The sequence below is a fragment of the Saccopteryx leptura genome, chromosome 5, assembly GCF_036850995.1.
Source record: "Saccopteryx leptura isolate mSacLep1 chromosome 5, mSacLep1_pri_phased_curated, whole genome shotgun sequence".
Classification (NCBI taxonomy): Eukaryota; Metazoa; Chordata; class Mammalia; order Chiroptera; family Emballonuridae; genus Saccopteryx; species Saccopteryx leptura.
In genome coordinates this window covers 36720821-37843300 of record NC_089507.1, presented here as the reverse complement: position 1 = coordinate 37843300, position 1122480 = coordinate 36720821, and the positions used below count along the sequence as shown (strand labels likewise).

General features: G+C 42.4%; 5 protein-coding genes, 3 long non-coding RNA genes, 1 other non-coding gene and 2 pseudogenes across 23 annotated transcripts; 7 read left to right on the top strand and 4 right to left on the bottom strand.

Moving 5' to 3' along the window:
• The first annotated feature begins 291334 nt into the window (after window positions 1-291334).
• Window positions 291335-291925, top strand: LOC136406462 (large ribosomal subunit protein uL6 pseudogene; annotated as a pseudogene).
• Window positions 291926-325811: 33886 nt separating this feature from the next.
• Window positions 325812-496436, top strand: LNX1 (ligand of numb-protein X 1). 3 transcript variants are annotated; one of them, XM_066387195.1, is made up of 12 exons: window positions 325812-325996; window positions 386276-386407; window positions 403196-403681; window positions 463669-463910; window positions 464446-464598; window positions 467512-467714; window positions 470027-470398; window positions 482944-483078; window positions 488989-489166; window positions 490834-491068; window positions 495293-495451; window positions 495848-496436. In XM_066387195.1, the coding sequence occupies exons 3-12, from the start codon at window positions 403290-403292 to the stop codon at window positions 495981-495983; spliced, it is 2205 nt and encodes a 734-aa protein (XP_066243292.1). In that variant the 5' UTR covers window positions 325812-325996; window positions 386276-386407; window positions 403196-403289; the 3' UTR covers window positions 495984-496436. The 3 variants fall into 3 exon arrangements, with proteins under 3 accessions (XP_066243292.1, XP_066243293.1, XP_066243294.1); XM_066387196.1 differs by lacking the exon at window positions 325812-325996 and having other exon boundaries at window positions 386256-386407; XM_066387197.1 differs by lacking the exons at window positions 325812-325996; window positions 386276-386407; window positions 403196-403681 and adding an exon at window positions 412466-412819.
• On the bottom strand, window positions 496153-580845 carry FIP1L1 (factor interacting with PAPOLA and CPSF1). Of its 8 annotated transcripts, XM_066387198.1 has the most exons (19): window positions 580563-580845; window positions 579335-579379; window positions 579196-579235; window positions 575563-575623; window positions 574072-574175; window positions 567305-567369; window positions 565569-565676; window positions 565015-565145; window positions 564650-564718; window positions 553698-553807; window positions 542993-543100; window positions 527026-527119; window positions 526408-526564; window positions 516718-516744; window positions 514645-514699; window positions 513138-513193; window positions 505791-506004; window positions 498233-498370; window positions 496153-497514 (listed from the first exon to the last, which is right to left on the bottom strand). In XM_066387198.1, the coding sequence occupies exons 1-19, from the start codon at window positions 580645-580647 to the stop codon at window positions 497367-497369; spliced, it is 1815 nt and encodes a 604-aa protein (XP_066243295.1). In that variant the 5' UTR covers window positions 580648-580845; the 3' UTR covers window positions 496153-497366. The 8 variants fall into 8 exon arrangements, with proteins under 8 accessions (XP_066243295.1, XP_066243296.1, XP_066243298.1 ...); XM_066387199.1 differs by lacking the exon at window positions 516718-516744; XM_066387201.1 differs by lacking the exon at window positions 564650-564718.
• Window positions 580846-588797: 7952 nt separating this feature from the next.
• Window positions 588798-989608, top strand: SCFD2 (sec1 family domain containing 2). Its single transcript, XM_066385304.1, has 9 exons — window positions 588798-589755; window positions 592023-592191; window positions 623842-623969; window positions 636402-636577; window positions 718557-718806; window positions 946598-946743; window positions 962494-962628; window positions 976955-977074; window positions 988570-989608. The coding sequence occupies exons 1-9, from the start codon at window positions 588918-588920 to the stop codon at window positions 988660-988662; spliced, it is 2055 nt and encodes a 684-aa protein (XP_066241401.1). The 5' UTR covers window positions 588798-588917; the 3' UTR covers window positions 988663-989608.
• Window positions 917758-918860, bottom strand: LOC136406778 (uncharacterized). Its single transcript, XR_010751700.1, has 3 exons — window positions 918784-918860; window positions 918070-918551; window positions 917758-917894 (listed from the first exon to the last, which is right to left on the bottom strand). It is a non-coding gene; the product is annotated as an uncharacterized lncRNA (long non-coding RNA).
• An 8679-nt stretch (window positions 989609-998287) lies between the features above and the next one.
• RASL11B (RAS like family 11 member B) lies at window positions 998288-1002775 on the bottom strand. The gene is made up of 4 exons (XM_066385978.1): window positions 1002466-1002775; window positions 1001813-1001869; window positions 1000504-1000580; window positions 998288-999732 (listed from the first exon to the last, which is right to left on the bottom strand). Exons 1-4 carry the CDS (start codon window positions 1002605-1002607, stop codon window positions 999262-999264), a joined length of 747 nt encoding a protein of 248 aa, XP_066242075.1. The 5' UTR covers window positions 1002608-1002775; the 3' UTR covers window positions 998288-999261.
• An 834-nt stretch (window positions 1002776-1003609) lies between these two features.
• On the top strand, window positions 1003610-1025736 carry LOC136406831 (uncharacterized). The gene is made up of 3 exons (XR_010751717.1): window positions 1003610-1003765; window positions 1024044-1024165; window positions 1025582-1025736. It is a non-coding gene; the product is annotated as an uncharacterized lncRNA (long non-coding RNA).
• A 48975-nt stretch (window positions 1025737-1074711) lies between these two features.
• Window positions 1074712-1094770, top strand: LOC136406823 (uncharacterized). The gene is made up of 5 exons (XR_010751714.1): window positions 1074712-1074977; window positions 1075437-1075523; window positions 1076675-1076859; window positions 1087524-1087597; window positions 1089953-1094770. It is a non-coding gene; the product is annotated as an uncharacterized lncRNA (long non-coding RNA).
• A 1973-nt stretch (window positions 1094771-1096743) lies between these two features.
• LOC136406461 (forkhead box protein N3 pseudogene) lies at window positions 1096744-1098602 on the bottom strand (annotated as a pseudogene).
• Window positions 1098603-1099730: 1128 nt separating this feature from the next.
• On the top strand, window positions 1099731-1116718 carry LOC136405409 (tigger transposable element-derived protein 1-like). Of its 6 annotated transcripts, XM_066384793.1 has the most exons (8): window positions 1099731-1099904; window positions 1099990-1100076; window positions 1111524-1111717; window positions 1112010-1112154; window positions 1112992-1113026; window positions 1113161-1114341; window positions 1114723-1114907; window positions 1116133-1116718. In XM_066384793.1, exons 2-6 carry the CDS (start codon window positions 1099996-1099998, stop codon window positions 1113381-1113383), a joined length of 678 nt encoding a protein of 225 aa, XP_066240890.1. In that variant the 5' UTR covers window positions 1099731-1099904; window positions 1099990-1099995; the 3' UTR covers window positions 1113384-1114341; window positions 1114723-1114907; window positions 1116133-1116718. The 6 variants fall into 6 exon arrangements, 5 of the variants coding, with proteins under 5 accessions (XP_066240890.1, XP_066240892.1, XP_066240891.1 ...); XM_066384795.1 differs by lacking the exons at window positions 1112992-1113026; window positions 1113161-1114341; window positions 1114723-1114907 and having other exon boundaries at window positions 1099731-1100076; XM_066384794.1 differs by lacking the exons at window positions 1112992-1113026; window positions 1114723-1114907; window positions 1116133-1116718 and having other exon boundaries at window positions 1099731-1100076; window positions 1113161-1113291.
• On the top strand, window positions 1112411-1112533 carry LOC136407420 (small nucleolar RNA SNORA26). Its single transcript, XR_010751954.1, has one exon. It is a non-coding gene; the product is annotated as a small nucleolar RNA SNORA26 (small nucleolar RNA).
• Window positions 1116719-1122480: the final 5762 nt, after the last annotated feature.

The window sequence follows — 1122480 nt, the reverse complement described above, 5'->3', positions numbered from 1 at the left end:
TAGTGAGTTTGTCACTTGTCTAAGCTCATAGGTTATTGGTGGCAGTGCCAGGACTAAAACTCCAGGCATGTCATAGTCCACAAATGTGGGCTCTTTCCTGCAATAAGTAGTATAAATAGAATTTTCCCTTTTGCAAATTTAACAACTTAAAAAAATCCTAAGTTATCATTTGAAATCCAGGAAGTATTAATCAAAATTGATAGGCCTAGAACACCTAAAGACAAATTGTCTCCACAACTGATAAAATGTTAGCTCTGTGTACTGCCCAGCCTGACAACTGTGACAGATCTTAAATGTTTATTGCGGGCCCGTGTTAAAACAGAATGGCTAGCAGCCCACAGCCCCGGAGTTAAACATTCTGCAGCCTAACTACACTGCTGGGTAGCCAACTTCACATCAGATTAAACACATTCTCTTCATGATGAAAAGCTTGGAACCCAAAAACTTGATCCTGTTACCAAAAAATTCAAGGGGTGTGTTGTTTTGTAAATTTAAATTATGTTTTACTGACATCATCTGATTGTGATCGTCAAATGTATTTCTTTTGGTAATGGTGAGATGGAAGAGAAATAGAAGGCCAGGGGCTTTTGGTACTCAAAATAAAAAAAGGACTCCCACAAGGTCAGACACAGTTCAGCTTAAAGATGAACATTCATGAGTTTTGTATTGAAAATACATTTCATTAATGTTTTAAACTACAAATGCAGATCTACAAACACTGATTTGTGCATGTATGTTCTCATTGCATTTTCCAAACATTTAATGTAATGCTAACTATATTCTGTTTCCTCACCAATGATTTCTCTTTTTAAGTATAAGCTATCTGAAATGTAGAGTAACATTAATCTTAGTAAGCTCTACTTTATCTATAGATCCATGCACATACACTTCATGTAATGTTCCCTTATATAATAAATTCTTTGGGATAATGAAGGGTACTCTGATCACCATTGCTTAGTTATGTAGTAAACCAGTTCTCCACAGACTTGCTATTTGAGTTCTCTATCCACAGGGATAGAAATTAACCATCTTGATACTGAGTGAGAACATAAAAATGTAATATTTGGTGATTAACATTGAACTGAGATTAAGATATAACTATTCAATTCCAGCTAGCCATTCTTTCAAACATGAAGTTCTGTGAAGTTACAAAACTTGAAAGGGTTGTTGAGGACATAGTGGCTGACTAATGTAAAGAACTGAAATGTTGGAACTAAGAAGTTATGCTCAAGGGAGCTGGCTGTCCAACAGCTACCAGTTGAAGGTAACTGACATGCAGGTGCCTGAGAAATGACAGAGATGGCCCTAGTTTTGGTTACTGCCATCAGTAATAATGACATAACTTTAGCCTATAATTGAATATGTTTTCTGGGAATAAAATCCTGTATCCTATAAATTTAAAGTGTGTTAACTATTTAGTTGCAGAAAGTTATGTCCAAAATTGTTTTTACTGACTGAAAGCCTTTTGACCAGAATATCTTATTTAAGAACTTGGAATGTGTCTCCTATGGAGGGGAAGTGCCAGTCAGGTTCACAGGGAAGTTTGGGGGAATGGCCCCTGCCTCAAAGCCACACAGCTCAGTCACTGACACCTGGAGTGAAGCTGCCCAGACCTCTGTAACCAGCCAAAGCCGCTGACTCCTCAGCAGGATGGAAGCTCTGCAGGGTGAAATGAGAGGGAGCCCAGAGGGTGGGGCTACTGCTTTCCCTCAGGCTGATGCTTTACAGAGGGGAATGCTCCACCCAGGAAAGATGGTATCTGAGGTATTAGATCGGCACAGGGGTCCTGGGGGCTGTCCCTTCAGCTCTTTTCCCAAAGCCACAAACCCCAGACTCTCCACACTGGAGCCCAAGGTAGTAAAGGCTTTTATTGTTTTGAACCCTGATAGCAAGTCACATGACTAAGAATGACTAAAAATAAGGTGACCAACTTTTTTACAATGGAAAGGAGGACAAAAATAAATGGAATAAAACAATATAAATAAAAGAAACATTTTATATATTGCAACAATAATACACTATAATATAAATGCATGATAAAAACATTGTAATATTTTATATTTTAATTATGCTTACATGCCTATTAATTTTTAATAATAATTGTAAAACAAATTACTCATTTAGATACAAATACGTCACATTACATGCAGTGGATCAACCGCATTGATTGAATACAGACATTTACAGATTAGTCTTCCAATATCAAAAAGGAGGATATGTAAGAGGACACTTTTTTTCCCCAAAATTTTAAAGAGACAGAGTCAGAGAGAGGGATAGACAAGGACAGACAGACAGGAGCAGAGAGATGAGAAGCATCAGTCATTAGTTTTTCATTGTGCATTGCAACACCTTAATTGTTCATTGATTGCCTTCTCATATGTGCCTTGACCGCGGGCCTTCAGCAGACCGAGTAACTCCTTGCTCGAGCCAGCAACAATTGGGCTCAAGCTGGTGAGCTTTTGCTCAAACCAGATGAGCCCTCGCTCAAGCTGGTGACCTCGAGGTCTTGAACCTGGGTCTTCCGCATCCCAGTCCGACGCTCTATCCACTGCGCCACCGCCCGGTCAGGCAGAGGACACTTTTTGAAGGAGGATGTAACTTACAAAAGAAAGGACTATCCACCCTAAAGGAGGATGATTGGTCACCTTACTAAAAAGAAATTAGAACCACATAAAATAACCTACAGCACCTTATAAATATCCCAGTAAGAAGCAGAAAAAGTGTTTGACAAAATCCAACCTAAAATTCATATGAAAATGGAAGGAGCCCAGAATAGCCAAAAAATATCTTTGAGAAGGAACAAAGTTAGAGAACTTATATTCCATGGTCTCAAAACTTAGTACAAAGTTACAGTAATGAAGAACGTGTGGTACTGGCGAAAGTATGGATATATGTAGGTCAAAGGCTAATATAAGAAGTACTGGATAGCCACATGCAAAAGAATGAATTTAGATCCTTATATCATACACAACAATGAAAAATGAATTATAGACACAAAACTTAAAACTTAGAAGTAAATTTTTATGACCTTAGGATCGGACTTTCTCAAAATAAAGACTTAGAGGATACCATTAGGAAAATGAAAGACAAGGCTCTGGCTGGTTGGCTCAGTAATAGAGCATTAGCCTGGCATGTGGAAGTCCTGGGTTCAATTCCCAGTCAGGGCACACAGGAGAAGAGACCATCTGCTTCTCCACCTCCCCCCCCACCTCCTCCTGCAGACAGGGCTTGATTGTTTTGAGCGCGTTGGCCCCAGGTGCTGAGGGTGGCCCTGGAGAGCCTCTGCCTCAAGTGCTAAAACTAGTTCAGATGTAAGCATGGCCCCAGATGGGCAGAACTTTGGCCCCAGGTGGGGGTTGCCAGGTGGATTCTGGTTGGGGCACATGTGGGAGTCTATCTCCCCTCCTCTCACTTGGAAGAGAAGAAAAAAACCCAAAGACAAGCATCGACTGGGAGAATATTTCCAAATCACATATCTAATAAAGGGATCTAAATAAATAAATTTTATAATAGAGTAATAAAGTACTCTTGCAACTCAATAATAAAAATAATTTTAAAAAGTCCAAATTTAAAAATGAGCAATGGGTCTGAATATATAGTTCTCCAAAGTAATTTTACAAGTGGCCAATGAGCACATGGAAAACTCATCTTAATAATAAATGATGAAAAATATCATTAGCTATCAGAGAAACAACCCAAATGTTTATCACCTGTTGAATGGATAAGCCAAAAGTGGTATATCCATACAATAGAGTACTATAGAGTGATTAAAAGGAATGAATTATTATTTCTTCATGCTTCAATGTGACTGAGCTTCAAAATGTTATACTGAATAATGGACCCCATATTGTATGATTCCACTTATGTGAAATGTCCAGAATAGGTAAATCCATAGAGACAGAAAGTAGATTAGTGGTTGCCAGGTGATGGGGTGGGTTGGACTGGGAAGTGGGGAATGAGGACTAATTAGTACAGTATAAGGTTTCTTTTGGGGATAATGAAACGTTCCAGAATGAGGTAGTAGTGATGGCTGTAACAACTTTGTAAATTTACTAAAAACTATTGAATTGTACATGAAAAATAAGTGAATTTTATATTTTTAAAATTATACCTCAATGAAGTTAAAAATAAAAACCCTTGTATAGGAACTCACAATGTTGAAAACTAGATACTTAAATAGTGTGTTAAAATCTGTTTAAAATGTGCTTTTCGGTGATGTTTAAAATTAATTGTATAATAGTTAAATCGCTTAAAACAAGAATAAAAGAAAAATTATTTTTGTTATTAAAAATGCAAAGTGTTGACAAGAGATAGAAAGTTAGTAGCAGTCCTGCCACGGAATAGCATTTAGGTTTCAGAATTTGAGTTTATTTTTGTTTGTTTTGACAAAATGGTTGTTTTCCTTTCTTCAACAAGAGAAGGTTTAAGGCTTTAAACTTTTGAATCTGCTAGATATAATTGTTAAAGGTTTAAAAACAAATCCCATAGAAATAAAGAGAACATCAAATATAATTTAAACAACATAGACTTTGCTATAGCAAATCTGTTTAATTACAAAATTGCCTCTCAAAGATAGCTCTTTCTCAAAAACAAAAAGGGAAAACATTCGAAAAATTTATTATTTAAAAAAAAATTATCATTTTAATGCCATTGTAAACATGTGTTTTCTTTGATCTGTTTTATTCTTAACAGTTTTAAAATAAGTGACTAGCTAATTCCTTTCCCTGAAACAAAAAGGAATCCAGTTCAATTTAAAAAAATTTTAAAAGCAGCCCTGTTAATAATATACTTTTATTCATAGGATTGTCTATTACATTTAAGTAGATAAAAGAAGTTGCCTCTTAATTATCTCACGCTATATGGCTTTATTTCTGTTATTTCTAACAACTACATTTTTAGCTTTAAAGAATACTTTCATTGATTTCTTTTTTGCATCTATTCAAAATTCAGAAGGCACAAAAGGGAGTAGTTGCTAATTTCCAAATGTATCTACAGAGTAATCATTCTATTGTGTTTTGCTTTATTTATTAGTATTTATTTTTCTACTAGTTACCAAGGAGATTTATTGTTACACTGTGCCTTCAAATCAGGTAAACAGTTGTTTGGAGTAACAGATGAAGACTTTCTCAAAAAAAAAAAAAAAAAAAATAGTTCCAAGAAATGACTGCTGTAACCCAAAGACTCTTTGAACTTTTATTCCTGGGTGAAAAAAAAAAATCCAGTTAATAAATTATCTTCCAATCTACAATTTTAGAAAATTCATCTGAAAACCAGTTGTCCACCATCCTGGCTAATGCCGTTCACTAAGTGATTAATATAGATGTGAGTGCAGGTAACAGAGCTAGAAGTATGTTACCAATGAAATTGGAGGTGTTTGAATTGTTCTGCTTAATAGTCATACTTCAAATTGGTTTCATGAAGGAAGAGTTCAAAGAATGTGTGTTAAACTTGACTCATTCCCAGGCCTTGTGCCAAGTGCACAGGATATCAGGGAAATAACATCTCTCTTCTGAAGAGCTGAGACTGGAGGAATAAGCATGTAACATGGTCTGATAAGTGCTAACAATCAAGGGAATTTCCTGGTGTAGTGGGGCTGCAAAGGAGCAATAACTTTTGTATTGAATGGAAAGGTCAGTGATTGGGTTGAAGGATCAGTTGACACAACGGACGTGTGCAAAAGCAGAGTATAAATATGTTGCATTCAAAAATGGGTTCTTCGTGACTGAAAAATAGGGCAAGATTGTCTGGTACTTAGTCATTAACGGTTAAATTAATGAATTATGACAGAGCATAAAGATACAAAGCCAGAAAAGGGGGAAGGGACATGTGTATCGTGCTGACATTTTAGCTCTAACCTGAAGTTATTAAAGAATTTTTAGATGATGAGTGGCCTTTTGTCATTGATAAAGCTTATTCTAAACCTGAAAAAAGTGAAATCAATAAACCCCCATGTTAATCTGTTTTAATCTGTAAAATTTACAAGTCATAATTCCTTTTTAAAGAATCCACGATTTTAGCAATAAGACCAAATAATAAGTAAGATGGAAGGGATGGAGGTGTAGAAAAATGGTTCTGACCTTTGTTTAACTGAACTGAAAGACTAGCCTTCTAACAATCCTGGATAATAAGTATCTGAGACATTAACGAGGAATTTCTGGAGTCAAACCTGTTATCTAATTCTGGCTTTGCCATTTTCTACTGTGTAACCTTGGAATTGTTACTTAACTGCTTTGTGCCTGTTTTGTTATTTGTAAAATAGATTTATAATAGCAGCTGTTTCAAGAAGTAGCTGTGTGGGTTAAATGACATAATGCATATATTCTGGCCACACAAGCAGAGACCACTAAGAACACATTAGGAGTTGAACAAAATTGGGTTTATTGCTTGTTGAAATTAGAGCGCACACAATGGGGAATGAGTGAGGGGTATTTACATCAGAAAAAAGCCTTTCTATAGGATTTGGGCTCACATTAGGTGATTTGGAAGAATTCAAGGAAGCAAGAGTTTGCTCTGGATTTAGATTCTCTCGGGAAGTAGGGTAATTTTATGATCTCAATGGAGCTTGTCTAGAAGATGGGCAGAACGAAGCAAAGTGGAAGACGATGTGTCTGGGAAAGCGGGCGGCAGTTACTGACTATGTAGTGTCAGGTGGCAGAGGGGCATGTTTGATTTTTTGTGCTTTGTGCTGTGACTTTGTTTTTGTCTGTCCTTAGACACAGTCATGAAGAGGACTGGTCTATTTGTCTCCTTTCATAATGGCCACAGAGTGACCTTGCCTGAGGATGGTGTTCTGTGAGATTTAAGTTTTTGTTCAACAGGAGAACACTGTGGTCTAGCTTATTATGGTAACGAGCCAGCTTAAGGATGCCTGGGGCTGTTTTTCTTTTTCTCATCACTTAACACAATGCCTGGCACGAAGTTAAAACTTAAGAAATATTTCCTAAGGAATTGTGATATGGAACCCAATTCTCAAGTGCATTCTAACTTAGCATATCAGACACTTTGGTATATTTTTTAGATTAATGTAACAGTGCTGCTCTAACCTTATTGGCCAGCATCTTCTCACTCCTTTTCTATGTGTATAGATTTTTCTTATTGTTTAGACTTTTGCTTTGAGTATTTTTATACTCAAAAAGGGGTAAATTGGAATGTTATACTTCTAACAAATTCTTTGAAAATTTTTACAAAAATATAACTAAAAGGCGATTTAAAAAATCTAATTATTCCAACATCTTCATTTGAGTTCAGAGTAACACTGTTCAACATTTATAATATGACTGAACTTAAATATTTATTGTGTGTAGTTACTTATGTCATGTCTGTTCCCTGCTACACCATGAAAGTCAGGTCCCTGATAGCCTTGCTGTTTTATCCTTAGCACTTACAGCCTGGCAAAGACTAAGTATTAAAGGAATGGATGTTGAATAACTAAAGGAGGAAGAGAAAATAAATTGTGCTTGGAAAGTGGAACTGAAACTAACATTATATCAAGTGGTCACTCAATGCCAGGAACTGTCTCTGGCACATTACAAAGGTTATAACGAAATCCTGGATGGAAGGGGTAGTATGTCTATTCCTGCAAGGGAAGCTTTGACATTAGTTAAGTAATTTGCTCTTCTAGGAAACGATAAAGCTTGTTCCCAGGTCTGTGTCGTACATCAACATTTAATAAACACTCAGCTTGTATAGCAGTGGGAATTCAACTTATCAAAGCCTGTCATTAACACTTGATACTTGGTAATTTCATCAGCTCCTTCATCTACTCTCCCTCTGTCATAGTCACTTGGGAGCCGCAAGTTTTAAACACAGCTGCCCCCTACTCTGTGCTTACACCTCACAGCTGAGTGGAGTTAAAGAAGAACCTACAACCAGTGCTAATTTCAGTTTTAGTTCATTACCACCTGTTGTCAAATAGGTCCTATCCAAAGTCCTTAACTATGCATATATACTCCACAAATATGTTTGTTCTTTTACTCTCCAAAATTGCTTTGTCGTACCTTCACTTCTCTCTTAACATTTCCAGCATCTTTTCTCACTACTGGATCTCTCTGTTAGCATACAAACATTCTCTTTTCTCCCATCTTTAAACAAAATAAAATCCTCCTTGATCCTCGCATCCCCATCTGCTACACCTTACGCCTCACAGAAAGCTGCTCAGAGTCGTCTTCACGCTCCAGCTTGCCTCCACTGACCCCGCCTCAGCTTTGGTTATCCCCTCCCTGAAACTGCTCACGTCAAGGTTACTGGACACCTCCACTTTGCCAGATCAGTAGGCACTTTCTGTGTTGCTCCAAAGCATTTACTCAGATGACCATTTGTCTTCACGTATTTCTTTTCTTGGCTTCTCCAACAGCAGGCTCCTCTAGTTTCTTCCTCCTTCTTCCCCGTAATCTGAGATGTTAGAGTTCTCCAGGGCTCAAGTCTAGGGCTCCAGCTCTTCTCCTTTTCTACCCAATTTCATCTAATCCGTGGTTCAGATACTGTCTATATGCAGATTTGTATTGTCAGTTTGGACCTTTCCATTGAGCAATAAGTTTAGATATCTCGATGCCAATTGATCACTTCTCTACCTGAGTAACCAATAGGCATTTCACACTTAAAGTGGTCAAAGCAGGCTGCTTGGTTTGCTCCCTGTGAAAACTGTCTTTTTATTTTTATTTATTTATTTATTTATTTATTTATTTATTTATTTATTTATTTATTTATTTTGAGAGAGAGGTAGGGACAGACACACAGGAAGGGAGAAGATGAGAAGCATCAGTTCTTTATTGTGGCACCTTAGTTGTTCATTGATTGCTTTCTCATACGTGCTTTGACCAAGGGGCTACAGCTGAGCCAGTGACCCCTTCAAGTCAGTGACCTTGGGCTCAAGCCAGATATCATGGGTCATGTCTATGATCCCACACTCAAGCCGGCAACCTTGCACTCAAACTGGTGAGTCCGCGCTCAAGCTGACTGTGGGGTTTTGAACCTGGGTCCTCTGCACGTCCCAGGCCCATGCTCTATCAGCTGTGCCACCTCCTGGTCAGGCAACTGTCCTTTCTCATCTCAGCATATTCTAAACAAAAGAAACAGGAGTCGTCATTTTCCCTTTTCCCTGAACTCTACTTCAGAAATATATCCTCAGTACATTAATTTCTCTCCATATCCTTGCTTTCACTTTTGTCTAAACTTGCATTATCTTCTGTCAGTTCTTACATCATTTCCTACCCCCCAGCACCCAGTGTCACCCACTCCAGTCTGGCTGCATGGTCTTTCCTGGTTACTCAAAAGGGTCAAGTTTCATTCTTCTATGGCAGGGGTCTCAAACTTGCAGCCCGCAGGCTGCATGTGGCCCGCCAAACAATTTTGTGCGGCCCGCAGACTAATCCACGAAGTTCAAAATATTTTGGATAAAATTAAGTAAGACTAGGGGCCTACTTGTGTTTTTCATTTCTCTAGCATCCTAGCTAGATATTAGCTTAGTTAACAGCAGTTGTGATGCGAACTACAGTTTCTGGTCATTTTGTGACACTGAGTAAACTGCATGTACGATTGTGCTTGTTGTACTGATTTTTTTTTGTTTTCAACTGCAGTGAGAAAAGTGTTGCATAACAATTGCCTTTTGTAGACCTAGTGCGGCCCACCAAATGGCTGTGATCTTGCTCTGCGGCCCACATGCTGAGTTGAGTTTGAGACCCCTGTTCTATGGGGTCTCCCATTCATTGTTGCTTCTACTAGAATGACTAACTCCTCTTGTCATTCAGGTCTCGGCACAAATGTCCCTTCATCAGTGAAGCCTTTTCCAACCACCCAATCCGAACCCCTCTGTCCAGGCAGTATCTTACTTTATTTTCTTGATTCTTTTTGCTGTTTGCCTTTATCCTTACTTTTGTCATTTGACATATCTTCTATTGGAATGTCAGCCCCATGAAATTGGGGACCTTGTCTAGTCATTTTAATTCCCAACACCAAGGACATTGCCTGCCACATGATAAATGTTCAATAAATGTTTGTTGAATTGATGAGTTTTGTAGCCATACTTGTTTTACTATGATACTGGTTCAGCCCACAACTGTGACCCTCGGGAAATGTGCCTTGTTTTCCTCATGGCTCTGTGTGTCCGTGGCTTTGTTACCTCAGTCCTTCCTTTGAGTTTCCTACTCCTTTCACCTACACTAGCCACTGTTAAAAATTTATAGTCTCCAAAAGCGCCCTCAGAATATAAAGAAAGATGAGAGCATCTTTGAATAAACATCAGTGAGGAAGCTCATCTGTAAATTGTCAATACAGGCAAAACCAAAAATACACTTTCATAAAAACCTCCCGCACGCTTGAGTATTTGGGTTGACCCTTGATTTATAAAGTGCACCTCCCTGATGCAACTTACAGAAGGTAATGCAGTATTATGTGATGTGAAGAAAAGTGAGACAAAGGCTTGAGTTGACTTTGAAAATATGTAAATCTCTGATAGGTCATGATTTTAGACCACACAGACCACACACAGACTGTCCTGTGAAGAAAACCACAGGGAAGAAGAGCAACATAAACACTTCTACCCTTTTTGTGTTTGTCCAAAATAGAGTTTAAAAGATATGAGGAGAGCAATACTCTTTTTTTCTAACTACAGAATAATGTTTCTGAAATCGTATAAGGGGTTTTTTCAAGTGAGTGAAACAATGAAGCTTAATCCAAATCTATCCCCTAATGTAAGAATATGTGTGTGCACTGAGTACACTTAACTACACATTTAAAAGTGAAAAGTAGAGAATGTTCACTATTCTTATTGACCTCACTGTTTTTCCTTTATTCAAAATTTCTTTTCAAATGTGGAAACTCATCTGTATCCTAAGATAGTTAATCTTAGGAAACGGGTCACTCACAGGCTAAATGAAAGTTTAGCAGTTCCTGAGTTAAGGGTTGTCTCAATCTAATCTGTTACCATGCTCACTTGGCTGTTAATTTTTACTGGATCTCTGCTTCTTCCTTGCCCGTAAAATGGGATAGCGTTCTCGTCAATATTGCTAGGGTACAAAACAAAGTGATACTGAGGAAGATTAAAAAAACTTTTAAAAATTATCATTTGCAGTTGATTTGCCCACTTGATATCTATAAAATAATGTTGAAAAGATTTGGAATTTTACTGTGTGTTCAAAACAATGAAATAGTTTTTGCCAAATAGGTTGGGAATGAGGTCATTCCAGAAAAAATAAAAGAAGAAGAAATAGACATGAAGAATTAGTCACGAGATTTTAATTACAACTGAACTATTTTAAAAGTACTGTGGAAAATAAAATAAACTCACTTTCCTTCTTTTCTCTATTACTTGCCTATTATTAATGAATTAGATATACTAAAAGTAAAATAATCCTGTGTTATTACTGCCTATCATTTTAGTTCAAGAATAGTAAAGCTACCCGTTATGCTGAAAATCAAGTCCTACTTGCTAACTAATAACTGGATAGAGCTGGATGAGACTTTGTTTTTAGATTTTATTTATTGATTTTTAGAGAGAGAGAAAGAAAGAGAGGGAGCAGGGGAGAAGAAGCGGGAAGCATCAACTCATAGTAGTCGCTTCCTGTATGTGTCTTGACCCAGCAAGCACCAGGGTTTTGAACCTGTGACCTCGGCATTCCAGGTTGACGTTTATCCACTGCGCCACCACCGGTCAGGCAAGCTGGATGAGATTTGATTGGCCTGTGGCCAGGGCTTTAGCCATCTATTCCAATATCAGTTGTGTACTATTATTCTATGAAGCTAATTTTAGAAGCTCTTATTTTTGTCTCATTCCAGCAAATCCAGCCCCTGTGCTACCTAATACTGTCACAATCAGTCTACGCTAGTGACGGCCTTTAGGGCTCTCTGCTGTGCGCCACGTCCACGGGCACTGGGAGAGCCACCAAAGAACAGAGGCCATTGACGGCTCTGCTGAGGGTAAATCCGACTCAGAGGGACTGCTCAGGGAAGAGAGCCGAGCACGGCACAGGAAGGCTTGAAACCTTTTCTCCTTTACTTATAATGAAAATATTTGCAGTTTCAAGGCTTTCACAAAAAGGAGCGATGCCCCCTGAAAGATAACACACAGCTCTCAAGAGCGAATGGAGGACAGAGGGACTCTTCTGCTGCCGCCCTCCTCTTCCCCGTGACGAGGCTGCAGTGCGAGGCCGGCAGTGAGGAGCAGGCGCCAGTCTGCGGAGGGGGACCGGGGCGGACCCGAAGTCCGCGCACTGCAGTTTAGAAAAGGACAGACAGAACGGAACAAATGAGCCAGATCAAATTATTAAAAAAAAATAATAACCTGAAGTTCTTGAAAACAAAGAAACATTGAGAGATAATAGAAAGGTGGTGACCCCTATTTCTGTAGGGCAACAACCAGGGCCACGGAGGATGGGACCTTTTTTCCTGGGAGTGCAGGACTTGCAGGACGAGGCAGAATGACCCAGGCTCCGCAAGTGAAATGCGAGATGTGCCTGAGTTTGGGTGTCCGCAAAGCAGTAGGGAGCGTTTATGTCGATTCCGGACGTTTGCCTCTCATCTCCCAGGCTCTGCACCCCTCTCCTCTGTAAAGCCCCTGCCCTGTGTGTGCGGAGAGAGCAAACGGAGCAGGACAGGGGCCCGGAGGGAGGGCCTGCTTAAATACGTGGTGGTGGCATTGTCCTCCGCTCCCGAAGAGAACTCTGCACAATGTGACGCCTGTTGGAAATTAGAACAAGTGCCTATTGTTTAGGCTTAAACAGCTCTTAAGTGTTTCTTCTAGAGATAATTAATTTAATTAAAATGGTCCCCGAAGCCAAACTGAGCTACTATTGAGCACTGCACACATTCCTTCTGAATTCCAGCACAAGGCTATTCAGAACTAGCAGGCCATCAGACGTGCGGCCCAGCAGGCGCACTGGGCCTGGCCCCGAGGACTTGCTGTTTACTCTTCTTGGATCCGAGGCCCCAGAATGGGTTGGACAGGAGGCTCTTCCTAGAATGGCTGCAGAGAGTGCCATTCTTTCAGATGACGTCAGAAAAGAGATCATCTTTAATCTGTTGATTTAGGCCCAAAAATGATGGGGGCATTTTCCCCTTCCTGGTGACTTACGGAAGAAATTTGGTTTACCAACTACATCCAGATGAACAGTCCTCGGATAGCCTCAGTCTTGTGGTGCTCAGTAAATATGCATTGAATACATGAGTGGATAGCTAAATGAAAGCCAATCCTTTAGGTTGGATTTTTGGCCTGTTGTCTTGTGGAGTAAGGGTGTAAACTGAGTAGCCTGCAAACTTAGATCAGAACTACCTGTGTCATGTGCCCCAAGGGGACATCATAAGACTCAATGGCATTGAATAGTGGTTGTTTCATGGGGGATATAATTCAGCTTGTTTATTCTAAACCCTGTGAGGCAGGCACAATGGAAGAGGCCACATGATATGGCTATTTAGCAAGAAGACTATGGAGTCAGAAAGACAGGGTTTCTAGTCGTTCCTGTTTCTTGTGATACTACCATGGGCACATTTTTAAACCACTCTCTGCCTCATTTCTTCATGTATAAAATAGGGATAACACAATCTGACTCACAAGGTTACTGTGAAGTTTGAATAAAATTGTTCCTTCAGCATTAACTAAATGTCTACTATGTGCCAGGTGTTGCTGTACTTGTTTGGGATACAGCAGTGAACAGAAGGAAGATCCTCGTCTATGACCCTTGTAGTCTAGAGAGGGTGAGGGGATGGGAGGCAAACAGAAAACCATACACATCATAAGATAAACAGATGTCCGTAGTTTCCTGTGCTAAGAGAAGTAGTGTGGGGTGAGAGTTCCGAAGGCAGAGCGGGTGCGATGGGAGGGCGGGAGGGGATGCAGTGTCACGCAGGGTAGACAAAGGTAGACGAGGGTAGAGAGTGCGGGCCGCCTCGAGACGGTGATGCCCGCGCCAAGATGTGAAGTTGGTGAAGGAGTAAGACAGAATGTTCTAGGCAAAGGGAATAGCCAGTACAAAGGCCAGAGAGCAGGAGTAGGCCACGCATGTTTGAGCAAAGAAGGTGGTGTGTCTGGGGGGGGGGGGGGGGAAGCAATGGCGGAACAGGTTGTGTAGCACCTTAAGGCTGTTGTCAGAACCAGAGTGAAACTGAACCGGGAAGCCTGTCTGACCAGCTCGCTGGTGGCGGTGGGGGAGCAGGGGTGACCAAGGGAGAAACACTAGCCGGTTTGTGTGCTGATTATCCAGTGGAGTGAATGATGCAGCTGAGCAACTTCTGATGATGCAAGAAAGAGGAGGACAAGTTGCTAGAGGGATGTGCTTGAGCAGGTGAGGGGGTCGGTTCCAGGAGGACTCACAGGGAGTCCTGTGGCAGCGCAGAACGGCACGGGGTACGGGTGGGTCGCAGACAGGTGGGTAGGTGTGGTTGTGGATGTTTTCATCTGGCTCTCTCAAATTTCTTAGAGAAGTGGGAAGCCCATTGCTCAGCCAAGAGGAAGGGGGAGGAGGAGATATGAGCTTGTGACCCAGGAGAATGAGGGGGTAAGTGCGCCGCCGGAGGAACTTCCTATACTGTACATGCTAGGCAGCGACAAAGGCCCACTTCTGGGTCAGCGACCGTGAACTCAGAACGAGGCCAGTCAATACAGTTGTTTTTCACCAGACATATCAACTTTCTGGTACAAAGAGTAGGTAGGGTTTTTGCCAAGGCTGTGGTTTTGCTAAGCAAATGTGAGCAAAACAAAGGGGCAAGGGATTTCAGGGGTTCTGAAGTGAGTAATTACATGATAATTTAAGCCTGGTAAGGAGAGAAGATGGGACTAGAGGTAAGAAGGAGAAAGGACCAATGGCTTGGAGGAGTTGGGCACTACACTGAAGAGACAGGAGGTGGGGTCAGAGTGGAATGTGCCCAATTAAGATTATGAAAATAGATCTAAAATCTTAGGGCAGTATCTGGTGAAAGTAAATAATAATTAGTAGCTATTGTTAGGGGTTTATAATACCTTTCCAAAAGCTTTGAGACCAGTCATGTTTTATAATCCGGAATTCTTCAGAGTGTAGAGGCTATATGGTGCATTTATATCTCCTAAGTTCCTGGAAAACATTCCATAATCAAACACAGTGGTATTTCTTCAGCAAAATCTATGAGTATTCGTGTGAAGTGGGAGACATAGCTTCATGTAGGCTTAGGCCAGGTTTTGTTTGGCACTAAACTTAAAACAAAACAAAACTGAGAGCTTTGTTTTTAAGAGCCTTTGTGATTTCAGATTGGCAGACAAAAGAAGGTGAACCTCAACTGATATTTTGACTAAGAGTTGTGAATTTAGGGGAAGTCTCTTCATTTCTCTATTTCAGTATATATATTTTTTTCAGTATAAAAAGAGGGCGTTGAATAAGAAAAATTTCTGAGCTACTTTCAAGCTCAACATTTTGGGCTTCCTCAATACTCTTTCCTGGACATTAAAAACATTTATTTTGTTTTTCTAATAAATTCTCCATAAGACAATTAGGTAAAGAGGCTGGGCCTAAATTTTGTGTTAATAAATGAGCTTATTTTGATTGATTGTGATAGTCCTGCTTAAACATAATATCAGAAGAATTTAGAAACTTTTCATATGCAAGGCTAAGAAAAATATAGGTCAATTACAGGCAGTGGAGCATCTATCAAATTTGGTGCAACCTCTCAGGTCAGATAAGTAAGGAGGTCAGCTTGAATTCATACAAAGTTTTGATGAAAGTACTTATGAAACACTGTGTTGTGTAATTAAATTCAAGTTTATTATTATAATGGCTGTTTCTCAGGAGATGTTAAGTCACAACTTACTTTGATGACTGCGTGAGGCTGATTTTTAATGCAAAATGCATAACATCATTTACGTATAATGTACTTTCAAAACAGTGAAAAAAACATTGTGTCCTTGAAGTAGATTAAGAACATTCCCTGTTTCGGTTGCTCTACTCATTATCTTAGCAAATCCTTTCTTTGTAGATAAATGTCAGCCTAGCTTTGTCCAATTATCACATATTCCTCAGGGACGCTTTCCAATGTGGAATTCACTTTCTAGAACTGAGCACAGTTGTAAAGAATGGAGCAGAACAATACACAGGAAGAGAATGTTTTGCATTCTACTTCTTTTCTAGCAGTAATGATAAGATATACCTATTTAAACTACAAAGGCCCTAGGGATGTCCTCAGACCCAGTGGTCCCCAACCCTTTCTTGGGCCATGGACCGGTTTAATGTCAGAAAATATTTTCACGGACTGGCCTTTAGTGTGGGACAGATAAATGTATCACATGACCGAGACAAGCGTCAAGAGTGAGTCTTAGACAGATATAACAGAAGGAATCTGGTCATCTTTTAAAAATAAAACATCGTTCAGACTTAAATATAAATAAAATGGAAATAATGTAAGTTATTTATTCTTTCTCTGCGGACCGGTACCAAATGGCCCACTGACCGGTACTGGTCCGCAGCCCGGGGGTTGGGGACCACTGCTCAAACCCACCTCTAGCCCAGGTCACTCCAGGTCACTCTGCTTCACCCCACCTCCAGCCCAGGTCACTCCACAGACCCAACTGCACCACCACTGGGATTGACTTTGATTCAACAATTTGTTCCAACTTCTTTTACACAATGGCTTTTGTGCTTCAGGATGCTCTTACTATCCTCCCTTCCTTTTTGGTTAGCTCAGTGCTACTCCTTCTTTAATATGCAGCTTTGGTGACAACTTCTCAAAGAAGCCTTTGGTCCCCACCACCATCCTCATTCTGAAGACTAGGGTGGGTGTCCTTCCTCAGTGCTTTTTTGATAATGCTATACATTCCCTACTGTCGTGTGTAGCTCTTTAGTGCCCTGGTACCTGTCTCGATCTCTCTCTCACTCGGCCATCAAGAGCAGAGGGGTGGTCTGTCTTCCACCCCATTGCTTCTTCAGGGCCCACCTGGGTTGGGCTAACTGAAGGCTATAGTTCCAGAGGAAGGCCTTGGCACTGCAAACTCGGGAAGGGATAAAACAAAGCGAGCTCTCATCCCACACTGCTCTTCCCGAGGCCTAGAGGAAAGAACAGGGGTAGATCCTGGCTGCAGAGCAAAGCTGAGGATCCTAGTCCCTCACCTCTCCAGACACGGCCACGTATGTTGACATCAGTGTGTTAAAGCACCTGCTTTGTCCCGAGTGAAACCAGGTCCTTTATCTAGTCAGGGGAGAGATGGCACTTGTCTTAGGAGGCCTCAGCAGGTAAAAGAGGAAAAGGGTTAAAAGACAAAGATTCCATTTTCAAGGCATTTATTTTATAACACAACAAATTCTTTCCAAGTGCCATGCCAAGCAGCAGCATGGGGCATGTCTATATAGGGAGCCCCAGGGCATGCCCTTTGGGGGCCTTGGCTCCCCACATAAATACACAGAGGCTCGGATCAAATGAGACACCTCTCTGGCCTTGTTTATGGGGTCACCTTTGTGCATCCCTGATTCTTATTAAGGTAGGGATTGGTCCGGCCAGGCACACACTTTTGAAGACATGACATTCCTCTACATCAGAGGTCGGGAACCTTTTTGGCTGAGAGAGCCATGAACGCCACATATTTTAAAATGTAATTCCATGAGAGCCATACAACGACCTGTGTACATTACACATTATCCAATAAAAATTTGGTGTTGTCCCGGAGGACAGCTGTGATTGGCTCTAGCCACCCGCAACCATGAACATGAGCGGTAGGAAATGAATGGATTGTAATACACAAGAATGCTTTATATTTTTAACATTATTTTTTTTTATTAAAGATTTATCTGCGAGCCAGATGCAGCCAACAAAAGAGCCACATCTGGCTCATGAACCATAGATTCCCGACCCCTGCTTTACATAATAAACGCTAAATAACCACATCCTTACATTTCCAACATAGCATTGGCTCCTAAACTCAAATTGCTGTATTACAATCAAATTACATCAGACAGCATTGTATTTAAAGCTCACAGGCTTCAACTAACTCAGGGGGACTGTCCTATGGTATGTATTTGGTTAGGGGGGTCCAGGCCGCCCAAAGAGGATGTCCCAGGGTTCCCCACCTAAAGACTACCACAGACCGTTCAGCATAAGTGCTCAGGCAATACTTGTTGTATTAGCGAATAAATGTCTTGGAAACGGAAGGTTTAACGTTTATCCTGGCCTTTCTTTTACATTGTTTCTTAGGCTAAGTTTGATGAGTTCATAGCAGCACGGGACTTCAGATTTCTCTGTGTAGGAGTGAAATCATTGATAAGCAACCGCTGAGGCTCCCTATGCGGCTGAGGAGCCCAGCCGTGACCTCCCCTCAGCCATGATCGTTATGTATGTGAATGGGGAGCAGGGGTAGGTGCTTCACAGCGAGCCTAGAGAAGCGGGATTCCTGGCTACTGAGAGCGGGATTCCTGGCCGCTGGCGGGACCAGCGCCTGGGAGTTTATTTGAAATGCAGAATTTCAGGTGCTACTCCAGAGCACCTAGAGAAGACTCTGCATTTTAACAAAATCCTCCGGTTTTAAGCACATCAAACTTTAGGAAACACTGTCCTAGAAAGTCAAAGGAGGACCAGAACTTGAACCTGACGTAAAGATGACTAGGGAGATAGCTCCAAGGAGAGCAGAAATGGCGGTGTGATGCCGGTGGCCGAGGCCGGGCAGGTCCATGTTGGATTCTGGGCAGACAGTAGAAAAACAGTGGAGCCAAAAAGGGTTGGGCCATTCATTCCGTTTAATAAAGTCTCACAGCAGTGAACAAGCACACAGGCAGGGGAAACTGCCCCTCAGGCAAACAAACTGCAAAATGGCTCCTCACAGTGGCGGGCAGGCAATCCGCAATCCCCTGAGTGCAAACACCCATAGCCTTACGTAGACCGTACACACGTGGTGCTGCCACCTGCTCACGCACTAATCAGGCAAAGTGCTTGCAGCTGGTAACCCCGTGAGCAAGCCTAACACAGCTGCCCCACAGTCAGTCTTAAAGGGGAACCAGGACCCAGAGAAGAAGCAGGTAAGGCCGTCAGTCCAAGGGTCAGAGCAGGGCAGTGGAAAGTCAGAAGAGACATGTGGGCTATACCAGGCACAGAGCAGTACCAACACCAGTAATGGAATATCAAATTAGGGTTTAGTGGGTCCTGGCTTTGGGCTCAGAAAAGGTTTACAAGCAGATATCCTTGCTTGGCTCAGATATTTATTGCTGTATAACAAACCATCCCATGTTTTGTGGTTTAAAACAGTAATTATTTATTTACTCATGATTCTATGTGTTGGCGGTACAGTCGGGGTTCAGCTGGGACGGCCCAGCTCTGCCTACGTGGTGTTGGCTGGGCTCGCTGATGCAGATCAGCTGGGGGTGGCTGGTCCCAGATGGCCTCCCTGGCCTCATTTGTCTGGTTTGGCTGGAAAAGCTGGGCTAACTGGGTCTCTCATGAAGTCTCAAGTTGGCAGTGTTCCAGAAAGACTGAAGCAGAGGCTGGAAGAACATTTTGAGATCAAAGCTTGAAAGTCAATTCTACATTCTATCAAAGTCACGGACCAGTTTGGTGGGATGAACTTCAAAGAATATCTGACCAGTTACCACTTTATCGCATGCTAGTTCTTTGACCTACTTAGAGCCTTCCTGATACTTAGCCTTTCTGAGCCTCAGTTTTCCCTCCCTTTAAAATGTAAATAATGATAGCCTTTCCATAGGATATTATATGAGACATAAGTCTCTTGTGAGTGGCATGTAATTAGCTCACAATCAATGGTAACAATTATTATTAATAGCTACAGCTGAAATGTGTGTCCTCTCTCTACGTAGCCTTCAACTCTGCATAGAGAGTGCCTTTAAAATGACTAAAACATTAGAGTCTCACTGACGACTCAAAAACGGGTAGAGAAAAAAAGACGGTGTGTGGGGGTGAGGGAAGGGAAGAGAGAGCTGAGGACCATGATGTATAAATGAGACAGAAGGACTTTAGTGAGGGAAAACTAGCATTTGCTGTTCATAATTTATAGAAATTAGGGGTCAGATGGACCCTAAAGCTCAAGTTCCATCAACTAGTCAAACTTTCTGTTCACATGGTCCGAGGAGTGACAGCATCTGCATCAGCGGAAGTTGTTAGTAATGAAGAGTTGTGGTCCTTGGCCCAGACCCACTGCATCCGAATCGGCCCAGACCCACTGCATCCGAATCGGCCCAGACCCACTGCATCCGAATCGGCACCAGAATGAAATCCCAGGAGACTCAGATGCACATTGGAGTTTGAGAGGCAATGTTGTCTTTTTTTTTTTTTAATTTTTTATTTTTTTATAGGGACAGAGAGAGAGTCAGATAGAGGGATAGACAGGGACAGACAGACAGGAATGGAGAGAGATGAGAAGCATCAATCATCAGTTTTTCATTGCGACACCATAGTTGTTCATTGATTGCTTTCTCATATGTGCCATGACCGCGGGTCTTCAGCAGACTGAGTAACTCCCCCCACCCCCCCGCTTGAGCCAGTGACCTTGGGTCCAAGCTGGTGAGCTTTTTGCTCAAACCAGATGAGCCCGCGCTCAAGCTGGCAACCTTGGGGTCTCGAACCTGGGTCCTTCCGCATCCCAGTCTGACGCTCTATCCACTGCGCCACCGCCTGGTCAGGCGGCAATGTTGTCTTAAAGAGAGCAGTCTCCACGCACTTGGGTCACTGTGTCTGAACTCGGATGGAGCTTTCTGGGACAAACAAAACTTTTTATACTTGAAGTGGACCTGACGGGAAAAGGGAGGAACACGTGTCAGTCTTCCCTCACCTTTAGAGATGAGGTAGGCCACTTGAAGGGTGTAATGCTGGGGGCCGAGGCCAGGCAGGTCCACAATGGATTCGGGTGGACGGTAGAGAAACTGCAGAGCCGGAAAGCACTGGGCCATTTGTGTAATAAAGTCTTACAATGGCAGACGAGTACACAGCAGGGGAAAAACCTCTTCTCTGGCAGACAAGCAGCAAAAATGGCCCCTCACAGTGGAGGGCAGACGACCCTCAATCCGCCATTCATAATACCCCTGAGCGCTAGCACCCACAGCTTTGCATAGTCTATGCACATGTGCCTCTGCCAGGTGCTTACCCACTAAGCAGGCAAAAGGATTGCAGCCGGTAAACCAGTGAGCAAGCCTAACACAGCTGCCCAACAAAGGGGAACAGTCTGATGTGAGACATCACTCTGATCAAGTGTTAGGCAAAGCCCAACAAAGGGAAGGGAGATATGCAGAATTTTATAGGATGTCATTTAGATATTTATGAGGGCTGTGGCCCAGTCAGACTGGAAGAATAGGAAAGCCATTCAGATAAAACCAGGCGTATGTAAATGATTCTAGCCATTAAAGTGTTAAACCAACAGGTGGGACCCGGATTGTAGCTCTCCCAGGTAATGACATAGTTTAAAACTGGGAGAGAACAACACCCTTGAAAGAAGTCACGATGTTGCTGGTCATGGTCAGAGGAGAATAAAAATGCCTTGCCCCGAAACCTCTGACTGATATGAACGCTCATTACACTACAGTGGTGACCTCCACTTGTTTGGGATGATGTAACCGTTCTCTTGATTTTTAATCCCGTTAAGATTTAAAGTTGAATAGAGCGGTGGTGGAGTAACTCAGATCCACAGGGTTAGCATTTCTGTGTAAGTTCCGGAAGAGATTTTTATAATCTTGAGGATGATGTATGTTGTGTGGTATTTCAAATATTTGTAATGGAGGATTGGACCTGTTAGAGAATTGTGATCTCAGTTTAAAGAGTGTAATTTGTAAGTTTTGGTTGAAACATAAAAGACACCTTTAAACACCCTTTGACTAAGGTTCTAAACCATTTTTGGAATGCTTAAGAGGACTTGAGATTTAATATAGTTACATTTTGCTAGTCATATAAGTACTTGAGAATTTTTGCTAGTTAGAAGCATTTGAAATGCTAAAAAGATTCAAAGATTAAATATGTAATGCAGCTTGGAATTTTTAATGGAATTTAATTGAGTATGCAAATGAGGCTGTTTGGGAGAATTTAGTTCATGCAGCTTTAGTTGACAAACTTTAATCTCTGTAACTGATGGTAAAAATTTGCTCAATTTATAAATAGAATAATTTATATTATAATAAAAATTATATGTTGAACTTTAAGGTTTAAGGAAATTAGGTTTTAGAATTAGTTAAAACTTGTTCCTCTAATAAATTTTCTATTAATTTAAAAACATTCGCAAATAGCTTTCACTATGCTCTAAAACATTCATTAAGATGCCAAAAATTCATGTTGACATAAATAATTCAAATAATCTCCAGTATCTGCTAAGTTTAAAGCCAAGGACATATTTTGTTGTTCTTGCACTAAGACGTTCAAAGGCATAACCTTCAGGCTCCCTGCTGAGATGCTTCCATGTATACCGTCTGTAGATAACTGGCCAGCAGACCACACAAGTGGCCTCTAGGATGGTTCTCCAAGCCATTGCCATCACCGAGCATTTGTAAAGTCCCCTCTGCATCCCACCCAGAAACCCATGACAGGCAGAGGAGGAAAGCCACGCAATGAACCAAAAGGCTGACGTTCTTTAACGATGTCTGCTGGTCTGTTCCACTGATTAGGACCACACAGTTTGCTCACTTAAAAGCTCAGAGCTCAAGTCTGTATTGCAAACTGCAAATGGTTTGTAAAATTCTGTCTTAAAATGATGCCTGGCATTCTGAGGGGTGACCTTGCTCTGTGGCACAGCTCTGTCCCCGCTGGCGGTGACGTCCAGGAGCCGGCAGGACGCCGGATCTAAGGAAGACTTGGGCTTCCACACATTGCCCCAAAATGCCTCTCTTTCAGATTTGGATTCTATTGGCTTTTCTGATGACTTTAAAGAAAAATAAAAAGAATTTACTATCAACTTTTCTGTAGAAATCACTCTGCCACCAAAGGCTGCTAAATCTTGCTGGCTTAATAATGGGAGCCATCTTGAAACTAGTCCACCAGACCCTCACTGGGTTCTTGATGTTGACAAGTCTTGGGGCTCTCACCTTTGAGAAGATTTTGAGCTAAGGAGAGAAGGAAGCTCATAGGAACAGTGTGTTTTTCTTAATCCAATATGGTGAAAGGCAAGATCTTAGTGCTTTTGCTTCTAAGTGGATGCCCATTGCAGAATGCTTTGTTACTGATGTTGTCTTCTCTGCTTCCTTCTTCCTGAAGCCTTGCCAAGTTTCTCCTTCAATACTTGCTTTTATCACATAATATTGTAATTCCCGTATACTTATTTTTTTACCTCCACCCCAGAAAACCTCAGACCAAAGCTCGTGTTTTATTCATTCTTTATTTCCCTGTGACTCTGTCCCCAGCAATCTGCACATCTGAAGAACTCAAAATCTATTTGTGTCCTGAACAAATGAATAAGCTAAATACATCACATTAGAGAATTTTACAGAAAGATATATGGGAGAGTCATTTTCTCAGTTTTCTTTAAATTCTGACATTTTTTTCTACTTTAAATGTTAAGTATAGGATTAACTCTAGTTTCATGGATATAGTGTTTTATTAAATGTGTGCATATTTTATAGGTAGGTCTACTCCTAGTTACCTGTACTAGTATAGGAAGAATCACATAACTTCACCAGAATAGGTCTCCAAGATAATCTAGTTGGATGATAGTACTAACATGTTACTTATTAAACATTTACTATATGCAAGTTTTCTGCTAAGCACTGTATGTACTTTATCTCATTTAAGATCGAAACAACTCTAAAAAAGTAGATATAATTATTATTCCCACTGTAATGATCAAGAAAACGTACTCCAGCCTGACCAGGCAGGGGCGCAGTGGATAGAGCGTTGGACTGGGATGCAGAGGACCCAGGTTCGAGACCCTGAGGTCGCCAGCTTGAGTGCAGACTCATCTGGTTTGAGCAAAAGCCCACCAACTTGAACCCAAGGTCGCTGGCTCCAGAAAGGGGTTACTAAGTCTGCTGAAGGCCTGCAGTCAAGGCATGTATGAGAAAGCAATCAATGAACAACTAAGGTGTTGCAATGCGCAATGAAAAACTAATGATTGATGCTTCTCATCTCTCTGTTCCTGTCTGTCTGTCCCTGTCTATCCCTCTCTCTGACTCACTCTCTGTCTCTGTAAACAAAACAAAACAAAACAAAAAAAAGAAAAAGAAAAAAGAGATTACATAACTTGTTCTTGGTGACAAAGGTCATTCAAATATTTTTATATCTGACTTTGCTCACAGTAGATTTATATTTCCAGTGCACTTTTTTCAAGCTAAAATGAGAGTCCTCTTATATTTTTAGAAAATAGACATTGATGATGGTAAGAAGTGGATCAGAAGTAGGTGAAGCCAACAGGAGATTGAAATTAGTTTCAGGTGATGCATTTGTTCTTTTACAGAGTATTATTGAATGCCTAGTGCGTGTGACACACTGTTCCGGACCTGTAGGTTGATGTGGGAAGCACAGAAGTGGTTCAGGATGTGACTCCTCCCCTGAAAGGGCTAACTAGCTGACAGCGGGGACATCCCGGTGCCAGATAACAGCAATGCAAGGTTGAATGCGTTGGCCCGGGAGAACAGAACAGATGAAATGCCAAGGTTCTGATATGGGAAACCTTGTTTGCAGTGGAGGGTTCAGGGGAACTTTGGAGAAAGGGGCACTTAAGTGAAGGCAGGAAATATGCAGCTTCTTCTTTGGATTTGGTGTCTGGTGAGAGCCTGCTTCCTGGCTCACAGACACCCCCTTCTCATTGCGTGCTCTTTTATAAGGGTACCAGTCCCATTTATGATGGGTCCAACCTCGTGACCTAATCCCCTTCCAAAGATCTTACTTCTTAATACCTTTGCATTCGAGGTTAAGATTTCAACATGTGAATTTGAGGGGACACAAACAGTCTGTAATAAGTGGGGTTCTTCAACTTTGGTTTTTAGCCTGCATTTTAGTTCATTACACACCATCCCTGTATGATTTTATTGAAACCGGTGGTTTCAACCACTGTCTCTATTCACATAAATATACAATAGCTCTACAGATAACTATTTCATCTATACCTCCTGAACCCCATTTGAGCACCAGATCGCTGGTGCTTATACTCTCCACTGACAGACATCTCCACATGAAGAGCCCACAGTACCTTGAACTTGGCATGCCCAGATGGTGCCAGTCAACTCTTCCCTCATTCCCTAATCCATCCTTCTTTTCTTTTTTTCTTCTTCTACTAAATTTCTAATCTTTATTAATGGCACCATCTTTCACCCACATGCCCTAGAAGGCACTCTAGCTTCTCTTCGCTATGGCCGATTGGAGTCTTGTCAAAGCCATGCCCTGAAGCTCTCTGGGACCAGTTTCTTTTCCACTCTCACAGCTACGCAGACTCAGCATTTCCGGCCTGGACCATCCTCAGAGTCTACCAAGTCTTCCCCGCTACAGCCTCTGTGCCTGCAGTCCATGCTGCAGGAGTCATTTCCCAGACGTCACCAATGCTGTATCACTCTTCTTCATCATGTGGAGGACAGAGACCATAACCCTGCGAGGGCATTCGAGGCCTTTTACCCTCTGGCTCCAGCGTCTCTCCTTTCACTCAGTAGCCACACCGAGTCCTAGTCTCGCCAGACTTCTGGCCTGTTGTGTGCCCTTTTGTGATCCCCTCCATCTGGAATGCCCTGACTCCTGCCCCGTGGAGAAGTAACACCCCCTTAAGAACCTAAACATGCCCAAGGCCTCCAGGTGCCTGGGGCTCTCAGATGGTGAGGAGCTCCTAGAGTGTCCGGCTTGGTCTCAGTCTCCTTTAATTTGAAGGTTGGCACAGAGAGACCATTGGAGATGCCCAAAGAGAAGGGAAGAGTTAAGTTTCTACTCTAATGCTTGAAGCAATAAGGCTTCACGAGGAGTTTGCTTTCTTATAAATTCAAAGACTTGTACGAATGGTTAGTTTTCACAAGATCTAAAACTCACTTTGTCCTCTTACTGGATTCTTCTCAGGGCCTTGGCATGAGGGAAGTAAACTCACTCTCAGTGGGAACAAGGCAGCCATTTGGGGCCACCTGGGGTCCTTCCGCAGCCCCTCGGGCTGGGTTCAGGGTCCGGGCGATGCTCTCAGCTCCAGGAGCTGGCTCCCAGACCCCACCTCTCTGGCATTAGAAAATGAAGCTGAGAAGCAAATAGCTGACTTTCTTTAAAACGCCACTCGGAAGGTGATCTGCCATCTTGCAAAGAGATCACTGTGGCTACACATCGTGAGTGATAGCAGCCCTTCTGGAGGGGTGCACTGCTATCGATCTTTCATTTTTAAGAACACTTTCGATTTGCAACATAGCATAGTAAATTTCCAACGTAACAGGAACCAAATAAATGAAAGATTAGTGTGATTAAAGAAAAAACACCACCAATTAATTTAATCTAAAAACTGCAAAATGGTTACTAATACTTATCATAATTACAATGACATTAAGGCACCTTTTTGGGTTGTTTTGTTTCTTTGTAAATGGGATTTAAGTAACACACCCTACAAAGATGATAAATCTAACTGCGTGACTACCAGGTGCAAGAATTCTATTTGTGTGGCATGAACAGAGCTGCTTAATCCCTCACTCGTTCTTTTCTGTTTGGCAGCTAACCATTTCCTGGTGTGCCCTGTAATAACAGGCAGCTGTCCCGTCAGCCGCGCTGAAAAATGAGATAATAAGGCAGGCAAATGATGTTCTGTATGTCCTGAATCGACCACTTCCTGCAGTTTTCCTCTCAGATGCTTTACGTAACAAGGATCTGTGTAATTTCCACAGTTTTTTCTTTAGAAAGTTTGTCCCAATTCTTGGTGAATGTCATTTCCCTTTGGGACATTTGGTGGAAAAAGAGGCAGCCTGCTTCATTGCACCAGGACAGAAGAGTGGCTCTGAATGGGGTTTGTGAATGGATAGCCCCCCTCAAAAGCCAGCGAGGTGGTCAGAGCTGTAGCTAGTGTCTGAAGGGGCTGGGGCTGGCTCCCCTAGGAGTTAACTGCTCGGGACCTTTCTGTTGTGCCTCTGGGGTAACTGGCCCTTTTAGAAGCTGTAGCAAGAGCAGTGGTACTGCGGTACTGCGTGGCCTCCTGGCTGGGGTAGGAGCCCAGGGCTGTACATTGTCTGACCTGTGAGGGACCCTGGAGGTCCTCTGTATCTGTCCCACATTTTACCAAAAAGGAAGCTGAGGCTCTATGGCCAGCAGGGACAGTTGGAACTTGAACCCAGGTGTCCTTATTGCCAGTCTGGGGGTGATGCCTTTTGCTAAGATGAAGATGCATTTTTTTGGCATTTGTTACAATCCATGCTGATCCAAGACCAGTAAATAACCTTGAATCGTCCTGATTTCAATTCTGTTCATAATGCAGAAGAAGGTTAATGCGCAGAGAACATATTTTATAGTATGAGTTTTCAGGGACTCACTAAATTATCACTCATTCCTTCATTCACTCGTAAATCACTCACTAGGCGAGGATAAGAGAAACGAATGGGTCACTGATCTTGCTGCCTGCAGAAGTGTTTCAATAACCAGAGAAACACATTCCAAACATTCTGGACACGGGGTTGAGTGTGCAGGAGGGAAGGGGTAACTGAGTGAATCTGTAAACTCCTTTTAAACCGCCCGAGAGAAAAATGCTTGCTTCGTTTCAGCAAATTATTCCAACTCTGCAGACGGTTGTTCCAGTGGAAGAAGGATCCCACTTCAGTGACAAAGTTAGATTCTTCCTTCCTGTTCTTTACTGAAATCCGCCTTCAAACAGCCACAGGTCGGTGACTGTCCTGGGGCTGGGCACCTGTGCCTGTAGTTTGCCCTCTGGCCCAGAGCGGCCACCTGGGCTCACAGGCAGAGGCTGCCCCTCAGTTCTTGAGCAGGGTTTCTCCTGGCTGGCCCCAGGCAGGTTTCACCCGGGGCCAGGGTTGTGAGCCGCCCTCCGGAGAGGTGCCCTCTGGGGAAAGGAAGAATTCAGCAAAGGAGGAAGGAGTTCACTTTTCCCCCCTCCCCCACATCCAAGCAGGATCCAGAGGCTGTTGACATTTGTTAGGTCTGTTGACCCACCTTTCCTGAGAGGATAAAGCACCCTTCACTTAATGGCTTCTCTTGTTAGTCTCCTCCCCTCCCCATGATATTTTCCACCTTCCATTCCTATTTTTAGGAAATTATTATATAGCTAATATTTATCGACCACTATGTGCTCAAGCAGTGGTTCAACTGCACTGCAGGTATTAATCACTGAGTCCTCACGACAACACAGTGAGGCGTGGCTGTTATTCTCATTTTACAGATGAGCAAACAGGCTCAGAAGGGTTGAGTGACTTTTCCCAAGTCACTGGTTAGTGGAAGGAATGGTGGTCCAAATCCAGAAAGTCTGGCTTCAAAGTGTCTTATTTATAACTCTTTGAGGAACAGGTGATGGATTCATTCCAAGTTTTCTAGAAATGTGTTGTCCAATGCAGTAGCCACTAGCTACACCTAGCCATTTAAACTGGCACCTAAATGAACTTAAACATTCATTTTCTCAGTAGCACTAGTCCCATTTCAAGAGCCCCATAGCCTCACACGGCTAGTGGTGCAGACATAGACCATTTCCATCGTCGGAGAGTGTAAGGCCAGAAGCCACGGCCAGGGCCACCATCATAGCCGCCCGGCCCATGCAGGTTCACATGCAGGTTCGCATTGGATTCGGACAGTCGGTAAAGAAACAACGGAGCCAAGAACTGATGGGCCTTCATCTTTAATCCTAGCTTGCACCCAGGGGGCAAGTAAAAACACACACTGGGCTCCAAAACCCAATCACATTCAGTGCTCACAAAGCTACTGATTTATCCGAGTTTCCTAGAATCAAAGGTTTCTAGCTCACCAGACTTATTCACCTCAGTTCTCCATCTCCTTCCTTCTCCAGCGTCAAACTGCACAAACTGGCATCTCACTCAGCAGTCCGCCATCTTGGCTGCTTCTCCTGGCCACATGGCCTCTTTCTGCTCTCTGCTCTGCTCCCTCTGCTCTCTCATGCTAGTCATCCCAGGAACCAAGAGGGCAAGCTCCCGCTCCGTCCCCATTTTATAGTGTAGAAATCCAAACCCTTAATCCAATATACAAAATAGGGAAGTCTCTAATACAAAGTCACTTCTCTGAGGCATGATTGGATTGTACCACCCCACATCAAAACGGGTGGGAGAGGCTTACTCCCAAAACCAAGCCCCAGGCTACAAGGATTCTGCCTGCCCACAGAGACACACATTAATATCACCTGGGCGACGGCATCTTTAACAAAGTGAGCATAATACATTTTATCCGCCCAACAGAGAGAGTGATGCCGGGCGGCTCTGCCCTACCAGATCCCCGACTTCCTGACATTTCTCTGTCTCCTAAAGGCCAAAGACACTAGCAAAAATGAAGGGGATCTGTGGAATGTATAGCACATGAAATGTAACTTTTGAAGATTTTTCATGTATTTTTTGAAAAATTTTCAAAGGCTAAAAAACATATTTCTGCCTGGAAAAATGTTTCTAATGCAGTGCGTGAAAAAAAAAAAATCAAATTGAAGTATGTAAAGTTGAATGCAATTTTTTTTTCAGACACAGACATATGTACACACATGACATATACATGTGTCCCCATAGAGAAGCACAGGGACCTGGAAGGACACACCGCGTGTGGTGAACGTGGTTCTACTTCCTGCGGAGTAGATGGGAAAGGAATGGTGTGTGCGTAGGGGTAGATTTCTTTTTACAGTTTTATTTTATTAAAAAACCTTTTTTTTTACAATATTTATGACTTGCTTCAATAATAGAAACACTTCTAAAAAAATAGTTTGTTGAATGAAAAAAAATAGAAAAAGTGCTTTGTGAAATATTCTGATGTGATGTTTGAATGAGATGATCGCCATAATCACAATTTTGAAAGTGCTATCTCATCCCAAGGGCGTTGCGTTTTGCAAAAAGACAAACTCTTAAGTTCAAAGGCAGGAGCTGTGAGGAGAGAACTTCAGGTGCCAGGAACCAAGCAGGACCTGAGAGAGAACCAGGGTCCTTTTCTCACACCAGGGACCCCACCACATGGCTCCCTTCTCTCTTCTCTGTCATCCAGCCACACCTGGTAATCCCCTCGACCATCCAGAACAACCAGTGGTCACTGGCTCCTTCACCTTGCCCTGGGAAGGACAAGGGACAGACAGCTGTGAGGGCAAGGGCAAGTTGGGGAGAGCCCATGGAGAGACTGAGGTGCAGGGAGGGGGTGGGGAGGCCCCTGAGATGGTGCTTCAGTGACAGAGCTGGTGAGGCACGCTCAGACTCTGATCTGTCCCTTTGTCACCCAACCCTTTGTGGCCAGAGCTGATCAGGGGTAGGCTGTATTGGAGGGCAGGTTCTGCCCTCACCTGCTCAGCTGAGCACCTGGCCTCACTCGCACCTCCACTTCTGAGTTGTTGTCAGGCTTTTTGCTTTTCCAAAATAAAGAAAACCCAAACTGGAGCGCATGCGCAAACAACCCCTCCCTCCGCCCCTTACATTTTAACACTTACTAAAACATTTGCAAAAACAATTTGAAACGAAAGAAAGAAGGAAGGAAATGTGGCCGGGATAATTTTTCTCGAATCTCTACCGGTTGTCTCTGGGGTCACCAGTCACCCAGAGCTGTCCCTGCTCTCCTTTCGCCCCATGGAGCAGTAGCTGGGTGTGCTGGTCTCCCAGCATCAGGTTTCTTAGAGGATTTGTTAAACAAGCCGCCATCCGGCCATCCGCAAACACGAGGAAAGCCTGCTGGGGACGCAAGCTGGAGCTGATTTGGTCCTGATGGCTCCCTGGGGGCGGAGGGCCGTCCCCTCTTCTTTCCCCACCCGTGTGGGCAGACCGCCCAAGCGGCCCGCTGGGGAAAAGACCAAAGTGCTGGTCACTTGCACGTCCTTTCAACATGTAGCACATTTGTGGTTTATAGCTTCTGTTGAGGGATTGAAAGGTCTGAGGTTCAAACTCTGAGGGCCTCGAGGGAAAAGAAAGGGACTTGTAGTAAGAAAACATTCCTAGCAGCTCATCTCCAAGGACGCATTTATGAGGCCCCAACTCTTGACCCCTGTGTGAGAAAGCGTGTCACTAAGTAGAAAACCGGAAGGCATATGACCCTAGTCCCCAGTTACAAATTCCTCCCCGGACTCCGCCACACAGACAGCTCTGCTCGGCCGAGGCAGGCAGCCTGTGAGGCCCTGAAGGAGGCCAGGCAAGCGCGCTGCGGTCCGCCAGGCACACCAAGAGGCCGTTCCCTTTTCTGTGACAAATGTGTCTGGGACATGGAGCTCGGAAAATGTGGCCTTTAAGAGTCTGGGAGCAGCGAATACTGGGGAAGAAAGCCTACTCCTTATCCCATGAATGTACCGTATGTCCCCATGTATAAGACTCACCCTGTTTCAAAAAATTTGGGGTCTAAAACCTGGGTGTGTCTTATACAGCGGTTGCGGTGTTTCATGTGCCATAGATGGAACTGAGGACGAGGCAATATATGAAGACAGTGATTCGTCATCAGACACAGATGAGGACAAGCTAATGGATCGGAGTTTTGACAGTGATGAGGAGTTGTATGAATTTTATGATGAATAAAACTAGAGTTCAATAACTTTATGTAATACACACATTTTTTTCAAATTTCAGGGCCCCAAATTAAGGTACGTCTTATACATGGGAGCATCTTGTACATGGGGAAATACGGTAAATGCAAAGAAAAGAAATTCACCACAACCTTGAGAAAGGAGGGTCCATGTCACCTTGAAATGCCTTTCCTTCCTAGAAAGCAAAACTTTCAGCTAACATTTGAGCTCCTCAGAGCCTCACAATATATTTAATTCTGGGGCAGAGAATTGCCTCATACCGCCGCTTGGAAACAAACCCGGGACCCTGGTCTTGGCGATCTGCTCTAGGGATGAAGGAGCGCCGTGGCCAGGCCTGGTGTCAGCAGTGGTCTCCTGGCGTCATTGCATTCATTGTTGCCGGAGTGTTTTTAGGCTCCAGTTCCAGTCAGGATAATTCTGGCAGGGCCAGAAACAGTTCAGACTAAGTGCCAAAGTCCCCCCTGTTGGTGACTAAATCAGATCCTCTACCATCTTCCTGGGTGAGGCATATAAGGAATCCCCTGTGAACCTCTGCCCACCTGTCTCTGCCCTTTCTGCTTAGGAAGAGTCTCCATGTAGGAACTCTGTGTGAATACTTTTCAGTGAAATTACTCATCCCTTCGGAGCCCTTCTCAAGACTTTTACATTCACATTACAAATCTACTGGGGGAGAAGGGGAACTGTAGGACAGTTTAAAAAACAAATTCAGGGCCCTGGCCGGTTGGCTCAGTGGTAGAGCGTTGGCCTGGCGTGCAGAAGTCCCGGGTTCGATTCCTGGCCAGGGCACATAGGAGAAGCGTGCATTTGCTTCTCCACCCCCCCCCCCTTCTTCTCTGTCTCTCTCTTCCCCTCCCGCAGCCAAGGCTCCATTGGAGCAAAGATGGCCTGGGCTAGAGTGGCTCTGGTCGCGGCAGAGCGATGCCCCGGAGGGGCAGAGCATCGCCCCCTGGTGGGCAGAGCCTCGCCCCTGGTGGGCGTGCCGGGTGGATCCAGGTTGGGCGCAAGCGGGAGTCTGACTGACTGTCTCTCCCCGTTTCCAGCTTCAGAAAGATACAAAAAAAAAAAAACCAAAACAAAAAAACAAACAAACAACAACAACAAAAAAACAAATTCCGGCAGAATTACTGCAGAGCTGCTTTTTATCTCAGTTTCTGGATATTCTAAGTTTGCTCATCCAGTCTGAAATGGGCCGCACATTGATGGCTTGTCAACAAGAATTTTAGGCCAGGCCTGTAAAAAGGTTAAGCAATCAATGGAACAACTAAAGTGATGCAACTTCGAGTGGGAGCTTCTCATTTCTCTCCCTGTCTCTCCCTCTCTCTCTCAAGAAAATAAAATGAAATAAAATAAAATGGTTAATAGGTAAAGGTCTTGAAAAATGTATCCAAATATTTTTATTGTAATTGCTTGCAACAATCATGCAGAAAGCCCCTGTAAGCATTTCCTAGGCATAGTGGTAGCAGAAGGAAGTGTTTGGAGACAGATCCAGTATAGTCCATTCTTGTCACTTATGGTAGTGACATTCTATAAAGTCACTGTGAACAATGAATTAGCAAATACTGAAAAAATGCTCCTGGGGAAATAAAGAGATAGCTTCCTTTGAGGCTCTGGTCGCAACATGTTCATCAGTCAGTCAACACATAACCTTGTTTCCTGTGTATTTCCATTTAGAGCCACCTTCTTTAATATAGATAGTTGATTTATGGTCAATGGCACTATAACTCGGACCTGAAGGAAGCTTATGTAACACACGTGTCTTCTCCTGAAGGCACGCCACAGCTTCCGTGTGCTTGGGAGCCTTAGATAGCACTTCAGCTCGTGTTTGGGGGACATTAAACAGCGAAATCACCAACAGAAAGAACTCAAGCGAGAAGAACATGGAACAAGTGTGAAAAGGACACTTGTTTACAGAGTAGCAGCTGAAACAAGAAAGCAGAATGTCACCCGTTCAACCTCAGCTGGACTGTGTGGGACTCAAATTTCTCACCAATCTGCGCAAGCCTGTGAATGACCACATCCTCGCCACTGATTGATTAGGGGGTTACAAATGAATTTGTGTGTGTAGGCGGACCCACAAATACAGAATCCATGAATAATGAAGACTGACTGTTATCCTTCAGGGTAAGATTTTGTTTACCTGGTTCCTGTCCCACAATATGTTCCTGATATTCTAAGGTTGTCATTGTTAGTTTGCTTATAAAAAGGCAACAACCTCTGGGAAAGAATACACATTATATTATTTTGGTCATTTGTATCTTATGATTTTTTTTTTTTTGACAGAGACAGAGAGAGAGTCAGAAGAGAGGGGTAGATAGAGACAGACAGACAGGAAGGGAGAGAGATGAGAAGCATCAATCATCAGTTTTTTGTTGCGGCACTTTAGTTGTTCATTGATTGCTTTCTCATATGTGCCTTGACTGTGGGGCTATAGCAGACAAAGTAACCCCTTGCTCAAGCCAGCGACCTTGGGCTCAAGCTGGTGACCTCGGGGTTTCAAACCTGGGTCCTCTGCATTCCAGTCCGACGCTCTATCCACTGCACCACCTGGTTAAGCTGTATCTTATGAATTTATCAGCTTCCTTGCTGAGAGCAGATTTCGAAAGGAATGTATATAGAGAGTTGGTATGGGTTAGAGGGGATGAAAAGGAACTACACTACTCACAAAAATTAGGGGATATTTCAAAATGAATATGAAGCAATAAATATCCCCTAATTTTTGGAGCTAGCAAACCATTAAGGCACACTCTGATGTTAGAGTTTGTCTTCACTGTCCCTGAAAGATTCTGGGACACTAGAAGTCCAGCCCATGCATCTTCCTTCCCCTCTTCCCAACCTCTGAACAATTGCCTAGAATTCAACTGCACTTCAATATTTTGTCCTCTGTCAGCCAGAACTGTCCTTCTCCAATGCAGCTTGCCTGGCTTACTTATGAAAACACTTCCTGCTTATCAGAGGGGCTGGAAACATCTGTTCCAAGACTTGGTTTACTCTGTATGACTCCTGAGGTCTCCATTCATTCAAGTCAATCTGATGTAACAACCATTTCTGAACTTCCACTGTGGGCAAGGCGCTGAGTGGTTGAATCTAACAGGCACGTGGAGGGCGGAGGCAGACCCCCCATCATACCTCGCAGCCTGGACTCTGAATTCTTTGTCCTCCCTGGTGAGGCTTGATGGCCTGTCCTCCTCCCTGTCTCCTTGTTTGGACCACAGCTTTAGGAGCTGTCGACTCCTTGGCCTCAGGCTAGACTTCCTGGCTTCCATCCTTGCTGGACTGACCTCTGCCCTCAGAATTCTCCATGGTCCTGTCCTGATTTTCCAGTCTCCTGACCTTTTGCTTGGCTTGATCTCTCGCAGCCATAGGCTTTGTAACCCTCAGCTTGCCTGCTCAGCAGCTTCCTAATGAAGCTAAGGCTGCGGGTGTGACACCTTCCCCACCTCCCGCGGGGCGCGCCCATGGTTCAAGGCCCTCTCTGGGAGGGGTCTGGGTCCCAGGCCCACCACAGAGCATTCTGTCAGGAGAGTTAAAGCAAGAAAGACAAGGCTTGGGACATCGCCTTGCGAGTTTCAGGTCTGTAAGTGGCTCATTGGGAACTGCTGAGCAGACAATCTGCATCATGGGGTTTCATATTCTTCTGGGAATCATGGAATGTTAGAGCCAGAAGTGACTCTATATTCCCTCATGTCAAAGATTTTAAAAAAGAAAAGAAAAATAAAGAACTGAGACCAGAAGATTAAAGGAAATTGTCCAGACTCATGCAGCTGTTAAATAACAGGGGTGGGACTAGAACCCAGGTCACCTGCTCCAAATCCAGCGCTTGGTCCCTTATGCGATATGGATCCTTCTATTAGCTGAAGAGGGCACGTGAGAAAAAGGAAGATTACACTGCTTATAATGATGTGAGCATAAGTGCAGATAATGGAAACCACTTTAGTTGTTTAAGCAGAAAGCGATTTAATAAGGAAACCAGGTGCTTACAACACCTCTTTGAGGGCTGGCAAGAGACTGACCTCTCAGAATGGCTTCCAGAGGGCACCGCAGAACTGGACGGTGGAGGGAAGTGACTTCTCCACTTCTCTCTGACTCTTCAGGACAGGAAGGTGCTGTCTGAACCACTGGGTCCGGGACTCCGTGCCTTAACTGTACCTGAGGATCAGGAAGCCACCCCCAGAACTGTAGGCATGAGAGCCTCACATGCCTACAAGGATCTGTGAAACAGAGCTGGCATCTTGCCTCTTCCTGCCCACCTTCACCTGAAAATTAGGTCTCTGGCCAGTGCCGCTGACTGATGGGGCCTGAAGCTCGTCTGGAATCTTTTCTGTAAAGGAGTCTGGGAAATGTGCATTTTCATTTTTCAGGCTACAGAATACCAGAAGGAAACTGCTATGGGCATTGAGTGAGCTAATCTATAGAGTTCCCACTCCACTATGCCTCAGTTTCCTCATCTTCAAAACAGGAATAATGATTTCACCTGCTCCATAGAGTTGTTATAAACAATAGCCTAGTTGTTACTAGGCTATTTTGTTAACTAAAGCACTATTCCTGGCATGTAGTGAATACTCAGTAAGTAGTTATTGTTTTTTAAATTTTAGCTATGAACTTTGTGCAGGTTTCAGTCTGTTTATCTTGAATTGTTTTCAGTTTGGTTTGCTATGTACTCAATCTGTTTTTAATCTTCTCCAGCCTGTCAATTTATTAGGTGTGACTAACTTTGTAAAATTGTTTGAAAAAATTATTAAAATAGAATATGAGGCTGAAATTATTAGCAAATCAAAGTAAATTTTAGAAATAATCTTGGTCCTGGCTGGTTGGCTCAATGGTAGAGCATTGGCCTGGCATGTGGATGTCCTGGGTTCCATTCCTGGTGAGGGCACACAGGAGAAGCAACCATCTGCTCCTCCTCCTCTCCCCTACCTCTCTCTTTCTCTTTCTCTCCCACAGCTATGGCTCAATTGGTTCCAGCAAGTTGGCCTCAGGCACTGATGATGGCTCTGTGGAGTCTCTGCCCCAGGTGCTAAAAATAGCTCAGTTGCTGAGCAATGGCCCTAGGTGGGCAGAGCATTTTCCAGTAGGGGGCTTGCTGACTGGATCCCACTCAGGGTGCATACGAAGTCTGTCTCTCTGTCTCCCTTCCTCTCACTTAAAAAAAAATGCTATCCCACCTCATTTTACAGGGAGGAAACTGAGGCCCAGGGAAGTGAGAGGACCTGCACAAAATAGAACTGGTAACTAGTTTCAGAGCCTGAACCAGAACCAGCCCAACACCTGTCCAATACAAATAACCAAAGAATGCTGATAAGGGTTGAATCTTCAATTTTGCAAAATATTACCAAAAAGTGTAGTGTGCTTCAATTTTTTAAACCACTTTGCTTTATAAATATATACAGGTTGGGAAAAACCCTGTAATTAATTTTTAAAGGAAAAAAGTATGATAAGGGCTGTCTCAACCGTCAACACTCTGTAAAGAAAGTGCAATATTGGAGGCACTTCTGTTAAGATTAGGAAAGAGATGAGGATGCCTGCTATCACCACTATAATTTAACATTGTTCTGGAGGTCCAAGCTAATTTGGTGAGATAAGAAAAAAAACTGGAGAAAGATTGTCAGTAAGAAATATGCCAAATTGTTATTTGCATATTTCTAGTATTATATATAATGTAAAATTGTCCACTAAGAAAATACATCAGAATCTACTGAAAAACTATAGTATTAGTTGTAGTAAGAATTTAGTGACATGGCCAGTTACAAAATAAGTATTTAAAAGATTAACTTCTTTCTTTTATATTAATAAGAATGAATTCACAATTATAATACAAAAAGAAATTTTTATTCTCAACATCAATATAAATTATAAATTACTTGGAAATCTCAAGAAATGTGCTGGACCTACAAGAAGAAAATAACAATATGTTACACAGGGACATATGGAGACTTGATTAAATGAAAAACATACTTTATCCCTAGAGGAAAAAACTAATAATGTGAAGATGTCAATTCTCTCCAAAATAATATATCCCTTTAATGCCTCTACAATAAAAATTCAAAAAAAGGAGTCTACAGGGATTTTGACAAGATGATTTAAAAATTCACCTGAAAGAATGAATAAGTGAACATTCACAAAACAACATAGCATTTTATTTATGATGTTAAAGTTTTAAAACACAGACAGGAAGATTCCATATCAAAATTCATGCTGGTGGTTACCACTCGGGTGAGAGGAAAGGACTTGGCCAGAGGCTTTAAATCAATGAGGTATTTTATACTTTTTCCTAAGACACAGGCCTGCAGCAACTATTTTAAAACATTAACAATATGTGGCAGGTGGTATTAAATTTTTCTTTTCAATTTTCTATTTTTATTTTCTTTTTCCCAAAAGAGAAGACTGGGGACTATGTAGACTCTGCATTCCAAGATATTTTGAATTCTTAATAATTAGAAGAATACAGTTTTTGCACACAAATAAATCAACGACACTGAAAAGCAAGCTAGAAATGTATTCAAGGGGAGAATGGATTTCAAATCACTGGGGAAACTAATAGAGGTTCATAATGATGTTCACACCATCATGCATCACGGTTCTTTCCTGAGAGGTTAAGGTAAAAATGAAGCCACAAAAGAGCAAGAAGAAAATACTGTTGCCTATTTTTCTGATTTTAGGGTAGAGAAGATCAAAATCTTCTGCTCATAAGATCTTCTCCTACCCCACCGGCCTCTGCACAGGCTGTTCCCCGTGCCTGGAAACCTCCTTTCCCTCCTCTTCACTCCTGCATAGGTCCCCCGGGAAGCCTTCCCTGCCCTCCCTCATGGATTGAAACCCTGATACTCTGTCCTTCTGAGCACTGCGCACCTCTTCTTTGTGTCATTTTTGCAGTTTTGCATTTGTGTGTGTGATTTCTTTTTTGACTAATAATCTGTCTCCTCATAGGAAATAAGCTCCATGCAGACAGACCTTGCCAGGTTTACTTGTTCAGAAGGAAAGTGCTTAGCTTACAGGGTGTGACACGTTGAATGGGTCTGATAGAGTTTGTTGAATGAATGAATGAGTAGTGGCCCAAAAGAGCTGTTTTTTCCTCCTGGTTTTCATGCATGTTATACATATGAGGATCTCTGTAATTTACAACTTTGGGATCCACACCTTTTACATGTTTGGACACCAGTGGTCTTTCCCACTTACATGGCTACAGGTGGAGGACGTTGGGTAGATGATTAGCCTCCCTTTATAGAAATCAGGGTTTTTAAGCAACTCTCTCCAGAGCTACTGACAAGCCCCATGTGGGACTGTGAACTTGCTGCGGGTTTGTCTTCCTTTCTCCTAGTGGGGGGTGTTGTCCCTGGGAGAGGTGGGATTCAAGTCTCACAGGCCCAGAGAACCACAGTCTCTCTCCAGATGGGCCTCCCTGGGCTTTGGGACCATGGCCAGAATCACAGTGCTGATCACTCAGTCTCATTTCCTGTGGAAATGACCAGATGTCCAGTTCTCCAACTTATGTTTGTGTGTGGTCTTCTTAGGTTTTTTTATCTTTCTGGCAAATATATTCAGAAATATAGTTTGAAGAATGAAATAATAATTTATGGTCACATATTCATACTGGAGCATATAAAATCCTGAGTGAATGACTGGTGTCATGGACGGGCAGCCCCTCTAAAGGAGGGGCGTGCTGGGTCAGCACACACCTGCTTGAACTTAACAAGATAGTGTCTTCATCCCACTGGACCTCAGACCCCTGGATAGCCCTGGAATGAAGACTGTGAGGTCTTGAGCCCAGATGTCTACGAGCATTGTCTCTGGACTGAATAAAGGCCCTGTCTCCCACATCTCCTGCCCTACTATTCAAGATGGACCTCTATCTTGCTGAGGCCAATAAAATACATTTAAAGCACGACTGAATTTAGATAAGGCTTCTTGGTTTCATGTTTTTTTTTTTTCAGTGTAGGATTTAAAAATACATAATTGTTATCATGTTTGAGGGGGAGTCTCACATTTTTTTTGAGGTACATAAAGGCAATTGCTCTCACCAAAAAGTACAAGGGATCATTGATCTAGAAGCCAGATTCAAACGATAAACCTTCCTTCCCACCCTCTATGATGATGAATGGGTCTGAGGAACTTTCACCCTGCAGATGAGGGCACCAACCCTTCTTGAGGTTTAATGACAAACAATACGCACCACTCACTGAATGCTTACCAGGTATCAGGCCCTGCGCTTTACGTAAATGATCCTATTTCATCTTCACAACAATGCTCAAGACTCAGGGAGAACTGATATTTCAGTTTGAGTCCAAAGACAGGAGAAAAGTCAATGTCCTGGTTTGACAGCAGGCAGGCAGGGAGAATTGTCCCTTACTAGGGTGAGGGTCAGCTTTTCTGTTCTAGTCAGGCCTTCAACTGATTCAATGAGGTCCTCCTGCATTAGGAAGGGCAATCTGATTTACTCAATCTACTGATTCAGATGGAAATTTCATCAAAACCACCTTCACCGACACACCCAGCATAATGTTTTTGTTTTTGGTTTTTTTTGTATTTTTTTCTGAAGATGAAACAGGGAGAGACAGTCAGACAGACTCCCGCATGCGCCCGACCGGGATCCACCCTGCACGCCCACCAGAGGTGACGCTCTGCCCACCAGGGGGCGATGCTCTGCCCCTCCGGGGCGTCGCTCTGCCGCGACCAGAGCCACTCTAGCGCCTGGGGCAGAGGCCAAGGAGCCATCCCCAGCGCCCGGGCCATCTTTGCTCCAATGGAGCCTTGGCTGCGGGAGGGGAAGAGAGAGACAGAGAGGAAGGAGGGAGGGTGGAGAAGCAAATGGGCGCTTCTCCCATGTGTCCTGGTCAAGAATCGAACCCGGGTCCCCCGCACACCATCCTGATGCTCTACCGCTGAACCAACCGGCCAGGGCCCCAGCATAATGTTTGATTACACAGCTGGGCGCTCTGTGGGCCTGTTGAATTGACACATAAAATCAGCCATCACACCTTCATGCCATCCATCCATCCATCCATCCATCCATCCATCCATCCATCCATCCAGCATATTTGTGTTCAATACTATCTACAAAGTACTGCTACTCCATGGCACTTGCTTGTGATAGTCTGGATCCTCTGAGAGGCAGACACCAGGCCAGAGTTAAACCTGCCAAGATTTTATGAGGGGAAATGTCTGTGTTAGAGAACATGGGGCGGGAGCCTGCAGGAGGCTGATGAGCCCCCTGACTGCAATGCACAGCTGACCCCAGGGCGGGGGACACAGAAGCAGGCTGCTGGATGCTTCCTAGACTGCAGTGCAGTCTAAGAAGGGTTTGGTAAGGCCCCTGGGGAGTCTTGGAGCCACAGTCAGTTGTCAGGAAAGGCTTGCATTTTCCAGGACTGGTCCTGCCTTAGTATTCCACTGGGTCTAGTCATTGGCTGGAAGCCTCCTGTGGGAAGTGTGGCCTCCGTGCAAGCCTGGTCTTCGATTTCTGGGAGCAGCAGTAGCAGGGACCCTTCGCTGGTTATACTCTCTGTCGTTAGAGGTCTGCCAGGCGCAATCCTCATGGCCACACAGTTCACTCCTTGTGCTACACAGACCTTACTTACTGTGGAGATAATCCTTACTGATGATGAATGAGATTGGAGTATAAATACTCTGCCTGTCTCACCTTTGGTGGAATACCTCTACGTTCCTGCAGTTACCAGTGTGACCAACCTCCTGCTGCCCACAAGGGTATCTTTCTCACTAATGGACTCACACTGGCTGTATTCTCTCTCATGACTCATTTTCCTATTCCCCTACCTGGCTTCCCGGGATTTCCTCTCAAACTGACCACTGGCATGCTTCCTGTCTCAGAATGAGTTCCTTCCAGATGGTTCCTCTGGGAGGGACTCAGGCTATGATACCAAGGAAACCTTTAATAAAGCAGTTTGGGAAATATTTACTTTTCTCTAAGGAAACACTTGGGGCTTTCATTTCACTATTCAGTGAGGATAGCTCTTTATACAAAGTATCATACATCTTATCCAATAGGTCATCTGAGAGGCTACTTCATTTATCCAATTTCTTTTGGATCTCACCGTCCAGTTGCCAAAGCTCTGTAAAAGATCACTCCATGTATGTGATGAGGTCTCCATCTGTGAACAGGAGGCAGTACTTAGTACAGTAATTCAGTCCTGATACAGATGTTTCAAAATGCTAAGAGATTTTACATTAAGTAGCATAAATTTGAAGTCAACTTTGGATAGGTGAAGGGAAAGTATTGTTAATTATCTACATGCCTCTGAGCTTTAGCAGTATTTATAATTTTTAGAAACACCCTTGTAATTTGCAAGTATGTTACTTAGTTGAAATGAATTAAAGTTACAGATCATACGGTGTCAGTGAGTCCCGGGCTGACTAATCCCTAGGAGAGCTGTGGACCATGGGAGCAGAGGGAAGAGTGGAGACTACAAGGGGAAGTGGGGATGAGGAGAGTGGAGGATTCTCCCAGAATGCAAGAGGCTCTCTTGAACCTTTGGACTTGTAATGAAATCCTCCTTTTGATCTTATATTAGTACTTAATAGGGCTGATCACCAGATATGCTGTTTTTGCCTTTTGAGCAGATTGTAATTCTTGACCCCTTCCCATCACTTGGGGTTGGTTGGGGCCATGTGACTAGTTCAAGATTAAATTAAACATTTTTTTTTTAATTTTAAAATTATAGTTGACATACAGTATTATCTTAGTTTCAGGTCTACAACATAGTAATTAGACATGATATGCCTTATGAAGTGATCACTAGTCTAAGTCTTACCCATCTGAAACCATACATAGTCATTACAACTTTATTGACTATATTCCCTAATTCCTGCATGAAATCCCTCAGGATTAAACTTCTAACTGCTGATTTGAGACCCTCCAGAGCTCTGTTACCATTCTAGATAGTGGGTGCTCCATCACTCTGGCTTCCAAGATAACTCATGACAGACATAGAGTCTTGTAATGAACATGTCGTATAAGCAAGAAACAGCCGTCTGCCATTTTTCTGCCATTGAAATTTGGGGGTTTATTTGTTATTGCAAAGTAACACTGACTACCCTCACTAACGCACACTTTTTGGAGAGGGGGTCTAGCTGCTTTCCAGAAAGCCCTCTTGCCCAGAGGAGAGAGCCATTGTTCTTGTGCAAGACCTCCCTCTCCTTGCCCCATTCCATGTCATTTTCTGGGCGCACTTATGAAGACCGTATATTTCATTCTTCCTGTCTTTAAATGGCCATTCCAAGTCAGAATCTTGCAAACCAAGCTTCAAGCCACATCAAATTTTAATGACCAAGTTTCATAAAATATTTAATATTGTTCTGGAAAATCCGACCTCACCTAATACAGAATGACATTTACTCACATGGCTGCTGCACTATTTAACAAAGAGAGAGAGAGAGAGAGAGAGAGAGAGAGAGAGAAAGAGAGAGAGAGAGAGAGAAAGAGAGAGAGAGAAAAACACATTGAATCATGAAACATGGCTGAACAGTTTTATATAGTATCTAGTCTCTAATGGCAAATTCATTTTCATTTAATAACAAGTTGTTGTGGAGTGTAATGAAAAATAGAGTGGCATGCAAAATAAGCTGGCCCCTGTTGTCATTGACATTGTGCCAGTTTCTTGGGTGCAGCATTACAATACGATCCGTCTTCATAAAGCCCTCCTCGGAAGGCATTATTAAACAGCGGGAAGGAGTGGTGGATGACAGCTTCATTAGTCATGACGAGGTAATCCTGGCCAATTTCTCCTGGGAATTATTAACACATTCCTAAACACCTCTTGGTTGATGGCATCCAAAAAAGAAGAGGAGGAGATCAGTTTGTTGTAAGAGTTTGGACATTATCCAAGCCTGGCTACAAGTGGCCTAAAGAAGGTCGTGGCGCAGTGCTCTTTCCCAGAGGTCTCTGGGGTGCTTCTGGGAAATGGGACCTTCCAAGCCAGTATGGACAAGACCTCAAAACTCTTGCCCAAGGCCCTGGCCGGTTGGCTCAGCGGTAGAGCGTCAGCCTAGCGTGCGGAGGACCCGGGTTCGATTCCCGGCCAGGGCACACAGGAGAAGCGCCCATTTGCTTCTCCACCCCTCCGCCGCGCTTTCCTCTCTGTCTCTCTCTTCCCCTCCTGCAGCCAAGGCTCCATTGGAGCAAAGATGGCCCGGGCGCTGGGGATGGCTCTGTGGCCTCTGCCCCAGGCGCTAGAGTGGTTCTGGTCGCAACATGGCGACGCCCAGGATGGGCAGAGTATCGCCCCCTGGTGAGCGTGCCGGGTGGATCCTGGTCCGGCGCATGCGGGAGTCTGTCTGACTGTCTCGCCCTGTTTCCAGCTTCAGAAAAATGAAAAAAAAAAAAAACAAAAAAACTCTTGCCCATTGCTGAATACCTAATGCAGAGAAAAAATCAGAACAGTGTCAGCCTGGTAGACAAATTTAGGCTGTATTTTCCAGTAATTGGATGGATTAGCCCCAGGTCGCGCTTTTCTCTGGTTGGGAAATAGGTGCTAGCTCCAGCAGGGCATCTGTGGGAGACCCTAAATGTATAGTGAACACCACAGTCTGATAGGTGGTTGTGAATCCTGGCAAACAGAGACCCAAAGTTCGCCCAAGATTATCTAATCCCCCACAGTTCGGTCACTTAGCCTGGAGGCTTGAAGGACAAGGTGGCTGGTGCCAGTCAAGATCTCCCATGTTTCTGTGACCTTTCCTGGCGATGCTGGTTTTTCTTGTTGTTGTTGTTGTTTTTTTTCAGTTTCTTGGTGAGTCAGCTGCGTGGGCTTTTGAGGGAACTTGCAGGGAAATGATTTATTCTGTAGGTCAACAGAGTTTTAACTGTGTTTTTAAAGTTTTAACTGTCTAGCACAAGGGCTGAAGAATTGGAGTGAGACTTAAGCTCAAAGCTTTGCTCAACCACTGACTAGCTGAGGGACCTTGAGTTAATTAACCCTGTTCAGCCTTAGTTTCCTCATCTGCAAAATAGGGACAATTATATCAATCTTACAGGGTTTTATGAGGGTTAATTGATATAAATAGGTAAATTATTTGGCAGAGTGCCTTATAAATATTTCTTCTATTATATGTGTTTATGTAAGCTATGTCCTACTTAAAAAAAAAAGCAATAATCAGATTTATAAAAAAAGAAAAATCAGTATGAGTTGTTTATGTTAAATCCTGCCTACCACCCCCAATTAAATTGTAAGCTCTTGTTTTCATTTACTTTTAAAAGAAGAGCAGTGATGGCCAAAAAATAATGACTAACATTTGTAAGTCACCAGAGCTTTGTTTAATTTTTACATCAACGATATTGTTTTCCACAGTTTCCAGCGGAGGGAACTGAGGTACAGAGAAGAAGCTGCCTCAGGTCACCCAGGCAGTGAATTCTGGAGCTGGGATTGGAAACTAGAGAGTCTGCCTGCAGACTCTGTGTCCTCACCCTCTGCCTGTAAATCTTTGCTGGACTGGACGGAATCTGGTAGAGAACGCCTATTTAAACAGCAAGCTCCCTGAGGGCATTTAAATGCTTACAAATTGCCGCACTCCGATGTCTTTTCCTGTAGCCATGCCCGAGTTCTGGACCCCTTGGCAAGTCTCCCTGCGTCCACTCCTGCTCTCCCGATTGCCCGAGCCTCAGCCTTTCCGCCACCCACCCAGAAAATCTGAATCATTCATTAATGGCTCCCTGGAAGACGGGCGAGAGCGACCGCTGAAGAGGATGCCAGAGGGAGAGACAGGCAGAGGGAACAGCAAGCCGAAAAGGGGAAGAGCAGGAGAGAGCAAAGGACAAGACAGGAAAGAACTAAAGAGTGGTTACAATCTCAAGGTGATTTTATGTTTAAATGATCCATATAATAAAGTCGGACTCTTTACTGTCTGAATGTTTTCTTTTTAATTCCCTGCTGCCTCTGGCTAATGGGAAACAGTGATGTATTGTGCACTCTAGCCAGCATGTGGAAGACTCGTGGTTTTAGTGATTCCTGACGACTGAATATGTGGTAATGGGAATTGTAAAACCATTCTAAATGTCTATTTTATTGACTTTAGAAAGAGAGAGAGAAAGAGAGACAGGAACATCTATCTGTTCCTGTATGTGCTCAGACTGGGGATCGAACCGGTGACCTCTACGCTTCAGGGCGATGCTACCAACTGAGCTATGCGGCCAGGGTGATAATTGTAAAATTTTTAAAAAATATATATTTTTATATTTTCTTTGAAATCAAGTTGTGAGTATCCTTTTTTTTGGTTTGATAGGATATGGAAGCTATTTCAATTATTTATTTTTTTGTAAAAAATGATAAAAATTTTAATTCCAACTGGATTTTAGTACTAATTATGATCCATTTGGAGAATGTTTATGTTCTTACTACATGTCTGGCACTGTGCCAAGCCCTGGCATGCGAGAATAACACAGATCTCCTGTGCTTTGGGGGAGCGTCTAGTCTAGCGAGGGCCCTCCGACCAGGGGTCGTCGGCATCCCGGGAGCTGCGAGCAGTCTGCCTGCCCAGACCCCCTCCTGCACAGCCGACTCAGCAGGGGATCCTGACACATCCCAGCTTTCAAGACACTGTGGTTGAGGGCAGATACTGCTTGCAGCAATCACAGCTTTAGGGACAGTTATCCAAGACTCTGAAGGCTCGGGAGACAGACACCTCTGCTACCCTCCATCTGCACGGAGCTCCTCAAAGTCCAGGCAGCCTCCACCCAGGGGCAGGCATGGGTGGGCAGACTGGGTTAGACCATGGCCGGTGAAGAACCCAGTAGTCTTGGTAAAAGCTCTGGAGGCTCAGAAATTAACCTTGGAACATAGGGAAACATCTCAAATTTAGAATCTTTTAAATTAAAAAAAATCTGACTGGAAAAAAGAATGTTTGCATGTATGAGGTGTGTGTGTATGTGTGTGTGTGTGTGTGTGTGTGTGTTAGTCTCTCTTGCTTCTTGATCTGCACAAAGATGAGAGAAACGTCTTCTTATATCAAACTTCTACATCTCTGAAAGTGTCAAATATAATAAGTTTATAAATGATCTGATAATACAGAATACATTCCTGTGCTTCTAAACCAGTAAAGTGCCAATCTGAAAAAAAAAGAACAAGATTATGAAGTAGATGTGTGTGTGTGTGTGTGTGTGTGTGTGTGTGTGTATGTGTTGGGGAACTGGAACAATTTCAATAGATAGTGAGTAGTTTATAAAGAAGCTAGCTGGTGATCCTTTACATTGTATTTGAACTTACTATTTCAACAAGCCATTTTGAGCACAGGCTGGGAGCACTTCATTTATTTCAGGGGCATACATATTGTTTTCCTGTGCAGAATGCAAGCTCCTCAAGGGAGGGCAGAGATGATGTTGTTTTCTTATCTCTCCCCCCAAAGGGGGGCAAGGCATGTGGTGATAGGTAGGGGGAAGAGGATGGGGTTTTGGAAAAAAGAATCTAGCTCCTCAGGTTAAAACAGTGGGATTTTCAGGCTGATAAAGATGTAGTCTTGTGAAACTGGCTAGTTATCTGGACATGGAGCTATAGATATATAATAACTAAAGAATTATGTGAGCATCACAAAGGGAAAGCAAGAATTATTCAGTAAGCAGTTTTGCATTTTTTTATTTAATGATGGGATAGAGAGAGAGAGAGAAACATCAATCTGTTGTTCCAGTCATTTTTACATTCGTTGATTGATTCCTGTATGTGCCCTGACCAGGGATCAAACCTACAACTTTGGTGTATCGGGATAATACTCTAACCAACTGAGCTACCAGTTCAGGACTCAATAGATTTTGTACACAAAACTTAAATTCAGGGAAAAAGCACTTTAGATTCGCACTTTAAACCATATCCTGAAATAAATTTAATCTGGGACTTTCTAGTTGTTCCGGAAGTGTCTCTCTTTCCATGTGCCTGTGTTAGTATCCACTAAAGCGCACACTGAACTAGCTGCTCAGCAGTGTGGCTGACCTGGGACTAACCCAGCTGAATTCTAGAGCAGATGCAGTAGTTGGGTAAAAGACATAATGCAAATTTACTAGACATCGACTTATGGGAAACTAAAAGAGGGTAATTGCATTTATGATCTGGAAGAAAAAGGGGAAATTTGGAAACCCAAATCTTCTCCATTACTCTAGCCTCTAAGAGATTACCTGGCATGCAGTAGATGCTGAACAAATGTGTGTGGACTAAATGGCATCTGTGTCCAGGGGCTTTATTGAGTACTCAGGGCCAGTGGTGTGGCTATTGTCTGAACCCAGAGAGCCTTAAAGCATGAAGAGTCTTGCACTCAAGGCCCTCCTGGGAGCATTTCTCTGATATTCCAGAGTAGAATCCTGGATCAAGAAGAGCAAAACTGAGAACTTAATGCAGTGTGTTAAAGACTCAGCCAAAAGACCATGGCCAAGATCAACTTCCAGGCTTCCAAATGGCTGGCTGGCTGGCCACGCCTCTGGCAAGAAACACTGCCCTTTCCCCAGGGTTGTCATGGCACAGCAGATGTTGAAAAGAAAGGAAAAGAGTTGGGCATGGACCTTCCTTCCTCACACTGGATGAGCAGGCATTCACCAGGCTCTGCTTCCTGAGTCTACCCAGGAAACCACCTCTGGCCAGTTCCCCTGCCCTCCCTTCCCCTTTGCCTGGAGTGTAAGCCCAGTGTCCTTGCATCCATGTGTTGGAACAACTAGGTGGTGGACACATGTGTGCCAAATGCCTGCAGCTTGGTAGATCCCAGCTTGGGAGTGATTATTTGCTGGTTGAGATGGGGAGAGGGGGCTGGGAAGAAAGCTCAATTCTCATTCTTTAGTGATATGTAAATGTATTGCCATTGGCTCTTACAAGGTAGCTCTAAGCCAGTGATGGAAAAATGTTTTCCTTGGCAGGAGAACACATTTTGCGTCCACATATATGCATGTCTGCTTCTTGGCAGACTGCAGACACTTGTGGCTCAGGTCTCTCCCACTCCTCTGTCTACTGAATCCTACTAATGGCCCAAGGCCTAGCTCAGTGCCTGCCTCCTATATGAAGTTTGCCTTGACAACTCCAGTCCACACTGATTTATCCATGATCTCAGCTCTTATTGCAATTATCATCTTCACCACCGTCAGGGAAGATTCACTGCAAAGCAAAAGAAGGTTAAACTTGAGGACTTGTTCATTGTAAGGGTGAAGTCCAATAATGTTCTTCTTTTATGGGTTCACGTGGTCATATGCTTTTGGTAAAATTGCAAAAGTAAGATATTTTCATTGCAATAAGCTGAACATATGTTCTCTTCCTACTCAACTTCCCCGGCATCACTTTTCTCTTGAGGAGCTTTGTGGCCATGGAGAGGCCCTGAGCACTTTGGAGACTCCAACTGGGAATAAGTTGAGTTGGAGGTTTAATTTTTGGGGTGCAATGGATCTATTCATGCGATTCATGCTTCCTTCCATGCTAGCTACTCTAGGTTGGGAATGGCACCAAGGAATAGTCCTGGTGTCCCGGGTACACACTCATCCTGGCATCCTGCTTCCTATTGCAATACACATGTGCCCTGCTATGGCTGACCCTGGAGCGTGTGGGCGGAGAAGTCAAAATGTACAGAAACAGAAGTTAGTCTGTGGAATGTTCTTTTAGCCACCAGATGTATAAAATTAGAAGTGGAATATTTGGTTTTCATTGATGTCTTGTCAAGACAGATACTACCTTCAGGAAAATACTCCATAATGCAGTATACCCAATTATAGGGCACAGTACTACCATTTCTTAAAATGAGAATCAGTGCAAAATAGAATTGACCAGAGTTCTTGTGTTCATAAGGCACAAAACTATAGGAATGCTATAATGGCAAAGCAGCATTTTTATGCCTTTTCTTTTTTAAAGAATTAATTTTCTTTTTTTCAAAGAGTTTTTATTTATTCATTTTAGTGAGGAGAGAGAGAGAGAGAGAGAGAGAGAAGGGGAGAGGAGCAGGAAGCATTAACTCTCATATGTGCCTTGACCAGGCAACCCCGGGGCCCTGAACCAGAGACCTCAGCGTTCCAGGTCGACACTCCACCCACTGCACCACCACAGGTCAGGCTTTTATGCTTTTAGATGTTGGATCAGTCTTAGCATATCTGAAGACATCTTGTCCTGCAATTCCAGAAAAAGAAAGATATTCAAAAACACGAAAGTCACAGTAGAGCATCCTAACTGGTCTTGTGACAAAATTCCCATGCATATTCATCCATAAGTTATTGTGCATTGTTTAAGGGTGATTTGATTAAACAATTGTGTAGCTCAATCTAATATAATAGCATTTTAAAATGCATTTGAACGCCTTTTTCTTTTTTCTATGAAAATGATATTACAGAATTGTCATATGAAGAGATGATCATACAAAGGGTATGCAACAAAAAAATAAGAAAAAGAATATTGAAAAGGTAGAGTATGCAATTTTTCATGGTTTTGTTATGTTTATGGTATTTGTCACCTTTTAAAAAATCTGTAATTTTTTGTGATTTCTTTTTTCCAATCTAAATACCTATTTGTTTTCATACCTAATTTTGTATTCCAGTTTTGAATTCTTTTTCTTAAAGAGTCCCCTCCATTATAAACTTCAAGACTCACACAACCTTAATCTGTCCTTGACCACAGTTAAACGATTTCTTATACTCTTTTGTACTGTTCTTATAAAAATTATTGAATTCAAAAGTAACCCTAATAGTTTGTGTATGAGGAAATAATTTTGAATACAGAGTTTCATGTAGAAAGTAAATAATGTGGTTCCCCAATAACTCCTTGCTGCCTGGAGCGAACCACTGTTAATCTGATGTCATTCTTAGCATTTTTCTTGAGCCAGTTAGTTCCTGGTGCTTAAACGTGGGCTTTGGAGCATGTCGTCTGGGTTTGACTTCCGCCTCTGCCCCTGTGACCTTGGGCAAGTTACTAGGTCTCTCAGTGCCTCATCTGAAATGGGAGGATTGAATTGCACCTACCTGTCTCTTAGGGGTGCTGGGAGAAAGAGTTCCAGGCTTAGGATAGCATCTGGCAGGCTGTAGTCATTGTATGCTAATTTTATTTGGAAAACAAATAGATTACAATTTCTTTTCAGTTATTTCATGTTTCCAAGTATATTGCTCTCCCTTCCCCTGAGACACAAGCAGCTTAAATTGGGGTGCTAATGGGAAACATCAGTCACACCTTCCTAATGGCTCAGAAATGTGTGGATGTGAGCGCCATCTAGCTGCATTGCCTGTGACCCCACGGACCACCAGGCACAGTTCATCTGATCTGGCTGTTCTGGCTCAAAAAATAGTAGATTGTCAGAAATGGGGTGTGTGTGTGTGGGTGTGTGTGTGTGCTATGTGACAGCAATCCAGAACCAACGTATCTGGGGGTGCGCCAAGAAGCTAGAGATCCGTCGGACACAAAGGGTCTCTCTGAAGTGTGAGGAGCTGACGTCCGTGGGAGAAGAGGACAGTGTTGGATCTATACAAAGCTTCGAGGAGCACAGAATAGAATCCCTGCCTTCTGTTGAAACAGCACCCAGAAGTGCCACTAACATGGTCTTCGAGGAAGTCCTGGTGCTCACGGGGAAAAGGAGTGGGTCTTCCCAAGATCCACAGACCCACAATTATTTACCAGAGGGGCTGAAAGAAGAAAAGAAGACACAATGACAAGAGATCAAAGGACAAAGAGATTTCTAAAAAAAGACAGACAGATTGTTTGGGTGTCTTCCTTATCTTAAAAGATCCTCCTTAGGAAATAAATGCTGATAGATGAATCAATTACAGGCTGTATAATGGAGCACACAATACTCAGCCCTCCCCCCAAATTCACAATCTGACACTGAGTAAAAAAAAACCCAAAAAACCCCATTCCAGAAAGGTCTGAACCCAATTTTGTTAAAGAAAAATTTATAAGTGCACAAGGCTAGAAAAAATACAAAAAGGAACATAGTAAAATATAAAATAGTTACAGAGGGAACGTAATTACTGGGGAAGTGTTGGTTCCTTGTGCTATTGTGAAATCCCTCCCCCCAATTATAATAAACATGTATTACTTCGTGCAATAGAATGTATTACTTCATAGCAATTAGAAAAATGCTGTTTAAAGACAATTCATTAGATGTGCCCTTTTAATTTAATGTAGTTCTTCGCAGTCTCATTTTTATAACAATTCTTTTGCAGATTTGTGGATATTTTATCTGTCATCTATCAGTTCATGTAACATGTCTTAAAAATGTCTCAAAGAATAGTCAAACTCTTACTAATAGCTGTGGGTGGGAAGGGATACTGAGCACTTCTATTTTCTTTGAAGTTTTTACAAATATATGCTACTTTTGTAATTAAGAAAAACATGCTTTCACATAAAAAAAAAGGAAGGAACTCCTGCACCAGACCCTGCAAAGCTTTTGAGTAAGCTCTTTTGCTCATCAGAATATTCATCGGACATATCAAATGTCTTTGAGCTCCTCACCTGGAGCAGAGTGGCCTTTTCCTGGTCTGTTTCAGCTTGGACTTATGGGGTGGAACGACTTGTATCTGAACCTGGCTTCGAGAGTCACAGCAGCTGTGTGACCATGGAGCTGCAGCCTTCACTCCTGAGTGTGACAATGACCCCTGTCTCACTACTGCCAACTAGCGAGTCTCTCCTTTCTGTCCCTTCTTCTCCCTTGCCACAGCAGGGCCCCTGAGGGGTGGGGCCCAGATCCACGCACAACCCTGCCCTCGGAGCTCTCAATTCCAGAATTTGATAACTGCCACAGGGTCATCAAGTGAAGGCGCTTTTCAGCTGGGGGTGGGGGCTCACTGGGGAGGGCTCCGTGGAGGGCTGTGGGCTCGGGAGAGCGTGAGACAGGAGGTCGCTCTGGCACAGGTCGGGGCTGCTCAAGGACACGGCAGGCAGGGCTGCCGTGCTGGTTTGGACCCTTGGGCTCCCATCCCAGGACATCGGGTCTCAACGGAGGCTGCCCTGCGCAAAGGCTGCTCCGCCCCACTGCCGTACAGGTCACAACTTCCTGCACCTACGTCAGGCATGGCAGGCTTCGTGTTGTTTTCCTAACTGGTTGTTTGTTCATTCGTTTGGTTGTCATTTCTTAGAAAAAAACTGGTTGGAGACTCAGAAACCTGCACTCTTCTGAAATGACTAACTCCCAGCCAGTGCCTGACCCCCAGCTGGTTCTGTTCCTAGCCTTGGGTCTTGGATAGGTCAGGCAGCCACTCAGCGTCTGTGCTCTCCTCTGACGGTAGTGGTGGTGGTGATGATTGTGTAGATTGGGCTTCCTAGAAACCGAGTTCAGGACAGGAATTCTTGTGTAAGCGACTTCTTGGGGGATGTGCTCAGGAGAAGGGGGAGAGGAAGCAGGAGGGGGAGGGGAACCTGCTAAATTGGACCCTAGCTCAATCTGCTCTTGCAGGGAGCTCTGGAGCACGGATTAGATCTGGAAGTCTATCCTCCATGGGGGTAGGGGCCGGCCTTCGTGCCCTGTGTCAGTCAGCCAGTGACTGAGGTGCAGAGAGGCAGCTCTGGTGTAGGGTACCCATAGGGTCACCACCTGGGTGGGGCTGCTCCCTTTGGCTGAGGGCAAGTCTCCAAAGAAAGGGTACAGGTCTGGCCATTGGCAGCCAACCCTCAGGCAGTGGGGACAGTGTGGGGGTGGGGTGAGACAGGTGCACCTCTGGGACGGGCATTCATGATGTCACTGCAATGGCAGTGATAGATTCTGACATCCACTGAGTATGCGCTGTATGCAAGGTCCCATTCTACTACCTTATATACACTAATATTTGGTGTTTCTGGCCACCCTATGAAATAGACGTGTCCTTCTAGTATCTGAATTTTACAGATTAAGACTCTGAGGCACAGAGAGGTTAAGTAACTCACCCAAGGATACACAGCTAGTAAGAACTGGGTTAGGAAAAATGATCTCTAAAGTCTTTCTATGATCCTATTGAAGAGTGACTTCAGTTAGCAATTTGAGACTATTCAGTCAGGTATCCATTCATTCCACATTTACTGAGGGCCTCCCATGTAGCAGACCCTACAAAAATCCATCCAGCCTGTCTGCAGCCTCCAGGAGCTCACTCTGGTGGGAGAAGCGCTGTGTGCACACAGATAACCGAGGACCGTGCTCTGAGTGGCCCGCGAGAGGGAACGACAGACACTGAGGGGAGTCCCCCCTCCGCCCCGGGGCATAGGAAAGGGGCGGGGAGAAGACCGGGCTCCCATTTGGTGTGGGAAGCTCAGTGGTTATTAACATGTGAAGGAAGGACAGGGTTTCTCTGGCAGAGGGAGCGATGTGGGCACGGCGGGGAGGGAGGAGGGGAGGGTTGGGGGCAGGGGGCAGCGTGCATAGGATGCAGAGTGGCGAGTGTGGCCACAGGCTGGGTGGCTGCAGGCTGTGAGAGGCCTGGATGCTTCACTAAGATGACTTAGAGCAGGAGGCCCTGTAGCATCCATCAAACCACCTGGCCTCCTGGGTCAGCCTGGGGTGGGTTTTCAACCTGCACAAGCTGGTTCAGTGGAAGTGGCAAAGGGTCTCCGTCCCCAGACCCTCTTGTGAAGGTGGTATGGACCAGGAGAGATGTGCCCCCTGCTCTCTGTTCAGCCTGAGGCCAGCCATCTTCTCGGCCAGATGTAGGATGAGAAACTTCTGCGGAGCAAGGTTCATAGGCAGATCGGGGTTAAATTCCAGAGGTGATGGTCCCAGGGGAACCTTTGGAGTTGGCTGGATAAGAAAACGAAATTTTACAATCAAAAAGGAATTATGGTGGCCACACTATCTTGGGTATTTCTTTTTTTAAAAGCAAAACAAGAAGCACAATGCGTTGCTCTTATCGGTCTACTCATCCTGTCCGAATCTAATTGTGGTCCTCCGCAGGTCTAGCGCACACTCCCCCTTTATCAGAGCGTCTGCCCTGCTAGATAACCAGCTGGGGGGGGGGGGGGAGGTGTGGCGGGGCCACGCCAGGTGGAGTCCACACTCCCAGCTGACTGGGCTTAGTCATGATTCAGCTCTATGTTATAACCAGGGCCGAGGAAAACACTGCCGAAAACTAGGGCACCTTTGTTTTATCATTAAAGGGGCGATACAATTAGTTAAATTTTCAGAGGGGTGTTGTGACCCTACACTGACTAAGATCCACTAAGAAAGCAGGAGTTTAAAAGTCACCATGGAGTCTTCAGTGCCTTGCACAGCACCTGGCAAACCGTAAATATTTATTACTCCTTTTGAAAATAGGAGCTTTGTTTTTTTCCCCATGTCTCTTTCTAATGACTGTATACAACCTTTAGATGAATCCCAGTATCTCAGGGTGTTATAAGGTCACCTAAGATTTTTCAGGTCAACCATAGACTTAGGCCATAATAGTTAATATTTATTGAGTGTCTATTATGTGCCAAACTTTATGCTAAAAGCTGTAACAATAATAACAATTATAAAATTATGCAAAATACTTGTATAAAGTAAAATTAAAAGTACTTTACATTTCATAGCTCTCTAAATCCTCTTAAGAACCCTCTGAAGTAGGTATTTCTTATTTACCAATGAAAAAAATAAGGCACATAGGCGTTCTGTTGCCTAAGGTAACTTAACCCAGGATTCTAACCCATGACCTCAGAGCTACAGAGTTGAAGAAAAATGTTTGGGCCCGTCCACAACCCCAGTCACTCCCCCGAAACCTGAATAGCTGTCTGCACTTTTTGGGTTCTCAGAGAGCACCCCCCTTAGCCATTTGGTTCTACTGGAACCATTATTCTGGGCCAGGAAGGTAGAATTGTGCCTTCAGTTTTTTCCCGGGGTGGCCTATCTAATGGCCTCAAGTCTGTTTGTATATCATTTTGGGGGTGGCCACTTGAAAAACTAAGTGGGTTTCTGGGAGCAGCTCAGGCCCAGGGATGAGGCGTCGGATGAAACTGCTCCCTGTCTTTCTCAGGAGAAGGAAAGCAGACTCGCTGAAGCACGTGGCCTCCTTTTAGTGGCTGGACGTCTGTGGCCGTCCAGGGGCTTTTCTGTGGGTCTGGACAAGGTGGCACTCCGGGAGAAGAGAGGGTCTTCTTGGAGGTCCATGGTAGGCAGCGCTCAACTGGATTTAGGATTTCTGGGAGTTTGTTTAAATCAGGGGTCCCCAAACTTTTTACACAGGGGGCCAGTTCACTGTCCCTCAGACCGTTGGAGGGCCGGACTATAAAAAAACCTATGAACAAATCCCTATGCACACTGCACATATCTTATTTTAAAGTAAAAAAACAAAACGAGAACAAATACAATATTTAAAATAAAGAACAAGTAAATTTAAATCAACAAACTGACCAGTATTTCAATGGGAACTATGGGCCTGCTTTTGGCTAATGAGATGGTCAATGTCTGGTTCCATATTTGTCACTGCTAGCCGTAACAAGTGATATGACGCGCTTCCGGAGCCGTGACGCGTGCGTCCCGCGTCACTGGAAGTAGTACTGTGCGTGAGCGACACCGTGCTTTGTGGTGCCACCACATACAGTACTCCTGTGCTCCTCTCACTGACCACCAATGAAAGAGGTGCCTCTTCTGGAAGTGCGGCAGGGGCCGCATGTGGCCCACGGGCTGTAGTTTGGGGACCCCTGGTTTAAATAATCTCTCTTCCATAGGTGGGACATAAAAATGAGACTCAGGAACATGGACAAGAGTGTGGTGGTTACGGGGAGGGGGTGGAGAAAGAGAGGGAGAGGGTGGGGGGAAGAGCACAAAGAAAACCAGACAGAAGGTGACAGAAGACAGTTTGACTTTGGGTGATGGGTACGCAACATAATCAAATGTCAAAATAACCTGGAGATGTTTTCTCTGAACCTATGTATCCTGATAGATTATGTCACCCCATTAAAATTAATAATAATAAAAAATAAATAAATAAAAGCAGGAAACTTTAAAAATAAAAAAAATCTCTCTTCTCCTTACACATTCTGCTCCGTATAGACTCTAAGCACCACGAAGACAAGGATCAGGCGGGCTCGGACACCCCACCACCACGGGGCTCACGGGACCGTCTGCCACAGAGCCCTGCCTCGAATCTCCTTTGGTTGGCTTTCTTTCTACTCTGGGCCAGTCAAGATTTGTTTTAGCTTTAAACTTCTCTTCATCTGGAATTTTGCAAAATCTTTTAAACACCTTTAAGTGAATTGCCCATTAGTGTTAAACTGTATTTGTGTGAAAGCTTGCAAAGGTAGGAAGGAAGCTTTACGGGTTCTAGTGAGAACACATGTAGTTGGTGGGCTCTCGGTGGTGTCCCTGTAACCATTTGTGGGTTGAATGATAGATACTGTAATTAATTGATTGAACCCTGGGGGAGGTTGGGGGTTGAAATATGAGTCATATACCACAGAATTAATTCTGTTTTCTAGTGACAGCTAAAATTTATGTAAAAATAAGAAAGGTTAGAAAAAGGGACAAAACAAGGCAAGCTCTTGGGTTTGGGGTCTGAACAACTTTGAACGGTGGTGCTTTGTACAGAGAACGGGCAGACCGAGGACTAATGGATCCGAGGCGCGGAACCCGGGGGTTCTGTCTCAGGGTGTCTCCGCCGCAGGCTTCTGGGCCAGATAATTCTTCATTGTGGGGGTTTCCCTGTGTGTTGGAGGATGTCTAACAGCCTCTCGGGCCTCTGCCCACTAGATACTTGTGGCACATCTTCTCCCCTAGTTGTGACTTCAGAAATATCTTTAGATGGGGATACTTGTCCCCAAGTGAACACCCTATGAGATCACCATGGGTGGACGGGTGTCGGAAACACCGGGAGAGGCCTGAAAGAGGCATGAACTATAGAGGATGAGATTGACAGTGGATATGGAGAAGAACTTTCTGGAAGATATGATCCTGAAATGTATCACTCTTGGTCACAGATGGGGCAGGGAAAAGGACCAAGAGGTGGTTGGATACCGTGAGGACTGGAAGGAATGCTGACTCTGGAGCCAGATGGGTCTGGCTGGAGCCAGATTCAGGCAGTTTGTGGCACTTAGGAGCTCTGAGCCCATTTCCTCACCCGTCCAATGGGGCCAATAGCATCTGCCTCCGGCAGCTGATAAGAAGCTGGGAGTTCTGCATAGAGATGTGTATAGCAGGCGCCTAGCACAGTGCCTGGCGGAAAGTAGGGCCTGGAAGATGAGAGTAATCCTGGTATTGTTGTTATGATCAGGCTTTATGTTGGTGCCTTCCTTGGGGCTCAGGAACTAACAGTTGGCCACCTAAATCTTTTTTTGAATCTATCATCCTAACTGAAATTTGTCCTGCTTTTCTGTGGCAGTATTTTCAACAACAACAAAAAATGCAATTGTCTAGAAAGCGATTACCATCTAAACTGTCAAGGAAAAGGTCAGGACAACACCCCAGATGTTTGTATTTTTCAGCCGCAATGTATTATATATATTTGAAGTGGTAGCCTCTTCTGGCGGGGGATGGTAACTATGCCTTTAACAGCTGAAAGGACCCACTTAGATAGGTACTTTAGGCCTTGGCTGGGGGTGAGGGAGGGGGACACAACCTTTCTATGCTGAAAATCTTCATTTATATATTTTTAAAACAATGGAAAAGTAACATGCAGCCCTTTGTTGGCTGCATACCGGACCAGCCACTGTTCACGTGCGTGGTGTACATATTGCCTTCGAAGCCACTGGTTAGGTACAGAGTGGTATTGTCCCCTTTTCACGGAGGAGAAAAGTGAGACACAGAGAGGCTGGGTGCTTGTCCAAAGTCACACAGCTAATAAGTGTCAGGTTAGGGACCCGAACCTAGACATTCTGCCTCCAAAGCCTGAACTTTTAACCACTACGCTGTACAGGTCACGTGAAGATGGAGGGAAGGCCGCTGGAGACAGACACCTCCAGAGAGCCACTTCCTCATTCATTACCCACTCGTCCACATTCCCCATTTTATTTCCTTCCACACACACATCTGTTGGCATTCCATTTAATTTCAATTCTTTTCATCTCTTTTTTTTTCAAGAAATATTTTACTGTTATAATTTTAATACTATATTTAAAACATCAGGCACAAGAGAACCCTTTCAAAAGAAAAAGCACAGAAGATGTCTGAGGAAAATGCTTATACAATGGTCTTTATCTCATACAGCTGAATATAATTCCCCCCAGATGTGACTTTAGTAACTTATTAAATTAATGCTCGGTGTTTCAAAACCAATAGAAACCCCACGATGATCTGAGCTAGCTGAGAGGCCCCGAAAACCTGGGCCGCTGATAAATCTGCTAACAGTCCCTTTGGCCTGTTTGATCTCCATCAGCCACCACGTTAATTAGGGTTAATTAGGCCTGTTGATGACAAGACAGTTGGATCCTTTGCGTATGCAAATCTTCCAGCCTCCTCTTTCGTGGTGTGAATGAGGGGGGGCAACTGGGGTGACCTTAACCAACTCAGCCAGAAATAGCAGGTTGGTCCTTTCCTGGGGCCCACAGGGAGGCTGAGTCAACACTGATGGTCCCCGGATGGTGGCACTTGACTTAGTCTCCATCCAGAGCTCAGAAGGAAGTCGGTACTCTTTGGGCATTGTTGCTTTGGAATGCTTGGATTATAAATGGAGGAGGCACTTGACTTCCTGGACGGTCCTTAACCTACATTGTTGTGGACCAGAGCTTTGTGATGTTTTGAACGGCAAAGCCACTTACTAGACAGGCTCCCAGGAGACGAATCTGCTAGTCTCATGATGGGAGGCTCCTCCACCCAGGAGGTGGTGTGGATTGCGTCCTCGCTGGTCTCCAGTCATACTTTGGCTCTTGGTGAATTCATGACAGTCAGCAATACTTACTTCTGTTCTACACCTTGATCTTCTGTTTTTTAAAGGGATCTCAGGGGAGGCTAAGACGGAGGGCTTTCATTAGGGTGTCAGTAAAGGGTCTGCAGGAGTTGTTGGCAGCCTTCTCTGCCCTCCCCGCCCCCACCTCTATAAACAAACTCACACTGAAGAGTGGAGAGCCCTCGCACCAGCTGGGGGGTCGGCCCCCTGCAGTCAGGCCTCATCACTATTCTTAGATGGCCAGCGTCTTCAAAACAGGAGGTGCTAACAAGCTTTGAAGAGGAAACAAACAGGAGAAGCTGGGAGAAGTGCAGAAACTGTCGAAGTGCCTTTTGAAAAGCCTCCCGCTGGAGCTTGTCTCTAGCGTTCACTGAGAGCTGTGAAGCTTTTCAAATGTTGAAATCATTAGCCCTGTTACTGTGTCATTCTGCCACATTCACTCCATCCTGCCACCTCTGCACACCCGCCAGCCACGCCCACCCCCTGACACACTGAATCGCACCATCATCAAATCTTCCGAGAGGAAGCTCCCTAGAATATGCTCTTCTTTCAAAATATGTTTACATTGAAGTCACTCGAGCGCTGTGTTGCTGAGTCAAAGACTTAAGACATTGTAAAGAAGAAGGATAGAGATATTGGATATCAGGGCTTTGGTCTGGTGTTCTGTGGCATCCTTCTAATTCTCTGCCCCACCCTTGGGCCTCCCCATATCACCCCTTATCCATGGCTCTTATCTGGCCCCTGATGCAAAGAGTCACGAGGAACACAGAGCAAAGCTGGGGAGCTCAGTCACATGAGCGGACAAAAGCGCCAGGACCCAAACAGTTTAAGACTCTGGGCTTTGCTGGTCCTAAGCTGCGGTCTTGAAGACACCCAGGCCTTCTGCTCTGACCCTCCTCTGCCCAGTTTCCTCTCCTGTAGCGCTCCCCAGCGAGCCCTCGTTTCTCCGGGTCCACACGTGACTCTGAGGGCTGAGTGGCTGGTGGGTCCAAAGCTTCAAGCCTAGTATTTGTGCAAATTTGACCAGGTTCCTTAGCTGTTCTCATGGGAATAATAGAATTAGTATGTGATTTATAGAGTTTCTGTGAGGACACCTTGAACAAATTGAAGCATGTGCTTTTAAAAACAAACAAAAAAATAAGATGAAATTTACATAGTATAAAATTAACTATTTTAAAGAGAACAATTCAGTGCATTGAGCACATTCACATGTTGTGCAACCAGCATGCTATTTCTAACCATTTTTCTCGTGTCCAAATAAGACCCTATCCTCACTAAGCATTCGCTGCTCCCAGCCCCTGGCCACCACCAACCTGCTTTCTGTCTCTGTGGATTTATGGACATTTTCTGTAAGTGGAATCATACAACATGTGACCTTTTGTGTCTGGCTGCTTTCACTCAGCATGATGTTTTCAAAGCTCATGCATGTTGAGGGATGTATCATGCTTTCCTTCTGCTTTATGGTTGAATAATATTCCACTGCGTGTATGTACCACAATTTGGTTTTCCATTCACCCATTGATGGCCGCTTGGGTTGTTTCTACCATTTAGCTATTGTGAGTAGTGCAGCTGTGACTATTCCTGAGTGTGCATTTTTTTTTTAAAAGAATACAGTACATGCTTACTGTCAGAGAGGCAAGCCAAAGTGCAAGGGCCTGTACTGATGAGAAGACTCCTTGTCTCTACAGAATGCCACAGAGATTACGCACAGCTTTATTTTTCATGGTGACAAGGCTTTTCAAATCTGTGCTCACACAAGATCTGGTCCCCATGCACTACCACATGACGCATGGGTGTGCGTGCGAGGAAACATGCTGGGGCCTGCTCAGATAAGACTTGTTTGTCTGGGTGACCTAACCAGGCCAGTGCAACTGTGGATTTTTAATGCGCTAGGACTGTTAGAACCTCACGAAATCTCACTAAGCTATAGAATGTCACTAAGCCTCAGTTCTCTCAACTGTAAGATGGGATGATAGTAGGAACAACCAACTGTCCTGGTTGACCTGGGGCATTAGTTCTCACCCCAGGATAGGACTTTGAACACTGATCTCCACACTGCTATGTGGCCAATAGCTCAGAGAGCAACAGCAGGATGTGGCTGTTGAGTCATTTTAATGCCCACCAAACACCTACTCTGTGCCAAGGTTTCCTGGGGGCTCTCTTGGCCAGAGGTCCAGCTTCTCTGCTGTTGGTGCCTCTCTGGGAGACGCCAGCCTCATGCTTGAATCTGGAGAGACAGCAGATTGCATCCCTCATGTATCCACAGCAGTAATCCCCTGGGCATGTTTTGGTACCCAAGGAAAAAGCTGGCACTTCCGGGGCAGGACCCAGGGTTTCCGTGGCTCTTGGGCTCATCCTCATGACCACTTATTTACCCGATACTGAGTTTTTACTGTGTGCCAGGCACTGGAAACAGCAGTAAATGAACAGCTCTAAAAATTCTCTGTCTTTGTGCAACTTACATTCCAGTGGGGTGAGACAGACAATAAAATAAGGAAATAAAACATAACATAATATTCTCGAAAGTGATGTTGCAATTTCAAATGCAGGGGTGGATGAAGACCTCACTGAAAGAGGGTGCTGAGCAGGGCCTGGAAGGAAGTGAGAGAACAGGTGGAGAACGTCTAGGGGACGAGACTCCCAGACAGAGGGGACAGTAAGTGAAAAGAGTGCCTGGCTATTCAAAGCACTTCACGCGCAGTTGGATCAGAGAGGGGGAAATGGGTGACAGGAGGTGAAGTGAGGGGTGACGTGGCCACACACAGGACTGTAAGCGGCACTGCAGGGCTATTGTGCAGGTCGCTCACTGCACACGGATGCCTGAACTCACCACGCTCTGCCCCGACGCAAGACTGCTGATGCATGTCTGCCTGGAGGCAGGACCATGTTTCTGCATCAACAACAACCTTCCTTTTTAAATAACGATGGCTTGGTCCATGAGAGAGAGATACCGACTGTAAGATTTCAGCAGAGGAACGGCATTATCTGACTTATTCTTTGGAGACTGTATTAAGAGTAGACAATGGGTGGGCAAAGATAGAAGCAGGGAGATTGGATGCTTTTGAGAATGACAGTGACTTGGCCACTTAATGACATTAACATCCAGGTACCAACCAATGTGGCGGTAGACTGCTGGGTCTACCACCTCGTAGTCGCAAAGCCTGGCTCAGACCTCTCCGGAACCCTGCCGACTGCAGCCTCCTTTATCAGCACAGTCTGTGAAACCTTGGCCCGTAGGCACACCCCTCCCCTCCCCTCCCCCGGAAGAGAGCTGCCTTTTCCCAGTTATAACACTGTAAGTTTCCATTTGTTATCCGTCACCTGTGATAACACTGTAAGTCACCATGCGTCAAACCCTACGATACGCATTTTGCCGCTCATCTCCTGCACCTCACGTGAGGACTCTCGTAAGAAAGTCATGCCCGGAGCTCAGTGACTTGCTCACGATTGCACAATTGCACGACTGCACAGTGAGGAGGCCGCAGAGCTGGGACGCAAAGCTCACTGATCTCCCCAAGCCTGGGCTCTTCACGCTTGTGATGCGGCACCTTCCCCAGGAAGCTCCGCAGAGGAGGACGGGACTCCACTCTGAGCCGCTGTGTTAGTCAAATTGCAAAGATTTGATATGAATTTCTCCTAGGCCTTTGCTCTCTTTAATTTTTTTTTTAAATTTTATTTATTTATTTATTTATTTATTTTTTACAGAGACAGAGAGTGAGTGAGAGAGAGGGATAGACAGGGACAGACAGACAGGAACGGAGAGAGATGAGAAGCATCAATCATTAGTTTTTTGTTGTGCGTTGCGACACCTTAGTTGTTCATTGATTGCTTTCTCATATGTGCCTTGACCGCGGGCCTTCAGCAGACCGAGTAACCCCTTGCTGGAGCCAGCGACCTTGGGTTCAAGCTGGTGGGCTTTTCCTCAAACCAGATGAGCCCGCACTCAAGCTGGCGACCTCGGGGTCTCGAACCCAGGTCCTCTGCATCCCAGTCTGATGCTCTATCCACTGCGCCACCGCCTGGTCAGGCTAGGCCTTTGCTCTCTTGTCCTTTGGGTAGATTATCCAAACAGGCAGCTGGTTAATAAACTATCCTGTTTTTACAGAGAATCCCCTCTGTAAGCTCAGTTGCTTCTGGGCAACAATGATTCTACTAGCTGTCTCCCAGTGGGATAGGACCAGCTCTTTCATCTGGTGCCTAATAGGATGCTGACTCAATTAGTATTTGCTAAACAGATGAATGAAAATAATGAGGTTATCAGAGAATTCGATTACAGGTGAGTGAGCCCCACAGAATGGACTGGCTCAGAGTGAGGGGGCGGCAAACCTTAGACTGACCCCAATACACAACTTTCCTGTAAAACCCGACCTTTAACCTCTTCGGGGCAGAAGGAAGGAAAGGAGAGGAATGAGTGGGACAGAGGAGCTCCAACAGGGACAGTCTTCATAAAAGAGAAGAAATAAAGAGGCCTTTATGTTGCTTTCTCTTGATCAAATTATGTGTGGTTGTGTTTACTGAGAGTTCTTGGTTTAAGCTCCATCCAGCTTGTCACTTCGAGCGTGTACTCTTGAGCTGAGGACACGGTTTTGAGCCTCACTTTCCCTCGTCGGGAGAGTGTGGATAATGAAGCCCTTGTAGAGAGCTTGCTGTGTGGCGGACACCGCGGTAGGAGCTCTCACAGACGGCCGTATTGTCTGCCCTGAGCTCCGTGGTAACTCATGCGTGGTAGATCCCTCTGTTAGCTCTATTTTGCAGAGGAGGCCTGAGGCTCAGGGATGACGTGACCGTCCAGGGTGACACAGCTAGGCAGCAGTGGGGCAGGGATGGGAATCCACTCGGTCTGTGCTCTTCACCGCCTCATTGTGGGGGTCAAAGAAAACATGGTTCATGACAGCACTTGTCACCAGGGACCCAGGATAGTGCTATATGCACATTGTAAATGCTTCATAATAATTCATGATTTTGAGGACTGTCTGGGTCTTTCCTGGAGTCCCAGAGAAGAAGGAGCCAGGAAGGGTGCCTTTGTCTGGTCCTGGACTGCTAGGGGGAAAAGCTCTGCTGCCTTGTGCCGTTCTGATCTCCTGAAGGTAATGCCTCTGGCTCAGGCCTGATGGGATTGTCCTCTACTGAAGGGTGGGACTTGCACTTCTGAATGTCCAGACGTGTTATTCATTAAAAACAAACAAACAAACAAACAAACAAACAAACAAACAAAAAACCACCTACAAGAGAGCAAAGCTTTGAAAATAGAATCATGGCCCAGGAAGGAAGGTGTGCCCCACGTAACCCCACAAAGATGGGATGAAGGCAAAGGGAAGGAGACAAAGGGAGACACTTATTTTGGGACAAGAGCTGTTTCAAACTGGACCACCGCCAAGAAGCCTGAGCTTTTGATTAAGCAGCTGCTCTGGGCCAGGGATTGTGCAATGCAAACTCACGTGAATTACTTACGCAACACAATAACTTTGGGCAGAACAGTGTATTATTTTCTTGTTGTATTTGTGCTCGCTCATTAGGCAGATCTAAACCTGATTCCAGATCTTTCTATTGTACCACATTGCCTCCTAATGTTTTATATTCATTTCTAATAATATTGTTTTAATTTCCTCCAAGAATGAAGCGGCAAATCTGCCTCAAACATTGGGTATACTTCACTTTTTCATGGAAGTTTGCCTAGAAAGCTCTGTTTAAATTGATTATATGTAGAAGCCAGAGCATACAGTATTTTAAAAGTGTATTCAGAATCCTTTAATGGGATTCAAAGATAAATCTTTTTCTACATGAATAAATCCATTTGCAAAGCAAATAAGAATTCTCTTCCCTATTTCCAGGACTGATTTATGTTTTACAGTTAATCCCGTGTTTTATAAGCCGGGCTTTCTTCGGACATGGACATTGTATAACAATATTAAGACAAGTAGACACCAAACGAGAGCCAAGAAGAAAACACCGCCAAGTCCACAGCACCTCGAGAGAGGCCCGCAGACATGGTGTGGAGGGTCATGACGCAGAGTCCTCCAGAGTGGCCGTCTCCAGGTATAACTGAGGGCTACTGTAATTTGGAATGTGCCCTTCTTGTGACCTGTCTCTGAGCCCCAGTCTTGGTTTTTAGTGATCCCTCAGACATCTCTACATTGATATTTTGTAGGAGTTTCCAAACCAACACACCCAAGCGCAAACTCTGGTCTTCTTCCCGCACACCGGGTCTCAGCCTTCCCTTTGTGCTTGTATCCATGACACTTCCACTCCAGACTCACTCCGTCCCACTGCCTGCTGCCCTACCCTCACCTTCCCACAGTTACTTTGTTGCCAGACCATAAAGACCACTGTGCCTCTTGTATCCGCCCCCTCCTTCCTTTTTGTGCTGACCGCCACAAAATGTCATCCTACTGGTTTTTGCAATAATAGTGCCTCAACTGGTCTCTTTACTTTCTGCTTTGTCCCCTCGAATCTGCTCTGCTTGTCCATGTCAGACTATCTTTTCCTGAAATTAGCTTTATCCGTGGTCCTGCTGGCCTTTCCGGTGGTTTCCTATTGTGTCCTTCTGGAATTGGGTCCACTGGGCTGATGGTGAAGCTCTCCACAGTGGGGCTCAGACTAGCGTCTCTGGCCCTTTCTGTGTATCTCCTTCCTCAGCAAATAAGAGCAGTGGCCAGTGGGCTGCTCAGGAGCCGGCCCCACTCTCTCCACATCTGTGCTTTGCCCAGGCCTGGGGTCCTCTCCTCCACCCACCCGCCTGCCTTGGGGGCCTGTTCTTCAGGACCCAAGCAAAGGCTCTCTCCTTTACGAGGCGTCGCCTCAACTATCCACTCCAGATGAACGCAAGCTCTTCTTTAGCTATTTGCTCACATTTTCTTCTAAGCGAATTCCATTCTGCCTTAGATGATGTTATTTATGAACTGCTCTGATTCTTTAGACGTTTGTGCGTCTAATGTGGAGCCTTCTCCCCATCAGAGGCTCAAAGCTGTGTGTAGAAAGGAGGGAATTAGTTGGAAATTAAAGACTACTTCCCCTATCAGAAGAGAAGACGGTAGACACATCTATCTAAGAATAGGTAGATATGTTGGCAAAATGTATATATTTGAGTGCTCAGGTTGCAACCCTGATTGGGTAAAATGACATGTCTGTGGAAACTCTTCCCAAAGAATGTGAACGAAGTCCAACCCACTATGATGCCATCCAGGGCAGGCGCAGGCGACAGGAATACTCTGGTCAGGACCCAAATTTCTCCCACACAGGGCACACCCGGGTCTTATGGGGAAATGACTGAAGATCCTCTAAAGTACTTTCAGGAGGAAAATCTGAGTCCCCTTCCCCACATGCTGACCATAAGATTTGAGCCCACTGAGAAGGAAACAATAAATGTATAAACCGCGTGCTTTTCTGCAAAACAAAGAGTTTGGACACCATGAACTTGATGAGACAGTACTGTTGGAAAAAATTACATCCTCCTTTATTTTCTTTGAGAGGTTTGGTCAATCCGACTGAAAAACAAACTCAAATACTGTCCATTGGACAGGCTTTCGTGGAGAGGAAAAAAAGTGACTTTCACAAACGCACTGCTTATTTTGTGGTGACTGCAGAGCTCAGTATCTAATCTACTTCCCCACTTCCTGTGTTATGAAATGCTGGGCATAGTTTTCTCTTGGCTCTGCCGGCCCTCCGATAAAGAGCAAAGGACTGGAGTGGAAGCGGCAGTGAACACTGCCCTCTACCGGCCGCCCTGGGTTCTTGCGATTCTCCCCGGGAGCGCGTGTCAGGCACACAAGAGTTAAAGCCACGCTCAGTAACCTTGGCATGCAATTCCACTCCAGTTGTTCTCTGCGTGACTCCGTGGTTTAAGCAGCGTGGAACATCTTTATTTTGGTGTCACAAACATTTTAGCTTGCCCAAGGCCGCTGCTTTGCGCCAGAAACCATCTAATGATGGTTGCTCCGTGCTGACTAGAAAAAGTGGGTGTAAAACAGAAAGAGGCTCTATTGTTTCAGGTTCTCCGCTCCGTTTGGATTACCAGAGAGCTAAAGATAAACCCCCAGCAGAAAGCGACGGGTCAGCAGGAGCAGAGCAAGAGTCCCTCGCGCTGGCTTCCCCCTCATTTGGAAGAGGTGGCTTTTGTTTTAGCGGCTTGGGAAGTTCTCAAATGAATCGGTTCTGACAATTTTTTGTGAGACCCGAAGGAAGGAACTTTGTGAACTGAATACGTCGCCGTAAGTGCCGCTCTGTTCAAGCCATCCTGGCCAGGGAGGGCATTTCTGTTTGTGGAACAACTCATACATTTTTTATAGTCATATCTAGAAATAAAAAATTAACATGACCTCCTCCTTTCTTGGTTGACCCGAGTCACGCTTTATGGGTCTTTCTTTCTTGGGAAAGTGTGTATTTGGAGGGGCTGCAGGGATGAGAGGTAGCGAGAGTGAGGAGTCCAGTTACTTGGGGATACAGTTTAGAGTCTTCTTGGCTCTGTGCCCAAATGTAAATTATTTAATTTGGTTTGAAAGCTTTAAAAGTCACATTGGTGAGAATTCAGCTTGTCAATAAATCATCCACCATGTTTGTGCATCTGCTGGGTCTCGGCCAGGCTTCAAGGTGCACAGCAGAGTAGCCAAGATATGTTACAACTGGAAAGGGAAGGTTTAACTGCTGATTCGAATTCAAGGAAACAGAGTGTGGAGTCTGTATCACATACTTTTGTCAGGGGTCCCCAAACTTTTTACACAGGGGGCCAGTTCACTGTCCCTCAGACCGTTGGAGGGCCGGACTATAAAAAAAACTATGAACAAATCCCTATGCACACTGCACATATCTTATTTTAAAGTAAAAAAACAAAACGGGAACAAATACAATATTTAAAATAAAGAACAAGTAAATTTAAATCAACAAACTGACCAGTATTTCAATGGGAACTATGCTCCTCTCACTGACCACCAATGAAAGAGGTGCCCCTTCTGGAAGTGTGGTGGGGGCCGGATAAATGGCCTCAGGGGGCCGCATGCGGCCCGTGGGCCGTAGTTTGGGGACCCCTGCTTTTGTTCTTAAATTGTAGCCCTCCTCGCAGCAACTTTGGGCCCTTTATTTCCCAGGACAGACAGCTCCGGGGACATTCAGCTCCATCCTGCTTCTAAGGAAACTTGTACTTGTCGGACCACATGCTTTGATCGGTGGTTTGGAAAACATGGTTCCATAAAGTCATAATCAGCGCAAAGGGAACAGTCAGGGAAGGGGACCCAGGGAACTTTTTCCGTTCTCATTACTCTTTGAAAAGCCCCACAAACATGCTGCTGCAAACTCCTATCTCATCAGCCAGGGATGCCACCTTCACAGGAGGAACGTTGGGACTCTTCCAATCCATGCTGTCTCTCACCAGCAGATCTCGAAATGACCAGAGGTAAGTATATTTTAGAGTAAGAAAATATCCATCAAAGACCAAAGTCAGGAAACAGATCTAGTTAGTTGTTTTCTTTTCGCTAGGTGCCTTTGATGAAGCATTTGCATTGGCTTATGCCCCATGTGGGTAGAATCAGCCCCAGAGAAAAGGGGGGAAATTTCAGCCAAAATGCCTCGTCTGTGTGAGGGCTCCCATTCACACAGAGCCGAAATCTACAACTCAGGGCTTTGCCCTGCGTTTAGTAACTTCAATCTTGTGGAGCGTCACGGCAGCCTGGTGACTGTGCTGAAATATTTTCAAAATACTGACACCATAGCTTTTATTTGGAGAAATTATTATCCAATGAGAAAAATGAAAAGGAACAGATTACGGAATAGTCTCTAGTCCCTGGGGGATTGATTATAGAGCATATCAGTGGAATGACAGCTCTTCAAGAGAAAAGCAGTGCAGGCCGGGTTCATGCTTTTTACGTAGGAAATACAGAATTTTAGTTCTTGGGTCCAATCCAGTCAGAGGAGAGTGAAGAAAACTTGTGAGTACTGACAAGAAAATGCACATTTGCTTCAAAAGCTAACAGGATGCTATTTTCATAATGTCCTTGTAAGTATCTTTATTTGAAATGTGAATCAACAACTGAGGACTAATTTTCTGCATTTCTGTAGTACTCTACTTGACAAAGATCTTTCTCATCGATCAGATCATTTGTCAGGAGAGGTGAGTGGTGGGGGTGAGATTAGGGGAAAAGCCCATTTACAGTGTTAATTTGTGAAGCAAACTGGAAAGAGAAACTAAAGCATGTTATTCTGCCTCATTTGAGTAACAGGCTAATGTTGGACAAATTGTCCCGGAAGATAGTCAGGGGAAGGGCAGACATCATGATTGAAGACTTCTTTCTCTCCTTTTCTTCCCCACACATCTTCTCTGGCAGCACTTGGAACACATTTCCATCACCAGCAGCCCCAGCAGGGGAAGGCGGCCACATGCGTGCTAACAGTGTCCCAAATGTGGCAGCCGAGGGGCTCCTCCCAGAAGTGCTGTTGTAGACGTGAGTTTACTGTATTCCCCCTGCAATGGTCGCCCTAAACATGGGTGAGCAGATGTACCACACTTCTAGGCCCTGCTGCTGGGTACGTCCAAAATACATATATATATTAACAGGCAAGCAGGCATCTATAGAGTGTAACGACTATTTAGTTGGCCTTTCTGTGGGGATAGGAAACTGAGTCCATGGGGACTCAGCTGATATAGAGCTAGTCTAGGCATCCCATCTAGCCCTGAGGTCCCACTGTTCAAGGCCATTTTTCACAGACAGGCTTAAGCCATTACAACATTAAATAAATAAATGAAAGCACAAAGCTGTTAACGTCTCTGGAAGACAGCAGGTCTCTGTGTGCAGTGGGCGCATGCAGTGAACTATGCGTGGAACCTCTCTGAACCATTAGCAGTGAGTGTCCCATCTGACAAAACAGATTTGCTCGTTTGACTTTGAACTTAAGTCAACAAAGACAGAAAATGTGTGGGAAGTGCAGTCAGTTAAAGGGAGGGCCCAGTGACTATTGTGCTAATTGAGGAAGGCTCTTCACAAGCGTATCAGTAGGTTACTTTTCAGAGCCTTTCTATAAGACATTGCATGTGAAAGTATTTTGTAAACCGTTGAGTCCTTCCTCAGTGGCAATTCCTATGTGGATACAGTTCTAAACGCATCGGAGCGAAAATCCTAGAAAACAGGTTAAGAGTAGACAGAAGCGCAAAAGAGACATTGCCAAGTACAGACAGTGTGTTCATTTTCAGAGATCTTATTGAGGAGGGTGAGGAAGCTGGAATCATTTAGGACACAATTCTTACCCTGGCAGAAGCCGCTGCAAAATAATAGACGATAAAAGAGCAGACCTTAATGTTTTAAACATTTTCCATACAGTTCTCATTACTCAGTAAGTCCTCTCTTCCCTTCGTCAGACCAACAACTCTATGCAATGGGAAAAAATAGTCTTGCTCGGCCAAGAGGAACCGGGCAGCTGCCCTTGGATGTTACTGTCCAGGCTCTTCGATGTTTTCAGATTTGTTCACTTGGGTTCGAGAAGCTGGCCGAGCAAGGGTGACCCATCACAGTTCGGGGGACAGCGAAGCTGTGGTATGCACAGCTGTCCCCCTACTTACTAGTCATTAAGCATGTCACCAGCGGCTGACATCTAAAGCTGAAAAGAGGGGTGTTATTGCACAATAAAATGTAGCCACTAACCCCCTGCTCGGTGATTGGCCTTGTTCTTCCGTACCCTGCCTGTCTGCAGCCCGCGTTTACACGGGGCTCGTGGCCGGCCTCCGCTCCCAAAGCTCATCCACAACAGTCCCAGACACAGCCTTGTCCCGTAGCAGCCCCTGTCTTCTCCTAGGCAAGAAGATCAAAAAGGAAACCAATAATAACAACAACAATAACAATACTACAATTTGAAACGGAACGTTTACTGCAACACCTTTCTCTGGGGAGACCCAGTCAGAGTGAGTTGGGAGCTGGTGCCCAGGGGAGTACTTTGTGTTGGCATCGCTGTTGCCGGGGAAACAATGCTGAGGAGTGTCTGGGTGCCCGTGTTATGTCTGTTTATCTCTGGGAACCCGAGCCCCACATGGAGGGCACACAGGACTTGGATGGGGCAGTTTGGCAGGCATGTGAGCCAGTCCCTGGCCTTTCTGTGGAACGGTCCACGTTCCTGGCTCAGGAAGAGGCTGCTCTGGACTGGGTCTCCATTTCCAGGAGGAGAGAGACTGTGCTGTGTACTGTGGCACATGAGAGTCCATAGAGAACTCCTACCTGGTCCTCAACACCTCCTCTCAAGGTGGCTGTTTCCCTTATTAGCCACAAGTGTGACTTCAAATCTTAAAGCCTTGGTTCTTGCCCCAACCCTAACATTTTGTAGAGATCTATAATCCTGAGCACAGCACAGGAGAAAAAAACAAGGCTCCAGAAGGTTAGGTGACGTGCTTCATCCAAGCAGAAGAGACAGCACATGCAAAGGTCCTGAGGTAGGAATAGTTATGGTCTGTTGGTCCCTGTTCTATGAATGAATCACTGAAGGTGCCCTGATGTCAGATTTCTCCTGGCTGCTGTCTTCTCTTTGTTTAAGTCTCCTTAGTGAGGAGTTTTCTGATCCTATGTCACATCGCTGTCTCATTCTTCTGACTTAGTTTTTTCAAAACACTTGTCTCCCTCAGAAATTGTCTTATTGATTGCTTTCTTCTTATTGCTTGGCTAGATGGAATGTCAACTCCATGAGAGCAAGGACCTTGGTTTAATTCCAGCACCTGCAACAGTGTCTGATACACATCCAGACAACAACTCCCAAACCCCTTCTCTGAAGCCCGTGGGGTCCAAGGTTTCAGCAATTCAGACGTTTTGTATTTTAGAAAGGTCATGTGGTACATATCATTAAGTTCTGTGATGCCTCAGAGAGTCTGGGGCAGCATCCTATAATCAGACACATCTGCATATCTGTGGCAGAACACGGAGGATATATGAATATTCATATTAAGGGAGATCAAAAAAGACTCTCAGGAGCCTCATGTCTGTTCATGTCAGGAGTCTCTTCAAATGAGCTTGCTGTCAACTTCCAGAATATCTTCTTGTTTTCAGAGAGTTTTGGAGTTTGGAATTGCAATAAAGGATTGTCAATCCTGCATTCAACTAATATCTACTGAATGCATAAATTAACAAATGTGATTGCATGCTTCCTATTTGCCCTGGTACTGTGTCAGGGCTGACTCTACAGCAATGAAATCAAACAGATATGACCCCTTCCAGCTCAGACCTGCAGAGAAAACAGGCAGTTAGACAATGAATTACCATTTCAAATGAGAGGCTCTTCCTAAGGAGAGTAGATCTATAGATTTTACAGTCATCAAAGAGAGGAGTTTATTAACCACTCCTCTCCTCCAACACATTGATCCCATTTCAGATGCAAGCAAAGTAAGTCTGTCATAGACTCGAGTCTGATCTTACAACGTATTCCTTAGTGACACTGGGACCAGAGGCGGGAGAAAGACAGGGAGTCTTCAGCCCAGATTTCAGTGCTTCTCTGTCCTCCCCATTAGCTCAGAGCCTCCCCAGCAGGGAGGATGTCAACCCATCCAGGGGCTGGCTCTCCTCTAGACCACAAATGCCAGGCAGACATGCGGATGTGCTGAGAGGGATGGCGGAATGGGTCCCTGTCCGAAAGGCATTTTGGGCTCTCTGGGGTGTCAGCAGCATTTGCAAGACAGCAGCTGATTCTCTGGTTCCATGTTGCCAAGCTCATCCACCTCACCAGGAGAAGGACTGGTGGCCTTTCTTTCTCTGATGTTCTTCTGAGAAGCCCACTTTCCCTTCCTCCCCTCCTTTTCTCCCTTTCTCCCTCCTTCACTTTCTCCCTCCCTTTCTCCTTCCCTTTCTTCCTCCCTTTCAACCTCCCACCTAACTGACAGGTATTTATTGAACACCTGCTCTGTGTCGGACCCTGTCCTCAATGTAATGGCTATCTGGCTGAAATTAGAGTATGTAGATTGTAGAAAAAGAGCATCATTGATTTCACTGCTCCTCCTAAAAAAGAAAACGCTTGTTAAACGACTTTGTCTTATGGAGACTAAAATGTACAATTGGATGACTTTGGTGCCAGACAGAACTGTAATCAAACCTCTTACTAGTAAATTTTTAAACTTGAGGTTACTAAGCCTCGGTTTTCTGGTCTATAAAATGTGGATTAAGAAACAGTTTTATAGGACCATTGTGATGATTAGATGAGAGAGATCATGAATAGGAACATGACACGCACAGTGTCAGGCACATAGCGGACACATGTCCATCCATTCGTTGAGAGTCTGCCATGTGCTAAGCTCTGCGCTGGATGCTGAGGCTGCAGAAATGAGTGAGACACAATCCCCATGGACCAGAACTCATGGAAACCTACACTAATTAGATTTCTTAAGTAATTAAAATGGAGTTTGATTCAGGCAGGCTACTATTTTCTTTTTTTTACATCAACATTGTTATTACAAACAAAATTTATGCGTACTAAAGAAAAATTGTAAGAGAAAATCAAAGCAGAAAGGTACAATGGTTGTTCATTCATGTTCAATTCACTTAACAAATATTTGCTGAGCACCTACTATGTGCCAGCACTGTTCCAGGCTCTGGGGAGACTGCAGTGAAAAGCCAGACAAGACTGATTCATGGTGTTTACATTGTAGTGGGAAGAGAGACAACAAATAAATACTTTCTGATAGTGGTGAACGCTATAAAGAAAGAGGGTGATGATGTTTAAGAGGAGGGTGTGGGGCTGGATGTTAGGGAAAGACACTCTGAGGAGGTGGCAATAGAGCTGAGACTACAACGACAAGGGGTCAACTGTGTGAAGGTCTGGGGGAGCTGTTGTTAACCAATGTTTTTTCCAGTGGTTTTTCTATGCAAAGATCCAGCTGTTTCTCATCTAGTCCCAAAGGAAAATGACGTAGAGAAAGCTGTGTTTTGCCAGAGATTTATAATTTAACCTTTCTGATTCTAGAGCCAATTCTTCCACTAGCAGAGAAATATTCTTAACTCTTTCATTCCCTCTGTTCTTTGAATTTGAAGATTCCCTTAAGAGAGGATCGGATGGGTTTGGGCTCTCTACTGAAATGGAGACGATAATTTATATTAATAAAAACATGACACAAAAGCCTCAGGAAATGATCCTTCTCTGGACTTGGCATCTGCGAGGCCCCATTCCAAAGGTTATGTTCATGGCTCCTTCCTGGGCCACGTCCAGCAGACTGTGGCCACGCTAAAGATAAAGTTGAAGGATGTCCTCAATATAAGATTTGTGAAAAGGATGATACTGAGTGCTTCCGCAGACAAGAGAATGTACACTCTGTGGAAGATTTGCCCAGACAGATGGTCACCCTTTATCTTGGCTGTTCAGGCCTAGTCCTAATTTTATGTAATTTAATTCTTTTCAATAAAAGTAATTTACTTATTAAGTATGTATAAGTAGTATGGTTTAACTTCTTTGCCATTTTGTAAGAGTTTTCAAAAATCCTTTGTTATATAAAGTGTCTCCATGTTAGATTCTAAAAAAGATGGTTACTATAGTCAAGGGGAAGCATTCTCAGGTGAATTAAACTTTGGACTACAATACTTAAGGCAGTTATTTGATACTCATAAGTAGAAGTGGTTATAAAAAATAGGATAGGAAAACACACCCCTTTGCCTTAATGGGCGAGATGTAGCTCTGCCTTCAAGTAAGGAGACTTAGAGATTATTGCTACCCCTCCAGCATTAATTTATAACAAAAGCAACATAAGAAATAAAACTCCCAGGCTATGGCTAGTTGGCTCAGTAGTAGAGCGTTGGCCTGGCGTGTGGATGGCTTGGGTTCTATTTCCTGCCAGGGCACACAGGAGAGGCACCCATCTTCTTCTCCACCCTTCCCCCTCTCCTTCCTCTCTGTCTCTCTCTTCTCTTCTCACAGCCAAGGCTCTATTAGAGCAAAGTTGGCCCGAGCGCTGAGGATGGCTCCATGGCCTCTGGCTCAGGTGCCAGAATGGCTCCTGTTGCAATGGGGAAATGCCCCATTGGCAGAGCATCGCCCCCTGGTGGGCATGCCGGGTGGATCCAGTTGGATGCATGCGGGAGTCTGTCTGACTGCCTCCCTGCTTCTAACTTTGGAAAACACACACACACACACACACACACACACACACACACACACACAAAGAAATAAAAATCAGACAAGGTTGCTGGCCGTGTTTCCAAAGTGTCTTCTATCATGTATATCTTTATGCATTTAATATGCACATCATGAAAATAATATTATAGATAGAATTAAAAAGTAACAGAAAAATAATATACACCTATATGCCAGGCTCGGTCCTAGGCCCTTTAAATACATCAATGCATTTGATTCTTATAATAATCTTCTGAGACAGGTATTATTTCAATACCTACTTTACACATGAGGAAATTAAGGGAATAGTTTTGATTAGCTAGCCTATATTGTGACTTTAGAGTATAACATTTTTCTCAAATTTTCATTTCATCTAGTCTTTTTCTTCCCTTATTTCCCTCTCCCTCCCCAGCTCATACTATGTCTATTTTTCTGTATCTTGTTTTTCTCATCTAATAAGTACATTGCGGAGATTTCTTTAGATCAGTAGATGTAAGTCTAACTTGTTCTTTTTACATTGCTCCTTAATATTCTATAGTATAGGTATTACACACACACACACAGTGTGTGTGTGTATATATATATATACTGTGTATGTTTAGTTCTAGAGGCTATATTTCCAAAAGTGAAAATGCAGGAGAAAAGAAACAGTATGTTACTAATTTTAAAAGATACCACCAGATTCATTTTCAAAATAGCGCAACAGTGTGAGCTCCTGCCAATGATATAGGCATGCTGGGTTCAAACCCCAGCTTTGTCTTTTCTTGCATGATTTTGATGTTATTTAGCTTCCATGTGCCTCAGTTTTTGCCTCTGTAAATGGAAATAATAGTAGAATTTTGCATGATTGGGAAAATAATAGTAGAATTTTGCATGATTGGGATGATAATTAAATGAATTAATTTTGTAAAGTGCTTAGAATGTGCCTTAAAATTAATATATGTTCATAGTATAATAAATAACATTTTTGATAGTGATTTAATCTTTTGCCCAATAATAAAAATCAATTATTAATAACATAGTATATCCAGACAAATAATCTTAAAACTAAATTCTGTAGGGAGTTACAGAATTAAAAATTCCTTTAGCATAGTTTGGTGGTTAAAATGTGGGTGGTTTGGGTTCGATTCCTGGCCAGGGCACACAGGAGAAGCGCCCATTTGCTTCTCCACCCCTCCGCCGCGCCTTCCTCTCTGTCTCTCTCTTCCCCTCCCGCAGCCAGGGCTCCATTGGAGCAAAGATGGCCCGGGCGCTGGGGATGGCTCCTTGGCCTCTGCCCCAGGCGCTAGAGTGGCTCTGGTCGCAACATGGCGACACCCAGGATGGGCAGAGCATCGCCCCCTGGTGGGCAGAGCGTCGCCCCTTGGTGGGCGTGCCGGGTGGATCCCGGTCGGGCGCATGCGGGAGTCTGTCTGACTGTCTCTCCCTGTTTCCAGCTTCAGAAAAATGCAAAAAAATAAAAAAAATAAATAAATAAATAAAAAAAAATAAAAATGTGGGTGGTCAAAATATGGGTCACAGAGGTATGGATTCAAATTCCAGATTTTTCACTTATTAGCTGAGTGACCTTGAGCAAAATTACTTAATCTTTTCAAGACCTCAGTTTTTCAAATAGGATTGATAATTCAATTCTACCTCATTGAATTGTTTCAGAAATCAGATAATGTATGGACAGGCCGTGGCACAAAGTAAAAACCTGAATAGATGGAAGCTCAAATTATTTGGTTTTGTTCAATTTGGCGTATGAGTTCAGACAATCACTGTCAGGTGAAGTGCATCTGAGTATAGCGACTGTAACTATCACTGAAGAGTTAAGTATTTTTAAAATACTTTTTCAATTACAGTTTATATTCAGTACTATTTTGTATTAGTTTCAGGTTTACAGCATAGTGTTTAGACAACTCCAAACGTTCTCCCAGATATTTCCAGTACCCAGCTGGCACCGTACACAGTTATTACAATATTGTTGACTATATTCCCTAGGCTGTACTTTACACCCTGGGACTATTTTGTAACCACCGATTTATATTTCCCAATCCCTTCATGTTTCCCCAGCCCCCAAACCCACCTCCCCTCTGGAAACCACTGGTCTGTATCTTATGAGTTTGTTTCACTTTGTTTATTTTTAATTACACCAATCTTAGATTCCACCAACAAGTGAAATTATATGGTGTTTTTCTTTCTGTAACTTATTTTATTGAGCATAAGACCCTCTAAGTTTATCCATGCTGCCAAAAATGGTAAGATTTCATTCTTTTTATATGACTGATTAATATTCCCTTGTATAAATGTACCACCACTTTTTATCCACTCATCTACTAATAGACACTTGGGCTGCTTCCAAATCTTGGCTATTGTAAATGAAGCTGCAGTGAACATATATTCTTTTGAATTAGTGTTCTGGGTTTCTCCAGAGATAGTCCCAGGAGTGGGATGGCTGGGTCATGAAGCAGTTTGATTTTTAATTTTTTTTTATTTATTTATTCATTTTAGAGAAGAGAGGGAGAGACAGAGAGAGAAGGGGGAGGGGCTGGAAGCATCCACTCCCATATGTGCCCTGACCAGGCAAGCCCAGGGTTTTGAACCGGTGACCTCAGCGTTTCCAGGTCGACACTCTATCCACTGCGCCACCACAGGTCAGGCTCTGATTTTTAATTTTTTGAGGAATCTCCATACTGTTTTCCACAGTGGCTGCACCAGTCTGCATTCCCACCAGCAGTGCAGGAGGGTTCCCTTTTCTCCACATCCTCGCCAGCATTTGTTGTTTGTTGATTTATTGATGATACCACTCTGATAGGTGTGAGGTGATATCCCACTGCGATTTTAATTTGCATTTCTCTGATGACTAGCAACATTGAGCACTGAAGGGGTTTTTAATGCCAGCACTTTATGAAGCTGACAGAAGCTTTGTTGAAAATCATTGAGATTGAAAGGGTGCCGCAGCTTCACTTGCCTCTCACTAGGAAAACAATTTTCCTTCAAAATACTGGTTCTGGGACAGTCTGGATAATCACGTGGTTAGTTTGGGGGACACATGAGTAGATCCCATTTTGTCTCGGACCGTATAGTAGTAGCACTAGGATGTCTTCATCTAATGGCAGGTTTTAAATACTTACTGTAGAAAGTTCTTAGACTTTGACTGTACATTTGTTGGCAATACAGGCCTCAAGAACTCATTCTAATCCATGTTTTATTTGGAAGCCGCGGTTCCCCTTGCCGTGTTTGGCCCAACGCCGTCTCCTCGCCTTCGCAGTTGAGTGGAAACGGCCATGTTACCACAGCTGCCTCTCGGCCCCGCTGACTCCTTCTGTGTCTTCGCATTCCTAGGCCACTCACCTCTGCCAAGACCATTTGAAAATAGCATTTTTAGTGTGCTTAAGTTATGGGGTGGGCATGTAAATCTCTTTTGGGTGGAAAAATCCACTTTTTGAGGGAGTCAGAAGCCAAAATAGCCCCTCCCCCTTGGCTGGCCCATTATACTTTCCGGAAATACAAATAAACATCCATTCTAACTTTTCCCCTCTCCTATGGTTCAGGTTGTTTCTGCTACATTACTTTCTGTTTAATTTCCAATATCGTGTAAGCTCTTCATTCTACTGTAGGAAAGTTGAAAAATGCAGGAAAGATAGAGATGAAAAAAAAACCATTCCCCAAAGACAACTCCTGTCACATTTCAGTGAATTATTTTCCAGTCCTTTAGAGTTATTTCCCTTTACTATTATTTTAAAAATATGAAATAGAGAGCATACTTAAAAAAAAAACCAACCTCTTCACTGATTCTTTTTGCTGGACGTTATAATAAACATTCGTTCATGATTTGTGAAATTCTCTGTAGATATAACCAAAAAGAACTTTATTGAGTTTTTATTTATTTTAAGAGTAAAACACATTATTTATTAAAAGTGAATAAGCTCAGATAACAAACCTATTAAAACCATTCATAGTTCTAACGCTCAGAAACTTATACAATTCTACAAATGTTTGTATGGGAGTTCGTTGTATGGATGATTGTTCTCATTCAAACAGTTCTTTCCTGTTGGATGCTAACCTTTTATATTGTTGGACTTAATTTTAAATTACTGCCTGATAGCCCAGTGTATCTTGCTGGTACCTGCTGCCTTTTCCTTGTCTCTTCCATGAACTTTAGGTGGCTGGAGGTTGGGGAGAATTCCTGTCACGTTAGTCTCTAGTCTGCAGGACCCAGCCCATGGTCAACACTATAAATGTTGGCTGGATAAATGAATGCCTACTGAGCTCAGGTAACCTGGGAGACACTGCACCTGACAGTATAGAGTTCATGAGTACAGAATGGAAAGGTCTGCTGACCCTGGGAAGCTATAGCCCTTGGGTTGAGACTAAGTTCCTTCTCTACCCCTATATGAATTTCCATTAGTACCATGTTGTTTAGAACATGTTTATTCTTTAATGGTAGACTATGAGGTGTTGCACTTTTTTAAAGATGAGAACCATAGTTATTCTCATTATTTGGGGAAATTGTTTTAGAAGAGGACGTAAGGCCCCATAGTGGAAAACATTCTGAATTTGAAAGCTAAGACCTAGGCTCGATTCCTTGCTCAGCCACTCAGCTTTGGAAGCGTAGGAAATTCTCACAGTCTTGCAGGCTTAAGTGCCCTCCTTTATCAAGTGGGAAAATAAGAATACACTTTCTTCGTCTGCATACTGGATTATTGTGAAGAGCAACCATCCTACAGACGTGAGCCGGGCTGGGCAGGGTGGAGGATGGGGTGCAGCACGGGGCTGGGCAGGGTGGAGGATGGGGTGCAGCGTGGGGCTGGGCAGGGTGGAGGATGGGGTGCAGTGTGGGGCTGGGCAGGGTGGAGGATGGGGTGCAGCACGGGGCTGGGCAGGGTGGAGGATGGGGTGCAGCACGGGGCTGGGCAGGGTGGAGGATGGGGTGCAGCGTGGGGCTGGGCAGGGTGGAGGATGGGGTGCAGTGTGGGGCTGGGCAGGGTGGAGGATGGGGTGCAGCACGGGGCTGGGCAGGGTGGAGGATGGGGTGCAGCACGGGGCTGGGCAGGGTGGAGGATGGGGTGCAGCGTGGGGCTGGGCAGGGTGGAGGATGGGGTGCAGTGTGGGGCTGGGCAGGGTGGAGGATGGGGTGCAGCACGGGGCTGGGCAGGGTGGAGGATGGGGTGCAGCACGGGGCTGGGCAGGGTGGAGGATGGGGTGCAGCGTGGGGCTGGGCAGGGTGGAGGATGGGGTGCAGTGTGGGGCTGGGCAGGGTGGAGGATGGGGTGCAGCACGGGGCTGGGCAGGGTGGAGGATGGGGTGCAGCACGGGGCTGGGCAGGGTGGAGGATGGGGTGCAGCGTGGGGCTGGGCAGGGTGGAGGACGGGGTGCAGCGTGGGGCTGGGCAGGGTGGAGGATGGGGTGCAGCGTGGGGCTGGGCAGGGTGGAGGACGGGGTGCAGCGTGGGGCTGGGCAGGGTGGAGGACGGGGTGCAGTGTGGGGCTGGGCAGGGTGGAGGACGGGGTGCAGCGTGGGGCTGGGCAGGGTGGAGGACGGGGTGCAGCGTGGGGCTGGGCGGGTGGAGGACGGGGTGCAGCGTGGGGCTGGGCGGGTGGAGGACGGGGTGCAGCGTGGGGCTGGGCAGGGTGGAGGACGGGGTGCAGCGTGGGGCTGGGCAGGGTGGAGGATGGGGTGCAGCGTGGGGCTGGGCAGGGTGGAGGACGGGGTGCAGCGTGGGGCTGGGCAGGGTGGAGGACGGGGTGCAGCGTGGGGCTGGGCAGGGTGGAGGACGGGGTGCAGTGTGGGGCTGGGCAGGGTGGAGGACGGGGTGCAGCGTGGGGCTGGGCAGGGTGGAGGATGGGGTGCAGCGTGGGGCTGGGCAGGGTGGAGGACGGGGTGCAGCGTGGGGCTGGGCAGGGTGGAGGATGGGGTGCAGCGTGGGGCTGGGCAGGGTGGAGGACGGGGTGCAGCACGGGGCTGGGCAGGGTGGAGGATGGGGTGCAGCACGGGGCTGGGCAGGGTGGAGGATGGGGTGCAGCACGGGGCTGGGCAGGGTGGAGGATGGGGTGCAGCACGGGGCTGGGCAGGGTGGAGGATGGGGTGCAGCGTGGGGCTGGGCAGGGTGGAGGATGGGGTGCAGCGTGGGGCTGGGCAGGGTGGAGGATGGGGTGCAGCGTGGGGCTGGGCAGGGTGGAGGATGGGGTGCAGCACGGGGCTGGGCAGGGTGGAGGATGGGGTGCAGCACGGGGCTGGGCAGGGTGGAGGACGGGGTGCAGTGTGGGGCTGGGCAGGGTGGAGGATGGGGTGCAGCGTGGGGCTGGGCAGGGTGGAGGATGGGGTGCAGCACGGGGCTGGGCAGGGTGGAGGATGGGGTGCAGCACGGGGCTGGGCAGGGTGGAGGATGGGGTGCAGCACGGGGCTGGGCAGGGTGGAGGATGGGGTGCAGCGTGGGGCTGGGCAGGGTGGAGGATGGGGTGCAGCACGGGGCTGGGCAGGGTGGAGGATGGGGTGCAGCACGGGGCTGGGCAGGGTGGAGGATGGGGTGCAGCGTGGGGCTGGGCAGGGTGGAGGATGGGGTGCAGTGTGGGGCTGGGCAGGGTGGAGGATGGGGTGCAGCACGGGGCTGGGCAGGGTGGAGGATGGGGTGCAGCACGGGGCTGGGCAGGGTGGAGGATGGGGTGCAGCGTGGGGCTGGGCAGGGTGGAGGATGGGGTGCAGCGTGGGGCTGGGCAGGGTGGAGGATGGGGTGCAGCGTGGGGCTGGGCAGGGTGGAGGACGGGGTGCAGTGTGGGGCTGGGCAGGGTGGAGGACGGGGTGCAGTGTGGGGCTGGGCAGGGTGGAGGACGGGGTGCAGTGTGGGGCTGGGCAGGGTGGAGGACGGGGTGCAGTGTGGGGCTGGGCAGGGTGGAGGACGGGGTGCAGTGTGGGGCTGGGCAGGGTGGAGGATGGGGTGCAGTGTGGGGCTGGGCAGGGTGGAGGACGGGGTGCAGTGTGGGGCTGGGCAGGGTGGAGGATGGGGTGCAGCGTGGGGCTGGGCAGGGTGGAGGACGGGGTGCAGTGTGGGGCCAAGGAAGCCCTTTTGCCCCACATTCACCAATTGTCTCAAATTTAGATTTTTAAGGACTGCACACCTACAAATACGTTCACATACTGCAGTTGTATCTCCAGCGAGATACATCGCATTTATGTGTGTTAAAAGTAATAATTTGCACAGTGAAAATGTTTTAACTGATTCTGTAATTTTTGTAACTTTTTTTCCTTTCGTTTTGAGTGTGCTGTCAGCCTCAGTCAAAGGAAGTGGCCTAGGTCTCCTGACTTGTGGGAAACCTCGCTTGCCAAAGCACCTCGTAAACTACACTCCACTCTGAAAATGTGGAAACAGAACGGGGAGGGAAGAATAGCGTTGTTCTTCGGTGGGAGTGGGGGTGACAATGGAGAAAACGGAGCATGCGCAGGAAATCGCAGGGAACAGGCTCTACCGTGGGCTATTCCAAATGGAAGCAGAGTTGGTGAAGTAATAGCAATAGAGGAAAATTCATTTTTAATGTTGCCTTTCTTTCCCCAGAAAGACTGTTTTTTATTTATTTTTTTCCCAGTCTTTAGTGGAACCAGGAATGTTCAGAGTCAGAGTTTTGGTGCAAATCGTCCCCTTTCCGCTAAAGGCCGTGAAATACTGCTCTCAGGAAGCCATTGAGGTCCCTTGAAGGTGCTAACTGGAATGGAAACAAATGACTGCGGATGACCTTGTTTCGGGCAGTGATCTGCAGCGGACCAAGGTCAGCAGCATTCCTCTGACCTTCTCTCCTGAACCCATGTTATGCCATTTTATTACAAGGAACATTTCGTAGCACAAAACTCATAAAATTGCTGCAGCTCCAAGTTTCATCACACAGTCAGAAAGTTACCTCACAATTTAATAAGGTGAAAATGAGCGTTTTATCATTATCTCCCGTTTTATAATTGGCCAGAGTGAACTGTTCCTCCCTCTCGCTTTAGGAAAGTGGGCCTCAGTTGTCTCAGTTGGAATTTTCCAGGGCAGCCCTGATTTTGAATCCATTTTAGTGGTGTCTCTCTTATGGACGTTGGTTTCCGTTGGGCCTTCACATCCTGGTTTCTGGTTCTGGAAACTTGAGAGTGGTGGCTGTGCCCCTGTTCACGTGGGAAGCTGAGGCCGGCTCACCGAGCCTCTCCCCTCGGGCAGCTGTCTGTTCTCCCAACACGTCACTGTTCCAAGGTCCTCAAACTTCGCCTCAAAGGAGGAGCTCCAGAACCTATTACCATCTTGGCGGAACATTTGTCAGAAGGTGCTACTCTAGTTTATGCCATAACTGGAGTTGAAAATGCTTTTCGTGATGGTAAACACGGCCTTCACGTGCAAGTTTTTTTTTTTTTCATTTTTCCGAAGCTGGAAACGGGGAGGCAGTCAGACAGACTCCCGCATGCGCCCGACCGGGATCCACCTGGCACGCCCACCAGGGGGCGATGCTCTGCCCCTCTGGGGGCGTCGCTCTGTTGCGTCCAGAGCCATTCTAGCGCCTGAGGCAGAGGCCACAGAGCCATCCCCAGCGCCCGGGCCATCTTTGCTCCAATGGAGCCTTGGCTGCGGGAGGGGAAGAGAGAGACAGAGAGGAAGGAGAGGGGGAGGGGTGGAGAAGCAGATGGGCGCCTCTCCTGTGTGCCCTGGCCGGGAATCGAACCTGGGACTCCTGCATGCCAGGCCGACGCTCTACCGCTGAGCCAACCGGCCAGGGCCACGTGCAAGTTTTAATCTAAAAAAAAATTGCATATGCATGGCTGTCATACCATATTAATGCACGTGGTTGGAAGCTCTGGACTAACTCTTTTCAGGGTCATGCAGGGTCTCTTCGCTGGCCATTTCTTCAAGCTAAGCTTCCCTAAGCTGATAATGAACAGCAGTTGGCCCAGGGGTACCTTTCTCCCTGATGCACTGCCTTTCCGTGGCCCCCAGGACACCGCCCCCTGCCTCACTGCTGCCCCGTGCTGTGCTCGGAGAGTCCGCCTCCATAGCAGACGTGGGAAGGCAGTGGCCTGGGAAGCAGTGGCCTCTTTTCCTGAATGCATCTCTTTCCTGGCCCCTTATCCCTCCCTCCCCTCCTTGGGGCTCTACAGAAAAGCAAAACAAAGCAAAACACACAGGAGATGGTCCAAGCAATCATCTCTGGCTCTGTAGGCAGAGTGGTTCCAGGTGGGTCTGGTTCTTGTCTCCATTAAGTCACAACTGCTCCGACCCTCAGCCTCCTGACTTATAAAAAGGGAATAACATCATTCCAACCTCACCCCTTTATTGTGAATATTTAGTGATTCTTAGTGGGATGATTTTGCCCCCCGCCGGCAGATATTTGGCAATATCTGGAGACATTTTTGGGGTCACAACACAAGTGTGTGTGGGGGGTGGGGTGGAGGGGAAGCCACAGGCATCTAGGGGCGGGAGGCCAGGGGTGCAGTGGCATGTCCCCTGACAAGGGATGACCTGGCCCAGAGCATCGCTAGTGCTGAGGGTGAGAAATTCCGCTCTAAGGTGTGACAAGTGCGTAGCCCAATTCATAAGAAATGTCAGTCATTATCACTGCCACTATTCTGATATGCAACTGCTCCTCGTCAGAGCAACAAATGTTCGTTTCTGTTACTTTTAGAAAGAAAATGTATTATAGCCTTTTGATCTGTGATGTGAGAATGCTACTCGAATGCATGCACTTTGATGGGAAGCTGTGCACGTACATTTAACAACGAGGCGAGCAGAACAAGAAAAGGAAGGTTGTCTCCTTATCTCATTTAAACACGAAGGAAAGTGATGTATAATCAAACAGCTACATGTTTTACTTGTTATCCCAATTCCCCCTAAAACTTAGGTGTCTTATGCGCCCCTGAGAGAAGAGAAAGCCGAGGTTCACAGAGTGCGTGACTTTTCCCAGTCAGTGACAGAGCTGGGCCACGAGCCGAGGTACTTTGACCCGTGAGATTTCTCCCAGAATGCTCCCCTGCCTTCCCCTCCCCCAGAGCTAACCGGGCCTGCCTGTGTGCTGGGACAGGACCAGATCGAGCATATCTAGGGAAAATGTGTAACAAAGTGAATAGGACGCAAGGACATCAAAAGAGTTGCTACCTTAAGGGGGTGAGTTGATTAGTGTTTACTTGAAAAATTGTATTTTTATAAAAGTTCAATGTTGATGTAATCAAAACAAACAAAAAAAATCTCCCCATCGCCTCTCTGCCTACCCCCCCCCCAACACACATGCCACACACACGCGCACACATACACACCCACCCACACGGATGTCTTCACAGTTTTTCCTTCCTCCAATTTCTATTTACTCGGTTACCTCTCTCGCTTCCCTCTCCTCTGAGACAGGTTAACATCTTAATGGAGAGCAAATGGTCCCAGCAATGCCATTAGGAAAAAGACTCCTGACTGGGTAGGGTCAGTGAGGAGAGAGTTTAGCGAGGAAAAAAGCCACAACTCTGAAATAAACTAGCGTTTTACATCAAAAACAGCCCTTTTATTTTTTGGAAGAGAACAGAGAGTCATGAATTACAGACAAGTGCCTCAGAGGCTGGGTACTCGCGGTGTTTTTCTGAGCAAAGAGCCATGTGAGCAGGACCATCTGGATGGGGTGAAGCCCACTTTGAAATCCGAATACACAATACCACTGCTTATTTAAACATCGTTTGTGTTTGAATAATGGCAAGAGTTAGAGCGCTGAGGGCCTTTGTTTTTCAGGCTTTTGGAAGTGAGCATAGAGGACTTCTGACAAGTTGGGGTCATTTGGAGCGGAGGGTGGGGCTTTCTCGGCACATGAGGCAACAGGGAGTTGGAGCAACTTATTTGCAGTCATCTTGGTCCTGTTTAAATGTCTCTTTCTTTCTGCATTCAGCAGCTTTAAAGTATAAAATCCCTAAGAAAGGAGAGAGACTGACCAGCGGGGTGTCAGTGCTTGTGTGAGGATTTGTGGCTCTCTGCTTTGGAGGCTGAGGATGAGAAGCCTGTGTGACCAGCTCTGTGTGGCCCATCCGCTGCAGCAGGCACCGGCCATGGCGGCTGCAGCTGTCTTGTTCGTGAGGGGAGCCTTTCTGGAGCTCGTGCATTGCCAGGGCTCAGGGAGAAGCCTCAGGCTTGCCTCAGTGTTCCTGGAGGGGTTAAGGGCCTGGGAAGTCCAAGACCCTCTGCTTTCTCTCCCCCAGTGCTGCACACATGTCCCCCTCTTAGGTGACCAGATGTCTTGGTCCAAAGAGCCACCCCAAATGCCCTTGAGGACATCCCCAGACCTCCTGCCCACACATACCCGCATGCAATTGGCCACTTGTTTTTGCGTTTCTCCTACCGATTCTGGAGTCAGACCGGGCTTCCCTGCTCATTAGCTCTGTGACCATGGGCAGGTCACTTAACTTCTCTGGTGCTATGGACTGAATGTTCATATGTTGAAACCCAACCCCCAGTGTGATAGTATTAGGAAGTGGGCCTTTAGGAGTGTATTAGGTCATGAGGGTGGAGCCCTCATGAATAGAATTGGTGCCCTTATAGAAGAGGTTCCAGAGAGCTCCCTCACCCCTTCCACTATGTGAGGACACAGCGAGAAGCCACTTACATCTATGAAGCACAAAGTGGGCCCTTGCTAGACACCACACCTGCCTGTGCCTCAATCTTAGCTTCCCAGACTATAGAACTGTGAGAAATAGTTTTCTGTTATTTATTTATTTATTCTTAAATTTTTTTTTGTGTGTGTGACAGAGAGAGAGAGAGAGAGAGAGAGAGAGAGAGAGAGATAAGGACAGACAAGCAGGAAAGGGGAGAGATGAGAAGCATCAACTCTTTGTTGTGACTCCTTAGTCTACTTAGTTGTTCACTGATTGCTTTCTCATGTGTGCCTTGACTGGGGGAAGAGGGGGCTCCAGCAGAGCAAGCGACCCCTTGCTCAAGCCAGCGACCCTGGGCTCAAGCCAGCAACCATGGGGTCGTGTCTATGATCCCATGCTCAAGCCAGCGACCCCACACTCAAGCTGGTGAGCCCCCACTCAAGCCAGATGAGCCTGCACTCAAGCCAGCGACCTCGAGGTTTCGAACCTGGGTCCTCCGTGTTCCAGTCCAATTCTCTACCCACTGCACCACCACCTGGTCAGGCAATTTTCTGTTATTTTTAAGCCACTTGGTCAGTTATAGCAGCCTGAACTGACCAAGACACCTAGACTTCAACTTCAATCTGGGTCAGGTACATAGTTGGCTGATGTTTAAAGAAGTAATTTTTTTTAAGTGAGTGAGAGAGAGAGACAGACAGAAACAGGAAGGGAGAGAGATGAGAAATATCAATTCTTTGTTGCAGCACTTTAGTTGTTCATTGATTACTTCTCATATGTGCCTTGACCAGGGGGCTCAAGCTGAATCAGTGACCCCTTGCTCAAGTCAGTGACCTTCGGATTAAAGCCAGTGACCTTTGGCTCAAACTAGTGACCTTGGGATCATGTTGGTTTTTCACTCAAGCCAGAGACCCTATGCTCAAGCTGGTGACTTTGGGGACTCAAACCTGGGGCCCCAGTGTCCCAGGTTAATGCTCTATCTACTGCACCACCACTAGTCAGGTGACAGGCTGAATGAATTTCTATCTCTCAGAATCATTGAGATAATTTCATAAAATAATGTAAAACACCAGCTCGGTGCCGGTACATTGTCAAACTTTCATAGCAGAATATGTAATTACATAATATATATTATACTATTAAATATTAGTATATAGTATACTATTAGTATGTTAGTATATATAATGGTAGTATATTTTATATGTTATCTATATTACACTACTATTACATAATAACACAATGTATAATGACATACAATATAATAAATATGACAGAATATTTGCCTGTATAACAATATCCTATACATATACAGTGTGTCCGTAAAGTCATGGTGCACTTTTGACCGGTCACAGAAAAGCAACAAAAGACGATAGAAATGTGAAATCTGCACCAAATAAAAGGAAAACTCTCCCAGTTTCATACCTATTCAGTGCAGTTCGATGTGGTCTCACGCACAGATTTTTTAGGGCTCCTTAGGTAGCTATCCCGTAAAGCCTGTACGGACTCATCACTGACTGATGGCCTACCAGAACGGGGTTTCTCCACCAAACTGCCGGTTTCCTTCAACTGCTTATCCCACCGAGTAATGTTATTCCTTTGTGGTGGCGCTTCGTTATAAACGCACCAATATTCACATTGCACTTTGGTCATGGATTCAAATTTAGTGAGCCACAGAACACACTGAACTTTCCTCTGTACCGTCCACATCTTGACTGGCATGGCCGTGGGCTGCTCCCCTGTATACACAGTGTTACATCATCATCTGTGCATGTGCACATGCTGCCACATCATCCTACAGAAACTGATATTTAGTATATTCACAAAGTGTACAACTGCCACTGTCTTTTAATTCCCGAAAGGCCTAATCACCCCACAAAGAAATCTTGTATCCACTGGCAGGCACTCCCCAAGGCCCCTCCCTCAAGTCTCTAACAAACCCTAAACTGCTATGGACTTGATTGTTCCACACATTTTCTAAGTTGAATAGTCCAGTAGGCTGCCTTTTGTGTCAGGCTCCTTCGCTGAGCATAGTGTTGCAGGCTCATGCATACTGTGGCGTGTGTCAGTACTTTTTGCCTTTGATGCCTGATTACATTGCATGGATAGATCACAGTTTGTTTATCCATCAAATGATAAACAAATGGCTTGTTTTTACTTTTTGGCTATTATGAATAATGCTGATATGTATCTTTGTTTACAAGTTTTTGTGAGGACATGTGTTCTCAATTCTGGTGGAATATACCTAGGAGTGAAATTGCTGGGTCACGTGGTAACTATGTTTACCTTTTTTAGAGGAACTCCTAAGCCGACTCTGAAAGCGGCTGCACCGTTTTACATTCCCACCAGCAGTGTGGGCGGGTTCTAGCTTCTTCACATCCTTCACAACCTGCGATTGATTTTTTTAAATTATAGCCATCCTAGTGGGTGTGAAATAGTATTTCATTTTGTGATTTCAGTTTGCATTTTCCCAATGATTAATGATGTTGAGTATCTTTTTATGTGCTTACTTGGCCATTTATATGTATCTTCTTTGGAGAAATGTCTATTTAAATCCTTTGCACATTTTGAAAATAGGTTGTCTTTTTATTGTTGAGTTGTAAGTGTTTTTTATATATTTTGGATACTGGATCCCTATCAGATATATGATTTACAAATATTTTCTCTAATATTTGAGACTGTATTTCTGCATTCTTTTTCTAAAATTTCTTTTTCAGCTATAGTCAACGTACAATATTAGTGTCAGCTGTACAACACAGTGATTAGGTATTTATATAACTTATGAAGTGGTCTCCCCAATAAGTCTGATACCCACCTGACACCATACAGACTTAATAATGTTCCCTTATTCTATTTTTTTCTTTTGTAGCTTGTTTTTTTTGTGGTGGTATAGCTAAGAAATCATCGCCTAATCCAAGGTCACAAAGAATCTTTATTTCTAAAAATTCTCGGGTAATGCTGATGCTGCTGGTTCAAGAGCTACAGTCCGGGTGACAAGATGCTGCAACATTTTGTTCTTCCTTTTCAGTGCCCTGATGGAATAGCAACTGCTGCCCTCCTTGGAGGCCTTAGCAATCGACTCTGATCAGCCCGAATTAAACTGGAGTTTTTCTTCGCTGGCCAGGGCTCCCCCACAGCGAGCGTTCCAGGTCAGGGCGGAGGATAACCGCAGGCTGTTTTCCCTTTTCGTTGGAGCTCTGAACTTAAGAGCTTGGAACAGTTCAAATCCAGTACTATAAACTCTAGGTAAATAATGCTTTCACCATAGAGGAATTTAGTTGTTGAAAGTGTAACTTGTCCGTAGCCCGACTGTAGAAAAGCTTGCACGCCAGCAACATGTGCTGTCATGAGATTTGCGGCAGCGCGGCAGGGCGCTGCATCCAGAACAAGCCTCAGAGAACAAGCCTCAGAGCACACCAGCACCGCGGTCTGCGGCTCTCAGGCAGGGCCTGGTTTCAGAGTGGGATACTCCCGCAACTGATGAGCTTAGTAGCAGAAAGTTTAGTCTGGATTCCTCTGCTTTAGTTTATTTGTTTTATTATTATTTTTTTCTTTGAATTTATTTGGTGCTTTAATGAAACCTCCACTTTCAGAACCAGAGGTCAAAGAATAATCCTGGAGCACTGATGTCTCTCTCCGGGTGATGGTCTTTCTTCTTCTGGGCCATTTATTCTCACAGATTAAGTGCTGGTGACCCCACTGCTTACTAGACTCCATAGAGCCCTCCTCCACGGGGAGACTTTTGGCCAAGGGCTCAGCCAGGCTGGCCACCGAACAGGAAACCCTGGCTGTGGACACTCTCTGGAGGGGAAGTGAGAGCTAGTGGGTGGCACTTTCCTGGCAAAGTCAGAGTGTGTCCAGCTGTAGCGGCTGCAGAGAGGAAGAGACTACAGCCGGTGGGGCTTCTCAGGCTGGCCCCCCACTGACCTGGCCCGTCTGTGCCTCTGCCGGAGCCGTCTCACAGGGGTCCTCTCCAGGGCTGCGTCTCCCTGGAACAGCCGTCTCACAGGGGTCCTCTCCAGGGCTGCGTCTCCCTGGAACAGCCGTCTCACAGGGGTCCTCTCCAGGGCTGCGTCTCCCGCCGCCTCTCCCTGGAACAGCCGTCTCACAGGGGTCCTCTCCAGGGCTGCGTCTCCCTGGAACAGCCGTCTCACAGGGGTCCTCTCCAGGGCTGCGTCTCCCGGCCGCTTCTCCCTGGAACACTTGCAGTCTCCCTGCAGTTTAATGAGGAGTGTGTGTGGGCTTCATGAGCTCATCAGTCGTCCTTTTGTTCCTTCTCACCTATTTATTGAGCCTCTACTGTGTGCAGAACCCTGCGCTTGTCCCCGGAGGGTTTACAGAGATTGTCTTTGCCCACACAAGGTTGACAGCGTGTAGGAGATAGCCATTCTAATTTATTAGTTTAGTAAATATTCACTGGATGCATACAATGTAACGGGCACAGCTTGTGGTTAAATCTGTGACACGAACAGGCCAGGTCACTGCCCTCATGGCACTTACAAGTGCAGCTAATAGTTAGGTTTAACACAGGGCAGTTCCATTCAAAAAAAGCATGAACTACAAGTCTGCTGTCTTCATTTATTTCCTCACTCATTTGTTTCAGAAGCAGTTCCTACCCTCCCACTCTACACCAGCCACCCTATTAAATTGTGGAGAGCAAACAAACAAGCAAAAACCAAGCAGGTCCTTTCTCTCTTGGTACTTACAGTCTGGTGGGGGGATTCAGCCATAAGTTAAGTAATCATACTGATAAATCTATAATTACAAACTGCGGTAAATTGAGGAAGACCTAAAGCAAAGCCATCATTGCCCTGCACAGGTCTCTGGGACCTTCCTCATTTAGTGGACTCCAGGTTACTTCCAGCTGTCAGCATCTGCACCTCCTCCCCTGACGCCCCCCTCCCCCCACTGCCCCAACCTTTATCTGGATGTTCAGGGCTCTGGGCACGACAATTGTTACTTAACTCGGTAGGGTCGGAGATTCTGTTCCACATAATGGCTTTTCCAGGTACGTACATAGGTGATCTCACTGTGCCGAAGCTTCACAGCTTGCCCTTCCCTTTTTCATCATTTAAACCATTTTAAACATATTAAATTTATTGGGATAACATTGGCTAATAACATATAAATGTCAGGTGTACAACTCTATAACTTGACATCTGTGTACTCTGCTGTGTGCTCACCACCTGAAGCCCAGCCTCCTGTCACCGTAAACTGGACCCCCTTTCCCTTCTTCACTCCCCTTTGTCCCACCCCTCTGGCGCCTGCCTTTCTCTTATCTGCATCTATGAGTTTATTTGTTTCGCTTCTTTATGCAATCACCTGTCAAAAGACATTTTTAAACCATTTTGATAGAGCCCTTCCTGAAGCAATATATACTTTCTTTGCTGTTAAAAACAGTACGTGTTGTAGGGTATAATCTGATTTTATTTTGATCTAATATTTATAAAGCTGCTTTCACTTAACATTTTGGCATCCACAGTTCTTCCTTATCTGAATCCATTATTAAACTGAGAGTTGATAAATAGCGTTTTTCTGATTTCATCATTCCTGCTACATTGGTTGGCCAGCATGTGTTTGTAAGGAAGCGCACCTGTCACATTCACTTCCTTCTCCCTTTCTTCTTCCTTTTTGGTGTCACTGTAGACTCATGGATTTTTTTTCCCTTATCCATTGCCATTATTTCTCTTCATGCACGAATTGTCCCAAATTTGGCCAGGTACAGTCTATTTTAAGTAAACACTCATATTATTTTTTTTAAAAAGTAGTTCTATTAAGCCCTGGCTGGATAGCTTGGTTGGTTGGAGCATTATCCTGAAGCACAGAGGTTGCTGGTTTGATCCCATCAGGGCACTTTTAGAAACAGATAGATGTTCCTCTCTCTCTCTCTCTCTCTCTCTCTCTCTCTCTCTCAAATCAATAAAAATAAACATGAAAAAATAAAATAGTTTTATTAAAGTATGACTGGAATATAGTGCATATTTAATGCATACAACTTGGTAAGTTATCACATGTGTATGTACCTATAAAATCATCATTACAATCAAGATAGCAAATATATCCATCACCCCCTAAAGTTTCCCTGTGCTCCTTTTCAGTCTCTCCCTCCTATCTCTCTCTCCTCCTGCAGGTTCCCCATACTACCAGGTCCTCACAGAAACATAGATATATTTTGCTTTGTTTTGTTTTTAACAAAAGAGAGTTTTTATATTATTGAATACAATATAAATGAAATCATATTTTGACTGGTTTCTTTCACTGAGCGTAATTATTTTGATATCCATTCAAGTTGTAGTGTATTCACAGTTTATTCCTTTTAGTTGAGTAGTATTTGTTTGCATGGCTAAATATAAGTTGTTTATTTAGTTGTTGATAAACATTTCAGAGATTCCCATTTTGGGGTTACTACAAATAAAAGTGCTATGAACATCCATGTATAGTGATATATATGCCCTCAATCATTTCTCTAGGTTAATTATTTACAAGTGGAATGGCTAGATCATATGGTAGATATATGGTTAACTGTTTACTTTTTTTTGTGAAAGAAACAGAGAGAAAGAGAGAGGGATAGATAGGGACAGACAGACAGGAAGGGAGAGAGATGAGAAGCATCCATTCTTTGTTGCAGCACCTTAGTTGTTCATTGATTGCTTTCTCATATGTGCCTTGACTGGGGGGCTACAGCAGAGCTAGTGACCCCTGAGTTCAAACCAGCAACCTTAGGCTTCAAGCCAGCAACATTTGGGATCAAGCCAGTGACCATGGAGTCATTTCTATGACCTCACGCTCAATCTAATGAGCCTGTGTTCAAGCCTGAGAGTTTTGAACCTGGGTCCTCTGCATCCTAGTCTGATGCTCTTTCTACTGCACCACAACCTGGTCAGGCTACGGTTAGCTTTTTAAGAAATTGCCAAACTGTTTTACAAAGTAGTTGTACTGTTTTACATTCTCCCCAGCAGTGCATGAGAACTTCGTTCTTTTACATGCTCACCAACACTTGATATGGTTTCTTTTTTTAAAAAATGTTAGCTATTTGAATAGGTATGTGATGGCATCTTATCACAGTTTTAATTTATTTTTCCCTAATAAATAATGATGTTGAGCACATTCTAATCTACCTATTTACCATTCTGATACAGATGTTAGAATGAACATATATGAATATTAAAATAGTAATTATAACTTTGAACATATGTTCAAGAGTCAAGTAGAGATTTGGATAGTAAAGGAAGACCCAAAAAGAATAGAGATGAAAACTTCAATGTATGATGAAAATATACTGGATTAACAATAAATTAGATGTTGCAGAAGGAAATAGCTGTGAACTTGAAGACAAAGCAGTAGAAACTATCCATAATGAAACACCAAAAAATAAAATAATTTTAAAAATAAACTAAGCAACAATGATCTGTTGGGATATAACAAAGAGTCTAATGTAAGTACAATTAAAATCCTCCCTGAAAGAATGGGAAGATAAAAGATATGTGAATAAGTAATGGCTGAAATTTTTGCAAATTTGATGAAAACTATCAATTCAGAGATCCAAGAAGCTCAATTAACCCCAAGCACAAAAAACATGAAGAAAACTATATTAGGTGACATCATAATCAAATTATTAAAAACTAATGTTAAAGAAAAAATGTTAAGAATGGTCAGAGGAAAAGAAACATTATGAACTGAGGAGTAAAGGTAAAAATGACAGCAGATGTCTTGTTAGAAACAATGCCTTTAAGAAAATAATAGAGCAATATCTTTAAATTACTGAAAGTAAAAATCCCCTGCCAACCCAGAATTCTATACCCAGAAAATATTTTTTAAAGACAAAGTTGGAATACAGACTTTCTAAATATTACAGAAGCTGAAAGAATTCATCATCAGCCCTGGTTTGTAGTCCATTGGATAGAGCACTGCCCCAAAGCACTGAGGTTGCTAGCTCAAGCCTGGGGTCACAGGCTCAATACCACGGTCACCAACTCAATCCCTGAGGTTACTATTATAGTTTGAGTCTCAGTTAGGGCACATATTAGAAGCAATCAATGGTACAACTGGGTGGAACAACAAGTTGATACTTCTCTGTTTCTCTCCCTCTCTCTCTCTCTCTCTCTCTCTCTCTCTCTCTCTCTCACACACACACACACACACACACACACACACACTCACACTATTATCAGCAGAACTGGTACTACAAGAAATGTTTAAAAAGGTCCCCAGGCAAGAAGAAAATGGTACCAGATTGAAAAAGGATATACACAAAGGAATGAAGAACACTGGAAATGATAACTATATAGGTAAATATACAGAAACCTTTTTTCCTATTTAAATCTCTTTAAAAGACTATGAATTATTTTAAAAATATAATGCAATGTGAGGGTTATAATATAAGTATAAAGTTTGGGAGAGGACAACACAGTATAAAGTTAGGGAGAGGAGAAATGGAAGTATAGTATCACAAGGTTTTTATACTATATGTAAAATGGAACAATACCACTTGAAGGTGGAATGTGATATATTAAATATATATACTAAAACTTGTAGTGCAACAATTACAATAACAACTAATTGTTATAGATAAAAAGATAAAATGGAATCAATTCAAGAGAGGTAAAAAAATAGGAGCAAAAATGAACCAAAGAATAGATAGAATGATAGATTTAAATCCAACCATATCAATAATCACATTAAGTGTAAATGGTTTAAATATTCTAATTAGAGGCAGAGGGAAATAAGACTCAACTAAATGCAATTTAAATATGAAGCACAAATAAATGAAAAGTAAAAAAGATGGAAAAATGTATATACCATGTTAACACTAATCAAAAGAAAGCTGGGATAGTCATATTAATAGTAGACTTCAGAACCAAAAATATTATTAGTGAAAAAAAATGTCACTTCATAATTATGAAAGACTCAGTTCATCAAAAAAAATTATAAGAATTCTAAATGTTAATTCACCTAATAATATAGTCTTAAAATACATAAAGCAGGAAGCTGAAGGGGAATTTTGAAATCATTTACCCAATTCAACTGCTTTTTCTATTTCCCTCCCTCTGTCCCTTCCTCCCTCTCTTTCTTCCTATTTATTTCTTTTCTTTATTCTTCTTCTTCCTTTCCTTCTTCTTTTTTTTTTCAGAGACAGAGAGAGAGTCAGAGAGAGGGACAGATAGGGACAGACAGACAGGAACAGAGAGAGATGAGAAGCATCAATCATCAGTTTTTTGTTGCGACACCTTAGTTGTTCATTGATTGTTTTCTCATATGTGCCTTGACTGTGGGCCTTCAGCAGACTGAGTAACCCCTTGCTCAAACCAGCGATCTTGGGTCCAAGCTAGTGAGCTTTGCTCAAACCAGATGAGCCCGCGCTCAAGCTGGCGACTTGGGGTCTTGAACCTGTGTCCTCCGCATCCCAGTTTGATGCTCTATCCACTGCGCCACTGCCTAATCAGGCCTTTTTCTTCTCTAACAAATAAATAAACTGAGGCCAAAGGTACACATCTAGCGAGAAGCAGAGCTGGGTCCAAGACCTAGGCCTTCAAACTTCTTATCTAGACCCTTCCTTTTTCACTACACTTTCTGAGCTTGAACATTGTCTTGATACACTAACAACTCTTAAAGTGAAGGTATTAATGATGCACAAATAAACACACCACTAAATGGAAAACAAATACAAGGCACTATACCTCATTTCTTGACAGTTGGTTGGCATCAGCTGGCACAGAAGCCAAACAAAACATGGGGAAGGAAATTGGGAAACTTATTCTGTTGCTAGGAAATTGCTCATTGAATTCCTATTTTCAGAAGTCTGGGAACTTTGGGATACCAATCATTAGTAATCATCATACCTTTCTAGCATAGGGTGGGCAGGGTCCCTTAAGTACAGGACTTTATTTGAAGTGATTCTTCTGGTGGACCTACTCTAAAATGCTGGCTGCCATGGGCTACCTTCTGCCTGGGCTGCCAATGTGTGTGATGGCCGAATTCTGCCAACTGGCCCATGAAGTCACATGGAAATCAATTACCAGTTGAGTAAGAGCGATTGGGAATCTCTGAGTGCTGACCCATGCGCAGGGATGAAGGCAATCAACATGAGTTCATCTGGGGTCAAGCCCATGGCTTTGCATAGCCATTTGTCACTTAGAATTGGGCAGGGAACCATAAACACAAGGGACAGTGAGTGAAGTTAACTAATTATACACAACTGAGACCATAACCTGGTCCAGTCAGACAGGGAAAGGCAGAGGCTGTTAGAATGCACCAGTATGATTAAAAACATAGCCTTCCCCAACTAGAAATGGTACAGTCAGTGCTGGAAAGACATGCGTAGGAGATAGAGCAGCCCTGTCTTCAATTTGGAGGCCACAAAACAGGCTCTAGAGAAGAGAAGAGGGTAATTTCAAGGCTTCCTGACAATTAAACCAATGAGAGCTGAGAGCTGCCTTATGTCAACCTGTGGTAACTACTATGATGGTCTAAGACTTACTCTAAGTAAAAAACAGAAGCCTATGAAAAATGCTTCTGCACCAACTAGTGACCCTGGGGTAATGTTATCCACCATTCCATGGGAGAGAGGTTGGCTGCTGGACAATCAGGTGGGCTTAGCCATCTCATTTGTTGTTATAAATGAAGGCTAATAATAATAATAATAATAATAATAATAATAATAATAATAATAATAATGGGGTACCAAAAGGGAAGGCATGAAGACTGGAATTAAAGAGATAGCGGTTGGCTGACCTGTGGTGGCACCGTGGGTAAAAACGTCGACCTGGAACGCTGAGGTCACCGGTTAGAAACCCCCGGCTTGCCTGGTCAAGGCACATATGGGAGTTGATGCTTCCTGCTTCTCCCTCCTTCTCTCTCTCTCTCCTCTCTAAAATAAATAAAATCTTAAAAAAAAAAGATAAGGATTCAAGTCTCATCTTATACACTAGAAATTGTGTGATTAGGATCAAATTAGTCCATTTTTCTGAGCCTCAACCCTGAGAAGAAAATGATGACATGTGCCTCACGGAGTTATTGTGGAGATTAGAAACAGTACATGGGTACATGCAGCTCCAGTGCCTCTTGTTCATCGCCGTCATCATCATGTGGATGACCTGGCCATTTTTTTTTATGGCTTTCTAGTCACTGCCCCTGGTTGAAGAACAGGGACATTTTATCTGCTACCAGCACAAAACCTTGGGTCTATGAGAGTCTCAAAGGCCAATAATGAAAGTGTTTTACTTTTGAAAAAAAATTCTTGTTGTAAACTATAAAAAGAAAGCTGCGAAATTACAATAAAAAATGTTTAATTATCTTTTATCTGTAAGAAGTGATCATATGTCAACTTGTCAACTGCAACTGAGTTCACCTGTGATTACATGGAACTTACATTTGGTGACAGATGTGGTTACGGTTTTGGATGTCTGCTTCGATGTGGGATGGAGCCTCCAGAAGTAAGAACGCTTAAGGTCTATGATGGTCTCAGAGTAACAAAGACGGGTATATGCATTGTCCAGGATTAGAAAGCAAATGCAAGGCATTTTGAGTGAGAAGTATGGAGGGATTGAAGATTGACCAGGGGTACAGGCCATGGCCAGTGGGGCTCACGAGTGTCAGGAAATGGGGTTGTCCTTAAGACACAGTGTGGATGGGGGCGGGGGGAATGGAAGCCCTCTGTTGGTCCTACTGCCAGCCCCCCCCCTTTTCAGCATCTAAGTCAGTGGGGAGACAGGTTCTCTGCCTGAGCCTTTTTCAGCAAGTGGGACAAGGAAAACCATCTGAGGGAGAAGCAAGAAGTAGCTACTGACAGCCGGAACCAGAAATACTTCTAGCCAAACAGGAAGAGTTAAGTTGGAGCTGATTGCCAAGGGCAAGTCTAGCTTTAGTGTTTCACTTGATCCCCTCTCAGAGCTCCGTGATAGTCCCCTTTCTTATTCCTTTTCTCTGGCTCTGGTACCACAATCCATCTTCAGTGAGCAGAGGGCTGGAATATGCCAACAAAAAACAAACTGAGCTGGCAGGGACTTTCCACTGTTGGGTGATGATCGCAGTCGGGGTCCCTTGGGGAAGGAGGTGACCCTGAGCCGGGGTGATATCCAGCAGTGGGGCAGCTGGGGGCAGCTCTGCACGTTGCACCTGTGTGCCCATCTCTAAGGGAAACCAGTGAGGCCAGAAGTGAGTGGCTGAGATGGCAAAGAGTGAGAAGGATGTCACCCTCTGGGCATGCTTGACTACCAAATGACACAAAAAATGATGAACAGACTGTGTCCCCAAACCTGAGTGGGTGAGGCCATCCACTGTATTTTAAGAGAATTTGTCATTGCATGGGCCGCTAGACCAGTGCCTCATCATATTTGGGGGAGCCTTAGCCTCCTCTTCTGAGACAAAATAAATAAGGGGCAATTGGTGTAACTGTAACTGACCCCGAAGGACCGTGACTCAAGGGTCCTGTTTGCTGATTTCCTTTGATCCTTTTCTCACTGTCAAATGGCAAGTGTTTAGCTTTGCAAAGTTCATATTTTTATTGAGAGGTTTTCTTGTATTTTTTGAAAGAGTTACTCTCTGGGCCAAGCCACCTCCAGTTCCCAACCCTTTCTTAGGAGAACCATTATTTATTATTATTTATTATAACAAACCCATATACAGCTCTTGCTGTGTGCCAAGCATGATTGTCAACACATTATAAATATCAAATTATTTTTTCCTCATAATAACTCTAGGAGATAGGCACCTGTGTTATTGTCACTTACATTTTACAGAAGGGGGGGGGGAGTGGAATAGAGAGGTTAAGTGACTTTTCCAAGGTCACACTGCTTCTAAGTAGTAGATGAGGCTTAGCAGTTCCTTAGCTACACACCATACTCTCTCATTTCTTTCAGTGCGGTTTTTTTTCAGACTCTCTTTGTAGCATCCACCGGGTAAGAGAACAAACATCAGAGACTTTCAGGAGTTAAGATGTTACTTTATTGGCCAGTTTAACCTGTGCAGGGGCGAACTCCCGAGATGTCCGGAGACACCGTGCCCACAAGGAGCTGCAAATGGGAGCCGCGCCTGGAGCTTACAGCCAGGCCCTTATATATCCTAAGTGAGCAAGTATAGGACAGAAGCAGATGTGGCAGTTTAGCTATTGGCTAGGGAGGTCACACGCAGCATAGCAACAGGGGCCGGCATAGCAACAGGGGCCGGTTTTAGCTTAGTGGCGAATTTCAAACCTAAACTTCTGATAAGGGTCTCTGACCTTCTTTGTTCCCAGCCTCACAGGAGCCATATCAGCGCTTACTGTTCCTTCAATAGTTACACTCTTTGGCAGACCCAGTACTCCCTGAATCTAACACTCTTAAGGTTGTGGAATATAAAATTAGTTGTGACATTGTGAAGATAATTTGGCCCGCACTACTAGACAAGAGGGAGGGTCTTTGTGGAGCCCCATCTTGTATTCTGGTAACAGCTTTGCTTTAAGGCCTGGACTCACTCTGGTCCCTGTCTTTCCCATACCTTCCTGTTCAGAAGCCCAATGGTCTTCTCAGACTGTGTCGGAAAACTCACAGGACCAAGCAGGGTAGGACAGCATGAGGAGAAAGTCAACACCGCCAAGGGCAACACGTGTGTAAGACACGCATCCCTGTCTCTGAACCTAGATCTGAGGTAGAGGCTTTGAGCATTTGCACTTACTTATATGCCGCAGAAGTGGACTCTGATTATCTGGTTAACTAAAGAGGAAGGAAGGAAGGAAGGAAGGAAGGAAGGAAGGAAGGAAGGAAGGAAGGAAGGAAGGGAGGGAGGGAGGGAGGGAGGGAGGGAGGGAGGGAGGGAGGGAGGGAGGGAGGAAGGAAGGAAGGAAGGAAGGAAGGGGAGAAAGAGAGAGAGAAAGAGAGAGAGAAATGAAGGGAAGAAGGAAGGAAGGAAGGAAGGAAGGAAGGAAGGAAGGAAGGAAGGAAGGAAGGAAGGAAGGAAGGAAGGAAGGAGAGAAAGAGAGAAAGAAAGAAAGAAAATAAAGGGAGGAAGGTACTGGAAGAATCCTGAGTGGCTCATGGACTCAAGAAAGGGTCGACTGATTTGACCAGGCCTCAGAAAATACTGTAACCAGGCGGCCTTGGAGATTTGGGTCGTAGGACTCATGAATGGTTTTTGAAGGTACCTCTAAGGAATATATTTGCTCCAAATATTTCCCCTCTAGGGGAGATTTCTGTTCCCAGGAGAGAGGATAGGTCCGGACTAGGTGCGGTCACAGCCAGCAGCTGTCCGCTCAACGCGCCTGGCCCCTGGGTCGCTCCTGGGCCCCGCGGTGGACGCCTACCCTCGGCTTGGTCACAGAGCCTGCGTGCGAGGGCCTTGCGCAGAGCTTTCTTCTCTTCCTGTATTTGTGTCTAATGATCATTGTTATTTTTATTCTGTAATCATGAACATTTGAATGACATTTTTCACTTATGTCATCTCATTTAATCTTCTCAAAACCCCTAGGAAGTGGGCAGAGCGGGTATTATTTCCCTCATCTCAGAGATGAGCGAACTGCGTTTTAGACAGACTGGTTTAATTACTCAGTCAAGGTCAGTAAGGAGCGGGCTATGTACTAAGATCTAGGATTTGCAATTCTGTGATTCCGGGTTGCTTTCCACTTGGTTCACAATTGTTATGGTTTCCAGGTCCCGTAATCTTTGATCAATGAAATTGGAGGTTTTGATTAATTTAACAAACATCTTTTTTTATCTTTTCTTTTTATTTTTCCTTTCTTTTTTTTTTTTTTTTTGAGAAAGAGAAAAGAGTGAGCGAGAAAATGGCGAAGGGCGGGAGGCAGCCGACTGCTGAACGTTTCTTACAGTAAAACAACGGTGATATGTGTCCGCTGCAGGGTTTGCGGAGAGCTGCGTGGTCTCCTTCCCGGGTGTTCCTTTCTCCGGTCCCTTGAAACGTAACGGTCACACATCACTCAGCGGGTGGATAGGATCCAGCTCTCGCAGGCCGCTCCTCAGCTGACACCCACAGCTACGTGTATTTCCTTCAGCCCTCGGAGGAAAGTCCCCCTGCCATTGAGACCTCTGTCAACACCCGTGGAAAGCTAAGCACAAAGTGACAAATAGGTTGTTATTTTCAGTCTTGTCAAACCTCAGTCCCCATTGAGTTTTTTCACATGTGCTGATTTTCCAAAACTAGTTTAGCAGAGTCTGCAGCGGGAAGCCGGCAGCCTGGCCGGAATGGGTGTTTGGTGATCCTGTGTGCTAACCTGGGGGGCTTCTTGGAGGCGGCGCCAGCACCAGAGCCCTCGGGGGAGTGACCCCCTCCAGGCTGCCTCTTACATGAAGTTACTAAGGGAAACATCCATGAGTTCATATGTTCATTCAAAATATATTTATTAAAGGCCAGCTTTGTGCCAGATGCAGTTCAGAGGGCTAGGTTGAACAATTTTTATTTCCTGCTCTCATTTAATAATCAGGTGCCTATGTATGTGTGTGTATGTACATGTGTGGGAAGGGTTTTCAATATCTTTTGTTTATTTTTAATTACAGTTGACATGCAACATTATATTAGTTTCAGATGTACATCACAGTGATTAGGCATTTACATACCTTACAAAGTGATCACCCAATCAGTCTAATACCCATCTGACATCATACATAGTTATTATAATACTATTGACTATTTCCTATGCTGTACTTTACATCCCTGGGACTATTTCTATAACTGGCAATTTGTACTTCTTAATCCCTTTTTCTTTCTTCACCCTTCCCCCCCCCCTCCCATCTGGCAGCTGTCAGTTTGTCTCTGTGTCCGTGGGGCTGTTTCGGTTTTGTTAGGGCAGGAGTCACCATCTCAAATGCTTTCATAATCCAGGAGTCAAGGTGAAGGAGTGAGGCCGAGTGTGCCATCCGTTAGCATAACAAACAAAACACCTCAATATTCTGAGGCTTTAAATAACAATTTTTTAAAAGTAGAATTTGAGTTGGGCTCAGTGGACGTTTTTCTGTGGTCTCACCTGGGTCCATTCATGTGACCGCAGTCAGTGCCGCTCAGCTGGGGGTGGAGAGTCCCAAGTGGCCTCACTGTCTGGGTAATTCTGAGTTGCGTGCCAGTGCTTTGGTTCTCCCCAGACCTGTCCAGCAGGCTAGTATGGTTTGTTCATGTGGCGCCTTTAGGGTTCTCAGTAGCCAGAGAAGACAAGCCCCCAAGTGCCAGCAACTTTCAGGCTTCTGCTTGTGTTTCTATATATTTGATATTGTTTACTGACCCTTTGACCAAAGTGAGGCACCCTGGGAAGCCCAGAGTCCTGGGAGTGTGGAAGATAGAAACAAAGGGCACAGATACAGCCCTGGCAGGTTGGCTCAGTGGTAGAGTGTTGGCCTGGCGTGCAGGAGTCCTGGATTCGATTCCCGGCCAGGGCACACAGGAGAAGCGCCCATCTGCTTCTCCATCCCTCCCCCTCTCCTTCCTCTCTGTCTCTCTCTTCCTGTCCCGCAGCCGAGGCTCCATTGGAGCAAAATTGGCCCCGGGCGCTGAGGATGGCTCTGTGGCCTCTGCCTCAGGCGCTAGAATGGCTCTGGTTGCAACAGAGCAACACCCCAGATGGGCAGAGCATCGCCCCCTGGTGGGCATGCCGGGTAGATCCTGGTCGGGCACATGCAGAAGTCTGTCTGACTGCCTTCCCGTTTCCAACTTCAGAAAAATACAAAAAAAAGAAAGGGCACAGATACAAAGAGTCATGGACACACTGGGGCCATTGCTGCAGCGATCTACCCCGCTATCACGTGGTAGAAGGGGCAGAGAGCGTGGTCAGCTGGACAGCGGCTCTCCAACAGGAAGCAGCCCTGCCCTGCTCCACCCTCTATGAGGGCGTACTGGACCAGGGCAACCAGACCTCCAGAATTTTATTTGTTTTCCCAGCTTTACTGAGAAATTATTGACATAAAACCATGTAAGTTTAAGGTGTATGACATGTGCCTTGATGCATAAATATGTTGCGAAATGCTTCTTAAAATAAGGTTTGTTAACACATCCATCTCTTCACATGTTTACAATTTTATTTTGTGGTGAGAATATATAGAAGCTGTTCTCTTAGCACCTTTCAAATATATACTACAATATTGTTTTTATTATGGTGTAAGTTTGGTTTAATGATGATAGCATATAATTTTTAAACATATAATATGATTTAAAATTTTTTTCAATTACTGTTGACATACAATATTACTTTATATTAGTTACAGATGTATAGTGTAGTGGTTGGACAGTTATATAATTGATGAAGTGATTCCCCCAATAATACTAGGACCCATCTGGCACAATACATAGTTGTTATAATATATGGTGGGGCAAAAAGAAGTTTACAGTTGTGAGTACGTGAAACAGTTTGTTCTTGTATTATTTATTAATTATTGTATTATTTTCCATACAAACACTGTAATCATATTTTTGTCCCACCCTGTTATTTTTTACTATATTCCCCATGCTGTACTTTACATTCCTGGGACTATTTTGTAACTACCATTCTGTACTTAATCCCGTCACCGTTTTTACCCAGCCCCAAGCCCCCCCCACCCCCACCATATGGCAACCATCAGTTTGTTCTCTGTCTCTATGAGTCCGTTTCTGCTTTGTTACCTTCATTGGATTCCACGAATTAGTGAAATCATATGATATTTATCTTTCTCTGTCTGACTTATTTCACTTAGCATACTACCTTTTAAGCCCACTCACATTGTTGCAAATGGTAAGATTTCATTATTTTTTTATGGCCAAGTAATATTGCATTTTATATATGTACCACCACCTTTTTATCCACTCATCTATTAGGGCACTTAGGTTGCTTCCATATCTTGGCTATTATAAATTAAGCTGCAATGAACATAGACGTGCATACATCTTTTCAAATTAGTGTTTTGGACTTCTTTGAATATATACACAGAAGTGGATTGCTGGGTCATAAGTCAGCTCCATTTTTAATCTTTTTTTTTTTTTTTAAGTGACAGAGAGTCAGAGAGAGGGATAAATAGGAATAGAGAGAGATGAGAAGCATCATCATTAGTTTTTTGTTGCCACACCTTAGTTGTTCATTGATTGCTTTCTCATATGTGCCTTGGCCGTGGGGGGCTACAGCAGACCGAGTAACCCCTTGCTTGAGCCAGCAACCTTAGGTCCAAGCTGGTGAATTTTGCTCAAACCAGATGAGCCTGAGCTCAAGCTGGCAACCTCAGGGTCTTGAACCTGGGTCCTCCGCGTTACAGTCCAATGCTCTATCCACTGCGCCACCACCTGGTCAGGCTCCATTTTTAATCTTTTGAGGAAACTCCAAAATGTTTTCTGTAGTGGCTGCACCAATTTGTAATCCCACCAACAGGGCCTGAGAGTTCCCTTTTCTCTACATCCTCATCAACACTTGCTTGTTAATTAATTATTTTACTTATTTATTCATTTTTTTGTGACAGGGACAGAGAGCAAGGCAGAGAGAGGGACAGATAGGAACAGACAGACAGGAAAGAGAGAGATGAGAAGCATCAGTTCTTCGTTGTGGCATCTTAGTTGTTAATTGATTGCTTTTATCACATGTGCCTTGAGAGGGGGCTATAGCAGAGTGAGTGACCCCTTGCTCAAGCCAGCAACCTTGGGCTAAAGCCAGTGACCATAGGGTCATGTCTATGATCCCATGCTCAAGCCAGCAACCCCTTGTTCAAGCTGGTGAGCCTGCGCTCAAGCCGATAACCTCGGGGTTTCAAACCTGGGTCCTCTGTGTCCCAGTCCAACACTCTATCCACTCTGCCACCGCCTGTTCAGGCTGCTTGTTAATTCATTGATGATAAACATTCTGATTGGGGTGAGGTGGTATCTCATTGTGGTTTTAATTTGTACTACTCTGATGATTAGTGAGGAGCAGCTTTTCATATGTCTATTGGCCATCTATATAAACAGTATTGTTAATTACAATCAGCTTGCTGAATATGAAGTCCTCAGAACTTATCCGTCTTGTACCTGAAAGTTTGTATTCTTTGACCAATGTCTCTTATTTTCTGACAACCACCATTCTACTCTGTTTCTCTGAAATTTTTTTTTTCAGATTCCACACATAAGTGAATCATATACTGTAGTATTTATCTTTCTCTGCCCCACTGATTTCACCTAGTCTACTGCTCTCACGGTCAGTCCATGTTTTCCATAAATGGCAGGGTTTCCTTCTTTGATCTTCTGAATTTGAAAGGGAAGCCAGTAATCCAGAATTGTATGTAAATTCTCCTACTTAAAGTATTGTCAGTTAAAATTTTACAATTCTTTGTGACCCAACCACAATCCCCCACAGTCCTTTCCAATTCTCTGTGGGCTGAAATCGACTGGGGAGCCTCCCAGCTGTGACTTTGTGAGTGGGAGTGGGACACCCCAGGGTAAGAGCATCGATTCTCAAACATTTGGAGTTTTCAAATAGTAAAACTACAAAAGAGTTCAACCTGACCAGGAGGTGGTGCAGTGGATAGAGCATCGAACTGGGATGCGGAAGACCCAAGTTTGAGACCCTGAGGTTGCCAGCTAGAGCCCAGCTCATCTGGTTTGAGCAAAAGCTCACCAGCTTGAGCCCAAGGTCACTGGCTCGAGCAAGGGGTTACTCGGTCTGCTGAAGGCCCGTGGTCAAGGCACATATGAGAAAGCAATCAATGAACAACTAAGGTGTTGCAACGCACAACGAAAAACTAATGCTTGATGCTTTTCATCTCTCTGTTCCTGTCTGTCTGTCCTTGTCTATCCCTCTCTCTGACTCTCTCTCTGTCTCTGTAAAAAAAAAAAAAAAAAAAGAAAAAGAAAAAAAAAGTTAAAAAAAAGAGTTCAGAGAAGACTATTTATTGGTTTTTAATTTTGCCAACTAAGAATTTTTCAAATAAACTTTAATCCTCTGATTTTAGAAAAGAGTTAAATTAGGAATGACATGAACTCAGAATAAACACACAGTTCTTAAGTTATGCTAGAACTCACACCAAACATGTTCTTTCTTCAGTTCTAAGGCTCTTTATCATATAGTAACAATTTAGAAATCACCAGATATCGTATTGTCTTTAATCGACATGTACACTTGCCATAGTGTTATTTTCTCTCCTGATATATCATTAAACAATCATTTGTTTTATAAAAGGAGATGTAGATTAAGGAAATTGTGATGTTGGCCTTCTTTTCCGTATTCTGTTGTGAATTGGTACCAGCTGTGTCAGGTGTGCGGCTGGTGTCAGGGAACCGCAGGTTAGTACAGAGAGTGCTAGATGTGGAGTCTGATGGTCTGAGCTTTAAACCTGGCTTCATTCTTTGATACTTGGGACAATTTTCTTCACTTCTTTGAGCCTCAGTTTCCTTATTTGTAAAGTAGAAATAAAGATAATATGCACTTATGTATTAGGATAACCTAAACTGCCTTGCAATGCCAGGTACATAATAAACACTCAGTACATGTAGCTCTTGTCTATTCAAGGGGTTAGGGTGGTCAGTACCTTTATTTCTGTGTAATGTGAGTGAATACTGAAGGTCAGTGCTGGCTGTGTCATCCAGTGGCAGCAAGTTCAGGGGGAAGCCGAGTGGAATTCCGCAGCAGGGAGAGCAAGGTCATGGCACATGGGCGTTGCTGCCACGACCGTGGCCTCTGCAGACATGGCTGAGTGAACATACCAGGTTGGCTGCCAGGACTCGACAATTTTTCAGAGCTTTTCTCAGAAGCTGTTCCCATGGATTGGGGCTTGGACAGGGGGAGTTTATTTGCTATTTCTCTTTTTGGATATTTTGGGCAAGGTCAGCCCAGGCCAGCATTGCTTTACAAGATTATTTATCATATGCAATTTAAATTCACATTCTCTACCTTTGAGCAAGACATCATGCCCAATGCCCATGGTGATCCAAACTCCCTGTGTGGAACATGCCATTTTCCCACACTTTGCTTACTCTCTGTTGAAGCACACAGAGCTCTGGGGGGTCACGTGGCGTTAGGGTGGCACCAAGTCTGGGCATACTCAGAGGTGTACAGCCAAGTACACCTCTTACACGGCAGGATGTTTAAAGGCTCCCCACTCATCTTTCTGTTGGTGACCTCCTTACCTGGACCGGTGTATGTGAGCAGGGTTGCTATCCTCACCTGCTCTGCTCTTGACCCCAGGTGTTCCTGCTCTTCACTTGACAACTGGACTGACTTTTCCAGGCTCCTAACTATGGCGTGAGAATCTTAACCTGATTTGAACCCCTTATACTCCTGATTTCACTCTCCTCTTCCCCGTAGGAAGAAGGGAGAACAGTAGAAAAGATACAGACTTGAAGGTTAGACAGATTGGGTCCCCATGCTGTGCGCTAGCTGTGTGGCATTGCAGAAGGTAGTGAGCTTTTCTGAGCCTCGTTTTCCTCCTGTGTACAATGAGCATGACAATGCCGGCCACAGACCATTGTGGGCAGGATTAAATGGATGCCATATTATTGTGGAAAGAACCCCCAATGGGGCTCTTGGCGCAGAGTAGACATGAACCTAATAAATTCAACAAGTGTCGATTAAGCTTTTGTTCTGTGCCAGGTGGCATTTTAGCAATGGGGATGCCACAGGGAACACAGTACACGGCGTCCTGCTCGGGTCAAGCTTTCCTTCTGGAGAGAGGGAAGCACAGAACGTACAAGTAAACCAATGAAGGAACACAAGGTGTCAGATTGTAAAGTGCTCTGAAGAAATATGATGGGGAGGGACTGGGAAGACGGAGGAGGCTACTTCGGGAAGGAGGCTCAGCAAAGGCCCCGCAGAGGGGGAGACAGCTGAGCCAAGACCTAACTAACGAGAAGGAGTCAGGCATGCGAGGATGTGACAGAGGCACTTTCTGAGCTGAGGAATCAGCCAATGTGAAGTCCCCACGGACAAGCCTGAGCCCGGCCGAGTGTTGGCAGGAGGCCAGTTTGGCTGCAGCGAGGAGGAGCCGGTGTAGGAGATGAGGCCAGCAGACAGGCAGCGCTTCGGAGGCGAGGGTCAGGCGTTTGGAATTTATTTGAAGCATAATATTATTTCTTTTTCTGCCCTCCGGCTGGTACCTTGTTATCTCCCATCTGACGGTTCAGTTTCGAGATCCCAGCCTTGGACCAGATCCTGATTCCAGTTTCCAGTGGCTGCGTGGGAAGGACCGAAGGCTCTTGCCCCCAGTACAGCCCAGAGGCGCAATTTATTCCCGACTGCTAGGACTCATCTTCTCCGAGATGCCTGTCCTACTTGACTCGAGCTCGCCCCATCGCTGCCTGTTTCCTGTAGCTCAGCCTGCAGGTTTCCAGGTTTGTGTGTAGGTTGGGCATATTCAAAATTTCTTTTGGACTCTTACATACTTATCTGTCCAGCTGAACATAAGGTCCTTCAAACAGACACATCAGTCCTTCCATTTCTTTGGTGACCCCTGGGGCCGGTACCAGGTCTGGTTGCTGAGTAAATGAAAGCTCCCATCTTCCCACTCAAACTAAAATAGCCACTACTCCATCACTGTTGACACCCCCTTCCTGTTTTAGGTTCTTCAGCACTCTACCATTCTCTAAATTTATCTGGTTGTGTTTATTGGCTGCCTAACTCAACAAGGATGTAATTGCCAGGAGAGCAAGGACCTCACCTTTCTTTTCTCTGGTCTAGCACAGTGCCTGCCCAATGGAGAAGGTCAGTGAATGAATAAAACTCCATCCAAGGCTTGGCTTCCAGCAGGCAGTGATGGCCAAGTTAGAACCGCAGGTCAAGTGGTCCTAACTTATCATACAGAGGAAAAACTCTGTTTTGGAAAGGAATTTCATACCTTTTCCCTGGTCTCTAATTCTTGGAACTCAGATCATGGGGATCCACCAAAAGCGTATTGCTTTGGGTCAGTGGCCAAATCATGACTGTCCCGTTGTGTCGCTGTGGCCCTCATCTTGGTAGTTGATCTAGAGGTAGAGTGGTGGGAGCCGCCATGTTGGAAGCAGCAGACCCCTGAAGCTGTGACTTCATTTGTTTAATCCATTTCAACCATCTCCCTTTTAATTGACCATTTACAATCTGCTGGGACTAGGACAGTGACCTGTGGGGTTAAGAGGAAAATAATGATGTGTCAATGAGGGAGCCTGCTCTCTGAGCTCTGACACCCCATGCTGCCTCCCCCATTGGCTCAGGGAAGATGTGGTTTATATTAGTGACCTGGAGAAAGTTCATGCCCTCTGGGAAAAGTATGTCCATGAAATGGCAGAGTGATTAATGGTTTATTTACAGCACTGACATCCCGCCTGTCAGGGCCCTTCAGTGGCCTTTGATGTAAAACACACCGAGAGGCCTTGGGTCGTCCTTATCTCCGCAGAGGGGAGAAATCAGAAAAGAAGAATAGTGGGCTGAGGCCCTGAACATGGGGCTCCAGGGCTCTGAATGGTGAAAACAGACGGCCAGGCGTGGGGGTGGGTGGCACTCGGCAGGGTGCCTGGGCCGTCTTTCTCTGGGCACTTGATTTTCCTTGTATCTTCTTTTTACCTTGGGCATCCCCATGTCTGCTCAGGTCCCAGAATTCACAAGGGTAATGTTTTCACAAGTGACGCATCAATGTTCCTGGGAGGAATGTCATGGATATTTGTATTTCTAAGGAAGGCTGGGTGGGCAGTGGCTACGTCTCAGTATTGACCCGTTAACGATAATTTAAAGCTCTCTGGCTTCTGGTTGAAGGAGCCATGTTTCTTTAAGAGAATAAAAGGCACCCCCAGTGGTTCCCCACTGCCCAGGACAGAGGACAGAGTTTGCAAACAGGCAGCTTGCAAGCCGAATCCATCTCACAGCTGTATTGTGTTTGGCTGCAGGGAGCTGAAAAATTGTTTAATACCTGCCAACATTTAACACAAAGATTTCGGTTTCACATAAAAACTTGGATTTCTGCTTTCTCTTGCAAGACCGAAGATCTGGAAACGCTGGGCCTGTGTTCCCCCGCAGCAGGAGGGGCTGAAGCTGAGGGGGTCGCCCCTCAGCCGAGGCCCGGTCTCATCCCTGTCCCCCCCGAACGGCACCGGCGACCTTGCCAGTCACTCACCGCCGTGCTCCAGCGTCTGTTTCATTCGCCACTAGTCCACTTCTGCATGTTTTGGTGTTATTTAATACTATCCTTTGAATTTCAGTGTTTTCATCAGTAAAATGGGGACACTAGAATCACCCTAAGAGAGTCATTTTGATGTTTACAAGAGCTATTACAAGTAAAGAGCTTAGCATAGTGCCCAGCATATATATATATATATACAAAAAGCTAAGCAAACAGTAGATGTGAATTTAGGTCTTCCACTCAGTAAAATCCCTCTGGAAGTCCCTGGTTGGTTTTTGAAGCTAAATTATTCAAAATAGTGCTTTAGAAACATGTTCTGCCTTGCTCTTTCTGTGGAGATCACTCAGAGGTCAGTAATATTACAAAGCAGCCTGGATTAGAGCGTTTAAAAGAACAGTTTAAGAACACTGATTATAAATATTCCACCTTCTGAAGTGAGAATTTAGGAAGCCCCTGCACCTTATCACTCAGGTAGATGGGTGATGAGCTGACCGGAAATGCTTCTGGCTGTGAACAAAAGGATACAAGAGAAGAAAGACACATCCTGTTAAGAAAGGGTGAGAAATCCTCGCCAGCAGCGCTTGGCTGCTGTTTCTCCAGCCTCCCGTGGAAGAAATGAGGCAGGCAGAGAGCAGTTGGTCTAATGTCATGGCCCATAACGAGACACATGTGGCCTCAGTCACTTGACTTCTAGCAGACATTATGTTTACCCTCTGTATTTTGTAATTCTTCCTGTGGTTCTTCCCAGGCCATTACCTACAACCTGGGAATCTGGAGGCAGTGAGGATTGGTACAATTTGATGTACAGTCACAAGTAATCCTGTCTATAGCTAAGAAACATCACTTGGATGCAAAGGTTGGGCCGGTTCGTTTGGAATTAGGTCCACACTAAGGAAATCACCAACTCTTAACTATGTTCCCCACATTATTTCCTGACTAGAAAGAGCTTTGTATTTCTGCCTCTGTGCCCCCAACATATTATATTTCATCGTGGCTGCTGTGGTGTGCTTAAATTTGCATGAGTTAGAAAGCTTTTGGCTGCAAGTAACAAACAGAAAAAGGTATTCTGTTACCTCACTCATCCAGAAGTGTACTATGGATTCAGCTCTTTCCTACCAACAAGGCTCATGTTTTGGCCGACAGTTCAGCTATGTTTTCCAGTGGCACTCATAAAACTTCAGGAATTGGGGGGAAAAACCCACTCTAACACTAAAGCTCTGTTCTGTGTCACTGATAAAATCCTATGTTGAGAAGTAGCTAGCTGATAGTTCATGAACGAACTCCATTGGGGCCTCATTTAAACATTTTTTTCCTGCCACTGGTGGTAGAAGAAAAACGATGTTGAGAGTTTATTGACACCCATTAGACAAAGGAGAGGAGTATCCGTGAGTTGTGTGGTGAGGCAGATATCATGTGAGATTTTGGTGGTAATGGCAGTGGGATGGCAACTGGATGAGCAAGGAATGAGGTAATATGCTCTATTATCAGGTCGTCCAAAGCTCTGCTATCTGGAGCAGTATCTGGCACATGGCGTCAGACCCCTTCCTGGGGAGGGCTCCTGGGGGTGGTGTCAGAGGTGCCCGGGCAGCCAGAACAGCATCTACATTCACAGCAACAATTATAGAAGGTGCAAAGTAAATTCTCGGATAGAGATGGTACCATGAGGGAATAATAGACAAGGATCTGGTTGTTCTACCTTCGCTCCTCATTGTGTAGAGTGTGTGTGTGTGTGTGTGTGTGTGTGTGTGTAGAGAAAGAGAGAGAGAGAGAGAGAGAGAGAGAGAGAGAGAGAAATTTAGTTCACAGGAGATTGGACCACAAGAAACCACATCTGGATGTGATCAATAGAGAAGAGTCTGCGTCCCCTGGAGGTCCTGGACTTGAAGCAATTAGATAGGACTTGAGGACTTTGAGTTGTCTTCCTTGGATAGGGAGAAAGTTTGTTGTTGATGTGGAGGACAAGTAAAATGGATATTTGGTGATCAAAGTGTTGAACAGTGCCTGGCAATAGTATGTGTGCATCCAAACCTGTTTCCTCTCCTTGCTGAGCCACAGCCAGACCCCTTTCCCAGCTTCCCTTGCAGTTACAGGGGGCTAAGTGCCTGAGTTCTGTGGGTGGAAGTGCTTTATCCCACTTCCGGTCCTGGCCCACAGAAACCTCCCACATGACCTTCCATGTTCTAGCTTTATTCATAGAGCAACTGAATGTCAATGCCAGAGTGAGTTAGGTCTCTAATTGCATGGAGTCTCCCTATAATCCCACCCACAACCAACTGGCCTTTATAAATGTAAGGTCGGTGGATAATGGGGAAAGGTCAGGCCCGGGAACTTTGGCTAGGACCGCCCACAACTAAGCAGGCCAAAAGAAACTTCCCAGGAGCCCTTTGGAAAAGAGCGACACCTCCGTCAGCCAGTGAGATTTCACCATCTCATATTAGCTCAACCACCCTAGGACCCTTTAAATATCTCCCACGTGGGTCACTCCTTGCAACTTCTCTGAGCCCTGCCCCCAGGGACCAGAGAACCTCATTGGGCAGGAAGCGCTCTGTACTCAATAAAGCCTTTTATTATTCCACACTTTGTGGCTCTGGCCCCCTTCCTTCCTTCCTTCTCGGTGGGGGAAAAATACCTTACAATAAACTTCCACTGTATTAAGTTACCGAGATCTTGGAGTTTGTCTGCATCAGCAGCTAATATCATCTAAATTAATATACCCTCATTCCCTATAAGGCATTGCCTGCATTCTTTGACACACTTTAACTTATATCACACATGAAGGGTACAGAGAGCAAGGAATGAGCTTTAACAACTGAGCAACCAATAGAACAGAAAAAAGTCAATAACCATGCCGGGATTGGACAACCCAGAGAATTGAAAAGAATAAACTACATGGTCGTGGGTCACTATAGCCATTGGGTAGAGAGTCATTTTGCACTCTCATTCCTGAGTCCCCCCCCCCCCCATCCCAACTGCCTGCTGTAAAACTCTTTCCACAACTGCAGCCACTGAGGTGGTGGCAGGGGTTGTGGCAAAAGCCTTCCGTAATACTACTACTCAAAAGCTTTATTCTGAAGGAACATGCTTACAACACGTCCCTCTTAGAGCTGTTCTCTGCAATAGGGTCAACATGTTTTTCCAAAAGGCCCAAATCCTGGAAATGTCTGACTAACTCTAGCATCATGTCTTAAGGGGGCGAAATCGTTTTGCTATCTGGCCCCAGGAATGTAGGCCTCGTAATTTCAAGTAATTCATCTCCTAAGGGTGTTTTTGTGTTTGTCTTGGTCAACTATACAGTCATCTCATTCTGTAGCCAGGAGTAATTTGTTTCTCTGAAAGTATCCAGCTTAAGAGGTTTACTTTCCAACCCGGAAGGGCGTTGTGGTGAACTGTCCTGTCTGACACGAACTGATTCATTGTTGCGTTAGGGAAATAGTTTCTTGTCATCCTATTAGAATATGAATTTGGCAGCTGGGTCAGATTTCAGTTCAGCTCGTAAAAGAAAAGTGGGGAATCAGGGTGCTGTTGAGCCCATGTGTGACTATGGCTTTTCTTATGCAATGAGACTAAGAAATAAAGTGAGATTCTCAGGGCTCTAGAACATGCATGGTTTGTCAGGAAAACAGGAAGTAGGTTTTCTGGCAAGGCTGAGGATAGGCTCAAATAAATGGTTTTCAACCTAGTTTAGATATAAAGTCTGATGAAGTGGAAGCATAACTCTCAGTGGTTCACTCTCTCAAACACAGAAGAGCAGGTAACGTGACTTTATTTTTGTCACTTAGAGGAAATCCCCACCTCCACCAACACACACTTTCTAAATGTCTAAAGAAGGTACCTTTCGACAGACCATGCAGTTGGATTGTGTTAATGCCATTCGGCTGGAAGATTGGGAATGAGATTCTGAGATTTGGGAATCTGGTGATAGAATTTTAGTGTGTTACTTTGAAAGAAGGCTAAGCGTGACCCACTGACTGACTGATTCATCCATTCAGCCCATGCTTAGTGAACAGCTGCCATGTTAGAGGCGCTGAGCTGGGCCTAGGGGATACAGTGGTGAGCAATAGAGCGAGATTCTACCTCTGTGGAGCGTACAGTCTAATGGGGTTACAAGTCAGTAAACAGACTCAATTAGAGTGAAGTGTAGGGAATGCTAGGAAATGGGTATATAGTTGCTAAGGGAGGCCAGAGAAGGGTCAGCCAACTCAGCTTTGTGGAAGGGTCACAGAAGGCTTCTTGGAAGAAATGATGTCTAGACTGTGACATAAAAAATAAAAAAGGAGGGGAAATCAGCGAGGCAGAGGGCTGTGGTCAGGGTCAGGGTCAGGGAGAATTTGGTGAGAGATGGGAATGGGCTAGAGAGTTTTAAGCAGGAGATATCACAGAAAGCACAGTGTGGAAAGTAGGAGATTATGACAAATGACTGGATTCTAACAGAGGAAGCAGGAAAACCTGGAATCTGAGTGAAGGCAGGAGTCGGATATTGCTGAGCCTTTTTTTTTTTTTTTTTTAAAAGGCTGGACTTTATTTCAAGAGCAATGGGAGCAATTGAACAGACCTAAAATTGGCTTGATTTTTATTTTTAAAGTTTGAATTGTGTGTGTGTGTGTGTGTGTGTGTGTGTGTGTGACAGAGACAGAGAGAGGGACAGAAAGATAGGAAGGGAGAGAGGTGAGAAACATCAATTCTTTGTTGTGGCACCTTAGTTGTTCATTGATTGCTTTCTCATATGTGCCTTGACGGTGGGGGGCTACAGCAGAGCGAGTGACCCCTTGCTCAAGCCAGAGACCTTGGGCTAAGCCAGAGAACTTGGGCTTCAAGCCAGTGACCATGGGGTTATGTCTACAATCCCACACTCAAGCCAGTGACCCAGCGCTCAAGCTTATGAGCCCGTGCTCAGGCTGGCGACCTCAGGGTCTCGAACCTGGGTCCTCTGAGTCCAGATCCTATTCTCTATCCACTGTGCCACCACCTGTTCAGGCAAAGCTTGAATTTTTAATTAGTCTTATTGCTGCAGAAGAAAATGAAAGAGAGAAAAAGCACAAGCTAGGAAGCCTTGCCAAATCCACGCATGGGAACCTTAGAGTAGCAGTTTCAGGAGAGCCTCAGGACTTACTCATCCTCATGATGGTTTTCTGGTGTCTGTCTTCAAACCTCTGCCATACGCCATTTTTAAAAAATTTTCCCACAGATATTTTCCCCAGGTATATAACTCATTCTGGATCACATGTACTTGCCAGGTGGAGATGAGGAGTAAATATTCAAACATGATAGATAATCCTAGATTACCCATTTGATTTTAGAATGTGACCACATACACAGGCAAATGCAAGAGGGTGTACACCAGGGGTCCCCAAACTTTTTACACAGGGGGCCAGTTCATTGTCCCTCAGACCATTAGAGGGCCGGACTATAAAAAAAACTATGAACAAATCCCTATGCACACTGCACATATCTTATTTTAAAGTAAAAAAACAAAACGGGAACAAATACAATATTTAAAATAAAAAACAAGTAAATTTAAATCAAGAAACTGACCAGTATTTCAATGGGAACTATGGGCCTGCTTTTGGCTAATGAGATGGTCAATGTGCTCCTCTCACTGACCACCAATGAAAGAGGTGCCCCTTCCGGAAGTGCAGCGGGGGCCGGATAAATGACCTCAGGGGGCCGCATGTGGCCCACGGGCCGTAGTTTGGGGACCCCTGGTGTACACACATGTTTACTCATGCTCACTTGCATATGTACATTTTTTTTAAAAAATGGCTTTATTGAGGCATAATTGATATCCAAGTAATTGTACATATTTACTGTATACCATTTGATAAGTTTGGTCATATGCATACACCTGTGAAACTGTCACCATATTCAAGATACTAGACATCCCTCATCTCTAAGAGTTCTCTGTGCTTCTTTGTTATTTTTGTTTGCTTGTTTTGTTGTTACAAGAGAACGTAACGTGAGATTTACTCTCTTAACAATTTTGAAGTGCCTAATACAGCACTGTTGGCTATAGATATGCACCCCAGATCTCTAGAATTTATTCATCTGGCTTAAGCAAAACTTGATGTGCATTGAACAGCAACTCTTCATTTCTCTCTCTGCAGCTCCTGGCACACCCCATTCTAACCTCTGCTTCAATGAGTCTGGCTATTTGAGACAGCTTATACAGAAGGAATGATGCAGTATTTGTCCTTCTGTAACTGCTTATTTCACTTAGCCTAGTATCTTCTAGGTTTCTTCTGCATTGTCACAAATGACAGGATTTCATCCTTTTTTAAGGGTGCGTAATATTCCATTGTCACATCCTTATATTCCTAAGCCGTGAAGGCACAATGCTTCAAGAGGTAGCACTCTCCATGCCAATGCCAGGGAGTTGAGAGGGGTTCTAACAGAGATGGGAAAATGGGCACAATAAGCCATTTCCTGGCACATTCACCTGGCATTAGCTGAATTCTGGAGCCATAGGATTCTCGAGAGCTTGTTTGGAGGCTCTAGCCAGGAAGCTCTGCTACTCATATATCCTTGACCGAAGAATGGTCCTCTCCTCTATCGGGGAAAGTCATCCTTTTCAACCAAGCACGCAGCTCCTGGAGGGACACGCATGGAGTGGTGAAGGAGGAAGGGGACACCCACCTAGCCAGCCAGACCAGCTGAATCAACCCTGACAATCAAGGGGGTGACAGATGTCACAGCCAGATTGCCCCTACATCCATGGAGCCACAGGATTCTTTAATGTATAAGATTATTTCCCATGGTATCTTCCGTGGTAACCCAAGTTCCCAGGCTCCAGGTTAAACAGTTCTAGGTAGCATGAGGTGAAGTCAATTTCTTTGCTAAGAAACTGATGGCAAGTTGCCCTGGCCGGTTGGCTCAGCGGTAGAGCATCGGCCTGGCGTGCGGGGGACCCGGGTTCGATTCCCGGCCAGGGCATATAGGAGAAGCGCCCATTTGCTTCTCCACCCCGCCCCCTTCCTTCCTCTCTGTCTCTCTCTTCCCCTCCCGCAGCCAAGGCTCCATTGGAGCAAAGATGGCCCGGGCGTTGGGGATGGCTCCTTGGCCTCTGCCCCAGGCGCTAGAGTGGCTCTGGTCGCGGCAGAGTGACGCCCCGGAGGGGCAGAGCATCGCCCCCTGGTGGGCAGAGCGTCGCCCCTGGTGGGCAGAGCGTCTCCCCTGGTGGGCGTACCGGGTGGATCCCGGTCGGGCGCATGCAGGAGTCTGTCTGTCTCTCCCCGTTTCTAGCTTCAGAAAAATACCAAAAAAAAAAAAAGAAACTGAAGGCAAGTTTAATATGCTAATGTGCACTGTGACTGAGAAGGAGCATCACAAGCTTTTCCTGAATAGCTCTGAGCCTGCTTGACCATAGAGTCCTTCCTATTTGTTGTGGGGCATCACATGGCACAGGGCTGATTGTGAGGCATTTGGAGAGAGGACATCTGTCTCTGTTGCTGAGAGCACCTCCAGGGAAGGGGTGGGGTGCCTGTGCATCTGTGACAGATGTGGTGGACACACGAACAGCTACTGGAGTCTCCTCTCCAGGAGAGGCAGTTTGCCGGTTTGGTGAATTCTCCTGGGAAACATTCAGAGTATAGTAACAGGACCAGGGAAGCCGCTATTCCTTTTAAAAACAAGCACAGGAGCTCCTCCGTCAGCAAACCCCACTGAGAGAGACTTGCATAATGTTTTAAATCGATCTATAGATTTTAAGGGAGGATTTGGGGCCTTAAACTTGACATTGGGAAAGAAAAAATAATGTGTTAAGAAAGGACATGTGAGACAAACATCGGGCAGCTGAAAATCGTGAATAATTTTTAAACATTTTAGTTTTATTTTTAACTGAAAAAAAGAAAGATATATTAAACTATCTTTAAAAAGCTCACCTTCCCCCCTCCTCCCACCAAAAAGAAAAAATCCTGTTGAAAAAGGCAAGCAGCTCTGGGTCACATCTGCCTAATGGTGTGGAGTCCTGAAAACGGCAAACGTATAGAGAGTTTCTAGGACATATTTGTTGAAAGAGCGTAAGGAATAACAAACCAGGTCTGGAGAATGTTCCTGAAATGTACTTTCTCTTCATACTCTTACCAATTTTTGTAATTTTCACCAGCTCTGTAGATCTCACCGGTATCATTAAAAGGATGATTCAGATTAAGTGAACAGATAGACAGATCATTAAAAAAATTAGGAATAATAACAACACCCAAAGAATAGAAAGTTTCAACTGTTTGCATTGGGAGACTACCCTCGAATCTACTATGAATCATTGAGCCAGGCTTTGAAAAATTGTAAGTGAACCAGTTGAAAATGCAGGGAGGTGAAAGCAAAAAGATAAAGCCTAGATCTTATCAAGAAGAGATTTTTTTTCCCCACCAGACTTTATGCCAAGTACTTTCCATATAACTTTTATTAATTTCACAGCAGCCCTGAGAGGTTTAATTCCCAATTTACTAATAAATAAATTGAGTTCAGAGAAGTGAAACTTTCTCAAGTCTTGATTAGTTTTCGAGCGTTGAGTTCATATTTTAACACAGGTCTATATTGCAGTGAATGCATGGTCTCTGTTCCATGCTGCTGCTTCCAACAGCAAGGTTGTTCCCACCTCAATACACTTAACTTGAAAGTCAAAGATAAAACATCACGGATAAGCAAGAAAACGTCTACTGTTTTTAAATCAAACCAAATCCCTGGAGGAAAACAGGTAGGACCGGAGATGAAATTGTTTCTGCAAATCTATTCATTTTATAAGCACTTTGCAAATGTGGATCCATCTAACAACCATAGGAGGTAGATACAATGAGCACCTTCCTTTTACACAAAAACAAACAGAGAGAGGTTAAGTGATTTGCCCAAAGTTACTCAGCTAATATGGGATAGAGCAGTGTCCAAATCCAGGCAGTTAGGCTCCAAAGCCTATGTTTTTAACTTCTCTGGTAAATTGCTTCTTTGACTGGACTGCTTGAGGTCTAAGGAAATGCCACGTTAAGGGGCAGTGTCAGGTGTTCAGGTTTAAAGTGAGTTTACTGGCCTAGGGTCAGATGCACTTTAGGCAAAAGCAGATTTCTAAAACTTCCTTGAATACTAACTACCATGTCCAGGAATACAAGGCCTGGACGTCTGTATCTGATGAGGATCCCTTGACCCTGAACAATGTGCATGTGCTCTTCTCAGGGGTGGTCTAATTTCACTGGACATGGTGAATCAAATCCCCACCGGCTTCCCATTTTAGCTGACCATGGGTGGGGGTCTGTCTCGCCCGCAGCGTCAGGCCTGTCCTACTGGCACAGAGTCGCCAGTGCTACTTCATCATTTAGAGTGCTCAGCCACAACATGCACTAAGATGTCCCAGAACCGCGTCCCCCACTCTCTCTCTCTCTCTCTGTCTCACGTACACACACACACACACACACACACACACACACACACACACAGCCGAGTCAGGATCCATAGGAACAAACACCAGTGCAGAGGTGTAATGAAGCAGTGTATGCTTGGGATGAGGGCTGTTTAGCAGAGTTGAGATGGCGACTCACCCTATAAATAATGATGACGTTGAAAAATACGGACGGGGGAATATAACACAGCACGTTTGCATAACAGTTTACGGATCAACAAAGCATTTCGTGATGCTAAAATATTTCAAGCAATTCCCTTTCCTCTATCTAGGTCAAGGCATAAATAAACAATGTTTTTTTTCCTCTACAGAAGGGCACATTGTACAAACTATGAAGGAAAACATAGGAAAAATATAGATACAATTCTCTTTAAATCATAAAGTACAGACTTTTGTTTTCTTTAGCTGGTTATTTTCTTTTATGTAAGATAAAATGATAAAAACTTTCTTTAATTTACTTCTTCTTTAATTTACTTTCCATTGGTCTTCTAATTTTACAAAAATTTCCATTTGTTTCTTTTTAGCATCTTCTCAGAAAAGTCAAAGTCACGGGATTTCAATTGCCAAGTTCTTAAGAGACAAGTTCTTAAGGGCCTTTGAAGAAAAAAAAAATTATATGGTGTATTTAATCTGGGAGTATTATTAAAATATGTCTTCTTATGGCCAGGACCTAACAGGTTGCAGGTCTACACAGGTCTGAATTTTTCCACTCAAAAACACTGGAACATTTAACCTTGTGGCCTGAACATCTAAATCTATTCCGTTTTCGGAAAGTCCATTGCTGGAGAGAAGAACGCTTGCCTGCGGGGTGTGTTGACATTTTGCTCAAGAAGAGAATGACCACAATGCTAAGAATCATAACTGACCGTCAGCATTTCCAGATGTGGAACCAGGTGTCAGCATAAATTTCCCCAGATCTGTTTCGAGTCTGGGCTTGGCCCGCACTACTGCCCAGAACACACGTGGAGAAAGCGCTGAGGTGGTGGCCGCCGGCCATGGGAAAGAGCTTTACATGTGTCCCATCCAGCATATAGCTTACGTGGGAGCCAGCTTGCAGACAAGGCAGAGCCATCGTGGTGGCTACTGTGGGAGATGCTAACTACCCAGTACCGGAGTAAGAAATACCAAGACACTGAGAAGCACAATGGCCCCAAAGAGAAGTCCATCTGTCACCCATGCATTGTAAACTTTGTTTTAAGACACAGAAATCTTTAGCTTTCTTCACTGACATTGTATACTACACAGTGGCCATGTGTATGTAGATAAGTTATATAATCTTCAAAAAAATTAAAATTTTTTCACCTGACCTGTGGGGGCACAGTGGGATAAAGCGTCGACCTGGAACACTGAGGTCACCAGTTTGAAACCCTGGGGCTTGCCTGGTCAAGGCACATATGGGAGTTGATGCTTCCTGCTCCTCCCCCCTTCTCTCTCTCTCTCATTCTCTCTGAAAATTGAATAAATAAAATCTTTACAAAATTAAAAAAATTTTCAATTACAGTTGACATACAATGTTATATTAGTTTCAGGTCTACAACATAAGTGGTTAGACATTTATATATCCTACAAAGTGATCAATCACCCCGGTAAGTCTAGCACCCACCTGGCACCATACAAGTCATTACAATATCATTGACTATATTCCCTAAGCTGCACTTTACAACTGCATGATTGTTTTCATAACTGCAATTTGTATTTCTTAATCCCTTCACCTTTTTTATTCATCCTCCCAACTTCAAACCATCAATTTGGTCTCTAGATTTATGAGTTTGTTTTTGATTTGTTTGTTAATTTATTTTGTTTTTTAGATCCCACATATTATTGAAATAATATGGTATTTGTCTCTTTCTTTCTGACATATTTCATTTAGCATAATACCCTGTACATTCATCTATGTTGTTGCCAATGTCAAGATTTCATTCTTTTTTATGGCCAAGTAATATTTCATTATATGTATATGTGTGTGTCACATCTTTATCCACTCCTCTCTTGATGAACATTTAGGTTGCTTTTATACTTTGGTTACCATAAATAAAGCTGCAATGAACGCATAGGAGTACAGATATCTTTTTGAATTAGTGTTTTGGGTTTCTTCGGATAAATACCCAGGAGAGAAATAGCTGGGTCATAAGGCAGTTCTGTTTTCAATTTTTTGAGGAACCTCCAGGCTGTTCTCCACAGTGGCTGCACCAATCTGCATTCTCACCAACAGTGCACCGGGGTGCCCTTTACTTCACAGCCTCACCAACACATGTTGATTTATAGGTGATAGCCATTCCGACAAGTGTGAGGTGATAGCTCATAGTGGTTTTAATTTGCACTTCTCTGGTGATTAGTGATGTTGAAAATCTTTTTTTTTAAATTTATTTTTTAACTTGTTGGGCTGACATGGTTCACCAAACTATACAAGTTTCAAGTGTACAACTCAATATAACACCATCTACACAGTACATCATGCCCCTGAGAATCTCTTCATTATGGTTACATAATCTTTATAATCATAATTTATTTTCTATGTGACTTTTTAAAATTGAATTTATTGGGGTGATATTAATAAAATTATATAGGCTTTAGGTGTACAATTCTATAATATATCATCTGTATATCATATTGTGTGTGCACCACTCCAAGTCAAGTCTCCTTATAATCATAATTTAAATTATTGATAATATTTCCTTTAGTGGCTAGCTTATAATTTAATTCATCACACCCTGTTATTGGGAGTTTGGCACCTTCCAATTGTTTAACATAAGAAATAATCTGTAATAGAATTTCCATGGATCTGATTGCCTTCAGACTCTTTTGTGGTATTTTCTATTTTTTTTTTTTTTTGGAGAATTTTTTCCAACTGGATTTTTGTGAATCATTGGTGTACATACCCCTTCAGTTCTTTAGTCAGACCAGCACTTGGAAATCCATTAATAAACAAGCACCCCACCCCAAATAATCTGAGAAATTATCTATTCAGTGAAATCTGAATGTAAATCTGTAGTGAGATCTATGCAATAATCCTTTAAAAATCAAAATAATTTTATATTAAAAAATGGAGAAAATAGACAAAATTTCCCACAATCTTAACCATTCAAATACACTAATTCCACAACCACATATGACCTGCATAATACGACTGCGTTATTTCTGTTCAGTCCTTTTGCATTTGGAGGAAAAAAGCAGCACAGCAAACCCTTGTATGAAGTGTTGACTCTGTACCAGGTGGTTCAGTAAGAGTTTTACATGATATAGTATCTCATTTAATCCTTAAAAATAACCTATGATGAAGCATCTATTATTTTTTTCTATTTTATAAATGCAAGAATTAAGCATCAGAGAGGTCTAAGTAAGCTGCCCAAGATTATAGCTGGTAGGAGGCAGGGTTGCAATATAAACCCAGGCAGTTTTGCTCTGGAATCTATGCTCTTAATCATTATACTTAACCTTCCAGAATGCACGTGTAAGTCTGTATTTGGCTTTCTTCAGTAATATGACATCATATACATACATCCATATGTATATGTGGTTATACAGACTTCATAACAACCAATTTTAAGTATTGTATAATATTTCCCTAAAATTATCATAATAATTCAAGAAACCATTTCCCCACTATTAGAAATTGGATTGTTCTGTTTAAAATTATAAATAATCTGTAATAAATTATTTCATGGCCATGATTGTTTCCAAGCCATTTGCAGAATTTCTTTGGCATAGACTCCTATAAATGGTATTTGGAGATCAAAGGGTAAACATTTTTATGACTCCTGATACCTATTTCAAGAATAGTTTAGAAAAGATTTTTTCCAATTCATATCACTAACCTAGCCAAAACTGGACATTATCAGTTATATTTCTAAATTTATTAGGTTAAAAATGACCCCTGTCATGTTAATTTTCATTTATTTGATTAATGGTCATATGAAACATGTTCTAATTGTCCTTATTAAAACAAGTTTATTGAGGAATAACTTATATACAGTGAAATTAATTATTTCTAGACATACGGATTTGGCAAACATAACCACAACCATGGCCAAGATGTAAAATATTTCTTTTACCCCTCCCCCAAAAGTTCTCTATGTCCCTTTGTAGTGAATCTCCTCCCTAGGCCCCCAGGCCCTTGCCTCCTCTAATCAGGTTTCTGTTCCTATCATTTCTTTTCCCAAAATGTCATATAAATGGAATCATATGGAATGTATGATTCTTTTGTGTCTGGCTTCTATCACTTAGCATAACGATTCGGAGATTCAGCCACGTGGTTGCATATATATATTATGTCACTTATTTCTTTTTCTAGCAGAGTGGCTCTAGCAGAGTGGTTCTGTTGTATGAATGGGCCACAATTTGTTTATCCATTCGCCAGCTGATGGATATTTAGGCTGTTTCCTCTTTGGGCAATTACCAACGAAGTGGCTAAAAATATTTACAAACGCATTTTTATGGGAATTCTTATCATCTTTTGGGAATTTTTGTCCAAGTAATTTTGTTTACTGGTATTTTAGGGGTTTTATTACCTGTTTTTATCATCTCCATATTGAAAATATTTTGCCTCTTTCTCAAACATATTTTTAACACATAGTTTATCCTAGCCTTTAAAATTATTGTTAACTTGAGCTCTAAAGTTTAAAACATAGTGAAACCAGTCAGCTCGTTTTAAAAATTATTTATTGTGTTATTTCTGTTTATAAAAATATTCCTATTTTAGAATTTTGATAAATACTACATTTTCTTTATTGGATAGGTAGTTTGAGGTTTTTTTCATTGAATTTCTATTCACTTGGGATTGATTTTGGTTCATGGTATAATGGTCTTAATGTTTAAATATTATATGATACTATTTGCAAATATCATCCTATCACAGAAATCCATAAAGGCTAGTAAGTAAAGAAATGCAAAGGACATTTTAACACTCATTGGATTACTCGAGGTCATAAAGAGATAGAATTAGTATGTATATGATGTAGCTTTTTCTCTTGAATAGCTTTTAGAGGAATTAAAGATCAGATGGTATAGTATTCAGGGTTCCCAGAGAACTAGAACCAATAGAAGAATATATGTATGCATACATATATGGCATTTATTGTAAGAAATTGGCTTACACAATTATGGAGGCTGGGAGTCCTTAGATTTGCTGTGTACAAGATGGAGACTCAGGAAACCTGGTGGTGTAGTTTCAGTCCAAGTACAAAGACCTGAGAAGCAGCAATAAGTCCCAGGGCAGCAGAAGACCAGCTCAAGGAGTAGACAGTGAATACCCACTCCTTCTACCTTTTGTTCTATTCAGGCCATCAAAGGATCGATGATGCCCACCCATATCAGGAAGGGCAACCTGCTTTACTCAGTGAGCTGATTCAAATATTAATCTTATCCAGAGACACCTTCACAGACACATACAGAAGTAATGTTTAACCAAATATCTGGGCACCCTGTAAGCCACTCAAATTGACACATAAAATTGACTATCACAGATGGGTAGTTAAGGTAGAAAGATAAATCAGGATAAATATTTCTGTTTGTATCAGGAATTATTGTCTCTGCAGTCCTAGCATCTATGGCATAACCAGGAGGGCTAGAATGTAAATTGGAATTTTAAATCTTAATAAAGAATCATGTACTAATTGGACTGAATGCCCATCAACCTGAATCAGAAATAACCAGAGCAAACCCGCCATCGATAGACTTTGCCTGATCTTCTGAACATGATCACAGTCAAACTAAAAGGCACTTTAGGAAAGATCTCTGTCTCATCTTACACCTTCAGCCAGTCACATCCTTTCTGCCCTCTGCTCGCACCACAGGGTACGGAAGGCAAGAGGGGCGGAGTAGACTCTAGCTATGAGCCCACTTAAGTGCTGGCAGGGAGAAAGCAGGAGCAAGAGGGTGAGTGAAAAATGGCACACCAGCCATGCCTGCTGGCCAGGGTCCAGATCGATGTCTGGTTGCTCATCAGTCATGTTAGTAGGGACGTTCTCCTTGCTTTGGAGGAAGGATAGGAAGGAAGTGAGTAGGGTGGTCGGGAGGTGTGATTGGCACTTGAGGATTCTGAACATACCACCCTTCTGGTTTGGTTAGCGCTCTTCCTAAGTGTCTCCCTGTGGCTTTGGAGACAGACACAGGTTCAAATCCTAGCTCTGCCACCTACGAGTATGATTGCAGCTTTGTAAATATATTTCCATGTATACATATATATTTACAGGGAAAAAACTAAAAACACTAAATAATTAAAGCAGGGAGAATTATCATTCTGCTGAGAATTAATTAGAGGTAGTATTAAAAATAGTGAGCACACCCAAACCCTAAGAAGAAGATGGTGCTATCATTATGTCAGCTGACATCCAACTTGTCTCATGCTGACATCACATGCACTCTTTTTTTTTAAATTGAATTTATTGGCATGACACTGGTTAATAAAATCATATAGGTCTCAGGTGCACAATTCTACAACATACCGTATTTCCTCATGTATAAGATGCTCTTATGTATAGGATGCACCTTAATTTTGGGGCCTGAAATTTGAAAAAAAAATGTATTACATAAAGTTATTGAACTCAAGTTTTATTCATCGTAAAATTCATACAACTCCTCATCACTGTCAAAGCTCCCATTTATTAGCTTGTCCTCATCTGTGTCTGATGACAGATCACTGTCTTCAACAATGAGCACAAAAACAAGTGCAAAAAAACGGGAAACGCAAGTAAAAATATCTACAGTCACTGTATAAGACACACCCAGTTATTAGACCCCAAATTTTTTGAAAAAGGTGCATCTTATACATGGAGAAATACGGTATCATCTGTACACTTATTGTGAATTCACCCCCCAAGTCAAGGCTGCGCCCAGCACCGTGAGCGCTCTGTATGCGCTCCAGCTCGGGACCTCCTCACTCAGCTCTGTCAGGGAGGGATTAATAAAGTTGAAGTTCAAGGGACTTAGAAAATTTCTCTAATAACCTCACACAGCTCTGAGGTAAAGAAATTGGGTCTGAATCTAAATCTGTCAGATTCTAGAACATGATTGCTAAGCTTCACACTGTCCCTAGCAGCACTAGTGGGGCCAGTAGACCATTTCACCTTCCACTCCCGGGGCTTCTGCTGCTAGTGCTGAACACTGGGGGGTTTTCACTTTGTTTTAATAAGGGGGGTGGTTCCCTAACAACTTCTGAATCCACACTAGCATGCAACTTCTCTTTATAGGTCTAGAAATACTTATTTCCCTCTCTTTCTTTTAGTCATGTAATGTGTTATTTTTCACTCACTTGTTCATAAAAGAAATCTGTCTGGGGCAAGGTGAAAAGGGCTTTCTCAGGAGTAACCCTCACGTGGTTGCAAGACAGGCCACTGTGGATGGTTCCACGGCCCCCTCTTGAGCCCAGTGTTACAGCTGGGATCTCTCCTGTGACCTTGGATCTCACGCTCAAGAAACTTTCTTTCCTGATTTGATTATAGACAAAGTGAAGGGCAGATCACCTTCCCTACAAAGCCTGGTGATTTTCCCTTGCCGAGGGCTGACCTGACCATGCGGAGAGCGATTTTAAGTGGGGTGCTACAAAAGTAACCTGGGTGAAAGGAATGGAAGGCATTTGACACCTTCTGTCTCTGGTCTGCTTGGGGCAATAAGAAGTGAGATAGAGCTACCATCAAAGAGGAGAAACTTAAATGGGTGGTTGGAGAAGATTAGGATGTTTGCGTAGGTTACTTGAGGGGAGAGCGTTGTCTGGACCTCTCAGGTGTCATTTGGTAATTTAATGTTGGCTGTGGAATCCACTGGCCATCAATCTCCATGAGCTGCCCTGGCCGTTGAGGTCACGTCTAAGCTCCCTGACCAGCATTCTTCATTTGCTCTCTGTGCATAAAGCCAGGCAGCCTGTTGGTTTTATTGTTTTTCTTGTCCCTGCTCCTGCCTGCCCAACCACTCCCTTCTACTTGAGGAATAAAGATTCTAAGGCAGACAGGGGTCTGAGGCTGCTGGTTTATATCAGCATTTGGTGTCTGAATTGAGTGACCTATGGCTATCAGCTCCCAGGAGAAATGTACTAGATTTAAGAATATGTGGAAATATACTCATCTTTACATCTTTGCTATGTTTGCCTTACTTTTTAGGGGACAGATCATTTGAGCCAAAAGATGACTAGATTTGGAACATGTAGATTTTCTATTTACATCCATGTGACAGACATATTAGCTTCTCTGTGCCTTGGTTTTCACTAAAGTAAAAAAGGAACTTAGTTAGTTCCATAGGAACCAGTTGTGTGAAGTTCTGCGCAGGCCCTTGGAAAAAGTCTCTGTGAGCTCTGGTTACTGGTTGACCTGACTTTATAGACTCTGAGAATAGGTATGTTTACCACACTTAGAAATTCACAACTTCAGTGATTCTTCTAGTAATTCCGCTGGTTAAGTCAATGGATTTTACCTTTGATTATTTCATATACAGCAGTGGTCCCCAACCCCCAGGCCGCGGACTGGTACTGGTCCATGGGCCATTTGGTACCTGTCCACAGAGAAAGAATAAATAACTTACATTATTTCTGTTTTATTTATATTTAAGTCTGAACGATGTTTTATTTTTAAAAAATGACCAGATTTCCTCTGTTACATCCATCTAAGACTCACTCTTGATGCTTGTCTCGGTCACATGATACATTTATTCGTCCCACCCTAAAGGCCGATCCGTGAAAATATTTTCTGACATTAAACCGGTCCGTGGCCCAAAAAAAGTTGGGGACCACTAACAGTATACATATAAATAAATTTTTAGCTGATGATCTTATTTCAAATGAGAAACTGTTGGTCAACTAGGCAATTCTCTTCTTCCCTGAGTATTCTTGAACAATACACCACTAGACATGAGCCTCCCACATTTACGTCTTTCATAACTAGTCTCCCACATTGAGCTTTGGGATAACTTCTTTCACCATATCCAGGGAAAATAGGAAAGGTGTCTCCAGAAAGGAGGGTTGAGATCTGCATCCCTTTCAAGCTATTGCCATGACAACCAGCATCACCTTTGCTCTGTGGTCGAGCATATACTGACATCTAATGCAGTGTGAGAGAGCATATTGAGTGCTGGGTGATATTCAGTGACAGGATGAGCCTTCAGGAAACCTGGGCCAGAGAGAGACCAAAAACAGAAGACCACAGTAGCCAAGGTGTGTTGACTGCAGCTGTCAAATTCGTGAGTCTGAAGAAAAACCCCTTTAAAGACTCCCACAATGAACTGAGGGGACTTTTAAGGGGCGAGGACTATTGCCCCAAAAATAAACCGGTGTTTGAGAACTCCTCCTAGTGGGGCACTAAGTTGCTGAAGCCCATAACATTCTGACCTCCTTCTCAATTTCCTTCCAATGAGCAGCCTCTGGCTGCCCTGGTGTTGGGTGCTCATGCTTCCCCGCTCCCCTTCCACCTGCTGGGACCATGGTCAGCCTTTCCTCTCAGCCGCTTAGGTCCTTGAGAAAAACATTATCCTCAACCCGGGCTCCAAGCCAGCACCTCAGCAAAATTGCCCTCCTTGCAGTATTTTATCCAACAACCCTGTCGGAATCCTCTGGAGTCCAACTCTGGAGGCATTGTAGTTTTTAATTTAGTTTTAAAAATCAGAGTTATACTGTACATTACTTAAAGCAGGGGTCAGGAAACTTTTTGGCTGAGAGATTCATAAATGCCACATATTTTAAAATGTAATTCCATGAGAGCCATACAACAACCTGTGTATGTTAGGCATTATCCAATAAAAATTTGGTGTTGTCCCAGAGGACAGCTGTGATTGGCTCCAGCCACCCGCGACCATGAACATGAGAAGTAGGAAATGAATGGATTGTAATACATGAGAATGTTTTATATTTTTAACGTTATTATTATTATTTTTATTAAAGATTTGTCTGCGAGCCAGATGCAGCCATCAAAAGAGCCACATCTGGCTCACGAGCCATAGGTTCCCGACCCCTGACTTAAAGAATTAAATACATCTGCAGGGCTTTCAGAAAATACAGCAGCCTATCCCTACCTGTTTATCACTCTTCCAAAGCCCCTACTCTTGACCAACTCGCCCTTTTCTTCGGGTCTTTACCCTCACGTCTTAACTTAGTTCCACAGCAACTCCTTGACTTTTCAGTGTGAAGCATTTCCTATTGTGTTCTGACTGTGGAAGATGAGGATTTTCCCTTTCTCATCCCCCACCCAACTCTGCCACACAGACATCTTTGTCTCCTGTCTTCCTAATATATCCTAATTTTGGTTAGGTTGATATGTAGCACTTATGACTTGGAGAATTCTATTTATGCCTGAGTCATGGGTGATTACTTTCCCAGTAAAAAATTTTGTTGTCCTTCAAATTAACCATAGTTTTGTTTTTACACTTGCTTAGTTATCGGTGTAATTCCTGTGTCACTACTAAATTTCTAAACTGTTCCCTGGTTGTGCAACTTCCTCAGTATCTTCATATTATATACATTAGATATTCTATCAGTTTCTTATGCTCTGAAGAGGCGTCTCCTGGAGTCTGACCTGTAGGCCTGCTCACCGCTGTCACGTTGGGATCTCTGTAGTTCTCCTGAAGATTTCTTTCACCTTTCCCTCTCATTGGGTCTCCTATTTTCTGCTTTCTCTGTCTGCCATTTCTTTGGTTTATGTTTTTGTTTTGGTGAAGTATCTCTGTGAAAGAATGAATGAGAAACAGATTTTTTTGTTGTTGAGATCTTTGATTATGAAGATCTTTGGTTTTGGTCTTCCCTTCATTTATCTCGGGTTCAACACCGAACCATACGTTGGAAATGATTTTCCTTCGGCTCCCAGGGCTGAGAAAGCTGATGGCACTCTGATTCTCGATCCTTTCTGTAAGGCCTTCTTGTTTTCTCTCTGGCAACTCTGAGAATAGTCTCTTTGTCTTCTACCACCTCAGGTTTTGTTTCCTAGAAATAGAGATTGAGCGCATGTGATTAATCGAATGATTATTTGCAGGACAAGGCAAGCGAGGGAAGGAGAATGGGTTTGGGGAAGAGCTAAGGATGTGGTTTTGGCTGGAGACCAGCTTTGGCCTGATACCCAGCGCTGCTCTGGAGCACAGATTGTAACACAGGGTCCCCCTTTCTGACCCTTCTTCTGTCATTGGCTGTGAAGCCTCCTGTGCAGGAGCTGGGGTGGCAGGCAGAACCTCCCAAGAGACAAAGCTGTCACTGGGTTGAGGTCAGTTCCCCAGAGAAGGGGCTGTGTGCCCCGAGCAGCCAGCATGCATGGCAATTGGCTACACTGGCCCAGTAGGGGGATCTGGAGCTGGCACCAACAATGTCTTCTTGACGTGAATCCTGAAGCTACAATGGTTGTTTTTCACTCTGGTAACTTGTATATTTCAGTTCTGGAAAATTGTCTTCAATTATTTTATTGGTAATTTCATCTTCCTGGAACCCCTGCTTTTCAGATATTGGAGTTTCTAGACTCTTCTCTTATATCTTCTTATCTGTTCTCTCCTATTTTCTTTCTCTTTCTCTTTCTCTCTTTGTTCTTTCTACCATTTTTTTAAAAAAAAACATTTCTGCTATCTTATCTTTTAATTTTGTAGCCTCTTCTTTGCTCTAAATATTCTTTGTTTAAGGAGTGTCCCGCCCCTGTTTCATGGTTGCAATTACTTCTTTTCCCAAAGATATTAATAATCCTTTTAATTGAATTTATTGGGGTGACTTTGGTTAATAAAATTATATGAGTTTCATATACAGGTGTATAGTTCTGTAATACATTATCTGTACATTGCACAGGGGAAATAAATGGTGGAAGAAGAATAATAAGTTCTTATTTTCAGTTTTTCTCTGCTTGTATAGTCTGTTTTCTCTAAGATCCTTCCTCAGTTTATCGGTTTTATTCCTAATCTTTTATAACTGAGACTTCCCCCTAGTATGTCTGTGTGGCTATATGCTCATATTTAAACATGGGACACTCAAAAGCTGACTGGAAACTCTGAACTCTGAGTCAGTGGGGTTATTGACTGTGAACATTATGGGGAACACTAAGATCTTTAGGTTTTATCTTGTGAGTTGATCAGATTCCAGAGAAGGTCCTGCTAATCTTTTTTTTTTTTTTTTTTTTTTTCATTTTTCTGAAGCTGGAAACGGGGAGAGACAGTCAGACAGACTCCCGCATGCGCCCGACCGGGATCCACCCGGCACGCCCACCAGGGGGCGACGCTCTGCCCACCAGGGGGCGATGCTCTGCCCATCCTGGGCGTCGCCATATTGCGACCAGAGCCACTCTAGCGCCTGGGGCAGAGGCCACAGAGCCATCCCCAGTGCCCGGGCCATCTTTGCTCCAATGGAGCCTTGGCTGCGGGAGGGGAAGAGAGAGACAGAGAGGAAAGTGCGGCGGAGGGGTGGAGAAGCAAATGGGCGCTTCTCCTGTGTGCCCTGGCCGGGAATCCAACCCAGGTCCTCCGCACGCTAGGCCGACGCTCTACCGCTGAGCCAACCGGCCAGGGCCGGTCCTGCTAATCTTTTGCCTGGAGGATATAAACCTGATTTCTGGGGAGCCAAGTGGGGAAAATGAATGATTAGGTTTCAGCATGCAGTAAATGTTCATTTGCTTCTTCTATTTTTATTACGCCATCTCTAGCCTCAGCTGCGGCTGGTGTCCTCTAGTCCAGTGTTTTTCAACCAGTGTGCTGCGGCACATTAGTGTGCCGTGAGACATGGTCAGGTGTGCCGTGGGGAAATTAAACATGGGTCCCCAAACTACGGCCCGCGTGCCGGATATGGCCCGCGGAGGCTATTTATCCAGCCCACCGCCAGCTGCCTCCATCTGAACATAAACATTCCCCTCACAATCCCTCCAGCTATCAGCGACAGGAAGAGTGAAGGCACAGGAAATGCTCACTGACCAATCACCTTCTAGGATTCATCCCGACCACTAGCGATGAACCAATGGTAGGCCGCCTCTCAGCCACACCTAGGAAGGTCCCCGCTCGGGCTGCCGCGCACTTGTCATTGTATGGCCACTGCGAGGAGTTGAAGCTGCTACTCCTCCCCATGTTCCCGATTTCTAATCCTGGTCAGTACTGGAGGTAAGTGTTGCCACCACTAGATGAAACCTCAGCCTCAGCCGGTTATGTCTATCCTGAAGGTGTATATAGATATTTGACCTTTTTCTTTTTAAAAGAGTCCCCTGCAGAAGGTGATATACAATGCATCACAATGTTATCTAACTTTAAAGCTAAAGTTTGCCGATCTTCCTTTGGACAGTTATCTGTTGCCAAGGAGTTCCCTATTCTGGCCAACAAAGCTATTTTGACATTGCTCCCGTTTTCAACCACATATCTATGTGAGCTGAGCTTCTCAAGCTTGACTGTGATAAAAACTAAAAACAGAGAGAGACTGAGAACTGTTGAGGAAGAGCTTCGTGTGTGTCTTTCTACCATTCCTGCCAGGATATCCCTTTTGTGTTCATCAAAACAGGCCCAGGTTTCACACTAAGTGAGTATAAATACATTTAGAAACTATATTATTAACTATATGTATAATATGTACTGTGTTAGAGTGTCATTTTGTGTCATTTTGGTAGGTGGTGTGCCCCAGGATTTTGTAAATGTAAAAAATGTGCCGCGGCTCAAAAAAGGTTGAAAATCATTGCTCTAGTCCAGAGATTATGAGTTTCCTTTCTAAGACCAACCCTCTGTGTTCTTGGGTGGGAGAGAGTCTGTCACTTGGCTCCATGGACTAGGATAAAGGTTATGAAGGATCTCCCTGTTTCTTAAACAAACTTTCATCCAACACCACCTGTTCCAGTCTGACCTCTCATTGACTTATACATGGGCATGGTGTCTCCAAATTATAAGACTTTTGTGGGTTTCCCCTGTATATTGGGTTTCCACTTCCCCAACTTAAAATTTATCTTCCTTGAGTGTGCTAATCAGTAATTACTCATGCACCTGTTTTTCAACTTCCAAATGTTGTTGCTATTGTATCCTCTCTGGAATTCTTTGTTTTTATGTATTTATGCTTTTTTTCATCCTTTTACTGTTATTTTAGTGGGATTTCAGGAGGGAGTAAACGTTAAGTTATATGTTCAGTCCAACATCTTTAATTAAAATCTGCAACAGGATCTTGTAATCTTTCTGTCAGGAGAAAGAGATTTCCCTTGAAATTTCTCTTGGCCCTTTATTATTCATTTTAACTGTGTTGAGCCTGCCTTCTTCATCAGTAAGGATTGTCCTTACTCATGATTCAAACTCCCTTCCTAATAAGTATCTCTTATCAGGTACATAATAATAATTAAAAATTTTTTTGCTAAATATATATATGCAACTTTGGACACTCAGCATTATACTCGATCTTCTAACAGCGTAACTAGTTGGAGGAAAACATACACAGTACAAAAAGGGTTGTTCTAATGTGTTAAAGAAGCAACACTCCATTCAGAGATTCTGCAGCAAAATATTTTTAAAATAGCATGTTCGCCCTGGCTGGTTGGCTCAGTGGTAGAGAACTGTTGAGGAAGAGCTTCATGTGTGTCTTTCTACCATTCCTACCAGGATATCCCTTTTGTGTTCATCAAAACAGGCCCAGGTTTCACACTAAGTGAGTATAAATACATTTAGAAACTATATTATTAACTATATGTATAATATGTACTGTGTTAGAGTGTCATTTTGTGTCATTTTGGTAGGTGGTGTGCCCCAGGATTTTGTGGAAGTCCCAGGTTCGATTCCCGGCCAGGGCACACAGGAGAAGCGCCCATCTGCTTCTCCACCCCTCCCCCTCTCCTTCCTCTCTGTCTCTCTCTTCCCCTCCCGCAGCTGAGGCTCTGTTGGAGCAAAAGATGGCCCGGGTGCTGAGGATGGCTCTGTGGCCTCTATCTCAGGCGCTAGAATGGCTCTGATTGTGGCAGAGTGACGCCCCAGATGGGCAGAGCATTGCCCCCTGGTGGGCGTGCCGGGTGGATCCCGGTCGGGCGCATGTGGGAGTCTGTCTGACTGCCTCCCCCATTTCCAACTTGAAAAATACAAAAATAAAATAAAATAGCATGTTCGCCACTTCACATGAATATTTCACTAATTGACATGCTTAATCTAAATTCCCTCGGTCCACAAACACTGTCTGAGAGATGGTGTTTTTCCCATGTGGCTCCATGCTTTGCTCCAGTGTCAAAGAGCTGTTTCTATGGCATCAGAAACAGCCATGGTGGTGGAACGCAAAGTTATTTCCCCACCTTCATCGTCACCTTCCCCACTCCTGAAGGTCATGAAAAAAATTAATTAGGAGGAAGCAATTTCAAAAGTGAAGAACCGCAGAGTCGATGACCTCCTATACACACACTGTGGCTGCTCTGCCCAGATAGAGTTCACATTCACCTCTGCACACACAAGGCTGCTTGCTGGGAACATCTTTAACTCTACTCCTGAGGCTTCTTTTACTTGGTTGCAGGTTCAAGTTCAGCTTGTGCAAAGGGGTGGCCAGAAATGCCAGAGTTAATACCCTTGGGATCACAAATCAATGACAGATGGGGCTGTTATTGGTGGGTAAATTCCCCAGCTTCCTAGTCCTTCGGTTGGGAAAACAGGCACGTTCTACACCAGGGGTCCCCAAACTACAGCCCGCGGGCCACATGCGGCCCCCTGAGACCATTTATCCGGCCCCCGCCGCACTTCCGGAAGGGGCACCTCTTTCATTGGTGGTCAGTGAGAGGAACACATTGACCATCTCATTAGCCAAAAGCAGGTCCATAGTTCCCATTGAAATACTGGTCAGTTTATTGATTTAAATTTACTTGTTCTTTATTTTAAATATTGTATTTGTTCCTGTTTTTGTTTTGTTTTTTTACTTTAAAATAAAATATGTCCAGTGTGCATAGGGATTTGTTCATAGTTTTTTTTATAGTTCGGCCCTCCAAAGGTCTGAGGGACAGTGAACTGGCCCCCTGTGTAAAAAGTTTGGGGACCCCTGTTCTACACCATCTCCCAGAACTGCCCCTGCCGTTGAGTTCCAGCTGCCCGCAGTGGTGACTGGCTCAGAAATGCACCCTTCATTGGCTTCCTTCCCTTTCCTGTCCCACATCCCCACTTCCTTACCCACACCTCCATGTTCACCCCCAAATAAACTGTATGCACCCAGATTTTTGCCTCTGGTGAAACCCAGACCAAGATAGTCTCTAAAAGATAATATATTGCTCACAAAGATTAGGGGATATTTCAAAATGAGTATGAAGCAGTAAAAAAAGAAGCATTTTATTTTTATTTTTTATTAAACAAGAGCATCAGAAAAGCAAGTGACAAGTCAAAGAAAGTTGTTCAATTATGCAAATGAGATGCAAAACCAGCTTTTATTTTATTGGTGAAAATGCACTATACAGAAGGCTGAAAGTACTGGAGTATCTGCACGTTCCCTGATCCCCTAATTTTTGTGTGTCTCAGAGAAATCACACTCTTACTCTTGAAATTTATGAAAGTAGAATGAACTCAAGAGATAAACAAGGAGACTGCTATGCCAGACACACAGAACCTTTGAATAGCTCAATAGCCAGCCAATGCCTGCAGTTAAATGTTGGAGCTGGAAAGGGTTCAAATGGTAATTTTGTTTAATCCCCCACCCAGAACTAGAGCCCCTTATTCTGAAGATCTCTGGCCAGTGATCACCTCAAGTCCATATTAAAATACTGCAAAACCCGGCAGACTACTCAGGGAGACTCAACCTTTCAGGTTTCAGTGCCTGCCTTGGGTTGACTGTGGTAGACCCCAGAGAAGAAGGAAGATAACAAAACAAGTTATAAAAGTATGGGCGGTTACTAGGAGAGAACAATTTAGAATGTTATCTATAAGAATACCAGTAAAGACAGATTCTGTTAAACATTCCCAAACCATTAAACAAAACATTAAACTGAACTGTTTCATTGGCATTGGATTTTAAAAATATTTTCTTCTCTGTTTTCTAACCCATTTCTATTTTCCCTGAGTAGAAACTTTCCTTTTTCTCTCCCTTTTCTCTTGCCCACGTGTGCATGTGTGCACACACGCAAACACGCGTGCACGCACACACACACATATTCTCTATTTGAATGAGTGTTCCTTGACAGCCACCCAGTGGACCCTCTTGACACTCAGTGGATGGTAAACAGTTTTAACAGCACATGTCCACTCTTAGTCACATAAACCTCATTAGAGACTCCTTATCATCGAGTCTCACCCCCTGGGTAAACAAAGAAAGGCTAAGAAGTAGTGTGAATACACAACTTGTTGCCAAAAACAGGAGCTGCTTGTACAAAGTGCAGCAGCGAACCCAATCTTCCACAGACGATGCTAGAACACTGGGCTGTCTGCCCCTCCTCTCCTCTCTCCTGCCCCGTGCTCCTCCTGCCCTCTCCTCTGACTCAGAAACATTCTCAGAACCACTGAGCATTTTCTTTTTTTTTTTTAATTTTTTTAAATTTTTTTAAAATTCATTTTAGAGAGGAGAGAGAAAGGGAGAGAGAGAGACAGAGAGGGAGAGAGAGAGGAGAGAGAGACAGAGAGAGAAGGTGGGGAGGAGCTGGAAGCATCAATTCCCATATGTGCCTTGACCAGGCAAGCCCAGGGTTTCGAACCGGCGACCTCAGCATTTCCAGGTCGACGCTTTATCCACTGCCACTGAGCATTTTCGAGAGACAGTAACATGCAAGTTACTAAACAGAAGAAAGCAACGATCTAGAGCAGGGGTCCCCAAACTTTTTACACAGGGGGCCAGTTCACTGTTCCTCAGACCGTTGGAGGGCTGGACTATAAAGAAAACTATGAACAAATCCCTATGCACACTGCACATATCTTATTTTAAAGTAAAAAAAAAAACAGAATGGGAACAAATACAATATTTAAAATAAAGAACAAGTAAATTTAAATCAACAAACTGACCAGTATTTCAATGGGAACTATGCTCCTCTCACTGACCACCAATAAAAGAGGTGCCCCTTCCGGAAGTGCGGTGGGGGCCGGATAAATGGCCTCAGGGGGCCGCATGCGGCCCGCGGGCCATAGTTTGGGGACCCCTGATCTAGAGTGTCCTAGAGGCCAGGCAAACTACTTAATACTCGTCTGCATTTGGTAACAGCACCCTACTGCCATTTGGCTGACACAGTTAGAATCAAGTAGCCTTAGTTAATCCAAAGCGATTATCAATTTCAATTTAAAATAATTATCATTGTTAAGACTATGACTTATAAACCACTTAATGCATGTAAGGTACTTGTTAACCTTTTTTAATTATCATCTTATGTAATTCTTTTAATGGAACTATAATGTCATTTTATTTTATTTTTTAATTGAATTTACTAAGGTGACCTTGGTTTTCAAAACCATACAGGTTTCAAGGGTACAACTCAATATAACACCCTCTGCACACCGCACTGTGCACCCATCACCTGAAGCAAAGTCTCTGTGTCTTCATTTATCCCCTTTGCCCACCTCCACCTGCCCCCTTCCCCTCTGACTGACACTGTTGTCTGTGTCTGTTATGTGTATTTAAACCTCTTCATTTTTTTTGTTTTTTAAAAATTTTATATTTAATTGATTGTGTTGACATGGTTTCAAGTGTCCCACTCAATATCACACCCTCTATAACTCCGCATTGTGCCCCCGTGACCCACGGAAAGTTTCTCCCCCCCCCATTTCCCCCCTTTGCACCCCTCCCCCACCTCCACGCCACTTCCCTCTGGCTACTGCTACCGTTGTCTGTACATATGTGTTATGTATATATGATTTTGTCTAATTCCTTTACCTTCTTTTACCAGCTCCCCCAGAGCCCCTCCCTTCTGACAGCTGTCAATCTGTTCCATGTATCTATGCCTGTGTTTCTATTCTATTCCATCTATTTATTTTGTTCATTAGACTCCACATGTAAGTGACATCATATGCTTGTCTTACTCTGACAGGTTTAATTCACTTAGCACAATAATATTCAGGTCCATCCATGCTATTTCAAAAGGTGAGATTTCCTTCTTCTTCTTCTTCTTTTTTTCTTGCGGCTGAATAATATTTCACTGTGTAAATGTACCACAGCTTTTTTATCCACTCATCTGCTGATGGTCACTCGGGCTGTTTCCAGATCTTGGCTATTGTAAAGAATGTTGTAATAGATATAAAGATACATACGTTCTTTCAAATTAGTGTTTCAGGTTTCTCTGAGTAAATTCCCAGAAGCAGAATTGTTGGGTCATGAAGCATTTCCATTTTTAATTTTTTGAGGTAACTCCATACCGCTTTCCACAGTAGTTGCATGTGTCTGCATCCCCCCTAGCAGTGCACCGGGGTTCCCTTCTCTCCACACTCTCATCAACACTTGTTGTTTGTTGATTTATTAATGATAGCCATTTTGACAGCTATGAGATGATAATTTCAGTGTGGTTTTAATTTGCAAATCTCTTGATGATTAGTGGTATTGAACAGTTTTTCATCTGTCTATTGGCCATCTGTATGTACTCTTTGGAGAAGTGTCTATTCAGGTCCTTTGCCCATTTTTAAATTGGGTTGTTTGTCTTCTTGGTGTTGAGTTGTATAAGTTCTTTATATATTTTGGAAATTAAGCACTTATCAGATGTATCATTGGCAAATATGTTCTCCCATTTAGTGTGTAGTCTTTTCATTTTGTTAATGGTTTCTTTCTTTTTAAAAAAAATTTTATTTATTGATTTTAGCCAGAGAGGAAGGGAGAGAGAGAAAGAGAGAGAGAGAGAGAGAGAAACATCAGTCTGTTCCTGTATGTGCCCAGACCGGGAATCAAACTGGCAATCTCTGTGCTTCAGCCCATGCTCTAACCAACAGAGCCATCGGGCCAGGGCTGTTAATGGTTTCTTTTGCTGTGCAAAAGCTTTCTAATTTGATGTAGTCCCATTGTTTATTTTTTCTTTGTTTCCCTTGCCTGAGAAGCCATCTCAGCAAAAATATTGCTAAAGGAGATGCCTGAAATTTTACTGCCTATTTTTCTTCTAGGATTTTTATGGTTTCAAGTCTAACATTTAAATCTGCAATCCATTTTGAGTTTATACTTGTATATGGTGTACGTTGGTGGTCTAGTTTCATGTTTTTGCACGTGTCTGTTCAGTTTCCCCAAAACCATTTTCCTCTCATATAATTCCTAACACAGATGATGTATATATATATATATTTTTCTGTTTTCCAGGCAAGGAGACTAAGGTTCAGAGGAGTCACATTACTTTTATGAAAACTACTGTGAACGTATGGTGGAGCCAGGGTGAAAACTCGGGCCTAGCTAATCTAAAACCTGTGCTCTGAGCCATCAATCACTACTGGGTAAATTGTGGTGCTGGGAGTTGGTGAAGGTGGGGGCCAGGGCACCCCTGAAGGAAAGAAAGTGGTACGATAGAGAGTGGCATTTTTCAGGGCAACCTGGAAAGCCAAATTTTATCCTCTGATGGTCTATGTGTAGAGTTTGGGCAAGGAATTAGGTGGGCGATGCAGTGGGTCAAGTTGTTAGATGTGTCTGTCAAGGAGAAAACTCATCTCGCTGCAGGACACGGAAGACTCACCCGAAGTGGCCTGAGCAGAATGGACTTCACTGCCTCACTTAACAGAGAGAGAGCGCTCCCAGAGTTAGTGCGGCCATTTGAATGTCATCGGGCATCCAGCTGTTTTACATCCTACTGTCCCGCCATTCCCAGAATGTCTACAACCCTTCTTTATACCCCTGCCAAGTTGCATGATGGTTGCAGTAGTTCTTTACATGTCATCTAGAAAGTTCCGCCCAGCAAAGAAGAGGGGTGTTGCCTTCCATGTGTCTGTTTCTTCTTATTCAGAACATCAGTTTGGGAATCCTGAAAGGACAATTCCTCAGGTTCCATTTGTCAGACTTGAGTTACATGCTCAGGCCCAAAGCAATCTATGGCCAGGGGAAGAAATTACTATAATCAGCTTAAACTAACCCATATTTATTGTCTGGGACCAGGATAAGAGGTTTCTTTAGCTGGCCACATGGAAGGGGTGGGCACCTAGACAAAATCAAGGCTCTACCAGCAAGGAAGAACTGTGCGTGCACATGCACATGTGTGCATGCGTGTGCACGTGTGAGCTTCAGGAGAAGCAAACAGGCTCTGCCACAAACAGGCTGCTTGCACGGTCTCAACCGAAAGCACTGAGGAGGTAAAAAACATTCCCGGAATTACACCAATAAAAATCAATGTGCACAGAACGCCCCAAGCCAGAGATTTCTCTTTTCTACCTGAGCATTTTCATTTCATTTGTTCCTTTTTTCCTGGGCCACACCTCTTCTCTGCCTGGTCTGAATCAGGCCTGGCTTGGGAGACCCTACCTCATGACCACTGAAACCTTTCTCCCCAGTTCCAGTGGTTGGTCCAAGAGCCCTTATTTTCCAGGCCTTCATTTTCCAAACTTTCTTGGTCATGGAACTCTCCACCTACATTTATTTAGTTATTATTTATTTATTATTATTATTATTTTATTTTATTTTTTTACAGAGACAGAGAGAGAGTCAGAGAGAGGGATAGACAGGGACAGACAGACAGGAACGGAGAGAGATGAGAGCCATCAATCATCAGTTTTTTGTTGCAACACTTTAGTTGTTCATTGATTGCTTTCTCATAAGTGCCTTGACGGCGGGCCTTCAGCAGACCGAGTACTGCTTGCTCGAGCCAGCGACCTTGGGTCCAAGCTGGTGAGCTTTGCTCAAACCAGATGAGCCCACGCTCAAGCTGGCGACCTCGGGGTCTCAAACCTGAGTCCTCCACATTCCAGTTCGACGCTCTATCCACTGCGCTACCGCCTGGTTAGGCTCCTACATTTATTTTTAAAGAAACATCTGGACACCACAGAACCCAGTTTAGAAAATGCTAATGTCCACAATTTATTTAGCAGTAAATTATTATTTAAAAGGAAAACAAGATCACAAAGACTATTTTGGGGAAAAAGCATTTCCTCTTAAGTATTCTGATACTTTTAGTTCCTATCCGAATAGCTGCTCTGTGTGTTAGACACCAGGGGAGCAAAACTCTCCCTGCCACTTCCCGGGGGCACATCCCTGTGACCATCCCCAGGGACGGCGCTTCCTTGGCAGGCGCAGAGCATGCCAGAGCCGCCAGAGCCATCCTTTCTCCTCGATGGGGCGGGGGCGGGAGGCTGGGCCTCATGCTCACCAGAGCTACATCTAGTCCTGAAACGAGCAGTGGCAGGGAGCCCAGCGTTCAAGACATAAATAAGCTGCAGGTTTTCAGAAACCTGCCAGCAACCCTCTGAAACAGGAAGAGGGTACTTAGAGCTATCCTGCTAACTCTCAGCTGTGGATCCGATGATGCTCCGAGCTGAGGCTCCCTGGCTGCTGAACCCACCAGCCTTGGAGCTGACTCCAAGGGCACCCGGCTGAGATACCAGGGGGCGCCGATGGGGGGAAATCCCAAGATAACCCCTCCATTTGCAAGAGCAAAAGGGGGTTATAAATGTCATTCCTGTTCTGGGATCTGACTCCATTAGACATCCTGGAGAGCTAAAAGCAAACAAACAGAAAATGAAAGGGCTTAGAGTAATGGAACAGGATCAGGGCTGCCACTTGAGCATTGTTAGGGAGCTGTTGCCATGCACCCTGCATCCTGGGCCCACGCTTGGCTGGATTTAGAACGACGCTGCTCACACGTGGAAGGGGCTGGGGCAAGTATCTGACACTCTGCTGCAAGTGAACTAGGCCTTTTGGGGACTTCTCAAGTCTGAGAGCCTTCCGTTTTATGTGAAAAGCCAGTTTGGATGAATACACCCAATACAGTTAAGACACATTCTTTAGAGGAAAACAAATAACCAGCAGGCAAGGCCAGCTGATGGCCTGTTTAATCAAGCTGTATTTCATACCGTAGAATTCCCAGCCGACGGAAGACGGGGGACCGTACCTTGAAGTTCATGGTGATGGGAGTGAAGCGTCGGAGGTGCAGCTCTAAATCTGACCGTTCTGTAAGGAAGTGCTCATCCAGCACGTCGTGCTCAAAGACACAAAAGCTGTGTCTCCTTCAAAAGCTTAACATCATCACAGACACATAGGAAGTTAAATAATGATTTAGATAATACATCAAGAGCACAGGAGAAGTCGCAAGGCATTATTGGAGAAATCGGCGTACGCGGATTACCTTGTTGGTAGGTGCGTTCAAGGCAGTGAGGTGGAGTGAACAGTGAAGGTTTCTGAGAGGAGGTGGGACTGAAGCGGGGCCGTGGAGGGTGAAGGCTCCGGAGAGAAGAAAAGGGAGAGGAAGGAGGAGCGTCGAGGAAACTGTGAGGAAGAGTCATGTGTAAATAGTGTTGGTTCATATTGGAGTTTTCACTTTCCTATTGGCCCATCCACTTATAAATTACCGGCCTGAAAATGATTGTAATTATACTCTCTTTTTTCTTGCTGTTCAAACTGTGAATTTTGTTTTATTTTCCACTGCTTTATTGAGTTTCAGCCACAATCAACAAGTCACACACACTGAAAATATATAGTTTGATACAACCCCACAGTCGATGTAGCAAACGTACTCATCAAAAAGTTGTTAATCTTCTTTTCAAGTAGGAATCCAGATACATAACATCAGGACATATATTCCACTCTAAAGCCAATTCTTCTGCCTTCTCTGACACAAGGGTCCTTTCCTTTCCCACCCCAGAACATAGGTTTTATATTTTAATACATAATAATCACAAGAGCCACCCCTCACTGAGGGTATTTGGCAACCTAAAATTATGCATATATATATAAGATATATATATATATATATATATATATATATATATATATATATATATATATATCTTATGATTCCTAAGGATCATCCCAAGGAAACAGATATGAAAGATATGAACCCTATTCTCATGTTAGGGGCAGAGAAAGCAAACCTTGGGAGGTCAGACCCTTTGCTCAGGTCTGATCATCGGGAGATGGCGGAGCCGCCGTTGGGTCTCAGGGCTGCCTGCCTCGCAGGCATGTGCCCGTATGTATGTGCTCTGAGACCTGGGTGGATGTTTCCAGGACAAAGCATCCTGCTAGCCTGGCACACCCGGGCGGACCGCAGTGGGAATCACTTAATCCGGACCGTGGATGTTACAGGAGCCCAGGCGGGAGCATCCAGCTTTCAGATGTTAGACAGTATCAATTTTTATTTCCTCCCAGAGGTACAAGGGTTCCTTTTACATCCTCACCAGTACTTATCTTTTTGTCTTTCTAACAGATGTGGTTTTGGTTTGCATTTTCCTGATGATTACTCTGCACTACTATGTTCATTTTAGCATTATTTACAATAGCTAAGATATGGAAATAATCTAAATCTCTGTCAGTAGATAAGTGAATACAGAAAAAAGGATATAGTTATGTATAAAGTTAAATATATATTTATATATGTAGATATATAAGTATCCATAATAAATTATATTATATATTATAGATTTATATATAGTATTACTCAGGTGAACCTGGAGGACATCATGCTGAGTGAGACAAGCCAGACACAGACAGACAAACAAACACTGCTGGATCTCACTTATATGTGGAATCTAAAATAGTCATACTCATAGTAGCTCATAGAATGGTGGTTACTAGGGCCAGAGGATTGTTGATTACACCTCAATAAAACTAGAATAAAAGCAAGTTAGACCACGACTTCTTCCCTTCTGCTTCTTATGAAAGAGTTTTGGAGGTCCTGAGTGGGAGTGGGGTGAAGGTTCCTCCACTCCGTCGGCTGCTTTCTCCACAGTCCCACCTAGTCATGCTTCCTTTCCTGAAACTCAGCCGGTATCCGATGTAAGTGTCAGGAAGAAGGGAAAGACGGGAGTCCTGCACACAACCTCCCCACCCCGGCCTCCGTCCCGACGGGAAGGAGGGCTCTGCTCCCATCGCTGCTGTATAAATGTCCTGTCAAGCTGTTTATACTCACAGTGCATTTTCTTGGCTTCCCCAGCTCTGTTAATTGCCCCCAGTTTTGGAGGGATGAAAGCCAGATTGCAGGAGCAGACCAGTGTTTATCACAAGTGGCTTTTCAGGGGATCCCTGTAACAGAAGGGGGCAGCTCCTTTTCTTCAGAAGCCAGGCCTTTGCTGCCTCACGTCCGGGCTGACTCCTGCTCCTTTGCCCGCTCCCTTTGAACTGGGGGCTCTGATTCGTAGGAGATGGCTGGCTCCTACTCCTGGGCTCTAGCCCAAACACTTGTATGAAGTTGCAGCTCATGATGTGAAAGGCCTGTGGGGGGTCGATTTATTTTTTTGATAGTGTGTTTCTGCTTCACCATATCCCATCCTGCAAGCCCTTCCAGACAACATCTCATCTATCCTCTGCATACTAATCTCGTCCCCACTCCTTCATCCCAGCAATGTCCGCTCCTGTGCTTTATTTAGCTAGTTCTTTGTCCAGGTGCTGCACCTATTCATACTCAAGGGGAGTGTAGAGTATATATTTGCAAAGGACTGTGTCAGAAGGAAACTTCTGTCAAGGAAAACACTATAGATGCAAGAATAACTGTAATATAAGAAAATGTCAAGAGTTCTTATGAGAGACTCAATGTAAAATGAATGTTTAAAGGAGGGAGAGAAGGCACCCACCTGGGGAAGCCCAGGGGAGTGTGTTGATTAAGCATGCCTCAGACATTATGTTATTCTATCTTCACAGTGATCCCATCAGGGAAGGAAGTCAGGGCTAAGAGATGTGAGAAGAAATATAATCAGGGCTAGCTGGTGAGCAAGCAGTGCAGTAAGGAGTTGAACTCCGCAGGTGTGGCTTTCCACCATGGTGCTCGACTGCAGCAGTGGCACTGCGGCTGGCCGGTGAAAGAGCGATGGGATTACGATCAGCAGGGTTGGGAGAGGGCGTTCCCGGTATGAAAAACAGTAAAACAAAAACAACTCCCCTCCCCCCACACACACACAGTAAGAAAATTGTTAAAAACATCCCTAGAGCATGACCAGGTGGAGGCACAGTGGATAGAGCATTGGACTGGGACACGGAGGACCAGGTTCAAAACCCTGAGGTCGCTGGCTTGAGCACCGGCTCATCTGGTTTGAGCAAGGCTCACCAGCTTGAGCCCAAGGTCGCTGGCTTGAGCAAGGGGTCACTCTGTCTGCTGTAGCTCCCCAGTCAAGGCATATATGAGAAAGCAATCAATAAACAACTTAGGTGCTGCAACGAAGAATTGATGCTTCTCATCTCTCTCCCTTCCTGTCTGTCTGTTCCTATCTGTCCCTGTCTCTGTCTCTGTCACAAAAAAACAAAAACAATAAGTATCCTTAGAGAAATTCATTTATTCTTTCAAGAAATAATTGTTGAATACTTAACTGTCTACCAGGCACTGTACAGGCTTCTAGAATTCCTCAGGGTACAAACAAGGATCCCTGACCTCAATGGTATATATTCTAGCATGAGAAGACAATAAAAGTAAAGCATGGTATGAGAGAAGTTACAGAAATCGAGAAATACAGTCTGGTGAGGAAGACCAGGAGGGCGGGGTAGGGTGGAGTTAGATAACAGTTTGAATAGGTGGTGAGGGTTAGGTCTATCACTCACTGCTCCCTCTAACTCTCCCTTTTTCCTGTACATCTGTTCATCCATCTATCACACCACACTTAGAAACCATGAAATTCTTGAGGTAGCGTCTTAGGACAAATTCTTCCTGTTGCACTGACAATCCCAAGCTGCTAGAATGATCTTCGCACCAGCCTGGGAGGTGCTGTGAGCTCAGGAGGTTGTGATCTGGACACAGGACTGAGTGTGGCCACTGATGCTTTCTGCTCTTGGGGCCAAGCAGGGCTCGCTTTCTTCCTGTTTACCACGTTCCCCCTTCGCCTCCTTCCACACGAGAGGGTCAGCTTCTAGGACAAGGTTAGGTACAAGCCCTCCACAGGCTGTGTGGCCAATGGCTTTGCTGCAAAATGATCTGCCAGCTCAGAGGAAGCATCAGAGGAATGCAGAGTGTGACTCAGGAAGGGAAGTGCAGAATTCCGCTAAAGAAACGCAGCCCATCCCCAGCACCCTGGCCTGGATTCCGCAGGAAACACTTCCATAAGAGTGGCGCAGTGAGGGCATGTCTGGAGAAAGCCTGCCTCAGAGCACAGACTCTGCCTCTATGGGTGCTATTAGGAAGCAAAAACGAACCAGAACAAAGCCACTCCAGGGAAGGGTGTGGGGGGTCACCTCACGGAGTAGAGGCTCTTTCTAACAACTCAGGAACAAGAATTTGGAGTAGCTTGTTTTTGGTCTAGACAAGCAGCGTGTGAGTGCACAGGCGTTAAGGCAAAAGAGGACTTTGTCACCTACTGGTTATGTCACCCTACTGGCTAATCACCTCATGCACTAAAACGTTTCTTTCTTCTGACCTCCAATAAAGATATGAAGCAAATCAAGACATTATCAATACAGCATCCTCCTGTACACAGTTCCTTCCCAGTGGGCCCTGTTGACCCTGCCCCAATGTTTTCATGCAAGCTGATTATACAGTGTGTCTGTAAAGTCATGGTGCACTTTTGACCAGTCACAGGAAAGCAACAAAAGATGATAGAAATGTGAAATCTGCATCAAATAAAAGGAAAACCCTCCCAGTTTCTGTAGGATGATGTGGCAGCATGTGCACATGTGCAGATGATGACGTAACACCGTGTGTACAGCAGAGCAGCCCATGGCCATGCCAGTCAAGATGTGGACGGTACAGAGGAAAGTTCAGTGTGTTCTGTGGCTCGCTAAATTTGAATCCGTGACCAAAGTGCAACGTGAATATCGGCACGTTTATAATGAAGCGCCACCACATAGGAATAACATTACTCGTGGGATAAGCAGTTGAAGGAAACCGGCAGTTTGGTGGAGAAACCCCATTCTGGTAGGCCATCACTCAGTGACGAGTCTGTAGAGGCTATGCGGGATAGCTACCTAAGGAGCCCTAAAAATATCTGTGCGTGAGCCCACATAGAACTGCACTGGATAGGTATGAAACTGGGGGAGTTTTCCTTTTATTTGGTGCAGATTTCACATTTCTATTGTCTTTTGTTGCTTTCCTGTGACGGGTCAAAAGTGCACCATGACTTTACGGACACACTGAATTTTACAGGAGGTGATGTAAGGTGTGATGAACTGGTTGAGAGAGTGTCAAGGTTAGGTGTTGAAAACTCACACAAAACCGAGGGCGTCTCTGAATTAGATATTGTTTAATTTCAAAGACCAGAAGACCATTCAAACTAGTTTAAATATTAATAAGAGAAAGGGACAGGGGGAGGTGAGGACATATTTTTGGAATGGCCCAGAGTCATCTCCTCTTCTGGAGGTGGGGGTGGAGCCGGGCTTCAGCAGAATCTGCAGCAGAGAGCCATGAGCCTACCCCACAGGCCTCTCTCACACAGCACCTCTCCCTCTCTCTCCACAAACCACGTTCCCCCTTTCCTGTACCCATGCAGACCCAGGCCTGGTGTCACGTGACGTCCAGCTCTCAGGAGACACTGACCAGCCTCTCTGGATCCCCATCTAAATGGCTGTGGGATAGATTTTGCCCACCTTAGGTAAGCTGTTCTTCCTTTCTGTAATTAAATGAAGCTGGGGAGGACAAAAGTAATTTATTACAGAAACGACCACAGAAGTCCCCATAAGGGTTGTAGCAAAAGCAAACCTGCTTGAGGGCAACTCCATGGTCAGGACCCAGCCTCTAACGTGGCTCCCAGAGATCCTCTCCTGATACTCGTGACCTGGTGTAATCACCTCCCCTTGAGAGTGGGCTGGACTCAGTGACTTCCTTCTAATGAGCAGCGCATGGCAGCGTGATGGAACGAGACTTCTGAGGGTGGGAAGCAAGAAGACTCGCTTCCATCTGGCTGTCTCTCCCACTCTTGCTCATGCTGAGAAAGCCAGCTCCCATGTCGTGAACTCCTGTGAAGAGACCCACGCTAATGTCTTGGGTCAACAGCCAACGGGGACCTGATGGCTGCCATCAACCACGAGTGAGTGGGTACATGAATCTTTCTCCATCGAACTCTGAGACTCAGCAGCCCTGGCTAACACCTTGACTGCTCCTGTGAGAGCCTCTAAGTCTAGGAACTCAGTGGAGTCACTTCTGATCCAGAGAAACGCTGAGATCATACATGTTGTTTCAGCCACTAGATTTGGGGATGAATTACTATAGGGAAATAGAGAATGAATACAAGGGTACTAGGTTTCTTTCACTTATTTCTCTGCCGTCCCTGGGGGTTGTCCTCATCCATGTGGTCCGTGATGACTTGCCATCAATGGGAGGGTGTGCCTCTGAGGTTCAGGACACAATCAGAAACTCACATTCCATTGGTCAGCACTTAGTTGTATGGCACCCTTAGCTATCAGGGAGGATGGCCTTCTTCCCAAGTGAAAATCAGGGGGTCTATTATTGTACAATGGAAGAACAGAAGAATGGATACTGGGGGATAATGAGCAGTCTCTACTGTGGGAGACTGCAAGCTGGCAAAGCCGTTGCAGTTTAAGGCTTAGCCAAAGGTTAAACTCTTCCCCCACATCTCCATATTGGCTATGAAGCTGAGTATTTGTACTCGTCCCATCCCACCACCTCACTTGCTTGATTAAGTTGCTAGAGGCAATTTACATGTCCTTCCTCTCACCCTTTGTTTGTTCTGATGTTGGTTGATTTCAGTTATGCAAGGTGGAGGGTTTTCTGCATTTGGGGAGAATTTTTGGGTTGCCTTGGAGATGTGTGACTTTGTATTGGAGACTTCCTTATTTGCATATGGCTCTGCACTATATAATAAGGCAGACCTGGGGCTTTGCTCTGCTCTTGCAAGCTATGGGCTGTGCAGAGACCTTCCAATCCCATCCTTTTTCTGAGTTTATTTTTTTCATTCTACACCATTCTCAGTCAGGACTAGACAATTACTAGCCATGCTGGTCCCCGGCACCCTACCACAACTCAAAACCCACAAATATTCATTTGCTTTGTGTGTTAATGAAGTCATAGCCACCTCTGTGGCCCATAGAGGCTGGGATACATAGAACGTCATGAAGAAACCAAGAAGGTGGGAGTTGGAGGCCACCTCCATGGACCTAGCACAGAGCCTGCACAGCAGGTGACAAGTATATACTTGCTGGAGGAATTCCAGGACCAGAAACTGAGGACTGTCTGTTATTTCCTCGGGCTTACACAGCTAGTTAGCAGCAGAGCCATAATATACTGTAGGATTTCTGCCTCCCAGCCCAGAGCTTCCTTTGCTCCGAAGGGGCAACGTTGATGTGTTTAATTTGGGTCAGGCTAAATGTGCAGCATGAAAACGAGGAGAGAATGACACATAGCAGAAGGCCTTGTGAAAATCACTTGCAGTCCCTGGCATTATTGCTTTCCTGCCAGACCAAACGGTTTGTTTTCTAGCACCTGCTGAATATTATGCCAGTCACTGTGAGCTCGCCCAGTGCTGTACCATATGTGGGTGTTCAAAACATTTGAATTCAATTGATACCAGGTGAGAAGAGAACAGGTTTGTCTCTGGCATAACTTCCCGCAAAGTAATGAATCTGCAAGGGACAGCTTGTGAATTTAGCTAAAAGAGGTTGGGATTTTCCTCTTAAAGTCATCACACCCACAAAGCCTCTTCTGCAGAACCCATAAATGTTCACTCTCTCTAGCAATTACTGAGACACGGAGGAGACTTATGTCACCCCTGCCACTCCCTGTATCCATTTTCTTACTTTTCATTTAGTAACAGAACTCTTGGTTTCACAGGGCACGTGGGTGATAGACCATATTATCTAGTTTTGCTTGTGGCCTTTTGACCACACTTGGGCCGATGCAGTGCGAAAGGAGTGCTGCCTACAGCCCCTGGGGCAGCCTAGCCATTGGGAAGCAGAGGTGTTGTAGCAGCATTCTCTAACCTAGAAGTGGAGGCCACATGTCGAGGAGGTAGGAATTCCAAACCTGGGTTCCTAGATGAGCTCATGGACGAGAACCATCTGCACCCAAGACCACCTGCTTCACTTCAGACTTTTACACAAGAGAGAAATAAACTTCCATCTTACTTAAGGCTGTTTAGTTTCTACCTAAAATATTATGTAAAGCTTAGGGTTATAACTAAGTTTGGAAACTGTTCAGTCAATAGCTTTTCCTTTTTTCTAAGACTGTGCAACCAAAAGCATTTTTTTTTTTTTTTGTATTTTTCTGAAGCTGGAAACGGGGAGGCAGTCAGACAGACTCCCGCATGTGCCCGACCGGGATCCACCCGGCATGCCCACCAGGGGGCGATGCTCTGCCCATCTGGAGCATTGCCCTGTTGTGACCAGAGCCATTCTAGCGCCTGAGGCAGAGGCCATGGAGCCATCCTCAGTGCCCGGGTCAACTTTGCTCCAATGGAGCCTTGGCTGCGGGAGGGGAAGAGAGAGACAGAGAGGAAGGAGAGGGGGAGGGGTGGAGAAGCAGATGGGCGCCTCTCCTGTGTGCCCTGGCCGGGAATCAAACCCGGGACTCCTGCTCGCCAGGCTGACGCTCTACCACTGAGCCAACCGGCCAGGGCCAACCAAAAGCATTTAATCTAAAATGTATCAAGTATTTTGAGAGTTGGCTGCTAAAATTTCTGATTTTGCTTCATTACATGCATTTTTTTTTCACTTTGTCAAAATAGATTCTATCAGAAAATGAGAGTCCTGTGACTACACAAAATAACTATTCTGTGAAGGAAAGGGTCTTTTAAGACAAGGCACCCTGGTTGTATTTTATGAGTCAAGAGTGTAAGAAATTCCACTTAGGTGATGGAAATGCTTACGACTTGAAACAACTGCCATGTATCCTGATCGTTCCAAAGAGATTGTGCGTGCCCACAAAATGTCCAAAAGAAATGTAATAATCATCTGTTAGAAAAGAGACACTTGCCCCTGCACTTGAGTACACTGAGTTTTCAGCCTGGGTACCTATTCCCCAATACCATCCTCTGCCCACTGTGTTCTCTGGCATCTTTTTATTTTTATTTTTTTATAAAGATTTTACTTATTCATTATAGAGAGGGGAGAGAGAGAGAGAGAGAGAGAGAGAGAGAGAGAGAGAAGGGGGGGAGGAGCAGGAAGCATTAACTCCCATATGTGCCTTGACCAGGCAAGCCCAGGGTTTTGAACCGGCAACCTCAGCGTTTCCAGGTTGACACTTTATCCACTGCACCACCACAGGTCAGGCTTGTATCTTTTTAATATTTGTCACGTGTTGATTTCTTGAAGCAAACCCTGACAGATAGCCCTGCTCTCTCTTCAGGAGCCTAACAATTACCCTTGGCATTGCCTTCATTCCTTGCAGACCTGCCTTTCTCCAACAACTGTTATACTGCATTATTTTGGAATCATGTAGCACCAATCTGCCCTTTTTGGACTTCCTTATACCTTTTAATATACACTAAAAAAAAAAAAAGCTTTTTGTGTGTCTACTGTGTATGTATGATTGAATGAAGTAATTCTCAAATTCTAACTGGAAAACAACTTTTCCTCTGTTACCAGACACTGGGCACTTGAATTGTTTTTCACTGCCCTTTGGGTGAAATCTCAGGCAGGTCCCATCTTTTTTGGGTCAACTTCAGATATTAAAAGTCCAGTTTTGTCCAGTATTAAAACTCTGCACTCTCATTCAATGAGAATGTTCTCCCTCCACCAGCTCCGACCCGCTTCAGGCAAGGGGCCCAGAACGGGCCAGATACAGCCCTTTCCTCTCCCTCCTCCCTGTACCTCCTCCTCTCTCAAGGGTCAGGATGGGGGGTAGGGTGGGGTGAATTAAAGGACAAGGGCGTCGCCTGACCAGGCAGTGGTGCAGTGGATAGAGCGTCGGACTGGAATACCGAGGACCCAGGTTCAAGACCTCGAGGTCCCCAGCTTGAGCACGGGCTCATCTGGTTTGAGCAAAAAGCTCACCAGCTTGGACCCAAGGTCACTGGCTCCAGCAAGGGGTTACTCAGTCTGCTGAAGGCCCACGGTCAAGGCACATATGAGAAAGCAATCAATGAACAACTAAGGTGTTGCAATGTGCAATGAGAAACTGATGATTAACTGCTTCTCATCTCTGTTCCTGTCTGTCTGTCCCTGTCTATCCCTCTCTCTGACTTTCTCTCTGTAAAAAAAAGAAAAAAAAAAAGAGGACAAGGGCAGAGCTGTGATTGCAGCTTGGCATTAGGTCCTCTGTGCCGCACGCCCCAAAGCTTGCCTTCCTTCCTGGTCCCTCGGGCCCCCAGCTTCATGGTGAGGGGCCTTTCAGGCAGGGTCTGACCGGCTGCCATCTCCCCCTGCCCCAGTCTCTGGCTTCAGGCTGGTTCTCTGTTGGGGCCATTCTGCCCCTCCAAGCGGCCCTCTTGTGCATGGTCCCTTCAGAGCAAACCCCCCATCGTTTCCTTGCTTAGGGGGTCCACGTTTGGCTCAGAGAATATACCTGCGTCCTTGCCCCCCATCTCAATTCCAGCAGGCAGCGGCCTTCCTCCGGCAAGCTGCTACTCCACTCCATATTCTCTTTCATTTGGGGTGAAAGTACCAGGCTCTTCAAGTTTTAGGGAACATAAGTCAATTTCTCTAGAGGGTTGCTTTAAGTACCCCACAATGGAGTCCCCATCAGCCTTCTTACTTCATGCCAAACGAGAGAAGGACCTGGTTCAGATGGTCCCCCCACAGGTCTTGCTGAGGACTGGCCCTGCGGTTCATTTCTGACCTGGCTACTCACTCCTCAGCCAGGTCCACCAGGGCTGTTTCCCTCAAGCCCGTTTCCTGGAGGCAGGTTGTCAGATCGGATGCTGGCAACAGTCTCTGCCCAGCTGCACGGAGCCCAGGGCAGGGGCTAGATGTGTGTAGGGAGAGGCTTCCCAGCTGCCTGCTGGACCGGGCCAGCGTGTTAGTGCAACCTCCAGCAAACAAGCAGTGTGCCAGACCCTGGGAGCTCTGCACGGCAGAGCCAGGCAAATACAGAGCTGTGGCTCTGCCCCCCCTGCCGCCCGGCCCCAGGGGGTACAAACAGAGCTCAGTGAGGAGGCCCCACTAAGCCGGGGGGCCGCTTCTGATCGATAGTCCATCAGACTCCCTCCAAACTGAACACATGTAATAAATGTTTATTGATTTAGCCACCACTTATTGGTTAAATAAACTTGGGCAATTTTGTGCTTCTTTTTAAACCTAAGAGCCTTGGTTTCGTCATGTATTGATAATAAGACCTTCTCTGGGTTGTGGCTAAGGGCTGAACCAGGTGAACTGCTGTGGTTCCTCCCAGTTCTGGTTTCTGTTGGTGGCTGAGGTGGGGGGGACGTGGGGCATGTTTCTTCTGAAGCAGAACTCCATTTCAGGTTGTGCTCAAGAGGAGGCAGAGTTGTGGGCAAGGGCCCAGGCTCTGGAGCCAGACTGCCTAAGTTTAAGTTCTGCTGTCATCAGTCACTGGCTATACAACTTGGAAAAAACAAGCTATATATATATACATTGCCATTTCCTCCTGTTTGGTTAGGATAATAACCCGTAAAGTGTTTAGAACAGGGCCAGGCCCACAGCCAGTTTTCGTTGTCAGCTGTCATAAAGCAGGAGATGGTTGCAAACTTCAGCGACCCAGTTTCCTATTGTGTCACACTGCATTGTGGGTCTGTGTGGGCGTGGCTGGTCCAAGACGCCAAGAGCCCAGTGTAGTTTCTGTGTGTGGTACGTGTTAAACTGATATCGATGTTGACTATGAGCATAAGGCACCCCAATGGGTCCCATGAAGACCCAGCATCAGTGTTTTAGGGATCTCCAACTGTCTGAGCTCAGCTGCTCTAACAAAATATTCCAAACTGGGTGACATATAAAAGCATATAGCATAATAGCTGACAAATAGAAATGCTGAGTTAATGTTGGTCATTAGTGTTGCGATAGTCTTTACAATGCTTACTGTTGAAAATTAGTGGTGTTTGGTTTCAGGCAATGAGGGTCCATTATTTGGACCATTGGTGCACTGGAATCGCCTGGGGGAGGCTTGCAAAACCTCTGGCTCCTGCCTTCAGGCTTTCTGGTTTAGTAGGTCTGGGGTGGGCCTGGAAGTTGCATTTCTAACAGGTGGCAGGTTGCTGATGCTGCTTGTCTATGGACCACATTTTGAGAACCACTGTTTGAGACCATATCCACTCTTAGCCAAATCCCCCCTTTCTGATTTCTTTTTTTTTTTAAATACTTTTTAAAAAAGGCTTTATTTATTTATTTATTTATTTTTAGAGAGAGAGAGTGAGAGAAAGGCGTGAGGAAGGAGCAGGAAGCATCAACTCTTAGCTGCTTGCCATATGTCCCTTGACTGGGCAAGCCTGGGATTTTGAACCAGTGATCTCAGCATTCCAGGTTGTCGTTCTATCCACTGCAGCACCACAGGTCAGGCCCTTTCTAGTTCCTTTCAAGGGCAATCAGAAGCATACAGAGTGGGCCCTTCACCAAGGCCTTACGCACTGAGCTGAGTTTTTCAGAGGATGAGGGGACAGTCAGCCTTCAGCGCTCGGCATTTGTAGCAGAAGACCTGGCACTACAGAAGACACAGTGACGACTTCGTAAGTCTAGTCTAGGAAAGGAGAGATGGGGTCCCCATTCTAGCCTTTCTCCTCGTGTCGGCCATGTTCCCGGGCAGGAAAGTTTGCCCAGTTTTACCTGGACTTCAAAGGAAGGTCTGTTTGCCAAATGTTTGCACGTGCTGAGCAGTCACCCGATGCCAGGAGCCCCTGGAGTTGCTGTGGCATCAGGGCGACTGTCTTCCCTTGGCAGAGTCTGGGACTAGGGTTTCCATGCTGTCCTGTGTCCTGTGTCCTGGGAGGACCCCACGTGCAGCAGTAGGCTCTCTGCCTGCTTATGTAACGTTTACAAGACAGCTGAGATCGCTCAGACCCACAGGCAAGTATGAATTGTATTTGAAGCACTTTGGGGGGCTCACAGACAAGTATTTTTGGAACGATTGTGAGGAAAGGCCCAGCTGGTCGGGTGCAGAGATTACAGAATGGTTCCGGTCTCCGCTGGGCCCGCTAGCATCACACAGCCCCGTAGAGGGCTGCGCAGGAAGACGTAGCTGACTTCTTCGCTGGGTCGGCCCTCACTGGACTTAGCCACTCCTCCTGATGGCCCATCCAGAGGTGGTCTGCACCATGAGTGCATGTTGAATGAATGTCTGTGGATTGTCTTATGATTTCATGCAGGATCAGACCCTTTGCTGGTGCTTCCTTTGACACCTGTGTAGACATCAACTCTCGGAGCTATGCCACCTTCAGGTGGCAGACAGGCTGGCTGCCTGGGTGTGAGACCTGTGCAGTCACCACAGGACCTGTGGTCAGAAGGGTCCATACCTGGTTTATTGTTCTGTGGTGCCTATCTTCAAATTCTGAGTCATTTTTAAACAGGCCCTGAGTTTTCAATTTGCACTGAGCTCTGCAAATTTTGTAGTTGGTGTGCGGTAGTGGTTACAGCTGGAACGTAAGAATAGAGGCATCAGGGAGGAAGCAGATTTTGATTCAGGCTACTGCATCAAGTGAGCTCTCGAGAAACCCTGCTCTCCTGACACCCTGGAAACTGCCGGGCAGGAGGGCTTTAGTGACCTTGACTACAGGTTCACTAACAAGTCAGTCCACATGACTCGCAGCTTCTTGCAAACTTCCTTGATGAAGTCTTGTCGTGTATAAAGATTAGAAGGGTGGGTAGAATCAGGGAGAATTCCCCCCCCCCCCCGATTTAAGGGTCTTATTTCTCAACTAGCATTCCCTGAAGGAAACCTGGTCAGTGTGAGTCCATGCAGACGGGATTTGTAATGAGACCCAGGATGGCCCTAGTCAGTGTGAGTCCATGCAGACGGGATTTGTAATGAGACGCAGGATGGCCCTGCAGTAAGACCACAGCTTTTCCAGAGAGACCTCTGTGATCCCCGCCCAGCACGCGCCATATGGTGGTGACCTCAGTATTTATTGTAGATGCTGACGGTCCTGGCAAAGATCACGGGTTCCATCTTTATCTCCTCTGGATTCCCAGGAGCCAGGGCCGCCAAACCCCCAGAAGGCTTCCTCCTGGTGAAAGGACAACTGTTTACTCTCCAAATTGTTTTCTGACAGTAGGTGCAGGCTGTCAACCCTAAACAGACAAAACCAATTCCCAAAGATATTTATAGCCCCTAACGGTATTGGTTAGCTGCTGTTACTACAACAGGGTTGTGCAACGAACCACCTGCAAACTATTGCTTTTTCTCATGCGTCTCTGTGAAGCGGGTCGATCTAGGTTTGTCTTGTCTGGGAGGCTCTGCTTCCAGGTGGTCGGGGTCCCACTGGGCTCACCTGGGGAGGTTTGCGCCACGTGTGTTGGTTCACTTTGGGCTCAGGATGAAAGGCAGCCATGGCTTGGGCCAGCTCCTCTCACGGCTTGGGCAAATGGAGACGCTGAAGGTCTGTTAAGGCTCAGTCTGAGGTCTGTATACGGTTACATCTGCCCACAGCCCATTGGCTAAAGCAAGGTGCGTGCCAAACCCAAAGTCAAGAGGCAGGGCAGTATTCTCTGCGTTAGGGCAAAGAGGTGATTCTAGAGGTGAAGCACTGGGGCCGATAATTCAATGTAGCACACAAACCCTGTTACCCAAAAGACTTCATCTGTACCCTGGTCCTAGCACAAGGCACTCATTCCTTGTTCAAGCAGCCTTGACAGGGTGTCAACTAACCAGGTGATGAGCAAACATCAAATGGAATCAAATGGACACCTAAACCCCCTAGTCTAAAATTCTCAGATTTTACCAGGTAAGCCAGTTCATTAACAATGTTCTGGAGAATATATGGAAAATGCAGATATCCTATTACCAGCGAGCATGACAAGGAGGTCTGGGCCCCAGGAATCTGCATTTTTATAAGCACCTGAGGTGAAACAGTGCCCATGTTTGAGATAAACTGTCTTAGTTTTTTAACACACCATTAGGTCAACCAATACTAACTAGGATGCTAATAAATTTGAGCAGATCAGATGAAATTCTTAGTGATATATATTTAGTGAACTTCTACACAAACAGATTATTTTTCTGATCTCTGGCATCCTCTTAATTTCTGCGTGAAGTGAGGTCGTGGCCATGTCACTGACCACCAGGTTTGCGGGCAGCTTCTGGTCTCTAGATCCTTGCTTCGCACCCACATATTAGTGTCATTTTTGGACTCTAACAGTGAGCCTCTTGTGATTGTACATAACTATAGAAGATACCAATCACTTTTTATTGTTCATCAGCAAAACTCCTTTTTTTTGCTACTTCACTCAGATTTTCCTTAATAATCATACCTTCTCTTCTGTCATCATTGGGGTTATATCACAGCAGACCCCAGACCCCATAGGCTACCCTGGTTCCAGGGGAAGACACATAGAGTCACAATGGCTGTTGTGAAGAGCCATGTATCCCAATCTGGACCAATCCTCTGTCTGCAGTTTGTTAATCTGGTAGAAACAATAACCGGGGCTGCTGGTGCTCATCTTGGGCATCATAACAGCTAAAGCCTGCCCAAGAGGGAAGCCAACACAAAGGAAAGCCCAGCAAAGGATTTTGGCAATAACTCTGAGCACCTGAATCCAACTGTGCCTGAAGCTGTATCCCCTTGACCTTTCTGTTATGTGAGCCAATGTCTGGTTTGGGTTTGGTTTCTTTCACTAGCAACTGAAAGAGTCCTGACTAATATATTATGGTCCAATAATGAGACCAATGGGATCAAAAGCTAATGAAACCAATCAGACCTTAGCAAAGCCCAGAATTCACTTAGCTAGACACACACACTGACACACTCTAAAAGCAAAATCGATTGATTTGTAATGAACACAGCTATTTAATATATTTATGCCTTCTAAGCAAGGCCTACTCACATTATTTAAAATGAATTCCTCCTATTTACATCTGTCGCAACAGTTACATTTTCTCTCTCCTAGCTCCCGCTAGTAACATTTTCAGTAACTTCTTCCCAGGTCTTGCATAGAGAGATCTCCCTAAAATCATTTCTTTTTTCTTTTTAGCTATGATAAAAAGACAGAAGCCTAACTTTGGACAGCAGAATATGATGCATCACTTTGAACATGTTGTTTTTCTATTATAAATGTGATGATATGGCTAGGTGGGATGGTTTCAAAGAGACAGGATGTTACCTTAAACATTTACAAAGCTGTGGTTAAAACAGTCTTCTTAAACTACCTTTTCAACCCACGGAGCTTACATAAATATTTGGCTGCTGGTGACAGGGCTAATAAATTTGTTTAGAATGTTGTAGCAATATTTACTTACAAAGTAAAGGCATAAGCCCACTTTGGCCAATAATCTTAAGAAGGAGAGATGCTACTTTTTAGCACCTTGCATAAATATTTGCAAGACCTATAAATCCTGGATAACCCTGCCTCTTCCCTAAAGCTATTTACTGCTTCCTACCCTGTTCTGCCAAAATGCCTCTTTGAACTGTCTCTTGGTTCAGTTGGAGAAGCTTGATATTCACTTGAGAGGTATTGGAAGACATCAACTGATTCTGGGAAAATTGGAGGGATTTTTAGATTTCCTAATAACCCAAAGTTCTGTAAGGTTATTTCAGGCTGGGGTAAGAGCAGGACTTCTTTTGCCTCTAAAGCTTGTGAAATCAGAACATGAATTAAATATTATGTCTGGCCAGAAACTAAAGCAGGGGACAGGAACCTTTTTGGCTGAGAGAGCCATGACCACCACATATTTTAAAATGTAATTCCATGAAAGCCATACAATGACCCGTGTACGTTACACATTATCCAATAAAGATTTGGTGTTATCCTGGAGGACAGCTGTGATTGGCTCTAGCCACCTGCAACCATGAACTTGAGCAGTAGGAAATGAATGGATTGTAATATATGAGAATGTTTTATATTTTTAACATTATTATTATTTTTATTAAAGATTTGTCTGCGAGCCAGATGCAGCCATCAAAAGAGCCACATCTGGCTCGCGAGCCATAGGTTCCCGACCCCTGAACTAAAGGATGCTTGTATGACTGTCCACATTATAGGGGTTATAGAATGTGCTTGAAACAAAAGTAGAAAGGATGGTGTCTTTTCAGGACACTTGTCTCTGGAGAAACTAAGATGGTAACCTAAGTGTTTGGATCAAGGCTGTTGTGCAAATTGGAAAGGATTCTGCTGTTTATACAACAGAGCGAGATGCCATCTGACTTCTCTCTGTCTCTCTTCAAAGGATGCTACCCCAAGGGGAAAGGCACCAACAGGGGTAAACATTTTTTCATGAAGGTCAGACAACAAAATACACTTGTGATTGCCCAATGCACCCTGGTACTGTTCTTTTTTTTTTTTTTTTTTTGGTTGAGATTTTCAAAAATTTTAAGAAGTATTTCCTGTTGACTATGTGTCAGAGAAAAACAGGCTGTAGAAAACGAATTCTCAAGCACAAATGCCAGATTTCCAAAGTATTTGCACTTGCATATTACAGTCATGCTATCAGGTTTAATTTCCAGTAAGCGTGAACTAAACAAGTGGTCACAATTTACAAGAGAGTGGTTGACTTATAAAAATAGCATTTCAAGGTATCATGTAAGATTTGCTTTCTTCCAGACTCATAATGAGGCTTCCTGGTCTGAACACTCCCGAGGAACGAGAACAAAAGAGCTTAGTTTGGTATTTACATGATTTAAGCGTGGAAGGAAAGACTATGGTTGATGACTTTGATGTTCTGAGGAGGACAGGAGATGATTTGGTATTTATCCCTTTTTAGTGTGTGAATGTGTACCAGATGATCCCTTTAAAACAGACTCCGTTCTAACCGTTCTGCATTGACAGAAAGCCCTCGTTTCCTCTCTGTTCTAACCATTCTGCATTGACAGAAAGCCCTCGTTTCCTCTCCGTTCTAACCATTCTGCATTGACAGAAAGCCCTCGTTTCCTCTCCATTCTAACCATTCTGCGTTGACAGAAAGCCCTCGTTTCCTCTCCGTTCTAACCATTCTGCATTGACAGAAAGCCCTCGTTTCCTCTCCGTTCTAACCATTCTGCATTGACAGAAAGCCCTCGTTTCCTCTCCGTTCTAACCATTCTGCATTGACAGAAAGCCCTCGTTTCCTCTCCGTTCTAACCATTCTGCATTGACAGAAAGCCTTCGTTTCCTCTCTGTTCTAACCATTCTGCGTTGACAGAAAGCCCTCGTTTCCTCTCTGTTCTAACCATTCTGCGTTGACAGAAAGCCCTCGTTTCCTCTCTGGCAGTAGCTGGTGTAGATCAGCCCCCGAGCAGTGAGGGGCAGGGCTGCTGTGCTTGCCCGCGGATGTACTGCCCCGGCCCATGCCATCCTGCTAAAAGTAACTCTAGTAAGGGAGTTTTCACCACTGACTGATGCTTGAGTCACACCATTTTTTTAAAATTAATTTTAATGGAGTGACATTGATAAGCCAGGGTACATATGTTCAGAGAAAACATCTCCAGGTTATTTTGACATTCGAGTATGTTGCATACCCATCACCCAATTTTATCCTGCCTCTGGGAATGGTGGGTGCTAACAGGGCTTTCTGGATGGGTTTAATTTATTCCTGGGAGAATTGGAAAAGGCTTCAAAAAAATATTCAGGGAGTTGATTAATCAGGAAGAGTTATATGCTATAACAAGCATCCCCAGCCATGACACTAGGCTCTGGAGAGGCTAAACAAACAGAGCAAAGTTCTTACCCTCACAGAGCTTCCGTTTGTGTGCAGCTTTCAGGGTTACAGTGAGTGACTAAGTGAATGTTCCTTTCCATCAAATATAGACGCTGGACTTTTTCCTACATCCATCAGGAACGAACCTCAATGAATGGATGCTGCTTGCATGTGGGAAGAAAGGGAAAGAGGAGCAAACAACTCAAGCAGCTGTGCTTCTGATCAACTGGAAGAAATATCTTTTAGGTTCTCTCATCTAACCCTCCAAACATCTCAGCCTCCGTGGTTTACAATCCGGGCAGCCCACTAAAGTCACCGGGAGCTTTAAAAAGTACTGGAGATTTTGACTTAGTGGTCTGAGAGTGGAGGCTGGGCTTTTTTGTTTTTTTTTGTTTGTTTGTTTGTTTTTTATAACTTTCCAGGTGAGTGTGATGGGCAGCAATGGTTGATAATCACGGAGTTCGAACCCTTCTTGCGGCGGTGGCAGTAGAGAAGCCTGTTTTTATTATAGTAGATGCAAAGCATTAAGTTAAAATGTTCCCAGATGTTAGGGAGCTGCAAACATCATTTTGAAGATTTTGGACAATAGGCCTCTCTCTCTGTGCACAAACCAGCATTGAGCATCTTCTACGGGTCACACACCTGTGATGAAAGGTGATGGAGAATTAAAATAAGCTACAAGCTTATCCCTGACCTCTAGTTACTCACAGTACACTTGGAAGCAGTAATTCAAACAGACCTACAATTACTGTCTAAGAAGAGAGAGAGAAAACATGTGGACAAAATTATTTTTATCTTATTTGTTTACTGATGTGTCCACAGTGCCCAGACAACTTGACACAGAATGGTGCTCAATAAATATTTGTTGAATGAATACATTTGAACAGACATGGATGATTTGACAAAGGATTGATATCTTTATTAAGTACTTTGTAAACATAGACAAGAAACAGATTAAGAGTTAAAAACAGATGACTGTATAAGGAACCAACCAGATAATTAACAGAATTGAAAACGTATTAAATAATTATATGGAGGAAAGTTTAACATAATTAGTGATCAAGTGAAAGCAAATTAAAATGTAAATAAGCTCAATCTTCTTATTTATTTAAAACATTTTCTAATTTATTGATTTTAGAGAGAAAGAGGAAGGGGGAGAGACAGACATACAGAAACATCAGTTTGTTTTTCCACTTATTTATGCATTTATTGTTGATTCTTGTATGGGCCTTGACTGGAGATCCAACCTAAAACCTTGGTATAACTATCTGGGCCAAATAAACTCAATATATTTTTTTGTACTTTTCTGAAGCCGGAAACGGGGAGGCAGTCAGACAGACTCCCTCATGCACCTCACCGGGATCCACCCAGCACGCCCACCAGGGGGCGATGCTCTGCCAATCCAGGGCGTCGCTCTGTCACGACCAGAGCCACTCCAGTGCCTGGGGCAGAGGCCAAGGAGCCATCCCCAGCGCCCGGGCCATCTTTTGCTCCAATGGAGCCTTGGCTGCAGGAGGGGAAGAGAGAGACAGAGAGGAAGGAGAGGGGGAGGGGTGGAGAAGCAGATGGGCGCTTCTCTTGTGTGCCCTGGCCGGGAATCGAACCCGGGACTCTTGCATGCCAGGCCGATGCTCTACCACTGAGCCAACCGGCCAGGGCCTTAAACTCAATATTTTAAAATTTAATTAAAGATAGTATAAATAACCAAGAGGAGGTTCAGTAAGTGGCACATCCTTACACTTTGCTCTTGGCACTATAAATTAGCACAACCCTTCCTAGAAAGCAGTTTGAAAATAAGGTAAAATATTGACACCAGTAGACTCACTTTTGGGACTCTATCCTAGGAAAATGAACCAAAATCTGAATATTATATACTCATTAAAGGTGATGGTTATGAAGACTCTCAGCATGGAAAAACACTTATGCTATTAGTATGTGAAGAGGAAAAGTGAGATACAAAATTATATGTATCCCTGCCTTGAAATAATTTTTGGAATGAGACAGTAATAAAGACAACATTTAAAAATATGCTTTGAGGAGTGACCTCACGGAAATGGCGCCGTGAGCAGTGCGTCCGACAGATCTCCCCAAAATCTCAACAAATTTATCAACTAGAAACAGAAAAATATATCCTCGGAGCATCCCAGAGTTCCACACACACACACAGAAAGCGAAAGGACTGTTGCCGAGGAGGGAATATGCCTGTGGTGAGTCAACCCATACGTGCAGCTGCCCGCGCCGCGGTCCGGAGTCCCGGCTACCAGCGTGCGCTAAGAAGCCACGCGCGCGCCCCGTGCCGCCATCCGGGAGTCCCAGCTACCGGCGTGCGCTGAGAAGCCGGCGCGCGCGCCCCGTGCCGCAGTCTGGGAGGGGCGCCAAACCTGTCTTTCCTAGTCAGGAGATTCTCTACGTGGGCGGGCCACCTCACCCAGCCATTCAAGCTAACAATCAAGCATTGGGGGAGGGGCGCGCAGGCAGCCTGAAATACTCTCTGGAGCACAGCTGCGGATCCAATCACTGAAATTAGCTTAACCCACGAAATCTGCGCACCCACGGGGTTCTAATTGATAAGATCTCTCCCAGTTCAGCGATCCAAGACAAGAGGCATAATATTTTTCAGTGCCGTTCGCTAAAGGGGCGGGGGCAACTTCTGATTGACAGAGCCTCCATATTCAGGGATATACCTAACAAGAGGGACTTGGCAGATATTAAGATCTATACAGCAAGCAGCGAATAGTGCATCTTCTTCCCAGCCAAAACAGGCTACAAAGTGTGGAAAGCCTGGGTTGAGTGGTCCAACTGAATGGAAGGCGCTGAACAGTCACCTTGACAACAATTGACTCCCAGCCCCACCTGATTACGCTGGAGGCTCTGGCTGCCAGAGCCTTACCCAGAGCCTTGCGCTGAGTGAGGATAGAGTGGGGATTTCCCAGCTCTTTGAGCCTCTTACTCCCCAGACAGAAGCAGTGGCAGCCTCATAGCTGGATCACCAGGCTGCTAATTCAGGAAGGGGAGACTAGGGGAGAGACTCCAGGAAAGCAAACTCTCTCATTGTTGGACTCTGCAAACGCCAACAAGCCTTGACTACCAGCGAGACTAAAGTCAATTATATGACATTGCCATAGAATCCCATCAACTGCAAATCCCTACCTAAGCGTGACACAGGGGCAGAACCTGGGGTACAGAGTCACCGACCAGGAAGAGGGAGAGAAAAGAAAAAGGAAGAAGTTAACTTCTCAAAATCAAGAAAAATCCACAGACTTTATAACTTGTTCCACTAATTCTTTGTTGTTGTTGTTTCTTCTTACTTATTGCCTTTAATATTATTTGTATTTCCTCCACCTCGGTCCTTTTATTCTCTGCCCATCTTATGCTACCCTTTTCTTGAACTACACTACCCATGAGTGTTACATTTTATTTCTTTTCTTCATCCTTACTATCCTTTAGGGTTACACTCCAAAACTCTTAACTCTCACTCTCTCCCCTTTTGTTTTCTTTTTGTTTTTTTTTTGTTTTTTTTTCCCTTTCCTTTTTTTCTTCCTTCCTTTCTCTCTTTTTCCTATTTTTTCCTTTTTATTCGTTTCTTCTTTTCTCCTTTTACTTTTCCTCCTAGTTAATCCTCAGTCACGAACAAATTATTTAATTTGGGACTCAAGTTTTTTTTTTGTTTTGTTTTGTTTTTTGTTGTTGTTTGTTCTTTTTTTTTCTTTTTTCTTTTTTTTTTCATTTCTGCTTTTGTTCTTGGTTTTCCTTTATTTGTTTGTTTTTGTGGCATTTGGGTACTTTTTACATTGCTTTTTAACTCACTAGCATTCCTCCCAACCCAAAGTCTCCATTGTATTTAGTCTTCGCTTCACTTAATACAACAGATTTTTACTTATTATTTTTATTTTTTTCTTCTTTAAATATTATTATTTTTTCTCTCCTTTTTTCTGTTTCCCTCTTATCCCTCTCATTATATCTCTTAGTCGACCATCACTTACAAGCAAATCATTTTATGCTTGTCTAAGATATTCTCCATTTTTTTTGTTTTTGTTTTTGTTTTTGTTTTTTGTTTTTTTGCATTTAGTAGGTCCCTACTCCATTTTTTGCTCCTTGAACTCTTCACCCCAAATCAGGCCCTCCATTATAGGCAGTTTTTGTTCCATTTAGCATAATATAATTTACAGGTCATCACGATATTTCCCTAAAGAGGTGAGAGGAGGGGAGGAGAAGAAAGAAAGAAGGGGGAAATAATAAATTATTACTTTTTTTGTGTGTGGAGTGTTTTCCCTTTCTTTTTTCTTTTTTTTTCCCTTTTTATTCTTTTTTAATTCTAATTAACACTATCAACGAGACCACCTTCAGATGCCAATAAGAAAAAGGAAATCAAATATTATGGATACAAAAGATAGAGAGGAACACAAATAGATGTGGAAAAATCTATGGAGAAAAGATTTAACATATTGGAAGCCTTGGAGCCAAATGACAGAGAATTTAAAATAGAAATCTTAAAAATACTCAGAGATATACAAGAAAACACAGAAAGGCAATTTAGGGAGATCAGAAAACAACTCAATGATCACAAAGAATATATTACCAAGGAAATTGAAACTATAAAAACAAATCAAACAGAGATGAAAAACTCAATTCACGAACTGAAAAACGAAATAACAAGCTTAGCTAATAGAACAGCCCAGATAGAAGATAGGATCAGTGAAATAGAAGACAAGCAACTTGAGGCACAACAGAGAGAAGAAGAAAGAGACTCAAAAATAATAAAGAACGAGAAAGCCCTACAGGAATTGTCTGACTCCATCAGAAAGAATAACATAAGAATAATAGGTATATCAGAGGGAGAAGAGAAAAAAAATGGAATGGAGAATATACTCAAACAAATAATAGATGAGAACTTCCCAAGCCTGTGGAAAGAACTAAAGCCTCAAATTCAAGAAGCAAACAGAACACCGAGTTTTCTTAACCCCAACAAACCCACTCCAAGGCACATCATAATGAAGATGACACAAACCAATGACAAAGAAAAAATTCTCAAGGCAACCAGGGAAAAGAAGAATACAACATATAAAGGAAGACCTATTAGATTATCATCAGATTTCTCAGCAGAAACTCTACAAGCTAGAAGAGAGTGGACCCCAATATTCAAAGCCCTGAAAGAGAGAAACTTTCAGCCAAGAATACTATACCCATCAAAGCTATCCTTCAAGTATGAAGGAGATATAAAAACATTCACAAATACAGAAAAGATGAGAGAATTTATCATCAGAAAGCCCCCACTCCAGGAAATACTAAAGGGGGTTTTCCAACCAGATTCAAAGAACAAAAAAAAACAAAACCACAAGTAACAGCTCCACCAAGAAAACAATAAAACCAAACTTAAACTGTGACAACAAAAGAAAAAAAAAAGAGGGAGAAAAGATGAAGATTAACAGTAGCAAAGGACGATGAAGCATAGAAATACTCATAAGAAAGGGTACTACAATGAATATGGTAGATACCCTTTTCATTACTTAATGGTAACCACCCTTGAAAAAACCACCACAAAAACACTTGACTTAAAAAAGGTAGCAACAGAAGAAAGAAGTATGGAATACAAACAAACAAAAACAAACAATAGAAAAACAAAAGAGAAGAATCAAACAATACAAAACTAACAGAAAGCAATTTATAAAATGGCAATAGGGAACCCACAAGTGTCAATAATTACACTAATTGTAAATGGATTAAACTTACCAATAAAAACACACAGAGTAGCAGAATGGATTAAAAAAGAAAATCCAACTGTATGCTGCCTACAGGAAACTCATCTAAGCATCAAGGATAAAAACAAATTCAAAGTGAAAGGCTGGAAAACAATACTCCAAGCAAACAACACCCCAAAAAAAGCAGGTGTAGCAATACTCATATCTGATAATGCTGACTACAAGACAGAAAAAGTACTCAGAGACAAAAATGGTCATTTCATAATGATTAAGGGGACACTGAATCAAGAAGACATAACAATCCTTAATATATATGCACCAAACCAAGGAGCACCAAAATATATAAGACAGCTACTTATTGACCTTAAAACAAAAACTGACAAGAATACAATCATACTTGGAGACCTCAATACACCGCTGACGGCTCTAGATCGGTCATCCAAACAGAGAATCAATAAAGATATAGTGGCCTTAAACGAAATACTGGAACACCTGGATATGATAGACATCTACAGGACACTTCATCCCAAAGCGACAGAGTATACATTTTTCTCTAGTGTACATGGAACATTCTCAAGAATTGACCATACGTTGGGCCACAAAGACAATATCAGCAAATTTAGAAAAATTGAAATTGTACCAAGTATATTCTCTGATCATAAAGCCTTGAAACTAGAATTCAACTGTAAAAAAGAGGGGGAAAAACCCACAAAATTGTGGAAACTAAACAACATACTTCTAAAAAATGAATGGGTCAAAGAAGAAATAAGCGCAGAGATCAAAAGATATATACAGACAAATGAAAATGAAAATACGACATATCAGAATCTCTGGGATGCAGCAAAAGTAGTAATAAGAGGAAAGTTCATATCACTTCAGGCCTATATGAACAAACAAGAGAGAGCCGAAGTAAACCACTTAACTTCACACCTTAAGGAGCTAGAAAAAGAAGAACAAAGACAACCCAAAACCAGCCGAAGAAAGGAGATAATAAAAATCAGAGCAGAAATAAACGAAATAGAGAACAGAAAAACTATAGAAAAAAAATCAATAAAACAAGGAGCTGATTCTTTGAAAAGATCAACAAAATTGACAAACCCTTGGCAAGACTCACCAAGGAAAAAAGACACAGGACTCAAATAAATAAAATCCAAAATGAAAGAGGAGACATCACCACAGACATCATAGATATACAAAGAATTATTGTAGAATACTATGAAAAACTTTATGCCACCAAATACAACAATCTAGAAGAAATGGATAAATTCCTAGAACAATACAACCTTCCTAAACTGAGTCATGAAGAAGCAGAAAGACTAAACAGACCAATCAGCAGGAAAGAAATAGAAAAAACTATTAAAAACCTCCCCAAAAATAAAAGTCCAGGCCCAGACGGTTATACTAGTGAATTCTATCAAACATTCAAAGAAGACTTGGTTCCTATTCTACTCAAAGTCTTCCAAAAAATTGAAGAAGAAGCAATATTTCCAAACACATTTTATGAGGCCAACATAACCCTCATACCAAAACCAGGCAAGGATGGCACAAAGAAAGAAAACTACAGACCAATATCTCTAATGAATACAAATGCTAAAATACTAAACAAAATACTGGCAAATCGAATACAACAACATATTAAAAAAATAATACATCATGATCAAGTGGGATTCATCCCAGAATCTCAAGGATGGTTCAACATACGTAAAACGGTTAACGTAATACACCATATCAACAAAACAAAGAACAAAAACCACATGATCTTATCAATAGACGCAGAAAAGGCTTTCGATAAAATACAACACAATTTTATGTTTAAGACTCTCAACAAAATGGGTATAGAAGGAAAATATCTCAACATGATAAAGGCCATATATGATAAACCATCAGCCAACATCATATTAAATGGCGTAAAACTGAGGACTTTCCACCTTAAATCAGGAACATGACAGGGTTGTCCACTCTCTCCACTCTTATTTAACGTGGTGCTATAAGTTCTGGCCAGAGCAATCAGACAAGACAAAGAAATAAAAGGCATCCATATTGGAAAAGAAGAAGTAAAGGTATCACTTTTTGCTGATGATATGATCCTATACATCGAAAACCCAAAGGACTCCACAAAAAGATTACTAGAAACAATAAACCAATACAGTAAGGTCGCAGGATACAAAATTAACATACAAAAGTCCATAGCCTTTCTATATGCCAACAATGAAATATTAGAAAACAAACTCAAAAAAATAATCCCCTTCACGATTGCAACAAAAAAAATAAAATACCTAGGAATAAACATAACAAAGAATGTAAAGGACCTATATAACGAAAACTACAAGGCATTGCTAAGAGAAATAGAAAAAGACACAATGAGATGGAAAAATATTCCTTGTTCTTGGATAAGAAGAATAAATATAATTAAAATGGCCATATTACCCAAAGTAATATATAAATTTAATGCAATTCCCATCAAAATTCCTATGACATTTTTTAAAGAAATGGAACAAAAAATCATAAGATTTATATGGAACTATAAAAAACCCCGAATAGCCAAAGCAATCCTAAGGAAAAAGAATGAAGCTGGGGGCATTACAATACCTGACTTTAAACTATATTATAGGGCCACAATAATCAAAACTGTATGGTATTGGCAGAAAAATAGACACTCAGACCAATGGAACAGAATAGAAAGCCCAGAAATAAAACCACATATATATGGTCAGATAATCTTTGATAAAGGGGCCAACAACACAAAATGGAGAAAAGAAAGCCTCTTCAACAAATGGTGTTGGGAAAACTGGAAAGCCACATGCAAAAGAATGAAACTCGACTACAGCCTGTCCCTGTGTACTAAAATTAATTCAAAATGGATCAAAGACCTAAATATAAGATCTGAAACAATAAAGTACATAGAAGAAGACATAGGCACTAAACTCATGGACCTGGGTTTTAAAGAACATTTTATGAACTTGACCCCAATGGCAAGAGAAGTGAAGGCAAAGATAAATGAATGGGACTACATCAGAATAAAAAGTTTTTGCTCAGCAAGAGAAACTGATATCAAAATAAACAGACAGCCAACTAAATGGGAACTGATATTTTCAAACAACAGCTCAGATAAGGGCCTAATATCCAAAATTTACAAAGAACTCATAAAACTCAACAACAAACAAACAAACAATCCAATAAAAAAATGGGAAGAGGACATGAACAGACACTTCTCCCAGGAAGAAATACAAATGGCCAACAGATATATGAAAAGATGCTCAGCTTCATTAGTTATTAGAGAAATGCAAATCAAAACTACAATGAGATACCACCTCACCCCTGTTAGATTAGCTATTATCAACAAGACGGGTAATAGCAAATGTTGGAGAGGCTGTGGAGAAAAAGGAACCCTCATACACTGTTGGTGGGAATGTAAAGTAGTACAACCATTATGGAGGAAAGTATGGTGGTTCCTCAAAAAACTGCAAATAGAACTACCTTATGACCCAGCAATCTCTCTACTGGGTATATACCCCAAAACCTCAGAAACATTGATACGTAAAGACACATGTAGCCCCATGTTCATTGCAGCACTGTTCACAGTGGCCAAGACATGGAAACAACCAAAAAACCCTTCAATAGAAGATTGGATAAAGAAGATGTGGCACATATACACTATGGAATACTACTCAGCCATAAGAAATGATGACATCAGATCATTTACAGCAAAATGGTGGGATCTTGATAACATTATACGGAGTGAAATAAGTAAATCAGAAAAAAACAAGAACTACATGATTCCATACATTGGTGGAACATAAAAACGAGACTAAGAGACATGGACAAGAGAGTGGTGGTTACCAGGGGTGGGGGGAGGGAGGACACAGGAGGGAGGGAGGGAGAGAGTTAGGGGGAGGGGGAGGGGCACAGAGAAAACTAGACAGAGGGTGACGGAGGACAATCTGACTCTGGGTGAGGGGTATGCAACATAATTTAATGACAAGATAACCTAGACATGTTTTCTTTGAATATATGTACCCTGAATTATTAATGTCATCCCATCAACATTAATAAAAATTTATATAAAAAAATATGCTTTGAAAACAAATGCATATCAAAGAGAGAAGGGAATTGTGCAATAATTATAAAAGTTATAGCTGAAGTGATAGGCTTATGAGTGGTTTAAAAAGCAGTTGACATTCTGTGATGTTCTTTTATTTTATCATTAAAAGTTATTTTAAAGTTTTTGTTAAAACACAACAACACAAAGTGCTATAAAAATACCAAGAAGTGATTAGCTCTTTTTTAGGAGAATTAAGGGCTGCTCACAGATTTTGTGCTTAGCTGCTGTTCGGGGATAAATGTATTAGTCAGGATAGTATGACGCTATAGCAAACACGCTCATCTCAGAGATTTATACCATAAAACATTTCCTTCTCACTTTGAACCGAGTATTGGGCATTGTCTGATCCAGGATTCTTTCATGTATGTCTCTACAGTCCATGGGACCTTGAAGCCTTCCTCATCCAGCCATCAGATGATGGGGGGAGAACATGGAGAATCCCACAGGGCGTTTGAGAAGTCAGAACAGGAAGTGACACACATTATATCCACCCAGAAACCATTGGCCAGGACTAGACATATGACCCCATTGAGACTAGAAAATGCAATCTTCCAGGGTGTCCAAGAGGAAATTGAAATAGTTTGGTATATACAAAGTATTTGCCTATACTAAAATGATATAATAGAGGGAAGAGAAATGGTGTGTTGCATGTCAAGAGACTAGCATATTGGGTGTTACTGAGTGTCCCAGTTAGGCTCAAGTTGAAGCCTGGAAGAACATGGTGTCGCTGAGGCACAGAGAGTTTGAGAGTGACTGTGGGTGGGGGAGGAGGAATCTGGTGAGAGCTAGGAATTAAGAATGGAAAGAGGACAGATTAACCTCAAAGGAAGTTTGAGGCCATATTTTGAAGTCCTTTCCATGTTTTGTCCCTTCCAAGGGGTCTTAAATTCTGGCCTTTCTATAATGGAGAGCCAATGGAAGTATTTAAGAATCATTACAGCCTGACTAGGCAGTGGCGCAGTGGATAGAGCGTCGGACTGGGATGCAGAGGACCCAGGTTCGAGACTCCGAGATCGCCAGCTTGAGCGTTGGCTCATCTGGTTTGAGCAGAAAAAACTCACCAGCTTGGACCGAAGGTCGCTGGCTAGAGCAAGGGGTTACTTGGTCTGGTGAAGGCCCGCAGTCAAGGCACATATGAGAAAGCAATCAATGAACAACTAAGGTGTCACAATGAAAAACTGATGATTGATGCTTCTCATCTCCATTTCTGTCTGTTTGTCCCTATCTATCCCTCTCTCTAACTCTCTCTGTCCCTGTAAAAAAAAAAAGAGAGAGAGAGAAAATCATTACATTTACATATTAGACAAGTCAGTCTGGCTATAATGTGGAGTATAGATGGGAAAGAGAGAGGCTGGAAAATGGAGACTCTTTAGGAATTTATATTTCTAAGAGCATTGTTGGTCTCCTTAATTCATGGAGGCCATTTAGACTTTTTATTTTATGGTCAAACAATACTAATACACGCCATTGATTTGTTGTGTGGTCTTAAACACTGTGGGGAATGTGTTCCTGCGCTGAGAAACTTCAAGTTAGTGGGAAAAGGCAGGACAGATGGCAAAGAATAAAGCGAGTATAACTTCCAGAGCTTACCAAGGTCTTCAGCCAAATGTGAAAGGCTAGAAATTTATGGACTAAATAATCATCCTTATATGAAATTGTATCATACATGATGTACTGATACATTCCTAAACATGGAAAGAACTTAGAGGCTGGATGGCTAGAGAGACTGACAATGTCTAATGCAATCATTATCAATTAATAGCCTGTGTTTGTTGAAGTCACAATGTCCTTAGGAAGATATATTAGTTTCCTTTGGTTGCGGTAACAAATGACTTCAAGTGAGGTGGTTTAAAACAGCAGAAATTTTTTCTTTTAGAGTTCTGGAGGCTAGAAACCTGAAATCAAATTGTCAGCAGGCTATAGTCCTTCTGGAAGATTTAGGAAAGAATTCATTCTTTGCTTCTTTTAGTTTCTGGTGGCTGTTGTTCCCCTTGATGGTGGTCACATCACTCCAACCTCTGCCTCTGTGGTCACATTGCCTCCTCTTCTGTCTGTCTTCTCTATGTGTCCCTTATAAGGACACTTGCCACTGGATTTAGGACCCATTATATAATCCAAGATGATCTGCTCATCTGAGATCCTTAACTTGATTATATCTGCAGGATCCTTTTTCTTTTTCTTTCTTTAAAAAAATTTTTTTTTGTGTGACAGAGACAGAGAGAGAGAGACAGAAAGGGGACAGATAGGGACAGACAGGCAGGAAGGGAGAGAGATGAGAAGCATCAATTCTTCATTGTGGCTCCTTAGTCTCCTTAGTTGTTCATTGATTGCTTTCTAATATGTGCCTTGACTGGAGGGTGGGGGGCTGCAGCAAAGCTAGTGACCCCTTGCTCAAGCCAGCAACCTTGGGCTCAAGCCAGTGACCATGGGCTCAAGCCAGTGACCATGGGGTCATGTCTATGATCCCACGCTCAAGCCAGCAACCTCAGGTTTTGAACCTGGGTCTTCTGCGTCCCAGTCTAACACTCTATTCACTGCACTACTGCCTGGTCAGGTGCAAGGTCCTTTTTCCAAGTAAGGTAACATCACAGGTTCTGGAGATTAGGACATGGACATATATTTTGGGGACCATAATTCAACCTAGTACAAAGGTTGACTAACTCCTCCATGTGAGTTGGTACATTAGGCCATTTTCACTCTTTATTGGCTCTGCTTGGGGACTGACAGCATGTCCCCACTGGGCTCAGGAGGCTGAGGGGGGAAGGGGACATATTCAAGGGGGTGGGAGGATACAAAGACCATCACACTTGCTTTACAGTACCCAGTATTAGGGAGATAGGTACTAACTTTCAAAGTCTCATTTGGTTTTATTTATTTTTTGTCTGTTATTACAGGTGTGCTTAATTACTTGCACCTTTTTAATGTCCATCTCTCCATTTTGGGGCTTCTCTTCGCATATATTAGATGCTGTCATGTTTTTTAGTGAGTTCACATGTTGACTGTCTCTTCCATATCATGAAATAAGGGTAGAGACGTCTTATTCTTCTCTATAGCCTACCCGATAGCATGTAGATCAACCCCCTATGGACTATATTGTGGTGAAGCTTTGTTGATAAGGTGGGAGTCAGAAATGGTGTCTGTCAAGTATGTTCCAAAAACAATCATCTTTTTTACTCTAATGTATCTAAAACGTATGTCCGCAAAACCTGCATGCAGATGTCCGTAGTAGCTTTATTTATAATTGCCAATATGGGGAAACAGCCAAAATGTTCTCCAGTTAAATGAATGGCTAAGCAGACTGTATTGCGACCAGGCAATGGAATGTTATTGAGAGCTGAAAAGAAATAAGGTATCAAACCAAAAGAAAAACATGGAAGAAACTTAGTGCATATTATTAAGTAAAAGAAACCAATCTGAAAAGGTTGTGTGCTATACGATTTTAAATATATGACATTCTGGAAAAAGCAAAACTATGGAGACAGTAAAAAAAACAGAAGTTGCCGGGGGATGGGAGAAGGGGGATGTACAGACGGAGTGCAGAGAAGTTTTGGGGCAGTGAAACTGCCCCGTATGGCACTGCAGGCGGAGACATGTCCTCACACATTTGTCTGAACCCATAGAAAGTGCAACACCAAGGGTGGGCCCTAATGTGACCTCTGGGCTGTGATGATTGTGACATGTCAGTGTAGGTCCGTCAGTTGTAACAAATACACCACTCTGGGGGGGGGGCTGATAATGGGGGAGTATGTAGGGAAAAGGGGTTTATGGGAACTCTGCATTTTCTGCTCAACTTTGCTCTGAGCCTAAAGCTGCTCTAAAGAAATAAGACCCGACTGGTGCACACATGCATACGTACATACATTTAAAAGCATCACTATTTTCCCTCTCAGAAATGTCAGTGATCATGACAGTTCTCATCTTGGAGATGACCTCTCAAGCAGATTTTTGCCATTTTTTCTTTTTCCCCTTGAGGGTGAAAACCAAGGCAGATATATAAACCGCTAAATAAATAATATTTCTGGATTCCAGGTTGAAACTAAGGAGTCGTTGAAGCAGCATTTCTCTGAAATGTTAGTTCTGGACAACTGAGAATGTGCCCTTTGGAAGTGTCCACACGGGGGGGGGGGGGTAGGGAGCGGGCAATTGCACAGGCCAGCTCTTCAGGGGGCCCCGCGGAGGGCGTGAACATGCCTGGGCACGGGTGTCACAAAGGAGGCCGTGTCCCCTACGGGCAGCGTTTCCCTGGCTGGTGGGCACAGTCCTACGGATTTATTTTATGGTGACAGAACTTAAGTGTTTGGTATCCAAAAATGATGTCATACCCACCTAACATTCCGGTAAACCGTGGGTTTGGTTAGATTGGTTGCATTTCAAGACTGAGAGGAAAATTGGAGGATAAAGTGGGTTCCTTTTGATCACACCCTGATGCGTACAGACAGAAATCAAATAGAATAGCTGGCTGTCATCAAGTAGTGAAAATACTGGGATAAAAAATAACTGTGGGGCATCGCGATGAAATTCCTCAGGGCCGAGTTAGGGGCAGCCAGCCTCCAGGGTCTGTTAGTGCCTGCTGAGTTCTTCCCTCTCCTGTTCCCTTATAAGTATTTCTGTCCTCAGTGAGGTCAACTCAGGGCTAAAGAGTCTCCAAAACCACTCGAATGCTTGAGACCAGCCTGCCCGCGCACGGCCTGTGTGGCCCCAACGGCCCCTGCACACTACTCAGTGACCGAAGTTCTTGCCAACTCAAGGCCGTCCTAACCTGACAATTTTCACACACACACACACACACACACACACACACACACACACACACACACACACAGTAGATTTCCCCATCTTGTTCTTTAAGGTTTAAAAGCTTTAGACTTTTCAGATGTGTTTCAGAGGCAGAAACTTTGTAATAGAGACGGAATGAAAATTTAATAATTTATTAATCGTAAATGATAAATGAATAGTATTATTCATTTAATCGTAAGCCTTTTCAGGGCCAGCCATGGCACTGGGTGTTGGGACAAACCAGAGATGACCAGACACAGATGGCACACGCGGACTCATGGCCCGGGCACAGCAGGGGCCGCACTCCGGAGTTGACAGGTCTGCAGGGCAGACAGTGGGGAACGCCATGAAAGGCCCGCGTGACAAGCAGCAGGTGCCGGGGAATGAGGTTGGCTCGCAGTTGAGGACACAGGGCAGGTAATATCAGGGATGTTAGAAGTCAGTGTGGGAGGCAGGATGGGGTCTGCGGACAGGGACGTGGGGACACAGAGCATCCACGGGGTCCTTTTCTCACTAGCCCAGTAAGCGCGAGGGGAGGAGTGTCTGGAGAGGGGTCCGACGGAGGGGAGGAAGGTCAGGACCAGCCCGGGGGGCACGCCTGGAGTGGGCACTGAGGGAACGGAGGCAAGGGGCCTGCCGCTCTTGGAGAGAAAATCTGATCAACCAAGGCAGCGGATGGGAAGAGCGGTGAGGAGCTGGACACTGGTCGGAAGAAAGCTTTTTAACTGTTTTGGGTTTCTTTTCCCCTTTATTTTCTTTTAAGTTAGAATTCTGATCATATGCATAGGCCGAGGGGAAGGAACAAAGGGTGCAGGAGGGGCCTGCCAAGCAGGGTGGAGAGCCGACCCATCAGGCAGGCATGCCTAGCGCTCAGACTCGGGCAGGAGCGGCGTCGCAGGTGGTCTGCGATCGCAGCGAACCGAGCCAGGAACTCAGATGTTCGTCCGCGGAGGAATGGCCTCTTGGCAGGGGAAATGAGAAGCTGGTATTTCCCAAACAACACAGATAACCTCACGGACACATGCTAAGTAAAAAAACAAAAAAAGTTCAAAATTGGAATAATACAGACACGAGAGTTCCCAGTGTATGAGTGCATCTCTGTGAAATGGGCATAACTAACCTCGGGTGAGAGGGGTCCTAGTGGTTCCCCCTGAGGAGGTACCAGCTGGGAAGGGCCGCAAAGAAGCCCGGTGAGGGGCTAGTAATGTTCCGTGTGTTGACTGGGTGGTGATAGTATAGGCCTCTGCCGATGTAAAAATGCACAGTGTCATACATATAAGATTTGTGTACTTTATACAATTCAATCCTCAATGGAGAGGGGCAGAGAAAGTGGGCAGAGCAAAGAGGTGGCAGATGAGAGGAGGGGAGGTGTGAGTCCACGGGGGTGGAAAGTGTGAGTGAAGACATGGCGGTATTGGCTCTGACTCTCCCACCATCCAGGTGTGAGTAGATAAATGTCTCATCTGAAATGGGGATGGGGGACAGGAATGGGTTCTGTAAAGGAATAAAATCTGTGAGACCTGGAAACTGAGTATAGGACTTGGGGAGCATTCGAAGGAGAGCAGCAGCTCTAAGATGCTCTGAGGCCCGGAACCTAGGTGTGCGCCTGAGATGCTGCTTTTACTCACAGACAGTCGTCAGCTCACCTACCGGGGCCTCACTCCATTTATAGACCATGAAAACACATCTAGTTCATGGGGCTTGGTCCTGTGCCAGTATAAACCTTTATTTAGCTGCTGATTCTAGCTGAGTCACCAGGAGCATTCTGAGTATACAGAAATACCTCAGGGAGTACTTCCATTTAACATCAGCCCTCCATCTTATCTTTGATCAGACTGAATAAAGTGGGATTTTGGGGTTTGCCCAAAATCTGTTCAATGTAGTCACTCAGAGAAACCCCATCCAGGTAGGTTATACATGCCTCCTGCTTGGCGTGACCACTTCCCTTCCCTGTGCTCTGTGTCTCGGCCACATAAACAGGAGTGTAGCAACAACATGTGCACACGACACATGCGTGTGTGCGAGGGCGCCTCGGGGTCTGTAACACACTGAACCACTGCTCCGAGGCCCTGTGGCCGCATCTGGAGAGAGGGGGCGTGAAGGGATGAGGTGCTGGGGAACTTGGGGGCATGAGATGCGCTACTGGTCTTCAAAGCATGTCCAGCCTAACACATGTGGAACCTGAAACATGTATTGCCAAATGAGGGCCCAAAAGACAAGGATGTGAGACAACTCAAGGCCAGGCAGGCATATAGAAAAGAGGCACTGAGACTGGTGAGGGTAGGGAGACAGAAAGGGAGGGGCGAGGGAGGGGGTGGGAGGGGAAAGAACGGTCAGCAAGGGCAGTCTGAGAAGCAGGATATTGTGTGCCAGGACACTTGATCTGGGTCTTAGGGAAAGCAGCTTAAATTTAGGGTCACCAGAGAGAAGGGAGAGAATTCTTTAAAAAGAAGAAGAAGAAGAAGAAGCAGCAGCAGAACTGGAAGGTACCAAGCTGTGGAGGTGGGGAATAGACAGAATGCCGTGCACGGAGAAGGAGCAGAGCCTTCATGCGCTGCGAGTTAGCTATGTCTAGGAGAATCCACTTGCTACCATGTGTATCAATCAGTGAACACACACACACACACACACAGAGAAGATCCCTGACTTACAATGGTTTGAGTTGCAAATTTTTTGACTTTATGATGATGCAAAAGTGATACACACTCAGTAGAAACTGTGTTTTGAATGTTTGTCTTCTCCCAGGCTAGCGATATGCAGGAGGCTCTAGGGATGCCGGTGGCGGCAGAGAGCCACGATCCCCATCAGCCACAGGATCACAAATGCGAGAAACTGAAACTGCCATGTAGTACTGAGTGCATTTTCCATTTCTGATGTTTTCAACTTATGATGGGTTTATTGTGACATAACCCCATCACGAGTCAAGAAGCACGCCTATGTGTGTTTGTGTGTGTATGGCTGTTAGCTGACTAGAAAGTGGGAAGATTAAGAAAATATTGTTAAAGGAGTGATAATATATAACAAACACTTGCCCAGTCACACTGCATGCACTTCTAATGAATGTAGCAAAGAAAGGTTAAGCAGCCCTGAGGCCAGGTCACACATTCACTGCTACAAAATCACCCAAATCCTCCCCTCGAGGGTCTCCCAGATCTCACCGCAGCCTGGCCATTGGGGTACAGACAAACATATCTGGTTCAGATCCCGGCTCTGCCATTTCCTAGTTAGGTGACCCTTGGCAAAGTCTTAACTTTCCTATGTCTCAGTTTTCTCACATATAAATAGGATTATTTAATAATCCCAACCTCAGATGATTGTTGTAAGGATTAGTGAACCTGGCATTAACAAAGCCCAGTGCCTGGCACATGGTGAGCACTCAGCAAATGTTAATCACTTTTATTGTTATTACAAGTTGGAGAAGGTGACAGAGTTCTCTGTCTCTGCCACGTGAGTAGTAAGACTTGCACGACTTATGAGGTCTATGGAGTAGAGAGCCCTACTTGCTCATCCAACATCCATTCTTCCTCTCTTCCTTACTAATTTACCCTTCATTTTATTTAATATAGCAGAGTGCCTAGATTACACACACACACACGCACACACACACACACACACACACACGCACACACACACACACACACCTATTTTCTAGCTTCCCTTGCAGCTGGGGGTTATGTTCTGGCCAATGAGATGTAAGTACTGGGTGTACCCTCTACAAAGCTCCTTCGGGAGCTGACGCAGAAAGCACACACCAGTTTTCTCTTCCTACTCTTCCTCTTTTTTCCTGGCTGAAATAGAGATGGGATGGCTCAAGCTTTGACAGCCCGGTTGAACCATGTGGTAATCTTAAAGATGAAAGCCTAGAGAACTAGGGATAGAGGGAGAGACAAAGAACAGAAGAAGGGGTGGTGCTAGGGTCCCAGATGGTGATGGAGCAGCATAGTGGTCTTAAGCTGCCTGTCTCTTAACCTCTCATTGCGTGATAAACACAAACACCTACGCTGTTGAAGTCACTTTATCTATGATATTCATTGCTAATCACAAATTAGAAATGGTGCATTTCTTCTTCATGAAAAGTGTAACCAAGGTCTGGAGCTGGCTGGTGTGATGCCAGAGTCCCTGGGTAGGTGACTGCCTCCTTCCATGCCCTGCCCTCTCTTTCTCTCTCCCATGCTGATATACACCTGCATGGGGCTGAATGGTAGACCCAAAAAAGATATGTTCATGTTCGAATCTCCAGACCTGTGAATGTTACTTTAGGAAAAGAGGTCTTTGTATATATAATTAAGTTAAAGATTTTAAGAAGAGGAGATCATCCTGGATTATCTGTATGGGTCCTAAGTCAAGTGACAGTGTTGTTAGAAGAGACACACAGAGGAGAAGACAGAGAGAAGAGGAGGCCATGTGAGCACAGAGGCAGAGGCTGGAGTGATGCAGCCATGAGTCAAGGAAAGCCGACAGTCACCAGGAACAAAGAGGCAAGAACAGACTGTTCCCTGGGGCCTGCTGACGGAACGTGGACCTGACAATCTGATGTTGGGCTTTGTTTCTCCCCCAAACTGTGGGAGAACACATTTCCATCGCTTTAGGCCTCCCAGTTTGTGGTAACTTGTTAGAGCAGTCACAGGAAAAGAACACATCCCCACGGCATACTACACTCCAGGTTTGCATTGTGCATACCTGGGGCCTTAAACCCTTTGCAACTCTGCATTAAATTCCTCTTGAAGCAAATGAGCATGCTCTCACATTAGAAACTTGCAGGCCAGGCTGTTCTCCTCCCCCTACGGGAGAAAGAAGTAGGCCTAAACCCCTGACATTCTCTGTATGTTTCCCTTCACACTCTGTAAACAGCCGTATTCCAGGGGCAGCTGTAACCCTACCATACGCAGAAGAGTAAAACCATTTGTAACCGTCTGGAGGACACAGCCAGATCCCCTTTGCTCTGAAATGTCTCCGAGTTTAGAAATCTAAACACATATTCCAGTTTGTCAAACTTCCTGAAGGACTGGGATATATTACGCAGTTGCATAATACAGCTGAACGCACTGCCTGCGTCTCCCTCCGCCCCCACACGGGGACCGATGTTAGGACAGGAAGTGGGCTGGAGAGGACTGGGGACTGAGGATGGGAAACAGAAGGGCAGAGAAGCATGGGTGAGCACGCTCAAGCACTGAGAACCGTCCAACGGACTGTGGAAAGGAAACCCGTTTCACTGCCTTTGTCAGAACTGGAAAAACATGGAGGCGGCAGCATGTTAGTGGTGGCAGTCATAGATTTGAGTCCAAATTCTTTCTCTAATCAGCTGTGCATCCTGGACCAATTTAATCTGCAAGACTTTTTTACTTATCCATGAAACGAGGCCAATAACTACACTGACCTCTTAAGAGTTGTGGGGATGAAGCTGGATAAATGTGTGAAAGTGCTTTGGGTAGTACCTGGGCAGGTGTGTACGGATATTCACTAGTGTTTAATTTTCAGCAGAATCAATGGTACTAAAGGCACTAGGTTTTTCCTATTCAGAGAAATCTATCAACGTATCCATTTTCTATGACCAAGTTGTTTGATCCCAAACTTCCCAGAACTTGGTATCTTTTTTTACTTGTTTGTTTTTAAACTGGGCTCAAGCCTCATACCACAAAATTCCCCCATTCCCTCACTCATGCTTACAATTCCACTGCTGTGGGCTTTAGTCCTCTAGAGTCCAGAGGGGTCAGCAAACTATCTGTAGAGGGCCAGAGAGGAAATACGTTAGGCTCTGTAAACTACGTGTGGTCTCTGTGACATGTTCTTCTATTTTTACTTCTAACTTGTAAAGGCTGTCTGTGTTGGCCAGATTTCGTCCCAGGGCCATGGTTTGCTGACTGCTGCTAGGTGAAGGCTTAAAAGGACTCAGAATTTTTAAGATTAGATTGCTCATCTGCATAAAGGAGGTTTTGGGAGGTATTAAAGAAAGAAGGGAATTTTCTGTCTTTTCTCTCTCTCTCTCTCCCTCCCTCCCTCCCTCCATCCCTCTCTGAAGACAAGGAGATAGCAATGGTGAACGCAGAGGGAAAGGACCCATTGAAGAGATTAACGGGATGAAGGATTTAAATCAAACCTGAAAGACAGTCAGATCCCTGCCTGCTGGGTTCTTCACGAGGCTGGTTCATTTCAGCGCATCCAGCCATCAGTGAAGAGCAGGTGAGAGCCAGACTAACATCTGTGTTTCAATGTGGCTTTCATCCCGCTACTCAGAAATGCTGTCATTTTTCAACCATTCAGCTCAGCAAGATACTCAGAAGTTAAAATGCTAAAAATCCAATTTCATAAATAATTTACTCCTGTTGATAGGTTCTCCTCATCCCGTAACGTTTCAGTCCAAGCAGCAGAAGACAGGGCTATGGCTTTAAGTCTGACAACAACAAAGAAACCCCCTGGATAATAGAATGAGATCACGAATGTGAACCCTAGTAACAGGAACTCTGGCTCGTGTAGAGAAGACACTGGCCACTGGGCCAGATTCTAACGGATACAACTTCACAGAGCAGAAAGGGAGAATGCTGAAGATTAATTAAATTGAGCCTGGAAGGAATGTAGGCTACTCTCTGATCAAAAGAGAAAATGGTGATAGATCAAGTTGTTCCGTATCCAAAGTTGCAAAAAATAAAAATAATTATAAACATGCTCAACAAAATTTGGAATGACAATTCTTAATGATTTCTACTATATATCTCAAGGGGCCTTTGTTTGCCACTGAAAATTCATTCTTTCCCTGAGTTTCTTTATACCCAATGCATTAGTCACCGTTCTTCAGAGAAACAGTACCAATAGGGGGGAGAGAGAGAAGAGAGAGAGATTTCTTTTGAGGAATTGGCTGACACAATTGTAGAGGCAAGTCTAAAATCTACAAGGCAGGCTGTAGGCTAGAATCCCAGAGAGGTGCTTATGTTGAAGTTCAAATCCAAAGGCAGTCTGCAGGCAAAATTCTCTCTTCCTTTGGAACTTCATTGTTTCTTACGGTCTTCAACGGATTGGATGAGGCCCATCCGCATTATGGGGATTAATCTGCTTTACCCAAGGTCTACTGATTTAAATTATATCATCGAAATATATCTTCAAAGCAATATCTAGACTGGCATTTGATCAAATAGCTGGGTACTATGACCTAGCCAACTGTTTTCAACATAAAATTAATGACCACACCCATAATCTAATTGCTTTTCTTTGGAGTCCTCAAATTAGCCAGACATAGCTAGTGCTCAACTTACGACCACCATTGGTTCCAACAGACCAGTCAAAACACTATTTGGTCATAAGTTGAGTAGGCTATATGTACAATACTGTGAAATGATGATATAAAAATCTTTAAGTCATATTTTATCATAATTTTCTTTCATTATTGTTATATATCATAATTTTCTTTGTTCATTTTATGCCATTTGTATCATCTCTACACCATTTTGTTTCTTAAGTTTACATTCGTCAGGTTTAAGTAAAACACTGCATTACCAGTACAACTGGTTTAATATTTGCAAAGACAATTTCCTCTTGGTAGACATCTTGGAAGGGGTTTGATGAAAAATATCCAAGACACAAAACACAAATTGCTGTACTGAGTCTGGGATAACAGTTGAAATGGTGCACGTGGAGATGGTAGTGCTGCCGGAAGCTGGTCCACACTGTCGTACACCCAGCTGGGCAACGCTTGCGCTGCCAGATGCGGAGCAGTCGTGGCTAGCGATTGTGGTAGTAAAGTCAATGGTCGTAAGTTGCATAAGTCGTAAGTCGATCGATATTTGTTCTGGATAATATAACTGTGAAAAAAAGGAACAACAAGAGATTATCCCCAAATGGCAGATTTTATTCATTAAAAATACATTTCATTGCAAGTCATGTAACATTGAAAGAATAACAGCTTAAAAAGACTCTTTCTCCCACGTCAGGAAAGCCAGCAATGCCATAGAGATTTATATTCTTCCTCTCCTTTGTTTACTATCTTAACTGTGTGGTTCCTCCCCTCATCCCCATGCTTATTGTCTTATAGTTTCCTGTTTGCTGCAGTAGCTCCAGATATTACATGTATATTCAAGGCATAGAAGGAGCAGGGTAGGAAGAAAGAGAGGTATGGACTGTGGCTTTTTCCTTTCCTCAGGAAAGCAAGCTTTCCCAGAAACCTCCCAGCAGTCTTCCAATGGTTTCACTGAGTAGATCTGTCACGTGACTACCCTCAGCTGTGAGGGAAGCTGGGAAAGCAAAGGCTTCCTGGGGCTGAACACATTGCTGCTCCCAAAGGGAACTAGGGTTCTGTGAACAAGAAAAAAGGAGATGGATCATTGGGTGGGTAACTTATACTGTCTGCCCCAGAACAGTTGACAATGATTTTTATCTGGATTTAAAAAGTGTGTCTTTAATTATGCATTCAGTGATTCATTCAATAAACACATCTTTTATATAATAGGTTTACAATGCCATGTTGAGTACGATAGTATTCTGGTTCTTAAGAAAATTAAGTCTGTAGTCATTTCCAAGAATAAACCACTTATTATGAGAGAGATGTGTAGGATCATAATAAAATCCGATTTCACTCCCCTGCCCACCCCAAGGAAGAAGTACGTGGAAAAACTGAGATAGCTTCAAAGGGGACGTGATGGTAGGACAAAATCTTAAGGTCTGACTGACAACTGGCCTTGAGAGGGAGGACGCTGAGACAGCACCCGAGCAAGGCCGGTGGTGCTGGAGCAGGTGGTGCGAGTCCGCCAGGGTCTGTGCGGGAAAGCAGACACCTCTGCCAGTATTCACAGCAGAGGGAGTTCAGAGCGGGGGTTGGCTATATGATAGAGAGATTAAATGTGGGAAGATAATATGCAGAAACTGGGGTCAGCAGGGAGTCAGTATGATGCCTGCTAGAGGGAAAATGAAGGGACCAGAAGCTGAAACCATGGTGGGCCTGTCTGGCATGTGGGAAGTTGTAGAAGATACAAAGTTACTGCTGCAAAAGCTGCCCTGGGCAGCAAGGAGAGATACCCTGGCTTCTTCCTTCTCCCTTCCCTCCTTTATTTTACCTGTGTCTCCCACTGGCCTAATGTAACCAACTAGATGTCTGAAAGAGTGCTGCCTGCAAGGGTCAGCCACGGTGGATAGGAACAGAAGGGGGAGAGGAGGCTGGATTCAGGGCAAACGGGCTCAGGACCAGTAATGCATCTTTAGAAAAACAGTGACTATCACTAATATGCAATAATGATAGCCAGCGTTTATAAGTGTTTAGTAAGCACCAAGAAGTATACTATACTGCTCACAAAAATTAGGGGATATTTCAAAATGACTATGAAGTGATAAAAAAAGAAGCATTTGATTTTTTTTTATTAAACAAGAACATCAGAAAAGCAAATGACAAGTCAAAAAAAGTTGTTTGACTATGCAAATGAGATGCAAAACCAACTTTATTTCATTGGTGAAAATGCACTATATATTGTAGAAGGCTGAAAGTACTGGAGCAAGTTCCCTGATACCCTAATTTTTGTGAACAGTGTAAATGTTTTAAATGTATTATCTTATTCACTTAGTGTAGGTTAGGTACATAAAGAGGAATAGCAGGAGATGATGCTGAAATAGGAATTAAAAGCCAGGCTCACATCACAAAGCATGTATATACTACACCAAGGGTTTTGGACTGAGTCCTGAAGGCATTGAGGAAACCAGTGAAAGATAGTAAGCAGAGGAGTTATATCATTCAATTAGTATTTCTGAAAGATCATCCGTGACTATGTCTGAAGTTCTAAGCGTTGCTAACTCGTCAAAGTAAACAATGGGGATCTGACTAAGGAGACCTGGGAGTGTGACCGGCTTCTCTTCCTGCCTTCTCTCTGCCTCTGCTTGGAGCAGACAGAATCACTTCTGAACACTTCTGTCATCTGTTGACATAAGTACGATCTTCGTTTACTTTAGCCCAGCAAAACTGGAGCAGCAGACCTTTTTAAAGCAAAATATTTATTACTAATCTATACAATAGTTACAGTATTAATATATTACCCACCTCATTAACACACTTCCGGAGGGACCTATATCCTAGCAATGTTTTAGAGATAGTCTTGCTCATCTGCTAGTCCCTTAAAGCAGATGTGGTCCTTCTGATTTGGTTTTGAACTTTTAAAATAAATTAGTGTCATTTGTCATTGGGTGTGGAGGTGACAGTTGGAGACAGAACCTCAGATTATCTTGAAGTGTTGACACACTGTTATCACAGAGCCAAGACTTATGGCCTTGGAAGAGACATTTAGAGTTTCTCTCCTCCAACCACCTCTATCACAGATGAGAAGAGTGAGTGCACACAGGTTAAGCAAGGAGGATTGAGAGTCGCTGGTGGAGGTAGGGCTACAACCCAACTCCCAGCTTCATTGCCAAGTTGTCTACAGCTAAGAAGAAACTTCTATTTCAGAAATACTGCTCAGAACTGAAGCAGAAATGGGTGTTTATTGGCTCAGGAAACAGTTTAGGGGGCTCCCAATTTCAGGCATGGGTCAGTCTAGGAACTTGCTACAGTAGTCAGGACTCAGCCACTTTCTGTTTCTTGGGTCTGCTTTCCTCTGAGCAGGTTCCATGATGAGGCAAGATGGCAACCAAAGTTCAGTCTAACAACCTGTCTGCCTAGCATCCCTAGTGAAAAGAACATATCTCTCGCAATAATATCAACAAAAGTCGAGCTTGGGTCATGTGTCTGTCCTGGAACCAGTTGTTACAGCGGAAGAGAATGGAAGGCTCTGATTGGCTAGGTCTGGTTCCTATGTCTATATACTATAGGTTCAGCAGATGGGCTCAGCACTTTTATTGTCAAATTATCTATTTGGAGAGTGAAGGTAGTAAGATTCCTCAATGGAAAATCCAAGTTTCAATCCAAGAAGAGAGAACGAGTGCTGGGCATTTCTCGGAACAAAACTGAGATGTAGACACTGAGACTTACATCAAACGACAGAGTGGATTTCCAGATAATATTGGTTAGGTTTTTCTGTTGGCTATTACCCCGTTATAGGAAATAATCCCCTTTAAGGAAAATGAATTTCTCATGTTCAAAGGACGTGTTTCCACCATGGAATTCAGAGAAGCCAATTGTTTCTGCAACTTCGAGAAATAATTCAGAGTAGAGGACCCCCCCACCAGATCCTGTCTCCAACCCCATGCAAAGCAGGATTGCAAATGAATCCGAGCTCTCAAGTGAGCAAGCAGCATGCCTTTGGTCATCGTTGTGTATTTGGGGGCTTCACTGGCCTCTTCAAGCTCTGTGAAAAATTAGCAAGAACAAGCCAACTGTAGTAAGCAAAAACATAGGACTTTCTTTCCCTGTAATTTAAGTCTCACTGCTCTGACTTCACCTTCTCTGTTCTTTTTGTTCAAAAATGCATTAAAGGATCTATGGCTGTTTGAGAAAGCATTGTCTAAAAGCCACCTTTCCCTTCAGAGAACAGACATAAATGGAGAAGTTTGTAAGCATGATTCCAAGGCAGAACCTCTTTTTCTAATCTGAAAAAGAATTAGCTATATGGCAAAACTATTAAAAATTTAAAGGGCAAATAGCAAAGTTGGAGGAAATATGTAACTTGTACTGAAAGCTGATAAAGAATATCCTTTACATATAAGGATTTTTTGTGGAGAAAAGGTGAATATCACAATAGGAAAATGGGCTAAGGATATGAATAGCAAGTCAATAAAAGAAAAGAAAATGTATGAAAGTAATTTTTACTAGTAATTTAAAAAACGCAAATGAAGACAAGGAGACACCACTTTTGCACTATCATATTAGCAAGAAGAAAATGTTGACAATGCCCAGAGTTAGCCAGGGGAATACATGGGAGTGGCTGATAACACGTGGAGTCAGGGGGGTAAGGGTGGGTAGGTTTTGGAAAGGTTTCATTTTGGCAACAAACATTCTAAGAAGCCACAAAACTTATACAGCTTTGACTCAACATCTCTAGGAACTTATCCTAAGAAAGTAAGTTAGAACTTTGCACATCGAATTAAAGATTCAGCTACAGGTTGTTTATAATAATAAAATACTGGAAAGGACCCATTCACTGCAGGTATTGAGTGGGAAAAAATGTAAAGTATGAAAACGAAGTAAATGTCATTTTCTATTTGATTTTTGTTTTTAAGTGAGAGGAAGGGAGATAGTGAGACAGACTGCCACATGTGCCCCGATTGGGATTCACCTGGCAACCCCCTGCCTGGGGACCGATGCTCGAATAAACCAAGCTATGTTTAGCACCTGAGGTTGACAGACTAGTGAGCTGTCCTCAGCACCCTGGGCCTGTGCTTGAACCAATAGAACCACTGGCTGCAGGAGGGGAAGAGGTAGAGAAGGGGAGGGAGAGAGAAGGAGGAGAGGAGGGGGAGAGGGAGGGAGAAAGGAGCAGATGGTTGCTTCTCTTGTGTGCCCTGGCTGGTGGATAGAACCCGGAATGTCCATATGTCAGACCGACGCTCTATCCACTGAGCCAAGTGGCTGGGGCCTTCTATTTGATTTTACACATAAAAGTTTTGAGCAATGTTTGCAAAGATGCTCAGAGTAGTTTTCTCCTTATTTTGTACTTCCTAACTTATCTTAAATGAACACAAATAAAAATTATAACATTAAAAAGGAAATCAAAGACTAAGAAATGTTAAACTGCCTAGTTTCACAGGGATTTTCTCTAGACATCCTGCTCCCTTTTGGGGAAGGAACAATCACTTCTCTCTCTTCTGTGGGATGTGCTACAAATCCCGTGGCAGAGCAGAACTGCTCTACCCATTTGCCCTGCCTGGAGGGCCTCCGACTTCGTGGGGGTGGGGGTGTGGGCCTGGCTTCCCCGGCTGTGAGGAGAGCCCACACTGAGATAACCAAGCTAGGCTTTGATCTCAGTGCCTAGCCAGTGGTGTCTGAGGCCAAGCTGGCTGCTCGCTAGGCCTCTGTGAAGAAGGGAAAGGGCCTGTCGCATATACCAGGGCGCGTTTTTCTTTTATTTTAGAAATAGAATGTTTCTTGAATTCTCTACTGTGTTTGCACACAGATATTGATCAGCTTTTATGAAGGAAGAAAAATGGGAGCAAAGACGCGGGGGACTCAGTCCGCTCAGCTGGTCTCCAGATTCCGTCCTGTGTGTGTTTCCAGTCTGCTACTGCCTATCTCCTTCTGGACTCTGAGACCCCGGGATAAGATTCCCTGTTAGTATCTTCTCTGCGCTTTTCAGGGAAAGAGGCTGAGAGCTAGGCAGGCCCTTTCATCTCCAGCTGATAAAGCTGTGTTTATTTAGATTCAGTCATAGTGACTCCATTTCAACAATTACATCTGCCCCCCCCACCCCCACCCCCACCCCAACCCCCTGAACAATTGATGCCCCCTTTCCCTCTCTCCTTGGGCCCACTCCTGGACTTCCAAGGAATTTAAGAGATTTGAATCACGGCTCTGGATGGAATGATAGGGGGAGAAAAGAAGAAAAAGAAGAAAACCACGTCTGCGGGCCATGAGTACATGGAACTGCGTATTTTCAGATGCTCCTGTGCTCCCGGTCCTTTACTCTAACGGTGTTTCATCTCATTGATTTCAGTTGGTGTTGTTTCATTTTTCAAGGGAAACCCTTCCCTGTTCTGACTGTGTGTCATCTGGATGGAATTGCAGTGCTATCCGCTCCCACCTGATGGATAATTTCCTGCACTGCACGTTGCAAGGCAATCTGGTGAACACTCCTTCCCCCTGCTGAGCCAAGACATTTCATAATTCTTCAGTCCTTCACAAGAGGCTCCAGCTCAGAAGCTGCAGTGACTCAGAGGAGGATGAATGATTCCTCTGGCCTCTTCCCCCCCTCCCCCTTTCAGTTTCTAAGTATTTGTGTTGAGCTCTCTCTGGGACTAATGTGTCTTGGGGGTTGAATTCTGCTTCAGAAAGCAAGGAACTACATCTTCCCAGCCATCCACTTCACTTGTAACTTTCTCAGGGACTCCAGGAAGGTCACAGCCAGTCTCGTGCTTTCTTCCCCATCTGTTCGCGTTAAGTTCTCAGCGAGCCCCATCAGGTTGAATGAGACCAGTGTATGGAGTGCTTAGAAATTCCTGAAGGACATTCGTCTCGCAGAGTCTTTACATAGTGGGCAGACCCACAGCCAGAAAAGCAGAAATCCTACCAAACAGGGTGTTTAGTTTCTCTCCGAGTTCTAAAAGTCAGTTTTGTCAGGGAGTGTTGCCCAGTCCCAGCTTCTGTCTAGGTCCCCACGTGTATTACATACAATCTTGGCTTCTAATGACGGATACTCTTTTTCTTTGCCTTGGAAAAATCGGATTTATTTTAGGAGTAGGGAAAAGAGATAACCAAACTCCATAAGGAATTTCTGGGGGTGATTTAAACATTTCTTTTTTTTTTTTTAATTTATTTATTCATTTTTAGAGAGGAAAGGGAGAGACAGAGAGAGAGAGAGGAGAGACAGAGAGAGAGAAGCGGGGGAGGAGCTGGAAGCATCAACTCTCATACTGGGGGTGATTTATATTTTGTTTTTCTTGACTGCGGGATGGTTTCACAGGTGTATACATATGATAAAACTTATCAAAGTTGACACTTTAAATGTGTACAGTTTATTGTATGTCAGTTATACCTCAATAAAGCTGCTAAAACAGAACAAAATAAAACCCTATATCCAACATTCTTCATCACAAGAGTCCACTGTACTGCCTTGTACTATTAATAATAAGTAGGTGTTCAAATTAAAAAAAAAAAAAAAAAAAACAACCCACGAGGAAATGATGTTGGCTCAGGCAGAACTTTCTAAAGTGGTCCAGTGTCTCATATTATCTCTTTTGCCTACTTTCAGAATCTAAGAGAACTTAAAGCAAGATTCTATTTCTGGGGAAAGAGATTTAAGGGTAACTTGCTGTCAGAAACAAAGGCAAAGTGATGAAGTTCTACCAGAAATTATTTAAGACAAAGCTGTATACAGGAGACAGTCAGGAATCCACTCTTAAACAAGCTTGAACATTTTTAGCTTGGCTTGCACACCGTCTTAATTGTTATCAGGCGGTTAACTGCTCACCAGTTCTCTCAGCCTGTAATTGAAGCAGCATTTATTGGTCATTTTGAAGGCTAGAATTTCAAACACGGCTCTCTGGATTGGAACAGGAAGCATGAAGCGGGAAAAGAGAAGAGTCAACTATCATTCAAATGGTGAGTGATTGCCCTCTCTTGTCCACTATCCAAAGTACAGTAATTTTGCTAATTTAGATCAAATGTGAAAATCGTTTGTAGGTGGGCACAGACCCACAGGGCACTTGTAAGTGACTGACTATTCAAGGGTAGCACTGGATTATGCTCGTGGGAGAGGAATCAGCAGCAGGGCTGTGCTCTCCCGCCAGTCTGGCTTCTCTCTGTGGCATGGGCTCCTGCATGGGGCCAGGAGTTGTGAAGTGAGTATGGACATACCTCGGAGATGCTGTGGGCTTGGTTCCAGCAATCAAGTGGGTGGTAATCTTTTTGTTGCGGGAGGTCTTGCCCTCCATTTGTTAAAAACACCAAGACCTGTGAAGTACAGGAAAATGAAGCGCACTCAAAGGAGGTATGCTTGCACATTTCCCACCTGATGATGGGCAGGCTGGTTTGTTTGCAATAGGCTTGCTGCTCTAGATGTGTCCTTTTTACCTAACCCTTCCACTTGGAAGTAGTTGTATTATTCCCATTTTATTAGGGGGCAACTTGAAGCACAGAGACATCAGGCAACCTGCACAGTGTCACATAATACTAATACTAATTAATGCTAATGCTAATAGCAACCCATATAGCATTGACTACCAGCTAGAGATTATACCAATTGCTTCACTTATATTGACACATTTATTCTCCCAGTAACTATATGAGTTATGAAATACTGTTATTCTCACCAAACATAAGGAAACTGAAGGCAAGGAACATAACTGGATCACTGGTTGGAAACTCTGGGTTTGCCTGGTCAAGGCACAAACCTGTTCCTCCCCCACCGCCTTTCTCTCTCTCTCCTCTCTTTAAAATCACATTTGATAAGTGGTAGAGTCTGTGCTTCATTAAACACAACATCGTGTGTCTTTCTCATTTATTGAAGGCAGTTAATTAGCATCTGTGTGAATGTGTATGTGAGTTTTTGTATGTATCATTGGGAGAGTTGGCTCTGGCAACCATACTAATTTGTTCTATTTCTAACCAAAATCCTCAATTTAGCTCAATTGATTAAGGCTAGATCGGAGTTTACCCTGACTGAAGTTTTTGCTCTGCCAGGGCCACAGAATGCCCCATGTGATCCCAGCCAGTTTCCAATGACAGCTGCCAGCACCCTTTGGGGAACTACACCAACCCCACTCCCAGTGGTTCTAGAAGGGCTCTTAATGACAGCTCTTACTCCTTGACCACTGAAGTGAGCATGTGTTCTCTGCCTGGCCTCTTCAATGGCCACAGTGATGGGACCAGCATTCAGTATTTGACCAAACAAGGACCAATTAGAGTTCTTCCTTGAGACTGTATATTCATATGCTCAGGTAGAAAACCTCAGTGTCCCCTGGAAATTTTCATTAGGAGGGGTTATTCTTTTTCATTTTTATTTTTTTGCCTTTTTTTAAAAATAATTTTATTTTTAATGGGGCGACATCAATAAATCAGGATACATATATTCAAAGATAACAAATCCAGGTTATCTTGTCGTTCACTTATGTTGCATACCCATCACCCAAAGTCAGATTGTCCTCTGTCACCTTCTATCTAGTTTTCTTTGTGCCCTTCCCCCTCCACCTTTCCCTCTCCCTTTCCCCCCTCCCCCCGTAACCACCACACTCTTATCAATGTCTCTTAGTTTCACTTTTATGTCCCACCTACGTATGGAATAATGCAGTTTTTGTTTTTTTCTGATTTACTTATTTCGCTTCGTATCATGTTATCAAGATCCCACCATTTTGCTGTAAATGTTCCGATGTCATCATTTCTTATGGCTGAGTAGTATTCCATAGTGTATATGTGCCACATCTTCTTTATCCAGTCATCTATTGACGGGCTTTTTGGTTGTTTCCATGTCCTGGCCACTGTGAACAATGCTGCAATGAACATGGGGCTGCATGTGTCTTTATGTATCAATGTTTCTGAGTTTTGGGGGTATATACCCAGTAGAGGGATTGCTGGGTCATAAGGTAGTTCTATTTTCAGTTTTTTGAGGAACCACCATACTTTCTTCCATAATAGTTGTACTACTTTACATTTCCACCAACAGTGTATGAGGGTTCCTTTTTCTCCACAGCCTCTCCAACATTTGCTATTACCTGTCTTGTTAATAATAGCTAATCTAACAGGTGTGAGGTGGTATCTCATTGCAGTTTTGATTTGCATTTCTCTAATAACTAACGAAGATGAGCATCTTTTCATATATCTGTTGGCCATTTGTATTTCTTCCTGGGAGAAGTGTCTGTTCATGTCCTCTTCCCATTTTTTTATTGAATTGTTTGTTTGTTTGTTGTTGAGTTTTATGAGTTCTTTGTATATTTTGCATATTAGGCCCTTATCTGAGCTGTTGTTTGAAAATATCATTTCCCATTTAGTTGGCTGTCTGTTTATTTTGTTATCAGTTTCTCTTGCTGAGCAAAAACTTCTTAGTCTGATGTAGTCCCATTCATTAATTTTTGCCTTCACTTCTCTTGCCATTGGAGTCAAATTCATAAAATTCTCTTTAAAACCCAGGTCCATGAGTTTAGTACCTATGTCTTCTTCTATGCACTTAATTGTTTCAGGTCTTATGTTTAGATCTTTGATCCATTTTGAGTTAATTTTAGTACAGGGGGACAGACTGTAGTCCAATTTCATTCTTTTGCATGTGGCTTTCCAGTTTTCCCAGCACCATTTATTGAAGAGGCTTTCTTTTCTCCATTGTGTGTTGTTGGCCCCTTTATCAAAAATTATTTGACTATATATATGTGGTTTTATTTCTGGGTGTTCTATTCTGTTCCATTGGTCGGAGTGTCTATTTTTCTGCCAATACCATGCTGTTTTGATTGTCGTGGCCCTATAATAGAGTTTGAAGTCAGGTATTGTAATCTTTAGGATTGCTTTGGCTATTCGGGGTTTTTTATAGTTCCATATAAATCTGATGATTTTTTGCTCCATTTCTTTAAAAAATGTCATAGGAATTTTGATGGGAATTGCATTAAATTTGTATATTGCTTTGGGTAATATGGCCATCTTGATTATATTTATTCTTCCTAACCAAGAACAAGGTATATTCTTCCATCTCATTATATCTTTTTTAATTTCCCTTAACAATAGTTTATAGTTTTCATTATATAAGTCCTTTACATTCTTTGTTATGTTTATTCCTAAGTATTTTATTTTTTTGTTGCAATCGTGAAGGGGATTGTTCTTTTGAGTTCATTCTCAAATGTTTCATTGTTGGCATATAGAAAAGCTATTGACTTCTGTATGTTAATTTTGTATCCTGCGACCTTACTGTATTGGCTTATTGTTTCTAGTAGTCTTTTTGTGGATTCTTTGGGATTTTCGATGTATAGGATCATATCATCTGCAAAAAGTGATACCTTTACTTCTTCTTTTCCAATATGGATGCCTTTTATTTCTTTGTCTTGTCTGATTGCTCTGGCTAAAACCTCTAGTACCACATTAAATAAGAGTGGAGAGAGTGGACAACCCTGTCTTGTTCCCGATTTAAGGGGGAAAGCCTTCAGTTTAGTGCCATTTAATATGATGTTAGCTGATGGTTTATCATATATGGCCTTTATCATGTTGAGATATTTTCCTTCTATACCCATTTTGTTGAGAGTCTTAAACATAAAATTGTGTTGTATTTTATCGAAAGCCTTTTCTGCGTCTATTGATAAGATCATGTGGTTTTTGTTCTTTGTTTTGTTGATATGGTGTATTACGTTAACCGTTTTACGTGTGTTGAACCATCCTTGAGATTCTGGGATGAATCCCACTTGGTCATGATGTATTATCTTTGTAATATGTTGTTGTATTTGATTTGCTAGTATTTTGTTTAGTATTTTAGCATCTGTATTCATTAGAGATATTGGTCTGTAGTTTTCTTTTTTGTGTGTCATCCTTGCCTGGTTTTGGTATGAGGGTTATGTTGGCCTCATAAAATGTGTTTGTAAGTATTGCTCTTCTTCAATTTTTTGGAAGACTTTCAGTAGAATAGGAACCAAGTCTTCTTTGAATGTTTGATAAAATTCGCTGGTATAGCCGTCAGGGCCTGGACCTTTATTTTTGGGGAGGTTTTTAATGGTTTTTTCTATTTCTTCTCTACTAATAGGCCTGTTTAGGCTTTCTGCTTCTTCTTGACTCAGTCTAGGAAGGTTGTATTGTTCTAGGAATTTATCAATTTCTTCTAGGTTGTTGAATTTAGTGGCATAAAGTTTTTCATAGTATTCTACAATAATTCTTTGTATATCTACGGTGTCCGTGGTGATTTCTCCTCTTTCATTTTGGATTTTGTTTATATGAGTTCTTTCTCTTTTTTCCTTGGTAAGTCTTGCCAAGGGTTTGTCAATTTTGTTGATCTTTTCAAAGAACCAGCTCCTTGTTCTATTAATTTTTTCTATAGTTTTTCTGTTCTCTATTTCATTTATTTCTGCTCTGATTTTTATTATCTCCTTTCTTCTGCTGGTTTTGGGTTGTCTTTGTTCTTCTTTTTCTAGTTCCTTAAGGTGTGAAGTTAAGTGGTTCACTTGGGCTCTCTTTTGTTTGTTCATATATGCCTGAAATGATATGAACTTCCCTCTTATCACTGCTTTTGCTGCATCCCATAGATTCTGACATGTCGTATTGTCATTTTCATTTGTCTGTATATATCTTTTGATCTCTGCACTTATTTCTTCTTTTACCCATTCATTTTTTAAAAGTATGTTGTTTAGTTTCCACATTTTTGTGGGATTTTTTCCCTCTTTTTTGCAGTTGAATTCTAGTTTCAAGGCTTTATGATCAGAAAATATGCTTGGTACAACTTCGATTTTTCTGAATTTGCTGATGTTGTTTTTTTTGGCCCAACATATGGTCAATTCTTGAGAATGATCCATGTACACTGGAGAAAAATGTATACTCAGTCACTTTGGGATGAAATGTCCTGTAGATGTCTATCATATCCAGGTGCTCTAGTGTTTTGTTTAAGGCCACTATGTCTTTGTTGATTCTCTGTTTGGATGACTGATCTAGAGCCGTCAGCGGTGTATTGAGGTCTCCAAGTATGATTGTATTTTTGTCAGTTTTTGTTTTAAGGTCAATAAGTAGCTGTCTTATATATTTTGGTGCTCCTTGGTTTGGTGCATATATATTAAGAATTGTTATGTCTTCTTGATTCAGTGTCCCCTTAGCCATTATGAAATGGCCATTTTGTCTTTGAGTACTTTTGCTGTCTTGTAGTCAGCATTATCAGATATGTGTATTGCTATGCCTGCTTTTTTTTGGATGTTATTTGCTTGGAGTATCGTTTTTCAGCCTTTCACTTTGAATTTGTTTTTATCCTTGTTACTTAGATGAGTTTCCTGTAAGCAGCATACAATTGGATTTTCTTTTTTAATCCATTCTGCTACTCTGTGCCTTTTTATTGGTGAGTTTAATCCATTTACATTTAGTGTAATTATTGACACTTGTGAATTCCCTATTGCCATTTTATCGGAGGGGTTATTCTTGTAGCTGTATGTGGCCATGTTCTATGGCAGAGGAACCCACCACAGTGGGAGAAACTGAGGCCCAAACATTAAGAAAAGCAGAGGCTGGCAACGGGGACAGGAAAGGGGACAGGGAGAGAGGAATCAAATGATATCGTTTGATTCTTAGAAGTTTCTCAGGTCCTCTTGACCTGTGAATTTTTAGTTATATGAACCAATAGACTTCCTTCATTAAGGTGGTTTTATTTGCATTTCTTTCATTGGTTACCTTAGAAGTATTAATATAAAAGAAATATTTTTCCTTTTTCTTAAAATATTAAAATTATATCCACTTCAAATTTACTTTTAATAATGCTAAGCATTAGATTTATATTGTGAGGAAAGCAATTGTGATTCTTTAAATACTCATAGGAAGAATATTGTTCTGCCTGACCAGGTGGTGATGCAGTGGATAGAGCATCAGCCTGGGATGCAGAGGACCCAGGTTCGAAACCCCGAGGTCACCAGCTTAAGCACCGGGTCGCTGGCTTGAGCATGGGATCATAGCCATGACCCCATGGTAGCTGGCTTGAGCCCAAAGGTTGCTGGCTTGAAGCCCAAGGTTGTGGGCTTGAGCCCAAATTCATTGACATGAGCAAGGGGTCACTGGCTGTGCTGTAGATACCCCTCTCCCTGGCCAAGGCACATATGAGAAAGCAATCAACAAACAACTAAGGTGCCACAACAAAGACTTGATGCTTCTCATCTCTCTCCCTTCCTGTCTGTCTGTCCCTCTCTCTGTATCTCTCTCTGTCTCTGTCACACACACACACACACACACACACACACACACACACACAGAATATTGTTCTATTTATTTTTAGGAAAGTCCTGCTATGGAATGTAGTATCATTAGAGAGGAAAATAAATATTATAAGATTAACATTATCGTGTCTATTGTAATAAAAACAGAACCAGAAGAGCAGAGATATGCTTCAGTCACAACGAATGAAAATAAAAATAGATTCTTTATTGAAGAAGATGACTCCCTTGGGCAATAGAAGAGATTAATCAGGATTAGTAAAAATTGAGGCAATTCTAGAATTTTCCTTTAAAGCGGAATGCACTTGAGTGTTTTCCTACAAACTCTGTTCTAATCGAATAGATTTCAAAGACTGGGATCTCCTAGGCAGAGAAGTTCTCCCCTCTACTTCCTTTGGTCCCCAAATCCCTGAGAGCACACCTTTAGGGAGCTACTCCTTTAATTAAACATTTCCTCTTTCTCTGCTTTTCCTTGAAAAGAACTTTGCAGGATAATATTATGTCACTTTCATCTTAAGATAGTAGTAATTTTCTAGCTGTTAAGTGCATGGATTTGAGTCAGACGGCTTCGGGTCACATCCTGGTTGCACCAGCTATGTGACTATACTCCTCTCGTTACCCCTGTCTTTCTGTATTTTATCTTCTTCTGCAAAGTGAGGGTAATAATAACATCTTCCTGAAGTGTTGTTATAGGACTAAGGAAGATAACACACATTTAGCATGGTGCTGGCCCAGAGTGCATGCTCAGTAGATGTCAGCATTCTGGCTGGGTGCCAGGAGCACTAAAAAACCAGCCGGGAGCCCTGATGCTAAGCCTGCCCCTCCAAATACTGTCTTAGCGGCCTTGATCAAGCACATCTCGGTGTTTCTCACATGATCAATGGCAGTACTGATGCTCCTCGTGCCAAGTTCCCAGTGGTGGCAAACGTGAGGTGGGTGTTTTGAGGATAAAATGAACTAACGGATATGAAGGACGTTTGGAAAGAGTAAATAGGCTTAACAAATAATCAATACTATCAGGGGAAAGAGTTTAGCCATTCAACTAGTATTTAACCAGGTGGAAGGACCAAAATAGTAAAGTTTTATGATCAAGCAGGTGGTAAATCCTGCTCTGTGATGGAAAAAACTCAGAAGACAACATGGGAACGACCACAATTAGGGAAAATGTAGGACATGGAAGATGAGGGAAAGGCAGACCTCACCTTCCTTCATTTTTGCAGCAGGCAAACTCCATAAAGTTTTCCTGAACCTTTCTCAGTGCGGCCAGCCTACAACCTGCTGTGATTTGGTCTGTTTTTCAAGCCTGTAAAAGGCAAGTCAAACACATATTTCTCAATAGCTTAGAAGAGAATCCATTTGCACATATCATGCCCATGGCTCTAAATTAATGCAAGCTGCTTTCCAAGGAGCAGAATATATATATATTTTTTTACCATTTATATATTACTTGTGGTAAAATGCACATAACATAAAACTTACCATTGTAATCATTTTTTAAATTTAAATTTATTGTGTCTACATAGATTCAAGTGTCCCCCTGAATGCATCCCCCCTCCCCTGTGTTCCTCTCAACATCCCCCTTTCCCCTTTCCCCACAACACCTTCCCCCTTTTTCTCCAGGGTTAGCTTTCTGCTCTCTATAACGTTAGGTTATGTGTGTATAATTTCACCAATCTCATTCCCTTTTCTGATCCCTTCCTCTCATCCCCTTTCCCTCTGTTTGCTTTCCCTCTGACCAATTGATCCTGTCTCTGTCTCTATTCCGTTCCTCAGTTCATATTGTTCATTGGATTCCTCAAATGAGTGAGGTCATATGATATTTTTCTTTCTCTGCCTGGCTTATTTCACTAAACATAATAGTTTCCAGGTCCATCCATGTTGTCGCAAAAGGTAAGATTTCCTTCTTTTTCATGGCCCATAGTATTCCATTGTGCTTTTTAGTCCACTTGTCCACTGACGGGCATTTGGGCTGTTCCCATATCTTGGCTATTGTAAAAAATGCTGCCATAAACATGGGGGAGCATTTCTTCTTTTGAATCATTGATGTGTTCTTGGGATATATTTTTAAAGGTGGGATGGCTGGCTCAAAAGGCAGTTCTATTTTTAATTTTTTGAGGAATCTCCATACTGTTTTCCACATTGGTTGCACCAGTCTGCATTCCCACCAGCAATGCAGGAGGGTTCCCTTTTCTCCACATCCTCGCCAGCACTTATTCTGTGTTGTTTTGTTAATGAGCACCATTCTGACTGCTGTAAGGTGGTATCTCATTGCGGTTTTAATTTGCATTTCTCTAATGATTAGTGACATTGAACATTTTTTCATATGCCTATTGGCCATCTGTATGTCCTCTTTGGAGAGGTATCTATTCATTCCTTTTGCCCATTTTTTGATTGGATTGCTTATCTTCCTGGTGTTGAGTTTTACAAGTTCTTTATAAATTTTGGTTATTAATCCCTTATCAGACATATTCTCAAATATATTCTCCCACCATGTGGTTTGTCTTTTTACTTTGTTCATATTGTCTTTAGCTGTGCAAAAGCTTTTTAGTTTGATATAGTCCCATTTGTTCATCCTGTACTTTATTTCCCTTGCCTGAGGAGATAAATCAGCAAATAAATTGCTGCAAGAGATGTCAAAGAGCTTACTGCCTATGTTTTCTTCTAAGATGCTTGTGGTTTCACTGCATGCATTTAAGTCTTTTATCCATTTTGAGTTTATTTTTGTGACTGGTGTAAGTTGGTGGTCTAGTTTCATTTTTTGGCAGGTAGCTGTCCAATGTTCCCAACACCATTTGTTAAAGAGACTGTCTTTACTCCATTGTATGATCTTATCTCCTTTGTCAAATATCAATTGTCCATAAAGGTGTGGGTTTATTTCTGGGTTTTCTGTTCTGTTCCATTGATCTATATGCCTGTTTTTATGCCAGCATCATGCTGTTTTGAGTACAATGGCCTTGTAGGATAACTTGATATCAGGAAGTGTGATACCTCCCACTTTATTCTTCCTTTTCAAGATTGCTGAGACTATTCGTGTTCTTTCTTGGTTCCATATACATTTTTGGAATATGTGTTCTATATCTTTGAAGTATGTCATTGGTATTTTAATTGGCATTGCATTGAACTTATAAATTGCTTTGGGTAGTATAGACATTTTGATGATGTTTATTCTTCCTAACCATGAACATGGTATATGCTTCCACTTGTTTGTATCTTCCTTGATTTCTTTTATCAATGTTTTGTAATTTTTCGAGTGCAAGTCTTTAACCTCCTTGGTTAAATTTACTCCTAGGTACTTTATTTTTTTTGTTGTTGCAATAGTTAAGGGGATTGTTTTCTTAATTTCCTTTTCAGACAGTTCATTGTTGGTGTATAAAAATGCCTCTGCTTTCTGAGTATTAATTTTATATCCTGCCACCTTGCTGAATTCATTTATCAGGTCCAGTAGTTTTTTGACTGCGACTTTAGGGTTTTCTATGTACAGTATCATATCATCAGCAAATAATGATATTGTTATTTCTTCTTTTCCAATTTGGTTGCCTTTTATTTCTTCTTCTTGTCTGATTGCTGTGGCTAGGACTTACAGAACTATGTTGAAAAAGAGTGATGAAAGGGGGCACACCTGTCTTGTTCCTGACCTTAAGGGGATTGCTTTTAACTTTTGTTCATTGAGTATGATGTTGGCTGTGGGTCTGTCATAGATGGTCTTTATTATGTTGAAGTATGTTCCCTGTATTCCCACTTTGCTGAGAGGTTTTTTGTTTGTTTGTTTGTTTGTTTGTTTGTTTTTTATAGAGACAGAGAGAGAGAGTCAGAGAGAGAGATAGATAGGAACAGACAGACAGGAGTGGAGAGAGATGAGAAGCATCAACCATTATTTTTTCGTTGTGACACCTTAGTTGTTCATTGATTGCTTTCTCATATGTGCCTTGACCATGGGGCTACAGCAGACCGAGTAACCCCTTGCTCAAGCCAGCAACCTTGGGTATAAGCTGGTGAGCTTTGGTCAAACCAGATGAGCCCGTGCTCAAGCTGGCGACCTCGAGGTATCAAACCTGGGTTCTTCACATCCCAGTTCGACGCTCTATCCACTGTACCATCGCCTGGTCAGGCTGAGACTTTTGATCATAAATAGGTGATGGATTTTATCAAATGCTTTTTCTGCATCTATTGATATTATCATGTGGTTTTTCTCCTTCCTTTTGTTTATGTGATGAATCACATTGATTGATTTGCTAATATTGTACCAGCCTTGCCTCTCCAGAATAAATCCCAGTTGATCATGATGTAATATTTTTTTTATGTATTGCTGGATCCAGTTTGCTAATATTTTGTTGAGAATTTTAGCATCTCAATTGATCAAGGATATTGGCCTATAGTTTTTTTTCTTTGTGTTGTCTTTACCCAGTTTTCGAATCAGAATTATGCTTGCCTCATAAAAGGAGCTTGGAAGCCTTCCCTCCTCTTAAAATAGCTTGAGAAGGATAGGGGTTAGTTCTTCTTTGAATGTTTGGTAGAATTCGCCTGTGAAGCCATCTGGCCCAGGGCTTTTGTTTGTTGAGACTTTTTTGATAACTGTTTCTATCTCATTTGTTGTAATTAGTCTATTTAGATTTTCTAATTCTTCCAGACTGATTTTTGAGAGATTATCTTTTTCAAGGAATTTGTCCATTTCTCCTATGTTGTCTAATTTTTTAGTATATAGTTCTTCATAGTATTTTTTTACAATCTTTTGTATTTCTGCTATGTCAGTTGTGACTTCTCCACTCTCATTTCTTTTTTTAAAAATTTTTTATTTATTCATTTTAGAGAGGAGAGGGAGAGAGAGAGAGAAGAGACAGAGAGAGAGAAGGGGGAGGAGCTGGAAGCATCAACTCCCATATATACCTTGACCAGGCAAGCCCAGAGTTTCGAACCGGCGACCTCAGCATTTCCAGGTCGACGCTTTATCCACTGCGCCACCACAGGTCAGGCTCCACTCTCATTTCTAATTTTATTTATTGAGTCCTCTCTCTTTTTTTTCTTGGTGAGTCTGGTTAAAGGTTCATCTATCTTGTTTACCTTTTCAAAGAACCAGCTCTTGGTTTCATTGATCTTCTGTATTGTTTTTTTTAGCCTCTATGTCATTTATTTCCACTCTGACCTTTATTATTTCCTAACTTTTACTTTCTCTGGGCTTTACTTGCTGTTCTTTTTTTAGTTCTTTTAATTGCAGGGTTAAGTTGTTTATTTGAGCCTTTTCTAGCTTCTTAAGGTATGCCTGTAATGCTATAAACTTACCTCTCAAAACTGCTTTTATGTGTCCTATAAATTTTGAGTTGTTGTATGCTCATTTTTATTTGTTTCAAGGAAATTTTTTATTTCTTCCTTGATCTCATTGTTGACCCATTCGTTATTTAATAACATGCTGTTTAGTTTTCAAGTGTTTGAGTGTTTTTCAGTTTTTCTATTGTAGTTGATTTCTAGTTTCATGCCATTGTGATCAGAGAAGATGCTTGATATGATTTCAATTTTCTTAAATTTGTTGAGACCCATTTTGTGCCCTAACATGTGGTCTATTCTAGAGAATGTACCATGAACACTTGAAAAGAATGTATATTCTGCTGCTTTAGGGTGAAAAGTTCTGAAGATATCTATTAAATCCAATTGGTTTAGTGTGTCCCTTAATTCTGCTGTTGTTTATTAATTTTCTTTCCTGAGGATCTATCCAGTGATGTGAGTGGGGTATTGAAATCCCCTACTATTATAGTATTGCTGTTGATCTTGCCCTTTATATCCATCAAAGTCTGCTTTATATATATATTTAGGTGCTCCTATATTAGGTGCATAGATATTTATAATGGTTATCTCTTCCTGCTGAATTGCTTCCTTTATCATTATGTAGTGACCTTCTTTATCTCTTATTATAGTCTTTGTTTTAAAGTCTATTTGGTCACATATAAGTATTGCTATCCCAGCTTTATTTTCATTTCCATTTGCATGAAATATTTTTTTTCATCCTTCTATTTTTAGTCTATGTGTATCTTTTGTTTTGAGGTGGGTCTCCTGTAGACAGCATATATATGGGTCTTATTTTCTTATCCATTCAGCTACCCTATGTTTTTTGATTGGAGCATTTAATCTATTTACATTTAAGGTTATTATTGATATGTAGTTGTTTATTGCCATTTGATTCTTTAAATCTACATTCCTCTTTTACTAGATTTTTTTTCCCCTTTGTTCTGTTTACAACAGGCCCCTTAACATTTCTTGCAGCATTAGTTTAGTTGTGATGAATTCTTTGACCTTTTTTTTTGTCTAGGAAGTTTTTCATTTCTCCTTCAATTTTAAATGATAGCCTTGCTGGATAAAGAAGTCTTGGTTGTAGGTTCTTGTTCTGCATTACTTTGAATATTTCTTGCCATTCCCTTCTGGCTTCAAGTGTTTCTGTTGAAAAGTTGGATGTCATCCTTCTGGGGGCTCCTTTGTAGGTGATTGACTGTTTTTCTCTTGCAGCTTTTAGTATTCTTTCTTTATGTCTTAACTTTGGCATTTTGATTATGATGTGTCTTGGTGTAGGTTCTTTTTTAATGAGGTTCTCTTTGCTTCTTGAACCTCTGTGACTCTTTCCTGCTTCAATTTAGGGAATTTTTCAGCTATAATTTCTTCAATCAGGGTCTCTATTCTTTTTTCTTTCTCTTCTACTTTAGGAACCCTTATTATGTGGATATTGTTTCTCTTCATGTTGTCACAGAGCTCTCTTAGAGTTTCTTCAGACTTTTTGGTCCTCTTTTCTTTTTTCTGTTCTGCTTCCATGCTTTTACTTATCTTGTCCTCTAAGTCACTGATTCCAGCCTGCTTTTCTATCCTTCTAGTGTAGCCTTCATTTCTGATGTTGTGTTTGTCATTTCTGTCTGGTTATTTTTTATGACTTTAGTGTCCTTTTTGATGCTTACAATTTCTTCCTCATCCCAGTCCAATGATCCACCCAATGCACCACCACCTAGTCAGGCCTTACAATTTCTTTATTTAGGTGCTCATTAAGTCCATCCATTGTAGCTTTGAGATCCTTAAGCATCCTAACAATCATTATTTTAAACTCTGCATCTGGTAATTTGATTACTTCTATTTCATCCAGATCTTTTTCTGGAAAATTTTCTTGTTGATTCATATAGCTTACATTCCTCTGTCTTCCTATTGTTTCTGTTTGTGGTTTGCAGGCTTGTTCAAGTTGTGGTCTCCTTAACTAGTAGAACCTCTTTTCCACTTTCTATATCTTAACTGGGTCAGGTGTGAGAAGCCCTTCCTTAAAATGTCACTCTAAAAGGATTGTTAGGTCCTGAACTGATACTCTCTGTATCTGACCTCTGGATGTGCCCTCCTTGGACCTTCTTGGTCAGAGCCTGGCACAGACCAGTGTGGGTTGCTGCCTATGACTGGCCCTTATCTATCTTTTTGGAGCAACAGATGATCCAGACCCTGTGGCTGCCTCTGCTGAGCCCAGCTGCTGTTGTTAATATCAACTTAGGCTGACTTTTATCTACTTTTGACCTGGAAGATATTTATTGAAATGTTCAGGTTCCCCTGAGATCTACTTTATGCCGCTTTTTATTGATGGCTACTTGTTGGGCTCAGTACTATAAATTAGGGGTTAGGTAAGGTATTAGATGTGGCTTGCCCCTTAGCGTCAGGTGTCATTCTATCCAACCTTTTTTTTTATTTTATTTTTCTTTCTTTTCAGCCCTCAGAAAGGTGTGGCCACAGAAGTCCAATGAATGTGGCCTTTGTGTTCCTGAGGTGCAGTCTGTCCATAGGCCCGCCACCACCGCTGCTGCTGCCTTGGGCGTTCAGGCAGGGCATTGCCGGCACCGGCCTGCTGCTGAGGTCACTGCGGCTTCCGCCTTGCCTCCACAGCTGGGGCAGTGCACGTGTGCCTGGTCTGCAAGCTCTGGCTGCCCCGGCCTCTGCCCCACCCCTGTAGGCAGGACTACTTTGGTGTGGCCTGGGCTGCAAGCCTGGGCAGGTTCCCCAGCTTCTATGCATGACTGTGTTCATGCACCTGGGCCACAGCCATGGCCAGCTCCCAGCTTCTGCCCCTGCGGACAGGACCGCACTCCTGTGTCCCACTGCCTCCCGCCCTTTGGCAAGTGCTCAGCAGTGTGGAGGTAGTGTTGTAGCTCAGGCCTCAGCACTCAATACTGTATCCCTGATGGGCTCCCTGCTTCTAAGTGAGTCTTTGCTCTGACTGCTGCAGGAGAGCTTCTGTTTGGCTGGTGATCTGCTTCTCTTTGCTGGTATTGCTGGTTCCAGGAAAAGTATTCACTTTAGATTTGGGTTGTGACTCAGCTCAGGGGTTAGGGTGGCTGTCCCTCAAAGTGTTTCTCCCTGTGCCTCCTAGATTACACTCTCTTCCTGCTACTCTGGTCCCCTCATATCTCCTTATCCCCCGGATCCACAGGTGAGTGGTTGTGAAATAGGTTTTCTGCACCATCCCTTTAAGACAAATCCTGGGTCTGAGAAATCTGTCTCTTTCTAGCAAACAGTATCCTGACTTGTTTTGCAGCTAAATACTGTCTGTACACCTCTTCTAGGCTCCAGGGATGCTGGCTGGGGCTTCATTCCTGAAGCACAGGACCCTCTCCTCTCCGGTAAAACCCCACCATCACGCGAGTCCCTCCGGGCCGCCACTCGCTCCCAGGAGCTGGGCAGCCCTCTCTGCGTTTCTGCTTTTCCTACCAGTCTCAGTGTGGCTTCTTTGGTGATCTTTGGTTATAGATTCCTCTTGGTTTAGCCCAAAGTTGGTTTTTCCAGATGATTGTTCTTAAAATTAAGTTGTAATCCACTTTGGTTCTTGGAGGTGGAAGTCAGTACATCTGCCTACTCCATCGCCATCTTGCTGCCCCTCCCATCTTAATCATTTTTAAAGTGAGCCATTCAGTAGTATTAATAGATTAAATGTGCTTCCATCATCACCATCCATCTTTAGAACTCTTAATCTTATAAAACTGAGACTCTGCCCATGAAACAATAACTCCCCATCCCACCCACCCCCAGCCCCTGGCACCCACCATTCTGCTCTGTCTCTATTGAGTTTAATTACTTGAGGGACCTCCTATTAACGGAATCATATAGTCTTTGTCCTTCTGTGACTGGCATATTTCACATGAAACTTTTTTTTTTTTGGAAAAGTTCTAAGATAATTGTTCCTGGAAATTTGGAGATTGGCCACATTCTAGATTTTTTATTTCCAGGATCCCCAGTTTACAACATGTTCTCTCTCTCGGTTTCAACGGTATCTGGACTTTAGTAAATGGGCAGAAGGTGCTACTCTGTGTTCTTACGGCTTCTAATCAAAGCGGCTATATCTGGGTCTGCGAACTTCACCTTTCTTGACTCTCTCCATTTTCCTCCACTTTCCAATAAACAAAGCTTTTGGGGGAGGGGATGAACAGCCTGTGAGTTGCAGCGCCCTTGGACACTTTTGTCCGAGGAGTTTAATGGAGGCTTCTGAAGTCTGTAAAGCAAAGTGAGAAACAACAGCTGCTCCTGCACTCTAAGCTTCCATTAATAATGACATGTACATTTGTTGTAAAGGTAAACACACTCTGAAATGGGAACATTGCAAGGAAGACCTGGCTTATAGGCAGGGGAGAGGCCAAATGGACAGATCGCTAGTGATCCTGGTGATCCCGGGGCCAGCAGACAGAGGTGTGGTGGCAGTGTAGCCTTAGGAATGGGCGTCTGCACCCAGATCCTGAGAAAAGCACAGGGTGGGTGTGTCCTCATCCTCTGCATCTGGGCTCTGGGACACGCTCTCAGCAATGCAATGTCTATGTCCTTTGAGCAGCTGACTTTTTATAAAGCATACATTCCAGCACTTACACTTCCAAGTGCTGGGTGCCCTCCTCAAAGTCACCACGTCACAAGAATATACTTTTGTTCATCAGGGCCACCCTGGAATGCTGCTATGAACAGGCCTATGAGCAAAGACAAAGTCTGCTGAGCTTTCTCATAATGGCAAGTCAAGCTTTGGCTTGGATTTTGAGACAGATGCTGAAATTTGATAAATGAAGCATGTAGTGTGTACAGTCACATGGTTTGCAATAGAAAGGCCAGGCATAAGTTTGTATAAAATAATAGCTGGTGCTTATTGAGGCTAGCCAGGTACTAGTCTAAGTGTTCTGGTTAACATAGCTTATTGAATTTTCTCCATAACCCCCTGGGTTGGATGGTATTATCTCAGTTTTACAGAGCAGGAGACTGAGATACAGAGACGTTAAGTAACATGCCCCATGTTACACAGCTACCGATGGTGGAGTTGGAGTCTCACTTCATGCAGTCTAAATTGGGAAGACTCTCCTTAATTTACTATATTGGCTTCCTAATTTATTTGTGTGGCTGAGAAATTGCTGATTGAGCAAGTTACTAAAGGGACTTTCTGACTCAATCTTTCCTAGGTTTACCAGGCTCAGAGTTTCACTATTACAATTACTCCTTAGGCATTTTGTTTTGACAAACGATTATACTTTTGACAAAAGCTACTGTGCTGTTATCATCTCCATTTTACAGGTGAGAAAACCAAGATGTAGACAACTCACATGACTTGTCTGAATTCTCACCATTGTAAATGCAAAAACTACATGTGTGTTGCTTTGAAGAGCATTTATCCACATGTGTTTAATAAATTTAAAAGACTAAGGGAGCAGGGAGATGGAAAGCAAGACAATGCAAACTGACATTTCAAGACGTAGTGAGAGATCCTAATCCTAGAATCCCATGGGATGGATGGGATGGTAGTAGTCTGGGTATCTATCCATCTATCTGTCCATCTGTCTGCCAATCTGTCCATTCATCCATCAGTTCATCCATCCATCCATCCATCTATTCATCTGTCCATCCATCTGAAATTGAATGAAGCCCTATGATGTTTTAGACATCATGTCAAAAGCTGGGATACAATGTTGTGCAAAAACAGACCAAGGCCCTCTGAGAGTTTAGAGTCTACAGGTGGAGTAGTAAAAATTTAACTGTGATAGGATCTGGGAAAGAGCAGTACAAATTGCTGTAAGAACAGTGAGCAAGGGGCTGGAACAGAATGATCTGAGGGCACTGTGTGTTTGGGAGGGGAGAAAGAAATGCTGAAAGAGAGCTGGGGATGGCTCAGCATGGTAGATGGTGCTGAATGCTCGAGAAACTGCAGCTCAGTCACCAGGTTGACTCTCCCTTGATGTTCAGTGATGGCCAAGTACATATGTGTGCAAACAACTCTAGCCCTGTGAAGGGAATTATTATGGTCATGCACTCAGCCTTGACTCTCTTCCTCCCTAACTGTCCTACTCTATCTCCTTAGCACTTCAACTTTAGTTGCCTGATGCATGAAATGGTAAGGTCAGACAAACATTGTCTCTAATCTCTCATGAGAATCTTGTGTGGCTATGGTAGGAGCCTCAAAGGCTGTACCACTATCTGTCTTCCATTTTTCTGGTATCTCTGCAGAACCTGGGAGACAGGAGGGGCATCCATAAGGCAGCATGCCAGCAAAGACATGAGGTACCAGGGGGTCCAAGATGTGGTGGGGAGAGCAGAGGAGACTCTGTTCCTTTTGTTCTCAGAGAGAGGAGAATCAGGCAAAGAGGTCAACATTTACTCACTCCACTCTGAAAGCTGGGTTCATTGACAGGGGCCAAATCAATTCATTCTATAAACAATCCAGAAGACAGGTTTTGCCTGGAGAATTCAAAATATAAAGTCAGTGCAATCCAAACTACAGCTAAGAGTAGGTTTTCAAGCAGTCATTTATTTACTAATAATATCAATAATAATAATAGTTAGCATTCGTTGAGCATTTACTATGTGCTAATTGCTTCACATTCACTTTCTCATTTACTTTTCACATGAAGTCTAAAAAGTAGATACTATGCTGTTATGATCTGCATTTTACAGTGTAGAAAAGTCACATGACTTGCTCACTGTAAATAGTACAACCAAGGTTGAAATCAAAGTTTGACTGATCACAAAGCTTTTAAACATTACTCTCTACTGCTTCTGTGGTAAAAGGCTAATTTTAAAATATTTACCAACTTGTTACTTGTTCATTAAGAAAGTTAGGTCTCTGAAGACAGTGAACCCAACATTGCTAGATTTTACATGTGGGTAATTTTAAATATTTGGGAGTCTGACTAAGGGATATTGAGTTTCTGCTTTGCTAAATAAGCTATTTTTTTTGTATCTCTAAAAAGATCATCTTACCATCATTACTTTAAAAATTAATAATTTAAAAAAATCAAAATTAAATATTTTTTTGGAAAAGTTGAATAAATTTAACACCATGAACAAATTACTGCATCATTCTTGCTTTTCTCATTTTATTTCAAACCAGTGAAAACAGGACCCCAAAATGCTAACTGGTATAGTGCAAGAAATAATATTTGGGAGCATCTATTCATTGGCCTTTTATGAACAACACTTTGAGTTAGAATACAGCTTAGAAAGAAAAATAGGATGGTATTTGTTATAATCCTTTATAACGCAGACTTCCACTAACTTCATCTGGTTTCTATCCTTTCCACCACATAATTAGTCTGAATACTTGAGGTTTCCCTATTGTCTCCAGAAAGGTTCTTGGAGACAAGGTCAAATTAAGGGCAAGTCTCACAGGTCAGTGTGGTCTATTTTGAGCCATATGAATGTGTCTCTAAATAATATTTTAAAAATAAAATCGCTGTAGTACTAAAGTTATTGAGTATTCAAAACAAATGGTCGAGTAGGTTTTGGGCCAAAATCAAAGACCATATTTTAAAGGGGACCAATGATTTTATGATAAAATGATAATCCATCACAGCAAATGGGTAAAGAGAATTCACTTGAGCCATGAGGAGGCTCGGTTCTGATCAATGTTTGGGTGGGTCTGATTTGTTTGGGCCAGTGACCTTTCCCTGCTCCAGTATTTTTGCAGACCTTTTTTGACCATTTGACATTGCACAGTTCTTCTTAGTTTATGAGTTACAGGTTATCTTGAGGGCAACATCTCCTTTTCTGGGGGGTGTATATAAAAATTCAATCATATTTACTCTGTGCCATCACATTACTTCCTTATTTGGGATGGTTGTTTTTTTTTTTTTTTTTTGACATTTTGGGGAGAATCTGACCAAGTGTGTGAAACATCTTTCTTTTCAAATAAAGTGAAGCACACTGTGAGGAAATATTACCTTTGTGAAATATTTTTTAACATTAAAAATAAAATGCTACACTTGATACAATTATAAGATCAGGTGACAGTATCATTAGTTTTAAATCTAAAGCTCCAGATCTCCAAGACACCCAGATAATTCAGACAGTATAGATAATCATTTCAAATATTTCAGGATTTTAGCCTCTCATTTTCCCCTGAGCAGTTCAGAAGACAAATAAAAATAAAGGTAAGGGCTTTTAGATATTTAGGAAAACATTTTCCATCAGTATAGCCTAGCAGCTATACTTCTGGAAATAGACATATTCAAATTCTCATTTGGGTTCTACTTATGTTTACATGACCTTGGGCATCTTAACGTCTTTAAGTCTCCGTTTCCACATGTATAAAAAAGGTATGAAGCAAGACTCTCTATGTAAAGTTCTTAGTGTTATTGCTATTACATAAAGAGAGTTCAAAAAATATGGCAGAGGCTGTCTGAGCTCACCAAACAATCTATACGGTCCCTGACATTTCCCAGTTTCCCTTGATGTTGGTTGGGACCCGTGGTTCGACAGCATATGTGTCATCTTGGGCTGAGGCAGTTAAAAGCTGTTGTGTATCCTTTCTCTCTCCCCCTGCAATAGTGATCTTGAAAGCCCCATGTTGAGATGGCCATATCACAAAAGGAGAGATCCTGGATCCCTGAGTTACCACTTGGAAGAAAACTCCTGCGGCACCACATGACATTTTGTTGTAAAGACACATTCAGCTTTTTCATATAAAGGCACTGGACTTTCGAGGATTCTCTATGTGGTAACATACCTTAATTATCCTAATATACCTAGCAATTGAGATACATATGCACTTTTATTCAAATCATCAAACCACATTTTTTTTTCTATCTGGAGCCCATGTTCATAGTCCTACCTCAGTTTTTCTGGGTAGGCAATTCAGGAAAGCCTCTCTCATTCATGGATAATTTGTTTACTCCTGACCTGTAAGAGGAGAAGTCCATTTTAAAGGTATGACTTCCAACCATCTGGTTACCAAGTCACTGGACAGAATCTGCCTACCTGATGGCTATGAGTTTGCTCTATGGCCTGCCAAGATTCCAGATTCTCTTCAGATTATTTCTACTCACTGCAAGCATATGTAACTTTTCATGGTCAAATGTAGTAATTTTTTTTAGCTTAAATATCAATAGTATATTTAAAACTTGGGTATATTAGTTTCCTAGCAGCACCATAACAGACTACCAGAGACTGAGTGGCTTAACCAATAAAAATTTATTTTCTCAGGTTCTGAAGGATAGAAGTCCAAGATCAAGGTGCTGGCAGGGTTAGTTTCTTCTGAGGCCTCTCTGCTTGACTTGTAGATGACCATTATCTATTTCACTGTGCCTTCACATGTTCTCTCCTCTGCATCTGTCTGTGCACACATTTTTTCTTCTAATAAACATTCTAGTCTTACTGGTTTAGGGCCCACTCTAAGGACCCCATTTAAATTTAATTACCTCTTTTACAATTCCTATGTCCTCACAATCAGAGATACTGGCAGTCAGGACTTTGACCTGTGAATTTATCAGGGAACAAGTTCAGCCCATCACACTGGGAAGCTAGGATTTCAATGAGAAAAGAAGCCCAAACACTGGAGCTCCTAGGCTACGGCCTCAGGGCATGAGTCTGAGACAGGAACAGAGAGAGTGCACAGACGTGGGGCAGCCCAGCAGCGAGGATCTCGTCCTCCCTTCTCTCTCTCTGTCTCTCTCTCCTCTCTCTCCCTCTCTGTCTTTCTCTCTCCCTCTCTCTCTCCTCTCTAAAAATGAATAAATAAAATTAAAAAAAATTAAAATCGATTACAAGGCAATAGTAGCTAATCAATCTACACAGCTTTTAACGCAGCTCGTTCACATGCTGTCAAGATTGATCACTGACCATTGCTTTATCTAGAGCCAGTTCAAACAGAACAGCATTTAGAAAGTCATGTAAGAGACACATTGAGGGGACTTTTCAGGGATGGCCCTTCCCCAGGTTGGTAAACAGGGCAGACACTATAAAAGCAAAAGAATATTTGTTCCCCAATTGCTCATTAGCTTTCGTGCTTTTGTTTAGTTTGGATTCATCAGTCGGACCGAACCGGGAAACTGGATCAGCCTATTTACTGATTTAGTTTGAGCGCCTGGTCAACGTGCCTTACCCCGGGGAGCACTTCCAGTGCCACCAAGGAAAGGCTGCACCCACATAAATAAAGCTTGGGCCATAGTCTTTACTAATTAGACGAAAATATTTCCATTTCAATTTTGTATTTTGCTGTGCTTTCCGAACATGTGAAAAAAACAATCTGAGGTTTTGTATATGCTTTAGAGTCATTTTGCTGTTTCAAACTCACGCATCAGCGTAACAACATAAAAGGAAGTAAAATCCAGACTCTTGGAGCAGGGAGAAGTGATGAATTGCTGGCCTTCTAAAGACAATCATTACACAAAGCCAAGTAATAAATTAATAATGTCTCAGATCAGGAGTTAATAACCACAGCTTGCCTAAGAGGCAGATGACAACGTGTGGAGGCCTGTGCAGGCAACTGTCTCGGACAGCGATTGGGAATGACAACCACCGTGACAGCCTGGTTTATTCCTGACTGTGAGAAGTTGAACAAACCAACCTCAGACCCCAGAGTTCATTCCAGTCTAGATTAGAAAGAAGACAAGAAGACTGTTTCCTCTGACCTGCACAGACTCGGGGCAGAAATGAGAGGCTATTTCATGGTGGTATTGGAGAGATGGTGTGGAGGGTCTCCAACAAAAGCCTTAGTGGTCTAAGCCGACATGCCAAGTATTTGTTGGTGGCCCAGAATCCTGTGAATAAGCACTATGGAAAGCAAAGCAGGTCAGTCAGTGTGTGTCAGGTTAAGGGTCAGTTATGCAGCGGGAGTCTGCTGCCCAACTTCTGGGGGAGGGGGGTGGGAGCCAGGCTGTGAGCTGGGACTGCTTCTGGGACTCACTTTGCAGGGCAGCCTGATCATGGACAGGCCCAGCCCCAGGCTTCACCCACTCCCCCCTCACCTGGGAGCATCCTCTCTGGCCGCATACCCCGCCCCTCAGCCTTGCCCTGGTCAGGCAGCCTCCCTTAGAGGCTGGCAGCTGGGTCAGCAAGGCTGCTGGGAGTCTGTGACCAACCCAGACAAAACCTTGAGGAACGGACTCAATTTTCAGTCCTTGAAACTGCCTGTTTCCCCCCTTGTCCACCTGCCTTTAGCACCAAAGTAGAGAAAATAATCACCTTCTGGTCTGGGTGTCCAGACAGCTGTCCCTTTCTTACAGGTGCTCGTTGCCTGAGGTTGATTTGTGCTCACCACAGACTCTTAACCTTCTGTACCCTGGTCACTCATTGGATTGTTATGAGGTTTAAATGAAGTAATATTTATCAAATACCTGGCACATGGTAAGGCCATACAGGTTTTTCTAAAAGAAGTTAAGTCAGAGTTTGATTAATTTTATTTGTAATGGTACCAAGTTAGCTCACTGGCTACCCTCATAATTCCTGAACTTGGCCATTTAAGATTTGTTTATCCTGCTCTGAATAGCATCATTCTGGAGAGGTGCTTCTCCTTAGTTCTTGTAGTCTGGCCGTTCTTTGGAGTGAAGCCTCCAGAGAAGATGGCTTGGGGATTGGGGAGAGAAGACACTGGACCAGAGATTCTGGGAGGACCAGAACCACACAGCCTAGTTTGGAGGCCACAGAAAGAAGGAACCACAAGGCCTCAGGAGGCCCAAGAAGGTGTTGGGAGCAATCTGAGGCTGGGGTCAATGGGACCTGCCACTAGTGGCTGCTGAATCAGGCTGGTCCAGCCATAGTGCACCTGGCACTGCCGAAGCTGTCTCCTCACCTTCCTCTCTCATTCTTCTACTCCATTACCAGTCTTCCATTCGCATCTTCATAACGGAGTGAAGAGGGCATCGTAACCTGGTGAATTAGACAAGGTGGGCCAGGGAAAGGAGAGGAGGAGGGAGGGATCAGAGGTAGTCAGTACCCACTTGTACGTTGGCTATCTGACAGCTCACGAGTCATGAGTCCAGCCTCCAGCTGAGGAGCCTGAGGCGTTCATGGTGACATGACTTGGTCAATGTACACCACCCAGTGAGTGGAGGCAGTATCCAATATTAGCTAAACATGCATGTGCTGAAGTCAGACTCCTTCAGTACCTTGACTCACATCCTACTCTGGGGGAAGAAAAGCGTGGGCTGTTGGTGCTCCGGGACCAGACACTACAGTAAGAAACAGAGCAAAGTAGCCTCAGATCCCAGAGCTCGCTCTAGAGCTTCTATTAGAAAGAAGACTTTTTTTTGACTCACACAGAGTTTGGGCAGGAATGGGGACTGTTTTATGATACCAACAAAAGCTTTCATGTTCTGGGCCAACACACCAAGTATTGGCTGGTGACCCAGAGTCTGCAGGCGAGCATCACGTAAAGCGAAGCAGGTCAGTGTCAGGCCAGGGGTCAGCTGTGTGGCAGGGGTCTGCTGCCCAGCTTCCAGCAAGAGTAGGGGCCAGCCCATGGCCTGTCAGAACTCGGGGACAGCAGCAATCACCTACCCAGCCTCTTACTGCATTGCTAAAGAAAACTAGCCAGGGACCTAGTGGGAGAGCACAGAGCTCAGGGTGGTCAGATTTGCTTCCTGACTGCTTCCTGTGCACACGAGCCAGTCACATAACCCCCGGGCCCTCTGCTTCTTCCCTGGTAGGATGAGAGTTGGAAAGGGGTTTCCAAATGTTTTTAGTTGTACTGCTGTAGCAAAACCAGCGAGAGGATACAGACATTCTCTACCCAAAGTTCAGATTTAAAGGAGTCTTTTATCAAAGCCCACAACTGCACGAGGACCTAAGTCATTCCGGTCATGCAGCCCCAAACACAGTTTGAAGTTAGCTTTTAAAGACAGAATTACACACTAATTGGAAAATGGGGAGGAGGGGAAGCATAGCAGTAAAACAAAGCAGTGAGACAAGCTCTCTTACAGTATTTATCTATGAGATGAACTCAGGGAGAAACGTTCTGGGAACATCTGTAACCTTGCGGAACTACCCAAGGCCACAGCCTGGGAAACCAGCCTCAAGGCCAGGGGGAGGGAGTCTTAGAAAACAATGTAAGTTCAGCTGAAAGTTACATCTGCTAAGAGCCTTTCTTTTCTACATTTCACTACAACCCTTTTCTTCAACCCAAAGCTTAAGTGGAGCCCAAGGAGCTGAGCCTTCTTGTTGGCCCCATCCCAATCAGACACCCTCACCCCAGCTGAGGGACTTGCTCAAAGAGCCTAGCTTAAAGTCCACTATCTAAACAATGCTTCTCAAAATTTTAATGTGTGTTATCATTGTCTAGATGCCTTTAAAACACAGATTCTGGCTCCAAAGTTAGGAGAAGAGTTGAAATTCTGATTTTCTGTCATGCCCCCATGGCAGGCTGCTCCTGCAGATCCCCCCCTGTAAGAAATGAGATAGTCTCTGCTTAGTTATAACAGCCTATAAATTCTCCTGACCCCTAACTCAGTGCACATTGCTACAATGGTCCCCCCAGTGATGGTTCTCAGTGGCAGGGAAGATATCATGTGCTAGCTTGCTCTCTGCCTGTTCCTCCCTTTATGTAGCAATGTGTAGGGGTACTTTTGACTCCACAGTCATTAGGAGCAATGTTGGCATCTGGTAGGTTGAGGCCCAAGAACCGCTGGATATTCTGAGGAACATGGAGTTACTGCACACGGCAAAGAGTTGTCAGCATATTTTTTTAGGCTCAGCAGCTGACAGAAATTTCCCCCCTTCCTCAACTTTTATTGTGGAAACTATTCACACCCAGAGAAAAGTTGCAAGAGTAATTCAAGGGACACCTGAGTGCCCTTCACCTATATTTTTCAATTGGTAATATTTTGGAACATTTGCTTTATTATTTTTTCTGTGTGTATATGGAAAAAAAAAAACCTTCGCTCTCTCCTGCTCCCTTTCTCTCTCTCTTTTACCAAATCATGTAAGATTTAATTACAGACATCCTAATACTTTACCTCTAAATATATCAGCTTATATTTTCTTAATTACAAGGGCTATGTCTGACATAACTAAAGATATTACACTCAGGAAAAGACAATTGCTACAATTATAATTAAAATGAATAATTTACAGTGTATGTTTATGAATTTTCCCAACTGTACCAATAATGTCCTTTCTGGATTTAAAAAAAAAAAATTCAGAATATAATCAAAGATTGTATCCCCATGGCTTTCTAATGCCCACTGAATGTTCATGTAGGTTAAAAAAGAAACAAGTATCTTCGTCGCTGAGCCTAGAACTTAACTTTATAAGTAAACACGAGGTCATTTTTCCGTAGTTTTTTTTTTTTTTTGTATTTTTCTGAAGCTGGAAACGGGGAGAGACAGACAGACTCCCGCATGCGCCCAACCAGGATCCACCCGGCACGCCCACCAGGGGCGATGCTCTGCCCCTCCGGGGGCGTCGCTCTGCCGCGACCAGAGCCACTCCAGCGCCTGGGGCAGAGGCCTAGGAGCCATCCCCAGCGCCCGGGCCATCCTTGCTCCAATGGAGCCTTGGCTGCGGGAGGGGAAGAGAGAGACAGAGAGGAAGGAGGGGGGTGGGGTGGAGAAGCAAATGGGCGCTTCTCCTGTGTGCCCTGGCCGGGAATCGAACCCGGGTCCCCCCGCACACCAGGCCGACGCTCTACCGCTGAGCCAACCGGCCAGGGCCTCTGTAGTTTTAATAAACATTGAATTCTACACAAATGCAATTACTGGGTAAATGAAGGAAGAATGTGGTACTTTGCTTTGTCTGAGAGTTTAATTAAAGTTGCTCCTCATTTTGGTAAATTGCATCACTGAAGGCAATGCTGCTGATGGCGTCTGTGTTGCCAAACAACATACCTGTATGACCTGTATTCATCACAGAAGCATGTGTATGCAAGTGTAAGCGTTTAACTATTTTATTATGGCTTCCAGTTTATACCCACTTATTTATATACTCCATCACATATTATTTTATTAAAAATTGTTTCTTTTTATTTCTCTTTCACTTTAAAGTTAAGGTATTGTGTTGGTATTTTTTTTTAAATGGTGCATTATAGGTAGATATAATAACAATAAATTTTATTTCAGGATAATAGAGGGGTGGTACAAGGCATTGATCATTAAAAGGAGTTAATGATCCCTATTTGAAAATCTAAAATTAGAAAGACCAACCACACCAAATGTTGGTGAATATGTGAAGCAACTGGGATATTTAAACACTGCTGCTGGGAATGTAAAACGGGACAGCCTCTTTGGAGAACAGTAGGACAGTTTCTTTATTTTATTTTATTTTATTATTATTATTTTTTTGTATTTTTCTGAAGCTGGAAACGGGGAGAGACAGTCAGACAGACTCCCGCATGCGCCCCACCGGGATCCACCCGGCACGACCACCAGGGGCATAGCTCTGCCCACCAGGGGGCAATACTCTGCCCCTCCGGGGCGTCGCTCTGCCGAGACCAGAGCCACTCCAGCGCCTGGGGCAGAGGCCAAGGAGCCATCCCCAGCACCCGGGCCATCTTTGCTCCAATGGAGCCTCGCTGTGGGAGGGGAAGAGAGAGACAGAGAGGAAGGAGAGGGGGAGGGGTGGAGAAGCAGATGGGCGCTTCTCCTATGTGCCCTGGCCGGGAATCGAACCCGGGTCCCCCGCACGCCAGGCCGATGCTCTACCGCTGAGCCAACCCAACCGGCCAGGGCCAGGACACTTTCTTTAAAAGTAAAACGTGTGCCTACCATATAATCCAGCCATTCTCTTTCTAGAACGTTACTCCAGAGAAGTAAAGACACTTGTTAATACAACAACCTCTACAGGAGTGTTCATAGCAGTTTCACTTGTCATAGCCCAAACTGGGCACAACATAAATGTCCACCAACAAACAGATGACTGGCTAAACAAATTGTAGTATATCCATAGAGTGAACTACTACGAAGCAATAAAAAGGCATTAGCCATTGGTACACACTAAATCATGGGTGAATTTCAGGATAATTTGACTGAGTGAAAGCAATCAGAATAAAAACGTCCATGCTGCATGATTATTCCACTGGGAATTTTTGAAAAGATAAACTAATCCAAAGGGATGGAGAGTCAATTAGTGGCCGCTGGTGGGCAAAGGGGTGGGGTGTTGGGTGGAAAGGGGACTAAGGGAGGGATTACAAAAGGTCAGAAGAAAACTTTTAAGGCGCTGGCTATGTTCCTTATACTGATAGTGGTGATGTTTCACAAGTTTATGCATGTGTCAAAATGTATCAAATTGTACACTTTAAATATGTATGATTTTTAAAATGTCAATTAAGAGAAAAGGGGGTTGTTGTTAAATATAGTCTGTACAATGTCCTCTAAGATTTGGGCTCTTACCACCTTTGTCCAGATAACCACTCTTCTCTTGGATGGTTGATCCCAAAAGATCTACATTAATTATGGTGGTTTCATTTCTCTCCTCCCCCATAGATTAGATTATGTGTGGGCCTGAGTATCCCTGCTGGACAATAGATATGAGAAAAAAATCTGTGCAGGTAGTTTCTGTGAAGAATTTCTTCCTTCAAAAGAAAGAAAGAGAGGACACTTTTTTGCACCTTGACCTGGCTTTGTCCAGATGTCGTGTCTGGGGTTTCCACAGACATCTTGTGAACGTGAAGGATGTCCCTCTGGGAATAAAGCTAACACATTGAGGAGGACAAAACAGAGATATGGAAAGAAATTGGGTTTTTTATAACATTGTTCAGCTTTTGAATTAACTAATCTGGCCTATCTCTAGACTGTTTTGTGTCATATGAGTTATCTTATTATAAGAGGGAGTTGAGGCTAGATTGTGTGTGTGTGTGTGTGTGTGTGTGTGTGTGTGTGTGTGTCACATGTAGCCAAAGGCATCCTACCTGATAAATTCCTTATCTTTGAAGACTTAACTCAAGTATCACCTTTTCCAGGAAGTCTTCCCGGATATGTATTTCCTCTGGGTCTGGACTAGGTTAGATATCCCTACTCTGTGTTCTCAGAAATCCTCTTCATAGCCCCTTTTCACACTATGTATAGTTATTATTTACAATCTTTCTGCTGCATTGGATGGGGAACTTCTCAGCACAGGACTGTGTTTCATTTACCTCTGCTTCACCAGAATGCAGACAGTAATTGAGACATAGTAGGCATGTTATCAATACCAGATCAACTGAATTGAAACTCTCCTGCTCACCTTGTCATACACTAACTAGTAAGTGGGTCTCACATTCCCCCAGCCATTCCCAGCCTCATATTTCTCACATCTAATAGTTTCTTTCGTTGGTTCCTCATTGGTTGCTTTTTCCTGCTCTTTAGAAACTGGAGTTATCTTTGAAGTCTCTCTGCACCTGCAAAGGCCATCCTCCAGGTGTGTCCGCGCGGGCTGCAAGGGAAAGAGGAAAGGGGGCTCGGCCCCTTCTCCACCTTCTGGGCACTGCCTCCAGTTTCTGCCCACCATGGCCTTGGCTATTCAGGCAGCATCAGCTTTTCTGCCCACAGCGAGCTGGTGGGCCAAAGGCCCTGTGCTTTTACTGGCTTTTCCCTCCTTCAGGTCTACTTGGGTTATGTTTCTACAGATGTCTTGGCCCAGGTTTGCCAAGGTTTCTAAGTTCTCTCTATTAGACTCTTCTGCAAGTCCTTCTGGGGCCTTTCCCAAGAGCACTGACTCCAGTGATACTGAGAGGTAATGTTTTTCTCTCTCCCACATCATTGCCAGTGAGAAAGATGTAAACCCAGAACTGGCCAACGCCCAGCCCCTGGGGGCCCCCCTGCACATTTTCCTCCCTTCCTCAGAACCTCCGGCCGGAAACAACACTGTCCATCATTTCTTTAGCTGCAAATGGTGCAAGATGACAGGATAACTATCAAACAGCATCATCCCTCTCCCCTCCCCTTCCTTTCTCAATATTTCTTCTCTTCCTATATTGTACCTTAAACCCATACACTGAAACTAGACCATCTGGTTTTGGTCCTTGTTCATTACTTAATAACTTTGTAATCTTGGGGGTGAAACTTGAACCTTCTATACTTCGAGTCCCTCGTCTCCAAGTGGTGATGATTATGCTACACCGATTGTGTAGGGCTGTTTTGAATATTAAAATGTAATACGTAGAAGGCTCACAAACATGCTTTGTACAAGATAAATTCAACATAGGTGTTAAATATTATATCATTATATACATAAGCATTCACTATTAAGGTGTTAATTATTACATTAATATGTTCAAGACGAGTATAATATGGGTGTTAAGTGTTATGTTACTACTCCTACTACCATCCAAGTACTAACCAGGCCTGACCCTGCTTAGCTTCTGAGATCAGACAAGATCGGGCGCATTCAGGGTGGTATGGCCATAGACTACTACTCCTACTACCATCACTGCCACTACACTGTTACTGGCTAGCATTATTGAGCCCAATTTATTTTGTGTCTGGTGTTTACTATACTAGACTAGAATCTAAAACCACTAGTCTCGTTTTGAATCTGCCTAGCGCCCTACAGCTGGTTCCCAAAAACTTCAGTTTTTGAGTTTATGGTCATCTCTTTTCTAAGCTCTGTACATTCATTTTATTATTTAATTTTCACAACAAGCTTATAAAGTAATCACCATTAAGGTCCAATTAACATAGATTAGGAAGCTGAGGCTTAGATTAAATGTCTTGCCAAAAGTTACACCAATTACAAGTGGAAAAACTAAGACTTGAGTTCAGTCTGTCTACACCTGTGATTCTCACACATGAGTAAACATCAGATCCCTAGTGGGCATGTTAAAACACAGATTGTTGGACCCACCCCAGACTCTCTGATTCAGAAAGTCTAGAGTGTGGTCTGAGAATCTGCATTTCTAATAACTTCCTAGGTAATGTTGACATTGCTGGCCTGGGGTCATATTTTGAAGTCTACTGTATCAGTTATGGCCCTGGTTTATCCTAAAAGAGGCAGAATCCTTCTGTTCAGGGTTTTTCAACTGCCACTCTGCAGTCTGATGCTGGTTCTCCAGAAATTTTGTGCCAGTCCACAAAAGATTCAACCACCCTAATGTTGATGAAGATTATAGACCTAATGATACAGACTCTATAATCTTCATTGAAAAAACAGTTTTAGTTAATGTCTTGAATTTTGGCAAAAAAAAATTAGTTAAGACACGTATTTGTCATCATAGGGGAACATTTTCTGTTTGTGATTCCACTCACAATCTTCTAGGGGACATTGTGACTTGAATTCAATGTCTTACGTAGGAGCTCAAGGAAACAGACTCTCACATCATACTTGGTTAAGCTCATCTCCTTGATTAGATTTCTGTTATTTTATTAGTTTTTGTCTTTTCACAAGGAGGTCACTTATTTCAGGAGTTTTTCCTGGAAAGGAATCATGAATCTGAACACCAGAAAGCTGACACTGTAAACTTCAATCACCAATCTGTGGGGAGGCCCAGGAGACAATCAGGTTGGTAAAGGGCGTGGCAATTAATTTTATGTGTCAACCTGACTGGGCTGTGGGTGCCCAGGTTAGACATTGTTCCTGGAGTGTCTGTGAGGGTGTTTCTGAGTGAGATTAGCATTTGAATTAGTGGACTCAATAAAGGAGACTGTCCTCCCCAATGTGGGTGGGCATCATCCTGTCCATTGAGGGCCTGAATAGGATAAGAGGCAGAAGAAGGAACAATTCACCCCCTTTTTTCTGTCTCACTGTTTGAGCAAGGACATCTCATCTCATCTTCTATGGCCTTCAGAATTGGACTGAATTATACCACCAGCGTTTCTGGGTCACTAACTTGGAGACAATCATGGGACTTTTCAGCCTCCATAACCATCTGAACCAATTCCTCATAATCTTTCTCTCTCTCTCCACGTATAAATGTATGGGTTTGAGTGCAGTGTCCTCTCCTCACCAATGGGGAAAGCATGCTAACAGTTATGGCACTCAGTGGCTCCACAGTTACCAAACCTGGTGATTGTGAAAAAGTACAAATGGAAGCAAGGAGCAAGGACTACGGTGTTGGATGGGTTCTCCCAAATGCACTGGAGCATTTACAGAAAGTAAATGGCCAGCGAAGGTCCTTTCATTCTCAGCTCAGTCATGATCTGGGAACCAGAAAATTTTCGTGGCAACCCTAAAAGAATCTTTTATTTATCATAGCCACAGGCTCATATTGTCAAAAAATCAACACAAATTTAATTGGGAGGATTGCAGGCTTGCAATGTCAGTTGAATTCACAGCCTTTCCAAGTTTCTCATGTAAAATTTAGGGAACTGATTGGAAAAGAATGAGACACTGAAATTTGAAGGGGAACATTAGGTTGGAACGGGCACTCTAACACTAACTAGCATGTCTTTGAGCCTCCCTGGTTGGAAGGAGCTTGTCCTCCTGGAGCCTAGTCTTCCTTTGAGTGAAAGCCTCATGCAGGACAGAAGCCTTGCAAAGGGATGTTCATCCTTCTCAGCACCCTCCACTGCTACCCCTTGTTGCCACTGGACTAATAACTAGGGCCAAATTTCAACATGCTCCAGGGGTCAGGAACATATGATGACCTAGGAGGAAATAGCATATATACACTAAAAGATGGTGCTAATATGTATTGGGCAGAAAACCTGAAGATTATATATGGGAGTGGGTTTTGTAAAATATAATACTGTGTCTTGTCTTTGGGGCATGATGAAGCATACTTTAACAAACTTCATTTTATGGAAGAATATTGGGGAGAATAGCCTTTACAGAAACTAAAAATGTATCACGAAGCTACAGTATTTGAAACAGAATAAGACTAGTATATGAATAAAGAGAAAGATTAGTAGAATAAAATAGGGTCCAGAGAAATACCTAAGTGTGAACAGTAATTTGAGTTATGAAAACAGTGGCATTTCATGTAAGTTGTCAAAAAACAAATCAGTCAATTAATAGGCTAGCAATCTGGGGGGTCAGAGGGAAAGTGGAGAGAGAGAAAAGGAGAGAGAGGAAGCTGAGTGCCTACACTATTTCTTACCTAAAATGAATTCCGTTTTAGTCTATTATTTGCAACATACATATAAAAATTTTATTAAAGCATTAGAATAAAGGTAGAATTTTATTCTCTTGGAATGATGAAGTTATTTTGAGCATGTTATAAGACACAGGAGATATAAAGAACAGATTTATAAATTTGACCATGCAACAATTTTAAGTAGCAAAACAAACATACAATGCCAAGAAACAGACTGGGAACTATAACTGCCATCCATGTAGTAGACAGAGACTCAGTTAATTTGATTTGCAAAGAACTATTATAAACCCAGAGGGAAAAAAGTGAAAACCAATAGAAAAATAGAAGAAAAATAAAAACAAACAATCTCACAAAGAAATAAATACAGTCTGACCAGGCAGTGGCACAGTGGATAGAACATTGGAATGGGATGTGGAGGACCCAGGTTCAAAACCTCAAGGTTGCCGGCTTGAGTGCCGGCTCATCTGGCTTGAGCATAGGTTCATCAGCTTGAGCACGGGGTCACTGGCTTGAGCATGGGATCATAGACATGACCCCATGGTCGCTGGCTTGAGTCCAAGGTTGCTGGCTTGAGCAAGGGATAACTTGCTCTACTGTAACCCCACCCCCCAAGGTACATATGAGAAATCAATCAATGAAGAACTAAGGAGCCGCTACAAAGAATTGATATATCATCTCCCTCCTTTCCTGTCTGTCTATCCCTCTCTCTGTCACAAAAAGGAAGGAAGGAAGGAAGGAAGGAAGGAAGGAAGGAGAGAAGGAAGGAAGGAAGGAAGGAAGGAAGGGAGGGAGGGAGGGAGGAAGAAGGGAGGGAGGGAGGAGGGGGAGGGAGGGAGGAGGGGGAGGGAGGGAAGAAGGAGGGGAGAGGGAGGGAGGGAGGGAGAGAAAGAGAGAGAGAGAAAGGAAGGAAGGAAGGAAGGAAGGAAGGAAGGAAGGAAGGAAGGAAGGAAGGAAGGAAGGAAGGAAGGGGAAAGAAAAAGAAAGAGAGAGAGAAAAAATACAAATACATGAAAACAACACTGGGAAAACAGTATAAAGACTGATGATATGGTGTCAGTGAAAGTGTAGGAAAGAGGAACTGAACTGCACTCTTGATGCAAATACAAACTGATGCAGTTTTTGAAAGTGTAGTTAGTCAAATTTGTCAAAATTTAAAATGTGAATGCCCTTTGACCCAGCTCTAAAATATTTATGAGATATGTATTCACAGTGGTGCACAGGATATTTAAACAAGATGCTTATCTTTGTCTTGTTGGCATTAGTGAAAAAAACATGCTGGAAACGATGTAAATGTGTTTCACTAGAGAACTGGTTAAATAAATCATGTTACACCTGTACAATGACTCTGTAGGGCCACTTAAAACAATGAGGTAGAGCTATAAACATTGACGTGGAAAGATAGATCTAGTGTATCATTAAGTATAAAGGAATGAATTTCTGAATTATATTTATTGTGTAATCTCATCAGTGTAAACAAAATAGTATATACATATATATGTGTGTGTGTATACATATAAATATATAGAAAAAGTCTGGAAGACATACAAGAATCATTAATAGCTTTTACCTCCGGAAAGTGGGATCGGGAAGGCTGTGTTTGACAAGTGGCCTGAGATTACCTTTTATTTTATACAATTCCCATTTTGTGAATGTATATCAATTTTATATTTTAAAAAACACATTTTTCTCTTCTTCCTCTCCTGCCTTAAATATATATATATGTATCTTCCTTTCTCTTTCTTTTTGGCACCACCCTGCTTCCCAGCGGATTTCTTCTCCTCCGTTCTGGACGTTGCCCAGGGTAATCACTCAAGCTCCCTCGGGCTGATGATCCCAGAAAGAGTGGAGAAGGCTCTGGCTGGGCTGACAAGCTGGAGACCTGAGGTCTCTTTTCTTGTGTTTCCTGCAGCTAACGTTGTGATCGGGGAAACCGGACCTCTTTGAGCCTCGGTTTCTTTGGGAAATGGGGCTTTGGGAAGGTTTCTTCAGGGTCTCTGTCATATTGATGGCCCGGGCAGTGACCTCCTCCAGTTCAGCAGCTCTTGTCTTCTGCAGACCCAGCCCCTGCCTTATATGGGAAGCTCCCAGGACCTTTCACATGTAGGTGCCGCTGACACTGATGGGCAACAGAAGGCTTTATTCCACCTGCATCTGCTCTATTTCGGGGCTGCTATCAGCCAGCTCACATCTCAGACTTGCCTTTGTTATCTAAATGGCCCTCTTGGGGTTGGAAACAGATGCTTGAGCCATTAAGGAGAGCTGTCTTTGTCTAAGTTTGAAGTGGGTTTCTCTGAACAATCCTGTCACTCAAACACCTGGGTACCTCCTGAGTTGAGTCTAGAGACATTACAGTGTTGGTGTCCTGTATGTGGAAGGACTGTGGACCCAGGCCTAACTGCTGGCTGTCTAAAACATGACATAAACAACTCCATAAACATGACGTGTGTGTGTGTGTGTGTGTGTGTGTGAGAAAAGGAGAAACTACCTTTTTCTAACAACTCCCTCTGAGCTGCCGGCGTGCTTGGTGCTTCACATAGGGCACATCATCTAATCCCCCAACTACCCTAGGATCTACGTGTTATAACCCCATTTCACAGATGAGGAAAACTGAGGCTCGCAGAGAGATAGTAACTTGCAAACCCATTTACAAGACATCGGTTTGGTTCAAAGAATTTGGGTCAAAGGGTATACACAGAGACTTTCTTCACCTGTGTCATGCCTGCCCTTTGGTTTTGCTTTTGGCAAGAACGTGAGAGATCGCCTGGTGAATACTGGAGGATGGTCTCTGGTCTTTCTCAAGTCTTCCCTCATCTTCACTCCCAACCACCACCAAAATTTAATTATCCCCATTTTCTTTCTGTGCCAGATATTTGTTTAAATAAATGAAAACCTTATGGTTAACAGTACTTGCCAAGTTGTGGCGGCGGGGTGGGGGAGGAGGGCCGGCGCTGAGAAAGCAGGGTACGAAGCCAATGCTTACTCGTCGTTTAAAATATAGTCTGTGCCGTGTTGGACATTCGCACAAAGCTTCGAATCCATTTCGTTGATTCGGGCACTTTTTGGAGGAGAACCAACGTGTCATGAAATATGGGTCTGGGAGGCAACCTCACTGGAGCTCGTTTTTCAACGACAGACAGGTTCCACCTTATCTCAAGTGCCTTCATTCCTAAAATTATAAGCATATGTCCTACTGCTATTGAAAATCAACGTGTCGAGACAACAAGCTGTGTGGTGGGAGACAGTGTGCAAAACAGGAAGCCCGCGAGTGCTTCCATGCTTCTCCGGGAGACAAATTACTCCGCAATTTTCACTGGGAACAACCATAAAAGTTAGTGTTTTATTTCCTGGACTTCTAAAAGCCTAATTGGTGCCCATATGTCAGACTAATATTTCTTTCAGCCCTTTAAACTCAGCGGCAAGACTAGGCTGGAGGGGGAAGAAAGGATAATTGAGTTCTCCTTGGAATGAAACGACTTCACCTGCAAATGCCCGGACTTCGTCTATACACAGTTTGCATATTACCTGTCCTTTTCTGGGTTCCTCTCAGTCCCTCTCCTGCTCACAGGGGAAACCCTTCCCAGCCTTTGCACCCTCCCCTATAATGTAAACCCCAGATCACTTCTTTGTGAACTTAAAGATTATTCTAGAACCCCTGGTGAGTTTGGCAATATTCCCAGAAGAAGGTTATGCATGAGCTTTTTAAGAGGACACAAGGAACTGCTTCAACATCATTGAATGCAAGGACCTTTCTGGGAGGGCAGGGATTTTTGTGTGTTTTTTTCATTCTGCATCTCCATCACCTAAGACAAAGCCAAGGCCCATTCGTGATGTTGCAGACATTATTTGTTGAATTAAGGATTACATAAATTTGAGGGGCCATCTGCAGTTGTTGCCTGCCTGCAGTCATGCCTTTCTTCCTGGTAAGAGCACCTAGAGATGTGTTTGGGGAAGCTCACCTTTCCCACTCTCAGAGCCCCTGGCTCGGGTAGAGCTGGACTATCCCCTGCTCCAGCAGTGAGTGTGTGTTCCAGGCTTGAATCTGGGGTTGCAGTAATTGGTTTAGAAATGGGCGCAGGATCCAAGGACAGTCAGTCTTGAGGGTTTGTGGGAACTCTGGGCAAAAGTTTTTTTCCCACTGAAGCTGCTATCTCTTTGGACACTGTAAGCCACAGAGAAGTCCTGCCTGGGAGTCCACCCAAAACAGAGAAAAACAGAGCCAAGAAATGGAGAGATGGAATTTTACAGACATGATTTAACCCTTGGATCTAACTATTCCTGAGGTCCCAAATTCCCTAGAATTTTAAATTATATGACCCAATATATTCCCTCAAACCAGTTAAGTTTCTAGAAATCAAAGAGATATGGGATAAAGAACTGAATTAGGGAAATTTTAATGATTTTTACCATCTTAGTAACTATGATTTTTTTACAATGTGTTGATACTAGTCAAGATTAATACTAGTCAAGCTGTGGTGGCGCAGTGGATAAAGTGTCGACCTGGAAATGCTGAGGTCGCCGGTTCGAAACCCTAGGCTTGCCTGGTCAAGGCACATATGAGAGTTGATGCTTCCAGCTCCTCCTCTCTCCTCTCTCTCCCTCTCTGTCTCTCTCTCTCCCCCTCTCTCTCCTCTCTAAAAATGAATAAATAAAAAAATAAACTTAAAAAAAAAATACTAGTCAAGAACCAGGCTGCTGTTTTCTAAGAGACCCCAAAACACAGCAACCTGAATGAGATAGACTCTCCCCCACCATGAAGAAATCTGGGAGGCAGTCTAGGGCTGTGATGGACACAACTAAGATTCTATCTTGTTACTCTATCATCCTCTAAATCAGGGGTCTCAAACTCAACTCAGCATGTGGGCCGCAGAGCAAGATCACAGCCGTTTGGCGGGCCGCACTAGGTCTACAAAAGGCAACTGTTACGCAACACTTTTCAGTGTCACAAAACAACCAGAAACTGTAGTTCGCATCACAACTGCTGTTAACTAAGCTAATATCTAGCTAGGATGCTAGAGAAATGAAAAATACAAGTAGGCCCCTAGGCTTACTTAATTTTATCCAAAATATTTTGAACTTCGTGGATTAGTCTGCGGGCCGCACAAAATTGTTCGGCGGGCCACATGCGGCCTGTGGGCCGCGAGTTTGAGACCCCTGCTCTAAGTGTAGCTGCCCTTTCGTGCTCTCATGGTTCATGTTCAAGCTCCTGAGATAATAATTAAATGAGATAATACATGCATGTTAACTATTTCTAAAATCACTTTTATTATCCTTTGTGATACGAGAACATTCTCTCTCCCTAATTCTATATGGGGCACCTGGTAGAGAAAGTGTCTAGATTTTTTTTTACAATGAGTATACATTGCTTTTATGTTTAACAATGTAATATTCAAGAGTAATAACTTCTTTGTGTTTGTAAAAATGAAACATGCTCATTAGAAAGTATTTAGAGAATAGAGAAATGTATATTTTCTAATACCAACCCCAAATGATTATCATTAGGAAAATGATATTTCACATCTTTCTAAGTAGATGTCATCAGTTACAAGGTTTTTATCTCCATGAAATATATAAAATATGATTCAAATTGTTTTAACACATAGGGAAATATGTTGATTCCCATAATTGACATCCAGAGACAGGTTGATCTGACCAGCTCTATTTCTCTGTGACTCTGTCTACCCTCTGAGTGTGTGTGGGGTGGGGAGCATGAGTCCTAGGCTGGCTTCCCTGGTGGTAAAGTGGCTGTAATGTAGCTTTGTACCTTCCCACCACCAAGTCCAGAGGGAGAGAGGGAGACTCCTGTGGTGACGGTCTTTTAAAAGCTAGGAAGCTAGTTTCCCCACAAGTCCCCAGAAAGCCTTTCTGCAGGGTCACAAACCCATCCAGATGCTGTGACAGGAATAGGCCACAGTCTGGTTGGCTTTGTCCTGAGCTCCCGAGGATAAGGAGGAATGAGATTATCCTGACACCAGTCACATCACCCAGAGCTGGAGCTGGGTCAGAGTCCCCTGAAGTACATAGGTTACCCGATGGACAGATGACTGTCTGGATAGAAATGAGCATTCTGTTTGAAAACAGGGAGGAAAGGGGAGTTTATGCTAATGAGAGATTGAAAGACAAACAGACATAGACAGGAAGAAATATTCTTACAGAAATACACTGCTCATAAAAATGAGGGGATATTTCAAAATGAATATGAAGTGATAAAAAAGCATTTGATATGTCACTTGCTACTCAATCACGATCATTAAGTTTGCATTCTATTTGCATAATTGAACAACTTACTTTGACTTCTCATTTGCTTTTCTAATGCTCGTTTAATAAAAAAATCAAATGCTTTCTTTTATCACTTTATATTATTCATTTTGAAATATCCCCTCTTTTTTGTGAGCCATATGTAAGTATGTTACACATGCTCTTATTAATAAAATAATAGTTTAATATTACTTGAATTTAACATTAGAAAAGTAAAAATGAAGAAACTGCGGCTCTTGAGTCAAACGTATCTTTACCACAAGAACCATGATTTCCTTAAGATTCCCTCTTGAAGAAATAAGGTTAAGAAAAGAAATTGTGAAAAATGTTAAGAAGTTGAAGTTATTTTTTAACAGCAGTTTTCAATTTTAGACAGTATTAAATGACTCATGAATATAAAAGATGAGTAAATCTTTAGACTTGTCCTTCCTCCCAGCTCCCGCCCCTCCCCTCCCAATGTTGGCTCTATTACTGTTTGTGCAATATCGTAGTTTATAACAGTCACCGTCTGTTGTGGAAACATTACTCCCATAGTTGTTTAATATCATCAGCTCCATGTTCAAATGAATTACATTTCATGATACGTTCTTTTCACCCCCATCTTTCCATTCCCAAATTCTTTATTTTGATTCATCTCTAAATTGACTGGGTTTCATTGCTGAATAACTTTTTTCAAGAAAGATCCATGAGTGTGAATTCTCTGAGTTCTCTCATGTGTCAGAATATTTTCTGCTGCCTGTATCCTGGCACTTGTATCCTGCTCTCTGTGACAGGGACTCACTCCTTGGCAAAGCCCGTTATTCAGTGGGTAAACAGCTTTCCGAACGAGTAATTATTTCTATATATGAAGGCAGAATGTGCTTTCCTGAACATCAACCTGTAGACTGCACTTCTGCTCTGTTTAGCAGGTGACATATAGGCAGTATTTGAAGTTGTCACAATGTAAAAACATCAGCATACTAAAAGGAAAAAGAACCCCTGCATGATTTTCGTGCTTTAGTAGGAACAACACAGATCACAATAATTTGTGTGAAGTATTTTTTATTCATACCTATATGGCCCATAGGCCACGGCCACCATTACAGCTGCCTGGCCCGTGCAGGTTTACATTTGATTCAGACAGACAGTAATGAAACAACGGAGCCAAGAACCGGTGGGCCATTAGCTTTAATCCTAGCTTGCACCTGGCTGGCAAGAAATACACACGGTGGAAAAGCACTTGCCTTTCCATTCAGGGCTCCCAAAGCCACTGATTCATCCGAGTTTCCTAGAATCAAAGGTTTCTAGCTCACCAGCCTTATTCACCTCTGTTGGTCAAATAAGCTTGTAAATATAATATATATGTTTGCACGCTTATAGTTTGCATTGGGTGTGGAGGACAGGCTGTAAACAGGCAGGGTCGTTATAGCCTAAGACTTAGTTTTAAGACTAAGTTTTTCTCACCCTTTTAATACTAAGATCTTTTCAAAACTAAGCTTTTCCCCACACCCTTGACTGTTGCATGATGGGGGGTGGCGAACTTTCATGAGGAATCCCATTATGCTCAGTTAAGTGACTTTGTTTCGGGGACTTTCTTGTTTGTATATTGGATTACAGGTTTTGATTTCTACACTATAAAATGGGGCAGAGGACCCCATGTTGGAGAAGAGCAGAGAAAGGCCACATGGAGGAGAGGAAAAGCAGTCAAGATGGTGGAGTGCTGAAAGAGAACCAGTTTGTGCAGAGAGAAGGAGATGGGGAACAGAGGTGAATAAGGCTGGTGAGGTAGAAACCTTTGATTCTAGGAAACTCAGATGAATCAGTGGCTTTGGGAGCCCTGAATGGAAAGGGAAGTGTTTTTCAACTGTATGTATTTCTTGCCCACCGGGTACAAGCTAGGATTAAAGCTAATGACCCACCAGTTCTTGGCTCTGTTGTTTCATTACCGTCTGTCCGAATCAAATGTGAACCTGCATGGGCCAGGCAGCTGTGATGGTGGCCGTGGCTACTGGCTTTACAACCTCTGTTCCCCATCTCCTTCTCTCTGCACTAACTCTGCACAAACTGGCTTTTCCTTTAGCACTCCGCCATCTTGGCTGCCTCTCTTTGCAATGCTAATTTCAGGAACCAAGAAAGAGCAAGCCCTCAGTCTGCCCCATTTTATAGTGTAGAAATTAAAATCTTTAAGCCAATATACAAATAATAAAGTCTCTGATACAAAGCCACTTATCTGAGGCATAAATGGGATTCCTCATAAGGGTGCACCACCCCACATCATGCAACAGTCAAGGGTGTGGGGAAAAGCTTAGTGCTGAGAAGATTTTAGGATTAAAAGGATGGGAAAGGCTTAGTCTTAAAACTAAGCCTCCTTAGGCTATTAGGACCCTGCCTACATACAGCCTGTTCCCCACATTTAATGTAAACTATAAGTGAGCAAACATATACATCATATTTGCAAACTTATTTGACCCACAATACCCAAAAAGATACAGCAGGAAAAAAGGATTTTAACTGTACAAGTACCAGAATAACTTTGTAGCAAGTTTTTCTATGAATTTAACAGAATCCTACAAAATCTTGTTCAAAGTCATAGCTCACTGCTCCTACAAATGTTGGCAACCTTTAAAAAAAAAATTAAAAGGAGTGTTGCTGAAATCTGGCTCTTATCACCTCTCTGCCTCTCAGGCTGCTGAACAAGCACTTGGTGAGTGAGAAGAGCGTTTCCCAGCAACCCGACCCCTTCTCAGGAGGAAGCCGCCCGAGGGCCACTTCCTAATCTGCACCCTCTCGCTTGCTGGTGCCAAACGACCCATTTAGAAATATTGTTTGGGCAAATAACTGCTCTGTAGCCAGAGGTCTCAAAAAATACTTTAAAAAAATCTTTTCAACAGTGCTCGTTCCAGTCTGTAACAGAAATGTACTTACATTTTTGCACCAGCTCAAATGTTTCTTAACAAACTCTTGGGAGCTTCCGATGGTCTTTTGCTCTCCTTTTGAGAGTAGATGTCCCTGAGGAATTTGGGTGACACTTCAGTACTGACACTCTGGAGTTAGATAAGAGGCAGATGGAGACACAAAGGCGGTGTGCAGAAGGTCAAGAGCCCTGTGACCCCTCAGTCCGCCCTGCGCCTGAGCTGAAGGCCAGCAGGCCTTGCCCTTTCTCACCGTAGCCTCAGAAGAAAGGGTGGCATCTCTGGGTGAAGCCCTTGCGGCCCTTCTGTGGAGTCTTCATTTTTAGGTCAATGCGCACAAACTTCAAATAATTCTCATCCAATTCTACATTTTCAAAGAGCCTTCCTTAGATCTTTTATCTTTTTCCTTTTTTCTGAGCATTGGGGCAACATTCTTCTCAGTTACAAAGGTCGTAATTCAGGCTCTTCCATCTTTCTCCTGCCCTTTTTCACTTCTGGGAAGAGGCAGAGCTCTCTAATGACCTTTGCCCCTCTGTTCCTGACCTTGTGTGTGAGCACTTAGAAAAGACAGATCTATTCTCCAACGGAGGGCCTTTCCCTTAAACTAACAGAGGCTCGGCCCTGGCCAGTTGGCTCAGTGGTAGAGCATTGGCCTGGCATGTGGAAGTCCTGATTTGATGGCCAGTCAGGGCACATAGGAGAGGCAACCATCTGCTTCTCTAGCACATCCCCCTCTGCCCTCCCCCCCTTCCTCTCCTGTAGCCATGGCAAAATTGTTTGGAGTGCATCGGCCTGAGTGCTGAGAATGGCTCTATAGAGCCCCAGCCTCAGGTGCTGGAAATACAGTGTGTCCATAAAGTCATGGTGCACTTTTGACCGGTCACAGGAAAGCAACAAAAGACGATAGAAATGTGAAATCTGCACCAAATAAAAGGAAAACCCTCCCAGTTTCTGTAGGATGATGTGGCAGCATGTGCGCATGTGCAGATGATGATGTAACACCGTGTATACAGCAGAGCAGCCCACGGCCATGCCAGTCGAGATGTGGATGCTACAGAGCAGGGATCCTCAAACTTTTTACACAGGGGGCCAGTTTACTGTCCCTCAGACTGTTGGAGGGCCGGACTATAAAAAAAACTATGAACAAATCCCTATGCACACTGCACATATCTTATTTTAAAGTAAAAAAACAAAACGGGAACAAATACAATATTTAAAATAAAGAACAAGTAAATTTAAATCAACAAACTGATCAGTATTTCAATGGGAACTATGGGCCTGCTTTTGGCTAATGAGATGGTCAATGTCCAGTTCCATATCTGTCACTGATAGCCGTAACAAGTGATATGATGTGCTTCCGGAGCCGTGACGTGTGCGTCTGCATCACTGGAAGTAGTACTGTACAAGAGCAATGCCCCGCTTTGCGGCACCACCATGTCAGTACTCCAGGAGCACAGGATGCGTCCACATCCTGTGCTCCTCTCACTGACCACCAATGAAAGAGGTGCCCCTTCTGGAAGTGCGGCGGGGACCATATAAATGGCCTCAGGGGGCCGCATGCCGTAGTTTGGGGACCCCTGGTACAGAGGAAAGTCCAGTGTGTTCTGTGGCTCACTAAATTCGAATCCATGACCAAAGTGCAATGTGAATATTGGCGCGTTTATAACGAAGTGCCACCACATAGGAATAACATTACTTGGTGGGATAAGCAGTTGAAGGAAACCAGCAGTTTGGTGGAGAAACCCTGTTCTGGTAGGCCATCAGTCAGTGACGAGTCTGTAGAGGCTATATGGGATAGCTACCTAAGGAGCCCTAAAAAATCTGTGTGTGAGCCCACATCGAACTGCACTGAATAGGTATGAAACTGGGAGAGTTTTCCTTTTATTTGGTGTATATTTCACATTTCTATCATCTTTTGTTGCTTTCCTGTGACCGGTCAAAAGTGCACCATGACTTTACGGACACACTGTAGCTCGGTTGCGAGCAGGGCCCAGATGGGCATAGCATTGGCCCCAGATGGGGGTTGCCATGTGGATCCCAGTTAGAGTGCATGCAGGAGTCTGTCTCTCTGTCTCCCCTCCTCTCACTTGGAAAAAAGAAGAAAAAAAGAAAAGAAAAGAAAAGAAAAGAAAAAAACTAACAGAGGCTCTCCTTGGTAGAGAGCATACTCAGCACTGGTCCTATGCATAGATGACCTCATCGACTGCTCTCAGTATCTCCCTGAGGTAGACTCTTTCTTATTCCTCCTTCACATGGTGGGAAATGAAAGTGCTGAGACATTAAATGACTTGCCCAAGGTTACCTATCTAGGAAATAGAAGAACTTGAATTTGAATCCAGTTAGTTTGATTTCAGAGCTTGTATTCTTCAACCCCACATGATACTGCTACCCTACGTATGACAGTATGGAGTACCTATATGTATAGCACATGCCCATTAATTCAGCTCTGCTTGGCTCTCCTGGTCACTCACTCAAGTGATCACTCACTCAGGTAATATCTTGTGAGCACCTCATGAAGTGCTCTTCTAAGTGATAAAAGGGGCAGGGGAAGATACCTGTAGGTGACCTATGATGCTGGCAGCATCTTCCACAGGTCTTATAGGTGCCCAATAGGATTTCAGTTTCCAGCAATGTAATGGATTACATTCCACAAACTCGCCCTGCTATGAAACACCTGGAAATAGAGCTAGCACTATAAAAAGAGCTAGCATCCCTTTAAAGGTCCATCTGGGCTCAAAAAGAAAAGGAAATTCCAGGGACCAAAACTGAAATGGAAAATAAAAACCAGAATACAGGCTGCTAACTAAAGCTGGGGCTGCCTGGGGGTATTTGATGGTCTCAGCAACCAAGGAACTTACGATTTACTGGTGATTCTGGAACAGGAGAAAGAATTGATATTCCACATTAAGTTGCTATTCTTAGTGAAAGGATAAAGGGAAGAAAGACCCCCAAAAGACTTCTGAGTTGAGAAAAAATTTGAAACCCCAGCTTGCCCTCACCTGGTTCTAAGGTACAATTGTTATATGGTGCTGATGAGCACTGGTGTTAAATTAGCAAAAAGATGGTTTTTAGATACCCCCAAAGTTCCTAGCAAAAGCAAGGGTGAATTCTCACTGAAGAGACACCCCAAACCAGAATTCCTGAGGATCGACCGCTGAGAATAAATTCACTGTCCAAGATTTTAAAAACCCCAATCATATATGAGTCAATGCCAGTAGACATATCAATAACAAGTATAAATCTTTTCAAAATTCAGATATCAGATAGAGACTATAAACTAGAAGGTTTAATGTGATGAATGGTAGAAAAAATAAATAATAAGAGAAAAAGAAACCATTAAAAAAGACAAGTCAGATTGTGCCGAATAGAACTTGGAGAAATGAATGAGGTTACAAACTTGGGCATCTGAAGAGGGAGCCAGTGAAGACATGGTCCAGCTCTCTCCACCTGAGGCAGAAACAAACAAACAGAAATGTCCAAAAGGCGGCCAGGAGAACAAGATGGTCCCAGGAAGGCAATCTGGGGTCTTTGGGGGAAACAATAGATAAGAAGAGCTCTTTTTGAACTGGAGCTGCTATGTTGGCAAACCCTTTCTGAAAAGGGCTAGATAATAATTATTTTTTGGCCTTGCAAAGCCATATATCTGTCTCTGTCACACAGAATGATTTTCTTTTTGCAATCTTTTGAAATGTAAAATTTTTTCTTAGCTTTTGGGTTGTACAAACCAGGCTTCAGGTGAGATTTGGCCCAGTGGCTATCACTTGGGGATCCCTGTGTTGAGCCAGAAGTCTGTAGCTCTCATGGCCTTTTTCACGGAGAAGTGAGGCGATCTGCTTGGGAATGAAACTGCTGAAGGGAGCCCTCGCCAGGGGAGAGAAAGAGAACACAGATTCCTAGTGACATGTTTGCAGTGTCTGGACCCACCATGTACAAAGATCCAACCCAGGACGTTTTAATTATGGTGAACCAATAAATATTTTTTTAAAGTCATTTTGAGTTGGTTTTATGCCACTTATAAACAAAAGAGCAACATGCAAATTTAGCCGTGCACTTGAAGCTCACTTTAAAAGAAGCTCCAAATCCTTTGTGCATTTTAATCTGTCTGCCTTAATATTATCTAAACTGTAATCACTTTTGTTCAGGAATTACTTAAAACCAAATGAATGCAATATTGTTTTAAAGTCAGTTGCTATGTGGAGGCAAAAATAGGAGAGAAAAATAATATTTTTGTGTATCTCTGTGCTGTATTGAGTGTTTTACGTGTTCTCTCTTTGGATAGTCAAAATGGCTTGGTGAAATACTCATCAACCCTGTTATAGGTGAGAAATCTAGACTTGTAGGTGAAGTAGTTAGTCCAAGACCAGTCTTAAGATAAAACCGACAGTCTGACTGCTTGGATCTAGGACTGTTTGGATCCAAAATCTGTGCTCTTCTGCAAGCCCAAACTGAAAAAGTCCTAGATCAATGTTTGCATGGGAAAACATCTTGTTTAAGTGTTGGGTTGGAGAATCCCTGAGGCATAGGTATCTGGAGGAGGAGCGCAAGCAGAAAGGGAAAGATGCACCATTCTACATGGGAAAACAAGAAGGATGTTGGGTTTGGGCTCCTGAAAAACAGAAGTGTGTATGTGTGGGGTGGGGGTTTCAGAGTGGGTGGCAGAAAAAGGATTAGAGAGAGAGGAACTGGGAAATTTTAGAAAAGTAGGAATGTAATGTTGGGTGGAGGCAGGGTTGCAGAAAGATCGAATGTGTGATTTTCAGTTGTTTGCTCTGTAGTATACAATATCATCCCTCCCTCTTACCACCCAGTCTTCAGTGAAATGCCATGATTGATGTCTGCCTTTGGAGCGGGGGAGAATTGTAGAGAAGAATCTGTCTGTTATGTAGAAGCTGATGCCAGAGCAGAATTGAAAAAATAGCTACAAGACATGGAACAGAGCAAATTTTGACTAAGTCAGGAAGTGAGAATAGAATTAATTGTTAAGACTGTAAAAATTTTTACCAGAATTTGGAGAGCCCTTGGGAAGTGCTTTAGGTTTACCTAATCTTCAGAATGATATTAGGAATTAGACTTGAGTCCATAACCAAACAGGAATAGATTAAGAATCCATGGAATCAGGACTTGAATCAATCTTCTCTAGAGTTGAAGGGCCAGGAGACTGTAGCTGACGGCTGAGCTACATACTTACTCAACTACTATATGACTCAGCAATTCTCCTTGATCAAGGAGCCCAAACTCTTGGGAAACAGACTTATGAAGAAATTGTGTAGTTAGTCTGACAGTAAGATGCTGTGAAATGTGTTGAAAGCATAAAGGGCAAAATGATCAACTCTGCCTAGGTGGTCAGGGAGGGCTTCCCATAGGAAGTGTTATGGTGAAACCAGGCCCTGAAAGACAGGAAGGAGTTAATCACTCAGCAAGGGGAAGGGAGACTCTCTGGCCAGAGAGGACAGGTGTGCACAAAGGTGAGTCAGGGAAGGGCATGTCAGGAAGTAGGAAGCTTCCTCTGAGAGAATCCAGAGGGTAGAGATGGCCCAGAGCCACGTAATTTTGTATAACTCCTTTTCTTTTCTATCATATTGCTTATTATGTAAGAAAGGTGCTCAATAAAATTTGTTCTCAAGAGTCGCTTAGAAGGAGGGAGCCATCAGGAATACAGTATTGAGTGCTAGGGTCTGAGCTGCATTGCCCCTGACACACACACTGCTGAGGGCTCCTCGGAGGGCGGGTGGCAGCAGGACACGGAAGCATGGTCCCCTCCGCGGGGGTGGAAGCCAGGCTGGCTACTACTGAGGCCACAGGGGCAAGGTGAAAGCCTGGCGAAAGCGGAAGAATGGGTGGACAGCCGTAGCTGAGCAGGGGCTTCCAGCCCCACCCAAGAGCCGGGGCTTGCAGCTCGGCCTGCGAGCTAACCGGAAGAGATCCATGGCTGAGCGGGGGTGTGCACTCCACCCTGGAGCCAGGTTTTGTGGCTGTCAGAAACACAGCCCTGCCTGCCGGGGGCAGGGGGTGGGGCGAATGCCAGGAGGGGCAGAGACCCATGGCTGAGCATTGATATGAAGCCCCGCTGGTGGTGCCATGGCTTCTGGCCCCAGAGTAGAGTGTAGCCCCACCTTAGGAGGGCGGGGCAAAGGCCGAGGCCAACCAGGGCTTGTAGCCTGGGCCTGTGGAGGAGAGGTAGAAACCGCAGTGACTGCCACAGACTGACGACACCGGCAACACCCATACTTGAACACCTGAGGCAGCTGCAGAAGGGGTGGCTGGTCAGCTGACAGACCAAACCTAGCAAACACAGAGGCCACACCCATTGGACTCCTGTGGACACACCCTTCTTATACACAGACAGAATGGGAAGGCAGAGAAATGCAACCCAAATGAATCAAGAGAAATCCCCAGAAAAGAACTTAAATGAGTCAGATATAAACAAATTACCAGATGCGAAGTTTAAAATAATGACTGTTAGGATGCTAAAAGATCTTAGAACAGCAATAGATGAACATAGCTAGCACCTAAATAAAGAGATAGCAAATATAAAAAAGGACATTCAAATAATAAAAAAGAATCAGTCAGAAATGACAAATACAATATCAGAAATAAAGATCACAATGGGAGGAATTAAAAGCAGGATGGATGAGGCTGAGGATTGAATCAATGAGTCAGAGGACAAGATAAACGAAGGCATGGAAGCAGAACAGCAAAAAGAAAAGAGACTCAAAATGTCTGAGGAAACTCTAAGAGAGCTCTGTGACAACATGAGGAAAAATAACATCCACATCATAGGGGTTCCTGAAGAAAAAGAAAAAGAACAAAAGATAGAAACCTTGTTCAACCAAATCATTGCTGAAAACTTCCCTAAATTGATGCAGGAAAAGTCACACAAGTTCAAGAAGAACAGAGAATTTCATTAAAGAGAAACCCAAAGAAATCTACACCAAGACACATCATAATTAAAATACTAAAGCTAAGAGATAAAGAGAAAATATAAAAAACTGCTAGAGGAAAAAAGACTATCACCTACAAAGGAGCCCCCATAAGGATGACATCCAATTTGTCAACAGAAACACTTGAGGCCAGAAGGGAATGGCAAGAAATATTGAAAGTAATGCAGAACAAGAGCCTACAATCAAGACTACTTTATCCAGCAAGGCTATTGTTTAAAATTGAAGGAGAAATAAAAACATTCCCAGACAAAAAAAACTCAAGGAACTCATTACAACCAAACCAATGCTGCAAGAAATGTTAAGGGACCTGTTGTAAATAGAACAAAGGGGGAAAAGAATATAGTAAAAGAGGAAGACAGAATTAAAGAATAAAATGGCAAAAAACAACTACATATCAATAATAACTTTAAATGTAAATGGATTAAGCAATCCAATCAAAAGACATAGGGTAGCTGCATGGATAAGAAAACAGGACTCATACATATACTGTCTACAAGAGACACATCTCAAAACAAAAGATACACATAGACTAAAAGTAAAAGGATGGAAAAAAATATTTCATGCAAATGGAAATGAAAAAAAAAGCGGGCATAAATACTTAGACAAAATAAACTTTAAAACAAAGGGTATAGTAAGAGATAAAGAAGGTCACTACATAATAATAAAGGGAGCAGTCCAACAGGAAGATATAACCATTATAAATATCTATGCACTTAATATAGGAGCACCTATATATATAAAACAGACTTTGATGGATATAAACAGCGAGATCAACACCAATACTATAATACTAGGGGATATCAATACCTTACTAACATCACTGGATAGATCCTCAAGACTTAAAGGACACTAGATGAACTAGATTTAATAGATATCTTCAGAACCTTTCACCCTAAAGCAGCAGAATATACATTCTTTTCAAGTGCTCATGGTACATTCTCTAGGATAGACCACATGTTAGGGCATAAAAGTGCCCTAACAAATTTAAGAAGATTGAAATCATATCAAACACTTTCTCTGATCACAATGGCATGAAACTAGAAATCAACCACAACAGAAAAACTCAAAAATACTCAAACACATGGAACCTAATAGCATGATATTAAATAATGAATGGGTTAACAATGAGGTCAAGAAGAAATAAAAAAAATTCCTAGAAATGAATGATAACAAGCATACAACAACTCAAAATTTATGGGACACAGCAAAAGCAGTACTGAGAGGAAAGTTCATAGCACTACAGGCATACCTTTAAAAGCTAGAAAAAGCTCAAATAAACAACCTAACCATGCATCTAAAAGAACTAGAAAAAGAATAGCAAGTAAATCCCAGAGATAGTAGAAGGAAATAAATAATAAAGAGCAGAGCAGAAATAAATGACATAGAGGCTAAAGAAACAATAGAGGATTAATGAAACCAAGAGCTGGTTCTTTGAAAGGGTAAACAAGATCAATAAACCTTTAACCAGGCTCACCAAGGAAAAAAGAGAGAGGACTCAAATAAATAAAATTAGAAATGAGAGTGGAGAAATAACAACTGACACAACAGAAATACAAAATATTGTAAGAAAATAATATGAAGAACTGTGTGCCAAAAATTAGACAACCTAGGTGAAATGGAAAAATTCCTTGAAACATATAATTTTTCAAAAATCAATCTGGAAGAATCAGAAAATCTAAACGACCAATTACAACAAATGAGATCAAAACAGTTATCAAAAAACTTCCAACAAACAAAAGTCCTGGGCCAGATGGCTTCACAGGTGAATTCTACCAACTATTCAAAGAAGAACTAACTCCTATCTTTCTCAAACTATTTCAAAAAATTCAAGAGGAACGAAGACTTTCAAGCTCCTGTTATGAGGTGAGCATAATTCTGATTCCAAAACCAGGCAAAGACAACACAAAGAAAGAAAATTATAGGCCAATATCCCTGATGAATTTAGATGCTAAAATTCTCAACAAAATATTAGCAAACTGAATCCAGCAATACATGAAAAAAAATCATACATCATGGTCAAGTGGGATTTATTCTGGGGAGGAAAGGATGGTACAATATTAGCAAATCAATCAATGTGATTCATCACATAAAGAAAAGGAAGGAGAAAAACCACATGATAATTTCAATAGATACAGAAAAAGCATTTGATAAAATCCAGCACCCAATTATAATCAAAACTCTCAGCAAAGTAGGAATAGAGGGAATATACCTCAACATAATAAAGGCCATCTATGACAAATCTACAGCAAACATCATACTTAATGGGCAAAAATTAAAAGCAATCCCCTTAAGATCAGGAACAAGGCAGGGGTGACCTCTTTCATCACTCTCTTTCAATATAGTTCTGGAAGTCCTAGCCACAGCAATCAGACAAGAAGAAATAAAAATCCAAATTGGAAAAAAAAGAAGTAACAATATCATTATTTGCTGATGATATGTTACTGTTCATAGAAAACCCTAAAGTCACAGTAAAAAAACTACTGGATCTGATAAATGAATTCAGCAAGGTGGCAGGATATAAAATTAATACTCAGAAAGCAGAGGCATTTTTATACACCAACAATGAACTGTCTGAAAAGGTAATTAAGAAAACAATCCCCTTAACTATTGCAACAAAAAATAATAATAAAGTACCTAGGAGTAAATTTAACCAAGGAGGTTATTTTTATTTTTTATTTTTTTGTACTTTTCTGAAGCTGGAAACGGGGAGAGACAGTCAGACAGGCTCCCGCATGCGCCCGACCAGGATTCACCCGGCACGCCCACCAGGGGCGACGCTCTGCCCACCAGGGGGCGATGCTCTGCCCCTCCGGGGAGTCGCTCTGCCACGACCAGAGCCACTCTAGTGCCTGGGGCAGAAGCCAAGGAGCCATTCCCAGCGCCCGGGCCATCTTTGCTCCAATGGAGCCTTGGCTGCGGGAGGGGAAGAGAGAGACAGAGAGGAAGGGGGGGGGGTGGAGAAGCAAATGGGCGCTTCTCCTGTGTGCCCTGGCCGGGAATCGAACCCGGGTCCCCCGCACGCCAAGCCGATGCTCTACCGCTGAGCCAACCGGCCAGGGCCTAACCAAGGAGGTTAAAGACTTGCACTCGGAAAATTATAAAACATTGATAAAAGAAATCAGGGAAGATACAAACAAGTGGAAGCATATACAGTGCTCATGGATAGGAATAATAAACATCATTAAAATGCCTATATTTCCCAAAGCAATTTATAAATTCAATGCAATTTCTATTAAAATACCAATGACATACTTCAAAGATGTAGAATAAATATTCCAAAAATTCATATGGAACCAAAAAAAGAACACGAATAGCCTCAGCAATCTTAAGAAAGAAGACTAAAGTGGAAGGTATCACACTTCCTGATATCAAGTTATACTACTCAAAACAGCATGGTACTGGCATAAGAACAAGCATATAGATTAATGGAATAGAACAGAGAACACAGAAATAAACCCACACCTTTATGGACAACTGATATTTGACAAAGGAGGTAAGATCATACAATGGAGTAAAGACAGTCTCTTTAACAAATGGTGTTGGGAACATTGAACAGCTACCTGCCAAAAAATGAAACTAGACCACCAACTTACACCAGTCACAAAAATAAACTCAAAATGGATAAAGGACTTAAATGCATGCAGTGAAACCACAAGCATCTTAGAAGAAAACATAGGCAGTAAGCTCTTTGACATCTCTCGCAAGCAATATATTTGCTGATTATCTCCTTGGGCAAGGGAAATAAAGTACAGGATGAACAAATGGGACTATATCAAACTAAAAAGCTTTTGCACAGCTAAAGACAATATGAACAAAATAAAAAGACAAACCACACAGTGGGAGAACATATTTGAGAATATGTCTGATAAGGGGTTAATAACCAAAATTTATAAAGAACTTGTAAATCTCAACACCAGGAAGATAAACAATCCAATCAAAAAATGGGCAAAAGAAATGAATAGACACTTCTCCAAAGAGGATATACAGCTGGCTGATAGACAGATGAAAAAATGTTCAACATCACTAATCATTAGAGAAATGCAAATTAAAACCACAATGAGATACCACCTTACAGTAGTCAGAATGGTGCTCATTAACAAAACAACACATGATAGGTGCTGGTTAGGATATGGAGAAAGGGGAACCCTCCTGCACTGCTGGTGGGAATGCAGACTGGTGCAGCCACTGTGGAAAACAGTATGGAGATTTCTCAAAAAATTAAAAATAGAACTGACTTTTGACCCAGCCATCCCACTTTTAGGAATATATCCCAAGAACACCATATCACTGACTCAAAAAAAGAAATGCACCCCCATGTTTATGGCAGCATTGTTCACAATAGCGAAGATCTGGAAACAGCCCAAGTGTCCGTCAGTGGACAAGTGGATTAAAAAGCAGTGGTACATATATACAGTGGAATACTATGGGGAGCCATGAAAAAGAAGGAAATATTACCTTTTGCAACAACATGGAAGGACCTGGAAACTATTATGTTAAGTGAAATAAGCCAGACAAAGAAAGAAAAATATCATATGACCACACTCATTTGAGGAATCCAAGGAACAATGTGAACCGAGGAACAGAATTAAACCTGAAGGGAAGGGGGTAGGGAGCTGTTGGGAGGTGGGCAAGTGATATGTTGAGGAGAATACGTGGGGAAGGGGGGATGCAATCAGGGCAACACTAGAATCTATGTAAACACAATAAATTAAATAAAAAACATAAAATTCATTCTCGGAATGGCCAACATATCCTCTATTTAATAATAACTAAGATTTGATGGAGTACTTGTTTTCCTTTCTTTCTGCTCTCTGGAGTGTTTAATATTTGGTGGCCTTATAGTTGTTCTTACTGTGAACATGTGTCTTGATGAACATCATGATGTAAATCAAGGACTTGGAGATTTTAATTGATTATATTGCAAAGAAGCAATATTGTGTGTTAATAATCCATAGCTTGAATTTAAAACCCAGCCCTGATACCTGTTGGTGAAGCACAATTTATTTAACTGTTTTCAGCCTCAGTTTCCTCATCCTAAAAAGAGGATAATAAATTTACATGGCCAAACTGTGGTGAGGAGTAAATTACATGACTTGTATAAAGTGGTCAGCCCGTGATTGTCATAGGTGCTCTATAAATATGAGTTCCCTATTTTCAAATTAAATGGGATTTTTATTGTATGTGATTTTTGTATTTGATAGGGTAGCCTCTAGCCACATGTGGCTACTGAGCACTTGAAATGTGACTAGTCCTGCCCTGGCCTGATAGCTCGGTTGGTTAGAACATCATCCCGACGCAGAAAGGTTGCTGGTTTGATTCCCAGTCAGGGCACATACAGAAACAAATCTATGTTTCTATCCCTCTGTCTCTCCCTCACACTGCTGGCCCATTCCTCTCTTGCTGAAATCAATAAATAGAACTTAAAAAAAAAAAAGAAATATGGCTAGTTCAAATTGGGAAGTGCTATAAATATAAAATATATAGATTCTAAAAACTTGTTATGAACAAAAGAATATAAAATATCCCATGAATACATTTTTATATTGATTACATATTTAAGTGATAAAAATTTTTATATATTCAGTTAATTAAAATATATTCTTAAAATAGTGCCACCTGTATCCTTTCATTTTTTTAAACATGGTTACTCAAAATTTTAAATTTTATTAGCAGCTCACTTTATATATTGCTATTAAGACAGTTGCTGATCCAGAGGAATTTTGGAATTAAACTTAAAGTCTTTCCAATGTCAAGGTGATCAATTAAATATTTCAGTTTTTAAAAATCTTTTTGCTATAAAGATCAAATTGCCTAAAATTCAATGAGGTTTTGACAGTAAGTGTTGGTACTTAGTCATTAGGGATCTGTTAAATGATTTTGATGGGAAAAGAAAATCCAGTTGTCAATATTTACTTTTTGTGTGTGTGTGTGTATTTCCTCACCATCTGTATAATCTGAATACCCTATGCTCTATGTTACAGGTAAGTGTGAAAGTTCAAGGGCTGTCTCTCTGACTCACTTCTGATGGAATCCTTCAGCCCAGGCACAGCCGTGCTCCGTCCCTACTGGATTGCTCAAGGAATTTGTTTTCTCTTCATGTGTGACAGCGCTTTCACTGCTTGAACTCCTCATTCTTCTTAGAATCCACACAGGGATGTCCCTGGACTACACAGGAAATTCTTTTAACTTTTAAAGTCATTATTAGACCTCAGGTTTAACGTTAAGATCATCTAAACGTATACACATAAATGAAGAAACTCAATATAGGAGGTATGGTCTCTATCAAAAAATGCAGGGCCCCCGCTGTCTTTGGGATGTAGAAAAAGGCTGCCTCATTTCTTCATACACTGTATCTCTTCTTCCTTGCTATCATTTTTCAACCTCTTGCTGGGATAGGCACAGGGGTGAACAAAACTCCATTAAGCACTTACACAGGTGGAGGCAGAGAGCCAAAGGAGAGTGAAGCCAGTTTTCATGGTCAGGCCCCATGGAGAAGAAAATTCTCCATTTTCTTCTCACCAATCCTTAGTACCTCTAACCTGTCTTTCAAGCTGAAGAATACTCTCCCACAGTGGCTACCTCTCCTTAAGGGCATCTACAACCTCCACATTGCTAAACCAAATAGATATTTTCAGTCATAGTATAGGAATACCTTTAATGTCCACATCACTTAATCTAGTAACAAGGGTGCCATAGCTGTTCTCACTGTCTCTCTTCCCTCATCTTTCAGCCAACACTCTCCAGTAGGCTTCCTCCTACCAGGCCTACCAGTCTTCCAAATGGCTCCTTCAGAAGTCGTCCATGGCACACACAATGGTACATCAACAGGTATTTTTCAGTTCTCTCTATTTTAACCTCTCATCGATATATCATCCTTCCATCTTGAGTGACTCTCTTGGCTTTCCAGCACAATCCTTATCTAGTTTGCTCTTAGATCTTTGGATGTCCCCTGTCCATCTCTTTGTAGGCTCAATGACTCCCTGGCCATTAAGTGTTGCCTTCCCAAGACTTGGCCATAAGTCCTATTCTCTCCTTCTATTCAATACTCTCTCCTTTGGCTTCCAGCAATCATAACTAGAGACAGCGTTTCAGCAACTGATAATTCTGATAATCTTAAAATATATTTATCTCAGCCCATAATGCTTTCCTGAGCTCCAATCTAATATATTTTACCTCTTACCTGATATCTTGAGGTGAATGTCTTAAAGATCTTCAAAATCAACAAGGCCAAACTAAACCACAATGCCTGCTTCTCCCTAAGTTTTTTGTTTTTCAGAAAATGATGGTACTAGTCACTTTTTGCATGAGCCAGCAATCAAAAGGTCACTTTTGAAACCTCTGTTTTTCTTTGCTTTTCCACTAACTGTATCACAAAGTTCTGACATTCTTGTGTGCTAATAATCTTTCAGATCCATTCTGTTCTTTCCATCCTCCCTGCCAACCCTGAGCCAAAGTTACCATCATTTCTTGGTTGGATTGCTTCAGTAGCCTCCTGTCTTATTTTCCTCCCACTCCCCTTCAAACACAGCTACCAGCATCATCAGGTGTATTACTTCTAGGGCTTGTTGAATCTTCTCTATCTTAGTCCCCTTCCAGAATATGGAAACCCTGGGCACTTTTAGATGTGGCCGAGGAGCTCCATGATTTTTGAAAGCATTAGGATTTACTAGGAGTTCAGAGAAAGAGACAGTTACTTCCAGTAAGTGGGCCAGGGGAGACTTCACAAAGGAGGGGGTTTGACTCTGAGACATCATTAAGATCCTATTATATAGACATGGAAAAGATTCATTTTAGGGAATGGAAACATGAACCGAAACAAGAAGGCAGCAAAATACAAGTATTGATTCATTTACTAGTTCATTATTGAGTATTCATTATGAGACAGGCGCTGTTATAGGTGCTGTGAATAGATTGATGAACAAACTAGACATTGTCTCTGGCCTCACAGAGATAATAGTCAAGAGGTACAGTGTGGGGGTGAAGGGGCCATGGAGCATGGGAAGGGAAGAGTGGGAAGCTGGGCTGGAAGAGCAAGCTGAGGCCAGATCGTGGAAAGATCTTGAACAGAAGACAAGGGGTTTCAGATTTTAGTCTTTCATTCAAGATTTATAAACTCAAATGCTTGCTGGGGATAATAAAAAAAAAAATGTAAATTCGAGAAGTAGACTGAATGTGAGTTTAAAAAAATGAGTTGAGGTTGGTTTAAAATGGAAATCCCAAACTCTGTCAAAAGCAGTGAGAGACTCCTCAACCACAGCTAGTTACTGCCATGGGGTGATGGGTCCAGAGGCTGACTCTCAAAGAAGGAAACACAAGATTTTAGAGAGCTTTTTGGTGTGTTAAATAGTGAGAAGTGAGACCTGAAGATGGCAGCGGAGTAGGCAGACGCACAGACTCCCAGCTCACACCACCGAACTGGATTATAAACTAATTTATGAACAATCAGTGTGAAAAACCAAATCTGGACTACAAGAACAGCTTTCAAAAATCAAGGAGCAAAGAAGAAGCCACAAGAAACCTGGTAGGGAGTGCCTGAATCTCCCCTGCTTACAGGAACAGGGGGGGGGCAGTGAGGCTGGGCTGTCAATTCCAAGGATAAAGAGCAGTAAATATTGCTCACAGCCACTTACCTGGCGACCAGGGAACAAGGAGTGTTGAAAGGGCCTGCTTGTCTTCCAAAAAGAAAGGAGAAAGAGAGAGACGGATGATGAGGGGGAGAGGAATATAGGTGATGACATAAAAAGCTGACTCATTCAGTGCTGGAGGCGGCCATAACTGGGGGTGCGACTGATCCTTCCACAAAGCAAAATACAAAAGTACTTCCAGGTCACAGAGATACAGACATCTCTCCAGCTCCAATCAGCGCAACAAGACACAGCTGAAAACAAGAAGTGGGGAGGAGGGGCAGTAACTCAGGTCTCCTTGGAGATCTGAGATACACCTCCCCCTACTGAAGCTGAGAAAGCAACCCACCCCCAGAGAGATTAACTGGCAGAAGAGGATTTCAAAGCCTCAGGTCACACCCACCGCATTCCTGGATACAGTTTCAAATAAGCCCCCTGCTGAGATCAGCAAACAAGACAATCACCTGTTAAGAAAACAAACAAATCAAGACTTCAAAGTGGCCCAAATCCTAAAGTGGATTACAAATAATAGCTGAAGCCAACCCAAGAAGACTTAGAAACAACACAAGTAAAAACTAGAGACAGACAACACCAAACCTAGACTCAACCAGCTCTACAAAGAAAACACCCAGATACCCAGGCACAATGAGAAGACAAAGAAGTGCAATCCAAATGAAACCACAAGAGAGACCTTCAGGAGATGAACTGAGTGATATGGAAATAATCAAACTTCCGGATGTGGAGTTTAAAATAATGATTGTAAGGATGCTTAGGGATCTTAGAACAACAATGGATGGTCATCATGAACACCTAAATAAAGTAATAGCAAGTATAAAAAAGGATATTGAAATATTAAAAAAGAATCAGTCGGAGATGACAAATACAATATCAGAAATAAAGACCACAATGGAAGGAATTAAAAACAGGATGGATACAGCTGAGGATCGAATCAGCGAGTTGGAGGACAACTGGAACGAAGGCATGAAAGCAGAGAAGAAAAGAGAAGACTCAAAAAGTCAAAAAAAAAAAAAGTCAGAGGAAACTCTTAGAGAGCTCTGTGACAACATGAAGAGAAATAACATCCGCATCATAGGGGTTCCTGAAGAAGAAGAAAAAGAACAAGGGATAGAGACTAGGTTCAATCATATCATAGCTGAAAACTTCCCTAAATTAATGCAAGAGAAACTCTCACAAGTCCAAGAAGCACAGAGGACTCCATTAAAGAGAAACCCAAAGAAACCTACACCAAGACACATCATAATTAAAATACCAAAGCTAAGCGATAAAGAGAAAATATTAAAAGCTGCTAGTGAAAAAAAGTTATCACCTACAAAGGAGCCCCCATAAGGATGACATCCGACTTCTCAACAGAAACACTTGAGGCCAGAAGGAAATGGCAAGAAATATTCAAAGTAATGCAGAACAAGAACCTACAACCAAGACTACTTTATCCAGCAAGGCTATCATTTAAAATTGAAGGAGAAATAAAAAGTTTCCCAGACAAAAAAAAACTCAAGGAATTCATTACAACCAAACCAATGCTGCAGGAAATGTTAAGGGGCATGGTGTAAACAGACCAAAGTGGGAAAAGAATATAGCAAAAGAGAAATACAGCTTTAAAGAATAAAATGGCAATAAAAAACTACGTGTCAATAATAACCCTAAATGTAAATGGATTAAATGATCAAATCAAAAGACATAGGGTAGCTGCATGGATAAGAAAACAGGACCCATACATATGCTGTCTACAAGAGACACAACTTAAAACAAAAGATGCACATAGGTTGAAGGTAAAAGGATGGAAAAAAAACATTTCATGCAAATGGAAATGAAAAAAAAAGCTGGGGTAGCAATACTTATATCAGACAAAATGGACTTTAAAACAAAGAACATAGTAAGAGATAAAGAAGGCCACTACATAATGATAAAGGGAGCAATCCAACAGGAAGATATAACTATTATAAATATCTACGCACCTAATATAGGAGCACCTAAATATATTAAGCAGACTTTGATGGTTATAAAGAGCGAGATCAACACTATAATAGTAGGGGATTTTAATACCCCACTAACATCACTAGATAGATCCTCAAGAAAGAAAATTAACAAAGAAAAAGCAGATTTAAAGAACACACTAGATCAACTCGATTTAATAGATATCTAGAGAACCTTTCACCCTAAAGCAGCAGAATATACATTCTTTTCAAGTGCTCATGGTACATTCTCTAGGGTAGACCACATATTAGGGCACAAAAGTGGTCTCAACAAATTTAAGAAGATTGAAATCATATCAAACACTTTCTCCGATCACAATGGCATGAAACTAGTAATCAACCACGACAGAAAAGCTCAAAAATTCTCAAACATATGGAAACTAAATAGCAGGTTGTTAAATAACAAATGGATTAAGAATGAGATCAAAGAATAAAAAAATTCCTAGAAACGAATGATAACGAGCATACAACAACTCAAAATTTATGGGACACAGCAAAAGCAGTACTGAGAGGAAAGTTCATAGCACTATAGGCACACTTTAAGAAGCTAGAAAAAGCTCAAATAAACAACTTAACCCTGCATCTAAAAGAACTAGAAAAAGAACAGCAAGTAAAGCCTAAATGTAGTAGAAGGAAGGAAATAATAAAGATCAGAGCAGAAATAAATGACATAGAGACTAAAGAAACAATACAGAGGATCAATGAAACTAGGAGCTGGTTTTTTGAAAAGGTAAACAAGATTGATGAACCTTTAACTAGACTCACCAAGAAAAAGAGAGAGAGGACTAAAATAAATAAAATTAGAAATGAGAGGGGAGAAATAACAACTGACACAACAGAAATACAAAAAATTGTAAGAAAATACTATGAAGAACTGTACGCCAAAAAACTAGACAACCTAGATGAAATGGACAAATTCCTTGAAACATATAATCTTCCAAAAATTAGTCTGGAAGAATCAGAAAACCTAAACAGACTGATTAAACCAAATGAGATCAAAACAGTTATCAAAAAACTTCCAACAAAGAAAAGTCCTGGACCTGATGGCTTCACAAGTGAATTCTACCAACTATTCAAAGAAGAACTAACTCCTATCCTTCTCAAGCTATTTCAAAAAATTCAAGAGGAAGGAAGACTTCCAAGCTCCTTTTATGAGGAGAGCATAATTTTGACTCCAAAACCAGGCAAAGACAACAAAAAGAAAGAAAATTATAGGCCAATATCCCTGATGAATATAGATGCTAAAATCCTCAACAAAATATTAGCAAACCAGATCCAACAATATATGGAAAATATCATACACCATGATCAAGTGGGATTTATTCTGGGGAGGCAAGGCTGGTACAATATTCACAAATCTATCAATGTTATTCATCACATAAATGAAAGGAAGGAGAAAAACCACATGATAATTTCAATAGATGCAGAAAAAGCATTTGATAAAATCCAGCACCCATTCATGATCAAAACTCTCAGCAAAATGGGAATACAGGGAACATACCTCAACATGATAAAAGCCATCTATGAGAAACTCACAGCCAACATCATACTCAATGGGCAAAAATTAAAACCAATCCCCTTAAGATCAGGAACAAGGCAGGGATGATCCCTTTCACCACTCTTATTCAACATAGTCCTGGAAGTCCTAGCCACAGCAGTCAGACAAGAGGAAGAAATAAAAGGCAACCAAATTGGAAAAGAAGAAGTAAAGCTATCATTATTTGCAGATGATATGATATTGTATATAGAAAATCCTAAAGTCTCAGTCAAAAAACTACTGGACCTGATAAATGAATTCAGCAAGGTGGCAGGATATAAAATTAATACTCAGAAATCAGAGGCATTTTTATACACCAACAATGAACAATCAGAAAAAGAAATTAAGGAAACAATCCCCTTCACTATTGCAACCAAAAAAATAAAGTACCTAGGAGTACATTTAACCAAGGAGAATAAAGACTTGTACTCGGAAAATTATAAAACATTGATAAAAGAAATCAAGAAAGATACAAACAAGTGGAAGCATATACCATGCTCATGGTTAGGAAGGAAGAATAAACATCATTAAAATGTCTATATTACCCAAAGTAATTTATAAATTCAATGCAATACCTATTAAAATACCAGTGACATACTTTAAAGATATAGATCACATATTCCAAAAATAATATGGAACCAAAAGAGAACACGAATAGCCTCAGCAATCTTAAAAAAGAAGAATAAGCCCTGGCCGGTTGGCTCAGCAGTAGAGTGTTGGCCTGGCGTGCAGAGGTCCCGGGTTCGATTTCCGGCCAGGGAACACAGGAGAAGCACCCATCTGCTTCTCCACCTCTCCCCCTCTCCTTCCTCTCTGTCTCTCTCTTCCCCTCCCGCAGCCGAGGCTCCATTGGAGCAAAGATGGCCCGGGCGCTGGGGATGGCTCCTTGGCCTCTGCCCCAGGCGCTAGAGTGGTTCTGGTCGCAACAAAGCAACGCCCCGGAGGGGCAGAGCATCGCCCCCTGGTGGGCAGAGCATCGCCACCTGGTGGGCGTGCCGGGTGGATCCCGGTCGGGTGCATGCGGGAGTCTGTCTGACTGTCTCTCCCCGTTTCCAGCTTCAGAAAAAAAAAAAAAAAGAAGAAAAAGAAGAATAAAGGGGGAGATATCACACTTCCTGATATCAAGCTATACTACAAGGCCATTGTACTCAAAACAGCCTGGTACTGGCATAAGAACAGGCACATAGATCAATGGAACAGAACAGAGAACCCAGAAATAAACCCACAGCTCTATGGACAACTGATATTTGACAAAGGAGGTAAGGAAATACAATGGAGTAAAGACAGCCTCTTCAACAAATGGTGTTGGGAAAATTGGACAACAACCTGCAAAAAAATGAAACTAGGCCATCAACTTACACCAGTCACAAAAATAAACTCAAAATGGATAAAAGACTTAAATGTAAGGCGTGAAACCATAAGCATCTTAGAAGAAAACATAGGCAGTAAGCTCTCTGACATCTCTCGCAGCTATATATTTGCTGATTTATCTCCACGGGCAAGGGAAATAAAAGACAGGATAAACAAATGGGACTATATCAAACTAAAAAGCTTTTGCACGGCCAAAGACAATAAGAACAGAATAAAAAGACAAACTACACAGTGAAAGAACATATTTGACAGTATGTCTGATAAGGGGTTAATAACCAAAATTTATAAAGAACTTGTAAATCTCAACACCAGAAAGACAAACAATCCAATCAAAAAATGGGCAAAAGAAATGAATAGACACTTCTCCAAAGAGGATATACAGATGGCCAATAGGCATATGAAAAACTGCTCAACATCATTAATTATTAGAGAAATGCAAATTAAAACCACAATGAGATATCACCTCACACCGGTTAGAATGGCACTCATCAACAAAACAACACAGAATAAGTGCTGGCGAGGATGTGGAGAAAAGGGAACCCTCCTGCACTGCTGGTGGGAATGCAGACTGGTGCAGCCTCTGTGGAAAACAGTATGGAGATTCCTCAAAAAATTGAAAATCGAACTGCCTTTTGACCCAGCCATCCCACTTTTAGGAATATACCCCAAGGACACCATAGAATGGTCCCAGAAGGAGAAATGCACCCCCATGTTTATAGCAGCATTGTTCACAATAGCGAAGATCTGGAAACAGCCCAAGTGTCCATCAGAGGACGAGTGGATTAAAAAGCTTTGGTACATATATACTATGGAATACTACTCAGCCATAAGAAATGATGACATCGGATCATTTACAATAACATGGATGGACCTTGATAACATTATACGGAGTGAAATAAGTAAATTAGAAAAAAACTAAGAACTATATGAACCAATGCATAGATGGGACATAAAAATGAGACTTAGAGACATGGACAAGAATGTGATGGTAACAGGGCATGGGGTGGAGGGGTGGGGAAGGGATGAGGAAGGAGAGGGAGGGAGTGGGGGGAGGGAAGGGGCACAAAGAAAACCAGATAGAAGGTGACGGAGGATGATTTGACTTTGAGTGAGGGGTATGCAGCATAATCAAAGGTCAAAATAATCTGGAGATGTTTTCTTGGAACATATGTACCCTGATTTATCAATGTCACTGCATTAAAATTAATAAAAATAAGATTAAAAAAAAATAAATAGTGATAAATAATTCAGTCTTTTTAAATTATAATGAAGATCAATTAAAATATGAATATAAGCTGGATTCACTTGTGAGACACTAATTTGTGGGCTCTGCTTGATACAAATGGGAGCTGCTGAAGACTGCTCATGTATAATACGGGTTAAAGATAGAAACCTGTAATCAGAGAGCCCAGGAGGTGTGGCCTAGGAGTCCAGGAATGAGTCTGGGTTAGTATTTAGGCAATGAGAAAGAAGATGCACCTATCCAAAGAATCCAAATGAGATGCTGGCAAAAAATTACATGAGCCAACCCCTCTTCCAGACAGATAAGTGTGGCCACATGAATAATTTTGACCAATGTGATGATCATGGCAGGTTGCTGGGTAAAGTTTTAGGACAAGTCTTAAAAAAGAATATGCCTTTTTGTTCTCCTTCCTTCCATCTTTCATCTTTCTGGAATGTGGACATGATGGCTGAAATTCAGGTCATTCAAAGGTGATGAAGAAGAAGGATGGAAGGACAAGGGTCTCTATATCCACAGAGCCACCATCTCAACCTGGGCTTGCCTACGTTGAAATTTCTACATGAAAGAAAAATGTTTTCTCTGTTTAACTTGCTACTTTGAGTTTTCTGTTAAGGCTGTTGGGCCTAGTTCTAACTAAGAAAGGAACTAGCTGGATGTAGAGGGAACAGTGGTGATAGGAGTCTAGGCTTGGGTATAAGGCAGTGGAAAGGCAGCAGTAGCAAGAAGCTCAACACACATTGGAAGGAGCAGGTTTATAGATATAAATGACCTACTGTGTGCTCACAGTGTTTCAGACACCATTCTAAGTGTTTTACATATGTTCATTTGTTGAAATATAACAAGTATTCTATAAAGATACTGTTCTATAACCATTTTACAGATGGGAAAACTAAGGTAACTTACTCAAGGTTTCCCAGCCATTAAGTAGTAGAACCATGTGCTACTCAAGTGACCTGCTCCAGTACCCACACCTATAACCTCTGTGCTATGCCACCTTCACCTGCCATGTGGTCTGTCCCTACCATCACTCCCATAGCAGCTCCTCCACTCTATCTCTTACTTGTTGCTCTCTGGCCACAATGCTTCCTTTTGTCCTTGAAAATGCCAAGTCCTTTCCTGCCTCAGCTCAAAACCTTTGTCCTAGCTGAACTCTTTGCCTAGAAAGCTCTTCTCTCTGTTGCAAGATTGGCTCTTTTCCTAACTCTGGTCTCAGCTCTAAAAGGATAGTAGTAGTTGAGATACTCTTGCAATGCATGTTTCTTGTGCAGAATTATAAACTGTCTCCACATCCTCAGATCCATGCTTGTTTCTACATTTAAGCAAAATAGAATGGTCTATTTAAAGAAAAAACCCTATGATCCTAGAACTGAAGTGCCAGAGAGTTGTCATGTCCTCCAAGAAATTCTCTGGCTAATGGAGAAGCACACAAGAAAACCCACATGTCGATAGAAGACAAGATGGCACTGGAATAGGCAGATGTACCAACATCTACCTCCCAGAACCAAAGTGGATTACAAACTAATTTTAAGAACTATCATCTGGAAAAACCAACTCTGAACTAAACTAATAGGACTCTTCAACCAAGGAATACCGAAGAAGCCACACCAAGACTGGTAGGAAAAGTGGAAATGCGGAGAGGGCTGCCCAGCTCCCTGGAGTGAACGGCAGCCAGGACAGACTCGCATGGCGGGAAGTGAGTTTAGCAGAGAGGGGAGGATCCTGAGCCCCAGGAACAAAGCCCCAGCCTGCAGCCCCAGAGCCCAGAAGAGGCATAAGGACAGTATTTAGCTGGAAATAAGTCAGGATACTGTTTGTGAGAAAGAGTCTGATTTCTCAGACTTAGGATTCTTCTTAAAAGGACCACGCAGAACACCTCTCTCACAACCACTCACCCGGGGTTCTCAGGGACGGGGAGAGAGGAGAATACCAGAGTAGCAGGAAAGAGTGCAATCTAGGAGACACAGGGAGAAACATTTTGGGAGATAGCCACCCTAACCCCCGGGACAAGTCACTCCCCAAATCTGAAGTGAATATTTTCCCCAGAAACAGCAATATCAGCAAAGGGAAGCAGGAGAGCAGCCAAACAAGCTCCCCCTGTGGCACTCAGAGCAGAGTTGCTTAGAAGGAGGGAGCTTTTGGGTCTACAATAATGAGTGTTAGGGTCTGAGCTGCAGTACCTGCACCCACGCGGCTGAGGGCTCGCCGGAGGGCAGGCGGCAGCGAGAGACGGAAGTGCGGTGCTGTTGGCAGGGGCGGAAGCTGGCTGGCCACCACTAGGCTCAGGTGCAAACTCAGTCTTGCCCGGCTGGAGAGGAGGGAGCGTGCAAAAGTGGTCAGCCCAGCTGCCGGCAGCCTGTAATCCAGCCTGCGGGAGAAGGGCGGGAACCCCAGAATGGGTAGAGACCAGCCCTGAGCAAGGGCACAGGAGCACAGCCTTGCCCTGCCCGTGCAACCCAGGCTTGTGGTCTGACTTGGGAGCCGGCTCCTCCCGCGGGGGTGGAGCCAAAAGCCCAGAACAGGAGGAGTTCCACTACTGAGCTGAATGTGGGCATGCAGTCCTGCCCGGCTGGTAGAGCCAAGGCTAGCAGCCATTCCACGAGCAGGCTCCTCCTGCAAGGGTGGGGTGAAAGCCCAGAAACAGGCAGAGACCCGCAGCTGAGCAAAGGTGCTCGCCAGTGCCCTCAGGACCGAGCATAATGTCACCCACAGGGGTGGGGCAAAGGCCAAGGCCACCAAGGCTTGTGCACCCAAGCACGTGATCACAGCCACTCCCATGAAGAGAAAATGCAAAGGCAGAGAAATGCAACACAAATGAACCAAGAGAAATCCCCAGAAAAGGACCTAAATGAATCAGATATAACCAAATTACCAGATGCAGAGTTTAAAATAACGATTGTTAGGATGCTCAAAGATATTAGAACAACAATAGATGGCCATTACGAACACCTAAATAAAGAGATAGCAAATATAAAAAAGAACATTGAAATAATAAAAAAGAATAAGTCAGAAATGACAAATACAATATCTGAAATAAAGAATACAATAGAAGGAATTAAAAGCAGGATGGATAAAGTGGAGAATCGAATCAGCAAGTTAGAGGACATGATAAATAAAGGCACAGAAGCAGAGCAGAAAAAAGAAAAGAGAATCAAAACATCTGAGGAAACTCTAAGAGAACTCTGTGACAACATGAAGAGAAATAACACCCACATCATAGGGGTTCCTGAAGAAGAAGAGAAAGAACAAGGGATAGAGACTTTGTTCAAACATATCATGGCTGAAAACTTCCCTCAATTAAGGCAGGAAAACATTTTACATGTTCAGGAAGCGCAGAGAACTCCATTAAGGAGAAACCCAAAGAAATCAACACCAAGACACATACATCATAATTAAAATACCAAAGCTAAGTGATAAAGAGAAAATATTAAAAGCTGCTAAAGAAAAAAAGACTATCACCTACAAAGGAGCCCCCATAAGGATGAATTCTGACTTCTCAACAGAAACACTTGAGGCCAGAAGAAAATGGCAAGAAATATTCAAAGTAATGCAGAAGAAGAGCCTACAACCAAGACTACTTTATCCAGCAAGGCTATCATTTAAAATTGAAGGACAAATAAAAAGCTTTACAGACAAAAATACCTCAAGGAATTCACTGCAACCAAACCAAGGCTGCAAGAAATGCTAAGGGACCTGTTGTAAACAGATCAAAGGAGAAAAAGAATATAGCAAAAGAGGAATACAGTTTTAAAGAATAAAATGGCAATAAACAATTACATATCAATAATAACCTTAAATGTAAATGGATTAAATGATCCAATCAAAAGACATAGGGTAGCTGCGTGGATAAGAAAACAGGACCCATACATATGCTGTCTACAAGAGACACACCTTAAAACAAAAGATGCACACAGACTAAAGATAAAAGGATGGAAAAAAAAAATTCATGCAAATGGAAATGAAAAAAAAGCTGAGGTAGCAATACTTATATCAGACAAAATGGACTTTAAATCAAAGATTATAGTTAAAGATAAAGAAGGTCACTACATAATGATAAAGGGAGCAATCCAAAAGGAAGATATAACCGTTATAAATATCTACGCACCTAATATAGGAGCACCTAAATATATAAAGCAGACTTTGATGGACTTAAAGGGCGAGATCAACAGCAATACTATAATAGTAGGGGATTTTAATACCCCATTAACATCATTAGATAGATCCTCAAGAAAGAAAATTAACAAACAAACAGCAGATTTAAAGGATATTAGATCAACTCGATTTAATAGATATCTTCAGAACCTTTCACCCTAAAACAGCAGAATATACATTCTTTTCAAGCACTTATGGTACATCCTCTAGAATAGACCACATGTTAGGGCACAAAAGTGGTCTCAACAAATTTAAGAAGATTGAAATCATATCAAGCACTTTCTCTAATCACAATGGCATTAAACTAGAAATCAACCATAACAAAAAAAACTGAAAAACATTCAAACACTTGGAAACTAAATAGCATGTTATTAAATAATGAATGAATTAACAATGAAATCAAAGAAGAAATTTAAAAATTCCTAGAAACAGATGATAATGAACATACATCAACTCAAAATTTATGGGACACAGCAAAAGCAGTCCTGAGAGGGAAGTTTAGGGCATTACAGGCATAACTCAAGAAGCTAGAAAAAGCTCAAATAAACAACTTGACCCTACATCTAAAAGAACTAGAAAAAGAACAGCAAGTAAAGCCCAGAGCTAGTAGAAGAAAGGAAATAATAAAGATCAGAGCAGAAATAAATGACATAGAGGCTAAAGAAACAATGCAGAGGATCAATGAAACCAGGAGCCGGTTCTCTAAAAAGGTAAACAAGATCAATGAACCTTTAACCAGACTCACCAAGAAAAAAGAGAGAGGACTCAAATAAATAAAATTAGAAATGAGAGTGGAGAAATAACAACTGACACAACAGAAATACAAAATATTGTAAGAAAATACTATGAAGAACTGTACGCCAAAAAACTAGACAACCTAGATGAAATGGACAAATTCCTTGAAACATATAATCTTCCAAAAATCAATCTGGAAGAATCAGAAAACCTAAACAGACCAATTTCAACAAGTGAGATTGAAACAGCTATCAAAAAACTCCCAAATAAGAAAAGACCTGGGCCTGATGGCTTCACAAGTGAATTCTACCAAATATTCAAAGAAGAACTAACTCTTATCCTTCTCAAGCTATTTCAAAAAATTCAAGAGGAAGGAAGACTTCCAAGCTCCTTTTATGAGGAGAGCATAATTCTGATTCCAAAACCAGGCAAAGACAACACAAAAAGAGAAAATTATAGGCCAATACCCCTGATGAATTTAGATGCAAAAATCCTCAACAAAATATTAGCAAACTGGATCCAGCAATATATGAAAAAAATCATACACCATGATCAAGTGGGATTTATTCTTGTGAGGCAAGGCTGGTACAATATTTGCAAATCAATCAATGTGATTCATCACATAAACAAAAGGAAGGAGAAAAACCACATGATAATTTCAATAGATGCAGAAAAAGAATTTGATAAAATCCAGCACCCATTCATGATCAAAACTCAGCAAAGTGGGAATACAGGGAACATACCTCAACATGATAAAGGCCATCTATGAGAAACCCACAGCCAACATCATACTCAATGGGCAAAAATTAAAAGCAATCCCCTTAAGATCAGGAACAAGGCAGGGGTTCCCCCTTTCACCAGTCTTATTCAACATAGTCCTGGAAGTCCTAGCCGCAGCAATCAGACAAGAAAAAGAAATAAAAGGCATCCAAATTGGAAAAAAAGAAGTAAAACTATCATTATTTGCAGATGATATGATATTGTATTTAGAAAACCCTAAAGTCTCAGTCAAAAAACTACTGGACCTGATAAATGAATTCAGCAAGGTGGCAGGATATAAAATCAATACTCAGAAATCAGAGGTATTTTTATACACTAATAATGAACTGTCAGAAAGAGAAATTAAGGAATCAATCCCCTTTACCATTGCAACCAAAAAATTAAAGTTCCTAGGAATAAATTTAACCAGGGAGATTAAAGTCTTGTACTCAGAAAATTATAAAACATTGATAAAAGAAATAAGGGAAGATATGAACAAGTGGAGGCATATATCGTGCTCATGGTTAGGAAGAATAAACATCATTAAAATGTCTATATTACCCAAAGCAATTTATAAATTCAATGCAATATCTATTGAAATACCAATGACTTACTTCAAAGATATAGAAACATATTCCAAAAATTTATATGGAATCAAAAGAGAACACAAATAGCCTCAGCAATCTTGAGGGATCACACTTCCGGATATCAAGTTATATTATAAGGCCACTGTACTCAAAACAGCCTGGTACTGGCATAAGAATAGGCATATAGATCAATGGAACAGAACTGAGAACCCAGAAATAAACTCACACTTTTATCAACAACTGATATTTGACAAAGGAGATAAGAGCATACATTGGAGTAAAGACAGCCTCTTCAACAAATGGTGTTGGGAAAATTGGACAGCTACCTGCAAAAAAATGAAACTAGACCGCCAACTTACACCACTCACAAAAATAAACTCAAAATGGATAAAAGACTTAAATGTAAGCCATGAAACCATAAGCATCTTAGAAGAAAACATAGGCAGTAAGCTCTCGGACATCTCTCACAGCAATATATTTGCTGATTTGTCTCCACATGCAAGTGAAGTAAAAGACAGAATAAACAAATGGGACTTTATCAAACTAAAAAGCTTCTGCACAGCTAAAGACAATAAGAACAGAATAAAAAGACAAACTACACAATGGGAGAATATATTTGACAATTCGTCTGATAAGGGGTTAATAACCAAGATTTATAAAGAACTTATAAAACTTAATACCAGGAAGACAAACAATCCAATCCAAAAATGGGCAAAAGAAATGAATAGACACTTCTCCAAAGAGGACATACAGATGGCCAATAGGCATATGAAAAAATGCTCAACATCACTAATCATTAGAGAAATGCAAGTTAAAACCACAATGAGATATCACCTCACACCAGTCAGAATGGTGCTCATCAATAAAACAACACAGAATAAATGCTGGCGAGGATGTGGAGAAAAGGGAACCCTCCTGCACTGCTGGTGGGAATGCAGACTGGTGCAACCACTGTGGAAAACAGTATGGAGATTCCTCAAGAAATTAAAAATCAAACTGCCTTTTGACCCAGCTATACCACTGTTAGGAATATACCCCAAGAACACCATAGCACTATTTGAAAAGAAGAAATGCACCCCCATGTTTATGGCAGCATTGTTCACAATAGCAAAGATCTGGAAATAGCCCAAGTGTCCATCAGGGGACGAGTGGATTAAAGAGCTTTGGTACATATATACTATGGAATACTACTCAGCCATAAGAAATGATGACATCAGATCTTTTACAACAGCATGGATGGGCCTTGATAACATTATACTGAGCGAAATAAGTAAATTAGAAAGAACTAAGAACTATATGATTCCATACATAGGTGGGACATAAAAATGAGACTCAGAGACATGGACAACAGTGTTGGGGTTACAGGGTGGGGGGGAGGAGAGGGAGGGGGTTGGGGGATGGGAGGGGCACAAAGAAAACCAGTTAGAAGGTGACAGAAGACAATTTTATCAATGTCACTCCATCAAAATCAATAAAAAAAATATGTCTCACGGCTAATTCAGGCAGTTAGAAGAATAGTATAAGGATGCTAATTCTGCTTCTCAGGACACATCCTACAAAAGGGGCCCCAAGCAAATTGGTGATTTGGCTCCTCTGATTTTGCCAATTGGATTTAAAAAAAAAATAGGTCAGGAATGCCCTGAAATGGAACTAGCAATACATGAACATAAATTTAAAGGACTTTTAGATACTGGAGCTGATGTATCTGTTATTGCTAAGCTACATTGGCCTCCTTCCTGGCCCACTCATGCAGCAGCCACAGAATTACAAGGTACAGGGCAGAGTAAATCCCCTCAACAAAGTTCTAGTTTTCTACATTGGGAAGATTAAGAAGGTCATTCTGGATTTTTTAAGCCTTATGTGCTCCCTGGATGGCCAATTAATTTGTGAGGTAGAGATGTTTTGAAAAATATGGGAGTGTTGCTTGTCAGTCCTAATGGTTTAGTCAGTACTCAGATGCTTGATAGGGGATTTTTCCCACCAAGGGTCTAGGGAAAGAACAGCGAGGAATTCTCATCCCCAGAGAAGTGGCACCCAATACCAGAAGGTGTGGATTAGGATATCAAAATTTAGCATAGGGGCCTTGGTAGCTCCTGCTACCTCAGTATTGCATTGTGCAGACCCAATTACTTGGAAATCAGATAATACTGTATGGGTAGACCAATGGCCCCTTTCTCAGGAGAAACTTAGGGCAGCTGCTCAATTGGTACAAGAGCAGCTACAGCTTGGGCACATTAAACCATCTAATAGCCCATGGAATACACTTCCATATTTTGATCTTGTTGCCTCCTGGATTATCAAGGGGCATAGGTGACCCATACAGCTTATAGGTTTTGAGCCTCAAAATTATTATTGTTCCTTTTTTCAAAGGATCAACAACAATGACTCTGGGAGACTTCCACTAAATGGCAAATCGCTCTTGCAAATCAATGGACAACTTTATACTGGAAACTGTCAACTTAAAATCAGCTCAAAGTCTAGAATTATATGCCATTATCATGGCTTTTCAGCATTTGCCATATTCCCCCTTTAATCTATATACAGACAGTAAATATTTACTGATGGTGTTTCCACTATAAAGACTGCTGTCTTAGGGACAGATGCTGATGAACTATTTCAGCAGTTCTTCCTTCTTCAAAGACTTGTATGTCAACATAGAGCTCCATGTTTCATAGGACATATTTGAGCTCACTCCATGCTCCCTGGATCTTTAGCACAAGGGAATGCCCCCCCCCCCATCCTTTTTTTTTTTTTTTTTTTTTTTTTGTATTTTTCTGAAGTTGGAAATGGGGAGGCAGTCAGACAGATTCCTGCATGCGCCCGACCGGGATCCACCCGGCACGCCTACCACGGGGGAATGCTCTGCCCATCTGGGGTGTTGCTCTGTTGCAACCAGAGCCATTCTAGTGCCTGAGGCAGAGGCCACGGGGCCATCCTTAGCACCCGGGGTGGCTTTGCTCATGTGGAGCCTTGGTTGCGGGAGGGGAAGAGAGAGACAGAGAGGAAGGAAAGGGGAGGGGTGGAGAGGCAGATGGGCACTTCTCCTGTGTGCTCTGGCTGGGAAGCGATCCCGGGAATCCTGCACACCAGGCTGATGCTCTACCACTGAGCCAACCAGCCAGGGCCTAGGAATGCCCTTGTTGATCAAGCTACCCAAAAGAAAATTATTTGGAGCAACCATGACAGATCGGGCAATTCAGTCTGATACTATTCATCACCAGAATGCTGCAACCCTGTGTAAACAGTTTCAACTTTCTCAGGAAGCAGCACGGCAGATTGGAAAATCCTGTCCAAGGGGTCCTATACTACAATCTTCCCCTTCATTTGGAGTTAACCCTCAAAGACCCCTACCAGGACAACTTTGGCAAATGGATGTTACTCATATACCTTCATTTGGCAAATAGTCCTATGTCCACATTACAGTGGATACATATTCTGGATTTATAGTAACCTCTGTCAGAATAAGAGAGGCTGCTAAGCATGTTATAGCTCATTGTCTGTATGCATTGTTCTATTATTGGATTTCCTAAACTGGTTAAACTGAAAATGCTCCTGCAAATGGAGCAAAAGCATTTACTGTATTTTCTCATTCTTACAATCTTTAAAGTTAAGGTATTATTAAAGTATACCCAGAAAATAGTTTAAGGTCAATTTTAAAAAAATTTAAAAGGGGGTAGTCATATCCTGGGACTCCTACGGGTCTAGCATATCAGGCTTTTTACTTAAAAAAAAAAATTAAATTTCTTTTGAATGCTGATGAACAGGAGACACCAAATCTTTTTTGCCTGCAAACTACTACCTTCTTTATTTGATCCAGCTAATAACACTGTTTTGTCTTTTTCCAAATAGCTCCAGATATAAGGAAAAGATTTATATAGGTAGATGGGGATCCTCAAACCCCTCAGCAAGATCTTCTGAGCATGGCTTTTAAGATACCTAGAGGCAGAAAAAGCCCAGTAGAGATCAGGGGAACTACCAGCTTTTAGGATATGCCCTTAAAGGCTCCAATGCCCCAAAGGGATCTTATAGGATGCCATCTGGGTCCTGCTTCAATAGTGGAAAGGAAGGTCATTGAGCTAAAGTCTGCCAGACTTACATGCCTCTGCTGTGAGGAAACAGGGACACTGGAAGGTAGGCTTCCCCCTCGCTCCTCTAAGGGAGGGTTCAGTCTCTTCCAGCCCTGCTCCAGCCACCTATGACCTAACCTTGCCCAGAATGCTGGGGTTTTCCACTGAGGGCTGAAGGTGCCCAGGGCCATCAGCCCCATCTACGACACTGTGGACGAGCCTAGGGTATTTCTTCCAAGAAGCAGGTAAACTGATCTCATTTGCACAAGGGCCACTTAACTATGACTTGCCTGAATAGTCAGGTTTTTTATTCTCCCTCGAAGATCTCTGTTGTGGATGTTGATAGTCCTATTTTCTGCTGCTTTGTTTAATATATAGTGTTTCCTTTATTCCTCCTACCTCAATGCCCACTCATATTTCAGGCTGGGACCTACTCCTAATTTAGAGCTCTCTTTCCCCCTTTTGCCAACTTCTATTATGAATCTACCTTTGCCACCCAGCTTAGTGTATCCCAAGGTTCTCTTTACCAAGCCACAGTCGCAGAGCTCCAGGGAAAAGCAACCTGGTCTCATCTCTCCAAGCAGAGAAGAACAGAAGAAGCTCCATATCCACACATGCTGCAGATGGCTTTTCCAGTCTACCTGAATCATTACCAGCTAGAAGCAGCTGTCATTGGGACTTGGACATGAGCTGCAAAGTATAGAATTGTGACAACAATTCCAGTGCCATGCAGTCTTTTCTTGGATGTGGACTTTTCCTGGACTCCTGCTCCTTGTGACAGCTCCTAACAGACTGAACTGGGGTTGGGTTGCATTTTTCAGGGATTTGGCATGGTGTTGGGGCCAACTTAGACTTGGTGAACATGTTAAGGACACTACTCTTTTATGGATTCTTGCTGTATTGGCCAAGAGTTTGCTTAAAGGCTTTAATCACTGTAAAAAATATATATATATAAGACTAGATAAAGAAGATGTGGCACATATACACCATGGTATACTATTCAGCCATAAGAAATAATGACATTGGATCACTTACAACAAAATGGTGGGATCTTGATAACATTATACAGAGTGAAATAAGTAAATCAGAAAAAAACAAGAACTGCAGGATTCCATACATTGGTGGGACATAAAAACAAGACTAAGAGACATGGACAAGAGTGTGGTGGTTACGGGGGAGGGGTACAAAGAAAACTAGATAGAACTAGATAGAGGGTGACGGAGGACAATCTGATTTTGGGTGATGGCTATGCAACAGAATTGAATGACAAGATAACTTGGACATGTTTTCTTTGAATATATGTACCCTGATTTACTGATGTCACCCCATTAAAATAAAAATATATTTATAAAAAAAAAGAAAACCCACATGTACGGTGTATTGTAAGTGCTCTTAGGGAGGTGCAGGCGTGAGGTGCACATCAAAGACAGAGAGAACAGCTTCTGTAGAGACCACTGCAAAGAGTTGAATGTTAAAAGATCAAAGTCTACTGGTTGTCTCCAGTTTTTTTTTTATTCCCATTTTATTGGTAACAGATCTCCCAATTTATTGCTAGACAGACAGCCACCACAAACAATGATTAGCTTTCCCAGTTCCTTTCGCAGCAAATGTGCCCATGTGACAATATTACAAGGAGCAAAAAGTGAAAGTCCTTAATTGGAACTGGAATAAAACATCAAGGGAAGGGCAAGACTAATTGTGATCCTTCCTCCTTCCTGTGTGCTAAAATGTGGATCTCAATCAGCCCTCTTGGCCAGTGACGTGGAGGTTACCTGGTGAAGAAGGCGGAGCAGTAACATAGAAAGGACTTGGATATTGGATAATTAGAAAAATGTTCCTGCCATATGGGAAGGGGGCGACATCAGCATTTTATAGTTTATACCACTCTTATTTTTAGTTTTCTATAATGTGTAACCAAACTAATCCTGATCCAGAGAGTACCATACAGTAAATGAAGCTCGAAAGATAAAGTCAGAACAGTAAAGTCATTGAGAGGAATATTAAGAAACTTGAACTGCATCCTGAAGCAATGAAAAGAAGGTGGATGTTTTTAGTAGTAGATAAACAAGATTGAATTCACTTTTTTTTTTTTTTTTTTTTGAAAAATTACTCTTGGGAATGAAAGCATCCTTGGGAAGTATGAATTGGGGGGAGCAAGACCGGAGTCAGGGAGGGCTGGCGGAGCCTGTTGTAAGTGATTCAATGGGTAGTGAACTTCTGGACTACAGTAACAGATTCGGAGTTAGTGGAAATGAAAGGAAGCTGAAGAAATAGAACCTCTAGAACTCAACTCAGTGGTGTATTGGCTAAGAAGGGAGCACTTTCACCAACTTCCAGTGTTCTCACTCAGGCATTGCATCACTCATGAGTGGAAGACATTAGAAGAAGCGATTTAACCAGGCTGTGAAGGGGAGACCCCATCTAAACATATGGAAACGAAACAGTGGGAGATTCTGGAAACAGGGTATTAACCCAGTTTCCAGATTGCCAGCCCACATGTAGGATTTTTTGGCATAGTCAGAAACATGAACCAAACAGATCTGGTTCGAATTCTGCACAAACCGTGTCCATGTCAGCTGATCTTTGGCCCAGTTATTACCTCCAGGCCTGCAGTTTCCTCCTGTATACAGTGAACACGCTCACAGAGACTTCACTGGGTTTTGTGAAGAGTAAATGAAATTCTCAGTAGAGTGACTAGACATAGTAAATGGTCGATTCATGAGACCTGTTATTTGCTGCTTGTTAAGTATTTAAGTCATCATGTGGGAACATTTCTCTTCCTCCTGAGCTATGAACTAAATATTCATGTCCCCCTAGAAGATGAGACTTAGAGATGGAAGTTTGGGAGGTAATTAGGTTTTGATGAGGTCATGATGGGATTTGTATCCTTACCTGAAGAGGAAAAAGCTTGAATGGCTTTCTGCAAACCAGGAAGAGAGAGGGGTCTCTTAAGGAACCTACTTGGCTGGAACCTTGAATTTACTTCCAGCCTCTAAAACCGTGAGAAATAATTTCCTGTTGTTTAAGTCACCGTGTCTCTGGTATTTTGATAAAGCAGCCCAAGGTGACTAAGGCATCCTGCTTAGTCTCTTAAAAGTCATTAGTATAGGCCCTGGCCGGTTGGCTCAGTGGTAGAGCGTCAGCCTGGCATGCAAGGGGTCCCGGGTTCGATTCCCGGCCAGGGCACACAGGAGAAGCGCCCATCTGCTTCTCCACCCCTCCCCCTCTCCTTCCTCTCTGTCTCTCTCTTCCCCTCCCGCAGCCTAGGCTCCATTGGCGTGAAGATGGCCCGGGCGCTGGGGATGGCTCCTTGGCCTCTGCCCCAGGCGCTGGAGTGGCTCTGGTCGCGGCAGAGCGACGCCCCGGAGGGGCAGAGCGTCCCCCCCGGTGGGCGTGACGGGTGGATCCCGGTCGGGCGCATGCGGGAGTCTGTCTGTCTCTCCCCGTTTCCAGCTTCGGAAAAATACAAAAAAAAAAAAAAAGTCATTAGTATATAGCACCCTGTTAGTCTATGATGGTCAGCGAAGAACCTATTCAAGTTTACCTTCATTTTGGTTCTCTTTATGCTCAGATCTCTCTCAACTCCTTTCAATGGCTGATAATCTCACCTGGAAGTTCCAGCAAAAATGCTTTTAAAAGTTTTAAATTTCCTGATAAAGATTTTGGTAAAATCCTAGAAGTATTAATGTGGTATACAAATGATTTCTTCCCTTTTATAAACCCTTTTTTTCTCTTTGAAAGAATCTCAGTTGGCTTCATTGAACCAAAAAAAAATTTAGTATGACATATAATATTAACCAGCTATAAATCTGGAAGAAATTAAAAAACCAGACAGAAGTCTTTGATTTTAAAAGCATATTTAATCATGATTTAAAGCAAAATGAAAGACCACAAATCTATTCAGACATTCCTAACAGTGAAGAAATAACTTTTATCAAAATCTTGTAACCTTACTCACACCGAAAGAAATTGTCCCTAAGCAATGCTGACAATCCTGTCAGAGATGTGAATCTGAAAATACTGTGTATTTTTTAAATTATACATTGGAAGCCAATATGCTCAATGAAATTCCAGAATTAGTCCACTCCAGTTTTGCAATAGGCACTGACTCATCGAAAACTCCTCCCTGTTTCCTTTTGACAAAGTCTCCCACTTACACACACACACATGTGCACGCACGCACTCACACACAAGCACAAACATATCTTCAGTTAGAACCAATGATGCTGATACATCAAAATATTCAGTTAATCCAGTAGACTTTCATTTCTGTTTCTGCCTCTGTTTCCCCATCCCAGATGGAGGGACAACATCCCATTTCCCAGCTGGCACATCTCCTGGATGAGCTGAAACGCAGAGACCTCCTGACCTAAGGTGTTGGGTTGGCCCTTTGAGCTTTCATATTCAGGCTGCGTCACAGGCTCTCACAGAAAGCCCAGAGAGCTGTGTTACCCACGGGCTCTCACAGAAAGCCCAGAGAGCTGTGTTACCGACCCCACAGATGCCAAAACTGAGATGGGTTGACATTTATTGAGCAGTGACCACATAACAAATGATTTACCAAGAAAGAGACGGTCTCCCAGTGAGATGACAGACAGTTAATTTTTCTTCCAGTTCTGCTGAGATAGAGTCCATGAAACAAATTAGCTTTAAAATGTATGGCTTACACTAATAAAAGATCTTTTAAAAAAAAGAACTATTTTTGAGATATAATTTACATACACAAAATTTATTCTTTTCAAGTGTACTATTCAGTGGGTTTCATTTAATATATTTACAAATTTCTATGACCATCACTATTATCTATTCCCAAGAACATTTTGCTACCCCCAACACACACAAAGAAAACACCATACCTACTAGCAGTCAATCTCATCACTCCAGCCCTAGGCGATCACTAATCTACTTTCTGCCCTACAGATTTACCAGTTCTTGACATTTCATATAAATGGCATCATGTAACATATGGCCTTTTGTGCCTGGCTTCTTTCACTTAACAGTGTTTTTAAGATTCTAGAAGAGTGTTTTTGATGCAAGGTTGAATTATTCTACTAACAGTTATCCTGTATCAAGTGTCTCTCTATGTCAAAGTGCTTTACATGCATGATCTCACTTCGCCCTCACAACAATGCAATGAGGCATATACAATTATATCTGTTTGGGAAGAGGACTTGGGGCTGACAGGGAAATCAAGTCACTTGCCAAAGATCACACAGCTAATAAATGACATAGAAGGATTTCAATTTAGATCCACTTGACGCCAAAGCAGTGATCTTAGCCTATAGGCTCCATTGCCAGAATTCTTTTTTTTCTTTTCATTTTTTCTTTCTTTTTTTAGCAAGAGAGAGAAGTGGGGGTGGAAAGACAGGGACAGACAGACAGGAAGGGAGAGAGATGAGAAGCATCAATTCTTTGTTGCAGCACCTTAGTTGTTTATTGATTGCTTTTTCATATGTGCCTTGACTGGGAATCTTCAGCCAAGCCAGTGATCTCTTGCTCAAGCCAGTGACCTTGGGCTCAAGCCAACGACCTTGGGCTTCTAGCCAATGACCTTGAGCTTCAAGCCAGTGACCTCTGGGCTAAAGCCAGCAACCATGAGGTCATGTTTATGATCCCATGCTCAAGCCAGTGACCCTATACTCAAGCTGGTGAGCCTGCACTCAAGTCAGCAACCTTGGGGTTTCGAGCCTGGGTCCACTGTGTTCCAGGTCAATGCTCTATTCACTGTGCCACACCACCTGGCCCAGCTCCATTGCCAGAATTCTTAGAGATGAGTTCAGACATCCTCATTTGGGTCTCTAATTGGTGGGTTAATAAATCAGATTAGTCACCAACAGAAACTGGTCTTCTTGAGAAATTTTGGAGAAGTAGAAGAGTCGTCTTGCCCATCACTATGTCTTCATAGAAGATTCAGCCCTAAGAATCTTGAGATGAGGTCCAACTTATTTCTGAAGACCCTTCAAAGAATCCCAAAACATCCAAGCAGAAATTCAGATAGCTGTCAGTTTCATGTTTCTCCCAGAAGAAATGATGCAACCTACAATTGAAATCCAAGTTTAACCTTTAATTTCAACTATTTGTTTCACCCCCTGCCCTGAAATTTCAAGAAACCAAGTGTTCAGGAGTTATTAGCCTCATTTCTCCCTGTTTATATCCTCCCAAACCCTAGAGGCCTTGCGACCCATAAACTGACATGGTTCAGCAGTGGGCTGCGTGGGTCAACAAAGAGCAAAACAAAGGGTCTGAGTCATTTTTCCTTGAAACACTGAATCTGGATGCATTTTGGATGCAGGTGCAGAGGAAATGGTCTTTAAAGGATGATACATTATTAGGCACACTGTTAGCCAACCAAACTCAAATGCTCAGATCTTCATCCCGGTACAATTTTAGGCTTGAGTTGAATCCTTTAAAGGGGAGAAGAGAGCACTATTCCCCTCCGATTCCAAAGGAAGGAGAGTCTGTCTGCCTGGCTCCTGCTGTCTCTCTGCTGTTTCTGTCTTCTCTGCCAATACACCCAAGAGAGCTAACCTTAGTTGTAGAGCCAGATCCAAACAGTGTCCTAAACCTCACTCTGCGTATTCCTAGGTGTGAGGCAAGTTACTTAACCTCTCTAAGCCTGTGTTTCCTCACTTGTTAAATGGAAATATTAAAACCAAACTCTTAGGGCTATTAGGAGGATTAAATGAGATAAAATATGTAAAGCACTCAGTAGAGTGTTTAACATGCAGTCCATCCCAGTAAACATTAGCTCTTATTTTTATAAACGTCTCTGGGACATTTGGAAGTGCATCCCCGCGATATGTAATGCTGTCTCTACTTTAGCTGGCTGAACACACATGATTTAGAGAGGCAGGGAGGGAATGAAAATGGGAGCCAGCTTGCCGGTGTGAGCACGGCAGCTGAAAGGGAAAAGCTTTCAGGTGGCTGGGAAATTGAAGTGTTTTTTGTCTTGAGCTATCAGACCTCCTCCTCTTGGAGGAGGAAGGGATTAGAGGCTGGGCCCAAGTAAGGAGCCCAAACAATAGGATGCTAAGTGAGAGGGGAAGGCCAAGGGCAGCACTGCTCAGGAGCCAAGGTTCAGAGAGCGGGAGTGGGAACGGGGGGACTCCAGCCACATGGGTGTGGGGAGGACCGCCCTGGCCATTGCTAACCACTCACTCCAGGGAGGAAGTTCGGAATGGGCGCCCCTTCTCCCAGACAACGCGTTCCCTCACCAGGAGCCAAGGTTTGGTGAGAGGAGCTCAAGCTAGATTTCAGTCCCCTGCCCTTCCCCACTCATCTCCCCAAATGGGTCCCCCAACAGGACCTGGACTTAACAGTCCTAAGCGGCCTTGAGCAGAGCTGCAACTGAGTCTGGATATGGACTGAGAGTTCACAACCAGGAAGATGAGGGCAAGTAGTCTGACCTCTGTCCAGGGCAGGAAGGAAGGAGGGAGGAGCTTAGTAACGTGCTTCTCTATATTTTGCCATATTTGTGAACCACAATAGCAGTCTGGACTCTTCAGAAACAAGCTGAAATGGAGGCTGAGATAGCAGGTGTTTATTAGGGATCAGCATCTGTGAAGGCAAAGAGGGAGAAGCAGAATTGGATAGGGGAGAAGTCAAAGTGCGATCTTGACAAACCCCTCAGCCAGCGTTGGGGGGCTGGGGGGTTGCCCTTTAGAGGGTCAGAGAAGGCGGGGGTCCACCATACCCCACCAAACTCAGGTGGACTGGGGGAGAGCGTGACCTTGGGCAGACCCTGCAGCTGAGGGGGTCCTGAAGGAGCTGCCAGCTGAAGGCTGTCTGTTGATGACACTCCCAGCAGCTGGACAGCGTGCCTTCCTTACAGGGAGTCTGTGTGGTACATGGCGCTGTCTACGCAGCCACCTTGGCAACGATTCACAGGCAATTAACAAATACAGTGTGTCCATAAAGTCATGGTGCACTTTTGACCCGTCACAGGAAAGCAACAGAAGACGATAGAAATGTGAAATCTGCACCAAAGAAAAGGAAAACTCTCCCAGTTTCATACCTATTCAGTGCAGTTCGATGTGGGCTCACGCACAGATTTTATAGGGCTCCTTAGGTAGCTATCCCGTATAGCCTCTACAGACTCGACACTGACTGATGGCCTACCAGAACGGGGTTTCTCCACTCAACTGCCAGTTTCCTTCAACTGCTTATCCCACCGAGTAATGTTATTCCTATGTGGTGGCGCTTCATTATAAACGCGCCGATATTCACGTTGCTCTTTGGTCACAGATTCAAATTTAGTGAGCCACAGAACACACTGAACTTTCCTCTGTACCGTCCACATTTCGACTGGCATGACTGTGGGCTGCTCTGCTGTATACACGGTGTTATGTCATCCTCTGTGCATGCGCACATGCTGCCACATCATCCTACAGAAATGGGGAGGGTTTTCCTTTTATTTAGTGCAGATTCCACATCTTTTTTTTTTTTTTCATTTTTCCGAAGCTGGAAACAGGGAGGCAGTCAGACAGACTCCTGCATGCGCCTGACCAGGATCCACCCGGCATGCCCACCAGGGGGCGATGCTCTGCCCCTCTGGGGCGTCACTCTGTTGCATCCAGAGCCATTCTAGCGCCTGAGACAGAGGCCACAGAGCCATCTTCAGCGCCCAGGCAATCTTTGCTCCAATGGAGCCTCGGCTGCAGGAGGGGAAGAGAGAGACAGAGAGGAAGGAGAGGGGGAGGGGTGGAGAAGCAGATGGGCGCTTCTCCTGTGTGCCCTGGCCAGGAATCGAACCCGGGACTCCTGCACGCCAGGCCGACGCTCTACCACTGAGCCAACCGGCCAGGGCCAGATTTCACATTTCTATCATCTTTTGTTGCTTTCCTGTGACCGGTCAAAAGTGCACCATGACTTTACGGACACACTGTACTGAAACATTGCTCCCCGGGGGAATATAGGGCGAGGTTCCTGTGAGCCTCTGATCACAACCTTTTCATCAACAGATGAACACATAATTTCATTTTAGGTTTGTTTCTTTTTAAAGACATTTTAAAAAATATGTATTGTTCATTCATTAACATTGAACTCACAGCCAATAGCCCCACAATTCTTGCCTGGAGGAAGCTTATCTGAATGCACCTGTTCTGTGTTTTCTCCCCAGCCTCATCACATCTTCCAGGGCTCAGGGACACTGGCTGGAGCTTCAGAACTGCCTACAAAAAAAGCACAAAAATTGCAACAACAAAAAGATGTGTCACCGAATGGAGCACGAAAAGGACTCTTTCTCTTCAAAGAAAGGTTTTTCTCCTCAAGTTTCTGTTGGAATGATTCATGGGATTTGTTTACAGAATGGGACCTGAAACAAGACAGCGGGGAGTCACCCTGCTCAGCCTCCACTGGGAAGTATCTGTCCTGCCGCCCATGTTTGCAGCCAATCTGCCTGTCTGCAAATCACCGTGAAAACATTGTGAGTATTCACTTTGGGGTTACAAGTAAATTTTAGTAAGTAGGTGAATTCGTAAGTTCAGAATCCGTGGGTAATGAGGAATAATTGAAATCAACATTTTTTTTCTTTTTTTAAAATTTCTTTTATAGTTCTGAAGCTGGAAACGGGGAGAGACAGTCAGACAGACTCCCACATGCGCCCGACCGGGATCCACCCGGCACGCCCACCAGGGGCGACGCTCTGCCCACCAGAGGGCGATGCTCTGCCCCTCCAGGGCATCGCTCTGCTGCGACCAGAGCCACTCTAGCGCCTGGGGCAGAGGCCAAGGAGCCATCCCAAGCGCCCAGGCCATCTTTGCTCCAATGGAGCCTTGGCTGCGGGAGGGGAAGAGAGAGACAGAGAGGAAGGAGGGGTGGGGGTGGAGAAGCAAATGGGCGCTTCTCCTATGTGCCCTGGCCAGGAATCAAACCCGGGTCCCCCACACGCCAGGCCAACGCTCTACCGCTGAGCCAACCGGCCAGGGCCGAAATCAACATTTTTAATTGACATCCTTCTTATAATTTAAATACTTACTCTATTCTTATTTGGTAATATTGATGACATCATGGTTTATATCTACCGGATATATTTTTTGTAACATATATTAATTTAAACACAGCACTGTTAAAGTTAAACCGTTCATCTTTAGACTGCCCAAGCTCACTTCACACACCCCTAGTGGTATGCAGAACTCAGGATTCAGTGATCTTTGTGGCTGGATTTTGTGGGTATCCTGGATTTGTTACGTGGATGATTTGGTCCCACCCCATTTCAAGAAAGGTTTTTCTCCTCAAGTTTTTGTTGGAATCATTCATTTGTTCCAGGACCATTAGACTAAGAGAGACTACTCTTCCATATTCCACTCAGCATAAGTTAATGTTTATCCTTCACTTGCTAATAAAACAACAGTCAGTGTTTAATGTGAATTGATCCAAATGCGAGAATTCAGCAACTTTCCAAATCCACCAACTTCTTCCTGTGTGGTTAAGCGTTCCCACACCCAATGAAAACGGAGAAAGAACATGACAAAGTATTGGAATAGTATCCTGAAAGCTATTTGTTTGCTTTGAAAATCTTAATAAAAGCCTTCTCCAATTGATTTTTTATAACTTCGTGGAAAGCAAGAATAATTTCTGAGAAAGAGCTGCTTTTTTTCAGATGAAACACCATTTGATCTCCTGGTACACTGTGGATCAGTTCTAAGTGCTACCTGGAAACGGTAACATACGATGTCCAAGGCTGATAACGTTGCGAAGCTTCTGTGATGGTGCAATAGTCACAGGGGTGCAAGTTGTTCCCTTGGGTGGGATGTCTATTCAAAGCGTATGAGCTTTGTAATTGGCCTCCAGCTTCTCTGACATGTTGTCATCTAAGTAGGTTCCCCCACTATTTGTAAGCAGCAGCTGAGATTTTTAAAGACAAAGCTAAATATTCATTAGTTGAAAGTGGAGATGATTTAAACTAAACCAAAGACAGCGTGTAATACAGATTTTGTAACTCGGAGCCTATATTAAATATTCAAGAACCCACATTGTGTTTTCTTCTCCTTTGTTATGTTTTCTGATGGGTATTAATGTCCGCATCTGAATTTCTTTGGTAATGCCACCCTCCCCTAGTTAATTACTTCAGGAGAGAGAAAGAGTTGCTACAGATATAATAGAACTAGCCCCACTCACCAGGAGGGACCCTCCCACTCTGAATTCGGACTCCAGATGAGGGGAGAGTTTGTAGTCCCTGTACTTTACCACATATGGAGTGCTTCAGGAGAATTCTGCTTCCCTTGGCTTTTACAGCATCTATTTCCCTCTTGGATTTTATCTCATGATGGGTGGCCGTAGGTTTTGTCCAGTTGTGCGGTTTAGCGGTTCACACTGCTTTGGCAAAACTGATACCTAATTTTTTTTTTTTAGTTCGGTGAACTGATTGTTAAATGGCGCTTGTAATCAGGTTTCTCTCTAAGATGGGCACTTGGTCAACTGCCCAATGTGGAAATCACAAATTTACATTCCTTACTCTTTTTTTTTTTCTTTTTTCTTTTATTATTCATTGAGAGGTAGAGAGTCAGACTCCTGCATTCACCCTGACTGGGATCCACCCGGCAAGCCCACTAGGGAGTGATGCTCTGCCCATCTGGGCCACTGGCTGTGTTGCTAGGCAACTGAGCTATTTCAGTGCCTGAGCTGAGGCCATAGAGCCATCCTCAGTACCTAGAGCCAACTTGCTCAAACCGTTCAAGCCTTGACTGTGGGACGGGAAGAGAGAAAGAGAAAAGGGGGTAGGGGAAGGGTGGATAAGCAGGTGGTTGCTTCTCCTGTTTGCCCTGACTGGGAATCAAACCTGGAACTTCCACACACTGGGCTAATGCTATACTGCTAAGCCAACTGGCTAAGGCCATTCTTTATTCTTTTCAATGTTCATCTGCGCAACAGCGTAGTCCAAGTGCTTCGAGTAATGTTCATTCCGTCCATAGATGAAAAGAATTGCAAGGGAGGATTCCAATCAAGAAGCAATATGGAAATATCTTAAATAACAGTTTTATTGTTTTTTGTCAGGTATTATTTAATATTTTCCCTTAATATTTTAAAACTCTTTCTTATAATCTAGTTTTGTGTACCTCTTTTCTTATTCTTATTTAAGTATGAAATGCGTGAAATAATAAACTACCTTTCGGTATGTTGCTTTTTTATACTTAATGGTCATTAGCGCAGAGAACCGGTTGTTAAATTATTTGAATCTCACTACTGGTTTGTCTTCACAGAATACATGTCACCTGCTTTGTTCTCTAGACTACACAGTTCCCCCTGAAAGGCACAGCATCGTACTATGATGCGAACAGGTTACTGGAATATGATCCTCAGGCTTCACCATGGCCAGATGGCCTCCTGGAGTGGCAGGAGCCTCCTGGACCATCACCTCTGGCCTTGGATAGCCTCATCCATAGTCTAATTCTCAGCACAAGAATGATCGTTTCTATATGTGCCGTGACACGAGAAAGGCTGGGGCACACCACTGGAGACCAAGTTTCATCATGGCTTCGGGAACCTTGAAAGGTCCCTTAACGCTGTTATCCTCAGACATGTTCGCTTGACTTTCCAGTACCTGCTCACCAGTCCCCAGAACAACTGGCCCATCTCTGAACTTGAGACTGGCCTAGCTGTGTTCATAACTGTGGCAGAGACTGACTAGATGTTTCAACCCACTTCCCCTCCTGGGCTTAGACACAACTGCTTTCCCCAAACCCCTTTCATCCAGCTGGGGACATAGCTCTTGGAAGAGATGTGACACTTCTGGGTCAAAGCGACTAAGAGTTATGTGCCTTCTTCACACTTTCCTCCTAACTTCTCACTCCAGAGTGTCCTTGGACACAGCATGTGTTGAAGAGGGCAGCTAGTCCCTTAGTGACTGCATTTTGTCCACAATCTCTAACTGGCTGAAAGGGACTTGATGTGAGTGAGAAATACACTTTTTATTGTGTTGAGTTCTAAGACTTCAGGATTTATCTGTTATAACAATTAGCACTACTTACGGTGATCAGTACAATTTCTTTGTTATAGACATTCATGGGGTTATGGGCTGAACTGTGTAACCCCCCAAAAAAGTCATGTTTGAAGTCACAACCCCCAATACCTCAGAGTGTAACTGTATTTGGAGATGAGGTCTTTAAAGAAGTGACTAATAAGGTCAAAATGAGGCTGTTAGAGACGGGTGTCCTTATAAGAAGACCACACCAGGAGCGCCAGTGCACGAAGGGGTTGCCACGGGCAGAGGGGGCGGGAGGGTGGTCACCTGCAAACCAAGGAGAGGGGCCTCGAGGGGCCCCACCGCCGGCACCTTGATCTTGGAGTCCAGCCTCCAGGACTGTGAGTCAATCATTTTCTGTTTTTCAAACCACCCAGTCTGTGGTATTTTGTCATGGCAGCCCTGGCCTTCTCAGGTACCATCTTGTTTCCTTCTTCTTTCCCAAGAGATTTGCTTGTGTTTTTAACTGGGAGTGACTGAGCCCTCATTTGTGCCGGCTCTCCTGTCTCTGCCATAGGTATCTTTCCTGACCTCCAAACACTGTTCATAATTCCTGTTCTCACGTGAATCCAAACACACATGCTACTTTTGCTTGTTATTTCCCACACTTCATGACTGTCTCGGTCACAGGTTTATTCAACAAAGGTCTTTAACAAAAGCCACCCAGGATTTGAATCTAGCGCAGTCCAAGGCCCCACCGGGAGCTAGGTTGAGTAGGTGAACACAAGCTGAAAACACTTGTGAAACATTCTCCTATGACGGCATCTCTGTGTCAGCCTCTGCCCTTAAAGCCTGTTGCTGACAAACCCATGACATCGTAGGTTTCTCTGACACAGGCCCCCTCTCCAGAGACCGTGAACGCGAGCAGCCCGGCCTGGTGTGTGAGTGCAGGGTCAGCGGGATCGCCCGTCTCCCTGCCCGCGCTGGAGCCAGAACCTGCTATGGAATCTGCCAGCCTGTCTAATTGTGGCAACTGTCACTTGGAGCCCAAACCAAGCTCTGCTGATGGAAGCAAGATGCACAATCCTGGGAGGCCACAAAACCCAAGATCCTACCCTGCCAAAGCTTTGCTCTGTCTGGCTCAGAGCTTTAGACTAGGCAACCACCTCACTGATAGATGGAGCTTCCAAGGTATATATACACAGGGCCACAGCTTGCTCAATGGAAAGTATTTTATCATTCAGCTTAGGAAACTTGTTTAATGGAGCTCCCTCTACTGGGCGATTAGTCATTCTGAGCTTTCTGTGTTCACAAAACTGGAGGAGAAACAACCCGGTTACCAGGCACTAACTGACACAGTCAGTGAAGTGTCAGTATTCCCTGAGGTGAAAACACTAAGGGGTGCATGAGTGGGGCCCTCTGGGTCTTCTCAGTCCTTTTTTGGTGGTTTGCTGCTCTTTGTGCATCAGTAACTTGGGTTCTGAGAGAAAAGGGGCAGTAATCCCGAGCAGCCTTCCAAAAGGTGCAGGATAATATGGTTACACTGTTTTCTCGTAGGGACAGATACGATCCCAAGTTCAGCTCCACAGGAAGTCAACAAGCATGAGAAACAACGGGGCAGAGTGTTCCAGAAAGGCAAGCCAAGACACGTTTACAAAAGGGGCCCTTCCAAAAATAAGGGCAGACCGAGAGGAAAGCGGGCAGCTGTCCGGAGAGTCTGATTGGGGACATCGGTGGGGACTCCAGGCTTGGACCAAAGCTTAGTCTCGACCTTTGCTGCACTCCTACAGACTCGAAGACAGGACAATCCAGATCTGCTTCTTTTTTACCCTGTGTTCTCTTTTTCCTCCCACTGCCGAGCTGGGTCAACAGGAAGATCTAAGGCAGGAGAGGAGGCAGTGAGAGTGACTGAAAATGTGTCTCTTTTCTCTGCAGATCTCAGGGTCCTCCTGGTCTCAGTTCCACACACGAATGAAGCTTACTCTCAGCTGAGCCAGAGTGGTGAGTCCACCCCGGTCACACACTTGTACACGCCCACCCAGACTTAGCGTAAACATTGTCTACGTTGGGGTCTGGGGAGGTGCGATAAGTAACACTTTTCTTCCCTGTCACAGGAGTCAGGCAAATGGAGATTATTGCATTTCTTAGATACCACATTGTCTACACATTGAAGGTTTATGGCAACCCTATGTCAGGCGAGTCTATAGGTACCATTTTTTCTAACAGGGTCGAGTGATTTTTAGCGATAAAGTATTTTAAATTAAGGATATACCTTGGTTTATTTTTTTAGACATAATTCTTTTATACTCTTAATATAGTATAACTTTTATATGCACTGAGAAACAAAAAAAATATTGTGTGATTCCTTTTACTGCGATGTTCACTTTTTTGCACTGAGCCTGCAGTGTCTCCACGGCAGGGGTCCCCAAACTACGGCCCGCGGGCCGCATGTGGCCCCCTGAGGCCATTTATCCGGCCCCCGCCACACTTCCAGAAGGGGCACCACTTTCATTGGTGGTCAGTGAGAGGAGCATAGTTCCCATTGAAATACTGGCCAGTTTGTTGATTTAAATTTACTTGTTCTTTATTTTAAATATTGTATTTGTTCCCGTTTTGTGTTTTTACTTTAAAATAAGATATGTGCACTATGCATAGGGATTTGTTCATAGTTTTTTTTATAGTCTGGCCCTCCAACGATCTGAGGGACAGTGAACTGGCCCCCTGTGTAAAAAGTTTGGGGACCCCTGCTCCACAGTATGCCTCTGCTGGGTGGGGAGATTGTACAGGACTTTAAATATGCTAGCCACGTGGGCTTGCTGGTCTCCCCTGCCATGCTGAACTCATCCAGTTACAAGCAGCATCTCCCCGGCAGAGCCTGCCTCTGTGAAGTTTATAGCATGGAGGAACAGAAGGCAAGGGTTCCACTAGGGAATGACTGAGTCACCCTGTTCTAAACTCACAGATCAGAGAAGTCACCCCTCATCCCCTGGGGAGATGAATGAAGGGGTGGCAAGTGGCCAGGAGTGGGGCTCTAGTGGAGGGCTCGCTCCACATGGAAGGAAACATCAAGAGAGGCACACGTGTCCTTTGGAAGCCTTCGCCTCTTTCCTTCTGTATGGGCACAGCGGGGACACTCACGCACACCCTCAGCACCTCCCACAAAGATGGAGGCAGAGCTCCACCCTGAGCTTTTGTAGCCCGAGATGACATCTGTCGCTGCCCTTATCCTTCTGCGCAAGAACTGATGTCCTTCTCTACTCCCTGCATCAGAACTCGAACTCCTGGAAGGCAAGACTGTATCGCATTGCTGTTTAAAGGCACCTCTGAATCCCTAGTGCCTAGTACTAGCACACAGTGGATGCTGAAGAAATGTTTCTAGGATGGGTGGGTGGATGAATGAACAGACAAAACAAATGAATAAAGGTTATAACTGTAGGGACCCAGAGAGGTGGGGCTTCTTTCTAGAGACAAATGAAGGCTGACTCAGTCTAAGGGCAAAGTTGCCTCGAGCCTGAGAGTTACCCCGGAGCACCCCTGGGACCAGTCAGCCTAATGGAGGCCGCCAGAGTGAAGAGGATTGGATCCGAGCTAAAGTGCTCAGAACGCCAGGGTTCCTGGGTGCCGTCAGCCGAGTGGGGCCTTTCCTGCGTCCTGCGTGCTCTCCCGGCTCCCCATGTGCCCCACTGCTCCCCACTCTCCCTTCTCTAGGCTGCAGGCCCTCTGGGTCCTGGCTGCAGAGCTGCTCTGGGGGTCTCCAACCTGGGAAAACACAAGACCCTCTCACAACCAAAGCACAACTGTTAACAAGAGCTAAATAGTCACATATTACACATCATACTTTGGGGCGGGGGGGTTGCTGGTATGGACTCAGATATCATCTTGCCCAGAGAATGAACTTAATAAATACTGGTTGGATAATTAGTTGATCAATATACTATGTGTAATTGCACTGATAACAGGTACAGGACTTTGAACGAGGAAAGACGGTGGAAGAGAGGCACGCTAAGACCTGCTGACTTTTTCCCGGGCGTGTGATGCCGTGGTTAAGATACGGAAACTAGCCCATCGGGCCTGTGTCTGTGCTCACCTCTGCTGTGGTGTTTCCAACAGCAGTTTCCTCCCCCCGTAACCTGGAGGTAATAGTCGTACCTGCCTCATCGGGCTGTTCAATGGAGATTAAATAAAACAAAATGCACAAAATGCTTGGCATGGTATCAGGCACACAGTAAATATTTAACAAATATCTTTTATCGTTATTGATGTTGTTTTGCTTTATATGAGTTAAGATTCTAGGGCAGTGCAGGCAGCTGCGGGGGGAGGGGGGTAGAATTGTAAAAGGTTTTCAGGAACCTGTGTTGAAGGGGTAAAGCCTAGGCTGACCCCATGCTGTGTCACAGCTCTGTGACTCTCCAGATGTCCACAGTGGACTGGTTTTCTGCAAAATGAAGATGAACAGTGAATGGGGTCAGGGAAACGTACAGGAGCTCAGAGAAAGAGTTGGGAGAAGAGTCTTTCAATCACTAAATCAAGCTCAACCCCACCTCCTCCCCAACCCCCCAAATCCCTGACAAGGCAGCCTCATGTTCTTACCTGGAGAGTTCACTTTGGGGATCTCATTCAACCTCCATCCACAAAGGTAGCAGAAATAGTCAGAGAGAGAGAGGTCTCATCCTGCCAACCCAACCATTTCTGGGACCCTGTTTCCTACCTCCCTCTTAAGAGGAGACAAGGCCCTTGGCCCAGTAGCCACCAAAGGTGTTAGAGGGACACCTTGCATGGACCTGCCAGGGAAAACAAACAAGCCCTGCCTTTCGCTGCCCTGGGCAACCTCCCGGGGTGCTGCAGAGGGAGGTCTGCATGTGTGGTCACGGAGGGAAGCAGCTCGTCCAAGCTGGGGCCCTTGACGGGTGGAGGAGCAACTGTGGGGTTGGGGGGAAGCCTGTGGGCTATTTTTGGCCAGGCCCACAACTGCAGTCAATGGAGGTTTTGTTTATGTAACATCTGCAGAAGGCCCTTTGGAGAAAATAACCCCGGGTCTCCAGGCCAGGGCTGCAGCGAGCAGGGGTGCGGCGGGAGCTTCCTGTTGTTCTTGGCTCCGCTGCCCAGCTGCTTGTCCGGTTCCTCTCCTAGAGCCGTTGGCTTCCAAGCTGCCTGTTCCTTCCGCGCGCCCTCTTTTCAGCGTCCTTCCGAGGGCAGAGCAGACAGAATTGTCCCTCAGCGGTGGTGACTCGGGCTCTGGGCCCAGGCTCCCCGGTCACTGTGCAGCCTCAGGACGTTTCAGGGTGTCCTTCTTGCACATCTTTAGCTGAGGGGTTCGCAGTGAAATCCCAGTGTGGTTAGTGAAAGGGGTATGGGCCTGAGGTCAGCAGCGTGAGTCTGAATCCCGGTCTGCCATTTGGCAGTTGTTGGATCTAGGGCAATTTGCATAATCCCCAAAGTTGTTTATTACGTACATGCAAAAACGTATCTAAGTACATCAGGGATAAATACACGTAATATGTTTATTCCTCCCCTACCAGGCTTATTCAAAGACATTATGACTTTACATATTGTTATCTTTTTGAAACCCAGGTTCCTTTGGTGCTATGGTCTGAATGTTTGTGTCCTTCCAAAATCCATACGTTGAAATCCTAACCCTTAAGTGTGATGGTATTAGGACCTGGGGCCTTTGGGAAGTTCTTAGGTCATGAGGATGGAGCCCTCATGAGTGGTATTTGTGCCCTTATGAAAAAGGTTCCAGAGAGTTTCCTGGCCCCTTCTGCTCTATGAGGGTACCACAAAAAGTCCGCAACCCAGAAGAGAGCACTGAACGTTCTTGATGACACCCGATCTCAGTCTTCCAGCCTCCAGAAGAGTGAGGAGTTTATTTCTGTCGTTGATAAGTCACCCAGTCTACGGTGTTTTATTACATCAGCCCAAACAGCAACACAGTAGGGGAAGGTTGGGGTAAGAGGCCCTTTTTCAGTTTAAGTAAAGTTTACATACACGAAAATGTACAAATCTGGAATGGGCAGTTTGGTAAATTTATTTTCCTGTGTATCCACCCATGAGCTACTGCTCAGATCACAGCACAGAACACTCCCTTCAGCCTGTGTGAGAAGTTCCTGTGTGTCCCTTTCTAGTCAATAACCTGCTCATCCCCAATCTACCGGTCTTAGCCTGCTAGCACTGACAAAGCAGAATACCACAGACTGGGCAGTTTAAACAATAGACATTGATTCCTCGCCGTTCTGGAGGCCAGAAGTCTGAGATCCATGTGCCAACGAGGCCAGGTTCTGGTGAGAACTCTGACTAGGTTGAAGCAGGAGCTCTCTGGCGTCTTTTCTGATAAGAACACTAATCTTATCAGAACAGGGCCTCACCCGTAGGACCTCATTTAACCTTCATTACTGCCTCCACTTACAGTTCCACCGGAGGCTAGGGCTTCCACATACGAAGTTGGGGGAGACGCAGTCCCTAGTGCCACCTCCACTCCCTGCTCCTCCAGCCCCTGCCTGGCAGCCACTACTTTGTTCATAACATCTCAAAACTGGGAGCAGCCTAAAAGTCCCCCAACACAAAAAATGGGTAAGTGGACATTGTATAAGTAATCTCATACAAGGAAATACTCTTGCAATAAAAAATATGGGCTACTCTGGCCGGTTGGCTCAGCGGTAGAGCGTCGGCCTGGCGTGCGGGGGACCCGGGTTCGATTCCCGGCCAAGGCACATAGGAGAAGCGCCCATTTGCTTCTCCACCCCCCTTCCTCTCTGTCTCTCTCTTCCCCTCCCGCAGCCAAGGCTCCATTGGAGCAAAGATGGCCCGGGAGCTGGGGATGGCTCCTTGGCCTCTGCCCCAGGCGCTAGAGTGGCTCTGGCGGCAAAGCGACGCCCCGGAGGGGCAGAGCATCGCCCCTGGTGGGCAGAGCGTCGCCCCTGGTGGGCGTGCCGGGTGGATCCCGGTCGGGCGCATGCGGGAGTCTGTCTGACTGTCTCTCCCGGTTTCTAGCTTCAGAAAAATACAAAAAAAAAAAAAAAAAAAAAAAAAAAGAAAAAGAAAAAAATATGGGCTACTGATATAAGAGGAGCCATTGAAGGTATTCCCCTGAGCAAGTTATGAGTGAAGCAAACCGGCAGAGGCGTTTGGAACTTGTAAATTCTGATCTGTGCCAAGATCACCCCAAAGGTTGGTTTGTTCAGACCAAGTTTTGAAAGCAAAATTCCAAGTCTTTCAGGGACCTTACCTAACCACTGATGGTGTTGGGCCCCCAAATGGTGACGGCATCCCCAGCTCAGAACATGAGTGGTTGGTGTCCAGTAGAGCCTTGTTAATATGAAACAGGGCTTTCCTGGGGGAGAAATTGACTTTGAATTTGGACTTTCTGTTGTTTTTATTAAAGAACAATAGGATAACCAGTTGGCTGAGGAAAAAAAACCCAGTTGTTTCAAGTTAAGTGTAATTTTGAATTAAGCCAATATTGGCTTAACAGGTTTTACCCAAGTTGATTTTCTGTACTTAGGATGTTTTACTGCGTCCTAGGAAGATCGTGGTAGACTTCTGCGTCTGTTGTGACTTGGCCTTATGCTTTGTAAAATATCAAAGTATGTACATTTATTTTTAACAGTGTTCTTCCGGTTTGGGTTAAACTGTTTAACAGGAAAAAGGTTTTTATTTTTAATATATATATAAATTATCTCTTTTGAGGCAAGGAGTTTAAATTCTCTTAAATAATAGATTTTAAAGTGAAGGTAGCTAGAACTTGAGATCTGAAGTAACAAGCCAAACGCATACAATTCTGCACAATACAACATTTCCCAGGCAATAGATTGGGTTTTCTATTCCCAGAGGTTTTGTTCTGGTTTCTGAGTCTGGTTTTTATCCAGAGGCCTTGCTTGCCTGTTGTCCTAATTTGCCTTTGGTTTTTGCACTACGTGGATATTACAATAGCCAGAAGCAGAGACGCCAGTGAGGATAGAGGGAAGGTCTGCATTGTAATATCCGAGGGACCTGGATTTGAGTCCTAGATCCTCCCTACTTGACTGTGTGCCCTCACACAAAATTATTTAATTTTTCTAAGTCTCAGCTTCATCATTTGTAAAAGAAAAGTGATAATGCCTGCTTCTGAGCATGTGATAAGAATTTGGAAGTAGTATCTGTGAGGTGCCTGGCTTATTCATTACCTACTATGTGTCAGACACCTTACTGATGGGGACAGAGCAGTGAACAAAATGATCTCTGCCCCAAGGAACTCATGGAGTTTCAATAAACAGGCACTATCCCAACTTGTACATGAAAAGATGCTCGACATCACTGATCATTGGGAAATACAAATCAAAACCGCGATGAGATATCACCTCTCACCTATTTGTATGGCTATTATTTTAAAAAATCAAGAGATAACAAGTGATGAGGAGAATGTGGAGAAATTGGAACGCTTGCCCTGTTGGTGGAAATGCAAAACGATGTGGTCACAGGGAAAGACAGTATGAGGTTCCTCAAAAATTTACAAATAGAGCTGCCATACAATCTGCAATTTCACTTCTGAATATTTTTTCAGAAGAATTAAAATCAAGATGTCAAAGCAGTATTTGTGCACCCGTGCTCATTAAAACATTACTGACAATAGCCAAAATGTAGAAACAATCTAAAGGTTTATTGCTGGATGAATAGATAAAGAAAAGCTGGTATAACCATGCAATGGAATATTATTCAACCTTAAAAAGGAAGAAAATCCTATTATATGAAACAATATAGATGAATGTTGAAGACATTATATTAAGTGAAAGAAGCCCGTCACAGAAGGACAAATACCGCATGACTCCATCTATGTAATAGTCAAGCTCATAGAACTAGAGAATAGAATGGTGGTTGCCAAGGGCTAAGGAAAGGCGGAAATGGAGAGTTGCTATTCAACAAATATAAAGCTTCAATTATACCAAATAAATAAGTTCCAGAAGTCTGCTCTACAATATAACACCTATAGTTAATAATAACATACAATATATTTAAAAAAATTAAGAGGATAAACCTCATGTTAAGTGTTCTACAACAATTACATAATGTTTGCATAACTCAAAAATTTAAATTTATCATAAAATTCATTGAATTTTGTGATATGTAAATTATATTTCAATAAAGCTGTTTCCAAAAAATGGTAGATGGAATATTATTCAGCCCTAAAAAGAAGTGAGCTATCAAGCTGTGAAAAGACATAGGAGAAACGTAGATGAATATGACTGAGTGAAAGAAGCCAGTCTGAAAAGGCTACATACTGCATGATTCCAACTATATGACATTCTGGAAGAGACAAAGCTAGGGAGACAATAGAAAGGCAGTGGATGCCAGGGCTTGGGAGGGATGAACAGGTGGAACACAGGATACTATAATGATGGATACGTGTCATTACACATTTGTCCAAACTCATAGGAGGTACAACACCAAGAGTGAACCCCAAGGTAAACAAACTTTGGGCAATTATGATGGGTCAGGGTAGACCTGTCCTTGGAACAAATATATCATTTTGGTGAGTGCAGTTAATAATTAAAGAGGCTATGCAGGTGTGCGGGAAGGGGTCTATGGGAAATCTCTAAATCTTCCTCTTAATTTAATCATAGACCTAAAAGTGCGATAAAAAATAGTCTTTAAAAATTTTAACAGCCCCACCTCCTTCAAGTCTGCTCTGTGTTGCCATTCGCCCTCTCTGCCTGTTCCACTCTTTTTTCTCATAATCACCTTCTAATATACTATATAATTTATTTACCTTATGTAATTGATTCTAAGTTGTACATCCAATTTCACACTTTAGTACACATGAATCAGGAAGTGTTTAATAATTGGCAGTAATTAGTAGTGCTCTTTCTATCTCTAGTGCATCTCTTAACATTGTCCTTTTAAAGACAATATATGTCATGTTATGTTATTGTTTGTTTGTTTTCATTTATTTTCCATATGAGAATGTCGGCTGAATAAGGGTAGGGGGTCTTTATTTTGTTCACTGCTATATTCTAAGTGCCTAGAACAGTACCTGGTATGTAGCAGGTTCTTAATAAACATTTGTTGAAAGAATGAATAGGTATCATGCCTACCGTTAATAAACTGGTTGTAAAACAAGAAAACTAAAATGAAAAGATTAGATGAGTTATTAGTAGAACAACCTATTTTTACTATTTCCTCACTGTTCTATCCTGGGAATACTGGGAAAAGAGCCTGGGTAAGAAGAATGTTGGTGAGTCACTCTAGGGTATAAAGTGACCTCCAGAGACCTTTGGGAAGGTTAAAAAAGGTTACATTAGTTAGCTCAGTCCCAGAAGTCTCTGTTCATACTGTCCCTCCTCTGAAGCCCTAATTCATGACATTCCCTGGTAGCTGAGGGTAGCCCAGTCCTATAGGAAACATTGGTAGATGGTCCCCCCACTCTCCATCGGTCAATTAATCTCTTCAACATGCCTTGATTGTCCAGGAATCACCTGTCCCCCAAAGCAGGCTCAGTCTTTCAGTTTCGTTGGCCATCACTGCATTGGCCCTTATTAGCAGTGACCTGGAGGCCCCTGAGGTTGGGCGGGGGATGGGTGGTTTCCCGGACAGTCTGGAGAGGCTGTGCAGCATTCATTACCGATGGCCCTGGGGCAGGACTGACACCAGGCCTGGGCTTGCGCACCTGGTAATGGTTAGTTTCCTCGTTAGAGGAACCTCCGCTCTGGTTCACATTAGCTGATGTTTACTGTCACTGCCACAGACCACCCCCTTGTTTTCCTTTTGTTTCAAGGGACAAATCTTATATTGTCAGCCCTTTAGAAGGAATGAATGGGTCAAGGAGCTGGGAAAACCCATTGGGGGGGGGGGACAAGTGCAATTTCCCATAGGATGAAGACCCCCTTTCTCAAGCAGCTTTAAGTTGCTTCACTTTTTTCTCTCTCGTTCGACCACAATGCCTGGGATCCACAGTATTTTTAAGGAACCATAAAAATGTTTTCTTTTCTTTTTTTAATCAGAAGGAAAAAAATAAACTTTTAGGGTTAAAAAATGTTTTTATTTTTGTCTGACAGCAGAGAATTTTCAGGTCAATGAAAAACTTTTATATTTTGCCTAAAATAAAAAAAAATGTTGTAAAGTAAAGTTATTTCAAAAATAATTTTTAATTTCGATGGTATTATGAGGAAGGAGCCCATGAAAGTCACACGGTGGCCTTGTTTATTACCAGATTAGGAAGGTGATCTTGTCCTTCGTGTGAGGACTGGTGGATGGGGAACCTCTGGGACTGTGGCAAACAGCAAAGGGAATGTTGAAGGGAAGATGCACAGACCTGTCCTGAGTGCCACTATGGTGAGCCTGGTGCTGGCATGTTAGGCATGTTATCTTATTGAAGGCTTACAACTCTGGGAGCCCATAGAATCACCCAGTTTTTCAATGAGCCCCGTGTCTTCCCCTGTCTTAAAAAAATTCATTGCCATGCTCATAAATCCTTCTCAATTAGCTTATCCAAATGTTGCTTGGATTTTTTTTTTTTTTTAGAAAATTGTTTTTTTTTCTCTTTGATCTTTAAATTAGAACCAGGAAGGTGGGTTGTTTTTTTTTTAACCGTCAGAGGCTGGACTTAGGAGGTAAACAACTTTTGACTGTGTTCGAAGTTGCTCCTGGAATCTTGGTCTTGATAACCTGCCTTGGAGAAATAACGTCAATTTTACTTATTATTTTTGTAATGTTTAAAATGTCCAAAGATAATTTAAAAAACAATTTCACAATCAAACTTTAGTCCCGTTGGCCCTCGTGCAAACACCCACGCTGTCCTCAGAATGTGGCCTATGGGCCATTCAAGTAGGAAAAACAGAAAACAAAGTCTGCCCACTGAAACAAATCCTGCAGAATCTGGCCCTAGAAAGACAAACAGCACTGACTTCCGGAGCCCGAGGATCTTGATTGAACAACTTGGGTCGTTCGTTTATTTAATGTCCCTGCGTGCCTGCTGTGTTGTATATTGGGCATAGTGCCAGCAGCTGACCATTCAAACATAAACGGGAGTTAGTTCTAGCTCTCAAGCCCTTCACAGTCCAGTGGGAAAGACCATCCTGCCCGTATCCTTCAGCCCTAGACTCTAGCAGAGGCCTCCTAACTGTCCTCCACTCTCCACACCTGAGACAGAAGGTCCCATGTAAACATATTGGCCATGCCCCTCTGTTTTTCTAAACCAGGCCAAGACCCCCAGTCTGTTCATGGCTCTCCCCTTGCTATTTCATAGTCCTGGAATGCTTGCCCGTCAGCTGCCAGAGGCCCACGGGGCTCCTCCTCACCTCCTTCAGGCTGTTATGCAAATGTCACTTCAGGGAGGCTTCTCCTCCCTCCCCTATTCACTATTGTAGCTCCTATTGGGAGCCATCCTTTGCCTTTTCCTGCAATTATTTTCTTCTATTGCACTTTTCATCGTCTAACCATGCTGTGGCATTTTACTTATTTATTTTCATTATCTGTCTCCCCTCTGCTTTCTAAGAGCAAATATTTTGTCTGTTCTATATCCAACCGCTTAATCCCAATCTAAGGAGCACCTGGAATAGTACCTAAAGCAGCGGTTTTCTGCCGTAGGCCACCACAGGGACACTGGTATGGGCAAGGATTTTTAAAACGTGCGCTACCTGCCTATTTAGTCAGGGGCACTGACCTCTTTCCCTTAGATTATCAAATAAAAAAAAAAAATGGCAACAGCCAACACAACTATAGCCATTTATAGTGTGAATGAATAAAAATTACACTTATTTTTTGTCAGTTTGGCAAAAAAATATATTTTCCAGTGTGCTGCAGAAATTTCAGTAATTAGTTTATATGTGCCATGAAATAAAAAGAAAAGGTTGAAAATTGCTGATTTAGAGTATAGTAGTTGCTCAATAAGAATTTATTCTTTGTATAACTAAGTGACTGAATGAAACATTCGTATAAAACGAACACATGCTACATAGGAATGGCTTTTTGAGCACACAGGCTGATGCATGCTTACCGAAACCTTGCAGGCTGACGCCAACAGGTGACTTTGCACTTAACCTCAGAGGCTCAGCGGCACTTAGCCAGGTGAAGAGAAAAGGAAAGGTGCTCAGGTGGACGGAACAGTGTAAGTGAAAGAACGTGCCTGTTCGGGAACTGCAGGAGGTAGGGTGCTGAGTGTGGGGGTGAGTGGAACAGGCAGTGGCATGAAACAAGGTTGGAAATGTAGCCCAGCTCTAGCTTGTGTCCAACTGAGGAGTGCTGACCTCTTTTATCAGAGGATGGGAGCTACTGACGGTTCTTGAGCAGAAGAGAACCACCACCAGGTTTATGTTTTAAGAAGACCACTCTGGAAGTCCTGTGGGGAAAAAATTGGGGGGAAGCTGGAAATTAGGGGCAGAAAGACCAGCTTCAAAGGTTGCTGCACTCTGCTTGCCACATCTATGGCGAGGGTGAAGACCATTCTCAGCAATCAGACTGTCCCATCCCAGGAAATGTGGACCTCACTCTGAAGGACACGCAGTTACTGTGAAGGGCCCCAGAGGCACCTTGTGGAGAGACTTCGATCACATCAATGCAGAACTCAGTCTCCTTGGAAAGAAAAAGAAGAGGCTGTGGGCTAACAAACGGGGAAACAGAAAGGAACAGGAAATAGGTCGCATCGTCTGTAGTCACATGCAGAACGTGATCAAGGGCATTCCACTGGGTTTTAGTTACAAGGCGAGGTCTGTGTGCGTTCACTACCCCATCAATGTGGTTATTCAGGAGAATGTTTCTTTTGTTGAAATCAGAAATTTCTTGGGCAAAAAATTTATCTGCAGGGTTCAGATGAGGTCAGGCATTGCTTGTTCAGTATCTTAAGCCCAGAAACATGAGTTGTCTCTTGAAGGAAATAACATTGAACTGGTATCAAATTCAGCAGTTTTGATTCAGTAAGCCACAGCAGTTAAAAACAAGGATATCAGAAAATTTTTGGATGGTGTCTATGCTTCCAAAAAAGGAACCATTCAGCAGGCTGATGAATAAGATCTAAGTTGTCCAGTTAGAGAAATAGAAGATGCTGGATGATTCCTCAGACTTATTTGTGATATTTTAAAGATGCAATAAAGCCATGTGTTAGAAGAAAATTTTTTTTATGTTGGTGCAGTAAAATTGTTGAAAGTGGACAAATACTTGCAGCAGTGAGAGTAGGTGTGACAAAGAGAAAGGATTTAAGAGATATTGAGATAGTAGATTCTAAAGGATTTGATGACCTGTGTGGGGTGGTGGGGGAGAAGAGACTGGCTTGAGTGGAAAAAGGATAGAATGACTCTTTCTAGTGTCTTTTGGGTAATGCAGGTAAATATAGAAATTCATCCCATAAATATTTATTGACAACCACTGTGTACAAGGTACTAATCCAGGCACTGGGAATATGGCTTTGCACAAAACAGAAAAAGCCCAAGTGGAAGAGACTATCAGTAAATAAGTGAAGAGGTAGTACACTTTCAGACTGGGATAAGCCTGTGACAAAAACATAGCATGGGGAAAAGATGCAGTGCAATGTTTTTTTTATGGAGGAGTCTGGGGACAGTTCTCTGAGGAGGTGATATTAGAGCACAGGAAAGCCTTGTGAAGGTCTGGAGGGAAAGATGCAGGCAGGGGAAATAGTGAGCACAGAGGCTGTGACTGAAACAAAGAGCTTGCCTGACAAACAATACAAAGGTCCATGTGGAGCTCGGTGAGTTAAGTGACATGGCAAAGGCGGGTAGGCAGGGACTAGATTCTTCCAGCTTTGTCCACTGTGACACTGAGTGTGGATTTCATTTGGAGTGTGATGGGAAGCCATTGAATGGGTTTGAACAAGGGTGAGACATAATGTGACTTACTTTTTTCTTGTCTTTAAATCTTAATGGCTGTGGAATATAGAATGAATTTCAGAGATATAAGAATGAAAACCGTAGTTCAGGTAAAAGAAAAGGGTGGCTGAGAGTTGGGTTGTAGCAACAAAAATGTTGAGAAGTAGATAACCTTTTTGTCGTTTGGAAGGTTGAACAATCAGAACTTGCAGAGGGATTTACTAATGGGGGAGAATAGGAATGAAGAATTACTATTCACCTGAAAAAGTAGGTAGATGTTGGTGCTCTTTACTGAGGGTGAGAAATGTTGGGAGAAATAGATTTTAAGGTGATGGAGGAGGGAATCAACTGTTTTCAGACATATTTTACTTGGAAAGCCTATTTAATTCCCTGAAGGAAACACAGTAAGACAGCTATATACGCAGGTCTGGAGTTCATAGGGAAGGATTGGGCTAAAATGAAAATTTGAAGGTGTTTGATGACTTGAGATTGAATGACATCACCAGGGAGCTGAACATAAATAGGAAAGAGAAGGTGGCCCGGGCCTGATGCTTGCTCTCTCAAGATCACAGTGGTTGAGTGGAGGAGGAGCAGCCCTGATAGATGAAGGAGATGTCACTGAGACAAATTTGAGCAGGTGGTGCCCCAAATGCCAAGCGAAAAGATTGTTTCAAGAATGAAAGAGTGATCTTCTGTGCAAAATGCTGCGGAGAGGCCCAGTAAGACGAGACCGGAGACTAAGCCATTGGGCACGGCAAGGTTGCCAACATAAAGACTTTGCCTACCTTGACAGGAGCTGTTTTGGAGAGTGGGAAGTGAGAAAGTGAAAATAAGGACTAGCGATTGCTCGAAAACCTTTGCTCTGAAAGAGTGCAGAGAGAGGATGTGAGCACTGAACAGAAACAAGAGGTCCGGGGGCTTTTATTTTGTTTTATTTATTTATTTTTACTGCATATTTATGTGGAGATGGAAGTTATTCAGTAACAGAGGAAAACTAATGACACAGGAGAGAGAGGGGTGAATTTTAGGAACCAAACCTTTGACTCAGTAGGAGGATGGGGCAGAGTGGAGGGGTTGGTCTTAGTAACAGGTACTTTCCCACCTGCTGTAAGAGGAAGGCACATGGGGCACAGGTGCTGGTCCTACAAGGAGGCGTCCTCTCCAGTTGTTTTTACCTACTTGCGAAAATACACTGCTCACAAAGATTAGGGGATCAGGGAACGTACAGACATTCCAGTGCTTTCAGCTTTTTGTACAGTGCATTTTTCACCAATGAAATAAAAGTTGGTTTTGCATCTCATTTGCATAATCGAACTTTCTTTGACTTGTTGGCTTTTCTGATGTTCTTGTTAAATAAAAAATATCAAATGCTTCTTTTTTTTATCGCTTCATATTCATTTTGAAACATTCCCTAATTTTTGTGAGCAGTATATTCAGCCAAGAGGGAGGAAGTAGTATGGATGCTGGAAGCTTGAGAAGCAAGGAGGAAAACATGAAGAGTAGCCACAGATCAGGTGAGCCAGCTGGAGAGCAAATGTATTCGGGTTGTTAGGCAATGGTGAGTGCTCACATAAGATACAGTGTCTAATTCCCATCCCCAGCTTTATTGAGATATAACTGACATATAACACTGTATAAGTTTAAGGTGTACAATGTGTTGATTTGATACTCTTGGATATGGTATAATGATAAGTACAGTAGCATTAGTTAATACTTCTATCGTGTCATATAATTACCATTTCTTTTTTTGTGGAGAGAAGATTAAGAGCTACTTGCTTAGCCACTTTCAGGTATATAATACAGAATTGTTAACTATAATCACCATGCTGTACATTAGATTGCTAGAACTTATCAATGGGAGGCGGTGCCCTTTGACCAACACCTCCCTATGCGCCCCACACCCCAGGTACTGGCAGCCATCATTGTACTCTCGTTTCTTTCTCTTTTTAATGAAAGATTTTATTATGTGACTTGCAAACTGGCACGTCCAAGTTACTTCCAAAAGCATTTATTGTCAGCATTAACAATAAATTAAGGGCCCTGGCTGGTTGGCTCAGCGGTAGAGCGTCCACCAGGCATGTGGAAGTCCCGGGTTCAATTCCCAGCCTCACTCAGGAGAAGCGCCCATCTGCTTCTCCATCCTTGTCCCTCTCCTTTCTCTCTCTCTCTCTCCCTCTACCCCTCCCACAGCCGAGGCTCCATTGGAGCAAAGTTAGCCTGGGTGCTGAGGATGGCTCCATGACCTCCAACTCAGGAGCTAGAATGGCTCCGATTGCAGTGGAGCAACACCCAGACGGGCAGAGCATTATCCCCTTAGGCATGCTGGGTGGATGCCGGTCGGGCGCATGTGGAAATCTGTCTGCCACGCTCCCCCCTTCTCACTTCAGAAAAATAAAAATAAAAAATTTAATTAAGTGGGTAATACAAGACAACTATGGAGAAGGGCACCTTAAAATGGATAGATTCTGGTTTCCTTAAAATAAAAGGTTGCTATTCTGTATTCATATATCCCTGTCTATCTGTCTGTTCTTTTTCCATTTATGATCACCTTCCACAAATTGCTGAGTGTGCAACACTAGGAGCCAGAAGAGTGTCACAAATTTCAGTATTCTCTCTGTTCCCAGCTCTCCAGGGTTCTGCTCTCTGTTTCTGTGAGTTTGGCTTCTTAAGATCCCAGATATACATGAGATCATGCAGTATTTGTCTTTGTCTGACATATTTTACTTAGCATCATGCCCTCAAGATTCATCCATATTCTTGTAAGTGGCAGGATTTTCTTCTTTTTGATGACTAAGTTATACGGTCCCTAATTTAAAGTGAGATCATTCAGTCTGGTAGTACGTTTAACTCAAGCCATTTTAGCCACATGAGAGCAGGTGTAAAGTAGGGAGAGAAAAACAAATTATGATGCTTTGGTGGAGGGAAGCATTGTGGGGTAGGAAGAGAGTCCAGCTCGGCACGTGTTGGGTTTGAAATATCTAAGGAATCCAGGTGAAACTGATAGACAGTTGGAAATTGGGATTCATGCTATAAATGAAGCGTTGGGAATTCACTCACTGATTCAACATTGACTGAGTGTGTTCTGTGTGCAAGACAATGTTCTAAACACTGAGATACAGCAGTGAACACAAGATAGAACCCCTGCCTTTATACAGAGTCTGCGTGCTCATGAGGAAAATCATTGTGTGTAGTTCGGGGGCTTCCACAGAGAGACATGTGCAGCCCAGGGATGTGCAAAATGGTCCTTTGTATATGGGTAGAAAATATTTGAACTTCCATTCCATATTTCTTATCTTTTTAGCATTTATTTTTGTATGTGTCTTACTAATTTTATAATATGTTAACAATAATACATATATCATTACACAATAAATATGTGTGTTGGGAGATGCATACTCAAAAATTATTTTCTGATGGAGGTTCTTGATCAAAAACATTGGAAAACAGTAACCATATGTGAGATAGTAGAGAAAGAGGGATTTTAGTGAAGTTCCCCCCAAACTGACATTGTCGAGGATATATGTAAGGAAGTAGATTAGCTTTCTGCAAAGCACAACCTCTGAATTATTTCATCCTGTGTTGGGAATTAAAATGCCTAAGTGGCCCTGGCCGGTTGGCTCAGTGGTAGAGTGTCGGCCTGGTGTGCAGAAGTCCCGGGTTCGATTCCCGGCCAGGGCACACAGGAGAAGCGCCCATCTGCTTCTCCACCCCTCCCCCTCTCCTTCCTCTCTGTCTCTCTCTTCCCCTCCCTCAGCGAGGCTCCATTGGAGCAAAGATGGCCCGGGCGCTGGGGATGGCTCCTTGGCCTCTGCCCCAGGTGCTAGAGTGGCCCTGGTCGCAACAGAGCGACGCCCCGGAGGGGCAGAGCATCGGCCCCTGGTGGGCAGAGCGTCACCCCCTGGTGGGCGTGCCGGGTGGATCCCGGTCGGGCGCATGTGGGAGTCTGTCTGACTGTCTTTCTCGGTTTCCAGCTTCAGAAAAATACAAAAAAAAAAAAATGCCTAAGTGACCACCAGCCTTCCAGAAGTGGGACAGAATAACAATATCAAAAGGACTTTATCATGATTGTGCTGTTGAAAAACAGGACAAGCTGCGATGTGACAAGGTAGAGACCGTTCAGCAGAGGCAGGATGGCGGTTGGTGAGACAGGCTCTGGAGGGGTGTGGAGGACCCCCCGATTGGATAAAGAAGATTGGGCTGCATGGCTCCCAGGAGCTTTGTAACTCTAAGCATCCACACTGGGTAGGCTGAGTCACAACCTTGCATCTACAAATAGAGGGGTGATGGTGTGCCCAGACTGTAGCAGAGGAAGAGCTGGGGAATGTGTCAGTATTCCCAACTTACTTCATGGGAGAGGGAGCCTGGGGACCAGATGGGAACATTTTGGTTCCTGTGGTTGGTATTTCCCAATAGTGGAGAAGAGTGACTCACTGATGAAAATCACCCTAGAAAAGCAGCTCAGAATAGAGAAAAATTACGCTATGTGTCATTGTCTCTAGTGTTGATGGGTAAGGACGCTGAGGCTCAGAGAGGCCAAGTAAGTAACCCAGAGTCACCCACCTGGTAAGTGGTGGCGCTGGAATTTAAAACCAGCACTAACTTAAAACCCCAAGTTTTCTCTGCTACATGCTAAATCGAAGAAAGGCCTTAGAAAAAAAAAACACAAAGACTGCAGGTGCTCAAGGAGAATGCCCTCCTAAGGATACAGGTGGCCTGCTGTAACACAGAAAACAAGTTATCAAAACCTGACAATGGTTTAAACAAGATGAAAATCCTTTTCTTTCACATACCATCTGAGCATAGTCAGGACTGATGGGAGAGCGCCATGTGCTGGGGACCCCATGCCTTCTCACTCTTGGCTCTGCCACCCACGATGGTGTCCTTTATCTGTATGGTTGTATGTTGCATCAGTGCCTGCCATGTCCACCGGGTCTGCAGTTCATGCAGCAGGAAGATAGAGAAGGAGAAGGGGGCCCCTAGATCCTCTGAGGAGTGACCCATTATTGCATACCTCGCTTCTGCTCACAGACTCTTGACCAGAACTGGCCACACCAAGTCATGAGGAAGCCGGAATGTCTTCTTCCAGGGAGCTGGGTGCCCAGCTAAAACTCAGAGATGCTACTCCCTAAAGGAGAAAGGGAGGATGAAGGTTGGTAGGCACCAGCAGCCTCTGGCACAAGAAATTACATCTGTTAGGAGAACAAGAAAAAGTGCATTAAAGAACTTACACTATTCTAGAGGGAAGGGGGAAGTATTCTGGTTATGGAAACAGTCCGGGCAAGGGCAGAGACACATCTTTTCTAGAGAAGAGCTTGTAACCAGGGCTGGAGAACATCTAGTAGGGCATACAAGGGAACTCTAAGAAACAGGGCTGAAAATGTGTGTCATGGGCCTTCAATATATCAGGTGAGGGATTACTACACTCTCTTCGTATGCAAGCAATTGCAAGTTTGTAAGCGGAAAAAGTGTTCTGACTGGGGTTGTGCTTTTCAGAGACTGTTCCAGCAGCTGAATGCATAGTGTATATGGAGGAGGGGGTGATAGGAAGCAGGATGGGACAGCTGGAAAACACTGACCAAGTCAGGAGTCTGGCCCTGGGGTCACGGGGCCAGCATTCACGTCTCAGCTTCAGCACTTACCTGTCGCCCAGGAAACCCGGGCACTCTATGGAGAATGCTTAGCGCGTAAGGGGCATTTGGTGAGTGCTAGGTGGGCTGCTATAGCCCCCAGCCCCAGCCTGGGGCTCCACTGTCACGCCCTGAACAGCAGAGATTTGCCTCACATCTCTAACCACCTTTCCCTGGTGAATCACTACAATAGAAGGTGGTAGATGATTTCTTTTAGAGGTTGCACATAAAAAAAAAAATAATGTCAAACACCAACACCCAAAGAGTTGGACAAAGTAAGAACTTCCTTAGTGTTATTAGAAACAAAACAATTGTCCCATGTAGGTCAGCGTAGAAGAGTTGTGTAATACTTGTATGCCTCTCATCCAGAGAAGTATGATGCTGTATTGAGGGAAACGCCAGAATATCTGAGCCCCCCGGGGCTGACCCCCCCCCCCCTCATGCAATGCCTCTTTGCTTTAGGCTGTGTTCAATTCAGTTATTCATTGTTTCATGTAGGTAGGTAGCCTCTTACACTCTCAAAAAGCCCATCAGTGCTTTTACACACCAAAAGGAATGTTAAGTGAGACTTTTGTCCTTGGATTGAAAACATTTTATTGATAGAAGATATAAGAAGGAGAAAAACTGTTAATGCGAGAGACAGAAAACCTATCTGTCTCGGGGAAAGAACTTGAAGATGTAAATTGCCGAGCTGGCTGACACAGCTGTGCCCCTCTGCTGTGTCTATTAGACAAGGGATATCGCATCACTAAAGAGGCATGGAGCACCACAGTTTTAAGTCTCCACAGTCTTAACTCCTGTATCTGTCTGCACAGCCTGAACCACTGGTTCCCCACCTAAGGAGTGGAATCACAGTAAACCCCCTCTGTTTTGATTCATGGAGGAAAAGAGCTATTCGAGTTAGTAAAAGTTCTGAAGTGCATTTTTTTAACCTCCCACGCCTAGTGTTGAATTAATTCATGTTCCTCATTTCACCAGGCGTTATTGTAATTTATCCTTGGGAAATCCGTTTTATTCTTCTCCTGCCTTCCCATTTTCCTTTCTTCTTTCCTCTTCTCTCCTTTCCACACCACCATCTGTTCTAATGTGTTCAATATGTATTGTGTGTGTGCTTGCAAAATAAATGCGTGCTCTGGTGCACGTGCATTTTAATTTTTGCATACTAGCTTGCCTTTAGAACATATGCTGTGCAATCTCAACATTTACTCCCCACTGTCCCCATGATGGGTCTGCAGATCGCCTTCAACAACCCAATCCACTAGTAATGTTAACGTGGATTCGTTTATTCAGCAAATAGTTACATGAGCACCTACTATGTTTGAGGTGTGATTCTAGCCACTTAGGATATATCAGATAACAAGCAGATAAAAAGTCCTTTGCTTTTAAAGTTTACAATTCAGCAGAATGTGATAAAAATTAAACATTGTATGTTGGAAGGTGATAGATGTGACACGGAAAAGGAAAACGTAGCCCTGGCTGGTTGGCTCAGTGGTAGAGTGTCAGCCCGGCGTGTGGAAGTTCCAGGTTCAATTCCCGGTCAGGGCACATAAGAGAAGCGCCCATCTGTTTCTCCATCCTTGCCCCTCTTCTTCTTCTCTCTCTCTTCCCCTCCTTCAGCCAAAGCTCCATTGGAGCAAAGTTGGCTCTGGTGCTGAGGACGGCTCCATGGTCTCCTCCTCAGGCTCTAGAATGGCTCAGATTGCAGCAGAGCAACACCCCAGAGGGGCAGAACATCGCCCCCTGGTGAGCATGCTTGGTGGATCCCGGCAGGGCGCATGCGAGAGTCTGTCTGACTGACTCCTCGCTTCTAACTTCGGAAAAATACAAAAAAGAAAAAAAAAGGAAAATGTAGATTAGAGAAAGCAGGACGGGCATTGTAGGAAGGGAGGACCTGGCAGCAACTGAAATCATTTTTCAGGGTGATTGTTTGAGCCTAGCCTTGAAGAAGACAAGGGCATGAGCATGAGGAGCCCTCAGGGAAGAGATATCCAGGAAGCGGGAACAGCCACTGCCAAGCCTTAAGGCTAGAACATGCTCGACAGGTTGATGCTACAGCCATCAGGCCAGAGTGATGGGGGGCCACGTGAGTAAGAGAGAAGTCAGTGGGAAGTGAGGACAGATCGCGTAAAGCCTTGAAGAGCATTTTAAAAAGCTTTGATTTTTATTTTAGGTGGAGAACCTCTGGAGAGTTTTGAGCAACGATGTGTCATGATCTGATTTATGTTTTTAAAAGATCAGTCTGGCTGACCTGCTCAGAAAAGACTGCTTGACAAGCAGGGCACAGAGAGACGTGGTTACAAGACTTCTGTAATCAGACGAACGAAAGAGGGTGATAGATGAGAGCAGAGTGCAGGTGGTAAAGATGGCGCGAGGTGGTCAGACTTGGGACAGGTTTGACACTTAAAACTCGTAAGATTTCTCAAAGCTCCATGTCTCACTAGGATATAATGCAAAAACCACAAGAGTACAAGGCTCCCATACTATCAGTGAGAAAAAGCCCAGGATAATTTACAAAATCTTAACTTTTTGTAAGCCCATCAGAGAGCTGAGGTCTCAAAGCAAACCAAAGAAATGGAATTCAAAAAAATTGACAAGATCCTCCCAGGAGAAACGAGATGCACAGACTGTTTCGCTTGTGGAGAGACACGGGGAGAAGAGGTGGCTGTCATAGAAGTGATGAGAAGAAACAAGCTATATAATTTTAGCGACTTCCTAAAGACCTGCTATGGGCTGGTGCCCCAGGGTAGGGTAGCGAGAAGCTGTGCACACCAGGGGGGTTGCCACTCTCAACCTCCTCTTCGGGGTCCTCTACCAGGTGTTCTCAAAGGTTGAGGGCAAGGCAGGGGACCGAAGCGAGCATCCCTCAGTGTCCAGGTGTGCAGGAAAGGAGCAGATGCCACTGGAAAGTAGCTAAGAAGCACTGCATGTCTTCCCCCAGCCTTTCTGTCTGACAAAGCAAAGTCTCATGCCGCTGACAGAAATGCAACAAAAAAGTCTCACCTCGAGCTCCTGGGGGGGGGGGGGAGGGTAGAAGTAAAACCCCTCTGCCTTTGAGTGAGGGGTATAAACGCCTTACTCCTGCCCCCAGGGACCAGGAAAAGATTCACGCTTCTGGGGGAAGGAAAGAGGCAAATCCCATCGGGCCCTAGAGGAGAGGCAAGAAAACCTCTTGGCCTCAGGATCTTGCACCAATACAAAGCAGGGTTCTGTGACTGCCAGGGAAGGGGCAGGAAATCTCTCCTGTCCAGCAGTGTGCACCAATGTGAGTCTTACTCCCACGGGGAAGAGAGAGGGCATGGTGAAGAAGAGCAGGAATGCTGGAAGAGCCAAGTGCACAGTCTTTACCTAAGACTACAGTTGGACCAGGAGAATTGAGAATCCCCTCCTGCCATCTAACCAGGAGCCTCATACCGTGTAACAAGCACTAATATTATAGTACAGGAGGAGCAATAACAGGGTCAAAGAGCCTCCATATGTCCACATGCAGGGACTGCTGAAGTCAGAGGGTAAAACAGAAACACAGAAATTACTGTTCTAGTACCCAAGGCCTCCCACTAAGTAAAAGGTAAAGATAATGTTACCTCTGGAAGAATTTGTAGCCTGTGCTGCCCTGAAGGTAAAGATCACAGTAATAAACCCAGACACAGCCCACCTACTGAGTAGATGACTCAGTTTCCCTATACTAATGGCCTGACAGAATAAGAGTTGTGTCCACTTCTGAGAGTAAATATCATTTACCCCAGTCTCTAACACAGTGTCTTGAATTCAATAAAAAATGATAAGACACACACAAAAAAGCAAGGCGAGAAAAAAGACACCCACTGTTCAGGGATAAATCCATGAACAGAACCAGCTCAGAGATACTAGAATTATCACAATGTGTCTTTGAAATAACTTTGATTAATATGTTAAAGGAATTAGTGGAACCTTTGCAAACAAATGGAGAAAGACTGTTCCCAGGCAAGGGGGAATAGGATTAGGATGATCCTTTGAACAATTTTAAGTCACTTCAGTGGCTGGAGGCAAGGGTAGTATGTGAGGGGTGGTACCTTCATGCTACAAGCACAAACAGGCCTACCTATAAATGGAAAAATATCAAGGTTCTGCTGGCAAGGGAGAACAAGGGAATGACTATGATGTAGGCAACCAGTAGCAATATTGTGAGGGCACTTATGGAAATCACTACACTTTAGTTAATATTTTTTAAAGACCTAAAGCAAACTTTATGTTCTTATTTTCTCAGAACCTTCTAGGTGTGTGTGTGTATGTGTGTGTGTGTGTGTGTGTGTGTGTGTGTGTGTGTGTGTGTGTGAGAGAGAGAGAGAGAGAGAGAGAGAGAGTCGAAGTTAGAGTAATATAAGAAAGGATGGCCACGATGACACCAAAGCTATGTCACTTTTCCCTGGACTGAGTCATATCTTATCATACAGTGGATGGACAGGTCTCAGTAGACTCCAGGAAGAAACAGAGGTAGAAGGAGAAAAACTCAAAAAAGAAATACAATCAAGCAGAAACACTGGATGGAAAAGAAATTAGAATAAACAGAGCTGAGAGGAAAATACAGCAAAGATGAAGAAAACAAGGAAAAAGACTGCAGAGAATTAACACTAACTTCATACGATTGTAAGTTGTATCAACTAGGATTACATTACTGTACATAACTGACAACTTGACTAAGTGTCTTAAACAAGGAGGCATTTTGTTTTGTTTTTATATAATATGAAATCTGGAGGTAGAGAGTTGCTAACATAGGTTCAGTAACTCAGTAATGTTAGGGCTGACATCTTTGTTACTGCAAGAGAGTTGCCACAGCTCCAGCAATCACATCTGGGTTTCAGACAGGAAGAAGATGTAGTAACGCCAGCTATTCCTGTCACCTGTATCAGAACCACCCCTCTCCATCTGAATACTTCTGATTACGTTCATTGGCCTGCTGGTCACCTCTAGCAGCAAGAGAAGGTGGAAAAGCAAGTATTTATCTGAGTCATTTCCTTTGCAAGCAGAATCCAGGTTCTGTTAGTAAGGAAAGAGGGGGTACATGATATTGGATAGACAATATCAATAGAATCTGCTCCTTGAATATTCGTTGAGCCAGTTTCTGGAAAAGAGGGTCATATAGCATCTGGCACATGTAACAGATGCTCAGTAACTGCAGGTCTAGAAAAAGCTGAAGAAAAAGAACTTCTCTGAGATAGAGAGCTAGGCAATGGCCTATCAGAGGTCAGGTTCCCACACTACAAGACTGACAAATGCAATGTTTAAACTTGATTTTGTAAATCCTTAAAATACTCAGCAAAGACATTGCCATCCATTTTAAGAGCAGTATTAACAGTAGGGTGGGGGTTGTCCATATATCCTTAGCAGGTGGGATGATTATTGTAAACGAAGAGGAGAGAAATGGGGCCAGAGGCAGAGAAATAGCAAATGTCACAGGAAATAAGTACATGTAGAGGTAGCCTCCACTCTGAAAAGGACTTTTGAGAGGTGGAAGACAAATAGCGCACGGAGTCGGTAAGTGTATTATATATACACACATGTGCACTGTATAAATATTTCACAGGCCGCCAAGCCATTCTTCAGAATCGTGATATAGGAGAAGTTTCCATACTGCCAAACAAATTTTCTCAACATATCCCTTTTGTCCACTTTGCAAAATCATTTCAAGGATATTAATTTTGTTGCTCTTAAGAAATTTTAAGGAATAACTTTTAGAGCCTATGTCCACACAGTCTAGGGGAAGGGATGAACTGATTTAAACTCTGAGTTCTTTAACAATGATAACCAACAGAATGAGTTTAAGCTCAACACAAAATCCTTTTCCATAATAGTAAGTTCTTTTTTTCCAACAATCTGATGATAATAGTTGTAGATCATATTTTTCATCTCGCCGCTCAATTTCTTGGGGGTACATGATACTACAGGTAAGAGGTACTGGTCCCTTTTCTGAAGTCATGCAGGGAGACATGTCGTTAGTCCGTAATGACATCTCTTTCTCTTGCTAGTGAAAAATGGTGGGGAAGACTGGCTACAAAAAAGTACCAGAACATCTGTTTAGGGACAGCCTTTTAGAGAATATGTATTTAGTGGAAATCATCTTGGTTCAAATAATTGTTCTCAATCAATATCCAGTTAGGGACCTTAATCAGGCTAAAAAAAAAAAGAAGAAAATATGTTTGAAAATTATTTTATTCAGTATGGATAAATAATTATTAACTACATTACCATACAGTTAAGTTAAACATTATAACTTCCTACAAACATACAACACAGGAACATTCCGATTTTGACTCCCGATCCTTTTTTACGTAGGGAGGTGGCGACATTTGTTTGGATATAAGCTTTGATGCTTCAATAAAGACCCCAAATGACAGGAATTTCCTAGAAGTATGTGCTCTCTCGTGTACAAGGTCGGGAAGATAATCCAGGGCTGGCATGGCAACTCCACAATCACCATGAGCCTTGCTTTTCATCACTTAAACTATTTCATGCCAATCCCTTCTGGCCTGAAACGTTTCTGTTGAGAAATCATCTGACAGTCTTATGGGAGTTCCCTTGTAGGTACTGTCTTTCTCTTGCTACTTTAAAATTTTTCTCAATAAAGGCTCTTTCTAACTTTATTGTGGGGTCATCCTCAACAGATCGTTTTTACCTCATGGTCTGTCTTAGTCTTCTCCAGCTGCCGTGACAAAATAGTACAGACTGGGTGGCTTAAATAACAGAAATTTCTATTCTCACAGTCCTAGAGGCTAGAAGTCCAGGGTCAAGGTGCCAGCGGGTTTGGTTTCAGCTGAGGCCTTTCTTTCTGACTTGCAGACAACCACCTTCTTGCTGTGTCCTCACCTAAACTTTTTCCTCTGTGTGTTTGTGTTCCTGTGGTATCTTCCTTTTCTTATAAGGGCTCCAGCCCTATTGGATTAGGACCTCACATTATGACCTCATTTAACTTTAATTACCTCCATAAAGACCCTATCTCCAAATACAGTCCCATTAGTGGCTAGGACTTCAACATATGTATTTTGGATGGATACAATTTTGTCTATAGTATGTGCCAGGATAGCTGCTATAGCTCCAATGATAATATTCACATTCCAGTTAGAAAACAGAGAAGAAGAAAAAACGAGGAAAGGGCACAATTTCTCTCTTTGAGGGCATAGCAAGAAAGTTACACACATTACTTCCATTCAAATTAATTCCATTGGCCAAAGCCTAGCCCTAGGGCCACACCTAATTGCAAAGCAGGCTGGGAAATAGATTGCCTAGTAGTGGAACTTTCATGCATTTAGCTTAAATTTCTATTCAGAAGAGGGGAAGAGATGATAGGAGATGACCAGCAGTATCAGCCACAGTTGGAAATAGTCTAGTGTCTGGTATAACCATATTAGTATGTCCATTTTGTCCCTTCTGTCTCTACTTTCCTTTTGTTTTTTCCTGCTTCCTTTCCAGAGAATTGGTTCCACTCTCTGCAACCTGGGAGGAACATGGTGCATCCTTATAGCTGAAGGCTACATTATGGTATCCAAAAGACACTTGAATGCATTATTATACCTCTTTTCCTTTGCTGATGAGGAGATAAAATATGTGAGGGGGTTATGCAATGAGCCATGTGAGGTTATTAAGGGAGAATGTAGAGGTAGGGAAGAGAACTAAGATGGAAACATTAGAGCACTTTGTCTGCTGGCAGGAGTGATAACCCTTTGTCCTATTTTTAAATATCTACAACAAGAGCAGACCTTTTATAGGGGAGAGGACATTTAGAGCCCTTTGACTTCCTGTATTATTTCACTCTGAGCAACAACTGGCTCTTGCCTCCTGCTTCATGTCTCTTGAAAGTGGAATGTCTCCTTCCATTAGTATTTTTAATCTTCCTCATACAAAATTGTGCAATTTCCTGCTGTATCTCTCCTGTAATAGTCTAGCCAAGTTCTTCTTTGTTGGACTCTCCACTGTTGCTTTAAGCTCTCCCAAAAGCCTTGCGTTAGTCCTTGACTCTTCCATGCCTTCGTGGGAACATTTCATTCTGGTACTCATGAAACAGCTTTAGAAAGAGCATCTTGTTACCTTGGCTCCATTTCAACCAACAAGTATTTATTGAGCACTGTCTGTGTTCCAACGCTGTTCTAGATCCTGTAGAATATTGACATAAAAGACTCTGAGGCCTGGAAAGCACCTTTGAGATAACCACTGATTTTCCAGAGGAGGAAACTGAGGTCCAAAGGAGAAACAACTGGCCCCAGTGTCAAGAGGTTGTTTAGAAGAAAAACCTGCTGAGTTTTCCCATTTCCAATTCTCATGAAGATTTACAGTTTGGGAAGATGAAAGAAAGCATATGGAATAATGCAGAGCCTTCTCTGAGTCAAGTATCATGTGCTCAGTATGCTATGTAAATTGTACTATCCCCCAAAGAACTTAGTAAGATGACTTTGTGAGAACCTATTTGAAGAAATAATGACTGAATACTGCCCTAACCTGGTGAAGGAAAAAGACGCAAAAGTCCAGGAAGCACAAAGAGTCCTAAACCCAAAGAGGCCCACACCAAGACTCATCATAATTAAAATGGCAAAGGTGAAAGACAAAGAGAAAAATTTTAAAATAGCAAGAGAAAGACAGTACCTACAAGGGAACTCCCATAAGACTGTCAGATGATTTCTCAACAGAAACATTTCAGACCAGAAGGGATTGGTATAAAATAGTTTAAGGGATGAAAAGCAAGGACCTACAACCAAGTCTACTTTACCCAGCAAAGCTATCATTTAACATTGAAGAAGAAATAAAGAGTTTCCTAAACAAGAAAAAGCTAAAGGTGTTCATTACCACCAAACCAGTATTATAAGAAATGTTAAAGGGTCTTACTTAGAAGAAGAGAGGAAAACAAGAGAAACAGAGTTAAAAGAATAAAATGGCAATAGATGCATACCTATCAACAATCACTTTAAATGTAAATGGCTTAAATGCTCCAATCAAAACTCATAGGGTAGCTGAATGGATAAGAAAATATGATCCAAATATATGCTTTCTATGAAAGACTCACCACAGAATGAAAGACACATGCAGACTAAAAATAAAAGATAGAAAAAGATATTTTACGCTAATTGAAGGGGAAAAAAAATCTGGGGTAGCAATAATTATATCTGACAAAATAGACTTTAAAACTAAGGCTATAATAAGAGACAAAGAAGGACACTATCTAATGATAAAGGGAGCAAACCAACAAGTGCATATAACTCTTGTAAATCTTTATACATCCAACATAGAAGCACCTAAATATATAAAGCAAATCTTGATGGACATAAAGGGAGAAATCAGCACTAATACAGTCATAGTAAGGGGTTTTAACACCCCACTGACATCAATGGATAGATAAATCTTCCAGGCAGAAACTCAATAAGGAAATGATGCCCTTAAATGACACACTGAATCAGCTGGATTTAATTGATATCTCCAGAGCATTTTACCCCAAAGCAGCAGAATATACATTTTTTCAAGTTCACATGGAACATTTTCTAGGAAAGATCACATCTTAGAACACAAAATAAGTTCTCTATAAATATAAGAAGATTGAAATTCTATCAAGCATCTTCTCTCACCATAATGGTATGAAAGTAGAAATGAATCATAAGAAAAAAACTGAAAGACACACAAAGACATGGAGACTAAATAACATGTTACTAATAATGAATGGTTTAACAGTAAGATGAAGGAAGAAATCAGAAGATACTCTGAAACAAATGAAAATGAGAATACAACAACCCAAAATCTATACAACACAGCAAAAGCGGTCGTAAGAAGAAGTTCATAGCATTACAGGCCTACCTCAAGAAACAAGAAAAATGTCAAATGAACAATTTAACTTCACACTGAACAGAACTATAAAAAGAATAACAAACAAAGCCCAAAGTGAGTAGAAAAAATAATAAAGAGCAGAGCAGAAATAAAAGAAATAGAGTCTAAAAAAATATAAAAGGTCAATGAAACCAAGAGCTAATTCTTTGAAAAGATAAACAAAACTGACAAACCTTTAATCAGACTCAGCAAGAGATAGAGAGAGAACCCAAATAGGTAAAATCAGAAGTGAAACAGGAGGAATAACAACTGACACTAAAGAAATATAAAGGATTGTAATAAAATATTACAAACAACTATATGCCAACAAATTGGACAATCTGGAAGAAATGAATAAATTTCTAGAATCATGCAGTCTTCCAAAACTGAATCAGAAAGAATCAGAAAATCTGATTAGACACATTACAATTAGTGAAATTGAAGCAGGAATCCAATCCCACCAAACAGACGTCCTAGACTGGTTAGGTTCACTGGTGAATTGTGCCAAACATTCAAAGAAGTATTAACACCAATCCTTTTCAAACTATTCCAAAAAAATTCAAGAGGAGGAAAGACTCCCAAATTTATTTTATGAAGCCAGCGTTATCCTAATTTCAAAACCAGATAAAGATACTACAAAGAAAGAAAATAGCCACAGTGATCTTGTGAAAGAACAAAGTTGGAGGAATCATACTACCTGATGTCAAACTATGCTATGAGGCCATCATAACCAAAACAGCATGGTTTCTGCATAAAAAGACATAGAGATCAATGGAACAGAATACAGAGTCCAGAAATAAATCCATGCCATTCAGGTCAATTAATATTTTGCAAAGGAGGCAAGAATGTATCATGGGGTAAAGACAGTTTATGCAACATATGATGTTGGAAAAATTGGACAGATACATGAAAAAAGATAAAACCACATCACCTTCTTACACCATACACAAAACTAACTCAAAATAGATAAAAGACTTAAATGTTAGACTCAAAACTATAAAAATCCTATTAGAAAAGATAGGCAGTAAAATCTCAGACACTTTTGTTGCAGTTTTTATTCTGCTATATCTCTTCATCAAGGAAAACAAAAGAAAAAATAAACGAGTGGGACTACATAAAACTAAAAAGTGTTTTCACAGCAAAGGAAAAAATCCATAGAATGAAAAGACAACCCACTGAATGGGAGAACATATTTTCCAATGATACATTTGATAAGGGGTTAGTATCCAAAATTTACAAAGAACATATAAAACTCAACACCAAAAAAAACCCCAAACAACTCAATTAGAAAATGGGCAGAGGAACTGAATAATACTTCTCTAAAGAGGACATACAAATGGCCAATAAATGTGTGAAAAGATATTCAACATCACTAATCATCAGAGAAATGCAAATCAAAACCACAATAAGATATTTCCTGCCAGAATGGCTGTCATCAATAAATCAACAAACAACAAGTGTTGGTGGAGAAAAGGGAACCCTTGTGCACTGTTAGTGGGAATGCAGATTGGTGCAGCCACTGTGGAAAGCAGTATAGAGTTACCTCAAAAAATTAAAAATGGAACTGCTTTTTGACCCAGAAATTGCACTTCTAGGAATATATATGAAGAAACCCAAAACCAAAAATTCAAAAGAATAGATGCAGCACCCTTATGTTCATTGCAGCATTATTTATAATAGCCAAGGCTTGGAAGCAGCCCAAGTGCTCATCAGTAGATAAACAGATAAAAAAGCTGTGGTATATTTACACAGTGGAATACTACTTGGCCATAAAAAAGAAGAAAATGTTACCTTTTGCAACAACATGGACAGACCTGGAGAGTATTTATGCTAAGTGAAATAAGTCAATCAGAGAAAGACAAGTACCAAATGGTTTTACCTACATATGGAATCTAATGAACAAAACAAACTAACAAACAAAATAGCAACAGACGCATAAATACAGAAAACAGATAGAAAGCTGTCAGAGGAGAGAAGGGTTGGGAGCATGAGTGAAAAAGGTGAAGGAAGTAAGCAAAACAAACAAACATACTTACACACAGACAACAGTTTATTGATTACCAGAGGGAAAGGGGGTTAGGAGGATGTGGAAGATAGTAAAGGAGGGATAGATGGTGTTGGAAGGAAACTTGACTTGGGATGGTGAACACACAATACACTATACAGATGCTGTAGTATAGATTTGTACACATAAAACTTTAATAATTTTATTAACTTATGTCACCCCAATAAACTCAATTAAATACATATATAAATTATTATATACTGTATATGTGGATAATGGGAGCAGGATTCTCACTGTTGGAGAAGGAAGTTAAACCAGTACTGAAAGGGAGAAACTGGATCAACCCTGTGGTTGATTGGAATTGGAAGTGTTGATGTGAACCCATGATTTTCTATAGATGGATAGAGAGATTCATAGAAAGAGAGATGTAGAAATAAACATCGATATACATAAAAAATTAATTAAAATGTGCACAGCAGACCCTCCTACCACAGAACTCTATCCGGATAAAGTAACAACCCAAATTCTGGACATACAAAGCTAAGGATGAGATGCCGGATGTCAGGGTGCTGGTATTTTGTAGGCACTCTTAGAGACTAATCAGTCAGACATCCAGGGGTCTGTCTTACTCTTGGCCTTATTTAAACTGCTACAGGTATCTTATTTACCTTCCCAACAACTCTGTGAAATAGATACCATTATCCCATTTCAGAGATAAAAACATCCAGGCTTAAAGAGGACATCCTGGGTAGAGGAGTGTGGCCTGATCACCAAGAGACTGTGATGGCATACAAGATTCAAGTTTTATTGAGAACTCTTCTTATCCACGAGGTGCAGGAATAAGTCACACTCTTCTCTTTGTCCAGCTTCCCAGTGCAGGCAAGATGGTGCAAGTGTGTGGGGCAGAAGCAGTTCGGTGGACAAGGGTGTGGCTGTCAAGGTGAACTTGATGTTGAGTGTTGGTCCTCAAAGCTGATCTCTCTGTCTCTGTGCAGCATGGAGGCCCATGGTTCCTCCTGCTCAGGACAGAGAGCTCTTTTGGAGAGAGGCAGAATATGGCCCTGAAGCTCCATCACAGAGCTGGGCCTCTGCAGAATGAACAGGGGCTAAAAAAAAGGCTACGAGGATTGGGTGCGGAGGGTGAGGAGAGAAAGGTTGACCAGAGAAGATGCTTGGGGCCAGGTGCCCACCTGAGAGGGCTGTTTGTCCTAAAATGGGATTCTAAGGGAGAGGCAGCATTTGTAGCCTCTTCTGGAGCCATAGGATTGCTTTCTTTATAGAAATGGGTTTTTCCTTTATAACTTTCCGTATGTTGCTGGACTGTGAATAGAGTTAGATACAGATATTTGTGTATATATGCAGAAAAAAATATCTAAAATTATAGACACCAAAAAAATGTTATTAGTTGTGATCTCTGAGTGAAAGCGTTTGATGATTTTTACTTTCTTCTTTATACTTTCTGTATTTTTTTTAAAAAATAATGAGCTAGAATTTTTTTTCATGAGAATAAATGAGATTATTTTTTATTGTCATTTTGGGAAACAAAGAAACCACCATGCTTATCCACTAGCTTCAGATATGATTGCTGACTTGAGAATGCTCATTAGTTTCAAAGAGATCCTTTGTGCAAAACAGTATCCTCTGGCCACACAAACAATCTGAGAAGAGATAGGAGAAAATAAGGTACATACCCAGCTTTGCATCTGAGAGCGCGTTCATGTTACACCCTCCCCAGATCACACACTTTCTGGTTCCAAAAACAGGCTGTCCAATATCTCACGTCTCCAGGCAACATCACTTTCAACCTTCCCAGCCATTTACTCACTGCCCCTGAGGGCAAAGCAGGCTATTCCTGCGAATTATGACTATCAAGGATGTAGTAGGAGAAGCTGACAAAGCAAGTAGGGAATGGAGTGAGGTTTTTTCAAATTCACAGTCCAAGAAGAAAGATGATGACCACTCCAGAGTGTATACCAGGAAGTAGACAAGAATCAAAATGCCCTGAAAATTTTAGAATGAGGTCAATTAACTGTTGGCCTGGGGTACTGAAGCAGGCTTGGGATTTCCTTCTTTGAAGACCTCTTAGCAATAAATACATGACCAGCTAACAGGATTTGTTTGTGTGGTTGACTGGATAAAGGCAAAAAATTCCCCAGACTGTGGTTACGGGGTGTTTAGATTTACTTTATTCCAAGAGGGAAACAGCAACTCATGCCCAACCCAATCCTCCCTCACTACCCTGACTTCCAACGGTTGGGGCATTTAAAAACACGGATCGCCTCTATCTACAGTCTGTAGTTTTCAGAGGTCGAGTTATACACTGAATCTGGACTGCGTTCCTGACAAGGAGACCCAGGTGGAAAGGGCAGGGCGACCTGAGGCAGATTCCTTCCGTCTTGGAGAAACAGAGGTCTTCTTTGAAGAGCGAGCGCCTTCCCTAGACCGGTGCTGTCCCAAAGGCTAGCCACTGGCCATGTGCAGCTGGGACAATTTAAGTTTATTCAACTAGGTATGGAGTCTCAGGAGAACAGAGGACACAAACAGTTCTGAGCATGGGACCACCTCCTCTCTCCATGTTTCTAAGATTTTCAAAGAGTGATAACACATGTGGCAATACATTTTTCCTTTAAAATAGTCTATTTTCTTTCCATGTACACAGAAAAAAGTTGAGAAGGAGGCACACCAAATGACAAACAGTGGGACTAAGAATGGGACTATCCCTGTGCAAAACAAAGAAACCGCCACACATGTCCACTGGCTTCAGATATGGTCTGCAGGTGGCACAGGTGGGCCACAGGGCAGAAGGAGAATGAAGAGGGACTGCCACTTGTTCTTTTAGTGACTTCTGGGTTGTCGAATTTTTTTTTTTTCTTGGATGAGGGCGCTTTAATTTTTAATACGAGAAAATTAATAGAGTCCTAAAAATAAATACATGAGCAAATAAACACATGGATCTAAAAATTCTAGCCAATCTCATTTTTCTTCTCTAAGAACAAAGATTGTAGGAATAATAAACAATGTTTGGGAAGAAATCTTGACTGCTTTCACCTGCCATATGTTTGGCTGAGCCCAAAGCAACTGGCATGCCATTGTTTACCCACAATGTTTGCGTGAATTTGGTTGGCTTCATGTCCTGGGCTCTGCAGTTCTAAAGTCAGCACCACGCCAGCTGGGAACATTCATGCTCCTCCTTCACCCCCAGTGCTGGATGAGCAGAGATGTGAGTTCTTTGCTTTGCCTGATGACCTTCCTTGCCTTCAAGGACTCATTCTTGGTCTTATTTAAGGGTCACGTTTACTGAGATGCTGAGTTTCCTCTATATCAATATGGTCAAGTAGAAATTGAAATGTTCTTCCATGTAAAGTTCGGCTGATCCATTTTGCTGCCTACACGTACTTAAACATGAATGTCTAACAATATGCCAGTTAATTTTATCATTCTCCTGGTCAAGCTGGCCATTTTCTTTTCTTATTTAAATGAAACCTATGGAGTTATCAAGCTCAAAAAATGATATTCTGAAATATGATATTTTCTCAACTACATATGTGTCAACTTCCATTTGCATTTGGCTTTTGATGAATAATAGTTCACATCCACTAGCTGGGAAACTTTTAAACTTATTTACTAGTAAAAAGACTTTGATGGTAGAACAAAGATTATCTATCTATCTATCTATCTATCTATCTATCTATCTATCCATCAATCCATCCATCCATCCATCTTGCCTGTGAAAAATTGAGAAGGTTTCTAGTGGAGAAAGCGAGAAAGCCTCAGAGAACACAATTAGAGCATATGCCCTGTGGATGAAAGGCTGTGTGGAGGAAAGAGTGGGTAGGAAGAGCTTAGTCTCAGCGCAGCTCTGAGGCTCTGAGGAGGAGCTGGGGAAGCCTCGCCTTGGTGTGAATGCTACAGTGGCCCAATGGTGGGGCAACAGGAGGTCGTCGGCCAGTGACACGCCCCGTAGCAGTTCTCTTGAGGGAACTCTGAGAGATGCATGTATTAGTCTTCTAGAGCTGCTGTAACAAATTCTACCGCCTGAGTTACTTAAATTAATTCTCTCTCAGTTCTGGAGGCTAGAAGTCCAAGATCAAGGTGCCAGCAGGGTTGGTTTTCTCGGAGGGCCATGAAGGAAGAATCTGTGGCTGGATTCTCCTCTTGGGTTATAGATGGTCACTGTCTTCCTGTGTTTTCAAGTTGTCTTTCCTCTGCATACATCTGCAACCAAATTTCCCCTTTTTATAAAGATACTAGTCATATTGGATTAGGGCCCATATTGGATAATGACATGATTTTAACTTAGTTATCTCTGTAAAGACCCTATCTCCAAATAAGATCACATTCTGATACACTGGGAATTAGGGCTTCAACATAGGAATTTGGGGGACACAACGCAACCCATGACATGAACCTCTGTGGTCGCCACAGTTCATCCCTCAGGCCACACAGCTGCCATTCACACTGGTTCAGGGAACAGCTCCTCCAAGTCTCTCATTGGCTTCCCTCCCTGAGGAGAAACTGAGAAGAGAAAAACTAGTGAAATAAGCCCCCGCCCATACGGCTGTCATGAGACTCAGGGCAGCAGCAGGCGTGCCTCCTCTCCCCCCACCACTCCTCAGTCTAAACCTCACTTCCCAGCAGGTGTTTGTGGCTCTCCTGACATGGTGAGATTTGCCCATGCTAATTACCCCCAGTGAGGTCACTATTTTGGGCAGTAGAATCAGAAACAGAGACACACTTCTCCACAGACCTGCTTTCAAGACTTCATTCCCTTAAATCATATTCTTGCTGGGAAAATCAGAGAATGAGGACTCTGTTTTCTGGTGGAAGCATGAGGACCTTCTGAATGGTTAAACTTTCAAAGGAGGTGACCATTTCTATTAGAAATAAAATTTTGAAAGCTGGTTGTGGTACAAGGGCAGAGCAGAATGTTTCCTGGTTCCTATTGGGGGACATTTCCAGTTCCTATCTCTGATTCTCCCTTATTTCAACAATTAGTACAGGCCTTTGCACAGCCAAGTAAGTTGGCAAGAACTTTTTAAACTAGGATCCCCCCACTTAAAACACAAATTAGCTTTTTCCCTTTTTACTTCTCTTTAGTAAGAGTGATTTTAAAATGACGAAACTTGTCATTAATAACCCTTTGTGTGTGTGTGTGACTAAAATAGTAAAATCAAGCAGGGCTCTGATTATTACACATGAAATTTGTGCTCTGGATTCTTCTTTTGGGATTTCTGAGCTTTGTCTAAAAATACAATTTCAATGTACCCAGGTTACAATTAATGACATTTTCTGGGAGGCAGCATAATAATAGTAATGTTTTGTTAGGTTGATTTCGGCTACAAGAACACCTTCATTAAAAGCGGTCTTAAACAGCCTGACCTGTGGTGTCACAGTAGATAAAGCGTCAACCTAGAACACTGAGGTCGCCAGTTCAAAACCCGGGGCTTGCCTGGTCAAGGCACATATGGGAGTTGATGCTTCCTGCTCCTCTCCCCTTCTCTCTCTCTCTCTCTTCTCTCTAAAATGCATAAATAAAGTCTTAAAAAATGTTTTTTAAAAAACCTGGTCTTAAACACACAGGAATTTTATCATCTCACAAAACCAGAATTTGAGAGGTAAGCAGGCAAGGCCAGGTTGGATCCGCAGACTGATGCGTCATTAAGGATAGAGGTTCTTTCCACCTGTCTGCCAGCTGACTTCTCCTAGGGTCCTGTTGGTCACATATGTGTGTTCTAGTGCAAGGGGTTCTGGGGAGGGGATGCATCTCCAGCCTCTCACAAGAAGTAGTAACAGTGGGAGTAGGCAGCCAACAGGTCCATCACACAGAAGCTGATGTGATCAGAGCCTCTGGGATCAAATGATTAGAATGATGGCTCCTCTACTACTCACCACTGTAAACTTGAGCAAGTTTCTTCTTCCACTGTGTGAATTAAATGCAACAATATGTGATACCTTTTTTTTCTCTTAAATTTATTAAGTGAGAGGAGGGGAGGCAGAGATAAACTCTCGCATGCACCCTGACCGTAATCCACCCAGCAAGTCCACTAGGGAGTGATGCTCTGCTCACCTGGGGCCACTGCTCTGTTGCAATTGGAGCCATTTTCTAGTGCCTGAGGTAAAGGCCGTGGAGCCATCATCAGCACGTGGGGCCAACTTTCTCTAATTGAGCCATGGCTGCAGGAGAGGAGAAGAGAAAGAGAGAGAGAGAGAGAGAAGTGAGAGTGGGAGGGAGAGGGGGATGGGGAGGGGTGGAGAAACAGGTGGGTGCTTCTCCTGTGAGCCCTGGTTGGGAATCAAACCAGGATATCTACACGTCAGGCCAATGCTTTACCACTGAGCAAACCAGCCAAGGTATGATGCCTTTTTAAATGCATCTGCCACAGGGTGAATATTAAACATCATCATTATTTGGACATTTAGAGTTACAGAAGGTCTCTAGGGGTTTGGGGTTCATCCACATGCTCTGGCTAAGAAAAATGACTGACCAGCTGGATTTAAGTTGCCTTAATATTAAGTTTTTATTGGACCTTAACTGCTACTGTTATCTTTAATACTTCAGACTTATTATTGCCATAATTTTTATTTAGAAAGCTCTTAGTTGGCAACCTTGTCTACTAAACATTTCCAGAAAAACTCTCAGAGGTAGAAAAAGTGTCTTTGTGTCCTGTGGGTGGAGCCAAACTCCTCCAAGTTTCCCCCGCCCCCTCCCTCACTCTCCTGTCCTGTCTTCATATCCTGCTCCTGGCTCGGTTCTCACCACAGCTTAAGAGAAAGTTCCACACAGTTCTGCGCCTCTCTCAAGCTCTGTTTCCCAATTCTCTGGCCAACTTAGGGAGAGGGCCGAACCAAGCTATTAAGATTTTCCTTTAAAATTTGATAAAGTCAATGGTCTGGGAGTTGGCACAGCCATTCTGAATTGCAGTTGGACACATCAAACATTTAAATGCATAATTCCTTTAACCCAGCAATTCCACTTCTATCAATGTAAGTGATAAGGTAAAGCTCACAAAGCACTGTTTGTGTAAGCAAAATTTTTGTTAACAACCTGCGTCCACTAATAGTAAATATTTTAAATAATTCTGGCCTTTTCGTATCATGGCTTATTTTTTAAAACATGAGGAAGAGCTGTGTACAGTGACTTGAAAGAGTGTCCAAAATGTATTTCACTCATTTTAAATTTGAGTTTAAAAACAAAATATAGACCGTTGCCTATTCTACTGTATCAGTTCTATATTGTTTCATAACATACCATTCCAAAAACTGTAATGCCTTAAAAACAGCCATCATTTATGTACTCATGATTTTGTGGTTTGGCAGTTTGGGTTGGGCTCAGTTAGGACGGCTTGTCTTTGCTCTATGTGGCATTGGCTGGGTGCACTCTTATATACTACTCACAAAAATTAGGGGATATTTTATCGCTTCGTAGGAAGAGCTTCAAATGAAGACTTTCAAATGAAGCAATAAAATATTCTCTAATTTTTGTGAGCAGTAGACAGGGGACTAGTGTCTCCACCTGGCCCTTTTCTCTACCTGTTCTCATATCCTCAGGAAGGCTAGTTCGGGCTGTTCCCATGGCAGCAGCAACATACCAAAGGGTGACAGCAAATCTTGTAGCCTTGACTTCTGATCCCCACAGTGTCATCTCTGCCTATATCTATTGCCGAAAGCAAGTCATAAGGCTGAATCAGAATCTCGCTAGCTATCTAGCTAGATCAGCGGTTCTCAACCTGTGGGTCGCGACCCCAGCGGGGTCGCCTAAAGCCATCGGAAAATACATAATGCATATCAGGTATTTACATTCCGAATCATAACTGTAGCAAAATTACAGTTATGAAGTAGCCACCCAAATTATTTTTTGGTTTGGGGTCACCACAGCATGAGGAATTGTATTGCGGAGTCACGGCATTAGAAAGGTTGAGAACCACTGAGCTAGATGGATGGATAGATATAGTTATATGTAGATATATATAAAATAATTATTCCTAGCAACTGGGATGAGGGTGTGTAAGTGTGCATGTCTCTGTGTGTGTGTGTGTGTGTGTGTGTGTGTGTTTAATATTGGGCACGAAGGGACAGGCAGGATTATACTTTTTACTTGAGGCCCTTTTTTCTTCACACTTGTCTGAGTTTTTCACTAAGAGTATTTTACTTCTGTGATTTTTAAAGCAAAACATAATTTCTCTTGATATCTCAAAGCATTTGTACGTGCACATGTTTATGAGCAGCTGGGTGGGGAAAGAGGTACTGACCCATGTAGAGTCTTTAGAGGCCACGCGGCACGATTGCCCTGGACACGGAAGGTCTAGCAGCTGTACATCAGCACAGGCCTGGAGTGCGAGGACGAGCGCCCTGACCACAAGCACGGAGACCGCAGAAATAAGGCAACTACACTGAGATTTGAGCATCCATTTTCCTTTTAAACGAGATTTCCCAGAAGAGACAACATCAACCAGTCACTGAAACACAATTAGTACAGCTGGAGTTGGTTTAGAACGCTAAGAATCTGTTTGAAAAAACAAACATAAAATGGGGTCCAGCTGTCTGAACCAGTTTAGAGAACTCTCCACGTTTAAAAACAAAATGCTTCTATGTTTTCCAATTGCTTTTTCATTGTGATGTGGCTTTAAAAATTAAACAGCCCAACCAATTAATCAGAGCAATTAACCAGGCCTTTTCAAAATGAGGATTATAAAGCCTTTTGTCCTCTAAAAATAAAGATGTGTCACAGCATCTTGGATTTTTTTTTTTTTTTCAAAAGTCTGACATAACTCCATGAATTTTTTCCTGGATTGTAAGAAATCTGGAGTGTTCTTCACATCATTCTTTCCATTCATAATACTTGTTATTGCTCTTTTATTTATGTATTAAGTGTTGACAGTGTCCTCAGGACTGAGAACAAAATCGTGGAGAACACTGCAGTCCTTGCCTGGTGAATAACAGTTTGGTTACCTTCTCCATGACTGTCCCAAAATAGACAATATTGAGGCTCACGGCATTCACAGAGCCCTGGATGAGGTAGTTTCCCCCCAAAGGGAAATATTTCTAATTTTTTTAAAAGGCATGAAAAAATAAATAAATGTATAAAGATGACATCTTCCTAAATCCTGGGGCAAAACCAAACTGCTCAGCATTTCTAATACACAGGACAGTGAAAAATTTCAGTCTATGCATTCTTCCTACTCTGATGAAAAATTTAGAGATATTTAACCCTGGCTGGGTAGCTCCGTTGGTTAGAGTATTGTTCTGATACACCTGGGTTGCGGGTTTGATCCTCAGTCAGAGCACATGTAAGAATTAACCAATGGTGGTATATAAATAAGTAAAAAAACATATCATTGTTGTGCTCTCTCTCTCTCTCTCAAATCAATAAATTAAAAAAATAGAGATATTGCAAGTAAAATTTGATTTTTCTTGATGTAACAAGTCCTATTATTTGTCTTTATTGCTTTCAGAGCAACCTCTGCTCCCAATTCCCCTTCCTATGGTAGTCTGGGGCGCCTTAGGGGTAGACATATAAGAAATGAATTTCCCTAGAGATTGCAAACTGAGTTCTCCTGGGAAGCAGTTGGGAGGAAGTGCAGCCACCGCGAGGTCACTTGAAATTCACAGGGTGCAGATCTGAGGGCTGGATATCTGATGCGTATGCCCAGCTCCAAGACCCACTGTGGTCTTGAGCAAGCCCCCTACATCCTTCTAGGTCTGTTCACTTCAATGACAGGGTACTTAATTTGTGAGCAGAGTCTTGCAAACTATTATGTGGATGACAGAAGTGCAGACCCGAAGTCCTAGATAGGGAGATCAAGTGCACGATGTGCATTTGATTGGGTTGGCTCACAGGCAAAGCCATCTAATATGGAATTCCTTGGGCAGTTTATGTAGGTTTTATTCACTAGTCTAGGATGTAGAGGTTTTAACACTGGTTTTGTAGACAAGGCTAACATCTAATATACACATTTTCTAATTCTTGTGTAAAATCTGTTTTTACATGCATTTACACATGGATATAAAAGTTGTTTATAAAAGAAACAATTTAAAATATAACACAAATTACTGAAGTTAGGGGGTAGGGGGTGTTTCTTCTAGTTGAGGAAAGAAAGAGTGAATAAAAGACCCTAAATCAGCAGCCACTTTAAGGAGCTGGTCTGAGAGGTTTCTGCTGCCTTCCCTGAGCCATGAGATCTACAGTCTGTCCTCCCAACAGGGGCAGGCACGGAAGGAGATGGAAGCTAGAAAGCAGAGACCTGCATCATCAGCTGGCCTGGTGTCCCCCCATGAGTTGCCTAAAACAGGGAACCCAGGGGCTACACAGGCACCCTTCCTGTCATCCAATGAGCACATAAGATCCAGGAGGCAGAGGGAAAGAGACCCTTGCTTTTCAATGCAGCAGCCCAGTACCTGGAATGGGGGGGGGGGGCATGCTCTGACCAATCAGATTGGTCCTTACTCTTCCTCTTGGGAGGAGCTCTGGGAGGTGACTGGCAGCCCACTTCCATATTGCGCTCTCTTGGGGAATGAATTGGAATTTGCTTCCGAAAAACGGACAGGAAAATAAACATTTCCTGCTCTGCCTCAACACAAATAAATACCCCCCCCCCGTGTGAATAAATTATCTCATAGGCATGCCCAGTGTTGTCCTAACCAGGATCCAGATTAGGATGAGATGTTGGGGAGGGTGTGGCTGGTGATGAGTCATCAGATATTTGAAAATTTATATAAAACACAGAACAAGCAACTCCCACTTAGAGTTTTTGCTCTGAGAGATTTTTTTTTTTTTTGTAGTATGTTGGCTGTTTGAATTTGGAACACACTCCCCCCATAAACTGAGGCTCTAAATCTAAGTGGTGTTTGGTTTCGCAGAGCTGGCCTCCAAACGGGTTAATAACGGCAGTTTCCACTCGGCCGTATTGTTTCCACAGGGAACTACTTACGAAAGTTAAACTGGGAAGCCAGAAACACGCTGGTCCTGGGCCCACTCCAGTCCATCCCCTAGGTCCCCCTTCACTGGGGTCCCCACGCTATGGAACAGTGTGCTTTCAGAAGCCACAGAAAGGGGAACCTCAGGGGAGGACTAGGTTAGATTCTCTGAGACCGTGGTCTTGCTAATTCTCTGTGTGCACAAGGAGAAACTGTGTCTGCATCTGAATAAGTACAAGTAAGTACCTCTCAACAGCTATTTAAGAAATTCTTAAGTGATGTGAATTGAGAGAAAAAGATTTTCTCATTTAACTACTCATTCTTTAATTCAACTTACTTTTTTTCCCCCTTTAATTTGGAACTTACTATGTACCAGGCCTTGGACAGGTAGTTGTGAACAAAACAGACCTAGTTCCTGCCTTCATGGAGGGAGACCTAGCTGTAGGTGGAGGAGTGGGTCTAGAAGGGTAAACTATACATTAAGCAAATAAGCAAGTAATACCCTTACAAATTGTATCAAGTACTACAAAGGAAATGGGGGAGGGGTTCTCTAGAAAATGACATTTGAGCTGAGACCTGAAAGATGAGTTAGGAGGTGAGAAGGGGGTTGTGGGGGGGGGGGTAGGGGTGGAGGGCGGTTGAGTGCGGCAAAGCTGTGCGATGGAGGAGAGAGCTCAGCGTGCTCAGGAGACACCGGGCCAGCGTGAGGCGGGAACATGCTGACGGGGGAGTGTAGCCGAGGTAACATTGCAACATTGCAGAGGTGACTGCGACCAAATTGTGCCAAAACTCATGGGCCAAGTCAGCAATTCTTTATTTCTTCCTTAGTGCCGTGGAAAGCCTTGAGGCTTTTCCTTAGGCTAATGGCATCACTGGAGTTACTCTTGCAAAAGCCTAGTCTGGCTGGAGTGAGGAGTGCCGATCTGGTGGAGGGCCCCGAGGCAGGGAGAGCAGGAAGACCAGCTGGGAGCCTGCTGCGCAGCCGCAGCCCAGAGGGCAAGCCAGCAGGGGGTATAAACCAGTGGTCCCCAACCTTTTTTGGGCCACAGACCAGTTTAATGTCAGAAAATATTTTCACGGACCGGCCTTTAGGATGGGATGGATAAATGTATCACGTGACCGAGACAAGCGTCAAGAGTGAGTGAGTCCTAGACGGATGTAACAGAGGGAATCTGGTCATTTTTAAAAAAATAAAACATCGTTCAGACTTAAATATAAATAAAACGGAAATAATGTAAGTTATTTATTCTTTCTCTGCAGACTGGTACCAAATGGCCCACGGTACCGGTCGGTGGCCCGGGGGTTGGGGACCACTGGTATAAACTACGAGGTGGAATTGATCCAAGAGCTCTGTAATGGCAAGCGGGACTGCAGGAGGAGGCTGAGGAAAAGCAGCCCTCAGGCCGCAGCACTCCGGGGAAAGGGCCATGTGCTGAGGCGGAAAAGAAAGACATCTAGAGGAGATGAGGAGTTGGCTTTGGCTGTGTGAACTTGGAAATGGCTGTGAGGCTCTGGAAATGGTTGAGCCAGCGATACAAACATGGGAGCCTTGGCACAGAGGTGGCGTTAAAGCCTCAGGTGGGGCTTTGGGCTCCTCTCTGCCTCTACAATGTGTGGACACAGGTGGACAGACTACCACTTACTGTATTTCCCCGTGTATAAGACGCTTCCATGTATAGAAGCACCTTCCTTAGTTTGGGGGCCCAAAAATTTGAAAAAAAAAAAGTGTACATTATTACATAAAGTTATTGAACTCAAGGTTTATTGATCTACAACAATGAGTGCAAAAACAAGCACAAAAAAGTGAGAAATGCAAGTTTAAAACTCTACAACCACTGTATAAAACGCACCCAGTTTTTAGACCCCAAATTTTTCAAAAAATGGTGAGTCTTATACGTAGGGAAATACTGTACGTGCTTAGAGGAGAAAAAAAGACAGCAATCAGTTTCAAAGAAACCATTTTCACCTCCTGTTATGATAAATCCATTTCCCCCATGAGCATCTTGTAAAGTGGTCATATTCCAAGCTAGCTCAGGTGCTACAGAATGCTGAAAGGGCTCCACTCTGATTTTGCATTGCTCAGAGTTCACACCCCTCCCTCAGAATGCACCCAAAATGAAATTGTTTTCTCTGCATGTAACTGGGCATGTTACTTTTCTGGGACACCAAATACCGGGCCATTTTACCTTGTGTGGCAAAGCCATGTGTGCTTTCCCGTAATAATTAGGATTTTGATTACATCTGGACATTTCTGCCGAGTTGGAGCTTGTCACTCACCTGGAACATCCCACGCCAAATGGAATGGATACTCTGAAGCCGCAGAGTTTGAGCAGACCCAGGTCTCCACGCCATGAGCTGCCAGGGAGTGAGTAATTCTGGCTTTGGAAAGGGCACATTTGTAAGGCTAAATTAATACGTCCTGTTTTTCATCCATGACTTCTCTCTGTTTCCAGTTTTAAACAGTCAGCGCCCTTGGTTACATGACCATGCAAAAAATATTTTTGGAGTTGTGCGTGTTTATTGTCAATCCCAGAACGGACTCAATTCTTGGATCCAATTTAATCAGGACTGATCCAGATGCTCACAGGAGAGGAGGGAGAAGTGAAATTCATTTACCTTACTTTTCTGAATGAAAAAGCTCGAAGCTTCCAATGGTCCCCGGGCCTGCTGTCTTTATTTCCTGGTGGTGAAAAGCTGTGAAGCAGATGAGGAGCATGAAAGCGTACATGACATCAGCTCCTTTCCAACGTTTGGTTTTTTGTTTCACATGATAAGGTTGAAAAGGCCCATTTGACTCTAATAAATTGCCTTTTCTCATCAAAGAACTCCAAGACCCGAATCTATAAACATATTTGGACACTGTACTCAGTTGAAAACCACCTGGAAAGAAAAGTGAAATGGTATCTAAACTGAACGCCCAGTCCCTCTCTAATCTTCTTTATTGCTCTGACTCCGATAATGCTGGAATCTCTGTTAAGAACAAAAAGCTGACCCACCTCAAGTTTAAAGGCTTAGGGGGCCCCAGAACAAAACATCCTAAAGCTGCACCACATCAAACCCAAGGGTAACAAGGATGAGCAAGAACTGCCCCAATGTCGCAACTTTCATATTTACAAAAACAGACAACGTGGACCCCGCTGGGAGCCATCTCCTTGTCGCCTAATTAATGATTGTGCTTTCCTTTGACTGGCGGCCAGCTGTCCTGGGTAACCGCCATGGCACGGGAGAGCTCATGGCGAATGACTGAGGTAAAGACGAACACAATAAAAAAACAGTGACAAAAAAAGAAGTTACACAATGACCTGGAGACTGAAAACACATGTGCTGAGTGATCTCTTCCTTAACAAGCAGAAGTGTTGGGGCTGGGAATTGAGTGTCATTCATTCTATGGATTATTGATTAAAAGAAGCTTGGAATGGTTAGGCTCCCAAAGTCAAAAGGACAAACTTGTCATCAGGCTGTGACCAAAGCACACACAGAGGCCAAGAGATTCACAGTGCACTTCCTTTTGGTAGATTAGAGTCACGGTGACAGCAGCCAGAAACACCTTGGATCAGAGAGAAGAGAGGGCACCCGGGCTATGGGTGTTCTGTGGGCAAGTGATGTAAATATAGCAGGGATCCACAGCTCTGGGGGGAGACCGCTTAACTCACCAGTGATTTATGTTTCTGTCTAGAATTCTATTCCCAGAGCTGAGTTTACTAAGCGAGCCATTTGCCCACCACCAGACCTGTCAGTCTGCAGAAGTACTTAAGCTGACGAGCAGGAAAAGCAAGATGCAGAAAAACACCCTTCCAGAAAGGCAGTTTTTACATTTTTAAAATGTAGCTGGGTCACTTTGCAGGATTGTGACTTAATCTCTCTAACCCTCAATTTCTACATCTATAAAACAGGAGTGAGAGTTACAGGATTATGTTGAGAATTAAATAAAATAGAGCAGGCAGATCAGGAAATCCTCACAGGACCCGGAAGACAGTAAGCACGCAATAAGTGTTAGCAAAGATGCTGCTTCTGTTGATAATGATGATGACATTGAAGAATGCATAGAAAAAATCCTATTTAAACAACAATTCTGTATCTGCAGAGATAAAAGTCTTAACTAGCATCAGCCATCAACACACTCAGTTTTGCCTACAAACATCAGCCAATGTCCCGCTATGAGAGACACTGCCTATAGCAAATCTTTGAGTTTTGGCAGGGCATCGGAACAAGTCAGAATTGCTTGATTTGTCTGATACAGATTTCAGGGCACATTTCTTTGCATATGTAAACATGAAAAGATGCCCAGGATTCTGAAACCCATCCAGGTCCCGGCATGATGATATCCCAGGACTCGTGATGACCTGAAGGTGCAGTGACCCTGTGTTTATTTCCTTGTGGATTTCCCTTGGCGGGCTCCAAGCTCACATTCCCACTGCCTGCAGGAAAACAACAGCAGGGTCGCAGCAAACCCGACTTGGCAGTCCTGCAGGTGAACAAAAGGATCCTGGCTTTTACCCACAGCGAAAAGGAAGTTCGTTCAAGGAAGGGTGGGGGTGCGCAGTCCCATCCAAACCAGACCAGAGCCGGCACTGATGCTAATGACAGCCTGCTCTGAGGGGGCTGCTCTCCCTGCAGACTCCCAGCTAGTTGCTCTCAGGGTCGTGGATCAGCTCTGTCCGTGACATTGTGCTGGTGCTGAGTGTTCTGGGGTCACAGAGGAGCCTTGCAGAAGAAACGGGTGAGCTGATCATCCCCCGAGTGCACAAAGTGAAGTGGTTTACGTGCACGTCTGCAAGACAGGACAGAGGAAAGAGGAAGAACATTTTCCTGGGCTACTGCTGAGTCAGAAGAGCTTAGCTTGAAGGGGGACTGTCCCCCAAGGCCTCACACCGCTGGAACTGCCCTGCCAGCGCAGCAAAGGTAAGAGGCCTGGTTCTCATGCAATTTGAGAAAAGTTTTTCCCTTGACTACCCCAGCCCAGCCCCCCACTCTGCCTCTAACACACACACACACACACACACACACACACACACACAGAGTTGTGAGAAGAACCTACTTAATATGTTTTTCAAAACACTCTACAAAGACCTCAGGACATTTGCTCTCCTTATGTCCGATTTCTTTTCTGTGCTGGTCTTCTGGGAAGCTTTCCTTTACTTTTAAAAATAAGAACTGCTTTGTAATTTAATATTTTTATTGGCCAATCTGGTCTGTAAAAACATAAGCAAAACCACTAATGGTGACTGTATTTACATAACATTATTCTTCATCAGTATTCAGAACACAGTCACATGTTGCATTCCCACGGCAGAAAGAGGCACTATCATTGCAGATTCACTCATGCAGACTTAGGTGCAGAGAAATTGTGACTTGCCCAGCAGCTTGTGAGTAGGTAAGGGCCAGGCAGCATATCTTATCTCTATTCCTGCCTCTTTTCAGTAGAATGATGACTCCACTTTCTAAACCAAATACTGACCGCATTCTCTGCCATATATTCCGGCAAATGATCTGGTGAGAAGATGAAGTTTAGAGGCTGAAACTCTCCTGAATAGTCCAGAAACAGATTGTCCTAGTGCCCAGTGCAATATACCACTCATTACTCACACCTGTTTCCACCCACTGCCAGGCCTTGCATCCAGTTGAACAAGTATTGATAAATAATGCGCCCTGTGCTCAACACTGGGTCACATGTCAGGGTGTGGTACAAACCGTCTGCTCAAGGAGATCAGCAGGCATGCCGAGTGGGGCTGGGTGGCAGTGTGTGTGAGAACTCCCCGCAGCCAGTGAGCATCATGCGTGGGTTGGCAGGAAGTGGGTGCTTGCCCCGAGGAAGAGCTCTTCAGATCCGCACAACTCCCCACGCACCACTGTGCTCAGAGCTGCGGTGAGGAGCACAGCCTGAGAATTAAACCATCTGGACTTGAATGTTGGTCTCAGTGCCTATTAGCTCTGTGTCCTGCAGTAATTCAGTAAACCCCTGTGATCTCAGTGTTCTGATATATAAAATGGGAATATTGGTAATACCTACTTTGTGGAGCTGTCGTAAGGTTTAAATGAGATAATGCATGTGAGGCCTCAATAATTGCTGACTATTGCCATGACCATGTGCCGGGCTCCATGGGCCATGCTGGGAATGCAGATAGGAGGAGCCCTACTCTCAATGTGGTTCGGACGTTGTGAGTTAGTTGTGTGCAGCTGTTTGCATGCAGTGTGATATGTGCCCTGGGGTGACAGAGGAGGGACCGGCTGTGTCTGTGAGATTTGGGGCGAGGGTTCCGGCAGCCCGTCAGGAAAGCTGAGAAGAGTTTTCCCAGCGAGGCCTACATGGAGGAAGGTGGCATAGGGCAGTGGAAAGAGCTGTGCGGATTTGATTCTGAACCCAGCTTTATCCTCTGCCAGATTCATAGCCTAACTGCCTTAGTCACTGGGGCTGCCATGACAAAATACCACATCCTGGGTCATGAAAACAACACGTTTATTTTCTCTAAGTTCTAGAGGCTAGAATTTCCAAGTGAAGGAATCAGCAGGTCTGGTTCCTTCCTGGTCACTCTCCTTGGCTTGCTGATGGGGCCTTCTCACTGTGTCCTCACAGGTCTTACCCCTGTGGACGCCCACCCCTGCCTGGTGTCCCTCCACGTGTCCAGCTTTCTTCTGCTCATAGGACACCCATCACATTGGATTAGGGCTCACCCTAATGACCTCCTTTTAATTTAATCACATCTATAAAGGCTCTCTATCCAAATTCAGTCACATTCTGAGATACTGGGCTTCAACATAGGGAAGTAACAATGACCTAGTTACTAAATCTTGCTGAGCCCTATTTCCTCTCTCTAAGTATAAATATGGGGACTATATTTGAACAGAAGAACCATTATGATGATTATTAAAGAAAACACAGAATGCCTATCCTGCTTTCTGGCCCACAAGAGGTGCCCGATAGGCAGTGGTTATTATTAGCCCTGTGGACCAAGCCTCGAATGAACGTGATGGGGTCAGTCCCCTGCACAGGTCACATTCCCGATCAACAGTGAAGAACTTGCCCTTGGTTGTCCCACAGACTTCCTGAGAGCTCAAAGGAACCCTCAGTGTTTCTGCTTTTTGGTTCTGGCAGATGTGTCCATCATCAGAGAAGTCAAATGGTGGCACTGTCAGCCCTGCAGATGCGTGTGCTAGGTAGCTCTTTCTAGCTATTCAGGAATCTACTCATTCTTTATGAGTGCAGTGAGAGTCCCCATCTCCTGCACCTCAGCAGAGAACCAACATACAGCAGATGTGCCCACTGTATTTTGTCCACCCCAAAATAGCCTCTGGACAGCTGTGTCCTTGAAAAGCTGGAAAATACTATCATTTCAACTTAATGTAGTCATTAGTTGTAAAGATAGTTATAGAATATATATGTGTATGTATATGTGTAGAATACATATATATGTATATTGTTTTGGAAAATCTCAAACATTTAGAAGAAGGGCATGTACAGTATGGTACAAAGAATTGTGTACTACATTCTTCTGAACACCTTTGAGAATAAACCACCAAAATGAGGTCTCATTTTACATAAATACATTTATGTGCATTTCCAACAGATTTCTCCTGCATAACCACAAAATCAGGAAATGAATATTGATACATTAATACTATCTAATCCTCAGACCCAGTTTGTTTTCAATTGTAATTGAATCCTCAGACCAATTCAAGTGTTTGCCAGTTGTCCCAATAACATCCTTTATAGCAAGCGAGTATTTCGGAATTAGGCATTTAGTTGTCACATCACCTTCATCTGCTCCAGCACGGAGTGTTGCCTTGGTATTTCCTTCACTTTCATTACCTTGACACGTTTTTAAAATAGAGGCAACAGGAAGGTATTCTGTAGAATGTTTCTTAATTTGGGTTTGTCTGAGTTTCCTCACGCTTAAGTCAAGTTACACAATTTTAGTAAGAATAGCTCAGAAATGATGCTGTGTTCTCATAACCAGTCGGGTGGTAAATGATTTTAAATTTCACTGAGATCATTTGATTGAGAAGCTGTCTTCCAGAGTCCTCTATGGTAAATTAGTCTTCTTCCTTTTTAATTAATAAGTATTCTGTAGGGAAATACTTTGAAAGTACATAAATATCTAATTTCTAATCAAAATTTCACTGTGCCCTTTTGGCATGTTCCCATCATCCTTTGAGCACTTCCTGGTACAACAAGATGTGACAGTTTTTAAACCAGCTATTCCCCCCCCCCCAAAGTTCTAGTTCCTTTTTGTGGAGAATTATTTAGAATCCAAGGTCTGACTGCTCAGTGTGCTGATTGCTAATTGGAATATCACTCTTCCCTGACTATGTGGGTAGAGTCAAGACCTGTATGTGTATGTATACATCTATATTTCTATATCAATAAATGTATTTAAAAATTTAAACTCACACTGGTACTTCCAATTCCAATCCGATACCGCTGGGCTCATTCTAGTTTTCTCCCTTTCCACGTTTGTGAGGCTCGTCTCTAACGCTGATGGAACCTGGCCCCCATTCTCATTACGTATTTCCTTACTTGATCTGTCATCTGAAAGCAACCAGCTACAGTCACGACCATGCCCCCTGCCCCATGCAGGTGACATTGCCATGCCTGAGTTCTGGTGCTCCAGGCTGCCCCATCAGGAGAACAACTTCCTCTTGCTATCCAGGCCTGGTCTCTGTGCTGGGCAGCCCTTCTCTGTGGCGAGCCTACCCACCCTGTCTGGGCCACCATCCTCCTCCATCCCCCTCCTTGGTGACCACCTTCTCTGCCCCACATAATGACTTTAAGGACTGAATTATTTAGAAAGAGAAAGGAAGAGTAAGAAGATGTTCATTCAGTTTTGACATTTTTTAGAAACTCGGAAGTCACTGTGATCCGTGATAACATTTGTGCATATATATGCATTGTCATTGTCTTTGATTTGCGGGGAGGAGAGGGGTCTCCTCCATTTCTCTTTTTTTATTTATTTATTCATTTTTAGAGTGGAGAGAGACAGAGAGGGAGAGACAGGAGAGAGAGACAGAGAGAGAGAAGGGGGGAGGAGCTGGAAGCATCAACTCCCATATGTGCCTTGACCAGGCAAGCCCAGGGTTTCGAACCGGCAACCTCAGCATTTCCAGATCAACGCTTTATCCACTGCACCACCACAGGTCAGGCTTCCTCCATTTCTCTAGAGCACATGTCCTGAGTTCAAGGCCTAAGGGAGTGAGGTCCACACCACCGATTGTGTTCCATTTGGTACTGCTGTCATCTATACAACATGGGCTGCTTATTATCTGCTCAGGGTACTCACAGCATTTCCAGAGCGCAACTACTGTTGAGCAATTACTGTTCCTTTTTCTACTCTAAGTCCTAATCTAGGTTTCCCTTCATTTATTCACTCAAAACCCAACACTAAGCAGTTTTCATGTACCAGGTACTTGTCTAGTTTGAGACATAGAGATTTAAAACCTTGGTCTCCACCCTCAAGGAACTGTCAGTCCACACTGTGGGAAGCAGACTAGAGTCAGGCAGGCCCAGTTCCGTTCAGGAAAGCACAATCACAGCCGTCGGACCGCCTGCCTTGGGAAGGCTCCTCACCCAGATGGGGCGGCAGAGGGGAGACAGATGCCAGAGGGAACCCCGAATGAGCGGGCGCTAACAAGGTCGGGAACAGTTGGGAGGGAGGCAAAGCGGTGGTGTGTGTGACGTGCCAGAGGCGAAGGGAGGGGCTGGAAAGGCAGGTGCAGGCTGGTTGAGGTGAATTGCTTGCAGGCCGGGCCGATACGGTTGGATTCTGGCCATCAGAGCAAGAGACTCTGGAGCCAAATTTTAGGGGTTCAGATCTTGGCTCTGCAATGTACTAGCTGTGTGATCTTAGGCAAGTTACTGCTCTTGACTATAAAACTAGAGATTATACTAGTACTTACCTCATGGGATTGAAAAGATTAAATTTATTCTTTTACATAGTACACAGAAAAAGGCGTATAATAAACGTTAGGTGTTATTATTATTTCTAGCAAAGCAGAGTCACTAAAAACATCATTAATTAAAACAGAATTATTTTATTTTATTTTCTTATTAGCATTTGGAGAGAGGAGAGAGAGAGAGAAAGAGAAAGAAAGAGAGGAAGAGTAAGAAAGACGGTAGAGAAGTGGGAAGTATCTACTCATAGTAGTTGCTTTCTGTATGTGCCTTGACCAGGCAAGCCCAGGGATTTGAATAGGCAACCTCACTGTTAAAGAGAAATTTAAAAGAATAGATTTGAGCAATTCAAAAGTAACACTATCTCATCATTAGAAATAAAGTTGTAACTATATCAGATAAGGGATGTTAATTAGATATATTGTGGCAATCAATGTATATGGATACCAAATCAGTATGTTGTAAACCTGAAACTAATATAATGTTATATGTAAATTATATCTCAACTTAGAAAAGAAACTCTGAAATCATTATCTGGAAAAAGAAATCAGAACTTTGCTGCAGTTATGTAAGCTTATTTTATGGCTAACTGTTGTTTTTCTTTTGACATGTACTTTGGGAGGTGGGGTGCCACCATAATCTTGTCATTGTTTTGGCCTTTAAAGGTTACAGTGTTACAGAAGATTGGTTTCCCATTCACTGAGATCATTTGGAGCAGCTGTTGTACTCACTCATTGAGTTCCAGGCCAATAGTACCTGGGACTGGTTGTCTGACAAATCCAGCACCAACCAAGGCTACCCCAAAGCTTGAAATCTAGTATTGTTAAAGCAGTTCTGTCCCTCACTGTGGAGGTTAGGGGTGGCAGGGTGCAGAGTGCGGGCATCCTTGAAACTGTCTTAAAAGTCTATTTGAAATAGGAGTTGGCAGCCTTTCCACAATGGCCTCTTAGCCTCTGCCTTTGGAACTGTGAGGCAATCCTCTTTTCCCGATAGTCCACGTGCCCAGAGAGCCAGGGGAACCAAAAATAGAAGCTCAGAAATGTTGATGGTGCATCAAAATTAAAATTTTCTGTGCACGAAAGGATACAGTCAATAGAGTGAAAGTAACTGTAGAACAGGAGATTATATTTGCAAACCATATATCTGCTAAGGGTTGATATACAGAATATATAAAGAACTCCTGTGCCTGACCTGTGATGGTGCAGTGGATAAAGTGTTGACCTGGAATGCTGAGGTCGCCGGTTCAAAACCCTGGGCTTGTTCGGTCAGGACACATATGAGAAGCAACTACTACGAGTTGATGCTTCCAGCTCCTTTCCCCCCACTTTCTCTCTCTCTAAAATTAATAAGTAAAAATTTTTTTTTAAAAAAAGAACTCCTGCGACTCAATGATTAAACGAAAACAAACAACCTGAATCCAAAAAAATGGGCAAAATAGACATTTCTCTAAAGAAGATATTCAAATGGCAAACAAGCACATGAAAAGATATTCAATGTCACTAATCATTAGGGAAATGCAAATCAAAACCACAACGAAATACTATCTCACACCCCTTAGAATGGTTGCTATAAAAATAAAAATAAAATACCAACTATTGGCAAAGATGTGGGAAAAGTGGAGTCCTTGTGGTCTGTTGCTGGGAATATAGAATGGTGTAGCTATGAAAAATGGTATGGTGATGCCTCAAAAAATTAAAAATAGAATTAACATATGAACCAGAAATTCCACTTCTGAATGTATGCCCAAAAGATTGAAAGTAAGAACTTAAACAGATATTTGCCCAACCATGTTCATGGAAGCATCGTTCACAATATCCAAGAGATGGAAGCAAATCAAGTGTCCATCAACAGACGAAAGAATAAACAAATGTGATAAAAACATACAGTGGAGTATTACTTGGCCTTCAAAAAGGAATGCAGTTCTGACACTTGCTACAACATGGATGGAACTTGAGTGAGTGCTGCCAAGTGAAATAAGCCAGTCACAAAGACAAGTACTGAACGGTTCCACTTCTGTGAGGTCCCTGGAGTCGTCAAATTCATAGACTGAAGATGGAATGGAGGTTGCCAGGGGCTGGAAGAAGAAGGAGTGGAAGGTTACTGTGGAATGCTCAGAGTTTCCGTTTTACTAGATGAAAAGGATTCTGGAGAAGGATGGTGGCAACAGTAGCACAACACCGTCAATGTACTTAATGTCATTGACCCGTACACTTAAAATTGGTTAAAACGGTCAATTTTGACATGTGTATTTTACCACAATTTTAAAAATTAATTTTAAAATGTCAATAAAGCTGGGATTTTCTGCATACCACAATGAACCACTGCTTCTGGGGAAAATGGTTAAAAGGGAAAAAAAAAATTCTACATCTCATAGAGAATTTTTTTTTTGCATCTCAATGTTTCCTAGAAATGTTTGAGATTTACATTTCAATATTTAAGTTTTATTTGAAAGCTCTTCTCTGGGAAAATAAGTACATAAGAAACAAAGTTTTGGTCAGAACTTGGTCATGTTTTCAAAGACTGACTGAGATATTCACTAAATCACAAAAAAAAATCTACAGCTCTAACAGAGTGTGAAGATACAGACATGGAAGAGACACTGTGAAGTATGTTTGATTAGACAGTTATCTGTGTCCTACTAAAACATTTTCAGCTTGTGGTTTTTGACTGGTGGCAGTTGAGCCAAAGGTGGTGTCTGAGAGAATTTTAAGAGATGTTCATACTGGTCACTCCCTTCTGCACCGAAAGGTGGACGCACAGAGCCCGCATGAGGCTGAATTTGAACTCAAGGTCACCACCTGTGTCAGGTGAGGCATCCGCCTGACCTTGGGTTCCGGGACAGGAGGAGGAGAGGAAGCAGAGCAAGAAGGGCTTTTCTGCCCTCTTCCCTGAACTTGAATGGTGAAGGAAATGTTTAACTCGTGTTCTTTTCTTCAACTAATTCCCAACCCCCTTCATTCGGATTCCTCTGACCAGAGAGTAGAATGAGAAATAGCTAACTCGTTTACCAGTCCCCCAGCCCCCTTCATCCGGGCATCCATTTTTTTCTGACCATTCTCCAACCCCCTTACCTAGTTAATGATATCCACATCTCTCCCTTCCACCTTGGCATGGCCATTTAAACTAGCCAATCAAGAAAGAATGAGATTGTACGGTCAACACTCCAGCCAATGGAACAAGACCCAGCAGCCTAGGGCCTGCATTAGGGAAAAAAAAAATCAAAATTTGCCCTCTGCCCACGCGCTTGCTGGCCGGCTTTCACTAGCGGCAGCACACTCTTCTGCAGAAGTTATTCAAGTTGCCTTGCTGAGGTGTTTTGTCTCCACAAGTCTTGCTTAATTCCATCTCTAACAACAGGAGGCTGGATCTGATGGCTCGGGCAGGTTCTGCCCTCCTCCACTAATAGGTCCGCTTCGTCTCCTCAGGGGCCTTAATTTACTCCCATGTACTATTGGAGCAGTAATAAAATACTCTTGGGCAACGGTGCTTTATGAGCCATACAACAGAAGTAGGATTTTATTTGTGTGTATACTACTTCAGTGGTCCCCAACCTTTTTTGGGCCACAGACTGGTTTAATGTCAGAAAATATTTTCACGGACCGGCCTTTAGGGTGGGACGGATAAATGTATCATGTGACCAGGCAAGCGTCAAGAGTGAGTCTTAGACAGATGTAACAGAGGGAATCTGGTCATTTTTTTAAAAATAAAACATCGTTCAGACTTAAATATAAATAAAACAGAAATATAAATAAACAGAAGTTATTTATTTTTTCTCTGTGGACCGGTACCAAATGGCCCACGGACCGGTACGGGTCCGCGGCCTGGGGGTTGGGGACCACTGTACTACGTTATTCCACAAAGAAACTGTGGAGGTTACAGCTGGAGAATGGAGAGCAGAACACTGGTCATACACTAACAAGGCCTGATTCTGGCCAGCACAGGGTTCTTCATCTTTTTATACTAGCCACCGACATCTAAAAATCAGGAGATTTCATATTAAAATCCAAATTTCAAATTCTGTTAAAACAGGCAAATTTGACCACCCTGGTCCCATACTCATTCGCTAACTCACTCACTCAGCAAGTGTGGACTGGGGGACAGTTCAGTGCCAGACACTGTTCTGGGTACGAGGACATAGCAGGGGTAAGACAAGCATAATCAAGTAAACAAATAAGTAAGATAGTTACAGAAAGTGATAAATGCTATGAATAAAGCAGGGTTGGGGTAGATATTGACAATGAGGGTAAGGAGATGATACTGTTTTAGTACCAGAGTGGCCAGAAAGAGCTCTTTCAGTTTGCCACAGTCCACACCATGCCTTATTATACCACTCACTTTAGTCATTTACTGGTACCTGGAAACTGGAGGTATCTGACGTTTGTGAGCTCTGCAATAAGATGATGGGAAATGTAATCAAAAATTTAAATTAAGAACAGGGGGAATATAAATAAGAACAGGATGACATAACCAGAGGAAATAAGACCAAATTAGAGCCTTTGTGATTGGTATAGTTTGCATCAGATTTAACTCTGAGCTTCCTGGCAGTCAGAGCAAAGGGAAGATCTGTGCAATGTCATCATCCCCTTTTTTCAGAAAGGAAGTAATAAAGCCATTCCTTTCTAGGTACAAAGCTTCCCTTACCTGAACAAGGAGTAGGAATTGAACACGTCAGGCTTTATAAAGGAAACTCTGATTGATCAAGTGATCAGTATCTTCACCAACACATGCACAAAAGTACGGTATTTCTCACTGTTTCAGTCATTCAAAACACCTTTATTTAGACACTAATGTAAGCACAGGAGATGTAAAATGTCTTGTCTGGGTTTTTTTTTTCTAGCGTCTGTCTATAAATAAAAGATGAGAGTGTAGCTCAGTGGTGAAGATGGTTGCATGATAGGTCAAGATAATGCAGTGTAGACCCCCTGCCCAGGCTGAGCTCAATTCACAGAGTATTTAGAAGAATGGACAGAAGAGAAGAATGCCACTCAAACTATCATCCTTCTATAACTATCTTCTCAGTCAGCTAGAGAGAAACTAAAGAGTAGAATTAACAGTTCTTTGTGACATTCTTTAGTAACAGCAGCTCCTCTTACTAAAAAACCATTTATTTCTGTGGTCCTTGGACTCTGATATAAGTAAAGTAAATCTCCCGCTGTCTGGAACAGCCCACTGGTGAAACAGCCATGGTCATGCACAGGGGTTCCTTAATGCTGAGAACAGCCCACCTGAGGGGAGAGGATTTCTAAGTCTATTCACTGACACACACCCCCTGCTTCCTGCCCAAGAGGACTCTGCCACACTCCTGGGACAGTGACCAAAAACCCGGAAATCAAGCCTGTCTTCTAGAATGTTCCTTGGGAGATCTTTATGGCTCCAGTGTCCAAAGCCTCATAAAAGTTCCCTTGCCAAAGGAGCTCAAAGGATTCTTTTTTTTTTTTTTTTTTTTTTTTTGCATTTTTTCGAAGCTGGAAACAGGGAGGCAGTCAGACAGACTCCCGCATGTGCCTGACCAGGATCCACCCAGCATGCCCACCAGGGGGCGATGCTCCGCCCATCTAGGGTGTTGCTGTTTTGCAACCAGAGCCACTCTAGCGCCTGAGGCAGAGGCCATAGAACCATCCTCAGCGCCGGGCCAACTTTGCTCCAATGGAGTCTTGGCTGCAGGAGGGGAAGAGAGAGACAGAGAGGAAGGAGAGGGGGAGGGGTGGAGAAGCAAATGGGCGCTTCTCCTGTGTGCCCTGGTCGGGAATTGAACCTGGGACTTCTGCACGCCAGGCCGATGCTCTATCACTGAGCTAACCGGCCAGGGCCTCAAAGGATTCTTAATTTGGGTCAACCCCACTGTGTGTCTCCAAGGGCAGAGTATGCCTTTAAGTGTGTCTCCTGCCCCACAAGGTAACATACAGGCAGAAATATAGTTAAGCCAAATTTTCTGTTTTTATTTTTTGGCCAAGATGCTACCTGGCTAAGCCTTTGTCATCTGGATTATCTTTTGGCTCCCTGGCGACCCCATGGGCTCACTCTCCCGCAGCTGGCAAGAATCGGGCATTGTCTGAGGGCCAGGGCCACCGCCTGGCTTCTCCCTCACTCTTTTGAAAATAGAGAAGAGCAATTTGCCTGTGCTGGTTGTAATCCTTACCCAGACTTCCTCCACTCCATTACCACACCTCTGTCTGTTACTCTGACTAAGTATCCTCTGGGAGCCAACCTCACAGAACTGGTTCCCTGGGTTTGCAACAATGACCTTCCAGAAACTCCCTGAGCTCACTCTGGCACGGGCCTCGCAGTCTCTGCCTGGCTGTCTGGCAATCGAGTCTTCGGTGCTGGAGTAGCCAACCCCACCTGAGATGTTATCCAAGTCATTGGACGTGGAATCCCGCCCAGGCTTGGAATGAAACAGACTTGAGTTCCCGAGGATTTGCGACAAGAGTCCCAGTTGGTGCTGTATTGTCTGACAGACTGCACTGTGTGAATTTCTCATCGTGGACTGTAAACAACTTATACACGTAAATCTGAACATGTGCATGAAGACCTCAATATATAATACATTGTTTTAACTTAAATCACTTTTCCTTCATTATTTTTATCACTAACGTGAAGTGCAACATACCCATCAGGATTTATTTCTGAGGGTTGAGAGTAAGTTATTAAGACTTCAGAGTAAATGTTTTTATAGACTAATAAAAATTTGTTGCCAATTGGCGCAGAGTGGCTGGGAAACACACCTGGCAGGGTGCTTTGTGTTTGGCAGGTGCTCAATGTATGGAATAATAATAATCATAGTCACTCACTTGCCAGACATTGTCAAACTCTGTCCATGGCTTGGTTTGTCTTAATTCTAATAATTCTGAAAAGTTTGTCTTGTTCAAATCTCCTAATACAGTTATTTCCATTTGCTGGTGCAAAGACTGAGGTTTAAAGAGATTAAATAGCTTACCCAAAAGCACCAAGCAGCAGGACCTGGGTGTGAAGGCATGTCTGTTCCACTCCAAAGCTCTTAACCGGGGGAGAGGGAAGGGAGGAAGGGCGAAGGGAGAGGGTGGGCAGTCTTGGGCAGCCAGCTCTTCACATCCCCAAGCTTGCTGACCAACTCTCCACATCCTCACTGCGGTGCCTGTGTAACAAATGAGCAAAGAACTGCTTTTTCAGTCTCTGCGTCTGTTACCCTCTCTGTCCACACTGGTTGACATGTGATTAAATCTTTAAGATTGAGGTTTCTCAATCTGACCAATGCTGGTATTTTGGGCTGGATAATTCTTGGTTATGGAAAGCTGTCCTGTGCATTGTAGGATAGTTAGCAGCATCCCTGGCCCCTACCCTCTAGATGCCATAACACCTACCAAATTGTGACAATAAACAATGTCTCCAGACAACGCCAAGTGTCCCGCAGAGGGCAAAACCACAGCATTAGATACCACCGGAAGTAAGAGGGTATTAAAGCTCACAGAGGTGCTGAGAGAAGTCCCCCAAGGGCAGAGCCTCTGTGTGGGTGCCTGGGAGGTGTCCTGGGGACTCGTGGAGTGAAGCAGCCCCTCTCAGAGCCACAGCGTCATTCTGACCTCAAACCAAGTGAAGAAGGCCAAGGCGCTAAGCAGCCCAAAGGAAGCCTCAGGCTTGACAGACTTGCAGTTGGGTGAAGCAGGGGTCCCTCCCAAAGGCCCCAAGGACCATGCTTGGCCTTCCCGGGGTCACCATTGTGGCAGGACATTTGTGCATATCTGGAAACCGTTCTTTTCTTCCATAGCCATCTGTGTGCTGTTTATGAATATTTGAACCCAAGCATAAATAGTTAAAGAGAAATGATGAAAGATATGACTTTAGGGGTGTACAGGGTCTGTGAGCAGTGCCTGAGCTGGTGCTGGCCTCTCATGGCCTATCACAAGATGGCCAGTGGCCACGGCAGCTCCGGGTTCTACATTATGCCTCAAAGTTAAAATCTTGACTACATCTCCAGTGTTAAATACATGCTGAATTGTTACATATGTTCAAAAGCACTAAGTTGTTCAATATACACATTTAAAATGGATCACGATTCTCATATCTCTGTTTTGGAATTTCTTTCATTTGTAATATCCAAAGAGCCTCAAAGAGTAAGCGTGGCCTGGGCCTGTGCTGACTTCTGGCCCCGCCGGTTCTCCTCAGGACAAGGCAGCGTGAGGCCCAGAGGCAGCGTGAGGCCCAGAGGCAGGGTGCTCTCCACGGGCCAGAAGATCCCTGGCTCCCAAATTGTCCAGCAGGCTCTGATTAATGCTGAAAATTCCATGAAAACTTTCTATGCAGCATGGTACATTCTAATTCTTTAAATCGAAAATATCACTGAGAGAATGTATCATGATCTCTCAAAACTCAATCATTAGAAAATAGACAGGCTAATTTAAGAAATGGTAAAAAAAAAAAAAAAAGATTTGAACAGTCATTTTGCTAAAAGAAGTTATACAGAGAACAAGTAAACACATTGAAAGCTGCTCAACATCATTAGTTATTAAGAAAAAGCAAGTTAAAACCAGAATGAGATCCTATTGCAGTTTGAATGGCTAAATCAAAAAAGACTGACCATTCCAAATGTGGGTGAGGATACGTAGGGACCAGACGGCTGGTGGGGAAGTGAAATAGTGCAGCCGCTTTGGAAAACAGGTTGGCGGTTTCTTAAAAAATTAAATGTACACCTGCCATATAATCCAGCCATTGTGTTCCTAACTATTTACCAAGAGAAATGAAATCCTTTATCTATAAAGAAGCTTGTATACCTATAGTCGCAGCAGCTGGAAACAACCCAAATGGCCATCAACAGGTGAATGAATAGACTGGTTGTGGTATGGCCATACAACGGAATATTACTCAGTGATAAAAAAAAAAAGGAATGAACTGTTAATACACACAATATGAAAGAAATTCAGAATTATGCTGAGTTAAAACTCCAGACCAAAAAAGAATACATAGTGTCTGATTTCATTTCTATTGAATTCTAGAAAGTGCAAATAATCTATAGTCATCGACTGTAGGTCAGTGGTACCTGGGGATGTGGTTGTGGAGCAAGGAGTGAGACAGGCGTTACAAAGAAGCAGAAGTGGATAGTTGTGGATGATAAACATCTACTATCTTGATTGTGGTGATGATTTCATGGCTATATCTGGGTACCAGAATCAATGGGATTATACACATTAAAGGTGCGCATTACGAGGGAGCCCTGGGTGCTGTGAGGGGGGCAGAGACACAGTCATTGTTCCGGAACACCTGGGCAATTTCTCCATTCCCTCTCGGGCTGAGCACAGAGGTTGCTGCCCGGCTAGTGTTACCGCAGTGTGAGAAACGCATAAAAAATGCAGCAGCTTCTGGGTCGAAGACAGCCCTGCCGTGGCACCTTCTCATACTACCTGAAGGGCACCCTCTATCTAGGTAAATCCTCTGGGGGCCAGGAGAGATTAGATCAAAAAGCACTGGCTATATTTGCATGGCTGGCTAAAAATCCCGCTGCTTAGAGAGTAAAGGGTGCCTCCTCCCCAGAAAGAGGAGAGTGGCCGAGCAGCTTGGATCCCTTCCAGCATGTTCAGGCCAGAAAACTGGGCAGCGTCCCAGTGTTCACTGAGGAAATAAATGCACACACACACACGCACACACACGCACACGCTCACAGGACCAGAGCCCAGCCGCCGCGGAGGCTGGGGGCTGCAGGTGCAAGCTCCAATTAGAGCAGCCGGCCTCCCAATACCTTTTCATCCTGAACAAGGCTAGGCCTCAGCCCCCGCCAGGGATTGGGAGGCCCGGAAGGACTGCCGACCAGACGGAGGGGAACAAAGACTGGCCAGAGAAAAGCAGCTCCTGTGAGTCGAACCTGAAACCCTAGCTTCATTTTCCAAACCTCCTGTGAGAATTAGCCAATGTACAATTTTGTGGACACGCAGTCCCTGGCCACAGGGAGACAAATCCCCTCCCAAGGCCCTCCACTTCCTCCATAAATTATCGTGGGGAGTTTCCTTTTGCAAACCAGCGCGGCACAGTGTTTCTATAATGGCACCACCATGTTGGTGGTTTCCACCATTGACAGCAGTTCCCCTTAAACTGATGTATTTTTCAGGGTTACGGATGCAGGGTGGTCCCTCTGTAACTGGTAGTTCTTTATCATTAATATCACATCAAGGCTCAAAACAAAAGCACTTGTGACTCTATTTTTAGCAAAGAGCTGTGTGTTTGATGTTCCTCCCAATGCTCTATTCTTAGCAGAAAAACACTAAGACCACTGACTCATTTTCTCCACGTCTCCTCCTACTCTCTCCCTCTTCATATTTATTGACTTTTGTTTTTAAAGAGAAGGCTAGGAAGGTCGAGAAGCAGCCAAAGAAGCACTCCAGGGGAAAAAGGACCCTTTTGCAGGTGTGCCTTCCTGGTGGTTCTCCAGGCTGCTTGACGACCACCAACCCCTCTGTCAGGGGCTGCTTCCTGGACTTCCTGACAATTTTTCTCGTTTTTTATAACAAAATCCCAACAGAAGTGCCAACAATTAGAAATGTTAACAAAAGAATGTTAAAAAAAAAACACACCTATATTTCTATCACTCCTGTCCTACTGTTTTCTGTGTTTCTCTCCAGATCTCGTCACTGGTCATAGTTTGTTGTGTGTGTGTGTGTGTGTGTGTGTGTGTGTGTGTGTGTGTGTGTGTGTGTGTGTGTGTTGCACGCGCACGCACACGCGCATGTGTTGTATATCTCCCAATTATTTCTCTGACCTGACTTCTCCACTGGGTTTTCGGTCATGACATAGGAATGGCTGGTAAGTTAACAATGGAAGAAATTGTCCTTTTGACACTTGTACATCCAAAAAGCAGTGAATTCTCTTTACTGAGTATTTACTGCTCCTGGGGAGATTCAGAGTTGGGTTCCTGTGAGCCTCTACTTACAGCAGACTCATCGGTTGGTCAATTCATATCCTAGTTTCATGTGTGTTTCTGTTTGCAGACTCTTTATTTAAAATAAATTATTGATTCATTAATCCTGAACTCCCAGACAACAGCACTATTGTCTGAGCCTGAATGAAACTTATCTAACACACCTCTTTTCTCTGTAAGGCTCAGCTCAGCCTTCTTGTGCTTAGAGATACTAGGCAACTCTTCAGAACTACTTTAGGGGGCCATTATTTTTTAAATTGACATATAACATATTAGTTTCAGGTGTACAGCATAATGATTCAATATTTGTATATACTGCAAACTGATCGCTACAGTAAGTCTAGTAAGCATTCATCACCATATATAGTTACAAACTTTTTTCTTAGCAACTTTTTTTTCTTAGCAACACAGTATTAACTATAGTCCCCAGGCTGTACTAGGGGCTATTTTAAATAGTGAAAATTGAGCTGCCATATTTCAAGCAACAGAAAGCACAAAAATGCAAACCGTGACAGTCAGTAGACCGGACAGAAAACACCTGTTGACAGTAGGAGAGCCGAAACAAGAGGCAGGGTACCATCTTGTGGGACCTCAACTGGGAATTTGTGTATCAGATGACTTAAAATTTTCGCTGCTCTGCACATGTCTGTAAATAACTGAAAGTACGTGAGTATTGATTTGGGGGTTATACATACATTTTATTAAAAAGGCAAATTTTAAAATATGGAATCCCTGAATAATGAGGATCGACTATACCTGCATTGTATTAATGCAGTGTGTTGTAAGGACAGAAGATGGGTAGCCATTCATTTTTCCCTATGTAAACAGTTTGTGGTTTCTTAATAAAAATGCTACCATGATAGCTGCCTCCAATTAATGTAAATCATTTCATTCCAAAGTGGTGGTCTCAGAAATATCTGGTGGGAGCCTTCTATCTTGCTTCCAAGATCATCTCCATAATTGCCAGGTCTGGTTGAGTGGGGTCCATTGAGGTTGCAGTCAGAAAGTCTGAGTTTGAGTGGTGCTTCTGGCTTTAGTCTCTATCAACAGCTTGACCATGAGCATGGCAGACATATTGTCATCTACAGAAGAGAAGGTCCCGAGGTCATCAATTCTAAGATGCTCATTCTTTCTCATTTTAACATATCTGAAATGGTGTGGTCTTCTTGTTTTGTTTTGTTTTCCAATTGATGATATGCCCTGGTTTCATTGTCAGTGTTCTGTTTTCTTTCTGGGTGGTACATAAAATACAGGTGCTTATTCCACCCTTTGGCATCTCAGAAGTGATGCAATACAGTAACAATGAAACCTGCATTGTGGTCTTGTGAGCGCTGAGCAATGCTACAACTCCATAGAGCTGCTGTGGAAAAGTAAATAAGCTATGAAAGGGTCTGTACAGCGCAGGGCACTTGACACGAAGGAATTATCATCATGACTGGGAGTATTTTCTTGCCTCTGGAATTTTACTTTTGAAGTTTCTCAAGAAATTTCATAAAAATTGCACTATGACCCTCAACCACTCTAATTATCTTTTTCACACAGTCATTGGTGAAAACAAATTAATGTAGAGAAGCACACAATTTTTTGTCAATGGAAATAATTCCAAAAGGAACTACTGCTTTGAGAAAAGCAAACATGTTTCTTGGGGGCCAGAGTTGTCCTTTCTTCATGTCTATGATGTTGCAACAGGGAAACCTCCGATTATTGGGGTTCACTTATTTGCATTGTGAGATTCTTGGCCAGTGCAAATTAAATTCGCTTTTATAAAACCGCTTTTGCTTATGTTCTGGCTTCTTAATAGTAAAAGGAAAATGAAACAATTGAAACAATAATTTAGTCCCAAATTATTAGTATAACTCAAGCTTCTTCATTCTGTGTCATCTAGATCATCGCTTCATTGTTCTGTTTTGGGGGGAAGGAGGTTACTTAGATTCTAAGTGCAAGAGAAAGTTTATAACACCTTCATTCCGAATAGAAGCTTTAAACGAGAGCCCCTGGCCATGTTTCCTTGTACATGTCTGCTTCTTGATGAAGGGGCACGCTAAATATAAATACAAGACATGTGGTGGCATCACCCAGTTGGGTATGTAGGACTGAGGGCCTGCTGAGGCTTTGCTCCCTGTTAGCAAAGTATGGAGGCTGCTCTATCTGCTGTTCTAGGGCCATATGACTATCAAAGTAAATGAAAAAATGGAAAGTGGTGGAAAATCCGGGTTCACCAGGCTGCTTCTGTGTGCCGTTTTGTTCGGGGCTTGTGAATAACTGTTCCAGCACAGCTAAATACAGGCCTGATCATTTCCACTCCACTGTTATCGGAACCTGACACTCAGAGGTGAAATGATTCGTGTAAGGTCACAGGAGTAAAAAGCAGAATCACCTTAACACCTAGTTCTGTCTCAAAACCCCGCTCTTTCTGTTCTGGGGGGAAACCAGGGCTAACGAGCGAGCGTCTCAGAGGGGCTGCTACGATTCCTTTGCCCTCCGCCCTCCTTCTACCAGGGTATTTCAAACCTGGCTGCTCATTCACATGGTTGCCTCCTCGCTGCAAAGATGTGCACAAGCAAAGGCTTGCTACTCTTTCTGAGACAACAAATTTTTGTTTTTCCTCAAGCCAGGCAATGATACCTCCCTTTTACTCCAACACTCTTCTCCCTTAAAAAAAAAAAAAAAAAGAAAGAAAGTAATAGATGGATGATCTTAATGAGATTCCTCTTTGATTTCTGTTCTGAATAGCAGGTATTGTCCTCAGAAGTTATTACTTTTGGAGTGCCGGCCAATAAAGATCCGTATCTCCTCTTCTTAAATGCAGCGCTGGAACACAGAGATTCTGATTGGCCTGCCAAGGTCACACGGTGAATTAGCAGTGGAGCCAGCAGTGGGGCCCGCTGCTCCAACTCCCCCTCACTGGCTGCCTCAGCCCACACTGCTGTTTCATGCACACTTAGTAAATATTTACAGCTTTAAATATCTTCCCAGCTGTAGTCAGGACAAGAAGTACTTTCATATATGTATATGCATGTAAAACAGATGTGAGAAATATAAACGAAGTAAATGGACACAAAACCCGATCGTAAAAGTCCCAGACTGAAACCTAGGAGACCCAAGATTTGGTCCCACCCTGTCCTTTTCACTATTTGGTTGGTCTTTAATGCTCTGGGCAGAGAGGTCACCCCGTGACTAAAAGACTTATAGCCTGTGGCCACTGATGAAAAAGGATGAGGAAAATGTTCAGTGTGGCAACTTTCCCAAGCTCGATGCTTTCAAACATTTTATTTTGGAAAAAGTAGTAAACACCCACTATAAGATGGCTTGTTTCTAATGTATTAGATTGCATTAGATAGACTATTGATCAAATTATGCCCCTACTTCCCAATAGACATGATTTAAAAAAAAATTTTTTTAATTGGTTGATTTCAGAGAGAGAGGAAAAGAGAGAGAAAGAGAAAGACAGGAACATCGATCTGTTCCCGTATGTGCCCTGACCCAGGATCGAACCAACAACCTCTGTAGTTCCAGACGATGCTCTAACCAGCTGAGCTGACCAAGCAGGGTAATAGATAGACATGTTTTCTATTCAAGCATATATAACTTACACCAAAATATAAGTTCTATTTTTCTTTATAATAATATTTAAATGATTGCAATATATTAACACTAAATGGAGTCTATTCTAAATCACACCTATTCTTTAATGTAAGGTATTTGAGGAAGAACACCTATCTAAATCGAAAGATGAGTGGTGGGCCTTATCCTAACTGCTTGTTTTAAAAAATGTGGAGGGTGCTTACCCTTCTCCTTCCTATTCCAAAATGCTGAGAAAGGATTCGGATTGACTTGATGAATCAACCACCACTTGGAACATCCCTGTGACCAGAGAGAAAGGGACCATGGTTTGCCGAGTCTGGGCCATGTGCCCACCCTTCTTGCAGGGTGTAGGGGTGAGCTGACTGAGCAGTGATACCCACCGGGACCAGGGAATGGAGAAGGAGCGCCCCAGAAGGAAGGGAGTACCAATGCCAGGGAAGGGTACAAAAATGCGCTGGGCAGACAAAAAAAGCATTAATTAGCTCAGCTTATTTCATTGGGCTTATGATAATAATTATTATTAAAATCCAGTTGAGCAGCTAGTATTGGGTGCTCAAGGCTAATTTATGGCTTTCAGATTACCCACCATCTTCAGTGTAGAATGTTACCAGGACAGACATGATTCACAATATACTCCATGACCTAGTGAGTTGATTTGCAATGATTTCATAGTGTTAGCAACAAGAATATTAGTAACAGAAGACATGGTTTACAATCAGTTTCTGCCCAGAGTTCCAGAGCTTCCCAAATAATATTTTATGAATTCTAAGAGGTCTGCTGTGAAGTAGCTGGCACATATTTTGCTATAGAGCCTTCCTGGAGATGGTCCTGAGCTCTAAGGAGGTTATGCAATCTCCCCAAAGTCCCACAGCCAGTTTGTAGCAGAGCCAGTAAACTCTTGTCCTGCATCCTGACTACAGGGAACAGCTCCCTTCTGCTCCACCATTTGGCCCAGACGAGAAAGACTGATGTTAATGAGGGTTCTTATGTCAAGCACTAGTGTGATTGTTTTTTAATGGCCTTTATTTTTGTCTTACAAGGAAAATAGTATATCCTTCCCTGGCTCAACACTATTTCAGGAAAAGCCACAAACTAGACCCTTGAGTCCTATTTACAAAACTAAACCCAACATAACTCTGCTGAGCTGGCAAAACCTGATAACCTCCCTCCAGCCTGCCTGGCCATGGCCCACGGAACGAGGACCTGTGTGTTTGGGTATCACCGTGCATTTTTCTTAGTGTAACATGGCTGGGGGAGGTGAAAAGCAGTTACACAAAATGAAGGCAGAACCCTGGAAAGGGGGAGAGTAAAAGGGAGATATAAAGGGGGGAAAGGAGGAAAGAGAGGGGAGAGAGACTAAGAAAATCACAGTGCATGGGGACCAAAGAGGATGCTGGGAGACAAGTTTAGAAGGAGGTGGCCTGAAAGTTTCAGGAGGCACGGGAAGCTACCCCTACTGAATTCCTACTATGTACCATGGACTTACATATCCATTCTCTTGTTGCGTTTAATGGCATCATCATGACGTCCTTGCAAGGGATGTGTGGCTATCTCATATTAGGTAGAGAAGGAAACAGGATAATAGAGTCCAGGTAACTTGATTCATGCAGCTAAGAAGTGGTGAACTTGTGGCTGACCCCAGACTTAGCTAACTAACTATTCACATTCTTTCTGCCCACCCTCCCCATCACCCACATACTATCTAATCACTTAGGATGGGTTCTCTAGGAGCAGAGCCAGAGACAGGGTTCTTGTACACAAGGATTTCTTGATGAAATGCTCTCAGGAGAATGGGAATGAGGGAAGCAGGACAGGGCAGGGGGAAAGTCTAAGCAAGGAGATAGGCTCTGTAACCAACGTTAGCCTGGTCCAGCAGGGAAAATGGATTGCCCTTCAGAATTCATCCCATTCAAGGCAAGGGAGTCAGACTTTGGCACCCTGCCTGTCAGTCATTGTCTGTGAGCTGTCTCTCTTGGCCAGGATGGAAAAAGATGTGGGGATGTGATCTCCAGGGAGAGTCTGTTTAGCAGAAGGCAGGTCTCTGGAGAAGGAGGTGGCTGTAAGCTGTTAGCAGCCACAGCAACTGGGGGATGGGTGCACCAGCCCAGCAAAGGTGATCTGTGCCAGGCAGCAGAACAGTGTCTTCCCTACAATCAGCTGCCGTCCTCTTAGTGGGCAAGGAAGGAGAGTAGAGGAGACCAGGGGAGAAGGAACCACTGCCCCACAGTCATCGCAGTCACTGAATGGCCCACGCTGACTGCCAATGTCATCCAAGAACCTGGCCCCTGCACTGGCCCATCTCAGAGCCCATCAGCAGACCTCATACTGGGGCAGCTCCTGCGACAATGTGACCCTAGATCTGTCCCCCTCAAACTGCCCTGCTCCCCTCAATGGCCCAACTGCCTCCCCTTCAGGTCAAAATTCAATGCCTTCGAAGACTCAGAGGACCCAGCATCTTTGACCTCACCTTCACCACACTCTTATATTCATCACCAATTCTTCCTCTACTCTCTCTTCTTTGCTTTCCTCCTGCAAATTTTATTTTTAAATTTTAAACATGGGATAACTTTGTAATCTCACTAAGCCAAGAATTCTAATTAAAAAAATAAAAAATCAATGCCCAGGCTCCCTCCATCTCCAGGGAAATCCTGAATCAATCAATTAACCTGGGATTTCTTTTAAGTCCCAGCATGATTCTCATCACAGCCAGAATGGAGAATCAGGGAGCCAGGTGCTCAATCACTTTGGGCCCATGTATTAGAATCCCTGTGCTGAGACCCCATTCCCCAGAAATTCTGATTCGATTGGTCTTGCACTGGGGTTTTAAAGTCCTCTGGATGCTTTAATGTGAAGCCAGAGTGGAGAGGACCTCTGGCGTGGGGAGTTTTTAAACTGCTCCACGGGGAGGCGCGTCAGTGTGGGGAGATGTGGAGCCTGGTTGGAATCAGATCCCGGGGAGAGGAAACGAGGCTTCCATGCTCAGAAGCAGCCCAGGAAAAGAAGGGACTCTATGGATTTGACAATGAGCAGCCAGTTTGCTCATCTTTCTTTTCAAATGTGAAGTGGAACTAGATTTTTCAGGAATCTATTTGTTTCTTCAAGGCTTCCTTGGCAGCTTTCTGTTGGAGGCCGCATGGAGGCTCCTCCCAAAAATGGTGGGCAGCAAAGGGGATTATCATACCTGAGATCTGACCTAGAAGAATTTACCCGGTCAAGACAGTTCAGACATTATCCACCCCCTACACACACTCCCCATCCTTCATCCCACCAGGTATGCAGGCTCCATGAAGACTAGCCTTTGGGTTCTGAAATCGTTTCTAAGCCCTCTTATTCCTGGCCCTCTGCCCTCCTTCCCTGTCCTACACACACACACACACACACACACACACTCTTCCATATTAACTTCATCCATAGAACTGCACTTCCAGCCCAGCGGTCCCCACTGCAGAACTCTCACCGTTCCCTGTGAGGACTCACCTGAGCTGGCCTGCCGGAAATGGCCCCTGCAGCCAGGTAGGCCCTGACCCCCTTGGTGGATGGTTCACATGCTCGATCCTGATTTGCTCTTCCAAATTATAAAAGCTGATCTCACCAACTCTCAGTATTCCTTGTAGTTATTATACTCCATAACGTCACTGCAAACACTGACCTAGCAAACACGGAATCATTGTTCCTAGGAGAAATATAGAGCTAGCTTCCTTTAAACTTCTGGACACATTTTCAGCAATCAATCAATTGATAACCTTGTTTCATGTGTATTTTTTCCAAAAGCACCTTATCTAATATGTGTGATTGATTCGTTCACATTGAATTCACTGACAGTGGCACCATAACTTGTGCCTTATCTAACACACCTATATTTTCTATCAGCCACAACACAGCAATTTTATAAATTAGAAACCCATTCAGCACAATGCCTTGGGACTATTTTTTTTTATTGATTTTTAGAGGGAGAGGAAGAGAGACAGACAGACAAACTGAAACATAGATTTGTCCCTGTATTTGCCCTGACAGGGAATGAAACTGGTAACCCCTGCGCTTCTGGAAGACACTCTAATTAACAGTTATCTGGCTTTAATCAGTGAAGTTACCAGTAGAAAGCACAGAAACACAAAATCTGTGGCACTAAACAGACCATGGAAAGGACACTGAGAGCTGAAAGGCGAAGGCAGATGCACCGAGCAGGCCCTCGAATGACTACAGAAGGGCCGTGGGTACCACTCTCGGGGCTACAAAACAACCTGAGCAAGTACCTGGGTGCACAATTGTGGAATCCACAAATAATGAGAACCAACTTTATATACATCCAGTTCTGAATGACAAGATATTTTAATACTTCACTATTAATTTAAAAGACCTCTGTTTTTAGCAAGAGCTCCTAAAATACTACATAACTCAGATGAAGAAAAGAAACTCATATGGTGTTGTTACTTTTTTTAACCAAGAAATTATTTTTATGGGAAAATATTCATATTTCCAAAGATAATCGAAGATTTTTTTTTCTAGACCAATGAAACAATAGAAAAAATAATAGGTACATTGTATAGATTTTTGCTTCTCACTGGAACAGTGTTTTAGTAATGAGAGAAATAGGTTCATTTGTGGTCTTTATCATAAATACATAAAGAGAATTTGTTTTAATTTTTTTTTTTTTGAAAATGGTATCATCCATTTGAAAAATCAAACCAAAGTGTGTGCTTGTCACATAAAAATCAAACCAAAGCAAACGTGTTGGCCTCAGTGTGTCCAGCTGAGAGCCGCTGGGCAGAGGCACAGACTGCCCAGCGCCACCCTGACCACTCCAGAGGCTGAGCAGACAGACTGCCCAGCACCACCCTGACCACTCCAGAGGCTGAGCAGACAGACTGCCCAGCACCACCTGACCGCTCCAGAGGCTGAGCAGACACAGACTGCCCAGCACCACTCTGACCACTCCAGAGGCTGAGCAGACAGACTGCCCAGCACCACCCTGACCACTCCAGAGGCTGAGCAGACACGGACTGCCCAGCGCCACCCTGACCGCTCCAGAGGCTGAGCAGACAGACTGCCCAGCGCCACCCTGACCGCTCCAGAGGCTGAGCAGACAGACTGCCCAGCGCCACCCTGACCGCTCCAGAGGCTGAGCAGACACGGACTGCCCAGCACCACCCTGACCGCTCCAGAGGCTGAGCAGACACAGACTGCCCAGCACCTCCCTGACCGCTCCAGAGGCTGAGCAGACAGACTGCCCAGCACCACCCTGACCGCTCCAGAGGCTGAGCAGACACAGACTGCCCAGCGCCACCCTGACCGCTCCAGAGGCTGAGCAGACACAGACTGCCCAGCACCACCCTGACCGCTCCAGAGGCTGAGCAGACACGGACTGCCCAGCGCCACCCTGACCACTCCAGAGGCTGAGCAGACAGACTGCCCAGCACCACCCTGACCACTCCAGAGGCTGAGCAGACAGACTGCCCAGCACCACCCTGACCGCTCCAGAGGCTGAGCAGACAGACTGCCCAGCACCACCCTGACCGCTCCAGAGGCTGAGCAGACAGACTGCCCAGCACCACCCTGACCACTCCAGAGGCTGAGCAGACAGACTGCCCAGCACCACCCTGACCGCTCCAGAGGCTGAGCAGACAGACTGCCCAGCACCACCCTGACCGCTCCAGAGGCTGAGCAGACACGGACTGCCCAGCACCACCCTGACCGCTCCAGAGGCTGAGCAGACACAGACTGCCCAGCACCACCCTGACCGCTCCAGAGGCTGAGCAGACACAGACTGCCCAGCACCACCCTGACCACTCCAGAGGCTGAGCAGACACAGACTGCCCAGCACCACCCTGACCACTCCAGAGGCTGGGCAGAGACACAGACTGCCCAGCACCACCCTGACCGCTCCAGAGGCTGAGCAGACACGGAGCACCGTGTCTTTTTCCCTCCCCAGGTCTGAGCTCATTCTGTAACCTGCTCTTCAGCTCTGTGGCGACATCAGTAGGGCAGACAGTTCTGCCTCTGGTTCTGAGCAGCCTTGGACAGGGCTGTGGTCGGTGTGCAGACGGACCATTTGGAAGGCAGATTATGTCATTTTCTTTACAACGCGCTTTCTTTCCAGGTCTTGGAATGAAGTCACACTTTGGCACTGCCTTGGGGTATTTTTATAGGATGGGCCAACACAAGGGCAAAAGGCATTAGAGTGAGTTCTCTCTCTCCTTTTTTTAATGCTAGTCTTTCATAATATAAAGTTATTTATTCATTTAAAATTATTTTATTTAAAAAATTAAATTTAATGAGGTGATATTGGTCCATAGGATCACATAGGTTGCAGGTCTATATCTCCATAGCACATGATCTGTACGTTGTATTGTGTGCCCATCACCCAGAGCCAAACCTCCTTTGTCACCATATGTTGGGCTCCCTTGAGCCCCTATTACCCTATCCCTCTGGTAACCACCATACTGTTGGTTGCTTCCTAAATGCAATTTTCCTCAGGGACTGAAATCAGAGTTAGGTTAAACCCCTGGTCCACTTGACTGAGAGCTGAGCACTGCCATTGACACCATCCTGAAGCTGTCTCGTGGAACGTGCAGGAGCACTGGCCGAGAGAGGCTGCTCTTCCAGTCCCTCAGAGGGGCAGTGATGGCAGGAAGACTCCACAGGCTCTGGCTCAGCTCAGAGCATTGAATTTGAACAGATTACAGCATCCGTCTTTAGATGTGTGCTGACTCAAGCCTGATCCACCTATAATAAGCACAGTTAAAGAAGAGAAAGAGGATTACTTCACTAACATGCATTCATTCATTCAAGGATTATTTGATTTTTTTAAATATTTCAATTTTTTTTTCTTTAGACTGGGAGAATTCAATTGGGATGACTTCATTTTATTAGAATCAGGGGACAACAATTTAAAGCAGAAAATCTTTTATTGATCTGTGGTTGAGTTGCTTTTAGTGAAAGAGCCACCATTAGAAAGAATTCTCATGTAAATAACGTGAATCAACCGAAGTTATTTGGAAGGAAATGAAACTTTCAACAAGATTGTTTGACGCTGTTAGACTCACTCTAACAAAACTTGATTGTCTTTTTTTCTTATATAAATTAATGGACAGTTCAAATGACAGATGAGGACCACTCTGTACCCCAAGGACCGTGATAAGAGAGTTAAGAGGATGTGAAAACTCGTGGGTAATCACAAACTCCAAACCTGATCCCCTTCACAGCATTTCGGAGTGTCTTCTTACAAGAGTTAAGCTTTCCTCCCTGAGGACACCAGTAGCCTATGAGACAAAGGCTGGGTACAAAGTTTGAACCATCCCATGCCACAGTCCCATTAAAACCTAGTGAGTGGACTTGGGGCAAATAAGCGTGAAGGGGACAAGAGTATGTGGCACTCCCACAGGCCACTCCTGTCCGAAAAGCTGGCCCCACCTCCTCGGCCAATCTTTATTATTGAGTTGTTTGTTTGTTTGTTTGTTTGTTTTGTCAGAAAAGAGAGAGGAATGAAGGTTCGGTCTTCCCGACTACTTGATGTGCCTTTCCATTTCAGTTTCTTGGCAAAGATAGGTGCATGGTATGTTTTTTATTAGATTTCAAAAGTAAAATTAATACTCGAGTCTTTGGTTTTTTTGATTATAAAGCTCTTTTCGGAAGCCCCTAAGAACATCAGAGCTTTCTTTGGATCACAAAAGAGCTGAAGAAGAGCTTGCTTCCTTTCTTTGGTTTGCCTATTTATGGTGAAAAGAATGTAAAGAAATGACTTTTGACTGAGAAGAGAGATGATTCTCTGTACTGGCTTGCTCCCAATTTTGTCAACTGTCCATATGGCTCTGGCACACTTCCAATCAGGTCTCCACACTGAAGCTGGGCCATCTCTTCAGAATGCTGTTATGCCCAGCACATAACACAGACCCTGGCTCAAACCAGGTTCCACAAAAGTTAGATAAATGAGTGAGAAAATGGATAGTAGTTTGCAGGTAGCTAAACCCTACTTTGTTTTTTTTCCTTTAAAAAAGCTCTGTTGAGTTATAATTTACAACCATATATTTTACCATTTTGAAGTGTACAGTTTGGTGGTGTTAGTATATTTATAAGGTTGTGGAACCATCACCACTATCAAATTTCAGAACATCTTCATTACCCCAAGAAGAATCCCCAGACCTATTCACATCCCCGACTCTGCTCAACCCGAAAAAGTACTAATCTAATTTCTATCTCTATGGATTTGCCTATTCCAAGATTTTCTTTTAAATGGAAGTGCGTATATGATATGAGAACTGTTGTGTCAGACATCTTTCACTTAGTATAATGCTTTCAATATTTTCATCCATGTTGTAACATGTATCAGTACTTCGTTATTTTTTATTGGTAAATAATATTCCATTATGTGAACATATCACATTCTGTTTATCCATTCATACACTGATGGACAGTTGGGTGCCTCCTGCCTTTTGGTTATTGTAAATAATGCTGCTATAAACCTGAGAGTACAAATATCTGTTTGGGTTTCTGCTTTCTGATTCTTTTAAATAAGTATCTGGGAGTGGGATTACTGGATCGTATGGTAATCCAAAATTAAATTTTCTTAAAGGAATTGCCATACTGTTTTGAACAATAGATCTACCACTTAACATTCACATCAACATTGCACAAGAGTACTAATTTCTCCACATTTTGGCCAATACTTGTTATTTTATGGGGTTTTTTTTCTTTAATAATAACCCTTCTAATGAATGTGAAGTGATATCTCACTGCGGGTCAACATTTGTGTTGTCTATCTTTTTTATTTTAGCAATCCTAGAGTGCATGAAGTGTATATTATGGTTTGGATTTGCATTTCTCTAATAATTGATGATGTTGAGAATCTTTTCATGACTATTTGTATATCTCCTTTGAGAACTGCCTATTCAAATTATTTGACCTGTTTGAAATTGGCATGTTTGTCTTTATTGTTGAAGTTGTAAGAGTTCTTTATATAGTCTGAATACAAATCCTGTTTCTTTTTTTTTTTTTAATTTTTTTTTATATCTTTTTGAAGCTGGAAACGGGGAGAGACAGTCAGACAGACTCCCACATGCGCCTGACCGGGATCCACCCGGCACGCCCACCAGGGGCGATGCTCTGCCCACCAGGGGGCGATGCTCTGCCCCTCCGGGGCATCGCTCTGCCGAGACCAGAGCCACTCTAGCGCCTGGGGCAGAGGCCAAGGAGCCATCCCCAGTGCCCGGGCCATCTTTGCTCCAATGGAGCCTTGGCTGCGGGAGGGGAAGAGAGAGACAGAGAGGAAGGAGGGGGTGGGGGTGGAGAAGCAAATGGGCGCTTCTCTTATGTGCCCTGGCCGGGAATCGAACCCGGGTCTCCCGCACGCCAGGCCGACGCTCTACTGCTGAGCCAACCGGCCAGGGCCCAAATCCTGTTTCTAATATATGATTTTCAAATACTTTCTTACAGTCCATGGGTTCTGTTTTTATTTTCTTGTTGGTGTTCTTTGAAACACAAAGGATTTGACAAAACCATTTTTTTGTTGCTGTTATTGTTGTTGTTTTTGCTTTGGTGTCATAGCTAAGAAACCGTTGCCTAATCCAAGGTCATGAAGATTGACTCATGTTATCTTCTAAGAATTTTATAGCTTTTGCTCTGCGTTTAGACCAATGATTCTTTTTTATATTGAGATATCATTAACATATAACATTGTATTAGGTTCAGGCATACAACATAATAATTTTATATGTTTATATTGTAAAATGATTGCCAGAATAAGTTTCATGGATATCCATTACCATGCATAGCCAAAAAGGTTTTTTTCTTATGATAAGAACTTTTAAAATATACTCTCTTAGCAACCTTAAAATATACAATACAGTATTCTTAACTACAGTCAACATGCCAATAATCTATTTTGAGTTAATTTCTATATATGCTATACCTACATTAAAAAAGATTAATGTAAAAATATATCAATCTTTTTTAAAACACACACACATAATTGAATTTATTTTGTATTGCTACAATGTTGGGCAATTTCCTTAAATCATTTTCTTATGAATTTATATATATATATATGGATGTTTATATGTAAAGGTATTTTGATATTTAGCCATGTATATTGCTTTTAAGAATTTAGAAAATGTTTGACTATTTTATTTTACCAATCATTTAATAAACTTTTATGTATCTAATGTGCACATGCAGCTTTCCAAGAAGTAGATGGTCTGCAGAGCCAAATGCTGCAGAGAGGTCAAGGTGAAGGACAACCTAGGAAAGGCCTTTAGGGTTTGATGGTTAGAGATGACAAATACCCTGTCAACTTCAGCGGAGGGGAGGCTGGGCAGCGAGGGCCAGGAGGTCGCAGTTAACGGGACTATTTGTTATGGAAAGAAAAGAAATAGGGTCATTATTACAAGGTACAAAATAGTCAAGTAAAGAATAATGCAATATGCATATGTGTGTTGAGGAGAGATCCAGTGAAAAGGAGAAATTAAGAGCCCGGTTCTCAGAGACAGGCAGAAAAGACGACATTAAGGACATAGGTTACACAGTAACTTGGAAATGAGAGAAACTATATTCCTTTGAGGAGTAACTACCTACACAAAGATCTTTCAATTCATAGTTGTAATTTAAACTAAAAGAAGTTCAAAACCTAGAACTTGATCTTCAGGGTGCAGACACACCTGGGTTTAAATTTTGGCTTTGATGCTTGTTAGCTGTGTGACCTCGGGCAAGCAATTGAACTCTTTAGTTTCCTCTTCTATGAAATTGGGAACAAAAATAGACCTACTTTTTATGTGAGGATTCTATGAAATCTATATATATTATAAAACTCTCGATAGTTATAAATTCTCAATAACTCTAACAAAAATTAAAAACATAGAAACATCCATATGACTTCAACTGAGAATTCAGTTGGTTGGAATTATGTTTTATACCACCAAATCCTCTTCCTACCACTTTGTCACAATATTCTTGACAAGTATCTGAGAAGCACAACATATGGTTTGTATTGCAATATAAGGATTGAGCTTGACATGTCTTCATTCATGCTATATGGAGTCAACCCTCCCCCCATCCTCTAGTATAACTGAGATGAAGTCAGCTCACATTTTAGTCAAGCAGCTTCCGTTGGTTGACTGGGATATATAGTCTAGCCATACCCTACGATGTGCGCAATAGATCCAGAGCGATGACGTCAGCTCTCCATTTTGAAATCTCTTCCAGCACAAACCACAATAAGTTATTAAAGCTTTTTATGACTGAATATTGCCATACAACATTTCCCCTAATCTCGGGGTAATAAAAATACAAGCTGTTTTTACCTTTCTTGTGTAACCGTATTCATTCTGGGCAAAACTCATTAAAACTCCCCTGTAACAGAATAATATATATTTCACTTTGAAGAGGAATAAAATTGTGAAAGAATATGCTATTGACTTTCAGTAACATAAATCAGATTGTAAAATCATGTGACATGGGCAACGGGAGCAGTCTTTCTGCCCCACTCCCACACTGCCCTCCCCGCCCCCCAGCAGTGCTGTTTCTTCTGAGAAAGACAAGTCACTGCACTGTGTTGGGGGTATCGTGTCGGGGTTTTTCCACCCCCAGAATATTACTCTTCTAAACCTTTTCCTTCTCATGAGCTCCCTTTTTTTGTTTTCTTTACTGTATCCTGTTGCAATAAGAGGATTTTGTTTTTATACTGATTTGGAAAACTTCCTTCCTGGCATTCAGATTCTCTCCTCAGATGTCAGAGTGAGAGATAATGAGCCATTGCTAGCCCTTGGGTGGGGGAGCGACAGAGGGAACAAGGAGGGCTGTAGTCTCCACAGCCCGGTCAGGTTGACATACTCCATGTGTGAGAGTGGCCTAGTGTGAGCCAACAGTAGTTCACTGTTCACTTCCACGGCACCGTGGCATTAAAATGCAGGGCTGCTGTTCTGAAAATCATCAGTATTTTCCAATCGACGCACTCTTTGCCACGTCAATAGGTTTTCTGAAGAACTGACTCACTCAGAACAAAGCTGGATTGATTGCAAATGCCAACCCTCTTGATTCGAATCCGCCCTTCCTGGTTTACGACATACCTATGATCTCTGAGGCAGGGTCCATTCAAAAGCTTCCTTCTCATGAAATAACCCAAATGTGCAATAAATAGTGTTTTTAAAAGATACCTAGGGAAATAAGGGAGACACATGACTTAGTGTAATTTGCTAATAAAAGAGATTTTGAAAACTAATTATTATCCTCCAGAGGCCTGTTCAGATAAAACCTTAATTTCCAAAAGTTGCCTACATATCACAAATATTAGAATTTGAGCGCTCAAAACATCTATGGTGAGGTAGGGAGGGGACTTCCAGGATTGCTTACTCCCACTCCCTCACTTACTATGAATGAGGAGTCAGCCCAGGGAGGTGAAGTGAAAGACCCAAAGCCATGGACCGCTGGCTGGCATTGTATTTAGAACCCACCTCTCAACACTGTGTTCATTTCATTTCCTCTCACTGCCTCCATCTTTGGAAGTGGGCTCTGGTAAATCAGAACGTACTGGAAAATCATCATGTTAACTTTTCAAAAGTAGAAACTAGATTGTCTTTTTAACCCCTAGCACTTCCCAGTCTCCTCTGACCCTACCTTTCTGTCCGGTTCTCTTGACGCTAATGAAACAGACAAGTGATTAGAATTATGTGACTGTGAAGAGTGGCTTATAAATCCTTTGATAAAATTCATGTGGTATCTCATTGGGTATTTGCCATATCTCATTCACCCACACATTTCATCAAATGAACATTGACTGAGTGAGCACCTATTACATGCAAGGAAGCAATCCCTGAAAATTACAGAGAAAAAGAAAAGTCTCCCTGACCTTGAGAAGCTCCCAGTCTAGTACTGTAGACAAACAGGTCAATAAACAACCTGCAGCCAGCATGCTGTCACAAAGTGGGTCGTGACTCTAGGGGTCAGAGAAGGCAAAGGAGGGAAGGGTACTCAGAGCAGAGGGTGCTACACAGAATATGACTGGCAGGCAAGGGATTGCTAGGTCCTTCAGAGTAGCTAGAATTGGGCTTCTGAAATTTTAATGTGCACCCAGGTCACCCCAGTTCTTGTTAAAATGTAGATTTTGATTTTGTAGGTCAGGCGTGAGCTGGGAAATTCTGCACTGATAACAAGCTGTGAGGTGAGGTCAAAGTACCCAGTGGCCACCACTTTCAGTGTTAAGGAGCTGGGGGAGATGAAGGTGGGGACTTAAGCAGGAGCCAGTCCAGGAGTGTCTGGACAGTGATCTTATAGAATTGGATTCTCTCCTAAAAGTAACAAGAATAACAAGTACACTTGAGTAACCTGAAACTGACGTTGGTTTTCTAAGTTTATCGGGAGCTCACAAGTCATTTTCACTAAGAATCTTTCTCACCCTCCTCTCAGAACCCGCTGCACCGTAAGGAACCACCGATTCACCCATCCAGTTCACTGAGCTGAAATTCTAAGCACTAAAAGGACAGTTATGCCTTTTTCAGCATTGAATCTTCAAATTGAATGCACCCAACACCTATCTGGCCCATAGGAGGTTTTCCATAAACTTTAATCATATGATCTGTTTGTCTGGATCAAATGTTAGCAAATATCAGAATCACCGAGGGGGCTTATAATAACTATTGCTGGATTCCACGCCCAGAACTTAAGATTCAATAAGTCTGGGGTGGAGCCTGAGGTTCACATTTCTAACATGCTCACAAGTGATTTATAATTCACACCCATTGGGATAGCTATCACAAAAAAGGCAGACAATAACAAATGTTGGAGCAATTTGCAACTTTCTTACATTGCTGATGAGACTATAAAATGGTGCAATGACTGTGGAAAACAGTTTGGCAGTTCCTCATAAAGTGATACATAGAGTTACTATAAGACCCAGAAATTCTATTCCTAGGGTATATACCCAGTATAATTGGAAACATTGTGTTCTCACAATAACTCATACATGAATGTTCATAGTAGCATTGTTTTTTTATAGACAAATGTATTTTATTTTTATTTATTTAATTAATTTTTGAGAGAGAGAGAGAGAAAGGGACAGGCAGGGACAGACAGACAGAAAGGGAGAGAGACTAGAAGCATCAATTCTTCATTGCAGCACCTTAGTTGTTCATTGATTGCTTTTCATTGTGCCTTGACCAGGCGCCTCCAGCAGAGTCAGTGATCCCTTGCTCAAGCCAGTGACCCTGGGATCAGGTCTATGATCCCACACTCAAGCCAGTGACACTGTGCTCAAGCTGGATGTGCCCAGGCTCAAGCCAGTGACCTCGGGGTTTCGAACCTGGGTCTTCAGCATCCCAGGCTGACATTCTATTTACTGTGCCACTGCCTGGTCAGGTAGTAGTATTGTTTATAACAGCCAAAATGTGGAAAGAACCCAAAGGCCCATCAATTAATGAACAGCTGAACAAAATATGGCATATCTATACAATGGAATAACATTCCATTATACAAAAGAATGAAGGACTGATACATGCTAGAACGTGGATGAGACTTGAAAACATTGTGCTAAGTGAAAGAACTCTGATACCAAAGGCCACATACTGTATGTCTCAATTTATATAAAATAGGCAAATTCATAGAGACAGAAAGCAGACTAGTAGTTTCCAGGGCTAGAGAAAGAAGGGAATGGGGAGTGACTGACAACAGTATGGAATTCATTCTGGAATGATGAAGATGTCCTGGAATTAGATAGCCAGGATGGTTGCACATCTCATAAAAATACTAAAGCCCCCTAAATTGTATCCTTCAAAAGGTGAATTACATAGTATGTGAATTATATCTCAATGTAAAAAATAATATATGATTCTATAATACTCCTTGGAGAGAAGAACATTTTCATCTTAGAGTTGCACTGTCCGATAAGGTAGCCACTAGTCACATGTGGCTCTTGAGCTCTTGAAACGTGGCTAGTCCAAAGCAATCTGTGTTCTAAGTGTAAAATACACATTGAAATTCCAAAATTTAGTTTATAAAAAAAGGAATGTACATTATGTAAATACATTTTTAAAATTGAAATGATAGTATTTTGAAAATATTTAGTTAAACAAAATATAATGTTAAAAGTAACTTACCTGTTTATCTTTACTCTTTAGAATATGGCTACTAGAAAATTTAAAATACTGTACATGGCCCCCATTGTGGCTCACACTATCTTTCTATTGACCAGCTCTTTGAGGACCTCCCCCGTAGCGTCTGTCTTTGTAGAGACACATGAAAGTGTTTATGTCTGGAGGCTAGTGAATCTGACACTGGTCCTTTGCCTCAACATAAAGGCCTTTGTACCAAGGCCTGATTAGCTCTGTTACATTAGCATGACTCAACACGTGTAAACAGGGCAAGTCAATAGATGTTTCCAGTTTTTGTTCTTTTGAGTAGTAAGCCACCTGCAAAAACAGAGCCTTGTTATCTCAAAGAGTTCTGGGCCATTATTACTTTAGAAAGTACTTTTTGTGTCTCTTGCTAATGAACTACACAGCAAGTCATCTGAAAAAGAAATTTTTAAGGCATAATTTCTTCTCTCTTCAGAGTAACTTTTTCCAAGGCTTGAGTCCTATGTCAAAATAATCTTAGCCTTGACATGTATTTCTAGATAGCAGTGAAATTGATCATAGGATTCTCCTGGAAGGGAAAACTGTTTTTAAATAAGCTGAAGATAAGGATTTATTTAATAGGTGAAGTAGTTAAGGGCAAATTATTTAAATAGTGTAGAAATTTCTATCAGTAAAGAGGTTCAATAATTTGCTTTTTAAAAAATTGTATCATCCTACCTAATCACTATTAATACATAGCTGTCTATCTCTCCTGGGGATAAAAATGCCTTGATAAGTCAAAATTACTCTATATTGAGAAAACTGACCCAAATTCTATTGTTCATTATCGGTCAACAAATAAGAGAACAATATTTTTCATCCAATCCAAAACAGGTGCTCTAAATTTTGAGAGGGTAAATTCAATTTTTATAGGTCTGGTTATATAACGCCCCTCTGTTATAAGTTAGTGGCTAGGCTAAATGTAGTCTTTTTGCTTTTACTTGAATAAAACAAAAAAGATGTTTACATTACACACATAGAAGATGTGGGTGGGCATGTCTCCGTACATTTTTCTTTTCTCTTCGCCAACAAGGTTGTATAAAAATATTTACTGCTTTCTTATAGGCTCATGTATGTGGTGCGTGTCCTCGTCATGAGGCAGAAGGATGGATTATTCAATGGAGTTTTCATGAACCCACATTTAAGTGTTTCCTCAGCTGTGTTTACAGCTTTGGGTTTCTAAGCCTCTTGAGAGGTAATCAGTTTTGATTACCTTAAATCCCAAAGTAAATTTTTCTGGATATTATTCTGGTTGCTAACACAGGTTAGTCTGGCCTATTGAACCATCTTTTAGTGCTGTGACATCCCAAACGAAAACTGTGGTTTTGCTTCGAAAAGAAAGAGGGATTTGAAATATGACTTAGATTCTTCGCTGCAAGATGTGAGGGCTCAAAATTCTTTTGCTCTCTGTTCTTTTTTTTTTTTTTTAATTATATCTTGTCTTCTTCTTTGGTCATCTCATTATGTAAATCTGGTTTCTTCAAAAAAAGTGTAAGTTTGACCCTGGCCGGTTGGCTCAGTGGTAGAGGGTCGGCCCAGCATGTGGAAGTCCCAGGTTCAATTCCCAGCCAGGGCACACAGGAGAAGCGCCCATCTGCTTCTCCGCCCCTCCCCCTCTCCTTCCTATCTGTCTCTCTCTTCCCCTCCCACAGCCAAGGCTCCATTGGAGCAAAGTTGGCCCGGGCATTGAGGATGGCTCTATGGCCTCCACCTCAGGTGCTAGAATGGCTCCAATTACAGCAGAGCAATGCCCCAGAAGGGTCAAGCATCACCCCCTGGTGGGCATACCGGGTAGATCCCAGTCGGGCACATTCCAGAGTCTGTCTGACTCCTTGCCCCCCCCCCCCCTGCTTCTCACTTTGGAAAAATACAAAAAAAAATGTGATTTTATTTTTTGCATTTATGTACAACACAGACCTAGGCTTTCAGTAATACTTGTTTCTTGATGAATGAGAAGTACAAGTGATATTTCATAGTTTTGGAGATTATAATTTATAAGTGACTTCTTCTTAGGTAACTTTTATAAATGACTATGTTTAATTTTCCTTAATTTAAACCTTCTAGCTGTAGCTGCACAATTACTATATTTAGAGCCAGAGTTGGCCAGGACCTAAGGCTCTATCACTTTATACTGTGTTAGTTTGGGCAGCTCAATTAACCCATTGGTGCCTCAGTTTCCTTATGGAAATGATAACTAACTAAATTAGTTAATTCATGTAAAGTGCGCAGCATAATGATTGGCATGTTGGTAAGGTGTCAATAAATGTTAGCTGCTTCTCCTGTTGTTCCTGTTGCTCCTGACACTTAGTATCACTACCGTCACCACACTGCAGACCAATGAGCTCAGTCCTCCCCCAGATAGAGAGAACCTCTCTTCTGCCGAGCTGGGATTGTTGAGGGTGATCTAGGGCAAAAAGTGAGGCTACAAGGAAACACCTGCAGAGCTGGCTAAGTAAACCAAGTCAACCAGACGATTCAGATCGTGACACTTGCAAGCACTAAGAAAGTGAGGTGAAAGTGGCAACAGGTGTCTCATGAAATTCTTAAATTTGGTCAGCATATGCTGACTTCCCACCGGCTGTCTGGTGCTGTGCTGGCTGCAGGATACTGTAGAGTAGATGGAAGAGCCAGGGGCTGCTTTTGCAATCTTCTGCCCCCTATAAACTTTTAATTGTATAGTACCTAAGAGTTATTTGTATCCCTGTAGGGAATGTTTTTCTAGATTTCTAGAGAGAAACATAGAAAAGCAGCCTTATTATATACAGAACCCTAGAAGAAAGAAAGATGAGATAAATATTGGATTAAAACAGAGGTCAGGAACCTATGGCTCGCGAGCCAGATATGGCTCTTTTGATGGGGCTCGCAGACAAATCTTTAACAACAACAACAACAAAATGTTAAAAATATAAAACATCCTCATGTATTACAATCCATTCATTTCCTACCGCTCATGTTCATGGTTGCAGGTAGCTGGAGCCAATCACAGCTGTCCTCCGGGACAACACCATATTTTTATTGGATAACTGTAACAGTACAGGGGTCGTTGTATTGCTCTCACAGAATTACATTTTAAAATATGTGGCATTCATGGCTCTCTCAGCCAAAAAGTTTCCCGACCCCTGGGTTAAAATATCCAAGCCTCTGTATTCATCAGTGATATGAGAAACCACTTCAAAACTCAGTGTCTCAACCAACAGTCACATATTATTTCTCACAATTCGGTGGAAGGGGTGGTTGGCTGAGCTAATCCTCTGCAGGTTTTGCTCAGGATCACTTGTGAGGTTGCTGCCTTCAGCTGAAGGTCTTATTCACCTGTCTGGGAGTTGGCGGTAGACAGCAGCCTCAGTTCTCCTCCTGTGGTCTCTCCTTCCCAGTGGGCCAGCCTGAGCTGCTGGGCAGTGTGGCCGTCTCAAGGTTCCAGAAGGGCAGGAGTGGAGGCTGCAGAGCTCTCAAGGACCCTCCGGAACCCTCACCTCGCCCCTGTCCCCCCTCCCCCCCCCCCCCACCGCCAGGCCAGGCTGATTCGCTGGCATGGAGAAATAGTGCCCATGTCTTGCTGGAAGAAGCATATCACATTGCAAAGGGGTTGGGCACAGAATCAGTTAACTACTGTGGCAGGCAAACCACTCCAAAAGTTAATGGCTTAAAACAACAATTTTTTATTTCTCCATGATTCACTGGAGGCCGTCATGATACTCAAACTCCCACAGTCTATTTACTCTTTAAATTGTGGCATTTTCTCTTTAGTGCATGTTTATCCCTCCTGTTTCTTTCTGCAATTAATCAACTTAAAGTGTCATGGCCCAACAAGGGTCAGTGATTTGAAGAAAAAGGACAATTGCATTTCTTTCCCACTCTCGGAGTTCAAAAGCAGGAATGGCTCCAAAAGTCAACTTGGGATAAGATGAAGAGAGTGCATGTTTCAGTAAAGAAAAGGAGCCGGATTCTGAGGCCAGGCCACACCCGGGTGTCCCCTCTGCACCTGGAGCTTCCTTTGAAGTGAAGGAAATCGCTCCACCACGCGGAAGCTGAAGGAGGCAGACAGATGTGAGCCTGGAATTTGAATCTGGCAAACATTCTGTAAACATCAAGGAGGGGATGGACTCACGGGCAGTAGATAGCGTGAGCTGACCGAAGGCATCTCGTTAGTGTTCTTGCCTTCCTGCATGTCATTTCATATTTGATCCTGGTGAAGTTCACAGTTTAGACAACTCTAAGATTCTAAGATGTATGTCCTAAATTTAGTGCAATTTGTTCATTTCCCCAAGTACTTGTAGCAGAGCCCTTCACCTTCTGGCTTCTCTGTTGTACAGAAAGGACCATGGGGAGTCTGCCCACAATGGCATGATTTACTTTACTTAGAAACATTAGCCTGGGAGTCATTTCAAGAAAGGAAATATAGACAAGGAGAGATAGAAACCCCCCAAAAGAAAACTATTTCCAGAAGAATTTTGGAGCCTTTCTGAGTGCCAGTTCTGAGAGGAAGCACAGTGTCATGGGAGGACAAGGCTTAGAACTGAGTATGGGCATCCCGGACTAGGAAATTCTTTCCTGGAAGGGTACAGATGGAATAGCACACTTTCCTGGAAAGGAAGAAGTTATCTGTAAGACAGAGTCCCTCTAACTGGCCTGGCTGGGTGAGTCCATTATGTCTTAAAAGCACACATTCATATGTTTTTACAAATGCACATACATGATCAATTCAAGCAAAGGTACAGGTGTGCTCGTGTGTAAGTGGTCTTTTTGTTTGTTTTCCCTTTTTCCGGCTTGGTGCTCCTCTTCTCTTCAATGCATATGAATTCCCAGCCCATCCCCATACCCAGATAACTCATATAGTATGTATTTTCCCTGTTTTACACACGGCTATATAATCAATCATGTACAGATGCACACACATTCACACTTGGGGGCTTTTTGATCATTGTTTAGCAAAAATAGAACCATAGTCATATCTCTTTTTTTTTTTTTTTTTTGCCTTGTGCTTTACTCAGTCAATAATACATTCCAAAATCCTCTGTCAACCAGCACAACTCTGATTCATTCTCCTTAATGGCTGCATTGTTCCATCATATGGATACACCCTTCAGCGGCACCCAATTGCTAGAAACACATTGTAGCTTTTACAGTTTGCAAACAAAACAAAACAATCCCCCTCCCCCTACCAAGAAGAACACCTTTATATAAATCTTTATGTTCTGATAACTTTCTTTCCATTGGAGAGGTTCTCAGGAGAAGGATTGCTGGCTTGAAGAGTATATGTATTTAAAATTTTAGTAGTTATTGTTATACTGCTTCCCCAAGAGACAGTAGCGCTTTTGACCCCACCCATGCTGTGTGAGAGTCCTCCCTTCCCTACAACCTCACCAGTATTGGCTCACAGGTCAGGTCTTTGCAGTGCTGGACAACCTGGTACGTATAACATACCTCATCGTTAGTGTTATTTGCATTTCCTTCACTTTTGGTGAATTGAAGGATTTTTCCATGTACCTTAGCCATTTGGATTTGTTTTTCTGCATACTGCCTAATTATATCCTTTGTCCATTTTCCTATGGGTTTGTCTTACTTCTACTGTCAAAGTATTATAAATCTCTATATATTATAAAAACTAAATGTTACTTTTATTATCTACATTTCTGAAAATCTTCCATGGTTCATTGTACTTTTATAATATCTTTGACTTAATTTTTATTATTAAATATAACTATCTTTTTTTCTCAAAGCTTTGAACTTCTCAGTTTTGATAAGGGAAGTTTTCCTGTATCATATAGTATATATGATCTACTGGATTTTCTTGCAAGAGCCTTGCTTTATCTTTTACGTTTTTTTTGTTTGTTTGTTTGTTTTTACATGTTTGATGTTTTTGGTGCATATATTTGTACTATCTCCTTGCATGCGCAATAACAATGGGATCCAATAGGATCCTGGTTTGAATATACTGGTTTTATAGAGAGCCTCAGTAACTGGTGAGGAAGTCCCCTGCTCCATCTCTATTTTTCCAGAATTACTTGCCTTTTTGGGGGTACTTATTTTTCTCTAAAAACTTTTTTTTAATAAATTTTTATTTTAATGGGGTGACATCAATAAATCAGGGTACATACATTCAAAGAAAACATTTCCAGGTTATCTTGTCATTCAGTTCTGTTGCATACCCATCACCCAAAGAGAGATTGTCCTCCGTCACCCTCCATCCAGCTCTCCCCGTACCCCTCGCCCTCCCCCTCTCCCTCCTCCCCTCCCCCCGCCCCCCATAACCACCCCACTCCCGTCCATGTCTCTTAGTCTCGTTTTTATGTCCCACCAATGCATGGAATCCTGCAGTTCCTGTTTTTTTCTGATTCACTTATTTCACTCCGCACAATGCTATCAAGATTCCACCATTCTGCTGTAAGTGATCCAATGTCATCATTTCTTCTAGCCAAACAGCATACCACGATGTATATGTTCCCCATCTTCTTTATCCAGTCTTCTATTTTTTTTTACAGTGATTAAAAGCCTTTAAGCAAACTCTTGGCCAATACAGCAAGAATCCATAAAAGAGTAGTGTCTTTAACATGTTCACCAAGTCCAAGTTGGCCCCATCACCATGCCAAATTCCTGTAAAATGCAACCCAACCACAGTTCAGTCTGTTAGGAGCTATCACAGGGAGCAGGAGTCCAGGAAAAGTCCTCATGTTGTCACCATTCTATACTTTGCAGCTCATGTCCAAGTCCCAATGACCGCTGCTTCTAGCTGGTAATGATTCAGGTAGACTGGAAAAGCCATTTGCAGCATGTGTGGATATGGAGCTTCTATTCTCCTCTGCCTGGAGAGATGAGACCAGAGTGCTTTTCCCTGGAGCTCTGCGACTGTGGCGTGGTAAAGAGAACCTTGGGATACACTAAGCTGGGTGGCAAAGGTAGATTCATAATAGAAGTTGACAAAAGGGGGAAAGAGAGCTCTAAATTAAGAGTAGGTCCCAGCCTGAAATATGAGAGGGCTTGAGGTAGGAGGGATAAAGGAAACACTATATATTAAACAAAGCAGCAGAAAATAGGACTATCAACACCCACAACAGAGAACTTTGAGGGAAGAATAAAAAACCTGACTATTCAGGCAAGACATAGTTAGGTGGCCCTTGTGCAAATGAGATCAGTTTACCTGCTTCCTGGAAGAAATACCCTAGGCTCGTCCACAGTGTTGTAGATGGGGCCGACGGCCCTGGGCGCCTTCAGCCTTCAGTGGCAAACCCCAGCATTCTGGGCAAGGTTAGGTCATAGGTGGCTGGAGCAGGGCTGGAAGAGACTGAACCCTCCCTTAGAGGAGCGAAGGAGAAGCCTACCTTCCAGTGTCCCTGTTTCCTCACAGCAGAGGCGTGTAAGCCTGGCAGGCTTTAGCTCAATGACCTTCCTTTCCACTATTGAAGCAGGACCCAGATGGCATCCTATGAGACCCCTTTGGGGCGTTGGAGCCTTTAAGGGTGTATCCTAAAAGCTGGTAGTTCCCCTGATCTCTACTGGGCTTTTTCTGCCTCTAGGTATCTTAAAAGCCATGCTCAGAAGATCTCGCTGAGGGGTTTGAGGATCCCCATCTGCCTATATAAATCTTTTCCATATATCTGGAGCTATTTGGAAAAAGACAAAACAGTGTTATTAGCTGGATCTAATAAAGAAGGTAGTAGTTTGCATTCTCTAGAAACTTTGAGTGAAATACACACCCAGTTTGAAGAAATTTAATATTTTTACGGCATTGAGTCTTCTCATCCAAGATAATGGCATATCTTTCCACATCTCCATTACTCCTTTTACATATTTTAGTATGACTTAGTTGTTTATCCCCCCTTTTTTTGGTTATACTTATTTCTAAGTATTTCATAGTGGTTTCATTTTTACTATTTTAAATCAATTTTTTCTATTCCTTTTCTTATTGGCAGGTTAAAAAAAACTAATGACTTTTTCTCTTTTTTTTTTTTTTTTTTCATATTTTAAATGCATTACTGTTTCAAATGCTCTTAATTCCAGGAGAGTTTTACTAACCTCCTTTGGGTTTTCTAGGTTTACGATTGTATATCATCATAAAAAGTAGATCATTTTTCTTCCTCTTTTCCAATGTTTTTCCTAGTTTTCAAATTTGTTGCCATAACATTTTGTATTATGTCTCTTTTAATATTTTTGCTCATTTTTAAGGTCTGTTATTTCTATTTTATGATCTTTTTATAACTTTGCTTTTTCTCCTTTTAAAAAATCACACTTATCAAATATATAGATTTTTAATATAGCAAGATTTTAAATGTATTTACATATTTTACTACTTATTTTTTCTGTTTTATTAATGTAAGCTTTTTAAATTACCTTCATTAATTGCTATTGTTCTTTTTATAATTTTTCTAGGATATAGATTTTATTTTTTATTTCCCATCATCTTCTCACAAGAAAGGCATTTTGGCTATAAATTTTTTCTGACAGTTTTTATAGTGTTTTAGAGTACATTATAAAGTTATTTTTTGCATCGCCTTTGAGATGGTCAGTAATTTTCACTTTGATTTCTTCTTTGAATCAAATATTTTTAAAGTATTTCTTAATTTTCAAATAGTCAATTTTGGGGCCACCTTTTAATAATTTTTAAAAATGTATTGATTTAGGATCAGATCATGCAATCTATAAAATCTTTACCCTTTGAATTTGCTGAAGTTTTCTTTGTAGCCAGTAATATGATCAGTCTTTATAAATATTCTGTAGACACATGAAAAGTAATAAAAATTCTCTGTATCAGCCATGTAGGGTTTTGTTCAATAATTTTGTTGGGGAACAGCATGCCAGAGAGGTTAAAAGCAAAGACTTTAGAGAAAATATGTCTACTTTTATATCTTGACTTATTATAGAAAGATTAAATTATTTAATATTCATAAAGTACTTAGAATAGAAATTAGCATATATGAATGATATATAATTAATTGTTATATACATTTTTTAAAATCAGTCAATTTATCTATACCCTAATTTCTGCCTTTCTATAGAATTGTCAGTATGGTCAAAAGAAATATATTGGATTCACATACATTTTTTGATGTTTTTGAAATTGGCTTGTGAATTAAAACATTATTCTTGAATGGCTTTTTAATTACATTTTGAACTTTTTTTTTTTTTTTTTTTTTTTTTTAGTGAGAGAGACAAAGAGAGAGATAGACAGGGACAGACAGTCAGGAAGGGAGATGAGAAGCATCAATTCTTCATTGAGGCACCTTAGTTGTTCACTGATTACTTTCTCATATGTGCCTTGATCGGGAGGGCTACAGCAGAGCAAGTGGCCCCTTGCTCAAGCCAGCGCCCTTGGACTCAAGCCAGCAACCTTGGGCTTCGAGCCAGTGACCTTTGGGCTCAAGCCAGCGACCCTGGGGTCATGTCTATGATCCCACGCTTGAGCCAGCAACCCCATGATCAAGCTGGTGAGCCCATGCTCAAGCCGGCGACCTCGGGTCTTTGAACCTGTGTCCTCCACATCCCAGGCTGATGCTCTATCCACTGCATCACTGCCTGGTCAGGCACATTTTGAACTAGTAAAGTGATAAATTTTTAAATGCATTAGTTTTTAGCTTTTCTTTTCTCTAGATTTTCAATGCTCATCTTGATTCCTTGAATTTCTCTTATCTTTATTATTTATTTTTTTACACTTGACCATATAAAATTAAAATGTTCTTTGTTGTTTAATAAACTTTGTCCCAACTTCAGTTTTTCTTAACTAACTTGCCTTTTATACCAGGTAGTACATAATAACTATTCTTGTTATACTTTAGGATACTAGTTTCTTTCAGAGCAGCTCGGGGAAGACAAGGTGGCCTGTGTAATCAGATTGGATTAAAGGCGTGCGCCCAAAGTGGTGTTAAGTGTGCTGAGATACACAGTTCATTCATTTTTGCCATTGGCCATGCTTTTTTTTTTTTTAGATCCAAGTTTCTGTTTCATATCATACTCCTTTTGCCTAAAGAAATTCCTTTAAGATTTCTTGTAGTACAGGTCTGTTTGTCATTGAATGCTCTCAGTTATTTTTTTAAAAAATCCGAAATAGTTTTAATTCCTTTTATATTTGAAACAATTTTTCAATGGAAATAGAATTTTGGGCTGACAGTTTTTCTACCTTTAGCACTTGAAAGATGTTCCTCCATTGTCATTTGGCTTTTAAAACTTCTTATGAGAAATTCTGTTGTCTACAGTTGTTTCTCTGATTGTAATGTGTCTCTTTTTCTCTGACTTTATTCATAATTTTCTTTTCATTTTTGCTTTCCAACATTTTAAACATAATGTATATATTTTTGGGAGGGTGGAGAGGTAGAAATTTATCCTGCCTGATATTTCTATTAGCAGAAGTTTTGAGAACCAACAATGAATCTACAATTTGATGTCTTTTATTAATTTTGGGGAAATCTCCACAATTACCTCTCATTTTTTCTTTTGTCTATTTTTTGTTATTATTCTCCTTTTGTGATTTCAATTATATGTATGCTAGACTGATATCATCTCATAGCTCCTATATTGTTTCATTTTGTTTTTACTCCCTCTCCTTGCGGCCATAATAAGTAATTCCTATTGATTTATCTTCAAGTTCACCAATTCTTCCTTTGAGTTTGTTGATTATACTGATGTCTCCCTTAACTCTCTGATGTCTATGCATATCAAACAGGGGTTATGAGGAGGGAGTAGTTGTTTTAGCATGTGTTTAGCATCAATTTACCTTTTTTGTTACTTGATTCTACTCTGAAATATTTTCATATTTTTCAACAACTTTTATAGAACATTAAATTACCTCCCATTAATTTTGTATACCTCTTCTTTCTTGTCCAATTTTGTAGTCACAGTTTTAAGACTATCCTAACAACATATAAAGTTACCTACCAGAATGTGTTTAAATCCAAGTTGTTTTTATATTTCTAATAGCGTTTATCTTATACAGTTTGACGTTTGATTTAAACAGGATTGTGACTATTGTATCTTCTTTATAACAAGTGTCTTTTATGACAGAAAGTTCTTTTTATTCTGTTTAATAATTTTAAAGTTAAATTCCATCTTTGCTGATGTTAAAATTTTCCTTCAGATATTTTTATCTTTCCATTTGACTTCTTTTCCTCTCGTATTTCATCACATAGGCACTTAGGTGAATTTTGTGTTTGAAAGTCCTTGCTATTTACATATTCAGAAAATATTTATTGACCACCCACTCTGTCCTATACTCTGTTCTCAGCATCGGTATAAAGTAGGATCCCTGACCTCCAGAAAATCTGTGGGAGGAGGCAATTGATAATGCACATAGTAAATAACCAATTAATTGTATATCAGAAGTGCTAAATGCTGTGAAATAAAAGTGGAGCCAAATATATAGGACTGGGAGTATAAGGCAGGGGTAAGGTTGCAAATAGAGTGGTTATGATAGGCCCTGTTGGGAAGATGACATTTGAACAAAGATTAAAGGAGGAAGCGAGCTAGCCGTGTGGACATCTCAAGGAAGATTATTGCAGGCAAAAGGAACAGCCAATACAAAATCATAAATGGAGGTATGCTTGGCATGTGCAAGGAACAGTAAAGCAACCAGTGTGGTTAGAACAGAATGATAAGGAGAAATCAGAAGATTAGGCCTGAGGATCATCATGGATTTGGCAACAGGATGTCATGGGTAACCTGGCTGAGATGCACAGTGCTGATGGAGCGGAAGGGAAATGCCCTTTTCCTCATTTAGTATGCTGGTGAATATACGTAATTCTCTGTTTTTCTCTCTAATTTGTTTACTGTTGCTTTGGCTTTATTTTTTGCACTTTGCCCTTTCTTAATTTTCGCAAGTTTGATCATTTCTGAGGGAGGATATCTTCAGTCTGAATTCCCTGAGTTTCCTGCCATCCAGCACTAATCTCATTTCCGCCTTTGCCTGGCACACACAGAGGTGGGGAGTTTCAGCTATTCTTTCCTGCAAGTCCTGGACACAGAGCACAGCAGAGAGCCGTGTGTGGCTTTGAGCCACTGTGTCGGTCTGAGCAGGAAACAGGTGCCATTGTCAAATCAGGTCACTGAAAAAGAATTACTAAAGACTTTTTTCCCAAAAGTGAGCAAAGGGATACTACAGAACTTGGTTCTAGTGAGAGTGTGTGTTTGATGGGATGGATGAAGCCATTACCATGCAGAAGGAGAGAAACAGGGACTAGAACTCTAAATGAAAGCATGTGCCCTATGTCAGAAAATTAACCACTCCATTGATATGGAAGGGGAGTTTAAATGCACATGAAATACCATGTCACTTCCTCTGAAATTCTCTACATCTGTAGCATTATCTTTTCCAATTTCCCACATTGCTACCCTCTTTTCTTGGAAGAGGCCAGCTGTGATCTGCCATCCCTTCCCAAGAGGTCCGGCCCAATCCAGACATGAACACAAACCCTTAGTCTTGGAGAATTTACCTTCCAGTTTATTATAGGAAAGGCAAAGTTGTCTCTCTGACTTTGGACTGATGTTCATAATTCACTCTTGGTTGCAAGAAATAAACAAATCTAGCCAGCCCAAGTACATCACAGGTATCAGGGATGCACCCTTGCGCACCCTTTGGAGATGTAGTTAAACTCGGCCGGAAGCCCCACATCTCTGCCCGTGGGGATTCACAGCCCTCAACGCAGTCTCTGGGAGTTCCTGGGCTACTTCCTGTGGCTTCTCCCTGCCTTCACACTCCCTCAGCGGCGTGGGCTCTACCAGTTCTGCTTCTTGTCCACTTGGCATTTAAGTCTAGACATTTCAGCGGTCTTCTCCAAACACTCCCTTGACTCCAAGCATTTTGTGAGTATTAAGGGCTTTGATGAAAGGTCACTTTTCATTTTGTCTCAGTTCACTTTTTCTCATTCTCCAGTTTAAGGAGGACGTACTGTGCTTGTGATGAGAGAACAGATAGAGAGTTCCCCAGCTTTAGGAGCTAGTATATTTTTAGTGGGGCCATGGAAAAAGTGATATAAATTCTTTTCTAGGAAGGCTTGAACAACATTCAGCAGCCCATCAGCAACTTTGAATAGACCTACCATCAATTTGGTAAATCTCCTACCATCAAATTCGCAGAACAACAAATGGGGTTTGTCAGCTCCCCTGTTTTCTGCACCATAACCATAGATCCATAAGAACTGTTCATATGTACGGTGGCCCTATGTCAGTGGAATGGGCATCAGAAAGAAATTGTTTTCTATTTGTGAAACCATTGCCAACGATTCTAGACAATATGATAATTTGTGTAACTAGGGATGGTTTCTAAAATATTAACAGTCAGTACAGCACAGGCATCAACCATCAGAATAGACCTGCCCAATGGAAACGTAAGTCAGGAGTAGAGATGTGGACACCGGCCGAATGCCCTGCCTATAACCCCCAGGCAACTCCACATTTATACCACGTGATTCTTGTTTCTTTCCCTTTCTGAACTGTACTTTGTTCACTTGTGCTTTCAACAAAGACATTATTAGGCTTCTTTATACGTTTTCCCAACCTTTCTCAGCTCCTGTCCTATTGTCACTCACACAGATATTTTCTCTAATAGAAGCCCTTGCTCACCTCAGCATCTGTTCCTCACAGGACCCAGACTAACCCCCAGTGGTTGGTGTCAAGATCACAGACAGTAGAGCTCACTTGTTACATTTGGATCCGTTCCTACATCATCACTACAAAGGGTAACTTCATTTCCATTACTTTGGGCATGTGCTTCTACAGACCAGTGACTTCTTTTTCTCACTCTGTCCCTCTCTCCATCATACCAGTGGAATCCTAAGATTTCCTGGTAAAGATCCCCTTTTGCTTTTTTATGAACGCTCGTGTGATCATTTCCAGGGCAGACCATGGTGGCTAACAGAAGACAGCCATTTAAGCAGGAATAAAGAGCGCAGTGGTATACAGACTCTATAGAACAGGGAGATTTGTGGGAGGGGGTGGAGAACAGGAAGAAATAATGGTAATCAGTCTGGAGAATTTTCTTTGAGATCACTTGCACTTGGGAATGGCCTATTGGTGACCCCTGGCACATGGTTTATGGTCCCTTTATTCTAGAGAAGCTGCTACCTTAAGTGGGTTGAGGATAGACCTGGAACCTCACGGATCTTCCACATCAAGTTCAAAGGTGTGTGCAGCAGCCCCGAGGGGCAGAGATGAGGAAGAAACATACCACACACACTACTGTCCCCTCGGCCAAAACCCCACAGCTACATGACATTGAAGAATAAACATCCCGGCACAGTTGGCTTGCTGCCATACTCAGCGAGTTGACGGGTAGGTGGAAGGAGCATGAACAGTGTTAATCCAGGTGCAGCCAAATCTCCTAGAAGAACTCGCTGCCCTGGGGAGACACTTTAGTGAAAGTCACCGACACAGCCGTGTGAGCGTGCCTGTGACAGGACTTGTCAAAGCTGCGCCTCCAGTCCACCTTCCGAGACAACTCAGAGAAAGTGGGTGAGGATTGGAAGGGCGGCCCTCCTCCTGCCAAAGGGGCCACGCCACTTTAGGGGTACAACCTGAACTGGAAAAACCAGCCAGGCCACCCTGGGCTGATGGCAGGCACTGATTTCAACAAAACCTCATATTAATACGGGATAAACAGGGAACTTGCAGACCTGGGGCCTCTATGACCAGTTAATAGCACTGTTTCGAGCTCTTAGCTCTTCATAAAGGTTCATTGAATTGAGCTGAAGAGATTTGAAGAGAAAATGCAGGCCTCTTGCTAGGCATGCTCTTCTCCCCGGGGTGATGGGTGCCTGCTGTCTCACCTGGACTCTAGCCCCTTGGTTACAGTTAAAGCCAGCATTTCCAGCTCAGGATTAGTTGAGCTACTCAATAATGGTAGACTCCGGGAAGGGTCCATGATGATAGCAACCTCACAATCTCTTAATTGGCAAAGAGCAGTAGGAGAAGAGAGCATTAATTACTCAGTGATAATCTAAACTTTGCACTGGAAGTGCAGCTTCCATGCTGAGCTGGGGAGGAGATGGCTGCCCCTGGGGTTGGAGTTACCAGAACTAGACATGGGGAAGCCCTCCCACCGCATTGTCTGACCGGGGTCCACTGCTCCATCTCGCTGTGGCTTCATGACCGCCAGGAAATCTACCCTTGCTTACTTCAGGCCCCACATCACGAATTAGTGGCAGGTGCTCACAGGGTATTCACCTCTAAGAAGGATGAAATGAAGAAGGCACTCAATCAGATTCACTGTCCAAGTTAAAAAGAAGCATCTTCATCTGCTCATGATGTGAGAAAAGTTCAATGACATTTCCTTTGCTGAGACTTTGTTAATCAGAATCTGACCAAGGGGCCATCTCCCCAGTAATGGTGAGTGGTTTCCATGATATTCTCTTTCTTCTGCATAGTCTTTGGCTTTGGAGAACGAAAGGATGACTTCTTGGCAGGGATTCCTGTTTTCTGAGGCCCTGCCCTGTCTTGGATGGAAGTGAAAGGTCCCCACCTAGAAAGTTGGCTTCTCTTGTGCGTATCACACCCGGGGAGGGCAGCAACATGAGCCTCCCCTCGCTGTTGCCTTTTCCACCCCGTCCCTATTGGGACATTTTTTTGTGAGTCACTTTATGTTATTAGTTAGTTGTTATAAATTTTCAACTCCTTCAGGAAAAGTTTGAAGACGTTGGGCTAAGGCCTGGGAGAGCACCATGTGAAGCAGCAAGCCTGTGGAGGGGTGTTATGAGGAAGATGGTTATTTGTCCTTATTCACTGAGTGTTGAAGATGCAAAATTAATATTAAATGGGAATTAAATTACAAAACAATTAAAAAGTATATGAAGTTTGAGGTGGGGCTCTTTAAAAAATAGGTTTACTGGCATTGCCAACTCTACTTTAAAGGGATTTCAATTTATTTAAATACAGATGTTACTGTCACCTGACAGCACAGTTCTTTTTCAAATTGTTCTCTTGAGATGCCAGCCAGGCCTGACTATAGGCACAAAACTCTGAGCCTGCCTTTGAGAAGTAGTCTTTCTAACCACTCTGCATTTGTGAAATTGTAAAGCCGCAAAAGATCTCAGGTCCTCTGGGGTGACACATACAGATTCTAGAAGCAGGTTCAGTCCCTGTTCCCGTGGGCCTCCTTCTCTGCCCAGCCCAGCATGGCTAAGGGCCAGGACACAGCTGTGAGGGCTCCTGGGAAGACAGTGGGTTCTACCGTCAAGAACTACACTCCAATATCGGCTCCATCATTTACGAGCTGGGAAAACCTGGGCAAGTATTTTTTATTATTTATTTATTTTCCAATTTATTTTTTAATAGTATGTTAAAATAAAACATACAGTACTGTTTTATTTTAACACAGATAAAAAACACTCCATTCCAAAGAATTCCTTTAAACAATAGCTGCCGAGTTAGGACTCAACACACTCCTTTACCTGATTCCTCAGTCCATAGCGTTCATTTCTACCGGCCTAGAGTCAGCTGTTTCAAGCATTTTTTCCCTAAAGGTAAAATATATATATATTGATATATCTGGGCTGAATTCAGTTTGCAGTTTGGAAACTGAAGACTGCCATGAGGGATTCTGTTTGTTAAAATATACCCCGATAGACAGCCTTCTCCATCGAGGTAAGTGGCGCGTCCCCATGAGCAAAGAGCTTCTCTTTGCTCCTTCCTTTACAAGAATCCATGTGCTCTGGTTCATTTACAGAAGGTGGCTGTGGTTTTTCCGGGAAGCTACTGCCTGATGAGGGAGGCGAATTTTCTTGTGTCCGAAATTAAGGATCATTTGTGCAGAAATAGACATGAGTAACAGAGTATTAGCTGTATCAATATCCTGATGATACCTGGGCCTTCACCAAAACGGTAAAGTGTTGCCAAACTAGCTTTCCTTTGTGTTGGCAGAGCGCACACCATGATATATGGTCCCTTTCTTCTCAGCCACGAGGCTGGCACTCCCGCCAGAGTCTAGAGCAGGGGTCGAGAACCTATGGCTCGTGAGCCAGATGTGGCTCTTTTGACGGCTGCATCTGGCTCGCAGAAAAATCTTTAATAAAAAATATAATAATATTAAAAATATAAAACATTCTTCATGTATTAAAATCCATTCATTTCCTACCGCTCATGTTCATGGTTGCGGGTGGCTGGAGCCAATCACAGCTGTCCTCCAGGACAACACCAAATTTTTATTGGATAATGCATAACGTACATGAGTCGTTGTATGGCTCTCATGGAATTACATTTTAAAATATGTGGCGTTCATGGCTCTCTCAGCCAAAAAGATTCCCGACCCCTGGTTTAGAGGAAATGGGCAGGAGGCGATGAGCCCATTCAAGCGCATTAGTGTTGTCCAGTGGGGATTTTTCCATTTTTCAATTGACGCAAACTTTAAAACCACCCTATTTGAAGGAGGGGGAAGATCTATTTCCATAAGAAAATGTTATATTTACCAATAGAGTTTCTTTTTGTTGCTATTATTGAATTTATTGGGATGACATTGGTTCACAAAACTGTACAGGTTTCAAATGCACAACTCACCAAACACCATCGGCTCACCCCATAGTGTGCCCTCCTAGGCAAGTACTTCTTAACCTGGAACCTGTAAATGAGAAAAGACAAGCCCACTTCCCTCCTTCACGTACTGCAACTGTACCATTCCTTTCTTGTGGCAATTTTCATCTTGTGCTTTAATCGTTGATCTTGACCTATGCCTCTATTGACTGTGAGGTTCTGAAAACAGAGGCTTCTCCTCTTTGACACTGACTAGGATATTAATGGTGCTTAATAAATTTGTTGAATAAGGGAGGGAATGAATGAATGAATGAGTGAATGAGTGAATTATGGGTGTCCAGGTAGTAGCATTATTGTGAAACTTGGGCTAGGCCCTGAGGATCTATGAAGAGTGTGTTCCCTGGCTGTCTGCAGAGAAGACAGTCTTTTAAAAAATACAATTAGTAAAATAACTGTTGAAGTAGCATGTGGGGAGAACACAGAGCAGACACGGATACCTACCTGCTTGGAGAAGCCAGGGAAGGTTTTGTGAAGGAGATGGCATTTGAGTTGAGCCCTGAAGATGGAGTAGGAGTTTCCCAGCCTGAGCGAGCAATAATACCTGAGTCTCAGGTGTGCCTGTGACCAGCTAGTCATATTGGACAAGTTACTTTACCTCTCAGTGACTCGGTTTCTTCATCTGTTAAGTAGAGTTCATTCGTGGGGTTTCTGCCAGGATTCTGTAAGGAAACGTAGACGAAGTGCATAACACCGCTCCAGGCAAAAGGAAACGAGCACTGAGTGCTGGGCGGAACTGCGTGGGGAAGCCCCAGGAGCGGGAGACCCTCGCTGTTACAGGAACCACAGGTAACCAGGTTGCGGAGGGCACCCAAGGGGGACACCAATAAAGAGTGTCTCTCTTCCCCACCTGGGTTTGGGATAGTTTTGGAAATTCAAAAGAGCAATCATGAGGGCCAAAATATCGCGTTTAAATGGCAATGGCTACATTGGAGAACAAGGCCCGAAACAACGAAGGCAGAGCTTGAAGGCACCCAGACTGGGCAGATCTGGGCCGGACCGCTTCTCAAACAGACGCCTGCCCAGGAAAGACTCAGAGCAGGGAACAGCTCAGGAAAGGGCTCGCTCACTCTCAAGACAGAAGAGGGAGGAGCAAAACCGAGCCGGCCTGGTTTTCTTTCCCATTTTCATCAGGGACACTGAGGGGAGAGTGAGTACAGTGTGGAGCGTGGTCAGAGCTTGCTTTGGAAGCTGCTTTTCTATAGAATGGGGGTGTTGAGAGTGCTCCCCATTAACACAGTGGTACTAGAGCGTGGCAGCTAGGGCCGTGATGGTGAACCTATGACACACGTGTCAGCACTGACACATGTAGCCATTTTCAATGACATGCGGCCGCATACCAGAGAAGTATGGGGCCACATGCCGAAAAGGACATTTCATCCTCGGCTCCTGCACAGCCACTAAAACATTGTTGTAGTGTAGACACTGTGCCGGAGGTCTGTAGGCCAAAACAACAGAACTCCCGCACAGAGCGTCTAGTTCTGGGACTTCCGTTTAGGCCCTTAGGGGATCTTTGACCTCACTTCTGGCCAGTGGAGCAGGGAGCAGTGGAATGCTGCACGTGGGGGGGAGACACGCATCTCTGGGGGCCCTATGATCACCATTTCCAGCAACCACATAACCACAGCAACCATCATCCAACCTACTGTTCTGGGCTGTCGTGGATTTCTAATTGATGATCATTACTGAGATAAGTGAGGGGGAGGCTGGGAGAGGCGAGGGCCTGTGCTATGGGTGCTGTTTCCCACCTTCAGAAATAGCGGCAGCCATCTTAATTTACATAAGATGCAACTTGCAGAATTTCAAGACAGCATCTGGGCTCAGGTGTTTGTCAACTTGACGTCAAAGCTTGAGAATCTGGAAAGGTGCCACTTGGAGAATCAAGAGGAGTGCCACTATGAACAGGAAATTTGGAGTGCCTGGAACCAATTACCAGACACTTTTAGCACCCTGAAAAATATAGCAATGGCTTTACTCACAATTTTTTCTTCTACATACTTTTGTGAGACCTTATTCTCAGTGTTAAATAATATCAAAACCAACAAAAGAAACAGATTGACAGATGAAGTTAGTAGTGCTTGCTTGAGCTTGAAGTGTACAAAATACAAACCTTCAATTGAAGATTTAGCCAATGAAATTCAGCAACAAAAAAGTCACTAATAGGCAGGTTAGTTAAAGAATTCCCCCTCCCCCTCACTTATCTTAGTTCACGGCACCCCACACAAGTTAAACAATATCAAGACCAACAAAAGAAACCGACTGACAGATGAACAAAGAAGTCACTAAGCAGGTAAGTTAAATAATTAGTTTTTGGTTTACTAAATATAGTTATATATTACAATTATACATTTTTGTTATTTAAACTATAAATATTGTGAAATTATGGTTTTTTTCATGAAGTGACACACTACCTGAGTTATACTCGGTTTTTTGGTGAATTTTGACACACCAAGCTCAAAAGATTGCCGTCACTGAGCTGGGGGGGGGGGGGGTATTGTGTGGATGGGAAGGGTGTTGATGAGGTTTGACAGGCAGGCAGGGGCAACACAATTGAACTGAAGGTGGAAGGCCACTGAGAGGAAAGGAAGAGGCACTAGCTGGGTTGGCAAGGAGAGTGACAAGTGCAGCTGCCACTGCAGACCACACCTAGTGATGCCAGTCTTTATGCTTATAGAGAGGGCTGCCGCCATGGTTCCTCCAGGTCATCAGGAAGTTGAGGAAGCTGCCAAGGAAGTGGCATCTGGGCCAAATAGGCTTGAAGTGACAACAGTGAGGACTGGATATTCCTGGGCCACCTCCAGGAGTCCAGAAACCAGGGATCAGAATCCAGAGAAGAAGGCAAAACTGAAATAGGAGCGAGAATACAGCAAAGAGTAGCATTCTCATATTTTTTTTGAAATGGAAGCTTTTGGGATGATAAAAATATCCAAGGGGTAGCCCTGAGAGTGGGCAGCTTAAGAGGAGTAGAGGTAAATGTCCTTGTAGTTGAGGAGGTCAAGGATGCTGGAGGCGTCATCTAGAAGGACGTAGAAGCCCTCAAGATGGGGCTAAAGTGAACTAGGAGAGACATTTTACATCTTTTACATCTTTAAAGATGGCATTTAGTCATTTATAGTGGATATTTATAAAGGAATCAATAAAGAAACAATGATATGACAACCTCCAAAATAGCTACAATCATCACAAAAATATTGACAAACCAACCTGGTTTGTGGAAGAATGGGGTCATAGAAACATAAAGATATTTACAGTTGTGAGCCATCTCTAATAACTGAGGTACTCTCTCTCCCCCCAAAAGTACACAAACCAGAGGAGTGTCTGCTGCTAAACTAGAGCTCCAAAGAATATCCTAGAAGCCCATCTGCAAACCAGGCAACACACAGGCTGTGAGTGTGGAGAAATGCAATCTCTTCACACAGAACCAGATGTCATCTATCACATCAGCTGATATTTGTGATTATTACTGTTATTTTCCATAATTGCCCTTCAGGGATCTGCCTCTTTGCATCATGTTAAGTACTTGTAATTAGCCAATGAAAGATTTGGAGCTAAACTAGTTTTGAAAAAAAAAAAAAAAAAGACTGAGAAACTGAGGCCAATATGATGGAATGTATACAGTAATTCCATTCTCATAATGTTAAATACGTTCAGCCAAAGATGCTTTTTCTAGAGATGTGTTTTATTAAAATCAGATGGAGTATGTTCACTTTTGTTGTAGCATTCAGTTTTCTTAGACCACTCTACAAATAAGCCATAAAAAAAGAAAGAGGAAGGAAGGAAGGAAGGAAGGAAGGAAGGAAGGAAGGAAGGAAGGAAGGAAGGAAGGAAGGAAGGGAGGGAGGGAGGGAGGGAGGGAGGGAGGGAGGGAGGAAGGAGAGAGAGAGAAAGAAAGAGAAAGAAAGAAAGAACAAGCAAATGAGCTTCCAAAAAGTAATTCTGAAGGATCACCTCACGGGGCTGAGCAATATGTTCATTGCCAGAGGCAATCCTTGAGAATGCCAACCTTCATTGTGGTGATTTAGAAGGAAAAAGCTTTGAAAACAGACCTCCTTTCCCCCTTTCGATTTCCCTGTCAAGACACATAAAAGAATTTAAACTAATCAAAAAGCCCAAGTGAGCTGGCTGGTTAACGAGGACAGGCCCAACCTTGAGTTCAGAGAGCTTTCTAATGCATTCCACCTGTCTCTCCCAGGAGCAAAGTTTACAGGATATAGTGACTGCAAAGGAGGCTTGCTTCTAAAGAGAAAGAAGCTCACATAGCCGCCAAAATGGTATATCATGGACTTTTAGCTCAACATTGAAAGCGTTGTCACTCTTAATAAATTATCTCATGCCCAAAATACTGAATTTCTTTCTTTCTTCCTTAAAAAGAAAAAAAAAAAAGGCTGTTTAATCATCATGGGAAAAGGAGCCGGCAGACACTCCTCTGGTTTGTGTACTTTTGAGGGGAGAGAGAGTACCTCAGTTATTAGAGACGGCTCACAACTGTAAATATCTTTATGTTTCTATGACCCCATTCTTCCACAAACCTGGTTGGTTTGTCAATATTTTTGTGATGATTGTAGCTATTTTGGAGGTTGTCATATCATTGTTTCTTTATTGATTGAAAACCTGAATCAGTCAGTCCTGGTCCCACCTTACCCATCCATTCAGCATGTGACGGGTTCTCTTCACCCTGGCAGGATGAACATTTCATTGTCTGGTCTTTCCCTCCCCCCACCACACAGCTTCCTCCTCGACACTCACAGGCTATGATCACCCCTGCCTTCGCCTACAGTCCTGCCCCACCTGGGTCTGTTTGCCCTTCTCCAAATCCACCTCTCCAAATCTTTCAAAGTCCAATTCATGTTCCATTCTCCATGACCTCTTCCCCAATGGCACCAGCCAACACCAATCTGTTCCCAACCTGATTATCCCTCCCACTTCCTGTCAAACTAAGGATAGAAATTGCACTGTGCTTGGACTTATGTTTTGAAGATATTGAGGTTGCCTCTGAACTCAAGGGCACTATAGCCCTTCAGCAATAACTGTGAAAATAGTAAGGGGGCAGGAATGGAGAGGTGGGTGTGTGCTTAGTATTTGCTAACCTTGGTCTAAACCACCCACCTTGGCAGTGGTTCCTATTGGAACTTACTTTCACATTGTCTCGTATCACCCACTTGTCTGGAGTTCCGTGTTCTTGTGAAGTGATAGAGAGGAACAACCATAAGAGAGGTCATAGAGAGTTACAACTGACCTTTTTGGAGGGGCTCTTCAAGGTGGCTTTCCCTTCCTGGGGTTGGTTTGATAGGCCTCAAAAAGATTATTTCAGATATGCAATAGGGATGCTGGATTTCATGGTATGTTTTCTCATAAATATATCTGTAAATATATCCCTATGTATGTATGTCCTATACATATATATTCAATGTAGAAACTAGATTACTAATTAATTTGCAATTGGAGACGATTCTTCCCAGAAATTACACTCCCCAGGCCATTTCTTCAAGGCACTTCCTTCTGAACAGAGGATAGGTAAGAGGCTTCCTAGTTTCTGAGAAGTTGTCCAAGGAGCATGACATCAGAGCCTTCCTCCCCTCTCCTTCCAGCGGTGAAAGCTGGTCTGGCCTGAGACTCACTGGGGTGCTGTCCCTGCGACTCACTGGGGTGCTGTCCCTGCGACTCACTGGGGTGCTGTCCCTAAGCGAGTCCCCAGCCTCTGCGTGCTTTGGTTTTCCCAGCTGGAAGTGCAGATAGTCCTCCTGCCTAACATATAGGGTTGTGGTAAAGAGTGCTTACAACAGTAAGTAGCATCTGCTAAGCACTTATTCAGTGTTAGTTCTTTATGACTTTTATTTTTATCTTTTTACCAATTCTTTAGAAATTTTATTTCCATAATAATACAACAGCCCTAATAGAACAATGAAGCCCATGTTGATTTTTTTTTAAAACCTTTAAAGATTATTCAAAATCCAGGAGTACCTACACACGTCTTACTTGGGATGGCCGATTGTGTGAAATACTTTTGTTTTTTTTCTCTCCTTTTCTATACACCATGCCTGGGAGGGAATGCCACTCCTGGTTCAACGCCTGTTCTAAATTTTTATTCACTGGATTGTACGTGCAGATGTCAGTGTGTATGTGAATATAGTAAGTGAAGCCCCATGAGGCCCCATACCTTCGAGGCCTTTTGATTCAGCATCAATGCCCTGTCCCGTCTCACAGCTTCTTTTTCTCGGCAACCCTCCCCACTTCCAAAAACAAAATAGCCTGTCTGTGATTCTCCTCTCTCAAGTGGGACCTGGGCCCTTCGGAAAAGGTGAGGCGTGATTGACACACCGGGAAGGCAGGCTGCTGTGAAGACTGCTGGAGGGTGACCTTCCAGGTGATTCATCGGGTTGGCGGCCCGCCCAGCCCCTCCCCCCGTCCAGGGGTGTCCTGCTGATGTTTCTTAATTGAGTATCAAACTGGAGGACTGGTACTTTGTCCTGAAAGACCTGCGTATAAAAGGTTTTGCTGCCTTCATCTTTGTCGCCTTTGTTGTTTATAAAAATAAAGAGGTAGCCCCACCTACCTTCATTTCTATTGGATAAAATACAGGAGTTTTTGTTTGTTTGTTTTTTTAAGCTTCCAACTCTTCCTAGTGCACACAGTTCCCAGGTGGGGAAGGTAGTTGGAGCAGTCTGCGGTGGCTAGGTGGCTCAGGAGCGGAGCCAGCTCTCCTGCGAGGAACCGTCCAGAGCCTGCCCCACACCCTGCGCCCTTGACTAGAATTTCTTCTCCTTGCCTCGCTGGTTGTTTTACAGAGTGTCAAATGACTGCCCACACTGAGTCAAAGTCAAGACCAAGAGAAAGAATCAAGATCTTGCTTTTCCCCTCCAATCCCCACCCTTCTCCTCCCTCTCCTCCCTCCCCTCTCCCCTCTCCCTTCTCCCCTTCCCCATTTACCCTTCTCCCCTCCCCCCTCCCCCAAGCCACAACATCAACCAACCAAACAAGTGGTCTAAAATCCTCTAAAGTAGTAACAGTATTAGAACCTGTGGAACCAAAGCATTTCCAGTATCAGTAGAGGGGGGAAAGGGAAAGAGGGATACAGAATAGGGGAGAAATAAGAATTTCAATGTATTTTTTTTTCTTTAAGGGGGGAAACAGTGTTGTCTGAGCAAGCAGGCCATGGCCAGGGTAGGAAAACCCACAATTCCCCCAAATAACATACTCCAGAGACTGAAAAAATTGTCCAGAGATGCTGGACAAGGGCCACAGGAATACAAAACGTCTACATCCGATGATGGGAGTTGTTTACAATCCTCTGGAAGATGCCAAAGGGTTTAACAGTTGGGGTAATCGCTCTCAGCTGCGGTGCGGGCTGGCCTATCACCCTCCTCCAGCCTTCCCTGCTGGAAAAGCTGAAGCAACACAGGAGCAACACAGTGACTTGTCCAGGGTCACACTCTGAGCTTGGGACAGAAATAGTTCTGACTCCTTCCTCCTGGCTCTAACCAGCAGACAACGCCACCTTATTACTGTACTATCATTCAAATCTGAATCATTTAAATGACTCCTAATTGCAGGCCTATAGTGAAGTGTAACCTCCGTGTGACTCTGCCAGGCGAGCCCAGGTAGGAATGACTGGGGTTTTACAGTCTCCTGAATATGGAATTGAAATGCTGGAAGGAGTAAGGGAGGGGAGAAGCATCTGCAAACTCCACTTGGAAACTGCTGACAGTACCTCATTTAGGGTTTTTTCAATGAATTTGATGTCACCTCCAATTAGTTATCATGTCGGAACAGAGAAGCACTTGGTGTTCAAATGCCATTCAAAATGGCATTTGAGGGTAAATCTCAGCTATTTCTCAAGCAATCCATCTTCACACCCTTCCTTTTTATGCCCCACTAAATTACTGTCTCATTTTGGTGTTTAAACTCCTTTTTAACTATTTTGTAGGCAGCTATTTGGAGGTGGGGGGGCAGGGAAGCAACCAGGCGTGTATGATGTCCGATCTGTCCACGGGGCTGGCCACATGCTGTGCTCAGGAAAGAAAGTGCATTCCACTCAGCAAATTGCTCTAACTGATTCATTTGACCACGCAGAGACGCCACCTACCTGCTTGCAGGTATTCAGGTAAATGACAGGTGGGCGGGACCTACTGACTGTTTCAATAGCTAAGGTCCCAGCAATGTTTTATCTGTGGAGGCTCCCGTGATGTCACATGTTTCCTGCTCTCCACCAACCAATGCCCTCCTCCTTCCTCTAGGCACCTGTATGCCGAAGCTGAGGCCGGTCACAGCGGCAGCGGCGGCCCAGGGAGCTGCTGGATTCATCCACGAAGCATGAGGAGCTGGCCGGCTGCCTCAGCGTTGAGAGCCCCAGGCAGGCACTTAAAAAGGTGAGCTGAAACCCTCCATTTTTCTCTCTTGGCATATAGACCACTGGCCCCGTGAGGGATATGAATGAGAAATGTGAATGGAGAATACAAGCCTTGGGAGTCTGTCCCAGAGGGAGAAGCCCTTTGAGAGGAAGAGCAGAAGGATGCCTTTGACATTCTGGCTGCACAGGAAAGTTCTCCCAGGCCAGAGAGTTAATCCTTTTTGCTTCTCTTAATCATTAATCCAACCTCTGCATGTCTGGGAAGTTGATCTGATTTTTTTTTTTTTAACCCTAGAGTGGAGTGGAGACTTTTTTGAAACTTTAACTCAGTTCAGCCTGTCTAATGGGAGTTGGGAGCAGTGCCAAGTTCAGAATTGCCTTATTTGCCTATTTTGCTTTACTTTCTGCATTCGTCATGCCAGAGACAATTTCAATCAAAACCTGTGAACCGTCCTTAATATTTTTCCCCTGAAAGGTTGTTTCTCAAACAGGTCAATTCTGTTGCCCCCTTCAGACGTCCTCTACCCCAGTTTCCCTCCCTCTAGTTCTCTTTAAAAAAAAAAAAGTCTACTTTTTTTGTTGTTGTTCTTTTTAAAACCACTTTGCTGTCTGGTTAGAATTGTTTACATTCAGATCTGGACTGGCTGCCTGTTGACCTTCAGTTAAAGTAAAGACTACTTCCTCTTTGCTTACAAGAATGGAACTTCAGGTCTGACTCTTAATTTTTGGGCACTTGTCCACTTTTTCTCTCTTTTTCTTTTAGCAGCAAATATACTGAGGGGAGTGTTCTGCCAGGACCTGACTTTTTTTTTACAAGTAATTTTACCTGTAGGATCCATTTTGGTTTTCCTAGTCCTGATTACAGCCATTTCTACTTCTTTTCTTGACAGCCAGTAGCCACACTCGACACCCAATCCTGTTGTCAGAGAAAGAAACCACCTCCAAACCCAATCCATCGTGTTCCCCCCCCCCCCATGAGCTGGAAAACTTGGGAGAGAAATCTACCTCCTAGGGAGGCATTTCATTCATCGGTTATTTTTCTGAGATTTCAGTTAGCAAATATGTTTGCAAAAGAATAACCTGTTAGGAATTATGCTCATCTTCATCCACCCAGAAACATAAAGTGCATGTCTATTCTTCAAAAAGTATAATTGAAACAAGCTGAGAAAATCCTTGTCTCGGTTGCTTCACTGAGAATCGGCAGTGCGCTTGTTGCCAATTTCCCTCTTACTCCTTGGAGGCTTGTATTGTTCTTTAACTGACCTGTGTGTCAGTTCTTTGTGTCTGCGGGTGTGTTTGGGTGGTGGTGACTGCTTGTCCTTCACTAATGTTCGCACTCGAGTCAGAGTTTTGACAGTTGGGGAGAGAAAAAAAATCTCTTGGATCCTGAATCTTCTGGATAAAAACATGTCCTTAAAGTCACAAAATTCTCCCACAAGATTACCATGGTTTATGGTTCTTTGCACAGTAGTTAATTTATGATTGAATGAATCGATTCATCACTACATGTCAGCTTCTCTGGCTATTCAATGAACAAAGCTGTGGCTACCAGGTCCCCAGATAATAGAAAGGGGGAAAAATGACAGAGGCTAGCATTCAGGGTCAGGTTGTCTAGAATGCCGTTGGTCTCTTGGATAATTTGCATGTGAGTATTGTTCAAAGCGGCGAACAGAGAGTCAGTGGTTCCCTTCCTGTGATAACCCCATCCCTTGATTCAAGTGGCAATAAGGCCTGACTGCAAAACTGTACAATCTCTTCCATTTACATCCTTGAGTGAGTTACTTAACTTCTCTGACCCTCAGTTTCTTCATTAGTAAAACGGGGAGATAAGGGTCTCTACGATGTAATGTAGTCGTGAAAAGTAACATATATGGAGCGCTGAGTGACAATGTCTGGTGCCAGGTGGGAGCCACACAGAGGCTAGGTCCATTCTTCTCAAAGGCATCTCCCTGGGTTGTTTGAAGGAGACAGTCTGACCCTGTCGAGATAAGAGATCTTACGTACTTACAGTTGTTAAGAACCCTGATAGTTCTTGTTATGGTTATTAATTGTAAGTAATTGACTTCAAGGTTAACAGATCATAGAAAGAAAGCAGTCAGGAGGCAGGAGAATGCTTAAACTATGTCATTAAACAGCCAGGCAGACTGGTCCCTGCCAGCCTCCCGGCCACTGCTGTCACTCCTTCCTTCCCCCACTCAGGGCGCTCATCCCAGGACAGATCCACAGGTCTTCAGGGGATGTGTCTTGTTGCCACTGTCTATAATCTGACTTGCTGGCCACCCTTCTGCTTTTGGGCATGCTATCTCCAGGGCAGACTGGTGGGTGCTTGACCTCCTCCAATCTTGCAGGTCAACACCTTTTGCTGACACCTGGGTGAGCTGCTTGCCAAGTCACTGGGAGAAGGAGGCAGCTGGTTTGGAAACTACACTGTGCCAAGAAAGGGGGGACTGTGGGTCCCTTGAATATGACTGTCCCCTAATGGAATATCCTCTGCCCTTCGAACACCTTGAGTCACTACACAAGAAACGGTGTGTTCCCAGGCCCCTGGGTCTCTCACCCTATCCTGAAAAGATAAGGCAAGCTTTCATCATTCAAGAACTAAGTAATAGCCTAGTTGACTGAGGACAAGGGTTTATTACCTTGAACCCACTACTAGCTTAGTTAGGGGACCCTGGGGAAGAACCTCAACCCCCATGCCCATCAGCTTCCTTGTCTACCTTTTCCCAAAAGAGGAATGCTAAAATGGCGTCCTTCACAAACCACCTCTGTCCCGGAACAGAAGCTGCCTGGCTGCGCACCCAGGAGAGCAGGCCAGACTGACAGCGGAGGGGCGAGCAGTGCCTCAGTGGGGCTTAGCAATCTTACTCCTTCAATTCTCGGTGAACTGGTGCTCCTGCTCTAGAATAGTGGGCTGGTCTCTGACGTCTGCCTGGTTTCAAAACCCAGCTCTACGGTGTACTAGCTGTGTGGCCTGGGATAGGTTCTTAGCCCCTCTTTACCTCAGCTATAAAACAGAGTTACTGTGGAGATGAAGTGAGTCGAAACATGTCAAGTTCTTGGGAAAGTGCCCGGCACAATGATAGCTGGTACTAGCACTATTTTCCTGAAAGGAAAGTATAATGGGTAGGATCAGAAATCTGGGTTCCAGGCTGGTTCCGCCACGTAAATTACTAAGCTAAATAAGTGACTCAGTATCTCTTTGTCTCTGTCTCCTCATCTGGAAAATGAAATACTTATCAAACCTAGTGCTGTAAGGAGAAATAATTGAAATGATTTTATGTACATGCCAAGTACATAGTAAGTGCTCAACACATCTTAAGCATTGTTATAAATTACTATTAAAAAAAAACATTTGTTACATCAGTTACAGTTAGACATCTAAGGTCATGCTTGTCCGGTTATAATAATTATAGAAACAGTAATAAGTTGAAGGCTAAAGACTGAACAAAACAGATTTCCCTGAAAGGCCCCCAAAGGCCTGGAAGGAATGCCTGGTAACCAAGATTATCTTGTTTATCTTGGAGTTGCAGGGTAGGGTAGCTGCCAGTCTCAATGCCTGGTCTTTGCAGAACTGTGGGCAGTAGGATTCTGCGACTAAATAAACAGTGGATTCTTCTGGAGCAGTGATTCCCGGCTTCCTGGCTTCTGGTGTCTTCTTTTTAGATTTGAATTCCTCACTTAAAAGTGGAGAACATCCGGTCTGCTAGGATCCTAATGACTTAAAATTGGCCATTCTGTAAGATGCTGCCAAGAGAGGACCGAGGAGGGAGGCTCTGCAATGGGCTCTCCTCATCGCCTCAGCATTCAGGGACTTCCTGATGGTGCACAGCCATGCCTGACCTCCAGATGCTGACATCACATAGACACTTTGATGGGGGTGGCAAGTTTATAGTCTTCTGACAATGTGTCCCAAGTATTGAGGGCTTTTCAAAACTATTTGGAGGGAAGACTACATCACCCTTCTGGGATTAGTGTGATTTAATCATTTTCTATCCCCAAAGAATAAGAATTAACATGAAAACCATAATGTTTCTCAGAACAAACACATCATTGAACTGAAATCAGAAACAGAAAATGTTGGTTGTCTCCTGCAAACCTCTTATAGTCATCATCTGGTCTTATCACATTTTGTCGTAAGTGACTCTAGGAGAGTGACTTACTGTTTAGTTACCCAGAGACACACTTCAGATCAATATAAGGAAGAGCTTTCTAAGAATTAGAGTTGTCCCCAAATCCAGTAAGTTGCCTCTGGGGTACTGAGTTCCCTGTCACTGAAGGTGAATATTTCTTGGTATATTTAGCAGGTGGTATGGGCTTGCTGAATAAATAAATGAATAAATGAATGAATGAATGCCAAAGAGGATTTGTGTTTCTTTTGCAGCACATACTGTACACTTATCTGAAAATAAAGATTATATCACTAATTTCACCATACCATTTTAAAGATTAAATGAAAAAAATAATGTAAAATACCTAGCTCAGTACCTCGTTCCTAGTGACTCACTTATCTAAGAGTAATAATTATTGCTTTGTTTTATATTCTTAAAAGAATGGGAGAGAATAGATTCCTGCTTCAAGTAGAGGGTAGACAAGATGATCTCCAAATTTGAAATCCATTTATCAAAGAGTAATAATTATTGTTTTGTTTTATATTATATTCTTAAAAGAATTGGAGAGAATAGATTCCTGCTTCAAGTAGAGAGTAGACAAGATCTCCAAATTTGAAATTTACAGTTTGTATTCTGGTCTCTTTATTCAAACTCTCTCTACCGCTGATCTTCTTCCTTCATTTCTCCAGAACTCCCTCCGCTTTCAGGAAGCCAAATGGCTGGACACGGTGGATTGACGAGTACACTGCTAGCAGTGCCAGTAATTCTGTCCCACTTACCCAGGGCCATTTTTTTTTTTACATCACTAATTTGTGACTTGGAATGCATGGACTTAAATTCCGCCATTATTTTCCAGTGACTCTTATTTGCTTCTTGTGTTGATGCATTTGTCACAAGGACAAAAAAGAGTTCACCAGCAGCAGCAGAGTGGAAGGTCTCCAAGAATTTTCTTTAATGACCTCTTGGCACCATCCATGCATGGCAACAGCACATGCATGTCATTGCTATCTGCTGAGATGATTTGCATCACTTGCTGATGACTGCTTGGTCAGTCACGTGGCCTTTTTTGTATAGAACACTGCATGTTTAGGCTCCTGCATGCTCATATTAACACATGAGTCACCTAGTGTTTTCATAGTCCTCATTAAGTATTATTGTTATGCTTGTAATATGTCTTTGACAACACACACACACACCCTCAGCCAATCTATCTATGGCCTGTTTTTCGCTTGGGGCCCTTACAATTGTGGTTTAACAATCATCCTTGAAGACTTTTGTGTTATAGCTTAGTAATGGATTAAAAATAAGTTATTATGTTTTTATATTAGGGCAAAACTACTATTCCCTAAGTACGTAATAGTCTAAGTAACTGCCACGCCAATGTACTTTCTGTATTCCTAAGCTGTGTAGGGAAGTGTTGGAGTGTTTCGTTGGGATGTTTGCCCCATTTCTGGGGAAAACCCCTGGAAATACATAGCCCCTATATTAGCTTTCTAGTGCTGCTATAACAAATTATCATAAACCTGGAAGCTTAAAACAACACAAGTTTATTCTCTCACAGTTCTGGAGGCCAGAGCTTGAAGTCAAGGTGCTGGCAGAGCCTTGCTTCCTCCAAAGGCTCCAGAGGAGAGTCTTTCCTTGCCTCCTCTAGCTTCCGGTGGCCGCGGCGCTCCCTCAGTATGGCTATGGAACTCTGGTCTGCCTTCACATCACCTTCCTCCCTATGTCTGTGTCTTCTCTCCTGTCTCTGACAAAGACACTTGTTGCTGGATTTAGGATGAATCAGATAATTCAGCATGATCTCACTTGAGATCCTGAATTATATCTTCAAAGACCATTTTTCTAATAAGGTCACATTCATAGGTTCTGGGGTTTTGGATGTGGACATATCTTCTGGGGGGGGGGCATCATTATACTTCCTATATACCCCAACTGACATGCACATGCACAGACCCATCTCACTACTTATGGAGAGACTCCTTGTCCACTTAGACACTGAAATAATAGGCAAAACATAGGCAAGGAGAGTTTAAATTGGCAGCCTTTGCCACTACCATTATTTATTTCTATGTTCAAGGCACAATAGTGCTTTATATTCTAATGACCTATTGAGTATTTTCAGTCCATAGTGTGATGTATCTATAAAAGCAAATCAGTAAAGACCACCTTAGGTTGTCTTTAATAAATAAGTAGTGTCCCTGTTAAGGAAGTGGTTAGTGATGATTCTACAGTATCCTAAACTCATTCATCTACAACTGGGTAAGGGTTCACATCCAGGTGCCATGTTTTCAAAGGGACCTTAACAAACTAGAGGTGTCCTGAATGGACCATTTACTACCACCTGGAATACCCAGGAGGACAAACAGCTGGAGAAACCAGAAACAAAGAAAAGGCAAGAGAGAAACCACCAACAACACCGTCTTTAATTTGGGGAGGGGCTGTCATTTGTTACACTGAAAGGCAGAACAAGGGTCAAAGGTCACAGAAAGGAGAGAAGCATTTAGCTATTGGCAAACTGATGCACTCCCCATCGTTGGAGGTGTTTTCAGCAGAAGTTGGTAGGTCACAGCTCAGGGATGCTGTAAAGAGGATTCCTGCACTCGGTGAGAATCTAAGATCCTTGCTCAACTCAAAATCTTGTGACTTCTAAATAAATAATTTTAAAATCTCAAATACACAGTGTCACGGGGGATCACCAAACACCACTGTGTGTGTTCCTCTTCCTTGGTTGAGAAATTTGCTCAGGTTCCTCCCCCAAACCTAGATTTCTTCCCACTTGTCCACATCCCACTTCTCTTCTGTGAGCCGCACAGAAGGCCTTCTATTCCGTGAGCTTGCCTGGGCTCTCTGGGCCACACTCGACTGCTCGCTGGTCCCGTTCCCTCCAAACTCGTCCCTAGCTCTTATTTCAGAAGACCACCCTCATTGCCATACTTACTGTGTATTCTCTTGCAGTGTTTTAACATTTTTTTTCTATATGTGCGCTTTATTTTTCTAATTAGACTTAACTCCTTGAAGATGAAATTGAATTCCCTGTGGGAACTCTCACAGAATTTAAGGCACATTCCAGCATGTAATAGGTGATCAATGAGTACCTGTAGAATTGAAACACAGTCGAAAAATATTAACAATACAAGTATCTTCCTTCATCTTGTTCTTCTCTCCACAAAGGGTTATCTGTTAAAAAGTCATAAGCGTTTCCTGAAATTGTTTTTGTAGCTTTGGGTGGAAGAATACCCTGCTTCTCCTCTGACACGGGCCTTCCCGGGATCCTATGACAACCATGGGCATGAACAGAGCCCTTGTTCAATACAGAATACTCAGCCTTCATTTCAGCTGTTGGTAGGGGCGAGCTCTGTTTTACCGTGTTGATAGACCAGGAAATGGAAGGACGCTTTTTCTGGGACAGAGCTCTTATAGACAGACTCAACTATGGAAGGTGTGCCTCACAACCCAGGGGAAAGGCAGTAATCTGCCGGGGAAGGCAAAGCTCCTCTCGGCGTCACCTGGGAGGATCTGCCCTGGCTTCTTAAACTTGTCTCTAACTGATGAGCTACTTAGGACTCTTTCCACTTAATTACTTCCCTTGTTTTTCCCCCACGTTCTAAATATCTATGCTTTCAGTTATTGCCTCCAAAGGCATTACCTTGTCTTCTTTTAGTTCAATTCTCCTTTAATTTCTTGGCTATATTTTGACCTCTTTAAAGACTGTTTTTTTCTGTCTTCCTGGTGTTGCCAATGCTCCGCAGGCTAGTGTCGTTCACAGATTGCGTGAGTGAACTGCCTGCTCCCTCTTGGAGACCATAGAATTAGATATTACTTAGGAGCAGAGCTACCCCCACCTTGGCAATAGCCCATAAGCACCTGCCATCCCTCTGCTCCCTCTTCTTTTCCTCTGCAATGTATATAGCACCCCTCCCCCCACCTCCCAGAACTCCTACTTTCTACTCTGGCTCTTGATTCAAGAATATCTTTTATCCCATGTATGACTATTTGTATTCAGGTCACTAGAGCTCCCAATTCCTCCCTATTACAGATGTGTCTCTAAGCTGAGGACACATCTCTAATCCATTTGTCCATCTTCTTACATACATTGGCTCACAACTGATATTTACTTAAAAATTGATGGCACCAAGTCAATATTGATTACTGACACCTGTAAATCTCACCAATTTGTCCATAATCTAAAATGTAACTGTAAATTTATTATGTTTAATGGAAGATGGACTTTGCCCTAATTTTGGCAATTGCTTTCCCCCCGGTATGTAATCTAATTTAGGAGTTCCAGTCAGGGTCAGGAGTGGCTAGCTCAACGTGCCTACTAGGAATTATTTTAGAGAAAGGGGCAAGGCCACCAGCTTAGCGGCACTGTCTGCTCTGTTTCTCCTTGGGTATCCTTCCGGTTTTCAAGGGCCAGGATGGTGTTCTGACAGTGATCGTGATCTGTGCCCTGAGAGGTGGCCCCGGTGATTGGCCTGAAGCCAACTCTGCCGCTATTTTGCCCCATGTAGCTTTATCCAAGATTTAAAGCGTCATCATCAACAACAAGAAAAACCTTAAGCTCAATTTCTGGCAGGGAGATCATTGGGAACAGGGTTCGTGGACTTCCTATGTTTGAGATGCACTGTAAAACATTAGGGTTAGTTGAAGGAATGAAAAGATTCCAAACAAAATTAAATAAGTCAGCAAAAATTGTGAAGCAGACACAATTACAGTAGGGCAGAGCCTCACATTGCTTCTAAAATGTCACGGTCCCACGGTGTCCTTGCCAGAGAGACCTGTTCGATCACATGACTGGGCTCTCTCATATACTCACAGAACAAAGCTCTTCCAGGATCCGGTCATTTTGTGAACCTTTGGGGGACCTGGCTTTAGATTACATTTCTTTCTCTCATTTGAAGCAAGCTCCTCCGTTCTTTTTCTTGCCTCATGAATCCTTAAGCAAGCTGATCACCTGGTATCTCTAACAAATGAAATAATCAGCTGGAGCAACCACCAGGTGAGACCTCGGTTAAAACTCAGTGGCACACCTGTGACAAGTTTGTATTTCTCCGGTTTTGCCTTTGCAGGGCTGGGAACAGGTCAGGTACGAGGGAAATACTGAGACCCACAGAGGTTGTTGCTAGCAGAGCTGCATCCAAACTACACTCTCTGTACTTGGGTTTCTAAAAATATTAGCGACAGGGTCATGATTAAGGTGAGGCAAATGAGGCCACTCTCCTTGCGGTGCAGAATTTAAGGAGGCACCAGAAATCTCAGTCATCACAATAAGTAATGTTTTGATGATTATTTAAAAAAATCAAAACTAATGCAAAAAAAAAAGTCTATGATGAACAAACGATCAAAATTTATTTTAAATAAAGACAAGATCAGTAAGCTGAATTTATTTTTAAATTATTTAAGACTATCAGTCAGAGAAACTGTCAAATACAGCAAGTACCTTCATTGAAAATGAGATAAGCAAAAAAAAAAAGCCTTTGCTTTGTTTTTAGCATAAATAAAATATTTAAACTTAAAATGATGTTGTGATTTTTAATATTACATTTCATGTTTCCCAAATTTTTTCAATTACCTGAGTGATGCCATTACAATTACACCAAAACACGTGTATCAGGAGATACACACTTCCTTAAGCCTCAGGTCGCAACGTGGGTCAGCACAGCACGAGTGGGATAAATGCATCTGTATTCAGAAATGTCTTCAGTGCATTTTTGCGGACGTGTTGGTCATAGACCCAGTAGGAATTTTCCGTAGGCGTGGCTTTCCAGTAGGTGCCCCTCCCCTAAATAAGTGGAGAACTCCAAGGGGGCCAGTACACCTCGGGCAATTGTGCATCTTCTCTGCAGGGCTGAGGGAGGGCAGGGGGAGGAGGACCTGGAGCTGCAGGACTTCCGGTTCATTTCATTGTCCCCACCTCAGCTGCCCTCGGCCTGCCACTATTTTAACTTCTCCATTTGTTAGTGAACTTCAGGGAAAGTTAACCAATGTTTGTGCTTTGGGGAGGAAAAAGTATCTCTGATTTGCCATTTGTTTAAATGGTTTCCACTTCTCTTGTGTTGTTTTGTTGGCAAATTTTAGAACGGCAAGAATGATCAAAATAAAGGAGTGCTTACAAACAAATGGAGGGCCCCAAATTCCCCAAATATCTGGGGATCAGGTCAAACACGAAGGGTTCTAACGTGAACTCGTTAGCCAATGACGACTTTCTTCTGTTTATAAAAATCTACCCGATGCCATTAAATATCTTTGCATTTTCTAAATCATGTTCATGGTCCTTGTTTTTGCTTTTAAGAGCCCTACTTTTCCGCTTTATTAACCATGATTTTTCCATCCCCTCTGCGGACAAGAATTGCTAATAGCTTCCTCTAGGCCCCGGGGCAGGGCCTCACCAGAGAAAACAGATCGTCTTAAGCTCTGGGCGTGGTTATTCCGCTGCAGTGCGTCCTGGAGTTTTTCCTGTTCGTTCTCCCCACACTGTGTAGCAGGGACACTGATAAAGCAGGGAGCTTGCAGAGGAGGGTGGTCGGGCTTCTGGAGTCCGCAGACCTGAAGGAACGTCAGGTGAACCTGGGGGAGAACACGCGGTGTGCCTTCAAATACTGAGAGGGCGGAAGGAACTGCACATTTTCTAAATAGCTCCTAGGATATTGCTGGCACTTGTGGAGGGGTGGGTGAATTCTAGAGAGGCATATTCTTGCTCAATATATGGACTTTCCCTCCCTAATAGAGTTATCCAAAGGAGGAACGATCTGTTTTATAAAGTAATACAGGTCTGTTGCATTTAAGGACCATTTCTCAAGACTCTCTTTCAACCTGCAGAGTCAATGGCTACAACATTGCGTCTTTGTGAAGGTTATAGTTCCAATTCAGGACATACTGCCCTTTGACTCTAAGGATGGATTCTTCCCCCCCCCCCTTTTTTTAATTTTGCAATTATGGTTTACTTTCAATATTATTTTGTATTGGTATTAGGTGGATGTATAGTGGTTAGACAATCATATACTTTACAGAGTGATTCCCCAGATATTTCCAGTACCCTACCTGGCACCATACATAGTTATCACAATATTATTGACTATATTCCCTATGCTATACATTATATCCCCACAACTATTTTGTTAACTACCTGTTTGTACTTCTTAATTTCTCCACTTCTTTCTCCCAGTTACCCAACCCACCTCCCCTCTGGCAACCGCCCATCAGTCTGTTTTCTGTGTTTATGAGTGTGTTTCAATTTTATTTGTTCATTCATTTTGGTTTTTAGATTCCACATGTAAGTAGAAACATATGGTACTTTCTCTGACTTAGTTTACTTAGCATAATACCCTCTAGATCCATCCAGACTGTCACAAATGGTTAAGATTTTATTCTTTTTATGGCCAAGTGATATTCCATTGTATATATGTACCACATCTTTTTTATCCACTTGTTTGTTGATGGGCATTTGGGTTATTTAGAATGGATTCTTTTTAATAACATGATGTCCCATTACTATTGTTGGATAACTGTGACTCACGCAACTATTGAAGAGATGCTTTAGAGTCAAGTCTTGTCCTTTCAGTAGGAGGAAAATATGAAATTGTCAGTGAAGTATATCCATCGCCTTTTTAGTGAGTATATAGTTTACTCTGGTGACTTCATGAGGTAACTGTTGTCTATAAAACCTATGTGCAGCCTGACCTGTGGTGGCACAGTGGATAAAGCATGGACCTGGAATGCTGAGGTTGCCGGTTCAAAACCCTGGGCTTGCCCAGTCAAGGCACATATGGGAGTTGAAGCTTCCTGCTTCTCCCTCTCTCTCTCTCTCTCTCTCCTCTAAAATGAATAAATTAAAAAAAAAAAAGGTGTTTAAAACCCATGTGCATTTAGAGAGTTAGTGGGGCAATGGCACACCAGGGACTCCATTGTTCTGGGAAGTTATCTCAGGCAGAAATGTTTCTACTTCCAAACAGGCTGTATCCCAAAGGCTATTCTTAAGTCTATTGGGGCCTGACCTGTGGTGGCGTAGTGGATAAAGCGTCAACCTGGAATGCTGAGGTTGCTGGTCTTGCCCGGTCAAGGCATATATGGGAGTTGAAGCTTCCTGCTCCTCCCCCCCCTTCTCTCTCTCTCTCTTTCTCTCTCTCCCCTCTAAAATGAATAAATAAATAAAAATAATTTAAAAAATTTTAAGACTATTGGGTTTTTGGTGTAGTGACAGTACACATACTACTTCTAATGACCCTCTCGGTTGAGGACAGCACTGATTCACACTTGTTCAGGAATATATAATATCTTTGTTGTCAGCCACAGAAGGTCAGAATTTGAAAGTTAGGTAGAAGAATGTCTGTATAAGTTTCAGGTGAGACCATAAACTGGCGAGAAAAGAAGCAGATTAGAAACAAACAGAGGTGGAGATTTTTATTTTTCCTGGCACTGCTCAGCACTACAGTATGTAGACAACACACAGGTCTTTGTGTCACCGCAGGCTTCTCGTCTACCCCAACTCAGAAGGAAGGGGAAAAGAATGGTTTCCAAGCCACAATAGGGTTGTACCACCTCCATCCCCCATACACACACTCAGTGAGGGAATCCATTTCTGTGCTCTTTCTCCAAACGTCAAAAAAAAAAAAAAGAAGAAGAAGAAGAAGCCATAATACAGGTTTCTCTCCTTCCTTCAGCCAGGGCTGGAAGTGCTGACATCCAACACATTAATTAATGTAGACGGACCCAAAGATGACAAGCCCTCTCGCTCACTTTTGGAGGAGAAATAGTTTACCTTTTAAGCCCTAATGATTTTTTATCATTTCCTCTCAGTGCAGTAGCACAGCACATCTATGTCAAAAGAATGATACACCACACATTTATATGATGTAAACTGGAAATAAGAAATATCGGGTTAATGTTCTTAATCATATTTTTAAAAGTCTACCTAGTTCTTCCTTTAGAGCCAAAACTGCTTATTCAGTCAATTCTCTCATAATCTGTGTTTATTCATATAGGCTTTATTTAGTCTAAAGCAAAGTTGGGAAATATATACAGCAGTGTTTACATTAATATTATATGAAGAATCTGGTTTATGCACAAGGATAAGTGCCAGGGAATTCAAACTGCTCTCAGAGGGAGAGGGACAAAGGGAGGAAGAGAACCAGAAGGAGGAAAGGAGGGAGAGAGGAGGGAGGGAAGAGGTGGAAGGAAGGGAGGAAGGGAAGAAAGGAAAGGGAAGGGAAGGGAAGGGAAGGGAAGGGAAGGGAAGGGAAGGAGAGGGAGGGAGGGAGGGAAGGAGGAAGGAAGGAGAGAGAGAGAGAGAGAGAGAGAAAGAAAGAAAGAAAGAAAGAAAGAAAGAAAGAAAGAAAGAAAGAAAGAAAGGAAGAAAGGTATTGGAGTTGGAATGAAAACCTGCCATTTTAGCACTCAATAAAGTCAAAGAAACCTTTTATTCAGAGATCTCGGCAAAACCTATTTGCAAGGCAGCATAATGAGGTTTTTTTAAAAAGTGTCTAATGTCCCAGAACTCTCAGAGTTGGTTAGTTACATGATGGGATTTTGACTAGTCATAGTCAGGGGATAAGCTGGGAAACAAAGCAGCAAAGTAGGTGCAGAGCCCAGAGTCAGCAACCCCTTCTTGGTTTGTTTCTTTTTTGGTGTGACTAGCCAGTTACTTACATGTCACACTTCAGTTTCCTTATCTGTTAAAAGAAAGAAAGAAAGAAAAACCTGGGGATTTGTGAGTATTAAATAACATGATATATAAGGCCCCTAGCACAGTGCCTGGCATGTGGTCCATGCTCTGTTAGAAAGCAAAGAATAAAAAATTTTCCAAAATAGCCAATCACCCAGAAGAGAACAAACCACCTCCAGTTTATTGGCACCAAATCACAGCACTCCAGTTCTGCAAGAGACTATAACTAGTTGGGGATTTGCTTTTTTCTTTTTTTTTTTTTTTTGCATTTTTCTGAAGCTGGAAACGGAGAGGCAGTCAGACAGACTCCCGCATGCGCCCAACCGGGATCCACCCGGCACGCCCACCAGGGGTCGATGCTCTGCCCACCAGGGGTCGATGCTCTGCCCATCCGGGGCGTCGCTCTGTTGCATCCAGAGCTATCCTAGCACCTGAGGCAGAGGCCACAGAGCCATCCTCAGAGCCCGGGCCATCTTTGCTCCAATGGAGCCTTGGCTGCGGGAGGGGAAGAGAGAGACAGAGAGGAAGGAGAGGGGGAGGGGTGGAGAAGCAAATGGGCGCTTCTCCTGTGTGCCCTGGCCGGGAATCAAACCCGGGACTCCTGCACACCAGGCCGACGTGTTCTTCAAACAGAATATTATTAGGAACCTGATGTGTCCAAGAATTAAAAGTGGAGCTAACACTGGGTGGGGCAGAGACGTGGCCACCACACCACCCTCCAGTCCTTCCCACCACTGGAGGACGCGGAGGCATCTGACACCTTCCAGAGCACAATTTGAAAACCGAAAACCGGGTCCTCCTTCTCCATTTCCCCAGGAAGGGAATGGCCCCAAAATGTGAAGTTGTTTTCCATGGTGCAAACCGAGCGACATTCCTATCATTTCTAGTAAGGGACATGAAGAAGAATGGGTGGGACCAAAGCACGCGAGAGGATATTTGACAGAATTCTTTTTTTATTATTATTAATTTTAATGGGGTGACATAGATCAATCAGGGTACATATGTTCAGAGAAAACATCTCCAGGTTATTTTGACATTTGATTATGTTGCACACCCATCACCCAAAGTCAAATTGACAGAATTCTTACAGAGAAGACTTAAAAGATTTAGAGCATTAGTTCAAAATATGTGAGTCTTGTTCTATAGTGGAAAATAATTTTTGGGGTGGCCCATTTCCACTTTCATGTTTATTTTTCAACTGTGCCTCATGCCACTTAAAGTTTTCCTTGGGTGGCTCTGGTCCCTTCTATCAGCCTTGAGGACAAATAGCAGCTGGGTATGTTTCCATAAAATTTTGACTAGAAACAGCTTCACCTTCTGTTGCCCCCTCCACCTCAGCCTCCTGTAGTCCCTTTGATGCCAGAGAAACTGCTGTGACTCCTGCCTGTTTTCCCATTCAGTGTATTTACTTCAACCTCCTGACTGGAGTGTCCTCTCTGGCATGTTAGCACAGCCCAGAAATGTAAACACAAAGCCGCCCCAATGGAAGTCTGAAGTCAATGTATTTTCTTTTTGAGATAAGGCGATGTTTGTACAAACAACCTCGGACTTTATTTGGATAAGAGGAAAGATATCACACAATTTATGACTGCTGTGCTGTTTCCAAATGTGGCTGGTTTCCTGTTGGGCTGTTCACGTGTCTGATGTTCTCGTGGAATGCTTCAAGTCTTTCACTGACTTTCAGAAAACAACAGAGTGGAGTTGGGGAGTAGTGTGGGGTGTGGGATTCCTGTTTTTATAATTTTTAAAATATTTTCTTTATTGATTTGAGAGAGAGACACCTATTTGAGAGAGAGAGAGAGAAAGGGAGAGAGAGAGAGAGAAACAACGATTTGTTGTTGGGTATGGGGTTCTTAATCGTTACAAGAGCAGACCCATGTCTCCTCGGGCTTGCCTCTGTTTGCACTGCCAACCTGGGCTTCTAATGAGTTGCGCTCATGCCCACTCGGCCAAACAGGGGATGCCATGAGAGCTGGGGCATATTCTTTAAAGTTCTCTGACAGGTCTCTATACCCAACTCACTCCCTAGCCTAGAGCTTGTGCCAAAAAACTACTTACTGACTAATTTTCCAAGAGACTTCCTAGATTTTAATAGGCATGCTAATAACTTCATTATTTTGTATTTCTATACCAAAGAAAAATACATATCATGATACTATTCTACTGGTTTATATATATATAATTATATATATAATTAAATAAAAGACTACTATTAGAACTAAACAAAAGGACCCCTTGTAGGAATAAAAGGTTTCAGTTTCCAGACCGAGTGAGCTAGAGAAAAAATGAATTCAATAGCAATACATGCAAGAATTGTAGACTATTTATTGAGTACTGACTGTATACCAGGCACAATTCTAAAAGCTTATTTATCATATCTCATTTAATTCTTATATCAGTCCCATGAGGTCAGCTGTTACTATCACCAAGGCTTAAATTATTGTCCATGGTTGTGGTGGGATTTGAACCTGGGCAGTGTGTCTCCAGAGCCTGCTTAACCAGTAAATAACTAACTGATTGCGTGAGTAAAATGCATACCAAAAACAATGCTTTCACCATAGTAGAAATACAGCAGCCTTCTCAGATCAGTTAGTAGAAAGCTCTGATGTCCTACATTTCCTCAGCTTCGAAGAAAGATGGAAAAGAAAGATAGGAAAAATCCATCAGCATGTTACCTGTTTTTCTTCTCTTGACCCAACAGAGAATTTTATAACTCACTTATCTATTTTATTTTTTTAACAGATTACATTTCTTAGAGCCTATTACTTCTGAGTTACTCTAGGCACTTTTCAGATACTACCCAAGTGATTTTTCCATACCACCATGAGAATGTGAAAGGAGAACACTATTCCCTCTCTAAAAGGTGGTTAAACTGAGGTGGAGTGAGGCCGGGTCACTTGCCCAAGGTCCCGTCACTCAACCCTGGCCCTCTGAATCAGAGACCGGTGGCCTGTCTACCGGCCGCACTGTCTCATGTCTGTAACAGAGGGTCTTCAGTTTGCCATGTAAACAAAGATGTCATTTTGTTCTCTCTTAGATTTGTGGATGGCTTCTAGAAGACCTTGATTGGCTCCTGAGGAAATATTACTGTGCTGGGTTGGTTTCCTGTCACCCTGTCCCCCAGGTCGACCATGAGCCAGCCAGACACTGCTGATGACCCAGATCCCAGCCCCCCACCCCTGTGTGTGGTGTGTGGCCAAACCCACTCTCCGGAGGAAAATCACTTCTACGCCTACACAGAAGATGTGGATGATGACCTCATGTGCCACATCTGCCTACAAGCATTGCTGGACCCTCTGGACACTCCCTGTGGACACACCTACTGTACACTCTGCCTCACCAACTTCCTGGTGAACAAGGACTTCTGCCCCCTGGATCGCAAGCCTGTGGTTCTCCAGCACTGCAAGAAATCCAGCATCCTGGTCCACAAGCTCCTCAACAAGCTGACGGTGACCTGCCCGTTCACCGAGCACTGCACCGCGGTGCTGCAGCGCTGCGACCTCGAGCATCACTTTCACACCAGGTAGGGCCCCTCCTCCGCCCACTGTGAGCCGGCGCTCACCTGCCTCCCGCAGGCGGGGCTGCCACCTGTGTCCTGGGTGCTCCATGCAGGCCTGTCTGTCTGTCTGCTTCTTTGCAACCAGTGAAAGAATTCATTCAAAATAAGAAACATTTTAATTAAGTGTTTGTGGTTGTGGCACAGCGTAAGGAAATGGCACAGGGTAGAACTGTGTTCTCTGTGTGTGTGCTTTGAGGGGGGATTGGAGGTAAAATAGATGCAAGATACAATTTACCATTTTAATGAGTTTTGGTTTTTTTTTCAATTTCTGAAGCTGGAAACGGGGAGAGACAGTCAGACAGACTCCCGCATGCACCCGACCGGGATCCACCCGGCACGCCCACCAGGGGGCGACGCTCTGCCCACCAGGGGGCGATGCTCTGACCCTCCGGGGCGTCGCTCTGCCGCAACCAGAGCCACTCTAGCGCCTGGGGCAGAGGCCAAGGAGCCATTCCCAGCGCCTGGGCCATCTTTGCTCCAATGGAGCCTCAGCTGCGGGAGGGGAAGAGAGAGACAGAGAGGAAGGAGGGGGGGGGGGGTGGAGAAGCAAATGGGCGCTTCTCCTATGTGCCCTGGCCAGGAATCGAACCTGGGTCCCCCGCACTCCAGGACGACGCTCTACCGCTGAGCCAACCGGCCAGGACCTTAATGAGTTTTAAGTGTCCAGTTCAGGGGCTTTAAATGCATTCACGTTGCTGCGCACATCCCTCACCATCATCCATCCTCAGAACTTTTTTCATCTTCCAGAACTGAAACTGTACCCATGCAACAAAAACTCCCGTTCCCTCCCCTCCAGAATGGGTAACCACGGTTCTCCTCTCTGTCTCCATGAACCTGACTGTGCTGGGACCCTAGAAAAGGGGAATCCTTTGATATTCGCCCTCGTGACTGGCTCGGTTCAGATGCGTGCCTTTTGAAATGTGAGAGAGAATGGGAAGATCTGGTGAGCGGCTTTCTCTGAAGCTTATGATCCCCAAGAACGCTCCCGGGTGGGCACCGCTGTCTTTTCATGTAAGAAAGAAAATGTCTCCTAACATGACCCTAACATACTTATTAGAATTTCCTCTGGACAGGAATTGGCGAAGCCCAGCTGTTCTCTGAAGAGATAGGAGTTATTTTCGACTAAGGATTAAAATGAGAAATTTAGAAAACATTTTGTCCTTTAAGCGAATTGTCCTATGAACTTTTTGGTCAAGGTGCACACCCCGGCCGCAGACGGACAGAGTGACCGCCACTGCTGGCAGGCAGCGTCACCTGCTCCACCTGTCCGCCCATGATTTTGTCCAGGTGCATGACGTTCCTGGGCGGTCCTCAGGGCGGCCCTGGGTCTAGCTCCACATGAGGTGTTGTCTCAGAACATGTAAGGTGCTTAGTGAAGTGTGAACAATAATGCCGCAATTATTTTGTGAGAGAGAATTTGGTGTTTATCTTGGTTTCTATCATGACCAGGGCAAGAAGCAAGTGCAGGTATTTTTTCTTAAAGGTCACATTCCTTAGGTCATGAATTGGAGTCTTTGTCTCTGGGGACACACAGATTCTCTACCATGGGAGTCTGCATCCAAAGCAGGGCCGGGGTGTAATGCTCACATGGTTTCTACAGCCATTACGCCCGAGAAGTCGTTCTGCTCCCCAAGGTGCTGAGCCAGACGCATCTAACGCGGGTGTGTGGTTGCCTCTGCCCCTGCGTTATTGCTGGTATGTGAACTAGGGTGCTCCTCTTCTGTGGCTGACTGGGAGGGGATGTGGCCAGAGGAGAAGAGGGTAGGGAGTCCATCTGTGACCTTTGCTGAGAGTTGTCTCCAAGTAGGAGAGGTGTCACCTGGGTGGAAGTAGGTCTGGGGTCAGGGATGAGGTAGGTGCAGCAGGTGCTGGTGCAGAACCAGAGCTGGGACCGGGACCACACTGGGTGGAGGAGCTGAGGGGCGTGCGGGAAAGGCCCCGGTATAGCTCCTTCCGCACGTCGTATCCCCATGTTTCTGAATTGCTGCAACTTACACATTTGTGTTTGGGAGCTCTGTTGGTTTCCATTTGCTGCTGTAACAAATGATCACAAAAGTAATGGCTTAAAACCACAAAAATGTGGTATCTACAGTTGTGAGGGTTCTAAGTCCAACCTGGGTCCCAAGGTACCAACATCAAAGTGTTGGGAAGGCTAGTTCCTTTTGGCTTTAGGGAAGAACTGCTTTCTTGCCTTATCCAGCTGCTCGAGGTCACCTGCTTTCCTTGGCTTGTGGCCTGTTTTTCTATCTTCAAAGATGGCAGTACAGAATCTCTCTCTCTCTCTTCCCCCCCCTCTCTCTCTCCTGTTTCCATGATCACCTCTCCCTCTGTGACTCTGCCCCTCCTGCCTCTCTCATACCTGATTACCCTGGGGTCCACTCACTGCATCCACCTGGATTATCCAGGGTCCCCTCCTCATCTCTAGGTCCTTACCTTAGTCACATCAGTAAAGCCCTTCTACCATGTAAAGTAACATAAACATGAGACCTGAGGTTTAGGAGTGAGCATCTTGGGGAGTGATCATTATCCTGCTCACCACAGGAGTTTTGCAGGGAAAGGCAAAAAGAGAAAAGAGAGAGAAGAAAATAAATGGAGGTGCTTTCTGGAGAGAAAGTAGAAACCCAGAAGTTAGTTCCTCCTCATCTAGAACTGGATGTGGAGCCAAGAACAGCCTCTGAAAAAGTGGGGGTAAGATGGTTCATGGACCTAAGGGCAAGACCAGGGCCTGGGGCGGGGGGAGGGCTGTGAAGGGACTGTTGGGGACCTGTGGGGTCTCGGAGGGAGATGCCACAAGCACACTCAGCAACCCAGAGCAGAAACTTCATTCACGCCCACTCAGGCTATGTGACCCACACCTCAGGGTGCCCTGGGCTAAAGGCTTGGTGAGCACTCTGCTGATAATGATATGCATGTTGGGAAAACAACAGTGAGGAAAGAGCACAAAACTAACTGAAATCACCTCTCGGAGCTGCGCCTCCGCGGCCTTCACGGTGCCTGTCAGCAGCTCTCTGTGGAGGGGAAACTCTCCCGGCAAGGAGGTGTGGGCCCAACACGCGCTCTAGAGCCTCTCCACACTTCGGCTTCCTAAGTAGGTTGAAACCCACATTTCTAAAAATATGGTCTATATGTTAGTCATCAAATGCTTAATATACACCTCCCCTCCTCGCAGCCCCTGAGCCTTTTATTGGTGAGGATGGAGAATTTGGAGCTAACCCAGAGCCTGCCTCCAGAGCCCTCTGGGCCTGACGCCAGGGCCTGAGCCTGGGCCAGAGACAACTTCTTTCTCCCCTGAGGAGGGGTATTAACATTAAATAGTTACCATCTCTGGAATTCCTTGAACTGGGAAAACCCAGAGGCAAGTGTTTTCCTCACATTTCTCTGTGAGGCCTCCAGGATGGTGGCTGCCTGTAGGGGGTGTTGTCAGATGTTTGTACTAGAAGACAGCTTTGTTTATAAATTTTGCATCTTGGTTTCAGGATTGAAATATAACAAGTTTAAAAATGTTCAAATAGTGCCAAAAATTATGGCACCATTTGAATGGAAACTGGTGAGGCTGAGTCTACCAAGTATGGAGAACTTAACATTAATTCTGGTTGGAAACTTCCGTGCGACCAGTAGGGACCCACTTGCTCCCTTCGGGTGAGTCCAGCGGAGCTCAGTCCTGAGCTTTCCAGGGACCCACATGCTTAGGTTTGTCTACCTGTGAAATGGGTTTCATTTCAGTTGGCTCCTGGAACACAGAGCTCTTGCAGAAATAATCACATCTAGAATGTTCCCATTTGTCCCTCTAGAAAAAGGACACCAAGGAGAGAAATGCTTTTCTCACCAGCCAGGGTCTCAGTTTACTGCCCGTCCTTAGGACCACGCTCATCCAACAGTTCACTGGAGGCAGGGGTGCAGGCCGTGGCATCTCATCTGTAAACAAATGCTGCCTGTTTTCTCCAGGATCTGTGTCACATGTAAACATTGTTATCTAACTACTTCAGGTCCTTAGTTGAATGTAAATCCTTCAGTAAAACATTTAGGTCAGACTGTGGGTGCGTGTGACTGGCTGGACCAGCAGCTACTGGGATAACTGTTTCTGACTTCGGACTAGAGGGGACTTCTAGGGGAGTAAATCTGGGCATGGGAACTAATGCTGGGAATCTCCTGGCTAATTCTGTTGCCTTCTGCCCTCTTAGATGCTTGCAGAAGGCCCATCACATGGGCATGCGGCAAAGAATTCCCATGAGGGTGATGGGCCAAGTCAAATGGCAGCCTTCCTAACTGAAGGACGTTGCCAGCAGACAGATGGGGCGCCACAGAGGACCGACTCCATGCATCTCTCTTGACCCCGACTATCAGGGGGTGTAGGGAAGAAGCAAAGATTTAACTTCCTTGAGTCTGAGTGGGAGTAACCTTAGCCTCAAGGCTACCTCTTAATTGTGTAATATCATCATCTGCATCTATAATATTTATCAAGATCCACAATAGGCCAGTCCCCAAAAGACAGAAAAATCTATACAAGCCATGATATCTACCTCTGAGAAAATCACATTTTAAAGGTAAAAGAGAGAAATTGAAAACACACGCACATTGAATTGTTTTGTAGGACAAGTCATTTTACCCTTTAGTTCTTCTCTTATGGAAGATAATGAAATGGGAGATAATAAAGCTGACCCTTCTTAGGTATTTGCTAGCATGAATAAAGAGACCTTTGTTCCATGTTGTGGAGTCAGCCCAGAATGGAAATCTGATGGAGCTGGCACAGCTAACTAAAGGCCCTCTGGGTTGTTTTCTCTATTAACTTTGCACCCACTGTCCTGGAAGTTCCTTCTCCAAAGACCTACCCTGGAACTTCTCTTTTATTTGATGTATTTATTTTTTAAGTGATAGAGAGACAGACAGGGACAAATAGGAAAGGAGAAAAATGAGAAGCATCAACTCATAGTTGTGGCACCTTAGTTGTTTATTGATTGCTTTCTCATATGTGCCTGGACCAGTGGGCTCCAGCCAAGCCAGTGACCCCTTGCTCAAGCCAGCAGCCTTAAGCTCACACCAGCAACCTTGGGCTTCAAGCCAGCAACCAGGGGGTCATGTCTATGATTCCACGCTCAAACTGGCAACCCTGCCCTCAAGCTGGTGAGCCTGTGTTCAAGCCAATGATCTTGGGGTTTCAAACCTGGATCCTCAGTGTCCCAGGTCAATGCTCTATCTGCTGTGCCACTGCTTGGTCAGGCTACCCTGGAACTTCTCTTGACCTTTACTTATATCTGGGCCCTGTTCTATAGTGCATTCAATACAACACAGGCTCAGCTGTTTACAGTACAGGGAAGATTTTACTGCCAAACTGAAGGTCTAGGGGACTATTACTCTAGAAAGGTGGGTAAATTAGTCTTGTTGGTCATTGAGGCCTGGCTCATCATCTCCACTGTAACTTGAACATGTATCCTTCATGTTCCCAGTTTTTCCTGACGTTACTTAGCTAAGAGCCGCTCGTTTGGCTCTCCTGGGCATGGAATGAATAAGGCAATTTTTCTGCATTACATTTTTAAAAGAACAATTAAATTTCCACCAGATAATGCTCCAAGCAATTCTTTAAAGAAACAACCTTGTCCTGGGCACTCCTTCCCAGAAATCTTCCTTACCTTTTTTCTTTCTTCCTGGTCAGGTATTATCCATCTGTATAAATGCTTTAACCCCTATCATGGCTCTTAAAGTTTGAAGTCCTGGTCTGCTAACTTGTCTCTGATTGAGAAAGTTTGTCCAAATAATTGACTCTTTACATAAATTGAATTCTTTTTTATATTATAAGTTATTGAGTATCTACTGTGTTCCAGGTACTGTGATGAGGATGTGATGGAGAACACGATCAGCAGAACTCCATCTTTCATGGAGTTCCCTGTTCAGTGAAGAGAAAAGACACACACACACACACACACACACACACAAATAAGAGGTGATAGGTGATATCTGAGATGACATTTGAAGGATAAACAGGACGTAGGCAAAACCTGGTGTCAAGAATTAGAGTTAGGACTATTTATTGGTGAATAAACTACAGAGAAATCCATGACTATTTAAAGGTGGGATTTTTATCCCCATGGAATTGTATTAGTTAGGATTACACCTGAGAGAAGTCAAGTTATATTGGTTTAACTATTTTAACTTTTTCTTATTTAACACAAATTCTAAAGTTAGGAAGTCTATGATGTTGTCATAATGCCATCAGAAATCCAGGGTCATTCTGCTTTTCATATTAGCATTCTCAAGTTTGTCACCTCATGATCTTAGTATAGCTGCTCAAACTCCAGCCTTACATCCAAGTTCCAGGTAGAAAAAACCAGGTAGGAAGAACAAAGCAGGAATGACAAAATACAATGTGCAGACTGAGACTCCACTCTTAAAGAACTTTCTGGAGTGCCTCACCCAATAATTTCTGCTTATACCTCATTGGCCAATATTATATTACATGACTGCCCATCTATGAGAGAGGTTACATGCATTACGACCTTGAAAAAAACTGGGCTCTGTTAAGGAAGAAAAGGAGATTAGCTATTGGCTAGGCATCCAGCAGTTTTTGCAGTAGTGACATAAGCAACAACAAAAAAACAGTACCTTCATTTTTATATTGCATTCGTATCCATTAATAAATTTTATCCTTTTGAAATGCAAAGAAGTGAAAGGGCAGGCATTCTTATATTTTCACAGAGAGTTTGAGAAGCAACCTGACATGTTCAAGATTTCAGAAATGCAAGCCAGTACACTGTGAAACCCACAGGCTTTATGACACACAATGTTGCTTATGAGTTATGATCTACACAGTAGAGCATGACTCAGGACTTGGTGAAACTGCATGTTTCGTTCTGTGAAACACATATGTCATGTCCCTAATAGTATAAGAGAAAAGAGAGGGCAGGAAGAGAATAACAAGGCCTTTTGGAGACAAGTGCTTAGCTGCCAGCTAGCCTCACTCCCTATTATTAGTAATTATTATTAACAATATATATAACAACAGCTAACACTCACTGAGACCTTTGTTCTTCATAGGCATTATCTCATCCTACCTTCATAGCAATAGTGTGACTTAGGCCCTATTATTATTGTTTTTCTTTTACTGAGGAGAAAATGGAGGTTCAGAGAGGTTAAACAGCATGCTCAGTGTCACACAGCAAGTATGTGGTAGACTTCAGGTTCAAAACAAGGCTGTTTGACTCCAGCATCTAAATACCAAACTTGACATCCTTTTTACTGCTCTTCGCCAGCTCTGACTCACTCTTGCATTCCAGACTTAAACGGAATGGAATTCAAATTAAGGCCTCAACAAAATTAATACATGTCATGCTTTATTAAAGTTGCTTATCTTGGATCTAAACTGTAGAAGTTAAATCTGCACATTTTAAGGGTCTACTGTATTTAATGTTTTAAACCTGCCTCAAGTAAATGTATATCTCTGATGCCAATTTTACTTCTTACAGTTGATCTTCCTACTTGCAGTTGGTCTCATCCCATAGATTTTTCTCTGGTCTTCTTCCTCCCAAGTGTGGGTTGCTGTGAATGCTTGGTTGTCATTAATAAAACTATCCCTTTGAGCCATTTCTATTAAGATTCAGGCCTTGAGTTGGCAGAATGAATTTTAATCTTGAATATGAGCAGAAGGAGAAGACTCCTGGGGGCTTCTGTGGCATTCCAGGGCTTAGGCCTGCAAAATAATCCTACTATTAAGTTGATAGTACCATCTAGAGTCACAGATCTTAAAGCTGGAAGAGAGGGTGTGGTCCAGGCCCTGCTGAACCAAGCAGATAAGGCAGGGGTCGGGAAGCTTTTTGGCTGAGAGAGCCATGAACACCACATATTTTAAAATGTAATTTCATGAGAGCCATACAACGACCCGTGTACATTACGCATTATCCAATAAAAATTTGGTGTTGTCCCGGAGGACAGCTGTTATTGGCTCCAGCCACCCGCAACCATGAACATGAGCAGTAGGAAATGAATGAATTATAATACAGTATATGAGAATGTTTTATATTTTTAACGTTATTATTTTTTTTATTAAAGATTTGTCTGCGAGCCAGATGCAGCCATCAAAAGAGCCACATCTGGCTTGCGAGCCATAGGTTTCCGACCCCTGAGATAAGGGATTCCAAGCTCCATTTCAAAGATGAGATGACTGAGGCTCAGAGCCTCCAATGAGATGCCCAGGGTCCCACAGCTAGGGGCAGGGCTTATTTCAGTTACTCAGGGAAGACTAAGGAATGGGGTGCCCTTTTCTCTCACACAACAGAAGCCTGTACATTGTTTGGACAGAGCTTTATATCTATCAAGGTTCTTTGTTTTTCTCAAAGAGAATAATTTTCCAAAATAGGCAAGGAAGCCCTCACTTCTCTCGTATCTGGGTTTAGTCGGGACAATGAGAGGTAAAATGCCTCAAATTCATATTCTAAACCTACATTTAGAGGTGGAGTTGGTTCGTGTATCATAGCTCTGTCACGCTATCAGAAGCCTCCCCTTGAGCTGAGATCTGCAGCCTGTGTCCCCAGGATGCTAATTTCTCACAGCGTCTTCCTCTAGCAAGCTGGAGGACAGCTCTGGTTATTTGCTCATTCACACCGCAGGGTCTGAATATGCCATGCTCATGCCCTTTCCCAACACAGTTTAGCTTCCAGCCCATCTGCTCCTGGCCAGTGATGTAAATGTACCAGCTGCTTCTCAAGAGCCAGTCGGCATCCTGCAGGAGGGGCAGGTCCCTTTCCGGGGCATCAGCCTGCCTGCTCTCTGCCTAAGCCCTCTCGCAAACCATGGTGGGTCCCTTCCTTGTCCTCTTTACCCATCTGAGAATCAGAGGGTGCAGCCCTCTGCCAGGCCTATTACATATTTACCAGCGTGGCTTGATTGAAGGGCTCTAAGTCAGATTTCTTATGATCTCCTGACTGTGGGGACATGGCAAGCTTTGTTTAAAGGGCCTGGGCTGGGCCCCTGCAGCTGACAGAGAAGGTGTCCAGGAAGAAAGCAGCACACTGCTTGGAAAATGAAGGCGCTTCTGTTGCTGGTCCTGCCTTGGCTCAGCCCTGCCAACTACATTGACAATGTGGGCAACCTGCACTTCCTGTACTCAGAACTGTGAGTTCCCCTCTAATCGTGCTGCCTGGGTTGGTGTGCCGGCTATATTGGGGGTGGGACCTGAGTCACTGCCCCCCCCCCCCGTATGTCTGTTTATCAGAATGAATTCCACATACACTGAATGCATTTGGACAAATCACCCTGCCAGCAGTTTAAAGCAATGCTTAGCTGTCTGTGACTTCACAGAGAAACCATCTTACTGATGCAGTGCTTTCCCAACAAGGCGTTTTTTCCCTCCTTTTGTGCCAATAATGCTTTTTTCTTTTTCTTTCTTCCTTCCTTCCTTTCTTTCTTTCTTTCTTTCTTTCTTTCTTTCTTTCTTTCTTTCTTTCTTTCTTTCTCTCTCTTTCTCTCTCTCTCTCTTTCTCTTTCTCTCTCTCTCTCTCCCTTCCTTCCTTCCTTCCTTCCTTCCTTCCTTCCTTCCTTCCTTCCTTCCTTCCTTCCTTCCTTCCTCTCTTCCTTCTTTCCTTTCTTTCTTCCCCCCCTCTCTCCCTCTTTCTCTCTCTCTCTCTCTTTCTTTCTTTCTACTCTGCTTTTTCTCAATAGATGAGTCTTCTCTTCCTTCCATAAACAGAGCCTCAGAACAGAGCCTGTATGCCCGGCAGCCCCTCTCAGGCATTCCTCATTGCAAACAGAAATCACCCCTTTTTGAGTCAGTTGGACTCTGTACCTAAAAACACATACAGTATCAGAGTAGGGGAGAGAGAGCCCTAGATGTAAAGTATGTATCTCTTTTGTTTTTATTTTTGGTCATTGTCAAACAGATGGGAAAGCAAACAGAAGAACTGGGTAGTGACCACCCATATATCCCCATTGCCTAAATTTAAGGATTTACATTTTTGCCACCTTTGCCTCATTTATTTATCCCTTATTGAAGTGGTTTGGAGTAATGTGCAGTTATTATAACATTTCAACTCTGTTTCATTACATGTCTCTAAAAAATAAAGACATCTTTCTACACAACCTATGTCTGTTTTATAAGAGGATATGACTAATGTCCCCCAACCTCAACATTGATATTTTTCTGGCTCCTTTCGTTAATAAGCTTTGAAAGAGGATTGCAGATAGATGTCAACAGCTTCAGCAATCATATAAAAAAGTGCTGCTGTGTGTGCCTTGGTGTTTGGAGCATTTACAAAAATGTTTCTCCTTATTAACTAGACTGGTCCGAATAACAAGGGTTAGCTTACATGTAAATTAGAGTCCGTGGGCAAGTGAACAGAGGGACTCTAAAAAGAATTTGTAGAACCCAGACTTGAAACACTGGGCTGGTCATATTTAGATAGAGATGCCCCATCCCTGTGAATCTGAGTGATAACCAGGGCCTCTCCTGTAATTAGCCAGACTGACCAACTTGTCCAGCACAGTAGATGCTCAATAAATGCTTGATTATTAGAAGAAATAACAGATTACCTAGATCCTTGGAGGCAGGCCTTTCATTTTGAGAACTCTACATTTTAGGGTGATCTAAATGTAATGGAATGTAACCCACTACACTTTAGATGGAATGTAACCCACTACACTTTAGATAAGAAGGTTCAAAGAGAAAGTATCCGGCTCAAGCCTGAATAGTGAGCACCTCTGGGATAATAATAAGATTGTGGTAGCTTTTCTAGAAAAAACAAGCAATGGCAGAACTCACGAGGATTATGAAAAGTTCCCTTTCTTGTCTTGATGAGTGCTGCAGTGGTGTCTCTGAAAGCTAGTGCCAATGCCCCCCCCATTGCCCTTTCCCACCTACTGTCTTTGTCAATTACTGTATTAGTTTCCTACGGCTGCTGTAACAAGTTACCCCACTTTTAGTGGCCTAAAACCATAGAAGTTTATTTTCTCATACTTCTGGAGGCCAGAAGCTTGAAATCAAGGTGTCACTAGGACCACAGTTCCTGTGAAGGCTTTAGGGAAGGAACCCTACCCTGCCTCTTCCTGTTTCTAGTGGTTTCCCGTGTTTCTCAGCTTGTGGCCGTGTAACTCCAATCTCCGCCTCGGGCTTCACATCACCTTCTCCTGTGTCCTCTCCAGTTCTGTCTCTGTCTTCTCTTCTTATAAGGACGTCTGTTGTTGGATTTAAGGCCTATCTGAATAATCCAGGATGATCACATCTTGAGATTTTTAGCTTAATTGCATCTGGAAGAACCCTTTTTTCCAAATAAAGTCACATCACAGTTCCCGGTGGACCTATCTTTTGGGGGGGGTCACCATTTAACTCACTGCAGGTGCTACTGAGGAACCTGTCTGTTGAGTTGCTTTCAGTTTTATAGCCTATTTGAAGGAAGGCTCTCAGAAAGGCTTAACAGTTTTTTTCCGTACAAGTTCATGAATCAAAGGCAACTCTTTCATTGAATCACTGAGTGGACGTAAGCAAGCCATTCTTCCCAAACTCTGAAGTAATCCAGGAAGCTGGTGCCAGGAAACTAATTTGGTAGAACTTTCTGGGAATCTTTTAGTTGCTGGGGATGCTCTGAGGGAGGAGTCTGTGCAGTTATTACCTGATGCTACTGCTGGTAATGAACTCACCAGTGAATGAAGGACACGTTTCAGGCACTGTGGCAGACATTGTAAGGAATACAACTGGGAGAAATGAGGCACAGTACTCACCCTCAAGGAATTGTCAGTCTAATGGAGAAGATAGAATGAATATACATAAGAAATATAAACGGTGACCCAAGGTATAAGAGAGCAAGTTTTTAAAAAGAAGAGAAGGGAGTAAGTTGAGAAGAAGTGGAGATTGTCCATTTCAGCGAAAGTAGCCAGGGAAAGCTTCTAGAGAAGTGAAAGGTTTGAGCTGGATTTTGAAGTAATCAGAGAGGAATTAGATAAAATCAAGAATGGAAAGAGAAAGCATTTTAGGCAAGGTAAATACCACTGGCAAACAGGTAGCAAGGTGGCTGTGGTTGTCACTAAAGCTTTGGAAAATGGCAATTGAGAGCATTGAGTGGGACTTCTGGGTCTGTCTGGCATTCTTGGGAGAGAATGCCAGTGATGGCTGCACGGCCCTGAGGTGAAGAGACCCTCCTCTCACGACCATGGGCGGCCGGGCTCCTGAAGGCGGGTGACGCTGGGTGGGCTCTCCAGGAAGGCTCTGGGGGGCCTGTCTTCCTCCTGCTGCTTCATCTAAGTGGGACTCTCTGGGTCCACACCCACCCCTCAGGAAAAAGCTGGAGCTAATCCATTAAATGGAGTCAAATTGAGCATGTGGCCCAGGCGGTCTTAAACTCAAATGACTACAGGAACCAGGCAGGAGCTATTCAATATTTAAACATGTGAATCATTTGGATATACAGCTAGTGCTCGACTTACGACCACGATTGGTTCCGACAGGCCAGTCATAACATGATTTGGTCGTAAGTTGAGTAGGCTATATGTACAGTACTATGAAATGATGTTATAAAAATCTTTAAGTCATATTTTATCATAATTTTCTTTCATTATTGTTATATATCATAATTTTCTTTGTTCATTTTATGCCATTCGTATCATCTCTACACCATTTTGTTTCTTATTTTTACATTCGTCAGGTTTAAGTAAAACACTGCATTATCAGTACAACTGGTTTACTATTTGCAAAGACAATTTCCTCTTGGTAGACATCTTGGGAGGGGTTTAATAAAAAATATCCGAGACACAAAACACAAATTGCTGTACCGAGTCTGGGATAACAGTTGAAATGGTGCACGCGGAGATGGTAGGGCTGCCGGACCCTGGTCCGCACTGTCGTACGCCCAGCTGGGCAACACTTGCACTGCCACACGCAGAGCAGTCGTGGCTAGCAATTGTGGTCATAAAGCCAAATGGTCATAAGTTGCATAGGTCATAAGTCGATCAATATTTGTAATACAGAAGTAAGTGGTGAACTCTGGTCCATCAACTGTAGAGAACACAGTAGATACAGGGGTGGGCAAAAGTCGGTAAATAATAGTAATTAATACAAAATTAATAAGTAATAATACAAGAATGAACTCCGTTCCACCTACTCACAACTGTAAACCTACTCTTGGCTACTCCGTATATATATAATGTCTTAAGGTATTCACATTCAACTGTACACAAAATAAAAGAAAAACACCTTGGCTAATCCAGCTTTAGCCCTGAAGGGCCCATAGCTGATGACTCTGGCAGCTCCTTCATTACACATGCCCCTTGCCTCCTGTTGCCATGACCCAGCAGAGTGGATTCCACAGGAAGAGCTTACAACCAGAGTATCTGGTGTGCAGCCGCCTCCTCAGGTCAGGGCGCAGGGAGCCTGGGATTGTTCTGGGGGCTACAAAGAGCATGCCGTAGGATGAAGGGCAATGCTCTCTTCCCCTACAAGCCCGGACCCCTGACTCCCACCAACTCTCAACTTTCTAAACCCCAAAGCGAATTTCAGAAATAGACTTTCACTCACGGGCATGAGCATGGACACCGCCTTCTCATCTTCCTGGGCCTATTTGCAGCCCCACATATGACAACACTTTTGGGTGAAGTCCTCCGAGCAGCTTGGGTTCTGAGGACAACCCGCATGAGAGCTGAGGGCTGGGTTTGGTTTTTAAAATGCAGATGCTTGGGCTTTAAATCAAACCTTCTGAAACAAAAATCTTCCACTTCAGCTTTCTTTCCGGAGACACTGTCTGTGGCAGAGCAGCTGAGCCGTCAGAAGTGGGGGCTCCGGACTCCGGGTTAAACGCAGGAACCTGCCTCAGATTAGCTGTGCGAACTTGAGCCAGCTACTTGATCTCTCTTGCCTCGTGTTCCAAATCTGCAAAATGAAAATAACAGTGGTACCTTCCTCAGACAGTGTTGTGAAGATCAAATGAGCGAACACACCTAAGCGTCCGCTGGGCAGGGTCTCTGAAGGGTGGCGAGCCCCTGAAATGAATGCTCCTGCCATTGTTGTGTGTCTCCGCAGATAGTCAGGAAATGCTGGCCGTCTTTCTAGATTACACTCAAATATTTCTGGTTTGTAAATGTCATCGCTATGAACAGTATTCGTGCCAGGATCTGGAGAGCAAAGTTACTCTAGTCCCTGACCCCTGCAGAGATAAAAGTTCTAAGTGGGAACAGTTTATTCCCACGGGAGTTTCATGCCCGGAAAATTAAGATGAATGACTCTGATTTTGCAACTTGAATCATTTAGGTCTTCACAAGAACATGTTCTCCTGGACAAACTGCCAAGAGCACAGGAGTTAGGAGGCAACCTCCTGTGTGTCCTTCTCGGGAAGTGGGGTTTGTCCAGAAGTCAAAGATGCGGGACACCGACCCAGTGTCTCCGGCCCCCAAGTCTAACTACCCACTTCCCTGCAGAACTTTCTCAGACCAACCTGCACAGTGCACCTCTGACACACTGCACTGTCGTTATGCAGCCAGAACGCTCGCTCTGGGGCTCACAGACCAGAGAGCTTCACTACCCCCACCCTGCCAGCTGAGCCTTCCAGACTTCCCGTGGGAAGATAACTCACTTTAATTTTACAGACCACTCCTTCGGCCCTGCCCCACCTTCTCCGTGTCCCCTCATCTAGGTCCAGGCCGAACCTGAGCAACTTTATTTTCTCCCTGCCGACTTCAGGTAGATTTGGGCCAGGGGTTGGGCCATGGACTGCATCACCTAGGGAAGCATCCCTTTAAACAACCCTGTCCTAAATAGAGAGCCACAGAAGGTGCCTCTAGATGGCTGCAGTTGAAATCTCGAGTGAGTGAGGAGGGAGGGGAGGAGGGAGGGAACACTGGGGTCACCTCAGCACCCATTTCCTCCTCACTTCATTTTCACTGTGTTAACAACTCCCAATACTTGTGTCGACACCAGAAGTGTCCAAACCCATAGATGGTTTCTATGAGTTTATTTGAGCCAAACTGATGACAATTGCCAGGAAGGAAAAGCACAACAGATTGAGAAAATGCTCCAGAGAACAGCAGCGATACAGCACATTTTATACATTACGATCAAAGGACGGGACGCAGGAAGGTTACGTGAAATCTATTGGCGGTAGATTAGGGAGGCGGGAGAGAGCAAAGCAGGGGTGGGGAATCTCTGAGATGGGAGAAGTAAAGTGAAGAGACACACGCTTCTTTTACATAGGTGGGCACAGGACAGTTAGTTATCAGCGTGAACAGCACATAGGGATGGTATTCGGGGAACACGACAATGAGGGGCTCTGTGGCTCCTGCTCTGCTGAGGTGCATGCGTGTCCCCTGAAGGGCCTGGAAAAGGAGATCATATCCTAGATGCAGAAAGATGGTGGTAGACAGGCTCAGTTAAGGGGAAGACTGACCTTTGTTACGGGAACTACAGGAAGTGACTGCCTACCGTGACTCGCTCTGTTAGACAGTTTTCATTTCAGACCGTCGTCCTATGTGTCTCCTTTAGGTCTCTCAGCTCGTAGGGCTCACCATGCAGGCCTCCCCCCTGAGCTTGTCAGGTTTGGTATGGGGCCCCTTTTTCGTCTACACTTCGCAAGTTTAAACCAACAGGGTGAGCTCTGGGGATTTGCCAGCAAATGCTTTCTAAGTTGAGTCTCAAAGAATATATTTTTTTTTCATCAAAATTGAAAAGAAAAAATAATGTTGCTAATCTCGAGATTGTGTGTGTGTGTGTGTGTGTGTGTGTGTGTGTGTGTGTGTGTGTGTGATGTTTTGAGGATTTGAAGTCGAGTTTGGATTAGGACCTGGAAGGAAGGAGGTAGAGTTTGCAGAGAAAGAGGGTGAGGTGGGGAAATCGTAGTCCAACAGAGAGGAACGAGGCCCGGTCTGGGGAGCACAGTCAGGGCCCATTCGGGTTCAGTGATTCTCTTCACGTGTCTCAAAGGATGGCAGTTTAGCACTTGTGTCGTAGGTCCTTTTCCCTTAAATCTGCAAATGTATTTGGAAGGAAATTGGAGCGGCATGTTCATGATTCATTTACATTTAACTCATCACAGTGTTCCTTTGCAGTTGTTCTTTGATGTTCACAGAGCCTCATGCTCCCATTTAATGGTCTTATTTTCTTTTTGTCCCTTGGATTCAGTGAGTTCTCTTTTACCCGGCTGTAAAGCAACTTCCGTCCCAAACAGTTTGCTTCCTGGTCTAAAAGGCAAAACCCAGGAGATCACAGACTGCTTCATGTTTGGTTGACTTTTTATTTAACTTTTATAATGAAAATCTCAATTCAAAAGCAGAAGAGTATAATGGATCCTATATACCTGATTACCCATCTTTAATATATAACAATTCATGGATATCTTGTTTCATCTATATCCTCCTTGAACTGTTTTGAAGCACATCTCAAACATATTTCACCTGCAAGTGTTTCGGTATTTATCTGTAAAGCATAGATTATTAAGAAATATAACCATAATACTAATATCACAACAAAAACAAGTAAACATAATTTCTTATCAAATATGTAGTCAGTTCAAATTTTTCCTATTGTCTCCTAACTTTTCTTTCAGCAGTTTGTTTGAATCATGAGCTAATTTAATTATACTTTGCAATGGGTTGCCATCTCTCTTAAGTCTCCACCCCACCCTACTCCCTTCCACACTCCATTGACACAAAGGAGTTCTTGAACTAAATTTTGAATAATAATAGCTTTGGCAAACTCAAAATACTGAGCTAGTCACTGAAAAACAGAAAAATAAAGCAATTATTTTAATTGACTGCCAAGTCCAGGGAAATCTAAAGGAGACAAGAGCCTAAACATTGAACAGTTTTAGAAATTCAACCAAGTTTAACCAAGATGAATGTTTTGATGACTTTGTCACCCAGAAGCTCTAAGAGGGGAACTTAAAGAGAATGGAGGACTGTCTTTTCCCTGGGGCAATAATCGCTCAACTTTTTCCATCACAGACCTATATTAATAAAGAAATTCATCCATACACCTGTCATATGTATTGTTCTCTATACATTATACATATGTATTACTGCATTAGTATATCCACTATAAAACATAATGTTCTGAAAGACTAAGAGAACATTGTACTTAAGAGTCCTGTTACAGCGTCCCACGTTCCTTACGGGTGTCATCACTTTGGAGCCCACCGCGGAAAAACAGGCTCTCAGTCCTTCTCGGCATTAGAGCACAACCCCTTCAAAGTCAACGGAGGAACTTCCTGCTGCCAGTCTGTGGGACTGGGCTTGGAAGGAGTAGGGCCGGAAGTGGCCCATTTCTTCAGGCCAACGAAAACTTGCAGGCTGAAGAACCAGATATCTTTTCTTGTAGTCATTTTCCCCGTTTCTGACCGTCACCCCTTCCTCTGTGTGGCCCACGTGGCCCCCACCCTCTGCCAGCTTCCTCTACCTTTAACCACACCTGCGTTCATACACACCAGGAGTGGGGCCAGGGATGGGCCACGGTTGTGAAAGCGGAAGTATTTAGAATTTAAGGAGTCCTCGTTTTAAAAGAGACACAATCATAAATTCATACTTGCTAGGTCTCCAGTCAGATTCTTGGAAGGGCTCGCGCATGCCTTGAGATCCAGTCACCAGTCTTCCGGGAACCCCTTCCCGCATGAGCACCAAACACCACTGTGTCTCTGTGTGCCCTCCACCCCCATTTCGTACTCTCTTAGTTCCCTATGGGACTGGCTATGGAACCCTGGTTCCCCTCTAAGCCCACTTCTGTGTTTAACTCTTGCATATCCAGAGCTAGAACAGTCTTCCTGATGCTCTGTGGGCCTACTAAGTACCTGGGGCCCCTGCTCCACCTTTGGCCTTCAGTAGCAGCTCTATGCAGAAAAGTGGGAACGGGAGAGGTCAGGGCCCCAAGACAACGAGTAAGTCCCTTTGTCATCCTGAGGACATAATCAAGTGGCCTAAGCACTGGAAGGTTGGAGGTGACTGGTGATTAAAGGCACACACCAGAGATTCAGGTTGACTCGAGTTCCTATGCAGTCTCGGCCAGCAGGCAGCATTGGGCAGGTGACTTGAGACCCCTGAGCTTTCCTCATTCATAAATGGAGACAATAGCACATCCTCTCAGGTTGTTGTCAGTACTCATGGAAATTATGTAAAGCATTCAATCAAGTTCCTGCTCAAAGAAAACCCTGAAAGTATGGATTCTAGTAACAGAAAGAATTCTAAGAAGATATTTCATCAATTCTGAGATACTTTTTAGCCTCTGAGAGCAGGCTATATCTTAGAATCGATGCATCATACATGGGCAGTGTTTTTCGTTCTTGATGATCTGTAAACTAATGCTGCATCCTGTAAGAAAGTCTTCAATTTGGTAATAATTAACTTTGCTAATAATTAAACTTCATCCATCCACAGAGAGCATGGATGGGTTGAGGTCAAGAAAATGGAATTGCTGAAACCATGTAGTTCCTCCCTCCGCTCCCCTCCCCCCCCTTTCCTTTTCCTTCTCCATGGAGAGGCAGGTGAGTGATTTACCTGAGCTGAGAAAGGGGCAGCTAGCCCCTTGGGGTGAAGTCTGGCTGATCCACTTGTTAGTGGACGGGGCCACGCCTCCCACCCAGCTCCAGTTACACCTGTGGGTCCTTCTCTACCACACCGCCTTTCTCCCTTGACTCTGTCTCCCACTCTTCTTCATTCCTCAGCCTCTCAGTTCCTTTCCTTGCTACCTTGGCACTGCAGCTCCGACTCCCTTTCTCTTCCCTACTCCATGTCCCTTCCCCAATCTGAGAGAAAGGCTGAATCCAGCACATTCTTTGGCTGGAGGAGTGTGTGTCCCAGAACCGTAGATTTCTAGAGTCAAGGGGGCCATGGAGATGATGTAGCCCAGTTTTCCCATTTTGTAGAACAAACTAGGCATAGAAATTTGCCCAAATGATTTAACCCTGACAGTAACAAGGCCTATGAACCTGGGTAAATCATGACATTTTGCCAGGGAACGATGGTAATGCATTCATTATTTTAATGTGTCCTCAGGAAACAATAAAACTGGAGTTGTTAAAATTTTTAATTAACAGCTTTGGGCAAAGCAATTGCATAGATGTGATTCAATGATGCATGTGACCATGTGCATCACCTGTTAGTAACTGAATGTCCTCTGAGAGTATCTAACCATCTGGGCATGCTCAGAGAATGCTATCATGGGACTTGCTTGCCCAATTTTGTACAAATGCAGCCTGGGGTCATTTGACAGTTATGAAGCTTTACATTCAAATATGGCATTCCAAGGATTTGCACTCTGTGCAAGGGTTTCATATGTAAAGGATGCAGCCGAGAGGCAGAGCAGAGCCCAGTCATGAAGCAGTTACAAACTTCAGCTTGTGATTAAAAATCTGGCATCTGAAGTCTTTCCGATCCGAGTTCAGATCCTGCTGCATCACTCACCAGCTGTGTAACCTTGGCTAGCCGAGTCACTTCACCTCAGCGGGGCCTCAAGTTTCTCATCTTTAAATCAGCTCTTAATGTCAGTCCCTAATTCATGGGGTAACAGGGACAGATAGTACACTCGAAGCAGTTAGTACACTGGGAGCATTGTGAGCGCTGGAATCGGCTGTGGTGAAGATAAATAACTTCATGTGTACCTCACAGCTAAGGCAGCAACTCCCACCTTATTGATGAGAAACCAAGATTCATTGAGCACAAGCATCCTGATTCCAGAACCAGGGCATTTCCACGGCAGCTCCCTTTGTTGCCATGGAGATGGCATTGCTGGAGTGTGTGTCGGGTTGCTCCAGCCTCTACAGTACACTAGGGCCAGGCTGGGGATAGAGATGGATTCTGAACCAGAAGAGTGAATTGCTTTACGGATGAAACTTTTCTGGATGAACTATTTGGGCAGTTTCTCTGGCCAGTTAAAATTATGCTGAAGACGGAGCTTTCTAGCATGTACAATTATTTTTTCCACTGAAGTAGACATAAGGAGGCAGACTACAAGTGGTCCCAAAGACGTCTTTAAAGTGGTCAACCGAAAAATGTTTTTGGCCTCATGAGCTAATTGATGATAGATTAAAGAGGATCAAAGGGGTTCTGTTGTAAATGCATCTGGAATAACCCTTTCTGCCAATGCTGCTGCAGTTTTTATAGAAAAACACCTGGCACCATCAAAAGTAGAAGCCTCCCCCCATACCCCCCATGACAGAAACCCTGTGGAAGTTTCAGTGTCACCAGGGATGGAGTCCTGAGTGTGGACACCAGAGCCAGGCAGTCGCTGGCTCTGTCACTTATTAGGTGTGTGTCGTCGGGCAGCTGCCTTCACTTCTGAGCTCAGCCTCAGGGAGTTCGGTAAATGAGGCCATGCATATGCAGCACCAGGGCCATGCCTGACACATGGTGGGATTGACTAGCGTTAGCTGTTTTACTGTTTTTTGTCTTTGCTACTCCACAAGCCAACTTCCTTTCTCATTTTCTCTCTAGAAAAAATACCCAGGTAGCACTGGGCAGTAGTGTTGGTGTCTGATGACTGAAGGCTCTTCCCTTTTTTGGCCTTCTTGGGTTATAGTCCTACAGTGGCCTATTCTCATCAAGGAATTATAATTCCTTTTCCCATCACAAAAGAATGATTAAATCCCTGGATGGTTGGCTCAGTGGTAGAACATTGGTCTGGCATGTAGATGTCCTGGGTTCGATTCCTGGTCAGGGCACACTGGAGAATCGCCCATCTGCTTCTCCACCTCTCTCTCTCTCTCTCTCTCTCTGTTTCTCTCTGTCTCTATCTCTCTCTCTCTCTCTCTCTCTTTCCCTCCTTCCCTACCCCCCACCCCTCACCCCCACCCTCGCAGCCGTGGATGGATTGGAGTGAGTTGGCCCTGGGTGCTGAGGATGGCTCCATGGCCTCTGCTTTAAGTGCCAAGAAGAGTTTGATTGCTGAGCAATGGAGCAATGCCCCAGGTGGGCAGAGCATCTCCCCCTAGTGGGCTTGCCAAGTAGATCCCGGTCGGGGTGCATATAGAAGTCTGTCTCTGCCTCCCCTCCTCGTACTAAATTAAAAAAAAAAAAAGAATGATTAAACATCTGAGAGGTGCTGATTCTCCATTAAAAGCCCCCGAACACATATAGTCTGCTTCAGGGACTCTTAAGTCCAAATAACGACTTGACAGGAATGGTGTCTAGGACTCAAATATAGGACAAGGCAGGATGAAGGAGACTGAGAAAAACAGTCTTTCCTATAACTGAGGCACTGTTTCTTCAATTACAAAATAGGGAATTTGGGTTATCCTGTGGGAAATGTGTTCAGTTTGGTTCTGTAATGTGCCATTCAGTTGCTTATATCACTAAAGAACGCATCAGAGTGACTGACTTCCACTTTACAGTTGATTTCTGTGCCCATAGTCCTCTCGCTTTCTTGGTGTGATTGACAGGGCTGGGTTGAGGCATGTGAATCGCAAAGAAGTCCAGTGATTTGGTTCTCCTTCAGATTTTTTATTTAACATCTAACAAAGGCAGGGAATTTCTGTTGATAAAAACAAACAACCAGTTACTTTACATAAACATGGTGCCTGCTTTGTTTGGTAGAAGAAAAATCCAGCAGGACTTTTCCTGCTTCTGAGTTATTGATTCTCTGTTCAGTGTTTTGTTGCATAAGAATGACTTTTTCCAAACTAGGCAACCCACCGGTAGTTGAATTACGTTTACACTTGGGTACTGAAAAGAAAGCACTCATTGCTCGGAAGTGTATAAATAATAACAAATACTGAGTACCTATGAAATACCAGACATGTCCTAGGCTCTGAGGATTCTGCAATAAGTGATGTGCTAATGAGTGGGCAATAACAAGCAGACGTAGTATGGCGGATAGAAATGAGGGGTTTGAAATAAAACAGCGTCTCCTCATCTGGTTTATTTTCATGGGAAGGCCTCTTTGAGGAGGTGGCACTGGAGCAGAAACCTAACGAAGCCGAGGGAGGGAGCCGGGAGGGCCTCTGAAATTGGGACTTGTGCGTCAGGCTGTCCTGTTTGCAAACCGTAGACCTGACCCTAGCTCTGCCTCTCATGTGGGCTTGACCTCCCAAGGCCTCAGTGGTGTCATCTGTAAAGGGGGAATGGATTCCTGCGGCCCAGGATTCCTGTTGATGACAGGGAGGCCCGTGAGCAGGGAGCTGGCACCTAGGCAGGCTAGGCAGGCCAGGTGGGGCTGGGGGGTGGGGTGGGAGGGGGGGAGGTCCCGCTACTTATGCTCTCACCTCTGCTGTTTTATTCCTGGAGGAGGATTGGGAAAGGATTTTTACCTGCTTAAAGTTCAGTTGGCTCAGTGATAGAGCATCGGTCCAGCATGTGAAAATCCTGGGTTTGATTCTCAGTCAGGGCACACAGGAGAAGTGACCATCTGCTTCTCCACCCTTCCCCCTTCTCTCTCTCTCTCTCTCTCTCTCTCTCTCTCTCTCTCTCCCTCTCCCTCTCTCCCTTCCTCTCCCCCTCCCACAGCCATGGCTCAAATGGTTCGGGCAAAATTGGTCCCAGGCACTGAGGATGGCTCCATGGCCTCCCCTCAGGTGCTAAAATAGCTCGGTTGCTGAGCAATGGAGCAGTGGCCCCAGATGGGCAGAGCATCGCCCTGTGAGAGGCTTGCCCAGTGGATCCCAGTCAGGGCACAGGCAGGAGTCCGTCTCTCTGCTTCCCCGCCTCTCATTTAGTAATAAAATTTTTTTTTTAATCACAATGGGTCACGTGGTCCTGAATATAGTTTTGAATGGGAATCTCAAATACCAGTGATCTTTCTCTCCACATCACCCCCGATCTTACTCAGTGTGAATTCATATATTTAATTTTCTCATCCCTAAATTGCATGGCTTTCTGAATTTCTCTAGCTTGTTCATATCTGTTTTTGGTGGGTTCGCTCTAATTGCAGGTGTGTCTGTGTCTAACATTGCTTTTTCTTTTTTCTTCCTCATATCTCACATCTCCTGTGGCACATCCCATCTGAGTGACATCCATAAATCTTGTGACACCCTGTCCTAGGTCATTCGTCAGGGGATTGAGTCGGGCCGATGTGATGATGGATCGTGAAGACACCCCCTGAAACTCCTCTCACAACTGGGCTAAACGCCACGTTTGTTTGTGATTTCTGTCCATTTCCAGCCCCTCTTTTGAATCTTTGGACGAACAGTGAAAATAAAATATTTCCCAAGACACTGCGCGTTCAGCTCAGTGCCCCCCTCCCTGTCACTTTAGGTTCTGAACTACAGTCATGAGCAGTATTCAAGTCTTTAAAATAATGTGATCAACTCATCTGTGGCGATGTAAATGCAGATTGTTCTTTGTTCGTTCATCCCGGGTATTCTGAACCCTCTAATTTTGTTTCCCTAACGTTTATTCCACAATTGGTTAAACCAGCAATTTCACGTATCCTGCTCTAATTTTTCACTCCTCTTTCCTTCTGCTTCCTTTCTGTATCACAATCACATGTGGCTGGTCGCTTTCCAATCTTCTAACATCCCCCTGTGTGCAAGGTAATTTTTCAGAACTAATTATTCATCTTGACTGCACCAGTGTTCAGTAAGCATATTAGTCAAAATCTTTAGCTCCCCGAGGACGTGTCATCTGGAACAGCTGATTTATGTGGGTTTGTGTTTGCCAAATATTCCTCTACCTATTTTTTGTGTGTGTGTGTTTAACTTATCTGTGTAAGTTTCTAATACTCCAGATTTCACCTACGTGTACTTACGAAGATATTTTTAAAGGCAGTTTTTAACATTTGTTTTAACATTTTTATTTCCGTCCTTGCCTCTTTTAAAAACTTGGTAGATCTGTATTTTTTCAAGCTTCTGGGCCTACTTTTTTGTGACTCAGGATGAGCTTACAGATGTTAATGCTGTTGCTAAGTGGTAAGTCATTTTGATTCAGCTCGTATTTTCCTCTGCTGTGCTTAATGGATACAATCCATTGTCCAGGCGTCTTGCTGTTCTTGTATTCAGAACTCGTATTCAGAACTGTTCAATAGTCCTGATTTTCTGACACGTGACTAAATAGGTGTTCACTTTCCCCATTTGATATAAACTGTTAGAGACTGGAATAAAAAAAATCACAAATTATAAATTTCAGGGAGAAAATAGCAATGAAATATGCTGATCAGCTTCTTAGGAACCTTTCTCATCTTCGGAAAATGTAGAACTTTCCACTACGCAAATAATTTGGCACTAATTATTCACTCTTTTTTCCTCAGTGGAATAATTTAATTCAACCTAGCCTCTTTTTTCAACATGACCTTGCCAAGTCAAGATGACTATAGAGAGCATTTTGCTGAAGTTTACCCAATTGCTATCTGTATCCTAATTTAGTCGATGCCTCCACCCACCCACTGGAGAATCCTGAAGCCACAGAGCACATTTCTGGCATTTATTTTTAGAAAGTCATCCAGTGCCTTTATTTTACTGAAGACAAATGTTTGACCCCAACAAGCAAGGACACTTAAACCTGTGACTGCTCCATGCCAGTGACTGTCTGACAGAAAGCTCTTTCTGTGAGGCTTTCATCCTCGTTCTCAGAGCCTTTACCAGCTTGGAAGGCACTTGGCGCTGAGGTTGGGGTGGGACTACGTTCAAGTGAAGCCCACAGGCATCTGGAACTGTTAGCATGGACAGTGCAGTTGCCATGCCTTTTATCTATCTATCTACCCATTTATTTATTCAAATGGCATTAGATTTTATTAGAGTAGCCTAAGCAAAAAAAGAAAGAAAGAAAGAAAAACTACAGCAACTAAAAATACTGTTTCCACTTTCAACCATGTGGTCAAGTCAACCTGTGTCACAGATGCCCCGTGGAAGGATCTCAGAAGTAAAATACTCATTGCAGCTGGCTGCTATGGGGGAGTAGCCTCCCTCATGGCTCTTATAAGAAACCATTGTCACTGTCCTCAGAAAGCATTAATCTTAAAACGTGTAGTAAATCCAGAGGGGGATTAAGCTTGGTTGAGGCCCCAGGCGCAGAAGAAAATATTGGGCCCCTTAAAAAAAAAGAGAGGCCCTGGCCGGTTGGCTCAGTGGTAGAGCACCAGCCTGGCTTGCAGGAGTCCCGGGTTTGATTCCTGGCCAGGGCACACAGGAGAAGCACCCATCTGCTTCTCCACCCCTCCCCCCTCTTCTTCCTCTCTGTCTCTCTCTTCCCCTCCTGCAGCCGAGGCAGTTGGCCCAGGCACTGAGGATGGCTCCATGGCCTCTGCCTCAGGCACTAGAATGGCCTTGGTTGCAACAGAGCAATGCCCCAGATGGGCAGAGCATCGCCCCCTGGTGGGCGTGCCGGGTGGATCCCGGTCGGATGCATGCAGGAGTCTGTCTGACTGCTTCCCCGTTTCCAACTTCAGAAAAATACCAAAGAGAGAGAGAGAGAGAGAGAGAGAGAGAGAGAGAGAGAGAGAAAATAAAAATCCATGTTAACCATATTTTTAAATAAATAAAAAATACTATGTACTCTTAATGTTAAAATTGCACATATGAAACCCAACTTGGTGCCATTAGAAAAAAGTATAAAGTTGGGGTTTTGCGGGGCCCTTCAGAAGTTGGGGCCCAGGGCACGTGCTCGGTGCACCTGCTGTTAAATCCGCCTCTGAGTAAACCACGTCTCTGATGGCATCGGTTCAGGTGACAGCAGTCCCATTACTGCAGGGCTGAAGTAGATGTACATTTTGAAGACATCAGAGCAGAGGTTAAACCAAACGAGCTGGAACTGAACCATTTTCTGCAGTCAAAAGAATGTATGAATCATATACTTACGCTATAGGCGGAGAAATTTCAAAGTTCTAACATCTTATACTTAAAAATGAGTCATTGGAAAAGAAGGAACGAGAGAACATCTGAGCATGTTGTCATTCCAGACCTAACTCGGTAGGTAATTACGATATACTCTGTATGGACAGAGGGGAGCATGATTTTCTCACTTCCTGAAACTCTGCATGACGAGGAGACCAGACGAGCAGGAAACATTGCTGGGGACCTTCTGGAAGGAGACAGCAGACATTTCTCTAGGCCTGGCCGCGGGCATCTGGTAGCTCCCCGTGGGGCCCTGTTTGCGGCAGAGGGAACCCTGACCTCCTGTGCTTTCCATAAAGCACCAAGAGTGCTTTTGGTGTTGTGGGATGGTTACACTGCCGATCTGATTCTAGGGAGGAAATCCATCTTATTTAAAGTTTAAAGAAAAAACTCAAAGCAGAGAGCCCTTGGAACTGACTCCACTCTCAGTGGGGCCAAGTCCTGTTTCTGGATCCCCTTCAACCAGTCGAATCTCCTGGACGTGACCAGTGAAATCTGTGTGTGACTGTTAATCCACGCTTTGGCTTCTCCCCCTGATTACTTCCAGGAGTCGTAGAACATGTTGTCCCCGCTGAGGGTCTTCGGTTACCTTCTCTTTTCTCTCTACCCCCGAAGGGCCTGTGTTCCAGTGTGCTCATGCTTGGCCTTTCCTGGAGTCTGGACACTCACGGCTGCTGCACTCTGAATGTTTGTGTGTTGTCCCCAGGGAGACGCACACCTGCGAGTTTGAAGGCTCCTTCAATCACAGCTTTTGAATCACAGATGAACGAAGCAAGACTTGGGCTACGTGGGGAAGAGCTTTTGTCCAAACACATGCCATGATACTAGGCTTAAGCCATCTGGCACAGCAAGTAGACAGACTCTGACTTCTCTAAAATAGAAGACTCATGCAGATTAATGGGACCTCAATTGCAATTTAGTGGTTTTCTAGAGAGATACATGAATCCATTCAGGAAAGCAGCCGAGGGGTTCTGCTCTCATGCCCTACCTCAGTTACATGTGTGCCCCCTCTCTGCTTTGCCCCTGGAGTTAGTAGAAGCCCCCAGTGCAGCCAAATTGTAAGAAAAAGCTGGTCTACATAGTAAAAGACAATGCTGCCAGAGGTGTTTTCTGTCATGCTGCTTCTGGCTCTTAGGCTTGACGACAAGGTCCCACTCAACACCGTGGTTCGTGGCCAGGCCAGGAGGAAGGGGTGCCGGTAAAACCCGGATACTGTGGAGTCCCACCCCACAAGCAATCCAGAACCCACCCTGTAGGACCTGTGTGGTCCAGGTACCAGGCTGGGGGGTAGGTCTTTGTGATTGGTTTTTGTGTTTGTTTCTTTTTTAAGACATTTATATTTATTTAACCAGTGGCTGATAGAAACCGATTGCTATGCAAAAATTTTTACATACTTTGTGTCCCCTAACAGTTTACATTCTGAATGACGATAATTAGAGAAGTTGTTACTGACAGAAGCTAAGCCCCTCCCAGCCTTAGGATAGTCTGTCCCAGCTCACCCTGCTCACCAGCTTCCCCACACCATCACCCGAAAAGAAGGAACTCGATGGACCAGGCTGTGTATTTTATGAGGAAGATGGAGTGCTGCTCTTTTGAAACTTCTTTTCATTTTTGGTGACAAAGATGTTCTGTTCTTTAGCTATGTGAGAGGGCGTGGTTAGGCTGGAATCCGTCAGGAGGGAAATAAGGCAAAGGAGAGTGCCCAGGGCTGCCCGCCTGTGTGGATCTCCGTGAGGCTGATGGCAGAGCCCTGTGTTTGGTGCAAAGCTGAGCAAGAATTAATGGAGGGATGGAGAGGGTGAGAAAATACTAAGGAGCCTCAACCTAATCTTCTTTAACTATTCAGCGTGTGTGTGTGTGTGTGTGTGTGTGTGTGTGTGTGTGTGTGTGTGTGTGTAACTGTAAAAGGAATAAAACTAATCAGTGCTTGGCAAAGAACCAGACCCTGTTAATAGGAACACTACGGCCTCTCTTCCCTCTCTACCCAGGAACAAGGCTAGATAGAACTCAGCCCTCCGACAAAGGATTAAGGAAGGGCAGACCTTAGGCTGCTGTACATGTAAGACTGTAAGGGTCCTGTTTGCCATTTCCAAGCATTTATAGGCATGCTCATCATTTCTTTATAATTTGCTGGGTGTTGGACTCCATAAAAAGGGCCAGGTGTTCATGCAAGTTGGCAGCCTTTGAAAAATTGTACATATATACCTTTTTCACACGTTTTAAAGCAAAGCACTTCTGACAGGATAATCAGTATACCTCCCCTCACTACTGCCCTGCCCTGCAGTGCAAAGAAAAAACACCTAGAGGTGAGGCTCTTCACCCAATGCCATGCCAGGGTAATGACTGACATGGGCTATAAATCAGTAACCACAAAGGTAGGTTTTCCTCAGTAATTAGGATATAATCACTGCTCAGGCCACATTAGAGATATGTAGATTTTTGTTACCAACAGAGAAAAGAATGATCGTGGGGTTGGAGCAAAATTCCACATGGATGCTAGTATTTATTCCATAGTGTAATGCGTGGAGTCTACCTCATCTTTTATGTTGTGGTTTAACCAAGTCAATGTGTCATTAGGTGTAGAATCAGGAAGAGGAAGAGAACCAGCTAATTATAGAAAAAAACAGGCGCGATTTCTTGTGAACATTTTGTGCCTCCTCAGGGCAATCAAAGGCTCTTGAGAGGCATGTAGAGCATTTTTCCAAGGAAGCTGTGTCACTTGGTGTTTATGAAATTTTTTCTAAAAATAACAAAGCAAACAGACTCATAGACACAGAACAGACTGACGGTTGCCAGGTGGGAGGGGGCTTGGGGCCCTGGGTGACAAAGGTGAAGGGATTAAGTACAAGTTGGTAGTCACAAAATAGTCATGGGGATGTAAAGCACTGCATAGGGGATACAGTCAATAATACTGTAATAACTCTGTGGGTGCCAGGTGGGTACTAGCCCTATCAGGAATATCACCTCATAAATTATATAAATGTCTAACCACTATGCTGTACACCTGAAACTAATATAAAACAAGATTGAATGTCAACTGTGATTGAAAAATAAAATTTTTTAAATCCGAAAAGCAGCGATGTGGGAATAGAAGCACCAGACTCGAAATGTGGCGGCTCTGAGATCTAATACAGAGTTGGTTCAGCGGGACGCTAACCACATTTTTATACAGTACATCTGTGGAACACTCTGTTCCGGGACCGAGGTGGAAAAAAAGGGGAAACCTTTTCGGTCATGAGTTGTGTGTGGTCTAGGCAACGTTCTACTTGGTAATGCTTCGGATATTTTACTGTGACCCTTTTTATGTTTATCTCTCAGGGTCAGAATTCCTCAGGGGACAGTTTTGATGGCTGTGCCCTTAGTGAGAATCTTCTCATCTCCACTGGGTGATGTGTGGCTTTAGTTACCAGAGGAAATCCTGTTAGGTATTTCCCATGAGATTGCCATGAGATTTTGTTTGACTTGAACTTGAGGACATAGGCGATGCCTTCATAGAGGGCATTGCATTTATGTAGAAACAGCCTTAGCTATCCACTACCTATTTCTTTGTGGTTCAATAAGAAAAACCATGCAACCAGGTTAGGTGAAATCACTAATAGAACAATGATAAGATACTACAGGGCATTGTAAAATGCTTAGTAAAAATAGGTGGGAAATTTGGGGTCAGGGTCAAGTGATTCACCCACAAGGCTTACATTGGTGCAGTCCCTGAAAACCTCGGAGGAGTACTGACCTTGACTGAGTCTAAGAGTTTAGTATTTGAACTTCCCCATCTGTAAACGGGGGTGATGGTGCCTTTGTCAACAGTTTTCAAACTGTATACCATAGAAGTAAAGATAGCCTCATGTGTTGATGAGATGAGCCAGTAGATGAATGAGAAATAGTAGAGGCAATGAGAGGGAAGGGGGTAGCATCAAGAGGTGAGAACCGACGGGGAATTGGCTTGGTGTGCACACGGTACTAGGAGTGGGGACCTGCTTCAGGCATCTGGGACTCCTGTCTCCTGGCTCTTACCATCCTATGTCTCATTCTAATCCATATCAAGAGATTGTCATTTAAAAAATATAACTGATAGCCCTGGCTGGTTGGCTCAGCGGTAGAGCGTCGGCCTAGCGTGCGGAGGACCCGGGTTTGATTCCCGGCCAGAGCACACAGGAGAAGCACCCATTTGCTTCTCCATCCCTCCGCCGCGCTTTCCTCTCTGTCTCTCTCTTCCCCTCCCGCAGCCAAGTCTCCATTGGAGCAAAGATGGCCCGGGCACTGGGGATGGCTCTGTGGCCTCTGCCTCAGGCGCTAGAGTGGCTCTGGTCGCAACATGGTGACGCCCAGGATGGGCAGAGCATCGCCCCCTGGTGGGCAGAGCCTCGCCCCTGGTGGGCATGCTGGGTGGATCCCGGTCGGGCGCATGCGGGAGTCTGTCTGACTGTCTCTCCCTGTTTCCAGCTTCAGAAAAATGAAAAAAAAAAAATTACTGATAGTAGTGTTTACCTCTGAGGACATTAACATGGTGTCTTAAAAAGTATACATAAATAGAATGGTAAAACGAATCATAAAAAGAATTGATGTTCAGTTTCATTACAATGCAATGAGAAAATTTATTTCATTGCCCTGGCTGGTAAGCAGAATAAAATAAAGTTTGTTGTTTTGGATGAATGAGGAGATAGTTCACTTGTGGCCACATCAAAATGCAGATTTTATGTCATGGAAATAATAACATTTCAGGAGAGAGACAATGATTGCAATACAATTTGCAAAAAGAGCCATGTCTGAAACAGCCAAAACAAGAAAGCCAGATCTCAGTCGTTTATGGGGTCTGCGTGACCTAATTAAACAGTCTTAGTTTGTAATGGATACAGCAATATTGGTAGGTCTCATCTGACTTTGATTGTATTGTTTGTGTTCCTTAAAAAATAATAATAAATCTAAACCTTTAAATAATAGTGCAGAAAAAAAGTCTGCATCGATTTCTCTTCTGATTCTTTATTGCCATGCAGATTTATAATTATCCCCAGAAGATGATAGATACCTTCCATCAACTTCATAACTTGCTAGAAAAACATTTCCATTTATATCAGGTTAACACTACTGGTTTCCTTTCACCTACGAGCACCGTCATTTCCATTGTAATTTTTTAAAAGACCCTTTCTCAGACATTCTCCTGGTGATCCTTCCCAAAATGCAGTGAGTTGCACAGGTCAAGCGTCATCGTGGCCAGGACAGTGAGGCTCCCAGGGAGGGCAGCCGGGCCAGAGTGCACGGGTGCTGAGAGAAGGTCGAGCACAAGTCATTTGACTTTCAGCATGGTTCCCTCCTGAGCACTAGAGGATGGTTAAGATGTTTCCTAACCTTTTCCCATCTTCCCCAAAGACAGACATAATCTCTTAGGCTTCTGTGGCATACCAAGTGACCAAGATCCAAGACCTAGAAGTAACTTCCGTTATCCCATTACTAACTTATGACACTTAAGGTGGAAGCTAGGGCCCTACCCAGCGACACAGTACACTTGAGTAAAAGGCTTGCAAATGCGGTTGAAGAATTAAGTCTGTAAAGGTAACGATGGAAAATTGGCAGTGAAGTTCGTATTTTGAAGGCACAGCTGCTCAGCAAACCCTTGTATTTCTGCCTGGAGTTCTAGACCTATGCTTACTCATGCCTACAATTTCATTAGAAATCCTATTATTAAAGTCTTCCATGTGTCTGTCTTAGAATCAACTTGAGAAGTAGGCTGTGACTGTCCTCAGTGCTACCGATTTGGGCATCATCCATGACCTTGCATTTCTATCCCTCTCCGCCCTCACTGCCCTGGCAACCTGAGCTCTGCCGTCCGCCCAGACACCGTCAGGGGTTCTCAAACCTCAGTGTGCCTGGAGTCACCTGCAGAGCTTAAAAACTCAGGTGCGTGGCACCCCTCTAACCCGGAGAGCTGAGTTTCACAGTCTTAGCCCTATTGATGTTTGGGATCAGATCATTCTCTGCTGTGGGGGGCTGTCCTGTGCATTGTAGGATGTCTACAGCATTCCTGGCCTCAGCCCACTAAATGCCAGTAGCAACCTCTCCGGTCGTAGCCATCAACACTGTCCTCAGCCATTATCTAACGTCTCTGGGGGGACAAGATTGCCTGGTTGAGAACTATGTCTTAGGGATTCTGATTCCTAAGCAGAGAATGGGGCCCAAGATCCTATTTTTAACAAGTTCCTTCGGCAAATCTAGCTTCTGTATGTACCCTATTAGGCCTTTTCTTCCTTCTCAACACCCCGTGTCCTTCAGCCCCTGCTTGCAAGGCCACCTGGCAGGTCACAGAAGTGTTCAGGGTGAGGCCCAGCTCTGCTCTTGGCAGGCAGGGCACGGTGCTGCCCAAAGGCAATGAACTCCCTAAATAAACAAACCCGTGCTCTGTGGCAGGAGCGGGCTGTCTGCATCTGTGAGCATACGTGCTCAGTAACAGAGCCCTTCTGGCGGGATGTTCCTGTTGTTGTATAACCCAAGAAAACAATAAACAGGCTCCCCTGAGGAGATGGTTAGACCCAAAAGGACCCCCTCCCCCAGAGCATTAGTGTAGCAGACTCCCTGAGGGGGAAATGTTTGGAGCAGATGATGCTGGTGGCCCCCTCTGGGGCAGCCTGGAACTTTCCCTGAGAGGGGCTAGACCTGACTCCACCCGCAGGGGAGGCAGCCTCGGCGAGACCCCAGCCCTCAGTCCTGCAACCACTGGCCGCCAGCAAAGCCAAGCCTGCTGCCAGGGTTCTAGCATGAATGGTTTGAATGCTCTCAGGAATTCCATTTAGTCTGTCTCCTGTGGGTGGGACTTCCTCCCTACACGGTGAAATTGGGGATGTTATTTTCCAACTGTCACGAGGAGAATTTCCTGCGGGGACTAAGTGCTCCACAAGAGCCGGCCCACGCCAGGGGCAAGGCCGTCTGAGGGATCTTTACGGAAAACATTTTATTTCAAAACAAGACTGGCTGCAGCCTCACAGCACCGGGGTTTCCCATGTGTGTGTTCCCTTGGGGCTTTCAGATTTTGTAGCTGATTACCTTATGTCAGTAGGTGCTTCCTTGAAGGGGACACTGAATATATTGATATTTGTGTCCATGGTCCATCCCTTAAGAAAAAAAGCCATTGCGCAGTTATGTTTAGAAATGACGTTGCCTCCCTCTGTTTTTCATTGGAAGACATGAATAGACGTGTGGGCTGTCAGCTTGTGGCTTCGATGTGTCCTTATCAGAGCCCAGAGCCCCAGAACTTCTTTCTAGCAAAAAGAGCACCTGAGGCAGAAAGCAGTTTCCGGTTCTCAAGGAGGCCACACAAGGTCTGCCTCCTAACCATTCCTGAAGAGACAGAAATAAGTACCTCGCCAGGATGCTGTCCTGATAGAACAAAGAGCAATGACACCCGCATCCGAAAGATTTGTTCCAAGCTCCCTCTTAGAACTCCGGGCATTCATTACGGTCCAACGTCAAGAAAAATGAAGTGCAGGAATTGTGGCTCACCCGCAGCTTCGTTCAAACGTATCACAAACGTGGGGCATTTCAGTCTCACATTTAGTCCTCGTTCACAGTTTACACGATGGTTATGAGTTCATTCACCACCCTTTACGTCCCCCCCACCCCCCCGAGCTTATATGTTTACATGGAGGGAAAGCATCGGGGTAGGCAAAAACCAAACAACTAGCTTCAAGCTAAAATAATTTATACTAAACATTTGGAAACTAAATATTGTCCTAACCACTGCCTGTTTCTGTGAGCCTCATCCAGGGAGCGGTGAGTGGAGAATGTGAGATGGACCCCGTGTCGAGCCGGGCCAAGCTATAGCATTTTAAGATGATTGGGGGCATTAGAAAGCATCGTCTAATTCAAGCCTCTCACTTTACAGATAAAAAGATGCCCTCAAAAATGTAAGTGGTTTGCTTCAAAAACACAATGGGTTTGTACAGAAAAAGGACAGGTGGTATATCTTAACTTTTGACCCAGCTTCCGGCAAATCACACAATTCTGTTGCCCATAAAGTGTTCTTTCCCTATGTCTTGTTCCTTGCTGGATGGAGGAAAGTAGAGAAAAAATTCTCCGCTAGTTCCGGCCAAGTTCAGCTTACTGGAGGAAAGAGAGTCAGGAGGCTGAAGCAGTGTGTGCTGTCAGCTTGGGCTGCCATAACCAGCCACCCTCGTGACTTGATCTCTTTAAAGATCCTATCTCCAAATAGTTATATTCTTAGGTACTGGGGTTGGAACTTTAACATATACATGGGAGCAGGGCACAATTTAGTCCATGCCGTATATATGTCTGCACATTTTTGTGCAAAAGAAGAGAAAATGAGACAGGGCGACAGAGAGAAGGAGAGAAGGTGTAAACATGAACAAGAGGGTGCTCAGAGGCCTGTCAGGGAAATATAATCATTTGATGTCAGGACCTTGACGGCAGATGGATGGAGAAAGAGAAGAAGAAATAAGAAAGAGAGAGAAGCTGTGGACTTCTACCTGGCCAACTACCAGGACCCTTAGGACTTTATATCATTGTCTGACAGGACCTGGTATACCTGAGGTTGAGGTGTTAGTCTTCCAACAGAGCAGGGTAGGGATTAGAGCATCACTGTTCTAGCTAGTTTATTTGGTTTGCAACTAGACCACCCAGGAGTTCAATAGGTAGGGCAATGGGTTTAAAAAGGTCCAGCTCTGTACTTTCTGTCCATTATGGTAGTCATTCTGATATAAAGAATAGTTTGTTGGTTTCCCCACTTAGTGCCAGGGTTTGGTGGGTTGATCGGTTAGTAATTCAGACACAGGAATTCAGAATTATGGAAATAGTTCAGAAGTCGCTATTGTCTCTCATTTACATAGTAACAAGTACTCATCATTTTATATCAACATTTATAAATCCTCCAAATTGAATTTCTGATATAAACATGGGATTGGACAATTAAGAATGTGTCCACTGATTGAGGGGTTGTTTTGTTGTTTATGTCACCATTGATTAAAAGAGATTTATCCTGGAATCTTTATTAAATATTTTCTTTTCTAAATATTCCCAAAATAAGCAATCATGCTTTTCCTTTAGGCAGCTTCCAAACAAATGGCCTGTATTTTTAAAAAACTTACTTCCAATAACCAAGTGATTATCTTGATTAAACAATAATTAGATAGATACTGGCAATTTGCAAAGTCCAATTTGCAAATTACTGCTTTGCCCATTTTATTAAATGACAGGGTACATGCTAGCACTGACCAGGTGGTATATCCCCAAAATGTGATTGAGCTAACAAAGAACTTGATTATTTTAACCATCAGCCCAGCTTGCCAGTGCCTTCCCCCAGACACACCCCCTTTGCTGGTCTTCGGAGTACTGTGCCTGAGAGGGAGGGGCTGTTCAGCCACAGGATAATTGCATTGCCTACCGTGGTTTTGATCCAGTAACTTTCAGTGACTGAGTCCACCTTTAAGAAGTTTTGAACGCTTGAGCTATTTCCATTCGCCATCCTGACTGACCGTTCCCTCCCCGTGACAGTTTTGGCTGGAGGACTTTGTTGACTGAGGGACAGAACTGGTTCTTAGATTTGCTGAGGTCAAAGGGAGCTGGCATTGCAGACAGGCAGCCAAGCATCTCTGTGTGTGGTGAGCTGGAGAAGCTAGGTTAGGCTGAACGAGTAGCGCTTCAACAGTAGAAGTACAGTTTGTGTGCACAAAAAGGCTCGTGCTTGAGTCTTCCTGGTTTACCAGCTGTATGACTCGGGGTCGGTGGCAGAGCTTTCAGTTAGTTTTTCAGTCTGTAATGAAGGGGGATCATAGCCCACCTGGAGTGGCTTGGGGAGTTCTAAATGGCACTGAAAGAGAAGAGAGGGCATGTGAAGGCCCTCTGGCTGCAAAGGGCTGCAAAAGGTAGGTTACCACTATTTGGGTAACCCGGGAGGGTTTCCTGGGAGCTTTCAACCTATATACTCTGATTCCCTCCACACGAGACCCCCTTCAGGTCATGTGTAAACTTATCAATAAAAGAAAGCACCCCGTTGGCAAGTGGACAGAGCCTTTTTTGCAAAATCATCTTGGGCTTCTGGTGTGGCCTTGGATGAGTGATTCAGCCTCTCTGAGTCTGTCTCCTATTCTCTACAATGGAGGAAAACAACGCTTGTCCCCAGAGTTGGTGGCTACTAGTATATGTGAAAGATACCATGTATGAAAGAGTGGTACAGGGCTCAGCAAATGTCCGCTTCCCGGAGGGCCATTTCCTCTGCCACCTCCACACCTGGCTCTTGGGTCATTCCCAGGACAGGAAACCTCTACTCTCCAGTACTAACCCTTCAAATTACAATTTCAATGAGATAATGACTGTTCTGTTACCAAGTTCCAATGAAAGCCTTGTTGATTGTAATTTTAAAACCAGGGGTGGAGGGGGGGAGACATTTTGATATAAACTGTAGGACTGTTTCTTATCAAACCATATCTTCCTCAAAACACATTAATACTATTAATGTGAAGAGAGCAGATATTAGCCAAATCTCCTAATCTTCTGGGGAACAAAGATCCTTATCCAAAACGTCAGTTATATAATCCAATTGATGGTCAATTGAAGAATAGGCTGACCAGCCAGCTTACAATTATGGTAATAGAAAAAGTGGTCTTCTGAAGATTAGTTCCCATGTCGTGATTAATGAAACCCTGTACTATAATTAACCGAGTCCCCCTCCCTGCCAGGCAGCAGGAGGAGGGGAGACAGTGGGAACAGAGCCCTCTAGCAGAGTTTAGGACAACCGGCAAAGGACAGAGAGCTCTTCATTGTTTCATGTGTCTGAATCCAGAGTGAGTTCTTCAGTGTAGCTGTCCTCACTTGAAGAGGCCAAAACTAAACTTGCAAGTTCACCAACGACACAGAAAAGCAAGGGTTTCCTTCTAGCAGACCACCGTCTGATTTTACGTGAGCTATGCACATTTACATTTGAAAACTCATTACACAGCTTGAGATAATCATATTCAAAGTTCAAAATATAATCTCTTTTCTCTCTAACAATTCGTTTGGTTTTTTTCAGAGACAGAGAGAGGGATAGATAGGGACAGACAGACAAGAAGGGAGAGAGATGAGAAGCATCAATCATTAGTTTTTCATTGTGACACCTTAGTTGTTCATTGATTGCTTTTTCATATGTGCCTTGACCATGGGGCTACAGCAGACCGAGTAACCCCTTGCTCGATCTGGCGACCTTGGGTCCAAGCTGGTGAGCTTTGCTCAAACCAGATGAGCCCGCGCTCAAGCTGGCGACCTCGGGGTCTTGAACCTGGGTCCTCTGCATCCCAGTCCGACGCTCTATCCACTGCGCCACTGCCTGGTCAGGCTCTAACAATTCTTGATGTATTCTTTGCCAGGAACATGAACCCATGCCTCGGTTGCTCTTTCCTTGGGAGATTTCTGGAGGTTTCTGTTGTTTAATCTAGCTGGTGGCCTATGCAATTATTCATCTGTATTCATATATGATAAACAACTCATAATCAATGAAATGCCTAACATATTAACAAAAATTTAAAGTATCTAAGTTAAGATCCACAGGATGTTAGCACCAAATTCCATCATCTAGAGACATAAATTATTGCTGGTTGTGATAATACTCTGCAGATTCACTTCCTATTCTCCCTATGTTCATTCGTTGTTGGCAGATGGGTAAAAGCTTGATTTGAACAACTTGGAAGTCCACTTTGCCCTAATAAATCTGGGAACTCTGTTTACTCTCAGTGGAATAATTGGACAGATTAAAATGTTTGACCTCGATCATTTCAGTTTAGTTCTCTGGTGATAGAGTTTAATCATGAACAGGTAGAGTGATAAATTAGATGGTTGGCAGGTGGCCAAAGTTTAGTTTTTACTCATTGTTTTTTCTATTTCCTTTCTTTGCTATCCCTTCCCTAGAGATTGTTGAATTCTTAGAGAAGTAAAAGGAAAAAGGATCAAATAGATTGAAACCTAAAAGGCAACCTCAGCCCACAATGATAGAAAGTAAGAGCTAAAGCCACACTTAGGATTCAGTCTGGTGATAGCAATCAAAACTAGATACGGCCTGACCAGGCAGTAGCGCAGTGGCTAGAGTGTCAGACTGGGACGCGGAGGACCCAGGTTTGAAACCTGAGGTCACTGGCTTGAGCATGGGCTCATCTGGTTTGAGCAAGGCTCACCAGCTTGAGCCCAAGGTCACTGGCTTGAGCAAGAGGTCACTTGGTCTGCTGTAGCCCCCCAGTCAAGGCACATATGAGAAAGCAATCAATGAACAACTAAGGTGCCGCAATGAAGAATTGATGCTTCTCATCTCTCTCCCTTCCTGTCTGTCCCTTTCTCTGTCTCTCTCTATCTCTGTCTCACACACACACAAAAAACCTAGATATGTATGGAAGTGTCAAAGGGTCAACAGGGAGATGTAGCCTTTAATGCATAGGTAAATCCTAAACTCTGTTTACTGAAAATCATTTACTAAGAACACATAGTGGGAAAATAGTATCTGAAAATATTTACTCACCTCAAGGATTTTGAATCTTAATGTGTACGTGCGTGTGTGTGTCTGTGTGTGTGTGCATGTGTGTATGTGCATGTGTGTGTGTGTTCATGTATTGGAGAAGTGGGTGTGGAAATAAATGGGATGTAGGAAAGTATGGGGTGGCATTAAAGTTATTTCCATTCTTATTCCTGGTTCAACACAGATATTGGACCAGGAATACAGAGACATTTTTAGATAGATAGTTGAAATCAAGAATCTATTGAAATATTCCTTCATCATCATCCAAAAAGCATTCATTGAAAGCCTGTTATATATCAAGCACTCTGTATAGCTCCAAATTGGGTTTTATTATTTTAGGCTTATACTAGAGCTGAAAGAGAATTCAATAGATACTACATTAAGGTTTTAACTATTTAAGGTAATGGAAACACCTTTAATATGGTTTATATTAAGCCATAGGAATCCAGCACTATGTTCATGGCCTTTTATTTACCCCTTGAAATATATATGTTTTGTGATCATATTGGACATTGCTTGATTATATATTAAATATATTGTGCAAATAAATAACACTGTAAGAATTCAATTCCTAATATTTTGGATGAAACATTAATTTGTGCTGTATGTTGTAATCCCCTGCACTCGTGGGATGGCACTGAGCCTTAATTCTCTCCTTTTCCAAGTCCAAATGTAGCAGAGAAAGAAACCCTCTTCTACCTCTTTTCCTAAGGGACATGCACAACTGTGTCCTACTACCTACTTACCCAGAGATGGTTCCTAACGCAGCCTTCAGAGAGGGAATAAGGAAATCACTCAATAGCTACTGTGGGAGCAAAGACACCTGGCCACCCAGACATCAATAATGAAATGAAAGATTTAAAAAATCCACACAGTAATGATTGGTCAGGGGCAGTCAGTCCTAAGCAGTGAGATGCAAGTGACCGGGTTAGCAGTTCTCAACCAGAAATACATATTAGGATCACCTGGACACTTTACAAAAACACAGATATTAGTGGACACACCCCAGAGATTCTGATTTATTAGTCTGATATACCTAATAGGCTGGATGTTTAAGTCTTTTTAAATGAATCTATGGTTCAGCCACAGTTACGAACTGAGAGATAGGGGAACAAGCATGTTGATACAGTGATGATTGAATTATTTAGCAGTATATCTTAAAAGCCCTAAAACTGTGTATTTCGTGTGGCCCAGTTATGGAAAAACAATACACAAACATAAACATATATGTATACCTGTCTATGCATTGAAAGAGATTGGAAGAATAGATCTTAACAGATTAGCAGGCATCTTATTTGGGGGCAAAGTTATGGGTTATCCTTTCTTTTTTTTTACTTTTCTATATTTTCAAAAATCATAGCTATCTGTCATGTTTGAACCATTACAAAAGGTGGAGACTACAAAAGACATGGTCTTAAGGAGTTTGCAGTCTAGTGTAAGAGACCCACCCAATGTTCATCAGCATGCCATGTCATCATGTGATGACAGTGAGTCCTGGGCTAGAGCACGTGTGGTCCACACTGGGCTTTCTCTGTCTTGTTTCTGTGGCAGAGTGCTCACCATCAGAGGGCGGAGTCTTCGGAGCACCTAGTCGTGTGCCTTACATTTAGTAGATTTTCGTGGTCATTCAAATATTTGTGGAATAGATGGATGAATAGAGGAGAAAGGTGACTATTAAACTTTAGTAGAGACAGTGAGACTACAGGCAGGCTTTGCACAAACCAAGTTGGATTTGTTTGAACAGCAGCCACTCCAGGTAAGGGGCCAGTTTGGACGAGAATTGAAGTGGCGGTGGGCTTGATGTAAGGAGACAGTTTGTAGGTGTGCTCCTACTGCAGAAATCCTTGTCTAGTTCAGTGACTTGTTTTCATGAAACCTAAGAAATTGGGCAGAGAAATAGCCAAAAGGTCGGCCTGACAGGAAAGAGAGAGAAAGAAGAGGTTTTCAATTATCCAATAAGTGAATAAACAGTTAGCATTTCCTACAAATAGAAGAATCCACTCCCTAATTCATTTGCATAACACAATTCTGGGGAAATTAAATATTCACTGAGGGACTAAGGTTGTTTCCTTTTAATATAGTGGAGGGGAAGAGGAAAGCTCATTACAAGTAGAAACTGGCTAGAAAAATAGACTTTTGTTTGTTTCATGCACAAGACTCGGCATAAAAGAGTCAAATATCTCTACATGACATATTCTCAAACTGAGTGAGGAAAAACACACTTCTTCAATATCTGAGCACCGAGTAGGCAGTGATTTTCAACCTCCAGTCTATGAACCAGCCCACCAGAAATTCTGTGCCAGTCCACGAAAGAGTTAACCACCCTGATGTGGTATGAAGATTACAGACCCAACGATCTTGGTTGAATTTGCTTATGCTCAGAGTGATTTCTGCCTTAGCAATACTTGAAATAATTCTCCTATTTTCACCGGTTCCCAAGTGCAAAAAGGTTGAAAATCACTGGAGTAGTGGATCCAGGAGGGTTCACAATTGCCCAGCTCAGAAAGGGCTTGAGGAAGCTTAAGCATTTCATAGTTATCCTAAGAACTAGAGTGGAATGCACTTTGAAGAACAAAGAAAATGCTTTAAAATGCTGTCTGAGAACAATTTCCACTTGAATGCAATGCCACCTTCTCCCACCCCACACTCCAGTGCCACCTTCTCCCACCCCACACTCCAATGCCACCTTCTCCCACCCCACACTCCAGTGCCACCTTCTCCCACCCCACACTCCATCGCCACCTTCTCCCACCCCACACTCCAGTGCCACCTTCTCCCACCCCACACTCCGTCACCACACTGAGCTGTGAGAGCCTCTGGACTGCGCCACCCTGGGGTGGCGCAGACTTCACAAAAATTCAAGCTGCTCAAATAAGACGCATCCCAGGCGGCTGGAAAGCAAGGCTGCTGCTTTCCCAGCCATTGGGCAAACCTCACTGGGCAGCCAGTTCCGATATTCGGAAACCCTCACCGCCTTGCAGCCCACCCTTTCCCAGTTTCCCTAAACACATTTTCTAGTCAGTCCTGAAATAGAAGCAGTTGACCCATAGCCTGGTTTCTCGAAAATGAAGAGCTAGACTTTGGTTATTTCCCAGGGCTTTAAAAAGTAAAGATGGTAATTCTGAATGGAAACCAAGAATTGCAGGGACCAAATGTTAACCAGAAAGAAGATGCTCCCCACCCTCAATCACCACCATGGCCATGACCACCACAAACACTCCCTAATTCATGGGTAGTTGAAGAAAAACTCAAATCATCTATAGTATGAGAAATATCTGCTCTCCCTCTCCCGAAGTGCCCAGGGAAAGACTCAGTAACTCCAAAGATGCTGGAGACTCAGAATGGATCCACTGTCCTGCCGTCTCTGAAGAACGGACCTGGCATGGGGACCGACCAGACCAGCCCGCCACCACCCCTCATTCACCGCTGTCAATGTCACATCTGGTTCCAGGGCTGGGGACCGACCGGACCAGCCCTCCACCACCCCTCATTCACCGCTGTCAATGTCACATCTGGTTCCAGGGCTGGGGACCGACCGGACCAGCCCGCCACCACCCCTCATTCACCGCTGTCAATGTCACATCTGGTTCCAGGGCTGGGGACCGACCGGACCAGCCCGCCACCACCCCTCATTCACCGCTGTCAATGTCACATCTGGTTTCAGGGCTGGAACCCTCAGGCTTCACCCCGGGAGCAGCCCTGGTATTTATCAGGCACTCCTGCCTATCCGCTGGGCTCTTCCTAAGTAGACAGTGGAGTGGGTTCTTCCAGGCACTGGGAGCCCAGGGATTTCTTGCAGTTCGGACCTGCCAGGGCTGCCAGGAGGGATGTGCTGACACGACAGTGTGGGGGTGGCCTTTTGGACACCCTGCTAAAAAGGTGTCATGTGAGCACATACTGGGGGATCTGAAACCACGAGCACCACCACCCAACTCGCTTCAATTTCTCTTCAATCTTTGGGCAAAACATAGGAAAAGGAAAAAAAAAAAAAAAAAAAGATGTGGCAGAATACCATGGCGAAGAGCATGCTATTCAGAGTCGCAGCTCTGGCTTCAGCTCTGGCTCTGCCACGGGGGGCGCCAGCCTGTCCTGGTTTGCCTGGAATGGGCCCAGTTTTGAAACTGATAATCCTGCATGCCAAGATCCCAGTCAGCCCTAGGCCAACTGGGGCGGTGAGTCACCCCAAATAGTGTGTGCCCCTGGGCACGTGAACCTCCGAATTACATTTCCACATCTGCGAGCACTCGCCCCGACTGTGGCCTGGCTGTCAGAGCAGCCGCGAAGGCACAGGCAGCCGGAAGTTCATGGCGCATTAGGTTCTTGTGAGGATTAAATGGCCGAAGTGCTCAGAACTGCCTGCCCCATGTTAAGAACCACGTATGTTCATTATTAATATTATCATAAGATACCTTGACAGTTACACACAGGCTTTAAATCAGCAACAACAAAATTCCAGACAGAGGTATGATCAGCTTTCAGCTTCTTTGCTTTAATGCTGTGCCATCTCGGATAAATTACTTAACGTCTCTGAGCATCGTTTTCCCCATCTGTAAAACGGGGACAGTAGAATGCAGCTGGGGCAGAGTTTGACAGGATAAACCCCATTGCCATGCCTAGTGGTGTAGCCCATGCACCGGACAAGTAACAGCTCAGGTGTTTTCTCTTATGACTTCTGACTAACAGAAAACATAAATGCCTGGCCAGCTTGGGATGAATAGGTCAGCTTCTTTTCACCGAGAAATCCTGCTTCTCACTACAATTGCTGTGTATTTATACCGTGCATTTGCATGTGATTGCCTGGACTGAGGGGCTCCCTCTAAAGGAGGAGTAAATAACCCCCCGGAGGTGCCCACATACCCAGACTGGATGGTTTTAAGCTTCTATTGCCTAGAATGCTTGGCGCTATACCCTGCTCAGAGATAATCGGGTTATTTTCAGAGAGGAAGAACAGCAGGACAATACCAGCAAGTGAGAACCCACAGCTGCCTCCCCCACCCACTGGCACACTGACCCACGAAGCGTGCCCCACTGACAACAGCCCTGTTGCCGGAGGAGCAGATGTTGAGACACAGGCAGCTGGAAGCTCATGGCTCCGGCCTGAAGATGCTGCTGACTTGGTGAGAACAGGCCACACACGCCAGCCCCTGCTGTTTGTAGTCCTCAGAGCAGCCACTAAGCTGGCAGTGAAAAAATCTGTAGTAAAGAGTATAAGCCCTGAACGGTTGGCTAAGTGGTAGAGTGCGGCCCAGTGTGTGGAAGTCCCAGGTTCAATTCCCAGTCAGGGCACACAGGAGAAGTGCCCATCTGCTTCTCCACTCCTCCCCCTTTCACCTCTCTCTCTCTCTCTCTCTCTCTCTCTCTCTCTCTCTCTCTTCCCCTCCTGCAGCCATGGCTCAACTGTAGCAAGTTGGCCCCGGGGTGCTGAGGATGGCTCCATGGCCTCCACCTCAGGCTCTAAAAAGAACATGGTTGCTGAGCATACCCCAGATGGGCAGAGTATTGGCCCCTTAGTGGGCTTGCCTGGTGGATCCCGGTCAGGGTACTTGCGGGAATTGTCTTTGCCTCCCCACCTCTCACTGAATAAAATTTTTTTTAAAAAGAGTATAACATTGTAAATAACCTGCTTTTAATTTTTCTTGCTTTTTCTTGTCTCTTACATTGGAGTCACCTCTGAATCATCAGCCACCAGGGTACATACAGTGCATCCTAAGCCTCAACTAAGAGTCTGTCTGTCTTAGGTTCAAATCCCAGCCCCTCCAAAGCTGTGTGACTTTGGGAAAGTGAATGTCTCTGTGCCTTAATTTGTCATTAATAAAATGGCATTTGGGGCCCTGGCCGGTTGGCTCAGTGGTAGAGCGTCGGCCTAGCGTGCGGAGGACCCGGGTTCGATTCCTGGCCAGGGCACACAGGAGAAGCACCCATTTGCTTCTCCACCCCTCCGCTGCGCCTTCCTCTCTGTCTCTCTCTTCCCCTCCATTGGAGCAAAGATGGCCCGGGCGCTGGGGATGGCTCTGTGGCCTCTGCCTCAGGCGCTAGAGTGGCTCTGGTTGCAACATGGCAACGCCCAGGATGGGCAGAGCATCGCCCCCTGGTGGGCAGAGCGTCGCCCCCTGGTGGGCGTGCCGGGTGGATCCAGGTCGGGCGCATGCGGGAGTCTGTCTGACTGTCTCTCCCTGTTTCCAGCTTCAGAAAAATTACAAAAAAAAAAAAAAAGAAAAGAAAAAGAAAAAAAAAAAGGCATTTGGGGGTCTTCCTCATCGGGATGATGTTAGGACTGCACAGGTTGTATGAACAAAGTACATGGACTAATGTCTGGTCCATAGCAAGTGTGCTGCATTGGCTGTAATTGTAAGGTATCATTAATTTGCATTGGGATTTGAAGAACAAAGGGATGTAGCCACAGGTCGTCTTGCGGACTTAACTCTATAAACTAGAAAAGATAGAAAAGGAGAGCCATTAACATTAGGTAAAAGACTATCTGCTTCTTCCCTGGGAGGAAAGCCCCCCAGAGTAAAAATTGACACTGTGCTGATGGGCTGAACATTTCTCATGCCTGCACAGCTTGGTGGATCTATTCTATGGGAACATGTCGGCATATTGGGTAAACTGAGTCAAGTGTGCGCGCTTATGTTGGCATCGGCCGTTTGTCTCCTAAGCTGACTCTGCCTTAGGAGACCCTGCGCCTCTCCCCACCTCACCCTGCCCAAGCCAAGAGCCGGGAGTTCTAGCTTCCCAGAGCCTGGCCTGCATTTTCGAGTTGTTTTCCAGTTTGCTTTGAATTTTCTTTCTGGAATTCATTAACAAGTGAGGCAGGGGTGGTTGGAATTGCTGGGGACATTGTCACCAGCGGTGTGGAGGGAGGAGATAGGGGCCAGTGAAAGGACAGAGTGTGTGGTTGGTGGGGAGGTGAGGAGTCCTCGGCTTTCCGGGATGACAGCCTTCAAGGGCTCAAGTTCATACTCAAGAGCCTAAGCTGACTCCCAGAGGGTGAGCTTGCCCAAGCCGTGACCTCTTTTACTTAGGAACTGATGTTTCCTTCACCCATGACTACACAAAAGTGCTAATGATTTTTTTTTCACATATGGTTTCTGCTAGCTCTGTGAGTGGCCACGTAATTTGACCCCAGGGAATATGGGTTTTAAATTTAGAGGGGGAGAAAATGTAATCCAAATAAGGAATAATGACCTCACCTAATGTTCTTAGACCAAAGAGATATTATTTAAGAAGCTGCAGGTATAGCAAGTGAAATGTAGAAACTAATGATCCCATCAAAATCAGGAAATTGCCACAACGGGTCCAGTGCTCAGGACCAGGCTGCCTGACAGCCGGAGGAATTGTGTTAATAGACATGGTATTACTGTTACTTGAATCTTTTCCAAGTAACATGATCAGGACTTAATTAGCAAGGATGAGCTCTGCTCGAGGGTGGTGGGCTCAGGGAGCTCAAAGGAGACTGTTTTGGAAGATGATGACTGATGCATTTATTTTTATCTTATGCACAGTAAAGATTTGTAGTGCTTTGCATTAAAGGGATCATGAAATATTAGTGATATATTTTAAAGTTATAGCCTGCCTTCTTCCAAAAGTAAAAAAAAAAAAAAAAGGCCGCCTGCAATGATTAAAACACATCTGGGCCAACACAATTAAAGTATAAACAGAGCCCTGGCCGGTTGGCTCAGCAGTAGAGCATCGGCCTGGCGTGTGGAAGTCCGGGGTTCAATTCCCAGTCAGGGCACACAGGAGAAGTGCCCATCTGCTTCTCCATCCTTCCCCCTCTCTTTTCTCTCTCTCTCTCTGTCTTCCCCTCCAGCAGCCAAGGCTGCATTGGAGCAAAGTTGGTCTGAGCACTGAGGATGGCTCCATGGCCTCGGCCTCAGGCACTAGAATGGCTCCGGCCACAGTGGAGCAATGCCCCAGATGGACAGAGCATCGCCCCCTGGTGGGCATGCCTGGTGGATCCTGGTTGGGCGCATGCAGAAGTCTGTCTGACTGCCTTCCCGCTTAAAAATACAAAAAAACAAAAAGCCAAAGACAAATAAATTATAAACAGAAACCACTTAATAAAAGGGGCAAGAAAAACACAGCGGCCCCCAGACTCTCCCAGGCTGCTCTGATACTCACGCTGACTTCGCATCCATGAGTGTTGTCTACACAGGGCTGAGGGTTTAGTGGGGAGCAAGGCAAGAAGGAACATTTTCTCCTCTGGAAGCTATATTCTACTGGGGGGCAGGCAGAAACTGTTATTTAAAATAGCAGTAAATAAACATACAAAATAACCTCTAAACGTGTAAGTGCTGAGGAAGTGACGCGGTGACTGGGAGGCTGGGAGCAGTGGTCCGCTGTGGACTGATGGTCATGGTTTTATGTGAGGAGGTGACTGAGCCTCCACTGTCAACTACATCCTTCCTACTCCCTCCTACCCTCTCCTGTGTTGGCGTCAGGCTTCTCAATGCCCACTTGTCCCTGGCCGCCAAAGGCATGGCTTAGCCCGCCTGAACCCCAGAAATGGGTGATGGCCTAGTGGCCAGGTGTCCTGGGTTTTGTCCCCAGCACCCCTCCAGCATTCCTCTTCCTCTCACGTCATCTGTGTTCCATGCCTGTCTGTGTCACTAGGGACAAAATCTGCACTGAGTCCAATACTGCCAGCAACTCCCACGCACGAGTGTCCTCCAGGCCTTTGAATGTGACATTCACACCTTGTCGCTAGACCAGTGTCACTCATTTTCCCAGACTCAGCTCACATTTTACATCTTCTGAGAAGCCTTCCCTGGTTACCCTGAGCAGAGTAACGAGGGGCCCCTTCCTCTGAGCTCTCCCAACACTCGGCTCATCCTGCGAACGCCCTCTGGTTATGTGGCCTGGTGGATATTCTGTTTGCACGTCCATCTCCTCAAGTGCAAATACTAGAGTATTTTTCTTTGCACCCATGGTGTCTAACATTATGACACCTGATAATAATAATTATGCTAATTACTGTTTACTGAGTTACTACTATATTCCAGGTACTGTTAGGCACTTTGCATGCTTTTCTAAACCTTGAAGTAAGTAAACATTATTTGCCCATTTTACACCCAGGAAGAGTGAGTCAGAGAAATAAGGAACTTGTTCAGAGCCACGGAGCTCACAGGTGGCAGACCCAGGGTCCACACCAGGTATTCTAAACTTGAAAATCTGTGCTTTTTCTGCTTTGCTGCCCCCATCTTTCTCAGGAGGTCTGCCTCCTGCAGTGTTCACTGATGGGGGAATAAATCACTCTTTAAAAACTCTGCTGGACCAGCAAATCTAGTAATGCGAGGTATATGGTAATCACTTCTCTTAGACATACCTCATGCATAATAGTTTTAAAACACACATCAAATAAAATCTTAAGTTATTAAGGAAGTAGGTGAAAAAGAAAGAAATTGAAAAAAGTCTTACTTTTCCTCTTTCCTTTGTTTCACCTTGACGTGGAGTGTAGGGAAATGGAGGAGGAGAATCACGTGCTCGCTGAGGGAGCAAGGAGACTGGCGGCAACATCACAATCAGCCACAGCAGTTACATGTTATAGGGACCATGTCGGTGAACCCATCAGTTCCCAGTTTGGTAATTTCAATAAACAGAATATCAACAGGGAGGATGCTGTTAGTTTAATTTAGCATGTCTGCTGAGTGCCTGCCCGGGGTGATCGGTGATAAGCAGACCCTGTGAAAAGTACCCAGGTGAGCAAAGCTTTGTCCCTTGACACCCGTTTTTGATACCCTGGGGAGCAAGGCGTGCCCAGGGCGAACTAGTTAGCTCCGGCAAGAGCTGATGTGCCCTGGCTGTTGGCCAGAAGAGACAGCGAATCTAGGAGCTAACTCTTCTCCAGGCACCAGTGTGAGGAAGCCATCTTGGTCCTGGAGGGGTAAGTGTTACAGTTTGGAGAAAGAGTGTTCCAGACCACGGCAGAATGCAAAGCCCCTGAGCGGAACCTGCCAGGCAAGTGCGGAGACCGGCAGGCGGCGAATGAGCGAGGGATGGGTGAGGGCAGCAGTGACGGACAGAAAGCACGGCCTCGTCGGGATCGTGCGTTTCAGTAAAACGGGGACTTGGTGTGAACGGGTCCTCCGCGGCTCGGTGGAGAATCGCTGGGGAAGCGGAGCAAGTGCAGGAACAGCGCAGTCTCTCCCGAGGCTGTTGCGGTGCTCCAGGCGGTGGTGACGGTGGCTTGGACTAGGGCTGTTGCGGTGCTCCAGGCGGTGGTGACGGTGGCGACGGTGGCTTGGACCAGGGTTTGGGCAGCAGAAGTGATGAGAAGTAGTTGAATCCTGGGTAGATCTTGCTGGATTATATTTGGAGTGTCCAGAGAAAGATAGGGTTCAGGGATGGCTCTGGGGTTTGGGGCCTGAACGACAGGATGGATGTGAGGTGCTATTTAAAAACGGAGAAGATGGGGGACGAGCCAGTTTGGCGGGAAAGGTCTGGTGTTTGGGTACGTGAAGATTGAAAAGCTTGAGACGTGGAAGTGCAGACGGGGGGTGAACAGTTTGCTATACGAGCCTGGGGTGCAGGGGAGGCCCAGGACTGGGGCCAGGTTGTGGGAGGGGAGAAAGCATGGAATCCCACAGCTTGCAGTCCAGTCCCTGCTCCACTCTAGGCACCTGGACAAGGCTTTCTTCCCTTTTGGCTTCTGTATCCTCATCTGTGAAGTGGAGGTGGTTTAACTAGTACGACAGGCTGGTTAGGAGGGTAAAAACCCACAATGTAAAGCATAACACACAGCACACAGTAGATCCGCAGACGTTAGCTGTCCTCTTCCCAACTCCCTTCTGGATTGCCAGAGTGGGGTGATGTAGGCACCTATTGCATGCCTCTTGTGAGGCCGTGATCAACACAGGTCAAGAAAGTCCTGGAAAGTCAGTAGTGAAAAGCTGAGTTGAAGTGGTTAGGATGGTGGGTTGGGGGTGAGGGCAGGAGAAGACTGCAAGCAGGGAGGTCAGCCAGGCAGGACGTATAGCAAAGCCATGGGGGTGTGGTGTCAGGGGGGCTCTGGACCTGCGGTTGGCAGCTGAGCATGCATAGCCACCCTCAGCCCCCGGGTCACTCGCACCGTGACAGAGACGGTCAGCGAGCTGGAGCACAGTGGGCCCGAGGCTCCCTGAGGTCTGCCTCCCAGTTGCCTTGTTCAAGGACACAAAGGAGAGCCTGGTGCTCTCCCCGAGCCATCTCCCAGCCTGGCCCCCAGGTACCAGCTCTGAGCAAAGTTGGAGTCACTCCTACTGCCCCACAGAGCAGCTGAAGCCCAAGGTCAGCTCCTGGCAGGGACACTTGCTTCCTCCAGAGCCCTCTAATCTTGATTCTCTGCCTGAAAGTGAAGACGTTCATTAGGGTAGAATGTCTCCCTTTCCCGCTATATAACAGCTCTGGGCAAGTGATTAGCTCTCCCATGAGTGAAAAGGAAACAGTTAAGAATTCAGTCTTACTCCCCGACTTGGATCAGACTGGTGCTGGGGCAAATAATGAAAGGAACCCTGTTTCGGGCCATGTCCCCTACGCATGCACACACACACCCCCACCCAGGTAGGGAGTGGGGAAGCGTGGGGGAAGACTGTGAGGGTGCCTGTGTTGCTCCCTGGGGGGCTGGAACGAGAGCAGCCAGCCTGACTCGCCCACACTAGCACTTTTATTCCCAGAAGTCGGAATCTGTCATCCCTACAGATGGATCTGGCCTACAGATGTGTTCTGTGTGGCCAACACAAAGGTCTTAAAAACTTTGCGCTTGTTGCCAACTTTTAAAATCAAGAGATTTTACATTAAAAACTGAATTTCAGGCCTGAGCAGGCAGTGGCGCAGTGGATAGAACGTCAGACTGGGATGTGGAGGACCCAGGTTTGAGACCCCAGGGTTGCCAGCTTGAGTGTGGGCTCATCTGGTTTGAGCAAAGCTCACCAGCTTGGACCCAAGGTCTCTGGCTTGAGCAAGGGGTTACTCGGTCTGCTGTAGCCCCACAGTCAAGGCACATATGAGAAAGCAATCAATGAACAACTAAGGTGTCACAACAAAAAACTGATGATTGATGCTTCTCATCTCTCTCTTTTCCTGTCTGTCTATCCCTATCTATCCCTCTCTCTGACTCTCTCTCTGTCTCTGTAAAACAAAACAAAACAAAAACTGAATTTCAGCTTCCAAATTGCTCACTTCAGCAGCACTAAGCTGACCTTTTCTAAAATTTTTAATTTTTTTTTATTTTTGCTTAATCCCTTCACCTTTTTCACCCAGCCCCCAATGACCCTCTGACAGTTGTCAGTCTGTTCCCCATATTTACGAGTCTGTTGCTATTTTTTTTTGTTAGTTTATTTGTTCATTAGATTCCACATATACGTGAAATCATATGGTACCTGTCTTTCTCTCACTGGCTTATTTCACTTACCATAATACTCTCCAGATCTGTCCATGCTGTTGCAAAAGGTATGATTTCCTTCTTTTTTATGGCCGAGTAGTATTCCATTTTGTAAATGTATCATAATTTTTTTATCCAATCATCCACTGCTGAGCATTTGGGCTGTTTCCAAATCTCGGTTATTGTAAATAATGCCGCAATAAACATAGGGATGCATATATTCCTTTGAATCGATGATTTGGGTTTGTTCAGATAGTCCCAGAAGTAGAATCACTGGGTCAAAAGCAGTTCCACTTCTAATTTTTTGAAGAAACTCCATACTGCTTTCCCCAGTGGCTGCACCAATCTGCATTTCCATTAACAGTGCACAAGGGTTTCCTTTTCTCCACACCCTCACCAACACATGCTGATTGTTGCTTTATTGATAATGGCCATTCTGACAGGTGTGAGGTGATATCTCATTGTGGTTCTAATTTGCATTTCTCTGATAGTAATATTGAGCATCTTTTCATATACCTATTGGCTATTTGTATGTTTTGGTGTGTTTTTGGGGGGGAGAAGTGTTTCTTCAGGTTCTTTGTTTATTATTTAATTGGATTTTTTTTTGGTGTTGAGTTTTATAAGTTCTTTATAAATTTCGCATATTAACCTCTTATCAGATATATCATTGACAAATATGTTCTCCCATTCAGTGTGTAATCTTTTCATTGTGTGGATGGTTTCCTTTGCTGTGCAAAAACTTTTTAGTTTGATGTAGTCCTGTTTGGTTTTTTTCTTTTGTTTTCTTTGCCTGTGGAGATATATCAGAAAAAAATATTGCTATGAGAAATGTCCTAGGTTTTATTGCCTATATTTTCTTCTAAGATTTTTATGGTTTCAAGGCTAATGTTTAAATCTTTAATCCATTTTGAGTTTATTCTTGTGTATGGTATGAGAAGGTGGTCTAGTTTTATTTTTTTGCATCTGCTTGTCCAGTTTTTTTTCAACAGCACTTATTGAATAGACTATTTTTACCTCATTGTATTTTCTTGCCTTCTTTATCAAATATTAATTGATCATAAAGGTGTGGGTTTATTTCTGGGCTCTCTATTCTGTGCCACTGGTCTATATGTCTGTTTTTATGCCTGTACTATGCTGTTTTGTTACTATGGCCTTGTACTATAGTTTGATATCAGGTAGCATGATTCATCCAGCTTCGTTATTTCTTAAGATCACTGTTTCTATTTGGTGTCTTTTGTGGTTCCATATACCTTTTTGGAATATTTGTTCTAGTTCTGTGAAATATACCATTGATATCTTGATAGGAATTGTGTTGAATCTAGAGATTGTTGGGGTAGTATAGACATTTTAATGTTGTTAAGTCTTTCTACCCATAAACACACTATATACTTCCACTTATTTGTAACTTCTTCAATTTTTTTCTTCAGTGTCTTATAATTTTCTAACTACAGGTCTTATACATCCATGGTTAAATTTATTCCTATGTTTTTTATTTTCTTTAATTATAAATGGAATTGTTTTCTTAATTTCCCTTTCTGATAGTTCATTATTATATAAAAATCCAATTGATTTCTGCGTATTTATTTTGTGTCCTGCTACTTTATTGAATTCATTTATCAGTTCTGGTAGTTTTTTTGTTGTTGTTGTTGTTTTTCTTTTTTGGTGAAATCTTTAGGGTTCTCTATATACAGTATCATGTCATCTGCAAATAATAACAATATTAGTTTTTTCTTTCCAATTTAGATGCCTTTTATTTCTTCTTGTCTGATTGCTGTGGCTAGGTCTTCCATAACTATGTTCAATAAGAGGTGGGGAAACGTACATACCTGTGTTGTTTCTGATCTTAACGGAAATGCTTTTAGTTTTTGCCCATTGAGTATGATGTTGGCTGTGGGTTTGTCATGTATGACATGTATAACATTGGGTATGTTCCCTCTACTACCACTTTGCTGAGAGTTTTTATCATAAATGAGTGCTGGATTTTATCAAATGCTTTTTCTGCATCTATTTATATGATCATGCAATTTTTATCATTCATTTTGTTTATGTGGTATATCATGGTCTTTTATTGAGCTATAATTGACATATAACATATTAGTTTCAGTTGTGCAACATAATGCTTCAATATATATAGTATAATATATGTGTGTATATGTGTGTATATATGTATATGTATATATCTTGGAAAATGATAATAAGTCTAATTAATATTGTCATCATACATAGTTACAAAATTTTGCAATGAGAACTTTTAAGATTTATTCTCTTAGCAACTTTCTAAAATGCAATACAGTATTATCAACTATAGCCACCATGCTGTACATTACATGCCCACAACTAATTTTACAAATTGGAAGTTTGTTCCTTTTGACCCCTTCACCCATATCACCACCACCCCCAACCTCTGGTAACCATGAATCTCTTGTTTCTATAAGCTTGGTTTTTGTTTATTTTTTAAGGTTTTACGTATGAAATCACCTGATTTCATACAGGTGGTGGCAGAGTAAATTGAATTATCGACCTAGGATGCTGAAAACCCAGGTTTGAGGCCCCAAGATCAGTGGCTTTAGCATGGGCTCATAGATATGACCCCATGGTCGCTGGCTTGAGCCCAAGGTCACTGGTCCAAGGTCACTGGCTTGAGCAAGAGGTCACGGGCTCGGCTGGAGCTCACCAGTCAAGGCACATATAAGAAAGCAATAAGTGGACAACTAAAGTGCTGTAAGAAAGAATTGATAACTGATGCTTCTCATCTCTCTCCCTTCCTGTCTGTCCCTGTCTGTCCCGTCCCCTCTTGTTTAAAAAAAAATCATATTTGTCTTAGTCTGGCTCATTTCATTTAGCATAATGCTGTCAGTCTATCCGCATTGTCACAAATGACAAGGTAGCATTACCTTTTTATGGCTAAATAATATTTCTCTGTGTGTGTGTGTATGTGTATCACCTTTCCTTTATCCATTTATCCACTGATTGACACTTAGATTATTTCCATATTTTAGCTACTGTAAAAATGCTGTAGTGTAAGTATAATACCTTTCAAATTAGTTTTTTGTTTTTATTTCTTTGGAGAAATAGCCAAAAGTGGAATTTCTGGATCCTATGGTAGTTCTTTCTTTAAATTTTTGAGAAATCTTCATAATGTTTTCCATAGTGCCTGCCCCATTTTACTTTCCTAACAATAGTGGACAAGGGTTCCTACTTCTCTACATCTCCACCATTTATTTGTTGTCTTTTGATTTGCATCTCCCTGATGATTAGTGATGTTGTGAGAGTTTTGAGGTTTTTTTTTTAATGTGCCTGTTGGTCATCTATACATCTTCTTTAAAAATTTTCTGTTCAGATTATCTGCCCATTTTTAAATTCAGGTATTTTTTCTTTTCTTCTTCTTCTTCTTCCTTTTTTTTTTTTTTTTTTTTTTTTGCTATTGAATTATATAAATTCTTTATATATTTTATATTAACCTTTTATCAGCTATGTAATTTGCTAATATTTTCTCCTATTTTGTAGGTTGTCTTTTCATTTTGTTGGTGATTTCCTTCACTGTACAGAAGTTTTTTAGTTTGATGTAGTCTCATTTGCATATTTTTTTTGGTACCTTTGTTTTGGTGTCTGATCCAAAAAAAATCATTTTTAAGACCATTGTCAATAAGCTTACCACCTGTATTTTCCTCTAAGGGTTTTATAGTTTCAGGTCTTACATTCACATTATCAATTCATTTACAGTTAAGTTTGAGTGTGGTATAAGATAGTGGTTCTGTTTCATTCTTTTTCATGTGGTTCTCCCAACACCATTCATTGAAGAGACTGTCTTTTCCCTATTTTATATTCTTGATTTCTTTGTTGTAAATTAATTTGGCCATACGTGTGGGGGGGTTTATTTCTGGACTCTGTTCTGTTACATTCATTTACATGTCTATTTTTATGCCTAACCATGCTGTTTTGATTACTATAGTTTTGTAATATAGGTTGAAATCAGGAAATATGTCTGCAGCTTTGTTCTCCTTTCTCAAGATAGCTTTGGCTATTTGGGGTCTTTTTATGATTCCATATACATTTTAGAATTGTTTTTTGTATTTCTGTTATAAACATCATTGGAAATTTTATAGAGATTACATTGAATCTGTAGATTGCTTTCAGACTATGGACATCATAATATTAATTCTTCTAATTTATGAGCATGCAAAATCTTTGCATTTATTTGTGTCTTCAATTTCTTTCATCAATGTTTTGATGAAAGTTTTCAGTGTATAGATCTTTTACCTCTTTGGTTAAATTTATTCTTAGTTATTTTATTCTTTTTGATGAAATTACAAATGAGATTTCCATTAATTTGAGAGAGAGAAAGAAAGGAGAGCAAAGGGAGTAAAAGAGAAGCATCAACTCATTTCACTTAATTGTTCCATTTAGTTGTGTACTCGTTGATTGCTTTTCATATATGCCCTGACCAGAGGTCGGACCCATTATCTCTGGTGCACTGGGTCAACATTTTATTCACTGAGCCACCTGGCAAGGGCTGAGATTGTTTTTTAACTTCTTTTTCTGATAGATAATTATTAGTCTATAGAAACGCAATGTATTTTTGTATATAGTTTGGTATCCTCCAACTTTACTGAATTTATTAGTTCTAACAGTTTTTTTGATGGAGTCTTTATGGTTTTCTGTTATCTGCAAATAGTGACAGTTTTACTTCTTGCTTTCCAATTTATATCTTTTCTTCCTCCTTCCCTCCCTCCCTCCCTCCCTCCTTTCCTTCCTTCCTTCCTTCCTTCCTTCCTTCCTTCCTTCCTTCCTTCCTTCCTTCCTTCCTTCCTTCCTTCCTTCCTTCCTTCCCTTTTTTCCTTTCCTTGAGCTAGTCTCCTTGAGGCACCAATCAGCAGAGTGTGTCAGCTCTGTGGCTGCTGCACCCTTAAAACACTGCTCACATGGCCTCCCCTCCCAGCCTGATTGTTCTTGTTTCCTCACCTGACTAGCATATGAGTTTGTAAGTCTCATTTCAAGGAGGGACAGACTTGCAATTAATAAACTCAACATGAGGAGCAGACTCGAAATTTAGCTAATTCAGAAGTGAACCAAGACAGCAAGAACGTGAGGGAAGTTAGATCAGAGGGAGGTTGTATAGTTACTCAGACTGTTATGATGAGAATATTGAGGCTCTTTCTTGTGAACAACTTCGATTCTTCTGTTATAGTGGATAGCTCCATCAGAAAGTAGCCCTCCCCTGAAAGCCAGCTTATGATGCCCAGTTGGCTGACCTCAGTGGAGGACACCCCATCAGAGCCTCCATGAATTATGCCTGGGGTCCATCCTGCTTCAGGTCAACTTCCATTAATAGTGAACTCATGGGCTTGGGAATTTTTGCAGGAAGGTTGATCATTTTCTCTTCTTGCTCCCCACCCTTGCAAAAAGGACAAAAATTCCATGGTGCACCCAGTGTCAGCATTCTAATATTAAGACTGACTTGCCTCTGCTCACTTGGATATAGGAGCTCAGAATTCCAATTCTATTATTCAAGCAACAACAAATGATTTTCAGAGTTGTTTTGCTGAACAAACAGCATAGCAAAAGCACATAGTTTGCTTAGAAAATAGTTTTCCGGCCCTGGCCAGTTGGCTCAGTGGTGGAGTGTTGGCCCAGCGTGTGGATGTCCTGGGTTTGATTCCCAGTCAGAGCACACAGGAGAAGTGCCCATCTGCTTCTCTCCCCCTCCCCCTCACCTTTCTCTCTATCTCTCTCTTCCCCTCCCGCAGCCAAGGCTCCATTGGTTTGAGCGCATCAACCCTGGGCACTGAGGATGGCTCCAAGAAGCCTTTGCCTCAGTTGCCAAAAGTAGCTCAGTTGCAAGCATGGCCCCATGTGGGCAGAGCATCGGTCCCAGACGGCGGTTGCCAGGTGGATTCTGGTCAGGGTGTATGTGGTAGTCTGTCTCTATCTCCCCTCCTCTCACTTGGAAAAGAAGAAAAAGAAAAAGAGAAAAAGGATTTTTCATGTTCCCTTATGTTCATCCTTCAAGTTCATGGCCATCGCCCATCACCACCTGAGAGTACTTAGTGCTCAGGATAACTTAAAGAGAGAATAAATCCTGCTTGCTTTGAACACAACCCAGGGTTCACAGTATGTTCCTGTGCTGGCCAAGCTAATCAGCCCTTCCCTTATCCTCCCTTCTTTTGTGCTTGTAAATCCAGAGGCCCCACTATTAGTCAACACAAAAGAGATAATTAGTAAGTACGAGCTGCTACCTTCATAGATCACTCTGCCTCAGATTCCAGCTAAGCCAAGAGACTGGAGCAGGCAACATTACACAAGTATGAGTTGCTTTAGCAGAACCTTTTTTTTACCAACGCTTATGAGCTGGAACCTTAAATCTAGATTCTGTACCCTCTGCAGCTATTGTAAGGATATGAGGCCATAGGGAAGGCTTACTTGCCCATTTTAAGAAGTTTTTCTTTCCTGACTCATGTGTCTTTGGAACTCCAAGGATTTGAAACAGCAATGGTTTCTTAATGTTATAGTCTTGGGATTCAGATACTTTTAAATATGTTAACCCTCCTCCCAAATGAGACAGCAGAATAGGATGCCACTTTTTCCCACTGGGTTATGTGATGTCCCCAGAAAGCCATGGCTGGTACCTTCGCCAGCCATTTTTCCAATCAGAAAATTCATTTTCTGCCCTGGCAGGGCACATATAATGGGCAAGGGCATTGCTGCCCCAAGAAAAGAAACTCTTTCTAGTCCGACTAAATCGTCTAGGAGCTTCCTTCCTGTGCGTGGCTAACCAAACACTACTGGCCTGCATAGAAGTGTTCCACTCAAGCATTTATGACCTTGGAGCTGCTCAAATGAATGTTGGCTTTTATTTTTTCCATCACAAAGTATTTCTTCCAATTTTTGAGTTTCCCATATCAACCACTTTGCTATTTTTAAGCAGAAAAATTCCAAGCCAATGTAGCTAACCAGAACGGTAAGACTTTATCAATTCAAATAGGGAGACTGAATGCTTTCAGTGAGGAAAGGACTAGCATTGGAAGCTGGCTGCCTGTTTCATCCTTGATAACTGTGTAAGCTTATATAATTAAAGTCCTTTTTCTACTAATAGTGAAACCACATTTCATCAAGTCTAAGATGCCATTGATCACAAGAAACATATTTCATATACCAACAAGAAAAGAAAATTTAAAAATCTTCCACTGGTTAAATGATCTCAAAACATCCTCAAAGTTTTCCCTATAGTGTGTGGACTGGTCACATCAGACACTTGGGGCTTTGAAATCCATTCAGACAAATTGGTGACTTCTCCTGCCCTCTAGTTGTATTGTTTGGCATAAAATAGTTCAATCCTTTTGAATAATCTCAGTAACAAAATGTAACACCACTTTCATCTTCTTGGGAGGTATCTTTTTTCCTAAGCAAATAAAACATTTGCTTGTCTCTTTGCAAGAGAATACAGAATGGCTATCCTTCTAACAATGAATATTTGTTTCATCAATACCAAATTTATATGCCACTACTGTTTTGGAGACTTTCTGTATCTATAATAACTTTTCACTTCAATGTTGAATAATAATGTAATCTAAGACATTTATGACAATTAAACTCTACTGAGAGTAGATGTAACTCAATAGAAATGACAACATGGACAGTTGTGACCATGTTTGCCATGCCCAGGCAGTGGCATCTGCAGCAGGAGCTGTATGACCACCAGTCACCCATGCATTCTAATCTCAAAGATGTTAAAGTATGAAAAAAAGAGCATCTTATAATGCATAAATTATGGAAGTAGCTAACAGAGGTCCCCAAACTTTTTACACAGGGGGCCAGTTCACTGTCCCTCAGACCGTTGGAGGGCCGCCACATACAGTGCTCCTCTCACTGACCACCAATGAAAGAGGTGCCCCTTCCGGGAGTGCGGTGGGAGGCCAGATAAATGGCCTCAGGGGGCCGCATGTGGCCCACGGGCCGTAGTTTGGGGATGCCTGACTGCTACAATTTACTGAGGACTTACTATCTATCTGACAAGGCACTAAACTCTTGACAAGACCATGTCAGTCAGATTTTATAGCAACCCAAGATGTATGTGCAAATTAAAATGTTTCACAAGGTTAACAAAATTGCCCCAGGTCACACAGCTAGGTAAACTCTAAAGCAAGGATTATTTTTCTGATATGGATAGTAGATCCTTCTGTGTACCACCTATGCGGTGATTCTATCGCAGTGGACCATATACATACTGTGTGCATACTGACTATAGATTGCTGATTGGTTCTGTTTTCATTCAAGCATCTTACCTGTATACCTGAGGCATCACTCTAAATAGGCTCTCAAATGAGTTATTTAAAATAGCTCATTGCTTCTCATTCTTTTGACTAAGACCATATACTACTCACAAAAATTAGGGGATATTTCAAAAATGAATATAAAATTATAAAATATCTTCTAATTTTTGTGAGAAGTATATATACAAATAGCCACTTCTTAAAGGGGCTTATTCATATAATTTCTGCCCTCACAAAAAGTATGCAAGCTATTGTGGCTATCTGCAGCTACTTCCTCTCCACAGTGCAATGACATAGTTCAATCACTACCATTATCTAACCAAAACCCTACCAGAGTGCCGAAATAACTTGCCCAGTTGTACACGAAAGTACATTCATAACACATATATGGACCTAGATCAACTCAAACCTGGTCTCCTGGCTCTTGGGCCTGCTATTTAACATGGATGGAAATGGGTACAGACTACTATGTTTGTTTTTCAACCATAGATGTTGTTTTACTCTCCCAGTGTTAGAAGATAGAACAATGAATGAAATTTTTTAGCACGCAGGAGTCCCCAACCCTCGTCCTGGTCACTCTGTGGCCAGCCCAGATGTACAGAAGGAAAGCTAGCAAGTCTGCCTCTCAGAAATGGCCATGCTGAGTAAATTCCTGTGGCTTGTGGCCACTCTGTTTCCATGGACGGTGAAATACGGAATCTGGGAGGAGCGTTGTACTTATGTTCAGTGCTTTGGGAGCTAAACCCAAAAGAGAGGACCGTGAATGTGACTAAATGCTTTTAGAGTCAAAATAAATACAAGCAAGAAAGAATTACCAAGTCCAATTAATAGTTGAAGATCACCAGCCTCAGGCCATAGTCTTGTAGATACCACAACGACTTTCATAAATTTGCATTCCAGGGACCAATGTAGAGATGGCTCTAAGAGAATTCAATAAGCATCTTTCAAAAATTTTTCTCAAATTAGTGCATTTGGTTGGCAAGTGTGCTCTGAGTTTGTACACGTAAAAAGGGAGGTAGATCTAGGGGTGAGCAAATCAAGCTCTGAGAGTAGCAAGCATGCCTATGTGAAGAGGTTGGTTGAATAATGAGCCAAGCTGAAGCCTTTTCTCCTGTCCCCTGGCTTTGTCACAGCTGTAAGGGTGCCTCCCACTACGGCCTGACCAAAGACAGGAAGAGGCGCTCTCAAGATGGCTGTCCGGACAGCTGGGCGAGCCTCACAGCCACAACACTCTTCCCGGAGGTTTCTGCAGCTGCCACCGTTGCCTTAATGACAGACGAGCCCGGCCTGGACAACCCTGCCTACGTGTCCACGGTGGAGGATGGTCAGCCAGCAGGCAGTCCGTCAGACTTTGGCCGGAGCAACCGAACTAGGGGTGAGTCAAACGGATGGTTGTCCTGGAATGGACTCCTTGCCTTGGGATGGTCCAAGGCAAGGAATATTGTGGAATATTCCCTATGGAAAGTTCTCGAAATGTTTTTTTTAAGGAGAACTCACTCTAGTAGTTTTGGCAGCCACCCAATGTCCAATTCTCCAAAGTGAAATAAAACCACGGGTACTTCAGATCATTAAAAAAAAATGTGTAATCTGAGTTGGTGAAAGGGGGTGGAACTAGACTTAATGACTCACTCCCCCCACCCCACCCCCCGCAGAGCCGGTACCTTCCCATCTGTGCGGCTCCAGAAAGGTGTTGTTCTTCAGCCCAGCCCCGGACAAAAGAAAAGCAGATTTTTAAACCAGTCATACAATTTCACTGTAAAAAAAATTTAGAACTATACCTAAGCAAATTCTACCATCCTACCACGTAGCAGTGATTACCAGTCGTGTTTTGCTGTACATCTTACCAGATGTGTGCCTCAAAGAGGATTTCTGTGAATGTGGAGCGACTGTTCCTTCTCTCTGTTTCTCAGCATGGCCCTTCGAGAGATCTTCTGTTAGAAGCAGATCATTTAAAAAAATAAATCGAGCTCTGAGTGTTCTTCGAAGGACAAAGAGTGGAAGTGTTGTTGCCAGCCAAGCTGACCAGGTCAGAGAAAATTCTGAAAACTCCACTTCCTCTGAAGGTAAATGAACTCGCCACAGGCTGGGGACGGGCTCGTCTACCAGAATGACTTCGGGGGTGATAACAACCCGACCGCCACTCACTTTCTGTGACAACTCTCCTCCTAAGGACATGTTTCTTACGTTGATTAGCCTATTTCTCACATACGTAATTGCAAGCACAAATTATTGTTCTGTTTTTACATAGGTGTGGGAAAAGGTGTTAGAACGCCCACCTTCAGGTACTAGCTTAATACATACAAAGAATAATTATAGTTAATAAATGAAAAGGAGAACCATGCCTGGCAAAGAGTAAATGCTGTGTAACTACTCGTTCTTATTCCAACTATGGATGGTCTATTGCGAGGTTGGAGCTGTGTTTCAGAAAGACGAATGTGTCAGCCGTGTCGTGGGTGCAGGGTGCTTAGAGACTCCTTGGATGCCCCCCGAAGCTCTTACTCTGGAACAGGATGAGGTCGGAAGTTCCAGTGAGGCTGCTGGTGATACCTGGTTTAGCCATACTTTTTATATCGGTGAAGAGACTGGCTCTACTGCTTATCAGCTGCATGGCCCTGGCCAGGTTACTTAAATTCTCTAAGCCAGCGGTTCTCAACCTGTAGGTCGCGACCCCGGCGGGGGTGGGGCAAAACACAGGCATCGCCTAAAGCTATTGGAATAAATATGTATTTTCCAATGGCTTTAGGCGACCCATGTGTTTTGGTTGTTCAACCCCCGCCGGGGTCGCGACCCACAGGTTGAGAACCGCTGCTCTAAGCTTTAGTGTTTCATCATCCTTAGAGGAAAAAAGATAATAATTATTACTTCATAGGATTTTTAGGACTAAAAAAAAAACTATTCATACCAATTCCTTAGCTCAATGCTCAGTATAAAATAATGAACTCTTAGTAAATAACATTATATCACTAAGTCCTTGAGTGAAGAAAGATACAATTCTTTTTTTTTTCCTAGACCAACGCATGTTTGGCAGTTTAAAAATGTAACTCTTTAAAGTCACTAGGGTCTAACTGGTGTGACTGTATTTAACATCATTTACAAGTGTGATTGGTGTGTCCTCTCAGATTATTAAATCAAACATCCTTGAGTGGTTTAGGTTTGGGAATACGGTTTTTGTAAATCTGCTGGGGGAGAGGGAGAAGAGAGGAAGAAAATCAGCAGCTTTGATTATTTTCAAATCTTTCTTTGTTCAAAATAATTTTTTTTAATTTCCATTCCCTTGTCACCAAACCTGTTCCAGCAAATGCTTGTGGTGTATCTTACTCAATGTAATCAGTGTAGTTTAAACAGTAACTGAACTCGGTCACCGTAGCGCTGTTAGCACCAGGAACTGACAGGTTAAGATGGCTGCCCACAGGTCACAGCAAAGCCAGTCACTTCTTGTAAATTAAATCCCACTGGGGGTTAAGGACCCACATTTATAGTGTCTCTGGCTTCCTCTGGCCACTAAATTGCTTTGTTTATCATGTTTTATAGTACTTAGAAAGAATTAAAGTTATTTCTGTATTGTTCCTAGAAAGTTGAGTACTCATGAATGAACTCAGAGTTCATTAGAGAAAATGGACTAAGGTCATGGGTTGTGATAATAATCACAAAGAATGCATTATGCAGAACTAGGCGTGTGGTCTTGATCTTCCCAGATGACATAATTAAGGAAAAATCAGGTGAGGGGCAGAGGTGGTTGTCAGTAGCTACAGGAAACAGAAGCATTTCTGCCCTCCTCATTCAAACTCAAGCCTCAAGCAGCTCCAGCTGAGTGTCTCACTCACCAGACAAGGTTTAGCTTGGCCGGCGATTTAATGGTGTCCCCTCTGTATACTTCCATTCAAACCCGGGTGGGGAACAGCACCAGTTGTTACTGCTGGCTTCTAGGTCTATAGGGCAAGTCCCCTGTGTGACTGTTACCAGGATGTGAACCCCTGGCTCCAGGGAAACCTAAGTTTGCAACCTTCATCCAGTCTCATCACTTCCCCTCTCTGGGCTCAAATATCCTCACTTGTCAAAAAAAGGTTTGACTTGCTATCAAACTGCACAATAATTAGAGCAGATCTTCAATGTGTGGGCACCGTGGAATGGGGTGGGGAGGGCGTGAAATACTTCGTGGGGAAAAAAAGAGTCCTCAGTTCAAGATCACGTTTGAAAATGCCATCCTAGAGATCTCTGAGTCTCCTCCTTGCTCTGAATTAGTGATTTTGGCAAAGTGGGGCCAAACCTCTTAAAGCCACCAACTAAGCCTGGGACTCTTTTATTTAATCACGAATCAAGCTGTTTGAGTTCCTTTATTGACCAGTGTCTGGTAGAGAGGACTGGTCAGTTCCTAAGCCTGAGAAGCAGGAACTTCTGGGAAGAAATATTCAAAATGATCTGAGAGGGCAGATAGGTGTGTTTTGTTTTGTTTCTTGATAAGTAAGTGATGAAACTGCAGTCTGTTCTATAAAGACCTGTCATTCATTCATTCATTCCTGTTCACCCAAATATTGACTAAAGTCTCTTGTGTGCAGAGATCTGTGCACAGAATGCCAGAAGAGCCAGAAGTTATGTCTTCGGGGGTCTTAGAGTTCAGTGGGAGATATAAGAAAGGGGCATAAAAAATAATAGAAGATTGAATACAATGAGAAATGAAAAGAAAGTTTTACGGGAAATGGAATGTTTAGAGAGAGCAGGGAATGAGGGATCAGGGCAGAGTTTAATTGGAAGGGATCATTTCATGCAGGCTTTGAAGGAAAAATTGGGTTTAGGCCTAGAATAAAAATCATTCCAGGCAAAGAAGCTTATGCTGGCATGGAGGAAGGAAAATTGAAAACATGTATGAGGAACAATGCATAGTTTATTTTGGCTGAAACCAAAGTTTGGCAAGAAGAGTGGTTGGAAATGTCCGTTGGGTGGGCGTCTTAAGTAAATACTGTCTTTGTCCATTTTAGTCTTTCCAAGGTTGTATCACCTGATTCCAGATGGTGAAATTACCAGCATCAAGATTAATCGAGTGGATCCCAATGAAAGCCTCTCCATTAGGCTTGTGGGAGGCAGCGAAACCCCCCTGGTCCACATCATTATCCAACACATCTATCACGACGGGGTGATTGCCAGAGACGGCCGGCTACTGCCAGGAGACATCATACTAAAGGTGGAGACCATGGCTGTGAGGCCACGGAAAAGGGCTTGATAAAAAGCACTTCAGAGCAACTAACTGGATGGATGGATGGATGGATGAATGGATGGATGGATGGATGGATGGATGGATGGATGGATGGATGGATGGATGGATGAATGGATGGATGGATGGGTGGATGGGTGAATTGATGGGTAGATGAAATACTAAAATAAAAGTAGAGCAGTCACTTTTCTTAATTACTATGTTGATATGCTCAATATGACAATTATAATTTAATTGAGATAGGTCTTTGTCCTCATCTTTCTTCCTCATTTTTTCCTCTTATTTCTCTCTGTTGTACATACTTCTCTGTCTCTATCATTTGTCTGTCTCCCCTTCCTTCTTTCTTCTCCTCCTCTCTCTCTCTTTCTACCCCTTCCTCCTAACTTTAAGTAACAGTTACATAAAACAATATAAAACTAGAGCATATATCTTTCAAAATTGCTTTTAGATAGATAATGGAACACTTCATATTTTATCTACTTACATTCACACACGGCTCTCCCTGTAGCTTAATGGACCTCCATGGGGGGGGGGGGAAGAAGTCATCCCTAAGTTATTTCCACCAACCCATAGACATTCAGGGAGACAGGTGGTGGACAGAATGCTTTGGGCAGTACCGTCCATCCTCTGAGGTTTGGTGGAGGGGAAGGACGTTAGGGAGGATTTATTCAAAAGAAGAGACAGGATAAAGGAAGAGTTGTTTATCAGACAAAAGTCAAGCATGTGCCAAAAGTGACAGAAGATTTCTTCCTGGTAATATATTTCCCATCTGATACTCAGATGACAGCTTCATCCACCCCTTCTAGGTCACTGAGGGGTCAGCTACTGCCACATCATGAGCAGTTTCTTTGGCAAGATGTCCTTATTCTTTGGAATAAGAGAAAATGTAAAGCATTTATCGCAGAAACACTGGAATTCCCACTGGCCTCCGAGGGTGGGGTTCAAGGCAGGGCCCATCATCACTAAGGGACCGTCCGGGGTGCAATCAGCAGTGCTTCTCGTGGCATCCTCCCAGCTCTGGTGGAGACTATGCTGCCGGGAGGGTTGCACAAGAAAACATTCGGATTCCTACGGCCTTCGCTGGCGCTCGCAGGCGAAACGGCTGCCAGGACTGTTTAGCAGGCGACCCTGACCTTCTCTTGGCCTGGATGTGACAGAGAAACCAGACACAGGCTGAGGCAACAGATCAGAGTGAGGTCTTTAAGCTCACCTGGGCTTGGACAAAGGCCCTGCGCCTCATCGGTGCAGGAGGGAGCTTCCCTCCTCCCAGAGACGCAGCAGGGAGCCCACAGTTCTATGCTGCAGGAAGGAAGGCCCTTTAAAATCTCACTGCACAGCTCCTCGAACAATTGGCTGCAAGTACGAGAAATCTTACCAAACCATAGAAACTCAAGAAGGTTGTTTCTGTTCTGTGGGGCCTCCCTCCGTAAGCACAGAGGAGCACAGGGCTGCTGTGAAACTGTTTTCTTCAGAGCAATGACTGCCCGTAGGGGCTGGAGCCTTAGGGCTGGGCCACTCAGCCAGGGTAATTAAAACCAGAGAGCCCCGTGGGCATCCATCCCACAGATCTTTAATGAGGCACAAATGAGAGGGTCGAGCTTGACGACATTTAAGTAGCATCCTAAAGTGATCCAGCCCTTCAGTGAAAGAGCCGAGAAACTTCTATTCACACCAGTTTGTTCAAAACTGCAGAGATTTTGTTGTTTTTGAGAACACAGGCAAAGACTTTGCAAAATTCTTTCTCTCTCTCTCTCTCTCATACACACACACACACACACACACACACACACACACACACGCTCAGTAGTGGGACCTGGAAGTTCCAGTATGGGTGACCCAGGGAGAAAAATTCGTTTGGGGACTTTGAGAAAGAAAATGTCACCTCATTTTGAATTGAACAGCAGTTTACTTTTATCATTGGAGCTCTGTGGAACATTTTCTATTCTTATTTGCCTTTTTATACCTTTTTTTCTTTTTTTCTCTTCACTCCAACTGAAAAAATAAGTTTGGCAACAGAAATGAGAGTGTGGATTACATGAATTGTAGGGCCTGGGTCAGGATGGGGGAAGTCAGATAGTTCCCGCCAAGAGAGACCTGGGAAGGTGTTACAGGTGACACTCGTGGCAGGGTATGGGGTAATGTTGGAAGATGGAGATATCTGGATACAGGATAAGGCGACAGAGCAGAGCGGCTCTGTGAACGGCCCTGATGGTTCTGGGGTCCTGGGCCTTCTGGGAAGGGTCATGGCAGGTGGAGCTGACAGCTGGGTCCCCTCCCCCCAGGTCAATGGGATGGACATCAGCAACGTGCGTCACAACTACGCCCTGCGCCTCCTGCGGCGGCCGTGCCAGGTGCTCTGGCTGACTGTGCTGCGTGAGCAGAAATTCCGGAGCAGGAACAATGTGCAGGCACTGGACACCTATGGGCCCCGGGATGACAGCTTCCACGTGATTCTCAACAAAAGCAGCCCCGAGGAGCAGCTTGGAATAAAACTGGTGCGCAAGGTGGACGAACCTGGGGTGTTCATTTTCAACGTGCTGAATGGTGGTGTGGCAGACCGACACGGTCAGCTGGAAGAGAACGACCGAGTGCTGGCCATCAATGGACATGACCTCAGATACGGCAGCCCGGAAACGGCAGCTCATCTGATCCAGGTGGGTCCCAGGTCTCCCCTAGATCCCGATCAGAAACCCTCAGCCTGAACAGGGATGCTCGTCACCCTGACCACCTTCCCTGTCCCTGCTAATGTGAGATACAGTGCCTCCCCTTCGAGGAGTCAAGATCGAATGGCCAGGTAAGAACATTACTCAAACAAATGCTGTATGTTGGGGTGATGGACACTCCTTAGGTTTTGCCAGCCATCCAGCCTGATGCAGGTCAATACACTGGGCTGTGTACTGCCAGCTCACCAGGTTCAGATCACTCTAGGTTAGCAAGGTTGTGTCATCCCTGTACCTAGCACGTTAGTTGCAGACCCAAGGGCCATTCAGATAGATTCTAGACACACTCAAGCCATCCCATTGTTCCAATTGTCATCAGAAGCTGTGCCATGCACCCTCCAGTGATCCTGTGGACAGAGACCACTATAGGAGTGGCTAAGGCTAAGACCCTTCTCTGAGATTACATCCAAGCCCCATGGAAAGCCCATAGTAACTCAGGTATAAGCTTGTGAAGAAGTCCTCTAAGAAGAGAGATATATAAACTATTGATCATTCAGGCCAATAGAGCTTCCCATAGCACAGCATTGGTTCAGATTAATTCACTTTCTAAGCAATGTGGTGTCATTCAGCCGCAGTATGCATTTTGTTGACTTTGGTTGAGTCGTCATGAGTTTTCTAATGTTCACTGAGCTTCTAGCTTTATTCTTAAAGCAGCAAGCTTTGCTCTGTGGTTTTATATTCTCACACCCATTCACTTACTTCATTGAGTCTATATGTATTCAGTTTCTGCTGCTTGACTAGCCCTAGGTTAGGTGCAGAGAACAGAGAGAGGGTGACCCCTTAGGCTTAGGGGCGGTGGACTATTTTTCTAAATATGGCATGATAGTCCTGTTGTGGAGACATTAAGCGCTGTGCTGCTGCAGAGGAAGGAGAGGAGTTTTTCTTAGGTGGCCTAGAAACTCTGCAGAGAATTAAGATCCTGAACTGGGGTTTTGAGGAATCAGAAGTTCTCCAGGTGGACGAGGCAAGGAGGGTCACTCTAAAGACATCCAACACAAAAGGACATTTCCCTAAAGCCTGTTAGGAAAAAAGGTTAATACCTGAAGCAAGGTGTCTTAGGAAGCATTTGCAATGATCTGGCACATCATGTCAGCTTCCATTTAGCGACTGAAGTGACTTCAAAAATAGTGAGTTAGCATCAATATTGACTGACTCTTGTGCCAAGTTCCATGGAGGACGACAGTCAGAACACAGAGTCTGCCCTCAAAGACTTGATTATCCAAGTTTAAATAAATCTCCCTACCCTCCGGTTCCAGCCACGGAGTTCTTCCGGGTGTTGGCAACACTCTTCAGTATTGTGCGTGTCTTATCCCTCTTCTTTGGGAAGAATCAAATTGTGGATGATACTGTCATTTTAAATGTGGATGACCTGAGGCAGAGGGGACAAGGGGACTTACCTGACTGCTCCGTCTACCAGAATAGGAACCACACGTTGTATCTTGGTCCCTGAACTATGGCTCTTGGTGGTATCCCAATTCCAAGGTGATTCTCAGCCTGCTGGATATTCCCAGTGAGGCGTGATGTCCTATAGCTAGAGAACAAAAGCAGGCTTACAAGAGGCATCGCCCTTCTGGAGTTTATGCCATCTCTTTCCAAATTCACATGCCCAGCCCCAACCTCTCCGAACACCATACCTCATATGCAGCGGCCGCTTTGTTTCTCCATGTGGATGTCTAAAAGTCATCTCAAATCTAATGTCCAAAACCGAATCCTTGGCTCTCTTCCACTCCAGCCCTTGTCATATCTGCTCTTCCTTCTGTCTTTCCCAGTCTCTAAAAATGACACCACCATTTACCCAGTTACTGGGGCCAAAAAGAATCTTTACCCTTTTTTGGGTTTTTTTTTTTTTTTTTTTTTTGAAGTGAGAAGCGGGGAGGCAGAGAGACAGACTCTTGCATGCGCTCGACTGGGATCCACCCAGCAAGCCGACCAGGGGGGCAATTATCTGCCCATATGCGATGTTGCTCCACTGCAACCAGAGCCATTCTAGTGCATGAGGCGTAGGCCATGGAGTCATCCTCAGCACCCGGGCCAACTTTACTCCATTGGAGCCTGGGCTGTGGGAGGGGAAGAGAGAGATAGAGAGAAAGAAGAAGGGGAGGGGTGGAGAAGCAGATGGGCGCTTCTCCTGTGTGCCCTGGCTGGGAATCAAGCCTGATACATCCACACACTGGGCCAACCGCTCTACCACTGAGCCAGCTGGCCAGGGCTTTTACTCTTTTTAACATCCCCTTTCCACAACCCATTTCTCACCACTTCCATGGTTTCCATCAGTCAGGCCACCATCAGCTTTGGTCTGGCCACTGCAGGAACCTCCTCACTGTCTTCTTGCTTCCACTCTCAATCCTCTCCCTGTGCTCTTCACACAGCAGTTAGAATGACCGCTTTGCAAAGTCAGTGCCATCATGTCCCTCTCTTGCACTCAGCTCTCTGATGCTTCCCAAGACACGTAGATTAAAAATTCTAAAACCCAGCACTGGCCTCCAAAGCCGTACATAGTTTGGCTTCTAGTTATGTCTCCAAACTTTACTTCCTAGCTGTCACTTTGCTGTCTTACTACTCTTCTGACTTTTCAAAAACTTCTTCACCTGAGGACTACAGTATTCTTACTGTCCCTCTGACTGGAACACTCTTCCAAATAGCTCTGTGACTCACTCCCACACTTCTTTCAGATCTCTTCTCAAATGCCACCTCTGACAATCCCACTTTAAATAGCATCTGCTCCCAATTCTGTATCCTCTAATCTGCTTTGTTTTCTATCAACTAATTATTATTACCTGCCAGTTAAATAAAGTATAGTACAGTATAGGATTATATCTCAAGCACTTAGAGAAATGCCTGGCATTTGTAGACATTCCATATATATATTTGTTGAATATATAAAGTGAGTCAAATTTTAAAAATTTAAATTATTAAAAATATAATTTAAATATTCCATCTCATAGGGATTTTTTTTTTGTTAAACCATTTACCAAATAACAAGTGCCAGATATACTTTTATATGCTATTTGTCCCTAAGATAGCATCTCTATTTTTGTCCACTTGAATTTGTTCCATTATTATTGGCTGAGAACCTTCTATGTGCTGAGAGGTGGGTGGTACAATAGGAGACAACACTGACACAGTTCCTGGCCCATAGAGTTTGGAACACATTCCCATTTCTGATCTCAAACACAATCAAGCCAGCACGAAGTAGATTATTCCTGCCTGTACGTATTGCTGGGTGAGGCAGAAAATAGGCAATGTTTATGAAAACATTAACCTATGAAAAAAGGAAATAGTCCTTGCTGTTTTTTCATCAGGAAGAAATTGCACTCTAAACATGATTATTTTCTCTTTAAAAACTAGGCTTTTAGCTGTTCATCAATTTTTTGTTATTGTTACACTTGTTAACGCCCTCTGCAGGTCGATCAGTGCAACTTGCATTCATTCTAGAGTGCCTGCCAACTGCACTTTGCAACAGGCAAAACAAAAAACTCCCTTACTCATGTCATTTGGAAAACTTTGGCATTCTACATAGGATTGAATATGGCATGCTACTTTTGTAGATTAGTAACAGAAGAGGAAAAACATTCTTTTTCCCTGAGAAAGTTAATTTATGAAATCTTGCCTAACAGTGGGACTTCCTAAAAGATTCTTCTGCTTACTAAACAAAGCCAACGTGCTTTATAAGCAGGGAAGGAGAAATAAAAATTAAAAAAATGGGCAAAGCTAGTTGGAAATAAAATGGAAAAAAATAGAAGGCTGGGAAAACCCAGTTAAGCAATCTCAGGAGTGGATTTTATTTATGTGATACTTGTAACACACACCAGGCTGGGAACATTACACTAAATACCCTCAAAGGTTACAACTCAAGTTCCCAACCAGTCCGTGGCTGTATTGCCCTTGTACCTACTCCATGAATCATAGTTACCTTACAGAGAAATTCCCAGACAACATGTCCTTTGGTTATGTTTTCTCCCACAGTACCACTCACTCTGCCTCTCTCTACATGATTTCAGGGAAAAGTTATTACAGAAAAGCCACAACTGTTTTAAATTTGACCAGCTTTACAGATGTGGAGGTCTAACCTCAGCTTACTCAGCAGCTGCCCTGGGTGCCGGAGCCCAGAATCAGAGATGTTGAGAGGCTCCTGAAGAGGAGAAATCTAAGGAGATGGGAGCTTCAACTATGGGGCAGTGAATTTATTTAGAACTTAGTACAACTTTATTTTTCTCTGTCAATTTAAGGTTTTTGAGAACCATGGCTAGAATAACTGTGTGAAAGAGATGACTTTGTGGAACTGTCTGGTGTCATACCTACAATGAGAGAACAAAGAAATATGGACTAAGGATTTGAGATGCTAGAGACAAAAAGACATGTGAACATTCCAAACCTTGGCCATTCAGCAGATATGTATCCAACACTCAGTATGAGAGTGGTTTAGCCTGAGAGTTGTGCCTATTTTGAGATGTTCTCAGTGAGTTCATATTTATTTAGTTCAAATATACACATTCAGTAGATGAAGAAAGTCATCATGAATTTCAAATTTTGAGTACCCCTTTTGTGCTTTTTTTCCCTAGGCAACTTCCAGACTCAGTGCAAAAACTAAAATAATTCAAAGCCAGTTGAAGAGGTGGTGATAAGATTGGTTTTCATTCATACTGACATATGTGTGCCCCCCCCCCACACCGCATGACTTCATATTTAAAGGAAAAGCTCTCTTCAAAGAACTGACATCCAAGCTCTTCAAATTTTTAAATGGAAAGTGATTGGCCTTTAGACAGAGCCAGAAACTAATACCGGGGATCCTCGGGTTACGGCAGTCTCAACATAGGATGTTTTGAGTTTACAACACTCACTTTCATAAAAACTAAAAAAACAATTGAGACGCGTGTTCCAGCATTGTACTTACGGACTACATGGGTGAACTAGTTTGGTTGTGCAGCAGAAGAATACACAGTAACGCAGCATATTAGTGAGGGTCTTGGGATCCCCCAGCATGCTGACCTAGGCCATTTTCTACTGTTAAAAGCACAAGTGTTCCATTTGTGTTCGGCTAGGGTGTGTTTCAACTAACACCAAAATTCGAGTTACATCACATCCTAGGAACAGAACTGTGTCGTAACCCAAAGACCCTCTGTAATGCACTATTCACGTTACCGACTTTTGTTCTAAATACGCGATTCCAGCTCATGAGTTTCAGTGCAAAACTGGAAAAGGGGCAGCACTGTTGTTCGCTGGAGCCAGTAAGAATTGTCAGTGAAGTAAGACCTGATAGATCGCTGTGCTTTTTACACATTAGCACAACTAATACAGAATCAAATGCCTTTAAACCAATTTTCTTAGCGTGGTATTATAGCAAATTTAAGGCTCATAGACTTAATACATCAATTCTAAAAAACATTTCTTCTGAGTTGAATTCTTATAGTCCTAATGGTTTTTACACGGAGCTCCAAATTCCATGCATTCGTATTGAAACATGACTTAAACTGTACAGCTTAGAATATTGGAAGCGAATCCCATCAAAGATACACACTGCAAATATGAGGGGATCTTGAAACTTCACTGCCTTTCTCCAACCTACATCTTCCCCACTTGCACCTTCTTCTTCCATGGGAGAGAACTGACCATAGGAGTAACTTCCAGGAACCAGAAAGAAAAGCTGTTTGGGTCATTCTGTGGTCAGCAGATTCAGGGACTCAAGAACTAAATTCTTATTTTGACCATGTCACTGACATGTGTAGGATCCTGTCTGTATCTGTTTTAACAACATCATCATTCATTTCTTCATCCCTAAAAGATATGTGCATCTACGAACGTAAAGATGAAAAAGGAGCCAGAATCTAGTGGGGGGAAATTCACTAAACTGCTATGTCAGATCTTTTCTTACCCTGGTTAAATCCCGTTGACCTCCTTCCTCAGAGCCTCCCTAGTACCCTTTTCCCTTTGCTGGGCTCTGGTTGCTCTTAGCTCGCTATAGTAGCTGCTGCCTCTCCGGCAGAAGATACAAATTCTTTCTAAATGTGCCAGGCACTGTGCTGAAGTTTCAATGGTGAACAAGTCGCCATACACCATACTTGCTTTCATGATGTTCATTTTACAGGGAGCGATATCCGCTTACAGTGCACCGTTAGCTCATGCTGGATTTGTGTTTTTAGAATCCCTGACTTTTTGCTCAGTGAGAGGTACTTTTGTTTCTCAGCAGTTCCCTTGCTCACTGGAAGGAGAGTTAGGGTAAGGACTTTGTTTCTGTACCTCCTTGTGTAGTATGTTGCCACCTCACCAGGAATAACTGATGACTTAAGTGTTTTTCTAGCATATCAATTGGTGACCCTGTTCATCTGGGTCAACATCCTGGTGTCTGTGTTTGCCAAAAAGGGTCTTTGTGCCATAGGAAATCTCAGAGCAAGGCTGCATGCTACAATGTAGTGGGGGTCTGGGAATCTCACTGTCATCTTTCAGTTGGTCAGTAATGATGAAGACACACATCTGTGGACCTCTTGACTTCACAGAACACAGAGACAATCCCCTGTGCACATATGAAATGGTAAAATGGGAACTCTACCAATGAGGTCTTGGGTGCAGCTGGTCCACCAGCAAGAAAAAGAAAAAAGAAAAAAGAAAAAATGCCCTATTCTGTGCTGGTCAGACTAGAATTCATTTTCTAGTTCCAATTCTGTTGTTATTGGAGTAAGTCCAGAGTTCATCAAGGTTTTGAGATGACTTGAAAGTATATTAAATTTTGAAGACACAAGGAATATTTGACCTCAGAAGGAGAAATGATAAGGGAAGGCAGCGATGAGAGTTATCTTTAAGTAGGGTTGTCATGTGGAAATCAATCTGAGGTTACCCGAGGGCATGGCTAGAACCAATGAGCTGGCAAGAGAATGGCCAATTTAAGCTCAACCTGAGGACAAACTTTCTAATTAGTGCTATCTAAAATGGCCTGGACTGCCTTGAGACACAGTGAGTTCACTGTCACTGAGGCACTGAGGCATGAATGGGGTGACAACATTCAAGGAAATGGAAGGGAAATGGAAGCAGGGAAAATGTTGGATTAGATCAGTGGTAGCCAACCTTTTTATACCTACCACCCACTTTTGTATCTCTGTTAGTAGTAACATTTTCTAACCACTCACCGGTTCCACAGTAATGGTGATTTATAAAGTAGGGAAGTAACTTTACTTTATAAAATTTATAAAGCAGAATTACAGCAAGTTAAAGCATATAATAATAATTACTTACCAAGTACTTTATGTTGGATTTTCGCTGTTTGGCAGAATAAATCTTTATAAAAACAACTTACTATAGTTAAGTATATCTTTTTACTTATACTTTGGTTGCTCCGTTACCACCCACCACCTGGTAGGGACCAGGTTGACTACCACTGGATTAGATGATGTCTGACATCCCTTCTGTATCTGTGACTTTTTATTAAATAACTGTGGAACCAGCTCTCCGTAATTCCCAGGTCATTGTGAGCACAGGATGGATGAACTGAGAATGATACTGAGCAGCTGCTGGAAGGGAAACTAAAGTGGGGGCAACCTGGACAGTGTAGAAAGAATCATCCTCACAAGTATATGTTGAAAATTGTCTCACTTTGGATTCATGGGGAAAAAACCAGTATGGTATGCAGACACAGAATGAGTTTTATTTTATTTATTAATTTTTAAAAGACATAGTCATTAAAGTCTGATCAGGTGATGGTGCAGTGGATGGAACGTTGGACTGGGATGCGGAGGACCCAGGTTCAAAACCCAGAGGTTGCCAACTTGAGCACAGTGTCTCTGGCTTGAGCATGGGATCATGGACATGACCCCATAGTCACTGGCTTGAGCAAGAGCTCTCTTGCTCTGCTGTAGCCCCACAGTCAAGGCACATATGAGAAAGCAATCAATGAACAACTAAGGTGCCACAACCAGGAATTGATTCTTCTCATCTCTCTCCCTTCCTGTCTGTCCCTATCTGTCCCTCTTTCTAACTCTGTCTCTGCCAAAAAAAAAGAAAAAATATATTAATAGTCATTAAAACCTCTGATGTCAATGGATGAAATGCTAACTAGAGAGATAAGCTCAGTAAGCTTATGTTATTGTAAATTCAACTATACCTCTCACTCATCTCTGTAACAGGAGAGCCACCCAGTCGAGCGTGGGTCTCCGTGGGCCCACACTGTCTTATAAAAGGTGCTGTGTGTATGGCCTACCTGCTCTGAGCAGCACAGTCTCCATGCCCAGTGGTCAGTGTAGAGTTTTTCTCTTTCAGGTGTTTCTATAGAATAAAACCCAGGGGCATAGAGTGGTGAATGTGGTGACTCTTAACTTGATACTTGATAAATCTAACATAAGAAACACAATGAATGCATACAGTTTACATATGCATTGCATACAGTTTACCACATAAATTGCATACAGTTTATCAAACATTTTATTTAAGCATGTGCATATATATTTTTTAAAGTAGCAAGTGCTATAAGTCATTTGGTTTAACTCCTAGCCTTTGGCTAGGTGAGAAATTTACACCTTGACGTACAGGTACTCTGTCTGCTCTTGCTCTGCCTTTTTAATGGTGACCCTCTCAGCCACCACATGGGCCCAGATAATGCCAGGACAGAAGGACCCCTCTACTCCAATAACTGGTTCTGTGCTATGCTTCTCTTGGCTCCTTGTGCAGTAGCCTCTTTGATTTTCATTGTTCTGTTCGGTGAAGTTTCTGGTCCATGTTGCATTCTGACAATTGGAGCAGTTCTTTTTAGCCATATCAGTTTTGTAGGAAAAAGAGCAGTTTCCAGTCTGAACATGATGGAACAAGGCATTCCCAGACTCCTCCGTCCAACTGCTAGGGATGGAATTTTATATTATTTTAAAGTGGGCTAAATACAAATGAGGCTGCCAGACTAGGGTTCCCTTCAGTGGCCTCCACTTACTCTCATCATATAAATATTATTGGCAGTTTTTAATCAAGTCTCAAATGCTTAGAGAAAAACAGACGTTTAACAGAACAACACAAAATAAACTTTTCCATGAAAAACAATCCTCAATTATTAACCCTCTGACTTTCTCTGACATTTAGGATTTTCCTATTTTTTCACATAGAAGTAAGTAATTGGTTCTACCTCTGGAAGCTCTAATATGTGTTACCCATCTCTCTCTGGTGGCACCCGTTTCTGACTGTCCCTGAAGTTGGAACAAGCTCCAGAGGGCAGGGGCCATGTCCCCAGGGCTATTAGAGAAGTGCCTGGCCCAGAGGTGGCATATGTCAACTATGGGGACAGAATGGTTACAACAAGCTGAAGTCCACAAGAGAGAATATGGATGCCATCGGAATCTCTTCTCTTTGACTTGTAGGAAGGAGAGAGGGAGTTGAATGCTTGGACTCTTGGAAGAGAAAGGAGTATAAGTTAAAGCAATCAGTGTGGTTACCAACTTGTAACCACACTGTCCAGAGTTTGTCTGGAGCAAAATGGAGGATGCTGAAGGGAGAGAGGAAACTTCAAGTGAAAAGAATCTAGCTCTCACCTTGTTTACTTGAGCCACAATTGTTAAACAGTCCTTTCATTCATATTGCAATCCCCCAAGATGCAAGAGGAAGCTGCCCTACCCTCCACCTAACATGCTCTTCCAGCATCAGTGCTGCTGTGCCCGTCTCCCTGGCACATGTTTCTGTGAGGATGAAACAAACAAGTTTCTATCATTCTCTCCTTCATTCAGTCTCTCTGTGCCTCCCCTTCCCCCACCTCTCACACTCACTCCCCGTTCACACCGACTCACCTCTGTGGAAAGAAAGACTGATGCTAAGGGCTGTTTCTCGACACAGAATCCAGCTGTTCCTGAGAGATGGAGCCAGGACAAACACATTAGCCCATTTTCCACCTTCCACTTCAAAAGCTCGGAAAGAAAGTGCATCAGATAGAGTCTCCCCGAGAGCAATTTATAAGGTGGCTGGTGAGAGCAACGCACCCCCCCCCCCCCCAGTCCTTGCAGGGAATTTATTTTCACGTAAATTGATACCAGGGTTATTTATTAGAGTGTTCTTCCTGCCAACATCTTAATACTGAAGTCAGTATTTGAAAATCAGTGAGAGATTTGTGCTGGAAAGTGTGAATTAAATAACTCTTGGAGGCCGTTCCTTGACATTTTGGATTTTGCCTGGCAAGTTGATTCCACATGTAAGTGTCGGATTTTCTCAGCGTTTATGAGGTGGCTAGGTCATGTTCCTGGTCCAAAGTGAATGGGATGCAATGTGCTGGCCTAGAGACAAAGCTGCTGCCCGATCCTTCAAAACATCGGAGTTTCCCTGCAGATAAGCAGATCTAGGCTCGGCCATTGAAGTTTGGACTTGAATGCTTGCCACTTTTTATCTCAATAATTTTTGTTTCAGAAGGTTCTGAGAGATAGCCTCTTTAAGATAAGTGGGGCTTACGGTATAAAGAGACAGTGATTATGAAATACTCTTCCAAGAATTGAATTTAGTTGACTAATGCCATAGTTCTTTGTGTCAGCCTGCTGCTTCGTTACTGTTTCCTGGGCCTGTTATTTTTGTTCTGTTCTGACACAGACTTCATATGTGATAAAACAACAACAACAAAAAAACAACCCCACCAGGGGTTGTGGGATAGGAGAAGGAGCAGAGAAAGGGCGAGTACCCCTGACTCGGTAGATCAGCAGATGTGGTGGCCGGCTTTACGTGAAGGAAAATGAGCGACGAACCTGACTTTGCCTTCTGAGTCCTGTTTGGTAGGATCTTCTAAATGCATGTGGTGTTGACGACAGACACACTGTAGACATGCTGTAGCAGTTGCTTTGAAAAGTTTATCTAATGAACAGCCACCCATTTGATGACCCCTAAGTTTTAAGAAAGTCCTCAGGAGAGGTGTGTATTAATGTTAAGAATGCAAAGTCATGAAGGTTTGGGCTGATTAGTATTGGACAGAAGTGGGGATCTGATTTCATTGGTGGCGGCTTAAGGTTTTAAAAACAAGGTCCTAGCCCCTGAGAGTGGGGGTGAGCTGTATGCTGTGGAGAGGAAGATGCCGAGAGGAGGGAAACAGCTCAGCTCCCGTTTTCCAAGCTCATGGAGAGGAACACACACTTTCCACGGCCTCCTTTCATGACCTGACTTGTTCATGGTCTGACGACCATGCCTGCGACATAAGAAGGCAGGCACACAAGTGTCCAGCCCTGCTGTGTCTGGGAGTGATCAGCGGATGGGAGGAAGAAAAGAAAATGTAGAACTTAACTCCTCTCTCCACCACTTTCCTTGTCCTCAGATCTAGATTTGGAAGGGGGCCTTTCTAATCCAATCTAGCACAGCCCAGCCACTGTTAGCATTTACTAGAGCCATGGGGGAGCTCAAGTAGCTACTCACCAGGGGCTGTCAAGGGAGCCCCGTTCATGTGCGTTTCTCAGGTCCAACGTCTAATCTAACTATCCTACAAATCTGGAGCCTCAGTAATCAGCAGTTCTGGAATAATGATGTATGCTCTCAAACACACGTGAAACTCATCTGTGGCAGAAAGCCAATCTGTAAATTTATGGTGTGGAATGGGCCTTAAGATAAGCAATAGGTTTGCTATTTGTATTGCTTTGTCCAAGTATCAACATGCATAGCAGAGAGGGATAGTAGTCAGAATTAATGGTCATAACATAAAAAAATAAAGGATCAAGGCAAAGGCCTTTGATCAGGCTGTGTTAGAATCTACTGATTCATCCCTGTAGTCAGACGGGCTCATCTTTTCTGATACTCAAATGCTTGAAACCATCAGATGCAGAATTTCTTTTCCTACAGTGGTACCATCACTGCCACTCACTCCACTTCTTCTGCTTTGTTGTTTACCTTGGGTCTTAGACCTTTGGCCTGGGATTCTACTGGCTGCTACTTTACATTGTACACCCGATTCTTCTGCAGTTTTTCAGACAATATTTTAGATTGTGTACAGTAGAGCCATCCATTGGAAGAAGACAAAGGAAATAGCCCTGGCTGCTTGACTCAGTGGTAAAGCATTGGCCTGGTATGTATAAATACCAGGTTCGATTCCCAGGCAAACAGAAGAAGCGACTATCTGCTTCTCCACCCCTTGCCCTCCTCCCTTTCTCTTTTTTTTTCCTCCCACAGCTATGGCTCGATTGGTTCAAGTGCATTGGCCCTGGGCACTGAGGATGGCTCCGTGGAGCCTCCACCTCAGGTGCTAAAGATAGCTCAGTTGCCTAACAAGGGCCCCAGATGGGCAGAGCATCAGCCCCTGCTGGGAATTGCCAGATGCATCCCAGTTGGGGCACATGCAGGAGTCTATCTCTCCTCCTCTCACTTGGAAAAATGAGAAAAAGGAAGAGAAAAAAAGATAAAGGAAATAACTCTGTGTTCTTGACAAATTACTAGGTGGACACTGCCATGAAAGATACTAGAAACCACTTTTTTTTCCCATAAAAAAGGTAAAGCCCCGGGGTGGATGCCTGGGAGGGAAGCTCTGCGTGGCTAACACCTGTGTCTTATCCCAGGCCAGTGAGAGGCGCATTCACCTCGTCGTGTCCCGCCAGGTTCGTCAGCAGAGTCCTGACATCTTCCGGGAAGCCGGCTGGGACAGCAACGGCAGCCGGTCCCCAGGGCCAGAGGACAGGAGCAGCAGTCCCAAGGTGAGGCCCAGCAGAGCATGTCCACTGCTTCTGTGGGAGCTATTTCTTGGGAAGGATGCACACTTTAACGTTTCTAAGTATCATCTCTGGACTTTATCACTTAAACATGATGTGACTTACCTTGCAAAGCTAAAAGCCCAAAGTCCCATCTTTAAGACCTGGTGGGATAACAGGTGTCTCCCATCTAAGCAGCACAAAGGGTGGAGAAAAACCTGCTTTTGCACACCGCATATGGAGACCTAAATTCTAGTCTAAGCCAAATACATGTCATGTTTTTTTCAAGTCATTTTGTATAAGGATTTTTTTGTTGTTGTTCGCTTTAAAATGAAACAAGAGGTTTGCTTGGCTTCTGGATTTTAAAGTTCCTAGTCTGTTTGAATATTAACAGTTCCCTTGCTATATTTAGCATGTTTATTTTTTGTAGAAGGACCCAGAAAAATAATATAAACACTTGAAGTTCACGTAACATTAGGACACGGTGGGGGTTGGGGCACACCCAAGAACACACACATGTCCTATCTTATGGAATTTAAATCCAGAAAACGATTTACAAACTGTGGACGAAGCAGAACATATCTGTAGACAGAATGCATCCTCAGGTCAGCAATTTGCAGCCTCTCTTTAAATGAGGTGACTCAGCCCAATTTCTGCTTCTGTCTGTGGCCAGTCTTAGAGGCAATGCTATAACCTCTCCATTGGGATGGGTGTCCAAGCAATACACCTTGCTTAGGCTAAATTGAGTCCTATAGCCCTGGCTTGGCATCTTCTTGTGATGGTGATGAGTTTCTAGCCATCATTTCTTCTGGGATCTGGTTTCATTAAATCCCTTGTAACTAAAATAAACAGAAAACAAACCCCACAGGCAGTCCCTTCTTCCTGAATCAGATGAGGGAATGCCTGCGTACCACGTCAGGCTATGTTTCAGTATGGAGTAACTCATGAGTTTGATTTTTTGAGCAATGCACATAGAAACAGTACTCAACATTTTGGCTTTGGAACATGTCTACTCTGTATGCTATTAATTACACAGCCTGCAAGGCCACACCCCTTCCCCTTTCACCAGCCAGCCAGCCATGCTCCATAAATCCGTAAATTCCAGGCTTATTTATAATAAGCAATCTCAACAGACCAAGTATCTCCTGCTAAAACATTTTCTGAATAAGGACTCCAGGTGTCTTTGTCCTAATAAATACTCTTAGTGTGCTTAAATTAAACTAATGCTGCTTATTAATAGAAAACGAGTTCATTCTCTTAATTACAGTTTTAATCTAATTAACTGATTATTGGTGAATTAGCTAGACCATATTATATTCTAGCTCATTGAACCAGTAAGAATAAAGCTTCCACCAGCAACTTCTTTATAATCCCTTCCACCTAATCATGAATCATGGAAGGAGCCAGGATGATCTGGTCAAATGTTTGTTGCCACCTTCTCTTTGTGTTCAATCCCTGGAAAACATATATAACAAACTGGCCTAGTAGAAATTATAATTATTTTCATTTCAATTTATAGTTCTATCTGCCTTCTGAAATGCTCTCTCTCTCTCACAACACACAAAGTGACATATTTGAAATGAAACAAAGACACATGGCCCTTTGATGATTAGTTTTTTATGATCCTACTAAAGCTGTAGTTTGTTTAGGAAACAATGTGTCTTTTGAAAGCAGGAAGTTACTCAAAGAAATACCAAAGAAAGCAAACCAAGATTTGTGAGACAGCGATGTTTTTAGCAAATTGAGAACTTAAAGAATTCTAGGCACCAAATTTAGGAGTGTGGTTACCTCTGTGGGAGAGGAAAGGGAATGTGACTAGAGAGAATCAGAGAGGGACTTCAACTGTTCCTGGAACGTGTGTGACACTGGGTTGCACAACGTATATGGGCAGGTTATGTTCATCTTTATACTTTGTGTCTAACATGGTTTTTAAAAATCCAAAGCAAATATTGTATCACATATATTTATGGTTGAGTGGTCTAGTTGAAGGGTACAAGTACCCCTGATATATTTTAATCAGCTTCAACTATTTCATCATAAATCAAGTTTTAAACATTAGGAAGCATCCTGAAGTCTCCAAAGTAGGGTCGGGGCGTGGGGAGAACAGACAGAAAAGATCTGTTGTATTTAACTCTCCTCTCCCAACCCAAGTCAAACAAGTCTGGTTACGGAGGGTTTGTGGGAGCATTTGAGATTTTCCATTCCGGCATGGGTGTCCCTGTGGGGAAGGCGAGTGCTGGGGGAGACACAGCACAGGGACGCACAGGCACATTTCTCATTTGGGGCAGTCCACTTGTGTCTGTCGGGCCCGAAGTTGCTCCATGAAGCACATGTTTGCTCAGTGCAGAAAAGCCACTTGGTAAGACAAGGAAGGGAAAGAAGGCTCTGCTCTTCAGGAACTTGCATCTAAAAATACAAATAACATGTCTCTGCAGCCAGGAGGACAAAACTTTCTGCGCTCAAATCGTGTATGCCATGTGTTTCATTTGACAGATTTGATTTGGGTTGAGTTCTCTAGTCAATGAACTAAAACTCTTTCTGGAAAAATTGGGTGATTGATTCTCACATGTGGGTTAAACAACTGAAAATTGATAAATTCATTTAGATCATGTGTTTACATATTAGCTCTATAAGCAAAAGAGCATAGTGGGGAGAACGCAGACTTCGAGTCCGACATCCTGGGTTTGGGGTCCCAACATTCCTTCTGTCGCCTCTGCCTCACTGGTCAGATATTGTAAACTGTTGAGCCTCGGTTTGCCTGCCCTGACCTATTTAAGTAGAAAACAAATATTTCCTTCTTTTCCCTAAAGGTATATCTGGCCAATTGGTATAATATTCAAGGAATATTTACTCACAAGAAAATAATTAAAGCTTCATGAATTCCCATTAACTATAGTGGCAAAAGTGAAGCCAGTATAACTTCTGGAATATTTCATATTTAATTTTGCTACTTTCAAATGAATTCTGTAACAGTTTTTTGTTGTTGTTGTTTTAAACCAAAGTATTCTTGGGTAGAAGCCCTATATCCCATTAGATTACATTTCTTTTAGCCACAGCTTTACAGTACAAGGGCATTCTTCCCCATTTGATAGATGAAGTCAGAGGGAGCTTGAGTGATCACCTTATAACAAATCTCATAAGCTAATTACTTTTAGAAACCCAAATAACAATAAAAGATGTTCAGACTTACTACAAAGAAAGGCACTTAAATTATTGGAATCTTTGTTTTCCTGGGAAAATATTATAAAGATTGATAAAAGCCTAGTATTGGCAGAATTGTGAGAAATCACCCTTTTCAGAATGTATTGGTAAGATTATAAATGATAGAACCATTTCAAAGGTAATTTATCAATATCTAAAAAATGTAAAATGCCCCAGGCTCTTTGATTTTGCCATTGTAATTCTAGAACATTAGCCTAGAGAAATCGTTTACCTGACTGCACAAGATATGTGTATCTAAGGATGTTCAGTGTCCCTGTTTAATTTTGCAGATGGCAAACAACCTATCATCAATGGGGGATATAACATACCGACATGAGGTATTAGGCAGCTGTTCAAGAATGAGATAGTGTGTGTGAGATGTATTTGTTTTCCAGAATATTCCATACTGTGTTTTAGACAGCACCTTGGGAGATTGATCAGCTACCCTTAATCCCCGTCCACATGTGGAAATAATGAAATGAAGTCCTTCTCGGAGAACATCAGGAGTAATGCTTTATGGATACCCCCAGGAAGGAGCTAACGCAACAGGGCAGAGAGTAGGAGTCTCCGGGTTTAGAACTCTTGCCAAATTGGGGGCATTTCAGAACCGCCTGCATCTCCAAGTGGGGTTCTTTTGAGAGATGTTTGTGATTAAAGGAAGAGACGTCCTGCATCTAATTGCTTTTCAGAGGGAAGAGTTATGTACAGGGAATGGATCTTGAGAGCCCCTCTAAATCTACTCCTTGGCCTCAGCTAGAGTGCTAGGACTATTACTTATTTGTCTTATTTTGAAGTTTTTCTCTGAAGAAAAGTCCCATTTCAGTTTTATAACCCGCATCTGATAACCATTATATTCAAGGTTCTGGGATTTAGATAACACAATCCAGACCTTACAAGTAATAATTGTAACATATACCTTACCATAATTATTCATAATTTCTGATTTATTACTCTGTTACTACAAAAAATGATTTGTGACAATTGGCAATTTATCCACCCATTTATTCAACAAACATGTACTTACCATCAATGTGCTAAATGCTCTGTTCAGTACTAGAGATACAGTAATAGGCCATACTGTGTACAGTAAGGCCATTAAAACAGACGTGAGTAACTTAAAACCAAAGGAAATCATGAGATAATACATGCACAAAAGCCTAGGCTCATCTTGCTTCATAATGAAGCATTTAAAATTGACCCTGTGCACGCAGGTAAAAGTTTTGTGTGATGTCAACCATCAGATTTATAGAAGCCTGTTGAATTATAAATTGATTTGTTGGATAGATAACATACATACAGGACTCACGTAGAAAGGATATGCTAAGTCTGTCACCTTCTCTCATCTACAGGTTCACCTAACTCCATGAAATCACCTTTTCTTCCAGTTTCTTTATGAAAATGCAAATAGTAATATAAATTCCCATTTTCCTTTTTCAAAAACAAAAGGCAGTACACTTACATGTTTCTGTACCTTGATTTTTCAAAATCAGATGTGTTTTTAAATCTTTTATTTTTTTTATTGAATTTACTGGGGGACATTGGTTAATAAAATTATACAGGTTCCAGGTGTGCAAGTCTAAATCATCTGTGCAGTGCATTGTGTTCACCACCCCGAGTCAATTCTCCCTCCATCACCATCTACCCCCCTCTTCCCTCCTCCGCCCCCTTTCCCGCTTGCAGTCCCCACACTGTTGTCTGCGTCTGTAAATTTTCTTTTTCTTTGTTTAATCCCTTTCTTTCACCCAGCCCCCTCTCCCCATTCCCTATGACAGCTCTCAGTCGTTAAGTTTTCTTTCCTTAGGTACAACTGGAAGCTATGTTTTGAGGCAAAGACTTCTTTGAGATTTGATCAAGTGTTATACTTATTTGCAGTGTACACACCTAGTCTTAGTTCCCCGCGCCAGCAGGGAGAAGACATTTTTGGATAAGTATATATTGATATGTATTCATTGATAAACAGTGCCCCAAACTCTGTCTTATTATATATTTCAAAATAAAACATATAGCTTTGCACCTTTTTCATCTACTGCTGTTCCATCAAAATAAGTTTTCTTAATTTGATTTTCAAACGTTGGTCTACAGTTATATATGATACAATATGTATAGTATATATTTGTATTTTATATTTATATATATTTTTATATAATGAGAAAGTACAACTGACTGCATACTCTTTAGAAAGCTCAAGTAAGAAAGAGTCAAGATGCCACTTTGGGGGGGGATCTAGATATTGGTGAGTTTTTAGTCATAAGAGCTATGAAGGCAATTATTTTTCTTTGAGTTTCTATAATTGGTTGCCTGCATAAATCAAACTGGTACTTTTTAATTAAAATATGGTTACGTTTTTAACTTAGAAAAAATTCCTGATATTCATGAATGACAAGAATTTTATGAAATGTTGACTCACTACTTGTCAGGAATGAATGAATCACTTGAAAATTTTGAGTACAGTGCACGTATGCTGTTTCTCCAGTGGTCTCCAATCTGTTCCACCTTCCATTTTTACTGGTCCGGTTTAAAACGTAGACTTCCTCTGAGTCAGCCTATGGAATTTGGAATACTATAACGTTGCCGAGGGTGGGGGGCAAAGCAAGGTTCTCTACATGCATGTCTTTCTCTGTGAGACCAGGTACCACCATCACATATTTATGCAATTTTGGCAGTTTTTGTATGTAGGAAATACAAACCCATGTTTGTTTTTGTCTGTGCCTTTAGTGCCTCCAACCTGCGGTCACTTGTCATGAGAAGGTGGTTAGTGTCCAAAAAGACCCCAGCGAATCTCTCGGCATGACCGTTGCAGGGGGAGCATCACACAGGGAGTGGGATTTGCCTATCTATGTCATCAATGTTGAGCCCGGAGGAGTCATAAGTAGAGATGGAAGAATAAAAACAGGTAAAAAGAGACTCTTAAGGTTCTGGGGTAGTAGAGTGTTAAAAGGAATTAGCAGCTTGTTGGGTTAAGTAACTGTTACCAGATTTCACAAGAATGCAAGGGTGATCTGGCCAAGACATCTGTTATCCATTGACCATGATTGGTTTTAGTATAATTGCTGGACTGGGTTTCAACCCTTGGTTCATGCGGATTGATGTGGACGCCATCTTGCTTGCTAGTAAAACAAGTACTGCAAACTATTCAAGAATAGGAAAATGCTACAGTTAAGAGCAAGCTGCCTAGATTAAATGGCATAATTTGGTTCCATTTATTCCAAATGATTCTTTGCTGAACTGACCCAGTGATGAAACTATTCATGAATTGTTCCATTTTGTGGGTTGGATAGAATGAACTGGATATAGTCTAACTGAATGAATATTGAGTGAAAGTACCAGGTGATAGGTGCTTTTCCCACTGGAAAAGTGTTTAATTACTTTAATCTTATGTGGCCTGGACTCTTGGAATGAAGATGTCAAATGTGTAACCTTAATAATATTGTCAGTTCACATGGGGGTAGCTCCAATGGTTGAGCAATTATGTCATTTAAGGACTCACATTCAAAAGTACAATTCTGAAAGAACAAGTGCTCAGTCTGTGGAGCTGGGGTGGGGAACGGGATGGCATGTTAATGGATTTAATCAGCCAACCTAACAGTGCTTGTTTGGGGGTCAGGAAGGACCATTTTTCTCCTCCTGTTTTTAACTCTTGCTATGGTTTTTCTTTGTATAAATATATACATGTATATTTTTTTAAAAGCTATTCAAAGGAGACAGAAAATCAGGAAAGAGATAAAAGATTAGAAATAGAAATGTTAACTCTTCTTTCCACCTCTTTTAAGAAAACAGTTCCAGCCTGACCAGTGGTGGTGCAATGCAGAGCATTCACCTGGGATGCTGAGGTCTCAGCTTCGAAATCCCAAGGTTGCTGGCATGAGCCCAAGGTCACTGGCTTGAGCAAGGGGTCACTGGTTCAGCTGGAGCCCTGGTCAAGGCACATATAAGAAGTAATCAATGAACAACTAAAGTGCCACAACTATGAGTTGATTGTTCTCATCTCTCTCCCTTCCTGTCTCTCACTCACTCACTTAAAAAAAATGTTCCAGGGCCCATTTTTAACTCTTCTGCCAGATACTCTTAGTAGTTTCTTATTCATTCATTCAAACCATGTTTATTAGGTGCCTGCCACATGCTAGGCTCTGTGTAGGTGCTGAAAGCTTTTGCCAAGTGCTCTCCCTTTGTGCTAAAAATAGGAAACAAAAAATAGGAGTGAAAATGTAGGGTTTCTTTGATTAAACAGTAAATGAGAATAATCTTCCTTTCCTTACCCTTCCCTTTCTTCCCTTCCTTTTATTTTTATTTTTATTTTTAATTTATTTTTTAAAGGCAAGAGCCAAACACCAACGGGTATGCTTTAGCAACCTCCAAAACGACTTACCAATGCCTTGGAGAATGCAGTTCACCATTTGCTATATGAGAATCCAGCCTCATATCAATGCAAGAGGCTAATGACATACCCCTCATCCTCACAACTTCCCCACATCCCAGTCAGTCCCTGCCCCTTCGCACTTTACACAAAAAGGTCCTGTTTGCACTCTCACTAAAGATAGCTTCTGCTTCTTTGACTATTAGGTGACATTTTGTTGAATGTGAATGGGGTTGAACTAACAGAGGTCAGCAGGAGCAAGGCTGTTGCATTATTGAAAAGCACATCCTCCTCGGTGGTTCTTAAAGCTCTGGAAGTCAAACAATGTGAGTCCCCGGAAGACTGCAGCAGCCCAGAAGCCCTGGACTCGGACTCCAACCACAACACGGCCCCGCCCATCGACTGGTCCCCCTCCTGGGTCATGTGGCTGGAACTACCACGGTGAGCCCCAATGTGACATCCTTGGGGAGGTGTGGGAGGAAACAATTATATTTCTTAGACCACTCTTCCATTCTCTTGGGCTGATTCATGGCACTACCATCTTAATGAACCCTGGGCTTGGTTGTGGGACTATTTGAAATCACTGTCTTCCCTTTTAAAACTGAAAATGCATGCAGAAATCACTGGGGAGGGAGGAAAGCTTGGATGTGGAAACATGATTAGGCATTCACGACAAGGACTGCCACAGTTTTTTCAGTTCATCCAACAGGGAGCTCAGCTCATTTGAAGAGATGGCTGAAATTCAGCTGTTCACACACCCTGGAGCACAGGGGCAGTTCACCTTTCCCTAATTTGCTAGCAGTACAGACCCAAGATCTTGCAGGAGGATGACTCCCTTCTGTCTTTTTTTACTTCTTTAGCTTTCCGGTGGCTCTGGCTAAACATAAGCAATACAGCAGACCACTTTGCCTTCCCCACATTTAAGTGTGTGTTGAGAATGCATCTCTGATCTTTTCTCCCTAGTTCCTACTCTTGTGAGGTTCTTGCATAAAAGTTCAGGAAGCAGCTGGGCCATCATTTTAGTGAGATGTAGCTAGATGTAAAGCTGTTTAATTGTCTCATAAACACTTCAGGAAAGGATTTTTGGGGTAGCCTTGCTCAATGGCTATATACAGAAATTAAATATTCAAAGAACAGATAGGTTTGCTTGCCCACATCAGAGCATAAACTCTTGGCCTTCAGAAGGTTCTAATTCCAAATGCATGATTTAAATGTTAGATACTGGAGTCACTGAAGATGACATGATTAAGTGAATGAAAGCAGGATGTTTCGTGTTTAGTACATTTTTCTTGAGGGTGGAGATAGGTCAGCTTCTCTCATTCTCTTTTTTTTTAAGTTTAAATGAGGTTTAAAAAAACATCCCTAACTCAAATACAAATTGACCTAGACTCCTCTTTGAGCCTTCAGGAATTGATCAATTTTAAATGAGTACAATTTTAAATAGTTGAACACTGAGCATTAAGGCAGTTTAAAAATCTTTATCTTAGAACTGAGCCTAGATGGAACAGTGTTAACTTTTTATTGTTAAAAAATATTTTTGAAATTGCAATATATATATAGATAATTTTTCTGTGCTTCAAATCTATTGTTATGTAATTAAGGTTCATGTCAGAGGGGACAAACAGATGCTTTTTATTTCAAATATGACCAAGTAAATGGCTTTCTTCCCCTCCTTTGTCCCTGCTCTTGCCAGAACAATCTGGATTTTGCTCTTTTCCTTTAGAATAGAAAGGCAGACAACACTGGTTTTCAGTGCCCTGACAATTCGTAGTTTCATCTCCTTCTCTCCTTGCGGTCATTTCACAAGCACAGTACACAATTCAGAGGGCACCAATGGGTCTAGAGTGAAAAGCTGAGTCACCACCCTAGTCCCCTCAGGTCTGCTCAGTGTAATCTACGTCACCAATTCTCTGTATTTTTTCAGGGAGTATCTGTCAGGCGGTGGCAAACCGTTTCTAAAATGGGTCAGAGTTTAGACTCTGTGGGTCATACTGTCTGTCACAACTATTCAGTTCTGTGGCAGTGTGAAAGCAGCCATAGACAATACGTAACCAAAAGAGCACAGCTGTTTATTTGTAAAAACAGGTGGGCTGAGCTATAGTTTGCTGGCCCCGTTGATGTATTTTTGTGCACGCGCGTGCGTGCACACACACACACACACACACAGTGGTGACGTACACACTATTATGTACTCAATGATTTTTAAGAAATCTAATACACCTTGGCTATCATTTCATATCAGTACGTATGAAGCTGCCTCATTCTTTCAGTGGCTCAATCGTATCCTATTGTATCAAGGTACCACCATTTATTGAATTGATAGTAGACACTTAGGTTGTTTTCCAACTTTGTGTTCACAAACAATGCTAAAATAAGAATTCCTAAGCAATGTATAATGACAGCATACACTACCAGTAGGAAATGGTTCAATTACCTACCAGTGGATGTATAACCATGTGACAGTTTGCCTGGGTCTACGATCTTATCCCACTCTGACTTTGTAGGCATTGTATCACTGTTAACCAGCATTGAATCGTGGGGCAGAGAACAGTGTGGCTCATCTCATTTCTTCCCATCTATGTGTGGCTTGGTCTTTTCACCTAATGTTCAAAATAACTTGAGTTCTTTTCAGGAGTCCATTTATGTATTTGATATGTTGTGTTCTATACCTTCCATTTTCTCTTGAATTCATTTCAAATGTTTATTTCTATTACTTTCTTTGCTTATTTTAATTTGTCCTTCATATCCCTTACTGTTTTCAGTAGTGTATCTTTGTTTTTGTAGCCACTTCTGTTTTCATATTTCTCTTCCACTTCTTTCTTCTGTTGGCTCATTCTTGTCTCATCTCTTCCTTGAAATCTTCACTGATCTTTTATAATTTGATAAGTAGTTTTAATTCACAGTAATAATGGTTAGAATTTCATTTTCTGTAGCAGCATTTCATTTCTGTGGTGGCATTTTTCTGGAGAGTGGTTTTAGTCTCGTCAGCGTTATACTGTTCCTTTCTCGTGTTTATAGTGTTGCTGCTGATTCTTTTTTAGTGTTTGAGTTAAGTAAATCTTTCCTGGAGCTGCTAACTGCTGGGGGTTCGTACTCCAGGTGCTAGGGTTTCTTTACTTCTCCCAAACCGACTAAGATCAGCCTTGCAAGGCAAATCCCAGTACATGTCTCCCTCCTTTCCCTTTCCATACTGACAGCTACTTCCTGTCCTAGCGGTTTCTGTCTGGGTTATCACCTCACGTATGCCCTCCTCCTCCACACTGGGCTGGGGGAAGCTCTGCTAAACAGTCGGCCTGCCTACTTCTGGTGTTTCCACGCGGAACAGGTGTCTGCCTATCAGTGGACCACTCACTATTGCCCTAGACCCTGAAGGGCACATAATTTTAGAATCATGCAGGGGCTCAGAAAAATACTGAGGGCCACTGAGAAGAGGGCTGAGTAAAGGGACCAGCAGTGAGAAAAGAAATATGTATAGCTTCTAGAGCAACCAAAGGCTTCACCATACTTACCAACTCCTTTCAACAGTTTAAATTATTTTTGAGGCAAACCATAAGTTTCTTATTTGGAAACATTAACAAGGTACTTGCTATTCTTTATATTTTGCAAAAATCTTCAATTAGGCCTACCTAGAATAAGTTCAGGATAGGAAAAAAGCTCACATTTAAATTCAGAGTTTAACAAATGTCACTGACATTTGTTGGTCACTTAACATCATTTCACAAGATATTTTGGGGTTTTTTTTCAAAATGTTAATATTTTAAGGTACAGCTTATAAACAAAACAATATTCTGGTTTAATTTTTTTAATCAACATGGAAATGTTCAGTTTCCATTAAACCAGTTACTGGAGTGGGGGATTTTAGAGTCAACTCCAGCTCTGGAAGTACAACCTCTATCCTAACGGTAATACAGTCTGCACTTAGCCTGTACCTATATGAACACTGATCCAAATGCCACCGAACCATCATACACTTCTTCAACCTATATTTCTAGTTTAGCTGAAGATCCTACTCATTTATAGACAGCCTGTGGTTTTCCCTTCTGCTATACCTTTTACTGTCAGTTTTCTCTCTTCCAATATGAATAATTCTTAATAATCTTTAAATGTACAATTTCCACTCATTTTATGCCTCATGTATCTCTATAACCTTTATTAAACACATAGAACTACAGATAAACTAATATTTTTCAAAAAGTCCAAAACTTCCAACAAATGCATTAGGGTAGGTTTAAATTTTTTCACTGAGATTAATCATTCTAAGAATTTTGCCTTCATTTAAAATTATATGTACAAGTAAATAAAAACGGCATCCATAAGTATGCTTGAATTGGGTTTACCAATAACAATTTATGCATATCCAACTTTTTGCTTAGTATAAATTTAGGCATTAAATCTTTTATGATTACCTTTCCCAGCAGACGTACAAACAAAACATTTGGTGTCATTTTTTAAAAAGGTTTTTAACAATGGAAAATGGAAGTTCAATTAGAAAAAGCCAGCTAACAGCAAAAGGTCAACAGGCTATGACACAATTTTGAGTGAGACCCATCCATTGCTATTTACCCTAAAAAAACGCTAATAAAGAAAATGGGAAATGAATCACTATAATTATTGACTATGAGTTCAACCTAACTGTGCTTATATATTGGTTACATTCTATTTCAGGTACCTGTATAACTGTAAAGATGTTATATTACGAAGAAACACAGCTGGAAGTCTAGGCTTTTGCATTGTAGGAGGTTACGAAGAATACAATGGGAACAAACCTTTTTTCATCAAATCCATTGTTGAAGGAACACCAGCATACAATGATGGAAGAATTAGGTAATGACAACTATTTACCAAAAAACCCCACAAAAAACTTATAATCAAATATTGTATTATACATGTAAAAGTTGGCCCCACTTAAAATAAGGCATGTATACCTTTTTATTGGTAAGAAATTAAACAGATTTTATGTAGTCAATTTCTAAGAAATCCAAAATGATTATAGTTCTTTGGTCCCATACAGCAACTTGCTTTACTTTTAGCATCTCTTCTAATGCAAGGTGAGTGGAGAGTTTGTAAAATTTAAGTGAGGAAAGGAGAAAAAAACCATGAGAAGTTATGTTATTAAAATTAACAGATGTAACAAAAATTAGGACCACCAAATAAACTTGAATTAACTTTAGCTATGGATCAAAATGTTAATTTGATCCTTGTTTTATCTATTTTTTTTAGATGTGGTGATATTCTTCTTGCTGTCAATGGGAGGAATACATCTGGAATGATACATGCTTGCTTGGCAAGGATGCTGAAAGAACTTAAAGGAAAAATCACTCTCACTATTGTTTCTTGGCCTGGCACTTTTTTATAGAATGAATGACGGGTCACAGAAAATCAGAAATGTATTGAAACAATATATTTATCTTGTCAATTTTTGTATTTAAAGGCTACATTGTAAAAATGTGAACGTTAATTTCAGCAAAAGTATGACCTAATAAAAGCCAGTTACACCTCAAAAAAGATAATTCTCAAAACACAAATAACACTAATAGTTTTTATTCAGTGTGGAGGATTTTGCATCACTCTACATCTTTAAGTTTATATTTTTCTATTTAATAAAGCTCTTAAACAGATGAAGTGGTTTGTATGTCCATAATGAATTTGAATCATACAATTAAGTTAAATTAAAAATCTGATATATGCTGAGGTCTGCAAGGGTACATTATGGGTATTTTAAAAACAATTTACAGCCAGGGGATTGTAAAAGTACATTACTGAAAAATGTTCCTTTCATCATGTGAAATAAATATTTTTTAAAATTATAGTTGTCTTTTTGTGATACTAAATTCATTTCTATTACCTCTATTTAAAAAAACCTAGTAATTCTTTCAAAACCATGTTGTTATCATCACTGACAAATACCTAAGAGGTAACCCTGAAACTGTTCACAGAACTATAAACTTGTTCTTTGATTTAATAGGAAATAACTGAAGCTCTTGTCACTTAATTTTGATTCACAGTATAGATATTAACTGTATAAAAACCTGCAGGCTGCTCCACCAATGAGCCTTGGGAAAAGCCTCAAAGGCCACACCAGCTTGACCCTGGTTCATACAGATGGCCATGAGGAAATTCAAACTTGTGTCAGTGACAAGTGTCCGCCTGCCTGCTAGGAACTACACTTAGGCTAAGCTGTTTTGTGGAGGCCACACAAATACCATCAGATTTTATTATTCTAGATATAAAAGTTCCCCATTTAATTTCACCATTAACCTAGATACAGAATACTGAAAACCTATCAAAAAGTTGTGATCTCAAAACTGTATGAGTTCTTTAATATGCTAAGGTAATGCTAAAAGATTAGTTTTTATCTCAAGACTCAGAGGTGCCCTTTCATGCCTTTTGCAGTGTAACCTCTTCAGAGACTAGTATTTAACTCAAGAAAACTATGGCCAAGATGGAAGCTTGACCTTTATCAGATACTGGTATATACACAGCTGAACACAGCTCTTTCAATTCCCTGCTGAGTGACTCATTCACATTACTTTCTTGGATATAAAGTCATTGCTATCTTATTTTTTAAATATTACAAAACAAAGATTTTTAACTTAACATGAAAATTCACTTTTATTTTGGAAAAAAAGTTATACTAACAAAAGACTAAAGGGAAATTTCTTAAACATTATCCAGAAAAATAAACAAGATCTGTAGTATCTATTTCTGGTACTAATATACACAAAAGGTTATACCATGCCTATTCTGCAGGGGTGGCTTCGGTGCTCTCCTGTTCAGGGGCAGGCTCACTGCCAGCTTCTTTTCCTTCTTTGCTTCTTTTAGATTTTTTGTGCTTGTGTCTCCTGTGACTATCTCCTTCTTCACTTTCATGGCGACGTCTACTATTACTAGAAAAACAAAAAGGTGTGTTCTTAAAAATGCTTAAGTATACAAGTTGTGAAAAAAAATCCACTTTGCCTAAGTAAATCCTCAATGCTGGATTTAAAATTTTTTAACACATTATTTTTCTCAAACACTGTAGGGAGTAATCACTTTTTTGTGACTGTTATGTTGAATTATATTTACATTATAGGCTCATCTTCACCAATACTATTCTAGATTTCCAGGGTCCATATACTTTATTCTGAAAAACAAATTATAAATGAAAAACTGAAGCACTAAATCAGAAATACTTTCTAGGACTGATTTTAGGCAAATGATAAGCATTAGAATTTCATAATTTATTATTTGAGATGACACGGTTCTGAATTTCCTTTAATTAAACTGCTTTAATAATAATTACTATTAGAGACTGGTTCATATGTTAAATTTGTATGTCATATGACATACTAACATGTCAAACATGACAATGTAATAAGACTAATTATATTTTATATTCCATGCTAATTTTGGTTTACTAGTATTAAACATAGTCTAATTAGTTTTAAAAGTTAGATTTAAAAATCTTTGTGGAAGCCTCTAAGAACCAACTACTTCAAAGGATTATTCTTAATCTTCCAATTATACCTGTCTTCTACTGCTTATTGGGAAAGTTTGCTTTTACTTCCTGAAGTCACATCAGTTTCTTAGCTTCAAAGTGACTCACTATTTTATTAAAGAACAAACCTTCGAGATGACTTGTGTCTTGTTTCCTCTTTCTCTCTGTGTCGTCTTTCTCTATGTCGTTCTTCTTTCTCTCGACTTGCTCTGTGACGCTCATAGCCTCTTTCTGCATACTCCCTATATCTGTATCGTTCTTCATCACTGAAATTAGAATAGAAACAACTTTTCTTGACAACTGGACTATTAACAGTGAATGATTTCAAACTGATGACTTGAGCCCAAACCAGAAGGCCCCATGTTAGCACCTTATAGAGAACAGATGCAAAATATTTGTTGAACTGAGGGGGAAACAATGCCATTCCTAAATCAGGACTAAAGCTAATACAAGAATACAAAATATGTAATTATATATAATGTTAAGGGAACAATTTTGTTCTGTGCTTTCACAATTGTTATAGGGTATTTTATAAAATAATGCTGTTTTTCTTCAAAAACTGTAAGCTGTAACTAATTTAATTTTAATTAGCTTTCTTTTACTCCTCTTAGGATTAAAAGCATGTTTGCATATTTCAGATACCAACCAAAATTCTCACATTACTTGTAAAATGGTAGGCACACAGAGTCTAAAAATGTATTTTAAATATTTAGCTCACAAAGGCTATACAGTAAAAAGTAGATGAAGGTTCTTAAGTTTTTCAATCACATAAAGATTACGTTCATATATTGAAGAGGTACAGGAATGAAGACCAGAGGGGCATCAACTTCTACAATACCCACAAAAAATGCAGGCAAAAAGATGCCAGTGGACACACTTGCATTCTGACATCCCAATTACAGGTATGTGGCGAGAAGGGATTCACAGGTCTAGTAACCTCAAATGCATCACCGTGAGCTGCACCTCCATTTCCTGACTTTGGATAGAATGGGCTGGGGAAACTGGGTCTGGTGGTATACTTGCCCTCCCTAGCCACGTCCTCTTCTCATGTCCCTTCACTGACATTCTTCTCTTCTCTTTCCAATCATTCCAGTCTCTCTTTTTTGTTCAGCAAAGATGTCAATACTTTTTACAACCCAATATCAGTAAACTCATTTAGAATGAATGAAAATATCTTTTAGAGAACACTGTGTGCTGAAGAGTCTTGGATAGAAATACATATTTAATACAAATTATTAATTTGAAGCATCAAGGTGTTGAGGAATGTCAGTAGAGTTACAGGAGATAGAATCAGGTGAAAGTATAAGCCATATACAAAAATCAGCCTCTGGTCTCCTAGCCAAAGTAACGATGCAGTAGTGCTATGCCTAATGCAAGTCATATTCCTGATCTAGTTATTACTGCTTCAATACATTATATTTTAAAAATACTTTATTAAAACAAGAAAATGTACTAATATACAAGTATAGGTATATAAGTGTGTGTGAGTACATATGTATACATAAGCTTTTTCCCCTAACTATAAATACATACTTTGTATTTGGAAGGTGGAAGCATGTCACTTGAAAAGCAATGTTGACAGGCAATGTAGAGTAGTGGGAAGAATATAGGTAGAGTAGGCCCAGGATCACACCCTGATTCTATTTCTTACTAAATGTGTGACCCAGGGTAAGTTACATAACCTGTCCAGGCCTCAGTTTAGAACATCTGTAAAACTGGCAACAGTTTTTTTCAGGGTTGTTGTAGAATTGGCAATAACATTTATACAGTGCTTGGTACAAGAGAAGGCCCTCGATAAATGGCAGCCAACATGCAGGCTCACCATCTTCAGTAAACTTACTGCTCAATTTTGCAAAAGCAAAATTATTACTATTATTTTTTTAAGTGAGAGGAGGGGAGATAGTGAGAGACTCCTGCATGTGCCCCAACTGAGATCCACCCAGCAACCCATCTAAAGCCAATGCTTGAATCAACTGAGCTATTTTTAGCACCTGAGGCTAAGGGAAACGGACCTATCCTCAGCACCCGGGGTCACACTCAAACCTATCAAACCACTGGCTATAAGAGCGGAAGAGAGAGAGAAGGGGGAGAGGGAGGGAGAGAGAAGCAGATGGTCACTTCTCTTGTGTGCTCTGACCGGGAATCTAATCCGGGACATCCATACACCAGGCTGACGCTCTATCCACTGAGCAAACCAGCCAGGGCCAAAAATATTTGTAACGTTTCTGAAGCAGAATAAACTACCATGTACCAGGACAAAGGAATGTTGTTAATATTATCTTCTTAAAAAATGAGGCTCTCTTTGTAATGATTCCAACTAGGTTTACATTAAAACAAAGTCAGTTATCTCTTAATTTGTCATTTGGAACTTTCTTATGCTAACATCAATTTTTGATAGCTTTGAGGCCTTTTAAGATTATAAAAGCAACCATATGATGGGAACCTTACTACAGAAGATGGGAGATTTGGTCTCATACACAAAATACAAAGACCCCTTCTTAGATAAGCAGCTGCAGCGCAAAAGTTTCTCTGGGCCTGGAAATCATTAGCATTCATTCAAATACCCTAGAACCAACAGACTTCATTCTGGCCCACAGTAAGTGACCTAAAGACCAGATGTTGAAACTGGTCTGTAATTTTCAAAACAATGACCCTATAATTTGTAACACAACACATACTATATGCCATACTGCTAAAATGTCAGTCTTCAAAAAAAAAATAAAGGTCTTTTAGTTCACCTGAATTTTCCAGGAAACACTTTATTCCTGGGATAATTCAGAACAACACAAAATTCCTCCACCTATTGCCTCTGTGGCCTTGAACTTTTAGTCAGACTTAGGCAAACACTCACTTCTGATGCCCTACAGCACAACAACCTGAAAATTAAATGTGGTTTAACCCTTAACACTTTGGTTTTAATAAAAGTTAAGCAGCATGTGTATGTGAAATTGAATCTGGGATTTTGCTTCAGATATTCTATAAACCTTACGTTACATATGTTTATTCAAAGAAAATTTATGAGCTGTAGCAAAGCCATTCCTTTCAATCTTCTCTACCATCAAGTTTTACAATAAGCTCCTTAGCCTGTGAGTATGGACATTCTAGAGGTAACAGTCAAATAGTCTAACTGCATTAGAAACAATTCAACCTTCTGGAAAGCAATGCCCTTGAGCTTAACAGAATCATGCTGACCTATGCAGCTAAAGTTAACAGTATATGTCCCACCACATAAACACAAAACATACATTCACACATTCATACAAACATGTATGTATCACATTCATTTAGTTAATAAAAGTTTATCAGGTTTCTACAAAATATAAGTCCTATTAGGAACTATAGAAAAGATTAATAAATCCCATTCAGTTTCTTACTGTATCTTGTAAAGTTTTAAACTACTAACCACTCCTAGTCACTTGACAATATTACATGGTTAAATCTGAAAGGGTAGTGTACGAATAATTCTGTATCGTCAGCGCACAGCTCCGTGTGTGGTACATAACAGGGACTCAGAAAATGTCAGTTACATAAATGAATGAATTGTGACCTCTCTCACCCAAAAAAAGGGGGGAAAAGGAAATCAAGTGCATAGAGAGTAATATGGAAAAGGATAAAACCAATTTTAAACTATCGAATTTATTTTTTATTTAGTTAAGTTTAACAGGGTAACACTGATCAACTAGATTACACAGATTTTGGGCAAAAATTTCCACATCATTTGGACAGTCGATTATGTTGTATACCCATCACCCAAAGTCAAATCATCCTGCGACACCTTATATTTTCCCCCTTTATGTCCCTCTCTCTCCCCCATTCCTCTCCCCCCACCACCCCTGCTAGTAACCACTGCACTCCTATTTATGTCCATGAGTCTCAATTTTGTGTCCACCTCTGTATGGAATCATACAATTCTTAGCTTTTTCTGATTTACTTAATTCACGCAATATAATTAACTATTGAATTTCAAGACTGGAAAGAACTTTAAGATCTCAACCACATTTCCAGTAGGTAGTATGGTTCTACCATTGTCTAATATTTCTTTATGCATCTATTTCCTCATCTTATAAAAATTTAGACTAGATAATCCCTAAGGACCTTTTGGGTTTAAGAGTCTATGATTAGATGACCACAACTAATAAAAATAAATAAATAAACACACACACACACACACACACACACACACACACACACATACATACTGCTTCAGTCAAGCATATATGCTCATGTCTGAACTGATACAATGCTTTATCTCATTCAGCATTACTAGAAAACTGTCTATGTATCTTACATTTATTTATGTCACCCATAAAAATACTTAGTATAAAGTTAGCCTTAACTTAATTTTTGTTCATTTAAAAGTCTTTCTAGATAAAGGTTTTACCAAGTTTCCAAAATTGTTTTTCTCTATTATATTTACCTTCCTCCCCTGAAATACATAAGTCACTTTGTACACTGACACAGAAATGAAAAACGGTGGTCAATGCCCTTAAAGAGGCTTACTAAGAAAAACCTGCTAAAGAAAATATATAAAATACTTAGGGAACATGTGAACAAAATTAATTCTTTCAGGTTCAGAGATGCTCACAGAAGACAGATGTGAGCTGGACCTTGAAGAATGAATAAAGTTTGTGAAGCAGAGAGGTAAGAAACAACATGAACACCCTGGCCGGTTGGCTCAGCGGTAGAGCGTCGGCCTAGCGTGTGGAGGACCCAGGTTCGATTCCCGGCCAGGGCACACGGGAGAAGCGCCCATTTGCTTCTCCACCCCTCCGCCGCGCTTTCCTCTCTGTCTCTCTCTTCCCCTCCCGCAGCCAAGGCTCCATTGGAGCAAAGATGGCCCGGGCGCTGGGGATGGCTCTGTGGCCTCTGCCTCAGGTGCTAGAGTGGCTCTGGTCGCGACATGGCGACGCCCAGGATGGGCAGAGCATCGCCCCCTGGTGGGCAGAGCGTCGCCCCCTGTTGGGCGTGCCGGGTGGATCCCGGTCGGGCGCATGCGGGAGTCTGTCTCTCCCTGTTTCCAGCTTCAGAAAAATGGAAAAAAAAAAAAAAAAAAATTATACAACATGAACAAAGAAAGTATGGAACCATGAGACACTCCCAGAATAGCAACCAGGCCACACAGCCAGAAGCTGCAGTGCATTGGTTTGTGAGAGAACTGGGGTTAAATGTAGCAAGGTGCATGACTCCTGACTTGTGGATCATAAGAAGAATCAGGAGTTTATCTTTCAGGCCAGCAGGACATGCCAGTCCCACAGCACTGTGTGAATTCTTTCCACTGGCACAGAACATATTACGGATACAATTTCCAGATCCCCAAATTCTGTATTTATCTTTCCTAAATCTGAACTGCCTCATAATATTACTGCAGGTAAAACACCATGCTACTTCTCCAGCTAACCTGCTTCTCTTACAATCACCCTCCAGGCCCTTTACAAAAAAAAAAAAAGGGCATTCCTTTCACCAATTTTACTATGGTATACTATATTGGCTCAGGGTATAAAAACCATCATGGCATCAAGCAGTTCTAATTCATAATATTAATGGCAGTGAGACTTATTTTATTCAAGGACTCATAAAAGTGTCTTTTAGGGCTTTAGGTTTTCCTATCTTATAGATCATTCTTCTAAAAACAAAGTATGGAGTAAGAAATGGAATATCTTACTTCATACATGCTGTAATGTGGTGGGAGTCATAACAATTTCCCCTGAACTAGTACAAACAAAAACAAAAAATCTTTTTAAAGAAAAGCAAAGTATTGGAATACAGCACCTTATTTTGAGCTCTGTGACTATTCTGTTTATTAAACTCTAAGTAAGAGAATATATATATATATTAACTCATTTGACTAAAAAGAAAAGTGAAGGAAGACTTTTTTTTCCATTAGAAACTGAATGCAGTCTAGCTATCTAACTTGACAATGAGAGCTGTCTCTTACCAATTACATTAGAATACAATCTTTTGTGTGTGTGTGACAGAGACCGAGAGAGACAGGGACAGATAGACAGGAAGGGAGAGAGGTGAGATGCATCAACATTTTAGTGTGGCACCCTAGCTGTTCATTGATTGCTTTCTCATATGTACCTTGGTCAGGGGGCTACAGCAGACCGAGTGACCCCTTGCTCAAGCCAGCCAGCAACCTTGGGCTCAAGCTGGTGAGCCTTGCTCAAATCAGATGAGCCCACGCTCAAGCCTGCAACCTCGAGGTTTCAAACCTGGGTCCTCACACCCCAGTCCTATGCTCTATCCACTGCACCACTGCCTGGTCAGGCTATATTATATTTATATATACAAATAAATAATGATAATTAAAACCAGGGAAAATTTTAAATAATTAAAATTCATATGGTCAGTAAGTTTTTTATGCATTTTAACTTACACAAGTACGTTGTAAGGAAGACTGACAGGATGATCAATTAAAAAAGATTGTCTTAAGAATAAAAATATTTACATTATAGTAAGTCTTTGGGGGCCCTGGCTGGTTGGGTCAGTGGTAAAGCCTCTGCCGGCGTGTGGATGACCCGGGTTGGAATCCCAGTCAGGGCACATGGGAGAAGCATCCATCTGCTCTTGGTATTCTCTCTCTCCCCCACCCCCTGCAGCCATGGCTCTAGTGGAGCAAGTTGGCCCTAGGCATTAGGATGACTCCATGGCCTCTGCCTCAGGAGCTAAGAAGAGGTGGATTGCTGAGCAACAGTGCAACATCCCAAATGGGCAGAGCATTGCCCCCTAGTGGGCTTGCCAGGTAGACCCCAAAGGGGGAGCATGTGGGAGTCTGTGTCTCTGTCTCCCCTCCTCTCACTGGAAAAAAAAATCTTTGGGGGAAGTAGCTCAGAAATAAGAATTCCACCTCAAAAAAAAAACAAAAAAAACTTAATGTCCACCTATTAAAGAAAGCTTGTTCATGCACTTTAAAAAATGGATGATGGCCCTGGCCGGTTGGCTCAGTGGTAGAGCATCGGCCTGGCGTGTGGGGGACCCGGGTTCGATTCCCGGCCAGGGCACATAGGAGAAGCGCCCATTTGCTTCTCCACCTCCCCCCTCCTTCCTCTCTGTCTCTCTCTTCCCCTCCCGCAGCCAAGGCTCCATTGGAGCAAAGATGGCCCGGGCGCTGGAAATGGCTCCTTGGCCTCTGCCCCAGGCACTAGAGTGGCTCTGGTCGAGGCAGAGCGACACCCCGGAGGGGCAGAGCACCGCCCCCTGGTGGGCAGAGCGTCGCCCCTGGTGGGCGTGCCGGGTGGATCCCGGTCGGGCGCATGCGGGAGTCTGTCTGACTGTCTCTCCCCATTTCCAGCTTCAGAAAAAAAAAAAAAAAAAAATGGATGATGATGTTTAGCAAATCACTATAATGTTCTTAACCCATCAGATATATTTAAAAGAGCAATAATTTTGTTTTAAAACTGTAACGTTTATAATACATTGGAAATTATATATTGCCAACTATTTACATTTAAGGTGAAAATTATAGATGGCAATATATGTGTGGGGGTACAACGTTTTCAAAATTCTTTTAAGGGTGAAGTAAGCAGATTTGAAGACTACTGTATTTTAAAAATATGGCTATCCTAAATATAAATACTCTTCAAGCAATCCTTTCTCAACTGAATTAGATTTTCCATCCTATTATCAAATATAAAACCTACAGTGCACATAAATACATGTATACAAACTCATGCACATTCCACAAACCTGTTGAAAACACTGGGCGTAGGACTGTGGTCGCGCTCCCTCTCCCTCTCTCTCGTGCGCTCTCTCTCTCTGTCCCGGTCGCGCTCTCGGTCTCGGTCTCTGTCTCGGTCCCTGTCTCGGTCTTTCTCTCTTCTTGCATAATAGTCCCATTGCTTGCTGGTGTCCACAAGACTAGGCCACGATGGAGCAGAACCAGGAAGGTGGGGAAAGGCAACTAAAAAAACCACAACATAACAATTAAAAACAAAAGTTATGGTATTTAAAAGACAAAAGAAAAAAAAAGACAAAAGAAAAAGACCAGAAAAAGTACTAAAAAATAAAGACAAAACTCCTACCAAAAATGTTTCATTAAATTATATTGAAAACTTATAATTAGAAATTAGATGGTGCCACAGATTGGGGGAATATCCAGAAACAAACCTTAAAAAGACCTAACATATAAAGACATTTCATTTTGCAAGGTGAACAGGAACCAGAAATATAGACACGACAAACTTAGCAATATCAAAAATATAAACCAGATTTTATTAGGATTACCTTCAAAGAGAAAATGACGGTCAATCTAGAAACACGTACTGAATAAATTATTTCAAAAATAAGAAAACAAAACAAAGGCATTTATAAACAAAAAAACAAATGTTGGAATCAACAGAGTTCAGCAGAAGTACATCTATTAGATAGATTTATAATTCATTTAAAGAGTAACCAATAAAATATATATTTTTTCAAAACAATAAAGGAAAAAAACAGAATTTTTAAAAAATCAATTCAACAAAGATGGAAAACATGGGGGTGAGGTCAACAAGGTTATTAGCTCAACAGTCAGAATACTATAGAAGATCAACTTCATCAGGACTGAATGTATAGGTTAGATAACAGGATTTTTATTCATACTTCTAAAAACTGGGACTATATTCTGAAGATGAAAACCACATAAAATGGTTGAAAGGACGGGAGAAAAAATATTAATATCCCTCAATCTCTTACTGTATGACAAAATTGAGTCGTATAGTAAAAATTATCTAGGAAAGAATAACTACATAAAGATGGAAAATGTAACTAACCAAGAAGACAGAACAAATTAAACTCCCCAGTGTCTAACACCATAACTTTAAGTTTTAGAGAGTAAGAGCTACTACTAATATAAGTAGAAATAAAAAAATCCACAAAGATTATGAGAGAATGCCAAATTTATCTCAATTATTGATACCTTAAGCAGACAATATAATTGCTGCAGATATGTAAGGCTTGAACAAAGCACTGTTAACAAGGTTGATAATGAACATAACAGAATACTGTCTATAAAAGTTAAAGAATACTCCTTCTCAAGCACATATGTAACATTTACAAAAATAGACTATGTACTTTCAGAGGATAAAATAAACACTCTATTCCCTGATCACCATACAATTTAAATTAGTAAATTTTTACATTTATGAAAAAATAATCTCTATATATTTCAAATTAAAAATACATTTCTCATAACTCAGGTGTCAAAAAAATTTTTTAAATCATTTAGGAACTGATTATAAACATCAAATGTCTAGAGATGCAAACTGTTCTGGATGAAAAGTTACTCTCCAAAAGCACTACATTAAAAAAGATGAAAAAGGCCCTGGCCGGTTGGCTCAGCGGTAGAGCATCGGCCAGGTGTGCAGGAGTCCCAGGTTTGATTCCCGGCCAGGGCACACAGGAGAAGCGCCCATCTGCTTCTCCATCCCTCCCCCTCTCCTTCCTCTCTGCTCTCTCTTCCCCTCCCGCAGCCAAGGCTCCACTGGAGCAGAGTTTGCCTGGGCGCTGAGGGTGGCTCTGTGGCCTCTGCCTCAAGCGCTTGAATGGCTCTGGATGCAAAAAAGCGATGCCCCAGAGGGGCAGAGCATCGCCCCCTGGTGGGCATGCCGGGTGGATCCCGGTCGGGCGCATGCGGGAGTCTGTCTGACTGCCTCCCTGTTTCCAGCTTCAGAAAAATGAAAAAAAAAAAAAAAAGATGAAAAATTAACACACTAAGCTTCTAACTTTAATCACAGAATTCAAATTATACTATAGAGCCATGATAATCACAGAATTCAAATTATACTATAGTGCCATGACAATCAAAACAGCACAGTATTGGCAGGAAAGCAGACACACAGACCAATGGCACAGAATCATATATATGGATAAATAATCTTTGACAAAGGAGCCCAAAACACACAATGGAAAGAAAGCCTCTTCAATAAATGGTGCTGGGAAAATTGGAAAGCCACATACAAAAGAATAAAACTTGACTATACTTTGTCCCCATGCACAAAAATTAATTCAAAATGGATCAAAGACCTAAACAAAAGATCTGAAACAATAAATTACATAGAAGAAAACATAGGTACTAAATTCATGGCCTTGGCCATAGAGAACAATTTATAAATTTGACCCCAAAGGCAAGAGAAATAAAGGCAAAAATAAATGAATGGGACTATATCAAACTAAAAAGTTTCTGCACAGAAAAAGAAACTGGCAACAAAACAAATAGGCAGCCAATTAAATGGGAGATGCTATTTGCAAACAAAAGCTCCAATAAGGGGTTAATATCCAAAATACATAAAGAACTCACAAAGCTCAGCAACAAACAAACAAACCATCCAATTAAAAAATGGGGAGAGGATCTGAACAGACACTTCTCCCATGAAGACATCCAAATGGCCAACAGATATATGAAAAGATACTCATCTTCACTAGCTATTCGAGAAATGCAAATCAAAACTACCACCTCACACCTGTTAGATTAGCTATTATCAACAAGACAGGTAGTAACAAATGTTGGAGAGTCTGTGGAGAAGAATCATTCATGCTGTGGTAATGCAAATTAGTACAACCATTATGAAAGAAAGTATGGTGGTTCCTCAGAAAATAAGAATAGAACTACTATATGACCCAGCAATCCCTCTACTGGCTATCTATTTCAAAACTCAAAAACATTGGTACATAAAGACACATTCACCCCCATTTTCATCGCAGCATTATTCATTGGCCAAGACTTGGAAACAACCAAAGTGTCCCTCAAGAGAGGACTGGATAAAAAAAGATGTGGTACATATACTGCTCACAAAAATTAGGGGATATTTTAAAATGAATATGAAGCAATAAAATATCCCCTAATTTTTGTGAGCAGTGTATATACCCTGGAACACTACTCAGCCATAAGAAATGACGACATATTGCCATTTATGACAACATGGATGAATCCTGAGAACATTATACTGAGTGAAATAAGTAAATCAGAAAAAGCTAAGAATTGTATGATTTCACAAATAGGTGGGATATAAAACTGAGACTCATGTACATAGATAAAAGTGAAGTCGTTACCAGGGGGAGGGGACCATGAGAGAGAGGAATGTGGGGGAGGGGAGGGGTAAGGATGTAAAGAGGGACAAATACACGGCAATGGAAAATTATTTGACCTTGGGTGATGGGTATAGAATATAATCAAGTTCAAATGCTATAGAAATGTTTACCTGAAACCTATGTACTCTTATTGATAAATGTCACCCTGCTAAATTCAATTTTCTAAATAAAATTTAGAAAGATTATGAAAAACAGAATAATCTAAAAGAAGAGAGATAATAAAAAGTATAAATCAAGAAAACAGAAAAATAATACACAAATAAAAAGTAGGAAGTTGGTTTTTGTAGACAAATAAAACATGACAATCTCTGACAAGACTATACAGAAAGAGACTGCATGAACAATATCAGAACCAAAACAAGACCACAACTACAAATGGTGCAGAGATTAAACAATGCATAAATTACACACTTGATGAGAACACATTTAAAGACTTAGCTGCAGACAGATTAATTCTTAAAAATTACCAAACAAAAGTGACTCAAGAACTAAAAGAAATCTTAATCATCCTATAACTATTAAAGATATTAAATTAGTAATTTAAAACCTTTCCACAAGATCAGATGGCTTTTATAGGTGGGTTTTTATTAGTTTATAAGGTATTGACCATGTCAAAATCCTAGATAAATCAGTACTTTTTTTAAAGTAATCAATCATGTATCTCAGCAAATAAACAGTGTTTTAATATTAGAAAAACATTAGAAATCTGCCACATTAACAAGTTAGAGAAAAATAGTATAATTATCTCAGAAAGCAGTTGATAAAAATAAAGATCATTCAGTTTAAAAACTATTAGAAAACTACAAGAAATTTTCCTTACTGATGTAGGGTTCTATCAAAAACCTAACAGTAAAACTGTAGTAGTAAAAATTATAAAAGCTTTGAAAAAAAGGTATTAAGAAAAGAACTCTACTTTCAATACCTCAACATTATATGGAGGACTTAGAACAGTAAAAATAACAAACAAACAAAAAAATGGTGGAGGGTGAGAAAGAAGAATCGGAAAAGGAACAAAATCATTATCTGCAGATGGTATTACCTGAAGACACTTTACAAATTATAGTGAGAATTTAACAGGTAACTGGCTACATGATCAATATACAATGATCGGTGTATGTACCTTTATTATGCATAACTCCATAGTATATAGAGACACATGAATGAAACAAAAACCAATTCTATTTCTAAATATAAGCCAACAGAACATGGAATTCAAATGAATATATCATTTACAACAACAAAAACACCATATGCCTATTACTAAATCTAGCCAAAGATAGGCAAGTAATATATATGAATATAGTTATAGCACTTAACTGAAACACATTAAAAGACATCTCCCTAAATGGTGAGTATTTGTTTATAGATGAAATCATGTTGTAAGGTATGAATTTCACACAAAATTGATAGGGAGCTCAACTGAATTTCAACCTATGGTATAAGAGCTAAAACTACAGAGCCAGGCTACATGGGTTTCAAATCCTGACTGCCATTTACTGTGATACTAGGGAAATTACTTAATCTGGCTGTTTTTCATTTTCCTGTCCATAAAATGAGGATAATAACAGTATGCCTGTTTTATAAGGTTGTCAGGATTACATGAGTTTGTCATTTAACATACATAATATAAATGCTAGTTATTTTAGTAAAAATCTAAACAGTTTTTCATGGAACTTGTAAAGTTGGTTCTAAAATGAATATGGAAGAACAGTGGCTCAAGAATACTTCCAAATAAAGGTTACATTTTGCTGAACCAGGTATCAGATTTACAATAAAATTTATAATTAAGATAGTGTATCATTATTAGCACAAAGAGTAGTTAAAGAAACCAAATGAATAGTCGAGAAAGCAAAGAAACAGATTCATGATCCTTATGAAGGATAGACTACTCAACAATGGGTTAATGATATATACATGAAAAACAAAATCTGAAAACTTCTGGGGAAAAATATGTACTAGACTCTAGAGAATATTTTTTATATACTCAAGGTTGAGAAAGTCATGGTCCAAATATGAACTCAATTAAAACATGGTATGACTTTACACAGTTGAAGTATATAATGGTAATTTTAATATATTTGTCATAGGAACGTTCTCCTTTGAGTGGCTTGAGTATCAAAACTAGCTCTATAGTACACAATGCTTCTAGTCATAATAATGTAAATAAGGTTTATTGTTTAGCTTTTAGAATAAAAAATCTTGCCACAGACATAATTTTGGTTACAGGACAAGGTATAAACGCTATAAGTAGCAGTAGAGCTAACCAAGGTTGAGAGGCAGAGGGAAAGGAAGAGATGAAGGCTTAGAAAGATGCACAGTAGTTGTGATTGATGGTACTACCTGAAAACAGGACACTATAATTTCTTCTCATGGATTATAGTCATGTGCCACTTAATGATGAAGATACATTCTGAGAAATACATTATTAGGCATTTTCCTTGTTGTGCAAATATTAAGAGTGCACTTAAAAAACCTAGATGGTATAGCCTACTATATACCTAGGCTATCTGGTATGGCTATCCGGTGTAGCATATGCTACAAGCCGGAATAGCATGTTACTATACGAAACACAAGACTAAATCAAGCACAAGAGAAAATGACAAAATCAAAAGTGGTAAAAATGAGATGTATGAGGCTGCGGCTCGTGTAACATGGCATACTGTTTTACAACAAACCTTTTTTTTGTAAGTACAAATAGCACACTCTAAAAATAATGGTAAAACATTTAATATAGTAAATACATAAACCACTAACACAATCCTTTATTAAGTATCATGTACTATACACAACTGTATGTGCTATACTTTTATATGACTGGCAGGGCAGGTGTGTTTACACCAACATCACCACAAACACATGGATAATGCATTACAATGGCTATGATGTGACGAGGCGATGGAAATTTTTTAGTTCCATTATCTTATAGGACAAGTCACATATATATGTAGTTTGTACCATCACTGACAGAGCATCGTTATGCAGTTAAGCAGCACAGAATGTACTCCCAACAGTTTACTGTTCTCCTAATCAAGCAGGTGTCTGAGCCATTCCCACCTTCTACTACCAATAATTTCCTCACAGTAGGGAACCAGAATGGAACTTCTCCAAGGTAATCCAGCAATTTCACAACTCAGCATAATACTAAACTCTTCAGAGCCCTCTGAATCAGGTTGAAACTATACAGTTATAAGGCCCTGCATCTTCTCTTCTCATTTCTGGGCATTCATCATGCATTCTTTACGCTCCAGCCACACCACACTTCTTCCAGTTCATAAAGCCCACCACATTGTCATTACCACATCTCTGAACATGTTTTGAACTTCAAGTCACATCATTTATAGCTCCACCCCTTGGGAATGGGAGACCCCTGGCACTATGCTCTCATGACACCCTCTTCTACACCTGGCTGTTTCCTCACTACCCTATAAACATGATAAGGGCAAACCTACGTCTATGTCTAGTTTACTGTATCCCTAAAACCTAGTACCAATGCACAGCACTTTAAAAAAATATGTAAGTAATCAAGGATCTAAGCAGAAAGTGGTATTAAAAGCCCTTGGAATGGATAAAGTTGGTAAGAGTGAACCTGATAGAGAACCTAGCCAAAGGATCAAGGAAAAAAGATAAACCATTGATGGGGAAAGATCAGAGTAAGGCTAGATGGATACTATGAGTCAAAACTCAGAAAGATTATGGACCATAAAGACAATTGGTGAGAAATCCTAAATCTTTTAAGGAAAAGAAAAGGTATAAATATCACTGTTACATCATCATTCATTAATTTTTAAAAGTTCAGTTGATAAAAAAATAAAATTTATCTGTTAACTGACCTTAAATATAAGATCTAGTTATTACTACTTTAGTTAATACATAGTATTTTAAACCATGGAAGTATGTTTTCATTGCTATAAAAATATTTAAGTCCTTTATTGATTCAAATGGAATCTGGTAACTAAAAATACTTACCATTGCCATATGGAAAAGCACGTGCAGAACGACTATCGTAGCCAGAGGAATGTCCACTGTTGAAGAAAAATGTACATTTATGTAGTGCAAATAAATTTTAAATTTTAACAGTTTGGTGCAAAACAAAAAGGCAGAGAAGTATGACTTATTTAACCACATTATAATAATAAGCTTTAATTCAGTAACTTTACTTTTAATTCTATAAACACAGGCTTTTTAACCTCTAAAAATATTAAACTTTAACACCAGTTGTAAAGAAAAATATAGCTTGCTAGTACTATTTAATATGAATAATCCAATGAATTCATCTTAACTAATAACAGAGAAACTCTAAGGCTCTTAGTTAGAATTTAGTCTTAAAAAGAAATTGGGTCTTAATGGTTATAAATCATAACTTCAGCCTCACTGACAGGATCAACAAATAATACTTTTAACCTTTTGATTGAGAAAACAAACATATGTTTAACAAGGACTTAATGAAATTAAATCCTTATGTTCTCACAAATCACACTCCACTGAGTTTTATCATTTTCTTTTAAAATCATATGGTTTGTTGCTATTGATATAAAAAGATTCTCACAATTTTTCTGTCTTTTTATATCAGTTGAATCACTTTTTCAGAAATACACTACTTTTAGAGTTTAATCACCACTTAAGCAGAAATAATTATTGTCAACATTTATTAGTGATTTCTATCTATCAAGAATTATGCCAATGCTTTATATTTACTGGCTGTTTTAATCTTTACAATTCTATCAACCCCATTTGGTAAAAGAAACTAGGTGTTGAAGAGTAGTTATGAATTTTGTTTAGTCTAGTGTTTTTTCCACTGCCGGCCCACCGACCACAGCTGAGAAACACTGTGCCTAGCAGTACAGAGCTGGTCAATTATGGCGGTAAAATATGGCCTCGGTCTGTGTGATTCCAAACCTATGTTGTTAAACACAATGTTGGCATCCATGAAGTAAATATTCTTTAGTATAGCATTTCAACTAACATAAACCGTAACTACAGAGTATAAAAATAAGGCTAAGGCTACTCCCACGTAGAATGGACCAGCCCTCCTTTGTGGGAGCTGAGCTGTAGCAGGGTAGCAAGGACTTCGGCAGCTTTTCCTCACCATGGTCCCTGATAACTACTGTCCTTACCTCATCCTAAAACAGACACTCACTATTCATGATTACTAGTCATCTGTTTGTATTTCCCACAAAATTGACTACAGTCAATTTTTTAAAAAATCAATTTAGGAGTTTCTTTAATCAGTATGCCATAAATCAAAGGAAGATATTTCAAAATATTATCAGTTAGTTTTCTTTGTATTTTGTGATTGGGCCATATAGATTCAACATCTTATATAAAAGTAACTAACATTGATCTAAACTTATTAATTAAAAGGTAGGGACTACCATTTACAAAATTAAGTCTTTGAAAATATTACCAAAATATGTATGAGTCTTCAATTAAGTCTATCAATGACAAAAAATTTACAGTATACACAATGATTTACCTTTCTATTGTTGGTATAAGAGATGGAGGTGGAGCGCCTGGTGGAGGCGGAAAACCTGAAAAATTCAATCATAAGAAAAAAAATGTTAAGAGAATATGTACATTTAATGCCAAGAGTGGAATAAAGTTGCTGCACATTACTAAATTTTTCTGGGGACATAACATGCGCTTCTATGTTATAATGGACAGAAAAAAATGAAGCTTAAACTTATAAACAGATACTAGAATAATAAAACTTTAAATGAACAGTCTGGTCTAACATCCAGAACACAAACTGGGAGTCAGGACACCCGGTCTTATTTTCAGCACCACACACAGCCCATTTTGTAAGAGAAAGTTCATCTCAATGCCTTACCTTTTCACACATAAAACAGTAGTATTGCCACCAGATATGTTATACTATTTTAGAAGAAAAACAACTAAAATAACATTTACCTCTTTCAAAAAATATTTTGAGTTTCAGATGTATAGAAATTTCCTTAAAATATAATTTATAAATTATAATTTATGAATAAAATTTTACCAGTAGATAGAATGCTTAAGGCTGAGAATATTCATTATAAAACATTTTAATAGCACAACCCTAAAAAATTATTTTATAAAGAAAGGCACATAATGTAGTTTTGCATTAGTTTGGAAAGAAAGAAATTTGCACCTTTATATCATGAGGTTTGTATTATCAATAGTTTGCAATACCTAAATGAAATACCACAGAATGTGGCTAAAGGGACCCTAACAGTTAATCTACCCTGCACTTGCAAATTCAGATAGGCAAACAGAATCCCAACAAAGACTTTAAGATTCCACAACTTACACCAATTCCTTCCAAGTTTTAACAGCTCTCACTACTAGGAAATCCATTAAATTATATTATTTAAATCTCTCACACTGCAATACATATGCTATCCTAAATGAAGACAAGAAACAATCCATTGTCCTATTCTCTAACACCTTCTACATATTAAAAACATTTCCACTAGGCCTTCATTTTAGTATTATGTGTAAAAAATTGAATCCCAGTTCTCTTAACCCTTTCCAAAAGTCTAATTAAATTAGTTTTCGCCCTGCTTCAAGTTGTTCCAAATTAACCGTGCTCATCTTCACTGATTCCAGTTTTAGGATTTATAAATCCTACACTGAACATTTTAGCAGTGTACAATTTAGCAATTACCACGTTAGTCCTCAGAGTCCACAATCCTATTTTATACAGTCTAACCATCACATTTCTTTTTAAACTAAAAAGACAGACCAATGATTCCTTTACAACTAACTTTTCCTGGTAAGTCTTTTTCAGCCACATTCACAGACAATCAGTGACTCCGTCACATCTAACAATGAGTACTGACCTATGCTATCTCAACTCTGCTGCTTCTGTTTAACAAGTCATTTTGATTTTAGACCCACCCTTCCAAGCACTGTCACTTCTCATTGTCTTTATGCTCCTTGGCTTTTAATACTGAAACCAGCTAACCCACCTGCTATCACATTTGCATCGCACTACAAAAAAAAAAACAAAAAAACAAAATCTGAAAAAAAAGTAAAAAGCCAAAACTGGGCCATATATAAACTATTGATCATAATACCATTATAACAATGAACAATTTAATCACCAAAGAACAACCATCTGTCCAGTTACCAATCTACCTAATAGAGTGGTTCAGAACATATTTTCTCATGATTTTTAGTTATGTCAGTAGGGTAAAAAAAATAAGAAACCATAATAAAGTCAAGATAAACAATCTCATTTCTTGCAGTCAATTTATCACATAAAAATTTGTTGGTACTTTCTATAAAAATTTTATTTTATATCCTATATTCAGTTTTCTTCAACAAATTGATATGGTGGGAATTTCTCAGAATCTCTATTTCTACAGAAATGGGTAAGACAGGTATAAGAAAACTAATTATCTTAATCAAAACTGGAATGAAGCAAAGGCAGAGCTGAAAATAGGACCTTGAAATCCCAATAGCCTATTTCACATTCTAACCATATCAACACTGTCCCTCCTGTAACTATAGGCTTGAAATTTCATGTTTATTAACAATGATGGAGAAAACATGGAAAAAGTTTTACCTGGAGGTGGTACAGTTATTGGAATACCTAAAAAACAAGTGATGAAATTTAATATAGTAATTGGATTTTATAATCTGTTATGTATTTATGCCATCACCAAAAAAATAACCAAACAAAAAAAATAAAAACCAAAAAGAACCAAAAACAAAAAAACCTTTGAAATAAACCCCCTCGCCTCATTTTCCTGGCTTATTCACTCAAGAGAAACATTCTGCTTTCTTGCAGAGGACCAACAATTCGAGTATAACATCTGACTTCCTGATGAAAACCCAGTCTAACAACCTGATAACAGGTTTTCCCCCACAAGCTGTAATCACCAAGTTAGACATCAGTATTAAAAAGAGCACACCTGTGCATACACAAACATCAAACTCCATAAAAATAACACTAAGTTTGATAATCAACATCTGATCTTATAATTTTAACATTTTAATACAAAAATAGATCAACGAGCTCTTTAATACTGTAGATACCGCAAGGTAACTTGGAAGAGGATGGATATTCACTTAGTAAAGCTTTGTGGGACATTCAAAGGTTGACAGGAGTGGGGAAAGGTTATTATTTCCCTTGATTTGTGGGAGTAGAGAAAAAGGGTATAGCCAATTCATATATATACACAACCACAGGGCACATTAAAATAAATGTAGATACTTTACTTCTACAGGAGTTAGAAAATACTAATTTGAGTGACTCTCACTCATTTGTACACTTTATGAACTTTAAGAAATATTCAACTATGTATAAACATTCTCAGTTTATATGTGCCCTTTAATCCAAATGTAAAATTTATGTGGCACGCACATTGTACTTTTTTCTTTAAAGAAAAATGACATTACTAAGCAGGAAAACAGAAAAAAGTTAAAAACAATTTCATGATAATTTTATACCATAAATAACTGCAACAAAGCCGAAATGGTTTATTAAGTCCCATCTTCATAACTGTAGCAAATTTAGTCCAAAGAGGAAAAATAATCTAATTCATGAACTAAATGCATGGGGAAAAAATAATGAAAGCCGAATCACTTTCAAATGTTTTGTCAATGGAAAATCTGCTAATAATTTATTTTAAAAAACTTCTCTGTATGTTTTACCAGAAAAGGAGTTTTTATATAAAAAAGATCTCCAGGCAGCAAGTGGCCTTAAAATGGAGGATGAAGCACCATTTTAACCACCAAGCAATAAAAGGACATGATAAACTTACAAAACCAACAAGATTTAGAAAAATATGTAAAGTGGCCATCCTCTTTCAAAAATCATTAGGCCTCTACAAGTCTACTTAACCTGATCTACACTTACTGGCAATTCTCATCCATCCTGTGGTTACCCTGTTGCTTTCAAAATTACTCAACTAAAAGAATCCAGCAAACAATACAAGTCAGAAGAATCCCAGATGCCTAACTGCATGGGAGAGTATGAAGGGCAGAGCATATTCAGTGTTGTTAATATCCACTGTTACCCCATTTTCTTTAGAACCGTATAGGTTATTTTCGTGCACTACTGAACTTTTCACTTTGTAATCTAGTTTTTGTATTTAAACACCTATCTTCTTATGTATATAATAACTATACCAAAACCTACTCTGTAATTCTAATAACTTTACCCAAATGAACACATGAGCAGTATGTATCATTCAGCTAAGGCTCATGCTCACTATAGCTTACTAAAATGTGAATTCACGTGAAATAACTAAAATTACTTGCCAGTCCTTCTAAAATTTAGTCCTCATAAACATTAACATTGTCAAACTTTCACAAAACATAGTGACAAAAGACATATAACCAAACTGTTAAATATAGTCTGCTTTTAATTTGCATCTTACTATAATAGTATCATAGGATAGGTTGTTGTTGTTTTTTAATCAACTAGAAGAAATTAAGAACAGACAAAAAGATCATGCTATCTATATAGATGGTTTTCCAATCAGTAGTTACACATCAGAAAGTTGGCATCACAATTAGAAAGAGACCTTTTTGTGAGACCTCTATTCCACCTAAGATATTTCAGTGCAAATCTTTATTGGTAAATTTTCACTGAAATTTAACTTATAAAGTTGATTAAACACAATACAATCAATTCTTTGATAATTATCAAATGTATTTTCAAAATGCAACTGAAAAAGTTTAATATATGATATAATGTTAGGCAAACATAACTCTCATCTAAAAACCACTATTTAGCATTTGACTTTTGTTAACAAAAGAGAAATAGGGTAAGAAAAAAAAGAGTCATCTCAAAAATCCCTGTGCTCTCCCTCAACAGTTCCTCCTTCCTGGCCAACACATGTGCTGTCTAACCAACAGACTTGAAATACACAAGGCAAGTACTGTGTTTGCTTTGTCATTTACTCTATAAAATGAGTAGGGAAAAAATGTTTATTTTCCTGGAAAGTCTTGTATAAGAGTAGTAAAGATTTCTAGTATTGGCCAAAAGCTTTCAGAAATGTAATATTCAGGTTCTAATGGGGCTGAAGAGATCAGTGGTTTTGAAACTTCAGCAGCCATCAGAACCAACTGGAGAGTTTGTGAAAACACAGATGGCTGGGCCCCTCCCCTCCCCTAGCATCTCTGATTCAGTGAGTCTGGAAAGGCGCCAGAGAATCTGCATTCCTATCAAGATGATAATGTTGCTGACCAAAGAGCTTACTTTGAGAATCACTGGATTAGATTCTAAACTTCTCTTTTACATTGCTGAACACTTCAATATTCAATACAGACAAAATAAATTCCATTCCAAATTGTTATGAAACAGGCTTGTGACACTTTGAAGTAAAACAATACAGCTGTATGACAGCCTATACTATCTGGCATCCTCAAAAGAAAGAGAATTTAACTTTTCCAATTTATAATGCATACTCTTTAAAGTATGAGGATGGGAGAACCTGAAAGCTTATCTGGAGGACTGAAGAAATTGAAGCAAAGAAACAGAAAGGTAGCATACCTGCAAACACCATACTAAAAGAATGTTTACAATTCTCACAAAATTAAGAGGCTCCATATTTAACAAAAGAATAAAAATTATCTATGAACTCATTCTCAATAGTTCATCATTATTTTGTATAACTAAGGCAAAAAGAGTTACATGATAGGCAGCCTCTGACATGGCTTCCCTGAGCCTCCTAGTATTTATTCCTTTTTATATGTGTGGTAAATATCCTCTCCTTGAGTCCTGGCTGGATATAATTACTTGTTTCTAACAAACAAAATAAGCAAAAATGATAGGATTTCACTTCCATGACTACATTTCAAAAGATAGTGACTTCCACTTTGCAGGTATCCTCTAGTATCTTCTGAGCATGCATGCTTTGATGAAATAAGCTGCCATACTGGAAAGAAAACTTCTTTTCAACAAAATGGTGAGGTTGGAGATGGATCTTTCTCAGTCAAGCCTATGAGATAACCATCTCAAAGTGGGTAGCAGAGACCTTTAAGCAGAGGACACAGCTAAGCTGTCCCCAGATTCTTAACACAAAAAAACTGTTCAATAATAAATATAATGTTGTTTAGAGTCACTATATGCTTGAGTAATTTATTATGCAGCAATAACTAACCAATACATATAACAACTACCTATCATTTCTCTATTAAGTTCAAATAAAAAAAAAAAAACCTCATGGCAGAATTAAGTGATAGGTTCTCACTTTCAAATTTCAATAGCACTATTTATGTTGCAAATAAATAAGCCTGATTACTTCCCTTAAGTCTCAATGATTTCTACTTTTAAGTCAGCAAGCTCATATATAAGTTCTGCACAGAGAAACAATACATAGTCAAGATTTATAAAATCATTAAATATCACCTTCCACCACATGCTTTTTTCTATGTATCAGAATTCTTAAAATTATATGCACATATATATCACCTACCATTTACTCTTTTAAAAAAAGAAACATAGGGCCTGACCAGGCGGTGGCGCAGTGGATAGAGCGTCGGACTGGGATACGGAAGACCCAGGTTCGAGATCCCGAGGTCCCCAGCTTGAGCACGGGCTCATCTGGTTTGAGCAAAACCCCACCAACTTGAACCCAAGGTCACTGGCCCCAGCAAGGGGTTACTTGGTCTGCTGAAGGCCCGCAGTCAAGGCACATATGAGAAAGCAATCAATGAACAACTAAGGTGTTGCAACGCTCAATGAAAAACTAATGATTGATGCTTCTCATCTCTCTCCGTCCTGTCTGTCCCTTTCTATCCCTCTCTCTGACTCACTGTCTCTGTAAAAAATAAAATAAAAAAGTCTGTCTCTGCCTCCCCACCTAAAAAAATAAAAAAATAAAAAATAAATAAGAGCATCAGAGCTGGAGACAAGATCTTAAAAAAAAAAAAAAAAAAAGAAATATAGGATATAGAATAAAATTATTTTTAATAATTAAAATGAAACAATTATAATATAAAATAGAATATAAGTAATTTTAAAAGAAAAAAAATGTGTTTAAAAGGTAGTATGGTCACAAAACTTAAAGCAACCAAGTTACCAGAATACTTCATATCTAACAGGTAAAAAAGATGACTTACAGCTAACTAAAATGGAATGAACCATTTTATCCTTATTAGGATCTCTCTTAATCCTTAATCTACAGGCCACAGAAATTAAAATTCTGTTAAACAGAAACATAGAAATTTTATTATTTTTACAAAAAGAAACTTGTAAAGGAATTAATCTGTATAAAATGATATAATCACAATGACTGATGTCATACAAACAAAAGGCAAATATTAAACTATAATTAAATTCTTTAAAAAATGTAGCATGTTATTAAAAATATAACTATTATAAAGGGAGTATCCACTAGCAACGAAGACATTCAAAAATCAACACCCTGAAATTCACCATTCAAAAGAAGCTTTTAATTTCTATGAAACTTACATTTAAGTTTATTTTTAATTATGCCAGAATATACTATTTTTACACATAAAGACATTAGTCCCTATTTTGAGTTTATTAAAAACACAATAGACTAAGTGTTTGTTGTTTTTTTAACATAGAAAAACACAATAAAAGAGAAAATGAGTGCAGTTCTCAAGAATTTCAAGGAATTCTTTTGCAAAGATACTTTTCTAAGATACATTTTTGAACTGCTTACATTTTTGGCAAATAACATCAGTTAATAAGCAGACTTGCTCTATAGGACCAAAAAGGAACATGGAACTATAAAATTAGCTTAATAAATGCTATATTCATAAAATAGATTATCAATTAAAGAGACAAAATTGTACTTCCTCAAATGTGCTATAAATATTCATCCAATATAGGCCACCCTTCTGCCAAAGCAGCATTTCTCAAAATGTCAGCTGGAGATTCCTGGGGTTCCTACGACCCTTCTAAGAATCTGCAAGGTCATCGTTACTTTTATAAAAATACAAAGATGTCACTTGCCATTGTCACCCTCATTCTCTTATAGGTGTACAATGAAGTTTGCTCAAGGCTACATGACATGTAAACTCACAATAGTTTTAGTGCAGAAACATAAAGGAGAGTCCAGTTTCCTATTAAGCCACACACAGTAAAGAGTTTCCATAGTTTAAAATAATGCTATTGTTGACACTAAATGTTTTTTGTTCTGGAAAAATAGCTATTTTTAAGAAAATGTTTTCTTAATCTTCATCTGTAATGAGTATGAGTATTTTTAAAAATAGTATTTAAAATAATATTTTAATTTATCAGTTAATATCCAATAGAAAAAATAGATATAACATGCATACACAAAAGCTCTTTGGGATCTGCAGTAATTGTTAAGAGCGAAGGAGTCTGTGACCAGAAAGTTCCAAAGCCACTGTGTGAAACCAGACTGCTAACAAAAGTAACGCAAAGACACAGCAGGCCTTGGAGGGAATGCAGACAGCTCTAGATGTAAGCTGCTTTTCTCTCAAACCCAAAATCAGGATAGTTAAGGAATAAACAAGATTTTCAAGTTCATATAATTTGTAGTAGTACTAGATAAGTAGTAAGACTTGACAATCTTTTAGGAGACACTCTAATTCCTTCTAAAACGCAGCTTACACATTTTGAAATCTAGATAAACAGCGAAACCCAAATCCAACTTTAGAGTAGAGATGACTTGTCTGTGGTCCAGACTAGTTGGGCTGCATCTCAGGAAAGCAAAGAGAATCTTTGAGGTAGCAAAATTCTACTCCTCAGCTAGATTTCAGTTGTTCCCAAGATATACAGAACCATAGTCACATAAGCCTTAATATTAATGTAACAAGAAATGAGTTTAAACTGAATTTGCCTTCTGTCCATAAACTCCATTATTGAAAACTGAAGATAAAAAGTCACTGAAGTATATTAACATTTAAAAGCCTAAATTAAAAAAGTCTATCATAAAATGTAATATTGGTTGAACATAGTTTAGGTTGAATATAGTTTGTTTATGATCATTATTTTTTAAAACAAATAAAATAAGCCATACACAAATAAATACTGAATAATTCCACTTATATGAAGTACCCAGAATAGGGAAGTTCATAGAGAAAAAAACGTCTAGAGGCCACCAGGGACAGACGTAAGCAGGAAGGGGTGCTTGTTTAATAAGTACAAAGTTTTATGTTATAGATAATAAAAAAGTTTTAGGTGCAAATGCTAGTGAAAATTACATAACATTGTGAATGTACTTAATGTCACTGAATTGTAACATTTATGAAATGTTAAAAACATAAATACCATGTTATATATATATATTTTACCACAATAAAAAAAAAAACATCAATTCTTCCAATTTCATAATTTTTCTTCTAGTGAACAACTATTTCAAAACTAATTTATTCAGTAAACATAGACTTCTACACAAATAAGGCAAATAAATATCTCAGTTAACTGGATTTTTTTAAAAAAAATCTGATTCCTGTGTAACTTCCCTACACACACACACACACACACACACACACACACACACACACACACACACGAGCATACACGCCTGCATGCCCATGCATACACTTCAACTTCAAGGAAATACTTGGGGTAGAAAAGCCTGTAAGACAATTTATTGGGGTGAATACACATAACCCAATCATATAGCCTTCTTGACACAGGTAATGATTCACTTCAACATAGTTAATAGGCTTTCAATCAAAACTGCCTGAGTTAGAATTCTGGTTCTCCTACTTTCTAGCTCTAACTTAAACTCTTTGAGTTGAATTTCCTCATCTGTAAAATTATGATAGCATCTACTTTGATGCTGTCAAGAATAAAATTGTTAATACAAATGTATTTAGAAGAATGTCTTCAATGGTAAGCATTCAATAAATTATTTTTTACTATTACTCAGTGAAAGCATGAAACCACACTAAAGTAAATATCCTTTAAATGAATGTTGTCTATCACACCTTATCATTGCTAAGGAGTAACTATCTACTTATGCTATGAGCCAATTATAGAGTTGACTACAAATTTTATCCTCTAAAACAGGGCATTTGAGTGAATAATAATTAGGATAAAAATTATAAAGTAGGGATGTTATACACAAATCTGGATGTATAATCACCCTATTCATTAAAAAACTGGTAGCACACCAAATATTGAGTTCTATATATATCATTACTTACTTGTCCCATCATCTAAAAAAAAAATACACCATAGTTTTAAAAACTTATGCATTTAAAACTAATGTTAACAAAGGAAAAATTAAAATATATTTAAATTAATTCTCAAAAGTTTTTTTTCTTTTTGTATTTCTCAACAAAGCACAAAGAAAACCTAAGGTCTCTCCTAGAAAAAGAGTTTACTTATTAAGGCAATACTTACAAAAAGACCCCTGAGTCACAGCTTTCTTTCATTGGCTGCTTATGATTCTTAAGGTGATATAAATTACAACAAACTCAATAGACATACTACAATCATGTAGTCCTTTGCTAAATGATAAGTTAAAATGTGGCTTTTGGCCCTGGCCAGTTTGCCTCAGTGGTAGAGCATCGGCCTAGCATGTGGAAGTCCCGAGTTCAATTCCTGGCCAGGGCACACAGGAGAAGCGCCTATCTGCTTCTCCACCCTTCCCCTCTTCTTTCTCTCTATCTCTCTCTTCCCCTCCCACAGCCAAGGCTCCATTAAAGCAAAGTTGGCTCTGAGCACTGAGGATAGCTCCATGACCTCTGCCTCAGGCACTAGAATGGCTCCAGTTGCAATGGAGTAATGCCCCAGATGGGCAGAGCATTGCCAGGTGGATCCTGGTTGGGCACATGCAGGAGTCTCTCTCTTTGCCTCCCTGCTTCTCACTTAAGAAAAATACAAAAAATAAAATAAATAAAATGTCTAGTATGTTTCTATGTAGCCACAGTGTTTTTTAAAGCCAGTATTCTGATTGGTAAGTGCCTGGGTGACAGTACCAACTGTCAATCTGAAAATCCCCCAGTGTTACAAGAATACTACAGGGAAGGACATTTTCAGACCCTTTATTTGCCTTGTATATACTCTGAACATAACTGGCACCTTAAAACAAAGACAATCTCTTGTAAATATGAACTGAGTGAGTGGTCATGGCTCTTAGGTATAAACTGACATATATTACAACCTAAAAAGCTATTACACAAAAAATTCTGATTAGGACTAATAGCTAATTTTTATCATTGACTACAAATATTTGCCCTAGAAAAAAAGTAATTACTATCTCAATCAATCTTGTTAGTTTCACTAAAATTGGTTAAGGGGGAGAAATATTAGAAACCATTTGGGAATAAAATAAAGGCTACTGGATAAAAGGCTGACAGGCCTGACCAAGTGGTGGCGCAGTGGATAGAGCATCGGACTCGGATGCTGAAAACCCAAGTTCGAGACCTCGAGGTCGCCAGCTTGAGCACGGGCTCATCTGGTTTAAGCAAAAGCTCACCAGCTTGAGCCTAAGGTCATTGGCTCAAGCAAGGGGTTACTCGGTCTGCTGAAAGCCCGCAGTCAAGGCACATATGAGAAAGCAATCAATGAACAACTAAGGTGCGCAATGCACAACAAAAAACCAATGATTGATGCTTCTTATCTCTTCGTTTCTGTCTGTCTGTCCCTGTCTATCCCTCTCTCTGACTCACTCTGTCTCTGTAAAAAAAATAAAAAAATAAAAGGCTGACAGTATAAAATTTGAGGATTATTTGTAATTTTTTTCTATTGGCACTATTTCGTTTTTAATACATTATCAAAAGTGGCTAAAAATACAATAAAATTTACATTAATTTTCTGTCTCATTTAAAAGTAAATACCAGGTACCTGGCAACCAGAAGTAGTCTCCTAAAAGGAAACCAGTATACAAATAAACAAGACGACCAGTCTGAGATTTTTATATCAAAAATCTCTTCACAGAATATATAAATATATTTATATATATATATATTTTTTACCTATTCCAATTCTAGAAGTATTTTTTAAAGTTTTCTCGAAACAATTTAACATAGTTTATAATTCAATATGATCTTATACAATTAGCAACTTTAGTTTGGGGAATACAATCAGATTTTTGGATCATAAGTATAGTATCTGTACATTTTTTTTCTATTTTAGAATACTGTCTCTGCTATGCTGAAATAGCAAGACATATACATATTTATTTCAGTATGAATTTACTGAAAACATAATTTCCTATGTATTACTTTTAATGCAACACAATCAATAAAGATATTATCTTCTGATACATATATTTAATAGTTAAATTGAAAAGAAAAAAAAAACAGTCATAGGTTATTTTTTTCAAAAGCAAATGTCTTATGTACTATTTACCTGGCGGTGGAATCAGAGGTGGAGCAGTGCTGACAGTTGGAGGGGGTGGAAGAAATGGAGGAGGTGGAAGGTGGGTGGGAGGAGCTCCCGGAGGGAAAAACGGAGGTGGTTTGCTAAAATTGTTGTCTACTTCAGTAGCAGATCTTTCAGAAAGAACCTAAAATTAGAGCACAGCTAATTAAAGAAAGATGAATAAATGTTCTTACTTATGATTAAACTCATTAAATTAATTTCACAAAAATATACTAGTATTCCAATCTTGCTTAGTGAGAAAGAAGAGATGTACCAGAATATTAAAAGTGGTATTTTTACATGGTAGAATTATCAGTGGTTTTATTTTTTTCTTTAGACTTTTCCCATATTTCCCTCTTTTTGTCCAATAAAGCCATATACAGTATTATGTTTATAACAAGGGGAGGAAATCTCATTAAAAACAACTTAAAGGTTATACATTCTAAATGGAATAGCTTTCATAATAAAAGGGTGATTGACTCCACATTTTAAATCTCTTTGTAGCCCCTAACACATAGCATAGCACTATGAATATATATCAAATAAATGCAATTGAAACATGCATATAATTTTTCAGCTAAAAAAATAATTTTAAAAGTATTAAACCTGTATGTTGCTGTTTTCATTTGCCCGTCGTCTTCCTTCAACTCGGCTGATGGTTATAGTCTGACCAATAACATCAATTGCCCCAGGTAATCTCCTGTAACATAAAAATTGAATCCACTTTCACCTAATAAGAAGTTTAAAAAAATAATACATATATCAGGTGAGAAATAAACCTAAAACCCTTTGCGAGATACTTTAAAATAAAATCAGATTAGAATACACACTGGAATTATCTCACTGAATTAGATATCCCTACTTTGCATTGTGATAAATACTCAATCTTATTAATAAGCTTGGACCAACCCATCCAATAATGATCATGTTTAAGTATTTTATAGGTTTTCTTCTAAATTTACTATTTTTAATACTATATCCAACTGAATTTATACTTCTGGAATTAAATCAGGTAACAAATGTTAAACAATTGAAAATAAAATAATTTGGCCACCATAATTATAATACATAGCACAGTCTATTACAAAAACTTAGAAATGCTCTAAAAGAGACCTGAAAAGAAATAATATTCATTTTGATACACAGAGGATACTTTCCTGCAAATTCAACAGGAAAATCTAAAGTTAAATCTTTTTAAGAAATGTAGAAAAACATTTAGTATAGTAAGGACTTTATTAAAGTATGTATGTTTAGTGAGATACAGAAATGACCTGTAGGAATAGACAATAAAAAGTAAATGCAAATTAGATAAATTTGTCTTGAATACATTTCAGTTATGAACAATTCTAATTTAAAATTTTATGCCTGACCAGACGGTGGCGCAGTTGATAGAGCGTCAGACTGGGATGCCGAGGACCCAGGTTTGAGACCCCGAGATCGCCAGCTTGCTGGATTTTCTCCATCTTTTTAAATGTACTATCATCAAGAACTACTAGTCTCAAGCAAGGGTTTAACTCGGTCTGCTGAAGGCCCGCGGTCAAGGCACATATGAGAAAGCAATCAATGAACAAATAAGCTGTTGCAATGCACAATGAAAAACTAATAATTGATGCTTCTCATCTCTCCATTCCTGTCTGTCTGTCCCTGTCTATCCCTCTCTTTGACTCTCTGTCTCTGTAAAAAACAAAACAAAACAACAACCTTTATAAAAGTAAACAACTAAAGTACCATTAATCCTTCCACAGTCATCCAAGTAAGGTTTCTAACATGACTAAACACAGCAGCTACCATTTGTTGAATGCATATATATTTTACCTAAACCTTACAATAACACTTAACCTAAAAAACTACCATGTAATTGTTAGAAATTATAAAGCTAGGGCCCCGAGTGATATCACTGACCTCAGTAACAATTACATGGCAAAACTAACTTTCAAGCCTGCGTCTGATTCCAAAGCTTACAGATTCCTTCGAGTCATGCTGCCTTCCAGCAGGATAACTGGTCTTTGAGAAATACAAGACTTCTGGAAAATCAAGGAATGGGACAAGTTTGTCTCAAGCCAAGCTTGAAAAATCCCATAATTTTATGATCACAAAAACAATGGCATTTGAAATGTCTTTACACAATTAATTCCTACTTACCATTTGGCCCCATTTTAAGACTTCTGTACTCTATACATTTAATACAATTTTTTAAAAAGTTCAAGCCTTTCTGATTTTATGCCTGAGTCATTGACTTCCTAGGCTGCCTCATGATCTCAAAGACCAACAGCGATATTACTTAACCTTCAATATAAAAAAATCCAAATACAATACCTTTAACATAAATATTGCTCCAATTTATTCTCCAAAACTTATAATTATAAAACTATGACCACTATAAACTTCACATCAAAGCACATGCCACTAGCCCTCCGATGTATGCACACATTTCAGATTCCAACAGATAAAAAGGTTTGTGTCTGAGGCCAGGATTTCCCTCACCATTTACTGTCACATAGACTTCACTGTAAAAATCTTCATTTCTATTTCCTTTTCCATTCTTCTCTATTCTTAATTGCTGGATTTTCTCCATCTTTTTAAATGTACTACCATAAAGAATTACTAGTCTCACAAATTTGTTTGGATTTGAAATTTGGATTACAAATTCTCCAAATTGTTAAAAGTGGCAACAATTAAAGCTGCATACAATACTATAATTTTTGTGCTGGAGGGAATATTCCTATAACCTTTCACCATGGATTTCTAAGAACTTCTGCTTCCAAAAACTCTTCAGCATATGGGAATGCTTATTTCTTAAAGTTTATCTTAAATATGATCAGAGAAGTCTAATTATTTTTTTCAATGTTAAATGGATTCTTTAATTACTAAAGATTCAAAATGGCAAATACTGTGCTTCTAAAAACATAAAAATGAGAAATTATCCTTAAGAAATCCATATCTCTAGAAGGAGTCCAGAAATTTTCAACTCCTTACATTTCCATAAAAATAACACCTCCTTGATCAGGCATTTTTACCATACAAGTTAATTTAACTTAATCAGAATTGTGATGGTTAGCATTTTGTTTAGAAACATCTTATGACAAATACATAAGTTTATATAGTACTAAAGTAACAAAAAAGCACATATTAACACAGAGGAATAATGGAATTCAACGTTTTCTGATGCCACATTACAGAAAAGAATATTGATTTCCACATTGCACAAGTTTAGTTAGGTTTAAAATTTTGTTCATTAAGACAGAAAGCTAATACAGTTATCAAGATTCTTTTCCCTGGCCTGGATGGCTCAGTTGGTTAGAGCAGCATCCAGAAGTGCAGAGGTTGCAGGTTCAATCCCCAGTCAAGACACATAAGGGAACAGAGTGATGTTCCTGTCTTTTTCTCCTTCTCTCCCTAAATCAGTAAAATTCTCTTCCCTACACTGGATTCAATCATGGAGTAAAAAGCTGAAAGACACAAACTAATCACAGTGATATCTACAGTTTCATTAATCTACAGTGTAATACAGGCAGTGAATGTTCATAAGAGCCTCTACCTTTCCTCTTGGCACAAATGAATATGAAAACGTATGATATTATAATTAAATTAAAATGTCATGCCTTGGCCAGATAGTTTGGTTGGTTGAAGCATAGTCCCGAAGCACAGAGGTTGCTGGTTCGATCCCTGGTCAGGGCACATATAGGAGGAGCAGCTTGATGTTCCTGTCTCTGTCTCTCCCTTCCTCTCTCATTAAAATCAATAAATAATTTTTTAAATGTCCATACTGATGATTCTGATGTTCCTGAAAGGTATGAGGGCTGCTTACAGAGATATAACAGAAAATTTTTAAAGTGACAAAATCAGAGCCAAGGGAAGAGAAAAACAAAAGGTTAGTTATTAATCTTTTGTTATAAATTTATCTCTGAGCTTATTTTTTAACAGCCAAAATAAAGGACATTAATTAATAACAAAAATTTTTAATGTGTAAAAACAAAGCATTATCTCTGAAGACTGCTTTTCCTGGTAATAACAACAGCTGGTAAATACTGTTGTTTATTTATTTTTATTTATTTGAGAGGAGGGGAGATAGACTCCTGCATGGACAAGGCGACCCCCATCTGAGGCTACTGTTCTGCCCATGGGGGAAGCCGTGCTTGCCACCGAGCTATTGCTTAACACCTGAGGCGGAGACTCCACAGAGCCATCCTCAGTGGCCGGGGCCAACACACTCTAATAGGAGAAGCTACCATTTGCTTCTCCTCCCCTTCTCCTCTAGCTATGGCTGTAGGAGGGGGAGCAAGAGAGAGAAAGATAAAGGGGAGGAGGAGGTAAAGAGAAGCAGATAGTAGCTTCTCCTGTGGGCCCTGACCGGGGATTGAACTCGGGACTTCCACACACCAGTTTGACGTTCTACCACTGAGCCAACTGGCCAGAGCCACAGCTGGTATTTATTGAGCTTCTACTATGTGATAGAAAAGTACTGCTCTAAGTACTTTATATACACAGGCACCCCTTGACTTACAATGGTGTTATATTATAATAAACCCATCATAACTTGAAAATATCGTTAAACTGAAATGTTTTTAATGCACCTAACCTACCGAACATTGTATCAAAGCTTAGCTTAGCCTACCTTATGTGTGTTCAGAACACCTACATTTGCCTACAGTTGGGCAAAATCATCTCACTGCTGCTGCCCAGCATAATGAGAGAGTATGTTGCCACATACCACTAACCCAGGAAGACATTAAAGACGAAAATTCAAAATTCAAAGTATAGTTTCCACTAATTATATATCCCTTTCACACTATCATAAAGTCAAAAAATCATGAAGCTAAACCATTACTAAGTTGGAGACCATCTGTATTTACTCCTCATAATAACCCTATGAGGAAGCAACTATTTCCTATTTTATAGATGAAAATAAAGAGCAAAAATTTTTACCCAAGTCCACCTTAAGAGCAAGTATGATAGAGTACAGTTTTTCAACTTTTTAGACCATAAAACACAGTTCTTTAAGAAATACTTGGCACAGGCCCTGGCCGGTTGGCTCAGTGGTAGAGCGTCGGCCTGGTGTGCGGAAGTCCCGGGTTCGATTCCTGGCCCGGGCACACAGGAGAGGCGCCCATCTGCTTCTCCACCCCTCCCCCTCTCCTTCCTCTCTGTCTCTCTCTTCTCCCCCCCCCCCCCCCCCCCCGCAGCCAAGGCTCCATTGCAGCAAAAGATGGCCAGGGCGCTGGGGATGGCTCCTTGGCCTCTGCCCCAGGCGCTAGAGTGGCTCTGGTTGCAACAGAGCAATGCCCCGGATGGGCAGAGCATCGCCCCCTGGTGAGCATGCCGGGTGGATCCCTGTCGGGCGCATGCGGGAGTCTGTCTGACTGCCTCCCCGTTTCCAGCTTCAGAAAAATACAAAAAAAAAAAAAGAGAAATACTTGGCACAGCAATCTAATACATACATATTGTATAAATAACTTAATTTCATGAAACAATACTTACTATAAAAAAGTAATATTAAAATAAAATATAATTTTATAAATATTTAAGTATAACAGAAAAAGAAAAATAAACAATACAAAACCAAGAAATATTTGGTGGTCAAAACCACCAAACTGACTTCACATCCCACTAATGGATTACAATCTAATGCTTTGAAAACACTAAAATAGGAGAAAAGTCTCCAATATTATTACTACAATAAAACAGGGCTGTTTCTCAAAATATTCCTTGATACTGGGTGAAGCATAACAATAATGCACAATGCAATAAAAGTAATTTATTTAATAACAGGAAGCAAATAATGTGGTCTGAGTATACAGCCCTCTTAACAACTGTTAGGCTAGATCTAAGAATGTAATTATATTTTAGAGCAAGAGTTTTTTTGTTGTGCTGGGTTTTTTTAGACTTTTTTACTTATTGATCTTTAGAGAGAGGAGAGGAGGGAGAGGGAAAGGGAGGAGAGGGAAAGAGAGAGAGAAAGAGGGGAGAGGAACTGGAAGCATCAACTTGTAGCAGTTGCTTCCCGTAGTGCCTCGACCAGGCAAGCCCAGAGTTTCAAACCAGGGACCTCAGTGTTCCAGTCGACACTTTATTCACTGTGCCACCACAGGTCAGGCTAGAGCAAGAGTCTTAACTAGAGTACATGTGATACAGAAAAATCACGAGGTCCCTGAACCTAAATATACACATGTGTATGCATGTACTTTTCAGGCAAGAGTCCACAGTTTGCAGAAAATTTCTAAAGGGGTTACTATTTTAAAGACAGTTCAGAACCACTATTCTAAAAAAATGAATCACATATTCTTCCAGAAATCTATACTATTGTTGTTTTCTCATATCAGGGCTTCTATTAAGAACTGGACACAGATATTCTAGGGTATATTCTCTAGGAGGAAAAAAACCCTAGAATGTAGCTATTTCATACACCTAAATTAAAGACAGATGTCGGTATAAATACGTAACTCAGACATCTAAATAGATGGCTATAACGATTCTGCACCGAAAACTGGTAAAACATTTTTAAAGCTCCTAGAAAAAAGATGAACTTTGAAAAACGTAGTATAGATTTAGACACATAGGATGAGAAGGGAAGGAATTTTAGATGGAGGGAAGAATGTAAGCAGAGAAAGGATGTGCGAATATTATGTGTAGGATTCCAATTTGGCAATAGATTATCAATCTGTTTGCAACAGAAAAAAGTACAATCCACCTTTGATAGTGGTTACCAACAAAAAGACTTTCAAAGAGACAAAGAATATAAATTAAATGAGAATTATATACAGGAAAGGGATCCGAGAGGCTGTGAAATACTATAAAAATGTCAGTTCTTGTTATAGCTAAATAATTTTATTTTATAATCCAAGATGCTCAATTAACATTTGAATTTAATCTTTATGCCAGCCCAGAATCTAGTCTCTAAATCAGTGGTTCCCAAATTTGCCTGCATACTGTAATCCACTAGGGAGATTTTAGGAATACCAGTGCCCGGGGACACTCCAGACGATTTAAACTGGGAGTCTCTTTTGGGCCTCGGCATCATTCAATTTTGAAGCTCACCCGCTAATTCCAATATTAGTCAAAGTTGAAGACTACATACCCAAGAAAAAAACATATATTTGCTCTCTTCTAGGAAAACTTAAAGTACTTGATAAAAATCAATGTTTAACTCCCTTACTAAATATATATTAATATAAAATCATACCATCAAAGTCTGATAATGAAGGTAAGAATGTCATTCATCACATACACATATTTTTATATTGATTTTTAGTTTTATGGACTGACAGTACTGCTTCTGTATTTTTTTTAACTTTCAAAAGCACAAGAATAATTTACTCTATAGTGTATACCTAGTTTATAAGAAAACTTAGTATGTCCCATTTTTTACATGAAGATCTATTCATCACAACTCCTGTCTAGAAAAGTAATGTATGACCAAAATTAAAATCACAGAATTTAAAACATATAATTGATTTTCTATCAGTGCTTTGTTTAAAAAGGCTGAGAAAGCCTATGACGAGTGCAGAGATCCAAAAGAAGCTAACCCTGATTGGGTGCTCTCCAATAGGTGCTTTCACAGGCTTAGAAATTATTTAATTCACAGTAGGTTGCAAGTAAGGTGTAAGTCCAATTAGTTTTATTTTCACAGAAAATGGAAAGATGCTCTTTTGTGTAGTGAAGTGCCAGGATCAGGATTTAGGCTCAGGTAAGACCAACTCCTAAACCTTTCTCTTATTCAGCAAGAAGTATTTTCTAAGTTAATTTGGGGCCTGACTTTACTTTTAAGCTATAATAAAAACAAATAAAAACTCCCAAGTACCTAACGGTGAAAGATGATAAAATTTGACTTACTGAAATACATAAATGTGTTCACTGGACAGTCAAATGTACTCACTTTTTTGCAGAGCTTGGAATAAAGTATTGCCTGTCATATTTAATTTCATTTTTAAATGTATCATTGGTAGGAAAAGATATTCTACAGCAAATTTATTTTAAAGATTTTATTTACTGGTTTTAAAGGGAGAGACAGAGAGAGAAAGGGCGAGGGAGGAGAGGGAAGCATCACCTTGTAGTAGTTGCTTCCCGTATGTGCCCTGACCAGGAAAGCCCAGGATTTCGAGCCAGCAACCTCAGTATTCCAGGTCGATCGATGCTTTATCCACTGAGCCACCACAGGTCAGGCAGTCAGGCAACAGTGATTTTTTTTAATAAAGGTTTTCAGTGTGGTGATTGCCAAGGGGAGGGATGAAGGAGGGTATGGGGGCAATAAATGGTGATGGACAAACACTTGACTGTGGGGGGCAGTGAACACACAATAAATATGGTAAACAGCAATGTGTGATAGTATTGACCACCTGAAACCAGCATCACCCCAATAACATTTAATTAAAAAATAAATTAATAAACAAAGGCCTTCATGTGTCTAATCACATAAATCTTACAAGCTACACAATACAGAAACATGTACAGTCCTCAATCAAATGCCATGAAGGTACAGGCACATCTTTTTGGTACATTATTTCATCAAGACATAGTAGTAAGTAGTGCAAGAACAAATGAAAAGTTCTCTTTTAGATGCAATGTTCATTCAACATCTAGTTTTATTACTATAAGTTTTATGTTTGTTTATTTTAAGAAAGCAAGCAGGTTTAAATATTTTAGTGGTTCTACACTGAAAAACAATTTTACTACTCCTCTTTCAAGAGCCTGAATCAGTTAAAAAGCAGACATTGATAAACAAGTTTAAAAAAACAACATAGAATCTACAACTAATTACCTAAGAGAAACAGAATTAAATATTATAAAATGGAAACAAAAGAGAAATAAACTGAACATTAGTTTAAGCATAGTAATCATCGACATTACCAATTTCAATTTTCTTACTTCATTAAAATTAGTGCAATCTTCTTAGTGACTATAAGTTACAAAACTGAACTTATAACACAAACCTGCACCAATAAAATGCCATTGTATGTACACAGTTAGCTCAAAAAGCACTATTAAATAAACTTTGAGAACAGTTTTAAATAACTTAAGAGGCACAAGTATAAGTTTGCATCTCAAACAAATACAGTAACTTAAGAAAAGGATCTCAACCACTGTTTAATTGCTCTTTACAGAGACTTAAGTAATACTTCAAAGGAATACTTCCCTTCCCCCTCCCATCTCTAAAAATTAATCAATTAAAAAAAAAAAAAGCCAAAAGGGAACCCTCCTGCACTGCTGGTGGGAATGCAGACTGGTGCAGCCACTGTGGAAAACAGTATGGAGATTCCTCAAGAAATTAAAAATCGAACTGCCTTTTGACCCAGCTATCCCACTGTTAGGAATATACCCCAAGAACACCATAGCACTGTCTGAAAAGAAGAAATGCACCCCCATGTTTATGGCAGCATTGTTCACAATAGCAAGGATCTGGAAACAGCCCAAGTGTCCATCAGAGGACGAGTGGATTAAAAAGCTTTGGTATATATATACTATGGAGTACTACTCAGCCATAAGAAATGACGACATAGGATCTTTTACAACAACATGGATGGGCCTTGATAACATTATACTGAGTGAAAGAAGTAAATCAGAAAAAACTAAGAACTATGTTTCCATACATAGGTGGGACATAAAGATGAGACTCAGAGACATGAACAACAGTGTTGGGGTTACAGGGTGGGGGGAGGAGAGGGAGGGGGTTGGGGGAGGGGAGGGGCACCAAGATCATGGCTTTTCAGCATTTGCCATATTCCCCCCTTAATCTATAGACAGACAGCAAATATTTACTTATGGTGTTTCCACTATAAAGACTGCTGTCTTAGGGACAAATGCTGATAAACTATTTCAGCAGCTCCTCCTTCTTCAAAGACTTATATATCAACATAGAGCTCCATGTTTCATAGCACATACTCAAGCTCACTCCATGTGCCCTGGAGCTTTAGCACAAGGGAATGCCCCCCCCCTTTTTTTTTAGTATTTTTTCTTTTATTTATTTATTTTTTGTATTTTTCTGAGGATGGGGATGGGGAGGCAGTCAGACAGACTCCTGCATGCGCCTGACTGGGATCCACCTGGCATGCCTACCAGGGGGGAATGCTCTGCCCATCTGGGGTGTTGCTCTGTTACAACCGGAGCCATTCTAGCGACTGGGGCGGAGGCCATGGGGCCATCCTTAGTGCCCAGGGTGGCATTGCTCCAGTGGAGCCTTGGCTGCGGGAGAGGAAGAGAGAGACAGAGAGGAAGGAGAGGGGAGGGGTGGAGAGGTAGATGGGCGCTTCTCCTGTGTGCTCTGGCCAGGAATCGAACCCGGGAATCCTGCACACCAGGCCAATGACTCCGACGGGTCTACCATATCATGCTTTTTACTTAAAAAAAAATAATAATTTACATTTCTTTTGAATGCTGATGAACAGGAGACACCAAATCTTTTTCGCCTGCAAACTACTACCTTCTTTATTAATTCTAGCTAATAACACTGTTCTTTTTTCCAAATAGCTCCAGATATATGGAAAAGATTTATATAGGCGGATGGGAATCCTCAAACCCCTCAGAGAGATCTTCTGAGAATGGCTTTTAAGATACCTAGAGGCAGAAAAAGCCCAATAGAGATCAGGGGAACTACCAGCTTTTAGGATACACCCTTAAAGGCTCCAACGTCCCAAAGGGGTCTCATAGGATGCCATCTGGGTCCTGCTTCAATAGTGGAAAGGAAGGTCATTGAGCTAAAGCCTGCCAGGCTTACACGCCTCTGCTGTGAGGAAACAGGGACACTGGAAGGTGGGCTTCCCCCTCGCTCCTCTAAGGGAGGGTTCAGTCTCTTCCAATCCTGCTCCAGCCACCTATGACCTAACCTTGCCCAGAAAGCTGGGGTTTGCCACTGAGGCTGAAGGTGCCCAGGGCCGTCGGCCCCATCTACGACACTGTGGACGAGCCTAGGGTATTTCTTCCAAGAAGCAGGTAAACTGATCTCATTCGCACAAGGGCCACTTAACTATGTTTTGCCTGAATAGTCAGGTTTTTTATTCTTCCCTCAAAGATCTCTGTTGTGGGGGTTGATAGTCCTATTTTCTGCTGCTTTGCTTAATATATAGTTTCCTTTATCCCTCCTACCTCAATGTCCCACTCATATTTCAGGCTGGGACCTACTCCTAATTTAGAGCTCTCTTTCCTCCTTTTGCCAACTTGTATTATGAATTTACCTTTGCCACCCAGCTTAGTGTATCCCAAGGTTCTCTTTACCAGGCCACAGTCACAGAGCTCCAGGGAAAAGCAACCTGGTCTCATCTCTCCAGGCAGAGGAGAACAGAAGCTCCATATCCACGCATGCTGCAAATGGCTTTTTCCAGTCTACCTGAATCATTACCAGCTAGACGCAGCGGTCATTGGGACTTGGACATGAGCTGCAAAGTATAGAAAGGTGACAACAATTCCAGTGCCATGCGGACTTTTCCTGTGGGGAACTTTCCTGGACTCCTGCTCCCTGTGACAGCTCCTAACAGACTGAACTGTGGTTGGGTTGCATTTTTCAGGGATCTGGCATGGTGATGGGGCCAACTTGGACTTGGTGAACATGTTAAGGACACTACTCTTTTATGGATTCTTGCTGTATTGGCCAAGAGTTTGCTTAAAGGCTTTTAATCACTGTAAAAAAAAATAGAGGACTGGATGAAGAATATGGGGCACATATACACCATGGTATACTATTCAGCTAGGAAAAATGATGATATCGGATCACTTACAGCAGAATGGTGGAGTCTTGGTAGCATTGTGCGGGGTGAAATAAGTGAATCAGAAAAAAACAGGAACTGCAGGATTCCATACATTGGTGGGACATAAAAGCGGGACTAAGAGGCATGGACGGGAGTGTGGTGGTTACGGGGGGTGGGGGGAGGGAAGGAGGGAGAGGGGGAGGGGGAGGGGTAGGGGTACAGAGAGAACTGGATGGAGGGTGGTGGAGGACGATCTCTCTTCGGGTGATGGGTATGCAACAGAACTAAATGACAAGATAACCTGGAAATGTTTTCTTTGAATGTATGTACCCTGATTTATTGATGTCACCCCATTAAAATAAAAATTTATTAAAAAAAAAAAGATATGTAAATTATATGAAAATTTATACTGCATGGTTTTATCAGATTGGCAAAGACTTCAAAGACTGTCATCAGAGTTTGGAATTATGAGCACCCTTAAATACTCTAAAAGAAATAAAACTAGAAAAACTAAAAAAACAAAAAAAAACAAAAACAAACAAACAAACAAAAAAAAGCCCCTGGCTGGACAGTTCAGTTGGTTGGAGTGTCATCCTGCAGTGCAGAGGATGCCAGGTGGACTCTGGTTGGGGCACATACAGGAGCAGCTGCATGTTCCTGTCTTTCTCTCCCTGCCTCTCTCAAAAGAAAAAAAAAATCATACTACCTACATTCCTTGAAACTAATCACAAAATCTGGTTTCCAAAGCATCTGTTTTGGTGATGGGGGGGGGGGGGCAGGGGGAGGTTTACATAGCATAAACACTAAAATGTATCATTTTCAGATATGAGAACTAATATTTTCCCTGTAAACTAGTCATCTCTTTTCAAGAAATAAATTATTGTATCAAAAACAACTATTTTAAATAAAAAATCCTAAGTCAAATGACTGATAAAGAAGAAATTCCTGATGTTAAAATAATATTAGCAAAAAATCCCACAAAACCACAAAGTTTAAAATTACATTAAAAATAATGGATTTTTAAAGTAATTCTATATCTTGGCTAATGCAAGTCAACTTTCCTAAACTGGAGATATGAAATGAAGACAATGTAGGACTCTAGCCATGACTTTGCCTCTCAATTAGCCACGAATTTTGGCCAAATTCCCTAATTTCTCAGATTTCATTTTTCATGTAAATCAGGGACTAGCCAGAAAATAAAGAATTTCAGGATAAAAAGAGCCTTCCAGATAACACAGGCCAGCCCTATCATTTTACAAATGTGGCAATAAAGGCCTAGAGATTTTAGGGAACTGTCCTAAAATCATACAGGTGCAAAACCAAACCTAATCAATATACCATGAAACAGCTGCAAATTTAACACATTGTTGACTGCTCACGAGTTAACCTGTGTTTGCACTTGCATTAGCTATTTCAAGTTTTGAAACTCAGGGTAATAAGGATTATTGTATTTGTGACTGTTCACTCTGAGGGTTGAAGTTCAATGAACAGCACCCCGTTCTATATTCTCATGCGGGCTCCTTTTCTTCCCACTCCTCCAGGCGTGAGAACGCAAACTCCAAGACAACAGTAAACAAAAACAATCACGAGTGTCGACCCGTCTAAACTTGGACTATTTTCTAACTGCTCGCAGTTTAAACATACATATCAAGGATATTGTAAAATCTTTCTTCGTCATGTTCAATCCAACTAGAACGTGTAAAGTGTGTGTTTCAAAAGGAAACCAGCAAAACCAGATATATTTGCGAGACACGTTGTGTACCATTACACGTAGGTTACTGCTATACAGTATACCACACAAAAAAAAAACCCTAAAATACATAATATGCATAAAATATAATATGTAGCAGATATGTACAAAGTTTCATTTAAATTCATTAAGTATAAATAAAGTATACTGACGTTTATTGTTTCACTTTCATACTCAATTACAAAAAGTAGCCGGTGACATAACTTTTGCATAAAATTGCTGGTCAACGTTAAGAAAGTAGTTTGTGCCTGACCAGGCGGTGGCGCAGTGGCTAGAGCGTCGGACTGGGATGCAGAGGACCCAGGTTCGAGACCCCGAGTTCGCCAGCTTGAGCGCAGGCTCATCTGGCTTGAGCAAAGCTCACCAGCTTGGACCCAAGGTTGTTGGCTAGAGCAAGGGGTTGCTCGGTCTGCTGAAGGCCCGCCCGCGGTCAAGGCACATATGAGAAAGAAATCAATGAACTAAGGTGTCGCAACGAAAAACTGATGATTGATGCTTCTCATCTCTCTCCCTTCCTGTTTGTCTGTCCCTATCTATCCCTCTCTCTGACTCTCTCTCTGTCCCTGTAAAAAAAAAAAAAAAAAAAAAGTAGTTTGTTTTTTTTAAAAAAAGACTTTATTGGCCTAGCGTGCGGAGGACCCGGGTTCGATTCCCGGCCAGGGCACACAGGAGAAGTGCCCATTTGCTTCTCCACCCCTCCGCCGCGCCTTCCTCTCTGTCTCTCTCTTCCCCTCCCGCAGCCAAGGCTCCATTGGAGCAAAGATGGCCCGGGCGCTGGGGATGGCTCTGTGGCCTCTGCCCCAGGCGCTAGAGTGGCTCTGGTCGCAACATGGCGACGCCCAGGATGGGCAGAGCATCGCCCCCTGGTGGGCAGAGCGTCGCCCCATGGTGGGCGTGCCGGGTGGATCCCGGTCAGGCGCATGCGGGAGTCTGTCTGACTGTCTCTCCCTGTTTCCAGCTTCAGAAAAATGCAAAAAAAAAAGACTTTATTGATTTTACAGAGAGGAGAGAGAAAGGGAGAAAAGCAAGGGGGTTGGAGGAGCGAGAAGCATCAACTCATAGTTGCTTTCCATATATGCCTTAATTGGGCAAATCCAGGGTTTTGAACTGGTGACCTCGGTGTTCCAGGTTGAGTTGTATCCACTGTGCCACCACAGGTCAGGCAGAAAGTAGTTATTCTTTATATACAAAGATAGTTACTGATTTATTATCAACAGAAGCATCATGAAAATGAAAACTCTTAATGTCTGGCCCTTTTAGGGTCAGTAAATAGGCTGTCCATGTTGTTGAATACATTAAATATAAATCCAGTATTTCTTTATGCACTGTGCTAAAATAATAAAGTTAATTGTTATATAAAAATTATACTATTAGCACTGTTGTTAAAAACTTTTGGGTTCCACAGAAGTATTAAAGGTGAAAAGATTCACTGACTCTGCTCCACACTTGTCAGATCTAACTTTTCTTTGTTTAAAATAACCCTTGAAATTTCTATTGGTTCTTCAAGGAGAATTTTAGCTTTAAAAACTAAGATCTGGCCCTGGCCGGTTGGCTCAGCGGTAGAGCGTCGGCCTGGCGTGCGGGGGACCCGGGTTCGATTCCCGGCCAGGGCACATAGGAGAAGCGCCCATTTGCTTCTCCACCCCCCCCCCTTCCTCTCTGTCTCTCTCTTCCCCTCCTGCAGCCAAGGCTCCATTGGAGCAAAGATGGCCCAGGCGCTGGGGATGGCTCCTTGGCCTCTGCCCCAGGCGCTAGAGTGGCTCTGGTTGCCCCAGAGGGGCAGAGCATCGCCCCCTGGTGGGCAAAGCGTCGCCCCTGGTGGGTGTGCCGGGTGGATCCCGGTCGGGCGCATGCGGGAGTCTGTCTGACTGTCTCTCCCCGTTTCCAGCTTCAGAAAAAAAAAAAAAATACAAAAAAAAAAAACAAACCCTAAGATCAATCAATGTTTTACACTGTAAAACTACTTTTGCCCCACCCTATACATTTCTATCTGTATGAATTACTGTACTTATAGTTTTGGATAGCCTTTAAAAAGTGAAAATATTTCTGACTTTGAGACATATACCCATTTTTGAGAATGACTTAATTTATTCTCTCCTAACAAGAAATCCTATCACAGCAAGTTACCTAGAAATTTCTAATACTTGTAAAGGCCTATATAATAAAGACCCCAAAGAATAAAAAATCTAAAACAATAAAATTCTGATGTTTTGTCCCCCTGCTTTTCTTTTAAAGACATCTGAGCATAATTTATATATGGAAAAGTCTATAAATGAAAATAATTAAAAGCATATAACATCAAGCTGCCCAGGAAGAAAGCTTAAAATTCTATAACAAAAACATAAAGTTCTCCCATTCCAAATATACCATCATTGTATAAAACTTCAAATGGTAAATTACGAAGGTATCTTAGTCTATACTTCTAAGTCAAGCAAAATATAACTGCTTAGACTGATGACTGTTGCCATTGCACTTACTTACCCTAACATACTTGCTTCTCGCTACATCCCTTAGGGTAGAAATTATTATTCCCATTTTATAGGCTTCGAGAGTTTACAATACACATCCAAGACTGTATACTTTGTAAGATTTAGAACACAAACCAAAATTCTATGAAGGGTGAATCATGCATAAAAGCATAGCAACGATAAGGGAAATAGCACTTCCTAGGTCAGCTGGTAGACCCACTTAGGAAATGGCAGGTTCATGCACTGCAGTGGGATGTAAAGATTGGAAACAATCAGTGAAGTCCAATTTTGTGAGTGCTACATACTGACTCAGAATTTAAATTTTCTTAAGCAAATAGTGAAAAGCACCCAGAGATTTTTAAGTAAGTTGTAGTATAAAAAAGAATAATTAAACCTGCAGCAAGGGGGAAGAAAAAAATACTGATTGAGAAGCCATTTGCATGGTTCTATGCAATTTATATTATATGATAAAAGGCTGGAGAGATAAGAAGCATGACATTAGGTGATAAGACCTGATTTATAAAGTAACTTAAACCTTTAATACTATACTCAAAATCCTAATTTGGGGGTAAAAATATAGCAAAGTCTAATTAAAATGTATTATCTTACTAACAAAACAAAACAACACTGACGTTTTACCTGAACATCAGGGAGTACCCAATGTTTGAAAGCAGCCTTACCTTAGATCAGGCGACTCGGCTCTCCCATATCGATCCTGCCACTTCCCAACGCTGGAATTGGCTTTTCTGGAGGCGGAGCTTGTCTGAGACTGGGAAGAGGTGCTGTTTCTGGCAAGATAAATTTTCTGTGTTTTTTCTTATATATTGTTGCCTCTGACCCACCCCTTGTTTTGTTTTTTCCCCCTTGACATGCTTTTTCTAAAATCCTTTATCATGTTTCTATAGTATCATTCTCTTCAAATCACAAAATATTTGCTGTGGTACTAAGACAGCTAGTGGCATTTAAATATAGATGTGTTACCAACATTTTGTGAACTCTAAAATATTTTTAGAATATTTTTCAACATAGATGGTATCACGTCAAAATGCAGAAATAAAAGTCAAGGTTTTATTCAGGTTATATTACCAAGAAATAAATTTCTGAGCTTGTATGAATTAACAACATTAATTTCTGCAGTTTCATAAAAACTTATTCAAAATTTTGGCATTTCTTTCCCTATTTCCTTCAATAATAGGTATAAGTATTGTTAGGGTAACCACTTAACAGTAGTACTCTGATTTGTTTAACAAAAACCTATACTAAGTAAATATTTCATAAAAATTCATTTCAAAATAATAGAACTTTCAAAGTAAAATTCTAAAAAAATATATATTTATTATCTACTTATTTATATATATAAAAAAAAAACAAACAGAAGCACAAACCAGAAACCTAAATGAAATGAAATGGCTCTGGCAAGTTGGCTCAGTGGCAGAGCGTCAACAGGGCATGTGGCAGTCTTGGGTTTGATTTCCAGTCTGGGCACACAGGAGAGGTGACCATCTGCTTCTCCCCCTCCTTTTTTCTCTTTCTCTCTCTTCTCTTCCCACAGCCATGGCTCAGCTGATTTTAGCATGCTGGCCCAGGCACTGCGGATGGCTCCCTGGAGCTTCTGTCTCAGGTGCTAAAAATAGCTCAGTTGCCAGCATGGCCTCCAAATGGGTAGAATATTGGCCCCAGGCAAGGGTTGCTGAGTGAATCCCAGTCAGGGCACATGAAGGAGTCTATCTTTCATCCTCTCACTTAAATAAAAAAAATAAAAATAAATTTAAAAAAATAAATGAAATTGGTTATTAAAAGAGAGAAAAAAAACCTGGGAAAAGAGACAAATCTAAGTACACATTGTATAGCTTGTCTTTGGATCTATGTTAAATGTTTTATGTATGTGAAAAATAATTATGTGAATAAGCAAAGAGGAAAAGAAATGCTTATACTGAATACAAATAGAAGCTACAGATCAAATTATATTTTAAATGATTAATATAATTATTCTGAAGAAAACATTCAAATACAATATGTTGACTACATATTCTCAGTCTAAAAAAAAGAATTGCAAAGATATCTTGAACCCCAAAAGGTTTTTTGTAATTGTAGGTGTAGCAGCTCTAATGTATTTTCTGTATATTATAAAATGAAGCAAATGAGAAATATTGAAGTTCTTGGGAACTAGGTTTTCTCTATGGAAAAGGAGGATACAATATGGAATAGAGAAAGGAAAGTAGAACATCGTGATGTCAAACTGAAAAAGAAACATGAAGATTGAATAATTAAAACTTATAAATTGAACAGTACCAATGAGCCTAATTAGTGCCAAGATCTTGGTTTCTAATTACTATTTCCCACTAAAAGTCATCAGAGTGCCTTCAAGAAATGGATGCTTCCAGGTGTTGTAGTAATATAATGTTATAGTAGTTAAATATATAGAAATATAAAAAAATATGGAAGATATATAAAAGTAATTAAGATATAGTATTAAAATTAATTAAGGAAATTAAATAAAGTTATGCCATCTGGATAGGAATTATATGTGCAGATGTGATAAACAGACTCTGACTTTCGAGCAGGGCCCAGTTAGTCTGTGTGTGAAGTTATACATAAATAAGAAGTGGCTTGGTGTCATAACTCTGTAACTTAACATAAACAAGAAGCTTCCCTAGGAACATCTTAAAAATGGCTTGATGTAACATTTCAGTAGATTAACATAAAAAGGGCTCCCTGCAAGGAACTCCCAAAAAGGTGGTTTAAGGTGATAACCCTATAAATTGACACCTGTTAGAAGGTGTAGGCCAGAAAAGATACTAAAGCTGTGGGGCCCCCTGCTGAGGTAGTCACCCAAACTCCAATGTGAACATGGACTGTCTCTACGCTGCTCCGAGCTCTGACCAAGGACAGCTGAGAGGAGCACGCCGACCGGGCCCCCTTAAACTGTAACCAGGCACGCCAAAAGGATTTGTGAGTAATAAACTGCCTGTGTGATTCTTGCAACTAACTTTGTGTGTCGGTCTTGTGTCTTTCCTCCAGTGGCAGTTAGTGTCGGCACTGATAAGTAGAAGCCGCACAGCCACCTCAAGAGTAGTTTCAAAGAGGCTGCCAGCCTGCTGATATAGCAGCAAGAACGTCCCACTGCACAGGGAAGTCGAATCAGGGATGCCTGATAGACACAGAGCTTAGGCTCTACTGGGACAGCAGGGAAGGGACAGGGAAAGTACAAGATAAGCCTGAAAACATCTGGCTGTGCCAAAAAGTAAAAAAATTCTTTTTTTTTTTTTTTTTTTTTTGGGGGTTTGATATTGAAGTGTTTTGTTTTTTTTAAATGAATTTTTATTAATGGTAATGGGATGACATTAATAAATCAGGGTACATATATTCAAAGAAAACATGTCTAGGTTATTTTGTCATTAGATTATGTTGCATACCCCTCGCCCAAAGTCAGATTGTCCTTCGCCATCCTCTATCTAGTTCTCTGTGCCCCTCCCCCTCCCCCTAACTCTCCCCCTGTCCTCCCTCCCCCCACCCCTGGTAACCACCACACTCTTGTCCATGTCTCTTAGTCTCATTTTTATGTTCCACCAATGTAAAAAAATTCTTAAAAAAAAAAAATGGCCTGACCAGGAGGTGGCGCAGTGGATAGAGCATGGGACTGGGATGCGGAGGACCCAGGTTCGAGACCCCGAGGTTGCCAGCTTGAGCGCAGGCTCATCTGGTTTGAGCAAAGCTCACCAGCTTGGACCCAAGGTCGCTGGCTCGAGCAAGGGGTTACTCAGTCTGCTGAAGTCTCACAGTCAAGGCACATATGAGAAAGCAATCAATGAACAACTAAAGTGTTGCAACAAAAAACTGATGATTGATGCTTCTCATTTCTCTCCATTCCTGTCTGTCTGTCCCTAGCTAGCCCTCTCTCTCTCTCTCTCTCTCTCTCTCTGTTAAAAAAAAAAAAAAAAAAAAAAGGAGACATGTCAAAAGGTCACAGGAGCCAGTTTGAAGGGGCTTCCATGGACCAAATATGGAACAATTTGAGCATGAATATCAGTTACAGTATATATAAATCAAATATATATAGTTCATATACTACATTACAAATAAGCCATATTTATAAGCCACACATACTTCTCATGCACAAAATAAAAATCAATGAGTTCATCTGATAATAAATAAGTTGGTGGGGAAATTGGAATGCTCATTTTAAAGAATGACAACTAATAAATATAAGAGAACAGAGTTAGAAAATCACTATTTTGCAGCCATTATATTAACAATCGATTAAAACAAAAATCATCAACAGCTACTAAAATTAAAAGAAAAACAGGATATGTAGGTAGTCTCTTCAGATTACTTATTAAACACAAAGGGGAAACATAATAACTGCAGAAATCCAAAGGACACTACCACAAATAAATGATTGAAGTTATCACCACTAATAATGTGACAAAGTGAGAAGGATACTTCATCATTCACTTAGTATATATGTACCAAAAGCAAAACCTGAATCTAATAAAAAGAAAGTATCAACAAAACGATTGGACTGTACTCTTCAAAATTCAATGTCAACAAATACAAAGAATGTTTGAGACACTGTCTCAGATTAAAGAATAAAGAGATTAAGTTAATTGTATTAAATGATCCCACACTGAATCTTAAATCAAGAAGGAAAGAAAAGAACTTTCATATAAGTAATGATTGGCAAAATCTATGGCTTATATTATGTCTTAAATGACATTACAGTTTTCTCCCTAAAGTCAGAAAAATTTTACTTTAAAAGAAATCTCTCTAGGCTCTAGCTGGGTGGCACAGTGGACAGAGCGTTGGTGCACCGAGGTCACGGGTTTGATCTCCCGTCAGAGAACACACAAGCAGCAATCAGTGAAGACACAACTATATGCAATAACTAAGTGGAACAATGAATTCATCCTCCTCTCTCTCTCTCACTTTCCCTCGTTCTTTCTCAAGTCAATGGAAAAATTTAGAAGAAAAAAACGATGTCTCTCTAATCTTCATAAAAATAAAAAACAGAAAACAGATACTTCACAATTATCGAAATGCTTCACAATTGTCGAAATTACCCTTTGACCACGTGAAGATGAATCCAGAAAACAATCTTTCCTAATAATAAACAGGTAGGTACTATTTTGCTTTGGTTTTGTTTTGAGAGGCAGTGAGAGACAGAGAACATCGAGCTGCCCCTGTGTGTAACTTGACTGGGAAATCGAACCAGCAACCTACACAATCCAGGACAATGCTCCAACTAACTTATCCAGCCAGGGTGGTAGGTACTGTTCCTTACATCCACAAGTAACATGCTGGGTATGTTCCTATAGGAGTTGTATTGGTAATTATCCATTTTTTAGTAGTAAATCTGCTAATATTTCTATCATTTGTTTACTTTCTTTTTAATGTCCCTTACCCACCAGTCCTCCTTTCTCTCCTTATATCTGCGGTCCAGCATTTCAATCACTCCTGCAAGTATCTTCTCACCTTTCTTGTCCCTCTAACCCTATGTCCTATTTGCCTGGTAGAACTACATCCTCTGTTAAATCCAACTGTAGCTAATCTTAATAAACATAAACCATAGGAGCAAGCCGACTTATTTAAAACACATGGCCATTAACAGCTGGAAATGTACAGTCTCTCTCCCTACGACATCAATTTTTCACTTTACTAATTCATTCCTACAGTGGTGAGATCCAGCTGGTTCACACCAATTCGGCAGAACCGATACCTACTTTTTTGGTTGAGTTCGGCAAACCCGTTGTTAAAATGGCATTGTAATCAGGGGTCTCTCAAAGGTAGGCACCGAGCAGCCGCCCAATGTGGAAACTACAAATTTACATTGCATACTCTTTTTTAATGTTCATCTGTGCAACAGTGTATGCTAAATGCCTGTAGTAATGTTCATTCCGTCCATAGGTGAAAAAAATTTAACGGAAGTATGCTTGTAGTATTTATCTATTCATTTCATAATACTCATTATAACTTTGGTGAAATACTACAGTTTAATTCCCTTGCGTTTGTTACTTCAGTAAACAAACATATAATAACATAAAAAGAAAAAATGCCAAACGAGGGCGTGACAAGCTATCATTGATCTTAACAGTTTTATTGTTTTTTGTCACGTAGTATTTAACATTTTTTCATTAGTATTTTTATTTTTCTGAAGCTGGAAACGGGGAGAGACAGTCAGACAGACTCCCGCATGTGCCCGACCGGGATCCACCCAGCACGCCCACCAGGGGCGACGCTCTGCCCACCAGGGGGCGATGCTCTGCCCCTCCGGGGTGTCGCTCTGCCACGACCAGAGCCACTCTAAGCGCCTGGGGCAGAGGCCAAGGAGCCATCCCCAGTGCCCGGGCCATCTTTGCTCCAATGGAGCCTCGGCTGCGGGAGGGGAAGAGAGAGACAGAGAGGAAGGGGGGGGGGGGGGTGGAGAAGCAAATGGGCGCTTCTCCTATGTGCCCTGGCCGGGAATCAAACCCGGGTCCCCCGCACGCCAGGCCGACGCTCTACCGCTGAGCCAACCGGCCAGGGCCTCATTAATATTTTTAAACTTTCTTATAATCTATATAGTTTTGTACTAATGGCCATGTGTTTTAAATAAGTCAGCTTGCTCCTTTATTGTTCTTATTTAAGTATTAAATACATGGAATAATAAACTACCTTTCTGAAAACAATCATTAAGGCAGAGAATTGGCTGTTAAATTATTTGAATCCCACCACTGCATTCCTATCAGCATATAAAATGCTATAATTTCTCTCACCTTGGAAAAAAGCACTCAACTCTAACATTTTCCTAGAGGTAACCTAAAAATCCGACTCCTTTTTCCTGGTTTATTCATCTCTAAATAACTAGGTTCAGTCCTTTTCCTCTCTTCTCACTCCTTTCTACTATTATTACCAAATAAGTCTGCTTCCCTGCTGCTGAGATAAAAACTAAAGCAATGGAGAGAATTTTCAGTTGTTCCCATCACCATTATCTATCCACCCACCTTCACCACAAGCTGCTTTCCTTCCTGTGACTGTTAGTGAACTGTCCATGCACCTTCGTAGGGCTAAACTCTCCACTTGCATATTATACCTAATCCCCTGTGACCTTCTTAAAGTCGCTTCATTAACAGCTGTCCCTTCTCTAGTAACCGATTCTCCTAAATACACAAATTTGCTGCAATCTCTTTCATTTTGGAAAAAGCTTTCTCCTGACCCCACAGTTCTCTCCAGATATTATACTGTCTCTGCTGCCCTCAAAAAAGAGGGAAAAAATCCTCAAAATAATTATATATTCTCTCTTCAATACAAAAAAATCTTTCCAGAACGTCTTTTTTTTTTCCTTTTGGAGAGAGGGAGAGAGATGAGAAGCATCAACTGGTAGTTGAAGCACTTTAGTTGTTCAATGATTGGTTTTCATATGTGCCTTGACTGGGGGTGGGGGAGGAGGTTTCCAGTTGAGCCAGTGGCCCCTTGCTCAAGCCATCGACCTTGGGCTTCAAGACAGCAACCTTTGGGCTCAGGCCAGTGATCATGAAGTCATATCAATGACCCCATGCTCAAGCTGGCAAACTCAGGGTTTGACACCTGGGACCTCAGCATGCCAGGTTGGTACTTTATCCACTGTGCCACCACTGGTCAGGCCAGAAAGTCTTTTTTTAATCTTAACCTTACACCACTAAAAATGACTCTGGTCAGGATCACCAGTGACCTTTGCATTTTAATATCAAAAGTCATTCTCAGTATTCTTCTTATTGGTCAATCAGTATTATTTGATGGTTAATTACTCCTACTTTGAAATGCATCCTTTTCAAGATGTACAATGGGTGTGCTTTTAACCTTGCTAGTCATTCTTCTCTGCTGGTCTCCTCTTAATGGCTCATCCTTATTTTTCTGAACTGCAGCGAGTCCCCAAGGACTCTGTCCTCTTTACCACTTCTCTATCAATACTTACCTCTTCTATGATCTAATTCAGTTTCATCTCATACTATTTAAACATTAATCACTCCAAATTTGTATCTCCAGCCCCTACCTTTCATCTGTATATCTATTCCACTTTAATATCTAATAGGCATCTCAACTTTATTATGTTCTAAACCAATGGTTTTTAACCACCAGTCTGCAAAAGAACTAACCACATTGATGAAAGTCTATAATCTTCATAAAACTTCAGGGGGGTTATCTCTTTCCTGGACTGACACAGCCATGAACCAGTAGTTGTAAAACACTATCCTAAACTGAACTCTTGGTCTTCTTCCTGCAAAAATCACACCTCATGTATGTAGTCTTTTCCATCTCAGCTATAAAAGATGTACCTTTTGAAACATATCTAGTATTTGGCTACTTCTCATTATCTATGACATTACTACCTTGGTTCAAGCCACCATTATCTCTTGCCTTAAATCAGGGGTCCCCAAACTTTTTACACAGGGGGCCAGTTCACTGTCCCTCAGACCGTTGGAGGGCCAGACTATAAAAAAAACTATGAACAAATCCCTATGCACACTGCACATATTTTAAAGTAAAAAAACAAAATGGGAACAAATACAATATTTAAAATAAAGAACAAGTAAATTTAAATCAACAAACTGACCAGTATTTCAATGGGAACTATGGGCCTGCTTTTGGCTAATGAGATGGTCAATGTTTGGTTCCATATTTGTCACTGCTAGCCGTAACAAGCGATATGATGTGCTTCCGGAGCCGTGACGCATGCATCCTGTGTCACCAGAAGTAGTACTGTATGTGAGTGACCCCCCGCTTTGCTTTCACTGACCACCAATGAAAGAGGTGCCCCTTCCAGAAGTGCGGTGGGGCCAGATAAATGGCCTCAGGGGGCCGTAGTTTGGGGACCCCTGCCTTAAATAATCATTATAACCTCCCAAATGGCCTCCCAGTTTCTGCCCTTAATATCTCAGTAGTTTGATCTTAATAATAGCAGTGAGACTTTAAAAACCTAAGGCAGCCCTGGCAGGGTAGCTCAGTTAGTTAGACCATCATCCCCATATGTTAAAGGTTGTGGTTCTGCTCCCCAGTCAAAACACATATAAGAATCAACCAATGAATGCATAAATAAGTGGATCAACAAATTGATGCCTCTCTCTCCCTGCCTCTCTCTAAAATCAATAAATCAATTTAAAAATAAACCTAAAGTAGATTATTTCATTCTTCTGCTCTAAATCTGATGGTGACTCCCCATTCATTTCACTTATAGCAAAACCTTTATTTACATCAGGGGTCGGGAACTTATGGCTTGCGAGCCAGATGCGGCTCTTTTGATGGCTGCATCTGGCTCGCAGAAAAATCTTTAATAAAAAAAATAATAACATTAAAAATACAAAACATTCTCAGGTATTACAATCCATTCATTTCCTACCGTTCATGTTCATGGTTGCAGATGGCTGGAGCCAATCACAGCTGTCCTTCGGGACAACACCAAATTTTTATTGGATAATATGTAACGTACACGGGTTGTTGTATGGCTCTCACAGAATTACATTTTAAAATATGTGGCGTTCATGACTCTCTCAGCCAAAAAGTTTCCTGACTCCTGCTCTACATAATCTGGTTCAAATTTTAAAAAGGGGGGAGACAGGCAAATATAGAAAAACTACTACTGATAGTTTAGTTTAATTATGATATTAGCAAATATCCATAGAGTATTTACTTACTATGTATATACACACACACACACACACACACACACATACCACTGTTCTAAAATATTTAATATAAGGCCCTGGCTGGTTGGCTCAGTGGTAGAGCATTGGCCTGGCATGCAGGAGTCCCGGGTTCGATTCCTGGCCAGAGCACACAGGAGAAGCGCCCATCTGCTTCTCCACCCCTCCCCCTCTCCTTCCTCTGTCTCTCTCTTCCCCTCCCGCAGCCAAGGCTCCATTGGAGCAAAGTTTGCCCGGGTGCTGAGGATGGCTCTATGGCCTCTGCCCCAGGCGCTAGAGTGGCTTTGGTCGCAACAGAGCATCGCCCCCTGTTGGGCAGAGCGTCGCCCCCTGTTGGGCAGAGCGTCGCCCCCTGTTGGGCAGAGCTTCGCCCCCTGGTGGGCGTGCCGGGTGGATCCCGGTCGGGTGCATGCGGGAGTCTGTCTGACTGCCTCCCCGTTTCCAACTTCAGAAAAATATTTTAAAAATTTTAAAAAAAGAATAAAATAAAATAAAATAAAATATTTAATATAAATTAATTCATTTAATTTGCATAACTACCCTTGAGGAACATATTACTGTGTCTTACAGATCAGAAAATTAAAGAACAAGATTGGGGGATTTGCCCAAGAACACATACCTAGTAAGTAAACAGAGCTAAAATTTGAAGTCTGGCTCTCGAGTCCAAACTTTTACCATTACTCTACACCACAGAACACAATACACTCAGTGAACACAATCTGACCACTAATATGTAGATCACTATATATTAAAAGGCTCAATATTCCTCAGCTATCATAATTTCTTAGTCAAACATTTTGTAAAATTCCATTTAGTTTTAATAATATTTGGAAATACTCATGACTAGTGATTATTAAGATGAGAAGAGATAGTCAAAATCCAATGGCTTTGTGACATTTAATTTTAGCTAAAAGTTTCAAAAATCTCTATTTCAGGGCTAAACTACATAAAGTCTCTTCTTATATTCATATATTATAAAATATAACCTCTTAAAGCAATTCAAAATTGCAGAATAATAAAATCAGAAAACTGTATAAAATAAATATAAGCAAGTAACATAAAAGTTAAATAATCTGGCTAAGAACTAGTAATAGTTATTATTTCAGGCTTAGAGAAATAAGTGATTTAAATCAAGTTCATGCCAGAATTCAACTGCTGACATCAAACTTCCCTACTCTTAGCTAGTCCTTTACCATTTTCCTGCTAACCATTTGTCATGTTTAATTTAAAAGGACACCCTTCAGCATATTTGCCTCTCACAATTGGTACCTTGTGGAACTCAGTTAGATATTATCACAAGAAACCAAAGGAAAAAAAATGGCTTTAATTGAAAAATTTCCCAGGCTGAAATTTCTACAATCTCTTTTATTAAAATCAGTAAAACATCTTTAGGCTAATGGATAAGGATTTAAGGAACTCTAATAACTCTTTATATAAGAATTCTAAGCATAGAAAACAGCAAGACCATTGCTGTTACCACCTCTCCTGAATACAAAGTTGTCTCTGTACACACATATAACTATAGTACCATATTTCATTTCTTGCCTTGATCTTTTCAGATGGAATAGCACTCAGACAAGTTTTTCACAAAGAATTCATTTTGTATTAAACAAAGTAAAATGTCCAGTTTTTTGGTAGCACATTTAGAGCTTTTACACTACATATAGCATTAATAAAAGATGAAGATACTAATGCCTTCAATAAGCTGAATTATAATGGTCTAACTAACCTGCTTGGTGGGAGTCCAGTCTTGAACAAAGAAGGAGGAGAAGTAAACTCAGCTTTTGTAGATGGAAGTGCTGTTTCCTTCTCCGAATTTCCAGTTCTTCCCTGCTGTACCTTAAAAAAAGGGTTATTAGCTTGTTTAATAGAATACTCAAAAATAATACACCGAAGGTTTTAAAATAAATTTGTAATATCTGATTTGAAATTAAATATAAAGAATGTTAATTGCTGAATATTTAATAAAATTAATCTATTTTAGAACAGCATTAGGGGAAAGACACCAAAGATGAAGTATGGGATCAAAGTGTTCCCAATGATTACAAATTTCACTTTAATGTCTTAAAAGTCCAATGAACTATAACTCTTTAACATTTTCATTAATTCCCTCAGATCTCCACGTATAAGTCCAAGATACCTGGTTAAAACTCAATGTTTTGGAGCTCAAGAAATGCTTTGGAGAATTTTCCCTTTCTATATTCACTACCCTTCCCTTATCTAAGAAAACCACCAGTGACCATTTTAGCAGCTCTAATCATTTTCCATTCAGACTGTGATTTGCTAAAACACAACTATTAACTATCTGTTCCTGCAGTTCCATACCATTTCTCCCATTTCCACCATCATCAACATCCTGCCAGCTCTATACACTGGCAAGCTGGAAGTCAGTCATCTGTCTCCGTACTACTTCTTCTCTTTATTTTCATTTTCAAAACTAAGTACCAACCTCATCCATAATTTCTCCCAGATCTGTCCATCCCATTGGCTCCTATCATATCCTTTGAGTACAATTCATCTTTCTCCTTTACAATGATAAAATATATCCTGTATGTGCTCTTGTTTTATACTCACCTTTCTATCTAAATCTGTCATTATTTAATTTATTAAATTTAAACAAACTGCCTGGCCTATGTTGGCACAGTGGATAGAGCATTGACCTGGGATGCTGAGGACCCAGGTTCAAAACCCAGAGGTCACCGGCTTGAGCATGGGCTCATAGACATAATCCCAAGGTCGCTGGTTTGAGCAAGGGGTCAATGGCTCAGCTGAAACTCATCAGTCAAGGCACATATAAGAAGCAATCAATGAACAACTAACAGTGATGCAACTACAAGCAGAAGCTTTTCATCCACTCCCTTCCTGTCTTGTATGTCTATCTTGCTTGCTAAAAAAAAGTAAACCAAGTTGAAGATGCCCTACACTTAAATAGCATCACAACGTTCTTCGTGCACTATTTATATTCTACTGCCCCTGTTCAGACTATATTCAGTATCATTCTCCTTTTCCCATGAGGCAAAGGCCAAGAGAATCTCAGAAACCATGACTCTGATAATCAAACCACTGACTGAATTCCAGAAACCACATACCTCTCAAATAATCAATGAGAAAAAGAAACCTATATCTATATATTTAAGCCATTATAGTGAGAGCTCTTATTAATAGAGCTGAACCCAATTCCTAACTGGTACCTCTACATAATTAGGGTTTAACACTGACATTATTATAAGAGTCCTACTGCTTAAAAATATCCACTTAAAAGGTATTGACCATAATGAGGAAAGATGAGGATATAAAATTGACGAAATGTGGTAATAGGAACTAAACATGATTCATTCATCAAACATTTACTAAATATATACTTGTACTAGAAGCTGAGACTACACAGAGAAATACAACAAAATCCCAGACTGTGGGAAAGGAAAGACATACAAATAATGAGAGTAATACAATAAATGCTATAAAAAATATCGATGAGATAAAAGGTGCTACGAGAACATAGAAAAAGAAATGCATTACTCTTCATAGAGATATCAGAAATACTAAAGAGTTGACACTATGGTCTCAACTGTTTCCCTGAGTTCCAATAATTTACATCCAACTTCTTACATGTCAAAAAAGTATTATCTCAAACTTACCATGGTCAAAACAAAACTACTGATTTTACACTATTCCCCAATCTGATCCTCTCTTTCTTACAAAAGTAAATGGCACCATCATCTATCAAATTGCTCAAGGAAAAAAGTCCTATCAGTTATACAATACGTATAAACATTCAATGTCAATTTTACTTATATAAGATATACCAAATTTCAAGCACTTATCATTATTTCCATTCCTAAATGCCAAGTCAAACCCACTGCCACATCTCAACCATTCTACTAAATTAACCTGTCTTTCTGCTTTGGTCTCACATACCTAAAATCTATCCTCTATACACAACCAAAGTAACCTTATTAAAGTGTAAATGGATTCATCTCTCCTTGCTCAAATTCTCTAATAGGTTCCCAATGCAAACAGAGTAAAAGCTAAACTTATAATGGCCTACAAGGATTTACTTGGTATGACCCTGCCTACCTCTCCAACCTTGTTTACCTCTTCCTCCCCAACTTATCTTTATTATGCACAGTCATAATGTACTTTTCCGAACTCTTTTTAACATTTAAATTCCTCTTTATGAGAACTTTTTTTTTGTATTTTTCTGAAGTAAGAAGTAGGGAAGCAGAGAGACAGACTTCCACATACGTCCGACAGGGATGCGCCTGACAGGGATCCACCAGGCATGCCCACCAGGGGATGATGCTCTGCCCATCTGGGCCGTTGCTCCGTTGTGACCAGAGCCATTCTAATGCCTGAGGCGAAGGCCATGGAGCCATCCCCAGTGCCTGGGCCAACTTTGTGTGAGAGGAAGAGAGAAATAGAGAAAATGGAGAGGAAGAAGGGTGGAAAAGAAGATGGGCGCTTCTCCTGTGTGCCCTGCTCCAGAATTGAACCTTGAACCCGGGATTTCCACACTCAAGGCTGATGCTCTACCATTGAGAGCCATGGGCTCTCGTTATGAGAACTTTTGCACTAGATGTTCCTTCTACTTGGAATATCTCTCCTAATATTTTCTCATGGTACCTCTTTCTAATCGAATATTTGTTCAAATATCTTCTTGGAATGCCTTCTCCAACCAGTCCTGAACAATCTACCATATTATCATTTTGTATTTTCTTCAAAGAATTTCTTAATATTGTTATCTAAAGCAGTGGCCCCAACCCCCGGGCCACGGACCAGTACCCGTCCATGGGCCATTTGGTACCGGTCCACAGAGAAAGAATAAATAACTTACATTATTTCCGTTCTATTTATATTTAAGTCCGAATGATGTTTTATTTTTATAAAATGACCAGATTCCCTCTGTTACATCCGTCTAAGACTCACTCTTGATGCTTGCCTCGGTCACGTGATACATTTATCCGTCCCACCCCTTTTACAAGGCTGGTCCGTGAAAATATTTACTGACATAAGACCAGTCCGTGGCCCAAAAAAGGTTGGGGACCACTGATCTAAAGTTATCTTCTTTACTGCTGTATGGTGAAGGTCTGTTTGCTGCCACTGTAACATAGAATCTGAAAATATGGATGGTGTCCAGTTCAAATCTATACCCCAAATGCCTAAAAACAATGTCTGTCATACAATAAGTGCTCATTATACTTTATCTGTTATTTGATTGATTTTAGAACTAGCTTAAATGTCAGTTCTTCAGTTTGTAACTAATATAATTTTTGGCATTATCTAATTAATACCTACTTTCCCATTAAGTCAGATAAATTCTAACACAGAGAGTTTATCTATGTCTATAATGCTCACCTCATCTCCACACCCATCCTGAGATACTTCCTGGTATAGGCAAAGCTCAATTAAAAACTGGGAAGGGGGGCCTTACTGGTGGTGGTGCACTGGATAGAGCATTGACCTGGGACGCTGAGGACCCAGGTTTGAAACCCTCAGGTTGCCGGCCTGAGTACAAGCTAACCAGCTTGAGCACAGGGTTGCTGGCTTGAGCCCAAAGGTCGCTGGCTTGAGCAAGCGGTCACTGGCTTGATTGGAACCTCCTAATCATACGAGAAACAATCAATGAACAACTAAAGTGACCCAGCTACAAGTTGATGGTTCTCCTCTCTCCCCCTTCCAGTCTCTGTATCTCTCTCTACATACCCCCTCTCCTCTTCCTCCTTCTCTCTCACTAAAAAAATAAAAATGGGAAGAGGTAAGGGAGAAGGTTTAGAGAAGAGAAGTACAAGAGGAAAGAAAAGAAAGGAAAGAGAGCATAAATAAAAGAAGAAAAGGTATCAAGAAGACAGGTACATTTTAAAACATGTAAATAAGGCTTGTATTTCCTTATGGTTTTTACTCTTAATTTTTTCATATGTATTAATTATATTAAACAATTCTTAAAACCCTCACCATTTCAGCAACGCTCCCAAACCATTTCCATTATCATTATCCACTTGTTTGTCTTCAAATGTTTTACTCAGAATTACGAAGACTCAAAATTTACTTAATTAGAACACTCTTTTTTTTCCCCATGATGTTATCTTTTAAGAAATGACTGTAGGCCCTGGCCGGTTGGCTCAGCGGTAGAGTGTCGGCCTGGCATGCAGGGGACCCGGGTTCGATTCCCAGCCAGGGCACATAGGAGCGGCGCCCATTTGCTTCTCCACCCCCACCCCCTCCTTCCTCTCTGTCTCTCTCTTCCCCTCCTGCAGCCAAGGCTCCATTGGAGCAAAGATGGCCCGGGCGCTGGGGATGGTTCCTTGGCCTCTGCCCCAGGTGCTAGAGTGGCTCTGGTAGCGGCAGAGCGATGCCCTGGAGGGGCAAAGCATCGACCCCTGGTGGGCAGAGCATCGCCCCCTGATGGGCATGCCGGGTGGATCCCGGTCGGGCGCATGCGGGAGTCTGTCTGACTGTCTCTCCCCGTTTCTAGCTTCAGAAAATAAAAAAAAAGAAAGAAAAAAAAAAAGAGAAATGACTGTAAAATACCATGACTGGTTTTCTAAAAACAAACTCATGTCAGATCTTACATATCCAAACAAAATTTGAATGAAGTCTAAAATTGAGAACTTAAATATATACCAAAATTATGCTACCACTGCATCAAAACTTAAATGATTTTGTGAAATATCTTTCAGCTGCCCTTCATAGCATTTATAAAAGTTTGACATTATAAACAAAATAATATCTAAAAAGAAAACAGATAATTATGCCATACTGACATAATGGGTTATACAACTATTTAAAGCGTTATTTATAAAATAAAATAAAAAACTTTAATAAACTAAGAAAACATTTACCAGATAATATTAAGGTAAAAAAGAAAAGAGTAGAAAACCACATGTTATCAAAATTTTGTTTTAACCAACAAGAACAAAAAGATTGGAAAGCAATAAAATTTAGTACCTTGAAAGTGGATAAAGCCTGACTAGATTGTGGCAAAGTGGACAGGGGACACTGAGGTCCCAGATTTGAAACTCTAGGTCGCCGGCTTGAGCATGGGATCCTTGACATACCCCATGGTCTCCGGCTTGAGCAAGGGGTCACTGGCTCGGTTGGAGCCCTTCCCCTTTGTCAAGGCACATATGAAAAAACAATCAGCAAACAACCAAAGTGCCCCAACTATGAGTTAATGCTTCTCATCTCTCTTCCTTCCTCTTTCTGTCTCTCTCTCAAAAAAAAAAAAAAAATAGTGGATAAAAATATATAACTGACTTAGCAGAAAAAAAAACCTGCATCCTAAATCAGCAATGACAAAGCACCTCTCATGGCAAGATCTCAAAAGGTTCAGAAATTGACAACATTCAAAGTAGCTAAATAGAAATCCTCTAGGTTGAGTATTGGAATCATCTTTTCTGAAAAATCATATTACCACAAAAAAAAAAAAGTAAAACAACCTAAAATACTGACATCAGGGACTATGAAAAAGCTTTGCCTTACAGTAAAGCCCCACAGTCAGCAAGCTCTATTCATATGCAGAGCTTCCAATTACTTTTGGCGACCTAGTCTCATGACTGAATGGCCAAGAATCAACAAACATTTGAGAAAAGTCTAAGTCAGAGGCCAAAAAAACAAACTTAAAATATCAACTTGAGGCCCTATCCAGTGGCTCAGGGGATAGAGCACTGGCCCAGCATATGGATGTTCTGGGTTTGATTCCTAGTCAGGGCACACATGAGAAGCGACCATCTGCTTCTCTCCCCAACCCACACCTCCTTTTCTCTCTCTTCCCCTCCCACAGTCAGTGGCACGATTGGTTCGAGTGTGGCCCTGGGCACTGAGGATAGCTCGGCTGGTCTAAGCACATCAGCTTCAGGTGTTAAAAATAGCTCAGTACTCAAGCATCGGCCCCAGACAGGGTTGCTGGGTGACTCCCGATTGGGGTGCATGCGGGAATCTGTCTTTCTACTCTCTGTTCACTTAAAAAAAATCAACTTGAGAAAAACAGATTATGCAGAAAAGAAAAATAATAGCTAACAGAAACAAACAACCTATCATTAATCTGTTTTGAGAGATTGGCGTGGGGGATACTGCATCACTACATGCATGAGCAAGAATAGCATGCTACAGTTTAATACTGAATGCGAATTATCTTGGCTATTAAAGATATAACAGCAGAAATGAAAAAGAAAATAGAAGGGTTGTAAGGTTGAAGAAATCTATCAGAAAATAGAATACAGATACGAAATAAAAGAGAAAAAGATAAGAAAATTAAAAGACCAGCATAAGAGTTCTAAAATAAATAAGGGGTCCAAAAGGCAGAAGAAAGCAGAAAGGACATTAAAAAATAACAGAAGAAAATACTCCAGAAGTAAATGATTCATGCTTCCAAATTAAGAAGGTATAAATGAATACTTGGTACAATGGATAATAGGCCATGACACATAGTTGTGAAATTCAACAACATTGGTGACAAAACCCTTTAATGCTTCCATAGAGAAAAATGATGTGTGTATACACATGTTCATAAAATACTTCAATAGAAAGTGATGGTCAATTTTTTCTTACACATACATGTTACCCATACCTACTAGTCACTCCTCTCTTGTCCCCTGCTCCAAATTATGTAAATATACAACTGTTTCTATAACCAATTAAGTGACTTTATTTATTTGTTTATTTTTGACAGAGACAGAGAGAGTGTTAGAGAGAGGGACAGATCGGGACAGACAAGGAAGAGAGATGAGAAGCATCAATTCTTTGTTTCGGCATCTTAGTTGTTCAATGATTGCTTTCTCATATGTGCCTTGATGGGGGCAAGGGGAGTACAGCAGAGAGAGGGACTCCTTGCTCAGGTTAGCAACCGTGGGCTCAAGCCAGTGACCATGGGGTCCTGTCTATGAACCCATGCTCAAGCCAGCAACTGGACACTCAATCTGGTGAGCCTGCACTCAAGCCGGAGACCTTGGGGTTTTGAAACTGGGTCCTCCACATCTCAGTCTGATGCTCTACTCACTGTGCCACCACCTGGTCAGGTTGACTTTATTTTTATACCTATTAAACTTCATCATCTCTCATTTCAATAATAAACAAACAAAACCCAAAATGAAACAAAACCTTTTTATTTGAAGTATATAAAAGATTTTAAGAACGTCAAAATGTTGATAATCATGAGGCACTATAATAAAACACATGGAAAGGTCATTTGTACTATTTCTATCATACTGTATGTTTGAAAATTTACTTAATGAAAAGTAAAAAAAGTTAAAGAGAACAAGTTGCTTGTTTCTAAGGATAAAAAAAAGTCTTTGCAGTAGACATGAAAAAAACTTAGATTATAATTCTCAAATCTGTTATGTCCATTCAGCACTATGGACCTTGTTCATTTCGTTCCTACAGTACTAGAATAGCTTCCTACCTGGTCAATGACTCCCTTTTCTCTCTTTTACATTATATATCTTACCCTGGCAGCCAGATCTTTTTCTATAAACCAGATTTGCTCATACTATTCTACACAAAAACTTTCAAATGGCTTCCTATTGCCGAATGTCTGCAGACTAGTTTAAGATTAAGGTCTATATCATCATGGCCCCATATCTACCATTTCTAGACTTCTCTGCTACAGTTTCTCTCATCCACCTCAACTATGCTTTCATGCTATCTGGTTTTGCTCATATTGCTCTCTTTGATGACAATGTTCTATACTACATTCTCTCCTTCTAATGAAAACTCTAATGTTTCAATTATGACCTCTCTCATACTCCTAGACTCTGCAATGTAGGATAACTCACTGTTCTGAACTCTCTACACTTTGTCAAATCCATCAACATAACATTTGTTATAATACTGTATATCATCATAGTTACTCCATATGTACACTTCACTCAATAATGAGCTCCGTGAATATGGAAAACCTGTCTTACTGTAGCATCTAAAACAGTGCTGGGTGCACTGAAGAAGCTCAGATATAATAAGAATATTTGGGAAGGTTTTTCACTTTTCTTGCTCACCAATCCTAATTATTCTAGTTCAAATGGTGGATAAATGGGAAGAGCTTGACTTTATTTATCCAACCACAGCACAAAATGTGGTCAGAATAGTGTTAACTTATAAATCACTCTCCTGTTTACAAATAGGCAGTAACTCCTCCAACTCATACTCATTTCTAGGCTTTCTGGAATTAAACCACACTCCACAAAGCCACCTCTCTTCTCTCCTCTCCAAACAGGACGGATCCAATAAGGCTAATTTCTTAAATAATCCTCTCATCCACTTCTAGTCAATTAACATATAAATTTCTTTGCCTGTGCCATTTCCTCAATCTGTAATAGTTTTTTTCTCCAAACTCTCAAAGCTCTGATTAAGATGGCATATACTTCTCTACGACTGCAGCCTACTTTAGACTGAAAAAAAAAACAGAAATAGAATGAACTTATATATAACATCCAATGTAATTTCTAATTTCAAAGTAATTTCTAGTTAACTTATTTCTCCAATTTCCATTTTGTCTAAAATACACATTTTAGCACTTACTATCTAAGAAATTTACCTCTGCATATTTGGGAAACCAATTACATCTTTATAATTTTTTTGTATTCTCCAGAGCTAAAGAACAGATAGTAAAAAAGACAACTAAGACTTTTTCAAAGAGTAAGATTCCCACAGAAATCTAAACAGGGTATTTCTTAAATTTAAGGTGACAGAAACTTCTTGGAAATTCAATGTAAATCAAATTGTAGCCTAAAAATGCCAAACACTCCCATATACCATCAGTTGCAGATTTTTGAGCATTATCAATAAAATATATCCTACAGACCACAGTATACATAAAGAAAAAAATGTGAGCTATACACTTGAAATATATACCCTATTTATTTCTAACTGATGAAGTAATATTTAATCACATTAACAAGGCAAGAAAAACCATTAGAGTACATCCATCAAATTCTTGTCCTTATTCAGAATCAAATCAATCAGAATGAAACAATGACCTCCTCTAACATAACCAAAAAGAACTTCAAAAATAATTTTTCAATAGACCATATACATATTAAAAAACTCATTCACAATGGCTACCTTCAATAAGAAACTAGTTCCTACGAGTTTCCTTTTTATTTTTTAGTTTAAGAAGTTCAGTGCTAAAAGACAAACTATACAGAAGCTGGCAGTTTACAAGGAAAATTTTCATTTCTGTTAGAAGAAAATTCAGAGCACCACTGCAAATGAACTATTTCATTATCAAAAACACTTTGTGTATTCATTTTTTAATCACATGTAACAATATATTCGATGTCTGAATATGTAGATATCACCAAAAACTCGATGACCAAAAGAAAAACCTCAATGACCATTTATTTAAAATATGAAAAATATCATCATGCACTTTCAAGATAGTTACAGCAGAATAAGAACCAAATACTCACCCAGAGTAGAATGTAAATTAAAATAAAATTCTCTATACAGAACTGTGTCCAGCAGAGCAGCTACATCTGCAGCTACAGAACATGCACTGCATAAGGCAGTATTTAGGTGGACAGAGCTGCAGTCCGAAAAGGGCACAAAAAAATTCCTGCCCACAAAAGTTCCCTAAATATACAAACCAATTTAGAAGCCTTTCCCAGTCTTCATCCCAGTGTCATTCAATATAAGAATTAAGAATCAAGAACTAAGATGAAGAAAGAAGAGTATACAATCAGGTTTCAAGAAGAGTAGGTTGCTATGTATTGCAGAAGTATGAAAATGTATTATTCCTTGGACTGGGACTGTGATCATATGGAATGGGGAAGCCAGAAGTCAGACTTGATATCCAAGTGGTGGTATCAACCTGCAATGCCCTCACTAAACCTAGTCCTTTTTTAAGTATTAATTTTAAAATCAATGGCTTTAACCTATCTTGTTGAGTCTTTCTTAGAGACTCTCAAAGAATGCATAAGATTTTTGAGCTATCTTACACTACACCAGGGGTCCCCAAACTTTTTACACAGGGGGCCAGTTCACTGTCCCTCAGACTGTTGGAGGGCCGGACTATAAAAAAACTATGAACAAATCTCTATGCACACTACACATATCTTATTTTAAAGTAAAAAAACAAAATGGGAACGAATACAATATTTAAAATAGAGAACAAGTAAACTTAAATCAACAAACTGACCAGTATTTCAACGGGAACTATGCTCCTCTCACTGACCACCAATGAAAGAGATGCCCCTTCTGGGTGTGCGGCAGGGGCCGGATAAATGGCCTCAGGGGGCCGCATGCGGCCTGCAGGCCGTAGTTTGGGGACCCCTGCACTACACCAATAATTTCATTGTAATAGAGATAGTAAGCCTTATCATTTTTAAAAAGAAAATTAGGAAAGATGAATTCCTAATTCTGGTAAAGATTACATATACATGATCTGTAATAAGAGCTTAACCTGTTGGCATGAACTTTTATATCCTATATACACTGACTAAAAACAAAATCACAACATATAGCAAGAATAGTTTTACTTCGCATTTGTTAGTAAAATAGGCTATAAACTCACATGCTTGCAAAAGTGGAGATAAAACAACAGTCAGCAAATTTGTAAGTCACCAGGAAGCTGAAGGTTTGGAAAAAAGGTAGCTATTTCCACTTGAACCTTGTTCCTTGAGTAGTGGTATGGAAGCAGACTCAAGAACAAACTATGAGAGCAACCAAGGATAATTTACTAAAATTCACCTTAAAAAGATTGAATCTGCCATCTTGGATCTCTGCACCTGGTGTAACTTCCATAGTACAGTCTTCGGCCTAAGTTAAATGACATATTCCCCATTAAGATACCACATAATTTTTAACTGATAGGCCATAAAACGACAAACTAGTTGTGGCTAGGCTGTGACTTGAAACTAAGAACATCAGAAAATCATTAGTATGAACTTGAAAGGGAAGAAAGGAAAAACAAACAAACATGGTAAAAAGAATGGAATTTTTAAACTATCATATAGCTTTTAACCACCTTTAGAGGAAAAAGTGATTTATTTGGAAAGTAAAATTGGGACAGCAGAAAGAAAAGGCTGGGGTATTCTGAAACATTTATTAATTACCGTAATTTTATTTGTAGTAGAGGTAACTGGTATAACTTCAAGCCCCATCCGTATCCTCTTTTGTTTTTCACAGTAAGCTTTCCAGGTATCTTCATTAAACCCATAATTAAAATAATCAGAAAGATCAGCACCTAAAAATAAAAGTGTACAAATATTTCAGTTCTATTTTTAATGCAGCATAGAAATATAAACTTATATAAACTTAGAGTTCATTTAGTCTTATCACCCCTTCTACTCTTACCTGTTTGCCCAATTACTATAAAGCAAAGAACTCTTAAGAATTTTTTATCAAAATGATTTCCTTTAGAAACATATTATAATAAAACAATATGTAAGTCTACTTTAATATAATTAATATAATGGTAGGCCACCAGCAAGATTTAATAAATTCATTATTGTTTAATTTATTATATTAATTCATTATTACTCTCATGAGCTTAAGACTACAAAAATGACACTAAAACAATATTCTAAACCGATACTGAAAAATAATTTTCTAATGACTGTTTATACTATAAATCTTTTGAAACCCTTATAATCCACAATAACCTTACCAGGTTTACGCCATGGTTTATCTTCAAAAGAATCCAAATCTACCTCCAAGAGTGGAACTCCATTAACGCTTCCAGGTGCCTCAAGGTCTACCCCTTTGACTTTTGTTCCTATTTTAAAAAATTACAAAATGGTAAAGGAGCTATGTTAGCAAGAAGCTGAGAAATACGATAGACAATCAGGAAATATTGACAACTTTTTATTGGTGCTAGCACTAAATATAGCAAAGTATCCAAACAAAGCATTGATGTTTACCATAAATAAAAGGTAAGGTCAGCCCTGGCTGGATGGCTCAGTGGCAGAGCATCGGCCTGATGTGTAGAAGTCCAGGGTTCAATTCCCAGCCAGGGCACATAGGAGAGGTGCCTATCTGCTTCACCATCTTTACCCCCCCTCCTTCCTCTCTGTCTCTCTCTTCCCCTCCCACAGCCAGAGGTCCATTGGAGCAAAGTTGGCCCGGGCGCTGAGGATGGCTCTGTGGCCTCTGCCTCAGGCGCTAGAATGGCTCCAGTTGCAACAGAGCAACGGCCCATGCCGGGTGGATCCTGGTCAGGCTCATGTGTGAGTCTATCTCTCTGCCTCCCTGCTTCTCACATCAAAAAAAATACAAAAAAAAAAAAAAATCTAAGGTCAAACTTTAAGGTATAGCTATAAGATAAAACGGATAGAGAGATTAGGGACTTGTTATTTACAATAAGTAATTCCTGTACAACTAACAAGTTTCTAACTTCCATGTTTTAAATCTGTTTTTGTACAGTCTGCAAGCTAAGAAAAGTTTTTACCTTTTTAAAGGGTTGTAAGACAAATAAGTAAAATAAACAAAATACCATATCGGAACCTGAAGTGGCCCTCACAGCCTAAAATATTTATTATTTAGCCCTGTGATATATGGGCAACAGTGGTATTTTTTAATTGAGCTGTAATAGCTATTACAATCTATTTATCACCTAGTCAGATATCCTATATGTCTTATTTTCCTATTGATACAGATTGTGGGATAATTAGGGCCAAATATATACAGTGACAGAAGATGGTTTGACTTTGGGTTATGGGCACACAATGCAATGTATATTCAGTGGTCAGCAAACTCATTAGTCAACAGAGCCAAATATCAACAGTACAATGACTGAAATTTCTTTTGTGAGCCAATTTTTTTTAAGTTTTTTTTTTTTTTTTACAGGGACAGAGAGTCAGAGAGAGGGATAGATAGGGACAGACAGATAGAAACAGAGAGAGATGAGAAGCATCAATCATCAGTTTTTCGTTGCGACACCTTAGTTGTTCATTGATTGCTTTCTCATATGTGTCTTGACCGGGGGGCCTTCAGCAGACCAAGTAACCCCTTGCTCGAGCCAGTGACCTTGGGTCCAAGCTGGTGAGCTCTTTGCTCAAACCAAATGAGCCCGCACTCAAGATGGCGACCTCAAAGTCTCAAACCTGGGTCCTCCGCATCCCAGTCCGATGCTCTATCCACTGTGCCACTGCCTGGTCAGACACGAGCCCAATTTTTTAAACTTAAACTACATAGGTAGGTAAATTGTTATTAACTTAATTAGGGCACTCCTAAGCTGGCCAAAGAGCCGCATGTGGTTCGCGAGCCGCGGTTTGCTGACCACTGATATAGATCATGTATCGCAGAGATGTATGGTTGAAACCTATATGAGCCTATTAACCAATGTCACCCCAATACATTAAATAATAAGAAATTTTTAAAAGAAAAAGAAAACACAATTTTTACCTGTAGCTCCATAAACTCTTCCTCCTGTCTTGATATTAAGATTTACAGGTGCTGTACCGTAACTCCTAAAAACAAAACCAAAATTATCCTGAGAAACTTAAAAAAAGGAATATATTCAATATGTATAAATAAATTATACAGCCACATAGTAACTGGATAAACTGACAATGACTCACACATTTTAAAAAATGTTTTAAACTCCTTTTAAAAGTCTGTCACTTGCTCAGTAAAAGATAAAAACAAATACTGTTTAAAAGTTTGATTTGTTTTCCATCCAAAAACCTACCTGCTACTAACTCAATATCTCACTATAGCACACATCACAGGAAACATGGCTAGGAAGGAAAGAAGAGTTTATATGCTTTGTCATCATTTCCTTGTCTATTTAACTCAACATACACAACAATCCTGCAAGAATGAAATTTCTACCCTTTGTTCCCAAATCCAATGACCGCCCTTAAATCCTTCCTGCTTCTGGTATTGTTGATAAATCCTCTTTCAAATACCCATGGAGTACTTCTGTGGGTAAAATGAAGTTTACATGAAATTCAAAAATAAGTCTAGAGTAAAAGCAGAACAATGTTTGGTGATGATCTGTGGTTAATGATCAGGAAAAAACAAGAGGTAAGTTTCTAAATTGCTTGTAATATTCCATATCTTGATTTGGATGGTGGTTACATGAATTTATACACTTCAAAAATTTATTGAGCTGCACCTTTTTAAATGTAGTATAATGTTCATGTGATAGAGGGGGGGAAAATCTAGAGTCAGATGGAACAGGGTTCAAACATAAGTTCTGTTATTAATAGTATAACCTTAACCAAGTCACTGAAGACCCCACAGACCTTGCATAAATTTTCTGTAATATGATTTTATAGACAGTTCCTTGCTTTTTAGTATACCATATTTCCCCATGTATAAGACACACCTTTTTTGAAAAATTTGGGGTCTAAAAACTGAGTGTGTCTTATATAGTGGTTGTCAAGTCATTTAAGAAGTGAGGCATTTCAAATGCCATAGATGGAACCGAGGACGAGGCAATATATGAAGACTGATTTGTCATCAGACACAGATGAGGACAAGCTAATGGATGGGAGTTTTGACAGTGATGAGGAGTTTTATGAATTTTATGATAATGAAACTTGAGTTCAATAACTTATGTATGCAATACATATTTTTCAAATTACAGGCCCCAAAATTAAGGTGCGGCTTATACATAGGAGCGTTGTATACTTGGGGAAATACAGTAATGTGTTCTATGTAAGAGTAGGAAAATCATATATATTGACCAAAATAAACTTTACACTATTGGGGAGGTTAGGGGGAAAAAGACAGAAGGGAATATATGATATATGGAAGAAGGCTCAAAAAAAAAAAAGACAAGAAAAATAAATAAATAATAAATGAATGAAAAGATAAGACAGAGCAAAAAAAGATAAGACCTCAAGTTCTAGACAATGTTTTCAATGATATATTTCTCAACATTACATTCATATTACTTAATCTGGTTCTTTAACCTAACAAGTTTAGCCAACTGGACTTCTGAAAATACACTGCTCTTAGTCTGCCTACTGATTTCCACCTTTTGGTCTCCAAGGTACTAAATTTATGAGACCTAGTTTATTCACTTAAACAGCACTACCATTTTGTTTTCTGCTTTAAAAAATAAGGATAAATGAATTAAAATATTCAAATAATTGTATAAAGCTCCACCACTATAAATGCAAGAAATATAAAGTAGCCCAAATTTAACTGTTAACAATCAAACAGTACTATCATTACCAACTTGAACTGTTTACTCATGTCACTGATTAATTAATCCACTTAAATGCTTAAGCACCAATAATACATCACATATAATTCTAGCTAAGGAGAGACTGAGGTGCTAGACAAATATGGCTCCTGCCCCATGATGCTTACATTTCAACAATCAAAATTTGGCACAGCAAAAGCACTTTGGGGTACGATATACAGAAGTTCTAAATGTTTGAAAGTCAAATGTACAAACATCAATGACTGTATCTAAAAGGTCCTCTTACAAAACAAAACAGCATTTATAAAAGGCCTAGCCAGAGTTCAATAAATAAACGTTTCTTTCTCCCCAGATACTTTCTCTTCACCATTTCTGCCTTTTAAAACATCACTTTTCTTTTCTAAAGGCACAAAACCTTTGTATCCAGCATCTTTAGAGAAGTTCAGCTGTCTGAAAAACTGCACTTAAGCAAATCTGGTACTGTGCAACAGACCTCCATGAAGTTTCATGCTTCCCTAGGTGCTAGATCTTACATACCTGGGTATCTAAAGGAACTTCAAAATAAATGCACCAAAAAAGTTTTTAACCTGCTCCTCTCATATTACTCATACACAGTAATACACTGTTCTGTACTCAATAAACTGCTCTAGAAACCTCTAAGTCACTACATCCTTTTTATCCCTCTCCATTCACAACCAGTTACTCATTTATTTCTATTTATTACTCACTCAATTATACCTCATTTTCCCATCTATTCCTATACTACTGCTGTTGGCTTAGTATGGATCATTTCATGTGGATAATCACTTCAACAACTAATTTTTATCTAGTCCATCTCAACTATTGCTGTTAGAGTTATCTTTTCAAATAATCTGTCTTGCCTAAAAAAGCCTTCAAAGGTTCCATGATAGCCATGCTAGCATAGCAAAAATGTCCTAACTTCCCGTTCCTCAAGTGGTTTTAAATATTCTTTCTCATCTACCTTTATCCTCCAGCCATGTGATTCCTAAACCATGCTTGCACCACATCTAAGTAGTATCCTCTGCCTAAGTCATCAGTCCTCTCTTAATTCTAACTCAAGAATTATTCAAAGTAAAAATATTTCCTTCTCTAGGATTTCAACACCTGTAGGTTTTTAGCAACTCTGAGTTTTCAAATCACTTTGAACCTGTTACTATTCTAGCACTTAACTACACTACAACTATCTGCTCACCTGTTTATCCTTTCTCATTACTTCTGGTAAATAAGGACTATTATATTATCTTTATATCCGCATCATCAATTAGTACAGTGCCAGGCAAACTGTCTTTAAAAAGTGCTAACTGGAAGAAGGGATGACTCTCAAAGCTATAGCTAAGAAACCTCTTCTCTATACAAGATAAATTATTCCTACCATTTCTTCATACCTTATAGAGCAGTGGTCCCCAATCCCCGGGCCACGGACCAGTACCAGTCCGTGGGCCATTTGGTACCGGTCCGCAGAGAAAGAATAAATAACTTACATTATTTACATTTTATTTATATTTAAGTCTGAACAATGTTTTATTTTTTAAAAATGACCAGATTCCCTCTGTTACATCCGTCTAAGACTCACTCTTGATGCTTGTCTCAGTCACGTGATACATTTATCTGTCCCACCCTAAAGGCCGGTCCGTGAAAATATTTTCTGACATTAAACCGGTCCGTGGCCCAAAAAAGGTTGGGGACCACTGTTATAGAGAATATGAACTTTGTAACAAAAGTGTTACAAAAAATGCTATTTTGTACTAACAGCTAACAAACAAATTTAATATTGTTCCTTGAGCATAATTTGCCCTTTAAATGTGCTTGTGAAGTGTACACAAAACAAACATTCGCCAAACTTAACTTTCTCACTGGCTTTCTTTCAGTTTTCTGAAAGAAAAGAATATATCTTGAGATATCAAAGTTAAGTAAGCTTTATACCAGGGGTCCCCAAACTTTTTACACAGGGGCCAGTTCACTGTCCCTCAGACCGTTGGAGGGCCGGACTATAAAAAAAACTATGAACAAATTCCTATGCAGACTGCACATATCTTATTTTAAAGTAAAAAAACAAAACGGGAACAAATACAATATTTAAAATAAAGAACAAGTAAATTTAAATCAACAAACTGACCAGTATTTCAATGGGAACTATGCTCCTCTCACTGACCACCAATGAAAGAGGTGCCCCTTCCAGAAGTGCGGGGGCAGGATAAATGGCCTCAGAGGGCCGCATGTGGCCTGCGGGCTGTAGTTTGGGGACCCCTGCTTTATACACTTCAGAAAAATCTGTAACTTCAAAATGCATTAAAAATACATTAAAAATAAATGGTTTGATGAACGGGTGAAGGCATGGATAGATGGAGATAAGCATACACACACATATACCTATCTGTACCTATGTATTAATGTGTGTATTACATATATGTGTGTATATACATGCATATACACTAAAGCAACCATAGCATTATATATATATTGAATAACCTAGATGTAAATGGATGTTACACATCAATGCCTTAAACATTTTGAATATTTAACTTTTCATAATCAAATGTTGAGTAAAAAAATGTTCAAAGAAATTGTTTTTAATATGCAGTCTACTGAGTCAATAAACATTTACTGAATTCTTACTACATGTAAGACAATATAAGAAATAGGAAAATTCATAAACTATGTTTTCTATTCTTAAGAAATTTAGAGTCTAAGAATGTACAAACATAACTAGAATTCATGCAACTGGAAATTGCTATAAGAAATAAAATTCAGATAAAATACTATGGGAGTCTCTGTGCACTTTATATTTATATGCAATTCCCACCAAAACTTCATATTAATAAAAGAAATCACCATTTGCTTTCATTGCTCTTTACGGGGGCTCTTGGGTTACACCACAATTCTGTTCCTATGACAGTGATATAACCTGAATTTTGGTGTAAGTTGAAATACACTCTAGCCTAACAGAAATGGAACACTTATGCTTTTAACAGTCCAAGATGGTGTACGTAAGAGTACTAGGGGATGCTAAGTCCCTCACTCATATGCCACATTACTGCATATTCTTCTGCCGCATGCAACCAAACTAGTTCGCCCATGTTGTCCGTAAGTATGACACTGACAGTGTTAAGCCAAAACACTTCTCAATTTTTTTTTTTTTTCCCCGAAGTTAGAAGCAGAGAGGCAGTCAGACAGACTCCCACATGCGCCCAACTGGGATCCACCCAGCATGCCCACCAGGGGTGTTGTGAAATTGCAACTAGAGCCATTCTAGCACCTGAGGTGGAGGCCATGGAGCCATCCTCAGCGTCTGGGCCAACTTTAGTCCAATAGAGCCTTGGCTGTGGGAGGGGAAGAGAGGGATCAAGAGAAAGGAGAGGGGGAAGTGTGGAAAAGTAGATGGGCGCTTCTCCTGTGTGCCCTGACTAGGAATCAAACTCGGGACTTCCACACGCCGGGTTGACATTCTACTGCTGAGCCAACTGGCCAGGGCCACTCATATCTCAATCTTATAAAGTCTTAATTGGAGTGAGCCTCATAAACTCAAAACATCATATGTCGAGACTGTCGTAACCTGAGGACCCCCTGTACTTGCAAATACAAATAATTTTATATAAGTATTTACTAACCATACCATGATTATTGTGTCAAAATAAGCTGTTCCTTTTGCATAATGCAGATGATAAAATAAAGGCCTATTAGCATAGGAGTCCTACTATCAACATACAGTAAGCCCAACACTACTTAAGTGGGGATGAAGAAAACATCAAGAGTTATGTACCCCTAGCATGAGTAATTTCATCCCAAAAAAGTTGCTAAGGTTTTAAAGTTACAGTCATTATTATAATGCAAAATTGACTTCCTGAAGTAAGTAATTTCTGAAAGAACTGGCTCTACTTAAGAAATAAAACGCAGGAGTGGGCAAAAGGAGGTTTACAGTTGTGTGTACATGAAAAACAGAGTTTATTATTGTATTATCATTATTATCAACCTACTTTTGCCCACTGGGTATTCAAAAGTACTTATGTGTTTATACATGGGTGAGCAAATGCAGGTTTACAGTTTATATGAAAAATAATAGAATAATTAAGAAATAATAAATCAAGAATAAACTGTTTCCCATACTTGCGACTTGTAAACCTACTTTTGCCCATCCCTGAATACTGGTTGATTCCATATAAGGCTGCTTAATAAATAAACTATAGTACAATTAATGAAAAGTTTATGTTCCTAATGCACAACTACATCGATCTGAAAAACACAGAAGTCATAAAAAAATCACAACCTGTACTCTAATATATTCCCTTCCTATATTTCCGTAAGATTCTTAATGTGCTCAGTGAGTCAATGACAATCCATTCACTTGATTCAGAATGTTACCAACTATAAAACATGAGACAACACATTGGCCTAAACTGGTCTACAGGATAATTAACTTAAAAACTATGAGGAGCAAAAAGAAATACTTATAATATTGTTGTTTCTGGACAAAAAAATTAAAAACCTACACTTAGTTTTAGATAAGTTATAAAATTGCAGCACAATAGAGATGCAAACTGTCAATTTAAGGTTTTCTAATTCTAACTAGAGAATTTGTTGTACTCAACTCATTTATAAAAACACTTTAATTTCAAGAATCAAAAATACTTCAGCTTCCCTGTAACTTTACTTAATTATCTTTAGGAAAGAAATATTTCCATGGTGAAATTCCCTTTTACCATGAGCTATAATTAAAATATAAGACTGTTAATTTTAGGTGTACAACATAATAGTTTATGCTTAAATTGCAGAGTTTAGTTAACACATCACCACATACAGGTACAATTTTCTTTACTTGTGATGAGAACTTTTGAGACCTATTCTCTCAAAAACTCATGGTGAAATTTTAACAAGAGTTCTTTCATATCATCGTAAGATGGAAAAATGTAAAAGCACTGGAATCAACCCCTAAAGGTTTGATACAGGCACACTACCTTTGATTCAGTCCCACAATTGTTATTTAAAAATAACTTACCCATACTGTGGTGCTCCCGTTTTAATGTCTCCTATGGTGACATGGACATCATCCTCATCATCATCACTGTCACTGTCACTATCATCTTCAGTCTCGGTCACTTTCTATACCAACATAAACAATTATACAATACATTCAATAATCCATTTCAACATCTAACATGAATAAATGAAGTACTTAACCACTTTGTGATTAAGCTAGTTTTACAGAAAAGAGTTGTAAGTTCACAGAACTGCTATTTATTTCAATTCATTTATAATTTCAATGCTTTACATGATGAAAAAAGGATTAATGCAAAAATCTTTTTTTGCTATTATCTTTGTGTAAATAATACCTCGGGATTTTTCCTACTATTTATAACTATTATCTTGCAAAATAGATATAAGGCAATTTACTAAGATACAGAGAAGATAAAATTATAAAAGTTTCTGAGAAACTCTTGGTAAAAAGGACATGAAGTTAAGAGAAAAACAATTAATTTTAAGAATCACAGTGTCCTGATTAAAAAGCACTAAACAGCAGCTCACCTATGCCTAGAATTCAGAAGAGACCTTGCAGGCAAACAGTTCAGGGAATACTTTGTTTCCATGGGTATAAATGTGGGGCTCTTTACAAAGATTTGGGGTTTTTTTGGTGACAAAGTCAGACAGAGGGACAGATAGGGACAGACAGCCTGGAAGGGAGAGAGATGAGAAGCATCAATTCTTCTTTGCGGCACCTTAGTTGTTCATTGATTGCTTTCTCATATGGGCCTTGACCGTGGGGCTACAGTAGACCGAGTGACCCCTTGCTCGAGCCAGTGACCTTGGGTCCAAGCTGGTGAGCCTTGCTCAAACCAGATGAGCTCCGCTCAAGCTGGCAACCTTGGGGTCTCGAACCTGGGTCCTCTGCGTCCTAGTATGACGCTCTATCCACTGCGCCACCGCCTGGTCAGGTTCTAAAAGGCTATTTTGTGCTTAGTTACATAATAGTGAATTTAAAAAGTAGAACACCTAGGCAAAATAATTTTTGTATACAAATTCAAACTTGCAGAACAATTTCTGTTTTTATTTTTACAGCATTAGAATGTTAAAAATATTCATAGTACCCATTATATGTCCACACCCTCAAACTATATCACTTTGAACAAGCATGAGGTCAAATACTGGCACATAAAAATTTTTTTTTACTAAAAAACATGACAATCAATGTTGGGTTTAAAGATTCAAATGTTTGCTTTAAAAATCAGGGGATGATCTATTCAGTTGATCAATGACCACTAAGTTCCTTAAGGCAAAACATCAATGCCCTATTTCACACATGCCCTATTTCATCTGAACTCTTCCCACTACTTCTCTTCGCTATGCTTTTGATGGCACTAAGATGATGTAGGTGGCCAGGTCATGCATGATACTTAAAGTCATTAAATTTTGGCTTTGTTCTAAGTGAAAGCAAAACTATTGGTAAAAATTTCAGACAGAGAAGTAACGAGATTGGAAAGCTTTATGTTACCGGTTTAGGCACGCCGTTTTCAGCAGTTTCATCTTCATTTCCAGATGGGGGATTATTAGCACTACAAACAACAAAAATAAGTACACATCCCTAGTATTACTTTTCAGAAGTACAGATAAGGTACACTAGTATTTTTTTTTGTTTTATTTATTGATTTTAGAGAGTAGGGAGAGGAGGAGAGAAAAATAGAAACATCAGTCTGTTGCTCCACTCATCCCTGCATTCACTGGTTTACTTGTGTTACATGCCCTGACCGAGATCGAACCCTCAATCCTAACGTATCGGGACAATGCTCCAACTGAGCTACAACTATGTCTGAGAGTTTCCTAAAATTGTTTCTACTGATGCTAAGAAGATGGATGGTAAAAACTATGTACCTGTCTTACTACGCTATTCCTGCCTTACATAAAACACATACTCAACAAGAAAGAGGATGGAATTGCCTCCATAATTTGTTAATGATGTCATATTAGCAATTTGATGATGGGGTATGATTTGAGGGGTTGTTTTGGGTTTTTTTTTTTGCACTTTTAAAATATGTATCACACTTAATCAACTTTACTTATCCTAAATCTTTATTGAACATCCATTATGTGCCAGGTACTACTGTAATTGCCAAGGACTACCTAATAGTTCCCTCTTTTTAGATATAAATTATGACCACATGAACTCTCAGTATTCAATTAACATATATGCTTCTGGCTTTCTGTTTCATCCATTTTATTGGATGGTATGTTTCTCATCATATAAAAACAAATTTTAAGATAAAAAGTTCATCTTCATTTAAAACTGCCTTACAATTTGATACTAATGACAGCTACAAACTAATTTTGATGTATTTAAAAACTAATTACTTTTTTAAGGCCAGTTAATACTAGAATTTGCCATTACAACAAAATTGACACAACAGTAAGATACTCTTAATCTCATGTCTTCCTCTCAAGTATATGGCCATTATTAATAATCAAATAAAACTTCTAGTACTATAGTATAACTGGTTTCTTAAATTTTTAATAATTATAATTTCCATAGAGGGAATTAACCATTTACCTCATTTTATAAAGAAATACAAGTACAAAGCAACTAACAATTATTCAGTAACATTTCTATTTAAAAAAAAATCTAGATGTTGATATTGTTCAAAGGTATATAGATCATTAGATTTCTGCTATCTTCTTAACAATCTGTTATGCAGTTTCTATACAAATCAATTTATTTTCTACCTTGATATTTTATAAATACAATCTCCAAATAAAGTAAAATAAAGGATAAAAACTGATAGTTTATCTGTTAAATTTTCACTGTTCTATTACTTGACACAAGAAAACAACTATATTTTTACAGAATATTTACCTCCTGCTTCTAGGTAGCCAGGTTACTTACAACCTTATATTCATTTAAAAAAAATTTATTTTGTTCAGTGAGAGGTGAGGAGGCAAAGCAGACTCCTACATGCACCACCAGGATCCACCTGCAAGCCTACTAGTGGGTGATGCTCTGCCCTGCTGGGGCCATTACTCCGTTGATCAGCAACCAAGCTATTTTAGGGCCTGAGGTGAGGCCATGGTGCCATCCTCAGCGCCTGGGGCCAACTTGCTCAGATGAGCCATAGCTGCGGGAAAGAAGAGGAAAGAGGGAGAGAGAAAAGGGGGAGGTGGGGAGGTAGAGAGGTAGAGAGAAAAAAGGGAGGAGAGGAAGAAAGGAGGAAAAGCAGATGGTCGCTTCTCCTGTGTGCCCTGACCGGGAATCGAACCTGGGACTTCCACACACTGGACCAATGCTCTACCTCTGAGCCAACTGGCCTGGGACACCAATTAACTTCTTGACCAAATGAAAAACAGGACATGAAGAAATACTTAAGTAATTTCCAAACAATAAATTCCACAAATCCTTATTTTGTGGTCAAATTTAGCATTAGAAACTGGGTTGAATACATAAATTTAAAAACTAAATGATAAAATTTCAGATGATATTGCAATGAGTTAAAAGAAATATCTTCCAACATAGAGGATAGTTTTAAGTGGGGAAGAAAACTCTAATTTCAGAACCCACAAAGCTATTTCTAGTTGTACTCACTTCTTTCTTCCATTCACTTGTTTTTAAATAACAGCTCTGAGATATATACCACAAAATCCACTCATTTGAAATGTACAACTCAACGGTTTTTAGTGTGTTTACAGAATAGTGCATCAATAACAACTATCTAATTCTGAAACATTTTCATCACCCCAAAAATAAATCTTGTACGTATCAGTCACTATCCATTTTACCCTGTACCCAGTCTGGACAAACACTAACTTTCTTGAGTCTCTATGGATCTACCTATTCTGCCTATCTAATATAAGTAGAATTATATAATACATAGTCCTTTGTGACTGACTTCTTTCACTTAGCATAATGTTTCCAAGGTTTACCCATGTTGTAATACATGAGTACCTCATTTCTTTTTACTGCCAAAGAGTATTCTACTATATAAGTACACCACATTTTATCTATCCATTCATTATTTAATGAACATGGGTTATTTCCATTTTTTGGCTATTATAAATAATGCTGCTAATAAACACTCATGTACAGCAGGTGTTCAAATAACATCTTTTTGTTTAAAGTCGTTTTGTTCTAATATTGATAAGGAGCCTAGGAACATAACTTTTGTTTATATCAATTAGTCTATGGCAGAACCGATCTCATTAAAGGTAGCTTCACTTAAACTTGTAGAATCTATCCATGGCGTTAAGTGAGAACTCAACTGTACAAGTTTTTGTGTAGACATATGTTTTCATTTCTCTTAAGGTATACAGACATAGCAGTATATTCCTGGATCACATGTTAACTGTATGGTTAACCTCTTAAGGAACTGCCAGTGTGTTTCCCAAAGCAGCTGTACCATTTTACAATCCTATCATCAGTGTAGGGGGGTTCCAATTTCTCCATATCCTCACCAACACCTTTCACTGTCTTTTTGATTACTGCCATCCTAGTGGATGTAAAGTGCCTTTTCCTCTACTTATTAAGCCCAATATTCTCTAAAAGCTGTTTTTGTTTAACCATCCCTTCCCCATTACAGAACACTAAAGCTTCTAGTCAGAGTCAACTTGTATGCATGAGTTGTTTTGAAATTTAGAATTCAGTTTCTGGCTCCCAGTACAACACTCATACTATTCTAGCAATATAACAAAAGAAACTAATCTTATAAAAAATTCATTAATTCCACTTTGCATTTAAATAAATATAAAATGCTGAAATTATAACAAAAGTGCATTACACTATCAGAAATATTAATTAGTAATTAAAATTATTTTAAAATTTTTAAGTTTAAATTTTTTTTCTTAGTAGTCTAATGGTTACATTGCATATTCCACTACTGAGCTCACTTAAGAATAAAAAGTTACTTAACAATAAAAAGTATTTAAATCTTTACTTCAAAATCTTTGTTCCCTGAGCTACTAGCAAATAGACTGGTATAAGATTAGGTCCTGAAACAGGAATAAACTCCCAAACATTCAATGTCTTCCAACCTTTAGTCAAAAAGTTGTAATCAAACCAATGATTATAATAAAATAATTCTGACAATTTGTTGACAGAACTGTATCACACGATCTATGTTAAGTATCAACAAGAAATTTCACTAACCTGGTATTTTCTTCTTCTGGCCTTTCAACTTCATTTTCATCTACCAAAAAAAATATGTAAATAAATAAATAAAATTAACAAACTACTCTTAAAGAAACCAGTAGTATGAAAATCTGAAGTGATCATCACAAGCACTAACCTAGGTCCTTTGCCAAATCACTGTGCACATGCACGTCCCATGGGCCTATAAGCACATCCAAAGTTAGATCACCTTATAACGACTTAACAAAATACGTCTTTTATGAAAAAAAAAAAAAAAGTCAGACTTTACTTCCATAAAAATCAACTCAGGTATTAAAGACTTCTAGATCTCTGTAAAGGAAACCCTACACGTTTACATTTAAAGAGTATTACTAATGCTAAATCTTGCCACCAAAGACAACTTATTTTACAAGGTTATCAGAAACAAAGTTTGTCAAAGTCACATCATCAAGGAGCTGCTACATGGTGCCCAAACGTATGTTTTTTACTACACTATTCTAAAGCCAATCAAGAATATAGATTTCTGGCAAGGAACAAATATTAACTCTTAAATCTAATATATGAAACAAACAAAATGGGACTGTGACTTGATAAAAATTAAAAACCCAATGTCTAAACAAGTCGTTTTCAACAAAGAAGTACAAGATGCATTAAAATTTGAAAAAAAAAATGCTAAGACAATATTGAAAACTATAAGCCTAAGGGACATTGTGTTACTTCTACGATGTGGGTCAAAAAATAGTCTCTTAAATGAAAAAAACTTCACCTTAATACATACAGGAGACATTCGGGATTTTCTTTATGGGCCATAATGTATTCCATCTCTTTCTTTCTCTCTTAATTAATTATTTTTAAAGCACGACTTTCAGACAAGGAGGTACCCTTGCAGGTGCATTCCATACAAACTGACCATCAAGAAACAAGACGTTAGTTTTACAGTATCAACTTTATTTAGCTCTTACAGAATGACTGTTGCTTAAAGAACAGGACAGAAAGGGCATCCTACAGCCAAGGGGCTTGAAGAGACACACCAACACTGCTCACGATCAATATAAAAAACAAGAGCCAAGAGCGCGGAGGACAGGAGGCCGAGAAGCCTTGGCGGGGCGGAGGACGAGGATGGGGGCCGGGCCCCGCGCCCGGGTACCAGGTCCGACCCAGCCGTCGCCGGGGGCGTGCGTGCTGGGGGTGCGTGCTGGGCGACAGGAGGCCGAGGCGGGTGGGGGGACGCGCACGCCGCGCTCGGCCTGACTTAGGCCGAACCAGGTGCCCTACCAGAGGCCCCAAGCAGGGCCTTGAGGGGTCCAGGAGGAGGACCGTTTGCGCGCCGGGAGGAGAGGCCCGAGAGAACCGGGGAGAGAGAGAAGGGACAGGAAGTTCCGTACCGCCATAGAGCCACTCTTCCTCCTCATCCCCTCCGGTCCCGCCGCTCAGCTCCGACACTAGGCGCTCTGCCTCCCCGGCCGACATGGCCGCCCCCAGCACAAGTTAAAGGCAGCGGTCAACAGCCCCCTCAAACCCCTTCCCCAGTCTCGCTGCCTGAGGACGGGAGAGGGGCGCAAGAACGCCAGCGATCGAAAGAAGGAAGCACGAGACACAAATCCACGGGACGTGAACGCCGTAGCAGAGGCGGCAAATAAGACTCTGGCCTCGGCCCGCCTGCACATGCGCAGCAGCTTCTAAGTGGCGCGACGTCTGTAGTTGGCCACCTGGGCTATTATGCGCATGCGCATCGTAGTTAGCCCTGCCCCTATACATTCCCACTGTGCTTTTCTAGCTCTGATAGCTGTCTTGGCTTCCTGCGTAAATTAGGGTTCCCCTCCCCCAACCATTCCTCTAATAATCCGTATTGCCTTCGCCTACTAGTACTCTATTATTTCTTACTGCCCTTGATGCTTTCTCTTCGCAACCTTTTTTCCTGTTTTTCAATATTCTTAAAAGCCTTTTTTCTATTCTTCGTACGTTGTATTAGCGCTACTAAAGAATAGTTCTACCTGTCAGTCCCCTGTTTCTTGTTAAATAAGAAGTGATAATTCATGGACTCTTTCTTGAAAAATTAATATTAACAGCAAACAAAAGCAAAACTAATATAGGAATAGTGCATTCTCCTTGTTAAAGCATTATAGTTAAGGTAAAAGACGCCACCCCCCAATTATGGACCTATCCAGTGTCCTTTCCAAAGGTAGCTCTTGTTATTTGTTTGCTTGAATCATACTGAAATTTTCTACACATTTACTTCAGGTGAATTGTATTGTTTTAGTGGGAGAAACTAAGGTTAATCTTTTTGTGAATTGCTTTATTATTATTTTTTAATTGAACAGCGCCTTGGAGATCCTTTCATGTTAGTACATATATTTCAAACAATGTCCATTTTTAAGTGCTTCATAATATTCAATAACGTGGCTCTAATAAAGTGAATATGGCTATTCCTCTGTAGATGTCATTTAGATTTTCAATTTTTCATTTTAACACAAAATAAAACCTATAATTGAAGATCCTTGTCAATGACTTCTTGTAGATGTGTATCAGTGTTTCTCCGAGATAGATCATAAAGTATCTGCAGGTTTTATTTTAGCAGATAATGCCAAATTTTCAGGCCACTTTTGACAATACATCTTTCAAGAAGATGACAGGGCCCTGGCCGGTTGGCTCAGCGGTAGAGCATCGGCCTAGCGTGCGGAGGACCCAGGTTCGATTCCCGGCCAGGGCACACAGGAGAAGCGCCCATTTGCTTCTCCACCCCTCCGCAGCGCTTTCCTCTCTGTCTCTCTCTTCCCCTCCCGCAGCCAAGGCTCCATTGGAGCAAAGATGGCCCGGGCGCTGGGGATGGCTCTGTGGCCTCTGCCTCAGGCGCTAGAGTGGCTCTGGTCGCAACATGGAGACGCCCAGGATGGGCAGAGCATCGCCCCCTGGTGGGCAGAGCATCGCCCCTGGTGGGCGTGCCGGGTGGATCCCGGTCGGGCGCATGCGGGAGTCTGTCTGACTGTCTCTCCCTGTTTCCAGCTTCAGAAAAATGAAAAAAAAAAAAAAAAAAAAGAAGATGACAGATGATTGGTAAAAACTAGTGTTCTAGTTCTTGAGTATACTGCCTAGTTTCTGACCTCAGGTAATCAACCTTCCTCTGCTTCAGTTTTCTCAGCAATAAAATGGAAAAGCTGAATTAGATGATCTCTAAAGCCTTTCAGTTCTAAAGTTTTCAAACAAGACATTTTTTCAATGAAAAGAAACCAATATAATTTTTAAAATCAATAATTTTCCATTCTCTAATAAGTAAATACTAGCTTTTGTTTGTTTATTTAACAATTACTAAATATCTGCTGTTTAAGAAATTGGAAAATAAAGATATAACTAAAACATAGTCCCTGCCCTGAAAGAGCTCTCTATTATGTAAAGGTGGTAAGCAATGAGCTGTCCTACAGGGAAAAGATAGATCTGCTATAAAGGAAGCGCAAATCGTTCCCATCCTACCAGTTTGATACCGTTTTATATAATTTAAATGAATCATGTGGTTTTAATTGTTCTACTTTTGAACACTCTTCTATCTGCTATTCTCAGTCTCTCTTACCTGTATGGGAAAATCCCTGCATCCTTCTGAACTCTTAAGACATAATCAACTTTGTGACATCTTTCCTAAATTCCACTTTATCTCTTCCCATTTCTTTCTTTATTCAGTAAACATTTATGTAGGGATTGCCAAGTGCCAGGAACTCTTCTAGGCTATGTAGATGCAGCGGTGAGAAAAAAAAAAAAAGTTCTCCTCTCATGAAGCTTTCATTCTAATGAAGAGATAGCCAATAAACATAAATGTATGTCAGTGGTAACAAGGATTATCTTGGCCTTTACTGGAAGTAATGGAATGAAGGTTTTACATTCTGCATGGGAGTGTCATATAGCCATCATTATAGTTTGATTTATCATTCCATGAGCATATAATGAACTTTGATAGTTTCATGGAAGAAACAACTGCCTTATGCTGAGGAGCCTCTATTTCCTTTCAGCTACCTGAAATGAGCTTGTTTTTCAAAGAATTACTTAAACGGAACTGAAGAATTATTAAATAATAATGGATGCATCTAAATTGCCTTCATGGAGGTAGCATTTGAGCTAAGCTTTAAAAGAAAGATTTCCACAAGCAGAGAAGCCCATAAATCACTAAAGCCAGTCTTAAAAGACATCTTCCTGCTTGTTTTCAAATTGGGTTCCTTGCCTGGATAAGCTCCCTCAGTTAAAGATGTCTTTATCACCTTATTCTTCAGGGGAAACTTTAAAGATAGGTAGCTTGAAGATATTGTATAAAATTATGATGTTATTAAACTATAATACTCTATATATTCTGATTATATTTGTTTCCCATGTAATTTTTTTTGTGACCTGTTGGTTCTTTGCAAAACAACAATAACAACAAAGCATCAATTGTAATGTATCTATCTCAGAATTACTGAAGGAAAATTCTTAATAGATGATTAAAACGATGATAAGAGTACAGGAGTTAAGAACAAAATAAAAGTACTTTGCTCAGTATCTAACATAGCAAGGACTCATAAATGTGTTTTGATTATGTCATTTAGGCCCAACTGTGCTATTTGCTGTTAATTTTAGATGTATTGCTTTGATTTCAGTGTTCCTTCAGTTTTCTCATCAGCAAATCAATATATTAAAATAAAACTCTACACCCACTTCTTGGAAGAATAACAAAGCTAAAATGAGGTTTCAAATGTCAAAGCATTTGAAAGGTTAGTGGCAAGCAGGTGGTGAGTTATGGTTTAGACCTGCTGTCCTTTGAACAATCTGAATTACTGCATATGTGCAAAGGGTTTTCTTTCTCTCTAGATATTTCCATGAGCAATTAAGTCCCAATTATCTATCCTCCTCTATATTCGTACTCGTCCCACTTAGTTTGCCTTCATTGGTTGCTTCTGATATATGCCCTGACTAGGGACTAAACCCACGACTTCAGTGAGCTAGGGCTGAAAATTGTATCGTTTTGTATTACATCTGCACTGTTAATTAAACTGCACATTCTTTGAGGGTGAGAAGATTTTTTTTCTGTAGTCAGCAGATCCTGTCTTGCAATGTCAATGACATGGAAAGTGCATAGTAAATCTTTAAATTGATTGTGCATATTGAGGATTTCAAAATGAGGTGAGGCGAGATATGCTTGATTTTATGAGGTGTAGAAATAATTGCTGTTCTTTTTAGTGAAAGACAAATCACATTGAAATAAGGTAAATCTGATTATCTTAAGCATGTAATTTTAGCAGGAATTAATTTGACTCTACCACAACAGTTGAGAGCAAGAAGTGAAAGAAAGGAAATTTTGACACACAAAATGGATGAACCTTGAAGATATTATGCTAAGTGAAATAAGCCCATCACAGAGAGACAAATATTGTTTGCTTTCATTTATATGAGGTATCTAGAGTAGTCAATTCACAAAACCACAAAATAGAATGATGGTTGCCAGGATTTGGGGAGGGGGAAATAGGGAATTGTCATTTAATGAATAGACTGTAGAGTTTCAGTTTTGCAAGATGAAAAGCTCTGTAGATTGGTTGCACATAAATGCAAAAATACTACTGAATCATTCACTTAAAAATGGTTAAGATAGCAAATTTTATGTTATCTGTATCTTGTCACACTTTAAAAATCAGACAAATAAACAAAACGTGTCCCAACCGAACTCAGTACATTTATATCCCAAACTGCTTCTTTTTTGATTTTCCAAATCGCAGTGACTGCCATGTAAGTGGACATTAATCAGAAAATTTCCCTCTGCTTTACTCTGTCAATCAGGTTATTGGCTATGTCCGTTTAATATCTCTTTATACACCCCTCAGTGTCTATTATCTTCATTGGTTCCTTACTTACTCTGGGCAGAATGGTTGCTGTTACTGTTTCCTAACAGTTCTCCTTGCTCAAAATCTTACTGCCACATCTTTACTGGAATTTTTTTCTAAACTCCAGGTGTGAACAAATTATTTCCACTCTTAAAACTACTTTAATAGTTCCCCTAGGCTGCTACTATTTAAAATAAAAAATAAGACTCATCCTGATCTAATCCATTCCTTTCTAGTTACTAGCGCCCATCTCATCTTGAGTCTCTATACAGTATACTCCAGTTATACTAAACTATTTGTAGTTCCAAAGAACATACTGTATGGTTTCATAACTCACTTTATTCATGCTACAGTTTCTGCCTGGACTGCCAGGAATCCTCGACCCCATCTTGTCCACCTGGTGAACACCTGGTTTTCTTTGAAGGCAACTCAAAACTCATTTCCTATATGAAATTTTCAACCACTTCCTTTTTCAGTTCATCCAGTCAGAATTTATTTTTCTCCTTTTGTAATTCCTACACATTAAAAAAAAAGTCACTACGTCTTTAACATTTTATTGCACTTGCTCACTTTACCTGTATGGGTGCTTTTAATTGATTCTTTTGAAGGCAAAGCTGTGGCTTATTTGTTTTTATATCCCCAATGTCCAACACAGTTTCTGGAATATTATACAAGTCCATTAGAAGTTGGTTGATTGACTACATTATTTATTATATGGATATGAATTGAATATTAGTCAACATTTATTGAACACCTGTTATCTTCTAGCATTGGGGATACACAATACATAATAGTGCACAATTTAGCTCAACACGTATGTTAAAGAAAATAGGTATGTTAAAACTTACCCCAAGATATGTCAAATGCTTAGTAGAGGTATCAACTGAATGTTCTGTGTTGAGGGGCTTAAGAGGATGTGGTGATTATAGCCGTGTTGGTGATTTAGTAAGGTGACCACCTTTTTTACAATGAAAAGGAGTACAAAAAGAAATTGAACAAAAAAACATTGTAAATACAGTAGAGCGTCGGCCTAGCATGCGGAGGACCCGGGTTCGATTCCCGGCCAGGGCACATAGGAGAAGCGCCCATTTGCTTCTCCACCCCTCCGCCGCGCTCTCCTCTCTGTCTCTCTCTTCCCCTCCCGCAGCCGAGGCTCCATTGGAGCAAAGATGGCCCCGGCACTGGGGATGGCTCTGTGGCCTCTGCCTCAGGCGCTAGAGTGGCTCTGGTCGCAATATGGCGACGCCCAGGATGGGCAGAGCATCGCCCCCTGGTGGGCAGAGCGTCGCCCCATGGTGGGCGTGCCGGGTGGATCCCGGTCGGGCGCATGCGGGAGTCTGTCTGACTGTCTCTCCCTGTTTCCAGCTTCAGAAAAAAGAAAAAAAAAAAAAAACGAGAAAAAAAAAAAAAAAACATTGTAAATAAAATAAACATTTTATTCACTGCAACAATAATACACTATAACAGTGGTCTCTAAACCCTGGGCCACGGACCGGTACCAGTCTGTGGGCCATTTGGTACCGGTCCGCAGAAAAAGAATAAATAACTTACATTATTTCTGTTTTATTTATATTTAAGTCTGAACGATGTTTTATTTTTAAAAAATGACCAGATTCCCTGTTTCATCCGTCTAAGACTCACTCTTGACGCTTGTCTCAGTCACGTGATACATTTATCCGTCCCACCCTAAAGGTCGGTCCGTGAAAATGTTTTCTGACATTAAACCGGTTCTTGGCCCAAAAAAGGTTGGGGACCCCTGCACTATAATATAAATGCATAATAAAAACACTTGTAATATTTTATATTGTAATTTTGCTTACATGCCTATTAATTTTTAATAATAATTGTAAGAAAAAAGTTCTCAGATACAAATAAGTCACATCATACGCAATGGATCAACTGCATCGATGGAATATGGACATTTACAGGTTAGTCTTCCAATATCAAAAAGGAGGACATGTAAGGGGACACTTTTCCAGGGAGGACGGAACGTACAAAAGAAGGACTGTCCTCCCTAAAGGAGAACGATTGGTCACCTTAGATTTAGGAACATCCTCACATAGATAGTATCATTATAATGATTATTATTATTTTTTTTTTTTCATTTTTCTGAAGCTAGAAACAGGGAGAGACAGTCAGACAGACTCCCGCATGCGCCCGACCGGGATCCACCCGGCACGCCCACCAGGGGCGACGCTCTGCCCACCAGGGGGCGATGCTCTGCCCATCCTGGGCGTCGCCATGTTGCGACCAGAGCCACTCTAGCGCCTGGGGCAGAGGCCACAGAGCCATCCCCAGCGCCCAGGCCATCTTTGCTCCAATGGAGCCTTGGCTGCGGGAGGGGAAGAGAGAGACAGAGAGGGAAAGCGCGGCGGAGGGGTGGAGAAGCAAATGGGCGCTTCTCCTGTGTGCCCTGGCCGGGAATCGAACCCGGGTCCTCCGCACGCTAGGCCGACGCTCTACCGCTGAGCCAACCGGCCAGGGCCTAATGATTATTTTTGTTAGGAGTTTGCAGGGTGTAAATTCTTTGTGGATCAGGGAATATATTTTACTAACCATTGTATCTTCAGAATCTGGTACAGTGATTATACTTCATAAGTGTTTACTAAATACCATTTGAATAATAGAACCCATGAAACATTCTAGGATCAATCTGCAGATCTCATTGTGCAGGTGTATAATGTTCCAGGCTGGAAGTAACTGGAGAGAAACTGAGAAGTCAGGAAGGATTTTGGTGCCATTTTAAGGGGTCTGGCTGTATCTTTTAGGCAATTGGGTCAGGAGAGGCCTTTAAGTAGGAAATGGACCAATTTAGCTTATTAGGAAGAAAACTGAATTTCAGGGAGAAGAGATGCAAAGCTTAGAAATGATGGGGGATCATTGCAACTGTCCAGGTGAGTGACGGTGGATTAAGACAGTGACGGCAAGGCTGAGAAGGGACTGAATTCTAAGATTTTTGAAGTCGATCGAAATTTACTGACAATGCAATGAGGGAGGGAAGATGGGGAAAGTAAAAAGATCAGTAGGTTGGTTATGAGGCCTGTGTGCAGTAACATATGTGACAAGGTTCTATAAACTACAAAACATTACCCTGGCCGGTTGGCTCAGTGGTAGAGTGTCAGCCTGGCGTGCAGGAGTCCGGGTTCGATTCCCGGCCAGGGCACATAGGAGAAGTGCCCATCTGCTTCTCCACCCCTCCTCTTCTCCTTCCTCTCTCTCTCTTCCCCTCCTGCAGCCAAGGCTCCATTGGAGCAAAGTTGGCTGGGGCGGTAAGGATGGCTCCGTGGCCTCTGCCTCAGGCGCTAGAATGGCTCTGTTGCAACAGAGCAACCCCCCGGATGGGCAGAGCATCACCCCCTGGTGGGCATGCCCTATGGATCCCCGTCGGGGGCATGCGGGAGTCTGTCTGCCTGCCTCCCCGTTTCCAACTTCAGAAAAATACAAAAACAACAACCTACAAAACATTACAGTTGGTTTATCTTAGGCTGCTCGGAGGTTAGATGGAGGGAGTGGCTATACTTTTAGATATTCATATCTAAGGAAGTATCAAACTTTTAATTCCAAGGGGCAAGGAAAGGTAATCTCAGCAGATAGGGAGAGGAAAAGAACATACTCCAGCTCTTCCCAGCCAGCTCCTCACCTCCCTGAACTTTCGAGGAACCCTAGAGCCACGGAACCCCGCCCACTTCTTCTTCCCAGTCCTCAGCATTCTTCCGGGAGGGTCTCCGGGCAAGCCAATCACGTTCTGTTTACGTCATCACCGTGCGCAGTCGCTGGGCGAGTCAGACGCGGCACCGCGTGTACTGTGTTGACTGTCAAAGTCTCAGGAGTCCAATTCCCGGAAGCTGTGGATTCTGAGTGAAGTTCTTGCACTTGAGTCCCCGAATCTGCGAGTTTCGAACTATGAGCGTCCCAGGCGTGCAATCCTTTACCCAGCAGGGCTGGGACCAGGTGCTGGCCAAAGTGAAGCGGGCTGTGGTCTACCTGGACGCTGCCTGTGCCGAGAGCCTGCACTGGGGCTGCGGATCCACCCGGCTCCTGGAGGCGGTGGGGGGTCCTGAGTGTCACCTGAGGGAGTTCGAGCCCACAGCAGTTGGTGGCGGACCTAAGCAGCCCAAGGCGGTGTTCGTGCTGAGCTGTCTACTGAAAGGCCGAACCGTGGAGACTCTACGGAACATCATCAGCCGCAGTCACTTCCAGTATTGTGTGGTGGTCACGGCCGTGAACCACGCTGTCCACCTCACAGCTAATCACGTGCCAGCAGCGGCAGCGGCTGAGCTGGAGGGTCAGCAGCTGGTGTTCGAGCAACTGGAGGAGAAGCTGTGTGAATGGATGGGCAACATGAACTACACCGCCGAGGTCCTGCACATCCCGTTGTTGCTAGCCCCTGCTGCTCCCCACCTTGCCTTGACTCCAGCCTTTGCTACCCTTTTTCCACTGTTACCCCAAGATGTGTATCTTCTTAATAGTGCCCGACCCGACAAGAGGAGGCTGGGGAGCCTGGGTGAGGTGGATGCCGCTGCCCTGCCCCCTGAGCTGCTACTGCAGATCAGGTGCTTGGTGTCAGGCCTCAGTTCTCTGTGTGAGCATTTAGGAGTACGGGAGGAATGTTTTGCTGTGGGTCCCTTCAGTCGGATCATCGCTGCAGATCTGGCCAATTATGCTCCTGCCAAGAACAGAAGGAAGACTTCTGCAGGCAGGGCCTCAGTGGTCTTTGTGGACAGAACTATGGATCTCACAGGTAAATGGGATTGCTGTGCAGGTCTTCATAACCACTCTCCAAGGTTCTGGGACTTTCATTTATTCAGCATATATACATTATTGGCCTCTTACTGTATGTCAGGTTAAGGATACAAAGATGAAGTAAATGTACAGAGTCTCTGATCTCACAAAGGAAGGTGCAGATAAGCAAATTAGCAATTACAATCAATTTATCAAATGCTGAAATGGGTAAATACATCTTCAATGTGCATTGCCTTGTTACACAACAACTACATCTATCTCAAGAGACTGGAAAAATGTAATTTGCAGACATCAAGGAGAACTGTTTACCTGGGAACTTTTTAGAATGTGCAGATGCTGGTATTCACAACATTTTTCCTAAGAGGGCTCTAATTTTTTGGAGAAGTGTTAACATGATTTAGTGGAAGGAAACTGTACAACAAAACATGAAATTATCATAGAGAGTTAGTTGAATTTTGGATTTCTTTGAGTATTAATCATGTAACTCCCTTCTGGGCTTAGTTTAAAAACATATTTCACTTTTAGATTTTGACCCACCTCTGGGTCTCAGGACCACTTACAGCCACTCGGCGTTCACGCAGCAAGTATTTAATGAGGAGCTGGTAGTCTCAATGATGGGGAGTCGACCAGAAACCACAGACAACATAAATAAGATGTGATTCCTTTCAGGCCTAATCAATGAATGTTCTACTGGACTAGAACTCTTTGTTGTTGTTTTTTAAGATTTCATTTATTGATTTTAGTGAGAGAAGTGAGAGAGAGAGAAAGGGGGAGGAGCAGTAAGCATCAACTCCTGTTTGCTTCTTGTATGTGCCTTGACAGGGCAAGCCCAGGGTTTCGAATCCGGAACCTCAGTGTTCCAGGTTAGCGCTTTATCCACTGCACCACCACAGGTCAGGCTAGAACTCTTATTTAATGTCAACAGTTGCCTTAGAAGCACTCATAGTGGCTGTGTCTTCAGTCACTTTTATGAACCTGATTTTTTTTTTTTTTTTAATAAAGAGTATAGTTTTGGGAGTTACCTGTCTCCCGAATTTGACTTCTTGTCTGTAATTTACAAGTTGTGCAGTCTTGAGCAGGTTACTTAAACTGAATCTTCTACTCTGTAAATGAGCATAATCATACCTACCTATTAGAGTTGGAAGAATCCAGTGGATGGTAAATGTACAGTCTGGAGCTTAATACCTGGTACACTATAAGCTCTCAATAAATATTAACTGTTGTAATAAAGATGATGATTGAATGAATAAAGATCTCTATGATAATAAAGATCATGAGGATGATTTCTTGAATTCCAGTTTGGTCTTTTCTATCTAGTTCTTCTGTTCAAATATTATGATGACAACAAATAAAATTATAGAAAAATAGAGATAGAAAGAGCTAGAGACAGAGAGACATTAAGAAACAAAATGTTAATTGAAGTCAGTGGGATCAAAACAAGTGAGTTTGCCAAGTCCCACCCATTTTTGGAATGAGGTCTTCCAAGCAATAAAGGCTTTTGGAAAGATAACTTAGTTTCATGGGAAAAGTATTAAATTGTGTCATTGGTCTTGAGTTTCCATTTTAGTTCATTATTTTATTTGTTATTAAAAGAATTAATATATGTAAAGCACCTAAAACAATTCCTTGTACACAAAAAGCACTCTATAAATACATCTATCAATGCAAACTATTAACATTCATTCATTCATTCATTCATTCATTCATACTTTTCTTTATCTAGAACATATCTAGTGAGAATCTACTAGCTACCAAGTTACCTGTCAGATATGGTAGGTATAGGATGAACTAGATAAACAGTTGCCATTATGAATTTATGGGTCTAGCTGAGGGGAGATTCTGGGTCTTACAATCTTCATCAATAAAACAAAGTTTGGCTCTAAAATTAAGGATAGTGTTATCCTATGGCACCATTTACCTGGCTAACTATATGCTGATAATTTACTTGTTCAATCAATACTTATTAATACTTACCATATGAATAGCACTGTACTAAGTGCTGGGAATATAGTTGTAACTGGAGCAGACACAGGGTCTGCCCTCATGGAGCATTAAGTCTAACACATAAGACACATGTCTACTAATTAATTGTGAGCTTGATTGGTATTACAGAGGGCAAACTGCTAGGTTTGTATTGTTGATTTTGTAACAGAAACTAAATGTTTGGTAGTCTTGATAGTGGGGCCATTATAAAACATGAATCCAGCTTCTCTTTACTCCCTTTCTCCCTTTTTGTGAGTTCTTATTATCTATCTGCTTAAACAGGAGCAGTTGGACATCATGGAGACAACCTGGTAGAGAAGATCATTTCAGTGCTTCCGCAGCTTCCTGGCCACACCAATGATGTGATGGTTAACATGGTAGAGCTCACCTCGCTGCAGAATGAAGAGGAGAATCAGAATATAGTTGCACCAGGCTGTCTTGCACAATCCAAGTAGGATATGTAGATTTTTTTTAACCTTTTATTCTTCTCTTTCTTCCATTTTCTTTCTTTCTTAGAGTGTTCTGTGAAAGAAAAATAATGACAGGTTGGTCAGGCTGAATAATTCATAGTAGATAGCATTTAGAAAAAACATTTTTTTTTTCTTAACCATAATAACCATACCCATTAAACAACAATAAGCTGACAAGTATGGAATTTTATAGAGGTGTCATTTGGAGATAATATAAACTTGTTCCCAGGATCAGTTAAATGAGTCAGTTTGTGCATTTCTTTTTTTTTTTTTTCCTGAAGCTGGGAACGGGGAGAAACAGACAGACTCCCGCATGCGCCCGACTGGGATCCACCCGGCACGCGCACCAGGGGCGACGCTCTGCCCACCAGGGGGCGATGCTCTGCCCCTCCGAGCGTCACTTTGCCACGACCAGAGCCACTCTAGCGCCTGGGGCAGAGGCCAAGGAGCCATCCCCAGCGCCTGGGCCATCTTTGCTCCAATGGAGCCTTGGCTGCGGGAGGGGAAGAGAGAGACAGAGAGGAAGGAGGGGGGCGTGGAGAAGCAAATGGGCACTTCTCCTATGTGCCCTGGCCGGGAATCAAACCCGGGTCCCCCGCACACCAGGCCCACACTCTACCGCTGAGCCAACCGGCCAGGGCCCAGTTTGTGCATTTCTGTTTCACAGACAGCCTTACATGAATTTGACCCTTGTCTTACTCAATTTCTCTTTCTCAGTTTACTTTTCCACATGATTAGAAAACTGCCCATATAGCTATGAAACAGTGCCATCTGTGTAGATGTAAATGGTATGTTCTGGGAATTAATGGGAAAAGTTTGTATTTCTGTGTATATTTTTTTCACATGCTTAGAGAAATTCAAGAACAAAGATGATGTATATACTTTTTTATGCAGAGTTTAAAAAATAAAAGAACATTTTCTCCAGAAACATGACAGTAAAAATATACAATAGTTACCTTCTCTTTGTCCTCCATCAACAATTCTATGGGAAAAAATATATAAATTAAAAAGTGAACAAGTATCTGAGTGCCTGTTCCCTTTACCTTCATGTTATTAGTTTTTACACAAAGCAAGACCTTTAAGTACTATAGTTTTAAATATTAAAAGTAATGGATACATTTAAAGTTTCCTATCATATTAGGAATTAATTTTCAGCTTCTGAAATTTTCAATGTTTTTTTGTAGATAGTTAATAATATTTATTGGATTCCCAGTATGTATGAACCAGTGTGGTTAGAAAACAGAAAGTTCTGTAGCTTGTCTTTTTTGCAAACTTATAAACACAGCAAAAACATGGGCCATGAGTCCACTTTGGCAGTACATGTATGAAAACATAGGCCTAAGAGCTTGTAGCTTTACAAACCCAGAATTAATTGTGATTGGAAATACATTTAGCAGTTCAGAGGGACATTCAAAAGTTAATTATTAAGGACTTACTGTGAGTCTTACTCCAGGTCTAAGTACTATGAAGAACATAACAGGATATAAAATATCATTTTTGACTTCAAGGAACACTTTTCTTGTTGAAATAGTCATGATTTACATAGAGGTATAATTAAAAACAATATAAGTCAAGACTCGTATATCTGCTACAGATTATGTAATTCCTACAAAGTACCAGGTTAATGTGGTCTTTGTAGATCAGTGTGGCCTTATGGAAGTGGTGGTACTTGAATTGACGTACTGAAGGATTTGAGAAAGGAAAGAAGGCTAGTATGAGCATAGGTGTGGAAACAAGAATGGTCAGTTATGAGAAGAAAGATAACCTCATCGGACCACCATTGCCATCAGATATATTAACGTTTTTTAGGACTTACTATGTGCCCCCATACTTCAGGCATTTTACATTTAGGAAGTCATTTAAGCTTTACAGTAACCCAATGAGGTAGGTTGTATTATTCTTCCATTTTACAGGTAAGAAACTGAGGCAAGGAGACAGTAAGTAACAAAGCTGTCAGGAAGTGGAACTATATTGTGAGCCCAGAATTTCTGACATCAGAGCCACTGTTTTAACTTCTATGCAGTGGCGAGAGAAGAGTTGGCTTCTGAATAGCGACAATGAGAGACAAAAATCAAGTTACTTGTTGATTTAAATTGGTGAGACCTGTTTATTCAATGTAGTGTTTACACAAACAACACAAATCAATTTTGGGTAATACTGATGGAATCAAAGGAAGAACTTTTAATCAGATTTTGAAAAAAAATAACAGTTCCCAGGATCTAGGGGGCAAAAACTTGGGAAAAGCCTGTTCAAGGCCTTGACGCCCGAAGGACTGAATTTTAACTGTTTTCCATCTAAGTCATTATTCTTAAGATTCAGGTTTCAGAGGAAAGGGGAAGATAGGCCTGACTTGGGCCTTGTGCCCACCCTTTGCCCAGTGGAGGTTGGGAGCAGTTCATACTGTCTGAGAATTGTGCCAAGCTCGCATGGCATGGTGAGGATAGTTCTTCAAAGGAAAACTAAAACATTTGACAAAAGAATGGGAAAGGGATGCTAGGAAGGCAGAACGAGTAGCCCCTTAATAATAATAGCACACACTCATAGAGGACTTATTGTGTAATAGGCATTGTTCTAATCACTTTATATAATTTATTTATTCTCCATCTTTATGAGATGGATTCTATTATCATCCTCTTTTATAAATGAGGAAGGAGATTAAATAATGTACCTAAGGTGACACACAGAAATGGTGCAGGGCCCATATTTGAACCGAGGCAGTCTGGCTTTAAAGTCTATGCCTACTGGCCTGGCCCGGTTGCTCAGTTGTTTAGAGTGTCAAGGTTGTGGGTTTGATCCCTGGTCAGGGCACATACAAGAATCAACCAATAAATGAATTAAAAAGTAGAATTACAACTTTCCCTTCCTCTCTCTAAAAATTGATTTAAAAAAATTATAAAGTCAGTGCTTACTGTTATCCTATGCCACTTCCACAAAAGTCTAACATAATTACAAAGAGAACACATGACCTCCCCAGAGAAGTTGGCAAAAAGACAGAAGAGTGGAATCTACCATTAATGAGCAGAAAAAGCAAGAGAATTCTGAGAACTGTAGTAGGGCAAATGTAAGAATCAAGATATTGCTCAGATCTACAAGTAGCATTTTGAACCTGGCCTATGAAATAACCTTGATTCCTCAGCTCTCATTTTACCCCAACCTTAGTCCCAGTCTTGGAATCCCATTCCTCTTTCCACTGTTAGCTTTAGAAATAGGGAAGTATAAGAGACAGTCTTCAGTCTTCTTGGTCAGCTTTCTCTGCTTCTCAAAAAAAGAGGTTCAAGAAAAAGACACACTTTCCCCTTCCCCTTATCCTCCTCCCTCAACTGCCAGGACTCTGATATAAGTCCTGAAGTTGTTGTGGCCATCTTGCTCATATCCAGAAGTTGAAGCTAACAGCTGGAAGGTGGAGTGGCCAAAGGAGGCACAGAGAAGAGCAGCAACGGGGATCCTGTGTCTGGTCCACCTATCATGTAGTGGAGGATAGTTGCTCACTGTTTAAGCCAAAGTGAGTTGCTATTTTTCTATCACTTGTAACCAAAGGCATCCTAACTGATACATTTTCTGTACCTCATTATTTCATCTATAAATGAAGGTGTTGGCCTATATGACTTCTAAGGCTCTTGGATTTAAAATAAAAATTCTTCCTGATTGAGCCCCATATGTGACTCAGCTCTGCCCCTGAGCCCTTACAGCTAAGTTCATTCATATATATTTCATCCTGCTGCTCTTTGTTTTCAGCAGGTGCCTTTCCTCTCAGACTGTGAGTGAGTGTTGTCATGGAATATGAGCTTTGAGTGCCACCCAAGTGTGAGAGTGCGGTTGTGAATGTCAAAGGTGGGGATGGGTTCTAGAAGGATCCAAATAAAGAGGAAAGCTTTAATGAGAACAGGTTTGGTGAAATAGTGAGACCAGAAATCAGGTTGCAGAAGATAGAGATAGATGGTGAAAAAATTATAAGCAGATAAAGGTCTAAAACAGAGAGAAAACTGATGGTTGCCAGAGAGGAAGGGGTTGGGGGATGGGTGGAAAAGGGGAAGGGGAGTATAATCAATAATACTGTGATCACTGCATGCTGCATGATAAACAATGGTGATTAGATTTAGTGTGGTGATCACATCGTAAGGTGTATAAATGTTGAATCACTATGCTGTACACCTGAAACTAATATAATATTGTATGCCAGCTACTCAAATAAATAAAAAAATAAAATGGTAATAAGTTTACTTAGAAAATAGCAATAACTGGGATAAAATGGTAGTTATTACATTTTTTTTTTTTTCCTGAAGCTGGAAACGGGGAAGCAGTCAGACAGACTCCCGCATGTGCCCGACCGGGATCCACCCGGCATGCCCACCAGGAGGCGATGCTCTGCCCATCCGGGGCATCGCTCTGTTGTGACCAGAGCCACTCCAGCGCCTGAGGCAGAGGCCATGGAGCCATTCCCAGTGCCTGGGCCATCCCTGCTCCAATGGAGCCCTGGCTGCGGGAGGGGAAGAGAGAGACAGATAGGAAGTAGAGGGGGAGGGGTGGAGAAGCAGATGGACACCTCTCCTGTGCGCCCCGGCCAGGAATCGAACCCGGGACTTCCGCACGCCAGGCCGACACTCCACCACTGAGCCAACCGGCCAGGGCCTTACATTTTTTTTTTACAATTACTTGGAAGACTTAAAGAATTATACTGATTAATTGCTCTACAAAAGAGATATTGAAATAAATTCAACTTTCCTAGCATATAATGTACTTCTATCAAAATAACAAGCACAACTACTGCCTCCAAGATCACCCTCCCCAGAAACTTCTCAGTGAAATAAGTGTGAGGATAAAAATGTTAGAACTAAAATGCAAAACAGATGGGTGCTTGGCAATAAATAATGTTCCTGCAATGGAATAATCTTTAAAAAGCATGTCTCTATCTATGATATCAGCCTTGATAATCAAAATTTACTCCTAATAGAATCTTATAAAAGGCTGTTTATAATTATAGCCACTGAAATTACAGCCAATGCAAATGAGGAATTGATAACTTAAATGCATTATGGCTTTGCAGCCCTTGTCCATTGGTCCCAGGATTACGTAGAATATTTTCTTCAAGAAGGAGTTGACTGTTCTTATGTTTTCCTTCTGCTGAAGAGGGTATCATTCCCTGCCCCGTCTCCATTCTCCCTAACCTTTCAGTTTAAGCACCCTTACCCTGACTTCTTTTACTGTGTGCTTGTTGTCCCTGTCTTTGATGTAAGCCAGCGCCTTGGGACTGCAGGTTCTGGCCTGTGCAGGGCCCACTTCTCCTCCCGTGGCTCTCCATATGCCTTACAGTGAAAACCAAAGACCTTGCAATGGCCTGTGGGTCCGAGTATTGGCTGGTTTTCAGGTTCCTCTCTAACCTCATCTCTTACTTGCTCTACCTGACTCACTCTTTTTTTTTTTTTTTTGTACTTTTTCTGAAGCTGGAAACGGGGAGAGACAGTCAGACAGACTCCCGCATGCTCCCGACCGGGATCCACCCAGGACGCCCACCAGGGGCGACGCTCTGCCCACCAGAGGGCGATGCTCTGCCCCTCCAGGGCGTCGCTCTGCCTCGACCAGAGCCACTCTAGCACCTGGGGCAGAGGCCAAGGAGCCATCCCCAGCGCCCGGGCCATCTTTGCTCCAATGGAGCCTTGGCTGCGGGAGGGGAAGAGAGAGACAGAGGAAGGAGGGGGTAGGGGGTGGAGAAGCAAATGGGCTTCTCCTATGTGCCCTGGCCGGGAATCGAACCCAGGTCCCCCGCACGCCAGCCCGACGCTCTACCACTGAACCAACCGGCCAGGGCCCTGACTCACTCTTTTACAGCCACACTAGACTCCTTTCCTGTCCCCTAACAGGGCACTCGCTGTCCGGCCACAGGGCTTCTGCTCTTGCTGTTCCTTCTGCCTGGATCGTTCTTCCCACAGATACATACTTGCCCCACATTTCCTTCTTGGTTAGTGCTTTCCAGTCCATCTTAGCACTTATTTTTCTCCCTATTTTATTGTTTTTTTACTTGGCACTTACTACTTTTAGTATACTTATTTTGTAGATTTGTCTCTCCTCTCCTAGAAGGCAATGGAGAGAATTGCCCTCTAGAGAGTCCCATGAGAGGAAGGATTGTTTTATTCACTGCCATGTCCCCAGTGCCTAGAATAGTAGTTGGCACTCAAGAGGTACTTGTTGAAGGGAAGCATGGTGATAGATGTCTCCAGGCAGGATCTGTGAGTGTAGTGAGGTTGCTGGACTGATACAGAGAGGGTGAAGCCGAGCCAGAGCATTGGCGAGGTTCGTTTGGGCACGGACAGGTTCTCATTATTGAATATTTAGACACTCTTGTTGGGTTAGCAAAATATAGCAAAACTGACCCAGCAATCCTACCTTAGGATTTTATTTTATAAATGTATTTTGCATACATGTGGAATGATATATTACCTTTATTAATCACTATGGTGTTTGTAATAGCAAGATGGGAAATAACTTGACTGTCTTTTCAGCTCACTAAATTGTGGTACATTCATATGATGGAATAATATTCAGCTATTAAAATAGAATGATGAATGAAGAAGTTGCTCATATACTGATCAGCAATGAGCTCAATGACATACTTCAAGCGAAAAGAGCAAGGTGTAGTATGCCTGTTTGTAAAGAGGGGAGATATATATTCACATTTGCATTAAATATACCAGGAAAATATACAAGGAACTGATGACAGTGGCCTCCTCTGTAGAGGGCTGCTGGGTGGCAGGGGGCACACTGAGAGATTAGTAAAACGAGTGAAAATGGAGGGAGGTGGGTGATGTCAGTTTGCATGGATTGGCTTTCCAATCAGGTGAATGTATTTCCTATTAAAATAAACAGAAGTTAGATTTAAATAAAAAACACTACTTCCTTCTTAAGCCAGCCTAAGGTAGGTTTCTGTGCTCCCAGGAAGAAAGTTGCTGTCTCCTTGGAACCTGTACACAGCTTTTCTCTACCACATTGCCTTCCTTCCCCAGTGAACTCTTCTGTCCTCTGACATTTCTATCCAAATGCCAAAGCATTACATTGTAATAATTTGTTACATGTCTGTCTCCCCTAGTAGCTTGTAAATTCCTTGAGAGAAATTACTGTCTGGAACTCTTAATAAATGCTAGTAAACTGAATAAAAAAATGAATAAATGATTAAATCTTATTAGATTTGAGGCCAAGTATTAAAATGATTATATAAAATGATGAAAAGGTTTATGGACTTCATTTTAGCACTAAAGTTTTATAAGAGTTTTCATAATGTATACACACACATATTTATATATCTTATTTTTTTCCATTAACTTTCTGCAGTATAGGAATTTTGTATGTACTTTTCCTCAAATGCACCTCATTGTCGAGGTCAGTGAAAAGGAAGGACGGTAACACTGAATGCCTGAATTTTGTCAGATATTATGCTAGTGTTTTAAAATGCATATTTGACGTAATTCTGTAAAGCAACTCTACAAGGTCGATCTTATTCTTTATTTGTTTTTATAGAAGTTGAAAGAGACTTAAGTAAACCTGCCCTAAGCCAAACTTTCCCTAAGAGATTGAATCAGGTTTAAAACTTTTTTTTGTGCCCTGGCGGGTGGCTCAGTGGATAGAGCGTTGGCCAGGCATATGGATGTCCCAGGTTCAATTTCCGGTCAGGGCACACAGGAGAAGTGACCATCTATCTGCTTCTCTCCCCTTCCTGCTCTCGCTTCTCCACCTCTTCCCCTCCTGCAGCCAGTGGCTTGATTGGTTCCAGCATCAGCCCCAGGCGTTGAGGATAGCTCAGTTGGTCCAAGAGCATCAGCCTCAGGTACTAAAAATAGCTCAGTTGATTAGAGCACTGACCCAGGCAGGGGTTGCTGGGTAGATCCCCATTGGGAGGCATGCAGGAGTCTGTCTCATTATCTCTTCTCCTCTCACTTAAAAACAAACAAACAAACCAAAAAAATCCCCACTCTTTTTTGCTATTTTTAATTGAGGTATAATATAAAAATTATATTAGTTTCAGGTATACAACATGATGATTTAATATTGTATATATAGCAAAATGATCACCCAAGTCTAAGTAACATCCCTCACCATACATAGTTACAAATATTTTTCCTTGTGATGAGAGCTTTTGACATTTACTGTTCAGCAACTTTCAAATATGTAACACACTATTATTAACTATAGTTGCCATGCTGTACATTACATTCCTGTGACATTTATTTTATGGGAAAATTTGTACTTTTTGACTTCTTTCTCCCATCACCTGTACCCCACACCACTCCTGGCAACCACCAACCTATTATTTGTATCTATGAACTTGGTTTATAAAATATTGTTTTTAATTCCAAGACACGTTTCTATTATACCATACCAACTCTCTGACACATGCTTAGTTGAATGAATGTATAAGTTAACCAATTAAATTATAAATGGTGGAGGCCCTGATTTATATAAAAACAAGAGAGAAAGAGAGACAGACAGACAGACAAACAGACAGACTGGAAGGGAGAGAGATGAGAAGCATCAACTCATCACTTTAGTTGTTGTTCATTGATTGCTTCTCATATGTGCCTGGACCAGAGGCCTCCATCTGAGCCAGAGGCCTCTCTGTTCAAGCCAGCAACCTTGGGCTTCAAGCCAGCATCCTTTCAGCTCAAGCCAGCAACCTTTGGCCTCAAACCGGCAACCATGCGATTATTTCGATGAGCCCATGCTCAACCCGGCAATCCCAAACTCAAGCTGCTGATCTCGGGGTTTTGAACCTGAGACCTCAGCATCCCAGGTCTATGCTCTGTTTACTGCACTACCACCTGTCAGGCTCTTGTTAGTTTTTATGTTAGAAGTGGGAATGTTTTTTTCCTAGACTAGAGAGCAATGTAGTAACAGAGTAGATCTTATAGATAAGAGACAAATGCAGCAGTGGTTCAATCTAAACATGTATAAACCCATTTTTGTTAACCTTCATACTGTGAAGTAACCTGATAATGGTGTATATTAAACCATTAACTGGAACTCCAAGTCAAAAATTCTTAAATCACCTCTAAATAATGATGACATTTTCTATTCTGTTTTTGGTTTCCAAATATCAGTTCAATATCACTATTAAAAAGACAATAACAATAACATTTTCAGAGGGAAGAAAGGTAATTTTTGTTTTGAGCAGAACTAGAGGTATTACTTTGATTTTAAGTTTCCCCACAAATAGTATTACTGAACTTGGATGGGCACATTAAGTGACTGGATATTTCGTGCTGACTTTGAGGCGGAGAGCTAGCACACAAGGGGGTGTGTCATCACAACAGTGTTATGAGTGACCTTGCTGTTGGTACTGGCTGTGGGCATCTCCTCCTCCCCACTTGGACCTCCCTGAAAAAATTGACTTTTTTTTTTTTTTTTACTTTTCAAGTAAAAATTGCAAATTGAGTAGAAGAAAGGCCTACCTCTTCTAAGCATACAGCTTGCTATATTTAACTTTTTTGAGGCTTTCTAAAAATCATCTGGTCTCAGTTACAGGTTTGGAAAACAGAATTAATGAGTAATTTGTGGGAGAAATAAAGCAGGGTTCTTTTCTGAAAATGAGGGGATAAGTGTCCACTAAGAAATAATTAAATAATTCAATATGCCATAGACATTTCAGTTATATTTCTTAATAAAAAATTATATTTCATAGTTAATAGTTTTCAAAATACTAAATTGCATGTTAAGAAATGTTTTTGTTAAAGGTAGAAATGCTTGTTCTATCATTGTTCATGTATTGCAACTCTATCATGGTGTTAGTTCAGGAATGTGCAGGCAACCCCCAAATCTTTTTCACATTGAAAAATTTTAAATGGTTTGTGGTCTGTGTTATAAGAAGACTGAACTCTGGGTCATTGTGGCTTTGGGATCCATAATTTAAATGGAAACTATGGCTCCTTTATTTAAACAAAGCCAAAAACCCTCTGAAGTTAGCTAAATGGAAAAAGAAGAAATGGAAAGACTAATTACATTTGAGTGACAAGTTTTTAATTAGGTTGATGTTTATTGCCTAAGCAAAAGTCAACAAGTCCAAAAATTTAACTCCTGGTGAGTTAAACAACCACAACTTTTTATTTATTTTTTTATTTATTCATCTTTAGAGAGGAGAGAGAGACAGAGAGGGAGAGAGAGGAGAGAGAGACAGAGAGAGGGGGGGAGGAGCTGGAAGCATCAACTCCCATATGTGCCTTGACCAGGCAAGCCCAGGGTTTTGAACCGGCGACCTCAGCATTTCCAGGTCGACGCTTTATCCACTGCGCCACCACAGGCCAGGCCGACAACAACCACAGCTTTTATTGGGGTGCTCCTGAATCTTTTTTTAAAAAATATGCTGATTTTAGAGAGAGGGTAAGGGAGAGTAAGAGAGACAGAAACATCAGTCTGTCCCCTGAATGTTCCCTAACCAGGGATCAAAACTGGCAACTTCTGTGCATCAGAATGATGCTCTAACCAACTGAGCTATCTGGCCAGGGCCGAACTCTATGTAATATAGACCAAATGTGTTGAATAGCACAACAAATACGTCCCACAGCTCTGACTACAGCTTCTCTCTTCTAATACTTGCTGGTATTCTTGCCTGAGGGCCCTTTTCCTTTCTTTTACTTTTCTTCCCTTTTACTTTGCCATCTAATAATACTATCGCTATAGGATAATTGGGGTACCTGGGATCAACAGAGGGTGGTCAGTGTCCTTTTAGCAGATCTGGAAGGAGGATACCGAAAGAACTAACAAAGTGATGGTTTTAGCATTAAAAGAAGGTTTTGGGGGAGTCCAAGGAAGGGGAAGTATGAAATCCTGGAAGTCTATTTGGGTGAAATGTCCTGAAAGTAAATCCTTTGAGCCTGTAAATGTGTGTTATAATTTATCCAAAATATATATAAATTGACTACTCTGTACCAGGCACTTGATGAAGACAAGCTCTTTGCTCTCATGGAATTTACCCTAATAGGGGAGACAGACAAGAAAACAGATAAACACATGAATATATATGTAAGCTGGGGATAAGGGATATGAAGCAAATAAAAGAGTAAGGGAATCAAGAGTGATGAGGGATTTGGGGTGATGAGGATGTATATGGAGGAGGTAGAAAAAGCCTTTCTGAGGAGACGTCTTTCAAAGACCTCAGTGAAGCCGAGTCAGGGGCTGGAACATTCCAGCCCAGGGAAAGGACTAGTTCAAAGATAAAATATGCCATTAATTTGTGTTTCTCTAATGGCTAATGATGTTGAACATCTTTACCTGTACTTATTTTCCACCTGAATATCCTCTTAGATAAAATGTCTCTTCATGCCTTTTGCCCATTTACTAATTAGAATTTTTTTATTGTTGAGTTTATACAAGCCTTTGTCAGATAAGTGATTTGCAGATATTTTCTTCTAATCTGTAGCTTTTCATCTTAACAGGGTCTTTGCACAAAATAAAAGTTTTTTAATTATGATGAATTTCAATCATCGATTTTTCTTTTTATGAATCGTTTAAGAGCTCTATCTGCCTAGCCCTAGATTATAAAGTTTTTTCTATGATTTTCTCTCTGAAAGTTTTATTATTTTATGTTCTACATTTAAGTTGGTGGTTCATTCTGAGTTAATTTCTTTAACAGGTTTAAGACATGAGACATACTAAAGTCCTTTGTTTCTTTTGCCTATGCATGTGCAATTGCTCCATTTATTTTTCCTCCATTGAATCACTTTAGCACCCTTGACAAAAATCAGTGAAACATATTCCTTTGGACATGTTACTGGGTTCGATATTCTGTTCCACTGATTTGTATGTCTTCCATGTATTAGTACTATACAGTTTTGACTACTACAGCTATATAATAAGTATCAAAGTCAGGTAGACTGATCTTTTCATTTTAACTTCTTTTTCACATTTTTTTTAAATATAGCTCATTTGCCTTTATATGTAAAATTTAGAACAATCTTATCTATGCCCATAAAAAGTATTGCTGGGATTTTGATAAAAATTGCATTACACTTATCAATTTGAGGCAAACTGACATCTTTACTGTGAGTCTTACACCCACAAACTAACTTGATATATGTCTATTTATTTAAATTACTGTTGATTTTTTTTTTAGTGAAAGAGACAGACAGACAGACAGAGACAAGCAGGAAGGGAGAGAGATGAGAAGCATCAACTAGTAGTTGTGGCACCTTAGTTGTTCATTGATGGCTTTCTCATATGTGCCTTGACTAGAGGGCTCCAGCTGAGCCAGTGATGCCTTGCTCAAGCCAGTGATCTTGGGCTTCAAGCCAGTGACTGTGGGGTCATGTCTATGATCCCATGCTCAAGCTGGTGAACCTGTGCTCAAGCCAGATGAGCCCACACTCAAGCCAGCAACCTTGAGGTTTTGAATCTGGGCCCTAAGTGCTCTATCTACTGCACCACCTGGGTCAATGCTCTATCCACTGCACCACCACTTGGTCAGGCCATTGTTGATTTTTGAAATCAATGTTTTGTACCTTTCAGCATATATATCCTGTACATGTTTTGTTAAATTTATACATTTAGTATTTCATTTTTGTGTGATTATAAATGTTACTGTAATTTTATTTTATTTTTTAAGAAGAATTTATTTATTGATTTTTAGGGAGAGAGAGAGAAGTGGATAGGGAGGAGCAGGAAGCATCAACTTATAGTTGCTTCTTGCATGTTCCTTGACTGGGCAAACCTGGGGTTTTGAACGAGCGACCTCAGCATTCCAGGTTGATGCTTTATCCACTTTGCCACCGCAGGTCAGGCTCTCATTTTCATTATCTATGTCCACGTGTTCATTGACAGTGTATAGAAATACAATTGATTTTTGTATGTTTATTTTGTATACTGCAACATTGCTGAATTACTTACTTGTTCTAGGATTTTGCTTGTTAGATTCCTTGGACTTTTTTAGGAAGATAATTATGACATGTGAAAGTAGCGTCAGTTTTATTTATTTACTTATGACCTGTATGTCTTTTACTTCCATTTTAGTTATTGCCCTGGCTAGAACTTCCAGTATTATATTGAATGAGAATGGTAAGAACAGATATCCTTGCTTTATTCACAGTCTTAGGGGAAAGACATTCAGTCTTTTGCTATTAAGTATAATGCGAGCTGTAGATTTATTCTTTAATAAGCTTTTTATTTATTAAATTTTTTAAATTCACTGATTTGGAGATAGAGGAAATAAGAAAGAGAGAGAGAGGAAAACATTGATTTATTGTTCCACTTACTTATGCGTTCATTGGTTGATCCTTCTATGCCCTGACTGCTGTATCAGGACAATGCTGTAACCAAATGAACTACCGGCCAGGGCTAAGATGCTTTCTATTATTAAGGAGGTGTCCCTCTAGTTCTGTTTCTCTAAGAGTTTTTTTTTTTTTATCATAAATGGGTGTTACATTTTGTTAAAGCCTTTTCTGCATCAATGGATATGATCATGTGATTTTAAAAATAATTTTACCTTGTTAACATGGTAGATTACAGTGATGGATTTTTAAATATTAAACCAGCCTTGTATTTCTGAGTAAACTCCACTTGGTTATGTGTACAATTTGTACTGGTAAATTCTATTTGCTAATATTTTATGTATTGTGCTCTATTTGCTAATATTTTGTTAAAGATTTTTGCATCCATATTCATGAAGGATTCTAGTTGGTAGTTTTCTTATTTTGTGTGCTGTCTTTTGTTTTTTGTATCATGGTAATACTAGCTTCATAAAATGGATTGAGAAGTAGTCTCTCCTCTTATTTTCTGGAAAAGGATGTATATAAATTGTATTAATTTTTCTTAAATCTGGTAGAATTCTGTAATGAAACCACCTGAAACTGGAGATTTTTATTTGGGATGTTTTATTTATTTATTTATGTATTTATTTATTATTTTTTTAGTAAGGGAGAGAGAGAGAGACAGCCAGAGAGTCGGACAGGAAGAGCGAGAAATCAGAAGCATTAACTTGTAGTTGGGTCACTTTATATGTTCATTGATTGGTTTCTCATATGCGCATTGATGGGGGGGGGGTGCTCCAGCCAAGCCAGTGACCCCTTTTCCAAGCCAGTGACCTTGGGCTTAAGCCAGAGACCATGGGGTCATATCTATGATCCCATGCTCAAGCTGGTGAGCCTGCATTCAAGTCGGCGACCATGAAGTTTGGAACCTGGGTCCTCCTCATCTCGGGTAGATGCTCTGTCCATTGTGCTGCCACCTAGTCAGGCTCTATTTGGGGTGTTTTATTTTTATTTTTATTTTTTTTCATTTTTTCTGAAGCTGGAAACGGGGAGAGACAGTCAGACAGACTCCCGCATGCGCCCGACCGGGATCCACCCGGCACGCCCACCATGGGGCAACGCTCTGCCCACCAGGGGGCGATGCTCTGCCCATCCTGGGCGTCGCCATATTGCGACCAGAGCCACTCTAGCGCCTGGGGCAGAGGCCACAGAGCCATCCCCAGCGCCCGGGCCATCTTTGCTCCAATGGAGCCTTGGCTGCGGGAGGGGAAGAGAGAGACAGAGAGGAAAGTGCGGCGGAGGGGTGGAGAAGCAAATGGGCGCTTCTCCTGTGTGCCCTGGCCAGGAATCGAACCCGGGTCCTCCGCACGCTAGGCCGACGCTCTACCGCTGAGCCAACCGGCCAGGGCCTTTTTTTGTATTTTTCTGAAGCTGGAAACGGGGAGGCAGTCAGACAGACTCCCGCATGCGCCCGACCGGGATCCACCCGGCACGCCCACCAGGGGGCGATGCTCTGCCCCTCTGGGGCGTCGCTCTGTCGTGACCAGAGCCACTCTAGCGCCTGGGGCAGAGGCCAAGGAACCATCCCCAGCGCCCGGCCATCTTTGCTCCAATGGAGCCCCGGCTGCGGGAGGGGAAGAGAGAGACAGAGAGGAAGGAGAGGGGGAGGGGTGGAGAAGCAGATGGGCGCTTCTCCTGTGTGCCCTGGCCGGGAATCGAACCGGGGACCTCCGCACGCCAGGCCGACGCTCCACCACCGAGCCAACCGGCCAGGGCCTATTTGGGGTGTTTTAAATGATAAATTTAACTTCCTAATGTTGGTACTTTTTTTGTGTGGTTTTTTTTTTTCAGTCTTGCTAGAAGTTTGTCAATTTATTGATTATTTTTCCTTAGGAAACAGTTTTATGTTTCAATGATGTTTTTTGTATTTTTTGTTTATAATTTCATTGATTTCTGCTTTTATCTTTATTACTTACTTCCTTCTGCTTATTTTAGTTCATTGTGCTCTTCTTTTTCTAGGTTGTTTAGATGTGAGCTCACACTGTTGGCTTGAAATTTTTTCCTTTTATAAAGATATTAAATGTTTGCATTTAGTACTATAAAATTTTCTCTCAGCACTACTTTAGGTATATTTCACAGGTTTGATATGTTGTACTTTTATTTTGATTTTTAAAATTTATTTTATGATCTTCATTGAGACTTTTTGTTTGATGCATTATTTAGAAGTATGTTGTTTAGTTTTCAAATGGAGATATTTCATGTTATATTTCTGTTACTTAATTTTTAGTTTGTTTCCATTGTCATTAGGAAATACACTCCATATGATTTCAATTACTTTAAATTTGTTGAGTTATTTTTTTTTTTATGGCCCAGAATATGGTCTATCTTGATATGTGTTCCACAGGCACTTGAAAAGAATGTGTATAATGCTTTGGTTGGGTCGAGTGTTCTATAAGTGTTGATTATATCCTGTCAGTTGATGGTGTTATTGAGTTCTTATGTATTCTTGTTGATTTGGCCTAGTATTCTATCAAATATTGGGAGAAGGGTGATGAAACCTCTAATTATAATTGTGAATTTGTCTTTTTTTCTTTTCAGTCCTATCAGATTTTTCTTCTCATATTTATTAGCTCTGTTGTTAAGTGCATATGCTGCTATAGCCCCATGAACACTGTTGAGCATCTACTAGCCCTTGGGTGTGTATAAACAGACTAAATGACTGGGCTGACTCTTGGGGAATTTAGAATTTCCTTTTATCCCCATGCCCTTAGCCCCTAACCTCTACCCTTTGGCAGCTATCAGCTTATTCTTCATACCTCTGGATCTGTTTCTGTTTGTTTGTTTCCTTTGTCCCTGACAAAACTGAAAGTAAGACCCCATATCTTCTAGGAATGACAGGATACTTTCTCTTTCTTGTCTTGTTGCATGTGGTGTTGAATAGGAGTGGTGATGGTGTCTATCCTTGTCTTATTTCCGAGTTTAAAGGGAATATTTCTAATGTTTTCCCACTTAGAATTATGTTCATTGTAATCTTTATCAGGTTAAGGAAGTTTCTCTTCTGTTCCTAATTTACCAAGGATTGATTTATTTTGTTGTTTTCTTGAAATCATAGTGGGTGTTGAAATCTGTCCAGTGTCTTTTCTGACTCTATTAAGAAGATCATATGGTTTCTTTCTTCTCATCTGTTAATGTGGTAAATTGCATCGATAGATACTCAAATATTGAATCATTCTAGCATACTTTGCATAAACTCAGCTTCATCATGGTTTACTATTTTCTCCTAGGCTTTTTATTACCTTGGTGTTTCTTTCTTTAGTTCGTTCAGGATTGATTTGGGGGAGAATTAGCAGTTATGTATCTATAGTTTTCTGAATGGAACTGGACTAGCTTAAACAATAATACTCTTGATATATAGTTTTGATACTGAAGTGTTACTGTTTGTTATGCTCTCTGAACCTCAGTCTCCTCAACTGACAATGTGGGTTATAGCAGTGCTGCCGCTTAGGAGTGTGAGACTCCAATGAGGTCAAGATGAGTCCATTGCCTTGTACAGTGCCTTCAGAACACTACAATTATAAACTAGCCTATGCTAAGCCTGCTTAGCCTGCTTACCCTGCCTTGCTCTCATTCTTATGAAAACCACAATAAAGACTCATGCCCACGTTTTCCCCTCACTTCCTCTGCCTCCTGACCAACCCTGGTTCTTCCTCATGTGGCCCTGTGTGGTGAGCCAGGCCTCCTCCTTTTTAGGGACCCATGAGTGTAAAAACTACTCTCTTTGAGACAGTCATTTTCATTTGTGCATGTCTTACCATACCCACACAACAAATCCCAGATACAGTTCAAAACAGGATTGATGCCATGTGTCAGGATGCAGTGTGCTTCCAGGCCAGGCGGGGGAGTGTGAAGCAGTTGTTTGGGAAGTTCCTTACTAGAATACTGTTCTCTATGCAGGACATTCTAGATGTGTACTAGTTTTCCCTTCATTTGGGGTTTTTGAGTTCCTGTATTTTTTACTGATAGGGTAATTTTGCCTGCAAAAATTTAGAAGAAAACATAAAGATTCTTTTTTTACTCTATTCCTTAGGTCTGGAGCCTCAAGAAGTGGTTCCCAGATTTTTGGGTTTCATGGAGCATAGAAATGAAACAACAACATAAAGCTCCCTTCTTTTATTAGTCCACTGAATCCTTTTGCCACATGGCACACTCAGAAGAGTAATTATCTTACAACATTGAAAATACTTTACATTGATTAATATAGCTTTATGAGAAACTCTACCTCATCCTCATGATAAATAAAAAGTGTTTGCTGTGCAAGTGCAACTTCAAAATAAATTCTTTTTTCTACCCCCCAGATTACAACCCTTAAATCCCCTCTTAATGGATTAACTATTGTATATTATTCTCTCCTCAGAGTTGTATCCCAAAAAACACTTCACACTGTTTTTACACATTTTTAAGGTAGCAAAGGATATGATACAAAATACCTTAGCAAAATAGTTAGGCATTAAGATGGTCAATAATGGGAACATCATAAATTTATATTTTACCTGATCCAAAACCAACCAAAAACTAGTGAAGAATAAAACAAGACTGTAATCCTTTTGACAAATCAAGTTTTCCCAACTTAATATCTTTGGAACTTCACACATATTGTGAGTATAGATATACTGATGTCACCCATGGTGAACAGAGTGAAGAGACTCTAGAATCACTAGGAATAATACATTATGATGATTTTGAAATGACCCTTCTTCATGGAGCAGAATGACAGAAGGGTAAAATGAACAGATGAGTTTGCTTCTAAGAACTTCTATAAAACTGTCTCTAACTCTTTATCTTCAACTTTTTTGACACATGAACTAATCCTTAACTTTCCAAGTCTTGAATGCAAGCCAAAACCCACAGATGTAATCCAGGCTAGAGTAGAGTTTCCTGGTGAATCAAGTGCTGGCCTTTAGAATGGGTCATGGAAGTAACTTACAGGAACTCAAAATTTATCCTTCAGCATTAAAAAAATGTGCACAGAGGGATGTTTGTTTGGTTTTTCAGAAATCTAACGGTGTTAGTGATTTAAAGTCCTCATATTGAGGTATGGAGTTAATCTGTTTTATGCATTAGGAGTCCATATGAAAAAGTCTCTCCTATGCCTTATTGTTTGCTGGGAGGAAATTATTAATGTTTGTGTTCATTTTGGTGTTATTATTAATGAGCTAGCAGAAAGAAGGAATAAGAAGATAGTTGTCTGCACTGTGATGAAGTTTAATTACTCTCAATTATTTTATATCATGGCTAACAGCTTGTATGTTACGTTTTGGTTCATTTTAAAGAGATTTCATGGGTCAGTTGTAGTGCTAAATGAGGGTACATTAAAGGAAGAAATGATAAACTAGATCATTCCTTGGAAAGAGATGAAACTGATTATATATCAGTAGGAAATTGTTCTCTTATTAGTTTGAACATGATAAAGCTTGTGTGCAATTGTTTATCCTGGAATTAATGTTTTAGCCTGGATTTTTATTTAGTTTTTTTTTTTAACACATGGTCATGATTTCTTCACTGTTAAAGACACTCTAATACCTTTATAATCCAGACTAGTCACACAGATATATTTTCTGGTAGCTATAGATTGATTCAAAAGGATCATGCATTTTTGAAAGGACATTTTTTTTTTAAAGAGACAGAGAAAGAATCAGAGAAAGGGATAGATAGGGACAGACAGACAGGAATGAAGAGAGATGAGAAGCATCAATCATTATTTTTTGTTGCAACACCTTAGTTCATTGATTGCTTTCTCACATATGCCTTGACTGTGGGGCTACAGCAGACTGAGTAACCCCTTGCTGGAGCCAGCGACCTTGGATCCAAGCTTGTGAGCTTTGCTCAAACCAGATGAGCCTGTGCTCAAGCTGGTGACCTCAGGGTCTCAAACCTGGGTCTTCTGCGTCCCAGTCTGATGCTCTATCCCAGGGGTCCCCAAACTACTGCCCGCGGGCCACATGCAGCCCCCTGAGGCCATTTATCCGGCCCCCACCGCACTTCTGGAAGGGGCACCTCTTTCATTGGTGATCAGTGAAAGGAGCACAGGACGCATCCTGTGCTCCTGGAGTACTGTATGAGGCGGCCTCGCTCATGTACAGTACTACTTCCGGTGATGCAGGACACACGTGTCACGACTCCGGAAGCACGTCATATCACTTGTTACGGCTAGCAGTGACAAATATGGAACCGGACATTGACCATCTCATTAGCCAAAAGTAGGCCCGTAGTTCCCATTGAAATACTGGTCAGTTTGTTGATTTAAATTTACTTGTTCTTTATTTTAAATATTGTATTTGTTCCCGTTTTGTTTTTTTACTTTAAAATAAGGTATGTGCAGTGTGCATAGGGATTTGTTCATAGTTTTTTTTATAGTCCGGCCATCCAATGGTCTGAGGGACAGTGAACTGGCCCCCTGTGTAAAAAGTTTGGGGACCCCTGCTCTATCCACTGTGCCACCGCCTGGTCAGGCTGGAGGGACATTTATTTAATACCAAATCAAAAGTATATAATATACAATATTATTATGCTAATCATTTAGAACAGATAATACATTTATTCATGATTTCAACATGACCGCTTTTCCCCAGTAGAACAATACAAATTAAATTTATGTGGTGTGGGCCTGACCTGCGGTGGCACAGTGGATAAAGCGTCGACCTGGAACGCCAGTGTCATCAATTCAAAGTCCTGGGCTTGCCTGGTCAAGGCACATATGGGAGTTGATGCTTCCTGCTCCTCTCCCCTCTTTTCTCTTCTTTCTCTCTTGTTCTCTTCTCTTTAAAATGAATAAATAAAATCTTTTAAAAAGTAAGAAAAACAACCATAATTAAAAAAAAATTATATGGTGCTTTGTTCTTGTTGAGCAAATCAATGAAAATCACTTTGCTGTCGTCTAAGAGATATACAATATTGATGAAACTTGAGGAGTAGACACCAGTGACTTGATCAAAGCACAACTTGTGTCAGGGTCCATGTTTTTTCTGTTCTACTCTGATTCTTCCCTGAAATATACACAATGTAATATTCTAGTTTGAAGATTTTTGAAGCGATCTTATCCTTTTCCACAGTGTATTTCATAGTTATAGGAACAGTCTTTTTTTTTTCTTTCTTTTTTTTTTTAGAGAAGAGCGAGTGAGAGAGAGAGAGAAAGAAAGAGAAAAGGGGTGGGGGAGGAGCTGGAAGCATCAACTCTCATCCATATGTGCCTTGACCAGGCAAGTGCAGGGTTTCGAAACGGCAACCTCAGCCTTCCAGGTCGATGCTTTATCCACTGCGCCTCCACAGGTCAGGCCAGGGACAGTCTTTAACAAATGTGCAGTGGATGCAGCAACTCATTAAAACAATCTCCTCCTTTCAGTTGTTGAACCAAGAGAGTTGGTTTCTGTTGATGTGATTATTTTTTGGTGTCCTTGAATAGCTTCTGTGCAGTTCTTGTTTTCTAGTCATTACTGTAGTATAGTGGCTTTTTCACCAAACTTTATGACCTTGAACAAGGTATTTGATTTCTCATAGTCACAGTTTTCTTCTCTGTAAAAGAGAAGGACACAGGAAAATTTGTTAGGAAACTTTGATTGTAATTTTTCTTTTATGGTTTCTGTGTGCTGTGTTCAGAAAATAAACTCCAGAACATGAATTATTAATATATAAGGCAGTGGTTTTATGTTTGTTTAATTCACTGCTGTTTCCCCAGCCCCATGAACAGGGTCTGGTGTATAGTGGGCACTCATATTTGTTGAATAAATGAACAAAAGCACAACATAAGAACCTCCAATAAGATGAAATAGATGGATTAGATTCTCATAGTTTTGTAATATTTAAAAGTTAAATTTTATTTGCACACTTTGAAAGGATTATAGGTTTGTTTGTTTTTAAAGGATTATAGTTTTAAAGTCCATTTAAAGACTGATTATTTATACATATATTTATTCAGCTGTGCAAGTAATAGTGAATCTGATTCTAACCCTCCTGTGATAAAATTCCTTAGTGGCTCTCCTTGCCCGTGGGGTAAAGGCTAAAAATTTTAACTTATTTTAGAAAGCCTTCTGAGATCTGCTCCATGCTTATTTTTTTTCAGCTTCATCTTCTACATCTCCTTCTCCTCTTCTCCCTGCTCCCTGTTTCCCTTCCCCCCCTCGTGCTGACACTCTTGGCTACAGCCACACTAAACTTCCTTCAGGTCCTCAGTGTCCTGCTCCCCTACCTTTTGGTCATCCTAAGTGTTGCTCTTTCCTCCTCCCCATCTCCCCCTTTGTCTTTGCTTCCACAGATAGCACCCTTTATTTCCTATATCAGCTCACAGTGCATTATCTTGTAGTTATCGGTTTAGTGCCTGCTTTCTCCAGCTAGGCTTCGAAGCTTGCTGAGAGAAGATCTATCTCTGACTTGTTTGCCCTTATACACTGTTGCACTCACAGTGTCTGGCACAGTCCACGGGCACATGGAGCATTGGTGGCCCGAGTGCACTGCCACCCATGGTGCCAGGATGCTGATATTACGATAAAGCCAAAAAGCTTCTATCTTTAATACCCTGTGATTTCACTCCAGAGTCATTAAAGTAAACTTTATTTAATGATATATAATTTGATTTAGTGACAAACATTATAAATAAAATAAAACAGAGCAAGTGGGATTGGGAATAGGAAGTGCCAAATTAGCTCAAGTGGTCAGGAAGAAAGCCTTGAGCTTCACCTAGTATAGAACTGGCATTTGGTTGGTGCCCGATAAACATTTGTTGAATAAATGAGACTTAGTCAATTAACATCTGGAGGAAGAGGGTTCTAGGCAAAGAGAATAGCAAGTACAAAGGCCCTGAGTTGAAAACACAGTTTACCTATTGAAGAGGTTGACATCAGGCCAGTGTGGCTGAGGCCTAATGGATGAAGCTAACCAAGGTGAGAGATAAAGTTATAGATTTAGGACTGCACCAAAGCCTGTTGGCCAAAATATGAGAACTTCAATTTTACTGTAGTTTTAGTAGAAAACATGGGATAGTTTTGGACAGAGGAATAATATAATCTGATAGCTTTAGGAAGTCACTCTAGTTTAAGCCATCATTAATTCTCGCTTGGACCATACAGTAGTCCTTACCCAGTCCTTACATCCATTCTCTACAATGAGGCCACAGTGATTTTTTTATTACACACCTGATCAGGTCAGTTTGTTGCAAAAGACCTTTTACTTGACCTTGGGAAAAAGTCTATAATCACTAATGTGGGTTATCAGGCCTTGGATGATTTGATATGAGCTGAGGGCTGTGTTATACTAGATCAGTGGTTTTCAAACATTTTGAAGTTGGGGTGTATTTAAAATCCTACAAATAATTGTAGGCACACTATATACAAATTTCTGAGAAATATGTTATAATAATTCAAATATTAAAGAAAAAATATAAAGTCCAAGCATGCTTTTATGGTAATTAAACAAAATTAAATTTATTCTGACACTAAAAAACACTTTTATGTTACATTTTTTGAGTTATGCTTTTAAGAATTTGTAAAAAAGGGTTAAAATATAAAGAAACGACAAAAGTTATCTTTTTATATATATAGATATATTCTTAGTAAAATTTAGTAAATTCAGCAGGTCCTGGCACAAATGTGTTAAATTTTTTTATTTTTGTGTTTATGAGAAACATGAGCCTGATGTGTCCTAGTGATTTCTTCAATGTTTGGGCATATATTTGAAAGGCAAACTCTCAGTTCCTCATCAATACATTGAAGAATTCCTCTCTTTTTACTCTTAATTGTGTTGAGTGCAGAAACCCTCCACCATACATATCATCTTAACTTTACACCAAACAAAGGATAGAAGAAACTTGCCTCTAGTCTTTCCAGGGAACATGGGGGGTAGTGTAAACAATCCAGCACCACAGCTTAACAGCCTTTTGCAACCTAATCAGGCAAATGAGGTGGGGGGTTGGGCAGACTGTCAGCTTACAGCCAATTCCCCACACCTCTATCCCCCCAAAATCTAAACTCCAAAAGCCCTGTTGATTTTGTGGTCCTCAACAGGCACATATTTCTCTGGAATATCATAGGGCACACCTGGAAATCTTCTAGAGCACACACTCTGAGAACTACTGGATTAGATCTTCATGTTCCATTCATACTTGTTTTCATTTCCTTGCAAAGTCTCAAGTTCTCTTCTCAGGGCTCCTACCCATGATACTACTGCCATGGCTCTTTTACTCCATTCTTCAACTGGCTAATTCCTACTCATTTCTCAGGACTCGCTGTCACATCCTCAGCTCCCCTGACCTCCACTTGCACACCAGACCAGGTTAGGTGTAATATACTCTCCCATTCTCTTCTTCCGTCACCTGTGCAGGAGCATGCTCAGTTCTAGCTTCCTGCGGGATCCCTAGCTTCAGGAAGGCAGGTCACTGGAGGTTGCTCACAGCTGTGGTTGCAGTACCTCACTGAGTGTTTAGCCCACAGGAAGTGCTCATATTGTGACAGAATGGATGGACCTAGAGCCATGATGGCAAACCTTTTTATAAAAACCACTCACTTTGCAGTGCTGGTCCACCTGGTCCCTCCCATCCACTAGTGGGCGGTCCAGCTTTCATGGTGGGCCAATCGCAGCGCTGTTTGGTTGCTCTGCTACCGCCCACCATGAAAGCTGGAATGCCCACTAGTGGGCGGGAAGGACCAGGTTGACCAGCACTGCAAAAGTGGGCGGTTTTTATGAAAAGGTTCGCCATCATGGACCTAGAGGGTAATGTGCTAAGTAAAAGAAGACAGACAGAGGACAAATGCAGTATGATTTCACTTATATGTGCAACCTAAAAAAAACAAAATAGAAACAGACTCATTGATATGGGAACTCAGATATGCCAGAGGAGTAGGAGGAGAGTGTGGGAACAAAAAAAGTGAGGAGAAACAAGATCACAAATTTCCCGTTGTAAAACCAATAGGTCACAGTTCTGTTATGTACAACATAGGGAATATAGCCAATAATATAATCTTGTACAATGGCAGATGGTGATCACTTTGTTACATATAATAATGTTGAACAACTATGTTGTACACCTGAAACTAATGTAATATTGTATCTTAACTATATTTTATAATAAAAAAAGAAAGAATGCAGGACTGCTTTCCAGTGCCAAGGTCTATCAATATCCTCTGTGTTTAGCTGCTTTCTCTTCTATTGAGATAAAGCTAAGTGGATAATTTTGTTAAAGATGAGGCAATTGTTTAAAAAAGGGTTCAAGAAGAAAGATGACTATTGAAACCTCTGTGAATAGTCTAATTAACAAAACTACTTTTAGAGCTCATTAAGCTCAACCCTGATGGAAGCCATTATTTTCTGCTGTGAAAATCTGTGACTCAGATTGCTCTCTGTTTAAAATCAGTTGAAAATGTTTGTTTGTTTATTTTGTTATTATTGTAGTTCTGTTGAAATACTGTGACTGTTATTGCAGATCCTGTGAGTAAGCTTAACTTCCAGAGTGTGCCTCAAAGAAACCATTTCTCTGAGTTTAGTCACAAGATAATGATATACACTCACATTTCACCCTCTGTCCCTTAATTACCTGCCTTCCATTTGATTGAAGTGTCACCATGATTCAACATTCAGTCACCTTTTAAAAATTAATTCTGTCTTGTATTTTATTTGGTGATGAATAGCCTGTCAGTTTCTAGCAGACTGCACTTGACATTTTCATACATGCCAAACCAAAGTAGCTCTAAGATTTCATTCATAATTGAGTCATTCTGGTGACTAGTAAGAGCCAAAAATTAACTGAAAGAACCTTATCTTCATGTACAGAAGTATGCTGAAGTTTTTAAAAAAGCTAATTCTAGCAGGTTATTGTTGTGTGTATATTTGTAGTCTTTTTCAAACAAGACAATTTGTCATAATAGTTTGATTTTTAAGGCTACAAGGTAATCAGTATATACAAAAAGGATATACATTTAGTATGTATTTGACATGTAGTTACTGTCAATATTACAACTAATTCCATTTCATAGTAAAAAATGGATCTTTTCATAGGACAAATATTCTATTCTATTATTTGTTTCAATAGATTCCTTACATACAATATAAAAGTAGAACATTGCTCTCTGTTTTAGCAGTAGTAAAATAGCTAGAGGCTATTTCTCCTTTCCCAAGAATATATTGAATCTCAAATAAGATCTAGATTGGAAATAAAACCTCAGGGAAATTTAGACTGTAGTGTTTTGTCTTTTCAGTTTATAAATGATATATGTATAGAATGATATAAAATTCAGCAAAGTCTTCTTGGAGAGAAACATTTAAAGGAGAGAGGTGAATGAAAGTTATTGGCATTGTATAGGAAAGTGACCTACAAGGGGAACAGTATGATATTGTTTAAAAGAGAAAGTGTGAAAAATCCTGAGAGCAAGTTTTACCAGCTTTATGAGTTACTGTGGATTTGTTTCACTATTTATCCTTTACATTCTGTCTTAACTGGGGCCCATGTGTGAATTTAAGGGGAGAATAAAGGATTTGAAAGAAAATCCGCATGAAAAGTTGAAAATAATTGACATTCTACATAGTTGATGCTCTTGATGATTTGCATAATACAAGCCTGGTATATAGTATAATGAAAACGGTACTGGACTCAGAAGTCAGTTACCTGGGTATAAGTCCTGGTTTTGCTTTTTAAGTACAGGCTGAATGTACTTAAGTAAGACAGTGGCCTCTTTGATGGTCTTTAATTGGGGCAGAGATAATGGCTTAGTTCATGAAGAGAGGATCAAATGAATTATAAGTAGTTGTTTTGTAAATCCTGAAATGTTTCTAAACTAGAATGTAGTGGTGGTGTTTAAAATTAGTTTTTAGTATTATGTTTGGTTTGCCTTTCAAAAATCTTAAATTATTCATGAAAAAAAAGAAAGAAAAAGAACAAAGCTGTTTTGGGTGGGCCTGATTGTTAAAAACATGTTGCCCAGCTGTTCTTAAACTTAAGGGAAAAGACTAAGTAAGACTAAGGTTTACAGTAGAGCACAAAGGGTTTAGATTAGGTATAAATACAATCTAATAGCAGTTTGATTTGTTTAAAATAGTAGTATTTTTCTCAGGCATACTATAAAACTTTCTTTAGATGCCTTCAAAAACTAAAAATAGACTTTCATCATCTGTGTTGGTTTAGGTAATGTTTTGCTGAAGATGTAAGGATGATTAATTTAATATTACCTTTAATGTTTGCTTCTACTACAAAAGTTGTACATCACTTTTTAAGTCAGCCTGGAAATATTTATAGAATTGGAACTCCTCAAAAAAGTAACAAATGTAGTTTTAAAATGTCCTGTTGTGTTCAGTCTACAGAATTTCAATGTGGTCAAATTAATGGGGCAGGAAGCTAGAATAGAAGTCATTGCTTAAAAATCTTCATCAACTTACTATAGTTCTAAGTCTCTAAGTAATCCATATCAAAATTCTTTACATCACCAAGTCATATATAAGGGGATTGCTTGAGTTGAGGTTTTCAGTGTTTCCATTGGTATCATGAATTCTGCATTATGTATTGTTGGCCTTTTTATATTAGAAATTGAAGCTACTAGCAGTGGTTATCCACATGTGTATGCAAGACTAATATGCTTCTATTTATTTATTTTTTTTAAGTGTAAGGAAGGGAGATAGCAAGACAGATTCTTGCATGTGCCCTGGCAGGGATTCACCCGGCAACCCTGTCTATGGCCAATGCTCAAGTACTAAGCTATTTTTAGTGCCTAAGGCTGATGCGCTTGGATCAACTGAGCTATCCTCAATGCCCAGGGCTACACTTGAACCAATCGAGCCACTGGCTGCAAGAGGGGAAGAGGGAGAAAAAGGGGAGAGGGGAGGGGAGAGAAGCAGATGGTTGCTTCTCAAGTATGCCCTAACTGGGAATCAAACCCAGACATCCATACACTGGCCCAACACTCTATCCACTGAGCCACCAGCCAGGTCCCTAACATGCTTCTAAGACAGGCTTCTTCCTATAGCATATAAGAAAATTCTTACCTTTGATATTTTTTGTTACTACTATTGCTGCTATGTTTATTGATCACTTAATATATGCCAGGCATTGTTCTAGGTGCTTTAGATAAATTAGCACATTTAATTCTCACAACAACCCACTGAATAATTTAATATTACCATCCCCAGTTAACAGGGCAGGAAACGTACAGGGAGGTTAAGTGGCTCTCTTAGGGACATAGAGCTGGCAAGTGGCAGAATCAGAACCCTTTGTTGTGTGGTTCCAATAGTGCCTGCCACTAGTCTCCTACGCTGGTGCTCTTGTCACCACCCTCCGTGAAGTGCTTGCTGCCTCCTCTGGAAAACAGAAAGTTTGTACAGTTGAAAAGGATAAAGAATGTGTATAAAATACACTTATCATGATTATAGTATGGATTTCGGTTAACTTTTCTTGACTTATAAAATTCAACATCAGGGGTTGGTTTCATGTGAAACTTCAATAGTATGGAATGTGTATTGGATCAACTATTCTGAGCATATTAGAAAAAGGCAGTGATTAACTCCCATACTCAGGTGCCAATATAGTAGTGTGTGTGTAAACCACCAGGCATCAGCAAGAGTGACTTTGTGTCGACATGGTTACAGGACACAGCAGAGCGGCTAATGAGTATGACCTTGACTTCTTCAGTGCTGAGTATTCAGAAAACCAGAATTAGTTCATGAATGTTAACTGAGTAATCTTGGAATGACCATGTGTGATGTGGGTGTTAGTATAGTGTTTTGAATAGGAAGTAGATATTAGAAACTGTCACACATATCTAGACAATCAGAACTGTTTATATTAAAAGAAACCACTTTTAAGGAAGCATGGATTGACATTATTAGTGTTAGAGGTATGGAAACTATTTCTTCTAAAATGTTTTATTATAAAAGAGCCAGAGAGTACAAGCCCCAAGTTATATAAGTATAGGTGAACAAGTCAGTGTTGTATGAAAATATTCAATATAATTACGTAAAGCCATCTGATATATTACAAACCCTTAAACATATTGAATTATAAGACAGTATCATTCGTAGCAATAGTAACAGTAGTAACAACCACACAACTACTCATACTTATTGTAAATCAGGAAAGTGCGTTATGTACATTTAACCTTTACAGTGTGTGAAATGGTTGCTATTATAACCTCCATCTCACAGATGAGAAAACAGAGGGAAAGGATTAGTTATGTGCGTAAGGTTACTTAACTAACAAGCATTATTCATTCATATTTATTAAGTGTACCTAACATAGGCTGGCAGTATCCTAAGTAGTAGAAAATCAGTAATGAGTAAAACAAAGTCCAGTTTTCATAGAAGGACCTTACCTTCTGTGAGGAAGGTAAACAGCAAACAGATGATCATAGAAACATATAAGAAGTCAGATGGTGATAAGGATTGTGTGGGACAGTAAAGCCCAGTAAAAGGGAAGTGAGGGGTGCTGGTTATGGTGTTGGGATGGGCTGTCGTTATTCTTTTATACAGAACAGTAAGGAGGACCTCTCTGGTAAGGTGGCATTTCAGCAGACACCTGAGGGAGAGGAGGGGTATTTGTAGGAAGACCATTCTGGCAAAGGAGGGAAAGAGGTCCCTGTACTTGGGGTGCCTGAGGAAGACCGAAGAGGCCATTTAGGTGCTGTGGGTGAAGAGTGGCTGGTCAGAGTTTGAATGCAGCCACTTGAATTGATCTGACCCCAGACCCCACATTTTTTATCACCATACTAATCTGATGGGGCAACCACAGTATTACCTAGCCCACTGTGGTCTTGGAGACACTCTGTATTGTACTCATGGAAAAGAGGAGGGCAGTACATTTCTACTCTAGAAGTTCTGTGTGTAGAGTTCAGTGTCTGTGAGAAATCCCTGTGGTTTATGGAGAATAAAAATAGGAAACGATTGTGTGCTTTAAATTGGGGAAACTGGGACTATAACTCGCTGCTCAGGATTTTGTAGTGGTTCTTCATTGCCTTCAGAGCTTTGTAGAAGGTAAGTAACTTTCCCAAAACCCCAAAGGAAATAGACCTAGTTTTTAATGATGTCAAATACTGTGTTCACAACTGCTAAGCAATGCTACTCTTCTCAAAATGCAAAATCAATCCCATGTGCACTGGCAACCTACAGACTGAAATCGACAAGCCTTGGTAAGGAACGCAGGGCCCTCGAGAATAGCTCCCATCTTCTCTTAGCCCTTACTTCTACTGGCCCTCCTCGGCACCTTAGCATGGAGCAGAACAGTTCTCCTGGGTGTCGTGTACCTAGAACTATGCATATTCTGAAATAGCCTTCTTCCTCTTGCTTTATTTTTGGTTATATGTTTTTGTTTTGCTTTTTTTTAGGGGGGGGGGGGGACAGACAAGGACAGACAGGAAGAGAGAGAGATGAGAAGCATCAACTCGTTGTTGCAGCTCCTTAGTTGTTCATTGATTGTTTTCTCATATGTGCCTTGACCAGGGGCTACAGCCTAGCCAGTGACCCCTTGCTCAAGCTATCAACCTTTGCCTCAAGCCTGCCACCCCATGCTCAAGCCAGCGATCCCATGCTCAAGCTGGTGAGCCCATGTTCAAGCTGGATGAGCCAGTGACCTTGGGGTTTTGAACCTGGGTCCTCAGTGTCCCAAGCCTGATGCTCTATCCACTGTGCAGCTGCCTGGTCAGGCCTTCCTCTTGTTTGGTGAAGATTTTGTATCTTCCTTGAGGGCTTTCTTTACCATTCTCCTTCCCAGATTGAATTATGACTTCTTTCCTTGGCTGTTTTTGGAATTTATGTGTTTGTGAACTTGCTCACATTTCCAGTAGAAATCATTCTCTGAGCCTCTGCCCTCTCAGCTGATAAATCTGTGCAAGCATTTGTCATGCCTCTTATCACACTATTTGGCCGGGGGGGGGGGGGGGAGGATAATTTCTTTGCTTAGATCTCTGCCTCTTCTTATAAGTCATTGAAAGCTTATACCTTGTTTTTATCTATATCTCAACTACTGAGAATAGGGCTTGGCATGTAGTTTACCTGTTTATTTAAATTTAACATAAACTATTGATGCAGAGTTAAAATGATGCAGAGTTAAAATGTTTTGATTAGATCAAAACAAATGGAATATGTTAAGCAGTGATGTTAGTTGACTCAGAAAAAAAAATAGGTGATATTGAAAGTAACTACTCTTTAATGAAAGATTAGTATGTGCCAGACATTAAACTCAGTGCTGAAGTACAGCATCTCATTATTCCAAGTCAAATTTGAACTTGAAAGATATACTTTATTGGGGTATCACTTTAAAGCTAAATTAATACCTTATTAGTTATAAATTTTTAAACTAAACCTTAAAAATGCATTTATTTTCAAACAATTGCTAACTGGATAGTAAGAGACTTTAGTAGAGCTATAAGTGGTGGAAAAAGCCCTTGGGATAGGACAGAAGTCATCTTTGTTTTTGTATATTCAGTTTTTAAAACATTACTACAAATGGGTATACTTGGCTACATGTAGCAGTCTTCCGGAAAGAACACTGTATTCATTTATAATTTAAAAATGGTGTTTTGGGTGAGACAGAGGGCTTTTGGAGTAGGGAGCCCAGATGAGACCCTGTTTAATGCAGTGCTTCGTTCCCTTATCAATGGTTAATTGTAAAGGCTTCAGTAAGTGCCATCCTTCCAACCTAAGGCCCAAAGCGCAATACTTAAGGCCTTGGTTACTTAGCCTCATTCTTGATTTTTATTCAATAGAAAACCCATTCATTTGGAATTCTACTGAGTGATTTTTGAACAGGAATTTTTATTGCTAATTGCTTTGTGTTTTCTAGACAAATATGTTATCTCAAATTGATATGCTTATTATCACTGACAACTTATTTTTTGACATGGATTAATTTTGGCATACATAACATTTATATGTTACTATAGCAATATTAAACTATACTCTGAAATGCTTTTAAATGCAAAGTCTGAAAACAATGTATCATATCATTTCCCTCCACTTCTCAGAGCATGATGTAATCTTTCTTTTCTTTTCTTTCCTCTTTCTTTCTTTTCTTTTCTTTCTTTCTTTCTTTCTTTCTTTCTTTCTTTCTTTCTTTCTTTCTTTCTTTCTTTCTTTCTTTCTCTTTCTTTCCTTCTTTTTCTTTCTTTCTCTCTTTCTCTCTCTCTCTTTCTTCCTCCTTCCCTCCTTTTCTTCCTTCCTTTTCTTTCTTAATTTTTTCGCTTGATTTTATTGTCTCCTTAGGTTCTCAATATTTTGTGCTGATTAAAATGGATCAGATAGTCTTTATTTAATCCTAATGCTTAGAGTCTATCAGTAGGAAAGACTACATTAGTGTTCAGAAAAGATATTTAAGAAATTAGTTTGCTTTCAACCCTTTTCGTTCTCCAGTAGAAATTTATTCTAAAGTTCTGTGTGGTTTTATTGCAGTGACACTGCAGCCAGAGCCCTGTGGGAAGCCTTACTAAGCACCAAGCACAAAGAGGCAGTGATGGAAGTCCGGAGACATCTAGTGGAAGCAGCAAGCAAAGAAAACCTGCCAATCAAGATGAGTATGGGTAAGTGTCTACTTCAGCCAGGATAGACGGTAACTGCAGGCTCTAAGGGAGTTCATTTAAGTCTGCTGAGAATGGTGAGCCAACTTAACCAGCATGGCATGTTGTTAAAAGTATTGAAGTATTTGTAAACTGTTGAAAGAGTGGGGAGGAAATACGTACACACTGCCCTTGAGGCTCAACAATGACCCCTTTTCTTAGACTTAAATTTGGGAACACCAGGAGAGTCATTGGATGCAAAGAATAATTCTTTTAGTTTCTTTAGTTAATGTAGAACTATTGAAATCAGTCTGTACCACCTTCCTTTCATTCTATTCCACCCTCACCCTCCTACCTTTTAATCCTCCCTCCCTACTTAATGTGGATAAAAACTCTTTTTATTAATTTTGCATTTTGAATGAACTATTTTGCTGACAAAACAGTTGAGCAGATAGGCATGCTTTGGCCTGGCCTCTCACCTTCAGAGGGCTCTGCTAATTGTCCAGTCACATAAATGTTATCCCTTCTTGACTAGGGTATTACATATCTCATTTTTCTCATTTCTCATGTTTTTCCACACTCAGCTTTGTCTTCAGTCTTAGAAGAATCAGGCTAAAATGGAATATAAGTTTTAAATAGCTTTTTCTTTTGGTTAAAATGTCAGAGAACTAATGTTTTCATTTTAGAAAAGAAATTTGGTGTTCTGTTTTATTTTATTTTTTTAGGTGAGAGGAGGGTGATAGTGAGGCAGACTTCCACAAGTGCCCCAGCCAAGGTCCATGTGGCAACACCATCTGAGGCCAATGCTCTAGTACTGAGGTATTTTGGCACCTGAGGCTGATACGCTTTGACCAACTGAGCTATCCTCAGCACCTGGGGCCATGCTCAATTCAACTACTGGGTGTGGGAGGGGAATTGGGAGAGAAAGGGGAGGAGGATGGGGAAAGAAACAGATAGATGCTTCTCCTATGTGCCCTGAATGGGAATTGAACCTGGGATGTCCACACACCAGGCTGATGCTCTATCCACTGAGCCACTGGCCAAGGCCAGTGTTTTACTTTTTTGTTAAATAATTCTATTAATATGGAAGTACTTAAACATAGATATTGAATCTGGTTAATAGGAAAATTTTACTTATGGAAGGTTTATTTCTATATTTTAAAATTTTTTCTTACTTATAACCTGCTCTTAGATAGCCAATAAATAGTATTAGTACATTTTACTGAGAGGAAAATCTTTCTTTGCTGAGATTCCTAGCCCAAGTTCTTAATGAGTTATAAGTACAAAATTTAAACTATCAGTTTGAAATGGAAGAACAAGATTCTAGAAGTAAAGAAATGTGGATAAACCTTGAAGAAAAAATGTTAACAGAGTCATTACTGGGGGAAAAAAGTCACGACTTTCAGTGTGTAAGGAGACTATATATGAGGGCTTCAAGGAACATAATGATAATAAGAAAAATGAAAATAACATTTATAGAATATTTACAATGTGCCAGGTTTTCTTCTAATTTTTTTCAAGCGTATTTTATTTAATTCTCAGTAAATTCTGGTGAGATAGGTACCATTACTATCCAATTTTTCAGAAAAGGGAACTGGAATAGAGAAAAATTAAGTCGAAGACCTTACCTCTGAGAAGGAATAGGACCGAAATTCAAACCCAGACAGTCTGGTGAAAGAGAAGATGCTCTTCATTTGTAAAACCATCCTTGTTCTATACAACCAATGCCAGAAGTCCTACTGTTGTATTAGGGTAGAAATAAAGCTGCTACTTTAAGACCATCCTGGCATTTGACTATTAATTTCAGTTCCTTTCTTTCTTCCTCTCTCTCTACCTCCCTCCTTTCTCTCTCTCTTCTTCTTCTTCTTTTTTTTACATTTCCACAGTTCTAGGTACATATTAAGAGCAAGCATGTTTACTTTGTAGAGTTCTTCATCCATGATTATGTGAAACAACAAGTAGTTGAGGGCTTGGCCGGTTGTCTCAGTGGTAGAGTGTCTGCCCGGTGTGTGGATGTCCTTGGTACTACGATTCCTGGTCAGGATACACAGGAGAAGTGCCCATTTGCTTCTCTACCCCTCCCCCTCTCGCCTCTTTCTCTCTCTCTCTCTTTCTTTTTCTCTCTCTCTGTCCCTTCTGCAACCATGGCTCAATTAGAGGGAGCTGGCCCCACGCACTGAGGATGGCTCGATGGCCTCCCCCTCAGGCACTAGAATGGCTCCAATTACAATGGAGCAGTGGCCCAGGTGAGCAGAGCATCACCCCCTAGTGGACTTGCCAGCTGGATCCCAGTCAGGTGCATGAGGGAGTCTGTCTCTGCCTCCCCTCCTCTCACTAAAAAAGTACTTGATATGGTCAATCAAGAAAAGTAGAAATGCACAAAGGGTCTTGGTGATAAGACTGATTTATAGTCTGCTTCAGTGATATATCTTATGATGCTATCACAGAGCATAAATGAATTTTTATTGTTTAATGCATAACTCTTGAAAGATTAACACACATTACTTTTTGAAAAGGCTGTGTCTTTTTTAAAAAAAATCAGAACTAAGGTGGGAAAAGTTGAGTAACTTCATAAGGATTCAGATTTAAATGTTTTGAGATTTCTGTTGGCTAAAAAAAATTTAGATAAAATGGTTTGCTTTATCCCTCAAACTCCAGACATGGGGGAGGGTGGGAAGAGAAATAAAAGAGAAGAAAATAGACAGTTGTTAGCAAACTTCTGTTGTAAAAGGGCCAAAGGGATAGATCCAAATCACTCTATCCAGTGTCAAGTATAATTTAGTAAAAGGAATGCAGTGTGACTACCCACTTCTGCTTTATGTCACTAGTCATAATACTAGTCAGAATTTTTGGTGTGTTTCATTTCTATGTACCAACAGAGATACAGCCATCGACAGCAAGGAAAATAGCTGAAATTTAAACATAATAAAACACTGGTATTTGAAAACTGTGTATCATATCTTATCATTATAAGAAGTCATGTTCTTGTATCTTACATATGCTTTTTGGAGCAGCACTTAAAATTATGAAATGTACTTTAAACTATGCACTGTTCTCCCAACCCCTGCTATAAATTCTACCAAAGTATAAAAATTTTTTTGACTGTCGTAGAGACTTCTAGTATTTTTGAGACATTAACCAGAGATTTTAATTTTATACTGAGGATCATCTTGTATTGAAATTTACTGAGAGGGATCCCCTGAGTAAAATCTCAGATCTTAAATATAAAATTTTTCAGTACAAGGTAATATTAAAACATTATCAGCACTAGGAGAAATAAATATCATCCTCTTAAAGGAGAAAATTTCATTGCTAAAACAAACCCACAAACTTTTGTGTATGTAGATTATATCTATTGATATCTGTGGAATAGATAGATTTATAGATTTTTAGATAGGTAGGTAGGTAGGTAGGTAGATAGATAGATAGATAGATAGATAAAAGGTAGATAGCTCCCAGAAATAGCTCACATTGAAAATTGAAGCAGGAAAATTTTTTAAAAGTATTTATTAAGTAATGTAAAAATATAATAAACTTTTTACATGTTAATATAAATAACATATTTTTGTAAAAAATAACTATTTTCTAAAATAAAAAAATTAGTGAGAACAATGGCACAGTTTTATATTTTTGCACATAGAAGACAGCTATATCTCATATCTCCTTTTCATTCAACATGTTGTGATGTATTCTTTTGTTTAAAGTATACAAAGAAAATCTTGTCATACAAATATGCATAGTTTTAAAAGGAAGAAATATTTTAATAACTTTTCAGAAAACTACAGATACTCTTCTTTGATACGATATTATTTTTACAAGAGATAATTTCTTATAGGTTAATTGCAATATAGAATATAAATCCATATAATTAAATTCTCTATATACTGTTATGTTAAAAATCATTGATCGCTCTTGCACTTTGAATGGATCTTTTACACACAAAGCGTTCTATACCATTGTACATTAGGCACTTGGAAAATACTGGTTCTTTAAATTGTGCAGATCTTCCAAATGTTGTACACAGTATGCAATATAATAAAACCACATTTGTTGCTACCCTCACTTAAAGATTTTCTAAGGTATCCTTAGAATATTTCATTCGTTTTTTATTTTTTAGAAAAATGTGTGAAGAACTCGTTTTTCAGTTGTCTCTTCCAGTAAATATTTTGTGCCATTAAAACAGTGTGACTAGTTCAGTTCACAGTCAGAAAACCACACTGGTGCTTTTCTGCAAGGCGATCCTTCTATCATACTTAGGTTGGCACCAAAAGTATTTCTCGTATATTTCTCATTTCTTTACACAGCATATTGACATTTTCTTAAGAGTTCAGATTTGATAAAATGAATTACATTTGCAGTTTCATCATGGCCATTCTGAAGTGAAATTGCCTACTTATTTATATTGGTGTCACTACTGTGATTGACGCCAAGGCACCAGCACTTTTACCTGTCATTCTTTTTGTACCCTCAGTGCAAACACAGCATAGTAACAAGATTGGGTGATATCTTAGTATTATAATGAAAATGGTTTTGATTTTTCTGACTATCTGATAGTGTCTCAGGGTCCCTGGGGTGTGTCTTTGAGAACTGTTATTTAGAAGATGGCCATGTTCTCTGGAGTACAACATTAGTACAATTTCCTGGAGATCTTTGGAATCATAGTTAGATGTGAAAATAAAAGAAGGGACACCTCATTGAAATTTTTTCCAGATATATCCAGATCTAGAAGTAATAGACAATTATTGGATCCTTGTTGGTGATAGGGAACATATAAAATATTATCTTGCATTCAAAGAAACAAGTTATTTAAATTTGCTGAATCTGTTTTTCTGTTTGCAAAACGGGAATTCTAGGACCTGTAAACCTGATAATTAGATGGGATGATTACGTATATGAGACATAGTGTTTGTGAAATTTAAGATGTTCTATAAAAGGAGTGGATAGCATGATGAAATTATTTATCGTCTTCTGGTCAGATAAAACCCATTATTAAAACTATGTCCAATGGTCCTGCAACTGTGCATGAAGAGTGCTCTACCAGATGTAGGGATGGAGTTCATCTCTCAGCTGGTTTTGTGCCCCGATCATCTCAGTGGGAAATATGTGACTAGAGTAATGGTTTGCAGAAGTGAAAGTAGAGATTTGGGATTTAGTTACCTAGTGATTTTGTTGAAGCCTTAATCTAAAGGAAATATAAGAAATATAACAATATTTCTAAAGGAGATATAAAATTATCATCTAGAGAGAGAAGGTAGAATAAGTGAGAAGAGAGTGGAAGGCAGAGCCTTAAGGCATACATCCATTTAGGAGTATAAAGAAGAGAATCTAAAGAAAGAGACAGAAGGTTTTCATTGAATCTAAAATTAATAATGCTTGAAAGTGTTAGGGTCACTAAACAAATGGTTTCTTCTTACTCTTTCACCTAAAACAGAATTAGTTGCCTCTGTTTCTTTAGTTCCTCATCTGATATATGGGAATCTGGATTTCTTTTTCTCCCTTTTTATTGAATTTATTGGAGTGATACTGTTTAACAAAATTCTACAGGTTTCAGGTGCACAGTTCTACAAAACACCTCCTGTACACTGTTTTGTGTGTTCACCACCCCAAGTCCAGTTTTCATCCATCACCAGTCATTCCCCCTAGAGCCTCCTGCCCCTCCCCCCAGCAATCACTACACTGTTGTTCATGTCCGTCAATCTGTGGTCCTTTCGTCAAGCATCTACCCTGTGGCTCTATGTTTTTAACTTAAATTGGTGCATCTTCTTTTTTCTTTTTCCCTTCTCCTCTTCTTCATTCTCCTCTTATTATTATTAATCTTTATGTTTTCTCAAAATAAGGGATCCTCAACATGAGAATATGGGCTAGGAGTTTAAAAACCTATCAGAATGATGGGGGAGGGGTATACAGCACAATCAAATGTCAAAATAATCTGGAGATGTTTTCTCTCAACATATGTACCCTGATTTATCAATGTCACTGCATTAAATTTAATAAATAAATTAATTTTAAAAAACCCTATCAGAATGATATGGTCAGGAGGCTCATGGCTGCAGGATGGAAGTTTCTTTACTTAGAAGCTCTCTTGAGACCAGAAATTTCTTTCCAAGTCAGAGTGGACCCACCAAGGAAATGCTCCTTCCCTGGCAGCCTAATAGTCTACCTCCTTGGTAACAGGGGCAATCATCTATTTCTTTTCATGCTCTCTGCTGAGTTTATAAAAGTTGATGCAGTGTTTAAGTCAGCCTTGGGAAGGCTCCATTTCCAAAGAAAGCCAAACCATAAATGTTTCTGGTGGTTTTATATTTCACTGTTTTGTATAACTTTCAGGGTGAGCTATTTATTTTCTATTTGTGACCTCTGGTCCTGAAGCAGTTATAGTTTACTCTGTACTATCCTGAAAACATGTCTTGCAACAGGTTTCTGAACTTTGGACCCATTTAATTGAATTGATTCATATAAATAAAATGCTATTTTTACATTAGTTTCTTATTCTTTTTTGATAATGCTGCAGAGCTCAAAATCTGTGCTGCAGGAAATATATACTATTTAAAGGATATCCCAGAAAACCATCTGCAGTATTTATGGTGTATAAAAGTGGTGGCACTGGCATAAAAACAGACATATAGATCAATGGAACAGAATAGAGAGCCCAGAAATAAACCCATGCCTTTATGGTCAATTAGCAAAGGAAGAATGTGAGACTTTCCCAGGTGTGAAGAAAAGCATCATCAAATTGAATAGGCTTACTGAAAAATAAGTAGGAAGAATAAAAAAACCTCTAAACTAGACATAATCACTGTGAATCCTCAGAGTTCTAGAAAATGAGAAGGTCCTAAGGGTCCCACGATGGGCAAAGGAAGCTCACGTGCAAAGGAACAAGAATGAGAGTGGCACACTTTCCTCATCAGTAAGCTTGAAAACCAGAGGTAATGAAGCAAAGTGCTATTATAACCAAGAATTCTAGACCCAGATAAACATTGAGGGCAAGAAAAAGCCTTTCAAACATAAAAGGACTTTGCTTTCTACACACCTTTTTTGAGAAACTTACTTGAGCATATCCAGCAAAATAAGAATTACACTAAGAAAGAGAAGTCAGGGATTTAACACTGTTCCAGCAGAGGATTTAACACTGTTCCAGCCGAGGAGAGCAATAAAGGGAGTTCTATGTTGCTGGCTGTGCAGGAAGGCCTGGAGAATGACAGGGTTTGGTAGTCAAGTATTCAGAAATAAAGAAATAAAATAAAACGTACCCCCACAAACTCTAAAAATTAGAATACTTTAAATCTTTGGTTAAGAGAGATAATGCCCCCCCCCACCCCAAAAAAGAATTCCATTGAACATTCTAGAAGCACAGTGTATTATATGAATAAGGAAATGTAATCATAGCACATTATTATATAATTCATAATGATGCAAACACTACTGATTCATTTTGACCCTTTAAATCAAACTATAAAGAAGCAGATAAGACTAAAGTATACTTATAGAACAAAATATAAATGCTATCAATTTTGACCAGATAAAAATAAAAGTAAATATGAGTTGGAAGATAAAAGGGGGAATATGAAGTAAAGAGAAGAGAGCGTAGCTAAAATTCTCTTCTTAGACCATGAAAAAGGCATGCCATTTATAGTTGACAGAATAAGAAAGAAAGTTTAAGTATATAATGTAAGTTACAACGATAACCAACACATGGGAGCAGAAGCTTTTGAAATCTTTTGTCTGTCTATGGACTATCTCACCATGTCACCATCTCTTTGTTGTTGTGTGTTCCTAGCCTTTAAGTTCCTCTCTGTCATTCTGACAGAATGAGAATCAGCTGTAAAACCTATGTGATGTGCTTGGTCTGCCCTCTGAGCCTTTTGTACATTACTTTCTTTCTTTTTTTTTTTTTTTTTTTTGTATTTTTCTGAAGCTGGAAACAGGGAGAGACAGTCAGACAGACTCCCGCATGCGCCCGACTGGGATCCACCTGGCACGCCCACCAGGGGGCGACGCTCTGCCCACCAGGGGGCGATGCTCTACCCCTCCAGGGCATCGCTCTGCCGCGACCAGAGCCACTCTAGCGCCTGGGGCAGAGGCCAAAGAGCCATCCCCAGCACCTGGGCCATCTTTGCTCCAATGGAGCCTCGCTGCAGGAGGAGAAGAGAGAGTCAGAGAGGAAGGAGAGGGGGAGGGGTGGAGAAGCAGATGGGCGCTTCTCCTGTGTGCCCTGGCCGGGAATCGAACCTGGGACTTCTGCACGCCAGGCCGATGCTCTACCACTGAGCCAACCGGCCAGGGCCTGTACATTACTTTCAAAACTCCTAAACCATCTTTCATATACAAGATACTGCTCTCTTATGTCAACTGTTGAGTTAACATTTGGAATTTTCCCTGATGGTGTTGCCCACCAACCAATAATTTAATTTTAATAGAGTTGTCACCTTTGTCTATATATCAGCACAGGTGGTGTTGCTATGTTACATGTGTATCCTAGAAAACTTGCTTTGCAAAAATCACATACTCTCAGTATAGGGCTCATGATAAAAAAGATATCATTTGCAGAAGCCCATTCAAAAATCTTTGCAAACTTATTATCAGTGCACTAATAAAAACAAGAATCTTGATAAAAATACTAGCATAGTTAATATTATGTTAAATTTCTATAAATAACAAAATGTTATAGCATATATGTGAACAAAAGACTTGAAGGTAGCTCACTGAAGTGGGGGATAAAGGGGTTTTGAGGCTGTTTAGTTACGAAGACAAAAGCCAAAAGCCCTGAAAATCAGGTAGAACCAAACAGGAAGCTCTTCCAGGATGGGACCCACAGCCAAGCAAAGCCAAGAGGACTAAGGATGTGTGGGTGCCACACACGGCGCTCAGTTCCTCTGGAGGCTTGCGGCATTCAGCTGTGTTCATTTCCTTTACAATCCTCTGATGGTACTTGGTGGCACAAATTGTTAAAATAATGAGAAAAATAACAAATGAATAGATGTGACCTTTGTATAAATTGAAATTATTTCCATTTGCCAATGATTGTGTGTGAGTTAATAAACTAGAGTTTTAGCAGAACATATTCTACTTAAATATTTTAATGTCCTTTGCCTTTATTATATGAGAAAAATGATTGAAAAAATGGAAAATGAAATGCTAATTATTGGGAATGCAAGTCTTAAAATATATGTTTGTTTGCTTACATTTCACACACACTGGGTATTCATTCATGTTTTCAGGAAAATGAATAAAAAACATGCAATGACAATATTATTTCTCATAGCAAGAGTTTCCTTAAAATAACATATAGTACAGTACTAAATATGGTATTTTAGACAAAATTTCTGATGGTGGTTGCTTTCTACCAGTAAAACACAGGTTTATGATTAAATCAAACCTGGCACTGAATACATTTAAAGACTCCCAACAAAGAATCGCCTATGTGTAGATATTTTAAATATATTTTAACAAGTCACAAAACAAGTTGAGAGAGTTATAATTTATTGAGTGTATATAATAAATAGAAAAATAGGCTCCATTATGCATTTGAGTTCAATTAAATCTAATTTTTAAAGGATCATAAACTATATTTATTAAAATATTAAATCATTTTGTTTCCCAAATCTGTCCCCTTTTCCCCTAGAGATAATTATATTTTAATAAGAATTTTAAAATATGTATAGAATTGATGGTTGAAAAAGTTTAATGTTTTTCTCCTAGCTAAGTTGAAATTAGAACCTTATTTCTCTTTCTTAGAAACTATTAACAAGAAAAATAAAACCTAATAGCTGTTCCTGCTTGAAAAACATTTTTTTAAATTTCAAATTGTCATTTTTTGAAAAAGTTGCTGTATGTTATGTGGTCTTGATATAAAATAACTTTTGTTTTTATGGCTTTAAAAATGGTTTGCAAAGCTTTCTGGGCTGACATATTGAAATCACCATGTAAATCTGCTTGACAGGTGTTCTGGGTGTTTTTGGTAATGTGAGATTTGAATAAATGTTCTGTCTATGGCTTTTCAACACCTGGTTCTATAATTAGGGGATATTTCAAAATGAATATGAAACTAAAATATTCCCTAATTTTTGTGAGCAGTGTAGTTGCTTGCTGTTTTAGTTGATATGAACTGAGAAGCTTTCTCAAATTGTTAATCTCATTATAGTATTTTTATTAGTATTTTGCCTTCTTTTGTGTAAGGTTGTGATTAAGTTTAAAACTTGAAAATGTAACTAGCCTGTATTTTAAAACATTTGTGTTAAGTAGTCTTTTACTAAATGCCAACTAGCATGTTATGGATTTTTATCAAAAGTTCTGCTTTCATGACATATCTTATGAAATGTTCATGGCTTGTGTGTATAAGTAAGGATATACAGAGAGAAGCAGAATTCATCAAGGATGAATAGTTGCTAAATTCACAATGTAATGTTCCATTGGCATTTCCTTTATGAAATACACCCATTTGTTTCTTTGGACCAAGTACCTGGTGTGGGAATGTGGCACTATACAAGTATAGTGGGTCTGAGTCTGAGCTTGGAAATGCTAACTGGATAAAAAGTTCAACTATAGGTATATTTTTGAATCAAAGACACCCTTATCTTTAAATAGAGCACAGGATTATTACAATAGAAGTCTAAGCAAACCCTCCGATGACTTTCTCTGATGATTTCCATGTCTGTGGTCTCTCTACAAGACAATTATATTACAAATATGCAGACTGTGTGTATTTTGAGCCTGCTTAATTCCTCATCCTTCAGTTGAGGGGATAGCGCTAGAGAGGTAGGCAGTTTCATACCATGTAGAACCATTCACACTTTCAAGCAATTTTGATTAAGTGCTTATTTTTATAATTATTTCATGAATATCTCTCTTGATAAACATATCTCTGTGTGTCCAGGAACAACACTACCATCACCTGCAGTACAGTGAATAAGCAAATGGAACTCGCAGTGATCTTAAATTTGAACCCGTTTTGTGTAAAAGTTATACCTTATTAAACCTGACTCAAAACCAGAGTTCATGAGCCTCCTCTCTATTTGTAATTTAAGCAAGTGAATCGTTAGCTTGTTACTTGGAGAATCAGGAATGAACTCATGCTCTACCAGGGATCAAAGAAACTAGTGGGACTCAACTTCCTACTTACCATTCTTACTATTATTATTCTTTAGATGCTCACCCTGATAAACTGATAAGAAGGAGTTTAAAAATTCTTAATATCGTTAAAATGTAATGAAGAGAAGAATATGTCACAGGCTTATAAGTTTCTTCTGTCAAAGTCTTTTTTTTTTTTTTTTTGTATTATTATCTGTGGCAAAAGGCATTTATTAAGTGATATCTGCCATTTAGCACCATGTAAGACACCTAATTCTCAGTGCTTCGGGTCGGGCTAAGCGATGCAGCACATGCTTGTTTGCTACCTCACAGTGTTGCTGTGAGGATCAGAACAGGGCATGGTTGCACTGTGTAAATTGCAAAGTGCTGAATAAACACAGGTGGGTTCATTACCAAGTATTAACAAACCCCTATATAACAAACAAACTTGGGTTTTAGGCATCGGAGAGCAATCTGCAAGCACGGCCTGGGTAAGATGTGTAGGAATGATTTACTTGACTTTCATCTGAGTTTGGCCCCACTGCCTTCTTCTTGCCCAATACGGAGAATATGCAGTGCTCAAGAGTTTTGTTCATAGCTCTGATACACGGCAGGAATTAAATTCGACAGCTAGGAGAGTGAACAGTGACTCAGTTGAAGGACTGCTGTTGGCAAAAGTGAAACTTAGAGGCTCTGATGGAGTGACTCGTCAACAGGTTTTTTGGGTTTTTTTTGTAAAAGCTCTTCCTTTATGATGTAGGTTTTCACATTCCAAATCTAGGTGATTTCTCTAGCAAATGCTTCCTTCTGATATCTTATCTTCCAGTGTTTTTGCCACCCTCATTTTCCATACATTTTTGTTTTGTGTAACATCCAGTTTTTATTGTCTTATTGTCTTATTGTTTTATTGTCTTTGATACCAGTAATAAACTTTAATCTACAGTCATAACAAAATTCTCCTTTTATTGTGTATACACACACACACACACACACACACACACACAATTAGAAATCTTGCCTTTTGGCCTCTTAGATTGCTAAATCTTATGTCTTTGAGACATACCCCATGTTGAGCTCAACAATTTATTTGTGTGCGTTTGAGAATTTATTTACAGGGGTATTGCAGAATTAGAAAATGAATTCTACTGGCAATATAGCCTTGGCCAGATCACTTAACATCTGTTTCCTCACTTGCAAAATGCAAGTAATAATTTCAATTTCACTGTTGTCACCATGTTGTCGTAGGAATCACAATAGCTTAGCAAAACTTGCAGTCAACGCTGGAGTTCTGTGCCAATATAAGGCAGTTAATATTATTAATGGCACTCTTCTTATTATTTTTACCACTCCCAGAAGAGGGTTCACTGATAAATTATTATGTTTCTCCAGGGAGAGTCACTCCGGTGCAGCTCATGTCCTATATTCAGCTCTTTAAGAACAACCTCAAAGCTCTAGCAAATCACTGTGGACTCCTGCAGCTTGGGCTGGCCACTGTTCAGACTCTGAAACACCTGCACACTGCCAAGTGGGACAACTTTCTGGCTTTTGAAAGGCTCCTTCTCCAGGTATGTTGCTATGGGAGCTTCTTGGGATATTAATAATTAAAATTTTCACTTCCAGAGAAAGACATTGATATTTTTTGTAGTCTCAGCAATAAATCATATTGCTGACATATGCTCTATATCATATTCTCCTTGTGCCCCAAAGTAAAATTTAAGTAGAAACTTTTTCCATACATTTTTAAAATTTTGACCGTGACACTTTTGGCTTCTCACTCAACACTAAGAATGTTTTTGAGCGTTTGGCTCACCTTTGAAAACCACTTTTCATTTTTATGACACTTGGATCTTTCTTGATCTTTATGGCACCCTTATTCAATTCCTACTGCTTTTCCTGTAGAACAGCACACAGCTTAAAATGATGCTAGTGTAAGATGAAGGGAGGAAAACTCCATTTTTAGTTTTATGAAAAAATTTGTATGTGGGGTAGGACCTTTTCATGATTGATGAAATGTTTTTATGGAAAACTTGTAAAAAGATATATTTTTAAAAACTTGTAAAGTATTTCAAACTGACATAAAATAATATGACAAATATCCCAGTATTCTCTATATAAACTCAATATTATTTACTAGTTTTTAATCCTTTTTCATTAAAGAAATAAAACTAGAGATAAATAAAGTTGAAGAATCTCTGATATTATACCCTTCCCTGGCATTCTCTGATTCCCCTTTTTCCTTCCCCAGAGGTAATTACAAGCTAGATTACTTGTTTCTTTATTTTTATTAAATATTTATTTTTTTATGACTAGTGCAGATTATTGTTACGGGTTTTACTTTTCATGTAAGTGATGTCGCACTATCAATATCCCTAAACAACCTGCTTTTTCAGCAATCTATTTTTAAGATAATCCAAATTGACATGTATAAATTTAGTTCATTTATTGGAACTATACCATACTATTTGATTGTATAGATATACAAAAATTTATCCACTCCATATTGATGTATAGTTAGGCTGTTCGATATTTGTGTGTGTGAGATTAGAAAGAAATGTGATGAATATCCTGGTACAGGCCTTTGGGAACACATGTCAAAGATTTTGCTAGGATATATGCCTTGGACAGGATTGTTAGATTGTTGACCATGTATGTTGTTGAGTTTACTGGATATCATCAGATGGTTCACCAAAGAAGTTGACTAGTAGACCCTTCTGCTAGGAAGGGGTTGCAGCTTGTTTCCCAACACAGTGTCCAGAACACGGGATTATCAAACTAAACATTTTTTTAGTGAGTCAGTGCTATCTCTTTGTATACATTTGCAATTCTTTGACTACTGTGAAGTTGAGCGTCTTTTAAAATATTTATTGGCTGTTTGAATTTTCCTTTCTATCAATTGTTCATTCTTACACTTTGCTTATTTTTTCTCATTGGGTAACAGCAAAAGCTGTTTTACACATGCAGATAGATACATCTCTCAGACTATGGTTTGCCCATTAACTTTAAGTCCTGTATTTTATTGTATAAAAGTTTTAAATTTTGATATAGTCTAGTTAATATTATCCTTTACGACTTGTGCTTTTTTTATGTTTTATATTAGAAGTCCTTTTTACCCCAATTTCTAACTAGATTGTTCTATATTTTATACTAACAATAACAGTTTACTTTTGACATTTGAATTTTTAATCCACCTGGAATTTATTTTTGTTTATGATATTATTAGGATCTAATTTTCTTTTTTTCCATATGGATAGCCCGTTTCCCCCACACCGTTTATGAAATATTCCATTGTACTTTGGATTACTTATCCAACAGTCATTTTTCTCTTTCTTATGTTGGCGGAACACCAGTTGTATTCTGTGTCTACTCTTTTCCCACATGATTTAGGCAAATGCTGATTGGTCTCAGATTATATTGATACTCTCATTTCCCCACTTAGCGGTTGGCTTAGCAGGTCTAGCCTAAGAGAGATAAAGGGAAGTTTGTTGAAGGTAATTCTATAAAAGATTTTCTTTTTTTTTTTTCTGAAGTTGGAAACGGGGAGGCAGTCAGACAGACTCCCACATGCACCCCACCGGGATCCACCCGGCATGCCCACCAGGGGGCGATGCTCTGCCCATCTGGGGCGTCGCTCTGCCGCAATCAGAGCCATTCTAGCACCTGAGGCAGAGGCCACAGAGCATCCTCAGCACCCGGGCCAACTTTGCTCCAATGGAGCTTTGGCTGCGGGAGGGGAAGAGAGAGACAGAGAGGAAGGAGAGGGGGAAGGGTGGAGAAGCAGATGGGCGCTTCTTCTGTGTGCCCTGGCCGGGAATCGAACCCAGGACTCCCGCACGCCAGGCCAATGCTCTACCACTGAGCCAACTGGCCAGGGCTGAAAAGATTTTCTTTTGCCCTTATACACAGATACATAATGAAGAAACAAGCTCCTTTTTAAGCCTCTTGATGTAAGTTTATGACACTTTGAGTGCTTTGTTTATAAATAACAGAACTCACTGATATTTGGAGGAAGACAAAACAGAACCTGAATCCATAATAATGAGTTTGAGCCTTATCAAAAAGTATCTGGTTTTGTGAGATGATAATTCTTCTCATTGTTCAAAGCCATTTTAACAGTTGGTTTTCTGTAATTTGTAGCTGAAAATATTCATCCTTTTCCCACTGATATGTATAATAATATTCTAAGAGTTCATATAAAGATGGGTTTATTTTTCTATTTCTAGCATTCTAGTGTTCAGTTTATTCATTACAGAATTCATACCACAGCATTTTAAAATCAATATATCCACTTTATGTTTTTCTCTATAAAAGAGGCTTATTAGATTAATTCATGTGTATTTTAAATATTTTGATGCCATTGTGAATTGAATTTTAAAAAATTTCTAATACTTTATTGGTGGCATGTAGAAATGCTCTTTTTTTACTTTGAATAATTTTTTTGTTTTTTAATTATTGTTGGCATACAATATTATATTAGTTTCAGGTGTACAATCCAGTGATTAGATATTATGTAACTTACTAAGTGATCATCATGATAAATCTAGTAGCCATCTGACACCATACATAGTTATTACAATATTATTGACTATATTCCCTATGCTGTACTTTACATCCCATAACTATTCTATAACTACCAATTTGTGCTTCTTAATCCCTTTCTTTTTTATCCATCCTCCTAATCTCCCTCCCATCTGGCAACCATCAAAATATTCTTTGTACCCCATGAATGTTTCTGTTCTGCCTGTTTATCTTGTTTTCTGGATTCCACATATAATAAAATCATATAGTATTTGCATTTCTTTGACTGACTAATTCACTCAGCACAATGCCATCTAGGTTCACCCATGTTGTTGCAGATGGCAAGAATTCATTCTTTTTCATGGTTGAGTCATAATTGTATATATATATGCGCCACTTCTTCTTTACCCATTCATCTATTGATGGACACTTAGGTTGCTTTCATATCTTAGTTATGGTAAAGAATGCTGCAATGAACATATGGATGTATATATTTTTTTGATGTAGTGTTTTGGGTTTCTTCAGATAAGTACCCAGAGTAGTTGCTGGGTCCTCCTTTGTCTCGTTATATACCCTTTGTTTTAAAATCTGGGTGTAAGTATTCCTACCCCAGCTTTTTGTTTGTTTGTTTCTATTTTCATGAAATATCTTTCCCCATGCCTTTACTTTCAGTTTGTCTGTATCTTTTTATCTGAAATGAGTCTCTTGAAGGCACCATATGCAAGGATCTTGTTTTGTTATCTACTCAGCCTCCATATGTCTTTTTATTGGAGCATTACCATTTGCATTTAAAGTAATTGTTAATAGATATGTATTTATTGTCATTTTATTATTTATATTTTCATCTTTCTTCTTCTCCTCCTCCTTCCTTTTCTTCCCCCCTTCCTCCTTCTCTTTCCCCTCTTCCTTCTCCTCCTCCTCTTTCTTCTTATGTTTTCTATCTCTTTGTTCAAGTTCTCACTGAGTTCATCTACTCTTCTCCTAAGTTCAGTGAGCTTCCTTATAACCAGTATTTTGAACTCTGCATCTGGCAGATTGCTTATCTCTATTTTGTTTAGTTCTTTTTGTGGAGTTTTGTTCTGTACTTTCATTTGAGACACATTTCTTTGTCTCTTCACGTTGGCTGCCTCCCTGTGTTTGTTTCTATGTATTAGGTGGTAGAACCACTATGTCTTCTGGGCTTGGTAGAGTGGCCTTATGTAGTAGGTGTCCTATGGGGCCAGTGGTGCAGCCTCCTTGACCACCCAAGCTGAGTCTTCCGGGTGCACTCCCCTGTGGGCTGTGTACACTGTCTTGTTCTAATTGAGCTCTGATTCCTATTTGAACCTCAATGAGAGGGATTTACCCCACCCATCCGATCAGCTGTGAGGACTGGCTGGGACCATTGAACCACTATGGAGAACCAGCTGTTTAGGGCCAAGCCCAAAGAGTAGGACTTACTTCATCAAGACTCTGGTGCCCACTGAGTTTGTCCCTTGAATATGTCATTTGTGGAGGTGTTTGGGTGGTGTTTTGGTGTGCTGGCTCTGGGGTCTCCTAGGAGGTGCAGGCCAAGGTCAGCGACCACCTGTGCCCTGCCTGGGGCCACCCAGCATGACCTACAAAGTGATCTGCAGGTGGCTTCTAACTGTGTTGGGCTTGGAGGTGCCCAGGAGAGGCTAAGCTATAAACCATGGCCAGCAGCCACTAGTGCAGGGTCTGGGGCCACTTAGTGCAGCGGTTCTCAAACTGTGGGTCGCGACCCCGCGATATTATGTATTGTATAATAAATATGTATTTTCCGATGGCTTTAGGCGACCCCTGTGTTTTGGTCGTTCGACCCCCGCCGGGGTCGCGACCCACAGGTTGAGAACCGCTGACTTAGTGAGTAGGACAGGGTATGCCAAGGCCAGGTGCGGCTTGTTCAAGAGTTTAGGTAAGTCTGAAGCATGAGCCAAGGCAGGCCAGTTGATTGGAAAATCCATCTGGTGGGTGAGTGCATGGGACAGGATCTCAAGCAATCAGCAGAGCAGGGGAATGGTGTTAGCCAGGTTGATGGAGACTCAGATATGACAATCACCTACTGGCTTTGTTGGGGGAGGGCTTAGAAAAGGAACAGTGGCCTCTGACAGCACTTCTGTCTGGAAGAAGGTTTCCCCTCCAGCTTTCACTTGATGCCAGACAATTCAGTTCTTCTTGGATGTTCCTTGTGCCTTTTGAGCTGCTGCCCCAGCACTGGAGGTCAGAGTGAGTGAATCCATGTATGGGTCCTCTAAGTGAGACACCTGGGACTCCAGCAGCCCTTCCTCTCACTCAGTCACAATTGAAGTTGGGTTTTGCAGCTAGCAGTTATGGGTATGTATCTCCCTGGCACTAGAACCCTATGCTGGGGGTGCGGGTCTGATGTGGGGCTGGGAACTCTCACTCCTCAGGGGGAACCTCTTCAACTGAGATATTCCTCCCAATTTTTAATTTTATTTTTTTCATTTTTTTTTTTCTGAAGCTGGAAACAGGGAGAGACAGTCAGACAGACTCCCGCATGCGCCCGACCGGGATCCACCCGGCACGCCCACCAGGGGCGATGCTCTGCCCACCAGGGGGCGATGCTCTGCCCATCCTGGGCGTCGCCATGTTGCGACCAGAGCCACTCTAGCACCTGAGGCAGAGGCCACAGAGCCATCCCCAGCGCCTGGGCCATCTTTGCTCCAATGGAGCCTTGGCTGCAGGAGGGGAAGAGAGAGACAGAGAGGAAAGCGCGGCGGAGGGGTGGAGAAGCAAATAGGCGCTTCTCCTGTGTGCCCTGGCCGGAATCGAACCCGGGTCCTCCGCACGCTAGGCCGACGCTCTACCGCTGAGCCAACCGGCCAGGGCCTCCTCCCAATTTTTAAGTGCCACATGTGGGTATGGGACTAGACATTTCTGTATCTCTGACCCCTCTACCAGTCTCAATGTGGTTTCTTCTTTCTTTAGTTGTAGGATTTCTGTTTAGCTAGATTTCATGTGGTTCTGAATGATCGTTTTATGGTTGAGTAGTGTACCACATCTTCTTTATCCAATCCTCTATCAAGGCACACTTTGGTTGTTTTCATGTCTTGGCCACTACAAATAAGCTGTGATGAACATGAGAGTGTGTGTGTGTCTTTGCATACCAGTGTTTTCGAGTTCTTTGAATAAATACCCAGTAGAGGGATTTCTGAGTCATATGGTTGTTCTATTCTTAATATTTTGAGGAAACCACCATACTTTCTTCCATAATGACTGTACTAGATTACATTCTCACCAGCAGTGAATGAGGATTCCTTTTTCTTCATAGCCTCTCCAACACTTATTACCAGTCTTGTTGATAACAGCCAATATGACAGGTGTAAGTTAGTATCTCATTGTAGTTTTGATATGCATTTTAAAAATTTTATTTAGAAAATTAAATTTAACAGGGTGACATTGATCAATAAGAGTACATAGGTTTCAGGCAAACATTTTTATAGCATTTAAACTGTTGATTATGTTGTATATCCATCACCCAAAGTCCAATCATTCTCCATCACCTTATATTTGTCCCTCTTTACACCCTTCTCCGCACCCCCTGCTGCCATCCCCCTTCATTTTCTTTTTAACAGCAAAGATGAGCGTCTTTTCATTTATCTGTTGGCCTTTTGTATGTCTTCTTGGGAGAAGTGTCTGTTCACGTCTTCTCCCCATTTTTTAATTGGATGGTTTGCTTGTTTATTGCCGAACTTTATGAGTTCTTTATATATTTTGGATATTAACCCCTTATTGGAATTGTTGCTTATAAAATCATCTCACATTTGGCTGACTGTCTTTTTGTTTTGTTGTCAGTTTCTTTTGCTGTGCAGAAACTTTTTATTTTTATATAGTGGGACTTCTTTTGTATGTAATTTATTTTTAGAAATGTTCCGTATGTGCTCAGAAGGAATGTTTATTATCTAATCGTTGATTGTTGGTTTTCAAAAATGTTTCTTGGCTCATAGTGATTATATGTAATAACTACATATATTACATATAATAAAATATATTGTTATAATATAAATAATCATTAATAATTGAATGATTTAAAGCTACAAGTTTTAAATTCTTAATCTTCTTTATTTATTAGCTTTCAACAGAAGTGTTTAAAAATTTGTCATCATTGTTTTTTATAAGGAATATTTGATAACTCTCTATTTCTATCTCCATATCCTATACCTATACCTATACTTATACCTATTAAAAACCATGAATTCATACTAATGTCACAATTCTAATCTAATATCACAGGTTTATTTTAGTTTTCTCTCTTTCTTTCCTTATTTGTAATCCCCTTCTCTGATGGTGAGGAACCTGTCTCCCATTATACTCATCACATATAATGACTTGATAAATCCTGCCCTATGTAATCAGCCTTCCCTTAAAGCTGCTGTCCCTTTTATGGGTGCCATCCTCACCTCACTGGGCTGTGTTTTCTGGTTCCAGGCCATGTCGCAGCCCACATAGATGTTCTCTTTCATTTCACATCCTGTTGATACCCTTTGCCAGAATACTGCCATTGACACTCCCCTGTTTGGATCTTCTCACCTCCCTGCTCAAGCTCTGACACTCTGTCTTGGGATACTGCTATGCCCCAACCTTCATATGCATGCCTTTCTCACCTCCTTTAGTTCTGACAACCTCATGTAATGCTGCTATTTATCACACCTCCTCTCTCCCCAAGGGGCCTCGATAGCCATTTGGACACCCCCCTCACCTAGCTCTGGTTCTGATACCCTGCACAAGGCTCTCACAGCCTTATCTTACACATGGATGTTCTCTCTATGCTCTTGGGTTCCAGTAACTCATGCCAGGCTCTACCAACCACTTTGATGCCCTTTTCACCCTCATTTGAGTCTGGCACCTTCACTGGGCTGTCATTGCCTCACCCCTTTTCACTCCCTTGGGCTCTGATAAGCTGCTCTGGGCCATTGCTACAACCTTCTTCCCTCCCTCCTGCACTACCACATGGACACCTCCTCACCCTGCTGCCGCCTACCACTGATGTCCTTTAAGGTGAGTCTCTAGCTCCAACATCTAACAAAAGTATTTGTTACACAAGCAGTGTTCTCCCAAGAATATTAGTCTTTCAACTTATTAGAGATTTCAAAGAAACTTGACACAGTATTAATTCTAAGCCACCTGGATTTATAATTAATTTTGAAATCCGGGTCCATATGAGGCTACCTCAGATGTGATGTGGTACTTGGTACGATTCTTTCAGCAAATGACAAGGAATAAAAAGACTGGAAAAAGAAGCATTTAAAATACTAAAACCTTACTTTTATTATAATTGCTCATTATACTGGCTAATGCTATGTTCTCAATGACTCTGGATCCTTACAAGTTAGTGGTTCAGTGTAAGTGAACTTACAAGCTAGCCGTCAGGATTTCTCTTTGTTTGACATGCTTATTTTATGTAGTATACACTCATCCATTAGTGTAGCAAGTCATACTATAAGGTGAGCTGTTCCTTTTACAGATTTTAGTTTGAAAGTAGAGCATTTGAATTTATTTTGAGCATGAGGACAACTCTTAGCTTTTTCTTAAGGGCTTGAAAGCCACCTAAATGCAATCTCAGCCAGTGTTGAGAGTTTGTTTCTTTGGAAACTCAGTTTCACTGCTCTCTACCAGGCCCCTGTCACTGGATAGTCCATGTTGACTCCATGGCCTAAGTAACCTTGTAGACCACCTTGATTAAGAAAAAGAAATTGGTCAGCCGTGGTCGGTTGGCTCAGCGGTAGAGCGTTGGCCTGGTGTGTGGAAGTCCTGGGTTCAATTCCCAGTCAGGGCACACAGAAGTGCCCATCTGCTTCTCCACCCCACCCCTTCTCCTTCCTCTCTGTCTCTCTCTTCTCCCACAGCCAAGGCTCCATTGGAGCAAAATTGGCCCGGGCGCTGAGGACAACTCCATGGCCTCTGCCTCAGGTGCTAAAACAGCTCCAGCTGCAACAGTGCAACACCCCAAATGGGCTGAGCATCACCCCCTGATGGGCATGCTGGGTGGATCCAGGTCGGGCGCATGCAGGAGTCTTACTGTCTCCCTGCTTCTAACTTAGGAAAAATACAAAAACAAAAACACAACAACAAAAAGAAAAAGAAAAAGAAATTGGTCTTGGAAATCTATAAATAAACATAAGTTACTACATTTCTTCTACTTAGTCACATTTCTTGACTCAATGGTTTTGGTAACTTAATGATTAGTTAGCAACGGATCTGCCTACCAGTTATATGACTTATGTTCAACTCAATCTCCTGAAAGTGACAGAGAGACAATGTTATATGTTCAAAAGAGAAACTTTTTGAGTTTTGTTGGAAAAAAATTCAATAGTTATTGTCAGTGAATGTGTTTTTAAAAACCAAAGGAGATAACATATTTTCTCAATTCCTTTTTCTCAGGTAGGCCCAGTGGTAGACTGTTGGCCTGCATGTGGATGTCCCAGGTTTGATTCCCGGTCAGGGCACACAGGAGAAGCAACCATCTGCTTCTCTACCCCTCCCCTCTTTCTTCTCTCTCTCTCTCTCTCTCTGTCTCTCTCTCGCTCCCTCTTCCCCTCCTGCAGCCATGAATTGGAGCATGTTGGCCCTGGGCACTGAGGATGGCTCCATGACCTCTGCCTCAGCTGCTAAGAAAAGCTCAGTTGCTGAGCAATGGAGCAATGCCCCAGATGGGCAGAGCTTTGACCCTAGTAGGCATACTGGGTGGAACCCAGCCAAGGCATATGCAGGTGTCTGTCTCTCTGCCTTCTCTCTTCTCACTGAATAAAAAAAAATAAAAATAAAAGTTCTTTTTTTCTCTTTCTTATCTCCAACGTTCAATATTGCAGCTTTTTAGGCATTCAGTGCATATGTGCTAATTATATAATTTTATTTGTTCAAGTTTAAAATGTAGAAAAAAATAAGTTTAACTTGAACAAGAAAAGAGTTATTTTATTAATAAATGTAGTCACTTATAAAAGTAGCTTTTTTTAAATCAAAGTATGGATTTATTTAACTTAGTGGTAACTTATGAAGAATTTTTTTAAGATCTAATAAGAAAGTTTGATTTACTTTTTTCATCTAAGTAGAAATAAAATGCCTACCTCATTGTGGTACTGTCAGGATTAAATGTGATTATATACGTACATCACCAAGTACTGTGCTTTACATATAGTAGTGCTCAATAAATGGTAATTACTTATTCTTTTAGCTGAGCCAAAAATATTACAAATGCCAATGTATTTTATGTGAATAATGCCTTTAACATATTCTGACCTAAATTTTGATTTTTAAATTAAAATTTATTAAGAAAAATGAAACTGTCACTTAGCAAAATCTTACTGTCTTTTTACATTTACTGCTTGATAATTTTAACAGTATTTTTCTTTAAATCTAGATTTAAATCCCATTGTTTCTACAATGTCTAGCTGAAGTTTTTATGCTTATTGTCACAAAGAAAAACTTTTATTGACCATAATTTATTGTGGTTATAAAATTATTGCAAATGATGTAGTAGAAGCAGTTGTATTTATACTTCCTAAAAATAGAATTTATATATATATATTCTCTATCTCCAACTATTTCCTTAGGCAGAATTTACATTTCTAAATTAAAATATCCAATTTGGAAAATTATTTTGAAGTAAAATATAAATGAGTTATAAAGCCACTCAAGATGATCCAGGTAAATGTTGCTTTAGTTTTAAACTTTATCTGTCTTCACAATGAAAAGTAGGCATCCCATTTTATTAGTTGTCAAAGTAGGTTTTAGTGGGTAGAATTAGTTTTTTTAATGATATATTAAATTTCAGAATATCTCTTCTTGAACAAATCAAGTTTGCTTAAAGTAAATAATGGAGTATCTGTTTGTCCTGTAACAAACTGTGGGTCTTACCTTCTCAGTTGTCTAGTACTTCTGTTAGGTTTCAAGTCACAAGGTTTGGAAGTATAATAGCTCCCAACTTCACCAACACCCTGGTGAAGTCCCTTGCAAAAGTGCTGGTGATATCATTTGGATAAAAAGTGAGGAAAGACACAGAAAAAGATGATCTCCAAAGTCAAACCCTGAGTGTTGTTTACAAATTAGGGAGATTTTTCATGGGACTTTTTCCTGAGAAAGAATATTGTAAAGCATGTTTAAAAGAAAACCTCTCATTCTTTTACATTCTACTCTCAACATTTAAGACATTAAATGTGTAGGGATTTTTCTTATACTGACCAACTTTCCTACTTTCTAAACACCAGCTGAGTGACCCTACAATTCCATTATGACACTGTCTACATAGAGTTAGGACAGACTCTAGTAGGCTCAATCCCACGAGACTGTCCCCACTTCAGACAACAGTTGCAAATTTGAGCATCTCATACTTCTGACCAGGGGTAGTCAACCTTTTTATACCTACCGCCCACTTTTGTATCTCTGTTAGTAGTAAAATTTTCTAACCACCTACCGGTTCCACAGTAATGGTGATTTATAAAGTAGGGAAGTAACTTTATAAAATTTATAAAGCAGAGTTACAGCAAGTTAAAGCATATAATAATAATTACTTACCAAGTACTTTATGTCGGATTTTTGCTACGTTTGGCAGAATAAATCTTTATAAAACAACTTACTATAGTTAAATCTATCTTTTTATTTATACTTTGATTGCTTCGCTACCGCCCACCATGAAAGCTGGAACACCCACTAGTGGGCAGTAGGGACCAGGTTGACTACCACTGCTTCTGACCAACCGATTATAAATTGGGATTCCCCTCACCCCCTTTTCAGGTTTGATAGTTTGCTATAATGGCTCACAAAACTTAGGGAAACATTTAAGTTTACTGGCTATTATAAAGGATATTAAAAGGATACAAATGAACAGCCAGGCTAAGAGGTACATAGAGTGAGAACCAGAAGGAGACCAAGTGCAGGACTTCTGTCCCCTGGAGTTGGGGTGTGTTAACCAACCCCAAAGCTCTCTGAATTCTATCCTTTAGGGATTTTTATGGAAATTTCACCATGTAAGGATGATTGATTATTAGCTCAATCTCTAGCCCTCTTCGCTCCCTTGAGAATAAGGGGTGGAGCTGAAAGTTCCAAAGTGCTACTCCTGGAGCCTGGGGACCAGCCCCCATCCCCAACTCTCAAGGAATCTACCAAGAGTCACCTCATTAGAACAAAAGATGTTCCTGTCACCCAGGAAATTCGAAGGGATTTAGGAGTTCTCTGTACCAGGAAACAGTGTCAAAGACCAAATATTAGAACAAAAGATGCTGCAGCCACCCCATTTGCTCAGGAAAGCACAACAGTTTTAGGAGCTTTGTGTCTGGTAGTAGGCGTGGGGGTAGGACAGAGATAGTTACCTGCAATAAATGGATAAATATTTAAGCAGTTTACCAGAGTCTAAGGGATGTCTTGTTATAACCTTTAGGCCAGAGACTTCTTATGTTCTTATCACCTATTCTCACCTTTTCACAAAGCACAGGGTCACCCAAAATAATGCCTTCGCAGCTACTCTTGCAACTAGTTGTGACCAGGTTCTGGTGAGTGAGACATGAGTGGAAGTGACGTGGGCCACCTTCAGGCTGTGTGCTGAAAGGACAGGTGTGTGCCTTTCCTCTCCCCTTTCTGTGTGCTGAAATGCAGCCGGGGGGCAGGAGTGGGAGGGGCTGGCTCAAGTTATGAGAGGAAGTTACATATTGAAGATGTTTCAACAAAAAGATGGAAGAACCATAGTTGATTCACTGAAAAAGGTGCAAACACCATACCAGCCCTGGACCACCTACCTGGTCTTTATTTGAGTGCGATATCTTCTTATCTTGATAAACCTCTATAATTTTGAGACTTTATGATAAAAGCCAAACATTCCAATTAGTGTGGTCATTTTGTACTGCAATTTTCCTCACAGAAGTTTGTGCTGTGAGCTTTGTAATTCTTATCATTTTATAATCTCATGAGGAAATGATAAAAAAAAAATGGGTGTGTTGACGCATGGGGTATTTGAAAATAGTGTATTATATTTAACTTATTTTAGTGCAACAGTAAATTATTAGAGTTCTAAATTTTTCTAAGAAATTTATGGGGCCCTGGCCGGTTGGCTCAGTGGTAGAGCGTCGGCCTGGCGTGCGGAAGTCCCGGGTTTGATTCCCGGCCAGGGCACACAGGAGAAGCGCCCATCTGCTTCTCCACCCCTCCCCCTCTCCTTCCTCTCTGTCTCTCTCTTCCCCTCCCACAGCTGAGGCTCCATTGGAGCAAAGATGGCCCGGGCACTGGGGATGGCTCCTTGGCCTCTGCCGCAGGCACTAGAGTGGCTCTGGTCATGACAGAGCGACGCCCCGGAGGGGCAGAGCATCCCTCCCTGGTGGGTGTGCCGGATGGATCCCGGTCGGGCGCATGCGGGAGTCTCTCTGACTGCCTCCCGTTTCCAGCTTCAGAAAAATACAAAAAAAAAAAAAAAAAAAAAAAAAAGAAAGAAATTTATGTGGAAAAAGACCCAGGTGGACACTTGGAATTAAAGAGAGATGAATAAGCTAAAAGGATGGTCTATCAGAGAGAGGCTCATGGTTAGACTCTTATTAATTTTAAAGACCCCTATCCCCTTTAATCTCCACGATTCAGATCACCTGATGAGTCACTGCCTCATCTAAAGATAGAATAAATGTTACTAATTCTCAGAAACTTAAGTGATCTCTTTACTTTCTCCAGTGAAGTCTCTGCCCTCTAATTCTTTGCCAAGAGAGGTGTCGTTTCCAAATGATGGAGAGAAAAGACTGAAAATCTTTTTTCAAAAGCAAGTATTCTGTTCCGTTCCATGTAATCATGATGTATTGAGCACATGCCATCTGCTGGACAGTGAAGTTAAGAGACTAAAATATATATATATATATATATATATGGTTTCTTGGATGAATCTAGAGTTTATTTATTTTTAGTTTTTTCTTTTCATTTATTTATTAATTGAATTTATTAGGATGACAGTGGTTCACTAGTCAGGTTTTGCCTGACTAGTGGTGGCACAGTGGATAGAACATTGACGAGGGACACTGAGGTCCCAGTTTAGAAACCCCGAGATTGCCGCTTGAGCACAGGTTCAACAGCTTAAACACGGGGGTTGCCGGCTTGAGCATGGGATCATTGACATGATCCTATGGTCACTGGTTTGAGTCCAACGGTCACTGGCTTGAGCTCAACTTTGCTGGCTTAAGCAAGGGGTCACTGGATCAGCTTGAGTCCCCAGTCAAGGCACATATGAGGAGTAATCAGTGAACAACTAAAGTGACTTGGAGTTAATGCTTCTCATCTCTCTCCCTTTCTGTCTCTCTGCCTCTCTCTCTCTTTCTAAAACAAACAAACAAACAAACAAAAACAAAACAAACAAAAAAACTATGCAGGTTTTAAGTGTACACTGCATCATGTACCCTCTGCCCCAAGCGAAGTCCCCATTGACCCCATGCCTAGCTCCACCTCTCCCCAACCCCTGCTTCCCCTCTGGCTACTGCCACCTTGTTGTCTGTGTCTGTGTGTTGTGTATATATGATGTTTTCTGACTAATCCCTTCACCTTTATCTAGTCCCTTCACTGTCCTCCCCTCTGACAACTGTCCAACTGTTCCATGTGTCCATTCCTGTCTTTCATTTTGTACACCAGTTTATTGTGTTCATTGGATTCCACACATGAGTGAAATCATATGGTATTTGTCCTGGCTGACTTATTTCACCTAGCATAATGATTTCCAGATCCATCCATGCTGTTGCAAAAGGTAAGATTTTCTTTTTATGGCTGTGTAGTATTCCATTATGTAAATGTACCATGGCTTTTTTATCTACTCATCCACTGATGGGAACTTGGGCTGTTTCCGGATCTTGGCTATTGTAAATGATGCCACAGTCAACATGGGAGTGCATATGTTCTTTCAAATTAGTGTTTAGGGATTCTTAGGATATATTCCCAGAAGTGAGATAGATGGGTCAAAAGGCAGATCCATTTTTAATTTTTTTAGGAAATGCCATACTGTTTTCCATAGTATCAGCATGAGTCCGCATTCCCACTAACAGTGCACAAAGGTTCCCTTTTCTCTACATTCTTGCTAGCACTTGTTATTTGTTGATTTGTTGATATAATCATTCTGACAGGTATGAGGTTATAGCTCATTGTGATTTTAATTTACATCTCTCTTGATAGTTAGTGATGTTGAGCATTTCTTCATGTCTAGTGGCCATCTGTATGTCTCCTTTGGAAAAGTGTCTCTTCAGGTCTTTTGCCCATTTTTTTTTTTTTTTTTTTGTATTTTTCTGAAGCTGGAAACGGGGAGAGACAGTCAGACAGACTCCCGCATGCGCCCGACCGGGATCCACCCGGCACGCCCACCAGGGGCGACGCTCTGCCCACCAGGGGGCGATGCTCTGCCCCTCCGGGCGTTGCTCTGCCGAGACCAGAGCCACTCTAGCGCCTGGGGCAGAGGCCAAGGAGCCATCCCCAGCGCCTGGGCCATCTTTGCTCCAATGGAGCCTTGGCTGCGGGAGGGGAAGAGAGAGACAGAGAGGAAGGGGGGGGGTGGAGAAGCAAATGGGCACTTCTCCTGTGTGCCCTGGCCGGGAATCGAACCCGGGTCCCCCACACGCCAGGCCGACGCTCTACCGCTGAGCCAACCGGCCAGGGCTTTTGCCCATTTTTTTAATTGTATTGTTTGTCTTCCTGGTGTTGAGTTTTGTAAGTTCTTTATAAATTTTGGATATTAACCCCTTAGCAGATGTATCAGCAAATATGTTCTCCCATTCAATTGTTTTCTTTTTGATTTATTGGTTTCTTTCACTATGAAAAAGCCTATTTGCTTGATGTAGTCCCATTTGTTCATTCTTTTCTTTGTTTCTCTTACCCAAGGAGATATGTCAGCATAAATATTGTTATGAGAGATGTCTTAGATCAGCGGTTCTCAACCTGTGGGTCACGACCCCGGTGGGGTCACCTAAAGCCGTTGGAAAATACATAATGCATATCAGGTATTTACATTCTGAATCATAACGGTAGCAAAATTACAGTTATGAAGTAGCCACCAAAATTATTTTTTTGCTTTGGGGTCACCGCAACATGAGGAACTGTATTGTGGGGTCACGGCATTAGAAAGGTTGAGAACCACTGTCTTAGATTTTGCTGCCTATGTTTTCTTTTAGGATTTTTAGGGTTTTTCAATTTACATTTAAGTCTTTTATCCATTTTGAATTCATGTGAATGGTGTAAGTGGGTGGTCTGGTTTCATTTCTTTGCATGTACCTGTCCAATTTTCCCAAAACCACTTATTGAAAAGACTGTCTTTACTCCACTGCATACTCTTGCCTTCTTTTTCAAATGTTACTTGACCATAACATCATGGATTTATTTCTGGGCTCTCTGTTCTGTTCCACTGATCTATATGCCTGTTCTTATACCAGTGTCAGGGTGATTTAATTACAATGGCCTTGTAGTATAGTTTGATTTCAAGTAGTGTGACATCTCCAATTTTGTTCTTCTTTGTCACAATAGCTGAGTTCATTTAGAGTCTTTTTTGGTTCCATATAAATTTTTGAAATATTTGTTCTAGATTTGTGAAATATGCCATTGGTATTTTAAAATGAATTGCATTGAATCTGTAGCTTGCTTTGGGTAGTATGGACATTTTAATGATGTTAATTCTTCTAGTCCATGAACATGGTGTATTTTAAAATGAATTGCATTGAATCTGTAGCTTGCTTTGGGTAGTATGGACATTTTAATGATGTTAATTCTTCTAGTCCATGAACATGGTATATGCTCCCAATTATTTGTATCTTCCTCAATTTCTTTCTTCCTATAATTTTCTGAGCATAGGTCTTTTACCTCTGTGGTTAAATTTATTCTTAGGTACCATATATACGAAAGATGTCTGAGATTTTTACTGCCTATGTTTTCTTCTAGGATTTTTGTGATTTTACCACTTATTTATATATTTGTTGCCATAGAGTTTATTCTGTAATGTTGACTAGATATCAGTACATTAGTACTATTTGTGCCATTTTCAAGAGATTTTCTAGGATGGTCTGAATACCTGAGTGCATTTATAGTATTGCCCCATGAGAAAAATAAGTTCTAGATTCTCATCAACCAATTTACAAGTAAATTTCTTGAATTGCTGATTCATACCTGAGGACTGTATGGCAGAGGTTGGCCAAGTTATGAACCTGACCATGGTCCTACTGCTAGTAAGAGTCAAAGCCAGGTTAAAACCCAAATCTGGCTGATACTGAAGGCATGCCCTTCACTACTATTTATTGCTGGAATATTCGTCCTGGGGCAAGGCATTAAAATGACTGCTGGCTATTTTCTTTTTATATTCCACTCATACTTGTTCTGAGGCATTAGAATAAAAAAGTTTTAAAAACACAGTAAGGTCTACATAACTCATTAATACAAATTTCAGTTTATATGCATTTAAGTTGCTAACTTTGAGACTGCGATCATTAAAATATTTCCTACTAATATGTTTTTTCTTGATAGATCTATAAATTTGGTATCTAGGTTAGATTTCCATCTTGAGTCTTATTCTTCAGCAAGCCTTTTAGTGAAACCTGATGAGGATACATCATCTCAACTACACTTTTCTCCTGCAGAATATTTCATTGTATGTTGTTCTTCTCCCCCATCACGTTATGGTATAGCATTTTTGAATAATAAAATGACAGAGACAAATGGAAAATAGAAAATAACACCCATGAACTTCTTGTTCCTTTGCCCAAGCAAGGCACATTGCCAGGGTTTTGGAGTTAGGTATTTTGCGCCAAGCATCTGATTAGAAAGTGAGAGTCAAATGTATAGGCTAAGTGAACAATTGCTTTTAAACTGGGCCTCCCTTAGATGCAGTGATGTCATATGTTATTCCAGCTGGAAGCCAGAGTTAGTAATCAGGCAAAGTAAGTTCAAGCCTAACAATTTTGGTTCTTTGAGTTTTGTGGGTCCACCAAAAAAGTTTCAAATACAGACTTTATGCCTGTGGCTGAAAGTACATCTGGGTGGGTCCTCATGTTGTGAAAAACAAGAAGGGCACTACCGTCTGGTTTTCTTGACCAACAGGGAAATAATGATAGTTTGTGCTTCCCTGCACTGATTGGATATTCTGCCCTGCCGACTCCCTCTAGTGTTTGTGCTGTGCTGGCCTCAATCCCCAATGGTTGCTGGGATTCATTTTTTTCTTTTTAAACATCTGAGTGCTTAAGAAATAACACTGTCTAATTGAGTTTTCCTTCCTTCCCTCCTTCCTTCCTTCCTTCCTTCCTTCCTTCCTTCCTTCCTTCCTTCCTTCCTTCCTTCCTTCCTTCCTTCCGTTAGTCAGCTTTGGAGAAACCACGTCTTGCTTATGTCCATTCACAGGTGTCTTGGGTATAACTTACTGGCAGGTATCTCTGAAAGAAGCCTAGGCCTAGTCTGGCTGAATATTTAGAGATATTTAGAGGACCTCGCCACTTCACTTCTGACTTAGAATTTGAAGGTCCTAGAGCAGGAGTTGGGAACCTATGGCTTGTGAGCCAGATGTGGCTCTTTTGATGGCTGCATCTGGCTCACAGACAAATCTTTAATAAAAAAAATAACGTTAAAAATATGAAACAGCCTGACCTGTGGTGGCGCAGTGGATAAAGCGTTGACCTGGAAATGCTGAGGTCGCCAGTTCGAAACCCTGGGCTTGCCTTGTCAAGGCACATATGGGAGTTGATGCTTCCAGCTCCTCCCCCCTGTCTCTCTGTCCTCTCTCTCTCTCTCCTCTCTAAAATGAATAAATAAATAAAAAAATGAAACATTCTCATGTATTACAATCCATTCATTTCCTACCACTCATGTTCATGGTTGCGGGTAGCTGGAGCCAATCACAGCTGTCCTCCAGACAACACCAAATTTTTATTGGATAATGCATAATGTACACGGGTCGTTGTATGGCTCTCACGGAATTATATTTTAAAATATGTGGCATTCATGGCTCTCTCAGCCAAAAAGTTTCCCGACTCCTGTTCTAGAGGTTAGCTTGACATTAGAGAGTACCTGAGACTAGACGGTAGGCCTAAGCCTGGATATGGGGTTTCTCCATTTTCTTTTTCTTTTTTTTACCACTCTCAAAGGCCTAGATAGGATGAATTACTTATCAAGGGTTTTTTATTTTGTTTTGTTTTTGCTAGACACTGCTATCTCCTCAAAAGTAGGGAAAATGCCCTGGCTGGTTGGCTCAGTGGTAGAGCGTCGGCCTGGCGTGCGGAAGTCCCAGGTTCGATTCCCGGCCAGGGCACACAGGAGAAGCGCCCATCTGCTTCTCCACCCCTCCCCCTCTCCTTCCTCTCTGTCTCTCTCTTCCCCTCCCGCAGCCAAGGCTCCATTGGAGCAAAAGATGGCCCGGGCGCTGGGGATGGCTCCTTGGCCTCTGCCCTAGGCGCTAGAGTGGCTCTGGTCGCAACAGAGCGACGCCCCGGATGGGCAGAGCATCGCCCCCTGGTGGGCATGCTGGGTGAATCCCGGTCGGGCGCATGCGGGAGTCTGTCTGACTGCCTCCCCGTTTCCAGCTTTGGAAAAATAAAAAAAAAAAAAAAAAAAAAAAAGTAGGAAAAATATTTGTTTAGAATCTCAAGTTTCTTTCTGATGAGGGACACTGAGCATTTGGCCTAGCTTGGTTCACCTGAGCATCTTGACTGAATGTCTGTGCTTTGGTATTCCCCTCTGTCACTCCCATCTTTACTTCTGGGTTAAGGAACTCAAAGCAGAAGGGGAATAGTGCTGAATGGGACCTGATGTACCAAATAAGCCTATTCTAGCGGAAAGTATGTCTCATTTTCTCCAGGCTGTTGTTGGTGTTGGAGGCGATAAATGTCAAGTGCTACGAATCTCCTAAAGACTTGTGTGATTGCGGAGGAGAGCTTGCATGGCCCTCTCCTCAGCACTCTCTCCACTCAGTGTTTTCCAGTAGGGGCAGCACTTGCTTAAAACTTGCCAGATAGTGTTGTGTCATGTTACACGCATTATGGAAATACTTATTCTAGAGTAATTTATGTCGTTTTATATCTGTGCAGAAAAAAATTCACCACTGAGCAGTTACATATTGCTGTACCAAATAAGCCTAGTCCGGTGGAAAATATGCGTTAAAAATTGATAGATTACCATATTGCCATATGGAGCTTTTTCTATTATTATCTATTCATGCAATTAAAAAAAATCTTTCTTGTTTGACAAAAGAGCATAAAAGATTCCTTTTTGTTTTCACTCAGTCCATGTTGAGTTGTTCTAATATTTTTAATTGGGTTTTGTTTTGTTTAGTGTTGCAGTTTTCTTTGTATACTGCTGTTTGAAATTTGTTTTTCTTGCAACACATTGGATTTGTAATATTTAAATAGAAAAAAGTGAGGAAGTGAAATTGGAAAATTTGGGGTTTCACAATATCTTATCTTTCACTGAAAAATATACTTTTTCTTATGAATACATGATATTCATACTTTTTTATTTTATAGTCAACTTTATTTTTGGTAGAAAAACATTATAAACTATAAAAGAATTATTAAATAAAATGTGTAGATTATATCAAGGCATTTAGGGAGTAGAAGGAATATAATTATGTGAAACCTTCATATGGACGGGGTCCTCAGGTTACGACAGTCTCGACATATGACATTTTGAGTTTATAGCACTCCCATAAAAACTTAAAAAAATTGAGATGTGAGTGTTTCAGCTTACGCCATTAGCATCTTACTTATGGACTACACGGGTGAACTGGTTTGGTTGCACACGGTGGAAGAATGCACAGTAATGAGTGTATGAGTGAGGGAGTTGGCGTCCCCCAGTGCGCCTACCTATGCCATTTTGGACTGTTAAAAGAGCAAGTGTTCCATTTGTGTTGCTTTGTTTGGCGACTTTCTGGCCCTTATCATGGCTCCTAAACGAAAGTCAGAGTTTTCAGATGATAGTGTTTCGAAGAAGAGGAAAGCCATCACGATGAAAGTGACATTAGACATTGTAAAGAGATTAGAAAAAGGAGAATCAGTGACAAACATTGGCCACATGTTAGATCTTAGCTGCTCTACTGTAGCAACAATTATCAAGGATAAAGACCTCATCCTAGAACATGTAAAGGGATCAGCCCCTATGAAATTGACTGTGATTACTAAACAGTGAAGTGGCATAATGATTGAGATGGAGAGATTGCCAGTTTTGTGGCTGGAAGACCAGCATCAGCGGCATGTACCAGTTAGGATAGGTAAGTGACTTAGGCTAGGGTATGTTTCAACTTAAACCAAAATTCAGGTTATGTCACTGTCGTAGGAACAGAACTGTGCTGTCATCCAAGGACCCCCTGTATGTAATGTTTTAGTTCATTTATTTTTTAAGGTAACTTTCATTTGGTGGATTTGGGGTTTTTTGCTCATTTAAAGATTTTTAAAAAATTATCATAGTCTAACCTGACCAGGTGGTGATGCAGTGGATAGAGCATTCACCTGGGATGCTGAGGATTCAGGTTTGAAACCCTGAGGTTGCTGGCTTGATTGCGAGCTTGCGTGGCTCGAGTGCAGAGTGCAGGGTCACTGGGATGAGTGGGGGATTGTAGACATGACCCCATGGTCACTGGATTGAGCCCAAAGGTCATTGGTTTGAAGCTCAAAGTTGCTGGCTTGAGCAAGGGGTTACTGGCTTGACTGTAGCCCCCGATTAATGAGAAGCAATCAGTGAACAACTGAAGTGCCACAACTACGAGTTGATGCTTCTCATCTCTCCCTTCCTGTCTGTCTCTTGTCTCTCTTTCTCAGTCTAACTGATAAAAATAAAAGGCATATTGGCAATAATCCCTGTAAACATATCTCTCCAGAAGAAAGCTGCCCATGTAAATATGATAAGTATGCTAACCGGGCACACATCATCAGCACTATCTCTACTGACCAGTATAGTTCCTATGGAGCCCACCTGATTTAAATTCTCCTTATGAACAATTCATATACTAATTGGGGAAAGCCTAATTCAGTATGTTTCTGCCTATCATGACAAAAGAATAGAGTAAAAAAAAAAAAAGATAAATTTTGACTAAAGTTAGAAGCAAAGATATTTCACTTTTGTAGCAGTGCTAATGAAATGTCCAGCAAATGGAAGTAATTTCTTATGTCAGCAGAACATAAAATCCACCCATCCAACCAACAAATGCTTATTCAGCACCTACTAGACACCAGACACTGTGCTTGGCACTCAGGCTGCATTAGCAAACAAGAAAAGTAAGGTCTCTGCTATTGTGGAGCTAACATTATATAGTGAGTCGAGTCAAGCAATAAAAATTAAATGATAAGAACTGTAGTCAGCACGAATTTGGAGTATCTTTTGGGTGTGAAGCACTCTATTAGATGTTAAGTTGTTTTTTTTAAGAATAGTTTTTAATTGGTAAAGGTTTTCTGTTTTAACACATGATTGGTCTCTATTTCACTCTGCCATCCACCCTTATTCGTACATCCACACTATCATTCGTAGCATGTCTCAGAGTTATTTGCATCTACCTCTTTTTGTCACAATTACTCCGATACTGACAGCCTAGCTTCTTACAACTGATCCATCCTTTCCTTCACTTGGAATATGCCTGATTTATAAGATGCACACAGTACATATTGATTCAATTAACATGTAGTTCTTTACAGTTAGTGAGACATTTTTGTCTGATTTATCTCAAATTGATCTATACCAAACCTTTATAAGAGAGGTAATTTATGGTTGGAGCAACAGAAAATGCAAGAATTTAAGACTATTTATGGTCAGACAGAATATATATGTTTTTAGGCACAGGTAAGAAAGTCATGGGTCATAGCCAAATCTGTTTTCAGAACACTAATCGGACCTCCCCCCCTTTTTGTTGTTGTCAAAGTTCATAGAAGAGGAGGGTGTAGCCGATCTGTCTACAACGTGGTCCAATCTTGTCAGATCCACAGATCTTGCCCAAAACTCTTATCATCTTTCTTTTGTCAAACCACTACCACTTTCACCTTTCACTTTGTGAAATCTTTCTGAAGTTTTTACAAGATGCGTATACTGAAATTGTAGGATAATTGATTACCACCTCGTCCACCACCACTGAGCTCTTGCTAAGTACAACCAGGCTGAAGTGCTTTACATGCATTGTCTTATTCAGACCTCAGGATTCTGGGGACTATTGTACAGATGAGGAAACAAGCTTAGAGGAGTTAAATGCCTGCTTCTGGTGGAGCCTGGATTCTGTCCTGGCTCTGCCTGACTACAGATCTGTGCTCTCACCAATTACACTATACTGCCTTGAAGAGCTTCTTTGAAAATAGAAGTTAAGTGTATGTCGCTGTTAAGCTCCATCTCTAGTACAGAACGTGCCTCTCTGCCTGTTTACAAGAAAATCATCTGAACATCAGTTTACCAGGAAGTATAAATCCTGGCTCACGATTTTTGATGTTTTATAGAATTGAGTCTTTGTTTTTGCTTTATGAATAAATAACATACCTTGGATGTTTTTCAAGGAGCAAGTCTCTCCAGTACATCTAATTCTTTTTATTTGCCACTTTTCAGCCACACATTATGAATGACCAGTAAATACAGAAAGAGAGCTTGAGGCTCCCAGTGCAAGTTCCAAAGGCTGGACGTTCTGGTACAGAGAGATTTGACTCAAACAACAGGCAGTTTTCAAATTTTTGTAAAGACTCTGTATTATACATAGTTTGCATTTACTTCAGAAATCTCAGCCCTGTTTATATGTACCAGGTGGATCCTTATTGTTGGAAGTTACATTAGCAGTCATCTTTGTAAGAATCTGCTTTATGCCAAATCCTCTCTATAGACAGTTTTTGTGGGTCTATTTAATACCTAAATTTTCTTTGTTAACAGTGTGTGAATAGACCAGTTTTACTGTTAGCTTTGAGGGACAGCACAATCAAATCAATAAACTATTTACTTCTTTTTTTAAAACTATTTAAAATTTATATTGATATCTCTTATATACAATACTCTTTTCTCAAAGTGTACTTTATTTTGACATCTTTCAATGGAAGCAGTTATAACTGGTGCTTGTTTATTCAAAAGTACGGAGTGGTGACCAGAAGGCATTTATTATTGAAGGACAGGGGATGCTCAATAAAAGGGCCAGAAGAGACACTCTCAGAGGTTACCCATCCCAGCCATTTTCCACTCGGGCCATCGCTTGCTCCATCTTCGTCCTCAAGACCACAAAATGGTAAAAAGGCACGAGAAGATCCAGGACACCCTTAACCTCTCAGAGCTCTCTGGGATGTACCTCTACTGGCACTTTCTTTTTTCTGCTGGGGGTAAATAACTCAGAAAAAAGCCAATCACTTGACAACTGTACAAGGAGTGTTAAAAAGATGATTTTGTTAGTAATAGAGGGGTTTCTGTAGGTAGGCTGGTTTCTGGTGGTAAAAGGGATTGTTTTAAGGAGACATAGGTAGTTACAGTGATCTTCATATGCAAATCTGATCGTTTCATTGTCCTCTGCACCTTTGCATGTGCTGTTTTCTCTCACTGGGTCACTTTCTCTGCCTCCCCAGAATTCCTGGGTGCTTCCCATCATCTTGCACTGATCGGCCTGTCTTTTTATTGTCTAATTTATTTGTATTTCTGTAGCTCTATGAAGGTAGGGATTGTATATTTTGTTTACTGCTGGTTTTCCACCTGGCACATAGTAGGTGTTCAATACAAATTTTTTTCTCTACTGATGAATTTAATGCAAAATCAGTCAGAATTCCAGTGAATGATTTTTTAAAAGAATTTAAGCCATTCTAAAAAATCGCCATTAAAAATCTGAAAACCAATAATGTTAAATGAGACTTTTTCATTTAAGCTACATTATGTATTTATTAATATATATATCAATTATATATCAGCAATGCCAATCAATAATTTTCAGTTTCTTTGTTTTGGTTTTATTGTTTACTCTTTTCAGTAATACACCACCCCTCTCATCAACAATAATTGCTAATTATACAGTACTGTTGCAAAAGAGTTCAGGAACAGATGCAGGAGTATTTTAGTATTTAATGAACTTAGTGTATTTAATAAAGGCAGTTCCACAAACCAGTGGGTAATGGAAGAAGGTTTAATAAATGAATAGAACAGTTGGTGGGGGGTGGTTATTTCTGTATAAAAAGTGTAAATTAAAAAACAAAACCAAAAGAAAGCTACTATAAAATATTGGCAATCATATGGTTTATCAAGAACTATAGAAGAACATCCCAAACATAAAAGTTATAGAATTAATCACAAAGGGGGAAAATTTCCAGATATGGTAAAGTATAGCTTAGTGCTTAAGAGAAAGAACTTTAATATCAGATAGTTTAGGACTTGAATTTTGACCCTGATCTTACTGAGTGATCTTGTGGAAAATTATATACCTCATTAAGCAAACCTCAGCTTCCTCATCTATAAATTGGAGGTCTTAATAAGAAGAGCAAACTCTTTAAGTCTTCAGAATACAAAAACTTATGTAAAGTACTTGCCTTTGCCAGTAACATAGAAACCATAAATTTTAGCCATTATTATTACCACTAAAAATTTTACATAGGATATTGATAAATCAAAACCACTATAAAAGGTGAACAAAATATTATAAAGACAAAGATTGATATACATGAATATGTAGAATCCATTCATATGAATAAGAAAAATATAATCACTTAACCAAAAAAGAATAATAAAAAATATGTGCCCAGCCATTTTATAGATGAAGAACTAACAGTGGCCAATAAACATATGATAAAAACGGTCACTTTTCCTAGTAATAAAAAAGGTAAACTCAAGCTACACTGAGAAGCAACTTACCACTTCAAATAAGCAAAGATTATTTAACAAATGATAATTCAGTGTTGGGTAGAGCTCAATGGCATGGTCTTGAAGACACATTACTTTGGGAGAGTGATTTTTTTTTTCTTAAATTTTTAAAAAATTTATTGATTTGAGAGAGAGTGAGAGAGGAGAGAAGGGAGGGAGAGAAACATCGATTTGTTGTTCCACTTACCCAATGCCATTCATTGGTTGATCTGTGTGTGTGTGTGTGTGTGTGTGTGTGTGTGTGTGTGTGTGTGTGCCCTAACTCCCTGACTGGGGATCAAACCTGCAATATTGGCAGGAGAATGAATTTTTTCAAAGCACTTTGGCAATATATGATGAGTTTCTTGACAAGGTTTATATCTTTTCTGTTAATTTTATTTCTATTGATTAATCTTGCCATAATCAGAGATGCTAATATGATTTACTTGGAAAGATGTTTACTACAATTTTATTTATAATAATAAAAAATTAGGAGCAACTTAAATGTTCCACAAAAGAAGAAAGATGGAACTCAGTATATAGTTATTAAAAATCAAATAATTAAAGAATATTTTTAATGAAGTGAGGAAATGTTAATAGAATTTTAATGAGAAAAGTAGTTTTTTTCCTATTACTTTTATTTAGAAATTAAATTTAATGGAGTGACATTACAAGTGCTTATTCTTATGGATATAAAAACAAAACTGTATATATAATATGAACCCAACTCTGTCAAGTTTAAAAAGAAGAAAAAGAAAGTAGAGGGACATTAGGTACGTAACCAGAATTAGAAGAAATAATGGAAAAATACATGAAAATGATTATCATAGTTTTGAATGAGTGGTGGGTTTTCCAGTTATCTGTTGCCACACAGGAAATTACCCCCAAACTTACTGGCTTAAAGGAAGCATCTTATGATAGCTCACAATTTGGTGTGGCAGAAATTCAAGCAGAGCTCAGCTGGGCAATTCTTCAGCTCCACATGGCAGTGAATGAGGTGACTTGGTGGTGGCATTCAACGTAGAGGAGTGAGAGTCCAAGAGGGCTTCAGTCACATGTCTTGAAGGATGGGCTCACTTGTAGGATCTACACATGGCCTCTTCAGCATGGCAGTCTCTGGGTAGTCAGACCTCTTACATGGACGCTCAGGTAAGAGAGATAGATCCAGGAGAACTTGTGGAAGCTGCTACACAACATCTTATTCTTATAACAGCCTCTGAAGTCTCGCTTATCACTTCTACTGACCAGCCCAGAACTGAGAAGAAAAACATCAGACTACTTTTCAAGGGCAGGAGAAGCAAATAATTTGTGATCATTTTTAGTCTACTTCAGTTAGATTGAGTGGTTTTTATTTTCCTGTTCCTTCAAGGTCTGTGATGCAAATGTATTCTCTTTTGTATATTTGTAAGAGATCTTTGTACAGTGTGTCCATAAAGTCATGGTGCACTTTTGACCGGTCACAGGAAAGCAACAAAAGATGATAGAAATGTGAAATCTGCACCAAATAAAAGGAAAACCCTCCCAGTTTCTGTAGGATGATGTGGCAGCATGTGCGCATGTGCAGATGATGATGTAACACAGTGTATACAGTGGAGCAGCCCATGGCCATGCCAGTCGAGATGTGGACGGTACAGAGGAAAGTTCAGTGTGTTCTGTGGCTCGCTAAATTCGAATCTGTGACCAAAGTGCAACGTGAATATTGGCGCGTTTATAACGAAGCACCACCACATAGGAATAACATTACTCAGTGGGATAAGCAGTTGAAGGAAACCGGCAGTTTGGTGGAGAAACCCTGTTCTGGTAGGCCATCAGTCAGTGACGAGTCTGTAGAGCAGGGGTCCCCAAACTATGGCCTGCGGGCCACATGCGGCCCCCTGAGGTCATTTATCCGGCCCCCGCCACACTTCTGGACCACCTCTTTCATTGGTGGTCAGCATCCATATCCTGTGCTCCTGGAGTACTGTATGTAGCAGCATCGCTCACGTACAGTACTACTTCCGGTGATGCGGGATGCACGCGTCCCGGCTCCGGAAGCGCGTCATATCACTTGTTACGGCTAGCAGTGACAAATATGGAACCGGACATTGACCATCTCATTAGCCAAAAGCAGGCCCATAGTTTCCATTGAAATACTGGTCAGTTTGTTGATTTAAATTTACTTGTTCTTTATTTTAAATATTGTATTTGTCCCGTTTTGTTTTTTTACTTTAAAATAAGATATATGCAGTGTGCACAGGGATTTGTTCATAGTTTTTTTTTTTATAGTCTGGCCCTCCAACAGTCTTGAGGGACAGTGAACTGGCCCCCTGTGTAAAAAGTTTGGGGACCCCTGCTGTAGAGGCTATACGGGATAGTTACCTAAGGAGCCCTAAAAAATCTGTGCATGAGCCCACATCGAACTGCACTGAATAGATATGAAACTAGGAGAGTTTTCCTTTTATTTGGTGCAGATTTCACATTTCTATATCTTTTGTTACTTTCCTGTGACCGGTCAAAAGTGCACCATGACTTTACGGACACACTGTATATTCAGTTCACAGCCTTGAAGGAGATAATTCGCATCAAGTATTGTACTTAGCATTGTGTCTGGTATAAATAAAGCCCTCTGTAAGTGTCAGCTGCCATCAGTATTATCTTTGTTCCTTTCTCATTGGAATAGAAATGAATTGGTGGTTTATTTGTGGCGACTCATTAAAAAAGGCATTTAAAAATACATAATTTTGTCTGGGCAAGCCAAACAAGATTTCTCAAGCAGTTGATACTTAAACTATGTTTTAAAGGATGAGAGAGAATTTGCCAGTTAGGGAAGGGGGAGAAAGGCACTCAAGGTAGTAGGAGTTGCGTATTTGGAGACACAGAGTTCAGCTGGTGCATGGCTTGCTGCAGGATCCGTTAGCATGGCGGGGCTCAGATAGAAGGTGCACATTTGTAGAGAAAGGGCTGAGGCTGGTGGAGGGAAGGATTAAATCCAAGAGAGAATCCAGAAACAGGACAAACTGGTTGGTTGTAGTGACTGATTAGCTGTAACAGTTCTTTGAGAGTTAGAGCAAAAACAAATTTATCTGTTTGCTAGTTAAAGCAATCTTACTAGCTGTTTCTGATTCAGTTTTCTTTCTTTTAACTTCAACATGAATTGTATGTGAAAAAGACAGAATTCAGACCAAGTAATAAACTACACATGGATAAATTTCCTTTCAAGCCAAAACAATAATGAGTTGGAGAAAATGACTGGCTAAGCTGTATTTCTAGGTTTAAAAATAAAGTGATTTATATATATATTTTTTCCAGAGAGTCAACAGAATCGAACATTTGTCCATCATCTCAGAGTGTTTGTTCCTGCCTGTTGGGCTTATTACCTTCATTCTTATTGTCCCGGGGCTCTTGTGTTCATGTGCCATATGGCCTCCACATCTGGTGACCAGTCCGTGCTCTTTTGGGGGGAAAAAAACAAAATTTCCTTTGAGGCACTATGAATACATTTCTGTAGAATCTGCTACTGCCCATGTCTTCAAATATCTGGGTCCAAAATTAAATGCATAAAGCTGAAATTATATTACTTTTCAAAGATAACAATAATTAAATAAGACACAATACAAATTAGGGCCTTAAGCTTTTTGGAACCAGTTCTTCTCTTTCAGCATATTACCGTACTTGTGATGATATCCCTTTGATGTTTTGACATATCTCTGAAATCATGATTAAATATGGTAACCAGAACTAGTACTGACTTAGTGTACTGGGCAAGTCATTTGGAAGCAATATTATAGGGGGAAAATGCCGTTTGGAAAAGCTCTCCTAATTTTAATGAATTTAATTTGTCTTGTGAAGTTCCAAATCTTTTTTTTCTCTCTCTCCAGAACTGTCATTAAAGTAGTTATCTTAATAAGTTATTAAGCCAAATAAAAAAGTAAGTTCAAGATATTATTAGCAAATGGTTATCACTTAATATTTTCAAATCGTATTACAGCCAGATATCCACTGTTTCATGGATAAAAATAACAATTAAGCTTTCTGGCAACTACTCATATTGGTATGCTTTGCAGTCATTTAAAAATAATTTCTTCCATCAAAGCTTTGAGAAGAATGTTGGAGCACATACATGTGCAATTCTGTGTTGGTGACATAATCAAGATTCTGTGTTTCAACACCAAGGGTTTTATTCTCTTTTTAACTCACTGAGTCATTGTTGCTTCTCTCACTGTTTTAGCACATGATTAAAATTTGTACCATTTTTCTTGTGTTAAAGAAACAAAGTTGGGGGAAAGAGGAAAGACATAATCCAGATAAGATGGTTGTATAGGAACAGATTTCCAAAGTGTTAACTGATGTTGTGAAAAGCTGTTTTAGTAATAAACCTAATGAGAAAACAATGTGGTCAGGAAACTCAGTGATACTGAAATTTGACTCCTTCAAAGTAATGTCAGGTACCAGGAACAAAGGGATATAATGAACAGCATTAGTACCATGTGTTGCTAAATGTAGTTTTCTGTTTTGTTCCATTTGCTGCCTCTTCTCGAAGCCTCCAATGGTGTTGGTTGGGTTCAAGGACTGGAGATGCCACCAGGTCCTGCAGAGCAGCTGGGTCTCCCCTCTTTCTCAGCCTCTACTCACCATCTCCCAGAAATATTTATCTTGTTCTACCTTCCCCTAATTTGTCTCCTGGCGATGCTATTTTAATCCTAATTATTCTTCTCCAGCACAATAGTCTTGACTTGGAGTTCATATGAGTAATAAGTAAAAAAGTAATAAGCAAGCAATTAATGCAATATTCTAAAAATTGTATACAAAATCTGGACAATATTCATTAGCTGGGAATTCATATCATAAATCACCATTGGAGAACAAGTTAGAGATGGTAAGGCATAAATATGCCAAATTGTGGTAATATTGTGAGAATAAATAATTACCAGCAAGGTCTTTTTATATTTATTTATTTTTAAAATTTTAATTGATTTATTGGGGAGACATTGAATAATAAAATTATATAGGTTTCAGGTATACAATTCTATAATACATCCTCTCTACATTGCAGTATGTGTTCACCATGCCAGGTCAAGTCTTCTTTCATCACCATTTATCCACCCTTTACCCTCTTCTACCTCCCCTGACCCTAGCAAGGCCCTTTTAATTCATAAAGATTTGGATTCATTACAATTTATGTTGCAAGGCAAGATCTTGGTGACGTTAAGGATGCACAGGGTAGGCTCTGGCTGGGTAGCTCAGTTGGTTGGAGCATTGTGCTGAAGTTGTGGATTCAATCCTCAGTCAGGGCACATACAAGAATCAGCCAATGACAGCATGAATAATTGGAACAACAAATCAATGTTTCTCTCTCTCCCCCTCTCTTCCTGTCTCTCTAAAAAATCAATCAATAAAAAAATGCACGGGGTAAGTTAGTCTCAATAGGCAAAGACTCCTGTGAATGGGAGTCAAGAGACCTATTTTTCAGTCTTTAAATTCTTTGCTTCTTAGTTTCTTCATCAATCAAATAAGGGTATTTTCTTCTCTCCTTTCCCTGAGGAGATTCAGTAATGATCAATATTACCTTACTCCCAAGTCTCCAAGAAGAGTTGCTTGATCTTTCTAAGCCCCCTTTCTCTCATCTGTTTAGTTGGGGTGGCTTTTGGCTGGTTCTGGACATTAGAAATAATGTATACACTGCATTAGGCACAGTCCCTGCAAACTCATGGGGACTTGAAAGATAGATTTGATCACTGCAGTGACTACTGTTACTCCTGCTATTACTCTGCTGCTGTTGCTGTTACTGCTGTTACCTTTTTATTTGCCAGTACTTGACCAATACTAGTTCTTTTCTATAATTAAAATAAGAATTATTATGCAACTGAGATTTATTTGTACTATTTCTGTATGGAAAATTTGTTTCTCTTTTTTGAAAGAAAGAGAAGATAGCATTTTGAATACCCCTGAATGTAATATAAATTAAGGTTTCAAATTTTTTATTTCAGTAAGGCATGTTTATTTTCTTAGAGAGATGTGCCCCCTTCTCCACCTTCAACAGTAGAATCAATAGGAACTGGATGGAGTCTTTGAGACTTTTGTTTTTGCATTTGACCCCTGAATTATCAAAGATTTTGAATTATGGTTAGTAAGGTGTTATTAATTGCTTTATTGTACCTAATGCTGTTAAATTGTGCACATGTATACATTTAGATGGTTTTTGAATAACTCAATACTTGATCATATTTCATATAATCATATTCTTTGTATTTCTGATAAGTTAATAAACACACAATTACTTATTTCAATAATTATTGAATGCCTACTATGTGACTAATTGTCATGATCCATGTGGTAGGACTAGAGCAGTGAATACTAGAGAGTCCTTTCCCTAATAGAACTTTCATTCTAATTAAGGAAACAGATAGTAAACACACAAACAAACATATAAACAACCAAATATATAAGGCATATATAACTTATAAACTGATCAGATTGTCTAGCATCTGGTTCTTTGATTGGTGCCCTTGCTGTACTGGCTCTTAAATAATTTGAGTATGGGGATTGGGGAAGCTCTCCTGTACTGTGTGGTTAGGTTTGGACTTTTCTGAAGAAATGGCATTTGAGTGGAGACCTCAATAAAAGGGGGAGTGAGCCATGAGACCATCTAGGGAGAGAGTGTTCTAGGCAGAGGATCAGGAAGTTCAAACACCCTGAGGCAGGTTGGAGGCCACTGCTGTGGTGTGAGTGTCAGGTGGTGGGGGGATGAGCTCCAAGAGGTGGACAAGTAGGGTGGAGGGCAGATTCTGAGGTCTCATAGACCCTGGTGGTGGTGGTGTTAGTACCTATTATTATTATTGTTTGGTATTTTTATCTCAGTATGTCTTAAAATGTTAAACATTGAGAAAAACCATATGTCGGTTGGATGAATGTAAAAATTTTAAGGACCCTTTGAAGCAGAATTCCACAGGTACTCTTACATGCTGTGTTATTTGCTCGTACATCTAATTCTTGAGTTTCCTTTTAGTTTACTGGCATGAAGTTTCTGTGTACAATACTTAAGAGTTGTGACAAATGAGGCTTTCTGTTTTGTTGCTTTTTACAGGGCCTGCCTGGGAGCAAGGCCTGACTTTGGAGGTCACATTTACTCTGGCTTTAATTTTTGCCCTCTCTGTATATCAAAAGTCAGGTCCCTGAAGAGAAATGAATTAAATAAGAGACAGATTTTTCTTATTCTATTCCAAGAAGGTTTTGGAGTTTTTGTTTTGGCACTGTGTATCTCCAAGAAGAATTTTTTCCCAATACACCTGCAGCAATAAAACATAAAAAGATAGTGATCTTGTGTTCTCTTTTTATTCATCAATTCTTTACATGTATGTAGAGACCGCTGGGTCTAAAATCTTGAATGGTATTGATTATCTTTAGATAGTGAAATTTGTAAAAAGGTGGAGCTTTTTACACCAAGCCTATGAAATAATTTTAATAGAATCATCATCACTAGAAAGTATTTATGTTTACCATATGTTATTATTACAGAAGTGTTTCAATAGTTAAATAATTGGAATAGCCATACTGGCACATACAAGCTGAATATTTTACTTGGCCCACTGTCTGCCTGCACCTAGCTGTCATAAACTTTTTTAATCAACTATATTTGTAAACAAGATAGAAAAAGTAGAATGTGCTGGTTTAAAAAATTATTGATGTAATCATTGCAAATGAGTTAAGTAAGGTTGACTTGTGAAGCAGAATTTGAATAGTTGTATTCATTTCTTTTAAAAAACTGGCATCATTTCAAGAGAACAAATGATCCTATGTAGAAATTGTATAACAATAACTGCTCTAAAACTATGTCTAATATGAACAGTTTTCCTTGTACCTTTATGAGTGTTAGTCATTTGTCTGTAACCCCTTATCTCTGCCTCTTCCGCCGCAAATGTGCCTGTGTGCTACCTCTTGCACTCTTTCACTCATCATCTCCTTCAGACTTTATTGTGCTGTTGTTCTCTGTTCATGTGCAAATATCTTTGCTTTCTTTTGATTTGGGTACTCTTTCCAGCCTGTCCTGGAATTGGTTGTTGGTCTGGGAAGTGAGTTGGGCAAATACTGGCAACAAGGTTTCATAGGGGTTGTGTCAACTTAGTTGTACTGAGTACACCAACCTAAACATATTTCCCACATTTTGTATTGTTTTGGCTCTTGCCAACCCTGGTCCTTTTAAGGCTATAATACAGTAATATCTCAATTTTCATTGATAATCCGTTCGAAAACAATCGGCAAAATTCGAAACCGAGGAAAATGAGGCAATTATTTCCATATGAATCAATGTAAATCCAATTACTGTACGCAGTAATCACTTACATGTCATTGTAGTATTAGCATTCGCAATCAATAAAAAAAACACTGGAAAGTAATGGAATTGTTTGGCTAGATGCGCGGGGTGATGTTCACACAGCTAGAAACAGCTGAGCAGGAGAACATGTGGGTCACCCTTTGTTTTCACAAAATTAGCAGCGAGGTCACGTGGGCACAGCAATGAAAACCAAGACAATTTTTTTTGTGGAAAAAAATCGATGAAAACCGAAACCGATGATAACCAAAGTCAGCGAAAACTGAGGCATTACTGTACTGTATATGGTTACCTTTACTAACTTTAGGGAAGGAAAGGAGCATTTGGTTTTGAGCAGAGGAGAGTGTTTTCCCAGTAGTGAATTCTATTAAGTTCTGAGTTTTAATTTTTCCCAGCAGAAGGAACAGAAGTGCCTGAGTGACTTAAAATTCAGCTGGAGGAAACTTAGCTTGGGAGTGTACCTCCCATCTGATATTAGGAGGCAGCCCAAGAAGGCAACATGAAGCAGTCAACTAGAAAGGAAGAATAGCCGCATAAAGCCGGGAATTCAAACTCCTTAGTTGGCATTTTTTACCTTTCAGTATATAGTTTAAACCAGTGGCTCTCAAACTTCTTGAACATTATTATGGAACCCAAAGAACATTTGTTTATGAGGGTTATAGCTGTTGATATTAACTATCTTAGAAAATAAAACTGAGAAATTAAAAAAAAACTTATTACTTCATTAAAAATAACAGTAATAAATCCACTGCATGTTAAAAAATAATAATTTTTGCATGAAAAATACTATTTTTCAAAACAAAAGCATTTAATTAGAAGAGTGGCATTGTTTTGTATTTTGCAAATCTCTTGAAAATGTCTGCCTTAATCGGAGACAGCTGCATTCTCCTATCTGCTTCTGCGTTCAGTCTGTTGTCATCTCACATGTTTCATAGCTTCTGGAAAACTTCACTGTGTGCTCCTCAGAGAATGAGAGTGAAAAAAAGCAAATAATGTCTTAGTATTATTATGAAAATAATTTTGACCTTGTGGCCCTTCTGAAAAGGTTCCCTAGGGTCCCCTGACCACAGTTTGAGAACTATTGGCCTAAACAAATCTCTCTAGTTACAATCTTGTGTCAATCACCTACATAGCCTCTTAGTCAACACTTCAGCCTGTTCTCCCCACCCATTACCCTAGCTGCCTGCAGTTTAGAGATCAGCAGCTTAAGCACTGGAGTCAAGTAGAATCTATTCACTATCTCCCCTTCTGTCTTTCTCACTATCTCCCTTTCTCTCACTTAAAAAAAATAAAAACAAGAGAACAAGGGAACCTGCTTTTTTGAATTAAAACTATGAAGTCCTTTCCATAGTGATCAGTGCCAGAACATGTTGGTTAATTTTAAAAAGGAGTTTAAAAGAGAGAATCATAAAAAAAAAAGAAAATGGCATTTGCACATTAACATTTTTTACTTATATGAAATATATCCATTTGTTCACCAGTCTTGTACTATAATAGTGCCAAGTATTTTCTTTGAGTAAAGATTTGATGATTGGAGTTACCCTTTCTCTTTGTTGTGTAAACTACATTCAAAATGCATCATCTACTATTTCCAATTTGCATTTTTTAAAAATGGACTAAGATCTTAAAGCCACTTGCAAAACAATCTAAAGGTTCTATGAACACTGTTCTGTCACTTCTCTGTGATGTTGCTTCTTGAGGACGAGACTATGTCTTGCCATCTTTTTCCTAGTCTTAACACAATGTCTAACAATAGTAAATATTCCCTGAAAACATATTGAGTACATAGTGAGGGCATGCACCCATGAATAAACAAAGCACAGGCTATATAGTGGAATTATGTTCATTATATATGATTTCTGATCCCACCCTTAACATTTGAGGGAGCAATAGTTAAATGAACAGCCTTATATTTAGAGAGGAACTGACCATTAACTGGCTTTCTAATGTTTGAATCTTTTAAAAATGTTTCCTATTTCTGTTGGTTTTTTTCCTTTTTTGTCCTGGGAGATAGTCTCAATTTTGTCTTTAAAGCTTTTTATTGAATTTTTTATTTTTGATATCATATTTTTAATTTCAAGAGTTCTTTGTGAGTGTTTGCATGTGTGCATGTGTGTACTCTGTATATTACTTTTTTAACTTGCAAATTCTTTTGCTATTAAACATACATTACACTGTTACCAAAGTGGGAAGATGACTCTCCAATAGAAAACCTGCTAAACCAATCATGTCCTTTGTGTCTAATTTAATATAATTTTTTAAAGAGAATAATTTTTTTAATTATTTTTGTTTTTAAAAAGATTACAACTCTGACTACATGAACTATTTGCTTTTGTTCTTTCTCCTTTCCTACTTTCTTTTGTTTTCCTGCAGAATACTTCCCACTTACTTTAAAATGTGAATAAGCTAAATTTTTAGTAGTAGCTGGTAAGAATCTAAATGAAACTTGATTACATCTAAGTGTTGTTAAAAAATAGTAGCTACTTGAGAGATTAGAAAATTCTCAGATTCTAGATTTTATATCTTTTTTTTTCCTATGGGACAAATATGTTTAATATATTGCATAGGGAAACTTTTTTTTTTTTTTTTTTTAAAGCTGGAAACGGGGAGAAGACAGTCAGACAGACTCCCGCATGCGCCTGACCGGGATCCACCCGGCATGCCCATCAGGGGCGACACTCTGCCCACCAGGGGGCGATGCTCTGCCCCTCCAGGGCGTCGCTCTGCAGCAACCAGAGCCACTCTAGCGCCTGGGGCAGAGGCCAAGGAGCCATCCCCAGCACCCGGGCCATCTTTGCTCCAATGGAGCCTTGGCTGCGGGAGGGGAAGAGAGAGACAGAGAGGAAGAAGGGGGGGGGTGGAGAAGCAAATGGGCGCTTCTCCTATGTGCCCTGGCCGGGAATCGAACCCAGGTCCCCCGCACGCCAGGCCGACGCTCTACCACTGAGCCAACCGGCCAGGGCCGGGAAACATTTTTAACCAGTTAAGATACTGGAGAGACATATCAGTAAGCAAACTAACAAATTAGATTTTGAGATAAAATAAATATAATAAGTAATAATAGCAAAAGCAATAATTAAAAGTATTATAATTTGATTTTTGTATAAAGTAAATAAAGAAAATGAGAAACAGGAGGCAGGGAGAGGGGTGAAATGAAATGTCAGGATGGCAATGGATGGGGATCGGCTCAGGGGAGGGTAACACACAATACTGTGTACGGAGATGTGTTGTGGAGTTGGGCACCCAAAACCTTTATGGCTATTATGTTAACCAGTGTCACTCCAATAAATTCAATTAAAAAAAGGAAGTTGACTTATTTTATAATAATTATTTTTAAATAGCATTTTGTTCTTGTTTTATGAATATAATATCTTCTCCCTGATGGTTATTTTCATATTGTTTTTTAATTTTTTTTAAGTTGTGTTCTTCTCTATCTTCTATGTTAGAATCTTTCTTCAGATGTTGGATAATTGCTGGTTGTATGGCTTAGAGTACATGTCTAAAAAGCTGATTGGATATGCTGAACCTATATTAGGCTTATAGATTTGAGTTTTACAAGTGGGTGATCAGGTAAGTTGTTTGCTGGGGAACCATTAGAATCCAAACTATGCCTTTTCTCTTGAGCTATAAGTATTCCCCCAAAGAGTTCCCTCCCAATTTTCTGCATTGAATGGAAAAGGTCTTAATGTATCTTCTGAAAGCCATGTAGAAGGAAGTGTGGCATCTTAGTCCATGCAGGCTGCTATACCAAAATGCCACAGGCTGCATAAACTTATAAACAACAGAAATCTATTTCCCATGGTTCTGAACGCCAGGATAAAATCAAGATCAGGGTGCCAGCAAGGTTATATATTCTGATGAAGGTCCTCTTCCTGCTTCACAGCTAGCGTCTTCTCGCGGTGTCTGTATGTGGCTAAGGGGCCACTGAGCTTTCTGGAGCACCAGTCCCCCTCACGAGGGTACATCCCCATGACTTAAGCACCTCCCAAAGGTCCAAGTTCCTTATATCATCATTTCTGGAGGCAAGAATTTAAATATATGAATTTTAGGGGGGAGGGGACATGAACATTCAGACCAGCAGATGGATAATGTCAGCGTTCAGCTTTTGATGTATGTCAGTTAATCCCCATGTCTTTACTCAGCAACCCCTAGACCAAAACCTTTTGTGTTAATCTCTCCAGAGGACCCTCCCATCTGCCCCCAAGGTAAGGGAAAGGCAGTTGCCAAGTACTGTGAAATGTTGGAAGAGACTTAAAGATCCAGGCCCTTCTCAAACAATTTTATCCCACTTATTAATGTACTAAGTCCCTCACAACTTCTGAGGAAGCTCTTACTGTTAATTTCAGAGCCTTGGCGGACTCCGTAGTGTAAATAGGTTTACTTTTTCCACCAGTTAGAATAGGGGTCAGGAACCTATGGCTCGCGAGCCAGACGTGGCTCTTTTGATGGCTGCATCTGGCTCACAGACAAATCTTTAATAAAAAAAGAAATAATAACGTTAAAAATATAAAATGTTCTCATGTATTACAATCCATTCATTTTCTATCCCTCATGTTCATGGTTGTGGGTGGCTGGAGCCAATCACAGCTGTCCTCCGGGACACCAAATTTTTATTGGATAATGCGTAATGTACACAGGTCGTTGTATAGCTCTCATGGAATTACAGTTTAAAATATGTGGCGTTCATGGCTCTCTCAGCCAAAAAGCTTCCCGACCCCTGAGTTAGAACCTGGCTTTCCTGGTTCTCCTGAGTCCTTCAGCACGTTTGCATTGACTTTCAAACTTCCAAAATTTTGTTGCTGTTATTTCCTCTTCAGTTTTCTTTGTACTTGTGAGTTTAGTTATTAAAACACAAAAGCTTTTATTTTCTAGGTTTGTTGTTTTCTTTTTGTAATTTTATTGGGGTTTTGGGAGGTAGAATATTTAGTTGTATATGTTTAATCTTCCAGCTTAACCCTGAATTCTTGATCTTACTAAAATTTAAAATGTCACTTACAAATCTTCAATTACATCTTCCTGACCTCACTAGAGTCATATACAAACTAAAGGGACTATTTGACCATACTTTCCCTTTTTAAGATCTGTGCTTCTATATATTATTTGTAAATAGTAACATCAACTATATTTTCCAGCAAGTACTCAGACTTTACTGAAATTTTAAACTTTTGATTTTGAGGATGGATTTATATATCTCAGATGCATAGAGATGACTGACTGAAGTGAATTCATTGTGTGTGTGTGAGGAGATCGAGTCTATCAGAAGCTATACAGGTCATAAGGTGGATTAAATTTATGTGCTTACAACAATATACTTTCATCTACATTTATTCTTCAACAGTAAATATATATCAGAATTTGATCTAAACACATTTTGCTAAAACCAAAGGCTGTCTACTTCATGAAGTAAAACTCCTTTCAGTTGTTAATAGAAGGCTTGCCCTAGCTCCTGGTTTTCCAAACAGGAAGCCCCAGTCTTTTTTCTAGAAACTGTTTTTTTCTTTCACTCTAAACAGTGAAAAACTGTTACTAGTCAGAGACAGTGCTTATATTTTGCCTTCAAATCAGGAGGCTGTAGTAATTTTTTTTCATTTGTAATACACTTGAGCAGTTCAACATTTTCAGAGATTCACATTCATAATACTTCTTACATACTGCAGAGAATTTCTTGTTGAGGGTGAGTTTGGAGGTGGGCGGTGGGAAGAAGAGCAGGGGAGGTTGCTAGGTAGGAATTAAGATGAACCTCTATGATGACTCTGGTGTCGACTCAGTTTCTTGTAACCCAGTGTTAAGAGTTCGGGTGAAGTATAGTTCCCCATCCATAGAAAGAAATATTATTATATAACTGCAAGCTGTGTTTCTGATTTTGGCTAACAATCTCAGTGCTGGGGACTGAATTGTATCCCCTCCAAATTCATATGGTGAAGCCTTGTAACCCCCCATGTGATGATATTTGGAGATGAGGTCTTTGGGAGATACTTGGGGTTAGATGAGGTTGTGAGAGGGCAGGGCCCGCCCTCAGAATAGGATTAGTGAGTGCATTTTAAGAATAGACACCAAAGAGCTCGCTTGCTTTCTGTCTGCCACATGAGGACAGGGTGAGAAGACAGCCACCTGAAAGCCAGAAAGAGAGCCCTCCCAAAACCCAGCCCTGCTGGCACTCTGATCTTGGACTTCAAGCCTTCAGAACTATGAGAAAATAAATTTCTGTTGTGTAAGCAGTCCAGTCTATGATATTTGTAGCAGCCCAAGCTATTAATGTACTTGGAAATTCTGTCATTGGTCATATGGGAGACACCTGCCTTCAACCCATCCATACTCCGGAAACACAACTGAGGACTTTTCTCACACCAGACATTCCTCCAGTTCTTTTACACACCAACTGTGTGTGCAGTAATTCAATTCAGTTCTGACACTATCCACCTGGATTTAGTATCAGATCCGCCAAGGTAAAGAGTCTCAGTGCCAAAAGACGTCACTTCAGATGCCAGTTGTGAGTTTGGCCACCAGTACTTCTCACTGACTAGCTATAAATCAGAGGTTCCTATGAGCCCCTTCTCTGGTTCCGTAGTTTGCTAGAAAGTCTTATAGAACTCAGTAAAGCACTTCATTTACATTGATCAGTTTATTAGAAAGGATAAAACTCGGGAACAAGCAAATGGAAGAGGTGAATAGGGCAGGGTGCAGGGTGGAGGGGGAGAGGGCAGGACATGGAGCTTCCGTGCCCTCTCTGATGCACCACTCTGCCAGCAAGTTAATGTGCTCAGCAATCTGGAAACCCATCAAATCCGCTCAGGAGTGTTTACGGAGGTCAATCTCCAGCCCCCCTTTCCTCCAGGACTGTGGGAGGGACAGGAAGTTTCAACCCTCTAATCAACCCGCCTTTCTGGCGATCATTTCCATCTCGAGACTCCCTAAGGATCCCACCCTGAGTCACCTTGCTAGCATAAACTTAGATGTGATCATCAGAAGAGGTTTGCTATGAGTAATGGAAGACACTGGAAGACACTCTTGTCACTCAAGAAGTTCCAAGGGATTTAGAAGCTCTGTGCCAGGAACCTGAGACAAAGGCCAAATATATCTCTTATTGTATAGCACACAACCCAAAGCTCGTACCCGGTTGTTTCTGGGTTAGCGCCTCACTCGTATAAGAAGGAAGGGAGGCCCTGGCCGGTTGGCTCAGCGGTAGAGCGTCGGCCTAGCGTGCGGAGGACCCGGGTTCGATTCCTGGCCAGGGCACACAGGAGAGGCGCCCATTTGCTTCTCCACCCCTCCGCCGCACTTTCCTCTCTGTCTCTCTCTTCCCCTCCCGCAGCCAAGGCTCCATTGGAGCAAAGATGGCCCGGGCGCTGGGGATGGCTCTGTGGCCTCTGCCCCAGGCGCTAGAGTGGCTCTGGTCGCAATATGGCGACGCCCAGGATGGGCAGAGCATCGCCCCCTGATGGGCAGAGCGTCGCCCCATGGTGGGCGGGCCGGGTGGATCCCGGTCGGGCGCATGCGGGAGTCTGTCTGACTGTCTCTCCCCGTTTCCAGCTTCAGAAAAGTGAAAAAAAAAAAAAAAAAAAAAAAGAAGGAAGGGAGGTAGAAAAGTAAGTACAGGTTTCTGGGGTTTGTCAGGGTGCTTTTTGACTATACAGGTGACAGAGAAATGTTTTCAATAATAGGGAAAATATGTTATTATTAGAAGAAAAATGCTGCCATTTTCTCTGTCACAAATGCCAGCATTTGGAAATGAAATCATGCTTGCACTCAGAGGAACCGAAGGGTCACATGAGCTTTGCCACAGAGGAACCTTGGACCCTGCACACTGTGGCAGTGCTATTTTGACTGGTGAGAAACTAATTAGAAGATGGGACCATTTTACATTCTCTTTAAGACTGAGAGTTTCAAACAGATTTTTCAAGGAAATGCATACCTAGTGCTCTGCCATTAGTCAATTACTTTGTTGCAACTGTCATGGGTTCTTTTGTACAATAATTATGAAGAATTATGTCCCAACTGGCAACTCAAATATATGTTGTTTAATCTCAATTTGAGGGAAATTTGGTGGTAATTATAGGTCCAGTTTTTCTGTTAAGTCTTGAAAAAGGATACTGTCACAATTGAGAAGAACTGATGAAAAGGCAGGGGGCAGAGCAGCTTCTCCAAGCTGGGTGCACTGCAATCTTGTGCGGTCATGCACACACACTCACACTCACACTCACACTCACTCACACAACATAAAACCAAAGAGCTCCAACTTTAAAACAGCTTCAACCGGAATGGAGAAGTGTAGAGAACAATAAGCAATAAACTTAACCTAACTTGAAGTAATGAAATTTAGAATTTATAGTGTTCAAGCATGATTCAGTGAATTCTTGCTGGCTTCTTATGACATAATGTTTTTGCTTTTTTAGTCTCTCTTCTTATACATTTAAAAATATTAACTCATATCTATAAAGGGATAGTTTTAGTATTGAATTTTTCAGGAGAATTATTAGATTGGGAAAAATCCTTGTTTGAATCTGTAACATCCCAATCTCTTAACACAAGCAAGCCAACAAACCTTTGAGATGAAATTAAAAACAAAGATAAGCATAAACACTTGGTAAGACTGCATGAGGCTTGATTGTTTTAAAGTCAAATAGTTTTTGTTTTATTTGGTGACCTAACGCTTTCAGGCATTAAAGAAAAGTTTCAATTGCTCAAATTTACAGAATTTAGAGAAAGTATTATGGATTACCATTATGTATGGTTAAAAAAATCTCATTATATCTTGTATCTATAGGTTTTATTCTTGGAACCTGGCAAAGAATTTGCTTTTTCCTCTGCAAATTCCCAAAGCATTGTAAGTCATTGGAAGCCAAGCATTTAGTACAAACAGTTTCAGTTTCCATATTTCCTAGCAGGCCAGCCAAGAGCCATTCTAGGCAAATGGAAAGAAAAAGTTTATTTCTGAATATACAAATACAAATACTTGTAAATATTTTCTTATCTCATATTTTTGAAATTAGCATCAATTAGCATTGGTCACCTTGACTTGTGTTTATACACCAGCTCTGTATTATTTCATTTTGTACCAAGATAAAACATTCATTCTCTCTCTCTCTCTCTCTTTTTTTTTTTTTACCATCTCCCGATGTGATATTTTATTTATAATAAAGAACATCTGGATATTTGCAATTGGAGAAGTCTTCATGCTTTTGAAATATGACATTCAATAAATAGTTCTTCCACTGCTAAGTAGCAATCAGCATGTCTCAGATATTTGGGTAGGTTTTTATAACAGGCATTTATTTTTTGTATCATTTAAGACATCTTAATATTGTAAATAGGCAGTCAAAAAGCAAGTTGGAGTCAAGGAAAAAAAATCTAAAAATTTGTAATAAATTACGATAATTATGCCAACATGGTGTAATCTTAAAGAATAATGGTCCTTTTTCCTCCTTCAGTCAGCCCATGTTTCAAGAGTGAGCATGATGTTACAATACTGCCCCCTACTGTAAGACTGCTTGGCCCTTTCAAAAGAAAATCAAGAAAAGATAGAAACCCACAGATGACTAGGACTAGTATATCTCATTACATTTGGCATTTTAAAAGCATATTCTGATGAATGGTTCAGGCCTCTGAAATGCAGAGATCTAGAATAACAGTACAATATATACTTTTGTTTCTCAGTTTGTTTTCTTTTGAATTAATGTCTCTGCTGCTCTGTTCCTTTGAATTAAACAGAGGAGACTTTCCTCCCCTGACATACTTTGAGATGATGGATCTTACCCTGGGCTTCGTGAATGTGTTTTTGTTTTAATTAGTGTTGGTTTCAAGGAATTTTGCATCTTTGAAAAAAAAAAAGCGCGCAGAGTATCTTTGAGGCTGGATAAAGAATGATGCTTTTGTCTATCTTCAGTGTGACTTTGGTATTTTTAATAATGGGAATGAGTCTTGTGGCAAAGTATAGCAATTCAACCAATCATATCTTGGAGCTCATCCAGTCTTAAATCTAACTCTCTGTAAACAACTTTGGTTCCTTTTGCATTGAGTAAAACTACACATTCATGTGAACAAGCATTTGGCATGACTAATATTTAGACTGATTTTTTTTTAAGTTGAATTTTTTTTTTTGTATTTTTATGGGCATTGTTTAACAAAATGATTTTGATGATATTTCTTTTGCCAATGCATATTTTCTGACATTAAAAAACAAATCAAAAGCCACTTAGCATATGAATCATTGTTAAAGTCAGCAGTAATCCACTGTGTAAAATCTCCCTGTAAAGGCTCCGAGGCTGGGGGCTTAAACCTGGAGCACATTAAATTAGTTCCAGTCTCTCGCGAATGGGCTGTGCCTGGCTTGCTTAGGCAGGCAAAACGGAAACAGGCAGTTTATAACAAGAAGTCTGCTTTAAAAACCATGGGGTTCATTGGAGAAAGATTTATATCCCCCACTTATATAAACATTACAAATGTGGATTGCAAGTAGGAGGGAAGCCTTTATCGAAATCTCTTGAAGAGCTTTTTCATTGTGAGTAAAATGGACAGCTTGCACTGTTGTTTGAAGATATGCCAGCAATTCGACAATCATCTTTTTCACTGCTTTGCTGATTAAAACGTAGCATTGTGAAGACTAACCAGACCACCTACTTTTAATTTATTTTCATGATGAGACTATGTTGGCATCTAAAGTGGAGCCAAAAAACTCTGTGCCTAAGGAAAAAATTGTCATTTCAGGATTTTTTTTTTAAGAAGACAAATTAATTATGTAAAATCTTGGGGTGAGGAGAATCAGAGAAACTAGATGTCAGTTTTTATCACCTCCTGATTTAAAATGATTTTTGTATGTAAACACTATCCTAGGTATCATATTGTGTGTAGGATTATAATGGGACACAAAAGAGGCTTGAATTATTTGGTCCAGTAAACTGAGAAAGGCTGCAAGGAAGGATTACCATTTGAGAGTACAGTAGCTATTTGTTTACTGTTTCACATATGGTGATTTTCAGGTCCATGAGCTAAATTTCTTTATTCTTCTCATTTGTTTTTATTTCATTTTCAATATCTCAAAAATCACCACAGAAATGTACTTTCCTTTGTCCCAAACATGTCTAACAGGGCAGTAAGACCGAATTATCTTTTTTCTTTAGGCTTGTTAACAATAGCTTCTATTTGATGAACTTTCGTCACAATCCCAGGTAGTACTAAATCAGCCTTTCTTGGGATGTCCTCAGTCTGTCTCGAAGAGAGCACATCTGTTTTTAGTATTCTTAGATGGTTCTATACGTGAGGTTATTCAGATGTACCTTTAAAAAAATCAGGGCTTATGGTAAGAAGTGATATAACATGAAACTAGTACCTACAAGAATGTGGGGGTTAGCATCTCAGGGAGTTCAGCCCTGGAGCACCAGCTTGAGCTATTTGCCCACCAAGCCTAGTACCAGTGACTGCAATTAGAAGTAAAGGCAGATTTTGAAAAGAAGAATGTTCATTTGACTTCCAGGTATGCAGAAGCAAGAGATGTGATAGGTCCAACATAAAATGTCGTATAATCAAGGCTCTCCACCAATAACACCATAATAGTGATAACAATAATAATTTTAGTGAGTCTCGTTTGTTTAGCTGTTATTATATGCCATGTAGCATACTCAATGCCTTACATATATCATTATTTTTCATCTTTGCAACAACTCAGTTTCTTAAATAAAGGGTGCAGAGACTTGGGTCACATGCTCAGGTCATACCACTGGTGGTGGTAGAGCTGGTCATTGAAACCAGGCATTCTGACTCGAGTGTCATAGACTCTTAGCGCTCTATAGTACACATTGATTTTTTCTGTTCCTGGAGACACTGGGGTTTCCATATCGCATCTCTTACTTGTTATCCTGTTAACGCCAAACCCTATCCAGTTTAGATCCATAGATATTTTAATCAGCAGGTATATCTGTACCATGGCTATGATGGTCAGATAAATGGCGCTGAGCATGATAATAAACTGTTTTGTGTTGTGAACTGGGGTGGAGGCAGAAGGGATACAGGGTGACTTCTACCAAAGGTTGTCAGGTAGTGATGAAAAGAACGGTTTAGTCAAGGACACCTGGTACTCTGTACAGAAGGATTAAAATAAAAAATGGTTCTTTTTAATCTGTACCTTGTCTGTGATGTTCCAAACAATTAAGTTACCCTAAATCTGTAATATTTTCTAATGATAGTTAGAATTCCACTGTGGAAGGCTTCAAAGATAAATTGACCTAAAGTTGAAGGAAGCAGACTTCTTAGTCACTTACAATTGGTACTTCTTTGGCTGAGTAAAATTTTGTTCTTTGAGAACTTTGACTGTAATATAAAGAACAAAATGTATATGTTATTAAAATGGATTTTCATAATGAATAGCAGTCAGTCTTCAAAGTAAGGCACAAAAACACCACCAGCAATAATGTATAATTATAGGCTCTAGAGAGGTTGTGAAAGACAATAGTGAATTTCTTTACTTTATATAATCGGAGTACATGTTGACCAAGAAAAAGAAAATCCTGATGATATGAGCTGACATACTGGCAGTAGTGAGAGGAGGGAGAGGAGGAAAGGAGAAAGCCCTGCTCTTGTTAGGATGCTTACCTGTGAGATAAAAGGCACAGTCAGTAGGAGAAGAAACAAAGTTGAAACTATTGTGTTTATAGTATTTTAATGAAGAAGGTAATTGGTTGAAAAACCAAAGTTGTGATATAAATAGATGATGTCTGTGTGTGTGGGGATGTGGGGTAGGGATGAATGTGAGCTAAATTCTGGTATATCATAATAGGAAGTCAGTAGATGGTGTTAACAAATATGATTTATGAAAGAAGTGGTATAATTATAACTCATTATTTAATGACTTGTTGGTGAGTCCCAGAGAAACCAAACCCCCAAATCAACCAAAAGTGGTTTCCTCTGAGAAACAGGAGCGGGCTGGTGAAGGGCCGAGCAGGGGCTGTGGCCTTCCATGACAGACCCTTCTGCACTGTTTGAATGGAATCCTCCGAACCATGGTCACGTTTGATTTTGATAAGAATAAAAATTAATTTTAAAACCACAGTGATAGAAACAAAAGAACACTCAAGGTTCTACTTTAAAAACATATCTCTTCATGTACTCCATTATACTTTTTTTCCTTCTTAAGGAGAATCTGAAAAATTAAGTAGAATGCAGCATGTAAGTAACTGCTCTTGGTTTTGTTTAGTCTCAAAAGTTCCCTTTGTTGGTAAGGTGAAGGTTTCCAGAGAAGACATTTTTCATAATGTTTGGTTAATTAGACCAGCTTTTTTGATGACTAAATAAACCTGACCAATGACCTGTGGACCATTTTGATTAATTTTCAACCCAAATTACTGAAGTCCATAGATTTAAGTGATGGATGTAGTGACATGGTGCCTCAAGGACTTCTCAGACTATCTGTGCCTCTTCGGTACCGTTACTGGAGTCTGCTTGTGCTGTAGGTCTGTTTCTCTGTAACAGATAATCACAGCAACCTTGGCTGTCTGGAATCTTAATGCTGGCTAATCACTTATGAAATTCTGTTATGTTCTCTTTAGAGGTGGTAGCTAATCCCAGCTTGTTGCACACTTTAACATCAGCATTTGTCTTAGTTTCCTTTGCAGATGATTTTTTCTTATTTTTTACATCATCATTCCTAAAGAGACTTTTCTTGGTCATATGTATTATTCCTGAAAACCTTAGTTGACTGAACTTATTTGACCTTAAAGTTATCTTTAGTTCTGAGGAAATTTAGTCATTTCCCAGTTTAGCAATCTGACAAGTCAGATGTTATTTATGCTTATAAGTTTTTAAAATAAAGAAATAGTTTTATATATATATTTGCATTTCCTGAGTATGTTGTCTTTGGCTTAATAATTTCTTTTGTACCATTAACCATGAATAGAAAATCAAGCTTTCCCAGTGTACTATCCTTAAAGATTCCTAAGAAATGCTGTTGTTTTACAATATTTTAATTTTTTTAATATTTAAAATTTACAAATTGACTTCAGAATGAGAGGAAGGGAAAGAAAGAGGCAGAGAGAAAAACACTGATTTGTTGTTCTGCTTATTTATGCATTCATTGGTTGATTTTTCTATGTGCCCTGACCAGGGATCAAACCCACAACCTTGATGTATCTGGATGACACTCTAACCAACTGAGCTCCTTGACCAGGGCTTATAATATTTTTTAAATGGGCTATCCTATCCAAAGATTAACACTTACTGTATTGGTAACACCTCCTCTCCGTAGAGCATTTTAACACCCCATATCCCGTTTGCTCGCCACAGCAACCCTGTGAGAGAGACTGGGAGCACTGTCATTCCCACTCCACGGGCGAGAAGGAGAGCGGAGAGTGACCTGCATGCAGTCGCACAGTTAGTGGTGGAGGGACGATCCAGTGCTCTTATCTCGAGTTCATGTTGCTCTGCAGCAAGCAAGATTTAAATCTCAGCTTTATGCTTAAAAGCAATAAGCAAGTGTGTCGGACTATGAGAGCAGGGCTTTCATACCCACCGGCAGCCAGGCAGATAATATAGACATGGCGGAAGACAATAGAGAGTTGCAGAGACGGTTGTGACCCTGAGAGCAGGTGCCCAGTCTCAAGAGGGCAACATTTCTATAGATCCTCTCTGTTCAGCAGTTTAGTCTCAATGTTGCTTGAACATTCAGATTTTTAAGAAAAGTTGAGAGTTTGAATTTCCAAACACCCTTCCTGCTAAAACAAAGTATTTGACTCCCAGGGCCTGCAGCTTGAGACCTCTGCAGTAATTACTACTGTTCCTCTGTTTAGGCTCAGGGATAGGCAGAGGTGAGGCCACCCCTGGGGCTGAGCTCATCTTTTCTTCTACCACCCATCCATCCTCCAGGGATGGTCTCCTCTGGAAAGGTGACCATGGAAATGGGGCTCCGGTGACACAGTAGGTAACAGGCAGTCGATGTGAGACCTTTCTGCATCCAGGAAACTCCTCTCTAATTGTTTTTTTTCTGGTTTTCATAGGGAAAAACATTTCTGAGGTTACAAAGTGATTCTCTGTTATTTTCTGTGATAGACCCTTATTTATTTCTAAGAGGCCACCTAATCATGGTCATGTTTGATGTGTCTAGGAAAAAATAATTTATGAATATTATCAAACTTGATTTTTATGTTAGCAAATATTGCTGAAGTTTTATATTTAATATTGTTCTAGATCTAAAGAAAAGTAAATGCAAACCTTACACTTTTTGGTTATCAGTATAGTTTTTCTGTAATAGCATATTTTGATTCTAAAATAATTTTATGTCTTAATTTCTATACCGTCAGAGACTTTTTAAATAGTAACTCTGGTTTTAAACATATTTATACCAACTCTCTGCTGTCAGGTTCTGGAGGAGATGAGACTAGGTGCTCCTAACTAGAGAGGGGACAAGGCCCCTGGGCAGGGAAGGTAGCCGTAACTTGCTCTGTCCACTCAGTCTGTGCTTATTGTTAGAGCAGCCCCGGCCGACTAAGACAGGCAGAAGAGTCGTGGAGGGTGGAGACAAACTTCTGACGTCCCTGTCCCATATTTATTGCCTCCTTTTGGTTTCATGAGACAGAAATCCAGATCAAATGGTGATGAACGGCTTCAGGCATGGTTGAGTCTAGCTTGTAAAACAGTTTCTTAGGACTCTGTTTCTCTCCATTTTTGGTTCTACTTCCTTCTTTATTTGGGGTGGGCTCCAAATGATGGTTAAGCACCCCCCCCCAGCAACAACAGGCTTATTATATTCTTTCAGCATGGAACCAGGGAAGAAAGAATGTGCTTCTTTCCTAAGAGCTTAAAGAAGTATTTCACGTCTAGCCTGACCTATGGTGGTGTAGTGGATAGAGTGTGAACCTGGGATGCTGAGGTTCCAGGTTGAAATCCCCGAGGTCACCACCTTGAGTGCAGACTCATCTGGCTTCAGCGCGGGGTTCCCAGCTTGAGCGTGGTATCATGTAATTGATCCAGTGGTTGCTGGCTTGAGCCCAAAGGTTGTTGTCATGGAACCTAAGGTTGCTGGCCTGAGCAAGGGGTCACTGGCTCAGTTGGAGTCCCATAGTCAAGGCACATAAGAGAAATAATCAGTGAACAACTTGTGCCACACTGTCAGCTCCTGAAGTTAGAAAATGAGTTCAACGCTACTATATGAGTCAAAATGTGAGAAGTAGCCTACTCCCCAAAGGAAAACTGGGTGCTCTTAACCAGAGAGGAGGCAATAGATGCTGGCAGAAAAAAACAGGCGAACCATTGCACCTGGGATAGACAGTAGATAGCAATTTAGGCAGTTATTTGATTTATTTTATTAGATGAAATTAAGAATCTTAAGTTGGATCTATTATCAAATTGGTTTTAAAAAGGAACAGGTCAATAGGCTGCTCTCTCAAATATCATTAACTTTTGGGACTTTTGTTCATTAATAGTCATAATAATGAATCAATGTACAATCTAGTGACATAATGCTGTGTCCGTTCCTTCTGTGTCAATGGGGAAGAGGAGGCTAAATGTATATATTTGTATTCAGACTAGATTCATTCTGAAGTCGGGCCTTTCTTAGGTTTATTATAAAGCTGGGAACACACGTGCGCGCGCACACACACACACACACACAATTTTTGAAGCATGAGGACTTTGTCTCCTTTTGCCTATTTCCAAAGTGGTTGAACTGATTTTTCCCCTTAGCTGTGACCAAACATGTGAACTGTCAACCAAAAAGGTCTCTTTAAATTTGCAGAAAGCAATGAGTTATAGCCTGGATAAACACACACTGGAAGTGTTTCTAGGACTGTAACCATAAGATCGGTAAATCTTTTATAATTAATGTTTGTTTTTGTTTTTTCTTTTTGCTGCTGAGTAAGCACAAGATTAAGGTTTCAGCTTTATCTAGTACTGCTTGGTTGTTTTTTTCCCCTAATGCCATTTAACCATTAGGCATGTGCTGGTCCCCTGAGTTGTTTTGAACTTTTTTCCATTAAACGACTTGAACTTCTTCTATACCCATAGACTGTGGGTCCGATGATCACTGCTGTATGCCTCCTGGGGACGGAGTGCAGCCCACATTGAAGATATAGTCTAAAATTAGGGCCCTCTGAGGAGTGGGGCAGGACCACCTCCTAATGATTTTTTCTTTATTTTGTAAAAGATAATTCTTATTATTTTAAATTATAAAAATATATTTATTATAGAGAAATATGGAATGTTATAGCTTTCCAAAGACACCTATAATTTTACTTAGAAATAATGTTAGCATTTGGTAAGTTTTCTTTCAGATCTTTTTTATATAATCTGTTGTTGTTTTTAATGAAAATGGAATCAGGTAATAATGTTGCTCTATCATTTATTTTGTTCATTCATGGCTTCAACTATCTTCCATGAGATCACAGTAGTCAGTGTTGTAAAGACATTATAATTAATTTACTAACCATTCTCGTTGTTTGGATCACTATGTTATGTTCAGTTTTTCACCCTTATGAACAAGGCTGCAGTGTAAATATTTGTACATATCAGTGATCATTTTCTTGGTATAAATACCTAGATTTCCTAGGTCAAAGGTATGTACAGTTTCAGGCTTTCGATCCTTACTGGCAAAATGTTGTCTAGAAATAGGCCAGTTGGAACTCTCTACGGAGCTCTGTCAGTGTGCCCTTCGTTTCACACCGCCACCGATACTGCAGATTTAATAAGAAAAATTTATATCTCATTTTAACCGACACCTTCTAATTACTTAATTGAAGTAGTTGTTTTTTCATGTTTGGTTATTTCATTGTATATGTTCTTATTTTGTGAAATGCTCAATTCTGCTTTTCTGTTAGTTCTATAGGGGTTTTCATCTTTATGTTAATTGATAAAAGATCTTAATGTATTTAGGATAGTCATCTTTTTTCTGCCTGTTTGTTATTTGATATTTATTTATTTATTTATTTTAAGAATAAGCCTATTTTTATGCAGTCAAATCTTTTTTCTTCCTGGTTTGTTTTTAAACATTTGTGGAAGACATTGTGTCTGGCGTTGTAGTAAGAACTTTACAGTCATTATCTCATTCATCTGACCCCATGAGCTGTACAATCCGGGGGTTATTATTAGCAATCCATTTTACAGTGAAGAAACTGGCTCCACAAATGGTACCTGGGAATCCATGCAGCCTGGCTCGGGGCTGGCTCTCTTGACCATTTAATGCTTCGCTTGCTTGATTTCTGTTTTGAGTGTCCTAATTAGAAATTCTTTTCACCTCTTAAGATTATGTAAACATTCACCTGTATTGTATCTTTTTTTCAGTATAATTATGGTTTAATGTTTACCTGTTATTTAATTAAATGTTTTACCTCATAATCTCTGGATTTCTTTTGTTCTCTTCTATGCAGACACAGAGAATAATTGCTTGTTGCTTTTTACTCATGACTCTTTCTTTGTTTTTATAGCTGCTGCTAAATTCCTTTCTTCTTTCCTCTTCTGTTAATACCAGTGTTTGTTCCACAAGAATTTGCTGGGAAGGCAGTTGGTGCAAAAATCTTTGTTAGTCGCTGTGGGCATAAAAAAAATGAAGCGGTCTACCTCTCCAGAAACTTGTGATGTAGTGGCAAGAAAGAGAAACATAAGTAAGAAACTTGAATGTGAACTCTAAGTCCTATAAAAGAGAGAAACATAAAATAATGGGAAAAGGAGAAAAAATTCAAGAGTTAGAAAAAAAAATTGAAATGGTGAGGGAGGTAGGCATAATTAAGAAAGAATTTATGAGCCTGACTGGGAGGAGGCACTGTGGATAGAGCATCAATCTGGGATCAGAGGACCCAGGCTCAAAAGCCCAATGTCTCTAGCTTGAACGCGGGCTCACCAGCTTGAGCGCGGGGTCACTGTCTTGAGTGTGGGATCATACACATGACCCTGTGGTCACTGACTTGAGCCCAAAGGTCACTAGCTTAAAGTTCAAGGTCATTGGCTTGAACAAGGGGTTACTGGCTTGACTGGAGTCCCCCCCGACCTCCATCAAGGCACATATGAGATAATAATCAATGAGAAACTAAGGCACCACAACAAAGAATTGATGCTTCTCATCTCTCTCCCTTCCTGTCTGTCTGTCCCTATCTGTCCCTTTCTCTGTCTCTCTGTCTCTTTGTCTCTCGCTAAAAAGGAGAGAAAGAAAGAAAGAATTTGTGACAAGTGAAGTTTAAACCAGACCTTGAAGGACAGGAAACACTCGGACTATAAAATTAGGATGGTAATAGAGCCATCTCGTAGGGCTGTCATATAAATCAATGATGGGTGCTAGCATGCTGTTAAAAACTGACTCAGTGTTAAGCGTTGTCTTTGAGATCATGACTTGAGCAATATCCTGAAAAATGCTGATTGTTAAGTCCTACCTTGTTTATTTTTATTTATATATTAGAGTTTCCTTTTGATTTTTTGTGTTAATAATTGCTGGTTTTGCCTGACCTGTGGTGGCGCAGTGGATAACGCGTCGACCTGGAAATGCTGAGGTCGCCGGTTCGAAACCCTGGGCTTGCCTGGTCAAGGCACATATGGGAGTTGATGCTTCCAGCTCCTCCCCCTTCTCTCTCTCTGTCTCTCTCTCTCCTCTCTAAAAAAAATGAATAAAGAAAAAAAAAATAATTGCTGGTTTTATTCATGATTTTCTACCTTGCTTTTACAAAGCTATTCATGTTGCCTTTAGAGGAAAGTGGGATATTTCTGAAGAAAAATAAATTTAATTAACTTGGAGCCAGTTTTATTAACTTTTATGTATCATGCTTTTATTCTGAAAACTATTCATTTTTTACAAATTAACCTTAGACTTCTGTTTAATTAAGAGTCTGACGATCTCACTTGTAGATTATAATCAGTTATATTTAAGTATCTTTTGTTATGTGCATGTGTACGCGCACGCATGTTTTATATTACTCTTAGTAACTAAAACAGTAGCTGAAAATAATGTATTAAATAATTCAAGTTTAATTCAAACAATGAATAGTGTTTTCAAAAACCATGTCCCATACCCTTTTGCTTTTGGGTCGCTTGGGGCTCAGAGCACTCTCCCGCTGGAAGCAGCTACTGCCAGGGAAGGACAGCATTATGAGGAGCAATAGCAGAGATTAGGAAGCAGGAAGCTTGAAGCCTAGAATGGAATCTTGGGAACCGCAATATGTAGCTGTTTGAAACGTGGGACAAGGACTAGGTCAAATAGATGATGATTGCTAAATCCTTCTCTATCTTCCTTTGAGAACAGAAGCCAGTCCCTAAGCCTTGAGGGCAGGCACCAGGCAGGAGATCAGGGTAAGGGGACCAAGGGCTAGGCACTGCTCTTACTGATCTTTAACATTTATGGGACACTGAGTGGGACACAGTGAGAAACCAGACCATGTCTCTTTTTCTTCTCTTCTTTCTATCCATACTCATCTGAACTGTCACTCACCCCCCGCCGCCCCAGGACCAACTGTTTTTGAGGAAAACACAGCTCTGCCACTAGTCCATATGGTACCTTTATAGGGATAAGAAAAGGCTCTCCTCCCTCAAGACATTCCAGTGCTTCTGCCAGAAAATTGTCATACTTTATATTACATCTATATTGTCTATGGCTCTAATTGTGTCCCCTTAAATGTACAGTATAGATCATATGGTACTGGGTAGTGGGAGAAGGGAGGAAAAATTACACAGGCCATTTTGAAGACATTTTTACCCCTGTGGTCTTACCCCAGCACATAACTGCCTACCCTACCCTCTGTAGAGCTACAGCCAGCATCTTGGATTGCACGGTTCTTTGTTGCTCAGGACTGCCTTCAGCACTGAGGGTGTTTGGTGCCCCGGTTCCCCTTTCCACCGCTCACACTAAATGTCTGTACTCCCCAGTTATTGCATCAGCCCCAAACACCCACTCCCATTTCCAGATGTCCCCTAGAGGGACAGATCATTCAAGTTGAAGACCTCTACCCTGGACTGACTAATCCTCATTCTCAAAGGTGCTGTCCATGAAAGCTATTCCTTCACGTTGCCTCCTCTGTGCATGTTTCCGTTCTTCCCTCAGACAGACTCAGTCCCTCTGTGCTCCCACAGAGCACCCTATATCGACACTTGTTTGGGCAAATGCCACACAACATTGTGTTTGGATTTGATGGCCTGTCTCTCTCTCTCCCCCATTAGACTTTGAACTATTGAGGCCGGGGGTATTATCATTTTGATATCCACAGACTTCAACACAGTACTTGCATCTTCCTGGGAATTTTTTCTCTCCCTTCTCTACCAGGTCAACTACAATTTTTAAATCTCTAAAACTTGATTTTAATATATAAAAGAATTTTGCATAATTAAGTACCACTTGAAATCAAACAAATAAAGACATAGTATATTATAATTCAAAATAGTTGGGAATTGATGCTATAATACATCTAAAATATTAGTTTGCTGTTTAGACCAGCATTTTTAAGAATGTCAGGCTGTTGCAAATATAATTCTATATCAAAATTTTTATAGCTTAGTACAACGCAAGTGAGTAAGATAAGATGTTTTGTGTGTGGTTCCTATATAGATTCTTGTCCTAAACTTAATATTACAGAGGATTATCATTACCAGAGAATTTAATTACTATCTCTATTTCCCTTTGAATTGTATGTTCCACTGAGTCAGCTCCTGTGGCCAGAAGAAAGTGAAGAGTTGTTTTTTTTTTTTTCTCTTATCTCTCTATAGTGTGTGTAAGACAAATAGCTCTTAGTAATGTTCACTGACTTCTGGTTTGGAGAGGACATTTTTATATTTCATTTGATTTGTTTTGAAAGCTTTTTAACCCCCCTAGCAAGAGGTGAGTCAAAATCATCACAGTAAATCCATCCACAAAAAGATTGCTTGCTCATCAGGAAAGTTAATCTCCTGTAGCTACTGGGATTGTTTCACGGGCGACCAGGGTATATTAAAGCAAGTAAAAAGTTCCCAAGCTTCTGCAAAGACTCGTGATTACAATAGACGTTGTTATTTCTGCTTAACACTATTGCCATTTGACATGAAGCAAGTAATAAGTACAAAGTGAGGCATTGATAAGTGAGTTCCTGTTGCCAAATACTTGCTTAGGGGTAGTGTACCAGCCATCTGGAAAGGCCTTTGGGCATACAGAGCTGATAATGGTTCAATTAGTTAGGATACATCGGAAGCTATAATAAATAGACTCTAAAATACAGAAGACACAAGTGTTATAGAAATTTCACTTGCTTTCATGTAAGAATCTCTGTCAGTGGTCTAGGGTTAGTAAGGTGACTTATTGGTGCTCAGGCCCAGACACCCTCAATTTGGTTATTTTGCTCTACATACTTTCATTTTTTCATTCCAAATAGCTGCTCTGACTCTTGCAAGAGTTCCTTATTCCACAGATAAAAAATAGGCACAAAGAGGAAGTGGTGGGTATGACATGTTTTCTTTAAGATCGTGACCCAGAATTGATACCTGTCACTATAACTCACCATCCCATTGGTTATATGGCCATACCTAGAGAAAGGGAGGCTAGAAACTGTAGTCTCTTTGAGGGGTGGCTATGTGTCATGCTAAAGAGGTGGTTGTAAGGAAATCAAATATTGGAGCATAAGTGACAAGCTCTGCTTAAATGGCTCTCGCTACTAGTTATAATTACTGAAAATCAGTGAAATGAATGGCGCATTTGGATGGGACATTTCCTTGGAGTAGATTACTTTTCCTAGTTCCTTTAATAATCTTTGAAAGACACTTCAGGTAATGCTGATAAAATTGACTATGTCATTATCCTTGCTTGGATTAACTGTTATACTTGCTTGGATTAACTGTTCTATGTGTCAACGTCATGCAGACATGAAGCCAAGATCAGGCAGCCTGCTGTACTCTCGGGCCACCTGTGGATATAGAAACTAGTACAACTTTGTTCTTAAAAGTGTTGTTTTATACCTACTAGTCTCCATCATCCTGATAACCAAAATGTAAGGAAGATAGAAAATTTCATAAGAGTCCCAAAGTATGGGCACATTCTTATTATAACCCTACTAAATGTTCATTTTATTTCTTTTTTTAAATAAAAATTTTATTAAGATATAATTCACATACTATGTAATTGGCCAATTTAAAATGTACAAGTCATTGGTTTTTCGTTTATTCACAGCTGTTCAACCACCACCACATCTATTTTAGATTATTTTATCACCCCAACAAGTACCCTGTACCCATTAGAAGTACTCCCTCTTTCCCTCCAGCATCTCCCCACCCGTCAGCCTTCTGCCATCCCTCCCTCAGCCATAGCCTCAGTAGTTACCAACCTTTCTTCTGCATCTACTGATTTGTTCATATAAATGGAAAGATACATTATGTCGTCTTTTCTTTTTTGACAGAGATGGAGAGAGGGATAGAAAGGGACAGACAGGAAGGGAGAGATGAGAAGTATCAATTCTTCAGTGCAGTACCTTAGTTGTTCATTGATTGCTTTCTCATATGTGCCTTGACCTGGGGGCTACAGCAAAGCAAGTAACCCCTTGCTCAAGCCAGTAACCTTGGGCTTCAAGCCAAGTGACCTTTGAGCTCCAGCCAGTGACCATGGGGTCATATTTATAATCCCACACTCAAGTTAGTGACCCCTCGCTCAAGCTGGTGAGCCCGCACTCAAGCCAGATAAGCCTGTGCTCAAGCCTATGACCTTGGGATCTCGAACCTGGGTCCTCTGCGTCCCAGTTTGACACTCGATCCACTGCGCCACCATCTGGTCAGGCTGTTATGTGATCTTTTATTACTTCTTCCCCTTAGCATGTTTTAACAGTCCATCCATGTTGTAGCATGTATCAGAACTTTATTTCTTTTTATTCCTGAATATTATTGCATTCCATGAGTATCCATGTTTAAATCCATTCATTGGTAGATGGATATTTGAGTATTTCCATATTTTTGTTATTATGAATAATATTGCTGTGAATATTTATGTGTTAGTTTTTATTTCTTAAAATGTTTTTCCTCTCAATTTACTTTGACTTCTAAAAAAAGGGCCTTAATCCCTTCGCTTCTCCTAGCCCACTCTCTGACTCTCTTTCCTCCAGATTTTGCATGGTCTTTACTTCCTCGAGGAAACTTTATCCAATCTCCCAATTTGGGATTGGGTGCTCAAAATGTATTCTACCCTAAAACCAGGAATGCTATTTACTGTCTTCACGCCAAACCTTTTATTGTAACTGTCAGTTCATATATTACTGTTACCACTAAGTTCTGAGCTATATGAGGGGTGGACCTTGTTCATTTACCAACATAACCCTTCTATCTAGCACACAGTGTTCCTGGACACACATTTATTACATAAATGTAAGAATGAATGGATGAAAAGGAGGGAAAGAGGAGGGAGGCAAAGCTAACAAAAAGAGAAGAAGAAATAGAAGAGGAGAAAGTACGTTTGATTTCATTTATGTTAACATGTTTGAAAACTGCGTCTATCTGACCCACCCAGCTGTGGTCTAGACCAGTGGTCTCCAACCCCCGGGCCGCAGACCGGTACCGGTCCGTGGGTCATTTGGTACCGGTCCGCAGAGAAAGAATAAATAACTTACATTATTTTTGTTTTATTTATTTTTAAGTCTGAACGATGTTTTATTTTTAAAAAAATGACCAGATTCCCTCTGTTACATTCGTCTGAGACTCACTCTTGACCCTTGTCTCGGTCACGTGATACATTTATCCGTCCCACCCTAAAGGCCGGTCCGTGAAAATATTTTCTGACATTAAACCGGTCCGTGGCCCAAAAAAGGTGTGGGACCACTGGTCTAGATGGTTTTGTTGCTTGAATGTCCACTTGCTTAGCATGATGGTTGTTCCTTTTTCCTAGTCAGGTCCCTCCTCTACACTGATGGTGGGGAGCGGAGGGGAACTGGAGCTTGGCTGGAGTGAGAGCATTTCTGTCTTGGCTCTCTGGTCTGCTGGCCCAGGTAACAGTCTCATTTACTACCCAAGGTATCTCATCAGTTCACTCCCAGAGAGCTCCAGGACGTTTTAAGAGTGTTTCAGTAATGTAGTTCAACTTGTATTATACTCTAGCAGTTTATAAAAATAAATTTATTTTGGATGTTATCTGTATTTTTAAGCATTGCTTATTTAAAAACCTACTTGCCAAAGTGCATTTCTACATAAGCTTTGAGTTGCAGAGTTTTTAAAGAAGAAAATTTTTAGAGATAGACATGTTTTTAGTTTGACTATGTATTTTAAATCATGGTATTCAATGATACATTTTTGTTATGGTGCATTCCATTGTTACTTTCAACATTGAGGGCTCTTTCCCAACGTAATGTGCCTGCTCTGTAAAATAAAGTGATAAATATTTGAGTAGATAAGAATAATTGAAAGTAGGCTGTTATGTGGAAGCAGAGAGATATGAAGAATTGGATGGGCAACTGTCACTACAGTTATAAATTCACAGCCTTGGTGATAGATTCTTTTATTTTATTTTATTTTATTTTTGTATTTTTCTGAAGCTGGAAACAGGGAGAGACAGTCAGACAGACCCCCGCATGCGCCCGACCGGGATCCACCCAGCACGCCCACCAGGGGCGACGCTCTGCCCACCAGGGGGCGATGCTCTGCCCCTCCGGGGCGTCGCTCTGTCGCGACCAGAGCCACTCTAGCGCCTGGGGCAGAGGCCAAGGAGCCATCCCCAGCGCCCGGGCCATCTTTGTTCCAATGGAGCCTGGGCTGCGGGAGGGGAAGAGAGAGACAGAGAGGAAGGAGGGGGGGTGGAGAAGCAAATGGGTGCTTCTCCTATGTGCCCTGGCCGGGAATCGAACCCAGGTCCCCCGCACGCCAGGCCGACGCTCTACCGCTGAGCCAACCGGCCAGGGCCGCTTGGTGATAGATTCTTAATAAATAATTAAATCAAACATGGGTTTGAAAGATACAAAAATTTTATATGTATCATGGGATTGTAAAGCTGGAACCAGGAACTTTTGAAATCCTGTTGTGCAGTGCTCCCATTTTATGGATGAGAAGAGACCCTAAGTGACATATCGATAGTCACCAAAAGTGACAGTTGTTTTACTTGCTATTTAAGTGCTGTTTGATTTCTAAAACTGTCACAGCCTATAGTCTAGTAAAATATTTCCTAGAGGCAAATTTAAAGACACCAAAGTGTTCTAAATTAGTCACTGCTCTTTTATTACTTTAAATCTTATTTCTGGGAAAAAAGAGACAAGGCATGAATAAACAAAATAATAGCAATATAAATCTGATTCTTGGTTTTATTTCAATTAATGTAGGAGTTCAATGTCAGTCTACAATGAATGCTAAAGAAAATGGAAAGATTTCAGAAGAACATAGTTATTATATACACTCATTAAATTATTTGCAGATTAAAACATTTAGTCTTACTCCATGTGCAGTTGAAAGGCTAAATTTAGTAGAATTTTTTGTTTATATTTGAATAATTTGGAAAACATTACAATTTTGTCTCAAGTGAATTTGCACATTTAATATGCTAGCCTCTAAAAAACAGGAAATTCAAAAATGCAAACCAAGCTAAAATATATCACACCACATGGCTTTGTTTTAAGAAATAAAATTTATTCCTGCAGTAATAATATTTGCTTTTTACTTAAGTGGGAAAATTATTAACTCTAAAAATGATTTGAAATTTTTGCTATTTGTTAGGTGCCTTCTGAATTCCTGAATTGCAATTCAAATTCCTGCGGAATTCTATGGGGATGGCTAAATATACACAGCCATTGTTGAGAAAGAAAGTTTGATCTGCAGTCAGCAGAATATGAAACCCAGAGTAGAGTGAAACTGAAGCTGAGTAAGGCTCTCTCTAGTCAATATGGTGCACTAGTCAGTCACAAACATGAAGAACAGGCGTACTGCACGACAAAGGCAGCGACATTTGCATGGATGATATGAATCTTTATTATAAACAAAAACATTCCATGCCAAGTGTACTGAATAAAAGACATTTCTCTTGGCTGAGAACAAGGGTGAGATGTGGGGGTGTAGGGACACACTGATTCATATTAGCAGATGCTTTTCACTTTGTAGTGATTGTAGTGTTACATTTTCCTGTCCTAAGACTCTTAGCAAATTGAGAAAATAAGCCAATTTCCAATTTTGTTCCTGTGAGTCTCACTTTATTCTTCCTACTGATTAATTTAGTCATTTGGTTTGAGTGGAGATGAAGGATAGAATTGATATATTCGCCTGACCAGGCAGTGGCGCAGTGGATAGAGCATTGAACTGGAACACAGACCCAGGCTCAAAACCCGAGGTCACCGGCTTTACTGCCAGATCATCCAGCTTGAGTGTGGGCTCACCCACTTGAGCACAGGGTCGCTGGCTTGAGCAAGGGGTCACTTGCTCTGCTGTAGCCCTCAGTCAAGGCACATATGAGAAAGCAATAAATGAACAACTAAGGAGCTGCAATGAAGAATTGATACTTCTCATCTCTCTCCCTTCTTGTCTGTCTGCCCCTATCTAACCCTCTCTCTGTCTCTGTCAAAAAAAAAAAAAAAAGAATTGATATATTCAAGCAACTCTTTCTGAACACTTTAGGATGTGCTTGATACTATAATAAAAGCTCTATGTACAAAAGTGATTATTATTCAGAATTTGTCCAATTATATTTATTCTACTATATCCAGTTTCTATTTTGCAGTAACTGTAATGTCCATTCCTTTTACTGTGATTCATTGGCTGCTTTTCAGGTGTGTGTGTGTGTGTGTGTGTGTGTGTGTGTGTGTGTGTGTATTCTGTATAATTTTTTTATAATGTTGCCATTCTGGATTTTTTTACATTATCCCTGCTTGGTGTACATTATATTTCCTGTTCTATGTGTTTATATTTTTCTTCAGTTCTAGAATAGTATCATGTATTATCTTTTCTAGTATTATATCTCTTCCCCCTCTTTTTTAATTCTGGGATTCCAGTGAAATTTGTTTTATGCTTTCTCATTCAATATTCCTTCTATATTGTTTGTCTTTTCTTTCTTTGCCATAGTTTTGATAATATCTTCATATTTATCCTCTATTTCAGTATTTTTCTCTTCAGTATTTGAAGTATTTGAGTTTTTAATTTCATATATTATGTTTTTTACTTTTAAAAATCCTGCTTTATTCTTTTTTGTTAAAAAAATCTTCAGGTTACTTTTAATAGTATATTTTTCTCATCTTAATTTTTTCATTTTTATCTTAATTTTTTTGAACATTTCATATATAATCAGTTTATATTCTTCATCTCACGGTTTGCTTCCTTGTGTGTTTTGTAAATTTTGTTTGTGCGCTCATAGCCAGTAGAATAATCTTCGGTAATTCTTCAGGCCTGTCCATAGGGAAGATTTGGTTAGGCTCCTCCCATAGAGCCAGGGGTCAATAGGGACACTACCAACCAACAACTGCTTTAGTCACTCCAGTGTCCTGAATTGACATAGGAATTGCAAGTTTAATTCTCCCATCCTGACAGGGGCCCAAGGCCAAATTTTTGGATTCCTTTGCAGAAGCCAGTATTTCCCAAGGGAGCACTAGCTTTCTGTTGGCTTGTTTTCCAGTGTCTAGTTTCAGCTCAATGGTTGGTTTGTTTTGTTTTGTTTTGTTTGTTTGTTTTGTCAGTACAGATTTTTTTTTTTACTTTCTTACAAGCCAGCAATGAATTAAAAAGTAAGTTTATTATCATTTATATATGATTGCATTGTATGTGTGCATTATTGTAGTAAGAGGGCTTATAGTATCTGGCCTAAAATTACTCTAGGGCATTGTAGTTCACCTTTAACCCTTCGAGTAGTACGAACGTTCCTATACATCCTCACTCAAAGGAGTAACAAAAGCTCACTACTAAAAGGGTTAATTATTTCACCACTCCAATAATCTGTGTTGTTAAGAAAAGAAAACATGCCTGACCAGGCGGTGGCACAGTGGATAGAGCATCGGACTGGGATGCCGAGGACCCAGGTTCAAGACCCTGAGGTCGCCAGCTTGAGCGCAGGCTCATCTGCTTTGAGCAAAAGCTCACCAGCTTGGACCCAAGGTTGCTGGCTTGAACAAGGGGTTACTCTGTCTGCTGAAGGCCCACGGTCAAGGCACATATGAGAGAGCAATCAATGATCAAATAAGGTGTTGCAACGAAAAAACTAGTGATTGATGCTTCTCATCTCTTCGTTCCTGTCTGTCTGTCACTGTCTATCCCTCTCTCTGACTCTCTATCTCTGTAAAAAAGAAAAAAAAAGAAAAAAAGAAAAGAAAACTTTCGGCATAATTAATATTGAGAATTTTGAATAATGGAGAGAAACACTGCAAGTTAGAGAAATTTGTCCCATGTGAGGAGAGACCTGAATGTCTCCTCTTGGTTTTGGTGGATAGTATTACCCAGTGTTTCTCAAGCACTGGTCCGCGGACCAGCACCGGTCCACCAGAAATTTTGTGCCAGTCCGCTAAAGAGTTAACCACTGTAATGCTGTATGAAGATTAAAGATCCAGTGCTCTTACTTGAATTTGCTTATGCGCAAGTAATTTGTGCCTTAGTGGTCCCCAAGTGTAAAAAAGTTGAAAACTACTGATATAATCAATGTAAAATCTTAGCATTTGGCTCTGTCTTTATCCTAGGTTACCAGATATTTTTATATGATTTTTAAACACAATTAAAACCCAAATCAACTGTCTTGGTTCACTAACCAGATTATAAATATTGAGTAGCTCACCAAGGAGCATCTGGAAATGCCTAGGAGCAACTGACAAGCTGAATATCTTGAAAGGTGACCTTATTTTAGGAATTTTCTTTACCCACTGTTTATGCTGTGGTCGTATCAGTGTTGATGTTCAATATTTGGTGTTTCCCATCAACCTTCAAGTCCTGCTGGATCGGTTAAATAAGGTAGTAACTGACAAATAAGTGACACCTGTGCCTTGACCATGGTAGACCGTTGAGTGAGTCACATCCACCAGTGATTACAGGGCAGTGGGCTAGGAGGTGTGTAGGAGGGAGCATCTCCGCCTGTGCTACTGAGGGTCTAACTCATTAAGAAGACTTCACAGAGGAGGGGACATATACATTGGGTATTAAAGAATAAGTAAGAATTATCAGGTGGAGAGAGGGAGGATCAGGAATTTCAAGCAAAAGGGTCATGAATGGGCCCTATCTGGTTTCCTCTATTTGTCAATATTTGCATCAGTGGTAGGGAAAAATATGTTGTTTACCACAAGTTGCCATAATCCCTTTTTTCTCATTTTCAGAAATGTTTCCCTTTACAATCTAGGAAATTACTTTGTTTGTCTCAATTGTTTTCCAACTTCAAAATTTCCCTCTTTCTATTGTGTCCCCAGCATTCATTTCTCTCCAGGTGCCTTCCCAGAAAGGGGCCTGTTTCACAAGCATGAAGGAAAAGAATATCACGTATTACCAATACAGAATTAATGATCTATTCTACAAGCAGCTAGCTTGTTTCACGGGGTTTTGTTTCTTCTTTCTTTTTGTCACTAAGGCAAAGAAAGGAGATTGGCATATTGGCAAAAATGGAACATCATGACTTCTGAGGCCTCATTCGTTTTTTGCTTACTATGAAAAGTGCATTGGATACACCAATATTCATAGCCCCAGTATTCACAATAGTCAAGGTGGAAACAACCCAAATGTCTATCAGTAGATTAATAGATTTTAAAAATGTGATATATACCTACAATGGAATATTTTTCAAGGTAACAAAGGAATTTCTGACACATGCTACAATATGGATGAAGCTGGAAGATACTGTGCTAAATGAAATAGATATTGTATGATTCCACTTATTTGAGACACCTAGAGTAGTCAAATTCATAGAGACAAAAAGTAGAATGGTAGTTGCCAAGGCCTGGGGGAGGAGGCAATGGGGAGGTATTGCTTAATGGATATAGAGTCTAAATTTGAGAGGATTAAAAGTTCTGGAGCCTGACTGGTGGTAGCACAATAGGTAGAGCATTGACCCAGAACCCCTGGGTTCAAAGCCCCTGGGTTGTCAGCTTGAGCATGGGCGTGTTGGTTTGAACATGGGATCATCAACATGACCCCAAGGTCTCTAGCTTGAGCCCAAATGTCACTGGCTTGAAGCCCAAAGTCACTGGCTTGAGCAAGGGGTCACTGGCTCAGCTTGAGCCCTGCTCAAGGCACATATGAGAAGCAATTAATGAACAACTAAAATGAAGCAACTATGAGTTAATCCTTCTCATCTATCTTTCTCCTCCCTCTCTCTCCCTTCATGTCTCTCTCTCTCTCTCTGAAATATAAACTACATATTTTAAAAAGTTCTGGAGATAGATGATGGTAATAGTTGTATAACAATGTGAAAGTATTTAATGACACTGAACTGTACACTTAAAAATTGGCTAAGATGACAATTTTTATGTTATGTATATTTTACCACAATAAAAATAAAAAGTGCAGCTATGAAAAGGTGAGTTGGAAAAAGTCATTTGTGTGAAGGATTACTATTTCAGAAACTTCATTTATTTAGTCACCCATTTATTCAACAAATAATGAATTCCTATTATGTATCACCGACATTTTAGACACCAGGCATAGGGCAGTGAACAAAACAGAAAACAATCATAGACTGAGCATTTAGTGAGGTGAAACAGACAATGAACAAAGTAAGTAAACATGTCATAAGCAGGCGGCGAAGTTCTGTGGAGAAATCCAAAGCAGGGAAGGGGGTGGGATGAGTGGTATTAGGGGAGAACTGTTTCAATTGGTCAGGTTAGTTAGTCTTCAGTGAGAAGTGGCATTTAAGTCAAGACCTGAAGCCAGTGTGGGTCAGCCACATAGGATATCTGGGGGGAGGGGGAGTGGAAGGGGAAGTGTTTCATGGAGAGGGAACATCAAGGGTAAAGGCCTGAGACAGACACAGAGGAATTAACAATAGAGTTCATAGGGAAAAGCTAGGAGAGAGCTTATCTCTCACTTCTTTCCAGTCTGCCTTTCTTTTTCTTTTTCCCCTAAATTGTGGGTATATTAAATGTTATATTTATTAAATTAGTACTTTTGATACATACACATACAAGCAATAAAATATTTTATTTCTCTGCCCCCAAAAGCATAAAAATTGATGTAGTTTTGAGTAATGCAAGCTGTCAGAACTTTTACAGAAAAATTACATTAATTTTGCATTTTCAGTAAGACAGTATATTCTATTAATTATGGTTTACTGGTAACTCTATGTCACTGTGTGATAGCTTTCTGTGGCTGCTGTTACACATTACCAAAGCTTGGTGGCTTGCTTTATTTATTTATTTATTTATTTTTATTTTTTAAAAATTAAAAAATGTTTTCAAGTCTCCATGCTGTTCATTAGTCTTAAAGTTTATTAGAAGAAGTTTAACTTCCCTTACTTTCAGGGTGGCCCTGGGGGGAGCCAGAGCCTCCATACGACTAGTTGGGTTGGACGTATGCATGTTGCTGGTGTGGTTTTAGCCATGGTGGGTGTGATGGAGCCATGTCAAAGCCATCCTGGGGTGTCTGAAAGGGTCAGCAGTGCAGGGACGAGGCCATGTGGCAGGAGTCCAGGCGCTTCACTGAACAAGTGGCCAAGTCTCAGGGGGTGGAAGGCAGTGGGCAGCTCAATCTCTGAAGATACAGAAATCCATCTAGCCCACCAGGCCTCTGCTAAACAGAAGCATAGCTTTGGAGAGGAAGTGAATAAAGTAGCAATGAATGTGGTAGGAAAGCAAGCAGAGACTGCTTGATAGTTGGTGAGGTGCTCGTCGCATTTGTAGTCCATGAAGTCTGAGGTGAGCTGTGTGGTCTCATCTTTTTCTTGAAAATGTGAGGCCCAGAGATGTGAGATGCTGTAGTTTAGTGGTAAAGCTGGACTTCTAATTTACCCTTTCATACTGTCCCTTTAATGAAATGAAATATGTACCTACTGAATATAGTGCATTTTCAAAATAGGAGGAAAAGTATCTTTCAGTTAATTCCTGTAGGATGTGATTTGAGCAGCTCCAGAAAGGTTTCCTCTGACAAATTACTGCCCAACTACTACCAAACCAGAAAGTTAACCATTAAAGAGTCAGCTCACTTCCTCTTAGATTCTCTTCTTTTAAATTGCAGAATTCTCATGGAAGACTCAGCCATCCCACCATTCATTTCTAAGAGTAGGAATGCCCATTACTAGTGCAATGGAGGGGTAGAGTCTGAAAAAGGGCAGATGAGACCGCCCAAGTCAAACCTACTTCCTTCGTTACTCTGCCTTCGGGTCCCCATTCCAGCTCTTAGGCTTTGTTCTGGAGCTGATCCAGACTTCTCCTCTGGAGCAGAGGATGTTCCTGAATTGCTTCTGAATAAGATGCCCCAGGCTGCTGAGATTCTGGCTGGGATGCTTCTAGAAGAGAGGGCTCTGGGGCCTTGTCTCAGCTCCCTGAGCCGCGGGTCTCTGCGGGAACGTCCTGGGTGTGGGGAACGGTGCGCTGCTACTGAACAGAATCTCCGTGTTTCTGGTACCTCTCCTGAGCGAGTTTGGGGCTTGAACAGGGCAGTGCCCTTCTCCTTACTTCCTGTCAAATGATACGCAATGTGTTGAAATAGCACTTCAGAGAACCATCCCGGCTTCACAGACTACCTTTACGCTGGCCCCTTTCACTGCTGCTCCACAGGCTTTTTCTTCCTCCTCCTCATCAGGAGTCTTTGCTCTTTGCTTTGCTCTGTGATCCTGGACTTCAAATTCTATCATAGGCCTGGAAGTGCAGTATCACATTCTCCATTAAGATAGCCAAGATTTATATTTTCATCTTCTCATAGATCCTCTAATTAGCCAAACTGTAACTCCTTTGCTGGAGTCAGCAAAATGACATCACAGTTGCCTGCTAAGATGTGTGAAACTGTTGCGAAGCCAGAGTGAAAAGAAAGCAAGGAAGGAAGGAAGAAGGGGGTGCGGGACGGGTTTTGGGATATGTATGGATTCTATGGAGTATTTTGTTATAAGAGGTGAAATTTACTGAGAGTTTAAGCAGAGATTGGACACATTGAATTGGCACGGATTGGAGGAGGGTGAATATTTTTATACAGGCTTCAGAAGCCTAGTGTTGACCTGTTTTTATTATTTTTATTGGTTCCCTTGACAAACTATCCTAACTTGGGGCCAACAGAACCAGCAGGAAATTTAGGTCGTGGATAGTTACATTTAAAAAAAAACTCCAGTTTTTAGCGGCTCCTCAATCATTATAATTGATTGATGATAACATGGCAAAGAGAGCTCTTAAATCGTTTAAGTGGCCAGATAAAGACAAATGGCTGGAGATGTTGTTGTATGCACAGCTCCCAACTCCCTATGGTGTTCTCTTCTGCTCTCCGAAGAAGCAGCTTGTCCCTCATTGCATTCAGTGTATGGCCCAGCTGGCCTGTTTACAGAAAACAGCCTCTCAAACTTGGCAGTTTTGTTTGAAGCACAGCGTAACATCATTTCCCAAGAGATGGGGAAAAAACATTCCAAAAAAATTTCTATCCCCCTAAAACATATGTGTCTTTTAAACTGAACAGCCATTGAAATTGTACTTTCCATCTTTCTCAGAAATCAAGGCTGCGGCCTTTACCTGTAGCCGAAGGTAAGTGTAGCAAAATTGAGTTACTTTGGTAACTCCTGTAAGCTTCTTCTATCTTCTTGCTCTTGCTCTGGACAAATGTTAATCTGTAATAAGAACTCTCAGTAGATAGCTCTGTTCTTCCCAGGACACAGGAAATGTGGCCTGGTATAATGGCATTTTAAACAGTTTCTACTGAAGTCAAATATAACATAGGAAAGTGCAGCTCAGTGAATTTTTACTAACTGAAGACATCTGTGTAATCAGCACCCAGATCAAGAAACAGAATATTACTCGCAACCCTGGAAGCCTCCCAGTTACTCCTTTCTTCCAAAGGGCAGGGACTTCTAAAAACAGAGATTGGTTTTCACTGTTTCTTTCTGTCTTTTTTTTTTTTTTTACATAAATGGAATCATATAATGTGTTGTTGTTTTTTTATGGATTCTTTCATTCAACATTATATTTATGAGATTTACCTGTATTGTTGGTTTATAAAATTATAGATTATTCTCATTGCTTTGTAGTTTTCCATTGTGTGAGTGCCTATACCACAATTTTTCTCTAACGGCATGTTTAGTGGGAGAAAAAGTTGTAGAATCTGTTTTCTCCTCGACTGAGGACCCCACGTTTCCCAGTGCTGGGGAGTCATTCATTCAGACGCAGAATGCCAGCTCATTCCAGGTGCCCCTCACAGCGGTAAATTCTGGGAGTCATGTTCATACTTTGAAAGTAGCCTCTCTGTGTTCCTTTACATCTTGTTCTCTTAAGTCTTCTTAATATATTCTTCCAACTTTCCTGTCTGTGCCGTTATTGTACTCACTTCGGAATCCTTCCATTTATTCTGGTGCCTTCCTCACTGCCCTGAGCTCAAGCATCCTCATTCCTGAAATATTTATATCCATCCTATTTTTACATTTCACTCCAATTCTGCCTCTCTCTTTTCTCCTTTGAACCACCTCCTCCTGTTCTGAAGCTCCATTCATAAAGCCTGAAATAATTTTAGACTTTTCTTTCTCTCTCACATTCCTTATCCAACCCATCAGCAATCTATGCTGGCTTTAGCTTCAAAAAATCTTCAAATTCAACCAATTCCCAGTACCTCCAGTCATCTCCCTTGATCTAAGCCCCATTGTTCCTCACTGGGATAATTGAGCTTGCTTCCTACCTGTCTCTGTCCTTCGGCCCTTGCCCCATAGTCTATTCTCTTCACCGCAGCTTGAGTAATAGTTTTTTAAAACATAAATTAAATCATCCCACTCTTTGTATGAAATTTTATTCATCTCAGGAAAAAAGTGGAAGTTCTGACAATGGGCTCCGTGGCTCTGCATTATCTGGGCTCTCCTCTGCCTTGTCCCTTACCCCTTCTCACTTCCCTTGCTAAGGTAACTCAGCCTGTCCATACGAGCTCCACATCATTGATTTACCGCCCTCTTTCTGCATCTTCTCATCGGAAGCCCATGCCATAGCGCCAGCCCACCCTCTTCAGATCAGATGCTCCTGGAGATCGCTTCTATCCTCTCTGATGACTTCAGGATCTGATCCTTTTGGTGACTATCTTCTCAGCGCGTCCCATTCTTCTTCTTCTTCTTCTTTTTTTTTTTTTTAACATAGTGAGAGGTAAACATAGAGAACTGTGCTCTTTGTACAGGATTCACTCGGTTAGCAGCTACACAGATGGGGGCCATTGGCCCAGTGGCGCTAGCTCTCCTAAGCCCCAGCCAGCTGTCACTTGGATTTGGGGGTGGGGGATACCAAACATGCATGGAGACACAAGGATGGGAAATTCTGCCTTAAAATTTGTGGCAAGAACCACATATTTCTCTATGAGAAGTTTTTGAACTTGAATAAGATTCTGGGGCCAATCATCTGTCTTACTGGGACTCTTAAAAACTGCAAGTCAGGCCCTGGCCTGTTGGTTCAGTGGTAGAGTGTGGATGTTGCGGCATGTGGATGTCCTGGGTTCAATTCCCGATCAGAGAACACAGGAAAAGCAACTACCTGCTTCTCTACTCCTCCTGCTCCCTCTTCTCTCTTCTTCTCTCTCCCTCTCCCCCTCCTGCAGCCGTGGCTTGATTGGTTCAAGTGCATCAGCCCCAGGCACTGAGGATGGCTCCATGGAGCCTCCACCTCAGGTGCTAAAAATAGCTTGGTTATGAGCATGGCCTCAGATGGGCAGAGCATTGGCCCCAGATGGGGGTTGCCAGGTGGATCCTGGTCAGTCAGGGCTCATGCAGGAGTCTGTCTTTGTATCTTCTCTCCTCTCACTTGAAAAAGAAGAAGAAGAACAAAAAGAGCTGCAAGTCCATAGCTCACCTCTGAGGTGTTAAGTGGGCCTAGCTGCCACCCCCCTTATCTGCTCATTTGCTGGGTTCCTTTGATGATTTGTGTCAGAATCCTGGCATCACACCCCGTCTCAAGAGTCTGATTCCTGTACCCCACAAGCCCCGGTTTCCCTCTGACTGGAAAGTGCTATAGAGGAAGTGTGCAGGGGACCAGGAGTAGGTTTTGGAGGAAGAGAGTGTGGAGTTGAACTCAGCTCAACCTTTTGCCAGCTGATGTTCTTGACAACTAATCTCCTCAAGGTCAGTGTCTTCATCTGAAATATATAATAATACCTGTGTTACAGGGTAGCCAGGAGGATTACACAAGCTAATTGATAACTGCATCTTTGTAAATGTTCATTTCTGTTTTTCTGGTGTCAGCTACTTCATTACAAGGTGAATGTAGTTTTGATACTGTGTTCAAAGGATGAGCTAGGTGTTGGAGGTGCCATTAGGAATAAGATGTGGTTCCTGCCATCAAGGATCTTTCTGTCTTAAAAAGGAGCAGGCATGAACAAACAATTAAATCCAGGGTGATAAAGAGCCATGGCAGAGGGAAATAAAGGCTGCTCGCAGATCACAAAATAGGCACATTTAACACATGTAGGGAAAATCAAAGAAAATAATGCTTCCATTGAATCACGAGGCCAGTGGAAAGGAGGGAAAATGTGTACATAGTAGGCAGAGAGATAAGCATGATCGAAAGCACAGAGGCACAGGCAGTCGTTCAGAAGCTGAAATGTAGCCTGTAAGGAAAGGCTTCATGATGGACGAGGCTGAGCAGTTAATCTGGACTGTGAAGGTGAAAGAAGTGCCTATGGCTTTATCTTGGAACCACGGAATAGTTTTAAGGAGATAAAATATACATATTTGGTTTAGAATGAGATAAATCATGGCTAGAGATAATGGTAGCTGCAACTTAAATGGTAGAGGAAGGAACAGAAAGGAGGACATGGGAATATATAACTGTGAGGACTTGGTGGCTGATGTATGTGGCAGGGACAAGGGAAAGCTGCCGTTGAGTCTAAGTTTCTGTCTTGGTCAACTGGAAGAACATAGGTATCACATAGGTATGCCGACTGCGAAGCAGGTTGGGGGGTAAAAACTCTTCATTTCAGTTTTAGATGTGTTGAGTTAATTCACGGATGAGTTGCATGAGTGGAGAAGTCTAATAGGTGGCTGACTATATGGGTAGGGAGTAAGGAGAGAAATTTGGCTAGAGACACAGATTTGTCCAACAGTGAGTTATATTAGTATGCAGATTAAGGTGCAATGCCAAAGGAATCCACAAATACGGCGACTCAAACAGGATAGTTTATTTTCTGTACACTGCAGTCTAGAAATTATTGGGTGGTTCAGTTCAGATGCTGCTCAAAATTTGGTTCGCAGACCAGCAACATTGGGATCATATGAGAACTTGTGCTGGGGTTGAGGGGGGTGGGTTGGTATATGGGGGATAAATGGTGATGGACGAAGACTTGACTGGGGGGGGGGGAATACACAATACGGTGTATAGAGATGTGTTGTTGGCACCTGAAACCTGTATAATTATGATAACCAGTGTCACCTTAATAAATTCAATTAAAAATAAAATAGAGGTGTTTGTGGAATAAAAAAAAAAAAAGACGAAGCACAGAATATTCAGGCCTCATTTCAAACCTAAAGAATTAGCATTTACATTTAACAAGAGTCCCAGGTAATTCACACACACATGAAATTTTGAGAAGCTCTATCTGATTCAAGGGATCAATGTTGCTTTGCCTTCCTTTCAAAGAAGAGAGTTGACGCTAGCTTACTACCACTTTATCTGCATTTAGGTTATAAAAAAGGGAAGAGAGAGTAGAAAATAATGAGCTTTCTTTTTAGAATGTGATATCCATAAATCAGTAAATATTGGTATTTATTGTATTAGGAATTAAAACTAAGAAAAGTTTAAAATTACTTATTAATTCCTTTAAAATAGTAACAAACATGTTTACATGCTAACATCAATGACATACTATATTTCCAAAACAAAATAATAAGTGAGAATGTCATTGGTTTATATGTTTGTAAATCTTTATAATGTCTTACTGAATAGAAAACAACTGGATTCTTGTATTTGCGTCCTCATTTAATATGCTGCCATATGGTATTCGGTTGAAGTATATGAGGAAAGTTCAGCCTCATGCAGATTCATAATTGGAAATGGGAGGGATATTTTGATAGACTTTTCAGATGTTTGCAGGATTTTTTTTTATATATCTAAACTCTAAAAGTAGTAATTTCTTAAAGGTAAGTCATAATGGGGGATTGGAAACCATATCAGTGAGCTTTTTGTACTATTTTATGTTAAAATTCATTCATCTATCTTGTATTTTGGATGGATCTTTTCCCTATGCCTGATTCTCTTACATCACACATGGGTCATTTGGAAAATATTGGCTCCCTGAGTAATGCAGATCTTCCAAATGTTGATATATTTCATTATGCAATTCCAAAAAACTCACATTTTTAATGTCACCATTAATCTCATTGGAAAGTCTTTAAGTATGGAGAATCTGGCAGTAGCATATACAAGTTTTCCAAAGTCTGAATTTTTTGCTTAAAAGGCAGAATTTTATCATTGGCAATAAATATATCAGTTGTTTTTCTTCAAGGAACAAGCTCACTTTGTTCATTTTTGAGAAAATGTTTGGCAAATATCCAAGTCTTAATAATCATAATTTCTCTACTGAAAGTCTTTCAATTAACAATAGTATTGCATGAGAGAAACCACTGGTTCAGTTCACAACTCAAATAATTACGTAAGTGCTTTTCCTCCAGATAACCATTGTACTTAGGATATAGTAGAAATGCTTTATGCATAATTCCTATTTTGTTACACAGAGTACTAAAGAAACATTTATCTAAGGGTTGACATTTTGTAAGATTAATTTTTACTACTTAATCAAGAGCATTCTTAAGTGAAATTGGCTTTAAAAAAAATTCCATCTGTGAGTACATAGCATAGTGATAAAGACGACATACAATGCCTGTTAGCGCAATTTGCAGCCACTCGCTGTAATCTGTGCTAAGGTACCAGCAATCTTATCCCCATTACGTTTGCACTCTTAGCATAAATGTCAACACAGTGAAAAGGGTAAAGAATGTTTAGTATAATTGTAAAATCAGTTTTAACCTTATACATATCTTGAAAATTCTCTGGGGCCCTGGCCGGTTGGCTCAGCGGTAGAGCATTGGACCAGCATGTGGAAGTTTTAGGTTTGATTCCTGGTCAGGGCACACAGGAGAAGAGACCATCTGCTTCTTCATGCTCCCTCTTTCCCCCCCTGCAGCCATGGCTTGAGTGAGCAAGTTGGCTCTGGGTGCCGAGGATACTCCATGGCCTCACCTCCAGCAGTAAAGTAGCTCAGTTGCCAAGCAATAGAGCAGCGGCTCCAGATGGGCAGAACATCAACCCCAAATGGAGGTTGTCAGGTGGATCCCAGTTGGGACGCATGTGGGAGTCTGTCTGTCTCCCTGCCTCTCACTTGATTAAAAAAGAAATGTTCTCGCCCTGGCCGGTTGGCTCAGCGGTAGAGCGTCGGCCTAGCGTGCGGAGGACCCGGGTTCGATTCCCGGCCAGGGCACATAGGAGAAGCGCCCATTTGCTTCTCCACCCCTCCGCCGCGCCTTCCTCTCTGTCTCTCTCTTCCCCTCCCGCAGCCGAGGCTCCATTGGAGCAAAGATGGCCCGGGCGCTGGGGATGGCTCTGTGGCCTCTGCCCCAGGCGCTAGAGTGGCTCTGGTCGCAACATGGCGACGCCCAGGAGGGTCGCAACATGGCGACGCCCAGGATGGGCAGAGCATCGCCCCCTGGTGGACAGAGCATCACCCCTGGTGGGCGTGCCGGGTGGATCCCGGTCGGGCGCATGCGGGAGTCTGTCTGACTGTCTCTCCCTGTTTCCAGCTTCAGAAAAATGCAAAAAAAAAAAAAAAAAAAAAAAAAAAAAAAAAAAGAAATGTTCTCTGGGATCTCAGGTCTACCATCCACACTTTAAAAATAACTATCCTATATGTTTATTCTGGGCTTGATGAATATTGATATATGAAATTGCATGGTTTTAAACTAACTAGTTCTAGGTGAAACTGGTAAGTAGCAAATTTTAAATGTTGTGTGTCTCTGTGCCTTCCCTCTCTGTGACATCCCTGATGGGACACACTGGATCCCTAGTGGTACAGATGGACAGGGTACCACCACGTACCTTCATCCTTGCTCTTCCTGTTTGTTTAGTTATTTGGCAATTATCTATGCATCCCTACTATGTATCAGGCTCTCTGCCTGGACTGTGGGCCCCAAAGTGGAGCTTCTTGTGTCCTACCTTTCACAAACTACTTGTATTAATTTCCTATCGCTAGTATAGCAAATCGCCACAAACTTAGTGGCATAAAACACAAATTTACTCTCTTACAATGATGTGAGTCAGAAGTCTGACACCAGTCTCACTGGACTAAAATCAAGGTGTTGGCAGCATTGCATTTCTTCTCAGAGTCTCTAGGGTAGCATCTTATATCTCCCAACTTCTAGAGACCCCTTGCATTCTTTGGCTCATGGCCCACTTCCTCCATCTTTAACGCCAACAGAGTAGCTTCTCTCCGACGCTTCATCATTGCATCTCCCTCTGACCACAGGTGGGAAATGTCCTCTACTTTAAGGACTCATGTGACCAGATTGGGCTCACCCAGTAATGCAAGATTCAGTCTCCCCATCTGAAAATCTGTAACCTAAATTGCAGCTGCAAAGTCCCATTTGTTATATAAGGTAACATATTTATGGTTCTGAGACTGGAGTTAGGGCTTCTTTGGGGGGCCATTTTTCTGCCTAGCACACACTCTTAGTAAGTGTGCATGGAATATTTGTTGAAGGGATGAAGGAAGGATTCTATCCCATTGCTCATTTCTCAGAGCTTCGCTTATTATTGCATCATCACCATTGTTTACTCTAGCCCCACTCACCTGTATGTAAGTCAGGGGTCCCCAAACTTTTTACACAGGGGGCCAGTTCACTGTCCCTCAGACCGTTGGAGGGCCACCACACACAGTGCTCCTCTCACTGACCACCAATGAAAGAGGTGCCTCTTCCGGAAGTGCGGCGGGGGCTGGATAAATGGCCTCAGGGGGCCACATGCGGCCCTTGGGCTGTAGTTTTGGGACGCCTGATGTAAGTTCTTGAATCTTGTATCTTTCTTAGTTCTTTGCATGCTCAGAGTATATCATAGCCTGGCACATCAGATGTACACAATAAAGAATGCTTAAATGAATCAATGAGCTAACCCTTCACATACTAAGTTCCATTTTTGCATTTTGCCTGGGACACATGAAGAAGTATATAGAATGGCTTGTTATGGGAATATAAGGCCCAGTGGCAAGTATTCATGCCAGGATGGCAAGTGAGGTTTTGGGGTAGAAGGGCCTTAGGCAGTCCTTCAGGAAGCATGCCTGGGACTGAATAGGAGATTGGAGGAGCTGCAGAGATGGGTTCTCCAGCAGCACCTTAGGATGGCTTAGGGCACCACTGAGTGTCTGCAGTCTCTGCACCACAGAGGGGCAGGTGTGAAGCCAGCCAGCCTGCTCTGGGCCCACTGTGCTCCTCGTGCCTGCAGAGGTAGCCAGCTCAGAGACTGACTGACTTTGCAGAGGTGTTTTGATTCAGCCAGAAAGTTGGATTTTTCTAAAGCCAATATGCATTTTACAGAGGGCCTTTTGTATGGAGGTAGTGGGGACTCGTTCAAAAATAACAGGAGCCCCAGTCTACAGAATAGTTTTGTCACTCTAGACACAGCTCCAGTCTTCCACCTCCTGCCAGTGGGCCCATTTATATCAAAATGAATCAGAAATTTAATCCCTGGAATTTTATAAAGAAGTCATTTATTTTTTTGCTTTGGTTGTGCTTTGTTCTGTGTGTGCTTTTTAAATGGAAGTGTTTAATAATGTTTATATTGCCTTTAACCTTTGACTGACTTTGCAATTCAGTCCGACATGTGGTTTCCCATCCAGTGTTTTGAGGCCGTTCCTCCCTCCTCTGAGACTGCTAGCCTCCTATTCCTAGAAGGTATTCCATTCCCTTACCAATCATCTCAATCATTTCTGCCGGGAAGAAAGGAGTCCATGGAGAGGTAGGAGATAGTAGTTGGTGTGACAGTTAATATTTACCTGAGGCTATGTGCTGGGCATGCTAGGTGATTTATTTCTATTATTAAATCTTTAAAACAAACTTATGAAGCAAAGGCTTTTATTGTCTATCCTCAAATGTATGGGAAAGTGTTTTCCAAGGAATTAAACTTTAGAGAAGAGGGTGTTATGTTTGAGTCCCGACAAAGACTGTCCCATTGTAGGGATTATTCTGTTTTAAGCCACAAAGTTATTTGAGTAATTGTCCCAGAATTATGAAAACAAGTGCCTATGATTTGGGATTACTTAATATTCAAGTATTTGTGGTATTATTGCCACTTTATAGATGAGGAAACTGAGACTTGGCAAAGGTAAACAACTTACCCAAAGTCACCCAGCTAATAAGTGGTACAGCCAGGATTCAAACCCAGGCATATAATCATACTCCCACATCCTCATTATTAATCCCCCTTAGATTCTTTCTTTCACCTTTAAAAAGGTTTCAGTATAGGGAATCACTGATGTTTTCCTTCCTTCTTGTCAAGGTTTCACTCTAAGAGCAAAGAGGATCAGATGGTGAATATATATCCAGTCTGGAGCCATGAATTTATGAATAGTGCTAGGAAGCTCTAATTTACCTTCTAACCAAAGTGTCATGGGAATCCTTCTGTTTCATCCTAGCCAGATGATCACCCTGCCTCCCTTTGCCGTTGGTGGGAAGTTTATTGCTTCCTGAGTCAGTCCCTTACCTTGGTGCTGGTTGTAGGAATCTTCCACCTACTAAGCTCAAATGGTCTTTCCTGGAATTTTCAGTCTAATAGAAAGGAGATTAAACTGTGCCTGGGTTTGTCTCATCTGATCTTCCCTATCCTTTTCATTCATCCTTCTTTCCTTCCCAGTAAATATTTTATCTTATTTTCCTTTTCACTGAATTTATTAGGATGACACTGGTTAACAAAATTATACAAGTTTCAGGTGCACAATTCTACAATACATCATCTGTACACTGTATTGCGTGTTCACGGCCCCAAGTCAAGTCTCTGTCCATCACTTTTTATCCCCCTTTAATACTCCTCCACCGCCCCATGCCTCCTCCCCTGCAATCACCACACTGTTGTCCATGATCACGAGTTTCATTTTAGAATAGTTTTAGATATATAGACAAATTGCCAAGATAACACAGAAATTTTCTATATATCCCTCGGCTTATTATTAACATCTTACATTACTGAGGTACATTTGTCAAAACTAAAAAACCAACATTGGTCCATTATGATTAGGTATAAACTCTAGACTTTATTCTAATTTCCCTAGTTTTCCCCTTTCTCTGTTCCACAATCCCAAATTACATTTAGTCATTTTGTTTCCTTAGTCTCATCTGGTGTATGATAGCTTTTCTGCCTTTCCTTTTTTCATGACCTTGACAGCTTTAAAACGTATTGGTGAGGCATTTTATAGAGTGTCTCTCAATTAGGATTTATCTAACGTTTCATTGTGTGCTTTTGGGTCTGGGAGAATATTACAAAAGTGAGTCTCATTTTCATCACGTCATATTAGGGACACGATATCACTATGACTTACCACTGGTAATGATAACCTTGATCTTCTGGCTAAGGTACAGTTACTCCTCCCTCCCCTTTTTATACATGATTTTTTGAAAAGCAAGTCTTCATGTACAGCCTGTACTCGAGAGGTGGGGCTATTAAGCTCTGCTTCCAGGTGGAGGGTATCTATACAAGCAATTGGGAATTTTCTGTGAGGAAGCTTTGTCTCTTCTCCTTTATTTATATATTAATATAATCACTTATTCTTATCAGTATGGGTGATGCACTTTTTTTATACTTTGGATTGTAATACATTACAACATAATTTTCTTGCTTATATTGTTTCAGCTTTGGCCACTGGAAGGTCTTCCAGTTGTTTCGTGTTCTTCTGACTGGCTGCCATTCTTTTGTTTTTTAAGGGCTTCCTGTTTTCTGGAACCACAAGATCTCCCAGGTTCCTCTTGCATTTTCCCTGACCCATCCCTGGAATTAGCCATTTCTCCAAGGATCCCTGATTGCTTTTATTTTGGAATATTAGAAACTTAGACCAGACTACTGGTTATGCTCACTGCTCCTGGGGTGTCACTCCTTCTAGATAATATTAGTGGACAGAGTTAGGATAACATTATATATATCAGACTATGTTGCACACATGTCTACAGTATTTCTGTGTTTTCTTTTGTTTCCACAGTAAAACTTTATTTATTTTTTTTTTGAGCACTTATAGTTTGTTGTGGAGCCAATAATGAAAATATGATTTGCTACCTTCTACTACCAATGGTAATGTTAAAAAAAAAAAAGTGGAAGGGGGTAAAAATGGAGAACTTGACAAAAATATAACTTAAGAGCATAGCCATCCTCTAGTTATATCATTTCATTTTAGAGATAAAAGATTCTCGAGGTTAAGGAACCTAGGTAGTAGAGCGGTCAGGAATAGAACTGAGCTTTTTGAAATGGAGCCTCTTCATTTCCTCTGTATCCCATGCCTCCTTAAGACTGATCAGTAGTCTTGGCTTTGCCTTCGACTCAACAACTAACTTCTTGGAATGTATTAAGCACATGAGAATGACGTGTTAGAAGGTAGTGCACACAGGTTTTACTAAGCCAGCAGAGGTCTGCTAGAGTATTACTACTAAGGGGTTTGCTCTCTAGCAATGTATCTTAGATTAAGAACTTGAAAATGCTGCTCTGGCCTGACCAGGTGGTGGTGCAGTGGATAGAGGGTTGGCCAGTGGTTAGAGGACCCAGGTTTGAAACCCTAAGGTTGCTGACTTGAGTACGGGCTCACCAGCTTGAGCACAGGGTCACTGGCTTGAGCTTGGGATCATAGACATGACCCCTTGGTCACTGGCTTGAGCCCAAAGGTCACTGGCTTGAAGCTCAAGGTTGCCATCTTGAGTCCAAGGTTGTTGGCTTGAGCAATGGGTCACTCAGTCTGCTGGAGTCCCCTGGTCAAGGCACATATGAGAAAGCAATCAATGAACAACTAGTCGCAATGAAGAATTGATGCTTCTCATCTCTCTACCTTCCTATCTGCCCCTATCCTACTCTCTCTCTCTCTCTCTCTCTCTCTCTCTCTCTCTCTCTCACTAAAAATAAGAAAAGAAAGAAAAAGAAGAAAAGAAAAGAAAATGGTGCTCTGATGCCCAAATGTTAGTGAGTGAATTTTTTGAAATGATTACAATGATTATCCTACCATGTTTTACTTTTTATTACTATTTCTTAAAATAATCCTTTTACTCTGGGGAGAGAATCATAGGCCTTCTATAGGATAAACACTTGATGTATACACCTACTTTTTAGACAGAGGATATAAAACAATGAAGGAATCTGTTGAATATCATCCAAGGAGTTGGTGATAGAGTAAAAAGTAAAAAAAAAAAAAAAATACTGCAACCCCCATGGCCCTTCTTTGAAATTGCTTTTGGCAGCCTGTAAAGCAAAGAAAGAATACTCGAAGGTTCCTCCCAGGAGAATCCTGAAGCTATAGGACAGTTCTAGGCTGCCTCCAAAACTTCCTGCCATTTTCTTTGAGAAGCGGGTGTGTTTATACTCGGTAAAGCATGTCTTGTCACTATTAACAGTAAACCGTCCATTCTACTCTTTCCATTTGTACCTTATTCATTCCAAAGGCTTACCATTTTCTTTTGTGTGGTATGTGATGAACATCCAAGATTTTTAGTGAAAATAAATGGTAACAGCTGTTTTTCATGTACCAAATAATATTAACCTTGAGATGCTATATCCAAACTTTTCCAGGTGTAGAAATGACTTGACTAGAAAAGCTCGTTTTGGGTAGTCATCCAGATCAGTCAGTGACGGTCAGCTGTTTGCTGCCGGCTTCGTGCAGAGAGAGTTTCTGTAGGTCTTTCTTTACTCCAATATTGATATAGCTTTTTCTCTTTAAAATAGTCCATGTTCATCACCTACAGAAACACCTCCCCTAAAGTCTCATCTTCCTTTCCTGCTCTATTTTTCTCTACTTTAACACCATCTACTACATTATATATTTTTGCTTTTTAGCTTGTTTCCCCCAAGTACAATGTAAGCTCTTTGAGAGCAGATGCTCAATGAACACTTTTGAATGAACAGTTTGGAATTTGCAAGTTGTAATCATTTAGCCCCTGATTTTAATATAAATACAAATAGTTGAGTTTTATTTTATATTATAGATGAAATTAAATCACATTATTGAAAATAGTTATTCAAAAATAGGAGTTTATCTCTTCACCAAAAAATCTCAGAATTTGTACTAGAAATGTGCACAGTGCTTTGGAAGTTAGGCACTTGCTCCAGTTATGCAATACTATTTTCACATGCATGGAATTTTGAAATTCTCTGTTAAATATTATTCAAGAAATTGGTGGAAGAACTAAAAGCAAAACTTTTTTCAAAGTGTTAAGGTGAATTACCTTCCTACTAACCCTAAGATATCTTGAACCCCAAATGACATTACCCAGTTTCATCCTTTCTTCATTCACCAGATTAATAGAAAATGACTTCTCATTGTTATTAAAAAAAACAAACAAACCTATTCAAACTGATATTTACCAATATAGAGAATATTGAAAAGATTATGCTGCACAATGTGAAGTCATTCCTTTAAAGGCATGTCAGCATTCGTTTGGATATACAGATGCTGGCATATTTTTATTTTTAATCATTTACTTTACAAATATGTTATTTTTATTTTAAATTTCTAGTGTCTGAAGTACTTGTATTTTTATTTTTCAAACTAGTGGACTCTGAGCAATATGTAAGAAAACATGAAAAGTTCTATAATTTGACTAGCTGTTTTATAAACGAAGTCTTTCAAAACAACAACTCTAATGCCAAATTTCTTATGGCATTCTCTCCAGGATGAGAAACAAACAAATAAGAAGCAATCTAGGCAGAGAACATCATGGACTTGTTTGCACGCTGTCTTTGGACTGACGTGGTGCATGGATTACACCTTTGTACAAGACTGATGTATTTTCACATTACCACTTTCTATTTCAGAGCATTGGGGAGTCCACGATGTCTGTTGTGTTAAATCAGCTGCTGCCCATGATTAAGCCTTCGAATCAGAGGACCAATGATGACTATAGCCCCGAAGAGCTGTTGATCCTCCTAATATATATTTACTCTGTCCCTGGAGAGTTCACAGAGGACAAAGACCTGGCTGAAACTGAAGAAAAAGTGAAGAGAGCATTGGCTCAGGTCTTTTGTGAGGAGTCTGTGTTGTCACCTTTGCTGCAAAAAATCACAGGTGAGTGGTTACCAAAGGTGCAGGACATGAACATCACTGATACAGAAAACAGGTTTCAAAATAAAAGCTGTGTCAGAAAGAGGACGTAGCCACCTTATTGGAATGGTTTGAAATTTCATAAGGCCTGATGAATGCTAGCGAGCCTTTAGGATCAGAGGGTTCCACTGCAAGTATTCTTTTCTCCAGTCGTGGGAGTGAAATGGCCTTTCAGTTGCTTGTCAGAATTCATATTCCTTAGAGCCAAAGCCTTGTTAAAGTAGCAAAATACTTAGAAGGCATAATATCTTAAAGTAAAAATAAAATGTAGTGCACCCTATTCCCAGGGTTTCTGTTGACATATTCTCTTTGATATTGTCATTTCAAACTTAGAAAAAGGTCTTTCTAAAATATTACACAATGTTATAGTATTAAAAAGTTGCTCTTTTTTAGAGTAGTTTTCTATTTTGACTCTCATATTTCATTTTGAACCTGCATTAATTGGTGGTCTCCAAAATAATACCCAAACATCCCAGTAAAGTAGGATGTTAATTTGGGAGAAATATACAATTAAATATTATAAAATCTAACTTTTTACTTCTAGTAAGAACTGCGATATAACTCATAGAACATTCATTTGTTTTACTCTGAATCAAATTCCGTATTTTTATTTATATTTTCTGTAAAGCTTATTTCCATTGGTATGAACTGAGCCTGGGTCTGTTTGAGAGTGTGATGTTATTAAAACTTACACATGAAACTTAAATAGTTTAAAAACATACCAAGTTTCCATTCACTAGTGAATGTGTGTGTGTAGACCTCTCCATTTAGTAATGCTCAATTGAGCCAGATTATATATCTTCCAACTCTCCCTCCTGTCCCCTGTCGTGCCTCGCTGGGGGGAGAGCCTAGCTTGCTCAGAAGCAGGCTGTGTAGCTGTCAACCCAAGCGGCCCGTGCGCGTGTGTGTTTTCCTTTGTGCCCATACTGACCTTTCCTATGTTTGGTTATGGAAAATGAAACCCTCATGAGATGGAAACCAAATGAAGTTTCCACAGAAATGAGACGTGTTCTTCCTTAGTATAGAACCTGTTTTCCAACTTAAATGTACTTAAGGAAAACTTGTGGAATTTGTTCCCATTTCACTTAGGTACAGCACTATATGTGATTACATGCATTTGACTCTAAATGAATACTGAAGCTTTTATATGGTTTATACTGTGCTAAGAACAGTGATGTGATTCAAAATAAAATTTAATGGTAGGAGAATTTAATTGGAAGTTATTCTTGAAATGCATAATCTCAGAAACAGACAACAAAGATGGTGTGTTTTAGCTGAGGCTATTTGGATAGGTTTTCTGTAACGTTAGTATGTTACCATATTATATTGGGAATTGAGGTTACACTCTAACACTCATTTAATATTTGCTCAAGGTGTTTATTGACCCAGCATTTCATTCTTTATTAGTTTCTCTATTTATGATTGCTCAGGATATTGCATTTTCTTGCTTTTAACTGTGATTTCACATTTTAAAACACTTCTGTACGTTTATGTTTATATTAGGAGCATTTGTAAGTTTAGCAGTTGAAGGTTAAAAAAATAAGAATTCATGGAAATTTTAGTATAGTTAAAATTTTTAGCAACATCTTATTTTGTAACACTGAGTACACATTTCTCCCCAGATGAACTTTGCACATATAGTTTAAACAGAAGGGATAGGATATGCTACTTAAATTTGACTTAAGTGAATTTACCAGCCGTGGAACACACATGTGTTGATCAACCTCTCTGTGTACACCAAAAGGACTTTATTTCTGAAGATAGACTTACTTGGCTGGTTAGACATATACCCTTATTAAGTATGGTGTAAAGTTAAGTGTCCTGAGAACTAGGGCTTATGTTTCTGTTAGCTAGCTGCTGAGAACAATGTTTAATCTACATTCCATGATAAAAGGTAATAGGAGAGTGCTGAGGCTGTCATAATCTTGTAGAATAGGATGAGATACCACAGTATGTACTGAAGAAGCCAATTGCTTTCACATGCGTTTATCATGGAACCTACCATGTGACCAGGTTAGCCTGGCCTTTTACCATGAACTTGTCCATTTCATTGTGCTTATGTTATTCCATTTTACAGTTTTGGCTTAGTTATTACTGGGTGGCAGAATTTATTTTATGTCTTGTGCATATTTTGTGGCTGATGAAAGTTGGGTAAAAAGTATTATTGAAAATAAGCAATTAATCAATATAAGAATTCTACTTTTTATAAAATGCTATAATTTTACTAATATTAACTGTCAATAGGGTCGAGAAAGCAAAACTTTTTGTGCACTAAAATCTTGAGTATGTTGTCACCCAACTGCTAAGTGATAGAGCCAGGATTTGGCATGGATCTAGAGCTCATGTCTTTAAACACAAAATTCTAAGCCTGCCACAAGCTCACTTCCATAACCACCACATTTTTTTTTTCAGAGACAGAGAGAGTCAGAGAGAGGGATAGACAGGGACAGACAGACAGGAACAGAGAGATGAGGAGCATCAATTTTTAGTTTTTCGTTGCACGTTGCGACACCTTAGTTGTTCATTGATTGCTTTCTCATATATGCCTTGACTGCGGGCCTTCAGCAGACCAAGTAGCCCCTTGCTAGAGCCAGCGACCTTGGGTCCAAGCTGGTGAGCTTTTTGCTCAAACCAGATTAGCCTGTGCTCAAGCTGGCGACCTCGGGGTCTCGAACCTTGGTCCTCCGCATACCAGTCCGACACTCTATCCACTGTGCCACTGCCTGGTCAGGCACCACCACATTTATTATATTCCTTAACTTACACTTGCTTACACTTACTGTGTTAAGCCATGCATACTCAACCATTCCAACATGTTCCTGTTTTTTGAATCGTGAATTAATATTTGGTTAATATTTTAGATATTACTTATGACTTTTAATTTGTTTATAGTAGCTACTTATAGATGCGTCCTTGTACCTTCCTATTTTTGTGCATGTTCCTCTTTGTTTCTGCAGTGCTATAAAGAAATTAAAATGCCATTTCTAGTCATTGAAGTCTGTTGGTTGGCTAGCTCTTTTAAAATCTTTTATTTCAATAATATCTCGACAATAATTGCCTTATATGTAAAATCATGTTTTCTTTTGTATGTTAAACATGTAATTTAATTTTGACCATTTCTTTTATTTCTCCTTACTCTTCCCTGTTATGGAAAGGTCAATGAGAAATTGTAATTGGCAAAACAAAACAAAACTTCAGCATGGTCAGTGGCAGCATGCTATTTTCTTTTTAATAGATAGTTTTTGGGAGAGTGGTAGGCAAAAATTCTTTTCTACGCACACAAAATAACAAGGGTTGGCTCTCTGGGTGTCAGTGATGTGAGCTGAAGGAAGAAAATTGGTATGGTCTAACTAGGCTGTTTAATGTTGTTCTTTCTCAGTCTTGTTAAGTTCAAAGAGAATATCAGTTTCCATATACGTTAGTGTTCACATGGCGGTCACAAGAGAAACCAAAGAAAGACCATTTGAACTGTCTTCAGAAAATGAAATCAAAATGCTAATTTTAAAGATCTGTACAGACTTGGAATGTCATCCTACAGGAAAAGCATAGGGCTCAGAGGCAGAAATACTTGATGCAGACGTCTTGGCTCTGCCATTTCCTAACAGATATGGGCAAGTTACCCATCTTTAATCATAAACACAAGTGCCCTATTGACCACTCATGATTTTGCCAAGAATAAAGCAATGTTATATGTGTGAGCTAATTTTTGGTCCGTGCAGTATTGTAAATAGGCCATTTCTCCCCATCGATGCTATTGTTTTGATAGCATCTAGCTGTCATATAGAGTAGTACTTCCCAAACTTATTCACATTGTGATGATGCACATAGATAGTGAGAATGTTTACATTGTACACTGAGATAAGTGGACAGGACTCTTATGGTCAGAGGCAACTGGCCACTGTAGGCGTTGACTCAGTTGACCTGTGAACTGAAATGAAGCAGCAGGTTGGCACGCGTGGACCCTGTTAGGAGCAAATCACTGTGCTTTTTTGTTTAGTCAAAAGGGTCTGGAAGGAAAAGAAAGAAAAACAAAACTTGCATATGAATTTTAACACCCAAAACTGTTTTAGAAAAAAAATTTTTTGGTAAACAACATTTATGCTACTCATTGATTTATTTCCCTGAATTTTTATACAATCTTTAAAGAAAAGGTCAACAGGGGTTATATCTATTTAGTTAGGTTTAGTGTAAAGCTAGGGAATTAATGATTCAAAGTATCTAAAGATTATGTGGTTCAAGGTAGAGGTATGAAAATACCATAGAAACTGTAATTTATACTTGTTGGACTCTTATTTTGCTTCCTGTTGATAACTTGGGGTTATCAATTACTATATTTTTGCATTAGGATTGCACCTGGATATCTGTAGTAAAAAAATTACCAAATTAGCTTAACCAACAGGGATTTCTTTTTCTCAACAGGAAGTTCAGAGACAGGTAGCAAAACTCTTTCTGGCTTCTCCCTCCCTCCCTCCCTGCCTGCCTCCCTTCTTTCTTTCCTTCCCTCTTGAAGTTGTGGTTTTGTCATCATAGTCCTATGGTGAGCACCTCTTCCTGACATATTGTATTCATGCTTCAGTCAAGAGGTGAGGAAGGATGTAAGTAAGAGGCATGTGGCAGTGAGTCTGCTCTTTTTATGTTAGGAAAATAGTCTTTCTGTAAGTCCTAACCAGAACCCTTGTATCATTGTCTAGAACTAGGTGTCATGACCATCTCTGGCTACAGGAGAATCTAATGGATATTTTTAAATGGGCATGTATTTGTCATGAACAAATCAGAATTCTGTTAGAAGAAAGTAGGTAAGAATGGACATTAGGTAAGACACTTTTATTTGCTGCAGGTATCTTTATAGGATTCCCTGGCAGAGGAAATTCTAAGACAAGATAATATACTGTGAAGTGGAGTGATGCCCAGGTTGCTTTAATTTTACAGTTATCATATTGAAATGTCCTTTAAAAATATGTACTGAAATGACATGCTATTGCATGCTAGTGTCATGAGACATATCAGAATTACTTTCAACTTATCAATGTTTATTGAACATGTCTGTATACCTAGCATTATTCTAAGCCTGGAACCCTGAGGGGATTGGGTGCTGAGTGTAAAGCATCTGAGCACAGGATGTGCAGTAGGGGGATCTGGGTTCTGGTTCTGACTGTAGAGCTCAATAGTTGTATAAAAATGTCATTTTACTTTACTGATTTTGGGTTTCCTCATAAATAAAATGGAGATAGAAATAGCACGAAACTCATCAGATATAATATTCAAAGTGCCTGATACAGATCCTGATGCGTCATGTGTCCTCAGTGTATGTTATCTGTGCCATCATTACTTTTATCATTATTGTTACTTCTTTGTTGTCATCACCATTACAATCATCAGGCAATATCTCTTCTCAAAGAGCTTGCAGTCGTTTTAGAAATAAGACAAACACAAAGAACACTACAAAACAGCATAATATTATACAAAATATAATTAAGCATTCAAAGTGTGAATTTAATATGATAACCTGGTATTAAATGACATCTATGAACAAAGAATTTCAAGTTACTGAATTGTATCTGACCATATAGAATCCCACATAAATAAGGATTGGGGAAATATCAGGTAATAACACCATTAAAATAACTGACAATCCTACGCTCTGGTGGGGTTGCCCAGTGGATAGAGTGTCATCCTGAAGTGCCAAGGTCATGGGTTTGATCCCCAGTCAGGACACATACAAGAAGCAACCAATGAATGTACAACTAAAATGGGGCAACTAAGTGAAATAAGTTGGTGCTTCTATCTCTCTCTCTCTGTCAAATCAATGTAAACATTTTTTTTAAAAGTCTAACAATCCTAGATAACGCTATAGTGTTCAAAGTACTTTTATATACAGTCTCTCTTTTGATATGAAAAGAATATATGTTTGAGCCCAGAAACTCACATATCTAGATATACCCCAAATCTGAGCTCAAATGAGATATATCTATATTGCTGAGTTCTCTTTGAGATAATTTATTCACAAATATAACCACTAGTATTTTAAACATGGTTTGGGAGAGAATATAAAAGTGTATCTAAATTTGGAAATAGCAGTTTTCACTGTGTTCCCATGTTTCCCATATCAGTTCCCTCCCTAATAAACCCGTTGTTTTTAGGTACAACCCAGGTACATTCTTTTTTTTTTTTTTTTTTTTAATTTTTATTTTAATGGGGTGACATCAATAAATCAGGGTACATACATTCAAAGAAAACATTTCTAGGTTATCTTGTCATTTAGTTCTGTTGCATACCCATCACCCGAAGAGAGATCATCCTCCGCCACCCTCCATCCAGTTCTCTCTGTCCCCCTCCCCCTCCCCCTCCCCCTCTCCCTCCTTCCCTCCCCCCCCCCCCCCATAGCCACCACACTCCTGTCCATGCCTCTTAGTCTCGCTTTTATGTCCCACCAATGTATGGAATCCTGCAGTTCCTGTTTTTTTCTGATTCGCTTATTTCACCCCGCACAATGCTACCAAGACTTCACCATTCCTCTATAAGTGATCCAATGTCACCATTTCTCCTAGCTGAATAATATACCATGGTGTATATGTGCCCCATCTTCTTCATCCAGTCCTCTATTTTTTTTACAGTGATTAAAAGCCTTTAAGCAAACTCTTGGCCAATACAGCAAGAATCCCTAAAAGAGTAGTGTCCTTAACATGTTCCCCAAGTCCAAGTTGGCCCCATCACCATGCCAAGTCCCTGAAAAATGCAACCCAACCACAGTTCAGTCTGTTAGGAGCTGTCACAGGGAGCAGGAGTCCAGGAAAGTTCCCCACAGGAAAAGTCCGCATGGCACTGGAATTGTTGTCACCATTCTGTACTTTGCAGCTCATGTCCAAGTCCCAATGACCGCTGCTTCTAGCTGGTAATGATTCAGGTAGACTGGAAAAAGCCATTTGCAGCATGCGTGGATATGAAGCTTCTGTTCTCCTCTGCCTGGAGAGATGAGACCAGGTTGCTCTTCCCTGGAGCTCTGCGACTGTGGCATGGTAAAGAGAACCTTGGGATACACTAAGCTGGGTGGCAAAGGTAAATTCATAATACAAGTTGGCAAAAGGAGGAAAGAGAGCTCTAAATTAGGAGTAGGTCCCAGCCTGAAATATGAGTGGGGCATTTAGGTAGGAGGGATAAAGGAAACACTATATATTAAGCAAAGCAGCAGAAAATAGGACTATCAACACCCACAACAGAGATCTTTGAGGGAAGAATAAAAAACCTGACTATTCAGGCAAGACATAGTTAAGTGGCCCTTGTGCGAATGAGATCAGTTTACCTGCTTCTTGGAAGAAATACCCTAGGCTCGTCCACAGTGTCGTAGATGGGGCCGACGGCCCTGGGCACCTTCAGCCTTCAGTGGCAAACCCCAGCTTTCTGGGCAAGGTTAGGTCATAGGTGGCTGGAGCAGGACTGGAAGAGACTGATCCCTCCCTTAGAGGAGCGAGGGGGAAGCCCACCTTCCAGTGTCCCTGTTTCCTCGCAGCAGAGGCGTGTAAGCCTGGCAGGCTTTAGTTCAATGACCTTCCTTTCCACTATTGAAGCAGGACCCAGATGGCATCCTATGAGACCCCTTTGGGGGGTTGGAGCCTTTAAGGGTGTATCCTAAAAGCTGGTAGTTTCCCTGATCTCTATTGGGCTTTTCTGCCTCTAGGTATCTTAAAAGCCATTCTCAGAAGATCTCGCTGAGGGGTTTGAGGATCCCCATCCGCCTATATAAATCTTTTCCATGTATCTGGAGCTGTTTGGAAAAAAGACAGAACAGTGTTATTAGCTAGATCTAATAAAGAAGGTAGTAGTTTGCAGGCGAAAAAGATTTGGTGTCTCCTGTTCATCAGCATTCAAAAGAAATGTAAATTTTTTTATTTTTTTTTTAAGTAAAAAGCATGATATGGTAGACCCGTCGGAGTCATTGGCCTGGTGTGCAGGATTCCCGGGTTCAATTCCTGGCCAGAGCACACAGGAGAAGTGCCCATCTACCTCTCCACTCCTCCCTCTCTCCTTCCTCTTCGTTTCTCTCCTCCCGCCCGCAGCCAAGGCTCCACCGGAGCAAATCCACCCTGGGCACTAAGGATGGCCCCACGGCCTCCACCCCAGTTGCTAGAATGGCTCGGGTTGTAACAGAGCAACATCCCAGATGGGCAGAGCATTCCCCCCGGTAGGCATGCCAGGTGGATCCCAGTCAGGTGCATGCAGGAGTCTGTCTGACTGCCTCCCCATCCCTATCCTCAGAAATATACAAAAAATAAATAAATAAAAGAAAAAATACTAAAAAAAAAAAAAAAAAGGGAGGGGGCATTCCCTTGTGCTAAAGCTCCAGGGAGCATGGAGTGAGCTTGAGTATGTCCTATGAAACATGGAGCTCTATGTTTACATATAAGTCTTTGAAAAAGGAGGAACTGCTGAAGTAGTTTATCAGCATTTGTCCCTAAGACAGCAGTCTTTGTAGTGGGAACACCATACGTAAATATTTGCTCTCTATCTATAGATTAAGGGGGGAATATGGCAAATGCTGAAAAGTCATGATCTTTGTGACCCTCCCCTCCCCCAACCCCCTCCCTCTCCTCCCCCCGCCCTGTAACCCCAACACTGTTGTTCATGTCTCTGAGTCTCATCTTTATGTCCCACCTATGTATGAAAACATATAGTTCTTAGTTTTTTCTGATTTACTTCTTTCACTTAGTATAATGTTATCAAGGGCCATCCATGTTGTTGTAAAAGATCCTATGTCATCATTTCTTATGGCTGAGTAGTATTCCATAGTATATATATACCAAAGCTTTTTAATCCACTCGTCCTCTGATGGACACTTGGGCTGTTTCCAAATCTTTGCTATTGTGAACAATGCTGCCATAAACATGGGGGTGCATTTCTTCTTTTCAAACACTGCTATGGTGTTCTTGGGGTATATTCCTAACAGTGGTATAGCTGGGTCAAGAGGTAGTTCGATTTTTAATTTCTTGAGGAATCTCCATACTGTTTTCCATAGTGGCTGCACCAGTCTGCATTCCCACCAGCAGTGCAGGAGGGTTCCCTTTTCTCCACATCCTGGCCAGCACTTATTCTGTGTTGTTTTATTGATGAGCGCCATTCTGACTGGTGTGAGGTGATATCTCATTGTGGTTTTAATTTGCATTTCTCTAATCATTAGTGATGTTGAACATTTTTTCATATGCCTATTGGCCATCTGTGTGTCCTCTTTGGAGAAGTGTCTATTCATTTCTTTTGCCCATTTTTGGATTGGATTGTTTGTCTTCCTGGTATTAAGTTTTACAAGTTCTTTATAAATTTTGGTTATTAACCCCTTGTCAGACGCAATGTCAAATATATTCTCCCATTGTGTAGTTTGTCTTTTTATTCTGTTCTTATTGTCTTTAGCTGTGCAGAAGCTTTTTAGTTTGATAAAGTCCCATTTGTTTATCCTGTCTTTTATTTCACTTGCCTGTGGAGACAAATCAGCAAATATATTGCTGCGAAAGATGTCAGAGAGCTTACTGCCTATGTTTTCTTCTAAGATGCTTATGGTTTCACGGCTTACATTCAAGTCTTTTATCCATTTTGAGTTTATTTTTGTGAGTGGTGTAAGTTGGTGGTCTAGTTTCATTTTTTTGCAGGTAGCTGTCCAGTTTTCCAACACCATTTGTTGAAGAGGCTGTCTTTACTCCATTGTATTGTCTTACCTCCTTTGTCAAATATCAGTTGTCCATAGAGCTGTGGGTTTATTTCTGAGTTCTCTGTTCTGTTCCATTGATCTATGTGCCTGTTCTTATGCCAGTACCATGCTGTTTTGAGTACAATGGCCTTATAATATAACTTGATATCTAGAAGTGTGATACCTCCCGCTTTTTTCTTCCTGTTCAGGATTGCTGAGGCTATTCATGTTCTTTTTTGGTTCCATATAAATTTTTGGAATATGTGTTCAATGTCTTTGAAGTAAGTCATTGGTATTTTCATTGGTATTGCATTGAATTTATAAATTGCTTTGGGTAATATAGACATTTTAATGATGTTTATTCTTCCTAACCATGAGCACGGTATATACCTCCACTTATTCGTATCTTCCCTGATTTCTTTTATCAATGTTTTATAATTTTCCGAGTACAAGTCTTTAATCTCCTTAGTTAGATTTATTCCTAGGTACTTTATTTTTTTGGTTGCAATGGTAAAGGGGATTGATTCCCTGATTTCTCTTTCTGACAGTTCATTATTAGTGTATAAAAATGCCTCTGATTTCTGAATGTTGATTTTATATCCTGCCACCTTGCCAAATTCTTTGATCAGGTCTAGTAGTTTTTTGACTGAGACTTTAGGGTTTTCTATATACAATATCATGTCATCTGCAAATAATGATAGTTTTACTTCTTCTTTTCCAATTTGGATGCCTTTTATTTCTTTTTCTTGTCTGATTGCTGTGGCGAGGACTTCCAGAACTATGTTGAATAAGAGTGGTGAAAGGGGGCACCCCTGCCTTGTTCCTGATCTTAAGGGGATTGCTTTTAATTTTTGCCCATTGAGTATGATGTTGGCTGTGGGTTTGTCATAGATGGCCTTTATCATGTTGAGGTATGTTCCCTGTATTCCCACTTTGCTGAGAGTTTTGATCATGAATGGGTGCTGGACTTTATCAAATGCCTTTTCTGCATCTATTGAAATTATCATGTGGTTTTTCTCCTTTCTTTTGTTTATGTGATGAATCACATTGATTGATTTGCGAATATTGTACCAGCCTTGCCTCCCAAGAATAAATCCTACTTGATCATTGTGTATGATTTTTTCCATATATTGCTGGATCAGGTTTGCTAATATTTTGTTGAGGATTTTTGCATCTAAGTTCATCAGGGATATTGGCCTATAATTTTCTTTTTTTGTGTTGTCTTTGCCTGGTTTTGGAATCAGAATTATGCTCGCCTCATAAAAGGAGTTTGGGAGTCTTCCTTCCTCTTGAATTTTTTGAAATAGCTTGAGAAGGATAGGAGTTAGTTCTTTTTTGAATATTTGGTAGAATTCACTTGTGAAGCCATCAGGCCCAGGACTTTTCTTTTTTGGGAGTTTTTTGATAGCTGTTTCAATCTCATTTGTTGTAATTGGTCTGTTTAGGTTTTCTGATTCTTCCAGATTGATTTTTGGAAGATTATATGATTCAAGGAATTTGTCCATTTCATCTAGGTTGTCTAGTTTTTTGGCGTACAGTTCTTCATAGTATTTTCTTACAATATTTTGTATTTCTGTTGTGTCAGTTGTTATTTCTCCACTCTCGTTTCTAATTTTATTTATTTGAGTCCTCTCTCTTTTTTTCTTGGTGAGTCTTGTTAAAGGTTCATCGATCTTGTTTACCTTTTCAAAGAACCAGCTCCTGGTTTCATTGATCCTCTGTATTGTTTCTTTAGCCCCTATGTCATTTATTTCTGCTCTGATCTTTATTATTTCCTTCCTTCTACTAGCTCTGGGCTTTACTTGCTGTTCTTTTTCTAGTTCTTTTAGATGCAGGGTTAAGTTGTTTATTTGAGCTTTTTCTAGCTTCTTGAGGTATGCCTGTAATGCTATAAACTTCCCTCTCAGGACTGCTTTTGCTGTGTCCCATAAATTTTGAGTTGATGTATGCTCATTATCGTTTGTTTCTAGGAATTTTTTAATTTCTTCTTTGATCTCAGTGTTAACCCATTCATTGTTTAATAATGTGCTATTTAGTTTCCAAGTGTTTGAATGTTTTTCAATTTTTCTATTGTGGTTGATTTCTAGTTTAATGCCATTGTGATCAGAGAAAGTGCTCGATATGATTTCAATCTTCTTAAATTTGTTGAGCCCGCTTTTGTGCCCTAACATGTGGTCTATTCTAGAGAATGTACCATGAGCGCTTGAAAAGAATGTATATTCTGCTGCTTTAGGTTGGAAGGTTCTGAAGATATCTATTAAATCGAGTTGATCTAATATGTCCTTTAAGTCTGCTGTTTCTTTGTTAATTTTCTTTCTTGAGGATCTATCTAATGATGTTAATGGGGTATTGAAATCTCCTACTATTATAGTATTGCTGTTGATCTCGCCCTTTAAGTCTATCAAAGTCTGCTTTATATATTTAGGTGCTCCTATATTAGGTGCGTAGATATTTATAATGGTTATATCTTCCTTTTGGATTGCTCCCTTTATCATTATGTAGTGACCTTCTTTATTTCTAACTATGGTCTTTGTTCTAAAGTCCATTTTGTCTGATATAAGTATTGCTACCCCAGCTTTTTTTTCATTTCCATTTGCGTGAAATATTTTTTCCATCCTTTTATCTTCAGTCTGTGTGCATCTTTTGATTTAAGGTGTGTCTCTTGTAGACAGCATATGTATGGGTCCTGTTTTCTTATCCACGCAGCTACCCTATGTCTCTTGATCGGATCGTTTAATCCATTAACATTTAAGGTTATTACTGATATGTAATTGTTTATTGCCATTTTTTTTCTTTAAAACTGTTTTTCTCTTTTGCTATATTCTTTTTTTCCTTTGACCTGTTTACAACAGGTCCCTTAGCATTTCTTGCAGCCTTGGTTTGGTTGCAGTGAAATCCTTGAGTTTTTTTTTTGTCTGTAAAGCTTTTTATTTCTCCTTCAATTTTAAATGATAGCCTTGCTGGATAAAGTAGTCTTGGTTTTAGGTTCTTGTTCTGCATTACTTTGAATATTTCTTGCCATTCCCTTCTGGCCTCAAGTGTTTCTGTTGAGAAGTCAGAAGTCATCCTTATGGGGGCTCCTTTGTAGGTGATAGTCTTTTTTTCTCTCGCAGCTTTTAATATTTTCTCTTTATCATTTAGCTTTGGTATTTTAATTATGATGTGTCTTGGTGTTGGTTTCTTTGGGTTTCTCCTTAATGGAGTTCTCTGTGCTTCCTGAACATGTGAGACATTTTGCTGCCTTAATTGGGGGAAGTTTTCCACTATAATATGTTTGAACAAAGTCTCTATCCCTTGTTCTTTCTCTTCTTCTTCAGGAACCCCTATGATGCGGATGTTATTTCTCTTCATGTTGTCACAGAGCTCTCTTAGACTTTCCTCAGACTTTTTGAGTCTCTTTTCTTTTTTCTGCTCTGCTTCCGTGCCTTTATTTATTGTGTCCTCTAACTCACTGATTCGATTCTCTGCTTCATCCATCCTGCTTTTAATTCCTTCCATTGTATTCTTTATTTCAGATATTGTATTTGTCATTTCTGTCTGATTCTTTTTTATTATTTCAATGTCCTTTTTTATATTTGTTATCTCTTTATTTAGGTTTTCGTAATGGCCATCTATGGTGGTTCTAATATCTTTGAGCATCCTAACAATCGTTATTTTAAACTCTGCATCTGGTAATTTGGTTATATCTGATTCACTTAGGTCCTTTTCTGGGGATTTCTCTTGGTTTATTTGTGTTGTATTTCTCTGCCTCCGCATTTTCTCTTCACGGAGTGGCTGTGATCACGTGCTTGGGTGCACAAGGGTTGGTGGCCTTGGCCTTTGCCCCACCCCCGTGTGTGACGTTATGCTCGGTCCTGAGGGCACTGGCGAGCACCTTTGCTCAGCTGCGGGTCTCCGCCTGTTTCCGAGCTTTCGCCCTGCCTTTGCAGGATGATCCCACTCAAGGAACAGCTGCATGCCTTGGCTCTACCACCAGGCAGGGCTGCGTGCCCAAGCTCAGCTCCGTAGCGGAACTCCGCCTCTTCTGGGCTTTTGGCTCCACCCCCGCAGGAGGAGCCGGCTACCAAGTCAGACCGCAAGCCTGGGTTGCACGGGCAGGGCAGGGATGTGCTCCTCTGCCCTTGCTCCGGGGCTGGTTTCTACCCTTTCCGGGTTTCCCCGCCCTTCTCCCGGAGGCTGGATTACAGGCTGTCGGCAGCTGAGCTTGGCCGCTTTTGCACGCCCCCTTCTCCCTAGCCGGGCAAGATTGAGCTCACACTTGAGCCCAGTGGTGGCCAGCCGGCTTCCAACCCTGCCAGCAGAACCGCGCTTTTGTCTCCCGCTGCCGCCGGCCCTCCGGCTCACCCTCAGCCGCGTGGGTGGGGGCGTTGCAGCTCGGACCCTAAGACTCACTACTGTAGACCCGAAAGCTCCCTCCTTCTATGCGACTCTGCTCTGAATGCTGCGGGGGAGCTTGTTTGGCTGCTCTCCTGCTTCCCTTTGCTGGTATTGCTGTTTCCGGGGGAAATATTCACTTCAGCTTTGGGGAGTGACTCGTCCCAGGGGTTAGGGTGGCTATCTCCCAAAATGTTTCTCCCTGTGCCTCCTAGATTACACTCTCTTCCTGTTACTGTGGTTCTCTCCCCTCTCCCTCCATCTCCAGGAGCCCCGGGTGAGTGTTTGTGAGAGAGATGTTCTGCGTGGTCCCTTTAAGAAGGATCCTGGGTCTGAGAAATCAGACTCTCTCACAAACAGTATCCTGACTTATTTCCGGCTAAATACTGTCCTTACGCCTCTTCTGGGGTCTGGGGCTGCAGGCTGGGGCTTTGTTCCTGGGGCTCTGGACCCTTTCCCCTCTGCTAAACTCACTTCCCGCCACACGAGTCTCTCCCGGCTGCCGTTCGCTCTGGGGAGCTGGGCAGCCCTCTCCGCATTTCCGCTTTTCCTACCAGTCTCTGTGTGGCTTCTTCAGCGTTCCTTGGTTGAAGAGTCCTTTTAGTTTAGTCCAAAGTTGGTTTTTCCAGCTGATAGTTCATAAAATTAGTTTGTAATCCACTTTGGTTCTGGGAGGTAGATGCTGGTATGTCTGCCTACTCCAGCGCCATCTTGTCTCTCCCAGGTACATTCTTGGGAGGTCCTGTAGTCACCTGGCTTTATGAAAGGTGTAAGGACTCACAGGCATGTCATCATGTTTTATTGAATAGACTCAATAATTATTCAGTCTATTCCCTTTGCGCATGAGAAAAATCAAGGCCCCAAGAGGTTGACCTGCTTGCCTCAGATTACTAACCAATATCCTGTTCAATACAAGGATGAGACTTGAGACTGTGTCTCCTGATTCCTAGTTCAGGATTTCCTTTTCACTAGACCAGTGATTCCTGAGCTTTGGTTCATGGGTCTCTGGGAAAATATAGGACTTAGAGCAAAACGTTCATTGTTCCATATGTGCTTAATACCTCCTCCATAAACTAAATATTACTCGTCACATATAAATATACAATACTTGTGATGTTATTGATTTATAATATATAAATTTATTTAAAGATATTGAAGTTATAGAATTTTTTCTTTGTACCTTTCAATTGGAAAATACCGAAAGCATAATTATATCCATGGTATCCCCATACTTTAAAAATGTTTGAAACCATGGGTTACAATAGGAGTATCAAACTCAAGTGCTTATAAGGGCCAGTAAATAATTTAAATAAGTGAAATAGGTTAGGTTTTAGAACAACAACAGTGAAAATACAATGATAATTAGCAAAGGATATTCAGCCTTAATGAAGGAGCAATAGGGAGTGGTGGGGACTGTGTCAAACTGGTGATCCTCCAGTTATTGCCAGGAAAGCATAAACCTGATATTGCCAATCTCTCAAAAAATCAGGAATCTAAAAATTTTTAAATTCAAAATTAACCTAGTTTAATAAATCAGGTCATTTTCTAAAACACTGTATGAATCAAAAGAGGTGTTACTGAAGGGCAGAAGTCAGCCTGTGGGTGTCCAGGTCTTAATTTTTTCACTAGATACTGACTCAGATATTGATTACAAAGGAAAGCTTTTGAATCTCTAACTCTAGGACAGGGGTCCCCAAACTTTTTACACAGGGGGCCAGTTCACTGTCCCTCAGACCATTGGAGGGCCAGACTATAAAAAAAAACTATGAACAAATCCCTATGCACACTGCACATATTTTAAAGTAAAAAAATAAAACGGGAACAAATACAATATTTAAAATTAAAAACAAGTAAATTTAAATCAACAAACTGACCAGTATTTCAATGGGAACTATGGGCCTGCTTTTGGCTAATGAGATGGTCAATGTGCTCCTCTCACTGACCACCAATGAAAGAGGCGCCTCTTCCGGAAGTGCAGCGGGGGCCAGATAAATGGCCTCAGGGGGCCGCATGTGGCCCGCGGGCCGTAGTTTGGGGACCCCTGCTCTAGGACTTCCTAGAAATCTGAAAGAACTCCAGGAAGATGAAATGGTACATGACAGTTCATCAGAAAGCAAAGGGAGGGACCCAGTGACCTCCTTTTTAGACCTCTTTAACTAAAGAAAAAAACTCACATTTGTTTAAATGTTAATCTGGCATAATTTATCAGTGAGGTCGCATAGATTTTCTTTCCAAATAAAGTCTATAAAGATACCATCTAAGTGGAAGTAGACTTCTCACAGAACTCTACTTATTGGACAAAAAATTCTAGGAGGCAGTCTGAGTTTTAATAAAAAGAAGATATCTCAGGAAAAGAGTCAGCCAAAAAGTCTGACTCATCCCATGAGAAGAACTTCCCACCACAAGGAACAGACACTGGGATTTAGGCATTGGCAAGAATTGTACTAATTGAGTTCTAAGACATTTTTAGACTTTAAATTATTAGAATGTGAAGAGTAAGTTTTATGGAAAGGATGGTACATAAAAGCTCCTCAACTTCTGTGGATGGTGTTTTTCTAGCTAGATCTATGGCTATGCTTCCTTTGCTATTTAATTCCCAAAACATTGACTTAAAATAATGGTAAGATTCTTGTTAGTCTAACTCAGGGGTAGTCAACCTTTTTATACCTACCGCCCACTTTTGTATCTCTGTTAGCAGTAAAATTTTCTAACCGCCCACCGGTTCCACAGTAATGGTGATTTATAAAGTAGGGAAGTAACTTTACTTTATAAAATTTATAAAGCAGAGTTACAGCAAGTTAAAGCATATAATAATAATTACTTACCAAGTACTTTATGTCAGATTTTCGCTAAATTTGGCAGAATAAATCTATAAAACAAGTTACTATAGTTAAATCTATCTTTTTATTTATACTTTGGTTGCTCCGCTACCACTCACCATGAAAGCTGGAATGCCCACTAGTGGATGGTAGGGACCAGGTTGACTACCACTGGTCTAACTGGAATAATCAGAACTTCATGCTGATTTGGATAAACATCTATAAATTACCTTCCAAACAGCGTGATTTTTTAGATCATATTCAAAATTTTTTATATAGTTTTGATTTTGAGCAGTTTTATTTCCCAAGTTTTTCCTTCTCTTTTCCTTCTCACTTTTCTGTTGCCCTGTGTAACATCAACTATGTATAACAAATGAAGGTCCAGTTTGGAAAGTACCATTCTTAAGGACACCCAGAAGGTAAACATAGTCTAGTGAGCTCTCAACTGGGGTTCGCTTGCATTCTGTAATGGTTATCTAACAGAAAGTCTCTTTATCAATTTCAAATGAGGAAGGAGTTGAGAATTTGCTTTTTAATAGGTTGTGCAAAGCAGCTCATGGTGTTTTAAGGTCTTCTTTACAATAGAAAACATGCATGTGCCCCTTTCCATAGTAAAACAAAGCCACATTCTACAACCAAGAGTAAAAATCTATTGCAATGATTTGTTTATGACACCTTCCTTCTCTTGAATTGGGTAATCATAGACCATATACAATTATTATCACTACTGTGGCTGCCACATTATTATAAAAACTAGCATCTCCATTAGCACAAGGCACAGACATTTTGTTTATTATGTCAGTGAGATATGCTTTTCAAACAAAGCATTTTTCATAATTGGCCAAGGATTTTTCCTAGTCCTGTAGAAAGTTTGTTTTTTTTAGTAAAATGTGGAATACTTCTGAACAAATTTGTAAAAGATGAGGAGCTAATGCTCATTTCTCCTGGATGCTTCCTTTGCGCCATCACCTCTGCATTCTTCCCTCGTCTCACAGCTTGCCCTCAGCAATTCATCAGGTTCAGAATATGCATTTTTGCAGCTCTTTGCTCCTAAGGGCACTGTTCAGATTGAAAAACAGTTTTCAAGATTTCACAAATCTTTCCCTTGAGAAGTTGTTCCTTAGACCTTGAGCATTCCTATTGGCTTGGCAATGACAAGGATGGTGGTGTGGTAACTGGAAGAGTGATCCTAAAGACTCATCACCAGTCTTCATGTTACCCACACTTGAACAAAAACTTGAGCTAATTATAGTAAGTGACAGTGTACAAAATGGTGACTGTTGAATCCGCCCCCTCAGCTGAAGGAGAACCTCAGGATGTAGGGAAAATACATTTCAGAAGGGACTCGACCTCATCTCTTGGTCCTAATATGGATTCTCGGTTATTGCAGTACTCCAATATTAGACTTTTCATTAGGAATAAATGCACCTTCATTTCACATTTCAGGTGTCCTGTTTCACGGCTGCCCAAATGAAATAAACCAAACCAAAACAAAAGACAGATTGTTGTTTTCCATTATGGCTTGCAACACTGTTTGCTATAATAGGGTCTATTTTTCCTCTAAGATTTCTAAGATTTCTGCTGGAAACTCTGATGAAGAACATATGTCTGCCCTAAATCTCTCCCATGAGAAATGTTGGAGCCGTTACATTTAGTTTTACTGTCCAACATATTAAAACAGTTAACCACAGCACATATTATAAAACAGCTATATCAAGTGAAGTTTAAAATATTTAGTTCATATTTAAAATATATCACAAGCTGTGAAGAAAGGTATTTAGAGCCGCCTATTATGGTGGCTAACTAGTTAAGCAATTTTGCTAACATATTAAGGGATTACTACATATTACTTTCTCAAACACTTAATTTTTCCATGCTACATAAGAATGATCATTCTTCACTTAGACACTGGAACAGATCTTTTGCACTGATATTTATGTGTACATAAATACATGAGACGTACTGTCTATATCACTATATTTTGCATCTGCACAAGATTGCAATAATCATAGTTGTGTATGTGAATGAGAGATTAATTATTGTTGATTCTTAACTACATATTAGATGTATAAATGTCTCAATCATGGATGAGAAGAAATGGAATGCATAGAATACAGGGTAGTTTTATTGAACACATAGCTATAGACAAGATAGGAGAGATGTGGTGGTCTCACTGAAAAGTAAGGAGAGGGCCTTATTTCTACTCCTAACTATGCCCCTTGATGTGTAACCTGAAAGTAAGTTGTTTAGCTTGCTTCAGACCTAGGATACTCATCATAAGAGTTTCTTTAGATGAATCTAAGGTCTCTTTTTTTCTCTTCCATTCTATGGTTCTAGTTTCATATGCCTTTTATTTTTATCTCAATCAGGATATTCCCTTTCCTACTTTTAAATCAGCTCTTCCTAAATACCTCTCTGCTTTTTCAGGACACCACCAGCCTCTCAGGAGGGAAGCAAGGGAGTCATTGACTCAAGTTCACCCCCTATAGCAGTCAGCCACTCCCTACAGCCCATCTCTGTTTCCTTGGAGATGCTGTTTGCATCTCTCCAAAGATGCTTTCTTATGCTCAGGCACACACTGGCCCGTGGACTTCTCTCAGCATCCCTGACTCCATACCTATCTACTCATTCATCCCTGCCTACTGGTGGATGCCAGCCTAACATTCTTACATTTAATTTTATATGTTATTACTCTAAGATTTTTCCTCCACTATTGCAGCCATACATTCTCATTGTAGAAAATTTAGAAATATAAATAACAATGTAGAAGCCACAAATAAATTTCACTTTATTGATTAGGAAAATAAGTATATGTTGCTTATGGTCTTTTTCTTTTATTCCTACTGAATTATTTATTCTTAATAATTTAAACTCAGAGCAATTGGATTATTAAGGTTATTAAAACTTAGTCATATATTTTGCTCATATGTTTTCCATGTTGGTATCTGCCTTTCATATGTGCTCATATGGGAAGTGCAGAGACACAGCTATATTTGGGAGAGTCGGGGTAGGGGCTCCAGCAGTTTGAACAGGCCTCTGCATCTTCTAAGCGTTTCTTCCTCCTAAGTATTACCTCATTCTTTCCTATCACAACTGCCTCTGTGTGACCTTTCATCTTTCCCAGCCATTCCTGCCTTATGTCATTCCAGAATAGCAACCCAAGCAAAAAAAAAAAAAAAGCCTTTTACTTCTAGGGGTTATAGATCAATCCTAGGAAATGAAGCTGACTTTCAGTCACTGCTACCAGGAGAATGGGTTCCCTTTGACCAAGATGGGTCATGAGTGTTCATTACCCAAAGTCAAGTCTCCTTTCATCACCATATATTGGACCCCCTTTATATAGATATACAGATGATGTATTATAGAATTGTATACTTGAAACATATATATATATTTTTTTTTTATTGACCAATGTCACTCCAATAAACTTAATAAAATTTAAAATAATTTATTTTTTAAAAAGAGATGAATCATGAGCCCCTTATATGTGTTGTATGGTGGCAGACAAGCGGGAGCCAGGGGCAGGAATTTGGAGCAGTGGGTAGTGGGCTGTGCCAGTCCACTATTCCTACTTAGAGTAGAGGTTGGAGTGATTCCGCAAAGGAAGGGATACTAACATACAGAAGTGAAGTATGTTTACCACGAGGACCTTTCACTAATCAACCAGTTTTATATCTTTACATTAAAAAATGCATCATATCTTTCTTGAGTCTAATATTTTACCTGTAAATGGATGAAGATGTCATTGGTACATGAATCATTGCTACAAGAGTAGGTATTTGTTTTCTTAAGAGTAATTGTCTGAGCCTAACCAGGTGGTGGCGCAGTGGATAGAGCATCGGACTGGGATGCGGAAGGACCCAGGTTTGAGACCAGAGGTCGCCAGCTTGAGCGCGGGCTCATCTGGCTTGAGCAAAAAGCTCACCAGCTTGGACCCAAGGTCGCTGGCTCCAGCAAGGGGTTACTCGGTCTGCTGAAGGCCCACGGTCAAGGCACATATGAGAAAGCAATCAATGAATAACTAAGAAGTTGCAACGCGCAACGAAAAACTAATGATTGATGCTTCTCATCTCTCTCCGTTCCTGTCTGTCTGTCCCTGTCTATCTCTGCCTCTGCAAAAAAATAAATAAATAAATAATAAAAGCTAGGTTGCCCAGTGTAATTTTTTTTTTAAAAAAAGAATAATTGTCTGAAATTTTCTTAAGTCTTAGAAAACAGCATCAGAGCAACAGTCAACTAAAGTAATTCTTAGGACTAAAGCCGTGCTTACCATGTGAATGCCCCTCAAGTAGCAATAACTGTGGCTGTCGTGCATAGCTGTGTAATTACATATCATTCTTTGACTAGAACCTTTAGAAGGGCAGGGATTGTCATTTGGGTGAATTTTAAAGCTACATTCATGTTTATATGTTCCTTAAAATATTTATAAGTCAGATTTTTCCCTGATTACAGAAATCTTACTTGTTTATGTTAGAATGCTTGAAAGGTCTTTTACTCTTTAACAAACAGAAAAAATTTAAAAATTACCTACAAATCTACCACCCAGGGAAAACTACTGTTAGTATTTTGGTGTATATTTGATGACCTACTGTTAAGTGGAAACTCAGGTCCCAGACATGCCTCCCAAGTGAAGATTTCAGGTGGGATTTTGTTTAAAATGTGTTTTGCAGTGTATCTATTAAGGTCATAGTGCCTAGAATAAAGAAGCACAGGCTTATTGTCAGCATAGGTTTCTGAAACTAATATTGGAAGGGAAGTTGTTGAGAATATTAGTGCTGAATCCATGTTCCAAGTTCTAGGAGACATTATCCTCAAAAGTAAAATGAGAATACAAAGCAAGGTCCTCTAAGCCTAAAAGGAGGATGGATCATTAGGACCCTAGGTAGGAGGAAAAACATTTACGTGTAAGCAGTTCAACCTAAAATTGCAGCAGAAGAAAATTAAAGAGAGACTGACACAAAGGGCTCTAGGCTTTGACTTACATTATTTTATTATGTGAGAATGGAAGATTAACATTTTAAAAGCCAGAAGGAAAACATATGTGTACAATGACAAGTGATATCGGTGTGTATTTTAAAATTTAGTTTTAAATGTAACCAAGAAATGTAACTCCCATAGAAGCCTGACATTTTCTGCCTTCATGTGTTGCCTGTTTGTTCTGTCCTTAGCACCTGGACTGAATTGGTCCCAAACGGAATTGTAATTTTCACTGAAGTGTTTATAAAATGAAGCCCCCTTCTTTTTTTGTTTTAACTTTCATTTTAAACACAAGACATATGCCTGCACCTCTTCGTCAGGCTTTCTTGAGTTGTTGCCAGCCTGACAGAGAACCATCTGGAACAGGAAACTGATACGGTGCAGTGTTCATTAACAATTGACATTTCCCAACATGCAAAATGGGTAGGGTTTTAATTTTAGAAGCTGTGGTTTTTTCCAAACTGTACTCTAAAATAATTGGACTCCTTATTTTTGTTGTGGTGGTTAGGAAAACAGTTAAACCTGATCTGTTTTCTACATGTAGTGATGTCGCATTTGGAGTTTCTATTCTGTACAAATCACCACCTTGCAAAGAATTGAATTTTTTGGCCAAGAAAGATTTTCTTTCTAGTTAAAATGTGATCAGATACTTCCTAACTGGGACTACACACCCTTTCTGTCAAAGCACAGTTTAAGCACGCTGCATCAAATAAACATTACCACTTGTTTCGGTTCTCACTATGTTGGTCATCTCTGATGTACAAGAAGTGAAGTCACGTTTCCATCTATTAAAAATTCTTAGAACATTTTAAATTTTGTTCCTACAGACAGATTGCACGATACCAACTTATTCTGTAATTGTGTCTTTATTACTGCTTTTTAACTTGAATCTCTGCTTACCATCCCCGTCTCCCGTCCTCCCTCCCAGTCTCACCCTTCTGTGAGGGAACCCGTCACCATGGGAGTTTGCACATCATATTCTTGATTATTTCAAGTTGTTCTCCCTGAGCACGCAGAAGCCCAGACAAAATGACATCATCTGAGATGAGTTCAGCCCTTTATTTTAGAAATGGATATTTAATGACTTTTGACTTTAGGGTGATTATAGCATTTGAGAGCAGCAGCCCTTTCAGATATTAGAATGGAAGTGTTGAAGCTGTTCTATATCAGAGCAGCTCCACACAGAGGTTAGACTAAAACAAAAACCACCAGGGTATATTTGTTGTAACTTTCTGGTAGGGTCTGTGCAAATAAAAATAAAAATATCAAATTCCTAATTACTTCCTGATTGTTATTATCTTTATAGTTCTTTCTTGAGCCATTTTATGTCTACAGTTATTTTAAATTCAGATTCAATATGTGAAAACTCAGTAAAAAATTCTGGGAACATACATATACTGGCTTTTTTTTTTTTTTAGGGACATGGCTCTTGTTTTGCAATTGGGTAGTGAAAAAAACCAGTATTTTGCTTAAAATAATAGAATAGCAAAAATGGACATGATCAGGCTGAAAAAAATCTGGGTCATAACTCTCCTGGGTAGGGAGGAGCTAGAAACAATTGCCAGATAGAGTGCTACACCCAGTGTCCTCTGCATCTGGACAACACGACACACCCTCGGCACTGGACTTCACAGACAGTAGAATGTCGCTTTTCTATGATCACCTCTCACTCTGGAGGCCTCTTTTCCCCCCTCGCATATCCTTTGTTCCAGTCACAGCTATTCAGTTCCTTAAATACCTTCCACTCCCCCAAGACTTGAGGTCTTTGTACAAGTAATTCTCTCCAACTAACTCCCCTCCCCAGCCCAATAAGCCCCTGTGGACCTCAGTTCACATGTCCTGGGGTTAGCCCCCTCTGACTCTTCATAATAGCTCAGAGACCCACGCCCCATTGAGTGTCTAAAGCAGGGGTCCCCAAACTTTTTACACAGGGGGCCAGTTCACTGTCCCTCAGACCGTTGGAGGGCCGCCACATATAGTGCTCCTCTCACTGACCAGCAATGAAAGAGGTGCCCCTTCCGGAAGTGTGCCGGGGGGGGCAGATAAATGGCCTCAGGGGGCCGCATGAGACCCACGGGCTGTAGTTTGGGGACTCCTGGTCTAAAATGAACAGGTTATTATAGATTTGTGTGATGATTTGATTAGCATCTGCCTTTCCTTCTTGATCATAACTCCATGACTTGTGTTTATCATTGTATCTCAAACACGGATTATGTTTTGGGGGCACATGGAAGGCTCTTGATAAGTATTCATTAAATGAATGAGAGAATTAAAAAGTTGGCTCAGCTTCAGTGTTTAATCTGACACTCTGCAACATTGCAAATATGTTGCAGCTTTACCAGAGGAACTTTTTGTTACCTAAAATGAATGGGAAACTTGCAAAATGCTAGAAGGACAATAAGAATGAAGAAGGCTTTAAATCCAAGTAAATAATATGTTTAAGAACCCTTCTGTTTCTCCCCAGGGTTTAAATAATTTTATTTTTATCTCTACAATAAAATATTTTCCAACAGTGCTATATTTTAAATACTATTTCCTATGCCTAAAATACATCTCCTACCCACATTCTTACCTGTAAAACTCTCACTTGTTCATTAAGACACAACTCCCTAGTCATCCCAGCCCAAAGTGAACCCCGTGCCGCAGTATTGATTTGTGACAGTCCTAGGGCACCTATACAGTATTTGCATTGTCTCATACGCTTGATATTTGTGCTCTTCATACCTGGTAATTTTGGGCAATTTACCTAACCCCTCTTTATCTCCACTACTCTACCTTTTAAATAGGGATTAGAGAAGCCCTGGCCAGGTGGCTCAATGGATGGAGCATTATCCTGGCCCAGTTCTCTCTCCCCCCCCCCCCTCAAATTAATGGGAAAATATTTTAAAACATGAGGCCATAATAGTGCCTATCTTATGGGATTGCCCTATGTAGCACTTAGCTGTGTATAGCTACTAGTGTTATGTTACCTCTTCTATTACATTAAGTTCCTAAGGATAGAGACCATATATATAAGGTAAATCTTTGCATATCTGGCTCCCATTTTAAAATTGTGGTGCTGAATAAAGGAAGGAATAAATACTGAGTTTTGACATTTTTTTGATGCTCTTTACTTTTCTCTAATTCTAGACTTGGTTTACATTGAATGGAGGCTAGACTGACAGCTCACCCTTTAGGGGTCTAGAACTGATTCTAGGATGTTCAGATGGTGAAATAATTTGGTAACAATTACGATTTCCTGTAAAATCTTCTTGCTTTAGAAAACTCTATTTGCCGTATTGCAGAAAACGATTTCTTCTAGTCCCAATAAGCCAAATACTACAAACAACATATCATCATCTTTAAAGTAAATCTAGATATCCCTCCCCAACACCATTTAGAAAATAAATCTAGAAATTGACTCTCATTTTTCTTTCACACATATGTATTTGGAATTGAATTTTTTTTTAACTTTGTAAGAAAAGAACATTTAAGCCATGCATAGGTACGATGAACTTACTTTCTTATACTTCCTTTTTCTGAAGAAAATCTTATAGGTAGGGTGATCACCTGACCCTCAGCTTCCATTGAGCTGTCAGATGCCAGTACACTTGCCTGTATGACAAGAAGAACACCGATAGAGTTGGTCTCTCTTTCTCAGTTACTTGGGCCCACGTTCCTAGTACACCAACCGGCACTAATAGGATTTAATAGTTATTGTACACCAGAATATCTAGAGATAGCATCAAACCCGTCTCGTGGGATGATCTAGCTCATAGTCTAAATGACACAGTGAGCTGTTGGGCCCTCTAATAGGATGGAGCCCTACCTGCAATGTTCTATTCCAATAAGCTCATCACTAGGACACATAGAGTCTTTGGTGTTCTGTTCCCCAGGATGGGAATTTTTATTTTTATTTATTTATTCTTTTTTTAACTGAATTTTAAAGATGTATTCAAAGCCATTTCAAACATGGGATTTCATTCTACTTCCCATCCACTGTACAATTCACTTACCAGACGTTTTAGTTAATAACATTTTACATTGAACTGAAATGCCAGACTTAACTTAGTATATCTATTACTTATTTCACAAAGAACTTTAAGCCATTACAATACAAATAAAATATCAATAAGAAATCAAGAACATATAAACATCAAAAAATACAGATCATAAAGGCTATTTTAAATGTTTATCTCTCAGCTTCTAAGAAGCAAAAGTAAAAAAAAGAGAAATCATTTATATATTTTACAATTTTATAAAATATCAAAAAGTATCAGGCAATATAAAATTTTTTGTTACTAAATTCTAAAAAGATTATTCATATGACTGGGCAGGGCATTTACTATGATTGAACATGACTCAGTGAAAATAATTTTTCAGTGAATTAAGATAATATATAGTCCATGTACTTAAGTTTTGAGTGGTTCAGCTTGATCCATCAGGAGGCAGAAGGGGGATTTTTTGGACTGTTGTTAACACAGATGTGTCTGTGGAGATCCATTTGAATTCCTTTCCAAAGTGGTTTCCAAGAACCGTTCTGCAAGCCAGCTGTAGCAGAATCACGGGAGAATTGTTTAGCATGCAGATCTGCAGGTTCTACTGCAGACCTACTGAACCTGAAAGTTGAGAGATCATATCTGGGGATCCATATGGAACCAGAGATGGTATATCTGGCACCTGATTGATCAGGCATAGGAAGGGGCTTTCCTTTGAGACATCACCCCACTTGAGGTATCAAGGACCTCACCTTCTCTTCTGGAACATTTAAACAAGGTCCTAGCTCATTGACCAGGATGGGAGTTGCCCACTTGGAGTGGGTCAGTTGGCAGACTCTTGGGTGTCAGCGAGCAGTCACTTCTTACAGGCATTCAACTGGTGACCCGCTGGCCATGTCTGTCTGTGCCCATCACACAGCTCTTCAGTAAAGGAGCTAGAATTACAAGTGAGGCCAAAGCCGGAGTTCTTCATCTCTGCACCTTGTAGTGTACTGATTCTGGACTGGCTCCCCCAGATACTCCTCCCCACCTATTTATTCTGTTTATTTCTCATTGTTTATGGTGACACAGCTGTTCCATTTAGTGGCTGAAGTTCTGGCCAGGACAGGGTTCGTGTGGGGACTCTTTCTTCCCTTTCACCATGAGTGAGCTGGAGCTTGTCAGCATGTCACACTTCAGAAGTTACAGCCCAAGATTTTTTTCGCTTTAGAATTTGGTATTTGGTGCTGAAGTAATTGAGTCTCAGCATTCCTTAGCTTATGCCATTAGGTGAGGACTTGGTGTAAATGGATAATATGGTGGTGATGGCAGCTGAAATATTAAAAGCCACAACACATTTTGGAAGAGAAGATAAGAAAAATGAGAGCAGTCTTAGTAGCTGCTTATATTAGTAGTCTTGATTAATCTCTCCTTTTAGAAAACATCAAATTGCTAATGCATCTATAATCACTGTGCCAGCCATAACCAGTTAGGTGTGTTTATGTAATATGAAACAGTATGCAGGCAGGGCTGGCTGGCGTGTCACTTTCTTCCATGAAGGGAGTCAAGGTCACAGGCCTCGCTGCTTCTCTCTGTGCCGTGTTTCTGCAGGACACCCTTCTCCTATGACCAGGTCGCAGCCTAGCACTGAGTCGGTTCTTCCAGCAGCCCCCAGAGTCGGTTCTGTTGTAGACATGGAAGGGCCCCGAAGGGACTGCCCATACCAGCATTCCCCTGGGTCAGGCGGCCTCCTCCCTACAACTCCTCAGATGGAAACAGGGCTGAGGACTCCTAACCAGTGCGCCTTAGCAGCTCTGGGGCTCCGTCTTGGGTGGCCTCCTCAGTGTTTGTGAAAACTTTCAATTGAAAGCCAAACTAGAAAAATAGAAAGACGTCCCATAAAAGTTGAGTTTTTTCAAGAAAAATGTAAAGAACCAATTGGAGCTGAGTGGTGGCTGCCATCTTAGGAGAGGCCGTGTGCTCCCGCCAGTCCCAGCATCAGCCTCCCACCCCCCGCCCCCAATCCCCTCAACCCCCCCAACCCCCCCAACCCCCCGCCCACCCCACCCCCACGCTCTTTCAATGCGCAGAGCAGCTGTAGCCATGACTTCACCACCACTGCTGGGTTCTTCCGCGCGCCCCCCCCCCCCCCCAGTGAAATGAAAGAACAGAACAACCTGAAACTAGTAGAATATGGTACGTCAACTGTAATTAAAATAATAATAAATTTAAAAAATACAAAAAAAGGGGGGGAAAGAGCTCAGTAAGTATTTACATGCATTAAAAAAATAAAAGAGCAGAGCAGGCAGCAGTGCTGATCAATTTGGAGGAGGTTCACTTATCACTGTGTCAGTTTTGTAAACAGGAACCCAAGGTCCACACATGACGAGTGTCCTTAGAGGTCCAGAAATGCTTCAAGCACAGGCTGTGGTGTGTAGTAGCTACTTGGCAAACATCTGCTAAATGACTGACTCTGCGACTAGAAGTCCCAGGTGCTTGGGGACTCAGGGTCATTTGTTTGGCTAGAGGAAGAGGCATCATGGGGCAGTTTGGGAATATTAATAATATATGCAGAGCTTAGATGACAGGTAGAAGTTTTTTAGTTTCCATAAAACACAGGACTTTATTTTTATTTTGTGATGGGATACCTTGGCCACTTAATACCAAAGTCCTTTGGGAGACATTAAACTTTAGCGACCTTATAAAATTCCATTAAATTTGTTCTCATTTATGCAAAAAGTCCTCTTGGATTCTATTGGGTCTGACAGTCTCTCTAACCTGACATGAGCTATTTTTGCCAGTGTCGAGCTATGAAGCAGGGGCTACATGCTATGTCTCTGTCACCTCTGGCTCTCTGTGACCCAGAGACCTTTGGTGTTAACCATGAACCTTTATTTTGTTAATAACACCTGGGCTCAGCCCTACCAGGCCAAATACAAGTTAGTAATGCCTCATCACAGTGGTTGAGAGTAGGGTTCCATGAGTTGCCTAGTTTAGAATTCTGCTTGTGCTGCTGCTTATCATGTGGCCCTGCAAGTTATGTATCATTTCTGTATCTTAATTTTCTCATCTGAAAAATGGGTATCCTAGTAACACCTACATTCTAGCATTGTTAGAACAGTGCCTGGCATATATTGAGCACTCAGTAAGTGACAGCTGCTATTTTGGTGGTGGTAGTGACAAGGGCAGGAATATCTGTCATAAATTATAAGAATATCACCAATAAAAATGAAAAAAAGATTATAGCCATTAAGAACATTTTTGTGATTTAGTTTTGTCTTAAATGCATTAATACTTGAAAATTACAAAATCTTTTTTTTACACCAGACTATAAAAATATTGTATACTTTTTTCCTTTCAATGCATGATCAAGTTTGATTTGATAAAACAAGAACCTTTCAGTTAGCACACAAGGGGCCCATTGCTTTCCTGCTTACAAAAGGCAAATGAGGCCTGTGTGAGGGAGGTAATGATCTTCCCAGAGTAATTACTGTTCTGTAAAACCCAGTGCCTTCTCACCCTCATGCCTGAAGGAACACAAGGCTGGTTTTTGTGTGTGCTCCTTCTAGTGAAGGCCAGCTTGGAATGTGGTATGATGTCACTGCTGATTGGGCCCTGGGGTCTGGGTTTCATCTGTGTTGTTGGAATACCTCAATTTATCTGTTTTCCACAGGGGATTACGGCACTCTTCAGGGGGTTGGAAAATTCTGAAATGAAAGCATACTTCATCGGTAAGACATGCCTATCCCAAACACCGGCAGTCTTCACAAGGTTAACAGTGTACGTTAACCTGAAGGAACTATTATTTTCCTTAGCCACCAAACCACAGGATTTTTTAACTGCCTTTATTACCATCTCGCCCTCTAATCCAGCCCCTTACTTGGGACAGAACCTCAGTTTCAGAGGGGTAAATGCTCGTTCTGGCCCTTTTCTTTCCAGTTAAAAATTCCTTTCAGGTCTCCACCAGGAGAAAGTGAATCTATCAGTTACAGTTAGTTTCCTAAGTGGCTTTGAACACCATGTGGTATGGATACCATTGAAACAAAAGCCTTCCATCAGGGAGAAAAAAAAAGTGAATGCCTTGCAGACTATAAAAGGAAAGAAATGTAGTGTGGTGGTTAAAAGAGAGCAGAGGGAGGTGTGGAAGGAAGTCTTGGAGAGTCGGAATTGGAAGTATCCTCTCCGATTAGGCCTGGGACCTTGGCTCGTTCTCATCTGTCAGTTTCTTCCTCTGTGAAGGAGAGTCACAAGCACAGCCCTTTCACGGAGCCGGGGGGATGAGTGCTTGACCTGCTGGCAACAAGCACTCAGCAGCTAGCAGGTTATCATGATTGCTGTGACTATTAGCATGCCTTCCTCTACTGAACCTGGGAGAAAATTCTCCTTATTCAAGTTACGAGATCTCATGTCGTCAAAGCGTTTTGAAACAGTTCTTTTCTGATAGGAAAATTTGAATTAGCTCTCTCTTTGTGATCATATCTCATTTCATATCTTACTGATCATCAAATCTCTTGAACTAATCAATAACTACGCATAGGTGGAGAAATGCAGTCACCAATATGACTAATGTTATTTCATTATAACTCCTAGTGGACCGTGAGCTGTTTGAGCCCATCATTTCATCAGTCATCACTTGTTTACTGAGCACCTAGTGTGTCCCAGTCAGGAGTGGGTTCTGGGGACTCAGTGGTAAGTGGCAGAAAGCCCCTGCCCTGCGAGAGCTTGTGTTTTAGTGGCAACACTGCTCCCTGCTCATATCTATGTCCCACTCATGCTGCACAGTACCTGGTATACAGTGAGTACTCAATAAACGTAGGGTTGTTGGGTGAACTGAGTGCAGCTTACTGAAATGAAAGTCCAGTGTGCCCTTTCTGGAAAGTTTTCTTTAAAAAAAAAAATAATAAGATTTTTTTTCTATGAAAGAGCCACCTTGTCTTTATGTTTTATTTATTAACAATTTCTATCAGTCTGGTTGGATGGAAAAATACATCTAGCTGATTACTGTCTTCTTGCTGTTTGAAGAAACCCTTTGCTATGATCCCGTTTATATAAAATTACCTGTGGTTTTGGATGTATATTTAAAAAATGTGTAAAAAGAGGTTTAACAGAAATGCAAACCAAGGTTGGTGGACTTGCTCGTGAATGTTACCAGACTTGGAAACACTCGACAAGAGCTCCTTCTCTAATGTACACAGAACTCCTAGCCGGCCAGCACACCAACAGCTTCTCCCTCTATACCTGAAGGAGAAAGACAGCAGGTGGCAAGGGGGCAGGAGCTAGCAGGGGAAGGCCTGTGTGGTGAATGGCCTTGTATAGCATGCTTTACCTTTTCTTTTTTAAGATATTAAACTTAATATCTTAAAATCTTAATTGATCAATAAGAGTACATCAGTTTTGGGTGAACATTCCTATAGCCTTTCACCCAAAGTAAAATCATTTCCATCACTGTATATTTGTCCCTCTGTACTCCCCTCCCCCCACCCCCTAACTCCTGGGAACCACTTCGCTTTTATCGGTGTCCATGAGTCTCAGATTTATATCCCAGCTATGTGGGGTATATATTTGTCTCTCTTTACTCCCTTCTTTACCTTTTTTATTAAAATTGCCTCTTACCACTAAATACAGCTGAGGAACCTGAGGGTCAGAGGTTAAGAAACTCCCAAGGACACACAGTTGGGAAGTAGCAGAGGCTGGATTTGGGCCCAGGCTTGCCCACCCAGAGGTGCTGCCTGTGGGGACAAGTCCATACCCCTCCTCCACCTGACTGATGTTCTTGGGCGGGTCTTACAGGAGTCACAAATCTCTTCCTCAAAGCTGCTCTGGGATGAGCAAAACAGATCACAGGAAGTGGTAAGTTGGAGTGTGCTCTTGTGTCCTGCAATCCTCAGGCTGAATACATGGGCTCAAGAGGAGGGGAGGCAGCATGACCTGTAACAAACAAACAAACAAACAAACCCAACTTCCCAGTCCATTTCTCAGAGCCTAACAAGCTAAGACGCAGCAGTTTTGTCCAGGTGCAGTTAGAATCAGTGCATCTTTGGTTTTCTTTTTCCAATAGCATCATCAACTCTTATTCCTCAGAGAACCCGAGATATCTGTAACAAAGTGCTGGCACCTAGAAGCTCTGTGGTTGTCTAAAAACCTGTTTGTGTTTCAAGAATATGTTAACATTCTTCTACCTTCTACTATCTTCCTCAAAACCCAAAAATACTGCCTGGGTCTGTTGTTTGTTGAGGAGTATGTGGCTCAGGATTCTTTCAGTTGTCATATATGGAAGAAAACCCAACTGAATTAAGCAAAAAAGGGAGTTTATGGTTTCACATACACTAATAGCCCAAAGCTACCAGCTTCCGGCACAGCTGGATCCAGAGGCTCAGTGTTGTCAGGACTCTGCTCCTCCACTAGTGTTCTTCTCCACTAGCCTGGACATTCCATGTTTGTGTTCTATATCATTGTTAATTGTTCACCAAATATTTTTCAGCTTTCTTCCTTCTGGGCTCAAGGCATTTTAGTCCTCTGTCTCCTAAAGTTAGGTGCAGCAGTGTGGTTTGCTTTGACCAGTAAAATGTGAACAGAAAAGGCATGTGCCACCTCTGGGCAGAAGCTTTTATGAGCCATTGCACTTTTCACTATGTGCCCTTCTCCCTACCATGGTGATCAATGAAGTATGTGTCCAGATGGGGCCTCCATCGGCGTAAGTTCCTGAGCAACTTCCATGAGCAGAGCTCCCCTGCTGACCCTTGATGGACATGTAGAACGAAGGAGAGCCTCTGTTGCATTAAATCACTGCAGTTTTGCCTTGTATTAATATTAGAACACAGCAGCCTGTTCTGGCTAATCTATCCTCCAGGTTCACAGCAAGGGAAAACAAAAGCAATTTCTATACTGAGTTCTTGAATAAGAGTTCCAGTATCTACTCTGAATAGCTGTGGTTAGATGATGTAGCCATCTCTGCGTCAACCCTGTGGCCCAAGAATGCAGTGCTCTGACTGACCAGACCAAGGTCACCTCTTTACCCTTGAGACAGGAGAAATCAGCCCACCCGGTGCTCATGGACAGAGTGAAAGCAACAGAAAAATAGAGGATTAAACGAAATGTGTGCTCTGGAAAAAGTAATAAAAACTTTCCGCAGCATTTCCTTTTTATTCTGGAGCAAGAGTTCCATTGTCAGACCCTTCAGATGGCCAGTGTCTGCACAAAACTACTGAAGAGAATTTTACAGACTTATTTATTGTCAAACTATTAACAGCTGTTGTCAGGAAAAATTGTAAATTAAAGTGGAAAACCTGTCAGTCTCATATCCGGGTGTCAGTAATAAAATAAAATGGTAAAATATTAATGTAACTGCCTTTCTTTTACTTAAGTTACTTCCATAATATCCCCCAACTTCAGTCTTTTTCTAGCTTTAGTAAAGATACTGCCAGTGAGAGTACATGTGTATTCTCTCTTTGACTTCTTACACTGATTGATAATCTCTCAGCCTCTGATTGATGCTCATTAATTCTGCCCTCTGGGAATCAGGATGAAAATAAATCTTTACCACTACCATGTATGTGGAAAATACTAGCACAGACCTGGCATAGTGAAGAACAGGTTTGCAATGTAAATTTTTTTTTTTTAATTTAAAGATTTCTTGTGCTAATCTTTTCTTCTTTGGGTTAATCTTATCATGTTTTCTAGTTTTTCCTTGAATGACATGCTTCTAAGTCTCCTAATTATATTGGCTATTTTCTTCTTCTTGTGCTCCGATTTGTCTATTAATCTATTTTCCTTTTATTTTTTAATCTATTCCATAACCTCAGTCTTTTAGTTTGGTGTGTTTAGGCCATTTAAATTTATTGTAATAATTGAAATAATTTTATTATTTCTTTTCTGTTCCTTGTGTTTTTTATTCTTCTGTTTTCACTTCCTTTCCTTCTTTTGAATAGTTTAAACATTATTTTAGTGTTTCATTTTAATTTTTATGAAAACTTTTTATTCAGTTTTTCATTCAAAAATTTTTGCAAATCTTTCTATAGTATTTTGGTCTCTTTTTAATCAATTTAAAAAATTTATTTATAAACAAGGGACATTGGGTTTTTATTTTGTATATATTTGAAAATTTTTTTTCTATATTTATGTTCTTTTTACTTTGCATACAGTGTTTTTGCCATCGATTTTTTTTTTAGATAGTCAAATATATCAGTCTTTTTATGGCATCTGGATCTTGAGTCATAGTTAGAAAACCTTTTTTAATTTTTTAATTTTTAGGTTATAGAAGAATGATAGAGGAATTCCATGCATTTAAAAATTAATTGTATGATTTTATTTTTTAAGTATCCAATCTATTTGAAGTTTGTACTTATGGATAGCATGGAAAATAGATAAAAGTTTTAATAGTCTTTCTATTTGTACTCCAGTACCACACTGTTATAATTACAGAGACATTGCAGTAAGTTTTAATATTTTATTTGGCTCTCTCTCATTGATAGCTCCCATATTGTTTTCTTTAGATAACTTTGTGTAGTTATTTTTTATTTGAACTTTAATATTTAGTAAGGTCAGTTTGTTTATTTCCAGGAAAAAAAAAAAGACTATTGGTATCTTTATCGGGATTTTACAAAATTTATAAACTTACTTATCAGAGGTATCTTTTGATGAGTTGAGATGTTCTAATCAAGAACCAAAAATGTCTTTTCATTTGTTCAAGTCTACAATTGTGTTTTAGAAGTGTTTTTCATATAAGTTTAAATTTTTTCTTTTTAAATCTATTTCTAAGTATTTTATATTTTTCATTGTTATTGTAAACAAGGTTCTTTCTACCTTTACATCTTTTAACTTCAGTATTCTTTAAATTTATCTTTCAAAGCTCTGCTTATGCATTTTTTTCATTTCAAACAATAATCTCAGCTCAGCCAGACTGTGTGCTATGCATCAAAGATAATTCTTCCATGAGTAACTAACTGCTTTCATGTTAGCAGATAAGTTTAAAACCTTACACATGTAGTGTAGACTAGAATTCACTGGAACTTTCACCGTCCAGAATTTAGAAGACCAACTACTATCAAAAGGGGAATATCATTCTGTAAGCTCTGTGAGTTTCTCATTGATTAGTGCAACAGGAATGTTGTAACCACAAAGAAAGGAACAGGACCAGAGATCAGCACCAAGTCTTATGGGAAATTAGCATCTGGAGCTGTAGCTCATTGCTGGGTTTCTGTACAGTATAGGAGTGACTAGAACAGCCCCATGAAGTCACTCATCCTGAGTTTATGCAAGCCAATCCTTTTTATAATGCATGAGGGTGTGTTGTGTGTTAAGTATTTTACCATAAAGAACATATTGGTAGTTCTTCCCTGTTCATGGGAGCTACAGTGCTTCAGTGTAAACTTTGTGTTTGACATTTTTATCTTCACTGAGGCATTTGAAGTTATGCCAGAAGTGGAGATCTGTCTTTTCTGTACTTAATTTCACAGCTGTGGGTTTGTGTGATTCATTCTGCAATACATTTGGGGGAGTGGAGTGGTGATTATTTATGCTGAAGTTCTGAACATTTACAAAGTCGTGAGATTTTAATGGAAACTTACAGTTTTTTACAAATTACTTTTGCCATTGGTACATTTTACACTCACTAGAAAAGATAGATACTAGAAAATACTGAAAAAGAAAGCAAATTTTCAGTACCCAGAATAATGCTGAAATAAAACCAGAAGTTCACTTTTCATAATCTGTTGATACTTGCTGGGTTTGGACTGAGGTCATATATGATTCCATGGAGAACCTTGTGTGTTTATTTATCATCCCTTATCCAAATCTTATTCTCACAGGATATGTTGTCAGAAAACCTACTAAAGCATTTTTTTAGTAAAAGGATTTTGTAATGTAGTCCTAATGACCTTTCAACACCTGGTTTAATGAAAGCAATTACATTTGCTGTGTAACATGAATAGAAAATAGTTATGCCTAATTAAATCATCAAAATAAGAAACCATTTCTGTTTCTCTTTTCACATTAATGTGCATGCATATGTGCACACAGTTATTCATTTATTTATTTCTATAAAATTTGGTCTTTTACAACTGTGATATATTTATGATTCTTAATATTCTAAAGGCCATAACCAGGAATGCTAATATTTTTAGAATGTAATGAATAACAATAATAAGAGATAATATATATTACACATTTTTGGGCCAAACTCTGGTCCAAAAATGTCTTTATTCTTCATAGGAGTCCTATTTAGTAGTTGCTATTATTATCCTGCATTGACCAAAGGAGGAAACTGAGACAAGTTAAATAACTTACCCCAAGCTCCCTGAGATAGTAAGTATTGGTCATTTAATTCTTGGGCTCTTAACCACCATTTAGCAGAAATGACATCTAAGGGTTCTGCTTGCCAACAGGACAACTCCGAGTGCTGTTACTATCATTCTATCTCTTATCCAGCTTCACTGGCCCCCTTGCTGTTAATCAAATGCACTGAGCATATTCCTGACTTGATACAGTATTCTATCCTCTCTTCCTTAGATACCCACTTGGCTCACTGAGACTTCCTTCAGAGCAGCCTTTCTGACCACCTGTGCAGAATAACCCAGTCCCAAAATGGGCCTTCTGCTTTATTCTTTTAGTCTGCTTTACTATTCTGTATAAAACTTATCATCTGACATACTGTATTTTTACTTATTTTACCTCATGTCAACAATCTGTTTTCCACCTCTATAATTTCATCATTTCAAGAATGTTCTATAAATGGAACCACACAGTAAGTGACCTTATGAAATGGGCTTTTTTCACTCATACAGACTTGACATCTAAGTTGTTGCAATAGTTCATTCCTTTACAGTGCTGAGCGGTATTCCATGGCTTATGTTTCACAGTTTATTTAACCATTCAGCTATTGATGGACATATGGGTTGTTTCCAGTTTGGGGTTGTTATAAATAAAAATGCTATGAACATTCACATACAGGTTTTTGTGTAGGTGTAAATTTTTATTTCTCTAGGACAAATGACTGAGAGTATAATTGCTGAATTGCATGGTAAGTGTACATTTAGATGTCAAAGAAATTGTCCAACTATTTTCCAGAGTAGGTGGACCATTTTGCACTTCCACTAGCACTGTAAGATCTTTCTGAAGATGTTGAGAAAACATAAGGGCTTTTCATTATGTATTGTATTATGAGTTTTATTAGACAAATTGCAATGTAAATTCATCAAAGGCTGAGACTGTGCCCATCTGTCTCTGTATATATGCTTGTAGCACAGGGCTGTTTAGTATTGCTTATTATAAATACTTGTTGAATGACATGAAGCACTGATAGGGGCTACAATGTACACACTACATCTTGTGGCAATTTCTAATTGGGGTTTGATACCCTGGGGATTATTTCTTTTCATGTATAATATTCTGATGTAATTTCGATGTCTCCTTTTCTGCCATTCCTCCTAAAAACCAGCAGTGATGTTGATTTTTACTCTGGGTGATTTATATTTCTTTAATTATTGAGTCATTGTATCTTCTGTAAGTTTCCACAGCCCAGCAGAATATGAACTAAAAGAATTACTTAAAGAGTAAAGCTGTAAATTATTATAATTGGAAAAAGAGCATGACCTATTGTGTCTTTATATCAATAGTTAAGATGTGATGTTGCTAAGATCAGACTCCGTAGCCATGTACATCTTTTCTCCCAGAAACCCCCAGGTGTGCCTGTGTTCTATCACAGGTCACCTGAGCAGGTTTTATGAAAGTTGTAGCCACAGGACTCAGGAGAGACTTTAGGTTTTCTAAATTGGAACTGTTGAATGTTGTACTAAACTGACATTTTATGAAACAATAAGTCATAATTAACTTTTATTTAGCAATCAGATTTATCTAGATATCCCTGGAGGACTATGTTAATATCAGGTATTTTCCAGAGTCTGAATTACTGAAAGACCATCAGAGATAATATACGCCCTGGTGGTGTTTTGTTTTGTTTTTTAATATTCATAATCACTTTAGGACATATGCACCTTCATAGCGCAGAGTTTGCCAGATTTCTTCTTTTCCCAGGTGCTAAGAGTCAGCTCTTTATTTCTAATGGGAGATAGCACTCTTCCATGTTAGAAAAATTCATAGCATTATTCCCTCCCATGTGAATATCTCTCTAAACTTTGTGTCTCCCAACTCACTGCTCTTTCCTGTCAACAGTCATCAGAGACACAGTTTCCTTTATGGAGTCCATGGATTTAAGCTTTAGAAATCTCGCAGTGTTCTGTATATATAAATGACTATATTATAATGTAGAACATGACAGTATAGCACTCATCTGTATTATTGCCATCCAACACTAAACAACATGACATAGCAGCTATAAGATTGTGGTCCTAGTCACATGACAAATCTGTGATGGGCTGTGCCGCCGTGAAGGTTAGAAGTTTAGTGGTTCAGAAGACCTGTGTTTGAGTCCCTGATTCCTGGACCTTGGGAAATTTCTTAACCTAAAACTCAATTGTCTCATCTGCATTTGGGAATTGAGAATAATAATAGTGGCTTAACAGTTGCAAAGAAGCCACCGCAGATTTCACACTAGCTTTACTTGAATTAAATATTGCTCTCTAGAAATTTCAGTTGTATTCTGTTAAATATATATTTATATATATTACTGTTTATCTGGTTATTTTAGAGAATTTTCATTTTATAGTACTATAATTAAAAGACAATGCACAAAATGCTAATGACATTTTTATTTCTACCTCAGTGGTCCCTGAAAAAATTCTCCTATTTTCACCAGTCCCCAAGTGTAAAAAGGTTGAAAACAACTGCTGTAGATAATTTTACTCAAGTTCATTTCTTTCCTATTTAGCTTTTATAATTCTTCACTATACTCTCTCTTAACATATTTATTTAGCTAGCACTGAGATTCTAGGAATACAGAGCGAAGAAATATTTGCCTCTGCTCTCAAGGAGATTGTGTTTTTTAAAAGATTAAATTTATTGGGATAACGTCAGTTAGTAACATTATGTACAAGTTTCAGGTGTACAAATGTATAGTACATCATCAGTATATTCCCTTGTGTACTCGCCACCATTGTGTTCAGTCCAGGGAGCTTCTGTCTTATACGGAAACACGCTAAAGAGACATTTCTGAGGAGGTGTCCTGCCCTGCTTTCCTTTCATTTTCATTCCATCTCTTCCAGTATTTTCAGTGAGTTTAGCATGTGCATTTTCTAAAATTGTTGCCGTATATGATTTGAATCCAACAGAAAATCTGTTTGTGGGGAGCTGTTTGTTTTTGGTTTCTTATTTTATGTTTTGTTGCCAAAATAGTTTTCACTTGTTATCCTCTTTTTGACTGGCTTCCAGTAGAATTTTAGATACAAAGCAACAGATGGCTGGGAAGAGGTTTTCGCAATGTCCCTTGGGCCTAGGGTAATCCCACTTGCCACCCAGACATTACAGTTTCTGACAAACCTTCAAAGTTTCTCCAGCTTGTTTTCCAGTGCAAAACTAGACTGTGCTTAGAAGTCACCATAGCATATTTTATTATTACTAACATGAGATTCTGGCTATTGTAGCATTCTGTAGAAGAAGCAAATATATCATACACAGTGGCACAAATGTCTTTATAATTAATTTTCTTTTAATGGTTGAGCATGTTTTGAAATATTACAGGGGAAATATGTTTGTACAACCTACCATCTTTAGAAATGTTGGCAAGCAAAGATGGTCTTTGAATTAATAATATTAGCATTTAGTCCAGATGTAGATTCTAAAACATTTGAAAATATAGAAATTCTACAAGCAGACAAGCCATCTAGAGGTGGACCTCACTTCTATCCATTGTCAAAAACTGCTCAGATTCATTCATTTTGATGTCTTGTCAAACAACTTTCACCTACATTGTATAGAAAAACAATTCTTTTATCATAAATGTTTTATGACAAAGTGAATTCTGCTATGCAACTTTTAATTAGTCCACTTCATAGATATTGTTTCTTTTATAACTATAGAATTAAACAGAGAAGCCTGGTTGTTGACATATCTCCTAATTACATATATCAGCACAATGAATTTCATCAAAATTAAAAACTTATTTTTCCAAAAGGTACTATCAAAAAGAGTAAAACAAAATTCCACAGAATTAGAGAAAATATTTGCAAATCATTTATTTAGTAATAGTTTAGCATTCAGAATATATAAATAACTCTTATAACTCATCAATAAAAAGACAAATAATCCAACTGAAAAGTACCCAAAGGATTTTAATAGACATTTCTGCAAAAAAAAAAAATGACCAATAAACATATGAAAAGATTCTCAGCTTTATTAGTCATTAAGAAAATGCAAATCAAAACCGCAAGCTACCACTTCACACCCATAAGAATAACTGAAATTTAAAAAAAAAAAAAAGTACCATAACAAACATTGGCGAGGATGTGGAGAAATAGAACGTTCTACACTGCTGATGGGAATGTAAAATGATGCAGCCACTTTGGAAAACGCTTGGCAGTTCCTCAGAGAGTTAAACATAAAGTTACCATATGAACCAGCAATTCCACTTGTATATCCAAGAGATTAAGAATGTATGTTCACACAGAAACTGGTATGTGAACGCTTATAGTAATATTTCTCTCAATAGCCCCAAAGTAGAAACAACCCAAATGTTTTAGCTGATGAATGGTTTAACAAAATGTTGTATAGCCATGCAATGGAATATTAATATTATTCAGTCATAAAAATAGATGAAGTACTGACACGTGCTATAACCTAGATAAAGCTTGAAAACATTATGCTAAATGAAATAAGGCAGACACAAGAAGCCACACAGTATGATTCCATTTATATGAAATAACCAGAATAGGCAAATATATAGGGACAAAAAGTGGGTGAGTGATTACCGGGGGCTGGGGTGGGGAGCGTAAGGTAGTGGGGAAGAGGGAGGAGAGAAGAGCATAGAGGATGGCTGCTAATGGGCCTGGGTGTTTTTATGGGATGATGGAACTGTTCTAGAATTATTAGTGTTGATGGCTGCACAATTTTGCAAATACATTAAAATCCCCTGAACTGTATGCTTTAAAATGGTGAATTTTATGGTATGTGACCTATGTCTCAACCTTTAAAAATCTACACAAAAAACCTATAGAAAATCAATTAAATTAAGAATCATCTTGATATGAAAATATGGCAATCACTGCAGAGTCGTGATGTTCCCCTTGAGGTCTTATTAAAAAGGTGTTTATGACAGCAATTATCTCTCCCAGGATATAGATGATAGATTATACAGAAATCACCTAGACTTCCTTAACCCACATCTGAGATAAATGTCTGAAATTCTGCTTCAAGTGTTGTCAAGTAAATTTAACCATGTGTTGTTGCATTTATGGAGTTAGGAGGTAGACTATAGTTTATAACAACTGATTCAAATAATGAACGTAGAAGATAACGCCTGAAGCTGGAACTGTCGCATTTTTTTATCATATCTATTCTGAGATGCGCATCCCTCCTCCCCCAGTTTTAACAACTTTGGGATGTATTTTACACTTGATGGTGTCTTGGGTTTTATGAAATATGGCAGTTTTGTATTGTGTTTGCTTTCAATGCCTTTCTAGGGTGGTTAGCCATAAAAGATTAACTTTGCTATTCCCTAAAGGGCTATTTATATTAAAATATCATCGCCAAAGCACCCCTAGCAGTTTGTTTACTTTGAAGCTTTGAAACCCAGTTGTTGACATATCTCCTAATTGCATAAAAATAGTTTTCAGAGGTTAAATAAAAGCTTCCCACACCCCCTCCTTGTCTTTTGTATTATGAGCACCGTGAATAATTTTCCTCCATTGTTTTTGTGGATTGGATGGAGAAAGGTTTCTCAGTCGTTCTGCCTTCTTATTCTCTTCTGTTACGTTGGGCCACTAGAAGGAGTAGGTGGAAACTTGAAATAATCAGGCATTTTATAAATCGTGTTTCTACATATGATTTTTTTATTTGAAACTTTGAGTATAAAGTTTTCTTTTTGTTTTTTTTTTAAACTTTGAGTATAAAGTTTTCAATGTTTCTATTACAGACCATAATTTAATAGTTTTTTTAAAATGCTATAGCATATTCTAACTATATCATAAAAACCCTATAATACAACAAAGAGAGTTAAAGTTTTACCCAGTACCTTCTTTAAGTCCTTAGGAATCAGAAGATCTTAGATTCCTGAGTGAAGATTGGGAGGATATTGTTAATTCATAGTTTACAAATATTTGTTTTATCCCTAAACATGGAGTGAACCTGGTAATTACAAATAGCTATACTTCTTAAAAATATAAACATGAGATGAGAACTCAGAGCATACTTAGGCTCAGAAGCAGTTGTCTGGGAGAACTTTCATTATTAGCCCTCTCAGTTCTGTGTGATGGCATCCTTCTCCAAAGACAGAGTTTTCACTGGCGTAACCTTGAAGCAAATGTATTAATCCTAACCATCTGTCTATACGTGTTATACAACAGGACTACCTAACTATTCCCATAGTGAACAAAGAAATTGCTTCATGTTTGTGTCAAAATGAATATTTATGCATATGTATCTTGTAATATATGTTTTCTATATAGCACAGATAAGTATCTCTGTATGCCACACAGCCATCAATCATTCCCTAGGGCCTTAGTTCAATGGTGATTTATAATGGCAAGATTGACTTTCTCGTGCTCTTGGTTGAAGATTTGAATTGGATATTAAGTCTAGGTTATAAAGCACAATGTCAAGGGAAGAGAAGCATTTAGTAAGAGCCTAAATCATATACTTTGCCAGGAACCATATAATGGTCATTACTGAGTGCTTTTCAGTTTGGATTCTTATTGTTGTTTTTAAAAAATCCTCTGGGTGCTTGGATGAGCATATGTACTGGACAATCTCCTCTCTCCTACTTTCTTTCCAGCACTTTCAGACCCCTCCTAGTGAACGAAGAGTAGATTGTAGAGAGCTTCCACAAGAAGTCAAGAAGTTCTCACTACTGTACCTTCCTAGCTATCTTCGCCTAGGCATTTTGGCCATCAGTGTTTTTCATGGGACAGCTAATTGTAGCATGTCCCATGAAAAACTCATTTCAGACCCAAGAAAATGCAGTGTTCTTGCTTGTTTACACTTCATTCTGTTTTCCATCTCAACTCATAAGTGTGAGTAAAAGAATGAGTTGTAGCCATTTGACAATTGTTTTATTCTATTAGGCAGTACAGCATTGTGGACAAGACCATGGGTCCTGGAGTCAGCTTATGTGGGTTCATATTCTGATTCCACTGTTTACTATCTCTGTGATTCTGGGCAAGTTATCTAATCTCTCTGTACTTTATGAGTCTTATCTGTAATGTGAGGCTTGCAGTAGCATCTGCCATATGGCAATATTATCATAATTAAGTGAAATTGTACGCGTGAACCACTTAGAACATTACTGACACATACAGTAAGTGCCCAAGGAAATGCTTCTTAATCACGATAGAAAGTAGAACTAAAATAGATTTTTGATTTATGAATACTATAGTAGTTTGAATTATTTGCTATCAAAAAAGGGTAAATTGAGACTAAAGGCAGTTTAGTGTACTAGAAAGACTATGAGCTTGGGACATATAAAGACCTGATTCTAAAATTCATTCCACCTGATTCTAAAATTCATTAAATGCTTTGTGATTCCAGGCAAATATTTAACGTTTCTAAGTCCCAGTTCTTTGTAAAATGAATTAATAAGACAATTGTTCTATCCAATAGTATAAGACCAATAATGGTGCTCCAGAAAGAACTCCTATAAGCAAACCAATAACCAGTTCCTATTAATCATTCAAAGGACTTAGAAAAACTAACAATGTCCTTGATGGGTCTAGTGGTGATCGTCATGATCTCCTAAACCTGGTAGAGCTTAACAATGATTACCAGGCAGAACCTGACAATACACAAGCTGTCATGTAGAATGTTGGCCTGAAAAGGAAGATTTAAAGTATATCACAAAGAAAACTGGCATATATTTTAGGTGTAAAATCCAGTAAACTCCTAACAACAGCTAATTATCTGATCTTGTGCATGTCACTTAACTGTCCTATGCCTCATTGCTGATATTGGATGACTGGTCTAGATCAGTGGTCCCCAACCTTTTTTGGGCCACAGACCGGTTTAATGTCAGAAAATATTTTCATGAACCGGCCTTTAGGGTGGAACAGATAAATGTATCACATGACCGAGACAAGCATCAAGAGTGAGTCTTAGACGGATGTAACAGAGGGAATCTGGTCATTTTTTAAAAATAAAACATCGTTTAGACTTTAAAATAAATAAAACGGAAATAATGTAAGTTATTTATTCTTTCTCTGCAGACCAGTACCAAATGGCCCACAGACCAGTACCGGTCCGCGGCCTGGGGTTGGGGACCACTGGTCTAGATGACTTTTGAGAAATAAATGTTCATGAGTTCAGGAAAGATAGAATGGGCTTTTAATATCATAGAGCTGATTGAGCATTTGTCAAACTAGGATATAAACATTATTGTAGTTTGCAACAGTTTGTTCAGAAAAGTAGGATATGAGTAAGGGAGAAGTGAAAATTAGATTTGAAAACTGAAATTTGACCTATTAAACACAGTTAATCATTTAAAAGATCACAAAGTTTTAAAAGCACTGATCGAATATTAAAATAACTATATGTGGAAAACTTCTGATTTAGAAGTTTTGTTTCTATTTTTACTGTCATACTGTGAGATCTTAAAATTAAATGTGATCACACTAAAGCCAATTACCTACATATGTACCCCGCCACACACACAATGCTGTATTTCCTCAGAAGAACAAAGGAAGGTTCTTTCTTTTTTTTTTTTTTTTTTTTTGTGAGAGGAAGGGAGGCAGAGAGACACATTTCTGCATGCACCACAGGGATCCACCTGGCAAACCCACTAGGGGGCAATGCTCTGCCCATCTGGGGCCTTGCTCCATTGCTTAGCAACCAGAGCCATATTTTAGCACTGAGGTGGAGGCCATGGAGCCATCCTCAGCACCCAAGGCCAACTCACTCAAACCAATTGAGCCATGGCTGTGAGAGGTGGAGAGAGAGAGAGAGAGAGAGAGAGAGAGAGAGGAGAGGGAGGGGTGGAGAAGCAGATGGTCACTTCTCCTGTGTGCCCTGACCAGGAATCGAACACAGGACATCCACACGCCAGGCTGATGCTCTACCAATAAGTCAACCAGCCAGGGCCAGAAAGTTCTTTCTTATAGGAAGGAAATACAGTGTAAGCTCCATGATATCCATGCTATTGGATACTAGAATTGTATTCTGAGACTTTTCCATGACAAAGTTTGAGCATTATATGAAATATCATTAGTGCATTTATATTAGCATGAATACCAAGTCTATTGTCTCAAGGTTCTACTCTGCTGCTGAATGAGGAAATAATTTGTTCAGAATATAATAGAATAGAATAGAACAGAATAGCAAATAGGAAAAGAAGCCCACTGGATAAACCCAGTGTGCCAGCAGCCCACTCTGGGCCAGTACAGGGAAATGCTGTCCAGGAGCCCTTGTCTGTCACCATTTAAAGGTTCATCAAATTCAATGGAGAGCTACATTGAAATGCTTAGAGTTGGCAGGTCCTTTATTCCTCACAGCTTTTTAAATTACTCCTTTTCCCACTGATTGGTCCATCCACTTCATTTCTCTCTTACTATTTCGCTAGCACGTCTGCTCCTGACAGTTGTAAGGACTCAACGCCAGCCAGATATCAGCGGGCTAGCTCAGCCCAGCAGCAGCTTAGAAATGAGTCTGACCAGCGCCGGGGAGCAGAGGCTTTTCATAAATAATGGTGTGTTCTTGTCAGCGGTTTTGGCCCTCGAAGGATGGTAACATGTTTCCATAGCAGATGGGTCAGCTCTTGTCTGCCATTCTGTCTTTTGAACTTCCTGTTCAAGGGTATGGTTTTCATCAACCTTGATGCTATAAAGCACACCTACTTTATAAGATTGTATTTTTTTTAGCAAAAAAAAATTAAAAATTAAAAAACTGTTTTTGTGTATAAAAGGTTTCTTTGAAAAAGATTAAAAGGGGGTGGAGTAGCCAGCCCAGATGTCCAAATGAAAAGTTGTAACTGTGAAAGGAGCTTTTTCTTGTAATGCAAGACGGGAACAACCTTTTCTAGGCTCCAGTTTCATTAAATGCCATTGAGAAATTATACCTTTTGCTATAAAACTGCTTTCCCATATTTTTTTTCTAAACAGTCCCTGGATATATATGTCATTTTGCCCACTCATGCCTACAAATCTTTTGGCAGGAAAAATAATGTCTTCTATCTTTTCGTTTCAGCATCTTGATCTCATTTGCAGAGGGGCAACCCAAATGCAGTGTTCACAGGGTGAGCTGGGTTCAGAATGTTTGGTATGCTAGCCTCATTCCGATGGTATTTACTGCCGGGCGGGGGGGTGGGGGGGGGCTAACCATGGCTCAGGTAAATTATAGGGACTGATCAACCTGATTGGACCCATAAAGTTAGCTTCATCCAAGCAATAGAAAGTGAACAAGTTTCAAAGCTTTGTCTATTTTCAGAGGGAAAAATAACATATTTCTGTCATGTCTACAGTGGAAACACAAGTGTGTCCTACGTTAAGGAATATTTTCTTTCTGTCTATATGTGAGAGGATAAATGTTAACTAAGCCTATTGTGGTCATCATTTCATAGTATATGTACATCAAACCACCATGCTGTACACCTTAAACGTATCCAGTGATGATGTCAATTATTTCTCCATGAAATGAGGGGAAAACTAATGAGCCATGGCAAAATGAAAGTTTTGTTATTAGTTGCTACTAAGATTTAATATAATATAAAATCCTTGAAAACTAAGAAGTTTTTCTCTTTTTTTAATTTAGAAAATTAAATTAAGCAGGGTGACATTGATCAACAATAGTACATAGATTTCAAGTAAACATCACCACATCATTTGAACAGTTAATTATGTTGTACACCCATCACCCAAAGTCAAATCATTTTCCATCACCTTATATTTGTTCCTCTTTACACCCTTCCCCAACCCCTCCCCCACACCTCTCCCAAACACCCCTCTCCCCCTGGTAACCACTGCACTCTTACCTATGTCCATGAGTCTCAGTTTTGTGTCCCACCTATGTGTGATATCATACAGTTTTTAGCTTTTTCTGACTTACTTATTTCACTCAGTATAATGTTTTCAAGGTCCATCTATGTTATCATAAATGATGCTATGTCATCATTTCTTATGGCTGAGTAGTATTCCATTGTATATATGTACCACATCTTCTTTATCCAGTCCTCTATCAAGGGGCACTTTGGTTGTTTCCATGTCTTGGCCACTAATTTTTTCTCTTGTTTCCTACTTTATTCATGGCACCTAAAAGGTTATGACACATAATAGGCTATCAACATACATTTGTTGAATTAATGAAAAAGTCATTGAATACTTTTCATTGAGGCAAACTGGAAATGATGAGAACTAAAAATAGTAAATCTTTAGGCTCAATTAGATCTTATCCTTAAATTGATCACCTGAGTGTTCATTTGTTAAATAAAAGGGGAAAATGAAATAAGATACACAAATGCTAGAAAGATGCCATTGAAGATAATGATGCAGTGAGTGAGGAGAGCTAAAATTATGGATTGAAAGTGTCACACTAGTGTTTTAAATGCTGAAAGAAGCTCACAGAATCATGGCATTTGATAGACCCCTTTACTGTAAAAGAAGGTAGTTCAACAGTTTTGTGACAGAATTTTTGAGAAGTTTAGGGTCATCAAAGTTAGCACCACTAAATTCTCATCAGAAAGTCCCAATTCTCTGTATTAAAATTTTTCTTTTGTTAGTTTGTGCTTATTTTTGTCCTTGAAACTATTTATCTTTATAAGGTCAGGCCCTGTGTCTGTTTGGCTTACCACAGTATTCCCAGCTCCTAGCCCAGTGCCTGGCATATAGTGGGTGCCTAATAAACATTGCATGAATGAAAGCTTAGGAATCGAATTTACATTATCATGTTTAATGTTTCTATGTCAGTGTTCTTTAGGTAGCAAGTGTCAGAAACCCAACTCAGACCAACAATAAAGGTGGTTTTCTTGGGAGGAGACTAAACCCAATCAAAGACTAGTAGAAGCCACAGCAGCCGTGACATATCAGGGACTAAACCGGGGTCTGGATTGCAGCCAGAACTCGCTCTTTCTCTCCATCCCTGTCTCTTGTCTTGGCCTCTTCTTATGTATAGATGATAATCCTCTACTGCTCATGAGGGTTTCTTTAAGAACCCGAGTCTCCAAACTCATGTCTAACAACTCACCCACCAGAGAAGAAATGTCATCCCATCAGCTCCATTTGTGAAGTTATTACGGGAGTGCTTAGAGTGGCCTGTTTGGATTATACACAACTAGAAAAGATCTGTCACCAGAAGAAAGGGAGGCCGTGGTGTTAGTGAAACATTACGCATGAAACAAAGATTTTTTTTAGCTTTTTATATGCGTATAAGCATATGCAGATTGTATTACTAGCTTGTGCTTTAAAAAGTAGAAATAATTGTGATGTAATTATGTAATTAAGAACTTTATGATGTCTAAAATTTTTAGTTATAAGAGAATAGAACCCCCCCCTTCAGAACATAATTCTTGCTCTTGAGATAGATGTATTTAACTTTCTTATACGTTTCTAAGAAGGATTTTTTACAAAAACTGAGGATGGATTTACATGTATGTATTTCAGCCATTGGGACAGTGAGGAGGGAATGGGGTTTGAAATCACTCCACTTGGTGATAGTTTCTACTCTGTTCTTAACTGAGCAAAAGATAGCCCATTTTGTGTTTGTTTGTTTTTGCTTTTGAATCAATATTGTGGGGTTTATGTTTGTTTTTTAATCTATGAACTGATGGAATTTAAAAACAATTTCTGCTTGACAGGGTGATTGTGAATATTAAGAAAGATGGTGGGTGTGAAAAACATTGGTAATTACAGAGTACAGACATTAAGTGGTTATGTTGTATCCTGTACAGATGCTCCTCAACTTACAGTGGGGTTACATCTGGATAAACCCATTATAAATTGAAAATTTCATTAGTTGAAAATGCATTGTCAGTATTGGTGTTTACCCTCGTGTTGCTTGGCTGCACGATCCTGTGGCTTACTGCCACTGTTGAACATCACAAGAGACTGTCGTCACAAATATTACTAGCCTGGAAAAAAGTCAAAATTCAAAATTTGAAGTATGATTTCTACTAAGTGTGTACAGCTTTGGGACCATTGTAAAGCTTAAAAATTGTAAATTGAATCATCGTAAGCCAGAGACCGTGCATATATATTTCTAAAGTGATATTCTTAATTTGGGATCCATGGATTACCGCCCCCCCGAAATTAGATGTAAATTTGTACATGTTTATACCTGTATCAGTTAATAGTAGGTTCAGCTGTGACAGAATACCAAGAAACTGTGACTTAACAGAACATAAATTCATTTCCCTCTAAAACTCGACAAATTCCAGGCATAAGCCTTCCAGAACAAGTATGGCAGCTCCATAATCATTAGCCCAGGCTCTTCCCTTGTTTTGCTTTACTAAACCTTTGGTTTTTTCCTCTTAGTCCAAATGACAGTTTAAGCATTCAAGCCAGCAACATAAATGAGTGGGTGGAGGGAGTAGTAGAAGGCAATGATCCCTACCTTTAAGAACACTTCCTGGAAGTTGAACGTGACACTCATGCTTATATCTCATTGACCAGAATATAGTCACCCTAGCCCCACCTAGCAAAAAGAGCAACTAATAATCGAGGCATTCTATTACTAAGCAAGGAGGAAGTGGGCCTAATGACCGAGTCTTATATGTCTACAATAAAATGGATATATATGTTAGCAGCTTTCATTAGAATCTTTTTTTTTTTTTTTTTTTTTTGGTATTTTTCTGAAGTTGGAAACAGGGAGGCAGTCAGACAGACTTCCGCATGCGCCCAACCAGGATCCACCCAGCATGCCCACCAGGGGGCGATGCTCTGCCCATCTGGGGTGTCGCTCTGTTGCAACCAGAGCCATTCTAGTGCCTGAGGCAGAAGCCACAGAGCCATCCTCAGCGCCCGGGCCAACTTTGCTCCAATGGAGCCTTGGCTGCGGGAGGGGAAGAGAGAGACAGAGAGGAAGGAGAGGGGGAGGGGTGGAGAAGCAGATGGGTGCTTCTCCTGTGTGCCCTGGCCGGGAATCAAACCCAGGACTCCTGCATGCCAGGCCGATGCTCTACCACTGAGCCAGGGCCTCATTAGAATCTTAAAGAGATTTATTATAATTTATTAAAAGTAAAACAAAAAACACTGTTCCAAAGTAGAATCAGCCATTTCATTATGTAAACCTACAGAATAAAGATACCTTTCTAGATCATTTTCTACCTGTGCTGTGAGCAGGAGAATAGGAAATAATCAGTCAACACGTTAGTATAGATCTGATGCTGTTGTATACACAACATAGATACCACTGATAACGATAGTTTATTATTTTATTCTACCCTCTTAAATCAATCACTTCACATATTTTAAGTCAGGGGCTTCTTTTTCATGCCCTCAGCTTATGATGTATTGCTTGAAAGATTATTAAGCAATTTAAAATTTTATCTGTATTCTTTCTTCTTTCATCATTTTGGATAATAATCAGGATTCTTTTTGAGAATTAATTGACTTCTGTTTTACATGATTAATTTAATTTCAAATTAATAAAGCCTAGGGAATACAGTATCTTTCTTAGTTTAATTGAATTTTTGCTTTAATGCTTTTGCTTTGTATAAATCATCTGATCTTTTTGTTTTCACCCCATTTTAAGTAACTCATGTTGAGCAAAACATAAAATGTCAAAAATTCTAATTTAATTCATTTCAAACATAAACAACTTATAAAACTAACTCTAATAAAGTAAACAGTTTTTAGACATTTTAATGGTTTTATTTTGTTTTTATTGTGCATAGTCTTCACTTGTACAGAAACTTGTAGCTATAAATAGTTGGGTTATTTATTTTAATTTATGTCTACTAAGAAGTTTCTCTCTTTAGAAATAAGTCAGATGTCAGCATTAAACACATGACCCAGAAAATAGTCCTACTAATTTGTCAAAGTAAAAATATGTCAGAATTTTTTAAAGTATTAAAAATAGTTAATTATGCAGCTGTAAAAAAAAATTAATCCTGATTAACACAGAAAGATATTTATTTATATTATTACAATGGAAAGGAAAGTTGCAAAGTAAGTATGTCTAATATGTTATTAAAAATATTTAAGTGTCAAGGAGAAAACAATTTCTAACAATATACACCAGCTATCCAACCTCATAGCATCTATATTTGAATGATGAGATTAAAGATGATTTTCACTTTCTAGAGTATTTTCTCTATGTTGTATAGATTTTTATAGTATTATGGTACATTATTTTTATTACCAGGAAAAAACAATAACTAGCAAGCTTGTCTCATTTTGGAGAACAGTTACTTATAATAAAATGGGTAAACCAAGGTAGTATTTTTTTCACCACAGAGTTCTATCTTTAAAAATAAAAATGTCACTTAGAAAGTAAAATTATATACCCATGGATGAGCACTATGATTCCGAAGGGTAGCATTTGGGAACTTGGATATATTGCTGCTTTTGTTGCAGAAGCTTCTTTGCCTTGCCTGTGTTGGACTGATCGCTACATGGAATTGCAATGAGATATGCAATACAGTAACTCAATGTCAATTGGAAATTCAGTCTCCTGGATATCCTTCCCTATAGAGTCACTGACTTAACGTTAATGAGGATGTGTGTGTGTTACTTATCCCAAGGTGTGAGATTAGCAGGTGACTGCTGGGGAAATCAGTAAAGCTTTTGTGCACTGTGAAAGGAAGAATAAGCCCACTATTTAAACCAAGCCCAGGCTTTCCCTTCTTTGGATTCCCTAGCGGATCCTTCATCTGAATCTGAGCCTTAAAAATAAAGCCACTTTCTATGCCTCTCTGTGCACACTGAGAATCTTGCCAAAGCCTTCTATGAGGTATCTGTGAATCTGTCCTGGGAGAACATCACGCAGTGTCCTTGGCTTCCTGTTCTAAATGATCCACTCCAATGACACACTGTAATACTACTCAAGGTAGGGAGAATAAGCTGCCAAGACCTATTTATCACTTTGCTGGCCTTGAACTGTGCCCATCCATTTAAAGTTAAAAAAAGGGGGGGGGGGTAATAGGAAGAGCCTTTTTTCTCTCCCGCCTTGCCAACACTAGTATCTTGTATAAAGAATAAAATAAATTGTCTAGTGTTTCACTGCTGTGGTTTTCCCACCCTACAAACTGCCATTCCTTAAAGATGTATAAGAATGAATTTGGGAAACTACATGCCTGCAGTTTCACAAATAAATATTGAATGTCCAAAGCTAGGAAGCATTGGTTAAATAGATGATGGTTATCCATATCATGGAGTATTATGCTACCATTAAAAATGATGTTGAAAAGTATTTAATAAAGTGCAGAGATGGTCAGAGTATTTAATTGTATGAATAACCATCATCATCTGTTTAACCAAAATATGTAAAATATCCCAATTTTGGTTTTTAAAATTAAAAATACATATACAGGAAAAAGTACTGAAAGATATGCCCCAGTATACTTCTTTTAGGTACCTTTGAGTGAAAGGAGTATACTTCAGTTATACTCTCTCTTTCCCTCCCTCTCTCTTTCTTTTTCTTTCTTTCATCAGTATTTATTAACTTTTCTACTTCTGAAATAAACTAAAAGTGAAGTCATCTAAAATAAGTTAATTAGTGTTCTTACCTAAAATAGAAAAATTGCCAGTTAACTAAAACAAAGGGGACACATTTTAAAGTATATTATTTCTGGCAGTTAAATTTATATTTTAAAAAAGACACTTTAGAAACTGAAGGTGGGATGGGGGTATTACGGGAACTCTACTTTCTGCATATTTTCATCTAAACCTAAAGCATCTCTAAAGTTAAATCTATTAATTATTTGTAAATGCCCCTTTACACTTGTGTTAACTTGGGTGTCTTTTATTGTCTCGCCATCACAAGTTGTGATAGTCTGTGTTAATTAATTAATAATTGAGCTGTAATAAGCCATAGGGCAGTGATTACGAGCAAGACGGTCTGGCTGTGGCCTGGGAAGCAGCAAGGGCTGGCTCAGTATTCTGAAGGCTGTTAGGACCTGACACTGTGACTCCTCCCTTTGGCTGACTCCTCCAGGCCTTTTGAACCTCAAACTCTATCATATCCCTCCCCCTCTTAGTCACAGACCAAAGAAGAACATGTACCCTCTGGATTCCCATACAAGTTGGTGGTGAATCCTGTCCTCGGGGTCTTTGCTGTGAAATCAGTTCAGTGCACATGCTGGTTCTGAAAGGTTGACACAGTTTACAGCCACTCTGTTGTTTAAAATCCTGCATCCAGAAAGCCCTTTTTGAACTATGAGTACTGACCACATGGACCAAAAGCAAGATGTGAGGTCCAGGATGAGTAAAGCAGTTTGAGATGCATACAGGAACTAGGAGGCCAAGATATCTAGGATTGAGGTCTCTATCCCCATGCTATATATCTTGCTCCTTGTTTCCTGTAGCATGGGGCTACAGGAAGAAGGAAGAGAGAAAAAGGTAGAAGGGAACCAAGCAAGATTGATGAGGGAGCTATCACTGTTCTGGGCTTGGCTGGGAGTAGGATTCTAGGCATCATTTTCACCTAACCGACCAGGAGTAACTACCTTACCTACTATAGTTACCTCTTCCCTCCCCTTTTGTCACTCCATAAACATGCATTAGATATCTGCACTGTGCCCAGCTCTGTGCTACTGTAATGGTGAGAACAAGCTTCCATGTCCCCTTTTCCTCATGAGGCTTATAGTCTAATGGGAGAAAACTGATCAAATAACCACACATAAAAATATTTATATAAAGTTGCAGCTGTGACAATAGCCAGGGAGGAGAGGTACACATTTTTATTAAATATTATATTATTACTATATCATACATATTATGTATTGTATTATCATAGCAGGGTTGAACCTAGGAAGTTAGGCAGGATGTTGGCAAAGAAGTAACACTTGAGCTGAAATTTGAAGAATGAGTTGAGAGAACAAGAGTGGAAGGTTTTCCAGACGGAAGGCAAGGCATGTGCTAAAGCACTATCTAATCTTGTTGTTTGGAAGGGGGCTACTAGAGCATAGAAAAAAGCCTTCAGTTTTTAATGTTCTGATTCCCGAACACCCCACATCAGTGGTCCCCAACCTTTTTTGGGCCACGGAGCAGTTTAATGTCAGAAAATATTTTCACGGACCAGCCTTTTAGGTTGGGACGGATAAATGTATTATGTGACCGAGACAAGCATCAAGAGTGAATCTTAGCCTGACCTGTGGTGGCGCAGTGGATAAAGCGTCGACCTGGAATGCTGAGGTCTCCGGTTCAAAACCCTGGGCTTGCCTGGTCAAGGCACATATGGGAACTGAAGCTTTCTTCTTCTCCCTTCTCTCCCTCTCTCTCTCTCACTCTCTCTTTCTCTCTCTCCTTCTCCCTCTCCCCTCTCTAAAATGAATAAATTAAAAAAAAAAGAGTGAGTCTTAGACGGATGTAACAGCAGGGGTCCCCAAACTACTGCCCGCAGGCCGCATGCAGCCCCCTGAGGCCACTTATTCGGCCCCGCTGCACTTCCAGAAGGGGCACCTCTTTCATTGGACCATCTCATTAGCCAAAAGCAGGCCCATAGTTCCCGCTGAAATACTGGTCAGTTTGGGCCCTGACCGGTTGGCTCAGTGGTAGAGTGTTGGCCTGGTGTGCAGAAGTCCTGGGTTCGATTCCCGGCCAGGGCACACAGGAGAAGTGCCCATCTGCTTCTCCACCCCTCCCCCTCTCCTTCCTCTCTGTCTCTCTCTTCCCCTCCCGCAGTGAGGCTTCAGTAGAGCAGGGATGGCTGGGGCGCTGGGGATGGCTCCTTGGCCTCTGCCCCAGGCGCTGGAGTGGCTCTGGTCACATGGGAGCGATGCCCCGGAGGGACAGAGCATCGCCCCCTGGTGGGCAGAGCGTAGCCCCCTGGTGGGCGTGCCGGGTGCATCCCGGTCAGGCGCATGCGGGAGTCTGTCTGTCTCTCCTCGTTTCCAGCTTCAGAAAAATACCAAAAAAAAAAAAAAAAGAAAAGAAATACTGGTCATTTTGTTGATTTAAATTTACTTGTTCTTTATTTTAAATATTGTATTTGTTCCCGTTTTGTTTTTTTACTTTAAAATAAAATATGTGCAGTGTGCATAGGGGTTTGTTCATAGTTTTTTTTACAGTCTGGCCCTCCAACGTTCTGAGGGACAGTGAACTGGCCCCCTGTGTAAAAAGTTTAGGGACCCCTGTAACAGAGGGAATCTGGTCATTTTTTAAAAATAAGACATTGTTCAGACTTAAATATAAATAAAACAGAAATAATGTAAGTTATTTATTCTTTCTCTGTGAACCGGTACCAAATGGCCCACGGACCAGTACTGGTCTGCGGCCCGGGGGTTGGGGACCACTGCCCTACATAACTCTTCCAGGTGCAAATGAGTATTCTTCTGAAACCGTGGTATTCATTTTTGTGTGTTTTGCTTCAGCTATAGAATTTGTTTTTACAGCTGCACTTTCTAGTACAGAATTTGAATATGTATCATAAAAAATCACAGGGAAAGAATATACATATTGATTGTTCTGATTTTGATTGCTAAATGGCCGCTGTCACCCAGCAACTCTTTCATCATCTTGAGAACTGTAAAATATGCTCCAAAGGTCAGGCTCTCAAAGTTAGGTTGTGTTAATAACATGATTTTCATACGCTTTTTAATTTTGCTTAACATCACAGCTTTGATTTTAGACACAAACCAAATTAGATTGAGCTTTGCCCGCAAGTTGTTTTCTTTGTAATTTTTTAATAAGGTAAAGAGTTTTGTCAAGCACTGTTTTTAAGGCTTGAATTTAGAGAACTTCAAAGACAATTAGTCCTGGTCAGGACATTCATCTGTGATTATTTTCAGGGGGAAATGGTAGCATTAAATCACCTGACGTTAAGAGAATGATTTTACTTCAAAGCATAGTTCCAGAACATTCTGTCTGGTCTTGCCATAAGTTCATGTTCCTTAAGGTTTTATTCTTATAAGAGCTGTTCGGTGAATACAGTAGCAAGAAAATGGATGAAAAACATATGGTCTTTTTGTTCAAGGGCTCTGTTGGTCATTTTCTTTTTTATTGAATTTATTGGGGTGATATTGATTAATAAAATTATATATTTTTCAGGCGTACAGGTCTATAATACATCACCATATATTGTACTGTATATTCATCACCCCCAAGTCAAGTCCCTTTCCATCACCATTTACCCCCTATCTCCCCTCCACTTCTCCCCGTGTCCCTTTCCCTTATCACATGATCATTTTCTTTTTGTAGACCTTCAATCAGCAATGCTATTCATTTCTCCAGGGTACAGGATCGTGCTGTGCATGTGTTAAAACTGTTGAAAAATGGCAAAACATATAGTATGGTAGTGAAATGGCAACAGGAAGCATTGTGGATATAATTCTTTCTACTTAGGAAGAAACCAAGCTCTATTTTGATTAGATAAGATAACAGAAACCAAATGGAAGGAGAAAAAATTATTATAAAAATTTTTAAGACAAAAATTTTAGAATAGAATGGTAATGTTTTAAAATAATGTTGACCTAAGAGACACTATGACATACTTTGAAGTGTGATATTATTAGTATAAAAGCAGAATAGCTGTTAATGTCTTTACATATAATTAAGTATAGTTTTAAAAATAATAATAAAATCTATTAGATGAACCAGAGTATTAATGATGGATTACTGGGGTAATTTCTCAGCAGAATTTTAGAGATTTTTCTATGCTTTCTCTTAATCTGACATCTGGCTTATTATTTGTATTGTAAGTATTCTTACAGTAGAAGTATTCACTTTCTTTCCAGAGTTCCCTTTCATATGTAGAGCAAAGTTTGTCTCTGTTATCCTTTCCCCCAGGTTACTTTCCTGGTCTATATCCTTGAATTAATTTATATTAAGTATAACTATTCTTAACTCACAAGAGCCATATTGAATTTATTGTGCTAACTGGAATAAGCCATTTATGACTACTGATAGTTACATGCCTGTCATTTGTATACTAATTAATATTCTGAGATAACATTCTGTTCTAAGTCTTCCTACCACGCTCAAGGTGTCTGCTGCTATAACTAGAGTTCTTGCCCATCCATTTGTCAGTATTTTCTGATTGCTTCTACCACCCACCTCCTTTTGTCTTCTGTAATTATTGGAAAAACTAATTGGCTATTTTCTAAAAAGAAACATGTTCACATAAGTTCCTAGTGGAAAATGATAGATGACCCCCCCCCAAAGTATGAATATTTTAAATTATGAGTTATAATTTTTAATCACTTTCCATGTACCAGACACTAAAGTAACTACTTTACATGGTTTATTTCATTAAACCCTATAAAATCAGTGCCTTTCTTATGCCTATTTTTTAAATGAGGAAATTGAGCTCAAGTTAAGAAATTTGTTTCAGTTTTCATAAATAGTAAGTGATGGGGTTAAAATTCAAACTTTATAAGGGTATGTTTTAAGGCTATGGTTGTTTATTTTTCTATATAAATGTCACTCTGTATTGTATAACGGTATCTTCTGAAAGTGAGCTTATTCAATAACGGAGGCCTCACCCTCAGTTATTACACCTTGATGTCTCATGTCTGCTTTCAAAGAGAGAGCTTCATGATCTAGGACTTTCTCCTGAATTGTCCTCAGAGTTTCCTGACATTGGTATAGGAAACAAATAATGTTGCTTGTAGGTTTGAAAAGGAGGCATAAAGTGGACTCTGTTATCTCCAGGGCACATGCCAAAGCAATGAATCTCTCCCTCCATTTATGGTTTCCCCAAGGCTGTTTGCATTACCAGGATATTGTTAGAATTTCTTTAATAGCAGCTTTGCCATTGCATTCAGTGTTTGAGCAAAAATGAATGTTTTGGGAGCTATTACCTGTCCTAAAGAATGAAGAGAAACCTAGATAATGCTAATGTTTCATATAAAGAACAAACTTCTTAAGGAAGGAAGCAAAAGGGAGTGTGAGGCTGCAGTTTGCCTCGAAGTTAGCCACAAATCACAGAAATCAAAGATAGACAGCTGATGCCTTGAGCTCAGCTAGAATAAAATTCTGATAAGCAGAGAATTTGCCACTGAAGCCCTTTTACAAGAGCTGATTGTGTTCATCTGGGGTGGTCCTTAGAGAGGTAATTGAATCAAGTAAATCTAATTTTAGTGATTAAGGAAGTCATTTGAGATGAAGAGACCTTGAATAAATTCTGGGCACCTTAATCAAATAACTGTGAATCTTATTTAAGTTATGCAAAAGTCTCTCACTTTTCTCATATAATGAGAGATAAGCAATGTTTTCCTAGAGGTTTGGGTCTGAAGCCTAACTTCCCTGTTTATCAGGTTTGAGACTTTGGGGAAGTAACTTCACCCCTCTTAGCTCCACTTTCCTTATCTGTTTATAAGGAAGGATAGTATTTCCTCTTCAAGATCATGCATTTAATTTATAAAATTAAAATCAGAGCCCTCCCTTCCTTCCTTTTTATCTCTTTGTTATTATTTTCGATGTATTGTATGTTCTCTAAGGAACTATACATTTCTTACTAGCTTTGGAAAATTGTTACAGTGAGAGATATAGAATAATGACTCTGGGTTTTTTTTTTATTAGGACTTATAAAAATTGATTATACAGTTTTATATATGCTTAAAGTTGAAAGTCATAAATTCAGTATTCACAAATAAATTATGGGTTAAGTCTAACAAAAACACTATTCCAAATACAGTTTTCAATTGTGAAGATGAAATTGCTAAATTAATCCTCACCATGTTATTAATAAATATATGTTAAGTTCCTACACAGGACTTTGTTTTATATATTATAAGTATGAACATGCGTTTTTCTAAATTAAGCTCCCATTTTGTCGTCTCATTGTGAAAAGAACTCAGGAAATGACTAGATAAATGAATCCTTTTTTGTAGGCCCAGGTAATTCCACCTTTGTAGTAGTGTTCGTATATCACTGTACACCTATTAAACTATATGGCTTCCATTCGCTGATACCAGTTCTTAAGAGACTGAATCACTGGACGGTGCTCAAAAGCAAATTCTCTTGTGTCCAAACACACGTGAGATTGCCTCTCCTCTCACTTGACCTGAAAATACTTTCTTTTCCTGTGTGTCACCATCGAGTCATAATTTTATCCCAGCACTACACTTATGTCATGGTAGGATAAAAATTATAATGTTTGAGTAAATTTTTAAAAACACAGCTCCTGATTACCATTCTTCCCATGCCTGAGTTCCTTAGTTGACTGGATATAGTGTTTTTGTTTATAGGTACATAGGTTATGATACGTAAGGATAAATATACCTAGGGTTTTTTGCTTGGGGCTCTGATGACTAGGGTTTGGGTTTGAGCAGGAATGCAGAGGAGCAATTCCAAGTCAGCCATTGTCTGTGGAGAAATGGGGGTCCTGGTGGAAGCAAAGGTAACTCTCTGATGAGAAATGATGAATAAACTACCAATATTAGTACTTATTAACAAATATTATTATTTTACGTATTATATTTTAGAATTACAATAGTAATAATATATATATTTATTATTAAGCTGAAAGTAATTTTATTTACTTATATATTTTTAATTGAATTTATTGGGGGTGGGTGACACTGGATAACATAATTATACAGATAGTCAGCTTACAAGTGCCCAGTTCCACAACACATCTCTATACACCGTGTTGTGTGTTCACCCCCGTCAAGTCCTCTTTCATCACCATTTATCCCCCACACCCGCCTCCACTGCCCCCCAGCAGTAACCACACTGTTGTCGGGGCCATGATTTTTGTTTGTTTGTTTGTTTTGTTTTTGCTCACTCACTCCCCCCACACCCGCCTCCACTGCCCCCCAGCAGTAACCACACTGTTGTCGGGGTCATGATTTTTGTTTGTTTGTTTGTTTTGTTTTTGCTCACTCCCTCCACCCACCTCCACCTCCCTGGACTAAGGCCTGTGCCACGTATGGATTTAATTACATCTGGCCAACTGGTTCTCCTACCCCTCTGTTCAACTGTGGGTTTGGGAAAAGTGACTTAATATTTCTCTTAGATCAGCTTGTCACATTTCCTTTTAAAGTACTGAAGGAAGGCAAAGGAAGGCAATCTGACTTGCATAATGGAAATAGAGGGACATATTGCCTTTATGAGAATTTCTTGTGACACACCTCCCAGGAAAAAGGTCCTTAAAAACTACCATCTGATCTCACAGCCCTGAAGCACTTCACACATAGGGTGTTATTTTCCAAATGAATAAATAACACAACTGCAGTAAGCAGAACTCTGCCCTAGAGGAACCCAGGATGTGAAGGGCAACAGAAGGCAGCACCAGGGACTTTCATCCAGCCCGTCATACTCTGAAAAGGCTATCTGATTGCTATTTCCCATTTCTTCATTTGTGCCCAAAACACCTTCTACTATGGCACGTAGGAGAGGACAGTTCCTAAGACAGGAATGGACTGGATACGTTACAGTGGTCCACTTAGTGGTTTGGAGCAAGGGCTCTGGAGACAGACAAGCAGGGTCCAAATCCAGGCTCCCCCCTCATCAGAAGTCTGACCTTGGAGAAGCCTTCCTCTAGCATCATTGGGAGGACTCAGAGAACAAGTGGGAAACAGAAATGAGCCTAGCACAGAGTAAGACCTCAATAAATATTAACCTCTGGTGATGATAAAATGTAAGTGTTCAATTTCATGTTTTCTTCTCTAAGGGATGTTCAAAACTTAAGAAAGGCCTAATGTTTTTTAAGGTCTTAACACAATTAAAATAGAGATATGTCAAAACAGTCTTATAAAAATTATGGCATTTTAAAATATTTACATTTCTCTATGATATTTTTATTATATAAAAATATTTATATAAAGGCATTTGGTCAATGCTTTTAATAAAAAATGTAATGCTGTGTGTTTTTGCTACTCTCAAAATAATTAGAAGATAAATTCAGAATTTATAGTTCACTCTAGGTGTTATGACCCAGTAAAGCAGCAGTTTTTCTACTTTATGGTTTTCAGAATCTCTTTTATACTCTTATAAATAATTACAAAATCCCAAAGGGCTTTGTTCATATGTTTGTGTATCTATTACTGTTCATCTATTATAATTTAAACCTGATAATACATAACATGGTACATTAACATGGTAATATATCTTTACAAAAAATAACCAGATTTTTAACAAAAAATACACGTCATGAGCAACACTGTTTTAAAAGTTTGCATATTTCTTTAACATCTTGCTCTGTAGAAAGCAGGTAGATTCTCTCATCTCCTTTTGTATCACATGTCAGGTGGCCACTGTTTTGTCATGAGAGAATGAGAATGAAAAGGCCAAGTAACGTATCATGCCACACATCCATATTTCGAGGCCCCTCATAGGTCAGAGATGGGGCCAAACAGCTCTCACCAGTAGCCTTGTAATAACTTTGAAATCATGCAGAGCATAATATCTTTTTCATAGAGGAAGTGGAAATAACTGGACCCCACTGACCTAATTCTACAACTTTTAATTTTTTAAACTCCTTGTCTGTTCTTTATTAATTCAACATCTAATGAGGAGGGCATGTTGTCTTGGTCGTAATATGGGAAACTTTTTGGCTCATTTGAAGGAAAAACCTCACTATCTCCATTTGTAAAATAAAAATGAAAAAATTGAACTGAACATGTTCAAGAACACTTTCTGTGTCAAATTTTTATTCTTCTCACTTAAACTGCAAAGACTATCATTTAAAAGAAGAAAAAAATTGTTTTTTGTATCTTGCTGCTGTAGTTCTAGGGATTTGTTACTACATAAAATATTGGATTGCAAAATCGCAAGGAGTAAATAGTTTGCTCTGAGAATTACTGAAGTTGTCGCAATCTCCTGCCATATCAAGTAGTCTTGAATTGACTTACACTGAACTGATTTAGGTTTTGAACCTTGTTTACGTGGAAGAAGGAGCCTGCAGATTACCCCTTCCCAGCCACAGTCAGGAAAAAGGAAAGAAAATTTTACCAAAAGGCATTTGTGAAATGGAGATTAATAAGTGGGCTCTGCTTGGTTTTTAAGTTAGTGTTGAGTGGTCAGGCAGGTTCTGAAGAGAGACACAACCAGGATCCATGCCCCAACTCTGCCCTTTGGTACTTTAAGGGTCTTGGATAGTTCATATCTCTGAGTCTCAGTTTCCTCATCTCTAAAATGTCTACCTGACATGGTTTCTTTAGACACTGAATGACACAAGCCATTCTCATGCCAGGCCCATGGTAGTTCCAAATGGTGGTTCTGTCCTTTATTAGATTTCTTTTTTTTTTTTTTTTTTTTCATTTTTCTGAAGCTGGAAACAGGGAGGCAGTCAGACAGACTCCCGCATGTGCCCGACCGGGATCCACCCGGCACGCCCACCAGGGGGCGATGCTCTGCCCATCCGGGGCATTGCTCTGTCGCGACCAGAGCCACTCTAGCGCCTGGGGCAGAGGCCAAGGAGCCATCCCCAGCGCCCGGGCCATCTTTTTGCTCCAATGGAGCCTCAGCTGTGGGAGGGGAAGAGAGAGACAGAGAGGAAGGAGAGGGGGAGGGGTGGAGAAGCAGATGGGCGCCTCTCCTGTGTGCCCTGGCTGGGAATTGAACCGGGGATTTCCGCACTCCAGGCCGACGCTCTACCACTGAGCCAACCGGCCAGGGCCTATTAGATTTCTTTATCTGTAAAATGGGATAATGACACCTACCTTTCACAGTAACCAGCACAAAGTCTAGCATAGAATGAGTTCAACTGATAATAACAATAATAGTAGTTATTATTATTACTCATATTACATAAGTATTCTGAAACAGCTGCTGTTTTATACCATTGTGTACCATATAGAAAATATTTTAGTCACAGCTTTGTTTGTTTGTGGAGGCAAATTCTAAAACTCTTAAAGTTGGAGTCTCCTCCATTTATCTTTTTTTGCTAACCAGCATTTCCCTACAATGAGGTGAGTTTGGTCATATAGTAACTGATATTCTCAAGTAAAAGAACAATTTTATTTCCCTTTGTGCCCACCCACTTTTCTGTCCGCTGCTTATCTACTACACACTGGCTGCCCTGAACTTCTCCATTCACCTCTCACCACCTCTAGAAGTCCCCAAGTCTTCATTTTCCTCCATTTCCAGCAAAACCTAGGAATGTTTGTTGGACAAAACCTAGGAATGCTTTTTTGTTATAAGAGAAAAGTTTCTTTATTGTTACTGTAGTTTCCACATAATTTTTTTTCTTTTTTTTTCAAATATGGGGTGACACTGGTTAACAAAATCATATAGGTTTCAGATACACAATTCCACAATACATCATCTATATACTGTATTGTGTGTTCACCATCCCAGGTAGGAACTCTATTAGCGGTAAATATATTGCAGTTCTTGCTACTTGAATAATTTATTTAATAGTAGGTGAATGACACTGACTTTTAGACATTTTGCCAAAGCAGTATATCTTTTGACTCTATTTTGGAAATATATATATATTTTTTTACTTTTACTTTTTTTTTTATTAATTTTACTAGGGTGACATCAATAAATCAGGGTACATATATTCAAAGAAAACATGTCCAGGTTATCTTGTCAATCAATTATGTTGCATACCCATCACCCAAAGTCAGATTGTACTCCATCACCTTCTATCTAGTTTTCTTTGTGCCCCTCCTCCTCCTCCTTTTCCTCCCCCCCCTCCCCCCATAACCACTACACTCTTATAAATGTCTCTTAGTCTCATTTTTATGTCCCACCTATGTATAGAATAATGCAGTTCTTGGTTTTTTCTGATTTACTTATTTCACTTCATATAATGTTATCAAGATCCCACCATTTTGCTGTAAATAATCCGATGTCATCATTTCTTATGGCTGAGTAGTATTCCATAGTGTATATGTGCCACATCTTCTTTATCCAGTCTTCTATTGAAGGGCTTTTTGGTTGTTTCCATATCTTGGCCACTGTGAACAATGCTGCAATGAACATGGGGCTGCATGTGTCTTTACGTATCCATGTTTTTGAGTTTTTTGGGTATATACCCAATAGAGGGATTGCTGGGTCATAAGGTAGTTCTATTTTCAGTTTTTTGAGGAACCACCATACTTTCTTCCATAATGGTTGTACTACTTTACTTTCCCACCAACAGTGAATGAGGGTTCCTTTTTCTCCACAGCCTCTCCAACATTTGCTATTACCTGTCTTGTTAATAATAGCTAATCTAACAGGTGTGAGGTGGTATCTCATTGCAGTTTTGATTTGCATTTCTCTAATAACTAATGAAGATGAGCATCTTTTCATATATCTGTTGGCCATTTGTATTTCTTCCTGGGAGAAGTGTCTGTTCATGTCCTCTTCCCATTTTTTAATTGGATTGTTTGTTTGTTGTTGAGTTTTATGAGTTCTTTGTATATTTTGGATATTAGGCCCTTGTCTGAGCTGTTCTTTGAAAATATCATTTCCCATTTAGTTGGCTGTCTGTTTATTTTGTTATCAGTTTCTCTTGCTGAGCAGAAACTTCTTAGTCTGATGTAGTCCCATTCATTTTTTTTTTGCCTTCACTTCCTTTGCCTTTGGAGTCAAATTCATAAAATGCTCTTTAAAACCCAGGTTCATGAGTTTAGAACCTATGTCTTCTTCTATGTACTTTATTGTTTCAGGTCTTATATTTAGGTCTTTGATCCATTTTGAATTAATTTTAGTACAAGGGGACAAACTGTAGTAGAGTTTCATTCTTTTGCATGTGGCTTTCCAGTTTTCCCAGCACCATTTATTGAAGAGGCTTTCTTTTCTCCATTGTGTGTAGTTGACCCTTTATCAAAAATTATTTGACCATATATATGTGGTTTTATTTCTGGACTTTCTATTCTGTTCCATTGGTCTGAATGTCTATTTTTCTGCCAATACCATGCCGTTTTGATTGTTGTGGCCCTATAATATAGTTTGAAGTCAGGTATTGTAATGCCCCCAGCTTCATTCTTTTTCTTTAGGATTGCTTTGGCTATTCGGGGATTTTTATAGTTCCATATAAATCTGATGATTATTTGTTCCATTTCTTTAAAAAATATCATTGGAATTTTGATGGGAATTGCATTAAATTTGTATATTGCTTTGGGTAATATGACCATCTTGATTATATTTATTCTTCCTATCCAAGAGCAAGGAATATTCTTCCATCTCATTGTATCTTTTTCGATTTCCCTTAACAATGGTTTGTAGTTTTCATTATATAAGTCCTTTACATTCTTTGTTATGTTTATTTCTAGGTATTTTTGTTGTTGTTGCAATCGTGAAGGGGATTATTTTTTTGAGTTCGTTCTCAAATGTTTCATTGTTGGCATATAGGAAGACTATGGACTTTTGTATGTTAATTTTGTATCCTGCGACCTTACTGTATTGGCTTATTGTTTCTAGTAGTCTTTTTGTAGATTCTTTGGGGTTTTCAATGTATAGGATCATATCATCTGCAAAAAGTGATACCTTTACTTCTTCTTTTCCGATATGGATGTCTTTTATTCCTTTGTCTTGTCTGATTTCTCTGGCTAGAACTTCTAGCACCACATTAAATAAGAGTGGAGAGAGTGGACAACCCTGTCTTGTTCCTGATTTAAGGGGGAAAGCCTTCAGTTTAGTGCCATTTAATATGATGTTAGCTGATGGTTTATCATATATGGCCTTTATCATGTTGAGATATTTTCCTTCTATACCCATTTTGTTGAGAGTCTTAAACATAAAATTGTGTTGTATTTTATCAAATGCATTTTCTGCATCTATTGATAAGATCATGTGGTTTTCTTTGTTTTGTTGATATGGTGTATTATGTTAACCGTTTTTACATATGTTGAACCATCCTTGAGATTCTGGGATGAATCCCACTTGATCATGATGTATTATTTTTTTAATATGTTGTTGTATTCGATTTGTTAGTATTTTGTTTAGTATTTTAGCATCGTATTCATTAGAGATATGGGTCTGCAGTTTTCCTTTTTTGTGCTGTCCTTGCCCGGTTTCAGTATGAGGGTTATGTTGGCCTCATAAAATGTGTTTGGCAGTATTGCTGCTTCTTCTTCAGTTTTTTGGAAGACTTTGAGTAGAATAGGAACCAAGTCTTCTTTGAATGTTTGATAAAATTCACTAGTATAACTGTCTGGGCCTGTACTTTTATTTTTGTGGAGGTTTTTAATAGTTTTTTATATTTCTTCCCTACTAATTGGTCTGTTTAGGCTTTCTGCTTTTTCTTGACTCAGTCTAGGAAGGTTGTATTGTTCTAGGAATTTATCCATTTCTTCTAGATTGTTGAATTTAGTGGCATAAAGTTTTTCATAGTATTCTACAATAATTCTTTGTATATCTATGATATCCGTGGTGATTTCTCCTCTTTCATTTTGGATTTTGTTTATATGAGTTCTTTCTCTTTTTTACTTGGTGATTCTTGCCAAGGGTTTGTCAATTTTGCTGATCTTTTCAAAGAACCAGCTTCTTGTTTTATTAATTTTTTCTATAATTTTTCTGTTCTCTATTTCATTTATTTCTGCTCTGATTTTTATTATCTCCTTTCTTCGGCTGGTTTTGGGTTGTCTTTGTTCTTCTTTTTCTAGTTCCTTAAGGTGTGAAGTTAAGTGGTTCACTTGGGCTCTCTCTTGTTTGTTCATATAGGCCTGAAGTGATATGAACTTCCCTCTTATCACTGCTTTTGCTGCATCCCATAGATTCTGATATGTCGTGTTTTCATTTTCATTTTTCTGTATATATCTCTTGATCTCTGCACTTATTTCTTCTTTGACCCATTCATTTTTTAAAAGTATGTTGTTTAGTTTCCACATTTTTGTGGGGGTTTTTTTCTCTTTTTTGCAGTTGAATTCTAGTTTCAAGGCTTTATGATCAGAAAATATGCTTGATACAACTTTGATTTTTCTGAATTTGCTGATGTTGTTTTTGTGGCCCAGCATATGGTCAATTCTTGAGAATGATCCAAGTACACTGGAGAAAAATGTATACTCTGTCACTTTGGGATGAAATGTCCTATAGATATCTATCATATCCAGGTGCTCTAGTGTTTTGTTTAAGGCCAATATATCTTTCTTGATTCTCTGTTTGGATGACCGATCTAGAGCTGTCAGCGGTATATTGAGGTCTCCAAGTATGATTGTATTTTTGTCAGTTTTTGTTTTAAGGTCAATAAGTAGCTGTCTTATATATTTTGGTGCTCCTTGGTTTGGTGCATATATATTAAGAATTGTTTTTTATTTATTTTATTTATTTATTTATTTATTTATTTATTATTATTATTTTGTATTTTTCTGAAGCTGGAAACAGGGAGGAAGTCAGACAGACTCCCACATGTGCCCGACCGGGATCCACCCGGCACGCCCACCAGGGGGCGATGCTCTGCCCATCCAGGGCATCGCTCTGTCATGACCAGAGCCACTCTAGCGCCTGGGGCAGAGGCCAAGGAGCCATCCCCAGCGCCCGGGCCATCTTTTGCTCCAATGGAACCTCGACTGCAGGAGGGGAAGAGAGAGATAGAGAGGAAGGAGAGGGGGAGGGGTGGAGAAGCAGATGGGCGTCTCTCCTGTGTGCCCTGGCTGGGAATCGAACCCGGGACTTCCGCACGCCAGGCCGACACTCTACCACTGAGCCAACCGGCCAGGGCATTAAGAATTGTTATGTCTTCTTGATACAGCATCCCCTTAATCATTATCAAATGACCATTTTTGTCTTTGAGTACTTTTGTTGTCTTGTAGTCAGCATTATCAGATATGAGTATTGCTACACCTGCTTTTTTTTGGATATTTGCTTGGAGTATTGTTTTCCAGCCTTTCACTTTGAATTTGTTTTTGTCCTTGTTGCTTAGATGAGTTTCTTGTAGGCAGCATACAGTTGGATTTTTTTTAATCCATTCTGCTACTCTGTGCCTTTTTATTGGTGAGTTTAATCCATTTACATTTAGTGTAATTATTGACACTTGTGAGTTCCCTATTGCCATTTTATACATTGCTTTTTATTAGTTTTATGTCTTGTTTGATTCTTCTCTTTCGTTTTTCTATCTTTTGTTTTTATTTGGTTGTATTCCATACATCTTTCCTCTGTTGCTATCTTTTTTAAATCCTGTGCTTCTGTGGTGGTTTTTTCAATGGTGGTTACCATTAAGTAGTGAAAAGGGTTCCTACCCTGTTCATTGTAGTGCACTATCTTGTGAGTACTTTTGCACTCCATCGTCCTTTGCTACTGTTAATCTCCACCCTTTCCCCCCTTTTTTTGTTGTTGTTGTCACAGTTTAAATTTGGTTTTATTGTGTTCTTGGTGGAGCTTTTACTTGTGGTTTTGTTTTGTTTTGTTTTGTTCTTTGAATCTGTTTGGAAAACCCCTTTTAGTACTTCCTGGAGTGGGAGTTTTCTGATGATAAATTCCCTCATCTTTTCTGTATCTGTGAATGTTTTTATTTCTCCTTCATATTTGAAGGATAGCTTTGATGGGTATAGTATTCATGGCTGAAAGTTTCTCTCTTTCAGGACTTTAAATATTGGGGTCCACTCTCGTCTAGCTTGTAGAGTTTCTGTTGAGAAATCTGATGATAATCTAATGGGCCTTCCTTTATATGTTGTATTCTTTTCCCTGGCTGCCTTGAGGATTTTTTCTTTGCTGTTGGTTTGTGCCAATTTCATTATGATGTGCCTTGGAGTAGGTTTCCTGGGGTTAAGAAAACTTGGAGTTCTGTTTGCTTCTTGAATTTGAGGCTTTAATTCTTTCCACAGGCTTGGGAAGTTCTCATCTATTATTTGTTTGAATATGTTCTCCATTCCATTTTCTCTCTTCTCCCTCTGATATACCTATTATTCTTATGTTATTCTTTTTGATGGAGTCAGACAATTCCTGTAGGGCTTTCTCATTTTTTTTAATTTTTGAGTCTCTTTCTTCTTTTCTCTGTTGTGCCTTAAGTTGCTTGTCTTCTATTTCACTAATCCTACCTTCTATCTGGCCTGTTCTATTAGCTAAGCTTGTTACCTTGTTTTTCAGCTCGTGAATTGAGTTTTTCATCTCTGTTTGATTTGTTTTTATAGTTTCAATTTCCTTGGAAATATATTATTTGTGTTCATTGAGTTGTTTTCTGAGCTCCCTAAATTGCCTTTCTGTGTTTTCTTGTATATCTCTGAGTATTTTTAGAATTTCTATTTTAAATTCTCTGTCATTTAGCTCGAAGGTTTCCAATATATTAAATTTTTTTTCCATAGATTTTTCCTCATCTATCTGCACTACCTCTCTGTCTTTTGTATTCATGATATCCGATTTCTTTTTTCTTAATGGCATCTGAGGGTGGTTTTGTTGATAGTATTAATGAGAATTAATAAAGAATAAAAGTTAAAAAAGTAAAAATAAAAAATGAAAAAGAATAAAAAATTATTATCCCCCCCTTTTTTTTCTCTCCTCTCCTCTCCCCTCCTTCTTGAGAAAATCTTGTAATGAACTGTGAATTATATTGTGCTAAATAGAACAAAAACTACATATAATGGAGGGCCTGAGTTGGGAAGAAGTGATAAAGGGGCAAAAAAGGGGGTATGGACCCACAAAATGCAAAAAAAGGAAAAAATTTGGGTCAAGAATAAAATGATTTGCTTTTAGGTGATGGTTGACTAAGAGATATGATGAGAGGAATAAGAGGGAAACAGGAAAAAGGGGGAAAAAATTAAAAAATTACTATTGTATTTAGTGGAGCAAGAACTAGATAAAATGGAGAGCCAGGGTTGGGAGCACTGCTAGTAAGTTAAAAAAGCGAAGTAAAAAAACCCCAAATCGCCACAAAGAAAAATTTGAGTCCCAGATAAAATAATTTGTTTGTGATTGAGTATTGAATGAGAGGAAAAGTAAAGGAGAGAAGAAGAAACTAATATAGAGGGAGAGAAAAAAAAAAGAAAGAGGAAAATACAAAAAGAAGAAAAAAGAATAAAAGGAGAGAGAGAGTTAAGGGTTTTGGAGTGCAACCCTCATAGAGAGAAAGGAAGAAGAAAGAAAAGATAATGGGAGATGTAACACTTATGGGTAGTGTAGTTCAAGGAGAGGAGAGAGTAAGACCAGCAGAGAATTAAACGACCAAATTGGAAGAGGAAGAAAATAAGACAAGAAGATAAGAGAAACAAATGAATAAATAAAATAAAATGGGATAGGTTATAAAGTCTGCAGATTATTCTTGATTTTGAGAGGTTATCTTCTTGCTTTTTCTTTTCTCTCCCTCTTCCTGGTCGGTGACTCTGTACCCCCGGTTCTGCCCCTGTGGCACGCTTAGGTAGAGGTTTGCAGTTGATAAGTCTCTGTGGCGATGTCATATATTGGGCTTCAGTCTCGTTGGCAGTCGAGGCTCATTAGCGTTTGCAGGCTCCACCAATGACAGAGTCCATGTTCCTGGAGCCTCTCTCCTAGTCTTTCCTTCCTGAATTAGTAGCCTGATGATCCAGCTATGGGGTTGCTGCTGCCTCTGCCTGAAGAGTAAGAGGCTCAAATAGCTGGCAAATCCCCACTCTATTCCCACTCAGCACAGGGCTCTGGGTAAGGCTCAATCAGTCAGAGCCCCTAGCATAATCAGGCAGGGCTTCAGCCCACAACAAAGACCTCTGACTCTGCCCCTCTGTCCAGGAACATGGGTGCCCACTCCCGGGGGAATCTCTTGCCCACTATCTGCGCTCGCCGACCAGGATATCTGGCCAGCCGCCTCTCACTCCCGGTGAGGCACCCCGCCCGCACGGAAAAGTTCGAGCATAGGGAATTTCACTGCCACTCACTCCCCATGCGCTGCTTTTTGGGGCGCAGGGGTGACCCCAAGATTCCAGTTTCGGCCCACATAAAGGCCTCTGACTCTGCCCCTCTGTCCGGTAACATAGGCGCCCACTCCTGGGGCTCTAGGAGGAATCTCTCGCCCACTATCTGCGCGCGCCAACCAGGAGATCGGGCGGTTGGCTGTCCCAAGTGCCTTTCTTTGTCTGAATTTGGTGCGAACGTTAGCTTGTGTGACTGGGTTGCCACAAGCACAGTTTTTCCTCATCTTGGATGTCCGTGCCACAGCCTCGTTCGGATGTTTGTGCCGCAGTCTGGTTCTATTCACACCCTATGCCTGCCTTAGTTCCTATACTCTCAGTTCCCAGTGAAAGCAGCCCTTATTTAGGTTAATGAGGAAGGCGGAGTGTTTCTTCCTCCTTATTTCCTTTGGGGTTGATTATATATTTAGTCAATTTTTCACTCGATCATACCTTCACGTTTAGCGTGGAACTTCTGGAGGCTCCAAGGATAGATTTTTCTGTCTCTAGTTGAAGATCTTTTTGAATTTTTGGGGAGATTTATCAGTATCACTCCTTATAGTGCCATTTCTCTTATTTTGGAAATATTAAAACAAATTAACAAGAAAAGTCAGTCAATTCAATTGACTGAAAAATTCTTTCTTAGGATTGCTTAGGGAATTCTGTTTTTATGTAATAAGCTGTGTGTTCCTATGGTAACAACCTGGAAACTTGTGTCCTTTGTTCTGGGAAATGTTCCTTTATTACTTCTTTGATATGTCTCTCATTTTTCTGTGCCACCTGTTGTTCACATATTGGACTTTTCTAGAATGATTCTCTAAGGGTTTGTTTGTTTTCTTTCTTTTGTTTTTACCTAATTCTTCCCCCGCCTTTTTTTCCCAGGTGTACGATTTCTTCAATTTTACCTTTCAACCCTTTTTTTTTTTTTCAAATTATTTCTGCTGTCATTTTGAATTTATGAGAGCTCTTTCTTATTCTCTGAATGTTTCTTTTTAAGGCACCCTATTTTTGTTTCATTGATGCAATATTTTCTCTTCTCTCTGAAGACATTTTTTTATAATTTTGGTAATTCCCTGTGTTATTTGTATATCCTCTGAATTTCTTTATTCTGGTTCTTTTTATCTCTGCCTCCTTTATGTAGGAAGCTTGCCTTAGATGTCTGTTGACCTCATTCATGAGGCACTCAAGGGACCACTGGATGCTCTGTGTGGGTAGGATGGCTCTTTGTGCCTGATAGTTCTCACTGGCTGGTGGCTGGCCCATGGGCCTGGGCACCTGAATAGTAGTATCTGTGGACTTCTTCTCTCAGGTCAGCCCACATTTCCAGAGAGGAATCTCCCTGCCCAAGGTTTCTTAGGTCTGCAGCCTCTCAAAACCTTGGATGGAGAGAAAAGTTACATCTTATTTTTTCATTAACCTCTAACTGAAATTAACATTTATTTCAATTATCAATATAGTCAACAAATCACAACAGTACCAGTATTTATCACTTTCTACCAACAGCAACCAAGATATTTTATTACATTATTGCTATTGCAGATACCTTGATGGATTGCTTATGCTCATCACAAATTTGACCTAACACTGGATTTTACTATTTTGTGTGGCAATAAATAAAAACATAGACCCTGGCCGGTTAGCTCAGTGATAGAGCATTGGCCTGGCATGCAGGAGTCCCGGGTTCAATTCCCAGCCAGGGCACACAGGAGAAGCGCCCATCTGCTTCTTCACCCCTCCCCCTCTCCTTCCTCTCTGTCTCTCTCTTCCCCTCCCGCAGCCGAGGCTCCATTGGAGCAAAGATGGCCCGGGCGCTGAGGATGGCTCTGTGGCCTCTGCCTCAGGCACTAGAATGGCTCTGGTTGCAACAGAGCAATGACCCAGATGGGCAGAGCATCGCCCCCTGGTGGGCGTGCCGGGTGGATCCCGGTCGGGCACATGTGGGAGTCTGTCTGACTGCCTCCCTGTTTCCAGCTTTGGAAAAATGCAAAAAAAAAGGAAAAGAAAAACATACAGGTGGGGCTAAAATAGGTCTACAGTGGTGAGTATGGGAAGCACAGAGTTTATTCTTATATTATTATTTTTAAATTACTGTATTTTTTTATATGAACAACTACAACCCTACTTCTTTCCCACCCTGTATATTATTATCACATTTTTTTCTACTTGAGAATTGTATTTCAATTTACTTGGTTTTCTCAGCACTTTTATGTATTTTTTTTCATACATTCAAAGCATCATTCTGATAATGGTTCCAATCAGCTTCACCAGACTGTCAGTTTGCTTGTGTATGCATGCACACACACACACACACACACACACACACACACTCACATGTACAAGAGCAAAAAGATCAAGAACTCTCTTTTTGTGGCCTGGGAATAACTTTTTAAAACTTTTCAGGTGACTCTGTTGTACAGCCAGTCCACTGTAATATGGACTTTGTCCTGAAATTCTGCATATATTTAAAATAAGCCATTTTCCCTCAAGCATTATGTATATTTGAACTAAAGATATAGTTAATCATCTACATGGTTGTCTGACTGATTTGTATATTGAAAACATGTATTATTTTCATTTTACTAAGTATAACATTGATCCAGATCTTTTTTATTAAATAAATCTCCTGCTCTGCCCTACATACAATTACATAGAAACATGCTAGTAAACTATTATGTATAAATGAGATAATCTATTTAATGGCACAGAATACTAAAATTACTATCTCTCAGCATTGTTATTTAAAGTAGACTGTCAATCATCCTTGCAATTAGACTTGTAATTAACTAAGTTGATAATATATTCCACTGTCACTTAATTGGTCAAATTTTCTCTGATAGCATCAGGTACCCTGGGAAGTTAAGTGCTCAGGGTGATGGGGACATTCCCTTGCTTGAACAGCTTGGACTGACAAGAGCTGAGTACCTTTCTACCCTCTAAGCTGTCTTTACTCTGTCAATTTTCTATCAGTCTCTGCGTTGCCATTTAGCTGCTCAATGTTAGCGTTAATAACTTTACTTTGGGGCTGCTAACACAGCACAGGGTGTATATGACTTTATTGTTTCGCCCAATCACAATGGAAAACTAATGAGCGGCCTCTAGTTAGCCTCCTTCCTAGCCTTGAATGGCACATACCTTCCCCCTGCTTTAATGAACAAGCTCCAGACCCTGATATTTTTATCTTCATCAGCTGTCCCTGACTCTCCTCCCTTTCCCTGTAACTCCTTTCATGTCCTCATTATCTCTCTTCCTTCTCCATCCTGTAGTCTCCCCACTCAGTACCCATATGCTTCTTCCCCTTTCATCACTGTGTTTCAAAATACACAGCAATCTAGGAGTGAAGGAGGTGGGGGAAAGTATAGAAACAAATGATGAGCGGCTGAAAGTGGTTCTTTACTAGAGAAGGCGAGCAATTAGAAACACACAATGTATTATGGAAAATCCTGCCTCTAGGAGGGAGTCGTGAGAGTTCACACTACTTGTTATTGTCCAAATTGTATTTCATGTTTGATTCTGCAATTTAATTGAATAAAACTTAGGGAAAAAATATTAGCTGTAAGTCCTTTTGTTGTGGGTAAAACAGAATCAGCATCTTCCTATAAAATTTACTATTTCCCTTCAGTCCAGGAGCTGTCATTTCTTTGAGGGCCAAAACATACATTTTGTATTAACATTCTAGAGATGTTGATAGAGCTAAACTGTGGCGGGCTGGAGGGTCGGGATTTGCAGTAGGAATGGACATCCCCTGGGTCGTCACCTGAGGTCATTAAATTGATTTACTCTAGGTCCACTGGCTGTATGTTAATGCAGCTTAGCTGTAAAAATACAAGGTCCCATTGTGTAATACAGGCAGTGCATTGTTATTTTTCTAGGCTTGTCAATGTAAAAAATGTGTCTGTTTGCCTTCCCCTGTGACCTGAAAAAATTTTTTGTTTTTTAGCTATATTAGAGAGTAGCAGGACACCCTGAAAATGTTGGTTTTGGAAGGTACCTTCAGAAATAACATATAAAAAAATTGGCAACATAATTTGGTAAAGGTGCCAGGGATGCACATGTTCATTTAGGGGCACTTTTATTACCCTTCCTTCTCAGTTAAGTGCCAGGACTAGGAGTGAACCACATTAAGAGTCTCTAAGAGGCTGGTGGTTCTTCTGATGGTGGTCTGCTGTGGCCAGAGAGGTCATTTCACTGCAGCCAGTTGTGAGGCCAAGCAAAGGGGCACATGCTCCAACACCCGGAACCCTAGGAAGCCACACTAAATATACTATGTCCAAGGTTTGCCCAAATAAACCAGGTGGCATTCAGCTTGCCCGGGCATTTAGTATAACGTTCACTGTGGGTTGCTGCAGGGCCCGTGTGTCTGTCATAAGATACTGGGGAGTCCTGGTGTTTTTCTCTCTCTCTCTCTTTTTTCTTTTTGGCATGTGACTATTGGTAGTCATTTCTTCAGATCTGTCTTCTTGTGGGTTCCTCCAGGGTGGTTCTGTTTTAACCTAGTAGGTACCAAGATGAATACCTTAAAGGAAATTGCCATGCAGCTTCATATGTGGTTTTATAATGGGCCTATTTTTAGGCTACTTTCCATACTTCGGGGACTCCCAAGCACTCTTTCCCAAGGGTATGTCGCCAGCTGTGGATGTTTAAATGCTACAAGTGGACACAGGGGAGAGAGGCCATGTCACTTTTCTGCCTATCACTCTACCATGTGGGCTTCTGAGCCTCATGGCCTGGAGGCCCCCAGGCTTGAGTTAGAATCTGAACCCTGCCACATCCTGTCTGAGTGACCTCCAGCAAGCTACTGACCCTCTTGAAGCAGCAGTTTCCTACTATGTAGAATGGAGATTAATAGCAGACTTTCAAGGGACTGCTTTGAAGTTTAAATCAGGTAATGAATGCAAATGGTCTAGTAGCTAGTAAGCATTCAATAAGGGTTAGATACTGCAATTAGCTATTATTATTGCTATTACCCTGAATATCCTGACCTAATTCATGCCCTACAACCCACAAACACAAACCCCCAAATTATCGTCATTGCCACTTCTCTCCCCTTAATCTGTTCATTTTAACTTGTTAAAGGCAGAGTTATAAAAAATAACAACAACTAATTTTTGATGCCTAAGCTATTCATTTTGATTCTTTACTAAACTCATCTCTGGCTTCTTATACTCTAAAGCAGGGGTCTCAAATTTGCGGCCCGCCGAACAATTTTGTGCAGCCCGCAGACTAGACCCCTGCTCTAAAGGGCTTTAGTTTCTTTAAACCAAACATTGGTTAAAATGTCCTCTTGTTAACTTTTCTACCTGTTATATGTTCTACTCTGTATTTTTTAATTCAAGCTCAACAACTCATGGACATAGATAATAGTGTAGTGGTTACCAGGAGGAGGGGGACATAAGGGAGGGAAATGGGGGGAGGGAGTGGGGGAAAGGATGCAAAGAGGGACAAATATAAGGTGACAGAAAATGATTTGACTTTGAGTGATGGGTATGCAACATAATCAACAGTTCAAATGCTATAGAAATGTTTACCGGAAACCTATGTACTCTTATTGATCAATGTCACCCTCTTAAATTTAATTTTCTAAATAAAATTAAAAAAAAAAATAACTCAAGCTCAACAGATATTTACCAGGCCCCTTCTGTGTGATAGGCCCCACGCTAGGAGCCAAGGATACAGAGCTGATTAATACATGATTCTTGCCCTTGAGGGGCCTTAAATTTAGTGGGGAGAGCAGACATGTAAAAAGCCAACTGAAATATAAAGTAATAATTGTCATAAATCATAAGAGGAATGAAAAACACACAAGGGACCAAGGTGAAGATGTTCCTGACTTAGCCCCAGGGAAACCGGGGAGTCTTCACCGAGGGGACAGAGCGGAGTTATTCTCTGAGGAAGAGGAGGTGTCAGGGTGAGAGCAGGTGTCTCCTCTCTAGGCAGAGGGAACAGCAGCTGCAAAAGCATGGAGGTGAACAACAGAATGGCGCGTCTGGAGAGTTTCACGAGCACGAGCCTGGAGCCTGTTGTGTGAATGTGGAGCACCAGGAGATGAGAGCGGGGCATCCAGAGGAGCTAGACTACAAAGCTTCGTAGGCCTTTAGAGATTTAGACTCAATCCTATGGACACTGATAGAGCCATTGCAGGTTTTTCGCAGTGCAGTCCTGTTTTCGTTTTCATTAAAGTACCACTTAAATGTAGTAAAGTGTACAATTGATAAGTCGACAACCTAATGGATGTTTCGTTTGTGTGCACCTCCGTGTATATGCAATATTCCCAGCAGCTCCCTGGACACCCTCCCATCGGTCCCCCAGAGGCAACCACCATTCCGACCTCTACATGACTTTTACCAGTTTTGAACTTTGCATAACTGGATTCATACAGTATGTGCTCTTTCGTGTTCAGCTTCTTTCACTCAACATATTACCTGTGAGGTGCACCCATGTTGTTGTATGGAGCAGTCCGCCTGTTCCTTTTTGGATGTCATGTAGTATTACCTCTGCAGTCACTTGTGACTACTGGTTTGTTTGTTTTATAGTATCTGACCTGAACTTTCTAAGAATGGACCAAAAATGGACTCCTCCATTTTCACTTTACAAAATGTTCATTGTATAAGTCTCCATTACCAATTGGGCTTTCAGTCAGGGACTTTCCCACTGTCCCACCTGAAGGACTAAAGATCTGTCAGTGGCTAAGACATTTAGGATATGAATATCTCAAGAGAAGATTGGCTCAAGGGTTTTCTAGTTCATAATGTAAGGCCTTTATATTCCTATTATTCCTTACTGCCTCCAATGACCTCATCGATTAATAAATGGTTATTGAGAACTTACTAGGTGCCAGACCTTTGAACATATGACCAAAAGGTTGTAATGGGCAATCAATCAAGATTCTTCCCTAATCTAGAGGGCTGGGGAAAGTTTTCTTGAAGAGGTAACTGTTGATCTGAGAACTCAAGGACAAGCAGCAGTTAACCAGGAGGAACAAGGGGGAACAGCATATGGAAAGGCCCTATAGTGGAAGGAAACCCCCAAAGTTTCAGAAACTTAAAGAACGTTGGTGTATCCAGAATGAAGAGGGAAAGGAGAGAGAATGGTAGAATTGGACCTGGAGGTATAGACAGTGACCCAGTCATGTGAGAGCTTTTGGCCTTTTACAAATCCTGGATTTTATTAAAAAGGCAAGGTAACGCCTTTTAAAGGTGTTAAGAAAGGGAGTGATATGATCAATTTTATATGTTTTAAATAATTACATTCTCTGTTGCACTTTTATTAAAATAAAGTGGGCTTACTGCTGAATTTCTGATCTGTAGGTTTGGGAAAATTAGCTCTAATTAACAACCAGTCACTATCCTTTGGTGACTTCAGCTCATTTTTAGTATATTTGGGTCTTTTCTGTATTTTTTCTCTTCCTAACATTCTAGACTTCAAAACTTCCTTCCCTTTAACTAAGAGATGAGGGGAAATAAATGGCAGAAGTGATTTTAAAATCCCTCTTTTCTTCTTTAACTGAAATCTTTGAATGGAGGTAGACCTGAGGGTTTCCACTTTAGAGGAGCTGACACTGATGTGTCACTAGGCTTCTTGAGTGTCATTATCTTTACTCTATATCCAGACTGAGAAACCGTTTAGTGACATAAATAATTGTATTAGGGTAGTTAACTCTATAGCCTTCATAATAACAACAACCCCCCCCCCAAGAAAAACAAACAAAGAAAAAACAAAGCAGCTTAACTTAAAATTAATTTTCTCATTCAAACCAGACCCAGTATGGCTGAGGTGGCCCTCTTCCATAGGGTACAGCTCAGGGACCTGGGTTCTGCCCCTAGGTGCTTACGTAGTCTCAGAGCCTTTGCCTTCCAGCCACACTGCTGGGGAACCGAGTATCACACAGGACGGGGTGTTGCTAGTCATGGAAGGGGCAAACATCCCATCACACTGCGCACATTCTGTTGGCTAGAGCACAGTCACATACCCCCAGAACCCAAATGGAAATAAGACTAAGTGAATGTCTGAGGAGTCATCATCTAGCCAGTCTGCTAGAGCAATATAAAGTGTGCTGAAACTTTCGTTGCTTTTTGTAAATTACATTTATTCATCCTTTCCGTCCCTAAGTGTCGTAAGTATTTGCACTGTGCCAGCACTGGGAGTACAGTGGGGAGCACAGTGGGGAGCACAGTGGGGAGCACAGTGGGGAGCACGATAGGCAATATGGTTTCTGCCTCATGGGGCTTGCAGTTTGACCAAGATACAGTCAGAAATAAAACAATCACACAATGGGCCTTGGCTGGCTGGCTCAGCAGTAAAGCATTGGCCTGGTGTGTGGAAGTCCCGGGTTCGATTCCTGGCCAGGCCACACGGGAGAAGCGCCCATCTGCTTCCCCCCCTCCCTCTACTCCTTCCTCTCTGTCTCTCTCTCTTCCCCTCCCACAGCCAAGGCTCCATGGGAGCAAGATTGGCCCCAGTGCTGAGGATGGCTCCATGGCCTCTGCCTCAGGCACTAGTATGGCTGCGGTTGCAAAGGAGCAATGCCACAAATGGGCAGAGCATCACCTCCTAGTGGGCATGCTGGGTGGATCCCGGTTGGGCGCATACGACAGTCTGTCTCTGCCTTCCTGCTTCTCACTTCAGAAAAATACCAAAAATAAAAATTAAAAAGTCACACAATGAATATTTAATTATAACATTGTAATAGGGCTATGAAGGAAAAGAGCATGAGAAAGCACATGCCAGTAAACTTGACCTAGTAAAAGTGTTCAGGGAGAGACTCTCAAAGGAAGAGTCAGTTAACCTGACAGGTGATAAGAGGTAGGGAGACAGAAGTGGGTAGCTTTTGAAGGGAGCAAGAAGGAGCACTTGGAGGTGTTTTGTTTTTTTTTTAATTTCTGCTTTTCAACGAGTTATCACAATTGACTTTTTTTTTTTTTTCTCTGAAGCTGGAAACGGGGAGAGACAGTCAGACAGACTCCCGCATGCACCCCACCGGGATCTACCCGGCACGCCCACCAGGGGCGACGCTCTGCCCACCAGGGGGCGATGCTCTGCCCCTCCGGGGCGTCGCTCTGCCGCGACTAGAGCCACTCTAGCGCCTGGGGCAGAGGCCAAGGAGCCATCCCCAACACCCGGGCCATCTTTGCTCCAATGGAGCCCTGGCTGCGGGAGGGGAAGAGAGAGACAGAGAGGAAGGAGGGGGTGGGGGTGGAGAAGCAAATGGGCGCTTCTCCTATGTGCCCTGGCCGGGAATCGAACCCGGGTCCCCCGCACGCCAGGCCGACGCTCTACCGCTGAGCCAACCGGCCAGGGCCAGCACTTGGAGTTTTAAGATTTGAAGGAAGCATGGCTGAAGTCCAAGGAGAATGGGGAGACAGGAGTCTGATGGTCCAAAGGCTGGTGGGCCATGAAAGGAAAACTTCCAGGGAAATAAAACAGTGGGCAGCCATCGAAGGACTTTCAGCCTGGGAGTAACATAAGGATACCTGTTTTATATAACACTAGGCCTCAGTGTGGAGAATGGATGGGTGTGAAGCAAGAGATGATGTTGGCGTTATCTAGGTGGCTTTTCCCTGGTTTCGGATCTTCCTTTATAGCTCCCCGCCAACACATTATATGTAAAACTGTTAGGCGCCAATGGAAGGACTGTAATTTTCAGTTTCAGACATGGAGATGTTATCTGTATTATTGAAGTACTATAATCCAATCTAATTCTGAGTTCTTTGTCATTTTGAAATAGTCCTCATGGCCTATACTGTCAGTCTTGATTCCATTAATTACATTAGCTATTTAGCCAGGCTGTTGCTAGCAAGATTTGCCGCCACTTAATCTGGAACTGGTAGAAAGTAGTACCCATGACTGCCCTGTCTGCCATTTTGAAAATGTCTAATCAACACCTCATTTGTCCAGCCTTATTGACGGATAAGCTATCCCCTGTAAGATCTTATTTCTCTTAAGTACTCAGAAGTGTTTTTAAGACTTTTTTACTTTCTGATTTCAAAAGTGGGCATAGAAACAATATTAAAGAGATTTGTTAAAGGAAAAAATTCCTTATCTCCATTATAACAATGATTTTTACTTTTGCATATTAGAGTATTTGTGGCCTTGCATATATATGTATATATATATGTATATATATATTTGTATATAAATATCTTCCATTGTTTGTTCATTTTTTGTTTTTAATAAAATATATTTATTTAAGTACAGTTGACATATAATATTCTATCAGTTTCAGGTATACAACATAGGGATTTGACATTTGTATACCTTATGAAGTGATCACCACAATAAGTCTAATAACCAACTGTCCCCAAACACAGTTACCACAACATTGCTGACTATATTCCCCTTCGTGTTGTTCACCCATCTCCCCACCCCCCACCCCTCTGGCAACCATCCATTTGATTTGTTTCTTTTTTTAAATGTTCATTTTCTTTTTATGAATTTTTTGGGATGACACTGGTCAATAAAATTATACAGGTTTCAGGTGTGCAATCCTGCAACACATCAGAATGTGTTGAACACTGTATTGTGTTCACCATCCCAAACAAGTCTCCTCTCATCACCATTTACCTCCCCTATATTCTTCACTGTCTCGTCTATAGTAGAAAGCAAAAATTATTTGTTGGCTGACTCAATTAATATATAAATGAATACATGTTAAATTGAAGAAATTTTAAAATGCTGAACAGTCAAAAGAAGGAAATTTTAAAAACCTAATGTAAACTTTACCAAAAAAAAAAAAAAGACAAAAACTTTGCCTGTTTTTTTTATATAGTTTTTTTTTTTTTTATGTTTATTTATTGATTTTAGTGAGAGAGGGAGAGAGAGACAGGAACATCAGTCTGTTCCTGTGTGTGCCCTGATCGGGGATCAAACCAGCAACCTCTGGTCGATGATGCTCCAACCGACTGAGCTATCCAGTCAGGGCTACATAGTTATAATAGATTATTTTTGTATTCTACTTTTCTAAAAACAAAGAAACAGAAAACAAACTAACACTTGCATGGCCTTTTTTATAAAATATTTTATATCATTTTCTGACATGAGGTAGTCAGAGCAGATACTATTATCAGACATTTTCTGAGAATCAGATTAGATGGCTGGGTGCAAGGGCAGGATCAGGCAGGATCGCACAGTTCCAGCTGGCCCAGTCCTTCCGCTCAGCGTGCCTGCTGCCTCTCTGCCGGCTCTCACACACCGTCCTGTCACTTGGGAACAAACGTGAGGACAAGGGGTTGGTGAATGGCAGTGACATGTAGTGGTTTAGAGTACCAGGAAGCCAGACTCCCTGGATTTGAATCCCAGTTGCTCTGTGTGTGCTCATACAATTTACTTAACCTCGGCAAACCTACCACTTTGAGCGCATCAATGTAAAAAATTAACAGATTCCATATTTTGAAAATATATTTTGGCAATTTTACTATTTTTAAAAGTTTTTATTTAAAAAGAATTTTTTAAATTTTTTATCAATTTTAATGGGGTGACATTGATAAATCAGGGTACATATGTTCAGAGAAAACATCTCAAGGTTATTTTGACATTTGATTATGCTGCATTCCCATCACCCAAAGTCCAATTCTCTTCTGTCACCTTCTAACTGGTTTTCTTTGTGCCCCTCCCCACCCCAACCCCCTTCCTCTTCTCCCCCCCCCCCCCCGTAACCACCACACTCTTGTCCATGTCTCTGCATCTCATTTTTATGTCCCACCTATGTATGGAATCATATAGTTCTTAGTTTTTTCTGATTTACTTATTTCACTCAGTATAATGTTATCAAGGTCCATCCATGTTGTTGTAAATGATCCGATGTCATCATTTCTTATGGTTGAGTAGTATTCCATAGTATATATGTACCAAAGCTTTTTAATCCACTCGTCCTCTGACGGACACTTGGGCTGTTTCCAGATCTTTGCTATTGTGAGCAATGCTGCCATAAACAAGGGGGTGCATTTCTTCTTTTGAAACAATGCTATGCTGTTCTTGGGGTATATTCCTAAAAGTGGGACAGCTGGGTCAAAAGGCAGTTTAATTTTTAATTTTTTGAGGAATCTCCATACTGTCTTCCACAGTGGCTGCACCAGTCTGCATTCCCACCAGCAGTGCAGGAGGGTTCCCTTTTCTCCACATCCTCGCCAGCACTTATTCTGTGTTGTTTTATTGATGAGCACCATTCTGACTGGTGTGAGGTGATATCTCATTGTGGTTTTAATTTGCAATTCTCTAATGATTAGTGATGTTGAGCATTTTTTCATATGCCTATTGGCCATCTGTATGTCCTCTTTGAAGAAGGGTCTGTTCATTTCTTTTGCCGATTTTTTTATTGGGTCATTTGTCTTCCTGGTGTTGAGTTTTACAAGTTCTTTATAAATTTTGGTTATTAACTGCTTATCAGACGAATTGTCAAATATGTTCTCCCATTGTGTAGTTTGTCTCTTTATCCTGTTCTTGTTGTCTTTAGCTGTGCAAAAGCTTTTTAGTTTGATATAGTCCCATTTGTTTATCCTGTCTTTTATTTCACTTGCCCGTGGAGATAAATCGGCAAATATATTGCTGCGAGAGATGTCAGAAAGCTTACTGCCTATGTTTTCTTCTAAGATGCTTATGGTTTTATGGCTTACATTTAAGTCTTTTATCCATTTTGAGTTTATTTTTGTGAATGGTGTAAGTTGGTGGTCTAGTTTCATTTTTTTGCAGGTTGCTGTCCAATTTTCCCAAAACCATTTGTTGAAGAGGCTGTCTTTACTCCATTGTATGCTCTTACCTCTTTTGTCAAATATCAGTTGTCCATAAAGGAGTGGGTTTATTTCTGGGTTCTCTGTTCTGTTTCATTGATCTATATGCCTGTTCTTATGCCAGTACAAGGCTGTTTTGAGTACAATGGCCTTGTAGTATAACTTGATATCTGGAAGTGTGATACCTCCCACTTTATTCTTCCTTTTTAAGATTGCTGAGGCTATTCGTGTTCTCCTTTGGTTCCATGTAAATTTTTGGAATATGTGTTCTATATCTTTGAAGTATGTCATTGATATTTTAATTGGTATTGTGTTGAATTTATAAATTGCTTTGGGTAATATAGACATTTTAATGACATTTATTCTTCCTAACCATGAGCACGGTATATGCTTCTACTTGTTTGTATCTTCCCTGATTTCTTTTATCAATATTTTGTCATTTTCCAAGTACAAGTCTTTAATCTCCCTGGTTAAATTTATTCCTAGGTTCTTTATTTTTTTGGTTGCAATGGTGAAGGGGATTGCTTCCTTAATATCTCCTTCTTACAGTTCATTGTTAGTGTATAAAAATGTCTCTGACTTCTGAGAATTTTATCTCCTGCCACATTGCTGAATTCATTTATCAGGTCCAGTAGTTTTTTGACTGAGACTTTAGGATTTTCTATATACAATATCATATCATCTGCAAATAATCATAGTTTTACTTCTTCTTTTCCAATTTAGATGCCTTTTATTTCTTTTTCTTGACTGATTGCTGTGGCTAGGACTTCCAGAACTATGTTGAATAAGAGTGGTGAAAGGGGGCACCCCTGACTTGTTCTTGATCTTAAGGAGATTGCTTTCAATTTTTGCCCATTGAGTATGATATTGGCTGTGGGTTTGTCATAGATGGCCTTTATTATGTTGAGGTATGTTCCCTGTATTCCCACTTTGCTAAGAGGTTTGATCATGAATGGGTGCTGTATTTTATCAAATGCCTTTTCTGCATCTATTGAAATTATCATGTGGTTTTTCTCCTTCCTTTTGTTTATGTGATGAATCATATTGATTGATTTGTGAATATTGTATCAGCCTTGCCTCCCAAGAATAAATCCCACTTGATCATGGTGTATGATTTTTTCATATGTTGGTGGATCCGATTTGCTAATATTTTGTTGAGGATTTTACCATCTAAATTTATCAGAGATATTCGCCTATAATTTTCTTTCTTTGTGTTGTCTTTGCCTGGTTTTGGAATCAGAATTATGCTCACCTTATAAAAGGAGCTTGGAAGTCTTTCTTCCTCTTGAATTTTCTGAAATAGCTTGAGAAGGATAGGAGTTAGTTCTTCTTTGAATACTTGGTAGAATTCACTTGTGAAGCCATCAGGCCCAAGACTTTTCTTTTTGGGGAGTTTTTTGATAACTGTTTCAATCTCATTTGTTGTAATCAGTCTGTTTAGGTTTTCTGTTTCTTCCACATTAATTTATGGAAGATTATATGTTTCAAGGAATTTGTCCATTTCATCTAGGTTGTCTAGTCTTTTGGCAAACAGTTCTTCATAGTATTTTCTTACAATCCTTTGTATTTCTGTTGTGTCAGTTGTTATTTCTCCACTCTCATTTCTAATTTTATTTATTTGAGTCCTCTCTCTTTTTTTCTTGGTAAGTCTGCTTAAAGGTTCATCGATCTTGTTTACCTTTTCAAAGAACCAGCTTCTGGTTTCGTTGATCCTCTGTATTGTTTCTTTAGCCTCTATGTCATTTATTTCTACTCTGATCTTTATTATTTCCTTCCTTCTACTACCTCTGGGCTTTACTTGCTGTTCTTTTTCTATTTCTGTTAGAGGTAGGGTCAAGTTGTTTATTTGAGCTTTATCTAGCTTCTTGAGGTATGCCTGTAATGCTATGAACTTCTCTCTCAGGACTGCTTTTGCTGTGTCCCATCAATTTTGAGTTGTATGCTCATTACCGTTCGTTTCTAGGAATTTTTTTATTTCTTCTTTGATCTCAATGTTAACCCATTTGTTATTTAATAACATGCTATTTAGTTTCCAAGTCCTTCAGTATTTTTCAGTTTTTCTGTTGTGGTTGATTTCTAGTTTCATGCCATTGTTATCAGAGAAAGTGCTTGATATGATTTCAATCTTCTTAAATTTGTTGAGACCACTTTTGTGCCCTAACATGTGGTCTATCCTAGAGAATGTACCATGAGCACTTGAAAAGAATGTATATTTTGCTGCTTTGGGGTGAAAGGTTCTGAAGATATCTATTAAATTGAGTTGATCTAGTGTGTCCTTTAAGTGTACTGTTTCTTTGTTAATTTTATTTCTTGAGGATCTATCTAGTGATGTTAGTAGGGATTGAAATTCCCTACTATTATAGTATTGCTGTTGATCTCACCCTTTAAATCCATCAAAGTCTGTTTTATATATTTAGGTGCTCCTATATTAGGTGCGTAGATATTTATAACGGTTATATCTTCCTGTTGGATTGCTCCCTTTATCATTAAGTAATGACCTTCTTTATCTCTTACTATAGACTTTGTTTTAAAGTCCATTTTGTCTGATATAAGTATTGCTACCCCAGCTTTTCTTTCATTTTCATTGCGTGAAATATTTTTTCATCCTTTTATCTTCAGTCTATATGCATCTTTTGTTTTAAGGTGTGTCTCTTAGAGACAGCAAATGTATGGTCCTGTTTCCTTATCCATGCAATGACCCTATGTCTTTTGATCAGATCATTTAATCCATTTACATTTAAAGTTATTATTGATATGTAGTTGTTTATTGCCATTTTATTCTTTAAAACTATATTCCTCTTTTGCTATATTCTTTTTCCCCTTTGATCTGTTTACAACAGGCCCCTTAGCATTTCTTGCAGCATTGGTTTGGTTGTAATGAATTCCTTGAGGGTTTTTTTGTGTGTGTAGAAAGCTTTTTATTTCTCCTTCAATTTTAAATGATAGTCTTGCTCGAAAAAGTAGTCTTGGTTGTAGGCTCTTGTTCTGCATTACTTTGAATATTTCTTGCCTGTCCCTTCTGTCCTCAAGTGTTTCTGTTGAGAAGTCGGAAGTCATCCTTATGAGGGCTCCTTTGTAGGTGATAGCCTTTTTTTCTCTTGCAGCTTTTAATATTTTCTCTTTAATCACTTAGCTTTGGTATTTTAATTATGATGTGTCTTGTTGTAGATTTCCTTGGGTTTCTCTTTAATGGAGTTCTCTGTGCTTCTTGAACTTGTGAGACGTTTTCCTGCCTTAATTTAGGGAAGTTTTCAGCTATGATATGTTTGAACAAAGTCTCTATCTCTTGTTCTTTCTCTTCTTCTTCTGGAACCCCTATGATGCAGATGTTATTTCTCTTCATGTTGTCACAGAGCTCTCTTAGACTTCCCTCAGACTTTTTGAGTCTCTTTTCTTTTTTCTGCTCTGCTTTTGTGCCTTCATTTATCTTGTCCTCTAACTCACTGATTCAACTCTCAGCTTCATCCATCCTGCTTTTAATTTCTTCCATTGTGTTTTTTATTTCCGATATTGTATTTGTCATTTCTGACTGATTCTTTTTTATTATTTCAATGTCCTTTTTTATATTTTCTATCTCTTTATTTAGGTGTTTGTAATGACCATCTATTGTTGTTCTAAGATCTTTGAGCATCCTAACAATCGTTATTTTAAACTCTGCATCCAGTAATTTGGTTATATCTGACTCATTCAGGTTCTTTTCTGGGGATTTCTCTTGATTAATTTGTGTTACATTTCTCTGCCTTCCCATTTTGTCTGTGTAAAAGAAGGTTTTAGCCACTGGAGTCCACTGGGCGTGGCTTCTGTGTTCCCTAGGTGTGGTTTGTCTGCAGGCCCGCCACCCCGTCTGCTGCTGCTGCGTAGGGCATTTGGGTATGGGGGTTGCCGGTGCCAGCCCACTGGGCTATAAAAGAATTTTTAAAAGGAGTTTATTTTTTTTATTTAAATAATACAGAGGTACATTAATGTTTCTTTAGTTACCACATCAAAAATCTGATGTGCATCCTAACAAAACTTTTTCTATGCCATATATATTTATGTATTTTATAGATACAGAAATGAAACAGTGTTAAAAGTTATACTCTTTTGCAAGTTGCTTTTTAAATTTAATAAGATAATACTTTTAATGTTTTTCCCTCACTCTAACCTGTATGTTTTGTTATAATTATGTAGAAATTTTCTCCAGATAATTATTTTTCTCACTGTAGGTTTTTTTCAGTTTAATTAATATTTATTTACAAATGCATGAAATGACACAGCAACATGGTCAAAGATTGTTTAGAGTTAAGCATGACTGGTTTCTTTTCTCAACACTGATTTTTATATGTCATCTCCCTAATTCATTTATATTGGTTAGTTGACAACCACCTAAGATCTGCAGCCTAATTAGATGCTTTAATTTGCTGCCATCTGTTTTCAGCCTCTTTTTGGCTTAGAGCCATCACTCTTACTTCACTTCTCACTGATGTGGGGTCATCTAATCACCCTCTCTCCCCACCCCACCTGCGTGCCTGTCCTGGTTTCATCTAATCTCTGTTGCCTTCAGTATTGTAAAGCAGAGCTTTGCAGACATGTTTTTCTAGCCTTCTCCCCTCTTACCCCTGATTTCCTTAATAGGAAGTCAATTAATTTATAATAAAATTGGGATTTTATTGATAGCTAAATTCACTGACATGATCAAGAATGGTAAGGTGGTATTTATTTTTAGAAATAGTGCCAGTCCAGGTGCTTTCTGATTTCCCTGTTCCACATGACAGAATAAGTCTTAATACCTCAAGTTGTGAAGATTCCACTTGGCCTTGCTCTAAGACAAACCAGAAATAGCATTAGGATGACAATCACATAGTCCCAAGGAAGGAGGGCAAGAGACTGCCCCCAGAAAGGCCATCGGTCCGCTCAGAGTGGTTCTGGGGCTACATTTGCATAAATGGAGGAAATGAAGATAAAATGATACTATTCAGCTGCAAAAAAACTGGTTGGGAAAAAATAAAGAGGAAACTAGTTTAGTTCACATTTTTATTTTCCAGAGAATGTTTTATCCTACATTAGGAACTTTTCGTATGCATTTTCCTAGACACATTATTTATTTATTGTAGTATTTAGATCCTGCCTTAAAGTTCCAACTTCTAGCAAGACCAATAATGCATCCTTTTATTTCTATTGGATTGAGTAAGGCAAAGTACATAATGATGTGTTAAAGAAAGCCAAGAAATTTGTTCTAATTTTCTATCAGTATATAAGAAGATGATTAACAGACTTGCTATGTCCACAAGTGGTTTGTGGCTCCTTTAACTGCATGTGTTCTGGGGGAAAGTCCATTCTTTGGAGGCCTATCTCCTTTGTGAATCTGTAAGCCTTCGTGAAAATATTGTTTTTCTCAAAATATAACAATTTTTGAAAAAGCATGATTAAGATGAACATATTTAGAGTAATTTCACTCCCACCTGATAAACACGGTTTGAATAGGTATCCACTTTACATGTTCAATTTTGGATGAAATTCTTCTTTCACAGAAGAACTATGTGGTAGCCAACCTTTAAGATGGTACTCAGTGATGCTCAGTCCCTGGTCCTCACATCTTTCTCTGTTCCCTCCCACACTGAATGCAGGAGAATTAGGTAACTAACAAGATAGGATACTACAGAAATGACCGAGTATGACTTCTGAGGCTAGATTATAAAAGATACTGAGGCTTCGTCCTTGCTCTCTCTTAAATCACTCCCTCTTGAGGAATCCAGTCATCACTTCATGGGACACTAAGTCTTGCGAGAGGAGCCAAAGCCTCCTGCCACACTCAGCACCAAACTGCCAGCAATGTGAATGTGTTATCTTGGAAGCGGAACCTGCAGAGCCAGAAGCCCCAGCTCAGCCATTCTTGAATTCCCACAGAAACTGTGAGATAATAAATGCTCATTATTGTTTAAGCCTTTAGGTTTTGAGGTAGTTTATTACTCGGAAATAGGTAACTAATACAGATGACATCACAATCCTAACAGTGGAGCTGAGCCTTGGAAATGTGTCTACATGTTTTAGCCCCAAGCATTATTGTGAGTTCCATTATCAATAGACTCATATTCCTTTTATAAAAACTGAATTAAAAAATAAGTCTACATCCATTTTTTTAGGATTCCCTACAGCTCCTGGTAAATCTCCCTACCTGTGACACCTTAGTGGAATGTGAGATTAGTAAACAGCATGAATTTCATAGATAAGGTCGCTACTTCTTTGTTGCTTCAAGGCCATGGTTTTGCTTCTCTTATGTAGAGGAGGGTACTGAACTTGCTGTTGGATCTTATTATTATAGAACTTTTTATTATTATGGAACTTTTGATATCATTTAGTCTACTGATTCTCTAACCAACGTTTAGAATGCAATCCTTTAATTCCACATAAATATTTCATGGAGCCCTACTATCTGAAACCAAATATGTTAGCGTTTTATTAGTATAATTATATTTTATAAGTTAAAAATATCTATGGGCCCAGCACGCTTCCGCTGCACCACTCTGCTATTCAAAAATATCTATGTATTATAAAAATAATTAGTAACAGTAATGAGGCCTTTTAAAAATTTAATGTAAATTTACTATGATATTTATAATGAATTAAGGCATTTTGATAAATACAAAAGTGAAATTGGGGATTATAGATGACAGTTACAATTTTATATCAGCTCCATCATCCAATTTATTTGCTATCTTGGTTGGTTATGGTATGCTAAGCTCAGTTATACTATGATAACAAATATATCTGGAAATTACAGTGGCTTAACTTAACAGAAGTTTATTTGTCACTCACATCAAAACCTGACATGGGTCAGGCAACTCCCTCTAATCAATGACTAAGTGACTTAAAGAGACCCAAGCACCTCCATCTCTATAGGCCCTGCCAACTTCTACTTGAAGCAAGCAAAGGAAGTAAAGAGAATAGGGCAAAAGGGAATGAAGAAGGAAGACAGACATATACTTAACAGACTAGTCTGGAAATTACACAAATAACATTCACTCGTATTGGTCAAAATTAGTCATGTGGCCACCTAACTCAAGAGATGCTGGGAAGTATAAAGGAGTATGCCAATATTGTTGAGCAGCAACGATTTCTGCTAAAATTACAAAATATTGCCAAAACACTAATACACATTAGTAAGCAAATGGTTATTATTATTTTTTAAATGGCTATTCTTGAATATGAGAATACTCTTCAACAAAACATTAGGACCAACTCTGTTACCTATATGACATATATTGGTACTTTGATGAATGAAGTTAATACATATAAGTATGCATTTTGGCTTTCCTGGATTTTATTATTATATTTTTTAATGGCATAAATCAGATACTTGTGGACTTCTTGAAAACTGCAGCCTAGAAGTGAGACTAAAGGAACCATGAAAAAACTTAGTTCCTCTATCAATCTTAGTGCTTTATCCTCTACTTGACTCCCATCAACTCTCAAACACAGTTATGTGTTCAATGGCATCCTAAAATTAGTCATATATCTTGGTAAAAGCCAGGTTTGGTTTGATTCATACAAGTATGGAAAATGTATGAGTATTAAAGGCCTTGTGCCATGTATTTTAACTCTAAATTCTACAAAGATTGCAAATTTAGCTGCTTGCAGAGACCAGATAGGTAATAGAAATGTGACAGGGGAACTGAGTCATGCCATAGGAACTGGGCACACTTGCTCAACTTCAGGTGATTGTGGCCATGTGGGAATGAGAGCCCAGTGATCTCAGACCTTGGTTACTTATTTTTTGGAGAAGCCTTATACTATTTATATGGCAATAAATGTCTCTAATAGCAGGTTGTTGAGACCCGAGCAGTGATTTTATAAACTTCCATATTTGGGTTGGGGAATCTATGGCAATTCCATCAACATGGAGTATAGAAAATGACAGAAAAATGGTGTGGCAGTCCTGCCAAGACCAACTTTGTGAACTACATCAGGGTTCTTGATTACCAAAGGGCCCAGAAGTCATGGGAGGCACTACACAGCCCTGCCTTCATTAGACCCATGAAACCAGGTCCTGGCTCTAAGTATATTTGGATATGTTTTATCCTTTTGACATATCCTATTTGTCCCTCAGCTTAACAAAGTGGAGTGTTAACATCCCGTGCTGTTATATTGAAATGAGGACAAATAAAGAAATAAGGAAACTCCCTAGGGCAGCATATGATAGAAGTGAAGAAATGGGTTAGGCCTGGGAAAGCAGAGCTGTGCTGCAAAGTATTTGACCAGATAAAACTCAAGTATTAGAATCTATGTAAACATAATAAATTAAAATCAATAAAAAATAATAAAATACAAAAAAAAACCCCACCAACTCAAGTATTTGGGTAGTTTTAAATAATTTTATTACCACTGAAATAGTGAAGCACAATTTTTGAAGCAAAAATTTGTGCATTTCTTAAAAGCTACATCGATCCAACCCCAAACTACATGTAAAAAAATGACCTTTTCCATTTTCAAAGCTGGAGACAATGTGGCTCATTCTTTTTGTTCCTCTCATCTTCGCCCAATACTTAATCGTACAAAACTAAATTCTTACATTTCCCAAAGTGCTGGCCTGGGGTGTATAGTTATTCACTTAGTTACTCTCACTGGGCATCTCATCTCCTGATTTAAATGCTGCTTTTGCTGTGCACAAGTATTGTAAATAGGTAGATGCAATGGGATGTTGATATACTTTGCATAGAATTGTCTTTAGAGCAACTTGACTGTAGAAACGCCATATGTCTACTGAATTACATGTAATGATTGTTAATCCCTGTTCAGTATAAAACATACCTTTTGAATCTGCCATGTTCACCAACACCCTTGTTCCTATCATCATCAATGAGAATGTTTCAGGCATCCATAAACTATTAGACACAACACAAGATGCAGCATCAGTGAGGGTTCTAGAAACAAGCCTCTGCCACCGGGGATACCACAGATGCTTGCACACATCCTTTTATTAATTAGCATACTATTGACCCAATAATAGCTTCTTCTGAGAGATGTGTTTTATATTCCAGTCCACCCAGCTGGCATGGATATGCTGCTTACGGGCCACTAATAAAAGCCTTTATAAAAATGCACACAGCATATGTCTAGCAGCAGATTAATAGATTGAGTAGTCCTGTGATTATCTTCCCCTGACACATACCAAATAAATGAAATGATTAAACATCTAAAACCTGAGCAATTGTTTAGGTTTAGCAAGGGTTTTATTTCATTCTCATAACAACAAGTTCAAAATCTTTTAACTTCTATTTTCAAAATTAATTATCATTTCCACTCTTGGTGAAATCCTTTACAAAATTCATCAGTAAGATATAAGTCATTAAAAAGCACAGTGCTTGCTGGTAATGCTTAAAGTTCTGTAATGAATCTGCTACAAATAGACAATGAATAACAAGTGTGCATTGAAAGAATTTAATGTAGTTATGGTTTGCAGAAAAGGTAAGAAACCCATAGGACAGTGATATTTATCATTGTACTCTTTAGATCTTTTTTTCTTTTTCAATTACAGTTGGTATACAATACTATGTTAGTTTCAAGTGTACAATGTAGTGATTAGACATTTATATAATTTACAAAGTGATCATCCTGGTAAATGTAGTACGCGTCTGACATCATACATAGTTATTACAGTATTATTGACTATCTTCCCTATGCTGTACCTTACATCTCTAGGACTGGTTTTCTATCTGGCAATTTGTACATTTTAATCCCTTCCCCTTTTACTCCATAAATCCCCTTCTGTCTGGCAACCATCATTTTGTCCTCTGTATTTATAATTCTGGTTTTTTTTCTTTTGTTCATTTATTTTGTTTTCCAGATTCCACATATGAGTGAAATCATATGGTATTTGTCTTTCTCTGTCTGTATTATTTCATTTGTCACAATACCCTCTAGGTCCATCCATGTTGTCACAAATGGCAAGATTTCATTATTTTTTTAAATTTTATTGAGTTTATTGAGATGATATTGGTTAATAAAACCATATAGGTTTCAAGTATGCAACTCACTTACCACCCAAAGTTAAGTATCTGTCCATCCCTCTTTGTCCCCCTTTGCCCACTTCCATCTCCTCCCTTTCTCTCTGGCTATCACCATATTGTTGTTTGTGTCTTTGTGTCATATATATATATTTTTTTGCTTAATCCCTCCACCCTTTTTCATCCAGCCCTCCTACCCTCTTCCCTCTGACCTCTATCATTCTGTTCTGTGTATCTATGCTTCTGTTTCTATTTTGTTTGCTAACTTATTTTATTGATTAAATTTCACATATAAGTAAGATCATATGGTATTTGTCTTTGACTGGTTTATTTTACTTAGCATAATGCTTTCCAGATTCATCCATGCTGTTACAAAAGGTAAGATTTTCTTCCTTATTATGGCTGAGTAGTATTCCACTGTGTAAATGTAGTACAGTTTTTTTTATCCACTCATCTATTGATGGGCACTTGAGCTGTTTTCAAATTTTTGCTATTGTAAATAATGCTTCAGTGGACATAGGGGTGCATATATTCTCTTGAATGTGTTTCAGGTTTCTTCATATATATTCCCAGAAATGGAATCTCTGGGTCAAAGTGTAGTTCTATTTTTGATCTTTTGAGGAAGCTCCATGCTGTTTTCCACAGTGGGTACACCAGTCTACATTCCCACCAAAAATATGCAAGGGCTCCCTTTCCTCCCAATCCTTGCCAGCACTTGTTGTTTGTTGATTCTGACAGGTGTGAGGTGGTACCTCATTGTGGTTTTAATTTGCATCTCTCTGATGATTAGTGACATTGAGCATCTTTTCATGTCTGTCAACCATCTGAATGTTTCCTTCAGAGAAATGTCTATTCAGATCCTTTTCCTATTTTTTAATTATATTGTTTGTCTTCTTGGTGTTGAGTTTTATGAGATGATTATAAATTTTGGATGTTGAACCCTTATCAAATGTATGGATGAATATATTCTCCTATTTAGTAGGTTGTATTTTCATTTTTTGATAGTTTCTTTGGCTGTGCAAAAGCTTTTTATTTTGATATAGTCCTATTTATTTATTTTTTCTTTGTTTCCCTTGCCTGAGGAAATATAAGCATTTGGTAAAATCCAGCACCCATTTATGATAAAAACCTTCAGCGAAGTAGGAATGGAGGGAACATACCCAACATAATAAAAGCCATATATGACAAACCCACACCCAACATCATACTCAATGGGAAAAAACTAAAAGCCTTTTCCCTAAGATCAGCAACAAGACAGGGATGTCCTCTTTCACACAGACAGGAAGATTTCATTATTTTTTATGGTTAAGTAATATTCCATTATATAGAGCATTTTAGAGAAATTTTCCAATTAATTGGAGCAAAATATCTATGTTAAACACAGCAACTGCTTTACATTTTCACACTAGCAATCTTCCATAATGAAACATTATAGAATCTCAAATAATTTCACTTTTATTGCATTGTAAGAAATTAAAATTTAATTTTAATGAACCTCTCTTATGAAATTAAGGTATGGTAATATAAAAATCCAATGTATATTTTTTATAAATAAAGATCCTTCTTCAGATAATTAGCTCTATTCATTCATTCTGTATTTTATTAATTCTGGACAATTGACATTAGAGTCAAGCTCACCTTCCTTTTCATATCCTGTATGAGTCACACTCTCTGGTTGTTACATGGGATAAATGTATAAATATATATTACTTGATTTGATGACATTAGCAAAGAGTAATGGTGCTATTAACAAATAGGGAGAGAGTGTGAAAATCCAGTTCAAAAAGGAATATATGTGGAGGATTCCAGGCCACACTCCCCCACTGTATCCTTGCTGGGTTCATATCGCTGTGCTGGATGCTGACGGAAGCGGTGTGTTAGTAGCGTGAAGTCACTGCCCTCTGACTGCCACATTGGGAAGATAAGCACAAGTGAACCATGTAATTAGCTGTTCAAGACAGAGTGAGATTAAGTGTCAAATAAGTGATGCCAAAGATAAATCTGGACAAGGTTCAGAGAATAAGAGATAGATGAAAGCAGCAGAGAAACAGGGAAAAAGCAGGGGCCCTAGGGTCAGACAGTCATAGGAAAGGCTTGTCTTAACCATTTCATAACAACAACATGGTCTTAAGTCACTTAATGTCACTGAGCTCCAATTTCCTTATCTGTAATGTGGGATCAAAATGCCCTCTTTACAAGTTGTTATGGTGATGGAATGAGATAATATGGGACATACTTGATGTGTAGGAGCCACCAATTCCATGGCAGCTGTTGCTGTGGCTATTCTGATCTAACAGAGGCAGAAGTGGGGCAGCCAGTCCTCATGCAAAGGATATGCTTGAACCTGAGGACAGTGAAGGATTTGCTTAGGGCCTGCCATTTAAACACAGGAATCGGTGAGAAGATAGGTCCACTAGAAACTAGTCTTAAAATGTGCTAGAGTATTTTACACTTTATTGGAGTCTGGTCATAGAGAGCCTTGACTGCCAGTAAGAGAAGTTCTGACCCTTCTAAGGGTAGTTTGGAGGCAACTGTGTGGAACATTTTGAGAAAGAAAGTTACCTGAGGAAATTGGTGTTTTAAGACTCCTATTTTGATGTGATAATTGGATATGCAACCTCACTTGGAAATGTGAGAGTCAAGAGAGAAGGGTGATAAAAAGTGCACATTTATTGAACACCTTTGGTATGTGTTTTATACCATGGCCTGAAATCCAGTCTCTCATTCCAAATGGGGTTCCCACTAAGGAAGAATCAATCAACCTCTCTTCCTCTTTATGAAAGTGAAAGAGCAAAAGAGCCTTTCAGAATTCTGAAAGGGACTAGACTGGAGCAAGCAAACTACCTCCTATGGCGGAATGAGAGAGAATCTATGAGCTGGGATGCAAATTCTGTTAGAAAGAACAACCTTAGAATGCAAATACTGTCTGAAGACACAACCTGGTGTTTTCTGTGTTCTTTCTCCCTATCCTTTGGTACTTTGAATTAATAATGAAGAAGACTCAAAGACTTCAGACATAAGGCATGATTGCTACATAAAACTCTTCATTCAGACCCATTTTCATTAAAACCAGACTGTTTTAAAATGACAGCTATTTAAAACAAGCTTTTCTGTGATCATGGGAACATCTGTGAAGAAACATACAGGAGCTGAATTATCTATCTGAAAAGTTATATCCAAAAATATCCAGTTTCTTTTACAGTTGAGAGTGAGCCAAGGAAAGGTGACTTCATTTTGGCAGACTCCCTAGTGTATGGAACCCTCCTCAGACTCATGAAAAGATTTGCCAACCCCAGGGGCTATGAGTGGAGCAACCACTACTCTATGTACAGAGTTCTCTTGTTGGGTTTCAGTGAATGCCAGTAAATAGTTCTGTAAATCAGAAAACAGGATTTTTTTTTTAGACTCGCATTCATTTTTCTTTTCAGAAGTATCTCTTCAACATGCTGTTCTTATTAAGGAAAATTCTGGTAACCATGTGACTCTTGAAGAGTCAATTTGTGTTTCCAATTAATTTTCAAAAAATGTTACACTTAAAGCCTGACATTGGCCAACCCTTTTAAAAATCCATAGCTCCACCATGTTATTTGCACTGAATGCAATCTTGATAAAAAACCTTCATGTTCTGGCTTACACAGAAGTGGAATGTTCCAAGAAGATAGCCAAGATCTGTATTTCCCAGGGTTAGGTTGAACTGTGATGTTATGTTCATTGTTGGAGTGTTGTCATGTTTATCATAGATCGTTTTCTGCCTTGTTTAGCCTGGATGAGTTCTCTGGCCTGTAACAGATATATGTGGTTGTAAAGCAATTAGATATTTTTCTGTGAAAAGACAACTTCAAATCTGAGAGAATGTAAGCGTTTAAAAATCCTGAAGATTTGGAAGCTGTAAAAAGCTTTGCTTTTACGGCACATGTGGTTAGAGGATGTGTCTCATATTGGTTGGCCTTTTTTATCGATTACATAAAATGTTCTTCTAAACCTGGCAGGCATTGTGATTGGCAACATGCATGCTGGCTCAAGGGGAAACTACCAACCTGACCTTCAAATCTGACTCTCAACTCAGAATTAAGCTTCCATTTCAAATTATTGCTAAAACCTCTTTATAAGCGCCTAGAAGGAAATCACTTAAATTCTGTGCTTTTATGGGAAAATACTCACATATCTTCAGCTCAGGACATAATATTTATACTTTTGTATTATAAAAAAATATATTTATTTAAAAACACCTTATATTGTTATAATGTGGATATTATAGAAAATGAAAGTCCTTTATCATCCAACTTCTCAGAAAATCTTTCTCTTACTACTTTGGGGAATATTTCTCTATAGTTTTTCTTCTATAGAGTTACTAACCTACACATGCATATATTCAATAAAATGGAATAACCATATGCCTACACTTCTACATCTTGTTTTCTCTCTTAAAAACATTTTCTTGCTATTATGTGCAAGTCTACCTTATTCTTTTTTGGCAGGATATTTTTTTCCTTGTGAAGTGGTTTATAATTTATTTGGACAGCCCTCTGTATGGACATTAACACAATATACTGTATATTTACTTTTTAATTTACATATAGAACAATTCACTATTTTTTGGCTTAAAGTTCTACGAGTTTTGATGAACAAAGACAGCCGTGTAACCACTGCCACAATGAAGATACAGAATTGTTCCATCAATATAGAAGCTGCCCCATGCTGTCTCTTTGTAGTCAATCTCTTTCCCCACCTTGGCAATCACTGATCTATTTTCTATTTCTATAATCTTGTCATTTCCCGAATATCATAAAAATGGAATCATGGAGGTTGTAGCCTTAGGAATATGGTTTCTTTCACTTAGCCTAATGTGTCTGAGATCCATCAATGCTGTGTATCAGTAGCTCATTTATATTTATTGTTACATTGTGGAGAGGTGCTAGTTTGTTTATCCACTTACCAGTTGAAGGGCCTTTGGGTTGTTTCCAGGTTTTGAAATTATGAATGAAGTCAGTTAAATATACATTTAGAGTTTTTGTGTTAATGTAAGCTTTTATTTTGGGTGGTTAAATACCCAAGAGTGAGATTACTCGGTCATATAGTATATATTTAATTTTATAAGAAACTGCAGCCCTGGCCGGTTGGCTCCATGGCTAGAATATCAGCCCAGTGTGCAGACATCCCAGGTTTGATCCCCAGTCAGAGCTGACCCTCTGCTTCTCTCCCCTTCCTTCTCTCCCTTATCTCTCTCTTCCCCTCCACAGCCAGTAGCTCAATTGGTTTGCGTTGGCCCTGGGCACTGAGGATAGCTTGATTGGTTCTAGCATGTCAGCCTTAGGCACTAAAAATAGCTCAGTTGATTCAAACATTGGCCCCAGACTGAGGTTTCTGGGGTGAATCCCAGTTAGGGCATATGCAGGAGTCTGTCTCACTATCTCCCCTCCTCTCACTTGAAAAAGAAAAAAGAAAAGAAGAAACTGCTATGTTGTTTCCAAAGCACCTTTACCATTTTGCATTCCCACCAGCAATATGCGAGGGTTCCAGTGTTGGACATTCTCACCAGCACTCGATATAGTCATATTTTTGTTGTTTGAACCACTCTACAATGTTGGGCATCTGTTGATATGCTTATTTGCCATTTATATATCTTCTTAGGTAAAGTATCTGTTTAAATCTTTTCCCATTTTTTTATTGGATTATTTTTTATTATCAAGTTTTGAGAGTTCTTTATATTTTCTGGATGCAACTTCTTCACCACATATTGTTTTGTAAATATTTTCCCTGGACCATGTTTGTCTTTTCAGACTGTGTCTTTTACAGATCAGAGGTTTTAAACTTTGATGATGTTTAATTCATCATTTTTAAATGGATGATGACTTCAGTGTCATCTAAATCAGTGGTCCTCAACCTTTTTTGGGCCACAGACTGGTTTAATGTCAGAAAATATTTTCACGGACCGGCCTTTAGGGTGGGACAGATAAATGTATCTCATGACCAAGACAAGCGTCAAGAGTGAGTTTTAGAGACCTGAAGATGGCAGCAGAGTAGGCAGACGCACAGACTCCCAGCTCACACCACTGAACTGGATTATAAACTAATTTATGAACAATCAGCATGAAAAACCAAATCTGGACTACAAGAACAGCTTTCAAAAACCAAGGAGCAAAGAAGAAGCCACAACAAACCTGGTAGGGAGCACCTGAATTTCCCCTGCTTACAGGAACAGCAGGGGGTGTGTGTGAGGCTGGGCTCTCACTCCAAGGAAAAGAGCAGTAAATACTGCTCACAGCCACTTGCCTGGTGACCAGGGAATGAGGTGTGTTGAAAGGGCCCGCTTGTCTTCCAAAAAGAAAGGAGAGAGAGAGAGACGGATGATGAGGGGAAGAGGAATACAGGTGATGACATGAAAAGCTGACTCATTCAATGCTGGAGGTGGCCATAACTGGGGGACAGGATGATCCTTCCACAAAGTAAAATACAAAAGTACTTCCAGGTCATAGAGATACAGACATCTCTCTAGCTCCAATCAGCGCAACAGAACACAGCTGAAAACAAGAAGTGGGGAGAGGGGGCAGTAACTCAGGTCTCCATGGAGATCTGAGATACACCTCCCCCTACTGAAGCTGAGAAAACAACCCGCCCCCAGAGAGATTAACTGGCAGAAGAGGACTTCAGAGCCTCAGGTCACACCCACTGCATCCTGGATACAGTTTCAAATAAGCCTCCTGCTGAGATCAGCAAACAAGACAATCACCTGTTAAGAAAACAAACAAATCAAGACTTCAAAGTGGCCCAAATCTGAAAATGGTTTACAAATAATAGCTGATGCCAACCCAAGAAGACCTAGAAACAACACAAATGAAAACTGGAGGCAGACAACACCAAACCTAGACTCAACCAGCTCTACAAAGAAAACACCCAAACACAAAGACACAATAAGAGGACAAAGAAGTGCAATCCAGATGAACTCACAAGAGAAACCTTCAGAGATGAACTGAGTGATATGGAAATAATCAAACTTCCGGATGCGGAGTTCAAAATAATGATTGTAAGGATGCTTAGGGATCTTAGAACAACAATGGATGGTCATCACGAACACCTAAATAAAAAAATAGCAAGTATAAAAAAGGATATTGAAATATTAAAAAAGAATCAGTTGGAGATGACAAATACAATATCAGAAATGAAGACCACAATGGAAGGAATTAAAAACAGGATGGATAGAGCTGAGGATCGAATAAGCAAGTTGGAGGACAACTGGAATGAAGGCATGAAAGCAGAGAAGAAAAAAGAAAAGAGACTCAAAAAGTCTGTGGAAACTCTTAGAGAGCTCTGTGACAACATAAAGAGAAATAACATCCGCATCATAGGGGTTCCTGAAGAAGAAGAGAAAGAACAAGGGATAGAGGCTTTGTTCAATCATATCATAGCTGAAAACTTTCCTAAATTAATGCAGGAGAAACTCTCACAAGTTCAAGAAGCACGGAGAACTCCACTAAAGAGAAACCCAAAGAAACCTACACCAAGACACATCATTATTTTAATTTAATAATTAAAATACCAAAGCTAAGTGATAAAGAGAAAATATTAAAAGCTGCAAGAGAAAAAAAGGCTATCACCTACAAAGGAGCCCCCATAAGGATGACATCAGACTTCTCAACAGAAACACTTGAAGCCAGAAGGGAATGGCAAGAAAAATTCAAAGCAATGCAGAACAAGAACCTCCAACCAAGACTACTTTGTCCAGCAAGGCTATCATTTAAAATTGAAAGAGAAATAAAAAGTTTCCCAGAAAAAAAAACACAAAAAAAACCTCAAGGAATTTATTACAACCAAACCAATGCTCCAGGAAATGTTAAGGGGCATGGTGTAAACAGATCAAAGTGGGAAAATAATATAGCAAAAGAGGAATACAGTTTTAAAGAATAAAATGGCAATAAACAACTATATATCAATAATAACCTTAAATGTAAATGAATTAAATGATCCAATCAAAAAACAGGGTAGCTACATGGATAGAAAGCAGGACCCGTACATATGCTGTCTACAAGAGACACACCTTAAAACAAAAGATGCACATAGGTTGAAGGTAAAAGGATGGAAAAAAACATTTCATGCAAACAAAAATGAAAAAAAAGCTGAGGTAGCAATATTTATATCAGACAAAATGGACTTTAAAACAAAAAATATAGTAAGAGATAAAGAAGGCCACTACATAATGATAAAGAGAGCAATCCAACAGGAAGATATAACTATTATAAATATCTACGCACCTAATATAGGAGCACCTAAATATATAAAGCAGACTTTGATGGATATAAAGAGCAAGATCAACAGCAATACTATAATAGTAGGGGATTTTAATACCCCACTAACATCACTAGATAGATCCTCAAGAAAGAAAATTAACAAAGAAACAGCAGACTTAAAGGAAACATTAGATCAACTTGATTTAATAGATATCTTTAGAACCTTTTACCCTAAAGCAGCAGAATATACATATTTTTCAAGTGCTCATGGTACATTCTCTAGGATATACCACATGTTAGGGCACAAAAGTGGTCTCAACAAATTTAAGAAGATTGAAACATATCAAGCACATTCTCTGATCACAATGGCATGAAACTAGAAATCAGCCACAACAGAGAAGCTCAAAAATTCTCAAACACATGGAAACTAAATAGCAGGTTGTTAAATAATTAATGGATTAAGAATGAGATCAAAGAAGAAATAAAAAAATTCCTAGAAACAAATGATAATGAGCATACAACAACTCAAAATTTATGGGACACAGCAAAAGCAGTACTGAGAGGGAAGTTCATAGTACTATGGGTACACTTTAAGAAGCTAGAAAAAGCTCAAGTAAACAACTTAACCCTGCATCTAAAAGAACTAGAAAAAGAACAGCAAGTAAAGCCCAGAGGCAGAAGAAGGAAGGAAATAATAAAGATCAGAGAAGAAATAAATGACTTAGAGACTAAAGAAACAATACAGAGGTACAATGAAACTAGGAGCTGGTTTTTTGAAAAGGTAAACAAGATTAGTGAACCTTTAAGTAGACTCACCAAGAAAAAGAGAGAGAGGACTCAAATAAATAAAATTAGAAATGAGAGTGGAGAAATAACAACTGACACAACAGAAATACAAAGTATTGTAAGAAAATACTATGAAGAACTGTATGCCAAAAAACTAGACAACCTAGATGAAATGGACAAATTCCTTGAAACATACAATCTTCCAAAAATCAATCTGGAAGAATCAGAAAACCTAAACAGACCAATTACAACAAATGAGATTGAAACAGCTATCAAAAAACTTTGAACAAAGAAAAGTCCTGGGCCAGACGGCTTCACAAGTGAATTCTACAAAATATTCAAAGAAGAACTAACTCCTATCCTTCTCAAGCTATTTCAAAAAATTCAAGAGAAAGGAAGACTTCCAAGCTCCTTTTATGAGGCAAGCATAATTCTGATTCCAAAACCAGGAAAAGACAACACAAAGAAAGAAAATTATAGGCAAATATTCCTGATGAATATAGATGCTAAAATCCTCAACAAAATATTAGCAAACCGGATCCAACAATATATGGAAAAAATCATACACCATGATCAAGTGGGATTTATTCTTGGGAGGCAAGGCTGGTACAATATTTGCAAATCTATCAATGTTATTCATCACATAAACAAAAGGAAGGAGAAAAACCACATGATAATTTCAATAGATGCAGAAAAAGCATTTGATAAAATACAGCACCCTTTTCATGATCAAAACTCTCAACAAAGTGGGAAAACAGGGAACATACCTCAATATGATAAAAAGCCATCTATGAAAAACCCACAGCCAAAATCATACTCAATGGGCAAAATTAAAAGAAATCCCCTTAAGATCAGGAACAAGGCAGGGGTGCCCCCTTTCACCACTCTTATTCAACATAGTCCTGGAAGTCCTAGCCACAGCAATCAGACAAGAAAAAGAAATAAAAGGCATTCAAGTTGGTAAAGAAGAAGTAAAGCTATCATTATTTGCAGATGATATGATATTGTATATAGAAAATCCTAAAGTCTCAGTCAAAAAACTACTGGACTTGATAAATTAATTCAGCAAGGTGGCAGGAGATAAAATTAATACTCAGAAATCAGAGGCATTTTTATACACCAACAATGAACAGTAAGAAAGAGAAATTAAGGAAACAATCCCCTTCACTATTACAACCAAAAAATAAAGTATCTAGGAGTACATTTAACCAAGGAGACTAAAGACTTGTACTCGGAAAATTATAAAACATTGATAAAAGAAATCAAGGAAGATACAAACAAATGGAAGCATATACCGTGCTCATGGTTAGGAAGAATAAACATCATTAAAATGTCTATATTATCCAAAGCAATTTATAAATTCAATGCAATACAAATTAAAATACCAACAACATACTTTAAAGATATAGATCACATATTCCAAAAATTTATATGGAACCCAAAGAGAACACGAATAGCCTCAGCAATCTTAAAAAAGAAGAATAAAGGGGGAGCTATCACACTTCCTGATATCAAGCTACACTACAAGGCCATTGTACTCAAAACAGCCTGGTACTGGCATAAGAACAGGCACATAGATCAATGGAACAGAACGGAGAACCCAGAAATTAACCCACAGCTCTATGGACAACTGATATTTGACAAAGGAGGTAAGGGCATACAATGGAGTAAATACAGCCTCTTCAACAAATGGTTTTGGGAAAATTGGACAGCAACCTGCAAAAAAATGAAACTAGGCCACCAACTTACAACATTCACAAAAATAAACTCAAAATGAATAAAAGACTTAAATGTAAGGCGTGAAACCATAAGCATCTTAGAAGAAAACATAGGCAGTAAGCTCTCCGACATCTCTCGCAGCGATATATTTGCTGATTTATCTCCACGGGCAAGGGAAATAAAAGACAGGATAAATAAATGGGACTATATCAAACTAAAAAGCTTTTGCACAACCAAAGGCAATAAGAACAAGATAAAAAGACAAACTACACAATGGGAGAACATATTTGACAGTACATCTGATAAGGGGTTAATAACCAAAATTTATAAAGAACTTGTAAAACTCAACACCAGAAAGACAAACAATCCAATCAATAAATGGGCAAAAGAAATGAATAGACACTTCTCCAAAGAGGACATACAGATGGCCAATAGGCATATGAAAAAATGCTCAACATCACTAATCATTAGAGAATTGCAAATTAAATCCACAATGAGATATCACCTCACACCAGTCAGAATGGCGCTCATCAACAAAACAACACAGAGTAAGTGCTGGTGAGGATGTGGAGAAAAGGGAACCCTCCTACACTGCTGGTGGGAATGCAGACTGGTGCAGCCTCTGTGGAAAACAGTATGGAGATTCCTCAAAAAATTGAAAATCGAACTGCCTTTTGCCCTACCCATCCCATTTTTAGGAATATACCCCAAGAACATCATAAAACGGTTCCAGAAGGAGAAATGCACCCCCATGTTTATAGCAGCATTGTTCACAATAGCAAAGATCTGGAAACAGCCCAAGTGTCCGTCAGAGGACGAGTGGATTAAAAGCTTTGGTACATATATACTATGGAATACTACTCAGCCATAAGAAATGATGACATCGGATCATTTACAATAACATGGATGGACCTTGATAACATTATAGGGAGTGAAATAAGTAAATCAGAAAAAACTAAGAATTATATGAACCCATGCATAGATGGGACATAAAAATGAGACTCAGAGACATGGACAAGAATGTGATGGTAACAGGGAGTGGGGTGGAGGGGGGGGGAGGGGGCGAGGAAGGAGAGGGAGGGGGTAGGGGGAGGGTAGGGGCACAAAGAAAACCAGAAAGAAGGTGACAGAAGACAATTTGACTTTGGGTGAGGGGTATGCAGCATAATCAAAGGTTAAAATAATCTGGAGGTGTTTTCTCAGAACATATGTACCCTGATTTATCAATGCCACTGCATTAAAATTAATAAAAAAAGAAGAGTGAGTCTTAGATGGATGTAACAGAGGGAATCTGGTCATTTTTTAAAAATAAAACATTGTTTAGACTTAAAAATAAATAAAACAGAAATAATGTAAGTTATCTATTCTTTCTCTGCAGACCGGTACCAAATGGCCCACAGACCAGTGCCAGTCCGCGGCCCAGGTGTTGGGGACCACTGATCTAAATCTTTGCCTAACCTAAGACCTCAACAATCTTCTCTGTTTTCTTCTAGAAGTTGTATAGTTTTAGATCTTATATTCAGATCTATGATTCATTTAGAGTTAGTTTTCATATAAAATGCAGGTTAGTGGTTGCAGTTCATATTTTTGCTTATGAATCTCTGGTAGTTTCAGCGCCATTCAATGAAAAACTTATCCTTTGTCCATTGAACTGCCTTAGCACACTTATCAAAATGAATTGCTCATATGTGTGTGCATATAATTCTAGACACTTTATCCTATTCCAGAGTTATGAATGTTAAAGATCTACCATATTGTTGCTAAATTTATCCCAATAAATGAAACTACCAAATTTTATTTAGACCATGTACTTGTTTATTGAAGTCAAAATAAATGCATTTTATTGTTAAACTTGGGTCATAAAACCTTGTATTGTTTCAGGCAGAGTTTGGCAAGGGAAGAACAAAGTTAATGAAAAACAATGTGTGCCCCCTTTGGTTTAAATATATATTTTTGGTAGGATTTTTCCGTAGATGAAGATTAGTGTTAAACTTTTCCAGATTCTTTCTAATTGGGAAATTGTAAATTACAGAATAATCACCCCTTACACTGAAACACACACACACACATACACACACTGCATATCACACACATACACACACACACACACACACACCACAGCAGAAGGAAAATTTTATAACTCAAAAACATTTCATATTTGTTTAAGCCTAAAATAATAGAATATTTTTGTTACTAAAAGCTTGGCTTTCCCCTTATATTGGAGCAGAGTATTAGAAACTGCCTTTTTTGTTTGTTTCAACCAGCAGTATCACAAAACAAGGTGTCAAATATGTGTAACATGCATTTATCAATGAAATGGTTCAGAAAATAACCCCCCTCTTACCTGTCTCTCATCTCTAGTTTGCTAGCTTACTATATACTTGCTTTCCTAACCCTCAGAAGCCCTGAGGACATTTCACCAGTAAATGAATCAACTCTGTGGTAGAGGAAATCAGAAAAAAAATTACTTAAGCAAACTTGAAAAGAGCCAGGCAGGTGCCCCCTCTTTCTATTTAACCCATAAAATGCTTGACCGGGGAAAACTTAGAACCCTGGGGAAGAGCTTTCTTCCTTCTACTTCTTTTATTTTCCTCCTATCTCCCTCCCTTTTTTCTTCCATTTATATTTAATAGGTGTCATTGAGCCTGTTTTGAAGAATTTTGACACAGGTCTTCCCTGATAATTTAGTTAAACAGAGAACACATATATGCAGAACCTTAGAGTAATACCATAGTATGACTCACAAAGAATTCTACAAAACCAAGTTTTACCAAGATGCACTGAAAAAAAATTTTTTACCAATAAGATAAAATAGTGCTGGTCTTTTCTTTAATGTGACAAAAAAAAAAAAAGAAAAAAGAAATGGGTAAAATTTTAAGCATTTTTTTTCATAAAATTTTTTAAACTTTCATATTTGCTACCTCTAGTCTATTCTAGGAAGAAAAAAGTAGAATCTGAATTAGCACAAAATTTACATACTTTTTATTAAATAATATGTATGTTCATACTCATCTACAAATCACACCTGGACTGCCAGGAGAATTTAAAGAACTACTAAAGTGACAACTGCAGAGAGTTCATGAAATGATGGACCTGGGGGCTGGGGGGGGGCCTCTCTAATCACCTTCCCCAAGCCTGTCAGGAAACATCACAGGGCAGGTTGCGCTTTTTACCAAGGTCACTGCCTGGGACACTTCAGAGCTGCACCAGTTCTTGCCTATGAATAGCTGCTTCACGTGTCCCCAGGACAGTCTCAGAGGGGAGAGGTGTGTGGGCCGAGTGACTGACCGGGCCTCATGAGGAGACAGCCCGGCCTGGAGGGAGGGCGAGAGTGGGTGGGGGGGGCTGAGGGCATGTGTTTGCAGAGCCGTCCAGTGTGGTCACTCCAGGATCGCAGCACGTGGTTCTGAGTGGGGCTGGTACCGTTGGAGGCTGTCTCTCCCGCTGCCAGCATGGCCACTGAGGAACTTAAGGGGCTCCATCACATTAATTCTGTATGGTCATTATATTATGATCATATATATATGGTGCATATTAATTCTGTCCAGTCATTAGGCTAACAGTGACTGCATTGCTGTTTCAAAAGCGTAAAGCATGCACCTCTCATTTGGTCAGAGAAAGTACTCTATAACTTCACACTTTTACTAGTAGGGAAAATCTGTAAGAGTTTAGTAACCACTTTCAGCTTTGGAATTTGTCATTCTTCATTCCTTGCTTTTTCTTTTTTTTTCTTAATGGTTTAAGTTTGAAAGTTTGCATTTCATTAAGTTTCTTCTGGTGCCCTGGACCACACCCTATTCCAGTGACACTTTAAGTGGCAATTGCTATAACTCTGGTGGCCTGAGAGCTATGGAGTGTCTCAGACATCCAGAAGGCTTCTAGAGTGATGGCCTAAAATCCAGAGGAGAGGGAGTTACAATACGATTGCAAGATAGTGCAGATTTGTGGGGCTCTCCCTGTAACTTCATTCTGGTATCCACAATGGGTCAGAGACCAAGTCAGCCCTGGGGATGCCTGTCTTTGAGTGTGGGCCCTGATATCCTCCTTTCCCATTTAATGCATCATTGCCACACCGGTCCTGTGGCTTGGCCACAGTGTTGTAGAAGGACTGGACTAGGCACTAGGAAGTGGCACTTCTAGCTCCTGTTAAGTCTTCTGTTTACACAGTAAATGACCATCGAATGTCTGCTGTGTACATGCATTGTGCTAGACATTGGAAATGCAGTGTTAGTTTCTGCCCTGTGGAGCGTCAGTTATGTCTCTAGTTAGCAGTAGGCTCTGGGCAAGTTTTCCTTTTCTGTAAATAAAGGGCCTGGACTGGATGTTCTTGAAAGGTCCTTCCTAACTGAAATAGTCTAATCCTGAAAGCAGAGTTCCTGGTATCTCTGAGGGGAACTGAGGGACAACTTAAGCAGTATGGGGGGAAATGCTAATGAAACAGCAATCTAACAGAAAGCATTCTGGAGCTTTGTTTGTTTTATGTTTTTTGGTGTTGCCAGCTTCCCTTTCCTGGAACATTTTATGGACTTTTCTTGAGAAGGAGAAAGAAGAAATTGAACATCTTTGGGTGTTTATACCATCCATGTTAGATCAAGTAGATCTGAAGAACATAAGTCAGTCTACATAAAAAAGATTCTCATGAAGCATTTTTTAATATATAAAATTATCCTTGGCATATCAAGGTAGTTTTACAAATGTAGCTAACAAAAGTTAGATTTTAACAAACTTTTGTTTAAATATTAAATCTGTAAACCCAATAATATGACACTAATTAAAAACGTTTTTTCACCCTAGCCAAAATTGTTTTGTTGTCTCAGCAGTAGAGCGCTGGCCCACTGTATGGAAGTCCCAAGTTTGACTCCCAGTCAGAGCACACAGGAAAAGTGCCCATCTTCTTCTCCAACCCTCCCCCTCATTTCTCTCTCTCTCTCCCTCTCCTGCAGCTATGGATTGATTGGAGAGAGTTGGCCTCTGGCGCTGAGGATGGCTCCAGGGCCTCTGCCTCAGGTGCTAAGAAAAGCTCAGTTGCTGAGCAATGGAACAACGCCTCAGATGGGCAGAGCATCACCCCCTAGTGGGCTTGCTGGGTGGATCCCAGTCAGGATGCATGCAGGAGTCTGTCTCTGCCTCCCCTCCTCTCACTGAATTAAGAAAAAAGTTTTGTTTCTCTTGTGGAAACCAGCAGCAGGCCACGTGGGTCATCGGAGGTGATAAAACATGGTCCTTGTGTTCAGAGACTTCAGTGTGGTAGTGTCTTCTCCTGCATGCATTAAGTAGCTTTTAAAAAAAAAATTTTTTTTAACTCAAGTCTTTAGCATTCATAATAAAAATATGATATCCTTGATAATTGGGGAGGGGTGACATCACAATAGAATATGCTAAGAAGATTTGGAAATGAAAACTTGTGCTTTAGCTAAAATGTTGGAGATCAGGAAGGGGCTGTCTTCCTCCTGTATGGGCGATTGCTAAGTTGTACTTACGAGGCATTCTCCATTAGCAGCACAAAGAATATTCGGTTTTCTTTGACATATTTCTTAGTTTGGAAGTATCAGTGCTGTTTGACATCAATTACACTAAAAAATGTTTTTGTGGATTAACAGAAATGTTTGCTTTGGTGTTGATTTTCTAATTCTGTTGTAAAATGGATATCCCATCTGTGCTTCATCCACAACAACTTGGAAATAAAGATATTTTTAAGTAGATAAATATGATTTGAGAATTTGGAAAACTTAGTCTGGTATTTATATGAGCAAGTATAGATTTCTATTTAAGAGGTGGCCACCCAGAAGGGCTAGGCCACCTTCCCCTCTATTTCAACCTCCTTTTTTATTCCATTTTTTTTTTCTAAATATAATAATAGAAGCATTCAACAGAGCAACACAGCAGGGCTGTGGAAGTGCTCACAGGTCAGATCAGTCAGATGTGTCCTGTTCAGCCTTGAATAGATAAGGTGCCATATTACCTGTGGAAAAATGTACCAAGCACTCAGAGTGTGAGCTGATGTTCTGGGGGAAGTAGGTAGCTGGGATCTAGAAGCCAGTAATAATGCCTCCGAGGAACCGAGAACTGCCTTCCTCAGTCTGGCTGAGCCTGGGATATTCTGGGCCCTTGTGTGATTACTGAGGTGGTGACAGACGAGAGACAAAGGGGCACTGGGATACTGGCATTAGCATCATTTCAGGGCTCTGCTAAAAACCTTACTTGGCCCGGGTTCGATTCCCGGCCAGGGCACACAGGAGAAGCGCCCATTTGCTTCTCCACCCCTCCGCCGCGCTTTCCCTCTCTGTCTCTCTCTTCCCCTCCCGCAGCCAAGGCTCCATTGGAGCAAAGATGGCCCGGGCGCTGGGGATGGCTCTGTGGCCTCTGCCCCAGGCGCTAGAGTGGCTCTGGTCGCAACATGGCGATACCCAGGATGGGCAGAGCATCGCCCCCTGGTGGGCAGAGCGTCGCCCCTGGTGGGCGTGCCGGGTGGATCCCGGTCGGGCGCATGCGGGAGTCTGTCTGACTGTCTCTCCCTGTTTCTAGCTTCAGAAAAATGAAAAAAAAAAAAAAAAAAAAACAACAACAAAAAAACCTTACTTGGAGTGGCTGAAAAGAGAAGAAATGGCTGTAGGTATTAAAATCAATTATTTCAGGCATCCCCAAACTACGGCCCGCGGGCCACAATGCAGCCCCCTGAGGCCATTTTTCCGGCCCCCCGCCGCACTGCCGGAAGGGGCACCTCTTTCATTGGTGGTCAGTGAGAGGAGCACTGTATGTGGCAGTCCTCCAACGGTCTGAGGGACGGTGAACTGGCCCCCTGTGTAAAAAGTTTAGGGACCCCTGATAGCAATACTATCAATGATTGCTGGGGGAAACTGGACATTTTCTTTTTTGTTTGCTTGTTTGTTTTATATTTATTTGTTAAATAAATAAAATAACTTGAAAAGAGGCCAACCCAAAAGTTGATAAAGAACTACCATTGGTTCATGCAACCATTTATTCATTGAATATTTGTTAATTGGCTACTTTATGCTGCCGTTCCTCAACCTGGCTCCCCTCCTTATCTTCTATCCTCTTCCAGATCAGTTGTACTATTTTTTAATTAGGGCTTAAAGTCCTATCTGTTTAGCTATTACCTGGAACATACTGGATGAAAGTCTTTGGTTTTCAGTGTTTGTTAGCCTGTTTGAGTTGAATGTGAAAAAACATCCTCTTTAGAGGACTTTCTGCAGCCAAAATTCAGCCCGGATGCTTGATATTGAGGCAATGAGTGAGTCTTCAGGTTTCCTGTGATTGCTAGGACTTGTCATTAGGGTTTTATAAACAACCACAGTTTTTAATGAAAGCAGCAGGTTTCCATAGGTTGGTTGTTTTCCAGATTCCCAAGAAAAAGAGAGTCGAGTTTCTTTTCTGGGCTAACCTCAGATTCATTTGACTGACAGTGTCTCTAGAACTCTGACTTGTCATCAGCAGGACTCCCCACGCACCCACCATCTCCCACCCAAACGGAGAGATGTTCTCAACGTTGGGAATGAAGCTTTCCCTTGAATGATTGACTTGTCATGGTAAGCCAGTGGTGACAGAGCTCACGCTCAACGGAGCTAACTGTTCACCTTCAGATAACATTCTGGGGTTTTTTTGTTTTGTTTTTGTTTTTGTTTTTTCATTTTTTTGAAGCTGAAAACAGGAAGGCAGTCAGACAGACTCCAGCATGCGCCCGACTGGGATCCACCCGGCATGCCCACCAGGGGGCGATGTTCTACCCCTCTGGGGCGTCGCTTTGTTGCATCCAGAGCCATTCTAGCTCCTGAGGCAGAGGTCACAGAGCCATCCCCAGCGCCCGGGCCATCTTTGCTCCAATGGAGCCTTGGCTGCGGGAGGGGAAGAGAGAGACAGAGAGGAAGGAGAGGGGGAGGGGTGGAGAAGCGGATGGGCGCTTCTCCTGTGTGCCCTGGCCGGGAATCGAATCTGGGACTCCTGCATGCCAGGCCAACGCTCTACCATTGAGCCAACCGGCCAGGGCCAAGATAACATTCTGGAAACCTCCCAGACTGACACTTGGAGCTGCATTTATTAATATTGCACCAAAAGAGTTCCAAAATTGTTAATACTGTAACATAATATAAAAACAGTGAAAATACCAGGGCAACAAGAAAATAAGAGTAGAAAGTAAAAAGAGGCTAAAGGTAAGAGAAAAACAGTTATGGATGTATAGTGGTGCCTTGACACATGAGTTGAATTCGTTTCATTGCTGAGCTCATGACTCAGTTTGCTCATGTGTTCAATTGAATTTTCCCGTTTAAATTAATGGGAATGCAATTAATCCGTTCTGGCCCCCAAAATACACAGGAATTTTTTGTTTTATATGCTTTTAAATAAGAAAATGTACTCTATAAATAACAAATATATAATAAGAGAGAATGTAAAGAAGTAAACTGGTTTATGAAGTATATTTACCTTCAAGGTCAGGTGCAGATGCTGTTGGAGGGGGAGGAGACTGGCAGAGGAGATTTTCATTTCATGTGCTATATCACTTAACATAACTTACTCTACATGCTTAATGCTACATTTAATTGCAAAATTTAACTTACACACTACGTGTGATATGTAACTTTATCACTAAACTTAATTGCTATTTTCTTACTTTGCTTAATCATCATTGTATGGCTTCCTTCTCCTTCCCCTTCTCCTTCTCTGCTCTTTTCAAAACTTTTTGGCTTGAAAACCCTTCTTCCAGCAACATTAGCATAACAATGACCCTTCCCAAGCAGGAAGGTAATTAGTGATTTCACAGACAGCTGCCCAGCACCATTTTTAACAATAAAAGTGAGCAAAGTCAAAAAAATAGAAATTTTACAAACTCATTTGCCCAACAATCATCATTTTCTTCACTGACTTTTGGCTCTTTTGCCACACTTTCCTTGCTTTCCCTTAGAGGCCATTTCAACAAAAACCTTTCCATGGAAGTTTGTTTCTTCCTTTCTTACAGAATGTTCAGCAGGCTATCTAGTGGTGGTGGCAGAAGCTCATGATTCAAATATCCGCTCCTGACTTAAAGCAAAAAATCCCATGAATGACTGCTCATCTCTCAAATTGCTTGTGATTTGAAGTGCTCATGTGTCAAGGTACCACTGTAATTGTAAAACATAAAAGCCAGAGAGGATCCTATGTAGTTGAGATTGGATTTGGCACAGAGCTTCCTAGCAGCCAAAGAAAAAAGAGAACTAAAATCAGTTAGAATTTGGGAGAGGGGATTAATGTTACAGCATGCCCACCCAAACTTCACCTTCTAAGTTGGGCTGTTTCCTGGGTTCCTGAAAATTCCTGCAGCCACACAAATATTTTCAGGACCAGGTTCACATAGGTCCATAATTCCTTTTCCCAAAGTGTGGCTGGGAAGCAGGTGTCCCAATTTTCCCAAGTGCAGTGTTGGATGATTCATTCATTGAATAGGAGTCACACCACAGATTTTAGCACCTCATCTCAGTAATACTTATCTTTTGGGGAGCATATTCAACTCAGAAGGAAGGAAAGAGAAGTGGAGACATGAACCAGGAGTTCAAAATTAGATGTGGTATTACAGAAAAGGATTTTTCCTTCCTGGAATCTAGATCACATTTAGACCCACATACCCATGAGTCTAAATATTTATTGGGCTCTCTATGCAAAAAGGTCTCAAGACAATACAACTACCAATGCATATCATAAATTAAATCAGTTGCTTGTGATGTACCAAAGAGGTTTAATGGGTCTTTCTTTAGCCTTTTAGATAGTATTCAAAAAGCCTGTAGAATCACTGCTTAATCTATAAATTTACCTGGCCCCATTCATTCATCTGTATAGTAAATAATTCTTGCCCTCCAATCTTGTGCCAGGCACTGGGATAAAACAGTGAATAAAACTGTCAAAATCTTGCCTGACCTGTGGTGGCGCAGTGGATAAAGCGTCGACCTGGAATGCTGAGGTCACTGATTCGAAACCTTGGGCTTGCCTGGTCAAGGCACATATGGGAGTTGATGTTTCCTGCTCCTCCCCCCTTCTCTCTCTCCTTTCTAAAATGAATTAAAAAAAAATTTTAAAAACCTGTCAAAATCTCTACGCACGTAGAGTTTATAATTATTATTTTGCTGCTGTTACTTAATGCTAAGAAGAAACAGTGAACTCTTCTTGTATTTTTTTTATCTGACCAGTCAGTCTCTGAAGTATTATCTCATTTCTCTCTTGATCTCTAAATTACCCTGCAAGGAAGTTTGGCAGGAATTAATTCCCTCTTTAGAGATCAGGAAAAAGTTTAAACTTGCCCGAATCATACAGAGCTGGGATTCAAAACCAAGTCTCTTTAACTCTTAGGCCTAACCGTTCATTCTCTGTGATACCATTCTCCAAATGAGATATTTTCACTTTATTTTCTGTCCTCCAGTTTGGTAGATGGAAAATGATAAGCAGCTCTCCATGACACGGTAGATACAGACATACTGATTTCTCAGGAAACCAAGCCAATAGGGATGAATAATCAGAATGCAAAATTTTTTTAGACCTGCTGTTGGAGGCTCTGGCTTTGTTTCAGGCATATGTTCAAGGCTACCTTGTGGGTAGACAAAACAGAAAGTACTGCGTTTTTATTTCTTGTCTCTAGCAATTAAAAAACTTTAGGCCCCCCAGTAAGAGAAAAAATAACATTTTTCAATGTTTGGTCTCTTTTATATGCATTTCTCAATAGTTAACTTGCATTCAACATCCGTCTGCAGTCCAACCTTCTTTCCCAACCTACCACAGATAATATTTTTCCTGCCTTCACAACTTAAAGGACAAGAGACTACAGTCAGAGAAGGGTTTCCGACACCACCACAAATCATTTGACAGCACCCCCAGTGGTGTTAGCCATCACGCGCCGTGATAGATGGAGCTGTGGTCCCTCCTCATTCCCCACACTGGGATGCTGGCATCCAGTCACTGGAGCAGAATGGCCCAGTAATGTTTTCCATCTGCTGGCTTGGCACCAGTCATCACCGAGTGTCACCTGGGTTCTGTCTTACGGTCTCTAGGGCCAAGGCTAGAGGCACTACAGAAGAACCTTATTCATCTGTCAACACTGTTTACTTTATGTGAACAAAACAAGATTGTGCTGAAGTATATAAAAGAATTTTACTGGAAAACAAAGGTCTAGTCAAAAAGGCCTGAAATGCTTTTACCCACCATCTCTCTTCCCTTTCCTCTCCCCCACATCTTCAAATTCTGACAGATCTCAAATGTCACCTTCTCTAAGGAGCTTTTCCCAATACCCTTAGCCCTCGATGTGCCCTGGAGAACTTATTTCATACTGCATTGTCTCACTAGTATTTATTTGTATTTCTCTCTCTCCCACTAAACTGTAAACCCTTCAAAAGAGGACAGGCACTGGATCTTTTAAAGTTCATACCATACGGTGTGTATCCACTCAGGCAATGCTTTGCAAGTTTAGGGGGGAAAGTAGTAATCTCCTTTAAACAAAACCTGCAGGAAGTTGCCATTATAAAAAAATGAGTTAGTTGAAACCTTTTCCCCTTTTATAAAAAGTTAGGAATTTCAGTGTAGGGGCTTTACGATATCCTTTTACAGACAATTTTTTTAAAAAAACAACTGAAATTTTTTATTGTTGAAAACCAACAGGATATTTGAATCTATTAAATATCATTTAAAATTGACCTCATACATTTGACAGCCCCATCATCAATCAAATGGTCCAATAAGTTTTTGTTTGCAGTCCTAAAATGGATTTCTGCTTTGACTGAAAATTTTACACTATTAGTATTTTATCATCTAAGTGATATATATGCTAGTCATGATTGGAATCACTTCTAAAAGTACGTAAGGCTTTTCTAAATGTATGACATCTACACTGGCTTGCACAGTCTAGGGAGAGTTGATGAGGTGACTACAGCAACAATTCTGGAAGAAGAAAGGTCTGGGGCAAAATTTTGACTCAAACAAAAGCCCAACCATCTACTCTAGCATTCAGACCTTTCCACACCAACTTGTCATCGAAGGACAGACAGGTTTTCATGACTGGCTGTTAGCTAAGCAGTAACCTTTGCCCCCAGGCTCCATCTTCTTCAATGCATGTTCACTATGACCACATCTGGGAGGTCTTTCTGGGCCTGGCCTGACAGCAGTATGCATCACTTATAACCACAATTAGTCACGTGGCCATTCCTCCTTGCTGGGGAGGCTGGGAAACGCAGGCAGGCTGTGTGCCAGGCGGAGGAGGCAAGCCCTCTAGGTGCAGCTATCTACTCTGAGATCTGAACTCATTTCTTAGGAAAGCGGGTTCCAGGCAGAGGGTGGTGGGAGTGGACTGGAAGATACAAACACCGGAGCTATTTGGATGGGAATTAGCAGCACTTAGTGACTGGCTGGCTGGAGGGGAAAGCAGCAAAACATGAACAGGACCGACACTTTCCTAACCTCTCCCTGCCTCTGTCCTTTTTAGATTCTATGAAAATTATTTCTATAAAGCAACTGGATAAGGCTCTGAACAAGTGTCTGTTGCAAAGTTGTTCTGAAACAGTGACCCATTAACTCACAAGATGCATATAAACTGGCTTTTCACACCCACTCTAGACCATTTGAATTTTTAGAAAGATGTGAAAGAGTATCATCTAATTAACATAGCAAGTACAGTACTATTACAAGTACATTAAAAGTCTTTATAGTAAAGAAAAGTCATAAAATGACATGCTAATTCAGTGTATGGGCATTAGAAGAACTATTATCTATTCAAAAATAGTTAGAAAAGAATCAACCAAGATGAGCTGGTTGCTAATGGTTTTGGCGTGGGAGGAAAAACTGCATTGAGATTCTTGGCTCTGAGGTAGGGTCAGGAAGGTCAGTAGCCCAGCGTTGACCTTTGTGTTTGGAATCTTTCATATTAACTCACCAGCCTGTTGTAATTTGGTGAACCAAATAGCAGAAATGTAGCCGGCGGTTTCTGTGCCTGAACTTTAAACCTCCTGAGTCGTTTGTCCTTTATGATAATAATAAGCATTGCTCAGGATCCAAAGCAGAGTAGCCACCTAAGACCTACCATATTAATCTAAATTAAATCAGTGAGTGACCATGAGAAAACCTGCTGGGAAGATGGGGGTGGGCAGCTGAGCAGCACAGCTGTATACCTTTGTATGTTGTTTATTTAGTACTCTGTTTAGAAGTGAGTTTTCAATGAGTGATATGTCTGATAGAACGAGAGAATTTCAGCAACATTGATGTGACCCATGCTGATCAATTGCCAGGGTTCTCCAGTCCCTGGAGAATCCAAAAGGAGGGTTTCTTACTCCTTATTTCTTCTTCTGATGAAGTAATAAATGTAATTTTATAACTGGAGCCGATGGTATTTTTCAAAATTAAATATCTGTTTATGGTAGAAAACTGTGGAGCTAAAATTTTTAAATCAAATTTGATCTCATCACCTAGAGATTATGACTATAGATATTTTGGTAAGTTCTTTCAATTCCTAGGCTTGTGTATATATAACTGTACATCTACCTATATAAATAAGGCTCAAATACAAATTAACCTTTATATCAGGATCACTTCCTAAGTTATTTTCAAACATTTACCTTTAATAGTTGCATTATATTCTAAGATCTGCTCTTATTTATTTAAACAGTTTCTGTTTTTGGACATTTCAGTTGCTTCCAGATTTTGAACATCCTTTGTGCATGAATCCTTGTCCTTGTCTTTAATTGCTTTCTTAGAATAAAGTCTTGGAAATGGAATTTCTAAGTCAAAGGCTACAATCCTTTTTTAAGGCTTCTGATGACTGTGAGGCCCATTGCACCCCAGGAAGTTTGCTGAACTTTATTCTTAGCATCTGAGTATGAGTTTAGTACCTATGTTTTCTTTTATGTAATTTATTTTTTCAGATCTTATATTTAGGTCTTTGATTCATTTTGAATTATTTTTTTTGTGCAAGGAGACAAACTCACCAACCTCATTTCAGCATTGAGTATCGCTCTTGACTCCTCAGGTGAGAGCTGGAACGTTCAGACTGGGCTTTCATTTCTCTAGCTTTATAAGCTGCTTTGCATAATAGCTGGCCATCTCAAGTATATACTGCATGGAGGCTATTACAACAAACCTTACTATGGCCGCCCTTGGTCTAAAGGCTAATAAGAACAGACACCGACCATCTAAGATGTATCCAGGATAAGTCCCTGCATGATATAGTTCTTAATGAGCAAAGTCGGGCTGGTATGAGTGTTGTTGCATTTCTATTTCCCAAGCACCCTTTGGGAGGGTAGTCTTTAGTCTCCAGAGTTGATATGCTGGGTCTCCTCCCCAGAAATGTCTGTCTAGCCATAAAGGAAACTCCAAGCGTGAAAACTGCACATCATGGGCCTAGTGTTTTCCTTCTGACAGAGAATTGATTGACTGAATGTAAATCACTCTGACTTGAGTGATTCTGTCCACTCAGGATGAATTGGGGAGAAATCACCAGAAGGAAATTGGCCTCTGAAGTGTGAGAACATTGGATTATCGCCGTCAGGAGCAATGCTTGTCAGGGACGTTGCATTTTTGCCTTGGTTCAGATCTCGTGTTATTTAGAGCAATATTGGAGTGCAGTGAGATGTAGACCTGCCGTTCTCTATGAGTACATCATCCTACTTATTTTCCTTCCCATTTTAGTAGGTGTGAACATAGATTAATAATCGCTTATAATGCTTGGTCTATCTTGTAACAATATCAAAATTTCACCAACTTTCTCCTAAATGCTTAACAATGTCACAGAAATCAATTACCATATATTTCGCTCCATAAGATGCACTTTTTCCCCAAAAAAAGTGGAGGGGAAAATGCCCGTGCATCTTATGGAGCAAAAAATACAGTATTTTATTAAATATTTTAACACACCATTTGCTTCAAAATATTTTTTTTTCCTCCTTAAAACCCTAGGTGTGTCTAAATGGTCAGCTGCGTCTTATGGAACAAAAATACGGTAAATCATTCAATAAATATGTGTCCAGCCCTAACACAGACCCTGGGGTGAGAACAGTAAACGAGTCCAGCAAGTCTCTGCCATCCCAGGGCTTGTGTTCTGATGTGGGAAGACAATACACAAAAATATATAGTATGTCACGCACTGTTAATAGCTTGGGAGAAAAACAGAGTAGGTGGAGGGAGTGGGAGGATAGAGAATTGAGTGTAAGTGAGCTATTTTATATGGGGTGGTCAGGAAAGACCTCCCTGAATAGGAGATATTGATGAACAGGCCTGGAGAGAGCAAGGCAGTGAACCTTTTGGATATTAGAGGAATAACATACCAGATTGAAGAAGCAGCAAATGCAAGGGCCCTGATGTGGAGGCTTGTTGGTCTATACCACGAGGGCAGAATGAGCAGGTAGGGGTGGGAGGAGAGGTGGCAGGGCGCAGAGCAGATAAGCCCTGCTCGGTCTCTGTAGAGGCTGTGGCTGTTGTGTAGTGAGGGGGGCATGGAGGGTTAGAGCAAAGAAGTGACAGGACTGGACCTCAGTTTTTGTTGGCAGCAGAAGTGGTTTACCCACCAAAGCAGGAAGAAAGTTAGAGTACTTGGCACAGGTGCAGAGTGTGGTAAATGGTCAGTGGGACCACATGGAAGGCCTCATCTGATGGCTTCTGCTTCTTGGTGAGGTAGGAAGCCAGGCTGCCAGCCTGCCGTGAGGTTGGAGAGGGGCGTTAGAGGCTTGAGGAGAGGAGAGGGTGTGCAGTAACGGTCTCGGAGGGTGGGCGGCTGAACTGAGAAATAAGACTTCTTATGGCCGTGAATGCCATGATCACCAATCTCTTGAGTAAAGGACCAACTGCATAAAATTTATTTAATTTTTTTTTTTTTTAATTTTCCTTTAGTCAGCTGCCTCTGCAGCCTTCAACCTGTCACCCTTGGCCAATTTTCTTTGCCAGTCTTGACACATGACAACTCTAGGAGTTTTGATACAGTGTAAGGACTGAAATCTTGGACTAACGGAGCTGGAAAGGGCCTTAGAAATCGTGTGATCCAATCCCTTCATTTTATGCATAAGAGATGAGAATCCACCAGTGCGATGGAGGGACCTGCCCAGGGCACAGAACCTGTGGGTCATAGAGCCGACCTCAAATTCTGACCTCTGATTCCTGACCCAGGTCTCTTCCTATGACAACAAGTTGCTCTTTATTATCCCTTAAAAGTTAAGTTTAAAAGAACTTAGTTGTTCAAATGTTGGATAATTTTAAGTTTCCATTCTGATGGAATCTAACTAATTTAATTTAAATAATACTTAAAAGTTAGAGCAAGCACTTTTTAAAAATGTACGGAGGTTTGTAAAACCCATATAGCGCCTACTAGTTCATCTTTCGTGTTACATATGGGTGTAAAAAGCATCATCACCAGAAATTTGGGCAGATTCCTTCACTATTTCACACAGCATGTTTTTATTTGAGTTATTCCTCCTTTATTCCCTCTCTCCTGTCTTTTATGTGTGATTGAATGTTTCCCAAGTGTATTTCCAGTGGGTGAAGTGTGGTCCATGTGGTACTATTTCACAATCACTGGATAATTGCCCTCATATTTTTAAGAAGCAGAAAATAGCCTATTGTGTTATGGTCAATGGTACCCACCAACAGGAGTATATGTAAGAACTCTGCTTCTCTCTTTTAGGGAAGAGGAAGGAGATAGAAGCAGGAGGGAGGAAAAAGTTTTGATCATTTTTGAATGTCCTGAAAAACCATCTTGGGAAAGATTTATGGTTCTTCAGGTTTCCTAAGACACTTTAAAAAATGTTCACATAAAAAAACCCCAAATAACCAAAATAATCCTAAAGAAAAAAAGGGAAGCTGGAGGCATTACGATACCTGACTTCAAATTATACTACAGAGCCACAATAATCAAAACAGCATGGTGTTGGCAGAAAAATAGACACACAGACCAATGGAACAGCAGAGAGAGCCCAGAAATAAAACTACATATATACAGTCAAATCATCTTTGATAAAAGGGCCAAAAACACATGATGGAGAAAAGAAAGCCTCTTCAATAAATGGTGCTGAGAAAATTGGAAAGCCACATGCAAAAGAATGAAACTTGACTACAGCTTGTTTCCTTGCACAAAAATTAATTCAAAATGGATCAAAGACTTAAATATAAGATCTGAAAAAATAAATTACGTAGAAGAAAACATAGGTACTAAACTCATGGACCTTGGTTATAAAGAGCACTTTATGAATTTGACTCCAAAGGCAAGGGAAGTGAAGGCAAAGATAAATGAATGGGACTACATCAGACTAAGAAGCTTTTGCACAGCAAGAGAAACTGACAACAAAATAAACAGTCAGCCAACTAAATGGAGTTGATATTTTCAAACAACAGCACAGATAAAGGCCTAATATCCAAAATATACAAAGAACTCATAAAACTCAACAACAAACAAGCAAACAACCCAATAAAAAAAAATGGGAAGAGGACATGAACAGACACTTTTTCCAGGAAGAAATACAAATGGCCAACAGACATATGAAAAGATGCTCATCTTCATTAGCTATTAGAGAAATGCAAATTAAAACTACAGTGAGATATCACCTCACACCTATTAGATTGGCTATTATCAACAAGACAGGAAATAACAAGTGTTGGAGAGGCTGTGGAGAAAAAGGAACCCTCATACACTGTTGGTGGGAATGTAAAGTAGTACAACCATTATGGAAGAAAGTATGGTGGTTCCTCAAAATATTAAGAATAGAACTACCATATGACCCAGCAACCCCTCTACTGGGTATATACTCCCCAAACTGGAAAACATGGGTACATAAAGACACATGCACCCCCATGTTCATTGCAGCATTGTTCACTGTGGCCAAGACATGGAAACAACCAAAGTGTCCCTCAATAGAGGATTGGATAAAGAAGATGTGATACATATATACAATGGAATACTACTCAGCCATAAGAAATGATGACATAGTACCATTGATGACAACATGGATGGACCTTGATAGCACTATATTGAGTGAAATAAGAAAATCAGAAAAAGCTAACATAGGTGGGACACAAAATTGAGACTCATGGACATAGATAAAAGTGCAGTGGTTACCAGGGGGAGGGGGAAGGAGGAAAGTGGGGTGGGAAAAGAGAAGGGGCTTAAAGAGAAACAAATATGGGGTGATGGAGGATGATTTGACTTTGGGTGATGGGTATACGGCATGATCGACTGTCCAAATGATGTGGAGATGTTTTCTCTAAATCTGTGTGCTCTGGTTGACCAGTGTCACCCTGTTAAATTTAATTGTCTAAATTATATAAAGGGGGAGGGTGTTCAAACCCAGTTAAATGAAATGTTCCAAAAAGTGACAAGTATACATTTTCTTTCACCTATATTCTATTTTTTCACCTTATCTTTTAATGAGGACCTCCTACATGCCTCTAACATGATTCATTAATTTTTGTCTAACACAGAGAACATTTAGAACACTCTCTGATGACTAAAGAGCTCAGGAGTTTTAGCTAGATAAAAAATTTTGCTCAGTGAAGCACTGGAGTTTTGAAAACTACATAAAGATTTTAAGGATTTTTAAAAGATTCATATTCTAACAGTATACAGTTTGTCCATTATTTCTTAATCTGATTGACCCCTCCCCCCCAAAGTGAAAATATTAACACAGAATAGATATGATATTCTTGTTTTCTGCTCCTATGTTATCCAGGATGGTAACCAAAAAGCTAAATTTATGTCATCAGATTTCTTTCCATGGCAACTGACTATAATGTTAAAACATTGGATTACTGACTGGTTCAAGATGAAGGTTAAGGAAGATTTTTTTTTTGAACAGGATCATCCAAACCCAACACCACAGGGAATATTATCAGAACTGCTTCCAGCAGCGTGTCCTCTTCAAAAACTGTTCTCATTTATGCTGACAGCTTTGTTTTATTTTGTGACGATTTCTGTTTTTTTGTTTTTTTCATTGTTTAATGTTTTAATTTTGTTTGTTTGGGTTATTTATTTATTCCCATTTTCCCCCAGAAATGATCGGATATAAAAATGGTTTTGTTTTTTTGTTGTTGTTTTGTTTTGGGAATAGAACCCCCCCTCTCTTAAGAAGCTGTCTCTGCCCTCATCAATTCTTCCTGCATAAGTAAGAGTTATTTTGGAACTTTAGTCAGAAACATCTGTACTTTGTGCTAGACAAACATCTGCCTTCCTACAAGAGCTGCTGGCCCTCCTGATGTTAGATAAAGGCACTCTGCTCTCTGAAGGCCCCTCAGAGAGAAGAGAAAGAATGCAGAAAGAGGAGTCCACTGATTCTTTAACCCAGAGTGCCTCTTTGTGGCCTGGACAAGTTACTACAGAAAGAAGGTGAACATAGCTAAACTGTTTACCAGTTTGCTCTTCACTCCCCCTTCCCAAACTCATGAAGTTTTGAAAGGCAAAATATATTTTTATGAATATATTATTTGATGACACAGTATGAATACAGAGCTTCTGAGAGCACGCAGACCTTCGTCACCATCTTGGAAGTTAAGCCAGTGTTAGCGTGCACTGTACTTGAGGTATTTTTCTCATAGTGATGGAAGACATATGCTGATCAGTTTTCAAAGTCTTATCAGAACGGCCAGTATTGACAACATGCGTTTAAGAGATTTTTCTCTTGGGAGGCCTGCCCTGCCTCTGCTTACTCCAAAGGTTGGGTTAGTTGTAGTTTTTTTTTCCCTACTTTTCTGTATTCCTTACTAGGTTATAATTTCCTTCAAGGCAGAGCTGTTTTGTTCTTTACCTCTGTATTTACAGTGGACATCACAGTACCTGGCACATAGTAGGTCCTCATTAAACGCTGGATGAATGATAGGTGTTTAAGGATCAACTGTGGTGGGTCAGAGGTATAAAATCTATAATCTTGGCCTATGTCCTGACCATCCGAGTATATGGTTAGTCTTTATTACTGTGTTTTTCTGTACTTACTATTTGGAAATTGCCTTAAATATAGAGAGCTTTACTTAATGAGAAACTGAGGTACCAAATAGCAGACCCTGTAATAAAGTTGGACGTTTGACATAGTTCTTCTTCTCCCTCCTGACTTTGCTGGCTTTGGGTTTGTTTTGCTAAATCATTAGCTCGTAATGTCTCCTTTTTATTCAAAACATCTGCCACCCAGTACTACGCAGTAAAATTTTCTAGTGAATACTATAAGCTCTGAGCAAAAATAGTCCCGTGTACCCTAACAGCGGGAATTGCCGAGTTATGCTAGTTTTCAGAGCACAGAGACCTCCTAACCATTTTTTGATTATTCACTTATCATCTGCATCGAAACATGCTGTGTAGGAAACACTTTATTTAAATGATGCATTTAACAATGTTTTGAGAATTGAGCTATATTGCACCAAACACATGTATCATTCAACAAACACTTATTGATCTCTTATTCTGTGTTTGCATTGTGCTAGGATTACAGAAGCTGGTAAGACAGGCCTCCCTGGGCCTCATGGGGAGGCTGAGGGAGCCCTAATGTGTATAGTGCTTGTGTAATCGAGGTCTGTACATGCAGATGGTGAGAGAGCACAGTGAAGAGAGTAGTGCCTATGAAATGCTTCATAAATTCTGGGTGAATTGAAGTCAAGGCCTTTTTAAGGTAAGTGGAAACACCTTTGTGTGTTGTAAAGCCAAACTGATAACAGTGTCTTGGAGTACAGGAGAGACTAGCCAGGCGAATAATGTTATATAGCACACTTAAAAACATTTCATTCGAGCAAGGCAAGGAAGGAATGCTTGCATGTAAAGGGTGGCCAGTAAAAACCAGAGACTCTGACTTTTGTACCTCCCCGCAGTGTGGGCCACTGACAGATTTTCCGAAAGCTCTGAAACTTCCCTTGCCAAGCTTTTACAACAGTTGTTCCTTCTGCCTGGAATAGTCACTGCCACTCTGTCCCCAGTCCATCCCCTCCCTCCATCCTGGCAGCGCTGTCTCTCATAGCACTCTGAGCTTTCCCATCATGGCGCCTACCCGAGCATGATGTGAGCAGTTCACCTGTGTACCTGCCTGACTCCCCTACAGTATTGTGAGCTACCTGGGAAAGGGAGAGTGTCTGCTAAGCCGGGGCCTAGCACTTGCTTGATACTTTAAGTCTTAAAAGAGGTGTGTTGATTAAGTTCATGCATTCCCAGTGGCTCTCAGTATTGTGTCTCTTTATGTGACCTCAGAAGACCAGCAATTACTCAGTTGGCCCTTTTTACTGGAAGAAGAGACAAGCCCTTCTCATGTAGATGAATGGAATGTAAAACCCTTCGCTGCATAAACCCAAGCAAGTATTCTTTCCTTCAGTGGGGAACATGGGAAAGTTTCTTGGAGGAGAGGAAAGTATATTGTTTTTTAAAAAAAGAAAGATACACAGTCTAGGATCTGCCCTAAAGCCTGTTTCCTTATTTGTAAATAAGGAAGTGGGCTTGATGACCTCACAGGACCTTCCAGCAAAAATTGTTCTAGGACATCAAACAGTACTATTAAACCATCTTATTACTGTCAAAATTCCACATAATGTTTATTAAGATTTTGTAGAGTACTTATGAATAGTTTAGAAGAAAAAGTGAAGACACTATCTCCCCAGTAGCCTCTAGTATACAAGACTTCCATGATTTTTGTTGATTAACTAAATGATTGAGAGAAAACTCTGGCCAGGTAGCTCAGTTGATTAGAGCATTGTCCCAATATGTCAAGGTTGCAATTCAATCTCTGGTCAGGGCACATACAAGAATCAACCAATGAATGCATGAATAAATGAAACAACAAAATTGATCTCTTTCTCCCTCTCTCTCTCTTTCTCTCTGTCTCTCCCCCCTTCCCTGCCTCTCTCTCTCTCTCTCTCTTTCTTTCTATTTAAAATCAACAAATACAAAATTTTTTAGAAATTGAGAGAACCTGCCCATTAGCTCAGTTGGTTTTAGAGCATCATCCTGAAACACCAAGGTTGCAGGTTCAATCCCTGGTCAGGGCATGTATGGGAAGAGACCAATGAATGCACAACTAAGTGGAACAACAGATGAATGCCTCTCTCTCTCTCTATCTCTCTCTCTCTCTTTCTTCTTCTTCTTCTTCTTCTTCTTCTTCTTCTTCTTCTTCTTCTTCTTCTTCTTCTCTCTGTCTAAAATTAATAATTTTAAATATTTTTGAGAAAAAAGCCAATAGTTAAACAGGAAATATACTTACTGTTGATGGGATTTTTAAGAAGGAAAGGGAGAATTGTCTCTAAGGGCATCGGTGGACATTTATTGTAAAAACATGTAATTTAAACCATCTCATTATTTTTTATGTGGGAGTTGGTTCATGAATCTACAGTGAAAAACTCTTACAATCAGAGAATTAGGCCATGAAACTAGCATCACTGTATTTACAAGCCAGTACTTGATAAAGGTCATAAACTCATGATTTGAGGAAGTGTCTTTTTGAAATTTAGTAACAAAGAGTTATCAAGAGTGTATTGGAAGGTGTGAAGAATGAATGATCTGTTCTAGATGTCCCGTCTCTATCAGATGGCTGTTTTCTGGGGCTCTCGCAGTTTTCAGACACAGAACTGTGAATGTGTTTGTTGTCAGCGAGGCTGCCGTTAGGAGTGGGCGCAGGAGCTGCGCCGCTGCTTCTACGGAGCAGTCGCAGAAGCGTGCAGTTCAGTCTAGCTGGGCCCCTTCCTGTCATAAATAAGATTACTTTCATTTCACTTGTGGAGTGTGCTATTCCTCAGAGTAATGAATTTCCTCTGTGCCTTTGAGCACATAAACATGGTTTTCATTAGCTTTCTCTCTTAAAAAAAAAAAAAGAGAGAGAGAGAAAGGCAGGGGACAACAAGGTGGAAGGAGGGAGAGAGAATCTGAGCGAAATTAATAGATGTCAATTAACTCTATAAATGTAGATGGACATTTTGCCAAGTGGCCGGAACATGTTTATGAGCAGTACCAAGAAGGTACCAGTTGCTTTCTTCTGCAAGGCTACCGAAGTGCATTGGGACAGAGAGGGGTGCGGAGTTCATCCTACATGAGCACAGAAGCAGACAGATGAACAGAATATTCTTTTTTGAATCTCATTTTAAGAACTACATCAAGTCCATCAGAGTGGCTCCCAGACCATACAAACAGTCCTGGTTTCTTCTGGAATTTTGGAGGGCATCTCAGAGGACAATATATATGTCTCTTAGTGCAGTCTCTGTGTCCACCTCCCCTGCCTTTGTGCTGTGTGTGTGTATGTGTGTGTGTGTGTGTGTGTGTGTGTGTGTGTGTGGTTTTACGCTAATCAGATATCCCAGCCTTTCCCAATTTCAAATGTACCCCCTTGAGATTTGTAAGTCATGCAGTTCATAGTGCTAAATATGCTATTGCTCATTTTTATGATTTGGAACCCCTTGTTGAGGGTAACTCATTACAACGGTTGGACTTCTCTCAGTGATGGTGCATATTTGAGCCTAAAGGTTGTTTGCAATCCATTGACCCTTTGACTTCTGCCAGGATCTTTTTTTTCTGTTGTTTTTAGAAATTTGGGGGCAGAGAATAGAGTCATAGGGTGTTCTCAAATCATCCCAGAGAAGGAATTAGGCCATTAAAGAAAAAGAAAAAGTCTAGAACTTGTTTTCCAAAATTACTTATTCCCAATGGAAGATCCCCAGGTCTGTATTTCTAGAATCATTTTCTCTCCTCCAATATCGATACTGTTTCAACCCCCAATTCATACTGTAGCATGTGTTTATTTATTCCTCCAGAGTGGAAGAAATAATAAGGCTCTGAAACCATCAAGAAATGGAATTCTGGGCCATGGGTTGTCACTGGCAATTTGCAGCAAACAGACTTTAATCCCAATAAAGAAGCTTGATACGTTTTACAGTGAGGTGTCTTCCAGCCCATTTTTGACCCCCTGGATAGGTGTTCTTGTTACAGGTTAGTAGCACAGCCGGTTTCCATTTGAAATGAGAAGGACAGAGTTGTCTAACTGGAACCAGTGCCTCTCATAGGTGAAGGCTGCTTTGCTGAAATGTGTACAACACACAACAAGGAACCTTAAAAAACAAGCTTCCACAGGAAATTATTTCTGGCTTATTTTTGTTGAGAGAGAATGTTGCATATTAAAAGTTCCCTGAAGTTGTTTAATATTTGCTTGGTAGTGTGCTAGTTCTTAATCAAGTCCTTCTCCTCGGTAAATCATGTCAACTCTGTCACTGTTTTGATTGGAAGCATGAATAGTAACGCTGAAAATCTCCCAGGACAGTGAACCTCGCAGCTGTGGAAGGCTGGAGCTATTTACCAGTATTATTAAAGGACCTGAGTGACTTTTTGCGGGGGAGGGGGTGCTAAAATGGAGTAAAATTCATAAAGTGCACAGAGATTTAGAATGAAGGTTCCTTTATGAGCGCAGCCCCGTAACAATATCCTCATAGAAATAGATACAGCACAGTAACAATCGTTCCATCAACTGGCAAACATTCTGCTGTCCTTTGCCCTCTTTTGGAGGGAAAAATAGAGTCCAGATGTGAAACATGAAATTAAGCATATTTAGTGCTTTGGAACGGTGTTTGAATGATATGCTTCTTCAAGGGACTTTGTAGAAACAAATATCACCTTTGTTTCCTAAAGGCATATAAAAGAGTTTACCATCAATGTTTTAAGGCCTTAATTCTCCTTAGAACAAAAGAAGTCAGGGACTTTTACATTTTTGTCCTATAAAGATGTGCTGACTGGACTGCCTCCTGTTGCTTGGGGATCTAAGGAGCAGCCTCCGAGTACAGAGGCCATGTCGGAGGCTCTGGTAACCAAGGAGCAGGAAAGGGACACAAGGAACTAAAAACGTTTGCTTGGGAGCTGAGACCAAGACCACACCTCAGACGTTTCCTTTCCAGAATGTTTCTTTGTTCACGTGTTGATTCCTTTATTAAATCATTCACACTTTGAAGAAATGTTTATTGAGCATCTACTCTGAGCCCAGAACTCTGCCAGGTGCTGGGAGGCCTAATTTAAAGGCATCTTGCCCTCAAGGACAAGATTTCCTTCCAAGAATGTCTGTCCTCACTGCTGTAGTATAAAAAGCAGCTGGATTCCCCAGTTTAGCCTTGACATTCAGTAGAACTTAATGTATCTGAACCAAAGAGCACAATCCTGTTAGCTTGGCTGTTGTTCTGTTAATTGCCAGCATCTTTGCTGTTGTGTAAAAGCCATCATTCGTTTCAAAGGCATCTTTCTAATTGGATAGAAATCTCTGTCATATATAGGCCCTAAGAAACACTTTGTACAAAATATTTTTAAGTCACTTAAAGAAAGCATCTGTAAATTTGCCATAATTCTAAAGTTACCTGTCAGGAATAAACATCAAGATCCTGCAAAGCTACAGAAATGTAGTGAATGTGTTTTCTTTGGGGCCAGAGCAGGATAATAATTAGGGAAGAAACCTCTAAACTATCAACTCAGCAAAGCAAATGGCAGAGTGTTTGGGACTGAGTACTCGTGTGGGAGGCGGGACACTGGGAGAAATGAGGTAGGGGAGAGGGGCTCTAGCCTAATCTTGGGCAGGAAATGAAGCATAAGCTCTTGACTTAGAAGATGGTGTGCTCTGAGCTATCAGTGCAGCCCCAGGAAATACAGTGAGCACTGAGCTCTGTAGGCCAGAGGGCTGATGAAATGTGGGGTCCTTGGGAAAGTTACAGGAAACCAGACAGAAAACGTGCAGGGCCATCTTGTGTTCCTACCAGGAATGCATATGCTGTTCCGGGCCTTGTTCTGGCCTTGTTCCTCGAGAAAGATAGCTTAGAATTGAGCAAGGCTCATAGAAATGCAATTAAAATGATAAAGGGGAGCAAAGGTGATGGTGAGAGAGGACACAAGCCGTATTAGGAGAAAACAAAAGCGGTGAGGTTCTTTCGTCTGTAGAAATGGGGGTTGCGACTGGTTGTGTCTATGGAAGAAGGTTACACGTAGGTCATCCCTCAACCTCAGCATTGCTAGAAGCAGGAGAGAACCATAAGCAGTTGGGAAGCCTTGACCAAGACATTTTCCTTTTCTTTGAACCCCAGTTTCTACTTTTGTAGGCCACATTCTAAGGAGTGTCCAGCAGCAGACCTGTCCCACAGAGTGCAACTGTTAAAAAAAAAAAAAAAGGTATTCTTTAGCCAACTAAATTTGAAAATCTCTGCATATCATCTTTTTCCAGTAGGTTCATCATTTGCATTTGGTATTAAAAGCTCTCAGAAATTCATCCTTAAGGAAAAGTTATTTAACTTTTGTGGATTTCAATCAGTATTTCCCAAAGTTGTTTGACCACGAAATCCTTTGTTCACATCCTAGTGCCTATGAAGACGTTTAAAAGTACTTTGGGGAAGACTCGACTCCAAGATCTCTAAGGTTGCTACAAGGACGTTAGTCTTAGAAAGAGAAAGTGCTTCCTGACGACGAGAAACTGGCTTTTTCTAGAGCTATTATCAGAAGAATATCACAATTTGCAAGGAGGAGTTTAGAGCCACTTATGGATGATAGGATGATGGCAGATTTTCAAAGGTAACTGGGGGTGAGGCTCACAAGCCAAGGAAAGCCACGTAGTCTACACAGTGCTTTCAGGAGCTGCTGTTGAGACCCAGGCCTCCACATCAGGGCTAGGTTGTTCTATCAGGACATAACATGCACCATCAAAAGAGAAAGTGCATGGAGGGGGCTCATCTAACCCTTTGAGTAGTTCGAACGTTCAGTATGTCCTCATGCCTCCTGACCATCCAGAGTAGATTTTAAAAACATTTAAAAAAGGCAAATGTATGTTCTTCTTGTTTCCATAAATTGGTTATCAAGCCAACATGATTTTAAGTTAATAAAACTGGAACTCAAACTAATTTCATTTTTTGAAAAAATACTCTCAGGGATCAGCAAGCATGAAAAAAAACCTCACTACTCAAAGGATTAAGTTTTGGCTGAATCAAGCAGATGGTTCTTTAGGATAATAAAATTACAGACAATTCGAAGCACTTCTCTTGGACTTTTTGGCTAGTCATAGTCCCTTATTTAAAGTGGGACTTCATGCCCATTAAGACAATATCAGCCGCTTCCCATAGCTTGTGTCTGAAAACCTGGCTAAGCATTCCATTCCAACAGTTTTGTAGCCGTGGGCGTGGGCGTGCACGTGTGTGTGTGTGTGTGTGTGTGTGTATGTGTGTGTGTGTGTGTGTGTGTGTGTGTTAGCTAAAAACCCTTCTCTAGTTTGAAAAGTGTTTTATACTGCACTCCTCCATCCCCTGAGCCATTGGCTGGCTCTTCCTCCTGCCTCTCACCTCCTCACCAAGCCTGTGTCCATAGCCACAATGTTCCTCCTACATTGTGGTGTTTTCCTGTGACTGACTGGACTTCAGGGAAAGCCAATGAATGTGGAGGACTGGAAAGCAGAGGCTTATGACAGCTCCTTGCTCTCTGACACACCTCAGCCCCTGTTCCTTCAGCACAATCTTTCCCACAGTGCTGGCATCCCCCGCGCCCCACGCTTCCCCAGTCTGCCTCCCCAGTGCAGGCCCAGGGAGGCAGAGGCGGAGGAAGGGGTCGTCCCGCAGGGGCTGTGCCAGTGGGCTCCCTCACTGTAATCTCCCTCACTGCGATCTCCCTCACTGTGGGCTCCCTCACTGTGGGCTCCCTCACTGCCTCACTGCGGGCTCCCTCACTGTGATCTCCCTCACTGTGGGCTCCCTCACTGTGGGCTCCCTCACTGTGGGCTCCCTCACTGCGATCTCCCTCACTGTGGGCTCCCTCACTGCGATCTCCCTCACTGTGGGCTCCCTCACTGCGATCTCCCTCACTGTGGGCTCCCTCACTGCGGGCTCCCTCACTGCGGGCTCCCTCACTGTGGGCTCCCTCACTGCGATCTCCCTCACTGTGGGCTCCCTCACTGTGGGCTCCCTCACTGTGATCTCCCTCACTGCGGGCTCCCTCACTGTGATCTCCCTCACTGCGGGCTCCCTCACTGTGGGCTCCCTCACTGCGATCTCCCTCACTGTGGGCTCCCTCACTGCGGGCTCCCTCACTGTGATCTCCCTCACTGCGGGCTCCCTCACTGTGATCTCCCTCACTGCGGGCTCCCTCACTGTGATCTCCCTCACTGCGGGCTCCCTCACTGTGATCTCCCTCACTGCGGGCTCCCTCACTGTGATCTCCCTCACTGCGGGCTCCCTCACTGCGATCTCCCTCACTGTGATCTCCCTCACTGTGGGCTCCCTCACTGTGGGCTCCCTCACTGTGGGCTCCCTCACTGCGGGCTCCCTCACTGTGGGCTCCCTCACTGCGGGCTCCCTCACTGTGATCTCCCTCACTGCGGGCTCCCTCACTGCGATCTCCCTCACTGTGGGCTCCCTCACTGTGGGCTCCCTCACTGCGATCTCCCTCACTGCGGGCTCCCTCACTGCGGGCTCCCTCACTGTGGGCTCCCTCACTGCGGGCTCCCTCACTGCGGTCTCCCTCACTGTGGGCTCCCTCACTGCGGGCTCCCTCACTGCGATCTCCCTCACTGTGGGCTCCCTCACTGTGATCTCCCTCACTGTGGGCTCCCTCACTGCGATCTCCCTCACTGTGGGCTCCCTCACTGCGATCTCCCTCACTGTGGGCTCCCTCACTGCGGGCTCCCTCACTGTGGGCTCCCTCACTGTGGGCTCCCTCACTGCGGTCTCCCTCACTGTGATCTCCCTCACTGTGGGCTCCCTCACTGTGGGCTCCCTCACTGTGGGCTCCCTCACTGTGGGCTCCCTCACTGCGGGCTCCCTCACTGTGGGCTCCCTCACTGTGATCTCCCTCACAGCGATCTCCCTCACTGTGGGCTCCCTCACTGTGGGCTCCCTCACTGCGGGCTCCTCACTGTGGGCTCCCTCACTGTGGGCTCCCTCACTGTGATCTCCCTCACTGTGGGCTCCCTCACTGTGGGCTCCCTCACTGTGGGCTCCCTCACTGCCTCACTGCGGGCTCCCTCACTGCGGGCTCCCTCACTGCGGGCTCCCTCACTGCGGTCTCCCTCACTGTGGGCTCCCTCACTGCGGGCTCCCTCACTGCGATCTCCCTCACTGTGATCTCCCTCACTGCGGGCTCCCTCACTGTGGGCTCCCTCACTGTGGGCTCCCTCACTGTGATCTCCCTCACTGCGGGCTCCCTCACTGTGGGCTCCCTCACTGCGGGCTCCCTCACTGCGGGCTCCCTCACTGCGGTCTCCCTCACTGTGGGCTCCCTCACTGCGGGCTCCCTCACTGCGATCTCCCTCACTGTGATCTCCCTCACTGCGGGCTCCCTCACTGTGGGCTCCCTCACTGTGGGCTCCCTCACTGCGGTCTCCCTCACTGTGGGCTCCCTCACTGCGGGCTCCCTCACTGTGATCTCCCTCACTGTGGGCTCCCTCACTGTGGGCTCCCTCACTGTGGGCTCCCTCACTGTGATCTCCCTCACTGTGGGCTCCCTCACTGCGGGCTCCCTCACTGTGATCTCCCTCACTGCGATCTCCCTCACTGTGATCTCCCTCACTGTGGGCTCCCTCACTGCGGGCTCCCTCACTGTGGGCTCCCTCACTGTGGGCTCCCTCACTGCGGTCTCCCTCACTGTGGGCTCCCTCACTGCGGGCTCCCTCACTGTGATCTCCCTCACTGTGGGCTCCCTCACTGCGGGCTCCCTCACTGTGGGCTCCCTCACTGTGATCTCCCTCACTGCGGGCTCCTCACTGTGGGCTCCCTCACTGTGGGCTCCCTCACTGTGATCTCCCTCACTGCGGGCTCCCTCACTGCGGGCTCCTCACTGTGGGCTCCCTCACTGTGGGCTCCCTCACTGTGGGCTCCCTCACTGTGATCTCCCTCACTGTGATCTCCCTCACTGCGGGCTCCCTCACTGCGGGCTCCTCACTGTGGGCTCCCTCACTGTGGGCTCCCTCACTGTGATCTCCCTCACTGCGGGCTCCCTCACTGCGGGCTCCTCACTGCGGGCTCCCTCACTGCGGGCTCCCTCACTGTGATCTCCCTCACTGCGGGCTCCCTCACTGTGATCTCCCTCACTGCGGGCTCCCTCACTGCGATCTCCCTCACTGTGATCTCCCTCACTGCGGGCTCCCTCACTGCGGGCTCCTCACTGTGGGCTCCCTCACTGTGGGCTCCCTCACTGTGATCTCCCTCACTGCGGGCTCCCTCACTGCGGGCTCCTCACTGCGGGCTCCCTCACTGCGGGCTCCCTCACTGTGATCTCCCTCACTGCGGGCTCCCTCACTGCGGGCTCCTCACTGTGATCTCCCTCACTGCGGGCTCCCTCACTGCGGGCTCCTCACTGTGGGCTCCCTCACTGTGGGCTCCCTCACTGTGATCTCCCTCACTGCGGGCTCCCTCACTGCAGGCTCCCTCACTGTGATCTCCCTCACTGTGGGCTCCCTCACTGTGATCTCCCTCACTGTCGGCTCCCTCACTGCGGGCTCCCTCACTGTGATCTCCCTCACTGTCGGCTCCCTCACTGCGGGCTCCCTCACTGCGGGCTTCCTCACTGTGATCTCCCTCACTGTGATCTCCCTCACTGTGATCTCCTTCACTGTGGGCTCCCTCACTGCGGGCTCCCTCACTGTGATCTCCCTCACTGTGGGCTCCCTCACTGCGGGCTCCCTCACTGTGGGCTCCCTCACTGTCGGCTCCCTCACTGTGATCTCCCTCACTGTGGGCTCCCTCACTGTGATCTCCCTCACTGCGGGCTCCCTCACTGTGATCTCCCTCACTGTGGGCTCCCTCACTGTCGGCTCCCTCACTGTGATCTCCCTCACTGTGGGCTCCCTCACTGTGATCTCCCTCACTGTGGGCTCCCTCACTGTGGGCTCCCTCACTGTGATCTCCCTCACTGTGATCTCCCTCACTGTGATCTCCCTCACTGTGGGCTCCCTCACTGTGATCTCCCTCACTGTGATCTCCCTCACTGTGGGCTCCCTCACTGTGATCTCCCTCACTGTGGGCTCCCTCACTGTGATCTCCCTCACTGTGATCTCCTTCACTGTGGGCTCCCTCACTGTGGGCTCCCTCACTGTGGGCTCCCTCACTGTGATCTCCTTCACTGTGGGCTCCCTCACTGCAGGCTCCCTCACTGTGATCTCCTTCACTGCGGGCTCCCTCACTGCAGGCTCCCTCACTGCGGGCTCCCTCACTGCAGGCTCCCTCACTGCGGGCTCCCTCACTGCGGGCTCCCTCACCCTGTGGGCTCCTTCACTGTGGGCTCCCTCACTGCAGGCTCCCTCACTGTGGTCTCCCTCACTGCGGGCTCCCTCACCGTGGGCTCCCTCTCCCTGCGGCTTCCCGTTGAGACAGGCTAATGGAGCGGCACAGGCTGGAGATTTCAGGAAGACAGCATGTTTGAGTATTTATCCCCTGATTTCCTGTCAGGCCGCCCCCTCCATGGAGCTCCTTCTTCTGTGTTCTGGAAACCGCTTCCTTCCTTTGCCATCAGGCCTAGGCATGGCCTCTGTTACTAGCCCTGGACAACTGGACCTTCTCCATTTGTTAGTATCCATAAGCCCTGCCCACACATCTTTATAAACAGCCCCCTTAGAGAACTCTGCTCATCTCACCCAGTCTGAGTGTGTCAACTCTTTCCTGCAGAGACTCCAATACACCCACCCTTCTGTAACCTTTTGCTGTCCAGCCAATAGCACTGTTTGGTAAATCCCAGCTTAGGCTCATTTTATTTCCGGAAGCCTCTCCATTCCACATGCATCTCTTCTTGAGCTCTCCCGGCCCCACACATAAGCACCTAGAGATGCTCTCCTGTGCTCAGACTGCTGCACTAAGACTGATGCTCCTCATGCTTAGAGCTGATGTCTCCCAGTGTGCAGGAAGGGTAGCTAATGAGTAGCAGAAGTTGCCAAGTGGTAGCCTGACTGGTTACTGTTGGCCAGTTATCAAACTTCTGAAGAGTACTTCCAGGCACTACTGAGCAGGTTGTAGAATTAGAAGGAGGGTACTATTATTATCTCCATGTTATAAATACTCCAGAATCCATGCTCATCACACTATACTAAGCTACAGCTCATAGTGTTTTGAAATTTTTAAATTACCAGTTACATTTGTAATTCAGATTTTACTTTAAAATCAGCATTTCTAGTGTCTTAAAAAAAAAAGGACTGTCTGCCTACTGAGACCCATAGGCCACGGCCAGAGGTAAGTAGGAGTTGCCCTGTTCAGCTAGGGGTGCTCCCCAGCTTGTGACGGTCTCTGGGCAGCCCATTTCTGCATTCATGCCTCCTTCCTGACTTCTGGGGCCTCATTTCTGGGACCCCTGCAGGATAGCGAGTTTATGTGTGGCCATTTGGAAGCCACTCACATGCCCTTATTTCCCACATAAACTCCTAGTTCCCTACCTAGATGAGGTTTGAGGAAGGTGGAGTCTATAGTTTATACTTCTCTCAACACCTAGCACAGAGCAGGTTGTACTCGATTTAAGAGGGAGGGAGGGAGGAAGGGAGGGAGGGAGGGAGGGAGGGAGGGAGGGAGGGAGGGAGGAGGGAAGCTGTGGATTTGAAGAAAACAACCCACTCAAGTTCACTAACTTTACTGAGAAACTTGGGTAACTCAGCAGGACATGGGAGGCACCCTTGCACTCAGATTGGATTTAATCCCTTAAGAGAGTTTGCCTGGAAAGCCTAACAAGTAAAGAAAGCCTGTGCACATTCCTAAACATAGCTGCTGATGGCACTATTGCTGCTGCTGCTGCTGCTCCCTGCAAGCCCTGGGAGTGCAGTTTCTGGGAGAGAAAATACCCACTGCTGGAGAGGGCTAGAGGGGAGGGGAGGGCCTTTTGTGGGTGGAGCAAGAAGGTGAAGGGAAATTTCAAAGAAGCGGTGAATATAGAGGATCTTGCTGCTGATGGACATGGGTTCCAGAAGGCACAGAGATGTGGAAGTTGAGCAGGGGGGAGTGGAAGCAGAGAAGGAATGTGTAGAGTCACACTGGGAGCTGGAGTGATGAGGAGTGACCTGGGGCCGTGGGTGACAGATGTTAAAAAGGGAGCCGGACATGTTGGAGTTATTCCTGGTGGTCTCCAAGGTGGACTGTGGTGGTGAGACCGTGAGTGTTGGCAGAAAGGCAGGGATGGAAGGGAAAGGATTTTCCAGCACACAGAGCTTTGGGTCCCCTCTTCAGTCCTGTTTTCTCCTGGAGTATGAGTATGTGACATGTGGTAGTGCTTATTCAAAGGCAAGTGTCACTGTGGAGTTTGCAGCCCTGTAAGGGATGGTGCCTTTTGCATTTGTGAATGCACGCAAAATTTGCAAGCTTTCAGTAGATTTTGGATGTTACTATAGTAACACAGCTAAGATGCTTTCTTCAGTTTTGTTAAGAATGCTTAAGTCTTATTTTTTCAGTGTAATATCCTTTGGCCTTTTTATTGCAAGTTTTATTATTCCATCTTACTATAGTTTGACCTGTTTTTGTAGGACCAAATGACTTCAAGAAATAGATGCCAATTTAAGAAAATGAATCATCTTTCCTAAGACAGGGGCTGCTGCATTTGTAATGGTGTAATCGGCATACCTATCAATATAGGAATATGAAGAGCTTATAGTGTTTGCAGCTGTCTCTTCGGTTTAATATGCAAGGACAGGAAACTTCACAAACTCTTCCTCCTGGGTAGGAAAAATGATAGGTGGTTGGGGTTGCTGAGTTGGCCACGCCTTGGGGTGCTTGGTCCTTGCTGAACAGGGTCAGATGCCTGAGCGCCAGCAGGCAAGCCAGGGACTTTTCCATCAGCAGAGATCAGCTGTGTTGGGTCACTCTTGTTCACTCCCCTTGAGACTTCATGGAAAAGTACAGAATTTGCAGATCTTGTTAACTTGTATTGCCATGGCCTCCATGGATTTGGGGAATGGGGTCATGACCGAAGAAGTTGTGTGAAATCCCCTCTTCTCCCCAAAGCAGTGAGCTTTCAGGGGGAAAAAGACCTGAGGATACCCCCCCCCCCCCCCAGTGCTGAACAGCTTCCCTGATTCTCTGCTCTCCTTGCATCTGGCACCTGCCCTCAGGGTGTTGCGGAGGGGAATCACCCCAGAAAGTTTCTTCATCTGTCCAAAAGAATCCTAATGGCAGCCATGGTCAGGTAGCTCAGTTGGTTAGAGCATCATCCTGATACACCAAAGTTGCCATCCCTTCCCCAGTCAGGGCACATACAAGAAACAACCAATAAATGCATGAATAAGTGGAACAACAAATCAATGTTTCTCTCCCCCCACCTCTCTCTCAACTCCCTTCCTCTCTTTCTAAAATCTGTAAATTATTTAAAAAGAATCATAATGGTACCCATCTTATAGGGTTGTTGTAGGAATTAAGTGAATTAAACAATGTCTGGCATATAGTAAGGACTATCTAACTAAGTGTTATAGGCCTTATTTGATGACAGTGAACAATGACAGTGGGTGTCGGGCCAGCCCCCAGCGCCCCTTTATGTAAGATGTAACCAGAGTTGTCTCTGAGTGGGTCGTCCTGATCCGGCCCCCACATAGCACTTGTTCATGTTTCCTACCCATGCTCTCCAGTCGTCGGTTCTCATGCAGCTGAGATGCCCCCCGGATGGGACAGCTTTAGACCGGAGAGATTCTGAATCAGAGCCAGAGGCCTCCATCGCTGACCACTGACCACATGTCGTGTGTGTATTGTTATTCAGTTTCCCTTTGTGGCTAAGGAGTGGACACCTAAGTACTGCTTCTTTATATAGAAGGCTCTGACTAGCACATTTGCTGATTAAAAGGGAGGCCTCACAGAGCCTTCATTTTGAAATGCATAGTAGTACTTACAAACCAGGACTATTTCAGGCTAAAATAGGGAGGGCATGCTTTTTGTTTACTTCTTCCTAATGAGAATGCCTCAGAAGTTTAAAAGCTGTTATTGTGCCCTTTTCCTCTTCCTCAACATTTCAGCTTCCCAGTCTAAGAAGCTGCTGACCAGTGCTGTCCTTAAAGTTGTCATTTAGCTTTGAAAGGAATCCTCATTCACTCTCCCCTTAGAATTGTAGCACGCTGCCTTTGTTGACCAAATGTGTACTGAAACTTTTAATATATTTCAAATTCTATCTGATTCCTGTCTCCTCTGGGAGGTAGTCCTTGACCTCCATCCAATTATGTGAAATATTTCCTCCTCTGTGCTATTTCTGGACTGGCGCATACCATTGTTGTTGTACTCATTGCACTGCTTTAACATTTAATGGTTATTTAATAATGCCTATTATGTGCCAGGGACAGGTAGACTCCAAAAATCTAACCGCACATGAGACCCCAGAGCAGTGCTGTCTAATAGAACTTCCAGGGGTGACGGAAGTGTTCGGTGTCTGCCTTGTGCATTCTGCTAGCCATTATCCACGTGACTATGAGCACTTGAAATGTGGCTTGTGCAACTGAGGAAGTAATTGTGCCACTTTATTAATTTAAATTTACATTTAAATAGTAACATATGGCTAATGACTACTGTATGGAACAGCATAGCTCTAGACTATATACCTCATAAGGACAGAGATCTTTCTCTTTTGATTATCACAGTACTCACAGCACCAAGAACAATGCCTGGCACTTGGTATGAAGGAGAAAAAAAAAGGAGAGGGTAAAGAGAGGTGGGAACGAGGGAGGGAGAGAGGGAGGGAAGCAGGGAGGGAGGGAGGGAGAAAGTCCAGGTCCGTCCTCATACAGCTTAAGATAGAGTAGAGACTTATTGTTTATATATTTGTTTACAAATCTTTAAGCCTTGAAGGCAAGGAGTTTTCTTTGCCCTCACCCTTAGACCCATTGTCTAGAACCATATTGAGGCCATAGGAGTTGCTCAAAAAATGTAGTAAGTTGGACTGAATGAGTTGCTGAATAAATACAATACAAGCAGGAGCTTGACCTGTGGTGGCGCAGTGGATAAAGCATCAACCTGGAACTCTGAGGTTGCTGGTTCAAAACCCTGGGCTTGCCTGGTCAAGGCACATATGGGAAGCAGCTACTATGAGTTGATGCTTGCTGCTTCTCTCTCTCTCTCTCTGTCTCTCCTCTATCTAAAAATCAATTAAAAATTTTTAAAAACCCCACCAAATTTAACAATCTAGAAGAAATGGATAAATTTCTAGAACAATACAATCTTCCTAGACTGCGTCATGAAGAAGCAGAAAGCCTAAACAGAACCAGGGAGGAAATAGAAACAACTATCAAAAACCTCCCCAAAAATAAAAGTCCAAGGCCAGACGGCTATACTCGTGAATTCTATCAAACATTCAAAGAAGACTTGGTTCCTATTCTACTCAAAGTCTTCCAAAAAACTGAAGAAGAGGCAGTAATACTGCCAAACACATTTTATGAGGCCAACATAACACTCATACTGAAACCTGGCAAGTACAATACAAAAAAAGAAAACTACAGACCAATATCTCTAATGAATACAGATGCTAAAATACTAAACAAAATACTAGCAAATCGGATACAACAACACATTAAAAAAATAATTCATCATGATCAAGTGGGATTCATCCCAGAATCACAAGGATGGTTCAACATATGTAAAATGGTTAATGTAATACACCATATCAACAAAACAAAGAACAAAAACCATACGATCTTATCAATAGATGCAGAAAAGGCATTCAATAAAATGCAACATCATTTTATGTTTAAAACAACAAAATGGGTATAGAAGGAAAATATCTCAATATAATAAAGGCCATTTATGATAAACCATCAGCTAACATCATATTAAATGGCATAAAACTGAGGACTTTGCCCCTAAAGTCAGGAACAAGACAAGGTTGTCCACTCTCTCCACTCTTATTTAACGTAGTGCTGGAAGTTCTAGCATGAGCAATCAGACAAGAAAAAGAAATAAAAGGCATTCATACTTGGAAAGAAGAAGTAAAGGTATCACTTTTTGCAGATGATATGATCCTATACATCAAAAACCCCAAAGACTCCACAAAAAGACTACTAGAAACAATAAAACAATACAGTAAGGTTGCAGGATACAAAATTAATATACGAAAGTCCATTGCCTTCCTATATGCCAACAATGAAACAGTAGAAAATGAGCTCAAAAAAATAATTCCCTTCATGGTTGCAACAAAAAAAATAAAATACCTGGGAATAAACATAACAAAGAATGTAAAGGACCTATATAATGAAAACTACAAAGCATTTTTAAGGGAAATCGAAAAAGACATAATGAAACAGTAAAATATTCTTTGTTCTTGGATAGGAAAAATAAATATAGTTAAAATGACTATATTACTCAAAGTGATATACAAATTTAATGCAATTCCCATCAAAATTCCAATGTCTTAAAGAAATGGAACAAAAAAAATCATCAGGTTTATATGGAATTATAAAAATCCCCAAATAAAAAAAAAATTAAATTAAAAAAAAAAAAACCAAATAGCCAAAGCAATCTTAAGGAAAAAGAACAAATCTCGCCTGACCCGTGGTGGTGCAGTGGATAAAGCGTCGACCTGGAAATGCTGAGGTCGCCGGTTCGAAACCCTGGGCTTGCCTGGTCAAGGCACATATGGGAGTTGATACTTCCAGCTCCTCCCCCCTTCTCTCTCTCTGTCTCTCCCTCTCCTCTCTAAAAATGAATAAATAAAAAGAAAATTGTAGCAGGAATTCTTTAAAAAAAAAAAAAAAAAGAACAAAGCTGGGGGCATTACACTACCTGACTTCAAATTATATTATAGAGCCACGATAATAAAAACGGCATGGTATTGGCAGAAAAATAGACATTCAGACCAATGGAACAGAATAGAGAACTCAGACATAAAACCACATGTATATGGTCAAATAATTTTTGATAAGGAGCAAACAACACACATGGAGAAAAGAGCCTCTTCAATAAGTGCTGGGAAAACTGGAAAGCCACATGCAAAAGAATGAAACTCTACTACAGTTTGTCCCCTTGTACTAAAATTAATTCAAAATTTATCAAAGACCTAATATAGGACCTGAAACAATAAATTACATAGAAGAAAACATAGGTACTAAACTTATGGACCTTGGTTATAAAGAGCACTTTATGAATTTGACTCCAAAGGCAAGGGAAGTAAAGGCAAAGATAAATGAATGGGACTACATCAGACTAAGAAGTTTTTGCTCAGCAAGAGAAACTGACAACAAAATAAACAGACAGCCAACTAAATGGAGTTGATATTTTCAAACAACAGCACAGATAAAGGCCTAATATCCAAAATATACAAAGAACTTATAAAACTCAACAACAAACAATCCAATAAAAAAATGGGAAGAGGACATGAACAGACACTTCTCCCAGAAAGAAATACAAATGGCCAACAGACATATGAAAAGATGCTCATCTTCATTAGCTATTAGAGAAATGCAAATCAAAACTACAATGAGATACCACCTCACACCTGTTAGACTAGCTATTATCAACAAGACAGGTAATAAGTGTTGAAGGGCTATGGAGAAAAAGGAACCCTCATATACTGTTGGTGGGAATGTAAAGTAGTACAACCATTATGGAAGAAAGTATGGTGGTTCCTCAAAAAATTAAAAATAAACTACCATATGACCCAGCAATTTCTCTACTGGGTATATACCCCCAAAACTCAAACACATTGGTACGTAAAGACACATGCAGCCCCGTGTTCATTGCAGCATTGTTCACAGTAGCCAAGACATGGAAACAACCAAAAAGCCCTTCAATAGATGACTGGATAAAGATGTGGTACATATACACTATGGAATACTACTCAGCCATAAGAAATGATGACATCGGATCATTTACAACAACATGGATGGACCTTGATAACATTATACCGAGTGAAATTAGTAAATCAGAAAAAACTAAGAACTATATGATTCCATACATAGGTGGGACTCAGGGACATGGACAAGAGTGTGGTGGTTACCAGGGTGGAGGGGAGAAAAAAGAGGGAGGGGGTGGGGGGAGAGGAGGGGCACAAAGAAAACCAGATAAAAGGTGACGGAAGACAATTTGACCTTGGGTAATGAGTATGCAACATAATCAAATGCCAAAATAACCTGAAGATGTTTTCTCTAAACCTATGTACCCTGATTGATAAATATCACCCCATTAAAATTAATTTTAAAAATGAAAATAAAAAAACTACAAGCAGGAGAGGGCCCACTGCCTGGGGCTGTGAGACAGGCAGGCAGATGCCAGAGGCTGCCTCTCCTCCAGGCCCTCTCAGCCCTGCAGGCAGATTTGCCTTCTCTGGCAGTCCTCACCCCTGGCTCCCTGACTTGGAAATCCAACTATGGACCACTTAAATCCTTTGTGGAGAGAAAGGGGACCATGTATACTTTGTTATTACCATCCTCAAATTCCTCCCTGTCTTCCTCTTAGCCACGGGTCCTCACAACGCCTTTCTCAGTGCGTGCTTCCTTTGCTGTTCTGCATCTTCTGGCCTCTCTCCCCCTCCTCTCTTCTGACAGCCACGGCCGGGCTGCCTGATATTCTACAGTCTCCTTAACTGCAAGGCTCTCAGTGGAAGATAGTAGAAAACAGTGGTTTTAGGGTTAGACCCCTTAGATTCCAATCTTAGCTCTACAGCTTACTACTAACATGAACTTGGGCCAATTACAAACCTCTTAGAACTTTACTTTTCTCATCTGTCAGTGACATAACCATGCTCTCTCTGAAATTTAAGATTATGTAAAGCATCTAGCATGATGCTTGGTGCTCTCTTTCTTGTGTGAATATAACTTTTCCAAATCACCTGAATGCATATGAATTTAAAGTTAGTTTGGGATGTTCAAATTTTACTTACAGTTCACCTATATACTGTCCTACACATCTGTTTTTTCCATTAAAAGATTAAATTACTGCCTGACTGGTGGTGGCTCAGTGGGTAGAGAATCTACCTGAAATACTGAGGTCGCTAGTTCGAAACCCAAAGTCGCCAGCTTCAGTGTGGGCTGTCCAGCTTGAGTGCAGGATTGTTGACAGAATCCCCAGGTCACAGGCTTGAGCCCTAGGTCCCCAGCTTAAGCAAGAGGTCACTGGCTTGACTTGAGTTCGAGGTTGGGGTCCAATCCCTGGTCAGGGCATGTGCAAGAAGTAATCAATGCACAACTAAAGTGAAGCAATGTGTTGATGCTTCTCTTTCTCTCCCTTCCTCTCTCTCTCTCTCTCTCTCTCTTTCTCTCTCTCTCAAAAAAGATTAAACTACTAAAAATATAACTAGTATACTGTTTATCTGAAAAAATAGTTTGTTTTAATTATTGTAATAAAGATAAGCAAGGTCTTAGTGGAGCATAGTGGAAACCTCTTTTACAAGTAAGTAAAAGTCAATTTTTCATCTGTTTTCTCCATTGCAACTCAAGCAAACTGCCTAATTAAGCCAAATAAACAGAGAAAGAGGAATAAAGTAATGGAAAAAAAACAATTCAGTGAAAGACAGGAAATGAGGATGTTCTAAATGTAAACTCATCAGGGTAATTAGGATTATTTCTAATTCCTCCGTGTGTATTTCCAATTCCTCTGTGTGCTCTCTTGACTGTCCAGGTGGAAAGGGCAACAGTGTAGGCATGTAACTGATCACTGTACAGCAGCCCTCGGAGGCAAAGTCTTGGTTCTCCACGGCTACCATGCGCTCTCTCCCCCCAAAAATATCTGAACACTAAACCCTTCAATCAACTTAGTCCTTAAGAAGGAAGACACACTGTTTTATAGTTAGCTTTGATTACTATAGTACAAGATTATATTTGAGGAGTATCAAAAAAGCAGTTTTTTTCCCCAAAGTAAGCAACCAATGTCATAGCATTTACTATAGCACTAACACATTGTTCTTCATTAAAGACTGCAATGCTAGGAGAATTCTAGATTCTTCTAGATCAATGCTAGATGGGATTGATTTTAGGTTCAGTTCTGCTATCAGTTAGTTGTGTAACCTTGGACAAGTTCTTGAGGCTTCAGTTTCCTCCTCTCTCAACTGAAAAAGAAGGGAGTGTGGTTGTTTTACTATATAGAATCCCTTATATTACATATGTCTGTGTTTCTTTATTATAGTTACTAAATATGTGAATATTTGCAATAATGTATGTTCAGTATGTGGGAAAATTAGTATAAATCACCTGAACACCCTTTTACATTACTTTTAACTGATACAGTGTTGATTATTGGGCAACTTCAGTCTTGGGATTAAAATACAATTTAGGAGCTATAGTCAGTTCACAGGCATAAATACTAAAAGGATGGAGAATTGTTTTTATGTTTCCCTTTTCTATTGTTCTTAGAACCTTAATGACATTGGTCATTAAGTTTATTCATACAATAAATAGGTATTAAATTCTTGCTATGGGCTAAAAAGAATGCCAAGCCCTGGAAGTTTAAGATGAGACCACAGCCCTGTCCTTAAAGACATAGTGCCCTAGGGCCCCAGTGCCACCTACCTCTGCCTATGCAGTCACTGACAGTCTCCGTAAGAGTGGAGTTTCATGATGGAGTACAGTTTCCCAGGTGGGCAGAGCACAGAGGACAGGGAACATTTAGGGCACTACAAGTTGCTGAGTAGGAGTGTGCTCACAGTGTGCATGGGGGGGGGGGGGGGAAGAAGAGTGGAAGTAGTGTATGTGGGAGCAGCTGCTACAAGCTTTCATTACGATCTTTTCAATTGATTTAGCTGTGTTCAAAACTTACTAAGACCTAGGGTTCATGAAAGGCTTCCTGAAAGAAGTAACATCTAAACCAGGGGTCCCCAAACTTTTTACACAGGGGGCCAGTTCACTGTCCCTCAGAACGTTGGAGGGCCGGACTATAAAAAAAACTATGAACAAATCCCTATGCACACTGCACATATCTTATTTTAAAGTAAAAAAACAAAACGGGAACAAATACAATATTTAAAATAAAAAACAAGTAAATTTAAATCAAGAAACTGACCAGTATTTCAATGGGGACTATGCTTCTCTCACTGACCACCAATGAAAGAGATGCCCCTTCCGGAAGTGCGGTGGGGGCCGGATAAATGGCCTCAGGGGGCCGCATGCGGCCCACGGGCCGTAGTTTGGGGACCCCTGATCTAAACTGAAGTTCATGGGTAAGTAAGTATGAGTTAGCTAGGTGAAGAGGAAAGATAAAAGAATGTTCTGGGTAGTGGCAATAGCATACGCAAAGGCCTATTGAGGGGAGAGAGTTGGAACTGGCACAGCTTCAAGGCAAATTAGAGTAGTGGGAGGTAAAGCCACATGGGTAAGCAAGGAACAGCTCATGAAGGGCTTCAGTGAGCCATCCTGAGCCTTACTCTCAGGCCGCCCTCCTTCCCTTTGAGTAGGACAAGGGCACAGGGTTACAGTGCAGGGTAAAGGCTGAGAGGGAAAACAGCCTCTTCCACATTGTAGTAGGTGTTCCCCCAGCTCCCCCGGTCCAGAAAGAAAAACGTTTTGTGACTGTAAGACCTGTGTCTGTATGTGAAGTCAGCTGTGTTAAATACAGAATGTAAATCTTAGTTCTATTTATCTTTACAAATATTTCATCAAGGTAGAAACCAAAGCAAAGGAAGATAACAGCCGCATCTCGTAAATAGACTTTCCACAATTCCTTCAGTTTGGTGTCGCCTTCCCCCTTGATCCACTTTATTAATGCTCTGCCTCTGGGCAGGAGGAAGAGAATTATCCTGCAATCGGATGAGTATTATTAAATGGAATACAAATGAATTAGTTTGTACTCTATTAATTTGGGAGATGTGGTAATTCATACCAGTAATGGACTGAATTTTTCTTTGATCTTTGAAATAAGGCATTCAAATCAGTGTAAATAGGTTTTAGGGCACATGTGATTGAGATGCTAATTATATGCCTTTTTTGTCATTTCATTAAAGCAGGTCCCCAAGGATTTTATTTGCCAACACTCTTGTCAGCTTTGAAGGGTCATCTTATGTTCTTGAAAGTAACAATCACTCAGTGCCTTAAAAATTGATTCCATGATTATCTCTTCATTGCTAATTCAAGCAGCCCGCAAATTAAATTTTGGGTGGAAATAGTAAAAAGTATATATAAATATAGTTAAATTTACAGAAAAGGATAGGTGATTTTTGCCCCAGATGAGGCTGTCTTTGTCAACACCCTTTGCTCTAGACTTCTGACCCAGGGACTGTTGGGATAGGGTATGCCCAGAACATGTTTACAGTATTTAATAGGACCCCACATTATTATTGTTAGTATCAGTAGTAGAACTCAAAGACATTTGAACTAGTATTTTGAAATATCATGCTAGATTTTCATGTATTGCACAAAGATAATTGCACGGTACATTCGTGACTCTGTAACTCCATGTCAACAGCAATTGAGCATCTGTCTCCTTTTCATGTGATCCAGTCAGAAAGGAGTCCCTGACTCCAGAGAGTGGTGGCTCCACACCTACAGTGACGTCTTGGGCTGAGGATGAGGGGTAAGCACTAGGAAAGCTGAGACAGCTCTTTAGGAATGAATAGCCCTTTCACTTCATGAATATGGGAATATGCATTCAAGAATGAACAAGTGGGATATCATCTCTTACTATTGAGAGATTGATAGTTGAATGTGTTTTTTGGCTGTACTACAACTTTCTTATGACATAAATTGCTCAAAGGTAAATTGCTACTCCACAGGTAAATTGATTCTTTTTTTAAAAATTAATTTTAATGGGGTGACATTGATAAATCAGGGTATATATATTCAGAGACAACTTCTCTAGATTATTTTGACATCTGATTATGCTGCATTCCAATCACCCAAAGTTCAATTGTCTTCCGTAATCTTCTAACTGGTTTTCTTTGTGCCCCTCCCCTCCCCTCACCACTCCATCTCCTCCCACCCCTACCCCGTAACCATCACACTCTTATCCATGTCTCTGAGTCTCATTTTTATGTCCCACCTATGTATGGAATCATATAGTTCTTAGTTTTTTCTGATTTACTTATTTCGCTCAGTATAATGTTATCAAGGTCCATCCATGTTGTTGTAAATGATCCAATGTCATCATTTCTTATGGCTAAGTAGTATTCCATAATCTATATGTACCCAAGCTTTTTAATCCACTCGTCCTCTGATGGACACTTGGGCTGTTTCCAGATCTTCACTATTGTGAGCAATACTGCCATAAACATGGGGGTGCATTTGTCCTTTTGAAACAATGCTATGGTGTTCTTGGGGTATATTCCTAAAATTGGGATAGCTAGGTCAAAAGGCAGTTCGATTTTTAATTTTTTGAGGAATCTCCATACTGTTTTCCACAGTGGCTGCACCATTCTGCATTCCCACCAGCAGTGCAGGAGGGTTCCCTTTTCTCCACATCCTCGCCAGCACTTATTCTGTGTTGTTTTGTTGATGAATGCCATTTTGTGAGGTGATATCTCATTGTGGTTTTAATTTGCATTTCTCTAATGATTAGTAATATTGAGCATGTTTTTATATGCCTATTGGCCATCTGTATGTCCTCTTTGGAGAAGTGTCTATTCATTTCTTTCGCCCATTTTGATTGGATTGTTTGTCTTCCTGGTGTTGAGTTTTACAAGTTCTTTATAAATTTTGGTTATTAACTGCTTATCAGATGAATTGTCAAATATGTTCTCCCATTGTGTAGTTTGTCTTTTTATTCTATTCTTATTGTCATTAGCGGCACAAAAGCTTTTTAGTTTGATATAGTCCCATTTGTTTATCCTGTCTTTTATTTCACTAGCCCGTGGAGATAAATCGGCAAATATATTGCTGCGAGAGATGTCAGAGCTTACTGCCTATGTTTTCTTCTAAGATACTTATGGTTTTACAGCTTACATTTAAGTCTTTTATCCATTTTGAGTTTATTTTCGTGACTGGTGTAAGTTGGTGGTCTAGTTTCATTTTTTTGCAGGTAGCTGTCCAATTTTCCCAACACCATTTGTTGAAGAGGCTGTCTTTACTCCATTGTATGCTTTTACCTCCTTTGTCAAATACCAGTTGTTCATAAAGGTGTGGGTTTATTTCTGGGTTCTCTGTCTGTTCCATTGATCTATATGCCTGTTCTTATGCCAGTACCAGGCTGTTTTGAGTACAATGGCCTTGTAGTATAACTTGATATCCCGAAGTGTGATACCTCCCACTTTATTCTTCCTTTTCAAGATTGCTGAGGCTATTTGTGTTCTCTTTTGGTTCTATATAAATTTTTGGAAATTCTGTTTTATATCTTTGAAGTATGTCATTGGTATTTAAATTGATATTGCATTAAATTTATAAATTGCTTTGGGTAATATAGACATTTTAATGATGTTTATTCTTCCTAACCATGAGCATAGTATATGCTTCCACTTGTTTGTATCATCCCTGATTTCTTTTTATCAATGTTTTATAATTTTCCGAGTACAAGTCTTTAATCTCCCTGGTTAAATTTATTCCTAGGTACTTTATTTTTTTGGTTGCAATGGTGAAGGGGATTACTTCCTTAATTTCTCTTTCTGACAGTTCATTGTTAGTGTATAAAAATGCCTCTGATTTCTGAGTATTAATTTTATCTCCTGCCACCTTGCTGAATTCATTTATCAGGTCCAGTAGTTTTTTGACTGAGACTTTAGGGTTTTTTATATACAATATCATATCATCTGAAAATAATGATAGTTTTACTTCTAATTTTCCAATTTAGATGCCCTTTATTTCTTTTTCTTGTCTGATTGCTGTGGCTAGGACTTCCAGAACTATGTTGAATAAGAGAGGTGAAAGGGGGCAACCCTGCCTTGTTCCTGATCTTAAGGGGATTGCTTTTAATTTTTGCCCATTGATTATGATGTTGGCTGTGGGTTTGTCATAGATGGCCTTTATTATGTTGAGGTATGTTCCCTGTATTCCCACTTTGCTGAGAGTTTTGATCATGAATGGATGCTGGATTTTATCAAATGCTTTTTCTGCATCTATTGAAATTATCATGTGGTTTTTCTCCTTCCTTTTGTTTATGTGATGAATCACATTGATTGATTTGCAAATATTGTACCAGCCTTGCCTCCCCAGAATAAATCCCACTTGATCATTGTGTATGATTTTTTTTATATATTGCTGGATCCGGTTTGCTAATATTTTGTTGAGGATTTTTGCATCTAAATTCATCAGAGATATTGGCCTATAATTTTCTTTCTTTGTGTTGTCTTTGCCTGGTTTTGGAATCAGAATTATGCTCACCTCATGAAAGAAGCTTGGAAGTCTTCCTACCTCTTGAATTTTTTGAAATAGATAGAGAAGGATAGGAGTTAGTTCTTCTTTGAATATTTGTAGAATTCACTTGTGAAGCCATCAGGCCCAGGGCTTTTCTTTTTTGGGAGTTTTTTGATAACTGTTTCAATCTCATTTGTTGTTATCAGTCTGTTTAGGTTTTCTGAATCTTCCAGATTAATTTTTAGAAGATTATATATGTTTCAAGGAATTTGTCCATTTGATCTAGGTTGTCTAGTTTTTTGGCATACAGCTCTTCATAGTATTTTCTTACAATATTTTGTATTTCTGTTGTGTCAGTTGTTTTTTCCACTCCATTTCTAATTTTATTTATTTGAGTCCTCTCTCTTTTTTTCTTGGTGAGTCTGCTTAAAGGTTCATTGATCTTGTTTACCTTTTCAAAGAACCAGCTCCTGGTTTCATTGATCCTCTGTATTGTTTCTTTAGCCTCTATGTCATTTATTTCCACTCTGATCTTTATTATTTCCTTCCTTCTACTACCTCTGGGCTTTACTTGCTGTTCTTTTTCTAGTTCTTTTAGATGCAGGGTCAAGTTGTTTATTTGAGCTTTTTCTAGCTTCTTAAGGTATGCCTGTAATGCTATGAACTTCCCTCTCAGGACTGCTTTTGCTGTGTCCCATAAATTTGGAGTTGATGTATGCTCATTATCATTTGTCTAGGAATTTGTTTATTTCTTCTTTGATCTTATTGTTAACCCATTTGTTATTTAATAACATGCTATTTAATTTCCAAGTGTTTGAGTTTTTTCAATTTTTCTGTTGTGGTTTATTTCTAGTTTCATGCCATTGTGATCAGATAAAGTGCTCAATATGATTTCAATCTTCTTAAATTTGTTGAGAAGGCTTTTATGCCCTAACATGTGGTCTATCCTAGACACTATACCATGAGCACTTGAAAAGAATGTATATTCTGCCTCTTTGGGGTGAAAGGTTCTGAAGATATCTATTAAATCGAGTTGATCTTGTGTGTCCTTTAAGTCTGCTGTTTCTTTGTTAATTTTCTTTCTTGAGGATCTATCTAGTCATGTTAATGGGGTATTAAAATCCCCTACTATTATAGTATTGCTGTTGATCTCACCCTTTAAATCCATCAAAGTCTGTTTTATATATTTAGGTGCTCCTATATTAGGTGCATAGATATTTATAACAGTTATATCTTCCAGTTGGATTGCTCTCTTTATCATTATGTAGTGACCTTCTTTATCACTTACTATAGCCTTTGTTTTAAAGTCCGTTTTGTCTGATATAAGTATTGCTACCCCGGATTTTCTTTCATATCCATTTGCGTGAAATATATTTTTCCATCCTTTTTTCTTCAGTATGTGCATCTTTTGTTTTAAGGTGTTTCTCTTGTACACAGCATATGTATGGGTCCTGTTTTCTTATCAATGCCGCTACCCTATGTCTTTTGACCGGATCATTTAATCCATTTGCATTTAAGGTTATTATTGATATGTAGTTGTTTATTGCCATTTTATTCTTTAAAACTGTATTCCTCTTTTGCTTTATTCTTTTCCCCTTTGATCTGTTTACAACAGGCCCCTTTGCATTTCTTGCAGCATTGGTTTGGTTGTAATGAATTCCTTGAGTTGTTTTTTGTTTGTTTGTTTGTTTGTTTTTTGTCTGGGAAACTTTTTATTTCTCTTTCAATTTTAAATGATAGCCTTGCTGGATAAAGTAGTCTTGGTTGTAGGTTCTTGTACTGCATTGCTTTGAATATTTCTTGCCAATCCCTTCTGGCTTCAAGTGTTTCTGTCTGATGTCATCCTTATGGGGGCTCCTTTGTAGGTGATAGCCTTTTTTTTCTCTAGCAGCTTTTAATATTTCCTCTTTATCACTTAGCTTTGGTATTTTAATTATGATGTGTCTTGGTGTAGATTTCCTTGGTTTTCTCTTTAATGTAGTTCTCTGTGCTTCTTGAACTTGTGAGATGTTTTCCTGCCTTAATTTAGGGAAGTTTTCAGCTATGATATGTTTGAACAAAGTCTCTATCCCTTGTTCTTTCTCTTCTTCTTCAGGAACCCCTATGATGCAGATGTTATTTCTCTTCATGTTGTCACAGAGCTCTCTTAGACTTTCCTCAGACTTTTTGAGTCTCTTTTCTTTTTTCTGCTCTGCTTCCATGCCTGCATTTATTTTGTCCTCTAACTCGCTGATTCGACTCTCAGCTTCATCCATCCTGCTTTTAATTTCTTCCATTGTGTTCTTTATTTCTGATATTATATTTGTCATTTCTGACTGATTCTTTTTTATTATTTGAATGTCCTTTTTTATATTTGCTATCTCTTTATTTAGGTGTTCATAATGACCATCTATTGTTGTTCTAAGATCTTTAAGCATCCTAACAATCATTATTTTAAACTCTGCATCCAGTAATTTGGTTATATCTGACTCATTCAGGTCCTTTTCTGGGGATTTCTCTTGATTAATTTGTGTTACATTTCTCTGCTTTCCCATTTTGTCTGTGTAAAAGAAGGTTTTGGCCACTGGAGTCCACTGGGTTTGGCCTCTGTGTCCCCTAGGTGTGGTCTGTCTGCAGGCCCACCACCCCCTCTGCTGCTGCTGCCTAGGGCATTAGGGTTTGGGGGTTGCTGGTGCCAGCCCACTGGGGCTGTTGCTGTGGTTTCCATCTCTCCTTCAGGGGAAGGGCTGTGATCACGTGCTCGAGTATACAAGCCTCGGTGGCCTGGGCCTTTGCCCTGGCCCTGCAGGTCGCATTATGCGCCATGCCCAACCACAAACCTTGGCCCTGAGGGCTGGGTTGAGCACCTTTGCTCAGCTATGGGCCTCTGCCTGATTCCAGGCTTTCATCCCACCCTTGCAGGAGGAACTAGCTCCCAAGTCTGGCCACAAGCCTCAGTTCCGTTGGTGGGGCAAGGCTGTGCTCCTGCGCCCTTGCTCAAGGGCGGGTCCCTGCTTCTTCTGGGGCTCCTGCCATTCCCCTCCCCCCGCAGGCTGGATTGCAGGCGGCCTGCAGCTGGGCTTGACCACTTTCGCGCATCCCCTCCACCCCAGCCTGCCAAGACTGAGCTCACACCTGGGCATCAGTGGTGGCCAACTGGCTTCTGCCCTTGCTGACAGAACCGCACTTCCGCATCCTGTCACTGCCCTCCCTTGGGGAGCTCTCAGCCATGTGGGTGGGGGCGCTGCAGCTCAGACCCTAAGACTCACTACTGTAGTCCCGAAAGCTCCCTCCTTCTAAGCGACTCTGCTCTGAGTGCCACGGGAGAGCTTGTTTGGCTGGTGTCCTGCTTCCCTTTGCTGGTATTGCTGTTTCAGGGAAATATTCACTTCAGATTTGGGGAGTGACTCAGCCCAGGGGTTAGGGTGGCTGTCCCTCAAAGTGTTTCTCCCTGTGCCTCCTAGATTACACTCTCTTCCTGCTACTCTGGTCCTCTCCTCTTTCCCCATCCCCCAGAGCCCCGGGTGAGTGGTTGTGAGAGAGGTTTTCTGCACAGTCCTTTTAAGAAGAATCCTGGGTGAGAAATCAGTCTCTTTCTCACAAACATTATCCTGACTTGTTTCCAGCTAAATACTGTTCCTACGCCTCTTCTAGGTTCTGGGGCTACAGGCTGGGGCTTTGTTCCTGGGGCTCAGGACTCTCCCCTCTCTGCTAAACTCACTTCCTGCCACACGAGTCTCTCCAGGCTGCCGTTCACTCCGGGGAGCTGGGAAGCCCTCTCTGCGTTTCTGCTTTTCCTACCAGTCTCAGTGTGGCTTCTTCAGTGTTCCTTGGTTGAAGAGTCCTCTTAGTTTAGTCCAAAGTTGGTTTTTCCAGATGATGGTTCTTAAAATTAAGTTGTAATCCACTTTGGTTCTGGGAGGTGGAAGTTGGTACGTCCACCTACTCCATCGGCATCTTCCTGCCTCCAAATTGATTCTTTTTGAAATAAAACTAACTTTGCTTCCATTTTCTCATTATTTGGTAACATTGGTTTTATATCTCCTGCAAGGTCAAAGGCCATGTCTGCCTTACCCACACTGTAGCCTCACCACGCCTGGCACATACGAAGGCTTGACTACACATCTGATGAATGGTTGCTAAGATCTTACCTCTCCAGTGAGAAATGTTTCTTCATGATTCCAGACCTTACTAGTAACTGTGACTTCCTTTGTGCAGCTTCCCAGTTTTACTACTAGCTAGCAATGTGTACTGACTGCATAAAAAATATCTATAGATCCTAAATTGTCCTTTTATAAAATGAAGGGTTTGGGTTTCATCAACTCAAAAGTCCCTTGGATTTATACCAGTATTCTACCACATGTTTGAAAGAATTAGATCATCCAATAAGAAAGAATATAAGAAAAATAGTATTATTACTATTCTTGATTAGTGGTTAAGACCAACAGACTATCTTATCTTGAAATCATGTCTCTTTTGAAAGAGAATTTACCAACATCCCAAATCCCAGAATCCAGGTGCTGTCAGGAATTTAGGCATAGAGGACCCTCTGGGCCAAGGCACTCTCTTCCTGAAATAGTTGGGTTTGGGCCGCGATTCCTCATCTGTGTTTCTACACTGGTGAGCAGTTACACCATTCAGGAACCTCTGGTTCTCCTTTTGTTTAAGGCCTATTTCCCAGGGAGGTGAAGGGTTCTCATCTCTCCTCTTCCCCATCCCAAACCCTGGGGTGGTCTCTTTACCATTCCCAACGCTGGGAATGGGAGGGTTGAGGAGTATGAAAAGGCCATCTCAGACGGCCTTTCTCTGAAGGCTGGACCGACGTTCACCTGTGTTGTCTACCCCGGAACTGCTTCCCCTGGTCCCACTCCCAGTGGGCTCCACATAAGCAAGAGGCACATCTCTGTACCTGCTCTTAGAAGGACAAGAGAGAATACCACAAAGGCTTTTTGCTTTATTCCTGCCATGTGAAGTTCCAGTTTTCTCTACCTCCTGTGTTTGCCCAAAGCTCTTCCATTCCTTGGTCCAACTCCAGCAGACCCCTCTCTTAGGGTTTGGGTGGGAGGAGGGGAGCCCAGAGCTCCCTTCAAAGCCCCATATGGAGCCAACAACAGCCTGCACACAGCCAGGACCTGAGGGAAGAGCTCCAGAATGAGCTCAGAGGGATACAGCCTAAGTCCCTCTAGCACTGCAGCATGGAGAGGTCCTTGGTTTGGGGGCAGAAGGTCACGGTTTCCTGAGCCACACCTACGTCATTGCTGGCCTGATGTCACGTATGCCCCCAAAGCAAGCTGAAAGGTAAACATTGGAGGTGTGCCTGATGACACTGCTATTCTGAGTTTTATAGACACACAAATGCAACCAAGTGCTCATTCTGGGTTTTGAAAAGAGACTTGACTGTGCGTCCATTGAGTGGCTGTGCAGCTGGAAACGCTGGAATGCAGCCCCAGCGCCTTCTCTGGGGCCGGTCCTTTGTCCTGGCTGCTGACCTTTCTCCTTCCTCACACGAGGAAGTTTGCCCTGTTGGGAAGAGTAACAGACGCAGACATCTTAATTTGCTCTTGGCAAGAACCACAATCTGCATTGCTGTGGGGGTCAGGAGAGTCATAAATAATTCATAGGGTTCTGGCATTCTGAGAGGAGATGAGCCAAATTAGTCAGAATTTCATTTTGTTCTCCCCCCACGCCCCCCAAACCCCAGACACCCTGTGGCTGCCTGTCCCCTCAGCCAGCATCTTCCCTCTTATTCCTCAGGAGCGGAAGGGGGGCAGGTCCTCTCCGAATGAACGCGAAACACATTGAGCTGGTATGTGAAGATGCTGTGATGCAGAAACTAGGACATCTTGAAAGCTGAAACATAAAACAATATTTTTAAAAGGGAAAATGACTCCAATGTGTTTCCAATAGGGGCCGCACAGGAAGTGGGGTAGGGGCTCCAGCTGGAGGGCTTTTATCGCCGCTCCGTTATCGTCTGCGCATCAGATCCCCAAGGTCCTTCTGCTCCAGCTCTGGAGACAGTGGGTCCTACTGCCTAGAGCAGTTACAACGTCAGTGTGATCTTGTGCTCCCCTCTGTCTCTTTCCGCATTTAAAAGTTGAAATAACAAGCCTGGTCCCGTCTGCCTCCGAGTTGTAAATGTGTGAACAAGCACTTCCACAGCCCGAGGTGATCTTCCGTTTGAGACTTATTCTCGTTTAACCAGAGATTGGAGAAGAAAGTGACTCCAAAAGCAGTAGCAAGACTTCGGTTGTCTGTCCAATGTGGTTTAGGCACAGAGCGGTGGCTAAATAGGACCAGCGTGGTACTCTGGTCAGAGCTGGCGTGGAGTGAGAGCTCATCTCCGGCTCTTTACCGCCATCAGCGGGACCAGCCTTCCTCTCTGCCACCAAATTAGTCAGAATTTGGACCTCCTGACTAGATACGGGCTCTCCTGCCTTTCTGATTCTAGAGCGGGGAGAGTGGGGCCACCTCAGGCAGCATGTGCGAGAAGGCAGAGCAGTGAGTGCTCAGGGCATAAACACGGTGAGCTGCTTCTATGCACCGTCCCTGCTGCAGACCTACAGTGTTCCCGGCCTCCCCGCCCTCCCCGCACCGTCCCTGCTGCAGACCTACAGTGTCCCCGCCCTCCCTCCCCGCACCGTCCCCGCTGCAGACCTACAGTGTCCCCGGCCTCCCCGCCCTCCCTCCCCGCACCGTCCCTGCTGCAGACCTACGGTGTTCCCGGCCTCCCCGCACTCCCTCCCCGCACCATCCCTGCTGCAGACCTACAGTGTTCCGGGCCTCCCCGCCCTCCCTCCCCGCACCGTCCCTGCTGCAGACCTACGGTGTTCCCGGCCTCCCCGCACTCCCTCCCCGCACCATCCCTGCTGCAGACCTACAGTGTTCCGGGCCTCCCCGCCCTCCCTCCCCGCACCGTCCCTGCTGCAGACCTATGGTGTTCCCGGCCTCCCTCCCCGCACCGTCCCTGCTGCAGACCTACGGTGTTCCCGGCCTCCCTCCCCGCACCGTCCCTGCTGCAGACCTACAGTGTTCCCGGCCTCCCCGGCCTCCCCGCACCGTCCCGGCTGCAGACCTACAGTGTCCCCGGCCTCCCCGCCCTCCCTCCCCGCACCGTCCCTGTTGCAGACCTACAGTGTTCCCGGCCTCCCCGCCCTCCCTCCCCGCACCGTCCCTGCTGCAGACCTACAGTGTCCCCGGCCTCCCCGCCCTCCCTCCCCGCACCGTCCCTGCTGCAGACCTATAGTGTTCCCGGCCTCCCCGCCCTCCCTCCCCGCACCGTCCCTGCTGCAGACCTACAGTGTCCCCGGCCTCCCCGCCCTCCCTCCCCGCACCGTCCCTGCTGCAGACCTAGGGTGTTCCCGGCCTCCCTCCCCGCACCGTCCCTGCTGCAGACCTACGGTGTTCCCGGCCTCCCTCCCCGCACCGTCCCTGCTGCAGACCTACAGTGTCCCCGGCCTCCCCGCCCTCCCTCCCTGCACCGTCCCTGCTGCAGACCTAGGGTGTTCCCGGCCGGCCTCCCCGCCCTCCCTTCCCGCACTGTCCCTGCTGCAGACCTACAGTGTTGCCGGCCTCCCCGCCCTCCCTCCCCGCACCGTCCCTGCTGCAGACCTACAGTGTTCCCGGCCTCTCCGCCCTCCCTCCCCGCACCGTCCCTGCTGCAGACCTACAGTGTCCCCGGCCTCCCCGCCCTCCCTCCCCGCACCGTCCCTGCTGCAGACCTACAGTGTTCCCGGCCTCCCCCGCCCTCCCTCCCCGCACCGTCCCTGCTGCAGACCTACAGTGTCCCCGGCCTCCCCGCCCTCCCTCCCCGCACCGTCCCTGCTGCAGACCTACAGTGTCCCCGGCCTCCCGCCCTCCCTCCCCGCACCGTCCCTGCTGCAGACCTACAGTGTCCCCGGCCTCCCCGCCCTCCCTCCCCGCACCGTCCCTGCTGCAGACCTAGGGTGTTCCCGGCCGGCCTCCCCGCCCTCCCTTCCCGCACTGTCCCTGCTGCAGACCTACAGTGTTGCCGGCCTCCCCGCCCTCCCTCCCCGCACCGTCCCTGCTGCAGACCTACAGTGTCCCCGGCCTCCCCGCCCTCCCTCCCCGCACCGTCCCTGTTGCAGACCTACAGTGTTCCCGGCCTCCCCGCCCTCCCTCCCCGCACCGTCCCTGTTGCAGACCTACAGTGTCCCCGGCCTCCCCGCCCTCCCTCCCCGCACCGTCCCTGCTGCAGACCTACAGTGTCCCCGCCCTCCCTCCCCGCACCGTCCCTGCTGCAGACCTACAGTGTCCCCGCCCTCCCCGCCCCCCTTACCCCTCCCGCACGCTCTCTGTGTCCTGTCCTTGGAGATGGAGTCCAGACAGGTGTCAGTTCCTCAAAGCAGGCAGTACTTAGCAGTTTTCAGCTGAGTTCTGTGGGCAGAGCTTTGACAGGAGATCGAAGGTTTTTGGACTGTAACCTTTATTTCATATCTTTTCTGTTCTACCGGAACCAGGCATAACGCTAAGTTCTGCTCAAACATGACCCAGTTCTTGCTCTTAGGAAACTAAATCCAGAAGGGGAGACACAAGTAAGCACAACAGTTACTCAGTGACACGTGTGCTTTTTTCCTTGCAGTAGATAGTATTTAGAGGTAAAAAGCTTCATCTCCAGCGACAGATGTTGGTGGCATCGTTAACACAGTAGGTAGCCATAAAGTTTTGTGTAATGTTGATCATGATGACGGTGATAAATACGCTTTGTGATGTGATGCAGATGCTCTCACTCTTTCCCGGGGTTTGTAAGGGAGCATTGTCACCAGTGCCGGCAGGAAGGATGCCAGTCAGCATCACGCTGCGGAGTCCCACAGGCAGACAGGTAGCGGACAGGAAGAACGGGGCGGAGGAAGGGGAGGACTCTGGGGTCAGAGTACAGGCCCCGCCGCCTGAGACTCCGGGGAACCTAAGCTGAGACTTCTCGAGAGAGAGGTCCCTGTGTCGAGTGGGCCAGATGAGCTCCACGTCCCTCAGGGAACACTGGGTCTTGCAGTCCATCCTCTGCCCTTGACAGATAAGGACACTGGCGCCAGAGAGGTTCATTACCTCGCCCCAGGTCATACCAGCAGAGCCAGGAGTAGTTTCCAGGCCTCCCTGTTCTTTCCACTTCCCCTCTCGTCACTGCAGGGTGGTCAGGGGCGGTGTAAGACATCAGCAAGATGTCAGGGCTTCCCAGAGCAGTACACCAACAAGGCAATGTGGAAAAGTATATAGGGACCCTCTAACTTTGGTCAGAGTCCACCCAAAATGTGTCCAGAATACCTGGGCTCCCTCAGGCTCACCCTACTGTGACCCGTAGGCCTCAGAGTATCTTGTTATCCCTCCTTCAACCACTCGGGGGAGCCACTGGCCCACAGGTGCTCCTGTGGACTGGCTTGGCCTCCAGTGCTGTGCCTCCCAAGCCCACGGGCCAGAGTAGTGAGGCTGGACGGGGGCCACCAAGACGCAGGGGTGCCCTCATTCCCCTCACCAGGCACGGCCAGCAGGACCTGGCTGGGGTCCCCTGTCATCTTTTCGAAAACCCCAGCTAGCTCCTACATGTCCTTCTCTCTCTAGCTCTTCTGCCGAGGGAATTTCATGTCAAGCACAAAGCAGTCTATGAATAATTCCCACATCCAAAGAAAAATTAAAATGATGATTTTTTTAAAGTTAAAGTGAATTTGGTGGCCATTGTGATCACTGCAGTTGGGATGCTCAGGGCGGGGCCCCAGCGAGCTCGCTGACTCTGCCCGGGTCGTGCGGCACGGGTTCTGGTCCCGCCACACAGCCCAGGCTGCCAGCCCCTGTCGCTGTCTTGTTTCTTCAGTTTCCCTAAAGCACTCATTTTGAGGACAGAAACAGCATATGTAAAAAATTACATGGAGCCTGTAAACACACTCGAGGCCAAAACCCAGAGCTGCTGTTAGCTGTGCATCCTAGTGAGCCACCGAAAGCATTGTGATGACTTAGTAGCAGCCCATAAATAAAAGATCCAATTTAAGAGAAGAAACAGAAGAAAAACGCACACATATTTTTTACGGCTGCTTGGGGAAATGGATCCACTGTCCAGACATGGACTTTTTTTTGTTTATACCCCTCCTCGTTCCAATAGGACTCACGATTGCGTCGGGGCAAATGTTGGCAGATAGAACTGTCTGAGCGCGACCGTTTAATGCCAGAAAGACCCCCTGCCTGCACAGCTGCAGGCCCACCCGGGCCCCAGAACCTGGAAGAGCTGAAGGCACTTCCCTCGCGTGGCAGCTGGGGGCAGCAAGGCCAAGTTGCCTTGAGGCTGGCCCTCTTACACATGGAGACGTTGAGAACCTGGGCGTTAGTAACCAGGCTCTGGTCTAGCGGTCCACTCCTCTCCCTGACCTCAACCGAAGTTCTGTCTTCGAGGGCCAGCCTTGTTCCCCAAGGCCGAGTCCGTCCTCTGAGACCTGTGTGATCGTCCTGATCCCCCAAGCTCAGGAGCCTTCCCTCTGTCCTCAGGCCTCTTGGTGGGAGGAGTCCATGCCGTGAGTGTCTCCCCTTGAACCCTAATCTGGCCTCCTCAGATAGAATGGCAAGAATGTGAACTTTGAAATCAGCAGATCTGGGAATGAGTCCAGAGTTGGCCTTTTACTGTCCTTAAAACCTTAAAACCTTGACAGTTGACTTAGCTTCAGTGTTCTTATCTTGAGATGTGATGAGCATTAGCACCAACCCCGGAGGTCTGCGTGAGAGCAGAATGAGATAACGCCTACGAGACGGGGCCGGCACAGGAGTGTCATGCATGGCTGCATTGTTATCAGCCTTGCGCTCGCCAAGCACGTGGGGCACCGGCTGTCTAGCTTCTGGATCTCCGTCTGTCTGGCCGGCAAGGAAGCTCTCCTGCAGCCCAGGTCTGCTCAGCCCCCAAGATGCCCCCTGTACTAAGGTGACCAACTTTTTTACAATAAAACAGGAGGACAAAAATAAATTGAAGGAAACAATATCGTAAATAAAAGAAACATTTTATTCATTGCAACAATAATACACTATAATATGATAAATGCATAATAAAAACATTTGTAATATTTTATATTGTAATTATGCTTACATGCCTATTAATTTTTAATAATAATTGTAAGAAAAAGTACTCATTTAGATACAAATACATCACATCACATGCAATGGATCGACTCTGCATCGATCGAATACGGACATTGACAGATGAGTCTTCCAATATCAAAAAGGAGGACATGTAGGAGGACACTTTTCAAGGGAGGACGGAACCTACAAAAGAAGGACTGTCCTCCCTAAAGGAGGACGATTGGTCACCTTACCTGTACCCCTTCCCTTCCTGGGCATCCCTCCTGCCACCACACTCCCTAACAGCCCCCCCCTTCCCCCGCCGCTGCTCGCTGTCCCGATTTCGCACCCCAGGGACCAGCCTGGCACTGTGTTCCTGCCTGCCACCCAGTCTGCTCCACAGTCAGGCCCTCCCTCTACCCCACCACCTCTGCCTTGTTCCGATGGAAATGACGATAAAAACAGCGGGCCTTTTCTGTAAGATCAATGGTCGTGTCTTTTGTTGGGAAAACCAACCCTTTCAATGTTTTATGACTTTGACCCTCTTTTTAAAAATTCATTTCAAAAATAATAGCACAAAATGAACAAAGTAGACGTGTGCTTGCCCTCAATTTGCTCACAGTTTAGTGAGGGAACAGTGTGCAGGGAAGAGACTATATATATACATTTGCTGAAATGGATAAAATGCCGTTTTAACTATGCCACTTACGTGGTTCTTTCATTTGGCAAGTTATGTAACTCACTTGTGCCTCATTTTCTTCATGTGAAAGATGGGATAATGACAGCCTCTACCTCTCTGGTTTGACAGCAGCCTCAGCTCTGCCCTCTGAGTGGCACACAATCTGCCCGGCTGGACAGAGAGCCCCAAATTACATAATTCCCTTTAAATAGTTAAGACAGGGTCCGTGCATTATAAATGCACAGTGATCAGTTGTTACCAACTGCGATGGTCAAACAAGCCTCCTGAAGCACGTTGACTTACAAGGATTGCTGTCATTAAGAGCCTGATGTATTTTGTCTCTTTAGCAACATATTTGCAGTCACCCTAGATGTGAGAAGACAGTTGCCTCACTCCCTCTCGCCAGTTTCCCCTTCAGGAGCTGCGGAATCGGTGGGTGTCCCTTTCAGTCCTGCCCCTGCCTCCGCACTGCTGCCTGAGGATAATGAATGAGCGTGGTGAATTCTGCTGCAGTTAACCACCGTCTGTGAGATGGTCAGCAGATTATCTGAGAGCGTTTGGAGGAATGATAGATTACCTGGGGGCTATTTATAAGTACAGCAATAATGCGGAAGAGTTGAAGGAGGCATGAAGGGTGGGAGGGAGGGGGAGGCTGCCAGGGTGCTAGGAGTGGAGGCAGAGGAGGAGAGTCGGAGGAGGAAGGCCTGAGGGTAGAAGCACTGGGCAGCAGCAGGGGACCAGGAGAGTGAGGGGCAGGAGGACACGCAGAGAGAGAAGTCACTAGTCAACCAACAGGAAGGCCATTTGAACACACAAAATGCATCAGGCAAACTGGGAGAAAATGGAATAAAAGAAGTGAAAAAAGAGAACTCAGGGTGAATATAGTTCAGTGCAGAAGTGGAAAACGTACAGTCGGTGTTGCCTATTTTATGTACACAAAGGAGCCAGACTCTGCCTGGGAGACATTACTGAGCCCCTCTGCAGCCACCACTGGAAGGGCCATGGTATTTTCGTTCTTTTTTTGTATTATATGAGAAGTGGACACAACTGGCTCAGCTTATACGGTGTTAGTATCATAAGTTGAACTTCACAGTTCAACTTCATAGCATTTCAAATGCTGAAGTAATATGATATGATATAGCATATAATGCTCTGAAGGACATTATAGTATGGACAAAGACAAAACTGAAGTGAGACTGTTAATAAGACTACTTACATCACTTCTAAGGGTGCTTTATCAATAGCAGCATATCTGTCTCATGGCATCCCTTTAAGGTAAATAATGGATGCAGCATGGTTTTTCTTTACCAAAGGAGATTAAAGGACTAGCCCCAAAATCCATCAATTATTCGCAGAACTAGAAACACCACCCACGTTTCCTGTTCCGCTCTATAAATGATTGCCCCCATTCTGTTGATCCTTAAGAAACAAACGGACCTGGGAATTGGATGCTCAGGTGAGGCCCTGGGTTCCCCAATGTGTTAACTATAAACTGGAGCACCTACCTTGGCCTCTCTGAGGTTCCATTTCCCCATGATTATTGTAACTGTTAGAGATAAAACGTGCACAGCACCAGGAACCAGTAGATGGTCATAAATTACAGCTATTACTATTTTCATACAACTGAAAATAGTAATAATCATCTTTACAGTCCAGAGAAAGTATTTCATTAGCAAAAACGTGGGGCTGCAAGATTAAGCCAAGGAAGGAAAGGAAAATAAGCCCATGAAAAACCATGCTGGAGTCAATGTATTCCACAGCAAAGGGAAATGTGTTCCTTTATTGCCGCTGGGTCAGTATTACCCAAGTAGAAATAAGTACAGAAATGGAGTAAATTCAGCCACAAACCTTGTGAAATACCGTTGAAATGGAGGTTTGGCATCCAGAGAAGTGGTTTTAATCTGTACCTTAAGATGAAGATAATGAGATAGGTGGAAACCAAACCCAACCATGCACTGCTTAACAGTGTTTAGGTCAACAGTGGACCGCAGATGTGATGGTGGTCCCATAAAATTGTCATGAAGTTTAAAAATTTCTGTCACTTAGGCCCTGACTGGGTGACTCAGTGGGGAAAGTGTTGACTTGGTACACCAGTTATTCGTCCAACCCCCAGTCAGGGCACATACAAGAAGCAATCAGTGAGTACACAACTAAATTGAACAAGTAGGTGAAACAATGAGTTGGTGCTTCTCCCTCTTCTTCCCCTCTTCTCTCTCTCCTTCCCTTCTCTCTTTCTCGAATCAATAGAAAAAATTTTTTTTAATTCCTATTACTTAGTGACATCATAGCTGTCGTGATGTCATATGCATCATAATATCATAGTGCAATGTATTATTCGCGTGTTTGTGGTGATGCTGGTATAAACATACCTACTGTGCTACCAGTCGTATAGCACATACAATTATATACAGTATGTAATACTTTATAATAATAATGAACAACTATGTTACTGGTTTATATGTTGTTGGGCAGATAAAATGTGTTATGCTCACTTTGTTAAAGAGGCCGTTGCCCAGGTGATATTAATGTGTGTTGGGGTGGGCTAAAGGCAGGCAGAATCCTTGTAGCCTGAGGCTTGGTTTTGGGATTAAGCCTGTCCCACCCTTTGTGGTGTGAGGTGGTACAATCCTATCATGCCTCAGAGAAGTGACTTTGTATTAGAGACTTCCCTATTATGTATATTGGATTAAGGGTTTGGATTTCTACACTATAAAATGGAGGCAGAACGGGACTTGGCTCTTGGTTCCTGAGGTTAGCATGAGAGAGAGGAGAGAGTAGAGCCAGCAGCGGAAGGAGGCCACGTGGAGGAGGCCAGGAGAAGCAGCCAAGATGGCGGAGTGCTGAGTGAGATGCCAGTTTGTGTAGAGTTTGTATCTGGGATAAGGAAGAAGATGGGGAACTGAGGAGAAGAAGGCTGGTGAGCTAGAAACCTTTGATTCTAGGAAACTCGGATAAGTCAGTGGCTTTGTGAGCACTGAGTGTTAGGGGTTTTGGAGCCCAGTGTGTATTTTTACTTGCCCGCCGGGTGCAAGGTAGGATTAAAGGCTATGGCCCATCAGTTTTTGGCTCCGCTGTTTCTTTACCGACTGTCCGAATCCAATGCGAACCTGCATGGGCCGGGCTGCTCTGATGGTGGCCCTGGCCTTGGCTGCTGGCTTTACATTTGGCGTAGTCTGTGGCAGGATTCGATACAGATCGGCAAGGAGCCTTTGAGCGGTGGAGTAGAGGACTGGCTAGTGTTAGGGTTCCCCATGGCTGTCCTTTTGGGGATTGTAGGCTGGCTGACTTTTACAGCCATGCGTGAGGAAACTGAGAGCTCTGTGGAAGAGGCTGCCCGGGACCTGCCTACTGAGCAGTGGAAGGAGATGGAGCAAATGCAGGAGAAACCGATGCTGACCCTGGAGCTGGAGGAAATGCTGGAGGAGGAGGCCAACCAGGTGTTCGAGATTCGCCTGGAAATGGAGCAAATGCTAGAGGAGGATTCAGAGGTTCGTGAGTTGCAGCTTGCCCTGGATGTTGCGGAGAGCCAGCAGCGGCAGGAGGCCGGGGCTGAGGCTGAGGCTGAGGCTGAGGCTGAGGCTGAAGCTGAGGCCGGGTCCGGAGCTGCAAGGTCTGCGGAGCAGAAGGCGGCGGCAGCCCGGGGCTTGAGCCTGGCAGCGGGAGCTGGTGTTTTCAGTTCCTCTTTGGAGGATGAGGAGAATTGGGCTGGAGTTGTGATCTGCAGTCTCCAGAAGATGGAAGCCCAGCTGGAAGGAGCACCTACTGCGGCCCCGGTAGGTCTGCGATTTTGGGACACAGGGCTGGACACGCTCTCCGGAGCAGAGATGGAAATGCTGACTGCCATTGCCACGTGCCCCTCTTTGGGACAGTGTAAGATCTGCGAGGATGGCAGGGATGAGGGGGGTGGCTGACGCCCCATGTGCGTGGACTGATTTCCTGGACTACGACCGGAGTGGGCACTGACTCCTTTGTTGGATGGATTTACGGATTACGGATTTTGGACAATGTGAAATACCCTGATGGCGGTGGGGGGTGGCTTTGCTGGAAGCACTCCCCTGCCCCGGGAAACTTTTCCCATAGGCCGAGGACATTTTGCGCTTTGGGCAAAGTGCTCAGAGATTGGTGAAGTGTACCTTTGTAATTGTTGAAACTGTATGATTTTTGCTGTTGTAATTTGTGTAATGTTCTAATTTCCTTGCACAGGAATGCTGGTGATATAAATTGTGGGTAGTAAAGTGAGCATAGGGGTGGATTGTTGGGCAGATAAAATGTGTTATGCTCACTTTGTTAAAGAGGCCGTTGCCCAGGTGATATTAATGTGTGTTGGGGTGGGCTAAAGGCAGGCAGAATCCTTGTAGCCTGAGGCTTGGTTTTGGGATTAAGCCTGTCCCACCCTTTTTGGTGTGAGGTGGTACAATCCTATCATGCCTCAGAGAAGTGACTTTGTATTAGAGACTTCCCTATTATGTATATTGGATTAAGGGTTTGGATTTCTACACTATAAAATGGAGGCAGAACGGGACTTGGCTCTTGGTTCCTGAGGTTAGCATGAGAGAGAGGAGAGAGTAGAGCCAGCAGCGGAAGGAGGCCACGTGGAGGAGGCCAGGAGAAGCAGCCAAGATGGCGGAGTGCTGAGTGAGATGCCAGTTTGTGTAGAGTTTGTATCTGGGATAAGGAAGAAGATGGGGAACTGAGGAGAAGAAGGCTGGTGAGCTAGAAACCTTTGATTCTAGGAAACTCGGATAAGTCAGTGGCTTTGTGAGCACTGAGTGTTAGGGGTTTTGGAGCCCAGTGTGTATTTTTACTTGCCCGCCGGGTGCAAGGTAGGATTAAAGGCTATGGCCCATCAGTTTTTGGCTCCGCTGTTTCTTTACCGACTGTCCGAATCCAATGCGAACCTGCATGGGCCGGGAGGCTGCTCTGATGGTGGCCCTGGCCTTGGCTGCTGGCTTTACATATGTTTGTTATATTTTTATAATTATTTTACTTTTTTAAGAGAGGAAGGAAAGGGAGGGAAATAAAGAGAAGCATCAACTCATTGTTCCACTTAGTTTTACTTCTTGTATGTGCCCTGACCATGGCTCAAGCTGATGGCCTCAGGGTTGAGCCAGAACCCTCAGGATCCAGCCAGTGCCTTCGGGATCACACTGGCAAACTCCGATTGTTGGGCAGATAAAATGTATTATGCTCACTTTGTTAAAAATGGCCGCTGCCCACGTGAGGCCGTCACCCAGGTGATATTAATGTGTGTTGAGAATCCTTGTAGCCTGGGGCTTGGTTTTGAGATAAAGCCTTTCCCACCCTTTTTGATGTGGGGTGGTACAATCCAATCATGCCTCAGAGAAGTGACTTTGTATTAGAGACTTCCCTATTTTGTATATTGGATTAGAGGTTGTGAAGCTACAATATAAAATGGGGACGGAGCGGGAGTTTGCACTCTTGGTTCCTGAGATTATCATTAGAGGAGAGAGCAGAGCAGAGAGCAGAGAAAGGCCACATGGAGGAGGCCAGGAAAAGCAGCCAAGATGGTGGAGTGCTGAGTGAGAAGAGAGTTTGTGCAGAGTTTGTATCTGGGATAAGGAAGGAGATGGGGAACTGAGGAGAATAAGGCTGGTGAGCTAGAAACCTTTGATTCTAGGAAACTCGGATAAGTCAGTGGCTTTGTGAGCACTGAATGTGAGTGGGTTTTGGAGCCCAGTGTATGTTTTTACTTGCCTGCCAGGTGCAAGCTAGGATTAAAGACTATGGCCCACCAGTTTGTGGCTCCATTGTTTCTTTACCGACTGTCCGAATCCAATGCGAACTTGCATGGCCTTGGCTCCTGGCTTTACACTGATCCAGCCAGCCATCTGTGCCACTGGCCAGGGCTACACTTTTATCACTAGTTTAGAGCATACTCTTCCTGCTTATAAGAAATTTTTTTTTCTGTGAAACAGTGTACTGTATTGCGCCAGCAGTGGAACACATACATCTCGCATTTGCCACATCTCTTGAGAATATCATTTCTCTTGTGCTTGATTTAATCTCATGTTGTTTCGTGTGCATAGATTTGTAGCCTGGGAGCACTAGGCTGTACCATGCAGCCTAGGAGTGTGGTAGGCTCTGCCATCTAGGTTTGTGTAAGTGCACTCTGACGTTCACACATTGTTGGAATTGCCTGGTGGCTCACTTTTCTCAGCGCATATCCCAGGTGTTCGGTGGCACATGACTATATAAAAACAGGGGTTAGGTTGAAGCCTGATGGTTCTTATTTTGAAAAAAAACTGAAAATCAGCAGCAACCATTCCCTCCTGGACTTGATTGTCTGAATCAAAACCCTTTCTAGAGGCTTGGGATATACCGGCCTTCTAAACTCTTTAACTAGTATGTTGGACAGGCGTGGTTCATGAGGTCAAATCATAAAGGAACCTCACTTTGTTTCTCACTGTTACTCCAAAATATTCATTAAGGTGGAGTTCTTCCTCTACCCCTGGATGGATATTTGGGCAAGTCCATAACATTTCTGGTCATTCTTAGGAAATACAATCTCAATTTAGTCATTTGTATGTCCAACCCCATGTAATAGCTGAACTTGAAGCTTAAAGTTAAGGCATTTCTCTCTTTCCCTGCTTCTGCTGCTGCAGTTGAAGAAGGGAGGTGTGGCTGGCTGCTTCTCTCTGCCCTCCTGTAAGCTTCTCCCTCCTCTTTCTCCTCTGCCTCCTTTTCCTCCTCCTCCAGTAGCTGATCTGTTGCAGTTTCCTACTCCCACAAGGGTTGAGTTTAGAGAGACAGGAGAGGAGGGAGAGGCAGGAAAGTTCTGACCTTTCTGACACTGTAACGAGCTGGCATCACACCCTCTGGTCTTGGCAGATGTTTCAGCCACGCTCTTTCTCCTCTCTGCACTCTGGACAGGTCTTTGGAGACGCCCACGTCACTTGTGATCTCTCCCCTGCAGTCCCTTCCACTAAGGAAATGCTGTTCCAGCTATTCCAGTCGGCCAGCTTGATGAGGGGGGATTGCATCGTGCTGTTTGTTCACTTCTTTCTTTTTTTATGGAGGGCAGGTAGTTGCATGTGTCCTCCCCTTATCTCGTAATAATGTAAAAAGCACAAAGAATTCAAATAAATGAAAAGATGGAATTAAGTGAATCTGAACAGAAGTGCTACCGCTTGGCATTAGTTTGGTGAGGAACGTACCGGGTATTCTGATTTACCAGAGGCTGATGATAACGGCAGACTCCCCACTCCCCATTTCGGCAGGTTCCCCTCTCCAGGTGAGCGACCTCATCTTTCCGTGAGCTGTGTTTAAAGAGAAACTCCACAAAAACCTGTGCTCTGGAGATTCCAAGAAAAAAAGAGAACAAGGGCCCGAAAAGTGTTGGCTTGAAGAGGAAGGCTTGTGAGGAAAGGATGGCTATTTGAAAATACCAGTTTGTTTGCATTTTAGAAAAACAAAGCATAATGCAGCAAAAGGGGAAGGTCTGATACATAATTATTCCTCTCAAAGTCCTTTCAGGCTGTTGTGAGTGAGCAACTGTTCCAAACATGACGTGTCAGGGTCTAATTTCTCACCGAGGAGCTGGTTGAGCCTTATGAAATTCTAATTTTATTAATTAAAAAGTGTTCAAATGTTGGCATTTTCATATATTTTTTAAATCTGTCATCACTAATCTGAACTTTGCTTCTGTCGTTTAGAACTTTTACAATTTAAACTTGGTGTTTTTATAACCCCAGGACTAGGCCCCAAGCTTCTTGAGATAAGGACTGGTGACTTCCTTATCTTCGCATTCCTTGCAGTGCCCAGCAGATGATAGTTGCAGAGAAAATATTAACTCATAGCACAAACTCGAAACCAGCTTGGACCTAAACCATCATTTGCCATGGAGGTTGCAGAACTTAACTCCAATCATGGAGTTTTCCCTTGAAACAGAAAGTGGAAGGTACAAGAAATTTAAAAACCTTACATGTGATCAACAACTTTAAAAAAAACTGTATCAAGTTCTCCCCTCTAAAGGCCCCAGGGAGGGGCGAGGAGGGCGGAAGGCGTGGCCCCTCCTGGCTGCAGAGGGTCAGGCGTGGCTGGAAGGGACTGGGTTCAGCCTCGGCCTCAGACACCTTCCAAAGCCAAGGGCAGAGGCTAAAACAAGATAGCCTGCCTGTGCCTCTCCCCGATGCCGGGCAGAGACAAGAGCGAAAGAAGGCTATTGAAAGAAACTGTGCACCACTTCTGCCCACTCAGTGTCTAATGAGAAGTGATATCTTGGCAATCTCCTCAGCAGTTTTTAAATTCCAACCCTAGTGCGCCTCTCCCTCCCTCCCTCTCTCTCTCTCTCTCTCTCTCTCTCATGTTTTTCTCATCTGATTGGAAATTCCCAAGTGTGTTTAGGGCTTTGTTCTAGAAAGAGTGAACATAGCTGGAATTGCACAGTGTCATCTGTTACATATTTGGAGAAACTTCTTAAATCCTAACTCGACACTAACCTGCTCACTCTGACCCAGAATTTCCAGAGAGACACTTGGGTCTTCTAAAATCATAAACATTTAATATTTGTGTTCCTGACCTATCTTTAAAATGCAAAAATATTTGCATCTGGCATTTTGAAATCTTCTAAAGGAAAATTACCAGACCTCTTTGCGGGTGTGATTTCTTAACAGAATAAAACTGCCATGGTTTTGTAAAATACTGCTACGAGGCCCTCAACATCCCTCCAGAACACCCTCAAATTTATCAACACCAAGTCCCCAGAGTCACAAAAAATGATATTACCATTTCATTACAGATGCATTTGGGATCCCCAGTAACTTGAAAGGCTTCTATTTTCATATTTAGGATGAAACATAAGGCTAATTAATAAAATATGGATCTAAGCACCATGCCAAATGAAATAAATATTTATTGGAAGTAACTAAAATGACATTGCTGCAGTAGAAAGGTCTTAAAATTATACTCTGAAAAATGCTGAATATGTTTGTGTGTGTGTCCACAAACATGCTATTATGTCCAACCTCCAGCACTGGGTGAGGACTGCCCCAGAGCCAGCGAGCAGTCACACTGTCGCACAATATTAAGAAAGTCTTTTGTGATTAATATCTTTAAAATCTCAAGAGGAATTGTAAACCTTAAATTATCTAAGGCTTAGCTGTATGGCTCCCAATTAAACGAGTGAGGTGTGTTTTTAAATACCCGTATCCCGCTGAAAATTCCCCATAGCTTTTTTTTAAAAGCTATAAAATGTGTTACTGGCGACAGAATTCAACTTAATAGGTTTCAGAAGGTTTTGATAGTGCATTCACACTTCAGCTTATAAAAGGTGTAGGCAAGTAAGCAAAATCATTTTTCCTATATTCTACATGATTGAGAAGGGTGCAGAATCCAGCTGAATTTTATTAAAGCAATTTTGGAAAGTCCAGGACAGCCCATGACTAAAAGAGGACTCAAAACTCAGTACCCGGGACCTGAGGTTAGATATTGCTCGTGGCTCAGTGTGCCCTCTCCATCTAGGCCTCTGCTGACCCAAGGGTTTGTCACTGATAATTCAACTACAAGAACTACTTAGACCCATTTAGAGTTCATGGTTAAAAGCAGTTTCCCATTCATTCTGTCACATAGAGGTCACTCTTAGGTCATATGTGTCCCCAGAAGATCCTAGTTTCAGAGCAACTGAAACCTTTGTAAGCTTTTTTGTTTGTCTGGGCCATTAGAAAGCATTTGATTTCAGTGTCAATCATCTTGTGGGTCTTTTGTTTCCCTAATAAAGAATTAAAAGCGGGTTGGATCCTCATAGCAGTGCTTGCAGGGCCACCTTGACAATGGTGGCTTTGTGACCTTTTATAGAGCAGCACAAAAAGGTGCTCTTAGACACAAGCCACACACAAATTCTTCAACTTGTTGTGTCCGTGATTTTTATAATTTACCTGCTCCTCCCCTTTGTTTCTATATGAATGCATCTAGTACAGCCTCTTCCTCTCCCAAAGCCTGAGTTTTGCAGAAGTTCCTTTGGCATCATTCCCCAACTGGGGTCATATTTACAACCCGTTTCACTGACTTCCTGTGCAGGAACCTGGCAGAGGCAGCAACGACGAGGCCCGACACATGCATTTGAAAGGTCTGGGATTCCCATACACCCTCCTTCGTGCACTGATAACCCTATTTACCCGGTCAGAAAGCTGTGTGGAGTCAACATTTGGATGAGGCTTTCTCTGAGGGGAACAGATGTCCAACAAAACCACCTAAATTCTCTGGAAGAGATGACTCAGATGGAGCATCAGGATTATTGTGGGGCCCTTTTACTGGCAGGCTGGATACTAGGCTTACTCCTGAAGCAAATATGAATGTTTCCTTTCCCATGTCTCAAGTATGGAGCCAGACCAGAAAAAGAAAGAGAGAGTTTGTGACGCCAGTTCCTCCTGATTTTTCCCAGCAGAGGTCACTGCTCTCATGATCTAGATGGGTTCTGTAAATTAGGTTCAACAAACTGAAAGGACATCGGACAGTGCATACCCTCTATAAGCCCTGTTATTCTGTGGATAAGAAAAAATAGCAATTGTCTAGAAAATATAGATTTTTCAACCAGTTTATTTAACATCTTAGTATTTTAGATAAGTCCCTACAAAGCTAAAGTAAATACATCCCCTTTGAACATTTGAGCAAATACAAAAATATACATACAAACTATGGTTTTAAAATTATTTTTGCTTCTTTAAAATATAGCTTCTCCCCTTTAGAGCATTTAACACAAAAGAAGAGTTATAAATATTATTTATTGCAAGTCTCTGCTGTATTGTGGTTTTAGTTGTATCTACTTTTAAAACCAATTCCATAGGTGTTAAAAATGACAAATGCATGTATTTAACATTTGAGTTTGGTTTTATAGGACCTGGTGCCCTTAAATGTCTTGACAGAGTTATCATGTCCTTTCTGTCTTTGCTTGTGAACTTTTGTAGACTATTGTCTGGCAAGGATTCAGGTCTTATGTCAAAGGCATTGAAACAATACCTTGTGTCCTTGGAACCATAACGGTGTCAAAAGCCTTTATAATAAAGCAGGGATCAAGTGGTTTACACTGGAACTCAATAAAAATGCCTTCTCTAAGAGAGAGTAGGGAATCATGGTCATAAATAGAGCCCAGTGGAAATCCTTGAAAATGGGTTTCCTAAAAAGTACTTATTGCACCACATGGGTCATTATTTCGAATCTTTCTGTCATGTAAATCTCCCTAAAATAAATTGGGATGAAGTAGAGAGAGAGTCAAGGCTGCTACTTCTCCCCCAGTGGGTTGCTGCGTGAGCAAGCTTAGCTGGTTGCGAATCGTCTTGAACAGTAGAGGGCAGTAGAGGAGTGTCAGAGCACATGGCTGGCCAAAAACCAGGACGCTGGGAAACTGAATCAAAGCGTGTTCTCTCAAGATGATGTTCACTTTCTACTGACAGTGAAAGATTCTTTCAAACTGTATTGTAAATGTGTCCATCTTTATAAAGTTGATAAATAACATCTGAACAAAAGCTGTCAAACAGGAATGCCAGTGTTTATGCTAATAAGCTGTTTGTTTATTATAAGTTAAAGCTGTTCACTTTGGAGTGGTGGAAAAATTCAGTAACACATTCTATACAAGCTTCATCATCATTGATCGCTGTAATCCAAAGCAGGCCTCAGACTAGTCAGATAGGAGAGTCATCAAAATCAATGTTGTTGCTATGAGTGCCAGTTTATACTGAACATTCTAGACATGTGCATCAATTTAGCAATAAATGTGTGTGCCAATCCCTGTGAGTCAAACTAGCCTTGTGCAAACTACAGTGTAACTCTGATCTGTTTCCTCTTGGCCTTAGTAACCCCTCTGGGATGCTAGTGAGAATAGCAGTTATAAATGCAGCACCGTCCCCACCGGCACACGACTGCCGGCCGCAGTGCAGTTCACATCTACTGCACTGTCTCTGTTTGAAGCCCCGCTTGGCCACATGTCCCATCTCATAAATGGAACCCTCATCCACCCAAGCAAGAAACCTAAGAGTCCTCCTTGTTCCCTCCCCCTTCCTTACTTCCCACAACACAAAGTCATCTCGATTCCAATTCTAACGTGTATCTCAAACCCATTCCTTCTTTCCAGCTCCACTGTGCACCCTCGCACACCTGCACCACTGCTGGAGCCTCCAGCTGACTCTTCTCGCTCAGCAGGGGTGCGGCCTTTCTGTTGGAAAACATGGATCAGACCCTAGCGTTCCCCTCCGTGAAACCCTTAAACTGCTGCCCATTGAACTTGGAATGCCGTCCAAACCCACTGTGGCAGCCGACTAAGCCCTGACGGTTCCTCCCACCTCACCCAGCACCCCTCCCAGGTCTTTGTGACAGCAGGACCTGCCCATAGGCCCTTGCCTCTGCCTGAGGGATGTGATTTTGGGAAGTCACTTAACCTTCTAGGCCTTGGTTTTCTTTTCTGTTAAAGGCGCTCGGTCCCTTTCCAGCAGTGACCTCTCTGTTCCCTTTGAAAAGACAGAAGTTCTCTTGAATTTATTTTTAATAACCTTCCACCAACATTGATCCTGAAATAATATGAGAGATTAGCCACATGTCCATTGGAAAATATTTTCCAAGTATAGTACAAGAGTACAAAATGCTTTGAAACTGAGATGTATATGTTAACCAGCAATGTTTTCAATTAATAGAGGGATTTCATACCATTGGAGACACCATAAAGCCTAAAATCACAGCAGGGCAGGAGACTTAATCCTTAGAAAGTAAACTAGCTGCTCTCTCACGAGCTTCTGTCTGAATGTCCCAGTTATGTGTGGGGATGTGTCTACGCCAGCATTCTAACCACTCTTTATTAAAAGTGCATTTTCAAGGTTTATACTGTTCTCATCAGCAGCACAATGTTGTCAGGTTTCCAATTTCAGACACCCAAAACCAGGATTCTGGGCCAAATTTCCTTTCTTCCATTGCCTCTAGCAGATGCTAAATAATATGTTTCCAAACTAGCGTACCACAGGAAATGAAGGCGAGTTCTTGAAACATGTTTATTTATAAACTGAACCAAGCCCACGTCGATTCAGTTCACCTCTGCAAACTTGGTTGAGTATGTCTCCAACGCCAGGCCCCTGCCAAGTACCAGGATACAGTAAGGAGATGCTGGCCCAGCTCTAGAAGCTCTCGTGGTCCAGCAGACCCACACGCAGACAGATCATGTCAGAGGTCTGCTGAAACAATACAGGTGGTGCTGTGGGCCCTCCTGCTGTAAATGCTTGTTTCAGCGTGGAAGTATCAGGCAAAGTGGAGTAGTAATTACATGTCAAAGAAGCAAATAGCGTCCCAGGAAAGGGAGCCAGGTGAGCAGACAAACAGGAAGTGCAGCAGCCATGTCCTCAAGGGGAACAGTCAGGATTCGATAGGGGCTGCGGCCAGAGATCAAGCTGCCAAGAAGCAGGTCCCATGTTGTGAAGAGCCTGGTACAACCTGCATCATGCTCTCTATAAAATTTGACCTGTATCCTGAAATACTGATAATAATGTATCGAGACTTCACTAAATGCCACTTTCCATGAAATAACTCGTGTAATTCTACACAGCTGAGATTCCAGCCCAGCCCAGGTCCACCCTCCCTTCAGCCCCGTTAGGAAACACTGTGTTATTCTACCTCCCAGAGAAAAGGAGACAAAAAACTGTGTGGCCCTGGGCAAGTTACTCAGTCTCTCTGAGCCTCATTTCATCATCTGTAAAATGGAAATAATTGGGTTGTTTTAAGAACTAAACAAGTTGAAACGTAAAATGTTTACTTAACACATGGTATGTACCTGCTATTATCTTCTTCAACATTATAATTAATTTTTAAGATTAAAAAAATGGAAAAACATAACCCTATTTGCATTTTAAAAGGTGTCTAAGAGGGCTGGGTGAGGAAGGCTGGGGGCAAGGCTGCCAACTCTAGGGGGCACCATTCACTTTGTAGTCAATATAAATGTGTCCCTTGAACCTGGGCTGTGCAAATCTCCTAGAAGGACTAGACAGGGAGTAATCCAAAAATGAGAACGTCAGTGGGGGAAACGGAGGAGAAGGGGCTGGGAGAGCTATTTAGAGGCTAGTGTTGAGTGAGTGAGGACAGTAAGGAGTGGGAGCAGTCTTGCTCCATGGCCAGGCTGGCCTGAGCAGGTGTGCTGGGAGGAGACATGGGTGTGGAATCAACGCAGATTATTATGTTTCTGTGTCTCTAACTTCTTTCCAAAAGGAAAATAAACATAATTTTAGATTAGCAATTCTTTTTCTAAGTGTTTCTTTCTCTTATGAGTATAAATCATTGGGGTTAACTGTGTTCTTAATAACATACCCCAGTGAGGTTCAGTGCCAGGACAAATGTCAGAATCCTGTTTTGATATCCTGCGAGAGTAGTCTTCTGTTTGGCAAGATTGACCATGTTAGTTCTGAATTAAGGATTTCAATCACCCAAGGCATCTTGTTTTTTTTGGTTGGTTGTTTTTATTTGTTTGGGTTTTTTTAGTGAGAGGAAGAGAGGCAGAGAGACAGACTCCCACATATGCTCCAACCAGGATCCACCAAGCAAACCCAGTAGGGGGTAATACTCTGCCCATCTGGAACCATTGCTCCATTGCTCAGCCCCGAGGCCAACTCGCTGGAACCAGTCGAGCCATGGCGGTGGGAAGGGAAGAGAGAAAGAGAAGTGGGGAGGGGTGGAGAAGCAGATTGTTGCTTCTCCTGTGTGCCCTAACCAGGAATTGAACCCAGAATATCCACACACCGGGCCAACACTCTACCACTAAGCCAACCAGCCAGGGCCCCAAGGCATCTTTTAAGCAAAGTGTGGCAAATAACAATGAAATCTCCTAGTAGTTGTGGGGAAGTTCATTTTGTTAGTGTATGTTTAAAGTACCTCATCAGCCCTGGCCAGTTGGTTCAGTGGTAGAGTGTTGGCCCAGTCTATGGATGTCCCAGGTTCGATTCCCAGTCAGGGCACACAGGAGAAGTGACCATCTGCTTCTCCACCCCCTCCTACTTCCTTCTCTCTCTCTCTCTCCCTCTCGTTCTCTCTCTCTTTATCCTTCCCCTTTCCCTTCCCACAGCCATGGCTTGAAATCGAGCGAGTTGGCCCAAGGTGCTGAGGAGAGCCTTATGGCCTTGCCTCAGGTGCTAAAACATAGCTTGGTTGCTGAGCAATAGTGAAACAGCCCCAGATGGTCAGAGCATCACCCCATAGGGGGCTTGCCAGGTGGATCCTGGTTGAGGTGCATGTGGTAGTCTGTCTCTCTGCCCTGCCCTGCTCTCTAAAAAATATAAATAAATAAATAAATAAATAAATAAATAAATAAATAAATAAATAAAATAGCTCATCACAGGGCATGTGAGTGTGAAGTTTTAATGACACAGAATATTTTTTTTTTAAATCTGTAGTGTGTCCTTTTCTAAAGACAACCTCAGAATATCCTGAAAATAGAAGAGCCAGAAGAGAGCCTGGGTGTGTCACTGGCTCAGCCCCTGGCAAGCCTGTGCACAGGGCATGTTATCCACCCTCCTCAGCTGGGCAAAGCCTTCGTCCCCAGGAGCGGACTGTGGTGGGCTTCAGGGTGATTTCCTTAGCCTCTTTGAGTTGCAAAGTATCTTTATACTTTACCTTACTATTAACTACCCCCAAAGAAAAACAGACTTGGTTTATTAGCTCACATTGACTGAGACACATTTCGGGGAGGAGTGGATTTTGGTCTGTGCTTTATCTAACTGTGATGCTTACCAAATAAGCCACTTTGGGGGACCAAAACCAGAGAGCTGTTGGCACCTCGGTCATATTCAGGGTCCACTGTGTAAAGCACACATTTTGCCTGAAATTGATGTCACACTGCTTTATCCTTTCCCTACTGATCCTTTTTTGTTTGTTTTAAAGCAAAATATATCCCTTTAGTTTTCAAATTAACCATAATAACCATTCAATAATTAGGAGAAATATGTAAAAATAAACTTTAAAGAAACAAACCATCTGCATAATTTGATAGTTAATTGTAAAAATAATAATAATTGCCCTGGCTGGTTGGCTCAGTGGTAGAGCATCGGCCTAGCGTGCGGAGGACCCGGGTTCGATTCCCGGCCAGGGCACACAGGAGAAGCACCCATTTGCTTCTCCACCCCTCCACTGCGCTTTCCTCTCTGTCTCTCTCTTCCCCTCCCGCAGCCAAGGCTTCATTGGAGCAAAGATGGCCCGGGCGCTGGGGATGGCTCTGTGGCCTCTGCCTCAGGCGCTAGAGTGGCTCTGGTCGCAACATGGCGACGCCCAGGATGGGCAGAGCATCGCCCCCTGGTGGGCAGAGTATCGCCCCTGGTGGGCGTGCCGGGTGGATCCCGGTCGGGCGCATGCGGGAGTCTGTCTGACTGTCTCTCCCTGTTTCCAGCTTCAGAAAAATGAAAAAATGGAAAAAAAAATAATAATAATAATAATAATAATTAATAATAAATACCATTTGTTGAGTCCTAATTTTAGATGAGTGCTGTGCTACATATTTTATATGTATTATTATATTCAATCCTCACAAGCACCATGAAAGATACATTACTTCTGTTTACACAGGAGAAGGTTGGGCTCCAATGCACATAACTCCTGGACACTGATTAGAATATCTGTAGAAATGCCTGTAGGCCATCTGAGAGTAGCAGCAGACATCAGGGAAAGCAGTGCCCAGGCGTCCAGAGAAACTCTCAGACAGGGAGTATACTCTCTTGCTCCAGGGGTGACTTTGGGCAGCTTCTAGAACAAACTTCCTTGTTGGACCTGTTGACTTTGAGACTACAGATTCAGTTCTTCCTTGGTTGTGGCGGCCATTTGCTTGACCTGTGTCCTCTCTCCACAAGGGGCCTTTCATTTCTTCATTCTCCTCTCTACAAGTAATTATTGAGTACTTTTTATGTGCCAAGCACTGCTCTAAGGATTGGAGGCACAGCAGTGAACAACATTGATTATTTTGTGTCAATATCTGTTCTGTAGAGCTTAATTTTGCTGGGCACAGAGAGAAAATAGACAAAGAAATCAGCCTGAATCCTATTTTGAAATCAAACCCCCTTTGAGTCTCATATGCGACTGTGACTCCAGGCTTCTGACCAACCACACATCATAAACCCTTGCACGAGCGCTTTCTCACCTGCCCCTGGCAGTCCGCTTCTCCTTCTGAAGCCGTCAGAACTCACTGCAGAGATAGACGGCCTGGCTCCGTCCCTTACTCACAGGCCTGGACCGTGAGTGAGGCTGCACAGGTCTAGTGACTCCTCCATACCCGTTTTCCTCTTTATTATATGCTCAACCTCCTGGTAGCTACAGCACAAGAGGAACTGGCCGGTCACACAGTCTTTATTCCTGAACAAAGTGTCTGCCTCACATTGTTTCCATCTTCAGCTGGATGGAATGATCTAGAAGAAAACATGATGCCCTCTTTCTTTAGTCAGTTCTCACTTAGATGCCTATATCTTTCGTCTGGCCCAAGGTCTGGCCCCTTGAGCTCAGCAGGTCCAAAGACAACCCTTGCTGCTATAGTCATCGTCTGATAATACTGTCCTGTCACTCTTTTCACAGTTTTCACCTCCTCAGCCTTGGGAAGGGGGAGGGGGTATGTGTGCCCCTGACCCTCTCTACCGTCCGGTGGAACATCGTGAACCCATCATCTTCTTAGGGACTAGTCCTAAGCCTTTAGCCACTGTTCACATTCATAAATGATGTCACAGTAGCACATATTTCTCTCATAAAGCACAGTCAATTGTAAGTGGCCCCTTTAGAATCTTAGTAATGCTATAAATACTGTACAAAAATATGTGACTTTCTTCTAAGAACTGTCAGTTATCCACAACTCCTTCTGCTTGGCTCCACTTCCGGAGGCAGCACAGCAATTGACTCTCCTGGGGGGCGACTGTTCAAAGCAAAGAAAGTTGCCAACTCAAGGGAGTCCCAACGACCCCCGTCAGAGCAGTCACAGCAAGCAGGCAGCAATACGTGACACGGTGCTCACTTGTGTGAGGGTCTCTGCTGAGAGCTTGGACAACCTTTGGGGTTGGTGCTATTATTTTATCTATCTTTCAGGGGAGAAAATGAAAGCCCAGAGAGGTGAAATAACTAACCCATGATTCCCCGGGTGGTAAGCGGTGGAATGAGGATGCAACTCTAGGCTGTCTGGCCCAGGTCAGAGCCAGAATCTCAGGTCTGAGATCTCTCTCACTATGAGCGAGCAGTGAGGCTGTGATGAGCTGCAGGTGCCGGGTCTTTGGCTGGGCTCGCCCACTGTGGGCGGAGCTGCCACACCCGCCATCGCCAGGGCATTCAAATCCATGCCCCCAGAATGCAGCAGATCGTCAGACGTCACGATGTTTGGATCCCTAGGAAGCTGAGCTCCTTCCGTGCCGGGGTCTGCTGGCATTCAGACTCCACTGAGCCCACTTTTCTCTGTAGTTCATCAAGAGGCGAAGCCCGGGAGAGAAAGCTGAGTTTGGGGATGATACTTCTTACAGGGAAAGCTGGGGGTCTGGGAGGGAAGCCACAATTTCCTGTGACTTTGAAAGAGGAAGTAATTTTCTATTTGAAGACAAGGGAAAGGCTTCCCCTAACAGATTTCATTTGTTAAAGCTGCTTGATACAAGTTAGTTAATTTAAATACAATAGCACCGTTTTACAGAGTACCTGGGATATTTCTTGTGCTTTCCTTTATAAAGCCTTTAGCTAGAAACCCAAATGTATTTGAGAACAGAATCTTACAAACAACCTTTTTTTCCCCATTTTCCTTGAGCTTTCTATCCTTTTAAAAACATTTTATAGAAGAAAAAAAAGTCAGCTCAGACTGTCACTGTTTTCCGTAATGTGCTTGCAGCTCTTACTAGTCAGTGGGGTAACTCCAGTAACAGCCCCCAAACCTCCAGAGCTCCACACAACTGCCATTCCTCAGTCCGGCTGTATCTCTCACTCCGGGCAGCAGGGGGCTCTGCTTATCACAGTCCCCCAGGCGCAGACCCGGGATCAGGCTCCGGGGTGGCACGCATTCCCGGGTCACTGAGGCAGGGGAAGGAGAAACAACAGCACAGGCAGGCTGTTAACATTCTGCCTGAAAATAACACCCATCACCTCACCTCTGTCCACCGGCCAAAGGTACACAGCCACGCCAGTCTGGGGGTGGGGGGTGGAGTTGTACCCCTACATGTGCCTGCAAGGACAAGAGATGGAGTGTTTGAAAATATTCAATAGTCTTTACCTGTTTCTAATTGTATTATAGCCTCCCTTGAGCCCTAATCTACTATATTGTTTTCTTGCTGTTGGATATTTAGGCCAGAAGCAATGAGTTTATATATGATTTTAGAATATACATTTGAATGTGTTTTATGTCCCTGTCTCCAAGTAACATGTGGCTGCCGCGGTATGAGCTCCCTTATGCATATAAATACACGTGCGCACACACCCAGACACACACCCAGTCTGCTACCAACACCCACATCAGCAGTTTCCAACTCCGTCTTGCAGTAAGAAGGTATAAATCAGAAATCTTGTCATACTCACTTTTCTCTGGCTATGTTTTTGATCACCTTCTTTGTAGTGAAGAATTTATCACAGTATCTATCTCCCAGCCCGCCAGCTGAGATCTGCACTAATGCTGAGAGCACACACACCTGATCACCTGTTTGCCCCATGGGCACAGATTGGGAGATTAGACACTAACAAAGCTCGGCTCAGCAATACAACCAAATGTGCCTGCATGTTCTGATTTGCTCCCATTGAAACTCAGGTTGTTGTCATAGGTACCACCTCTCTTCCCTGCTGTAGCTGCTGACGTTGTGCCTTTTTGTAAGAATGCCTTTTGTGTCCAGTGCTTCAAAGGTCTCTGCACAGCGGTGTGACAGCAGCCAGTGCACTGGGCCCTCGCGCAGCCATCTCGGCCAAGTGAGAGCAGAGATGACATTAGAGATGAAGTGAGGACACGGTGCGAGGCCAGCTGCCCCTGTGAAGGCACTGGCACTTCCCAATAATAAAAATTACATTAGCTAACAAAGTAATTACTGAGAGGATCTGGCTAAAGTTATATTGGGACTGAGAAGGTGCTACACACCGATGGGCGTGAGATAAGGACTCAGTGTCAGCTCACACAGAGCAGGGCCTGAGCCGTGGAGCCCAGAGGGCCACAGAGCAGGGGACGGAGGGCCTCAGAGCACAGCCAGGCTCAGGAAAGCACTAGGACCACCAGGAGTCAGCAGCAGCTATGGTTTGATGAGGAAATGTGTCCTTTTGTGAACATATCAAAAGTGCAGAGAACTGAACCAGTTTCCCTCGGAAGGAAAACCAGGACTGGTTGGAATGAGGGGGCGTTACAGGATGTTTGGGACTCCCGGGTTCCCATTCTGGGACGGCCACTGTTAACTGTATTCCTTTGGCACATACTACTCAGCCTCGCTATGCTTCAGCTTCCTCATCTGTAATAGGGGATCACTAAGAGTATCGACCTCACAGGAATGTTGTGACGATTAAACAAGATAGATGTACAGTAAATTATTTTACATGTTACATATGTATGATGTATATATATATATATAATAGTATACATATTATAAAATATGTGTGTATTGTTTATAACAAAGACTACCATGTCATAAATGCTTGAAAAATGTTCGTGCTAAGTGGGGTTCTTGGCTCCCAGATGCAAAATGGGATTTAGGACAAGCTGGGGTTCACTGTAGGAACCACCCCCATAGAGGAAAGTCACTTAGACAGTAGAAGGAAGCTGTGGTAGAAAGACCTACAATTCAGGGTCATGCTGTTTTGAAGTTGGTTGAAGATGCAAAATATGGGCAACATGGATGAACTTTGAAGACATTGTATCAATAGTAAGTGAAGCAAACCAGTCCCAAAAAGACAAATACCATAGGATCACACTAATAAGCATACCTAGCATAGCCACATTTATAGAGGTGACAAATGGAATGGCATTTGCCAGGGGCCAGAGTGAGGGGAGAATAGTGATTTATTGCTTAGTGGGCACAGAGTCTCAGTTCTGCATGATGAGAAGAGTTCTGAAGGTGGACGGTGGTTTGGCTGGACAGCAGAGCGAATGCCCTCCGTGCTGCGAACCTGCACGCTTAACGTGGTTCAAATGGTAATTTTTATATGCTGGATATTTGCCACAATTTTTTAAAAACTAAGGAAATCATAAAATACGAACTTCAGTGTAAATTTTGATTCATTGATGGCAACAAATGTGTCATACTAATACATATAAAATGCCAATAACAGAAGAAACTAAGTCAGGGTATGTGAGAAATCTCAGTACTTGCTTCATGGTTTCTTTTTAAATCTAAAACTATTCCATAAAATGAAGTTGATTGTTTAAAAAAAAGTAGCTGTGGAAGATAGGAAGACCCAGGTAAAGACTCAGGCTAGAGCAAGGGGTAGTGGAGATTGCTAGAGAATCCCTGTGAATCTGAGAGCAGAGGTTGTCGAAGTGGGCTGGAGAATCCCTGTGAATCTGAGAGCAGAGGTTGTCGAAGTGGACTGGAAGGTAATGTGGTGAGGAGGGAAGGCGCGGGGCGGGACAGGAGGCCTTGGTCCCGGAGTCCTGCTGCTTTGCTGTCTAAGGAGATGTGGTTCCTAAGCATGTCAGGAATGAATTATTTATTGGATATCATTCTTAAATAAGATTGCACCATTTTAAAGTCTTGTCCTTAAAAGTCCCCAGAAAGTCTTTATGAATCAGATCCAAGTTCAACACATTATTAGCATGAATTTCTGTGTCTGTCATGTTTACCAAGGCTGTTTAACTCTCTTAATAACTAGTAGTGTTATTACCATAGAGTATTATATGAAGAAACTAGAATCAAATTATTTGAATAATAAATGGTAGAGGAAGGAATTAAACTATGATCTTCTAACTGTAACAGCGAAAGAATGAATTGTGAGTTTCTAAGCTGCTATGATAACTGTCAAGTCAAATGAAATTAAGTCGCATATGGGGGCGAGGTGTTTGCCTAATGTCCAGATCTAGCCGGACATCCTGGCTGTAGAGGAGGTGCTATAGGAGGCACTGAGGAGAAGACGTGGGCACAGGACAGCCCTTTTGACAGGTGTGCCCTGCTCCACCCTTGCCATGTGCCAGAATGTCAGCACTGTCGGCATCACTTTGACCATCTGCACCCTGCTGTAGAAATCCGGCATGCGTGGATTCTGACCCACAGGGTGAGGACCCTGGGGATGCGGGGACCTGGGTCACAGGTGGGCAGATGACAGGGACACAAGGTGGACCTAGCGTGATGGGGACAGAATGAAGGGAGCGTGCACTCGGCAGGTGGAAGAAAGCAGGCATTGGGGCAGGGCTGCTGGAGGGACCAAGACCCCTGAGTTGCGACAGGGAATCATAGTCTGTGCTGTTCATGGAGACATCTTTAAAAATCAGCATTATGCTATACAATATGTCAATATTAGAGCGCTCATATTTTTTGGCTTTCCTAGTTCACTATATTTATCAGGCTGTTTTCAGTATGGCTTGCAGAAAAGGAAAGACATAGACCAGGATGCAACAACAGTATGAAAAGATTACACAAACACCCTCTAACATTCTCCAGCTCAGCCTCCACAGCCACGGTGTGTCTATCTAGCATGTAGTAGGTGGCAATAAGTGCTTTTTTGAATAAATGGTTGCAATATGGAATAAATGTCATTTAACACTTGCATGTGCATGTGTGTGTGTGTGTGTGTGTGTCTTTGGGCAGTTTTGGTTTCTGTGTGAGGTGTTTCTTTTATTATTATTAAATCTATTTACCATCGTATATTCTACCTTTGAAGTAAGGAATCATGTAATTAATGTCATCTTTATAACTATTTGTATATAACTAAAAATTCTGTGAGGCCTTTTCCATTTACATGGAATAAAAACTGATATAGTTTTCTAACGCACAGTCTAGGTTAACATGTTGTTTTATTTAAAATGCTTGTCTTAGACCAGCCTGTTTCATGCTGGCCCATCATTAGAACCAGTCAAGTAAAGAAGTAAAGACTAGGCGACCAGCTACATTGGATGAGAGTTGGGATTAAAACATCCAAGGATCTCTTCTGATGCTGAGTCCGTTTCTCTGTGACTGCCCACCCCAAATCCTCTGAGGCCAGTACTCCCTTTGCAATCTGAGGTAGTGTATAGTTGTTGAGTATATAATCTTTACTTTGCAAACCATGGACTCAGTGAAATGAAAAGTCAAGCCAGTCAGCCTGCAAGCCTTACAGAATGTGCCCAGGCCCGTGGGTGGAGGCAACCAGAGTGCTGCAAAAGCCGCTAAGAACACCCTGACTCTCGGGAAGTATGAGAATCTTCTTCATAGGTTAAAATGTCTCTAATATTTTGAAAATTTTGGACTGTTGGCAACAGCAATTAGTAGTCACTGCTAGTGACTTAAGGATGGTGATACACGCGTCTTCGCCCTTCTGCTTACAGCCTGCACCTCAGCCAATTCAGAACTTAAGCAACTAACAAGAGGAATAAAAAATTCCTGACCTAGTTTTTGAATCTTTACAAGATGCATAGGTAAAAATATTTTCTCTGCACTAGTTAACTGAAAAGTCTTGGGACATAATTTGGAAGCTTTCCATCTCAAAAATGGATGCCCAGGACATTGCTAAATGACTTGTTTCCAGGAAAGATGGGTTGGTTTTAATCCATTGTTGAGCTTTTCAATGGAAATAGATAAATAAAATCTTTGCATTTCTTTCTCCCAATTACAGTATTTCCTCATGTATAAGACGCACCCATTTTTGGAAAATTTGGGATCTAAAAACTGGGTGCGTCTTATACAGTGGTTGTAGATTTTTTTACTTGCATTTTCCACTTTTTGCACTTGTTTTTGCACTCATTGTTGAAGACAGTGATAAGGACACAGATAAGGACAAGCTAATGGATGGGAGTTTTGACAGTGATGAGGAGTTGTATGAATTTTATGATGAATAAAACTTGAGTTCAATAACTTTATGTAATACATTCTTTTTCAAATTTCGGGCCCCAAAATTAAGGTGTGTCTTTCACATTGGAGCGTCTTATACATGGGGAAATACCGTAATCACAAGAAAATAATGTAATTTGGGGAGGACAAATGTATGCCTAATCCTTCACTTCTGTGTCTCGTTTTTCTTACGCATTTCTTGATTTCCACATATTTGATTAACCATTCAGATAACTATGCATCGTGGAACCTCTGAGTTCCATAACTATTGCTTCTTGTCTCGTCCAACAAGTGCAATCAGAAGGCAGATGTTTCTCCTCCCATCAACTCTGTTCTTCTCAGGATGCTATCTATGGCACAGGACTGAGGCCGAGGAAGAGGGACACGGACTGCAGCTTACTGGTTTACAGAAGAGATACTTGTCTGGGGGAGGCTCCTTCTCCTCTTCCTGAAAAATCCAAAGTGATAATCGTGGTTAGAAGAGAGGGAGTTCAAGTTCATCTGGTGGGGAAACTTTTACACACTGTTGAGCTTGTAACTACACCTTACTTGTATCTGAAGTGGTTCAATTTAGGATAACAATTTAGGAGGGGAGGTTCACAAAAACCAAACGTCAGATCCAGGTCATGTGCTCTCTCAGAAAGATGGAGTGCCTTTTAGAATCTGGCTTCAAAAAATGGGGAAGAGAAGGCAGTTCACGGACCTTACAGCAAATCTTAATGCCAAAGAATTCAGCCTCTGTAAACATTTCTAGGGTGAGTGACCCCAAACAGTCCTGCTGACCTCGTGTTGCAGTAAAACAACAGCAAAAATAATGACGACAGAGAGAAATGTTTTCTTTTTTAATCAAAAAGCAGATGGACCCAAATGATCCCAAGAGTAATTTTTTTTTTTATTGTGACCAGGGCATAAATTTGATAAGTTGCAAATTTAGGAAAATACATTTTTTTAATGGAGGGTAATTAAAATGCTTTCATAGGAAATGGAGTATTTTTGGAAACTTGGTCAAACCCATGTTTATTTAGCAACTTCTTGATTTAAACAAAGCCGATGTTTGTGTGTTGTGCGGGGGAGGAGACAGGAGAATCAGTGCACTTCTATATACACATGTCGCTTTTATGTGGCTCTGAAGCCTCAGCCCCTCTTTCTGGTCTCTCTTTTTGGGGGTGGGGTTGGGGTCTCATCTAAGCTCAGGACTTCAGCGATGTCATCTGTGGAAATAATTAATTTGGAAAAGAAAGATTTACAAAGACCATGATAGGAAAATATTAAGTAGGCTGTTCTATATACAAGGAATCAGGCCAACCTCCTTCCTCTGGGAAGCCAGCCTGGGGATGAGGCTAGTTTCCCACCACCGATAAAGAAAGGGCGGAGGAAGCAAGAGTATACATCTGCTGACTTCTGCTACCCACTGTCCTGCCCAGCAATGCTCTTCCGGCTGTGTCACCTTCAGCAGGAAACACTACGACCTTTGGAATGAATGTACAGGGAAGACCGTTTCAGCTCATTAAAAAGAATCACATTAAACATTTAACATATTATGTCACAATTTGACATGTTATGTTGAAATTTAACATTTTACGTTAAACAAGGTTGATGACTTCAAGAGTGTGAGAGGTGGCATGAGTGAAAGTGTTTGGGTTGAACAACTATCCGTCAGAATGTCTGGAAGGGAGAGTTCGGCTTTGGGTCGGAGCTTGTGTGAAGGGCCCTCAGAATCTGCTCAGAGCTGTGAGTTCTGCATTTGCAACCCTGATCTCCTCCTGGCATCAGGAGGCTGCAGAATTGGCTGTGACCTCAGAGGCCATTTTATCCAACCCTACACAGATAGCTAAAGGAACTACCATGTCCTGCTTTGAGCTCTAGACCCATGCCCTCAAATGCTGCCCTCTTACGTCTCTGGGTGGGGGGGAATTCATCCCCCACTTCAAACCAACTCCACCTCTACTTGCCATCAGTAAAACCAGAGGGACAGGCACTCAGAATCATCTGCCTTCTCTTTTTTCTTTCTCTATTTCCCTCTCTCTCTCTCTCTTTCTCTCTCTCTCTCTTTATTAAATAAGAGGAGAAGAGAGAATGAGACAGGCTCCCACATGTACCCCAACCGGAATCTTCCTGGCAACCCAGTCTGGGGCTGATGCTCAAGTACCAAGCTATTTTTAGTGCCTGAGGCTGACATGCTTGGACCAACAGAGCTATCCTCAGCACTTGGGGTCACACTCTAACTAATTGAGCCACTGGCTGCAGGAGGGAAAAAGAGAGAGAATGGGGAGATAGAGGGGGAGAGAAGCAGATAGTCACTTCTCCTGTGTGCTGTGCCTAGGAATCAAACCCAGACATCCATATGCTAGGCCAATGTTTTATCCACTGAGTCACCAGCCAGGGCCTGCCTTCTTTCCTTTTCTCATTCCCACCATCATCACTGTAATACTGCCTCCAGCCTATCAGTAGTTGCCTTGTTAATGTCCCTGATGCCACTTGCGTGCCTCTCTAAGCCATGCTGCAGAATATCACCATCTACACCATCTATACACAATTCAAGGTTGGGAGATACCAGAGAATTCATCTCCTTCTACCTCCTGTCTCATGCATGGCCCCTTACTGAATCATTTCCTCTTTCTTCAGTATTTTCTTTCTCAGAAGTCATCAATGGATTCTCTTGCCTATATGCTATAAAGTTCTTGTTCCCTAGGTTTGCATTCATGCCTCCCCTCCCATCTCCTGCCAGGTCTGGCCTCAGTTTACCTTTCCAGATGGGCTTTCACCAACACCAACCCCTGAGGCTGGTTTTCTCATAATTCCCACACTTACACCTTTCTGCCTCCAAATGACAAATGACAGCTAATCAATCTAACTAGCTTTTGAAAAACAAAACAAAACCAGTTTCTATTGAGTAGGAAGACCAGGGGTAGAGCTGGTTTCCTCACTCTTTGCCTCCGGAGTCTGTCTCTATCTTGTTAGTTTCACTCTCCACTCACCCCCACCCCAACCCCTGTCCGCAGGGAAGTGGCCACCAGCAGCTCCAGGATTGCATCCTCTGAGCACACAATCACGGAGAAAGAAGAGATTCTCTTTGCCTGTGGTTCCTGCCAAAGCCCCGGTCAGTCTCACTGGACAGACCTGGATTGTGTACCCATTCTGAACCCTCGCAATGACCAGAGGGATAGGGTGCTTTCGTTAGCAAGGTCAAGTTCAGCCCCATCTGAACCACAACAACCAAGGGTAAGTTTAAGGAAAATCAGAGTGCTGTCATCACGAGAAGTGGGAATGGGAACTGCAACCATTTCCTCTACTCAGCCTGCTCTGCCAACTGTCCTCGGCTTCTCCCAGGTCCAGCCCCTGGGGGAAGGTCCCACTTCCCCCAGGAGGTTAGTGAACAGCGGCTCATCATGAGTCCCGAACTCCTACCATACTTGCTTTCTGAAGCACTCCAGGTCTTGCACTGACTGCTAAGGTCCTTGAAGGCAGAAGCCAGGTCTTCTGTATCTTCACGTCTTGGTTTCCTCATTGCACCCGGGACTGTTGTGCTTTGCATAATTGATACATGGCAAATTTGTTGTTGATGACTCTTGCTAATAGCAGTGTGCATGTTCTGTGTCAGAAAGAAGGGAGAGCTGCATAGGAAAAGCAGATGTGTGTCTCCGGGGAAATGTAGCAGCAGGCAGCCCGTGGGCCTGGGGGCCCTGTGATGGACGCGGGCATTTGGCCATCTCAGTAGCCCGAGTGAGGCCTTGGCTAAGGGGCCCTGCATCCTTGCACTCGGGGCAGGAAGGTGATGAAATTACAAGGTGCACTGAGTGCAGGCTTTTCTGTCACACGGGCCTCAGTTTCAGCAGGAAAGGACAAGAATAAATAGACCAAGTGGCAATTTAGAGGAAAGAATGAAGGCAAGGGGTAAGAGAGGCATTCTTAGGAGAAATAGGTACAAAAGTTGAGGAAAAAGTCAAGACCAGAGTTGACAAGTCCCACCTGTTCTCAGCGAAAAGCCTATTTGCTCTCATACTCTTCACTCACAGCCTACTTTTACCTGGTTGTTTTTTCTGTATGTATGTTCCAAGTGTGAGTGTGTGTGTGTGTGTGTGTGTGTGTTTCAATTTAAAAACCTTTCTCTCACTCTCTCTCTCTCCCTCACATGCACCATCAGTGTTCTCTGAGCAGTGACCCTTTTCTCAGTAACCAGTTCCATATGCTTATTGACTCCCATTTGTAAAATAACTTTAAGAAAATTCTTTTAGCTCAGGTTATATCATCTTGTTTTTACATTCCTTCTAAATGGGAGGAATTTGATGTGGTTTAAACATTTTAGAGAATGAAGAATTTGCCTGTGTCGTATATGAAACAAGATCTTGTGTTGTATCAAGCTGATCTAAAGGAGATGTTTGGGATATTTGGGGGTTAACTCTGGGCCCAATGAAGGAGAAAAGCTTGCATTCTTGAAGAGTCTCTAACAAAAGAAAACCACAGGCCATCATAATAGAAGTGGTAAGATTTAGGAATCATATACCTGGGTTCTCAGACTTGAATATGCTTACGAATTACGTGGGGTTCTTGTTAAATAGATTCCTGTCCTTACCCCCAGGGATCCTGACTTTGTAGATCTGGGGTGGAGTCAGGAATCTGCATTTTAATAAGCACTCCAGGTGACAGGTGAGAGTGGTCCATACACCACACTGACACAAGCCAACCTCCTGCTTTTAGGCATGAGGAAACTGCAGCCAGTAGTTGTGAGGTGACCTGTTGGGCATCGCACTGCCATTATAGGCTTTACCTTTCAAAGCCTCAGTTCCCTGCTCAGTAAAGCAGGAATAATAGTGTTACCTATTTCCAAGGGTTATTCGGAGAGTTACATATAATCATATGTGTAAAGCACTTTGCCTAATGCCTAACATATAATACGTGCAGGTTGATGCTTAACTGTTATTATCAGCTTATTATTATTTATGGTAAATTTTCTCCCTGCTCAAAGTGGGTTTACCTGTAGGGCTTGCCATAAGAGGCCCAGACCATCTGGGACAGATTGGCAAGGTGCCACTGGGGAGCGAGACGGGGTCTTCAGAGCTTGACAGAAAGACGGCTTTCCTCAGTTCCAGCCACATGTGCCCCTGGGATTCTGGGGGTAGGTGACCGACATGGGCCTCGATAGTCCCCTCCGTAAGCCTGCCCATCGAGAGCTTTCCCTTTCTCCTCTCATGGGTGTGAGGGAGGTCTGTCGTAGACACAGAGCTGTGGGGTTAGATGGTAAGCAGACAGAAGCCAGCTGTTGGGGGTGAGGGTGAAAGCTAACGAAAGGTCAGTAAGGAGAACTTCTCCTGCACGTATTCAATGTTCCTGCATTGCAGAATGTGCATACCTGAAGGAGCGTCAGCAAACGTCTGGTCCAGCACCTTCCCCTCTGCACGTATGGGTGAGAGAAGTGCCCAGATTGAGGCAGAGCTAGGATAAGAGCCCAGTTAATTCCCTTCCTGACCAGAAATAAACAAACATGTAGTACCTGCCTTACAGTATAACAAAAGGGCCTCACAGCCCGGTGAGGTTTTCATACGCAAGCACAGTTCCTAGCTGGGAATGAAGACTGGGGTCAAGTGTTCATGCATGGGTGTATTTTCTAATTGCACTCAGAGTGTCATTGTTGCCTTCCCTACCTTGGGGAGCAAAAGCAGCCCTGCTTAATCTGAAGGAACAATTTTGATGCAATGAGAGAAAATGAACCTTTTTTCCTTTGTGTCTGACTTTAGTTCTCGTGCACAAAGAACCTGTGTTCCAGGGAGCGCCCAGAGATGGCAGTTGGGACCCTAACAATCATGTTTACTGTGCAACTGCACAAGGAGGCCGTCTGTCAGGCTTAATGGTTCTCCCTTAAAAGCAGCAACCATCAGCCAGTTAATAAAGAACAGCCCTCGCCGCGTCCTGCTTGGGCTGGTTAACTGAGATTTATATTAACAAATGAGAATGTAAGTATAAACTTGGTCTGGTGTAAGCACACGCCTCTCCCAGGTCCAGTCTCTCTCTGAGCCGGGGGCACCTGGTCCAGCACTTAGAACTGCACGGTGATGTCTCATCTCTGTAGACAAAATCAAATGAGGACTGCATCAGAGAAGACAGGCACAGGGCGAGCACTTCTGCCGCGATTTCCATGAATGACCTCTCTCTTCTGCTTGGGCTTTGGGACCTGGGGTGCGTCTGCCATGGTGCAGCCGCGGAAGAACGGGGAACAAAGCCCCATGAGCACGGCGCCTGGTGAGCGATGACCGTTGGCACCACGTGGTATGTGGGCCAGCCTTTGTGAGGGGTCAGCCGGGACTTGTGAGAGCCCACAAACTGCCACGTCAGGAAGAACCGCTGCTATTCTCAGCAGCTGAGAGCTGGTAGCAGCTGCCAACACTGTTCTTGTGTGTGTGTTTTTTTTAACTTAGACCCCATACTGCTCCTATCCTGCTGATTCTTTCAGTGTTCCTTTCGGAGGGGCAGATGGTGACAGTTCTCCAGATGTTGCCGCTTTCATGTCCATCTGATGTTTAGTCAGCGTGCCAGGGTTATTTATGTCAGTCAGCTCACACGCGCAGGCAGGCGAGCCCGGAGGGCGCCCTTTCTCAGGCTGACCAGGGGCGTGGCCTCTGCTCCGCACAGGTGGAGGCGCCGAGGCCACACTGGGTCCCTCGCATGGTCCAACCCTCCTGGCACGTTAGGGTTGCATCCTACTCCTCTGGAAGGCTGGCTTTGGCATTTGAAGCCCGGGGCGGTTTCTGGATTTGTGGGAAGTCTCGCCCTCCTCCCTTATGGACATCAGTGAGTCCCCCCCAAAGGCCGAAGACCTGAGTTATGAGAAAGTGTTTCATTCTGACCTCCAATCCTATTGCTAAGATGCTAGGACCTCAGCAACTCCATCCCCTTTGCTCCTTCCCCCGTGACCCCCTTCTGGCCGCTCCCCTTGGGGCAGGTCCCAGCAGTCCTGCAGAAGCCCGAGGCCCAGCGCTGAAGATGCTTTGGTAGACGTCTGTGGTTGTGCTTGTCCTGCACCAGACCTCCTTCTGAGAGTCCTTCCTGAGGGACTGTCCTTCCTCTTCCTCTCCTCCGTTTTATCTGTCTACCTAGCACAGTACCCCATCTCGGCCACAGAATGGGCCTGTCAGATTTCTTGTCTCAAACTTGACTAACTGAAAGGAAAGAAAGAGCCTACTTTCTCCGTCGTGAAGCTGGGAAGACCTGCGTGTGAGAGCGGCTGCATCCACGTTTCCGTGCTTCACGGAGGACACCGGCCTGCAGGAGCATTCAGCTGCTCATCAGGGAGAAGACGGGTCCTCGGCAGCATTTAAAGACTTAGAGCAGGGGTCTGCAGTCCACCTGCCTGGTCGGACTCGCAGCCCTGTCAGCGGCTGACGGCGGCTCCTTAAGCAAGTCACTTTCCTCCTCTATGTCTCAGTCCCTACATATGAAAAACGGGTAATAATAACCCCCATTTTATAGGGCCATTGTGAGGAGAAAATGTTCTAAAAAACATAAAGGGCTTAGCATAGGTTCTATCACATTAGTAAACGCTTAATAAATATTAGCAATAATAAGTTGCTTCACATGGAGCCTTGGATCTGGCTTCTTATATTCTGGTTGTACGTGTTGCTTCTGGGGAAAGGGACTTGGCAAATTGGCAGAGAGACCAGTGGGATTCCTGGTGAGTGCTTGCTTGCAGGACTGGAACCCGCCACCCTACGCCTGCCTCTCCAATACAAGTACAGGGGAAATCCTGGCACCAGCTGCCAACCAGGGAGACCTGGCCACCGCTGCTCTCCCCGTCCTCCTGCACAGGCGCCGATGTGGGGGAGAGGGCGAAGGCGCAGGGTGGGAGCAAGGTAGCCAATAGATGGAGTGAGGAAGTGGGAGAAGAGGACACAGTGTGGGAGGAGTCTGACGTCAGGAGCAGGTAGCCAATAGATGGAGTGAGGAGGTGGGAGAAGAGGACACAGTGTGGGAGGAGTCTGACGTCAGGAGCAGGTAGCCAATAGATGGAGTGAGAAGTGGGAGAAGAGGACACAGTGTGGGAGGAGTCTGACTTCAGGAGCAGGAGCGGGAGGGGTAGGTGAGGAGGGCGGGTTGAGATCCTCCTTTGTGGCTGTGCAGATAGGAACCCCTCGCGGAGGAGGGAGCCCCTACCACGTCCCTATCGTGGCCCTAAAAACTCCCTCATCTTCCCACTGCTTAGTCAGGCATGTGCATCTACAGACCCATCCTGAGCTCGTGTTTGTGCCTAAAGGACATGATGAGATCCTGGACTTAATTTCTGCATGTCTTTGCTACTGCTGCAGCTGTGTGAGCCATGGTTATTTTATTTCCATTTCCTCACATTCCCTCTCTGGGATGTTTACTGGACTGCGTGGTCCTTTTTGTTGGTGGTGGTGTTGTTTCGAGCCCTGGGTCTGTTTGCCCCTGTGTATATGAAATTGCTGATTTCCCTCCATATTTGACCTGCCAAAACAGTAATTTCATATTGTTCAACTGTGGTTTTTTTTCAAGTTTAGGTTATAACTGTGAGTTTCCAGAGGAATGGGACCATAGCCACCTGCCCTGGGCACCTGCCACTGAGTTGTAGCCCGATGTGACAGAAGCCAGTGAACTGTCAGTGAGAGAGTGTGGCCACGAGAGCAGCTCACACCTCCATGGCACCTTGCTGTGCCCAGCACTGTTCACGTGTTCACACTCATAATCCTCACCCCACACCACAACGTGGGTGCGTGGAGCACCTCTATCTGGGGTGAGGTGACAGAGACAAGGGAGCTCGCCCATGGGCACACAGCAAGTAGGTGGCAGAACTAAGATTTGAACCCAGACAGCCTGGCTCACAAATCAGTTGCCGCAACCACTGTGCTACAAGACCTTTGACCATAATGAGTAGTGAGTCGGTGCTCCTCCGTCCGTCACTGTAGCTCCTGCTGTCATTATTCATCAAACATTCCTGCCCAGCCTTTGCAGGTTTGGGATACCCCAGGATTGTTTGTTGGCTCGGTAGAAATAGTTTTTCTGGGTAAACGCTAATATACAGTAAATCCATTGGCAATGACCTACTTGAGAACTTTATTTTTGTGTAGTATTTGGCCACCACTCTCCCACTCCCCCATCCGCTTCCCCGTGCACGTGCAGCTCCCGAGACTTTGCCAGGCTTTCTCGTGGCCATCCTTCCCTTCAGCCTTCACAGTCCCCGTCTCCTGGGTGAGGACACTGATGCCCTGACAGCGGGACAGGGACTTGCCCAGGTCTCACCTGCGACTCCGTCTGTAGACAAGCACATGACTGGAGGCTGTCCCCAGAACTCACTGGCTATGTTGAAGACATTGTGTCCCCTGCTCCATTCCTTAGGGCTGTGCGACTTTGGTGAGAGGGTCGATCCTCCCCGGGCTTCTGTTCCTTTAGTTTTCGATGAGAAGTATTTATTTATGCCAGGCAAGATTAGGGTCTAAATGCTGTCTGTGAACTTCTTTATAGAGCAGACATACTAGAGGTTTCCTACCTTTCTTTTTATTCTGCTCTAGGCTGGCTGTCCTGTGATACTCCAAGTCACAATCGTTGGCACAAACTCTTACCAGGTCTACGGGGTGTAAAACTAAACTAGATGCACATTCTTTACTACATTAGCATTGTAAACTATTGTAATGAAATGGCTGCCTCTAGAGTTTTTCATTTGCCAGGTGGGGACAATTATAATACTAACTCCCTCAAGGGTACCTTATGAAGACTGAAGGAGGCAGTGGGTGGAGCTCAGGGCCCAGGGCTTTACAAGCGCTCAGATGGTGCTGTTGTTGCAGCTATTACTGGTTATTTGTTGCTGTGGTTTGTGGTGCTGTTACTTTTCCAAGCTAACCAGCAGAGTGGTTGCTAGTCCTATGGGGCATTGTAAAGCTGTAAACGCTTTTCTCCTATTCTATGGCTACTAAAAAGATACTTTTCCTGTGTTTCAAGATGCCAGTTGTTGTTTCTCATGGGTTCCCTGCTATTTGGTGACTTTCTCAGAGAACATTAGGGTCTCATGAAGATTTCTATTTTTACTTGGGAAAAAGCAGGGGAGAATTTAAGTAACATTTAAGGGAATGGAAGGATTATCATTTTTCTAATGGACCTGTTCCACATGTGTCCCCTTATCACTAACAGACTGTGAAGCTATAAAGCTTCCCATTCTGCACTAAATCATGAGTTACAGAGCAGTGAAGGGAAATGCTGTCAGCAGCCATGTGGCAGCCCCCGGTGCTCGGCTTGCTAGACATTCCCCATAGGTGGTGACTACTCATTTCAAACGCTGTTTTAAAATTAACTGTTGCTATAATGGAAATATTTTTAAGCCTGTGTTTAGAATTGTGATGGGGAGAAGATAAACTTTATTCCCAAGAAAACGTAAACTGGCCCTGGGTGACTTACTTGCTCTATTTCTCTCACAAGAGTTGTTACCCTTTCAAAGTTGCTAAGTCTTAAGCTCTTCATTCCCTTGCAGTGGACTCCCGGGCTGCAGAGAGGAGGGCAGCTACATTTACATTACATTTATTGATACATTGTCCCCTAGAAAGATGTGTGACGGTGGGGGTGTTACTGTCTGGGCCCCACATGAAACTGTCTAGGGTGGGGAATGGGAGAGAGTAGAGTTAGGGAGTAGCTTTAGGCCATTACTCAGGCCAACAGACAGACATTCAGAAAGGCCAAAAGAAAGCAGCAGTGTGACGTCCCTACTTTCAGCCTGTCTTCTGCCCCAGCCAGACTCTGTGCCAATCTGGCACTGACCTGCTGTCTCGGTACTGACTGTAGGTACAGGTATCGGCTCCTAGAGTGGGTTTGTCATAAACTAGACTCATCTCTTATGGGTTGATTTTTACCAGTGTAGTGGGCAGCAATCTCAGAATAGATGTTTAAGTGTATACCACAGATGCAACTTGGGACATTTTTTCTCTAACCCTCTTAATTTATTCCTTGTGCTCCTATTCCCCTGGGAGGTAGAAACATACAGTCTGGCAATTTCAGGTCCCCAGACTCCGCTTTGCAAAGGCCATGTCTAAGTTCTGGGAGCCAGGGCTCTGAGGAGCTGACCTGTCCCCCACATGCTCTCTGTCCCTGAAGGCACCTCAGTGACAGCCTTCATTCCACTGGAGCTCTGCTGTCAGGCCACAGGCCCGGTGGCCAGCCGTTTGGAAGGTCCCTCGGGCCCAGCTCGCTCCATCTCTCCAGGTCTCTTTGAACTCCATTCATGCAGAGAAGCTTTCTGCTGCGCTTGAGCACACGGGGCCCACGAAACTCTAAGAGTGTGTTTGAAGCATCATCTGGGGCCATGCTGCTCGGGGCCACATGTAGTGCTGAGCCATGGAAAACTCTGGGACCCCATCTGATGCATGACATGGACATTTTCGTTCTGGGCTCCACTCAGAAGGTGAAGCACAGATGCCCTTGTCTGTCCTATAAACCCACAAACATGTCCAAGGGTTCCCTCACTCTCCCCAAGGACATCTTTGACCCAGGGACCTTTCTGGAGTCTTGGTGGCAAGAAGCCTAACTCTGCCTCTGTCGATCCCCTGAGGATCCTCAGGACCTGACTTTCGGAACTCAACACCTCGCTGACTGAGAGGAGGTGGGTTGTAGGATCAAAAGAAATAAGGTTTTGTGCTTGTGTATGCAGTCCATTAATATTTTTAAAATATTATCTTGCCAAACTAGAACCACTTTCAGAGTAACCACACTTCTTCTTTTGCCCCCAGATAGAATCTATGGGCCTCTTTTTCTTGTCCCATGCCCATTACTGCCTGCTGCCCTGTTGTGTGTACATACGTGCTCGTTGAGGCCATTGGCCAACAGTCTCCAACTCACAGCCAGCTTCACCAGCCCCTGTGAGGCACACGCTGCCAGGCCAGGCCTCACCTGCCCAGCACGAGACTCTGTCCCCAGAAGCTGGACTTCCCTCTGCTCTCCTAGATTCAGGGTTCAAAGCCAGCATGCACATTCTGACATTTTGGTGGTACAGGCCTACCCACCATATTTAGGCCCTAAATCAGGGGTCCCCAAACATTTTACACAGGGGGCTAGTTCACTGTCTCTCAGACCGTTGGAGGGCCGGACTATAAAAAAAACTATGAGCAAATTCCTATGCACACTACACATATCTTATTTTAAAGTAAAAAACCAAAACGGGAACAAATACAATATTTAAAATAAAGAACAAGTAAATTTAAATCAACAAACTGACCAGTATTTCAATGGGAACTATGGGCCTGCTTTTGGCTAATGAGATGGTCAATGTCCGGTTCCATATTTGTCACTGCTAGCCGTAACAAGTGATATGACGTGCTTCCGGAGCCTTGACGCATGCGTCCTGCGTCACTGAAAGCAGTACTGTACATGAGCGACACCGCCACATACAGTACTTACTCCAGGAGCACAGGATGCGGATGCTCACTGACCACCAATGAAAGAGGTGCCCCTTCCGGAAGTGCGGCGGGGACCAGATAAATGGCCTCAGGGGGCCGCATGTGGCCCACAGGCCGTAGTTTGGGGACCCCTACCCTAAATCAAAGAATGAGAGGTTTGTACTTTCATTGTTTCCATGGAGCATGTAGACCTGGCCCTTGTGGTTTACCCACGTATCCCTGTATCCTGCAAGAAGTAGGAAAGGCTGAAACTTCAGGGTGGTCACAAAAAACTTCAGTTCCAACAGCGGAGCCAGTGTACTAGGGGAAATTTATTTCTCTGAGCCTCTCAGTAAGCTTGTAGGAAAAACTGTCCGCCCAGAACCCTGAGGGAAAGCAGCCCATAAAGAAAAGAGGCTGAGAACACCTGTTGGTTAAGTCAGAAGTGAAAGTAATGGGCCTCAGACTTCAAAAGGGTGAGTGGCCGCCTTCAGAAACAGCTGAAGCCACAAGCGGCAGCTGGAGAGGAAGCGACGCATCCACGAAGAGCGGCCCTGTGCGCTCCCGGCTCCTGGGCTCTGAACTCTGAACCGAATTCTCATAATGCACAAGTTGGAAAAGATCCCACATTTAAAGTATAAATAGATAAGTATTAAATTTAAAAATAAATGTGGGTGTGTATATATAGCAAACTGGTGTCCTGAGAGTATTTTAGGGTCTAGAAGAATTTATGATGAGAACAGGGAGCCCCAAAAAGGTCACGTGGCTTTTCCTGGGGTCCCTGAGAGCCGAGGGCTGTGCGTCACCTCTGAGAGGCGGAGCCTGGGGCCGTTGGTCCTGTGTCTCTCCTCCAGAGCCCGCATGCTCAGAACTGTAACCCAGCCTCACGATGCAAGTCTTTTTAAGCCACATCGTAGGCTGCCTGCTCTTAATAATTTGGTATTAGAAGCGCCTGTGTAGAGAGAAGAAAATAAAGGCGGGGTGAGGGAGACAGAGAATATACATTACACCCCTAGAAATAGACACGTAGAAAGAATCAACCCACCCATCGTTTTAAACCTAGCCTGTCCACCCCCGTGAAGGTTACACACTGGCAGGGAGAGGAAAGGATCCAGCATTTCCCCTACTGCTTATTTGCTCTCGTGGTGGCATGCTCTGGGGTCAAACTTCTTATCAGTAGGAGTCAGAAAGGATGACGATATTGGCATGTGTGAGCCTCGGTTGCCCTAAATTAGCTGGGCGTGTCACCCCTAGCAGTGGGACATCAGCCCTGACAGACATTCATGCCTTCCAGGATTTTCCTAGCTCATTCGCACCTTCAAGGTCGCATTAAGGTTATTGTAGTTCTCTCTCTTTGCTGGAGAAGAAACTGAAATTCAGAATTAAAGAAAATGTCCAAAGGTCCACAGTAAATCCAAGTTTTCTTTGTTGTTGTTGTTTTGTTTGTTTGTTGGGGAGGAGTTGTGGCATTGATACTTGAAACCAGGAAAATCCAAGCTTTCTGACTCAAAATTTCTCGTTTCTCCTGCGGCACCGCGGCTGCCCCATTTGTAATTTCAGTGTTTTCAGGCCCATGGGCCTTGTGGGGGCTGGGAAAGCCCTGGCTCTGCTGATTAAGAACAAGCCCCAGTGAGACAGGAAGGGGACGGGATCCGCATTGACAGGGCACGTGTTGTGTTCCAGGCCCCGGCCCTGCCCCCGCCCTGGCTGTGGACAACCCTGCCCTCTCACCCAAGCTCCCGCCTGCTCACCCCCGTGAGACTGTGTCTGCCTCGGCACGTGTTGTGTTCCAGGCCCCGGCCCTGCCCCCGCCCTGGCTACGGACAACCCTGCCCTCTCACCTGCTCCCCGCCTGCTCACCCCCGTGAGACTGTGTCCACCTCGGCACGTGTTGTGTCCCAGGCCCCCGGCCCTGCCCCCGCCCTGGCTATCGACAACCCTGCCCTCTCACCTGCTCCCCGCCTGCTCACCCGCATGAGACTGTGTCCACCTCAGTGCCCCAATTATGTGTCAAGTTGCATATTTTTCACACTTCACATGATTTCTTCTGTGATTTGCCTCTTCATATTCGTTGCCTATTTTTCTACTTGTATTTTTTTTCCTTTTCCTTATTGATTTCCTTATTTGACTTCTTCACTGTCTATATAACTCTTTGTTGGTTTTATATGTTACAAATATCTTATACTGGCTTTAGGCTTGTCTTTCAACTTTGTTTATGGTATAGTTCAATTTTTCCAAAAGTTTTTAAATTTTGGATTTTCACATTTAGTCCTTTAATACCCAGGATTTTTTTTTTTTTTTTTTGTATAATTTATGAAATAGAAATCAAATTTTGTATTGATTGCATCCAAACACTACTTGTTGAGTAGTTCACGTTTTCCTCCCTGGATTTCAGGGTTATCTTGGTTGTGCATTGTTTCCATACACGCGTGAAACTGTTAACAGGCTCTGTTTTATTCCTCTATCTCTCTGCCAAGATTACACTGTCTAAATTAATATATATAATACTTGTTACATTATAAACGTATAATGAGCCTTGTTCATCTTCAAATCTGCCGTAGTTCTCTTAACCCTTTCTTCTCCCATAGAAGTTTTAGAATTGAAAATTACACTTTTGTGATTTCACTGAACGTGTCCTAAATTAATAGGTTAATTTGGGGACAATTGATATGTTTACAGTCTTAATCCCTAATACTACTTGAGTTTGGGAGTATCTATCACAGTGAGTGAAGGCCAGAGCTCGCTCTGAATGATGAAACGAGGCCTGGTCCGTCCGGCAGCTCCCTGCTGAGTGGAGGGACTCATCAAAACTGAACTGTGGGTGAACTACAGCAGGTATTCTCGATGGTGAGCCTGCTGGGAAGTGATTTTTGTCGTCCCATTTGCCAAGAATTTTTTCTAGCTAAGTGATCAAATATATGTAATTAGGGAGGAGAGAACATGTAAGAACAGTGTAACGGTCCAGTCAGCTGGAGTTGTGTGATGGCCTGCAGGAGGGCACAGGGAACGGTGTTTGCAGGCTGGACACTCTGCCAGCTAGACGAGAGAGTCAGAATGGAATAACGAGACGCAAGAATGGTGACCGCAAGCCAGCCGAGTTTGACGCGTCCTGGCCAGTTTCATTCCAAAGATTATTACCCTTCCCCTCTGATGAGTGCTTCCCTCTTCCTCCCAGCTTTCCTACCACAGTGCCCGAGATTCGAGTGAAAACAGTCCCCGAATTCCAAAGAGTAACAATGATAATTCTTTCTTTTGAAAGGCTTTGATACTCTTAATGAGGATTTTTAAAGGATAAGAGCCTATTTCTTTTTATTCTTAAGATTTTTAAGAAAATAAAATAAGTAATTGTATTACTTTAAGTTATAGGAATATATAGAATATTTTTGAGGAAGGGAATAAAAACTGTAGTGTTTGCTCATGACTTTAATCACAGTCGTTGTCATGGTAAATCATGTGTAGTTCCGGTTATCATGAGAATTATAATACTGTACTCCTTTCTCTTTGTTCAAGTCAGAGTAATGGATTTGAGGTTTCCACATCAGACATGGTTTTAAGGAGAAGTAAGGGAGCAGGTCTTCCCAACCTTTTTAGACTTGGAATACTTTAGCCATTGGTCATTTTAAAACACAGCATCCCCCTATGCTATGAGATTTTGAGGATATCTTTGGGATCCTTCTACAATAGGCCAATGATATTCATAGGTGATAATCACTCCTTTGAAGAGGCATTTTGCACAAAGAAGGAAAACATAGCTGGCTGACCGTCAGAACCAACTCCGGCATTAAAAGTGCAGACCCCGGGTGCCACTCCGCGGGGTCCTGTATTAGCCATCTATGACAATCTTCTACTCTTTTGAAGCAGGCATCTTCTTCTCTCGACTTTTTACAAGTAACTATTTCATTTTCCACTATAATTAGTTATTCCAAGTTCACAGGTTTTTATTTTCTCCTTAACGTATAAGATCTAGAAGATGATTTAAAAGGATGCAGCCTTTGCTTTCAAAATTCAGTTAATTTAAGAATAAGACAAAAAAATGTTTAATGCATAAATCCCTATCTCATTATGCATTATTTTAAAAAGATGAAGAACATTACAATTCTCATTAGTCTTTCTGTAAGTGGAGAGTTGGAGAGAAAAAGAAAGAATTAAACTTAAAGTCAGTAAAAGACCCATTGCATTTGAAACTTACGTTGTTTTACACTTCTTGGAAAGCATGCCCGGGAATATCTGAGAGCTGAAGTCAGTAGGAATGCCACATTCTAGCAGGAGCTGTAGCTTTCTGTTGATAAGAAATTCTGTCCCTTTAGTTTTGTTTATTAATGGTGGTGTTTTTGGTTTGGAGTTTTTTGCCCTTGACTTTAGCAGAAGTACAACTCATTTTCCCATGGATTCACACTTAGAACTGATGAAAAAAGAAACATTTATGAAAACGTCAGGATGGCCCAGGCCAGTTGGCTCAGCAGTAGAGCATCGGCCCGGAGTGTGGAAGTCCGGAGTTCAGTTCCCATCAGGGCACACAAGAGAAGCAACCATCCCGTTCTCTCTTTCTCTTCCCCTCCTGCAGCCATGGCTTGAATGGTTTGAGCAAAGTTAGTCCCCAGTGCTGAGGATGACTCCATGGCCTCACCCCAGGCAATAAAATAGTTTGGTTGCTGAGCAATGGAGCATCGGCCCAGAAAGGCAGAGCATTATTGCCTGGTAGGGGGCTCGCCTGGTAGATCCCCAGTCGAGGCGCATGCAGGAGGAAGGAAGGAAGGAAGGAAGGAAGGAGGGAGGGAGGGAGGGAGGGAGGGAGGGAGGGAGGAAGGGAGGGAGGGAGGGAGGGAGGGAGGAAGAAAGAAGGAAAACATCAGTGTTATATCCTCATATATATTTATATGACAAGGATTGGTATGATTTTGCCTAAGTTCCAAATGTGTATGTTTGGGGGAATAAAATCTTAAGTGGGTGCTCAGGCTATAGAAATAAAGAGACAACTAGATTTTCTGGGCTAAGCCTCTAGTTCAACAAAGAAAGGTAAGTTCAGTGTATAATTAAATAAAAATGCATAATGCTTACATTGTATGAATATAGTTTCAGTGAACAAGATGTAAACAATATAGATAAAAACATGGGTTCCTTTTGCTGCCTCCTCTTTTCTAATTCCACTCTTATTTTCATAAGTAGACCTTGTCATCAATTTGGATAGAATCCTCCACACTCTTTTCTTTTCTAAGTATTCGCATACATGTGTATGGACAAAGTCTTACCTAGAAGTATATAGGGATTTTTAAGTATATATGATATTGCTACCCAATTTTTCTGCTTACGTACTATGTCTTAAGAGTTCTTTCCAGGTCATTACGAATAGGTCTACCTTGTTCAACTTCTAATGGCTGCATAATATCCTATGTTATTAATTTAACTTTATGGATGTGCATATTAAGTAATTGTTTCTAATTATTCTCTATTACAAACCATGCATAATGACCACCCTTCTACATAGTTGTTTGTACCCAAGTATGATTATTTCTAGGGTAGATTCCTAAAAGTAGAGTTGCTGGATCACAGGGCCTACATATTTGTAGTTTTAGTAGATGCAATCGTATTGCCCTCCAAAACAACTTTGCTGATCTACATTTCCACCCACCCTGTACATTACCACTGAGGCATGATAGTGCAAAGCTTTAAAATGTTTGCAATTAATGGTGAAGGGAAAAAATATATATTATATTTTGATTTAATGAGATTTGATTCTTAAAGCCTTTTAAGAATGTCATCTAATGAATTCATTCACATACACAGAGGACCCCTTCTTTGTCTGCCCATATGCTTGTGGTGTTTATGTTCACTGTAAAAGTGCCTTGTTATAGCCACAAGTCAGGGCTGCATCCAGAGCCCAATCTGAAGACAGAATCAGTGGCTACTATGGCAACCAGCTTTGTGCTAGATCCTAGGAGGAAGAAGTGACTATTACATGATGAGAGGTTAGGTGACAGTGGCTTCTGGAAAATGTCCTTCCTACTGGCGTAAACTGATGTCTGGGAAATGTTTTTTAGGAAAACAAATCCCTTTACATTAAGCACTGACCCTTTGCAAGAGACGTTCACTATCAGAAAGGAATTGGTCTCAACCATGAAAGTACTGGATGACCTCCATAGTCCCTTCCATGGCCAATGTTCTATGATTCTTTACTGAGATTAGCTAATTGATAGGACTCAACAGGGCCTTAAGGGAACTGGAATTTAGGAGACAGGAGGTGGTCAAGAATTATCTGCAGTTAGTGTGGTCATAAGAAGGTTTGATTCCCTTTGGGTAACTCAAAGATATTGAGTAACTGCGGGAAGGACTTCAGAAGGAGGCCACCTTCCCCTACCCACTAGTTGACTTGAAGGTCACCTCACCTACCTATAGCTTTGCTCAGAGGAATGTGTCTAATCAAACATTAAAGGACAGTGCCCAGCCAAACAACTAAAATTTATTTAAAACCATATCAGAAAGCTGAAATAGCTCATCTAGGATATCAATTAAGACACAAGAGAAGAGAAGCTAACCAGTGATGTCACTGAGAGCAAAGTTTAGATGATAACTATTTCATGAGTACAACAGATATAGGCAATTAGATTTTCTCTTATAGAAGCATGGTTCGCTGGCATAGACTCTCAAGGATTGGAATACAGTAATATAGTTTGATAGCATTCTATTTTTTCCCCTCATGGTCTCTTTCTTTAGTGTTTGACTCTATTTGTCTGGGTTTCATTGTCAAATTCGAGACATTGAGGACAGGAGAGGGAGCTTAACAGTTGCAAGACATGGTTATTATAAAGTAGTATCATTTTCGGTGTCCTCTCCCCAACCATTGACCATCAGGTATTGAATTCAAACATTGTTGCAGCATGAAAATCTTTTAAAAATAAGACAAGTAGCCTGACCAGGCAGAGGTGCAGTGGATAGAGCGTCGGACTGGGATGCGGAGGACCCAGGTTCGAGACCCTGAGGTCGCCAGCTTGAGCGTGGGCTCATCTGGTTTGAGCAAAAGCTCACCAGCTTGGACCCAAGGTCACTGGCTCAAGCAAGGGGTTACTCGGTCTGCTGAAGGCCTGCAGTCAAGGCACATACGAGAAAGCAATCAATGAACAACTAAGGTGTCAAGAACGAAAAACTGATGATTGGTGCTTCTCATCTCTTCGTTCTTGTCTGTCTTTCCCTATCTATCCCTCTCTCTGACTCTCTCTCTGTCCCTGTAAAATAATAATAATAATAAGACAAGTAGTAATATGTTATTTGTATGAATAAATAAATAAATAAATAAAGAATCCTTAGTCCTCATAGATACAGAGAAGAAACTGATGGTTGCCAGATGGGAAGACATTTGGGGGACTGGTTGGAAAAGGTGAAGGAATTAAAAAGTACGGATTGGTAGTTACACAGTTGTCCTGGGACGTAATAGAGGGTATAGTCAATAATATTGTAATTATTATGTATGGGACCACGTGGTATTAGACTTCTTGGAGGGATCACTTTGTAAGTTATATAATGTCTAACCACTACACTGTACACCTGAAACTAATATAATATTGAATGTCAACTGTAATTGAAAAAAAAGAGACCTCAGTCTTGATGAAAATTGACATAAAATAAGTATTGAAAAGTCTTATGCTTAATTATATTAATCCAGACAGAACTAAAAGAGACAGAATGTGTTTAAAATTACACCTTATCTATTACTAAATAAAGCCCACTGGGGATATTTTTAGTGCATATTATTCTTGTCAGTTTCTAATGGTTTACTGGCGGAATAATTGTTGGCACCATTGACATTTTGACATCCTGGAGCTTTTATGTTTATTTCAGCTCTCATTTCATTATATTGTTTGGAAAATAAAATGCTCTCAGTGGGCTAAAAATAATTCACCTCTCCCTTGTAGTTCTATTTTAGGCACATTGAAGGGTTGGGAAAGAACAGAGAGGCCCAGCTAGGCCTTACAGAGCCATTGTAGTGGGAGTCAGCCAGTGGTGGGATTCGGCCAGTTTGCACCAGTTCAGCAGAACCGATGTCTAATTTTTTGTTGAGTTCGATGAACCGTTTATTAAAATGTCATTTGTAATCAGGATTCTCTCTAAGGTGGGCGCCTGGGGAGTCGCCCAGTGTGGAAATCACAAATTTATATTCCTTAGTATTTTAACATTCACCTGCACAACAGTGTATTCTAACCATCTGTAGTGATGTTTGTTACATCCATAGGTGAAAAAAATTGCAAGTGAGGACACCAATCAAGAAGCAATATGGAAATACCTTAAATAACCGTTTTATTTTTTTTTGGTCAGGTATTATTTAATATTTTTTCATTAATATTTTTTTTTCTTTTTTTTTTTTTTTCTTTTTTCTTTTTGTATTTTTCTGAAGCTGGAAATGGGGAGAGACAGTCAGACAGACTCCCGCATGCGCCCAACCGGGATCCACCTGGCACGCCCACCAGGGGCGACGCTCTGCCCACCAGGGGGCGATGCTTTGCCCCTCCGGGGCGTTGCTCTGCCACGACCAGAGCCACTGTAGCGCTTGGGGCAGAGGCCAAGGAGCCATCCCCAGCGCCCGGGCCATCTTTGCTCCAATGGAGCCTTGGCTGCGGGAGGGGAAGAGAGAGAGAGAGAAAGGAGGGAGGGGGTGGAGAAGCAAATGGGCGCTTCTCCTATGTGCCCTGGCCGGGAATCGAACCCAGGTCCCCCGCACGCCAGGCCGACGCTCTACCGCTGAACCAACCAGCCAGGGCCTCATTAATATTTTAAAACTTTCTTTTTTTTTTTTTTTTTTTTTGCATTTTTCTGAAGCTGGAAACAGGGAGAGACAGTCAGACAGACTCCCGCATGCGCCCGACCGGGATCCACCCGGCACGCCCACCAGGGGCGATGCTCTGCCCACCAGGGGGCGATGCTCTGCCCATCCTGGGCGTCGCCATGTTGCGACCAGAGCCACTCTAGCACCTGAGGCAGAGGCCACAGAGCCATCCCCAGCGCCCGGGCCATCTTTGCTCCAATGGAGCCTTGGCTGCGGGAGGGGAAGAGAGAGACAGAGAGGAAGGCGCGGCGGAGGGGTGGAGAAGCAAATGGACACTTCTCCTGTGTGCCCTGGCCGGGAATCGAACCCGGGGTCCTCCGCACGCTTGGCCGACGCTCTACCGCTGAGCCAACCGGCCAGGGCCTAAAACTTTCTTATAACCTAGTTTTGTGTACCTCTTTTATTGTTCTTATTTAAGTATTAAATGCATGAAATAATAAACTACCTTTCAATATATCATTTCTTTATACTTAAAATGGTCACTAGAGCAGAGAACTGGTTACTAAATTATTTGAATCCCACCACTGAGTTCAGGGCCTCTCTTCATGCCATCCCTATTATACTTTTAGTTTAATGATAGATAAACCCAATGCCTGTCTTCAGCAGGGATTTAAAACAAAACAACAAAAGCTATAAGTGATTAAAACAGTTTCTTTGATATGAGATGTTTAGACTTCAGCACGTTCCATTAGGCATACTCTTGATCACTGAAGCCAGGGAGCTGGGGCTCAGCCCGCCTTGCTGTGTGAAGCACACCTTCCTGAACCTGTGGGCTACTCCTATACCTGTGCGCTACTCCCACACTTGTGCACTACTCCCACACTTGTGTGCTACTCCCATACTTGTGTGCTACTCCCACACCTGTGGGCTACTCCCATACCTGTGGGCTACTCCCACACTCGTGTGCTACTCCTGCACTTGTAGGCTACTCCCATACCTGTGGGGTGCTCCCACACCTGTGGTCTACTCCCATACCTTTGGTTTGTTTTAATTATTTTTACCATTTTAGATATTCTTTAATAGCAACAGGGTAATATCAAATTTCATTCTGCTTAATACTTTTGTTTCCTTGGCTTTTCCCTTCCATAGCAGATTTACATGGGGCATATCCTTAGCTATCTTAAGCTTGTAATACACATAGGCAAACCCCATTTTGGTGAGGAATAATCTTGCATGAAAATGCTCAGGACAGCTAAAGTGTTTCCAAGGCCAAGCCACTGGCCCACTTGAGTAAGACTTATTATAATGAAATGCTTTCTCCTTGGGCCTCTACCTCTCTCCCTTCTATACTCCTCACCCTGAGAGGCTGCACAGTGAGAGTCCTACCTAAAGACATGAACAATAGCTGCCTTTCACTGAGTGTTGGGCTGTTTCAGGCCATTCCATATATTAACTCATTGTTCCCCTCAACAGCCCTCTGAAGGAAGTACTGTTGTCACCTGTATTTCATTGAGGAAGCCCAGAAAAGTCGGGTTACTTGTCTAGGTCCACACAGCTAATGCTTGGCAGAGCCAGAAATCACAGTCTCCTTAGTTCGGGAGCCCATGCTCCCAACAGCCACGTGATTCTATCTTTCCTAAGCCAGTATCATCAGTATTTCTGGGATCTTTGAGACAACTGCAGGGGAGCATCTAACTACAGGGCAAGAAACCAAGAACTGAAAAGTTTAGTTTTCTAGGCTCTGCTATACAGAAAGACTAAAAGGAAGTTAAAAGAGGTGTTGGAAAAGCAGCCACCCTATCTGCCATATGTTTCCCTATCATGTGTCTATTTGTTCATTGTCTCTCTCCTCAACTAGAATTTAAGAGCCCCAAAGCTAGAATGTTGTTTGTTTATACTGCATCTCCTAGGAACTATAGCTAGTGCATAGTAGGTACTTAATAAATGCGTGTAATAAATTCAGTCAGCTGGAAGTAGCTTTCTAGAACTGTGCCAAGAGGCCCTGGCCGGTTGGCTCAGTGGTAGAGCATCAGCCTGGCATGCAGGAGTCCCGGGTTCTATTCCTGGCCAGGGCACACAAGAGAAGCACCCATCTGCTTCTCCACCCCTCCCCCTCTCCTTCCTCTCTGTCTCTCTCTTCCCCTACCGCAGCCAAGGCTTCATTGGAGCAAAGTTGGCCTGGGCACTGAGGATGGCTCTATGGCCTCTGCGTCAGGTGCTAGAATGGCTCTGCTTGCAACAGAGCGACACCCAGGATAGGCAGAGCATCGCCCCTGGTGGGTGTGCCGGGTGGATCCCGGTCAGGCGCATGCGGGAGTCTGTCTGACTGCCTCCCCGTTTCTGGCTTCGGAAAAATACTAAATAAATAAATAAATAAATAAATAAATAAATAAATAAATAAATAAATAAAAAATAGAACTGTGCCAAGAATGGGTATGAGGCTAATTGCCAGGACTTAGCAGTGTCGTTATGGGCTCGGAGAGAGGGTGTCAGCACCTCGGCTACCAAACTGCCACCCGGGGCCTGGGGAAATCAGGGGAGATTAATGGGAAAGGTGTCTTCAGAGCTGGTATAGCAAGGAAGACTTTACCAGGTACAGGATCCAGAGGACATTTCTGACAGCGGGAAGGACATGCCTGTGGATCTTGACCGCCCTTCTCTGTAGAACATGCTCATTTCTACCCCAGAGATCATTGTGTTCTCTTTCCAGCACCTGAAGTGCCCTTTGCTCCCCAACTTCCTATCAGTCTGTGTCTTTTCCTCCTCAGTCCTCTGTCACGGGACAGGAAGCCTCTTGCCCATTGCCACCGGACAGATCGCACCCATCCGGAGCCCTCAGAGATCACATGGCCTAGGGATACCGAGTATCTTTCTGAAGTTCAAACTCACAGGTGAAGTTTTATGTCTCCTATTATTTCATCTCTGTTCCTCTTTCGAGCTGCCGTTAGGATTGCAGATCATCTTCAGATCTCCTACTTGATGTATTAAGCCTTCTAGAGTTAGGCTGTTGAATTGCCCAAAGTCCAAGACTATACCATTAACTTCCAAAGTAGGATTTCTTTTTCTCCCTAGACCTGGGCCTGGTTGTGGCCCTAAAATATTTCCACCCAGGAGAGCCATTTACTTCTCAATTTCCAAACGGGATTGCTCCCCTCTGAAGCTCGGCATTCCGACCTGCATTGCTGAGGATAATCAGAAGAAGCCCGAGCCATTCTGAAGTTCAATACTGTCATCAAGGGCCTTAGACCTGCTGGTGCTCAGCAGTCTCCAAACTCCCTTAGACGCCTTTCTACCCTCACTGCTTCTGCTCGTTCTGTCAGGTGACCAATCAGCATGGATTGACTGTTGAGTGTCAGGCACTGGGCAAGGTCTGATGAATGTGTCAACAATTCAGAAATGAGCAGGGAAAACTCAGCAGGCAAACTGCCCTCAGTCCTCCTGAGCCGGGGTGCAGCCGCCCAGGCACTGGGTGCTCCCTGCTCAGGTTTGAATTCCTGAGCCCACTGGGCCGGGGGCTGCTGTGACCAGCAGGGCGGAGCCGCCTCTCTTGGTTTCTTGGGTGTCTTTGATGTCATCCGCCAGTGGCAACATGCCACCACAAGTGCCTGCCAGGGTGAGGCAGATGGCGTATCCCTCCCAAATGTGTGCAAATCTGAGTAGGGCGAGAATTACGTTTATGACACATCTTTATTTGGCCATCACTTCTCATTGGCTTTCCTAGTTTTCCCTTCTTATCTCCTCCCCCTCCTTTTTTTGTTCCTTCCATGGCTTCTAGCATACTCCCAAGCCTCACCCCACTCCCTCCCTTGGCCAAGCCAAATAGCTCATTGAAGCGTCCTGGAATTGCGGCTTTACCTGTCTGCCGCCTAAGCTAGACTCAGCTGCTCAGGAGCTGGAGGCCACACCTCCCTTATTCCCACCGAAGGCCCTAGTGCAGGGGCTGCCGCGGAGTATGGACGCAGGCTGTGCATGTCCACCGAATGAATGCCTCTCCCACCGAATGTTCACGTGTTTCACCCTGCAGGTAACCTAGCTGCACACGCTTGTTGTAGAAAGTACAGCATAATCACCGGTTTCTGACAGACTTGAATTTGAAACTCACCTCTGTCACTTACTAGCCATATAACCTTGGCTGAGTCCCCTTCCCTGTCTGAACCTCAGTTTCCAGTCTGTAAAATGGAGGTACCACCTACTTAGTGCTCCCAAGAAGATTCAGTGCATTAACACGTAAGTATCTAAAAATACAGTAAAAGTCCATGTTTGTTTTCATTTTGCTTCTAGTTGACTATGTAGATTCTTCATTCATTTTCCCCTTTTTCATCCAGAATTGGGAGGGTTGGTGTTTATATCAGTTAAGAGGGGCTAAAACCTGACAACACCAGAGTCTCAGTGGCTTAAAACAACAATGCTTAGTTTTTTCTCTGGGCTCTGTGTCCCCTTCAGGTCTGGGGGGCTCTGCCAGACTGCCTGAGGCTTCCTCTCCAGAGAGCCTTTCATGATGACTGAGGCAGGTAGGAGGGAAGTGGTAAATTGCGCGTTGCATTTTAAAGGCTTGCACTGAGAAGTGGCACATGTCTCTGACACTCATATTTTACCACCCAGAGTAAAACCCTTATTCAGGAAGCGTGCCATCCTACCACATGTCCGGAAGAGAAGAATTGGGGTGTTGTTGAACACCAATGACCAACTCAGCAATAACAAGATGAGTTGACTTTAAAGTACTATAAAATCTTGCCTGACCAGTGGTGGCACAGTGGATAGAGCATTGGCCTGAGATGCCAAGGACCCAGGTTCGAAATCCCAAGGTCACCGGTGGAGTACAAGCTCACCCAGCTTGAGTGCAGGCTCACCAGTTTGAATGCAGAGTTGCTGGCTTGAGCATGGGATCATAGACATGAGCCCAAGGTTGCTGGCTTGAGCAAGCAGTCACTGGCTTATCTGGAGCCCCCCAGTCAAGGCACATATGAGAAAGCAATCATCGAACAACTAAGGTGCTGCAAGTATGAGTTGATGCTTCTCATTTCTCTCCCTTCCTCTTCCTCCCTCCCTCTCTCTCTCTCTCTTTCTTTTGCAAAAAAAAAGTAATGTAAAATCTTAAGTTATTTTCACAAAAATTCAGCATGAGGACTGTTGAGCAAATGAATGAAATTTATAAGATTGTAATGATGACTGTATAGCCTTCCCGAGAGAACAGATTATTTTAACGATATTAAGTGTTAGTTATTAGCTATGAGACCCTGGGGTTGCGGTCCAGTCTTAAATATTTCCCACAACAGGCAGCAGTTTCCTCTGCTTCTTAGTAGATGTCCGATTACTAGCTTAGCCCTACTATCAATATGCACTTGCAAGTAATAAAGTATGTTTCCTCCCAAAACTAGCCTAGAATTTAAGGTGCCATAATTTAAACTGACCCTTCTACTAGCTATTTGCTTAAATTTGGCTATTTTACTGTATTTATGATGTGCTTTTTATGATAACCACTTCATATGTTGATTGCCTGCTATGGTAAAAATGTAATATTAAAGAGTCTGGCCTCTGGGACCTTGACAGCCTGGGTTCAAATTATGGTTCTGCTGTTAACTGACTGTGTGGCTTTGGGTAAAATACTGAACCTCTCAGTGCCTCATGTTTCTCATCTGTGAAATGGGGGTGGTGGTAGCACCTACCTCATAGGATAGTTCTGAGGATTAAATAAATTAATGTATATAAAGTACTTAGAATAGTACTTGTCACACGGTAAGTGCACAGTAAATGTGAACTGTTATCATCACTCCTAGTGGGGAAATGTAAAGGAAGTTTGAGGCAGGAAGAAGTTTTTGCTTTGTTGCTATTGCATCCCATGCTTAGAAGGGTGCACACTTCAGGCACTCAGTAAATATTTGTTGAGGGCATCAATGAATGAGCTCTACTCTCATGAAATTTAAAATTCAGCCTAATCCTTGATTCATTTCTTGGAATAATATGAGAATTTCCTTCTCTTAAAGCTGGCTTGACTAACCTTGAATTTTCTATTTTCACAGTTATGTGTTTTCTGATGCATGCTAAAATAAGTAAATATTAGCCCTTCAGATCAGCTTACATAGAACTAATAAATCATGAGTTGATTTAAAGTTAATTCACAGGGAGAGACTGAGTAAATAATGTAACAGGCAGGACGTAGTGAGCGGAAGTGAACGTGATGAAGGAAGGGCTGAGTCCGGGAAGCACAGGCTTAGCCGGCACTGTGGGCTGTGGAGGCAGAGGAGCAAGGTGGCCCGGGCCGGCTTCTGCAGCCAGGACGAATAGGACAGGAGCCGGAGGGGCCAGCCTGATGTCGGAAGCCAGGCAGTGGCGTTCACTAAGGCTTGTGGTGAGAACAGAGGAGGTGTTGGCAGGACTCAGAAAAGCAATCAGACTTGACTGTGCCCAGGGGAGGAGAAGAGGTATATTGAGGTATATTAAGGTCTGACCTGAAGACACTTACTGACTTAGGTCGCATAAATCAGGGCTCTGGCTGACCCTGCAAATAATAGAGTGGAATGTAGCTGACCCCACATTCAATGGCAGAGTCAGTCTTTTCCATCAGGTTTTCTTCTCCACTAGAAACAAAGACTCTGCTCTTGACCTGTTCAGAGATATGGGAACCCAGAAGGCCATGTTGAAGGGTGAAAAGTGAAACTGAGCATCTGATTTCTGCCATGAATCAGGGATAAGGTGACAAGGTTAGGCAGGTGAAACTGTGGCACTCAGCAGTGTTCATTTGGGGAAGGTCAGAGCAGGTAGCCAGGAATAAATCACCCCACTGCCCAGGGGCCAGCCTTCCTCCCCACCACCGAAGGGAGAGGCACTTTGGGCAGCCATGAAAAAGAAAACAATGAAATTGATGTGTATTACTTTTCAGAACTGGAATATCTATTGTTTTGCTAACTTTAATACTTAAGTCCTATGCTTATTTTTAAAAATCAAATGGAAGAGAAGTACTTAAAGTAGAAAGTAGGTCTCCCATAATTCTAGAGATAACAACCTTTGATAGATACTGTTTCATTCAACAACTAATTACTGAGCACTACCTTTGTGCCAGACATAAACACTACTTTAGGAGGCTCAAATGCATCAATTTACTCAGCTTTGCATTGTCTTACTCAGCTGACATTCTGTAGCTGCGCTAATACAGTAACCACATGTGACTATTAAATTAATTGAAATTAAATGCAATTTAAAAGTGAGATTCCCATCACACTAGCCACACTTGAAGTGCTCAAAGCAATATATAGCTAGTGCTACCATATTGGACCACAGAGATATAGAACATTTCCATCATTGCAGAAAGTTCTATGGGCAATCAAATTCTAGAGGAATGTAACTGTTAATAGTTTGTAATATAGACATATATTGTGTGTGTGTGTGTGTATCCATGTGTATATATATCTAAAATCTATAATGGTATGTATACTACACAGCATATGTACTATACCTACTGTTCAGCAATCTACTCTTGTCATTTAATCTAGCACAGACATCTTTTTGTGTCTATAAATAGAAAGTCAGACACATCAATTTTTGCCCTCATATTGATGGGTGTTTGATTCCAGTTTTTCACTGTTACAAACAATATAACTATGACCACCTTCGGAACCTATATCCTTATGCATTTCTCTAACCCTTTCAAAGCACTGTCTACTCTACACAGTGGACTGAGACAGCACGGGTAAGGTGCTGAGCACACAGCAGGAGCTCAGTGCTGGTGTGTGTGTGTGTGTGTGTGTGTGTGTGTGTGTGTGTGTGTGTGTGTGTGTGACTGTGCTTGACAACACTGCAGAAGTCTCTGGAGGGGCCGTTTCAAGGAGTTGCTGCTTCAGAAATTTCCTGCCTAGATCAGTCCCTGAGGCTTCTCACAACCAGAAGAGCGACAGCCGTCGCCTGCCTCTGGCTGTGTAAACCCTGAAGCCGCAGCTCACAATTCTCTATGGAGTTTGGGAGGGGGGTTGTTTGTTTTTTGCTTTTTTAAAAAAGATTTTATTTATTGATTTTAGAGAAAGACAGAGAGAAGTGGGGGAGGAGCAAGAGGCTTCAACTCGTAGTTGTTGCTTCTCATATGTGCCCTGACTGGGCAAACCTGGTGTATGGAGCTGGCCCCCTCGGCATTCTCTGTCGACACTTTGCCCACCCAACACCACAGGTCAGACAATGGTTTTTTTTCTTTTTGTTTTCAGAAGAATTACACATTTTTAATTTAGCCACACGTTCGACTTACCGACCACTTTCTGAGTGCCTGGTTCTGAGTGACGTGCCAAACCCCTTGCATTTCTGAGAATGGTCTCGTTTCATGAGCTTACAGTGAAACTTTCGTGACAAGACTGTTGGTTAAGCCTAGTCCTGAGCTACCTGCACGACTTTGTCGCCTGGAGGGAGGCAAGCCCTTGGTGCAGAAGTGAAGGCAGATATTGGCTGGCATGTGAAGAGAGAATCCAACTTTTACCAACCTGGGCATTCTGGGTTGATGGTGTTTTCTTTCCTGTGTGGAGGCCTAAGAGAAAATCCAACCATTCGGAAGTTTTGATTTCTAAAGTCACTCTTAACTCCCTTGCCCTTTCAGTGAAACAAGCCCTGTCTTTGCTCCGGGGTTAAATGTATGTTCTGCCTGCAGACCAGAGAGCTGTCTGTAGCTTCCCAGTTCTTCAACCCGACCCCATATCCATCCTTCAGGGTGAAAGAGTTCCAGCTCTGAGTCCAGGCCGCCCCCATCACCTTTCAAGACACGTGGTGGACATAGAGTAACTGTGAAAACAGCTGTGGGCTTAAGTATGTCCCTGCCCAGAAGCATGTGAAAACCTAGAAACCTTAAGACTTGGTGGTAATTCATTGTTATTGACAATTTAAACCTCCCGGTAGCTATACCTCCATCAAAGGTTGGAGGAGACGGGTGAGAGACTCCACAGGAGCTTCAGACGGGATCGGGGTTGGGACAGATGAGAAGGTCCTCGAAGGCTGCAGATGGTGGCTCTCTCCAGCCCAGCAGGAAGCCTGGCTCTGTCCTCAGGGTCAGGGTGGCAGAGAGATCAGCTGTCTTCTCTCCTGCCCCTTCCAGACGCAACTCCAACTTAAATGCAACTTGAGCCCCGAGCTGCCAGAGGCAGGCATCTCCCTGTGAACTCCCTGCTCCTTGCTTTGTTTGTGGTCACCCTCCAGGCTCTTCCTTGCCTCTAAAAGAAGCAGGGAGACGAGGGGAGGGGTGTATTTTTACCCTTCTTCTCCGTGCCCAGGGCGCATTGGCAGCCCTCGCTGGACTGCGTCCCATCTCTGCATCAGGCATGGCTTACCCACACACTGATCCACACTGCCTCCAAAAGAAAATAAGAAAGAGTGATAGATAAGAGGCCTCATTTAGTGGGAGCTTATGTTTCAGGCGTAGCGCTGCTGGCTCAGGTCAGTGGAGATTTACAACAACAGGTGCAGTGGAACCTTAGACTGAGGCAGAGGGCGATTTTTGTGTGTGTTGAGAGAGGGGGGAGGGGAGGGTTTCATTTGATCTGTCTGCTACTGGAAGAAAAATAGCATTTGCTCTTCAGTTCTTTTAAAAAACAAAAGGGATGAAAAGAACTTTAGGCCAATAAGCGTCCCTTTTGTTCTTCTCTTTTTCTCCAAAAGATCAGAAAAAGATTCCATATTATCAACCACCTCCTAGCCTTTCCCAAAAATATAAAAAGTCACGACTGTCCCTCCATACTTACAAATCTCATGAGAGAGAGCTCACTGTAGCTGGGGCTCAAAAAACATAATGGAAAAGAAAAGATTGTTAGACTTTAAAAAAAAAACCTCCTGTTAATGACAGTGAGAACAAGTAGCTGAGGAGGGCCAGGCAGTAATTTGAAAGGTTTTCAAATGTGCTGTGATTTAGACTTCTGATTTTATCCTTTTCTACACAGGGACAGTTAGCTGTAGGACAGGTTTGTGTAATTAGCACACAAGCCAAACCTTGAGTGATTTATTCTTGTTAGTTAGATAAGAAAGCATTTCCCAGTGACACATTACAGCCAGAAATAACACAGATTATTCCTACACTCATATTGGTATTTCTCAAATAATAGGCAATTGACCTTTGGTACTGTTTGTTTATTTGTTTGTTTGTTTGTCTACTTATTTATTTATTTATTTTTAGAGAGAGGCAGGGGGAGAGAGACAAAGAGACAGGAACATCGAGTTGTTCCTATATGTGCCCTGATTAGGGATTGAACTGGCAACATCTATGCTTTAGGACCACAGTCTAACCAAGCGAGCTATCCAGCCAGGATGTAATTTTTTTTTAATTTATTGATCTTTAGAGAGACAGAGACAGGAAGGGAGAGAAAGGGGAGTGGGAAGGGAAACATTCATTTGCTGTTCCACTAAATTGTGCACTCATTGGTTACTTCCTCTGTGTGTGTCCTCATCGGGAATCGAACCCGCAACCTTATTGTTTCGAGATGATGCTCTTAACCAACTGAGGTAACTGGCCAGGCCCTTGGTACTATTTTTAAAACTAGCAAGAAGACCTGGACCAAGATTCAGACAGGAGCAGAAATAGTGCACCTTGATGGGGTCCCTCACAGCTTGCTTCTTTGCTGGCACCTCCAGGAAGCCTTCCAGGTGGTCTTGTGTGTGTTGGGTGGGAGGTGCCCTGGGGCCTCTGCTGCAGCTGCCTCAGGCAGACCCACCCCTCCCCGCACACGCACCTCTGCACTGGACAATAAGGAGGGCAGACTGTGGCGGGTAAAGAGGTACAGAGGTGGTGGCACCTCAGGCACACTTCCCGGACAGACGGGATCGGCCTCCGCAGGTCTTGGAAGGCCTTGCTGTGGAAGGAGCCTCTGGGCTTCACTTCTATCTGTCTGAAATGCCAGACTGGCCCACTGGTTCTGAAACTATGCACCAGGGGACACCGGCCCCCGCTAAAATCAAAAGATGGCAGTCTTTCTGCAAGTCAAAGAAAAATAGTGTGAGCAGAGCAGATGTTTACCACCACAGGTTTACATCCACCCTGAGTTTCCTTATCCTTGTGACTGCTTCAGCTCCTGTAGCACCCAGGAAAGAACCAGCAAGAAGCAAGCAACTGTTAACGTGAAAACTTCCAGCTGTGCTCAACGCATGCCATGCTTGGCGATGCCTCTCCGTACGTTTAATGTAGGCTTGTTTCCCATACTTCAGAGAATGAGATCAAATGCAGTATTTTGTCAGTGTCCTAGAAGGTGCAGCATGGCTTCCAGGTGCTCTGCCACCTGACAGCTTTTGAAAACAGCCAGATGCAGGTAATCTCTCAAGCCAGCTCTGAGATGATTCCGTGCGGCAAACCATGTCAAGCTATTCAGAACCACCAAAATGTCAACACATTTTGAAAGGGGACTCTGGTATAAACGACAGGATTGTAATGCAATAGAATTGATTCAACAGAATAGAAATGATCAGCCTGTTAGAAAGCATTAGATAGTCGGGCTTGAGAGCTTGTCTGTGATTACTGCTGGGAGCCCATGTGCCACCTCCTTGGAAAAAAAGGACTGGAAGGTTTGTGCGCATGCGCTCTGGTGGAAGTGTCTGTGCAGGCATTTCCCCTGCCTGGGGCAAGTTTCATTCCTAGAAAGGGGGACCCAAAGCCAAAATGATATGAGAGAGATCTGAGTTTCCCATGGTGATAGCCCAATAATAGATTATGTGACCGATCAAAAATTGATGCCTACTTTGTTAAAGAAATAGCCTCGAATATGGTATTCCAGTCATTCTGAATGCTGAACTTGCAGCTCTCCTTGTCTGAGGTGATTTAGATCAATTTAATTGGCTGCCTTAATAACCAACATATGAAACCATATTTTTTAAAGTGATACTACACTCCCTATGTTAACCACCTAAAGGGTTATGATAAAGGAACTCTGTTGGTATAGTCAGGGCCGTCAGTGGAGCTTCTTGGGAGAGAAATGTTTTGGAATAGTTGGGGCTGTTTCCCTTCTTCTGCGATGGTCCAGGACAGCCTTTGTCCACCTTCGCTGGCGCTTCCTGAGATAGCACGACCGCTCAGGACAGCGCTGCTGTCCCTCCACCTGCGTCCTGCGTCCTGCTCCCTGCTCCCTGGGCCTCGCCCGACTTGGTCTTGCACCCTGCCATTAAAAATGCAAGTTCCAAAACATAGTCCTGACCGTTTTCTTTCCTTCGGGCTTCCCCACGTTTTCTCACAAAAAGCCTCGGGGCTTGGCCTAGAATTCTGGGCACTCGCATTTTCTCGTGACTGCACAAGTCTTTCCACGTCCACCACACATCCCGACCTGCCTAATAATAATAGATTTCAGCTGTCATTTCTTCCTTGTTTCAGCTGCTTTCGAAAGCTGAATTCGCTGGAGGCTTAAAAAGTGGTGTGACCGGTTTTTGTTGCATTACGTTTTTAAAGATGATAGCTGATACACTTAAAAGATTATATCATATATATGTGTTATAAATCATAATTCTATGTACCCACGAACCTACCACCCTATCCCAAAGAGTGGCTTGCCCACCCACCCCCACCCGGAGGGAATCACATTACTGATTTGTATTTATTACTCTCTTTCTGTTTAAAATAGCTTTATCTCACTCCTATCGATACATACCTAAACCATGTAGAGTTCAGTTTTTCTTGTTAAAATAAAAAAACAGAATTTATATGGCCAATTGAGGTTGCTCTTCTATAAAGAAGCCTTTTTGGGAGGTGACCCCCTTACGCACGCACGCACGCAGGCTGCAGTTGCTCAATCCCATCTGGGAGCTCTTTGTTTGAAATTTCCTGCAGGGATAGTTTATCAGCTCCTCAAGAGCCAGTGCTGTTGCTTTATAGCGCACTGGTCTCTTCCAACTCTTTTCCTCATTCACTTATTTTAGATGTATTCAGTGATGCCTTCTAGAAGCTCGGCCCGGTCTGGAAATCAGCAGTGAGTCAAGGACAGCCCGGCTGCCCCTGAGCTTGTTACCATCTGTCCTCTGCTTTCTCCTTGTCATTTGAGCAATAGCTGTAGTCCACAGGTCAGTCAATTCCAAAACACTACGCCAGTGGTGAGATTCAAATAATTTAACAACCTGTTCTCTGCCCTAATGACCGTTTTAAGTATAAAAAAATGATATACTGAAAGGTAGTTTATTATTTCATACATTTAATACTTAAATTACTTAAATAAGAACAGTAAAAGATATACAACACTAGATTATGTTATAAGAAAGAGTTTTAAAATATTAATGAAAAATATTAAATAATAACCTGACAAAAAATACCCTGTTATTTAAGATATTTCCATATTGCTTCTTCTTTTTTTTTTTTTTTTTTTTTGTATTTTTCCGAAGCCAGAAATGGGGAGGCAGTCAGACAGACTCCCGCATGCGCCCGACCGGGATCCACCCAGCACGCCCACCAGGGGGCGATGCTCTGCCCATCCGGGGCATCGCTCTGTTGCGACCAGAGCCACTCCAGCGCCTGAGGCAGAGGCCACAGAGCCATCCTCAGCGCCTGGGCCATCCTTGCTCCAATGGAGCCTTGGCTGCCAGAGGGGAAGAGAGAGACAAAGAGGAAGGAGAGGGGGAGGGGTGGAGAAGCAGATGGACGCCTCTCCTGTGTCCCCTGGCCGGGAATCGAACCCGGGACTCCTGCACGCCAGGCCGATGCTCTACCACTGAGCCAACCGGCCAGGGCCTCCATATTGCTTCTTGATTGGGGTCCTCACTTGCAATTTTCACCTATGGACAGAATGAACATTACTACGGGTGCTTAGAATGTGCTGTTGTTGCTCAGATGAACGTTAAAAATGAGTAAGAAATGTAAATTTGTGATTTCCACATTGGGCAGCTGCCCAGGCGCCTACCTTACAGAAAACCCTGATTACAAGTGCCGTTTTAACAGCCAGTTTACCAAACTCAACAAAAAATTAGGTTTCGGTTCTGCTGAACCAGTGCAAACCGGCTAAACGCCACCACTGCACTAAACAGGAGTCAGTGATCCAAGGGGTCATGAGGTCAGTGTGGGCTGGGAGTCTGAGGGGACACATAAGGAGAGACTTTGGGTAGTGGTCAGCCTTTGTGGGCTGCCAAGAGTCCTTTGTGACCCCCCCTGGACCTCTCTGACTTTGACTTTCTGTTAGGCCAGCTTCACTGACATACCCATCCAAGCCTACGTCATTACCTGCACACCTGCCGGGGAGCCCCTGCCATGTGGTGTAGATCAGGACTCAGCCATGGACGAGGAAATGAGCCAAGACCTGAGGTCTGACAGCTGAGACCTGATTTTTTGTATTAGAGAGGAACTTAAAAGGCACACTACACAACAGTCATGAGAGGCAAAGCTCAGCATAGGGAATATAGTCAATAATATTCTAATAACTATGTATGATGTCAGATGGGTATGAGATTTATTGGGATGATCGCTTAGCAAGTTTTGTAATGTCTAATCACTGTGGTATACACCTGAAATTAATATATCATTGTATATCAACTGTAATTGACAAATATAAATTATTTAAAAACAGTCACACTAGGTCATTCAACATTAGAATGCTGACACAGATACAATTACCTTTGTAGCATAAAGAATCTCAAATATATATGTATATTTGTATATAATGTAATATAATGAATAGGAATTATATATTATGTTGCTACATCTTATATGTTCTCAACCAGCCTCCACTGGACACATTCACCGGAATACCCGGCATTTTACAACCCTGTGTGAAGCAGAATGTCTGCAGACTCGCTGAGCCCTCCGAGCCCTCGGGCAGTCTCCTGTGCCGGGACACCTCCTCTCTTCTGGCTTGACTTGTATGATTCCCAAGATTAGGTTGGGTTTCTTTCCAAATCTGAGTGTGCCAGTTGTACTCCTTATTAAGTTTCAAGCCTAAATTAAATGTCCTTACACACTGATGAAATATGAATTCAAAACAAAAAAAATTGTTTCAGTGAAAACCCCATTGAATGCTTTTGAAAGACTCAGTAAAGCATTTTAAAAATGCTTTTGAATTAGGTGTGAGAAGGCGATTATAAAAGGATGTAGGAAAAAAGCATGTTCAATTGAAAAGAATGCTGCTCTGACTGAGCTGCAGGTGTCCTTGACGCCTTGTTCCACTTCAGTGAACTGAAAGTGGAGATTCAGCAGGTCCATATGGTTTAAAAAGATTTCTTTTTAATACAGAACTCATCAGGCAATACTTGTCCTTCCCTCAAAAGATGAGTGGAAAAGTGAACATTTATGTTTTAATTTTAAACAAAATTTTATGCATCTACACATATATGTGTGTGTGTATATGTGTGTGTGAGATCAATTTTTATGATCCCTGTCTTTAAGGGACATCTAATCGCCAATTGTTTGGAAAAGAGACTTTTACTGTAGTTTTATTTATGCACTGACCAGCACTGCCCGACTCAAGAGGGGCTTTGACCAGCCAGCCTCCCTAAAGAGCTCAGATGTGACAACGCTTGCTGAGGTCTATTTGGTTTATTGTGCTTGGTTTGGTTTTAATTTACCAAACATTTATCGAAAGCCATGAGAAGAGACGCCATCTTTAAAACCATGATTTGAAAAGAGAGAAAAGGCAGTGTCACACAGCCGGATGGATGAGGGAGGTCGTGACCTCCCAGTGCTCTGCCCTTTCTGGCCGAGTCACACTCCGAAACTGACCTTTTCTCTGACCGCCCCAGGAGCCCGTGGGGCTGGGCCCCTGCTGCCAGGAGTTTGCTGAGATGCAGAAAGGCAGGATGCAAACTGGACAGTGGGCCTGGCGTTTTCTATCTCTGGGCCAGTACAAGGAGGGGGCGGCTAGCCTTGGATAACTTGGGTCCAGATGAGAAAAGGACCTCTTAATCAGGCTCAAATATTTTTTTATCCTAGTTGTTATCAATCAGATGGGAGGGACCTTTAATACTGAGAAAATACTGTCACTAAAGAGGGCCACATTTCAGATCCTATTTTTCCTATTTTAGCCATGCCCCTCAGCATTTCAGCCACAGAAGTGACATGCTTTATGTTCTGCCTGCTTAAGTGCTGTGTGTGTGTGTGTGTGTGTGTGTGTGTGTGTGTGTGTGTGTGTGTTGGAAAGCCTTACTTGAGGGCTACTTCACCTCCAGTCCAGTGAAGGCCTTGGACACAGCAGCCTCCTGATACAAGATGCTTTATTTGGCTTTATACCTAAGGAATAAGACCATCAGACCTGTGGGACCAGACTGGAGTAAGAAGCACAGCTTCATTTCAGCCATCCCAGGAGGGTCATTAGGCTAGTCAGCTTTCTCTCCATTTAAACTTCACTGTGGCTGAAAGTGTGGGCCCTTGCAGTGTACAAAACCATGAAAACCACTGTTCTCACTCTGCCGAGGTAAAAGTTCGTCAGTAAGTGGAGACGGGGGAGAGGGGAGTGGGGAAAGGTAGGCACGGTCACAGGAGACCTCTTTTGTGGCTTTGAAGGGTAACTGGACCCCTGCCCAAGAGATCCCAAGCCCTGCAGAGAAAGAAATTGCAGGGGCATGAGTCAGCCCCTATTTTAGAAGAACACAGGGGTGCCCTAGGGATTGGGGGGGCCTCCCTTATCGAGAAGTAGGCAGCTGAAGCACACAGATCGTGCTTGGCTGAAGGCTAGGATCAGCTTCTGGTTTATTATCTATTTAACCAAGTGGATTAAGTGAGAATTGACTGGAATTGTACACTTAGAGTTCCCTTACAAAACACCATTATCTCGTAAACTGGTTTAATGGAGCAGGCTGTCAGAGGCTTATTAGAAGTAACTGAATACAGCACCTTACAGAACAGAGACCCAAAAGAGAGAGTCTGCAGCCAGGCCTGGGAGACCTCACCCCTTGTGTGGCCTCAGAAGATGAACCTGGGGTCCAGCTGCAAACCACACCATTAGTGTCTACTGCCAGGGCCAGGCCCTGGTCTTCCCAGGAAGAAAGGTATTCACTCCATTTTAAAAGCTTTTCTTCAATATTTAGAGTGAATTGTTTTATTGATGCTTTCTACATGCGGTCTTAGCACATATGAAAGAAGGCAGTTGATTAACAGGACCAACTCCTATTAGACTGTGAGTATTTAAATCTTAGCTTTTCTACTTACTAGTTGAGTGACTTTGTATTATTTAAGTTCTCTATGGCTCAGTTTCCCCAACTACAAAATGGGAATGATAATAGTACCTACCTTACCGAGCTTCTGTGGTGATTAAATGGGCTAATATGTGTAAACTTCTTAGAATAGTGCCTAACATAAATGAGCGTTCAGTGATGATCGCTATCACTATTTCCACAGAAGACAATTCATTCCCTTTTACAGCTTTTCCACCCACATCTTCTCTTCACTATAATCACAGCAGGAATTTAGAATGAGTTGCCTTCACAGAGGAGGTTCTGAATGGGAGAGGCAGTGTGCGTGGAGCAGCTCACGTCTGTGGTCAAAAGGACATTCTGAACCCTGACTTTGCTAGGGAAGTGATATGATCTTGCACAAGTCACTTGTCCCGTCTGATTCACGTTTCTAATGCAGCGTGTGTAACTTTCATTAGGGGATTTGGTAAATGAATCTAAATCCTGCTTTGGGTGCAGATTGAGATAATGAAAAATGCTCAGAGACTGATAAAAATGGCCTGATGCCCCAGGACTGTGCGCGTGGTAGAACACTCGCTGTAAGGATGCCAGACGCGCACCAAGGGCGGGTGATTTGGGTGGAAGTTGCCCTTGTGCAACTGGTAATTGACTATCAGGAAAGTTTTACTTTGTTGGGCAACTTAAGACTTTTCTTTTCCTCCCAACAATTTCTTTGACAGTCTTATTTTCTGTTGGGTTTGTTCGGGTCATTTACCAGTAATTTGCAAACATCTTTGTCAAACAGCCTGCAACACAGGTGACCTAACTCCACAACTATATAGCCTGTGCTTGGTTCCAATATATAGTCCACAATTTTCATGTATAATCTATAATTTTCAGTAATTTATAACCCAGTAGATGATTCTGTTCCACTCAGCATAATGGGTGAACACATTTTTTTCCAAAAAATTGAAATATTTCTGTTCTCTAAAAATTACTTTAAATTAAAAATATTTATAGCCCTGGCTGGTGGCTCAGTAGATAGAGTGTCGGCCTGGCACGTGATGTCCTGGGTTTGATCCCCAGTCAGGGAACACATGAGAAGCTACCATCTGCTTTTCCCTTTCCCCCTTCTCTCTATTTCCCTCCCACAGCCAGTGGCTCAATTGGTTTGAGCATTGGCCTTGGGTGCTAAGGATAGCTCAGTTGGTCCCAATCACATTAGCTTTGGGTGCTAAAAATAGCTTGGTTGATTTGAGCATCAGCCCCAGACGGGGTTGCCAGGTAGATCCTGGTCAGGGATGGTGCGGATCAGGGCACATGCAGGAGTCTGTCTCACTATCTCCCCTCCTCTCACCTAAAATATATATTGTCTATTGGCTGAATTGTGTTTTAGAGGAATTGAAACGCTATGCAAAGTATTAGAACTAGTATTGTTTTCATAACTTTTTTATTTGAAAGAGCAGTACATAATGTACAGCACTTAGATATGACTGATAGAACACGCCGAGGTTGCAGGTTTGATCCCTGGTCAGGGCACATACATGAACCCAATCAATGTTGGCATTCATAAGTGGAACAACAAACCAATGTCTCTTTTTCTCTCCCTCTTTTCCTTTTTCTCTCCCTATATATCACTATATATATATATATATACATATTTTAAAAAGAGTAGAAGTTCAGCTACTCACACCCACCTCACTGTGTTGACTGTGGTTAGGCTCCTTCGGATGCTCCTATGATAGTTTAGCAACACTTTTAGTTTAAGTTTAACTTTTAGTTTAAGCTTTTTTGGATCTAGCTCTACATCCTAAAAATGATTCTCTTTTTATCAAAATCAACAAGTGTCTCGTTAGTTCTACCCACTTGGATAGCTGTGATCATGAAGACAGATAAAAGCACCGCGAGATGTGGAGACATCAGAGCCCTGTCGCACTACCGGTGGGAATGTGAAATGGTTCCTGCGCTCTGGAGAACAGTCTGGCAACACCTCCAAAGGTTAAACACAGAGTTTCTGTATGACTCAGCCATCCTACTACTGGATACATACCCAAGAGCATTGAAAGTGTACGTCCACACAGAAACTGGTACATGTAAAACTAGCATCTTTATAATGGCCAGAATGTGGAAATGCCCCAAATGTCCATCAACTGATGAATGGATATATAAAATGTGTATGTCCACACAGTGAATATCAGTCAGCAATACAGAAAAAATGAAGTACCAATAAATACCACAACTTGGATGAACCCTGAAAACATAATGCTAAATAAAAGATCACATATTGTATGACTCCACGTCTGAACTAGGTAAATCCATGGAGAGAGAAGGCAGGTTAGTTTTTGCCAGGGACGGGGGGTAGAGGGAAATGGGGGTGACAGCTAACAGGTTTGCAGTTTCTTACTGAGTGGTAAAAATGCCCTAACGTTGATTGTGGTGTGATGACTGGACAACTATACAACTCTGTGAATATACTAGTAGCTACTGAGTTGTAAACTTTAAACAGGTTAGTGTATTATGTGTGACTTCTGTCTCAATAAAACTGTTCCAAAAAAGGGATTCCAGGCTCTGGATCCAGGCTGCCTGTGTTCAGGGTGGGAGGCTCTGGGGCCCTGAGACAGGGGCTCGGGAGCAAGGACCGCATCTGGAAAGGCATCCCAGGAAGCAGGAGGGGAGTGAGAGAGGGAGGAAGGAGAGCCAGAAAGGGCGACCTTGGAGTCACAGCCATGGGCAGCTGGGGCTCCGTCCTGCCGAGGTCCCTCGGAAAGGGTGAGATCACGGCTCAGTCCTGCCGAGGTCCCTCGGAAAGGGCGAGATCACAGCTCAGAATCGTTCTTCTGGTGGAAGAGAAAGCTGGGCTGTCCCTATGAGTGCTCACTCCACAGCCTGCTCCGCAGAAAGGTCAGACATGCTCCCACACCTGGAGAAAACCCTCAGACAGGGAGAGACACAAAGACAGACAGACATAGACAGACAGACAGATAGACGTCAGGTACTTGAGGTAAGAAGCAGAGTGCACAGGAACTGTTCCCCAAGCCCACAGGTGACATCCAGAGTGACTAACAGATGTGGGCAGAGCATCGGCAGTGCCTGCTGACAGGAGTGTTACTTAACCCTCATCCTTAAAATGGGAAAAATAATAGCTCCTATCGCATAGGATGATGTGAGGATTAATGAGTTACAGTAATGCAGTATCTAAGAGCATCAAAAGTGCCCATCTTGAATCTTTCTGTATTTTTTTAACTTCTGATTTATCCACAATCATTTCTTTTCTAAATGAGTTTCTAACAAAATAGAGAATAATTCATCTATTATACGTTTCTAAAAGAAATAGAATCATTGCCAAGAACAGTCTTCTCATTAGGCCCCCTGTGTGTTTTATCAACTTTGAATCTGCCTTTTCCAGTATGCCGTAGGCTTTGTTAGCACATTAGAAAGATGCCCATCCCAGCAAGTTCTGTTACTGGAGAACTCTATGAACTTTCTCATTCTTGCTCTTCTATTTTATGGGAACTGTTGGTGGGATTCAAGCGAGAGAGTTTCATCACGGCCTCTCTCATATTTGCCTGTGTCTCCTATTTTCCCAAAGCTGCGTTCTGAGGCCAGTGGATCCCAGCAAGCTTGCTTCCTGTGAAACTTCTGCAGTCTAGGGGTTGGAGCAGTGGCTGCGGTCCCAGGCAGTTCCGAGTTCTGCTTCTGTCAAAGGCTTTTGTACTTAATATGTTTCATGGCTCATGGATGGTTGAAACAGCCCACTTAGTAAACCGCCAGGGGGAAATGGGGTTTTAAAAAAAACCCTAACTGTGTTACATCGAGCTCTAGCTGTCACGATTAAAACTTAATTCACCCAAGAATATATCTCTGCTCTGTTTCAGGCTGTGACTCTTCCAGTAACCTGACGTTTCACCTATCCAAAATCGCCGTGGATGAAATCTTTACTTCGCTTCGGGATATTGCTGGCGCTTGGAGCCTCATGAAACAGCTGAAGTCTGTATATGCTCCTGGAAATCATACCCACCAGGCAAGTACATATGGTTTAAAGTAACCATTTCATCTGTGTTGCATTTTTAGGATTCGGAGACTATAAGAAAATTTTCCTCTTTAACCTCTCTAAAATGAGGGATTTGTTTGAGATGAACTCCAAGTCCCTTTCCAGTTCAGAGTTCTGGGTGCCCCTGCGTCTGAGAGCCTCTCCGTTCATTTGAAGAGCAGGCTTCACGCAGTGAGGTGAGCGTTGGATTGGGACAGTTCCCACTCTGTAACTGTGGCTCTGTCCCAGACTTCTTCGACAACCTGAGGCGAGTCCCTTCACTGCCATGGCCCCAGTTACCACAGGTTTCAGATGGGGGACTGGCCGTAGGTCATTCACAACAAGGTTCTGGATCTAAGCAGTCCATAAACATTTCGGACAATTAGAGAAGAATAAAATTACTTATTAGTAGTACAGCAACAAAAAAAGTTTGTGATAGCAAAAGCCTTCATTATTTAAAATTCGCCACTGCTCTGTAAGGGAGTGGAGGAGGGTGTTTGGTGAGTGGGAAGATGATATGAGGACCCAGGAACAGAGGAATGCCTGCTCTGTAAAAACTCAGCAGGGGAAGCTTAGAAACCCCAGAGGGAAGCTTGGGGGGCGAAGGCGGCCCAGAGCCAGCGGGTTGGGCCTGTCTGTGGGATGAGGAAGGGGACAGGACTCAGGTCCCCGGGGGAGAAGGGACACAGTGAGCTTTCAAGGAAGAACAGGTGCTTCTGACAGAACAGCTCACTAAGTTTTGCTGAGGGGCACGTGAAGGAACCTTCGCCTCCATCTCCCCACAAAATCTTCCGTAAAATCCACTCTATTTGCTCAGGTTTTTTGGAGAGGTAAATGTTTCATTGGTAAAGCCTGGCACAGTGAGGGGTTCCATTCAGGGTGCTGACTTTTTAAGGCAGGCAGGTAAACAAGAGTGAAGGTGTCACGACAGCCCAGCAAGAGCCAGCTCTTCCTCCCATGTACTCATAGAGCAGCTGGCACTTAGTACTCCTGCCCTCCGTTTTCCCTGATTCTCATGACAAGTAAGCCAGAGGGGATCATTATCCCAAGGTCTAGGAAGGCCAAGTGACCTGCCACAGGCACATTGTTGTCAAGGGCCAGATGCCAGGTCTTTGTGACCAGTACAAAATCTCCCCCTCTACTATACCATAGTTCTCATGGAAACTATAGAAGTATTGATTGACGGTGCCAATGGGCATCTGAAATCACACACCAAGGTATAATGGACCTTAGAAACAGGCACAGTATTTAGACAATTTTGGTTAGAAACACAAACCCCATCCAGTGATCTAAAAACACCTGCCCCAAAATATAGATAAAGTCACTTAGCTAATTATATGTAGTTTTGCCATTAAAAAATAGCGATCTTAAATACTGTGGTATGAACTAGTTCTACAAGACATGTTAGAACTGATAATATCTGATGAAATTTAGACCAAAGAATGTCAAGAAATAAGTGGCTACTATTGTTGGCAAAGGGAAAACGAACCCCTAAATTAATGAGGTCTTTTCATTGTTATGATCATCATGGTGATTGATTTGGCAACTTCACATAAAGATGTATTAGCTATAAATCTTGGGCATGGTAAGGACCATGGTAAGTTTCCTGGACGTTATTGCCCTGCTGCCAACGCTCTCATTTCTCCAGGCCTCAGAACCCTGTCCTGCAGCCATGGCTTCTGGAAACGAGCCTTCCCCGGGGTGCAGATACCCTGAATGCCAGTGAGCGGGACATGGGGACAACGGGGCAGGGAGCAGTGTGTGTGTGCATATCTCAGAGGAGAATAAATGAATAATGATATAGACACATAGTGAAATGCTGTGAAATCACCAAAATGAGTGGGATAGATCTAAGTGTTCTGAGCAGAGTCTGGATTTGAACCCATGTCTCAGACCCAGGGAATTCTAACTAAAACAGAGGTGTATGATTTACTAGGTGAAAAAAATACATGTTGTAGATCATTCTATAAAGCATTATGCTATTTTGGTTAAAAAGTAATGATCACAATATATGGTTATGTGTATTTCATCAGTCTTTAATTTGGGGGGGGGAAGTTATAATGGTGACCTTGTGGGGAATGAGAAGGGTTAGAAAGACAAAGAGGACCTCGGACTTCTTGCTCTATATTTATATATTATATGTAGAGGAAAAGGTTTTGGTGGGATTATAGGTAAGCTTTACCTGTTTTGGTTTGTCAATATTTTTTTTTAATTTTTAAATTGTATTTAGACAATTAACCTTAACGGGGTGACATTGATCAATAAGAGTACATAGGTTGCAGGTAAACATTTCTATAGCATTTGAACTGTTGATTATGTTGTATACCCATCATCCAAAGTCAAATCATCTTCTATCACCGCATATTTGTTCCTCTTTACACACTTCCCCCAGCCTCTCTTCCGTCCCCACATCCCCTTCCCCCGGTAACCACTTCACTTTATCTGTGTCCATGAGTCTCAGTTTTATATCCCACCTATGTGTGAAATCATACGGTTCTTAGCTTCTTCTAATTGACTTATTTCACTCAGTATAATGGTCTCAAGGTCCACCCATGTTATAAATGTCACTATGTCATCGTTTCTTACGGCTGAGTAGTATTCCATTGTGTACATGTACCACAAAGAAGCTTTAAGTCACAGACGTAAGCCCTGCCAGGACAGAGGTGTGATCTCATTTGTCCACTGCCATATTCTCTGTCTAGAGTGCTATCTTGCCCACAGTGGATGCTTAATAAATATTTGTTGGGTGCATCTTGTATACAATGCATATATCTTTATTACACATCAGGGGAGTTGATAGGACCTAAAGTGTGTATAATTAGAAAAGGACAAATGTCCAGACCAAAACCAGAGTCCAGTTGTGTCTACTGTTGAAGATAGGTCTTGGCTGGGCAACTTTCTGTCTGTCCACTTCTCCTCCCAAGCTGGTCCTCAGTCGTATGGCTCCAGGAAGAACGTGTGCTTTCTGTCTAGTCCCATGCTGTTTCTACACAGAAGCTAGTTGAGATGTCCGGACTCTGGAACAGCGGGAAAGCGCTGGGTCTGGCCTGTCCTGGCTCCTGTCCCAGCTCTGAGCAGTGTTGCAGCCCTAGGCTCTGACCCCAGGCGCCAGGGCCCTGCCGGCCTGGCCGCCCTCCCGGAGCACCCCACCCCGCCCCGCCGCGCACGAGCTGCCTCCCAGAGCCGCTCCTCTTTCCTGTGTTTGCACTAGAGGTGCCTCTCGTTTAATCTCCACCCCTAGTCCTTTAGGGAAATGTGTCAATCACAGCACAGATGCAGAAAGCAGATGTCACTCCTGTCATTTTAAGGAGATGGGGATTTCATACAAGAATTAAGAACATAAAAAGTCTCTGGAAATGCTGGAGGAGTAGGATCCAGACTGGGCTTCCAGAAACGAGCCCAGAACCTCACCACAGACTTGGGCCCTCCAGGGGACCAGTGCCTCTGCCGCAGTCAGGACAGCGGGCGGAGGGGATCAGGAGGCTGCCGTGGCTCTTGACTGGAGGAAAACAGCACCAAAGCTAGAGACAGCACCTGTGTTTGCTACCGTGATATCTAGAGGGCCTAGCTCAGTGCTCGAGGCCTGCTCCCTGGGCGGGTCGGTGGGTGGACAGTGGATCCTGGACTGTGGGTCTTATCCAGAATGGTATTTCTTATGTTCTTAATCTTTTGTGAGAGGGAGGTTAGCACAGAGGTCAACAAAATGGATTTTAGTTCCTGAGCTTTTGTGTTCATAGCCCGTCTCTGCCCCTACGAGCTCTGTTACCTTTGGTAAGTTACTCCACCTCTCTGTACTGGTTCCTCCTCTGGAAGAAGAAGCTAATTAGCTGTCTTATACAGCTGCTTTAAGAATTAGATGACTTAATACATAGAAAGCCCCCAGGACAGGAGCTGACACATAAACAGCCCTGTGTAAGCATTTGCTATAAAGTAATAGTTTCCAACCAACAGTCTGTGGACCAGTCCACCAGAAATTCCGTGCCGGTCCACAAAAGAGTCAATCACTCTGGTGCCGATGAAGATTATAGACCCAATGATCTGAGTCGAATTAGCTTATGCTCAGGGTGATTTCTACCTTAGTGGTCCCTGAAATAACTCTCCTATTTACACTGGTACCTAAGTATAAAACGTTTGAAAACCACTGCAGTGTAAAGGACAACACAGGCCTTCTCTTTGTCCTGTTTTGTAGCATTTTGTCTCGTCCTTTGCCAAGGACATTGGGCTGCACGGAAAGGGCGTCCTCCTGAAGCTGACTGGTCAGCCGTCCTGTTAGCTGCTGTGCACAGTACTGCACACTGGCTGACACCAGTGTGTTTGCAAAGGTTGTGTTTGTTCGGGGACTCTGTTGACTAGAAACCTAAACCCAGTTCTGCACGTGCAGAAAATCTGCTTATGCATTCATTTCTGACTGCAACTGTTCCAGTTTAACGGGAGGTTTCCCCTGCCCAAGTGCCACCATGTCTGATGTGCTACAGCTCCTCAGTGGCAGCAGGAGCAGATGAGGCAGATGTCTTACGAGCCCTTTCAGAAAAAACAATCTCATGGCTCTTGCTTGTTTTGGCTGAGATCTCAAAGTGCTGTGCTGCGCTGAGCTGTGCTGCGCTGAGCTGTGCTGTGCTGCGCTGAGCTGTGCTGAGCTGCGCTGTGCTGTGCTGCGCTGTGCTGAGCTGTGCTGCGCTGAGCTGTGCTGTGCTGCGCTGAGCTGTGCTGAGCTGCGCTGTGCTGTGCTGCGCTGTGCTGAGCTGTGCTGCGCTGAGCTGTGCTGTGCTGCGCTGAGCTGTGCTGAGCTGTGCTGTGCTGTGCTGTGCTGTGCTGAGCTGTGCTGTGCTGTGCTGAGCTGAGCTGTGCTGTGCTGAGCTGTGCTGTGCTGAGCTGTGCTGAGCTGAGCTGAGCTGTGCTGAGCTGCGCTGCGCTGAGATGAGCTGTGCTGTGCTGAGCTGAGCTGTGCTGAGCTGCGCTGAGCTGAGCTGTGCTGAGCTGAGCTGAGCTGTGCTGAGCTGCGCTGAGCTGAGCTGTGCTGAGCTGAGCTGAGCTGAGCTGGAGGAAACTTCCCACAGATGCACACTGTCTTTTGTGCCTCTGGCGAGTTGAACAAGAGTATTTAGAACCAGCAGCATCTCGAGAGGCTTGATTCATCTTGTGCCTGGTAAAATTTGGCTCTCTGAACAGTCTGTGGGCCTAGTCTCTGTCAACAGTCCCCAGCCCTGGCCACCAGCTGTTCTCTTCCAAGAGCTACACTCTGCTCCTCCTCCCAATTCTATCCACCTAACCCCAGACCTGCTTCTAGGGTTCTTGCCAAAAGAACCAGCTTGAGGACAGGACTAAACTTGGGTCTAGGAAACTGCTCTGCCCTTCAGTCTGCTTCTTAATGCCTTTGTGAACACATGCAAATTAGTTAATAGCTTTGGGCTTTGGTCTCCTCATACTGAACCTAAACGGACTACACTCAAAAATGTTAAAACAGTCTGCTTTGGTTGGGTGGATGGATGAATGGATGGATGGATGGCTGACCAGATAGACAAATGAACCATTTCTCTTTTTCTTTACTTTTTATTTTATTTATTTTTTGTAGTGAGAGAGAGAAGGGGAGGGAGAGAGTCAGAGGGACGATAAACAGGAAGGGAGAGAGATGAGAAGTATCAATTCTTCATGGTGGCACCTTAGTTGTTCATTGATTACTTTCTCATATGTGCCTTGACCACAGGGTGGGGGGATGGCTCAAGCCAGCCACCTTGGGCTTCAAGCCAGTGACCTTGGGCTCAAGCCAGCGACCGTGGGTCATGTCTATGATCCCATGCTCAAGCCAGTGGCCCCACGCTCAAGCTGGTGAGGCCACGCTCAACCTGGATGAGCCCATGCTCAAGGCACGACCTTGGGGTTTTGAAGCTGGATCCTTAGAGACCCAAGCTGACACTCTGTCCACTGTGCCAAGGCCTGGTCTTGCTGAACCACTATTTCCATTTGCAGAACAAACCATTTCTATAAGAAGATAAAAAGATAAAATATATCTTAGTATAGCAAAAATAAAAATAAAGAAACCATAGAATAGTCAAAGCCATGAGCAGTTCTGAAGAGACATTTTTATGTACAATCTTGGATTAAAGCAAACTGAATATCCTCCCTGCAAGTCTAGTTTTCCTGAGAAGTTGCTTGTTCAGAGTCAGTTTTGCAGAAGATGGAGAAGCATTTTCAGGAGCAGGACAGAGAATCCCTAGCTGCACCAGCAAACACTAACCAGCAAAGCCAAGGCCAGCAGCCCTGACTGATGGGAGGTGGTTATGACAACAACTCAGGTTTTCTGGGAAACTGGTATCCTGGGCCATCTTTAAAGTGCACCAAATTCAAGAAGATACTGGAGTTAAACTCCTATCTCAAAATCATCTGACATATGTATACTGTTAGAAACTGCTGCTATACTCAATACTTTTCTTTAAGAGTGAGATCAGGTCAATAAAAGAGTTTTCTTGACCTAATCACACATTATCTCCACCACAAAAGAAGCAGCAGGCACTTTTCTTCCCTGGAGTGGTCCTTGTAACCACCCGGGAAGCAGTCCACACAGCCTTTGAGAAGCCATTGGGTGGAGGGGGCAGTTCCCTGGCTTAAACCTCATGTCCTATAGGAGCCCATTTCTCTGGAACACTCCCCAGGTGTAGCTTCCAGTGTTCCTCCAAGGGACAGGCCCAGGTATACCAGCTGTACAAGACTCACTGCACCCAGAAAAGCCCCACCCTCGGCTTTCTATCCAGTCTCTATAGTTCTCCCAGTCTAACGCAGTTTACCGGGCAGGGGTCATTTTTATCATAAGCAATCTTGCCTGGCTAGAGTTTGACATTCTTCCCTTATCAGGTTTCCAGGGAAACAGAGCTAAAATGTTAACCAAAGGTCAAATTCTTATGAGAAGGGAAAGGGGGTTTAATAATACTTTGCCTACAATATGCATCTTGCCAGTTGTTAAGGAAATAATTCTATTAATGTTTCAATCCAGACTTTACAGTGTGTCTGTGGCAGAGACGATGATATATGAACCCCAAACTCCATTTCTTTTTCCTCCTGGGCACAGTTAGGCCACCTTTTCCAGATTCCGTTGCAGGTAAATGTAGGTTTATGACTAATTCTGGCCAATGAGTCATGGTGGGAGTGGCAGAGATCATTTTCAGGCTGAGCCCATGTCAATCTCCCTGCAAGTCCTCCATCCTCTGTCCTCTCTCTCAGCGTCTGCTGATGAGCTGGCTGCACAGGCTTCAGCGCTGGGTCGCAGCCCCGCAGAGAACGGCGGGCCACTCGCTAGTGGAACCTGGCGTCTAACGGCGGTGTAGGGCACAGACCTCCTACTGCCAACACACGCTGCATGCGATACAAGCAAGAAATGAAAGAGCAGCGAGAAAAGGAAAGGATGAATGTGTCTGTGTTTTAAATCCCCCCCCCATAAAAAGATGAACTGGCAAAGAATGCTTGATTAGGAAAATTAAATTACTATGGTTAACCCTCTTAATGTTGAGGCAAACTACAGAACTAATATTCCCCCTCTCTCTGGCCCTTTCTGACATGTGAGAGACTTCGAGCAGAGCACTAGGGAAGACATCCATCTCCCCCATCGCCACCTTCTATGTGGTCCTTTGCTGGCTGAATAGAAAATTCCGGCCTGACCTGTGGTGGCGCAGTGGATATAGTGTCGACCTGGAAATGCTGAGGTCACCGGTTCGAAACCCTGGGCTTGCCTGGTCAAGGCACATATGGGAGTTGATGCTTCCAGCTCCTCCCCCCTGTCTCTCTCTCCTTTCTCTGTCTCTCTCTCTCCCTCTCTCTCCTCTCTAAAATGAATAAATAAAAATAAATAAATAAAAAAAGAAGCCCTGGCCGGTTGGCTCAGCGGTAGAGCGTCGGCCTAGCGTGCGGAGGACCCGGGTTCGATTCCCGGCCAGGGCACATAGGAGAAGCGCCCATTTGCTTCTCCACCCCTCCGCCGCGCTTTCCTCTCTGTCTCTCTCTTCCCCTCCCGCAGCCGAGGCTCCATTGGAGCAAAGATGGCCCGGGCGCTGGGGATGGCTCTGTGGCCTCTGCCCCAGGCGCTAGAGTGGCTCTGGTCGCAACATGGCGACGCCCAGGATGGGCAGAGCATCGCCCCCTGGTGGGCAGAGCGTCGCCCCCTGGTGGGCATGCCGGGTGGATCCCGGTCGGGCGCATGCGGGAGTCTGTCTGACTGTCTCTCCCTGTTTCCAGCTTCAGAAAAATGAAAAAAAAAAAATAAATAAATAAATAAAATAAAAAATAAAATAAAATAAAAATAAAAAAAGAAAAAAAGAAAATTCCATGACAGTCAGAGGTTTCTCATCTAAGATCCGCCCAAGCGGCTCATTCCAGTCAGATTTCAGTGACATGATTGGGGGCACAGACCAACCCACACTAAGTGGCTGAGAAGAAGGAGCCAAAGCTTCTCATCATTAAAATCCTAAGTAGAAAATCCAAGAAATGTGTTTGCTAAGAAGTCGAAACAAGTACCACTTTGTAGCTGATCAATTCGTTTCCAAATTGTGCTTATTAAATGCATAATGTTACTTAGTTGTCCTGTGCTTAGCTGTTTTGATAAAGAAGTTAGAGGTCTTTTCTATATAATATTTAATTGGGGAAACCTATGAGCATCTTTTTAAATTAATAATACTTATAATATTTAGTATGCATTTGGGTATAAGTTAAAAAAGAAAAAAGAAGAAAAACCTCAAACTGGTTTAAACAAGGAAGGTAATTTATTGAATCCTATGACTTAGAAGTTTGGAAAAGGGGCTCTGTCGAGTGGGGAGAGGCCTTGGGGGGGAGGGAGCAGCAAGTAAACAGGTTCAACAGGGAGAAGCAAGCTCCCTCCTGCTCTTCCTTCTGGTCTCTCCCGTGCCCTCATTGGCAGAGGTTAATGGACCCAGATTTCTTTTTTTTCTTTTTTTTTTTTTTACAGAGACAGAGAGATAGTCAGAGAGAGGGATAGATAGGGACAGACAGACAGGAACGGAGAGAGATGAGAAGCATCAATCATTAGTTTTTCATTGCGACACCTTAGTTGTTCATTGATTGCTTTCTCATATGTGCCTTGACCGTGGGGCTACAGCAGACTGAGTGACCCCTTGCTGGAGCCAGTGACCTTGGGTTCAAGCTGGTGAGCTTTGCTCAAACCAAATGAGCCCACACTCAAGCTGGCAACCTCGGGGTCTCGAACCTGAGTCCTTCTCATCCCAGTCTGACGCTCTACCCACTGCGCCACCGCCCAGTCAAACTAATGGACCCAGATTTCAAAGCACAAGAGTTTGCTGAGCCTGAGCCCAACATCAAACATCTGAGTACAGAAGGGCAGGTGTGACATGGAGAGACAATAGCTGAATAACTATCACATCTCTCTATGGAAAATGATATTTCAAATTTCTGTCATATGAAAAGGTAATTAGAGAGAATACAGCCCGGAAATGTAAGAAACAAGTATTATAGAGGTATGTCAGGTGGTTAATAAAGGCATTTGTTACTTTTCTTGATTATGTCATGTTTAGCTGTTTCTTTTCTGTATTTAAATTGTTCTTTCTGTCCTTATTCTAAATAAATGTTACCTACATACTGTAAAAAAATAAAAATAAAAAATATTTACAACCTTCCCCAATAACATGCAGAGATCACAAGTTTCCAAGAATGAAGGTGCTTAGGGGATAGCACTTCCCAATCTCCGCTTGCCTCTCAAATGGAGCCCGGCTCAGTGGGGGCTTTCTTCTGGGTGCTTTGTTCCCCAGAGCTTAGCTGAGAGGAGAGCAGGGGATAGAGTAAGATCCCCAGTCCCTCCACATGGCTTTCCCTTCTCCCGGTCTACAAGGGCCTCTGGAGCCCTGAGCACAGTGCCATCACCCCCAGTGCACTGCGGCTGCACGGAGGAAGTGCCGAGGGTAGTGTTTTACCTGTGTCCCAGAACCACCTTCCTGTCTCTGAGCTTTTTCAGGACCATTGCTCTCCCTTCCTGCAGAAGGTACCTACAATGGAGAGCAACACCTTGTCTTTATTGTTTTTTTTGGGGGGGGAGGTTCTTTGTAGGTTGGAAGGCATACTATCTCCTCTCTTAAGCGTGACAGCCAATGGGTATTTCTCTGTGATTCTGCTTAAAGTTATTCCACACAACTGGTTTTATATATATATATATATATATATATTTGCTATACTTGCTATGTATATATATATACACACACACACACACACATATACATTCATACATATATATATATGCTAATAAAACAAATTAACTGTAAGGTCCTAGAAGGAAGGAATGGCCTTTTATTTCTTTATATTATTTTGTGTGTGTGTGTGTGGCAGAGACAGAGAGAGTCAGAGAGAGGGACAGATAGGGACAGACAGACAGGAAGGGAGAGAGATGAGAAACATCAATTCTTTGTTGCAGTTCCTTAGTTGTTCAGTGATTGCTTTCTCATATGTGCCTTGACTGGGGGGCTTCAGCAGACCAAGGGACCCCTTGCTCGAGCCAGCGACCTTGGGTCCAAGCTGATGAGCCTTGCTCAAACCAGATGAGCCCACGCTCAAGTTGGCGACCTCAGGGTCTCGATCCTGGGTCCTCCACATCCCTGTCCAATGCTCTATCCACTGCCTGGTCAGGCTCTTTATATTCTTTTTGTGATTTGTTCAGTTAATATTTTATTCAGTTGCAAGTAACAGAGAGCTGGAACATCATGGCTTAAACAGATCAGGGTTGTATTGTCATGTAAAATAGGTCCTGATGTAGCCTGTCCATGCTGTGGCCATGGCGGCTCTGCCCGCCATCACTGACCAAGGTTCCTCCACTCTCTGCTTCAGCGTCTCTGAGGGACAGCCCTGTGTGTCACCTGGCTGCTGGGGCTCAAGCATCACTCCCGGGTTCCAGGCAGCAGAGCAGAGAAAGAGGACCAAGGCTCACCCTTGCCTTTTAAAAAGGAGACCTCTGACACTCCCACTCCCCCTGCACTTAACCCTCATTGTCCAGGACTCAGCTACATGGCCGTGCCCAGCTGCAAGGAAGCTGGAGAACAGTTTTTTAGCCAATTGATAATGGGCCTGGCGAAGAATTGGATTCTGTTACAAAGGAAGAAGTCAATGAATTTTTTATGACAGTGCTGATAAAGTAGAGTATTGGCCAAAGGACTTCTCCTTGGGAGCATTCTAAAGAAATTAAAGTTTAAGTTTAAAAAATTAAATGTCCAGCAAAGCTGAGATGATAGAAGGGCTCTTAAACCAGATTACTCAGGGGAGAAGATTTATAGAATTCAGAGGTCATTCCATGACCTTTTATACTTTTTTTTTTAACATTAAAAATATTTATTGGCCCTGGCTAGTGGGTTCAGCGGTAGAGCGTCAGTCAGCCTGGCATGTGGAAATCCCAGGTTTGATTCCCGGTCAGAGCACACAGGAGAAGTGATCATCTGCTTCTCTACCCCTCCCCCCCTCCCCTTTCCGCAGCCAAGGCTTGAGTGGTTCCAGCAAGCTGGCTCCATGCCCTTGCCTCAGGCACTAAAATAGCTTGGCTGCCGAGCAATGGAGCAATGCCCCAGATAGGCAGAGCATCGCCCCATTAGAGGGCTTGCCAGGTGGATCCCGGGTTGGGGCGCATGTGGGAGTCTATCTCTCTGCCTCTTGCCTCCCACTTAATAAAAAAAGAAAAAAGAAAATATTTATTGGATTACGGATTATGTTATCATTCTAGAAGTATACCTGTTAATTTTTAAATCTTTGAAAAAAGGAGAACATAATGTCCCCTGCTCCTAGAACATAGAGATAGCCCTAATTAACATTTTGTGTGCTTTATTCTAGTCTCTTCCATGCATAATCTATTCCTTTTTCACAAGTAAAAAAAATCCTCTTGCTGTTTGCAGTGGTGTTTTAACTGTGTTTTTAAAAAGCAGTACATTGGAAAGTGTTCCTTCCACCTTTGTCCCTTAATCAGTCCCCTGTCCCATGATCACTGCTCGTGGTTGTCTCTGTGTATCACATCAGAGTTTGTTTTTTACATGTTTCAACAAATACAAGCTGTGATACATTTCACATAAATGCCAGCCCACCTTACACATGGCTTCTCACCTTGATTTTCTCACTCCCACTTGATTCTTATGTTCTGCCTGGTCAGCACAGGGCTTCCCTCCTCATTTGCACAGCATTCCCTCCTGGGATGTGTCCCATTTATTACACAGCTCCATACTGATGGGCACTTGAGTTGTTTTCTATCTTTCGCTATTACAAACTATTAATAAACAGCCTTTTATAAGTATAATTTACATATGTTAGCATATTTATAGGATAAATTCTTATAAGTGAAATTTGTAGGTCAAATGCATTTGTACTTTTGATAGGTATTGCCAATCTGCTCTTTATGCTGGTTGTAGCAGTTTACCCTCCCATTGACAATATGTGAGAATTTCTGTTTCCTCATGGACTCATCAAAAGTGTATTCTCAAATTTCTGGATTTTTTCCTATATGGTAAATTGTTAAAATCTACCATGAGCCTGACCAGGCAGTGGCACAGTATATAGAGTGTTGGCTGGGACACTGAGGACCCAGGTTCAAAACCCCAAAGTCACCAGCTTGAGTGAGGGATCATCATCCAGCTTGAACACAGGCTCACCAGCTTGAGTGCAGCATCACTGGCTTGAGCGTGGGATCATAGATATGACCCCATGGTTGCTGGCTTGACCCCAGAAGTTTCTGGCTTGAAGCTCAAGGCCACTTGCCTGAGCAAGGGGGTTACTGACTTGGCTGAAGCCCCCAGTCAAGGCACATATGAGAAAGTAATCAATGAACAACTAAGGTGCCACAACTGTGGGTTGATGTTTCTCATCTCTTTCCCTTCCTTTCTCTCTGTCCATTTTTCCCTCCCTTCACTCTCTCTCAAATAAGTAAATAAAAATAAACAAAATTTTAAAAAAATCATATCATGATATAGCTTTATTTTGAGGAAGGTTGACTCAAGTGTGTGTATATGTGTGTGATTTAATTTCTACCTTCTCGCTGTTCCTGCTCAGTGCTTTACCTTTCAAGAGCATTAACCGACGAGATCTCAGGGCATGCACTGGTCGGTTCGACTGATAAACGTAAGAAAGCTGCACTCCTCAACTGAACAGTTGCTATTTCCTCCCTGCATCTTATTCCTGACAAATACATCAGCTGCATTCTAGCTGAATGATTGCTTATGACTTTAATAGTTTATACCCTGCCTTATTTCTAAGATATTTTAGGTACAAAAATAGGAATAAAGGGAAAATAAAAATTTTAAAAAAACTACAATAAGAAAAGCAAGATGAAGGCAGATAAAGTCAATAGTCATTCCTCGCCATATCTGTGATTCACTTTTTGCTGTAGTGAATTTCACTGAATCGCAGATTTCACTGAATTTGCTGCGATTTCACTGAATCGCAGATTTTAAAACTGTATATATCTAATTTTGTATTATCACGGATTTTTCACTATATTGTGGGATTTTGTGGTATATATGTATTTTTATATATTTGTTATTTTAAGTATTTTTGCAGTAAAATAATCATTTTCTAGCCTAAAAATTGAAAACAATATAAAAATATTAAAACATATTAAAAGGATATTAAAATAAAATATGTAGCATACAGCAGATGAGTAGACAGACTTGCAAGAAAGGAAAACACAGCTACAGCCACTTCCGCTTGAGCTAGTTTGCCCACGTGAGATTGTACACGGCACACTATTGGCTGATGGATGGGAGGTGACCAACCAGAGCACTGTGTTCTGTATCTATTATATGTGGCTTAAGTGTCTGTTTGTCACCGATAGCTTATTGGTTGCTTGCATAACTATACTAGCCAATGGGGTGAAGTTGCCACGGCTGAATGCAAATTGAGCGGGTCAGGGGGAAGGTGAACATTTGTTTGCATTGGCAATCATCTGCTTTAGAAACAATTTAAGGCTGAACGCAAATTGAGCGTGTCAGGGGGAAGGTGAACATTTGTTTGCATTGGCAATCATCTGTTTTACATAAAAACTACGTCTTAACGTAATTTCTTTTAAGAATGCCTCCTAGAAAATACAGCACTGAAGAGGAGAGAAAAGGAGCTAAAGCTGCACAAAAACGGCTTTCTCGACAAAAAGAAACCACTGAGCAGAGAAAGATAAGGCTTGCTTTAGTCGCAGAGCAAATGCGTCTTTCTCGGCAAAATGAGACTGATGAGCATAGAGAAACAAGGCTTGCCTCAGATGCAAGACAAAAAAGCCTGTCTCGACAAAATGAGTCCCTTGAACAAAGGCAGGAGAGAAATGCAAAAAAACGACAGAGTAATGCTGACCGAAACGCAAAAAGGATTAAAACATATTTGAATCACCTTTATTTATTGAGCTAGCGGTGGCTCTTAAGAAATGTACCGCCAGTGGTTTCCTTCATTGCACTCTACTTTAAGCAATTAAGCAAGTAGAAGGGGGAAACCCCGTGGGGCACTAAGCAAAGGGGTGTCCTCGCCGCCTGCCCTGGGTAATTCAGTTTGAATTAGCAGACACCTTTGCACAAATCATTTTAATTACAATTTATAATATCTAGAACAGCGGTCATTTCATATGACCGCCGGGCTTTCTAGTATATAAATAATAAAATAAATATAAGGTCTCAACTTCACGGATTTTCGCCTATAGCAGGGGGTTTCTGAAACCTAATCCCCCTGATAGACGAGGGACCACTGTGCACCAAATATCCCTGACCCTTGCTCAAGGCAGCTCACAGATTAGGCCAATGCCAAGAGAAAAACAAGAGTTGAAGACATCTCACCAGCGCCCTGTCAGAACCTGGCTTTTCTGGGCCTATAATAGATACACTAGCTATATAACAGATAGAGTGCATTGAGGGAAGACGTTCTTTCTTCCATCATCCTTGATGCTGCAAACTCGGGTGTCCTGTGGAACTGGAGCCACAGAGGCAGCAACAGGGCCGAGAGGAAGGGGGCACGGCTGGTGGCAAGAGCAGCGAAGAGCTCCGCAGTAGGGAGATCCAAGGAGAGAGGCGGGGGCGGGGGCGGGGGCGGGGCACAGGCTCAGACGGCGCAGCAGTGAGAGGCAGCTGCCTCCAAATTAAATGCGGAAGGGTTATTGCGGTCACAGAAAAGGAAAGCATTAAGCATTATTTATCAAAAGTTCAACTAAATTCTACTGAAATGTTTATAGTACCACGCAGCCTGCCTCCTCTTACGCCCTGACCTTGGTCAGATTCCTTTTTGGCACCTTGGCTTCTCTTTCCGGCCAAGTCGTACTTGGAGTTGAGCTCTATGGAGGAAGGAGGGCTTGCTCGGGCCTGGGCTAAACATTGTAAGAAAACATTCGAGTTTCTAGCAGAGGGGGCATAATTCTCCCAATGTTTAGGGAAAACTGGAGACCGTCTTTATGTCTATATCAAATGACAATACTTTGCTTTCCAGTATACTTCATACATAAAATGATCACTTTCAATCTTGGTTGAAAAGCTAGTCATTCTATGGTTATAGCTCCAATGAGAGAGATTTGCTAGTAGAAGGGAATATGAGAAACAATTAGTGGCAGATTACTGGGGCGAAAATTTACCCCAAAAAACCCATGTTGTTATAATTGCCCTTTCATACACAAAAGCATGACCATTGCTCACTATCAAAATAAACTTGTTTTGTTTCATCTGGTGCAGATAAAGCTGTCCTCTCTCCAGACCAAACAAACCCTGTAACTTACAGCACAATATTTTCTCTTTCCAGGCATCCTATAAGCCGTTGTTGAAGCAGGTTGTAGAGGAAATATTTGATCCTGAAAGGCCAGATCCTGTTGATATTGAACACATGTCTTCAGGCCTCACTGATCTCCTTAAAACTGGATTTAGCATGTTCATGAAGGTAAAGTAACTATGAAAAGGTAATCCTGAATGTAACGCTGTCTTTGCTGGGCGTGAAAATGCTGACACCCCCTTAACCTGTCAAATGCCACATAAGATACTGTCCAGTATTTTGGCTCTTCTGAAATCACGTACGATCTATATTTGACTTTTGGTTAAAAGCAGCCTGACCACTTGACCTGTGGTGGCGCAGTGGATAAAGCGTCGACCTGGAAATGCTGAGGTCGCCGGTTCGAAACCCTGGGCTTGCCTGGTCAAGGCACATATGGGAGTTGATGCTTCCAGCTCCTCCCCCCTTCTCTCTCTGTTTCTCTTTCTCTCTCTCTCTCTCTCTCTCTCTCTCTCCTCTCTAAAAATGAATAAATAAATTTAAAAAAGTAAAAAATAATAATAAAAGCAGCCTGACCTTCCAACCTCATGCAGATTCTTTTGATGAAAGCACTGTGATCTTTTCTGATCAGTATGTAAAGACACAAGCCCTTCAGGACAGCACTGTTGAAAATGTTTCTCTTCCTGGCCTACATTTCCATGTAACAGGAACCCATCTACTACTCTGTTGATCTTAATTAGTGCCAGTCTGTTGTTATTAATCCTAGAACCTATTATGAAGGATAATGAGTAACTCTGCTCGGTCATATGATCAGCATCACCCCAAAACCCATTTTAAAATGACTTTTGTCCCACATATTCCCAGTTGACAAGTGCTAGAATTTCTCTGGCTAATATCAAGAGTGGACCAAAATTACTGCACAGCTTTTGCAGTGGGGATGAAAGGAGGAAAAGTACACAGATGCGATCTATTTTTAACTCACTGCAAAGTTTCTGAATTTAAAAGGATCCAAACAAGATCATGGGCAGACCTCCCAGTCGATGTCAGGGTTTCAGTTGTAATAACTCTTGGAAATAACAGAATGTTTTGCCAGCTTCAAAGCGACTTTGAAATCATGAATTAATCTACATAGAAGAGCTGGCCTCTCAGAGTTCAATAAATGCCTGTGCCAGGAAAACTGGTCCACTCCAAAGCCAGAGGACAGAAGCCAGACAATCAGACTCTCAACCAAGCGGTTAACGGCTGGAGTAGACGTGCAGGTCTCCTTCCTGCTGTTCCCAATTATCATCAACTTCTGTTGCAGTGCATCACTGGTCTATTTTCTGCACGCGTGTGTGTGTGCGTGTATGTGTGTGTGTTTTAAATAACACAGCACAGATCCGCTTCTCAGAGATGTTCAGGGGCTCCTGTGTTGAACGTAAGCCCAAGGTGGTTCAACCACCCTTCGTGAGGGCTAGTTCTTACAGACACCTCCAGGCTAGATGTGGTCTCTGACCCTTCCACTTGATCACCCTATTTCTTCTGTCACGAGCTTGGACTTCACCCTGAAGAGAGACTAAAATATCAAATGTGCTCGTCCAGGTCCTGGTCAGTACGGTCTGAGGCTGGCCCAGGGGCTGTGCGTCCATTCCCAGCCAGGCTGCTGCACACTTGGTCTGGCCAAGGCCACGAGGAGAGCTGGAGCCCGCCTGCACTCTGCTCACCACACGAGTTGTTAGTTTGCGAGTAGGCACGGTGGACATGGAACGAGGCCCTGACTCACTTTTTGTCCCGTGATGCTCCACAGAAAGAACTTGTTTCTTAGCAAAAGGGTCTGCGACCAAGTACGTTTGAGAAACACTGGACTGAACAGCAAAATCCTTTGCCGCTTGACTTCCCGGTGCCTTTGAAGTGCTAATGGGCTTCGCAGCTCTGCAGGGCCCATACAGAATATCTGTTGTGGGAGGACTGTCCATGTGCATTTTCTATCACTGTTTCATAAACCATGAGTCATCACATTTTAAAAGTACCCTCGTAAACGCTACAGAGTGTTTTCTGCAGCTCTTCCTGAGGTCAGAGACTTCCCTGTCCCAAGGTGGACTCTGCCTCGGAGGAAGGTTGGAACCATCCTGGGCCAACTCTGGACGCTGTGCTTGTCCCCATTCAGACCTCTGGAGTTAGGGGTCATAGGACATGCTCCTGCACCTTGAGACTGACCTTGAAGGGAGGTTTTGAAGTTGTAAATACAAGAGAAAAGAATTTTTGTTCTCCCAACAGCTGTCAGAATCCATTCCCTGGCCCCCAGCTGCTGGGCCACTGCTCTCAGTCACCGGGGGTGTGTCATCTGTGGACAGGGGATGGGGACAGTCTCGGTGGGCTGGCCGAAGAGCCCTCCCACCCCAGTACCCTAAGGGAGAGTTGTTCTGTTCTGTTTCTACGTGGGCCTGGGCAGCTGGCTCTTCCCACCATTTCATAGAATGTGACAAGGAAAGGTACCTGTGGCCATATGTTCAGGGTCTTGACAAAAATGGGATAAATGTAAAGAGGAATAACCAATAGGGCTTTGAGAAAGCAACTGTGATTTCCCAAAGAGCTCTGTCTTTGAGATGGAGGTGAGGCCATCAGGAGAGGGTATCTCTGCTCTGCTCTAAGGCCAGTGGAGAGAAGGAGGTGCAGAATGCAGGTGGGATAGCACTTGGCCACGGCTACTTACCAGTCTCTCTGGGCCTGTTTCCCATTGTTCCTCACTTACTACCCAGAGATATGCAGCTAACCTGTTCTCAGCATGTACCATGGGATCAGCCATTCTCGTGTTTAAACCTCACAGCAATCCTAGGAGGTAGGTTCTACCATTATCCCTGCTCTGTCAATGGGGAAGCTGAGGCCCAGGCAGGTGAAGCAGTAGATGTGAACTTCCAGAAGAAGGTGAGAGTGGCTCGTACCCTTTGCTGTTCTCGGGTGTTTTCCAAAGAGCACACAGGAAATGGGACGCCAGGATCGGTCCCCAGGGCGGTCTTACTGAAAAGCCCACACTCTTCACCATGACATTTTTTAGCTTCAGTATACTTTTCAGCATTTTTTTGAAAGTTAAATATTTATCTGTCATTAATCCTTTTCTTTATAATTACTCATTAGCACAGATACTTTCCCTCCCCAGCATCTATGCGGCTCATGGCTAAAGTCCATGCCTGGACCGGGCATCAAGGCAGCCAGTGTGAGGGCCCATCTGCTGGTATCCTGTCTGCTTTTCTGGGACTTGACCCCACGACTCGTTGGCAGTGTGCACCCACCCCCACCCCGCCTCCCCAGACCAGGGGAAGGACTTTGCGTATGGCTGTAGTTGCCTCTGTAACATCACATCTCTGTATGAGCACCAGCAGTCGTTGCTTTCTTCTCACTCGCTGTCTCGCTGTTTGCCTCTGGGACCTGCTCCCCCAGCGCCCACTCAGGACCCACTGAGTGGTGCTGAGCTGAGCCTGGAAGGAACAAGAAGACGGAGCCTGATGAAATGAAGGCGTCCACGGGGGCCCCGCCCGTGCTTAGGGGACCTCAGAGAGTCCCAGAGCTGGAAACGGAGCTGAGCCACCAGTCTGTCCCTGCCCTGTCTCTGCTCTCACAGCGGTGTCGCGATGATGTCAGCTCAGGCCACGCAGGGACAGGACTGTAGACGTGGAGTGGCCGCGGGTGGACTGAGGAGCTGCTGAGCCATGTGCTGGGAAGCCGGCGGCAGCAGCGTCCCCACGGCGGGTGTGGGGAGGACACGGGACAGGGCTCTCCGGGCCCCTGACACACGTCGTCTTCAGGGCTCTGTGCCTCTTGTACGCACTCCTGTGGCTTCACTCGTACATTGTTCTCTAATGAAGTATGTTAGGTATCTTTTCCCTGACTACTGTTTTCTCACTGCACAACTTGATCAACTGTACATTAGAGATCAAGATATTATCAATTCAGTGAATTGTAATCTGTAATTTGCCATGAAAAGAAAAAGAAAAAAAAGAATAGAACAGACTAGGAAGGTGAAACCTTGCATCTAGCAAGGGAAAACAAAACAGCCCGATTCGTACCTGCACACGTAAGATTTAAATGTATCTCTTGCAATTGGTCACAATCAAAAGAATGTGAAAGCTATGGCTATGAGAATGAAGGGCTGAACTAGGTCTGTTTATTCTTCTGTATCCTCAACAATAGAGCCAAGTCCCAGATAGGCTTTACATACAGCAGGCACTCGCGGGGGGGGGGGGGGGGGGGGGGCAGAGGGGTGTTCCCAGTGGCCAGTTAGAGTCATTGGTTCCTCTGTCCAACTTTCTGCCCTTAAGCCAAAAGCTATGTTTCAGCAACTTCACAGGGGGTAGAAGATAGCAGATCCATCAGTCAACTCCAGTGACCCTCAAAGGAATCTGTGACCCTCTTTTCTAGCTGCTGCTAAGCTAGGCGAAGCTGGTCATTGTTTTGTCATTACGTAACCCCAGAGAAGCCCGGCCGTCTGCTCCCACTCGCCGCCGCGCCCCCAGATACGTGGGGGAGACGGAAGCCTGGCTCCACATCTGTCAGAGAACCCTGGCGGTCTCGTCTCCCATCCACAGCGTGCAGACCTCCTTTCTCCAACTTCTTTGTCTCTCTGGAGAACAGAGCAGTGGCAAGGGGACTGATGGTGTAGTGAGAGAACTCAAAGGAAGTCGAGAGGAGAAATGTCCTAACAGGTGGTCGGCAGCAGGATGAGTCTTACCCAGGGAGATTTAGGGACCTCTTTTCTATTTAACAACTGTAATGTTTTTGTTTGGCTTTGTAAATAATAGAAGGTCATCTAGTGTATGGCTAACAGCACTTTCTTCTAACTGCTTGTATCCGCTTACAGGAGGCAGTAGAGTAGTGGTAACCGGTTTGAGTCAGATTGTCTGGGTTAGAACTTGAGCTCCGCCACTCAGTTGTGTGACCCGAGAGCATCATTTCACCTCTCCAGACACAAGTCTCCTCATCTGTGAAATGAGGATAAAAACAGTACCAACTGTATGAGTCTGTTATGAGAATTAAATGAGCTAATGCATACGATCACTCAGAGCAGTGCCTGGCCTACAGGAAGCGCTGGTTCAGTATTTCCTAGTCTCGTCTTTCTGAGTTTGTGATCCTGGCCAGACTGCGACTCTCGAGAAAGTCCACCTGGAGTATCTTTGTACCCCTGTGCACAGCCAGGACTTGGGCATTTGGCGCATACAGACTAACTGCTGCATGAACAAGCATTTAAGATACCCACAGGTTTCATATTTCCATTTTGGTTTGCTGTTGCCAGAGAGACATGGAGTTCTAAATGTTCTTTGTGTTGTGTTGGTGGGAAGCCGTGTTTATAAGACTTCACGTATTTCTCTAGACTTCTTTTTCTTCTCCACTGTGTGTCGAACCTGTTGCTATCCCCAGTCTTGGGGGCTAGGACCTTGCCCCTCCTGGGGGAAGCTGTAGGAGCTGGTGAAATTCTGCACAGTGACAAGATGGCTCAAAAGGAATAGAGGCCATGAGGAACAGACCCTGGCCGCCCAAGACACAGACTCCACCGGGAACACTCCGGAAGCATGGTCTGCAGGTGCCGGGAGAGCAGTGCTCTGCCCCACAGGTGTTCGGGGCTCCCCTCACAGCCTCCACGCTGTGGGGGACTGGAGGCCTCAATCCCAGACACTGGGAAGTGGCTCACAGAAATCAACCTTATTCAGGTAAAGGTCTGCAGGCAGTGAAAGTTAAGAACAATGCCTGTGTGTCTAAGATTCTCTGCATCAAACAAATGCTCTGTGAGAGGGAAGTCAGAGCAACTGGATTTTGCCCTTATTATAGCCAGACCCTTGTTTGCATCATCCTGCAACTTGTTAAAATCCCTCTCTTTCTATTGCTTTAGCGTGCTTTTCTGTACACATCAGACTGCCAGAGAAGTCTCTCATCCCCACCTGTTCTGGTTATCCATTACTGCAAGAAGCTGTCTCCAAACATTGGCTTGAGATAATATTGACCATTTATTTTGTCCATGGAGTTGTACTCTAGGCAGAGCTCAACAGGGAAGGATTCACCTGCAAGATGGCACATTCCCCATTGATGCTGACTGTTGGCTGGAGCTCAGCCTAGCCTGTGAGCTAAGGCACTCAGTCCTCCCCACGTGGCCTGTGCTTCCTCACGGCATGGCGGCTGTGTTCCAAGGACACGCATCCTGAGAGAGGGCCAGGTGAAGCCTCAGATGTCACATAGCATTTCTCCCACAGTACTCCATTTGTCCAGGCAGTCACAAATGCCCACGCAGGGTCACGGGGACGGGACGGAATCTTTTCCTCCAGAAAAGGGAACAAGAGCATGAAGAACAGAAAATATTATTGTGGCCACTTTAGGAAAATACAATATGTCCCCAACTAAATATACGTTTGACTCTCGGCAAGGACAGTGTTTGGCTAATTCCAATTTCCCTTCAATCAAGAAGACAAAAAAGTCACTTACACTTCTGACCTGGTTTCAGAATAAGTGAGCCCAAAAGGCTTTGGTAATGAGAGGTCTGTCTGCTGTTTTCCCACTGTCTTTTTTTTTTTTTAAGATTTTATTTATTGATTTTAGAGAGAGAGGGAGGGAGAGAGAGGGAGGAAGCAATACCATAGTTGCTTCACTTTAGTTGTTCACTGATTGCTTCTCGTATATGCCATGACCTGAGCAAGCCCAAGGTTTCAAACCAGCAATCTCACCAGGTCGATGCTCTATCCACTGCGCCACTACAGGTCAGGCACCCATAATCATTTTTAATAATATAATTTTTTAAAAAAAAACAACACAAACCTTGGGAGAGGAGTGATAAGTAAACGAGCTGCAAACCCTTCCTCTCCCAGGTTCTCTGCATCAAGCCCTGTAAGGTAAAGCAGACACACTAGGAGGAGAGCGACCGGACGGCGAGATCCTTCTTCATGCAGCTCTGAGACGGTGTTTCAAGTCAGCCAAAGGCACCCCTCCGCCAGGGGAGACTTGTGGTTAGCCACTAAAGCTGTCGGCTTCAAAGGGCAGTGCCCTAGGGGCAGGGGGGTCTCAAACTGGAGAGAAACGGCTTTGGCAGAACCTGACAGTCTTCAAACAGCCAAGTCTTCTCTCCAAATGCTTGTTCACGGAGCACCTTGATCTCCTTAGAGGAAAGCTTGATAGTGATCTAATAAATAAATAGAAACATACCTTCCCCCTCTTGCTACAACGTTAATTTAATTTAAAACTAGCATGTCTAATAGGCAGCACTTTTAAAATGCATTTCTGGAATTTGTGGTTTGGATTTCAGTCTCCTGAAAATAATATACTTTATATCTACTCCATGTGTTTGGACCCCAACTTGTTTTGACTAAAGGACATGATTTGTCAAGATGTTTTCTCTGCTGGAATGGGCGTGAGAAGGGTGGTTTTATCTAAAAATTGCATGAGGCCATTTTATTTTTTTATGTGTACTTTTAAGAAGTTTTTGTTGTTGTTGTTCCATTTCTTATATGGCCATGCTTAATTAGGAAAAAATAAGAGATTTATGGAAAAGGGTCCAAGGAGACCGAGTGCTCGGCTCTGGGCCCTTAATCTGTGTTGGTACGAGGGGGCCATGGCCTTGGTGGCAATAGGAAAAGGCCCCCAGGGGAAGGCAGAGAACTGCTCAGGCAGGCCCTGGGCAGCTGGGGGGGGGGGGGGCTGAATTCTTTCAGTTGCAGTTAAAATGCCAACAAATTGCACTAACTTTAAGAAGAAAAAAAAAAAGGATAATTTGCTGTGAGGACCAAAGACTGTCTCAGGGAACGGAAGGACAGGGACGCAGCGGGCCCCAGGGAGGAAGGCGCTGAGGAGTGGAGAGCCATCTGGAACCCAGACAGTGCTTTGAGACACGCTCTAGCCTACAGAAGATGCCGGGACGGTGCCCAGCACTCTGTAGGTCCTCAATAAGTGTTAGTCGAACGAATGGCTGGAGAGCTATGCCACAGCTTTTGGTTCTTTGTAAGAATTCGGCATTGATTCAGCTTGGTCTCTCTTAGGTTAGGTCTTGACTCCCAGTGAAAAATCTAGAGGTGGCCCAGCCTGGGCCAGAGATCCATTCTTAGACCGTTACTTAACCATGGCTGAGGGGCAGGATCAGACTCTAACCGCATGGCTGTCGGGAGCATGCCTCACGGCCATGGAGACTGTTGACGTGTGGGTTGGAAAGACCTCCAGAGGCAGCTACAGCAGGGGGAGCACTCTGTGGGGATGAGGGACAAAAATCACGAGCATCCGGTGGCCGTTGACATCAGATCCTTGGGCTGTAAGAGCTGGACATTCCTGGAGGTCATCGAGTCCAGCTCCTCATTGTTGACATAAGAAAAACAGGACTCGGAGGGTTGAACGGTTGGCTTTGGTCAGTTATACTTACGGGTATTTCTGACAAGAGGAAAACATCTCAGCACTTGGTGTTTGTTGACTAAGTACACGTTCTAGACTTTCTGTTTTCAACAGTATTTACAACCACTGTTTGTATTTTCTTCTTCTTAATTATACTCCGTACTGTGAGGTAGGGGTTGATTTTTGTCTAACATTAATCAAGTATGATCCATAAATCCTACTGAGATGGACTTTGGTAGGAATCGTGAAACAAAAACAGAAACGTGGTGGTGACAGTCTGCGCACTCCGGCTGCTGGTGAGCGATGACTGGAGCTCGTGTGTGTGCTCCCACTGTGGTGGGAAAGAAGGTGCCCAGACGCCGCTGCGGAGCTTACAGTGTGCTAGGGAGGTCGACCAGGAGACGGAGGACTGCAGGGAGGAGAGAGAAGTGGGGTGCCAGAGGGGCGTGAAGCACAGAAAAGGAGGAGCTCGGTCCCCAGAGGGGCTGGGTGTGCTCAGACCAGTAGCAGTTAGGGGCAGAGTGACAACTGGCCGTGGTGCACAGAAGGACTTACAGGTGGGTCTTCGAATGGCCTGTGGGAGCAGAAGAATAGAAGCCAGATAAGCAGATGCTACATCATAAAGGGCTGAAGGGTAGACATTTGACCTGGAATAATGAGGCACCACTGAAGGTGTTTTAGAAATAGATAGCCACTTTATATTTTGTCAAGTTCGTCTTGGCAGCCGGGCAAGAGGGGGAAGGAGGCCAGGCTGGTGCCCGGCTGGAGGGGGAAGGTGAGAGGCGAGCCGGCACTCGGGGTGGGCTGAGGGCAGAGGGCGGAGAGCAGGCGCTGCAGTTCCGCAGGCCTCGGTGTTGATTGGATGAGGGAGTAAATGAGAGGACAAGCTACTTACCTCATTGAGCCTCAGTTGCCCATATCTGTAAAGTAGAGCCTCTAACTACTTCATAGATTCTAAGGATTGCACAGAGAAATGCACAACCCCTGCTTTCTTTTCCTCTGTAGCACTTACCACCCTTCTTTTTAACCATTTACTTACTGGTTTTGTCATTCTCCCCCCAAAAAATGCCAGTTTTGTAACAGCAGGGATTCCTGTCTGCTTTCTTCACTGCTGAATCCCTGATATCTAGAGAAGTGTCTGGCTCATAGTAGCTGCTCAATAAATAGTTGTGGGCTAGATCAATAAATAAGTAAAACAAACACAGCGCTAGACGTGAAGTGTTCGTTGACTCTGGCTACGTGCTTCCGAGTTCCTGTTGGGGGTATAAGCCATTACCAAGCCATCTTCAAAGTCAGCGTAACTGTTCTCCGGGCCTTGTGCCCTTAATGCCAAAGCTTCCTTTGCACTTTCCTGCCCGCTGTTCAGGAACAGGGGACCTGACCCTTGCTGGCGCTAGAGGCCAGTGAGTCACACATGGATAGACTCTGAACGGAGGAGACTTGGCAGCAGGATTCCCAGAACTCCTGGAGAAGTCCAGAAAAACCAGAAGCAGCGGAAACCCTGCTCATGGAAACCAACCAGGACATCAAAGAGCGCTCTGGGGCCCACAGCTGCAGAGAAGGTTTCGACAGCGTCGGCTTCAAAGGCTGGGATGGGTGGTAGGAAGAAACGATCTTATCTGACCAGAACTGAGGTCTTCAAGTCACAGCCAGCAAAAGTTTGGAAAACGAAAAAGCGAGCGGTGAGCCTGCTTGCTCTATTAATCCGTGTGTTTGCAAAGGCAGTCATGATGCTTGAATCTTTCATCTTCAAAGTGCCTTATGCCACAAACTCACATGCAAACGGGACCCAGCCTGTGTGGTGCACTGTAAGACATGTGTTATTTTGATGGAAAAGACTTCACTGCCCAATTGCCTGCTGACTTGACATGTGCTAAAAGGAAAGTCTGGTATCAAAACATATATCTAAACAGAAACCAAAATAGCAAACAGCAACATGCATTAATCAGACCCGTCTATTTGTACCAAAATCCACATTCCCTCAGCTCTCTGGCCCCAGGGTACTGTTCTTTGTTGTTGCCATTCATTTCTTTTTCCCTTTTCATCTTTCAGTACATCCTTCCAAGATTCTCACCATGTGCTTCAGAGTCCAGACTCTCTTATGGAAAACATATGTGTCTGGGAACATACTGTACCCCTTGGAGTTCTGGAGCCAGTTTTATTTCTGTCCCAAGACTAAGTGAGAAACAACAATTGTTTGTAGGACTGTAGGTAACTTCGGGTTAGTGTAAAGTTAGGAGGAACCACACGTAAAGCAAAGAGAGTTTCTAAAAGACCTCTAAAGAAAGAGGAGCATCTTCAGTTCACCCATGGGTCTCATTCATTCTTTCATTGGTCTTTTTAGTGCAACATTTGTTGAAAGTTCACCATAAACTAGGTCAGTGCTCAGAGCCAAAATACCAAAGTAAATTTGATCAGTCCCTACCCTCTAGAATCTTACAATCTAGGAGAGGAGACAGGCCAGGATAAGAAGGTTAGCAGTCCAGTTTGACAAGACCAAGGCAGAAGTATCTGTCAGATTTAGGTCATGGGGCAGGAATTGAGAGATGGTTAGGGAGAGGATGCTTTTTAAAGAGACTAAGAGGGGCCTGACCGGTGGTGGTACAGTGGAGAGAGCATCGATCTGAGATGCTGAGATCCCAGGTTCAAAACTCCAAGGTCGCTGGTTTGAGGGTGGGGTTGCCACCTTGAGTGTGGGGTCACCAGCTTGAGCACAGAATCATCAACACAAGCACAAAAGTCACTGGCTTGAATTCTAACGATGCTGGCTTGAACCCAAGGTCACTAGCTTGAACCCAAGGTCGCCGGCTTGAGCAAGGGGTCACTGGCTTGGCTTGATCCCCCGGTCAAGGCATATATGAGAAGCAATCAATAAACAATTAAACTGACACAACTATGAATTGATGCTTCTCATCTCTCTCTCCCTCTTCCTCTCTCTCTCTCTCTCTCAAAAAAAAAAAAAAAAAAGACTAAGAGGGAAAGGGAAGGAGGTAAAGAAGAGGAGGCAAGAGTACTTTACACAGAAGAAACTATATATGCCACATAAAATCATACGATGCATATGATATTCAAATTCTTTAATAACTGAAACATCATGGGCACGCACAGAGGCCAAAGCCCGCCTGGGGCCCCAAGCAATGCCTGTGGACTGCGGGTCTTTCCTACTCATATGGGAAAATCTCAGGGTATAGTGGAGTGAAAAAACCAAGGTATGATACTGAGTGTTATAAGTCAAGACGTTAGTTACCCTTGGTGAGGGAATGACAGGAGGGAGCCAGAAGGGGGTCCCCAGGGTCCTGGCTTTCTGTTTCTTGATCTGAGTGCCGATCACACAGGTTTGTAAGCTTTGTGAAAATAATTCGACTTGAACACTTGTGATAAATGCTCTTTTCAGCACAAATGTTTAATAAAGTGTCATATGTCTGCCAAAATGTTCCAAAACAAATAAACAAATACTATGCATTTAGGCAAGTCTCAATTTATTGTGAATGATTTCAGCAAATAGTGTGTGTGCAGGAGATAAAAATAGAGAATGTAAAGTAAAGCCATGTTGTAAGAGCCTATGTACTGAGTTAAGGAGTTTGAACTTCATCCTCAGAACTAAGAGATGCTTTGGAGAGGATGTGAGCCTGTGCTGGAGCTGAGGGCGTTAGACTGTGGCCTCCAGGCCTGGGTCTCTGGTTCCACGATGTAGTCACTGTGTCATGATGTATACACTTCAAGCTCTTCATCTGCAAAATACGCTAGTGATTTTGTTTGCCTCCTAAGAATGTTCTGAGAATTGAATAAGACAATATACAAAAATATTTAGTATAGTGGGCACTGTATTCAGTAATAAATATTTGCCTTTTAGAAAGCTTCCTCGAGCAGGAATGAGGAGAATGGCTGGGGGGTTGGGAGGGGACAGACCAGGGACAGATACTTGAATCAGAAGGCCATGGCACCCTGTCTTCCTTCTTTTCCATTCTGAATTTCCTCCCTAGAAGCCAACGAGTCACTTTTATAACCGGAAGCACTTAATGTGTTATCTTTTTAAGTGTTTTCAAATAAGATGTTGAAAAGTAGGTCTATTCAGGGGAGGGAGCCAGAAGAACCCACTGAGAAGGACGCTGGAGCAGAGATAAGAGATGCTTCCTCTCAGCCTGCTGCCCCGTCCTGCTACTCCCGGGGACTGTCCAGCCGCTCCACCAGGGCCTGTGCCTCGGAGTGTGGGTCAGTGAATGCACTCACCACCTCTCAGCCTGCTGCCCCGTCCTGCTACTCCCGGGGACGTCCAGCCGCTCCACCAGGGCCTGTGCCTCGGAGTGTGGGTCAGTGAATACAGTCACCACCTCTCAGCCTGCTGCCCCGTCCTGCTACTCCCGGGGACGTCCAGCTGCTCCACCAGGGCCTGTGCCTCGGAGTGTGGATCAGTGAATGCACTCACCACCTCTCAGCCTGCTGCCCCGTCCTGCTACTCCCGGGGACGTCCAGCCACTCCACCAGGGCCTGTGCCTCGGAGTGTGGGTCAGTGAATGCACTCACCACCTGTCAGCCTGCTGCCCCGTCCTGCTACTCCCGGGGACATCCAGCCGCTCCACCAGGGCCTGTGCCTCGGAGTGTGGGTCAGTGAATGCACTCACCACCTCTCAGCCTGCTGCCCCGTCCTGCTACTCCCGGGGACTGTCCAGCCGCTCCACCAGGGCCTGTGCTCGGAGTGTGGGTCAGTGAACACTCACCACCTGTCAGCCTGCTGCCCCATCCTGCTACTCCCGGGGACATCCAGCCACTCCAGGGCCTGTGCCTCGGAGTGTGGATCAGTGAATGCACTCACCACCTCTCTGTGGAGTCGGAGCCCGTTTCTCCCACCTCTGGCTTCAGTGGACACGGAGCAGCGGCAGCAGCCTGCCTGTGATGCCCACTCTCCCGTGTCCTGGCCGGGCTTCCAGCCCCTCCACCCAGCTGGTGGCTGCCGGCCAGACTTAGCTCATACCACTTGTCCTGCCAACCTGTAACAAACCAACTCTGACTTCCAGATGGGGCTGAAAACTTTGTCTTCCAGAACCCCCTCTGGTCCCCTTCAGTTAGTCACTAAGTCCATGTGCTGTTCCCTTTGCATCTCCTGAGGGGTTACAGTGAGTCCTTCTCATTTTAGTGTCTAACAGCCTAACCGGTGGTGGCGCAGTGGATAAAGTGTCGACCTGGAAATGCTGAGGTCGCCGGTTCAAAACCCTGGGCTTGCCTGGTCAAGGCACATATAGGAGTTGATGCTTCCAGCTCCTCCCCACCTTCTCTCTCTCTCTCTCTCCCTCTCTCTCTCTCTCCCTTTCTCTCTTCTCTCTAAAATGAATAAATAAAATTTAAAAAAAAAACCTAAAACTAGTGTCTAACAATACTCTGCCTCGTTGGTGAAACCGTAGCAGCAGGAGAAGTTGCCCACAGCCTCCAGTGGAGCGCTCCACGCAGAGGCGTTCCGAGGACGGCTGGCTGGCAGGAGACAAGGGAAGGGGTGAAGCTGTGAGAGACTGCGAGCCTCTGAGGGTGGGCGGCGGTCTTCTTCATCCTTTTACCCCTTCACCACCGCCGCCCTGGGGCTTTCACCACCACCAGTTCCACGGACACTTACTGCGCACCTACTACTTGCCAGAAACCACTCCATGTAAGCTGGAAAGCCAGCGGGGAATGGTGACGAGGTCCCGTCTTGCGGAGTGTACGTTCCAGTAGAGGTGACAGCCAGTGAGGGAACGAGCAAACAAGCAGGTTAACCGCAGGCTGTCGTGAGCGCCTCACGGGAAATAAACAGAGCTGTGTAACAAAGAAGGGGCCTGCTTGTGTTCAGGACTGAAGGCTGATGTGGAAGGAATAGGTTGCCCCTTGTTAGTTTTACCCCAATAAGCCTTCGCTCCTTATGTAATGCCCCCAGTGCTCAAACTTTTCTTTCAATAAACTATTTATTTGAAGGGACGTAAAAAGGTGACCTCTTGTGCATTTTCCTGGTCCATGGTTCGCAAACCGCTGACACATCTGATTGCTAACAAATCATAATCTCTCTAAGGGTCCTTTCTGTCGCCTGCTCTTTGCCGGTCGCAGCCCTGGGGCCCAAGGAAGGCCGCTGCAGACGGCACCCAGCGGCACGGCGCCCGCACCACCGCCCGTCTGATGCCCGTGCTGGTTTGTCTTACAGGTGAGCCGGCCCCATCCCAGCGACCATCCTCTCCTGATCCTCTTTGTGGTAGGCGGAGTCACAGTCTCTGAAGCCAAAATGATCAAAGACCTTGTGCCATCTCTGAAGCCAGGAACCCAGGTACGGAGACCTTGGTGATGTGAACGAGAGTCCCTGGGCAGGAGTGGGAGGGGGGCGAGGGGCTTTCATCAGGCTTCCCATCTCCACCCCGGCTGCTGTCCATCTGCTCCTTCCATGTCACCGTCTCCTTCTGCAGGCCCAGGTCAGCCGTCCTTCTGGGGGGGCACAGGGGCTCTCCTTTTAGTCCTGTCCTGCCTCTGGCTCCACGGGCTGCGTGGCTTGTCCCTCTTCCCGGTTCCTGCATGTGTCCTCTGGTGTCCAGTCAGCACTGAGTTCCCCCTTCCCGGCTCCTGCATGTGTCCTCTGGTGTCCAGTCAGCACTGAGTTCCCCCTTCCCGGTTCCTGCATGTGTCCTCTGGTGTCCAGTCAGCACTGAGTTCCCCCTTCCCGGTTCCTGCATGTGTCCTCTGGTGTCCAGTCAGCACTGAGTTCCCCCTTCCCGGCTCCTGCATGTGTCCTCTGGTGTCCAGTCAGCACTGAGTTCCCCCTTCCCGGTTCCTGCATGTGTCCTCTGGTGTCCAGTCAGCACTGAGCTCCCCCTTCCCGGCTCCTGCATGTGTCCTCTGGTGTCCAGTCAGCACTGAGTTCCCCCTTCCCGGCTCCTGCATGTGTCCTCTGGTGTCCAGTCAGCACTGAGCTCCCCCTTCCCGGCTCCTGCATGTGTCCTCTGGTGTCCAGTCAGCACTGAGTTCCCTCTTCCCGGCTCCTGCATGTGTCCTCTGGTGTCCAGTCAGCACTGAGTTCCCTCTTCCCGGCTCCTGCATGTGTCCTCTGGTGTCCAGTCAGCACTGAGTTCCCCCTTCCCGGCTCCTGCATGTGTCCTCTGGTGTCCAGTCAGCACTGAGTTCCCCCTTCCTGGTTCCTGCATGTGTCCTCTGGTGTCCAGTCAGCACTGAGTTCCCTCTTCCCGGTTCCTGCATGTGTCCTCTGGTGTCCAGTCAGCACTGAGTTCCCTCTTCCCGTTCCTGCATGTGTCCTCTGGTGTCCAGTCAGCACTGAGTTCCCCCTTCCCGGCTCCTGCATGTGTCCTCTGGTGTCCAGTCAGCACTGAGTTCCCCCTTCCCGGCTCCTGCATGTGTCCTCTGGTGTCCAGTCAGCACTGAGCTCCCCCTTCCCGGTTCCTGCATGTGTCCTCTGGTGTCCAGTCAGCACTGAGTTCCCGGCTCCTGCATGTGTCCTCTGGTGTCCAGTCAGCACTGAGTTCCCGGCTCCTGCATGTGTCCTCTGGTGTCCAGTCAGCACTGAGTTCCCTGTTCCCGGCTCCTGCATGTGTCCTCTGGTGTCCAGTCAGCACTGAGTTCCCTCTTCCCGGCTCCTGCATGTGTCCTCTGGTGTCCAGTCAGCACTGAGTTCCCTCTTCCCGGCTCCTGCATGTGTCCTCTGGTGTCCAGTCAGCACTGAGTTCCCTCTTCCCGGCTCCTGCATGTGTCCTCTGGTGTCCAGTCAGCACTGAGTTCCCTCTTCCCGGTTCCTGCATGTGTCCTCTGGTGTCCAGTCAGCACTGAGTTCCCTCTTCCCGGTTCCTGCATGTGTCCTCTGGTGTCCAGTCAGCACTGAGTTCCCCCTTCCCGGCTCCTGCATGTGTCCTCTGGTGTCCAGTCAGCACTGAGTTCCCCCTTCCCGGCTCCTGCATGTGTCCTCTGGTGTCCAGTCAGCACTGAGTTCCCCCTTCCTGGTTCCTGCATGTGTCCTCTGGTGTCCAGTCAGCACTGAGTTCCCCCTTCCCGGCTCCTGCATGTGTCCTCTGGTGTCCAGTCAGCACTGAGTTCCCCCTTCCCGGCTCCTGCATGTGTCCTCTGGTGTCCAGTCAGCACTGAGTTCCCCCTTCCCGGTTCCTGCATGTGTCCTCTGGTGTCCAGTCAGCACTGAGTTCCCGGCTCCTGCATGTGTCCTCTGGTGTCCAGTCAGCACTGAGTTCCCTGTTCCCGGCTCCTGCATGTGTCCTCTGGTGTCCAGTCAGCACTGAGTTCCCCCTTCCCGGCTCCTGCATGTGTCCTCTGGTGTCCAGTCAGCACTGAGTTCCCTCTTCCCGGCTCCTGCATGTGTCCTCTGGTGTCCAGTCAGCACTGAGTTCCCTGTTCCCGGCTCCTGCATGTGTCCTCTGGTGTCCAGTCAGCACTGAGTTCCCTGTTCCCGGCTCCTGCATGTGTCCTCTGGTGTCCAGTCAGCACTGAGTTCCCCTCTTCCCGGTTCCTGCATGTGTCCTCTGGTGTCCAGTCAGCACTGAGTTCCCCCTTCCCGGTTCCTGCATGTGTCCTCTGGTGTCCAGTCAGCACTGAGCTCCCCCTTCCCGGTTCCTGCATGTGTCCTCTGGTGTCCAGTCAGCACTGAGTTCCCCCTTCCCGGCTCCTGCATGTGTCCTCTGGTGTCCAGTCAGCACTGAGTTCCCTCTTTGCGGCTCCTGCATGTGTCCTCTGGTGTCCAGTCAGCACTGAGTTCCCCCTTCCCGGCTCCTGCATGTGTCCTCTGGTGTCCAGTCAGCACTGAGTTCCCCCTTCCCGGCTCCTGCATGTGTCCTCTGGTGTCCAGTCAGCACTGAGTTCCCGGCTCCTGCATGTGTCCTCTGGTGTCCAGTCAGCACTGAGTTCCCCCTTCCCGGCTCCTGCATGTGTCCTCTGGTGTCCAGTCAGCACTGAGTTCCCGGCTCCTGCATGTGTCCTCTGGTGTCCAGTCAGCACTGAGTTCCCTCTTCCCGGCTCCTGCATGTGTCCTCTGGTGTCCAGTCAGCACTGAGTTCCCTCTTCCCGGCTCCTGCATGTGTCCTCTGGTGTCCAGTCAGCACTGAGTTCCCTCTTCCCGGCTCCTGCATGTGTCCTCTGGTGTCCAGTCAGCACTGAGTTCCCTCTTCCCGGCTCCTGCATGTGTCCTCTGGTGTCCAGTCAGCACTGAGCTCCCCCTTCCCGGTTCCTGCATGTGTCCTCTGGTGTCCAGTCAGCACTGAGTTCCCCCTTCCCGGCTCCTGCATGTGTCCTCTGGTGTCCAGTCAGCACTTAGTCCCCCTTCCCGGCTCCTGCATGTGTCCTCTGGTGTCCAGTCAGCACTGAGCTCCCCCTTCCTGGCTCCTGCATGTGTCCTCTGGTGTCCAGTCAGCACTGAGCTCCCCCTTCCCGGCTCCTGCATGTGTCCTCTGGTGTCCAGTCAGCACTGAGCTCCCCCTTCCCGGTTCCTGCATGTGTCCTCTGGTGTCCAGTCAGCACTTAGTCCCCCTTCCCGGCTCCTGCATGTGTCCTCTGGTGTCCAGTCAGCACTGAGTCCCTCAGGAGTCTTCTTCACTGCCTTCCAGCCTCCAGATGGCCGAGGGCAACCCGGGCTTCCCACTGTGGCAGTTAGGGACCCGGCTGGAGGACTGGGGGCAGCGCATTGCCATGACAATGCAAGTGTAGACTTGTTCTCTGTAGCCTCCTGTCGGGTCCCATCTCACTCCCCCAGAAAGTGGCCTGGTGTTTAAGAACATAGGCCTCTGGATTTCAGGTGATCTAGGAGAGAAAGGCGCTCGGTCTTCTCGTTTAGAAAGTGGGGCGGGGAGGCTGCGACTCTTAGATAAGTGCCCCGTACATCTTAGCACAGCGCCCGGTCCATAGCCCTCCATAGAGGGTGGCACAGTTATCATCAACCACTTCTGAGGAGTCGGCACCCTGCTCGCAGGAGGGCTGAGGCTCTGGCATGAGTCAGCCGGCACCCACGAGAACGGCTTCCGGAGAAGGAGAGGTCCTGCCCGGGAAGCTCTGGCCTGGCTGGGGAAGCGGACCCTGTCCCTCGGGGCAACGAAAACCCTGCCTCAGTAGGTCCCCAAAACAGGTCCTGAGACGGAGGCGGGCGCAGGTGGTTTACCTGAAGGTGATTTCAAGGAGCAGAAAAGAGAAACAGCAGAGGGAGGAGAACCAGAGAGGGTGCCTCGTGGAGGTGGCTGCTGCCGGGCGTCGCTGAGGGTCGGTCCTCTGGAGGCCCCAGGAGCCGGGTTTGCACACCTCAGAGCCATCCTGCTGGGCCACCGGGAGTCTCAGACACCTTCTCATAGACTCCCTCCTCCCACACGACCCCGTCGTGACTCGCCTCAGCTCCGCGCCCCCCTGCACACTGCTGAGCAGCTTGCGTGGTTTGGAGAAACAGAACAGAGGCACATCTGGTGATTCCGGGGCGGGGCACTGGTCGTGCAGGAAGCTGATCACAGCTGCACAGACACCAGGGGTTCCCCTCCAGGCCTGGTTGCCATGGGTGCTGGAGTCTTTGTCTCCCACCTCCACCTTCTGCTGAAACTTCACCAGCTGTGACCACGACAGGTGACAGTAACAGCAGCCAGCCACGCTGTGCCCTCGTTCTGGCCTTCTGTGAAGTTCCACTTCCCATTGCAGGCCTTTCCTGCATCTCCACCGGCATCTGAAGGGCGTACTCCGCAGCGCGGCATCGGCCACGTGCCTGCTGCTCCCTGCCGGCCGGCCCGTCTCCTCCTGGAGGAGGAAGGCCATGGCTTCCCAGGCCCGGGCACAGGCAGGAGCTCCGGAAGCCTGGCGGTCTGGTGGCTTGAGTGGCTGCAGGAGAACTGGGGTGGTGTTGGAATGGGCCACCTGGTAAGGCAGAGAAGACCTGGTCCCTGTTTTTCTCCAGATACCCACCTGTGAAATGGGCTACTTGGGAGCTACAGTAGGTTCTTGAGCAGGGGAGTGACCAGTCATTGGCTGTGACCACTTCTGCTGTTACTGTCACCTGTCATGGTCACAGCTGGAGACGTTTCTAACAAAGTGGTAAATTCTGCCTCATTTAACACCCTCTCTGTCAGCAGTGTTAAGGATCTATTTAGTGAGCCATTGCCTTTTTAGCCAGATTTTTTTTTTAAATCAGAAAGCACACGTCTCGCTGCCCCTAACACGGTGAATCACATTCTTAGCGCTTCAGAACAGCCATGCATTGTAACAGCCTGACAGACATGTTAATCCCCACTCTACAAGGATAAAATGTGGACATTTCAGAGCCAAGGGACCGGAGCTTGACAACAGAGACCAAATCCGCAGTGGCTTTACTGCAGTGTGACCCTGTGTTCAGTCATCTGCGGAGGGAGCTTCTCAAAGACTTTTGGGCTTAAAGAGCAGCCTCAGCTGCTACCTGTCCTTTGTGCAGAACGTCCCCGAAGTGTTAACAGACCAGCAGAGAGTTCTCATCCTGCTCTTCACCTCCGGGTCTCTGAAAGGAGGTGGATTACCTGGTGTTTGCTGGAGTGACAGCTGTGGAGGCAAATCCTCTCTTAGAGATCAGCAGACTCGCACCTGCCTGGCCCTGCAGCTACCTCTGCCCAGACCCCCGGGCACGAGCAGCCTCCTGCTTCCAGCAGTGCGAGCCGGGCCTTGCTGCTCCAGCCGTGCACACCCTGGCACACGCCACAGCCAGTCGTGCTCAGCTCGGGCTCACTGCTGACACGGCACAGGTGTGAACTAGACCCTCCGTGCACCAACAGATTCCCAAAGGCACCCTGGGCAACCAAGAGCCACTCTGACTTGGCCTTTGATGTAAACTTCCTTCTCTGTTTAATATCCAGCCTACACTCTAACTGAGCATCTCCGGTGACAAGGATTTGTCCCCCCAAGGCAGTCTCTCTGAGTCTCTATCCTGGTCTGTCTGTTAAATTGGACTACCTGATTATTCATCTACTCTGTGCCAGGCCCTGGTTCTTGTGCTGAAGATAGAGCGGTGACCAAGCCAGACACGGCCCTCCTCCAGGGAGCTCACACTGTAATGGTGGTGACTGACACGAAACACGAAAACCCCACCCACCAGAGACAAGCGTGCTGAGAACACAAGGTGCTGTGGTGGGAGTAACTGGGTAGGGCGGGTCCTTCCCCTGGAGGAGAAGGCTGTGGCCGAAGTTAGAAAGGCATCCAGGGACTGGCTCTTCAAGGGAAACTGACAGACTCCATTAAAGGCGCATCCAGAAGTGAGTTCTCTTTCACAGAAAGTGATGAAGAGTGCGTGAAACAGTGGGGTCCGGAGCACATTCGCACTGGTGCTCCCGTCGGACTGCTGCCATCCTCTGAAATGGGAGCGTTGCTGGACGCGCCGGTGAGAGACCGTGGCAGCTGGAGAAGGTCCTCTCCCCTGACCACCAAAAAGGGGGCAGAGAGCCACTCCCTCGCCCATCGCACACGGCCACCGCCACAAGGCTCAGGAGGCATTGCCCGGTGCCTGGCACTGGCGGCACTGGGCTCCGTCTCACCCTCTCGCTGCGTGCTGGGCTCCTTGCCCAGACAGCGCTGCGGGCTGGACTCAGTGGCTGGACAGTGGCCAGGAAGCCAGCAGCAGCCTGGGATTGTGGGAGGAAAATAACAGGGAAGCGCCCTCCCAGAAAACACAGGGACAGGCCAGCTCGGGAGCCAGGAAGACCAAGCGGGCAATCTGACCCAGCCCTCCGCCACCTCTTCTAGGCACATGCATGTCACCCCCTACGCTTTCGTGTGGTTCTGCATTCCTGGCGTTAACCATTCGCTGAGAATGATTTTTTAAAACCTAGTCCCAGAAAATTGCTCATACACCTCAATCTTGCACAACTTTGGGGGGTTCAAGGAGACCTAAATCCTGGCTCTAAAACCTGGCTTCCCTGAGGTGGATGGGAAGCCCAAGGAGAAAAGTCAAGTGATTTTAAAGAAAATCAGAAGGGATGAGAGTGAGGAGACATGACTCACACTCGGCGCTCTTCAGGGGAGGCAGGTGAGCACAGCACTCGCCCTCCGGCGGGAAGGCAGGCCCGACAGCGCACGACGCGTCCTCCAGAAAGCTTGGTCACGTCCATTCAACTGACCCGCTGTCCCTCTGCCTTAATGAACACACTGTTGTGTTTAACCTAAGTGTGAGCACGTGCACATGTGTGTGCACATGTGATGCTGAGCAGGGCCTTGAACAGGACATGTGCTCAACACCGGGTCGTCAAAGAGACGAATGTGCAGCTTGGTGCCTGTGCGCAGGTATGGCACTTTTCCTGGGAAGAATCTCCCAAGTTTAAAAGAAAAAGGGAGAAAAACATTTCATCCCCTGCCAAGCAGAGGGTTATGGAATCTAAATCCTGGACTGCCCGCCTCCTCTGTGCTAAGCAGAAATAGGACCGGAAGATGCTGGCACCTACAAATTATAGTGATGGCCGGGAGAAGTGGGCAGGGGAACAGAGTGGGGGGGTACCCTCCCAGCACTGGCTGGTCCTGAGCGGGCTCAGGGCAGGCTGAGAACAAAGGCTGACCCGTCCCTCTCAGAGGACCTGGTGTCCTCCACCCCGTCTCACAAATGGCAGTTTCCATCAGTGGTCTTGGCTGCCTGGGAAAAGCCAGGTCTCTGAGAGGAATTCTCTAACACTCACTTTGCCCAATATCACACATTTGATTACTGTGTTTATCAAATTTACATTTCCTAAATCACAGGCTAGTTTCAGACTCTCTTCAGCTTTTTCTTTGTCATTTTTGAGTGCCTTTTTCCTCCATTTGCCTTAATTTTTAGAATATGCAGGACTATATTTAACAAAGTAATGCAGAAATGCCATCAGTTGAACAGGGGGCAAAAAATATAACCTCTGAAAATTCTCAAAAGCAATCTGAAAACCAAAAGATGCCCGAGATATGAAAACGCTTAAGGACCATCAGCTGTTGCATTGTAACTGAAATGTCAGCAGTGCAGTCCTGCATGTCCTGCAAAACGGGAATGTGACATGAATAGGCTTTTAGTTGAATTGATGTGAAACAAATTTACCCAGAGCTATGTGAGCTGTCTTTTACTAGAGAAACTCCCTGCTGACCGTTGCTAAACTCACTGCCTCCTCCATTGTCTTACTGTTTTTGTTCATTCACTTAATCATTCACTAACTCAATAGTGATCTGATCGAAGACCTAATCTGATCAGGTCTTATGCTAAGACACAATAAAAAGACTCAGTTAAGGAAACGGGGAGGACAGGGTGATACCAACAGCCATGGGAATACAGTCCGTCTTGACGGGTGGGGGATGTCCAAGAAGGCTTCCTGGAGGTGGTGATGCCTGAGCAGATGAGAGGTCTTCAGACAAAGAATGAGGGAACTCATGTTCCAGACAAAGAAGCATCTCCAGATTCCAGTTGTGAAGCTGAAAGTAGTGACGGTGGCTAGAATGTGGACGTGATGGCGAGGGGGGTTGGTGGCAGGGGCTGCGTGCGGTGTGTATCACATTCTTAAGTCCTGAAATGCTCTAAGTGGTCGGGCTTTCAAAGGGCAAGGAGGAGACAGTGAGGATTTTAAGCCCCTGAGTAAAAGGATCAGATTCACTAGGGGAGGATGTCTCCCCCAGCCCCTGCTCCATCAGCCCCAGTGACTGCTGTGTGCCAAACAGAGGGAATACTGCAGAGGATAAAGCCAGTGAGGTGGCAATGAGGAGGAGGACAGCAATGGCAGCTACCATGTTAAGCCCCTCGAGAGCCTACCATCATGCAAAATATTTTGCATATATGTTCACATTTGACCCTCATAATAATCATATGAAGTGGATGTCACTATTCCTACTTCACAGACAAGAAAATCGAGTCTCAGTGATTAAGCAACTTCTCTTGAGTCATTTGTCTGGCAAGTGGCCCAGCTGGGGTCCAACTCAGCATGGACACTCCTAAGCCTGTGCTCTTCTTAACCACTATGCAATCTGGCTAGAGCCCCGGTCTCAGCGCTGCTTTCTCCCCTCCTCCCAGGGCCCCTAACGTACCTCACATGCTGCCTGTTTGCCATCTGTTTCTCTTCAGCCCACCACAGAGCAGGCCCAGACACCCACACGCTGTGTAACTACCTGCTTGTTTAGATGTGAGGGGCCTGGCCTCTGGTTGCAGCTCGGTGGAGGTGACCAAACCCAGAGTCTCTCTCGGCGTGGCTGGAAGCCCAGCGTGCAGCTGAGAGTGATGCTCTCGGCTCAGTTACCACTGCTCTAGGAGGGTCAGCATCAACTGAGTCGGGAGCTTTTTCCCTCCCAGCCCCTCAGTCCTGCCAACAAGACTTGAAGCATCCTGAGAGACTCCCTCTAGCCTTTCCACCTGCCCCCACCTCAGCCAGGGAGGAGGCTGCCATCTTGGCACTGACACTAAGGACTTAGAGGCTGGCAGTGGTGCAGAGGAGCAAGTCACAAAGGCAGAAGTGTTTCTGAGCTTGTGGTCTATGAATCCTAGTTGTCCACGAACCTCCCCTGAAACTCGATCCAGAGTCTTGTGTGGATCAAATAGGAACATATGCCTATTTCTTAGTGAGTTCTTAGCCGTCATAAAATTCAAAAGGAGGCCTATGACCCATCATCAGGCCACAATAAAATGGCAGCTCACGACTGCTGAGCACCTCCCGTGCCCGATGCAGTTGACCTTACGTAAGTAAGCCTTACCGCAGAGCCCTGAGCTTGGGGCTGTCCTTCTGGGAGAGGCAGGTGGAGGCTCCAAGTCAGGCAACTGTTCCTCAGGGCTGCCAGTCAGCAGGGGGCTGAGCTCCGGGGGTCTGCTGGGGGTGCCGCCACTAGCCAGCGGTCAGGCGGGGCTGAGCTCCGGGGGTCTGCTGGGGGTGCCGCCCCTAGCCAGCGGTCAGGCGGGGCTGAGCTCCGGGGGTCTGCTGGGGGTGCCGCCACTAGCCAGCGGTCAGGCGGGGCCGAGAAGTCCCTGAGGAGCCAGTAGGACCCTCTCCAGAGCCACACAGTCCAGTGGTGTCCCCGCCCTGGGTGTGGGTGCCAGGGGAGGCCAGCTCTCGCTCACTGCCCTCAAACTCTCGTCATGTGGCTCTCAGAGAAAAATGTGAGCACAGATTTCAGTGTAGTTTTTTCTGCCTAAGACATGACTGGGCTGACATGAGCCCTATATGTTTAATAGCTGTTTCTAATATTTGTTTTAAACAAAAAACATCAATAACCCTCATTTTTTTTTGTTAACAACAAGAGAACTATAAAGTGCTCTTTCTCTCTTCTCCAGCCCTGACTTCATCCCCTCCGCTCGCTCCGCAGCAGAGTGTGCGGACTGTTTTGGGCCAGTGAGCTGGGAAATGGGAGTTGGCTAATTCACTGGTTTGGTTACACCTGGGACAACTTTGGGGGGTGGGAGGGGAGAAAGTGAAGAGTGTACCGACTTGCACTCTCCCAAGAGGCGCACAGCCGGGCGGTGTGGCCACGTGAGGCTGCCGGCTGCCGGCCTTGCAATGGTCTTCACTCAGGTGCTAGGCTCTGAATTCTGATTCTAGAACCTCCCCCGCCCACTTCCCCTCGTCACCGCCTCATCCAGTGGGTGCTCCACACCTGCCTGTGCAGAACCTCTTACCAAGCACCCAGAGCCCCAGCCAGCCCGAGGGGACAAGCCCTCCCCGAGCTGCAGAGACAACTCTGCCCCGGAGGAAAGACCGGACCGAGGGCAGCGGGAAGGGTCACCTGTCACAGAGACAGGCCCGAGAGGCCCACAAGTCCATGTGGGCACGGAGAGGACAGGAGCCTGGCCTGAGCCCTGGACTATAGAAAAGTGACCAGACAGTCACTTGATTTTGGAGCCAGCCTGTCTTTGGAATCCTGACGTAACTATTCTTTTTGTGTCTTTGGGCAAGTTTCTTAACTTTCCTGTACTTTTTTCTCCTTACCTCCAAAATAAAAATAATAATATGTCCCTGAAAATTTCATAGGGTTGTTGTGAAAGCTAAGTGGATATTAAATGAGATCATTCTCGGCTGGCACGTTATAAGAACTGATCAAATATTAGCTGCCAGCAGCATCATCATCATTGTTATGGGTTGAATTATGTCCCCCTCCCAAAAGATGTTGAGGTCTGAACCCCTAGGACCTGTGAATGTAACCTTATTTGGAAATGGGTCTTTGTAGATGATTAAGATGAAGTCACTTATCATGACCGTGTCCTAACACAAAGGGGAGATCTGGACACAGAGACAGACACGGAGAAGAGAGACCGTGTGAAGACACGGGATGCTGAGAGGGAAGCATGGAGCAGAACCCCCCCCCCCCAGAACCTTTACAAGGAGCCAACCGGTCATGCCAGCAGCACCTTGATCTTGGACTTCTGACACAGTAAATTTCTGTCCTTTAAGCCACCCAGTTTGGGGTACTAGGAAATTACTACAATCCCCATCGTTATTACCCACCACAGCATTTACCTCTTGGGGGTGCCTTCTCCTGCTCGCTGATGGAGGAGAAACCTCGGCATCAAGGTCAAATGACTGAGTCGCAATGTGGCAGTACGATCAAGTTCAACTCAGCAGCAAGGAGGTGACTGGGCTCGCCTTTCTCAGTGCCCGCTGGTTAAAGGGTCAGTAGGCACAGCCTGCTGCCCACAGGCCGCCCTTCCCAGACTGCGCACCCTTGTTCCACCCGGGACACTGGCATCCGGTGGCCCTGGAGCTGCCGCCGCCTTCTGCCTGTTCTCCGCAGGGCACACTCCATGCCTCCCCGCAAAGAAGTGTGTTGCATTTTATTTCTCATCGTCTGATCGCCTGAGATGACTTCCTAACTGTCTGCGTGTGTTTCCCCTCCTGTTGTTAGGTCATCGTGCTCTCCACGCGACTCCTGAAGCCGCTTGACGTGCCTGAGCTGTTATTCGCAACGGACCGGCTGCACCCAGACATTGGCTTCTGAGCATCTCCTAAGAAGATGAGACCTACCCACGATGGCAATGCCAATACTACATCTGTCAGCATTCAGGACACGCCTCCAAACCCAGTGTCCCTGGTACTGGTGTTGGCGTGACTGAATTCTGTCCGAAGGGTCTTGAGAAGCACACAGCAAAAGAATTTGCTTGCATTCCTGTGATTCTTAAAAAAAAAAAATTATTTTCATTCTTCTAATGGTGTCAGACTGTCTCTCAGCTGGCCTGATTTGTAGTAACTCCCCTGTATTCTTAATCCTCTATTTGCGATCTTCCGGATTCCACCTGCAAGCTCAATAATTCTAAATAAGTGCCTGCTGGTGAGCGTTGGTAGAGTGCAAGCCCTTTGATCTGTAGTTGCTACAGAAGAAACTGGACATGCTTTAGAATTATAAATGTGAGGCCAGTTTGTTTTTTTTTCTTAAGATTACATTACTGAGGAGGGAACATTGCAAATAGGATCTGAAGCTTTGCTTCTGTCCTGATCTGAGACATTTTTGAAAGGGGGAGGCAGGGAGAGAGTATGGACTAGGACTGCTCCGGTTGTAAATCAGCCCGCGTGACAAAGGGCCGCATTGTTCCCGCCTGCACACCCGCCTTTGTGGAACCCAGCGGGAGGGAGGGGGCGGGAGGCTGTCTCTGCCCAAACAAGGCTCCTCCGCTCCCAGAGGATGACCCCAGTCAAGATATCTGGTCTCAGGGAGTCGACATTTGGACCCCAACCCCTGTGACTTTTGTGATTTAGTTTCTATTGAAATATAAAGCTTTCTTTTCTATAAGTCTCAATATTCCTTCTGGATATAGCAGAAAAAAAATCTAGATCCATTTTGTTAAATTATATAAGAATTCTGGTAAAAATTAACCCAGACATTTGTAGGTGTGTGGTTGATGGAAATTTCTAACATCTCTAAAAGGTGTTTGTAATAAAGGAATAAAGTTGAAACAGAGTGTCCAGTGTGGATTAAATGGTTCTTGACAAAACACTGCCACTTTGTGAAAAAAAAAAACTGTGAAGTTGGAAGTCATTCTGAGACATAATCAAAGCAGGTTTTATAGACACTGACATTCCTTTCTTCTTCTTCTTCTTTTTTTTTTAGTCCAAGTATGGTTTCCACTTCACACCAGTTCTTTCATGGTGCTCCATACTGGAGACCTCAGATGCTCCTTTGATTTTGCTAATACCTGTATAATACCTGTACAGAAGTTTGTGTTTTAATAAGAAAATGGCAGCAGTCCCAAAGAAATGACCATTGAAGCAGAAATCACTATTTTATAAAACAAAAAAAATTCAGAAGTAACCTATTATGGGTCTCAAATCTGCGTTCACTCATTCAGTCAGTTGTCCCATTCCTTCCCAAATGTCGGTGAGCACCTGGCGTGTTCCAGGCACTCTGCTAGGTTCCGGCAGTGGTGGTGAACGGGTCAGACACGTCCCAGACTCCGCGGTTCTCACAGAATGAGCAGCTGGTGCTTCTGATGATCGGGCGCTGTGTGAGTATCTGCTCAAGGTTAAGTTTTAAACCATATGTCTATCTGCAAAAAGGAAACTTTTTTGGAAATATAAGAACCAAACTGCTAACAAGTGGCTACCTCTGGGAAGGAGTGTAGAATGAGAGGGCTAAGAGAAGGGAGGAGCTTGCTATGTTTTTTTATACATTCAAGTATTTCTTATTTAGTAACTATGTACTTAATTACAGCCTACTCAGCAGCTCATAATCTTATTGTCTTGTTTGTTTTGATAAAAAATGAATTTTAATCTACTTTATTGTAGTATAATTTACACGCAATGAAAATGGTCTTGTTTGAAATGCGCAAGGCATCGAGTTTTAACAATTGTGATTACCCGTGTAACTGTCACCACAATAAAAAACAAAATAGAACATTTCCACCATCTGTAAAGATTCCCTTGTGGCCTTTTACAGTCAGTTTTCCTCATCCACCTCCAGCCCCAGGAAAACACTGATTTGCTTTCTGAAAGTAGATACTGGTTTTGCCTTTTCTAGAATTGCACAAAAATGAATCGTACAGTTTGTACTCTTATATCTGGCTTCTTTCACTCGGTAAAATGTTTCTGAGATTCATCCATGTTGTTGTGCATCGGTCGTTTTCTCCTTTTATTCTTTTTATTGATGGATGGTGTTCCGTTGTACAAACGATGACATTTGTCTATCCACTTACCTCTTTTTTTTTTTTTTTGTATTTTTCTGAAGCTGGAAACGGGGAGAGACAGTCAGACAGACTCCCGTATGCGCCCGACCGGGATCCACCCGGCACGCCCACCAGGGGCGATGCTCTGCCCACCAGGGGGTGATGCTCTGCCCCTCTGGGGCGTCGCTCTGCCCCGACCAGAGCCACTCTAGCGCCTGGGGCAGAGGCCAAGGAGCCATCCCCAGCACCCGGGCCATCTTTGCTCCAATGGAGCCTTGGCTGCGGGAGGGGAAGAGAGAGACAGAGAGGAAGGAGGGGGGGGTGGAGAAGCAAATGGGTGCTTCTCCTATGTGCCCTGGCCAGGAATCGAACCTGGGTCCCCCGCACGCCAGGCTGACACTCTACCGCTGAGCCAACCGGCCAGGGCCTATCCACTTACCTCTTGAACGTTTGGGTTGTTTCCAGGTTCTAGCTCTTCTGGATCAAGCCGTTGTCAACCCTGAAGGTCTCGTCTTGGTATATACTTCTGTGTTTGAATTTCTTCACTGCAAACATGTATTTGTGTATTAATTTTATGGCTTTAATATATTTTTGCAACTTTTTTTTTTTTTGCCTTTTAAAAAGGAACATGCAAGAGCTTCTAATCTGAGATGACAAGTGGAGGAAGTTCCTGATTGTAAATGTTACCATTCAGCAGTTCCTGTGTCCCAATAATGCTCTCAATACTATATTAAATATGGCCGGAGGTGGTCTCTGAATGGTGCAGGGAAATGTCAGAAGTTTGGTTTACGGTCATCTTTCCGCTTCTCTGCGGCCACGAGTTGGAGGAGCTGAGTGAGCAAGGCAGGCAACCGGGTGGAAGGCTTTGGAGAAAAGGTCAGATGGAAGAAGTTCGTGGTGATCAGAGCTGGGTCTGAAGGAGAAGGTAGGAGGCCCAGGGCGGAGCACTGCCTCTTCAGTGAAAAGCAGGAACATGATGGAAACTTGATATAAATTCCTCAAAGAGCCTTCAGCAGGTAACGAAAGAGAGGGGCCTCAGAAAATAGCACATCGGCCCCTGGGCAGGCCTTCTTGGAGCCTCTGCGGCTCCCGGCCCAGGGACAGGAGGGGGTGGAGTGGAAACAGGCCCAGCTCTTGGCCCTCTGTGAAGGAACGGTGGTTAGACCTGAGCTCCAAAGTCTCCTCTGGGTTTAAGTCTCAGCTCTGCCACTTACAACATTGTGGGTCTCCAAGCCGCAGTGCCTCCACCTGTAAAATCCAGGCAGCAATGAAAGGACCTACCTCATGAGAGAGTTGCTGTGGAGAAAGCCATCCCTAACACAGCAGCTGGCACGTAACATCAGGAACCTATGTAGTTACTGCTGGGGCCACCGAGGAAGACGCCTCACAAAATGATACAGTCTCAACAGGAGGATAATAAAGAGAAAACCTGAGGCATCCCTGGGGTGGATCCACAGATGAGAAAATGGAGGGATAATGCCTCAGTCCCACATACATCCAAGATAGTGCAGCCCAGAGGCCAGGAGCAGGGCCTGCAGCCTGACTCAGTGACATGGGTTCCAATCCCACGTCGTCCTCATAGAAGCTCATGTCTCCTGGTCTCAGTTGACTGAAATCAGGCAGTGATAGAAACTAGCATGCTGGGTTGTAAAAATCAAAAGAATTAAACTTGCAAAGCACTCAGAGTATGGCACAAGGCAAGCTGGCTGAGAACACGTCAGTCACTATTGTTGTAAATGTCTATTGCTTGCTCACGCAGGGCCTATGTCTCTAACTGAACTTTCTCCATTGCTAATATTAGCCATGAAGTAATTGCATGGATTCTGAGACTGACACCCTGACTTAGCGTTTGAACTTCACCCAAATGTACCAATTCTAAAAGGACTTTCCCCCTCCCAGATGTCAGCCACCTAAAGGTGGCTTCAAAAGCCAAACTGAGTGGCAATGCTGAGTTTGTCCTCTCTGGGGCTGTGTCTGAGTGTTCACCACCTAAACTCTGGCAGCCAGAGTCAAAACAAGCAGCTACAATGGCAAACCTTCCGCCGAGCTCCTGCAGGCCACTCTCTCAGCACAACTGATAGAGGGGTGGAGATCTGTAGCAATTGACTTCACCTTTGTTGACCCTCCTTCTGGAGTCCACTCCCTGGCACACAAAGTGGGCACAGCAAAGTGTTTGGGACTTCTGGGGAGCTGCAGCAGGCAGCGAAGGGCTGTCCCCAGAGGGCCAGGGCTTATGGAAATGGCTCTGTTTACACCAGGGCCCCCTCCATCACAAGGTTATTCCAATAACAAAGAATTCCATCAAGCTCCCCCTAAGACCACTATTATTTATTTTACCCTGGTTACCAGAAACATAATCTCAACAACAAATAATCCAGTATCACAACTGTTGTCTGCTATTCCTACCCAAGGGACATGAAGATGAACTCCATCTCTAATTTTTTAAAGGAATTTTCAAAGAAAAGACCAGATGATGGAGGGAATTTGCGAAGGGAGCATGGTGGGTGGTGGCTGGGATCGCCACCCTCGGTAATAAACCTAATCCCCTTCTCTTCTCACCAAGTTAGGTGGGAAGTGAGGATGATAACGACTTTAGAAAACTTCTCTCTTTAGATATTGAAAGGAGTACAGAAAACACTAGCGTTCCTGGGTCCCTGGGTTATTTATTATAAGTGAATATCTAGAGCCCTACAGTTCCCTCTGGGCCGTTCCGGAGAGCCCTGTCTTGACTTCTGGGCAGACTTGGGGCAGCCCCACTTCCCTCCCGGATGCTGAGGCAGGACCAGGAGCTACCCAACTGCTCAGTTTTCAGTGAGTTGCCACGAGCTTGTTCATGTATCCAGAAAACACACTGGTTGTCTCCCGCTTTGGAACGTAAGGTGAATGTTGAAGTCCCATATTTCACCAGCACGAAGGGCTGACTGTAAATATGCCCAGAGCTGGGGGTAGCTGGTGGGCGACGTGCTGGGCGAGCCAGTGCCAGCGGCCGGCCGAGGGGCCGGGCGGGCTGAGGGGCCTTCGCCAGCTCCTCACCGCGCCGCGCCGGGCAGGCTGCAGAGTTCCGAATGGTTTTGATTAGCTGCAGGGAGGAAACTCGAAAGCCAGACATCACGACAGACAAGGATCCGGTTCTGAGGCAGACGGGCTATGGCTGTGGGCTGGGCCCCCGCCCCTGCCTGGACGTCTTTATTACTGAGCGGGGACTGCAGGCCAGCGAGCAGCCGGCTGATGGCAACAGCAGATGTGGCTGCGGCAGCCAGGCGGCCTCCGCCAGGGAGGAGCCGTAGCCGTAGTAGCAACAGGGAGATGGAGGAGCGAGACGGGAGACAGGGGCCGGGGCAGGGAAGGGCAGCGTGGGGAAGACAAAGAGGAGCGCTCCGAAGGCGATTTGCTTAGAGCAGAGCTGGGAAGCTGTGGCCAGCTGCCAGGGTCTAGGCTGGGGCATCCGACAGACCTGGGGGGAGTCCTGAACCTGCCACTTCAAAGCCGATCCAGCTACTGGATTCTTCGGATCCTGTCCTCGCATGCCCGTATCTGTAGGGGGACTAACAATGGAGTGTGGAGTTGGTGTGAAGAAGCACTCATACAGTGCCTGGCACATAGGTTTTCAATATGTAGGAACAGTAATTGTAACTCCCTGTATGGCCCTAAACAGGTTATTTAATCTCACTGAGCCTCCGTTTTCTCACCTTTAAAATAGAAGTCATTATTACCTTCCTCACAGGATTCTTCAAAAGATTAAAAGAGCTCATTTATAATCTCAATAAATTTAAATGTTCAATAAATTCTAATTCCTTTCCTTTCTCCATTCCCTTCTCCACCCTCCATGAGCACACATGCACCCCTCCCTGCCCTCACCCAGGTGGCACAGCAGGTGGGAGAGGGGTGTTCCTAGCGCCCTGTGGTTGTAGTCCAGAAATATAAAAACACTTTGAATGCTTACTGTGTGCCATGAAAGGCTATAGGGCTTGGAGACAAAGCTGCACTGAAATCCACACTCAGCCATTTTCTGGTCATGGGATATTGGCCAATCGTGTACACTTTGTGGCCTCAATTACTTTTTCTGTAAAATGGGAGAAATGATAAACACTTCATAGTCCAATATAAGAATTATATCTATAAAATGCCTATAGTGCCTGACCAGTGGTAGTGCAGTGGATAAAGTGTTGACCTAGGACACTTAGATTACAGATTCAAGCTGGCTTGAGTGCAGGCTCACCAGCTTGAGCATGAGGTTGCTGGCTTGAGCATGGGATCATGGATATGACCATGTGGTCGCTGGCTTGAGCCCAAAGGTTGCTGGCTTGAAACTCAATGTCACTGGTGTGAGCCCAGTGTCGCTGGCTTGAGCAAGAGGTCACTGGCTCAGCTGGAGCCCCTGATCAAGGCCCATATGAGAAAGCAATGAACAACTAAGGTGCTGCAATGAAGAATTCCTGTCTCTCTGTTTCTCTTGTCTCTGTGTGTGTCTCTCTCACTAAAAAATAAAAAAATAAATATAGTAAAATAAAATGCCTATAGAAGGGACCAATTAAAGGAATCTTAAAAAAGAACAAGTAATTTAAAAGTGACAAACAAGGGTTAAGAGATACTAATAATGAGAGGAGCAAAGGTAATGAATGTGAAGCTAAAATTCATAAGAAAAAAACGTGATATATTCTGGAACTATAAATAGTCGTGTCAGCCTGAGACAGTGGACAGAACTGGGACTTGGGTGGTTTCCAGCTCTCTCTCTTTCTCCCTTCCCCACCCCCCCCACCCTTGAGTGTGGCCTTGAACAAACCATTCTGTCCCTCTGAATGAGGTAGATTTCTCAGACCCCTTCCAGCCCATCTTTTTCTTTTTCTTTTTTTTCCAATTATTAATTTTAGAGAGAGAGGACCGTAATGAGAGAGAGAGAAACAGGAACATCGATCTGTTCCTGTATGTGCCCTGACCGGAGACTGAATTTACAATCTTGGCATATCAGAATGATGCTCTAACCAACCGAGCTATCCGGGCAGGGCCTTCTAGCCCGAACTTCTAAGGTGAAGTGAGGTGCAGCTTGCAGTTCAGCAAGCAGCAGGAGAGGTCTGCACAGGGTCTGCACGCCCCTGGAAGAGATGGAAAATAAGAGGGGAGGGAGCCATGTGCCAGTAATACACAGAGGGGCAGCACTGCCCAGCGCCTTTGCAAAATAAAGCCACAGGAAAATTCTCTATCTTTAATTCCAGAACATTGGTAGAAGACCATTGTTAAGTACACAAAGTTTAACCTTTCACTCGCTGGACATTTTTTTTTTTTAGATTTTATTTATTCATTTTTAGAGAGACAGGATTGAGAGAGAGAGAGAGAGAGAGAGAGAGAGAGAGAGAGAAAGAGAGAGAGAGTAGGGAGGAGGAGCAGGAAGCATCAACTCCTATATGTGCCCCTTGACCAGGCAAGCCTAGGTTTACAAACCGGTTACCTCAGTGTTCCAGGTCGACACTTTATCCACTGCGCCACCACAGGTCAGGCTCACTGGACATTATTAATACAACCAAATAGAATACACAGACATGAAGGCAAACAGAAGCTAGTTGGAGATACTTGTCACTCACTCTAATTTAAGATGTTTTTAGAATCTCATGTTAGCACCATTTCCTTCCCTCACCCCAACACACACTCCCTCCTCCGAGGTTAAGTTAGGCTTGAAGTATAAAAAAATTGCCTTCCGTATAAGGTAAGGTTTGGGGCATCCACAAAAGGCCTGTCAAGAGCAGGGAGGGCGTTTACCCTGTGACAAAACAGAGTTTAAAGTCTGGCACCGCGCCATAGCAGGCCCTCAATAGCTCTTCATTTTGGCTGCGTCCCACAGCCCTGCATTTGCAACAGTATTGTACATATAAAATCTTATAAAGGATTGGGAACACTGAATATTTTAAACAATAATATAAATGGAGCCACTTTAAAATGGAGCCAGAGCTGCCACGCCCAAGGAACCGCCTTGCGTGTCTTATACCTCAACCCCTGGAATGTTAAAGACGGGGCAAAATGACGTTTGGACTGCACCTAGGCAACCTTGTTTCCTAAAGAACTATTTACAAAGATAACAAGATGACTACCGGACTGATGACTACAGGCATGAAAATTAAAAACAGAATGAACATCACTGTTATCTGCACCAAGAGAAATGCCTTCCTCCATTAATATAACTGTTCTCTTCCCTTTCTCATTAATACCCATTGCATTTGTCTCCTAATTGAAACATTAATGACTCCTGAATACCTCAAATAAACACTTGTTTGCCTTTTAATATAAAAGGCCTTCTTATTTTTAAGTTTACAATTTAGTCTGAAGACATTGATTCACGTCCTTTGTGTAAGTGTGAGGACATCATTCACAACTCAGAGCCTGTTTTTCTCATCTGTAAAATAGATTTCCTCCTGCACCCTCCACATCAGGCTCTCTGGAGAAATGAATGAGGTCAGATACGTAAAAGCACTACTGAAACAAATATAAGGTGTGATTACTTGCCCATAAAGACGGTGACTCACTGAGCTCGCATGAAAGCTCTGAGTTTTAGCATAGTCTAGTGGCAGAGGGAGGGGCGCTGACCAGCCAAGGTCAAGGGCTCAAAGCTTCTACAATGAGAACAAAGTTCACTTTTTAAAAGCAGCATACCCAAAAAGAGGTTTGCCAAATCAAGCATATATGGAGAAGCAGTAATCTGGTGTGGAAGCATTAATATCTTCCAGGCTTAGCTGAGATGTCTTCACAGCATAAAGCATAGAGCCAGACAAGTCTGGCTTACCGGGAGGATCAGAAGGAAACGAATAGGAGACATGCTATTCTTGAATGGAAAGCAGCAGACAAACTACAGTTTACAAGTCACGTGGTGTGGCCTTTGACAAGATATTTAACTTGTTTGCAAGCCTGTTTCCTCATCTGCAAAGTGGAAATAATAGCAGAATGCACCTCTCTGTTTGGGATTTTTTTTTTTTTTTTTTTTTTTGTATTTTTCTGAAGCTGGAAACGGGGAGAGACAGTCAGACAGACTCCCGCATGTGCCCGACTGAGATCCACCCGGCACGCCCACCAGGGGGCGATGCTCTGCCCCTCCGGGGCATCGCTCTGTTGCGACCAGAGCCACTCTAGCGCCTGGGGCAGAGGCCAAGGAGCCATCCCCAGCGCCCAGGCCATCTTTGCTCCAGTGGAGCCTTGGCTGTGGGAGGGGAAGAGAGAGACAGAGAGGAAGGAGAGGGGGACGGGTGGAGAAGCAGATGGGCACTTCTCCTTTGTGCCCTGGCCGGGAATCAAACCCGGGACTTCTGCACGCCAGGCCGACACTCTACCACTGAGCCAAACAGCCAGGGCCCTCTGTTTGGGATATTTAAGAGATAACCCTTAAAAGGCATAATGCCTAACTCAACACACTCAGATATTGAATAATTAATTCTTTGTCTGAGGGACAAAAGGTGAGTATTTCAATAAAGACCAAGTCTGACATCTGCTCTTTTAAAATGAGATTTATTGTACATAAAATAAATTAATTACAATTTAAGCCAAAGCATGAGTGGCTTTGTAAAGTGCATCTGTGTAGGAGATTTGTGCATCTGTTCACTCGCTGGAAGATAGTGTTTTTGCATGTAAGCCATGACTCAACCAGGCTTGGGAAGCAGCCCAGCGTCATTGCCATGAGCCATTTACACAAACCACACCAAATTCAATGGACACAATTTTTGTTTCCTGTACCTAATGCAACAGTCTTTAAAAAAAAAATTATACAATCTCAAAACTACTCAAAATTCTGAAGCTGAAGAGTTTGAGTTCTCAACCACTCAACACAGGCCCAACTAAGGAGTCTCCCCATGTCAGGCCATATAAGCTTACAAGATGTCTGGGTACACATTTTGGCCCATAAACCTCACACTTTGGGGGGGGGGTGGATGAGGAAATATTTTCCTCTTTGTTCTTTAAAAGGAAATCTGGGTACCCTTCAGGTTAGAAAAACACTATAAAGAATAGTGTTCCAGAGATGCAAATCTTCCTTGTAAAGAAGAAGGGGGAGAATGAAAAGAAAGAAGAAGAGAAAAAAAAGGAAAGCCTGTGAGAGCTTACTCCACTCTTTCATTCCCACTGTAACTCACATCAATATATTCGATGAAACTACAACTGACCATCATTTACAAGGTAGTTAAGGACAAAACCCAAAGAGATTATGCCCCCTCCCTCTCCACAGGAAAAGACATGGAGGACATTTCACATATTCAGAGGGTGGCTCAGTGGGCTCATTCAAGCCTCATCAGTTCTGTCCTCCACTCAGAACACCTCCTCTCCTGCACCAGTTCCATAGGCCCTCCTGGCCTCCCTGCTCCAGCCCTTTCTGGAACCATGAATTACTGTCAGCATTCAACGTTCCTGCACCGGAAGAACTTCAGGCTCTCTTCCTGTGAAGACCAAACCCCTCGAGTGCCTCTACTTCAGACGGAGGTGACAGTCCTCACTTTGGCAGAAAGGGCTTGCTTGAACCTCCTCTTCAGGTCCTGCATGTTGGGCGACTTGGGCCTGGGGATGAGGGAGGTTCTTCGCTTCTCTGGTGTGCTGCTCGGCGGCTGTTTGTGACTCACTTCTTTGCACAGGACGTGGAAAGCGTTGTAGACATCATTGTAATTTTCGCTCACAGACACTTCATAGAATGAGCAGCCCAGCATGCTGGCCAGCTGTAGTCCAAGCTGAGGGTCCACCTGTTTGACGTGCAATAGGTCAGCTTTGTTGGCCACAACCACCACAGGCAGCCGAGTGCCCAGGTGCAGCTGCTGGACGTGCTGGTGGAGCTGGCCAATGAGTTCATAGCTCTTGTAGTCGGTGACGGAGAAGACGATCACCACAGCGTCTGCCCAGCGAATGCACCTATTCAGCTGTTCGTTGCAGCTCAAGCCGTTCTCGTGGACCTGAAACAGAAGGGTGATGGCAAGGTGAATGGCGAGTTCAGAAAAGAACCCTGGCTTGGCTGGATAGAGAATTCAAAAAGAGCCCTTGACAGTAATACCAGGTTGCAGGCCATAAACAAGTTATATCCCCACACACTTTGGCTTTCTTGACAATATGTTGATCCAGCTGCATGGAGTTGGAATAAATAACAGTGCTGCTCACCACACTCAAGTGGAAAATTGACCTGCAGAGAACTCCATGCAGAGAGACTTTGTAGTTGCATAAAATGGGAAATTAACTGGCTAGACAGTAAGTCTGGGGAAGTAAAGATAGGAGCTGGAAGCATTTAAACCTGGATAACTGCCCAGTTCAAGAGGGAAAACACACACACACACACATACACACACACACTAGCATGGCTCTTTTGTCTATAGAGTAACTTTCCACAATAAAAAGTGATTCCAAGTATTTGGAGACTATATCTAGACGTTTGATTTTTAATGGCAAAACACAAATATAAAAAGTGATCTTTTTAACCTTAGCAAAGAAACTTTGCCAATTTCAAGTGTGTTTGGTTTGGTCTTTCCTGCTGGGTAGAATCCTTCTAAGGGAAGATTTCTGCCCCTCAGACTAATCTCCCAAATTAAGCCAGGTTAAGACTCACCGAGAGCCAGGTTCAATTAAAGTGTCAAGCATGTAAAAGCTTTGACTTGACTCCCCAACGAGAACTGAACAATTCTACAGCCAAGCAGATTCCCCACTGACCCAGGCCCTATCTCAGAGCTTCTTACCTGGATACCTGGAGTGTCCTGAACCTGAATAGCCAGGGTTTCACCTTCTATTTGGACTTGTCTGGTGTAGAGATTACCTGTCAAGGCAAAAAAAAAAAATTTTTTTTTTATTTTTTTAAACCATCATGTCCTTGTACAACCGCAAAAATATTGAGGAATATTTTTTTAACTGTTATTATTTTGAAAGAAAATATAACCTAAACCAATGCACACACACACACACACACACACACACACACACACAAAAGCTATAGCTTATCCTAGTTAATGGGCCTCATTCAGATTTTAACAACTGTAATTCTTACTCCATATTAGTGAATGTATTGAAACTAGGGCAAAGTTTACAAGTTTTTGGAAACTGATTTATCTAATTTTAAGCAGAGCTTTCATATTTAAAGTAGTTCCTTGAAGCACATTTTCTTGCTCAGCATGTGTGGGATTTCTGTTTTATTTTAATACTTTATCACTCGGACATATATTTATATTTTAGCTATTATATACAATGGCTTGGTCGGCAAATTTTGTTAGTAAACGCACAGCCCACATTACCAACTGAAGTGAAAATGTGACATCAGGACAGCCAACTGTGCATCAAAGCAGAAGGCTGCCATGCCTTATCTGGGGATGGTCTGTACAGCGCATTGCAAATAATCCCCCGCAGGTACTTCATGTGGCCTAAGGAATGAAGCAATTTGCTAACAGAACATAGGTTGAAAGCCCTTAAGCCTCTCCAATAGCTAGTCTTAATCACAGGGCTTGAAATAGTGTCCTCTTATTTATTCAGGAACGCTCCTAAAATTCTAGTGTGTAGTCATTTTTCTTTGTTAAGAAAAGAGAACTTTAGGTTTACAACTGCTCTCCTTTGGCCTTTGCTTTAAAAGGTCACCTCTGAAAGGCAGGCAGCCAGCAGAGAGGGGTAGGGGCGGAGGGGGGAGGAGCGGGTCATCCTTTTTTTTTTTTATGACTTTTGCAGCAGTGTTTTGAAGGGAGAGCCTCTTCAGAACAAAAGGTGCTTCCAACTGGGGTCCCTATAGTTAAAACATACCAAGAGGAATACTTCCAGGCACTTGATAAAATGATGAATGGGTCTGGAATGGAATGAGGCCAGATGGCAGTTATAGGAAGGGGGGAGCAGGGAGGAGGCAAGCGAAGTTGGATGTGGCAAGATCCTGATGCTGACTTTAAAAAAAAATCCCGATGCTGACTGTCACTCTGAAGGACCCTGCCTGCGAGACACCAAAAATTGAGAACAGCGGCACTGGAGCAAGCTAGAGGTATGCATTTTCCTCAAATGTATGTACTTCCTCACCTGCATTTCTTTCATAGTCACCGATGAAGCGTTTGGTGAGAAACCGGACCACCAGAGCTGCAGGTCAGAAAAGAGAAAGGAGAGTGGCTTAAACTGGGCACTTAAGTTAGACTGGTCTTCACCCCAACCCCAGCCTGGAAATCAATTCTCCCAGAGCAAGTCAGCCGACCACCAAGTGAAATCCACCCCCACCCCCCCACCCCCGCTTCTTGACCCTTCTTCCAGCCACATGGACAGGGGGCTAGAAGGAATGGAAGGCACGGTGAATTATGGCTCAGTGCAGCTGGAAAGGTCTTTAGCCCACCCCCTCCTCTGAGTCCGCCTGAGCCACACCTAAGCCTTCCAGCCGGCAAAAGTCTTTCCTAACCTTAAAGACCTCGAGGAGAGTTCATTAAGTGCCCCTTTGTGCCAGGCACTGACAGAGGTTCAAGAAACCCAAAGTTCTACTCCTGGTGTATCGGTGGTGCCGGGAAAGTCGCCTGGCCATTCCGGATCCCATTTCCCTCCTCTGTTGGACGGGGTTAGAAGCGATGCTGGCTCGGCTCCCTCCGGAGGGGCAGTCCAGCTGCAGCTCCCACCTCTCCCCTGCCTCGTTTATCCGCAACGTCCAGCCCCGGAGATAAACAGGTTCTCGCCCGAGTGCGAGGACTCACCAGTCTTGCCCACGCCGCTGGCCCCCACCACGGCGATCTTGACCAGCCGGCGCCCCGCCGCCCCCAGGCAGTAATCGGCAGCGGCGGCGCTGCCCGAAGCGGGGTACTCGGCGATGGTGCACATGTTCTGAATGAGGCGCATCGCCGCTCAGGCCGGGGCTGCTCCAGGCGGGACAGGCGCTGCGGGGCAGAAGGCTCGCGCTGCGCGGGAGCGAGCGGGAGGCTCTGGCCCAGGGTACCGGCGGTAGGAAGAAAAAACAACAAAAAGAGCACCGGAGTGAATACTGCAATCAACTCAAGCAGGCTCAGACTCGGGACTGGGACTGCACCCGGGCTGCGCGCGCGCTGTTTTCTCCCGGGTCGACCCCGCCCCCTAACTCCCAAGGCCAATCCCCGGGTGCTCTGCACGAAGCCCCGCCCCCGGCGCCGAGCCGCGCGCGCCGCGCCCCTCGCGGCGTCGGGAGCCAGTGCGGAGCCCCGTGAGGCGCGGGCGAAGTGGGGCAGCGGGCCGGAGGGGAGCAACGTGTGGGCCGGAGCCGACGGCTCAGCCAATGGCGGGCGCCGGGGAGGGTCCCGCTGTGGCCGCACGGGGCCTGTGCTGTGGCTGAGGAGTTGGGAGGGCCTCGGGTACCGGCAGGCGGGGCTCAGCCTGGGGGCGGATGCCGTCCGGGTCTCCCTAGAGCAGTTCCCGGGCATCTGCCCCGCCCCGGTGCCCAGCGCGCCCGCCCCTCCCTGCAGCCAACTGACCTCCCGGCCCCTACCCCGCCCACTCTCCGGGAACCTGCGCCCCGGAGGCGGGGGCCTCGGAGCTGCGAGCACTCGGGGTCTGGGAGCCCGGCATCGGGTCTGTCTTCTTAATTTGGGGCGTGATTGCACTGACTGGCGTCCGTCTGGGTTGGCATCAGGATCATGGATTTGGCTGCAGTAGCAATCAGTAACACAGACCCCATAAACACTCTCCTAAAACGTTACTTTTAACTTTGTAGCTAAATAATGTCACCCACCTGTCTCTAGACCCACATTCTCTGGCTCTTGTCGATAAGGCGGCGATCGTTCAGCCTCTAACAAGCTCACGTGAACACACCTACCGTCGGGTGCATGTACAGCACTCCCAGAGGCAAATCAAGAAGTAATTATATATAGAACAAGCTTTCCAGCGCCTCACACACAGTCACACCGCCAACAAGAGCTGTGAAATGGAAAGAAACAGTTACCCCAGCTGAGTCTGGACACCGACTACATTGGGAAGCAGAGACCGGAAAGGGCCTACATTACGTCTCTGGTCACAGGGAATGGCAAGGTTAGTAAAGTGACTCGATGCCCAGGAAGATGTGTGCTTGCATTCATAAACCCCAAGCTCCAGCCCCTTAGAGTCTCATCAGGGAAAGACATCTTCAACAGTAGGCTGACTTCCCCCATCTGGGCAATATTCTGTAGCTGGAACTGACTGCAAATGTCACCAGACATTTAGGCTGACCACCTCCATCTCATCCCTTCTCCTCCCCACCCTTCAAACCTGTGGGTTGCCATATGTTCCAGAGGCCTCTCCTGGGAACAAACACTGTAACTTTGTATGCACTGCCACATTGAAGGTTGAAATGTAAATGTATAAACCAGTTCTCTTATTTACACATCAGGCAGCTAGTCTGATTCTGTCCTCCACCCTCAACTTAACGGACCGGGTATTTGACAGAATTTATGATGCTGACTCAATTCAGACTGAAATGAGCCCTCTTGCCTATCTGTTTAGGTGTTCTCACAAATTCAGAAGGCAGAGGAAAGGTAATTTCAAACTGCTTTGGTAGCAAGTTTTCTAGGATATACAACACAATTGGCAAGACACACAACCTTAGCAATAAATATAATAAAAGGTCAACTTCAGTGGAAATCACAAAAATGAAATAAGTTCAGTCATTTGAGTAAGGAGGAAGGAAAAGAGCATTTAGAACATGTACCATGTCTTTCTGCCTGGTTTAATCAAATTTTAATTTTGATATGCTATAAAATCAAATGTAACAAGATTATAATTACAGGTAACCATGTACTTTTAAAAACCCTCTCCCCAAAATCCTGTAATTCTAACATGCTTACATGGTGAAATAATTATATAGCCTAAAGTTTTTGTGTAACTGCTTTTTATACACAGACATTCACATACAGACGTGACAAAAGTTGTCAAGGGGAATTTTGCCTTGACTTTAAAATGCTTCTAGGTCTTGATTTTTATTACCATGAGCTTGTACCAAGCCTGTGATTTTTCTGTCTGAAACACAAAGGCTGAATTTGCTATACTTATTTTAAGTCTAAATGATCTGTCTGTGCTTTGAAGAACACAGAAAAGAAAGAAACAAGGGAAAGATGGGGGAAAGTAAGGGGAGCTCTTCAAATTCCAAATATCTAGCAAACAGCCCACCCCCATCTCACCCTATCTTCAAAAGATGACACTGAGAATTACCCCTTCTTGGAAATGGATAGAATTAATAAAAGGGGAGGGGAAAGGGCAAGAGCACTGATATACATTAAGACTTGTTTCATTCCAGGCTGTGGGCTAGGGATTTAGCCTACAAACATCTCATTTTACCTTCATGACAATACTGTGAGGTAGACATCATTCCTTCCAGTTGCATGGTCTATAGTGGCTCACAGTTCTGTGGGTGAACTGTGCTCAGCTGGTCAGTTCTTGCTTGGGATCTCCTGTGTTGTTGTAGCCGGTGACAGCCAGGGCTGGAGTCATCCAAGGCCTCATCTGGGTTGGACATCCAGGATGGCTTCTTCACTCACATGTCTGCCTTTCAGCTGAATGCCAGGACAGCTGGGACTAGCCAGCATCTCGCTCTCTCTCTCTCTCTTTCTCCAGCCTCTCCACGTGGTAGCTCAGGCTCCTTCATAGCATGGTAGGTGACTTCCCTTACAGTGATTAGTCTAAGACAAGAAGTGGAAGCTGCCAGCCGTTTAAAGCTCCCACATGGAATTTCGTATAGCATCACTTCTGCTATATGCTATTGGCCAAACATTCACGGAGCCCACCCAAATTAAAGGGAAGTGGCAGGTACATACATCACACCTTCAGATAGGAACGGTGTCAAAGAATTTGTGGCCATCTGTAATTCACTCCATTTTATAAATGAGAAAACAAAATATCAGGTTAAAAATTCCTCCAAGGTCAAAGGACAATGCCAAAATCTGAAAAGGATGAATAACATAAAACGCAGCCAGCATGTTCACAGTGAAATGGTCTCCTGTGACGCAGTGCTACAAAGTGCTGTGACTGCTTTCTCTCTTGCTCTCCCCTCTGCTTTTTTGTTTGTTTGTTTAAGTGAAAAGAAATGGGATTGGAAGGGGGGCTACTGTATGAGAAACTTGGGAAGGAGCTGATCTTAGATCTGAGAGCTTCCGGAGATAATCCCGTTTCTGAAATTCCTTAGTGTACTAGAATATAAATTCAATAAATATTTATGGAATGTCTGAGCCATGAGCATACCAGGCACTATGCCTATGCTGGGTCTCAAATCTACACTGGCAAACGAGACAGACTCTGCCATCGCTGCAGTTAACATCTAGCATAGGAGACAGAGAAACGGATGAGCAATTTCAATACAGCGTGAGGAAATACTTTGATGGGGGAATTCGGGAGCTGTAGGATCACATGGTTGGACTAAAAGCCCGGATTGGGGGAGTCAAGGAAGAAGGTGTAAAAGTTTGAGTAGTTGAAGAGTTTGTATTGTATGTATGTATGTGTGTGTGTGTGTGTGTGCACGCATGCACATATATGTGCTAGTATGAAGCAGGGGCCTTGGAGGTGGAGAGGTAACTTAGTTGTAGAGAATATAGCATTTGCCAGTACACTGCAGATACTCAGTCAATATTTGTGAACTGAAAGTGAAAGCAAAAGCCTCACCTTGAAAGAATGAATTCAAGGAATAGAATAGTTCCCAGTGGAAAGACAGAGGGAAGAGCCCGGTGATTCTGAGGGGTACACATATCGATGACATAAGCCCCAGAGACTGTGTGTGTAGTCCTCCCTTCCGTGACTGTGCCCCGTGGAAGCCAAATGAGTTTTCCCCTCTGTCTGTGTTAATAGTTGTTTCTCCCAAATCATCCCTCTCTGAGCATTCAGGCCTTGGTCAAAAAACAGATTTTTGTTTTTTTGAGAATTTTTTTAACCCTGTCTGTTTAGGTCTAGTAAACAGACACCTTTTCAGCTATTTAAACAAAAAACAATTAATACAGAGAATTACCCACATTCAGTGTTGTCGGAAGGGCTAGAACGGTGGGCTCTAGGCTGGGTCTGCAGATAGGACTCCCAGAGCTGCAGAACTGACCCGCCAGGGAGCTGCTACCTCTTGCATAATCAAGAAGATGGGGAGTCGGGAGGTCTCCACTGTCGCCATTGCTATGTCTGTCCAGAGCCCCCAGGGTAGAGACTGAACGTGTGAACTGTAAGTGAAAGGGCCAGTATCTCCACAATGGAGCGGGCTGCGGAAAGCTGCCAAACCACAGAAAGAGGCTCCTGCCTTGCACATTTTATCGAGTGCATCTAGTTAATGAAGTTAATTTGTATCCATTACCCTAGCTGCAAAGGAGTCTGGAAAATGTGTTTAGCTTTCTAGTCTCAGCCATATACAAAGACACTAGAAATGGAAAGGAAGCTGAGCGTGAACCCCCCATTTTCTCCATACTTCTCTAACATCCCAAAGAACATAAAATCCCAGCGAAGGAGAAATAGGGCCTCAGCAGACATTTAATTTTCATTTATAAAAGAGTATAATGAGGTTCTTTTTCAATTGACTGCTCTGAGCCCACTGTTCAAGACCGCTCACTATTTTCCTCACTTCTGTGTGATATGTGTCAACACCCAGCTCTGTTTTCCTGTAGTCTGGCACAGGGAGCATCTATGGATTTTCCTTGCTCGGCATCCTTTTTCATTCTTTAGGAAGAGCACCCAATTTTCCTTTGGAAACCTCCTCTGCCCCAGTCCCATTTTGCTCAAGTGGTGGTGGTAGGGTCGTTTCAACTCCTAATTTAGGGGTGGGCACCAGTCAGTTACAGGCATTCTTTCAGGGCTGGCCCAGTGAATTCAGGGCTCTCAGAGGAGAGTTTTGCTGGGAAGAGGAAGCTGGTGTCAATCCGCTGGTCAAATGTGAGCCTGGGTCCCCAGGTAGTCATGTTGTTCACCTCATGGGACAGTCTGCCTCATCGTGAAGTCAACCCAGAAGAAAACAAAGCTCAGAGGCAGAGAAAGCCAGGACACTGATAGCGTCTTTTCGGGCCTTGCCTTCAGCCATGCGTGAAAATCCAGACTTACCCCTTGGTCTGCTTATAGGAGTGCGCAGTCAGTTTTTTTAAATTTAAGCTGATTTGAGCTGGATCGCTGTCACTTGTAGTCCTGTTTCTGTGGAGCTGCAGTCTCTGCACAAGACTGACCCCTGGTATCAGCATCGTCCCCCTTTCAGAGCTCAGCCACGCCTCCTTCACTGGAAACCACAGCTGTCAGGCTGGCCCTTCCTGCTTATTTCACCTTTGTCCCTATCAGTGCTATCCAGCATCTATAGAAACAGTCCCACAATTGAAAAAAACATTAGCACATCCAGACAATGGAATATTAATCAGCACTAGAAATAAATAAACTATCAGCCATCAAAAAGACATGGAGAAAGCTTAACTACATATTAATAAGTGAAAGAAGCCAATCTGAAAAAGCTATAAACTGTATGATTCCAACTATATGACATTCTGGAAAAGGCAAAACTAGGAAGATAGTAAGAAGATCAGTGTTTGCCAGGGCGTGGTGGTGAGCAGGTGAGATGCAGAAGAATCTTAGAGCAGTACAGCCACTCTGTCTGATACCATAATGGAGGACACAAGTCATTATACATTGTCCAAACTCATAACATTTGCAACACCCAAGACTGAGCCCCAATGTAAACTATGGAATTTGGGTGACAGAGATATGTCACGGCAGGTCTATCACTTGAAACCAATGTACCGCCTCGTGGGGATGTTGATAGTGGGAGAAGCTGTGCATGGGGGGGGGGGGGCAGGAGGTGTATGAGAGATCTGTGCCTCCGATAAATGTAGCTGGGAACCTAGAACTGCTCTAAAAATAGTCTATTTTCTTAAAATAGAGCCTGACCAGGCGGTGGCGCAATGGATAGAGCGTTGGACTGGGATGTGGAAGGACCCAGGTTCGAGACCCTGAGGTCGCTCAGCTTGAGTGCGGGCTCATCTGGTTTGAGCAAAAGTTCACCAGCTTGGACCCAAGGTAGCTGGCCCGAGCAAGGCGTTACTCGGTCTGCTGAAGGCTCGTGGTCAAGGCACATATGAGAAAGCAATCAATGAACAACTAAGAAGTCGCAACGCGCAACGAAAAACTAATGATTGATGCTTCTCATCTGTCTCCATTCCTGTCTGTCTGTCCCTGTCTATCCCTCTGACTCTCTCTCTGTCTCTGTAAAATAAATAAATAAATAAATAAATAAATAAATAAATAAATAAATAAATAAATAAATAAAAAATAAATAGAGATGTTATAGGGCATCTAATCCATCTCCCTCTTACACCATCTCTGCTAAGAAATTTTCCAACTGAGTCTAGAATACTTCCAGTACTGGCAACACCCTACCATTCACAGCAGCACAGATACTGAGCTGGTATCTTTGCTCCTACAGCCGCTTTCCAGAAAGACAGACTTGGTGTGCTCACCAGCTTCCCAACACCTGGTCTGTTGCTCCTTTGCCTGTCTTGGTGGTTTGGAAAGGACTGGAGGACTGGGAGGGGAGAGGGAAGGGTGGCTGCCTGGGACATGGAGTTGCAAAGGGACAGAAACAGGCAGTGTGCCTCCTCATCTACCCAGAGGACCAGAGGATGCATGTGAGAAGCATTTTTAATATTCAGTTGTGAAAATTGGAAAGAACTATGACTTGGCAACAGCTGTTGAATTACAGAGAGGAAGGAATTCATTCTGAACTGCTCATTTTCTGAGCGACCTCTGAGTAGGGAAAGGGAGACAGATATCCCTTAGCGTGCAGGGCTGTCATCCGGAGGCTCTGGGCAGTGTGTGTTAGCTGTGTCGCAGCCCTGCGCATGTCGCTGCAGGGCGTGTCTGGGACGCATGGGTGCTCTGGGTTTGTTTTGTTGTTAACCTTCCTTTAAAGAGACACTGGACTGGAAGACAGAATCACTAGGTTCAAAAGACAAAATATTTAGGGAAGGCAGATTGGCACTTATTTTAATAAAGAGGATCCACACACACATACACATCTCTCTGGCGATTAGAAAGATCACTGATGCCTGACCAGGTTGTGGCGCAGTGGATAGAGCATCGGACTGGGATGCGGAGGACCCAGGTTCGAGACCCCGAGGTCGCCAGCTTGAGCATGGGCTCATCTGGTTGGAGCAAAGCTCACCAGCTTGGACCCAAGGTCTCTGGCTCGAGCAAGGGGTTACTCGGTCTGCTGAAGGCCCATGGTCAAGGCACATACCAGAAAGCAATCAATGAACAACTAAGGTGTCACAACGAAAAACTGATGATTGCTGCTTCTCATCTCTCTCCGTTCCTGTCTGTCTGTCCCTATCTATCCCTCTCTCTGATTCTGTAAAAAGGAAAGAAAAAAAAAAAGATCACCAATGACTAGAGAACAACTTTAACTTTGGAAAAAAAAGTAATATTTGTGTGTGTGTATGTGAAGATGTTTTCATTTCTCTGAGATAATTTTCAGTAGTGCAATTGCTGGTCGATTGATGGTTAAAAAAATAAAAAGTAAGCCTTTGCATTCCTGCACGGGCCTTCCCTTCCCTTCCCTTCCCTTCCCTTCCCTTCCCTTCCCTTCCCTTCCCTTCCCACATACCTTGGTTGGTTTCTATGGCAGCAAATAACCCACGTTTCCCCCTTTCCACACTCCGGGAGAAAGAAAGACTAGTGTTCCGCATTATATTCCCTTGCTACTCTGTCAGATGTTATCTTTCTTATTCTGGAAGGTTTCCTCCACCCTCTTTCTCTATTTCCATGGAATATATAAACTGAAGGTAAAAGAAAAGGCACAAATAATTCTCTTTTTCATTCAGGGCAAAATCTGAGATTTTCTTTTGCTTTCAATGGTTTGAGTCTTAATAGCCCAAGTCATTTTTCTGGGAACAGAATACCTATTTGATAAGCAATCTAATGACAATAACTCAGAATAATTTCACGTTTTAAAGATTACTTGAAACAACTAGTGAATGTCCACTGTGTTTTCACTGAGAGCAGGAAAACTAACCATGCCCATTTTCCCAAAGCCTTTGTGTGAACAGCGTTAGGTACTATCAGTACTGCGTTATTAATAAAGACATTGTTAGGAGTTCCTTTAGTTAAATGGAAAGTCTAACAGTGTTGTACCTAGGCCGCGCTAATGTTCTTTTAGATCTTTTAGTTCTTTTCTTCTGTTCTCCAGTGGGAAGAATCCAACAAACATACTCACCTGCTCATTCTCTCTCTAACCCATCATTTGTACAAAGACAAAGGAGCAAAGAGAAAGAAGTATCAGCCAGGTCCCCAGGAATGAATGTTCTTGGGACACTAAACAAGAGACTGTGGTCAGGAGGTAATGCCCAGGCAGAAGAGCCTCAGAAAGAGTCAGACAGTTTAGTCAATTGTTTAACAGAACACTTTCTCTCAAAGTCCTAAGTGGATTGGACACAGCCACTATTTGCCCCCCCCAACTTCCTTGGGGGTGGGGTGCCTAAAGAGCCAAGCACCCTTATTTGTTTTTGCACAGATGGCAAAGCCTCTCCCCACAGCCTCAGTTCCTTAGTGTAATCTACTAAACTAACAAAATATTGAAACTCATTACGAACATACCCCTAGGATATGAGGGAAGAACAAGCTTCACTTTCCCTTATTCCCCAAATTGCTGGGGAAGTGAGGGATTAAGTCTTGTTTGGGGCAAACACCACTAATTCTCATTGCTGTATCTGGCTTTCAAAATTACACCCTCTAAGCCCTAATTAGCACCACTGTCTCAGACCATTTAGTAGTGTCTAAAAGATCACGGGTTAAAATGTGAATTATAGAAGTGGAGCCCCCCAGTTAGCAGAGGTATGTAAGTTACATGGTTGGTGAAAATGCAAATAGTGATGTGATTGGTTCTTAAACAAATGTGAAATTCAGTAACCACCAAAAAGCATTTTCATTGTAACAGTAGTCTATGAAAGCTTAGGCATTTCACCAGGATTTTTGCATTGTTGATGCATTTTCCTTCTGATTAAGAAAGAAAATGGATGGTAGATGAAAAAAACTTGACGTGACGGTTTTTAGGAAATGCACAAATGACTCATGTACTCACTTGATTTGACAAGAGTACTGGTTTCTATATAAAGAAACAACTTAGCCCCAAAATAGAAGTTGCACACAGCAGAATGCAGCTCACAGAGGAATCACACATTCCCAGCACGAGGAACATGAGGCTGGTATGCTGGGGCATCTCTGCTGGGAATGCCGGGTGAAGCCCATTATTAATGCATTTGGAATGTAAAGCCAGCACTCCAGGACCTTAAAGCTTTCAATGATAGGAAGACTCTAGTGTAATTTGACACAATTCTTAACTGACTCTAACAGCAAACAACAAAAATAAAACAATTTTTTTTTGCAAAGAATGTGTATTCCCATGCTAACTAGAAAATATATTTAGCTCAGTGATAAATAAATTATAACAGATTTTGTGCCATATAGTATGTTGAATATCCAATGAGATTAGGCATATGAAAGTTCATGTAAATTATAAAAGTTGAATACGTTTAAATATGTATTATGAGAACAAAGCAGTTATTTTTCCAGCCTGATGTGTCCTTAATCAGTTATGGGGCAGTATCGTATATTATCTTTATAACGCAGTCCAATCCTCTCCCAGACTCCTCTTTACCTGGACCTAGATGAGGAGATAGGCCGGAGGGACCACACTGAAAACTTTGCTGTGTTCGTTTGCCAAAACACACAGAAGAGTCCATCAAGGCTTTCCTCTGCTCCCTCTCCAGGGGCAAGAGATGGAATCATTTGTTTCGGACAAGCGATTGCACTCCATTACCAACCAGACCCACTGGCATTTTAGGGCACAGTGCAGCAGGCTTGTTGCCGTTACAGCACATGCTGGACCGTGGCGGGAACAGTGTCCAGACTGTTGTACGAGGCAGCATCACAGTCAAGGAGCCTCTCAACAAATTGGCAAAGCAGTGAGACCCTTAGCAGCTTCTCCTTCACTATATAAAGCAGCCCAGCCCAGAGGAGGTCCTTCCAAGGCCTGGCCTGCCTCCCCCTTGCCCTCCATTCCTCCTCTGCAGTTCACAGCAGGCCGGTGCCCTTGGACGTGTGCCTTCACCATTTGATACGCTACATTATCAAATGCTGTTTTGTTTATTGGCCAGTTCTCCACACTAGAGCACCAGTGCCATGAGAGTAGAGATTTTATTTCCTTCACTGCCCTATCTCCAGAACCTAGAAGAGTACTTAGCATGTAACACACATGAGCACTTAATTTGTGCTTGTGAAAAAAGAAAAAAAAATGAGTGAATCACTCTGCATTTTCTATGCACTGAGAAAGAAGGAGGCAGTGGAGAGAGCCTAAGGAGCAAGAATGGGGGGAGGGAGGCCTAAGGAAGTCAGGACTGCAGGGAGTGGGGAGGGTTGGGGGAGGTATGAGAACACCCATGAGATTGGCTTTGGAGGACAGACAGGCTGTTCCAGCTGCTGGCTCAGTAGACTGACAGAGAGGATGGGTTTGCAGTCTGAGGTGGCTTTGAGGTAGAGAGGATGGAGGAAGCGCTACTGATGGCCGACCTGCGTCTCAAGGAAGTAGAACAAGATCAATGGCTCTGAATGGGGTGTGGGACCAGGAAATAGCAGGGGGGTGGTGAGGAAGGCTGGAGGAGGACAGACAGGCAGGGTACATCCTCTGAAATGCTTTGGAGAAACCAAAGACCAGCTGAAACGAAAGAACAGGAATATGGAGGGTGCATCATATCGTGATTTATAAAGTATTTGGTCTTCATCCACAGTTTCTGGCTGACAGCTCTCAAAATTCCTTGGAAGTTCCTAAATATTGGGAGTATGAAAGCTATCTTCTGTATTTTAATGAGGTGGCTTTTGCATCCCACTCAAAGGTGTTTGCCGGGAGAACCAACCAAGTGATTAGGGGTTTGGACCTTTCAGCCCCCCCCCCACCTCCAGGAGTGAAGGTTGAGTTCAGTGCAATTGCCAATGACTTAGTCAGTCATGACTGTGTAATGAGGCCTCCATAAAAACACAGGAGGACAGCTCGTTGTTGGCTACCTTTTTCAGAAAGCTTCCCTACTGGGGAACCAGAACGCTTGCATTTTTCCACTGTGCTGGGCCCCAAGCTTCATGAGAACAGAGACCCCTTTTGTTTGGGACCTCACCCTATGTATCATCTGACTGTTGATTCTTAGCCTTTCATATTCTTTGTAATAAATTGTTAATCTAGTGAGTAACCAGGTTTGCCTGAGTTTGGTGAGCCATTCTAGCAAATTAATAGAACCCAAGGAGAAAGTCACTGGAACCTCCCACCTATAGCTGGCTCATGAGAAGCACAGGGAAGAGCCTGGGCTTGCAGCCGACTCGGCAGTGTGTATGGAGGCGGGCTGGGCAGCAGTCTTGTAAGACAAATCCTCAACCTGGGGAATCTGATGCTACTGTCTCCCAAGAGATATTTTCAGAATTGAGTTGAACTCTTGGATACCCCGCTGGTGTCCAGGAATTGTTTGCTGGTGTGAGGGGAGTCCCCCACTCCCCACCGCCATGATGGCGTTAGGCCGGGAAACCTGTGTGGCTCAGGCAGCAACGTTCTACACTGCGAAGGAGAAGTGGAGAAGGGGAGTGGCTTCTCGGAGAGCCAAGGGGGCGAGGTTATCTAGGACTTTGGTGAGTGGCTGATTCTGGAGTCTAGGTGGGAAGTGAATTGAGGCTATCCACGAGGAACCTACCAGAAGGGAGAACAATGGCGGGGAATTCCCGAAGCCTTCCTGTGGGCCAGCCGCGGTGCCGCCCAGCAAGGGTGAGTGGCTGGGCATTTCACGCTGAGACAGGCCATGGATGGGCGCACAGGCTAGCCCGTCAGCTCGCAAGGGCAAGGACTGAATTATTTTCCTCCTTTGTATTCTGTGCACCTAGGAAGTGCCTGGCATATACTAAGTCTCAATAAGTAGTTGCTGAATAAGATAAATGAACAGAGCAGATTACACGCAAGAACTGGCACTGTCTCACGTGGGTCTTATCATGGCCCTTGGGAGACTTACATGCCCTCCTCTGCAATGATAATTAATGCTTATTAAGCACATTCCACGTCCCAGGCACTGTTCCAAGTGCTCCATATATATTGACTCATTTACTTGCCACCACAAATCCACAAGACAAGGCTAATACTGTTGTCATCCCTGTTTATAGAAATGTAACCCAGGCCCAGGGAAGTTGGCCAGGTTGTTCACACTGACCCAGCTAGGAAGTAGGAAAAGTAACACAGACTGTCCACTCCGGAGCCCCACAACTCACAACCCGCTGCCCCCGTCTCAATAGGCTCTACTGTCTGGCTCCCAGGGCCAAGTCCCCTCTATCCTCAGCCTTATCTTACCTTTTTATCTTTCATGCAACTTGCAGGTGGAGGAGGTTTCTACTTGGAATGGAATGTGTGAAATGCGGGAATGAAGAGGGCAGCAGGCTGGAAAGAAGGCTGGAGGCCCAGCTGTGTGTGTGTGTGTGTGTGTGTGTGTGTGTGTGTGTGTGTGTTGGGGGTGGGGTGGGCTGGAGGCCCACGCTGTGTGTGTGTGTGTGTGTGTGTGTGTGTGTGTGTGTGAGTGGGGGGGGGCTGGAGGCCCACGCTGTGTGTGTGTGTGTGTGTGTGTGTGTGTGTGTTTGTGTTGGGGGGGTGAGGGGAGGTAGGGGCTGCGGTTGTAAAAGTGACTTCTCATATAACCACCAGGTAAGCGCGTTCCCCTACAGCGCTGTGGCTCACAGCTACAGGGCAGTGATTTGACCAGGACGTTGCTTCTGTCCATTTAGGGTCAGAGTGTAAGAAGTTCAGAACTGGTTACCTGGAAAAGCACCACCAAACCCAATACTTTCAGTTTATTCCCAATAACGGAGGAGGACAGAATAGTACTTTCTGAATTCAACCACCTCTTCATTTTGCCCAGGAGTCTGAGGGCCCAAAAAACGACTCAGAGTTGAGTCTGCGGAGTGAAATTTAACTCCAACCGTAAGCAAGTCTCTCTGCAAGGTGCTTTTTTTTAAAAAAAAAAAGGAAAATGGCATTCACCTATTTCTTGGTGTTTTGTTGTTTCCACCTTCTGTCCTGTTACATAAACGCCAGCGGCAGTCAGAGCGGGGATAATGCTTCACAATAGGCCCCGTGCTCGGTGACCAGCAGCACATCTGCTGAACGCTGGTGGCTGATGACAAATGCCACCGCTCTGCTTGAGCATTAATCATCCACCGAACCTTCGGTTGCTTTGTTCGTCCTGCCCATGTGACCATTATGTATATTGATGACAGGCTCCAGCGGGGGCTTGGAGGGGAGGATTCTATTTCTGTCGCAGATGGGAAGTTGATTCTCCTTCCCTGACAAACACAGTCATCTCCAGTTGTCCTCATTAACGTGATGCTGAAAAAAATGTAAAGTTAGTGCTTTTTCTTTTTTTTAATGCTAAAACAAAAAGAAGATATTCCAGAGGTACTAGGTGTTTAACTGTGAAGTAGGGTCAGTCGAGTTTATTTGTTAATCGCCCTGTGTGTGACAGGCCATGGCCATGGGAGGGTCACTGAAATAATTTGGCATGATCCCTGCCCCCAAGGAGTATGTCGTCTGGCTAGGAAAGAGTGGATGATATATTATGATGCGTACAGATCCTGTCAAACTGTACTTGAGAAAGACAAAGGTCAATGGAGCTGGAGTGCCGATAGATAGGAGGCTTCTTAGAGGCGCTGGAGGTTGAGCTGGACCTTGAAGGATGAGTGAGATTTGGATGAGAGCGCGTTTGAAGAAGGAATGAAGGTGGTGTTATCGAGGGGTGGCAGAGGCTGTGCTGACAGAGGAGTTGTGTTAGGTCGAAGTGGGAACTTGGATCGGATGAGTGAGATGTTGCCAGATTATGTAAGGATTTGAAAGCGGGAAGGCAGGACATTTAGACTTGAGACTTTGTACTCATTAGTGTCTAGACCTGGTGGGGAACCCCAAGGTTCCAAGAGGCATGAAGGGCTCTCCCAGGAGCCAGCTACCCTTCCTGGAGCCCATTGGCAGGAGAGGCACACTCCAGAATTTGCTAAAACCAACCGTTTGAATTACCAAATAAGAAACATTGTGATCAATGCTAACATCTGGAATGCAGCACATTTCAATGACTGACTCAAATTATGGCCCATTTCTTATACTTGTTTGTCCATGAGAAACAAAGAAGCTAACACCACTGATCCCGGTGCCTTGGAGTTCAGAGGCAGAAGTCCATGTGTGGGATCCAACGCAGTAAAAGAAGTGGGGAAAGGAGACACAGGGTGGCCCAAACCTTGAGAAAGAGGATAAGGAGGACCAGGAACCTAAAGAACTGGCTGCTTGAGCAGCTTGATTATTAGCAGTCTGATTGCCCAGATGAAAAGCAGATCAACATGGGAATGGAATTCATTTGGAGGCTGATCCCATCCAGTCAGCATTTACGGGGCATCTACCATGTCAGGAGCGTGTTAGAGAAGGAAAGCTGGACCATGTCAGTGAGAAAAAGAACCCTGAGTGTCCAGCATGGGAAGCCTAAGCATGTCCAGCCAAGACCTCATTCATTTATTCATTAATTAATTTGCCTATGCATCTAAAACATGTTGAGTTGTCCAATTCCGGGGGCCCTTTCTACATGAACGGCACCTCTGGAACACCATGCAAATACGAATGGTGCATCTGGAACTGTGTTTTGGGGTGGCCTGAATTGCATGTCTATTGAGTGCCAGGCACTGTTGTAGGTGTCAGTAAATATAGGTTCAGGGACAAGTCCAAGAATAGGAACCAGCCACCCAGTCAAGGTTGCAGGTTAGAAGAGCATAGAAAGACTAAAGAGCAATATTTGCATGCACAAGGCCCCAAAGCCAGTCCTGCCAAACCCCAGGGCCCAGGCTGCCAGCTCATGCCTGTGGCCGCACATTCTGCTCCTCCCATTTCCGGTCGCGATGAAGAAGGCTGAAGGCAGAGAGGTACTGTAGAGAGGTGAAAATTAAAGCACATTTATAGACAGATGCCAGGTTTATAAAGTATCCTCTACAAATTGCCCAAGTGGGTTGCCTTCGTCCCATGATGAAAGGGCAGCATGAGAATAGAATCAGCCCCTCTGGAGAACTGCCAGACACCCCGAGTGGCTGGATTCTCAGCCTGCGCTGGAGAATAGACACCTTGCTTTACTCCCCGGGGAAGGCTGGTGGCAGACAACAATTTCAACCTGTGATGACACCTTTCTCTCTACCTTATTCAGCACTTGAGTGAGAAAGGTGATGTTGGTAAAAATTTATGGGCTGCCCTGCCCTAATTTCTGCAAACCTTCAGATTTTCCTTCTCACTGGCTGTGTGATCTACTGGCCGTGAGTTAACAGTCGCATACCTGGTACCCGAGGAGCAGAAGGACGCTTTGGGGAAGTCGGTACTAATGTCACGTTGATGGCTTCTATCATAGTAAGCTGGCTGTAATGTCACAGCAGGTGTCTAATTGCTTAAAACTATAGAAGAGACTTCCAGAGAAAGCCCCAGTCAGGAAAGCAATAGGAAGCCCCTGTTCACAGCTGTCTCCCACTCAAACTGTGAACTCCCTCAACCCTCGGATCCTGGTGGGAGACGGGGTCAGTGGCGGTGGCAGTCTTTGATGCTGAAGGGTAATCCATGATGCTTTAGCTAAGAGAGCAGGAAGGAACTCAGCTGAGGAGCAGAGGAACAGCGAGGCTGGTGGGAGGGGCTCTTAGGGGGAGGTTAGGAAAAGAACCTACCTTTTGAAATTAGGATACATCCTGCACAAAACATGACAGAAACTTAATTCAAACTGGCTTAAGGATCAAAATGAAATGTCTGGGCTTGTGTAACTGGAAATCCCAAAGGTAGGTTTGCTAGGTTTATGCCCGGCTGGGTTTGCAGGCTCCAGCCACCTCCGGAGGTCCATAGGACTCAGGCCGGCTTCTCCTGTCCTGCCCGTCTGCCTTCCCAGGCTGGCTCTGACCAGGCAGTTGGCCCTGGAAGCTTCAGACTTCTATCAGCCACACAGCTAGCAACTCTCAGCCAAAAAAGATCTTGTCCCAGTCACTCCAGCAAAAGTTCCAGAATGGAACCTCTTTGGCCTGGCCTGGGGTACAGGCCCAACCCAGAGGCAATTATCTTGGCCCAGTGGAGAGAAAATGCTGATTGCTGGGTCTAAATCATGTGCCCATTGCTGGAGCAAAGCGGGTAAGGTCAGCCCCACTGAATTGTTTGGACCAGGAGTGAGAATAGATTGGCAGTAAATGGGAAATGGATGCCAGGCAGGTAAAAGTACAGATCACCAACTTTTGCTCCCCTCCATGGATAAGTGAACAGTCTCTTCTGGGGTGTTGGCTTACAGGGTTCTGGCTCATAATACTGAGATAGAATGGAGCCTGCCTAGACCAGGGTATGCTGCCCTGGAGCCCTTGGGACTTTCTGCTTCTCTAACTAGCCTTTAGTGTGTCTCTCTGGAAAAGAGAAAAGTGAAATTTAGATGGCATTTCTAAAAGGGCTTTACCTCCAATGGCTGGCCCACATGCACCGGACAATCAAAACTCTGTAGAGAGGTCGTGTGGGGACAGATGTTTATATCTCAAGGCCTCTGTTCCAGCTCTACCGTCTGCCTCCCATGTGATCCTAGACAGGTTAGTCTAAGGAATTACTGCAGGACGTGTTGATTAAGATTGAGATGGAGTTAGGAAGGTCAGAAGGCCTGAAATCGCTGTACCCTTCCTCTTAGCCTGGCTGAAGAACATCCCTTCAGCTAGATGACCGTGTCTAGGAGGGCCCCACACTTCGCTGAGGGAGGGAACCTCTGGGCGAACGCTACCTAATAGAAGAAGCCTCTTTGCTGCCATAAGCGAGTGTCAGGGAATAAGCCTGTGCTTGTGGTAGACGCTATTGCCCGTCATCCAGCAGCTCCTCTCAACCCTCTTGCAGCTTCTATGGAAGCAGAAAAGGCCCCGCTCTCATTTCTCAGTCGCCTTTGCAGCAAGGAGGAGGTGACAGAGTTCTGGCCAATGACACAGAGGAGGTGGAAGTTTGTTGAGTTTCAGGAAAATGTTCCGCCTCGATGCAGCTGCCACTGCCCCTCTGCGCTAACAGGAGGAGGTCAGCCCATGCGAGCGAAGCAGGCAGGAGGCGGGCGTGGAGCAGAGCACAGGGAGTTCTCTTCTGGTTGCTCCATTTTTGCAGTGAAGTGGAGAGCAGGGCCATCAGCTAAGAATGAGGACCGGGAAGGAGGTGTTGGGGTGTTGAGGAGGGAGGAGAAGATGTGAATCGGTCCCGGCAGGGAGGTGGCAGGAGGTAAATAAACTAGGCACCCTGGGACTGCTGGGCAGACTGGGGACTGACGAGGTTAGTGGTCAGATTGTAAAGAGAGACGAGCCGGCATGGATGAGTGTTTTCCTCCAGCCTCGTTCATTCACTGCGTGCAGGCCTGGACTGGGGTTTAGGTAGGGTTCATATTTTGCCAGGCAAGTATAATAAAAAAGGAGGAAAGGTAGTCCTGGACGGTTTGCTCAGTGGTAGAGCGTCAGCCCAGCATGTGGAAGTCCCGGGTTTGATTCCCGGCCAGGGCACACAGGAGAGGCGCCCATCTGCTTCTCCACCCCTCCCCCTCTCCTTCTTCTTTATCTCTTTCTTCCCCTCCTGCAGCCGAGGCTCCACTGGAGCAAAGCTGGCCTGGTCACTGAAAACGGCTCCATGGCCTCCACCTCAGGCGCTAGAATGGCTCCGGCCTCAACGAAGCAGCAATACAGAAGATCGGATCCCCCTGGTGGGTATGCCAGGTGGATCCAGTTCGAGCACATGCGGGAGCCTGTCTGACTGCCTCCCCACTTATTACTTTGGAAAAATACAAATACAAATAATAATAATAATAAATAATAAATTTTAAAAAGGAGGAAAGGAAAGGGGTTGACAGACTTTGCAAGGAAGAGACTATAAACGTGGTCCACGGACACTAAGCCGAGATGGAGGGGCCTGAGAAGAGGCAGGCAAGGCAGTAAACTAAACGGAGTCTTCTACCCATGGGGGTGGGGGGCTGAAGAATGGTGTGAGATGAGCTGCTAGGGGAAGGGAGCTGGGAAAGGGGGAGGTGGTGGTCAGCGGGGGGCTGTCTGAAGTTGAAGAAAGAGCCGCAGTTGTTGGCCATGACAAGATTATGATAAAGATGTAGCGTCCAGAGTAGAAAATGCAGGCAAATAGATTATTCTTTCCTCCTTCACGAATTTAGATATCCAGACCTACAGTGCTATCCTCCCATGTCCCACCCAAAGGCTGTTTCTCCCTGTAGCTGTCCCTGCTAACAGACTCCCAGCTGGACCTCGGTCCGTTCCGGGGGAACCCCAGCACAGACAGCAGCGGGACAGGACTGTGGGGGAGGGGGGCCTTGAGGAACAGGGAGTCATGGCGGAAATGGAGGCTCCGTCTCAGCACAAGGCGAGCGCTGAGGAATTAAAAGTGGCTGCAAGGCCAGGGGGAGCCAGCTCCCTGGGCTGAGGAGGTGTGCTCCAGCCGAGAGCCCTCTGCTTGCTTAGCCTGAGGAAGTCCCCAGACTGAGGGGGAGGTGGAAGCAGAGGAGGAGGGCAAGGCTGGGCCCACCTGTTGGAGGTGAAAAGCTGAGGGGCCAGCAGGACATGGTGTTTACACAGTGGTCACCCCTTATCGGTGGTTTCACTGTCGGCGGTCTCAGTTACCCGCGGTCTATGGTGGTCAAAAAATATTAAATGGAAATTGCAAAAATCAACAATTCAGCCCTGGCCGGTTGGCTCAGTGGTAGAGCGTCGGCCTGGCGTGCGGGGGACCCGGGTTCGATTCCCGGCCAGGGCACATAGGAGAAGCGCCCATTTGCTTCTCCACCCTCCCCCTCCTTCCTCTCTGTCTCTCTCTTCCCCTCCCGCAGCCAAGGCTCCATTGGAGCAAAGATGGCCCAGGCGCTGGGGATGGCTCCTTGGCCTCTGCCCCAGGCACTAGAGTGGCTCTGGTCTCGGCAGAGCGACGCCCCAGAGGGGCAGAGCATCGCCCCCTGGTGGGCAGAGTGTCGCCACTGGTGGGCGTGCCGGGTGGATCCCGGTCGGGCGCATGCGGGAGTCTGTCTGACTGTCTCTCCCCGTTTCCAGCTTCAGAAAAATACAAAAAAAAAAAAAAAAATCAACAATTCATAATTGTTAAATGGTGGACTGTTCTGAGTGGCATGTTAAAACCTTGCGTGGTCCCTCCCTGACGGGAATCATCTCTTTATCCAGCATCTCCGCCCTGTAGACTCTCTCCACCAGTTCATCACTTAGTGGCCCTCTCCGTTATCGCACCGAACTATCTGGTCTTGCTTGTGTTCAGGTCACCCTTGTTTTACATAGTAATGGCCCCAAAGAGCAAGACTAGTGATGCTGGCGACTCAGATGTGCCACAGAGAAGCCACGAATGCTACTTTTCAGTGAAAAGGCGAATTGTTCTCAAGAAAGAAAGAAAAAAATTATATGCTGAGGTTGCTAAGATCTATGGTAAAAACAAATCATCTACCTGTGAAACTGCATAATTTATAAGTCACACTTCATCATAGGTGTCTATGTATGTGTAGAATCTATAGGGTTCAGTGCTACCTGCTGTTATATCATCTACATGGGGTCTTGGACTGTATCCCCTGTGGATAGGAGGGGTCTCTTGTGGTCAGGATTCCAGAGCTGGGAGGGACTAGCAGAAGTCTTGGTGTGGACATGTCAGGGGGTCCAAAGTAGATAGTCATGCCCCACAACTGTCAGGGTCCTGGGGTTTTTTGTTGCTGTTGTTGGTTTTTTGCCCACCACTCTAACTATGGCTTTCATTTTGGTGGAGTTACTTTGGGCAAGTTGCTTTATCTTTCTAAGACTCGGTTTCTTCATCTGAAAAATGGGACCGGTAACAATATCTACTTCATGAGGCTAATGTGCAGCTAATGAAGATAATATATAAAAAGTGCTCTGCACCAGTGCCGACACAAGAAATCTTAGTTGTTATTTGTTTGTTTTCAGAACCAGTACAATGTCAGGTATGTAATTGGAGCTCAAAAAAATATCTGTAGAATTAATTATTATTATCATTATTATTGTTGCTGACACTTAGTACTCACAAGCTCTATCCAGAAAGAACCACACTGCATTTAAAACACAGCACCCAGGAAGGGCCCGCTTTGCTTGACCCAACTGTATTTCTGGATAACCAGTTGCCTGAGTTGGGACTGACCTGGGAGCAATCGTCAAAGGGCAGCTGATGAAGGGCCCAGCCCCACGCCAGCCCAACAGAGCCCAAAGACAGCGCCTCGACCAGACCAGACGCTACTAATGGGTCTTGTTCGCCTGCCAAATTCCCCCGTCCGTCCTCCACTGGGAGAAAAGCAGACACGACTGAGTCCTTGGGAGGCCAACTCCTGCCAGAGGCTGGGCGTCTGGGAAGGAACGCGAGGAGACAGTCACTACAGGGGACCGTTCTTGGGAGTTCTGCACGGGCCTGGGAGGTGTTTCCCTGTCCTTGAACCCCCAGCTGCCCCTGCCTGTGCAGCCCTCGCTTCAGGCCGCCTGCACTTCCTTTCTCCTGGCATCTCGGAGGGATTGTGGCCAGAAAGCTCACGGAAGTCAAAACAAGCCTGGTGATATGAAAACCATATGAAAACTTGGCAGGGCCCCATTTCAGCCTAATGGGCCTCCCAGACCTCCCCGGGCCCAGACAGTGGCCCTTTGTGAGGTCGGGCCCTGGCTCCCTACCTCCCAATTCACAGAGACAAAATGAAGAGGGAAAGAGTACAAGGAAAGGCTGCCAGTCTCTTTTCTATCGTCCCTGGGCTTCGAAGCACGTAGGAACAGGTTGATATCAGACACTTGATGTGATGAGTATTATTTGAGTGTTTGCTACCTGCCAGGCTTATTCATAGTGGCTCTCATTTCTCTCAACTGATGCTCATGGTATACCTTATTCCCATTTCAAAACTGAGGTCTCTGAGGTTTATGGCAGTCAAGTAACCAAGGTTACACAGCTTGCAAGTGGTTCCAACAAACACAGGCCCATCTGGCTGAAAACCTTGACCTTTCATTATTACAGAGCAGCCTCCCAGACGACCTTTCGATTTTGTTTCAAACAAATTTGCCGACATTCAGGGTTCTGCCTCAAGGATTAGCTTTCAGAAAAAGATGTTTCCCATTCTAAAGAGAAGTTGAGTTCATTCTTCCTTCTGGTCTTATAAATCTTTAGACAATACTCTAATATGTCAATTGTGATTTATACCTGAAGTAACTGTATTTCAAAGCCTACTGGGGTGGAAAGGAGATGTCATTATTGTGATGCTAAAATTAGATGTTCTTTTAGAGCAACTGAAGAAAACACTACCTACGCAGAAAGTGAGACAAGTGGCCGTGTAAGTATGACAATTTGCTTCTCGGTTCCCAAAGTTCAGAAGAGCAGGCTTGATGTGCAAATACATTGCAGATGTAATTTGTTTGTAATCTACAGTTATTTTTTTTTCCATTGATTTGAGATAAAAAGGAAGAAGGAGAGAGATAGAGAGAGGGAGAGAGGAAGGGAGAGACAGAGAGAGAGAAGCACCAACTCGTTGTTTCACTTAGTTGTTCCATTTAGTTGTACACTCATTGATTGCTTCTTCTATATGCCCTGACTGGGGGGTCAAACCTGCAACGGCAACCTCTGGTGCCCTGGGTCAGTGCTTTATCCACTGAGCCATCCAGCCAGGGCTGTAATCTACAATTATTTATATATCCAAAATATATCTTCTTGTGGTTGAAATTAATTTATTTTAAAAATTGACAAACTGTTGCCTGAGCAGGCGGTGGCACAGTGGATAGAGCATAGGACTGGGATGTGGAAGGACTCAGGTTCGAGACCCCAAGGTTGCCAGCTTGAGCGCGGGCTCATCTGGCTTGAGGAAAAAGCTCACTAGCATAGACCCAAGGTCACTGGCTCGAGCAAGGGGTTACTCAATCTGCTGAAGGCCCACGGTCAAGGCACATATGAGAAAGCAATCAACGAACAACTACGGTGTCGCAAAGAAAAACTGATGATTGATGCTTCTCATCTCTCTCCGTTCCTGTCTGTCTGTCCCTATCTATCCCTCTATCTGACTTTCTCTCTGTCCCTGTAAAAAAATAATAAATAAATGATTGAAATGTTCTTATTTAAAAAAACAAATTGAGCCTCACCTGTGGTGGCGCAGTGGGATAAAGCGTCGACCTGGAAGTACTGAGGTCGCCGGTTCGAAACCCTGGGCTTGCCTGGTCAAGGCACATATGGGAGTTGATGCTTCCAGCTCCTCCCCCCTTCTCTCTCTCTGTCTCTCCTCTCTCTCTCTCTCTCTCTCTCTCTCTGTCTCTCCCTCTCCTCTCTAAAAAAATGAATAAATAAATAAAAAAAATGTTATCTGTATCTATGAAAAAAAAATTGACAAACTGTTGTAAGTTGGACAAAACCCAGGTGTTCTGGGCCCTGGAGGGTTGGCTCAGTGGTATAGCATCAGTCTGGAGTGTGAATGTCCTGGGTTCAATTCCCGGTCAGGGCACACAGGAGAAGTGACCATCTGCTTCTCTACCTCTTCCTTTCCCCTCTTTGTCTCTCTCTCTCTTCTGCTCCCATAGCCATGGCTCGATTGGTTATAACAAGTAGGTCCCGGGCCCTAAGGATGGCTCCATGGAGCCTCCTGCCTCAGCACTAAAAAATAGCTTGGTTGCTGAGCAGCAGCTCTAGTTGGGCAGAGCATCCCTCATAGGGGGATTGCCGGATGGATCCCGGTCAGGGGTACATGCAGGCATCTGTATCTCTGTCTCCTCTCCTCTCACTTAAAAAAATAAAAAAGAAAGGAAAAAAACTCCGGGTGTTCTGAATCTCTTCTTCAGGGATGGCAGCCAGGAGCTGGAGCTCACCCCCAGGAGCTGTGTGGCTCACTTCTGGAGCTAACCAGAGCCCTGATCATTTCAGGAGACACGAGATCTGTTTCACCTTCGTCATGCAAAGACTCATGGAGGGCCCTCCCACTCACTGGGATGAGGCAAGGAAGAGAGCAGGTAGGGGCCAAAATAATCCAAGCAAAGGGCTGAAACAACCCAAATGCTCTTTGGCAGGAGCCTGGTTAGAGAAACCTGCACACCCAAAGGGGCTGGATAGCAATTAAGAATAAGCTAGATCTGTGGGGATTAATAAATAACAACTTTTGGATTTCTTTTTATTTCCAACAAATTCTTTCTTGTGCATTTTGTAAAAGGGCAGACTAGTGTATATAATAGCTACTTTTTAAATCGAGAGTTATTTGTCTCTATACCTTTCTGTCTTCCCAGTGTGTGTGTGTCTATATACCTATCTATATCTATATATAAATATCTCTACATGAATATGCTTTGAATACCTCTCGATTGGTAGCTAATAAACTGGTAACAGTGGTTGTTTCTAGAGAGGAAACTTAGGAGTCTGCAGATCAGAGGTCAAAAGAACATTTACTCTTCACCGTAGACCCATTTAAAGTGTCTGAATTTAAAATTTTTTTAAAACTAATTTTACCATAGCACACACTGATTCAGTGCATATTACATACCAGGTACTGTACTAAGCATTTCACTTGTATAAAGTCATTGAATCCTCACCACACCCTTAGAAATAGGAACTATTATTACAACCATTTTGCAGATAAGAAAACTGAGGTACAAAGAGCTTATGCCCCTAGTAAGTGGTAAAAGCTGGCATCTGATCCCAGGTAGAGAGGCTCCAAATCCCAAATGTATGTACTGCTTTTCACAGATAATAAAGACAGTTTTTTCAATGTCAAGGAAAGCTGTTGCAGCCATCTGTGACCTTGAGGTGAACCATCCCTGGGCCCATGATTGGCAGCTCTGCTTCCCATGACTGAGGGGTGGGTTGCTCGGTGAGGTTTGGAGGGAGGTGGGGGAGGTGAGAAGGTGAACCCAGTACCTAGGTTCCCCAGTTAGTAACACAAGGGGATGTCATTCTCTGACAACCCTTGATCTCCATAAGTCTATTGCTAATTTTAAAATATATAAATTAGATCTTGTTTTAAGCCTCCATTACATTCGCAGACCAAGGGGGAGAAATTAAAGAGGCTCACCTGGTCTTAAATGGCTGGATGGAAACTGAACTCCCTCTCCCCTCCATTCTCCTCACTGCATTAAAGAAGTGCATTGTGTTGTCTAAACCAGTCTGGGCTGCAGTGAGAATGGCATTCTCTCCCAAGTCACCGTAACCCGGAGTCAGGCTTGGCCCACAGGCCATCTGGCCACAAACCCCACAGTGCTCTCCTTATACTCAGAGCCGTACTAATTGCCTTGTTAACAGAGCTCCTCTCAAGAGAATGAAATTTAAGCAGAAGAATATCAGGACGTGATTTCAAGAGCAGTGAGTTGATCCAGAAACTGATAGTATTTCCAGTAACTAAGTCCCAGAAGGCCCACAGAGCAAATAAAGAACGTTTTAATGGTATTGTCAAGAGGATAAGACTTGTCAAGGCCGATTTGCAAACAGGAAAGGGGGCAGAGACCGTTCTCGTCTAGACATCTGATTAGCGGGAAACTGTGGGATTATGAGGAGTGTGGAGTTTTCTGGCTGCCGATTCTGAGGAGGTCAAGCTTTCTGCACAAAAGGCTGGATGAGAGAAACGTTTGTCTCTAATAGAAAATGCTGACGGGTCCTCGTCCTCCTGGGGCTCCAGCAGCCAATTCTAGACCAAGAGAATGTATCAGTAGATTTAAATCTGCTGCTGTTCGGGGCGGTGGGCAAGTCACTGGTGGGGTGGGTCTGGGGGTAGAGATGAGAGATTCACTGCTGGAGGAGGCGGATCTGGGGGTGTCACCCCGTCCTGCCCTGTCATCTGGAGTCCCAAGTTGCTTTCTGATCATGCAGCTTAGCTGATCTCTTGGACTTGGGACCTCTGTTCTGCTAAATAACAAACAGTCCACTTTGTTCCGTCACCATGCCCCGGGAACCACAGACACCTCAACACTTCCAGGGTGGAAATGAGAGGTTGTGGGTTGGGCAGACAAGGAATTCTTGCCTGGGTAGTGATGAAGCCAAGGGAACCCGGGATGCGTGTGGAATGGTTGCACAGGTGTGGGTGATGGGACGCTGGAGGTCACAGGTAGGTTGTAAAAGGAAGTAGACTTGGAATCTGGAAACTTGAGGTTATAGGATAGGTTCCCCATCCCCAAAGTGAGGACATTAATATTGCTATCCCTGTCCCTGTCCCAACTGAGTACTTTCTATTCAGTGCGGTCAGTCATTACTGCCCACGCCCAGAGCTGCATATTTCTGCCACGACCTAGGACAGGGGTGGCCAGGCACCGTCTGGGAGGCCGTCACAGCCCGGCGCCACCTCAGAAGCGGGCACTGCAGCACATGCTGTAGTTGGTGGGGGGAATACAAACGGTAATCACAGGGGGTCCTCGGGTTACGACACAGTTCCGTTCCTACGACAGTGACATAACTTGAATTTTAAGTAAGTGAGAACACACCCTAGCCTAACACAAACAGAACACTAGTGCTTTTAAGAGTCCAAAGTGGCACAGGTCAGCGTACTGGGGGACGCCAACTCCCTAACTTATACGGGCATTACTGCATTTTCTTCCACTGTGCGCAACCAAGTTCGCCCACGTAGTCCGTAAGTACGATGCTAATGGGGTAAGCCGAAACACTCACGTCTCAAGTTGTTGACGTTTTATGGTTGTAAGCATCGTAAACTCGAAACTTTATATGTCGAGACTGTCATAAACTGAGGACCCCCTGTACATCACTCTGTGTCCATCTAGGCCAGGGGTCCCCAAACTACGGCCCGCGGGCTGCATGCAGCCCCCTGAGGTCATTTATCTGGCCCCCGCCGCACTTCTAGAAGGGGCATCTCTTTCACTGGTGGTCAGTGAGAGGATCTACATCCTGTGCTCCTGGAGTCCTGTATGTGGCGGCGCCGCAAATTGCAGCATCGCTCACGCACAGCACTACTTCTGGTGACGCGGGACGCATGTGTCACGGCTCCAGAAGCGCGTCACATCACTTGTTACGGCTAGCAGTGACAAATATGGAACTGGGCATTGGCCATCTCATTAGCCAAAAGCAGGCCCATAGTTCCCATTGAAATACTGGTCAGTTTGTTGATTTAAATTTACTTGTTATTTTAAATATTGTATTTGTTCCCATTTTGTTTTTTTACTTTAAAATAAGATATGTGCAGTGTGCATAGGGATTTGTTCATAGTTTTTTTATAGTCCAGCCCTCCAACGGTCTGAGGGACAGTGAACTGGCCCCCTGTGTAAAAAGTTTGGGGTATAGGCAAAGAAAAGCCACTCTGAAGTTAAAACAGGGAATGTATTCCAGGGCGTCTGTTACATGCACGATGCAAAAGGCTGAGAAGCCAGACAGGATGATGAGACAATCCCCAAATTGGCAACAGCAGGAAGCTGCTACCACCAGAAGGCAGGAGAGAGGGAGAAGATGGTGCAACCAAGGCAGAGGCAGGAGGCTCGGACTGGAGCCATCACCAAAACAAGCCTGTCTGGTGGGAGGTAGGGCTGGGAGGAGCCATGGAAAAGTCAGCACCCATGCCCTGGCCGGTTGGCTCAGTGGCAGAGCGTCGGCCTGGCGTGCAGGAGTCCCGGGTTCGATTCCCAGCCAGGGCACACAGGAGAGGTGCCCATCTGCTTCTCCACCCCTCCCCCTCTCCTTCCTCTCTGTCTCTCTCTTCCCCTCCTGCAGGCGAGGCTCCATTGGAGCAAAGTTGGCCCGCGTGCTGAGGATGGCTCTGTGGCCTCTGCCTCAGGCACTAGAATGGCTCTGGTTGCAACAGAGCAACACCCCAGATGGGCGGAGCATCGCCCCCTGGTGGGCGTGCTGGGTGGATCCCGGTCAGGCGCATGCAGGAGTCTGTGTGACTGCCTCCCCATTTCCAACTTGAGAAAAATACAAAAAAAAAAAAAAAAGAAAGAAAGAAAAAAAAGAAAGAAAAGTCAGCACCCAGGCAGGGAGAGGAAGTAAGCAGAAAGCACCTTAGATTTTCTCCTTCACCCCATCCTCTAACCTCCTCCTGGGATCCAGTGTGCAGGGTCAGCCCCTTGCCACCCAGAGCAGGCAGGGCGAGGCCACACTGGCGCAGAGGAATAGGGTCAGACATTCTGTAAAACCTTCCCTGAGCATCCTGAGTTCTTTCCTCTGCGACAACCAGAATAACCGTAGGACGATGAGAAATTACTGGTGTACTATCTCTTTCACCTTCCCCCTGCCACACGCCAGCCCCACAAACTCTGAGCTCCATAAGGGCAGGGATGGAGTTGGCCTTATTCATTGTTGTGTCCACAACACCCAGCACAGTAAGTGATTCATGGTTGATTCTTTAAAATGTTTGTTAAAAGTAATAGAGTGAATGAATCACTGTATACGGCCCACCTTGAGAGCATGATTCCGAGTGGAGTGCGCGGGATTTTAGATCTACGTTTGCACTCGGCACGCGCACATCCGTAAGGACTAGGACATCACCCAGCCCCTAAGGTTGGAGTTTTAGAGCTCAGCTTCATGCAGCTTCAGCAGGATTCTAGAATTCAAACAGATATTACTCTGTTAGCAGGACAGGATTTTGTCCCTTGATAAATACAGAATTTTTTGTATTTTATATCTTAAACGGTATTCAGGGTTAGAAGTTTTAGTAATAATGATCATTACATTTTGCTTGATCAGTGCACCTTCTGCATCCACTGAGTGACAGGGAAGAATTGAAGGGTTTCCCCTTTCCAAGATCTATGAGAACTATAGAAATTCCAGGTGACAATTTAAACTGGTTAGTCACAGAAGGAGATAATAAAGAGGAAGATGAGACATGATGTAGAGAGAAAGATCAAAGTGAATAAAGAAAGAGAGCGTGGGGTAGTTCACACACTGCCAGGGCAGAGGGGTGGCGTGGCGGGCGGTGGGGGGCAGGGGGAGGTGCCCAGAGCGAGTGAGCGAAGTCCGTGAGAAGTAAAGAAAGCCAAGGCCAGTTAGGGCAGAAGCGCAGCAGAAACTTGACCAGGTAAATTTTATGAAGCCAGAAAGCGGCTAGCAGGTTGGTAACTATAGCAGACAACTACAACTAACTACTAACTTGTGTTTGTTGTTACACTGTGCAAAGGATCCAGCTCAACACTCGTTCTCCGGTTAACCCTGTGAGGTAGAGACTAGTATTTTTCCATTTTGCTTATAGGAAACTAGTAGATATTTGGGATGTGTGTGTGCATGTGTGTGTGGATTGCTTTGTTTTGGCTTTGCCGCGTTCATTCCTCATTCTTAATCGTGCATGGGTTTCCTTGTGAAGAATGTGGTTAGCTGGTTTCCAAGAAGGTCCTAATTAGCCTCACCTTGTGGTCTTCACATCCGTTATAGCCTCTGCCCACATGGAATAAGGCTGACCTATCCTGAATGTTTGATATATATCAACATACTTAATCTTCCCAACAATCCCATAAGGTAGGTACTAGTGTGTCCTCTTAGTACACACACCCCATGGAGTGTGAAGTAGAGGCACAGAGAACAGAAGCGACTTGCCCAGGCTTGCGCGACCCGCCGCTGGTGAGACTGGGATTTGAATCCAGTTTCCTCCCTCCAGAGCCTGTGCTGCCCGAAGGAAAGGAGGTTTATGGAAGGATAGTGGGTGTTCACAGGACTGATGGAAAGCCAGTAGAACGGGGCTCTGGAGGCGTCTTAAACTCCCAGGGGGAGGTCGTAGTTCTTGCTAGGATCCCCATGTGCCTCTGGGATTTGTCCCTCCTCCCCATTAGAGCGCAGGTGACATCTTCTGCTCCCACCCTCAGGCTGCTCTGCTCTCCTCCTTGCTTGTCCTGTGTCCCCCAGGGCTGCCACCACATCCGAGGCCTCACACTGACATTCCCTCCTCCTGGGACTCCAGGGACACAGCCTCCCGCCTTGGCCGCACCACCAGCCGTCTCACTTCCTGTGGGTACTTTCTCAGTAGGTCCTCGCTGACCGAACTATCGGGAGTTTTACCTCCTCCCACGGACACTTGTTCTCGCCCTGCCCACGAGGTAGACACTGTTGTTGCCCAGCCCGGATTCTTTCCTGGGCCGTGCACCCACGCCACGCTGCTGTAAAGGACTGTCGGTGTCTCCATGTGGCCTGCTTCACTGGAGGATCGCCCTCCACTCACAGGTGCCGCTTCACTGGAGGATCGCCCTCCACTCACAGGTGCCGCCTCACTGGAGGATCGCCCTCCACTCACAGGTGCCGCCTCACTGGAGGATCGCCCTCCACTCACAGGTGCCGCCTCACTGGAGGATCGCCCTCCACTCACAGGTGCCGCCTCACTGGAGGATCGCCCTCCACTCACAGGTGCCGCCTTGGTTGGGCAGCTGCAGCCCCTTTCCTCCCCCCCCCCCCGCCCGCACCGGGCAACCTACATTCAGTGACTGAAAGCTATGGGGACACCAGAGGCTGGCTCCCAAGGCTCGATGTGGGGACCGTTATGTGGTGAATACTCCAGTCTCTTGGGAATCAAACCTAAGGTCACATTCTACCTTTACACTTTTTCATTCACTACCTGCTTCCTTTACTCCCTTTCATTTAAGAGCTCTCCCTTAACAAACAAACAAAAAGCAAAACAAACAGCAAAACACCTGCACCGAATACCTGTCTCAGGCTCTGCTTCTGGAGAACCCTACTGGTGGGCAGATAAAATGTATTATGCTCACTTTGTTAAAGATGACACTGCCCACGTGGAGGCCGTTACCCAGGTGATATTAATGTGTGTTGGGGGCAGGCAGGATTGTTGTAGCCTGGGGCTTGGTTTTGGGATTAAGCCTTTCCTACCCTTTTTGATGTGGGGTGGTACAATCCAATCATGCCTCAGAGAAGTGTCTTTGTATTAGAGACTTCCCTATTTTGTATATTGGATTAGAGGTTGTGAAGCTACACTATAAAATGGGGGCAGAACAGGAGCTTGCTCTCTTGGTTCCTGGGATGATTAGCATGAGAGAGCAGAGGGAGCAGAGCAGAGAGCAGAAAGAGGCCATGTGGCCAGGAGAAGCAGCCAAGATGGCGGAGTGCTGAGTGAGATGCCAGTTTGTGCAGAGTTTGTATCTGGGATAAGGAAGGAGATGGGGAACTGAGGAGAATAAGGCTGGTGAGCTAGAAACCTTTGATTCTAGGAAACTCGGATAAGTCAGTGGCTTTGTGAGCACTGAATGTGAGTGGGTTTTGGAGCCCAGTGTGTATTTTTACTTGCCCGCCGGGTGCAAGCTAGGATTAAAGACTATGGCCCACCAGTTTTTGGCTCCATTGTTTCTTTACCGACTGTCCGAATCCAATGCGAACCTGCATGGGCTGGGCTGCTGTGATAGTGGCCCTGGCCGTGGCTCCTGGCCTTACACCCACCTAAGACTTTTCTGTTGGTTTTTCTTCTTAGTGATCACTAACATACTATATACTTAAATCTGTCCATCTTTCTCACGAAGATGTCCCTCCAGGAGGGCAGTCACTCTGTCTGCTTTGTCCACTGCCGCACACTCAGTAGCTGGAACTGTGCCTGGTACACTAGGTGCTTGTAAATGTGTGTTGAAAGAATGAATGGGTCCTTATACCTCTATGAGTGCTATGATGTGCACATATCCCGATCTTGTTGATCAGGTTGTGAGCCTTGGAAACAGCTAACTCTTCCCCACAAACTCTGCCCACCTTCTCGATCTGTTTTCTGCAGCCTATCAAGATAGCCTCTGATCCCAGTGATCTGCTCTTCCCTATCTTGGGCGACTGCCCAGTACCTTGTTTGTTTGTCCCAAGGCATCTGTCAGCTCCTCTTGGGACCACCTTCCTCCCACAGTTTGCTCACTCTGATCTCAGATTAGGTAAGGAAGAGAAATCTATTCATCTGCATCCAGGAATAATGAGAAAACTAGGTAGATGAGGTAAGAGGTAGAAGGCATCCAGGTGAGGCTGTTCTTCCTCATTGGGGAGAGCGATTGAATATGCGATAGAGATGGGAATGGCCACAGGCAAGGGAAAAGCTCCTTTTCTTCTGAGTTGTAACCCTGCCAAAGCAAGCTGAGAGCCATTGCCTAGCTCATTCTAAAGGTTAATTCTGGCACAATTTAACCTGGGGTCTGTTGGGCAGATAAAATATATTATGCTCACTTTGTTAAAGATGGCACTGCCCACGTGGAAGCCCATCGCCCAGGTGATTGCTTGGGATGGGCATGATTATATTAATGTGTGTTGGGGGTGGGCTGTGGGCAGGCAGGATCCTTGTATCCTGGGGCTTAGTTTTGGGACTAAGCCTTTCCCACCTTTTTTGATGTAGGGTGGTGCACTCTCATGAGGAATCCCATTATGTCTCAGATAAGTGACTTTGTATTAGAGACTTCCTTGTTTGTATATTGGATTAAAGGTTTTGATTTCTACACTATAAAGTGGGGCAGACCAAGAGCTTGCTCACTCTTGGTTCTTGAGATTAGCATTAGAGCAGAGAGCAGAGAAAGGAGAGCAAAGAAAGGCCACGTGGAGAAAAGAAGAGGCAGTCAAGATGGCAGAGTGCTGAAAGAGAAGCTAGTTTGTGCAGAGAGAAAGAGATGGGGAACAAAGGAGAATAAGGCTGGTGAGGTAAAAACCTTTGATTCTAGGAAACTCGGATAAGTCAGTAGCTTTGTGAGCACTGAATGAGTGGGTTTTGGAGCCCAGTGTGTGTTTTTACTTGCCCACCGGGTGCAACCTAGGATTAAAGGTAATGGCCCACCAGTTCGTGGCTCCATTGTTTCATTACTATCTGTTCTAATCTAATGCAAACCTGCATGTGAATGGCCATGATGGTGGCTACTGGCTTTACACGGTCCAACAGGCTGCACTGTTATCAGCCCGGAGTGACTACAGGGCTGGAGAAACGGAATGGAGCCGTGGAGTGGGGCTCAGATCTCAGCAGTTCTGCACTTCTGCCTGTTAGTTGAGCACAATGGGCAGCCGACATTCACAGCAGTCGGGGTGGGTGCGCTGGCCAGGAGGTACCTAAAGGAAGTGAGGAAAGCGGTGGGGGCCAGGGGTGGGGTGGGGTGGGGTGGTGTGAGCAGGTGGGGAGAGCTTCAGGAAGAGGGAATGTCCATGTAAGGGCTCTGACGTGGTGGTGGCCCTGGGTGCTAAAGGCAAAGGCAGGAGGCTGGGAAAGGGCAGAGTGGGGGAGGGGAGCAGATGAGGCCCGCCCTGTCACAGGAATGTGTGGATCTCAAGCACTGTGGCTTCCTTTGGAGGGTTTAGAAGCCGCTGGAATGTTTTAAGCAGAGGATTGGCATGATCTCCCTTTTGTTTTAACACACTCATTCTGGCTGGCATGTAGAGAGTGGACAGCAGAGGCAAAGCGTGGGAGCTGAGAGGCCGATTAGGAAGCCATCACAACAATCCAGATGAGAGGAGAGCGACTTGGACCAGGGTAGTGGCAGCGAGGGTGGTGAGTGTGGTCAAATTCGGGAAATACTTTGAAAGTTGACCAAGAGGATGTTTTGAGATGGAGAAGCTGGGGATGGGGCACTTTCAGGGGATGACTTGAAGTCAGTTTGGACATGGTGAGTTCGTGGTGTCCATTGGACATCCAAGGAAATGTCGAGTGAGTAGGCAGGTGGATATGGATGTGGGAGTTGTCAGTGAAAAGCCGTCACTGTCACTCAAAGCCATGATACCATAAAGATAAAAGGGAAGTAACAGAGCAGACCTAAGCTGGGGCCACCCACTGGACATGAGGCATCTCCCTGAGGCCAAGGGCAAACCCACTTTTATTTGCCCAGAGTGCTCACCTGTGACAATGTCACAGGGAGTGTCACTAATCCAGAAACCCTGCCCTGGAGCATTCGATTATGATTCTGAATCATAAATGCAGAGATTTTCAAATGTAGGCAATACATCAAAAACCTACATTTTCAAGAAAGTAGGGGGTTGGTAGCTGGTAATAGGATTTGTAAATGAGTCACCGCAGACCTGCTATTAATCAAGCTTCACACACAGGGCCCTCTCTTGCATTTCAAACAGGATCCTGTCTGTAAAAGTGAGGCACCTGCTTTTTATCAGTGCATCTGTTGTTTAAAGGTGTCCCTGTCTCCAGGTGTGGACACTCAAAAGTCATCTGCTCAGATCGCCCCCTGGGGGTGTCACTTGCCAAGCTGTCCATCATGGCCCTCCCTTCCTGGGGAGAAGATGGGACAGAGCTGGGAGGGAGGGAGCAAAGCTTCCCCTGCCTCTGGGGCCCTGTCCCTCAATTCCCTGTGTGCGACTCCAGCCTGACACTGAAGTCTCCCTTCTGGTCACCACAGGTGGAAGCACACCAGCTCAGGAAGACACTAAAGAAAGGAAGTGCCGGCCCTGGCCGGTTGGCTCAGCGGTAGAGCGTCGGCCTGGTGTGCGGGGGACCCGGGTTCGATTCCTGGCCAGGGCACATAGGAGAAGCGCCCATTTGCTTCTCCACCCCCACCCCCTCCTTCCTCTCTGTCTCTCTCTTCCCCTCCCACAGCCAAGGCTCCATTGGAGCAAAGATGGCCCGGGCGCTGGGGATGGCTCCTTGGCCTCTGCCCCAGGCGCTAGAGTGGCTCTGGTCTCGGCAGAGCGACGCCCCGGAGGGGCAGAGCATCGCCCCCTGGTGGGCAGAGTGTTGCCCCTGGTGGGCGTGCCGGGTGGATCCCAGTCGTGCGCATGCGGGAGTCTGTCTGACTGTCTCTCCCTGTTTCCAGCTTCAGAAAAAGAAAAAAAAAAAAAAAGAGAGAGACTTCCCTTAATAAATAAATAAATAAATAAATAAATAAATAAATAAATAAATAAAAGGAAGTGCCTTTTCAAAGCTTACTTTAATTTGGAGACCTTTTTTAAAGCACCTGTGCTGTGAGAGGAAGCGCATTGGGTGGAGGGGCCCTCTGTTCATATTCTGCCGTGAATCAATGGGATGACTTTGGGTGTATGTTTACTCTATTTGTACCTTGCCCCTCATGTAGAAAATGGGGATCTGAATACCCCATGGGCTTGTTCTGAGGATTAGAGGAATTGAAATGTGTCAAGTGCAAAGAAGAATGTCTGTCACAAATTAAATTATTGTATTTTATTTTATGCTATGTTAATATAGTTGGCCTTATTATTATTATTATTATTATTGTATTGATGTAAAAACATCCAAACTGTAGGAAATTTTTATAAGAGTTCATTAGAGCCAAACAGGATACTTTTAGAAACAAGGTCTCAACAGATTAAAAAAGTGCTTCCCAGAATGACTATTTGCAATTTATTTTGTGCATTTGGAATTAAGGAGGGGTCCTGGCTGGATGGCTCACTTGGCTGGAGCATTGTCTTGCAATGGAATTAAGGAGGGAATTTAAGGAAGATTAAATGAAATGGGAGAAAGCAAGGCCAGGACTGGATTATAGAACAGTTAATAAGGTGATGTGCTCTCTTGAGGGTAGTTACACTTTCGAGTGCTCTGAAAAAGGCCTGTCAGAAGTGCACTAACCAAGGTGTACAAAAACAATGGCCAGGGCTTGCCTAATGCAAATATAAATCTTTTTCTAAAGAAGTTGTCGGCTTGGGGTATAAGTACCCACGATGACCTGCCCAGTTAGTAGTTTACAATCAGCTCACCCTGTGAAGTTACTTTCAGTCTCTGGACTTGTCAGATTCAGTACAGAGCCCCTATTTTGTTCACAGCTGAGCCGACTCTGTGCCAGTTAGCTTTGTGATCTTGGCCCAGTAGGTTCACTTCTCAAAGCTGTTGGGCTCCTGGCCTCCAAGGGGCTCTCGTGTCCCACAGCAGTCGGTGAATTCCTGGCTCCAAAACTGGGGAAAACTGCACATTCAGTAGGCACAGTAACAGACAAGGCACACTTGCAGGACGCATGGGGACACCATCAGGAGGGGGCTCCCCACGGGAGGTGAGGGAGCTGGGAACAGGCAAGGTTGCGTGGCCTCCTGCTGCCTGTTACCTTCTCTGCTGGAGAACAGTACCTTCTCCACTGCCCCCCACTTCTTCCTTGCACCTGGATCCCTGGAAGAGCTGTACAAAGTGCTCTGAACAGCCTATCCTGGTGGTGCTCATGTCTACAATTTCCAGAAAACAATCACATTTCATTAATTTCTTCCAGGAAACAGTTCCCATAAAAAAAAAAACCCAAAAAGACCTAAATTTTTGAGAAAGAATCTCTCTGTTTGCAACGTCCGTAAGTTCTTGCTTATGGCTTTTTCTTTTCTTTTTTTATTGAATTTATTAGGGTGACACTGGTGAATAAAATTACATAGGATTCAGGTGTACAGTTCTATGATACATCATCTGCGTATTGTATTGTGTGTTCACCACCCCGAGCCAAGGCGCCATCCGTCACCAAGGTCTTGCTTATGTTTCACTTCCCCTTCCTGTTAACAATGTTGGCACCCTGTCTCCCATGGCATGCGGATGCGTTACCTGGGCCTCGATGCACCTTGCCAAGTTGGGAGGGAAGAGCTCATGGGTAGCCCACTGGAATCACTGGGTGCCCAGGGCTGTGCCAACGTGGGAAGAGGAAAGTGGAGGAAGGAGAGTCCTGATCTAAGGGCCAGGAGCAGACCCAACAGAGGCTTCTAGTCCCCCGGGCAAGCTAAGCATTTGACCTCTGACTTGATTAGGAATAGTATGTGGTTCCTAATATCAGAGATCTGACTGTTACCTTCAACAAGAGGCTTGTTCCTCTGTCACACAGGAGACGTCTAGGGGCTTCTAGAGCTCCACAGCTCCTTCGGCACCAGACTCCTTGTAGCTTTGTGCTCCACCATCCTACGCCATTGCTTCCCACAGCGTTCCTAAAAGTCCCACACAACACTCTGTCTCCCTCTTACCGGCCAGAGATCAGCCACACAGCTGCTCCCGGCTGCAGAGGAGGCCGTGTCACTGATGGAGACACTGACGGTGGTTTGAGGGGACAGGGAGGGTGAGGACTGTTAGTAGCAGCACAGCCTCCATTGTACTGTCCTGAGCAGTTTGCCCTGGCTCCAAACTTGCACACCCACCTGGCAACAAAGCACTTCATAAAGCACCATATTTACACGTTACTCAAATACTCCCCAGAGAACATCAGAAGATTTTTTTTCACCCATGTTATACTATGTTCTTCTCAGAGAAAGTGTAGTGAATAGAGTTGTCTTTGTGTTGGTACATTTCCAAGGATGCTTTTACTTCACAGCAGTGTTTAAACTCCCTTCAAAACTGAGTCTGAGAATTTACCTGGCAGGTGCAATCATAAATCTGGCTCTGACTAAAGATCTAGGCCATCGTCTTAGCAATGACACCATCTGTCTGGATCCTTTATTCATTCAACAACTGTTTGTTAAACATCTAACCTGCCCAAAACACTGCTGGATATCATTGACCCAAGAACCAGCACATGCACTATCACTGCCCTCTTGGTAGAAAATCCTCAGGCACTTACAATGCCTGGTGAGGAAGTGTCGAGGGGCCCAGGGTGAGGTTCCCTGGAAGTTCACTGGCAGTGTCCTTGACCCCATCTAGGAGTGTCACGAAAGGCTACCAGAGGGGTGACTTCGAACTTGGGAGCTGGAAGTGAAGCAGCGGTTATTCAGATTGTGAATGACAAAGAAGTCGCAGGATCAGAGAAGGATAGATCCTCTAGCCACAGTGCAGAGAATGAATTGGAGAGGGGCAAGTATGGCGGCAGGGAGACCAGCAATGAGGCCATTGCTTCATCCAGGTGAGCAAAGAGAAGCAGAGGCAGCTTGCCTGGAGGGAAGGGGGCGCATCCAAGAGCCGTTTCGGAAGTGGCCTCGAGAGAACTTGGTGATTGGTTGATGAAGAGGATCGGTTTGGGATGGGAGGAGGGATGCAGACATGCTGGTGGGTTCCTGGCTTCAGAAGCTCTAGATGCTGATGTGTCCTGGGACCGCATAAGATGGGGGACAGGCCAGGACATGTGGCCTAAACTGCCACTCCGCCTGTGGCCCCAGGACACCAGGTCAAAGGAGAGTACTGCGGGGAGGACGTAGAGTGGGGGGAGATACTGAGTTTAGCTCTGGGCAGGTCGTGTTTGAAGGGCCTGCGGAGATAACCAGGAGGAAGTCGCAAGGATGTCCTTCTGGGGTGCAGGGAGACGATTCTGAAGTCATACCCACGCTCTGGCGTTCGCCACCCTCAGTGTCGCATGTATAAACAGGGCTGTGCTGGGCTGTGTGATGTGGTCCAGAGGCCCCTTCCTGCTCCAGCGTTCTCTGGGCCACAAACCAGCTTCCCTTCCTCCCTCACTGCCACGTCCCAGGGCTGCCGTGCCATGCAGGGGTTGTAGGAGGGCGAAGCACGAGGGAATCTATCAGATTCTTGTAATCAGTTTAGTTACACAACAAAATTCAGATCAGAGTGGGGATTAGCAGAGGAAGCTTGTGAGCAGTGCTTTGAACTTCCCAGATGAAAGCCTCCTCCCCCATTCACACGAAGAAAGCCCAAGGTATTAAAGCATGACATAAACGCATTGCTACCCCCTGGCCTCGCGATGCAGCTGGCTGGGTGACCTGTTGGCATCCCAAATTGCCTTCCCCACATGGCATTCCACCCAGGTCTCCCAGAGGGGAAACGGATTCCGTCCTCAGCCCGCTGCTCCTGGAATTGCAAGCATCTGGTGGGCCGGGCCCCAGGCCTGCCTTTCCCGGGACTCCCGCCTGCAGCCCGGGACGGCCGAGTCAGAGGGACACCGCTTCCCCACCACCTCTGCCTGCACCCCGGAGAGAGAGAAGAGGGGCGGGCCCGGCCTGCTGCTGGCGGGTTATTGTTCCCAGACAGAGGCTGTCAGACCCTGTCAGCCTCAGATACACACTGAGAGCGCTACATCCGCGCTCCTGGAATGTGGGGCTGCCCGGCTTCGCCTTCTGTGGCCCTCGGTTCAGTAACATGTCGCGTCCCTTCAGTCTCACTCAGAGCTAACGCCCTCTCTCCCACTCAGAGCCGCTGCGTCCGCAGCACACGCGCACTGCGGCTGTCTAAATATTGAAGCCAGGCTAATGGGACGCAGATCTAGGTGGAATTGATGACACTGAGCTGTGTGAGCCGAGTGGGTGTCACCTGTTAGCTCCAAGATGAGCTGTGGAGCCAGGAGCTGTGCCTCTCGGGCCTGGTGGTCATGATGCTGACCTGGGGGCTGGCAGCCTGGGGGAACGGGGCAGGGGGCTGGGGCAGGAACGTGACAATGGGGCGGAGTGCTGCTTAGTTCAGGGCCTGGCTGCTGGCACCACAGGGACTGCTGCAGGGGTCCTGTGCCCCCCATTCCCCACTCAGTGTACCCAGCCTGCCATAAAGGGAAGCCCACTGCACTCCAGGTCTGGCGTGGACTCTCCGAGCTGCTCCCAGGCTCAGATCCTTTCGTCTGGAAGTCTGTTTTCCTTTGTCAACCTGAAATAGCTTAGGTCACAAGGGTGGGGACAGGCGAGGGTACCAGGGGGCCTAGGGGTGGTGGGTGATTTGCTCAGGATCACCCAGCAGTTGGTGGTGAAACTGAATCTGTAATCCCAGACCTTCCCTTACTCTCCTTCCCTTTAGTGTTGAATTGTGTCCCCTAAAAAGATACACGGAAGTCCTAGCCCCTGGTGTATGTACATGCGACCTTATTTGGAAACAGAATCTTTGCAGATGTAAGCAGGTTGAGATAAGGTCATTAGGGTGGACCCTGCTCTAATGTGACTGGTCTCCTGTAACAGGAGGGAAATGTAGACCAAGACCCAGGCATGGAGAAAAAATATCCATGGGAGATGAGGCAGGGATAGAGTTCTGCTCTCACAAGCCAAGGAGCACCTGGAGAAAGCCACCAGGAGCTGGAAGAGGCGAGAGCGTCCCTAGATCCGAGCCTTCAGAGGGAGCACGACCCTGCCAATACCATGATTCAAACTTCTAACCTCCAGAACCGAGAACAAATACATTTCTGTTGCTTCTCGTGATCCAGTTTACACAGCAGCCCTTGGAAACCAATACATCATCCAATAGCATTTCTGATGCAAGAACTGTATGAAATTCTGAACAAAAATGTAGTTTTGTAGAAGCAGAAAGAAGTGGCTCATTATGGGTTTGGGACATTAGAATACCTACCAGGTCATGTTGAGTGTGCAAGTCATCTTCAAGGAGGACCTCTCTGTGCCTCCTCTTACCCTGATAAATACCTTCCATCAAGGCCCAATGATATGAGCTCCTTCTCATTCTTAAACTTTAATTTACAAGTTGATGGAAAGTCAGAGGAGGGATTTCTCCTCTTAATCCTTCTTAATGCTGCCCAACATAATTCTGATCATTTGCATCTTTAAAATCACAGGGATTTATCAAATTCTATAGCCCATGGGAGTGACCTCTGGGGTTAAGAATTCCTGGTTTATGCCTGACCAGGAGGTGGCACAGTGGATAGAGTGTTAACCTGGGGTGCTGAGAACCCAGGTTTGAAACCCTGAGGTTGATAGCTTGAGCGTGGGCTCACCAGCTTGAGCACGGGGTCGCCTGCTTGAGTATGGGATTATAGACATGAACCCATGGTCGCTGGCTTGAGCCCAAAGGTTGCTGGCTTGAAGCCCAAGGCCAGCTGAAGCAAGGGGTCATTGGCTTGGCTGGAGCTTTCCAGTCAAGGCACGTATGAGAAAGCAATCAAATGAACAAATAGTGTGCCACAACAAGTTGATGCTCCTCATCTCTCTCCTTTCCTCTCCCTCTCTCTCTCTCTCTCTCTCTCTCTCTCTCTCTTTTAAAAAGAAAAGAAGAAAGAATTCCTGGTATACATCTGCCTTGTGGCCTCACCCTATCCCAATGACTCCATTAAACTGAGTCATTTAATTCAGTGGACTCAGTAGAGAATATAAGATTTGAAATAGAAGAAAATGCTGTGACTCAGGTTTAGAACTGACTGTGGGCTGTGGGTTTGAGTAAATGGATACTTTCCAATTAACCTTAATGTTTATCCTAATTCTCAAGAGATGAATATTATATGATGGCAAATTTTCAAGAATCCATTGGCCAACTTCTTGAGTTTGTGATGATGTTTCTTACAAGGCATCAGTTGGTGGTTTGCATCCATGGATAGCTGTGTTCAGGCCCAAACACCAAGCAACACTGGTCCGAGAGAACCCTCAAGCCCACTGCCTTCTGCCAGCCTCACACATCAGCTGAGGGTTAGTTGCCCAAACCCAAATCTCCTGGCTGCATAACTTTGGAAGTAATGGTCTTAATACATGTGTTCTATTTTCTTGCCTCACTGCTCTTTGCTGAAGCTTCTTGTTTACTATGGAATTGCTAGTAATCTAAACACATCAAGGGACAGTTCTCCCTGCCCCACACGGTGTGATTTGAACTAAGTGGAACCATACCTTTGCTGTCTTCCCAGACCAACAGGTGGAACCAATTTAAAACCTTATGGTAATAGCATTGCGTGTGCAGAAACTCCCCTGTGTGTTTTAATGTTCCTCCCAAGGACATCATGTTCTTGCCTGTGTTTTGTCTACCAAAGACAGGCACTGCACTCCAAGGGTATTAGGTCTCAACAATTGGCCGTTGCTTAAACCAATTATGGTATGGTCATACAATGCACCCCTATGTAGCCACAGAAAGTCATGCTTTGGAAGCAAATTTTATGACATGGGAAAATGTTTATGGTCTGCTGTTAAGTGAGAAAGCTGCTTACAAAACAGAATGTACAGTATGAAAACAATGGTGGAAAATTTACTTATACATCCATAGAAATTCTGGGAGGCCCCAGCCTGTGTAAGGGACAAGGACATTGCTCCAGCGAACAAGCAGTGACTGAGCCCTCGGCCCAGGGCTGTGCCTGCTGGGAAGGTCCGTCTTTTTCTGATCACACATGGACCTGTACAGACTGGCTTCAACCCTGGAGGCTATGGATGAATCTAAATTTTATTCTATGTGCTTTTCCATATTTTGCAAAAGTTCTTCAATGAGTATGTGCTACTTTTGCCTAACTAAAATAAAAAGATCTACAATATAACCAAGTTTAAAAATATAATTAATGGAATTGTGAATGCTGATTTGATATTAAGGAATTATTTTTTAACTGAGCTAATAATATTGTGGTTGTGCTTTTAAAAGGAGCCATTAGCTTTTAGAGATGCATACTGAAATGTATATTGATGAAATAAAGCGATATTTGGGATTTGCTTCAAAATAATATGGGAGGTAGTTTAATAACCGCAAAACCGCACACATGAGCATGGTCTTCCCGATGCCCCTTACCCTGTTTCTGCTTCCTTATTTTGCATAATTCTTGCCTCCGTTTAACAAACTATATCATCTGCTCATGTATAAGGTCTATTGTTATTCTCCCCTCTCACTAGAATGTGAGCATGACCAGGGCAAGAATTTATGTCTGTTTTGTTCATTGGTGGAACATAGAAATCCAGTCCTAGAAAAATGCATAGCACATAGTAAGTCTTCACTACATTCTTGCTGAATGAATGAATAAATGCCACATGTTATAGGAAGCCATATAGCTCATGGCCCAGATAGCTGCTGACATACAAGCAGAAGTCAATAAATGCCTATTGAATAGAATGAGATTAAACCGTCATAAAACCTGTCCTTAGGAGAATTCTGGGAGAGCCTAATTAGAGAGGCAGAATTAGCCCCTTCCCAAACTATTTTTTCTAGTTTTATTGTTTCTTTCCTTACCAGATTTCCAAATCCTGAGCCGCCCACATACGAGCAGTGATTTTCTGCTGGTGAGTCAGTGCTAAATGGTTTCTGAGCTGGATGAGCTGAAAACGACTCCCCCCAAATTAGAAAAGGTTAGCCTTTTAAAGATTCAGAGATTATATCTTGATCTCTTATAAGGTACAATTAATCATGCCAGTGAACATAATGACCAAGAATAGTTTCCAAGGAGCAGCCTAATGCTGGGTAATTATAAATCAGAGGGTTTGACGAGTCCAGGATGCTGCTGGATGGGGCCCCGATGGACCAAGCTGGGCAAACCATGTATCTCACAGACGAATAAGGGCAGGAGCGTGCTCTGCGCCTGGTGCTGGCCGCTGCCTCCCCTTGGCGCCCGCTCTGATGCCCACACTCTCATTTGTCCTTTAGAAGCCACTTTGGAATGCTTATTTCCTTATTTCCTGAAATAACAGCCTTTAAGTCTAAAAATAATAATAACTGGCTGCTGAGAGTACAATGTTGAAGCCTCGGTTTTCATTCGGTTTTTTTATCATTTCAATTTGGTTTGGTTGTGTTTGCCTTCTGTAGAGTTCACAGCAACACTGAAGTCTTTTTTTTTTTTATCTATTTTTTATTTATAGTAAAGCAGTAAGACATGTTTTGAAGGGTGTTTAGAAAATATGGATGAGTGAAAGAAAGAAAATATTTCAAACTGCCTATAACCACACTGCCAGAGACAGCGGTAGTGGCCATCAAGGTGTCTCACTGCCATCTTATTCCATCTCGTGAGCTTCCTAACTTCCTGCCCATCTCACTCTTTGTTCAGATATCGTACTGTGTTTGTGGCAATTGTAAGGAGGCGTGTGCCACAGTGAGCAATAAGGCCGGTGACACCCTGCTGCCTCCCAGTCTTCGCTCCCAGGCACCCACTTCTGCAGGGAGGTCATCTTCCTCTTGCCCTAGGCTTACAAGAGTTAAACCACAGGCCTCCAGTAAGGATGCTGTGACCCAGGGCCTAAGTGCCACCTGGAAGACATTCTGGTTCTAGGTCTGTCTTAGAGTTACTGTGAACCTTTAGCTTCCAGAAATCAATGAATGAAAAGAAAATTTACCCGTCTTTCATCTGACAGGAATTTACCAGCTGCCTACTCTTTGCCAATGTTCCCATTATCAACTGCAGCATAACACACCATTCCAAAACAAAATGGCTGAAGCAACTATTTACTATTACTTCTTACACATTTGTCTTCGGCTGGGCTTCGCCGGGACGTTCTTGCTTTGAGTCTTGTGTGGCTGCAATCATATGCCGCTGGGCCAGAAGTCAGCCAAACCCAGAGGCGCACCTGGGCTGGACACCCAAGATGCCTCCCTTGAGTGGCAGGAGCCTCTGTGCTCGGCCCTCCATGCTGTGCCTCCTCTTCAGGTAGTGATTCATTGTCCAGGCTCCTCCCCTCAGCTCGGCCTTCACAAAACAAGGTGGCTGCAGGGTGCTCGCACCTCTTACGTGACAACTGGCTTCCAAAGGTGGACGGTAGAAGCTGCCAGTAGAGTTAAGGGCCATGCCTAGAACAGGGACAGTGTCACTCCTGCCACATTCTATGAGTAACAGCTGTCACAGGACCCACCCAGATGGAAGGAGGTGGAGAAATAGACTCCACCTCTTGATGGGAGAGTGGCAGTCACACTGCAGAAGTGTGTGAGGGATGGGAAATACATCTCTGGAAACTACAGCCTGCCACAGGTGGGCACTGGGCACAGCCAGAGCATACAGTGTTGAGAGCCCCTCCGTTCACAGAGCTCACATCCAGGAGGCAAGATACACATTTAACAAGTAGCCATGCAGTAAAAATATATATATATTTCCACACTGAAAAGTCAGGTTCTAGAAAGGAAAAGAATAAAAGGAGCTTGGTCAAAAATGCCTCTCGAAAATGGAGTCTGTAGACTGAGACCCCAGCGGTGAGCAGGAGTTATCCAGGTGAATAGCATTCCAAGCAGAAGGAACAGCATGTGAGGGAGGAGAGTGGAGTTAAAGTGTCCAAGAGGAAGCTGTGCGCAGGATGATGTGCTTCCTTGCAAAAGGAAGCCAGGGCTCAGTCATGCAGGGCCTGGCAGCCTCACTGAGTGTCTCGAACTTTTTCTCAGCGCAATAGAAAACCAGTTGTTTGGTTTAGGTTAGGTTCAGCTGCAAGTCACAGAAACCAAAATAACAATCTATTAAACAGAGCACACACGGATCTCTCCCTCCCATGAACTCTGTTTTGCCTACTCCGTCAGAGGCTAGGACGCCTGTTCACAGTATCAGGGAAACAGCACCTCCTATGTTCCATCTGCCATCCTCAGAACACAGTTTACCCCTGCCTCATGTTTCAGGATGGCTGCTTGAACTCCAGCCATCATGTCTACTTGGCATTCAGCAGAAAGAAGGAAGGAGGACATCTCTTAGGATACATATATGTCATTTCTGTTTACTTTCATTGGCAACACCCATCTGCTGGAGAGGCTGGGGAATGGAGTCTTTAGTACTAACAGGTTTTAAGAAAGAGAGCAGTTCCTACCTTGCCCGAACATGTTATAAAACAGGACATTTCATTGTCGAGGTTCCTGATTTCTTTCTCCAACACACACACTACACTTCTCTGGGGGACCTTGAGCATTCCCTTAACTTCTGTGGGCCTTCAGTTCCACACGGGCAAAAAGGAGGCTGTCCTGCTCATCTAAGTGTGAATGTGAACTGGTGAGGTAATAGCAATTAAAGGGCTTAGCAGGGGGTAGGAATGAGTAATCATTTTTAGGGAGGATGTTACTTTTGAGAGATACCCAATCTGTGAACTATTTAGAGATTTGAAAACACCAAGGGTATAAACAACACTCCATCTTTCCAATGTTCATTCTGTAACCCAGCAACCAGCAAGCAGTGCTTAAGTGCACATAAGTGGGATGATGTCTACTGTCCTTATGAAGACAGAACTGAGTTGAAGTCATCAGCTTCCTCAGAAATGCCAAGTTTCTCTGACCTGCCCCCCAAGCAGATCACAGTCACAGGCTTTTGCTCCCAGAGCTCAGGTCGCTGAGATAACAGACCAGAATGGAGTTTCCAGGAAAGCTGGAGGGGTTCACACGCCACACAGACAGAAGCAGGACTTAGGACAAGTTGGTCTCGAAACCCCGGCTTACAGGCAGAGTTGGACAGAACTAACGCTTGTTTGTTCTTATTCCCAAAGCTCCCACCGCCTACCAATACAGTCAGATTAGTTGTTTATGGACTACCTACTAAGCTACGTGGTAGACTCTGAGTTATACTTATCTATAAATAATTATCTCATTCAACACTCAACCGTCCAGAAAGGCAGGAACTAAGCATGCTTCAATCTCGCAGCTGAAGAAACTGAGGTCTTAGAGCCCATAGTTACTACAGACTAATAACATTATCTGTTCCCAAAGGTCTGGCTCTGTAGCCCTTGAATGTAAACCCCTGATCGCCCTGCCTCCAACCTCCTGAAGTCTCAGCATACCTCACCTCAATTCAGCACACAGGTCTCGAAGTCCTACAATGTGCCAGGCCCTGGGCCAGCTGGTGGTGTCGTAGAGACAAAAGGACACCGTCCTGGTCCTCAAAGTTTACAGGCTGGTGGAGGCCCACACTGGTCACTGCTGCTGAGTGTGCTGCGTGCTGTCACGTACCTGGGAGGAAGACCTGACGCCCCGTGGAGACCGGGCCAGCAGCAGCCAGTCTTAGGTTTCCTGGACAAGGCAATGCCTCAGCCAAGGCTGATGTCTCTGACTCAGACACACTTGAATGTGTCCGAAATAGTACACATGCTTTGCGTGCATACGTGCCCACGTTCAAACACTGCTGCGTTATGACTAGCCCCTTTGGATTCATTGGTTTGATCTTCCTCGTTCATTTATAAACAGAGTTTCAGTCACCAGTAAGAATGGCTGGGTGGGCTTTCCTGAACCTCAGCCCACCTATTTTATAGGCCAGCCCGTTTATCTGATGATATTTCATCTTTCCAGATTTGGGAGCAAAAGGCAGCCTCACATAAACTTCTGGAGGAGGACCAAGGACAGGCCTACGCTGACCGTCCCACCTCGTCCGGAGGACCGGCCCCTGGTGTGAACCAGTCTCCCTTCTGCCCACTCTTCTTCACCATGGGCTTGTTAGGGCCTTAATTCTCATCTTTCATCCCCGTGACCATTGTTTCCATGGAGAACACTTTGTTCTGTTGGAAAACACAAGTCCTGAAACTGAAAAAAAAAATGAAATTTTCAATTTTCAGTTGCTTTTGTGGGGTCCTCCCGTGGAAGGGTCCATATTGCCTCCACCATCTGAACATTCTATCTCCTTTTCCTTCTCAAGAGAGTAAGATAAAGGAAAAGCCTGGGGTGCCAGTCCATTGCAAGGAAAGATCCAGAAAGGGCACAGCCGGAATGGCTGACCAGCCTTGCTCCTGTGAGGCTCAGAGTTTAGCTACTCGGTGTTTAGTAACGCACATGAACTTGGGCCTGCCCGGAGCTTCTAGGAGCTTCTACACGGCAGGGACTGCTGCACAGGTTGACAGAAGGGGGGAGAGAAGGGGTCATGCTTTGAGGTCGTACTTTACATGTGATGGAGAAAAACTTCAATTGTCCATATCAGACATGGAAGGCTGGGTATTATGAGTAGAGCTTACAGCCTTCCCTTAAGATTAGAAGGAAGATAATAGTCTTATCAAGTTGATCACTTCATAAGGTATATAAATGTCTAATCACTATGTTGTCATCTGAAACTAACATTGTATGTCAACTATAATTGAAGATAAATTTTTAATAAAGATTAGAAAAAAAGAGAAGATAAAGGGAGAGAGAAGAATAGAGGGAGGGGAAGAATGAATGGACAGAAGGTGGAGAAGATAAAATAATTTAAAAACCAGAGTTTCTAAAACCAGCTTCTGTCAAATTTTCACTGTGTTCAATGTTGAAACCCTCATTCCACCAATAATAATAATAATAATAATAATAATAATAATTAATAAATATTTACTATTAGGACTAGAATTCTGATGTGATATTATGCTGTGAGTAAAGCATGTGAGTCTTGGAGAAAAGCAGAACTAATTTTAAATCTTGACCCTGCTAACTCTTAGCCAGTGACCTAGAATAAGCCTCAGTTTCCTTGTGACTAAAAGTGGGTATGATGACACCCAAGTAGAGAGGCAACCATGCCTGATGGCATAGTGTGGGCACTGGGCTCTGCCCTCCATGGTGGGATTGGAAAGCCTGGTGGTCCGGCCCCACTGCACCCTACCATCACCCCGAGAGAGAAGTCCCCAAGGAAGGCATTTAGACACTGCTGGAGGTTGGAGGAGGGCAGGGCTGAGGTGGGAAGGGCAGCTCCAGAAGAAGTGAGTCTGTGCTAAGTGTGTGAGTGAGAACAGCTGTCGGGGGCGGCCATCGGACTGCCGGCTCTGGTCAGGCATTTGTTGATCTGCTGGTCCATTAGGTTTCTCACATATTAATTACTTTTCTTTGCCTAACCCCCTTCTTACCTCTGTGAAATTCTGGAAAACAATGGACCTCTCCATTCATTTATATTCTGTACTCAAGACATGAAATTCAGGCCTGAAGCCATTGTTTTCAGTTTTGAGGTTGATAGCTCTTGTGTTCTTTCTTCAATGGCTGTCCTCCTCTCTTGGGCTATGTTTACCCAAGAGAGGTATGTTTATCCCTTAAGCAGGCGATTGACTCGTATTTAGATTCTCAAACAACCCAATTTGCTATAGGGTCTGTGTGAAGAGTGTGTATGTGTGTGTGTGTTCGTGCTTTCGTGCACGCACATGTGTTGTGTGTGTTCCCGTCCAGTGTGGCATCTCAGAAATTATATAAAGTATATTTAAAAAGTCACTTCAAATTGCATGACCATTAATATAGGAACATTGACCTTTTTTGGGGGGAGGTGGCCGTGTTGTTTTTTTTACAGAGACAGAGTCAGAGAGAGGGATAGATAGGGACAGACAGATAGGAACGGAGAGAGATGAGAAGCATCAACCAGTTTTTTGTTGCTACACCTTAGTTGTTCATTGATTGCTTTCTCATATGTGCCTTCACCGTGGGGCTACAGCAGACTGAGTAACCCCTTGCTCTAGCCAAAGATCTTAGGTCCAAGCTGGTGAGCTTTGCTCAAGCCAGATGAGCCCGCACTCAAGCTGGCGACCTCGGGGTCTCAAACCTGAGTCCTCCACATCCCAGTCCGACGCTCCATCCACTGCGCCACCGCCTTGTCAGGCACATTGACCTTTTTTAATCTTACAAGTTCCATAAGCAAATTTAAATGTGTCCTTTTCCTTCTTTGTTTAGTAAGTTAACTGATCGTTTAGGCATTTTCCTGATTTCTGATGTTGAGAAACCCCACATACTTCCTTGCAGTAAATAGGTTTCTGACAGCTCTTAAAATGGCTTGTAACCAGGACAGAAAAATGTGATATTTTCCAAGATGGGCTTAAAGAAGAAATTTCTCCAGGAATGAAGTTAAAAGAGATAACTTATATGTAAGTAATTGCTTAGGAATGAACATACATATATAGTAATTGCTCAATGTGATGACACAGTCTAAATATGTTTTATTTGCAATGTTCTTGGAACAACTTATCAAAGTAATTTGTGCTGTGAAATAAGATATTTCTCTCTGAATTAAGAACTCCAAGAGCTCCAAAGAGAAATGGAACGTAACACCTCTTAGGGGATATTTCCAAAAGAAAGGAAAAGCTAACCCTTATTAAAACTTGAAAAATTTAGTGTGTTTAAATGAAATAATTCAATACAGTTTATCCAGATAAGGAAGGCTATTGCAATACAATGACCCTATTTTAGCCTTGGATATATGAAATACAGTAGTAATGGTCTAACTTCTTAGAACTCATTGGGTATTTCTCAGGAATCTAGTCTTTCGTTTCAGCTATTTGGATGTGTTTAGTTTCGTCATTAAATGCATTATGTATTATATAAATAGAAAAGCATGTTTTAATGTTGAGGCAGAGTCCTTTTAAAAATAACTTTTTCTTATAAAAAGTTGCACAGATTTACAGAGAAAATAAAAGTCACCCATAATCACACCATTAGGGAGCACCATTATTAGTATATATATTGGTGTCATACTTTTATTTTTTGTGCATAAATAACACAGTTTTTAAAAAGTAGGGAATCTGGAGATTATTATGCTAAATGAAATAAGCCAGCCAAAGAAAGAAAAATATCATATGACCTCACTTATATGTGGAATCTAATGAACAAAGTGAACTGAGGAATGGAATAGAGGCAGAGGCTGGGTCACAGGGAGCAGAGGAACAGCTGTTAGAGGGAAGGGGGATGAGGGGATAGGATCTGAGAAGGTGAAGGGATTAGTAATATTACATATACATAACACAGAGATACAGATAACAGGACAGGAAGTCCCAGAGAAGGGGGGAGGGAGTCAGGGAGAAGGGGACAGAGCAGGTATAATGGGGGTTAAGGGGGTGAGGGTGTTATATTGAGTGGGACACTTGAATTCATGTTAACACAATAAATTAAAATTAATTTTAAAAATGTAGGAAATCATAACAGGCATACAGTTTTGTATCCTGGTTTGTTGTCCTTATTGTTCCCACTGAACATATGCTAGGAAGGTTTCCCCATGTCGTTATTCATTCCTATACCATTGTTATTATGATCTGCACAGTTCTCCATTGTGTGAATGGGCTGCAATTTTTAGAAAATCAGCTCCCTGCTGTGTGTCATTTGAATTCTTTCTGGGTTTTTGTTCTCTTGTTGTGTATCATAAATAATGGTGTAGATAGGCCTTTGTGCATATCTGTGACCACTTCTCTGGAATACAGAGTAGGAACGTTTGTAAAGCTGTTTACACGTAAGGCTGAACTACCCTCCCAACAGGCTATACCAATGAATACTCACTCCAGGAACGTGTAAGAACAGTGGAGAAGTTGAACATGAGCACTCTGGGTTCGTTTCAGCTCTGCCACCCTTTGGTCATGTGGTCCTGGACAAATCACAGAAATTTTCTGTGCTTCAGACATCACATCTGAAAAACGGGAAAATAAATGTATTCATGTCATGTGGCTGTTGGGAGGATTAAATGAGATCAAGTGCTTGGACCTGCAAATGGCACGTCATCATCCAGGAGACTCTTACAGCCAGGTGCTTCCTTCTACTCGTGATTCAGTTCACTCAACAAATGCCTATTGGCGTCCTCCGTGGGCCAGGCTCTGTTCTTGGCACTTGGGGTACATCAGTGAACAAAACAAATGACAATCCTTGTCCTCATGGAGGGCACATTCTAGTGGCGGGAGGGAGGAGACAATAAATAACAGACAGGACAAACAAGTAATTGTACGGTATATTAGAGGGTAAAGAGTGTGCTATGGAGGACAGTGAGCAGAGGAAGGATTTTCCGGAATTCAGGGGCTCAGGTTGGAATTTTAAGAAGGGTAATCAGAATAGGCACCAATGAGAAGGTGACAGCTGAGCAAAGACTAGAAGAGGTGAGAGAGCTCGACCAGCAGATAACAGAAGAATGGCTCTACAGGAACACGCCTGGAGCCACTGGGGCAGGCCAGTGGCAGCACGGCTGGAGCCACGGGTCCCAGGGGTGGGGGGAGGAGGAGGAGGAGGTGACCGCATGGTGGCGGGGCAGAGCACAGGGGCCTGGAAGCGTGGCAGGGAGCAGGTCACACAGGGCCTTTTCTGAGCAGAGGAGTAACATGATGTGACTTACATTTTGAAATCACTCTCACCTCTGTGTTGAGAATAGACTATAAGGGTTAAGGGTAGAAACAGCGAGCCTGCTGAGGGGACGTTGCAGGGGGAGGTGATGGTGACTCTGACCCGGGAGGAAGTGCTGACGGTGGCCCAAGGTGGCCAGATTCTGTTGTGAAGGCAGCAACGGTAGGATTTCCCATAGGGTGCGAATTGCATTTGGAGTCAAGAACTTATTCCGTAGCTTTTGACTAGAATACTTTGAAAAATGGAGTCGCCTTTAACTCGGATAGATCAGGAACTGAGTTTGGGAAAAGTTTGTGAGATATCTACGCAGAGATATTGTATTGTGAAGGCGGCTGGATAGATAAACTTCTGGAGTTTGTACGAGACTGCTAGAACAAAGGAATTCATTGGCATATGCATGATATTTTTTTAAAGCTACAAGATTAAATAAACTCTCCAAGAAAATGCATTTAGAGAGGACCAATGACTGAACCAAGGTAGGGAGATAACTAGGAGAGTGTGATGTCCTGGAGGCCAATTGAAAAAGAAAGAGGACCCAGGAAGGAGTGATCTAATATGTCAAATGGTACTCAGAGGTCAAGTTCAGATGCAGCCTGAGAACTGATAGATTAATATAGATTCAGCAGCCTTGCCTGAGGAAAGCAGATTTGATGGAGTGGGCAGAACAAAGGGCCTCAAGAGTAGGTTTAAGAAAAAATGGGAGAAAACTTGGGAACAGTGAGTACGGACAATTCTTTGAGGAATCCTTTTGCTCTAAAACAAATGTGGCAGTAGCTAGTTGAGGAAATAGAATTAAAAGCAGATAGTGTGTGTGTGAAAGAATGGTGGAAATAATGGCACGTGTGCACACTTATGGGAAGGGTCCTAAAGAGAGAGGAAACTTCCTGGCGTAGGAAAGAGGAGAAGTGTTGGAACATCGTGAGTAGGCAAGAGCAAATGGGTGTAGTCTAAAGCGGGAGACTTGGTTTCAAATAGAAGTGTAAGAAATTCACCTTTATTAGGACATGGCTTCAGATGCTGGATAGTGGGCAGTGTGGGAAAGGGAATCTGAACGTTCTCTGCTGATCGCCGTGTATTTATTGAGCACCTGCCGGTTTTCCAGCATGAGGCTGCCCGTTCGGTCATCCTGCCAGGCTCTCCGTGTCTTTGTCGCGCCTCGGCCTTTCTGGAATAACGCAGGAATGTTTCAAAGACTTACTGGGTTTCAAGGGACAGTGGTAATGATACCGACAGGAGACTGGAGAGAAAAGCGTCTTTCCAAAGTCCTCCCTGAATACATGTGTCCCTCCTGGGGTCAAGAATTTGAAGCAGTTACCCTATCGTCCATTGCTAAACATTGATAAGACTTCATGCTAAAAATAGTTGTGCTAAAAATAAAGCCTCCCAGCACTTATCTGAATTTTGTCAACTAAACTGCCAACAGCTATGTCTACATATTTGGAAACATCTATACAAACACTTTGATGTTTGGAAACATCAGAAATCTTGGCATCATTTGGCATTTTTCAAGCTTTATACTTCCTATCTAGATATTCTGGTTTTGTGTCGACACAGCCAGGCAGTGTGTGAGCGATCCACTTGAAATCAAGCCTCTGTCCACAGTGGTCTGTTCTCATCCTCATGGACCTCACCAACTAATCACAGAACCATGCGAAACAAAATGTTATTGTTATTGTTATTTTATCTTGAATTGTCCATGAAAATAAGTGTTTCCTTATGTTTAGACCTAAACTTTCTCAAAAAATTTCCGTTTTGTGATTTAATTCGCACTTAAACTATTTCAATTTCTTCTGTTACCTCAAACAATTACAAACCTTTCCTTCATCTCCTTTTTAATATTTGATGAAATCTTAAGCCTATGAAATCCCTTCCACATCGTGGCCAATGTGTACTCGTCAGGGTTCTTATCAAACTTCATGGCCAGGTCAGCTTTGCTTTTATTGCCTCTGGATTATGTTACTGCAGTTCATTATGAGTTGTTGGATAAGACGCTGCAGCATAACTGACTGGTAATTGGATCCAAGGCACCAAAAAACTTTTCAAAAAACCTGTGATTCTTTGTAGTCAATTAGGTATTAAATTCAGCTTCCCTTTTTTTATACGCCATATCACGATAACAGATAGGCAAATCATTTCGTGTCCTTAAGAGTACTTCACAATCTGTTGTCCCATATTTATATGTACTTATTGTGTATACAATACCACTCAACTCCAGGAAAGCAAACGTTTCCATAGCTGGCTTCTGAAACTTTAAAAACATTTTTTATTTATTGATTTTAGAGAGAGAAGAAGGGGGAGAGAGAAACATTGATTTGTTGTTCTACTTGTTTATGCATTCATTGATTGAGTCTTGTATATGCCCTGACCAGGGAGCAAACCCACAACCATTGTGTATTGGGATGATGCTCTAACTAACTAAGCTACCTGCCCAGGGCTGGTTCCTGAGTCTTTGATACCTCTTTATATGACACAGTAGGTTTGTTTACACCAGCATCACCACAAACATGCAAGTAATGTATTTCAATATGATATTAAGGTGGCTATGATGTCACTAGGCAATAAGAAGTTTTTAGCTCCATTATAATCTTATGGACCCACCATCATATATGCAGTTCATCACCTTCATTCATTCATGATGCGTCATGTCTTGTGCTGGGTAATGTTCTATCTTGAGCCACTACTCAATTATACTTGATCTTTAAGGAAACCCTGAGTGGAGTGGTCAGTGCTTTCTTCTAGAATGACTTTACAGTTGTCTTGGCCACATACCAGGAAGCATTTGAATACTGTGACCAGCATTTGTTCTGAACTTGGGGTTTTCCCTAACTGCAGTGCTAATACATATTTACAATCCGTGGCCACATGTTAGGCTATTATAAATTATAACATAAAACCACTTTAATTAATTTTTTCTACCCAAACTAATGATAGGAACAAATGGTTTTCCTCATAGCCTCAAATACCAGCAACAATCAGATTACCCTACATTTTCACTGAATTTCAGCCATTAAGTAATTCCAGCTTCACCTCGGGTTTTACTCTCGGAGAACTTGAGAGAAACAGGAGAGAGACTTGAGAAACTTAGCAATCAGTAGAAGAAGTTTCCAAATTGTGTACTAAAGAACGTTTTATCATGGTGAATTAATTGGCTTATCAATTAGGATATAATCATAATAATCACATGATAGGTATGTAACTGGGTATGTGGGTATAAAATAAACCTTGAATATTCATTTAAAGAAAAATTATGATAGCACTTTCCTAGGAAAAGAAGCAGGAGCATGGAAATAGGAAGGAAATCTGATGATATCCTATCATCCATTGCAGGATATTGATAGATGATGCCTGAACTCTATACACCAGAAAATAGTAATGTCAGGATACTATTTAAAGATATGTGCCTGACCTGTGGTGGTGCAGTGGATAGGGCGTCGGCCTGGAACCCTGAGTTTGCTGGTTCAAGGCCCTGGGCTTGCCTGGTCAGGCATGTGTGGGAGTTGATGCTTCCTGCTCCCCCCTCCCCCCCCCCATTCTCTCTCTCTCTCTCTCCTCTCTAAAATGAATGGATAAAAAATATCTTTAAAGATATGAATGTAAGTACCAGAAAAACAGTTAACAAGAATCTCAGGAGAAGTACATGGGACTGGGCTTTGGTTTGTAGAGCTTGCTTGTTCTAGCTTGAGAAAGCACGTTAGGCACATCTCTTCCCAAGTCCCTGTTCAGTGACTTCACAGTGGGATCTGAAATTATCCATGGTAGGAGTATTTACACCACTGAAACAGAAACTACTATAAATCGGAACTGTTTTTTCCCCAGAGAGTCAGTTGCTAAACGTTTACCAGCATAACACTGGGGGTGGAATAGAGGCTCCATTTTTTTAGTTACAAACTTTGCTGTACTATTCATTTTTCAAGCTGTGTATTTGTATCGCTTTGTGGAAATGATATTTTTCAAGGAGTAACTCATGGGGAAGAAAGAATATCAGAGAGAGGGCATTTGCCTTACCAAATATCAGAACATGTCATAAAACCAACATAATCTAATCATTATGGTACAGACATAACAAAAAACAAACAGAAGAAAATAGGCCAGAATCCATAAATTGGTCCCTACACATATATTAAATGTATACATGATGAAGTAGTATTTCAATCCAATGAGGGAAAAGTGATTAAGTTATAAATACTGTGTTGTAAGGTACCAAAAAGCTGCAAAATTAATATTGATATTCTAGGAGGAAAGGTCAGGCTTTCCTGTCCCGTCCTTCCTTTGGGGAGGGGAGGGAGAATAATGTAGAAATTTCTGGCTTGCAAGAATAATGAGTCATTTAGGGTTTTTTTTGTTTTTTTGTTTTTTCTTTTTTTTTGTTTTTTGTATTTTTCTGAAGCTGGAAATGGGGAGAGACAGTCAGACAGACTCCCTCATGCGCCCGACCGGGATCCACCCTGCACGCCCACCAGGGGCGGAAGTTCTGCCCACCAGGGGGCGATGCTCTGCCCCTCCGGGACATTGCTCTGTTGCGACCAGAGCCACTCTAGCGCCTGGGGCAGAGGCCAAGGAGCCATCCCCAGCGCCCAGGCCATCTTTGCTCCAATGGAGCCTCGGCTGCAGGAGGGGAAGAGAGAGACAGAGAGGAAGGAGAGGGGGAGAGGTGGAGAAGCAAATGGGCGCTTCTCCTGTGTGCCCTGGCCGGGAATCGAACCCAGGACTTCTGCACGCCAGGCCGACGCTCTACCACTGAGCCAACCGGCCAGGGCCATGGGTCATTTAGTTTTAAATCTAAAATAAAGGTTAACCGAGAAACTTCTTCTCTTTCAATAGGAGACAGAATTTACATACCACCTTACATTGACTGAAGTTCCTCCCCCTTCCTGGAATCTTGAGAGTACCATACCTCTAGGCAAAGGAGGGAAGATGAACCCTAAAAGATTTATAAACATCTTTGATTGTGTTACCTTGAAAGTCTTAATGTTTCTGTATATCCCCTAAACCAGCGGTTCTCAACCTATGGGTCGCGACCCCGGCGGGGTCACCTAAAGCCATCAGAAAATACATAATGCATATCAGGTATTTACATTCCAAATCATAACTGTAGCAAAATTACAGTTATGAAGTAGCCACCAAAATTATTTTTTGGTTTGGGGTCACCCCAACATGAGGAATTGTATTGCGGGGTCACGGCATTAGAAAGGTTGAGAACCACTGCCCTAAACAAATGTCATAAGCTTGTGCCATGATGTTATGCTCTCCTCCGCCCGTGTGTGATCAAGACTATATAAACAGCCCCTGAAATATTTTGGGGCACACGATTTGGGTTTGCAACAACAGCTCCGTGTCAGCCATATGCGCCCGGCATATTTAATAAATCTCCTCCTTTAATAAAACTCTTCAGAATTCACCTGGACTTGGTGTCTCTACGTAAAACCCACGTAATTGAGGTACGGGTACTTTACAACAACTGCTGATACAATTGTCTATCCACCTTTGTTAGTCTGCTTGGGCGGCCATAACAAAATACCACAGGCCAGGTGACTTAAACAACAGACACTTATTTTCTCATACTTCTGGGGACAGGAAGTCCATGATAAAGTTGCCAGCCGGTTTGACTTCTCCTGAGGCATCTCTCCTTGGCTTGCACATAGCCATCTCCTCACGGTGTCCTCACATGGGCTTTTCTCTGTGCACACAAACCCCTGGTGTTTCTCCCTCTGCTTATAAGGACGTCAGTCATATTGGACTAGGACCCATACTTGTGCTTCATTTAACCTTAGTTACCTCTTTATAGGTCCTATTTCCAAACAGTCACATCAGGAACTAAGGTTTCAACATTTGAATTTGGGATGAACACAATTCAATCCATAACACCTATGAAAAGTAAAATTTGACCCTTATAGAATAAAAGACTTGAACATAAAAAAATTAAATCATAAAAATCTTAAATAATAATCCAGGAGATTATTGTAACCTAAGGCAATGATGTTTCTTAACCAAGTCGGGAATCTCATAAACTATAAAATAATCACTATATTAAAACATATAACTTTGTAAGGTGAAAGATATTTTAAACAAGGTGTATTATTAGTCAGGATACAGTGCAAGAAACATGAACCACCCAAAGTTTTTCAAGAAAAGAGGAATTTAATACAGGAATTAAGTGTTTGCAAAAGTATTGGGGGCGCTATAGGACCATTGGCAGTCATGTGGCTGCCAGTATGTGACCGATTTAAAAAGCACATCTACAAAATTACAACTCAGATACCAGAAAGTTGTTGCTGCTACCATTGCTGCCTCCTCAACTCTCACAATCAGGAAACTGGTCTCAGACACTGGAATGTAAAGTGAGGCCACAAATATTCACATCTCTCCAAAGTTGCTTTCCAGCAAAAACAGCAGAAGAAATCAGCCTCCATCTCTCTTCTAGCTTCCAGGTCTTGCATGAGTGCATCTCACTGGTGCAAATAATTCGCATTGACTCCCAGTTACACGAGAGTCTATAAGATGTGCTGTTTCTCCTTCCAGCCCCTGTGATCAGGAGCGAACTTAGATGGGAACAGCAAATGACCAGTCTATCTCCAGGGAACAAAGTCCATGAAAAAAGACTACATTTGGGGATTGAATGTGAAAATGACTGATAGTAGACAAAAGCTTACAATTTTAAATCATTAAAACCTCTTAAAGATGAATGAGGAAAAAGTAAACAAACCAACACAAAAAGAGTAAATGATATAAACATGCAATTCACACAAATGACAAAGATTTAAAACATTAAAAGGAGAAAAAGAAAAATTTGTTTAGTCTCATAACCAAAATTAAACAACACTAAGATATAACTTTATACGATCATACTGGCAAGAATTTTAAAGAGCAATGACATCTTAATCATGGGAGTTTGGGGTGGGGAGGGTCCTTGATAAGTTCAGGATTTAGGTAAAGAAAAGAGAAACCACCCTAGCTGTTTTAATTAGAAAGGAATTTAATACCAGGAGTTAGGTGCTTGAAAAATACCTATTACTGAAAGGGCTGGAGCAGTTGGCTCTAAGCTGGACCTCCAGTAAAGAGTCCCAGAAAACCACTGCTGAACTTGCCATCGGAGCTACTGCTGGATTGCTTGCTTGCTTTCACATGGAAGTGAATATAATGAAATATCACTAATGTAAAATAATAGGTTGTGTGTGTGTGTGCAGAAATAGGTATCTGACTACATCTGAGCAGGAAGGAAAACAGGGAAGGACAGGCCCTAGGTTGTTACCGTGAGTGTGGGTTACCCACAAAGGTGAAGGGATGGGGCATTGGAAATGCTGAGTAGAAAGGGTAGGAGAGGGAATGAGGAAAACGAGATGAAAGAAAAGGGGAAAAAAGAGAAAAACAGCAAAAAACGAAAAAAGCTTATATTTTCAGCTTGGTTCATGGAAAATCAGTCTCTCAAAGCCCACAAGTTTAAAATCCATCTCCAAACCACTGTTCAGCCAAACATGGCCTGGTTGATATGCATGAGAGCAAACATCAAGCTAAATTATTATCCAGATGTTCTAGAATGGAATCATCTCTATTCTGGAAAGCAATTTGGCAAAAGCCACAAAACTTTCACATCCATTGATCCAGAAATTCCACTTATAGAAAGCTAAGTAAAAATCCTGAGGAGATTTGGGTATAATCTTTGTCTTGAAGATGTTTTTTTTTTTTTTTTTTTTTTTTTTTTAAATAATTTTATTTTTTTAATGGGGTGACATCAGTAAATCAGGATACATATATTCAAAGATAACAAGTCCAGGTTATCTTGTCATTCAATTATGTTACATACCCACCACCCAATGTCAGATTGTCCTCTGTCACCTTCTATCTTGTTTTCTTTGTGCCCCTCCCCACCCCCTATCCCTCTCCCATTCCCCCCTCCCCCCCGTAACCACCACACTCTTATCAATGTCTCTTAGTTTCACTATTATGTCCCACCTACGTATGGAATAATACAGTTCCTGTTTTTTTCTGATTTACTTATTTCGCTTCGTATCATGTTATCAAGATCCCACCATTTTGCTGTAAATGTTCCGATGTCATCATTTCTTATGGCTGAGTAGTATTCCATAGTGTATATGTGCCACATCTTGAAGATGTTTTTTAAAAAATATTAATTATAGGCCCTGGCCGGTTGGCTCAGTGGTAGAGCGTCGGCCTGGCGTGCAGAAGTCCCGGGTTCGATTCCCGGCCAGGGCACACAGGAGAAGCGCCCATCTGCTTCTCCACCCCTCCCCCTCTCCTTCCTCTCTGTCTCTCTCTTCCCCTCCTGCAGCGAGGCTCCATTGGAGCAAAGATGGCCCAGGCGCTGGGGATGGCTCCTTGGCCTCTGCCCCAGGCGCTAGAGTGGTTCTGGTCCCAACAGAGCAACGCCCCGGAGGGGCAGAGCATCGCCCCCTGGTGGGCGTGCCGGGTGGATTCCGGTCGGGCGCATGCGGGAGTCTGTCTGACTGTCTCTCCCCGTTTCCAGCTTCAGAAAAAAAATATATATATATTAATTATAATAGCAAAACATAAGGAAAAACCAGTATAAATGTTTAGCAAATGTTAATTAATAGATTCACAGAATGGATCATCAAGCAACCACTAAAAATTGTAATTTTAAAGATTTTTTAATAGCATAGGAAACCGCTCATGATGTAATATTAAGGGAATAATAAAACAAGAGATAAAATTATATACCGCCCAATTTCACTGCTGCCAGACACACACACAAGCACAGAAGGCCTCGAGGAAAGTCACCAAAATCATGATTCTGAGTAGCTCTAAGAAATAGATTGGAATGGTTATTATTTTCTTCATTTGTTTGTATATTTTCCAACTTTTTTAGAATGAGCATTTTTGGGGGCTGGAATGTTCTTCTGCTGTGAAGGAGGGCAAACTGGCCAACAATTCAGCCACCCAGGGATTCATAGACGGTAAATTCTACGAGGGCGGTCATCTGCTTAGCCCTGTGCTCCACTGCCTGAAACATGGTAGTAGATGCATGCAGGCATGCAGAGATGGATGGATGGGTGGGTGGGTGGACAGATGGACGGATGGACAGATGGATGCAAGGATGAATTTGGTCGTTCTGGTGGGCCAGGCAGGGGGTTCCTTCCTTTTTCAACCCTATATTCTTTTCTCCTGAAGCTTTAAGGCACAGTAGGACTTTCTCAGAGATTGGAGGACTAGTCTGTTAATTAAAGTATAAGTACCACTTTCAACTTCTATATATATAGACTATATATATCAGGTTATAAAGAGAGAATAATATTCTGTGAGAGAGAGCCAGAAATAACCAGACACTATCTGTGCCTTTATTAATACAACACATGAAATAATTGTAGTTATGTGTGGGAATCACTTAGTCCTCAGGTTCTCTATCAGGTCTTACCCACATCCTGAGTCATGTCTAGCCTCTTTGCTTCTATTGCAGTAAGGAAGAGTATAAGCCAATATCATACCAGCAAGAGCTGGGCAAGGAAGGCATTTGGGGCATTTAGTACATTTAAAACTCGGGTCATATTCTTTGAGACTTCAGAGTTACAATTTTGTAAATGACTATTTTGCTCAAGATCAATGAATCTACCATTTTGAGCACGAACTGATATATGAGGCACCTTAACTATGTATTTGTACTTAATCCTAACAACAATATTATTATCCCTGGTTGTTGTTTTTTATAAAGAGCTGAGAAGATATAATTTGCCCAAGGGCACACAGTAAAAAACAGAGCCAGGATTCAAAGGTGAGCCTGTCCAGCTCCCAAACCCGAGTCCATTGCACCCAGCAGTCAGACTCACAGCCTAATTCCCTCCCACTCCAACTCTGTTAAGGCAGGTCCTTTCATTGCCACTATGATACATTCATTGGCAGTCAGTTAAACCAGTTCTTGCATAGACTTTGCTAATGGATGTTAATGCTGCTGTTCTACAACAGCTCTCCTTCCAGGGATGCCTGCGAATATGTCAAAGTCATGCTGAGCTGTAACATATTATCCTTTCCTTAACAAATTTCTCACCTAGTCATAAAATAATTGTCGATCTTGCCTGTGTATGTTGGTGTTTACATCCTGGCTGTGAGCAGTAGTGCAAGAAAACATCAAAGTTTTGTGGGTGACAAAGAATCACCTCTTATCTTCACTTCAAAGGCAACCAAACAAAAAAATCCGTCCCAGCAACACCTTTGAAATGAATGTCAGTCACTCTTCTTCTTCAACTTGTTTATGCTAGTATATGCATTATCATGAGTGAAGCTTGAAAACCTTAAACCTCCTCTAAAATAGCAGTAAAAATACCTGCAGCACACACACTTCTTTCCCTGATGTATTAAAAAAGAATTTTAGTAAATTTTCTAACATCAATATTAAAAGAATGCCAACAGCCTGACCAGTGGTGGCACAGTGAATAGAGCATTGACCTGGGACGCTAAGGACCCAGGTTCAAAACCCCAAGGTTGCCAGCTTGAGCGCAGCTCACCAGTTTGAACATGGGGGTGCAAGCTCAAGGGTAGGATCATAGACATGACCCCATGGTAGCTGACTAGAGTCCAAATGTCGCTGGCTTGAGCCCAAGTTCACTGGCTTGAGCAAGGGGTCACTGACTCAGCTGGAGCCTTCCCAGTCAAGGCACGTATGAGAAAGCAATCGATGAACAATTAAGGTGCCACAACTACAAGTTTATGCTTCTCATCTCTTCTTTCCCATCTGTCTATCCCTCTCTTTTTTTTTCTCTCTCTCTCTCTCTAAAACCCCTCAGGACAGATCAGACCACCTGTAAGTAACCTACTATGTTATTGGAATTTGATGAAGGGTATTATGAAATGCCTTAAAATGGTTTTAAACATTTTCAATTAAAATACCCTGAATTTAGTAATTCATTGAATGGAAAAATATGTATTAGCTTTTACGCTAGATCTAAGGATATGGCCTTGTACAGTCTTTGCTAAAGTAATAGTAGGGTCTGACCTGCGGTGGCGCAGTGGATAAAGTGTTGACCTAGAACACTGAAGTCTCTGTTTCAAAACCCGGGCTTGCCTGATCACAAGAAACAGCTAGGAGTTGATGCTTCCCGCTCCTCCCACTCCTCCCGCTCACCTCCTCACCTCTCTCTCCTCTCTCTAAAATCAATAAATAAAGTATTTAAAAATAAATAACATAGGAATGGCAAACATGAAAACGCTCCACTTCTCCCACTCACACACACCTGCACGGCCTCTGAGTATTAAAGGATGTGAGCAAGAGCCTGCGACAGACTCTTCATTATTGCCAGTTTTAACTCAATTCCAGCATGTAGTACAAGGGTGATTTCTCCTTTGAGTTATTGAAATGAGGTGAGAATTTATTTGGGGGGAATTTTGTGAATAGGAATTGTCTTCATTCTTTCTATTGTATAAAATTCATCTCAGAGTCCAGATAATGAACATGAATAGCAGCATGGCCAGAATGCTATGTGAGATGGACTCCGGTGCAGCAAACAGATGTTACTTTGGCGCCCACAGGTCAGTGAGTCCCAGAGGCTGCCACCCTCTTCAGTTCCTTCTTTAGACTCATCAATGAGAGAAGCTCCTCCTTCCCTGAGGAGAGTGAGGAAGGGACCAGGGACAGCCAGGCATGTTATCCTACTGGAAATACCTCCACCTGCAATCCATAGGCGTGGGGAATTAAGCACGTCCCCCTAACCAGCTCAATATGTGAAGTACTATAGTTGATCTCATTCCATGTAGTTCTTACCTGGATTCTGTCTTTAAAGAATGAGTAAATCACCCTGTGTGTGTGTGACTGAATTTCTGAAACAAGGACCATGCTCTTCCACAGAAACAGTCATCTAGGACAGATAGGAGCAACTTCTGACTAGCAGGAGCCCTGCCAAATCAACTAAGTTTAAGAGCGTTTGCCTGACCAGGTGGTAGCACAGTGGATAGAGTGTCAATGTGGGATGCTGAGGACCCAGGTTCGAAACCCCGAGGTCACCAGCTTAAGTGCAGGCTGACCAACTTGAGCACGGGGTTGCCGACTTGAGCATGGGATCATAGACACGACCCCAAAGTCGCTGGTTTGAGCAAGGGGTCACTGGCTTGGCTGGAGCCCCTGGTCGAGGCACATAAGAGAAGCAATCAATGGACAACTAAAGTGCCACAACTACAACTTGATGTTTCTCATCTTTCTCCCTTTCTGTCTGTCTGTCTGTCTTTCTCTCGCTCACTTAAAAAAAAAAAAAAAAGAGTGTTTAATGACTTCATGTACCATTCATCCTAGGCCCACAGTATTAATAATGGGATTGGTGGAAAGATCTCAGAATGACCAACAGTCACTCTAAAGCACATTATCACAAACTCCTCTACTGGCTTAACATGTAAACTCCCAGATACTACATCCAGACACACTGACTTACTTTGACATTATTTTTTCCAACAAGCCAACTTTATTCAACATAGGTTCTAATAATGCATTTCAGATACTCTCACTAATCTCCCTAAAAATAAAGTGTGCGGCCTTGGAAAAACAAGTAGACTTCGATTTATAAGGCAACTCTTTCATTTCCTTCCTACTGTTTTCATTATCATTTGAAAGATTTATCTTATTCTCCTTTCTGTTTAAATTTGGAAACCGAAAATTTAAAGAACTGCTGATAAAGTACATATTTCAGACTTAAAAGTTTTAGCCTAATATTAACTCTATCAGAAAAAAAGCTAGTGGATTTTCATTTTTCATGAAAATATGGTAACAAAAATGCATTTGCATTTACAAGACAGGTCAAGGTCATTGGGGGCGCTCATTAATCCTGCCACTCCAATGGAAAAGGCTAAAGCATTGCCTACATTTTGCAGATGGAAAAACAGTAACAGGTTCCATCTTGCTTTGGGTATAATAGCAAATAGCCTGTAGTAGAGCCTGACATAGAACCTGAAGGAATTTGTGTTCCTTTTTTGATGTAGAACAGGACTCAACTCAAGCAGTATCATTAAAATTGTGCTACAGAAGAAGCAAGTTTATCTTTTCTTTTCTTTTTTAAGATTTTTATTTATTCATTTTAAAGAGGGGAGAGAGAGGGAGGAGGGGGGAGGAGCAGGAAGCATCAACTCCCATATGTGCCTTGACCAGGCAAGCCCAGGGTTTTGAACTGGAGAACTCAGCGTTCCAGGTCGACGCTTTATCCACTGCGTCACCACAGGCCAGGCGCAAGTTTATCTTTTCACTCAATTTTCTTTTACATAATTATATACCGTAGTTCATTCTGGCTATACTTTCAATGGGAGAGCTTATGCTATTTATTTTAACTGACCAACAAAATATAATTTATAGAGCAATCTCATAGAATACATCAGATGCTCAGCATAATTATATAAAATCATTTCAAAGAACTTTTTAAAAGAAAAAGCAATATTTAAAATCCAATATAAAAAATTAAGAATAAATAAACGGTGATGGAAAATGATATGACTTTGGGTGATGGGCACACAACACAGTCAACAGTTCAAATGTTATAGAGATGTTCACCCAAAGTCTATGTACTCTTTTTGATCAATGTCACCCCCTTAACTTTAATTTCTGAATTTAAAAAAAAATCCAATATAAAAATAAATGATAAAATAAAATCCAATGTAGAGTCAAGGAGACTTTTGCTTAAGATGGCAGAGTAGGTAAACTCTGAGATTGCCTCCTCCCATGACTACATCAAAATTACAACTAAATTAGCCTGACCTGTGGTGGCGCAGTGAATAAAGCATCAACCTGAAACACTGAGGTCGCTAGTTTGAAACCCCAGGCTTAACTGGTCAAATGGGAGTTAATGCTTCCTGCTCCTCCTCCCTTCTCTCATTCTCTCTCTCCCCCATCTCTAAAATAAAAAAATAAAAATTACAACTATATTATAGAACAACCCTTGAGAACCACCTGAAGACTAGCTGAATAGAACTCCTATAACTAAGAATATAAAGACTAAGAATATAAAAGAAGAAGCCACGATGAGTCTGGTAAGAGGGGTGGAGATGAAAAAACAGGCAAGTTCCACACCCATGGTGTGGCAATTAAAAATCAGGAGGGGCATCTTGGCTGCAGATGTCCCCCTGAGGAGCAAACAGTCCCTATCCCACACTGGACACTACAGTGTTGGGTACCAGTGCTATTTCCAGGCAACTATATTATGCTCCCCATATTGGATACTATTCATAAAGTCCTGGTTTATGGTAGAAATTAAAATATTTAGTAGGAACTGCATTATTCCATACATAGGTGGGACATAAAAGTGAGACTAAGAGACATGGATAAGAGTGTGGTGGTTACGGGGGGAGGGGGGAGAGGGAGAGGGAAAGGGGGTGGGGGAGGGGCACAAAGAAAACTAGATAGAAGGTGACAGAGGACAATCTGACTTTGGGTGATGGGTATGCAACATAATTGAACGACAAGATAACCTGGACGTGTTATCTTTGAATATATGTATCCTAATTTATTGATGTCGCCCCATTAAAAAAATAAAATTATTAAAAAATAAATAAAAATATTTAGTAGAATTTTCTTTGCAACGCATTAAGAATGTTAACCATCGTCATGAGTTTCAAAGGTAATTGGAAAATAAAATATAATTAAGAAAAGGAATGCATTCCATGATGTGGGGTATTAAATTTGGTCAACTTTAGAAATATTATGTTTACATGTTATGAAATATTATAAAAACATGTTCAGCTTCACTAATCATCAGAGAAATGCAAATAAAACCCACAATAAAATGCAGATGCCACAATACTGTATATAGAGAACCCTAAAGGTTTATCAAAAACCTACTAGAGCTAATAAATGAATTTAGTAAAAAGCAGGATACAGGCCCTGGCCGGTTGGCTCAGCGGTAGAGCGTCGGCCTGGCGTGCGGGGGACCCGGGTTCGATTCCCAGCCAGGGCACATAGGAGAAGCGCCCATTTGCTTCTCCACCCCCCCTCCTTCCTCTCTGTCTCTCTCTTCCCCTCCCGCAGCCAAGGCTCCATTGGAGCAAAGATGGCCCGGGCGCTGGGGATGGCTCCTTGGCCTCTGCCCCAGGCGCTGGAGTGGCTCTGGTCGCTGCAGAGCGATGCCCCGGAGAGGCAGAGCATCGCCCCCTGGTGGGCAGAGCGTGCCGGGTGGATTCAGGTCGGGCGCATGTGGGAGTCTGTCTGACTGTCTCTCCCCGTTTCCAGCTTCAGAAAAATACAAAAAAAAAAAAAAGCAGGATACAAAATAAATATCCAGAAATCAGTTGTATTTTTATACACCAAAAATGAAATATCAGAAAGGGAAACTAAGAAAACAATCCAATATACACTTGCATCAAAAAAATAGAATACATAGGAATAAATTTAACCAAGGATGTCAAAGACCTGTACTTGGAAAATTATCAGACACTGAAGAAAGGAACTGAAGAAGATACAAATAAGTATAGCATATACCATGTTCATGGATAGAGATAATTAACATCATGAAAATGTCCATACTGCCCTGGCTGGATAGCTCAGTTGGTTTGAGCATCATTCCAAAGTGCAAAGATTGCTGTTTCAATCCCCGCTCAGGGCACATACAGAAAGAACTTGATGTTTCTGTTTCTTTGTCTCTCTCTCTCTCTCTCTCTCTCTCAGCCTCTCAAAAAAAAAAATCCGTACTACCCTAAGACTCTAAGCAATCTATAGAGTCAACACACTTCCTATAAAGGCACCAATGGTGTATTTCATAGAACTAGAACAAACATTCCAAAAATTTATATGAAACCACAAAAGACCCAGAATAGCCACAGCAATCTTGAGAAAGAACAAAGTTGGAGAAATCATGCTACCTGTTATCAAACACTACTAAAGGCCACAGTAATCAAAACAGCATGGTACTGACATAAAAACAAATATATAGATCAATTAAACAGAATAGAGAACCCAGAAATAAACCCATGCTCCAAGGAGACAAGAACATACAGTGGGGTAAAGATAGTCTATTCAATAAATGATATTGGGATAATTGAACAGATATGTGCAAAAAAATGAAACTAGACTACTTTCTTACACCATACACAAGAATAAACTCAAAATGGATTAAAGATTTAAATTTTAGACTCAAAATCATATAAATCTTAGAATAAGACATAGGCAGTAAAATCTTGGGACATTTCTAGTAGCAATATTTTTTATAATATATCTCCTTGAGCAAAGGAAACAAAAGAAAAAAACATCAAACTAAAAAGTTTTCACACAGCAAAGGAAACAATCAACAAAATGAAAAAGAAGACCACCCACTGAATGGAAGAACATATCCACCAATGATACATCTGATAAGGGATTAATATCCAAAATTTATAAAGAACTTATACAACACCCCAAAAAAATACAATTAAAAAATGGCCAAAGAACCTGAATTGACACTTTGAGATATCACCTCACACCTGTCAGAATACAATCATCAATAAATCAACAAACAGCAAGTGTTGGTGAGAATGTGGAGAAAAGGGAACCCTCATAAACTGTTGGGGGGATGCAGACACATGCAGCCACTGTGGGACATGGTATGGAGTTTCCTCAAAAAATTAAAAATAGAACTGCTGCATGACCCAGCAATCTGCTTCTGGGAATATAACCAGAGACCCAAAACACTGATTGAGTCAAAAGAACATATGCACCCCTGTGTTCACTGCAGCATTATTTACAATAGCCATGATTTAGAAGCAGTCCAAATGCCCATCAGTAGATGAGTGGATAAAAAAGCTATAGTACATTTATACAGTGGAATACTACTTAGCCATAAAAAAGAAGGAAATTTTACCCTTTGTGACAGCATGACTGGAGCTGGAGAGTATTTTGCTAAGTGAAATAAGCCAGTCATAAAAAAACAAGTACCATATGATTTCACTTATATGTGGAATCTAATGAACAAAATAAACTAGAAAACAAAAGATACAGAGAACAGATTGACAGTGGTCAGAGGGGAGGGGGTTTCAGGAACTGGATGGAAAAAGTGAAGGGATTAACCAAAGAGTAAAAACTCATAAACACAACAGTATGGTGATTACCAGAAGGAAAGGGGGTGGGGGGAGGTAGAAGAGAGTAAAGGGGGGATACATGGAGATTGAAGGAGACTTGACTTGGGGTGGTGAACATACAATACAATATACAGTTGATGTATTATAGACTTGTACACCAGAAACCTATATAATTTTTTTTTTGTATTTTTCTGAAGCTGGAAACGGGAAGAGACAGTCAGACAGACTCCCGCATGCGCCCGACCAGGATCCACCCGGCACGCCCACCAGGGGCGATGCTCTGCCCCTCCGGGGTGTCGCTCCGCCACAACCAGAGCCACTCCAGTGCCTGGGGCAGAGGCCAAGGAGCCATCCCCAGCGCCCGGGCCATCCCTGCTCCAACGGAGCCTCGGCGGCTGCGGGAGGTGAAGAGAGAGACAGAGAGGAAGGAGGGGGTGGGGGTGGAGAAGCAAATGGGCGCTTCTCCTATGTGCCCTGGCCGGGAATCAAACCTGGGTCCCCCGCACTCCAGGCCGACGCTCTACCACTGAGCCAACCGGCCAGGGCCTATAATTTTATTAACCAATCTCACCCAATAATTTCAATAAAAAATTTAGAAAGACACAGTGAGATAACATCTCACACCTGTCACAATGGCTATCATCAACAAATTAATAAACAGCAAGCATTGGCTAGGATGTGGAGAACAGGGAACCCTCGTCCACTATTGCTAGGATTGTAAATTGGTGCAGTCACTATGGAAAGCAATATGGAGGTTCCTCAAAAAATTAAAAATACAACTACAATATGACCCATCAATTCTACTTCTGTGTATTTATCTGAAGAAAGCCAGAACACTAATTCAAAAATATATATGCACTCCTATGTTCATTGCAGCTTTATTTACAAAAAGTACAATATGGAAGCAATCTAAGTGTCCATCTATCGATAAATGAATAAACAAGATGTGGTATGTTGTTAGTATTCAGGGTCTCATGAAGAGGAGTCACAAAGGAATGAGGCAGCAACAATACTGCAAGTGGAGGACCCCCCATCTCTCCAGGACTGAGGTGCTTTGGAGAGATCAGCTATCCAATTTATTAAGCAGAAACATGACATCATGCATGAGAAACTTAACAAGCAGAATACAGTGTCCAATTTTATTATTTAGTTTTGCAAAACTGATTAGATTGTTCTTGCCCTTTCTGAGACATAACACCGCACCATCTGCTGTCTGATTCCTGACCTGCAGAAAGCTCCAGCAGGGCCAAGCATCGCGTCCTTGAGGCCTTCCCTGGACATGCGACTGCCTTCAGTCATGAGTGCTTGGTCTCGACCTTCACTTCCTCATGATGGGAACAGAAAGTCACTGGGTGCTTTGGCTTTCCTCCAACAGCGGTACATACTGTATATATAATACAATGGATTATTCATCAACCATTAAAAAGAAAGAAATGTTGCCATCGTGACAGTATAGATGGACCTAGAGCATATTATGCTAAGTGAAATAAGTCAGAAAAAGACAACATCATAAGATTTTACTTATATGTGGAACCTAAGAAACAATCAAAACAGAAATAAATTCATAGATACAAAGAACACATTGGTGATCACCAGAAAGGAGTGAGTTGGGGGGATGGGTGAAAAAGATGAAGGGATTAAGAAGTACAAGTTTCCAGATATACAAGTAGTTACAGGATGTAAAGAACAACATAGGTGATATAGTCAATAATATTATAATAACTATGGTGTTATATGGGCATTATTAGATTTATCAGGGGATCACTAATCACTATGTTGTACACATGAAACTAATATAATATTGTATGTCAACTGTAATTGGAAAATTATTTTTAATAATAAAAAATAAAATCTTCTATAATCAAACACTGTATGACAACAAGCCCTATTATTTAGGTTCAGCTAGTCAACATGCAACTTCTAATGTGGAATATGATTTTGGACTTAAAGGGTTCTAAATTAAATCCCATGATCACTTTTAAGGAAAAGCATCTTTGAAGTTAGAGAAATTGAGAATTCCATGCTGCCATCCTGTGTCCACCATCTGGCCATTGCAGCTATGGTTTCAGTTTCCTCTTCTAAGTTTGTGTATTTGTGTACAAGTGTTGGGGTGAAACTTTAGCCACTTGCTGCTACAGTTTGGAAGTGCTTAGAGTTCCTAATATGTTCACCAGCCAATTATACTATTATAAATAGTATGTATGGGAACAGCTCTCACAAAATATTAGCAATATATGAATCCTCAGGTGCAAAATGAGGAATTTTATTTTGCCCACTGTACCCAGCAGCTAGCTGAAAAGATTAAATGTGATAAGCTATGTAGAGCAGTTAAAGGAGTGAAGAGCATGTAGTAAGTTTGCAATAAAGATTTTAGCTCTTGTTGTTTTTAACATACTGCCTTGAATACATGCCAGCTTTGCAGACATCAACTTTTTATCGACATGTATTTGCACAATACATTATTTATGAGCATCATTTATGAGCATTAAAAAAGTTTTTTTTATTGAATGATTTTAGAGAAAAAGAGAGACGGGAACATTGATCTTGTTCCTGTATGTGCCCTGACTGGGGATCGAACTGGCAACCTGTGTGTTTCAGGACAACAGTCTAACTAACCGAGTTATCAGGCCAGGGCAATGAGCATTTTTAAGATGATCTAAAATGTCTGGCATAGACAGGCAGCCATCAGCATCTCCCACCACATTCCCTCGACCCCACTCCTGCAGCCCAGTTTATATCATGCTATCCCCACCTCTTGGCTTTCTGCGCAGAAGTCACAGCAGCCTTCGTTCATTTCCACGAATGCGCTGAACTCTTTCCTAGACACACTTCTGCTCTTCCCTCTACCTGGAACTGTTCCCCACACTATCTCTCCTTTGCCTCATAAACTTATCTTCTCTTTTCTGCTTAATCATCCCTTCCTCAGTCTCATAACCGAGTCTTGAACTTCCATTTGAACTCTCGTTAAGTGGTAATTTTACATTTTTAAATGTGATTATGTCTCTTTTGCCCACTACACTAAAAGTTACCCAAGAGCAATTCCACGTTTTGGGTTAAGTTTTCTCAGTACTTATTTATCTCCAGGTCTGCCACAGTACTCTGCATATGGTAGGCTCTCAAAACATATGGGCTCTATAAATGAATAAACACATCATAACATGAGGCTATTGTTCCCATGGACTGAGCATTTCTCTCTTTCCGCTTTATTTCATAATCACTGTTCTTATTACATTAGGATTTATTCCACTATACTGTGAAAACATACATATTTTTACGAGAAAAAATTATGTGGGAAAAATAATATATAAAGTTAATTTAAAAAGGAGAGGGAGGGAAAGAGGAAATAATAAAGTAGACAGTTAGAAATAGGGTGGTGAGTAAACATTAGCCAAGGGGAGTACGAGTGGTGAATATACCCAATCTCAATCCAGACAGAAGAGAAAACACAGTGAGGAGTCAGTGAAGAGGCAGGAAAGAAATATAAAGAACGGCCTTGGGGGAGCTGAGGAGTAGAGTGGGAGTGGAGCCCACACCAGGGAAGCAGGTGTGTGCTGGCAGTAGGTAGGGGCCCCTCTAGCTGGCAGAACAGTGGAGAGAGAACGCAGGTTGCAAGCCCATTCACGGGCTGGTAGAGGAGGCACTAGGAAGCTGCGGGACCCTATCCCATACCTATTACAAGTAATCTTCTTCATGAGTACTCTCGTAGACTGCCCCAGGACTGTGGGCCATGTGTCCTGCGCTCAGGACTATGGTCCTTGTCCATCTTGCATCTTGGTCTCTGTATTATCGAATATGGATCAAAATAGGACCCCACTCAGGTGTGCAGAGCACCAACCAGCCATCGCAGCTGGTAAAGAGCCTTTTGTCATATTTAGTCATTTCTGCAGTGAAATATATTCTCCGAAGCAGCACAGGAATTCCGGTCATGCTGAATTTTGCATCCCTGTTTTTTAGTGTCCCAAGGGGCATTTGTTCACAGAAAAGGCTATTTGCTATTTTTAGTTTTCAAGTTGCAGTAAATATTTAGTTTTTTCTCCTTAGCAGTTAGTATCCTAAGACATATCTTATACTTACATCTTGATTTTTTATTCTTCACTAAAAGGTGAAAGCCCTAGGTTTCATTCACGTAGAGAATTAAAAGGCTGCGTGGCACTTAAGAGGCACTCAGAAGTGGAAAAAAGTGTGGCATGGAAGAAAGCAGCTCAGCATTCTAGGAGGCTGTGCGACCCAGAGCCCTGGACCAGGTGCTGAGCTGAGAAGGGTAACGACGAGGGCCTCACCAGCAGGGTTCTAGTGTAAGGCACTTTGGCCTAAGAGACCAGATCCACTAGGGCCAAAGCCTGGGGAGGATACAGATAATTCTGGGTCCAGTCCCGGACTCCCTTAGGACACAAAAAGGACGTTCCGTCCAGTCAGCTAATCCTGCCACCACCGCAGAAGCCAGGAGGTAAGACAACCTGCGACAATGCCGCGGCCCGCCTCTCTCCGCCCCGCCCCGCCCCGCCCCGCCCTGCTGCTCCGGGGATTGGCTGTTGCCCCGCGGCCTCCCGCCCTGGCCCCGCCCCTATCCCGGGGATTGGCTGCCCGCCCTATCGCCCTCCTCGAGATCGCTCGCAGCCTGCCGAGTTTCGGGGTTGGCGGGCTCCTTTGTCCCGCCGAGTTGGAAGTTGAGAGTTCCCACAAGGCTCCTCTGCGCAGGCTCAGCTCGTCCTCCCGCCTCGAAATGAGCCAGAAGGAGCCGGTGGCAGAGGACCCCGAACACCAATGGCGGGGCTCGCACCGCCCCCGCTTCCCAGGGATTGGCTGCTGCGCCGCCCTCTGCCCCGCCCCGAACCGCGGAACCGGTCTCTGTGCGCGAGTCTCTGGCCTCTTTTGTCTCGTGGACTTGGCGGGTGAGTGACTGTTGTGTCCGGTCCCTTAGGGTAGGGAGGTCGCCCGGCGGGCCCGCGGGTCCGTGGGCCGGGGTGGGGCTGGGTTCGCCCGCGTCCCCTCGAGCTTTGCCCGCCCGGAGCTCCGCTGCTCCCGGCGGCCAGAACGGAGGGGTAGAGCAGCCCTCGACGACCCGGGAGGGCGGGCGGCCGTGCCCGTTCCGGGGCCGCGCGAGGCACAGACACCGCGCGGAGCCGCCTGGAGGTCCCGCGGGCAGGCCCGGCGCGGTCGCCAGCCTGTGCTCTGCTTCCCCAGGGCGCAGCCGCGGCTGATTTGTCGCGGGTTGCGGTTCCAGTCCCACGTCCCTTGCCAGGGCGAGCCTGGCCGAGAGCGACCTTGGGCCTGGGGACTTTGTCTCCATCGTCTGCGGGGGCTGGAGCGGGGTGCCCCGGCCAGACCTGTGAGCGCATGTATTATTGCAGGAATCAAAGGAGGACAAAAACGCCCAGACAACTTGATGAAGGAAGTAGGATTTATTTTGCCGCAGAGCAGCGTGACCTCCTAAAGAGGCAAGTCAAACACGTGCTCCCTGAAGTTAGATTTCTTCTATCTTATATACCCTTTATAGAACACGGGCTTACATGCCAGGGGCTTGAGCAGGGGTAGTCAACCTTTTTATACCTACCGCTCACTTTTGTAACTCTGTTAGTAGCAAAATTTTCTAACCGCCCACCGGTTCCACAGTAACGGTGATTTATAAAATAGGGAAGTAACTTTACTTTATAAAAGTTATAAAGCAGAGTTGCAGCAAGTTAAAGCATATAGTAATAATTACTTACCAAGTACTTTATGTCGGGTTTTTGCTGTTTGGCAGAATAAATCTTTATAAAACAACTTACTATAGTTAAATCTATCTTTTTATTTATACTTTGCATACATAGAAATTACATTAGTTAATTGAATTATTAGTGGGATCCCTGAGGCTGATGCTAGGAAACTAAATGTTGAATATCTGTTTTTTGTGAGGAACAAACAAAAGTCTCCCCTTTCAGAAATATTTAGGCCTTTTCTTTCTTTTGTCATAATATGATTAACAGCACTAAATCCTCATTCCACAAGATATGAGGTAGGGAAAGGTATCAATAAACTGAATACCAATTTTCACATATTTGGATATAAGACCGGCATTTTTTTATTTTGCTATATGTTTTCATAGCCACCACTGTCAAATTTATGTTTACTTCATCATATCTAATTTCTAACAGTTCTTCTTGGCAAGTTGTATCAGCCTCTTCAATATTTGCAGTAGAAGGATTTTTCATCCAGTCATATACCTTCAATTTCAAAATATATTCAAATCGTTTTTCTATGTCAAATTTAAGTTCCTTGAGGTGGCTACTGAATCTATCAATATCGTCTGGAGTTACAATATCTTTTATAGATGATAATTGAGGAAACTGATGAAATTCTCTCTTTAATAGATTATGACAAAGTAGTTCAAGTTTGTCAATAAATAATAGCACAATACTTTGGCAACCTATAAGAGTTTTATTAGCTCCTTGAAGCTGCAAATTGACATCGCTAGCATAGAGCAGTGGCCCCCAACCCCCGGGCCGCAGACCGGTACCGGTCCGCAGAGAAAGAATAAATAACTTACATTATTTCCGTTTTATTTATATTTAAGTCTGAACGATGTTTTATTTTTTTTTTTAATGACCAGGTTCCCTCTGTTATATTCGTCTAAGACTCACTCTTGACGCTTGTCTCGGTCACGTGATACATTTATCCTGTCCCACCCTAAAGGCTGGTCTGTGAAAATATTTTCTGACATTAAACCGGTCTGTGGCCCAAAAAAGGTTGGGGACCACTGACGTAGATGACTTGCTTCTAGCTGCGGAAACGGAGGTAAGCTGCTGGACAGCCACTGAGGGTCTTTTACAAACACTGCAGACGCTGGAGTACTGAGTGTCAGCTAAAAAGGCACAACTCGGCACTTCCAAGGTGACCTATCTAGGCTACCACATTGAGGTGGGGAAGCGCACTCTTTCCTCCAGCTGTATAAAAGCTAGCCTTCAGATTCCAACCCCCACTTCCAAGCAACAAGTCCGAGAATTTCTCGGTGCAGTCTGATATTGCAGGCCGTGGATCCCCAGGTTTGCTGAGATAGCCAAGCCTCAATACTCATGCACAGCAGGAGCCCAAGAGTTAAGTTGGACAGACAAGGAACAAGAAGCTCTTGAGACCCTCAAAAAGGCCCTCACCGAAGCCCCTGCCCTGATCCTGCCTGACATTACAAAGCCTTTCCAGCTCTTTCTTCATAAGAGCAAAGGAATCGCAAAAGGGGTTTTGACTCAAATGCTAGGGCCATGGCACAGGTCTGTCACTTAACCTCTCCAAGTGACTAGACCCTGTTGCATCTGGGTGGCCTGTCTTAGAGCCATAGCAGCCACTGCCATACTGGTCAGAGAGGCAGACAAATTGACCATGGGCAAGAACTGTTCTTGACAGCCCCCCATGCTGTAGAGACTTTGCTTAGAGGAACTCCTGAACAGTGGATGTCTAACGCCCTCATCACGCAATATCAGGCTCTGCTCATAGACCAGCCTCGCATTAAGTTTGTCCAGACGCAGGCTATCAACCCAGCAAGGCTAATGGTGATCAGGACCCCAGCATTCCTCTGCATGACTGCTCTGAGGTATTAGATTCTGTCCAGACTGCAAGGCCAGACCTTTCTGATGTACCCTACTTAATGCTAAAGAACAGCTATTCACAGATGGCAGTAGTTTCATTTTAGACAGGGTCTGACATGCTGGAGCAGCTGTAGTGACTCTTGATAAGACCATCTGGGCCCAATCCTTGCCTCACGGGACCTTAGCGGGCAGAACTTTACTGTTCTCACCCAGGCATTGAGGTGGGCCAAGAGAAAGAAAGTCAACATTTACAGTGACAGTAGGTATGCTTTTGCCACTGCCCATGTTCATGCAGCAATCTATAAGGAAAGAGGATTTTTAATGTCTGCTGGTAAGGACATTAAAAACAGAGAAGAAATTTTAGCCTTGCTGCCGTTCGGTTGCCAGAAACTATAGCTCTTATACATTGTCCAGGACACCAGAAGGGGGACTCAATAGAAGCAAGAGGAAATTGGGCAGTTGATCAGGCAGCCAAAGAAGTAATCCTAAAACCAGGAGGGCCTTTAGAAGTTTTAGTAACCTTGCCGGAACCCTTGTTGCCAGAAACTCCTTTTTATAACCAATCAGAAGAAATTTTGCTAAAAGGAAAGAGATGTGTAAAAATGAAAAGGGGTGGTTAGAATTACCAGACAAAAGACTTTTTGCCTAAAGCTTTAGGTAGGGAAATAGTTAACCAGTTATATCAAGCCACTCATCTAGGCCAAACTAAGTTAATAAAATTCAAACAGAATTACTATCTACCAGAATTAGAATCTGTAGTAGAAAGCATAGTGTCCAAGTGTTTAGTCTGTGCTCAAATAAATGCTAAGCAAAGTAGAGAAATCACAAGACGAAATAGTGAAAGAAGAGCTTTCCCAGGAGAACATTGGGAAATAGATTTTACTAAAGTAAAGCCACCGGCACAGGGATGTAAGTACTTATTAGTTTTTATTGACACCTTTTCAGGATGGGCAGAAGCTTTCCCTACTAGAAATGAGACCACAGTAACAGTTGTTAAGAAATTATTGCATGAAATAATCCCCAGGTTTGGCTTGCCCATTTATATTGGATCTGATAATGGGCCTGCATTTGTGTCTAAGATCTCACAGCTAGTAGGAAAAGCACTCAACATTAATTGGAAATTACATTGTGTTTACAGGCCTCAGAGTTTGGGACAGATCAAAAAAAGAAACCAAACTCTGAAAGAGGTCCTGACTAAATTCATTTTAGAAACGGATAAAAAAAATCAGGTCAATCTCCTTCCCTTTGCTATTTTGAAAACATGATGTACCCCCTAAAAAGTTGGGTTTACACCCTAGGAAATTGTATTGAGGAGACCACCATTGCTCCCTAAACTTAGAGCTGAAATGTTAGCAGAATTAAGAAACCAAGAACTCATTAGGTCGTTGCAGGGGCTGCAGAAGACCCAGGAGCAGATCCATAAGCAGGTGTGAGACTCCCTTTGCTCAGCTCTGAGCCTGCTCACCTGTTCCATCCCCGGGGACTACATCCTCGTGGAGAAGTCCATCAAGGAAGCCCTGACTCCGGCTTGGAAGGGACCCTACTGCATTATCCTGACGCATCCCGGCGTGGATTCATCACTCATGGATCAAGAAGGCCGCCTCAGGATGGACCATCCCAGCTACCAAGCACCCTTTAAAATTAAGATGAACCCATGTCTAATTGTTTTATTTTGCTTTTTGTATGTAATCCCCTATAGTTTAGGAAAAACTTGTACTTTCTATGTTAACAAGTCTGGAATAGTTAGGGAAAACCTATCCCTCCTTAGAAAAAATATAGAAAAAAGGCGAAGAGAATTAGAAGAATCGAATTGGTACCAAAGCATGTTTAATTGGTCGCCATGGTTAACAACCTTACTGTCTGTAGTACTTGGTCTTCTTACTCTAATAATTCTTTGTCTAATATTAGGATCATGCTTAATCAATTTTATAACAAGGTTAGTTAGAGAGAGAGTAAACTCCATTGAATTAATGACATGCAGAAATCAATGTACACTTGTGCAGCAGGATAGTGAAAAGGCTGAATCGAGAATTTGATTAAAACTTAAATAAAACCAATAGGGAATGAAATGTAGCAACCCTATGACCTTGACCACAGAAGTAGTTTTGCAAGATTTGCAGATGTATCTGGAATTGAAAAGGCCCAGAATATAGTTTTATAAGAATGCTCCGTTGTTGCTACTGGTCAGATAGAATGATGAACTTGTTTTTCTGTTTTTTTTGTTTTGTTTTTTTTGTTTGTTTGTTTTTTTGTTGTTTTGTTTTTCTGAAGCTGGAAACGGGGAGAGACAGTCAGACAGACTCCCACATGCGCCTGACCGGGATCCACCCGGCACACCCACCAGGGGCGACGCTCTGCCCCTCCGAGGCATTGCTCCGCCACGACCAGAGTCACTCTAGCGCCTGGGGCAGCGGCCAAGGAGCCATCCCCAGCGCCCGGGCCATCCCTGCTCCAATGGAGCCTTGGCTGCGGGAGGGGAAGAGAGAGACAGAGAGGAAGGAGGGGGTGGGGTGGAGAAGCAGATGGGTGCTTCTCCTGTGTGCCCTGGCCGGGAATCGAACCCGGGTCCCCCGCACGCCAGACCAACGCTCTGCCGCTGAGCCAACCGGCCAGGGCCTGTTTTTCTGCTTTTGTAACATGCTTTGCTAAGCACTCAACAGTACCCACACCCAAGATTGTTCTAAAGATAACTTTAGCCTTAGCTTAACTAGCTTGTTGCACTTCTGTAGCCCCGCTTGGCTAGGTGCCCATTTCCAGCTCTTTTCTTCCTGACCAAAGATATGGTTTTTGCCTGTAAAAGCAAACCCCTGAGCTAGTTCGGGGCCACATGATTTGGATGACTGTAGTCCCAGTGCGGTCACCAGCTCTGAAGTAAACTCCTTCATTCAACGAGTTGATTGTGTGGCTAAGAGTTTGTTTCCTTGCTGTCCAGATATAACGTAAGAATGTCTAAGCCTGTAGAGAATTTTTATAAAATGTATTTGAGCCAAACAGGATACGCCCAGGAGGTAGTATCTCAGCAGACAGAAAAATGCTTCCTAGGCTGAGTTTGCAGTCCCTTTATGCATTTGTTACCAGACTCGGTTTAGGGACCCAAACCTAAATCCTGCCCAATGCTGTTGCCTCCAAAGAACAAGACTGAGTTCAAGAAAGTAGAGCAAAAACTTCCTTTTTTGATCAAGAAATGGAGAAAAGTGAGCTTATGCTCAGAAGACACCTTGTCCCTAGTTAAGGTTTGGGGAGGTGTTAACGAAACTAGTTGGGTAAGTGAGATCAGGGAGTGGGGACTTCTCAGCAAAGGGGCAGCGGTTTGTGGGAAGAGTATGCACAGTCCTGATGGCTCCAGTTGCACAGGACACTGATTATGCCTTGTGATGCAGATTTCTGCCCTCCAGGGTGTGATTTTTACTATATTAATGAAGACAAGTTCTTCAGAGGTCACTGAGGTGGGTGAGGGGATCTGAACACCATCTTGTAGTGATCTGTTGATCTGTCTGCAAGTGTTAAGCACCAAGAAGTCTGCCTTAGTTCCTGTAGGCAAGCATAGTCTGTGACCTACTTTAGATTATTTGGGAACAGTAAGATTTCTTAGATGATAGCCTGATGACATTTGGAATTAAGGAGGGAAGTAAGAAAGATTAAATACAGGTGGGACTTAGATTATAGGATGTTAAACAAGATTGTATACTCCCTTGAGGGTGGTTGTGCCTCCCAGGGGTCTAAAAAGGATTATTCTGGTGTTTCAAACATGTTAACTGAGATGTACACCAGTAGTGATCAGCGTTTGCTTAAGGCAGGGGTCCCCAAACTTTACACAGGGGGCCAGTTCACTGTCCCTCAGACCGTTGGAGGGCCGGACTATAAAAAAAAATTATGAACAAATCCCTATGCACACTGCACATATCTTATTTTAAAGTAAAAACGGGAACAAATACAATATTTAAAATAAAGAACAAGTAAATTTAAATCAAACTGACCAGTATTTCAATGGGAACTATGCTCCTCTCACTGACCACCAATGAAAGAGGTGCCCCTTCCAGAAGTGGGGCGGGGCCGGATAAATGGCCTCAGGGGGCAGCATGCGGCCCGCGGGCTGTAGTTCGGGGACCCCTGGCTTAAGGCAAAGATAAACCTTTTACTAAAGAAATAAAATGGCCTGACCAGGCGGTGGCGCAGTGTGCCGGGGTCCAGCCCTGGGGGGAATCCAGGGGTCCCACAGGAAGAGACGGCGTCGCCGCTGTAAGGCCAGGGCCACCACTACAGCAGCCCGGCTCATGCAGGTTCGCATTGGATTCGGACAGTTGGTAAAGAAACAACGGAGCCACAAACTGGTGGGCCATAGTCTTTAATCCTAGCTTGCACCCGGCAGGCAAGTAAAAACATACACTGGGCTCCAAAACCCACTCACATTCAGTGCTCACAAAGCCACTGACTTAACCGAGTTTCCTAGAATCAAAGGTTTCTAGCTCACCAGCCTTATTCTCCTCAGTTCCCCATCTCCTTCCTTCTCTCTACACAAACTCAACACAAACTGGCATCTCACTCAGCACTCCGCCATCTTGGCTGCTTCTCCTGGCCACATGCCCCCTTTCCGCTGCTCTCTGCTCTGCTCCCTCTGCTCTCTCATGCGAATCATCCCAGGAACCAAGAGAGCAAGCTCCTATTCTGCCCCTATTTTATAGTGTAGCTTCACAACCTTTAATCCAATATACAAAATAGGGAAGTCTCTAATACAGTCACTTCTCTGAGGCATGATTGGATTGTACCACCCCACATCAAAAAGGGTGGGAAAGGCTTCATCCTAAAACCAAGCCCCAGGCTACAGGGATTCTGCCTGCCCACAGAGACACACATTAATATCACCTGGGCAACGGCCTCCACGTGGGCAGCACCACTTTAACAAAGTGAGCATAATACCTATTTTATCTGCCCAACAACCGCGAATCGAGTGAGAGACGAATTCTTTTTTTTCTCTTTACCATTTACTGCCAGGCATCTCTGCCAATGGCTGGTCTAGCTTTATTTTTATACACACACACTAAGTTACAATCACATGATATTCTGAATACATTGATTAAGAATTGTTTTTGTTTCACTATGGTTACATATTTCTAGGCAACAGTTAATTCATTTTTATAAGCTATAAATCAGGTGGTAAGTCATTCAAAGTACAGTTATACAATAACTTGAATAGCAACAATATTGGTACAAACTTCTAAAAGGTCAGTACTAATTAATAACTATCTTACCTAAGGTCCTATTGTCTAGTCAAATTTTATTTATCTACTATATTCATACACTAGTTAAGTTCTAACTTTATTTTTCTCAGTGTTCTACCACCTGCAGGTCAGATATGCAAGAAGAAAGGAAAGTTTCTTTACCACATGAAAAGGCTAGGGAGGTAAAGTAATGACTTAAGTGAAGGCTGAAAGGTTAGGAAAGTTTCTTTACCACATGAAAAGGCTAGGGAGGTAAAGTAATGACTTAAGTGAAGGCTGAAAGGTGCTTCTGTGTATAGTTACTGTTTCCTACCTATTCATAAGTCACAATCTATTTATTCTAACATGATTAATAGAAGGAATTCTACAAACTTAACTCGAGGGATATCATAGCCAGCCTCTTATGTCTATGAGCCCAGGCAAAGGGGCTTACGGGCTTTTCTGTGGAACTCACACCCTCTGTCTCATTTTCAAAGAAATTACTTTGAATCTATAGGGAAAGCACGGTACTATTCCTGTGCCATAAATAATAGCACACACCCAGAAAAGGGGGGATATAAGGCCAAATTAATTCAAAAGGTCAAAGGGGGAAGTATCGTTGTGCCTTTTCTCTGCAGTGACTTTGTCAACCAGCAGCTATTGGTCTTCACTGCGGTGACTTTGTCAACCAGCAGCCATTGGTCTTCTCTGCTGTGACTTTGTCAATCAGTAGTTTTCGATCTTTTGCTGTGGCCTTGTTAGCCAGCAGTTGTGGATAGAGTGTCGGACTGGGATGCCGAGGACCCAGGTTCGAGACCCGAGGTCGCCAGTTTGAGCACGGGCTCATCTGGTTTGAGCAAAAAGCTCACCAGCTTGGACCCAAGGTCGCTGGCTCCAGCAAGGGGTTACTTGGTCTGCTGAAGGCCCACGGTCAAGGCACATATGAGAAAGCAATCAATGAACAACTAAGGAGTCACAATGTGCAACGAAAAACTAATGATTGATGCTTCTCATCTCTCTCCGTTCCTGCCTGTCTGTCCCTGTCTATGCCTCTATCTGACTCTCTATCTCTGTTAAAAAATAAATAAATAAATAAATAAAATGGCCTGACCAGTGGATAGAGTGTTGGACTGGGATGCGGAGGAACCAGGTTCAAGACCCCCAGGTCACCAGCTTGAGCAAAAAGCTCACCAGCTGGCTCAAGCAAGGGGTTACTCGGTCTGCTGAAGGCCCGCGGTCAAGGCACATATGAGAAAGCAATCAATGAACAACTAAGGTGTCGCAATGAAAAACTGATAATTGATGCTTCTCATCTCTCCGTTCCTGTCTGTCCCTATCTATCCCTCTCTCTCACTCTCTCTCTGTCTCTGTAATAAATAAATAAATAAATAATGGCTGAGGTATGACAACCCACCATGACCTATCCAGTTAGGAATTCATGATCAGCTCACATTGTACATTTAATGGCCAACTTTTTGGTCCTTTAGTGTTGTCTTTAAAGTGCTATGAAGTCTTAGTATTGATGTCATCTTGCTGAAACAGTGGACTCTTAGGGATGGGGCAGTAACAACTGTAGTGTGAGTTGAGGCCTAATTTTCTCAAAAGGGGAAGGGCAGGTATTGCGTGCAAATAGAAACTTTAAAAAAAATCTGGTATAGCAATACCTCTACCAGACAAAATGGATTCTAAAACAGGCTGTAATAAGAGGCAAAGAAGGGCATTTCATAATGATAAAAGGGTCAATCCAATAGCATATAACCCTTGTATGCCCACAATGTAGAAGCACCTAAATATATAAAGTGAATATTAATGGACATAAAGGTCAGCATTTTATTCTTTTTATGGCTGAGTAATCCTTGTATATATGTGCCACATCTTCTTTATCCATTTGTCTGTTGAAGGATACTTACTTAGTTTGCTTCCATATGTTGGCTATTTTGAATAAAGCTGCAATGAACATAGCGATGCATAGATCTTTTTGACTTAGTGTTCTTTATTCCTTTGAATAAATACACAGAAGTGGGATTGCTGGAATGTGTGGTAGTTCTATCTTTAATTTATTGAGGAACTGCCACAATGTTTTCCATAGAGGCTGCACTAATTTACCACCCCACCAACAGTGCATGAGGGTTCCATTTTCTCCACATTCTAGCCAACACTTGTTAATTTGTTGATGACAGTCATTCTGAAAGGTGTGAAGTGATATCTCATTGTGGTTCTACTTTGCATTTCTGTGATGATTAGTGAAGTTGAGCATCTTTGCATGTTTGTTGACCATCCGTATGTTCTCTGTGGAGAACTGTCTTCTGATTCTCTGCTAATTTTTTAATTGGATTGTTTGGGGGGGGGGAAGTTGCTGTTAAATTGTATGACTTTCATAACATTTTGCATATTAACCATCAGATGCTCTAAAAATATCAATTAAGTTCATTAATCTAATACATCATTTAAAGCCATGTGTCCTTGTAAGTTTTCATTTGCATAAGATAACCTTTTGCCATTACTTCACTTTGTGTGTGTGTGTGTGTGTGTGTGTGTGTCTGTGTGTCTGTGTGTCTTTTGATCTGAAGTGATTCTCCTGTAGGCAGCATATATGGGTCTTGGTGGGATTTTTTTTTATCCATTTAGTCACCCTGTGTCTTTTGATTGTAGCATTTAGTGATTTACATTTAAGTGATTTTTTGATTGGTATGTAATTATTACCCAATTGATTGTTTTTAGATCATTTTTATAGTTCTTCCATGTTCCTTTCTGGTTCTCTTGGTCTCTTGCATGTTGATGACTTTTTATAGTGTTATGTTTGAATTCTTTTTCATTTATTTCCTGTATATTTCTTACAGATTTTTAATTTGAGGTTAATATATCCTTCAGTTAAACTAGTGTTATATGTTTATAATACTCTGTTTTAAGTGATGGTTACCTAAGTTCAAACACATTCTAAAATCACTGGAATTTTTACCCTTCCACACATTTATGTCTTTTGAGCTGCTGCCCATGCTCTGGAGCTTACAGCAAGTGGGTTTGTGAGCAAATAAGTCTATACACAGTACCTTTAAGAGAAGCACCTTGGTCTCTAGCAGCCTTTGTCTTTTCTGGGATGCAACCCTTGCACTGATGTCCCTATGTGGGAACCTGGTGTGGGGTTGGGGCCCCTTGCTCCTCAGGGGGGCCTCAGCAGTTGAGATATCCCTCCCGATTCTTAATTGCCCCACAGTGAGTGTGGGACCTAGCTGTTCTGTGCCTCTGCCCCTATGAGTCTCAACATGGCTTCTTTATATCATTAGATAGGACTTTAAAATATATATATTTTACATATTGACTTTAGAGAGATGAGGGGGGGGTGGGGGGTATGTGCCTTGACCAGACAAGACCAGGGTTTGAAACCATGGATCTCAGTGTATGGCCAGTAGTCCCCGTCATGGCCATGCAGGTTCTCATTGGATTCAGGCAGATGGTAAAGAAACAGTGGAGCCAAAACATGGTGGGCCATTCCTTTATTAAAATCTTGTACTGGCCAATGGGCAAACACACAGGGAAAACACTTCCCTTTCACTCATTCAGAGCTCCCAGAGCCACTGACACATTCTCCAGTTCCACAACCCGGAGAATCTTCTCCAGTTTCTCCTAGAATCAAAGGCTCCACCAGTCTCAGTGGAACTCGCCAAAGCCCCTCAGCTCTGGTTCCACATCTGCACCCCTTCTCTCCCTCCGCCAACATTCTGCCAACATGGCTTCTTCTTCAGCACTCTGCATTCTCTCTGCTCTCCCAGCCAGACTGCCTGGACCCACAAAGACCCCTCCTCCAGCAACATTAGCAAAACAGTGGCCCCTCCCAAGCAGGAATATAATCCACAATTTGCAGTCAACTGCCCTGGTCTGAGGGCAAGCATACACGTGGCTGCCCAGCACCATTTTTTAACAATAAAAGAAAGCAAACAAAAAATACCAATTTTACCAACTCATTTGCCCAACATCAGCATTCCAGGTCGATGCTTTATCCATGGCACCACCACAGGTCAGGCTCATTAGATAGCACTTCTATTCAGCTAGCCATCAAGTGGTTCTCAATGGTGGTTCTATAATTTAGTTGCAATTTTGATGTGATTGTGGGAAGAGGCAAGCACAGAGTTCTCCTACTCTGCCATCTTGACCACCATTTGGGGATTATTTTTTCCAATCAGTATTTACCCACATTAAGGCTATTGCTCTGTATCTTTGAGATGGTGACATTTGGATACAATCCAATTGTCATACCTCAATTAGACATATAAGGAGTGGTAAATGTCCCTGGGATATGTGGAGTGGTTTGTCAGGGTTATATTTTTGGACAAGTGTTGTTTATTCCATGAAATCCTCTTTTTAGAGCCCTAGTGTGTTAGTTCATGTACGTGTTGAAGTATAGGCAATTGAGCCCCTATAGGTAAGATCGGTTTCCCGTTGGGTCCAAGCCATATGTTTGTTTGGGTCAAAGATTCCCCATTTTTGTTGTCATGTCCTCTTCTGTAGCTGTGTTTTGGAACAGTAAAACACAGTTTTAATTGATTTAGCAGGGAGCAAAAACCATTCTCAGGTCTGGATAACTTGATTGCTTAGTGCTGCTTGTTAGTTTCAGCATCAGCTAAATGATTTCCTTTTGCTTCCATGCTGATATATTTTTCTTTTTTTTTCTTTTTTTTTATAGTAACAAGATGGGAAGGCAGAGACAGACTACTACATGTGCCCAGACTGGGATCCACCTGGCAAGCCCACTAGCAGGTGATGCTCTGCCCATCTGGGGCCCTTGCTCAGTTGCAACTGGAGCCATTTTGTAGTGCCTGAGGTGAAGGCCATGGAGCCATCCTCAGTACTCAGGGCCAACTCACTGCAATCAAGCCATGGCTGCAGGAGGAGAAGAGAAGAGAAAGAGAGAGAGAAGCAAGAGGGGGAGGGGTAGAGAAGCAGGTGGGTGCTTCTCCTGGGTGCCCTGACTAGGAATTGAACTGGGACATCCACATATTGGGCCAAAGTTCTACCACTGAGCCAATCTGCCAGCGCCCATGGCTATATCTTCAGAATATCCTGGAAGCCTGATAACTGGCAATTGTGTTGGCTGCTGTATGGCATCTAATAATTCTGCAACCTGTTATTCTTTATAGCCTGCCCTGAAGAAGTTAAGCCTGGCTGCTTCCATAACATTCCAGAGTCATGAGATATACCAAAGGCAGAGTGACTAGCTGTGTAAATATTGGCTATTTGATCTTTGGCCAATTGCCACGCTCAAGTTAGAATAATGTAATTTGATGTTGGGCAAGTCTCATTTCAGGTAAATAAAAACTTTCATTTATATCCACCATGGAAGTTGATGCCTACCCAGCTCAGGATTGTTCCTGTACATCTTTGAGATAAAATCCATCCGTAAAACAAATTAAGGCGGGATTATCAAAAAGAATTTTCTGTAAATCATTCCTAACAGCAAGAAAGTGGTCAGTAGGTAAAATGCAGTCATGGGTATCTTCATCCTGTAAAGAAGGTAGTAAAGTTGCTGGGTGTAGACTCTTCATTGTCCTAAAGTAATAATAGGCACAGAAAGCAGGAATACTTCATAAGAACACAGTCAGCTGGCCAAGTAATGCTGAGCATGGTGAGAGTTTAGCAAATATTCAACAGAATGGGGAGCATAAACGATTAAAAGAGAGCCCATAACTATTTGTTCTATTTGTTTACATAACGTAACTATTGCAGGGATGGTTGTCATACTGAGAGGGAGCCCTTTTACTACTAAATTTAATTGCTGGCTATAATATCCAGTAAGTCCATGATGATCTCCACATTTCTGAGTTAGAACTCCTAAAGCTTTTTTTTTTTTTTTTTAATTTTCATGTGTGAAAAGGAAGAAAGGATGTTTATAATTAGGGTGTCCCAAAGTGGAAACTTTAGAAGATTCTTCTTCTATTAGAGCTTCTATAGCTTGTTTCCCTTCAGAGTTCTGTAGGATTGAATCAAGTCAATCTGATTTTAATAAGCAAGTAATGAAAAATTTGGGACCCAGTTGTGACAGCATTTAGTCAGCCCTACAAACCCCCTAAGTTCTTCCTTAGTTCTTGGAAGAAGAAAGGATAGGGTTCCTCTTGAGTCTTATCTTTTGATACCCTGTTTTCCTTTATAGCTAGCTGTTGTAATAGGTAAATTATGTCCTTTTGGAAGTCTTGTAATGTCCTAGAGCATAAAAAGTAAATTGTCCACATACTGGATTAGAGTGGAATCTCTGGGAAAACCAACACCATTTAAATCAGCCTTTAGAGAAATAGCTCGAGTTCTCTATATCCCTGGGGCATTACAGTCTGAGGAAATTGGCGATGGTCCCAGACGTCGGCCAAGAGATATTGACTTCTTTTTCTACAGGAAATGCTGAAAAGGCACTACATAAATCTATTACTGAAAATATTGGCACTCCACAAGAATGGCTGGTAATAGGGTATATGGATTTGAAACCACAGGGTCTCTGGGAATAACTATTTTATTTATAGCTCAAATCTCCATCCTTTTCCATTAGGTTTCTATACCAGAAGAACAGGAGAATTACATGGAATGAGAAGCCTTCTTTTTAAGTAAACTTGTATAATGGACTTAATTCCAGCTAGCGCATCAGGTGAATATTAGGTAGAGGCAAAGTATTGTCAATAGTTATTTTTATAGGAGTGGCTTACTTGATCTTGTAACTTGTAACAAGTAGGATTGGCTGCCTGCCACAACAACAGCCAAGCTCATGAGACAAGTGCTGGTGCAAAAGGAAGGGTGTTTACTCAGATGCCGCGACCTGGGAGGACGGTAGACTCCCATCTCAAAGAACATCTCCTCTTCCTGCTCAAGTCCACAGTTCTTACAAGGATAAGGAGGAGAGGGATTTTTTCTATCCAAATGTCTTGCTAGCTTTTGGCATGCTCAGTGTAAGAACCTCCCCCTGTATCATCTTGGCCAATGCAGGAGATTCCCTGGTGCTCCCTGGCTGTCTATGCTAACAACAACCCACCAGAATGGCGTAAAAGTTATAAACTGAGAATATCTGAAGGTACTGGCTGACAAAGTAAAACCCTTGCTCTAATTTTTTTTTAATTTTTTTTTTTTTTTTAGTATTTTACAGGAAAACAGCAAGCTTCCTCTCAGTGTCCCGGTGACAACCAGACCAAGCCAGACCAGACTGGTCCCAGGGACTTGAGCAGGTGCAGAAAGCCAACACATGAACTCCAAGCAATGCCAACAGATAGTCAGAATCTAGCCAAACCTTTGTATACACACCCACTCCTTGTGGGCAGTATTCAAAAGCTAGGGCTGCCTAACAGTTTGCACTTGCCCAGGCACCTTAATCTAAACTAATCAGAAGTTAACAAAACATTTTGCAAAACTCACTATCTTTCCTTGAAAGCCCTGAGAGACTCATCTGAGCCTTGTCTTTAGTCTCCGTGTCTGGCTGCCTGACGAACCCTTGCTCTCTGTGAAAAACTGTTGCTTCAGCCTTTGGCTTCCTGTGCACATTGGACAACAAGCCCCTCAATCTGGTTTGATAACAAACCATATAGCTTCCAAGCTAAACTTCAATGGGTAGAAACAACAGTTACCTACTCAGGCCATGAAATATCTCAGGGTACTCAGAAACAACCTAAAACTCCTTGAATCAATTTTGTCCACTCCTCTCCCAAAGGTAGGAGATTGTAAGAATCTTTATGGGCCATTGCTGCCACTTCTTTCCCAATTTCATTGCTCTTGCCAAAAGTTTATATACTGTCCTCCCAGATACAGCCACAGAACCCTTTACTGAGGCCATGGCCTCTGAGTCATGCCGTTAGAATTATCCAGCCTTCACGTTACCCAGTTTTCACTATGTTTCCAGGAAAATTAATGGGATAGCTGCATGTATTCTAGGACAAGCTGTTTGCTTTCTGACATATCCCTAAGAATATTGGTCATGTCAGTTCTGTGGTATCAGGCATGCCCCATGCCCATATGCAGTAACCTCAGCTGCCACCCTGTTTGACAGAACCAGTACTCTTAAACCAGTTTCCCCTGTTCATCGCCACTTAGAGGTAGAAGAATTCAGTGCTCACATATTAGATGTATATTCTGTGTACATTGATTGGAAGGATTTCTGGAAATCCTTTTAAATTAGTCTCAATCAGGTTTGGATAGTCATTCCCTATATCAAATAACTGAAGACTTTATTTCCATAGGGAGAAAGCTATAAACCACTTAAGTTGGGATAATCTGCTGTGCTCCTGATGTCCTGTGGGCAGTTAATCTATAGTCTAATGGGGCATTCCTCTGGGGTGAGTTGTAGCCACCTTACCAACATGGGTAGCAGCAGAGAATAGGACAGCTCAGAAAGGAAAAGCCAAAGCTAATGAAAGCTAATGACATAAAGCGGGTGGGCAATGAGACTCCCACCCCCTTTTTAAATGTTGAGTATTAATGACTCATTCACATAGAGAAAATAACTATTTCAGGTTACACAAAAAATAAAATAGTATTCTGGGTATGTCTTAGAGGTGGGTTTGTAGTTTATAGTCATGTTGGTGTCAAAAGAACATAAAAAGTGAAGACTACTTCAGTGGTGATCATTCCTGAGCAGACGTCCTATATCTGTTTCTTCCTTGTGTGTGCTAAGCAAAGTGAAGTTAAACTTGTGCATTGAAACTAGAGGAGCCATAAGGGTACTATGTGTTGGTAGCACACAGATCACGAGATAGATGAGGGACACAGAATGCTATATTGGAGTGGCAGAAGTGTTAGGAAAAGAAATCTAGATTCTTAATATAATCTCAATTTTTTTTCTAAAATAGAGATAGTAAAGGTTGTAGGGCCAGTCTTGCTTTCTCAGTGGCCTTGAAGATAATAAAGATTGAGTTTATTATAAATAAATATCATTTCAGTAGAAGGTTGATAGCCACTGGCCCTTGGGATTCAGTGCTCAAAGGTCACTTAAGACGTTCAGGACTAACTAGATCATCTACTTATTTGAATACCTAGTCTATTCTGCTAGAATGAAGCTTCACAAGGACAGGTATATCTGTTGAAACACAATGAAGAAGGTTGTGGCGAGGATTAAATAATGCATTAAAGCCCTCATGATTGACTGTGGGTGTTGCTTAACTTAATGTAAGATTGAGTTCACTTATAGTCAATATGAGTATCAGGTTTGAAGTTTAGCATTGGCTGTTAGATGTAAATTTTAGCAAACTTATGAGTAAAGTAGATGATACCATTTAGGAGTTCTTGTCATGGTTTACTTTGTTTCCCTATAAAGTCTTCAAGTACATCGGAAACCTTATACATATATTCAAATGTACTTATTTAGTTAGCCCTATTTCACACTGTCAAGTACTAATAAAGATAAGAAAATTTGTGAAATGAGAATGTCATTGAACTTAGAAAATGTCTGTCTATTGGAAAGATAAAGTTTTATCAGCTGGCATGAGTGATTTTGAGATGTGTTAAGCCACACAATGCTGGTTTAGAAAGCTTTTCTGCTTCCATATGTAAAATTTGTAGGAATGAAAAGTTATAGACAATAGTTTCAAAATTACTAATGATGAAGACAAAGACTTTTTGATATTTGAAATCAGTTCTCTTAGAATTAAGAATAATCCTTTGATTAATGCTTGTTACAATGATAAATGGTTTGAACACAACCTACACATAGAATTAAGATGGCTTTCCAAAAACCATTGTTTTAAAGTGCTTTGTTCACAATTGACATCAAAAATTTTGGTTTAATGAATGAAAAACATTAAAATTATTGTGTAAATATTCTTTCTTGTTAAATTAAACAAAATTTTAGCATTCAATGGTAGATATTTTCTTTTGCTGTTATTACTGTTTTTCATTGTGATTTCCTACTTCCTTCTACACTTATAATCAAATGTTAGGAAAAATCAAATAAAGAGGATACAGCTCAGAAAAATGGGCAGGAAATTTAACAGATACTTCATAAAGTTATTTCTAAATAACCAATAAACTTAAAGTCACATAAGATATAATTATCACCTACCAAAATGGTCAAAATGGAAAATACCAAGTGTCCCATGAGAATGGAAGTGGAACTCTCATATGTTACTTCTAGGAGTGTGAATTGGTGCAAAAACTTTGGAAAACTTAAAAATATCTACTGAGTTTGAACATGGCACAACCTATGATCCAACAACTCCATTTCTAGGTATATAGCCAACAAATGCATTCATCATTTATGTTCATCAAAAGACAATGTACATAGAAGCAATATTTTTAATACCTCCAAAATGTACATTACTCCAATACCTATCAACAATTGACTGGATGAAGTGTTGTACATTCACACATTGGAATGAATGCAATACAGCATTCTCTTGAAAAAACTATAACTGGTCAAAAATATAAAAGGTCTACCGGAAAGTTCTGTCCGTTTCTATCACAAGTTTCAGCATGTAATCACATGTTTATCTGGCTCATGTGTGCCTCTCTATTTTTATCACTTAATGTATATATACTGATGTAGCAAATTAACTAAAACAAAGTTGATTCATGTTAATCTTATGTGTGAAGAGATAGTGTACCCATGGCTACTGATAAAGTTCATCTACGCCACTGTATTGTATATGAATTTCAACAAGGAAGAAATGCTACAGAAGCATGTAGAAATTTATTGAAAATGTTTGGTGAAGGTACAGTTTCTGATAAGACATGCAGAAGATGGTTCGAAAAATTTGAAACAGGTGATTTTGACCTTTCTGATAAGCCACGTTCTGGGCGACCATCTTTGATCAATGACGATGTTGTTAAGACCATGTTGGAGCAAGATCCTTTTCTGACAACATCGGAGATCGCAGAAAGGCTTAATTCAGCTCAGCAAACCATTTCGGACCATATTCAGAAGATAGGATTGGTGTGGAAATATTCAAGATGGGTGCCACATGAATTAAGTCAGAAGAATTGGATGATCAAGTCATATGCACATCTCTGCTTGCTCGGAACAAAATCGAGCCTTTCTTGAACCGGATGATAACGGGATGAAAAGTGGATTACCTACGAAAACATGGTAAGGAAAAGGGCATATTGTGAACCTGGAAAACCTAGCCCTTCCACCTCTAAACCAAATTTGACTCTGAATAAGAGAATGTTGTGTATATGGTGGGACAATTGAGGACCAATACATTCTGAGCTTTTAAAACCGAACGAAAAGCTCAATTTGGAGAAGTATTGTCAGCAACTGGATAATTTAAAGACAGCAGTCCAAAAAAAGAGGCCGGCGATGCTCAATAGGAAAAACATCATACTGCATCATGATAATGCCAGACCACATGCTGCTTTGGGGACTCGTGAAAAAATTGCAGAACTAGGCTGGCAAATTCTTTCACATCCACCATATTCCCCGGACTTAGCACCCTCCGACTATCACTTGTTTTTGTCCTTACAAAATTTTTTGAAGGGCAAAAAATTCAAAAATGAAGAAGATATCAAACAAGCACTGGTTCAATTTTTCACATCAAAAGATAAAACATTTTTCAAAAATGGGATATACAAATTGCCCTCATGCTGGCAAGAAATCATTAATAATAATGGCAATTATGCCTGACCAGGCGGTGGCGCAGTGGATAGAGCATTGGGCTGGGATGTGGAGGACCCAGGTTCGAGACCCCGAGGTTGCCAGCTTGAGCGCAGGCTCATCTGGTTTGAGCAAAGCACACCAGCTTGGACCCAAGGTCACTGGCTCAAGCAAGGGATTACTCGGTCTGCTGTAGCCCCATGGTCAAGGCACATATGAGAAAGCAATCAATGAACAACTAAGGTGTCACAACGAAAAACTGATGATTGATGCTTCTCATCTCTCTTCGTTCCTGTCTGTCCCTATCTATCCCTCTCTCTGACTCTCTCTCTGTCAAAAAAATAAAAAATAATGGCAATTATATTACTTAATAAAGTTTATTGACGGTAAGAAAAATTTGTGTTTTGTTTTTGTATTTTGTATTTGTATCTGTAAAAATCCGCATTCCTGCGGATTCAGCCACGTGTTTCTGCCAAGACAGACAGAACTTTCTAGTAGACCTTTTATGAATGACACTAATGAACATAATAGTTAAAGAAACCAGACACAAAAGAGTATGCACTGTAATTGTTCCATTTATATAATGTACAAGCAAGAATACTACTCTTTCCAACGTACTGTTCTAAGTCAGGGTAGTGGAAACCCTAATGTGGAAGGGATTAGGAAGTGATGGGAAGGAAACACTTCCAGGATGCTGGCTATGTGCTCTTTTATTTGTCTATTTTCTATATTTATATGAAAATAACTCATGCTCCATGCTAAATACATTGTCTTACAAGAATTTTATATCTCAATTTAAAACCTTTGTGTTTTTGTGACCCCTCTCCCCCATTTTTAGAAGGAATCTATATATTGCAGGTCAGAAATTTCTGGTTACACTGGCTGAATGTGAAAATAACTGATTTTTGCAAAGATTAGGTATATAGCTGTTAGTCATCCAGATTGGTATTACTTGCAAACTCCATTTTGAGGACAGTATAAGAAAGTTTTTATTTTTTTTTGCCATATTTTACTTTTTTTTTTTTTTGTCCATCAATGTGCCTTTCATCTTTTAAAAATATACCAGAATACTAATGGCAGGTTCCATAGCTTTTTGATTGTTTGTTTTCACTTAGATCAAATAGTACTGAGACTGAAAAACATATGTACCATTATTTTCTTCCTTAAAAACTATTGTAATATCGGCTCTGGCAGGTTGGCTCAGCAGTAGAGCGTCGGCCTGGCGTGCGGGGGACCTGGGTTTGATTCCCCGCCAGGGCACATAGGAGAAGCGCCCATTTGCTTCTCCACCACCCCCCCTTCCTCTCTGTCTCTCTCTTCCCCTCCCGCAGCCAAGGCTCCATTGGAGCAAAGAGAGCCTGGGCGCTGGGGATGGCTCCTTGACCTCTGCCCCATGCGCTAGAGTGGCTCTGGTCACGGCAGAGCGACGCCCTGGAGGGGCAGAGCGACGCCCCCTGGTGGGCAGAGTGTCGCCCCTGGTGTGGATCCCGGTCGGCCGCATGCGGGAGTCTGTCTGACTGTCTCTCCCCGTTTCCAGCTTCAGAAAAATACAAAAAAAACCAAACAAACAAAAAAAACAACAAACTATTGTAATATCTTGGACTTGGTTTTCACTGGGTAGTTAAGAAAACAGCCTATTTTCTTTCTTTCTTTCTTTTTTTATTCATTGAGAGGGGGGGAAGCAGAGACAGACTCCTGCATGCACCCAACTGAGATCCACCTGGCAAGCCCACTAGGGGGCAATGTTCTGCCCATCTGGCATTGCTTCATTGTTCAGCAACCAAGCTCTTCCTAGCACCTGAGGCAGAGGCCATGGAGCCATCCTCAGTGGCCTTGAGCCAACTCTCCAATCAAGCCATGGCTGCAGGAGGGAGAGAGAGAGATAGAAGTGGGATGGGTGGGCTGGTGGAAAAGCAGATGGGTGCTTCTCTGTGCTCTGACCAGGAATCCAACCTGGGACATCCACATACTGGGCCAACACTCTACCACTGAGCCAACTGGACAGAGCCAGGGCCTGTTTTCTGAAGGTTTTCTCTCTCTCTTCATTCTTAATTGTTCTTTCTCTCGTGTGTGTGCTTACTGGACCTCCAAACTTCAGGCTTACAGCTTGTGGAACATTCTGTTAATTTAATATAGAGCGGAAGTCAATGATTAGGAACATCACTAAAAATTGACTTTATTTTCCTTAGTCATTGACAGCCTGTGTACATGACTGGCCCAATGTCCACCTCATAAGATGTTAGGAGGCTTCACAATGAAGAAGCAGGAAGGACTGGGGCCCCTGCCCCCACATGCTGAGTGGCAATGCCAAGGCTTTTCCTGGCACAATATGCTTCCTGGTGTCACAAGCTTAGGTCTCCTCCTGGAGAGTGAGGGGCTCTTCTTTCTCCCCACTTGACTGCACATTCACTCTGAACCCAACTGGGTGGATAGCCTGACCATTTAAACCTAATGGTTGGGGGGGGATAGGAAGGAGAGAGGGAGAGAACACAAAACAAAAAGAAGAAAAAAAAAAGCTGATTGGTGATGACTGCACACGTGCCTTCTAGGTGCTAAATATGGTATTCTATGGTATTAATCTTGACATTCCTGCGGATTCAGCCATGTGTTTCTGCCAAGCTGGAGGAAGCAATGGTAATTTGGGGTTTTTTGGTTTTGTCTTCAGATAATGGAAAGCTTTTGTAAAAAGCTGAATGCCAGTTAAGTTTTATGGCTTCAATTTCCTTTAGAAATAAAGTTCTCTGGGTCCAAAACAAAGGAGAAGGGCAAGTTTTTAAAAGAAAATAACCCAACCAAAGCGAAAATGGGAAAAATTCTGATATTGCCACAATTCATTAGAAAACTGACATGCTGAATGTACTTACGCCAAATGGCTATAAGTACAAAACAAATCAGTGACTTATCTTGACTATTTTGTAATTTTTTTTCCTTTTTTTTTTCTTTTCTCCTCTGCCCCTTGGCAGTTCGATTGATGGTGTTATTCAAACAGGACCGAATCCCTGCCAAATGCAGGAGTGACCCCATCGCCTCTTTCATCTGCCCTTCGTCACTCTGGGAAGGTGTGTGTGTTTGGGGCGGGGGATTTCATGTGTCTCTTTGAAGGGCAGCGTGTCGCTGGGGACCTTCCTTAACGCTGTCCTCCAGAGCATCCTTGGCCTCTTTCAGGTTGTGTTTCCTGTTGTCCTCCATTTCGCTATGGCTCTCCTGCCTCCCCTTAGTGGCCAGCTCGTAGTGGTCGTCAGCCGAGGAGGAGGAGGAGACCGAGTTGCTGGCGGCCTAGATGCTCCTGGCGTTGGAGGACTAAGCACTATTGTAGTTGTGATCTCGGTTGATCCCCGGGAGCCGCATCACAGCTCGCACTCAGTCTGCTTCCTCCAGCTGGTGAGGCGGTCATAACCAGGGGAGTGATTGGCCTTGGCTGGACCGGGAAAGGGCCCCGGCTCAGAACCGGCGCTCTGTTTTGTATGACTTTTGGAGGAACTTGTAGGACTCCATTTCTCTTGAAGAAGGTACTGCCCAGCCAAATGGGTGTATTTGATGGGTTTGGGGTGTGCCTGAGGAGTGGCGGGAGGGGAGTTGAACACGTGTGGGTGTGTTGGTAAGGTGTCTTTTTCAAAGCTTGAATTAAATTTTGTCTATATTCTGAGTCTATGCACCACGATGACCCTTTCCCAATACTCTGACTCCTCTCTTTGCCCACTTTCCTAAAACACTTATTCAAGGACAAATTATGTCTCACTGAGTTCTTCCACCCAGTAGGTGCGTTTGCAAAGTACGGGAAATGTTCCAAGACCCAGTTGTAGATATGCCTTCCTGGCAGGAGCTTGGTTGGAGGGTAGTCTTCGATGGCTATAAACATGAGACAGGTAAAGCAGTAGGGGGATTTGAGGTGGGGTTCTGCCTGGTCTCATAGGGCATGTCAGAGCGAGCAGGGAATGGGAGTGTGTCATCGTTCAGGTCCCAGACGCTGCAGAGGACTGACACCCCGAAGATCTTCAGCAAGTTCTTGCTCTCATGCAGCCAGTTCAGGTTGGTGAGCTCTTCATCTGCCATGGCCTCCTCTTCTAATCTGATATCAGGCCAAAAAAGTCTGGGTCATAGTTTTCCTGAAGGGCCTGGAGAAACTGCTGCCCCGGTAATACTCAACCCGCTGGAGACACTAATTCCTGAGCTTTCTGGCTTCTTACTGGGAAGCATGACTGGATCCATTTACTTGAGGGCTCCTGAGTCAGAATGGGTCCAGGAAACCGAGGTGAGCATTTCTCCAGTCACAAAGAAGCTTCCATTATTACAAAAACTGGTTTTCTAGGATGCTGCTTCTAGTGGCTTCACCTGCGCCCCTTGTTCCTCATGGCTTCTGGCGGCTGCATGGGGGGTTGGGGGTGATTCTGTGCCCCTGGACTCACGGGTGGCCCCGTTCTATCTATTGAGTTCGTTGCTGGTGTGATCAGTTTGTGAAATTTCAGCAGGCTGTTTATTTATGGTTTGTGTACTTATCCATAGGTGTGACTATTTTAATAAATAGCACTCACTGCCAGAACCTACAGGTAATGAGGCCACAGAAGGATTTGACATTTGAGAGAGTTGAGAAGGATGTGAGAGACATAATCAGCTTTGCATTAGGAAGATTAGTTCTTGACTTTGTAAATGGCAAGGGGAGTTAAGGGGCCATTCACAGAAGTAATCCAGGCAAGCAAATGTGAAGGCCTGAAATAAGGTGGACTTAAGAGCAATAGGAATGACAAAACTTGGGGCAGGTCGCTAAATTCCCCCTCTGCCTCGGATACCTTCTTTTGAAAAATATTAATTGTGCCTACTTCATTAATGATTATTCTGATGGTAAATGAGCTAAGGGAAGGGGGGGGGTTAGTGATGTCCAAAAAAGAAGAAAGCAGTTCTCATTGCATATTATGCTGAGCAAGATAGAAATTGTTGAGATTAGAAAGCTTTAAAAGAAATATCTTAATTTGGCAAAATCCATACAAACCTCCCTGTCTTGGACTGGGTCAGTGTAGGACACAGAGTGGAAGGCGGAGATTAGAAATGAGACCGAACCTGTCAGAAGCAGGACTTGAAACGGCCCTAAAATGCCACGGATAAAGGGATAGGACTTTCTCCCTCCGGGAGGGGTCAAGCAGGAGTGCCAGGAACTGAGAGCGAGAGTGGGCGTCTCCCTCTGCTGCTCTCCACCCTCTCAGCGGAGAGGTGGGGCGGGAAAATATATCCCGTGCGCCCAGGACGGCCCCCATTCGGTGATTGGCAGACTCCGTCTTCCAGGATTCTCGAGTGTCAGAACTCTCGCGAGGTTACAAGTCCTCTTGCCCTTGGTCCCTTGGTTCCATTGCTAAAAGTTGTTTACCCCCTTCGGTTGCCTCGGACACCTGGAGATCTCCACCGATTCTCAGTTCTTAAGCGAGGAATGTGGCGGGGCAGTGGGCGCCGCCACGGAGTTTGACAAGCTGCAGACAAGGATCTACCTTTCTTAGGACCCCGGACCTGCCGTGCTTCGAGGTCAGGGCGAGGCGCGGCCCTGGCGTTGGGTTCTTGGAGCCGCCAGAGCTCGCGTTTCCCTCTCGCTCACCTGCCCTCTCTGCAGGTGGAGATGGACTTGTCAGAGCGGCTCTGCTGCCGCTTGACAGAAGGAACCTATGGTCATAAAACGCGACCCGGTAGGCCCTGTCAGGTACTAACTAACACGTCATCTGTGTCGAAGGGTGTGCAACCTCGAATGGGACATTTGAATTAAAAATACTGGGTGAACTTCTGGCTCTGTTGTTAACACACTTTTTAATGTATGCAGTACGGTATGATAGGATGCAGATAGGGCTTACCTGTCTTACTTAAATGATCCGCTCCGGTCGTCCCAGACCGTTTCTAGCTCAAGCTTTTCCTGCTAATTTACACGTAGTTCAAGTGGGGCTATGGGCCACAGTTTGTTTCTAATGCAGACACTTAAAAAAGCAACCCTATTCACCTACCCAAAAGGTAACCTAGATTCTTTCCGTAAAGGATCGTGCCAGGATATATTGAATTATTGCACTTGTCAGACAACACAAAAGTACTTAATATTTAAGGCTATGAGTCTGTTAGCAAAAGGAGATTGGGAAGAGAATATTTAACTCTGTAGATAACTGAATACCTTGCATGGAGAAAAACAAATGTTGGCTGGATATGGAGAAATTGAAACCCTTGTTCGTTGCTGGTAGGAACATGAAATGGTTTAGCCACTGTGGCAAATAGTTTGTTGGCTCCTTAAAAAGTTAAATATAGAGTTACTCTGTGACCCAGCAATCCCACCTCTTGGTGGTATACACCCAAAAGAGTTGAAAGCAGGGATTCAGTTCCTTGTACACTGGTGTCCATAGCAACATTATTGTTCCATAGCCAAAAGGTGGGAACAGCCCAAAAGTCCGTCTAGAAATAAACAAAATATGTATACATACAGTGGAATATTATTCAGCTTTAAAAAGGAATGAATTATATCTGTGACAAGGTTCAAGTTGAACCTTGAAAACATTGTGGTAAGTGAAATAAGCCAGACAACTAGGACATTTACTATCCGATTCCACTTATATGAGGTACTTAGTATACTCAAAATCATAGAGACGGGAAGTACAGTAGAGGTTAACAGGCTAGGGAGAGAGAAAAATGAGGAGCTACTATTAAATGGATGTAGATTTGCTGTTTGGGCTGATATAAAAGTTCTGAAAATGTGATTGCACAACATTGTGAATACGATTAATGCCATTGAATTGTACACTTAAGGTTAAAAGAGAGCCTGACCAGGCAGTGGCCCAGTGGATAGAGCGTCAGACTGGGATGGAGAGGACCCAGGTTCAAGACCCCGAGGTCACCAGCTTGAGCGCGGGCTCATCTGATTTGAGCAGAGCTCACCAGCTTGGACCCAAGCTTGCTGGCTTGAGCAAGGGGTTACTCAGTCTGCTGTAGCCCCACGGTCAAGGCACATATGAGAAAGCAATCAGTGAACAACTAAGGTGTTGCAACGAAAAACTGATGATTGATGCTTCTCGTCTCTCTCCGTTCCTGTCTGTCCCTATATATCCCTCTCTCTGACTCTCTGTCTCTGTAAATAAAAATTTTTTAAAAAGGTAAAAGAATAAGTTTTATGTTATGTATATTTCACCACAATAAAAAGCAAAAACAGTGCTTATCAACAGATACAATTTAAAGTCACAACCAATCATTGAAAAACCTTGTTTTAATTTTAATTCCAGTATCTGCTTTGTACAATCATAGTTTGTGAAAACCTTTTCAAACTAAATGAAAGAAAATTGTGGTCAACCTGACCAGGTGGTGCAGTAGATAGAGCACCACCCTGGAATGCTGTTGACCCAGGTTCAAAACCCTGAGGTCACTGGCTTGAGCACGGGGCTCACCAGCCTAAGTGCAGGGTCGCCAACTTGAATGTGGGATGGTAGACATGACCCCATGGTCTCTGGCTTGAGCCCAAAGGTCACTGGCTTGAGCAAGGCGTTGCTGGTTTGGCTGGAGCCACCCTCACCCCCTCCCACCCCCATCAAGGCACGTATGAGAAAGCAATCAATGAACAACTAAGGTGCCCTAACTATGAGTTGATGCTTCTCATCTCCCTTCCTGTCTGTCTGTCCCTGTATGTCCCTCTCCTGCTCTCTCTCGCTAAAAAAGAAGAAAGAAATCAAGAGAAAAAAGAAATTTGTGTTCAGAGTTCACAAGATGCAATTTTTCAATGTGTGTGTGTTTGTGTTAAACATTGAGTACTCTAGGTGGTGTTTGCTGGATGAATATGGGTAACAATACTTATGTATTAGAATTCCCAGGGATCCAACTACACATATTGTATTCAACAAGCTAGAGACATTATTGGCATCTACTCTCTTGTTATGTGTTTAGAAATAAACTATAGGCCCTGGCTGGTTGGCTCAGCGGTAGAGCGTCAGCCTGGCGTGCGGGAGACCCGGGTTCGATTCCTGGCCAGGGCACACAGGAGAAGCGCCCATTTGCTTCTCCACACCCCCCCCCCCTCCTTCCTCTCTGTCTCTCTCTTCCCCTCCTGCAGCCAGGGCTCCATTGGAGCAAAGATGGCCCGGGTGCTGGGGATGGCTCCTTGGCCTCTGCCCCAGGCGCTAGAGTGGCTCTGGTCGCGGCAGAGCGACACCCCGGAGGGGCAGAGCATCGCCCCCTGGTGGGCAGAGCGTCGCCCCCTGGTGGGCGTGCCAGGTGGATCCCGGTCGGGCGCATGCGGGAGTCTGTCTGACTGTCTCTCCCCGTTTCCAGCTTCAGAAAAATACAAAAAAAAAAAAAAAAAAGAAATAAACTATAGCCTGACCTGTGGTGGCGCAGTGGATAAAGAGTCAACCTGGAAATGCTGAGGTTGCGAGTTCAAAACCCTGGGCTTGCCTGGTCCAGGCACATATGGGAGTTGATGCTTCCTGCCCCCCCCTTCTCTATAATAAATAAAATCTTTAAAAAAAAATAAACTATTTTGGTATTTTGCATTTGAAATCAGTCAATATCATTAGAAAAACCATAATTTGAACCTTTGCTTATTCTAAATATACAGCCAAGACAAGGGGCAGCTTACATAATGTCATTAGGTTGTATATATTTAAATTTTTTCCCATTGATTTGAGAGAAAGGGGAAGAGAGAGAGAGAGAGAGAAGCATCAATTTGTTATTCCACTTAGCTGTTCCTTTAGTGTATACTCATTGATTGGTCCTCAGAATGTGCCCTGACTAGGATCGAACCTACGACCTTGTTATACTGGTACTATGCTCATTTAGCCACCTGGTCAGGGCTTGTATTTTTTAATCCTAGGGGTTTTTTTGGGGGGGAGGGGAGGGTATCAGTGCTCTCTGCACATAGTTAATTACTTCAAATATCAATTCTCTATCCATTGACAAGTAAGAAAATGCTGATTTATTTTCTCCCCTTTTATAGATAGGAAAATAGAAGACAGTCAAGCTGAGATGGTGTGATGCTGAGAGCTTCATCAACTCCTCTAGAGAGCATTGGCACTCTTCTCTTGTAATTTTGACTAATTTTCACCGCAGCTTATGAAATCAGAGGAGTGATTGTTGCTGGGCATACACTTGTTTCAGCTGGCCACAACCATGTTTTCAAGGTTGCCAGCCAACTTTGTGAGTAGATGTGGATAGAATTATTCCTTTTTTTTATCATAAAAATGAGTGGCCGTTTTTGGAACAAAGAATTCAGATTAAACTGTGTAATGTTAAATAAATCTGCAAGCGGGACACTTGAAATGTTAAAAGTAGCTTACGGTGAAGAAGTAACGTCAAGAGCAAGAGGTTTTGACTGGCACAAAAGGTTTAAAAAAGGTAGAGATGGTACTCATGGTGATGCTTGAAGTGGCCGTCCAGTCACCCACAGGACACATGAAAATGTTGAGAAGGTCAGAATTTTGGTTTGTTCAAATAGCCAGTTAACTGTAAGAAAATGCTGAAGACTTAAATTTAGATAAACAGACTCATGTTGAAATAAAATTTGCACATGAGGAAAAGTCCAGCAAGATTGCATCTTCTGCTGTTATAGTTGATGAGTCTATAGAGACCAAACAAAAATAGAGCTGCACAGGAATCTGCCACTTGGGTATATAGTCAGGATATAGTCCTGCAGTTTTGTGTTATTCGTCTTGGAGAAACTTCAGGCTGAATCTAAAGTGAGCTGAACTTCTTCAAACATTTTTCATTGGCTTTGTGTGAACATGATTTAAGCAAAGAGCAACTGTAGAGCTGAGTGTGACAAAGTAGAGAACATGGAGCTAGAAGTTTATTAGGATGAAGGTAGCAAACTGTTAGCTCAAAATAAGGAACTAACATGGGGGCATGTCTATCTTTTCCTTTTTAAAAAAAACAAGTGAGCCTGACCTGTGGTGGCGCGGTGGGATAAAGCATCGACCTGGAACACTGAGGTCGCCAGTTCAAAACCCTGGGCTTGCCTGGTGAAGGCACATATGAGAGTTGATGCTTCCTGCTCCTCCCCCTTCTCTCTCTCTCTTTCTCCCTCTTTTCCTCTCTCTCTCTCTTTCTCTCTCTCCTCTCTGAAAAAAAATGGAATAAATAACATCTTAAAAAAATTTTTTTTGGCCTGACCTGTGGTGGCACAGTGGGATAAAGCATCGACCTGGAACACTGAGGTCACCGGTTCGAAACCCTGGGCTTGCCCGGTCAAGGCACATATGGGAGTCGAAGCTTCCTGCTCCTCCCCCTTCTCTCTCTCTCTGTCTCTCTCTCTCACTCCTCTCTCTCTAAAAAATCAATAAATAAAAAAATATTTTTTTAAATGATTGATTTTAGAGAGAGAACCATTGATTTATTGTCCATTTATTTATGCATTCAGGGGTTGAATCTTGTATGTGCCCTGACCGGGGATTGAACCCACAAGCTTGGCATGTGGGGATGACACTCTAACCAACTGAGCTACCCAGCCAGGGCTTTCTTTGTTTCCTCAAGGTGAACACATTTGAATAAAAAATGAGGACCTGATTTTGGTCAAAAGCTCACAAAACTGTCTACTCTATGTAATCTAAATCCCAGCTTAAAGCATTTTTATGTATAAACTGTTCAGGTTTGGAATTTGGTATAAAGGGAGATCAGTACGGCTCAGTTTTGATTCTTCTTTCATCAGGAGAAGGAGATTCCATAGGTTGAGAATGATTTCCACATTTTCTATGTACTACTGAGTGTGGTGGTTATTTCTATCTGAAGCTTCTGTTCTAATAAGCATTCATCGAAGGGAAGGCATTATCTTGAATATCCCTGAGACCATAAATAGCTTCAAGAACATTATGGTCAAGTCAATTGCTGGTTTTGCTCAAACACTAATAAAGCATTGGTAATTCATGTCAGAGTTAACATAGATATGACATTCTTATACAGAAATAATAGGTGAAAATGGTTTCACATAAAAGAAATATTGATGAACCTAGAAAATAATGCAAGGTAAAGAATTTCAGATATTTTGGTCTATCAACATTAGTGTTTTAGATAAGGAGCAAGTCAAATCATTCATTGCTTCTTCCCATAAAATAAATTTTGCATTCAGCGAGCTTGAACTTCTCATTCAGAAACTTGGATTCTTTGCCCCAGTTTCCTTCCCAGTCTTGGTATGATGCTGCCATCACTAAGTGTTGGTGTTGTTGAAATATAGATACCAAGATTACAATATCTCGGACTTAAGTTAGAGCCCTGTGGTAATGACTGTGAGACGACTAGTTTTATTAGTTATTATTTTATTAGTTATACTATATATTTTCTTTTTAAAGCCTCCCAGAAATTCAAGGTTACATTTCATGAAACATGAGCCAAAACTAATTGAGGCCGATTATGGAAAAATTGTCTCCTTTTAATGGTCTGTGTTTCCTCTGGGACCCTGCTGCCCGAAGCTGCAGGGCCCGCAAGGCAACAATTATGGCAGTTAGAGTAATTTTTTTGTATTGTTTTTGTTACTGAATTTTTACAACTTGAACTTTGGATGGTGTTTTGTACGGTGCAATGAAATTTATTAAAACTATACATAAATAACTGACATTCCAATAAACCATAAATTGACTTTTTATATTAGTTTTGATCATCTGTGTTTTATTTTGAAGTATTTGTTAATCCTTTATATTTTAGCCACATGTTCATGTCTTTCATGTTTTAAATCTAAACAAATTTTAAGTTTATTGCCATAGCTCTGATTTTTTTTGAGAGAGAGAGAGAGGCACAGGGACAGATAGGAAGGGAGAGAGAGAAAGGATGGAGAGAGAGGTGAGAAGCATCAGCTTGTAGTTGCAGCACCTTACTGGTTGATTGCTTCTCATATATACCTTGACTGAAGGGCTCAAGCCAAGTCAGTGACCCTTTGCTTAAGCCAGCGACCATGGGCTTCAAGCCAGCAACCTTTGGGCTCAAGCCAGTGACCTTGGGGTTTCGAACCTGGGTCCCAGATTGATGCTCTCTCCACTGTGCAACCACCTGTAGACCAATTACTTCTTAGCTTCAGCTTATCTGTAAATTAGTAATTATAATAACTAAAGCTCAGTTTATATATAGTACATCTAATTACCTGGTGAGTAGTAAGCACTCAGTAAATGTCATATTCTTTGGTAGTACTATAGGATCATTTTTATTTTATTTTATTGATTTTAGAGAGAGAGGAAGGGAGAGAGACCAGAAGCATAGATCTGTTTCTGTATGTGCCCTGACCCAGGATTGAACCGGCAACTTCTTCGTATCCGGACGATGTTCTAAACAACTGAGATATGTGGCCAGGGCTGCATCATTTTTATAATGCCATATGGTCCTTGTGATATTAGAACAAAATGACGATACTGATATTTTAGTATTTATATAATACTAAAATTCTGGTGGCTTATTTTTTCTTTTTCTTTTTTTTTGGTGGGGGAGAGAGGGACAAATAGGAAGGGAGAGAGATGAGAAACATCAACTCATAGTTGTGACACCTTAGTTGTTCCTTAATTTCTTTCTCATACATGCCTTGACTGGGGGGTACTAGCTGAGCCAGTGACCTTGGGCTTCAAGCCAGCAACCATGGAGTCATGTCTCTGATTCCACAATCAAGCCAGCGACCCCGCACTCAAACCAGATGAGCCTGTGCTCATGCTGGCAACATTAGGGTTTCGAACCTGGGTTCTCAGCATCCCAGGCCAATGCTCTATTCACCGTGCCACCCCATGGTGAAGCAGAATGCTGGTGGCTTTAATGTTCAGTAAATAAGAGAGCACCTACTATAGGCCAAGTACTATTCTAGGTATACTGAACACAGTGGAGAAAAATGGTTATGGTTGCAATTGATCCAATAGAGGCCTCCAAAGTCAAGGACTGTGGGGCTTTCTGAGTGCTGTAACTAGTCAGCAATGTGGGAGAAGGGGGCATTGGCAGGACAGAAGGCCTTTATGAGGTGATTTCAAATGCTAAGTAGATAAAGGGAAGGCAGAATTGAGAGCAAACAGTCCTAAAGTTTAACAGGCTACAAACAGCAAGTTCTGGCAGACCAAGGAAGGCATAAAATGCCACATGAACAATGGTCCAGTGAAGGCAAAAATGGGCGAAGAAAATGACAATGTTTTCTAGCTACTGCCAAGATAAAAGATGTAAACTATGTGTGTTAAAGTCTGACTTCAGGCTCTAGCAAATTTCCAGGAATAACCACTGGTTTCACAAATGTCTCCACTCCACTGAGTGGTAGTGGTGGTTCATGTGGAGACCCTGGGTCTGCCACAGGCCCTCCTGCTTCTCCCACTATCCAACTTCATCAGCTCAGCCCGGTTTCCACTCGGTTTCCCAAATAATTTTTTTGGTATAAAGAATGTTGCCTAGTTTAAAGTCCACTAGACTAAACAATAGCACATAAAAGTTGTGAGTAGCCTGACCTGTGGTGGCGCAGTGGATAAAGTGTTGACCTGGAATGCTGAAGTCACCAGTTCAAAACTCTGGGCCTTCCCGGTGAAGGCACATATGGGAGTTGATGCTTGCTACTCCTCCCCTCTTCTCTCTCTCTCTCTCCCTCTTCTTTAAAAATTAATAAATAAAATCTTTAAAAATAAAGTTGTGAGTAATTTTATGGGGGGGGGTGAAATATTGGGGGCACAAGTAACTTATTTTTTTAAAGGTGCTTCACAGAGTATAGAATTTAGAATTATAGAGATACTAGAACTGCACTATTCAGTATGACAACCATTAGTCTCATGTGGCTATCTAAATCAAAGCTAAACAAAAATTCCAATCCTCAATGGCATTAGCTACATTTCAGTTTCTTGATAGTCATGTGTGGCTAATGGCTACTGCTCTGGACAGCAAATGATAGACTCCATTGCTGCAGCAAGTTTTTATTGCCAGTATTGTTCTAGAGATTACGTGGTGCAGCCACCTTGTTTTACAGAAAAATAAGTCTGTTAAAATCTAGAGATGGTGGCCTTGTCCGGTTGGCTCAGTGGTAGAGTGTTGGCCTCGCGTGCAGGAGTCCCGGGTTCGATTCCCAGCCAGGGCACATAGGAGAAGCGCCCATCTGCTTCTCCACCCCTCCCCCTCTCCTTCTTCTCTGTCTCTCTCTTCCCCTCCCGCAGCCAAGGCTCCATTGGAGCAAAGTTGGCCTGGACGCTGAGGATGGCTCCATGGCCTCTGCCTCAGGTGCTCTGGTTGCAACAGAGCAACGCCCCAGATGGGCAAAGCATCGCCCCCTGGTGGGCATGCCAGGTGGATCCCAGTCAGGCACATGTGGGAGTCTGTCTGACTGCCTCCCTGTTTCCAACTTCAGAAAAATACAAAAAAAAAAAAAAACTTTAGAAATGGTGTAGTAGGCTGAATAATACCTTCCAAAGATACCAAGTCCTAATCTTAAACCTGTAAATGCTACCTTATTTGAAAAAAGGTCTTTGCAGATGGGGTTAGGTTAAGGATATTGAGTTGGGGAAATCATTTTAAATAATCTCTTTGGGTCATAAATCAAATCACAAGTTACTTTATAAGAGGGAGGCAGAAAGAGATTCTTTGTACAATGTTGGCTGTAAAGACTGGAGTAATGCAACTTCAAGCTGAGGAATGCTGGTAGCCACCAAAAGTTAGAAGATTTGGGGAACCAAACACACCCACCCCCTGGCCCCAGCCTCCTGAGGGAGCATGCTTTTACAAACAAATACATTTCTTTTCTAGTTCTTGGTTAACTCCATTTTACTTCTAGAACATATTACTTCCTTCTTCCTTTGTACATGGATGTCTAGCTCTGTTCTGGCATTTATCAACCATGAACGAGCTGGGTTTCCCCATACAGATGGAATGAAGAGAGACGAGGAAAGACTACAGGTTTTTTTAAATTAGGAATTTGCTACAGTGGAAAAAAGAAGATTAAAAGAAAATCTACTAGCGTGCAGAAGTCCTGGGTTCGATTCCCGGCCAGGGCACACAGGAGAAGCGCCCATCTGCTTCTCTACCCCTCCCCCTCTCCTTCCTCTCTGTCTCTCTCTTCCCCTCCCGCAGCGAGGCTCCATTGGAGCAAAGATGGTCCAGGCGCTGGGGATGGCTCCTTGGCCTCTGCCCCAGGCGCTAGAGTGGCTCTGGTCGCAAAGGGGCGACACCCCGGAGGGACAGAGCATCGCCCCCTGGTGGGCGTGCCGGGTGGATCCCGGTGGGGCGCATGCGGGAGTCTGTCTGACTGTCTCTCCCCGTTTCCAGCTTCAGAAAAATACAACAACAAAAAAAAAAGAAAGAAAGAAAATCTAAGGGAGACACCGGGACTAATGAGTTTCTATGCAAGACAGTAAAAAAGAACAGGACCACGGGTTACATGTTCCATCCTAAAGGGGTAGAGAAAAGCAGTGTTTGCCTGTTACCAGCAGCTTTTTTTTTTGTCCAGGGGAATTGGTGGCTGCTCAGAGAGTTCAGGCAATTGGCTATTGTTATGTTTTGAATTTGTGGACATTGAGGAACTTTTCTGCAGATTAACTTATCATTTCTGAGTTTCTAAAACCAATCTCATTTTATTAATATGTAGGGGAGATTTCTGGGGTCCAGAACCAGGCATATTGCCCTCCACTACATATTGCCCTCCACTACATATTGCCCTGATTTGGCTGAGACCTTCTGCCCAATTCTGTCTGGTAACTAGATGCATCTCCTACTGACCTATGGGGTCACCTATGGTCCTACCTGCTCTTACCAAGCTCATCCTACAGCCAGGATCACATTGTCAAATCTCAGCTTGGTGACCCAGGCCCTGCTCTCTGCTACATGTTCGGAAGACATTGAGATAAGAAAAGTGAAGGGACAGCAAATTGGTGTTTCTTCTGGCACCTTAACCCATGTTATCATGATCTTATGAATATCTACAAAATAGTGGCTGGGTGCTAGGATTTATTGATAAACTTTATTTCACTTCCTCTTCACCAAAATCATCTTAATCACATCCTCAACCACACCCTACATCAAGTCCTATCATTCACTGTTAAAGAACATTTCAACAGCTTCCCATTGTCCTTAGCAGAAAACACAAACTATCAGGGTCTCCTTCATGGTCTAGCCCCCAGCTACCCTCTTAGGCCACTCTGCTCCTACCTCCCTAAGTTCCATTTCCAGTTCTGGGTTCTTAAACCAGTCAAGTGCTTTCCAGTTCTTTGTTCAGGCTCTACCAAAGGCTGTACTTTGTATCTGTAAATCCCCAATCCCACACGAATAGCCTATCTTGATCAACCAACAAAATCCCGTTTGCTTGTTTCTCTTCTGCTTCACCACCCCACTTCCCTCCCACATGCCTGGTGAAAGGTAGTGTAGTAAATACTGTGTTTTGAGGGCCTAACCTTTCACTGTTTGGGTTCAAATCCAAGACCCAACATTTGCTTTCTGCTTTGTGACCCTGGAAAGTTATTCAACATGTCTCACTTTCCCCACCTATAATGTAGGGATGATAAAAGGTATTTTGAGAATAAAATTTATTAACTGATGGTTAACTCTTGAAACTAATAGAACTGCCTGACCTGTGGTGGCGCAGTGGATAAAGCGTCAACCTGGAAATGCTGAGGTCGCCGGTTCGAAACCCTGGGCTTGCCTGGTCAAGGCACATATGGGAGTTGATGCTTCCACTCCTCCCCCCTTCTCTCTCTCTGTCTCTCCTCTCTCTCTGTCCCTCTCCTCTAAAATGAATAATAAAAAAAAAAAAAGAAAGAAACTAATAGAACTTTTCCTTTTGGCATATAGAGTATCTCCAATTTTATTCCACTTGCTTGTTGCCATGCTTGAGTCTGTCACCTAGGGGAAAGGCTTATAGTGGCCCACCCCTGGTTGATTACAGTCTACTTATCGTCACTGTAAACGAGTATTAACAGAGAGCATGAGGAAGGGAGGCTGGTCCTTTCCGGAGGGGCCTTGAGGTATGCTTGTTGCAAGAGATGTGGGCCCGCCTCTCTTTAAGTTTATGTTTCCGCAGGGAAGACCCTAATCATAGAATAGACTAGTATAGTTGTAGGGAAGAAATGTCCAGGTCGTGGTCTAACCGCTAAGACCTCCACAAGAGAGTCCCAAGGAAAGAGGTCGGCCTTAGAAATCCAGATCCAGGAAGGCTAAGGCCTGGGGAAGTGCCGTGACTCTCAGAGATTCCCACAAGGCTCTTCCGCGCAGGCTCAGCTCGTCCTCCCGCCTCGAAATGAGCCAGAAGAAGCCGGTGGCCGAGGACCCCGAACACCAATGGCGGGGCTCGCACCGCCCCCGCTACCCAGGGATTGGCTGCTGCGCCGCCCTCTGCCCCGCCCCGAATCGCGGAACCGGTCTCTGTGCGCGAGTCTCCGGCCTCTTTCGTCTCGTGGACTTGGCGGGTGAGTGACTGTTGTGTCCGGTCCCTTAGGGTAGGGAGGTCGCCCGGCGGGCCCGCGGGTCCGTGGGCCGGGGTGGGGCTGGGTTCGCCCGCGTCCCCTCGAGCTTTGCCCGCCCGGAGCTCCGCTGCTCCCGGCGGCCAGAACGGAGGGGTAGAGCAGCCCTCGACGACCCGGGAGGGCGGGCGGCCGTGCCCGTTCCGGGGCCGCGCGAGGCACAGACACCGCGCGGAGCCGCCTGGAGGTCCCGCGGGCAGGCCCGGCGCGGTCGCCAGCCTGTGCTCTGCTTCCCCAGGGCGCAGCCGCGGCTGATTTGTCGCGGGTTGCGGTTCCAGTCCCACGTCCCTTGCCAGGGCGAGAGCCTGTCCGAGAGCGACCTTGGGCCTGGGGACTTTGTCTCCATCGTCTGTGGGGTGCAGCGGCCTGAGTTCCCAGCGCAGGTATGTACGCCTCTGTCCTTGAGAGAAAATGAGCTGGGCCCAGAGCACGTGGCAAATGGCGACCCCGGGGCTCCTGGGCGCGGTATGGCGCACAGGCCGGAATCTGGCTCCTTTAACGTAAAGGAAGTTTACGTTCCCGGGCGGAATGGCTGCTTCTAATGGGGTTATATTGGACTTGAACGTTAAAGAAGCCGCTGAGATCAATGGGTTATTGATGAAAGAGAAACTTGTAAAAAATTCCAGGTCGCCCTTTCCTAAGCCCTTTTAAGGTTGACGCAGTACCTTAGGAGGCTAACACAGAAGGGTAAAGTAAGTCTCCATAAAACCCAGAGAAGAGATGGGTAAAACTCGTCTTTGGATCCTGTCTGGAGTCACAGTTTAAACAGAAGTAAAATTTCTTTAAGTTTGAGCACTTTTGCGATAGTCTTATACAGTTAATAGCAAAGTGATAAATTAACCTTATCTTAGATGATACCTTCCGGCATACCTTTTAAATGTGTACACAAAGGCTTTTTTCAAAGATAAATTAAGAAGAATATACCTCAGGCTTCTTTATGTTTAAATGGTCATTCTATATATATATATAAAGAAAACTACCACTACAAGCCATTGACGCTGGAAAGCAATGATGCTGGTATTTTAATTGACTTAACCAACTTTCATGCTGCAGTTTACAATATGCAGTACTTCTGTCTGATTAGGTCAGACATTTTTATATGGCTTGTGGCAACCATATGTCCGTGCGCCGGCAGGCATAGGAGTTAGAGCAGCAGCACAATGCTGGTGAGAGCAGTGGTGTGGGTGCTTCATTTTCACCTTTTCCTTTAATCCTCACAGGTCCATGAAGTTGATGCTAGTTTCTCATTTTACAGGTGAAGCAATAGACGGGTAGTGGCTTGAGATCCCATCGCTTATGTGTAGCCCTAAACAAGAAGCCTAATACAGTGGTAACTTAAGATACCAATAGACCAACGTACGATTTTTTTTTTTTTTTTTTTTTTTAAAGATACGAGCTGCAACTCGGTCCATATTTTTGTTTGAGATACAAGCGAAATTCCGAGATACAAGTTGTGATTTGGGAAGCTGCTGCTAGTTGGCGTGTTGGTGCACGGGTCCAGTATCGTCAGCACAACACCAGCATCTCATTCTTTCTCACATGTTACCCACAGAATCAAGTCGAATCTCGTGCACTGTACTTGTTCTTGCTTCATTTTTGCATTTTTTACTAACTTTTTTTTGTGTGCTATCATGGGGCCAAAGAAAGTGAGTGTAAAGGACAGTGGTGAGAAGAAGAAGAGAATGATGTCGATAGAAGTAAAGCAAGAAATAATAGAAAAACATGAGCGTGGTGTACGAGTAATTGAATTGGCAAGGCTGTACAACCGTAATACATCTACAATTTGTACCATCCTTAAACAAAAGGATGCCATCAAAAGCGCAAATCCAGCAAAAGGAACTACAATTCTGTCCCAATTAAGGACAAATATCCATGAAGAAATGGAGAAGCTTCTGCTGGTGTGGGTGAAGGAGAAAGAGCTGGCAGGAGATACAGTGACGGAGACTGTAATATGCGAAAAGGCACGTATTATTTACTGGGACTTGAAGAAGAAAGAACCATCAACCTCAAAAGAGGCAGCAAAAGATACATTTAAGGCAAGTCACGGCTGGTTTGAAAATTTCAAAAAGAGATCAGGCATCCACTCGGTGGTGAGGCATGGTGAAGCTGCGAGTGCTGATGTTAAGGCAGCTGAAGAGTACATTGCACATTTTGCTGCGCTAATCGCAACTGAGGAGTTGAAGGAGCTACAGATGATGCAACATACGAAGCTTCTGCAAGAGATTAGTAGTGAGGAGGAGGTAGAGTTGGAGGAAGTGATTTCTACCAGTGAAATTAAAGACATGCTGGTGATGTGGGAGAAGCTTTCAAATTTCATTGAAAAGAAACACCCAGAAAAAGTTTCAACTGGTCGTGCTTCAGCACTTTTTAATGACATTTGTTTGTCACATTTCCGTAACATTTTAAAAGGCAGGCAAAAGCAGACCTCTTTGGATAGATTTTTATTCAAAAGTCCTGCATGTGAAAGTGCAGCCAAAAAGGCAAAAACAGGTGATGATTAAATGAAAAATACATAATGCTAAGCTTAGGTTAAGTTTAAAATTGAGGAAGTGCATTTTTTTACAATTAAGGTTTTGTGGTTTCATTTTCTTTCTTTTTTTTTTGTATTTTTCTGAAGCTGGAAACGGGGAGAGACAGACACTCCCGCATGTGGCTGACCGGGATCCACCCGGCACGCCCACCAGGGGGCGATGCTCTGCCCCTCCGGGGCGTCACTCTGCCATGACCAGAGCCACTCTAGCACCTGGGGCAGAGGCCAAGGAGCCATCCCCAGCGCCCGGGCCATCTTTGCTCCAATGGAGCCTTGGCTGCGGGAGGGGAAGAGACAGAGAGGAAAGGAGGGGGTGGGGGTGGAGAAGCAAATGGGCTCTTCTCCTGTGTGCCCTGGCCGGGAATCAAACCCGGGTCCCCGCACACCAGGCCGACGCTCTACCGCTGAGCCAACCGGCCAGGGCCTGTGGTTTCATTTTAAGTAAAGAAAGTGCAGCTTTAGTTTTGTTTAAAGTAAAGAGTGCAGTTTTAGTTTACATTTAGTGTTAAGAAAGTGCAGTTTTAGTTTACGTGTCCACAGTGCCTGCATCCCTTCCTCCCTCCCTCTGCCATTCACCTCCGTTAGCCGCACTCGTCTGTCTCCAAGGTAAGAATACAGTACTAAATAACACTTTTTTCTTTTATTTCATCTATTTTGGTATGCATTGATAAAGTATACATGTGTGATTCTTAATTAAAAACGTCTTTTTTCATAATTTAGGATAGCTTGGGGATGTTTCACAGGGCTGGAACAGATTAAATCTATTTCAGTTATCTTAAATGGGAGAAATTTGTTTGATATACAAGTTGACTGACTTACGAGCTCGGTTACAGAACGAATTAAGCTCATATCTCCAGGTACCACTATATGTAACTTTTTTGGCTTAGTTGTCCTGGTGTAACAAAATTATTTAAACCAGCAAAACCAACTTTTATTTCATTGGTGAAAATGCACCATACAAAAGGCTGAAAGTGCTGTAGTCATTTGCACGTTCTCTGATCTTGAAAGTGCACATCCTGCAATTTTCCAGCCCTGCAATGCCCCTGTAACATGATTTGCTTGACTGTGAACCCTGGAGAGCCATAGGACGTCTTGAAGCTGGTCAAACACAGATGACAGTGGCAACAGCACTTGGAATGTCCCAAGGCATGATTAGCAGACTGGAATTGCTTTCAAGAGACTGACACAGTATGAGCAAGAGGAAGGCAGGGTCGCCCATCCACCACAACAGCAAGAGATGACCTCTACTTGACCTTATTGGCAAGAAGGAATAGGCGCAGCAGTGCAACAACTGCGGGGACAGTTTCTTGCTGCCACTAGATGATGGATATGTACCCATGCCATACGAAATCGGCTCCATCATTATGGACTGCGTGCCCAGTGACCAGTGGCATGCATTCCGTTATCCGCTTAACTGTAGAACCTGTTGAAGGAGGGCTGATGAGCATTGTCATTGGACCCATGATGAGTGGTGAGCTGTCCTCTTCTCTGCTGAGTCACATTCAGTCTGCAGCCTAACAATCATCGTATCCTGATCTGGCATGAACAAGGAACATTGGAGAATCCATGTTTCATGCGAGAAAAGGACTCCTTCGGTAGTGGTGGAATCATGGTGTGCAGAGGCGATTTAACGGCGGGTGCACTGGGCACACGCTCTGGGTCCTGACTTCTGAAGGGGCCCGCAAAACCCTAACTTGACACTTTTTTTTTAATGACACCAAGTTTGGTTTTATATGTGCAATTTTAACATTAATAGTACATAATTTTTTATTTATTTAAAAATATGGTTAACATGTATTTTTATTTTCTCTGTCTCTCACTCTTTTTTAAGGGGCCCAATATTTTCTTCTGCACCTGGGGCCTCAACCGACCTTAATCTACTTCTGATGGTGTGGGCTGGCATCAGCATTGGTGGTCGTACCCACCTTGACGTCATCAGAAACGGATCGCTTACTGCTGTCAGATATCGAGATGAGGTCCTGCATTCTATAGTGGTACCCTATGCTCTTTTTCTTTTATCACTTCATATTTATTTTGAAATAGCCCCTAATTTTTGTGAGCAGTGTATTTCTGGTTTGGGCGGGGGTGGCGGGGAAGACCACAGTAGACCTATTAAGAATATAAAGTCAGTATTTATGTTGTATCTACAGAAGTTCTCAAAAATTTGGCACAGGGGGAGCCGATCTCAGCATGTCGGTTTTCTAAGAATGTAGAATAATGTAAAAAGGGAGATAAAGGACACAATGGTGCTAAAGTTATTAGAATAGAAAAGTACTGGCGGTAATGGGGAGATACCCCATTACTGCTATGTGATTGCAGTAAGGTGAACAGCTCGGTATGTACTAGAAGGTCTTCCTGTTGCTCAGCTCAATGTCCACAAATATCTCATTTTCTTAAATAAAGACATTTAATATTCACCTTGGAGTCATTCTTAATGCTTATTTCATAACATTGTTGTAGCCCTTTTTCCTAAACCTTTTTTTTTATATTCCATAATCTGTAAAATCCAGCCTTATGACTTCTATGGATAATTTAATCAACAAATACGTTAAGGGGAGAAAAGAGGGAAGGGAAATGGGAAGTGCATGTGTGTGCAGTGGAAGTGGAGGACTTTTTTTTTTCTCTTTGGAGGTGTAGAAGGGGAAGAGGAGAGGAGATAGGTATGCTCCCTCATGTACCTTATCGGGATCCACCCGACAAACCCGCCTCGGAGGGCCAGTGTTCTGACCAATCAAGCCACTGGCTGCAGGAGTGGAAGAAAAGCAGATGGTTGCTTCTCTTTGTGCCCTGACCAGGAATTGAACCCAGATTATCTATAGGCCAGGCTGACACTCCACTGAGTCAACTGGCCAAGGCTAGAGGACACAATTTCAATAGGGCTGTCAGGGAAGAACCAAATATGGAAGATCTGAAAGACCTGAGATGCTGTGATTATAGTCTTTTTATAATTGCTTTTCTATTTAATTTATTGTTCACTCTATTTATTGTTTATACCCTATTTTATTTCAGAAAGAATCTGTAGTCGACAAGGATTTATTACAATGAGATTTTAAAAGCATAGTGAGGAAATTGGAGTACAGGGAAAAGGAAATAAACTCTGGGGCTACTCCACAAACTATAGTGCATTAGGTTCTATCCATTTGCTAGGTCAAAATGTCGCCCTGACAATAGCAATGGCCCAGATGGGCAGAGCATCACCCTTGGGGGGCTTGCTGGGTGGATCCTGGTCAGGGCTCATGCTGGAATCTGTCTCTCTGCCTCCACTCCTCAATAAAGGTTGCCCTGAGCTTCCTGGCAGTCAATGCAAAAATCAGAAGTAGAAATAAATCATTCAAGAGAAACAATCCTGAAAGAAATTTCCTCCATTGACCTTCATAAAGAAAGGACTGCAACCAGCCTCTTCAATATCAGTAACCTAAAAGGAATGCTTTTAATCATTTATTTAAACTTTCATATGTCCAAGATTTCTGTTGCCTAGGTGGAGTGTTTCCACACCAAGGTGATTTAGCATTCTTAAACTTAAAATGATTTTTAATTATGTGGCAAGAGGGTTATCAGGAAGCATATACACTTTACTGAAATACTGAAATTAGTGACTGAAAACATGGGTTTTTTTCTCATTAGAAAGATTTGATAATTGGGGCTGATACCCTGGTCAAAGATTTTTCATTGTTTTATATATAAAATTAGAATATGATAAGAGGTTAGGTAATAGTCTGACCAGGCAGTGGCGCAGTAGATAGAGCGTCGGACTAGGACACATAAGATAGAGGTTGCTAACTTGAACGTGGCTTATCAGCTTGAGCATGGGATCACAGACATGACCCCCAAGGTCGCTGGTTTGAGCAAGGGGTCACTCACCCTCCCTCCATCAAGGCACATAGGAGAAAGTAATCAATGAACAACTAAGGAGCCATAACTGAGTTGATGTTTCTCATCTCCCTGCCTGTCCCTATCTGTCCCTCTCTGTCACTAAAAAAAAAAGGGTTAGGTAATAAAGCCCTCCATAGGAATTCAACAATAAATGATAATCCCTACACAACACATCAAAGCACAAACAAATTTATCTTGATGTGAAATTAGAGGAAATAACTGAAGGCTTAGTTAACAATTTTATCCTCTTAAAGTGGCTTTTGAGTAAAGAATTTTAACTTTTTCTCTTTAAAAAAATCACTGGGGAACTTTGAGCCCAGTGCTTCCTACTCTGTTCATTAATTTCTCCAAGTTAATGGAAATATTCCAATTTTCTGACCTTTTTCTGTTGACAAAAAGTAAGGACCTGCCTCTAATATTTGTCCTTAAGCCTTACACTAACTCATCAGATACAAGAGGAATTTTTTGAATCAAAACACTCAAGAATCCCTAAGTTCCTCTATTTTTAAAAATTTTAAAGATTTTATTTACTGATTTTGGGGGGTGGGGTGGGAAGTATCAACTTGCAGCAGTTACTTCTGCTTCTCTATGTGCCTGACCCAGCAAGCCTAGGGTTGTGAATTTAGGACCTCAGCATTCCAGGTCAACAGCCTATTCACTGTGCCACCACAAGTCAGGCAATTTCTTTTATTCTTAAAACTTGTCATGAAAATTACCAAATACAAAGATTAAGTCCCCGAGTATCTTCCAGTCAACTATCAGCCAAAAGCTTTTGTATTGAATTCTTGTTCCATCTAGCTGACTTGACAACAACAAAAATAAAACATATTTCACCACAATGCCAGTAGGATTGCTAAGAGAATAATTTCAAGTCCATACTCAGAGTCCTCCATTGTCTAAAAACACCAGTTTTACAGTTTGAATTAAGATTCAAATAAAGTTTCCTCATATTTAGTTCTAAGTGCCCTTTGTTTTTCCTAATACCTGAACTTGAACAGTTTCTGAGATGCAGTGTTCCAATACCATAAAACGCACCCTCTTGAAGTGCACAACCCAGTGGTTTTCAGTATAAGAATTGTGCAATCATCACCATTATCTAATTCTGGAACATTTTCTCCAAAAAGAAACTGACCCATTTCACACTTGCTTCCCCTCCCCCTTCCCCACATCTTGGGCAACCACTAATCTACTTCCTGTCTATGGATTTGCCTATTCTGGACATTTTGTGTAAATGGGATTACACAAGATTTTTTTCTGTGTGTTTGTGCCTGGCCTTTTAAACAGCATATTTCAGTGCCCAACAAATGAGTAGTGCTGTGCTGTGCTGGGACAGCACTCCTTTTCATGGCTGCATAGTATCTCATTGATTGGATATACTGAATTGCGTTTATCCATTTATCAGGTGGTGGCTATGCCTTTGACTTTCTGAAGAAACTATGTCATGTAGAGTGTTCCACATGCTGGCTGATGGCTTACTCCTGCTTTTTAATTTGTTTATCCTGTTTTTCTTAAAGGCTTGAGAGAAACCCACATTCATGAAATCTTGGTTGTCAGATTTTAGGGTGTGGAAGAACCCCCGGCATGCTTCTGTAGGTGCAGATTTTTAAGCTCCGTCACTGGATTGATTTAGTAGACTTGAAATGGGGCCCAGGAATCTGTATTTTTAACACACCAGTTCTTATGCAGGTTTTCTGAGAACATATTTTGAGAAACTGTCCTTTAAACCTGGATTTTAATGGCACTTAACATTTCATAAGAAAACCATAAAAGCAGCTGGTAGATCATTCATTGCCTAAGACTTAAATAAAGTTGGAAATACTCATAGAATTACTGAAAGGGGTGGATGTAACTTAATATTCTGGCTGATATCTTCTGAGTTGGAGATAGACATTTGAAGGAATGACGGCCAAGAGAATTGTGTGGCAGATGTGACTTAGTCACCCTGGAATGAGTGAAGTAGCCAAATTTAGCTTTAAAGGCAATGAAGCCATTAGTCTCTAAGAATTAAATCACTGCACAGATCTTTACAGTATTGACCTCAAAATTTACAAATGCATTCAGATTAATTAATTGGAGTACTTTGGGGTTCAGGGAATTTTAATTCTTAACCTGAAGCCATTTTCTTTTAGGTGAGCAAGAACAAAGTAAATTGTAGATATTTGAAGAGAGCGATCCTTTTACTCTAGAAATATGCTACAACAAAGTACAACCATTTTTGCTTCAACACTTTTTCATTATAGTTTCCATTATCTAAATAGAGTATTTTACAGCACCAAAAACTCCCGAGTAGAAAGAGTTGTTTTCTCTTAATTTAATGACAAGAGTTTTCTTTCACTTAATAGATGAGTGATCCTGTTAAGGGTCTTTTAATGGTGTCAGAGCAGCCAGAGCAGCAAATGGAGTTCCATTTACTCTGTGTGCCTCATTACACTATCACCGAAGAGGGTAATGTGGTTGAAGAAAAAACCACCAGTGCTTTTTTAGGCTTTGAGAGAAAAAAAAATGGATTTTAGGATATGACAACTGAGTTTCAACATTCAAATGCCTTTCCAAGGGCATTCATTGGGGGCATTATTTGTAGAAGGGACTCCAATTCTTGAGAAATTAATAACCTCAACTTTTTTACCTCATTAGCCTGACTTGGATGAGTACCGACAGCAACCGTATGTTTTTTTTAACAGTTTTTTATTAGGTAAGATTTCAAGCATACCCTCAGATAACGGGAAGACATACCCAGTATCCAGCTTCAGCAATTAGCAATGGTTTGCCCATTTCATTCATTGGACCACCTACTTGTATTTTTGCTCATTCATTTTCAAGGAAATTTCAGACTGTGTCATTTCTCCTGTAAAAGACTTTAATATGCACTTCTAATTGATAACATTTTTACATATACGATGCCTTTATTACACCTAACAATATACATTTTATTATTATCTGATGTCTGGTCCGTATTTGTTTTCTTGGTTGTCTCAAAGCTGTCCCTTTATAGTAGATTTTTTCTAATCGGAATCCAGACAAGATCCACACATAGCATGATAAGTCTCTTTTATTTTGTAATAATCCTCCTCCCTTGTTTGAACACTGATTTGTTGTAGAATTGGATGGTTTGTCCCATAAAATGTCTTAGTGTATTTAACTTGTTTATTTTTATTTAACTTATTTCCTAGAAGCTGGCTTTAGGAGATTCAGTTGAATTTTTTGGGTAAGAAAACATGCTTCCAGTGCATTACATCACAGGGCACGTAATGGCCCACTTGTCCCATTTTCTAGGCTGCTTTAATGATTTCAGGTGGTGTCAATCTGATTCTTCACCTTAAAGTTAGCCATCACCCTGTCTTCCATGTCTGTTCATTCTTTATACTCTACTCCGCTGGTAGCTATAAAATAGTGATTACATTTAAAAACCATCCCTTCTGTATTTATTAGCTGGACTTCTATAAGAAACAGCTTTTGTTCACAGACTATTTAGCTACTCCATAAACATTTTTACAGGGAAGGCAGGATAAATTCATCCTTTCCTTTACTTAGCAAATTTCAGCTTAATATTACCTCTAATAATCATAGGGAAGTTTTGTATTTTTCTGAATTCAGGACTTTTATGTTTTACATTTCATCAGAAGTATGTTTTTAAAATTGATGCTGGAGATGGAGTCATGAAATGTTGGCATCAGCCTTCTGATACAGTGTTTCTCAAAGTATGACTGCAAACCACATACATATCAGAACCCCATGGGGCATTGGTTAATATGTAAATTCTTAGTCCCCACCAAGACCTACTGGTCCAGTCTTTGAAAGTAAGCCCTGGAATCTGCATTTCTAACAGACCCCTGTAGGAATTTCTAAAATAGCTATGGAATGAATACTCTTATGGGACAGCCTCTTCAGAGCTTGGGAACAAAGCGCCAAGTGGTGGGTACACACCTGAGCATTTACTCTGGAAAAAGGTAACGAGATTAACCACTGATAACTCAAGAGAAGGGAGGGTAAATTAGCAACTTCACGAAGTCCCAAGTGGTGCTATGCTAGAATCCTTGCAGTGCTGTATCTTGGTTGAGACAATCTAGGTTCTGACTACCCATTGTGATTACAACAGTAAATTCTGTACAAGGTTCTACATGGCATTGAACTAATCTTTCTTATGGATTCCCATGGACAGTATTTTGTTCAATTAATTGATTTGAGAGAGAGACAGGAACATATGTGAAGTTGGATGTGTTCCTGTATGTGCCCTGACCAGAAATAAAACTGGCAACCTCTGTGCTTCGGGACGATACTCTAACCAACTCGCAAGGGCTAGATCAGT

Excerpts from the sequence above, each read along its gene's own strand:
- LOC136405409 (XM_066384792.1), top strand. The coding sequence starts at position 1,113,403 with ATGGGGCCAAAGAAAGTGAGTGTAAAGGACAGTGGTGAGAAGAAGAAG.
- SCFD2 (XM_066385304.1), top strand. The coding sequence starts at position 588,918 with ATGAGCGTCCCAGGCGTGCAATCCTTTACCCAGCAGGGCTGGGACCAG. Across the intron at positions 589,756-592,022 it reads CAGAACTATGGATCTCACAG|GAGCAGTTGGACATCATGGA; the intron begins GTAAATGGGATT and ends CTGCTTAAACAG. Across the intron at positions 623,970-636,401 it reads GCCAATCAAGATGAGTATGG|GGAGAGTCACTCCGGTGCAG; the intron begins GTAAGTGTCTAC and ends ATGTTTCTCCAG.
- LNX1 (XM_066387195.1), top strand. The coding sequence starts at position 403,290 with ATGAGCCAGCCAGACACTGCTGATGACCCAGATCCCAGCCCCCCACCC. Across the intron at positions 463,911-464,445 it reads CCGGAGCAACCGAACTAGGG|CATGGCCCTTCGAGAGATCT; the intron begins GTGAGTCAAACG and ends TCTGTTTCTCAG. Across the intron at positions 470,399-482,943 it reads CGGCAGCTCATCTGATCCAG|GCCAGTGAGAGGCGCATTCA; the intron begins GTGGGTCCCAGG and ends GTCTTATCCCAG.
- RASL11B (XM_066385978.1), bottom strand. The coding sequence starts at position 1,002,607 with ATGCGCCTCATTCAGAACATGTGCACCATCGCCGAGTACCCCGCTTCG. Across the intron at positions 1,000,581-1,001,812 it reads TGACTATGAAAGAAATGCAG|GTAATCTCTACACCAGACAA; the intron begins GTGAGGAAGTAC and ends TTGCCTTGACAG. Across the intron at positions 999,733-1,000,503 it reads AGGACACTCCAGGTATCCAG|GTCCACGAGAACGGCTTGAG; the intron begins GTAAGAAGCTCT and ends CTTCTGTTTCAG.
- FIP1L1 (XM_066387198.1), bottom strand. The coding sequence starts at position 580,647 with ATGTCGGCCGGGGAGGCAGAGCGCCTAGTGTCGGAGCTGAGCGGCGGG. Across the intron at positions 567,370-574,071 it reads ACGGGAGCACCACAGTATGG|GAGTTACGGTACAGCACCTG; the intron begins GTAAGTTATTTT and ends TTTTGTTTTTAG. Across the intron at positions 513,194-514,644 it reads CTTATACCAACAATAGAAAG|TGGACATTCCTCTGGCTACG; the intron begins GTAAATCATTGT and ends TTTCTTCAACAG.